This window comes from Epargyreus clarus, unplaced genomic scaffold (assembly GCF_041222505.1).
Source record: "Epargyreus clarus isolate Ecla_fem2 unplaced genomic scaffold, WU_Ecla_fem_2.2 ptg000026l, whole genome shotgun sequence".
In the NCBI taxonomy this organism is placed as follows: domain Eukaryota; kingdom Metazoa; phylum Arthropoda; class Insecta; order Lepidoptera; family Hesperiidae; genus Epargyreus; species Epargyreus clarus.
This window is the reverse complement of record NW_027332233.1, coordinates 14036654-15054283: the sequence shown is the minus strand read 5'-3', so window position 1 is coordinate 15054283 and position 1017630 is coordinate 14036654. Positions and strand designations below refer to the sequence as shown.

Genomic DNA, 1017630 nt, shown 5'->3' with positions numbered 1-1017630 from the left:
TTCTTTGCTAGAAGAATGTCACAAATCAAAGTTCATTTTTCTGTTAAAGATACAATTTAATTAATATTTCCTATTTTAATGTGTCCTAACACTACTGTGGTTGTATACATAACTACTTATAATTGTATTTATGATTAATTAATTTTTTAAATAAAATTTGTCGAAACAAACACATTGTTTAATTTTAAACTGGCTCTCCTGGAAAGTTTTACTGCCTTTTTACTTGTGCCATTATTCTTGCAAAGAAGTGATGTGTCAAAAATTAATTACCACAAGTGTTTAATTATAGTTCGACATCGACATTTCTTTATGTAAGTTGAATACTTTTGAGGAAAATAATGACATTAATGCAACTTGGGTATTATGTCGTCATGATTTTGGAACCAGGAAACAACAGTTACAATAAACTTGTACACTGCATGCTGGAATTTTAGTTTGTTAACAAATTATAAGTAATTTTGCGTCAAATTATTTTTGTTGCATAAGTGCAATTTTTGTAATTTACAATACAAAATATGAAAATATTCTGTATTGTAAATTACACACATATGAAAATATACTCGTATCGCTTATTAAAAGTATAAAACATACACACCTTATAATAGCAGTGTTAAACGCTGCTGTGTTCTGGTTTGAGGGGTGTGGTAAGGGAAACATACATTTCCGAGTCACTCCAATTTAGTCCTGGAGAGTCCTGGAATATCTAATCCTATTTGAGGTTGATTAAGTTCATGGGCGGCAGTAGCCGCATAGTATCAGGTGGACCGCATGCTCGTCTGCTACTTCTATATAATAAAATATTTAAAAACGAAACATATCTATACTTACTGGAGTGAATAACTCGTGGCATTTTGCCAAGTAAAGGTAGTCACCGTCTGCTGGTGACACACACCAGTAACGTTTCATCATAAACACTGCAGTATTATGCAACCAACTGACAGAAATATTGTTTACATACATTAAATAAACCAGTTTTAAATTGCTCTTCACTTACTTTTTGTATTGCATATTTATGATGTAGTTAGCGCGTGGGAAGGCCTTTTTTTTGGTTTAGCCAAAATGTGAAAACCAGACCGTATATACGAGTAGCTTGATTTTTTTACAGTGCGAAGTATTATGGCTACTATAATAACAAATACTAAAAATTAAAAAAATATATACGTGGTGAATAGATAACCTCTCTTCTTTAGGAAGTCAGAAGTCAGTTGTCAGCCTATTATGGCTGATATTTTAAATTTTTAGAAAACACGTATTTCTATAGCTGCTTTAAAATACACCAACCTTACAAAGAATAATTGGTATCTTCGACAGGCACTTGGCCAATTATTTTATTCTACTTTTAGTCCGGTCAAGTTAAACAATTGAAATAGCAAAAATTCCGGGAAAGCTGAATTTTCGTAGAGACCTTGGGTTTACCATTACAAATAAAGTGTCAAAAGTCCCCAGCGATCTGACGTGTGCGTCGGCAATTATTCGGGGTCAAACGTCAAAATTTTTATCGAGATGAGAGCCTGAGGTATTTCTCGATAAAAGACGGGGGTTCACAATTAATGAATAATACTTTGGAATCGATTCAAACTTTACTGACCCCCACTCGAGAAAAACTTCTTAACACTATTTTTTGCAATTGCAAAAAAGGTCGTAGTGCCAAATGTGGCAGTAGAAAAGTAGGGTTACAGTGTTTTCAGTGTGAACCAATTGCCAAGGTCTATCTTGCTCAAATGTTTAATTAAATACAAGAGAGGTATATGATCTGATGAAGAGACAACTGATTCGTCTCCATTTAAACAATTTCTAAACATTCAGCAAGAGGAAAAAAAAGATGAAGAAAGAATAAGAAAAAGAAATAGAAGAAAACGTGATTGTTGAAGTTGAATATGAAGAGTATAAATCAGACTAAAGTAACAAAAAATTAGAACGACACTTGAATATAACCAATATCAATATTCTTCATACTATTAAATAAGTATTGTTGCTGGAAATAACATCATAAAGGTTTGTGGAATAGTCCTCCCAGGGAAACCACTTTACAAAAACGCGCTGAGTATCCTATTTTACAGGTGGTGTGGAAATATGTGCATATCGTGTAAAACGTACTCGTAATTCTTACAAGCGCAATATCTGAATAATGGTAGAGAAAAAAAATAAGGACTATTTTGTAGAGAATTTTAAGAGCTACAACTTCGTCCTAGGTACTTTTTCAATAAAACTTACCGTTTTCGGGAAAAATTCAAAGAACCTAAAATTTTGACATTTGACCTCTAATAACTGCCGACGCACACTTCGGATCGATGGGGACTTTTGACACGTTATTCTAAAAAATTGGCTTCCCCGGAATTTTAGCTATTTGACCACTATATTTATGTCTAACTTGACCAGGCTATTAGCTTGTTTACTCATATCTGCTCACAGATTTAATTTAATTTAATTTAAACTAGCTAAACCTGATCACATTTGTCTGTGGTTTAGTCTGATAATTATTTATTAATTACTGAAAGGTAAATAAGAGTTCCGTTCTCGAATCCCTGGAAATTTTGGGGTGTAAAATATATAAAGGTACTTTCATATACAAATGCAACGTAATGTCATTATAGTTTAAAAAAATAAAAACCACGCTAAAATCCCACAAGAAAAATCGTTAATTCTGATTCCTGACGATCCCGATGAGAAGAATGGGTTAAAATTATTAAATTCGTGAATTGTCATCGGTTCTTGATAATTGTTCAATATTTTAAATTAATCGGACCGTTCAAAGTAGGTAAAAATCGGGTTCAAAGATTCCGTTACATACATACATAGAGGTCAAGCAATAAAAGCGTGGTAAAAATATAAATCCGCCACCACTTTTCGAGATTTGCAGATATAAACGTAGGTTACAGGTTGCAGATTAAACTTGTATTCTAGTTTATTTCATAACCATTAGTGACGTAGTCAATTTAGTACTGGTCATCGTTATCTATTGCTATTAATCGTTTTGCATTAAGGTAGTAATTATTCGTAGTTCTATCGCAGTCACGGAAAGGAGTGCCATAGTTGGTAGGAGGGCAAGAGGCTAGTAACAGTAGTAACCGTCAAAGCGATTACAAGCGAGTACAAGTTACAACAGTATAACTCTGACTGAGATCATGAGCCAGAGGCCGGCGTCATGTGCCGGCAATATTAAACACGTTGGATCTTGTCTGTACACTGCCGTCACACGCGTGAAAGCTGGAACGAAATAAACCGGCGAAATAATCTCGTTATCGGTGACGGTTCGGTGACGGTGGCGAAGGACAAACAGCCTCACAATGGAAAAGAGAACGAAAGTTGCTTTAGAAAAAAGAGGGACTTGGTGTACATTTCATGTAATTTTTAGGGGCTTTTGTATTGCCTAAGACGACCTTGTTCTTCTGTTGTATTTAAAACGAGCTTTTGCCCGCGGCTTCGCTCGCGTTGCGAAGTAATATTTTCATCCCCTTTGGGGTAGAATTGATCAAAATCCTTTCTTAGCGGATGCCTACGTCATAACATATATCTGCATGCCAAATTTCAGCCCGATGCGTCCAGTGGTTTGGGCTGTGCATCGATATATCACAATGTCAGTCAGTCACCTTTGAGTTATATATATTTAGATTAATTGGACTATTCACAAATTATCACACTTTCTTATAAATGATAATATTTTGTGACACAAGTGAATTTACTACTGCAAGAAATTCTTTTGAAGGTATTTTTTTTCGTTTTGGAAAGGTAAGTGCTTTTAAGGCGTTACAAAATTACTATAAAACAATTTTGTACTTTTGTAATTCAAACTTAATAATAACGAAGTACTTCCTGAAATCAAAGTCATCTTGAAGGTCTTGAAGTCATGTAATAATATAGTCACATAAACGATACAGAGTAACGATATAACAATTATACGTAAGTAAGTTCACACTAGTAATTAGAAGTATTATAACTACACAAGTATCTCCGTTATTCGACTGCTCTTGCTGAAGTCTCCGACCAGAATGTCGCTCTCTGTTAATTCGAGCGCCGCCAAGGTGTCGTTCCCACTTCACCTACCTGCATCTGTTTTTAAACTGTAGTATCAAATGAGTCACTTATTACTTTAATGTAACGTTATAAAAATGTGATATCGTTAATATCCAAGCTTCTTATTAACGACGATAACATTCCATTACTTACAAAAAATAAATATATATTCTTTGTCATTAATCTATATCGTAATTAGTGATATGATAAATATATTTAGGAATGAAGATTTTATCGCATTTTAATTTTAATAAGTAGGTACCCATTATATTTTTGTATATGTATGTATTGTATGTGTATACTTTTGTATATCATATTCGTACTTTGTGCTTACAATAGAAACAATTGATGAACGTTTGCTAATCAATTTAATTTTAATCATTGCGGCAATTTGTATTGTGATTGGAACCGCCCGCTCGCAGGGCGCTGCTGCGCCCTGCTCGCTTAGTTTTATATTATCTTATATGTTCCAACCTAACCTAACTAAATAGTCAATGATGAACTGGCTTTGCAATTCCATTCGAACCTACACCAAATATCTTCAAACACAACTCAATTATTCCCATCGGTTGAGGAGTTACATATTTTGTCTCCGAGCCACATTATCAGACCCTTAAATAGTCAATGATGAACTGGCTTTGCAATTTCATTAGAACCTACACCAAATATCTTTAAACACAGCTCAATTATTCCCATCGGTTGAGGAGTTACATATTTTGACTCCGAGCCACATTATCAGACCCTTAAATAGTCAATGATGAACTGGCTTTGCAATTTCATTAGAACCTACACCAAATATCTTCAAACACAACTCAATTATTCCCATCGGTTGAGGAGTTACATATTTTGTCTCCGAGCCACATTATCAGACCCTTAAATAGTCAATGATGAACTGGCTTTGCAATTTTATTAGAACCTAAACCAAATATCTTTAAACACAACTCAATTATTCCCATCGGTTGAGGAGTTACATATTTTGACTCCGAGTCACATTATCAGACCCTTAAATAATCAACGATAAACTGGTTTTGCAATTTCATTAGAACCTACACCAAATATCTTCAAACAAAACTCAATTTTACCCATCGGTTGAGGAGTTACATATTTTGTCTCCAGAACCCACTCTGATCCTCATTATATTTAAATGGGACCAACTTGTAGCAATTGTCCACACACGAAATTAAAGGCATTAAAATAGGTTCATAAACGGCGAAGTTATGGCTGTTATATTTACATGGGTGGAGGAGTTCCCCTCATTTTCTCCCGAACCCATCGATGGATTCTAACCATATTTAAATGGGACCAATTTCCAGCTCGTCCCTACACAATAAAAAAAGAATTATTAAAATCGGTCCACTAACGGCGGAGTAATTCGTGTACATACATATATAAAAAAAAAAAAGATACCGGCCGAATTGATAACCACCTTCTTTTTGAAGTCAGTTAAAAAGAAAATTAGTTATATTTGTGGGGCCTAATATGAATGTTCATTTAAATAAAATAAATAGTTTAAAAAAACTAAAAAAATAATGCAATGCTAACTGCTTTCCTCCTCTATCTTGGATAAAAGTAATCACGGAAAAAGGATGATAGAGCATCTTTTAAAAACAGGCGCTGATGGCAATACTCAAGAGAAAAACGGTCAACTGCTTTACATCTAGCCATTTCAAAAGGACGTCGTCCAATCATCGATTTAATATTACAGCATGATGATGTTAATATCAAAAATAATTCTAGAATTTCTTCTCTTTGTGTTGCTGCTGCCTGCAGAGATTTTAAAACTGTTAGTAGTTTAATTAATTTTACAGCTCGAGTTAATAATATAAGTTGTGACTATGACGATGAGCTGAAATCATACATGCCTTTACATTTGGCAGCAAGAAATGGGAACAATGAAATAGTGGAAATCTTGGTCAGGTCAGGTCAGGTCAGGTCAGGTCAGGTCAGGTTAGGTTAGGTTAGGTGATCAGCGCGCCTGGTAGATTCCTTTATTGGTCTTAACGCAGACCTTCCGGGTCTCAGGAAAACAAAAATCGCTGATCCTGATTATCCTAGTAAGGATAACGGGTCAGAATGTTTAAAATATTGAATTGTCATCGGTCCTTAATAAGTATGCCAAATTTCGAGTTAATCCGACGTTTTGAAGGGGGTTAAAATCATGTTCAAAGATTCCGTTACATACTAACATACCAACATACCAACATACATACGTCTGAAGCTAATAAAAGCGTATTAAAAAGTAAGATTACTTTTGTGTCGTTAAAGAAAGAAATAAAAAATAATCACAATAAAATACTATATATTTAATAATACCTTATAAATTGCTTATCCTCTGGTACTTAATACAAATAAATTGATGTTGGCAAAATCAAAGGTACGCAACAAATTTTAGAAAACACAGCCTTATCACTATATAGAGATAGTAGAGATGGTGATAGAATATGATAAAAGGTTGTAGAACCTTAAGCTAAAACTCTATTGCTATATAACTATAGTCTGATTCATAATTAGGTGTCCAAAATGTAAACAAAGGTGTCGACCTATCAAGAAAATATGTTTCAAATGGTAGTTTCTTATTTTTGTCGATATTAAAATAATACAACAATAATAAAATTGTAATCTAAATAAATTAAGATCAATTCACATTTTCTAATATTTATATCACCTCAATTTCGTTACAGATACAGTAATAATAATAAAAAACAAAGTTTATGGTAGAAAATTAAAATGTGATAATGGTAACACAATTGGTATCCAAAACATTTCTTGTGCCGTCATTTTTAAGTTTCGTAGTTGATATTATTCATTTTTGTGATTGTGATCGAACTCGAATGTTTTCTCGTTTACATAACGCGTTTATTAAAATGTGTATATTTGTTAAAGTTTTAGTTTATTGTTGAGTTTGTTAAAGTTTTTGTTTCTTGTTAATTTTGACAGTGACATTTCTTTGTTTACCTTTGGACGCCTAATTATGAATCGGACTACTTATATATTTCGTCATCATCATAACAGTATTTTTAACTGCTGCTGGGTTTAGGGTTAAAGGCTGTTTAGTGAGAGACAGTTATACGAGGCGATCTCAGGTCAGGCAAGTGTCCAATCTTATCTGGGGTTATTACTGGTATCCATGGGCGACATTACTCACTTGCCGTCAGGTGGATGCTACTTCTATATTAAAAAGAGAAATAAGCACATATCACATGCAGTGTTGGCAACCTGGGAGATGGCGTTGATCGTACCAGGGGCGTAAAATTATCGTATCTGCCGAAAAATTATCGTACATTTCATAACAACGCGTTAGTTATTAATGAAAATAGATATTTATCACTGGACAAGTAAAAACTTGTTTAATCTTTTGTTGTGAGTGGCGTTTTTTTTTTTTTTTTTTTTTGTTTTTGGTCTTCCGTGCTATTGGACTGTATGTTGTGTGCAAAGTACTCGAGTACTTTGTGAGTACTTTGGACTCGAATACCAAAAATGGCCGACTCGGCACATCATTAGGCGCGATGCACGCGTTCCGTTTACCGTAATAGAAATATATTTTTTATTAATAAATAGCCCTTTTTTCGAAAAAATGATCAATGAAAGGCATATATAATACGTTTATGAATTCATTAAAACAGTTTCCCAAAAAGTTTCAAGTAGCCAATTATCGTACATTTGCGTACGATAATGACTCGCAATCGTACATCGTACGGTGGTATCAAATTATCGTACATGTACGATAATTATCGTACGGTTGCCAACACTGATCACATGATGAATGCATTATAACCTACATTATGCCTATGCCTATGTAAAGAGTTCGTACTCATTAATTAAGATTACAGATTACAGAAGTTCATGCGTTGCTGACACTAAACATTAGATGAACTATGCAGATTAATGTTCTTCAGAGTTAGGTTAAACATTCAAACCAAAGAAATGGCTTGGAGCCAATATTCTTTAAAAAGCAAGTCTGCCAATTCATCTTTCGATTTCCAATTCGAATGGAATAAATAAAGTAACCTGTTTTACTAATCGCTGAATACTAATTACCAAAAACAATTGAATACATATTAAGTACTTAAGATTATCACACGAAAAGTGAATTTACTGAAAATTTGAATGTAGTGAAAAACTAAACAATAGGTTTATAATTTGGCATTCAATTGTTTTCAAATTCTCAAGCACGTAAATCAATTTTTCGTGTTGGCGTATGGTTGGCGTTGTAAAATTTATATAAAATATTGGTAGGTATATACATCGGCCATGCCAGCCACACGTCAAGGTTAATGCCGTAAACAGTGTAGGAAAAAGAAACATTAGTCGCCACAACGCGAGCGGGGAATGACGTGCGCTGTTTGTATCGCACTTAGCTCGTATTAATTGGCTAGAAGGAAACTCCACTTGTTTTCGTAGCGTAGTGGCGTAGTCACCGTCGAGTGCAATCGGCGCGCGAGCGTTATCACCGCTGATAACCGCTCCGCTTGAAACTGTATCAGTGTAGTGACATACTGTGAGGAAACCTCTTGTCTCCTGAAACATGGCGCAGAATAATCTAGACGTGGGCATGCGGTGCATAAAGTACATGCTGTTGTGTATTACGGCGATTTTCGTGGTGAGTTTATGGTTATAATTGCACAATCAGTGTGTTAGTTTTATGATCTGCGCCATTATATTTGCATGGCTTATCAGCTTTGTGTAGGTGTGATGGCGCATGAGGCCTGCATGAGTGAGGTTTTATGTAAAGCAAGTATTCATTATTTATATTCTACTCAAGTGCCGTATATGGTGCAGAATCGTATGCTATTTAGGTGCAAATCGATATCGAAATGTGGAAAATGAAATATAATTATTTCATCTTTTCCTTAAATATGAAAATAGTATAACTTGTTATACATTTTATTTTTTCTTAGTGCTCACAATATTTTTCCCTCCACACTCGACTGATACTTTTATATTTATATTTGACTTATTTATGTTAATAAACTTAAGGACGGTAGTTTAACAATTAACCCTGTGTACCATAACCCGGTAACTGTCTTTGTATGAAAGGGGTACACCCAATATAGTCACCTGTCTGCAGCTGTTGGTTCCGTCGCATTTCTTATCTGAGACTTCAAAAAACATTACTGTCCGTGGTCAGGTAGAAATGATTTTGTACTCTAGTATTTCGTTAATTGTATGGTAACCAATGAAATTACCTTTAAAATGCATTACAACATGTTATTTGGACACAATAATAATTAACAAGAACCCACTCACTATTGAATCACATTTTCCAATCGTTATCAATGTATGCTCTATATCTATAATCTGTACAATATACAAGTATCTATGACGTCATCACATGGAACAATCAATAGTTATTTTGATTGTTGTGGGGTTCAGATAGGTACGGTTTACGGATTTTATCCATGTGATACTTCATACTGGGGATATGATAATATACGTATACATTATTTATTATGCACATTTATGCCAAATAATATTCGGATGATTCTATACGTTTTTCTCGAGTTCCAATTCGTTCATCGCTCATAATGGTTTCTGATTACATACATTTGGAATTCAAAAAACTTGAATTCCATTTAAATATTATTAAATATCAATTTGAATTCCGGTGTTCCTGAAAAACATCATGTATTGAAATCGATACCTTAATTCGCAAATCAGCCAACTCCACTTTTTTTCAAAATGTTTTTTTTTATTTATTTTCATTTCGTTCAACGCCATTTACTCTCAAAATAAATAAAAAAAAACATTTTGACAAAAAATGGAGTTGGCTGATTTGTGAATTAAGGTATCGAAATGTTACAATTGAATAAATAATTATTGACTTTCATAATAAAATGACTTTCAATATTTAATGATGTACACAAATAGGGTTAGTAATGTTTTATAATTTCCTCAAACTACTACACCAGTTTGAGGAAATTATGAAACATAGCCAATCAGTTTGTCCTTTGTACTCAAATAATTATAATTATGACGGGATTCCCTGTGTCCATTATGTAATATCAACACCATGCACAAACAATTTATATGTCTCATCATATAAATTGTTTACTGTCCCACTGCCGGGCACGGGTCTCCTCTCAGAATGAGAAGGATAAGGCCGTAGTCCACCGCGCTGGCAAAGCGCGAATTGTTAGACTTCACATACCTTAAGAAACTGTTTTTTTAGGAATTTTCAGGTATGCAGGTTTCAACTGATTGGACCCTTCAATCAAGAGGCCGCGTTTCTTAACCACCAGGCTATCACTGCTTTTTTCAATGTATAGTCGTATGTTCGCTTTTCAAGAAATCGAATCAGGAATCCTTCCCATGTAAACTGTAATTTTTGACTAATTGACTGGGGCTACATGGGTTCTTGAAGTAAAATTAAAATTGCGAACGGAATTTCTTAAAATCGATCGATAAATCAAGTAGGTCGGTGGATAACGAGCTCTAATTTACGAAGTAGCTGTTCTTCATTTGCGAATGGGTTCATTTGACAGAGTGTCGCCTGAACCTTCCTTTGCTGAAAGTTATTAGCCGAATGCGTCGTTGTAATGACGCCAGCTATATGCGAATCTGTGTATGAATAACAATGGAATTGTTACTATGGCCTTCTCTTCTTTAGTTTATTTTAGGCACCATCTGTACGTTACGTATTGGCCCATACTATATCCAAGTTCTGACACAATCCGCTAGGGGCGCTGATTGGAAATTGGTAAACAAATACCAAAACAGTCATATTTGTCAAAACGTAAAAACTCCTGGTAAGGGTACTGGCCATCTGGCAGCTTGACGTATGCTATATTGGTTGACCCAATGACCTCCATTCAAGACCTTTTTAATGTTGGTGGTCATTTCTTACGGCGAACGTTCTAAAAAATCGATTTACCGTTTGTTTATGATATTGAGGTGGTAAAGGAGCATACAGATGCCTGATAGCTGATGGTAAATGGGTGCTCCCGCCATGAACATATGTAGTATATATTCAACCCTGGATAAGATTAGAAGACTAAGTTGAACGCCGTGAATAAGTACGTCTCCCTTATCACACCCTTCAAACGGGGACACAGCAATGATCACTGCTGTTATTAGGTAGAAAGCGGCATGGTTGTGTTGCCCCTGGAGTCGAAACACAAAGCGTTTTACCACCTTCAATTGATTTCATTAAAATTCACCTTCATTCAAACCTTCATTGTACTCTTCCTCTCATCGTACCGATATGTCATTAATTGAAAGGAAGGTTCGTGGCATCTGATTAAACTGGTCTGTCTAGTTCTCATGGAGAAACCCATCTTTTACCTTAATACCTAATGTAATGATAAAGAAACAAAGAAAAAATAAGAGATTAAAATATGATAGTATAATGAGGACAAGACAAGATAGTGATAGATAGTGGTTTGGTAAAACCTATACATAAAGGCGAATAATATTTAATCTGCTAACCAATTTTGTTAATAATCTTGATCATGTAAAAATGACAACACACTAATAGGATGCCACATGCTCTTAGGCTAAAAATGATTAAACATACTTAAACACACTTTCTACACTCACAGCCCCACACTAGGATTCCCTGTATCGTGGGTGCTATAGACACACATAGAGACAATAACACAAACACCCAGACCCAGAAAAAGAAACCTAAATTCATCATTTAGATATCTGTCTAGCCGGGGATCGAACCCGGGACCCTCTGCGCGTCAGACCGGTATGGTGACCGCTCCGCCACGCGGGTCGCGGGTACGGATTGTAAATTATATTTAAAAGCTAACATAAAATTTAGACTATATTTGAACAACCTACTTCAGTTTTCAGGTAACTTAATAACCTACTTCAGGTAAGCATAATAATTGGCAATATATAATACTAAATATATACATTCACGTATTTACTAACACACATTAATATAGACAGTGATCAAAGATCTAAAAATACCAACATCGTGTTCAATTAACTATGTACTGTAATTATGTAACCACATACCATCACTTGGACTGCATGGTGATTTACTATTTTAATATTACTGATTTATAAATATGTGTTAAAAAGATTTTGGGTTTACTTTTAAGTCATTGTTTATAATATAGGGGTAGCAGACGAGCATGCACTCCACCTGATCGCAATTGGCTACTGCCACCCATCGACATCTGTAATAAACCCCAGATAGGATTAGATATTCTTAGCTGAGGTCGACCACAGATGGCAGAAATAGGTGTCCACTGTTAAAACCAGTTACCATCGTTAAAAAATTAATTATCTTTGGCCATCTGCCTATGACGTCATTGATTTTTTTTTATAATTTCTTCTACGATAAATTAAATCATCATCATCATCATCAACCCATTACTGTCCCACTGCTGGGCACGGGTCTCCTCTCAGAATGAGAAGGATTAGGCCATAGTCCACCGCGCTGGCCAAGTGCGTATTGGTAGACTTCACCTACCTTTAAGATTTTTTATAAATCTCTCAGGTATGCAGGTTTCCTCACGATGTTTTCCTTCACCGTTTAAGCAAGTGATAATTAATTTCTAATACGCACATAAATTTGAAAATCAGAGGTGCGTGCCTGGGATTTGAACCTCGGACCCCTCGATCGAGAGGCCGCGTTTCTTACCACTAGGCTATCACTGCTGTGCTCATAAATTAAATACTTACAGTGAAAAGTCAGACGTTCAATTTTAAAGTTTCACAATTGAACAATATGCAATAAATATTATGTAAAACTTACTTATAATTTATCTCTTATTTTACAAGAAAGAAGAAGAAGACAGGGGAAACTTTTTAAACGTTTGTTCCTTAGTTACCTGGTACAGCCCAGTCGCCACAGAAAGAATTTCGTACAATGACCCTTATACTACTTGCCCATCTCTGTCGCTCGTGCGAAAATATTTGCCGGTCGCACAGAAGCGATTATCGCCGATCACAGAAATTGCAAACATTTGGTCATATAATTTAGGCTTATTTTCGTGATGGTAGGTACTACTATTCAGCCTTTATTTTATACGCCTTTGATTTTACATTTTGGAAATATTTTTTCGACATTCCATATATTTTTTCATTTTAACATTAAAATGTGCAATACAATTTATAAATTTTACTAATTATTCACCTATATAAATTATTTAGTTATTGTACGTTTATAAGTACTTAACTTTCCAATTACGTGCTAACGTTCATACAAAGTGAGTTCAAAACTTTAATGATATTAGGATGGCATGTGTCAAAATGGGCTTCTTAAATTATTACGTATATAATCGCTAATACTTCGCTTTTTTCTATTTTATATTATAATTTAATTTAAATTAGTATTTTCTCATTCTACTACTTTGCGATACTTTATAAGGATACTTTAGAGAAAATGTTTATAACCTCTGGCAGTTGGTCAAAAGGTAATTGTACGAAATTCTTCCTGCTCGGCGACCGGGCTATACCAGGTAATTAACCCGGAACCTCAGGGCCGACGATATCAATGTCGCTACGGTTATGCCAATCGGTTACGCTTCCAGTTATTAGCAGTAGTACGAGTAGATTCTGTTGTGAAATAGGTAATCACTGAATCACTCTAACTGAGCACTGAATCCATTTTACTATCACGTTTATTTATATAACATTTTATGTAATAACGTTTTTTTTATAAACATGTGCCAGAAACGAAACACCGTGTGAAAAGAAACAGTTTTCAAGTTTCGAATAGTTGAAATTGAAGCATTATATTTATCAAATTTTCAGGAGTTTTGAGAGCCCTATCTGTGAGACTATATGTATGAACTATGTGCGTACCCTGAACATGAGTTTTCGATCGAGAACTTGATCAATTGTATCGACAGATCGACTCGATCTTCGAATTATCCAATACATACATACAATACATGATGACATGAATTTTAGTTTCTAAACTATATCGAAAATCGAGACGTAAAAACCCATACTAAGGGTACTGGTTTTTTTCCAACGCTTTTGCTTGTTTTTTGATTTTCATATACGTACATGACCTAAGTCTTTTACTCGTATTTTGATATGACACGTACAGTTTTTGTGTACACATAAGTATATAAGTCTGTTGTAATAGAAATTATATTATTGTATCTTTAAAGTAAACTGTAATTGTAATTGCTTACATATTTGTTACCTAATATATTTTTGAAATAATTTAATTATAAAATATAAGAAAAGTTTTGTAACACAGTAGTAATTATAACAATAAAACACTTCAACAAGAACAATATAATTTTCTAAATGACCTACTATTTGAAGGAGAGTTAGGTACTTATTACACATATTGACTGGCTGTGAGCACGTGACCACTGAATATTAGGTGAACCACAAAGAAGATTATAGTTGCCCATTTGCTACTTTCCATTGCTTTAGAGGTTTAATCTAGTTAGCAGTTAGTGAGTTGCGAGTTCACGAGGTCATAAATCCAATAAAAATCACATCATACCTACCATACTGCTGTCATCACATACATTTATCGATTAAGGTAAATATCATATTTGAAAAAACCTTTTTACTCCACTGTGACATAGATAAGTATAGATATCTTACCGCCTTGAATCGAAGGAAGCCATTAAATGGCTTAAACGGCTGACAATTCTGTCAGTTATTTAATTGCTGTCATGGTGTAATTTACGCGGAACAATGCCGACATGTGCGGTAAGGTGGTGCAAAAACACGAAATCGAAGAAAAAGTGAATATCGTTTCATTCGTAAATTATCTAAAAACTAAATTTTTTAAACATTTCTCAAACGCGAAAATAGATGACAGTGACCATTTCAATTGTCAAACCTTTTTCTTGTTAGGAGTGAGTAATGTTAACTAATCTATGATTGTGGAGGGTATTGTTTTCCGAGCGTTTGTCTATTTCTCTGCCACGCCCTATAGCCCAAACTGCTTGATGGATGATATAAGGGTTCGTACACAAAACTGCGATGCGACGCGATGCGAATTCGCAACGCAGAAAATTGCGACACGAATTGCTCCCAGGGTGACCATTCTTTCGAGAACCGTCAACCGTACGGAACGTTTTGAAAATTAGGTCGTGACATGGATCGAAAAAAGAAGTGTGCACTTTTGTTATTGTTTAAGAGATACAGGAAAGAGTAACAAAGAAAATTTTGGGTTTATCCATTTATCATATATCATTTCTTTTATATTTAGTTTCCTAAAGAACAGGGCGCTTCTCAATCAGTAATATAAAAAAGTCAACGACGTACTTTGTAATTTTTTTACACTAAAGTATACGTCTTCCCACCCAACAAATACAGGTCTATACGTCTTCCCCACACGCTGTCCCTGAACGAACTAAAAATGGCGTCAACAAGTGTGACGAAACATTGCAGGAATGTGCGATGCGAATTAATTCGCAAGTTCTTGCGATGCGTCGAGGGAGCTCGCAGATTTTTACGATGCGACGTCGCATCGCAGTTTTGTGTGCGAGCACTAAGGTGTCGTTGGATTCGACAAAATTATGGGAATAACCATAAGCTATGGTTTTTGTTTTTATAATAATTACATACTTGATAATATATATTGAGGAAAAAGGCCGGTGCAAACTCAGGGCACGACTAGCAGGAAAAAAAATCATTAAGTGAATGTTGATTTTCCTGTTCCTCAACAACTCCGTTACAAAGATGTATATGGATATAGGTATATATTACGTAGGTGTCAATGACTAAACGTATGGTCTACTTTAATTGTAAGTGTTATACACATTTGGCGTTTCCTTGCCAAGTGCTAAAATAGCGCAAAATGTTAAAAGTAGTATGTTAAGGTTTAACATTGAATGTAATTATGGATTTTGGTTATAGTTGTGTGAAGCACCTTAGATTTGCCGTTAAATTTTGATAATGTATCAAAATTAACTTTAGTGGCAAATTAATTAGTGTAATAGTAGATGATATCATAGATAATTTTAATTATTTAAAATTTAAACATTACCTAAAAGAGTATTCTATTACGATTAGAGACATATTCGTGTGTTCGGTAATAAATAAATTATTTTTAATTTCTTACCGTAATTAAAACGAAAATTAATGATTTGTCTTTTTACGGTAAATTTAATTAAATCGCACTTGCCCTATGTGGGCAGAAAAAATAATAATAATTTAACGCCAAATAATTACTGATTAATTTTTTTGATTAATGAATTTCAGACTGATAGTTATTGCCGGCCAATTGACTAAAAGGAATACCTTTTGAAGAATGGAAGGACAGGCGGCATGGGTCGCTGACCTTCCGGCTGGTGCAGGTGCTCTCGGGACACGGTTGTTTCGGGAGATACCTGTGCAACACGGTCGGAAGGGAGCCAACCACCGAGTGCCACCATTGTGGCTGCGTCGAGGATACGGCGCAGCATAAACTGGAGGTGTGCCCAGTGTGGGCCAATCAGCGTCGTATGCTCGTCGCTGCAGTGGGGCCGGACCTCTCTCTCCCCGCCGTAGTAAAAGCTATGGTCGGGAGCGACAAGTCCTGGAAAGCTGTAAAATCCTTCTGCGAGGAAGTCATCTCGCAGAAGGAGGCTGCGGAGAGGGAGAGAGAGAGAACCTCAGACCTCCCTATCCACACCCGGAAAACCGGGCGTAGGAGAAGGGTTCCCCACGCCCATCTCCTACCCCCATAACGGAGGCATGGCGTAGGACACGGGGGTATCCTACGTCATAAATAGGCCTGGAGGTGGCGCGCGCGGTGTTCCCGTGCGCACCTCAAAGATGAGCGGATGGAGTAAACTCCAACTCCATCCTAAACGGAGACGGGCCCTGCTGTGGGCAAACGCCGCCGGGACCGCGGACGAATGCTATAGCGTACCCGCAGTCCCGGCAATGGGCGTCCAGAGGAACACCGTGGGGTTTTAGCCGGTAAGAGTCGGCATATCCTCTCAGTTGCCCCCGCGGCAGAGAGGAACCCATGAGGGTTTCCCCACGTAAAAAAAAGGGTAATAGCTTTAACTTGTAAAAAATATACGAAACTACATCTTGAACTTTTTAAATTTCCTGTTTTGACCTTAAACTCAACCTACAAACAAAAATCGCCTATTCACGCTATAGGTACGTTTATGGTTGGCTCATTTAAATCGGTATAAGCACTGAAATCCAATTTACTTCATGTAGTCGTACTTAGTTAATTTGTATTTCTTTTCCAGCTAACCTCAGCGCTGATAATCTCCGTGGGCACGACGATATACGCGATCTACTACGATTTGTCGTTCTTCCTGGACAACCAGCTGTTCTTTCCGGCCACCTTCATCGTTGCCATCGGTGTCAGCTTGCTGTTCGTGTCCCTCTTCGGATGTATCGGAGCCTTGAAGGAAAGCACCTGCTTGGTCAACATTGTAAGTAAATAGTAATCTATACATATAAATAAAATTGAAGTCTTGCTGTTCGTGTCCCTCTTCGGATGTATCGGAGCCTTGAAGGAAAGCACCTGCTTGGTCAACATTGTAAGTAAATAGTAATCTATACATATAAATAAAATTGAAGTCTGTTTGTAACGTCAAAATAACAGCTTTTTATTTAATGCATATGTAAGTATATACGACATAATTATGGTATATGCATTTAGTATCAAAATACTTTGTCTGTCTGTTTGTCTAATCTCCGAAACGGCTGAACCGATTTTGAAGTGACTTTCATTTGCAATTAGCTGATGTTATAGGGCGTAATTTAGTTGGAATTCAGTAGTTTTATTCCAGAAAAATAAGTAGTGTTCAGCGCAAAAAATTAAAACCTATGAAATGCACACTTTTAAACGCAGGTGAAGCAACATGCCACTTGTGTATACATAGTACATACGAGCATTAACAACTTATAGGGTACCCATTTTTATATATTCCTGCGTAGTCTTTACGTAATATGCGATATACCAAGAAATCACAGAACGCGCTCTTTTCACTAAAACGAGGTTTCACTCAAACGAGTTATTGATAAATACCTCTTTGTACAGTCACCAGTACCCAGACATGTTTCCTTCCTTATCAGATATTTAGGAATCGAACGACTGAATCATTATACGAAATGTTGTGTAAAGCGTGTTTTATCTACGAACAAAACGATACGCGTTGTGATAGCAATGTTAGTACCTAAAATACGTGGAATTTATATTTATTTTGTTAATGTTTTTTTTTTAATCCAAGGAATGTAAAGAAAAATCCTTAATGCAATTTACCCTTCACATGCATACTCATTGTGCAATATAAGTTAGGTAAATATTTTTATTTTTAGTATAATACTAAAAATAGTTTAATCACATTTATTCTGTCTAGTGGCAAAATTATTGTTGTCCTTGATGGACGTCTTACGTCACACACACTGAGAAACAAATACACCATGTCGTTTAAAACAATCAGCAAGCAAATCAGGCAGCAATCCTACTTAGAATTGTCTATAGATGTTGATAGTGTGGAGCTGTTGAACAGGGGGCCTACCACCATCTTTTAAAAACCATCATAGTTCAGGAAAGTTTTATTTCAATATTGCATCAACATTATTTTGTTTCGTACCACGACCTCCTTAAAGCAGCTTTGTTTTGAAACAAAGAATGAGTAATTTATCTATTTCTTATCCAACACAAAACGAGACATCGAAACTAGTTTCATCTCTTAAAGTTAAACCTTTATTCGTTTTTCGCTTACCCATTGCATAAATCCAACTGAAATTGACAGATTTTGCTTAAGTTAAATTTCCTGCAAAAAAAGAAAAAATAATTTCGACCAACATAATACAAAACTGCTTATTGTAATATTATAAAAACAACCTTACTTTAACCAGGTCGTGATACGAAATTTCAATGTATGATTAAAATAATATTGTTTTAAGACATGGTGGTAACCCCCAGGCCTTTGAATAAAGAGAAAGTGCAGAGAGAAATTTGTAGAAGTAGAATGTATTCCGAATGGATTTCCTTATATTTATACGCATTTGAATTATAGGAATATATGTAGGTATTAAAATGGCTTACGTTTTGCAGTAAGTTGATGAATCCGAATGCAAGAATGAGATGAAACGATGTCAGAATTGTGCGATGGTCTCCTGCGCTCAATTTCCTTAAACTCCTATACCTACATTACTTGTGTACATCCTCAAAAACAATACTAGCCTTTATGTTATATATATTTATTTAAAGATGTTGAGATCCAGTAACGCCATCTGTAGTGTTATCGTAGCTGAAGTGTTTAAAAGTATTTAAAGTACCTTTTAGTCGGTGATGCATTGGTAACTCCTCTAGTGTTGCAAATGTCATTATCGTTAGGTAAAAATATAAAAAACTAAGTTAATTTCCGCATTATGGACCCTCACATTCATACAAACATGAAAACAAATAACGTAGAAAAAAATATTTCCATGTTTAAGTATAATACTTCTAGGTTTAAGCAATGCAATGATAAAACATATTCAACATTTTAACAATTATGACCTAGGACCGATGACCAGAAAATCCCCCAAATTACGCAAATATTGCAATCTCATCTCGTCGTCTTCGTACGTAGGTACTTTCTTACATATATTGCAATTGTGGCAAAATGCGATTAAATTACTGCCGCAACCACACTGCTGTGCTCTATAAGGAATTATTTCACCTTCAAATTTTTATTTAAGAATTGCATTTAATTATTATTGTCTATGTAGGTAGTTAACCAGTAATCCTACTGCTATGATCCTTTTATAATATGAGTAGCAAAGGAACACGCAGTCCACCCGATAACAAAGTGGCTACTGCCGCCCATGGACATCTGTATTCAACCCCAAATAACATAACATTCCTACCTGCGGTCGCCCACAGATACGCCGCTACCTTCTGAAATGCCTAAGATAAGTATGTATACCTTGCCACATCCCTCACCAGAACACAGCAGCGTTTAACATTCCTGTTATTAGGCAGAACTAGATGTGGCGATGGTGCCGCCGGAGTCTAAACAAATGAGTGAATGAAAGTAATCTGGTATTATCTGTGTCTACTAATCGTGTCTGAACAGTTTGCAGTGATTCTCTCTCTGGTGTTGGTGCTGGAAATCGCAGCTGCGATCACGGCGTATACTCTGCGAGCGCAGGTCGCAGATATGCTGGACGCGAAGCTGAGAGATGCCCTTCCTTATTACTATCAAAATGTAGAGGTTAGGGATGGATTTGACTACATTCAGTGCAGCGTAAGTGAACTTTTTTTTTATATAATATAAGAGTAGCGGACGAGCATGCAGTCCATCTGATGGTAAGTGGCTACTGCCGCCCATGGACATCTGTAATCAACCCCAGATAGCATTAGATATTCCTACCTGAGGTCGGCCACAGATGCGCCGCTACCCCTGAGGACTAAGCTGGAACGCCTCGGAAAAGTCTGTCTCCCTTACCACACCCTTCAAACCGGAACACAACAGCGCCTAACACTGCTGTTATTAGGTAGAAATAGGTGTGGCGGTGGTGCCGCCGGAGTCGAACCATTAAGGGTTCTACCACCCTCAGAACAGAACTAGTAGTTGTGTTCCATTCATGGCCAGATTTTTCATCAAAAATATCTCACCAGTCTCATAATCCCCTGAATCAGTGTTCAGGGTGAATCTGTTATTATTTTATGAATACATTTTTGACCAGTGTGGTTAATTTGGACTTGAAATACGGCGGCGAGGATTTTTATTATTTATTACTTATCTCATACTAGCATCAGCAGTACTATGGCTCAGTGTTGGGCGTAGTTAACTACAATTTGTAATCTGGTTACTAACTACGATTAGAAGTAGTGAACTACATGTAGTTAAGGTTACATTGTAGTTCACTACTTTTAATCGTAACATAACTTAACTACAGTAATCAAACTACATGATGTTGTTATTAATTTGATTGCTGCAATCTAGTAGTTATAACTACTGATTATTTGAATTCTATGGACTTATATTTTGCAATGAAATAAAACGTGGAATAAGAGTACCCCAGTAGTGAACAGTAAGGGGATGACGACGACCACGTCAAACTTGTCTTCTACTTATTACTTGTGTATTTTGTTCAATAGTTCCTTCTATTTTCAGCTAAACTGCTGTGGAATTGACAGCTACCGTGACTGGAGCGACGTGCCTCCACCGACTGGTATAAGTGGCATCTCAGTACATCATAACATAACCCTCCCACACTCTTGCTGTTATATATTTACGATGCACACGGAGGCTGACCAGCTGATCGAAGAGTGCACCAAGCTGCGCCCCAACGCTTGTCTGCCAAGGATCACTTATTTGATCTACCAGAGTACAGGACTGTTGGGTGCTGGGGCTATGACTATCGCGTTTATTCAGGTACTTTTGCAACACAACACTGTTAAACCGATGGACAACGGTTTCTAACGTTGACACGGATTTTGATATACCACGTCATATTCTTCTCTGAAGCGTAGTCACTATATCTTTTCTGGTCGGAGCTTTAAAGTTAGATCGCTAAACTATCCCCTTGATCCATAATATTAAGTACTTGTAATATTGAACCGACCTCTGTTATCAAGTAATCGTTAGATATAGTGCTTTTTATCAAAGTACCTGTTATTATCTTTGCGTCGCAGCGTGTAATGACAACATTCGCAAATGTTCACATGAAATAGAGAATAACGAAAAACGATGTATGTAGTTTATATGTAGGTATAAACAGGTCTTGCTAAAAAGAATTATTATCAAAAATATTTTTCTGGTCGGTGACGTGGTTATCAGGGCGTTTTTGCAATCATTGATTGGTCTTTTTTACTAAATATAAAACCTTTGTTGGGAATAGGCCACAGGAGAACGAGAAAATAAACTATGAAATATAATAAAATAAAATTCACTCCAAAAAGATACTTTTTATTATATCGAATCATTGACAAGAATGACAAATCAGAAGAAGAAAAATATATGTGTTTCAGCTGCCAGCTTTATCATATACAACCTTTTTGAATATTATACATTATGAGAGGCTTGGGTTTTTGCTATATTCCAACAGCCTCCCTCAAAAATTCAAGTATAAAACAATTTATAAATACGTTCTTTGCAGAACACTTTTTGAATGTCATTACATCTACCACCACTTCACTAGGTGTTTCGTTATGGAGAAGAAGCGGCGAAAGAAACTCCATAACACACATCTTTTTAAAACAAATATAAATGTTTTTACAATGGCAAACTTAACCATGGCACATGTGGAGCTGAAGTTACTTCAGACCACATCGTTTTATCAGTCAAATATACAAAGAAAACTTCAAACAAAACCTTATACTCATATTCTGCTTTAGCTGATGAGACTGCGACAGTAGCTACATTGTTTTCGTGTGTTTCACGAAATTATGCAGTTTTAATTACTTTGAACAAATAGTTTCTAATACTATGTTTGTGGGTCTCGTCGCTTTCTCAGTTCCTCAGTCAGAGTCCACATAAGCAATAATTAACTATTTATAATTACAGTTTTCATTGATTAGGTTTAACTATTCATATCTTTTATATAACATTAAAAGATGACATTAAACATTTACACATTTAAGACCAAAATCTGGATGCGTACAAAAAATATTGCGTACATTTACTTTTACATTTCTATACAATACTACTTTTATTTGACTCTACAATGTGCACCATGGCATAAGTCAGAATTTATTACTGAGTAATTTTTTTAGGAAAAAGTGATCAGGATAAAATACACTTATAGAATATTTTTAACACATTTTACACATTAGTAGATTGATTTAGTGATATTGTATTTGCTATTCTTTCAACATCTATATCAATAAATAATTTTATTTATTTTGTATTAGTAATATAAATTATTTGCATTAACATGTTTTTGCAAACTTATAATCCTTATTTTGTTGAAATTATTAAACCTACATACGTAGGACTATACATTTATTCTTATCCATATTATTTTATCTTATATAGGTATATTTAAACATTTATCTACATGCATCTATCTGCATGAGAATGTACCTTTAAGAGTTTTTATACCCTATATTTAAGTATAACATGAAGACTTTCGAACCAAAGCCGATATGTCTGTTTTAAGCCCTTAAAGCTTTTATTTACTTTACTGACTTTATTATCTTTAGGCAAATATACCTTCTGGTACTACCATATAACTATTATCTGTATGAAAACCATTATAATATTATTTTCTAATTTTATCAAATGATATTTACAAAGGTAGTCTTTTCGTCCATATGGTTTCGTACATTTAAATCACACTGATTTACAAAAAAATAATAAATCTATCTATATCTAAAGATAATAAATCTGGCTATTGGTGCGAACGTTACATCGTAATCCGGTAAAATTTCTTATTGAAACTGAATTTCTTAGTGAAACTTCTAGCAACTAAACGAGCTTTGTTATTTTTCTGATTTACCTACTTAGTTCATTATTATTTGTGGTAAATACCCACTTGCAACTAATAATGTTAACATATTTAGGTCTGTAGACAAATACCAGATTTGATTGCTCTTTTGTGGCTTAATTTCACTTTGTACTGCTTATTACCATTTACGAGTATCAGGCACATTAAATATACCTTTAAATTATTTGTTGACGCGTTATCATATAAGAAACGTTGTTGTTAGCTTTCAGTTTCGTCTAATCAAAGTCAGGCTTTCTAATATTATATTGATATGTAATGTTTTTGTGTCTAATGCTCGATGTTTGTTTTCATTATTTTCAATATTTAATTCATCTACTACATGGTCTGCTTAGCAGCTATAGACAATATGGACATTTCATTACTTTTAATATTTAATAATGTATATCCATTAAAATCTTTACCAACTAGACTGGATTTAAAAATATTTTTATCATTAATCTTACTAGCTGTGTTACAAACATTAGCAGTAGCACCAAAACATTTTTATATGATCAATTTTGTTTTTACCTTTCCACAATTTACATGGTGTTTTATTTATTTATTAACAGAGCTTTAGTGGGGAATGTATATATTTTTATAAATATAAGTAGGTATATGACTGTTGTAACAGCTTCACCCCAAAAGGTTTATTTAATTTCGCATTTACAACCATTTCGGTTAATATACGATTAATTTGCCCTGTTTCACCATTTTATTGTGTTTTATATGGTAAATTTAAATGATACATAATTATCTTGCCAACACAAATTCCTTAAATTCATTATTTCAGAAATATATTCTTGATCATTATCATATTACTACGATAATTTTACTATTACGATTATTGCGATAATTTTTCACTTTCAGGCTTTTTAATTGGTACTTATTTCCCATTTAAAAGACAAGTAACATAAAGACAATTTTTGTCATCAAAGGAAGTTGACGTTGTCGAATCGCAAAACATCACAGTCAATAATAAAAAAAAATGTTTTTTTTTTACCATTCGCTGGTCAGTCTTGACTTTCAGAAATTCAAGATCACAGATTACATATAAGTATTCAATATTGTCACATGACGGTCAATAATAAAATCTTTAAAAATATTCAAAATTCATCAACCCATTTATTGTCCCACTGCTGGGCATGAGTCTCCTATCAGAATGAGAAGGTTTAGGTCATAAATTCATAATCCATCGCGTTAGCCAAGTGAGTATTGGTAGACTCACATACCTTTCAGATTTTTATTATATAAATCTTTCAGGTGTGTAAGATTTCTTCACGATGTTTTCCTTTACCTTTTAAGCAAGTGATAATTAATTTCTAATACGCGCATAACTTTGAAAAAAGTCAGAGGTGCATGCCTAGGATTTGAACCACGGACCCTTCGTTAGACAGGTCGAGTTTCTTAACCATTAGACTATCACTGCTATTCAAATTTAATTTCGGTTTATCCAAATGACCGTTTGTGCAATAACTAATACGATTTCTATCTTTGAATTAAGTTAATTTTATACTGTGATTTTATGAAAAAATAATTATAGGTACTATCATCCTTTATACTACATATTAGACATTTACTATTTTTATAAATATGCCCTTCATTTTTTAATAACCGACATACCTTTTATTATTCAACTCGATTTACTTAGAAGCTGCATAGGTACAGCTTAAGTTCCATAGAACTAAAGTTCCACAGAACTTTCGGTGAATAGTATAGAATTTTAAATTCTTTGTTTTTTACCTTTACCAAATCTTTAGCTCCTCCAATTTTGAATGTAGTCTGTCACTTGACACATATAATTCCTTTGTATTTTCAAAGTGATCAAAGTTTTCAAATCTAAAAGAAAAACAAATGTCAGGGTTAGACTTGGAACAAAAATCAAATAAATTTCATTTTGAAGACATAAAAAAAAAGCGAAACTGTCCTTATTTTTAATTTCAGTGTCCAATGCATTTACTGTTATATAGCTACTACTGTCTCCATTTTGTTGCAATTAGGTACTTGATATAATGACAGTAATCAGTAGCATCAGTTAGCATCAGTAATAGCGACGGGTTCAGATCGCAAAAAATATAATTTTTACACCAACAGTTTCCATGATAAAAATTCATATTAGCTTGTGTATCTGCATGATGTAGTAAGTATTCTTGTAGTAGTTTACACACTTTTCTATATTAAAATTTATATTTTCACAAGCGTGTGATATTTGAAGTTGTCAGTTGTTTCAGGTCTCAATTTTACTTTGAACATTTTGAATGTATTCATTGAATCTAAAAGATGAGAATTATATGCATTCCGTCGATCCATTTCATCCATTGATCCATTTAATCAAGTTTAGCACCAAGTTAGTGATCATATTACTCAATCATTAAAATAAGTTGTATCAGCGTTTGATATCTGGTCGCAATTCCAAATTGAGTTGTTTCTTACGCAGTAAAATAATTGTGTAGCCAAAATTCTCCATTCGTAATTTTATTTAAGTCATCCATTATTGTCTTCGCCGTAGACGGTATTGGTTTAGACACTTATATATTATTGTTTGCCATCGCCGTTCGCCATCAAACATTTTTCATGTGTCTTTTTCTTCCGCGACTCCATGTTTGAATTTTTACATAAATTTTATACTTAGTAGATGACTATATTTTTCAATATTTTACAATAGCGTAGCTGGGGCCAATAACCTGTTGGGAATAGGCCACAGGAGAACGAGAAAATAAACTATGAAATATAATAAAATAAAATTCACTCCAAAAAGATACTTTTTATTATATCGAATCATTGACAAGAATGACAAATCAGAAGAAGAAAAATATATGTTTTTCAACTGCCAGCTTTATCATATACAACCTTCTTGAATATTATACATTATGAGAGGCTTGGGTTTTTGCTATATTCCAACAACCTTTAAAACGAAAACCACTAAAATATGTCGAGTATTTGTTATATTATTACATTAAGAATGTACTTACCTAAATCCTACAAATAAAACCTAGATTTTGATGGATTCGTAAGCGAACATTATGGAATAGAATTTCTCACTCATACTTTCCATACATACATACATTCGCCAAGTCGTTCAGAGCCCATGCCTTTATATCTATATCATATTACTTATTCGTTGTATTTATGATCGTTACGGTAACATTATAATAATCTCTCCCTTACCCTATTCACCAAATCTGAACACAGCAGCGCTTAATACTTCTGTTACCTTTCGGACAAGTATAGCTGTGATGGTCCGGCGTGAGACTACGAAGTGTTTTCTAAGTCTTTATGTAATGAAATTCTTAAATATGACTTTTTCAGATTATCGGCATCGTGTTCTCATTCTCGCTTGCCAGTTCTATCCGCAAGGCGAAGTCTCTGCGTGAGAGGAGGCGATGGGAGATCCAGGAGCGTATGATCAACGCCTACACTTCCTTGAATCCGAGCGACGAAAAGAAAGCCCCCGTCGTGTACGTTCCATTCAATGGACAAACGAATGCTTAGGCTGAATGTCATTAAAAAAAGGACTAAAAGCTTCGCACCACAGATAAGTAAAAATTAAATAGTGATAGATTTGAATCATAAGTAAATACGTATAACTACGTTTATGGAGAGTTCGAAACTGGATAAGTAAAGAAGACAACACAAATGATTTTATATCGCTTAACATAGACGTGTAGTATTGTGTAACACAAAATTCCCTGCTTGTTCTCCATAATTTTTGCGATTTAGGCAGTTTCATGATTTAAATCTATTTAAAAAATAACAATATCTGTATTGTACTTATTTTATTTCAAGTAAGTAATGTATTTTATTATACATACGCGATAGAGCGTTACCACTTAAAAGCTTTGAATTATTGTAGAATAATTTCTTCAAATTTATCGTGTAAATATTTTATAATTATATTTTCACATAATTTATGAGTTTAAAAACATAAAAAAAATAATTGACAAGTATTATTCTATGGTGCATTCGTTCTAGTAGATTAAGTAAAAATTAGTCGTCCCATCTTAACATTCCATTTATAATCTGTGCACCTTCTTTAGAAATTATCGCAACTTTAATACTTAGATGTCACTTATTTAAGATAGTACAAGTAAACATTAAAACAATACGACGAAGAATATTTTAAAAAGTATTTTTATTTAATAATAAAGTATCCAATTTTATTGAAGGGGTGTTTTATTTTGACTTTAATTGCGTGCAGACCTCATGGTACTCGTATGTAGTCACCGATGGGGACGTTTATAATAAACCTACGTGATGTCGGTCGCAGTTGTGTTACTACACCTGAATGTCTACCTACCCAGTTGCAAAGTCTCGTACAAGTGTCTTTTACCTTTTAAATAAGTGTCCAAATAGCAAGTCTTTCAAAGGAAAACGCAGTAGCTGCTAATCCTGCCGTTGTAAAATAGAAATAAGTAGAATTGTCTGTGGACAAGAAATCACCGTGCTGGATGACATAAAATGAATTATCAATTCCGACCGTTTGCGACGCTATTTCCGTGGTCAGCTGATCAAAGGAATATTCGTTATCCTATCCTACCTAGGGGTACTGAAGCCTGGAAGGGTTGTATCTACGTGGGTATCTACGTGTAATTTGGCTAATGCCGAAAGATTTTATAGAAATCCAAATTAAAATTCATGATTAGTACGTATGTTCTTAAAACTAAGTTGAAACTAAAGAAAAATACCTTCAAATCCGAATAGCAGCTGCACACATAATTTTACGGATTTTTACGCGTTTACAAAACATGTAAAGCTTCTGAAATCTGGTGTCAGACGCGTCGCAAGGCGTGGGCGGCCGCCCACGGCCCTCCGCACAGGGGTCCTCGCGCTTGTAGCGGTCCAGGAGCCTCACGCCTTAAGCGGTCCAGGGGCCTTGCGCCTGCAGCGGTCAACGAGAAAAAAACTGTCGCCTGAATTAACCCATCATTAAATTTTTAGACTAAGGGACTTTCATTTCACTTTCCGCTCCGGCCTCCGACGACCTTTACCCTTACCTTTACATCGTATTATGGCATGGGGCCTCGCAAAATGTTTTTTGCCCACATAACATCGCCGGCACTTTCTGGTGCGTCTGATGATTACTCAAATACCATTTTCTTTGTGCTTTATTTTTAGAGAAGTAATCCCTGAGATAGTGTAAATAATGTTATAAAGAGATTTTTTGCGTCTAATTTATGATTATAGTCTCGCAATGGAATTGTAATTCATTATGCGTGCTTATCGATAACATTCTGCTTATCACTGTCCGTAACATATACATCAATTCAATGATAAGGCAGGAGGTATATAAGGCTCAACCTCATGGATTAAAATAGGTGGAAAGATAAGCTTATTCATAAGATAAGCGGAACGAATCAGTATACATTTCTTTGTACTAAATTGAAGTACCCAACGGGCACTACCTAAAATTCGGTCACTACCGCATATGGCATATAAACTATTGGAAATAAAAAAATAATTCTACCCGAGGTCGATTACAGAAGCGTTGTAACTATTGAGGATTCGATAAGACTCTCAATAAAGCCTTGATAAGACCTATAAAATCTACGCCGAAAGTGGTACACCATTTGCAAAAAACCCATTCCCTCTTTCTATATTGTATTCAAATGAGCAATGATAATATTATATTATACGAGTATTATATATCACTGATACTGATATATATATATCACTGATACGAGATATATATATCACTGATACTGATATTAAAAAAAGCCTTAAGCATATCTGTATAGCTGCAAGTACTAAAAAAAAATTTTAACAAAAAAATAAAACCGACTTCTATGTCACTACAAAGTAAAAAATAATTGAAATAAATGTTGGTTTAGTACATTTTATGAAGTCGGCGCTCAATATATTTCGTTTGATAACAGCGTGTCCAATATGAGCGCCGACTTCAGAAATATGTACTAAACCAACATTTATTTCAATTATTTTTTACTTTGTAGTGACATAGAAGTCGGTTTTATTTTTTTGTTAAAATTTTTTTTTTCACCCTTTTTAGTGATGATATGCTAACGTTTGTATTTATATTATGTAAAATTGTATAAATGTGATCATGAATAAAGGTAAGGTCTGAATAGATGCGGATTGGACCCACCCGCTCGCAGGGCGCTGCCGCGCCCTTCTCGCTTAGTTTTATATTGTCTTATATGTTCCAACCTAACCTAACCAATTCAATACGAAACACTATAGGCGAAGCTTTATGAGATACTAATTATTGGCTAGGTTAGGTAGGAACAGATAAGTAAATAAAACAAACTAGGTGGTAAAACTCTGCGAGCGAACCGGTCCAATTTACCTTAATTCAATAGTTAAGAAAAGAAAAAGGAGTTGATGGTCAAATTTTTCATCATATATCTCTGTCTAGCTACTTCATTACAACAAATGTCTAATCTATATACTTTACATGGGAGGCACCTCTGCATCATCAGGATTGAAGAATTGAAGGTCATATCTTCCATCATATGTCTCTACTCAAAGACCTTATCATATATTCGTAAGCTCCAAATGCCTAAGTTGTATGGTTGAGGCAGTAGGCACTTCTGCATTATCAGAGTTGAAGAGTAGAAGGTCAAATTTTCCATCATATATCTCTACCTATCAACCTTATTGAATATTCATAAGCATCAAATGCCTAACTTGTATGGCTGAGGCAGGAGGCACCTCTGCATTATCAGAGTTGAAGAGTGGAAGGTCAAATTTTCCATCATATATCTCAACTTATCGATTTTATTAAATATCCATAAGTTCGAAATGCCTAACTTGTATGGTTGAGGCAGGAGGCACTTCTGCATTACCAGGGTTGAAGAGTTGAAGGTCAAATTTTCCATCATATCATGATAACCTAGACACTCAATGTTCATTTTAAGTTTCATGAGAATTGAGTGGGCAGAAGGTAAGTTGTCATAAAATATGTAAAAAGCAGGGGTAGTGATGATGAGTTCCACCCCATAACTTAAATTCTAATCATCAGAGCGTACTAATGTTAAGGTAGGAAAGTACCGCAACGAAACACCCTTTTATATGAAAAAAAGAAAATTAAAATTGGTTAAGAAATACTCGACTTATTCAAGTTTATATGAAATCGGGTTTTTCCAATTTTCCGGGAAAACTGGCGGAAATTTTCAAATTTCCTCGAAATGGGACCCCCTGTGAAACTAGCCGCATACAATGGTGTATGAATCATGTCGATCGGTCGCGGCATCGCGAAAAAATCGCCGAACAAACATAAAAAAAAAAAAAAAAATATATACGGTCGAATTGAGTAACCTCCTCCTTTTTCGAAGTCGGTTAAAAATAGATAAACGGAAGCAAAGGGGCGTATTGTAGGTACATACCTACTTACCTACTATAGAAAAAAATATGGCCATTTATAACACAGGGTTCCCATATGACATCTGGAAAAGGTTTTATTTGCACTTATTATTACTTACCGATAGGTTATTTCTGTATTAAAAACAAAGTAGGTAGGTACCAATATACTTAATTCACTGTATTCAAGGAAAACGTAAGTTGTAGATAAATCTGTGTATATTGTATAAGTATGCATATATATATATATTTTAAAACACTCTTAAATAGCGATTATTATTGCTTTTGTAATCACGTCATGGGCTGTAGCTAATGGACAATAGCATTCGTTTGCCATTAAGGCCCATTATAATAAAGTAAATGGCTACGCCAAGTTGACGGCTTTGACTTTGAGACGCTGAATGTATTTTTCACGTTGGGACTATTCGCCAGAACCCACATTTTAAATTATACTTATTTGTGATTTTAGAAATTTTCCGTTTGAGAAGCGCTTTTTCTAGAATTTCCTTTATGAGTAATCTAGATAATATGTATATCTGTCTAGTTTGAATATCAAAGATGTAAAGGCCTTATTTACATTTCAAACAGAAAACAATCGTTATCAGCTTACGTGAATTTATCAGTTACGACGTTTCAGTGTTGTCCCCGGAACATTCAGATCAGGTTGTGTGTGAATTTTGTGGGTACAATGACGGCGAAGACACCGACTGGCCAAACTATGAAGTTTACGAAGACGGAAACGGAGTACAACATGAAATCAATAAGATTTCTATTGTTAACCATCACGACGATGTTTATCGTGAGTATTATCTCTATGAATAAGGACGAGATAAGTGAGACAATGGGTTATACCCGGTATCAGTATCAAAGGACCTTTTGTGATGCAACTGCATTGAAAATTATTTTACAATTTAGCATTAACATTTTATAAATGTATGTACCACGTCACATTAACGACAACGTGTAAAAAGTATTTATTTCAGTCTAATATAGGTATTTGTATCAGGTGTTTGCGATTGAAAAATGTCTAGCACAAGTACCTATCTCACCACTAGGGGTCTGCTCTGGTACATATATGGAAATGGCGCAACTGAAACAAACGTGGAGCAGATTGCGTTGCTTATACGCGGATTAAAGGAGGTCTTTTATGTTTCTCGTCATGACATTAAGCTAATGATATTGTCTAATGATAACAATGGAAACATATTTGACGCAAGCAATCATTTATCAATGTATCACCTTTATAAATAATTTTATCATTCGGTAATAGTAATGGTAAAGGGAAATATTGTAAGGAATCGTACGCCCTTGAGAATTCTTTATAAGGTTCTAAAAGGTTTGCGAAATGTATAAAACTCGAAATTGGCTTTTGGCTCAAACACATCTCATAATTGGTCAATATTGAAAGTTAGCTAGTTATAGTTATAGGTACCTAATGTTGATTTTGTTTACCGTGATCTATTACTTTTTGATTGCAATTAAACTTTGAGGATTAAATTTACCGAGAAAATGTATAAAAAACATTCAGTAGATAAGAAAGGACCCATTTTGTTTTAATTTGCAGACTACACGTATGCATTAGTGATTAAAATAGGACTGATAAGAAGACATAGATTAGTGTAATGTAATTAAATTAATGTAAGGTAATATAAAACATCCTTAGACGTCTCTTGGATATTATCATTGCAAACTTATTTATTAATTATGATTTAAACACACACCGTTTAACACACAGCGTAGGTAGAGTACCTACTATTATAAGTACTTAGTTACGCAGGAGTTGTACCTACCACCACTACACCTATGTAAGCGTGGATGCCAATTGTCAGTAGCACCGCAACTGACATTCAGGTATCCAGTATATGACGTTGGTTACAGATGCACCTATACAGATGTCCCTGGGCGTAGTTACCACTTACCATCAATGTATAGAGTGAAACAGAATGATTATACACGACTCTAGCTGGGTTTAGAAGGTAGATGAAGAAGCAGTTAGATCAATGTGGATCAATAGATTTCGCAATCTTTCAGAATATTCTAGGGAATTCTCATGTTATTTTATTTACGTACATGTAAGTAGGTACATATTTAATTTTATCGTAAAGAAAACTAACGAAATGAAAAAAAAAACATCCAGAGGAAACCTATCCTTCATGAAGCTGTAAAGTTTTTAATCATGATTAAATATTGCCTAAGTGAAAGGAGATCCTTGGCTAGGGAAGGAACAATATGAGTTCTTACTACCTAACGGTGACATGGTGACGATAGTGTACCTAATTGAATAACTTTGGGAACCAAAATGATTTGCTTTAATTAATTTACAGATAATCGCCGGTTTAATGATCGTCTTAGGGATGTCGGTGTACACTTACTACCATAGTTTCTCGTTCTTCTACGAGAGCGCAGTTAGCGGCAGGTTCTTCACTCCTTCGATCCTGTGCATCCTTATAGGAATGGCCCTCATGATAGTCACTATGTTTGGATTCTTCGGCAGTTTGAAGCAGAGTACATGCATGGTTAATTCGGTAAGTAGCAAATAATTAGTTATTGAACAAACTTTCACTTATTACAGTAGTGTGTAAAATAACATTTTACTGCTTTATATGTGCCGGGTATGTGTTAGATTAGGACTTATTACTTCTATTGTTAAATATTATTGTTTTTTTTTCAAGTATGCCGTAATACTGTCTGTGATCCTCCTTACCAAGCTGGTTGTGGTTATCCTGGCATTTACGACAGATGCCGAAGGAATTATGAAGTTCATCTACATCCCAGTAAAGGATTACGTTACTGACCCAGAGATTCAAGCCGAAATCGACCGGTTGCAAATTTCGGTAAGTAGGTTTCGTGTTAAATGCGTTTTGGTTACGAAGCTCTAAACTATTTCAATATTTTTGTATTCTATACTCGTCATCATAAACTGCTCTATTTCAAACCCTTAGCTCAACTGTTGCGGCAGCTACTCATTCCAAGACTACGCCCAAATGGAGTTCAACAGCAACCATTCAACTGTGATGGTAACAACTGACATTGACGGAGAGTTGTACGTGACCATTGTTCCCGAGTCCTGCTGCCTTTCAAACAGCGATTCGTTCTGCACCCGAGTCAAGGGCACCGGCTGCAAGGAAGCGTTGGTCAGCTTGGTCGTACAAAACGCTGCTGTGCTAGGCGTTTTGGGTGTTTCAGTTATGTTTATAAAAGTAAGTAGATGCATACCTACTCTTTAGTAAGGAGCAACTTCAATCCTCAGGGACAGTAACGAATATGTAGGGTGAATTAGGCGGACTCTTATAAAATGTTTGCCTTCCAATCGGAACATATTTTCAGTTATGTAGTTTATCCATAACTTTATTAGTAAAAAGTAGGTACGTACCGTTATATTGTTATCCCTATTGCGGACATAATACTTGTATGTTTAATGCTATACACATTTATTTGACCAAATTTCTTATATAATGTCGGTATGATAATTAAAAAGAATAACTAAAAAGAGATATGTATTTAAGATTTAATTATGTTTTGTTTTTATGGCAATGATTGTTAAAATTCTTAAGCCGAAAAAATGTGAACATTATAGGTGTCCTAAAAAATCAATTGTGTTCGAATCATAAAGAGACGTCGTTTCGCAATTTCCAGCTGCTGGGAATCATATTCTCCGTTCTCCTTGCTCGGTGCATTCGGAAAGTAAAGAGCGAGAGGGCGCTCATATCCTGGAAGATCAAGGAGCAGATGATCCTGGCGCGCCAGAACGAGGAGTCGCAGAAGAACAACGACAGTGTGTATATCGCACATCCTGAATCCAGTATTGCATAATTTTTTGCAACTTTATATTTAATAAATATTCCGATTTCACAATTTTTACACATTCCATTTCCGATTTTCATAGTGATAATGATACCCTATTTCAGTGAAAATACAGTTTAATAGATCACATTTATTGTATAAAAATGTGTTTGATTTTATACCATAAATGATGGTTGTTTACAAAAATAAGTTAAATAATATCTTTTCATAACTATTAGGTCTTGGGTAATTATAAATAGCATAGATATAGTTAAGCTGCATTTTGACCTTATATTTTATAATATTGGTATAATATATTAATAGTCCAATAACTGTATTAATTATCACTGTAATACCTGTTTACCTTCATAAACTTTACCTTAATAAATGTATGTGGTATGGCAATTATTTCAATTGGATATACTATTTTGTAATTATGTGTAACCAAAGTCATAGAAATTATATGTTTTAAGTCTATTGTATTAAAATATAATTGTTGTATTATTTTATCTTGTATAATATACTTAAGTTAATAACATTTGCCCTTATTTATTTTTTGTTACCTCAATGCCAATTGTACTGATAATATTTGTTTATCTATATTGTCTACATCCATCATCATTGTATGGAATTAAGAAATAAAAGCATGATCTTATTGTGCTTATATTAATAAATTAAGCTTCAAGTTGACAAAAGGAAGTAGTTTTCCAAAGATTTCAAGACGCATATTTCAAAGTCATTATAAATATAGAAAAAAGTAAAGTTTACATCACATATACAAATAAATTAAATATCTATCAATCTAGTTTCGCAATTACCACTGTTTTCAAAGTTTACATGCTGATGAGGTATAAGACATGTATCTAAAAAATATGCATCTCTTGCTAAAAATTTTGGAAAAGAAGAACCAATATAAAAAACTACAAAAGGCTGTTTATGTGAAAATAAAGTGACAATTGAACATCAGAAATGTATTGCACTGTAATGTATACTGTCTTTTACTTACACACCATTTAAATCAGACATATTTAACACTATTATTATTAAAAAGATCTCAATGTGCTAGAGGAGCGAGTCTTACAGTCCTACAAAGGGTCATATTTCATTATTAAATGTGAAATATAAGTAAAAGATTTGTAAATGATGCTACATAAATACGGGGGTATTATTATTCTATACACCTTCCATTGGTTATATTATATTTAGTGTAGTGGTCCCAGAATTGTTTGCCTCTCCTCCTTATTTCTCTCCCAATCTCCTCATGTTTCCCTCCATCCATATAAGGGAGAGTGAATTCTCTGTATGCAATGCATACTCTGTAAGAAGGCACATCTTCTCGGAGTACACAGTGCTCCCAATGATACCTTGCTTCTCCATATAAAACAGTTAGGGATCGCCTGAAACGAGAATGGTTACTTCATAAAAAACAAGTAGTTTTAGCTTGATTTAATATCTACTTCTAAGTACCTCTTACTCATTTTCTATAACATGCAAACAAGAAATACCTACATACAAAAGAATTATCAAGTATTATCAAGAAATACATATGAGTTATCTTGTAATTAATCAATATTTATGGATATGACTAATGATGCTTTGATGTTACCTTATGAGTGGTATCCTGATTATAACATCCTTTTCGACTTGGGGTTTACTTGCTTGCAAAACTGAAGCTCCTTTCATGTTAAAATCTACTGTCCCATCTGGTGTAACTACTGGTGCATATTCATCGGCACATTGCAAGTTATATTTGTTAGTGCCTCCCTTGTAAGGTGTCATAGTTAGTACTGAGTCGGCAGTGCAGTTGACTGTGACCACACGCTCGCCCCAAATCCAGCAGTCGTCTATATGAGGGTCGATGGAAGCACCCTTACTTGGATCATACTCCAACGAACATTGTTCTATAACTTCATACCCTTTCAACAAATCAACAGACTCAAACCTGTCCTGTAGGAATTGTGAAAATTTTGGAAAACCATCAAAATTTCCAGGCACAATTTTCTTCTTTTTGAAATTTGTCTTAGGACCAAAGTTCTGCTTGCGGCGACCACTTTGCGACACGTCCCATGGCACTTCTTGTATGTGTTTCATGAACTCTGTTTCTTCAGACTCTGTTATAAAATCTACTTTTATATACACCCCGGGGATATCCACCGGGTCTCCCTCGTGGTGTGGATGCTGCTTGTATGACTCAATATCCCATCCTTTCCATGCCTTGTCGCAAAACGGGCAATACACATAACCTTTGTCTTTGTCTAAGTTTAACAGAGTTTTGAGGTTTTCTGCACCATACTGCGTTTCACATATTAAGCAAGTTCTGCACCCCTTACATCCGCACGGTCTTGGTTTCATTTTTAAAATGTTCAGAATTTACAATTAAGCTTAATGAAACCGTGTTACAGCCTTTCAGTATTGAATTATTGATTTGACATTTTAACAATGACAAATGACAGAAGTCAGAACTGTCAAATTGACAAATAAACACGACTGTGGAATCCCATATCGAAAACATATCGATAATTGGCTACTTGACACTTTTTGGGAAACTGTTTTAATCATGGAACAGAGAAAACAAGTGGAAGTGCTAAGTAGGCGTGGCGCGGCTTCCACTAGGCGTTGTTACTCTCACTTGCCTTCAAACGAGTCTACTCATGTTTGAGCGTCGGTTCGAGACAGATGTTTGTCAAATTCTATAAAATAAATTATTAAGACATATTATGCTATTTTGGAATGTAAAAATGATAGCAGAAAGAAGACAATTAAAAATGGAGGTGTTTCGTACCATCACTGAGTACAATTTTATTTTATATTTCCTTAAATCTTAAAAATATCAAATTTAAAAATAATTTCCACATAGTCACGCTGACATCAACCTTAATGCTTTCAAATAAAGTTCATTTTTTAATAGATTCCACCATACCAAAACGTCTAGAAGAATCCACGCTACTCAATAAGTGATGGGGGCAAGTATAATTTTTCTTATCGATATTTTACAATATACATTATTATAAAGGGAAAATATTATATTTAGAAAATAAAATTATATAAATCTAAAATTAGGTTCTTGCGGCAAAAAGTATCGTCATACCTACTACGTAATAGCTGTAACTCACACAGCTGAGGTGTACTCACATATCATATCTCTCATGACATATCTCATTATTTTTCGATGGCTTGGATTTATGAGTGCTACTAGTAAGGAGAAATAGACCGATGCTACATAATTGTTAAGGATGCGAACAATTACTAAATGTTTAACATTTATATATTTACTTTATATCATTTACAAAATATATCTATGTACAAAAATACGTTAACTATGTAGTACGTAGTATTTAGAGTCTTGAACATTTTAACCTAACTATTTTTTTTATAATATATTTTTAAAACAAATTTAAAATCTGCGGCAGCTTAAATAGCTAAAAACTTCATCTGTTACTCTATATATGTAACAAAATCTTAAGCTGCCCTTTTCAACAGCATCGGTCTGCTTTCGGGAACATTTTCGTTTCGTGCATTCATTTTTAGGATGTAATACTTATGTTTTTTATTTTACTTTTTAATAATTAATCCTTGTTTAATTTTATTTCTATTCTACATTTATAGCTAGCACAGTAAATCGATGAGTATCGATAATTTTATCGTAAATAAACTCTTTTGTCACTATTCCAGTAGGAGAAATATTACGCAAGTTTGGTCCGTAAGTGTAAATTGCTTAGGGCTATAATTGCATAAAGCCCAATCACTGCCATCTATGGTCAAGTAGCGGAACTACATTTTCAAATACTAAATGACGTAAATGCTTTTATGTGTTGTAGAAAAATAAACTTTAATATTATACGCGCCTAAGTTGTTTTTACATATTCATTCTGTATATTTTAGAATACTTTCGAGTTAACTATAAATTACCAATAAAATGATATTTACTTTAGTAGTGTTATATGTAACAAGAAAAACGCAAGTGTGAGTTTGGCGACAACGGTTCCGATCATAGATATAGGATGTCAAAGATACACAATGTCAGATTAAACGCGTTACCAAAACTTATATGTATCTGTGTGCGTAATAGTGTTGTTACCTTCATATTTTTTATCGATTAACATCCAGTATTAAGTTAGCAAAGTAGCTTTTGTGTTCAAATTATTACAAAAAATAATGCAGGTATATAGTAGGTATTTAATATATTTTTATAGATGATTATTTATCAATATTATAAAACATAAAACAAGTATTACGAAATATAAAAAATTAAATTAAACGATACATAACTCATAGAAATGTCTTCTTCGAAATATTTGCTACATATAACTGCCGATTTATTTGGAGTCCAGTCTGGCCGATTTATTATTTTTATCCATTTGTCACGAACCTCGCTTGATCGACTCGGTATCCTTGAAAAGATATAGGTGATACAAAAATTATTCGAGTTATAATAACAGGGTATTTGACATAAAAAATCAGAATATGTTAATTTCGTTACTATCCGTCAACCAAGTTTATGTTCTGTTTATATAGGAAACAAACTATATAAAGGATATAAAGGAATGATATTTATCTTTACAATATATTATCGACACATTATCGATACAATATGACGTCATCATATTGTCAAGCCCTAGCGTGGATTAATAATTTAGTTCTCGTATATATTTTGGTAACTTTACATCTAGCTATGAAATATATGTATTTATAGCAAGATAAATTAATATAAAATTGTATAAACTATGTATAAAACCAACTAATATGAAATTTCACGAAATATTGCTTAAAACCCTGGGATAGAAAAATCGTATTTACCTGTGAAACGTATACTTTTGTGGATTATTTTTCCTTGTAACAATACACTTAACAATACAGCAAGACACCATTGTAACCAAAAATCAGAAATACATAAATAGTAGTTTGATTTTCACTAAAACATTAAAACGTCTCGTAGTCGGGGGAGCTTAAGGCCGCTTATTCGAAGAGAAATTGACACACTGTCACTTTTGTTGGCATCTCTTTCTCTCTAGTAGATTGTCTATATGAGTTGACATATGTCTGTCTCATGCTTTGTTGGTCTTTAGCGTAGCGAAAAAATTCTAAGTCTATGGTTCCGATACATTCGCTCGTACTTACCACTTCTACTTGATTTTCTTTTCTATGGTTTTAATGAATTCATATACGTATTATATATGCCTTTCATTGATCATTTTTTCGAAAAAAGGGCTATTTATTAATAAAAAACATATTTTTATTACGGTAAACGGAACGTTACGCCAAAACAGGCGGTCAAGTGTCATTTCGTAGCGTGACGTCAACACATTGAAAATATAGAAATAAACTTCGACCCTACACATACTTCAGGGGAAATCTTGGGAATTATTTAACTTTTATTAGTACAATTGCAAGAATGTCAAATTACAAGGCGTGTGCAGTGACGATGTGTTCAAGTACGATCGCTAAATATCCTAACAAATTTGCTTATACAAGTTCCTAAACCCAAATCTCATAAACGTTAAAGAACTTGCAGATTCTTATATGTTTAAATCCTCTGTTTGCAAGCAATGACATTTTATACTATCTATGTAAGAGAAGTATTATTGAAAAAAAGGAATAAATTTAGTAACTCTCGAGTGATTCGTCAATTCCAAATCATTGGAACGGGACGTAATCAAAACAAAACAGCAAGTGGAAGTATTCATATATTTAATATATTATATAGATGTCTATGATAAGAATAGAATTATAAGACGTCTATGAGAATTCTATTTTAAGGGCCCATTCTGTAATTAATAGGACACAATTAAAATATTTCATGACTGTGTTATTATTAATGGTGCATGTGCACTGATTAAGTTACATGACTGTATAATTAAAAATACATGATTGGTTAATATTAGTATTTTATTAACCGATTTCTTTGTTTATTTAGTTTATATGGTTCTATTAGTGAGTACACACAGTAGAACTTTTGTATATATTTATCATATGTTACAGTTACAATAATTACTACAGATCACCTAAGCTAAAGTGTTGTGCTGCTTGCGTGTCTGCTTTTCTTCATTACTAAAATTATTTTCCGTAACAAATGGATATATATTTTTATCACTGTCATTTTCAGAATTAAATTGCAATGCAATAATAGGAACTGTATGGTCACTTTTCTTCCTTCATCTTGTTGGGTAGGTTACGCAAGTAAAGAAGTACTATTTCCCGTGTACTTTACTTTATGTATTTCAGACTGGTGCCCACTTTCGAAACTTTTGGCTCCTCACTTCTTCTAGGCAGGACAGTCATCACATTTTCATTTTCATTGATGTACCTTGTGTTCAGGACAACTTTTACTTTTCATGAAACACAAACTTGCCTTCCTCTTAAACTGCACATACTCTATAACGTCGTCACTATACGATTGTCGGGAAGATCTGTAAATATAAATATAACCAATTAATAACCTTAAAACAGTTCACATAAGAATATAAGTATATTTAAAAAAATCTTAATAATCACTTGAAGACTTCGATCACTAATAGGAACTAGATACACAATCAGCGACGACAGAATGACGCGACGAAAAGCGCGCCCAATTTGACATTTGGGTGCTTTTTTAGGTTAGTAGTGTTTGAACGATCGGAGAATAAACATGCCTCAGTGCTCGTTTAAAAACTGCAAAAATCACACGTCTAGGACGTTAAAAAAGGATGGAATATCGTATTTTCGGTAAGTATTATTATTATAAGTATGTAATTGCTATCACTCAATTATAAATACTGCTATATCGTGCGTAATTAATTTATTTTTAAGTTTTCGAAATTATCAACAGAATGTATAAACCATGTAAATTGTAAAGTCTGTTACTAAGCGTACAATTATTACTATTGCATGCCCACTTGATTTGTTCGGGTAACATGGTGACTCTGTTCTATTTTGAATGGAGACGCTATTGTTTTATATTTTTTTCTTTAATTATTTTTTATATAGACTTTATTGTAATAATTCTATGATTATTGTCGTGGCAGTTGGATGAAAAGACATCATCACCCAAAAATGATGATAATACTTTGGTGGAAATTATAGAAACTAAATTCTTTTTAGGACACGTCTGGTACAGCCTAATTGTAACTTCTGTTTTTTTGCAAACACAAAAACGTCTAGAGATGAATAAAACAGACCGCCTAAATATTTCACATCAATAAGATTGTGAAAGAACAATCTATCGTGGGCTAACAAACTACTTACACATGCGTCACATTTCGTAGCTTTGACTACATAACGTACTAAATCTCCAGCTCCATATCCCACTATATATTCACTATTCAGATCTACATTCGGATTCATTGAGTTTCGACGATAATATTTCACAGTCTTTTTTCAATATCTATATCTTCAAAGATATTTAATTTCGACAGTTAAGTTGTCATTATATTCGTCTCAAATACCAAAGTGTCCTTAGATAGGTGTTGAAAAAAAAATCAAAATTTTTAACAAAATATACACAACAGACTTCTATTTATATGTCACTACAGAGTAAAAAATAATTGAAATAAATGTTGATTTGGTACATATTTCTTTAGTCGGCGGCAATATATTTCGTTGGACACAACGGCGTAAACAGCTTGTTGATTTTTTAATTAAATTACTTGTATTTGGTTATATTTTAATTTTAAACTATAACTAATCCTTTTTGTGTTCTTCATTGTTCTTTTTGTATGATTTATTTTTATTTTATAATATAAATTTTGTGACTGCATATATATATTACTTTCATTGATAAATTATTATTATCTTATTACTTACATTCAGGTAAAATATAATTATCTTCATTCAAATTAATTACTTCGACCTAATAAAAATATTAAGTGATAATTTATAATAACCGTTTAAAGTACTGACAGTTCGTCTCCACTCATCCCTTGTCCAAGTGACAAACCACGGTCGTAAAATTTAATGGCTTTTTTTTGATTTGTAAATGCGACTTTAATTTCATTCAAATAAGGTTAAATTTTTTATGGTAGCTTATGACAGCTAGCTTATGTCGTAAAAATTTATTGCTTTTGGTAAGCAGTTTTTAAAAAACACCTTGAAATAATAGTGATAAAGTTGATTTTGTATTAATTTTAGATTCTGTCACTTAGAATTTTTTAAACACGTTTGACGCCACTTTTTAAGTTCATTTTTGTATGGGATTGTGTATCTAGTTCTTATTAGTGATCGAAGCTTGAAGACAACCTTTCTTCTGTCTGAAGTCAGTTAAGAAATGTTTTAATTGTCCGATATGATTAAATGTAAATATAAAGAATATTTTACTTACGTTGTTTATTTGATATTTCCATAGGTTATCTCACGGAAGTTTTTGTATCCATTTTGATTTATTGCACTGCATATATGGATCTTCTTTAAGCAGGTTCACGCTATCAGCTTTAATATAGTATGGCTTCATTTCGGTTCACAACATAAATTCAACCAACTCTAACAGCAAACGATTTAATTATTATTTGTCTTGTTTGGTTTCGATGTAGTGACGTCACATGTCATTTGAGGCAGCACTGTCGCCGTTTTGGGATTTAAAATCCACAGATAAAAAATCGAAAATTTCTTTTGAAAAATTAAAATACTTAGAACGTATTAAAAAATAAACGAAATACTGCATAATTTATGTTTACTTATAAGCTATCATATCCAACATATTTCATATTTTATTGTTATAACTGTCAAGTACCCAATTGGCTACTTGACACTTTTTGGGAAAGTGTTTTATGCCTTTCATTGATCACTTTTTCGAAAAAAGGGCTATTCATTAATAAAAATCGAACTTTCTTTACGGTGAACGGAACGTCGCGTTAAATCAGGCGGTCAAGTGTCATTTTGTGGCGGAACGTCATTACACTATAAACAAACAACGCTTAGAAGAAAATTGAGAGTTATTTAGCTATTATAACTAAAATTTAAATAAATGACAAGTTATAAGACCTGTGCAGTGACGATGTGTACAAGTACGATCGCTAAATATCCTAACAAATTTGCCTATACAAGTTCCTAAACCCAAATCTCATAAACGTTAAAGAACTTGCAGATTCTTATATGTTTAAATCCTCTGTTTGCAAGCAATGACATTTTATACTATCTATGTAAGAGAAGTATTATTGAAAAAAAGGAATAAATTTAGTACCTCTCGAGTGATTCGTCAATTCCAAATCATTGGAACGGGACGTAATCAAAACAAAACAGCAAGTGGAAGTATTCATATATTTAATATAATATATAGATGTCTATGATAAGAATAGAATTATAAGACGTCTATGAGAATTCTATTTTAAGGGCCCATTCTGTAATTTTGCCAATTGTGCCCATGTAGGACACAATTAAAATATTTCATGACATGTAAAATATTTCATGATTGATGGTGCATGTGCACTGATTAAGTTACAGGACTGTATAATTAAAAATACATGATTTGCTAATATTAGTATTTTATTAACCGATTTCTTTGTTTATTTGGTTTATATGGTTCTATTAGTGAGTACACACAGTAGAACTTTTGTATATATTTATCATATGTTACAGTTACAATAATTACTACAGATCACCTAAGCTAAATTTTTGTGCTGCTTGCGTGTCTGCTTTTCTTCATTGCTAAAATTATTTTCCGTAACAAATGGATATATATTTTTATCACTGTCATTTTTAGAATTAAATTGCAATGCAATAATAGGAACTGTATGGTCACTTTTCTTCCTTCATCTTGTTGGGTAGGTTACGCAAGTAAAACTATTTCCCGTGTACTTTACTTTATGTATTTCAGACTGGTGCCCACTTTCGAAACTTTTGGCTCCTCACTTCTTCTAGGCAGGACAGTCATCACATTTTCATTTTCATTGATGTACCTTGTGTTCAGGACAACTTTTACTTTTCATGAAACACAAACTTGCCTTCCTCTTAAACTGCACATAATCTATAACGTCGTCACTATACGATTGTCGGGAAGATCTGTAAATATAAATATAACCAATTAATAACCTTAAAACAGTTCACATAAGAATATAAGTATATTTAAAAAAAATCACTTGAAGACAACCTTTCTTCTGTCTGAAGTCAGTTAAGAAATGTTTTAACTGTCCGATATGATTAAATGTAAATATAAAGAATGTTTTACTTACGTTGTTTATTTGATATTTCCATAGGTTATCTCACGGAAGTTTTTGTATCCATTTTGATTTATTGCACTGCATATATGGATCTTCTTTAAGCAGGTTCACGCTATCAGCTTTAATATAGTATGGCTTCATTTCGGTTCACAACATAAATTCAACCAACTCTAACAGCAAACGATTTAATTATTATTTGTCTTGTTTGGTTTCGATGTAGTGACGTCACATGACATTTGAGGCAGCACTGTCGCCGTTTTGGGATTTAAAATCCACAGATAAAAAATCGAAAATTTCTTTTTAAAAATTAAAATACTTAGAACGTATTAAAAAATAAACGAAATACTGCATAATTTATGTTTACTTATAAGCTATCATATCCAACATATTTCATATTTTATTGTTATAACTGTCAAGTACCCAATTCTAGTCGATATTTATATATTTTCAAATAATAAAACTACGTAAGTATGTACATGACGGCGCATCCCTAGCGCCATCTATTAAGCTGTGACGAAACAAGATTGTCAGCTGGCAGTGTAGCGGAGCGTCTTGTCGATGGAGCGCCACTATTTTTTTAGAGGAGTAAAAAAAAAGGCGGGAAAGGGGAACGCGCCACGTTTTAGACGAATCGCTATTGTTTCGCTTAATTTTTCAATTATCTTTGTTTTCTAATACAAATGTTTGTGTGTGTTTGATATTTTCAATGGTGGGAACTGATCTTGCTAATTTAACGTGCATAACTTTATTGGAATAAAATTAACTTTTGGTTTTGTTGTGGCTTGCAAATAATTTTGATCGCCCAAACACCCACGTGAGACGCTATGGCCAATCCTGATGTAGGCGGGCAACCGTCTATATACATCATAGATTAGTAAAGATTACTCACTCCTAACTAGAAAATGTGCCCAGTTTTGAGAATTGAAATACTTGCGTAAAAAAGTTTTGCCACGTCTCCGTGCTAAAATATCCCTAAAATATTGGAAATAATTATTTATTTATTATGTAAATTCATGTATATTACGCAGTATTAGTTATTTATTCGCAATTTTTCTCTAAAAATGTTTTTATTTGTCAAGAATTCAAAAAAAGAACTTACGATAATAAGCCATTTGTGGCTTCATTCAATTTCAAGGCGGCGAAGTATCTTTACTAATCTATGATATACATATATCATTTTTCGCTAATATTGTGTTAGTACATTTTAAAATATCAAGTATCTGAAACGTATTGTAAACATAGATTAGTAAAGATTACTCACGCCTAACAAGAAAATGTACCCAGTTTTGAGAATTGAAATAGTTGCGTAAAAAAGTTTTGCCACGTCTCCGTGCTAAAATGTCCCTAAAATATTTGAAATAATTATTTATTTATTACGTAAATTACGTAATTATTACGTATATTAGTTATTTATTCGTAAATTTTCTCTAAAAATGATTTTATTTGTCAAGGATTCAAAAAAAGAACTTACTAAAATAAGCCATTTGTGGCTTCATTCAATTTCAAGGCGGCGAAGTATCTTTACTAATCTATGATTGTAAATTATATTTTTCAATATTCAGTGGTCTGTCTTATTTGTTAATTTTTCTGTTCTTATTTGTAGACAATTCATTTCTGGTCTTTGTTTACTATTTAAAATGATAATGATTTTAAATGATAAATATACCGAAACAGATGATTAAAATCTATTGAAATTAAAGATTAAAATGTTACGTTGAGCGTTACATCAAAATTATAATAATGGTGGCAACACATTGACGATTATGGAGGGTAGATGACTATTTAAGCGGTAAGAAGAACTGTTTAAAAATTATCCTGCTGTAAACAGAATATATAAGTTTGAAAACAGCCTACAAAATGGCGCTAGTGTAGTAAAAGTGTACGGAATTTATTTAGCAGTTACAGAACAGAACGTCAAGTATTTATGAAGTCCAAAATAATTTGGTGAATATAATTTTCGTAATAGATCTTTTTTTGCTACGCTATTTCAATGAGTATCGGTGAAAACTTTTAAATACACAGGGACGGTTCTGTTTTAACTATTAACGATATTTCAAACTTCTTATAAATTCATTTAAATAGGAAATGCTTGTGATAAAAAATCAAAAGAAATTAGGTTCTAACTTGTTTATTTCAATATATAAACGGCATTTATAACAATAATTGTAATAATATATAATAATAATATATTTCAGGCTACAATATCGATGGGTATGATAATTCAGTAGACAGTTTTTCATTTATAAACATAGTTTATGAACTTAAATTTAACAATATCGAATTTAGTACGACTGACATTAAAACAAAAAGTTATAAATAAATAAAAAATCGAAAATATAAAACATCTGAAATAGATACAATTGAGTGTGTTTATGAGTATTTCATTCATAGATTAATAGGTCTTGCAAAAATATGAGTTTAAAACAAATTATTTTGCATATTTAAATGCTACTTTTTCCTATTGAATGATTTAATCGTAAATAAAGTGGGTAAAATACTTCTTTCATAAGATTATTGACATAGATAACATAATTAAACTCTAAAAGTATCTGAACGTCGTTTTTCAAACAGATGAAGTTCCATGAGGCAGTACAAAGTATACAAGAATCTAAATTATAAATAATTAAACCTGCCTATTAAATTAAGTTTCAATAACTTACTACTAAATAATATTATATTTCTACTGTCCACGGTATGCGCTAGTGACAAATAAGTATACTGTAAATTGAAGCATAATTTACAATGCCTGCCCTATTTCAAATACAGGCACCTAATTAAAGTAAATAATTGAACAAAGTTCTAAAGTATTTTAACAATAACCTACCAGAAACACGGTGAAGGCCATGCTCATATTGCTCATTATTTATGTAGTTTGGTTTCTAACGAAGATTGAAGAGAACTGTTTTAAATAAAAACAATAAATGGTTATAAAAATTCTTCATTTAGTTATGTGGCCTGCCACTTTACTTTTAAAAATGGTTTTAAAAACTTCATTTTGTTCTACATATTTTGTTCATTAAATATATTTGTGCTAAAGTGAATTACTTAAACCTATACAATAAAGTTTGTTACATTACGAAATTATGAAAATTCGTTAAATTTTATATAATTTAATTAATGTTTAGGTATTTACCTTTTAATTAATTTGGTAAACAATTTCGTTTTTATTCAGTATAATAGTAAAATGCATCACATATCACATCATAAGCGTAATTTTGTGATAAGCTACGATTATGTGCTGGTCCTTTGTTTCTTTTATTTCATAATACTGCATTGAATACTTTATTTAATCTTTTTAACGGTTATTACGAATCAAATGATCAGTTTCAAAACATATGCCTACATATCTCATTTTAAATTATTTTTACCATTTGCAAATTGTTCTATTCATATAAGTAGAAAGGTTAATGCGTGCATGTGCCTCATTAGCTCTTAAACGTCATTCCTTTCGATCCTATTCTAATGACAAAACAACTTCCCTTACCTATGTATGGAACGGTGCCATACATTCTTGTATGCACTTCAATATTCTTTCTTATTTTAAAGAATGGCAGTGAAAACTTTGCCTAATTTAATAACAATATTTTTATGGTATTAGATAGGTACTTTGAAGTTACAAAGTTCAATTCCTATTCAATATTTCATTTGAAATTATTTCTTAAAGACGTGTGATCCACTAAAACACGGTGATAGAAATAATTCCCTTCGGTAAGTAACGCTTAAATTGTATGCCATACATTATTAACGACTCAATATGTATTGCAACAACAACACTGGATCCGAAATGGATTAAGACAAAGGAGTACGGAGACTCTATAAAATGTTTTACCTTCAATGACAATCAATTAAGATAAGTCATGTACATCATAAAATCCCTTCAATCGAGTTCATCAAAGTATAGAACTTTGAATGTTGGGTTGAGAGCCAGCGCGGGGGGCGGGGAGGGTGTCGGGGGCGCCACCACGACGGCGGGCGGCCGCAGCCCCTGCGCCGGCTGATGTTAGTCGTCCACTAACTCCCAGAGCATGAGAGCTGCGTCGGATCCTCCGGACGTAACAAGGCACCGGTCATTGAAAAGAAATCGAGCGCTGTATACCGCTCCAGTGTAGACTTTCATCTCGTTGTATTCAGCCTTAGGACTAGCGCATGGATACCTGTAGGAACATAAAAATATGATTTAAGACTAATTGTATTCTCTCTACTTTAACCACTTCTGGTTGAAAACATACATGAACTTGTTTGTGGATGAAGTTGCATACTGGTTTTAAAGATACAGATGTTTAAAATGATGGAATGCCTATGTAATAGGTATCGAATTGAGTCAATTATTTTTAATAGAGATAATATACGAAAGTTACCTGAACAGACGTAAATATCCATCAGAGTCACCGCTAACTAAGAGGTCGTGGGCAGACGACCGACTAGCAGTTGTTATAAGTGATGTCATAGGATAGAATCGATTGTTCCACATTCCTGAAATATAATTATCATTGGTTTAGTGGTATGCGAAAAATAAACGACATAAAATATGTAACGTAAACACTTACCTGAAACTAGGAAACCAACTGTTGAATTGTAAGTAGCCCATTTTACATCTTTCATGGCTATTGGGCTTTTTTCGGGTGATAAGGCTTTAATGTCCCCTATAATATCGATAAATGGGTTATTATTAGCATTTAATCATTTATAAAATATATCAAGTGCCTAAAAAATAAGGTTAATAAACGTACAGAAGGCCAAATCGTAATCAGCAGTCACCGTCTGTAAATAATTCCCGTCCAAACTCCAGTCAAGTTGAACTAACGGTTGAGCGCCACGAATTTTGTTAGATTTTTTGTAAGAGAAACCGTCTCGAGATACCCTAAATAGATAGATGCTACCATTTTGTGATCCGATTGCAAGAAGATCGCCGGCTGAAAAATAGTATGCGTATATTAAGAAAGTTGAATGCAATTAATTTCACATAAGTAATAAGAAATACTACCAGAGTTATATTGTAGGCAGTTGAGAGGAGATCCGCAAACTCTAAGCGTAGCAACATGGGCACCTGCGTCTGCATTTAAAACCACCAAATGTCCTTCTGTGCTGCCTGCAGCAAGAGCTCCACCACCCGAATGCCATGCCAGTGAAACACACTCATAGCCAACCTATACAAACAGTAACAGAATAATGAATCATAAAAAAAACAAGTCAATAAAATATTGCTATGAAAATTATGTAGCCAATTTATTAAATAAGTTTAAAATAAAGTAATATATCCCCTATTAAAACTTACTTGTGTAGCAAATATAAGTTTATGTCCTTTCCATAAAGCAATGTTTTTGTCATGTCCGGCTGTAGCAAACATTTCATCATCAGGGTGAACAGCTAAACCCATAAGTTGCTTATGATGACCAAATATGACCTGACGAATTAATTTATAAGTACATATTGTTATTAACAAAATTAATTTAAATATAACTTAATTAAAAGTAATAGAAATATTAGGATAATAATTTATATTATTTATACCTGGTTAAATCTTCGCTGTAACGAGCCCTCCATAATGTTGTTCCTCGTTGTACCTATGTATAAATTACCATCGTTTCTTCCAGGTCTCTGTGGATAAATGCTCCGCACACCACCGGCAGATTCAGGAAGCTGTGAATAATAATTCTCAGGTATTACTCATAAGTTCTTTTAACAATTTCTTGTAAAAATTCATATAATTTAATTATTTATTTTTTTGATCGCAGAATCTAAAACTGGTACCTTTGTTTCAGTTATCCTCTTATAATTTTGTAACGAATCCCAAGCTGCAATTTTTCTATCCTTCTCGCCTCCTGATATTAAAGTGCCTTCTGATAGCATTACCAATGAACTTATACCTTTTATATGTGCCTGAAAAATTATTATTAATTATTGAAATTTTGTACATTAAATTGCGTTAATCTAAGGATGTCAATAAGTTTCTACCTCAAACTCCATTCGGACGAAATATGCCCCATCACTGTCAACACTGTAAATTGTTATAAACCCATCACTATCTGCGGTCACCACGTCTCCATCTTGTTCGAACTGTAATGACGTGACATGTGTACGTGAAGGCTGTGGAAAAATAATATCGATAAATAACGATAATAGTGGGACGTTCCTAATTTATTGTTAGTACGATTTAGGCTAAAAGCCAAGAAGCCGAGGCTATAAAAACACAATTGGTAGCCCTGAAAGCAAGTATTAAAAAACGCGGGAAATATAAGGATAAACTATAATCACGGGAAATAAAGACTACATTATAAGGGCGAAGTGGTACTGTACCCACATATTTCATCCTATTTTAATCTCAATATATTATTAAAAATGTAAGTACAACAGAATATATTTTGGAGTTAATCATATAAAATTGTATTACCTACTTACAGTTCCAATTGGAAATGGCGGACTTAGCTTGATTTATATATTATGCTTTAGTTCGATTTACACTTTTATGTACAACGGGCTTACATCTTTTAATGAAAAAGCTTCTACCTATTTTATTGAATAATTTTACCGGTTTAATAATGTCTGTGCGTTCGAAGAAGCCATCTTTACGTCGATTCCAAAATGCTAGATGGCCCTTCCCGTGTGTTATAAGCAAATTGTCATCCAACGGATGGAAAGCCGCACCTGTTAGTTCTTCTTGCAACGTCTGAAATTAAAAAAATATATATATTAATTTTATAAAAATATAGGTACCCAGGTAAACATAGTAATTATTTTTTATTCTAGATAGTGTACATAAGTCATAGCACCTTATTTTACTTAAATTAAACAAAAGCTTTATAGTGATGGCAAGTGGATTTATATTAAATTTAAACCTTTATGTACTTAACCGGGGACTGAACGGTAACTTACTGTGTAACAGTCCAGTATGTTGACTACTGCTTAGACTATAATTCACACCTATAAATAATCGAATAAATATTACATTATATTAAGGAAATAAATCTTGATTTCTGCACTTATAAAAAATGCGTGATATAAGCTTACGATAATTTTTATTAGGTCTAATAAACCAAAGTTTTCACAGAAAATTCGTTTCTAAATGCCATATGAGAGTGCCAGAGTGCAGTAAAAATCACAGATTAATAGATCGTAAGATATTAATGTTGTGTTGCATGTGGATTACGTATTATATACATACAATCTCCTTCAGTTTGTATTTATATTTTATAGCAAAATTTACCGTTTCTAGTATTTGAATCTATGTGTTTGAATAATGCATGGACGTAATAAAATACCTTTAGACTATTCGCGTGACCAGTAGATGCGCGTGACGAATCGAAAACTATTCTAAGTTTGGAATAAATACATGAAGAAATTTCTGAAATGTTACAAATATATCAGATTCTGTCAGGAACGTTGAAACTTTTTTCTGATTTATTATCCACAAGTAAATTCAAATCGCTGCATAATACGCTTTTTCGATTGCATGTTTCAAGTTAAGTTCAAACGATTTCATTGATAAACTAAGGAAAAAATGTGATATCGTGTGACTTTTCGTAATTTACATCAGAAATTATACGGTATTATAGCAGTTTATATCAACACATTAAAACAATATTTATACATTATATCAATGTAATTGTAGTTCAAAATAATTGTCCTCATTCCATAGAGCCGGTACTATACTGTAGTACAAAATATTTGTTCCTATTAATTTGTTTACTTTTATCTCGTTACTTAGCAACGGTATATAAAAACCACATGCTCACAATGTAAGTAGTCAAATTTCATTTTACCGTCGTATGTTGTAAAATTCAATTTACACCGATGACAACTTTTACTGTACCGTAGAGTTTCGTAGCCGCGTAGCAGTAGGCGGAGCTTTATAGACTTACGAACTTACGCCCCATGCAGTATAATAATTCTTAATGAGTAAATAGAAAGTTAATAGTAAGAATTCACAGTTTTTAGTAGCATATATATGAATCAACGTAGACTTGATTGCAATTTTTTATAAAAGTGCAAATGTAATTAGCATATTTCCTCTAGCTACTGACTGTTATCACGTACAAGCTTTATATGCAAACAATATTTAAGTACCTACGATTTTTATTTTATATAAATCTATTAAAGTTTAGTAATAAAAGTATCAATGAAATTTTAACAAAAACAAAATACCAGACATTAGAACCCTTAGCAAACTTCGGTCAATGTCCTTTGGAAACAAATGACTGTAAAAGTAATGACTTTGTATGCCGTGTTTCAGTTATCGTGTTTACATTGCGGGTAGGTATAACATCTTGATGAATCGGCCAACCTTGAGGCTTACAAGGTTAGCTAACGGACACGTCACTTGCATATTACTTATACCAGGTAATACTTATGGTAAAAAAACACTTTAAAAATTTGTTACCTACTTACTTTATCTTTAAAATATTGTAAAATATCTATTACAACTTTCGTCTCTGAATTAATACTAATTACTTAATGTGTTATTTCGTTTTAGTATGCACGTAGGAAATTTTGGGTATGAAAACATTTTCATACCCAAAATTTAATTCACAAGTGTGAATTAAATGCCGCGTCTTCGCTTTATCTGTGCCCAAAACTTCGCCCATCTTTGCCCAAACCTTTGCTTCTAGATAGCCATCGCCTTGCAGGTAATCGCATTTTCGAGGCAGTTAGCAGGTAGGTTCATTAATTGATTGTTTATTAGAAGTTTACTTACAGCGACTTTACCAAGTAGATGTCCCCATTGCCACTGCCACACTGATAGGATGCTTTCCCGACCTGCATCTACCGCCAGCACGTAACTTCCACCATTCTGTATCAGAGTAGATTATTTATCTAGATTATTAAAATTATACATATTTCATTGTATAATAGCTATGCGTTTTACTTTTCTTTTCTAGAGTTTGTAATTAAATGTAATGTGTCTTTGTCAGTAGATCTTAAGAATATATTTTATCGATAAGCGCGTCCCGCGAAGAATTTTCGATTATTAAGGGTTTTATTTTATTACAATTATTTAATCTCTTACCAGTTGCGAGAAGGCTACAGCAGCGACGCCCACTTCGAACTCGGCCATTCCAAACACATGCAACGTCTGTAGCGTGTCGGTGCTCCAGATGCGGACATGCGCCTGCGCACGCCGCCCGCGCCCGCCGCGCTGCCCGCTCGCCACCAACTCGCGGGATGGGTGCAGTTCCATACTATAAAAATATTACACGCAGACTTTAATGTAGTGGACGTCACAAATTAATATTGTATGGTAAGATAAAGACACTAGGCTTTTTAACTTAGTGCGCAGAGTAGAATCATATTAATATTTAAGTAATCACAATTTTAGGCATTTGTGAGGTTTACTAAGACATAGGTAATGTTTAGGATTAAGTTAGGTTCCGGTTAGATTTAAGTTAAATTACTTACCATTGTATATCCTCTGTGTGACCAGTATAGTGTCTTTGAGACTCTTCATCTCGGTCGTACATTACAGCTACAGCTGCTACGTAGTATAAGAGTTCGCCGGTCGGCAAGACCCACAGATTACGACGGGAATCAGCTCCGCGGTAGCCATAACTGTAAAAAATTATAGAACTGATACTAAAAATATCATGTTCCTCTAAGATTATTATAAGTATTATTTATTAGATACATTATTTACTTGCTCTTGCGGGTTCACTATATAATACTAACCGCATTATATTTAAAATAACATTATTTAAAATATATTAAACGTAATAAGGAAATGTGCATACACCCAGTCGAGTTGCAGTTTCTTGTCAGGAGGCATGTTATCTATGGGTGCGTGATGGATTGGTGGGTAGAATGTCCGCCGCAATCCACGGATCGTAACACGTATCGGCTCTTCTTTAAGTACTTCTAAAAGTGTATAATCTGAAACAAATTTTAAAGATGGTATTGCATATGTCATTCGAAAATTCTGCTGAGAAGTTTTATACTCTATTTGTAACAAAATTGTTGTCAGCATGCGAATATTCATTTTGAATGTCTCTTGAAATTTAAATTTAAATTACACATAAGTACTAAATTAAGGGTAATACCTGAGTTGCGAACAATCTCTCCTTCTGGAGCGTAGAGTACTCTTGGTCGGCTTTTACTGCGAGCTCGTCTTCGACCGACGTCTTCTGATACTGGTAATGCTGCTACAGCACCTCGGGATCTAGACCTAGAAGGAGGAATAAAACAGTGTGAGATTTAAAATATCTAAATTCGAATGGAGTTACATGATGCAGGTAAAATCAAAACTATCATCTCCCTATTCATTTGATGGTTCGAATTAAGTACCTTTGACTCCTGGTAACGTACTTAAAGGAAATGAATGATCATTCAATCATACGGCTAGGAAGTGACATCGTAAGAAAACTTAATATGCGCAACAAATACCTATCGAGTAAAATCAAAAGCACAATAGCAAACAAACTACCGACATACCTTCTAATAGGAGATTCAACTAACAACGGGGCACTGATCCCAGGGCTCAAGGCTGGTGCTACCATAACTGTGCCTAAGTAGAATGTCTCCACGTCCGCGAACTCATTGCGAAGTTGAGAGAAACTTCTCACCTAAAACAGCGAAAATATTATTACTACAGTGCATATAGATAGAGCTTTATGAGTGAATAGACAGTTGACTTGAAAAAAGTAGGAGAAATTTTGAACTGTAAGGAAAATAATTAGCAGGCATAAATATTTCTAAGTTTGTCTTTAGGGTGAAACTTTAATCACAAGTCATTTATTAAGTTATCTTAGCGCGTGTTTGTTATCGGATTTGGTTTTTTTGTGACTAAAAAAGGACTTTTTTCCTAATGTTACGTGACAAATTTCACTCCGAGACAAGTTTAATTTATCTCAAGTTCGAATGTAGAAATTGTAATCGATAAGATGCATTTGCTTCTCTTCAAGGCAAAGTTGGAATAGTTCCAACAAATGCTTAAAACTATTTTATACCCTTTAAACCAGTAAGCGGTATTTTAAAAAATATTGCCAGAAAATATTAATTACCTCTTGTCCTGTTATTGTGTACATTCTCTTCGCACCACTCATTTTTAAAACTTGACCCAAGTCTTCTAAAACTTCTTCGAAAGGCTGAGTTGTTCTTAGATTAAGTAGAACACGACACTGAAAAATATTTGGTTTTATACAAAACGCAGGTTATTAGATGCCTACAATATTAGAAACATTAATATAGATTATTTTTCCATTGGTAATTTTAATTTACATAGTGAATATATGAATGTAAATATATTCTCGGTTTAGATGCCTACGCCCAACAATAATCTTTACCTTTGGTTTAGGGAGTGTAGTAAAAAATTGTGAATACTGCCAGTCCATCGACAAGGTTTATCAATTTTCATTCAAATGTTTTGTAATAACAAGGGACTAATTCTGAACGTATCCTCCTATACAAAGAGTTCAAAAGTTTGATGTTATCATTTGATATACCGACATGTGAAGGCTATGAGAGTTATGATGATTTTACAGCAGAAAATAACGAACTATACGACGGTTTGCTAAACGTTATACGGTGTTTAAGTTACATTAAGTTAGTTGCAAGGCAGCTGGAACCTACTTTTATGGCCGCAAATCGCCAATTGAATCGCCGGTGCTGCTGTTTAAATTCCAAGGTTTTTGCATTGAGAACGCCCCATTAAACCACCTCAAAATGGTACAATTTGGGTACAATGTAATCACGTAGGTGATTATAGCCAGTAGACTGTGATAACGAAAATTTCGGCCACTAAAATGGCAAACACCACCTTAATTCCATTTTAATTACATTTCATACTTCTTAAGTACTATAGCTCCTAATAGAATGTTATACAGTAAAACGACCTTAATTTTTTTTCGTACAACATACAACAAAGTGATTACCGAGAATATTATATTTCCCTTTATATTTTTTAGTGGTAGATTATTATTAATTAACTACAAATTGCAAGAGTAGTTAGTAAGATGTTAATGATAAGCCCGCTGTCTATTCTCTAAAAGTGCCTCTTCGACTAACGAAGGTTGGCTATGGCCGCCTGTGAACATTTGCAAGTGTAGAGACTGATTAATTAGCTATTTTTCGTATAGGGTTCAGGTTCGATTTATTTATGGAACTAACATAGGTTATTAATGCACTTTAAATATCTTAGTGGTTACTCACTTGTATAGAATGGTCCATATTATTGATAATGCGGATGACGCGACCACTGGTAGGCTTGCCACCGCCGCCGGGCGGTGGTGCGTCCGACTCCGCCACAGATTGCTTGCGCGTGCCGGCTCGCGACCACCCGCTCGTGCCCGTCGCCGTCCCACCGTACCACATGCCGTTCTTCTTGCCGTAGCTGGCCGCCTGGTATCACATAATTAATTAATAATAAAATATAAACTCTCTATATTTCTTGCATCTTTTAGTCAAGTAATCCTAAATTTAAAATATGATCAAAATTATAAAAACAGAAATATCTAGAATTCGATCGCAGCGTAAGAAACATAAGTTTACTATCGCAAGTAATCCACTTAGACTGAAATGCCTGCTAATGAAAAGCAACCTTTAATAGGAGTACGACAGGACAGGAGTTAAATTCCAATTTCGATAAAGATGCATTTCCCTGTAAGCAGCTTTGGAATCTTTTATGTTATCTATATGTAAATTAATGTATCATACTAAACTAGTATCAGATGACAATTGTTACATTGACGATACATGGACAATGTAGAGCGCAATGTATGTTTAAAAATTCGACCTTTTTATGTAAGAGTATTGACGTCATTGCACGTTAAATTTGCATTGTGAAAGATTTTGCATCGTCCTTGAAAAGAGACATGTTAAACGAATGTTACGAGATAAGATGTGTATGTGACGTGATTTAAAAAGTATTTATTTCATTAGTTTAGTATAAAAGTGAAGAATACAAAAATTAAGAAAATGATTACAAATACTTTTGAAACATCACAGTAATACTGATTAATATTAGGTCTACACTATTTGGTGTCATTTTATTGAGATAAGTATGAGGAAATACTTAACATATAATTATACATATAATCGTATGTACATATATATGATTTAACTGTGACATTCTTGATACTTTATATTTCCTTATACAAAGTACCCTCAACTATTTAGTGTAACAAATGTACTAGAACCTTTTAAGCCCTTTTGTACAATTAAAATTGTTAGTAGTTTGGGCGCAGTCGCTTCAAATTGGCAAGTCTGGCGCCCCTGACACGATTTCGCCGGTTTGATGGGCGTGCAAACGAATCGCCGGAACTTGCACACGAATCGACAACACGTGGACTTTGAATAACTAATGTCTGACTTTCGACAAAGATATCAATAAAACATTGAAAAACAGGTACTTCGAATGAGTAATAATTGTAAAAAGAAAACTCCTGTCTGTTAATAATACCTGAAATGCAAAGTTACATTACTTTAGCCCATGTTACTGCCACAATTTAGACTAATCCAATAATCAAATCAAATCAATAATGTGCTTTTGGTATGCGGTTGTGTAGGTATGTATATAATATATTTTATTGGTATTGTTTTAGGGCAATCTCACGTGTCATTGTTATTCATAACGTGTACAGTAAGTACAGGTTTTTATTATTATTGTAACTAGTCATACCATTGGTCGGTTATATCATGGTCGGCGTTTTATTAAGTAGAGTAGAAGGAATTATATTTCAACATAAATGTTGCGTAAATGATCTTAAAACTTTTCTTATAACCAACGTGCAAACTAACTGAACCACATATATCACGAATACTCGTAAGTTGCTACAGTGAAGATTAAGAATTAAGTGAAGTTCGACCTTAGGGACTGACGTTTTCTTATCAGATTACAGAAGCGTTAACATTGACAACGGTATATAGACTATTTCTGCTTAGAAATACTCTAAGATTAGTGTGGTGGGGTTGACGGAGTCGAGCCCTGGAAGGCCCTACCACTTGAAAGCATACGATGTAAATCATTTCAGTAACGTCATCGAGCGTGTTATCGAGCACGGTAGCCGTTCATTTGAGCTGGTTTATTCAAAAATTCCATTTACCGCCGTTTATTCAAGAATTTTATGGCTAACGAGGGAATTTCGCTCGGTTCCACTCGATTCAAATAAGCGGATTTTTTCGTGATTTCTTATGAATTTACGGGTTTAACCTACTTTACTTATGACGACCTGATTCCAACTGTGGCATGTTGTCGTCGCGATTTGAAGGAGTAGGTGTAATAATGGCGGCTGTAGTAAATAATTATACTTTTAAATGCAAAAGAGTTTCTTCAAGTTGTTTACTTCAGTTGTGTTTTTTGTTTTGTTAAAATGAATAATTAGAAGTGATTATCATGTTTTTACAAGCTTTATTTTTAATTGTTGTACTTGTAAGGCTTCAGTAAAAGAGATGAAACGTGAACTAGACAGAAATAAGTAAAAGAGCGACATATATTTCTGATTAGATTCAAAGCCTATTGTCATTCTTTAAATGTTATATTTATGTTCAAAATGAACTGTTGGCACATTATTTTAACTAATGAACTCACCATAATACTGATTCTTAAATCTTCCGCGCTTTTGGCGTAGTAACGGATCCTTAACCGCGGTATTTTGACTTCCGACTGAAAGGTTTGACGTTTGAGTGACCACTGGCAGTGGTACGTTAATTCGCCGCATTTACTACCAAATTATTCTGGAGTCCTTGGCCGATAGCTGACTGAAGGACGGCTTATCGTTTTGTGCGTGCAATTAGAATAATACAATCACTGCGACCTTCTGGCTCTTGTGCTGATCGGTATTTCGACTATACTTCTAAGGTGCTTCTTAGTTGTACTGTTCGCGAGTTGAGGCCGCACGTGTAAGCGAGGAGGGAATATATGTCGCGGGCGAGGTCACGTCACAAATTGCTGCATAGCCAGTGGACTGCGGCGTTTTGTAAGACCAATACGACTTGAGCGTAATTCCAGTGTCTTTGCACAAATAAAGTTTAATAGATGTTATTCTGGCAGGTGGATTAATTGAGACTGAATCATACTTTTTATAAGATGGCAATGAATAAGGAGAATTTAATTTGTTTCTGTTTGCAATTACTGCGAATAAATGATTTCGGAATGATGATGAAATATTTTAAAACCAATTCCTCTTGCTTGTGATGCGATTGTTAAATATCTAGTTTAATTTGATGTACGATTTCTTAAACTGCTAAGTCTGTTGTCATTACGTTTCTTCCATGAAAACACGAATGCAGCGCAAGAAAACATGCATTGCTGCTAAATGAATGTATGTAAATTTGAGAGTAAAATGTAGGTACATAAATTTAATGTACATTCATTTAGCAAGAAAAAAAAACAGATACACAAATTAAAGCAACCGAACCTAGGTGTTAATTAAAGATTAATTAACATAATTATCAATTATTATTAAAAATAATACCTGAATTATTTTTTTAAACAAATCATTATGAAATATCTTGTACGATAAATATAGTTAAGTTCTGGTCAACCCATTAATGTTTAAAAATCCTACACCGTAGCACTTCAGTTCACTCTTAAGAAATCCTTATAGTTTCAAGCCAAACGTTATTTAGTATTCATGCCGTATGTACACTGTTCAAGTGAATTAATCACGCATGACAATACCGTACATTAAGTTACTAGCAACCACACTACCCTATCTCTAGCAACATATCACATTTTCAATAAGACCCCGGCACACGCATATTAACTGAATATTTATGAGAAAACATTGTATTATGTAATTTGAACGACACGCAATATATTAACGCTTTTGGTAATTACTCAAAGTCTTTGTTTCTGCTTCTTGTGATAATTTCACCATAAAAATATTTTAATTTCTTGTTGCCGTGTTGTGACAAAACGTTAAATTATTTTGTGGAATTATTGACGTAGCCATAATATTAATAATGTGATAAATCCTTGTTTCGTTTTGTTGATACACCACCCATATTATACATATAGATGTACCCATATATTACGTGACAAGTAAATATTCGTATCATGCTACGCTGCGATACTACGATGTAAGATAGCGCTACATGTTTTCTACGGCGATGAAATTTGCCACTTTTCTAAATTCAATGATGTTTTAGTTAATTTTACAGAATACTTAATTAAATTATTATTGATTGAAATTGAAATTTTGTGGTTAACAAATCAGACATGTATGGACAATGGACATGGTATTTATTTACATATGGATAATAATTTTGCATTTCTTTATTATTTTCCTGTCCAAAAATATTTGAAATATAATTCAACGGATATAAAGTTTATCTAGTCGTGAAATTGAAGAGTATGGACTATATTTACTCACAGGCGGTTCGGGGACGTAAACTGGCAGGGATATGACGGCGAAGGGCTCCTCGTCGCTGTCCAGCATGGAGCTGCCAGCCGGCGAGAGCCAACGGCTCCGTACTGGGCGCCACACCTTCGATTCTTCTTTGCACTTGTTTAGAAATTTAACTCTCTACGAGAGCTAAGACGACGATTATGTACTTTTTACGCGCCAATTTTTATAGACAGAAACTGTTTAATAGATTGGGGGAAAAAAATGTTATATTTCATGATTATGTGCATTGGGATTTATAAAATTTTGTTTAAAAACTATACTGTGAACCGTAACTTTATGGTTACTTACTTCGTAAGTGCAAGCTTGAACTAAGTATGCAAGGCCACTGTTCCGAAGACAAAGACCGATCGCCAGCCAACGTGTTACTAAGTGAGTTTTTTCAGATCTAAAATGTCACTCGCGTTCAACACCTCCAGTCAAGTTCAAGTACCTATGGCTAGTGGACAGTTCGTGTCGTGCTTATTCTGCATAAGCTGATAACTAATTACCATACAACAGGAGGGGTGACGGTCGACATACACATTTGCATAAACTTTCAGTAAGCGATATACATTATGTTTTGAAAGCTGAAAATTATGGGATTCGCCCGCTTTGTCTGCGGCCTTGCACTATTGTTTCATGCCATGATGATTTATTACCCAAATGCAAATCTGTTACTTTACTAGTATTTTAATGTTATATACAAGGTTATTTAAGAACATTCGCTTTTCCATAGTGAATTTTACATAAAAGTAATATATTTAAATGGAAGTTATCACGAGATTATTAGGGTTGCAATGGCAAATGCAACAATGCAGTTTATAACAAAGTTTTACTATTGAAATTATCGTTACGTGACATACTAGTACATTCTAGTTTTTACTGCCTTATTTACAGCAAAAAAAACATCAATTTCAAAACACGCATGACGTGTGCGATCGTATAATACTATTTTTGTTTTACAATATAGATTTCATACGCGGAAAAAGTAATATGTGCAAATTACTCGTTAAACGTCTCACGGAGCGTTACTTTTCTTTACTTTACATGTCAACGACGCTGATGAAATCTTTGACACGCGACAACGATGTGATACGGGACTTGGTCACGTAACGCAAAGTTACCAGTTCTTTGAAGTATTTTATTAAGCATTACTTTTAGTTTTTATGTAAAATATAACAATTTTATTTGATGTTTGAACTGATACACTTTTTATCGCTACGACGTAGCGCTACGACTTTTAGCGTTAATTCCATTTTATTTTTTCTTTATAAATGATTTTGCAACAATTCAATATATATCAATATATATAAAACAATTTATTATTATCCTACTATTATTTTAAAAAGATAACTAAATGAACTTGTAACTTTTTATGTTTATATTTATTTTGTATTCACTAATTTACTATTTATTAGACGTAGTGCTTATTATTTTTAGGATAACCACGTCAGAGTCCAATCTGGAACTATTTACATCTAATTGATTAGCTTAGCAACTGAGAAACCGGAACTGATTTTCAAAAATCAGTAAATAGAGTTCATACAAACATTCGAACTTCACTTGGAAACTTGAGCACTTAAAACACTATCACTTTTTGATCACTAATTTCGGAAACCAATGAATTGATCACAACAAATTCGGATTGGTAAAACCAGTTGAAAGAAATATACGTCGTATTTCGGAGCCGTCATATGGGGTACTAGACCTACAACAGCTGATAAGTCCGCACCAGCAAAACAATACTCTTCGTATCAGAGAAGAGCCTAAGCACCACGTGTTCGCACAGTAAAAGCACCCTTATGCCCATAAGGAAAAGCATATGTAAAAATTTGGAGAAATCCGCGTAGCACGGTTGGATGTGGCCGACTATTCGAATTTGAATACTGTGGACGGGGCAGGGCTCCACTCAAGGTCACTCTCGGCTACTCCACGCAACCACGTAACCAAGCACTTTATTGCTAGCCGATACAAATCGCTAAGACGTACAGGGCACAATTAATACTCCTTTATGACAATTATTACAGCTTAAGCCAACGTGGTCACGATAGACCAACACGCGATCCGTCAGCTAATTCGGGATTACGCATTCAAGAGAAATTAGGAATATGAGGCTAAGGCTGCTTGCTCACAACACGTCGACCTTGATCCAGTTACCCGTTTCCGTTTGGCAACATTTTGTTAGTATGAATGACAATTCAAGTTTGCGGCAACTTACCCAAAAGCGAAATTATGTTACAGTCTTGGTACAATTGGTAACTTTATTAGCTTTACTTTCTATAATTTACTGCCCGTAAAAAGTTCTATTTATTTAAAAGTCATACATTTTTACTTAGCTTAGAATTTTATTACACATATTACTTCACGACACAATTTTGAATGATAATTGGTCAAATATTCTTACTGATGTATCCTATGCGACTCTTTATTCTATTTTCACTTTTAGTTTCTAGACATTTTTCGAATAACATATAATATATCTACTCTCCGTATTATAACTGCTTGAACCTGCTGAGATGTTGTCCAAATTGGTTTGGATCAAGTCCAACGAATTAAGTAAAACTAGTACTTAAGTCCTACTTAAAAAAAAACTGCAAGAGTAACAAATAATTAAAATGTCAGTTAATAAACGGTTTCTATACTCACAGTCCCACACTAGGATCCCTGGTTTCCCCACACTAGTTAATTGATATTACAGGCGGACACTACAATTTTATTTATATCTACATATAAATTTTCAAGAATTGACCTACATTTTTAAAGTTGCTCACCGTTTGTTTATCGACACTAGTTTGAATGCAAATTGGTTACGATCGCGAATGACGTTTCACGGAACAAAAGCATAATTTGTGAATTTTTTACACCTGAAAATAAGTAAGTACAGGCAATTATGTTAACTCTTTTTTATAAACGTTAGGTTATAGTCAAACCCAATTAATGAGAAACGACACTTTTAGTTTAAGTTTAATAGATAATATTCTCTATTTTGAATATATTCTTCATCGAGATATACAATTATTCGTGGTCATTCGTCGTGGCGGTTTTGGAAATACTATAGAAAACCTACTATTTTCATGTGAAATGCAATGCATACATACATTAGACATCAACGATTTCTGATCGCAAAGTATAATATAGATTTTATTTAAATATTCAAGAAGCTGCTTTGGTGCCAAGTACTGTCTGTTTGTTGATTGTGAATAATAGAACAGAATTAAAAATAATTGATTCAATGATCTGCTATACAAGTAAAGGAAGTGGTCACCTCACATTATTTTTATTTAGTGGCGAGTACTTACTATTGGCAACTTTGCTACTACAACACTAATATATGGGCCATAGTTATATTATATAAAAATATGAGATCTAATTATTTATGCCAATGTGATTGATTGATGTGATAATTGCAGACGCATGTGAAAATTTGCATATACTCGTATACCTAGAAACCTAGCTTAAATGGATTGTACGTGTTGTTAATTGCCCATTTTGTAATCAAGGTAAACAGATAAGTTCTAATAATTAAAATCCAACGAACTCGCTAATGTTAATTTGATAATATTAAAAACATCAATTTGTTAACTTAAAGTAAGTTAATTCTAACTTGTACATGTATTAATCAAACTGAAACTGTATACAATTTAAAGCAAGTCAACTTGTATGTGTAGACTCTACATTATGTAGGCGTGTCCCTATAATTTTACCGCAGCGCATTACAATATTATAAATTATAAGTAATAATCACATTATAATACTTTCCAGGGCTATTACGACGTATATTATAAGTTGTGTGGTTAAATTACACGTAAATGTAATTTCCAACGTGACTCTACAAAACCACGCCTAGATCGTTAAGACGCCGCATTATTCTATAAGCTATATAGATATTACAAAATGTTGTTTAGTAATCTAGATTTAAGATTAAAATCCCATTATTAATATGCATGCTAGGGATCAAGACCCTAAAAATAGTATTTAAGGGTTACATTAATTCGAAAAAAATATACCGCTATAAATAACAATAAATATTATAATGAAGTATTTATGAGGATATAAAAATTTGTTAATATTATTTTAGCATAGTAGAATCATAGTTATTCATAAGTATCAATAGGTTTATGTACCTTAATAGTTTTGTTTAGTTACGAAAGTGCTACGAATTTCTAGGAACTGCTGAACGTGATGTCATAGTGTACAAAGTTGAAGTATATAGAATGAATAAAGCCAAAGTATTTGATTTCGTTTTTATTAAATCATTCTATTAACACAATATATTAAGAAGTGGCAAATGGTCATTTAAAAATTATAGACGCGTCATGCCTTAACACATACTAGTGGCGCTATCTCTTACTGAATCGTTGAAACTATTTCTATTACGTATATTAGGGCATTAACACAGTCGCGATTAAGGGCGTATTTTTAATTGGTCGATCATTTAATGCTGTCTACGACAAACGTTCGGCTGTCTACGAGAAATTTCGTAGCAAGATAATGTGGTGAGTTTCATACAATATACAGCGCAGAAATAGTGGTATGTCGTCGCATCGGACACGTTGCGCAATGTGACGAAACCGCTGCAAGATCATTAGTCTATAGGTTTAAATTAATTTAAAAAAATGTAAATTTCTTCTACAAAAACATGAATGTTTTAGGTTCCAATCCGGTCCAATTTATCCAAAAGATAAATCACACGGAATCCTACTATGAGCCGATTAGTGTAGAAATCGTTATTTACTTTGGTAAATGAATATTGCATTAAATTGCGATCAATAGTTTGAACATAGGAGTAAAAACTGACTTATTCATGCGGTATGCGATAGTCATCTCGTTAGGAAATATCGCTCCGTCCAGCTTGCTAAGCTCGCGTGTGGAACTTTTCTATAAAAAAACCCTTCAAACACGTACCACATCATAATGATTTTATTGTTTGTTTGTTTATATATTGTATATTATAACATTGACAGGTTATTTAAAAATGAAATTAATTTGTTGTAAAAATCTATTTAATTTTTTTAATGAGACAGCTGTAAAATCTTTAACTGTATAATAATCTATATTACAGCTACAAAAGTCATTTATCTTTGAGTAGTAAATCAGTTATATCTTTCTATTTTAAGTTGTTAATATAATAGGTAAACATAATGTAGCGAAAAATGAAAAATCATTGATAAACGCTTCAACTCAGTATCTACGATCGTAACATGGAAAACAAAGTACAATTAAGTACCTGTAAGATACAAGGAATAAATTGTTCTAAACTCTAGATGTAATTAATTTTAACGTAATTACAACAACTAAACAACTAACACGTTTTACGTTCACGGGCATTTTTTACACTTATCTGCGCTTAAAATGCTGAGTTAGTGTAGTTGAGCGCGTAGCAATGGCTTGCCTTGATGCATGCTAAGTGCAAGGTGGTGCAATGCCCCCGATCACTGCAGCTTACTTATGAACTTTTAACCCTATAACTATATTCAAATGGTTCGTAGTTTTACTAGAACCGTCCTCTAGGCTGTACAATGTTGAATAAACTTTAACAAGTAAAGCAATTAGACAGAGTATATTTTATATACTCGTAGTAATTGTCATTTTTGTGAAGTAGATTTTCGTTAATTTTTACTTTAATAAAAACGTGTGGGCCTATTATGGTAGCGTAAAATTGTTATTTAATTATAACAACAGAAAGTTATTTGATTGTTATTTAATATGTAAGTCCATCTTTAGACGTCTCATGAAGGTATGATTCTTACAATATACTTTTAAAGAACATTGTAATTATAGAACATTTGAAATTTTAATGAATAACACCGACCGCTTAATTAATGTTCTTGATTACGCTATAGTGTAACTTGTCATCATAAAAACAAAATGATTAATGCCCAAACCTGAAATTATGAAACTGTTTATTTGGTAAAAAGGAAGGAGTGCAAAAATCCTAATATTACAGAAAATTTCTTAATTTCACATTTCGGATGCCGTTTAAAAATGGTAATATAATAGCCCTCCAATTTTTTAAATAGGGCTATTCAGTAACGTATTAAACACACGAAACCTTCTGGGAAACCAATTCTGATTCGAAAATGAACTACCAAGTAGTTCATTTTCACAATTTCGTTTTCCAAAAATAATTATAGTATTTACAGGGAATTCCTTAGCAGTTGGTTTATTAAAAGGGGAAGAGGTTCAGGGAAAATTTGGTGTTGTGTAATCAATATGCAAATGGTAGAGACGGTGCGTGGGTCTTATCCTGCGACCCACATCTGACCCAAGGACGCGGCCTCGTCTTAACTAGTCGCCATGTTTATACCATCTGTCAAAAAAGTATGTTGGTTTTAACCCTATTATTAATAGTTCGCGGTTTAACAATCAGTTATGAAATCCATTGTGAATTATGAAATAATTCATATTAATACATAATGTCATTTGAATTTCACTATTAAAATAAGCTTTAATTCCCAATTAATATAGCTTTAGAAGGCTGAATTTTCTGCAACCGTTATTTTATACTAATATATTGTTCAAAATTTCATGTCTTGAGTAAAGTAAAGTGTAAGTTTTCTGTCAATTAGTCAGTGTTATATATATATCAATTTATAGATTGATTGTAATACTTCATTAACTCCCTCTTCTCAACATTAAGTTATTACGACCCAAATTGTTTTGCTCGGCGGATATAATAATTACTTAAAAGATTAGTACAAGGACAAATCATTAGCTGAAAGTTTGAATATATGAATACATTAAGATTTGTACACAATGATTTCACAAGTCACGCAAATGTTTAATTAGTACAAATTGTTTAAACTATTAGAAATATGATTTACTGTAAATTTACGTCAACAACCGTAATTTTCTGTATATCAACGTCACTTTACTGGCACAAACGACTATGTATGTAAATGTGAAGGCAGGAAATGTGGTTTGCACTGCTACAAAAACTATTAACGTGTAGTTTTTATATAATAAATGTGGAATTACGTACCTTAAAGGTTTTGTATGATGACACGACATAAGAAGCTCCATCTTCTAACTCCTCGAGTCTATACTTCCGATCACCATCCATTCCGAAGATGAATCTCGCTCCTCTCGGCAATTCAAGCCTCTCCGATAGTCTATCCAGAAGCGCATCCATCGATACCAAGTCTCTGCCCGGCTTGAACCGGAACTCCACGCCTGGATGGAACGGGTCGCCATTGCGGTAAAATGTGACCCGTCTCGCCTTCCAGTAATTGAGGTTCGCGTACCGACTCGCCGGCTCTGGCCTTGCGGGTCGTGTTGTTATTTCAGATCCTTCGGAGATATCGTCTGGCCGCTGTGGCGGTGAGGCGGGGCGCGAAGGCCGCCAGTCGGGGTCCCGTTCTTCATCCGAAGGCGGCTGGGGGTCTGGGTCCGCGGGCGGGGGCTCGGCAGCTGGAGCGGGCTCCGCCGCCACCTGAGGACGCACGCGGGGTTGTAGGCGCGGTCTGTTTTGCACGCGGCGCGACATCACTCGTTACTCCTCGACGGGCGACTGGACGCCGCGCGCCGTACCTCGCCTACACTTCAATCAACTGATAGACATACTACGCTAGATACTAGATAGCTTTCATTCATAAAACTAACCGTACTATACTATTTTTAACATTATGTGTACATTTGTCGTAATACTCTACTTTATTTATATATTATTATGTCTTTTATGTTAAATGTCGCATAAGAATTTATACTCTGATCCTTATTTTGCTATAATGCTTAATTCATATTAAACATTTGTTTCTTTCTTGACCATTTACATTGACGGATTATTAAAAGCTCAAATGTTGTATTATACAAATGATTGTGACCGATAAACTTTAGAAGGTTACAATTAATCATTTATTAATTCTTAATTTTATTATTAAGTGAACTCATTTATCCAATCCAAGCCAGTCTAGTAATAGGCAAGATATTCCCGATAAGCAGTAACGAGTTGGCGGCGTAACTAACTAACCTTAGTCACGACCAGTTATTAGCTTTCGATACATAATGATATACCTATGTGAACACATAGGTTGGATGAATCAGCTTTCTTTGCAAATAAGTACTTCATTTTATTACTATTTAATGATAGTTCGACTGAACGTGACACATTACTTAATGTCGCCTACATTTTTTGTGCCATAACCCTCTGAGCTCATGAGTTAGTTGCTTTGATTACTTTAAAATTACTTGTTAACGAAGTATCTACATCTTGAAGGTGAAGTATCTTGAAGGTGGTAGAACCCTTTGTGGTTCAACTCCGGCAGCACCACCGCCACACCTATTTCTACCTAATAACAGCAGTGTTAGGCGCTGCTTTGTTCCGGTTTGAAGGGTGTGGTAAGGGAGACAGACTTTTTCGAGGCGTTCCAGCTTAGTCCTCAGGGGTAGCGGCGCATCTGTGACCGACCTCGGGTAGGAATATCTAATCCTATCTGAGGTTGATTACAGATGTCTATATCATCTTATGTTTTATTGTTCAACTGATTCAAATAAACCTAAACAGAAATGCCGCAGTAACGAAGTCATATTTAAAAACAAAAAGCACATCAAATTTATTTCCTTATTCATAAAAACTTACTCTTTACGTATTTTGTCCTTTTTCCCTATTTATTACAAAGTTATGTATGTACTTAAGATGAATTGATAATGTTTTACGTTTTAACATAACAAAAGGAGTTCTATTTAAAAACGAAACGACAAATGAAACAAAGTGGCTATTAATTTCATATAAATTTATCGGTTAAAACAAGCCGTACTAAGTGTAGTCAATATTTTGCAAGTTTTCTTCTAGAAAACAATAATTACAATTGCATTACATGGAATCAAGCTTTAATTTTCTAATAAAGGTTGCATTTTGATTGCTTTGCTATTAGTATTACTTGCCATTCGATTTCTTTGCGACAAATCGGTTTCTGAAACTGGCTGCTAATGCGTTTTTTGACCGGCTAAGCACACTGCCTAGTGCATGCATTAATGTATACAAACATTGAGCGATTATGCAGAAGTTTGCGTAAGCAGTGAATAAATTATATTTTTCTTAACTAATATAAAGTATGAAAAAGTTAAAAGTGTCTAAATATAGTTTAAGACGTGTATTTTAGTGTGTGCTAATTGAACATTAATGTGTGCTCTTCAATCCAATTTAAGTGCCAATGAATAGAGTATATAAATAAAAATAAATATTTTTACCCTAAAATGTATGTTATCTTTAAAGCGTTGATATTAAAACATCTAAAATTAATATTTAATTATGACATTTTATTAATGAAACCACAAGTCACTCGTTTATTTAATTAAGAGTTAATGTGTAAGAGATATCCCAAATTTTAAATTAAGCTTCCAGGTATAAGATTAAGTAAAACAAATCATACCACAGCAGTTGCAGACATCGATTCTTCTGTTGCCATTAAACTGAACAATACCGAACTTGTCTACTTGTTTTAAACACTTGCATAAATATAATAGCAGTAAATTAAACTACGAATGAATTGAATTTGAATGCGGCTGGCGACGCGGGAATGTCGGTTCTGGTAATACAATCGCGCTACGGACGCTACAGCAAATGTTAGCGGGCGCTTATTAGAACAATATTTGATTTCACATTCTCTTGTGGATTGTGAAGATTATTTAATTTGTTTTAGTACAATGTTTAATTAACAAAAGAAGTGTAGTCGTCCGGTTATGTTTTGAGAGCGGAATCGAGTGACGGTTCGAAATGGGCGAGCGGCGTGGCGGGGTGGCGCGGCCACCGCCCCCGGGCGCGTTACACCAGCCGTACGATTACAAATTAAACTAGCAACCCACTTACACTCCGAATGTTTGGCTATTAATATTATAGGTTTAAAATTTCTAGGGTAAGATAACTATTCCAGAATTAGTTAATGCATTTAGTACAGAAATAATGAGTGGTTTATTAAATTAAGTTTGTCTTTTCGTTTCCTGTAGTTTGCCATTTATGATTTTATTAATCAAATAAAATCATATTATGTATAAAGACATAAAATAACGATATCAAACAAACTACGATACTACTTAAAAAAAATGATGGCTCAGTAGGTGCCTATACATAGCCTCATTTGATTTTAAATTGGAGCCACTATATCATTTGCTTAACTTATTTATATTTGCAAATACACACTAGTACTGCTGGGTTAGCGCACATCTGAAGTCAATCGGTCAAAGAGGCATATAGCTAGCATAGCTAGTCGCATGCCTATATTTTTTCCTGTGCCTGTTTAGTGGCCGTTGTGTATGTTTTTATAGCTTCCAAATTGCCTATTCACACATTTCCAAGTGCATACCGAATTATTCTTTGAATGTTATGTTTAATTGAAAAAGAATTTGCATAGCGAATAGGTCTGCAAGGTTATTTACGAACAATATTATTTGACTTGAATATTTCCCGCAAATAGAGGAGATTGGAGCATGCTGAGTTTTGTGGATGAATGAGAAGACAGGATAGTGGAATAACCATCCGTTGGTGAAGTATTCCCCCGGTAAGTATGTTCTTAGGAAATTAAGTTACAAGAGTGTTCTAGTTTAGAACCGAAGTATCTCGATATTATCTGATTATTTGGCATATAGCTTTCGTAAGACTTATTCCTAACTGATAGATAAGTATGACAGCTTTATGAGGCTCTACGAGGCTATGCAAAGCCTTAATAATATTAAGGACTCAACTTCAATAAAATATTTGTTATATTTAACATCGATCCAAATGAGAAAACTGCATTAGGTCCTGAGGTATTAACCTACAAATATGACTAACGGTCTGAGCTGCTTATCGTTGTAATTATGTTGTTGAAAACATGCTGTTTTTAAAACAATAAACCTAATTGAAGGAGAATTTATTTTATAACTAGCTTGAACTGTTTTTATTTTCTTTGAGTTACGTGAAAGGTAACCTAATTTTTATTTACCCGAGTATACTCGCAAGTAAAAAATATTACTCCAGTGCAAAATATTAATTCATTGGCTATATAAAAATTAATCCCTTAGAACTCTAAACTTAAATGAATTACTTATTCAAAGGAGAATAATGAAAATTTATCGTTACAAGAAATAAACCGCTAGCTAACTTGCTTCTTCATGATCCATGCTTTGCACTTTTCATTTAACTCTATTTTCTTTCATAATACTATTTCCACAAAGCTCATTTTTCTCTGAATTATGAATGTAAAGGCGTAACGTAAAACTTTAGTCTTTTAAAGCGTGCATTACTTAAGTTTATCACAAGCGATCCTTTTTGTAGCCTTTGTAGGCTTTTCAAAGAAGATAGGTAGGGATACCTATAATATGTAAGTAACAAAATATAATTTTATTCATCAAATTCGTAGCGTTAAGTATATGTACTTATTATGTATGTATACCATTTTTTAAACATAGTATTAATTTATATAGAAAAATAACAACTAGCTAGCTTATATCTAGTTGGCTTAGATGTTGTATTCTGAATATTTATTTACTGGAAATCGTCATATATTCCGAAAATACCTCTTACTTAATGTAGGTAAGCCATTTTTGCATTTAATCTGCAGCAAGTTGTACTTAGTTATTACTGAGCTACATACCTGCGATACATTATGAAAGTATTTACCAACAATTTTTATAATTTTATTAAATTATGACCTTTCATGCAAACGTGTGCATATTTTGCATAATGCTAGGCAATTATTCGGTTTTTTTTTTTTTTTTTATATATAACCTAACGATAAGGCAGACGGGCTACCTGATGGAAAGCAGTCACCGTCGCCTATGGACATTTGCAACACCAGAGGAGTCGCCAATGCATCGCCGGCTTTGAAGGAGAGCTCTTTTTACACCCCTCTTGAAGAGCCCCATGTCATAGTCCTGAGGGAATACCTCAGGAGGAAGTTCATTCCACATTTTGCACGTACGCGGCAAAAATGAACGTTCAAACCGAACCGTGGAGGACCGCCACGGGTCCAGTTGATGTGGATGGAACTTCATCCTTCGGCGAGTGGTGCGATGATGGAAAGGCGACGTAGGCACCAGATCAAACAGTTCCTCCGAACACTCACCATTGTAAAGCCGGTAGAACGCGCAGAGGGAACCTATGTCCCTCCGCAGGCTTAAGGGTTCTAACCGATCAGAGATCGCTGGGTCATCGACGATTCGCACCGCGCGTTTCTGTACGGAGTCAAGTGGGTTAAGCTGGTATTGTGGTGCCCCTGCCCAGAGATGCGAGCAGTACTCCATGTGGGGCCTCACTTGCGCTTTATAAAGCAGAAGGAGTTGCCCCCCAGTGAAGTACTCCTTGGCTCTGTTCAGGACACCCAATTTCTTTGAAGCCAACTTGGCTTTAACTTCCAAATGACCCCGATACTGCACGTCAGACGAGATGTCAACTCCCAGGATCCCTACACTTTTATCAATGGTGAGCGAGGTATTTTGGAACTTAGGCGCTATGACGAATGGGGTTTTTTTAGCGGTAAACGCGCAGACTTGTGTCTTCGTGGGGTTGAACTTAACAAGGTTAAGACGACCCCATTCCGAGACCCGCTCCAGAGAGTTCTCGATTTCAGACACAAGTCGGATTCTGCTTTCTTCCACGAATGTCCGAGAGGCGTTCGCACGGCCTGTGTACACAGCATCTCGCGTGCTATCATCTGCATAGCAATGAATGCTACCGGTTTGTAGCAGCATATCATTGATATGCAGAATAAAGAGCGTGGGAGATAATACAGACCCTTGGGGCACGCCAGCGTTGATGAGCTTCGTGTCTGAGCAGCACCCGTAGACTACGACCTTAATATGCCGCTCAGACAGAAAGCTGGCTGTCCATGTGCACAACCTCTCGGGAAGACCGTATGATGGTAACTTCGCGAGAAGGGCCCTATGCCAGACCCGGTCAAAGGCCTTAGCGATGTCTAGGCTTACAGCCAATGCCTCCCCGCTGCTTTCAATAGCTTGTGCCCATCGATGAGTAAGGTACACTAGAAGATCACCAGCTGACCGGCCCTTGCGAAAACCATATTGGCGATCGCTGATCAGCTGGTGCTCCTCCAGGTACCTAATGAGCTGCGTGTTTACGACACGCTCCATAGCTTTTGAGAGCAGGGAGGTTATCGCTATTGGCCTATAGTTGGCCGGGTCACTGCGGTCACCCTTTTTGGGAATAGGGTGTACAAGGGCAACCTTCCACGAAGACGGTACTTGTCCTGAGGTGTAGGAAAGCGAGAATAGGCGCGTTAAGACGGGAGCCAACTCGGGAGCGCACGTCCTGAGTACCACTGCGGGGATTTCGTCTGGCCCACTCGACTTCTTGATGTCGAGGGACAATAGAGCTCGCCTGACAGCCTTCTGCGTAAAGCGGATATCCGGCATAGAGCTCTCACACCGCGGGATGGTAGGCGGTGTGGCCCCTGTGTCATCAAGAGTCGAGTTTGAGGCAAAGAGGGTACCAAGAAGATCGGCTTTCCCCTTTGCCGTGTGGGCCAGAGAATCATCTGGTTTCCGCAGGGGCGGTAGTGAAGACCGACAGAAATTACCCTCGACAGCTTTGGCCAGCGACCAGAAGGCTCGACTCCCGGAGGGGTAACCAAGTAGCCGCTTGCCAATTCTGCCGATGTGCTTAAACTTCGCCTTGGCCATATGCTTCTTCGCTGAACGGGAGGCAGCATTAAACGCGGTTCGGAGCTCGGGGGTTTTAGCGTGTGCTGATGCCCAGGTTTGGAAGGCCTCCTGCTTAAGGCTTAGCGCTTTAGCACAAGACCCACCAAACCAGGGCTGACTCCGCCCGCCGACGGACACGACAGAGTTTGGAATGAAACACTCCATACCCTGCCGTATCACGTCGGTTACAGAATCAGCACACGAGCTAGGATCACCCGAGACGAAACATAGCTGCCTCCACGGGTACGAAGCCAGGAACTCCCGGAATCCGTCCCAGTCTGCTGACTTGTAGTGCCAAACTTGTCGTCTCCCGGGGGGACGTGTCTCCACGGGGTACGACAAGGGCACAGTCGAACTTACCAAGCAATGGTCAGAGGATCCAAAATAGGTTTGGTTATATTCTACTATTATATTTGAATAATCGGTTTGTACTATATAGGTAACAAAATATATACATTGTCCCACGCATAAATGTTTGTTGCATTTAATTATTATAATTACTTATATTAGCAAATGATTTAGGCAAAGAGATAGATAGTCTTACTTTTCTTATGGTTCAATTGAATCTGTGTTAGGTATATGGAAATTAAAGTGAAGTTTAATCTTATAATTCTCGTGTTGTGACACGTTAGTTACCGTACTCCTCCGAAACGGCTATACCGATTTTCACCAAATTTTATATGCAAATTCAGTACGTCTGAGAATCGGCTACTTGTTTACCCTTAACATTTTTTTTTATTTATATGGCAACACAACGTTTGCCGGGTCAGCTAGTAATAAACGTAAAACATAAGTCACTTTTCAAAGTGCAAAAGTATGCATAGTCTTACTATAAAGTAGATACTTTGCTAGTTCAAAGAATATTAGCATATTATTATATTATTAATAGAGTACAATTATCCATACAATAATTCTTGTACCATTTAGATTTATTATCTACTTGTAATATGGGTTGACGGAATTTTCAAGCAAAGTAGGTAAGGAATACAATACAATAACCAGACAACGCCGCATATAAGAACTAGTAAATTCTACTGTAATAACTTCCATGGAGACGTGCTTTGACATTTAAGTAATGTAATTAACATAACGATTTGACACGTAATTGGTTAAGTTTCTGCTATGTTCGTGCTATGAATAATAATGGTTTATACTAAGGAAACAAGTGGAAAGAATTAGTGAGGCGTAGAGGTAAAATGACCAAGTTTATCTTATATTTAATCTGCAATTTTATCAAGGCTTAATATGCTGTGATAAAATTGAATTGAAGACTTTGGAAGATCGAGTTTAATTTTAAAATAATTTTAATTAAGTAGGTACCTACCTAAGTAAACATAAATAAGTGGACAAGAAGTGGGTAATAAAATATTGTATTGTGTTTATGAAGATAAACTTATATTACTATTGGTATCTGTAGAAAGTATATTAATACTTCTTTCATTATGTGCACAATTCATTGTCGTCTTCGTCTGTGAATCGTACGTGTTATAGTGATGTGACAGTGCGTATGTGTGTAGTGCATACAAGAAGAACACTCTCGGACTCGCTCTCTTACGGTTAATACATGTATTAAATTGTGTCAAGTTACAAGTAATAAATACCACATATTTCTACATATCGTCTTTACATCTACGTCGAAGGACCTCAAAAATCTATACTATCTATATAACAATCATAACTTACGTAAAGAGGCTAGTGCGTAGCAGTGTGCTACGAACTTCTACGAAATCTCCACACAGCTACGTATGGTGAGTTAGTGAGCTTTATCTTTACATAATCCCGTAAACCACTCTATGTAGTATAAGATAGGTTCGGTTTAATACCATCTAACAAAATAAGTAATATTTTCGAAGTAGGTACTGATATTTAAAAATACAGCCTACCATAAACAACTTACGATTGGACAAGTAATCAATTTAACAGCCAATAATGGAAGCTTATTTCCGCTGACTTAATGTTCAACGAAGCAAGCAATTTTCAACCATATATACCGCGAGATAGGTATTAATACTTCATGTAGGCAATTACCTTTGTTGATGACAGTGTCAGGCGGTGAGTGACACGGGTGTCATAATATTGCGCATCCGGTTCCTGATTGGTTGTCGGGGATGGTAAAGATAAGGCGCCGCCCATCCGGATGACACGCCCAGCGTAACATCTAAGAGGAGCTGTTGCTATGAAACAATATAGATTTAACTTAGACAAAATGATCTTAGGTATGACGTAGAAGTAGGTACGGTACTTATACTAGGTTCATACACTAGTAGAGTATGAACTCTACCTATTCATAATAATTTAAAAAATGTTCATTTGATAGCCCTCGTTTATTTATAAGTATTACTTGATTAAGCGCCTGTATCCTATCTACAAAGAATCTGTTTTACTCCGCCATTTATTTCATTCTTATACTACCTTCCATTCATCGTAATTAATCCTGTAATACTTAAGATAAAAGACTCATAAGCCTATTAAACTCGTATCTACTAAAAAAGACAAAAAAAACGATAGTAGGTAAATACACATTCATATTTTGTCGTCTTCGGGTACACCATGCATCACAGACCGGTGTCATGCATCTTTCAAGATTCGATTGGTGGGTCTGGATGTTTAACGTTTTTCAAAGTTGTAACACAAGATAAACTTCGTTTAATTTATGAATTCGTCTTTAAATTAAACTCTTGTTGTGTAATAAGAAATACGCAAATGTAAAAACTTCGTTTAATATACGGAAATGTGTAAAACCTGCAATTATTACGTATTGTGAATTCTATCGAATTGGTCACGGTTGTTTTTCCTATTAAAAATGTTACCTAATAGTTACATTGTGACGAAAACGACGAAAATTTGTAGAGGGCGTTTACGTAATAAATAGGTACACAAATCATAAACATAGTCCTAATTGGATCAAGGCTGAAGGAAAGCGATAAAATAAGTAACGCAACTTGAAGGACAATGGAAATGTGATCCAAATAAACCTTAAGTATTTCGGTTTAGGTTTACCTAAATTAGGTAAGTAAATAATTGTGCTACTTTCGTGACACAACGGTCGTCATAATACATATCTGTTAGGCCCGGCAAGATGGGTATTTAAATTTCAATTTACCTTTATCTACACTAATATTATAAAGAGGAAAACTTTGTTTGTTTGTTTGGTTGTAATGAATAGGCTCAAAAAGTACTGGACCGATTTTAAAAATTCTTTTACCATTCGAAAGCTACTTTATCCACAAGTAGAAGTGTTGAAATTGAAGGTGGTAGAACCCTTTGAGGTTCAACTCCGGCGGCACCACCGCCACACCTATTTCTACCTAATAACAGCAGTGTTAACCGCTGCTGTGTTCCGGTTTGAAGGGTGTGGTAAGGGAGACAGACTTTTCCGAGGCGTTCAGCTAAGTCCTCAAGGATAGCGCCGCATCTGTGGCCGACCTCAGGTAGGAATACCTAATCCTGTCTGGGGTTGGTTGCAGATGTCCATGGGCGGCAGTAGCCACTTACCATCAGGTGGACTGCATGCTCGTCTGCTACTCCTATCTTATAAAAAAATTATAAAAAGTAAAATAGGCTATATTTTATTTGAAATATATTTGATAAATAGATTTTGAGGCGGTACAAAGTTTGCCGGGTCAGCTATTTATTTATGTACCTAAGTACATACTAGCTGACCCGGAAAACGTTGTGTTGCTATATAAATAAAAAAATGTTATGGGTGAACCCTTATCACTTAGGGGTATGAAAAATAGATAGTAGCCGATTCTTAGACCTACTGAATATGCATATAAAATTTGGCGAAAATCGGTAAAGCCGTTTCGGAGGAGTACAGTAACTAACATTGTGACACGAGAATTTTACATATAAGATGTGTTTCACAAGCCTACAAACTTAAGTGATTATTAAGTGTAGTAAAAAAACAGTTTGTGTAGCGTGATGGCAAGGAATATTGAAGTAGTTTAATTAACAGCACGCATGATGCAGAACCATTAATTATAATCATTAAGTTTTAGATGTGAAATGATTTACGTACAATTATTGTAACTGAAAGTAAAATATTATAAATGTCTCTTGTTTTCATTTATGAGAGTTTAGATCACCTTTTCTCTTGTGAGCAGTTTGCTCACATTAGGAGAAACTCTATACGGCATATACTATACCTACTTATGTGTTTCAAAAACTAATTAGCGTGGCGGATTATTGTAAATGGATCATTGAGATGTGGGGGATACCCAAGAAGTAGTAGAACATTTTGGGGCTGAAGTGTTGGAGCTTATGATTTGAATAATTAAAGCGTAGATATTACTATAACAGTATTTACCACTATAATAATAATAGTGTAGTTTAGGTATTTGGGTCGAAACTTCAGTTTAATACTAGATTGACGTAAGTGGGTTTATGGCTTGAAAATTGAATAATAACAGCTTGCATAAACTAAGTACCTACAGTCATACTTCATATAGAGATTATTTATCAATCTACGTATTGAACGCTTGAATATTCATATAGTGTATGTGTGAGCAATGAAAATAGGAACGCACGACAAAGTTCGTGACAAAGTAGCGTGTAAGTGCAACTTAGCCAATCTCCAATCAATCTTGAAGTGAACCATATTTCTTAAGTATTAGGATCGAAAATAGAGTAATAATTTATATAAGCACCATTTTTTATCCGCAGCAAGCAGCTAGACCAAGTAAACACCATTTATGACGTTTGCCCTACATATTTCTAGGATTTATCGAGGGAATTTAGTACTTAAGCCACATGTATTAATTTTCTTTAATAGCACTGTTCGTAGAACGTGGCGTCGTGGCTTCTAATTGCAACGTAGGATTTTTAATACGCGCTATTTTACTTACGACGTTTGTTATAAAATTATGTATAGAAAAGTTAGTACCGACTTTTGCATTTATATTTTTTGTGATTACCTAGTGTTAAAGATACTGTGGGCTGTATAAAAACTAAGTTACTGTATAAAAGCTAGGACTCCAAATGTGGGTTTGAATGCGCCTAAGCAAGCATTAAGTTGCAAAATTTGTTAGATATAATTTTTTATAGTGGATAGATATATTAGCTAGTCCAAACTAATGAATTATGGAAAGACAATACTAGAAGATTAAATTAAAACCAAATAATATATCGATATATCATTTTAATACAAAAGAAACCCATTTAGATATCAAAAATTAACTTTCATTTTTAATATTTTTATCGCGTTTCTTCTTTTTCTGTTTTACACCTAGCTCAATATTATTTTTAACATGTTCATCTTCCATATTTACTTCTTGTAATATATGATTTTCACTGGACATTTGTAAAACATCACTGTTTTCGTGGCCATAACTTTTATGTTTTTTCTTTTTCTTCTTTTTAGAGTTATCTGTGTTATATTCCATACATATTTGTACTTCATTATTCTCTACATTTATTGATTCCTCTTCAATTGCTTCTGTTTTATGTTTTTTCTTTTTCTTCTTTACTGTTTGGGATTCACCCTCTTGGTTATTATTGTCTTCATTTATAATACTCCCAGTATCAACATTACCAAAAGATTCATTGCCCTCCTCGTGTTGCTTCTTTTTCTTCTTTTTCTTTTTAACATCTGTTGTAACTTCTGGCTCAGTTGCATTTTCTTCATGTTTTCTTTTACTTTTTTTCTTTTTATATTCACTGCTTGTATCGTTCTCGTTAGTGACCGTATTAGTGTCTATTACACTATTGTTCTCCAACTCATTTTGAGGCTTCTTCTTTTTCTTTTTTTTCTTTATATTTTCACTAGAATCATCTGTTTGCGTAACAGGATCTTCATCTAGCTCATCATTATTTTTATACTTTTCTTTTTTCGATATAACATTTTTAGTAGAAGTTATTTCAACGTTAACATTTTTATCATCATTTTTAGCTTTTTCTAAATCAGCCGGATCTCTATCAAGGACAGCCAAAAAGAAACCTGTAGTCAAATCGGAATCAGGTCTCGCATATAAACATCTCGTTCCCATACTTCCATACATTCCCGAGCCAAAATTGTTCCACTGTTCTTTTAGTATTTCCTTGACATCCTGCACTCGCCACTTAACTCTTGCATTTTTAACTACATTAGTAATTACCCTCTCGTTTTCTTCTGGGAACAATGAGCATGTACTGTAGACGATTCTTTTAGCATTAGGAAAAGCATTCATTGCATGTTTTAGGAACTTCTCTTGTAGTGAAGTGAGCTTGGCCAACCTAGTGTCTTCAATATAGTTATGCACAGTAAATTCCATTCCTGGAAATCAAATTACGCTTACTAGAAAGTAATTAAAGTACAAGCTAAGGGGACAGCTTCTTAAAATAAATATAAAGATAGAAAAGATATGAAAAGAAAATACTACCTGAACCAGAACAGCTTGGATCTAAGAGAATGTACTCCACATCGTCATATTCCCCTTTCCTTATTTCTAAGGTGTCTTTGTTAATGAGTTCTACACATTTGCACCCAGTCTTATTGACAAAATCAGTAAGAGTTTGGAATCTTTTCTCATTCCGCTCAACAGCGTAGATTTTCCCCTGAAAATAAATATAAAGTTTTATAGAGTATATGCAGCATGCATATAATATACTTATGTATATGTTAATAAACAATGAGTCTATATGTATATGTGTCATGTAGAAAAACTACCCTTAATATTTACCTCATTCCTCATGTATGCTGCAACCTGTGTAGTTTTCATGCCTGGAGCTGCACACATGTCTAACACTACACTGCCTGGGGGTGGTGCTAGAAGATGGACTGCCATAGCAGTAGCCTAAAATGTAATGAGAAGAAAATAAGCAAGCAACTGATAAAATATATACAGGCTTTACAATATGATGTACATGTTAAATTATTATTATTGCAATTCTTAATAAGAACGGAATGGGCAATAATCCGTTTAATACTAAGTCGACTCTGTACAACCTATAGACACTTGGAACCAATTTCAAATAGGACGCAAATCCTATGTTAGTTATTCCTCTCATAAATGCTTCTGTATAACATAACATGATATAATTTAAGTTCTGGTCCTTTCATTGTGAAAGCCATTTAAGATTCCAACCTAAATAAGTCTGTCTTACAGTAGGTTTCTGACTGTCAAAATATGAGAAAATACTTTATTTGAGGAGTAGCCTAATTTCTTAAAATATAAGTACCTTATCCTGCAATATGATTTGATTTTCTAAGTACAGCTCATGTTCATGTAACTTAGTCCCATGTGGAAATACAAATATTGTCTTCACATGATAATCCTGAGTGAAGTCATACTCAGTAAGACCTTGTATTTGTTGTAGATAATCATTGTAAGAGCCAGAGGTGCACCTAATGAACCTGTATCCTTCATCTTGGAAGGATCTGATGGCATCTGAGGTTGTGAGCAGATTAGTGTTGATACGAACATAGCGAGGTCTGTGTGCAACTGTCAACAAAAAATACATTTTCTATAGTGTTGTATATAAAGTATTAAATTGATCTTTGAATATTGTTTTAAATTACCTAACATTGATTTATTTATATTTGATTCTTTATTCTTTATTCTATACACAATTATATTATATTATCCTGAAATAATTTAATACATAGGCAACATAGTTTCCTACAAAACTATTAATATAGTAAGACATACATATGGTAATCATGAAAAGAATTGGATCCTATTTTGTCTAATAGCATATCTAGCTGTGATAAATTAATACTGATTTCAATATCTATTTTGGAAGAATGTTAATGTTTAGATAAGGACTTCAACTGTGAACATTAACAATTCTTACTAGCTTAAAAACGATGGAAACCATTTGAATGATTAATATTAGATAAGTAAATTATAGAATACAAAATAAAAGAAAGTTACTTTTTTAATTTGTTTATTTCCAGAAATGCTACACACAGTTGGATTTGTGAGGAATAAGTTCAGTACATTTTTACAATACCGTTACAAAATACAAATAAATTTGGAATGTACTCTCTAAGTTAAATCAATCTTCCTTTTCATTCAAGGACTTCTTATCAGTTTGGGTTGAAGGAAGTGGCTTGTATGAGTGCTGATCAATCTCATTGCCATCCTCGTCATACTCCTTCTCATGGTATGCCTTATAAGCATACACACATATAATCACATTGACCACTACAACTGCGGCAACAACTGACCACACTGTCACTATGAACTTGTCAACTGGGTAGTACTCTGTGAGTATATGCCGCACGCCAAAAAATGCAACAAAGGGGAGTGTGAACATTGCAACACTGTACAGAAAAAGGTTTGCCAAAGCTAACGCAGCCATGCGGGTCTGCTTCGGTATGAGGGGGCCCTCATTATTGTCAGCCATCCCAATCTTTTATATGCAGTATTAGACCTGAAAAAAGAGATAGAACATTACCTTCAGTCTTCAATTCATCTTGATGTTCACTTGTGTATTTCTCAAATTGTTCTTTGTAAGCTAGGACAGTTTGTTCGGGTTTGCTTTTGCCCGGAAGTGCTTTTTTGCCAAACAGAAGTTCCGCTGTCAATACTTTTGCTAACCAGGGATCAAGACGAGATTCGTTTTTTAAAATTTCGGAGGACTCAAAAATTTTATCGATGTCACCCGCATGTTTCACAGTCTCTGTTATCAGTGCGAACAGCACGTTAGTTCTCTGCAAATATATTTGGATATTTAGGCAGTGAATTTATGAATTTTTACTATTGCACAAATAGTTTGCTTATACTTACAAAATGACGAAGTTTATTGTCGTACAATAAAGTTTTGACGCTCCCGCCTTCAGTGGAGACTTTCTTAAATATGTTCGCTGCAACCTTGTAATGTCTTGGAACTTTAACCGAGTGTTCGAACATTTTCCAATAGAATTAACAGAACAAAAAATATTTCATTGCAACGAAAACCTAGATAAACATTGCTCAATATAATTTTTATCACGAGACAAATGTCAGTTTGAATGGCGGTTGTTTATAGGTTAATCTGCGTTCATATGTTTATGATTATGCATTTTTTTACTAATTTAATACACAGTGCTATCTCAAACACACTATATTAAACAGTAATACATATTGAGACTAATTAAAGGTAATATTTAAATATTAATCAAAATATGCTATAAAATCGATATAAAATAATGCCTATGGTATGACAAATTATGACAAAACCTACATCACTATTCATTTCATCCAGTCATAAACAATCTATTTACTTTTTCTAAGCGAGTTTTTCTACTTGCAGTGGATTGGATTGTTGCACGTAATCTTTATTCTTTATTTACAATTTCCGAGAACCATATTTAACCGAGATTAAATTTATTTAGTGTGGTCAAATAAATTATGTAAACGCCTAAGAGCGGAGGTAATGAAATAAATTAAATTCGTGTCGTGCAATAACATGTTGTTTGTGTAATATCATTGACAGTTTCATTTCGAATGGCGATTTGCCCCTCAATCAAAATACTAGGAAATGCTATGATTCAACAGCGCGGTTACATTATCGGTGACTAACGTGGTGCGGTTCATGTTTTCAGTGGAAAGCGACGGTGGGGTCGCTATGTGAGTGAAAGGTGATAAAATGCACCGAGGGTATTCGCAGTAAACAGGCAGTGTTGTATCAAAACAATGGTTCCTGCGCCGAGTTGCCCGTTTACGTGGGACTACTGGACGTCCTCGCCGTCCGACTATGTGGAGTTGACGTGCCTGATGCCCAACTCCGTGTACATCCCGGTGACGATGAGCTGGGATGCGACTCTGCTAGATGTCAAGGAGGTTAGTGTTAGACGGAGTGCCCCGCATGAGTCACGCATTTCGCCAACACATTGTTTCCTCCGCCAGAGAACTGGGTCAAACTATTGTGTAATGTGTGCACAGATAAGTGAGTCTTATTTTTTAGAAAGTAGAACATATTGTTTACAAGTGCTCTTGTCATTGGTTGCCAATAACATTATGATATTTTCAGGCGATTAGATGACTGTTGAAAACCTCTGAATGTGTTGAAACGTTTTATAAACAAATCAACAGATTTATGTCATTCAAACCTGTTTCAAATTTAAGCCATTTGTAACAATTACATAAACTTATGTATCTATCACAAACTTGTTGTAAATATCTTAAAGAGCTCACAATGAATCAATACAAATCCAAGATTAACTATGTGGTATTGATATATAGAACATTTTTCCTTCATCTGCATTTCATAAACAATATTATTATAATATTATATTGTGAAGACTGAATTTAATCTAGCTATTTGTATTCACATAATATTGAAAATTTTATTTACTATTATGATATTGGACGAAATGAAAAGTATAAAATAAGGAGGAATTTTTCGATTAAAAATATGAGTTATATAACGGGAATTCCAAAATGTTATTTATTAACAATTGGAGGAAGTTTTTCTGTGGGATCCATATATGGTTAAATTCAATTAACTTTAATTTGCAATAACATCCAAATATACATTTGGCCAGTCAGACTGTAACCTCCATATCAAACAGTTGTTCTAACTACAAACAATTACAGATGCATTATCACTCCTAACTACTAAGATGGTCTCATAATTATGAAAATTAGCCAGTATTATACTCTTCTACCAAAATGCAGAAACTGTTTCACCGTAGAAATAAATATGGATGTGGTGCCTCTCTAGACTAACTATGTTGGTTCTATCACCAATAAAATGTTACCAACTATAAAATAGACTAAGTATCCATCAAGAATAAATATTATCCCTATATATGGTCATAGTCTATAATAATTAATTATCAAACCCAGCTACTATGATAAACTGGACATCTTTTCTGTTCGGAAGACCTTTATATTTCAGTTACGTCATATTAAAAATTTTTGCAATAGTAAATCTGTATCATACTATAAATAAACATTCAAAAAGTTACATTTTTTACATTTATTTACATAAATGTTAAATTGGCAAAAAAAACCTTTTGGAAAAAGCTGAAAAAGCTGAACCTGCCAATTGATTTTATGTTAACTTTAAAATAATTTTTAAAGCATATATTGGAAATCTTGATATAAACATATTAGGGGAAGAGAAGGTACATTATAATATTAATCAAAAACGATAAGTCATCATATAAGCATTACTCTATTTTCATCTTTACAATGTTATACAATTTCCTGTTTACCTTTCATGTAATCAACATTGAATGTTATTGACAATTTACATGGTATTTTTCCTTTTGTTATAAGTAATAATATTATTTTTATCTTTAAATTACTTAGTTTATACTGCTATTGGTACACAATATTATAAATTACTTGGATGACCATGTAATCACATTGGAATTCAAAAGTTAAACATAACATGCATATGAATAATGCCAATTATGATACATAATGTGCTACATAGTTTATGAATGTATTTGGTTTGTTACTCAATTATGTATTATATATACAAACGTACATTGAGTTGGTAAATTTCCCATAAATGTTGGCCAGTTTCACCATCAAAATAAAATTAGAACTTCATAATTTTACCAATGTTCTCAAGCTGTTAAAAGTTTTTTATATCAATAAAGTGTTAAAAAGTAATTTTTTAATTAATCATCTAATCCGAGAAATGATAATTTTAGATATTGTAATTGAAATAGCATCGTAATAACATTCTAAAAATAATACATCCTACTGGAAAGCTATGGAATATTAATTGCTCACCACAGCACATTGAAACATTGCAACCCCTTACAGGAACTATGGGAGGTGGCAGGGAAGTATCCCCTCTTTGGGATGCTCCAGCACATGTCACGTTACGTGTTCCAATTCATCAATTCTTTGGCTGTGCCAGAGGAGGTGGATGATGAGAATAAACGCGTACGTGACATCAGGCCCGTATGCGGAGTACTCATGATCATTGAAGAGAAATCCATACAAAAACCCGGAGAACATTTACTGAACACGCAGATCAGTCATTTAATCGGAAAAGGTGAATTTTCAGTAGTAACAGATTTTTTTAGACAGACCTTATGACTGTAAATGATTAGGGTTAAATTAAGAAATTGTAACAATTTGTTTTTTAGAAATGAACAAAAAACATAAATAAAATCATATTTATGCAGATTCATTTGTCGCCGGGGTTGTCCATTGTAATCAAAAATTTCACCGAAACTTCAAAATATTTTTTTTACTTTTGTTAATTTTTTGTATTAAATAATCGATGTTGACATGTAGTATAAAGTATGGCGATGATTCTGACAGTATATTTTCATGTAAAAAAAATATATTGTAGTAGCTAAATCTGATCATTCATAACATCTTGTTCTTTTTAGGTTTAAACGAGTTTGACAGTCTAAGGAGTTCAGAGGTGAATGACTTTCGGATGAGAATGAGATACCTGGCCGAGGAGAGTCTAATCAAGCGTTCACAGAGTACACAGTTAGAACGCCTACGGTACCATTGTCCACCGCGGCTGGCCGACCACCCGAGTGTACCAGAAACCCTTAGAAGTCATCTACATAATAACACCTTTATACTGGTCAACAAATTCCCGAACACAGAGGTATGTGGGGTTTTCTCATTTGTGTAATAATATAGTGAGTGGAAATAAACTGTTGATTTTGTGTTACTATTTTTTTCCTTATTTAAACGTTATTTGTACAGCTTACGTCACATATGCAAATAAAATGCAAGGGATAAAAACAGAAAAGCAACATCCGAAAATTGAATTACCTGGAATATATTTTATCCAAGTATTTCATTTACAATATTCTATATTATACTAAACTGAAACATCAACATAAAATAAATCTATTAATCTTATAGAACAGAATTAGATTTGTTAATCTTCATTGGAATCTTCCTCATTATGTTCCTCATCAAGCTCTTCTTCATCATTCTCGCCCTCTTCTAGCCACACTTTCATCATGTCATTGGCTTCAGTCCTGGATACAAAAAAAAAATTGTGAAAAGGTTTGTCTGATGAGCTAGAATTAACAAAAGGTCCATTATATTTGAGATTCTGTGGAACTCACCTCATAAAGAAAAAACTTGTTAGGAGACAAAATAAAAATAAAATATGTTTCCAATACAATATCTTTCAAAAATAAATGTAACAATGGACCTATAATTACCTTTCTTCAGGTGTAATTACACCTTTGTTGATTCTTTTGAGACGTGGCAAAGATGCGAGGATTTCGATCCTCAGTTCAGCGTCGTCTTCTTCGGTAGCCACTTCTGCGGTCTCTTCTCCGATCCCTCCCATGAAAGGGCAGCCTTTTAGTATCAGTATCTCTAGTCCTGTAAGTGCCTGTAGAAGTTATGGGATTTAATATTTTTAGTAAATGTATTGCCTTTCGGCGTGTAAAAAATACGAGTATTGCAGGTTATTAGTGTCAGATAGTGGTTTCTACTTTTTTTCTTACTTTTAGTTTCTATATCTATTATTTCTTTGAGTCAATACTTGTATCATTTCATAGAATTTCCTACACGAGACGTAAGAATACGCAAATTGCAAAGTTGAAGTTTATAAGTACAATTTTCAATGTTGCTTTTTATTGGTGAAATAATAATGTTATTCTTCTATATCAACTGCTCTAACGAATGAGATGAAATTTAAGATTCAGACAATGTTTTACTTTACAATTTATTATAAGCAAAAGGTAATGGTAAAGTAATTAGTTTACCTGTCATACGTTTGATTGTTTTAAATCGAATCCAACTTACCCTTAATTTTTTGACTTGCTTCAAAGTCGCCACTTTACAGTTTCTTAAATTTATATATTGCAGTTTAGTGAGGGCAGGATCAAACCCGTTTAATAATTTTATAGGATTATTTCTCACGTGCAATACTCGCAAATTGACTAGTTTTTCCACTCCCACAAGACTGGTTATCTTATTCCCAGCTAAATAGAGGCTATCCAAGTTTGGGAAGTCCAAATCTGAGATATCTCCTATCAGATTGTACCGGAAGTCTAGACATTTCAAAGTGGGCATTCTGCTCTCGAAGTGTATTCTAGAAATCTTATTGTAGCCAACCTCCAAAGTGCTCAGTTCCGGTTGGTAAACGTCGTGTATTGAGGATATGTGATTGTAGTTCATTATAATCACTTGCATATATTTCATCTTCTTCAAGGCAGCGGATCGCAAATTATTCTTGTCCGCGTGAATGAAAACTAAAAATGGCAATTCGGTTATAGCTTGTAAGGCATCCAAGTTCAAGTTGTTGTTCGAGACGTCCACGAATTGGAGGTGTTTGAATGACTTCAGAGCTGATATGTCGGTCAGGCTCATACCAGTGCATGTCGCTTTCAAATAAGTGTATCTGGAATGAATTACTATTTTTATATTTGTGTTTATACCTAATAATAGGTTCATGAAGCATTAGTCAATCTTTGGTTATATCATAACTTGATTCGCTATTTAGCGATGTGCGCCTAGGTCTTTTAAAAATATATCTATACTTTTTGCATTAAGAAATAATTTACTTACGTCATATAAGTAATTTCATGCAAGTTTCGTGGCTCTACTTTTGCTATTTGGAATTTATTACATAAAATGTCCATGGCTGCAGTAAGCCTGCAGTTGGCCTGTAAAAGATTCAGCCGAGACGCACTATGTATAAACCGTAATTTGGACTATAGATGACGAGTTATAAAGTTTGTGATGTAAACAAAGTGAAAAATCAGTGTTCTATGTACTATATGTAACAAAAAGATAATATTACCCGTCGCCCTCAGCGACTTTGCCGAGCAGGCTCAACCTAATGCTGACCTCGGATCTGTTCAGCCTGCGCTCTGGGTAAACGATGGGTTGCTCCTCCACGGAGGCCTCTTCGTGTTCGCCCAGTAGCATCTCGCCCGAGGGTGAAGCCGCGGCTTCCTCCTCAACCATCTTACTAGACTCCAAATCCTTATCTTTGAGGTTAAAGTGCGATTTCAGCATTTTAGTTCAATTTATGTTGTTCAGTTAAAAATATAAAATATAAACACTGCCACGTATTTGTCAAGTATACGTCAGTTTGATAGTTAGTCATTGACATGCGGAATTTATAATAAAAATAGATGACAAACTATAATTTATTAGGTTTTATTCATGATCCATTTATTCATGATCATGTTTGGTATGAATTTGTTGTTTTTTGTATAACTAATATTAACTGTTATCTTAGGAGAAAAAACTGCTTCGAATCAGTACAATAACATGCATGATGGTATTTCTCCCTTCGACATGGATTCGACATTTAGTTTTTATCAAAATCAGCCTCGTAACTCCTTTCAACATATTCGCTAATCCTAGTTTCGGATATGGCCCTGAACGTCCTTTTGAAAAATTCACCCTGTATATTTTGTATTTAAGCGTTAAGTTTGTATTCTTGCAAAAATAATAAGAACATAAATAGAAAGTAATATCAGTCGTTGAGGAGGCATAGACTACTTTAGAATGGCGTTATTATTACATAGTATGTTAATGCTTTAAAATAATTATTTTAGCAATCAACCACGACCCGGGTGCCGGTAGACCACACGCCTCACCAGCACATCGAAACTGTCCTCCGCAAGAAGGCCAACTCCCTGAACATCCGCGGGGAGCACCCTCGCAACTACGTGCTGAAGGTGTGCGGCCGCGAGGAGTACCTGCTCGGCGACCACCCCCTCATCCAGTTCCTGTACATCCAGGAGATGCTGTCCAAGAACGGGGTGCCGCAAGTTATGCTCGTCAATATGGAGAAATTATCTCGTGAGTAACAAAACAAAACAAATCCTAGTGCGACACATAACATAACATGCGAAACATAACATAGCGAAACATGTTGATAGTAAAAATTGTAAAGATTGATAATATTTAACTGGTGTAAGTGAGAGCGCCGTTCGTAAGCAGAAAATGCTTAACACTGATGTATAATAAAAATAAATGTGACAGTGGTAATCGCACAATGGAACCAAAAGACGTTCTACCGCTTTTCAAATCCCACTTACATAATTATAACACTTTTTAACTCTTTTGTTCAGTTACAGCTAGCTGTGATGTCAATTGTTACGCTGTGTCGGAACGGAAACGTCTCCCGACATCAGAACACTCAAACACGATGAAAAAGAAAAAGACAGAGTCCTCGTGGAAAATAGAGAAGAACTACACGTGTATGGTGCAGACTGTCGGCGGGTTGAACGTCGATCCTGGAAGGGTGGTTGAGGTTAGTATCATCATTTTTTTTATTAGTTCTAACATTGGATGTCTAGGTTTTTAATAATTAGCTTTTGCTTTTGGAAGATATGTATGTGCATATTATAAATTGTTTATCATTTATTTTTATGGTTAAAGTAAACATTTTGAGTAATCCTACATACCGGAGAGCCCTGTAAAAAAGTTCGCAAAATATGTGATGTCCTTGGTCAGTGTGGTGGACTATAATCAAATCAGGTATGAGCAACCTTTCCGGAAGATGCGGGCCAAAAATTATGTTAACGCAGGCAAGGGAGGTGCGTTCAAGTTGATCGTTCAAAAAGGCCCTCATGCCTTTTAGAAAATAGTCAAAAAAAATGGTCTCCTAATCTTTGAGATCCTTAGTTGAAGCGGACCACATCTGGCTGCCAGGTCGCCACTTATACGGCCTAAACGCTACTCATTTCGAGGGGAGATATCCCGTAGTAAGTTAAAAATCGTTTAGCATTGATGAACTTTGAATAAATAATGAATTGTCTGCCAGGTGGTATGTGAGGCCGGTATCTTCCACGGCGGCATCCCGCTGTGCGAGGCGCAGAAGACGAAGGTGGCGGTGGTGTCGATGGAGGGCCGCGCGCACTGGGACGAGGAGTTGCAGTTCCCCATCCAGGTGTGCAACCTGCCGCGGATGGCGCGCCTCTGCTTCGTCATCTACGAGATATCTAAAGCGAAGAGCAAGCGGAAAGGGAAGGATCCCAATAAGGTAAGTTGTAGTTGTAAAATATATTTTTTTAAATATATATTTGTAACATGCTGGTTTCAATGCACTTAAAATAAAAAAAAGTTGTCTATTTAATGCCACTGATACTCATTTTAAAGTGTGGTGGTATTAGTCAGGAAAAGTATGTGGTTATTAAAGAAAAAGAGTGTTAAAGTCCTTCTTAGTTCTTTTTTATGTTTGTTACATCTTTTGAAGCAATGATTTGGCGGAGTTCAAACGATATACTGCGTACTCCTTTTTCCATTTCATATCTATCGGGGAACAATCGTAAATATCTTTTAAGTCATGTGATCAGTAGTTAAATAAAAGGTAGATGTGTTTTTTCTTATTTCCTAAGTATTGTTGGTATGTTTTGTATGTGCAGACATAACTATTTACCATGACATACACACATATTTATACCCATACATTACAAATGTTAGGGGAAATCGTTGAGACCAACGAGTCTATTTTGTTCTTATGTATACAGTTATACACTTATCGTCACCAGGACTCCATAAACAAGTTGGCGTGGGCAAACACGATGGTGTTCGACTACAAGGACCAGCTGCGCACGGACGCGATGACGCTGTACACGTGGACGCACGTGGCGGACGAGACGCAGAGCGACGACCTGCTGCTGCACCCGCTCGGCACCGTCGTCTCCAACCCCAACACAGACTCCTGCGCCGCGCTGCAGATTGGATTCTCTAGGTACGATAATATACGACAACGTTGGAATACGTAAAGTAATACCACAACGACAAAATACACGAAAATCCTTATGTAATCCCGTATTCCTCTCGTTACAATCAATCTATCCAATTTTGTGCTATCAAAGATCGTAATTTCATAACTTGTAGTAGGGAGAAATTGACGAATTTTGATCCTTAGTAGGCAAGACAATGGGTAGATTGATTGTTGCTATCGGACATTAGTCAATATGGAGTCCAAATTCTAGGTACGCATAACATTTAACTAGTATTTAGTACGTAGTACTAGTATGTAGTACTACTGTAACCTATGGATATTTAAAATAGAGGTAAGTAGGACAGAATCATATTCAGCGTTTAATTTTTTAGGACCAATATTTTTAGTTCATTAAATTATAGTAAACTTGGTTTTTTTTCAATTCCTATATAAATAAATTATTTTTTTCCACAGTTACGACTGCCAATACCCGATCATGTTCCCCAAGCAAGATACTGTGAAGTCCTACGCTGACCACATCGAGAACGGTTCCCCGGACGTTATGGCGCGCCTCAGCAGCGACTTCGAGCAGTTACGGCTTACCGCTGAGAAGGACTCTATGTATGAAATGCACGAGCAGGAGAGGAAGGATATATGGGCTTCGAGGTACGTATGAATGGAGATACACTTGGTTCTAATAGTCAGTTTTTGAAAGTACACTATACAACAAAAGCCTGTGATGAAATGAGGTTTTATGATTATAACATCTCTTTTTCAATCCTACTTAGAAATCTTTTTTAAGGTAAGAATTTACGATAATTAACCTGCGTTGTTAAGTCTTCTTTTAAGAAACAGCAGACTATACATTTAAACCTTTTTCAAACATTCTCAGTGATTCAAGAAATTTCTCACTTCCTATAGATATTATACGACACCAAGTAATAAAACCCAGAAAATGAATATGTCTTTATATTCATATAGAAATTTCTCACTTCCCATTGATTTTACATGACACCAAGAATAAAACACAGAAAATGAATATGCATATTCATTTTCTGAGTTTTATTTTCTTGGTGTTGGTTGAATCACTGAGAATGTTTGAAAAAGGGTTAAATATGTAGTCTGCCCTATATAGTATGTTTCTTAAAAGAAGACTTCTTATAAAAATATGCTTGTCAACGTGATGATTTATTGTTGCATTATGCAATAATGCAGTAAAACTATTTTGGTATGGAATATTGTACATTTATATCTTATACGAGTTGAACTGGAAACTATCCCTGAAAACAATTTCGAATTTCATCACTTTCAAACGATTCAAGTGTTTATTGAGACAAATCAGCACAGTACAGTGAGCGTGCACCGTCCGCAGGGAGTACTTCCGCGTGGTGGCGCCGGAGCTGCTGCCGAAGCTGCTGTCGTGCGTGGAGTGGAGCGAGCGCGCGGAGGCGGCGAGCGTGGCGCGCATGGTGGCGAGCTGGCCCGCGCTGCGCGTCGAGAGCGCGCTCGAGCTGCTCGACTACGCGTACGCGGACGCCGCCGTCAGGAGCTTCGCGGTCAAGTGCCTGGCGAAGATCAGGTGGGCGACCATGTCTTGTATTTGATTTTTTTGTGTAGAGGTGATTTTGTATATGTTTTGGAATTTTGTAAGAATACCATGTAGAGCTTGCCTTTTACCAGATCGATGTGTTACTTTTTATGCCATATCGTCTCTGGAAATGCTAAAAATCTTAATACGCAAGGAAGCCTCTTTGTGTGTTAAGATTTTTAGCCTTTAGCATTTCCAGTGACGATATCAGTAGTGAACGAACGTGCAGTCTACCTGAGTGGCTATTGCTGCCTATGGTCTTCTGTAATCGACCCCAAATAAGATCCTGATCAAATCCAACCTAAGCTCAGCTACAAATGCGTTGTTGTTCCTCTGGATTAAACTGGAAAAATCCTCGGAAAATATGTCTCTTGACAGATCCTTTGAACAAAAACACATCAGTACTTTAAATGGCTGTTATTAGGCAGAAATAAATGTAGCAATGGTACTGTCATTGCCACATTTATGGCCAAAGTAGGTACACCCTTTGTAATAAAAAAACGTTCCTACCTTTAATCATGTGGCCTACTGGATTGATGTATTAGCAATTGCATTACATCTTAACCTAATTTAACTGTATAGTAGGCAACTCAGTTGATTTAAATTAAATTTTATTTCAGTGACGAAGATCTCATGCTGTACCTGCTTCAGTTGGTGCAAGCTTTGAAACACGAGTCGTACCTCATGTGCGATCTGTGTGTGTTCCTGCTGCAACGCGCCTTCAACAACAAGATCATAGGACATTACTTATTTTGGCATTTGAGGTATTTAACACTGTTTACTACCGTCTCTATTAATTTCGTCGTTATTTATTTCCAATAGTTATTTAATATTGTAATTTTTATTTCAGTCATATTAAGTTTTGAAAAAAAAAACTAAATATATTAAATAACTGTTTTTAAAATACAAGTATTGACCAAGGAATTTAATATAAACAAAATACCTAACATTTATTTTTATATCCAGTGTTTTTTTTTCACTATTTTAAAATATATATTTAAACATACAGGCATATTACATTGATGGCATGTATGTAGAAATCACTGTTAATCTAAGACTAGAGAGCCTAATAACCCCGGGTGCACGTGTCCGCAGGTCGGAGATGCACGTGGCGGCGGTGTCGGTGCGCTTCGGGCTGGTGCTGGAGGCGTACTGCCGCGGCTCGCAGGACCACATCCACAGCCTCATGCGACAGATTACCTGCCTCGACAAGCTCAAGTGTATGTTCACGTACTTTGATGTTTTAAGTTTAAACTGTAGGAAATTGAGTATTAGAAATTTTTATTTTCCTTAGTAAATTACAAATGACAAATGAAATCAAACACCTCTGAGACTTACCATTTTGAATGTTGGTAGAGTAAGTATGTTTTTTTTCGGAGAGGTAGCTCCACCAAACCTTTATTTGCCTTAAAGCAATTCTTGCGTTTCGCTGGAAGAATGATGTGGATGTCGGCTGAACAACTTACGCCACCTTAGTGCTTAGAAGTCGCACCGCATCTGTGATTGGCTTCAGATAGAAGCCCTGTTCCTTATGGAGTTGGTTACAGGTCAACTTTCCATCAGGTAGACTACATGTTTGTGCAGCTTCAACATTATAGTAATAAAACTTTCATCATCATATCATCAGGATACATCATCAGGTCCACATTTATATAAGTTTAGTTTATTACTATTTTGAACATGTTGGTGTTCGATGGCCTTTATTAAACGTCTTAAAACTCATATCCATTATTTAAAATACATAATCATCAACAGGGGCAAGCCAGTGCATCCGCAAGAAGAAGGAAAGCATAGTGAAGGCGCGCGCGGCGCTGCACCAACACCTGCAGGAGCAGCACTGCATAGAAACGCTGTGCGACTTCGTGTCGCCGCTCACACCTAGCCTACTCTGCAAACGAATAAAGTGAGATTGCTGTTTTATAGCGTATCTACGGCTTGTGTCATTGTGATAAGGAGTTAAAGTAATACGCAGGGGCGGCCCTAGGTAGGTGCCGCACCGGGTACCGTCATACGAGGGGAGCCGAAAACACATATGTGGGGCGCCGAGAATACTCGTGCGTCACTGTTTAGTAAAGTAAAGAGACTAGGCCGTTCATTGAACGTCTACTTAAGCAACATACGTATTATATGGTGTAACTATAGGGTACAAGCTAAAAAAAATCTAGTATTATGAAAGCACCAAAGAGGGCAGGCTTATTTCGCTTATTTTTAATGACATGGATATGGTCTAGGTGGTGATTACATCAGTACTGCAAAATTTTGGAGGCTGTAATTCCAATGATTACATAAGCATAGGGGTGAGGGAAGAGTTTTTTTTTACTTTTGTTGACAAGAGAGTTAACTAATATTACTGGAGAAATATGCACATAAAATGTATAATAGAAGTCCTCAGATGTCTATTATTGGCAATAGTCACTAATAGTCCATCATACAAACTGCATGATTATTTGTCATGTCTAAATTATAAAGTACATAATAAGTATTTTGTGTCCCCCAGACCGGAGCGATGTCGAGTGATGGACAGCAAGATGCGTCCATTGCTATTAGAGTTCGAGAACAAGGACCCCACCGGATCAGATATCCGTATCATCTTGAAGATCGGAGACGATCTCCGCCAAGACATGTTCACGCTACAGATGCTGCGTATCATGGACCGGCTGTGGAAGAACGCGGGATACGACTTTAGGTATGGACATTGAGACAGTAATTTATTTGTATCTAACTAAGAGGAATGTTTTGCATATTTTACCACCATAAGAAATCTATTCATTAAAAAAATATATTATAATTTGGTCTCTTGGCAATTACGTTACATTTATGTTTTTATAGTAATTTTCGACGAAATAAACAAATAGACTCCTAATATGCCAATAAGTATCCTAAATATCCTTTTTTATTTCTGTATGTTACAAATTGGTAACCAACTGATCTAAATCAAAAGAATATGGTAATTAGATATTAGTTGGATATATTTTAAGCGACGCCAAAAAGTATGTATAGTTCGCGTAAAACTGCTAGTCCGCTCTGAATATGGAAATGGATCGCGTTGCCATAGCAAATTGTATTACTACACCTGCTCGCAACAACTTTACAGCGGTCTAGCAGTTTGGCGCGAACTATACCTATCTGAAAATGTCTTCACTGACAATGTAAAATTACAAAATAATCCGACAGTAGCGGTCGTTGTCATCGACAAGTGGAATACGAAATGGAGTGGATAACGATAAGTGAAATACGATCGTCTGATGTTCGTTGCAGGTTGAACGCTTACAACTGTATCTCGATGGAGTACGCGGTGGGGATGATCGAAGTGGTAGACGATGCGGAGACAGTCGCCAATATACAGAAGCAGAGCGCGATTTTCAATGCGGCGTCTACGATCTCTAAGGCTAACTTGTTCCGTGAGTGATATATTAATAAGTTTAGTTTCTTTTTGTGAGCAGTTTTAAATTGAGTAGCGTAAAACCTATACTAGGCCAGGCCCATATGATATGAATGCTGTGGGGGACGTAAAATAATTGAAAATATGTTAGTTGTATAATAATAGTAGTTTGTTGACAGTTGTTGCAGTTTCGATACTCTTAAAGTAGAAATGGAACTTAATATACTTAAATGTACATAAAACGCAATTATGGGGTTACAAATGAAGGTTACCAAGTAACTTCTCACGCCTGTCTTTCCATTCGCTTTCATTTACTCTGAAAATCTCTCTTACGCACAAACTATAATGATATGTAAAATACTCGTCATTACATTTTTTTGTGTTACAGAATGGTTACGCAAGCAAAACCCGTCTGAGAAGGATTTCAACAAGGCTGTGGAAGAGTTCACGATGAGCTGTGCGGGCTACTGCGTGGCTACTTACGTGCTGGGCATCGCTGACCGGCATCCCGACAACATCATGGTGAAGAGGAGTGGACAGGTGAGTCGGTTTTATATGTACAATATAATGTTTATTAAAGTAGTATGTAGGTCACACAATAGATTACACGTAGGTCACTAAAAGAAAACGCGTTGAACAAGGAATTATTTCATTTGAAAAAGTTATTGTAACAAACAAAATTAAAAATAAAAAATGCCAAAATCGTCTAATACTTGAAACGCGGCTTCTTAGTCGACAGGTTTGAGGTACGAATCCCAGATACGCAATTTTTCCCATTTCCAGTGTTCTTCATGATTGAAGTCCTAATCTTTTATATTCTGAAAGGAGATATAATGATAATATTATAATGAGCAATTCCTTGAGCAAATGATAATGATGTTGATAATCTATAATCTATTCAGTATCATGTTAGTTTTCAATTAACTAATACTTTATAATTATGGTAAATTCATATATAGGTGGTAGAACTCTTAGGGGTTTGACCCCGGCAGCTCCACCATCACACCTATTTCTGCTTAATAACAATAGTGTTAAACGCTGTTGTCTTGTGGTTTGAAGGGTGTGTGTGTGGTAAGGGAGACATAATTTTTCGAGGCATTCCGGCGGTAGCGGCGCATCTGTGGTCGACCTCGGGTAAAAAGTTGATCTTATCTGGATTACAGATGTTGATGGGCAGTGGGCACTTACCATCAGGTGGACTGCACGCACATCTGCTACTCTAATATTAAAAAAAATAAAAAAATCACCGTCTCCCCTCAGCTGTTCCACATCGACTTCGGCCACTTCCTGGGGCACTTCAAGCAGAAGTACGGGTTCAAGCGCGAGCGCGTGCCGTTCGTGCTGACGCACGACTTCATCCACGTCATCAACAAGGGCCAGCGCGGCGGGGTCAACGACCTGCACGACTTCAAGGTGTTCCGCGAGCACTGCGAACAGGTGGGCGTTATATTACCTTAAGATAAATAATTGTTACTATTATTTTTTCATGGCATTGTAAGCGGGTTGTTAAATGTCAGGACTTTGTGTGAATGATTTTACTAATGTGTTTGTGGATGATAGATAAAAGAGTAGGGTGAAAAAAAATTAGAAGGAGACAAAGCCAGAGACAGAAGTTTAGTTTAGTAGTTTTAGTTAAAATTTAGAGTAGTAAGTAATAAATAATAAAATAAAAATAGTTAAGTTAAAATTTGAATTTTCATGATACAAGGTAACTCATATCTTTTGCTTCCATCCTTTCCTTGTATCATATTCCTTATATTTCTAAATAGTGATGAAGAACCTTTTCATTTTACTTGGTGTTTTAAATTGAATTATTAATTCTTTTGTTAGCTAAAGTAACTTTTCTTGTATTTACGTATTTTGTCCGCGTATAAATTTCGCCTTATTATAAAATTACAGGCATAATATTTTATTATTTTTGCAGGCGTTCAAAATCCTTCGACAACACGGTCACTTGATCTTGTCGCTGTTCTCCATGATGATCTCCACCGGCCTGCCCGAGCTCAGTTCCGAGAAGGACCTGCAGTACCTCAGAGAGACTTTGGTGAGGGTGGAAAGTTTTATTTTATTGACATTATAAAGGTAAATTTGAAGGTGCGAGACGCCTAAACTAGGATATGTTCAACTAGGGCTTTGCCGTAACTTAACCTGTCATTCTTAGGATAACTAAGTTTACATTAAATTAGACTACAGATAGGATATATACATTTTCATAATGAACATCTGAATATATACGCATGTATATCAATCAAGCTTAGTCTTTTCAGACGGCATATAACAATGAGATATTCTCAAACTTGGTTTCTTTTAAACTTGGTCGTAGTGTTCAATAAAATATTTGCTTTCAAAGGTAATGGACCTGTCCGAGGAGAAGGCCATAGAGCACTTCCGCCTGAAGTTCATCGAGGCCGTGAAGAACTCGTGGACCGCCTCCTTCAACTGGGCGCTGCACAACTTCGACAAGAACAACTGACAGTGACCCGTGAGTAGGCGGCTCAAGCGACAGCCGTCTAAACACACCCCGCAAACACTGTGAGCACTGGGCCACCGCCCCAGTCAGTATGTGAGTGAATATGTCGCTATTCGAACTCATTAGTCGCTTATGGACATTGAACTGTGAAATATTTATAAGACTGCGTTCGATCGTGCAAGCGCACGCTTTGGATTTGAACTGTATTGTAAGTTATTTAAGTCGCTTTAGCTTGTAAGGTCGATTGATGAGTGAACTGCTCGCAACTAGCGAATGGCCGGCCTTAGCATAAGGCGGGGCGCATGGTACGGAATACCGGATCCGGATATCGACCAGTTTGCTGATTCGTGTCCAGATATGAACTCATTTTACGAAGTCGTCTTGTATTCGAAAATAATTAATTAATTGTTGTAAAGACGATGAAAAAAAACTGAGCAAATCTAGATATTTGATTTTCACAAATGCGTATGACCTTGTACAAAAATACTACAGATTTTTACTTGGTGAGTCCTTGAGTAAACAAGAATCAGAATATGTTGTTTATTGACCGATCAATTGATGTGTCCGATCATTGTTCAGAAAACAATGGCAGAAAACCTGATCCGATAACCGTATGCGCTCAGCCTATAAGGTCACTCCGCACCACCGTTGCGAGCGGTTCCTTCGAACTCTTAGCTTTAAACGAGCCTCGGCAAACGGAACATTATCCGAAGAGCGTACGTTTCTGTTAGATGAATTGATACAGGTCTAGAATAATTGGAATGTTGTGTAATGTTCTCTTTGACGACGCCTCGAACGACGTATTCTATTTGTTGTATGCGTATGATTTCGACTCCACTGGAGTTAAAGGTTACCTATTATTTGTAGCGGACAATTGAAAGTCGCTTGTACGCTTTAGAAAGCTTTCGTGCGGCGTTTTTATATCTATAATAATAATAATGATAATGTATAGTTTTCTAGGTATGAAAGATAGGCGTGTAGTGTGAATGTATAAATTTCCCACCAAATGTAAAACGTATGTCGAGTTACTAACATGTGAATACATTTACTATATTACATTGACTCTATCGTATAATAAGTATCTAAATAGACTTCTAATGCTAATGTACTACTCGCAAAAACTTGTCGTATATTATGACCAAATAATATTCAATAAATGTATATGAATGCTGAGCTTCACTTACGTATATGTGCTATATTTGCTAAGAAGTCACATGTCAAGAGCATCACGTGTATTGGCATAAACTGAATTTTATTACACATAGTAATATCACGGCACATATATAACAAAGTGTTTCGTGAAAAGCGAAAGTGATTTTGTATTTTAGTCTCAAGACAAAACATTTTAATAGAGAGTGCGTGGCGGGCGTCTGCCGTATTTGAAAATAAAATAAAAATCTTGGCAGTAGTGATACTACTACGACAAGACGCAAGGTGAAGGCCCGTCACGTCATTTTTGCAGACATTTCGCATTAGACGTCTATTTAGTTTCTTTATCTATTTAAGTATATGTACCATATTCAATATCTGCTACTTATTTAAAGTGCAATCAAGAAACATTTTATGCATTAAATATCTTTATAAAAAATACTATTCTACTAGAAAATATGAAATTTACATTTGGTCAGTAACGAAAATCTACTGTTTCCTTATGTACTAAACTGTATATACGAATCTGACTAAGTGTACAACTTGCTACCATTGAAATTAACAGGAATGCAGTTACACAACATTAAACAATTAGACGAAATTAATTAATAATAAAATATGAATAAAATGTTGCATATTATTAGGTGTAGAATATCAAGGTCGATCTATTTTCACACGAGGTGTTACGTCGATTACATAGTGAACGTCGGTTGTAACATATATGTTTTACTTGACCTTCACTTAATATTCATAGCAAAAATGTATATAGAAAACCAGAAATCAGATATGGGCGAGCGTGAATGAATTTACAGTGGCTATGGTTACGATTAAGAGGAAGATATTGAATATGTTTGCTCGGGCTTAAAATAATACAGACGAAAACTAGTCGGCTTTATTATGTGTCCGTACAAATCTTATCTATACATTTACAATTATTTTACTACTCAATCATATAAGTGGCTCCACAAAAGCTCTTGTGTAAGTTGCGGTGTTCTAGTTTGTGGGGTTTGGTTTAGCATATCTACGATATGAGAAGGACCGAGTTAATATTTAGGGGCTGCACTATAATCCACATCTTATCTTATTTAGACTGCATGTTCCTATGCTGCATTAATTATCAAATATGTAGTATATGAAAAATTGTTGAAAGTGGATAACTTAAGGTTATTATTCCATGTGGAATTAAGACATATACAATATCTTTTTCAGAAACATTCACGCCTCTGATTCTGTACTAAGTAACAAAAATATAGCCGAAATTTTTAGCGTGTCAGACGCTTAATGTTATAATTACATTTTATAATGACTTATATATTATATGTATATAATTATATAATATCCACATAAAGATCATTGTGTGTTCTGTCTTAACAGCTATAGGGGTTCAAACGAGCGACGGCCATCTTGGCTGTGATAACACGATGCGCACGCAGATTATATGAGCATTTTTTGTCATATAGATTATTCGTTTTTCTTAAGTGTTTCATTTTGTTCACAGTTTTCGATAAGAATCTTACCATAGATTTCATATTTGTAATTGTCATGCAATCTATGGTTCATGTATGTTATCATATTGAAAGTCAAAAACAAATTATTGCAGAGGTTATATTATATTAGGAATTATTGAATATAAGCAATACTTTTCTTCACAAGTAAAAAATACTTTATACTGCAGTTTGAAGTAGTTGAAGTTCAAAAGTTTTAATAACAATTACAAAGTTATATGTTACATAATATTATCGTTATAACGAAAACGTTATCTATCATTTAGCTTTAGGTATCATCTCCGGTAAGGTGAAAGTGTTGATAATGAATCTAACGTATTAGCGATTTGGAGTTGGTACAGGTCGTCGCAATGGAACCCTCTAGTGTAATTTTAAAATGTTGAATAAGTACATAGTGGTGCCCCTAAACAAATAATTATTCGGCTTACTAGTAAAGGTTTACGCTGCCAGCTGTCTGTTTTCTTCAGAGCTTCCCCTTCTTCAAAGAATCCGGGTTCGATCTCCGACCAGGGACATAAGTGAATAATTAAATTAGATTTCTGTCTGGTCCGGGTGATCGTGGATTTGTTTTTTGTGGCTATGGCACGCCCGTGATACAAAAAACAAGTGGAATTAATGAAGACTGCAATTTGATTGGCTTCGACGAACGGCGCTGTATAATTATGTAATCATATCAACAAAATTCGTAGACGTATTTATGCATAAGTTTTTTACACTAAATGATTGCTGTATTTCCATATTACTATTAAGTGTACCCGTTGTATAGTACCTGTTGATTATATGAACGTTTTTTAAATAAAATAATTACACCGGTATACTAGTGTAGGCTTAGAATGAAATATACTTATTTAACCGGTGTCAATATATAATCTATCTAAAGTTACATCTTAAATTATTTGAGTAAAAAGGTCAAAAGAAATATCATAATAGAATGACGTTAGAATATATTATCAGGTAATGTGATACTGTGCATATTCCTTTCACATTTTATGAAAACTAGGAAGTTTAGGGGCACCACAAAGCATGTATGTATGTTTAGGCAAGTGCTCTCATCGTTAAATATTCACTAATTAGCAATCTTCGTATATTTCATGTAGTAACTAGCTTTTTTAATCGGTCCTTAATTCGGACGCGCTTAGACGAAATATGAATATCATAGATTTAGCAGTATTATATCGCATCGTAGTGGGGCGCATGGTTTTGTTATTCGTGTAAGGTAAACTTCAGGCTACCTCAAGTTGTCGTGTACTAAACAATACCAGTTCGACTGTAGCTACTCTTTTCGTTCTACAATTAGGTAATTAGTTGTAATAGTTCGTTGAATTTAGCACTCGACGGAAAGCCCTAGTGAACAGCAATTAATGTATATAGGAAACAATAATTGCCTTTCGATCAGGTCGTGTAGTTGTTTTGTTAAAATGCGGCTCGTGCCTCATATAAACTATAAAATAAATCATTGTTCTATCTTTAACAGATTTGGTTGTAAACTCGTTGAATCAATAAAAATAATCGAGTTCATAAAAACGATGTTTGAAAATAATTAAATAATATGACATCATGATTTGATTTAGTTACAAGAGGCGTTTCAGATATTTCGCTAGTTATAGGTGGAGTGCATACCAGTTTACTACAATGTGTACAAAATTATATATATTATTTATAATGAAAATTATATGTTTAAATAATACGTACGTGCAAGATTATCCGCTTAAAATCGATTCAGCATTCTCCATGAATAACTATGATTGAAAATAAACGTTTTGAGATTTTACTTAAGTGGAAAATGAGGCTTACATTTCTCAAAATATTATAACCTTGATAAACTACTGACAAACGATTCCATTCATACAGATAATAAGTGTCAAGAGTGATCTTTGTACGGTTTAGATCCGATCCTTTATCGTTCGATAACTCCACATTTTTATTCCAAGCGTTAATGCCTCATATCCTGATTGCAAATTAATTTGTCACTTAATATTCCAAATGCTTAATTATTCCGCGTAAGTAAATTAATCGAACCTGTTCTACGTTTCCACTTCATGTCAACTGACCATAAAAAAACGGCTAGATTTAAAAAGCGGACCTATCTGTATAAATAGGATTGTGGTATCTTATATTCTAGTATAATTAATATAATATTAATTCTATTTGCTTTTTGCAAATTGCTCAAGATCAAATAAAATTGTTATCGTTGTAACATCCTGTTCATTTCTGTAAGTAAAGCTATAAAACCTTTACTACGTTTTAGTAATATAATAAATAAAACAAACGGGAAAAAAACTTAATTTCGACTAATTAATTTTCGTTCTTGCTTTATCAAGTTCCACAATTAAATATGAACATGAATTAGTATAATGATATTTAATTCATAATAATCATAATCAAAAATAAAAGATAAACATCACAGACCTGTATTATAAAAATGATTAGAAATCAATTTTGTGCAAACATACGAATATCCACCACAGACTAACCTGAAACGCCTCTTGTGCCTGGGTGAATTAGAAAAATCTACTTAATAAAACTTTCAATACGGACTGACTGTCAGTCAGCTTAAACCGGTGTGACTAGAAATATGGAATGTACACGGGAATTCCTTGTATAATGTATACATATAAGAAATGGTTTATGACATTTCATTCCTAAAATAGTGAATGACAGATATAACTAACCTTTACCATTATAACTTCGGAATATATAAAACACAATCCTTGATAACATTCTTCTTAATCTTTTATCTTTATTATGCATGCTATGAATTTTCTCTCATAATTAAAAAAATATTTATCAACTACTTTCAAGTTTCGTATAAATCAGTTTGTAACTTTGTTTAAACGTTCTTTGTAAGTTAAACAATAATTAATACTGCCAATAGTTAAATAGTAGACTGATTTGTGCTTATTATAAGTTAATGCTTATATAAGTAGGTAATAAATAGAGACATTGAAAATTTATAAGGTTCTGTACTGCCTTATAGAAATAAATCAAATATATTGGAATAAGTGTAAGATAAAGGTAAATACTCCAATTTATTCTTCTCTTTCTCAGTAACATAGCACCAATATACAGATAGTTATGTGCAACAAGGGTTTAAATTAACTTGGTTACATTGTAATTGTTATTTCAGAGACATGAACTTATTTCACGCACACATACTCCTTGCAACGTACGTACGGCGCCGTGTACTTGTCATTCTATATTTGTTTATTGGACTTTTAAAATTTCATTTATAAATTAAATGCATGGTCATTAGCTTGTTTAAGTTCATCATACTTTCAGCATAGTAACTTTTATAATCATTATGAATATACAATCAATTCTTTGACACAATGTGCGCCCAAATCAAGCCAAGTATTAAAACCCTTGTTAAAAACATTTTACATAGTTAGTCATATTACAATAGTTAATACAATCTCATTTACAAACTATTTGTAATTAACACTCAGTTATGTGAATTTATATAGCTCATAATGTTTATATAGCCCGTAGTATGTTAACAATACAAGGATTTACATGTAATTAAAAAAATCTTCCGTAAAAAATTGCTTCCATAAAAAATATCTTTAATATTAAAGCAATAAACGTTCTCCATTTCTATTCAGTTCGACTATCTTACACAAATAGGTATTTAATAAATTCCGATAAACACATTATATTTTACGAAAATATTTTATCTTTTTTGATGAATATTACCGTATCCTGGTGTTAAAAGAGCTGAATTACAATAATTTGTATTTCAATATTGGGCTTTAAAATTTTGGGCTTTAAAATGGACTTTATAATAATAAAGTGTGAACAATCTAGTATTTTTGTATAAATAATAAATATGCCGACTACTAAACTACTTTATATTACCTACGTGTTTTCTAACTACTTATCACATTGATTGATCGACGCTAATCGATTATTTATTTTTAAAATGGAAATTATTTCATTGTTTTCTATTTGTATGAAGTATCTTTTTATTTTCTTATATATTATATCGCTTTTATGGAATATTGTCTCGTCTGATTTCGTTATTTCATGTCCTTCGCGTAAATATTTTGTTTTTACATATTTGTTTCATATTTAATACAATAAATCTTAAGATATTAGCCGAGTTCAACAATTTCACGGAAAGTGAAACTTTGATGGTTACGATTTAAACACTCGTGATAGCAATAATGTTGTCTTTTAACACCAGGCTACGAACAAAATACCGTTGCTAAATACATTATAAGGACATAATTTAGTACTGTTAAAAGCCCCTCGCAACAGGGTAACGAAAACAAATCGAACTGAGAAGAAATGCATCCGCATATTATTGTTGTTATGTATACAATTAATATAAGTAAAATGAAATAACCGATTACAAGTAGAATATTTTATAAAATAAAGTCATTATATTAGCAATAGGATATTCTGTGTAGTTGATAAACCATTGTGCTCATTATTATTATTTTGTTTGTTATAATAGTAGCGATCCGTTGTATTGTATTATTCAAATTTCTACATTTTTCTCCTAAGGATTTTTCTTTTCATTTTACATAATACTCCGTGTTATGAAGACTTGTAATAACTAACTTAATACTTCAACAAAATCTAAAAAAATGATTGAAAAATTGAACTCAGTGAATATAATCCGCATTCATAATGGCTATACATCCAAAATTAGTTTTATATTATTGCCTCTTAAGAATTCTAATAATGAATGCTTCGAGACACTTATTGGCATTCAAATTAGCTAATTTCCTACTACTTATTTTAACTGTGGGCATAATATTCTAATTACGTTAAAAATAAAATTTGCAACGAGTTTTCGTAGTTATGTCCAAACATTTAAACATTAGCATGATTATAGATCATTTATTTATTATTGTATTGGGCCCAAGTTTAGTAAAATATATAAATAATCATCCTTAAGCATACTTCCAAGATCACCGAAAATGAATTGTTACCATGTATCATGAACTTGATTTTACCATATTAGCATTTTTATAAACATTGACTTATTAACTAAGCTACTATGGTTCGGTTCGGATCACAAAAATGTCTGAACTAAACTTACAACAAAAGGGGAATAGTGCTACAACAGTGGACCAGTCGCAAACGGATTCAACTATATGATAGTAATAGACCACAGACATGGGCAAGAAAAGTATCATTCACGACTTTTTAATAGTTGGTAATGTCGTGAATTTAATTCCAGACCAGTCCAAATGTTACTAAGTTAATGATTATATTATTAAAAATAATTTTGTAGATTAAAAATAAAAATATATGTATTCATTTTCATTACAAAACTAGCCAAAAGAAAGACATCAGTCTCGTATACAATTTGAATGCTTCCTACGTAGTGCTAAATATCATTATCTGATACGCTAACAAATTAGTTGTGTTTATACGTTTATGTACACGAGTTCCGTTTGTGCAATGTAAATAACGTTGTCTTATTTATGTTTATGTATAAATGTTACTGTTAATCAATGTCAGGAGAACATGACGTGGTTTGTTTATTTTTTTTTATGAAACAGGTATATTTAGTTTTTGAGGTGGAAATTGTTAATTTTAAATGCAAGATTGTTTGTGTGACTGTGTTTCGATGATGGGTGGGTGCATTTATATTGAATCAGGTTTTGTAGCGCTGGATTATTTATTCGGCGTTTTATGATCTCACTGCAGAGTTAATGAACTATACATTTTATTAGGCTTACAAAATAAGCAGCGGCCGCTCTGTTAAAAGTATAATAGCGGTCTATATCGAAAATCGGGTTCTCTATAAACGCACCAAGTCTTCAATGAAACTATCCATCTTCGTGAGGTATCGATCACCAAATATTACAATGATTGCGTAAGTGCGTTAGCGAATTGTCATTGTGAAGTAGCGATTAAGGTTTATGTTATGAAGCACGTTAGCCATATTGCTAAGACATAGTTAATGTTAAGTATCATGAAACATCTCAAGTCTACATACAATAGTTCCTTTGTCATGTGTCATTTTATTATCATACGAGTTACGAAAGAAATGTAAAGGATATTCATTTAATATTGTATAAATAATTTACCGAATAATTATTTGCTATCTCAAATATGATTTTTTTGAATAAACATTTACATACTGAATTTGGTTGTGTTTTTTATGATTAACCTTTTTAGTACATCATTTTCAGACACTACAGGCAATTTTAGTGCATATCAGCTTTATTAATTTGTATTTTTATTATTTATCTAATTCACTTTTGCTCATAACTTTCCATTACACCAGAAAACGTTGCAACAAAAAATCAAAACCTAAACTGTTGAGAACTAAGTTTGAATGCCCAGAATTTGTAACTATTTTTGCACACCTAACAACCAACCTAGCTTTAAACCACTATGTAAAGTAGATGTGGTATATTGCCACTGGAGTCGAATCACACGTTACACTACTAGAATTTCGTAAACAACTATTCCTATATTCACAAGTTAATGTACCTACAGATCCATTGTAGAAATTTTGTGAAGTAGGCTTCAGTAATTAAAAAGAACTAATGTGGCACGAAATACTAATCACTAGGTAAACGTAGTACTGCAAGATTTATGCGGCGGCCTCGGCGACCACAGTCCCGTGCTTACAGTCTAACGTGACACTCCACTGATGCGATCGTGCGCTATCTCCCGCCAAATATATATAAAAAACAATCGGACATCGGTTTGTGCATTTGTGAAGTGATATGACTGTGATATATTTGTTGTAAAAGTAATTTGTAAGTCGCAACTATGACGGCCGGCTCGGAGGAACACGAACCCCTAATTTCTTCCTCCGTGGACAACCAAAGAGTTACCTACAGCAATAATTCGCCTCAGGTAAGACTAAAATTAAACTGTTTTAAATTACTCTTGTCATATTTTTTTAAAAGTACCCACATAATATTTCATAATGTATATGAAATAGATAACGACAGTTGACAGTTTTCTATTTTACAGTTAAGGTGTTGTTATTAATTAAAATAATTAAAGTGAAACAAAGTAACTAAATGACAGGTTGGGCTCTAAAACGAGAGGTTAGTATCAATATTTACATAAGAAAAAAAATGTAGCACATATATTTCAGTAAATTTGTGGATAAGTGACTTGCGCTTTAACTTAAACATGTCACGGAGTCTCTAATATTAAAGTCCCTAGTGTCCAGCAGTAATACATAAATAAAAGAAGTCTTCTACATGCGAGCTCTCATTTTTTATATGAAAAACTAAATAAAATAGTTAAGTGTGTTTTTATCTCATTCATTTCAAGAACAACGGACCGCTAAGTAGGGTGGTACCTAATTAGATGGGTCAAAAAAACAATTACAAGACCCTTGCATTGTTTCATTTATATGAACGTTTTTGCGTCTTTTTATAAAAGCCCGAACGTTTTTATAGAAAATACCAATAGGTAGATAAGTATGATCTACTTATTGCTAAACTTTACTATGAATGAGCGCCTCCAAAAGCGAATAGGTCAGCTTACAGACCTTACTTTTACTGTATTTGTACGATAGGAATCATAAATATTTTGATCCACTAGTTACAAAATTATTTAAAAGACTGCATCGTTAACTATGTAGTGAAGATTCCCCGAAGGGATCGGAACAAGGCCAACTATTTCATAATAATTTAAGTCAGTGGCCGCTCAAAAAAGTTGAAACTAGTTTTTAACGTGCCGGTCCCACGAGTTTTATATCTACGCATTCTAATGTGCCATCAAATTTACATGATAGCCTTTTCGACTTGCATAGATTTACACGGCAGAAATTTTAAACATTCAGCGACTACCAAAAAAGATTATTTTTATAATAAAAAATATTACTTACTATGCTACATTTTATGGCATTCTAATAATGTTTCCAAAAAAATCTAGTTACTTTAAGTTATTTTCTTTCATAAAACTGTACGATGCACTAGCAAATCTAGCATCTTAGTCATTCCACGCGTGCGTCACCAGGTATTTTTTTGGATTAGGACCCATTAAATAATATATCTACTTATTTGGTAATAACGTCTGTAGAATAGATAGAGTAGTCAGTAACAGGTACATTATTGAACAATTGAATAATTTACAAGGACTTAAACAAGCTTTTTGTAAGCTTATTACTAATTACTCATTATTAACTAGGTAAAGGTATATACTAAATACTCGTACCAGGTTCCCTTCACTAGTTTTGCATTCCTTATTATGGACATAATCTTGTTATATATTTTAGTTTATTTTTAATACTTTAGTAAAACCGTTTTTATTTTGTATATTTTATTTGCCATTTCTCATTTTTCCATGAACTTCTAGACAATTTTAAAGTACGCTGTTAGATGAACTTCCAAATTACAAGCAGCTTAATCAAATCAATCAATCAATTAATTTAAATATATTTTTTATAAATATATTTCAGTAACTTTTGTTGGTTTAGTGATAAGAGCAATTGATGTAGATCTGAAGAATGTAAGTCATCAAAGAGTCTCCGGCAGCGGCGCCGGGTCGCCAAGCGCCGATATCAACGGTTAGCCACTAAACGATTCCATTCATTGAGCCCAATTCAATGCAAACGGCTATTTCCTGAACAGAACAGAAGACTTTACTGAGAGTTGCATCACTAACACTATGTAACTATACGAATAATGAGACTTTATACTATATAGGTACCTTAGCTACGTAAATTAATTACTTTATGTAACTAAGTAGATACTTTCTTCTTGGTCGAACGATCTACTCAACATTCCATTCCATTCGAGCTAGGTGTCTTAATTCCATTCTGTTTCGATTTTATTTGGATTTGTTTTTAATTTTTATGCCAACAGCCTACAATTTTGACCAGATGAAACCATGCTAAGTACCTACTATTGAGATAATTTTATTAACAGCGAAGAAAATATCAGAACGTCTCGTAAAATATGGTAACATGGGTAAAGTTACCTATGTTACCAACGTACCTAGATTTTGGAATAAACACTTCGATCTAGATCCCCATTATATATTTACACATTTATTTTATTTATCCAGTATCTAAAACTAAACATTAAAGTTCTTTGTATTTTTTAATTTCTAACGACATTATCCTGCAAGTTTGTTGACGACTATTCCTAATTTTAGCAACAACTATGTAAGTAATACTGTTTGCGTATCTAGTAGAGTTTGATCTCAATTGACTGATTGCACCGTCCGACCTCAGAACGGATCAATTACATTTAGGATTTCAAAAGACCTCCGAATGTTAACTGATTACTTGACTACGATTTGGTATATTTATAGACACAGTTTAACAATCAGTGTAACACTGCTATAGATTTGACTGAATTAAAAAAATCCTTCAATAATAGGAATATCTGGTCTACTCATAGATCTATTACTATTAGTATAAAATGTCATTGGGTCTACTGTATGGAGTTTAACAGGTAGGTATGTCAGTCATCGTTTATACATTTCGCAAAATTAAGTACTTAACATAAAACTTACTTAGACCGTAACGTACCAAAATGTATAATCATAAAACTAACGATAAGTCTCATTTAATAAAAATTTTAAAACAATTTTCTAATGGATATAGGTACATTAAGGTGCCATTATACCGCAAGGTATTTTAGGAATTTCTTTTAGCTTTGTTACTTGTTTCTTGTTATTTTCTTATCGTTTTAAATTAACATCAAATGTTAATTAACACGTAAACCCAACAATTCAGAAAGCAATTAAATAAGCATGTCTACTTCTGTATATTTATATTTTAGCATAAAAATATGCTAAGATGATTTTCATAGGAACATACTGTTGTTTGAACAACACAGCTAATAAAGATGGAAATCGTGCGCGCTTTGCGTTCCATGGTTCGGACTAAACCCATGGCCCATGGTCAATACAAATTGTATAGGAGATTATTTTCTGTATGCCACGACATGTGTTTGACAAATACTAAGTTTATAGATGCAAAAAACCTATGGGTATTTTGTATATATTTACCCAATGCCGTCAAATCTTATCCAGACATATGTAGTCTGACTGGTGTAAATGTGTATGTCTCATACATTATAGACATTTATACCTTCCGTCTATAATATATATTAATCATAAGCATTTGAACGGTTGTTCGAACTGTAACGTTGCTACCGATCATATCGTATGTCTATCGGTAAGCCGACGCCGACATCAGTTATATGATACCTAAGCTTTATAAGTTTTCTCAATATTTTGAATATGTTTTGAAATAGAAAACCTTAAAAATTCTTACATTAAAGGACTATTGAAATGCCCACTAATGCAAATTTAATAGTCAGTATGTTGTTGAAGCTGATACATTTTCAAAACCATATTCGTTTATATTGCTGATTGTCATATTAAAATGTCTGATATATTATTTGAAATTCTACTTCCTATATATTATAGGTATGTGATTATTAGAATTTTTATTACTGATACTAGAACATATCTATATGGCAAAAGAGAATGATTAAATTCTTCTGTAATATGACACACACTTGTATCGAAAGAGAAATTGTGTAGAGTCAATAGTACTTAAGCTTTGAAATCTATATTTACAATTTCTCCCGGGTTTCGGTCCTAAAACCGCCAGGTTCAAAACAAATGCTTCTTCAATTGTTTCACCTAAAATACTTTATATTGATAAATATTTCATGTAAAGTTAAGCTTACCGGTATTTTCTTACACCCTAGAATGGAAGCACACCAGGCGGTAGTCCCCGAGCGAGTGGTGGCGAGGTAACACTGGCGATACAACCCAACAGGACATATGGCGCTATCGGCGGTGTGGAGAAAGTCACCTACACCTGGGCAGACGTCAACGCCTTCGCAACCGAGACCAGAAACAGGAACCGACGCATCTGGAACTTCTGGAAGCCTTCCTCCAACCGCATGTTCCAGCAAAGGAAGCAGTTGTTGAGAAATGGTAAAAACTTAATCTATTCTGTCCTCAAAAATGGTAAATAGTTTGTGTCTTGTATAAATTCAAGACCTGATTCTAAGAGGTTATTAGTTCGTCGACCCTTTTTTCTTAACGTACGAGTAATATGATTCTTCGAGTGTATAAAAAGTCAGACTGGCTGGCTTAATCAGATTTCATTTATACAGTGGCATTAATTAGTGCTTTTGTTATATAGAGCAACACATAGATTTGAATCTTCACAATGATTTTTAACCGACTCCCAAAGAAGAGTGGTTAGGTATATGTAATATTTTTGTACTAGTTCATGGCGCAGCGTACCCAGGCGAGCTTCTTGCCATCATGGGCTCATCCGGCGCTGGTAAGACTACCCTGCTGAACACGCTGACGTTCAGAACACCAAGTGGCGTGATGTCCAGTGGCACCAGGGCACTAAACGGACTGCCTGCCACACCGGAGGCTCTCGCTGCTTTGTCAGCGTACGTGCAACAGCAGGATTTGTTTATAGGCACGCTCACCGTCCGAGAGCATCTTATTTTTCAAGTAAGTTTTCATATTTATAAACTGAAACTTTGAGATGTTGGTTTGATAAGAGATGGCTTTAAACGTTGCGAGGGACACTTCTTTCTGCAAAATATAAAAAAAATATTGAATATGAAATTAAAGATATTAAACATGAAAACAAATTTAAATGTTTAAACGGTAGTTTAACTTTAGACAGCTATAAATACAAATGTGTGCACTTGTAAACGTAGGATATAATATATGTTTTCTTGTAAATACTTATAGACTAGACCTAATGATAATTTTGCAGATTATAGATCAAACCTGTAAAATTATTTTTAGGCCACATAATATATCAAATACGCTTTACGAAATCTTATAAAAATAATATTTATTTTTTAATCGGTCTTGTTTTCAATATCTAATATTTGAACTGGAATTTAATTAGAAACATCTCTTTAGATAGGTATTAAATATATACATCCGTAACAGAATTAAAAACAAAAACTGGACATCTTGATTGTAGATAGCTTAATGTTACTCTTATTAGAATATCTATGATATTAAATGTAAATGAATATAACAGACGACATTTGGGACCGTGGCCTTGAGGCTTATATTAAAAGTTATGTTCCAATACATTACCTACTGCTTAATACAGACGTTATATTTCGGTAAAAAAGACATTAAAATGGAAAAGAACTTAAAACATTAACGTAAAAAAACAACGTTCAAATTAACGTTTCGTAGCAAGTTGTACTTAATGTTATTTTGGACGGAAACAAACAAACCAATAAAAGTAATAAAAAGGTTGATGTTGATAAAAATAGAAAAAGGTCCATCAGCAGGTTATTCACCTCGGTCAAATGTCCAATCTTTTTTTGTATTAACGCACGGAATCCAGATTATACTCACCTAATCTTGTTTCACAGGCATTAGTTCGAATGGACCGCCACATACCCTACGCGCAGCGCATGCGTAGAGTACAGGAAGTGATATCTGAGGTATGTATTCAGATGAAAAAAAAATTAAACTAGTAACGCATAGGTTTTTACCAAAATTCGTTAAGATGTATAGAGGTGTAGAGTCTACTAGGCTATATTTGAAAAAACTTGAATGTCTATGAATCGACTGTCTTTTGTGTAGGTACCTAATGGATCAAACCTAAACGCTTTTTGCATATTTATAAGTAGGTTATAATTTTCCAAGAGATTTAATCGAAATGTGCAATTGGAAAATTATAATGTTAATTAGTACATTTACATTTTAAAACGCAAAATTACATTGTAGAGCGCAAGTGAACTCACGGGCGACAGCTTTATTATACTAAATTAAATAATTGCAAAATTAATTTTGAGTATGAGGTCCTATATACTTAAGTTAATTTACTTAAAGCTACTTTTTGTAAAAATCTTGATATATTAATAAAATATTACATACGATTACATTAATTGTACATTTTCATTGCTGATTATCTTCCATGAAGTATGAGAAAAATAAAAAAGCTAACGACGGCCGCTGATTTATTATAATTGCCCTTTTATTCAATATATATTAACATATAGCTTCCTATGAGAATATAACTTGTAATATACTAAGAAGGTATATACGTCATTTTCCGTTGGCAACAGAGCTAGGACGAAATAAATTATTACCCCAGAAACAGGTTTCTTATCACACAATCTTCCAAAAGGTTGAATACGCTAATGATTTATGTTTGAGGAGCCAATAACATAGCATACCACCATGTGGGTGGTGACTCCAAAAGTGTCAAGTGATACGTCGCTGACATGTGGAATGTGTGAGTCGGATTAGCTCGCGTAGGGTTTCGTAGCTAAAACGTTCTACTTTAGTTAAAGTAACAATGATGACGCGTGGTGAAACGATAGTATGTTTAAATCAATTCATTAAATAAAACATAACCAGGTAACTCTACTAAGTATATTCTGTCATTTTCAGTAATAATTACCTACAATTAATAAAGTACGAGTAACAGATTACTTCAATTATCCATTCACATATGTTACATTTTAAAGATTTGAAGTTAACTCATCAATCAAATCAACTAAGTATATTGGTTGGATTGAAAGTTATCACGGTTAGGCCTGTTAATCAATTCATAACAGATTGAGTTATTAATTTGTAATATTCCACCCATAACTTGAATTTACGATCAATTAATGCCATACAACAGTGATTCTGTATGTTTGTCGAATATTTTATGAAGAAGTATACTTAGTATTAAAATAGTTTATTGATTTTAACGAATTCTTTCACATCGTTGTTATAATCATTCAATTAAACACCAACATATTTGACGATCTAAAGCTCATATATTTCTTTTCATACTAAATTACCCGTGTTATGTATTTATGTTAAAATATCAATTCAATAGAATTAGCATTTTATATCAACGTATCTGTATATTTTGGAGGAGGTACAAAAATCTTTGATTGATATTATCTAATAAGTATTTAACGTCTCTATTACTTAACGTGGCCATGAAAATGTTCAGCAAGAAGTAAAAAATAGTTAATAAATATTATATCTATATAGTAGTTATGTACCAATTACGTTTTTGTAACAGAAGGTTATATCGCGTATACAGGTACCTAATAATAATTAATATTCATTGTACTATTGTGTGTTTAACGTACACGTAAGATGAGAATAATAAAAAATAAATGAGATCTTACTTAAGTATATAAAAATTTAATATTATTTGTAGTTGGCCCTGTCAAAATGTCAAAACACGGTAATCGGTATCCCGGGGCGACTGAAGGGCATATCTGGAGGAGAGATGAAGAGGCTTTCGTTCGCCAGCGAGGTGCTCACCGACCCGCCACTCATGTTTTGTGACGAGCCCACGTCAGGACTGGATTCCTTTATGGCACAGAACGTTATTCAGGTATGTCAACAATTAACGACCTTATTACTATTGGAGCTGTGATTTAAAATGTATACTTATGTATTCGTTTCAAAAATCTGTAGTTTTGGATATTTTAGTTTCATGTTATGTTAAATATCGAAGATGTTACGCTTACTTTTCTATATTTGCATCAGAAGTAAAACATGAGAAAACTACCCACAATATGTGTATTAGACTTTAATTAGCAAGATTAATTTATTAAATCCCATGTCTGTTTGCTTCTGGGAAAGTATATTGCTATATCTTATGTTATATTAATCTATCTTACCTGTACAGCTCTCCGAAATGTTGAAAAGAATTGGTATAATTATAACTATTTTTTAATTATATGGTTAAATTAATAGTTCACAGGTAGTGCTTGTATAAGCAGCCATTTAGATCGCTTAGTCTATATGATTGTTATTTCTTGTGCAGGTATTGAGTGGCTTAGCAAAGAAAGGCAAGACAGTGATATGTACGATCCACCAGCCGTCCTCCGAGCTGTACGCTATGTTCGATAAGCTCCTCATCATGGCCGATGGTAGAGTCGCGTTCCTCGGATCGCCGGACCAAGCCACTGACTTCTTTAGAGAGTACGTACTTAACAATTATTTTATTATATTATCCTTATCATATTATGTTTATTTACTTCGTCATTTTACTTTAACCGGATGGTTTTAAATGTTATAGTTAAATTGAATTGTACTAAATTCAAGTTTAGATGAATAATACTCAAACAGTCAAAACATAAAAAGCTGAATATATTGGCTTGTAAATTGTATAGGCACATAAAAACGTAAAGGGATGCCTTTAACATTAAAACATACCTAAATCTTATCGAATCCCGAATGTAGCCTGAGCTAATAAGTAATGAGGATAAATAAGACCAACGCATGGTGCAAGTTTGTATTTAGTTTGCCAACAACAAGATCATTCACATTTTTCGATAAAAGAAACTCATGACCTTACGACGCTTATGATCTTGGAACATGTCTACATATAACTTCACGCCTCTAAATATTCCTATCTAACCCAGGTTAGGAGCAGCATGTCCTGCCAACTACAATCCCGCGGACCACTACATCCAGTTGTTGGCGGGCGTGCCGGGCCGCGAAGACACCACGCGGCACACCATCGACACCGTGTGCACCGCCTTCGCCAAGTCGGAGCTGGGCTGCAAGATCGCCGTCGAAGCCGAGAATGCCATGTTCAATGAGGTACGTTCATAATTGTACAGGATGTACTTATAAATATTCTCTTATTAAAGTCTGTTCTCAATAATCTGCCTTCCTACCATAGATCGACATTTAATTATGACATCTTCATCTTTGGAACTTTGGATGGCAAAAATAGTATAGGTTGATACTATAAAGCTAACCCTAAACCGGTTAAAACCTAACCATGACGCAAAAATTAAAATTAAATTTTTGTTTCAGTAAGTTGCTGTTAATTATAATAAGTTGCTGTTACGTACATATATAGTTATCAGTTAGGTTGGTAGACTAGTTAGTAGCCGATAACTGTAATAAACGCACATGGATTCTCTCACAAAATTTTCATTGTGAGAGTACGTGATAAATCCTTTCGCTTTGGATTAGAACACGAAATCATTGGAGAAGAAGGTGAAATTCTATATCACGAGGTTTTGTACTGTCGTAATTTTGATTAACTGTAAATACCATTGATGCAATTTCCATTTGAATCCAGCGTAAGATATCGTCGGGCTGGGCGGACTCGGCGTGGTCGAACGTGGCGGCGATGCGCACGCGCCGCTCGCCGTACAAGGCGTCCTGGTGCGCGCAGTTCCGCGCCGTGCTGTGGCGCTCCTGGCTCTCCGTTACCAAGGAGCCTATGCTCATCAAAGTGCGCTTTCTGCAGACTATTGTAAGTTACTGCTATCTGATTTTTATGTTAGCCGCTACGAATAGTATTACTCTTCGAGGTTCGACTGCAGTCTTTTACTCTTACTTTGATGTGATCTTTAAACGGCAGCTTTTCTGATATGGGGGCTTTTAAATTAGTCCTCAAGAAGAATTCATTTAACATCGATCCCAGATAGGACTCCTGTCTTATTTCCGTTTCTCTACAAATACTTGCTTCAAATTAAGATATCCCGTCAAATATGTTTTTTTGTGTACTTAAGTCGATTTTCTCTAAAGATTTTTTTCCTACCTATAATACGTTTTTAAGTTTACTGCATACGCAAATCCCAAACGAGGTACGTAAAGATAAAATATACTCATAAAAACTTATTTTCAGATGGTATCAATATTGATTGGAGTCATATACTTCGGTCAGAACTTAGATCAAGATGGGGTGATGAACATTAACGGAGCCATTTTCATGTTTCTGACAAACATGACCTTCCAAAACATCTTCGCTGTTATCAATGTGAGTAAATTTTTTTTATCAATTTTTTATTCTTCTTTATTATTTTGATGACGACCCGACTGGCGGAGCGGTCACCATACCGGTCTGACGCGCAAAGGGTCCCGGGTTGGATTCCCGAGCAGACAGATATCTAAATAATGAATTAAGATTTCTGTTTCTGGGTCTGGGTGTTTGTGTATTTGTCTAATTGTGTTTCCATGGCACCCACAACACAGGGAATCCTAGTGTGGGACTGTGAGTGTAGAAAGCGTTTATATTATGATGACTGTTATATTAATAGTGAGGACAGCAAAAGTGTCAGATTCTTTGTAATGTTTTTATAAGTTTACAAATTACTATTAATGTTTGATCACTTGATACTCTATCACATAACTAACACGTTGTAAATTTTAAGACAGTGATAAGAATTGTATCACCGTTACTCGTATTTACATAGTAAAACACTTCCAGTAGATATCTCATGAGTAAACATTGTGTGCAGTGTGATACACATCATGTTTTATCTGTATGATAACATTGTGGTCTACTTTGTACATTTATTTGTTATGGGATGCAAGTGGCATAGGAATGTTAGATTTACTGTGGTTCATTGTACCCGCGACTCCGTCCATTCGTTTTAAGAGACTGGTATATAGTCATATTAATTTTTTCCAGACGAATAAAAAGTTATCGTATAATGCACCCTTACACTTTTAAAATATTTTAATAACTTTGAAATACTTGCTTCATCTAAGATAAATAATTCATAGTTACATGGCTAAGGAGCATTAAAACAATGAATTGTACTAGCACACGTATATATTGTTAGTGATAACACGGATAAGAGGCCATAATGTTGAGTTTATTTATATGAGGAAAGCGTACAGACTCCTGATTGCAAGTGTAATCTTGTACAACTAAAAGGAGATAATATAATATTAATCATGATGCATCACTGACGTGCCATTAAAACGCTGAAAATACGTTAAAACTTAAATAAAGATGATCTATTGGCCAATATTAAGCCTAATCTTTAAAAGTCAAAAGTTCAACTTAAAAGTTTTGTCAGAATAGAATAAAGAGCATCTTAAATCGATTATGGTCGATAAATATTGTTTGATGAAGCCAGATAGAAATAAACTTATAAAGTTGCTTCACAACATGCTTATAACTTGAATGAATTTTTAAAGTTAAAGTTTTTTGCGTTTTTACTCTAACATTCTGTTTATAAAACTATCAGTCAGTCCTTTCAATATATGTACCTCAAATCGATTTTTAAAATGTATACAAGCACGAAAAATTCAATATAATTTGAAAATCCCCTAGTATGCAAATAAATAGGCCTCATTGTCCCTGTAGTTCCGGGACTAGAATAGGGCTACGGTATCCCCTGCCTGTCGTAAGAGGCGACTAAAAGGGGGCTTCCGGGGTTGCCGACGGCAAGAGTGGGAGCTCAAACCGTCCGTAGAGCAACCCCGAGAAGGACGGCGGCATGTGTGGTCGCATGCCGTCGTAAACACTAGATGTGAGGGAGGAGCGTAAAGTGCTCACCCCAGGGCAGAGCCCGACCGGGGCATCGCGCTCGGAGGACTCCGGTTGTATTCCATTGGAGATCCCGGAGTTCTCCACCAAGCGCTGAGGACGGCCACCGGGGGGGTTTTAGTGCGGTAAAAATCCCACATAACCCGGCGTCGCTCCCACGTCGTCGGGTACCTTTTGAAGGTTTCCCCCGCGAAAAAAAAAAGTTTGCAAATAAAATTACTTTTCATAACCATCATCATCATCATCATCATCTTATATTTCTTTAGGTATTCTGCTCAGAACTGCCGATCTTCATACGGGAGCACCATTCAGGCATGTACCGAGCGGACGTGTACTTCCTATCCAAGACGTTAGCAGAAGCGCCCGTCTTCGCCACCATACCGCTGGTGTTCACCACCATAGCCTATTATATGATAGGGTTGAACCCATCTCCGGTGAGGTTCTTCATTGCGTCGGGACTGGCTGCCCTTATCACCAATGTGGCGACATCGTTTGGTAAGTTGATTTATGATGCAAGAAATAGTTTTATACCTCATACTTCACGTGAATTTAGTCTTTACCATGAAGAATATTTTATCTGTATTAAAATTAAGCATTTATAAGTTTCTGTTTTCTGTATCAAAATAGTAAATTGGCATCACCATTGATTGCAAGTTATTTTACGTCGCATTGCTCTCTCCCATGTCTCTTTTCACAACTGTGGATAGTCTGGTGTACGTTGGTAAAATGCGGATTGGTTAATCTACGGGTATATTCTAGGATTAGGATCTACGGGATTATTCTATTATATTTAGAATCGACCATTACGATCTGTCGGGGTGTTGAAAAAAAGAAGTGAAAAATCACGAAGCGTTTTTCTTTAGCTTTAGCGCGGATGCAAAATTGCTGTCTTTTGATTAAAAGTAACGACTGACTTTACGAGTAAATTATTTTATGCGTGCGCGCTTTAAAAACGGCTCTTCCGCGTTTGATGTTCCTAACTCTATAAATTTATTATGATTTATGATCTACACAAGACATGGCGCTATGTACTTATATGTACATTTCTATCATGGTTTTATAATTACTTTATAACGAAGTATACAATTTAATTGTCATTATCAAATTATCTGCAACCGAGAGAGTTCCATAAAAACCTGTAGCATCATTAGAAAATCTCAACGGGATTAAAAAAAGATCTTGCATGACGCAATCGGCAATTATGACAATATTATTTTTTTAGTTAAACAGATTGTTGTTATTTGGTATATTTAATAAAATTGCGTCATTTTTTGGTTAGCAAATGAAGTAAATCACCCAAATGTGTTTTAATGAGATCTAATGACAAAATAGCATTTAACATACAGTATTAAAATTATTCTCGTTTTAGTAATTGCACAATGTTTATTAAAAAAAACTAATGAACTTGAAAGTACAAAAAAGTCAATTACCGTAATTGTTATTCAATTTTAATTACTAAAAAATCGTTAAAAATATATAAGTGAAAGGTGAAAATTACCTAGTAATTGAATTTTAATCACCCACAAATACTTACCTAACATTCTTGGATAACTACACAACTATGTGATAATTCATATTATGCAATATTAGACAATATATTTGTATGATATCACCACAATATTTACGTAGAACGTAGTATTTAACAGTTATTCGACTACTAGGTTGGACTAATGTCCAGTAACCGCAATATCGTATCGTTTTACGATGTATCGATTATCGTTCGCTATGCATGGACGAGTTTCGTAACTCCCATAGATTACGTAACGGACGTACGAGAGAACCTTGCCGAAAGAATTTTAATGTTACCCAGAACTTGATAATGTTTTTCTCTTTGCGACATTTTTGCTGTAGGAAACATAAAACTAATTAATAAAATATTTTTTTGCCTCGAATATATTTTAAAGAATACTCCAGCAATACTCCGTCGATTCAATTTGTTTGTATCTATTTGAAACTGCTTCGTAAGTTGAAGTTGCTGACGGCCAACGGGGGCTTTTAGTGCGTAAAGAATCCCCGTCGCTCCCATGGTACCGGGTACCTTTTAAAGGTTTCCCCCTCGTAAAGAAAAGAAAGTTATTTACTTTTAAGCTTTTATAATGAACAGTAGATCAGTGACGAATCCATAATAAACCTTTGTGGTTGCAGCATACCAGCATGAAGCACGTAGAATTTTGATAAAATTAATAGGATTAATCTAGTAGCTAACTTTCTCAACAAGATCGTAACACTGACGGACTGACCTATCAATAACGGTATTAGATTACTGTAAGCCGATATTCATTAACGGTCAGTTGCGTGCAGTACTCTGGGAATCTTGAATACCTACTAATTATATAGTAACATTTATTTTTACATAACCAAATACTAAACTGCATATGAAATGAAAGGTGTAGAAGCAGTATTTATTGCCATTAAAGATATGGTTTTAATAGTAAAATAATAACTTATGAATACAAGAATTGCGTTCGAGCAAGATATTAACGAGGTATAGAATATATGGTATCCGGAGGTATTCCCAAGAGCGTTACGACATGGGGTTCGTCAAAAAGGTGCAAAAAGAGCTCTCCTTCAAAGCCGGCGATGCATTGGCGACTCCTCTAATGTTGCAAATGTTCATAGGCGACGTTGACTACTTTCCATCAGGTAGCAAGTCTGCTTTATCGTTCGGCTCAAATATATATAAAAAAAAATTGTATAAGTACCTAAATTAAAATCTAGTTATTAAAATTTACATTTAATTAATTAGAATGTCGTACGTGATCACGTTAACTTATTCTGTTTTTTAATATGAAAATTACACAGTTATCGGATATTTATTTAAATCTATCTTTCGTTTATTTATCGTTAAGTATTTGATTAACAATTCAGATTTTTTAATTAATTTATTAAATTCCACATTGTTGCAATCGGATCCACTCCTTTTTCAGTCTTAGGGAGAGATCAGTCTACATACCTCATACTCTAGCAAACTTATGAAGTATTCTTATGAAATTATTTCCATCGCAGGTTACCTGATATCATGCGCCAGTAGCAGCGTGAGCATGGCGGCCTCCGTGGGACCCCCGATCATCATCCCGTTCATGCTGTTCGGTGGTTTCTTCTTAAACTCCGGGTAAGTGTCTATAAGGTTAACGACCGACCTTCATCAGCTTAGGACCCGCCTGTGGCAGGTTTTATGGGTTGGCAACGTTTCATATATAAACATTTTTTTGGACGGCTAAATTGTACTCATGCCGGGGGCGACACCTTTTAAGAGGAGGGCAAAGACCTTTTTTTCAAAGGGCAGCATGAACCCACGCTACACCTTTTTATGCTTCTTTTTTTTAATTATTTTTAAAATTAAAAAAGACAAACCCACTGAGTTTCTTACCGGATCTTCTCAGTAGAGGTCGCGTTCCGATCCGGTAGTAGTTTAAGAAAATATTGTAACTGACAATTTGTAAGTGCCGCCGTTGGCCTATACAAAATAAATATATTTCATTTCATTTCATTTCATTTCATTTCATTTCATTTCATTTCATTATGCAGGTACCTACTATCTCGCGACTACCTACTTTTTACTATCTACGGTACGTCCATTCATTATCATCAATAAATGTGGCTCGTAACTTAAAAAAAAGATACCGGCCGAATTGATAACCACCTCCTTTTTGAAGTCGGTTAAAAACTGTTCGCATTGCACTGTTTTTAGTTAATGTAATCTAATATATTGTTAACTGTTAGACTAGCATCTAGACCGTCTTTTTACAGTAGTACCTAGTAAAGTTTTTGTATGTTTTCAACACTTCATACAAAAGTTCCAAACATTTAAATAAATAGTAGCTGATCCGGCAAACGTTGTGTTGCCATATAAATAAAAAATGTTAAGGGTAAACATTGAACAACTCTTATCACTTAGGGATATGAAAAATAGATAGTAGCCCATTCTCAGACCTACTGAATATGCATATAAAATTAGGTGAAAATCGGTTAAGCCGTTTCGGAGGAGTACGGTAACTAACACTGTGACACGAGATTTTGATATATAAGATTAACCATATTTTAAACGTACCTAATTAATTAACGTCGTCATACGTCGATTAATATTAATATAGGAAACCACTGCAGTATTATTAACCAAAATATTTTGTTAAAAGATCCGTGCCACCTTACCTGGGCTGGATCTCTTACCTGTCCTGGTTCCGGTATGGGAACGAAGCGTTGCTGGTGAACCAGTGGTCCGGAGTGGAGAAGATCGCCTGCACCAGGGAAAACTTCACCTGCCCCGCCTCGGGACAAGTCGTGTTGGAGACATTGAGTTTCTCTGAGGTAAATGATTCCATTCATCCATTGAAACAAAGCGTAGTTACACACGGCGACTGTTTGCAGTGGCACGATCGCTAAAATATGTCGCTCGGAGCAGTTGAGCATTATTCAAAGGCGCGTTCATGAAACGCGCTTGAATCGCTGCAAAAAAGTCGCCGTGATCAATATGCTTATACCCCATTTATATCAAACAAAAATATCCAAATAAAAATCCAAAAATATGCGAAAGTAATGTAAGCTAAATTCGTTGCGAGCCTACCGTTATTGGTATACCTACTTATTATCTAAAAAAACCATCTTTCCATTGTATCTTTTTCTATATCTTAATATTTTTTATGTATAATTCAATTTTTCAGGAGGACTTCACAATGGACGTCGTTAACATGGTGCTACTGTTCATCGGGTTTAGACTGCTTGCCTACATCGCTCTTTTACTGCGCACGCGCCGCGGAAAATAAATATTTCTATACTTGTAAGGATTGTAAAAATCCTGCCTCGCCCTAGCTCAGGCAGGCTTAGAAGTATTTTCACGTATTCTATCACGTGTAGATATTTTTTTAATAAATGTCTTTCTACGTATATTTTTACGTTACTACAGTACATGCATGGTATAAAAGTAGTGTAATTGTTTTGAAATATTCTATAATTTAATATCCAATTGGTACGAACGATCTTGGTACTAGAATAAGCTTGAATCTCTAGAAATAGATGATTAACTTTTTACCATTCAATTAACGTAAACCTTACATCTTTCCTAGGGATACAGTTCGTATTACAATTTAATATGTTACTTATTTTATTAAGTATAGAATAATCTTTATTTTAAGTCTTTTAAATAGTCTTATAATAAATACAAGTGACTGTGTTTCTTTATTTTCGTTGGTTTTATCTTATTGGATTCAAATAAACTGATAACATTTCATTACATTTCAAAAGAAAAAAACATTTATAAAAATAATACGTGTTTGTGATTTTTTTTTTCAGAATTAGATATTCTAAAAGATTATTATATTTTAAATAAATTAATATTATTTTTTAAATAAATAATTGAATAGGTGCATAACATTTCTTCAAGAATATCATAACTTTTTACACAATTGTAATGTTTATAAGATATTCTCTAGTTTTTAAATTCCATATCTCTGTTTTTATCTATCAGTTAGATAGATGTTACTTGTACATAAATTAAAGGATTTATATTTGTTTCAAATATTTTAAATGGATCACAATAATATACAATACTGTTTGTATTAATTAATTGTAAAAACTACTCGTTTATGAAGATGTAATAATATGCTTAATTTTAATAAAATACATAGTTTTGAATATTCTCATATCACCATATGTCTACATTTGTGTTAAATGTCAAGAAGAGTGTTTTTTTAATTAAATGAATGTGTGTATTTTACGGAAATAAAATATGTAGCATAATGATATTTTGTTAGTGTTTTGATAAAATTATATACAGGATATTTATAAAATATTCGTGTTTTATTAATCACATATAATTAATATCCCATGAATTCTTGATGAATGAACATATGTACATCATATTATATTACTTCACAAATATCGTCACTTGAAAGTTCCGGCAGGCCTCAATAAGGTGTTGTGAGTTTTTGTTCCTTTGGTTTATCCAAAACATTTATAATAATATTATAATTAATGTTCATTTAATTTATATAGATTTCAGTTAATTGAATATATATAGTTAAGTTAATTAAGCCAGAAATGTGACAGGTAGTGAGTGACGTTGCTACTTCTCTACGTAGGCCGCTCGTAGCACTTGCTACGAACTATAGAAGGCGCCTAAATATGTATGAGTAGCTTAATGTACATATGTATTTAAATTTTGATAGTCTTACGAAAAATTATTCTACTTTAGGAAGTGATTAAATGTAATATTTGTTATTGTGATCATTCAGGCACTTACGTATATATAAAAAAACATTGAGTTTAATTTATACTACCATACCGTGTATTATGCATATAAACCGAAATACAACAGCGATAATTGTTGCTATATTTAATTTTTATATAGAATTAAATGTCACGATAGTGTCGTCAAAAACTAGTTAGGAACAGTAAAAAAATAATGTTTTTTTTAAGTCGATTACGAACTTTTAATAAGCACAAAAAGTTGTATGAATTTTATGAATGTATTAATTGTTCTTGTACCTATAATGCTCACGGGCTGCCTTCAACATTGAGTAGATTGCGTAACATTATAACACAGAAGAAATACTAATTTGTCAAAAGATATTCTCACTAATCACAATTATAATTATGTTCATATCTCGTAAGCTACGTGTCTAAGTAATAATACACTTATTACGACACGGATTCCAATGAAACCCTCGAAATACTTCTCAAATTGTGAAATAGCACGGATGGTATCAATCATAGATATGTCAGTAGGATAATATATCTATGGTATCAATGGACTACAAAGTGCTACAAAGTTCCCTTTTCATTGACGTCAATTTGGAAGGTGTCGAATGACGGATGTCGAAACCTGACAATGCTGCTGTCACATTACTTTACTTACGCACCAATTGGCATTATTTAGATTTATTACCATAGACTTACATCACCAAGTATTTACAACATCCGTACGGGAAATAAGTCGTAATTGAAGAAATTCGGCGATTTAAGTACAGTTTTATTCTTTTTTTATATAAAACGGGTTAAATGGACTTAATATAGGTACATTTATGTTTTCTGCGAGATTGGCGTAGCAAGCGAGCTACCAGTCCAATGCTGATATCACTGTCTCTCATAGATTTCTGTTACAGTTTCAGATGTATTGCCACTTCTCACGACTAAGGCAGTCTCCTCAAATATAAGTAAGCAGGCATCGAAACAAAGAACTGCTTCACGCTACAAATGGGCTTGGCGGTACCTCCTAGGTTGAAAAAAAAAATAAGTACTTATTTATTCAAATATATAAGTTTTTTCAGACACATGAGTTTATTGAACGTTAAATATAGGTACACCGTCTAAGGTCAATCTAACAACTTAGCTGATCTTTCGACTGTTTCGTAAGCCGTAGACCGGTTGGTTACATACATAGGAAGTAAAGCAAATTAATCATCGAGCGCGCGACATATATTTTACATTACATTATTATACATACATAGTTAATAGTTATGATGCTGGAAACATAAAAACTTTATGCTTACATAAATCAACTGATTTTATTTAACAGAATATCATTTTAAATATTGGGTTTGCTATAGGTATACATTTATGATAGAATTGATTAAAATAGGTTATTTTTTATATTATATAATCTATTCATATATTCGTATCACTATATATTATAATCACCTCTGATAATAATAATTTCTACTACCACTATGCAATAGTTTTACGAGGGAAAACGAAATGTACAGTTTACACAGTGGATAGGTACTTTTCAATGTCTCTGTAGTTCCGGGACTAGAATAGGGCTACGGTATCACCTGCTTGTCGTAAGAGGTGACTAAAAGAGGGCTTCCGGGGTTGCGGGTGGCAAGAGTGGGATCTCGAACCGTCTAGTAAGCGACCCGGGGAAGGACGGCGGTATGTGTGGTCGCATACCGTCGTGAACACCAGATGGTGTGAGAGGAGCCAAAACTACTCTCCCAGGACAGAGCCCGATCGGGGCATCGCGCTTGGAGGTCTCCGGTTGTAATCAGTCGGAGATCCCGGAGTTCTCCAACAAGTGTTGAGGACGGCCACCGGGGGGGAGGGGTTTTAGTGCGTTAAAATTTCCACAATCACATCGCGGCTCGCTCCCATGTTGTCGTGTACCTTTTGAAGGTTTCCCCCTCGTAAAGAAAAATAAAGTTATAAATTTATGATCGAATTGATTAAAAATAGGTTAATTTATATATTATATAATCTATTCATATATTCGTATATATTATAATCACTATATATTATAATCTTTATCTTTATGGGTACCAACCGATGGGTACTACTACCACTGTACAATATTTTTACAAGGGAAAACAAAACGTACATTTTACACATTGAATAGGTACTTTTCAAAGGAAGTACCTATAGGTCAAAATAATTACATCCTTACTGATATAAAATCTATATTACGCAACTTAACAGTAAAATTAAACTTATGGTAAAACAAGTAATGCCGCAGTCTTCCCACTTAACTTTCCTAAGTTCGGTTGTTATCATTTCTGAAGAATCCACTAACTACAGTCGTGTTCTCTTTCTAATGCACGCTCCTTGTCTCTCAACCTCATCGTGTTCATGGTACACTCGAGGCGTAGGCCGTCGTCGGCGACGTTCCGTCCTATCGCGCACACACCAAAAATGTGTCGATCCGAGATAAAAGTTACCGCCACCTAATTTGATTTTTATTCGTCACTACAATTTCTTGATACAAAATGAGTAATTCGGACAAAGGTGAAAGCTCAGTGCAATCGAGTTTAAGTGCGTCTACGAGTGCCACTTCCTCGGCGGATGATGCCCATGTAAGTTTCAGTGATTCAGTTGGGGCAGTTTGTTGTGTAAAGTAAATAATTAATATTAATGAATTATAAACAAATTTAATAAGACCGTGATTTAGCCCTTAAGCTCACCACTTACATACATGACTAAATATTGCGCAATTAAGTTATAAATCTGTGCGGTGTATAAAACTACCTCATAAATATTTACGTTTTGACATTCAAACATTTTCAAATGTATAATTGCATACCACGCTCGTGTAGTAAGACAGTTATTAATGAGCCTTCATTCATTAATAACCAACGTACCTCGTAGACCCGCTCGCATCGGTTATTACAACATCTAGTTGTTTGTTTCTGATGGCAACAAGGAACTACTGTTTCGATGTTGATAACAGGCTAAATTGACAGGATAAACATAAATACTTTAATGTGTTTGGATCAAATAAATTATTGGTCAATAATATCAGCAATAAAATGTAGATTAAACATAGTAATTGGCAATACTTTTTAGTCCCACTGCTGGACATGGGTCTTTTTAAATAATTAAGGACGGCTGAGCCCTGGAGCATACTACATTACGCTGTTTTATGTGAATCAACGGACTTTAATTTAGTAAATGATGCAAACAAAATAATAAACAATATTTTTTAAAGCTACCTTCAAATATTTATTTTAGTATTTTCTTATGGTATAATATGGATTTTGATTAATAGAGGGCAATGCTAGTACTGAATTAAAGTATTTTCTATTAATTAACTCTAAGTAATAATAAGCGATCACGGTTAATGTCAATTTCCCACGATATCTTTACGCGAATACTCATGCATGTAGGTGACAACCAGATCAGAATATACCGTCTCGCGTTTGTTTTTCAAAAGGGTTTTTGTGCAATTGAAACAGAAAACGACACACAGTTTTATCATATGGTGAGTTATCATCATACCCATTATAGACATAAAAAAGGTCCGCCACAGATAAGTGACAAACTTTAGGTAGCATAGTTTCGCGCCACCCAAAACAAGCTGAATTTCCGCCTCTGTGCGAATAACTTGTGAAAAAATAGGCGAAAATAAAACTAATCTGTCAATGACTAAGTCATCTCTGAAATGTGTCTCTTTTGTAATATGTTAGCAAAAAAAAATGGGTTCTCCAATTTAAAATTTCGCCGCCCAGAGCGAAGCACTCTCTCCGGTCCTGGCATGCTACTTTTCTACTACAGATACGTTATTAACCTACAAAACTAAATGAAAAGCCTTTATATATATCTGTTTTACCACATCCATCGAATCTAAACATAAAAATAATACTCGTAAGTCCCGATTTTGCGAAGTCAAGTATGACAACTATGAGGTTCGTTATGGGTCAGTGCACGGCGTTGCGGTTTTCTGCAACCAGATCGTTCTCTCGCATATTCCTTACACATTTCTTACTAGTAGGTAATAGAATAATAAAATATTACCGTAGCAATACAGGCTATCTTTGTAAAATAAATAGGTTTTATATTTTCGTGTTTTACGAAGACAGAAAACATCTTCGTAAAACACGAAAATTATATCATAGATTGACTTAAAATCATTACAAGACATTGATGTAACATTTATGTAGTTATATTTTCTATAATTCTAAGGTCACACTGGAATGTGATAAACAAAACAAATAGAAACGTTATAGACATCTACCAAATTAGCGACATTGCCAAACCGTTGTCAGGTAAGATTCCTGCCATACTATATAGCAATATGCTCATGTGGATACGTATGAATACTACATGACCGTGGCGTTCCGATGAGTAGGAGTCTAACGGCGACACCAAAATGAGACCTCACAGCCAAACATTGCTGAGTTTAATTATATCTTTATTCTGTTCTGATTATAAGTTCATACTTATGTTACCGTATTTTTTGTATAATAAACTTTTAGGATCTAGAGCTGTCACCACCAGACCTTCTATTCGTCGACAGTGGGTTGACGCGAACCAAACATGAGGATTCGTTTCCTGAAGTCGAGGAGTTGCTGGGGACGACGCCACAAGCCAGGCCTTGCACCCTCGTCTGGAGAGACGTGTCGGTCCACGTCAAACTTAAGGATGGAAAACTAAAAAGACTCGTCAATAATGGTCAGTAGTTTTTTAGTTATTTTTAGGTGTATATTTGTGATGATCTGTGCTATTGGAGCGCATCGGAAACTATAAATTATATTTGAATATATTTCGTTATTTAGTACTTACCTACTTCTTCTTTGCTTCTAATTTATTTTATTACTTAGCTGTCAGGTTTTTTGTTTCTTTTGTTTTCTTAATTTTAGTTAATTTGAAATACCTTGTGCTTTGAATATTATGAATATTATTCCTAGCGTACGTCGAAAGATGTGGAATAGTGTATTTAGATTAATGAAAACCGAAATAACCTAACTAAACGTTGTCACTAAGATCGATAGTAATAAATGAGCCATCAATTTGAAAATTAAGGTTTGTTGCCGAGTGGTCATTCTTACGCGAAAAAATATGGCGACCTTCACGGGCTTAACTAGACAAAGTTCGCATTAATTGGTACTTGTGTATTAATAGGTATTAATGTATAATATATTATGATAAGGTACTTAATAATCCGGTTATCGTAGCGTTTTTTTTTTAGTTTGATAAATTATTCCAGATTTGGGCCCTAAAGAAACAGACATCTAAGTGATAAATTGAGATTTTTATGGGTCTGAGTTTCTATGCGTCTATGATATTCGCAAATTATCTTTGTGTTCTAATGTTAGAGACTCGTTATAGGCCTGCGTTGCGCGATCCTTTTTACCGCGAACCTACTATAAGTAGAACGGATTTCCTTCTGAGATATTCCCCGAAAGATATTTAATATATTGTATTCCAAAAAGGTTTCTTCTTCAACGCCAACAAACTGCAAACGCAGTAAAATGCATTGGCTGACGTCCACAGACCTATTTTAAGATGTTGTCTCTTTTAGGTATGTATACCTATGTGTATTATATGCCCTTAAGATTTGAGGTGACTATAGGTAAACATCGATCATATTAACAATTTTATTATTATCTGATTATTAGGGTTGCCTTAAATATGTTTAATCCTTCCTCAGCATCAGCTTCAGAGCATCCTTATTGAAGATGCAATAAATATAGCCCTTAATAACACATGCATCATTCACAAATTATTGTTTTCCGAGTGGTTAGAGCAATTGGAACAATGGGTCATGTGCATTGCAATACAATTTTAGGTCACGGTCAAATTTGCATACATTGATTTATATATCAAAATGTAGAGTTTTAGGTCGCTGGTTTCTAATCCGGATGAGTCCGCGGGGGTATGTTCAGTATTTAGAACTGGTCGAAATACTGATTATAAATAAAAGGAGTAAATAAGGACCAAAATGTAGAGTTTTAGGTCGCTGGTTTCTAATCCGAGATATAATTTGGAACCCTTGTGCGCTAGTGACGATAGTGTAGGTGAATATATGTATAAATACCGTAGAGTGGTGCGGTGCTCCCTTCGGCGACCGATCGACCGTGATGCACACACACTCGCGACTCCCAAATAGGTCCCCAGGACCCCCGTAATAAATATAAATTATATTATACGTCCCGTGACGAAATCTGAATACCGACTGTCTGTACAATGTGTGTTATGACAGAAACGTCAACCTTTTAAATTTTGAATTTACTCCTTTTATTTATAATCAGTATTTCGACCAGTTCTAAATACTGAACATACCATATATATATATATATATATATATATATATATATATATATATTTAAATAGCTATCTATCCATTATATTATCTATCTTATAACAGTTTCATTCATAATATCAATTGAAAAAAAAGCAAGATTGATTTTATCATATTTGATCAATTTTGTTAACAATATAAACACTTAAAAATCATATGTAAAAGTTTTTTTCACATTTATCTTGTGAAAAAATTATTAATATATTGGACGGATGAGAATAGAAACAGGTTTAATGCAACAAGTGTGCGCCAATGGTCAAAATTCGACCTTAATCATAGATATTCCATTTTTTCATCAATAACAATAAAACTCGTCAATGGTTATGAAACAAAAAATATATTTGACGAATTTTAACAAAAGCAAAAAACCCGTCTACTTATAATATATAGCCCATGTTACTCCCACAATTTAGACGAATCCAACGACTTGTCATACGTTAAAATCTGTCACGCCATTTAGGCTTCATAATGAGCAAAAGAATGAGACATAGGTATATAAGCATTTTTTATAGGATCAGCAAACGAGCATCCAGTTCACGTGATGGTAAGTGGCTACTGCCGCCCATGAACATCTGTAATCAACCCCAGATAGGACTAGATATTCCAACCTGAGGTCGACCACAGATGACCGACCACGCCGCTATCCCCGAGGACTTAACTGGAATTCCTAAGAAAAGTACCTATGTCTCCCTTACCACATCCTCCAAACTAGAACACAGCAACTTTTAACATTGCTGTTCGCCACAAAGGGCACCACCTTCAATATACAATATACATATCCTCGAACAACATTACCCTCCGCAGTCAAGTAAAAAGAACATCTGTCGACAAACAGAAAAAAAACATACTTATTTATTTTTTCCTCGTCTAATATTTTTTATATGGATATTAGAAAATAAATAAAAAATGTGAGCCGTCACGGGACGCCTGGCAGATGTGAAACATCGACATTATTTTGTAAAAGTAATATGCAGAAAAGAACATATTGTGATAGGAAATAAATATGTCATAATGATAAAATAAAATATTATGATTTTTTTCCAGATAACGATGACTATTTATTGAATCGATTGCGCATGGCGACGCGTCGCCACACCGTACACACTACTGCATATAGACTGTATATATATACCATCGTATAGCGTGGCGACGCGCCACGGCATGCGTCGCCACGCCAGAAATCGGTTTTACGTGCGGCTATAGATGTTTCACATCAAAAAAATTGTTTAGTGATACTTGAGGCGACTATTGTTGTGAATCATGTCATTGGTGTCTCACACATACATTTTTGTCCACAGTTAGCGGTATAGCTAAACCGGGATCATTGGTGGCTTTAATGGGAACTAGGTAAGTGCAATTAATTAATTAAGCTCATTGGCGAACGAGTTTTTAATTTTTGGAAATTAAAAAATGACAAAATGAATTACATAAAATCAAATTACTTTATTGTGGAATGCAGGTTTAAAAATAGTAGTAGGTACATTTGGGTAACATCCGCCATATTCCGGGCTCAGGGACATACGATATTATAATAGAATTAGAATTATGATGAACATTAATACTTCGATCCTGTTCCTGTTTACATTTTTGAAAAATAAGTTGGGCATCAAATTGAATGTTTCCATAAAATTCCAAAAAGAGATTTTAATTTGTCAACATATGATATAGTATTTATATGGATATGAATAAAAGCGTGTTAAAAAGGCTACTCATTATATTTGCTTCTTCAAATACATATAAAACTAGTGTTGTTTGTCGTAATATACTATTTATTTAGACTAGATACAATGTTACAATGGAGTGCTTTGTAAATATTCATAATGATATGAATATTAATTGTTTAATAACAATGTAACATATAATCACTATAATGATGAACCAAACTCAATTGGAAACTAACGTTTTGTTTTAGAACCTTATATTTTTCAGAAAACATACTCGTACGTAGGCGCGTTCCGATGCGGCAGTAGTATGAGAAAAAATTACCTTGTACTTGACAACACCCTTGTTAATATACTCGTATCTTATTTCATTTAACTTTTTAACCTTTAAATTTTTCAATGAAATGTGAAATAACGCGATGCCAGCCCAATCATGTGGAAATGGGCAACATTCTCTATAGGCACTATTGAGGTCCAGTTAACGCTTACCTTTAACTATAATATATGTAGATTGTAGGTTATCAATAAAACGTTACTACGAACCTGCGAAGTGGTTCCTTATGTTGAAACCGGAACTTAAGGCAATTTCGTGGGTATCTAATTACTTGGTCTTAATTTAAGAAGCCATTTCAGGGCGATACCGTAACAGGATTAAAGTCAATCCTCGAATCCTGCTAAGATTCGTATGTTTTCGTTACAAACTAATAAAAAATTCACGTAAACTGAAATTACCTTTTACAATAGTATAAGTACTTTATCTATGAGGTACGTTATTGTGTGCTGTAAATAACATTAATCACATTATTTTAAATATGCCTCATTAAGCTATAATAAAACACGAATATTTAGAATTATTTTTATACCTATGGCACACGCGCTTAATAGTCATTTAAGATAAGATGAACAAGGTAAATCCTTAAGCATCTAATATTAAATCGCATATGTAATCGCATCGCATAAATAAAATATGAATGAATATTAGGTTGCGTGCGCCTATTTTAATATCAAAAAATCGTCTGGCTTTTTAACTTTTATCAAAAGTATCGAAATTATTATGGAAATTTAAATAATTTTTCAAAGTAGTTTTTCACGCGGCTGGACTTTTTAAATATATTCCTCTACAACCGTCTTTTCCGTCAACTACGTTGAATTTGGAAATTTACACAACCTGTTTGACTAGGTACATAAGATGAGACATAGATTAATTATCACGCTTAATTAAAAAAAAAACTGTTTAATATATTTTAATAATATGTAATGCTTCAAATGTCATATTACCTACAAGACTGAAGTCTACATAATATATATGTGGTAAGACTTGTTTGGTTAGATTTCGGCCTTGACTAAAACGTAAAGAGCTCGTGCTCTGACAATCTAATTAATTTACAGAGGTGTGATTTCCATACTCAGCCCTTACCTACGTGCTTAAGGTCCAATGACCTGCAAATATCTCACTTAGAGATAAGTACGACAGTGGAGTCGGTAGAATAAAAAGATTGCGTTTAAATTTTTTACCCACCTTAAAAAAGGAGGAGGTTTCTCAATTCTTATATATTTTTTTATGTTCGTTTGGGGATATCTTCGTCGTTTATGAACCGAATTTGATGATTTTTTTTTGTTGGAAAGAAGATATGTCCAAGGTGGTCCCATTATAAGGTAATCACGGTCTGATAATGGCAAACCAGAGAAATCGAGGGAAACTTTCAAAAATCGTAGGGGCGACTAGTGCGTTTGTAAGTTTTGTCATTACGTGTTTTTATTTACTGTATATTGTATTAATACCAGCTGACCCGGCAAACGTTGTTTTGCCATATAAATAAAAAAATCGTTAAGGGTGAACAACCCTTGTCACTTACGGGTATGAAAAATAGATAGTAGACGATTCTCAGAACTACTGCGTATGCATATAAAATTTGGTAAAAATCGGTAAAGTCGTTTCGGAGGAGTACGGTAACGTGACACGAGAATTTTATATATAAGATAAACGTTAGTATGTCATCACTAAAAAGGGTGAAAAATTTAACAAAAGAATTCAACCGACTTCTATGTCACTACAAAGTAAAAAATAATTGAAATAAATGTTGGTTTACTACATATTTCCGAATATTCGCCGCTCATATTGGACACGTTATTTCCGCCGTTATCCAACAAAATATATTGAGCGCAGACTTCAGAAATATGTACTAAACCAACAGTTATTTGAATTATTATTTACTTTGTAGTGACATAGAAATCGGTTGTATTTATTTTGTTATTTTTTTTTTCATAGCCTGAGAAGAGACTTACTCAGATACGTTTTTTCACAGCGGTGCTGGTAAAACGACGCTGATGTCTGCCCTGGCTCACAGAAGTCCTGGTAAGTTTATCGAGTGCAAATCAAGTTTGTTAGTGTAGACCGGTAAATTTTTATTATAGCACGTCTATCATTAAAATCGGTAGGTAAATGCTAAAGCTCTAAATTATCTTAGTCATAATTGGCATACTACACATACTAAGATTATAGGGTCCTATGGTCTCAGCCGAAACAAGTATTTAAACTGGTCAGGTTCGTCCAATTTTGAAATTTGGCAATAAAACTTTTGACAATTAAATACACAAATACGTGTGTGTTATCTACGATTGCAATATTTAATTGTAATATATAAAAAAATAAGAACTAATAGAGAACAACATTTTAATGAACATTATGTTTGTCTATAGAGAACCGTTTAGTTAGCGCACGACGGTCAAGCATCACATCTTTCCCAATTTTGACTGACTTGATATACATATGACATTATTTTTCTCTAAACTTTTTGTTTAATCATAATAAGATATAGCTTATAGCACTCGTAAATAATATAGCTTTCTAATTGTGTATTTTTATGATTGATCTAGTATTTCCGATGATTAGCCCTCACAAACAAACACAAACCACCAACATTACAAACTTTACCTCTTTAGTATAGATTAGATATAGTTATTAGTTAACCTGTAATTTTTATATTAATATATTTGTTAATGCATAATGAAATATCTACAAAAGATCTTAAATTTCTTCAATAGCATATCTTATGCAATTACTACCTACTCGTATTAATATGTATAGATATTGTTTACAGTGGGTACAGTGACGGACGGAGAGATAGCAATGAACAGTCAACCCGTAGGCGACTTCATGCACCGCGAGAGTGGGTATATGCATCAAGACGAACTATTTGTACAAAACCTGACTGTTATTGAGCATCTTATGATCATGGTAAGCTTTACGATATAAAATATGAAACATTTATATAAGTTAAGTTGTTCAAAGAATAATTAAACGTGATTTTTATACTACTTAAAATATCATTAAGTGCTTCTTCATGAAAGTATAGTACCTATTGAAGATTCCGTCATGAATACGTTGGTACCCCTTAGGAGTCCATAGGGAGATAATTCCAACTTAGGCATTCTTCGTATGGAATAAACGTCTCTTGTCACATTCTTCAAACGGGCACACAGTAACGTTTGACACAGCTGTAATAAAATGTAAATGGGCGCAGATGTTGCCTTCAGAGTGGAACCATAAAGAGTTATACCACCAAAAACACTGACGCTTTGCTTGACATGGTTTCCTCGGTTTTCTGGTTTTTGTTTTAAGTTCAAATATTTTTATTTATATCTTTTTAAAAAAATCGAAAAAATGTTATGTCAGTATAGCCTTTGAGATATATCCATCCAAATCCGAAAACAAATCCATTGATCAGCTGGTAAAAGTACTGAATCTTTAATTATTGATTAATAGTTTTATGTATAGCACTGAGTAATAATTCGTGATGCTTATAAACTTGAAACTATTTCAATTTAGATAAAATTAATTTGAAGCAGGTATATTACAAAAAGAAAGGTTGGAGTTCTTTTTAACGCTCCGGTCTTATTGAATATAATTAAGGGCAAACCTGTTTTGTGGCCGATCAGCAATGGAGTGATAAAAGTGATTTGAACTCTGGGCTGTGACGTTAATTACATTGATTCAAATCCACGGAAATTTCGCTGAAGTTTACTGTATGTATATTTTCCTAGGCTCGTCTTCGCATGGACCGCCGAACACCTACTCTAGTCCGTAAAAGGCGAATAAACCAGCTCATGAGGCAACTCTCCCTATATGGCTCCAGATATACGAAGATAGGTGGACTTGATGGGCACAAAACACTTTCTGGGGGCGAAAGGAAGCGTCTTGCTTTCGCTACTGAGGTACGTCCAATCCATAGAATGATTCATATAATGGATGATTATTTTGTCTCATATCGAAAATATCAATACCATTTTCAAGGATACCTTTGGCGATATAACAAAATTACAATCAAGAGAACATACACATCTGCAGATAATTGCTTCAACTGAGGATTGAAATTAGAAACCTTATGTGAATATAGGTACCTTACTTTTTAGGCGTTGATACCCTGATCATAACCCGTGTTATTATCGGATGGTATTGATGGTAAGGAGTATTTTCACTTCAATTCCAAATTAAGAAGATAAATTCGTGCTTTTATTGCACTGAATGATTTAATTGTATTCTGTTCCATTCTTTCTTCAGCTTCTCACAGATCCAGGACTCCTCTTCTGCGACGAGCCAACGACAGGTCTGGACTCATTTTCAGCCCAGAAGCTGATGTCCCTCCTCCGAGCTAGCGCAGTGCAGGGCAAGACGGTGATATGCACCATACACCAGCCCTCGTCTGAACTCATGGCGCTCTTCGACAAGCTGGTACTCCTCGCGGAAGGAAGAGTGGCCTTCGCTGGTGATGCTTCTGGTGCTTTAATGTTTTTTGAAAGGTAAGACTATCTATGGAATATTGGTTCATATAAATCATTTTATATCATTTTTTTAACTGACCTCAAAAGGTGAATATTTGCAATGTGACATTAAACTTTTAATTTGTATCGTATAACACGTTTCGAGTATTTTAAAATGGTAATTTTATTACTCAAACCATAATTAAAGGCTGCGCGTGCCTTATTAGCTATTAAGTATGTAAAATTTAACATATCTTATTTTCAATCTATATTATTACTTATCTTGTTTTTAGCATGTAAAGGCTACTACGTGTTTCCAACGTACTAAAGAGATAAAGGTGTTTAGATTTCATCGTTTGATTGTACTTGGGAAAAATAAGTATACACAATACATGTCGCTGTTGAATATGGTTTAAATCAATTTCTGGGAAAATGTCCTGGATCATCTATAAGACTAGGCAAGATTAGTAATGAGTATTATAATTAGTATCAAGGGCGAAGATATAGTTTCGTTATAGGGCAGGGATTCCAATAGGAATGGCGTAATCCGAGTCTACAAGAAAGAAAATAGTGATGTAAGGGGGTGTCCGGAATAAACAGTGTCTGAAATATCTGCGGCGAAGAAAGGTCCTACTACTCGTATTTGATGAATTTTTCGATATTCGCTCATGACTAGCCTCTTGAAAGTCGGGTACTTTTTATATAAATTGCCGAATGTCACATTGAATGGGAATCGAATACAATTGAGGCTGATCGACTAAACGAAGTACGAGTATACTTGACGGTGACCCTAATAGAACTTTCCGCTTCTGGACCTATTAATGATCGCTATGGTATTCAAGGGCTCGAATCTGTGGCCCGAATTTAGATTTTTTTCTTATTTATTGTTTTCTTTTTAGATTATTTATTTATTTTTTCTTGTATTCGTTTAGAAATTTAACGACATATTATATTGAGTATATATGTTATTTCTTGGAATGTCTTATCTCAACCATATTTTTCTGAGAAACCTAACCCATTGCTATATAATTATTATGGACCCAGATCAAAACATATAGTTAGTTTTTGGAAACCATATAACACAAAAAATACTAAGAAAAGCAGCGCAAGAAATCGTGTTATAAAATAAATGATCACCTAAATGATAAATCGGTATTTAAATTAATAGCTTTAGATCCACGTGCTCTAGTTAGCATATTTATGACATGGTATTGAATTTCAAATTGATTTTTAATGGAAAACATGCGTGTTTTTAAATTTCACGATTCTTTGCTCTTCGCCGCTGTTTTCCCAATAGAGAAGTGACGGCGAATAATTTATAAATAAATTCCATAAACTGCGATAAAGCGATGATAATTTACGAACGTCAGAAGATTTTTTTTCAACAATCTTAGTACCTACTATCAATACACTATTTCGTACTATCGATAAATATTTTCCCTTAATTAAAAAATATTTTATTCCAGCCTGGGCTACAACTGCCCTATTACGTACAACCCCACGGATTACTTCATCAAGGTGCTAGCTCTGACCCCGGGGTCGGAGGGAGCGTCCCGGCAGGCAATCAAGAGCGTGTGTGACCGGTTTGCGGTCAGCGACGCTGCTAAGGAACTGAATATGGAAATACAACTTGAGTTTCATCTCATGGACAATGAAGATGAGGTAATTTAGTTTAGATTAACTTGAGATTTAAGCTACTTAAAAAACAAATTTGTTTAATTTACTAAAGTAGAGTATCGTATGTTTTTAAACCCGGGCAGAATTTGAATTTGCAGCTGCAAATACGAATGGCTCCGTAAGGGGGAGGCTGGATCAAATAGAGTCTGGCATATGTCGGCGAAAAAACAGCTGTCTTATTTTAATATATTTTTCAATATTTATATTTTAGTTCTATCTCTGGCCTAGACCCCTCTAATACAGTAAGGGTTTATATATGTACCATATATGTAAGTCCATGCTATAAAATTTGCTACGAAACTATACCTTAATTAAAAAGCATAATACCGTTGGCTCCCTAAATGTTTGTTATTATTTATTAATTTCTTCTTTTTTGTTTCAGGAATCAAGAAAACTGAAGTCTGATAATTTTAAAGCACCCTTCTTCTTTACGAAAATAATGTGGCTAGTTTATAGATACTTTATAATTATTTTAAGAGATCCACGGGTGCAAACAATACGAACCTTGCAGAAATTAGTAAGTACCTACATATGGATTTCCTAGCTTATTGCAATAAACTTAAAATCATAATTAGTATTGTCATTTCTATTTTCTGTGTATCCGTCCGTTTATCTATACCTATATCATAACCATTTTCAAAGGCTGATAATAATATAAGTACTAATTAATTATATTAAAGTGTATTTTTAATTTATATACATTTTTTATTATTTAAAAATTGATAGACATATTTGAAAATACTTTTGGTAGCTATTGTGCACATTGATAATCGCTAATCGCATTTTCGTGTTGTTTATTAAAGCTATGATCAACTATTTCAGGCTATAGCTCTAACTGCAGGACTATGTTTCATTGGTACTGCTCGGTTAACCCAAGCCGGTATCCAAGATGTCCAAGGGGCTCTGTTCATCATCATCGCTGAGAACTCGTTCACCCCGATGTACTCAGTCCTGCACATGTTCCCTGAAGAGTTCCCCATGTTCAACCGCGAGTTGAAAGCGGGGCTTTACTCGACGCCGATTTACTACATCGCTAGGATGATTGCGTTGGTAAGTTATATGATAGCTACAACAGCAATTACAATTTAATTTAAAATTGGGGATCACCGTCAATGGCGAAATTCCATGGACGCTTCTGAGCTTCGAAGAACACTTTAAGATATTCAGCAGGTACAACTACAAGAAAGTTTGTCCTGCATTGTTTGTTGCACATACGATAAATAAATGTTATTTTAAAATTTTGAATTAATTTATTAATATTAGTCTCAGAAGAAACGATTGAGTCATGTCCACAATGATGAAACCGATGAAAACTAATTTTATAAACAATATTTCATCATATTTTTAAAACAGTTCCCAGGTCTACTGATAGAGCCAGCACTCTTCACACTCGTTGTGTATTGGATAGCCGGTCTGCGAGCCTCCTGGTACGCTTTTGGCTTCACGGTTTTTATCGCTATCTTGGTCCTCAACGTAGCCATCGCATGTGGTAAGTATTTGTATTATATGATGTATAAATTGGGGAGTACGAATTATCTCTGAAAATAAAGTTGTATATTAATAAGTCAGCCTCCCCACACTCTTTAAATTAATTTAATAATTTAGAAAATTTGTTAAAGCTGTGTCACATAAAATATGTTTGTGTAACTTGTCATGACTGACCTCTTCTCATCAATCATTTTTTTTTGTATTTCAGGATCGTTCTTTTCGTGTGCGTTTGGTTCGATGCCAGTGGCCATCGCGTATCTGGTGCCGTTTGATTACTCTCTTATGATGACTTCTGGACTCTTTGTAAAACTCAGGTGGGCTACGATTTTGACACGACTTAACTTCAGTTTTTTTTTAAAGCCCGATCGTTTTGTAATTAGTCAGTCTTTCTTTTTCGTCGCGAAAAAACTGTAAAGACGTATGAAGATATACAGGATACCTTTTGAAAGAAAGATACAAAAATAATATCAGTTATCGACATATTCTCAAGAATTTTGAATTAGTTTTGTCTCGTTCTCTCCTTCTCTCTCGTTGTTCTTATATTTTTTTTGGATAATGTAATTATTTTTTAATATTTCAGTTCCATACCGAGTTATGTATCATGGATCCGGCATTTATCTTGGTTGATGTATTCGAATGAAGCAATGAGCATCTTGCAATGGGACGGCGTGCAGAATATTAGTGAGTATTCTATTTTGTACATAACAATTTTAAAAAATAAACATATAAACAACGATAAAAAGAATAATCTCTATTCACGTACAAAATAAAAACGTATCGAATTTTAGAATGTGTTCATAACAAAGTAAACCTAGCTTTAAAATTATGATTATTGTTTCGAAACTAATCTATTTTAAATGAGACATTTTGGGGTAATGAAACGGGGTTGGGTAATGGGGTGGGGAAATGAATGGGTCTTATTTGCACCTTTTATTTTTTGTTACGGACTTCTTAGAAGTAATTTTAGGTCACTTTGTTTTTTTCAAGACAACCCAGGTAAAGCGGGTTCACGCAATATTTATTGAGAATCCCCCAAGAAGTAGGTACCTACAATATAATATGTAGGTCCTACATCACAAAAAATGTGCAGATTCAATATATTAGTAGGATACACATAAGTACCTATGTATTCGCTAAATATAAAGAAGTCTTAAGATAAGCAAAGTAATTTGAATGAATACAATAAAAAAGTTAATTTCTAATTTAATTAGCTTCTTCAGAGTGAATTTACATGTAGATACATAATATATGGGCGAAAAGGAATTCTAAACTAAATAATGTCTATAATATATTTGTTTTAGCTTGCCCGGCGAAAATGATAGACCCCGGATCGCCTTGCTTGAGCACCGGTGATGAGGTGCTCGATCGATACGACTTCAACTCAAGTCGCCTCTGGCCAGACGTCTTCGCACTCCTCATACTATATGTCATATTCCATCTACTCGCGTTGATCGCGTTACGATATCGAACTAGACGAAAATAATGTTTCATAAATCTCGGTTAAATAGTATGGTGTCTAAAGATTAACGTCGATTTACGAGTTATATCTAAGTATTTGTAATTTCTGATCAATAAAAATATATGATTAAATGTTTTGGATTTTATTCTTAAGTGATATTGACCCTACCCTCTGTAATTTGGTTAAACGAAACGAATATTTCAGTTTTAAACCTGACAGTAGGAAATAATATTTCTCATAGCGCTTAAATTATACTCTTCCAGTAGCGTTAATTTAGTTCCTTCTTTATATCTCTGAGTGTCTAATAATAGTCTTAATTCTAAAACTTAACGAATCTAATCGAAAAGAAAAGAAACAGTGACATCTAACGAAGTGTGTGAGAATTTTAATCAAAGTGAACGTTAACCGCGCGAAGTGAGCCAGTTAGCTACGTTACTTACAAGTTCTAGCTTAGTTAGGGAGATGGCGCCACAATCTGCTGTGTTTTTTACCTGGCCGACGACCGGCATGTTCGCCGTATAGCGCGGCGCAAGCGTAGTTCAAATCCATCCGCCATATTCGTCGTGTCAGACGGAGTGCAGTGCACGGCTGTGACATGTTTTTTCGTAAACTGCATACAACTTATGACATAGAGTCTTTATTGGTGCTCGTTTTGTTTGCAGAACATTAAAAATATGCGATTCGATGGAGTCTCGAATGGACACTCGTGTCGCTTGTTGAATAATAAACGTGCAACGAACTGTGCATTCGTGTGTTTATGATAACAGCATTAACATTAATCCTCGGTCGTGTATTGTTTTTATCCCGTGCTGGTGTAAAGGCTCGTCAGTATTATGCGAGATAACATAACCGTGACCTTCGCATTCGTGACCGTGCTCGAGGTGCCTTTTGAGGTTAAAATGCAGCTTGGATTTTGAGAGATTGCGCCGAGCCATCAGGTTAGTGAGTTCAGTTATTACTTTATCTGCGAGGTGCCGACAGTAGATAGTAAATGTTTATCTAATGCCCTACATTCGCTTGTTTGCGTTAAGTTTGAGTAATTATTCCAATAACATCTGAATCGCGTGACCGGCTCAAGTTAGATTTCCCCGGGCGAAATGTAAAAACTCTTACTAAACATCGAACTTATGTTTATTTATAAGCAACGTAGAATAATTTCATATACAGAATAGAATGTACATATTGTCTAGAGTATGGGAATGTAAGTTTGAATGGATGTTTCATACATAAAATGAAAGTTCAGTGAAGTTTGAATGTTGCACGGTTATGTCGGGTTGTGCGGTCGGTTGGCGCTAAGCGCGCGCCTCCGCGCACTGGCGGCGGGAAGCGGGCATGCAACCTCACCGCGGGAAGTAAAAAGGGACCAACTAAAACAAGCTTCCAGAGGACGCGCCTCCGCTTATCCAAATACTTTTTGTACGGGCTGCCACTACGTGCGCGGGAACGAGTTACCGTTGCAACCATTAAAACCACCATCAGGCGGTCACAAGCAAATTGATTATGAAGTAACGTGATAGTAATAACTTCAGCCTTATAATCACAAACGTAACTATCTGTCTGCTTAGACAGCTATGAGAAATGGGAATTAATAACAGCTAATTCGATACTAACAACAACATAAAAATTTGTTACGCTGACTTTTATTACATGCCAACAGCATCACGTTACACCCGTCCAATAGGCATGTTGAAGACAAATTCGTGTTACACGCATCAGTGAAATAAGTAGGCAGTTAATTAAGTAGGCCATTTAAATAAAGTCGATTTGGACTTACTCTACTCATGTTACGTGCAAGTAATTGTAAGACATCGGCTTGTTGTATGCTTTTGGTTATTGTATTATTAGTCAATATAACAGGGCTTTTTGACAAGCCCGATAACTTTGTGGGCGGAGGAATCTCGAATAATCTGTCTACCATTACTCAATATCTACGACCATAAACGTTCCTTCGAATTATCTATTGTTAAAACATGTATATAAACCGGTCTCCTGAATAAGGAGTTATTATAATGTTTTTTTTAATGTGTTTTAAACCAATAAGACAAACTCAATCAATCTGAAAAGTTCATTCGAAACAAATTCAAACCTCCATTGCATATTGCACAACGCACACAACTATTCAGTTATTTTACGCAACTATTTTACTCAGTAGGTATCTTGGGTTACGAAGAAATCTGAGCAATTAATAAATTCTTGTTGTCAGCCGACTTGAACATTTTTAGTTTAATTTAAAAACACTGAATGTAAGTGGATAGCGCACAGATCGCCTGCTTCGGCAATTTATTTGCAAGCATTACAATTTAGCAGTCGAAGTGTCGCTAAGGTAATGGTAGTGTGCATTGAAACTTAAGTAGAGACAATTTGCGATTGCAACAGAGGGAACACTTTCTTGAAATTTAAATAGTCGCACAGCGTACTCCATTGTGCATACAATTGTCACTTTTTCTCTTATCTCGACGCCATTACGACTCACTTCAAAGAACGTTAAAAATACCGCGTACGTTACTACGATGTTTCTTCTTGTGTAACAAGCACTTATTTTTTCTTGTACATGTTTAACTCTTTAATAATAAGTAATATGATAGTGGCCGTCCGTCTAGATGAACAGACTAGTCTTAGAGAGGGGTAGATAGATTTCGACAGGAATTTTGCGCAAAGAAAAAGCTTAAAGCTTGCTAATATTTAAGTTAAATACGTATTTTTATCTTTAATTATGTCATTTTTACTTAAGTCAGACAAGGGATTATTTGTAGCATTTGCTTTTACTCATAGTTGAAATACCAATCGAAATGTAAACATTGTTATGATCAATGTTGAACGCATCATCAATAAGCATTGCAGTTGCGTACAGTGCCTTTATTTCGGGCCACGAGTTCAGGCTCGTGCGTAAAACGGCATCCGACAATAGAATTTACGTTCCGCCGTCAAACATCCTGCCCGCAGTTATGTTTGTATAAATAAACAAACCGACGTTTACCTGCACATGTATCAATGTTTACGAATACAATTAAAATGGTAACTCGGTATTCTCATGTAAATTGTGGTCCTTGTTCTAGTTTCTCGGTCTATTAACTGCAGCTCTGTATCAACGTAACGTTACACTGTGGTATTTGTAAAATCTACTAACTGCATCATCTGTTGCTCCTCTTACCTCTTGAACAAAAATTATTTTTATGAAAGAAATAGGATTTCTTTTTCTGCTTTGCCAATGCACTCATGTATACAAATGCAGTTAAACCTATCAATTTCAGATGTCCGCACTGAATCTTCAGTCTTCTAAACTCAAAAATAATTAATTATCAGCAACAGGTACTAATCTAATTAAGAGAAGTTAATTGCAAAGTTTATTATATACCAAAAATAATACATGTGGTTAATTCTCTGCCGCTTGTACATGTACAAGGAAAGTCTTTTCGTCTAAGACATGTACCGCGTCAGGTTTATTAATTGAAAATGAAATAGTATATTTCGTATCGATTTAAACCAAGATATTCCTTCAGTTAAAGTGCATTTCAGTTAACGTATGACTGCACACGCTATCAGTATTATCAGATTTCCAAGTATTGAACGGCGCTATCGTGAAGATAAACCACTCAAGTCTAGTATGTGGGTATTGGAAACTTGTTGTTACAAAAACATTTTAAATCGCCGCCTAGCTGTTGCTAGGTGGGGATTAAGCTGTAAACGCAACCACGATGGAACCCACTCGTAAATATTCCAATTTATAGTATAGAAATATGTAAGAAATCTGTTGTAGAACACAGCTACTATTGTTAGTTTCTGGGAAACGGGGTGCACAAAATATTTTAAACATTTGTCTAAAGAAAAATTTAATACATGAAAAAAATGTAATGTGCCTCCAAGACTGGCAACCCCCGAACATAAGAGCCTCTTGTTCTTTACATTACAAGAAAGAAAAAGAGGTCGCATACAAATACGTATTTTATTAAAGACGTTGGAATGCAATCTTTTAGGTATTCATACATTGAATAGTGGCTCTTGCCGCACATAAACACGATTATTCAAAGCCTACGTAGAAAGCATTTTGAGACCGTTAATGCTTTTCATTTTGCTCTTATTATTGTGAAATGTGCTGGTGAAGTGGAACTTGAGTAGCTATAACGTAATATGTTAGTTTCTAGTAGCAGTCTGTAGTACTTAAGCATGTTTATGTTCTAATAAAATCCATTCAATCTCAATCGCCCACTCGCTTATCAATATAACTAAATTAAACTGATCATTCAAAATTGGACACAGATGCGACCTCCCGAGGACAAAGCACAAATATGTCGACATTGTTTTATAATAATAGTACTAACAAATGTATGTCTATTGAAATACTAACTATAAACGTAAATAATAATAATGTTATTGTTTATTTAATCCTTCCTGATTTGAGCACACAAAGGAGTCTTAGAACAAACGATTGAAAATATTTCTCGATACAAAAGGTAGTGGAACTAATCATGGATTGAGTGTCTGAAGCCCCACATTAATTCAGTCTAATAGCAGGTATGTGGTGCTGCTGGTTTTTGCATGAAGATTGTGCTCTGTGATACTCTTATAATACTACCTTGTTTGAACGCAAATAAGATGTTCCAAATTAATCTTTACATAGTCATGCATTGCACATAAGATCAATTCCTGCTTCGGTGTTGAATACAGGTTTTTATCAGCAACCTTTAAATTCTTCTAATTAGGGATTGACGCTCATAAATCCTGGACGAGTAACATCTAATCTTGATAAACATTGTAAAGACTATTAAGTAGATTTCGATTAATCACGACATCATGTCTAGCGTGGTTGACAAAGGTCGCCAGTTCGCTTACTGTTTTAGATAGCACGGGCTCGCGTGTCTCTCTCGAGGTGAACTACTCCCCGATACCTATTTAAGACTAGAATGTGTACAATTTCTAAGAGACAAACAGCTGCCTTATTCAAATGATAGATACCTTATACAATTTATACATAGCTACGTATAGTAATTTTCCGTTGTCATTGAATTTCGATTTCAATGTCTTTACAACTATTGTTTGCATTGTGACAGCGACGCCACGTTTGGAAGCAAATTCAAATTGCGTCAGTACCATTAAATTTTATTTTAATTCAAGGGCTTTTATGAATTTTCTAAAATTAATAAGATTGTAAAATGTACACAACATGAAGACCTATTTATTTTTAGCTTATTGCAATATAGAGCTGCTGCATTACGCTTTTTGGAGGTTTCCTGTCTCAGTCCCCTGGAATAGTAATGCACCTGTGATACATTTTAGGTAGGATTCCAACAGTATATGAAATTAGCCACAAATGTTCTTAGAGGGCAATGATCACATAACAATAGATAAACTGCAGATAAACTCTAAAGGTGGTAGAACCTTTTATGGTTCGCCTCCGGCGGCACCACCGCCACACCTATTTCTGCCTAATAACAGCAGTGTTAAGCGCTGCTGTGTTCCGTTTTGAAGGGTGTGGTAAGGGAGACATACTTTTCCGAGGCGTTCCAGCTTAGTCCTCAGGGGTAGCGGCGCATCTGTTGCCGACCTCAGGTAGGAATTTCTGGTCCTATCTGGGGTTGATTACAGATGTCCATGGGCGGCAGTAGCCACTTACCATCAGGTGGACTGCATGTTCGTCTGCTATATAAAAAAAAATGCATTTTATTTTACTTCATGTAAAGAATTTCAAGGATTTTTATAGGACGAGGATAAAGATTATATTGCTAAGATATTTAAATGATTCCAATCCTACCGCAATTATAATATTTAACCAGTTACTAATTAGATATGGCTGCCCAAAGAGGCATGAATTCCCTGTCACCGGTCGCGACAAGTAAGGATGCGGTTCATTAGTTGCTTGCTAGGTTTCCGTTTTAACCAGTTTATTAAGTAGGATGAGAGTCTAATGCATGTGTACCGTGGACGAAAGTAATGGCGCAATCTAATGCCTTTTAATAATATTATGATAGCAGTTTATTTACTCGAGTTCTTTGCTACTTCAAAGTGCTTCGAAGAGCTATTTCAGCGTTACAATCACGAAAGGTTCCCCCCATAGACGAAAGAATGTTCTGATTTTCAAAAAAACAAACAGTTAGTAGAATGTTTTAAACAAAGCTTTTGAGGCACTCACGTCTTAGAGGCACTCGCGTAAAACGATCAATCACGAAGCTTACACAATGGTTTCTTTACGTCTCAAGAAGAATTAAGCACTTAAGTATCCAAGCATTTATGACTCACAAGTAAACGTTCTTCAGGAAGCACGTATGTATGTAGAAAATAGTAGACACTGTCAGTTGTCGCATTGAAACGTCTATTTGTGTTCGACGTTAGCTTCAATTTAGCCCTAATGTATGGTTATGACCGGCAGGTAACTTGGACGTCTTACTATAAGATCACATTCAACGTTGAATACGATCCTTACGTAGCTTTCAAGGATAAATATTGGTTTTCCTGTTTCTAGCGATCGTTCGACGGCTTGAGTTATTTTCTGATCGCAAACAGCCAATTAGATAAAAGAAATGTTATTTACTAGTCGCACGCGCTTAGATTGTAAGTATCGCAATTCTAAATCAGGTTGAAACTTGAGACCGATGAACTCCGTAATTAGCGGGTTACGTTCCGAGAAGGTGAAAGGAAAGCCTCGCGTGATCCTCTTTTTTTCTGGCAACTACCTTTGGCATTATAATGTGAATAATTTTTGCTTATGGCCTCATGCAGTCCGTTTCTTGTTCATAGCCAATTATCATCGCATCGGTGTTATTATAAGATAAGTGAAAGTATATAATTATACGATGATAATGTCGGGAATGGACGCCGATGTTTAAATCGAACGGGGATTTTAATTTTGTTTAAACAGCGAGAGGCTTCCGCTGTTGCGGTATACCGTCTTCCTTGTTGGTTTTGGTGGCGAGGAAAAACTCGTGAGAACAAACGGAGTGTCGAAGTATTTACTACCAGATTTGGCGTGACGCGAAGAAATGTGGAACTGGTTTGATGGTCGCCGAGTCGCCGCGGAGTCTCACGTACCTGAACAAAAAGCGCGGGGAACAGGGTGGACTCGTTTTGGACAATACCCCGGCTGTCACTCGAATGCCGATGCGTTTACCATCTCGTAGCCTCCGATGAAAGCGCATTCCTCGTCGGCTGTAGCAAATGCAATGCCTATTTACGTTTGTTACGTTTGAATTAATGCGAATTGAGCCGTGGACGCAACTTCTCGATTTGTGATATGTGTTAAAACTATCCTATATCAGAATTATTTATGAGGAGTAGATTAATTGTTGGATTATTATTACTATCGGTTTGATTGCGATATTTTTCCATCTTCGCAAAGTAACGATTGCTGAAATTAGTAATTTTGTCATTTATCTTAATTCTGTCTTTTTAAAAGAATTTCATCAATGGTTTTAGGTGTTCTACTTTGGTCTTTATTATTTAGTATAAAAAACTTTTCAATAATACTAAGCTATTTTTTGCTGTATTTTGAACATGCTGTTTGAACTCTATTTTATTTTTTAAAGAAGATGAAACAATATTTGCAATTGGCTAAAGATGATTGACCAATTACGACACAAATAAAATTTTATGAGACTTGCATATTCTTTAATTTATTCGAGAACGTTTTATACACTTTGATGTATATCCACATGCATATCACCTTGCATTTCAAATAAGTCAGGTTCCGTCCAAAAATGGTGCCGTAAAAATTGATTTGTTATGCAAAATATTTTCTTGTATCTCGCATGTAGGCGGGCGACGGTCAGTGGAGACATTTGGTATTCATATTGCTTCCAAAAGAGGAGTCAATTACATTTTATGGTTTAGAACAATGCCTTATTGATAAATTTATCTACGGGTAGGCGTAATATGATCGTATGAAGTAAAATGAAACATCCACGTTGAGGTTTTATAAACGATCTTGCAGTGTGTTGGATACTGGTGATGGACATCTATGACCAACTTCATATAAAACAGGTTCCACGTGTCACAGATGCGTTGTCTCTCCTTTAAATGAAGATAGTTACCTCATATGTAAGGCAGGTTGCGAAACGAAGCAGGTTCTGCTTCTCGCTAGAAATAGTTGTGACATTAGTGCCTCCCTGGGCGAACCACACTGCCTCTATCATTTTTCAAAATTAAAGTATTAAATATTCAGAAATATTTGGTCAAGTAAGTAACAGTTTCCATACATGGTTTAGGTAGTTCAATCTTTAGAAATCGAATACATTATCCCCAGAAATATTTTTTATGACAACGTAGGCGGAATGTTTTTACTAATAGACAGCCACGAAATAGAAGAATGGTGACTGTCCGACTCTCAACGCTTTGCATGACCATAAAAATACGAGCTTAACTAAACTATTCCGGTGAATACTAAGGCGAAATGGGCGGGAGCTAAAATTTTAGCACTAGGTCCGTATGCGGCGCGGGTCACCGACCCTTAATTACCCCGCTGTGCACCGCTACGGTGCAATGCTCCAGTAAAATTCAGCATAACAAACCTTTATTAGACCCTGCTCGAGTCGGTTTCCTTACTCCAGATGAGTTAATACGAACTCGCAATGACCCGAAGTACACTGTCGCCGTGACAATTTAGTCTCGTTCTTGGATGTGTTCTGAGAAAAATCTTATTTGCTATACGGATAGGTATAGTATGTATTATGGAATGTACTGTATTTTTGCTTCAAGCTTAATCTTCGTGCTTATATCAGTATAAACACGAAACTGATTACCATTTTAAGGTTTCCTTTCCGTCAACAAAAAAACAAGGTTTGGAAATATCGAAAAAGGAAACATAAAATATACGTTTTAAATGCACCACTGTCTACTTTATTAGTTGATGTAGAAACTCGTAGTAACGTAAAAAGCTTCGTTACAACTTTGAGTTGCCAGCGAGCTGAGAGCCGTTTGCAACGGTACACCGTGTGTTACAACATACACCGGATAAGCTGCGAAACGAAGCCAGTTAATGCGATCCCTATCGAGTGACCGCTGAATCACTTTGCAACTCCGCAGCCGAAACCTTTTGTGGTGCGTTTTTGTAAAACGAATCCAGTAAATTGATATCGTCGATGAAATCGATTTATGCCGATGAATCACACGCTTCCCCGAACCATCGAATGGCCGACTCGATTTCGCAATTTGTTAGTTAGTTTTTGCTGACGATTGATTCAGTTTTTTACGCCTCATTTTTATTTGAAATCAGTGTAAGTGTAAGATTTGTAAAAATTACTTTAGTTTTTACCTTACGCAATAAAACGAATGGTACTCCTAGTCATACCTACTATCCTGGTAGGTATGACTAGGAGTACCATTCGTTTTTTTAATTTAGTCGATGGTTGTTCACCATCCGACTCCATCGTCAGAGTAGCTGAATAATGTCACATTCATCATCATCATGAACCCGTTACTGTCCCACTGCTGGGCACGGGTCTCCCCTCAGAACGAGAAGGATTCGACCATAGTCCACCGCGCTGGCCAAATGCGTAGACTTCACATACCTTTGAGATTTTTTTTATCTCTCAGGTATGCAGATTTCCTCACGATGTTTTCTTTCACCGTTTAAGCAAGTGATAATTAATTTCTAAACCGTACATAAATTTGAAACTCAGAGGTGCGTGCCTGGGATTTGAACCTCGGACCCCTCGATCGAGAGGCCGCGTTTCTTAACTACTAGGCTATCACTGCTAATGTCACATTATTTTCACTGAAATTAAGTAAGCTTTCCAAACTTCAGCTCAATCGGTTACGTGACAATCCATACCTACGTACAAAGAGCAAGGTAAAAGCTTGTAACTTAGAAATCGATTACACTTCTCAATTACCTATATCAATCTACTAAGTCGTCCATTCGTTCATCACAATGCCGGTATAGTAATATTGTTATTGGTTGTTAATATCCGTGTCAATAAATAAGGCTGCACCATTTATCGAGTGGTCTATTGTCGAGTTACGTGTAAATAATGAACGTCCTGCTCGCTGCTTTGTAACGAGGAAGTTGTGTGGAGTAATTGGGTGTACCAGGAAACTATATCTCGCTAACCAATCGATCATAATAACTTATTCTGCTACTTAAATTAATTTTCAACTAGTTATAGGTGACGTCGCTTTGCTGTACAAAATGTATAGTTTGCATCTGATTTTTTTTATCACAGGTGTGGTTCATCTTTATTTATATTAATGTTTTTTATACAAAGGAAAAAAAACGATGTTTAAATATTGACTGCATAACAGTGATAGATAGATATATATCATACAGAAATAATTGTTCTAAAAAATATCTTTCCCTAAATCTATTTTGCTGATATTTTACCAATGGAATGTTCTTTAACTGTTTAAAAATGCAGTACCTACGAGTAGTATTGCAATCGCTTCTACATCGTTAAAGCTTAGCTGTAAACCTACCTAGGTATTAAATATTTCTAATAAACCTGGATAAGTAAAATATAATGAACACCGGATGGACATAAATGGCGATGGGTTAATCATAATAATCATATTTAATTTCATTAAATCGATAAGTAGTGTTTATCTATAATAATATCCTGTTTGTATTTTAAGAGGTGCTTGAACTCGCCATTATGATACGCTTTTATGATACCGCCGTAGATTTATTATTTCTACTCATAGCAGCAGGTTTCCCGCAGTTATATGGTAAGAGTGATAAGACAACTTAGAACGATGTTCAACCTTAATCCTTACCCCTAATAAATATGAATTGTGACTGACTATATTGGAAAGAAAGTCTATCGCTAATGCATCTATTGTTTTTTAACGAAATGGATGTAAAAACCAAGTAAGCGGTCGTAGTAATACTGTTGCTGCCTTGTTTGACATTAACATTATCACTAGGAGGATTGGATTCCAACTTGTTTCTGCTTTACCACACCTTAAAAAAACCACACGTTTAATATTGCGCGAAGTATCTTTCTCCTAATCCTGCCTTTAAACTACTTATATAACAAAAGGATACTTAGTTGTTACCGCCTTGTATGCGTAGGCAGGTAGAGCCGGCCTTGTCACAACATTCAATCCAGACAGTAGCGTTATACTTCTGCTATAAACCACAAACCTTGTTAAAATGCAATTATATGAAGATGCAATTCACAAAGGAAGGTTTCGTAATCATTCTCAGTTGCCTGGCAATTTAATATTTAATTTAAATAGCTTTCAATTATTGTTATTAAAATAGTAATGTAATAACATAGATGTTTCGCATCAAAGTGCACTTGTGTTGGCACCGCTTCGCAGTCAATTCCCGGTCGAGGCAAACATCTGTAATGCTAAAGAAGCGATTTGTACGCGTCCGTTAAAATTATCGAGAGATTATATTGCATTTATTTGGACAATTCTATATTTGATGTTTTGTTGTTTGGTTTAAAGAAAGAAGAAAGACAAATTGTTGTTAACATTTCCGATGATCGGAATTCTGTTGTTTCATTTCAATTTATGAATATATTTTTTTAAATCGTATGAAAATAATCGTGGATATAAACTGCTATTTGATTGCAGCTTGTTAGAAAAATGCTGCAAATGGCTAGAAACTCTTGTTTGTGTTCCCATTGCGTCTCCGTTCTATCTTACATTCCATCTCTCCTCACAATCGGGTGTTGCCAGAATCAGACACAGAGAACAGGATATTGGATGATAGCTGTCAGTTATTCTTAAATAGATAACAAGTCTCAGATAAAATTCGAAAAACCACGTATAACTTTATGCAAATTTCAAGCAGTAATCATAGTTGTGCCCTTTCGTTTTTGCCCCAGTAAGTCGTAATCAACAACGCCTAAACTAGGTCTCCATTCAAAAACTGTCATCCAAGGAGTTAATTAATACAAAATTTATAGTGCAGCCACGCTTTATCGAGTGTTTCCTAACACCCGGCAACTATGAGTCAGAGGCACCGTTCGAGCTAGACAAGCCTTCCTTCAGTCTTTTTATCTATCTGAGAAATGTCACGTGCCTGCTCTACGGGTATGTTAATGTTCATTGTATGGTGACAATAAAATACCTACTTATTTATCAGTACTACTGTTTTTATAAAATAGATGTAGGGAACGAGCATCTAGTCGACGTAAAGGTAAATGGCCACTGTTACCTGTGGACATGAGAGATCACTCAGGTAGGATCCGAAACCCTACTTGTGGTCGGTCAGAGATGCCTTGTCATCTTTGTCTGGAACTGGGATTACTAGAAAGACCTTTAGGTACTAGAAGTTTCAAATGTTTCAAAAGTTTCAAACAACATCACTTAACTAACTATTCCTGTGATTATAATGAGTTCATTCAGTTTTTTTTGGGAAAGTGAATTTTATAAATTATGTCTTGGTATCTTTTAGACTTTAGAGCTCTAGCTAATACCAAGCTAGACAGATTTTAGATCCAGCGAAACCTTTTATATATAGTTACGTATCTTTTATATTGTATCTTTGTAAGCTCCAGCAATAAATTACGCATTGACTCACTAACCATGTGAGAGGAGACGAACCTTCGTCGGCTGTACCTATTCAGACGCTTGCTACTATGGGCATGATCACGCATACTGTAAACAGATGTAATTAAGGCCGCGTCGTCCATATTAATGCGGCCGATCAATATTCATAGCGGGCTGACGCGGGTCAAACGATCAGATCTATATCTAATGGCGATAGGGTTGCCAACACTGTGCGAATTTGTAGCGTGAAGCAGTCCTGAGTACGGTTGGAGGTGGATGGTTGTGGATAACGGCTGATTTACATGTGACGCGATCATCTTAAGTGTGGCATCCTTAAGAGTGACAAACCCATCTATCAGGTAGAACCTGTTCTGTGTGGAGTTTGTCACCGACATTCATAATCAGCAGTGATTTACCATCAGGTGAACTACAAGCTCGTTTCCTATTGCAATCTTAAAAGTCAGTTACTGTCTAATACATAATTGGGCAGGGCAGCCCTGAAACATGGTACCACTCTAATTCAGTATGTGGATACTGTAAATAAACGTAATTAACACTGTGATCTCCATATTAATGCGGTCTATCGATATTCGTGGTTGTGTAGAGTCGGACGGTCAAATATGCATGAGCGGACAGGGTTAGCAATCAGGATAATTACATTGACTGGTTAATTGACTGGATTATGTCGCTAATCCGTATTCAGAGTGGCCGGAAAGATGCACTTTCTGATACGATATAATGAGATTGTAAAGATAATGTTATTGCATTCTTGACTAGCATTGTATACATATATGCTTTTTAGAGATAGCGTTTGAGGTAAAGGATTTATGATTATATGTTACGATTTCGTACTTACGATTTGTGGTAAAATAAAATGTTGTATTAATTAATTCATTTTTATAACGACAATAGATACAGACTACTTTTTCATCTCTGTCATCGGCATCATTGATAAAGTTTACTATATTATGTAATTTTAAGTCTCTAATGGTGCTCTACAATCGCTGTAGAAGACTTTATTGGAACAGTCTTCCTCTATAAACTGTTCAAAGCCTGTGTTAAGAGCTTTAACCACGGCAGCATTTTAGTGGATAACCTGCAGTTAATGTTTAGATAGTCCGGTTCAAATGGCTGATAAGCACAAACAGCATTTGGCAGCCCTGACTGGCGCCAGTACTCTCGGGTCAGGATACGCAGAGATTGCCGATAAAGTAGTAACGTTTAATGCATTTATTTGACGTCCCTTCCGATTAATTTATCGATGACGCCCCGACGGCCTTAAATTGTATTGCTACTGAAAGCGCTCTAACAAAGGTTGTGATTTCCTCATATGGCGTTGATTGTGTGTGTCATTGATTGATGAATTTGAGTGTGTTACGGTGGATTGGTAGGATGTTTAAGTTAAACAAAGAAAGGAAATAAATACTTCGCAACTATGTATTTGTAAACTGTAAATTGTTTTGCGTGTGTACCTACTTTTGAGATGTTTATCAGATAAAATAAGTTACGGTAATTTTTAATCATTTATACATTACAAGAATATACAAGAAGCTGTAACCTATAATTATTTATATACGCATATTATGTCTACCTTGTGCAACCTGCATTCTTGTCTACCTGTGAATCTTTATTAATAACCTCTTTATTTCTTATTACTGGGCATTCAACTCTATCCACCGCTAAGGGAGCCGTAAAGTATAAAGTCACCTAGATGCCTATATGAGGATCAGTACTTATTCTTCTTACACTCACAAACATTTTACTGATATTTAGTTTTGGTAGGTATCGCTTAGAAAAACACGTTACATTTAAACAGATGTTCTGTATCTGTGCACTAATGAAATTGATACGGAGACGTGCATACCACTGCGACCTTGGCGCGATAACGCCACGACCATCGCTTTGTTCCACTGGCGGTTATTAGCTGCGGTGTACTGGTTTTGTGGTATTTAGTGTTAGATATTGAGCGTAGTTTTCGGATTTTATTATAATATAGAAGTTGCAAACGAGCATGCAGTCTATCTGATGGTAAGTAGCTATAAGTGCCCATGGACATCTGTAACCATCTCCAAATAAATTAAGAAACCTATCTGAGTTTCGTCACATATGCATTACCCCAGAATATTAAGTTAGAACGCTCCCAAAAATCTCCCTTACTACATTGACTGTTCTATGATGGGAATGTTTTCGAGTTAATTTATGTACCTCTAATTTTCTGGCGCTGCAGATATGGGTTGTTGTTAGATTTGTTTTAAAATCGAATCTATCGGACAGCCCTAATTTATTTTTTTAATGAAAAGCCTTACTTCTGCTTGTATTAGGTGAGTCATTAAGATGTCTGAGGCATCTAGTGTAGTAGTGAGTAAATCAGAGATTTTCTTTTTAGGATTGATTAAAGATCCAAATTATGACTTATTAAAAAAAATATGAATTACAAAAGAAAACCTGTGTAAACATTGTGATGATAACGACACTGCTTTTATGTATAAAACAAATATATCACGTGACGTCTATAAAATGCTAACAACTCCTTATGTAAATAACTGCAAATAAAGCGGGCGTAAATATAAAAGCAAATATTATTTCATATCTAATAATGTTATTATCGTTGCTTGTATCTTCAGTGGAGATAAGCCCACTCAACTGTGCATAACGGTTCCTCCTGCATACGATGCAAATCGCTAAGGTTATCTCGCTAATTTGTTGTCGATATCTTACTACGTATATCCATTATGTTTGGGAATACTACTGTGTTTTACTTTGGAGTAATTTTTTTTTTTTTTTTTTTTTTTTTTGGCGCCCAGATGTAGGTGGAAAAAGGGCTGACCCTCTACGGAGAGGGAGGAGCAAAAAATGCGTCCAAGCACTTACAGGCCGCGACGGCCGGTGCCTGCGTCGTGTGGGGCTGACTGAAAGGTCCTCCTGAAGGGAGGACCATCCCACTAAAAACTCCTTTAAGGCATTCGTCCAAGGGGACCGTACAGCCGACATCGGATAGCGACCTCTCGTTTGCGGAGCGAGAGGCGCTAGCGGCGCTCCCTAGAGAGCTACCGCTGGATAGATGACACTGAAGGTGTCAACGTATCATGAATAAGATTAGAATCGTCGGGAAGACGATTCTCTATGGAGAGTTGTACGCCCCTGTGGGCGGCCAGAAGATTCTCCACATCGGTGGAGAGTTTGTTAGGAGCGTCGGTCAAGATATTTCTTGGCCGACGGCAATTGTAACGGGTAGGAAGAGGGGCAGCATAGTCCGCTGCACCCTTGATTAAGGGGTTGGAATGGTTTTCTGAGCGGTCGAAGAATGCTTCAGAGAATTGTCTGAGGACTTGTTGTATTGGAGCGAGCTCCAGGTCGCGGTGGAGGTCAGCGTTTCTGACATACCAGGGGGCATTAAGTGCCCGACGACAAAAGAGATTTTGTATGACCTGGAGTTTGTCTAGGATGGTGGGATTCGCGTGAGCGAAGACTGGAGAGGCGTATGTTAACACCGGTCGAATGCAAACCTTATACAGCGTTCGCTTATTCCTGGCTGACAACTTGCTGTGTCTGCCAATCATGGCGTTGAGGCGGCTCATGTAAGAGCGGGCGGTATGGGTGACCTTAGAGACGTGGGGTCTAAAGGTGAGGCCCGGGTCAAGGGTAACTCCTAGGTATTTTACTGTGGGCCTCCATGGAATGGGGGCCCCAAGTAATTTGACGGAGGGCAGGTTGTTTAAGCGCCTGCGTTTGTGGTCGAAGCGCATTGCGGAGCTTTTCTCCGCATTGACTTCGATGCGCCATTTCCTAAACCAATCTCCTAACTCGTTGACCGAGCGTTGGAGTTTGGCGAGGACAGATGACTCCTTTTGCCCTTGGATGTAAAGGGCGGTGTCATCGGCGAAGAGTGAGAGCTGCACCCCATTTTTGGGGATAGGAATATCGTTGGAGTACGATATGAATAATGTAGGAGCGAGCACTGAGCCTTGAGGGACTCCGGCTGTTACGGGGCGTGGGGGAGAGAGGATACCTTCGTGCCTGTAGCGGAAGGTTCTGTCCTGAAGGTAGGAAGCCACGATGCGGACTAGGCGATCAGGGAGACCAGAATGGTATAGCTTGTATACCAGTCCTCCATGCCAGACTTTGTCAAAAGCCTTGGCGACGTCGAAGAAGACTGCTAGTGTCTTGTTACGTCTTGGATAAAACCCGCTTGTGATGTACTCGACAATGCGGTGGACTTGTTGGGGGCACGAGTGCTGGAGGCGAAAGCCAAATTGGTGAGGAATGATGAGTGGGGGAGCATCTATTGGGAAGAGGTGCCCTCTTATGTGAACGAGGATCACCCGTTCGAAAACCTTGCCCATTGCATTGAGGAGGCTAATGGGGCGGTGGTTGGAGGGAATATGTTTCGGTTTCCCAGGCTTGGGAATACCGATAACTGTTGCTGTCTTCCAGGCTGTTGGAAAGAAGCTGAGATCGAGGCAGGCATTGAAGATAATGACCAGAAGGGTCAGTGCCTGCTCGGGGAAGTGTTTGAGCGCCAGGTTGGAGATACCATCCGGACCTGGGGCTTTACGAGGTTTCAAACCGCGGATGACGGTCCGGACCTCGTCTGTAGTGATTTTAATGGGAGCAGAGGTGACAGGGAGAGAGATCTTTTTAAGGACCTCCTCCTCCACCTTGTGAATGTGGATAGGGTCGCACGGTTGAGTGCTGGGGGAGCACTGCGCAGCGATGCTGTCTGCGAAGCATTCGGCCTTCTCAGCGTCTTCGAAGGCTATGCTGCCGTCGGGACGCGTGAGAGGGGGAGTGCTTGAGAAGGCTTCGGTACGAAATCGTCTAGCGATTTTGTAGAATGCCTTATGAGAAGGTTGGATATCCTCCATGAGAGAGTTCCAGTTGGAGTCCCTCAGTTCGGCTAGCCGGGATCTGACTTTCCTTTGGAGGGCGTTAGCGCGCCTCCTAAGGACAGGGGTGGGATACTTGGCGGCCCATCTGAGGGCTGCGTTTTTAGTTTGGATTAGCTTCCTGACCTCACGAGGTAGTTTGCGGTTCGGGACCTCTACCACCTTCGCGTTGTCATGAAGCGAAGTCTGAACTAGCTGGGTGAGTGAGTTCACCGTACTGTCTATTTTCTCCGAGCTAACAAGGTAGTCTGGGGGAATAGTATACGGTGAATCGGGGGCCTCTATGGCCGAGGTGAGAGATTTCTCGTACCCTTCCCAATTAGTGAAGGTTTTCGAGGAGGTATGGGGGGTTGGATCATAGGGACCTAACTGTAGAGAGACTGGACGATGGTCTGAGCCCAGATCGTCCAGTGTTTCGATCGCTCTTGTATTGAGCGCGACGCCTTTAAGGAGGGCGAAATCCAGCACGTCGGGTTCTTGGTCTTCCCGATCGGGGTAGTGGGTTGGCGCTGTTGGAGAGAAGATATCAAAGTCCAGTGCGCGGGAAATGGTTAAGAGTTTCTTACCGTTGGTGTTAGTCAGACGACTGTTCCAAACGGTATGTTTGCAATTGAAATCTCCAAATAGTACGACAGAGTCTCCGAGCGAGAGGAGGGCCTCCAAGTCGCTTTGGAGAGGGGCTTTATTGGCGGGGAGGTAAATTGAGGCTATGATCAGGGACGGGTGTCCTGTCATGCCTAATTTGCATATGGTGGCTTCCATATTGGTGAGCTTGGGTGTTTCCAGAGGGGTGCAATGGAAGGATCTCTTGTAGTAGATGGCAGTGCCTCCGCCACGACGGTCGTCGGCTCTGTCATTACGTACAAGCGCGTAAGAGGGGAGACTTACGCCTTTAAGGGAGGGCTTGAGGAAAGTTTCCTGAACAAGCAACAGATCGATATCCCTGTTGCGGACGAACTCTTTGAGTTCGGGAATGCAAGGCTTAAGACCTCGTGCATTGAAGGAGATAAGCGAGACGCCTTTAGGTTTTTGACGACCGGGATGAAGGGGTTGAGTATGAACGTTACTCATTGAATGGACTTGAACAACGCTAAGTGTTCAGAGTAGATTGCGATGCGCTCCGCCTGGCTGGCGTTACGCATCTTTTGCGAGACGAGTATGATCTCGTCGAGGTTCACGCCCTTAACGCAGTCCTTAAGGAACATGATATGTTCCCTTACCGATGCGTCTTGGGTGGGACGGGGAGTGGGAGTGGCCTTAGGGGCCGGGGTTGGTGGGGCGGTCGCGGGTGCGACTTTCCTCCAACTCATGGGAGCGGTTGGGGTTTTGGAGGCCCCTAGCCGCGGGAAATTGGTCGAATTGACCGGAGGTGGGCCTGCTTTCGAGGGCTGCTTTTTAGCAACCTTCTTTTGAGCGGGACGGGGGGCTTTAGGGCAGCCACGGTAGTTAGCCGGGTGCCCTGAAGTGGTGCATAGCACGCAGGCAGGAGGGGACTCGTCTTCACGAGTTCTCTTGCACTCACGTGTGGCGTGGGGTTCTAGGCACTTGACGCACCTTGGGGGGGCAGTGCAGTTCGCCGCTGCATGGCCGTAAAGCTGGCAGCGGTGGCACTGGGCAGGGTAGCCACGCTTGTTAGGTGGTTCCACCTTGATCTCAGAAAGGCCACAGATTGTGAGCTCCTTCTCCTTGAAAATGTCCTTGGAGGACGGGGTCTTGGCTAGAATGGCCAGGGCTAGAGGGTATTTGACCCCGTTGCGGTTGTACAACTTGTGTACACCTTCCACGGGGAACCCTTGGTTGACTAGATCCGTTTGGATTTCGTCGGTGGGAAGCTCGTAGGGGAGACCCCTAAGGACCGCTTTGATTTTGCGGTCCTCTTCTAAAGCGTACGTGTGGTACGGGAGTTGAAGGTGAGTTAGGAGCCTAATGAGGCTCCTGAAGTCCTCGGTGGTGGGGCATGAAACGCGAATAGAGTCGCGAAGGTTACGTGCCTTGGTGTAGTGGATCTGTTTTTCCACTAGGGTTTTAGAGAAGTCGGACCATTTCGACTTATCTCTGAAGAAAATGTGTGGGGGCGGTTTGCACTTGGCAAGTGCCGGTTCGCAGCGCGTGGCTGGCTTGGCGGGCTTAGCCGCGGGGGTTGAGCTCTGGGGCTCGGTGGAGGTTTTTGGCACGGGGGCCAGAGTGGAGGCTTTTGGCACGGGGGCCAGAGCGGGGGCCGCTGGGGCTGGGGTGGCTTCGAAAGAGGCCTCGGAAGAGGTTTCACTTGTCGCCTTAGCGACGCGTTTCACCGGTCGTTTCTTGGTCTTCCTCGACTTGACAGGGGTGAAACCCTGGTCGTCGTCGGAGGAGGGGGCGGTGATGAGGGTGTGCTCCGACGATTCGTCGGAGGAGGCGGGGCGTTTGAGCGAGATGGCATCGAAGTCCATCTCGTGTCTCGGGGTGGCATCAGGGGATGCGGGTGAATCAGTAACGGACAGGGGATCCGTTACGGATTTCAAGGGCTCGCAAAGGGAGCGGAGTTTGACTGAGTCAAATGGGCGATTGAGCTCCTTGCTCAAGAGGGAGGACAGAGCCTCGAAAAACCTATCTGTTACCATGTAGGCCATGGTAACCTGGGATGCCTCCCTGCCGAGGCAGGGAGCTAACGGGGAGGGGGAGGGAAATGCAATTACCCCTAAGGGAAAGTAACTGCTACCGTCACCCTTGGGATAGCCCAAGTGCAGTGGGATCGGGTCTGCCGGTTTCTCTCAGGCCGAGAGGTCTGAGAAGCGCACCGGGTCAACGCTAGCTGGTTTCGTTGGCACCGTTAGGTATCCACCAACTTTTACGCGTCGGGACGTGAGTTTTGTTTATTCCCAATAAATTGGCAATAAACAAAGCACGGACCGCTATCGATAATATCGAGTAGGCGAGAACCGGCCGAAAGGCCAGAGAAAATTCTGGGTTAGGAAACACTAGAGCGCGAGCAGGCGGGGCTGCTCGGTCTGGCGTTCAAACGCAGAGTGTTTGGAGTAATGTTTTTCATTAGATTGTATGCTTAGGTGTTGTTTTGATCTTCAAATGAGACTGATTTAGACTCTAGTCCAGTATGCTGGTCACTTCGGATCTGGACTTTATAAATGCTTGAGGTTTTAAAGTACCTACCTACTGTCTGGCACAGTTTCTTTTCTTTCAACATTCAAGTTGAAATAATGAATTCCTTATCAGCATGTAACTTCGACAAGTCAGAGGCGTCTGGATTCAAATACCAATCTCAAATCAAACCTCAGAATCCTATTGACTATAATTCATAGAAATTTAAAAAAAATGTTATGAATCCAAGTTATGTTAAACCTTAAAAGTAAAGAAATTATTTCAAAATGATTGAACGTTTAGAAAGATAACTATACAATATCTTCCAATATAGATTTCCCAATCAGTCTTGTTTTTAATTGATTGACCAGCGTTCAACCTATAAACCTTGCGATAATGTTTAATCACATCATTTTATATTGATTTTAATTAATTAGTATAATTGTTTACACTCAATACAGTAACAGCTTCACAGTTAAAGGATTGCTTTATTTTATAACTGACGGAAATTTTAAATCATTTTATATTGCTTTTGTTTTTTGAATGTGTTTGTGTGTATGTTACACAATTATAATTAACATGAATGGTGGATATAATATTTATGGTTACGTACAAAACACTTTAGACCCCGAATAGCTATTTAAATTTTCATTTTAATTTTAGATCTTGTAGTTTGCCTCTGATGGATCCACGGTCACATACATTTCTTTGGACTAGACCTGCTTGGTGGAGTTGCTATTTTCTAGCTTAAAGGATGAGTAAAGGAGGTATAGGTATAAGTCTAGAACTCCAGTTTATTTGTAGTCGATTATACATCTACGGGCAACAGTGGCCACTTTCCGTCAGTTAGTCTCTTCGTTAGCTACTTGCTTTGTTACAAAATTAATGTAACAAAATGTACAATATTTATGTCTCGATGAACGATCAACCTTTAATTATTTATTAACAAATAATAGTCTTCGGTGCGACTATTGTTGATTTAACAAAACGCGCTATCAGCCCTCTCTGATTTATTTACATACAACGCTGCTAGATAGAGCATGTACGGGTTACTCTACTCATCACCTTTTTATCATTTTCTTGTTATAGTATTAGTGTGAATTATGAACCAGTAATTGTTTTATTTATTTTAACAGTGTATCCTGTTGTGCTGTTAAAATTTTAGTCAAGTTTCTAGATTTTGTAGCAAAATGTAGCCTGTGTCAAGCTTGTATAGTTATATAGGTTAGTAAACACCCCTTGATTTAGTCCTTGTCAATAGTCCTGCAACAACAGACAGACTGTTATATCGAAAAACTAAACGCAACTTAATTTTTTGTTGTTTATATAAAAAAGTTATTAACATACATAGGCAATTGTATTATAATTATTTACATATTTGAAAACCCATATAAAATAGACAAACATTTAATTTGTTCACGTTTATAGGGAAATGAAAAAGAAACATTTATGTATATACCTCGATTTGATATCAAGTTTATCAACGACTTCATTAATTATTGTACCATTCGGACATACCGAAGTATTTCATTCGATCCATATTAATTAATAATTTCTATATGTAGGCCAGTTGATACAGAACTGATGGACTTATAAAATTTGTATATGTACGATGTAACGCGTAATGATACGCGTCGCTCGGAAGAATTTGAAATATTTTGAAAATAAAATATAATTTAAAATAGAAAAGGCGTATAATCAGATGTTTCGTTATTTTACGGTTGATGTACTACGAGATACGTCTAGTGTCGATTCCACCAAAGTGAAGGGTAGAAAGGGCTGTGAAAGTATCACCACGCTACTTCTGACATTTAGTATTTCTGGCTGATATTGGAAGCGTGACCAAATTTAATGTGCAACATTGTTCTTATTTTGATCCTTTCTTATATTTTCTCAGTAGAAATAACGTGCTTAAACTCATAACATCCGCGTTTTAGATATGTGTTTTTGTCTTACCCGTCCATAATTAAGATGCACTACAGTGCGTCCACCAAATTCGTACAGGTATTGATAACAAAGACCAAATTATTCTATAGCTAAGATATTGCTATTAGGATTTTATGTGATAGACAAGAAATATAAATTGATACCGTTATGCTATCACATACACCATTATTCTGAGTCACAGTTAAAGCTCAATTAAGAAACTTGTAACGGTAATGAGACCTTAAGTGCGTTAATTAACGTATTTCAACTGAAAATACAACGGGTTACTACCGTATCTGGGGAAAGTGGACACTTAAAATAATTAGTTTCGTTCAAATCGATTTCCGTCCATTAATTGCGATTATATTGCAATTCTGGTAATGCTGATTGACGTTGCTTCAACTGCGAATACTTATATAAATACCTGTACATTTATTTCATGAGTGCCAGTGAGTTTCTTGCGAAATATTTATAGCCTAGTAGATATACAGTCGGTAGTAGTTTAGGCTATGCTTCCACAAAAAAAAAAACATCTTGTTTTTCCACAAGGGTTTAAGTGGCTAAATAACCTCGATTATAAATATTATTTAATTTAATTACCTCACATGTATTCCTTTAAGTGAGCTTTATACACTCGAATACACTTTATCGTTCGTCTAACGTTGTAATTACATCTTATAGGCAAGTGCCAACACTAATTTCCGGTGTACGATAACGTTACAAATGCACTTAAACCATCGCATGCGTTGCACTATTTTGCGCTGCAAATATCAAATTACATATTGTTGGCATAGAAAACCACCTTGCATCAGCTGACCTTCGTACAGAATGCTCTTAAAATACCTACTCTTAGTCAATGCATTCTTCGATTTACATCTGATGATATCACAAGGGCATTCGAGCGGTATAACACTGCCTTAATAACGTATCATTGAAGTGACAGACGGCGTGAATTGGCCCATCAATACAATTTAAAGTTGGGCATTGAATGTCTCGAATGGGACACGGGAGATAAAAATTTTAGGGGTCGACGACTCCGGTCTGGTTGACGGTTATTTTTTTCTTTTGACTTACGTATTTGTTAAACGTTAGACTTGTGTGACTTAGTTGAGACACTGATTTTGTCTGAGATATTTTTTATCGAAGCAACAACATATCAAGAAGATTTACTGTATAAAATTATCATAAGACTGAGTGTTCTTTAATATTACAGTAAGCGTAAGAGTTTTGGCTAAACGTGGAAAACATTGGTCTTAGTAAACATAAACCTTTTTTTTATCGGTCAATCTTGTTGCTGTTTTCACTGCGCGTCGATCTATAACGATTCCTGTGAATACTAGGTACCATGCCTTCCCACTCAACGTTTTAACAATATTTAGCTGGTGTAACAGCGTGTTGATGGAAATCGTTCGGCACTTTCGTTTTCGAACTCACTGCACGGCGTGCTGCTGCGTGGAATGCCGCCCACGTTTGTCCGAGACTCGTATCTCGGCCACAGCATCAAACTGATCGCGTTAGACAGATAACCCGACACTGACCACAGACACACTCAAGGTGACTCCCCAAAGATATTGTTAGGATCTAGTGTAATTAAGAATAAATGTGTTTGTTCATAATTAGTTCAGTTTTGAACTTCATCTTACTGTATGATCGTTTTGGAATTTGAAAATGTCATATTATCTAAATGCGAACGGTGGTTTTACTGAAATTTTATAACACATGTAATTAAATTGCTAAAAAAGTTGTGGAAAATCTTTTTGTTTTAAAAAAATCTACTGTTCTACATTAACTTACTGATATTTCTTTGGAATACTCACGTAATCTCATGATTCAAGTTAATAACAATAAATGAGTGAATTTCTTAGAATATAAATTCGATGGATTAAACCAATCCGTCCAATTAATGTGGGAGGAAAAAATGATGGCATACTTAAATATAAATAGAATTTAGCACATTGTTCAAAAGTTATTGTTAGTGGCACAGAGTATTGTAATTAAGTACTTGATATTGGAACACGTGTAGGTAGGTGTTTAACCGCAGATACCGATGCATGTGGTACTTTACGTCACCGGAGTGTCATGTTAAAAGGTATCATTACTCACCACCTGCGCCCAAGAACTGTTGATCAATTATTTTCTCATTCTGTACCGTTAATTCTGCTTAGGAAATTGTTTCGTAACGGGATATTGTTTGCTTAATTTTCTATAAGCTAATGATAAGGTGAATTAAATGTACTGTTTTTGAGAATTCGGTGGGATAGGAAAAGGTAAATTCATTTTCCGGTTCATCGTAACATTTTATCTTATATTGTTGTTTACAAAGTTAAAATTTTATCTCTTATCGATTCAAAATTTGCCTCAACGTTATATTATATCTATCGCTTCTTAAAAATTTGTGGGATCCAAAGAAAACATTCTTTTTACAGTATATGAAGTAGTATTGGAAACGCCTAACGAATTTGGGTGGTACTTTTTAAACAAACAGGAGGAACGTAGTTAACTTCAAAATTTTAAATGGAACATATAATATATAGCCATCGCAAACCGTGGATAGAATTTTTCTATTGGCAATGTTTTATAAGTATATTGGTATGTATTACGCAGGCCGGTACGTATATGTCATATTGATGCGCATTTACAGGATGTGATGTGTTTTACTGAATGTTGATTTGAAACAATGGCAGTTTTATGTTACACCGATACACTCAATACGGGACTTTATTTAGTGGGTTGACACCAAATATTCGCATGCGGTTGGATCGAATTCAACGTTCGCGGTTTTATATGCAATCAGGTTTTCGGGGGCGGAGTATTTAAGTCGTTTGAATACTTGATTTCGTTGCTACCTTAACTTTTACCTGTTTTTGGTTGTTTTCGTTTATGACTTTTAAAGTCTCGAAATAACACTTGTAAGCTTGTTAAAGTGAAAACTTGTAACTTGATTTGACCTAATTTTCTTTAATTTGATCGGTCTGACATTTGAACGTGTGGTCTGCATTTTTTTTAAATGTTACATATGTTTTGGTTATGTACCTTTAACGTTCGGTTAAGTGACGTAAGAAAGTAGTTTTAAGTAAATTAAATATATTTGATTGTCTGCGGTTGTCTGCCATTATTTCTACTTATTCCGGAGACATGCATTTTTATGTAATAGAAATATCAAGTGGGTGTGTAGGCTACCCTTTAATAATAAGTCCCAGTCGTATATATATTTAAATATCCTAATAGGATGAATTTGAACTAACTGAGTCGCCTCATATAATTAAGTCTGAGTTACGATAATCTTCAAATTTGTTCAGCTAGAATGCAAGAGAGCCGTTGATTCATACTATTCCGCCAAATTTAATGAGCGATATTTGTCGTTTCCCACACCATTATGAAGTAATAAACAATCTTAACTACAATTTTAATGTACATTCGGTAATAATATAGATCGTTAAAACCTGTGTAATCTCGAGATTCAGCACTGGAAGATGCAAATGTTCCGCTCTGTGTGCATAATGGGTGCAATTTTACGGAACGTTTGTGGCTCGCCCATAGATTGCAGTAAATTAAAATAAGCAATTCCCAGTGATACTAACTGCACGTAATGACTTCGGTTGGATTGCTAGATTAGCGGTTAATATACAGTTGGGACTTAGATTGGCAATAAGTGAGAAATATTGTTGGTATCTTCAATTAACTTATTTTAAGGCCAAAACTCCACTTTGCATATCTTAAGGTTCAAAGTTCTTGTGGTTTGATATTTGTTATTATTTTCAAATATGTATACCTAATTGACTGTACCGTCGATTATTATTATTAGACAGTAAGTAATATTGAATTGAGAGCTAATAAACAACTTGCATAGTTGATTTGCGATTTGCATATTTATTTTTATTTAGAATGACTTATTAAGGTTAAGTTCATAATTTAGTGGTGTGGATTTCAAACAGAACAGAATTAATGTTCGTCTTGTAAATTAATTGTTACTCGATTTACTCCGAACGCAAATAATCTGAGGAATCGGATCAAAACAAAGCTCTCAAGTTTGTAGATTTCCTCAAAGAGTTCCCTTTTCGTAAAGTTATTAAAGGTGTCAGAAGTTTACCAATCTGAATTTGGTTATGAATTATGATTGCTTATCATTCAGGAAACCCATTTCCTGCAGTGAGATTTGAACGGAGTAATTATAATAGGCATGAATTAATTAGAATTTGGTAACGCACACCGTGCTTATTAATACAGATTTAGTATAAATGTTTTATTACATTGACGTAAATAAACATCAACCACGCGCTCAAATAGTATTTAAGACACTCATAATTCAATATTTAATTTTGTAACTGAATGTATGTTCCTTCTATAACTTTGTTATCCGTTGTTTATTAATTCGTTCGTTAATTAGGGCATGGCATTAAATCTTTGTTCGCGTTGAGTTCGATACACGAAACAACACCCACCTTGTTCTCGGAAATTAACACAACAAATTTACTGAAACTTGCTCAATCGATGCATTCGGGGAAATCTCACTGCGTATCACATTGGGTATCTGTGTATATTGTGTAATGGACACGTTTTTATTATGAAATTATAGTAGGAGACTAGCATGTAGTTCCTCTGATAGATATCGCTTATAAATTTCATCCAAAAATCAATACCGATTGGGATCGGGTCCTGTCTGCGGTCGGGGTTTCTTAATACATGTCATGACAAATCGGCGAGTGAAATAGATTAGTAGATGAACATGTCTAGCTTAATTTTAACTATGAATTTAGATGAGATGAGTTTCACAATGAGGTACTCATGTTTGTTTTGATCATCTTTTTGTAAACAAATCATATAGAGCGATTTTGCATAAGATCATAGGAACTCCACCGTATCGTATGTGAAAATCTCTCATTGTCAGCTTTAACTTAGTAAACAAAGCGGGTTTTAATTTGAATGCATTTAACACAAGACTGTTCTAGTCAGGTAGTAAATCAAGGAGTTTTAATAAGTTATATGCATCTAGGTTGTCGTCAACCCATTACTCTTCCACTGCTGGGCGTGGGACTCCTCCTAAAAAGAGGGGCTTATACCATAGTCCACTGTGCTGGCCAAGTGCGAATTGGTAGACTTCACACACCCTTGAGAATTTATTATTTCAAACCCTCGGGGCTGTAGGTTTCCTTAGTATTGTGTCCTTCAACGTTTAAGCAAGTAAAAAATCAGAGGATTTGAACTTCAGACCCCCCCAATGAGAGGCCGGATTTCTTAACCACTAGGCTATGAATCCTTTTTTATTTATCTACGTGAATTATGTACGATTCGTTTTATTAAAATTGAGAGAAATGGTACTATGTCACGAGTGATGACTAATTCCCAAACTCATTAAGTATTCGGTACACCCCAGCGGTGCGGTAGCCACCGTCCGTGGCCCGCTTGTAGGCGCCTCATTATATTTTTTCGGCGCACGATTATTATTTTTTGTCGATAAACGCTACGAGAATATTTCGACCGTAAATGACTTCATCTTTGACATCGGTGGCCAGTTTATGAGAAACTTTGACAGGCTCATGTTTTATTAAAGTTGCCACCGAAATGAGGTCGAATATGAGAACTTGCAGACAACCTGAAATAACATTATCTTCGCTTGAGTTTTGCAATTTTGCAATGATCCTGCAAAATTTTGATGAAACCGTTGATATGTGATTTAACTAAATTTTGGAGGATTTGTTTAAAGTTTTAGCATGATTGTTTTGAACTAAATAATTTTGAAATTCATATTTGATGGGTCATCCCATCGACCTGCTTTGCAGAGAGTGTAGAAAGAGTTTATTAATAGCTCTATAGAATACTGGAATTCCGCTTTATTACAAGTCATTGATCAAATATTACCGATTATATTTGTTCTTCATCCATTATTTAGAACTTTTTATTATATGTACAGTATTTGTGTACCTACTGATAATTTTATCAGAATAATTTGTCCACAACATACAGGTTTCTTACGATGACAGTTATTTTTATCACAAAGAAGTAAATGCGTATAATAGTATACATATGCATAAGTATGACGTTTCAACAGAGAAATTTTCCGTCAAACTGTAAAAGAGAACAAATCCAGAATCATTCCAACTGTCCGCCGTTCACTTTGATGTATAAGTTTATACGACTGTAAAATCGTGAACGTTTTTATTTAACATAGATTTATTTTTTGTTGCCCGTCGTGCTCGTTACACCGTGTCTAAGACACGTGTTTTATTGTGGGCTATACGTTTGAAGAGAAAATCTTATTGGCGAAAATATACGACTGCTATGTGGCAGTTTTAACAGCGTCATGCAAAAAAGAAGTCTCATCTATTTAATGCACTTCCATATAGCAAAATTTTTATTTTAAAATTTGTTTACTCGTTCACCTATTCGTAGTAAGACGCACATAACTTTGCCGACCGTAGTTAAAAGGCCTATATTAGTAAAGTGTTGTATACGGGTGTTACTCCGAGAATAGTTTATACTCGCTACGAGAATTTACTTTGTCACAACTAACTTCCTGGTACTACGTATGTGTATGAAAGATAAAAATATCTAGTTATTGTTTACTATAAGTTCCTTACATTCAATGTTAAAGTGAATCCTCATGGATACCAATTCAACATACTACACGCCGATATTGATTACATAATAAATAAAAGGAAATGCAATATTATTTGTATATTTCAATGCTTGCCAATATGTATTAATTACCTTTACATTCGTACGCTTCCGTAGATCTTCAAACAATTCAGTACTTAAAAATAAAAGTTTTATTTTAAGGCTGCTACAAATAATAACAAAAGTTTTTAACGAAATCCTCGCAAAGTAAACACAGCTACAGATTAATGTTAGCTTTTCATCATTTTTGTGTACGGTTTGTCGGACAAGAACAAGAATTTGCCATTACACGAGTCCGTCGTATTTGTCATACGTAAAAATGAAACTAAAAACTGAGTGGTGACCACTTTTCTAGTGTCTGGTGAGCGTTAGACTAGAAATGTTCATTAGTCAGATGTCAGAACCTGTTTCAACAAATAGTCTAATTTTAGTGCATTAAAACTGTTTAAGCTTCTTGTAGCTATTTATTTTGTCATGTAAGCACAAAGAATAAGCAGTACTTATATATGACGGTTGTTTAATAAATTAACGTGCTAATTTAGTTTGTCGTATATACAGCAATCTCTAATTCTTTATAGGGTTGGAGTGTCAAACAAGCGGGTAGTCCACCTGAAGGCTAGTGGTCACTGCCACCTATGGACACCTGAGAAAAACTCCAAATAAAACGCGTGACTCTGCCTAAAACAAATGCGTTGCCACCTCTGAGGAATAAAATGGTTGTCTCATATGTAAATCACGCATTACCTTCCACCGAGACTTAAGAACTGCTTCCCCATAGAAATTTGTGTGGAAGTGGTGCCTCATCGCTCGCGTCCTGTACCATTTATATTGAACTGTTTGGATTAATTAGTTAATTATTATTCAAAACCACAAAACAGGTTATTATGTAACAATGCTAATTTAAATTAGGTTGAGTTATAACTGCGGTGATAACTCCAAACTAACTGCGATATTTATAATTTATGAAGTAGTTAGTGTCATCAGTTATTTACTACGTAGGTTAGCTAAATATGCAAGTGAACAAAAAAGCTTTACTACTTTGAACTACAAGTGTAAAAGGCAAGGAAATATATTAAATAAATGATATGAAGAACTTTTTAACAACAATATATGATGTAATGATGATGAGAGGAAATCTTTAAACATATCTTTGTACTAATTGTAAAAGCAAATAAACAAAGACTCTACTCTACCTGATGGTTGATTTTTGCCACATACATATGGGCTCATAAAGAGATTCTTTTAAATTTCATAAAGGTAAACTTCTTGGTTTTGGTCACTGCGTTTTGGTTTCATTTCCAAATTGGTATTCAAGAGTAGCAAATACGTATAAAATATACTCAGATACGGTCAACATTATTTTAGGGCTGATATTTTGGGGTTACAAAGGGGTCCCTTTACCCACGTTATCTGCCTTAATTTCATAAAAAAGATGTAATAATGACAATAATGATAACACGAAAAAGGGAACAATAACGACTACCAGTGTAGATTATATACTGGAAAAGTCCCTAACGTATTTATCCACTAATTCACACTGAGTGTATCTTCATATTTATTGGCGAACATTCCCACCGTTTCCGCTAAACGTTGCAACAAACAATGTCTATTTGCGTTACATTTGTAACAAATTCTACGCATGTTTACACCGTACGCACGAACTGTAAACATTGACACATTGAACGTCGGTTGGCTTTTCAACGATGGTTCTGCTTTTCGTTTCGTTTTAGGTAATTTAAGGTTAAAGCAAGGTATGGAAGCAATCGGCGTAGGGATTAACGTTTGAAAACACGATTTTTGTGTTGAGTCAAGTTGAGTCATTCGACTTGTTTTGCTCGGATTTTTATTTCTTTCTCGCTCAAGTTGTGTAAGAAGTCATGTTAACGTTTTTAGTTTTGAGGAAACACCGATGGATATAGTTTGCTATATTGGAATAAACTTTAAGCGTTAACAGTTTATAGTTATTCATAATCGAACGATGGTTAGCAAGGATTAAGTTTAATATAGTTATCCGTCTGCGAATTATATGTTAACGTTCTTCGAAGGTATTACGTATTGGACTTCAACCACAACTTTCCTCTTTCCTTTACCTTTTTCGTCTTTAAACTCGTAATACGTTAATTGTAACGAAATACGAACAGGGATCGTTCGCCGCGATCCTTACGTAATGGCATTACTTGTTCAGTCTCGAGCGCGTTTCTCATTTTAGCCACTTTAACCGCGCCATCAGAGAAACGTAAGCTACGTTTAACTTCATTAAGCTTGTAATACACTCGGCTTAAACATTTCGTTTTTGTGTATATGATTACTTGACTATGACTCAATTTTTACATCGCACATACAATTAGTCGTTGAAGGCAGTTTGTCCTTTTTGTCGTTCGTCTGTTGCTGTATTTCTGTTTCTATCTTACAGCAGCTATCCTAACCTATCCTGTGTTCTGATGATGATGAAGCTAATTAATTTTTTGAGACGCTCCAGTTGTAAAGCCTTAGTACCTTCTGTACTGTATAATTTATTACAGATTTCCATAGGTAAAATTAACACAATATTTGGTGGGCTATCTCATTTGCTACTTGACTCAATGTTCTTTCATCTATGGTTTCATCAGAATTACTTTGACTTTAAAAATGTAAGAGTATTGTCTTCATTGCGTTCTTAGCAAGTCTAAGTAAATTGTCAAGTAACGTAAATTATTACTACGGATGCCAAGTGCATGTGTGCCAAGTAATATAATTCAAAAAGTAGGTAATCTCTGCATTGCAGGTACATTGCAACAGGAATAGGTGACCTTAACGAATTTCTACTTTTTGTAGCCTCGTGTATTCCGGGCATTAGTTCCCAAGTGGGCCAAAGGAAACGCGGTAAAGCGATCTCAATTGGAGTCGTTTTAGCTATCCTGCCGTGTAATGGTGTCGACGTGTTGATAACGTTTAACCGGTGGACGCGGCGAGAAGGAAGATGATGTTTGTGATGTACCGCGTCACTAAAGCGCTAGGTTGCGGTGTGTGACTTGTGTAGTTACGGAGAACTCTGTCATAATTGTGTTGTTCATATTCCTTAGATGGCTTTAAGGTCCTCCAATTATGGACTTAATTAGGTATAACATAGACATCAAATCCAATAAACGAATTATACTATTATATACCCCCTTCACAAGTTCTTCCCTTAGTCAAAATTCAGTATGAAATGTATACGTACAAATTTTGAATACGTTATTCTCTCTTTTTCTCTTTCTCTCTAATTTGTAAATTATATCACTTGCGAAACTGTAGTGATTGTGAATTCGCTATGCAATATTTGTCCTACTATTGTTTTACAGAGACCATTGATATAATAGAGACCTTTACTTATATGTGACTATCGTATTAATAAAAAGCTTCGCGTGTAGCATAAAAACGAGCTGGATCACGACAAACAGATTTATATAGCTTTTCACGATTGTTGCGACGGCCAAACTCACAAACAAGAATGGGCCCTTCAACAAAGATGACGTGACGATTAAATCCATCGGTTTTCGCTTAAAGAGGTGTGGCAACTGTCACCTCCCTAAATGGAGAGAAATGCGACTTTGCGTGGGTGAGTGACCACCGACATGTGACCTTTCGCACCATATGCAGCCGATGGTAGCGATTATGGCGTAGTTATCTCATATTTGCTTTGGCATTTCGTGTCTCACGACGGTATCCCGTCCCTATTCGCCATAAGTTGAGAGTCCGTTGCGGGAAAGGAGCACGAAAGTTGACTTTAGAAAGCATATTCGTGTCATTTTGTGTACTCAGTTTTGTGTGAGTTAACGATCGGTTTAGTTTTGTTCGGTTTTAAATAGATCGGTAGCATAAATTTTGAATTCGTTGAAATTATTATCTTCAATCGAACCGTTGCTTTTTGTTATTTTTGAAACACATACTGACCGAATAATTTGTTGCTGTTGAGTATTAAAAGTCAGAAGAGATATATAACACGGACGACTCTAACAACTGGATTCACCTTGGAACATATTGCGTACAAGCCTGTATCATATTTGTGCCACATTCCTCATCGCAATTCATATTCCGCTAGAGTGCAAATTGAATACTAAGAACGTGAGTGCTGGAGTCTTCGTAGAAATGTGTGGGTTCTTGAAGATGTATCCCCGAGAACCGGCACATATTGTGTTGAATAATAGAACACAGATATGTTATTCCCTGAAACCAAACGCACCGTCTATATGAAAGCTTGTCGAAGGATCGATGTGTTCTGACAAGATTGACGTAAGAACAAAACGATCAAGGTAACTGTTGATTACGTATTGAACGCCACGCGAACCGGATTTTCCATGTTGTTCTGTGTTGTAGAGATAAAAATGGATAAGGCCATATTTCTTTTAAGTTTTTTCGGTTATTCTCTTCACTTACTTTCTATTACCAAAAGAGGTATTTACTTAAAGTTGTGGCGATAGTACATATTTCTATGATTTCATATTAGGTATTAAATGCGTTGTTAATGTTTTATTTGAAGGGCGTTGAAAGTCAACGACACTTCATATCAGTCACCGTATACTAATAGTTTGACCATACGTCAACGAACACCTGGAACTGCAATACACTATGCCCACTATGGGCTTCATTAATCTTTGATGAGTCAAAACAAAGTCCATAACAACTACATAATGACAAGTTTTAAAGTATATACCTTAAATAAGGTCTACAAAACTGCAACTCGCATATTTCTCTTTTCTAAATAGCGCTTTTTCCACACAAATTAGAGATGCTTGGAATAAACTTCATCATATTATTCAAGACGATGAAAAAGTAGGACACGAGGAAAATAAATAACTTACTCGTGACGTGTACCATTGTTGCATAGAACCACTTGACAGGAAATGAGAAGTTTGTTAGCTCTATATTCACTAAGTATTCTCCAAGCATTTAATATTACGTTTAATGTGCGCTAGTTGTTTGCGCAACTCTACCGCGCTATTGTAGAGTGCACCTGGCTGGAACTTTTTCATATTCATATTTGTTTCTGCGGAACCAACCATTGTGGATGAAGTTTTGTTCTATTTCAGTGTTGTGTTTGTAACCAACTTCAATACAAATTGCTAAGCACAGCTCACTATCGTCAATGTAGAGTTTTGTTCTATTTACGTTTTATGTTTGTTGCGGCGCGTTTTTGAAGTAGAAAATAGTGTTCATAGGTTATGTTATTACTAAATATAATATTAAATTATTACAAACGAATAACACATGATAAAATTAAATTTTGACAAAGCATCATTCATCATCATTATCTATCAGAATATCATTTGCAGCGGGTTCCGGGATTGGACGCAGGCTAGGCAGATATTATCTAATTAATGAACTTAGAATTATGTTCTAGGTCCACTTACTTAAGATATTTTTGATTAATGAATTTAAATCTATTTAATCAATTTTATTCACTCATTTATTTACATTTATATTCGGTTTTAAGAAGTATACTTGTGTACCCAAAAAAATATATTTGAATTAAAATGGAGCTACATACATTTTAGTAACAACATTGTGAAGGTCTACCTAAATACTAGTCAGTGTTAGCCTAAACGACTATACTTAAAATAAAACGTTTCGAAGTACTCGTTTTATGATTACTATATTTACCATGCACGCTCCGTTATGGCGCGGCTTAACCATGGTGGTTATAACCTCGGTTCGACTATAAATGTCCGCCTTTTAGTACCGAAAAAGACTTATGTATAGAGATTTAAGTACCTATTTCTTTAAACTTTTAAATGACTAAAGATGGACGTAAATAAAAAAAATATTTTTTAATAAATAAATAATAAATATAAATCAAAGCTATAGGATAAAAGTATGAGCAAGTATTTAATAGGTATTTAAACTAATTACCCGAATAAAAACAATAAAAAAGATTCCGATACCGGGAATCGAACCCGAGCCTCCTGGGTGAGAGCCAGGTATCCTAGCCACTAGACCATATCGGATAATGAGTATAAGTCTGAAATTTCAGCACAATTGCATATTATATGCTTATAAATATATAATGTTATTGTCACAAATCTACATTTAGGTCTCATATTGCATTTATAGAACCAATGACGTCACACGGACTGACATTTTTTTGCATTTGTATATTTGTATCACTATACTAATCATTCTGTAAAATGTATTTGATCTACAAATTTGTCTCAATAAAATGTGAAGTAGGTCTTGCTTCGTATGTTACTTGAGCTTATCACTGACCCAGTGAGATAACACTTGCGAACGGCCTATGATATGATGGATCCATTTTTATTATTCGACGTTTATCTCTCTCAGTCTCTCAGCGCATTCCGTGGTTAGACAAGGACGGAATGTTACACTTTGTACTAATCCTGTTTGTGTTTTTTATGTTGTTTTTTCTTTTCGTTGCAGGTAAAGAATCAAGCGTGGTGACTTCCCTAGACGGTTTGTCGTTACTACTTACTACGCCGCGTACGTAATAAAACTTTACAATTACAACCAGATTATGTTACGATTAACTCCAGCTGATAATATTTAGATAGCATAAGTATATCTAATAATAATATCAAACTGAACCCTTATTTGATATTCAATTGTCAATGTATGATAATAATGTAATGGGGGTTTAGTACCTTCAAACAAGGAAGATAAGAAATTCTCCGTAGTTGCATGGTTAGCGGTTAGTATTTGTATGTGCCATAGGTATGTGCATAGCAATATCAAATTGTTATTTTATTAGGTTGTGTAATAAAATGGCTACAGCTATTTACTTCAAGCGGTACCGTCACATAGGGAAATACGTAATTATTAAATCTGTCTAACAAAGATTACAATAGAATAAAGCAGAAATTGTCAAATTTCGTTCGTTAGTAGACAAAAAAATTATAGATTTGTTAATTAATTATGCCTAAAAAGTAACAGCTGTGACCGATCTTAGTTAGGACGTTTTCTACGTCAAATCCATAAAAAATACATATTTCAAACTAGCAGCAAAATACAGCTTCTTTATACTGCTGTTGTAGCTGCTATACGCTGTATTTTAAACACGACCAAATATCGCCGTAACTCACTTCCGAATTAGGGTTGGTGACACGGAAACGGTCTATTTTGAATTGTTTACAGTCGTTCACAGTTTAACGCTTAACAATGTGGCTTACGAGGTTTAGGGTGGGATGTCCCTGTGTGATGTATTGGATATTCTTTGGAATTTAAGTAACTACGTACCTTGTCTAAACGGTTTTATTTATGATCATTATAATTACCACGCAAAGGTAATGACTGTTGCGTCCAATTAAAAAAAATGCTTAACTAAATATTACTATTAATCGTAACTGTATTATTATCTTCTAAGCTTTTACTTATACTTAGGACCCTTCTGTGTTTTTTTATAACATTAATTTACGATGAAGTTGATGACCTATTAATTTTATATTTAACAATTCTAGTTCAACTCCAAACATAAATTACGACGTTGTATGAAGTGCCTGAAAGTAACTTATTTAAAAATGTAATGAAATAAGCAAAGTCGCGGCAAAGCTAGTTTCCTAATAAAGAAACACGTGACGTCATAACCCTAAAAGTATTTTTATTACTCCTAACACTCGATTAAGACGTTATTCCAGGTCACAAAGGCCCGGTCTATTTTGAACATTTTACGGCGACCATTCATTCTGTTCAACTTCACCCATTGTGACACAGCTTAGGGTGTAATGCCCTTCAACACCCTTGCAGCAGAATTACCCATTCGGTGAAATAGTCGGACCGAGCGGTGAATGACTGAACGGTCATTGTTCTACCTGGGAACGATTGTTGTAGTCATTTAAGATCGGAGTTATTGTCGTAAAGTCATTTAAGATTCGAAGCACATGTGCAGTTATGAGTTATAGGTATATTTTAGGTTTAGGTAGAAATACTACTTAGAAAATATTGACGGAAATGGAGTATGTATTCAGTTCGTCTAGTGATATGTTTTTTGAACTATAGATATCGGTATATCGTAAACTATCCGTATAAACCACTTTAAAAGACCTCCTTTATGTATGAGATTCGCTGGTTTAGAGAGGTCAATATGAGAGTTATATTGGAGGCCTATTTCATTCGTATATATATATTTTTTAATAATTTATAGCTGGAGTTACTCCAGGATAAATTACCTAACATATTTAAAATGATTTATTCAAATAGTACCAGTAGTTTCGTAGTCTATATATACAGACAAACAGTCAATCAAATCTTTCTTCTTTATAATATTAGTCCTAAATAAAAACTCTAAGGCCCTGATTATTAACTAGTCAGTAATTAGTAACTAATCAGTCTGTCAAAATTTTATATACCAAAAATCGACTATGTATTATGAAGTAGGTAATTATCAAATGTCGATCTTTGGCAGGCAAAACATTGGATAGATTGATTAATAATATGGGCGTTAATGTCTACCTGAAAGTGAAAAATTGTTGTTTTAAATAAAGTGAAGGCTACTAGATGGCGCTAGTTTTGCTCTACATGAATACTATCTTCATTATCTAAGGTTTACAAATAAATAGAAAAAATATATAATGTTAGGTTAAGAAATATACTATTTATATACTATAATATTTACTAAAAATTAAATAAAAATTGACATAAAACCAGCAATTCCGATACCGGGAATCGAACCCGAGCCTCCTGGGTGAGAGCCAGGTATCCTAGCCACTAGACCATATCGGATCGTACGTGTGGGTTGAAATAAGTGGTTTAGTTTAAAAATGTAAAATGAGCTTACGTAACTCATCCTTTTAAAATGCAGGTAATTAATATGACCCCAATGCTAGTTTGTGCCGAAATGTTATATGTAGGTACATTATTTGTGAAAATGCTATAATTTAGTATGAGATCATACAGGAAGTTGTGAATGGGTGAGTTCACGCTCATTTATGCTGTTGATGTCGATTGTAATCACGCAATTTTCCTAATTTTATGCCAAAAATATATCGGAATGTTATTGTTTTAAAATAATTTTATTCGAAACATAACATTAAAAATGTTTTTCATTTGTTTTACGATTATGTATTAATGACAATTGTGGGAATTTGTGTTTATCTTATTTTACTTAAGTATATTTACAAAATAAATCAATTTACATAAATAGGATTAATGATTTTATTTGTATTGTTTGCAAGTCCGCATTAGGTTATTTTAATGTAGGTGACATTATAATTGTTTTAATATGAATTATATTATTATCTAATCCTAATCTGCTATATACTAAAACTTAGTAAATAGCAGGGCAGAGTATGTATATGTTTACAAAAAACGATGAATCAAGGCAAAGTTTTGTGTCAGTCAAAAATAAATAATCCGCTAACCAAGTTAGTATTGTTTTTCATCATGGCCATATATTGAAATTAGACGTTAAGTCATTTGTAACCACGGGCGTGAGTACACCGAAATGCTTTTAGATAAGATAGAGCAATAATGCGCTGCATTCTCATTCCCGCACTTATATGGCATAATCGGTGTGTAACTTTTGGTTTGGATAAAACAGTTTATGTTTGAAGATTTTCATTGTTCTTGGCTATTCTCTACTTATATTACATGTTATTTTTTGGACTCGTTTTAGTAGACATGCTCTATCTCTCTTACACGTCGTTAACCTACTGTCCACTGTTTGGCACAGGTGTCCTGTCTGAGTCAGGAATTTAGAACATAGTCCAACGTCCTTGCTATTTGAAGAATTTACTTACCATTGTAGGTTATTGTATTTTAAATTTAAAAAAAAACATTGACGTAGCAATATATAAAACATAAATAACAGAAATAAAACAAAAATAAAATAGTACATTACAATACGAGGACGAAAAATTTTTTTCTGACAAGTGTGAGTTTGCAGGCCGAGCCGCAGGCGAGGACTGCAATCACACGAGTCAGAAAAACATTTTTCGTCCGCGTGTTGTATAAAATTTTATATTACGGGGTCGGAAATGGGGGTTTTGCGCACGCGAAGCGTGCGTAAAACGTCAATTTACGCACGCCGTGATATAAAATAACATAGGGAAATAAAATTAAAATTTACTAAGCATGAGACCTGACCAATCCACTCATACATTTTCCTACATCCATTACGTTACCTGGCGTTATGTTAAACATCACTGACATTGGTTACCAAACAACGTTGCTCAGAATACTTTGTTTACAACACAAGACGCCGGTCTTTACGTACAAATCAGAAGCAACGAAGAGTTATTTAAAGTGGTATATTTTAGATCTTTAAATATTGTGACGTGCATTACTGGTTTATTGGCTCGGTCTGACTATTTTAATTGTAGCAGCAAAGCAACATGCAGGCCGCTTGATGGTAAATGGTCACATCTTCACTTCAAATAAGGTCGGAGTTCTGCCTGAATTCGACTGTCTCGTGTATGTGTCTCTTCTTCAGCACTTTATTCACAGAGCACAATACTAATGTTATAAGGCATAGACATGGGTATGTCTGAAATAGAACCATGAAGAGTGTTACCTTTTAATGATTTACTTGAATAATAATAATTCCTGTGATTCAGTTTCTTGGGGAGCAGAAGTAGTGGATTTATTTATTACACATTGATTTTCTCTCTCTTGATTGCAATTAGTGATAAAGAGTAGTGAAATAGATATTTGAACATTGCTACAGAACGGTAATAATGATTAGTAGATATTATATCTTCGTTGATAGGATATTTTTCACTCAAATGCTTCTTCCTCATTTTCTTGTGTGGTCTTGACGTAGATGTATTCTAAAAGCATGTGAGTATTAATACCTCGCTGTCAAAATTTTTGGAAAGCGCGATCATCCATTGGATTTCAGACAATGGTTTATGAGCAATAAAGCTTACGATGATCGCCGCGCCTCAGTCCACAGCTGTCAGGCGAGCTAAAACAGTAGATCGCAATAAACTGTGCGATTAATGGCTCCCCAGGCAAGTGGCATAGCGTCATTTCGGTCTTCTGGTCACGTGTCACCTCCTACCGGGATCTTAGGTGCAAGGCTAGACAGTGTCTTGTATTCGCGGATATATATTGCGTATATCCTCATCATTAAAATTAAATTTATAGTGTTAAGTAACATAACCATGTTTTTTATTAAGGTATTTGATATTCATATTTTTTACTATCTTATGTATTTGTTGTTTCCGCTTCGTTCGTGTTTTCGTTTTCACTATTTTTATTTTTGAATTTCTGGGAGTATTGAATAATGTATTGTTGAATTTAGATGTCTGATGTTTCCAAGATTTATTTTCTAAACACTGTAAAAATGTTCAGTCATTGTTGTTTTACAAAAGAATGAAAAAGTAATTTATGAAATTCTTTTCTTGTTTGTACGTACCACACGTAATTCAAATTTCTCGTCATTATATTTAACGTTAACAATATTTGGTTGTGTTGTTAAATAGTCGATACTAGCGCCTTGTAATTCTAATTAATTTGGCCGCATTTAAGAGCAATCATAATCGCAGTGTACTGTTTTAATTTTAGAGTTCATTTGTCTAGAAACTATGAATTCTAAGTACAGCTGCCAAATGACGAGTCTTTTGTTGTAGCTGAATGATTCATTTCGGCTTGCCACGACTTCTCAGAATTTTTTACTCTTACTTCGGCAACGAGACCTGTCCGAAGCGCGTTAAAATATTGACGTATTTCGGTTTTAAATGCTGTTGCTACGGCAAATTAGATTTCATAAGATGCTTTAACAGTTCCATTTTCAAGTATGTTTTAATGTTTTTGTAATATTCGTTGAAAGTATTGTGTTCTTAAACTCGCCCACCTCTCGATGATAGCACGACAAGACGACTGTTCGACCAGACCGATTAGAGAAACGGACACCTGTTCAGGTGGGCGACTCGGTCACGGCCGATGGAAATTCTTTAGGTATTTTTTACCTGCTTACGCAATTAAAATTAAGAAATCATTTGAGTCGCATTAAAGCTTGCCATTAAGTACTTCATAATCATTGTTATTGTGTTTGTTTCTTCCATCTGTACGGGTCGATTCCTCAGCAAAGGTCATCGTTCGATTATATCCTGCCAAGTTATAATTGATGTTGTCAACGTAAGTATGGATACCGTGAAATCCCCGTTTCCGGTGCGACCTGGTGCAGTCATTAGCTCCTGCATACCACACTTCGTGCAAAATTCTACGACCCCCTGTCTGTAAATTTATAAATAATCCCGGTCCGCCAGTGGCGGCGGCGGTGTGGCAGACCGCGGACGGCGCGGGCGCGCGATCCGAAATGGTCGCCCGTCACGATCCACTCCTACGATCGTCCCTATCGATATTCCGACTCCGATAGGTAGTTCAAACCGCGCTAATACCGAGGGTCAATGCCATATGTTGCCAGTGAAATTATAATCCAAAGTGACAGTGTCGTTCAGTGATAAATTTTGACATCTGAGTTATGATGTTGAATAGCTGGTTTATAAGTGTGCATTGTGTCTTAAGTGAATTTTCGCCGATCAATTACCCTCGAAGACATTTTAACCTGTTCCAAACTTTAAAATTAATTTAGACATAGCTATTATAATATGTGTTTTTTATAATATTACTTGGAAATTGGCTTCGTTGTGTTAAGAAAGATTTCTGCTAAAATGTCTATCTGATTAAGCGTAGACTTGCCTTATCTTATTTTCAGAAGAGTAAATTGTCACGCGTTATTCTGAGTTTCTTCTCATGAGATTTATGAAATGTAGCCTCGGCTTACCTAGTAAAATAGTAATGGACAATTATATTTCCTCAAAACACTATTGTACTCTATTCATTGTTAGACAATTCTATGTACTGTAAGTTTGCTTGAACTAAGTTTTTGTTCATTTGTAATTCAATCTGGATTCGTACCTCCAGTGTAGGCTATTTGTAAATCTACAAATATATCGAGACGATCAACTATGTCAATAATGTTGTCTTCCGCTCGGCAGGTGTACGACATAATTTTGTCTATGTTGCTGATTTCGTTTAGTTTATGTGCTTAAAAATATAACCGACGCATATAATTACGGGTAATATTTTTCCTACCATTGGTTCAGTGGCGGAATTCATGTGTGGCTAATTTTACAGCGCCATTCACGCAGACATCTCATTAGTGTCTTCATTTGCCTACACAATGTTATTGGCAGTCTATTTTTAAATGTGCACGTACATGTGACTAGTTCGATTTAAAAGCGTCTCACTGCATTGTTTGTATTAATTACTGTGTTTCTCTTTTTCTAATTCTGAACAATTTATTACTTAAGGACCTTAAATTAAAATTTATTTGTTAAGTAAATAATCCTTCAGACACATGTTCATTACTATTAATTATATACTAATTAGAAGTTGCTTATAAGTTACGTCTAAATTAAAGGCACTCCGGCGATAATATTCAGTGTCCAAAGATGAGATGTATATTTATATTAATAGTGAAGTGTGAACCCTCACTCAAATACTGTGTCGTGGCCTTATTCTAAATCTAGTTATCAATCATAACGCAAGCTGTCTTCAAAACTAACTCGGTTGACGTACCCTGGCAGTCACATACATTGAGATGACAGTAAATTATTATTGAGTTAACTTTTTGTTTTTAGATGAATAGACCTCAGAGGCTTCTTAGTACGATTTCTATGAGAATAAAAACAAAAATTACGCGGTTTATTTGGATAGAAAATAATTAATTTTGGATATGAATAACTACTGAAAAATGACATCATGCAATATTTCATTTTTAAAGTATTCTAATGTAATAAATAAACAAACATATCAGTAATTATTATTTCTGTTCAACAAACATTCTTAAATGTTATGTCTAAATTCAGTCCTTAAGAAGATACTTAAGTAATGTGAAACATCATGTTTTGGTCAGTTAGAGGCGTGATAGTGAGGCTTTAAATCAACATGCCTTCCTACGTACACATTTACTACCTTCATAACCTTCAGCTTTTTTGTTTATTTTACTTCAACCTAATTAAGGTCCAAGCAATATTCTTTCATTTCAACATCTGGTATATGTTTTGTCCCTCTTTAACACATTGTAATATTCTCTACCGCTCATTTCCATTTCGTTCCGTTTACCATCATTATTGATAGCATCTTGCTCTAAGCAGCTCTGCGAAACGCCGCATACCACGCACCCGGTGATTTGTTCTCTTCAAGTGTACGGAGTAATTGCTAACAGATAGTTACGCAAATCTGATTGATGATAACGATCCGACGGTAGTTACCGTTACTTCAATTTGGCCACCGTGCTGTCCCGGCCGAGGTTCGTTCACCTCCATGTAGTTTGTAAAGATATTATTCTCTTTTTCTATATTTGGATTGTATTCAGTATCTCGGTTTTTATGTTATTGGTTCAGCCAATTTTGTCAGTAACATCTTTATTAACAATGCGCGACGAATTGACTAACGTGTGGGAACATACTTTGTATATTTTGATTCCAGACACCGTGAACATGGCACATTATAAAATAACGATAATGGAGCAATTTTGTTCAATACTTCTCAATCTGTAAAACGTAGAAATCATTTGTGTGCAATAAATGTAGTTTCTTAAATAGTTTTGGTGATATTAAGTGTAAAGGAAACCGCCAAGATGATGCAAGGACTGCTCGATTCCCTCTACAAGATCTACACAGGTAAGGAAATTGTGTTTTAAGTGCATTTATTATTGTGTGCAATATTTTTACAGCCTATATTTTATACTTTATATTTTATACAAAATAACTAAGAAATAAGATATGGAAATAGTCTAGCAGGTACTCTGTAGATAATTTTGTTTATGGTCTGATATTTAAGAAGAACGTTGATTGATTGTAAGCTTCTCGCGTGCGAATACATAATTTTTCCTCCGACAAAGTTAATGTTTCATCATAAGTTTTAATTAACCACGTGGTACCACCGAGCTGGGCAATTGTTATGAGCCACATTTGCCAGGGGCGGGGTCCCGTGATGAATTAAAGTACGGTGAGTAATTTGCCGTTTTTATTTCACCATAATGTTGCTACACGAAATTTAGTGATGAGGACACTGACCTCGCTAGATAGGATGTACATAATTGCTATTGTAGGCTATGATAGCTAAGCAGCATACATTTCTGCCTTTCCTACTAGGGTCAGTGGATCGAATTCTAAATATTTCTGATTTTTCAAAATTATGTGCGTATTAGAAATTATTTCACTAGAGTATAACAAAACAATCACAGTGTTAATTAATCACACTCCATATTCAACGTAAATCCGCCACATGTACAATCCCTTTCTTTAATTTACCATACTCGTTCATACAATGTACTGTTCAGTCAGTCGACTTAATGTGGTTTTAAATCCACAATACTCAGCTACTCTATGTAGTACTAGATCGCTTTCTACTAGCATTATACTATTTCATTTTCAACATTTATAGACGTTTTGCTCTATTTTTCGTCATACTACATACTACGTATGTTTGTTATCACGATCACATTTAATATTGCCAGTAAGAAGTTTGGTATTAGAGTTAGATTAGAAAGTAATTTTTGAGTAGAATTTGGTAGACGCACTCCATGCTTCTACATATTAGATTTTATTACTTAATTTACAAAGTACCAAGGTACATAACAATCGCTATAAAGCAAAAATATGTCCATTAGTGACATCATATATATAATACTAACAACATTGCAAGACAGATAGAGACATGCGGATGACATTGTGTTTATCGTCGATATTGGCATTAAGCTGTAGCGACTAGTAATTGCGATTTCGTAATAGATAATGGATAACACGTGTGGCTTACGATCCTATCTCAGTTCACGGGGTCAATGTCAAGAGCGCGAAAATGGGTTCGTGTGGCGGTGTTCATAAGTAACGAGTTTTGATGTTATGTAACTAAACTACATAGTTTTGAAATGTAGGCAAAGTATTATGTATAGCATATGTGTATACTTATAATAAAAGGTATAACAGCAAACGGGTATGCAGTACAACGAATGTCAAGTAGAAACTGCTGCCTTTAAGCTTTAGTAACCAACCTGTCATAGAGTTCGAAGACAATGCTCTCAAAGGACTTGAAACGCTACATAGTACATTAATCTTACCACATCTCTCAGACCAGGATGCAGCAGTTCTCCACTACCGTTTGTTGTTTGATACAGCCACTACTTTCCCCATGCAATATCATTCTATGAATGTAACCGTCGTGATGTCTTGTTATTTTCAACAAAAAAGTGTATTTTTGTACGATCACATAAACTTTTTCACGGAATTATTTGTGTGGAATTTGAACTGCATCCTTCCTTGAACAAGATTTACTCACAAAGGAGCCGATTGCGTTTGTGAAACCATTACTACTAACGTATTATATATTATAGTTAATAATACGTAATACTATAACTGCTATTGCCCTTTAAGGTACATTTTAACGGAATTGATGCTTTTAAACGTGTCTTTAATAGATATGACATTTTCACGTTTCAGAATGGCAACCTAATTGACTTGATAATTTAAGCTCATAAAAAGCTGACCTTTGATCAAAGGCCTCGTATAAAAGTTTAATTTTATTTTACTGTTACTTAAACACTAAACTAGGTTTTAATTTTAACACTAAACTAGGTTTTAATTTTAACATGCGGTCACATTGAGAAATCAGATTGGGATGGAGGAGATATCGAAAGGTTAGTTCTAAATATTTTGACAATTATTGCCATTACTATTTGTTAAGAATTGAATGAGTAATACTAAATCACTGATAGGTTTCAGTTTTACTAATAATGCTTAATGAGTTATACTCGACGATATCCGTTACTTGTCCATTCCCCATATAAGTTGACGTGATTTTAACATTTCGAGTTTATAAGTCGAGAAGCAGTGGTAGCGGCCCGCAGGTGTTCGACTTCGTGATCAAATCCGCAAGGTCGGGGAACAGCGCCGCCATTGTGCCAGACAATTAACGTGGGGATATTAAACCTTCTACAAAGAACTTACCAAGGAAAATATTTTTGTTATACCTAAGGCTGTTGTAATATCCGGTTGCATTTTAAACGAATATCTTTAGATATCTGCAAAGGTTGCCCTCAGCTAAACAGTCTTATTCATTTATATGACTAACCCGATCAGATTGAATTTATTCAGATAACATGATTTATGGGAAATGTATGCGATTAGATATATGTTTGAGTAATATGTGAGTAGGTAGTTCATGAGTAGCAAAAATAAATCTAGTGCTTTTACCATTTTTGTCTGAGGTTCGTATATCACATCTACGTAAAATAAAATTGCAATTTTATGCAATACCGCCATCTTATCTTACGCTAAAGAGTGATAAAGATAATGTTATGTAATTACACGTGAATGTGTTCTACTGTAATCCTTATCTTTTCTGTTGATGTGATTGGTCACTAAGTTCTCTGCTTCCATATTGCTATAAAATATGTGGCTTAAATAATTTTAATGAAGTGTTTTGTCTGGTAGAGATCTAGGCAATACCTTTATTAAGAGTTTCAAAGCAACAGGCTTTTCATTATTGCACGACTCATGATGCGAAGCATCAGAGAGTGCTTTACGATCGAAAAATTTTTTTCGCTTCATTTTGGCGGCTATTTTTATTATTATAGCCTTGATAGTTCACGGAATCAAGATATTTTGCATACTATTGTCGAGATAATTTAATGGAGATTAATTCCATACTTTTTAAAAATTGATTTACTGCAATAGAATTGGAAAAAAACACCAAAATAGGTCAAAAAATTTTCCTGTCCGTCATGTGTGAAACCTGAAAACACTGTAACTTGTGAAAAAATCCATCATTTGAATTAATTTTTTTTTTAAAAAATTCTAATCGACGATTGTAGGTCACTGAATGCGAATGATTAATTAATTAAACGACACTGTCGTTTAATTGCAATTAATAAAAAACGAAAACTACAAGACTGTATATCTATAGATATTATGTACATTTATTCCACCAGGGGCGCTTGTGCAGTACCTTCTTCCTACTACAGCTGTTTTTTCGGCAATTAATTTCGAACGACTTAAGTTTTTTTTTTTTTTATACTTCATAATTAAATGAGCATTATGAGTCGTGCACTTTTGGATTTTCCAAACTTTATCATATTATTTACATATTATCAAAGAAATCCGAGTATCGTATTTTTCTATTTTAGCTGACTATCAGCGAGCTACAGATATGTTAGACTAATATTATTTTTTCACCGTTTCTTAGAACTAATATTCAAGCAAGAACCCACGAAGTTGGTAAATGCCGTGCTCTTTCTTGCGGTTTGACCTTATTTCATTTAATTTGATATGACACTGTTGTCGTGTCGTGTCATGCTTGGAACAATAAAAACGTTGTGTAATGAAATTTTGAGACTCATACTTTAGTTCATGCTGATTAAAACTGCTTGATATGAGTCAAATTAACGTGCTGTATATATAATTCATCATCATTTTGGGAAATATTTTATGTGTTACATAATATCGTATTAGTGTGTCTGTGACTGGTATATGGTTTATTTAATTCAACTGTTAGCTGTAATCAATATTTTAGCTTTTTTTAATTCACCCTCCGCTGCAAAGGTGTCCCTGGAAATTCTTGTTAAATTAATTTTCATTTCGTTCATTGTTTTAAAAACATTCTTCTCTTCGTATTTTTTTAAATCGTTAATAAATCGTGCTTTATGTATACATAAGCAAACAATTTTATTATTGTGTATGTAGATTTGTTATTCGACTGCACTGAAGTAACGCGCTCGCAATAATATTTATTATATCTATCAGCATTCGCAGCGCCGACAGTAACAAATACTTGGGCGAGTTGGCAGAAAAACTCTTTTACAAAAAACAAGTTTCAATCGGTGGCCAAATTATATTTTCGAATTGGCTGTTTGTAAACATTACCGAAGTAATAATCTCTGTCACATGTCGGTGGCTGACCCAAAGGCTGCAATATTTGCGCTGATTCCTTATTTAGAGTAGTTTTACGCAACTGAGCGGTACTGCCAATTGACGTCACGGGCCAACAAATCGAATGTTCGGGTTGTGCGCTTTATGGGTGTTGTGATTGGTGTACGTTCAAGCTCCGTGGCGTTGACGGCACTTTATTGAGGGTAACCCTTACTAGCATTGACATACGTAGGGTGGAAACTGATGTCGTTCTAGAGTACGTTTGGTAAGCATTATTCGCTTGCCGAAAATGGAACTTTATATTTAGTACATACGATTTTTAGCATTATTTTAAATTTAACTAGAAAGTCAATTTCATACAATAGTATATCATATCATCTCACACTTGATATATTAATCATATGACAATTGATATGTGTATAAAGCATTGTCATACTTTAAATTTACTTTCGCTGTGCTTACGCTAGAATTGTCTCGTTATAAAATATGTAATCTCTGTAAGAATATGTATGTCTGGATAAAAATTAATATACGAATCATAAGCATGGATGTTTACGCACGTTATGCAATTATTATTTCTGACGCTATTATTTGAAAAGCACGTGATAAGACTAATTTATTATGAATATAATAAGTTGATACATATTATGTAAGTATTAAATAAAGCTTCATATTATTATAATGTGTTAACAAGCTTCGATAACGCTGATAAAAGTACATACTATTAAACGTAAAGAAACAGAAGTCAGGCCGTGACATTTTAATAATGTGGGATTTTAATGGTTAAACCTTATTAATACTTGGGCCCGAAGGTTGAACACAATAAATATTATTGCAATAATATCCTTTTATCTTTTCGAAATCAAAGGTCGCCAACGATCGTGCACTTAAATACGTTTAATTGTATCGATTTCGTTTTCGATCGTTTTATAATTTTTATTGTTCATACAGTCAGCTTTATACCTTTTTGCCTTATTTATGGCGGATAAATTTACTGAAGTACCGAGAAATGTAATGGAGGCATGAGATCATGTTACTTTCGTAAGATATACGATATATTAAATTTAACGAGACCACAATTTTATATCTCTAGAAAATCGAAGTTCACTGGAACTTTCACGTAAAGGCATTGGAAACGTATGAAATAATAGTGATGGCTCTACGAAGTTCTTAGATCTGTGGTCCTTATGTATCTCAAACGTTATGTCGGGTGAATAAACACTGAGCGCGGTTTATCCTCAATGAAGGTCATTAATATTGTCGAAGGTCTATGACCAATTCAGTAACGCCGGGACTCATACCTCTTCCTCACCGCTCTACGTCATATAACATTTCATTACTTGCTGTAAATTTCATGGATTTTTTTCTGTCACAACGTAATAAAAGATGCACTGTGGACATAGATAAATGCAGTGGTGAATAAAAAACGGATTCTACGTTATATATTAATTTTTGGCATTTTTATAGTATATGGCTAGTATATGGCTAATAGCAATGCCCGTTACATTGTTGAGAAACTCATTCCGTGTAGTGTTGATAAGGTTGTTTGATAAAAATATTTAATTTGCGACGAGTACCAAATATCAATCCGATCCGACGAAAGCTTTTTTCACGGAACTGTTTACGATCTACAAAGTCATATAACAGTAAAACGATCGATAATTTACGAGGTGTTATATCTACGCCAGATAAGGTGTTAAACTTACAGTCACTTATCGATAATCAATGTTGCGTAACTTGAGGTGAGTTGAAAAAAATACCGAAAGTTACAAATTTCAAGTGAATTTAAAGCTGTTTTTACTGTGTGTAATGAGTGTAATGACTAATGATGTAATATTATACCTTTTTATTTTATTAATTACTCTTTTGGGTTTTCTGTTACATGTAGGTGGAGCGGAAATTTTTCACTTTGATTACGAGGATAAGTGATGTAGGTTTCAAACTTAATTAATTCACATTTAAGATAAGGATTTCATATACTTTCTTTATTAGGGTGACGTAATAATGAAAAAGTTACAGGCTTTATAATATACCTGACTGTTTATCGATTGTTTGCTTAATATCACGTAACTAAGAAAAAGTCGTTATGTACGTTAAGTAATTATGTTATCTTAAATGTATTTACATTTATTATTTAACACTTTAATTGTTCTATTAAAATTAATGATATGAACCGTAATGTTTTCACTCTTGTAAATTGATTATGAGTTTTAATGCAAAAGTTATAAAACCGAGTGTATTGGCAATAAATTCATTATTCGCCAAATTTGGACCGAGAAAGTAGCAGAAGTAACCCGGTTTTTAAGTAGCTGAAATTTCTGCGGTTTATGTCTCTCGTTATAAGTATGCACGTCAATAAATAACTTGGAGTATAAACATTAAACATGAATTAAGATCCGAATTAAACTTTATCGGTCACCATCTGTATTGTTGTAAAGAAACAATTATTGTGTGAGTGTTAATGGTCGGTGCGAGACTCGAATGCTAATTAATTTTTAGTGAATGGTACTTCGTAATGAATGTGTTAATAGATTGTATGAACATATTCAAGTCACACGGTTTATTTGTGTTCGTCATATATTTTCAGTAGACGTCGTATATAGTGTTATGTTATTTCTGCTCTATATACAATTATATATATGCAGTAACTATATGGCAGTGTCAATAGCTGTAGTCTGGTTTGAAAGTGTGATGAGGTAAAGAAGCACGGCTTTTAAAAGTATATACTATTTTTATGAAAAAACATCAATCAGGCTATTTGAGAGAAGAACTGTGCCAACAGTGGAACTGCAATAGGTGAATAATGATGTAATAATGTGTTTTTCAGCTGATACAGCGATTAGAAATTTTATATAGATTTATTATTTTACGGATTTTCAAGAGTTTTTTGGGCTTAAAAAAAATAGAAAAAAGAACTTTTGTTAATTCATGAAAAATGCGTTATATATAATTGAATGAAAATCTCATCACTATAAACCGTTTCCCAGATTATCATGTAGACCCAGGCAAACGGATTGCCATATATTTAGAAAACTAAACATTAATTACTTATTTTATTCATATTAATTGCTTTGGGTATAATCACTGTTCGACATATTGATTTCTATATCCTCAGTGAGGATTCATAGTAGCATAGTATAACTGTAGGTATGTTATCATCATACCATATTAAATAATTACTCAATTATGTTAAGTCGTTAATATTTTTTTAATAAGTACTTCTTTGTATAGCGATATCTTAACAGCACCTCGGAAGTACATTTTAAATGGTTAAAAGATAACAAACAAAGAAAGTTATGTCTGGAATTATAAGAATCAATGTGTTTAGTCACATAGGGACAATGACTTCAGCTCCTTTAATGAATTAAAAATGTACGTATGTATGTAATATAGTAAGTAGCTATATTATATACTAAAGAAGTGCAAATTTTATATATCTATGTCATTTCGTTCATTGTGTCTAACATTACATATTTATAAATAAATTTGTGCTGATTATTTTCTTAAAATAGTAAAATGGTGAACCATGCAAGATAAGCATCAATGTTCTTGTTGGTATATTACCCACCATATTTGAACGAAAAATGCCTACCCGACGAGAATGAACATTTTAATTTAAGTTTATCGTAAGCCCGCCAAGTTCCCACCGCGCTTTGAATATGTTTTTTTTTTATTATTTAGCTTCGTTGGTCAGTGCCCCAATTTGTGGCCAGTTTCGTAACGTTTTGGCGGTGTCCGTCTGAGCTGTCGACCGCTTGAAGGGATTCTTTGCCTCGAGGCTTAGGGATTCCCATGATATATCGATAAATAAATATGCAAATGTAATTTGTTGTAAAATAAAATTTGATTTAAATTTTACCGTTTCTGTAGGAGCTCTCAAATTGAGAATTCATATATGGTTAATTTATAATGCAAATTAACTCCAAAACGTTTTGAGTAATATGCAATGTACTCGTAAGTGTCTTTTCATACATATTTGATTTGATTATAATAATATTATGAATGCATTTTACATTAAACTGGCCATAATATTATAACTAACACAACTTATAACCTAAAGTCCACGAATGTAAACGAAGTCACGTGCGGAAGCTAGTCACTTATAAAAACTGTCATATTCGTTAACTTACATTCATATAGCAGTAATTAAGTATTTAATTACGTTAATTGAGTACAAGGGCACATTCAAAATTCTATATTGCTCTAGAATACGGTTAAATATCGTAAGGTTAATGTAAAATTTATAAATCGATTAAATCCCCTTACAAGTAGCCTATATTTAATAATAATTGATAAAGTAATTAACCCACTAATCTGGTATACGACCTTGATCTGTCCGAGCGATACATATCTAGTGAGTTATTTAATGCTAATAATAAATTCTATTCCTAGAATAGGGCTTGTATCGTGATATTTATTATCGATACATATATGTACCTCTGTTGGCAATTACGCACAATTTGTCACATTTATTTGGTATTCGGAGCAGTCAGATTAAAAATATTAGGTACAATATAGAGATGGGACGCGGGGAATAGACTTTTTGTCTGATATATTTATTACTTATATTTCCTTTAGTACTTCCCTTCCCTTATATACTTGTAAGTATTTTGGGTTCGGTTTGGTATCGTATATTGACTAACCTACATAAAAACAAAATGTCCTGTTTATCTTCAGTTATGTTTTGTTGCTCGTTGTTTGTCTTTTCTAATTGCTGTCAGATTAATTTAATTTCTAATTAACCTAATGATTAACAATCATTAAAATATAGGTGCAAGCGTACTATAACTTTATTATATTTTTATTCATATTATGCTGATATGTTGTTACGAGAACTAAAGTTATGGTTTCGTGGAATGCATTGTAAACAATAGGTATTTTGAAGGAAACGTGGAAACCGCGAACGACATTCGATATAAAGCCACAATGCGGTTAAATAAACCAATCCTTATTGAAAGTATGCTCTTTACCTTACGCGGGAAATTCGATTACATTACTTGGTTCCCTTTGGAGTTTAGTGCGTTAAATTGGATTGCAACTTTGTTAAACACGCAAAAAAGCACTCGCTTAGTAACACGTATTTTATGCGAATCTTCAATGTTGCAGTGTTATATACCGAGTATCTATAAGATACTAACTACTAAATAATACCTATATATTCCGTAAGCTACGACCTAATTAATACGTATTTGAAATTAAAGTGGCAAGAATATAACATTATAAACATGTATAGTAGTAGTTTGAAAGTATCGATATCAGTATTAGAACATCACTATCTATATGGACATGAGAATTTAGCAAGTCAAGGTATCTGGGAAAGTATGAATACGATATGGAGTTTAATCTGACGGGCTGTTACTTTTACATATCCTATAATTATCTTCATTGGGAATTAAAATGTTATGATCGAAAATTGTGTAATTTATTATGTATTACCTGGAAGACTTTTATGACTTAATGATACGTGACACATTTTATTTTAATATTTTTTTTATTTGGATGACATATTTTTGGTGAAATATTTTCGAATATGAAATACATTGTAGCCGATTAATGTATAAAAATTAAACCTTTATGCCCTAAAGTTTAAGGTTGAATTGAAACGAAAAAAAGAAAAAGATCGAAAATAAATAAAAAAGAAATTGATAAAGTAATTACTGGGATACAATCACTATTTAGTTGTATCTAAATGTTAGCGGCATGTCGTTTTCACTACACTCACCATAAATGTCAATTTAATACGCAACTATCCAATATTGCACTTGACGAGTCTATTATGCATATAACAATTGTTCACAAGTGAGCAAATCTCCATAACGTGTTTGAAGAACTTTAATTATATGGATAGAAGCATTGTTAAATTTATTCGGTCGTCAACGTCAACGTTAATTGACAACGTCGAATTATTAAAGAATTGTTGCATATTACGTTGTGTCGTACATCATTAAAATTTCGTTAAAAATGACGCGAGTACATTTAAAGAATTGGCTATTGTTGTGCATGTTACTAAAATGTTGCTGAAATGTTTTTGTTTCATGTTACGAAAATGTTGTTGTTGTTATTTTAATGTTTCTAAAATATTGTTGTTTTTAAATATTCCCTTTTTGGCCATAATAAAAATACATTTTCTGAAACTTCCACTATGACCTATTTTTTATGTCGATAAAACTGTAATAAAATTATACGATATGTTGCGAATGATATCGTTCATAACCAGCCCGGTGTGCATACGGAAACTAGAGTTACACGAAGCGCCTGCAGCTCTGGTCTCCTTTCAGCCGCGCCGCCGCCTTTCAGTTCCGATTCAACTGTCATCCTGTGCGAAATTGAGTGGTTCTGCACAAACGGCGCACAATTTAACAATCGTAACTCGGCTATAATTTAGTGGCCCGGCGTGTTCCGATGCGATGTGTTTATGTTCGGATCATTTGGCTGTCGAAGTCCCGGCCTAGCGCTTTCGGGCAATGTTTGATGGAATGCTTCGGAGTATCCTATTTGTTGTTGTTGAACAAAATAACTGTTATAATGTTATATTATTATTCTTTAGGGAACTCTGTCTACTTTTATTGTAGTTACTTTATAAAACTTTTGTAGTTAATTTGGCGAATCAGACTCACCGACTCGAAATGATTATGTTTAATATTTGAAAATATGAAGTAATCATATTTATTCGATTTATGAAGTTTTATTATAAAAATATTACAAGGATAAATAAACAGCGAAGTTTAGCTGCTATTGTAGGTACCTACTTAGCCTTAGGTACCTACTTCAGTGTTATTTGAAAAACATACTCATACTCGTTACGTACCAACGATTTATATACGCATGTAGCGTTAGCAATATAAAATTAAACACATCTATTATTGAGTGGGCCGGCGGTATCCGTCATGCGGTATTCGGATCATTTGGCCGTCGATGTCGGAGCACCAACACCCTCGGGGCAGCGCGTGATGGAATGCCCCTGAGTGGACCGCAATCGCCCATTTGTTGTTGCGATACCATTGTTGTTTAAACGAGGTATCGCGTACTTACGAGTATGTTATTGGTTTTTTCGTTGTTTGTAGTTCATAGGCGGTAATAGCTGCAGCAATAATTATGTAACCGTTAGTATTATGTTGCGCTTATGTTGCTTACAACGTCTGCATCTTAGTATAAATAACCTTAACGTGATACATTAATTTATTGAAGAGAACCTTAATGTGATACATTAATTTTGCATTACGTTTTAAATGTATTCCCTGTATATGTATAACAAAATTTCGGCGGTCAATTCGGTGGTCAATGCGGTGGTGATGCTTCAACAGTATGATCAACGTATCGATTTGTCGTATTGTATGCGTAATACATCTATAATATAATGCCATAATTGTGTAAATCTTATATAATCTTTTATATTGTCGTTTTTTTGTTACAGGTAACAGTGATGTTCCATTGACTTCATGGGGAAAATACGTCAATTCGATATGCCTAGGTATGGAGAGTAAATAATAGTTATTTAGGGATATACGAGTATTATTATTATTTGATAAATTTATAGTTAAGAGCAAAAACAGGACAAAAATGGGAAATATATTTAGCTCTTAGAATAACTTAGCTTCATAACTAACTCGTGCATGTTAATTATTTCAACTTGTTATATTAAATAATTTTACCCTACTTAAAGATATTAGATGGAACTGATAAAATAGTCTAAAAAGTGTAAATTACTCTGTATGTAAAGTTAAAATATCTCCTCCATAAAAATAGGCTTGTTATGTGTAAAGTTATAATTAAGTAAAAAAAAAATTGGTTCCGTACACAAAACGAATGCATGCATTTGTTTAATAAACGTATAAATCCGAAATGTAACCAATTCGATTACGTTCCACAATGTGCGTAACAAAATAAATCATACAACAAATTGCCTCCTGCCTTCCAGTAACAAGGCCACGATTTACTGCCTATGCTCTATGAAAATATATTTATTATATGTTTGTAGATAATAAGTTATCTTGTATCTACTGCTTATCTGTCGGAACCTTCCGTTGGAATTTGGTTTTGTTCAATAAATCACAAATTAAGTTAATGGCTCAATATTATTGTGAGTCAAGATTTTTGACATATTTAGGAAATATATGTTGTGATTTTTTCCTTGGCGACTGTCCAACGCATGAAAACCTAGTAACTTGTAACCAATAAATGCTATCGTAAACATAACCACAGTAAACAGAATTTTGACCATTCATCCAAGCGCGATAGGACTGTAATGTTCGTTTGCGGTGACACCCGTTTTTGAAGAGAATTCCATGTGACCTGTTTCATGTGAAATCAGTTAAATTTCGATAGACGATATTAATCAGTGAAAAGGCTTGTGATACTTCTATTAAAAAAAATGTAATATGCTAATAGAAATAATAATTGCATACGTTATACTTTGTTATGATATCCGCATCCAATGCCCTTTAGTCTTGATCGAACTGTCCGGTACAATATTATTAGTTTCGGCTCATGTGAGGCTAATTCGTTCGTAGCAAGTTACGCATACATTACTGTAAGTGATGCATTGATTGATGACTCTCGGCCACATTAATACATCGTTAGGCGCCGGATGCGTGTCTCTGTGTTCGTGTGTTTCGAAATATCACGCGTAATGGCTATTTTGGCGGCTGTACGCGCTTCGAAGGTGAGCTGATGCGTGAATACATACCGTGTACTGTTTTAAGATTCGGTTGTTACGGAATTAGAGCAAATACGCTAGTAGTTCTACTAGAGCTAGAAGTGTCTTTATTTGATTTAACATTAAGTTCCTAAGACTCCTGGCAGGACAATAGTTTAAAGAGGCAGGTGTCTAAAATATCAAGCTAAGGATTTTGTTTTTAAAAATTGCCCTTATATTTATCTCCCTTTATAATATTTTCTTAAATTTGAAGCATACTGGATATATTTACTCGTATATTATCTTGTATATGTGGATCGAATCAATACATATTTATCCAATGTTCTTGTCAATCGTTAAAACGCGCAATGACCTTGGCGCTTTGAATTATATAATTTTGTAGTTAATTATAAGCTCGAGCTCTGTTTAATAATATACTGTGTTATCAGCTGAAGTGTTAGTTAATTAACAAAGCGTATTAATATTAATTAAGTTAACAATACATAGCATGTTTTATCGTATTATTTATTAAACTTACCTACTAAAACTATACTCTGTCGATTCTAGTAAAGCGTACACAATTAGTGATAAAAAAAATATTATATTAATTTTAATAAACACTAATTTTTATTAGTAAATTTATCTTACAATTTACATCAAATATGTAGGATACAACTAAATACAATACAATATGACTACAAAATAAAATTCTTATTAGGTATTGCACAATGAAGAACCTACACAACAGGAAAATGTGTACCATGTGGTACTTTATAAATAAAATACGAAATACGTTTGTTTTAGTACAATCCGTACCTATATTACATTGATTAGTAAGTGGTACAACTACATGCTTGAGTGCTGACTAAGAATCTTTATTAGTGATAGATGAAGTAGTTCCCTTTATTGGTGCAAATCGATTATGACTATTACGAGACTATGCATCATTCTTGGTAATCGTATGCTTCTACATATCCTTTTATGGACATAGAATGACTTATGAAGTAAATGTAGACTTGTTATCATATATTAAGCGTTATAAATAATAGAAATATAAATAAAATCATGAAAGAGAAAGAAGTTTTCGTTTGCGATTTATTAAAAAAAACTGAGTTAATATTTATTTTGTCAATCATGTATTTTTCAAGTACCTATGTAAAAATGTATTTTTATATCATGTAACTCAAGCTCATATCGTTTTGTGTTTTTACCAAAAGTTATATATATTTTTTTAAATCACTTGATTTTTTTACCAAATTATTATTTTTTCTCTACCATACAATGGTATTCGTCATGGCGCGCAATTCTAACGTAGTTTTTGTCGATTCCGAGTAACCTAGCTTTTTATTTACGTCGCTGACACGATTGCGCCTTTACGGTTTCTTTTGTAGTCCAAAATAAGATCTACTACTGGCTATAATTAATGTTTACCTTACAAAAACTACGTACGTGATTGTACACACGCTTTTGCTGCTTTTTGCTCCCATTGCTTGAAGGACGTGGTGGCTAAAACGTTTTGTAGTATGTTTATTAGATCAAATCAAATCTTTTTATTTGTAAATATAGATCTTACATGTGTTCATATGGTTATATAAAGTGAGATATATTCAACCCTTTTGGGTATACAAATGACATAATTTATAAATCCTATTACAAATCATAAAAAATAAAATCATAAAAAATTGATTTCACTGTGAAACTGTGATATACTATTTTGTATTAGTTCTAGAGTTCCATTGCGCTTTGTTTTAAATGAAAAATCTTTTATCTTTTATATCGATAGTTTAATTTATTTTTAGTGTAATTAGTGACTAATTTAATGTTTGATAAAACATATTTTGTCTTTCAAATTTAATATAATAATAAACTGTAAATTATAAAAATATATCATTAAGTAATAACCATGTTTCTAACGGTTATGTATGCAAACAATGATATTTTATACTGCTTTTACATTAAGCTATATTTATAAAATAATGAAACGTTCATTTCAACATTCATTAAATAGAATTTATATCTAAATCGCCGATGTTATCGAGAGAAATTGCCAAGTTACAAAGTTTTTTCATACATTATTCGATACGATGAAACGATGTTAATTGGTTATGTTGAGGTCACGACTCTAAAAAGGGGAATGACGCAATCAATAAACTCATTTATGATTCACGAACAGGTATACAGACACTGCGTAAGAAATGTATAATGTTGTATTGTTATGTTAGTAAACAAAATAACTAAAAAATACTATTGTTTAAAATATAATAAGTAGCGAGTTCCCAGTTCCCACGACACGACATAAGACTGGACTAAGATCTTCAATTTTGTAGGTAAATTATGTATTACATGTAGGTACATCATAATTCATATAGTCAAACACCGTGAAAAATATGAACAATGCCCTTCATATCGCAATATATTATACGATTTTGCAATAATTGTCTTTTTGAGATACCGTACCGTAGGTTTTTAGGAAACTAGCGGAACTCTATTACAAAGCTGCTATCTGTCCTCTCTTACAGGTTTATCTCTATGCCATTAACTTCTTTACACTAAAGAATACACTAAACGAATACCGAATTATTAAGCCACTGGAATCAGAAAACCAGTAAGTAGAACTCTCAGGTGATAAAATTCGCACTTTACAAATCCACGTTCCTTTATTTACCTTATACGTTCGAAGGCCATTAACCTCGACAGTGAAAAGTCGATGCATTTCAAGAATATCGTTATATAAATATTATGATAAGCGATAGAGTGAAATGATGTCATCACGTGCATGAATTTGAATTCGAGCGTTTCGGCTTACGAAGCGTGCAGTCGCTAAGCGGAGTGTTAACTGCTTCCTCAAATAATAAATAGTCTATTTGTGCTTCATGGGATGGGCGCGTGAATTAGATCGTAACATCTTATATGACTAATATTTGTGTTAATAAGTTACAAATGCGAATCGTAAGGTAAACACCGGTAAATTGCTCTAGCAGGTTCCAACCGGTAATTTTTGTACTTCTACATATAACAATTGTTTAAATAACATTTAGCGTGAACCCACGCTATTTAATGCAATATCGATTTTATTGTGGCAAATATGATTGGATAATAAATATCCGCATGTCACGGTTGAAATTGTAATTTAGCGGAACTACCATATTTTTTGCTATTTGGAACGTTGGTACGACAAAATGTTTACAACGCTCGTATCTGATTCCAATCTCTTTCGTGCTGAGTGTACAAAGCCATTTGACTCCATCGGTCGTACCGCGAATTAGCTATAATAATGGTTCGAGCTTACGTTGTTATAATAGTTTTTGTATGAGGTCGTCGACATTTCACCGTCGCGGCCCATGGTGAGCGCCAGCCTCGGTATTGTTGCGTTGCCTAAGTGCTCACGCGAATGGCCCATTGCTATTTTAATGTCACAAAAATGTAACATTTATCTTGGTCGATGACCTAACTCGTGTCGCTTGGCTCGTTCCAGGCAATTTCACTGCGCGTTGCACTTATTCAGCAAATTAATTTGGAACCTTACCAATGTGTGGGCTCGATCTGAGTTAGTGTTGAATCATGCCTTTTGAGTCCAATTGGCTCGCAATTTCGCTCGAAACAGCGATATAGAATTCATGTGACACTTATGAACTAAGAACTATAATTACATAGTTATTGTTTATTTGTGACGCAATAGGGGCTTGTCAGTGGCTGTGTCAGTAGTCTCATTCTGGGCTCGCGCCCACACGCACTGTCGCCGAATACGGAAAATGTCAAGCGGCATTTGCTAACGAACCTGTCATACGTGTCACTGAAGACTAATATATTACGCCAGCGCTACTCAGATTCTAATCGTTGTCTCGGAAATTGATACCAGTTTAACTTTTCTGTATATCATGAAGGGACAAATTTGTTTCTGATGACAGGTTAGTCAATTATTAGACACTTTTTTCTTATGTGAATTTTTGTTATTTCATTCTTAAATTTTGTTATTTCTTTCGTTTTATTTTTGCGGCAGGTTTCTTCACAATATTTTCACACTTCAAATCTGTAATAGTATATTTCAAATTCCTCCGCTGGCTGGAATTTTTTATTGTGCCCCATTGCTGGGTAAAATACATTTTGAAATTACTTTCGAACCATTATTAAACAATACTTGGAACTTGAGTTTTCCTTAAATTAAGATATTTATCAGTTTTGACTAAGATATGCGTTATTTGTACGCACATCTACGGTACTTGTACGAGTTTTTCGTATATCTGCATAAAACATGAATGGATTTCAAAACAACATAGCTATTCGTTTTACACCCATTCCACAAGTATTATTCATGGATCCTAACTATCTGCACTTCCTGCAGTGTCTAAACTAATTCTAGCCTACGACGACGTATGCAAATGCGCGTTAACACATTAGGTTTGGTGTGCTTCCGTAAACTTTGCTCAGACTAACGTGTATTCATGCCACCTCTAGTGTTTGACAATGTACTCTTATGTATTCACTACTCATATATCATCAGGCCTAACACGCTAGTTTTCTCACACATTATCTAGGGTATTTTGTCAGATCTTGTACATTTACTATAAAAGTCATAATATTCATGAATTTTATAGTAAATGTACTAAAATATACTTACTACTATACTAATACTTAAATATACTACCACAAAGAAAATTTCGTCTACGATTAGAAATATGTAGCTATAGCATCAAGTAAATCGGGGCTATCATATGTTTTTACTATATTGTCTTGTATTGTAAGCAAATTTTAAGCAATAGGTTATCACTAGGTAAGTTATAAGTGTATTAGAAATTATTATCACATGCTTAAACGTGATGTAACAAAACCTATGCTTTCAAGCTGTCAAAGGAGAATGAAGTTGCCAACCTTGGCTAGTGACACTTGGTCAGTGCAGTGGTCTATGGCCTAAACTTCTGTATCGTTAAAAACAAACCCATTCATGGGTTAATGACGAAAACGGCAGTGAAAAAGCATGTTGAATGCATAGCGCTAGGCCTGATATTGGCACTGACGTCGAGATCAACTGATCATTCATCGTTCGCTTCTAGTATGCATGCCGGCATCGGAGGTTTCGCGCGCCGTCGATTTACGCAACGATATCTTTTTATAAATCATCTAGCTAGGCATAGCGCGTAGATCTCTTCTGCCAATAGCTAAAAGTCATTAAATGTTCTATGTTGTGTTAATGGTTATTGATCACATCGTTGCTTATTTTTAACAAGCTTTTATTTTGTAAATTTAGGCTGATCGGTCAGTGGCTGCTATAGCGTGAGCAATACTTGTGTGGTTATAACTAACTTGTTGCTTAAGCTACTGAATTGGTGAATCCGGTGCTGCTCGGGCGTCTATTTTGTTGTTAGAGCGACTGAAGAACGACACATGTTTTATTTCATCTTTTCACTATAAAAACATTCCCCTCCGCAGTCGCAATATTTTTTTTTAAATATAGGAGTAGCAGACAAGCATGCAGTCCACCTGATAGTAAGTGGCTACTGGCGCCCATGGACATCCGTAATCAACCCCAGACAGGATTAGATATTCCCACCTAAGGTCGGCCACAGATGCGCTGCTACCCCAGAGTACTAAGCTGGAACGCCTCGGAAAAGTATCTCCCTTACCACACCCTTCAAAACGGAACACATCAGCGCCTAACACTGCTGTTATTAGGCAGAAATAGGTGTGGCGTTGGTGCCGCCGGAGTCGAACCACAAAAGGTTCTACCACCTTCATGAACTAAACCTATAGTTACATTTCTCTATGAATCTAACGATGTGCATGTTTAAGGCTCATAAGCAGATTTGCACCTACTTTCGCAATTTCCACTAATGATCAACGTAAACATGGGCAGCCGTGTATGGTGGTTGCCTCGAGTAAATCGCACGTGGTCATAATTACAGCGTTCGTTTTGTAGCTGAGTTTTTTATGCGGTGCCGTAATAGTCGACGCCAGGGGTCGGCAACGTTTGCACTAAATATTATGTACATAAGTAATAAAATATTTCTTTTTGTTACTTAGAAATAGCATATTAGCATGTAGTCTACGTAAATGTACTCCATTTTTTTTTTAAATAATTACATAAAAATAATTACAGGAAATGACCAGCATTCTTATATAAATACACTAGCTGACCCGGCAATCCTTGTACCGCCTCAAAATCGTTTTTTAAATCTATTCATTACAATCAAACAAACTAAGTTTTCATCTTTATAATATTAGTATAGACAAAATCTATTTATCATCAAATATATTTCATATAAAATATAGCCTATGTTACTCGTGGATAATGTAGCTTTCGAATGGTGATAGAATTTTTAAAATCGGTCCAGTAGTTTTTGAGCCTATTCATTACAATCAAACAAAGTTTTCCTCTTTATAATATTGGTATAGATGTGTAGCGAATTAATTATTAAAGTAGTAACTAGTGTAAGTCAATAAGACTAACTCTTACTGACGGTAAGATTGAAAGGTACTCATATCTCGTGAGCCATATGTTGCCAAAGCCTGATCTAGTATAGCCTAATATTACGAGATACGACGATTATAATCATAGTCATTATGATCATTATTCTATAGAACATTAAACCATTCTGAGTAATTTGTTTGTTATTTTTTATCCAATGGTGAGGTAATCTGTATCTTCTTTAATCTTGAACCCCGGATTGATGGTTTCCTTATACCATGGACGCCACTAAATATTTATAAAATAAAATTAAACTTCTTCACTACTCTATCTTAACTTTGTTTATTGAGTAATGTTAATTGTTATTGTGGAGGCGGTGCAATGAACTCAATTTAAATCTGAAAACACTGCAATCAGTAAAGTCTTTGTGAGTTTCCAGATATGCAGATCTTGATACAAATATAGGTTTGTATTCGTAATATTTTTTCTGTTTATTTTGTAATTTACATCTCGTGAATTCGTCTGATATTTTAAACATTGCGTAACATTAGTGAACACATTACCCAAAAAAAAATATTCGTTTATTATTTATATCCTAAGGCAATTCTTAAAACGATTGCACAATTAACACGATTTAAATCCCAGGCAATAAACTTAAAAGGCCTTTATAGTACAGTTACTTTATCATATATTTTTCAATACGTTTCTTAGGTGTCTGTCTAGACTAGGCACAGTTACAGCCTATCTATTGGAGCGTCTATTACTGGATTTTCTGCTTCACTATCTAACACTTAGCGACTACCAAAACCTGTTTACGGGTTCAATAAACGTGCAAATACCTATCGGCGTTAAACGTATTGTCTTTTGAACGTTATAAGAGTCAATAACAATACCATTCAATCGGGAACTTCAATGTAGTTTTATTTAATAAAACGCTTTAAGTGTCCACAATGATTTATGTAACGTTTGGGTTTTGTGCCATCGCCATAGTAAATGATGGCTGAGTAATGGCTATGCTCAAGGTTATGATAATACCCCTAGGGTCCGATTTAATGTTTGTAAAAAAGATCTTGAAATAACACTGATTATTTGATTAATCATTTTAGAACACTATGGTGTATATTGTATGGAGAAAGATCCATCTATCTATATGAGAGGAGTGAGACAAGTCATTATTTTATGATAATGAAAAAAAAAACTTAAGTCCGTCAAAGTTTGACTGCTGGCCATAGACTTCTGAAATTGACCTCAAATAAGCCAGAACTCAGATTTCGTGTCGATCACACATATTTTGTTTTTTTAATGTAAGAGTAGCAGACGAGCAGGTCACCTGATCTAAAGTGGCAACTGCCACCCATGGACCTTTGTAATCAACCCCATTTAAGATGAGATTCCTGCCTGAGCTCGCCAACAGATGCGCCGCTACCCAACTAAGCTGGATTGCCGCTGAAAACTGTGTCACACCGAACCCCACAAGATAATTTTAATTAATATTTCAATCCCATCATTTCTTTCTAATCAGAACACATCATCCATTGTTATGCTTGCTACTTTACCGTAGATGTGACGGGCAAACGACGAAATATAAGTAAAATATGTAAAAAAATCTGATATTGTTATGTAGGTTTCTTCTACCGATAATGTGGCAAGAAACATTTTTGGTTAGTTCGTAAATGAATTATGGAAAGTGTAGCGAATCGCATTATTGGTATACGAAAGTATCTAATCAATTTCTTGTGGATATTTTTAAACGTTTCTATTCAGAATTTCAAATTGAAGTTGAATCGATTACATCTGGAACAATAAGGGTCGATATCAGTCAAGGTAGGATTGCCAAAAGTGTTTTTGTAGCGGCTTTTTTGTAGAAGATTGAAGCAGCAAACGGGCAAGCAGTCCACCTGATGGTGAGTGATCATTGTCGCACATAGATCTCTCAACAAATAAATACATATAAAACAGTATTCTATGCCTTTCATATTCAATTGCTACAAGATGTAGGTATTACAGTGATATTTCATTGGTCTGGTTCTAACACCTTTCTTCTATATGGTTCGGATGAATACAAGAACTGTATCGCCCATTTCCCATGTGTATGGTCCTAGTCTAGAAGACAAAAGATAAAATCACTACGTAGTCACTTTACAAAGAAAGAAAGAAAATAAACATCATTACTCGCGAGGCGAAGTGCTCGCAATAACGGTATGACGTGCAGTGGGTTCCGGTTCCCCCGACCAGACAGATTTTTGAAATATGAATAGTGATTTCTGTTCTGGGTATACTTATTTGTCTTTGTATCCATGGCATCCACGACACAAGAAAATGTAACAGAGAGGAAAACATTATTATTTATTTACTCCTTTACATACCTGCAGATATAACTGCATCAATGTCATCTTAAATAATAATATTGTACAATGTCATGCGACTTATCTAATGCAGCACCAAGTAGGTACACAAAGAAAAGGATTATTTGCCACTTGCAGTAAACACAGTTGCTGGTTTTTAATGCAACCCGCATTTTATCTTATCTGGCATGCATTATACTTTTAAAGTGCACGCAATTCTTATTTCTCTAACAAAAACTCCTTGCTTCAAGTAGAATAAAATAACTGTAGCAAAATAAAAATAATCACGCTTGAAGGATTTACGTTCACCCAGATAATACAGTTATTTACTTGTTATGAAGGTTTCGAGGACATTTTTATTTCTTTAGCTTTATCATAAAACCTTTGTGGTTTGCTTCGGAGAACTACAGGACTTTTGACATTTAAATTTAAATACACAAAGGACATGTTTCTCAGCTATTCGTCATCGCGGAATATAGAGCCATCAAGCCGTAAGGGTCCTTCCATAGGATGGCTGTCTGCCAGGTAGAGGGCCTGGAGATGGATAAATGAACGTCTGATTGAGCCGACATACAGATTAATGTAGAGTTCAGGTCAATATTCGGCAAAGATTCGTTGCCTATTAATATAAAATTGTCAGCTTTTCTATGCCCTTCAAACTTCAACTAAGTGTCGACTAATATAAGCAAAAATTGGTTGTAGTTTGCCTAAGTTTACTTCGTGTTTGTTATTAAATCGCCAAGTAGTCGAATATTATAAAGACCTAAGCAAATATTTTTAACAATTTATAGTTCACATCCTGGTCGACTAGGAGGTGACTGCTACGCGAGTCATTATCATTATATTAATACAAAGTATTCTCGACTTGCGCAGAGGCGTGTTAATTGCTTGTCACGATATCATAGAGACCGCACGCTCGCAATGTGCACACAGCCTAAGGGTTTCCTCAATTTTGCGTTATTACCCACATTCTGAAAACCTGTTTTTACGGAGCAAATGTTGGACTTTTGAAGTAGCTTTTCGGTGTACGTCATAAGTGAAAGCGAGATTGAATTAAATTTTATTTTAGATACCTACCTCGTTTTATTGCATTTTATTTTACTCGATAATATAATTACAGTAATAATAGCTTTTGTTATTTTATTTTCTCACCTTTTCTTTGATTATCTTCAAATTTATAATTCGGTCTACAATATTTTTATTACAAGTTCGGTTCAAAGTCACACAACCAATTAAAATTAATTTTGTAAGGGTTTTTTTTTTATAATATAAGAGTAGCAGACGAGCATGCAGCCCACCTGATGGTAAGTGGCTACTGCCGCCCATGGACATCTGTAATCAACCCCAGATAGGATTAGGTATTCCTACCTGAGGTCGGCCACAGATGCGCCGCTACCCCTGGGGACTAAGCTGAAACGCCTCGGAAAAGTCTGTCTCCCTTACCACACCCTTCAACCGGAACACAGCAGCGCCTAACACTGCTGTTATTAGGTAGAAATAAGTGTGGCGGTGGTGCCGCCGGAGTCGAACCACAAAGGGTTCTACCACCTTCAAAATTGAACGCCCGATTGAGCCGACATATAGGTAAGAGTTCAGGTTAATATTCGGCACAAATTCGTTGCCTATATAAAAAAATCAGTTTTACTACGACTATGTAACATTAATATTAATTCGTTACGGTGATCTCCTTTAACTTGGACCTCACCTTACTCGGCATGTTCGCGGTAAATTGCCCGAGTTGTGTGTCATGCGAGCGTAAAAAGTACGTTTTGGAGTTCTTCACGCGGAAGAAGCAAGGATTTTTACCTCTTCTATAATATAAATATATGCATTATGCAAAGAAATAGGCATTATATGTTTTACAATAGATAACATACAAGTCATCTTACCCGCAGCTGAAACTCGGGCTAAGGTATTCTGAACAAGTTTATATCACACCTACTATAGTTACCGATATTCCATATTACAACTCCTTGAAACCGTTTTCTCCTTTGTCCTTTTGTCAAATGCCCATCAGTCATGACCATAGTCCTAAATTGATTTTTTGTCTACGTTGTTTCATCTTATACCAACTCATGTCGAAAGCAATATCATTTTTTGTAAATTATTTAAAAACAGAGTTTATACGCTTATGCCCGCTCTCACTGTATTTTTATTACGTTTCCAAACAAATGTTCTCTTAACTGTACCAATTCCGTTTCATTTCCCAGGAGATGTGAAGTGAACTCCACCGTCCAGCGTTTCCTGGTATTCAGTATATGCAATTAAGATGGATCGGCTGTCACTGCAGTCTAGACGCGGAGTGAACTCCGGTCACGGACTCCTCACTATTTCTACTTTGATTTTGCTTTGTGACTTTGGACATATGAATGTGACGTCACTTTAACTTATCATAGTTTAAGTACGTATTTTTTTATTTCGTCTTCAATCGAAGACATCATTAGGGGAGATTATTTGCTGTATAGATTGATTGTTTCAAACATAACAAAGTCTCACTTTTAGGCGGCGATACGTCAGTTTTTTAAATCTTTCCTATCCAGAATGAACAACGTAAAATTTGTAAATGAACTAAAATTTTTTGGAGTATATAAATATAATACCACCATAGTAAAATATATGTTTGGATTAAATACTTAGAATTCATCATATCCAAGAGCCTTTGAGTTCTGGTTTTAAGTATTATGATTCAGTGAGGAATTTCTGGTCATAGAGAGAAATTGACTTATAATGAAACATCTACATACCATACAACATGTAAACAGACTTCGTAGTAAAGTTCAGTTACGGCAATTAAGATGAATCTGCTGTCAGTGTTGTCTAGACGATACGGCAACGAAACTGATCAGTGAACCCCAGCACGTGGACTCATGTGCGCCTTGCAGCTTGCTTTTGTTCTTATTTTTGTGTCTTGGAACTTATCTTTTAGGAAAGTTTGTTCTTAACTCTGTTATTGTTGCTGTTATTTGATTAGGTTAGTTTCACCGTTACTCATCGGAACACATTTTTTACATCTTGAAGATTTGTCATCGTCATAAGCCTTGACCATAACTGTCCTTTTATTGAGCAGGGGCCTTATGAAAATAATGAAACTCTTATTATTTTGGAAAATTTTGAAAGTTTTTGATTTCCCCGTAATCCTTTATTTCAGTGTTGAAGATAAGAGTTACACAATTTACTGGATAATTAAAACGGAGAGTTTAATTTTTTATCTCAGTCATGAAGATGGTAGTCAATTAGATTTTTTTAATATGTGTTTTGAAGGTGGTAGAACCCTTTATGGTTCTACTCCGGCGGCACCACCGCCACACCTATTTCTACCTAATAACAGCAGTGTTAGGCGCTGCTGTGTTCCGGTTTGAAGGGTGTGGTAAGGGAGACAGACTTTTCCGAGATGTTCCAGCTTAGTCCTCAGGGGTAGCGGCGCATCTGTAGTCGACCTCAGGTAGGAATATCTAATCCTATCTGGGTTTGTTTGCAGATGTCCATGGGCGGCAGTAGCCACTTACCATCAGGTGGACTGCATGCTCGTCTGCTACTCTTATATTATAAAAAAATATATATGTGTACTGGTACATTACTGAAAATTATACATATTCCATCTATTTTTGTTATAATATAAACATTGTGCAGAACAAACTTACGAAGCAATCAGTTTTGTTGTTTGTTTGGCCAGGTGATAATAATTTTATCGCTCGACAAAACGCGACTTTGTTTACCCTTTGATAACGATACTGCGTGGGTTTCGATCGATTCAGTGTAAATGTCTGGTGGAATGATGAGTTGCGATAGTTTATAACGCAGGAATAGAACTGCAACTCCTTGATGCAGTCCTCTCTACTATGCCCCTTCACTGTAAGTTGAGGTTCATGACTTGAGACATGATTGGGTCTCATGTCAATTAGTTTCCTTTCTAGAATGGCTTGAAGTTGTAAATGTCTTAATTTCGCTTCGTCGTCTACGCCCTCCACAAAGACATTCCAAGCAGTATTTGAATTCCCGGAGATACTATCAGGGCAGTCGTATAATGCTAATCGGCTTCCTAACCAATGGTGTTTGGAGTAGCATTACCTTTTTCACTTAATTGCTCAGCATACTACAACTACTCAGATAAGCTTTCTATCTATAATTAAATGTAAAGTCCTTTGAAAATCTGAAATTCATTATTCTCAATCAATAATTTTAACGCAATTACGCCTAAATAATCTAAACGCCTACATGATCCAGCAGCTCTCGTCTCACGCTATGTCCTTTTGACTATTTTAATGGTTTGTGCGTCGACCTAATCTATTTTCAGATTAATATCCAGACAAGGAACGGTTACAACGTCATATTTTACGAGAATTTCCTTACACATATTAGGTTGACAGTGCACTGACCGCCAACGTCGATTTATAATCCACTGGCCACATTAATAGAGCTATTGAGGCCAGGTGACAATCGACATCAAAGCCGAGATCGGAGATTAGCTATGCGTGAAATGTGCTTGTGTTAATGATAACAGTTATAAATGCTGGCATGAAGCACTTACTCATGCATGCATGACTTATAGTAATAAATACAGTTACACAATATATGCAAATCCCTTCTTATACTACCTTTCCGTACATGGGGATACCTTGTGTAAAATTGGAGTAATGAATGGTTTTATTATTTCTAAACTACCTCTGTACCATTTTTTATAATATATCATTTCTCGTATATAAATATATTTCTTGATGTATTTTTATTTTGGATTATTATATTACATTTTATTTTAGATATTTAATTAACAACTATTCTAAGTTATCTTCATACATTCTTGGAAATGTACTAGAAGATCCACAGTTTTTCGTAGTTAGGTATGCTATACCATTGTTAAAACCGATATACTAAAATAACCAACCTGCCCTACGCTCTGAGTATAAATCATTTGTCTAATTACAAAACTTTAATCTTATTATGAAGTTCCATAACTCTATCATAGGAACTTGTTACAAAACCAATTTTCCTCGACCATTTTGAAGCTTTTCAATTACGCCCATAAACGATTTAGTCTACGTACCAGAGATTCAGCTTCTCGATCATAGTTTAAAGTTTTAACTGGAATTTCGCGAGAGCAGCCGGCTATCTCCCGTGCGCAGTTAATTGGGCCAAATTGCTTTCCTCTCATTTATCAATTTAATTTATCTATCAACTTCAAGAACACCGATTGATCCAATACGTAATTTGCTCTAGATTGTAATAGTTCTTGGAAGAAAGGTGAGTTTTTATAAACTTAAAAAAAAATAGAATCAATATAATATGTTACTGTGTGTGATATTGTGCATGCTATATCTTGTAATAACATTAATTACTTATGCTATACGTTCCAACTTTACTCGCTTTCTGAAGGGTTATCTATATAAACATAATAATGATAATCTCTATTATATCTCTCAATTAATTTCGAAAGTAAAAGTTTTTGGTATTAATTAAACCACCTTTAAAGTGCATGCTTATATTAAGTCCATAAGCGGACAAATAATTAATTAACATTTTCCCCTCTCGGTTATAAATTAACTTTCTCGATGAATGCATAAATTTATCTCGAAAATTCAGGGGGTTGTAAGTTATGTTACTAAGGACTTGAGCCCCTGTTTTGGGGTGACACCCCTCTCTGTCCCGGTAACAAAACTGAGTTTGAAGGGATCGGAATATAGATGTCAGGAAATGCTAGAAGGAGCAATTTAATGATATTAGTGTCTGAATTGTACCATTTTACTTTTGTTATGTGATGTGTATATGACTTAAAACTTACTGAGTATACCAGGAAATTTAATTTCTAAACATTGTAGAAATTGTCTTCTCGTCGACCCGTTATAGTCCGCTGCTGGGCACGAGTCTCTAGAGTGGAGTGAGTGCTGTTTAGGCCATAGTCTGTAGGCTGTAGGAATGTTAAGTAGGAAAAATCACCTATCCTTTCAAAAATATAGTTTTAGTATGTATATATACTGTTTATTTCCTATTGTATATTGCTCTTCCGTTGACTTTATATCCGTGTTCAGCATTGCACAAGTGCATTCAACGTCCGGAGTCGAGTGATTCACCCTATTTCTTCACGTAACACAAGTGCGTGGGTGTTGTACGAATAACCAATATAATACAAATATTGCCTTGCCATCGAAGATGGATGGTTTCCAGATAAAAATGTCTATTTATGTTTAATTCCAGAGGATTCTTTTGTGTGTTTACGGTATGATTTGTGGTGCATTTCCTTTTATAGCTAAGAGCTTACCTAGTTCTTTATGCAATAAGTTTCTTTCTTCGATTTTTATGTCCGTTTATATTGCAGAGCAGTTCATTGTGCCAAGACTGCGTTATCTCATCTCTTTTATGGAGTTGATCTGGAAATAACATAAGTAAAAAGTTTTAGTAAGCTGGCGCTCTCTGACAGTAGAGTTGAGAATTTAATTGACTCATGGATTAATGAACCTGTCATATGTTCTTATTACATTCATACAAAACATTTGAAACATCTGGAAAACATTAGTATTATCTGTTGTTGCATGTTCTGTCTCATAGCTAAATTGCGTTCTTAAAGATCGTCGAGTCGATTTCTTCTGCCTAATAAAAGCCTTATTGTATGAAACATTCCTGCTTAGTTGTCCGTGGTAGCAACGCATTTGGGGCCAACTTTAGGTGCTTCAATCATGGGGCTTATCAATTATGGGCTTAATCAAGAAAATTGGATATTCATTTGGTATTTTCCGTTTTATTTGAAAATTTAAATTATTCCCTTGTATTTAGATTTTTCAGTAGTTCATATATTGCGTTGGCTTTCGCTGTAGCGAGTGTAACTGATGGACCTAACGAGCTCATATGACAGGCCAGACAGCGACATATGAGTTGTGTGATACCTTTGTACACATGTGGAGGCTGGGATTTAGGTATTCATAACGCAGACAGCATTATATATTTTATTATATTTACTACAATATTTATATTACTTTAGGACTGTGTCTCTGGTGGTTATTTTAGATGGTTTATTTTTATTATTCGTTGTGATATAGGTATACAATAATTATAAATAACTAGCTGACCCGGGAAAAACGTTGTGTTGCCATATAAATAAAAAAAATGTTAAGAGTGAACAACCCTTATTACTTAAGGGTATATAGTAGATAGTAGCCGATTCTCAGACCTACTGAATATGCATATAAAATTTGGTGAAATCGGTAAAACCGTTTCGGAGGAGTACGGTAACTAACATTGTGACACGAGAATTTTATATATAAGATTATTGTATTATTTATAAATATTTGTGTGTGTAAAAGGTGTGTTTATTTATGAACGCATCATGTGGTATTAGCAAACTGTATGGTATGTTAATTATTTCTAAAATTATCATCTGTTATATACCCATATTCAGGAACATCAAGTGTATTCTTGTCGTAGAGTTTTTTCATAGTAAACAGACATGTCTATGCGTTCTGTATAATGACACACACTTATCTTCTACCAATATGCTATTACTTTTACCTATTACCTATTATTAAGGTCAGTTTAAATGACGGCCATACACCAGCATGAATTCGCACTAATGGACAGAATGAATGACACCAACCGTATTTATACGAATTAAACCGTTTATTTAAGATGAAGAATCATGACAGGCTATTAAATAGGCTTGTACTGGTACTGGTACTGGTGTAAGGTCGCCGCGGGAAGTTATCTGACCACGCCTTATTGCTGTTCAGCTGCCAAGTGTCGTGGTGTGAAGCGGATGGATTTCTTGGATAAGCAGTAAACTAGTCGTAAATAACCAGTATTTGCGTTATTAAAACCGTTTGTGGGTGCTATTATGTCGTTTTAGTACCCTACCAGTCATATTCATTACGAGCTAAACCCGCTACGATGTGGCCTGTGGCTCAGGCTGACATTCCCGTGGGAAGGGTATAAAAAATATAGTTGTAGTCCTATATAGAAATACAACTTCGTGAAAAAAATGTCGATCCATCCAGTTCTATATACATACATGTCCGTAAAACTGGACATGTATGTATATAGAAGCTAAGTTGATATAATTATAAAAATATGTCTTTAAAATAAATGCTCACAATAAAATAACCTACGGTTTCTATTTAAAAAGTTCTGAAATCAAATATCAATAACGGATCTTTAACAAGGCTGCCGAAACTAAAATTCTGCTGTTTAATTCCCTTGTTAGGAGCGGCTTAGAATATTGTAGTGTGATCTGGAATCCCTTCTACAATATTAACATCAATAGGCTGGAAAGTGTCCAGAAGCGTTTTCTATGGCACCTGTCATATTCGTACAATTTGGCAAAAGTGATTAACTCCTATAGCGACAGGCTGTCATTCTTTAATATGCAATCGCTAGCGGACCGAAGACGCATGCTGGATGTCATGTTTCTCGCCAAACTTACAAATGGCTCACTAGATGCAAGCGAATTATTGTCAACATTGACTTTTTCCGCTCCTTCTAAGCTGCCTAGATACTCGAGTTTTAACATTTTACATAACCCGATGTGCTACTCTAACTTAGGTCGTAACGCTCCGATAAATAGATTTATAAGAGAATACAATTCGCTAGAGAAAAGCAAAAATTTAGACCTTTTCTCCGATAGTAGTGAAAATTTGAAGAAAAAGATCTTAATTAGTAACTTATTTAATTAATTCATGTTGTCTGTTTTGTAATTTCATTATTTTTTTTTTTGTAAATTAAAATATTGTCTTATTTTAATATTATTGAATTATGATTGTATATTAATTATCATATTTTTAATTACGATGTTTGGCATGATGTCGTCACTAATAATAGTACTGCCACTTAGCAAGTAGAGATTATTCGATAATGTATGTATGTTCGATTATGTAAAAGTGATAAGTATGTTAGTGACCATTAAATAATAAATTAATAAATAAAATAAATAAATAAGGCTCCATACGTCCACGCATCTTCCTATCCATATGTGTGCGCTTATTACCCACGTCTTGATATACTATTACGGAGATATAATACAAAACCCATTAGCGAAATCCCTTAGAGTCATGTTAGCCGCTCAGAAATAGATAGCGGAAGTATCACTTTGACATCACCGTTAATCCGATCCGCATATTCTCATTAATACGATGTAAAATATCATTACCCGCCAGCTCGAATCATTTCATGTTACTCATGGCGGTAAAACTGATAGCGTTTATGTACGGTTTGTTTAGGAATACATAGATAGGTTCGGTAAATAGTTTTACGAGTGGGATTATAGTACCTAATGTTTAGGGATTGCAATTTGGAGTGTAGCGAGTCCTATTTAACTAGATTGTGGTATAAATCTGTTCGTTGCCTATGTAAATGTACGTACGGATATCTGTCTGTTAATAGTTTGAGAAACGTTGACGAACTCTGAATAAAATCTGGAATGCTACATATATTGGTGTCACTAAACTGATCATAAGTAAATACCTACAACATTATGTCGTTGGTACAACCCGTCAAATTGAATAATTTGACAAGTTCGATGTTTTACCATCATATTATATACGAGTTAAAACTATTGGGACTTCGAAAAGCCTTACAATAGGATAAAATTATTAATGTTATGTCAATATGCATTATTTTAAATTTATTTACAAGTAATCATTAAATTTATTTGTAAGCGCCTGCCACTATTTTGAGAGCAATGTTATTGAGCACTAATATTTTAAAGTTATTACCCTATATTTAAGGCGGGAGTATGTGTATTTAAAGTCGAAATATACATGTTATACACCCCATGTAATAACTGCAATATAAAAATATGTCAAGTGTCATTATTTTTGGCTAAAGCAAAAAATAAAGATGAGTTAGCCTCTTGTGCACATTTTTATTACTCAGCAGTATGATATAAAACGAATTTATATTTTCTTTGTTCCACCGAAAAACGTAGCCGTCCATGTCGAGTTTTGCAGACGAGGAAGAAATTTATCGCCTCTTCCCAGATTTCTTTGGATATACTCCAACTTTGGACGTGTACAGAATTTTAATATTTCTTTTAGAAGTAAGATTTATATAAAGGAATTAGCTATATAATATAGGGGCACATAACATACTAAATAAGTATGAAAACCTTTTAAGCTCAACCTTTGTGGTTGATTACCTGTCCAGTCACCTTAAATGATCATATTAAAAAGTTTTTTTTGGGTCTGGAGTTTTTGGTTGTGTCGGTAACGTGCACCTCGATAACAATCTGACAATCCGCGAGGTGGAGAAGTCATTACCATATGGTGAAACCCCTAGAGTTCCGGGTTTCTTTCCAGGCCAGGCCGACATCTGAATTACGAATTCTGTTTTTTTTTCTTTTGATTTTTTGTATATTCTTCTTTATGTGTGTATATATCTCTATAGCATCCACGATACATGGAATCTTAAGGTAGGTCTATGAGTGTAAAATACCTCATTAGATTTAACATTAACGTTTACGGAAGAATACAAGAAGTGTACCTACTACATCATTACGTATTTGTGCATCTCATTAATAGCTACTAATAAAAAAGCCAATACGTCTATTAACGGCAAGAATTTCTCTATTGGGAATGTGTTAGTGTTCGAGGTAACCGTTTGCCAATACGTCGAGGGTGGTCCTGAACAATGACCGTTTCTGGGCGATTGCGAAACCGACAGGACTGGTAAGACTGGTCCAGTAGTGACAATGGCTTCTTAGGCTAAGCGACACCTTCCAATCGGTTTGTTAGTGCGTACTCAGGTATATGCAAATTTGAGTCGTTAAATTTTCAACGAAATTAGTTAATGAAAGTTTAGTGTTGGATCTATAGCTAATATTTTTTGTTAATTTTGTGTGTTTATTTTTTTTGTGTTGATCACTTTAGAATCTTACTAATTACAATGTGGAAGGTCTCTGAGATTTGATGGGGGCTATAGTCAGTTACCAATATAGTTTGCATTATAGCAGCGATGTAAGCATTCCAACTTAAGTGTAGATTACCAAAATGTATTTAATCGGAATACTTCTTGTAATGTCATTCATATTCTTCTATAAGTGCATCATGATTTAGGTACTGATGTTTAATTGAAGCTACTTGGTTACTGCATTGTTGGCAGTGCTTGCACATAAGGAAAATTACATAGGCACATTATTTCCGCTTGCATCGTTGTAAAATATGGGGAATTAATAATTTAACAAACCCGCGCACTTGGAGGCAATTACAGTATTTCCTCTCAATACATCCTAACGGGGCATGCCAATCAGATCGCGACTGCGCTAATGATGAGCTCGTTAAATGGGCGGGCCCTGCTTACGGCTTCATTAGAACTGGCCATCATCGCCGTCAGATAAGGACGGATCGCGCCGCCCGCCCGACGCGATTGTTTTGTTGGGGTCTTTGATCTTTTGAGAAATTGGCTGCGGTTTTAGGCTGAGATTTTGCTTGACGAATTTTTGTGCTATAGAGCGTTTGTACGAGCTTCATTACTCCGTTTATACTGTCAGTGTCATATCGAAGGTAGGAATGCCCGGAGTATCCTAGTAATTACATATAATGGGCAACCCTCACCCTTTGTTAAGATATTTTATTTACAAAACAGCTAATAACAGCTAGACTGCTATTCACCCGTGACTGTGACATATGAATTTCTATTTATTCTTTGTTGGTCATCATCCGAATAAGTTGAATTGAGTTGCTACTTCCGTGGTTAAAAAACATAGCCATAAAGAAGTGGATATGTTAAGATAATCAATGTTATTCTACCGCCTACGAAATTTCAACAAATGATCGATAAAGATCTCCAAATTTGGCAATACGAACTTTGCGTTATCTTTTTGGCGATTTCGACAATCCGATAATAATAGAGATTTATACGAAAGAGCGTTTTGTTTAAAATTCCCTTTCTACTTGCCCTTTCGGTCATCAGATAAGAAATATTTTAGAGGCGTTACGATATAGAACAATTGTAAAGGCAGCAGTTTAATTAAGCCCTGTATTTGTCACAAAAAATAACAAGAAACGTTTTGTTGAAAACCTTAAGGTTGGTTGGTTACCAACTTTTCTTGTTTCTTGCCTTTCTAAGTGTGTACGGTGTCTGTCCAATCTACAGTTACACAATTTTAAACGACAAGCAAATTGTTCGAGTACGCCTCAGACACGATCTAGGTACGATTACTCCTAACGTTCCTCGAACTAAGACTGGTTGTTTTGGAAACATTGCACTATCTGCTCAATTATGTCTCGCGAATGTTACGTCTGCTCGTACAAATGTTGCGTCAAATTACGTCTGATGGTACAAATGTTGCGGTAAATTACGTCTTGTACAAATATTGCGTCGCAAATAATAGCGCTATCTGAAATGTAGTTATAGAGCCATCTACGTGATAATTGTTTCGAGTGATGTGCCTAGTCTTGAATAAGCAAATGCCAAATGAGACTACGTATATCGAAACGCTCTTCATCTTCATATACAATAGATTGTAAAGTCAAAGTAAGTAAGGTTGTTATTAGTTATCAGTAAAGTGTGATGAAACGCATCATCTTTTTACCCGACTGCCAAGGAAGGGTTATGTTTTTCGCGCGTATCTTGTATGTTTGTCTTTCTTTATTTGATCCGATCTAACAAACGGCTGGATGAATTTCAACAGTTAAAGTGTCATTATATTTGTCTCAATGACCCGAGTGTCCTTAGATAGGTGTTAGTAAAAAAAAATCAAAATGGCGGATTTTTGGCGCGAAATAGTAACACATTTTAAAAAAAAAGTTAACCGAACCTATCGAGTAGGGTATCAAATGAAAGGAAATTAAACGGAGATTATAAAAACATATTTGTATATATATAAAACAGTAAGGTGACTGACTGACTGACTAACTTAATGACTTTTTCATTTTTCAGAAATCAACGTACAGCCTAAACCAAGGACTTTACAGTTCTGAAATTTTGCACACAGGTTCTCTATATAGCTTGAATAAGTACTAAGAAAGGCCTTTTGGAAATTCTACCCTTAAGAGGGTAAAATAGGGGAAAACAGTTTTTTTGAAATCCTTTAATTTTGAAGCAACTACTATAAAATTTTGTATTTGGCTTTCTGGATAGAAACAAGGACGCACTTATTTATCCCCCTCCGAAAAATCAACCCCGTAGAGGGTAAAATAAGGGTTAAAAGTTCATTTGAACTATCGTCAATTTTGAAGCAAACACTATGACATTTTGTATCAGGCTTGTTGGATAAAAAAAATGAAATGCTACCTCTAACGAGGTAAAATAATGACCGAAACTTTGATTTACTGAAGTTATATATTTTATAGACCGTAAATGGTGAATTTTTTCGCGAAATAGTAACACGTTTTAAAAAAGTTAACCAAACCTATCGAGTAGGGTGTCAAAATAAAGGAAATTAAGAGGAGATTACACATACATTATATAAAATATCTTATATATAAAATTCTCGTGTTAGTTACCGTACTCCTCCGAAACGGCTTCACCGATTTTCACCAAATTTTATGAACACTACGAGGATAAAATAAAATAGGATAATATTGTTTGAACATTTTTTTGTTTTTGAAGCAGACACCTACTATGAAACTTTGTATTTGGCTTTCTGGATAAAAATAATGAAATGCCTATTTCACTGTTTTTGGAAATTCTACTTCAGCTTTTTTGGTGCAGTCGGGTTTTTGATTTTTTAGTTGTTTTTTTTTTGGTAACCGCAGTCCCATAGTGACATCCAACGAAAGAGCGGAAGTGAACCTCTTTCTTATTTTATTACCTAACTTAGTGGTTCCTTGGGTAGTATAAGGCCATTTGGTTAATCACCCGTAAACTTAGATTTCAAACCAATAATAATCCACGATCAATATGCTTCATGTAATATGCATCTAACTCATGAATATGCACACGTATCCACAACAGTTGTCAAAAGGTTTACGACGCATGCAATTTACATACGTAACTGCCGTAATCCATCAATTTAAATGCAACCCTTTCGTTTGCGTCAAAGCAGGGGTCGGAAACCCTTTGAAATGAACTAATCGTGTAATGACGTATTTGTGTTCGGGATAATTCCACAACAACGCAGGAGCGCAAAATGTCCATTGTTAATTTAATCAAATGCAGTGAGCTTAATGTGACAAGACAATTCCATAGGGTACCAAAACATTCATTATAATAGTAATTTAGACTAAACAGTGTTTTCCTTGGTTTTTATATGATTTTATTTTTCGTATTGTCTATTTGATTACACAACTACAACTACTACTACTACTTCTGTCCAGCTAATTACAGAATAATAAAGCGACTATGAGCCAGGTTTTATAATATTGAAGTAGTAAGCGACCTTGCCATACAACTAATGGAAAGTGGCTGCTCCGCCCATGGACATGATTACACAACCCCAGATAAGAGTCCTTTGTGAGATGCGTTGTTAATCCCTAAGGACTAAGTTGGAACGCCTCGGATATGTATGTCACACTTCTGTACGTTCTGTTTCATTTGACGAATCATGTAGAAAATAACTAAGCAATAGCATAAGTATAATCGGGTTCTTAACTAAACATTGCTTTTACAATAACCGATAGATAGATAGATACCACATGAATCACGAATCGAATGTCGTACATTTTGTCGAATACGTATCAATAACTTTACGTCAAGTAATTTGCATTTTAGGTGCGAATTTGTGTACGAACGACATCGTGAAACACTTTAAAATCAAAGATGAAGTAAGCTAATGGACTCTTAATCATTTTCACATTTGAATCTGCGTACTTGCGGCTCTGGCACTCCTTGCAAATTACTCAGACTGCAAATTCAGGAGACCAAAATACTATATGTCGGATTCCATACTAGAATATGATGTACCTTGTATTTCGAAAATGATCCTCTATTTAACCCATCTATGATCTATGATATATAATTATTATATTTATAGATGTAGAGGTTTATTTTTATTAATTTATATTTACACAACAATACATTTATAACACACAAATATTGCAAACAATGAGGCCAATACAACATACGTATTTGACAGTACATTAACAGAAATTATATGACCATTAGGTGTCTATTTCGTTACCTCATCTAAACACTGAACATTGTAACGAAACATTTCAACTCGAATCGATACAACGAATGAATCACCGATGTTTGTACACTTGTCGGGTATCAATAACATTTCGTTGGCGACGCACGCCGTGTTCACAGGTGGGGGTGAATGGCAGGCTGCACAAAGGTTACATCGTAAGGGTATTATTGATTTGTGTGAGTATTACAACATATTGAACGGAGTATACAAGTAGACGAATTTTAATTTGACGTTTTCATTCATATATTGGTGTATATGATTCACTTTTCTGTGTGCTATAAATCATGTTTAACAAAATATACGACAGTTGGGAAATGTCAATAATGTTTATTAGATAATATTAGTTTATTAGATAATGGCTCGAGCAATAATTAAGCTAATTTCAAAGCAAAATAAATAGCGTTTTTGTTGTTGTTGTTGATGTTCCGATTGCTCGATTCGGTTTTAAAACGATAGCATATTACTTTTCATAATAAACAAGTTTTCTTATACAATAAATTACATTATAGTTAAATACACGCTAGTAATCTTCTGAACGAGAAATGTCTTATTATGATGATAATCATAATAACTAGACACAATACGTCACACATTTAAGAGACGATCTGATTAGGTTTAAATGGTTTCGAGCTCAGACAAACAAAAAAGGAAGATAACGTATCGAACATGGCTTTAAAAACAACTTGAATTATTATAAGTAACTGAGTATCGTGTTATATTCCGTTGCGTGAATTCGGTGAATGTGAACCATGCATTCCATTTGATAATAAGTGGCAACTGCTGAATAGCTACACAATAATAATATATTGAGAGTATGTGAACCAAAGACATTTGATGCACAATAGACAATTTAAATATCTTGATTAAAGGTTTATACACGACACGGATACACAACAACAGAATTCAATGTTTTAATATTTCAAGTGGCCAAATCTATGGTTTTTAGGCTAAGGTTTTGAGTACAAAACTAAAGTAAGTACTACGTAGACGAAATGTCAATACTTGCAAATAATCCGCGCTCGTGACTGAACTTTAGGCAATCGCTGAACGCAACGCTCATCAAGCACCTTCGCCTGCGGTGCCGTTCGCGAATTCGCAATTGCGATAATGTGTAGATTGAACCTGCAACGCGGGAATTCCAGAAATAGGGACTTGTTAAATTATTTCGTCGACGTTCACTAGAAGCAAGATTATTATGAAGTTTGCAGCTGACCTGGTGCAGGCCGCTATTTAGCCGGCAGTAGACACTCTGCTGACTATTAGTACCTTTTATAGGATTTAAGTCCTACTTGACCTCTGTCACAGATGTGATAGGGAATAAGTTGGAAATTCCTGCAAGTCTTTCTCTTATCACACACTTCGAAATGAAACAGAAAAACATTGTTTTAGACAATCCAAATATTTTTTTCTCCTTTTATTGTATCTCAGTATTAATGTTTAACTGCAGGTATGTTTTCAATTCCTTTAAAACACTAAGTAATGATTTTGACTACGCTAAATTACTTACTATATAAATATTATATAAGTACCAAATACATATTTGTAAAGGAAGCTCCCACTTAAATACTCATCGCGTCGGCCTCAAACATTACGCTGTAATGCGGTCTTAATACCGCATTTCATAATAAAGGTAACCAGCCGAGCATTTTGTAATTTTTCGTGGTTCACCTCAATATATCCTAAAACGTCTGCACTATTGAACTTTATAACTGGAGCGAGCGAGATCGCGGATCAGCTACACCTCCGCTTCGTGCCTCAAATACAAACCGAATGCAGACGTGAACGGCATCAACGAGCATCGGATTTGAATAAATAAATCATGTCTGCTGCATCCCGACTCATTTGTTAGCACTCGGAGAGAAAGGCGTTCGATTCCGCGCCTCGGACGCTATCGCTGGACCGAATCTAGCTTTTACCACCACCCGCGAGCAGTGTTCCCACCTTCGAAAATTGCAATTTTAAAAGACAAAGGAATAATGAAATGAAGAAGGACAGAGAGCCAGGGAAAAATTTAATTTCCTAGTAGATATAGCAAGTAGTACGATAGAAATGATGTCTACTAGGTAGGAATACAAAATATTACAACGTTCCATTCGTAACCACTACTTAATAAATTATGTAGCACTGAGTATAGTTCCAATTTTCATTTTTTTGTCGAAGTCACTACAACCGGTGAAGAATAGAGATCGGAGGCGAGAAGTTTTTTCTAAGTGTAGCCTATCACAGGCTGGGAACCAAAAATGACGGCTGTCGGCAAAAATGAATCAGCCACACGCTTCGAGGCTTTATTCTTAACCTTTACTTCTTTTGACACTTTATCTTGACAGTTGTTGGCAACCTTTCGACCAATTTCTCTTAGCGCAGTCCTTAACATGGCAGCGAGGACATAAAATTTTTATCTCCAGAGAAAGCGCGGGCTCGCATTAAGGTTAGGTATTTCGTTTCCGGTTCGGTTCGGCTCGTGCGCGGGTTATCGCCGGAACCATCGGCGCGCTGCGATGCTATCGACCCGTACAGTTTCACACCAGGAGCATTGATACAATGCGATTGTTGGGCTTTTAGAGTGCTTGTTTCGTCATCAACGCGTTTTGCCTCTGCTGGGCACAGGCAGGTTGCCTCTCATGAGGGAGAGGGTTAGGCTAAAGTCCGTCAGGCTGACGAAGTGAGATTGTAAGACTTCACACAGGACATAAGAAACTTCTTACAATAGTTACTCTTCATTAAAGGAAGTGATAAGAAATTTGGAATTTGTACATAACGTCGAAGAATCAGTGGTCTAGGATTCGAACTGAATGGCCAAAGTAAGAGCCCGAATTTCAAATCACTTGGTTGTGACTACGAGTACCATGTACCTACCTATATTTAAAGGTACTATAAAGGAATATGGTTTGACTTCGGAAGCACCATTACATACCACATATAACGGCAATGTTCTAGCTGCTGAGTTTTGGTTTGAGGAATTTGGTACTGTAGCAAATATACGAAGCGTTTTTACTTAGTTCTCAGCAAGCAATGCTCTTTTGGCCGATCTCAGGTAGCACTCATCCCACCTGGATTTTTTTATTGTCAGTGGCTATTTACCATCAGCTGAACTGCATCTTCGTTTGCTAGGCACTTCTATTACATAGGTACATGAAAAATTATATATTTACCTAACTCTAACGCGTTAATCGATTCTCGTGTGTAAAGCCTCGTTAAACTTAACCGAATCACCGGAAGGCGCAAGTCGCTCGGTGCTATTTACAATTAGTTTTTATGACAAGCTCTTAAGTTTATTACGTGGTGCGTGTCGCAAAATTAATTTTCTACTAGACGCTGAAGTGTCGATTAATCAAAATTATAGATTGCTACGTAACTAGTCTAACGCAAACTACTTAGCGTATTTGACACTTACAGTTTACTATGATGTTGTGTTTACACTTTCCATAATCAATTTTTGCATAATGAAAGGAACGATTATGCAGTCCATCTACAGTTTAGGTGACAACCACGAAAAGTAAACGGAACGGAATTCTTTTGATCATAGAAGCATTGTAGCAATTGACAGTTGGAATACCTCATGTTACACCTTTTTTGAAGCCAAACGTTTTTTTCGTTTAGCCATACTCTTCTAATCTGAACACAGCACCTTTATACCGCTGCCAAAAGGCAGAAATAAAGCAAAACTACCAGTCGCATATGATGACGTAATCGTTTCAAACGTTTTAAACTATTTTATAATATTATGGAGGGCAAAAGTTCGTTAAACGCGTATGATGCATATCACTTAGATGATGCAACGTTCTCGCGTAGCACCGATAAAGTCAGCGATGCGTCACGGCGCCATACAAGGCGTCCCGCTGAACCCTGCCAGGTACCAGGTTGCGAAACGGCGACGCGAGGTCGCGACATCCCTATCGCGACATCTGTCGGCCGTGGTACTCCTGATAGTTCTCTGCGACATAATTATCCTACGTTGATGGTAACACGTCATCAACTGTAGGGGACGTTTTTAATGAAAATGAAGAAGCAAATCAGCATGAAGTCCACCTGCTAGTATTTGGTCACTGTTACTCATGGCTCTGCAATGAACCATAAGTAGAATTGAAGACTTATTATGGGTTGGCTACAGATACGTCACCTTTGAAGGTTAAATTAGAAAAATTGTTATCATAGATCAGAAACAAATTTGACGCTGATACAACTGAAGGAGAACCACGAAGGATTCTACTAACTTTTATATATTTTCAATGAGTTGGTAAATTTTAAAATAAATCCATTTTTTTATAATTACACCTTACCGCGACTTGGCTCAAGGAAACGGTGAAGATGATAATAGAAATTTATGATCCCTCCTAAGTTAATGACAAAGCGCACTATTAATGGCTTCACCAACGCTTCCTAACATATATTTAAGTATAGATTTTATCATGATACTTATGACGTATAACGTTTGGTTGCATTAATAACGACTCTTATCATCCCTTATGCACCCCACGTACACACCCTTCGCGTACTGTTGTGACCCAACGCGCCCACACAGAAGGCACCAGATAATTACCTGCGAGTGGAATGCTAATGATTCTTCAAAGTGTCTTTTTTTATACGTCATTATATTTTTTTTTTCAGTTTGTTACGAATACGTGATAATCATTTTTAATATTTAAATTGTTCTGAGGTATTTCCCGGAAACTTATGATTTTGTGTTCTTTAAAAATGTGCAAAAAAGGACTTTTTCAATATACTTCATTCTCGCTAAATTTGGGTTTAGAAATCTGCCCACATTTATTCCTTGCCATATACTTTATATTTAGTATCTTTATGATAAATGAGATGTATTTGAATAAAATAGAGTAGAAGTAGAAGTATCTGAATAGGGATGCTTCAATCCCTTATCCTTGAAGAGCGATAGTTAGCCTGGACTGAAGTGCTATCTATAATTTCAATGGAACTGTATAAAATTTCTAGCAACAAAAGAAACACAGCGATTGAAACAAAAAGTTCCGATATGAGAGTTATTCACAGTGAATAGTGGGTTTTGTTCGAATCCGTAATTAATGTCAATTGTTACTAGTATCGCTTTCGTACCACGGGCTGGGATTTTGTATTGTTTGATATTTATGAGTGTCGCTTTTTGCATGAAGCACAGAAATCCAAAAATGATACTCGCCTAATTAATCGATTTCTAGCGTGTGATTGCTATTTGCATAGAGAATCTGGAAACAATTGAATTTATTGAGATGGGGCTTTCTCGCAATAATAGAGAACTTTGCAAACATGTGCTACTCTTTACCTACAAAAAAGAACGCAAATATAAAAAAAGGAAAGTACCGTACGATTTTTTATACATTTTATTGGATCATAGAAAGCAGATGCCCCTGTATGAATGGATAATTGAACTTTAATGGTAAATACTTTATTTAAATTATAGATGGGTGAAAAACCAAATTTAAAATATTAATCGGCTAATTTAATGAAAAGTATGTTATATTTCATATGGCTACTGCCGTATGGCTAAGTACCAATTATCTTGTCTATAAACACACCAGTTATAAATATATCATGTTTTTATTAACAAATCTCTTTTATTTCGGCCATTTGCGTTAACAGCCAATAAACACCGAATAAGTCGGTGATATCGGTGCAATATAATCTTTATGAGTGGGTAGAGCAAATAAATTCGGTAATGGCAATTGCAAATTACTCTGAATTGGTGCAAGATTGGTCACGCGTGGTCTAATTATAGCTTTTTGAAATGTAAATGCTATTAAAGCTTTTGGATGTTTAAAGGCTAGTATGAAAATAATAATAATTATTTTTATTTATGTAACAGAAATAAAACTATTTGGAGAACTATTAGTTTTATTAAAAAATTACTGACTGCTAAGATTTGTCCACCAGCTACAATCTATTAATGATGTCTTATAATTAAATTGATGAAGTAACTTTATCCTTATTAGTCATCTTTCATTTGCATCGGAGTTACAAGAAAAAACCATCCAGTTAATGTAAACGAGTTCCTTGAAAAGTAGTATGGGTTTCTACTCAGAATTAAACTAACCCCCATTGTAGAGCGTCTCGTTTTTTCATCTCATTAAAATGCATTGGGCTTAGGCCTCCGTGATCGCTTTGATCTTCCCTTATCAGGAACTCCACATTATAATAACGACATTAATTTAAATTTAAATGCTTTAAACGGATTAGGTTCTTAGCGATAACATTGTTTTTATAAGTGTTCTTTAATAAAAGATATTACCATAATATTTTCTATATTAGAGCGTGGATAAAAAATGTTGTTGGAATGAGGAAATGCGATTGGTTACGTGAACACCGGCCTATGCGTGTACTTAGGAATGTATAGCGAAATTGTTCCTGCAGGCTATCATCACAAAGAAGTAAAGCGTGGGGTCAACCACGCGCCCCTGTGGCAACCTTATGTACCAAACAGACAAGTAAGTCTAACATTGTAAGCGAAAAGGTTCATATTCCTTTGTCTTCTACGTAAGTGATTGCTTACTTAACGCGCATGCGTTTATTTTGGAGGGAAAACAGACAACAGTGTCGTCATGGCAATGTCGAACCAAGCATTCGCATGCTTTTCTTACGATTGCAGTGCAGCGTTATAATTATCAAGTCGCGCTTGTGTAAAATATATTCGCTTATCAGCAAATAAATTGTCGGTTACACGTATTTTGTATTTACTGCTTGGTAAACACGAGTGCTGTGTTAAAGATACGATAAATAAAGCCTTTGTTTGAAGTGTTTATTGGGATTGAAAACGATCGCGAGGTTTGTTTGTATACGTTGTGTGTTTGCTTTAGCCCATATTTGCACTTGCTCTCCCTGATTGGCTTCGACTCCAATAGGTATAATTCTTTTTATGTATAATTCTGCTTTCTTGGAATATAGAGCTAGAAAACATTTTATCGTTGAATATGTATCAATGTTGTAAGGGAAAGAGATAGTAATATACTTGTAATTAAATTTTCCATATTTGTGAGCCGATAATGTTCTTTTATGGATAATTCTTTACCAATGGAGTTGATTTTACTTACACCCGTATTAACACCTATATCAAAGGAATTCTATTTATTTTCGTAATTAGTAATCATGTCGCCCATATCCCTTCGTAATTATACATATGTAACACTTAATAGAACTAGCAAATGGACTTGAAGTTCTTCTGACATTAAATGCCGTTGTAACCAATAGACAAATTGGTATACTTTAGGATCGATTTGTGACTCTAATTTGCTGTGTACCTTGTATCGTACTATAGAAATATGCTTCTGCTGTAGCGGTGGAACCACTAGAGCCCGCCATGTTCACCTCACTTTGAAATAAAAGTAAAACGTTATGTATGATCTGCTTATTTCATGTATACGTGTTGAAACATGTTGAAACGAATATATTGCATGATACATTTAGCTGTAAGAAAGTTCTGACCCAATTCAAGCCAGACTGGCGATAAAATCTCAAAGTCAATATGGCCGCAAGCTTTTATATCGGTTCAGAGAAACGTCAACGTATTAGTGTCTCTAGCATAGGAACTTAATCGATTCTATAACCACTTAATGAAATTCTAAACTTATGACTGACAACTGACAGACTATAAACCTAAACTTGGGATTAAACCGCTAAGAAAGCCTTTTAGAAAATTGTAAAATGCCAAAAAAAAGAAGATGGTAGCGTATAAATAAAATTACAATGATATGTTTTCTTTGAGGTATTTATAATCTTTAAGTGATGGGGTCACTGCAACCTATCAACTATGTGATACAAAGTCATCATTAGTCAATTGTAACTATGTAAATAATTGCATAGCTTCTCATAAACCCCCTATATATGTAGATGTTCGTTGCAATTACCATCAATAGCATGCAAAAGAAAAAAAACCGTTCTAAGAATTTTCTAATTACTGTGTACCATGTTAACACAGGTGTCCGGATATATGTCACTTCATTTGCATACGTACACAATATATGTAGATTACTTTTTATTAGCTGTGTTCTATTTATGATACATGAGTCTTCGTCGCTTTTACGGAACCGTCGTTCTATGAGAAAAGATTTTTTAAGTAGGCTCTTTGTAATATCCTAAATATTTTGAAACCTGTTAACCATTAGCGTCCGATTAACTAACATTGTAGTTATGATCGGTAAATATAACTATTTACCGATCATAACTATTAACGGTATTAACGGTAACCCGTTTGCTGACCATATGGCTCTCTTCTCTTTGAAAAGAAGGATGGATGAAAAGAACTTTGATCATCATTAAGCTGGTCAATTCTGGAATAGATTACATATACCTTTCAGGATGTTGTAAAAACTTTAAAACTTAGATTTTTTGTACATTATTATTATCATCAGAATGAGAGCAAGGGAGAATTATTTTCCAATCCGGTCTGGAGCATTTCAAACATATATTCATCCTCAACGGTGAGTGCAATATATCAAATTACACGCTCTTACAGGCATTACGTATGTATAGATGTTACCCCACAAAAACTTACAAGAGCCCGTTAGGTAACAGCCATAATCGCAGCAACAGATACACAACACAATGTTTTATTCATGCCGCTAATAAACGTTTTCTCTATCGCATAGCACCGCCGCGATGTCTATCTCACTCGCATCCATTGTTTCGAGATTTAGTGTTAATGCTATTTTTTGTGAGAATAAATGTACAAGACAATAATAGAAACAGACGAAAATTAACTGTTCTTCGTCCACAGTTGTTAGATGCAATAAATGGTTTGTAAGTTTGTTTGTATTACCGAGGATAATATTACTAACTTATTCGCTTATGTTGTGATTTATTTGTTGTTTTTTTTTTTCCTTCTTGTACGTTATTTTTTGTTTCTACGTATTATATTATATATGATGTATTAATAGAAGAAATTTAGGTGCGGAATTATGTCGTCGATAACTTTAATAAGTGTACATTTTACAGGCTTATGAAATATATAAACAACATAGAAAGTAAATTATAAAACCTACGCCTTCCTTTGAAATTAAAAAAAAACAGTTATAAGTACTAAGTATAATTTAGAATCATAAGAAGCTTATTCTTAGGTTCTTGTTTTGCATCTAGTGTGAAAACTGCTTGCTTAACTTTTCCTTTTTGTAGTGGTATTAAGACGTTCACAGCTCGTTGAACAATACGCTCATAACGGCAATTTTAAAAGTCAGGAACAAAGGCAATTATCCTCGATAAGGCCATTAGCGTAAGCGCAGACGCTGTGTCGCCGGGCGGCGCGTGCGTCGCACAACAACTTTTGCTTACTACGTAGTTCGGTCTCGCACTGGTAGATGGCGTTACTTCCAAATCTAGTAGTAAACACTGAAATGCCTTTCTTTTCAATAAAAACCTGAAATAAAATAAAGAGCGAATAAAATAATAAAGTTGTCTACATAAACATTAAAAAACACGTATTTCTTTCTATAGTAGTTATAAATATTTTTTTAAGTTGTAACTTGCGTTGCAGTTGTAAATCGCTACAACAAAAGTGGTGTCACTAAATAAATAATATAATGCGGTTCTTTTTGTTATTCTGTATCGTGCCATGCTGCCATCGACATACCTCAGTGTGATCAAAAATTGATAGGAGGGTTCGCGTGATACATCGTTATTTCATTGGCTCGAACACTTGTCAATATCGCTCCCCGTTCCCAAGTACGCGATTTCCTTTGCTTGTTATGGGGCATTAACTTTATTCGATTTATTTCAACGTTCTACGGTCGCTTGTGTATTGTGATTGATGGTTGGATCTTCTAATGGAAATAGGTTTTTTTCATAAAGCAATTTGCGGTGGTAATGGACCATGTGGTGCGGATTGCTTTTTTGTATTGTTTATTTAATATTTTGTTTTTTTTTTCCAAAGAGATATAATTCATTGTGTGTTTTTGTACGGTATGATGCCTTTATAATAATATAATCTAGGATTTTTTTATTCTTAAATCACATGCATCTGCCTGAGTTCGGACACAGGTTATTTTGCATGTAATGAAATGTCGTAGATAAATGGAAATTATTTTCTGCAAAGTATTCTTCGTTTGAACACATTTACAGCTCACATGAAAGTATTGCTGTTTTAATAAGCAAAATTGGTGATATTTTTTCAATCTCACTGTGTTCTAATTTATAGTATTTTATAATTTGTATATTAAGGTACCTGCCTAATTAGAAATCAATGATTGTCTACAGATTGGCGCGCACCGATGACGGACGATTCGGAGGCGGCGCGGCGGGGGCGCGCGTGCGTGGCGCCGGCGCCGCCGCCGCGGCCGAGCGTGCGGCCCGAGCCGCGCCCGCGCACGCTGCCGCCGCGCCTCATCCGCCCCTCCGAGCACCTCGCCATCGTGGAGCGCGCGCGCCGACCCCCGCCGCCCCTGGTGCCCGCGGTCACCGTGTACCAGGGGCCCAGACCCCCGGCGCCCCCGGTGCCCCCGCCGCCCCCCGCGCCACGGGCGTACACGCTGCCGCCCACACGCATGCCGGCGCCGCTCTCCCATCCTGTGCTGAGGCTGCCGCAACCGCCTAGGAGAGATGTTCAGGTAAGCAATAAACCACTTTTGTCTCAATTTTACGACGTTAGATCCTAACATAGTTTAATGTTATTAACATATGAAATCGTAAATTTAAAAAGTGACGAAACTTGTAATCAGTGTTGGGGTATCTTGACCATCAGAATTTGGTTAACACAGTATAGAAACATCCATCATGTATAAAAACCCAATATCATCATGGCTTCTTGTGTTCTTGTTATTATTCGTAGGTTGTCTTAGATAACTGGGAACTTATCGATAATCTTAATAGGAGATTTAAAGCAAAACGTTTATGATGGAAGCCGGTTTGGTAACGCACGTCAGACGTTTATATCGAGAAACTTGAGGCGTCCATAAAATTCAGAAATGATAAAGACCTCAACACTCACCCTCGCGTGTGGACACTTTCGAAAGTTCGGTAAATTTATACGCGTCCCGAAAAGCTATAAATCGAAGTTAGCAGCAATACATCTCATGAGAGGCTTTTAATAATTGAGATCTCCACTTGGAGGATGGTACTGGTAATCGTGTTCTCGGTAATACTGAGGTACGGTAATTACTGTCGCATCTTGATGTGTGTATTTCGATGTAGTTTTTTTTTATGAAATTGTAGTAGGAAGCAGCATGCATCCCACTTAATATGAAGTGGTAACTGCTATCGATAAACTGCAGTAATCAGCTCCAAATAAGAATTAAGACTTGTTTGTGAACAACCACAAAAGTCGCAAACCATGGGGAGAAATTTGTTAAACCCCATATAACTTTCCCAAAGCCTTTAAACTAAATAACGGCCACCTGAGAATGCTATTATTAGACAGAAATAGGTGTTGATGTCCCAAGAATCGAAACCACTAACATTTCTCCCAATAACGATCTATTGCAGCAAGTGCGCTATTTATGAAACGTGTATGTTCGTAAGATTAAGGGGTGTGCAATGTTCGAAGTCGTGTTCCTCAATAAATGAGGATCGTGATTCTGACGGCACATATCTATATGGGACAATCTGTCATGGAAGTCTCGCACGGGATAATGGGATGCTTTGTGGAATGTACGCTTTGTTTTTTGATAAATGTGTATAGTTACGTACATTTAGATGCTTTGTTAGTATTGAAGCGGTTAATCTTTATAAAATAAGTTAAAAACGCTTTTTACACTACACATATCACACAAAGATCACTTAGCACTAGAAACAGAACAGTGTGTCTTTGAATAACACCCAAGACCACTATTTCTCTACGTGGACGTTGTAGGATGCAATAAGTGCAATAAGTAGGATGCAATAAGATTAAATACAGAAGATGTACAAAAACTTCAAATAATCAATCTACTAGGTTAGCAACCGCCTATTTAAGCTTCAGGTTTATTTCCACCAATGGACTCTTAAGAACTGGTTGAGTAGAAACACTTGGATCCTATTTAGACCCAAAGATGTTTTGTAAAAGAAATGTTGTATAGTGAAAATTAGAGTGAAATGTCAGCTCATAATGCCGTGGGCGACACTTTCTTAGCAAACCCCACAACACGCATATGTAAATTATTATCGGAACGATGATACCGCATTATTCTGTGTATCGATATGAAAGCAATATCACAGTGAGTCACGGTAAACAATAACACATTTTTTAAGATCGAACATAATGTAAATCTCGAAGTAATATTTCGATTACTGAGTTTATACCATTTATTTTTTTCATGATTTTTATGAACGTACATTAATGAAATAACTTAACATAACTAAGGTGTTTGTGTGTCTTTGGCATTCACGACAAAACGAGATATTGGCCATAAGAAAAGGAAGCTTAATTTTCAATCTGAATATAAATAATAATACAGTTTATACATTTACAAATAAAAAATCCTTAACTATCTTAAGATTGATTAGTCTTTCGCAATGAAAATCACAAAGGAGGAAGACATGATGTCATCCGAACTTTCTATCGGAGTCGAGAGCGAAATCATTGCATTACATTTGGCATGAGGAATGAGTCAATTTCGCGTGACCCAGTTAAGGGTTCCCCAGACGGATTCGCTAATGGCGTGACCAGACGGGGCGGAGTTGGTCCTTGGCCCGAAACCGAACGAAAGCAAACGCCACTGTTGCGTGTCCAAAAATAAAGGAATAATTTTAAGAGACCGTTTGAAAGTTAATTTGGGTTAATATAAAGCCGTGGTTTAGCGCTTACTACGTGAGATTAGATGCCACGATCATTGCTCAAGATGAATACGTAGTAAGTAACGCGTTCCACATTATAGCTACGCACTAGATTTTTTTTTCTATTTTTACTACGATTCGTATGTTCTTTAAATACACATAGGCACATACACAAGCGCCTTCATTCGGAACAATTATCTAAATTCATTACTACAGTACCTAATTGACTGGAGATCCACGACACGACACGACTGGGGTTGATGACCATTTGTCACTGTTTTTAATCATACCTCTCGATCAAAATCGGCAAGCCTGCAGATTAGAAGATTTAAGGTTTGAGTCCTTTTTGCACTTTCTTCGGTACTGTTTACATTCAGCGTTTAATATACTAATACTTAATAGAGCAGCTTAGTCTCAATCGCATACCTAAATATGGATACCCTACCGTATAAATATGCTAACTTGTTAACATATACCTACACTACAGGGTATCAATTACACCTGCTTTTTTAACGTATCCATTATTACAACGGGCCCACTATCGCTAGTCACTCGTATTTTCAATTGTCGACCGCGACCCACTAAAGGGCTCGGACTAATAGCTTGTCCCACTTATTGCTGCACTTGATTGAGCCCCGGCTAACCGTTGTGCATTCGACAGGCAATCAGCCGTGCATTGAAAGAGATCGTTTGTCTTGGTTTTATTGGCGTACGATTGTTGGTGCGATGCTAAACGGCGCACATAACGTAAGTAGCTGTAACGGTAGTGTAGATGCATGTGGAGTGTTTTATTGCTGTTACGATTGTTATCGGGGACCGATTGCTGTCGATTGCTACAAGTTACTCCGCTGTTTTATGGCCGTGCGGTAGGTAAGGTTGTTCGAGCAATATTCGGTGTCTGCAGTCAAATGGATGTTTCGAATGCTGAATATTTCAACTGGGTATTGACGAAGTTATTTACTGGGTTTCTAAGTCGGTAAACATATTAATTAGGGTGCAAATTGAAATTTTGGAATGTTTTTTAATGTTTATATTTTCAGATCGATTGTAACTAAAGTAAAGGTAAGTATGGTTTTAAGATATACATCTTTATGAAAGTTTAATTATATTCTTTAATTGCTACGTAGTAATTAGCTTTTCTTAAAGATAACGGCGAGCGCAAGCAAACTTATTGTCAAAAACGTTACCTTAAAATAATAATTCCTTACATGTCGAAAGCTTATTTGTAATTCAAATCACTTAATCTCTCAAGTGACTACTTAAGCACTTACCTCAAAACCGTTTCAAGAAGTTGGGTTAAAAACAAAGAATTCCTTACACGAGCCGGAAGAGTGTACTCTATAGCCTCAATTTGCATTTGAGTTTGTTCGATCCCAAATTTGAAAACAAAGAATGGCTTCGTTGTTAGTTAAAGAGGCCGATTTATCTCCGATGCTCCGTCGTGTCTGAAGTATTACTACGTCAGCATTTTAAATTGACGTAATATTAATTCAATGGAGTGAAATTGTGAGTATTAATAATAATCAGCCCCGATCGGATCGTATGGATGCGTGGGTGACAGCATTAAATCGTTTCTATTCGATACTTTGTCAGACCATCGATGTTTGCTGTCGGCTCGTGCCAGGGCTGGCATTATTGTTGCGTGCTCATTAAAATTTAAGTGTTCAATAACCTTTTTTCATTTCGCTTTACCAAATATAGGTACCTATTGCTTTATTCCTACCACACAGTGGCAAGTGACTGATATAATATTAAGTGGATATAGAAGTATAAGGTCGATGTGTGAGTCGGGATTGGGACTTCTATACGAGTAGTTCTTCTGCGTGCGTGCATCTTATTCATAAAATTCTGAACTCGCCTCAGGTGTAAATACTGCATTTTTATCTCAATTCTCTTTGTAATCAGGTGCACTGTATTTGCAATGCAGACCGAATATACAACAGAATTTGCAGCTAGAGCTCCCGAAATTTTGTCGCGTTATCAGATCCTCTTTTTTGTAAGTTATTTACGTTACAATTACTATAAAACTAAGTCATTTCGTCTTCAGCTAGCTGCTTATATTAACCCATTTCCTTTTAATCTCTTTAAATTATTATTATACGAACTACTTCATTAATTTACTCAGAGCTTTGTAATTAACATCGGTCTACCTTGAGGACTACTTTTGATATTAAATTAATAATTAATCATTACCAACCCTGGCCCGTGCCAGTGCTCAGCGAGTGCGTTAGCCTCTTAATTGTTTATTAGGAACAAGGAGTACACCCACGTGCGTCTGTTTGATATAACGGCGTTTGGTAACTCATTTCTGGTCCGTCCGTTGCAACATGTTAATGCAGGTCATGTTTTGACAGTAATTGCTTTTCGTAATAAAAATTGGGATAAATACTTATGCTTTCGGCGAAACGATTATTTAAAGCGTAATTCTGATTTACGACGGCGCGGTAAAGTATTTATTTATGATGCAGACTTGTTACAGTTGATGTCATCATCTAGTTGTATGACATTGTGACATAACTGATATATTTTGTATTAAAATTAGTTTGTTATCATCTTATATATAAAATTCTCGTGTCACAACTTTAGTTACCGTACTCCTCCGAAACGACTTTTCACCAAAACCGATTTTCACCAAATTTTATATGCACATCAGTCTCAGTAGGTCTGAGACTCGGCTACTATCAATTCTTCATACCCCTAAGTGATAAGGGTTGTTCACCCTTCACATTTTTTTAATTATATGGCAACACAACGTTTGCCGGGTCAGCTAGTAATTATATAGACCTACAGAGAATAAGTGATCATTAATAAGGAAAACACTGTAATCATATCATAAACAAAGGCTTTCAGGGACCATGAAAGAGTAATTATTCTTGTTCGAGTAGATTTGTAAACAATTTCCATCGGCGGACTACATGAACCGTCAATGCAACAGATAGACACAAATCTAACATTCGTGTTCGAAATCTGCGCAATTGATCGTGTACCTTACAAGCCCGACTTGTTGCTACATCGCAAATATGTGAGCAAATTCCAGGCAAGATTTAAATCTGCATAAATAAGCGAAGATTTATTCAATAGTGGAACGGGGAAGCCGGGAGTCAATTTCGTAACCGCGGACCATCGACACGGGTGTTGTGTTCCCAGAATGGCGCCGAATTGCTGGCGTGCGATTGAAAAATACCTTATTACGGCCTTCGGTAAGGAAATGCAGGCGGAGATAGAAAGTGCAATGATATTTTGGCTTCCCATAGCAATGTTGCCATACTTGAATTGTACTTGACGGGAAAGTCAAATTGTAGAGACTCTGTTAGATATAGATAAAACGTTCAATTGTATCGTGAATTTTTGTTCTGTTTTTCTTTTCTATTCCAATACCTGGTATATAAATTAACTCCCGATTAATTAATTGTATGCTTATTAGAAAAAACAAATTGTTCTCTTCATACTTAAGAGCAATTCCATACACCAAACGATAATAAATTGAACTCAACGGTGAGCAATAAATTGATATTGAAAAATAAAACCAACCTTCACCTCAAATCTCAGCACACTATCAGCTGGGATAGTATGAACAACTATTTTCATTAAAAACAAACCGACAATCCATGTAACATGATCCGTTCATAGCGCATAAACGTTAAGATTTTATACAGTTTGTTTTATTTAGTCGCGTGTCAGGCGAGCTGGTGATCGTCACGATACCCAATACTTTAGTAACAGGATCCCGAGATTATTGGCTGTTGCTGCACTCCTAAAGTAGAAAATAAGAAACGTGCATTCAATAGTGCTGCGACAAAAACGTATCGAATTACAGGAGCTAGTGTAGCTGAGTTATTTGGATTTTAAATATTTCGATTGGTTTAAGTTTCGTAAAGTCGGTATTTAAACTTTTTTTTGTTTCTGTAGTTGCGTAGCTCTGATTTTATAGAAGTATCTTTATGACTCGTATAATAATAACTATTCATGTTTTCTGTAATATTGATCTAATAAGGAAGTATTCGAGTGAAATGTTTTCCTATAAAAAGAGTTACGTAATCGAAGTAAATGGCAACGTAATATAAAAAAAAGTATCAGCTTGACGAAAAAATAGGTGAGATAAATAACTTACATGCCCTAGTGAAAGTACTACGAGATTAAAGATAATTATTATTGGATTTAAGAAAAAGTTATTGCTAACCGTTGCACTGCAACAAGTTAGTGTGGCTTAATACTTTATTCGATTAAATAGATAAATATCTCCGAATAATAAAAAACTATAAAATATATTGTTATTATTAGTTCTTATATTGTTGTTATATTATATAGAGCAAACCGACACGGTTCAATGTTTGCTGAACAGTAGGAGCTCTCGAGTTGTTGACCGAAGGAGCGACCGCCAATCCACCGGCCACTGAACCTTGCGAGGTGCCTGCTACCGATGTTTACCTTCTCTAAGCTTTCAATAGTTCTTACATGATGCTACGGATACACTAAAGGTAATTATTTGCTCACGTGTTAAATGAGAGCCTTTAAGTTAGTTAAGTAGGTAGCGCCACTTTGAACGATTGTATGAACGCGCAATAATTATAATATGGATTGGATTCAGCATGATTACGATTATTACGTATGTAATCTACCTATCTAGGTTTATTATGTATTTTCAAATAGATAAATACTTATAGATATTTAATTTTATAGGGACAGATTTTTGCTCGAACTAATTAAGAAGTGTTCAATGATTTTTCACATTTATATGTAAGGTCAGTCAGTCAGTCATGTAAGGTAATATTTTAAATCTTTAAATACTCGTAGTTTTTAGGCTTACGTCACAAAATATTTAATTAGAACATATGTTTTATTTTATTTAGTTCAATATGGGTTAGCCACTAAAGCAAATTCTGAGTCACTAAACAACATAAAGTGATGTTGTAACTCATGATTGACAGCTGACTGCGCCGAGTAAGTTTTCATTGGACGCATACGGTACGAGATCACAATAATTACAGTCTTTCAATACTGTAATAATAGTTATATGTAAATGATCACCGCTACGAGTATGTTTACACGGACACATTTCAGTGTCACTCAACGACGCACAGTCCGCCCACACCGCGCGCCCTGAATCCCCTGATTGACGGGCGGAGTGTTTCCATTGCATTCGTACGACACGAGATCAAAGTGAGTTGACGCATGAGTACGTAGACTACTACGACTACATAATAATGAAATTATTAATAGAGAGTGGAGAAAGATATTTTTAACTTTGTCTTTGCTTACGACGATTGAAAAACCACTTTACGTTAAATACGTTTCAAGAATTTCTAAGAATTCAAGTTCAAGAGTTACTAAGAATTTGATAATGTAATCAAATTCTTAGTAATAGTAATACTGAAATATTATACAATAAAAAATGATGTTATGCTTGTGATTACATTGTGCTGTAATTTGCAATCAGATTAATCAGACAAAAATAGTAATTAGTTAGTATTATGTTATACATATAATATTTCATTTTCACGATTTACAATATTACTCCTTATAGAAACTAAGGTAATGCACGACGACGATCAATTTTAATCCTAGATTATTCAAATGTGTTCATATGAAATCGTATAGATAATATGCCTGATATCTTATTGCACGGCAGTAACATTGTTGCATCATTACATACGACTACATAATATTATAATAATATGAAGAGCCTGAAATATAGTTAATTTGTTTTAAAATATTTCAGAACATAACTAATAATAAATTTAAAACAATAGCAAAAGTAAAATAAATAATTAAATGAATGTATAAAGAAATAAAAAATATATAAATAAATAAATGTACCAATGAATAAATTAATAGTTACTCGTAATTTATTACTAGTTATCAATAAAAAAATACTAATTCGTCCTATCCATAAATGGAATAAAGCACAATAAAGTTTTTAGACACAAACGTTATTTTGTCTCTTCTACAACGAAAAAATAAAATATAACATTCTCAAATAAACAAACTGCTAAAACATTAAAATTGACGCAATCAGGGCGTAATTTAATAATGATATTCAAACTCGTTTCGTACCGGATAAGTTTTTATTAGATTGACGGACCGACATTGCAAATATATCGTTGTCGTGACGTACGCAACAGTGGAAAGCAGTGAATGTGTCCCGCGCGAGACGATTGTCTGGGGCCTTTGCAACGTCTAGAGGCCGCGATACTTTCATTACCTATATAAAAATACAATCGAGAGCGTCACTTTTTCATGTTTTTTTTATATAATATAGGATATACAGGATTTATAATATAGGATTGCTTGTATATTCAAATTATTTAATGATTGTTAGTCTAAGAATGATATTTATAAGTTAACCGTAATAGAATTGTCTTCTTAACAGTGCTTAAAATGTATTAGATTTTGTCAAGTAAGAGGAAAGAAAAATGTTTTGACTTCATAGTTGCGTTGGGAAAGTTTCAAGAGATATAAGAAGATGTGGTATTTACATAAGTGTTTATACCAAACAAAATTAACAATTTATCTATCATTCATTGAGATTCTGAAGACGAGTGATTACTATTGGTGGTGTTTGAATGAAAGTTGTAATGATTCATCGATGATTTTTAGGGATCGTCGAGGAAATAACCGAAACCATATCCTGTTAGACCGGTTAACCAAGACAAATTAAAAAAAGCTGTTTATTGTAGACATCAGTTGAACTTTTGTGGATTAATCAATCAGATAGCATGGAATAGACGTTTTGACTTCATGTGACTGTTTTTATTTGAATTGCATAATTATCTTAGATAAACATACTAAAGGCCTATGCCGAATTCCTAAAATTATTTGAATATAATTTTGCAGACAAGACTTGTTACTCATATAAAAATAATTATGATTTCAAAATAATACTAATCTACAGTACTCTTACCATGAGTTTTTAGGTTCTGACACATATGACAGTTTTGGTATTATTCATACAATTTCCTATCAGCGCCCCTAGCGGATTGTATCAGAACTATAATGTGAGTAACGTTACATTAAATATTTAAATTGACAAAATGGCCCTTTTGGATTTGTCTCTCTTTTTTGTGAGAAAGACAAAAACACTTACTTATTGTTATATTTACTCAGTGTACTGAAGTAAACGTAACAAAATAAAGGATTGAGTAAACGTAACGTAAAATTGTGTGATGTTTTGTAAACTCATGGTAAGGGTACAGTAGTATTATGACATTTAATATCGTAGTCATCGTGATGTAGAGCCAATGAAGTCTTCATATTCATCACCGCCGTAGTACTTAAGATAAGTTATGTTTCTGACCATCATAAATGAGTTCTTGCACAACATAGTAATGGAACTGTCCATTGTTTATATTTGACAACAAAGCTATCTTTATGCTGAGCGATATTTTATGCGGTGGTATTAAAAATAGTATTTTTCTTTTGAAGTCACACGCGAAACAACAGTGCTGATCGTACCATCGATAGTAATAATGAGTAACATTACCATTTCAATGTAATGTTATGAAATTTCTTTGTTATGGACTTTAAAATGTTGTAAGTATTATTTAAGTATCAATTTATTTTAATAGAGTTAAAAGACCTTTGACATCCAGTTTTAGCTTCAGTTAAAGTTCTTATACTAATGGGCATATGGTCCAGTCACATACATACATATAGTCAGTACATAAATTATGTATTGATAGCACCAGTAATAATCTAGCCCATGTTGCAAGAACTTTTACCGCACTCTTTACAGCAGCCTTATTGCTGCTATAAAGTAGGGATGTTACGGATATGAGATTTCGGATCTGGATACGGATATAGGAAAAATAGTAATCGGTATATTTAATATTTGATCAGATTGATCAGATACGGCTATGAATATGAATATGGAATTAATTCGGATTATTCGATAGTTTCAGTTATGGATGTTAGATTTTTAGGTAATTGTAAAAGTAAATAAAATATAATGATTTTATAAGTAATTAAGGTACGCACGCGGATACTGCGTGGATCTGTCGGACGAATATCTCTTATAATTATTAATATTTGATATTATGTGAACTCTGCTCCTAGCCAAAATAAGTCGAGACTTTTATGTCGGATTCGGATATATTTTTATTTCGGATATCCGATAGTTTCAGGTACGCATAAGGAGTTACACAACATCCCTGCTAGAGACTAGAAATAGGTATGGTAGGCACTTTGCTACCATTATCGTATAGGTAATCTAAGGCCAATTGCTCAAGTAGAGAGTTTATTAGGTACCGTAATAAATTAGGGTTGGAGCCGATGTCATACTCGTCCCAGTGGTAAATGTCAAGTTTACTTTATAAGTACAATAAACATTAAACTGTGTTTACTCTATGCTTCGATAAAAATAAAACATGAAATCAATATAAGTATCGTAACATAATATTATTTGATGTATCGTCTAAACTCTAAAGTATATAACATACATTATAATTAAGTAAATGTTACTACACGCAACATTTTTTATTTGATGTATCGCCTGATGTATATAATGTATATTATCCAATATTATTAGTAATTTTAGAAAGAATAGTTTATAGAGATGACTTACATAAATGAGGTGACAATCTCATTCCTCAAGAGACAACGCATCCGTAATCGACTTCAGGTAGAAACCCTGTTCTATAAGATAAGATTATCAATCATCATCATCATCAACCCAATAGTGTCCCACTGCTGGACATGGGTCTCCTTTAAGAATGAGAAGGATTAGGCCATAGTCCACCGCGCTGGCCAAGTGCGAATTGGTAGCCACATATCTTTGAAAACATTTTTTAAAGATTTTTTTTTAAGATCAGGTATGCAGGTTTCTACTCGATGTTTTCCTTCACCGTTTAAATAATTAAAGTAATAATTTCTAATACGCACATAGTTTTGAAAAATCAGAGGTACGTGTCTGAGATTTGAATCCCGGACCCCTCGATCAAGAGGCCGAGTTTCTTAACCACTAGGCTTTTTAAATATTATCTATATGAGTACCTAAATATATTATTGTAATTATATAAATGTTTTCGTCGATTGCACGTTGAGCGGTTAATTTTGCAGAGCGCAATTCCCGCTCAAATTTACCAGAACGTAATTTGAAATTAGCGTTGAGCGTGTAATCTAAGCGTGAACTAATGTCAGCACCTCAGCACGTTATAAATTAGATGTTAAATTGCATAGTATTTTTGAGTCTTGTGGGCCCCTGTTCCATAGTAAGCGAATAACCAATAAGTATACTGATATACTATAAATGAGCCATATGATTACTCTGAAAATTTATTCCTATTTCGCGGTCACCTAAAATAAATTTGGTATCATACAATTCGGTCAGCAAATGAAGAAACTTTTCTTACTACAACCGATATGAAAAAATATTGTGGATACCATGTAAATGACATTGAACCTTGAGTACTTAGTCTATTTAACTCACCTCTTTTTTACCTACTTAGTTAAGCACAAAGGACGACGACGAGCTTGATGAGTGAAATATTAAATAAATTGCGACAAAATACATTTTCTTGAACCACTAATAGCAAAATTCGTTAATTTTAATTAAACTGTCTATAGCTTTCCATTTCTAGTTGCCGGTGAAGCAACTTGACACAATAACAAAATGTTATGCTCAATTTCACATGTCTTCATAGCAGTTTCGAACAGAATCATTATTGTACTATTATACGATTCTAAAATAAACGAAAGAATCATTACATAATGGCTCGAGTTAGTAAATATTGTTTACGATAGTAAATTCTATTAAGTAACTCGTCTAGACTGACTGATTTGATGACTTTCACGTCAATGAAATGATATGTTGATTTTTGAGTAAAAATAAACATTATTATGCCTCATCGATGCTGCATAGTTCCGCACATGAAGAACGTGTATTTTTTTATGCATAAAACTAGCGAACTGTTAAATACTTCATGTTGAATGGGCACTGCATCTCATTCTCACTTGTGATCACATCAAAAACAGACATTAGGATGTGTGTCACAGATGCGATGCGATAGTTAGAACGTTTAACATGTGTTCTACCACACTTCTTCATTAGTTCTTATCAACCAGATTTCTCTACCACTAAATATTGCTTTAAGGTCGATAAGTGTGAGGATGGTAGTGCCTCTTATGTGTTATGAAAAGTTGTGACACCTTCGAATATAAACGTAGATATTCCCAAAAGCGAACCGTAATTGACACACGAAAGTAAATTATATATGCAAATAAAGTTACAAAATATTCAGCGTGAATATCATAATCGATTCAGACGATAAAAACAAACAGATACCTTGAATTTTATTTATAGTATAGTGTATAAAGATTTCGCGATATACACGACAATCATGTCCCGCTACAAGTTTTCACTTTCTGCATAAATATCAGCAGATACTAGTGTACAAGGGTCCAATTATGTCGATTACGATATCCGATGATGTTGGATGTAATCGAAATCGATGGGCCAATTACGGTCGAATTGAAAATCTCGAAAGACTCGATAGAATCGAATTATTGGTTTGCGGGGCGATTGCTTGCGTAATGCTAGGATTCGTACAGTTAGCGAGTGAATGATGATTGGGTGTTATTATGTAGATAAGGACGCGATATATTTCTCGCGTTGTTCAACTGTTCTTTTTAAATAAGTTATTATTATACAACAAAACGTGTTAAGAACAGAAAGTTTATTTTTTGTAACAAATACAGTTTTATCAGTTTTTTAATGTTTTTAGTATCCACGTATGTAGTTCTAAATAATTATGACTTAATACCTAATCTATTGTTGTTGTAAATATGAACACAATTATTTTACTTTACATGTTTTAAAAATTAAGGATTATTTACAGATTAACAAAATTGATATTGGATTTGAAAGTAATGTGGTAGTGTAGTCAAACAGCAAAAGCCTTCGGTCATTTTAGTTTCTTTGTATTCATAAACTTAATTGTAATTCGTAAGACCAACAAAATTGTTATACTAAGACATAAGTTACTAGAAGTAACATCCTTTGTAGTTGATGAAACTAGAGACAAGTTTGTATAGATTATTAAAGTTCATTGTTATTCTATCTCAATATCTGGTCTAAGTTCAGAGTTAGGTGAACTTAGTTATACCGGATAGTCTAAGTTAGACCTCAGGGGCATCCACGTGTATGTCTACTTCAGGACGAACTTGTATTCTAGAGTCGACGCCCATGGGCAAGATATAATAACTTTAGACCAGGTAAACTAATCCTTCCCAAACTGTTATCCTGTGAAGAGACCACCAGAAGATCCTTCCCAGAGATTGCTACGTGTTCTAGAGTGGAAAATAGATGCATATGGGCTATAGGAATCGCTTATAACCAAGTAGACTGACAATTGTACCGACCGTTAGACTTTTAAGAGACCACCCTTCCCAGAGACTGCTGTATCTCTATTATGGGGAAATAGACGACAAATCCCCTAAATACGAAATGCATGTTGCGTTCCTATAAGCGATATATCGCGAGTATTTCACATGTGTATAACAATATTTACAACGAACTAATGTATTGTAACAGACACGATACGTACATAAACGAGCGTGACGCCCACATAATGAGGCGACCGTCCGAGACGAATCGTAAATTGATCTGTTGACGTAATATAACTAGACGTGTGTTGTGGATGCAGCGGAGAAATGTGAAATGTGTGATGTGATTGTCTACGCGTGTTATAAACATTGTTGTTTAATTGAAGTTTTATTGCAAGTATATTTGGATAGTGGTTAAAGAAATGGAAATGTTTCTGTTGGTGTTGTGTCTAAAATTAAACAAATAATTCGTAGGAACGCATAAGTTTGTCTGCTTACCAAGCTCTTTCATCCAAATCTATCCAAAGTGTTCGTGTTTTAACTTAACAAAATGCTTCTTATTAGTTACTTTTGTAGATAGTTGTTAGTAATTTTGAAATTTAAAATCCATCCATCCATCAGCCTTTACTAGTCCACTGCTGATCATAGGCCTCCCCTAATCTGCGCCACTTCGACCGGTCTTGAGCCGTCTGAATACAGCGGTTATCCGCCGTCCGCTTCAGGTCATCAGTCCGCCTGGTCTGGGGGCGCTTTGTAATCCTTTTGTCTGTTTTTTCAAATTCAAATAATTGTAACGTCTCGGCTTTACAATTATTTGAATTTGAAAAAACAGAATATCAAATCCCTATTGCATTTTTGTTACATAAAAAAGAACTAGTTAAGTTCGGTTTTATTTAAAGAACGTATTAATATTTAATTCCTTATTGATATGATAAACAAGGCACCTGAATATTTTTTGTATATTATCGACGTACTTAACATAAGTACCATGTAAGGAGATTAATAAAAATAAATCGCCGGCAAAACCCGGTAAAATATTAAGAAAAAAATCAATGTGGGCGATCGTGTCTTGTAAATAAATAGCGGCGATATGATTATCAAAATGACATTGTCCTTCCGTCACAGCCTGTTGGCCAATGATTAATGAGTTGGCCATATGGTGAGGATGTTTGGTGACAATAAAAAATAATTTTCTGTATGTGCCTATAATATAGGTATATGACAATAATAATTGTATTGCTTGCTTAATTTAATAACAATAGTTTTAAAATTCCTAACGTAAATCTTCTAGCCTAACTTAGTCTTCTGTGACATATCTGATTAAATTATATGTAACCCTTCATACACGACCTAGTGACAATGATAAATTGTATAATGATTAATAAATTAATGACACTGAGGATTTGATGGTTAGTTGTGACTATTGACAGAGGACATGCCTTTGATTACGTAGATTATTATTGAGTAAAAAATGATCGACTTGATATTGATTTTTGAGGAATAAGAACACTATAAGTAAATATTCAGTTATTATTGTAATAAAGTGTTCATAGAGTATATCTGAAGATAGTTTTATAGTAGGCAATATTACATGAAAAATTAGCATAATTATAAGTTATTGTTCTCATGTAAGTGACAAATTTCTTCTATGAGAAATAAAGATCTTAAACCTATAGTCATACCACAGCCAAATCGATCCTGTCTTATGCCAGTTTATGTCATGAGAGAAAATCATAAAACGATATTTTATTAATTTTTGTTTTCCTTGTCGGCGGTACCTGTACTATTTATTTTTTACATGTAACGATAGAAGTCCAATTCTATACTTATAAGCTGTTCTTTTGAAACATTAGTCCGATATTAGTATGTAAAAAAACACCAGTAAATAAATGTAATAAAAATAATACATAACCGCACTTTTATACAGGAAATGTAATAAATCATTATATTCTGTCTACTGCACAGAGCTCAAGCCATCATGGCTCTATGATGAGAGAAGCGTACGTACGCGGATTCAAAGGACCTCGTTAGTTAAACCGGGACTCATGGCAACTGATCAAAGTACTGTGAAACTGCTGGATAATCTGCAGTCTGCTTGATACAGAGAAATGTGTGTTAGACGTATTTTTAATTAAACATTTTATTAAATACGAAATAGTTCCATGTGTATGTAAACAAAAAAAAATATTTCACATAATCAGGTGGAGTCATTAAACTGACTGCATATCCGTCTACATATTGATATTTTATCTAAAACCTTGACGGTGAAATAATTTTGATATTGCACTTACCTGCAAGATAAGAAAAGTGTGCCTACTTTTGCGGAGAATACTTTGTCTCTCATTTTCCTAAACTAGTCAGCTCATCAAGGTGGTTAATACATACTAACGGCATGCCTTTATTTGTCAAATAAAACAGGGCACTCACAACCTGATAGTTTTGCCCACAACCTGATTGTTTGTGAAATCTATGCAGTACATCTGACATAACACTTAAATATAATCAACCTCGAATAGGATCGAAATCTTAGCCCTAAGGTCTAAGTTGGAACGTGTCTTGTAAGTGTACCTAAATATAAATATGCATACATACATACATACATACATACGTACTATACATAGCTACTCTAAAGTGCAATGTTTATGTATCATACAAAGTTTCCTGATAATAAGTGCCATAAACATAATCACTTCCCATTCACAACTTACTAAGGGAATAAAAAATATAGTGAGAAAATCCGCTTGTAATATTAATAACATGACATCATATATAATTTGTATAATATCGAGGAAGCTCATTATAATAAGATGTTGCCGGCAACCGGAAGATATTATGGAAACGATATCGACTTTACGATTATGATAGCGTTTTTCATAAATGTTACATATATTTATCAATAAGTGTGATTACATTCTACTTTTTATGAAGTGAAATTATTCATGAGTGATTAAATATTACTTTCGACACCTATGCCTTAAATTAGGATGTTCTGGGTGCTATAAACGCGCATACAAAACGAATATACAAACACCTAAGCCAGAACAGAAATTCATGTCGACTGGTCGGCCGCTATCGAACCTGAGCGATACCATGAACGATACCATGAACCATCGAACGTGGCACCTTGTGTGTTTTGACAACCGTTGTGCCATGCGGGTCACCACTGGCTATTTCAAAAGATAATATATTTTAAGGACAATATTGACACTATTGAAGTTGATCTTTGATCTTAGGAATCATTAAAGTAATATGTGAAGTGAATTTCTGACTAATACAAAAAAACATCCGGGCAATATCATAGACCGGCAACCCGCATTACTACCATCATTTCTTGCCCTCGGCACCTCCTGAACCTAATTTTGCATCTGCGTACCTTTTGAATATAAAAATAAAACTTACATACAAACTCAAATAAAACTTACTTTCATACCTTTTCGCCTTAAAATTAGAATTGAGACAATTATTATTACGGCTATTACGTGACTTATTGCTAAAAAGATTGCCAACCGCTGTCATAGATGATTTCCGTAACCATCAACAGGAAAAGTTAAGCGGAATCAAACAGCGATCAACACCAAAGTTATTCGCAATAATAAGACATTTAGCGCTTAACCCGTAGAAAGTACAGCAATGATTCATCGCGCAGATCAACTTATTAACGATGGCTGGATATAAATCACCAGGTACATCGGCATCCGCACGAACCACCTCCGCCGGTGTAAATGACAATCGGACATGCCTCGTGATTTATAGACGGAGAAGCGCTAACGGCTTCCATTGCTAATCAAATTACTAATGAAGAAAATTGCCGATAAATTAATAGTCGTAAATAATATCGAGTAATTAAGTCGCATAAGCTGAAAATAAGCGATTAAGGACGAGTTTTTCATATTGAAATTTAAGTTTACGAAATGTCTCGCACATCTAATTACGAAATCACTTATTTTCAGTCTTCCAGGTCCATTAAGCCACATGACGTGCCGGTGAAGACATAGGTACATAAATCTACTCGAAGTGATAACCTTCCGTATATCGCGACTGGATAAAAAATAATATATCACGCTTTTATTACTGCTGCGCTAAAATGTTAAAAAATATTATAGAATCTTATAGTGTGTAGTAATGTCCTGTATATGTCCTATGTAACGTCATTGTCACATAATCTCAACATATTCTCAACTGTAGTAAAATATACACCAATTTAATTAAATAATCTGACTAACCCATACCGGCATAAAAATAAACAGTAAGAAATATTCATTATTTTATGGCATAATAGAGGTCTGCAATTCCAACGTTATCTGTTTACATCCGAACTCACCATAAAAGAAATCGTGAAGGAGCCGACTTGTCAGCCAATTTTATTGCTATTGGGAGAGAATTTTTATATTAAAATGGCTCAATAACTTCCCACTGCCGTTCATAATATTGGCACCTTGCGCGACCTTTGCAACAAAGTAACAAGTTGACGGCTATCGACGCGCCATCGGAACAATCAAATAAATAAGACTAAGTGCTTCCGAATACATAATGCTAAATATGGTTGAAATTTTATGGTGTCTTCGTGCGATTAAATTATGAGCAACTTTTTAGGTGATTTTTTTCAGATAGTAGGGCTATTTTATACATTTAGTCATGTCATGCACTTTTAATAAAATGTAGTCGTGACCGTGCCGTACAGAATTTTTTAAATATTTTAATATACAAACCTAGAACCATCTATTTTCATAGAAGACAACGCCTCAAGAATCATTGAAACAACTTGCACTTGTTTGATTGATTGATTTGAAACGCCATAGTAGATTTCATGATTGCAAATCTGATCTTTTTGGTCATTTCAAATTACATTTGCCCATTTAATTATGGATTTTTTCAAGCATGTAAAGTATACAATAACGTAACAATTCATGTGAGATTAGTTCGTACTTCTCGTTTTCTTATTTTGCACATACTAAGCAAATAATTTATTTTCCTGCAACGTTCTCTACTATTATTCCAGTATGCATTTTATAACGCTTTTAAGTCCTTACAAAAACGTGTCAGGCAGAACGTTTGCGTTTCGCTTCTAATCACTGTTTTTCTGCCTAGAATAAACGATGCACGTAAAAGTAAAATATGCTATATGCTATATTTCACTTGCAAATTTTATGGAAATGAATCCATATTGTACTGCATTAATGATGTAAATTGCCCACTTACTGCCAAGTATAATAAAGGTTACTTAAAATAAATAGGTACAAGGCAAGGTTTTTAAGTAAACAGCCTACTAGACATTATTAACAAATGTATTACCTAATACCCATTGAAAAAGATTTTATTGTGTTATAAATGATATGCGAAAGAAAAGCATCTAGAAAATATGTGGATCACTTTTACAATATATTACGCAATGTTGTAAGGAAGGTATTTTATTAAGATGTTTTAAGTGTGCCGAAATGGCGCCTACGCTTTTTATGGAGTCCACGGCCATATAGAGTAAGAGTAGAATTGAAATACTTTATCGCACACTAGAATTGTGTAGCTCGCGAGTGAGTGATATAAAAGATATATATCTTCACCAAAGAGCTAATCACTCATCAACTCCGACGGATTTGAATTATATCTTTATATCCGCATCACATGGTTTAGTTCATAGATTCAAACGATTCCGGATATAAGATCTTCTTCAACTCAACAGTGTTATACTAGCTCGCGAGTGAGCGATGAGTCAAATGAGCGACTGACTGAGAGTGAGTAGTGAGCCTGATTCGAGTCAAATGCGTTGATTGAGATATATAACAATTACGGTTACGTATTAAACACTAAATTAAAATATTTTATTGCTAAGAACATGAAAACCGGGATATACAAATAGCGTTGGCTGTGATAATTCATATATAATTTCTTGCCAGTTTTGTATTAATTATAGGAATCAAAAATGTTGTCAAAACATTTTGATCTGATTCTCTGATATACTGATATAAAATGTCGCGTATCTTTACAGAGCTACTGAGCTAAAGTGAGCTATTGAGCTAAAAGAGTGATATATATCACTGAGTTCAAAAGATATATATCACTCTTTTCACTTTAGTGATACATTTTGCGCAACTCTATCGCACACAATACAATCTGAAGATTAATTACGATTTATTCAATAGCAATTGATTACATACGGTAACTAAAGGGGCTATTTGATAACTTTATTTTGGTACAAAGGCACTTTAGATATGATTTATAAAATATTTCGTTTGCAATGTTGCCGTAAGCAGTACTTAGTGTGTCTAGTAACAAGTAATGTAATCATGCCACGATGTATTTAAGACCAGCCCCTTCCCATGTCGACAACTTGAGTAACGTAATTTGTGTCAATATAGGGACGTATTAGGATATAAAGGAAGATAAAGTGAGTTCGTGACTTGAATGAGATTGATCGGATTTCTCGGATGTCGTAAGGGACTTTATAAATCGATATTCGCCTTATCCGGTGCCGTTATTACACTGTATTGCGTCAGTACATGCATGATCAGCTATGCCCACGGTAGTATAAGATACTCTATAAAGCGGCTTACACACGAAGTAAAGGCAATAAGTAAGACTTCAGTAAATGTCGAATGCTAGCTGTCACTAACATGCAAAATATAACTTGTGTTAATAATTTTTTCATATAAAATTTAGGAAGAAAATCTAGGACTCTAGGAGCAATCATTTAAGATAATATATATTTTTAGCCGGTTGTCAAAAACTTCGGACATTATTTATTAAACAATAGATAGTATTGCACGACTCATGATGCGAAGCATCAGAGAGTGCTTTACGATCGAAAAATTTTTTTCGCTTCATTTTGGCGGCTATTTTTATTATTATAGCCTTGATAGTTCACGGAATCAAGATATTTTGCATACTATTGTCGAGATAATTTAATGGAGATTAATTCCATACTTTTTAAAAATTGATATACTGCAATAGAATTGGAAAAAAACACCAAAATAGGTCAAAATTTTTTCCTGTCCGTCATGTGTGAAACCTGAAAACACTGTAACTTGTGAAAAAATCCATCATTTGAGTTAAATTTTTTTTTTTAATTCTAATCGACGATTGTAGGTCACTGAATGCAAATGATTAATTAATTCAGTGTCGTTTAATTGCAATTAATAAAAAACGAAAACTACAAGACTGTATATCTATAGATATTATGTACATTTATTCCACCAGGGGCGCTTGTGCAGTACCTTCTTCCTACTACAGCTGTTTTTTCGGCAATTAATTTTGAACGACTTAAGTTTTTTTTTATATATTTCATAATTAAATGAGCATTATGAGTCGTGCACTTTTGGATTTTCCAAACTTTTTTTTTTAAGGACGACAAAAGTTTAGACGGTAAATTTCAGCTTTTCAGGTTTTTAGCAAATGGTCTTTACATTAAGGGATAAAACTTTATTTTACTTTGAAAGTTATTAGTGATCGGCTTTATACGTTTGTTTAATTTCTATATTTCCGCAGTCTATAAAAATAGTAAATCACAACGCTTCGTGATAAATTGATTGCGTGTAAGCGGGCTATCTTTTCGTTCTCTCAATACGGCTTGTTATAATATTTTGACACATAATTACACCGATTTATTGAACGTGCGAATAAGCTTACGCATAAAACCCATTAAGCGAGTGGACCGCTGGTGCTTTGTAAAAATAATTTAATTAATTATAGCGAAATTATACCTCCGTCCGGTCGTTGAAATTTCAGTGCGGTTACTGTTATTATGTGTTGATGTAATTATTGTAATCGTGTCTTTATGTGCAATAACACACTCGGCTTATTATGGTAATTGGAAATAAGTGCGAATGGATTAAAAGTTAAGCCAATCGGATCGAAAATAATTTAGTAACTGGGGCTTGTAAGGAGTTTCGTAAGCAGTAAGGCGCCAGAAAGGATCGTTCGTGACACAGTTCAGTCACCTAGATGCATGTATTACAGATTTGAACTTTTTACAGAAATGTTATATAAGTGTGTCATACTTGTTTGGTTAGGACTGACAGACGCGCTCATTATTTCGTGCACGTGTCTATAATGTGCATACACATTGAATGTTAACTTTGAATCTGCTACATGAATTTGACCTTGCTCCACTGCAAATTTAAATAAATTAGATATATTCGATTTACTGTAGGTACATTTAAAGATTTTAATTATTTAAATGTCTTCGTGGAACATCATTAAAAAAAATTGTACGAAATATATTGGTATTTACGTACGTCTATGAGAAGTTATTTTAATTCTTAATCAGGCTACGAGCAACAACAGTTACAAGCCAGGGAAATAAAATGCCACATAAGATTACCACTCACCACTTATCCGGACGTAATCCAATGTAAATAACGGACTCTACCGCAGTTACTGAGACATCGACAATTTAGTACCACCGTCCGTCGCTAGAGGGCGCTGAACAGTTTAATAGATTTGTCCGTCATCGGACATCACGTGGGGTTGTATTACGGGTATTAGATCCTCGGCATCGGCCGTCGCCTGTGGCTCCGTGGATGCGATGCAGATGGGTTGATTAACGTTATAAACATTCAGTTAGCCTGTATTACTGGCCTTGAATGTAGTATTTTCTATAACCATGAGAAAGCTTGGGACTCAAAAGTGCAATGATGACCAAAAGGTCATCTATGTGCTTTAAAGCAAATGTGTGTGTATGATAAATTATTAAAATAATCTTTTTGATGATAACTGTAACAACATGATTATGTATTTTTAAAGACCTATTTTCTAAAATTGTCTAAGTTGATATTCGTTCATCTCATATATAATATTAAATAGTAAGTAGGCAATCAATGTTTATCTTATCTTTATGCCTAACTCTCAGAGGTCATTGAAAAGAGTTTTGTAGAAAAGAAGAGTAGATTTTTTTTACATTGAATTTTACAATATCATCTCATGTAATTATTAAGAAACGGAAAATGTCTTACAATTTAGCGACAAAAATAATCACAAGATATATTAATATTATCATAGGTAATTCATAGTAAAGAATCTTGCTCAACATTTGAATGTGAAGAAATAATCGAGGAATGTTCTCATCAATATAATTTACAGTTACCGAAAGTATCAATCAAAGCATATGAGTTATGACCTTTAATAGCAGTTCCCAGTGTCAAGTCATTTGAACGGTAGACCGCTCCGATACTTGATGGTCGGTAATCATTCATGTCGATATCAATAGTAAATCAATACGTAATTGTTCTTTAATTTCAATCTTCACTTTATAGATGCCAGTTCTTATTCAATTTTGATGTAGCGTTCTCTTATGATTTTAGTTTTGCATTACTTTGTGTTGATTTAGTTTTTTTTAATGAGGTGCTGTCGATCACTTAGTCATTAGAGGAATTGAAGCACCATGCGAGCTTATAGTCCATTTGATGACAGTACACATTAAAAGCTTTCTTCTCATACGTATTCCATCATATTATCTCTATGTAATCTACTTTATTATTTAGTAACTTTCTTTGAAACCTTATCCGAATTTGTCTTCTTCTTTCTTTCTTCATATTGTCCCGTCAAGTTTGTATCCAAAACATATATCTACTTTTAAATATTCTTTCGCGTCAAAACAAATGTGTATTAGCCCGATCCGCGCTAGCCCAAGCGTGCGCTGTGTGCACAGCAATAGACAATTACCGATCGGCGTCGGTACACTCGGTACGCAATCGGACGTTGAACGTTCACACCTGTTGGTCGGTAGGGTTGCCACTTGCAACTTTAAAACCTGATTGGCTACAATTGTTTTAGAATTTTTTGTACTTACTGATTTTTACTTAAAAATGGATGAAGGTTCATCCATCCAATAAGTTATTTTTATTATACATTTTTTAATTGTTAACTAGTTTTATTATCAGTTTTATAAACAGTAAGTATGTTATGTTAATGCTTAAGCATTTTGGTTATGCTTAAGCTCGTAAACGTAAATTTGGTAGCTCGTATAAGCTGCGTGGAAGTTGCCATTGACCTTTCAAAGTATACTTGTAGGATAAGTGGCAAATTTGATTTAACTGCGAAAGAGACCCTGATGTGCAATGATTTGCAATCTTAATTGTCTCCTAAAACTCAAAAAAGTTGAATCTCGTTCGGTAAGTCTACAAATCAGACGTTCGCTTACACTGAGTTACATAAGAGATAAGTTGTCAGTAAACTAGATTTTTGGGTGAACAAAATGCATCGACAATTCGCTATCGTATCGTTGCATTGGTGTTATGCATGTCATTGCGATTATGCCGTGAAATGACGTCTTGCAAAATGTTCTTTTGATGCCTTCGATAGTATAAGCTGTCTCGTAATCTGAAGTGAGCTATGACTCATTGCACTAAGATGTCGGAGTAGGCTAGTCTATATACCTGTATAAATAAATTATTATGTTTGTTTGTTAGTTAAAACGTCATTGTGCAAGCTCATATGCTTATTTGCATTCAACAAGTAGTATCTGGGGTGCCTGTCAGTTTCATTTAAATTTTTAGCCTGATCAATGTTGGACTGTATTGATAAACTATTTTTAATTATTTTTTCTTAATGTCACGGAATGTTTTTTAATTTATGATTACACAGAAATACTTTAGGTATCTTGCGTTAAGAATATTGAAAAGCTAAAGCAAATAGAATACTTATTAATTTAAAGCAAATGATACGGATCAGGCTTGATGGATTTTGAAATGTCAAGTTTGTGTCGTTTTATCTCAAGAGTGTATGAGCTATGTTTTATATAGCGCTCTGCATTGTAAACTGCAAATTACTAAAATTGCTAAACGCGTTTTTTTTATCTTTTTTGAGTAGTAAGGTTTTTTAACATCCAGAAACGCAGATATTTAGAATATTTGTTTCCAAATGGTTTATAAAGAAACACGACAATACGTTTTGATTAATGTGTAAATCTCTGTAATAATTTGTCTTTAACGGTTTATTTATCATTACGATATTATATAATCTACTATGAGATTTCTATCTGTATTGTCGAGTTTATGTAACCCCAACAAAGTAAGCCAATTAACGCATTATTGACTGTGAATACTCGAGTAACATTTAAAAATAAATTTCGAATTTGTAACAATGCATTTAATTGGCCTATATCCATTGAATAATCGCGAGTGGGCTCACTTATTTAAATTATGTAATTGTTTACGTTCGTAATTGGCGTTTGCCGATGGTAAACCAGTTTGGTATCGGCGCAATCGAGGCGTCATTGTGAACGACGTTAAGTGTCTGAAACTGCCTGTGCCGCTCGTTTGCCGTGTCAATACTGTTTAGCTTCGTTAAACGCTAACACGGAGTCACTTTTACCTCTGACGCAATGAAATTACATCCCCAGTCACAGGATCAATCAGGTGGTCTATTCTCTACGTCCGTCGAAGTTTGGGATCCATGCAAAAGTAAATTTGATGGAAGTAGCTCGTAAAACAATTATCAAATTATTTTTTTCGTACGGGCTTAAAACCATAAAGAGCAAAGAGATTACAAAATACCTATACTCTAAACTACGGATCTCGTGCATACAAAGTAGACCTCCAGACCCGACGTGTCGGACAATCGAAGTGCAAATGATGATTCCCATGAGGTCGAACTCATGATTCCTATCGACGAGGTCAGCGATCACCCAACTCACGGAAGAAAGTAAATTGGAATACGTGACGTTCCCTGTGCCGGGCGATTTGTAAACGTCGCATTCGGGTAGCTCGACTTGTAACTAACCAAATCTGTTGAGCCGCTAAACGTTGTCAGGCCTCGAGAGAGGCGTGTCTAGAACACTGGTCGGTTAGCGTCGGTGGCGTCTGTGTTGGGTTAATTTGCCACAGATAGTGGCCATGATGGATGGCTTGACGCGCCGTATGCGCCCGCTCCGCACGCCCTCGGTCAGAGGTTAAACGCCCACTTTGTGCACGATCCCTTCGTTGTATTGATTTAACAGTCGATCACGATTACGATCTCTTGAATATCGTCATACCTATTCCGATATACCGTACGGCCGCCGTCTATAAATCTCGCTTAAATCAATGATCGTGTCTATAAATACACGTGAGCGTTGTAAGGACGGTGCCCTGCGGTCCAGATGCATGATTCGTGGTGAACCCCGCCGATAAAGGAAATGTTTACCAGCACGTGGGAGTGGAAGTGCATGCAATTTTCTTTATTGCTACATTATCTAATGACGGACGTCGAACTAAGCAACGATTTACGTACGTGCGTTACAAGAGGAAGTTGCGGAGAAATGAACTTTTAGAATTCATTATATTATGTAGATGCCTACATACTTAAGCGCGAGCGTCAGATTGTGTCTTTAATAGCCCATACGTAGGTGCGGTAGGCATCGCTGCATTCATATTTATTTCTGATAATGATGTGAGTGTAGACGCAATACTTATTGCGAATTTGCTCAGTTATCTTTTTAAACGAAAAAACCGTTAATACCGTCGACTGATTTACGATCATCGCGTTATTGCGAGAGACGAGCCTCGAATTCCTCGCAACAATAAATCGAAACTACTCATGTTTTTGTAAACCTTTCTCCGATGTCAACGGTCGCCGTTTAAAAGGGATCGTATCTCGTTGACCCGACGGTTTTACAATTTCGACTTTTTCCCGCTCGCTCGAAACTTTTTCGCGGCAACGGTACCTCGCTCCAATTGTCCAATCCTTGTGTCTCTATTGTTCCAGTCGACTCGGGCCGTGTATGGCGTACGACCGTTCACAGATAAAATGAATCCATAAATTACGGTATGATGTCGACACTGTCGTTGCTACCGATTTTAATGTGTAATCTGTACGATTTATTGCCTCGATCGATATTGCAGTCCGATTTGAATTGTCGAATGTAAATCGCCGGCTCACGTGTACATTTCTATGAATATTTTATAGTTTCGCACTTATTAATAATTCATTTTTGTCTAATTTAAAAGTCACAGCTCTCTGTACGCAAGATATCTGAAGTTTCGAGCATTTCCTTCACTCTTGTTTTAAAGCTTGGTGAAGAATGTACAATTTGACACTTGAATCTTACTTTGTTTTTTTGGACTTTAAGCTAGTCCAAAGAAGTGAAAAAACAACTGTCAACGAATAGCAAATTTTATGACGACGAAATAGCGGAGTACTTTCGGACGGAATCAACATTTCGTTGATAGGTGTAGAGAGTAGACCTCCAGTATCGGAGAAGACTACGTTATCTATATTGTCGTTACGTTGGCTAAGTATCGCGGCCACCCCGGCTCTCTGATACCCAAGCATGCACTATGTTTTATCTACTTCCTCATGCAAATGATTGCAAATGGGTGCTTTCGTCAGCGCTCCAATGGTGGGTGGGCGAGTACGTGGTTATTGTAAATGCATCGCTGCCTTCTGCTCAACTTGAATTTCCGGTTAATTTTAGAATATGTGACAATGTTATGTTTTAAATAAGATATATTTTGTGTTGTGAATATTTGAAATATTTGCACATACATGCGCAATATTTAAAGATATAATCAAAATTAATAATACAAGATTCGACCAGTGATCATTACGTTTTAAACGTTCTTTATAAATATTTTTCTTTTAAAATGTAGACCTATAAAAATATAATGTTGTTAAAAATTTGTTGGAAGCGAAATTCATGTAAAATGAGTCTATCAGGCATTAAAAGTGCACACGAATATCATCTAGTGGAATTATCAAAAAATATTTTAAAATTTCCGGCGAAATGATAATCTGGTAAACATTTTAAACTCCGTTCAAATAGTGTTAGCCGGCGAAATGTGCAGGTACGGTATTTTATCGCGCTGTGCTTTTTCTTATCTACCGTTCGCTGTTCCAAGCTTTTAGGTAGCGCTCACTGCAGAAGCGATAGCGAGACATGATAGATGGATACTCTTGGTTGGTTATAAGTATAAAGTACTGTAGCCAAAATCTATTTTAAGCGTACGACAAGCGTACGAGACGCTAATGTTTAATCTCTTCGACTTCTTTTACGATATCCGCGGAAAGACAGGTACAGTAAGTATAATGGTCCTATTCCGATAATGTATCGAACATAAAAACTTTTAACTACACACTTACAACCCCATTATATGATACCCTGGTGCATGGATGCTATAGACACACAGAGACCCAGACCTAGAAGCAGAAACCTAAATTGCTCATTTAGATATCTGTCTGACCGAGGATTGAACCTTCTTTTTTTTTTGGAGTTTATTGGAGTTTACTCCTTAAGAAACGATTTGAGTTATAAGGCCCGGTACGGAAATTTTATGAGGAGTAAAATCAAGTGTAACACGAAAAGTTGAGGCGTAACGTAGAAAGAGACAAACATGTATATCTGTAGGATTGAACGTGTAAAAGAATGAGATGGAATACATTACACAACGTATCTCATTCTCGGGGTCTCCTCTTTGCGCGATACTTCGTAGTCTCACTGTATAGTTCACTACCTCCAGTCTGAGAGTTGAATGTGTGCGTATGTTTGTACGTGTGTGTTGCGCGCCTGCGTATTACGAAGTTCTGCCACAACTTGTATAGTACTGCTGCCGAGTACAGTAGCATCTATTGTATACATCTATATACAACGTACATAAACAGCAACCTAACCATCAAGTTTTAATGTTTTTATTATTATTAATATTTATATTATTTTGTAACATACTTTATGTAATACGCATTATTGAAGTAATATAAATAATCCGAATAATTACAGATATATGTTTGTTTCTTTTATCATTTTAACAGATGCGTTCATTTACCCTTTTTTTCTATTCGATATATATCATAATTATCGTTCGTAAGGAGTAAACTCCAATCGTGCGTCGTAGCTGACACACACACACTTTTTTTTTTGTTTACGAGGGGGAAACCTTCCAAAGGTACCCAGTGTCGTAGGAGCGACACGGGGTTATGTGGGATTTTTACCGCACTAAAACCCCCCCGGTGGCCGTCCTCAGCGTTGCCAAGAGGACTCCGGGATCTCCTACGGAACGCAACCGGAGTCCTCTGAACGCGTTGCCCCTTCGGGCTCCTCCTATTTGAGCGTGAGGTCTCACCACACCGTCTGGTGTTTACGACGGTATGCGACCACTCATACCGCCGTCCTTCCCGGAGTTGCTTGCTGGACCGCTCGACCTCCCAATCTTGCCGCCCGCAACCCCGGAAGCCCCCTTTTAGTCGCCTCTTACGACAGGCAGGGGATACCGTAGCCCTATTCTAGTCCCGGGACTACAGGGACACCGCGCCGGGCGCGGGGGGCGCTATCTGCGCTTTCGGCGCCTCCTTCTCCGCGCGGGATCAGCGCGCTCCCTGGCCCGTTCGGGACCGAGGATTGAACCTAGGACCCTCTGCGCGTCAGATCGTTAAGGTGACCGCTCCACTACGCGGGTCGTCGACCTTTTTGCCTTTAGTTACGGAACCCTAAAATTATCAGTAGCAAGGCTTATTGATATCGCGATCTGCAGTCTACTGACCGCTACCTTGCACCTTACTTGAGGGAGCTGACCCTATCTAACAGAGTTCCCTTTCGAAATGCCCTCGATGGTAATCTTCAGCTAAGTGAATGTATTCTGAGTGAAACTTATGAAAGTACTGGGAATTGTAATGATTATCTTTACAGGAAACTTGATGCATTTAAATAACAGGTGCTTCCATTGATTCACATTAAATTTACAATTGGAAATGCTTAATGTAATCTAGGGGAAACCTTCAAATTGCATTCGGTGACGTGGGAACGACGCCGGGTTGTGTTGATTTTTTACCGCACTAAAACCTCGGTGGCATTTTTCAGCGCCATGTAGAGGATTTATAGATTTCCAAGTGGAGTTCTCTAAGCGCAGTATCCCTTTTTTTTTCTTTTCTTTTTTGTTTACGAGGGGGAAACCTTCAAAAGGTACCCTATGCCGTGGGAGCGACACGGGGTTATGTGGGATTCTTACCGCTCTTATCTGATGTGCACGACGGTATGCGACCACACATACTGCCGTCCTTCCCGGGGTCGCTGGCCGGGCGGTTCGAGCTCCCACTCTCGCCACCCGCAACCCCGGAAGCCCCTTTTAGTCGCCTCTTACGACAGGCAGGGGATACCGTAGCCCTATTCTGGTCCCGGAAATACAGGGACAAAGCGCAGTATCCCTGTTCGGCTCCGATCAGCAAGAGCTTACGCTCGTCTGGCAGCTTCAGATTTACGACAATACGTAGCCACATGCACCCACATATTGCGCCGTCCTTCCCTGGATTTAGCAGGTTAGCAGGAAGGTCCGAGCACGCACTCTGAAGCTCGCAACCCAAACACCCCCTTTTAGTCGCCTCTTACGACAAGCAGGAGATAATGTAGCTATATTCTGGTTTCGGGCTACAAGAACAAATGTAAGAGCTCACGATAAAATTATCGTTTGAAATTATACAACAACAAATTTTACAATTATGTAACAAAAATTAAATAACAATAAAAATAGTGTCATAAACATAATTAGGCTATGAATCAGTGCCATTATTGTATTCTAGGTATAAGTTTCACACCCGCGGAGATAATAGTACCGTGGCCGTACATTTCAGTAGTCAAGGCCTTGACAATATTCCGAAGCATTAATTCTAAGATATCTCTGTTACAGATACACCACATGGAGCCATAATTTAGCGGGAACAATTTTATCATACCCTCTTAGATTTTATCCTATGATTTATCTCTAGCATTATATCCGAGATGTGCATAAAATATTACAGTGCTAGAAAACGTAGGCGCATATTGCTATTTCATAGCTACTGAAGTATATGGCAGATAGTATATTTTTATGAAATAGAGCCTGTATTTTCGTTTGACATATTGATTTTGTTAATTAATGTACAAAAGATATGAAACCTGTAACGTCTTGCTCGTGATTAAAGTATTGTCTGAGGAAGGTCATCGATTCATTCCTATTTTTGAAGACTAAGTTCGAAATCAATCAATCGTACGTGAACTTACCTAAATCTTAGTCGATTTTAGAAGAGAAAATATAACCAAATCTCATGGTTTAGAAATATTCATTAAATATTATTTCCTTTCTTTATAATCGTTGATTAAAAGTGACGGCACAATAATCTATCCAATCGGATCACAAATATTTTTTTTAAACTAATCTTAATTTAATTATTGAAAATAACTCGTACCATTGTAGCAAAACGAATGCTAAATTTAGAACTTTAATGCATTGCACGTACGTTCTTGCAATCTATCATGTCAGCGTAGCAATAACAATTACAGGCGCGAACTTCTGTGTGTCCGGGACTATTATAAGTCCCAGGTCCTTGTTCTCATCCCGTGGGTGTGCCAGGAAGTGGTCGGGACGCCCACACTCTTTCATCGTGTGATTCATGCCTAACGCCCAGACCATAGACTAAGTATGTGTAGGAAATGCTAGGAATATTGTTATGGGAAAAGCGATTAATTTGTGTATTTGTATCAGTTTTTCTGATTCCAACCAAAAGGAATCAGTGAGATTTTGATTCTTAGTAGAGTTAACTGACACTGATAACTGATAATTGTACGAATTTATTTGAATGGATAAATGAAAGTTAACATACTCATGTATCGTAGATGCATATTATTGAGTAACGCTTTTAACATTTGAAGTCCCATGCTAGGATTTTTTGTGTCCTGGATGACATGAACGCACAAAAACCAGTAAACATGCACCAAGAATAGAGAACAATACTCCAAGTTCACTGGTGGAATTTCTAGTCGAAAGTAAGCCCGTAGCTCCGACTATGCACATTAGCTAAGCGACTCCTCTGTCTACTAACATTAGTGGATTTATTGCCTGTTTGTTACATACACTGTATTCGCAGTTTTTGTTGGCAGCGGAGCTCAAACTAGACGGGTTTATGAATAGTTATTTTAGTACATGACTCTACATTAGTTTGGACTGACGTTTTTATGTAATAAAACTAGCGGTTCGAGTCCAATGCTATCGATTTCGTCTTTCTACGCTGTGGGTCCGGGATTTGAATCCCAGTCACATTTTAGCAATAAAAGCATCTTTATTTTTGTAAGAAATAAAATGTACAAATATAATGATTTGGTAAGCTAAGTTCTAAATGTAATACATATAATTCTCGTGTCACAATGTTAGCTACCGTACTCCTCTGAAACGGCTTTACCGATTTTCATCGAATTTTATATTCATACTCAGTAGGTCTGAGAATCGGCTACTATCTATTTTTCATACCCCTAAGTGATAAGGGTTGTTCACCCTTAACATTTTTTATTTATATATCAACACAACGTTTGCCGGGTCAGCTAGTATACATATACGTATATATGTAATTAAACCCCATTGTAGTAGACATATTTGACCGAGTTCCCACAGGATGTAATATCTTAAATGGTACCCTTTATGGGTTTTAATAATCATGTTAAATCAGGTGAATTGTTCTCAAGATTATTACTATGCTTAAGACACTATAATTAAGAGTAATAAAGGGATATTAAATCATTTACAGCACTATTATATCAATTTACAATTACAGCATAATATTAGTTTTAAGATCTTGTAATTAGTCGTAAACTAATTATTTATATTTCAGAAGGTGCAATTCATATTATTTAGGTTACACGTTTATCTGAGATTAGTATAGGCTGTCAATAGCTCCATCGTACACGATATTATCTGTGACACCTTATAAACGCTTGAAACACGCAGACACTGGAAACTGACCGCGGGCCAATTTCTAAAGTGTAAAATAATTGGCCAATTGCGAGTCGAACTCGCACATGGAGGGTTCTGTACCACATTTTTTTATTTATACTTTTATTTCTAGTATAGTATTTATTATCATAGCAGCCATAGATGTAAATTTGAACTGTCAATTTAGTTGATAGATAAAGCAAAAAACGCCGGTAAATAGCTGTTTCTTGTTTGGCGACCCACACATATTTTCAAGATTTTATATTTTTAGCATTTGTTGTTATAGCGCCTAACATTATACATATTCGATAAAAATTTCGAGTGTCTATCTGTTAAGGGTTTACGAGATAGCACTGTGACAGACAGACGGCGGAGTCAGCGGAGGCTTAGAAATAGGGTTCCGTTTTTACCCTTTTGGTACGGAACCCTAATCATGTAGTTCGTCACACGGGCACGTGGCTCGGGCGGGGCACAGCTTTAGGGCGTTTTTCACCGTGCTACGTACATACTCAGGATTATAGCCTCCTGGTAGCTAATGCTCGTATAAATTGTGGGTTTTACGTCCACTGGCCTACCGTAACACGCTCCGAGGTGGTGAAAGTTGGGAATTTGTTCGTCTAAACAGTCTGAATAGTTAGAAAAGTTCAATAAATTATTCAAGACTATTGTGTGAGGGTTTTAAGTTTATATAAATAGAGATAAGTAAGAAACAGCTTACTATTGGGATCATTATTATGTATCAAGTTAATTATACACAATGAAATAATTGTAAAGTGCATATAAATGTCGAGTTTAACACGTCACTAACAGATGCCAAAATGTTGTTATTATTACACGCACTAAGATTATTTGAAGAAGGACTACTGTAATGGGTGAAATGCACAGGTATACATACAGATACAGAATGGTTATCTATTTTTTTGTGAATTTGATATACTTCTAGTAAATTCATATTGAAAGGTGCAACAGCTCGTAGTTGTAATTTATTACCTTCTCATTCTATTCTTCTATGGCTACTCGTTCTCGCCCTCGGCTATCACTGCATCGCACAAGACCAGTAGTGAGCCACTTTCTCTGTTAAGTCCGAGAACACGAAATTCGACTAATGATTTGAAATATTGTTGAATTCGAACGCAATAATGATTTAGTGAAGAATTTGTTCTGCTTTATCGTGCACCTGGTTATGATTTTGTATTAATGTTTCTTTGTTAGCTATCGTGTTCAAATTTGTCATTGTCATTTAAGTAATGATAAATTCAGGATGTATTTATACTTTTATCTTTTCAAATATTTTAATGGTAAATTTAAAATGTGTACAAACTGATAATTTAGTATTATTGATAATCCATTCAAGTTTATACCGTTTGTTATGTTTTCCTTATAAATAAATCCATTATAAATTTAATAATTTTCCGAATCTTACTTAAAATTACAATTATCGAGTAACAAACGTAAAAAACAGTAAAATTAAAAACGGGGAGGTCCTTTTTGCAGTAGATTAATAACGTAACATTAAGTTTAATATAATACCTTGTATACGGAAGCATTTAAAATTCATATTACTCTCGTACACTGATATTCCTTCAGCGCGCCGGTTGTCAACGAATCAGACTTTACAAAGTAACGGCGTCATCTCCCGGCTAAGCCTTTTTGTATTAAATTCCCCGTGTCCGCCCAACCTTTCCGGGTCTCGTTTTTAATTTAATATTTCCCTGACAATGGCGTGGTTGCCTTAAAAGCTTACGGTGGCTACCCTTTATGGTGCATTCAATTGAACAAGTTGCATCTTTTTTGCGGCAGCTCAATAAATAATTCGACGTCCAGCCGCAATTTGCATCGGCCATTGTTTCTCGCTATCCGTAATTTCGTCTGAATGTATTGCCGAATTTTGTTTTTTAAACGTACTCCGTTCTTTATGTTTTTATTTGTCGTTACCTCGTCTCGAGTAACAGTACTCGAATCTCTTATTTAAAATTACGCGCATACCCCACCGGAGACATTCCGATACGACTGCGGACGGTGGCATTTAATTTGTTCGGTAACTTCGACCCCTGGCTCCAACGCATGAAAGTTTCTGAGACTACGCCAAATTGACTGTTATTTATTACAATTTTATTTATGTATATTTTTCACAAGAAATTTCGCTTTTATTGCTGTAGCTTGCATAGAGACTTTAATTAAATATAGACAAAAAAAAATGAAGTCGACGAAGTATTTTGTTTTCTAGTTGTTGATACATGTGGAGAAAAATATAGTATGCATTATTATAAATATGATAAAGTGTATCTTTCATCGCGTGTGATAAGTCCACGATGACTCACATCAGTAATCGGATCATCACGACGCTTAAAATCCACTGACAACTCATCATTCACTACTTCATGCATTCACTATGCTGTTTATTCGATTCAAGTATAATCGCGAATATAATTCATCACGCTGTAAACATTGACATTTCTCAATGCGCATGCGCATAAAAAATGATTTCGCCGTGACCGGCGACGTGTCTCTGTATCGTAAATGACGGTTAAGGACTCGTTTTGCATCGATTTACATTTATGACAATACCTCGTCTCCAAGAGGATCATCCATAAAAAGGATGATCAGCTTTTGAAGTTCGCTAAATATTATCCTCTATATTTGTCCCTTATAAATTTTGAAATAAAAAAGAATATGCACATAATTTAATGAAGTGCATCATTGTCAAAATTACAATTTGTTAGTAAGTCTAAATCCATATATTTTCTTCTTCGATCACTAATAAGAACTGATCGAAGATTTTCTTTATATAATAATGACTCATGTCAAATTCAAATAATTAAAAGAATCGGATTGTTAAAACAATAAATTAAATTAATTTGGCGCAGAAGTATCTATTACGAAGGTCTTTTTCGTCGTGTAGTCAATGGAAGTGACTGAATGAAGATTATTTCTTTTCCTACATTCTGTATGACAAGTAAGAGATAGTAAACTCAGTATATATTCTCTAAATAATTGAAACTGTATCATGGAAGCTAGTGACCACTTTTACGATTAACTGACTTAATTCATATGTAAAATTTCAAATTATTATTCCTATTAAGAGTCTCGAAATTCTTGAGCTTCAACCGGAATTTGGAGAACTCCGTGTTATGCCTATATCAAAAACATCCAAATCAATATAATCTGTCGGAAATAAGCTATAGTCACCTTAATATCAATATTTATGAGATGATATATGGAAGATACGTCATACACGTATTCAATAAACAAGCCGTCAGGGTCAGGTTGTATTTATGGTTCCACTTTCCACTTCCACTCTCGTTGCTTTGTCATTTCGCGATCTTACGCATGATTGATTTGCTCGCGCGGATTAAATTATGTTGGTATGTGCGGATTGTGAATCTAAAGACGAACCTGATATATTTTATGCTTATGAATGTGATGGCTTAGAATAATATGCCATTGGTATTAGATGCGTGTTGTTTATATATTTAGTTGGAAAATGATGAACAAATTCTCTTAGATTTTTCTTTTTAACATAATTGGATAATTCAGCATACATAACATTTTTACTAATCGAGAATCGAATACTGTTAATATACCAGTAAAAGTATTAGTGCCCTAATACTCATGGCTAGGTGTGATAAATTAATTATTATAATCATAATATTTATAAATATTACATAACTACAATCTACATACATTTTTCCTAATAGTAGGTCTATGATAATTATTTGATGTAGCTGGAAAAGACATTTCCACGAAATCATTATTAGATATTATTTTTTTATTTATCAACATGAATCATCCATCAAACACTGGTAAATTTAACTTCAAACAAAATGTTTACATTATTATTCATGTCGAATCTTAATTTAAGCAACCCTTCTGACCCATTTACGTCAACCATTCTTGCCCTATTCCCGGTAAACCTTGGCCGCCCCAACCCTGACCTATGCGGTTAGGTAATGTATCCACTAAAAATAGACTCCGTCGTAAAATAAGTCGGTCACCATAAAAACCAGAGTTAATATGCTCATTTTACGCAAGGCATATAAGGTAACTTTGTAGCTTAGCTGCAGAATGCCTGTATCTTTTTTATATGATAGATGTAACAAAAATTGAGTGCAATCTACGTGAATGAAGTAATAACTGCCACCCGTGGAGATCTGTAGCCAGCTTTCTTCTAATTTATTAGCTAAGAAGATTTATACAAACTCTCATCCCCTATTTTATCCTCTTGGGGGTAGAATTGATCAAAATCCTTTCTTAGCGGATGCCTACGTCATAACATCTACCTGCATGCCAAATTTCAGCCCGATCCGTCCAGTGGTTTGGGCTGTGCGTTGATAGATGTCACTATGTCAGTCAGTACTCAGTCACCTTTGAATTATATATATTTAGATGATGCCGTTGTTGTAAGGAAGAAATAAGTGTATCAATAGTGCCGCTGAAGTTCGCCTTCAATTTCCTCAATTAGTTAAAATAATTAATATTGAAATTTAAATATAAATTCAAAACAAATGTTTATTAGTATTTGTGGTAAATCAAGGCCGACTAATTGCGTCTTTCTACTACGTTGTAACAGAAAATCAATATCACTCGCAAGGGATGGCCTTGACCTTAAACTTCATTTTGTTGTTTTGTACCGTTTTGTTTGACGGCACGTTTCGAAAAGGATCTTTAGTCGTAATAGTAAAACAAATTTTAAATATTTTTAAATATTAATGGCAATGAGAGTTCTCCGAGTGCGTAAGCTTTTTAGACTTTATGAAAACGTGAGATTCAGATAGAACTTGCTAGTTATATTATATTCAGACCTAAAATATCAAAAATATATATTTCTTTATTTAAGTGTCCAACTGGGTTCGAAGCTGGAACGTTCTTATATCAGAACGATAGGTTTAGATCCCTTGCTCTGCTACACGAATATACTCTACGAATAGTCGTCATATGTCCCACACGTCGACGAAAATGCAGCGAACACTTTCACACAAATAACTCAGTAAAGTAACAAACACTGAAATAAACAAGCAAATTGACAAGCTTTTAACGGAATTGACAACTTAAGTGATACCATCGCTGTTCACTACGACGTTGGAAATCAATAGACCAAGTACGTGACCTTGGCCTTAACTCGCTACGTCGCTTGAAGACTCTCGATCGAACCCTCAAGGGTAAGGTCAAAAGTGCTTAAAATGCAATATTGATATTACAAAATAAAATATTACAACTGATAGTTCCATCGTTCCACACCCTATTCTAGCATGCAGCATTTAACTTCAGTAGAAGATTATGGATGCCGACTAAGTTACATATGACTATCATAGTCTATCTTAGTCCTCGGGAGTTGTAATGCATCTATTTTCAATTTTACGTAGAACCCTTGTTGTAGGCGACGCGTAGTTCAATTTATGTAATTCTTTATTTCATTTTTATATTATCTGTATTGTTTTATATTTCATCTGTGTATTGTGGTTTTATAATATCTTTCTAAATCTTTTCGTGGTTATAACCCAATCATCGTTTGGTCCACAACACTTGTTTTATATGGAGTTGGTCATAGGTGTATAAGAGCGGTGACCACTTATCAAGAGGTGAACTGAAAGCTGACCGTGAATTGAGAAATTGAGAATCGAGAATCCTCTTCATGTCATAACATGTGTTTACATATTTCTCTACAATATTCTAAATCGAATTCTAATTAAAGGCCCTAATATGCAATGGAAGATGAGGATTGTAACAAAGCTACATTGGCATTCTAGAACAGTAACCTAGCGGAAAATTCTTCGTAGGTCAAATCAATACCGTCTACGTATCAGGGACCTTGTCCTCGACCTTCCAATTGGAATCCTTCACACGACCTCGACAGTATAAGGCCAAAGGTCTAACGACTTCAGAAATCGATAGGGAAGCGAGGTACTTATAGAATTATAAAAAATAACAAAAAAATGAGTACTGGATGATATGATAGGGCTTAAGTTTTTGTTATATTTGTACGGATATTTTAAATAATTATGTACCAGTCAAACATTTACATTTCGAATTAAATAATCAAGCTTTAACGACCGTTAGGAATTGTTCATTTGTAAATGTGAACTTTTTTGTAGAAAGAAAATTTATTTTGCTCCTCATTTACCATTATATATCTCCTCAAAATCTAAATCTTCAAAATATGCGCAGGCGTTTTGTGCTAATAAGCATATCTATGAACCTAGTAAATATAATTATGTAGTCTAAGAAGTCGAAGGTTTTATGCTTACTTTTATTTTAGTAATGCAATGTTAATATATTTTGTTGCAGGTACGTACATTATGTCGTGCATCATGTTCAGCGATCATCAGCGAGTTATATGCAACCGGACAGTGCGCGGCTTGTAAGTGAGCCTCTTTAAATAATTTCTACCTGCGCCATGTAATTTTGTGCTAATAGGCATTCTACGTCATGTCTTGTGGATGTTCCGTACGTTACAACACTCGCCGTATCTTATATCATGTCAGTTGTCAGTACATCGACGGTATGTTATTGCTAACGTGAGATATCGCTTTAATGCACTCGGAAATTTGCTATATTTTCAAGCAGTATAGTACGAAATTTACAACTATTTTATCAAGAGTAACTGATTTAATGAACAGCAGAGTTTATGGTTATGATGTTCATTTGGTGAGCGAGTTATAATATCGGTTCGTTGGCGCTAACGTAAACTCGTAAATTGGGTAAGTGCCTATAAAATGCGTTAAATTTAATCAATTCAACAATTTTACTAACAAATATCTGAATAGATTCTGACATTTACTGAGTTCGATGCAATAACAAGTTATGGAATCACTATCGTGATTAAAATTTGAATCCTTTCAATTCGGTTCTGCTTGAAAGTAAAGATGCGTCATTATCGATGTATGGGCCGATGAATTTCGCAATGCAAAGCAATCATAGTATTAACATTGTAACTGAGCTCGTGGTCGCCGATAAAGATCGATCTAACGCGCCCCATTGTGTAATTACAACAGAGGAGATTACCGATATCATAACACTTTACATCACTATTCAATAGCAACTGCGATATGATCGTATGAATCATGAAGCTTGTCCAGCGATTGTTAGATCATTACAAGTTCAAATCATTGGTGTTTATGTGATGGGTGTGACCAGAGGTTGTTTTGACTTGATTATTATGTAAAAACCTGCTAAATACAATTTCACTAATGTTCTGTCAGATGTAGCGTGGGATATAGCATGTTTGCCTAGAAAATGTCCACTCACTGATGCCTTGCTTGTTCCACGTTATATTTATCGGAACCTAGGTGCGAGCTCTGTAAGAGTTTCACGCTTTGCTGCTATTGATGTTTAGATGTTGAACTATTTCTGATCAAAATTTTCATTTTATGTTGAACTTACCATCATCGTACATAAGATGATGCTACTCGTATGTTCTGAAAAATCTTCCCGATAGTCTTACTTTGAAAATAAAAACCTTTAAACTGTCTTAAACTTTAATAAAGAGAAATTGTAGGTTTCCACCAAAATAATATTCTTAGTCAAACGCGTGAATACACAATATTACATATTTAAAACTAACCCTTAAAATGCACTGCGTTCTGCGTACAAAGCCCTTCCGGGCCTACTCTATGCCAGTGACTAACAACCCATTGTCCATCATCCCTGATTTACGCCACCACCGGCACAAACGTTCCAGCCAGTATTTATCTCTAACAATCAGCGAAACGACACTAAGTATTACGCTTATCGCCGGCTGCATCTACGGCGATGTTAAGTAGGCATTAACTAAAACATTTCCTTATTAATATGTCTGTCCGCGCCGCCTTTGAGTTTCTAGTTCTACGGTTGTAGCGTAGGGGTGGCGATCTGACATCGATTAATTGAAGAATCGATCTTGTGGGCCATAAAATCGATTATTTTAATCGATCTCCAGTAATGGATCGATTCAGTGAGTCGATCTTCCGTCCTAGAAAATCGGAAGTCGATCTTTTCGAAGTTGGTTGAATGTGTTATAGACACTTTTTGCTGACGGATACGTATTTTAGTGCTTATTTGGTCCTGATGGCCTTTTTCTTTTTTCGCTACCTTCGGGCTCGAAAAACCGAAGATCGATTTTTGGAGAATCGATTCTTTGAACCTCGATTTTTTGGGAATCGATTTATAACACTCCGATTCGAATCGATTCAAGAATCGATATTTTTCGGAAAGAATCTCCATCCCTATTGTAGCATTTAATGTGAACGTTTGCGAAATTCACTAGATATCCGCTGTGTTTTGTGATAATCTGTCTATTTATTGTTCTGTGGGTTGGAGGTTATCATACCCTTTTGTTGATATTTACTCAGCGGTCTTTAGGCTTTAGGTAACTCGTGATTCATTGCAAGATATCAAGACTTACTTTATCAGCCGACGACCCTTCCGATTTATTTAAGTATGTCGTTTTTGTTTTGTCTTTATAATCTATAGTACTGTCAGTTGAGGGCGGATCTCCTAGAGAAAGAAAGGTTTAGCTTTAGGTTATTGTCCTTCGTAATCGGCGGGTATATGGTTAGCGTACTTGCGTGCCTCTATAATACTTCGAGTTATTTTTTTCTTTTCTCTTTATTATTATAAATTAATAGGATATAGAAATCATTACATATATTGATTCCTTATCATATTATCTTAGACAAAAAATTTATTTATAAACATAAGTACTACATAGTTGCACTTGTCTGCACTATGTTTCAATGGTTGCGAGGTTCGCGTCTTCACATTCTAGTGACCTTTAAGGCTTGCTACCACATAGAAGTAGGATGGATCTAATCAGGCTGGTGCAGTAATTACTTCCGCCCACACCACTCACACACGCCATTATTTTGCCGTCGCTAAGAAAGTCAGGGGAAAACCATCGTAGGTTAATTGTTGTTGCTTATATGACAAATTTTATTATTATTTCCTGGTAACTTGTTTCTTATAATGTGTGTACATAACACATTTTTGTTAGAATTTTTCGATATAATTGATTTCTAACGTTTATGGTTTGTTTTTGAAAGATATTGCTAAAAGATAGATGCTATTTGACCTACGTATGAAATTCATTGAATAGCTTAGGTAGCTATGTGCCAAATTTGGTCCTGAACAAAAGCTTAGAGGCCTCTTTTAACTATAGTTTGAGAAAAGTGAGTATTAATTTCCTTCGCTACAAGAATCCGACAATGAACTAACCAGATTATATTACTTCTATTATTAAAAACCTTACGATAGTTATAGGGTCCTACAAATGCTCAAAGGTTTGTGCGGGTAATTACGGGCGTCGCCTACGCCGCCCGCGCACGTCGGTATTGTGTACAGTACCGGGTAGAAACAGAACAATGCTTTCACCGACTGCCTGAATGTTTCTAATTAATGAGACTTAAGAAATCAGTGCCCGCAGGTAAAATGTAATGTGATTGTTGTAAGTGTGAGTACAAGGCAGGGAAAATTAGGCCTTACATATTTCTTGTAGTTATAAACACAACTTGTAAAGCGGAATCTTAAGAATGTGTTTCAAGAAGCTTTAAGTTATATCGTTCTGAAATATTAAAGTTAATTGGATCCTGCGATAGCATTATTGCATAAGGAGATTTCTGTAATCACCTAAAGTTACTCATATATTTCATACGTTCAAATACGATTTTATATGCGTTACGTACTTTATATCTGGGAAGTAACCCGTCCCACCTCTATATTTTCATTAATTAGCCGTATATCTATTCGCTGTCCGATAACTTATACTAACTTACGACCACGTTTCGCAACAACATAAAATACTTAAGTTTTTCGCAGCACTGAAACTATTAATCTGTACCATGCTTCATATAAGCCGCAGAGCTTTCTTCGAACACCTGGCAGGAAAAGGTCAAGCGTTAAAAATAATACAAGAGATAAGCTCGCAGCGATGATGGCGTTTCACGTTACGTTATCTATAAAAGCTGAGTGGGGAAAGCTGCAGTCATTATTATTTTATTACCTATCAATAAATACTGCGAGTAATAAATGAACCTACCAGGAGCCCAGAGAAGTATTGGAGGCAGAATCGAACCTTTACGACTGCGCTTATGCCGTGCGGAGTCGTAAATGTTGGATTTTCGCGGGCTTATAATACCCTGGTTATCTTTATCGCATGCGTAAAATATAGCCACTATGCGTGGACGTTTATCCACGTAGTTAGTTCTTTTCAAGCCTGTTAGTCGTAAGTTAGATCATGGGATTTTATAGCCAATAGAAAGTTGTTTAATAAAAAGTTCACTTTTTTCAAGAAAAAAAAACGTAATACTGAATTAACTGGTATGTTTTGGGAAACTACATCTAGTTTGAAAATATTTATATATTCCAAAAATTGTATAAATTAGCTACATGTCCTGCAATTACCATATTTAAGATACGTATCTGTTTTTAGAACTCTTACATCTTTAACTAATAGTCTATAACAGCCACTAAATGTCTGTGATAACAGCTATACCTAATGCAATGCCTACTTATACAACGTTGCTTACGAGTCCGACAAAACATTAATTGGGCATTTTGCAATATCCCAAACGCAAATTAGTAAATAAACTATATGTATGTGAAACGGTATAGTATAAGCTTACGTCAAAACTGTAGATATAGTATAGTGCATTCACCATCCAGTCTAGTCTATTATTCAAATGATTTTCTTAACTATAGGTCCTAACACATTCATATTATGACGAGTCCATATACCATAATTTAATCTTGTAAAAATTTCATACGTTTCGGACCGTTACGCTTTCATTGCAATATGATTCAACGTACCAACCAACAAAGGGCTGGAGTGACAGTGGGTCGACGTTGAAACAAAGCTTTGTAACGATCGCACGCGTCACCGCGGGCGTGATAACTGATTCCGGCGCTCGGAAGCCGGTGGTATATCTGGCTAACGAGACAGAAATATCCCTGGGCTAGGTTCCGTCAGGGTATATCATATCTGGCCTGATGTAACTGTGATAGCGAGAGAAAGTGTTTTTCGTTTCCAGGAATCCTTTATTGATGGATCATATATCGGCGTAAATTGCCATATTTGTCTGCAAAAGGTTTCGAGTTGAATTTCCCAAATAATAGATACTTTTTCTTGATTTTTTTTACTTTTATATATTTATACACACTTACCTTTATATACTCCAGGTAACATTAAGTTTACACAATTTCTAAAGGCATTTGTAAGTTTCTAAGGAACAATTGGACAATTTGAATAGTGTCGAAAGTAAAATTCCAATAGGCGCACCAAAGCCATTACCAATTCAACACTGCCTGAACAAAATTGCTCGCTCATTAAACATAACATGGAAACAACGAACTGCTAATACTAGCTCGCTTTCCAATTTCGCAACACCTAACAAAATATCTAAGCAACAGGTTGTCTGTACTGCCAACGCAAAGCTCGCTAAATCATATCATAGAAAGCAAACTTTTCCCAGAAACACAATGGCATTCGAATAAATCTGGATAGTGCATCTGTTGCCAATGATTGTCGAATCGATAAACGTTGAGTGTCTCTGACAGGCTACTATTGAATTAAAGAATATGAGAGATAGACTCTTACTAAAGTATGAACGTAGGTGCAAGATATTTTTGATAATTATTTTGATCAATCTAAACCTAGTTGGCTTCACAATGTATTTGCATAAGTTATAACAAAATCATTGCTCCAGCCGGTAAGGTTCATAATTTGCACTTGAAGCAAACCAAATCTGTCAATCATGAAAATTTGCAACTAGTTCAGCATATTTTTTTCCAACTAACGTATCGTTTGAAATTGCCGATGATCTAGTTGGCTTCACAATGTATTTGCATAAGTTATAACAAAATCATTGCTCCAGCCGGTAAGGTTCATAACTTGCACTTGAAGCAAACCAAATCTGTCAATCATGAAAATTTGCAACTAGTTCAGCATATTTTTTTCCAACTAGCGTATCGTTTGAAATTGCCGATGATCTAGTTGGCTTCACAATGTATTTGCATAAGTTATAACAAAATCATTGCTCCAGCCGGTAAGGTTCATAACTTGCACTTGAAGCAAACCAAATCTGTCAATCATGAAAATTTGCAACTAGTTCAGCATATTTTTTTCCAACTAGCGTATCGTTTGAAATTGCCGATGATCTAGTTGGCTTCACAATGTATTTGCATAAGTTATAACAAAATCATTGCTCCAGCCGGTAAGGTTCATAACTTGCACTTGAACCAAACCAAATCTGTCAATCATGAAAATTTGCAACTAGTTCAGCATATTTTTTTCCAACTAGCGTATCGTTTGAAATTGCCGATGATCTAGTTGGCTTCACAATGTATTTGCATAAGTTATAACAAAATCATTGCTCCAGCCGGTAAGGTTCATAACTTGCACTTGAAGCAAACCAAATCTGTCAATCATGAAAATTTGCAACTAGTTCAGGATATTTTTTTCCAACTAGCGTATCGTTTGAAATTGCCGATGATCTACATAGCATTATCAGGAGCGCTTCTCTTCCAGTTTTTATATTACAACTGGTTAGCTTACTGCCCCAGTCCTTATGATAATTATGAAAGTATATGGGACGTCTCTTGCAACAAAGTATCTATCACTTGTACATCGCAAACAGCCCGGATCTGCGAACAAGGCAACATTTTAGCCACAAAACGACCTAATCTAAGAAATCTTATAATAAATCGCCTCATCCTTTCAGCTTGAGTGATTTACGAACTTATTGGCCTTTCACGAGTGTTATGTTTATGGAAAGTAAGTGGCAAATGGTCCCAGACCAACACGATGGCCAAGTTAACACGTTATTGAACTTGTAGTTCGACAACTTCTCTCGTGATTTCTTAAGGATCACGAGGCGTTTCGACTAAGTTTTCAAGAATCAAGCATCGAGAACAGATATGACATTAATCCTATTTTGAGTTGATGCAGATGTCTATTGACAGATCTGGTGGGTTTTGTCTTTCGATAGTTCAATTTCATTAAAAACAGTGTAGCTTAATAGGCTTTGCTTTACTTGCATGTTTCACTATAAAAAAGTAATGAGGATTGAAATTGAAGACAAGGAATAGTTACTATGATCTCGTGAGCACAGACAAGCTCCTAAAAGTTACTTCCAGCTTTATAATAAGAGCGACCAAAATGCCATCTATTTGTATTTTATTTTACCGAACCTTCGTATTTTACTAGTTACTAGATACCTATTAATTAGCCTTATACCTTCGACCGAAGTGGTTCGACGCAGCTTTAACACTCGTAAAAGCTTTCATATTTATTTGTATCAGTTTACGATTCCAGCCTGTTTCACTTATCCGTGTCGGTTTGTGTTGGTGTGTTTGTGTGCAGTTGCATTAATTAATGTACAGCAGTTGTTGCGCCCACGCACACAAGTAGAAAGTTAGGCCCTTACTTGTTACACCCTATCTATATAAGTAACAGTTGGAAATTAACTTGTGTTTTTATCCGACAGCGTAAGATAATGTTTTTCGAGCATATGTAGATACGTTTGTATGTATGTCTGTATGTATTTGGCATGCCTTACAGTCCAAGTAGTTTGACGAATTTTAACATATACACCACCTCATATTAGATTTTAGATTTTTTTTAATTGTGAAAGGACATAGGCTACATTTTTAAGCAGTTAGGTTTTTGTTATTAAAATATCTACATCGAATCATACAATGATTAAAAAATATTAATGTATAGATAGAACAAAATTGCTGACGACACTTGATAATCAGAATAATTAGGAAAAATACATCAGAATGACATATTAATGCAGTTAGTTAGTTTCATCTAAGTTGTCCGTTGAAAAGTAAACGTATACGTAAACGTATATAAAAACATATTTGGCCTTAAATTGAGAATTGATTAATTGAAGCGATATGTTATTTGAAAGCGACCAGTCTTACATTTTAAACTTGTCATTATTTATATTCGTATCGTTATCGTCAACGACATGTCATGTAGGTACATTAATATAAACACTAAATTAAGAACAGATATAGCAAATTCTGACTCATAATATATCTATATCGGAAATCTCAACGATAGGCGAGTTTCGACTATACCTGTCACCTTCACTCGGTAATTAATCATTATGTCTCACTTAAAACATACAGGTGACATTTGAATTATGTAAGTGCGTTACAATACTGACTGCTTGTGTGTGCGTTGATGTCTTAATTTTTTTTGATATTATACCGTTTATACATGTCAAGATATGAGAAAATGGCATGATTATGTAATTAATGGCTCTACTTTATTTTACGCATAGCCTTGCCTAGTTTCGCTCATTGACGATATCTAAAAATAAGTGGATTTTAAATTAGTTATCTTGATATCCATAAAGTTTTTCAGGTTTAAATACTATGTAAATGCCCATGATATACAATAAAGAAACTTAGCTCTATAAATATTGATTGATACTCGTATATCGCAAATTCAACACTAAGATAAATACACTTTGATATGACTATTCGATTTTAATGACAACTAACAAGGACATACACTATATACGATTCGAATCCTTCAGTGTGGATTAAATTTCTCTAAATTACATCACTCTGAACTCTGAATTATATCAAAAACATATACTACGGGTACTATGTTAAGCTATGCGAACACTAGCAATCACTATACTATTTCCATTTCTTTATTTTCTCGATGACAGTTCTTTGTAATGTTGTGACCAAATAAGCAATGATATCGATCGATAAATTTGTACAAAAGTATCCGGCATTACTTTAGTTTCTTACATTTTGTAAAAAAACGGGTCTGTTATCGTGTACTTATATCGTTATAGCTCCTATAGTAATCATTATAATTATGTAGCACATCACTACCTGTCCATGAAGTACAGTATTATCTGTGTGAGATATTTTAACGTAAACAACACAAAATTACATGGGCGTCGATCTGTCATCGAAAAAATAAAGAAATGGAAATAGTATAATAAGAATAAGAACTATACCGGAAAGAAAAGTTTCATACGTGACTAGCTTGTTCGCACGTTAATATTATAAAAGTTTGAAAGTTATGCAATGAAACCGCGTTATTGAAATAATATATATTCCATTTAAATAAATCTCAAGGAAATACATAATTGACATTTGAAAGCTTAACAAACAAATTGATTTGTCTATTACATTATATCTAATCTTTATATTTCGATGCATAAAATGTTAAATACAACTCACGATCTAACAGCGATTCTGTCGTAACGAGATATTACCTAAATGTCGTCGCGATATCGATAAATCGTAGCATTATAACTAACATTAACGCGATCCGTTTCATAAAAGTATTAGTAATGCAAAGCTCGGACAGCTTTCTACTTTAAACTTGATTAAGCCATTATGTCGGCTATGAAACAGTTCATTGTAGTCACGGCCGATAGGGAACTGACAACGCGTTCTAGTGAATCACCAGTATCGGTACTGCATCGATCGATTTTAGCGATAAAAGTGAAAACGATATCAGTGTACCCGCCTGTCTGGGCTAGGGTTGCCGATGTGTTTCAAATATATAAATATTGTTTTTGCAATATACCAATACACTTATAGAAGTAAAGGTATCAGTTTATGAAACGTAGATATCACAGTAGTCCTTATAGCGAGGTAATTGAACCAACGTGGTTCAACAGTGGAAGCACCATCGCGCCACATCGGTGTGTTAATTTTTCTACTTCAAATAAGTTAAGTAAGCCGCACTCAAGTAAAATTCAAAATATGTTACTTTAATTTAGTAAAAATGTTCCCTTTTATGCTTTTCTAAACTCTTGTTTATCTCAAAGAACTCTGTAATTGGTCATATACTACATCCATTGTTGTCTTTTATTTCGATTTTCTAACAAAATTTTATATTTCTTATTTTGTAAAGAACAATAAGAAATCAAAACTTAATTTCCCAGCAGCAAAAGATTAGCAGCCCTACACACAACCCGTAACGGTTGATTATCCGCGCGCTTATACGGTCAACGGAGATCGTATCGGTAGAAAAGTTTAAACGCTACTGTTCTGTTTCTACTTAAAAGGACTTTCGTCGTATCCAGTCTTTAGAGGTGGAAATGGGTCTAATAGCCTTATACGGCACGCGAGGTGTTCGTTGCTTTAGTACGAATGCGGCGTATCGCTCTATTTATAAGCTTTTACTTCATTTTTAGTCCCACTTTTTTATATTTCATTTTACTGGCAAATTTTAACGTGATATTATGTGGATGTTATGAATAAATAAACCTTCCCACGATCATAGCCCTACACTAGGATAGCTTCTAATATGCCATGAACAACAACAAACAAAAAATACACTAACACCCACATATTGAATGCAAAAAATCTTGCGTTATTACCAAAATTGTTGTTTCAAAATTCAAAATATTTTATAAATTGCTCATTGGTTTCACATAATTTTTAAATAACTGAAAAATTCATTAAATACATTCCTCAAATAAATTACGAAGACAATTACAGTTTTTTACACAATCAACAAAACGCGACAATCGTTTTTAATGAGCCCTCACTAATTACAGCTTATTAAATCGTTTTCACTCAACGTTTCGAAGATGCTGTGACATTTAACTCCGTAACTTACTATCACATAATTAACCTTATTCCCACCGCATCGTTTAATATAAATTATCGAGAAAATCGCCATTAAATGGTGTGCTCATTGTTGGACGGGCGACGCAGTATCACAAACCCAGTGACCCATTTGTATAAACGTAACGTGTCAAAAGCGTATCGTGAGATTTAAATGATTCGAAACCTGTTGTGCATGTGTACGTGACTTATATGTGTAGCTCGTGTGTAATGATACGATCGTGATTGAATGTGGATGTCAACATTTACATGTTAACGCGGAACGAAGGTGTGAACTTGCAATTGAATGTATCGATATAATATCGTCGCGTATCTATCGACTACCGGTCCTCCCTACCCGATCTTTCAGTCTGATTAGGTATATGTAAGACTTGTAGCTTACAAAAGCCATACAGGTAAGCAATCAAGTTTTTTACGTGAACGTCTTTATACTCTACCTATTACTATTCACGGTTCTTTCTCAGAATAAAAATGAATATATGACTCAACACTATGATGAGTAAACTGCACCTTTGAACTTATTACGTAGCTTTTTAAATTCAGGTTCTTACTTAAAATCATATTAGTATAGTTAAGAAACTAACAGTTTGTTTGAAATAATAAGCTAATATTGAAATATTTCAATTTTATTAATTTTTATCGTGGCGACTTCACACAACATTAAATGACCTTACATGATCGTGAAGCATGCAGTCAATTTTTTTTAAACTTCTTACACGTCCATTCTCTTCTTGCGTATAAGGGATACAATGCTGCTACCCAAGCATAAACACCTCGCCTCATAGTAGAGCTTCTTTTGCCAAAGGATCTATTGGTATGTGAGGAAAATGAAAAACTACTGTTAAGCCATTTAGTCACCACTCGATTTTAGTATCTGCTATTTAATCGTCACCGTTAGTTAACATCTTCCTATATACAAAAAATGAGACATATATAAGCTTGGTTTGCAAGGGTCACTTTCTAGTGCATTAGCAACGCAGTGGCTAAACTAATAGACCACTCTTACACGGTCGTGGAGATAAGATTGTCTAATAACATAAACCAGCTTTATCTTAATGTTTTTATTACTGGAAACCCGGTTATTAACCGATAATTGTGCTAGACTTATGGGCTACTGAAGTGATAGGAAAATGCGAAGGTTATTTAAATTTACGTACTGGATAATAATGAATTTTAACATTGCGTCGCTTAAAATAACTTAGTAAGTTGAAAATAAGATTTCTACTACCATAAACCTAAGTAAAATGAAATTAAAGATAATTTCAACGTTTATTGTGAAATTAATCAATTGTGTATTTTACTTACGATATCTGTGATTATATGAAAATGATTGATAACAAATTTCATATTAAATATTTGTGAAGTTAACTTTGATAATTTTAAAGTATGGCATATAAGTAGCCTATGCCACAGTGCAAATCTCATCAAAATCAATTTACTTCAAAAAAATTTTCAAATTTTGTTTTAGGTATAATTAATGACAAAAATCTCTGATAACTTACTATGAAAGCGACTACATTACGCCTCATAAATACACCGATCAAAAACATTAAGCCTAACACCTCGCAATGGTTTACGCGCACCGATTTGCACGACAATTTTCCGGTTACGTTCCGTATCGCCAATAAAAGCAAGTAACTCAAGATCACGACGACATAAGAAGATAAACACTTGTAATAAACGCTTCACGCTTCGTAACCTTACACTACAATGCTTGTGTAGTATATGCCATCGACAATAACTGGTTGCTGGGAGCGAAGCAGATTAGTCTCTATCAATCTGTAAAAACAGGTTAATGATCAATTCGTATTGTTTTTTATATAAAAGTAGTTCACACTCTATCTGATCTAATCTATCTGATGGTACGAGTAAGAGACAACGGCCGCTTATGGACATCTGTGATCAACCTTAGAAAATATTTGAGTCTTACCTATGGTCAGTTACACGTGCGTTGCTACATCAAAGGACTAAAGAGGAACACCTACGATAAGTTTGTACTATGTAGCCCTTACAATGTTGAATGTTATCATTACTAACATAACCGAGACTAAAATGACCTAAGCACGTTAGGACGCATTAAATATACCCTGTTTTTTAGTTTTTTTTTCTTATTTAGTTGCTTAACCTTGTAATTCAGCTATGATCTACACAAGACTAAGGGCTTGGCAAGATGGTTTTGTATATCCTACAGACTTGAAGGTTCGCCCACGCCCGCTCGTGTAATGTGTACCTATCGGGTCTCGGGACGATATCCCTTCCGCGATCCGAACATCCGTATCGAATTGCCGCTTGTGTTCGCGTCGCTTGTTTGTGGACAAAGCCTTAGATTTTGTAGTTTCATTTACTCCATCGCTAAATCTTGGCGGTTTTGTCGTAGGATTGCGATTGTACTGTGTACCGTCCGTGAGTTAGGAGTGTCCGTTCTGACATGTCTCGTAACTTGTAATTTGGCCTTTTGCCCGCCATTTATTCCTGTAAAGCGAAATGTGATTTTATATATATCAATAGAAAATTAGCGCTCTTTTTCGTGTAAGTAAGTAGGAGATTACTGATGTTTTAAATCGTGATTTATGTATAATATACAGTAATAAACAGCCTTTAGCATAAATAAATTTAAGATTTTATTAACGTTAAAATTACGTATAATTTCTTTGAATTTTCCAATTTTATATCTTTTTGCTTCGCATGCAAGGACCCCATAGTTAACGAACACCTGCAATTCAGGCAATAAAAAGTTATATGATTTATCGTGAAGTCGCTAAAATTGAACAAAAGCAGTGAAAACGCACTTGATTTAAATAGAAACAAGTCTTTAAATCACTTGTCATATTTTGCACCAGCTTTTCTTCGTATGCTGTTGAATAATATAACTCCAACTATATTCGTTCAATATTCAAAGCTTGAAATGTAGAGCTGCACACACGTAATTAATTGTTCACTCTTTAATCTAATTATGGTCGATGTAGAGATATCAAACAGGCTTGCAGTCCATCTGATGTCAAGAGTGACTCGTTGTTGATCAAAATTACATCACTTGATTGATCACTAAACAGGGATCCCAGTATTTGCCACTATGAGAACGAGTTTCGATAATATTTATAGTTACTTCTGTATAATCATTGGACAGTAGGAAATAATAGAATTCAAAGAACTCCAATTTAATCCATCATTCACACAAAATACTCGCAGAATATTTATAATATTTTTGTCCAAATACCGCAAATAGCGGAAAAACGGTATGCAATAGAAAGTCGCGTGCGCTATCAAAATATGCCAAAAGCGACACCGGCTAACCTTTGCGGGGTGCGGACTGCGCGATTTATTGCGCGCACGTCCGGACCTAGCGCCTTGTTAGCGCATGTGCGGAACGTGGGATCTTAGCATAACGTGAGACGCTGATGTCCGTTACATGTAGGAATTTGGGAACTAAGTGTATGCGAAGGTCCTAGAGCCCTTTGCGTTTCGACTCTGGTGTAACCATCGCCACACCTACCTCCGCCTTATAACAGAAGTGAAAAGCGCAGCTGTGTTATGGTTTTAAGAGGGTAAGGGAGACAATACTTATTCGAGGCGTTCCCACTTAGTCCTTAGAGATAGTATCTGTAGCTAACCTCAGGTAAGAATATAATATTATCTGGGGTCGATTTTAGATGTTCTCCAGCAGCAGCAGCCATTTCAACGTCCTCCTTTTTCAAATTCGCTAAAAATATAGCATGCATACATACATAGCATCAGAATAGTATATTTTAAAAACGAACGTAATGTTAAACCTACAATATAACATACTTAAGAACTATTTCTATATATATGGGTGAGTTGCGATTGTGTCAAATAGCATTCCGTAGTTACCGGTAAAGGTTTAATTAGTACTAACAGCGAACACGCAGGTTGCCTCACTCGGTTTAGGTTTGGGTTGATTAGATACTGCTAAGTACCGGTTGATTAATCAAACTAGTACATGATAAACTTAGTTCCTACGAACTGGAATTCGAATTAAGATATATTCCGCTGCAATTTCAACCATTATGTGTTAATAGGTACTGTGAGTTACATGAGATATTAATGGTTTGCTAATTACTAGCAATTTAATTTAATAATAAATCAGTAATAATCTGCAACCGAAGTATATGATACAAACAATAATAACGAAAACCTCATCCAAATCGGATTAATAGGTTAAGAGAAAATTACTTAAATATTACATTAATACACAATTAGTTGTTCATTATTTTACTCATCATTACCACACTTTACTTGTAGTCTGCACGGTGTTTGCCGTAAGGTGTTTACTGTTTACCGTCAAATAGCCATGACATGCTTATGCCTGTGTTATGGGATGTCCGACTTAACTGTTTATTTAATCAACAGCGACAATAAGTATCAAGCGAATATCAAAACGAAAATGAAATGGATCAACTTAATGAGATTTTAAACCCAAAGTAACGTAACCTAAACAATTATTTGCAACAATTAATTGAATGACCTTCTTCAGTCCCTCATCCGCCATCAGGCCTCACTATTCGTCACCAATTTATGAATAATGAATCACATTCAAATCCAGTATTTCGGACTCAATCAGAACATCAATATTTACTATATATAATGTACTTATTATAAAATACCTAAAGATTTTCTAAAGTAGCTTATTAAGTCATTATGCTTTCACGAACATCAGTAGGCTGTAATACGACTGTCAACAGTAATTTGCTCCACTCTCGGTGACTAACATATTTTCACTCGACATCCTTTTGTCAGTGCGCATATTTTGTAATAGTTCTCAACGCATAATCGCTCCGATACACACCTCTACGTAGATCATTGTCGAGCGATCTGTTATATTCCACTAATTCACTTTCACTCCTTTTGTTCGATTTTTTGCCGACGATACATAATGTCAGACGTCCGGAGCTATCTGTCAAGCTATACCGCTTTCTTATCTGGGAATCGCTACGGTATTGTTCTAGCACATATCTGCTAAAGGTCAATGTCTCCTTATCGATTTTTACGGCGCACGATTGAAAGGATAAGGCGGTGGAGACTTGGAGAGCCAGCGCATTTTATTTAGGGATGTGAAAAAGTTATTGATTTTTATTATAATCCATTTTCATGTAAAAATCTAGTTTTATTAATCAAATATTTTTGTGTAATGATTTCCTTTTTTTATTCGATTTCAATCGATTATATATTTATGAACGGTTGGCAACGCACGCCTCTTACCCCTCTACATTTCACTTGGACCTAGAATTAGAACATTTTCGTGACATCTTTTTTTCGCTGTCATATTTCAGCAACTACTGTCGACCTTTTGTTTTCACTAGCTTATTCTGAATTCAGTTTAAAAATCGATAAATTATTAATTTATTATTTCTGAAATATACGATTTTTTTTCTACTCGTTTTTTTTCACTCGTTCTCGCATCCCTAGTGTTATTGAATGATGTTTCGAATCTTCGACTTTCTAAATTGATGTCCAGGATAGCTGCTTGCCAAGTAAACAACCAGACGTTGTATCATCGAAACGCGATCAGACGCTTTCACTTAAATATACTAGTATTATTTTAAATCAATTCAAAAGAAGTTAATGCGGTTCTTTTTAAAGATTTCCTTTGTAAACTATTTTTTATTTATTTCTACATATTCATAGTGTATTCGTCAAAATACTATTAAGGCCTTAAGTATTATTAACCTATTTTAAATATTCAAAATCGACTATTATATAATTATTCTGATGTATATAAATATATTTGCTACATACATATAAATAGAAGTTCATTGCCTTTTATACAGCGGTCTCTTTAAAGTTAACTATATATTATTTGTCATTAAGCTATAGTCCCTGTTATTGATAATGTCAATTGTATTTAACTCGCTTCTCTTAGATTATGCAACGAGTGCATTATATTGCTTACTTAGATATTAACTTGCGTTGGTTTACGATTAATGGCGTCACTAATCGCAAGTACGCCTGATTAATTATATTCATTTAGTAAGCAAACATAATTATTTGTCTATTCATCTTATTTGTGCATTTATCATAGCATATTATTAATATCTGGCATACTAAGTTTACTCACAGAACGACTTAGGTCAAATGATTTTGTTAAATACTTCAACTAAATTAATCTCTCTAATGGAACTCGTTTAGTTTAGTGAACATTTTATTTTGAGTATCCTTAAAACTAATTATGTTATATGAAGATTAGTCTCCTCACCCAGTTCCGCACGCGTATTTTTAATGCTTATATAAGTGTCCTACATGTTTTGATTTAAAAGGTAGCCTATATATGCCAATGCTTATCAGTCCTCTACGTTTATGTAACAATCTGATCTTTGTTCTTACACTAATAGCCTGCACACAAGGGCTATATTTTATGAAACATTTCTCTTGCAGCTTAGACAAAAATATAGAAAAATACATAAAAAACTATTTTTTGGGAATTTATATTTTATTGGGCTTTATATTGTAATATCGCCATGTTTTAGCAATCATTACGATCATAGAAGTAAAGGTAGATTAAGAAAATAAAAACATAATCGTACTTACTTAAACTTTTCTCAATGTTACCAACGAACTCAATTTCATACCTTGAGTCATCCTGTTAGAAGATTCTATCGAACAAAACGAATCCGGTATTTCCTAATTAATTTAATTTATTGCCGTTATTAAGCAACGCCTCTTACTTCAAAAACCGAATCAATGACATAAATCGTTTGAAGTTTTCATTTCAAGTCATGTTTTCGAATTAAATTAATTGATCGGATTCCTTTCTCTTTCTTTTTAATTGCAAATCTATATATTTGAACAATTATGAACGTTTGTCTATGTATATAAAAATATTTAAAAAATATGTCCAGAAATTACTGAGTAATTGCAATTTTGTATAATTACAAAGTTGGCCTATAATTTGAAATTGATTTGGAAAAATTGGTTATGAGTAAAATTTGCTGAAACTTTTAGATTTACAGACAAACTGTTATGCCTAATTGTTTAATTATAAATAATTTGCGTTAAATGAGTTTGGAACTGTAAGATTCTTTTTAACTTTATGATTTGCAATTAATATATAGATATAATAATATATTAATTGCAAATCATAAAACAATTTTGTACCATTTTCTCTTTGTTGTTAATCGATTTTTATTTTTTTAAGTTATTAACGAGCACAAATAGGTAAATGTCTAAATCTTAAATTGACGTAACGATCAATCTGTCTGAATTTTCAATACAGCTTACTTACCCTTACAGCTAGGCTGCGACAAAATATTCCCCACTACAAAAAGATTTCACGAGCGAAGACAAAGCCATGAGGATATACTTGTATAGAACATAGGTGCAAATTACTCCTATTATCCATTCGTACATTAATTAAATCGGACATAACATCAATTATATTTTAATGGAAAAAACTATTGAGTCATCGTAATTAATTGCTTTGTCAGTTTCTTTTATTCGGTGTGACGAAAATTTTGAAACACTATTTCGAAATCTTAGTTGGGTAATCTTTGGATTAGGATTAAGAAGAATCTTTCTTTTTGTATTAATCGTAATATTCATTATCAATATCTTTTACAATTATTTCGGAAAATAATAGGTTATTATCACATCGACATCTATTGTCACACTTGACCTCTTAATCTCAGCCCTCGAAGTGTTTAAACCCATGCATTAAACAGTTTTAATTAAACTTAACTGGACTGTACTGTTCTCAAAGACAATATCATCTAAAAATAATTAATATTCAGACCTAAATTAAATGATATGAGGCTATCAAAAATATAAGGGATTTAACGAACATGTAAAACATCATCGTTTGACACATTATGTTCAGCAACTTCTCTGAATTTTGATAAATGAAACTGATTGTAGAAGCCCCATTACAAACGTGAGAAGAAACAAAGATGAATGCTACTTTTGAAACAAAGTGTTCACATAAATAATTATTCACACCTATGTATGTAAACCTGACGCGGAAATTACCTGGAAGCTTAGTCATTCACTCAGGACAATACTTTGTTGTATTGTCAGATAACTTTCATTTAAAATGTTGTTTTATAATTACAGGAAATAAATTTCCATTCCATCCAATGATGAACAATACAGCATAAACACTTCAATAACTCACCTTAATTGTTATAACTTAACAAAGAAGCGACCACAGTTCATACTTGCATATCGATGTTAATATTTCATGATTCTCGTTAAGATTGCTACAAAATTGTATAGGTATGAGTTTATGAGGAGTTGCAATGCTCTCAGAATATGGACGAAAGTGACAAGTCGATATATCAGCTCGTATCATCGTCAGGAAGCAGACAGCGATCCTGGAATATTTGCACCTTTTATATTAAGGGAAATAATTTTAAGGCAATCAGATAATAATGAAATAAGATTGAAAGAAACGAGTAATTGTTATGAAATAAATTTGATCGAGAAAGTAATAAAAAATAAAAGTAGATATACCGGGGCTCATAACTAACTGAAAAGGGAAGTAAAGTAGATTATGTCCCACGATTTAGACAAACCCAACGTCAACTGATAACTTAAAAACCATAGAACTTTTGGGCTGTAGAGCGTGCCAAAGGATGAAACATATAGGTAAGTAGATACTAATAGATAGATTTTTTGGGCGTATCCAAAAAACATTATCATTCACAGTCGGGTAAAAAGGTATCTTTTGTCTTTCTACAAAGTTTATATTATTTTTCTCTTAAATTTTATGTATATTAGCTCTACATATTATGCGTGAAAGCGTGTAATATCGTCAGTTCGTTTTAGTATTGATTTTCATCACACTCGATATATTATCAACACACAATACTCACGGACCAATAAAATCACGATAATCATGATCTAATATATTTCCCAGAGGATGTGAAACACGTTGAATCCAATCAACTGTACCAATTCATTATATTCCCTATAGATAATATTTTGTTTTGTACGTGGTATACACAGATTACTATAAATTAATATACCAGAGTCGTATTAAATGCTGGTTGCCGATATTGGTCGATTAATCGATAATCGTTCATTAGCGTGATATATGCTATCTGTCGCACAGGAATTATATATAAAGAATTGGGTGGACACTGTGAACTGTTTCGAAAACGCCACAATGGTAAGTCCAGTCCATTAATTAAATTGGTTGATAGTATCGTATTGTCTTTGTACTTTCGAATTATAACCTCGGTGCGAGGTTGCAATCTGAAGAAACACACGTAGAGTTAACGTATTTACTATTTATTTTGTTTTTCAAATATGTGTGTTTCTAAATTCTTAGGTATATTCGTAATACTATTAAGAAAGATGTAAGTAAATAAAGTAGGTACAATAGAGGAGAAAAATGACAGTTTAATTTATCTGTATTTCCCCCCATTACAGTTCTCAGAGAAGGTTTAGTCAGGATGCACTATAGGATTTGTTAAGTTGGGTTGTAACATAAAAATAAATAATAAAATTAAGTGTGAGTGTTCGTGTGAAATTGTGAATGCAATTTATGTAAATTCAGACCTAACCTATATTGATGGCCACCAAATACAGCTGTGAATATGACGTTGATACAATTTAATTAATCTGGTTTTCCTTTTTCCTCCAATACTTAAATGACTAGAAAAGACATTTTTAGACTCGACAAAAGATAGTCCTAGACTCTACATCTATACAAAGTTACCAAAAATAGTTCTCAAAATAACTTGCAATATTTCATTATCCCTGATCACCTTAACATTTGAAGTCTTATCGGATATCATAAAGTTTAGGGTCGTTTATTATAACGCCTTTTTGTTTCTCACGATTCATCCTCCGATACCGACTATAAATCCATCTATCTAGCTCTTTGCATCTCGTATAAGAAATCTAGGATCGTGATGCCTTTTAATCTCTGTGGCTGTATTTATTTTAATTTAAATACTGTTTTGATATTTTAACTGTGCAAAAAATAATATATCGTTAATCACGGAATGCATTTGGGCGTTACACATCAAGTATTAATAGGTATCTATAGCTTACAAAGAGTACGTTAATTCAAACTTTGTTTACCTGTTTTCTTACAAAAATGAAGTACTAAAGGAAAATAAACAACGGTCTGTAAAAAAATATATATGTGCATCATTTTAGCAACAATAAAAGACATTTTATACTTTTACTTTCGATTACATTGTTTACTTTTTTTACTATAGATTACATGCCATAGGAAAATACATTTTATAGGTATTACTTTTGTAGATGAGTCTAGGTATGTAGATATGTGTCATATCTCATACTATATTGTACTCAGAAAAAATCTCGCTATTATCAGCTTATGGTACTCGAACGCTGTTCTAAACGATTGGTTGGTTGTTTGCACGAACGCCTTTACTTGGTAGTAACATTTTTTTTCGCCATACAATTAACTACGTGACACTTTTGTGTAACGTTCCATTATACGCAAGTAGATTGTTTAGGGTTCCGTAGCCCTTAGGGGCCATAAAAGAAACCCTTATTATTTCACCCTTTCCGTTCTTACGTTTTAGCCACTTTTAGGCCAGATTTCGAAGTTATATGTGTTCTATGAAACAGTTTACAATACTTAAACGGGTCTTAACATTAGTCCAGTAAAGTCTAGCTACAGTGTATACTCTATTGACATGCCACCTGGTGACATTATGCGGAAAAACCATTACTTTGAAATAGAAGAACAACGGTTCTGGTAAACGTACCATATTACGATATTACTTACTTAGTTGCATTGAAATCCAAAACCATTATCCCACTTTCTATATTCCAGCGACACTCAAAAGGTTTGATAAAAACACTAACAATAATTCATACACCGATTGTGTCGCCCCTTGGTCTAGGTGTTGCAAATAAAGTGTCTCTAGAGAAAAAGTAAATTTGTAAGGTTGGTCGTATGTAGTTATTTTTATATTTTTTGGCTGGCACACCTGGTACCTTAAAAACAATTCCATATAAAGGTTGTATCAATCAGGTACAAATGCTCGAAGATATATAGATATTTATTTTTTGCAATATTTCCGGCTACTAAGACATTTCAAGTTTTTCTAGTATTCGCTTGTTTTGTAATAGCGCATCAATTGAATTTATCATAATGATTTAAAGTCATTTTAAGACATATGCTATTTATATTTTTTTTACGATTTTCTCTTTATGTTCATGAAATCCTTTTATTTATGTACATGATCTCTTCTATATTATATTCGGGGACTTCATGTGAGAGCACGTTTTAGGGTCGGTATATTGATCGTTTGAATAATTGTATTATTATTTATTTGTGAATTTATTGAATATGCATAATTATATAATGTAAGTAAAATTGGGATTGCTTTTCACTGGGCATTAATGCCTGTCGGATTAGTAGCGTATAACGCTTGCACTCGCAAAACAATAAGTGCATTGTCTTCAGTGCACTGTTCCAAAGATTTATTGGTTGGGAAAGCTGAATAATGCGGTATTTTGCTAAGGACCGCTAATACAACGCTTCCACCACGGTTTGTGAGGAAGTATTGCTTTATATTAAGTGACTTTTTTAATTCTTATAATTTTGTCACAAACATAAAAAAACAAAATAAATAATAATATCGTCGCATATAATGAATTACTTTATAATATGACTCACGACCCCATATTTAGATTTACAAAGTTGTGGGTGTCAATAACACTAACAATGACAAACAAAAAATACCAAAACAAATATCTAAATTCAGACCTTAGTCAGGTCAGGACTACCAATTCTATTTGGGATTCATCATTGGATGATTTGGTTAAGTAACAATTACACATAATATATCTATCTATTTACAAACTTAAATAATTAAATATAAAACAATGAGTCCAAATCACTGCCTCCCGGTAGAGTCCCAAGAATGCTGGCTGCGTTGCCGCGTTGTATGGCCAAACTTATTCTTTGGCCAAAGTACGCACCAGCTCTTGGGTCTCCAGAAACGTCAACCAGACGCGACGACATTTCTTTGAAGAACCGTCGTGCTTCTGGCCCCCACGGACCCAGAGTCTCTACCGCAAACGGCACAAATATGTAGCCATCCCCCAAGGCTGCATATTTGCGCCGTTTCACAGATTCAGCCGCCTCTGCCGCACCTCCTGCATGCGTCGAGGTCACTGAAATATGGGATGGAGCCAGCGTATCCACGCAAGTCGCATCCCATACAAGTGACCTCCCCTGTTTCCAGGGAACGAGAGTCATACCGTCGGGCCGCTTGCCATCATCACATGCAATACCATTCGGCTCAAGGCAAGCCGGCACGTTGATGGTAACAAGGGCCCTTCGGATGATATCGTTGACACACGCATGACGCGACAAGCGACCAGCACTGCGGCGGCAAGACAGTCCATGGTGGCCAAACTGGCTGACATTTTCACCACAGAGACAGCGATGTGGCTCATTTGTTTTCATACCTAAACGCAGGCAGACACAAATTGAAAATGATATATTATCAAAAAACGTACCTAAATTGTATGATGGTAAAGCCTGCAGCCAAAAACCTGACTCTTTTTCAGAGACTGCTAAAAGACGAGCCCGCTCTGAAAGATTTTGTGAATTGTCTAAAAGTTTTTTTTGGTAAGATTTACAAATGGGCTCGTCCCACAATCTCTGAACAGTTTTGTCATCAGGAAAATTTTGCCCTGGGCAGGCCAATGTCCAGGCAGTTTCGGCTTCGTTCACATAAGCAATTTCAAGATTACTAAAAGCCATTTTATGCAGTATCTTGTCAATTAAACTTTGTGTGCTATGTGAAGAATCCAAAAACGCCGGTAAGGATACACTGGAAATTTTGCGAATATTTGGTTGAATATTTGAATGATTTGGTTGGCCGTAAAAATTACCTATCAGGTATTCATGCTCGTTGTAAATGACGATACTACGAGGCATCCAATTTAGGTCTTGGAAAAGATAACGCATTTCAACGGCCGACTCTGGTATGAGTCCTCTTCTAGGTTGCTAAGGATGACTGTGGGCGACAGTGTCCTCTTACCACCAAAATTATAAGATCATTTGCAAATTGCAATTATAAATCTTTGTAAAACAGTAAATCTTCGTAACAAAAATCGGAACCACTTTTTACCTCTTCCATTTTAAGTTAAACTTGTCGCCTAGGAAGTCTACAACTACAAGTAGGAGTTTTCCTTATTAACTTCCGGGAAACAGAGCAATTTGTCACTAGTGCGAATAGTATCTCGTTATTTATCCAACAAGCGCGGATCGGTGGAGAATTTGTCGGGACCGCAGCGAGATGAATAGACCATGTTGCAGTGTCCGAGGATTTATTGGTGTCATGTAGCTCTTGTATGCTGTTCGGCTACCGATAGACTGTATCCTGCAGCACCTTGATAGCTAGGATGTTGCTTATTGTGCTTGCTATATAAATCTAGCGTTTAATATGGTTATGCGGTATTTGGAAATACAATTCAACGATAATGTTATTTTGTTTTTATGGTTATTTTTTTATTTCGGCATATTACTTTCTTATACCTGTCATTAATTACCTTACTCGCTTACTCCACATATTATATTATTTTATAATAATTATTTTAAATTATTTATCTGACTTATCTAGTTAGATAAAGCTAGAAACACGTTACATATCTAAAGATATATTGATAAATTTACCTCACTAAAGACGTCCAGTATTATTTTCAAATCGATTGTAACACTTTGCTCAATTATCTGAAAAGTAGGTCTCTAGAAATTAAGCACAAAAGCACAATTTAATTGCAAAAAAACAGTTTCTTAATAGACTAACAAAATCGATAATGAACAAACCGCCAGCGAACAAAACATCGCAACTAAGCCCTACATAAAAACTGTACTTTGTTGCATTAAAAATAATAAAAAATCACAGTGAAATCCCTAGAGCAGTTTCAACAATACGAAACGTCGTTTGCGAGCGACCGAGCTCCATTTAGTGCCACCATTGTGTGTGTAATGAGAAAAAAAGGTTTTATTGTTGTACGCTTTACATCGGCTATGACCATAAACAAACTGCGAGGCCCTTTTGCTTTTTTTAAACTAGCCCTCAGAGTGTGACTTTTTCCTCGATCATAAAAAGGTTTGTACGCTTTCAAATTTATAAATGAGAATTTCTGCGTGTTCAGTGAATCTGAAGCGGCAGCCCGAAGAGGAAAATCAACGCCTTTGACTTCTCGCAAAATTCTTATACTATTTGAAGTCGTTTAACACCTTGTGTTACATTTGACGTGATTAGAAAATTGAAATAAGCCTAATTTGTGAAATGCTTAATATAAACTCCGATTTGAATTAGATTGATTTCCACAACCGTCGGATACTCGGGTCGTACAAGTCAATATTTCTATCTGCTTTAAAAGCTAGTTCATGTTAGATCAGAGTTAACCTACTTTCTACGGCCTAATGTTTTATGTAGGACTCTTTGTCTCAAAATTAACTTCCATGTGGGCATTACAAGCATTACAAATGTAACGTAAGGTCCGAATCTGACGTTAAGAAATATGCGCTTGATGCAAATTAAGCTGCATTTCTGAACGTTAATAACTGCAACACAAGTAGATAATAATAATATAATTAACAATGGTTCGTGTAGGTGTCTTGAAGCTTAAGACTTCCGCGCATCGAATCGAACGCACGATCTTTTGATCACGAATTCGCAAATGTTACACGTTGCAAAAAATCTCATTTATAACCTTATAGTTGATAAAACAAAGTTTGTTCTGCCTTGACATTTATAACGGGTACCCTATGCCGCCCCGCGCTGCCCTCTTGATATTTAAATTTTTAAGCTCATGTTTTCTTAGAACTCACACGTCACTCCAAAGCGTTTCAATGAACTTGATGTATTAATGTCTGCCTACTAATATTTTTGCATGCGAAGTCTGTGTGGGTTTTAAAAGCACACCATTTAAAAGCACAAAGTGGTACATGCGTGGCCCATCTCTATACTACAAACCCTAAAAGGGAGCGACCCTAAATGGGGTGAAAGCGCACGCAATCGCCACGAGATTGATTCCATGCGAAATGTCGCATCGCCAAAGCAGCAAATTATGTCTATTGGAAATGTTTATTACTTACGCAACACTGAGCATAAGGGCTCTAGCAGACGTGCTCCTTTTAGCATCGAAGATCGACGATTTAACTTGTTTTCGAAATATAGACGCAGTGAGCAAACGCTACTCAATCATAATAACAATGTTCAAATATCAATGTGAAAGGCAATTGTGTATGTATATTGTAGGTATAATTTCCGAACATCAGAAGCGTCGTAGTATGTTCATCTGGTTTCATTTTTTCAATCGTAAGAAATTTTATCGAGAGAACAAATGTTTTCAAATTTTTAAACTAGTAACTTTTATGATAATTACCAAAGTCCATTGCATTGTCAACACTTGTTCTGTTCTAGTTTGAAAGAAGTGGTAAGGGCGACATAGGACCACTAATATTCCATATTAGTGCTCACTGTCAGCAAAGTCCTTGACGGCATCGACCATAAGTAGGAGTTCGGTCCTAGTTGAAGTTACTCGTAATTGCAGATGTCCATGGACATAAGTGATCGATATGTACTTATTTCAAGATATCTTAAGTTCGAAGAAAATTTTCCGTTAGACCAGGATAAGATCAGAAGTCTAGGTTAAAAGTTGTTGACCAATGACCCCATCGCTTATATGACCAAAGCTCCCTTAAGGTTAAGGTAAGAAAGTTATAAATCCATCTGCAATTTCTCATTCGGAATTGTTTAATATTCGTCGATATGCCGTCCTCGGGGATAACAGACGGCCACCCACTCATAATTGAGTGCGCATAATATCACAATAAGTTATTTCGGGTCGGGAATGATGAAATACGACATTTAAAAATTATTTTTTATAAATACTAGCATGAGCCCGCGACTTAGTCCGTGTGGTGGCTAATGTCAGATAGACGTGGATACAAATGATCTATCATGATTGATGTTAACCGTACATAATGCCGAGTATTATGTGTAATGTCTAATGATTCACTAGGTCTATAACATACATACGAGTTATTGAGTTTAATCATAAGCTTTTAAACGCAAACTTTTTCATTATTTTTAACACGTTTTTATTAGCTTGACCTGTATGTATGTTTGTAACAGAATCTTTGAACTCGATTTGTACCCACTTTAAACGGTCCTATTAATTTAAAATTTTGAATAATTATAAAGAACCGATGACAATATACGATTTAAATAATTTTATCCCATCCTCCTCATCAGGATCGTCAGGAGTCAGGATTAGCGATTTTCCTTGTGCAATTTTAGTGTGGTTTTCAGTTATTAAACTATAATTATTACTGCGATAGTTTCTGCATGAATTTCAACAAACCGACAAACAACACTTATACATGTTTATCCATCATTCTTTCTTTTTCATATTTACACGCCTTTACGTTTCCGACAAGTCAGAGTTATTGTTTGTATTGGAATTCACTGATTGTTAATTTCAATCCGTGGAATCAATTATGGTCTGTCCCGAAGTCGTTTTTAATGTTTGTCGGTTCTTGTATGTTCTGAGGATTATGTTCTGATGAAGAGCGATGATGTGTCGTATGCGCAGGTTAGCTTATTGTTCTCGATAATGTTGTAGTCTTTGTGTCTTAAGGATTTATCCTCCATCGAAGATTAATGTTGGCAACTAAATTCCTGCCATTATTTAATTTGTTTTAAATCACTTTAATATGGTCATTCTGTTTCAAGTCCTTGATGATAAGCGGTCACTTCTGCCAATTAACCCATAAAAACTCAGTTAAAACGCCTCATGTGTCTTTGCCTTATCTGACCAATTCAGGGAAGTTTTAACGAGTAACATTTTAGCGAAATTTCTTTTGCGCAACACGAGTATATAGATCAACGATTGTTCCGATAAGGGCATGTTACAAAATCAACAAATGACGTTTGTTATGTCCACGCAATGTACGGTACAATCACGGTACAATTCTGTCTCTCGGGACAACCGAAGTGGACCGTTAGACAAAAATGCGCGCTCAAATCCGACAGCTGTCAAACTTGCCAATCGAAATAGGCGCGGAGTATGGACTCGCGGAAGTTATGCAACGATACCTATATCTGTATCTCTGTGTATTACAAAATTGTAAATTTGTATGCGTGTTTGTTGGGTTTGGTCTAAACTTCAAAGGCCGAGGAGAAAGAACTAAAAGACACTTCGAAATAGCGAATACTATATTAGTTGCGGACATAGTACTCCTATATTTTGATGATGATATGATCTAGTAGTGAATTAAGAAAACATTGTATCAGTTACAAAATGTAAATGTCCTCGTAGCAGTATCGCCGTTAGGTCGGCAACCCATTACTGTCTCACTGCTGGCCATAGTCCCCCGCGCTGGCCAAATGCGAATAACACATCCTCAGTTTATTTTAACTAAACATATTAAATATGTAAAAAATATACTTACTGATATACACAAATATAGATAAAAGTGGTGTAACGTTACATTAAACCAGTCGGACCGCGGGAGAAGCTTAGTCAACGTTTTTATTCCACGACTTGCGGAACAAGCCGAGAGACGCAGTACTGTTTTGGCAATATGTTTTATTCATGCTTCACAAAATGTATAACGGTACATGAAATGATTTAAATTTCGTGAAATTCATAAATAACGCAATGTATTTTGTTTATATAATGATTTTGTATTCAATCAATGATTTTCCGGTAATATTTGGTCATGGTTACTGTAATAAGCTTAACACGTAATTAAATTTAAAGCTCGTATAGACCGCATAAAACTGCTAGTCCACTCTGAATATAGAAATGAATCGCGTCGCCAAAGATAATTGTATGACTACACCTGCTCGCAACAACTTCAGAGCGGACTAGCAGTTAGGCGCGGACTACAATTATCTTCTTTATAACAGTGTGAAGCTAATGTTATTTGAAAGACATCGTAAGACTTTTTTACACACGATACTTTTATATGAACTCTTCAAAAGTGGCGACGCGTCTGTAGCCTGCTCCCAATAGAATTCCAATTTTATTTGGGTTTTCTAATTTTATTTTATGAACGGCTGTGATAACTATTCATTTATCTGCATGCTTCTTTTAAGCAATAGGTAGGACTAACAAAATCTATATTCATTGTCCACCTGCGTATAAGGGCTGTAATGCTAATCCGAACTGTTACATTACAAGTAGAGAATACACTAACGTAATCCACCGGTGAAATATAACGCAACGACTAAATTGGTATTCATACAAACGTCTACAAACGGCAATTCGGTACCGAAAATATATCAAGTAATAGAATCGAGGACAGGTTGCACGTCCTTTAACATGTTTATGGGATAATTATATGGTTGTAGTTTGTTTCCTATTGCACGCGGTAGTGTTTCAGTCAACTTTGTTGCGAATATATCTTTGCAAATCCGCTATTGATTCTTTGAACTTTTATCTTTCTTATTATCCGACTGCCAAGGAAGGGTTATGTTTTTCGCACGTATCTTGTATGTTTATCTTTATTCATTCTGTCGGATCGAACAAGCGGCTGGATGAATTTCGACAGTTAAGGTGTTATTATATTTATATAGTATATATAAGGTAGAATATATAAGGTGTTATTATATATATATATATATATATATATATATATAGTTATTATATAGAAAAAAATGGTGGATTTTTGGCGCGAAATAGTAACACATTTAAAAAAAAAAGTTAACCCAACCTATCGAGTAGGGTATCAAATGAAAGGAAATTAACGGAGATTATAAAAAACTGTTTGTTTAAAGTTTTATCTTCTTCTTTCTTATCATTTATTTTCTCTATAGTTAATATCGTCAGCAATCGTGTTGGTGTAATTTTGGTTAGAATAATTATAGCATTTTTATCATCACCATTGTGGCATCATTATCATCTTTATTTATTTAACATAATCCACATAAAAAAGGAACGCAACGACCACATTGGCATTCATACATACAAACTTTGACAAACGGCAACTTGGTAGCAAAAATATACTCCGGCTAATAGAATCGAGGACAGGTTGCATGTCCTTTAACATGTTTATGGGATAATAATATGGTTGTTACGGAAATGTGTAGTTTGTTACCTGTTGCACGCGCTGGTGTTTCAGTCAACTTTGTTGCGAATATATTTCCGCGAATCTATTGTTGATTGTTTAAGGTTTCTTAAGTAGACAAGTACTTGTTCATAACATGTTTAACACCTTGTATTTGAAGATTTATACATGTTTTCTTCTGTTTAACACTGAGAAATTATTTATAATTTTTATAGAATTTCATATTAAATTTTAAATGAAATCGTATTTTGTACGTACATTGACTGTATGTAGAACACTCGTGCAACTGAAAAGTTGTTGTGTACCGTGGCTAATCCACGGTTGTTTATTTACATGAATTATCTTTAAACGAATGATTAAGAATGTTCTGAAGCTTTTATCTTATCATTATTTGTCTATATTATAATTATTTATCTTTATTTTACATACTGTTACAGTCTTAATTTTAAATCAACAGCTTTATTATTATCATTGTCATTGTCACCGTCATTACAAGCTTTGTTTTATAGCACTTCTTATTTTGTCCTTTTTACATTGGCGCTTATCACAATATTTCCTGAAATGAATGTGTAAGTGATAAACGTCGGAAGTCTGGAATAAGGGCCGACTTTCACCACCGTATCGCTACTCGAATCGCGGCGATATTTCTTTTGTTACGATAACGTATTTATTTATTTGAGATCGCACCGACAACGCGTAATAATACGTTCGGGAATAATACGAATGTCTTGTAAGCACTAAAAGAGCCTTACGTGGTCTTTTACGTGGTCCAACGGTAGAGGTATGCTTTTTTTTGTTCACGAGCGGGAAACCTTCAAAAGGTACCCAATGCCGTGGGAGCGACACAGGGTTATGTGGGACTCTTACCGCACTAAAACCCCCCCGGTGGCTGTCCTCAGCGCTGCGTACAGAACTCCGGGATCCCCAAAGGAACGCAACCGGAGTCCTCTTAGCGAGAGGTATGCATGCCGCCCGTATTTTTTCCTTATAACAGCAGTAATTCGCTACTTTCTTCTTGTCTGAAGGGTGTGATAAGGGAAAAACACTTATAAAATGCATAGATCTAGAAATAACGCGTAACAACACATTCTTGACTGATCACCGATTGGTGGAATATGGAGATGCATATCCACATTTCGTAAAACGCCATTCACACAAACCCAAGTACAGTAAGTATCTCGCTGTGGGAACTGTAGCGGTATCTAACCTTTTCTATTTCGAAATCATTGTATCAATACCCAAAAACGTATCAATATCAGATCAATATCACAAGAATAAATTCACTCCATTGTTTTAAATGCCAAAGTTATAAAACTCCGCTTTAATATTTAACTACGTTTGACAGCAAGATTGTACTGTTTGTATTGCTGACAGTACTATAGACAGGCGTGCTTTGAAAATATGCGGTATTAAATGCAAATTATCGTGCTTCGGTATATCGGTATACACTATAAACATAAAGTTTGTATTGATAGGGTCGTTTTATTTTCGCATTTGATGTTGTAGTCCTGAGGAAAGAGGTATATGAAATAAGTGTTAAGTGCGGAACTAATATTCTGTGTCATGTATTAATATCATAGATATATGTAATTTACAGCCTACCGTTTGTGATTTCTGATGTTGAGTTCGTATTTAAAACTAAAATAATTATCGCGTGTGCCGTGCTGTTAGAGCATATGTTAATTTTGAAGAAAAACATTGTGAGGAGAATCTACACAACAATCGTGTGTAAATTACACTAATTCGCACTTAGATTGTGATATACTCGTACTTAGGCTAAAGCTCTTTCGATTTTGACAAAATACCCGAGCCCAGTAGCTTCACAGATGATGAATTTTAAATGCAGTATTTCGTAAGCAGTGGTTTAAATGACTATTATATATCGCTATTATAATTTAGTTAAACGAAAGTAACGCGTGGGCAGTTACGCAGCTACTATCCGCATCTAATCTACATTACAATAACACCTATACAAACGATTACCATGAACGCATAACAAACATCAGATGAACAACGGTACGAGTGAAAGCATCTGTGTTACAAAAGGGCCGTGGTACTGAAGTTATTATAATTATTCGATTCCACGACGTCCGCGCGCCGACGTCGACTCGGATCGACGTATTTGGGCGTGATTCGCGCCTAGCTCCAAGGGAAATTACATTGTTTATTTAAACGATCCGGTAGTTTGCATACAATCACGGAGAAAGCAACCGCCATTGATATTTTAATCATACCAACGATATATCCAGCCGTGAAATCGATATCTCAATTGAATGTAGGTACGCTATTTGCGCCCGCGCTCACAATTTCCCGGCTTATCGCTGTGTGAAATTGTTTGGGTGTTGCGCGAGTCTGTTTAAGTTCTGATGCTCTATTGTTCTGTTTTGAAAGTTATTTAGCGTTTAGATACCACGCCGTATAACAAGGAATTATCTTGGAAAGCAATAGCGTCTAAATGTGTTGGATGTGTAGGCTAACATCGTGGAATGTACTATCCATAGCTGTGTATTTAAAGTTTTTCATTATGCCTTACGATTAATACAATTTCAGTCGTCATATCAGTTATTATTCTAAGCTATTTATATTTAAGAAGAAAATAGTAAACTTATAATATGAATTCGCAAAAAAGATTCACGAATATGAAAATATTAATATCAATGTTCGAAAGAAACCAAAAATGGTCCGATTGCATACATTTTATAGTTCTAGTTGATTCTGAGAGCCAAATTAATCACGTTACTTCATCATCGCTCTCATAAAACTGCCAACAGCATCGTAAAAGATAATAAAATATTATTTATTGGATTACAAAATTAGGCACAATCCAATTAAACTAATTTAATTAAACTCGAACCGATAATTTGGCAGGTTGTTAAAGTTACCTAACCTCTAATTAATATTTTCTCTTTACATAACATACTAATATTTATTTGCGGAACATTTAAAATTTCTAAATGTATATTATTTATATTTATCTTCTATACAATTGAATAAAATGGTATCTAACAGTAACAATTGTCCTAAGTTTTGGTACACCCTCATGGTACCATATCGTTTTCAAATAAATGTGTGAGGTGGTAATAATTTTGTAAATTTACTCGACGTTCAATAACATGCATATTTACAATTACACAGAAAGCAGTTCGATATCTATTTACGGTAAGCGTGGTCAATTTCGCCATTTTCTAACCTTTACCCCTCCGCCAATATGGCGTAGTATATCAGCTAATTGGCGACGTTTATCAATATTGATTGCTATTGCGCTCGGTTATGAAAGGACGAGTTTCAGACCAATCGCACTTATTAATTCTTTATTTCATTAACGTCACCTAATAAATATATACACATAGGACTTACACCCTTTATGTTGTGGGCGCCATGGACATACCAAAAGTAAATATTTACCACAGCGATAAATTTAATACTTAATTATATTGCCGATCGTAGGCCAAGTAATTATCTCCGAAGTAATTACTCGACTACAAACCATACTGTGATCATGGGCTACGAAAGTTTAATTAATTATTTGTTTACTTTTGATAAGTGAAAACAAATATAAAAGAAACAGTTACAATTTCGTAATTTCCTAACCTTTACCTCCGCCAATACGGCGAAGTATATCAACATCAGTAATTGGCGACGTTTATCAACGCTGGTCGGCACCGCGCCCGCGTGTTATGAAAGTGGCCACAATTGAATAGGTTACAAGTTGCAACCATTCATTGTCTTATGGTATTTAGGGTGGTCGATACCTAATTTTATTTTATTTACAATTCCGGTTGCTATTGCTGATTCAAATTATAGTAATATGTGCGCCGAGCTTATTACCATTTAATTACTGCTTAACATAAGGTTTTTAAACGAAGTTCTATCTAATATTCTACAATTCTACTGCTTTATAGATAGTGATCGAATAAAGATATGCAAAACGTTTCAATTACCAAAAAAATGAGAGACATTAGCATCAGAGGCAGACGGCTGGTCACTATTTCTATTCAAGATTCTATTCAAGACATCTTTACATGTTCATGGGCTTCTGTGACTAGGTATTTACTTGAAGTAGACCGTATATAAGCTCGTTATCATTATATAAATAAGATATTAAAATTTTTGACGACTTATCTGACGATATTCATAAGACAAGAAGTGCACTACACATTCGGAAATGTCGGTTCACGTCAATTTCTTTGATTAAAATTCGGATATAAGTATTATGCAACAACTGTCTATACATTTTATTACAAGAGGTTTCTAAATGAAGACGAGTGCGTTCAGCGGATGGTTTTTAATTAACGTTGACAGGAAATTATGTATGTTAATCGGCGATTTGTGACAGCCAGAAGTGTTGAGAGGCGGCTGACTTTATACGTATTCCGAACGAAAACATGTCTAACACGATTTGAGCGAATTGATTTGATTTGTCTTAACATGTTGTTTCTAGAAGTTTCTAAACGTGACAGGGTGTTTTGTAGTCATAATACGTGAATCGTCATTTTTTGACAGTTATGAACGCTGAAATATTCGGTAACTGTCGACGACTGTCGATTTAAAATCTCCCCGATTTTAGAACGGATCGAAATGGTTAGATAATCTTTTGATTATGTCGCCACTTAGACTGTTACCTTTGTAGAATCTAACACGACTTTGCCTTTTGTAGAATCTAACACGCGTAATGTTTTACATAAAAAAGTTTGAATATGTATAAGTACGAGTATGTATAAATCTTCTATCCAAGTCTTTAAAAATTGAACATATAGTGTAATTTATTTTCAATAATAATTGTGATATATATTTTCCCACGAGGAAAAGTAGTCAGTCCCTTTAAAATACACATACATTTTGTTCAACACCAAAAATAAATAAATAAAGAAAACTTCGAGTGCAAAATTTACATGTAGGTAATATTAATATTCATTAAAGAAATCATCGAAAACATGCTTAGTGCGATTATTTATTGTGTGCACACAATCTCTTTGCTTCCTACACTTACGCATTGGTGTCGAAGCACTTTTGAATGCGGAAATTTGCTTAATTTGCTTTGCTAATTGTATGTTTTTGTTTGGTTGCAGGTATGTAACAAGGTCTTATTCGGTATATGTTATTGGAATAAGTAACGGAAGAAAATTGATGAAACGCACAATTCAAGATCACTTTCTGCTACAACGTCAGGTAAATCTTATATAAAATCGGATATTAACAAATATTGTTAATGTAATGCTTGTCTGACCAATCAGTGTTCATACATTATTAAAAATGCGTGTAAAAATCATTTATCCATTGGACGACTTGAGTCTTGTTGGAAAGCAAAAAGATTTTAATTGTCTATTGCCCAGGATTCCTCAAGAAGAAAGTTAGCTCTCATATTTGATCTTAAAGCGTCAGTCCCATATACCCATTTTTCTGAAGCTACCGCGAGACGAGTTCACGTCGAGTTCTCTCGAAATTACATGAAAAAATTACAAATTATCCGCACGTCGCCATTTGCCGTCAAAGATGAGTTGCGAGGAAATGCTTGCGCCATACATGGTATCTATACATATACGGAGAACAATAACCATTTAATGTTGAGCTATGTCGTCTCCTGCTGTTTGACGATACCGCTGAACGAGGAAATCACGATTCAATGATCTGAGTTCTCGGAAAGCTGGTTGCCGCTCTAAAGCTATGTTTGCCTAGTTCCGATGTCGTTCGCCGGCTCAAGTACTCGATCATAGAACTTTTTATTGGTTGACTTCCTACGAGCTTGATTGATGGGCCTATTAAACTGGAAGTAGTTTCGCTAAAGCTAATGACGATTCTCGGTCGTTATATACTCGGTGTTGAAGTTTATTGAAGTTTAAGCCCATTTTAAGTCCACCGCACGTGTGTACGTCAATAACAAAATTTTAATCGAACGGTTATTGATTTTAATTGAGCTCATTTTTTGCGGACACGTTAGTATTAGTCACAATATTCGTATATTTCTTAAATTGTTATACATATTTATTGTTGGCCTGAATACGCAAAACACGTACACAAGTATAAATTGTGTCTTAATTTTTTATTTTGACTATATCCTTTCAACAATGTTTTAGCAAAGGAAAAGGTAACACTGAAAATACCTAACTTCTACTTTTTTGCATTGTATAAGCTGTCAAAAATTGTATTCACCGTAGCATTTAGCATGACATAGCCAATAGCTAACGAAGGAAATCACGAATACTTCGCATCATTATCTTGGCTCAGAAGTAGAGTTTAATCCCATTTCAGTATAGTACGCTTTGATGTACCGAGAAGATTAATCAAATCAACAATAGCAATAGAACACACAACTGGTCCAGTTAGAATCTCAGAATTAATCCGCGCCCCAATTCGCCCGCGAATACCCGCCATAGATTTCACCGAGCACAAACGAACTCGGTGCCCCGACACCATCAATTCGATTTACCGGGATCGACTTTCTAAATGATGCACAAAACTCATTTGTGGAATGACAAGTGAAATTGCAACCGCCACTTTGCTTTCACGGGGCGCAGTGACATTTAGAGCTCGCGTTTACTAGGTCCTTTTTGTGGAGAGATGTCGAGACGCGATTTTGCGACTGGTCAATACTGCTAATAGAAATTGATTGCTATATTTCTGAATGTCAAAATTCCACTATAATTTTTGTGCAATGAACAAACACTGTGTCACTTAGAATTTTAATTTTGTTTAAAATTTTGCAGGATTTTAAACGACAATCTAAATTGGGAATGATCCGTCCGGCGGCAATTTTATTCTTATAGTACAAATTATCCGAATTAAACGAAATCACTTATACATATATAAAATCCTGATAAGTGCCAATTACTTCAGATTATTCAGTCTCCAAAGACGTAAAGATTGAAGGAAACCGAAAGGCTACCTTACAAGCCAATCGTTAAGTCGTGATGCAAAAGTAGGTGGTACGCACAAGGTCTTAGGTCTGAATCTAGATGGGGCGAGATTATCGCGTTTAGCCATCTGCACACTACTGGTGCGGCTTTTATCTGTTTATTTTATGTCCAACAGTAGATTCTTAATGGCTCTGTATAAGTAAACAAGATGGTAGGGAAGGTAAAAGCGGGTAAGTTAAGTGCTTTATGCCTCTTGTATAATAAGCGAATGGGCTTAATAGGCTTTCGGATGCAACGAATAAAACGATGCAGGTAGTGATATCTGATATTTCGTGCTTCGTAAATCCCTTGATTGGACGTTACGGAGAATTACTGTATATAGTACTGCAATTTTATATTTACGGTGGACGTCAATTAAAATTATTATTTTATGCGTATAATACACTGGTTAAAATAATTAGGTTGCTACTCATGCCAAAGAAATAAAGAATTGAAGAGAATAACAAGGGCTTTTCAAGGGTGATGCAGAGAAGTTGTATTTAAAACGGGTAATTTGGCGACTCTTCTAGTATTGCAAATATTCATAGGCGACGGTGACTGTATTCCATCAGGTAGCCCACTACAAAGAGCCCTAAAAAGTTCAACTACAAAAAGCTTAAATGATAATCTATAAGCAAAACTTAGAAACTTAAAACCTAAACGATTATTGTTTGACCATAAATTAAATAAATATTTCCTTTATCATTAACCAGTGCAACATTCCTCATTACCCCAACCTCAGCGATAGCAATCTCCTTTCAGATAAGCTCCTGCTATTTGGCATTTGTTACTGTTTGACCCTGTCAGTCTGAAGGTAGACACACTGTCATATTTCTATTATCGTTGTTGGGGATCGCTCTGAATAAATTGCCTAACTCTGACAGGAGATATGGGGCACAAAAGTATTTTGGTTGATACTATTAGCTTCAGAGGGAGAAACTGTTTGAAAACTAACAAGTAGATTAACGGCTGCTAGTTCATTAATGGAATGAAATATCAGCCGTTTTGAAATTTATGATTAACAGTAAAGTTATTTTGTATGATTAAAAGTAAAGATATTTTTGGTTTGCTAAAATTTCATGTGGCTGGGTTAAGTGGATGACAATATGAGATACCTAAATACAACAAGAAACAATAAGCCTCAAGTATAGATTATTTCTTATGAAAAGTTGTTTAAATTCATTTAAAAGACTAATCTCTGATTAAACGATAACGATAAGATAGGAAGGATAAGGAAAGAAAGACATATTGGAGTTACGACATGTGGCGTATGCGCTTGATAAAATTCTCAGTTGACTAAGCGTGACACGGAACAAAGTGAAACTGAGGTCGCAGATCCTGCTTCCATCTTGTACGTTACTACTGTAACCCTAATCAAGACTTTAATCACGATGTAAGATTATCTCACTTGCCGCAACTTGTAAATGTAGGTAAGTCCGTAAATATGTTATGTAAATAAAGCTCGTGTGTACTCCGCCTTACAGATAAAACTAAAAACTGTACGTCCGCTTAATAAATGTATCTATTCAATGTTTTAGCTACAAAAGATCTAAATTTGTCCGTTTCTGCCTACAAATGTTCAAATGGTAAATTTTGTCTAGGCAAAAATTTGATCGATTGATTTTTAATAACCGGCGTAGGCCGGTTATTAAATTTGCTCTTAACAAGAGATTACGTAGATATAACTTATTAAATCATGGTATTTCAAATATAAAACAAATATGCATAATTGTATAGGTTGTTCTGACTAAAAACTTAGTATACCGTGATGATGGTAGTATAGGTACATTAATGACGAAGTATTGTTTATTCGAGTTCGTAAAACATCGCTTAAACGAGAATGACAGATGAGATAAATAGCCACCTATATTTTTCCACGCACTAAACCGGTCAAAAAATGTACAAAAACAAAATGTTTACATCCATCACAATCTATTAACCGATGTCGTGACGCGCTTCCGGGATCTCGGTAGCTTTGAAGTGGGCCCAGTTACGATAACTGTACCCTTAGTATGAGTTTTTACGTTTTGACAAAAATGACTGTTTTTGTTTACGTATTTGCCCATACATGTCCAATCAGCGCCCCTAGCGGATTGTATCAGAACTTATTGGAATAGTATGGGAAATACGTAAACAAAAACAAAAACAGGCATTTTTGTAAAAACGTAAAAACTCATACTAAGGGTACAGTACCCTGTACGGTCAGTGGTGTCATGTTTTGACGGCCGGACCTAATTATAGCCTGTTAGTTAATGGTGCCAACGAGATGCTTTGAGGTTTGATAATAATCGTCTGGTACCATATAATTGAACTCAAATATGTAATAAGCGTAGTTATAACAATTTAATAGTAATTTTATGATTCGAAATATAATTTGACTCATATACATGCGTATTGAAAATAGTAATCTTATGCTTAGAAAGCGGATTGTGAAAATAATTATTGCAAATATTCATGATAATTTCACCTTACTTTAAATATTGTTTAGTAGTAATTAGAAGCGTGTAGAACTCGAAAGTAGCCATCGAATGTAAAATCAGATCTTCACCGGAAGTCACTAAAACGAGAAGTAAATGAGTGTCGAATGTAGGGCTGTATTAGACTGATGATAATTGGTAATATTAACTCTTAGCGTATGTATTTTAATTGTAGCATCAATATATAGGATAATGTACGTGAAGATATTGAATTCTAGTAGAAACATAATTAGAATTATAGCTATTAGTGACATACGAAACATTTGACCGACTGCAGTGTTTAAAAATAAATATTTTGGTACTGTTGCAAAGTCAGGACAGATAACGGAACATTTGCTGACTGCGAAGACAAAGCGGATGTCAAAGTATAACATGGCGGAGATCAAAGAATTCTCACGTATTATAAACACAAAGATTTGGCTTCAGACGACGCAGTTTACCTAGGGTTGCCAGCCGAAGAGTCTTCCGAAAGCACCCAAAAGGGATTTTAAACCGAAAACTTTGTGTGTTGCAGGCAACCAGGTTAATCGTACTTCGATAAGTAGTGCATGAAAATTAATTCTATTTAAAATAATAATTTATAGGCCAGACCCAAATTAATTTCCATAGGTCCGGCACACACTTTTTGTATCTCCATACAGTAAGAAAACATCATAAACATTGAACATCATTCAATTTTTCTGATGTTTTTGTTCTATGGACAATTTAGACGATTTAGACGCTGACAGCCCTACGCAGTAAATTGATGTTACTGACATATAAAATTTATGCTTTAACTTATTCCATGAAGTGACAACCCTAACCAAAACGATCCGTTTCACTTAACAGTCCCATAACCCTACCGCCGGTGCACATAGCAATATTAATAAATCGAACACATTATGTTATGGTTGTGAACAACATTAATGGATAGTAGAAAGCATTTAGAGGCGACAAGGTTGCAAGAAATGTTTCTACCGACGTCCACGTACACACGACAATGTTCGATCTAAACCTTAGCGAAATAAGGGCTATAGTAATCGTTCTTTGTAACATGACTGAGTGCGACCATCACGCTAGACGTAAAGCTAGTCTCAGTTATAGGGATGTTATGGAGCTCCGTAACCGTATCCGAAACTATCGGATCCGAGAAAGAGAAAAAATATCCAAGATCGTAACTAAATCTGATTTTAAAGTTTTTAATAAATTTCAGATAAGGCTAAATAAGATACTATTATGAAAAGTTGTAACTCAACTAAGTCGAAGCTGTACAGTTACCTACTTTACAATCTTTTTTATTAATACACTTTTATTAGCTTCAGACGTATGTATGTTGGTATGTTAGTATGTAACGGAATCTTTGAACATGATTTTAACCCCCTTCAAAACGTCGGATTAACTTGAAATTTGGCATACTTATTAAGGACCGATGACAATTCAATATTTTAAACATTCTGACCCGTTATCCTTACTAGGATAATCAGGATCAGCCATTTTTGTTTTCCTGAGACCCGGAAGGTCTGCGTTAAGACCAATAAAGTAATCTACCAGGCGCGCCGATCACCTGACCTGACCTGACCTGACCAGACCTGACCTGACCTGACCTGAACTGACCTGACCTGACCTGACCTGACCTGACTGAGTATTGCCATCAGCGCCTGTTTTTAAAAGATGCTCTATCATCCTTTTTCCGTGATTACTTTTATCCAAGATAGAGAACCTGGGATATGGTATAAATTATGAAAGAAAGCAGTTAGCATTGGCAATTCGGATGTCATTCAACAACTCCTCTGGGATTTTCACGATAACAATAAAAATAAACACCAATGTAAAACACCACTTCATACAGCTGTGTTAAACAATGACCCAATATTCATTTTTGCACTGCTAAGCAAAGGTGCTGATGCTGATTCGAAAGATAAACTTGATAATACGCTACGTAATAATCGTTAAAATAATCACTAAAAAATGAAAAATAAATAATAGTTAAAAAAAACTAAAAAATACGCTTTTATAAAAAAATCGACCAAAAAATGAAAAATAAATAATAGTTTAAAAAAATACACTTTTTATAGAAAATCCAACTAAAAAATAGAAAATATTTTTTTTTAAATTTGAATTAAGAATAGTGTAAATAAGATAAAAATATTTTTTATTGTAAAAAAAGCGTGAGGTGCTTTTTTAAGATATTATCAAAATGATAATCCTTCTACTCAATATCTATCAATAAAATATTTATAACTATTGACACCATGCACCCCACGCTTTTTTTACAATAAAAAATATTTAATCTTATTTACACTATTCTTAATTCAAATTTTAAAAAAAATATTTTCTATTTTTTAGTTGGATTTTCTATAAAAAGTGTATTTTTTTAAACTATTATTTATTTTTCATTTTTTGGTCGAATTTTTTATAAAAGCGTATTTTTTAGTTTTTTTAACTATTATTTATTTTACAACTTATACTTTCTTTACAAATTATTGACTATTTGTATTTTATTTACCTTTACAGTTCCATAAAAATCTAATATCTGTTACCGAAATTATCGTAAATTCCATATCAGTAACCGTATCTCAAAGTTCTGAAACTGATATAATATTTTCAATAAATACGTATCCATATCCAGATCCGATATTTCATACCCATAACATCCCTAGTCATAATTTAAGCTGACTTCTCTATTAAGACTGCGAATTACCCTAAGGTCTAATGATAGACACTTCGTTAGCATAACGGCTGAAATAAATCGATACATCAGGCGAGTGAAGATCTTAATTAGTCGTAAATTATAAGATTTTCACTTAAGTAAAGTCTCCTTACTATAAGGCTATTACTTTATTTATGGATCAAGTGTGTTAACTATACGTGTGGATAGTAGTTAATGTTTAGAGCGGAATATACTTGTAATTATGATAGTATATTGTATGATAAGTGCCTAGTATAAGAGAATCGTATAGTCTGTGTACGTCGACACATATAATAGCTTGTTTTGTAAGGATAAAATAAGCTTAATCTTATATATAAAATTCTCGTGTCACAATGTTAGTTAACGTCTTCTCCGTAACGGCTTTACCGATTTTCACCAAATTTTATATGCATATTCAGTGGGGCTGAGAATCACTATTATCTATTTTTCATACCCCTAAGTGAGTGAGGGTTGTTCACGCTTAACCCTTTTTTATTTATATGGCAACACAACGTTTGCCGGGTCAGTCTTAAAATAAATATAAAATCTTAAATACATATTAAGTTAAGACAAGCTATTTCTAACGTACAAAATACTATTGTGGGGTTATAACTATACTTGTACTTGGTTATACTTGGAAAGCGACAAAGATACATTTAATAATGATATTTTATTTCATAATATTAATAATTTAAAGTAATCATTAAGTTTATATCATAAATCACAAGTATTTGCGAAATGAAATACAGATACAGATATGAATATTTAGGTATTTATATTTATAAAATCTCTTTGAAATAGTTTCTGGTAAAATATATAAAAGAAAAAAAAGAATAACATTGTCATTCATCAATGGCTGTCTTATTAAAAGTAATGGAAAATAACACACACACACTAAATTGTAAAATTAAGTGTGTGTCAATTAGTTAGTAAACGCATTATTTGCAACCCCAAGTAGAAACCACTATTATAAGGAACAATAGTTACTTGACACTAAACAATCATAATAGTGTGATTTACGATAATGAGAGAAAGTGCAAGTACGTTAATTGAACTTAAGAAATGTTGGAGATATCTTATGTCAGGTGTATTATAAACATTTAAATTTAATATGACCCCTAATGAAGTTTATTGCTAATAAAATTTTCATAGCTTTGTCTCATGTTCGACTGTCTTCTCACTGAAAGGTAGTAAGCTATATACTATTATTTTTGTTTAAAAATATGATTGAATGTCTTGTTAAAAATCTCTTATCGTGAAAACCTTGTTAACCTACAAGTAGCGTTATAGCAATCTTCAACCCAGAACATCATCACATTACTCCGTCCATCCGTCAACATTTTAAGGTCCACTGCTGGACTTAGGCCCCCACTAATCTACGACTACAACCGGTCCCGTGCCATCTAAATCCAACGGTTTCCCGCTTTCTTCTTCAGGCCATCCGTACACCTGGTAGGAACACATTACAATGTGGCAGAAATATACACTCGTATATTTTTATCGCTATGTATCAATTATGTAAGAGGTTGTGCCATTTATAGACAGTGTTAGGCGATTTACTCTAACCGTCAATGGTATAACCAGTGTCTTGCTATTGTCACGTTTACAATAATTTACAGTAATAAACGTGTAATTGTACGATGTAAAATTATGTTAAATCGTGTAATACCGTCTTGTTTACAATATCTTTAATGATAAGTAATAGAGACTTTCACTGGGTCTTATCATAAAATATAATTTCTAACGCTTCACGTTATGGTCGCGTCTAATATTACGGTAATGTTCCTTTTAATTATTATATCTTCAATTAACTGTGTATTGTCTTACGACGTTAGACAGGATAATCGTAAAATTAAATGTATGTTCATGTACGTAGTAAATGTTAGAGTATTTAACATAAGAGCGTCCGCTGAAAATGTCGTCTGTGCACGCAGTGGGCGTCCTGACCGAAAGCGCGGTGCGCCCGCCGCTTGCCGTGCGTTTAAAAACCCGTCGTGTGCCCGCGCCTTTGGGTTTGCTCATACCATTTTCCAACAAAAACCTACTATCTAGCAGATGCCCTCATTGAAATTTTCTAACAGCCACGTCCTTTATATTCAAAGGCATTCCATATAGGTCATTCTATCTCCTACATCACACGTCAATTGAAGTTCGCGACGATTTTGACGTTACCGAAATTTTAAAAGATCAACATTAATTTCGGTACGGTATCACGAGTCTCAAACACCTAAACATTCACACGAACCTTCTAATTATGTAACTGAATGTCGGTTCGATCGACGTCCAATTTTAACCGTACATGTATGGGCATGCATGATACTCACGTACAAACAGGTTCTATTGAATTAAATTAAGTCAATTTGATAAGAAGAAAGTATATTTGGAGCGAATTTTGCGTAAAGTTAAATTGAATTGCGTAAGTTTTAAATCTTACATTAATTGAATAACATATTTTATTTCTTTCAAATATATTTGTTTTTTTGTAATATTGGTTCAAAACTTCTTATGATTTGGGACACATAGAGACGGCCTTCAGATCCTGGCAGCGATACATTTCTGCAATAAGGCAGATCGGAGGAGGAGTTGTGCTAAAGGCAGATAGGTGTCGAAGCACATAGGGTTCCAGCACCTTTGGCTGGCAGACAAATGACGTGCCTGCTGCGTGGGGATCGACCCTTAATTGGAAGGTTGTGCTTTACGTCAGACTACGTCGTGCGGCGGCGATGAGTCAGCCGATCGCTTATCAACGCCGTGGGCGAACGGGGCCTTAACGAAAACCGCCTACGTGTGCAGACCTTATACCATCTGAAAGGTAAAGGTATGAGTGTCCTTGATCCTTAGTTAACTAAATTTGGTGAACAAAAAATCAAAGATGTTTTGGAATGTTTCTTTTCATGTTTTTTTTTCATTAAAATTTAATTTAATAGTTTTAAATGTTAATTATCTTACATATAAAATTCTCGTGTCACAGTATTAGTTACCGTACTCCTCCAAAACTGCTTTACCGATTTTCACTAAATTTTATATGCATATTTAATAGGTCTGAGAATCGGTTACTATCTATTTTATGAAAAATAGATAGTAGCCGATTCTATTCATATTCTAGGGGTATGAACCCCTAAGTGATAAGGGTTGTTCACCCTTAACATTATTTTCTTTATATGGCAACACAACGTTTGCCGGGTCAGCTAGTGATTCTATACGTATTAACATATTGGTTGGTCAATTTTATAGGCTACCGGTATGGTGGCAAGTGGGTCTCATATAGAGATTATTAGTTGAAATATGAAGTCTATTATAAAATAAATGTACTAAGAACAAATTAAATGATAAAAGTGTGGCCTGAAGCGTAGATCCCAATTCCAAACCTATAGTCTCCATGTTTGTAAGATGTTAAATTGTAGAATTATGTTTAAGTATATAAAAAATAATATGTGTTCAAAAATATCTTGCGCTTCTTCTTCCTCATGATAGAAACTGCTTGCAAAAGTCTCTTGCGAAGATACTATTTTAAATTAATATTTTGGTTTAAGATAATGTCATTCACAATGTCTCGCATCAAATCGAATCAATTCAACATTTTGAAAATATTTTGATTTGAATTTGTAATTTTAAAACATCCGAATAATCTTAACAAACCCAGCTTAAAACCGAATGTTTTTAATGCACCATTTTCCTTGGTAAACGTAAGGTATTTTGTATTGCTGCGTGTCGCAATAACTTATATAAACGTAAGAATTAAGTGGATTGATCGTCAATACATCTCTTTCAGTTAACAATAGGGTGCGGGGTCTTGCAATTTCTCTGTCAGCAATCTCCTTGTATGCGTTTTAATTCACGATCAGTAAGAATGGTTATTAATCTTCTCATTATTAAGATTAACGCGTCTGTCTGTTCGTAAAGACAATATAAACATACGTGTTCAACTTGGCCCAATTTATGTTAATATTTTAGTATATTTTTATTTATTTAAAACGTTCTAGTACATGCTGTAAGTCAAAAGATAAATACATTTTCAAAGTGGTCAATTAACCGATTTAACCGATAGGTATTTAAGTACAAAAGTTTTGGAAACTACGTTCTTGTAAAGTACGTAGTTTCCAAAACATTTCTATTTGTATATTTCTTTATAGGGAATACTTAAATGTACTGTTTCATATATTCGATTCTACAACTACTACGACTAAGTTGAGAAGCTCCTACTTTACGTTAGCACGTTGTCATATCACTACTACAGTGTAGGGCTATGAGTATACGTAGCCCTATATGTACCATATTAAAGCCTTTATATGAGCAAAGTAGATGGGAATTTACGTACATTACATACACTTACGAAGGTCCAGGTTCCGCCGTCTTGCCGTCAAGGATGCGAATGCAATCGGAATTATTTAGGGATGTTTATATGATGACGCCGTTTCGTAAAAGTTCACATCGATTATTTTAATCGGGACATTCATCTCGATCTTTATTGTTATCGAGTTCCGTTCCGCAATCCCGCCCGACGTCTTAATCGGTCGGCCATTTCGGGCGTGTCACTTTTTATCTGTGATCTACGGTGAAACGGAAAAGACAAGGTTAATGGTGGGTTTCATAAAATTTGTTTACTCGATTTTTTCAATGGTATTAAAGGAATGGTACGCAATAGTCTTTTAATAAGTGGTTGAAGGTTTTTAATATGTACTATTATGGATTTTTTTTAAATATAGGAGTAGCAGACGAGCATACAGTCCACCATATGGTTAGTGGCTACTGCCGCCCATGGACATCTGTAATCAACCCCAGATAGGATTAGATATTCCTACCACAAATGCGCCGCTACCCCTGAGGACTAAGCTAGAACGCCTCGGAAAAGTCTGTCTCCCTTACCACACCCTTCTAACCGGAACACAGCAGTGCCTAACACTGCTGTTATTAGGTAGAAATAATATATATATAATAGATTATAGAGTTAAAACATTATGTATTGATGTTATCCAGTTTGTACCTATTAGCAAATTCATCATAATTATCATATTTTAGATGCGACAGGGTAACAAAAGCTTGATTCTGTGTAAATAAAATTTGACAGACAGTATGTTTAATTTTATTTTCGTATATTAATGATTTGTGGCATTTTATTCGCTTGGGTTTGAAAAGATTTCTTAAGTAATCATAATAAAATGAATATAAATAACAAGCAATAAAACCACGGAAAATCAAACCAATTAGTTAATTGCCCTTAATTGAGTCGTACGATGTCAGCGAAGATTATTATATCCTTTTATAGTGGCAGCTGTTATAAATTCGTATAAATAATAATAAAGTTAAGACTTATATTTTGACTGTCCGCTTTCTAATTACCTAATTTAGATTCAAAAACTTTCGCAGAGAATAAATTTTAATTCTGCAATAATTTATGTTGCTGTTGTATGTTTTCTGAGTTCACCGAAAGCTCATGTTTATACATTAGTCAATACAAAAATATGTAATTGATTGAAATCCATAAGACATTAACGTCTGTAAAATGATACACAGGTATTATGTAATTTAAATCCAGTCGGCATTAGTTATTTTTTTTTTTTACTTTTTTGAACATATTCATATTCTTAATATTAATGTACACATTAGTATTAGTATAAAACAAATGTTTAATAAATTCTACTAGATATACATTAAAAATATAGACCGTTTTAAACCCACGTCGTCAAAATGATAGCCAGAAATCCTCAACATAAGACTCTACTACCCACTAATTACTTTGTTGGTCCTAATAAACGCACCTTTGCCTATCAATATTCTAAATTTATATATGGAAAAATTGGACGAACGGACAAAAAAATGTTGATATTGATAATTGATAAGGGACGTTAGTGTATTAGCACAAATACCTAATCATATTATACAAAATACAAACACGATACTCGATCGGTACCGTCGAAACGATTGAAGAATTGATAAAACAATAAACCGGTTCGGAAGTGACAATTCAAATTGACGATGTGTATTGAGGTGAGGATACTTCCGGCGCCATACGAGTGCTTTACGACAATCCAACACTTTCGCTGATGGCGAAAATGCATATCGATAGTGGCATACGCAGGTTTACCTAAAAATACTAAGTAATTTACTATTTAGCACTTAAAACATTCGATATAATAGAGTTACAACTGTAAAATATCCTAAAATTTACTTAAAACCGTTAGATGTACTCGTAATACAGATACAAATGGGAAAAAGGGCTACAATTTACAAATCAATCGTAATCAGTTCTAACGTGTAAAAATATGCAAAAATTGAAAAAGGCATAAATATTGAATCACGCCATAACATGTGGCTCGGAAAAGTTCTCCAAAGTCGGAGGTGCATGGGCGACTCTAGTGATTCAAATATCCATAGACGTGTTACCTATTTTAAAAAATATATAATTCTTTGTTTCCGGTAGGTACTTAATTTGACCAATACATTCTTAAGTATAAATAATTTTATTTCAATGCGGGAAATATTAAAATACATATAGTATTTTGCCACAAATTTCGTGGCGCGTGGCCCGTGGCTTTCACTGTCCGCCCGTTTCCGGAGCGAAGAATAACATTATAATATCAATGCTACGTACTATTTGAATAATATTGTTTACTTGTACAATAATGTTGCGTTGTCAGTCAGTGGGAGTTTGAGTTTGAATTATGGATTCGGGCTTTGTATTGCCCGGGGAGGAGAAACTAGTGCTGGCGTGGTAATGTTAAAAAAAGCGACGTGACAATCTGCATATGGGAAAAGATTTTTAAGCAAACAAAAAAAACTTATAAGCTTATTTGAGAAGTAATTTTTCAGTCTTACAGGCTTGTACAAGCTTTGAATGCACTTTTGATACTTTATTTAATTTTACCAACCTATAGGAAGGCATTAAATACGTAAAAAATATAGTGAAGTAACTTTCAGACCTGAAAATTTTGTACATAGGGGTTCCCAAAGATGTGTAACTTCTACCAATCTATATTTACTTAACGTGGTCGACTATGTAATACAACCCATGTGATGCTGAGAGGAGTTTCTTGCCCATCCTTACAAACAGTAATGACTTTGTGATGAAGAAGGTAATGTAATAGTGAACACCTATACCTATACAAATATAAAGATTTAAAATTCGGAATGCCTACTTTAATTTCTTAAAGAAAACCGCCGTATACTACCATTATAATGTTGTATTTTAAAGTGATATACTTGTCGTTCCAAAATTAAATAATAATAATTATTGTGACAATCGTGTGTCGCGTGCCACCACTTTCACTTGCCGGCAACCGGTCGGGACAGCTTCCGGCGGGAGTGTAAAGCATTCTGATATCAATGCCTCGGAAGTGTCTGAACACTGTTTGTTTAGTACTGTTAGCTCTGGTCGTCAGTATTAGGACAGTATTAGGACACGACAACAATAAAGTTAGGAATGAAAACAATTCGGAATCGTATGCGAGGTAAACACTATGCGAAATTTATTTGAGTTCGTTGTGATAGATTGAGATTTAGTTTTCATGTGTCACCCTTCAACTCGTAAAAATACTATTTCACTGTACTATTTCTGATGTTTTTAGGATTTGTAGTCAACCAGCGAATATTTTAATCCAGGGCAACAAACTTGTGTACTGGTAACACCACGATGTGTATAACACGGTACTTAAGGATCAATAAGGATTAAGTGTTGATTATTAATGATGACCACAAATCCTTACGCTTCATCCTATAACTAAACTTAGTATGTCTATAGATAATTGTAACCAAATATAAATGTAATATGAACAAATGTTTATTTAAAGAGTATCAAACGTGACGCTATAAAATGGCTATTATCAACTTCATCAAGGTCTTTAAACTACCGAATTAACGCCACGGCAATAATTTATCGATATCGATAAACCGTGCAACTTGTGCGTTTCAGTACTAAATCCGACTTGTCGCTCGTAACATCGGCTTGTTTATGTAAATCTCGTGGTTCGATTCCGCTTTGATGTGGATTGCTGCATCTCGCGCCATCTATACAACTTCGCTCGTGTGCACCACTTTGAAGAAATCTTTCTCTACCCACATATTTTTAGAATATCTGGGAGAGAAAGAGCCGGCAACAACATCGCCTGAGGGGAGCATCTGCCGCAACCGCACCCGCGCCGCAACCCTTAGGGGGTGCGGCGCCTGCACAGCGAGGGGAGATGCCCCAGGATGAAGAAGCCCGCGGCCCAGCCGCGCCACCCCTGCCGCAGCGCGAGTCATCGCGCGCCCGCGGTCGCTCCGGCACGCGCAGGAGCGAGACCGCGCGCGCCGCCAGCCGCGCACGAAGCAGTGGAGCCACCACCCCGACGTCGGGGGTCCCTGCGCCGCCCACGCACGGATCGGTGGAGTCGCTCACTGGTGTGCAGCGCACTCCCCCATCCGCGTCGCGGCTGCCGGGACCCTCGCGCCCCGTGACTCCCGCCCCGCCGCGCCCAGTCGGGCCCCGCGGGCCAGAATCCAGTCGCCATGGGTCGACGACGCCGACGCCGACGCCTTCGCCTGTACAGGCGGTCGTCGCGCGTCCGTCGCGCCCGGCGTTCCCGCCGCCCCGCATAACGCCGGTAAGCCCGGTGCAAGCGGCAACAACACCGTCACCACCCGGAGTCGAGCGCCCACCGCCACATACCCCGGCCTGGCTGTCGGAGTTTTCTCCCGGCACCAGACTAAAGTATGATGAGCTGGTTAGGTCGCAGCTCCTCCGGGAAGACATCACCCCCGATGAAGTCAAGGATACCCTCCTTGACTTCATCATCGAGGCTACCCGCGCTAAGAAAGCTCCCGGTCCGGAGGTAGTAGCAGTCCAAGACTTCTGGGACAGCTACCGCGCCGACCGGGCCCAGAAGAGGCGCCAAAGAAGCCCTGAAGAGGACGCCACAGCCGCCTCCAGGGTCATCAAGCGCCCCACCATCCGGGATCCGCGGCTGAGAGGCCGGGTACTCCGGATTTTCTCCGACCCAGGCCCTCGCCCGGACCCGGAGCCGACTCCATCGCCTAGCGGTACTCCGAAGCCGCTTCCCAGCTCCTTCGCTGCGGTGACCGCGGGTGCTCCGCGCCCGCCACCTGTAGCCAGGGAGACCCCTGCAGCGCCGCGCGCCCCTGACGCCCGACGCCCGTCGAACATCCCGCAGGCCACCCAAAGGCCCGCAACCGCTGCTAAGCGCACCGACCTACAGATAGCGTCGGGCGCCACGCAGCCCGCCGCCCAACCCGCCGCCCAGCCCGCCGCCCAGCCCGCTGCGACTGCGACTGCGTCTGCGTCCACAAGCGCGCCACGTGCCGCGCCGCCGCAGCCACGCACCTTGTCGCCGCAGCCGAGCACCAGCAGCGCAGCCCAGGGAGCAGCGGTAAGATCGCCGTCCACTGCAGCCCCCTCTGCCGGCCAGCAAGAGCCGCCCAAGTCCCGCTTCCCTCCGCTCATCGTGGAGAAGCTCCCCAGCTGGCACCATCACTTCAAGGTGCTCAAGGAGAAGCTGGGTAGAGCACCTAACGCGCGCCCCTTCGGGCAGGGAGTACGCTTCTCCCCGAAGGAGATAGGGGAATACCGGCTGATCCAAGCATACCTAACGGACCTGGAGAAACGGGAGAACATCAGCTGGTTTACTTACTCCCTGCCTGCGGAGCAGAGTGTGAGGGTAGCCATCAGGGGGCTGCCAGCAGACACAGACCCGCAGGAGATCCAGGACGAGCTCCGCGAACTGGGGTACGTCCCAGAGTACGTGCGCGCCATCCGGGCCCGTGGAGGACGGCCCGGTTGCATCTTCCTCGCCATATTGAAGAGGACAGAGGACCTCCTGCCGGGCATCTATGCAGTCAGAGAGCTGCTATGCATGCCCGGCATCAAGATAGAGGCCTGGCGCGGGAAGAAGGGACCCCCCCAGTGCCACCGGTGCCAGCAGTTCCGCCACAGCTCCCACAATTGCCATCGGCACTTGGCTTGCGTGCGCTGCGGCGAGCAGCACGCGGCCCACGAGTGCCCTAGGCCTCGGGAGGAGCCCGCGACCTGCGCGAACTGTGGCGGTCCGCACCCCGCCAACCACACTTCGTGCCCAGTATTCCGGCGGGAAGCGCGAAACAAGCGCGCTGGCACGGTTGCCCTCTCTGCCAAGCCGGCAGAGAAGAGACGGACGCAACCTTCGGTGGCTCCCGTTCAGCCGCGGACCGTGGAGGAGCAGCACGAGGGCTCCCTCATGGCCCCGGCAAACGGGCCAACGACACGCGGGGCTCAAGTAAAGAGTCGGAGGAGGAGGGGGAAGAAGGCAAAGGCCGCCCCCTCGGCCGCCCCACCCGCACCTGCACCTGCTGCCAGGAGGCAGCCGAGATCAAAGACTCCCGCTCCTACCCCCGCTCCCGCTCGCAGATCAGAGCGGAGCCAGGGGGTGAGCGAAGAGGCCTGCAGTAAACAGTTGAAGGTACTGCAGGACCTCACAAAGATGCTGCAGCAAGTGATCTCAGCTATGGGTGAGGGCCACGACACGGGGCCAGCTATCCGCAGCGGCATAGCGAGTATGTCCGCTCATTATGGATAGTAAGCCCCTTCGCATACTATTTTGGAACGCCCGCGGCCTAAAGAAGAAGGCCGCGCTCTTCCGACTCCTCCTGCGGGAACAGGACATCGACGTGGCTTTGGTCTCCGAGACTCTCCTGTCCTCGTCGGACCTCTTTAAGATTCCAGGATACAACGTATACCGCCAGGACGAGATTAACGACTCAGGCAGCGCCTATAGAGGGCTCTCGGTGCTCGTCCGAAGGAGGATTATACATCAGCCCCTTCCTGCTCAGCAGCTCACCAGCATGCAGGCCCTCGGGATCGAGGTCTGCTTCGGCGACACCCCGCTCCGGATCATCAGTGTATACCGGCCGCCAGGCGGCAGGTTAGAGCTGGCCGACGTCCACACACTGCTGGACGCGCCGCACTCAACCGTAGCCGCCGGCGATTGGAACGCGAAACATCCGGGGTGGAACAGCCGATCAGCATGCCCCAACGGACGACGCCTCTTCGATGACGCCGAGCGCCACGGGTATGAGGTGAGGGGCCCTGAGTGCCCCACTCATTACCCTGATCGTCAGAAAGACGCGCCGGACGTCATCGACATAGCTGTACTCCGAGGAATAGGGGTACAGCTCGCACCTGAGTCGCTGCTAGACGGCATGGGGTCCGACCATGTTCCCGTCCTGCTGGTCCTGGCGAAGACACCACTTAGAGCCTCACCACCGAAGCCACGTCGAAAAACGGATTGGACACTCTTCAAGGAGCAACTGGAGATCACCACACCAACTCGACCCATCTGCACGGGAGGAGATGTCGACCAAATCGCGGTCGACCTCACCGCCAGCATTCGGGGCGCCTTGGATGCATCAACAACCGAGCTACCAGCGCAGGGGCGACTGCCCCCACTGCCGCCCCACATCCGCCATCTCTTAGCCCATAAAAGGCGCCTCCAGAAGAGCTGGCAGAAGACGAGATGCCCGACGCAGAAGACTCTCCTCAACCGAGCTACAGAAAAGCTCAAGGTCGAGTTGGAAGCGCATGCCACCGAGAAATGGGAGACCCGGTTAGGGGAGGCCTATGACGATTGGCCCTCTCTTCATAGACTCTGCCGCCAGATGTCGCGCTCCCCGGCCCCGGTCCGCCCCTTGATGCATGCGGACGGTACGCCCCGATACCGGGCGGAAGATCGCGCAGAGATCTTCGCCGAACACCTAGAACGCCAGTTCCGGCCGAACCCGTCGCAAGCGACGGAGCATATTGCAGCAGTCGAGCAACACCTCAAAGATTACCTCGCACAGCCTATAGCTCCAGATGAAGATCCCGTCGTCTTCTCCCCGAGCATGGTCCAGCGTGCGATCGAAAGGACTCAAGCCAGAAAGGCTCCCGGCGCAGATGGCATCACCAACACGGTGCTCCGCCAACTTCCAAGGAAGACGGTGGTGGCCGTCACGCGCCTTTTTAACGGCATCCTGCGCACGGGGACATTCCCGCACTCATGGAAAATTGGGCACATTATTATGTTGCCCAAGCCGGGGAAGAATACCCTGAAGCCTGAGAGCTATAGGCCCATAACGCTACTATCATGTGTGTCGAAGGTGTTCGAGAAGCTCCTGCTGCAGCACATGACACCCCATCTAACACCCCGACCAGAGCAATTCGGATTTCGGCCGGAACATTCAACGACTCTTCAGTTGTCAAGGGTACTGCACCACATCACCGCTGCCCTGAATAAGAAGGAGAGAGCGTGTGCAGTATTCCTTGACATGGAAAAGGCGTTCGACCGTGTTTGGCACGACGGCCTGCTCTACAAGATCTCGCAGTCGTCGGCGCCCAGGCGTATCGTCAAGGTGATCTCCAGCTTCTTGGACAATAGGAGCTTCAGAGTGGTGGTCAACGGGACGCCATCCAACGAGCACCCCGTGGCAGCTGGAGTCCCGCAGGGAAGCTGCCTCTCACCTGCCTGCTACTCCACATACACCGACGACATTCCGGCGGAAGGGGGGGCTCTACTCGCCCTATACGCGGACGACGCGGCGTATGTGACGACCTCATTGAATTCCAGACACGCCGCGTCGAAGATGCAACGTGCCTTAGATGCCCTCCCTGATTGGCTCTCCAAGTGGAGACTGTCGGTGAATGTGGGGAAGACCCAAGCGGTCAGGATTGGCGGCTTCTCGCCAAACGACCCCACTCTGAAATTCAACGGACTGGACGTCCAGTGGTCCACCCGGGCGAAGTACCTGGGCGTGACCCTGGACTGGAAGCTCACCATGAAGCCCCACGTGGACTCCGTCATCGCCAGCGCGAGGGCGGCCAGCTTCCTCCTCCGTCCAGTGCTCTCCTCGAGCCTCCCTCTGGGTGTGAAGACCACCATCTATAAACAATACATAAGACCCCGCCTGACGTACGCGGCGCCGGCCTGGTACGCGCTCGTGAGCGAACCGCAGCGCAAACGCCTGCGGGTCATTCAATCGCGGGCGTTGCGCCAGGTAGCCGGCGCGCCGTGGTACGTCAGGAACACTGTCATCCAGAGGGACTTACGAGTCGAGAGCCTGGACGACTTCATCGGCCGCCTCGCCGCGAAGATGTTCGAGCGTGTCGATACGGCGCGATTCCCGCACCTGCGGGATCTGGCGCCGCTCCACGCTCGACCACCGGACCGCAGGGCGTTCCCGCGCGATCTCCTGGCGCGGGACCCGCCGGCGGACGTCGGGGCTTCATGAGAAGCTTTCAAGAAGACCGCGGCACTCAAGAGTGCCGCCCCCACTGGACTGACTACACCATGAGATGACACCACTATGGGCATTGCCCATAGCACCACGGCTCCACTGTAACAGCAGTAGGAACCACGACCACAGGTATGCCAGAGGGAGAAAAAAAAAAAAAAAAAAAAAAAAAAAAATATATATATATATCTATCTTAATCTACATATCTATTATTAAAAAAAAAAAAAAAAAAAAAAAAAAAAAAAAAAAAAAAAAAAAAAAATATATCCCCCTCTGGCTACCACCCCAACGACCTGCCTGTAGTCACAGGCAGCGGGAGCAATCCTCCGGCAGAAGGCTTAGCCTTGATAGGACACCTTCAGGGACACAAACTGGCCCTGACAGATGAAACCAACGACGCTTTGATGTGTGACAGACGGCGTGGGAGGCCGTAATCGATATTAGATAACTGCATTAGAGTTACATTCGTGAACCTGTACCGTACACTGTTAAGTCATATTGCGATTGGCGTTGCGTAATCGATCGCATATCGATAAGTTTTGTGTAGTCACTAACGATCGCCGCGGGCGTCGCGTCGGATCGCGAAGACGCGTCCACAATATGTTATTATAAATTTTGTTTTGTCGTGTAACCAAAATATCGGTTTAATTTATTGGCATAAATATAGTTCAAAAAACTAAAAAACACGCTTTTATGATAAAATCAACTAAAAAGCTTTCGGTATTCTATTTCATTCTTTCATACAAGCAGGGTAAGATAAGGGTGTATGTTGATCTCTTTCTACTGAAAAACGGAGTTACTCACTGACAAACATACAAGCTAATATAAAGCGTGTAATAAAACAGATGGCCATCAAAATTTCGTAACAATTTAAGATTAAAGTACCTTTAAGTAAAAAAAATCTATTATATTCTAATCGGTATGGAAAAAATTACACACAGGTATCAATGATACTATTATATCTTATTTTTAATTTTCACCTAATGAAGTTGATCACTGCGAATCATGGACATCTGTCACCAACTCTATATTGAACGGGATTTCATTCTCAGGACAATTCCAGTCGCATTATCGCATCCACACCCGCCCACCGAAACTCAAAAACTGATTGAATATTTGGAGGTAGACCGTAAGGGGACGTTCTACCTTTCAATTCTATCTGCAAATCTGTAGAAGGAACTGCGAATTTTTACAAATTACTCTACAGTTTCATGGAGGTTGATTACCTTATTAATCACTTCTCGGATCACTCATCGCTAAAAAGTTAAATTCGACCAATGTGAACAGGCCCTCATTGTATTTGTCCAAGTCATTGATAACTTGTTTTGAATGATGCCCAATTGTGTTTATATTGCAATATTTTCGACTCGATTTCACTGTAGGAAGGAAGAGCCGGTTTAGCAATTAGGACACTCTATTGTCAGTCTGTTTACATCTTGTCTAGGAAGTAAATAATGCGATTTCAATGCATACGTTTCCTAATGTTTCAATTGTTGGTGTATAAAAATACATTATGTGGTGCAGCTGTGAGGTTCGTAGTCACATAAAAATAACTTAATGATGATCTTTATACTCAATGCTTAGAATTTTTACGAAGTAGAGTTTGTATGTGGAGTCGATGGAATAAAACAGCATTTCTTTTTTAAATAAAATTTGCAATGTTGTTATATGATCCATTTTATCCAAATTAGTGAAAATTAAATATTATGTACTTTGAAAGCGGCCCCTCGCACAGCGAACCAGAGGATCGAATCCTACGTAGGATTTTTTGAAGTTTAAGTGATTATAAGATAAGTGACGAACTGTATCAATCCTCTCTTGGATAGCTATCTGTTCCACGAGTGTAACAACAATGGGTTGATATTAAAAATAAAAAACAACTGTATTTTACGATAAGTCAAATTAGGTCAATGCAATAAATTAAGATAAGAAGTAAACAACATAAGTAAAGTACAAATAAGCAACAAAAGTTTTAACGTCCTTCCAATATTTGCAAATTGTCCATCGCTCGTATTAAAGCGAAAGGAAACATAGATAAACAAGAGAACAATTAAAGCGAACAATGACAGTACGGTCGGGTATCGAACCCGGTAGCGCGCCCTCACGAAGCGTGGCGCAACCACTGAGCAAGCAACGTCACGCGCAACGGGAATTTGCTAAGTATAGAAAATCACGCTTCTATCTCAGATAGGCAAAGGAATTCTCCATTTATAAGTGGGACATTTGCTGAAATAAGTTCGTTGTTATATAATTTTGATTTATGAAATGTAAGTTTTAGTTTAGGAAATTAGCAATTGAAGATTTGAGATCATTGAATTATTAGTTATTGTAATATGCATAAAAAAATGATTAATTAAGTACATATTAGTGATAGAATATAAATTTTGATAAGGACTACAGTATTCTGGTTTGAAAGGTATTGTGACACAGGTACACATATGTGGTTACTACCGATGGTCATGGGTGACAGTAACCATTTAATACCAGGTGGAGTAAGTATAAGCTGGTTTCCTTAATTTAAAAGTAATAATAATTTAATAAAATGGAAAATAAGGAAAATAAACAACTTTATTTTTTGAGCTTAACAAAAAATGTTGCATTGAATAATTTGGGTCAACAAGTATCAATTTTATGACGTCTTTTCAAAATTAAAGATCTGAACTCAGACAAAGTAAAATGAAAGAATGACTAGACAGATATGGTATTGAGCCCATTTGTATGTTTGATTTTAAGGCGCGTGGTAGATTTCGTAAAAAATTTTTTTTTTAATGAAAATAACGAATGTGATTTTCACCAAACTTCTTTTAAGCTATTGCATAGCTTTTTTCGCGGGCTTTGAGCGCGACGACCGCATCAAAAAATTCCGTAACTAAAATAAATAGTAAATTAATTCGTCAACTTGAATACAGATAATAATACATATTTGAATACAGGCTGTAATACATATTTTTTATAATTCGTGCGGAAATCTTAAACTTGCTTTAGTATTATTTTATATTCCCATTATATTCAAAAATATATTACCACATTATCTAAATAAAATGTTTTACCAACATAAGTTATATTGAAATTCTGGATTAGTAATAATAAAATAACGTTAAAGAGTGTTTGTAATTTTTAATCGTACAATTACAACTGACAGATTTGACAGTAAAAACTCAAAACGCCATTATGATTTATGGTGCCATTTTTGCTTGTTGTTTCGTGGTGTTTGCTGTGTACTGACCAGACTGGCGTTTGTTTACTCCGTGAATTTATTGAAAAAAAAATGACTTGGTTTTCTCCTTACTCCGCGTGCGATTATACTTTGCGTATACAATGCAAATCGATTTTGTTTGGCTAAGAGTAAATATTTTGTAAAAGATTTAAGGTCTATCTTTTTTGGTCTCAGTATTAAGTTTCAATTCTCGTATTTCCTCGTATAAGCACGCAAAACAAGCCGGCTAGTGCTCGCGGCAGATATTTCAATGGCGCCTATAATTGCGCTATTAATTACCAACGGTAATTCTCGCATCAATCTTGCATTCTGTTATTGTAATAGGCGTAACGGAATACCTACTACATATTCTGAGATTTTTTTAAGACATTTCATAACATAAGTACATACAACAAAAAGATTCTTACACAAATACCAAACGTGACAACTATTCTATCCTATACTAATGTTTAACGTATATGTTGATTGTTTTTTTAATTTTTCATACAGCTTCTAAACTTACGCTGATATTTAAGAACTGTTACTGCATTATGCAAATATGTCAGTAGGGGTCTCCAATCGTAGAAATCATTGCGGAAGGTTTAGGTGAGGCTAGAAATTATATACTCCAAAATTTAGTTTAACCTATTCCATTTATTCGTGTCATAAAAAAAGAAGTATCTATATAAGTCTACTATTGGACTTAAGCCTCGCAGGAAAAGTGTCGAAACATCCCAATAATCCTGTTATTTCATCTCCCCGAAAGTTGTGCTCTAAATTACGTTAATACTAGCGCTTGAGATCGCAAAATGGACGCTTCCGTCCGCAGCCAATTTCTTAGCGAGCAGATCGCCGCAATAAATAACGTAACTAATTAAAATTTAATTAAACCCTGTTATGAAAACAATGAAATTAGCTTAAACGGGAACGGTGCCGATCGCCTTTCAAATCTTCAGATTTATGACCGAATAAAGCATACTTGGAATATTATTATACATTGGAAAATTACTTAGTAACTCATTGAACGGCATAATTAAAATATAATAGAATTTGATCTATTATACATCGATGTAGTTACATATAAAGCAGTTACAAGTAATGTATGCTAATAAAGAACTATAATACTGATGAGATTACATCTTTCTAACATAGATGTTCCCTTCGAACAAAACTCGAAAAATATGATTTCTTTTTACAGAATTCAATTTTGGGAAACGTATGATGTCAAATATTACAAATAATCCTCAATATCACAATTACCGTCTCCACGGTGCTATGAAACCCTTCAAACGTCCAAAATGTCCTTCGTTGGAACCATCTACAAAGCTCAATTCAGTTTTAGTGCTTATTTCAAACAAAATCTTACACGGAACGGTAAAAGGAAAACTGTTGAGAGCTTGCGCATTAATTTTATTAACACCCCAAGAGATTTAATTGCTTTTACATTGATAGCATTAATACGAATCAGATGATGTAACCTTGTTTATTGTTATTGCCGGTCGGGTAGCGTAGAAAGTGTTCTGTTTTGTTGTTCATTGTGAACGTTAAGGCGATGTTAGAGTGTAGATCGGTATTTAGTTTGTTGGTAGAGAGTAAGCTTTGAAATGTTTAAAATTAGTTTCGAGTAAGGGTCTACTCGCAGTGGTCAGTGTTTTGTCTGGTTGGAGTAGCGATTGAGCATGCAGACCATCTATTGGTAAATGGTCACTGATGTCCACAGATATGATATTTGTAACCATGTAGAACAGGAGATCTACCTGAGGTCGGTACCACAGATCCTTAACTTAGCCGGCGTACTCAGGTACATTTTCTATTATATATGAAGTGCGTTACAGATATCCAAGTGCGTTACAGATTCTGTATCATATGGACTACTCGTACTTTATAACTTGAATTTTAAAAATCTTGTTTGCCACTTATTCAAAACAGTGTTCGAAAAATCGAAAACATAGGATTTATCGAACCTGACAATGCTAGCTATAAAGTTATTAATTCTTTAATTATATCAATTCATAAACTTAAAAACAAATGACATTGAAGATAACAAGCTGATCTTGAAAACTGATATAATTAAAATCAGTGCAGCCTTCAGTTAAGTGGACGTAAAGTAACAACGGTAATTGCACGCTAATAAAAATTTGTTTAATGTTTTACAATCGATACTTATCGATAAAGCCATGTATGGTCACGATTTTAACATTTATTTTTTTATACAATACAGAAAATAAAATATGAAATATCGATCTGTGTAGAGTACAGTTATTCAATAGTGTACTGTGAGAGATATGAGGCTTACAAAGCCACGTGTCATGTTTTAAGTAGAGCGTAGAGATCGCCTACGATCGCCTACAAAGTTTAGCAACCTCAGGCACGGTCGAGAGCTGGATGGGTGACCGCTAGTATCTAACCTGTGCTTTTGTGCTCAAACGATGCAAACTGTCGTTTTACTTTTTAGCAAGCTTGCCCGCGTCAGAAGTAAAGAGTTATTTGAAAAGTGTTTTCTATGATCGAGACATATTTCCTTTAAAATACTTTATTATATTTATTAAATGTCTCACAATTTCCTCCTCCATCCTCCTGTAATACAAAAATGTTGTAACGTCAAGGTGATCTTCAAAACATGAGACTCTTACTTTCATATCATAATAAGAACCTTGGAGCACCCAGTAATTTTCTAAACCGGCACACGAGTCGAGGTAATTTCCAAATTGTTCTAATAACAGCCTGCGATTCGTCCGATTTGACACGAACCTTTTATTTTCTAGGCTATTTACATTGTAACACACACTAATTTAAGTGAACTTTACATTAATTTAGGTTATCAGGTTGTAAATGACAAACATCGTATCGCAAAGTCGTTTGTTTGGTGTTTCCCTACAGAAAGGATGTCAAAGAGATCTAGATAAGCTGGCCGCTCGCGAAATACAATGCGAAACCGCCCTTTAGACACGCAACGCTCATTATTTCCCAATTAAATGTTTCCGAACAAACGGAGGGCAATCAGGGTGTCGAAACTAAGTAAGGTGCCCTTTGGGTATCGCAAAACTTGTTCTGTAACTTTCGATTGTGAATTATGTAGAGTAAATTTAAATAACAAAAATAGTATCTATAGTTAAGTCGTGAATGTTTTTGAATGCTCTAAAGGTTATTTAAGTGACAGGAAAAGAACTCTCAGTCATACTAGTTCCGCATATCGCTAAATAATACAGAAAAAAATTGTTAAACGTCTAGATTTCTAAAGACCCATCAATCAAATTTATTAGGCACGCGGAATCGACGTATGCCATTCGCTGACATGAATTCATTCACAGTACCAAGAGTACGGTAGAATGGACTAATACGAAATTGAACCTTACATCCTTGTGATTAGGCGTGGATGATGCTATAGAGGAATGCGCCGCGGTACATCGAAGTAAGTCGTTTGGTAATTAACTGACTGTGACCGCGACGGACAGGCGAGCATCATCGTAAATTACTCAATGCGACCAACAATGGTTCGCGCTCTTCGTAAATAATAAATAATACTTGAGCTTTCTACGGCAGAGGCCACAGTTCGGCGAGACCATCTATCATTAAAGGGGTATAACATTAGTACGCTTCGTGCAACGATTCCTCACTTTCACTGATAAATTCGGTTCCAATTATGCAATTTGTTGGGAACAACGCGACTGTTGGTTGCGTCAGGAATCGTGTCTTCCGATGATCGACTGGTGGGAGCTTAATTTGAAACACTTCCAGGAAACGAGACTGTAGATTCTAATAATGATTAGCTGGTCTTTGGAAAGAATGGCGACGTTTTACGAAAGTCACGTTTCTATTCCAAGTACCCACAAATAATGTTCTGTCACTATAACATCCTTATCGGGGGAGTTCAGGTCTGTACGGTGTTGGAAATCCGCCATTGTTACCATTATATCATGTCATACTTGTACATTCGAATTCTTGTATCAATATTAAATCCATAAACTAAACGTGAGAACGGCTCCTACAATTGGCGCTACAATCTGTATAACGGAATAAAATCTCCTCGCAGCACTGTTCCTGTCATGTTACAATGTTAGTTACACCGGCCGGGCTGTTTTATATCGATGTCAACTTCGCTAGTCGTTCGAGGTGATACATTTGCGTCTCGACTCGTGATTCATGCGACCCAGACTCCGTCCGAGGATGAAAGTTGAACGAAGGCGCCTGTTTCGAGTTCGACCGTGCGGACTGAACGGTCGGTGTGTGGTCCGATCGGTGCTAATTACTTCTCGTGTTCGGTCAGTGTCAGGGCGATCGCGGTGCTGATTTGGGCATGGGGCTAGCCGGCCCCACACGGCACCGCAGATCACAATCGCCAACCGATTGGGAAACGCGACCAATTAAGGGAAATTGTCGAATGCTCGCGCAGTGATTTATGGACCGCAACGATTTTTATTGTGGCAATTAGCAATGACTTGTCAGCTAGGCGAGTCTCTGAATGTCTTCTGCGCAGGTGGTTCTTTTTTGCGTGTAAGCATTTATCGGTAGCAAGGTTTTATTGTATCGTTTCTTGGTATTGGGGTTCTCTCATTTAAATACCAGAAAACTTCCTTATTAATAAGTTTGCTAAATTATTATCTGAACTCGTTATGTACTTAAATACACCGAGTATATAGTGAAATATCGCCTACTCTACGTCACTATTAGACCGAAGACAATAAAGCTGAACTAATCCCGCTTAGCTAATGGCCTATTATGTTGTGAAAAAAGTGAGATAAAACATGACTATGATTGACTTAATCTGTCACCGGTTCTTATTTCAACTTTAAATCCTGCTCATGAACATTGGTTATGAAAATTCTAAGTAGATCTACGCTGTTATGTGCCACTTAATATCAAAGTATGTTACGATAAATATATATATTTCTATACATAATTATGTATACTATGTACAAATCTACCAATTAGTATATAAACGTAAGCTATTATCATCAGAGATGGTCGCAGCGATGCAGCGGCGAAGTCCAGTTGGCATATCACGCGACCCCGAGCGTGCGCGCTTATCGCCTGCGGGATATCACTAATAAACCAACTGCAAACGCCATCGCTTGTTTCAGCAGTTAAATTCAGGTAGCGATCGTGCTAATTCACAGCTAAGTTTTTGCTATCGAATCACCCGAAGCTGACGTCAGTAATCCGAACAATATCCTTAAACGTCGAGACTAGTCACGCTCTGATTACCAAAACCACAAACGAGTTCACTTATTTCATGAATCAAGGCGATATTAATGAATTAAAAATTAATTCTCAATCGGATATCGAGGCAGTCATTTATTTTCGTGCTGTTGTTATTTTTTTCGCGTTAAACACGGGCTTTCAATGTCGCAGTGACTCGATATCGATCCGATCTCGATTGCCTTCGAGAGTAGCTCCACTAATTGGATTATACTAACTAATAGCGACCCGACTCCACCGTCATTACGATAGGTACACTTGACTACCAGTGATAGATTAAGCAGACCTACGAATGATTATACCTTTCCACTAAAGTGGAGGTTTTGCGATTTATCGCATTGAGAAAATTGTTTCTTGAATGGTTACGTGTGTATTGATTAGAATTTATTATTCTCGTCTCTGTTAAGGTTAACTTGGGACGTAATTGATATTGTAAGACTTTTTAGTTAAAAAAATATTGTATTTAGAGAAAAATAAGTGATATCGAGAACCCAATTGAACGTTTCTCGTAACAACATAGTTGCAACGTTATTTATTTTTCAACGATTCGTACAATAATCGAGACTGAATTCCATTGACCGATAAGGTACTCAAGACTGCGTTGCGTAGTTAAGTTATTATATAGTTATTGTATAAGTCGCATTTAAAACGGCGAATGTAAAATAATTAAATGGGACCTTATTTCCATTTAATGACTGCATAGTTCAGTAGTGCAATCTGACGATACGTCGCCACCCGATATGGCAACGGATTGGCGTATTGAGAAACGAAATATCACTGATATTCGAAATATGCGCATACGGTGTTCACGAAAGAATAACTAATTTTTTATTTAAATTGTCATCGAGGAAAATTGAATCCTACTTGAATGTAGCAATAAAGTGTATAATGTTGTTACTACCCCATTTTGAATTTACTTGAGCCTTTTGCAAAGAATTTCGATCACAATTTTGCGTCGTGACATTCTGATGCATAGCTGGAGTAATATATGTTTTGAATTTACGATTGACTTTTTTCCTGTTCTCTAGAATTGTGAAAGTTGCTTTTGGATGTCAGATTATAAACTTTTTATCGTGATGGCGTTGTCGTCTTTCCTTCTATATTTATCATTTCATTCGTAAAGTTTGTCTTTCTTTTTGATTGATCTAATGACTAAAAATAAAAATTACAATTACATTGCTGTCATTAGGCCAAGGTAACGAAAAGGAAAAACGGCACAAAATCATTATTTGTGAACGATAACGTAAGGTAGAAAATTAGTTATATAATATTTTACCTTATGATGATTGTCATAGATGCAAGGGTACCTTTCAAACCTAAACATTAAATGAATTAATAAATCTATTTTCCTGAACTTATCAGATATGTCTTGAGGCCGATCACGAAATATCTAAACTTAGACCATAGGGTAATTTATAAACTCATTTTTCACGTATCATTTTCTTACTGTAATATGAATATAGTATGAATCAGACTGGACGTCATATTCCAGGAACAATAATAAATTATTATACAAAAGCTCAATAGCTACCACTTGAAGCTTAAGATTTATATCTCGTATGAGTTACTTCATCACGTGCGTGTATTCATTGTCTTAAAACAGTTTATTCACGAACTACATAATCACTCGGACCTTGATCTTTTACGATACTCTGATTTATATCACATTTTTCAACATTTCACCGGCTTAAGTGTCTTACTATCACAAAAATAAAATATACCTAAATGTTCTACTCGAAAGTACACAACAGAAAAGGTTTCATCAATGTAATAACGCGATTTTAGTTCCATTTCATCTCATATGATATGTGTATTATACAGTGTTTTAAGGTAATTTTATGTTTAAAATTACATTAACATATTCATGAGTTCGCTATATGAATGTTGCTGCATGATTGGTTTATATCAACGTGGTACAATCATCATCCAACGAGAACATTGCATATCGCTTGTCATTTCCACGTCAGCATATAGTTGGTATATAGATCGAAACAATGGAATCAGAATCCGTGTTTATGTCACTCGCTCGATTATTTTTCATAGACTTGTAAATTGTTTACGATGGTACCTTGTGGGCGCTTAAACATCACCAAGAAACAAGTTGACTTCAACATTTGCATATCCTCCACTAGCTTTTATGTTGATGCTATTAGGGGATATAATCCCTTGTATCGTAAGTGCAGGTAACTTATCTGGTTGGAGTTATTTATCATCGTGTTGCGTGTTGTCCTCCCCGCTTTCTGCATCGGGATGCATAATGATCCAGATCGCCTTTTGATTCAGTGCTTCTATTTTAGTTTTAAAGGTCGCTTCGTTGTTTGTTACTTGCGTTTGGATGCTATGTACGCACAGTTCTTTTATTGCAGCCTGTCTTGTATTGTTGAGATTTGTTGCTTGGCCTAGACCATTTAAAGGAACAAGTATACTTTAATCGAGTCTATTTCGGATCAAAGAATTCGCGAGCTTCTTTGCATCTATAGTATTCAAGATTATCTGTATACGAGTTAACAAAAGTCTAGAATTCTCACGGAACTTCCTCCATCACTAGCTTTTCCACTTGCCTGTCGAAGTTTTGCACATTTGCATAGGAAATCAGGAATACTTTACGTGCCTAATAAGCCGTTATACTCGCATAATAAGTTATTTGTAGGAACAAATTTGTGCCCATGGATTGACAACCTTATATTCCCGTGTTCACATTACGACACTGTGTATAGCATTTCTTGATACCATATGATATTTGTGTCTTCTTATAATATAAATTCTCTTTTTATTGATAAATAATGTCAAAAAATTCAATAAATTATGATTATGTCCTATTAATTAAAATTGATGCAGTTCTGTTTCTCCCAAAATTATGGGAGAAATGGGCACTTCAATATTCTCGGATTAATGGCCCATCTGCCCGCGGACATCTATTAAACCGTTAACTTAAATACAGCCTACAGTTATGGAAATTGAATTTTGACGTACGATGGGCCTTAAGCCGACCTCCAGTGTGACAAATAGCAGGTAACATCATATAAGTAATACATGTCTAGCCGCACGTTATCTCCATTTCCTACTTAGGAAATGTCACGATAAAATGTATGTTAATTGTTGAACGTAATTTGCATATTTTCTTTTAGATATATTAACAATTAGCGAGTAGCAATTAGCAATTTGTAACATTTAAGAATTAATAAGAAATAACAATAATTATATGATCTATGTCAATAAGAAATTAAATATTACATAGAAAAGCAATTGAGAATGTAGGAGGTTAGAATTGATAAGTAAACTGAAGGCACACACTTAAAACTTCCCGCCATCTATCAGCAAATAGATCGAAGTCAGAATATGTGTCTCGAAGACTTGTCAAACCAGCGGACTTAATATAATTATGATAGTCGTGTTTTAAATAGATTTTAGAAATACTCATTAAATTGTACTGAACTGTAGCGCTATTTTTCGGGACTTATTTTATGTTCATCAATCTAAAACTATTTAACATCTACAATAATTTAACACTGGCCCTCTCCAAAACATAATTTTATTTATTTGCGGCATGTTTTCTAACATTTCCACCTGCAGTATGTTACGTGGTATAGAATACATTAACTTTCTACTAAGTTTATTGGGTGTAGTTCACCTAAGTGTCCACTAATGAGCCCCATGCGGGGCAGAGTCACCTCTTGGTGATATGTAATAGGTTGACTTAGTTGACAGCCAAAGTACAATTTTGCTATTAACACAAAAAACACATCACATGATTCTAATTTCATTGGTAAATATCGAACTTGCCAATGTGGTCAATGTCAACTCATATCAACCAGTAAGAGTCGGGAACAAGACTGATCAATACGAGTATATATTTCCAACATCCGGGACGCAACTATTGTTAACTCTGAAAGTCTCATCTCATCTTACCCTATCTGGGGTTGATTACAGATGTTCGTGGATGACAGTAGGTACGAGTACTTACCATCAGTTGGACTGCATGCTCGTCTGCTACACCTATATTATAAAAAAATCTCGTAGATCGTCTGCTGATACTAACAATAATTAATTAAAACTTTCATTCATTATAAGTAACATGTAAATTGCGTGTAATATAATATTGATGGATCGACAAACAACTTTAGCACAGCAGGAAATTAAATGTCAAGATGAAATTTCACAATGTGTTGTACTAATTGGTACATTTTGTGTAGTCGCCGCGATTAATTGAGTTATTAAAAATTGCAGCGTTGCTCAACGAGGGTTCTGTTACATCTCTTATTTTAGTTTCTTAGCGTACCTAATTTGCGGTTTGCGCAATTGACAGCCAACATACCAGTACCTAAAACTGTTGATGGTATTTTTCCTTCCATAGCGGTAGATGATTCCTCTCTTTTCATTAAGTTTTTCTACGGCGAATGCAACCAACTTTTCCAATTTCTCCTATCTACCTACGCAACACTCGCCAAAGAATAAGGTTATATCCGCATCAATTAAAGTTGTCGATACTGACGCTCCTTGACTAAAGGTTTCCCTACTCCTATTTATCGCATACGTTCACGATGTGGAATGATTCTCTTCTGATAGACCATGGTAAAGGGTTCTTTAAAAAGACGTAACAAGCTATCCTTCAAGGCAGGAGATGGGAAAGGGTTCTTTAAAAAGACGCACCAAGCTATCCTTCAAGGCAGGAGTACTAGAAAAGTCAATAATGTATATTGACTTTTCTGGTAAAGACGACGACTTTACTTTTCTGTCTGCCCTGTTGCTAAATTTAGTTGCAAGAAGTATGAATTACGGTTGTACCAATAACAAATAAATGAACCCCATTAGTTATAATTAATTTATAATCATTTATTAGAAAATTTAATGTGTAACTCGATTTATACATAATTATGTATCCATGAAACAACAAATTAAATTGCTTCGGTTCATTTGATTGGCTTGTAATAGAATTCATTAAGGTGTTAATGAGATATTTAAATTATCATAGTATATAGTACACCAGTTGACACCTTATATTAACTATTTTTTTTGATATTCATACACTATGTGTAGGAAGTAAATAATATTGGTAAATGAGCCAACTAATATCAATTTATATATTTTTCATGTTAAAATAAATGTCAATATTATAAAGTTACTTTAATATTAAATTAAATTCTCTACTTTAAGTTCTCAAAGGATAACTTAAAGACGTTTTTCTGTTCTTATAATAAGGTAATTGATTCATAGTTACAAGAAACTAACGAATGAGTTTATTAATAGACGTGAAAGTGAAATAAGTGAATCATACGATGATTCTGAAGTAGGTATCGCCACATGTTAATGTAATTTAAGCAATAAGTTCGAGCGCGTGCTTATAGTTTTCTTAGTTATTAAGTTGGAATGTCCTTTACGTATTTTCCAAACCTTCGCTGATATTCATCTTATTGTCCGCGTACTTTCCAAGCCACGATTTTCGTTATATTGTTTTCATAAGATTTAATTTATTTCTTGTAATGTAAACTTCAATCGTTTATTGTGTATTTGCCTAACTTCAGTGTGATAATTAATATGTACTGCATTCACAGATACGGGTCTGTGACTGCATCCTTCCAAAGTAAAGATTATCGTTACGTGACATTCACATTACTTAGTATATCTATCTAGAAGTAGTAGTTATTACTTTTTACATATTGTTCTATAGGTGTATTGTTTTCTTTGTTGCAGGTATGGATCGTGTTTCTATTTTATTGTGAAGAGCCTCATAATATACTAATATACATATACTAATAATTAAATTCACCCGGATCTTCATAAATCGGTAAGAGATGTAAAAATTGTAAAAATAAAATATCTAGGATTTAACCTCAATTTTAATTCAAGTCATGAATTCCAAAAGCGGTATTTTTGGTCTAGAATTTGTCATTCTATTTCGGGTCTAATTGACCATGTCCACCCATTCATCTCCATTCAAAATGTCCACCGATGGACTGGAATCCAGTTGTAAATTTTTCGCTCTGTCGTTTGTTCGAGGCCGAAAATGGCAATCTAGTTTTTTAAAGACCGGCGATGGTAAATAATTCAGATGTACGAGCTTATACATTTTTAATTTACGACAAAAAGACAATTAGTGCCAAAATATCTTACATATAAAATTCTCGTGTCGCAATGTTAGTTACCGTACTCCTCCGAATTTTCACCAAATTTTATATGCATATTCAGTAGGTCTGAGAATCGGCTACTATATATTTTTCATACCCCTAAGTGATAAGGGTTATTCACCCTTAACATTTTTTTTATTTACACGGCAACACAACGTTTGCCGGGTCAGCTAGTTTATAGATAAAAATCCTTTCAGTCGCATTTTAAGTTAAAGAGAAGTGGCAGTTTAGAAAATGTAATTTTAAATTTGATTAAAAAAAGTAAAAAGTTTTATATGAAACATATTTAGCTCTTTTAAAAATTTCATAGATAATGTTGAAGGAACGTCAACAGATAACAACCACAGAGGAAATTTGATGATTTTAGAATAAGTAACATTGTATTGCAAAACCTTTCCAAATTGTAGCTGATTTATCATATGAAATAAATAACTCACTGCAACATTGTCCTTTTAGGGTCGATCGTGCGGCACGGCTTTATATAACACTGGCTGAAAAATAAAACTTATAGGCAATAAAAAAAAGTTAAGCCTTTTTATAATATCATTTTTACCCTTAATTGGAACGCTAAGATACTGTGTGCCCAGTGAATCGTTCAGAAAATCAACGGCTAAGAGTGTAATGGTAGATGAACCGTGAAAATAGCCGAGAAGAGGCGGATAGGCAAATGCGCAGTGACAGGGATAACTGATTTGAATTTTTGAGATTAGATTTTTTTACGTCTTGTTAATGTTATAGCAGTCTGTTGCTATGACTCGTATATCTTATTCAAATAGCACCGTCAATAATATAAAATCCTGCACATTAACATTAGCAGCAGCAGTGTTCCATCTGAGGTTATAGATATGAATGAACTAATATTACAATACCATAGGTACATATTAGAACTCAGTAACGGAATTAATAAGGACAAACTTGCACTCAAAACACTTCTGTATTTGCTGTACTCTTATTGTACTTTTCCTTCTCAATTAACAAGAGTTGTGGTTCGTGTCGCCCTGCGACCCCCCGCCGACACCAACGCCGACCTGTTATACGTATTAGAAATATAGAACCGCTTTGGTTGCCTCGTAACTTATAATTAATTACTTAATCTTCGTGTTCGCCATTTTATAAGGTCACAGATGTAACCTATACAGCTTCCGCGTCTGCTTCCCACCGGCTAACGAGTGTTCAGTAGTCTATGCAAATATCAATTAGTTGGAGAAATGTTTCCTCGATACCCGAGCGCTCGCTACCTGTCTCGATACCTGCGCCCGCGCGCGCCTGTATTAATTGGTTGCATTATCGGAGGGCACTACGTGATATGCTATTGCTGTTTCCCTTATAAAGACACTCGCTTTTGACTTTGGTTTCGCTTGTGCGACTGTAGCTGCTACGTCAGTTAGTACCTGAAAAGGTGAATCTAGTATTCATACTGCTCCCGTTGTAGTACATTACTGTTTAATAGAAAAGCAAACGGCATTCAGTCCACTTTTGTGGTAGCTGCTGTCCATAAATTTAATATCATCTTCAAATAGTTCTGAAGTCAACGACCCATTTATTGCTACTCAGAATTCCTAAGAATTTACGTCTAAAGTTAGTCTTAATGCTAATTCCTTCGAACAGGACAGTGGTCCGAATACTGCGTACAAATAACTGGTGTATCACACCAATCAACCATAAAAGTATTTGTCAAAATATTTTAACACCATAAATCAAATGATGTGTTTTCGAACTGTGACCAACATTTCGTATTGAATTAATTTGTTTCTAAATTTAGTGTAGGATGCGCATACAGACGTACGAGAATTTCCTAGTTATAATAATACAGATAAGGTAGAAGGCATAATATGGCCAAGCTAAACAACAGTAAACGTGATTTCTAAAATAAACACAGCCTATTACAAGAATTAAGCATTGGAACACGTATTTGGCCTACTTGCGGGTACTTGATTAAGCGCAAAGTTTGCATGTTTCTGGATTAAATTACAAGAATTCTTGTACAAATTAGAAGTTAACTACGGTCGTATAATTGCTTAAATGCTCTATTTAAAGGGGGTTTAATTGTTGTGAAAATGTCGGTTGAATTATTGCGGAATTTCATTATTTGCTTATTTAAATTACGGTAATAGTATTGAAATATTTTCTTATGCGAGTACAGTGCAATGGGACATTTTTTAGAAAAATACGTGATATATAATAAGAAATATAACGACTCCCAATATATTTCAATGTCTTAACGTGGCACCTTATTGTAATAGGGGTAAATACATATATTACTATACTATAATATTGCTAAAGTTGAGTAATTTAAGTTAAAATCAAATAGAAACGTTCGCATTTTTATATACATATTTTTATAAAAACTTTTATTTACTATCGCAATTTATTAACAGCAATACAAATCACCCGCGGTACGTCGTTCGATTCCCGCGTCGTGTAGTCTACGCGGTGCGCAGATAAATCGCTCGACACCTCCGATACTTTGTACAATGGGAGAGAAAGTGTTTAAAGGAAATATAGCCTGTTTAGACACTCGCCGGCAACTCCGATGGGAAACATTATTCAGAAATTGCTGCTTAATTAGCGAAATATATTGTGATCAATAAGCAATTTATTGCATTTATTGTGCTAACCATTATGCAATTTTTGGTCTACGGGCTTTTATGAATATGTTATTATATTATATAGAATGAATTTATATTTCAGGGAAAAATACTTCTTTTCTAAATTTTCATATAGTATTCCGAAAGATATCATTCCACTCCATCGGATAATTCTTTATCTACATAAAATACTTTGAGTTGAAAAGTTTTATCGATTTATGTTACATCACAGGAATCGTAAAAGGATGTTTCGGATAACTATTAAACCCCTAATTCTAATTCGATTCGCTAAATGCGACTATAATCAATTTGCCCGGAACGGTTACGATAAAAGTCGTCTTTTTATTCGTTTTGTTTATCTTTATTTTTATCAAACGTTTAACAATTGAAATGTTGCGGCGAAAATAATTCCCCTCGCCGTCGTCTCCTTTCTCCGCGCTAACAATAATGTTATAAATGATTTAGCTACCACCGTTGTGGCGGTTTTATCTGCGAATTGCAACTCACCAGTCATTACTCACAATTACAGGAAAGAATGCGCCACGGCCGACTTGCCTGATGGACACGCGATAACTCCCGAACATAGAGATGCAAGAAAACTGATACAATTAAACAGGAATCTAGAAGACCCGGTGACTCCGTTGTGGTCATTAATCATGTGTAACGCGATTAAATTTCATACGAGACTTTCCTGTTATCCGTGGCACTTCAACACGATGAATCTATTGCTTCGTGTACCTACCAACGCTGAGATTTTTCAATCGAACAATTGGTGTTCCCAGGACTTATAAAATATTCACGCTTTTAAATAAATCTTCAGCTTCTTACATGATTTCATTTCTAACAAAAGTATTTCGAATCACCTATTTCTGCACATATTATACCTTTGTTTTATCTAGCAAAAGAAATCATTAGCTATGCTATCGAAATAGAATTAGATCGAAGTAATTTACAGTTTTCGGTCTAAGCTCTAAGTTGTATCTTTATTTTATTCTCGTTATCCGTTTTTCAATTATCGCCTCCAATACCTTTTTATGCAATTTGGTGTGCTCTAGCTCTTTTTTTATTTTTATTACTTTTTGTTGTTCATTTATATGGAAATGGTTGTTAACTTTTTGCGGAGTTAGACGAATAATCTCGTTTAGTATTATCGCCATTACCTAATAAAACGTCGCTAATACGGTAGCGAAATTAATATTTATTAATTATATAATATTTCCAATTTCGGTTTTGCTATCTGAGAGCTACGCAATAATCGTATGAAATACTACACCCATATAAACAGACTCCACGAGGGATAAGCAACAAAGTGCTTAGTAAATTAACATATAATAGGTACCGAGAATACACAAATGTATTTCTCATTACATCCACCGTACTCCGTACAATGGGACGTCGACGGTAATTACGGCATCGTTCGTTATCTGCGCGCCCAGCGTTTGTCCCCGAAACCCCGTGCGGTGCGATGATTATTCAAATGAGCTCCGACTGCATATCGGTCTTCAGACGCATAGACAGTGATTGTAATGTGAGCAGATGTTCAAGGATGTATACAAGATTTACACGGTGAGATAAAGTGTCACTTATTTATATATTGAACTGCTTTGTTGATGTATATAGTATGATTATGATTATTCATTTTATTCAATCATCCAATTCCGAGTCTTCATTGAAGAAATTTGACAAAAATCAATTAGTGGAAATAAGTACGTATCTACGAGTGATTAAATCGTAAATTTATATTGCGTGCGATTTCATTATTTATATTGGGTCAAACATTTTGAGTTGAGCTATTATTACTTGATTCATATTTATTTATTCGTATTTTAGTGCATGTATCACTAAATTCAGTTTTTTTACTTTTTCTGAAACGGCTGAGCTTATCTTAGATGTACATACATTCTATACTGTACCTCCTTTTAAGTTTTCAATTATTTTGTAATATTTTCCTACGATGTGGAACTACTGGTCGCGACGCATTCGCTGTGTCTGTGATACCGTTGTTCCTACGTGATCCTAACGCCTAGCGGCCCGGCGCGTCGCACGTCATTACCCGCCCATTACCTTGCCTTCAGGATGTGGCACACTTTCGCGCTCGTCCAGCCAAGTATCAGGGTTTATTGTGCTCCTTAACTCCTTATCTTTGATTCTATTAGTAGATGTCTTCATTTAAACCTGTTTTAAGTTGTTATATATGCTTGTTGAGATTAGAAGCATATTTTAATTTTGAAGTGTACGTAATCCCCGATTAGTATTGTCTGGCCTATACATTAAAATGTGCTGTTATCATTAATTTCTTATTTATTTCATTTTGTCATGCACACGGTCCAGTCAGTTTCCATAATAAAATAAATTTTTTATGTGGTTGTCCACAATTAAGCTACGATTATTATTTCCACGTTCGTTTCATCATCATTCTTCGAGATCCGAGACGGTAAGAACGGACGATACTATTTACGAGAGCACGTTAATTCAGAGTACCGTAAAAGGCGTGAATAATTACTCAGATAAATGAAAAAGTGGTCAAATTCCTTGACTAAAAAAGATGCGCTGTCAGTGTTGGAGACGCAGTGCTTGTTCTTGTTTCCGCTTGGGGTGAGAGTACGGCCTGGAAGCAAGCCTGGCGGATGGCGAGTCGCGGGGATGAGCCCGAGGGGTTGAGAAGATGCGCCGGCCGCTCGGCGCCGCGCGCTCGTCCGTCAGTCTCGCTGTGCCGCGAGCGTGCAGCGGTCGTGGTAGAGGGGACTTGCGTCGCTCCTACTCCTTATCGACTGTTATTCGCGGTTTTCTGTCGAGAGCGCACGTGTCGCCGGCATCGGACACCGCGTTCGCTTACGACGCTCGCGCACCTGTGACAAGCGCCAAATATTTTGACGTGATGTGATAGACCAGCCATTGGTTCCATCGTTTTGTGTTTACATGCGAATTCGAAAACTTGAACTCGTTTTTCGAAAACGAGTGTGTGATTTAGTTTTTTGTATGTGCTGTTCTGATCGAGTACTGTGCGTCTGGAGATAAGCTCTCCATATCTGACTGAAGTTCGAATGCGAATTTCGGCGACAGCCAAGGCGTCCGCATCTACAGTTGGATGAACGCCAATACCGCAGCTGCTGAGGTAAGTGAATATGGAATTAAATTTCTCTCGTAATAAACCATTTTTGTTACACACGTCTAATTCGTGTAGGTAGAAATAAATCCCATGTTATCAACAACAATAGAGGTTTATCTAAACCGTCACAGTCGCGCTTTAGTGATAGAGACCATTCCTGTTTACAATAACGACGTGTTATCGTGAGTTGTGACGATTATTCCGTGTTTAATTTCAGCCGAATCGTATTACGGACATTTTTTGCAGTTGGATAATGCTGATTTTTCGAACAGATCGTTGCATCGACAGGTTTTCATAACATTTCTGTAACAATTCCACGGATTGCATTGTCGGCATGCACAGCTGAGTGCGCGCAATCTTCTGTGTAATCGCTCGTGCAACAAACGTTGACTACTTCTGTTACACCTATCGTCCTACATTACGTTGACATTCGATTGCTTTCGAAGAATTTACGTCGTAAAACGTATGTTTGACGAGTTGTTATTTTAGTTTCATTTCTTTGTAAATTCTCAACACTTAAATAAACCGAATAAACAAAAGTGTGTCATTATTAGAATCGGTACATAATTAGAGCACTACGTCTGTGTGTGTGTGTCGTTACAAAAACATAAACAATTAATAGTGATTCACCATTCATCCACGACTCAATTGAAGCTAAATAATACCAAAACAGTTTTGTCATCTTGTTACATCATGGTGTTACTATAAGTAGGTACATTGATGATTAACTCATCCCCGTTCTGGCTTTAGTAGCCAAATGGCAACAAATATACCCTTATATTTTTTAAGTTTGTCTGTCCATCAGTTACGTCTTAGATCTGTGTCATTTTACTCAAAGACATTCCACGTTATCTACTTGGTGTTTCAGCATGTTATGATACTGAGAATAATGAGGAATATTATAAAATCAAAAATACATGACTAATCAAATATGACACTCCCATGATATGATTCTAACAACACCTTACATGTTATAATTATTATGTGTTTGTCTTTTTTCTTATATCTATATTGTGTGTGCATAAATAATAAATAAATAAAATACATAGTTTAAAAACTAAAAACCACGCTAAAATTGCATAAGGAAAAGCGTTAATCCTGATTTCTGACAATCCTGATGAGGAGAATGGGATAAAATTATTAAAATCGTGTATTGTCATCGGTTCTTGATAATTGTTCAAAATTTTAAATTAATCGGACCGTTCAAAGTGGGTAAAAATAGAGTTCAAAGATTCCGTTACATAGATACATACATACAACCCAAACTAATAAAAGCGTGGTAAAAATGCGTCAAGCCGTTGAGGCTGCAGCGTATGCCAAAGCCAACAAATAAAAGTCTTACTTATGTCGATATATTGGTAATTTGTTGATGTTATTAAAATAAAACTATTCAAAGTAGCTTTTTTACCAACAAAGTCTTGAGAAAGCAAGGAAAGTTCATGTTACCGTTTGCCTCAGTTGGCAAGACATCTGGCGTCTGCCAAAGGCTTCAAATGGATTCCCTGCAGTGACAGAAATTGTATCCGTTGCCTGTACCGTTGTATGGATTAGTGTCGTGTAACTTACTGAATTGGTATTAGCCTTCACATAGGAAATGTTTCCTTAGGGTTTCTTGGCGCCTTATTTTGTAAATGTATTGTTTTAATTATAAATGGTGTGACTGCGTCTTTATCGTGTATTTGGCGTATTCTTTGGGAGTGGTACATGGTATTTTTTTTTGACTTGGTCATTTTCATTTACATCACTCTATCAGTGACTTTATGAAATGTATTTAAGTAATCAATCATAATTAAAGACAGCACAATATATGTCTATATTGACAGCACAATCAATTGTAAATTCAATTTCAGTATGATTGTGTTGAAATTGCTTTAGCAGGATATTTGTATTTATTTTTTGTCGTTTTTTCCTACGTTGTTAGGAAGAAATTTATTAAATCTAAGCCCTAAACATTCATTCATTTCCATTAGATACGGACAGAAGGTCTTAGACGGCGGACGTGTGATAGCGTCTAGATGGCAGACAAAAAAACATGTGTATTGACGTATTTGTATCAACCGCGAATATAAGGGCGAGGACATGGACCGTGTCTCACATAATATTGTATAAAAAATATGATTTAGTTTTTATTTTGTAGTAGTAGTCTGGATTTTGTACCCGATATTTGAACCTCCAACTGTGCTATTATTTTTCCTGTCTAAGTAACATAAAAGGTACCTTCAATTATGATAGTTAAAGTGAAAATATAAAAAAAATCTCTTGAGGTACACCTGTTATTTTTAAAGTCTCATACATACAAACACTACAATTATTTTTATGTACATAATACCTAAAAGTGTTTTAAACGATTTGAATATATTACAGTCGCTGCGATAAATATTTGCTATCGTCTTCTACACTTAAGTGCTCCCAGTGTTCGATAACGCGTAGATTTAAAAGTGTTTTAAGTGTTTGTGGCTGTACACTTAGATTTTACGTGTAAACGTTAGGCGCTACAAACACAAATATGTTGCTTTTTATTTAGTTTGCTACTCTAAATATGTTTGTGTAAGTAAATACATGTATTTGTTATAGTCATGCCTTAAATATTCTTGCCCTAAATAGTAAGGAGGTGGTTGAAAATCAGCCTTATAATCGGGGGTCCGAAGTTCAAAGCCCATATTGCCATGCATATTGGAAATTAATTGTCACTTGCCATAACCGTGAAAGAAAACATCGTGATGAAAACCTATAGGCCTGAAAGATTTAAAAAAAAAGTGCACAAATGTATATAAATCTAACACTTGGCTAACGGGGTGAAATGTGGTCTAGACCCCACTCACTTTTAGAGGAAACTCAAATCAAGAAAAGTAACGGTTATGTCTTATATGAATTATTAGCGAGTTTTTTTTAATATTATGATAATGAATGCACATATATACGTACAGGGTTCCACTAGACATATCGGTTTCACTTATTTAATATAACAGAATGGGAAATTCGTATCAATGCATTCGTTGCGGTTGTTTACTGGAACGCTTCCTTTTATATTGTAAGATCGAAATATAAATGTTTACACAAATACACAAGGATATATGTATATAACAATAGGTATGCCGCATTCCATGTATTAGTCTCATGATAGTTAGTAGATATTTATTGTAATTGTAGTACTTAAACAACGCCTAATGATGTATTGTAAAGTGCTGATATAAATGCCACTCGCATATATTTTTCAAACATAATATCATATTCGAAGTATCGTTTCGAGAATGTAATTGTTTAAGATATGTAATTAGCGATATCTGAATCTATAACCTATATTATACCCACGTGAAAATTTTAAGTTCAGTTTTACTAAGTGACGAACGCCGCCCGCGGTTCCATTGCTGTTTGCTCCGACGTAAATACTTATTTGGAATTGATTTATACTTTTACTACGATCAATGTACGATAGATTTGTATATTACCACTATAATTGGATTATTACTAACATTGGTATACTATAAACGTCAAATATAATTACTTTAAGGGTCATTTGTAACCTTTAACGCTAGTTATTATGGAGAGCTATGTAATTTGTACCTACGTGCACCTGTAAGAACGTGGATATCATAGCAAGACATAAATTTCATTGTGTTCGACGCGATAAATGTTGTAATCGATACTTACTTTGTCTTATAAACATATTTTGTTCTCGTTTAATCTGATGTTACCGATAGAGATGGACTGTGAAGCAATAAAATATTCGCAAAATTTTCAATAACTTTTTATGTAACCTGTAATTGCAATTATGATAACACAAAAAATATTTGTTTAAGGAAGACAGCAGAACACACATAAAATACTTATGCTATTAGAAATGGGTCGCGGTGGTTCCGCCATAAGCGAACAATAGCTCTACCTTTTAATTTGTAGATTAATAATTGATCGAATAACTTTGAGTTTTCTTTTAAATTCATACAACGCGCCTGTCGTTACAATCCAATATTATAACATCGTTACTAGTACACTACGATCCGTAGTTACTCAACGTATAATCGCAATAGGAATAAAGAGATAATTGTCTATCGGATCGCGCGGTTCCTGATCTGATAAGCGCATCAGACCGCGGGTCGCGGACGTGCGCCGGCCCCTCGCCTCCACATTCATGTTTAGGGATGGCGATCTGAGATCGATTTAACGTAGAATTTATCTTTTGGGCCAAAACATCGATTACTTTAATCGATCTCCAGCAATGAATCGATTCAGTGAATCGATGTTTGATCCTAGAAGATCGAAAGTCGCTCTTTTCAATGTTGGTTGAATGTATTATAGACATATTTTGCTGACGGATACGCATTTCAATGCTTGTGTGGTAACCTGATATATAACCTTTTCTTTTTCTTTTTGCTATCTTCGCCCTTTAGTAGCTGAAAAGATCGAAGATCGATTTTTAGAGTATCGATTCTTCGGGCCTCGATATATTACATTTCGATTCGAATCGATATTTTTATGAAAGAATCGCCATCCCTAGTTTGACACACACTAGCACGGCTCAGACAAGAGTGTTCTGTGATAACGTATCTCCGTCTTGATGCTCGGTTATACCGACATTTGCCTAGCGTTTGTCTCAACTAGGCGTTGAACGTATTGATGTAGACATGTGTAGAGCAAATCCGCATGAGGCTCCGCTTACGCAGGATTCATGTCCTACTTGAACAAACTGTGAAGCTATGAGCTGCTTGTACTGACCCTAAAGCACAAAAGTACTCTGTTGTGTCTAATACAAATCTAGACTAATTACTATAATTTACTCTATTTATGCTTTCCATTATTGGCCATTCGATTTTTAGACATCTATGGCTGTGGTAATCCTAAATATATTATTCTGCCTTTTCTGTTTTAAGGTAACTCTTCATGAAGTCATAACATAAACGCATTGCAAAAATGTTCATCAGTGTTGTGTCATCGTCATTTTATCTAACATCAATATTCAGGTTGAAACAATCAAACGATGTGAACGCATTGTGTTATATACATTCAACAGCATTCAAATGCACATTACGGCCAGTCATCGGGGAGTTACATCAGTCTGACATCAGTACTAAAATGTTTCCCGAAGCAGCGACCACCATTATCGTAAACAGACACGCATTTCCTCTAGCTCGATGGGCTCCGGAGTCGAGTGGCTAAGCGGATTCTGACTCAGGGACCACTTCAGAAACTTCGACCTCCCCGAAATAGATGCGTGACCGTCTAGCCCTCCGTTTTTTGGTTGCGAATCGTCACTCATTCAATCGGCTTGGCCTTCCGCCAGAACATTACGGCTACCACGGATTGATCCGCTGTAACAATGAAGCTAAATGGTTGTTTACATACATAGGAGCGTCACGGTTCAAACTACAAACAACTATCTGCATGCTCTCTGAGCGTTGGTACTCAGATTTTCTGTCTTTCTTCCTACGTTGTTAGAAAGAAATTTATTAAATCTTAGCCCTTGTCTCGTACCTTTGTTTTTAATACACCTTTGAAGGCCTTATTAAATTTGTGTAAATTTTATTATTTATTACAACACTTACCATTCGTAACATAGTATTACATACGAAAATAGTCACACAAACAATTTGAGTTAACCCATACGTCGGTTTATTTGGTTGTAATAACGTAAGGGCCATTTATTATTAGCTACTGTGTCTTAATTCGCGATTGCAGTCGACTGTACAATTACTCGGACTTAAATTAGTTTTACGAGTGACCGCGGCGGGTATGACGCGCTCGCACACATCAAAAGGCGAACTATACTCATTGTTACTTGTTTATTATTAGTTGCCATCAATCGTTTACGTTACACTTGAATGTAGGTCCCTCGTTTTCGTAACCTTGGTTCGCGTTAATGTATCACCGACAAGCAGGTATCTAGTTCGGTCACCGCTAGCCACATGCTCCACTCCTCTTACGCTACGCCCTGAATAAAATAATATCGAAACGATGGAACCGGCTAAACCGAACGAATGCGAATGGCCGGTACACAATACGGACGTGGATGTTTATCGGTGTCATCGGGTCATCAGCTGCCGAACAATGCGTTCGCTCTACCGAAAGTTTGCATTGCGTTAATTATTCGTGTCAGGCAGTCGAAATGTGAAGCGAGAAATCCACGCCGACCAGTCTCGGTGACCTATTCGTGTCTGACTAATCGATCTAATTAGTTACCGATTTGGTTTCACTTTCTGTTCCCATTCTGTGACGCGGTAACTTTAATCCGTGAACAGCCTTGGCTTCGAATTCGTCGGAGCGGGCTGCGTCTCGTTTGATGCATGTCGTTTGTCGTAAATCAGTACCAATTAATTCGTTCGTGGGCACCCAAAAACATTTTGGCTCTCATTGGTTTGGACTGAAGATTTAATGTTTGCAAATATTGGTTAAGAGGTCGGGTATCGGTAAACCAGACGTCGGCGGCGACAATTCTCACGGCGCTTTAACAGTCTCGATCCGGGGTTCTTATGAATAAATGCACGTAAAATTTTATTGTTGCGTTGACACCAATAGTTAGCTTTATGCGCTGAAGGGCCGATCGAAAGAAGTGGAAATGTGCGTCGAGCCTAGAAAATCGGAACATGGTGTTCCGTATATGGCGAGAGAAGCGTCGGTTCTTAACGATTAAGCTTATTGTCGAAGTATCCGAATAACGGTCGAGATGGGATAAAAAAGCTTTTCAGTTGTCTCCATCCAGCGTAATTGGCGGGTCCATTCGGAATGCAGACTGACGAAGATGCATCTCAAAAGGAAAAACGGATAACCATAAACGGCTCACCAGATGCCTCATATTAAAATAGAATTTAAATTTAATAGCGGCCGCGAATCGAGAAACATTCGCTGATTCGGATTTATTTTTTGCGAGCTGGAATGTGCGGCGACTTATTTTGTAGTGATACAACGTTTTATCCTTTAAGCGTAGATAGTGTGGGGTAAGAGAGAGTCGGCTTTGATCTGTTTATTATTAATCTGGTTCGTAAGCGTCGCTCTCGCTTCGAGTTTTAAAAACCGTGAAATTGATCTACATGGCGGTAATTACGTGGTATCGTGGACTAGATACACACAAATGTCACGACATTTAAATGGCCGTCGGTTGAGGTGGCTGCTTAACGGTACGACGATCATAACATTATCCACGTACTTTGAAGTGGCGATCCACATCAGCCCCTTAACGCAGGAATGTAAATGCTTCGGACCACTTCTAAGAAGGGTGGGCTTTCAAAGTTTATTGGGTCATAACCTCGTAACTCCTACTCGTAAAACATTTCCTTGAAGTCGAACATTTTAGTATTGCGAGATAGGAAGCGATTAGCTTGAAACAACGCCGAATAAACGATCGTGTTTGACATCTCATCTTGGAAGCTCCTAAATAGATTCCTTTAGAAGTTAAACGCTCGGAATGGCCACTTACGAGGCTTCCATTTATTTTCCGAGCAGGGCGGTGTGATTTACAGATATTTCAACTTTTACTAGCCCAGGCTGTTGGTTAGAGGTTACCTTATACGGGCACGACCGTTTACCTACTTCACCCCGCTCTAATGCAGGTCAAGGCTTCTCAACTTTACCTTTCTGCGGTTCACGGACATCTTCCACTTTCAAATGCTAACCTCAATAACAATTCAGAGGAACTCGGGATTTGTCAACGTCATTTTGGTTATACCCATTAAATTTTAATAATATATAATTATAATGTTTTATTTTGTAAATAAAGTCGGTGTAAATCACCTTCGTTTATTTAGATATATACCTACTTAATATGACAGTAGCAGACTTCTTTCTACGTAATGTTTTTCTTGCTTCCTTTTTTTCATAAACAGTACTGGCATGAACCTTAGCGATCTCATAAGTAAATAACCGGTCCAGTTTTTGCAACTCTCGTTCCTCGACGATCCGTTTTTTATCAACGCGCCCACCGAGTGTCGTATCGTGTAAATGCGATCATACGCCGCACCGAAGCAAACTTGGCCGGTGCAGGTGAGCGCCACGGCTCTTTTATGGTATCGGTGAAAAAACGACACCTGGCCCTCCCCATATTAGTGCAGTCGTAGCGAAAGGTGTCGTAAGTCGCAACCTGCCTCGCTCGAGACGAATAACCCTAAGGTACCGTTTATAGAGACGCGGGAACCGACTGCAGTGTAATGTGCTACTCGCGCGTAATTGCGCTTTATGAGAGCGTTCACGGAACGATTTACAAGTATTTTGTGTGTTTTTCATACGTGCCTCGCTTTATAGAGCGTTTAAAGTGCATGCATACGGACGCATAGCGCACCGCATCTCCATAAATGAGATCGAATGCTAATGCGTTAGGTACGCCCGAGAGTTGCTCTGGCAGAAATTAATTTTCTTGACGCTCCGTCTTAACCGATAAAATAACTGGCCGTCTTTATACATTTGATTTAGAGACGATCTTAGCTTGGCCACAAAACTCATTTACCGCCACCAATCAATTAAATTCGCATCGGAGTTTTTCCTCGAATCACTAAGTAATAGGAAAAGGGAGAAAATTCCATTTTATACGACCGGCTTATCTCCGAGATCTGGTCGAGCGCATTCCCGTATCGATTAAGACGAACGTAAAAGTTGTTAATCGTTCAACTTGTGTATTTATGTGGATTTGTTGAATGTAGTGTCGTTTGTGGGCTCGGCGTTTGACTCACTCGGGTTTGGTTAACCAGGTGGGGCGATGCATCTAAATCTCAAACGGACGGCACCTCTATTGCTCATCGTACGTATAGTGACAGGAACAGACAGAGAAACCAGTAAAATATTGCATTGCATCCATTATTCATTAATTAACCCACTATCGCTCGTGCCATAACGGGCCATCTTCGGTAGCTAGGCGTATCCATCGAGAGAATACATTCGAGTGGCTAAATAGCTTAGAATGTTTGAAAACGAGTTGCGCGGCAAATGTTTCTACAAGTGATTAGAACGGTCAACGACTTATCTATCGGTTACGCGAAATCGAGTTATGATCGGAGGCGCGAATCGCGAGTCGAACTAGACATCTGACTATTGGATCTTGAAAATTATTTCTCTATTAAGATTTTTAATTATCAAAATTTAATTAATATAATCGATTTGCCTCGTGCTGGTTCCGGTCATGAGCGAGTACGATTCACACCGCCGGAATATTTGTGTTTTAATATGGGAACTCTAAAAAAGAAAATAGCTACTAGAAATGATGATAGATACAATATCTTAGCATAGAATTCATCTTAATCTCTTCAGTGCTTACCAATTTAGCTCGTAAAATTATTCTATTTTAAAAAACTAGAATAATTTCCTGATATCGAGTAAATATTTAAGGTCAGAAAATTGTAATTACCTTGTCTTTCGAGATATTTGTTTTAATTGTATTTATTTATAAAGATAACAGCGGACAGAATAAGGGCATATGAATTATTTTCGATTCCTGTGTAAAGTTCGCTCTCTACATAGAGTCGTTATCGTACAATCAATTTCGTCGACATTCTAGTGCAAGAAATGTTTTATGAAAAATTTTAAATTAAAAGTCACATTCCATAGTTACAAAAGTTAATAAAGCATATTTTGTTCCCGATACATGATACTCCAAGGCCAGTATTATTCTCGTAATTATAATTAATACGCGGCACCTTATCGCAAATTCGATCGGAACCCTTCGATTTACTCACATTCAACCATAATAAAATTAGTAAGATAGTTATATTTGTATTAATAATCATGCCACACTGAACTAAACTGCAATATGTATAGGCATATTCCGATGAAGATTATGCCGACTACATAGTATGACTGGCTTTCAAGGATAATGTATAAGTTTGTTGCTGAAAGTGACTAAATAAACTTTTACATGTAGGCACATACTTCAATGAAGTTCATGGATTTAGTCACCAAATAGACTCGTAATGCAAAACATCGGTTAAATAGATCCTAATTAAGAAGTACGTTTTAAGCCAATCTATTCACACAACTACATGAAATCCAATGACCCCACTCCACTGCCATGCTGCAAGAAAATAAATCAAAATACCTTTGCTCATGATTGCTTCTTTACTGAATTATGTGTACGGCTTTTGTAATGACGTAGCATGCTTCACCTAATAAAACTGTCGATGATATTGAATTAACATGGAGAAATAAATAATCTGAAGTTTTTTCAGAAAAGCATGTTTTTATTATTTACATCTTATCATTTGTTTTTTAATCATTCATTTTATATTACACTTCTAGACATTTTTAATGCCAATTAGGAGTCTTTTCGGTTACTTCGTCCATGTTTGACATAGACATAGACAACGAGATAATCGCACTTAACACAACATCGCAGCCAACTTTCACGGTGTGTTTACAACGTAACAACCTCTTGTTGCTGGAATAGGTACTAGTTAAAACATTATCTCTCGGAGGAAAGTTTCTTAATTACCCGACTATCGCGATTAGATTATGTCCACTCAACTATTTGCATTATAACTTAGGACGTCCACAACTGTATGCAAATGCACTAAAATGTACATTTTATGTACCACTGCTGGGCACAGGTCCTCAAGGGGGAGGATCGGGGCGTGTTTCATGTAACGCTAATGCGGTTTGGTGAAAAGAAGTGCAATTAAGTGGTTAACTCATATCGTTGTTTTTTTTAAATATAAGGTTCATAAGGCTTCCAACACTAACTTAACGACATCTATCCAATGACAACAACGCTTTAACATGCACTCTGAAACAGAAAAAGGGTGCATGAAATGTAGCTACTAGCTAATTCATTTTCATGAATCCATTTTCCGATCCCAAGGACGTTATTTAATTTACGGGATGTTATTTAATGTACAACGCGTTGTATATACAAGCAGAATGGGCAATGCGAAACAAAAACAAAAAGACTAAGAATTTCAAAAATATTTTTTATATCAAGTTTCATAATCATCAGAGATGTAAAACTTAGTATCGTCATGATATCTCGTTCACTCCTATGTTCCTGTTCATTACTTGTTGAGCGGAAAAAAGCCGAAGCAGACTCGTTTCGTTCCAGGAAATCCGTATTTCCTTTTGGCTCATCGCGGCTTCGCGCTTTCTTTGAACTTGAGATCGGTTTTATTACGGTTTCCTTACTGAATGTGTACTTTCGTATATGGATTCGTAAAGTACGTATCCCTTACTGGAAATATTGCCTTATGCGACTTCGCGATGTGCGGTATCTTTGCCTTTATATGAGTTTCTTGAATTGAATTGTTACTCTCGATAGAACATCGTGAGACGGAATATACAATATTCGCAATTGGCTTGGAACGTAAGAGTATTGAATTATTTTGCTAAGTTATTTCTGAGAATACTTCTCCTCTCTAAATGTTTAAGTTTAAGGCCATAGGTCACTAAGCAGACCAAATCTCAGAACTCTCAGACCCATCAATATTTTTCATCGTTATTTTTTTCGTGGGTATGTCTCTCATCTCTTTTGATATTCTGATACATTTGATTCTCATAATATCCAATTAGACAAACCACTCTACTCGAGCTAGCCTAAGCACTTAGACAAATATCAGCCATTAGGAAGTTCACCATAACGCTGACAGCAAACTTTCTCGGCAAATATTTTTATGCGGCAACGATCCAATCCTCACATAGAACAATGATTTCATTTCTCGTCTATTCGTTTCTTCAATCAAAATTAAATTATATTATTAATCCTCGTATTACGGCCGGGTCGTCGATTGTCATTCACGGTCGATGTCCAAATGATAGTCATCTCGTGACCCACCGCTGCCGGAAGGCTGTCTGCATGCATCGACCATATTATCTATCAATCCAACTAACTCACAAGCGAATTCTATTGATAAATTCCGTGTACTAAAGACTAGAATGGAGTGCTGGGTAAGAGTTAAAACGTGTTTGTTATTTTGTCCCTGTAACCTGTTTTACTAATACAATAACGTGAGGTTTTTTTTATATAGCTGATATGTTTATGATATGGATGATTTAGAAGTCTTATTTAAATTTCTGTAGAAATAATATAACACTGTAGTAATGACATTTTTGTCTGGTCCATCTCTTTAGTCCCCTATCATATAACGGAAAACGCATACGCATATTTTGTTTGGCTTAAAATAAATATGTAATTGAATCAAATCAAGTATATAAATCTTATCTATGATACAAAAGTCTTATGATAGCAATAGCACTTTATTTCTGTCAATAGATACTAGATAGTTATCACTTAAAAAGAGTGAACCAACCTTTGGACCGAAATGAGCGATGCAAGTTGAATTGAATCTAAATCATGAACAAATATCTAATCATACACTTTTATTTATATGTATTCATCTAACACAACTAGGTACATCGAATTTCGGTGAAGAACTGTGAATGTATTTTTTAAATATCAATTGAAAAATCTCGTATACAGCCGCTGTAACAACTCAAATTACCGCTCATATTACTGGCGACTACATGCTCGCGACTAAACGCCCGTGCACCGGAAGTGGGCAATATGACAACGATTTACGCTAACAGTACCGTTCTATAACCACAATTACTCTTCATTCCACGTTCCATTCAAACTCCACTTCAACAGTCGGTTACAAAAGTTATTTATTATTTATTGAACTGGCTGTCTACCGAGGAGACCGTAAATATATCCTGCTACGGTGAGGATTTGTGTTATGCCCAGCACGGCTGTTAGACTGAAGCTGATGGCCTTAGAGAAGCTTTAAGTATTGTTAAGGGATCTACGGTTTATTGCACCCTCTAAATCCGTGCGAGTATCGACTGCGTTTGATTTTATTTGATTTGGCAGATCACTTGCAATTTACACAAAACGACTTTTTACCTATATATCTACTCATTTTTTCATACGCGATATAACTAAACATACCTTAAATCTACTTTATGCATTACATAGATTCTTCACGCACTTTACAACAAAACAAGGTTAATATAGCCATTTTATTAATAGTAAGGTCCGTTTGTAGCAACACTACGAAAAATCGAAACGCAGAAAGCATCGTGCAACACTTCGCGATTTTGGGCGGTTGCTTGAAAAATATGTCTGCAGTAATACGCACTACCACGCGCTGCCACAGCGCCCCGCTCCACCTTCTGCGGTACATTGCGTTTTGACACTACGCCGTTTATCCCATAGTGAGCATTTTGTACAACACTACAAAGTCACTATGCAAAGTGCTACAACAACATATATTATCCATACACTGTCTATGATCTCCACTTATCCAATTCGCAATAAATCAGTCCCCGGCTGTTGACATGCGGGCTCCGTGGGCACTGTAGGCTCACGTGACGATAGGGGTCACGAGCGAATCACTAGCCGTCATCCACTTCACCATTCATATCGAGATTGATTTATTGTACTCGTTTAGAACGCGTACTGGGATTTTATTGTACTCTAAGTACATTAGGTTGCAGAGTCTGAGGTAGATACTTGTGCGCATAGGTAGTCTCAAGAGATCCTTATTGTTAGATATGGGAGGAGCAGACGTGGCAAAGGCATTATAAACGTAGTTAAAATTTCGCTTATTTTGTTACTTAAGTCAAATAAATAACGTGTATTAATACATTTATATTTCATATGATAATTAATAACACAAGTGTAATTTATTCGTACATTTGTACGATTTTGTGTTTTATTCTTTTTAAATGAATTTTTCATTATGGAGGAACATTATGAAAAATTTACAGTAATAAATTTTTGTTTACATAGTCATTCTATCTATTCTATATTTAGGGAGACAATAATCACGTCCGCAATAAACGTTGAAATTAAAACCTCTACCTTTCTAAGCGCAAATGTTTCGTGTTCATATTTAGGTTCTGTTGATGAAGAATGACGCAATTTCCGAGTCCATACATAATAATGCTATATGAGTTTTGCGTACTACCATCAAACGATAATATTTGGGTGGTACAAAAATACAACGTTGAATGAAATGTTGCTAAACTAGTGTGACAGCTTTGATCTGCCGGAAAATATGTGTGTTGACGTTAGTTTTATATCCTATTCACACTGATATACTAATGTGTTCATTCATATGCATATAATGATATGAACAACGTAGTGAAATATACATTTGGAACGAATAATATATCGTGAATATGTTATATACCTACTCAAAGTTAAATTTAAAGTACTTATACTACTATTCAATTCAAAAGATTTTTTCGAATTTGTAAGTTAGGTATGAATAGGAATATTAAGTTAATAAGTATATAATGGATTATCTGAAACTAACTAATTAAAAAAAAACATTTTTTATTGTCATACTGTTATTAAAATCTCCTTAGAAGGATACTCTATATAAAAGTCTGATTTTTACCGTCATCAAAAAGGAGGACATACCGTGTTCGACTGTATATATTTTTAAATTATAGAACCCATCTTTCTGTTCTAGATTGAATCAAGTCTCATACCCCAACGTCGTGGGCGTATGGCCAAGGTACATTTAACTTCCACCCGTTTGCGCCAAACTCATTATGTTCAAACTTTGCCAAATTGTGCCCTCTTTATCACCAAGAATAAGAAATATGACTTGGCGGGGACACGTACTTTACGTATAGTTATGAGTGTCATAAAATTTTCTCGTACAAATGCGTATTTTATTATAATGATTTTTCTTTGATATTTTTGTCGTATGAAAAGAAAAGTTTATTGACCGCGTGAACGATAAAAATAGAGTCACATTTTATTTGTATTTTATTTTGTTGCAGGTATGTGCTGACATATGTTTACGAGATATAATGGGCGGCAACATTTAGGTATTATAGGTGTAATATACGCTACATGTAGGTAAGTGTTAGCTTTGTAGTTACATAATTTTAAAGTTATTCGGGTGTTATTTAAATATTTCTTTGTACTATATTTTAATAAAATATTTATGCAAAATTATGTTAATTATAACTATAATATAACATAACATACTAAAGCAATAATTATTATGTAGGTACATAATAGTATTTTCCGTGTTATTATCTATTAGATACACGGACCAGTCGTATGATTCGTGTACACGCAAAAAAATATCTGCTTCCTATATCTTTCGCTAATCTTATCTCTAGACAAATCATTGATCGATGATGTTACAGACAAAGGTATTTGTGTTTTGTTTATTATTACATTTAGCCGTTTTATTTGTCATAATGTTCCCCTGTGACTTAATGTACATAAATCAACATTTAATGTAAAACAGTCATCCCCTGCTTCTTATTTGATAACGAAATGTTGTCTTTAAGTCCGTTGTATTTCGTGGACAGTAGATGTTATTATGTGCTACTGGAAAATACATTATTCATACGGCAGTTATAAAAAACTACTAGGTACGTTTTGTTTCGATGTCGCTATATAAATATATGTTCGAAATCTGCATAAATGTATAATGAAATGTATCTATTTTTTCGTTGCCTATAAATTAGTTGTTATGTAATGTCATACTATATAATTAAATTTAAATTGTAATGTAGATAAGACTTATTCATTACGATGTATCGGTTTTACATTATTTATCAATCTTCGCTTAAATTAACTATATGAGTTGAATTTTTTGTGGAATAAATAAATTAACTTTAATGAAGTCTTATCTAAGTACCTAATGTAAACAGTACCGTAAGACTTAACGAATTGATTATTCGAAGGAATAAAATAAAATACATAAATTTATTCTCCATATTTTTTTTGTATGAAATAAATACAAAAGATATTAAATTGTAAAAAAAATATTTCAAATCTCGCCAATTTGCTGGTATAAAACATTCAAACGGATTGGAATGTTCGATACGAAACATTCAAATTTCGAAGGCGTACGTGAAAACAGACGGTACAGTTAGGTCCGGCCGTTTCGACAGGATACAATGCGGTGCATGTTCATTTGCACGGGCGCACGTGTAATTTCCGTTGCACTGCGGTGTACGCGTGATGACGTGGGTTGTGTATACAACTACGTACGTACTACATATGTTAATGTACATATGTGCGTTGTGCATCAGAGAAGATTAAACTTACAAACGTAGTGACGGGTCCAAAACAGCGAGTTGCACTAACGAATTTTTTCCGGCTGTGTTAATTAGTGTGGTTTTTGTCGTTGATTCTGCATGGTTTGTTTGTATATACAGCATATTATCTAAATAACCTTAACAAATTATATTAAGTTAAGGAATTTTATTAATTTTGCAGTTAACTATTTGTAATGGTTTCGTAGCCTAACATACTCTGAGGTAAAGAAAAATGACACGCACATCATAATTTAATATCATGTCAAACTCAGGCTACAAGCGGCCAGACATAAAGACGTACACAAGTACAAATATGTGACCAAAATCATTCTATCTGGGCCCCGCCAAATAATAACAACAGATGGATTAAACGACCATTTATCACACTTGTTCCTCGTACTTTTATTATTAACCGTTATCGTACAATAGTTACACAACGTGTGAGTTCTGTGTTGATTTTAAATACGATTTGAGTTCGTAATGTAAAGCTTAATGAGGTTGTAATGATTCAACACAGTTACAATAGGGTACAGTTAAGTTACTTCCCGATAGCGATCGATGTGCGGGATTCATGTTAATTTTCTCTCGGAACGCAGGTGTAATTTCCGTTGGCCTGCGGTGTATACCTGCGAATGCGGACTGGCATCCGTCTATTATTGTTGTTCAGTTGTATTGTACTTTTTTTTGTACTAATGCTTTTGGGATGTAATGTAAAATGTATTAATGCGGTACAAGTCTTGACAAGTTCAAGTTTATATTTTTGTGCGTTGGTAGAATTCGTAATATTTATAGAATTATAAAAGAAATATGTGTCTTGCTGGAATATTAGTGGTCAAAGCTACCCCCTATGGAAAATAAACTAAAATATTCTTTAGTTTAATACGCACCCCTGTGCGTCATCCGCCCTACGTGTTTCAAGATATTATGCAACTATCTCATACGAATACTCATCTCTTTCTAATACCTTCGAATTGTAGAGACAGACTATCACATGTATCGCATCGATGCGTTTAATATCCACCCTCTCCTATTATAATTTTACAGAAATAACTCTTTGAGTAGGGTTGGTTCAACCCCCTTTTCAGAAGAGCGATAGAGTGACAATTTATTGGCTATAATACACAATAGCGTAGAAAATTTATAACGTGATAACGTCCGTTTTTCATTCGGTTTTATTTTTGGATAGGATTTAGAATAAGCCGTTAAGCGGAGCACGACGGCGTTTATAGGTGAAAATAATATTAGCTAGGGTACAAGATTTATTGCCGTATCTGTGACTCCGCTTTTGTAAAAGGATTAAAACAGCTATAATATTTTGTTTTCTAATTAAAATTTAACATTCTTAAATCTTAAGTCATCATGTTGTTTCAGAAATTCTAGAATATTGTGTATTTGCATATACAGCCGTTCATTAAAAAGTAACATTGCTGGAATATAAATCCTTTAAAATTCGCACGTTTGTGAAATTTCAACGTTCTAAATTAAAGCAAACACGGTAATTATGTTAAAGCTGAGTCTATTTCAAATGCAAAACCTATTTTAAGCGTACAAAGTGCATTCTAAAATAAATGTTGCGAAACTGCCAAATATTCCATTGCACCGAAACCGAGGGGTGTGCACTGTGCAATCTCAATTTGCATGCGTAAATAATCGACTCGCAGTCCCTGGGGAACTTTCGATAGGGTGGCCCCGTTTGTCGGGGCCCCGCTGTGACCCCAGGGTAGGTTGGGGCCAGCGGGGCGCGTGCGGGTCACGTGCAAACTCACAGTGTACCCTGTACGTGCACAAAGCGACCGCACGCTGATGTGTTTATCAGACCCCGGCGAAATGCAATTTTCGGGTCCATTATGAAGCTGGATCCCTTTGTACGGGACACGAAGGTCAGGCATATAAGCTGAGCACGGTTTAGGTATATCGTATATGCTCGAAGCTTAATTGATTTACCGATAGATGCTTCACCTTGTTAGGCAACAACGATGTTCGGAGATTGAATGGCTTGGTACCTAATTGTATAGATTATAAGATATAATAGATACGTGGTAAATTAAGTTACTTTTATTTATGAGAATGATTAATAATTAGTTTCTATCTTAGTCGCTTCTATTTTTTCCATTTTTTCAGTTATTTCACTAATTTGAACTCATTGAACTAAAAATATTTTTGTTATATTGAGTATTTATTTCTAAATCATTTCACAACCACTTGTTTACTGTTTTCATTATTTATTAGGTGCCTGTCCAATTATATGTATTTACAATTATTATAAAGCAGCAAACGAGGTATTGAGAAATTTATGCGTTGAAAAAGTGACAGTTAACTAGCGTTGAAAAATTGTTGTACATCTATTAGCGTCACTTCCCGATACTTACATAAAGATTAGCGCGCGGTGTCGAAAGAGTTATGCTGTCGGTCAAGTACCCGGGATATATCGCGGAAAGTAATAACGTTTCCGTTTTGATTCGAAAATCGCAATCAGTCGAATCGTTGATTAATTTCGCCACCTCTATTGTTGATTGTGAAGCGTAACTCGGCTCGTTGACCGGTTAGTTTCGACAAAAACATCGAGCTTTTTTTCGACGATGAAACGCCACGAACGTGAAGTTTATGTCGGTAATAATATGACTGAAAGTTGCTTGCAGGTTTTGTTGTTAACAGACAACTAAACAATACGACGCATGCCTATTGTTAGCAATTTTTGATGGTTTTGGCACACTTTTAGGGATCGAAACTCTCCCTAAAGCGCCCTTCTGGACAGAACTATTATTATCTGAAATCTCACGACGCGCGCTTCATTATTCTGCAACCAATTTGTTATCTTTGTATTGCACTGTTGCAAGCACGTGGCATTTAACAATGTAGGTACTTAGTTTAGGCCTACACAGTATTGCAACCGTTGCAGTATATGCAAATGCCACTTACATATTTTTCGCCGATTTAAAGAAATTTAATATTTTAAAACTATTACTAGTATATGAATAATAATAACGCTTTGGCAGGAAAATTATATATGCGGAAATGATTTTAAAAGTGACACGCATATAAAACTAGCTGCTTATATGTTTAGCTTTCAATTCTAATTATATATATTTCTTCAGTCGCATATTATTTAACGATCCAAATAAACATTGCCAAAATAGTCACTATGCCAGTATGTCATGTAAGGGGAAACGAATTCGAATTTTGCTTCCTATATATGTGGAACCGTGGAACCCACAAACCAACGAACCCTAGCTTGGGGCCATGTGTAGAAAATTTATTGTTTATTACATTCAGATTCAACGTAACTATGCAACGATGAGATGAGATGTAATGTAGCATTCGATCATCGATGTAATGAGTCCCACAGCATTGCCCCATACATTGCATACATGCACCGCCCAAACTTTGTACAGTACCTACTATCTTTTTATGGATCGCCGTACCGTTAATTCAATACCCACGGCATTATGTGCGTCCGATTAGTTATTCACATTTGCGTAATCCAACCGAGGAAGCATTCTGTTGTTATTATAAATGACGTCGAAGTCTCCCCAATAATCTTTCCAATTCGTCATAGATAAAAAGCCGTTTTGCTACTGTCAGCCGCTTAATCTCCTAACCGTGACACCGGCGGGATGCAGTTTTTAGGGTTCCGTACGGAAAGGGTAAAAACGGAACCCTATCACTAAGTCTCCGCCGTTTGTGCGTGTGTCAGTCTGTCACAGAGCTCTATCAAACCAATACATAGACTAAAAAAAACAACATACGAGTATAATAAAAATAAAAAAATAACTGTGAATAATAGATATATTACACTTATACAATATATTTTTCGCCTTATTTATTGAACCTTAATAGGTAGACAGTTCAAATTTTCATATGCATTTATTTCTAAGGCTGCTAACACTGATAACAAATACTAAAAATAAATGAAAATTTGGTGCGGAACCCTCCATGTGCGAGTTCGACACGAACTAGGCCAATTATTATGTAAGAGAAAACAACAACGAACAATTACTTTTTATCTGTCCATTCGAAGTAAATCTTAACTTTTTTCCATACAGTTCAATGTACGATATCACGGGGCGAAGGTTTTGTTCGAATTCTTCAGCGTGTCAAATAAAAGCCGAGCTCTATATCAAAGTAATGAGGTTAATATGGAACGTTTTTTATCGCCGCATGTCTTGATTGCGGGGGATTTTTCACGGTTTTCTTTGTGCCACCATAGTTTCAATGTCACGTTGGAAACGACTTATTTAGAATCGAACCGAGGTTGTTGTCTGCCATTTAACTAAAAAATTGTGTGTAAAAAAGGTAGTGAAACTTTGAATGAACAAATTATTTCTATAATGAAGAATATTTTTATCTAAACATTTTTTTCTTTGTTTAAATATTTTAGGTTAGTATTTTAATTATCTCTTTTTTAATTAAAAATATTTCATTTGCCTGAAAGACTTTGTACTTTATGAAATATAAGACTTAAAAAAGAATTTCTTTTAGTCCACAGTTTCGACGCGTTTGTACTACTTTTTTTCAGGCCGAAGAATATAGGTCAGTTGTCAGTAAGTTTAATTAAAAAAGACGTTGTTTTTAATCTCAGCTTTTTAGGAGCGGCAATATTTTTTGTTATGTAGTATAGCTAAAAAAGTGTAGTATAATTATGTAATACTACTTCAAGTTACTGTTTAAGAGACCGAGAGAAGTAAATGCATTCAACCCACATTGGTAATCTTAACAGTAATATTTTTAAATAAACCTAGCTAGGCATTCACGGAATACACACGTAAGACATATATTCTAGTAGGTACATACGTATTCTTTGCTAGAATACGTATGTACCTACTAGAATATATGTCTTACTTACATTTTAATACAGAACTGTTATTACATATATGTGATCATTGCAAAAGTTGTCGCCTCTGGCTCGTAGACTTCTATCACTTAGTAATTATATTTCGCCTATAATTTTTAACCTTCATAATTACATAATTATGAATGTAACATTACATATCTACGCGTATATTTGCTTTAGCCTTAAGATATTTTTGCGTGTTTGTCATAACATGTACTCTGTGTAGTACATGTAGCGTGTTGCGTGACTCTCGTTTTCTTGTAGCATGTTGTTACGCATGTTTGTAATGTAGAGACAGTTACGCACTCTCTATGTATACACTGGAAAACACTTTTGCGGTCATATATACTATATGTATCTCTATATACACTCTATAAACAGAATTGCTTTATAATAGCTGTATACCAGTATCGATATACTCTATAACTCATGATATAACATTTCTAAAGAAAAGCATTAAAGATGGTAAGAGGTCAGTAGTTCAACTGACCTTGGCCACAACTCTTCTCCCCTTAAAGTAACTGTGTTCAGCGCTTTGTTTTATACATACATATGTGCCTTATCACATAGAGACATTTAGAGAAGGCGTTCCAATTTAAATTTCAGGAATGTATCTTTTATGGACTTTAGGGAGGACATTCAACCTATTTGAAATTAACGCAACATAAAGTAGATTCAATACCAGTTTCTGCTCACGATAAGTGACTTAAAAAATAATAAAGAATGTTAGAAACACACAACCGTAAATTTTTTGTATAAACATTTCAAGTACTGAATTATTAAAAATATGAATATCGTGTATAAGCGGCTTATGCCGGTGCGTGAGCGGTTTTCTCATTTCTAAATGTATGCGAATATTTGCATGTTATCGAACTTATGGATTGCACGCATGTCTCATGCAATACGGGTAATATGTACTCATAAGCTAATTATGCAGTATTGGTAATTTAATGTGACAAATGTATAATTATATCTTTTACACTTTTTTACAACGTTGTGTAATTAAATTTCTTTAAATTTGCTATTTTTGTATCCATTTGTAGTCTTTAATTTAAAACAAACATTTTTATTCGGTGCTTTACCATTCCACAAAAATGACGTCACGCCTATTTATACTATAGAAGCAATATAGAAGTTTTATTTTATATTTTGAAGGATGTTAAGGTATACTTCCTTAGCCTTAGAACGAGGAATGAATGTCCTTATATAAATCTAATCATTATGTTTTCTGGTATATTTAGGGTTGCTACCGCTCTTTTCCCGCATCATTAAATACGTATTAACCTGAAATGCCTAAAAATAGCCTCTGACATAATAGTGTTACTAGGCGTGTTCGTACTGTGACGAGTGAACCATCAATGTTATAATAAGCTTTCACCCACACGTACTACAGCTTATTCACGAAAATGCAGTAAACTTCAATAAAATTTACTTTTCATTGTTTTTCTTTTTGTTTGCCTTTTTCATTTTTTGGAGTTTACTCCTTAAGAAACGATTTGAGTTATAAGGCCCGGTACGGAAATTTTATGAGGAGTAAAATCAAGTGTAACACGAAAAGTTGAGGCGTAACGTAGAAAGAGACAAACATATATATCTGTAGGATTGAACGTGTAAAAGAATGAGATGGAATATTATTACAATCATCATATCCTCTCAAAAAGGAAGTAGCGTTTTTAACCAAAATATGAATCAAGAGTGCTTTTATTAATTTAAAATACAGTAAGTTCAAATCCCATATTAAAGTAATTATTACAATAAAAATAATTAGCAATATATAAAACATTAAAACGTCATTAACTAATTTGTTTACATTTTTGCATAAATTAAATTATAGGTTTGATCATTTATAAACACTGTGAAAAATATGAACATTGGCGCCATAATATGATTAACAATCTTTTATGAACGTTTTTAAAGAAGAGTAACATATAAAATCAGTAAGCAATTGAATAAGATATAATATTAGCATAATAAGTTTTTAACATAAAGAGGCTTTTGTAAGTTACTGATATATTAATTTAACTTATAAAAATGGATGCATTATTGATCAGCACCATCTATCAACGATAAACAGGCAAAATCAAAACAGTATTATTTAATATTTATTACAGAATTATTGCTAATGAATTATGTTCAAAATAAGTTATATAAAATTAGCAATACGTTTTAAATGAATTCTAGAATTATAAAATATTCAGAAACAATCCAAATTACATATAATAACATGTTTATTGAGTCTCATATAAATTGCATCCGTAAATTTCAACAAGGATATTTTATAGATGGCAAAGAAATTATAATTATTAAGTTTTAAGTTATAAAACGTTTAACATTGTTTTAAATATAAATAATTATATTATATGAAAATTTACTTTAATATAAACAATTATATTAAGTTACCATTATAATATTTGGAACCAAAATACATAGATTGATAAACTTGCAAACTTACAATTTATAAAACTTGCCACTAGATGGCGCTATTATACCCATGCGACCATATTATATACATCTATATACAACGTACATAAACAGCAACCTAACCATCAAGTTTTAATGTTTTGATTTTAAAGTTTTCTTGTACTTCTATGCATTGATACGTGTATTTTTATGTACTATTAAACAAATCATCAAGTGATTAAAGTTGAAAAAATATTTAAAAATATGCAAGAAATTGATTTAGATGATAATGAAGAAGAATCCAAAAAACACATGGATGCGGTTAATTGGTAAGCTTATCGTTTACATTTATGAATAATATACATATTAAATACGAACAGCTAGATCTTTTATTTAGTGTTTTTATTATTATTATTTATATTATTTTGTAACATACTTTATGTAATACGCATTATTGAAGTAATATAAATAATTACAGATATATGTTTGTTTCTCTTATCATTTTAGCAGATGCGTTCATTTACCCTTTTTTTCTATTCGATATATATCATAATTATCGTTCGTAATGAGTAAACTCCAATCGTGCGTCGTAGCTGACACACACACCCTTTTTTTTTCACTGCCTTGGACCGCTTCCAATATTTTATGCACATCGTGGTCGTAGGGTTTTAGTTCAAAAAACAGTATTATTGCAGATAGCCTAAAAGGGTTAATAAGCAATTCTATGCTTTAATTTTTGCTGTCTTCGAACATTTTTCGTGACTTTATTCTAGTACTAATCGACATTCATTTATCACTAAGCCAATAGTACGTGTGAGTTAAGGCTAATACTCAACCCATTAGCGCACAAGGGCAGCGAAGTGAAAAATAATTTCACCAGTAATAACTCCAAACTCCCGTTTCTCGATCCCAGGGGCCCTAGCCGTATGCAGGGATGTTACTTTAATGGTAACGGTGGTAACGTAGGTACACGGGAATGTCATCTCTGTCTCGTTAATCTCTGTTAGTGATGCCTCCGTAATGAATTATGCTGAGTGACGTTACTTAGTTTTGTTACCTGGATGAAAGTAATAAACGTACACCACTTTGAAGTTGAAATTATTACAACTTTTTTGAGTGACGTTCATGGTAGTTAGTGAGTACCTTTTTGGAGTTAAAACTCATATAACTTCTTTATGTGTTTGAAATGGCAAACGAGCCTATTCATAAAGCATTGTCATACCTGATATCAGCGACATATATCCCCGTCCAGACCTATTACAAAATTTATTCTAGAATACCCATCTAGTCTTCAATATCTCTAAACAAAACCTTGGCGCTTGACATAAGAAGAATCATTGACAAAGCGATATTTTCTAAATTGTATGTGACAGTCCATTTCCAAAATTGTATTAAAATTCAGCAGTGCATTGTGACTTGCCATGGTATTACCAAGTGCGTTCCAACATTTGGTCCCCTGCATAGGGGATACAGTCGGGCGCGCACCCTACGTCAGTTCCGAACGGCGGTGTGTCCCGGCTAAGGTGGCCTTCGTTTTGGTGCAAAATTGCGGGACCACAAATATTCATAGATGCATAGATCATAGATGCAGAACAGCAGTAAACAGAAGTTTTGTAGTCAGTAGTATGTATATAAATTTATTTATCAACATGAGCTGTTTAAAGCAGCATAATGATGAACAACAATACGATTCGAATACATTGTTGATTATTAAATGCAATGGATCTTATCACATTTCAAGAATTTCTTTCTATTATAAGCCCAAGGGGGATTTTTTTTTCATATTCCTTAGTGATGTTAGTTTAATTATTCTAATTACATTACTTCTTAGTCAGTGGTATATAATGTCACACAAATGAAGATAATTAAATCGGTGCTATATTTTTACATGTCACTTTTAACACTATGCTAAATTCTGTAACGTATTTCACTATTGTTATTATTTTAATTGTTGTCATTTATATATTAGCTCAAAGATTTATTCAATGCATTGCAACGTCTTCATTGCGTCATTACCTATAATCATTACGTCAAAGTAGAATAATGTAAAAACGATCTAGTTGTTGTCGAGTCCGTTTTTGTTAACGACGACACGTGTTAAGTGGCACAGTTCGATATTCAAACAAGCAGGTATCTAAATTAGAAATTGAGGTATTAAATCTTTGTCTGGGTTTTATTTTGTTTACATAAGTAAATGAAATAAAATAAATGGGACATACATACACACCTGACCTATTTAAAGTTAAATAAAAAGGTTTAGAAGGTAGTAAAATCCCTATTGTTCGATATCGCCACGACTATTTCTGCCTGATAACAATATTAATAAGTGCTGCTGTGTTCCGCCTTAAAGGGTGCGAAAAGGACGGCATACTTAAGCAAGGCGTTTTAAATTTGTCCTCAGAAGTAGTAACACATGGTCAACCTGAGGTAAGAATCTAATCTTTTCTGGGGTTGATTATTATATTTCCATAAGTGGCAATAGCCACTTGCCATGATATAATAACAAAAAATCCCGAAGTATACAAAAACGGTGGCCACCGCGCTGCTCACATTCCGTAACCGCGCGGGCACATGTCGGCGCGTCACCTGTCGCCTTTGTTCCCACGGACCGGCCGCTTTGTCAAGGGCTTGCTCGGGTAAACGACGTAACGTTCCGAGTGCTCTAGGTTCGCTCTTGCGTCCTCTTGAAGAACAACAATGCGGTAGGAACGCTCGCGAAGTGCAAAAATACAGCGCTCTCAAGGTTGTGCGTTATGAAGCGGATAAAGAACCATAAACTGTTAGCTGTTGGAGAGATTATCTTCCATGTTTTATTATGAATGTTTTATGTCTTGATCGAGTTCCCATTCGCATGAAAAACTCTACATTGTATTATTTCGATTAACTACAAGTATCTGTTTTTATTTTTATCTATTCTCAAAATTAAAAAAATCCGCTGCTGATTTTTATTTCTCTGCACGAATTTTAAAATCGTTGAACAGGGTTCTAGATCTTAAATCCCAATCAGGTTTTATCTAACAACTAAAATACAGTAAAACTTATATTCTGTTTCGATGTATTTGTGTTCTCTTATTTACACCAAATGTGTGTCCCCGGCGTTAAGAATAAAGAATTATATAGGCTAAAAAGATACAATTTTTGTCCATTTTTCTTTGTTATATATTAGCAAGTTAGCAGCAATTGTAGCCAACGAAAACTTGATCCCCACTATTACAATTCAGCATATTCATTGTAAGTTTTTTCTATGAAGAAATAAATCTATTTCGTGTTCAATGATCCGCGAACGAGCACTGTATTCGAGCATTTGGAAAATTAATGTCGGCAGTTGCGGCTTGCTTTATTAATGGGTTCGAGTTACTTGGCTCCTTGCTTTATTAACTTGTTTATTTTCATTAGATTTTTTTTATCAAATTAAAGAAATATGATGAAATACTATATTCTGTATATGGGTTTTATGGAAGTTTGTACGTTGTGGAACTTTTTGTGGGTCTGACCAGTCGACAGTAACTAACAGTTATATGGCTGTTATATTCAGATCCTAAGGGTTTATTCTGCTAAGGTTATTATTATACTTCTATAAGGTCGATACATGTAGTTCATACATACGTCTTATTAATTAAACTTACAATTACACTGACTGACTAAAAATACTTACTGATTGGTAGATTCAACCCTTAATAAAATTAATAAACATAACAACAACTATTGTCATTATATCATTTAAAAATATTGAAAATATCCGAATAAGACTTGCTATTTAAGTGTAGACCAAAAAGTTTCTACCTACTTCAAAAATTGTTATGTAAGAATTTACTCTGCAGTAGGTATTCCAAACTTAGTAATAGTTTGTTAAAAACATTTTATTGCTGTATATTTTAGTTTATGAACTGTGTCGCGGATACCTTATACTGTCCAATGGAATAACATAAATATAGTTCTCACGGTTTATCGCAATTAGTCGTGCAAATACTAAACACCTACACGCTTCAATTTTGTTGACTCGTCATTTCCGCTGATCTAACACCTGGCTCTCGACAACTGATAACATTTATGTTTTGTCAGCTATATTATAATTTTGTAACAATAACATCATGATGGAATATTTTCATGTAGGTACCTATTGTTTGCTTTAGTTGAGGGTGATAGTTTGCACATTGTTAATGAATTTAGTAATTGAAAATTAAATTGGTCAAAATTATGATCATTTAAGCGTTATGAAGAAACAGATGAGCATACATACACCGGTTAAGACCGCAGCCCTCCTTTTTCTTCGCAGTACTCGTGTAAAAATACTTTATTTTTCATGTTTTTATACTAATGTCCGATTTCTTTACTGATAACTTATTAGTTTCGTAAATATCATTAGGTCACACCTTCACATCACCTTGCGTACCTGCTTCTTCACGTCTCCCATGATAACAATGTTATTTTTCAAAAGAAACCCAAAATGCAAAGCAAAAGAAGTCCGTGTAGCCAACATAGTAAAACAAATGTAGAGCCTTAGAGCCCCACGCAATATACAATAAGATCGCCGAGAAACATATTACAAACGTCTTAAGAGGTCACTTATCTCGCAATAAATCGTATATTAGCAAGCAATGCCTACATCGTATCCGTCGAACGTCGGACGTTTTGACGGAGTGCGCGCGTGGCGGCGCGCACGAATTGGGTCAAGGTGGCTCGCGGGAGCGCAAGGATCGGTACAAATTGCACTTTTGTGCCGTGCGCGCGTGTACGCTTGTGCGAATATATTGTTGTTTCGGTTATATCGTCCGACTCTAGAATATACGGTTGTAAACACAGAAACAAATATATGTCTGTGGTTGTAGATGTTGTTGCGCTTTGTTATAGATGTACCTGATGGTTCCGATAAATATCCGAACTCAGATTTTATTGACAGAGTTAGTGTTTTTTAATTTTGATTGCAATTTCGTTGTTGATTGCATTTTTAGTTTATGGGCTATTCAGTTACCTGCTACAACCCTATAAATAAAATAAAATTAATAAGTAATACTTGAAAATAATCAATTTGACGTCAATCAAATTATAACGACATTTCACATTACAGTTCAAAGTATCTACCGTCGGTCTGTTCAAAAGACCTTTAAGGTAATATGAAAATCAAGTTGACTCATTCGTGGGAACGGTAATGAATGAAACTATGCAAATTAGTTACTTCTAAGCCTGTCAGTCCAAAACAGAAATATTGTAGTTATTTCAGAATTCGGTCGTCTAAACATTATACGGCTTAATTCACGCTCTAAAAACATTAAAATTAATGATGTTAGGTAATTTAGTCTAATATATGTCAGAAGATCTATTTTCTTTCTATTTTACTATATAAAAATCTATGGGAAAGCTAGTATCTACATATGTGCATACAATCAAACTGGGTTATTCTTTCTCGCTATACGTTATTCGCACGCGTTCAAACAAACTCCTTACGATATGAGCATTTGTACAGAAATTGCTTGTAGTATTGGAATTGAAAACTAAAATTGTAAAATTATACGAGATTGTATTAGGTCCACTACTTAGTAGTGTAGGTACAATTGATTTAAGCTTCTAGACGCATTATAAAATAAAAATAAATAAGGCTTATCGAGTGGAAACTTACCGGTAATAAATTTTACGATAGGTTTTAAGAATGGATTCACTGATCCTGAGTATTACCGCCTAATCTTATCGTGGATAAGTAATCGATAAGCATGGTTGTTTGTTACTTTGAACAATGCATTTCTGTCTAGAATATTCGTCCTGATCATCTTTTATTACTAACAATAATAGTATTAAAACAAGTCTTAATGTTTTATTAGCATGTTGTTCCCCTGTGAGGAGTATCTATCTGCAATTACCTATTTTTTGAAAATATTATCTAAGTGTAGCAAAGAAGCATGAAGTAGGTAGGATGATAAGTGGTCCCTGCCCTCCATGGACTTCTGTAATTAATCCCAGATAGGATTTGCTTCCTATTTGAAGATGGTTACAGGTGCCTTATTACCCGTGCGGATAAGTAGGAATGCCTCGTATAACGTCTTTCTCAATAAAACTATAATTTAAACCATTCAAGTGTATATTAAATGGGTATTGCTGTAGTATACCGGTAACTGATGGCTTTGTTACAATGGCATTAAGGCAATCAAATTCTCATAGACCTCACCTTAGCGAAGTTAATGCCAACAAATAGTGTTCCCAGCATTATGCTGAACAGATGAAGATTTCTAAGATTTCACGCTATCAAGCCAATTTTGTGGATGGTAAGTGACGCGTCCGAGTGTATTTATTCGCGCTGCGAGCGCCTGACATCACAATGGATCGTCCATTACTCCTTAGAAATAATCCCCCGTATTTGAAAGTCAAGGTTGCGCTACACTCTCGCTGGATCACTGGAGCTCTCGATGGCTCTCATCAGTTTCAAAAGACTTGCATTTAGTCATATCACTGAATTAAAAAAAAGTGTATACGTTTTCCCACGAATGTATAATATTTATACATATACTCACATCCCTCGTTATCGAAACAGCAAGCAATCTGAAAATCAAATATAAACTCACAGCTCACAGCAGCTCAACAATTTCATATAAATATTATCAGGTCGAACGAACCGAATATCTGAAAACTTGATAAAGAAATGCCATCTTGTTATTTCAACTCAAAATCCTTGTTCTACGTTTCCAAAGCGTTCTGCGCTCGTGTTCGGCTCGCTTCGAAGTTGTCTCGACGAGAGTGTGTCGACAGTCGCGTGCAGCGTTCAATGTTTATGCGCTTTTACTTGTCACAACGCTTCGGTTCGTTTTAACTGAGCTTCGCTGGTGAAACTCAACGGCCACCCGCGCTAATTCCCGTGACAGTCCGTCTCGAAATGAATCATTCTAGACTCGCCCCGCAATGAGAAACGATCGCCGGAACCGGGATTTTCGTGAGAGCTTATTTACTTTCTACTTGTTTATGGCCCTTTCTGTCTCACCGCTATCTTATTGTTTACGGACGGATAATTGTCGCGTGCCTTAAATGTTGTTTACAGTCGTGAATTCCATTTTCACAAATATGTATGTTGATTTTAATCTTTAAAGATTTATTTACGTAGTAACTTTTGTTGCAATTCTAACACGGTTTGAACTTGTATTGTAGCACTTAAATCTCACCGCAAGCTGAATGTAATACCAGTAAAATCTTAATAACGTATAAATCACTGAATGAATAGTCGAATGAGTACGTTTTATACGTAACCGGCGTTATCGAGCAACCTTTAGCTCCTACCATGTGTTGTATCAAAACACATTAATATAACAGATAAAGAGTATTACTCGACGCCACGCGCGATAGATTATCTAATGAAAGTAATGAAACCGACAAGAAAATAATTCCCAATACATCATTTACGTTCGATAATGAGACGTTGAATGTATAAAAGAATGATTCTGTTTTGCTTCGGGCTCTACAGCTCAAATAGTATCTGTGAGTGATGGAGTGATGCAATTTGTTTGGAATTGCGTAGTCTCTTTGTTTGTTTCTATTTGGTCGGCGCATTCAGATGATAAATGGTTAAAAAAATGTAGTATACTTGATCGTTATTTTATTTTGGAAAAACACTTAGGTAGTATACCTACCGGTTTTGTATTGAAATCATTTACGTGTGTTCATGTAAATGAAATGCATATTTAGATCAACCGTATGTGTAATTGTGTCATTTGCAATTTGCGAAATAATTTTAGCGTGCATATTTACAGAAATGTAGAGCGTAAAGATACACCACGTATTAATATATTGCAATTTTGCTATTTCTGCTATTGGCACACGGCAAAGGGCGTTACGGCTATCAAATAATTGCAAAAGCTTTGCAAATAACCGAGATACGTCATTTCACTGTACGTCACGTAGATTCACTACAGTTATGTTATTCAGTAAGACGCGTGATTCAGCTAACTTTCACTCTTAGGGTGTTATGAATAAAGATGACATGAAGTGCCATCGTGAGGTAATACGAAGTATTCCGGTTGGTTCGGCGTGACTCACGATCTGCTACCGTGTCACGCACAATACTATTTAACTTTCATAATTTTGGGCATAACGCGTGCCTTACTATATAGTTAGTTCGTTCGATAATTATCGTTCTTATTGTTATCCAAGATTTGATCGTTATTAGCCCTCAACGCAATTCCTCACCACTATAGCGTAAGCCATAATAAATATGTGTTATTTTTTATAATGAAAAGAATATAAAACAATATAATTAATATTCGTAAGTTCATTCTTCTGAGAGAGTTCCGAATTAGATGTCCTGCCAGTTAAACATCTTAATAATTTATTCATGTCCTGCTGTGAAACAGGGTGCTCATCTTTTTGTATTTCCATATTATTTGCAACGCAACAACTTAGTATGGGACGATGAATGTAGAAAGCATTACTTATTATTTATATATTCCTAGCATCAATGGCTTTGTACATTAGAATGAACACACCGTCCCAAACACGATACGTCAAGGTCGTACACTTATGTGATTATTTGCTTATAACTCGATTATTTCCACCGTTATCTCTATGCAATTGATGTACCTACATCACGGACTATTGTAATCTCTATCTATAAGTGTTTGGGTCTAAATTAAAGCGTTTTAACTGCGTCTGGATAATGCCAACGTATTACGCGCTTGTTTACGTTTTCGCACATCAATTTCTTCGCTTGGCTTGTGTTGGTTTAATACTGGAATTATGCGGCAAGTGGCCATCGCGTTTCCGGAAAATATATGTACTGGATCTTGTTCCAAATTACTTGTGAGTAATTGTAATTGGATTTTCTATTTTTGTAATTTCTAGGTACTTTTTGGAATAAGTAACGCTGTGTGTTATAAGATAAACCGATTCTATAAAGAATTACGCCGATCATTAATAATCAATCTATACTATGTTTTACCTACCAAAGATCGACACTTGACAATTACTTCATAAGTAAATTTTGGATAAAATAAAGAGCGTTAGAGTAGGTATGACGCATTCCGCCTATAGAATCTTTTTGAAAAATATAATTGGCAATCTGTATGACAAACGCTACCGATACTTAAAGTTATCGGAATTCTCTTGTTAATTTGCTCCATTCGTTGAAAGATGCTATAAAAACTTATTGACCAGTTGTTCGACCACAAAAACCTTCGCCATAATAGACATTGTGCTAACAAACGAGTTTGTTTGTTTGTGTAGTTTCTATCGGCCGCTGTCGATGTCCGAAGCTCAAAGAAAGCTCGATGATAAACTGCCCGTTTACGTAACAGCATTTTTGTTATCCAACCAAATAGCATCGGACATCTTGAAAGTAGAGATGTTGTGGATATGAAATTTCGGATCTGGATTATGGATACGGATTTGTTAATAAAATTACTTCGGTACGGATACGGATATGGAATTATTTCGGTATATCCGATACTTCCGGATACGGTTAATATATTTTTAAGAAACTGTGAAAGTGAAAAAAAAATACATTTACATAGACGGCTTGCTGGGGTGAAAACTTTTTATAATAGTGTATCATTTAGAATCCGAAATAATTCGAAACTTGTTTATCGGATTCGGTTACGGTTTCGAATATATTTTATTTTCGGATATCCGATGGTCACGGTTACAGAGCTCCATACCTTCCCTGCTTGAAAGTCCGATCGTATCGCTCGAGTTTCGTAAGCCGTGTGCTATCGTACAATCGGTCCGAACTGAATCGGACGCGCTTCAAGAGATGCCCTTTTCGTGGTCTATGACGTCATAGTTATATTCGCTGATAGCGCTCTTCGTTTGTCTGATGCTCGAGTAGGTGTCAAGGAAACTCGATTTTTAATTAGGCTGATTAGGCAAGATTATTAGCTACATAAAATACCTTGTTGAAATCTAATGTCGTTTATTAAAATTCAGAATAATACTTCATACTAAGTAATAATAAAATTTAATAACATGCGCTAAAATTTAATAACAATAGATACTGAACGTATAGAAAAATTGGTTAACTTTTTCAATAGGAATTGCTATGCCACTTTTAATTATTCGAACCACGAATAAAAACGCGTCAGTCGAACCTCCTTTAAATTTACATATTAATAAACTTATTACAGTGCCGTGTGGTGCCGGCCTCGAATAGCACCACTCCCTCTCTTCCCGTGGATGTCGTAAGAGCCGACTAAGGGACAAATACCAGGAGATGGGCAGCAGCATTTTCCCGTGTAAGTATAACACCTACTGCGGTCACCAACACGCATGCCAGGCGCGGTGACTATGGCAATAACCCCCAATGATAGGTGCAGAAAAGCCACGGCCCCCAGTCCCCGGCGGCCCCGCTATTCCGGGCTATGGTAGCGGCCAAGGTAACGGCGGGGCAGGGGGTGCTAAGAATCCCCGGAAGAGAGTCGGCTACCACACACGACGACTTCTGCACCTGGCAACATACAATACCAGGACACTGAGGACCGACGAGAAGATACAGGAGCTGGAAGAAGAGATAGACAAGTTAAACTGGAGTATTTTGGGATTATCAGAAGTCCGAAGACAGGGGGAGGACACGGTAATCCTTAAATCCGGCAACTTGTTCTATCACCGGGAGGGCGAACACCTGTCTCAAGGAGGTGTCGGGTTCCTCGTCCACAAATCCCTCGTTAACAACGTGGTAACGGTCGACAGTGTGTCGGCAAGGGTAGCGTACCTTATACTCAGAATATCTAAACGGTATTCGCTGAAGGTCATACAGGTATATGCGCCGACGTCGACACACCCAGACGATGAGGTTGAGGTTATGTATGAGGACATAAGTAGAGCCATACATACCTCAAAAACCCATTTTACCGTTGTTATGGGGGATTTTAATGCAAGACTAGGCACGCGAAATGGTGACGAACTGAAGGTGGGGCCCTTTGGAATTGGACAACGGAACCACCGAGGCCACTTGCTTGCCAACTTCTTGGAGAGGGAAGACTTCTTTATGATGAACTCCTTCTACAAGAAGAAGGCACAGCGAAAGTGGACTTGGATAAGTCCCGATGGTACCGTCAAGAACGAGATAGACTTCATTTTGGCAGACAAACGGCACATATTTAATGATGTCTCTGTGATCAACAGGGTGAAAACCGGAAGTGATCACCGGATGGTAAGAGGCACATTAAATATCAACGTTAAGCTCGAACGGTCACGCCTGATGAAGTCTACGCTCCGCCCAACATCTGTCCAAATCCAGGGCTCCGAAGGCTTTCAGATTGAGTTACGAAACCGTTTCGCGTGCCTCGATTCTTGCGTTTCCGTGGACGATTTTAACACCCAGGTTGTAGCAACTGTCCACGAGGTAGGGTCTAAGTACTTCAAGGCCCACTCCAGTGGTAAGTCTCGAGTTCTCTCAGAGCATACTCTCGGTCTTATGCGGGAGAGACGAGAACTGTGTGTGCAGTCTCCAACCTCAATGTCGAAATACAGGCTGCTTAATAAACAGATCTCCCAAGGTAGGCGACGCGATTGGCGTTCTTATAACGCTAATCGCGTAAAAGACGCTATTGAGCGAAACCGAGGCTCTAAAGTGTTCGCAAGAGATCTGTGCATTGGGCAGAGTCTGTTGACGAGGTTGAAGACCGAGTCGGGCACCATAGTTTCGTCTAAGCCCGAAGTTCTGAGGGAGATCGAGAATTACTACGGACAGCTGTATACTTCTGCACGAGTTCCAGCCCGTAAGACTGTGAACGACAAACGTGCTAAGCTGACCCGACACTACACCGAAGACCTCCCGGAAGTCAGCCTGTACGAGATTAGAGGGGCTCTCAAACAGCTTAAAACCAACAAGGCACCGGGAGATGACGGAATCACAACAGAGCTGCTAAAAGCTGGCGGAAAACCCGTACTAGTGGCGCTCCAAAAGTTGTTCGATTCCGTGATCAATAGCGGAACTACCCCGGAAGCGTGGAGCAGAAGCGTAGTGGTACTGTTCTTCAAAAAGGGCGATAAAACCCTATTGAAGAACTACAGGCCCATTGCGCTTCTGAGCCATGTTTATAAGCTCTTTTCGAGGGTCCTCACTAACCGTATTGCACGCAGGCTTGACGACTTCCAGCCTCCCGAACAAGCCGGATTCCGAAAAGGCTACAGCACCATGGACCACATACACACGCTCCGGCAGATTATACAGAAGACCGAGGAGTATAATCTGCCGCTATGTGTTGCCTATGTGGACTATGAGAAAGCCTTCGATTCTATCGAGACCTGGGCAGTGCTGGAGTCCCTTCAGCGATGCCAGATCGACTATAGGTACATCGAGGTGTTGAAGTGTGTATACAAAGCCGCCACCATGTCAGTCCGAGTACACGATCAGAGGACGAACCCTATCCAATTGCAGCGGGGAGTTAGACAGGGCGATGTTGTATCGCCGAAGCTGTTCACCGCTGCGTTGGAAGATGTGTTCAAGCTGATGGAGTGGAAAGGTCTTGGCGTTAACATCAATGGCGAACACCTCACACACCTTCGATTTGCCGATGATATAGTCATCTTGGCAGATTCGCTGAGGGACCTCAGTAAAATGCTAGGAGACCTCAACAGTGCCTCACAACGGGTGGGTCTTAAGATGAACATGGACAAGACGAAAATCATGTCAAATGTCCATGTCACACCCGCACCGGTAGTTGTTGATGGCACTCCTCTCGAAGTTGTTGACGAGTACATTTACCTGGGACAAACGATCCGGATGGGTAAGTCCAACTTTGAGAGGGAGGTCACTCGAAGAATCCAACTCGGCTGGGCTGCGTTCGGGAAATTACGGAGTATCTTCTCGTCCAAAATTCCTCAGTGCCTGAAGTCGAAATTATTCGAGCAATGTGTGTTGCCAGTGATGACATACGGCGCCGAAACGTGGTCGTTTACTGTAGGCCTAGTTCGAAAGCTCAGAGTCGCTCAGCGTGCTATGGAGAGGGCTATGCTTGGTATTTCGCTACGAGACATGATTCGCAATGATGAAATCCGTAGACGAACTAAGCTTACCGACATAGCTCTCAAAATTAGCAGGCTGAAGTGGCAATGGGCCGGCCACATCGCTCGGAGGACCGATAACCGGTGGGGAAGGAAGGTCCTCGAGTGGCGACCACGCGTAGGCAAAAGGAGTTCAGGCCGCCCCCCGACCAGGTGGACCGACGACCTGAAGAAGACGGCGGGAAACCGCTGGCTTCAAAGGGCACGGGACCGGTTGGAGTGGCGCCAATTAGGGGAGGCCTATGTCCAGCAGTGGACCTCAAAAGGCTGATGGATGGATGGATGGATGGAAACTTATTACAAGTAGGTATACGTAATTAAGATTTAAGTACGTCATATAGCGAGTTATAAATAAAAAGCGATAATATTTTTTTGTCTAACAACATTAAAAGCAACATGATTCCGCGGTTTCCATTACGACACGTCGGTTATTAAAGCGCCGTATCTTTGGTAATTTTACGCGTGTCCATTGTTATTTTCGAATGTTGCCAGTTGGTCGGTGGCCGTGAAAAATTATACAAACTAAAATCTGTTTTATAAACAAAATATCAAATATATCTTCCTTACGCAAAACTAACCGACATTGTATAGAAAATAGTCTTCAAAATTCTAGGTATTGGTTGTTTGTTTTAAACGATTTGATTCTTCGTTCATTTTGTTTGTGTGGATTTGTACGTGGCTAAGCCTGATGAGCTGAGGATTTCGGATACAATCCGATACGATCGGATCGTTTACGCTAATCAGATACCTAATACTTGCCTATACATAATATATTCTAGAAATATGAATGAATTTTGATTTCCATTCTAGGTCTGAGTATTTTTATCTACTCGTACTTTCTGTGTGCAAAGGACAACAGATCGTGATTACTTCTATTAAAAGTCCGAATAAATTTAACCAAAATATGTAACTATTTTAGTCCTTAGTTATTTATTGATCCGTATTTCGACAGCTGAAGCTATATTTATGTCTGTATTTATATAATGTTATTAAACTACAACTCAGAGACTATTGAACCCGTTAAATTTTTATCGATATAGCCATAAATCATTCTATGGATCTAGTTGTAGTAATGATAGCGATTACAAAAGAGGAATCTTCAAAAACAATAAAATAATTCTTCTTCGTATGTTTATATTGATGTTTTGAATTGTAAATTTACTTTCTCCGTTCGTTAATTGGCAGTTGTGTTAATAAAAAAATGTTTGCGTAACAATTTTCTAAAGTCGTATGTTATGAAATGCCTCGTCCATATAATTTATTCTTATCCAGTTTATTACTTATTAAAAATTTTAAGAATATTTGTTATAAGTTAGTGACATTAAATAGCCTATCAATATTAATGTATGGTTTTTTATAGTTCATAAAAAGGAGTACGACATTTTTAATATAATTTTACTCACAGTCGTCATTTTAAATTAATTTCTCTTTCAGATATTATAAGGAAAAATAAAATGAAAAGTATAGATGTAACACACGGATGTAATTATGCAACGATGAGCAACTATTATATAGGTAGTAGGATGTTATGAAATTCCATTTTTCCGTAAATAATTATGTCATTCGTAAATGACGTAAAATTACAATATCCATAGATGAGGTGAAGCTGTTGTGTATTCACTACTGCTATATAGATACAGATTATGGATTAACAAAGGCTTTAATCAGACAAAGAAACTAATTTACTGTAGGATTTTAGATTAAATAAATTCGTGGAAATTTTATGGAGCTAATATATTCATATGAGCGACTGACTGCTCGCGTTGATGACCAGTGATCGATGATCTTTGTCGCTAGTATGTTACCTTCCTAACTCTCTTTACTACTCCTAATACTGTACATTAATGCCATTTATAAATGTCATTATCGACCACAATTACAGACGATACTCAAGTTTTACGATCGCTTTGATCTAGTATTAAACCTTCCCATTAGGACAAGTGAGTAAGAGTAAACTTGTTCAGTGCTTATTACAGGTGAACGATATCGTTGACGGATGCCTCCGCTAAGGAAGCTAAGTGAGCTCAAACACCGCAAATTGACCCTAATGGCTCCGAGGCAGAAGACAAACAGTGACGAATATCGCTAAACAAGCCTCATTAGGCCGTAGTTACTTCGGTCAATACGGCGTTCGGTGTTGCACGAACGTGCGTTTTAAACACGATTGTGCAATATTTTATGGGGAACCCTTCCTTGAGAATCTTGCACGAATAGTGTTTGAATTTCCTTAAGATAAATGCTAGATCCCTTGTTTTGTTACTTGATTTTAAGATGAATCAAGCGTTCTAACGCCCGTAGCTAATAAAAATCTATACAATTTTTAACCTATCAAAAATTTAAATTTGACAATGTCTAGTATTAAGAAATAATAGTAAATGGATTATTAATAACGGTTTTAAGGCTATCAGACCAACTATCTGACCACTTATCAAGATATGAAATAGTATGGATCGTACTTATTTATGGTTTGCATAATATAATATTAGTGAATTAAATTAAAATACAAACCAAACTGCTAATAAATATTATAGCGGATTATTCAATTATGTAAATCAAAGTAAGATAAAACTCTAATTTCATCTAAGCTTCGTCATTAACTTTCTAAAGTGAGTAAAATAATTATAATCCAATTTCGGCAAGACACGGCCTCTGTGCCATTCCCTCGAAACGCAATAGTTCATTTTAAACAACCACAAAGGTTGGCAATTTGAAAATTGTTCGTATCAGCAATCCAACCGCACTATGCCCTTTTAGATCTACTCGTGGATTGTATAATTGAGGCGGCCGACAAATTGATTTTGGAATTGCATTTTGCAATCAGCGAGCTACGTTTAATGTGATACAACACGTAGTTTTGTGTAATACAACTAACATAATTCATACGCTTTGTTGTTGTGTAAATTATATTCGTGATAATTTTGTGTGTTGGGCAAATTCTTCGAATGGGAGTCAAAACAGTTAATAGGCACTTGTAGTGATTAACTAACACTTCCCTTATATCCCACAATGGGACACGAGTTTTAAAACATGTGTTAATGGGAAAAGGTTTGGTTTAGTGATAGACTTATGATTTTTACATACAGTAAGGCCTTCGATGCTTATCAACATCAACTTTCTATCCTCTGATAACATTCATGACCGACAACTGCCCTTCGGAAGTACGAAAGGGCACTTGAAATTAAACTACTAACGGGGTCAGCAATCGAACTTCCGGACACGCCTGATGTTCTTGATTTTGTAGATTGATTAATAATGCAGTAATTAGGAAGTTATACATATTACGTCAAGTCATCCCTTAATCCCACATGCGGCTTTATTTACTACATTTTCGTCAATTATAAACAAAATAAAAGCGTATTAAAAACATTCCAATTAACGTACAAGTTTACACACATTGCATTAACGAAACGTTTTATCGCGTATCAATAACAAATTATGTCTTAATCAATCAATCAGATACAAAGACCGGTGCTCAATCATTGTTTCGAAATGTTATTGAAGCCATAAAAGCGTATTCAAACGAACGAAAATACGTTAATTCATATTCATTTGTCTTACATTTTTTTATGCAATTCAATGAGCATGTAATCCACCTGATGATAGGTAGTAACTGCCACCTATGGACAACTGCAATCAACCCTCTAATATTGGAGTCGTACATAAGTTCGGTCTTAGATTCATTGCCACATCTAAAGACTAAGTTAGAATGTCTCATCTAAGTTTGCGAAACCCATCAAACACAACAGCGTTTGACACATCAAATATAAAGTAGAAAATTCAAAATTACAAGCTCGTATCTTGCGTGTATATGATGCAAAGATCGTTCAAGCGACAAGTTTATGCGGTCGTAAAATCATTCATCGGTTTTTATTCAAGTGTAACGTTATTTTGTTTCAGGTACATTGATTGTTAGCTGCCGTTTCGTGCCGGGAATGGGCCACAAAACTTTGTGACTCAATTTTCTCTCCGGTGCCAAATTCTCCGTAATGGAGTTGTTCAACTTTGACACCGCGCTTGCGACATGTTGTGAGTGGTGTATGTTATCGTCTTTGTCGATTTTTTATATATATTTTAAAACTTTTGTCAATCAAGATTTAGTTATGATCGATAAATTTTAATTGATTGTAATTTTATTATGAGGAGTCAGACCGTCCCAATTTGACATCATAGGTGCTTGAAAGCTCTGGATATATGTCACAAATTTTGCATGCTTGTAAATCTTTACGAAGTTTATTAGTAAGTACCGCCCGTCTATTCAATTGTGTATACATCTCTAAAATGGCATGTTTCACAAAATACACAAAAAGCGTTCATCCTACTAATTCCAAATTGCATTTTATTAGTTTTCATTACGAATTTCTTCATATACCATCTAGCACATATGTTTTCTACATCGTAAATTGTTAATGCTCAACGTGAGCATTCTCGTACTCGTAAATTGGTTCAAAAATAATCGGGTTAAAATATTTAAAAAAATAAATGAAGTCCGCTTAAGCTTATAACACAGTCCACCAAAACGTAAAGTCATGTGAGTTTGGCAACTTTTCTTAATGTATTATTATGAGTCACTTAAGCCTCGCTTTGTTTCTGTCCATTTGTATTCAACTCCGAAACGTAAGAGATCGATGATTCAATACAAAGGAATCGCTGTGATGAACTAATGTTTGTGAGGCGCTATGTCCATCATTCTATGCTAATTTCAGCAGTCCTACATAATTGAATGGGAACACGTGTTGTGTTTATTAATTAATTGCACATTTTATTTAGTTTTGTAATTATTTTGCATGGAAATTAAAAAATATGTGTATCTCTGTTTTTTCGAATACTTACACTTTTCGTATTTACATTATCAGTGTGTTCAAAGATGGTAGATTCTTAATACGGCTACGATGTCACTATCACCACATTTATTTGTATCTTACAACTACAATATGAGACGCTGCCCCGATTTGTCTCGAAGGGAATAAGCTCTTCAGACACAGCATCCCATTTGTGTCCGATCTTGGTCTTAATAATCTAGTTCCGTAGGGGTTGATGCATAGACGGCAGTTACCATTTAGCATCACATGGCACGTATGCTCTTTTGATACTTCCTTAAAAAAATGCACTGTGTTTACATTAAACGTGTTGTTCCCAAATGTGTTGTAAGTCCAAATCACATGGTGTAATTGAATAACAAGATAAAAACATTTAAAATCAATTATTTTATATTTATATGACGTGCTCAGCTTTAAATGTTTCATACGATTTCATTTCTACTTAAATAACTTTTATTTTATTAAAGCCTAAACGACAAAAGCGGTTAAGTTTTAAGAGCACTACCAAAAACAAATTACCTTATCTGTCCGTATGAGTAGGGTTGCCGATTTTAATCGTTTTTATCGTTTTATTATAATATTTATCTCCACTATAATAATATTTCGATATATGGTGCGTTTCAAAAAATAGTATTTAAGGGGAAAATAAAAAAGAATAAATATCTTATTGCATTCTTTTGGGTACAATAAAATATTTTTTTTAATATACAACTTTATAAATGAATAATATATTTTTGTGTATACTATTTGAATATAATATGTAAGAGTACATCTTTTATGAAACGTTATGTAGAGCCACAATTTAGTCCAACACTATAAATTATAGTACAGTTGGCAACCCTACGCACGGCGCTCGACTCCGTACCATAATCGGATTAAAGTCAATGAATCATTTATTACGCAACTACTTAAAATTTCTCTTTCACGAAACTTATTATGTGTTAGATAAGATAAATTTAAATCTCAGATCTTCGCCGCATACTGTGCTTTTGTGGATTAATCAAGGGTGCGGATTAAATTAAGTGTTACTGTTATTGTTTTTGAGAATCATCGCTTCGACGTGAGAGAAATGCTAAAGTGATTAATTAAATCATTGATAATTACATAGTAATAATATAAGTATGAGTGCTTCATTATTCTTAGCAAGTCATAAGCTTTTCAGATAGATTTTTAGCATGCAACCACATTTTGTAGCAGCTTTTAAATTATAAAACATAGACGTATTAAACCTTTATGTTTCTATATAAAAATGAAATGAAATTATTTATTACATACAATAGCACTAAACATTGTCAGTTGCAATGTTTACTTAGACTCTTCCCGAATCGTAACTAAATAGAAAATAGGAGAAGTAAAAAGTTGAATAAGTTGTATTAACAATATTTTCGTCAAAAGTGTATTTACAAAGTACGTGTATCCTCAAACACTTTCAGATCCTAATCGATCCGTTGACAAAGCCCAGGTCTGCGGCCGCCGGTGACCTTGCCTCCCGCGTTCCAACTCACCTGCGATTTTAATACGAAACACTTATGATTTATGATAATGACATCGCACAGTGAAAGTGTTTTGATGCGACTAAGGCCGGCCTTTTCAAAGTGTCCAGAGTATTAGGGTTGCCAACAGTATTGTATATAGGTTCTCATGGTAAAATATATTTTACTTAATAAGACATTTTTTAATGTAAATTCTTTACAGCATGAGAGTAACCAGTTAGTAATTAATTTTACTGGTACTTTAACATTTTTATTTTCAAAGCACGGCATTTTTTTCTTTTATCAATGCAAAAGGAAGCAAGAACTATAAAAATAAGTTATAGTTTTTTCATAAAAAAATAATTTACTAACAAGTTTCTGTTTTGACGTTTCTTATAAAATTAATTTTTGTTCGACTTGCGGTGGCACTGACGTATCCCCAGATATTATTGGAGTGTAATATGCATCTTATTGTTTATACATAGTAGTAGATACCATAATATCGGGAGAATGTGGGCAACCCTACGGGTGATTGATGTTGGCTATTCAACCTTCGTTTTTCTATCTTTTCATACTTTTCCTTTACGATTGAATAGCATTCCGGCTGATTGTGTGTCGCTGTTTACGCGGTATTCACGATGAATGATTACCACTCTGGGTCAACGCACTTGAAATTTCTTTACATGCATGCGGATTTTCCCCTTATTTCTCGGTTCACTTGTTTGCGACTTACGTACACTTTGGGACCTTTTAATTTTCATGTGTCGAAATATATTGTTCCTGTAATGCTATTTGGTACATAAATTTAAATTAATATTAATAAATCCCTAAGTCAATACAATGAGTTGACAGTCGTTCAACTAAGATTCAAACAAATCCATTTGTATGCCTCTAAATATTTTCCTTATTGTAGTGTATGTACGAGTCTATGGTGTGTAGACGGCAGGTTTGAAATTAACGGGCAATTAACTAAACAAACGTACATAACGTTTTGCAACCGGTGCGTTGTCGGTGCACTGCGGGATTGTGCCGTGACCGAGCACTTTTCTATGGACGCAATTGGATTGTGGGTTTTATTTGTGACGGACCCGAACTGAGTGAATGGGATAATATTGCCAGTCGTACAAACAGTTCAGTGGTTCATAACCATAACGCGAACTTATTGATTTGAAAATATGTGCATTTGAAAACATTTGAGTGCAATCTGTAAAATTTATTTAGAAATAATTACAAAAATTTAGATTGTCTATTATTATTGAACCCAAATTGTGGTGATTGATTGAATAACTTATTGCTCCTCAATTCACTCACGAAGCAAACGAGTTCTATAATATGTTTTTAGTTTCAGAATAAATTCTGAGTTGAACCTGATATCCCTAAATTTTATTTTATTTACACTTGCACGTGTTATTTTTATTTACCTTGAACAAAGTAAAAAACCGTATAAAAGATAATGGTGCTTTTAGAGTGACTTTGTTCTTTAAAATGTAGTACAAAAATTAATATGGATCTCGTGAATAACTTTTAACAACGTTCTAACGAAGAACATGAGATAAAAAAGAACCTTGTTAGAATTATAAATCTGGCACCGTCTAAATTTGGTTAACGATATGTATGTTAATCTGTGCTTTGTTCCGTTCGTTGGTCTAAGGTTCGCACTCCACTGAAAATGTGAAGCGAATAAAATGAAAGCATGAAATGAATTATTATACAAATTGCCGATAAAGCTGAATGTCCCCGCTAAACTACAAAATATGAAACACCATTTCATCACTCACGGGTAGTTGTGCGATTTATCTAAATATGTTTACATAATATATTACACAATTGGTGAAACTTAGCCATTGACTTGATTTAATTATTTTTAAAACTTTCTCAATGACTTTATAATCCTTTGTATTTGTACCATACTTTTTAAATGGTCCAATCATTAATTATTGAAATAAAAAAGATTCTAAAAGCGCCATTTTAATGTATTTGCATGAACACTGTAATCAATGACCACGCTTATATAGGTTTTGATGATATGTGTGCACTGAACGTCCTAAAATGTAAAATATCTTCGCTTTATCGACGCTGTGGTACTGTGCTGAGTCTTTATCAAAATTAGCATAGAATAGTATGCAGGTAAATTTCCTACTTCCGCGGCATTTTCGTTCGGCTCTGCTTGACAACGGGTGAATCGTTGCTCGCCTTGTTTAATTACGTTTTTGAAATTTAAGATCAGCTATAACAAGTTTTTATGAGCCGTAAATGTAAGCGTGTTCATAAGTAGCGACTTATCTAAACGACTTTTCTTTTGTAATCTTCGTTAAAATTGTATGCTCACTTAATATGTAATTCATATGAACTGTCTACTGTCTAGACTGTTGAACCATGTGTTTCAATTTACTGTGTTATCTAGGTTACCCATGTGCTCTAAGATCTAATCTTCAGGAACTCTATATATCTGACCGTCTGTAGTTGATTCTTGGTAAAAGAAATTGTTTATATTGGTTCAGTTGAGAAGGCAACCTAAAATGCGTTATCAGATGGCAAAGTTTTACTTTCGTAAAAAAAATAGTGTCAAAAAGTAATTTAAAAAATCAGTCGTCAGTGCGGAGTGATTTCGTATGACGCGTTTTTATTTCGCACCCGTAATTACGTGTTTACGCGCCACCGGAGCCGTAAAACCGGGTGCGAAGTGCCGATTACGGCATGCGGTACCCTACCGAGGTGTTAAAACAAGTTGTTTTAATGCACTCACGCCTTATGCTGTAATTTACGGCTTCAGTCCTCATTAGCCTTGGAATATTACTGCCTGTTTAACACCGTTACTGATACTCGCCTCTGTAAATGGACGCGCAATTTTTTCACGCCGTTTACGAAACGAAAAATTCGCGCGGTGTACGGTGTTTCTGTTGACAAATCGAAAGCGACGTAACGGGACCGACCCGATTATGTTTCGTGATGTTATACATAAATCACGAATTAATCTTACCAATTAAGAAAATGTCAATATTTATTCATTTCACTAGAAATCAGGTTAAATGGAGCTTTGACTGGATTTTGTGAAGAAGTATTTGATTATTTGGACATTAAATGTAACATATATTATATGCCAAATATTTTCAACTTCAGAGAATTTCTTACTACTTAGTAAAACATAAATTAATTATTTTACATACAAGAATTTACTAAGATCCAGTTTATTCACTCGTTAATCAAAGTTACTATGTACCATATGGAAGGTAGTATATTAAACAGTAATTATGCGCAATAATGTTGAGTCTTTAAGGTTTCCTGGGTACGATAAAAATAGCGACACATCGCTATATTAGATTACCTGCGGCGGCAGTCTCGACATAGATAGCGATCGCTTAGCGACCGAATTCGGTTGATAAGTCATACCGATCGTAATTTAACGATTTTTGGTAGTCTCGACTGTAAAAACTATCGACTGTCATAGCAATCATATCGAATTCATTTGTCAACTTTACGATATTCGCAAAACATTTATCGTCTAAATTTGACAGCCCGATAAATGATCGTTACGATCGTTAAGGTATTTAAACTACAATTAGTTCCAAAAGAATTACATATTTAACTTAGGCGTATTTAGCTTATAATATTTTTGAGCTTAGCATCGTCGCAAAACGGCCAAGCGGCGACGTATCATGAAAAATTGACGTAATGAACAAAATTGAGATGAAGATGAGTTTCTGAAGCTATCATGTTCTTTGGGTTTACAATAAAGCATATTTGTACTGTATTCATTAATTCATTTATTATATGTTAGGTGCTTAGACCTTAGGCCCTTAGTCTTGGGTAATGACACCCATAAAAAAATCAACAAATTCTCTTGAGCGTAATATAATATGTTTATTCTCAAAATATGACATATTAAAAAACATTATTGTTTTTCTTCTTAACCTTCTTATTTTTGAGACATCCACATTTTATTCAAAAGCATTGTAGCTTCTGCTTGCACCTTATCTGCTTCAGCGTACATGTTGGAGGGCTCCGCCTGTGGATAGTTGACAAACTTTAGGTAATCACATACAAAATCTTAACTATATTAAGGGATTAATATTATAAAAAGTACTTTCTACTTACTTTTTGGAATTCGACGTAGATGTCATTTGCGAACACCCCGGCCGTTGCAACACACTGTTGCCGTCGGCGCACCCATTTTACTTTACAACGACTTTACTTAAAGACTCCAAAAAACTGAACCACTTTTTTGTTGGCGTATAATCAGTTTACAATGTTGACATTGTCTCCATAACCTTTCAAACAGATTCACATAGCAAACGTCAAATTGGCTAGTGTTGCAGTAATATACAGTATAATGTCCACTGATTTTATTACAATTCTAGATATATTAAAACTTTATCACTAAAATGAATCAGATTTATAAAAACATATTTACTTAGAATATTTCACATACTTTTTTAGTAATTGCCAAAATGAATTAATTAGTTTTATTAAATTAACTTCACCAATTCTGCCTTACATTTTTTAAGTTGCAACATTTCTTGATATAAATTGTCACTGCTATGAATACGGATTTCGCTATCGTACCGACGTTTCAAGTACCGACTTTGCGTGGAGGGGCGGCAGTCTCGACATTCGTAACGAATCTGACGTTAACTATCGATCGCTAAATCTTAACGAAAAATATTGCTTGCAGAAATCTTCTTTACGACAAATGCAAGTCTTGACTACTCAAATTCCACGCAAAGTCGGTACTTGAAACGTCGGTACGATAGCGAAATCCGTATTCATAGCAGTGACAATTTATATCAAGAAATGTTGCAACTTAAAAAATGTAAGGCAGAATTGGTGAAGTTAATTTAATAAAACTAATTAATTCATTTTGGCAATTACTAAAAAAGTATGTGAAATATTCTAAGTAAATATGTTTTTATAAATCTGATTCATTTTAGTGATAAAGTTTTAATATATCTAGAATTGTAATAAAATCAGTGGACATTATACTGTATATTACTGCAACACTAGCCAATTTGACGTTTGCTATGTGAATCTGTTTGAAAGGTTATGGAGACAATGTCAACATTGTAAACTGATTATACGCCAACAAAAAAGTGGTTCAGTTTTTTGGAGTCTTTAAGTAAAGTCGTTGTAAAGTAAAATGGGTGCGCCGACGGCAACAGTGTGTTGCAACGGCCGGGGTGTTCGCAAATGACATCTACGTCGAATTCCAAAAAGTAAGTAGAAAGTACTTTTTATAATATTAATCCCTTAATATAGTTAAAATTTTGTATGTGATTACCTAAAATTTGTCAACTATCAACAGGCGGAGCCCTCCAACATGTGCGCTGAAGCAGATACGGAGCAAGCAGAAGCCACAATGCTTTTGGCAGAGGCAATGAATAAAATGGGGATGTCTGGAAAAATAAGATGGTTAAGAAGAAAAACAATAATGTTTTTTTATTGTGTCCATATTTTGAGAATAAACATATATTATGGTCAAGAAAATTTGTTGATTTTTTATAGGTGTCATCACCCAAGACTCTAAGGGTACCCCTTATCAGCACCTAATATATTATAAATGAATCAATGAATACAGTATAAATATTCTTTATTGTAAATCAAAAGAACATGATAGCCTCAGAAACACAACTTCATCCAAATTTTATTCATTACGTCGATTTCTCATGATACGTCGCCGCTTTACCGTTTTGCGACGATGCTCAAGCTCAAATATATTATAAGCTAAATACGCCTAAGTTAAATACGACTTTTTTTGGAAATAATTGTAGTTTAAATACCTTAACGATCGTAACGATCACTTATCGGGCTGTCAAATTTACACGATAAATGTTTTGCGAATATCGTAAAGTTGACAAATGGATTCGATATGATTGCGATGACAGTCGGTAGTTTTCATAGTCGAGACTACCAAAAATCGTTAAATTACGATCGGTAAGACTTATCAACCGAATTCGGTCGCTAAGCGATCGCTATCTATGTAGAGACTGCCGCCGCAGAGCGTGTAAACGTGTAATCATAACGTGATCCGGGTTGCGTTGTAACTGCGTTTTACTTAGGGATAAGGAAGGATAGATTATGATTTTATGTATTCACCATACTTGTACCTAATATGTAATGGATCTTTGCTCTCAGCGTCAGCAATGTTTACCCTCTCCTATTCCGACTGTTGTATGAAAAATTAGCAGATGAATACAAGATAATGTAATGGCTAAAGACACAAAAAGTTTCAGACTTTTAGCATGATAAATTAAAGCATATGTTTTATGAGCTTACAAAGACATCGTTTAATGTGTATCGGACTCTCGGATCGGATCGAATTTTTGTTGTTGTCATTGTCAAAACGAAAATACGACTAACATAATGAATTATACGAACTATTGTTACAGCCCTCTAAGCCGCCTTTTGTCTAACCGCGGACAAATGTCTCTCTGCATAACTGGGGGTGAATAAGAGTTTATGGCTTAGTTCACTTCTTAGCTCCAATCAAAACATTCATGAAGCTTCCAGCAAGTTTAACGACTACTATTCAGTAAAGCCCTCCAATGTACGGATAGCATAAAAGGCAAAAACCGACCAACTCGCGGCCGTCATTACTTAACATTGTACATCAATTACACTATACTCAAACCACGGTCTACATGTTCTCTGACTTATAGGGCACTATATATAATATAGCGTAGTTAAACAAATTTCTATCAATGTTTATTGGGTATCAGCAACATCAACAATAGACAAGCCATTAGTCATAAACGTGCAGAGCACACATTGCAAACGTATGTTAATTGGTATAATATTTGAATGAGTGGACGAGATGCGAATACGTTTCTACCTCGAGGCATGATGTGTAGCCGCTCTAAGGTGTAAACACACGATCTTGGTTTGCACATACATTAGCATACGATTACCACAGTTCGATCGGCAGTCGGCACCCATTCACAGTACATCGCGGAACTCGCATGGTGCACACGTGGTGGCTTGCACGTGCGTGTGACGTAATACTTGAATCAGCGGACGTGAAGATGAACGATTCTGATGTTATGTTATATTTAAAGTCAGATTGTGATCGTCTGTTCACGTTGTCATGTTTGTTCCAATGTGTAGGCAGTTCCAATATTAAGCTCTGGTCTCCATTCGAAATGGGGATGTCATTGATAATCTCGAACTGGACTTCGCATTTTTATGAGACCTTTATGAAAGGTTAACCTGAATTCATTCAGAAAAATCATTATTCATTTCTTACATGCATATACCTAACTTTGAAAATCAGATAAAACTTGCTAGAATCAGAATCGCGGCACAACATCATGGTTCAACATCACTCTTATCTGATTTACATTTTCAAAAACGGTGAAATACTTAAAGATGTTGTGTCGTACAACGGAATAACACAAAACGACAGAGCATAGTTAATTTAGGATACATCGTATGTAGTTTCTCAGATAAAGATCGTCATAGTATCTTACATAAGCGTCCCAGATATGTCATGTTGTATCTTTCCTGTTTAGTTGAAGGAGGGATCTTACATAAACAAGATGTGCCGTCAATGTTGCGTCTATGCCCTTAATGTTAATAAGAAAACAACTAATAATAAAATAAAAGTACAAAAATGATAAATGAATAATCGACGTGTACAGATGAATATAATAAACTGAAATGTAATATGATGACTCATATTTATTTTTGATTAGGTCCAGTCTCAGAAATCTAGGAATGTATATACCATCTACTTACGGTCTTTGCCGAGAAGATACAAAAAAATAATAACAAAATATTAACATTTATGTATATCATGTTTCAAAGAACCATCAGCGCTTACGTCGTAATATCCCTTTGAAGACTGCAATACCGCAGACGAACATGCTCCTAGTATACTCATATGTACATCACCCAGTTAATGTGTTAGTTAATAGCTATATACAATCTATTTGTGACTAACTATGTATATGTATCATCTATTGTATTATTGAAAGACCGGCGGTCTAATAATTTCATAACTAACAATTTGTGGCCACAAAAACCAAGTATTTCTAGTTAAACTCGTACCTGTCTAGAAACTTGCGTGTCATCCTTGTCAAGCGTATGCACAAAAACGCGATAATATATGTGTGTGTGTGTGTGTGAGTTACACACATTGACCCTGTTGAAAATGTATAAAAAGCGGTTGTGGCTTTAATAAGAGTGGTTGTCGTCGCTGTATGGCTTATGATGTGGTCCGAGTTCTATTAGATTCGATGTTCAATGTCAACAGATTACTTGTGCGACTAGAGCATCTAAAGCACGGCCAAAAGGAAGCATTAATGGGTTTGATACTCGACTCGACCTATATATCGTACATAGATTTACACCGTCTACATATAGTTGTACTAACGTTACTTGCCACGACGGTACATAAGGTACAAAACAAAAAAAAGCTTTCTACACTCACAGCCCCAGACTAGGATTCCCTGTGTCGTACACACATAGACAAATACACAAATACCCAGACCTAGAAACAGAAATCGAAATTCATCATTTAGATTTTTGTCTGGCCGGGGATCGAACCCGGGACCCTTTGCGCGTCAGACCGGTATGGTGGCCGCTCCTCCACGCGGTTCGTCGAGCTGTTGGGATAGAGGTCATGATTTTTAACAGAGTAGATACAGACAACGCCCTGACCAATTAGACCACCATTTCCGAAGGTCTCTGTATTGCAGGTTAGAAGAAATGTAATCTGTACTTATGAACAAATAAAAAAATCTATTTTAGTTCCTTAACAAGTTGCTTAGAAATATAGTACAGTGGGGGACATTTTATTTAGGACGCGTTGCACAACACTGAGCACAAAGGGAATATTGAGTGATTAGTCGCGCGAATTTTACACTCGAATGGACTTAAAAAAGGATGAAAGGGCATCCACTCCACCATATGCGTGATTTCGCATTTTAATACGCCGGTGAATAGGTTTTTTTGTGTGCCCCGCCGCCAACTCACTTGCTCGTAATGACTATGAGTTTTTATGTTTGATTGCAAATTGTTTACTGATCTTGATTTTTTGTGAACGTTGCGCATCGACGTGCAGTCTGCCTAGTCTGTCGTTAATGGCTGCCCTTATTTATCGTGTCCGGTGTTAAATCAGCAGCATTTTTAAAACAAAGTTTGTTATTTATACGATTATTTTGAATGTTCGGTGGGAACGAGAGAATGTAACTAAAATGCGTTAGATTGTTAAGATTTTTGCACTTACATGCATTACACATAGAGTGAGCTCGTGGCACTTTCAAGCCCTGAGAGTGTCTACATCTTTTGTAAGATGTAGTTGAGGAAACTAAATGTTTACAATTATTAACTAATTATACTTAACGAGTTGCGGGAAGTCGCCATATAAGATACGAGTTTTAAGCCTGCCTTAATATTGGGGAGAGACTCATTCGTGCATATAAAAGGGTTGCAGTTATGTGCGATTTACAAACTTAAACGATGTCCGATATAAGGTAAAGGTAAGTGAGGTGGTCGAGCCACGATAAAGATTCCACCATCTTTTGAATTCAGTCGCCTTAGAAAGACCATTTGAGAAAAGTAGGTACTTATCCGGCCGTCGCAACAAGCCACAAGTACAATGGAGCAATCGGACAATTGCGTCTAATGTGCGACAATAAAGCGGTGTTATTTTCATATCGTGCAAGGTCGCGAAACGGAAGATGTATGTAATATTTTAGTATTCACAAAACTGCCAAAGCGGGCTACATATGTTTTATTCGTATAAGAAAATAATGGTGTACTTAATAAAACTATAACACTGATGAAGAACTGATTGACACACACCTCATACCAGTGAATCTGAAATTTGCACAGGAGGTACCCATACAATATACCTATATTTGCAGTTTTAAAAAATCCAACTCCTAAGGAATGTGCATGTTTTATTGCTATTGAATTATAGATAGTAGTGTTTTATGTAGTCTTTTAGAATACATATGAGATCAAGGTTCCTTCGGCAATGTACTTGTAAACACTCGAGACGCTGCCAGCGAGATTAGTCGAGATACGAAACTCGGTTGCGTGTTACTAATTAACTAATAAAGTACATAGAACAGACCCATACATCATATGACTCCATAGTATTCTCGGCGTCAATAATTCATTAAAACGAGTCGCCGCGACGCGTTGATGAGTAATTGTCAAGTGGCAGGGCGACGAGATCGCACAAACAACAAGTTTAACTCCTCGTCCACACCTATCCTTAACCCGAACAAAATAAAGATGGAAATTCCACAACGAAACAGTGTATATAGGTGCACCGCGTACTAGTTTCGCTTACAACTGCACATCAGTTTTTACGCCCCCACACATCTAATTTCAGTCCTATTAATTACAAGTTAGAACCGTGTTTTCATCGTGCCAGCTAAAAATAGTTTCATATCGCCCGTGTTTTATGAGAAACGGCAAAGCAGCAATAATATCAGATGGACTTAATAAAAGGATCGCCTTAGTCCTCCGAGCACCGAGACATTTGAATGTTTCGCTCATTTTGTTATAAAAAGGCTGGCCACAAGGTATACGGTCTATTCAGTAGCTATTTTAAACTTGAAAGGACATTCCGCGCCATGTTTTACTATTGCCGCAATTGGCAGCTACTAATGACATCTCAAAAGTGCTACTTTGTTTTTTAGGAAATATAAATACACAAACAAGCATACAGTACACCTGATGTTAAGGGGTCATTTCCACGGGATCATTACCATGTAACACAAATCGGCTACAGGTGCGTTCTTACACCCCTATGGAGTAAGCTGCTTCAGTTTATCCTGAAGACCCGAAGACAATAACGCTTAGCACTGTTCTATGAAAAACAGAAAAAAGATCTGTAGGATGTGGAGCAACAATCGAAGGACTATCGGGCCTAATAACTTTAATTTTACTGAAAAAATATTTTCTAGATTACGTTAGAAATACATACAACATGTACATATTGTTGTTGTAGTTGACTTTTATTTACTAAATAAGAAACACTGCGTAAGCAATTCTGTCAGATAGATACATATCTATTTATATACAGTGGCCGGAGAATAGTAAAATTCACAGAAGTTTGCGGTTTCTCTTTGCGAAGTTGGCAACACAGTTGTGGATATGGTGACATTGATGAGTAGAGCTCATAAATACGCATGGTTAAAAATAGAATAAAACAAAGTATCTGTGTATTTTGTCAATATATCAGCTAAAGTTCGTAAATCATGACATTTACTTGATATGTGACGTCTGTTTTCAAAATGGTAAATGAGAAATAGAAAACAAGTAACAAGTTATTAATACACCATCGCGTAACCATAATATACACAAAGATAAAACGAATAGTATGCTGACAAGGTACACGTATCCAATGAAGTTGAATGAGATGAGGTTGGTGAATGCCGGAATGCACGCGTTGCAATCGTATGCATAATATTGATTTTAGCAATTCATATTTTATGACGATGAATTCTGGCAGAATTATTTCTGAAGGCACTGAAAGCATCCGACAAATTACATAGTTATATTGAAAGTTCATTGACTTAGATAACGTATTACTGTATGTTGAAGTACATATTCCATAAATTAAGAAAAAAATAACAAAAAGAAATAATTGTAAATGATTGAGGAAAATTATGTGAATTTAATGTTAAATTGCAAAATACAATTTAATACAATTGTAGAATACAAGGCCAAATGACTAAAGTGACGATTGTCTCATTGCTATTGTATACTACGTAACGATTCAAAATGACTGCTTATTACACATAATATGAATAAACTGAATGGGGGCCGTTGAAATGATTAATAAATTTGACGAGGGAGCGTTGATAAAATCAACATGGGAGGTCGAGGTCGTGCAAGTCGAACACAAAAAGACAATGTACAGAATTTAATATTAGCTTTCACTGCTATTATAATATCAATTATTCAGGAGCAGTCCGCTGTGAAATTGCACAGTTGTTGTGGAACTTCCTATACGGTTAGACGAAACCGTGCATCGTGTCAATAATTTATACGATATCGGACTTCCTTCTACGTATCGAATCCATATGGAATTGTTATTAATTCATACGCTTTTTATGAAGATATTGATAGTCGTGTTAACGGTATTGTTTTATCCGGTTGAATTATTACATATGTATTATCATGTTCAGCTTTAATACCTACACGTGTTGGCTGATTTCATGTCTACTGCACGAGAACTATTAAAAATGACCTCACCAATTATTTCGTGACTGCCTTTATCGTGTGAATCCAAATGTCTTATCCCAGTGCGATCTTCACGACAATGTCTGATATAGCAACCTTCAAGGACGACCGCTTTGCACCGTCCGGTGGAACAGATTATAGAAAATAACCATACTTTAAAACCATTAAATAATTTTCATCTCACAATGTGCTGTGAAAAGGTTGGTCCAAGCAGCCAATTCGACGCATGATTACTAGTCGTCAATAAAATAATAACCTGCCCGGAGTGCCAATACTCAACGCAAATTACAATTTACGAGACAAATCATCAACGTTATATGCCTGTGGAGCAAGTTCTCTTCCGAACATAATTATAGATCGCTACTAAATTAACTCTTAAACGCATGACGTTTTTGATGCTGTATGGCAAAAAAAAATATCCTTAAAACTAGTTGCTTCAGTAAACGAGAAACACGACTTTGGAGCAGCTTTGTCACGAGAGACCTAGATCGTGATCAAACACACGTATAGAAAAATTGTATATACGGCTCCAGCAAAAAAATATAACAGACTTTTAAACGTTTTAGGAGTACCAAAATAGATGTATTTACAGAAACGTCATAAAAACATTAAATGTAATACAAAATTATACACACGTCAACACATAATGGAAAGTTTAGGTAAACAACCGCCGCCTTGAAATTGAATGAAGCCGCAAATGGCTTATTATAGTAAGTTCTTTTTTTGAATTCTTGACAAATAAAAACATTTTTAGAGAAAATTTACGAATAAATAACTAATACTGCGTAATTTTCATGATAATTAAATAATTTATAATAATAATTTCAAATATTTTAAGGACACTTTAGCACGGAGACGTGGCAAAACTTTTTTACGCAAATGTTTCAATTCTCAAAATTGGGTACATTTTCTTGTTAGGAGTGAGTAATCTTTACTAATCTATGGTAAACAAGGAAACAATATTTCGAATAAGTCCTTTGATAAGATACTATCAATTGCAAGATAATAATATTCTTATCTGGTTTTTCTCAAGCATTCCAGATTCCGGCGAATGAATCAATGACCATGATTGTGGCACCTAACTGTAATGAATGGACGTGTAGCATGGAGGCTAATAACGGTGATCGAAAGCAATTGAGCCATTAAACCCACAATTAACATCGACTGCAAATTGCCGCCTTCCTGATTCCCACCTGCGCCTGTGCAGGTTTGAATTTGCGCCCATCGGCTCATTCTCTTTTTCACGACTCATTGTTTCCATTTTATTGCGTTTTAACGATGCGAATATAGTTTAAAACACTTTTATCATTCTATATTATCTTCGACATGCACAAGGATTAAGCTATTTCACAGAATAATTCCACCATGTCATTATGAATGCTATCGCAATATAAGGATTTTAATTTCATCTTTAATTGAATCGTGTGAAGTGTAAACACGTTTTCATACATTAACCTTTCCTTCGCTACGCATTTAGCCATAACCATTGATTTGTTCTGCGATGAGTTCCAGTGAGTCAACCATAAAGAGATTCTTTATTCACTCTTATTATGTACAGTCCAACCCAATTCTCCGTAATATCATTATATGCAGTCCGAACAATTATCTTTACAAGGACTATGTCTTTTTGCTGGCATGTCGTACGCATGCATATTTAACGGGTAATATATTATACAAACATTTAAAATTGCTTTACAGTGATCGATTGTAATCTTCTTACGCATACAAGTTTTTTTTGTAGGTAGCACAAACAATGAGGCTCTCCAATAAGGGCCGAATGAGAAATTAATAAAACGAAGGTAACTCCAAATATGTAAGACTTGCAGATGCGCAAAAACTTCAGTGACGTTCATCGAATGTCTTACGCTTGTACCATGGGATACGCAGTCAGCATCAAGTTCAAGTAACGGTACCATACGAAATAAACTCTAAAGATTAAATGACTTATGGATTGTAATACCGTGAAAATCTTAACGAATTGAACGCTCACATTTCGTTCGAGTTTATAAGATGTGCGTAAGAAAGAAATCCATCAAGGTTTCGCTTCGATACAGCTGTCGATCGCTATTGACGGTTGCATTTTGTCATGTCATGTACGCCACTATTTTTTACTAAAATTAATGAGGAATGACGAACGTCTTCACAATGGACTCGAAAATGGGAAAGGGTAAATTGAGCAAAACTGTTCTTTTTTATTATTTTTCTTTCATATCCGGCGGTAATGTTGAGAAATTGAGTGATTACAAAATGTACAGCTACTATTCGTTAGAAGTCATCTCGTTGAATGTTCTTTTTTATTATATCCTCTTTCTAACAGTAGGTATCATAGTGTCTGGCGACTAGTTTTAATTAAAATAAACAAGTACACATCGGTCTTATTTCCTGTTCATGATTAATACCATCCTTATTATATTACCAACTGTAGCTATATAACTACTGAATACTTTTTGAATCTCCTCTCTAAATTAAATGAGTTTGGGCCTTAGTACTTTACACTGACCAAGTGTGCGTAAACTTCACACCTTTGAAGCTATTCTCATACATACGAGTCAAATGTTTATACAATTCAATCAATACTAAAGTCCTTGGTACTTAAGCTTGAAAGATTTATTTACCTCTGGAATATATTATGTACAAGAGCAAAGATTGAGCGCTATAAACATATCTCTTACGGTTCCCAAAACATAATTTCCATGGATACTGAAAACATGAGATGTATTACGAAAGCTCTGACCTCCCATGCTCAAGTTCGTGGGAAATTGCGCCCCGGGACATACGTTATTCAATACGTTGTTACATTTTAGATGTGTTTGGCCTCCGTCCAGGAACTTTATTGCTTCAGAAGGTAGAAATTGTGAATTCGCAAAGAAAATATCTTCGACGTATCTTTGGAAGCCTGCTATCAAGATTACTAAAGTATTTTACCTATCTCTTTGCTGGTCCTACATTTTCGTAAATGGTATGTAATTAACAAATACTTTGGCTTATAACTTATGTGGTTATTATGAAGGTGGTAAGCCACATCATACTTGCCATATGTTGGCTTGAAGCACATGCAAACAGTGAGGATTCAAAATAATAAGTTCGAAACTTTTACGTGTATTATAAGGTACTGCAATAAATAACTCCTAAATCGGATTAAGTTAGCAAATGCTGCAGACATTTCATAGAACTTACCCTAAGCGTTCGGGCGCTCAGCGGCTGTCGTTTGCACTTTCGAAATGACTTTCTACAATTTTTCTTCACTAATGCCTTCCCTACGTAGGTATTTGTCTGTCACACTGTAGCATAAACTCACAATTTACTGCGTCGAGACGCTGACTAATTTCTCCAAGGCCAAAGAAGATCCATTATTATTTATTACCATATAAAATAATTCCCTCGGGAATTTCCAAGTTGAAACCGACCATATTGCCTTCTGGTTGGGCTCATATCACCTTTTTGTAGCCGAATTGAAATCACATTTAGACCTTTTACTACTGCCGTGAGTCACAAAAGAGTATTACTGAGGATCTAAAAATAGGCCTCATGCGGTTATTGTTATTCGACAAAGAATTACAAAATTATGGACCGATAGTTACTCATGCAACAAACTTGTAAGGAAAATAAAATAACCTATTAAAATTAGGTATATATATTTTAATATGCTAGTTCATTAATTTAAACGCTGGTTACAATTGTTCATGTTAAATTAAATTAATTAAATAGTAATGCGATTGAATGCAGTTCACGAGGTTTGCAAACTTTATTCGATAGCGGTAATATTTCCGGACGGAAAATAACCGTATCAATCATTTCAACTAACACAACATAACCGCTTCCGTCATTTATGCAATAAGCTCTAACAATGCTTCCCACTTGCTTTCCCACTTTCAAAATTAGCTATAAAAGAAACTGCGAAATATTAACTACAGTAAAATTGGTTTAGTTTTATCAGCTTCGATGTATTTCCACTGATATCCGTTCCAGTACAGTTATCCTATAAAAATTCGCAGAAGACATCCTTGAAGCTCTTCAAATAGCCTCTCTGACTCATTAAACACATGTCACCATTACAGGACTTACCCGTATGAGATTTCATCGGCACCGTCCCGGAATCAGGTCGCCAGTAGTTCCTGAAGTTGGGTTGACGCGGCTCCTGTTACACCATGTGTTTGGTTTATGATCTCCTTAGCTGTTTGTTTACGAGCGTCGGTTTATTTTAGATGCAGAAATAGGCGACCAGCGTGCACTCCTGGCGCATGTCCGTTCGCGGCTTCAGTTACCTCATCGCATAGTGAATTATTATATCCCCTTTTGTAATCGCTTTCGTGCGCTAGCGAGGGGATCATTGTGTAGCATCGGATACTAACGTTTGTTTTGTGTGTAGAGGGTGATATATGTTGAAGAATTTAAGCGCATGTCTTCTAACATATGGATTAAATTTCCGATCAGTTCCATTTTTCATCAGCCTTTTCTCTTAATTTTCATATCATTTCTGCGAACTCATTACGTTCTCAATGTAAATGTTATGATTTTCCTTAATCTGTTTGTGCATATCCATTAGATATTACAGTAGTACAAGTTTACACTATGATTATTTAGCTATGAAAAGTATACGTTACGTTTATTATTACGAAGTACTAAATTGTTAAGTTGTACCTCTTGTACTTTTAAAACTACTTACTCATGAATGTGGCAATAGTGACGATGAATAATCGCAATGTGAATTGATAAGTTGTTGATTCGATCAATTGATAAACTGCCAAGAAGATGGCGCCAAGTGTACAGTTACTTGGTATAAAACCTGATGTGGTAATCTAAATTGTCTGACATCAACTTTCTATTCCTCGTTGCCTGCAGATTGAATTAGTATTGAAAGTAAAAAACGCTGTCATTTTTACGGCACCCCAACGCCTTGTTTCAATTTGCAAATACACTTTTACTTTCTAAACACCTGTCTAGTTACATATTGTTCATAACCACTGTTTTACGATGAAGAAAGTTAGTCAAATTGTAACGAACGGTGAAAAAAAGCAGCCCTGATTCTATTATAAATAACATGGTATATAATATGTAGTATTAATGGTGTGGGCCACGTAGGTCGTAGGTATATAGGTAAGGGTGAGTTATCATACTTAAAGCTGGGAATTACTTGAAATCTGACGAAGCAAACTCTCAAGCTGTACAATTAGTGTAGACGAGGGCCGTTCAAAATCCGATCGCAAAACTCGATACGCCCCTACCCTTGCACATTTTTGTCAACGTTATTAGAATGAAGGGTTCCTGACACCCTCAGGCACACTTATATACCCTATCAGCCAACATGTAGGGCTTCTAGTATTGTTGCAAAACACTAGAGCCCTCGACAACAAAAGGATAGGGTTCCAAGCCGTACTTATAATTTATTCCTGCTGCGAGCGTACCTTTTGTTGCGTGGAAATAGCAGTCCTATAGGTGCTATTGTGATGAATTCAAGCTTGACTGGCTATAAAATTTACGACTAATAGAGCAAATGTTTACAATGTATATTCGATAATGATCATAGTAATCAAGCAAACATCTCGAAGATTAAAACTGTGACACGAAACTGTATAACAGAAAATTGGTAATTTTTTATTTCAATAAAATTCCTCCTTTTCAGGCCTGCTAGCTTTTTGTCTTACTGATTTACACGGTTTTGTCCATAGCCGAAGAAGTCCTGGAATATACTCCATGCTGCAATACAAATAGGTGGTTACTTAATTAAACAATATTAAAATTACATAATTCCTTCAAGTATTAAATAAGGTTTAACAAATGCTTTGCCATTAAAGCCGTCGAGCGTGGCGCGAGGAACAATAACATATTTCGCTAGCAGGCGCCCAGCGGAGCTCGAAATTCGTTATTTCAAGCCTCGCTCTTATTTTACCTATTCGCGTTTTTCACCACCAAACTGAGAAAATGATGATAATATATATTTGTACAGAAACATTTTCGTAAGTATTTTTTTATATTATTGTCATCTCTGACATTACACTAAGTCAAATGACCTTACCTGAGTTCAGAGACAGCAAATTGAAATTAAAAGTAAATTGTTATAGATAACTGAAAAAATGATTGAACGCTTAGGATATTCATTTTATACATGAAACCATAAGCACAAACCGATACGTAATTGTTTATAAATATCATATGTAGAAATTTTATAGTATATTTTTCTACATAAAAGTAATAAACAGGCTAGCAGTCTAGATGTTAAGTGGTCCCTGCTGCCCACGGACAGTTGTAACCCACTATAAATAGAACAGTTTAACGTATAAAATGCTACCAGTGAATTCGAATTTCTTTACACTCAGCACTAAATAAGATCTTTTAAATGGCGAGATACTTAGGCGTGAACAATAAAATTTCTTACTAACTGACACCCAACAGAGCTCAGTATTGTTATTTGAAGCTCCACAGATATCCCTTTATTCCTCGCATTTCTACCTACAACCCGCTGTGTAAATAATAGCCGCGGTAATTCGTTATTGAACAAATTATACCTCGGACCTATTTAATATTATTATTTATGGGAACATTAATATTTTGCTACCGTACGGTGGGATTTAGGTGCAGGATATTTTGTGTAGCTGTACCTTTATTTTTCATGTATTGTATTTGTGTGTACGAGTATGTATGTATACTTTTGTGTTGAAATCATTTTACGTAATGAATGGTCTTATAAGGATCTAAATTCTTGTTTACATGTGTTGTTATTATGAGTAAATAAAAACAAGAGAATGACTTATTGGACAGAACAATTTCTTGGACAAAACAGCATGTTCCGAAAATCATTAATATAGAATAAAAAAAATATCAAACTATTTACTCACAATTATCTAAAAATGGCTTGTTTAATAAATGTTTATTTAGTTATGACTGCCGCAAAATTTCATAAAGCTTACATAAAGCTTTCATAAAGCTTAGATTACACACAAGCAATAAAACATATTATTTTGACTGAGCATAAGCCTGAATTTAATTAAAGCCGTAACTAAACGTCATTCCTATTCATATTCCGTCACATGTCAGGACTCTTGATAGTTCAAAGCCAAAGTGACCTTAATATGATTAGATCGAGTCAGGATTTGTTGTTCTGACCTTGTACCGCAACAGAAGCACTTACCGCGTCTTAACGTCCATCATATGCGAATTTATTTAATGGCTTAACAGTGTACAAAATAATAGGTGTATGTTTCTTAGCATTTACTTCCTGTATATTGATTGCTGTGCTATCAAGGTTGTATTAATCATGATTGATCGATCGGGGAATCGTTTTTATTGTGGCGTAACATTTTCATGGAATATTCTCCGTTCCCAGTTCAACTGGCTGCAAATAATTGTATACTGTTCTGCAAATAATACTGTACTGCAAATAATTGTACTTCTGGAATCTAGTTTCTCCTCGAAACAGGTGAGAGAGACCTCAAACATTTTATGTTACGTGTTCCAATAAGTTTGGTAGAGTAAGGTAGGGAGTTACCCGCGACGGTTATTTCAAACGTGTGTAGACTGTAAATTGTAAGATGTAATCGCTAAGAACCGTATAATATGGTCAGGAACCGTATGGGTCTAGCCAATATTTTCAAGCAGTAACACATAGGACATATCTACGGGAACACACACAACAATAAGATTTGTCTACTAACCCATACCATCCTTTCCCAGTCCGCGTTGCAGCAACGTGGCAGAGAATAGTCCACATACTTACGTGGAGAGAAGCAACAACGCAGAGACAAGGGCATCATGCCCACCTGTGGGAAATAACAAGGTTTTACAACCAACTTATTTTTAATAATCGGAATTATTCATTTGCCAATCCGTAATAAAGTTGCAGCTGCAATTGCATATCATCAAGGGGACTGCACATTCGTAAGTCATTTTATCAAATGAAATATATTCGAATATGAATAAATATGAGCACGAGATTTATTTAGTGGCATTAAATTAAATTTATTTACACAAGGCAACTCTGAGTACTATTTTAATGATTCAATATCAGAGCTTTGAACAAGTTCTATCAATTACTAAGCTGTTTTTAATGCGGTTAATTAGTATGTAAGTAAGCTAGTGCGTTTATGGTTTGATTAATAATTGAATTAGCTTACAAACTTTAGCAATTTGACAGTGATATCAATTTAAAATTAAAATTAATGATAAGATTGATTTAAATAACAAATTTAAATTCCAAAGAACAAATTAAGGAATTTGACATATTAAAATATATTTCACTCGCTCATTAAAAATGTATTTGGTAAAACTCTTTTAGTGCTTTCAATATAAGTTATATTCTGAAAATACTTATCTTTTTTACAAAACATAATTGAATGTCTATGTACAAAGAATACTATATAGATACTCACTCAAACACTCACACAATTACTTATACCTCGATAAGTTTTATCTTTATTATTTTATATCCATTGGATTCCTTATTATAGTGGAAGTCTGGTTGTATCAGACGTTAATCGCAGCTATTACATTCCCTTGTAATAAAACAATAAATTTTATATCTATTGTTAAAAGGAAAGTTGGTCATAATTTTCTATGTTTATTTTACAGACAGAGACTGGAACAATAAAAAACTGGTTATTCATTTTAATCCGACACAAAGAAAAACAATAATTTGTTTTAAAATTATGTCATGCGCAGGACATTTTAGTGAACTAAATTGTTTTCTTTTTTAAATCTTATTGTCTTTTTCGTTTACTATGTGGTGAATTATTAGTATAAATATTATAATCTGCAACGAAGTCAACTTTCATTTCATCATTCAACGTTACGTGAGGTGAAGCTCACCCTTGTTCGCTATGACATGAATAAAGGACCTTTCTATCATATTTTAGTTCCAATTAAATCAATTTACACGTACGAACCATTCGTATTGTCGGTGTTTAGTTCTTTGTATGAGACTATCAACAATTCTAAGAGACTCCTTTAGACACCCCAAGTTCGAGACAATGGGTACAAACGCACACGATCCCACACTCGACTGAGGGCACTTATCTCGAACGCAAATCGCACGGCAGCACAATGTCGCAAGTCGCAACACTTACGTCACGACAGATAGCGATTTTTCCGACCTACGACAACGCGCCGGTCGTTGACCCGCGCCGATCCACTCCTGTATCGCCTCACCCCGAGCTGACGTCGCACTGAAGTGGCTTCGTCTCGCAGATAAAACGAGCACAACCTCGAGAACCCTTAACAGCTCGCGTGCGCTTCTATTTTTAAACCGGGAGATCCATTTTTCATCGCTGCATTTTGATACGTCATCAAAGATAGTCGCGAAAAGCAAAGGTCGCGTCGCATCTATTTGCGTTCGTTCAAATTTGAACTCAAACCTGCCGACATAGGAATGCTCGTCGTTAAAATTGTAGCACAATGGAGATGTTTGCAAGCATCTGCATTTCAACCGTGAAGTTTATTCTTCTCTGCTCTCTGCTGAATTTTAAAAACGTCGTCTACTTTTTGAATTTTTGAAAGGGTTCGTTTACAAAGCAATAGTTGCCTCTACATAAAGTGTAGCTTTGATGGAAACCCGTTTTAAATTTATATTTTTGTGAACGATCCACTTTTATACAACACTAATAATGTTCATCCATTTTGCATGTATATTAGTTGTGCAATAGCCAACAATGCGTTACTAATATAGAGACGATGGCTTGCAAGCACACAATGTACACAAAGCAACCAGAACAAAGACTGACCCTAAGTTACTCGAGATTAATCGTAGCTAGGAGGGAAGACTAAGCTCTTAAGTCTCCAGTCCCTAGTCTAGAGCTTGTATTAGCATTGTTCTAAAGTTACACGATCCTACATGGTACAATAACACAAGTATTCAAGTACAGTTTCCGTAAGTTGGCTTACTTAATGGCCCGTTAATAATAGATAAATAATAAATCTATGGGGTTTCCTACGAAAGATTGAAAATCGACGTTTATAACCTGGATATTTTCTCTCAATTTAAAATTTTTTGGACATCCGTCTGATCAGTCCCTCATATCTAGGTATGACAAGTTTTGTAAGCGAAAAGTACTTCCGTAACGTCCTGATTTTCGTACTACTAATTTGATGAGTAATGTTTAATATTAATTGAATATATTCCCATAAAAGCAAGTGTTCCGTTATAAGAAGTATTCCGTTATTAGAAGAACATAAACTTACACTATAAATCGCTTCCGTTCTCCATTTCCAAGCAAGGTGTACACCATATACGTTGTTTATCGGTTATTACTAACAGATCCCAAACAAACTATTGCTTGTAAAACTGATTAGTTTACCGGTGTACACCGGCCGGTTGTCACACTAACTTAAGCATACAGCTTCCGTTCTATTTACACACATACTGACTACCGAACACTAATGAATTCACTCCGTGTACACCCAGAGATCATAAGATATGCGCGTCCATGCCTCCAGGGACAAACTTAGCTTCACAACCGAGCTAATTGAAAATAACCCTTACAATACCTATCGTATGTTTGAAAAGACCGAACGCGATATTGAACGAAATGTCAAAAGTAATTACACGACAGTGACGCTCGAGAATAAATCTTAACGCAAAGTCGTAAAGGCTAATAACTCGACGGCCAAATGTTAGACAGTAGCTCTAATCAAGCGTAAGTTATTGCTACGCAATTGATTGGAAATAAATTCTTATTGGGATAAAATGTTAATGTATGGACGTCGTATCTCTAAAACGAAATAAAATAAAGGTTAAGTTAATTGGAAACCTTTATCCTTATCGGGTTTAGAATATATGATCAGTGTTGTGTACAATCGAAAAGAGACGAGATTTTAACACGCTATTTCGTTTATCTTCGCATAAAACTCTCCACATTTAACATTCGTGTAATTTCTTTAAGATTGAATGAGAGGGTTGATTAGTGAAATCAAGATTTCAACAATTTACATTCAAGGGGATCCACAGCTAAAATATCCGCCTGTTTATGTTGCATTTGAAAAAACATTGTTATTCCATAATTTTAGCAAGGAGTCATAAAATTGCATATATCCAAGTAGCTAGGCCAATAATACCAACTACATCAGTCGATTCTTAAATTATTTAACAGTATAAATCCATAGCAATCGATGGGTTATTCATAACTTGAATCATACTAGAACAACAATCTAAGTGAAAAGAGGCTAACATTTGCATGTATGTCCCGATGCATAATTATATCCATAAACAAAGCTAGGTCAATATCAAAATCACATTTACAATGGAGCACGATCAAGTTTAAGTTGCGGCCGCTTCCTGCATGGTCCTGCGTGAGAACAAAGTCGGTGTGCAGCGCCGCGGGCCCGGCGCCGGCGCAGCGGAAGCGGCGACGTGCCGCGCGATCGCCGCCCAGCGTTTAGTAGGGTCAAGTGTATATACTTGATATAGTACATAATTATGTGTAGTGAAATATTGTAAGTTACTAAAAATTGAAAATTATATTTCTGTAGCGAAAAATACTAAACATAAAAAGCCTTTAAATTAAGGGATTGGCGTACAAGAAGCCGCTAGTTTTCGGCGTTTTTCGCTTTATCTATTGAACCGCAATAGATCAAATGTTCATGATGTATATTACGTATTGGAACAAATACTAAAAATAAAATATAAATGTAAAGGTGGTACGGAACCCACCGTGCGCGAAATTAACTCCCGCAATTATTTCTCATTAAAGGAAATATGCTTTTAAAAATAATTCTGAATAATTTACTTTTAATTAAATAATACGTGATACACAACTTGATACGCAACTTTCGTTGTTCGGTGTAATTTGAAGTGACATGCGTGTATAATAATCAAGTCCATTTGTCAGTACTTCTGCCGTGAATATGTTTGCTTTCATATTAATTCATGCATTTAGTGCTATCTTTATCCACGACTTGTTTGTACTAAAGTTATTAATTATTCATATAACATTACCGTACTATATTACGTATTACCTTCTCAGCGATAATGGCAGTTCTAATACACTTGATTTCTATGGATTCTAACTTCGATTTAAACTATAAGTATTAATTTCTATTCCTTATAAATTTCTTGTTGAATTACTCAACATTGTAGCAATATAAAATTTATTCGCAATTATTTTTTATTTGAACCAGATTTGTAATTTTAAAAGACTACTAAACAACCTAAGATACCATTTACTAAAACATTACTTATCGTAAAGATGATTGAATTTCCTGTACAAGTTTATTGTTATCGTTTCTGATTATTGTAAAACGACAAGATAAAGTCCAGAATTATCTGTAACATATAAATCCCTAGATAACGGAACATTCAGTAAATGTAAACGGCGAAATCGCGAAATACAATTACTATCCAATAGTAATATAAATACCGAATGATTGTGAAAGAACTCAAAGTATATTATTCAGGAATTGCAAGTATCTTATTACAAAACGTTAAATACTTGGTACAAATTGTTCTGCATTGAACTGGAACAAAAGTATTTATCATATGCCGCTATGCGTAGAAATATGTGGGTGGTTTATTTTTTATGCAATTCATTTTGCAAGCGAGTATGCCGCCCACTTGATTGTATGTGGTTCCTACTGGCAATCGAATTATAGGTTATCAAATAGACTTGATCTCCTATCTCATCACACATGCGATGTTATTCTTGAAGATTAAGTTGGAATATCAGTGTCTGTGCGTTACCAAAATCCTTGAAACAAAACCAAAAGCGTTCAACTGCTGATTTGAGACAGAAAACCAGTAGGTTATTGCAGTGATACCTCACAGTCATATCACGAACATTTCAGAATCAATCTTTAGGGGGTTGATACTACGAATACTAAGATTCAATACTTCGCGTTTTTCCGACGATAGAAAGACATTACATGGCACAAGCAAATTGAATAAAAAACACCCGATCCAAGCACGAAGGGGTATCGCATTACTTACACGCACTGCAGTGGTAGATATGTTGCAATGTCTAATCTCATTTATATTATTGAGGCGTTGCGATCCGTACATCTCATTGATTGATGATGTGTGTTCACGCGCCGCTACCACGTGATGAAGACCTACGTACCGCTGCACCAGTTCAATCCGATTTGTTAATGACGCACTTAAAAATACAATTATTTCTAATTCTCAGTCAAACGTGGTTAAAAAGTGCATAGACAATGTTAATAGTAATGTTATAGGCTTTTGTTATGTACTCGTATAATGATTTATTTATTATTTGTTATTAACAATCAGTTTCATAGTTGAAATTGCCTGTACGAAAAAAAAATATGGCTCCTTACAATGTCTTAACAATGTACAATATGTACATCTATGTTCTTATCTTTAAACAATACTAATAATATTATTTCATTTTGTTTCAGGTACGTGACTACTATTAAACAAAGGTTTAAACTATTTCAGTGGTGGAAAAAAGTAATCTCGTGAGTATAAGGTTTACACGCATTAGTATAAGGTTTACGAGTTTATACATACTTGTAACAAAGTTATTTATGTAATACATTTTGAAATCATCCTTAATAATCGAAAATTCATATTAATTTAAATACTTATTGAAATGGATAAACTGTGTTTTTCAAACGTTAATACTAATAGACAGTGACGTAGACTACTTACAAAACACTTGTTAGCAACGGAAAGTAAAATAAACACGAAGCTATGCGGGAACAACTAAATCAGCCATATTCCGTGTCCGTTGACATAAACATTCGCACACGCGTGCCGGCCGCTGCGCCTGCGCAACGTGTAGGGTTGCCACAAATAAACTGGAGTAATGGATTAGTATAGTATAACAGTTATCACCATATCAATAATTGTGGAATAAAGGATTCATTTTAGTAAAAAACACTAATTGTGGGTTAGCATAATCTATCTTTATTCTGTAGTTACTCGAAAAGTAGATAATGTTTTTGAGATCTGCTCCCGAACTTCACTTATTAATCGTTGTCTATGATTGGGTACAATATTTATTTTACATTGGGTTTAATCTGGTTAGATAATGCATGTAGACTACGCTTCAGCTGAAAATTATATACAATTTGATACCGACTCAATTTTGTATTTTTCCGAAATGAGTTTGTCTTGTATAGATCGCTCTACCTGGCAACACAAGCAAAACCCTAAATATATCTCCTCAAGGGTTTCCTGTTAGAAATGTTTATTAATTTATATTTATATATTAACAGTTTTGTTTACACTCGCCACGTGGCCGCGTCGGGGCATCGAACTCCGCTATGATATTTTTACAAAGTTTTTTTTTGTTTCTTTATTGCTAGGAATACACTGTTCGTTTCATAGTAGACTTGTTTTTATATGGTCTCTTCATTTCATAGAATGTATGATAAAATACATTTAGTACATTTAATAATTGTTTATGAAGTTAGAGAACAATAAGATTGCCTCGAAATCTTGGGATATAAAATTGTTCTTAATTATAAGGTTTACATTTTCGAAGTGAACGTAAATAATTGTTAGTTTAAACAACGACTCCGTAGATTTACTAAGAAGTTAAGAAAATTGTTGTATAGACTTGTAAATTTTATTCCTTAATTATACACTTCGTATAGGTACCCTAATTAAATATGATGTTATTCTTAAAACAAGGTATTATATTAAATCTATTATTAAATTGAATTGAAAGAGTTTATTGTATTTTTATGTTAATTGTCTTTTAATAAAATTTAAAACCTTGTTGGAATAAAAGTATACAAAATTATTAGTGTGTAGTACATTTTCGTTGTTTGGAGCCATTATTTATGATAGTTAATTATGAAGTAGGTACACAGTTATCACTACCATCGTTTCGCAAGGTGTTTTTATAATGGCGAGGAAACTGCGGAAGAAACTCCATAAGATACAATACTTATTTTAAATGTTGAGTTTTTGGTTTAGTTGCGTAATTTACATTAATTATACTTTTAATTATTTATTCCAACTATTCATTTACAATTTAAAAACATTTATGAGTCAAAAATTTCCATAGTCTTGTTTTAAATGTGTTTGTGCTATTTTAATTCTTCATATCTGTATTTAATCACCAAGTTGCCAAATTAACATGTATTTCAATATTAAATGCATAACTCGAAATATCCAATTTAGAGATTCTTAACTGTTTATATATGTATGCGATAAACATCTAAATTGGGATTATTAAGTTTGTCCTGTATCTTGCTAATAGCATAAATTTCTTATTTGAGCTCAATATGACCAAATTTCTATTATAGTATGTTTAATTACTGTTGTAAGTACGTACTTCTTTTTCACTTTCCCTTAATCATAATAAGTAAGCAGTTGGATTTTTGGTTTATATAATTGAACAAAATATACAACGCTGCCTGTAAATATTTTCTACAGGCGGTATAGATTTTGTGAAGAAAAAGCTTTGACACTGTCCTTCATATTATTGGAGCAGCAAAGAAGCATGTATTTGAAGTTACAAAACCTCGTAATATCCTATTCGTTTCGACCAACATCACAATGTAATTTTTATATATCAAAAATCATTATATTCAAACAAAAACCCTTCTTATTCTGATAAGCTGATAAGAGCTTATATACGAGTACATAAACGAGGTATGCACAGCAATACTTTAAGGTTTCATTTCATGTATTAGCTAAGTGTATAATCCTGTTTTGTAACTCGATACATCCGTCAAAAGCCACCATTTTGTCATTTCTCTTCCTTGTTCCCACTTCAAATGTGTCATATTTTTCAATACGAGTTCCAACCGGTCGACTATCGATCAATCGACCAGAAAAACCCGCTCGGGCTATGAATATAAATAATTCCTGTTTCCACCCACCAAACGATTTGTCGATAAGTGAAAATTGTTTATATCATGTCGGCAATATTTAAGACTGGAAAGAAAAGATAACGTTTACGTTACGAAAAGGTATGAGTAGCATCAGCTCAGATAAATGTAATTTGCTTTTTACCGTAAGCAAACAAGGCAGTTATGTAATTATGTTCGGATTTGTCATTAAATGTTTGTGTAAAGTTTAATCCTAACAAAATACATATACATACATAAACAAAATTCATTATTTCTTTGATTACATAGGAATATCCGATAAAATATACTATTTCACACATTTTTTGCATCCTACACTGTTTCCAATTGAGTTACAAAAAGATTAGATTAGTTCGGCTAAATATGACTTATCTTTATTATCAAGATTTTTTTTGTAGAACATAAATAATTCAATAAGTTCATTCCCCTGTCCAAGAAACCTCATTAAATAACGCGCACTGTCATTGCAAGGAAAATGTGTATATTTTTTGTGAAGTAAGTATTTTTATTTACTTATAGAAAAAGCGGTCAAGAAAAAGTAGGTACGAAAAACAATCTAGATAGATTTATTATTTTAACAATCTCGTTGAAACATATTTCGATCGTAGTTATCAAACGACCTAATTTATTGAAGTTCAAACCGATATGCCATACTTTTCTTTTACGTTTTTGGTTGAAAGCCTTTAAAATTGAAAATTTCTTTATGTACCTATAATTCATATGTAATACAATTCTTATTTATTTTTATGTCAGTCTTCTTTACTTTTATTACCAATGCTTGTATTTTTAAAAAACTACTTTGAGAAAATTTCTGTTTTAGGGGCAGGATCCCATTTTGTGTATGCTTTTCAATCGCTTGTATTTCTATTGAACTTCAAAACGTTTTCTCTCCACCGCCTAATAAATTCTGAGCTCGCAGCCGGCTGTATTTTCTACCGGAGGCGTCCCACGATACCTCAAAATCCCGCTGAGACGTTCCATCTTCATTGTCAATGCTACACGCCGCTCGGTGTGCCTATAAGGTCGCAGGAAACCTCACCGTTAATTTCATATGAACGGAGATTATCTGTTGACTTCTTCGACCTCAATATACTTTAACGGATTGGATATTAGGTACTATAATAATTTGTGTAAAGCAATACAACACCTGCACTTGTCTACTTTAAAACAATAAGATTTACTTTGATAAGACTTACTTTAAATTAATTGCCAAGTAAAACAAAATAGCAGATGTAATAAAATAATTTTAAATGTACATAAATTCGTTTTTGATCCACAGTCATAATAAATTATATATGTATATAATTATATATAATTCGTTTCATAATTTGTAACTCTTCATTGCTATCATCATTCATAAATAATAATAATCCAAAAACCTCAATTTTTCTATTTCACGCCATTCAAATTGTGACATGCAACCACACTCGTCCCGTGTGGTCGCGGTTATTACAATTTTCAATTGTCCCTCGCTCTCACAATAAACGAAATTACCTCACCTGTGATTAGCCACATCCATAACACAAAAGGCACTATTGTCATAAGTATAAAGACTAATATAGTATGCGCATCCGCTTGTGGTCAACAAAACAGTAATTACACAGCGAAAAACGTAATTTTATGGGAGCCGAGTAGGTATGTGATGAATAGGTTTTGTAACCCGTGGAAAGCAGAACACGAATATGGAAATCGTTTGTTGTCTACTTTTGGCGTAATACCATCCTATACCTGAAAGTAGGTTGGTCCCGGATAATGTTATGCCAAAAGAGATAATTCGTTTCGTCTGTCGGCAATGCGCTGAATTTTTCGATTGAGCTCTTAAGAATTTTTAAACTCTCATAATTTATTCGTATGTATAAGGTACGGTAAGGTAAGGCTGTTTACGTGTATGTGGACACAGCGCAATCCACATACAAAAAGCTTTTTGGAAAACTAAAAAAATCTGTGTGTAAGTCGACTTAAAAGGCAATGATGTTATATTACGTGCATGTGACACATTAATCAAGTATTTTATACTCACGTGAGCATAATTAATGAGTGGTCAAAATGTCAAATAAACGAAAAAGCGCATGGCGCCCGAAAGTTAACGCTTGAAGTGACCTTCGAGCGATAAATTATTTGTGAGCGTTTAACGTCGCAACTCGTTAGACGACCTCTTCTCATTTTTCAGATGGTTAAGCTGATTCGAAGCGATGGATTAGCTGAAATGACTTTTTGTATTACTGGATAAGTCATATTGTATTTATTTACGGGTATGATTAAACATAAATTACAACGAGAAAAAGACATACTGATTTAATGTGAGAGATTTATAACAGCAAACAATTTCATAGTACTATTTTAACAATTGCTATATCGAAATTGAATTTATCGTCAAACAGGTATAATAACTAGTTTTAAGTAAATATGAAAAGCATTTATGTATATATTATTTTAATAATAACTTTCTCGTACGTGCAAGCAAAATGTGTGTTATGTTCTTTTGTGAAAATCAATATTTAACCGACTTTGTCTTTAGGTTACTTTTTTATTTTTTTTGCAAAAACGCTAAAAACATAAATAGAAACTAAGCATTATAGTTAAGTAAAAAAGAAATAAAAGATAATAAAGGCAACCTCGCATGTAGAGTTCACACTTATCACTGAACATATACTTTGGATGAATTTAGCGTCACAACTTGTTAGAAGGACTCGCTTCGGCTTTCATATGAATACCCTAATTTGGAATGACAGATTCTTATAGAGGTTTTTACGCTATCCCCTTTTTATAACCCATCCTTAGAGGATATAACAAAAGAAAATAGAAATTACAGATGACTTTGAAAATTGGTACACATATTATATTAATGCATTAGTACGTAAAAAAGTAAGGAAAATATTCGCCCTATTACTATCGTTATTACCAGTACCTATCTAGATTAGATAGGTACTGGCGGTCTGCGTAAATACTAGAATCATTTTATATAGCGGTAATTATAAGGGTATTATACCTGTACGAGCAGGCTGTCTGCCGACTTCTACTAGTTTTCATATTAAAATGTAGCGTTGCAGAATATCTGTTGCAGAATCCATATAAAATGAACGATATGGAGTCCTGCAAACAAGTAATCGAATGCACTTTCATCATCGAAAGGGCGATGGGATCTCACAGATTTCAATTTCACATCGACACGAGCCCATCTCTCCATTGTGTTCACGCATCACTGTGATCGACGGATAGCAGTGAAACAATAGATCAAGTTTACTATCTGTTGCTCCGTGTGATTTATGCCGTCCAATGATTGTGTCACATTGACGTATATCGGCTTTCTCTCTGTTGTTGCACGTAATAATTTGCTCTTGTACATAGTTGTATAATAATGATGCTATGTGCGGTAAACATGCAATGATTGGATGGTTAATGGTTATCGCATTACAAGAATAACTGATTGAGTTATTTTAGAAACTTGTGTTTGTCTCGGTATCATTTTTTGTGTGCAATGAGAAAACTAGAAGTCAAGAATTCAATGTCATTAAAAGGCTACTGTTATTCGCAAAACTATAGCACCAGCTTTTTTAGTAGAGCCCGGGTATCTATAGTACAGTCTGAAATCTATGTGATCCATATATGTAAATTAAAAATAAAGTCTTAGTTAAAATTTTACCCAAGCATTATTTTTTATTCGCAGCATCTTTTTCGTCGTCACGTCAATGAGTATCTGTACAAATCAGCCCTTACGAATCCTCTGCTAGACATAGGTCTCCTTTGAAAACGGTACTTTGCCATAATCACTGTACTTAACAACAAATATTGATGATCGCACTAGATATACTTGGTAGGCCGAGGCTGCTGTTCATTACAACTAATATATTGTAATCATATGCTATTAACAAGTAGAGCTCGCTGTATATTCCAGTTAGAACGATGCATAAAACGCATTATATAAATAGAACGAACAGTAACGTTCCGGTTAACAGGAATGTTGCATATTTATTCGACATTTCACGGCACATTAGCGACCTAACCGCGATATTTCACACCTCAAGCCGTACAAACGGAACATACACACAAAACCCTATTGCGCTCATCGTGTTAGGATTAGTAAATGTAATCTGCTGAGATTTTTGTTTTGGATGTAGACCACGGGCGCATGATACCTAATGTACTTGGTGATAAGTGTTTTTAGTGGATCACAAACGTTGTTAAGTTTCCCATCCTGTCGCATATGCCTAAGTCACACCTCAAACTAAAAATATACCAGGCCAATAGATTTATATGTCTTGTATGGGAAACCTATATCTGACTTCAAATATAACAGAAGTCATACCCAAAGTCAATGATACCTGTAATTTAAGACGAAATTAGAATTATTTAAATTAGTATCTCTACTTTACTAGAATACCATTTTTTTCCGAGGTACGAAACTTTAAATCAGCGTGTTCAAACAATTCTTATTGAAATATTTCACACCTCGTGCTTACTACTCGTAGTGGTTCGAGCATAATCACCACATCAGCGTCGCGTCGTGACGATTCCCGCCATCGCCGGTGCGTACACGCGACCGTAGCGGTTGGCGAACTTCGTAGCGTGGCCACGTAGCCAATCATTATCGTGGTATCTTATAAGTTAGGAGTATTAGTAGATGATTGATTGATTTTTATAATGATAGCACGTATTATGAAGTAGATTAAAATGTAATAATTTTATGTGTATACAGTCGTAATATATCACACGTGCTGTCAATGATTTAATTATCTGACGCTGTCATGTTTAGGTGTTTGCTGTCAAAGCTTAAGCATATAAAGTTAGCAAACACGCATATACATTTTATGTAATAATAACAGACTAAAAAGTACCCAAACCAAACACTCAATTGTCCGACACTCCACAAAAATGAGACAATCAGGCATGTTTACCCCCTAACGTAATTGGTAGCGTACCTGCGAGCTACGCAACAAAGGGCCTGATCCCTCGCTGGGTAAATATTTGCGCCCTAAGTCAATATTTGTATTGTCCACGTTCTACGTGCATTGTGTACGGGAAACATAGGGCAATTCACGCGTATGTGTGATGTGTGATTTGTGGAAAAAAAATGTTGTATACAAATGACATTGTGAATAAAGTTTAACAGTTAATTTAGTGTTATACTTGTACTTACGAATTGAGGTTAGCTTCCTAAATTCTAAATTAAATTTCAAAATCACACTAATTAAAAGTTATAAATGATTTATAGTAACTAATTTCTAAACAGTAAGGTAATTTTTGTGTTCTCTTACATTGTATTTTTAATTAAGATTTTTGCGATATTTTTTATTCGAAATAAGTATAGTTTGGTTGCAACTTTTTACTCGCAGGAAAAATATTGACTTATAACATTATTCTAAGAATAACAAACCGACCGTGTGTCTCTGTCACGGATCCAACCTTGAAACACTTACCTGTACAATACAAGTGGAGATTCACAAGAACCTGTCTGCTAAAACCTTAGACCGACTAACGCAACACAATTAGAATATATTAACTTCATTTAGCATAGAAATCTAGTTATGGTCAATAGAACCTTTGTCATCACTTGCTGATTTAAGACTCTTTAATATCCAGAGAATAAAAATAAAAAACACTGCTTAAACATTTTTATGTCACTCCCACAATTTAGACGAATGCAACGACACCTTAAATGTTAAAATACGTATTGCCGTATGTGCTGTAAGTCGTACCAAAGAATAAATACTCTTGAAAAACATTCTCCTCCGCTGTCAGGTAAAAACTGTGTGATATTTGTTAAAGTAACAAAAACATTATTCCATTTTATTACATGCTTTTTGTCAATAGTGGTGTAGTTACCATTATATGAAGTTAAGGTTTGTAATACAAAAAAAAGCTATGAACTGCTCTCTGTGGGTTCCAGTTGACATTTATTCTTCCTAGGTTTACGATTGCCCTCAATCTCACCTGATTAGATATAAATAATGATGATTAATTTAAGAAAATAAACACAAATACTGATATATTCGTGACTCATAATCAAACCAACAATCCACGATTATATTTCTTAAATACATAAAAGAAATAAAAGCTTACAATTCATAGCAAGAAACAGCTCAGAACATGTTTTATATATGTACAAAAAACCACAAAGTAAATTAGCTATTTAGCGACCATGTATTGAGAGTGATTAGCAAGTTTTTGTTAGCGTTGGCAATTCAATTTCCAATCGAAGATAAATGCCCATAGTCATACGTCGTGATTCATGGAGGTGTCAGTGAACCCTCGTACAATGGTTTAATGGTTTTTACGTTCGATCGATGCCTTATTGATCTATGGATTTTTGTTATTAAGCCTCTATTGCTTTTACTGTATAAATTATACTACCAATATGTTTAGTCTAAAAGCAGGGCTGATATAGTGGTATTAGTTTTGGGTCCAGGTATTGAAAACTTTAGTACATCTGTTTTTAATGTTATGTAAGTATTTGAAATTATTTATCACATATTTTAAAGATAAAGGTCTGCACACCTAAGAATTCCCTAAAAAATCTCAAAAGATAGTGAAGTCTAAAAATCCACTTGTCTTGGTAGCCCATGGCCAAAATACTCATTTATTTGCTCTCACAGTTAAGTATATCATAAAATGTATTAGAGGGTCTTAGGTACAAAAGTTGGGTGACAAAGCGAAACAGACAGTTATATCCAAGTGTACATGGTGAGAGCCTGGCGCCTGTGATAGGTGTCAAAAGAACCTGAGTTACAGGTCCGAAAATCTTCTCATTATGAGTGGAGACTCGTGCCATATTGACAATCTCAGAGATTCAAATTTGTAGGTATATCATATACAGTATCATATTTGTACCATAACGATAGATAGTGTGAACATAGCTTAAGAGTTATTTGTCATCTTTCGTTTTTTGTACAATTTGCAGCACGTATGTGTTAGTCCTGCGATAAGCAGCTTAATGTCATATTTTATCTTTAAATGTTTATTTATTGCGAAAAAAAAACTACAACGTTTCATTGTTTAGCTAAATTGATCGTTATTTTTTTTTTACAATCCAGTTGTTTAAAATAAACCTGCCTAATTGTTATGCCAAATGTGAAATATCAATTCAAAAATAGTTTATTAGCCGCCAAGAAAATCAAAATCAATGGGCTTTAACTGTTATCGAAACTCAATCTTAATCGAATATATTACAAAATTGGAGCATGAACTATGTCCAATTAAGTACTGAGAAATAGCAAGTACTACTTTTAACTTTAATACCATTGCCAATTGCCATTTAAACATATAGTAGGTAGATAATAGTTATATTTAATTGATTAAAATGAATAAACGTCATCTGATCTATAATTCTATGAACTATGTTTCGTCTACTTTGATGAGTATATTTTAAGTACAAAGTTAAAGATTTATAAGGCTCACATATAAACGTGGATATAGAAATATTTAACACCTACAGATCTTAACCCTTTTTGCTTGGTACCTACTTGTGGTGACAGTTCTGACAAGTAAGTTTATACATTTTCAATTGACCCTGTAAACCTGTTTATGGTAATGCCGACAGAGAATCCTAGTGCAGGAGCATTAGTGCAGAAAACGTTATCTATTTATATATTTATAAGTTATTACTTAGAGAATTACGTTGTTGATGAAAAGTAAACAATAATAGATTATTTCACTACGTTTCGCAACATTTACGCCAAATTTACGCGCATAAAGCAGTTATCTAGCGTGTTATGAACCGCTTAACGAACAAATTTGTAAACAAAACTCGTATTAACAATTTATGATCGATCAAATTTTACGGCCACTGTCTATTTCTAGCGACTCTAACACTGCACCTACTAGTTTCAATGTATCAGAACTCAAGATCTTAGAAAACTAGAGTATAAGAGTCAAATTTGTTTGAATGCAATTCTTTCTTGAAATGCAATTGCTGTTTATAAACTTTTAGATCCCATTTCTATTGTTAAAGCTGCTATTGCAACGACCTATACGAATGTTTAAACTAAATGTTTACTTTGCAGTATTACAATGTTGTAAACCATAGCAATGCACTTAACTTCGACAATGTATACTCTTCTTATATATATTCTTATACCTACTTGTGTAGATATAAGATGTTACAAGCATATTACAAGAAACTAATCTCAATTCTAGGAAAAAAACAACAATGTTTTTAAAGCATGAAATAGTAGAAAGTACTAAACGAGCATACAGTTCATATGATGGTAAGTGATCGTATAATCAACAATCCCAAAGGTATTCGTCGTACCTGAAGCTTAGAAGAGAAACAGTTGTGTTGCAACTCTTGAGGTCTAAGTGTCGATTGTAAAGTCGTGTCTCTCTTACACCCTATTATTATCAGTCGTAATTTCTTGTACGTAGCGCATTATAAAGCGACACAAATGCAAGTAAGCTCCCGACTCATAATATTTACGGCGCCGCTAATGTCTTTAGCAATTGAAAACAACTTAAAGGTCTCAACAAACACCCAATCGGCATATCACGCGCGGCGCGATCGTTTTCCTCTCGGATATAGCTCGGGGCACGTATTTTTCTCATAAATAGAAACTCAAACAGTGCCATTATAGATAGGAAATTGTCGCGGCCGTGTAGGGTAAAAGGCACGACATCTGACGCGTTCGTCCGACCCACTTTCCAACGGCGCAAGTGACGAGCGCCGGACGACTTTCACGTTATATTGGAGCAACAAAAACGTATCGCGATTTCCTTGATGGATTAATTGTGATACGAAGCAATGCGAAATATGACATTTTTTTACGGGGGACTTATGGTTTTATATTTGCTACTTGTTTATGTGTTTTATAAACAGTGAAATAAAAGGATATGTGTGTGTTGTGTGATATGAAAATATTGTAGACGCTTAATTTATCAATGATATCATAATTTAACATAACGTGATACATACACGTTCAAGTACGTTTGCTTTGAGACCTGGCTTAGTGAAAATACAGATGATCAATTTAGATGCATATCGTGGAGATAAGAATGTTCATTTATGTATCTTCATCAGAATGGTGAACAGGTGACCTAAGAGTGTTAAAAGCCTTTTTTTTTTGTTTTGTCTATTCCTTGACCTATTGACTGCTTCTTCCTAATAAATTATTACTGTTATTTAGTTAAATTTAAGACGATATCACTTGTGGCACTCGTCGCTACCGTGTAGCGGCGTGCATTTGCTTTCTATTATCTCCCTTTACACGCTTCACTATTTGACATTTTGTATTTCTATAATTATCGGGTCATGCACTGGTAACTATTTCATATACCTACAGACACACACACAAGCACGGTTACGCAAGCATATATTGTACTAACTAGGTAATTATCCTTAACGACTTGATATATTTTACGATAAACTTAACAAACTTAGATTTATAATAATTAACTTTCCGCTAGAGTTAACATTAATATTCCTGTTATTTGAAATCTCTTTCAGTTAGCAATAAAACTGTATGGTGTTTACAAAACATTATCTATGATATAATCGAGTGTAGTTTCTCTAGAAACCTCAAGAGCACCTGGTTCTGGCTGTGTCACTCGATCCATCAATCAGTCGCGAAGTAAAGTTGCCACTGCAAGCCACCGGATTAGCTGTAATAGGCAAGCGTGTAGCTCGCTGACACTTCAATATACATACACTCACACACAATTCTCAACTCTACAACCGAATGTATAGATGCCAAAAATGTTCGCGCCTTTTCGACATATGGCATAATAATTCATGTTTGTTATAGAACAAATCGCGATTAACACGTGACAACAGATGGTGATCTTGCCTTATAAGCGCCGCGGTTATATTAGATAGTGCGAATAGATGAAGACGTAAATTGTGCGCGCAATTTGAATGTTGAAATAAATTGCATGGCCGTTAAGTCATACAAATAGTTAACGGGTTAGAAATCTCATCACGCGGAAACTAGTTTCAGTCAGATTAGGTATCATCGCCCTTATTACACGCGAGCCTTACTTTAAGGCAACAAATTCGATTAGCAGGCTTCCTGTTCACTCATTTTCCACGCGAACTGATTGTATCGGCAAATATTGGATGAAAATCGCCGATTTCCTGTTTGTACATAAATTGCGTTTGCACTTCGATATTACGATTGCGAAATTTGGAACGTTCGACCGTAGCTCAAAGGTTAAACTATTTGGAGTAATACTGTATGGTATTATAATCGATGCTTTTGTGCAAAGGAAAAGTGATCAATCATATTTCGTGATATGATATCTTGATAACAGAACTTCGCAATCATTATTATTAATAGTGGGTAAGCATTAATCTATCTATACTAATTTTGAAAGACCTTTTAAAATAAGATAATATTAAAAGGGGTTTTTTGAAATGATTTGTGAGCTTTTAAAATGTAGGTAATTGCTGTGTTAACGATAGATTAAAATTCGTCGTATCTTTGAATAGGAAAATCGTTTTTATATCTACAATAAGACTGCATTTTTACTCGACAGATCATTAGATCCCGGAAAGGCTCCAAGATTAGTACGGGAACATGATTAACTACGAGTACATAGTACTAATCGAGCGGTCGAACTAGTAAAAATTAAAAGCAATTACGAATACCTGCAACTACAAAAAGCGGGAAAGTCCTATTCCTATACGTGGAGCATGAAACGGAAAACTGGTACTTGTTCTCAAGGAAAAGTTTGCAGGGTCCATGCATAGCTTGTATTGGGAGCTTGCATAGACAAATACGACGAGCGATTCGTGATGGCTTGCGGATAATGTCAATTAGTGGTACCGCAAGCGTCGATCGGTCTTAATCGAGTCGCGTATATGGAGCGTGAAAGTGTTGCATAAAATAATTACGCCAACAAACGAGGGGATTTACGCCTCATTAGCCCGTGGCTGGTGTGATTGATGGGTTCGCTCGGCGCTTGCGGTTATGCTCTCCTGTGTCCTGTGTCGATGGCTAGGAAGCAAGAAGATCGATGTTTCGTAGTAAGACGGTAGTGCGAGGACTCATGTAAAAGGCTTGTTCTTAGAATAAATCGAATACAATCAGGTCGAATGAAATGAGATTTTTAGCGTACAAATTGAATTTGTAGCCAATGTTCTACTTTCTATTCGACCAATCAAAATCACCGATTAAAAGTAAATCACCATCCAAAGCTGACCAAGAGACAATCTGGACAAATTAGCATTCGAATTATATTCTTGAAATACACTTCAGTTTTCTACTTGAGTAGATTCCGTGGTCTTATGGGCATTCATATGTATTTGTATGTACTGCGTTTCGCCTTGGGCTTCAACATGGGAACTGGATTTTGCGTGCGTTTATGGAATAACACATGTTTCCGGATAGTATATCTCGCTAGGAAAATCTATAATGTATATGAGCACCGACCGGTAGAGTATTACCATCCCGCAACGAGATTTTTTTTACAATATATCCTACTCCTAAACCTCCTTATATTCCTGTGCCCTAAGAGGGATCTAATTATAATGATTTCATAGATCTTTAATTTTCAATACAATTAACAATTCACTTACACGAGGAACTTATTAAAACTTATTTCAAAAAATCCAATTAAAAAAAAATGTATCGATACTTAAATGTCTAAAGAACTTCAGCTTTGAAGATTGAAGTTTCTTTAGACAAAGGAAAAGGTTAAACCACAGATTAAGCCGTGAAGGCCGAAACAACAACAATTTAGATATTCTGAAGTAGAAAAAAAATTAAGCAAATTATTTCCATACAAATTCTTCTCAAAGCATAAACTGTTAACCATCGCATCAAGACTTAAGCATTGTTTAGCCTGTTAACACATGTGCTCGAGTACAATAAACATTTTTGCATGCTCAATTTTGACATAACACGCCTATTCAGCTATTGTGTATACCGCGGGTCGTCGACCTGCGGTTACGTAACCAAACAGTTTACCTACATAACGCGGGTATGAATAAAAGGCGTCATACGTGTCATATGCATGAATATACTTTAATGTGTGTAAAACCTAAACTGAAAATAAGTAATCATTTTTAACGGTTTCAAACCTTAAAATCGATTCCGGTTGATGAATTTATTAAAAATAATTTGACCATATCTGGATTGAATGAATTTGATGAAGTTAAATATGTAATGTAATATGTCGTTTTGAACAAAAATAATGAATAATACTAAAACTAGATACCTACTTTGTGGTGTTAAAAAAATAAGCAATATTCTAATAGACATATCCTTCCTCTCATCCTCCTCATTCTAAGAGGAGACCCGTGTCCAGCAGTGAGATAGTAATTTATTTATGATAATAATAAAACACCGACGCTCTTCCTATAGTAACATTTTTAATGAAACACTTAACTGATAATCACTTCAGATACTGAATTAGAATTCCAAGAATTGCAAGGATATTACTAAAACTGATATAAAAAGACAGAATTAGTTTTTCCGTCATCACATACAGTAAAATTCGTACTTACGCTATTTCGACACGCACAAAACGTGTATCTGATTTGCTAATACCCAGAACAAACGCCCACGCGCATCTGCATAAACATGATCGTACGCGAACATTGTTAAAACATGCCGATGAATGGATATCGGCTATCAGATGTATCTAGTGCGAGTAATACGCTCGTTAAATTGAGGATTTCACTAGGACATTCTTGAAGAATCAAAGAAAAAAAACTTTTTCTTTGATTTATTTTCATTAATGAAGCTGTAAAGTCATTCGTAATCAACTCCAAATAGGACTATAAGATAGTATCCTCTCTGAGCTCATCGTATATGCATTGTTTTTGGCGACGACGGTTGGAATGCTCCGCTTTAGTTATTTCCCTTGCCGCACTTTTCAAATCAAAACACGGCATCGCTGCCACTGCCTGAATCTATTAGACTGACGATGATGATGATGATGCGTTACCAGAAATTATACATCTTGCCTAATACGCATATGATTATTTCAAATAGCATAAAACACTTCCAACGCTCCGGCAAATGTGCAGCTAAAAAGGACACCTCTCCTTTTTGAAGTGAAAATCTTCTATTCCCAAGTTAGAAAAGAGACTATATGCAAATCAAACTGACCACTAGAATAATTCCGCTAAACTGAATGCTCTGATAAGCTTAAACTAAAGCTCAAGCGTCCATTTCGATAGAAATTATGGTCGCCACGCACTATCGACCGCCCGCTGGTCGCGTGGGCCTGCTCTGTTTGTTTCTCAGACAGGGATGGTAGTTGAAGTTGTTCATATAAGTATCGATATTTATATTGAAGATACCAGAAATATCGTAATACCAAAAATTATCAATGTGATTGTATAGATACATCGATAATTCAAAACGTTCACAGAATATCAAGCAGGAGGACTTTTTTCTCGCCGATGAATTTCAAAAATGTATTATTTTGCCAACCTAACCAAACGTATTTGATATTGCTAATTATATTTTTTTCTACATGATATTAATGAAAAAATCGATATCATCGAATTTTCAATACATCGTTACATCCCTAGTCAACCGATAACACACCGATGTTTCGATGCGATACGTCAGATGTGACTTACATCGTGGTTGCAGTTGATTGACTCGCGCTCTTACGACATACGTATTGCCTACGCGTAATGAGAGCGAGTTGCGTTGCCTAGATAGGTGAGGAAGGGTGCTGGGTGAAGGTATACAAGCGCAGTCATTTTCGTTCATGAGCTGGCATTTTGTTTGTTTTATTATTTGCATATATTTATTCTTCTTTAAATAAGCCATGTAATAATCTTTTTATTTGTAACAGTTTCACTTCTTGCGTGTGTATAGATCACACGCACTTTTAGTACACGCTTTTATTTACATCGTAACATTTATTCTTATTGAATATTTTATAAATATCCAATTTTATTTTACAATATCCGACATATAACATATCCAACGTAAAATTTGCGACATTTATTCCGGATAAAGCGAAATTTATATTGTCGATGTTGATTAAATACATAAGCTTAATGATACCGTTTATCAAGGGGTTTTAAAACAAAACTCACTGAACGGATAAATTATTATAACGTAATGTTTTATTAACTGGCTTTCGTTGGGTATTAATTGGTAACTGTTACCTTTTCTCGTGGGAAACAGTATGTATATAATCTATAAAGGAAACAGTTAACATAATAATTAAAATAAATGCAACTACAGTGCCCAGTAACCGGTGGGTGGCTTGTACATTAATGGTATTAAATTATCTTAAATTTACTTTAACTATAGGCATGCTTTGACGCCAATTTACTTATCAATTTATAAATAACATTACCATAATGTTATATAAGTACTAGTTATAACGCTTGGAGTTGTTTGCACGTACAGAACAATATAATAAACACTTGAGTTGTAAGACTGAAACAGGAAAATATAAAAAGAATGAATCAGAATATAAACATACATAATCCTTTACAAAGTACGTGAGTCTATTTGAAAATACCTCTTCGGAGTATGACGGTGTTGTGAAAACATATTTTTATGAAAATATGAATGCAATGCCGTATCTACGAGTATGTATACGAAAGCGCAGTATTATGAACGCAGACCACTTCATTTCTGAAGCACCATATTTTCCACGGGTCATGTGAAATCGCAATATGAAATGCCTAGCTTATTTGAAAACCTACTTTTAGTAATTGCTTTTCATCGCGCTTTTCCATTTTGAAATATATTTTTTTTATTATTTTTGAATATGCGTTTGGTTTTAAGTAGTTTATAGAATGGAGACCTAAAGTTCGTATGCCTATTACATTGCATAACATAACTGAAAGTACACAGCATTAAGAAAAAATCCACACTCATGAACTAAAGAACGGTTCTGTTTTAGCAAATATTGAGCAACTTTTAGCAACTTAGTATTTAACTTGGATTTTCTATTCCAAGCAGTACTGTTATATCCGTAGAACAGTGTACTGAGAAATCATTATTTATATTATACAATCAATTCTGTGCGCTTATACAGTCAGTGGAAGATAATAATTTCCTTATATCGCCACAACGACACATCTGATGCCCCCGCGTCGCAACAAAAGGACCTTTAAGCTTAAACACGATTCGGTCCGTTTGCCCGCGACATATAAATTATTCAAAGGCATGTAAACACACACCATATAAGCGCATGACCTGCATCGTGACACTTTATCTATTCCCAGTCCCAAACAAGTGTTTATAATGAAGACATTAAAATTCTTGGCCTTTTCGAGACGCTAGAAACACTGTTAGTGCTATATGTATATGCACTATAAATATTCAATTATTTATGGGGGCTTTCTCGACGCCAGATGGTCTGCCGCGCTGACCTTACGCGATTATGCAATGTCGTTCGGATCGTCCACCAAAACTGTATTAAAAATAGATGTTATCTGAATAACGTTTATGTCTCGCTAATCGGTTTCGATTTTGTAAAAATGGTTCACGATTCCCATAGTGAAAACATGAGCAACAATCGTGATAAGTGCCTCCGAAATATTATAATCATGTCGAAAGCAATTTCAAGATGATTTAAATTTTTGAATGCTTGATATGTGGAAAAGCTTTGAATGCTATAATATAATAATATTATAATAATAATGACGCATTATTATTTATTTCAACAAGATTCTGTGATCGACCTCAGGTACCATGGTATGAGTATAGGTTGAAAACATCGTTTTATTTCAAAACTTGTTAGGTCGTTATTTAAAGGAAAATATAAAACATTTCAATTTCTCAGCCTCATACATACATATGCATTTATTATTGCACATTTAATAATTAATTAAAAACGTTAAAGAATTTTCCTAGTGTGAGTTTTTATTACGAATTGTTGTGATATGAATTTCTCGTCAGGGATCACATCCCCTCGTTAGTCGAAGCAAACAAATAATTAAAGCAATCGCCACAAGCACTATTCAATCAGACGGTAATAGCGAGCTGTAAGAAAAAATCAAAACGTTGCATAATAAAAAGTTTTCAATCAAGCGCTCCGTTGATTGGCACCAATCAGTTGCCGAACAAAAAATAACATTAGCTGGCAATTGATGGCCGCCAGACAAATCCACATCGTTTAATGTGAGAACGATGTTTATTCTTTTTACGTAGTAGGCATGGCAATCTAAGATCGATAGATCTATTTTTGAACAAAAAATGTTTATCGATATTAACATTAAACTAAATGGACTTAATAATCCTAGTATCGTACCGAAATTGAAATTTCACCATTTCTAGTAAGCAGAAATTGTAAAATGGCGAGATTTGGCAGGTAAATATTGGGTAGATCGTTTATAAATAAGGGGTATCGTTTATATAATTGACGCAGACATCCGAAAAACGACATTCAATTTTTCAAATGATCCAATGATTGATGATTGATTGAATTCAATGTTAAATCGAAAAAAACTATTGTGGAGAAATTTAACTGTTGTTAAGCGATACTTATTCGTAGATCGATAGATTTATAAATCGATCTTTTTCGGTAAAAATTGCCATCCCTATTACGTGGATAAATAAAGATTTGCCCGGCGCCGTGTTGTGTCGTCTACGGAGATGTGAAATGGCGGATTCCAAGATTTCGCACGCAATAAAAAACGTTGGCACGTTGGCTCCGGCGGGATTTCGATAAAGCTTTATAACATATTGTGTTCGTCATTCGAAAGTACGTCATCATGTTTCGCCGTTTTAATTTTGAATGATCTCCTGGATCGCGAAGACGCCATTTGTACTTCTCGAGTTTGACGGTGGACCAAATTTTCTCGAATAATTATTGTAAATAATGAGAGAGCTTAGTTAATATTAAAGTCTTAATATCGCTAGAATAATTAAAAAACGTATTAGACTTTACTATCCAAAATGAATACCTATATTACGAATTATTTTGATTTTCTTCGCATGTTAATTGCACTCTACTTTCAAAGGTTTCTATAGTAATCTAAGAAACTGAACAACATATGCATTATTATATATCGATTATATATTTATAATTAAAGTCAATGGTTTTGTCTAATATATAAGAAACGTGAATCAATCAGAAAATACCACAGCGTCGCGGACCAGAATAGTTTCGCGTAACCGTTGCGTAAATTATAGTAGCCTCGGGTAGCCCTCATCCGCAGTCCAACTGCTATTTTCATATTGACAACCGACAATACGTTCATACGATCTAGGCCACAGATTCTCAAACTTAGTCACTCCCAACTTTAAGAATCTATAATTTTCAAACGCTACCCAAGAATTTAGAGTAATTTGACACAAACCGATAAGATAATAAAGAAACCATAGTTGTAGAGTAGGTATATTTGTCGGTTTTGATTTCAAATTCAAGTTTCAAATATTGTATAGATATTATATGTATAGAAATATTATAAATATTATATAGAATAACATAAATTAGCTATAGCCCCTTAAACTGCATCAACACCTATTACCGCACCCGTGTATGTGTGCAGCGCCCCCTTAAGGGTGGCACTTTGAGAAAGACTGTTCTAGACCGCGGCGTGAATCAACGTCCGGTAGGTATTTGCTTTGGAGCTGGGCCAAAGCTCGGAAACAAGTGAAAAACGCGGCGGCCTTGAGCCGGTGTTCAGACTCTGATTGACGGTTCTCCCTCACACCACGTATCGGTTTGTTGCTCATAAATTTCGCGCACGCAAAGACACCACGCGGATGGAAAGCCGCTATGCGTGTTTTGGTTAGCTTTACGAGGTTCAATAGTTCTTTCATGTATGTTCCTAGTAAATGTTGTGTTTATGTTGATTGTTAAAATAGTTAAAAGGTATAATCCGCCCAGTTTGGAGTGCTCTGATTAAGTTGTAGGAACGAATAGTCTCAACCATAATGATGGTATGGCTGTTAAAATCTACTTTCAGGAAAGCTCTAAGGATTGAGTTGACACAATTTGTAATATATTTCAGTTACTAAAAGCAACTAACTTATACTGTATGCGCATACACTTTGCCAGACTAGAATTTAATTCTTTGTATCACACATGTCGTGTAGATATCAAACACTATCTAGCCATTAACAATAGTCTACTTATATTTTATTATAATTGTATCCGCTTAGAGGTCTTGATAGTTGTAGTAAAAGCATAAAACGAAGCTTAACAACATTTGTTTTAATACTACCATCACGCTAAGTTTCAGAGTTAATTACGGACGTTCGCAACGAAAACTGTACGACCCCACGACACCTCGCAGTATTTCGGTCATTAATCAACTCGTGTTTAATTAAACAACGACATGAAAACGACTATTGAGCGAAAAAAAACATAATGAATCGAGCTGTCAGTCGCAAATGTTCCTATATGGCGAACTGAGTGGTTCTAACGACGCCGGGGTAACGACCCGCGGTCGTGATCCATTTTATCAGTTAATCATTGGACGGACCGAATGAGTGACGTAATCGATCCTTTGTTATCGAATTCTGATCGACGTTGTTAGCTTGTGCTTAGCTAATTTATAGATCACAATTAAATAGGATTCAATCGGACACAGACACACTATGCTACAAAGGAATGACGTTGCTCTATCTAAATAATATAAGTAAATAAAATTGCATTGTACGTGAATTTTAAAGGTGATTGTTAGCTGACTGGCAGGCTGGTCTTGGTTCTACAGCGGAGGCACTAACACCACACATATTACTCCCTTAAAAGCCGCAAGGTGGCGCATTTTAAGGATGGTGGTAAAGAAACAACAGCTAAAACTTTAATCCCTTTTAGTTGTAATCAATACAGATATTCGTTTGCGGCGGTAACCAGTTGTCAACAGGTAGACTATGTATATGTTCATTTTAATTTTAATTTCATAAATTAAAATAACATTTCTCTATATTTGCAAATGTACAAAACACCTGGTCCTATTTTTGTCATGGTATGTTTACACAGGATGATAAAAAGCTGTAGCCGAAATGTAAAATCATTCTTGATTAACACCAACACCAAAATAAATAGATTTCATGCCTTCAAAGTGAATAAAACATTAGCGTAGCCTTTTGTGTCACGTAAAAACATAATAATGCGTGATAGCGTAACATAAATCAAAAATAATGCTACAAAGTCAATATCGTATTCCAGTGACCGAAATTTGAGTAGCAACAGCCACGAACTTGTACAATGTACACGCAGCGGCCCGATACGTATCAGGTGGTTATAAAGTCCGAATCGAAAGTAATTTAACGTCGATAAAGATCTTAACTGACCGTTCTAAGGTCAGCATAGGGATGGTGATCTGAGATCAATTAATCGCGGAATCGATTTTTTGGGCCAAAAAGATCGATTATTTTAATCAATCTCCAGTAATGGTTCGATTCAGTGAATCGATCTTTTCGATCCCCGAAAATCGAAAAAAGATCGAAAATCGAAAGTTGATCTTGTCGTAGTTGATTTGAGTGTTTTGTAGACTTTTTTGCTGACGGATACGTATTGCACTGCTAGTTTGGTCCTGTTGACCTTTTTTTCGTTATCTTCGCACTTTTGTAGCTGAAAAGATCTAAGATCGAGTTCTGGAGAATCGGTCCTTTGGGCCCAGATTTTTTAGTGAATCGATTCATTACACTTCGATTCGAATCGATTTAAGAATCGATCTTTTTCCAAAAGAATCGCCATCCCTAGGTCAGTACTCACCGAACGAATGTTTTATGCACGAGTTGGTAGGTAGGTAAGTTTTACATGCGGTGACATTGACCGCAGAAAGTTCGCGTTGCGTCATACCGCATGAGGCCGCTTTGCGTAACCCGGTCTCACGACTACACCATTTATTACTATTTTTATGAGTCACGTTACACGTAATCCCGAAAATCGTCCGATTGTACACGACTGATGCGTGACGATAGAGCGTTGCACGGATGTATCGAAATTTTAGTGGAATTTTATTTGTAACAATTCCGAAAAGCGTCCGATTGTACAACTGATGCAATGAGGATAGAGCTTTGTACGTTTAAACAGAAATCGTAATATTTTTACTTCTAGGTAGCAATCCCGAAAATTGTCCAATTGTATGTTCATTATGGATACTATAATGATAGAAATTGTTAAAATATTTATTTACTTCTAATAATGTTAAAATCGTCCAATAGTATATGTCCGAGGCAATGACGATAAATTTCTTACAAAGATAGAATATATATAAATCGTAATGAACCCGTACTCATAACGAAATACTAAGATAAATGAATATTTTGTTGGTGATGTTGATTAATGATCGTGTTGTATATCTAATATGTCGCTTAGCACTAATTCGCTAATTGATGATTTGCGTTTTGAATTCATTTATTTACTGAATTCATTTTGTTAAAACCTATTCTATTGATGTAAGGTCTTAACAGATGCTTAATAATGGTAATCTTGGGCTCTCTAGAAAATGCACAATATAATAGAAGGGCGCCTACCGCTCATTTTCGAAGATTTATGTCCACAATATTACTTTAATAAGTCTCCCGGGAACCAAAATATAGGTCAAAGTTTGTCGACAAATCTTATATAAATGACCAATTCTAAGGCGAAAAAGTCGTTTTCATGAAAATAATTATAGTAATTTCGTTTTGGGAACATGACCTTAAAGAAGCTGAAATATTCGCCGACAGATGGTTCTAAAACTAAGATATTTTTTACCTTTTGTTGTTACTGAATTCTGATATACTGTAGCTTTAGATATTACCGGGATTCAAATTCTTACTTTTGGCATATACACGAAATTCATACCAACGTGCTACCTTTGCGCAAATCGAATCCAATTATCCTAGACGAAACCACGAAATTGATTGTGGAAATAGTTTAATCCTTTATCAAGGACATAGGACACCTTATTCAAAATTAAACCCCTGGCCGATTGGTTCTCTATGTATACCTATTACGATGAAATATACCTAAAGCTTCTAAGGTCGACATCCTAAGGGAGGGCGACGCAATAATAAATATTACAAGTTTATTAATTATTCGAATTGGAGCTAAATACCATTGTTTCAGTCTCTTCAAACCTACGCAACCGGAGCGGCGGATACAGTTAGTAAAATATAAAACAATGAAATATTCGTGGCGCGGTCCAACCCCGCGGTTTGCATAACTTCTCCGCTCCCATGAATCATCCGCGTAGATGAGATATGGCGGCCATTCATCGTTTCTACAATCTACATCGCGGTTCACTCGGAATGCTTTATTTGCTCGCCAGTTTTACTCGCACTTGTTACGATTTGCTGATGTATTTTAGTCAGGTTGTCTGTAATACTGTTTTATGTACTTTTGCTAGGATCCTTTCTCTGCCCGGATTTTTCTTTAGCATACCAACTTCACTATCTTCCTAAGTAAGGTACGGGCTAGCGGAAAACCCGTGTCGATTTTTAAACCACCCTTAAGTCCTCGTTGTCAGGTTTCAGGAACTTTTCCCTGTCATACGTATTCCAAACAAGTATGTATTAACTCACTGCAGTCTTTTTAGGACTATCATGCGTGTTGCACGCATAAGAGGAAAATATTGTAGGAAAAATATGACGCAAGTGGCACGCATGCGTAGTACACCCATGCGACAGGAAGATGTACCTCATGAAATATAACCAATCACAACCGATCCCGAAGGCTTAACGCATATGAAGTTTAACCACTAGCGATCGGAGGAACTGCGCCCTAATTACTTTTAATTTTCTTCCAAGTGGAGAAGATACTGTATAAAAGAAACTCGTAAATAATAATTATAAAGCTAATAACGTAGGTATCTGTGTAGATGAGCTATAGCCGCCATTCATCGTTTCTACGATATGCGCCTCTGTACGCCTCGAGTGGTTTATTTGCTGGCCAATTTTAACCACTTGTAATAGCGAACCGGTGTATTTTAGTACGATCATGTCTAAATATACAGGTGCCTAAATTAATTATAACCTCGTGTAAGCTTATGTAAGTAATTTGAATTATCGTAATATTACACTAGTTTTGTAAATAAACTAAATCGTCAACAAGTGAGTCATGAAAATTATTTATTTTTGAAAACTGACGGCATTAAACCTTAATAAAAATATTTTACTTGAGTAGATTGCTCAATTGCACTTCCGTCCAGTGTGCGAGTATTTGTACTACCAAGCATAATAATTAATTTATTAACGAAACAAATGTATATTCTTTTCATTTACGGCCTAGTGCACCGAAGGATTCTTGCACCATCTTTTATGGAAATTCAGATACTATTACAATATTTTATACTTAATTATACATAGCCTGCAAATGCCTCAAAAGTACGTATGCAATCAACTAAGTTCTAGATCTATCCATCGTCCTGATGTCCTGTCATGCACACACGTACCACCTCATTGACTCCACTCATACCCACTTGTGCCCTTTGCAAAATAATTTCTACGCAATATCTATTCCTACATATAAATCGTCATAATTATAAACCTAGCATATTAAGGTAGAATGAATTAGACACAAATAAACAGAGACCTATACAAATGGTGTTTTCGTGTTCGGTCGAGCCCACAATTATGGGGACCTTTAGCAAATGCAAGTCTAACTACATATATCTAACCAATTTATTCAATATAGACTTTGCACGCAGTTTTGTTTGCTCTCCGGTAATAGTTTTTTAATTTTCACTTCATATATTTTCTGAGTAAAAAGCATACTATTTTAAATCATGTAATAGACTCTGTCGTTACATTTGAGTACCATCCAAATTAATTTAGTCGTTTCCAATCTTAGCTGCAAAATACAGACACGAAAGTACATCTAAAACATATGAGCGTTGAAAATTGAAAACTTAGTTAATATACAAACATTAGATGTCGTCTGGTAGTGTATTCTTGTGAAACGTGCAATATGTGTCCTATATACCTGATATCATTTACTTTATTTGTGTAAATAGACAGCTTAACAATTTTGCCCCGCTAAGTATGCCGTTTAGCAATCACATACATTACATAAGAGATTACACCGTGCATATTAATAATATAGTTGCATAAGCCCGGAACTTATTAGTCAACGACTAAACGGTCGCCGGTCCAGACGACTAAGTTGTTTCCCTGTCAAACTTTATCAAGAGTACAATGCCTGAGCTTTATCTAGATTGCAAATTGATGTATGGGTGTGTGTTGCGAAAATACGGTTCGTTGGTAATAGGTGCCAGTTTGTTTCTGGCGTGGTCTGGTGTGCATTTTAAGGTTTAATCTGATTGATCTTTTGTTAAGGAAATTGTTGCTAAAAATTTTGTGTTCTGTCAAGTTTTAGAGTTTGATGTTAAAGATTTCTTTAAACTGCCTGCTTCGACCCCACCACCACTACCTTATAATAACAGTCTAGTTATGCTGTGTTCTATTTCAAAGCATGTTTTATACATATTTATACAGATTCATCTTAGTCTTCAAGGATAGCAACGCATCCCGTGATTTATTTGAATACAACTCGTTATCTATATGATTGGTTGGTTCATGGGAGGCAGTGACCGCGACATCATGTGGGCTGCATTAATTATGTAAAGATGTCGAAAAAAAGCTTCAATCTTAAAAATAACCTAAATCTGTCGGAAAAGCAGCATTAAAATTGCTTCAGTCAGCCATAACATGAAATTATAATACCACCGTATGAAAATTAATCATTGACAATTTGGAAACACGAGTAATTCTGAAAATTTTACTGTCGCGCGTCACTGGCTCGATGTCGCTGTGAGTTTGCACGATAAATCTCACGGCGGACGTCATTGATGTAACTATAGCAACGTTCTACGTTCGTATTCGTATATTTCGTACTTGAATATCATATTCATTGATATTCCGAAACAAAATTAGTTCTGAAAATTTTCCCGTCGCGCTTGATGTCCAATAAAAACGTAATGGTTAAATTGCGGCCTCTTAATCAAAAGATCCGAGGTTCAAATCCCAGGCACACACCTGATTTTTTTAATGATATGTGAAAGAAAATAAAAGAAAACTAAAAAGATAAAATGGGAAATGAAAATTATTAGTGGGCATCTTATGCAATAATTAAAGTAGGTGGGTATTACGCATAAAAATTATTATCATACCAGTCGATTTCACAATCAATCATTGGCAAAATCTGAATCACGAGTCTGTTCAGGGAATGCTGAAAATGTTCCCGCCGCACGTCATTGGCCTACGTCGCTGTAAAGTCATTTTCAGACAGCAATACACCATGCAACTTATACAGTATTCGTTGGTATAAACAATTATTCAAAAAAAGTCATCTAAAAACTGAAATTTTAAATATTTTCCTCCGCCTTTTTTATGACCGTTGTGTGCGCCAGTATTAATTTGTTAAGATTTGTCTACAAAAATAACTTCAATACAGTGCTCTGTGAACGTAGCTTAAGTTTGCGCGATAAATCTCTTGCCGGACGTCATTGATTTAACATTTTGCGTTCTCATGCAAGTGGTGTCGTAAAACTTTTAGTATGTTTCGATTTGACAGCATATGCCGTGGTATTTGTTTTTTTCTATTTTTATCCCGTATTACACCTAATGAACATTTTTAGAACATGTAACGAAAAATTGAGCGAATCTGAAATTTAAGTATCAAGCATCTGTTACCCATTATTTAAACAGTGACGTGTGCTATTTGTAACAGATTTCCATCTGAGATTAGATAACATTACTTTCTATTTTGGAAACTATTACCTTAATTAGCCTTATAGTTTAATCGTAAGCTAAATAACTCAGCCTTTCCAACAAGAATTCCTCATTCTTAGTCAAACAACCATGCTGAAAATTTCAGCGCAATGTATCAATAGAAACTAAACTAGGCCGGCGATAAATAGTTCCCGGGAACTAAACAAAGCGATTGCGCAATGGGGGAAAGTGACGCACATTATCCCGCTAACAATACGACACCTGTGCTCCCATGGCACGTTTGGTTTCGATATAGGCAGCTTAAATAATTTCTTCTGAAGTGAGAGAATTTATAATAACGATAATTTATATTACAAAACAGAACACCGATGATATTAATGATAGGACGACAGTAGATAAAAGTAGTGGACCCGTGAGTAGAAAAAGAATAGCAATATGTCATTGTTAAATAACAGTTTTAAACTCAGTACACGTAGTAAGTTATTCTCGTTTAGGTATTCCCCTTCTATGTCAGAAATCAAAATGTAACGATTCTAACGATGACATTGGAATAGAGAAAATGATGCACTTTATCCCGCGTATTCCATTTTAAGATAATTTTATTCATTTTCTATTGCTTTTGTGTTACGTTCATATAACAATTTAGTTTACGGAGTCTGTTAAAGTACCAAAATAAGATAATTCTATACAAAAAAATCCTGTACCGAAAAATTCAACGCATAACAATCAAATCCATAACATGACGATTGCGCAATCGCGTTTGTAGATAGAAAGCGAGCCGGATTATCCCTCAAGCAAACCCAGAGTGACACCTGCTCCCATTGCGTTCCGTTTCAACAGACGTTTTCGAAATGGAATCTTGCGAGAGCGATAAAGCAATCCGATTGTTTCGTGCGACAGAAACGAAGAAGATTAGCGTCGAATGCGGACCGTGCGCTTGAATAGCGCAACGTGCTGTATGAAATACGTATTGGAGTTACGTAAGCGTAATGCTAAATCCCCTATCTTATAACATATGTTCATGACATATTTTTTCCTGGAAAAAAATAAGCGATATTTAAATTATAGTCATATATTTCAACTATCCATATAGTAGGTACTTGGAGCTATACCAAGAAGTAAATGGCTAAATAAATGTAAATATTCAAATTCGTGTTACCGGTTATAGGCTTAAAAGTGTACCTCAATATTAAGTCGCCAAGTACATCGTAATTCAGAGCTTAGAAAGCACAACTCTTAACTCTACGTATCAGAGCCTGTAAATAACGGCGTTAGACTATTATCCGTCTTACTCTACATTGTGATGTATTACTATGTAAGGAGAAATGGCTCACTTGACTGATTGATACTTGGATCTATCTGTCATAAATTGTGATATATAGACCATGAAAGATGTGTTAGTACGCGCATATACACCAACTGATGATTTGATAACTGATGTCTGTATGTATATGGTGATAAAGATTGTATGTAACAATATCTATTATTATTTACGTGGGTAATTTATTTTTATTTGTGTAAAATATCAATTAACACAATGCAAGCAAGTGAGAATTCAGAATTAAGGTTTCCGATTTTACCCAAAAAGTAAAAACAGGACCTTATTACTCCAGTTCTGAGTCTGCCTCTGTTCACTTATTTTTTTGTCGCAAATCCATATAAATATAGTGTTGTGGTGCGGAAACTTCAATTCAAGTCCAGCTCGCTCTTGCACTGTTTTTAAACGACATAACTCTTCCTGGACACGTGGTCATATCTATTATTGCCTCATAACAATAGTAATTCTAAAGTCTGAAAAGCCTGTACGAAGAATTCGGATGAAATCCCATATTGGCCATGGCCCACTTTGATACTCTTATGAAAAAAACATCGGCAAGTGTGTATTGTTATTCTCATATACATAGTCAAGCTACGCGGGGCAACGACCTCGGTCATTAGAGTTATCATTGGACAACGGCTAAGATCGAGCTCATTTGTCATGTGAGGCCAACTATGGTTCGCTGTCACCACACTCGTACTAACAGTTGCTATGGGATGTACCGTGGTACACTTATGTACAGTGAAATCTTATTAAGTTCTTCCTTTATGGATAAATACTTGATAACATTATTATTATGTCGTATACGTATAAATATCGGCCTCATCTGTACCCCATGTACAGGCCGACATTCATACCATCTTGTATCTATATAACGCTCTCTATGTTGTTAGTAATTTAACAAGTACAGGCATAACACAAGACGTGACGTTATTAAATATCTGAAAAAAAACTAATCACTCAATAGGCATTTATTTGTCGTTAAGATATTAATTTGCAACACAAAGTTTTCACACGCATCATTCTCCATATCTATCGCTAATATCCATAATAGTCTACTCTATTATATATTTATTGGAAATTGAAATATTTCACTCTATAAATGTATTCTAAACATAGCATACAAACAACTCATCACGTCTGGTACACAAACAGAACCTCTGGTTAATATCTTAGTGTGATTAATACGAACGTAATATTCATTAGTTTCGCTCGATTCGCGCACGCTCGCCTTTCATCGGCGCGTGTGCAGTGTCGATATGTGTGTTTGTGTGTTTATTATGTGTGATCTACTGAATGGTACTGTGTGGTATTACGACATGCTTATGCCGCGGCCAACGCGAAGTCACGTGGTATAAGTTAAAGGCTACGGCGATGACACATATGTTCTATATAATCTAAGGCAGATTTTGACATTATGATCTATTTGCACATAAAGTTTAGATGTCGGAATTGTCATTATTGGTTCTAAGGCTTAGTTTTAGAAGTAAAGACTAGAGTAAAAAACATTTTTTTACATAGGTATGTACCTATAATAGTTATGTTAAGAATTCCTCTCCTCGCAAAATTTGAAAGCAAGAACCTAACCAATTTAACATCAAAGAAAAAAATGACCTTTAAAAATCTATATAGATTTTCTCGCAATATTTTCCAACCCCATTAAAACAAGTGATAACATTTTGTTAATAAAAGCAAAGCAAAAGTGTTTACTGCTGGCATGTGAGTTCTTAAGCTGACATAATCACAGCGAGTCCATAATGAACACTTCAATTTCCAACTCTTCCTCCCGTCACTTGCAGCGTACCCAAATGGATCAACAGAAGCTCCTAAGTGGATAATGTCAATTGCCGGGAGCTATTCCGCATTCCCGAGCCGGGCTATTCGACATTAATGTAGCAACATTAATTCATTACGCTAGTCTGCTGTGAGAACGTGCGAAGATAGTCGCTAATGCTATGGACACACCCTTCGTTAAATGAGTCTGGGTATTTGCACTTGATCATTATTTACGTTCCCTGTATGTTACAGAATGTGGTATGTAGGTTATAATTATAGCAGAAAGTACGACTGAATTTACTTCTTTTTTCGTTACAAGGATATGTTTGTACTTACATATTCTATTTATTTGTTGAAGTGATATGACTTTGTTATATGTCTTGTCATATTTCAGTAACTATAGGAAGATCTATTTTACTGAAGGCTTACGTCAAACGAATGACGTATAAAGATTAATGTGAATGGATAAACATGACACCTAAAACACTCCATCACACATCACACATCGATAGAACACTAATCCATTCCAAGAAATGTAGCATCACTATCTTAGAGTCGGGGCTGGTTCAGGCGTGATGATTGGACACGTGGGCGGTAACTTCCCGCGAATATTTGCGTAATGAGCACTTTGCAATGAAAGATTATGACATATGGTGGACATGTCAAATTCTTGAGTATCAAATTAGATTTCCAAGATACGGAGAGCAGATCTATTAATATTTGGCTTTTAATTATTATTTGCCACAGTGTTTACGTAGTAGTAGTAGTTTTTTAATTTTTGTTCATCATCATTAACCATATTTTATTCCACTGCTGGGCCCGCCCAGCTCAGGGCAGTGCCGTGCCCAGGGTCGCGTGACCCTTCACAGAGTGAGAGAAGTTTAAGCTATATTCCAACAGGCTGGCTAATTGCGACTGATCACACCTTTTTTTACAGAATTATCAGGCAGAGAGATTTCCTCCCTCGTAAATGATAACTAAATTGATATAATAATCTCTACTATGTTCAGTTGCAGAATTTTCCTCTCTGCTTACAAATTCATCTTAGGTCTTACTTTTAGCTTTCAGCTCATGTTTCCCATCTGTTTAGGGTGTGAGTCGTGACCCGCCGCGGCGCTCAACACACTCCGTGTTGTCCGTTTATAACTTAACGATATTTCGTGAACGGCTTCATGTCTCGGCCTATTAAGACACCTCGCTCCTACGAGCCGCCTCTTAATCCTGCCCGATACCGTCCGTATGATTTGTGTCGCCCGGCGCAACAATTTGTCGGAGCGTGCGAAGTACATTGTGCATGTAGAACGGCCGTTTCAGCCAGTTGACTCGTGTCGATAGTAATGACAGCGACAAGTGTGTTAGTAATGCCTTACGACGATTTGTCACGCCGTCGAATATTATTGGAAGTAAATGGTGCAAATGTTTGGTTTAAAATTTGTTATATTTAACTTGTATTAACACGAAGAGTGTTTTGTTGACAATTTTGAGACAAATTGGCATACTAATAGACAAATTTGTACAATAAGAGACGCTTATGCTCCAGGAGCGAACTTCTAATTGCTGATTGATGGATGGATTCTTAAACAAACGTACACTCACGTAACATACGTCTCTAACAACACATTCACAATATCAACGTCGAGCTGACCCACATTTTGTGAATAATTAAACTCCCGTTTTACTATCCGTACAGTTTAAAGGTCTCGAAAACATCAAAATCCGCTTAAGAACTACGTGGCTAAGTGATTTTCCTTGTAATACATCCAATGAGTTTGTACTCTGTTGTGTTGCGATTCTAACTGCTATCTGTTGCGTTTCGTGTAACATTAGTGTGCTACTTAGAAGTGATGTGATTTGTTGTGATTTAATACGGGATTGTGCAGGAAAGCTGCAGATAAACTTTAACTGTTCCTGTTGTTGGTGTTATCATGGAAAATCACTATTCGATTTAAATTCGGAACGTGTTCTACACTTTCTGGCCATCCAGGTTCCTTTATCTCTTCTCCCCTTTTTAACTCGCTTTTATTATTCTTTTGTTATTCCCTATTTTGCATCATTTTGTTTCGGATGGACATTTTTCTTTTTTTCGCCCCATTCAATAGTCCTCAAACTTTTTAAGTCAATTGTCGTTGAACACGCTCGCCTTTCAGTGTCAGTATATTGAAAAAACTCAACGATAAAAGTATACCACACAAGAAAATGGTTAAAAAGAGATTTTGTAAGACTTATGAGATTAATTGAATATTTTTTTTCAGATATTATAGATTTTTCTTTACAACTATAATTTCAATAAAACTTTCGTTTCCATACATAACTAGTAGTTCAATAAATCTAAACTCTCTCCTACGTTGATTACATTAAGCCATCGCAATCTTTATTTAACCCGAAACGTATTTGTATGCGCATAAATAAGGGTCGCGAATATATTCGACGCAGGTAACGTTGAATTAGTGGCGCTATAAATAAATTTCCTCTAATTAAATTTACCATTAGCCTTCATATAACTCTCGCCAGCTTTCTATCGGCCCTTGCGCACTGGGATTCTCTTTGTAGATGAACGAATAGAACTAATTAATGAATGAAATCATTTTACAAGTGGTACGATTTTAGAATTTGAATTAACTGTTTCTCGAAAAAGATGTTTACCGAAAATGTGAAAATGTATTTCTGGGGACAAAATAACATACTTTTGCTAATGAGGATGATAATGGAATATGCGTATCGTATTACACGCATACTCATATAAATATACGTTAACCCCAATGGGCCCATGATCAATTCTTAGCCTCGGGGAAATTAACATTAATTTAGAGATTGACATTTGGTTGAGGTAAAGATTTTTGAGCGGCATTTAGTTCATTGCGCGGACAAAATAGGGGATCCCTGCAGCAAACTATAACTGTAGAAACAATTCTATATGTGTTATTAATTATTACAAATACAACCATTATATTATAAAGAGGTATTAAACCAATATTCGAGGTAATAACATAAAAACCTATTACAATATAATAATACAGTAGTGTAAGCTTAAATTTATCGCTTAGTAATTGACTCCGTATTGTCGACGGCTGAATTATTTGTTGCGGCGATTTGGGCGTTCCTAATTCGCTTCTGGCTTCCGTGACCCCGTGAGGTCCGCCGGTAAATAACACGGATACCGGTTGACGCGGAAGGTTTACAACCGCCGCCTCGAGCGCTATTCAGGGTAGGGATGGCGATTTTTTCCGAAAAAGATCGAGAATTAAATCGATTCGAATCGAAATGCAGTTAATCGATCCACAAAAAATCGAGGTCGAAAGAATCTGTTCTCTAAAATTCGATCTTTAATCTTTTCGGCTAAAAAGGGCGAAGATAGCTAAAAGAAAGGTTAACAGTACCAAAAAAATACTGAAATACGTATCCGTCGCCAAATAATGTCTAAAACACATTCAAACAACACACACACACACAAACACTGGAGATCGATTTTTTCGGCCCAAAATATCGACTCTTCGATTATTCGATCTATCTCAGATCGCCATCCCTAATTCAGGGATTAATATCCCGATGCCGGCAATTCATTACGAACCATTTGCCGGTCACTCGGTGCGTGGCTAATTCGTCTTCGTGACCCCATGGCGGTGGTAGTAAATAGTGAATGTATATATGTAGCTCTTTGAACTGCCAAGTAACGAACGTCGTACTAAAACGTCGGAACTAATAGTGCTGCAAAAAGGAAATGTGCTACACTTAGGCTGTAGGGCAGTAGCCATTTGCCCTAAAGTCATGCAAAAATTGCACTTGAAAAATAAATAAGTAGAGTATAAATAAATAAGTAAGTACTAACAAATTATACTGCTAAAAATGATTTTTTATAATAAAAGATTCCTAATAAGTATGTTTGAATAGTTATGTAGTTATGACATAATAATTCGAGACATGTCTAATCAATGTTACGTGTTTGCTCAGACCAAAGCGAAATGTCAGTTTTCTAAGGAGCTTTTCCTGTAAAAAACTTTAATTTTTCACCAACTCATAATTCGAACTTTGGAAAGTTAATATACGACTAAATTAAAAGCATTGTTCCCACCTTTTTTATGATTTTAATGTACTTAACATCTATTATTTATTTTGTTGCAGGTATGTAGCAGTTATGGATATCAATGGTCTTAGCCGAAGTTCACATAAATCATACAAATAAGGTTGTGCAGGTTAGTTATTAGTCTCAATTTACAACAGATAAATTATGAGTAACAATCTGATCTCGTTATTATATAGACGAAAAGCTAAATGGTGGTAGAAAATGCGTAGTTCATCTGTCATGCCTATTTGTACTCTGTTCTGTTCTGGGTGCCCTTTCTCCCTCACTACTCATGAAATCTATAGTTTTGTCCAAAAATTTTAACATTCTCCACTTTCAAGTTATTTAAGACGAATCCGTAACTTTACTAGTAAGTGTAGTGTAGACGAGTTTGAAGCATAAGGCAGCCTTGCTTGTCTATCATATCTCAACTTCTAAGTCTAAATTTAAATAAGGGGTAAGGACGATCATCTTCTATCTATCTTTCATCTATAATCGTCTACTTATTCCTCAGCGACCATTTTATATTAGGTAGACTGCCTACCCGTTTGTCACTTTTATAGTTAAAAAGAAAAGTGAAAACAACATAAACACAAACAAGGAAGCTCTACCGTGTTCCGTCAAGTAGCGACGGTAAATTAAAATTGATTTGTAGTAGCAACAAAATCTAAATTGATTTTAGCACGAACCACACGGACTGCGTTATGTAAAATTATGTTAATATTAATGTTTATTATTTACAATGTAACCGGAGGTCTGGTGCGGAGCTAATAACGAGGTAATTCGTCAACCCGGCAGGGTGTAAGGGTCTATGTCCATTATCGTCCAGTTAACTAGTTCTTGTTGTATTGTTAACGCGCTTTAAAGAAATAAGTGTTTCCGCACATTAATCGATCGGATGTAATAGTATCTCTTCGTTAACCTAATACCTACTACTGAAAATATTCGTCAGTGGGGCAAATAATATGCTTACCTTTACTATCCAACTGTTAAGTACGATGTTTTCCTTGATCATTTAAACCGATGATATGACTAAGAATTTAAATACATCCATCTTTAAAAATCTATGATTCATCTTTAGTAAAAAAAATGCAAAATCCAAAGGCTTTTTATTAAATTAATATTTTTAGCAATAATAATTATTTTATGCCTATTGTTTTACTATATGTACGGACCTTTAGCAGGCAGCGCGCAGAAGGCACCACGGTTCATTTACACTCTCGCCAAACCACCATGAAATTGGCCGAACACGAGAACGTAGAACAGACGCTCGACTTGTATCGTTCATATCGGATTTCATGCGTTGTTATTGTTGGAGCGACAAACCATTGTCGTATAGCGCTGTTAAACTTTTGATTTATCCCATTACATGAAGTATCGTGTTCGTTTTATAAGTTTATAGGTTTATAGTTCATACGTATGAAAGTAAATATAAGAATGTATTTTGCAACAAAATTTGCTACCGCAAAATGCTCATGATCAAAGTTATTTATTTTTTTGTGACGATCGGCAACATAGATTTAATCATTTTGGTCCAATATGGAAATCAATTATTTTTGATATTCAGCTCAATTATTTTTGACCATAAGTATTTATCCATCAGCGCTTATAAAATGTTCTAAGGATTAAAGGTTGTAACGATCGCATGAACACAACACAAGATTTACGTTACAAATCATAACTTAACACGCGAGCCGGGAGGCAACAAGCAGGAAACAATCGCGTCGCTATGATCACTTATCAGATAAATTGCTGGAATGTTTGCAAATTCATTTTCAATAACATCTATAAATGGAGTGAATAGATATGTCTTGAATAGGTGTTAATGCTACTGTCATTATTTAGAAGTAAAAATACTTACTGCTATGTGTATGACAGTATAGGTAATTCAACTTTATAACTTGATGTCCTATGGGCTATAATAATAACTTTTCGTAAAAAATATCTTAATTAAATGGGTAGTGTTTTGGTCTTATAAAATGCTATGATCTCTGACTACCCGTATTTCATCCATGAACCACTTGGTACTTGGTACTTGACTAAAATTTCGTTGATTGCATGATCATACAAAACTTCCATATCTAAAAAAAGTTATTTAATTTATAAAGTGTATCGGTGTATTTCGGAAGAGCACTCTAGCCAGCGCGATCATAAAGCGCTCGCGTCACTCACGCGGCCGATATAGACGTTAACGGACGGCGCGTTATTTACGACGAAGCTAATATTATTTATGTGTGTCAACCCGTTCTATTTACGAAATCGGCACACTGGATGCGCTCGCCCGCACCGCCGAGTGATTCATTGCCGGGAAATGGGTGCATTTCTACGCGAGTTTGTAAAGCTGCTGTTAGCATTGCATTCTAAAACTGCGATTGAACGTTTACCTGAGACGCGTGAACTTATCATAAATATTAAAAGTTTACTTCCTTACATAAATCTCTAGATACATTACATAACAAGATAAGTTCTATAACGCTACTGCAAAAAACTAATTTTAAACAAAAAGCATTCAAAAGCTGTCCTTATTGTGAAATTGGAAAATTCTCACAATATAATTAGGTATGCCGCAACTAAAATACTAATGCGTTGTATGGACTCCTAACGTGTTGAACTAAAAAGTGCGACTAATCATAAAACGCATCGTTGCAGACGATTGTCTTAACACTGCGTCGTTGAATCGCGTTAAGAATTGGTCACTGTGAACGAACCTTTACGAACGCAGTTGATACATGGCACCGCTTCATCACACATACCCACGTTAGTTGCGCATTCATCACCTCCGCAGCGTAACCTCCACCTGTAATTGATGCCAAACTATATGTCTACGTAATTTTCAGCTATGCGAGCCTCGCACGAGACTAATCATTGTTCAAGAGTAGGCTGAAATATTTGTTGAGGGATATTGGTCGCAAGTATTATAAAGTGACTTGGTTCTCGTTTTTAATAAATAAAAACCGTATAATTAAATTGAACATAAACTGCATTAAAATATTAACTTTACCTGTAAATTAATCAGTTAAGGTGAAAATTGCACCTTATCTGTGACAGATACGTCGGTTTTATTTAGCTATATAAATAACAGGATAACAATTTATTTGTGTTCCGTATATGTCATTCTTGCTTTAAACAATTAAGTATCGAAATGTTAAAACCGTTTAATGAATGATTTCTCCTTCGCTAATTACGTAAAAACGTTTTAAATGGCACAAGATTAATTCAAGAAAGTTACTTTAAATAAGGTTTATTCATTACAATGAATTAAGGCGGATAATTGGCGTCAGCTTATCTTACAAATGTCACGATCGAGTGATAAAGGATATTAATTAAAACTACAACCGTTCGAACAAAACCATATATGTGTTACGTAAATATCGTAGAATAATTTAATTTCGTGTCGCAAGTGATTTTTAAGTTGTTTCAATACAACGGCGGGCGCGTAAGGGCGTGATTTACGCACAGCGGTTATGACATCACTTACGTGTCGCTGGTCCTTCGCGGTGCCCATTTTGAACCGCGGTTTAGAAAGTGTCCGCATCATAAATCACGCTGATAGACACTGACGAAACCCAAGTGCCCCTGTCCGTACTCATTCCTAGACACATACATTGTAATAATTGACAGGTGTAACACACGGCCCGCGTTACTAAACCATTCTTTGACAAGACAATTTAACACGGGAATGAGAATGATAAAGATAGTGGTAAGTTAGCGTCGTGCTGAATACAAAATTGAAAAGTTCTTGCGCAAATTGGTCTGGCGTTATGTAACCTGCCCTCGTGTACTAGGGAAATAGGAGGAGACTGCAGGCCCACGAACACCCGTTAGTAAATACGACGCAGATAGACGACCACCATCAGTCAACGCTCCACTCGGGTTAAACAACTTTGTAGTGGTAATGATAACAGCCACATAAAAGGGCGTGAAAACGAATCGATCGGACAGACAACAATCAATCTTTTATGTCAATCCGGCAAGGCATTTATTGATTTAGCTATTGGATGATAGCGGTATGTTTAAAAGATGAACCAGTATGAGCATAATGGAATATTTCACTTTATAAATTCAGTGGCATTTGTACTATGACTTAATATTAAGAAGATATATATTTTACTATCGTTATCATAAGTACCCAGTCCAATTCCACCAAATAATCCAGAAGCTTTAAGAAAAAAATCCGCAGTTAAACATAAGTAAAATATACGATAATATCTATAAGAACATTAACATCATTAGCGAAGATAGTTCAGCAATCATCATTCGGTAAACTACGTTTGAAATTATAATGAGGTAATGAGGTGCGAGCACACTAAACGCTCATTACCGTACAACGATCTTCATAGCGCCGTGCGAAAACGAAAGTGCGTCATTGTAATCTTTAAAATTACATACTGTTGTTACTTTAGACATTACAAAGTGCCGTGCTTTGTTTAGGATTTTTGAATGACAAAAGACACAGATAAACAGTTGCAAATTATAATGACGACAACGGATTTTCCTGTTGGAAATTGTAATTATTCTCGTCTTATGACACATGAATTATGTTTTTTTATTTTCCAATTACAGTACTTCAAATAATTTACATAAGAATTGGATCACATGCAGTTCCAGTTAATGACTAAAGTTGCCTTGACGATTTGTCTTCGCTTCGTCCACATACATTTACACAACTTCAAATAAGCGCCCATTAAATGAAATTACAAATGGAAACCGAGTGCAACATAGTATTACATCGTGTTTCTCAGTTCGTGTAATCCCAGCGTAATGATAATAACGATAGAAACGGAAATAATGACAGTAGGGTCTAATCATCCAATACGGAGAGAGTGAAATTGAGTCGTCGGCCACTCGATTTGTTGAAAACGAAAGTCGACTGACGATTGAAGCGGGATCATTGGTTTTTCGAACGAGACCAGCGAGTAATTTGTGACGATGTCAGCCAACCCTGGTAATGAGACGTTTAGATGTTGATTATGAGCCGCGGTGCCATGGGATTTACGTTCAAACCGTCAGATACACGTCGAGATTGGATTCATTGGCTAGTTCCACGGTGTCCGCTGTCAGTCAGGGCGCCTCGTTACTGTGCCTTACGATTTCCAGTTCGGTGTCTGCTTTAAATTCTTACAACGTAAGCTCAAGTTACTATCACGCGGGGTTTGGGTTTTTATTGAGATGACGTCAAACGTCGACCATAAAGATCTGGAATGGCATGAACATGACAGACACTAGCAGCGATCCAATTAACTATCCAAGGGTGGTACTGGCCACATTTAGACGGTAATGGTTTCCAATCAATCAATGTGCTTGCAAGAGGTCGCCCTTTAATTGGTGTTGGTTATTCAACATCACAATCGTCACATCTATTTTTGCAGTACATCACTACTGCTTCTGTTTTTGATAGAGTTGTTTAGGCTGTGTTATAGTGTTACAACGAAATATGTGATCGAGTTCTTTACCAATGCTGTGCGGTGTGAAGTTGGTTATATCAATATGTATCCATGATTTCTAAGTTATCAATAACAACTACAACTATATACACCATACCATACCATCTTAAATCTTACGACTTATGTATAAATCGTAAGCAAACATAACTCGTTTGTTAATATAAACCTTAGATGAGAGGAAAAAGTAAATAAACATTTTGCTTTCACGTGAAGGAGCAAGCAAGCTATCAGATTTATCGCAGCAACAAGACTGCTGAAGCGAGAGCGTATTAATCAAAAAGCAAGTACAAAGTTGAGCAAATAAAATCGGTACCGGTCTTTATCGATACGTTGCACTAATCAATTAGCCGCGTGGCATAATCAGCGCATTAGGTGGATTGATTTAACGTCGGGAAACGAGCAACATTTCAACGTCCACCTCAATGTCTAGGAAACGTTTAGTCTCATTAATTGCACAGCTTGCGTTCAAACAAAACGGTAAGGTTAATGACAGCCCTCCACACCACATCGATCCGAAGACGTAATCAGCTCCACCGGCGCACGCTATTTTATCATTTATTTTCTCGCCGCAAATGACCATAATCGCGAGAACGATTATGCTCTCGGATTCGCCGCCCACCGTACGTTAGTCACGTTATGTAGGTAACTCAGGTTTATCGCATAATAAACGTGCTAAACTTTTAAAATATCACGTTTCTTGATAAACTCAGCGTGAAACGTGACATTCGAGACCGCGTCTTACGCTAAAAGTGGCCGTCGTCCGCGCGCTGCAGTATCAAGAACTAGCTTTCCACCGCCACTTCGCCGTCATTACTGTCGATTTAAAAATACATAAAAAAATCTCTAACGGCGGAAAATAATGCAAGAATAATATTCTCGACAGTTAAAGCAACATTTAAGATAATAACTTGCAAAACCGTCATTGTGTCAGCTTTTATTACAGTGCAAAAATAAGTATGCTAAGGTTTAAGTTTAATACCGAATGTAACGTTGGCGGGTTCGAGTTACAAAGCGTATTTGAAGATTTCTTAAACAAATAAGCTTTTTGTCGGCAACACAAATATTAACGCGAGGTGTTTTAACATTATCGTAAATTATTTGGAAGTGATAAAATGGATCTTCCATGTGATAAACGTGACCAAAGGCTAGCAGACAAGAGTAAATACTTAAAACATTTTTTTAATCCTATTCTTTGACGGAAACATAAAGGTATTGGTATTTCAAAAATATTTGCACTTCGAAAACTTTTCAGCCTTAGTCATTGTTTACAAAGGTATGATAATACGGCTGTATATGTTTGTATGTGTAAATAAAATACAACGATGTCCTTGTCAATTTTAATAAAGCTATCAGGGCCAGGAAATGTTTTCGTGCGGCATTTTAACACTTTTATGCATACTAATTGAACGTGTCAACGTCCATAGTCACATTGCTCTTATTGTAGATACGTTAATGATTGTCAAAAAGGGAAATTAAAACTTTATTTCTCAGAAAATAAGTAGGTAATAATAATTGTTTACGGCGGCTGACATTTACGTAGGTAAGAGGTAAAGTTTTAGGTTTTACTCACACGAGGCTACTTTAAATAATATTAATATATCATGACGTTGCGACAGTAAATCCTTACATTCTGCCCGCGTGCAGCCTACACAGCTTCTTAATTAAGACGGTACCTTCAATATTTTTAGAATATACTGTATCTTAATACTGTGTAATGTTGCGTGAAGTACTCGTCAAAATCAATTTTGACATTTCTAATAATTATAAATAACTTCAGGTATTTTGCTTTATATTATAGCACTTCTTCATTCAATAACAAATTTAGACGTGACGAGATGTTATGATCATAGCTTTTTTAATTATCTTTTAAATATAATACACAACAGTTTAATATGCGCTTTCAACACGAAACACAATATTTAACGAGCTCGGATACATAACTTTTAACTTAATGACTCAATCAACCCAGTGAAGAAAGCGTCTAAAATGTTTATGAGTCTTTCTGTTGATTGTCAATAGAATTGGAATTTAATAATCTGCCCACTACATCGTATGATATAATAACCGTTTTATGAACAAAGAAAACAGAAAGGTGACTCTATCAGTATAAATATTGAGGAAACCTTTGAAGTTCCGGTGCTGGGCACGGGCCCTAACAAGTTTTTCAGAGCGTACTCGAAAACGCTGCTTCAAGACGAATTATTTTCATTCGAGGTGACTACAACTCCGTAAAAGTAATTTACACTTATTTGTTTTTTTAATGCAACTAAGTAATATCTATCCGACTGCTAAAGCTAAATGCATCTTTCAGTACGCCGCTCCAATCAGCTAATGGTTAATTAAACAGGCCAATTAAATCAATAAACATGATACAACAAAAAACTTACAACGTTGCAGCCAGACGTAACTTTCTTCGACTATCATCATTATTAGACCTAGATAAGTGACCAGTTTCGAAGTGAGTCTGTTCCCACCGGTCACAGTTTTCTCCACTAGATTGTTAATAGATGTGAGTGCGATCTTATCACAAAATTGATCTTTGCTTCGTCGGATGTGGTTGGTGAGGTATAAAAATTGTATCGCAAAATAAATCCTACGGCAACATTGTAAGAATATCTACTTCATTTATAGGTACTCGTATATCATCGATATTAACGTCATGTGAAACTGTCAGGTGAAAATTAAATAAAATCATTACTATAATAAAAATAAATATAGTTCAAAAAACTAAAAAACACGCTTTTATGATAAAATTAACTAAAAAGTAGAAAATCCAAATGAATCTAGGAATCAATTAAGGAACAGTAAATAGTATAATTGTGAAATAAATCTACAAAGTTTGAACGAAATCTGGCCGTTTAAAGAGGGTCAAAATCGCGCCCAAAGAAGTCGGTTACAAACATACAAACAAACATACAAACAAACATACAAACATACAGGTGAAGCTAATAAAAAGCGTGTAAAAAGGAATAATCGCATTGTTTTAGCAACGTGCACATACTATAAAAGGACGTAACATATATTTTCCCTACATTCTTTATTTTTTTTTTTCAAAATACGTTTGGCGGATTCCCAGATTATCATACTTTATTTGCAGTTTACATATGGAAAATTTAATAAACTGTTATAGTAGTTGTACTCGTAGTAAAAAGTTTTGTTTTCGAGTTAATATTATTACATAACATCCTAATAGAATATTTTTCAATAGCTTCCATATAATTGGTACCCAGAAGCGCTATTTTCATATTTCTTCAAAATCAAAAAAATGAAGTTGAGCTCTACGCAAGGAATGCGGATAGCTGGCTCTCTTAAAATACTCCAGATATATTCGTCCGTACGAAGTTATTTCGGCTCGGCGAATCACTTTCATTGGATATGTTTATTTGTTTTTGGAAAAGGAAAATCATCCTTTCAAATGAATGTTTCTGTTTTAAAAATACAATGAACTTTTTGAGCCGAGCACCGTTGTTTGTGTTCTTCTGTTTGAATATGAATGACTCGGGTAGGATATATTTTATTATTGTTATGCGATTTTGTTTGCGTATATTTTTTGATGATATGAAGCAACAGGCATTACAGTCTCGTGCAAAGGATTTATTAATAAGAATTACGAATATTTAAGTTTGACTTAAGAAGTAAGGATGTGTAGATTAAAATACTTGTGTTGACTTTAGAACCGTTCTTTAGTGCCGTTCTTAATTCAGACGTGTTCAAAAATAATCTTTCATCCCGCGTGGAAGATCGACCTCCGTGCTGGTTTGACATGCAGAGGTTCAATTCTTAGCCAAGCAGACATTTAAATTATGAATTTAGATTTATTTTCTACGCCTAAGTGTTTCGTGTTCGTATCTACTTTTATGTTGGTATAGTTAGTATAGTTATAGATATTTGATCATGTCATTCACGACACAGAGGGTCCTAGGATGGATCATGACTACAGAAAGCGTCGTTCGTTTAAACTTTATGCAGACTTAAAAAAAAATTAAGCTCCAAGTTTAAAATATTATTAAAGCTTGTATAGGAAAATGCTTGGGTAAATACTTTTTGGTCTATAGGTATATTTATAGACAAAAGCCATAACGTTGAATGCCTGATATCATGAAAGCGATCATAATTCATTTTTTATACGTGTTTAAGTAGGACATACATAGGTGTTGATTCAAATCGGATCTGTCACTTGTATGCGGGTATGTCAAAGTTATTTCTTTATATCGCACGTTCGGTTTTTTGCTTGCTCGGACCTTGTCATAGATAAAGTATTTATGGCTTATACTGTAGTATATGAAGGCAGTGATATATCAATATATTACAAAAAAACAACAAAGATATTAATAAGGTATATCCGGAGTGGATATCAATTGCCTTTTGCTATCCGATCTTGTTCGCCGTCATTAAATATGATAAGTTTATAAGCAGTATAACAGATATGAAACCATTTGAATAACCATAAAACGTAACTTATGATTTGATATACCATTCCCCGCAGAATATCACTTTCGCAATATGTATGTAAATAACTAAATACAAATATGTGGGTACATATTTTATACAGTTTTTACATAGTGTTCAGAAAATAATCTAAGCTTTGTTCTTTGGTAAAGGGAGATCTCCCGCCGGGCTAGGTGATCGTGCCCGGGGAGCGGCCGTGCTCCGACAGTCTCAGTTCGGAACTTGTATATATGCCAGATATTTAGAAAACTTCGATAGCGTGATTCAGAATACTCGTGGCGCCATCTCTTGTCGAGCAGCGGGAGGTCGCCACAGTTCCATCATAGACTTCAGAATAACAATGACGTCTAAATATCAAGTGGCACATGACCCTTAGTTTGAGTCTTTAAACGGTATTCAAGTTGAGCGATAAAAAGCAACGACTTCAGAAAATATAACCACACTGGAGTTGTAATAATATTTTATGACCAATTCAATAGCCCTTCAAATGTATCTATATTATAGTGATACATAACGTTTGAACGTGTAATATTTGTAGATAATATTTTCTCTTAGGTAACACACTTAACTTTTATATTTGCGCACGAAAGCCATAAAAGCAAGGCCGAAAGCTCCGTACATTTTATTTTATTTGAGGTTAGTCACCTCGCGGCGGTCCCGGGCCTTAGGGGATCGCGGGCCATTTGCTCGCAGCCGAGCAGAAGTGGCCTGGGTTCTTTACGATTAGGTTGTTAGTACACTACATACGAAAATATCTTGCCATTATTTCTTAATTTAGTCTTTGTCAGGTACTTAAATAAGTCTTGAATTTAATACTAACACTCCTAGATAAGAACTATGTTTGAGACTAGCGTGTACGGAACCTTAACTAAAATTAAACAAAATCAAGAAAGGTTAACAGGTTCATATGTGTATTTTATTTATCTTTATGTTACGTAGAAAAACTAGGCACCTCATAACTTTTCTGAGCTTAAACTTTTTCAGCACCCATATTATATATGTATGTTTATGAACATAGAATTGAATTGGTCATTTGGGTCTGCTGGAATTGGTTTTTGAATATGTATATTTAATAATGGGATACCACGATATATACAAGATAAAGTCTCTCCTCGCTTCCAGTGTCAGCGGGCCTCGTATCCCGATAAGCTCGAGTTTACTATGGGTTCTCTTGTTACTATGTAGATTGCCCTCGGAGTCTGTTGTTCGCGTTTATGGCGGTCATTTGCGGCCGATTGTGTTGTCTAAACTGTTTCGCTTCTGTGCAGGCACTCATTTTATCTATGCGTGTGTTGCGCGCTCCGTGGAACTCTTTTAGGTTCCCTATATGCTGCTGGGAATTAGATAGAGTGCTATATTATGCCCGTGGTTTAATTGTTTAAAGAGTCTGTAATATCAGAAAATAAGGTGTTCGTTGTTTTACTACTCTGTAGTAAGTTGTTAAAATTTAAAGACGCCGTTTCTATCACATGTAAATCTGTCTAATCAGTATTTTTCTGTAAAATAAAGGAAAAGTAATTAATTACTATTTTCATTTTTAATTTAAAGTACTTATTTAGGAAACTCAAGTTCAATAATTTATCACGGATCTGATAAGCAGCGGGTTTCGCGTTTGATTCACAACAAAGCAGATATCTAAATGATGAATTTAGAATTTTGTTCTTGTACTTCGTGTATTCGGATTTATATATGTCCATGTGATCACCAACACAAAGGGCTAAATCGTTAAGGACTATAAGTGTGGAAACGATAATTTATTTTCAAATAATTTCTTAAGCCTTATGGTAGGATAATCTTGTTATTGGAGTCGTTAAAGTTTTTGCTCTATTTTTAATTTAAGTAAATCATAATATGACGACGGGATCCGTTAGGACGCTCATCATTGACTCAACGGGACGACACATCTGGGCGCGACTTGCGACGCGACTTACGACGCGACGCGCTTCTCGCCACATCGTAGTCATACTGTTTTGATCGACGAATCCGTATCCTGACTCAATCTTCTCGTAATAGAGATCCGTATCTTTTTTTGGTGACGAACACTGAACAGGTTAAACAGTAATAAACCCGCGAATTTTGCTCCGTAAATACCCGTTGGAGGACGTTGGAGGTGTTCTTCAAGTCAGTCAAATACGGGGGAAGCTTGTGCCTGTGCAGCGAGTGATAAATAGGGTATCAGTCAGACACCCTGACACATGCTCATGTGTATTACTTATTTCGTACGTAAAGTCTTGTAAAAGTAGATACAATAAATGTAAACGCAGGTAAAACTGAAAGCTGCAACACTAAATCATAATTCATTAACACAAAAAGGTAGGCTTCGTAATTATCGACGTACGCCAGCCACTCGTCTTCCGTTAACGCATAAAAAGTTAACATAGAAAGTGATTCCGGTGTACCGGCGTTGCAATAAACGACGTAAAGTACGGACTTAGGACTCGTAAATATTTGTACTGTAAAGTCTAACTATACATTTTTACGACTACCTTATTGTTAGGGTTCCCGCCAATAGGTGATTGGGTAACTGACACGATTGAAATTGATGGAGTTTGGAACGTAATTTTTCTTACTACAATATTAAAACCATTTTGGATCAAACATTCTAAGGGGTTATTTCAGTGTCACCATCATCATTATCGTAATTATTATCTACAACATCCTTAAATGTGGGTAGTTTGTCTCGGGAGCACACGACACGGGTTAAAAGTGGTCTGTGACGCAGGCACTGCTAGACCGTTGCTCTGGACGGACGTGTCGGTGCGTTGGTGAAACGTATTGTGTTGTTGGATACACTACGTAATATACAACATCGACAAGGATAATACCGAATTACTTAACTGTAAGTAGTGATTTTTTAATTGATGGCAGAAAAATAGGTAAATTATAAATACGATTCGTAATTCGTTAACTAGGTAAAACGTAATTAATACTCGTAGTTCAACGAATTATATATGTCAATTGCTGGATAAGGTAAAAAAAATAACGTTTACAATAAACAATTTATTGTAGTTGGAGAGTTATAGATAGGTTCTCTAGTTTGGCCTCTCACGTTGGCAGGGTAATTAGCCGCATTGGCTCGTTGATGAAGAGGTTGCGTTTTAATAATTATTATTTTTGGTATTAGGTATATAAATTCGTCAATATACCCATTAAGTTGCAACCAGTATAAGCGGGTTCGCTTTTAATACGAAAAATAGTCCGACGTGTTGTTGTGTACTTTCATACATATAATTCTAGTGATAACTAACCTACGACAATCTCTACAACACAAATGTTTTACACGCCAATGTTAAAAAATTGAAACTAGTCATAAAGAGCTTTAACGATTTTTTAAGTGGTTTGCTCCTACAAATTAAATTTTAATGACAACACCGACTTCTATACAGGACTATGAAATGAGAGTATTGTTATCGTATACCTGAAGCCACATAAAGAGACGTAAAGCTGGCGCGAGAACAAAATAAAATAAATCCTTTGCATAAAATGATTTCCCCCGAGTGATTATAATTCTGGAGCAGCAGTAACCCTCATTAAGCTTTAATGGTTGGAATCCGCGTTGCAGAAAAAAAAGTAGTTGGGGTACCTACAGATGAATATTTATGTGCAACGGGTCGACGACATCTGAAGGATCGCGAGGCCGGGATCGCAGTAATGAGGATCACGCGGCACGCGGATGAATGGGATCCATGTCGGTGAATAAATTCTGTGCCTGGAACGAGGGAGGAAATGTTGATAGCATTCGCTGAGATTGAAGAGTAGGTGCCTGCGTTTCCATCTAATTAAAAGGATTGAAGGATTGAAATGCCTCTTTGGTTCAGCAAAATATTTTTGCTTGTTTACAGTTGACATAATCAGAATGCTTTAAAATGAGTTTTTAAGTGTATTTGTGAGGAATAAACTTTAATTAAAGTGAAATAAAATACGTTAATCTTGATCCCTAGCTCATTATATAAAAGTGAAGACAACTATTAAACCCTTCAAATGCATAGATATAATTGGCCTCTAACTTACAACTAATAGAACATTATTGTTTATTGATTTGAATTAGATACCTGCGCAATATCTCTTTGTAATAAATGAAAGTTTTGGAGTAAAAAAAAGATTGATTATGTATACCATGTGTTTTAGATCTGCATCCTTTACGTAATCCTCATTGTGGTCTGGTTTAGTGTTTTACATTAAGCAGTAAACAATTCAGAGTTCAGATAAAGTGCTATTTCGTTTTCAAGCCAGCAACATTATTAGCCATGTTCGAACCTTGTTTTACATAATTATTGTAAATTCATGTAGAAAGGCAGTTCTCAACGATCAAATCGTAAAGTGTGGTAGCATAATGGACCGTGTTACTTTCTCATTGAATAATCAGTGAAATTTGAATTTTCCTACACTATCGGTGTTTTATGAATTTCCTTAATTTGCCTCATACTTGTAACAAATATCTTGATGCATTATACGAGTAACAGGTAATATTAAATTTTTGATGTTCTGCGAAACGTTCAGTTTATAATGAAGAAGCTGTCGGATCGTATCGCGTGAGGATATGTTGTAAGGCATCTGCGTAACCACAATTACCAACAGTTTAACATAAATTCACCATTAATTAGATAGCAAACCGCATTATTATCACCGTCAATAAAGCTGTTAGCGAATTATTAAGTTACCCATCGTGTGTAGCCGGTAGCACTTCAATTATGTAATCGTCCGTAGGATCTTCGTTCTTATGCACAAAGGATTCGGTTCATAATTGTGTGTCAGCGTATTATTTCCAGCTCCTTACCTCGACCAATCTTAAATAACCTAGCAATAGGCTAATAGCTTGACCCGGGTGCCCGTAAGTATCGCCCGCTGTCGTCGCGTATGATTTACGATACGCACTATGAACCGGGTAATCGGTATCAAACACACATTACACTAAACTGGTTTCGTAGATTCCTCTACTTCAATCGCGTCGTCGTAGGTCGATGACGTCGCTGCGATGGCGCGTTGGCGGCAGATTTCGCTTTAATGTGGAAATGCAGTCTAGATACGTCATGGAAGCGCGTCAATAAAGATGCGAACGTATCGCTCCACTTCAAGATATCGTCCTGACATTTACTGCTAGGAACGTTTCCGTATTAACCCATTCCGAGTCCAACTAGTCACACGTTTGTTGAAGTCGCCGACTGAGAGGCATTCCGTGATTGATGTTGCTTTTGCTCCATCTTTCGAACCGTGCCACTTGATTGATTTATCATCCTTAACTTATAAATTGTGGTTTATAAATTTCCTTTCACTTTTACCAATTAAAAAAAATTGGGAGTACAAAGTATCGAATGACATGCAATACCCAAAAAGACGTAACGTAACCTTACAAAGCCGGAAGATGGGGAACGTGGACAACAAATCTGGTTACAGCTGACGCTACCGAGCCGGTCCGCGGGTAATCTCGGTAATACGATAGCTTGGTAATATGTCTTTAGAACGTAGGGCTTCATGCCACATTGTAATGAATCACATACACGTGTTATGGCGTAGGCGGATCTTATCTACGATGACGCCAACTGTTATGAAGATGGTACGAGGAGTACGATTGCGAATGAGTTTAATTAAATAAATCTGGTAATGTTTTTCTCCTAGCCTCTTGGTTAGATCAGAATATCTGATCATTTGTAGTTGAGTACTTTTTCTTCCCACTTCTTTCCGAACCATCATTAACTCATTTAATTGGTAGAAGATTAATTGATACTATTTTTGTTCTAAATATTTTTGTAATTTGACAAAGGCACCCGTTTTTTAATATATGTATATTACAAACATAAAGTTTATAAAGCCTACACAGATCTACGTTTGCGTTTATCTATTCGATACGTTAATTTAAAGATTCGCAGTCTACGTTTTGTCAGAGTTTAATACCAAAAATGTGCAAGAACCATTTTTATCAATTCTCGTGCCAAACTTTAAAGAACAATATCTTGTTTTTACCCAAAAGTCAAACAACCTAATAATTTTGAAATCGTTCCGGAATAGCATCCTTTATTTATTCATGATAGTGTAGCTTTTAGACTATGATATATACAGTTCCAGTTTAAGACACTGCACTTTACTGCATAGCTTTGCAGACGGTATTTGTGGAATTGGCGCTCTTCACCGTTGTAATCGGACGGGTTGCGACAGGGCGTGGGCAGGTCGCTCGTAATCAATGGTGCGTAACGACCACTTCTCGCTGTCCTGTTCGCCACTGGACGGCGGACGGCAGACGGCGCCGTGATTGCGTTGACGGCACCGTGCAGAAATCCAGGAGATATTTGTGCGGTTACAGTTCTTTGGGATGTCTAACACATTTCACCGCTTGATGTAGTTTTATGGCTTTTGGCAAATAAAATCGAATCAACGTTTAGAACTAATATATTCATAATATATTGTACAATACTAATCTCTGAACTCTCTTAACTCAACCTTATTGTTGGGAATAGGCCTTCACTAGAACTAATAACGTACTATATCATTACTTTGATCACATCACTCATATGAGCTGAAGACAATTATTAGATTAATCTTTTCTGAATCCAGTCTCTTTATCATCATCTATGACATCCATGGTAAAAAGAAATCGTCCTTAAATAAAAAAATATTTTCTATACACAATAACGAGTAGCTACCAATACAATTAGTAGATTTGGCGCATCTCGGCTCTTCTAATGGCAATTCTCCGCATGAAATCTCAGACTAGCTTAGCTAGATAAATAGAAGATCCTTCGATACCTACAATTCTGGTTTTAGTCTGGTAAATATTTTTACCACTGTAAGTGCCGCGGAGCCCTGTTCGCCAAGATTATCTCACAAGAATTATGTTTCCGTTTAGATCATAGAAACAAATCGATATGGAAAAACAAATTAGGTATGCAAAGCAGTCGTGTATCGTGTTATCGACAGCGTTTAACTTTTTATTGCCTACAACTCTCGCGTCAAATAAACTAGACACGTTATCACATTTTCAACGTCATTCAATTTACAATCGTCTTTCTTTATGGGTATTGCGGCATAAAATATGAAATTGTACTAGCATTCTCACGCTCATAGTCGCTGCATATAATAAAGGATATATAAAAATGTGAAAAACGCAAACTACTTTTATCTTACGGTCGTAGATTTGCTATCCCAACGCGCTAAGATTAGTAGTAATAAAACCTTTATTGACACTTGCTTACAACATTTTCTCCACCAATTCGCATAGCGGAGCCGTCACCATTAAGTTTAGCGACTCACAGGGGATCTCCAAACTGCCAGTAGATTTATATTCGGGAGTCAATTGTTTTTGTACTCGTCTCTTGTCAGTGTCTATGGCACCCATGACATAGCAAATTCTAATAGTGGGGTATAACTGTAGACGGAATCTATCTCTTTCCATATTTTTATCCTGTTATCCTGTCTGTCATATGTCCTAACCAGGTGATACTTTCATTCCAGCCTCCGCCGGTAGTTCACCCACCACCGGTCGTCCACTCGCCGCCGGTCGCGCACGCGCCGCCCGTGGTCCACTCGCCGCCGGCCGCGCACGCCCCGCCGACGGCCGCGCCCGCGCCCTCGGCCCAGCACTGCGCCGCGCCGCGCACCCTCGTCATCCAGCGGCCGGACGCGCGCCACGGCTTCGGTTTCACGCTTAGACACCTCGTCGTGTACCCACCGGAGTCACTGCAGGTCAGTGTTAGTAGGAGTTTTGCTACTTTGTTAATAGTGTTGATTTCATAGTAAATTACATTTTATCAATATTAAAAATTTAGGTAAATAACCCGGATTTTGTTAAATGATTCTACCTATCTTAAGAGTCCACGAGTGGAAATTAAAGAGTATACTGTATTTAATGAAAAGAATGTCAGCACCGTTATTATGCATGCTGTCGATTATATTCTGGTAGTCGAATTCGAAGGTCGAATTTTATTATACAACTGATAATACGCCTGAATAAAGAGTTATGACAAAGTCATCATGAACCATGATATCAAATTAATAATAATTTGACGCTAGTTACATATAAAATCATCACGAACTCTCTTAATAATATATGGAATATAATTTCCAGGAGTTGTACGAGGATGCGCGCCACCTCGCAGTGGGCGCGGTGGGCGCGCCAATGGACACGATCTTCGTGAGGTCCGTGCGGCCGGGCGGGCCGGCTGCGGCGGCGGGGCTGCGCGCCGGCGACCGGGTGCTCGCGGTCAACGGGGAGCCCGTCGCGTGCGGCCGCTCGCGGGCGCCTTACGCGCGCGTCGTGCAACTGGCGCAGAGGGAGCCGAGGACGCTGAAGCTCACCGTCGTGCCGAGGGATCACGATCTTCTGCAGAGGGTGAGTTCAAATACTTTGACAAGTGACAGGACCCTGACACCAGGTGTTTCGATAGTGTCATACTAGTGTAGACACAAATTTTGTTCAGTATCGAGAGTCTTTCAGAGATAGTATATAATATTTTTATGATATAGGAGTAAAGTAGTTACTGCTGCCCATGGACATCTGTAATCAACCCTAGATAGGATTAGATATTCCTACCTGCGGTCGGCCGAGATGCGCCGCTACCCCTGAGGATTAAGCTGGAACGCCTAGGAAAAATATGTTTCTCTCACCACACCCTTCAAACCAGAACACAGCAGCGTTTAACGCTGCTGTTATGAAGCAGAAATAGGTATGGCTGTGGTGCCGCCGGAGTCGAACCACAATAGGTTCTACCACCTTCAAAGAACATATTTTTCAATAAAACGTATACCGTACCTTTCAGTCTTCACCAATTTCGAAACACATTTTCAATCATTTTCAACACTATTATTTGGAACATGATCGATGCAATCCGAAACTTTTCTCCAATTCGAAAACGAATTTACCAACATCTGCAACAGTGACTAACAACACGACCCGCCTCCAGTATTTCAGCGAAGCGGCATACAATCCAGAGACGAACCAGCGTCCGCTCGACATGCCGGCGCCGGTGACGGAGCACGAGTCGCGGCTGTTCGACGCGTACCGGCGGCCGCGCGCGTCGCTGCCCGCCCCGCAGGCGCCGCGGCGCGACGACCCGGAGTACGCGACGGTGGCCATGCCGACGTCGAGGTTCGCGCCGCACTACCTGCTGCATGACAGGTGAGGATGAGGAAATCGCTGTAAAGAACAACGACATCTTCAGACTAGAAGCAGGATTTCGTAGAAAAGTAGAAGACAAAACATCCAAAGGCAATTTGTTTGTTAAAGTCGCATTAATTAATGCGTGCATTTTTTCGTAGTTTTAAAAAAATAATATCTTCTATATATATAAAAGAGATTTCCACGTATATAGTCACTCATCACGATATCTCTGGAACCATTAGAGCTAAAGACTTGAAATTTGGTAGGAATATTCTTTTCACCGAGTAGAGGTCAGCTAAGAACGGATTTTACGAAATTCCACCGTTAAGGGGGTTAAATGGGGGTTGGAAGTTAATATGAAAGTCCGTCAGTTTTAAAGCAAACTAGATGAAAATTGGTATTTAGCTTTCTGATTTAAAGTAATAAAAATCTAATCTAAGGGTTTTTCCAAAATCAACCCTAAAGGTGGTTAAATAGGGGTTGACAGGTTATTTTAAATTTTGCCATTTTGGAAGCCAGCACTATGAAAGTTAGCCATTGCTTTGCTGGTTAGATATAAAATAACTTTAGTTCTACCGTTTTTGGAAAATCAACCCCTATGTGGGTTAAATAAGGGTTGTAAGTTTGTATAGAATTCCCCCAGTTTTGATGTAAACGCTATCAAAATCGGTATTTAGGTTTTCGATTAAAAATAATTAAATACCTATTTCACCATTTTTGGAAAATCAACCCTTAAGTTGGTAAAATAAGGGTTAACAGCTTATTTTAAAATTTGCCAATTTGAAAGCCAGCACTATGTAAGTTAGCCATTGGCTCACTGGTTAGCTACAGTGGAACTATAATTCTACCGTTTAGAAAATGAACCCTTATTTGGGTTAAATAAGGGTTGTAAGTTTGTATGAGAGTCCCCCAGTTTTGATGTAAACTGTATAAAAATCGGTATCTGGGTTTCGATAGAAAATAATTAATCATCTATTTCATTGTTTTTGGAAAATCATCCCTTAAGTTCGTTAAATGGGGGTTGGAATTTTATTTCAAACTCCGTTAATTCGTAAGCAAGGACTATAAAAACTTGCATTTGGCTTTCCTGTTAGAAATAATAGAACTTTTTAACACCATTTATGGAAAATCTACCCTCAAGAGGGTAAAATAGGGGTAGTAAGTTTGTATGAAAGTCCTCCAGTTTTAATGTAAACTGTATAAAAATCGGTATTTGGGTTTTCGATAGAAAATAATTAAACACCTATACCATTATTTTTGGAAAATCATCCCTTAAGGTCGTTAAATGGGGGTTGGAATTTCATTTCAAACTCCGTTAATTCGGGAGCGACCACTATGAAAAATTATCATTACAATCAATGAAGCATCTGAGTCACGGTTTTTTTTAGATTTTTAGATTAACCCTTAAGACTGCTATAGAAGGGTGTATGCATTATGCCTTTCTGTTTACACATCTGTTTCAGCATTTTAGCAACTCAACAATCAACCACCATTAGGGTACTATTTTTTTTTATACTATAGAAGTAGAAGACGAGCATGCAGTCCACCTGATGGTAAGTGGCTACTGCCGCCCATGGACATCTGTAATCAACCCCAGATAGGATTAGATATTCCTACCTGAAGTCAGCCACAGATGCGCCGCTACCCCTGAGGACTAAGTTGGAACGCCTCGGAAAAGTCTGTCTCCCTTACCACACCCTTAAAAACGGAACACAGCAGCGCCTAACACTGCTGTTATTAGGTAGAAATAGGTGTGGCGGTGGTGCCGCCGGAGTCGAACCACAAAGGGTTCTACCACCTTTAGAAACCTATAAGTAAAGGAAGATTCTTTAAAAACCGTTGTTGAAGTTACTTCCTTTGGCGTGTCTGGAAAAAGAACAGAGTGCAGAGAGGTTTAGTGTAGGGTGAAATTCCACGGGCCATCGTAACATATATTTTTAACATGGGAATGTATTACGCGTGTTGAAGTGCACATCGAAGGTTTTTTAGGGTTCCGTACATAAAGGATAAAAACGGAACTCTATTACTAAGACTTCACTGTCTGTCCGTCTGTCCGTGTGTCACAGGGCTCTATCTCTGAAACCGTAATAGATAGACATTTGAAATTCTTACAGAGGATGCATAACGGTGGCCGCTATAACAACAAATACTAAAAATAAAAAAGTTGAAAACAAAAAGGGGTCCCCATACAACAAACTGCTATTCGATATATTTTCAACTAACTTTTAAACCGTTAGAGGTAGACAGTTGAAATTTTCACAAAATGTGTAAATAAAAATTTTAGTTGTACGGAATGCTCAAGGTGCGAGTTGGACTTGCACTTGGTAAATTATTAGTAAGGCGCAGACCCGCGGGCCACACACCACCCGTGGGTGTCGGCTTGCCGACCGCAGGTGTTGAATTAGCTTTCAGAAATTTGATGATAAAGTATTTATTGATACATATGTACATAGGAATGTTTTTGAAATTCTACTAAGGAGGTAAAAGAAGTGTTATATGTATATATACGGGAATCTTTTAGGTTCGAAGTTAGAAACGTAAAATTTCAGATAACGTCTATTCAGACAAATACACGACAACGTGGACGGGTGCAAATTTCATATATGATAATGCGTAATTTTGGTATACTGATTAGGTACATCGCAACTACTTTGGACACACTGCGTGCCAACATTTTGTCCTGCCGTGGGGTATGGTTGTGGTTATGCGTGGATTAGTGATGGTTATGTGATAGACACATAGACCTTGGATTAAAATTTTGGGCTAGAACAGGGCTACAGTATCCCCTGCCTGTCGTACGAGACTAAAGGGGGACTTCAGGATTTGCGGGCAGCAAGAATGGGAGCTCTAACCGCCCAGCCAGCTACCCTAGAAAGAACCACTGTATGTAAGGCCACATATAACATGGACGGTTCCTATAGAATAGAGTAAATAATAATTATTGTATCCTACATGAAACTTATATTTTAAAGAAAGTTTCATTACAGTCCACTAATTAGAATTTTAGTGTATGTTTCTGAAGAAAGCTTGACCAATTTAGTTACACAGTGAAGAAAAAAAGCTTTTATTAATTAAATATTAATGCTATTTTATCGTTAAAATTGTTAAAGGTACAAATTTACGATTACAGTTACGAGTATTTGTCTGTTATATCATATTTTTTTACGCGGGCGAAGCCGCGGGGTTCTGCTAGTAATATAATAATTTATTTGCGGATGTTAGTTATAGAATACAAACAAGAAATATTCGACAGTAAAGATTCTTGCAAAATTTAGTCATATGAATAATATGTTTTAAAATTTTATATTACAGCAGGCGAGAATCCGACACCTCCCTGCCATCATCAGCAGCTGAAAGTAAGGACAGCCTAGGCTCGTTCGACTCGAACTCGACTCTGACCGGCCGAGAAGTGGATGACTCGATAATCCTCTCACGAATACGAAAGAGCCTCGAGCAAAAGGAAGCCTTCCTCAGAAGGCCAAGTCAACCCACCGGGTGGGTCACGCCGGACGCCCCACCGCCCATCAAGCAGAAGGAGTTCTATGCGAGGCCACAGAAGCTACAGAAACCGGCGTGGCCCCCACCCCCCTCGTCCCCACCTCTTGCCGCATCCCCACCGCCGTCTCTCCTCCAACCGCAAATACAAGAGCTGAAGAAGGAAGACTGTTCCGCTAGCGTAGATAGCGGAACGTATAGCGGCTATGGTGAAGTCAACGGAAACCACACCGACAAGAATAGGCTCAAGCAAGACAAGAGCCAATTCGTAGCAACCTTATCGAAAATACAGGAGACGGCTCCCAGTATTCAGAACGCGAACAATGGAATCGTCACCAACGGCTCTGTAACGGACTTGAAAGATGATCCAACAGCGATTGGCAATCAGGATAATAGGTATGAACACAAAATTGCTTCAGAATTTCGATCCAATAGCAGTGCTTTTTTAACATTTTATTTCTGGAGGCACGGTAGTGCCTCCTCCAAGTCGAGCCTTAATTTATTTCTTAATTGTAATAGAAACAGATGAATTTTAAAAAGTGAAGATTACTGCTTTTTGTTTCCGAAGTTGACTACTACTACCGCCATAATTCGTCAAAACTGACAATCATAAATATATTTTAATATCAACACTTGACTTACTTCAATAAATACAGAATACACTACATCTTTTTTCTATATTAAATCTGTGAAAATATTCATCGAGTATAGAAGATAATATCTGTAAAGCGGCCGTCATTCAGAAGTACTGGCGCCATCTTTTGACTAGGTGCTATTGATATGGAAGTGTATGACGTGTGGCTTCTTTCTTTGTGTTACGTAATACGTGGTGCTAAATGCTCGCGTCGGTTCGCAGATACCCAGTGGCGGAGCTGCAGCTGGTGACGGCGCGCACGCGGCAGCTGGAGGAGGCGCGCGGCGGCGCGCGGCGCACGGAGACGGCGCGCAGCGAGCTGGCGCGGCTGTCCGCCACGCGCCTCGAGCCCAGCGTGGCGCTGCGCCGCAAGGAGTTCGAGAGCCGCACCGCGCGCCGCGAGGCCCGCTCGCTCGACGTGCAGCCGCACCACGGTATGTATCCGCACGGTACGTGTGGAGCTCAGAGTGAGCGTAGGACGATATTTGGGCCTAGCGTAATATGGAACACTTTTTACGCAAAGATGGAGTGGATAGGAAGATATGTGGACCTAGCAGATTTAGGATTTATATCTTTCCGTGGGAAAAGAGGGACGGAGAAATTTTGGTCCAAACTGATTTTGCTAATTTTACTGGTGGGTAGAGAAAAAGGAGAATCCCCAAACATATTCTTCTAAACTTATGTAGACTTAGCAGGACATGCTTTTTGGAGTTGGATTATTTATGTACTTAAGGGGGAAGGGATTGATGAACATATCAGGGTATACTGGATACTCGTGACGAGTTCCAGACTGATTTAGATAAGACTGAAAGTGTAAGTCTAAAAATAAATCTAATGTTGTGTTGTTAGTCTATTTGTACAGTTGATTGTATATTGATCAAAAGTATTTCTATATTTTTTTACAGACCTCACCCAAGAATCGTCAGCACCTCTCGGCGGAAGCCTGTCAGGCAACCAGTTAGTGATCACCGGCAGCAAACACTTGCATTGTCCGCCTCCAGAAGGATATGTGCCCGGTTTGTAAACAATAATTTCTTCTTTATAAAAAAACTTAAAAAAAGTCATCCGAACAGAGCTTCATGTGGGAAGTGGGATAAGTTTATGAGGAATATTAACGAAATGCAACTTGCATTTCGTCAAACACGTTAAGATATATTTCGGTGTATATTTTTTAAAGAAATAACTAAACTTACTGTTTGTTAATAAAATTGATTAGAAAATTCCCTATATAAAAAACTGGAAAATAGCATTTACAGTGTTTTTAATTTTCAGAAACAGAAACGGTTCAAATGCGAACAAGGTCAAATAGTACCGGCAGTGAAGGATTACCTATTAGAAGACATCATGCCACAGGTGTGTTCTATTTTATCACTTTTATCACTATATTTCGCTATAATGTTTCACTACACAAAAAATCACCTAGTTGCTAAAGAAGTTTTTCATTATTACTGTTTTTGAATTTGGTGAATACGAATCTGGGAGTCAACCGTTTGGTGCTCATGCTTGGTTGCATCATCACACTGCATATGCAAGCGTTACAGTTTATGAAAATTATAAGTTGAAGCAAAAAACACTTGGGATGTGCCGACCAATAAATGGCGTTTATTAATTTTATTATAATAGTTTTAGTCTAAAGTAATATCTTAATTTTAAAATATATGTATAATTAATGTTTTAGTATTTGTTATAAAAGTGTCTGAGATTTTATTTTTATAATTATCTAAAACGCCATCTATCGGTAAGTACAATGCTAAGTCGCACACATTTTATTTGTCAATTTGGAAAGCAATCGAACATACCATAATTATGTGCCAGTTCTGCCTCACGCAAGACGCGTGTTTCATTATCTTTTTAATATAAACAATATAGAGGCGACTATGTATTGAAAAGTGAAAAAGGTGATACACAAGGTTTCATGCTACCTGCTTCAAAAGGTAACGGTTACAAAAAATAGCGCGTTTATCAATATATGCACACACAGTAAATTGAATCAATACACAAATATACACAAAACGCACACGTCCACGCGTTGCTTGTCGCCACGTCTAACGGCCGATTCCCGCTCCAAGATGGCAGTCACGCGAAGCGACGTATGGGGCTGAACAGGGAGCAAATGGAGGCGATGAACCGCGTGTCGCTGCCGGGCGCGAGCGGGGGCGCGGGCGCGGGGCCGGGCGGGCCGGCGCCGGGCGGGCCGGGCCCGGGCGCGCGGCCCACGCAGCTGAGCCTGGCGCCCGCCGCGTCGGCCAGCACGTCCGCCGCCACGTCGCCCTCGCCCACGCCCTCCACGCCCGCCGACTCAGGTCCCGCGAGCGCCACTACCGTACCTCCGAAGCTCCCGCCCTTTATACTCACTTCAACTAATATAGTGATGCGCAAATCGAGTAAACTCATTTGTAAATAGTTTAATCTTCAAAAGTCTTAAAACGATATGAATCTGTAAGCAGATATAAATATCATATATCTAATTTCAAAATTTACATAAAAAATAGGGCTTATTGGAAATTTTACAAAACTTATATTAGTCTAGTAAACTTATATTAACTCTAGACACATGGAAAGTGTTTGAAAGCTACTAGTTTCAAGTTAATATACTTTCGAGTTTAGTTTAATCGGTCTCTAGAAGCACTAACATAAATATTTTCTATTTTAACCCATAATCTCAATTCTATCTGTCCTTGAATTTAATAGTTTATTTATTTACAAGATTTGCTGCATCAACTTAAGTCAATAAATATATTAATAAAAGTGACCTATAACAGGGCAGGAGTTCTTCGGATCTAACTTTCTTCCGCTGTCAGCGCCATTAACTCGGAATGCATTGTATGTGCTTCTCGGTGTGCCACTAATGCCCACTAACCGTACGATCAGTCGGTGTTTAATGTATTAACGTAGATGCCGCTAGTGTGTCGACACTGTGACTCATGGCTGCGTTCATCGACAGGTTTTGCTGACGATCTGGTCACTAGACGACAGAAGAAGGATGCTCAATTAGGCGGTTAGTATGTCTTATATTACTTTATAGACTAAAAAGATTTTATTTTATATTTTGACTAGTTATAAAGCTACCAAATGAATCGTAGCTTCACGACGATATACAAATAAGGATTGCCAAATAATTATTTTATTTCAATATTTTCGAAATATAGTCTGGAGCATTAGTATATACAGGATGAATTTTTAAAACGGGCCTTCAGGGCCAAATCCGAAACTATAAGGATTAGCGAAAAATGCTGAAAGGAGTTACGAGGCCGATTTTGATAAAAACTATAAATACATCATTACTTTTTAAAAATAACTTTTCCCCTAACCGGGAATCGAACGAGTTCATTTTGAAAAAAAAAATACACCCTCTCTATTATTCCACTATCTGATAGTGTTGCTTATAAGGATCAAAATCTAGGAAGTAATGATAAATGACAAACTAAAGGAAAAGCCTCAAATCTTAAAAAAATACGTATTTTTTCATACTAATTTGGCAGTTAAGTTCCCGCCATTCATCAATTTAAACAATTCGTGTATTAACAATTTTTTGGCTTAATGTTTCAAATCATTCGAAAGCGGACGTTTTGTTCTCCAAGAATTTATATTTTTATGTCCGACTTAGTTAAGATTATTTTAAGGACCATTATAATAAATTTAACTTGCTATGGGCGGAGTTTCGTCGTTTCGTTTGACTATTTGCAAAAATGACTTTTTCGAGTCAAATCCGAGTGATTACTAAACAAAGAGATAAATAAAATCATAATTAACGTTTAAACGAAGTTGTAAACAACACACAATAAAAATTTACTATTTAATCAGTTATCTATTTCTATTAAAAAAATAATCCTAAAAACGGCGGTAACTTATTTGCCAAACTATTACTTTCTCATACTGAGCTGTAAGTCATGGTCATAACATCGAATAATTAGTTGATTAACCAACAAATTCTTCAATGTTATGACTTATGTATGTTTCTAAAGAATTATACATAAATCATTTGTTATGTATAATCCTTAAGGATTAGTATGTCAATGTATGAAAAAATATGTATTTTCTTCAAAAAATTCCTTTTCCTTTAATTTGTTAAATAACATTACTTCCCAGAATTTGATCCTTATAAGCAAAACTATCAGATAGTGAAATAATATAGAGGGTGTATTTTTTTCAAAATTAACTCGTTCGATTCCCGGTTAGGGAAAAAGTTATTTTAAAAAAGTAATGATGCATTTATAGTTTTTATCAAAATCGGCCTCGTAACTCCTTTCAGCATTTTTCGCTAAACTTTATAGTTTCGGATTTGGCCCTGAAGGCCCGTTTTAAAAATTCACCCTGTATAGTGACTAAATATTTTTGAACATTCTATCACTTTCACTTCTATATTATTACAGTATTATAATTATGTTACAGGTTATTTAAACAATAAATTGTTATAATTTTGTCCCGTAGAAGAAGAACGCGCCATGCGAAGGGTGTCGTACTTGAAAGCCACGTGGGGCGACCGGCTGCACATGGACAGCGACGTGGAGCCCGAGGGCGACCACCATGCATACAGGAGGTAAGCTTACATCGTGTTACTACCTCACTTGAACTTCACTACGAATGTTGGATTTGTAACTGCCACTTTGGGATGCAATACTCATATATTAGAACTTAAAATATGGTATGTGTCATCAGTAGGGGGCACGGAATTGGGTGAGGTCTTTCTTAATAAAGTGGCAGCTATAACTCCTAATAAAATATGTTCAGTAGTATTCAGTAGATGACCCTCAGTAGTTAACAGTATTGTTACTGTCTCATTACTTGTTAATTCTTTAGCACCAGTCTTTGTGAAGTATTATGTATTTAGAAAAAAATGTGACACATTGTTTGTTGTAGATAGACATTACTTTGGACCCTAAAAAGTTGTCTGTGAGTACCTAACAAACTGTGAACATTCTCCCAAATACCATTTACAGTATTGACAAATACCTACACGTCGTTACACTACCTAAACGATGGTTCATTGAATCTCATCTGTAGTCGAATTTAGACTGAAAATAGGTATCACTTAGGTGTCTGAATGAATATCTCATGTACCCGTGGTTTATGCAAAAAATCACAGTGCATACCGCAAGTGGCGCCCTCCACGTTTCACGGAAGACATAACGCCACTGCTGCGGATATTCGACCCGCACGCCGCGGCGCCCGCGCGGTACGTCGCATGACGTCACGCTGCTCGCCGATACATGACGCTTTAACGTGTGCGGTTACCGTGTGCCGACGATAGATGGCAGCACCCTTCGCCTTTGTTACCTTAAAATAGTCCGAAAAGGAAGTTGACAAATTTAAAATTACAATAAAAGCACCGCGTTTGGCTGGTTTTAAAACGAATGCCTACATGGAGTAGGTTGATAAATTTAAACTAAATTCACATTCCATCAACTCATTTACGAATCTACTACTACATGAAAGAACTTAACATAAACCCTCACGACTCATCTACTCAAATGTTCATAGTTTTTGAAAATGACAAAAAAAAACAAATTAGACTTGTTATACAAAAGGACTAAAGGACAGTGCACATTAATTGGATGAACAGCTACAAGAGAACTCCCTTTTACTTTAGTAGCAATGGCAACATAAATCATTTATGAAAAGCCTAAACCAGTTTAAAAAGATTAAAATTTTATGACTAAAATGCACGTGATAATTATGTATATGTATAATGTACGGGTTTACTCTAAATCTGATAAACGTGATATTTTTTGAAGAATAATCCATTTATTGTACAACGTCCTTATATTGTCGTTCGTAGAGTTGCACGTATAAGTGTTTATAGTTGCATGTATGTTTAGTATTACAGTTGTATAGTAATGTAATCTTTGTTGTACATGTTGCATGTATGTTAAATATTGACAATATTGTAATACTATATTGTAAATACTAATTATATTGTATTTTATATATTAATTTACTGTTTATATTTGTCGCATTGTTGTTACCAGGTGAAGTATAGTTAATTAATTTATTTAATGTCATTTTTATTACATGTAAGTAAGTATACGTGCCGCTTCTTTTGGCTCGACTTGGCGGAGGCACTGCCGTGCCTCCAGATATTATGTCTAAATATTTTGAAGGAACGCAAATTAGAGCAAATAGTTATTAATTATTGAGTAAATAAGGTCACTTGGTATGGTATTTTAAAGTAAACATTAAATGATTTTAATATGGGAGATCAGTGTGCAATACCCAACATACCCATGCATATGGCTTCGGGTTCGATTCCTGACTAGTAAACATTTATTTATATGACGAATTGACCTGTTCTGTGTTTCAGTGTGTTTGTGTATTTATCGTTGAATGTGTAAAACAGTTATGATTAGGGGTTAATATAAATTATATTTGTACTTTATATAGTGTTGAGAAGAAAGGTGAAGAAGCAACAGATAGTGCGGTGGAGCCCTCTGAGGGAGATGTGCAAGGCAACGTGCAGATCAAAATGGTGGTCAGTAATGGAAAGGTATGTTTCTATGTTTTATATTGTCTTACCTTTTTCCTCACACACATTATATACTCGTAACGTACACAAAGCAAGAAAGTCGAGTCGAGTCCTAATAGATTAAATACTAATCTTATTATTAGTATTAATTTCATCTTACCTTAATCATATTCTCATTTAAATATTATACGTTACGTAATGATATCAATAACATTTGTGGGTGTCTGTGTCTGGGTGATTGTGGGTATATCTTACATAATAAATCTATTTCTTAGTTTAAGAATGTTATTTTATAATATCTATTGTACTAATAATCTCATCAAAAACATTTATGTGAAAATGGGAGCCAAGTTAAATATTTAAGATGCACATGGGTATCGTCTTCGCCGACAATAAGATTTCTAGATCTATATGGGTTCTGTAGATAATCGTGAAATTCTAAAATAAAACGGAATCTGAGGGCACGCCCAAAGTTGAACAAAAAAAAGCGGCACGGCCGTACCATTCTTTTCTCGAAGAAATTCAGGCCAAGTTAATTTATTTATTAAAAACATAAAAGATTCTTAATATCGATATGGTCTCATAAGATGTTGTTAAGTTAGCTAATTACGAAATAATTTAAGACAAAAGGTTCCATAAGTAGCGACTGAATAATTTAACTGATATGGTATTTACGTGTACGTACTTTATACGGTAGAAGAATTAAGTTGTGAGACTTAGTTTTATTACGAATGTTTTGTTTTTGATGATATTATGTTTTTCTTACTATTATAACCTATATTTTATCTCCTTAAATTGGAATAATGTTATTCGTTGTGCAGCGCGCCAGCGACAGATCCTGGAAGCAGGTGTGGGCGGTGCTGCACGGAACCAAGCTGTACCTGTACCGACATCATCCCACTCAGGTAAGTCCCTTCGTTATACACAATTGTTATTGTTTGTTTCAAGAACTTGAAAGCTTGTTGATTTTGTGAACCAAGTCGATTCCACTTTATGTTCTAGGTGTATATTTTCGTTTGTTACGCAAAATATATCTAAGTTTAAATCGAGACTAAATCTAATTTTGTTCATTGGTATTGCAAAATATGAGTTTTGTTCGTCTTGTTACGGGTCAAATAGTCACATTATATTATTAGCATCTGTTATTCTTATGCGATAAGTGTACATGTTTATTTTTTCGTATTTTTACGAAATGGGTAATAAAGATATTCCTACGTCGGTACAGCCACTGTTCTTTAGGAAATCTAAAACGTTAACAGGATTAATTTAACTGTATTCGAGTGTTCTAAATATACTACACCCTCCCACGAATAGATCCGTCCCGCAAACCCTTTCGATCGGTACGTACGGAGTAAACAAATTGTGCGGAACCCCCGCAACCTTGGGGTCACGCGACCAATATTTTATTGACGTCGGGTTGAAAACATGTGCTCACGTGTCGTACAGCAGTGATGAGATTGCTTTTGCGGTTGTTACGGAAACTAGGAACGGATGTTTTTTTTATTGAAATTTTCTTCACCACTTTATTCGCACGTGCGTAAACCTTTTATACAATACATCAAATCTTACTACTTCTTCAGGCTTAGAACGTGATAAGGATAACCAATTACCTAATAACTCTGTGTAACTATACAGACTTTCTTTTCATAGTCATAGATTTAATGAAATTATCAGCGAAATTTTATTAACAATTTTGCCCAGAGGAGTAACTCGGTTTATGAATTGAATATGTTTATTTCCATGAATCCGTTACAGCTGAACGTGATTCGTGTGTGTTACTAAATTAATTTGCAACTTAATAGTAGTCACCCGATTAAATCAGGTTTAAAAATGTTATTTCTAGACAAAACTTTCCCATGCTAAGTATATGTTATTCGGCTGTCACCAACATTGGCGACATTGCTTATTTGTCACCAATATTGGCCATATCGAACGCCAATGGTCTCCATACTCCCCGCTATTTACTCGTCGGCGCTGCGTCCACTGCGAGCCGCGTAACGCAAATATTTTGCACGCTCGCGCCTAATGGTGTATTGCTTTCGTGGAATCTTTCTGTTTTTTTGCCTATTGTCTTCCTTTTTAGCTTGTTTGACGAGTGTACTAGATGTTTTGTTTGATCTATAAGGCAAATATGTGCTGTATATCAGAATATATTTGGTAAAATAATATATTTAACCGCGTTAGATATTCTCTAACTTGAAACTACATCACTTACTCTGATGACATAATAAGGAATCAAGTATGACCTAGTTTTTTTTTATATTCATAAATAAATTAATATTCACAAATATCTGTTCTTGAGAATTATTTGGATTTATCATAAAAATATTCGCGCCGATAACGAATTTCGAAAAAACTTTTTAGGCTTATTTTATGGATAAAACTATAGATAGTGACATATGTATTTAAATTAACGCACATAGGTAGGTAATATAAATTTAAATGGCTATATACGAATACATACCTATTTAGTTGCAAGATTATTATTCTTGAGACCTCTAAACTAAAGTTTATGATACTTTGATGATAGTAGATTTGCGCCAAAAGTTGAAAACGGAAAAAAATTGAAAACTGAATACTTACCTAGTTATATATAGAAACATTTTATTTCCTAAATAATATTTCACATACCCACATGTCGTATAACACATAACTAGTACAATATTTCTAATCTGATTAACATCTGCTTACAACACGTTTCTATTACTTCTTATACATTTATAAACAGTATTTTAAGCAATATTATTTCTCAACAAAATTATTTAAACGCAAACTTAATTATTCCATTTATTATGTAACAAAGTCATAATTTCAACAAGCCCATATTATTATGTTTCATCCAGAGCCCTAATTAGCGAAGCGTTAAGTCGAACATCGGGCATTCCACGCTTCGAATAATAGCGATAAATATACGTTTGGGTAAGCACACACGTGGCGCAGAACCAAGTAACCAAGTAGTCAAAGATAAAGACAATCATAGACTTCTAAGGCAGGTTATTCTTTTTATTTATTACGTAAGACATATAGATCCCATTTAAAAAGGGACTCCTAGATATCTTTTTATTTTGGTTTTTTTCTGGCCAATAAAAGTGCAATTTGGACCAATGTGTACCAATTACCAGCGTAAAGTTTGTGCCATTTACAATTTTATTTAAAACAATTAGTGCAGAGCTGTATTCATTGCAGACTTACGGTAAGTCTGTAGACCGCAGCGAAAATTAGGAGTCTAATCAAATCATTTGTCGTCTTCTCTGACTAGGTCCGCCCAACTGTGCAGCTAACGGAGTCTCTAGCAGGACGTTAGGGTTAGAAGCTTGGATAATAACTACCTGCATAGCTTGTAAATTAAATGCTTACGCTACTACGCATCGTGCAAGCTTGCCCATCATTTACCGTATGAGTTTTAATATAATATTTCTGTAATACGTTTTCTCTTGACGACTTTGGTAGCGTTATAGTATCCATAATAGTCTTCTTTATCCAAGAAATAGGAAATTCGGTTAATTGTGTATAGTGATAACACTGATAACCTAAAAGCCTGCGATAGAAACAACGGACTCGCAAGTTAGCATGGCCGAAATTCATAGTCCTAAACGATAGTCTCTGACTCTGTCCAGCTCTTTACAGTCCTTACAGTCCATAAAAATAAAATGTTCTCATCACATAATCCATAGAAAATACAGTAGCATACTTCACGCGTGGAAAAACACTACTCATCAACAATAATAACCGTCCTTTCCTACACACTATATCCAAGTGGCCAGTTGTGCCTTATCGCTGTCATCTACACATTATGCCACGATTTACGTACAAACGTTCAAACTAATTATCATTATTTTATTGATAAGACTCAAAGAACAAGAATATATTCCCCCTTACACGCGTGGCATATGGCGGCAATATGAATTGTAATTAGAAACATAACCAACCTACGCATAAAATTAGATTAAAACTTTACGATTAGAACTTCTGAGGAAACGGCAACATAAGACCATCGTGAATACCAGAAGTTTAACAGCTGCTTTATTTTTTATAATTTCATTTAGTTATTTGTTTAACCGTTATACCTATTTAAAGTTTCCTTACTTAGTGCTATGAGAATATTCGTTGTTTTGTAAAATAATCATATTTTTAGTAAAATCATCTTGTTTTTGGTGACCTTCTCGGAAAACTCTTTACACGTAATACATAAAAAATAAATCCACTACTATGTCTTCTACCTGCGAATATATGTCTCATCTAGTATATTTCAAGAGCAATAAAAGCTGTCATCATTGTACCCACGTGGTTTCGCACGCACAAATACCGACGGTGCGGGAAAACCCGCGTAAAGTTCTTCTGACATGACGAAAAGCTTCCCACATATACTATTATTAGTTTATGAATTGCAAAACCGGTGATACAAATAACGTTACTTCAGTTTCCATGTAGAAATATGTTATTTGATCAAGTTTTTGCGTACATTGCGTTACAACAAGTAACTTCAGTATTAGGTAACGATTTTTGGTCCTTTTAGAAAAAACGGGATAACATACGGACGCGCTACGCAATAACTATGAAAGATCACGACAGGTCCTTTCTTACATTCCATACAAGGTGTATTACTTCTGAATTCTTCTTCTTTTCGTTCTGACAGAGTAACCGTACAAGTCCATGCATACGAGTAGAGAAGGCATAATGCGTACGGAATTTCGTAAGGAAATCTTAAGTCGATGTATACAACTCAAAGTGATATTGTTGTTCCACGATTCACGAATTTCAAACAGGTGTCAGAATCATCAGCGCTTACGTATACCGCTGTGGGTGCTCGACAAAGAGCCCACACGAAGGCTGTCTGCCGCGTCATTCACCTGTTTACATCACTCGTCAGCCCTTTAATCTTGGTGCGGAATATTTTTGATTTCTCTTAATTCCATCTTGATGCAACTGTCATAATTACGTTTCCAATAGGGCTCGTTTCAGCGTCACACAAAGAGCTCCTCTGAAGGCTGGCACTCGCGTCACTCACCTGTTTAAATCGTACGTAATAAATCGCGTCAGGAAATATTTTTGATTCGTCTCATTTGTCTCGGATAAATCTCTGACAAATTTATTTATAAACAAGTGCCGTTATGAATGATCGTGATGCCGGGAAACATAATTAAATTTCATTAAACTGTTATTATTTTACGCGTTAATATCTTCATGTTTAACTGTAGTGCTTAACAAACTTGTTCTATACGTCGTAAATGTAATATACTACAATTTTATTACAATTTACTATTATTTGTGGTAAAACAAATAGTAAAGTATAACTTTCTAAGAAAATTGCTATAATCTTAAAACAAACTTATCGTTCCAAGTAAGGAAATCTGCTGTAAAGTTAGTACAGCGGTAAGTGAGAATGTTTTTGTAACTAATAAGAAAAAGTAGGTGGTACATAACATACCTTTACGGGGTCCCACTTTACTTTTATACTATTTTTATGTATCTGATATTCTAAAACTATATACAATGGTGCCCTCACTTTTGACACGGACAACATAGAAAGAAAACTCGCAAATCCCACTAGTAGACTAGATACATGTCCACCACATTAGTCAAACAGTCCCACGGAAGGCTGGCTCGCACGTCACTGTTTACATCACACGTGGCCCATAAATCTTGAAGTGAAATATTTTCGGCGCACGCGACCTTTCACAAAGTAAGCCGTAAATGGCGCTATATACAGACGAATGAAGTTTATCACGGCCCTTACGTAACACTAGGGTGTACACACTATCAATAGAATTAATATCTTTATGTATCAGTAAACAAACTTTACGCACTGATATTTTTAAGTATAGTCTTCATTTATGTTTAATATTGTTGTCGCAGAAATATAAACATGTAATAAAATATCAAGCATGTTAAAATGTGAATTTTGTAAATATATTTTTGTCATTTTAATAAAAGCAGGGTGTAAATAATTGTAATTGTAATAATTCTAGACTGATTCAAAGCAGTACTCATAGATACCAAACTTATAATATGAAAAATACTAACGTACCCAGATGAATAAATGAATGGTTCATAAATTAATAAAAAAGTAGAGATGTTCAGAAGTACAAAAGAGTCCTTGTACATAATATATTTATTTTGCGCAACGTCCCATTTTAGTTTGAAAATCGTTGCCACTTTTCAAGGCGTTCGTCACGGCCTGTATGCAGGCAATAGGATCTAGCTTTAAGCTTTACGTAGTCAATTAACGTGGGTATTCAAATCCGAAGACTTTCTTATCGGATGACGTCTCAAGGTGATCTGTCTGCGTTGGGATAAATATTTTTAGGTACTCGATTAAAAATGATACCGAATCTACGTTCACTTATTTTTTTTTTTATTTCGCAACTGCAATTATTGTGGTAACTATTCAAGGATGATGATATTGTTAACTGTGGCTTAAAGTATAGTTTTTCATTTATCGACATTAACTTTGATTTTATTGTAAATTCTAAGTCGCGAAAAGTAAACGTACTGGACCCGTTTGTCGTTCCTTTTCTATCTATTAATTAATATTATACCATTTTATTTTTCATTTCATGTCCTCGTAAAAATGTTTTTAGATTCGATAGAAGATTACTTTAATTTATCTCTCCGACAATCGATTAAAATATTTTAAGTGTCCGATCCTCTCTTGAAATAAATTACATACCCCTGGATTAATAAATTATTTATACCATTGAGTGTTTAAAGTAGCTATACGAAGTACGAAAACTCGTATACGAAACATTATAGTTGTACGACCCTCGAGTAGGTAGCGTCAAATTGTCTACCGTTCGCGCGAAGAAGCGGTTAAACGTGATTGTAAATAATGAGCCCCCCGACGTACAGGCATTAGTAACGCCATTAATAAGTTACCAGCCTGACCCTATTAACATTGCGCGCTAACAGGCAACCACCGTTAGTACCGCGGTGCGAAACTCCGTAATAACCCGTTGAAACTAAAAGCAACACATTCTGTTACACTTTCAATGACGGCGCTGTCTTCATAAGAATTTAAAGGATGACCATGTGGTAGTAGACTGGAGGATTCATCGCCTACTTAAATTATACAATAAAATTGCAAATTTAGCTCAAAAGTCTATCAACTGTACTGACTACTAACGGTGTAAATTGGAAGATATTTTTTCCCATTATTCATTTGTGTAGTTTCATGACAACTACTATACAGAAAAACCTAATGAGAATGTAAATTGTAGAGCGTCAAAACATTTATTTTGTAATTTAATATTGTTTACTAATTGATTACTCTTTATATATATTGGTTTATTCTCTACGTCTTGATTGAGTTTTGACTATATAAAGAATCTACTTACAGTGCCTACATGGTTGAGGAATATTACATGGCTTGAAATGAACCCCTCAAATGGCTACATTAATTTCAACATTAAATCTATGCTTGCGATCAAAGGTTCTCTTTGATGCCCATTCTACAACTTCATTAATACTACCTACATATTTCTAAGCGTAATAAAGTGAACACAGTTTTAATGTTCCGATATCCCTTCTGGGTTCTCTGTGACTTCTTCTGGGTTGAGGATAGAGGTGGTTTTCGCTCAACAATTCCGTTCACTTTCACGGAAGACATTCCACCAGCGGTAGATTTAGAAGTTCCGAGAACTGCAAGCTGCGTCTCTAAGCATTTCCAGACGTTTATTAATGCTGAGATAAAGTAAATTATCGTTTGGAAATACCATCCGTGTGGCGTGAGTTGTGTTGCGACGCCAATAGCTGACCGCGGTTTGTTCTGTTGGCAAGTAGCATAAATCGCTGGTGCACACAAAAGTGGCTCTAACGGTAGCAATTGTTCAATTAATCTAACCGCTCCAAGGTATATTTCCTGTTGAATTTGAATTTACTGGTCCTTAGATAGCAAACTTGGCCAGTGTTCAAAAGTAAGAAAATGTCTTTGAAATCCAGGCATAGATTTCATCTAGATGTTTTCTTCGCCTTCAACGTTCCTTTGATTATTTGATCATTCATTTCTAATACGCAGATATCTTAAAAATCAAATATGTGGAATTTGTACCTTCAACGCCCAACATAAGAACGATGTGTGTAGATGTTCATATTACTACTTATACCTTACCTTGTATAAAAATAAGTAATAGCAATAGGTAAAAACATTTTCATCGTCATTTGCACGACTTATGATGTATTCTAGAATGATTTTCAGTTATAACGATTAGTATTCTAGCCTCTTAAATAAACCGTATCATCTCCTTCACATCAAACGTAATCGCAATAAGCAAAAGCAGTGACATTTACGAAACGCCATTACAAAATAACGACTCGTTAAAGGTCAAATGACGAACCCCCGCGGAATCGTACTCGAAACGTTTTATTTTGTGTTTCCCAACAAAAATGCCAGTCTAATCGGCAGTGTAATCCGAATTGATAATAGCACCCTGGTACATATTTCCTTTGTATATAGTTCGAATAGTTTTCCCTGGTTTTATGTTCAACACTTAAACAGTGGATAATTGACCGTTGAACATAGTGTTCAACTTTAAGTAATACACTAATCTTTACATGAATACTTTGGTCAAACTTCTTGATCAAAATTTGATCAAATGAATCGGATTACTTCTAATTTTGCCGTAAATTTGATTCCAAAAAAATATGGTCTCAAATACGGGAAATGGCAGACTCTTCATCAAAGAAAATTTTATAAAAAGCAACACAGCTCTTTAAATAAGAATTGCTCTCATAGTTTCGCATTTCTTTTATGGTAACAAGTACAATTTTGTACTTGAAAATAATCCATTCGTATTGTCTATGAATAAGTGGGTTTAGATATTCATACAGTGGAAACATTGTAGAGCTCAATTGGATGTTTTCCACGGAGTACCTAGCGACCGGTGCGGTTCAACCCCGATCAAAGGGCCCTTCACGCAGGCTTTGTTCACGAGTCCTAATTAATTGCGTATCCAGTCTGGTGGGTTATTGAGGCCATGATTTGTTTTGTAGAATTTTTTGTGTTGTCAACTTGATAAAGTATGTGCTATTTTTTTGTAAATGTAATTGATGCCCATTGTACATATATGTAAATGGACACAAACAAGCCAAGTATGTAATTATCCGGAATAAAATTTATCATCTAAATTGCTAACCGGAGTCCGAACTCTTACGTATTAGGCTGATAGGCATAAATCTACCCAGGTAAGATAATTCAATCTTGCAGCAGACTAAGTTGGAATGCCACGTATAAGTGTGTCTCCCTTACTACACCGAACCAATGCCTCGCCTGGATCGTCGACTCGATGGATCGTCATTCTCTGTCAGACTGCCCATTTACGTCAAAAATCATGAGATTATCCAATCTTTAACAAATGTTATAGCAGACGCACCAACGCACGTTTTACATAGCATGTTTTGTAGGCGGAGAACCTAGATATGCAAATATTTTGCGTCTATTTCTGTCCTGTTTTCCCCTTGGGGCCGTCAGCTTATTTGGTCCGGACCTTTACAAATCCCTGAACCGGTGTGAACTAGTGTAAACTCGTTATACCGGGACCTTCCCTCCAACTCCCACTGGGGCTCGATAAATCACGAATCTTGTTTACGATCACTTTGTTGTCGCTCCAGCAACATAATATACTAACAAATCAATACAATTAGCGCTAGTTATGTTAATGTTATTTTAATATGATCCAAATACATATTTATTGAGTTAAAGCCACTGTAGTTATTTGCAGGCTGTAAGTTGGTTTTACTGTAGGCGCCCAAAATGCTTCTTTGAATATATGAGGTCCCATGTAAGGCTACATTTACAACAGTCTGGCACGTAAAGGGTAAAGATATGATTTCCGGTTATCATTGTTGTTATTAGGCAGAACAGGGTGGTGACGTCGCAGTCGAACACAAAAGCTACCAAAACTTCTACCACTTTCAATAATGAAATGATTCTAGCTTTCTGTTGTTTTGTATCCAAGGCACGAATTCTCAATGACAGATTGTCAGTATAACAAACGTTATTTATTTATGATGTATATACATAGTTCATAAGGTAGAAAATGCCGGTGTCAAAATTGTAAGTAATTCTTCTCCCTGTATAATTATTTTCTAATATAATTTATCCTCATACTTCGTACGAGTAGGTAAATTGATTTTCGCTGTCGGCACAGCTCAATAGGTACCCGGTCGTCCTTTCAGGTGGTATAACGTAAATCCTTCTGGGAATATTTTGATCCGCGCGTGTAAGGGTAAAGTCGCTTACCAAATATTTTCCTTTAATTATTATGATTTAGTAGGTATTTTCTTATTGTTTACATGCTTATATTTTTAATTATTTCCTCGGTTAAACTGGTTGGTTAAAGTAAATTGTTATAAATAAAGTAACTATCCCTTAGAAGTCCAATATATTGCTACCACTGTCTATAGCACTGCTAAGTTCTAGTATTAAAGATGTGATATGGCAATTAATAATTAACACTAGGCGGTCCAACTAGTACTTAGAAGTTCCGATGCATCTATTCCCAACCTTTGTTGAGACTGTAATCATTTTTGGCGTTAATTACTGATATACAGAAGCGGCAGATCTGTTCTCAATTCCATAAATAATGAATTAAATTTAACAAATTTCGCCATTTTAACATCCTATGTAGAAACCATAGATAGCCATATAAGCACGTTATAAACAACCAACATGAAACTGGCTTCGAACCGGGCTAAGACTATCGTGCCACTGGGGTCGTCATATAATATAAACACCTAATAAAATACGTTCAATAAATATCCACTCCAGACAGTCGCGAATAACGTGTACAATAATGTAGAAATTGCTCGAGATGAGTTACAGTGTAGGTCTCGCCAAGGACGACCGCCCCATACATATTCCATTAAAACCTGCCACTTTCCATGTCAAATTTAATATATGGAAATTGGTATTGCCGTAGAGCATAATATTTATTGGGAACTTTTTGGCCGACACTCAAGTATTTTTCATTATGTTAATATTTATTTGTTTTATAATGTTAGTGGATAGAATAATCGGAAGGATTACATTTGGAGCGTAGAAATGTGAATGGATTTTTGTAATTGAAATGTATATTGATAATGTTTAGTATTTATTAGGTAGGGAAAAAGTTGTGTTTTACCTTTATTTTATCGAAATCGGTTATATATTCATTATATTCGTATACTTAACGAACTTGGTTTTTACGTACATTTTTGTATGAAATTATAGCCGTACACAGTCTCCATAGAATTATTTAAAAAATAATCTTCGTATATTAAAAACATCGTGCATATATACCTATAAACCTTTGAAAAATTGAGATGTTTGAAATAAACCTTTGAAAAATTCAGATGTTTGAAATAATAAGCAGACGCTTATTTGCGCTCAACGCATTATTAATACTATTTTATTAGGAATTGAAATTTACTGACTACTTTGAATAAGGAAGACTGCATCCTGATATTCCTGTTTCCCGTTAATACAAATTCTATACCACAAAACGCCACCTACGCAAGTTTTGAACGTTCATACCTATGTAAGCTACTAAAGATTATACTTAAGGCCACCCAAAGAATTAATAATTAACAACACTCCTAAAAGGTATAAACTTTATAGTCTCAGAGCTAACGGGTAAGGGACAGGGAGAACTCGTGAGCATACCAACTACCGTTTTCAATTACAGCGCTTGTATTTCAGAACCTTTGAAAATCTGGTATGTTTGAGATAATATACAGACAGATTTGCGATTGACTTCACTTACGAAACCCTTCTTTTTAGAAATTTGAATTAATTTACTACTTTGTATGCGGTAGACTGGATCTTAATGTTCCTGATTCCCGTTAATACTAATTCTATAGCCTAAAACGCCACCTACACAAGTTTTGTATTAAAGGCCACCCAAACAATTAATAAGTAACAAGACTCCTAAAAGCTATAAATTTTATAGTCTCAGAGCTAACGGGTAAGGGAGAGCTCGTGAGCATACCAACTACGGTTTTCAATTACAGCGCTTGTAATTCAGAGGGCGTGAGCGCTCACCGTGTAATGCGATGCGCGCGCGCAGGGGCGGACACGGCTGCCGGCATCATCGATACCGTTATCGATTTAGAATACGCTGGCTCACGTTAAAGGATAATGATATAAGTAAATTGATATTTTGTATTAGGTAAAGATACTAATATAAACATACAAAGAGAAGGTACACAAACGTCCAAACGTCTGTGAAGTGCGCATAGCTTAGCGGTTGTCTAGATCGTAATCGATTTTTAAATTTAAGCAATGTTGACGTGAAGGTTCGAAGAGTATCCGCCTCTGGCTAAGTTTCATGCACACTTCCTTACTACAAAATTGAAAATTCACATAAAGCCGTTGGTGTCATTTCTATTGGATATTACTATCAGTCGTTAAACCTTAAGGCTTCATAGGAGTTTTGCATTCATCTGACAAGAAATGTATCCGAAGCAGCGAGGTGGAGAATATAGGCATCCCCTTCTCACCAAGACACTCATGCTCAGCACTGGAGTCTATAAAGGGCTGCAGCCCTAGCCAACCACATAAAAGGGTATTTAATACTATGTTATTTGTATTATATCTTGGTTACTTGATCGCATTGTTTCACTCCGCCCACCGAGTAATATCGCAAGGTGAGGACGCGAGCTTCGCGCCGCGCGTGGGCTTTTGTTGCCGACTGACGACTTTGTTTTGGTCATTCACGTTTATTAACTAGTAGTAGGTTGTTGTAAAAGAAAAAATATTGTAAGTGGCAATTTGTAAGCGACCGCAGAATCAATAAAAATACATTTCGTTTCAAGTAAGAAGGAAAAATGATATAAAAAAAATCAGTTATACTACTTCTACAAATTAGTATCTCTGTATATCTGTATAATTCCTTCAAAGCCTTGAACATAACCCATAAATTAGTTGGGGACACAAGTTATCAACCTTTAAATCATAAATATTTTGTATTTTATCCAAAAAAAATATACATAAATTCAACACGCAGGTGTCTCATACGTCGTATCGATCACTGGTACTAACAATGGCAGAACCATGATAGCCATCCTAAGCCATTGTTCTCGTTATGGCATCGTAGGATAAAAGCATTCACGAATCACCATCCTCCCTCCCGCTCTAATCATTGACGTTAGACAAAGAAGCATGCTCACTGTAAGTTTGTAATCATGCCTCGTACATGCCTACGTCAAGAGCCAATGTCAGGTCGACAGGTGCAAGGTATTTCGGCGTAGGTACCGACCTTAGCTGAAACAATGTTTGCTTTGTTATGTTTACTTATACAACATCAATTTGACTAAATACATTTGTTATGGTAATCGTGTTTGTTTCAAACGTACAACTGTCTGTTTCCTCTTTCGCTAATTTGACTGTAAGGATGTTTTTCAGTCATAATTCTACAATGATTCTTATAACAAAACTGTCGTGATAAGTGTAAATTGACAGTCGGGAAATCTTCAAATATTTTGAGTGAATTTACCGTTGAGTGTTAAGACATGTTCTTGCTGATTAATTCATTCACCCCCTTGCTTATTCAACTCAGACGTTTCACTACGATTTTATTACTTTTTCAACATTTCCCGCCCACATTTTCTCAAGTTAACTATTGAATTAGCAATGAATAGAGGTGTAATTTGCAACAGACTTCGAAGTTTGCTGAAAGTCAAAATCCGATAATCGGAGCGGGGTAACGAACCCTTACAACCTAGGTGAATGGACCCGATTAGGTGCGGGATTTAGAGAAAACGCTTACGTCACAGGGCTTTCACCTGTAGAATACATCTCCTACATATGAAAGGATGTAAAACGACAAATCGAACAAATAGCACAACAACTTTCAAAAATCTTGGCTCAAGAACTTATGTCCATTTTCGTCCTTTCACTTTATTTGGTAGCATTTTCTTCTTAGTAAATATAATTATACACTACGTCAACATTCGCTGCAGTTTCTCATTCGTACGTTTCAATTTATGATTATTTAAACCGTGGTTTCGATTAAGGCATTGACGTAGAGATGCGACATAAAGCTCGCAGCGTAAACATGTAAAAAGTTTGCATGTCGAAAGGGCCAATCATCGTTGACCAAATATGGTCCAACAAACGCACCGATCGCCGATTCGCACTATTTTGGCACGACGCTATAAAACCAGTAAGAGTAGGCTTCACATACGCTGACGTAAATTGCCCACACGGGATCGTGTAAATTCATTTAATTAGCTGTCCCGGTCGAATTTCTTTATTTTCGTGCACTGTACGCTCGTATATACGCCCGACCACTCAGTCGCCGTCAGGTTCCGACTTCCTGACACGGCAATTATAAAAATAAACAATAATCACTTCCTACGGTTTTAAGGCGGGTCGTTAAAGACCGCACCCGGCGGCTGCGGTTTAATTTCAGAGCGCCGTCGTCTCGATTTTGCGTAATCGCCAACGACGTGTGAGGCGGCTGAATACCATATCTGGTGAGGGGCAGTGAGGACGATCATCGGTTCCTTTCTGCCAAATGTCGACGAGTAATCTGTGGGCTTTTTTATTGTCGCAAGTTATGTAGGTCTTTCTTTATACTCTATTTTGCCTAACGATATACTAAGATACGATTTAAATTACAATATGCTAGTATAAAAGATAATTGTAAAATCCCTAGTTATAATTTTCGAGAATCTTTACGCATCATATTCTATTCTTTAATACGTTTAAACAAAAAATTACCAGACAACGCTACGCAACACAATCACATAGAGTACCTTGTAACAGCTCTCCCGAAGCTACATATCAGATCAAGTACTACAAGTTTAGTATGTTGTTTGCGGTTATCGAAATTGCGATGAGTCTCACCGAGCAGGTTAATAGTGGGCAGTTAAAACAATAGGCCGGGGCATTGCGTGGCGACTCGAATATGCTTTTAAAAATATTTCAAATGCCACACTTGCACAAGCGGCTGACATGGCCGGTGCAACAATTGAGCAATTAGGACCGTTGTCCATGTGGTGCAATGGTCTGTACAAACCAAGCGCGATTTTAAAAGGCTCTAGTGTATAACGAAACTTTAAATTTAAATAAATGTGAAAATCGTTTCAAACTCTACACTACAATTCAATATACAATGACATGGTGTTGGCGCCGTAGAAATATACGAAAATTAGTATACAGTTTCCTAAAACTAAAAGCAGATATATATAGTAAATTAATTACGAAGATTATTTATTCCTTTATCGGCAAATCGAACCCTGGACTCTCAAAAGCAACCTGGCATTATTGCAGATGTTCATTGTGCGTAACGAGACGTCATTTTTGCATTTCTTTAACGATTATTCATGTTTTTATTCGTATTTTTGTGACTGTTGATAAGGGTCTGCAGAGACGTCGAATACAATCAATCAGTTGAAAAGGAAACATTAAATAAACAATAAATAATGTCAAAGAAAACGAGGTCCTCGAGTTAACATCGATACTTGTCGCGAGACCCTTTTAACTTTGCCGCGGGTCATCGCGAGAGATGGTCCGTATTTGCAATGTTTATCGGAGGCCGTCAATTTGTAAGCGCCAATTGTACCTTAAATCACTGAGTTCAGAGAGTAGCGCAGGAAGGAAATACGAAGCGAAGATATTTCAAAAGGTAATAAATACCTTTTGCATCTTCATTGTGGGGAGGAGGCGTTATCTTTAAAACTTAAAGCAGAATGTGTAAAGATATGTCAACAGTATAAAAACAGCTTATATTTTCTAATGAGATCATAATCTCGATGTCTATAGTTCAGTGTAGTATTACAACGCTATACTTTGCTCAGCAGGTCTTCAGGGATAATGTTTCACCCACAGGTCTCACCCCTTCGCTCAGTTTCAAAGTCTGTAGTCATCAGCCTGCTATCCACGGCTCAATTAACAGTATAAATTAGGTTAAACTCGTCCAACTGGGCTACATAGTTCCTAACAATCAAGGTCACAGTAGAAGTCGTCGGAACTTGAAAATGCTTTTCGCCGTATTATGATGATATTTGCCTTTCAAAATTGTTTTAATTTTCCTTAAATAACTTTTCAAGTAATGGATATTTCCGCTCAAGGTGGTGTCATGTTGACCTAATTAAAAATTTTGGTATTAGGTACTAAATAAATATTGAAGTTACTAATATCGTTTTGATGTTGTGATATATTGCTTAAACAGAATCGCAATAGTCATTGAATAGTGTCTGAATAAATATGGTTTAGAAAGAAATATTTCCATAGCTAACATTACACTAGAATGACAATATATGCGTAATAATTATTTCAGTGTATTCAATTCCAAATAATATTTTTAAAACGCCTTTACGCGATAAACAATGATTGTGATTGAAAAAGAACCAGTTGTTATAGATCATCCACCGTAACAAAACGTAATAACGATATTGTATCATCACTACACTAGACTGAAACGGCCCATGCGTGGTGAAACTATTTGCGCTATGCCCGATCCTACCTATGTCCTATATAATCGCGAAAATCCCCTAATCGCTTAATCCCCATCGCGAAATGTAAAACGGGATTAGTGTTGTACGCTTTTTGTGTTGGAGGTGCGTTCTCTTTTTCGACTTTGAAATGTAGGAAGTAGGCAAAAATATATATTTCACTTCAATGTAATAACTACTGCGTAATTTCAAATAGTCAAGTAACACCTCAATATTATTTAAGGCATAAGAATAGAACTAGTCGTGTTTGGCCCTTGAAAAATATGCAGCTAGCATGCTGATATGTAGGATCATTCACGACGTTGATGAGTTGTGTTGGGTACATAATTTATGCGAATCTGCTGACAAAGTTTTAATACATTTTCCGTTAACATATGATGAGCTCCGAAGAAAAGGGAGTTCTGTGAAGTCATAAAATGGATTTATTGTGGGACTTTATACATTACTAACTACCAGTGCAAACATTATCCGACTGGAAAGCAAGAGCAAATTTGCATTTACTGAATATCAAAATGACCTGAGATGACTTTCTTATAAATAAAAGTAGACACCATAATAAATGGAAATGTAGAAATGCATACTTTCTTATACATTAAGTCCAATATCATATAGAATATAACAGAAAAGATATTATCGAAATCGTTAGCTAAGGTATATTCTTCAAAAGAGAATATTGCATCGTACTAAAAATTAATACAGTATTTATTATTGTTTAGCTATTATTACGCGTCGTATTTACACATAGAGAAACCCCATCCAATATGTTATTTTTACAAATATAATTACCATATTCATAAATACTGTGTATATATATAGGCTATACGATAATAAGGTTATTCATCAATCAAACACGAAACTTGTCCACAAGCAGCAAGTTAAGAACATCGATCAAATATTGACAGATAATGTTATTCCATTATTCACGATTCCAAGATTTCCCAGCAACCGAGATCTCGATATTTAGGTCAATGGTCAATAATAATTTCCCTTCACAACGGGTTGAAACCGGGAACAATTTCTGCCTTGATGCGGATTGTTATGTGTTAGTAAATAATACTTCCCCAGAGTTTGCAAGCCGTTCAAAGATTCTCCGAGAAGACTGACAACTTCACGTGCTCTCTGAATTACAAGAGCGTGTATGAATTTTTATCGACTATCATCGATATAGATCATATTCCTACTTTGTTTAAATATGCTTACGAAAGTTAATGTTACATTGAATTGAAGTTAATTTGATGCTAAACAAGTTGTTACAACAGACTTTTTCGCGTCAAGAATTAACCATCGTAATTAGTATAAGTAGCTGTAGTTATCACATATTTTATGTTAAGTAACAAAAACGCAAGTATTATAAAGATATTTAAATATTATTGCATATAGTGGCAACGCTAATTTACACTCAAACGCAATATGTCTCAATTATGCAAACGAAAACCGAATTAGCTGGCTCAACGTATTGCGAAACATGATTACATCCAAAACAAGGCACTGTTTATCATTTGCGATCAAAAGAGTAATTTAGTTTTTTAGGACCTCGATGTCGTCGAGTCAATCTGGTAGTTAGCCCAGTTTCCTTAGTTGGTCGCAAACACACTTCGAAGTGTGTCAACAAATATCTGTACTCACGTTATACCGAAACACCGAAACGTCCGGATCATTTTTCCGAGCATCGAACCGCAATTGGAGCAAATTCCTCCCGAACCTCTTCACCGACATTCTCATTAGCTTCCTTCTTTTTTTAATTCTTACCAAAGTACAAAATATTTTTGCGTCAGCGGCTGACCCATTTTTTTATCGCGATGTTCTCTCCAAAATTTTGTAACTGATTATTCAATTTTGCTAACGATTAATGATCGCTGTGTTATCTTATTTGGGTCAGCGCGGAGGACGACAAAATTTTCGCGTTGTCAAAATAGTTAATGCTCCGGAACGAGTAAATTCTTAATGTATATTACGGGGTCATCATTTAATTGCAGCATTCTTCTAATAGGGGTCCCTATTGATGGACGTGGAATATTTTATCATATTACGGCTATATAAATTATTGTTTTTAAAAATTAAGGCACCCTCTAGGTCTCATAATGAATATCACCTTATTTCAAATCGTGCCAGCATTTTACGTCTTCAGCGTTTTAATTATAATCAAATATACATTTGACCTTTTCTGGAAATTCGCTCGGGAATATTCCAAATCCTAGCATTTTATTCCTTTCATCTCGGGTCCGATCGCTCAAAATGTCACGTTTAGTGTCACCTTAATAAAGAGGCTGTTTACGCGTTAGATTGGAGTCCCGCTGCGATTGACGCAAAATTTTCCAACGACCCCTCTCACCAGACTACGCTTGACCTACAATCCAGTTTGTATACAGAAGAGGTCGTCCATAAAATGGTGACAGCACAAACAATCGGTTTTAGGTCGCAGCTAGATTGCTCGAGGCCATAATCAAATCCCGCCTCGTCACTGGCACTTTCATGACGCAACACCGAGGGCTATGACGTAACGTCTGCCGTCACAGGTGCTAAAACAACAATCTAATCTGTTATGATACCTAGTGAACCAAAAAAAGTTTTCAATTAATAAATTATAACAGGGCGACGTTAAGTAACCGCTATGGGGTAATAAGGTACCAACGAACACGCTTGCCCGTCTGTCAGTGCGCATATTAATTATATATGAAAAACTTGATTGGTCAATGTTTAAAGCAATACTGATGTTTTCAAACCTCGTAATCTACATATCTATTTTCATATGGGAGTAGGACATGTTCCAACGGCGCTTGCGAAACGTAAACTAACATGATATGTTTTCTTTCGAAATCATACTTCCTCATCAAAGTGTTTTCCGGAGTGGAACGCGTATAATGTACAAGCAGTCAATACAACTAACAAAAGTTCATCTTCAGCAGAAGTATTTGCCTTATTGTACACGAAATAAAAGCCACATTCCAAATTCGTGTGCGTATATTCAAAATCCAATAGTCCATAGATGATGGATCACTTCCAGTCAACCCACTGCTCTGATGACCGTTCCTTTGTGAACCAAAAATAACTACATTGTCTTCATAACGGATCGTGTATGTTTTAGCTGTCCACGGTATTTATTTTACTTTTACGCGACGCTTGATGTTTTTGGCCCGAATAAATTAACTTTATTACTTAAGACCGTGTCAGGATTTGAAAGAAAAACACACCATAAAGTTTAATCTTTCAGCCCGTTAATGATTGTAATGAGAAGTCTTGCATACGTAAATCTTTGTACGTACGCATTCTTTTATATGTAGGTTAACTGCAGGCGCGTAAGATTTGCCGAGGTTGTGCTAACTTTGTTTAAATAACTTTTACTATTTTGTCTTTATTGAACTTATTTTCAAAAGACAAGTCGCACTGTGGCTTAGCTTCTGCTTTATCGTGTCTAGTTGAAGGCTGTACAAAGAAAGTAATCCTGATATGATTAATTCGAGCTTTCAGGAGTATCTAAAATTTTGTGATCAGTCTCATACAGATCGGTCTCGGCTATAGTCAATAGTCAAATGTTTATATTTTATTGCCCTGATCTGGCAATAAAATATCATTATCTACTTCTCAAAATAATAAAAGAGCACTATTATTACAAGAGAATTATTATTTTTATTTTTTCACTCGTACATTAGCCAGACAAGTTCTTAGATAATATGTAAATTGTTTCCACAGTTACCGCGGCTACAATTTGTTAGCACGTAGACATAATTGAATAAGCAACCTGCATACATTAGTCTAGTTGTGCCGAAACGAGGTGCTAAATATAGAAAGCTCCGGAACGAATTATAAGCGAAATGTGTGGGCAGTTATAACGCGTAACGCGCCTCCATTCAAAGAACAATTCATTAATATTTCTCTTGAGGAAAATATTTTATTTAAATTATTCTCACTGAAAGTCTACAATTTGTCACGTATTTTTAATGTATTTTCAACAATTTTCGGCGACGCCTCCATCGATAGAGATATTTAAACTTTACTTTCACTTAAAATTTAATCTTCGCAAATTAATTAAATCGAAATGATGTTCTGTCATCTCAAAATTACTTCAATGTTCAAGCCATGAGATTCCCAAACATAATTATGAATAGTTTTGAATATTACCGTTGTGTCTTATTTGTATACAATAATCTTGTTTCTTCTCTTGTAATATCGTTTAATAATCGAATGCTTCGCGATTACTAATATCTGCGAGGAAAATCTCCTGCTATCTACAAGAAGTGCAGAGTAGTATATTTAAATTTACTAAATTTACAGTCACTCAACAAATTGCAACGTGTTATTGACAGCAGGTGTGGATTTTTTAGTATGGTACAAGTATATTTTAAAGCACGGTCGTTGTCTCACTGCATTTGAAATACATTGGCGCTTTGGCTGTCGAAAGTGTGATATTTTTTTCAAGTTAGGTCGCAAATGAGTTAGATGATGTAATTGGATTTGTAATCTACACAAATACTATTCGAAAAACGTTGGATAAACTACAAGTCTCTCATGCTTTGCTGAAGTAAACATCTAGATATCTAAATAAAAATTTTACTCAAAATACTAAAAACAGAGTCTGAGTATTAATATACTTATATAGTCTCTGTGTTTAACTATGGGACAAGAACCACAGGGAACTAGTCTATGAATATAAGTGTAGAAATTGTGTCCATGTTTTATCAGGACACAACAACTGATAACCTTTGTTTACAGTATACACTGGAATATTGCTACAGACGCCCCGCGACGCGGTCTATGGCTAGCAATTAATTACGTGGAACTTCAGCTTCGTAGTAAACAAAGCAACACTTACTATTGAACGATAACGCCTGTAGCTGTTACTTAACTCATAAAACTTTCCGTTGACGTTACGTTCAGTTATTGAATTGTGATTTCTTTTATTTGTTGAAAAGTATAATTTAGGCCGCTTACATTGCACTTCATGAAGTAATTGGAAAATTTGGGAAAGTAGTTGTCCAAATTTACGTCATACAATTGATTTCGTATTAAATTAATTTCCACTATTTCATATTTTAAAGAAATGTACTTCTGTTTCTCCTCTTAGTATTTTATTTGTTCCATGTATAAGGTTTTCCTTATATCTACGCAATATTTATACTTCACTGTCAAGTACGTAGTCGTTACCAACAAATAGTTCACACTCACTAAATCACTGCCTTTCAAACACCTAGACTAATGTACGTTCAAAATAAATCTCTGTATTCCAAGAATAAATATATCATTGCCATTCCCAGAACATCCCGAGTTATAAATATGAAATATATTCACGTTTAGTTACACTTTGAAAGTCATAGAATTACCCAATAAAATCGACTGCGGTAACGCTTTTTATATAATTGTAGTAGCAAACGTGCTTTCAGTACAACTAAAGGTAAATGGTCATAACCGCCTTCCACCTGGAACCAATCACAAATACATTTACACCAAATCGCAAAAGTGCTTCACGCTATAACGTCCCATCAGCATTTACAATCCTATTGCTGGACATAAGCCCGTCGTAGATAGGGCATTACACCGGTAGTATCGATGCTCAGCTTTCTGTTTTAACGACCGCAACTCCTGATTTCCATCTCACCGTAAAAAAGCAACAATACACCTCGTTCGCGTCGTTCAAATTCCTTAAAGCTGACTATAGCTTTACATCGACACCGACCGGGCTCTATTTGCGGAAACCAAATGAAGCCATAAAAATGCCATTCTATTTAAGTCTCTGATCACATAATCACGAACGTGGCTAAAACGCTAAGGGATGCGAAGTGGAGTGAAACGCGTGGGCTGACGTCACGGGTGCCCGATGACGCGGGTCGCACGTTCATTCCCATTTGTACGAAAATTTGCGGAACATACAAACAAGTCACGGAGGTAGGTACAATAGAGTGTTTAGACTGAACGCAAGTCTTGAACTTTGTTTCCCCCGAAGTAGAAAAGGGGTGTTGTAACTGGGAACCCTATATGTATTTGTGTAAAATCGTGTTTCTTTTAAAATATTTTTTGTAATTAATCTGCGTTAAATAGTTTATATATAAATTGCTACAAAGTAAATTGAATCGTATAGAAACCTAATAAATGAATACATCGTAAAATTACCTCCATAATGAAATATTTACACGTGCCAAGTTTCTGGGTGATCGGTCAAACGTAGACGGAGTCTACAAATCTATTTGTTTTGATTCCAATTGTTATTTTAGGATGTTTGGAGTTTTCTGTTCTGACATTCGATGAAAGTCACAGTTTCGTTGTTGGTATCTATAGAGTAAAGTTGTTTTGTAAGTCAAACTATAAAATGGAATGTTCGCTTCTGTTAAAAACGTTGACCAAAATAAATATTTAGTTTGAATGTTTTGACTTGGATGTGTAAAATTGCCTTTTAATGGTGCGACTGTTTTGTCTGGGAAAATCTAAAGAATTTTAGTGAAATATGCAAATTATGTACCTACTTACAAGTAAGCTAAAACCTAAAGGACAATACTGAATCCCAGAGACGTCTGGGAGAGTATCTAAAGCTACTTAACATTATCTCCCCCTTATGCGTCACTATTTATATATATAAATCCCATAAAGAGTAAATAAATTAATAAAATATTTATAGAATACCCCTCGTAATCCTTCAAATTTTGTGCACAGGTGCTGAATCTTGTATATGATATTGTTATATTAAGTGGGGTCGACGATGTGTGACTTGACGCCCTCGATGGCGATGATACCTTAATCAACTTCAGTCAATCAAATCTAGATAGTCAATTCAGTAGAAACTCGCGTGCCCCCCCCGCCTATGTAGATCGTAATTGATCTACAGAGTTAAGTAAAAATATCAAATATTGAATTATCAAAAGATCACATTTACGTGACGTAGTCAGCTATGGAACGAAGCGGCAAATTTATTTGTACTGAGGCGGTACTTACCACTAAGATATTTGCTACCACATCATTGTGCCACTGATAGCGTTTACGTATTTGCAACCGCGGTGACTACGGCAAAACACTCCTTTCTAAGGAAGACACAAGGCATTGGGGTTCTAAGGGTTTATGGACACAAAGCGTTTCATGTGTATCATCGTCGGTATTATCGTGTATTGAGGAAGCGCTCCCTAATATCTCAGTTTCCTGCGTGAGGAATGCAACGAGGAGTAACTGCGCGGTGGAGTTATGTCGACGATGACACGCGTCTTACTCGCCGTTTATAAATCGCCTTACAACTGCGTTTCAACGTCCGGCCGACGCGAGCCTTCAGACACGGGGCGTAGGGCGGTTTCAGAATGAAGGCAGTGGAAACGGGAAATATTTTGTTCTATCACAAACCTAACATGGGAATTTGTTTTTCCAAATTGGTTTCCAAAAGGTTGTTTCGCTAAGTGAAAAGTGTTTATAGTAAGGCAAATTAAATTGCATGATATGCTTAGAAAAATAATGTTAAGTTCAAAAGCTTCACTGTATATATATGCATATATGTCATACGTGAATATTTGTACCCCGAAACGAATTCAGGACTTCACATTCCGTATTTAGTCTTCAAAACAGGTCAAAAGGACATTAGTCATTGCAAATATGTAGACAGAGACAAAGACATCTAACCCTCGATTCCTTTTTCTTTCCTTTGCTTGTTGGAAGTTTAAAAATAGATTTTTAATGGGTCACCCTGCTATTGACTTGTGACTCAGTGCTTCGTCACCCAAATATCGAGACTTTGAGACAACTATACGAATGACATGATTTTTTATCGAAGTGAAGTGTTAGATGACAAGTGAGTCACAAATGGCAAGGAAACTGACACAGTCAACTTATGTTTTTGTAGATTTTAATTTTTACGCGTAGATACAAAGTTTTTTACGAAGAAAATATAATTTGCTTGAAATGAACGCTTATTCTGAACGCAGCTTTACTACTAAACATCACAAATCAAGAGATTTGGAGACGCATCAAAACAAATTTGCGTAAGTTACGAGACTTCATCTCCGACGCTTCTCAAAGTCATTGTTAAAGTTATTAACTACTTCCGTGTGCAATGACAATAAGCGGGGTCAGTGACCGCGGCGCATGTTGTTTGGTTAACATGTTTCGGACAAAAGCAATTTATGTAATTGTTATTTTGTTCGCGGCGATACGTGTAAACATCGTAGTATTGATATTTAAATTTGAAGTGATGTACCTTAATGTAAGTATCGTAGCCTCGGGTTTGACATTTCGCTAAATGTAATAATATAATTAGAACCATATAATAAAAAGGAAAATGTGTATGTATGTGTTCTGAAAACATACCTGAGATCTGTAACAATTTCCATTTAGAATATGGTTTCTACTTGAAGCCCACAATAGATGCGTTGCCATTTCTCAGGTCGCCTCATACGTAAGTCAACCAACATCCACACCTTTCCACCGAAACTAAAAAACTACTAAGTACATGTTAGTAATAAGTATAGCGGTGGCACCTTATAGGTCGAACCAATGTAGTTTTCCCACCTTCCAGATTATATTGTAGGTTGTAACACATATTGTCCATTTTTTTATTTACGAGCGGGAAACCTTCAATAGGTACCCGACGACGTGGGAGCGACGCCGGGTCATGTGGGATTTTTACCGCACTAAAACCCCCCCGGTGGTCGTCCTCGCTTGTTGGAGAACGGGATCTCCGACGGAACACAACCGGAGTCCTCCAAGCGCGATGCCCCGATCGGGCTCTGCCCTGGGGGAAGCACTTTTGGCTCCTCCCACGCCATCTGGTGCTTACGACGGTATGCGACCACACATACCACCGTCTTTCCCGGCGTTGCTTGCTGGACGGTTCAAGCTCCCACTCTTGCCGCCCGCAACCCCGGAAGCCCTCTTTTAGTCGCCTCTTACGGCAGGCAGGGGTACCGTAGCCCTATTCTATTCCCGGGACTACAGGAACAAACTCATATTATCCTAGATGAATTAATATATCATTAACGATATATTTAACCCGGTGTGTTGACATTATTACGGCATCGTTACACGTGCCGCCGCGACGCAACACCCCCGGCGTACTACCGCGTAATCACTCCTATAATTAATTGACTTACTTTCTATACATGTTGCTATGTGCATCATTTCGATGTTTCTATTTTAATGCTGTTTATTAGGAGGTAGTTGTTCAAGAAAATATAATAATCTTTAAAAAGTGATGCAGAATGCAGAATTAATTTCGAAATACTTCTTAAGAGTAATGAGGGGTAAATCTGGACAAAAACTAAATTCGTCTTAGAGAAAGACTCGAGAAAGTCATGTGAAATGTTCGTGGAAAAAGAGTCACTACGTTACATATTAATTTGCCTGAAACCATTTATTATATATCATATCATAAAGAACAACATTAACATAAATAAATATATATCAAGGAGAATATATGTATTAATCCCTTGCGTTAAAACCGCAATTTTCAAAACAAATCTCTTAACATTTATACTAAACGGTGCAGTAATTACCTATTACATTTTGTATCTTTGTCACAATTCGTGGAGAACATAAATTAATCAGAAGCATGCTACGTTTATATTGTTTCAGGCGGTATTGTCTGCTAAATATAGAAGCCGGAGTAGAGGGAACCTTAGTATATAAGGGTTGCCAAAAGATACACGCTTTGAACAAAGAATGAAAATATTTTGTTGACAATTTCATAGCATATTGTAAGGGTATAGCATTAAATAAAGTTTAGGAGGGTTAGTCTATACCTTTAGTATAATATTGTTTCTACCCAGTTGTAAAAAGCGATGTAACTCCATAGAAAGTCACCATTATTGTGTATAGCCCGCCAAAACTGCTTCGGCCGTTTCAGAGATAAAAAAATGAAACTGATAGGTACATTTATTCTAAATAGTATTGTCTCGTCTACTACTTAGTATTCTAAAGTCTTACGTTTTGCAGAGATCTTATAAATCACAATAAAGTTATCCTAAAGAAGAAATGAAATTTAGGTAATTATATTCTGTTTTTATATCGCAACAGTTTTACGTCATAAGTATGGATAATCCATTTGTTTGTGTTACCGAAGGCAAGAAGGTCAGCGTCCATTGTTTATAACGGTGGAACTTGATTAATAAGCTCATAACCAATCAATTATGCTTGCCAAGTAGCAATAAAATAGCTAAAATGAGGTTATGGTTATGGCTTTCTATTTGCCGTTTATTTTGATGTTTACTTGTGTTTTTATAAACCAAGCTAATTTTATATTGTTTATGATTACACATAATTCTTGTAAAAAGCGTTTTGTTTTGTCTTAACTAATCATTTTGATCGATGTTATAGTAGCGGGGCATTAGCATATTGGTTCACTTAAACATAGTGTAAGGGAGAACGGTCACATAAAATTTTCTCAACGCTTCCCTAAATCATATCTACAAGTATACATACATTTGTCCCAATTGATTTAAATAAGCAAAGTTACTTGTATGGTCTGTTTTTAAAGAAAATACGACATTCAGCTGAATAGTTATTACGTAGTAGTAGTAGTATTACGACGTAGCGAATTTTATTTGCTTTATCTACCACAATTCAAGTAGAATTGGATGTTTGCAAGTAAATTATACATAACAGCTATATATTTCCCAATGAAATAAATAGAACTTAAGTCCTAATTATGTATCTTCGGGCGGAGTCACTTTTGTTTAGCCCGCGCCTAACACACCTATACATAGGGCCATATCACATCACAACGATGACTTAACATGACTGACTTACATAGTAGGTACTTCGCTATATTTTAGCACTTTAAGGGTTAGGCCTTGAAACGATTATGTACAAATTCAAAACCATAATCACATAATTAAATACTATATGAACGTAAGTCTCGTTACATCTACGGGTACACATCACTGCGTAAGCATCGTAAAGATCATACGTCATGAAATAAATCGTAAAAACGTAGCGAAGACCTAATAGAGCTTAAAGGGAGGGGGATTCTCATTGTCGCGATGAGACTATATTATTTCGTTGCCCATAAAAGTTGCCGTCAACTCGATTACAGCTTGCGTCATAGCTTTTATCGCTCAAATGTGATTACGATGGAGGCGACGTCATCGATAGCTTCTTACTTCACATGTTGCTTTTAAGTATAATGTTAGTGGTATACGTAAAAGGAATTATTTCAGACCGGTAAGTGGTACGTACGGGATCAGCATACAATTTATCAGACTTTCTTATGCTCCTTTCTAATTTTATGAATAGTTCGTTTTGAAATCGAAATATATCGTGGGACTACACCTGATGGTCACTACACCTATTGAAATGTGTAATCAAATCCAAGTAGGTTTAAAGTTTTACCTAATTTTGTCTACTAATACTTTGCTACGTCACTTTTAAACATATTTCTCTTATCAATTTTTAAATTTTCAAACCAAGACAGCAGGGCTTACACTGCTTGATGCAGTTTTTCTGTAATCCAATTTTCCTGTCCTATAAAACCATTTATGGTACATTTATAACTGTAGATACCGTCTGTGACAAAGCCCAAATCATATTTTTCTATACCTACAATATGTATGAACGTGTCTCCCGTAATATGACTGCACAGACCCGGCTGTGCTTCTAAATATATTAAGTAGAAAAAATGATTCTTTCTGGCTATCGTGTCGTTGTCGTCTTTAGATATAAGTGGGGCCTTACTCAGTAAAACGTAACGCAACTACGTCATTACACCATAACCTGAGAAAACGTCATTACGGCTTTGTCATCCACGTAGAGGTATCTTTTTGTACACCCACATAAATCTCACCTCTCTTTGACCCTACGGTAACCCACGTGGATTTAACCCGGCTTTACCAGGATCCGACGCCTACCACTCATGCTTTCTTTATACATTATTAATTGTGGCTATATAAAACACAAGATTACTGCAAAAACTAAAATAAACGTCAATTAATTACATTTTGAAAGTAAATCCTGGCGTTATTAAAAGTATGTGAGGCCGTTGTAAATATTACATATTAAGGATTTTTGTCATAATGAATTATTGTTTGAATATTTTAAATTTACCATCGCACTTAAATTTACACTTTTAATGTTGTTTAGTGCAGAACTGACTTTAAAGGATAAAGTTTCAAATCAGGAAGATCGTTCCTAATAGAAATGCGTTTTGAAAAAATTCGCCAACTTATGAAAAGCATATGACATACGTATCCGGGGAGAAAATATGAAAGCGTCCGTTAAAACCAATTTCCGTTAAAATACGATTCGAAATGGCGATGTAAAGTAACGAGAGTTCAACGTCCCGTTCGGTTTTGGAATGTAATCGGATATCACATATGACATATATCAAAATTTGTGAAAAATTTCAAGAGCAACGACCGCGAGAGATCCCGGTATACTATGATTTTTAAGTATTTCTGTCATGTGTGTGGTACGAGTATGTACATTTTACGATGTTGATGTTCTTTAAAAGACTGATAATTTCCTTAAAGTTTACCTAATTTAAAACCCCTCATAGAAGTTTACAAGATAACTATCAATAACCTGCTTCTACTTAAATATAACGTACCAAATGTTAGATGCTAATTCAATTATAGAAATTCCCTAAGTATTTTCATTTTGCTAGTATTTCCTTTCTGTCCATCTCAGCAGTGACATCTGCGTAATCGCTTTTCAAAGCCATCACTATAGATCCGTTTAATGGCATTTGAAGTAAAGTCCATCAAACTTTTACCTTATTATAAGTTTAAATTGCTTCAATAAGGTCACTGACTTTGGGAGGCTACTCGTGCGCTGTTCCTGGGAGAAATCTTGATTAGGGGAGGTCCACAAATTACGTGAGATGTTTAAGGGGAAGGGGGGGTCGAGTCAAATCTCATCTAATCTTACGTTGGAGAGAGGGGGGGTCTCGGCAAATATCACGCAATTTTTTTTCTTATTGAAACAAAAAAAAAACTATACTATTTTGACCCATAATCCAGATTCTACATGCTTAAGATTTAAGCATAACTGTTATACGGTTAAGATCATTCACTAATTCGTTCGAAAGAAAATAATTTCATTCATACTTGGACGTTATACATTACTACTGACTGTCAAACTACCATATTTGTTTTATACCAAATAGTGCAATTTAATCAGAGTTTACGAGTGAGAACGAAGTTGAAGGAGCAGATGATTTTATTGAAAATCATATGGACATGTTGGTTCCAATAGTCTCTCTTGAGACCACGCATGATTCTCCATGGACTGAATTAGAGTAGATATATTTTTTTAATCGCATTAGTTACGATTTAAGTATTCTATTGTTAAATTTTTATTACACTTATAACTCAGCAATATTGATTACTAGTCTTAACTAGTCGTAAATAAAAGTACGAAGCAATTTTTTTTTTCTTTTTACAATAACACTCTAACACGTTTACATATTTAAGAAACGCACATTTTGAAAAATCTCACGTGAGATTGGGGGATGGGGGAGGGGGTTGAGTAAAATCTCACGACATCTCACCAGGGGGGGAGGGAGGGACAGAAAATTCAAAAAAACACCACGTAATTTGTGGATCTCCCCTTATGTATATCAATCGTTGCGCGATAGCCCCTGTTTATTCAGGACCATCCCGTGCGATGACCTCTAGGGGTAAATTATTGTTTAAATAGGTTCAAGTAAGGCCCCGGCGTTGCTTGAAGCATTTAACAGTTTTGTTGAATTATTTAAATGCCTACTAGTAGCGTATATGCCCACAGCTTTTCCTATCATGCAGTGATGTAAGGGTAGTGACGTATTTCTGGTTTGATGAAGTTATTGTTAGAATCTCTATATTCATGTAATTGTTTTGGCAATGTAACTTATATGGCACCGCAACTCAAAAGTACCGCTCACACAAATCGCTTGTGTTGCGTTGATAACGGCGAAGGCTAAGCGTGAGTCTTGCGGACGCGTTTCAATCCATTTATCTTTAGAACTTTTATTTCTACGAAAAAACAAAAATCTCGACGAAAGTAGGTACACTTATTTTGTGAGGGTGTTAAAAGGTCCCGCTTAAATTTTAAGGATTAGGTGCGACGACCTCCGCTAATTGGCTTTTGTAAACTTTATTAATAAGAGTGACCCCTGTTCACTGCTTTATTGCGTAGGAAATGAAAGTTCAGCGTGAATAATTAAATTTAAATGATGCTTAGAAGATTTTAATACAAAGTCAAAATCCTGCCAAAACATTTTGACTTCTTATGGAGAAGCATTCCCCGCACACCTGGTAATGCGTTATAGAAAATATCAACCGTAAAATACATTAATGTATATGAAAATGGTGGAAAAAATTGACGAGGAAGTGTGTTTAAAACGACTCCTTGACACTATATTTTCTGTCTGTATGTCTGTCTAACCAGGGATCGAACCCGGAACCCTCTACATGTCCCACTGGTATAGTTACCACTGCACTATGCAGCTCGACAATACACTGGGAAGAGAATATAGGTCTTGACACATTTTCACTCTCTCACATAAAGTATAAAGCGCCTCTCAAAAGCCTAGTGCCTTCGCCAAGCTCACTCGATTCTAATCGTGATAAAAGCCTGATCGGTATTCTGACCTTTGCGTGTTTAATGCCTATCTTGTTATTGTTGTGATTTATCGATAGACTTAGTATAAATACCGTGATTGGCTTTTATGACAAGTCAAGCTAATTAATTTATAATTTGTAGTAAAGAGTAAGCAGGTCGAACCCCGAACAGAGTTTCCTTCGCCGAGTGCCGTAGAAAAAATTTTAGTCTCTAACGGTTTAGTAAGTGATTAGTAATTCTATTATTTGTAGAATACTTTTCCTAGTTCAATGAGGCGGTAGGACTGATTCACTTATTTCACTTTCTGCCTTTATGATAGCAGTGTTACGTTAATCAGATATTCCGACACACGAAGTGTTCCGACTTGGTCTTCAGATGAGACGACTAGAATTACAGATGAATATGCCCACGGAACATTAGTTACACTATATGTATATTGCTTATTGATAAATTTCAACTATAAGTGTGTAATAAAGAGTATTTTATCTTATCTTATGCTCATTTGGTTACTTCAATTTCTAAAACAATAATAAGTGTTAATCAACATTCGACGTCTCCGTACAAACATGTTTTGTTCGGAGTGAGTAAACGATGAAAAATGTTAGCGCACACCGATTCCGCGATTTCAGAGTTAAATTTAAACGAACACTTTTGTTTATCGTATTGTTATTTTTGTTTAACTGGTAAAGGAGATTTTGGCTTATTACGGTGGGCATGTTATTCTTTTCATTATGAATTATTCCTCGAACGCAATGCCGTTTGAGTGTTACTTGCATTAGTAACTCGAGACCACTTCCTGTATTCTGTTAATTTCTCGGAAGCGAAAACTTTCCTCTGTTTGTTTTATGTAATTCCTTATTTGTTGTCGGTTTAACGCAATATTAACTTGCAAGTTTACGGTGTTGTACAGTGCTATAAAAAGGTAATCAGTGTCTGAGTGTTATTAGTACTGAGCAACGGTTATAGTGTAGATTATTAACGCATTCCCATTATCGCTTTAGGATATTACTAGAGATTGTATTAGCGTATAAAATGAATATATTTTATGAAGCACTTTCTTTAAGGTGACTTAGAGAAAAGGCTCTTTAAAAAAAAAATTACCCAAGTTTTTGAGTCAGGCCAAAATATACGTACATTAATTTATGAGAAACCGGCTGATAATTTATCTAAATCTTTTATATCAGAGCGCTTAAGAAAAAAAACTTAAACACGAAAAAGCAAATATTAACCTCGCCATAAATTCAAAAGTAACTTTTAACCCAATTTCTTTCCACGCACCCCATTATATGCATATAAATCTCTCGCTGCAACCTCTATTTTTAGACGTGTGAGGTCAGACCGCCACATAGCGCACCGTAGATCGTGATACCCGAGGCGTCAGTGAACATTAGCTATGAGGTAACAATGTTATCCAATTAGTATTGTTTTAATTAATTAGAAGCGTGGTCGGAAGGACTTATTGCCGAGGAGCGGATATTGCCGGCAAGGTCGCGCGGTGAACGCGATCGACTCGCCTACGTTAGGCAATTTATGAACAGAATGCGATCGTTATCAGCGATGCGTATCTCTATCGTAAATCATAATGTATCTGTACGTACTTACTTCGGTGGATACAAAGGTAGCAATTCGAGTGATTAACGCTGCAGAGAAGTAATGGAGGAATTCGTATTATTTACGAAATAATATATCATGTTTTAAGGGTAAATTATCGATTAAAATGCTTTGTTATTCTTATCTACAAATATATATTAAACATATCAACATGTAAATTTTAATGCGAATAGCAAGTAAAGGGTAGAATTTTCTAACAAATTACCGTTTGTTAAAATAACTGACCTAGACTAACATACTTTAAAGCAACTAGAGCATGTATTGTGTACAAGTATTGAATTTGGTTGGCTTTTCTATGCAATGCAATTAACATAACTTGTAACCGCTCAACGATTAAACCTGTGCTAAACAATTGAAATACTGCCGTTTTAACTAAAATTGTTCTCCATAATAGTCTATTTCTCACTTATATAAGCGCCTTAGTCGCGTGCGCACTCTTGGCAGGTGTGTCGTCGGCCACCAAAACCATTGTTGTACCGAGGTCGACTCAATCTTCTATTTTCAAACGTTCAATTTTACACGACCATTCTGAGTAATTCACGTAAACATCGAGTTTATTTGGAATCGATATGTTTACGCCATCACGGTCGAATACTTTGTAAAGTGGCGTGCAAGTCGATTTAGCATCAAAACATTGATTACTAGTACGAATGGAATTTCATTCTTAGAAAATTGTCTCGAAAACAGCCAGTTATATTTTTTTGCATAACTCAATAAATTTTTCGACATGTTCGATAATGTTGTTAACACCGCTGTATCGCTAAGAAAAATGTTGTCTCCTAAAATATGCTTGTTTATTATTTTGTAATAATTTTGTCAATAGTCCACGACGACCCTTTTTTCAATACATATACTGGGTAACTCAAATCAGTTTTTCCTGTGTAATTATCTTATTATACTAGCCAAAAGGCTAATTCATAATACATAGAATAGAAGGTAACGCTCGCGAGATACATCAATCACAGGAAGCCTATCAACAATGAGCTGATCACAACAACCAAAATCGAGGAATAATAAGATGTCAGCGTAAACGAGCCGAGATCGTAACACACGTCATCACACGTAACTCGGTTTACGGAACGCACGTAAACTTCGTAATCGGCGCCCGCGAATGGGAGCGAAAATAAGAAAACCGTTAAAATGCTCGTTAAAAACCATCCATCGACCCGTTTTCTCCTATGTTTACGTTAATATCCCGGTTTTATATACTCGTGTTATCCGAGCTCTAACAAATGGAACGTTTTGTACTACATTGTCGGGAGATAATAAGGCTGCGTTCGGGATAATAGCGCAATAACTTCCAAATAGATTATCTCGCATGCCGTCCGACCCGACGGTTGCATCGGTAAATTGATTTTCGTCACCCCCAACCTTCTTCAAAATTTACTTGTAAGATAATGTTGTGAAATATAACATAAGGTTAATCAGTTTTTGCGACTGTATTTTAATTATTTGGTATTAGAGATGGTAGGTGAATATGGTCATACCTCCAAGCAAAATTATAATCTACCTGAAATGTTTACAATATTTTGTATAAACTTAGCTGTAACTGTAATAGTAAATTAGTTTGACATCTAAATCTGCAATATGATAGAATACATAACTCCTTAACTTTTTTCCTTTACTATTTTTGTTACTCTTTTATTGTTTACTAGCAGAACCCCGCGGCTTCGCCCGCGTAAAAAAAATATGATATAACAGACAAATACTCGTAACTGTAATCGTAAATTTGTACCTTTAACAATTTTAACGATAAAATAGCATTAATATTTAATTAATAAAAGCTTTTTTTCTTCACTGTGTAACTAAATTGGTCAAGCTTTCTTCAGAAACATACACTAAAATTCTAATTAGTGGACTGTAATGAAACTTTCTTTAAAATATAAGTTTCATGTAGGATACAATAATTATTATTTACTCTATTCTATAGGAACCGTCCATGTTATATGTGGCCTTACATACAGTGGTTCTTTCCAGGGTAGCTGGCTGGGCGGTTAGAGCTCCCATTCTTGCTGCCCGCAAATCCTGAAGTCCCCCTTTAGTCTCGTACGACAGGCAGGGGATACTGTAGCCCTGTTCTAGCCCAAAATTTTAATCCAAGGTCTATGTGTCTATCACATAACCATCACTAATCCACGCATAACCACAACCATACCCCACGGCAGGACAAAATGTTGGCACGCAGTGTGTCCAAAGTAGTTGCGATGTACCTAATCAGTATACCAAAATTACGCATTATCATATATGAAACTAGCAGAACCCCGCGGCTTCGCCCGCGTAAAAAAAATATAATATAACAGACAAATACTCGTAACTGTAATCGTAAATTTGTACCTTTAACAATTTTAACGATAAAATAGCATTAATATTTAATTAATAAAAGCTTTTTTTCTTCACTGTGTAACTAAATTGGTCAAGCTTTCTTCAGAAACATACACTAAAATTCTAATTAGTGGACTGTAATGAAACTTTCTTTAAAATATAAGTTTCATGTAGGATACAATAATTATTATTTACTCTATTCTATAGGAACCGTCCATGTTATATGTGGCCTTACATACAGTGGTTCTTTCCAGGGTAGCTGGCTGGGCGGTTAGAGCTCCCATTCTTGCTGCCCGCAAATCCTGAAGTCCCCCTTTAGTCTCGTACGACAGGCAGGGGATACTGTAGCCCTGTTCTAGCCCAAAATTTTAATCCAAGGTCTATGTGTCTATCACATAACCATCACTAATCCACGCATAACCACAACCATACCCCACGGCAGGACAAAATGTTGGCACGCAGTGTGTCCAAAGTAGTTGCGATGTACCTAATCAGTATACCAAAATTACGCATTATCATATATGAAATTTGCACCCGTCCACGTTGTCGTGTATTTGTCTGAATAGACGTTATCTGAAATTTTACGTTTCTAACTTCGAACCTAAAAGATTCCCGTATATATACATATAACACTTCTTTTACCTCCTTAGTAGAATTTCAAAAACATTCCTATGTACATATGTATCAATAAATACTTTATCATCAAATTTCTGAAAGCTAATTCAACACCTGCGGTCGGCAAGCCGACACCCACGGGTGGTGTATGGCCCGCGACTTTTCCTTGTGGCCCGCGGGTCTGCGCGTTACTAATAATTTACCAAGTGCAAGTCCAACCCGCACCTTGAGCATTCCGTACAACTAAAATTTTTATTTACACATTTTGTGAAAATTTCAACTGTCTACCTCTAACGGTTTAAAAGTTAGTTGGAAAAATATCGAATAGCAGTTTGTTGTATGGGGACCCCTTTTTGTTTTCAACTTTTTTATTTTTAGTATTTCTTGTTATAGCGGCCACCGTTATGCATCCTCTGTAAGAATTTCAAATGTCTATCTATTACGGTTCCAGAGATAGAGCCCTGTGACACACGGACAGACGGACAGACAGTGAAGTCTTAGTAATAGAGTTCCGTTTTTATCCTTTATGTACGGAACCCTAAAAAACCGCCGATGTGCACTTCAACACGCGTAATACATTCCCATGTTAAAAATATATGTTACGATGGCCCGTGGAATTTCACCCTACACTAAACCTCTCTGCACTCTGTTCTTTTTCCAGACACGCCAAAGGAAGTAACTTCAACAACGGTTTTTAAAGAATCTTCCTTTACTTATAGGTTTCTAAAGGTGGTAGAACCCTTTGTGGTTCGACTCCGGCGGCACCACCGCCACACCTATTTCTACCTAATAACAGCAGTGTTAGGCGCTGCTGTGTTCCGTTTTTAAGGGTGTGGTAAGGGAGACAGACTTTTCCGAGGCGTTCCAACTTAGTCCTCAGGGGTAGCGGCGCATCTGTGGCTGACCTCAGGTAGGAATATCTAATCCTATCTGGGGTTGATTACAGATGTCCATGGGCGGCAGTAGCCACTTACCATCAGGTGGACTGCATGCTCGTCTTCTACTTCTATAGTATAAAAAAAAATAGTACCCTAATGGTGGTTGATTGTTGAGTTGCTAAAATGCTGAAACAGATGTGTAAACAGAAAGGCATAATGCATACACCCTTCTATAGCAGTCTTACGGGTTGATCTAAAAATCTAAAAAAAACTGTGACTCAGATGCTTCATTGATTGTAATGATAATTTTTCATAGTGGTCGCTCCCGCATTAACGGAGTTTGAAATAAAATTCCAACCCCCATTTAACGACCTTAAGGGATGATTTTCCAAAAATAATGGTATAGGTGTTTAATTATTTTCTATCGAAAACCCAAATACCGATTTTTATACAGTTTACATTAAAACTGGAGGACTTTCATACAAACTTACATCCCCTTTTTTACCCTCTTGAGGGTAGATTTTCCATAAATGGTGTTAAAAAGTTCTATTATTTCTAACAGGAAAACCAAATGCAAGTTTTTATAGTCCTTGCTTCCGAATTAACGGAGTTTGAAATAAAATTCCAACCCCCATTTAACGAACTTAAGGGATGATTTTCCAAAAACAATGAAATAGATGATTAATTATTTTCTATCGAAACCCAGATACCGATTTGTATACAGTTTACATCAAAACTGGGGGACTCTCATACAAACTTACAACCCTTATTTAACCCAAATGAGGGTTCATTTTCTAAACGGTAGAATTATAGTTCCACTGTATCTAACCAGTGAGCCAATGGCTAACTTACATAGTGCTGGCTTTCAAATTGGCAAATTTTAAAATAAGCTGTTAACCCTTATTTTACCAACTTAAGGGTTGATTTTCCAAAAATGGTGAAATAGGTATTTAATTATTTTTAATCGAAAACCTAAATACCGATTTTGATAGCGTTTACATCAAAACTGGGGGAATTCTATACAAACTTACAACCCTTATTTAACCCACATAGGGGTTGATTTTCCAAAAACGGTAGAACTAAAGTTATTTTATATCTAACCAGCAAAGCAATGGCTAACTTTCATAGTGCTGGCTTCCAAAATGGCAAAATTTAAAATAACCTGTCAACCCCTATTTAACCACCTTTAGGGTTGATTTTGGAAAAACCCTTAGATTAGATTTTTATTACTTTAAATCAGAAAGCTAAATACCAATTTTCATCTAGTTTGCTTTAAAACTGACGGACTTTCATATTAACTTCCAACCCCCATTTAACCCCCTTAACGGTGGAATATCAAAAAATCCGTTCTTAGCTGACCTCTACTCGGTGAAAAGAATATTCCTACCAAATTTCAAGTCTTTAGCTCTAATGGTTCCAGAGATATCGTGATGAGTGACTATATACGTGGAAATCTCTTATATATATATATATAGATAGATTGACATATCAATAAAATTGTTCTTCTTTTTTTGTTAGATATGTCGTGAAATTGGAGACTTTCGGCAAGAAAGTACGCAAGTCATGATAGAATATCCCTAACATGTATTTACGGCAAAATAGAAAGCACGTGCTCTGAACAAAAATAGAATTTCTCTTCATTGTAGCTAAACGTGACACAATAAAATACGGAACATTGTTTCTGCAAAGTTTTATTCCACGGAAATAGCTTGTGTTTTTGTCGTTCCTACGACAAAGTAAATACATAGGACTTGTCCTATAAATAAGGCCTATCCTATGTTAAGAACGTATTGCACGTGACTTGAAAAACAATTCTTGAATTAGTTGGCGGTTTTATCTATAACATCTACTCATGGGTCATTGTCATATAATATAATTAAACTTAAACCTTAAACCTTTAATTTAAACCTTTTCACACATTCTGTGCGGCTTTGACAATATTCAAGTCGATTTGGAAGCCTCTTCAGCAACCGGACGATCTTTAAATTATTTTACAAGAATTGTCAGACGTTCTCAACTTTAGACAAATGATAAACATCAACATTAATTCAAAGCGCACAGGATCTGTGCAATTTTTCAATTATGCAAATCGGAACGCATTTGTCTATTGCAATACTGTCTGCTTGCCTCAACGTCACCCACGCAACGTAAAGTATGATTGAATTCATTGTATCTTACATCTACTGACAAATTCCTCACTTAGCTTTATTAACAGGACTTTTAAACAAATAAATATCGCGCAGGATGTAAATATCTCTGCAAGACTATGTTTTTACAACTAAATCAAACACACACAATTAAATGCCTGAACATTCTGGATTTACCAATTCGCTTTGCGAAAACATACAGCCGTCTGACTGTCATCTGGTTGTCTACATTTCGTCAGATCGTGCAATAACACGACGGATCGGATCCCGCGTCAGCGGCCTGCTAACACCAGCGGCAGTGAGGGAATCTCACACGCGCACTGACGATGCTCTGACATAACTCGGCCATGTATTTTGCAACGCGCATTCTATTAATACGCACCACTATCCGCCCCGGCCGAAATTAACGGGGATATTTTAAAATATCGCCACAATAATAGCTCGGTGTCTTCAACCGCTAATCGGGTCTTAAATTTCTTAACGTCTCATTCGCGTAATTCGAATATTTCTGCGCTACAATTCCTAAGAGTATTAATTTGTCGCATTCTTAGAATTAGAATATAGCCGGCACATCGACACTAACTTCGGGACGTTAGTAAACCAGCACGGTTGAATCAAGGACGTCGCGTTTTTCGCGTGAACGCCGAGTTTACGGAAACATGAATCCGCAACGGGATGGTGGGCACGGATGCCCCAAAAACACATTTTAAATACGGGCACAACAAAGGAGTAAATAATTCACAATCATTCATCATTTTTGTCTAACGCAACGAGCTTAGGAATGAGGTCTGAATTATTGTGTTAAGTACAGATTTGAGAGACTCTTTTTGTACCTCTTTTTACATAAAAAAGAGAGTCTTCCAATGTGGCAATATATATATATCATTACTCTGATAAAATACATGACCATAGGCGTCATTTAAATTTGGGAGACGTTAGATTTTCGTCTCTTTACTAAGCTACTATCGTTATGGATAGACTTCTAATTATGTCATAACTATGGGCGTAACTGTAGCTTTATTGTGGGAAGGAGGGTCCGAAAGTAGTGGCGTAGTAAATGTTATTGGTAAAAAACATTTTTTTGTCTCGTGTATGCGAAAGGGGATGTCCCGATTCCCTTAAAAACCCCATTATATACGCCCATAGTCATATATCTTGGTGTAAAGTAACCACTAAAAACCTTCTAGTAGGCGATTCTTGCCTATCAGTCTTTAATTGTTAATTGTCCGAGGTGAACATAAAATTAGAGTCATGTACCTATTGCGATGTAAAATAATGAGACGTAGCTCGTTTAAAAAAATTATTCGATGGTAGATACAGTACAGTATTGCAGGTATTTTGACGCGAGTGAAACCATGTCGCATTGTTTGAAAAAAAGAAGCAAATCAAGAATTAGGGCGCCGCGCATCGTACCCACTGACTTAGCTTTGTGCTCTCGGTTACAATGCCAAGAGACACGATCGTAAATAAGACGTTTCCTGGTCGAATTGAGATAAAAGCGTTAAATTTTTCAACGTCTCGAACGTTTCCAGTGACTTGATGCAGCGGCCCGCAGTAACGTCGCTAACTTTCCGAGAATAAGCTGCAGTATTCTGTGATTTAATGCCCGGGAAATTGAATGCAATTCGTGCGACATTCTCCTTTTGAAGTTCTCATAAAAAACACGTTCAACTCAATTCTCACTTTGTTTGGGCGGACGCGAAATTGATTTATTGTTAATTTAATAATCACTTAATTATGTTAATAAGACAATAAAATTGCAGCATCAGATGTACTGAATGTACTGTTATTATTAAACCTTGTCTACGGCTTCATTAACTACGAGTTTTTTATTTGTGTATAAATATTAAATTCCAATTCTTCTCTAAACGTTGTAGACCTTACGGCGCAAATTATACCGTGATAATATTGAGAAGTGAAATATTTTCATTTCTCAATATTCCAATACATTTAAAATATTTATTAGACATATATATAATATAATAAAATATAATAAAATAAATATAAATATATAAAATATAATATTGCAATGTATGCGTTAAAAAACCTCAATAATTTAGTTAAGAAAGTATTCTAAACCGAAAACTTCGAAAAAATCTAAATTTATCGAATTCCGCTTTCTATATGTGGCCGAGAAATTTATGTGTTCAGCGAACAGCCACGATTCAAACTGTGGTGGCAACGAAGGCAACTTCTGGAAAACTATAAACCCATATCTCATACCATTATATTGGCAGCGGATACGGACCACATTTAGATGATCAATTTATAGATCGTAAGCACTTACTTTATGAATGTACTCAAATGTCAGAAATGTAAAAGAAGTCTTTCGCAATGTTTCGCAAAGTCTATTATGTCACAGGATATTGTAACAAAACAGTTAAAACTTATAATGAGCAGCGATCACCTAACACGACCAAATTAGAAAAATACCTTGATTTCAAATTTAGGATTCCAAACTTCGAATATGGCTCCTGTTGGAGTGATTTATGCTTCCAAATCCGATGGTCTAAGTATGTTTCCAAAATAAATTTCCAATTCTTCCTCAAAATCTTCCTCCTTGTCCTTTCGTAGAGAATAAAACTTACGGAGTTCGCGAAGAACATTTTACTTGATATTCCACAAAGACTTAAAAAGTGTATCGTGTCATCATACATATTCATACCTAATTAGCATACAGAACTTGCATGAAAGCTCCAGGAAAGCGTACAGGAAGGTCGTATTTCTGTAAAGGAAACCGTAGAAGTGTGTCGGAAATTGACGCCTTGACCTACTTGCCGACAACAACTGTGGGGAGGTTGGGGACATGTGCAAGATATGCATCTATTACACGTAGTGACGTAACAAATGTAATTGCAGTGTCTTTGTATTTTAAGCTCGTATGATATTTTAACGTATCACAAAAACTCTTAAACTGTTATTAATATATGTATCCGCATATCGATCTCTGTTTACATGCGATTTTCTGGGAAACGGCTGATCAGATCTGATTTTATAGCACTTTCAAGAAATTTATTGGAAGTAAAATAGGTTTTTTATTCAAAAAGGTTTCGCGAGAAGAGGTTTATAAGCATGTTGATTATTTTAAGACAAAAATTTGATTAATTAATAAGCTTTATAAAACACCATAAAACGTTACTTAAACTTTTTATCTACTCATTTACGACTAATAGACGTTTTCGTGTGAGGACTAAACTTATCATAAAATGTGACGCAAAAGCTCCTGACTGAAATTGATGCGTATTGGCATTCATCCCGGAAAACGAGGATAGTTAAAATTCCACGTAAAGGAAGTAGTAGCTAGTAGCAAGAAACATGTATTTTTATGAATGGACAGCTTAGAAAGTCAATGTATAGGACTTGTAATTTCAAAAGCGCTCGAATAGATTATTGCAGAGAGAGCTGTCTCAGATTCAGATAGCGTATGTAATCCAATTCTCTCTCCATTCTTTGCTCGACCCGTAAATCAAACTCCGAGATATTCCAATCTAAACCAGGCGAGCCGTTAGTGTATCTAGACGTTAATGTGGACGAACGCACGCTCGCTCGCCCGTTTCCAGCTATCTCGGGGACTCGGTCAAACAATAAAGTGACATTCTACCCAACGAACGAACACACTTATCTCAATCTTAGCGCTGACATAATAATATTTCGCCTACAATGTCCGCCCGCACAGTTTCAATTGCCAATAGCGGTAATGGGACAGTCGGTTGCATACAGATCCAATCCACGCGCGCAATAATCTATGGAAATGTATAAAATTTAAGTGCTTGTCTGCCGTTGTGAGTAACTGCCACTCTCATATTCTTAACCTACATGATACCAAAATATAAAGCGTTTTACAAATTGTTTGTACGGCCTAGTCATAGAAACACTTGAATTGATTTGAGTGATTTCCACAGGAAAATCCAAAAAACGGCTTGCATCCAGGGAATCCCGTCGTTGTATATCCTGTCTTTGCCTTGTCTTTACCCAATGTTTCTTGTCGTTTTTATGTAGGTACACATATAAAACAATTGGGCAAAATTATTTAGCAGTGTTCATTAATGTTTGTCAAATTGTACGATCGATTTTTAGTGTATTTATACATTTACTGCAGTTGCTACCATTGATCTTTCGGATTTATCCCGCTAGTCCTTCCAATGGGATTTGACCATTTGATCATTCATCATTTGAATTATGCTTTCAGAATTAATAGTTCTCGAAGTCTTGCAGAATAAAGCTCTCCGCTCGCCTCCAAAACAAATTTGAAGTATTGATATTACCTGGGTACATGGCATGTTCGCCGTACTGGTAGATAATAAAACATCTCTGCATGATTGATACTGAAATGAATATCTTAAATTGTACTATTTTATTGTTTTGTTTTGTTTGTACCTTTCTAAGAAGTACTGCATTGTTCGGGAGGGTTAATATAGGCGTTAGGTATTTTCCGGCTTCCTACAAGCGTCACAGCTATTGTTACGACGGCGTACAGCAAACGATAAGATCTATCTGTCCATCACCAAACACGGTCAGCTCTTGAACGTGTGACCGCTAGTCGTAATTGATTCATGTTTTATCAGATAACAGTCGACAATCAAATCAAATCAAATCAAATCAAAATTTTTTATTCAAAATAGGTTCTTTACAGATCACTTTTTGAAAGTCAAAGCAACTACCACCACTTCACAAGGTGTTTCGTTATGGAGAAGAAGCGGCGAAAGAAACTCCATAACACACATCTTTTTAAAAAATGTTTTTGACAATGTTAACTTAACGTAATGGTACATGTGGAGCTGGAGCTAATTCAGACCACACCGTTTTGTCAGTCAAATAATCACTTACTTTATAGTACGCTTTTTTACATAGCGTTAGTTTAACGACATGTTTAAACTTTTTTTCTGTGAGATTCAAAATGTGGTCGGGTATTTTATTGTAGTAGCGAATACAGTTGCCCACGAAAGATCTAGCCACCTTACATAATCTATGTTTAGGAATTGCTAATTTATTTCTATTTCTGGTATTAAAGTTATGGTGGTTACTATTTTTTTCAAACATATCAGTGTGTTTTCTTACATACATAATATTTTCATAAATGTATTGACTATGCACCGTCAATATATTAATAGTGGGAAACAGTTCTCTTAGGGACTCACCACGCCGCAGACTATATATTGACCTTATTGCTCTTTTTTGAATAGTAAATATAGAGTCTATGTCAGCAGCACTGCCCCACAGTAGAATGCCATAAGACATAATGCTGTGAAAGTAACTGAAATAGACAAGTCTGGCAGTGGGTATGTCTGTTAACTGTCTAATTCTTCTGACTGCAAAAGCTGCAGTACTAAGTCTTATGGGAAGAAATCCTTATGGGAAGCCTTCGGGGATAAACCCCGTGTACTGTATTATATTGGCATATTGTTTTTCTTCTAGCCCTTATGGTGGGAAAAACCAGAAAGCACTATTTACTCTTGACAGCTTATTTTTACGCGCAACACGCTTATACATGCATTCAGTAATATGCTGCCTACTCGTGCATAACTCATACTGACGGACGGACTGTGTTAATGTGAATAATAATATCTGTAAGTTTCTATGAAAGCATACCACCGGTTGTTTTATATGCATTTTAATGTAGTGTAAAAACGTGAACGCCTTACTAAGTTTATGTCTTTGTAACGTCTTTAAAACGTAAAGCAATGGACATGATGACAAATTTTGAACTCCCCTTCTATAATGTAGGTACATGTCTACTGATTCTAAAAATCGTATTATTTCGGCAATAAATTCAGTATTAACGGAAATATTAGCATTTTTAAAACAAATTTTGAAGTAAGCGCGAAAACTCTCACGAGGGTTATGGCGTCCGCGAGTGACGTCACGCTTCGATATCCCATAGAAAAGTTCATGCAATACGGTGACACGCCAAAAAAATGGCGACAATTCATCCCGATTAGCGTTTTAGACAAGATGGCCAACTGCAGTATTTTATACTTTTATTTTATTGAAAATATAATGAATCCTTAAGTTTTTATTAAAACTGTACTATTTTTGAGAATGCTTTCAACATATTGTTTTTAAGTAAATCATTTGTTCTTCGATTTTTCAATACTGTCATCATGCCCATTCTTAGTGGTTGTTCCTGTAAACCGTACTTACCTACATCTACACAGTTTTATATGTAACAAAAAATTAACAAATACAAATGTCTTGGCATTAAAAATAAGAACCGAGGAGGAAAAGAATTCGATTTTATCAACTAGCGGGAAATCCTCCCACGTATCACCTGCTCTATTCAACCACAAAACTATTCGCGTTACCCGAATCCCATTAATTTCCGTTCCCAAAACATGAAGAAGAAACTAAAGACCAAGTCCCTGGGGACCAATCAAGGACCCGAGGGCCGAGGGTGGGCTCAATTCGTCCTCTCAGCAATTAAGGTAAAATGGCTCTGTAAGCGAAAAGGAAAATTCTCGAATGTCGTATCACTTTTCTTACCTTTTTGGATTATTAGTTTAGTCTCTTCAAGCGTATTACGTCAAACGTAAAAAGAAAGATTTATTCGTCTCGCGGACAATGAAGGTCGAATACGTAATAATATATTTGTGTATATGTTGCAAAAATATTTTAGTTTGATTAAAATATATTGCTTTAACAATATTTGAATAGTATATTGCAGTGCATAACTTCACCGACATGCTACACCTACTTTTACGTTGCAAAAGCAACTTTGTTAAGTGTTCCTAAATTCTGTTTTAAAGGGCGCTGTGATACAGGAATAATAAAAAAAAACTTTCAACATAGTCATCTATGGCCGATCCCAAGTATGACTTCTATTAAAGTTTAGCGCTTGATATCCATGAGCGATAGATATCATTACTTGGATTGCAAACTCGTTTACTACTTATATTTCATAAATTAGTGATAGTGAGTCAATGTAAGTGTTATTAGTAATACTGGAAACTCCATTAATCAGATCACATTCACAGGGGAATACAGTTTATACTTACCGGATTTAATAACACGATGTACGAGTATCAGTAACAAAATAAACAAACTAAAATTCTCAATAAATGGAGCACTCGGATATTGCGCGGTATTATCGCGTCAAATTCTATGAGAATAACAAATTATTTAAGCAGTACGTTTAGTATGTAGGCGCTGAAATAGTTCCCACCAGTTTACACTACCTAGTTAATATGCTTCCTGATCGGACGATGGCGCCAATCAACATGGAAACTTGCACAACGCCACATTAGCCTTATAAACCCATCCGCTGACTCGATTCCAGTTAACCGTGGACGTAGGTATAATGAAACTGACAAACTTGGCCTCTTTACCAAGATTTAGATCCGACCTCACGCACTACGTATATAGATGCGATATCTGAAATTTGTTAGCCGACTTGGTGGAAGTGTACGATTTGTATGTACCGTGTTTGTTTTGTAGAAACACAATGAGTTGTACATTGCTTATATCACATACAAGTATCGCATCCATCCGCGGGCACCTCTCTGCAAAGTTCTTAAAAATTTTAAGTACTGAATCACACTGAAATAAAAAATATTTTCATCTTCCCTAAGTCAATAAACCCTTTTTTATGACATTTTCAACGCTGTATAATATTCAATAATTTTCTAAAATATTAAATAACAAAACTGATTTACGCTTGGGTACAGAGTAAATAAATATATGAACTTAGAAAATGGTAATCGTTTTACAATCGCATGCAGACACTTCAATGTTATTTACTTGTATAGATGCTCGTATGTTACGAGATGTTAGATCAGATTCGAGGCGTCTCGTTAGTGATACGGAGAAGTGTGGTAGGCGTGAAATGGGTTAGACGAGTTGACGTTGTCGCGCACCGGTCGTCGGCCTCCCGTCCCATCGGCGGGACATCGGCTTAGGCGGCCCACACGCGACCCATTTGCACAATCCATGATCCACGATCCAGGAGGTCTACTCTGTGCGTATGAGATCTGAAGTTTTCTACAAAGCTTCGAGAATTTCCCGCTTCCGACTACGCATGAATGTTTGAGTGAATTAATATTTATCTGCACATCATTTGCTAATTACGAGAACTTTACTATTTAAAATTTTAGCACCCAATTTAATAGCATACAAATTTGTATAATACGGTGAAGTATGTGTATGTAATTTGTTAAATAAAACAATTTAAAATGTCACATAATTATTATATTATTGTTATAGCCATTCACGTGCCAGCTAATTACTTTTCCCATCACAAAAAATTGACAATTGATTCACGAGAAAGTTATGTTAAAACTTTCGACCAAAACCAAAACTTTGTTGACCGTTTTACGGAATAGACCTTCACTATTAGAATTACAATTTATGAATAACTGTAGGAAAGAGACAGCTACAATGCGAAAAGTGCAAAACTAAAACCGCACCTGATGTAATCTGAGTCGGATCGCATTTGCGTAAACCGCATTGTTCGTGCAACCGACAGATCTCCGATCACGCGTTCGGGATTAGTCTAAGGGTGGGATGCACTACATAACATTAGCAAAACCCTAACTAGTCGTCAAATATACGCTTAAGTTGTTTGTACTTGAGGTATTGTGCCATTTTAGTTATGGTTAACGTGACGTCGTATCAAACAGTTAACGTTAACGATTTCAGTCGTTTTAAGTTATTGTTTTTTTTAACTTACGTATCTGTCAACGTCGTAAACTGTCGTTGTCATCGTCAACGACTAAAAATGGTGACAGTGACACAAATTACATTAATGACAAATAACTTGATTCATCACAGATTTGTAACATTCAACCGCTGTCGTTCAAATTATTGTAATAGTTAACTTTAACGCGGACTGTAAACGGGTCTATGGTGTTACCCACTCTAAAACGTTTTGATTTTCCATGTTTGACTTTAACTGACAATATTTTATAGTCTTGTTCGCCATATAGGATCAATGTATCGACTTCAAAGGGTATTAAGAGCTGGTACTAAGATAGCAAGTGCGGGAACTACCTAATGGATTCTTTACTTGCGTGTCGTAAGTTATGCTTTAAGTAATATTTACGAACTACAAAGTACTAACAACCGTTTCTGCCCTACGATTATTTTTTGTCCTATAACAGTGGTTTAAACATCTGTGTTCTATTTTGAAGATAATTGTACCAATATCAGGCATTCTAAGTTATTAGAGGCATGACGGTAACTTTGAAAATTACCCTAAATAAATGGCGCTTGGCAAATACGTAATACGAAGATTCCCTAGGCCATATAATAAGCCCTAGAAAATAAAATAAACAAAAAACATTGTTTATTAGTGATTGATTATAAACACTGTGCAAATATTACAACCGCATTTTTTGCATGCGGACTTTTATTAATGAACGAGGTCTGAGTGGGTCAACCAGCGCTTGATCCACTTTTTTCCCTCGTCAGACAACTTTTAATTAGGCCTCGCAAATTGAAACTTTATCTGGCTAGATAGTTTCATTAACAAACCGATTGCCGGCAAATCGTTAACGGTCCTTGTTTCTATGAACCGTAATTAACTGGTAATTTAACAAACGACCGATTAGTTCGGCCGATAGAGCCATTACTTGGAAAAAGTGTGGGAAGTGAACACTAAGATTTAGGTTTTTGATTTTAGGATGATTACAACTTTCGTTTCTGACTCTTTCTCTTCGAAAATTGAAATAAGTTAAGTACTTAAAACGTCTTTTTTCAACTTGCGGGCAAATAAAGTTAATGTTTTGTAACCTGAATATTTGTAACACTCTAGCGGTTATAGTTATTCGATATTTGTTATTACTACTACACAAACATTAACCATGGAATGTATGAATATTGTAAAAATCAAGTTTTCATACTTTAAATGTTATATGAAAACTTTTTTGCACGGAAATAACAATGATTTTCGAAAAAAAAAACGCATATTTCTTTGAATATTCTCACCGAGTGTCAGTAACATGTTTATCGACAAGAATGCACGCTTCGGGAGCAAAGTCTTTGATTTCGAATATATTAATAACAAATAAGTTTTGTTTTCTAATAAAAAATATCTTTGCATTCGACCGTGAACGTGTGTGCTTTTAGTCATTCACCGGAAACTGTTTCATGCGTAAAAAAATTAGGGTACTATTTATGCGGCATATCTATTGAATGTGTTTCATAGAGCTTGATTTCTTTGCGATACTAATGATATTGTTTTATTTGTTACAGGTATGTTCACATTATATCTGAGTTCGTGGTGTAACTGAAGGTATGTTTGTTTAGCCTGATTAATGCAAATATAAAATTTTGTGTTTTGTTATAAAACTGTTACTTGTGCCCCATTTCATTACTTTCGATAATATTTAATGAAAATTCTCTTACGTTGTATGTAAGACCACACGAAGAGTCCTTCTGACGTATCTTTGATTATTGATATACGTTAATTCAGTGTAGTCGCTCAACACTTCGACTGCGCAGTGTACAGTTGTAAGCCATCAAATATGAAAATAAAACAACATTTGAACGCGGAGTTGCCGCAAGGACGCGTCTTCCGCGCGCGTTGTGTGGTCTGCGGTGTTGTGTGAAAGTCAATTGCAGCGACTATTAATACACGTGTCTATTTGTGACGAGACAATACATTTTATCTATATATAAAACAAATGAGTATTGTAAATTAATAGAACCCGGCGACACTACTTCTACAACTATTTCTGTCTTTTACCATTAGTAGTGTAGCTGTTTGAATTAAAGGTCGTAAAAGGATATACATGCCATGGTGCATTTCAATTTAGTCCTCAGCGTTAGCAACTACTTCTATTGCATAAAACAAAACTATAATTTTATCTTACTTCGTAGTACTAGATTAAGAAACTACTTCATGGAAAGCACTGCGCTTTGTGATTTATGGCTTATCTTTGTAGTACTGATTTGTTAACGACTTTTATTCGCTTACTGAAAAGCATTAACTATTCGACTGAAAAACCGTTTCGTCTTCAGAGGGTATTATACATACTCGAAATCTGAACTTTCGTCCGCAGTTACGAGCAATTCGTACTCCGGTATATTTAGATGAACTTGGCTTAGATTAAACAGTTCCACCACTTAACCACAGCTTATACAGAGTAGCTGCATGGGCTCTAGGTTTCTAGGCCCGTCCGAAAGATTGAAATCGACGGATGTTTCACCTGGTGATCTTATTATCAAATTTTACTACGGTAAAAAAGCGAATTTTCGGACGGACCCGAAACATCGTTAACGGATTGCAAACCGACGTTTTTCCAACGCGGAATCGCATCGCAAGGACGCAGTGTCCCGTCCGAGTTGTGGTCTATGACGTTTGACGTATAACGACTATAAATAAGCGAGTGTTTGAGTGACGTGCCGCCCTCGCATGATGTGGATGCGTATACGCTCTCATATAGATCTAGCGACACGGCCGTTGAAGACTTGACGATGTCACCATACTATACCGGGAGTAGGACACGGCTACCGACAGGTTAACCTTCGCTTTGCAATAAATGAATTCATGTTTAAAATGTTGTCTAGGTAGGAATAGATTGATTGTCTATTTTTATTTGTCTTCAAGATTGCGGGTTTTTTTCTATGGGACAATATTTAACTTGAACTAAATGTATAAAGGAGATAAAGTATGTAAGCACTAAATCCTCCATATAAACCAGAAAAAAAAATGCCCAACAAGTTTAATTGTCGTACAAATAAAATTATGTTTTATCCGATAATCGAACCCGCGACTCCCATTGCATTACCAGTAACTCGCACCACTCGACATTTTAACGAGGAAAAGTAAAACATTCATCATATCATGAATTTGTTTATATAATGCCGTTTACTCCGAATTCAAAGGTAAACGGTTTTTTATTATAAGTATTTTATTATTGTAAATAGATGTAGTATATTGCGGTGGGTGAGGAACGTTTTGCGTAAATTGTCGAGGTTATTCGCATCTCTAGCGTGATTGTGTCTTGAAATTTCTGAAAGGAGAGTTCAATAGCACTTCAATACAAGATATTAGTTACATGGCACTATTACTATGATATCAAATATATTTCATTCGATTGTAAGGTTGAGGTTGCTGTTCTATCCCATTTCTATCTATAAAAACAAAAAAATAATCATTTTTATGTTTTTTAGGATTTAACTGAACGTATAGCCTATTTTGATAGTATGATTGAGAAAATAATTTCACAGGTAGCACATTTCATCATAGTCCACTGGTCACAACATTAACAATGGTGATTCGTAATGTTAACGTACTGTTACGAATATGCTTTAAGCATTTATGACTTTAAAATAGTTTATACGAAAAGAAAATGTATGTAACTTTGAAACTATTATATCGCGTGCGCTACGACCGAAGCGCCACGGGAGCATGTTAGCGCTTTCAGGGGAAACTTCTCAACGGTAGGAGACCAACGACCTGAACAATTCTCAAATTTATATTCAGATCCTTAACATAATCACACAACTCGTCAGTACGTGGCACTTATGTATATTTCCATTTAGAACAATTCACTTACGATCAGAATAACATGATAATATGCCATTTCTATTTTACAAAAAAATCTAAATTATGATATTTATTATTTTAAAATACAGATACTCATCTTGAATCATATCACCACCCTCCGCCATGAGCATATATACCAATGCTATTCATACCACTGACAACATCAACTCTTAAAATACAAATCTATACAATAACACCTTTAATGTAATTTTTTTCCATGGAAAACGTTCATTTATTTATCTAAACGACCAAATACACCGGGGAAACTCCGCGCCACCGGCGGCGGACCGAATAATATTTATTTGCGGTGGAGCCTAGAAGGTGAAAAGGTTGATTTTTGCCGCGGCAGGCAATGAGTTACTGTTCTTCGAAAGTTTTTGATTGCCCCTTGCGGTTGTGCGGCTTGAGCTTTAGGTTGCTCAGTGTTATTTTCACATTGCAATATCTATTACTGTAAGGGTATAACTGTTAGTGAGTATACATGTAAGTAGGATTGATAGTAGTGTAGTTTTGATGTCAGCGATTATGCTATGAAGCAAAACTCATAAAAAATACCCTACTGCATATAATATAATAGAAATATTTAAACGACTGTAGCTTTGGGGAATACTGTACGTGTAAGTGTACCGCAGTTTTAAAATATAAACAAATCTAACGATAATGAACGCTCGCATACCTACATAAATAAAACCAAACCTACATAAATAAATTTATACTTCTATAAATAAAACCAAAACATAGTATGTATCTTATGTAACGCCTTCATATATTTTATACTACAATTTTATTATTACGAGCTTCCGATCATATTTCCTCTCGGTTGTTATATCCTTCCGTAATAGATACACAATCTTACAATAACACGGTAATTTCGAAATCAAAACACACACTTAAATTAAACGTTATAGATGCAATGCTATAATACATTTTGAAGTTAATTTCACAGTTGAAATATTCCGTACAATAAAATGTTATTCACAATGGCTTAGCATTCGGAATGACAGTCATTCGTACTATTTCTAAATCTCTGAACTCTGAAAACCCATTAAGTGTGACATGTGTGTCCAATAATGAATCAACGGACAGAAAATAAAACAAAAGGAGAGATTGCCGTAGATATTTATTGTTCGCTCAAACCGCGTAGAAGCAGCGGGAGACGTCTAATTTACTACTTTGTATACCTATTTTATAGGAAACAATTTATAATCATAACAATAGTAGAAGTTACGTTTTTGATATACTGATACAATAAAAATTTAATGGGCTTAAATGATTTACTTAGAAAAATAAACCCGGACGTCAAGATTCATATCATAAAATGAAGTATTAATTGCTTTGGTGGTAAAGCAAATTATCGGCAGAATACTGTTATATGTGAGAATTCTTCCTGTTTCCGTAAGCGTGTGAATTTTAATAAACAAATAGCATTGTTTAACAATAACTATAAGACTGAAACAATTTTCTCTAAGACTCTATAATCTCGAAAACCAAATCCTCAGTGAAATATGAAATTCAATAGTTAACAATAACGGTGGCGACGTATTTTCAGGAGGGAAGAACAAATTAATTATAATGTATGACGAAATGTACCAATACGTACGAGGTATATAAATGAACGTCTCGAACGTGTTTTTTCGAAATGTGAATTCAGTTATCTTTATACCAGTTTAGAGCTTTCGAGATTTTTATGTATCGTGATTCGTGTTGATATTTTACAGAGTAACACTTCAGTAATTGGTTTTTAATATGGAGCTATTATTCTAACAAATAGTGTGATGTTGTAAATATTCTTACGTTCGCTTAATCGCATATTTACAAACGTTTTGAATTATAGAGGAGAGAAGAGCAATAAGATTTTTTAAACAAAATGAAATACGCGTTTCTTTGATATTTTTAAAGGATCCCCGTAAATTTATTAAGGTGCTTTAGACGAAATGTAGAACGGCAATTTGTCGTAATGTTCATAAATAAATTGTTTGTGAAGATTTACTCGAAAGATTTACACGGGTGAACAATCATAATATATTACAGGTAACGCGGTTCGTTCTTGACCTTATTATTTCTATTATAGAACGGTAAAATATTTGATTTTCTTAAAATATTTTTCCTATCTGTGGTAAACATGACATTTATTAGGAGAGAAGCGTTTATTTAATTTGTCATTTGAGAAATATACAATATAGTCACATAAAGCATATTAATATTAAGTAAACAACAAACATAAGAAACTTTTAATTTTATTTGGTTTCGTAAAATAAAACTTCGTGCAAATTAACGATCGCGCAATCGCATTCTATTTCGACCATATCTTACTCTTGCTACTAACTACAATTTGTGTACAAGTATATACTAAGAATAGAATAATAATTAACAGATACAAGATGCACCCGAAACAATATTTCATAACTGGTAGATGTAGTGAGTGAGGTTTTCCGGCCGACGTTGCACATTTCGCAAGTTCGTTTTTAATCTGATCGGACGAATTAGTGCGAAGCGCTTTGTAATTAAATTCCTCGCTGTTTCCATGTGGACATGGTTCTTAAAGCCTTGTTCACACCGAAAGCGATGAAGGGACTTCTACGTGCTTTAATATAAGTATACAGTATCCGCCTGTTCGAAACGAAATCGTTTAATGGCAATTACCTTGATTGCAGCCTTCAATTAGGAGTGGAAAATAGTTTTTTACTGAAATCAACTGCGAACAAAGTGTTTTTCAGTAGTTTCACAATTAAAGAAACAAATTTTGTTCGAAAAGACAGTTTTCTAATCTGGATTACGTAAATAGATAATCAAGTGAAAATATAACGTTACGACGATCACTTAATAATTTTGTCATATTTATATTACATGTATAACATGTGTATCCTAGTATAGCATCGCAGCGTATGTGCACTCCACCTAACGACTCACTCACCCCAGGGTTGACGTGGGGTGGCCGCACCCAACGCATTTCATCGCGAAATCACGGCTTCGATTATGTCACTGTAGGCAACCCGCCTGATATGGTTCCTACATACACCCATACGAGTGGGTATGCTTTCATAGGGTACCTTTATACTTGGTTATACCAAATAGTAATATCGTTACGCGGTAATGCGTTCGTGTTTATGTGTACTTGTAGGCTCATAACACTTTTATTAATTCATTCGTAGACCGTTGTAGCGTAGCGGTCTCTGCCTAGGATTCCGTGTTCGATCCCCGTCCAAGTAGGTATCTGAATGATGAATTTATTATATATATTCTACTTTGTAGATGATGGCATACACGACATGAGGAATATTAGTAAATAAGAAGTTGAAATGACTTGACTGAAAATGATATTTTAATTTTTTGGTAATCCAAATGATTACCAAAAAATTGTAAAGGTAGAGTCGAATGATAATCAGAATCGGTCACTTAGGGTAAAGTCCACAAATGTCCTCTTTGTATGTAATATTACGCACTAACTAATATTTACGCACACATGCCATATGTAGGATTGCCCTAAGAATAATGTTCTTTAATTATCTTTTCATATACGACACTGGAATCTTCATAGCTGTTTTCATAAACATATTGGTTTATTCAAGGCTCGGTCCCAGTATTGAGATGTCGAGGCCGTCGGACCAAGGAGACATCTCGATCCTTTCGCAGTGTCACACCCCCGATTGAGACCATGACCTACTTTAAAATTGTACAAAACATTTTATAAAATATACCAGACTTATATTTACGACGTTTCCGAATCGACCGAATCCAAATTTAATGCTGAACTGTAATCAGAAATAAATCTACAGTGAGATAGTTGGTCTTGTTTGTTTTGTTATAGCATAATTGTTATGATAGAATTTATAAGTTTGCAAAGTTCCCTAAATATCTTTAAACTCCATGTGTGACAACAGTATTGGTAAAATGGTTGTATTCATTTATACTATTCATAATATTCATTTTACTGGGATTGATGATTATACAATTAATTTAACACAGGTAGATTTTTTATAAATTGTAGGAATATGTATTATTATGGAGTACTCGTCATTTACCTCATGGCATGTTACCTTATGACTGAAATGTGTATGACATTGGTATTCCACAAGTCTTGTACTTGCATCTTCTTTCATGTCGATAACTTTGTCAAATTTTCTCTTGACTATCACAATCAGCGATACCTTGAATCGTTTCTGCTTAGTTTCAATATTTGTAACGAAAGGTCGGTCTACATTGAAGATGACACACGCGTGTATAACATGCCTTTGATCCCTCGTTACAGGGTAGGTTGGTAATAAAGACGCTATGGCCGGGCGAGGGCGCGTCGAGCCACTTCACCCACCCTGCCCGTGGCCGTGACCGAATTCGCACGCCAACCCACTTCTGTAAGACTGAGAAATGTTACTCTCGGCAATAAGTTATATATTATTTATCGTTGGCTGTTTTGTATTTCGTGTCATGTACAAATTTGTTTATGACACCTTTCGTTGCGTAACTTGAGGAATAGGACTTTCATCGCACATAGTCCATAATTATTGTCTATTCAAATATAATGTCCAACAGATATTGATTTGCGGAGTGGAAAAAACTTAAAAAAAACAAACATAAACCAGGTTTTCATATTTCAGGTCAAATAAAATAAAATATTCAAAGTATATTATTTTGAAAAAACACTTTTTGATATTGCTAATATACTCGTACCTACTACCACTTCGCAAAGTGTTTAGTTATGGAGAAGAAGATAGCTAGGGAGATTATAATGTCTATTAGGAAATTTAAATTTCGAGTATCAAATCATTAGCTCTCAATGCCCCTCAACGCTGTTCTAAATTTTGGGCTCAACATTAGATCAATCTTTAATGTACGATTAATTAATATGTTATATAACCATGTGGTAAGCCCACAAAATGTTAATAAGTTATGACGTAAAGTTGTGTATACGTTATTAATTACAAGTTATGCTTTATTTTTATTTCTTAAGCAACCTGTGACTAGAGGTATATTATAGCATAAGGTTGACATTGTAATAATAGAACAAATTTTCCGTGTTTTCTTCAATTCCGGTGACCTGTCGTGGAAAAATCCAATTAATAAACCACAGACGTTGATTTACCGGCGTATCGTGAACTTAACGAAATTACCATCTAACCTTGAGCATAAATTGGTAAACAAAGCTTTCGCGATATTTCGAGTGCCTCCTTAGCATATCTACAAAAAGGTTACTCAAATAGGTCATAAGCACATAGCGAGCGAATAAAATGATGTTTCACAGCATCCCATCAATCTTCCTGGACGTAAACGAGAGTAACAAATCGCAACTTTAAAATTGGGAACTCGTAAAATTTATTCGAGTGGATAGCTACCATCCAAGATTTTAGTGGCGTCATTTCAATGGAAATTGAGACATTGCTAGGCCGAAAGTATTATGAGACACTGATACGATTCTGGTAACAAAAAAAATATATCGGGGACTTTTTGGGCGGGCGCGGGACGGCTTTCCCGGCAAGTGGAAAATGGCGTCGCCGGCACTCAACGTGCAACCGGCGAAGCGGTCGCACGCCGCCCGGGACCTAACGTAACGCGAACTTAGACGATTGTCGTAACTCGTAACACGTAACGAACTCAACAAACCTTACGCTGGTGTACGCAACGGCGTTAAACGCGTACATTCGTGCTATTCAACTGTTTAAGCTTAATACAAGTATAGATGGAAAATTAAAAGACTTTTGTAAGGGTTCAAGTGGTATTCGTTTGAGTAAGAATGACTTTGGACAGGGGTGAAAGTTTTAGTGCTAAGATCCAGCCGGCGGCGTCCGTTTCGTGCCTGTCGCAGTGCCAAAACATTTTCGGGAAGAGGCTCAAGCGCTGGGGTTCCACCGGATCGTGGGTGAGTCGTTGGATCATCCCTCTAATTTTCCCTTCGGTTTTTTTTTCATACTATTGCCTAATATCAAATGTACTATTAATTTAAATAGTCCTCATAGTCTGTAGTTCTTAGAAGTACCTACTGTAACTTATTTAGTCTTATGTATAACTTCAATTGTTTCTCAACTGAAATATAAAGTACTCGTATATTACAATATTACGTCCCCTCAGTTTATTACATACTTGACACGCTATCTTTTGTAACAGAATTATCTAATCGCCCATTCAAAAGCTTCGGCTGAAAACACGACGATCGTACAACTCAATGTTTACGTTCATAAATTGAACGAAACAGAATTCGCATAAAAAATTTACAGCATTAAAAAATTCGCATTTCGCTACGCGATCCCATTATTTCGTGACAATTTGCAATGAGGTCATAAAAATGGATTTATAAGACAGAATGGAACAAACAACCATGCTAATTTACTAAGAATACCGGCTATAAATATAAAATCAAACAGATAAACGCGTACTGCGGCTTATATTATTTATTTTACGAGATACGCTTCGAGTTTAAATTATGCTCGCCGTCCGCCCGATACGCGTTATGCTGGGAATGAAATTTGCAATTTTTCGAGCCGGTAAAACTAGTAGATTCTGTTGAACCTGTCTTCTTAATTTATAGCGGATCCCTGGTTAATCTGATGAGATTATTTTAAAACTCTTAATCAGTTTTCAATATCTTATGTTTTTTTATGTACCTACACTAAAAAATAATACTCCCAAATATTTTATGAAACATACTGCACGCATTTCATTTCGCATTCTTAATTCAACTTAATATTTAATTATTTACAATACCATCACTCTTATACTTCTATCGTGTAAAATCTAGTTAGACTTGTATCTGATGAACCTTTATAGATTCAATTGTAAACCATAAATGGGCAGTCATTAAATCGATCTTTAGCTCTCATGGTCTCTAATAGGAGAACTATTTGCGCTTCGTAGTCACATATTATCCACTATTTTAACTGCCATAGAATTAAATTAATTCTAGTCATGCATCATAAAAAAACAATAGATTGTAAATATGTAATAATGTACCAGTTGTTACCAGTTTTAAGCCTTTTGCTGTCATCTAATAGAATAAATAAAATATATGTATATCAAACATTTTTACCATCGACTCTGTTTAGAAAGCTTGAATTGACAGCTTTTCGTTTAATAATAATACAAATACGAAAGTTTAATTTACAAAGACCCGTGCATTAGACATTTCATCGAATAATATCAAACGTGATCGGTCGATCTACTTAAGGGCGCTATCTCACCTGCCAGAGTTTTGACGAATAGCCAACTTTCATTCGCTTTCACTCCGCCCATTATCTTGTAATTACGGACCTTCGCGTACCTACGGCCTTATCAGCCCCAGACGTAATATTGCTAGTTTGGTGCCTGATAGTTTAGTTATTACTTTCATAATACACTTTAACATTATTGTCATTTTCGAAACTAAATTACACGGCGAGTTAAGTAACGACTTTATAAATCTGAATTTATGATGATTACTTGCTGAAACGTTAAGTGTTATAGTTACCACTGCTGTAAACAAAGTTTTTCGAATCAGATTTACGGTCAGATAGACGAATAAATAATTCATTCAAATATCTGGTTTGCTCATTATAATACTGTAATGTAATGTTATTGGTCTGAGTTGGCTCTAATTTGTGGCCTTCAGTTTCTTCATCTGTTTGAATGTTTGAGAGCACCTACGACGTAGGGATTCGATATTCTAGTGTAGGCCACGAGCCTTAAACGTAAGCGCGCATATTAATAGAATACCCGTTTTATTCTTAAAGTGTTGAAAGATAACAATATATCTATTATTATCACAGCAACGCATTGACATTATGTATGAATGTAGTCGAACGTGGTTTAAATAAACAAGGTAAAGTAAGTGTTCGTAGAATCTAAATTTAAGGACAATTAAATATAGGTACTTAAAACATCAATATTATCGACTACCAAGTCGCAACAGTTATAAAACGATTTTTCAAATTCCATTCCAAAAGGTGTTATTAGAAAATAAATGTTTCATATTTGTAGGGGGAAACATGGGGAAAACATAAAAGTACAATACGTTCCGATTTGTAAGGGTGGTTCGTTCGTCGCGTGACCATCGCGTGACCGCCACGTGACTTCCGATGGCGGTCGACAAATGGCCGGCCCATGACATGATATTGACGGTACACTTTCCCTTATACATTAGGGGGTTTAACGTCGCCGTTAAAACGTCAGATCCCGACTCTTCTGTTGTCAACAATTTCGATTAGAGTGATTTTATCAAAAGAGGTATGCACCTACAACTTTTTATTTGTTTATTTACTAATCTGTACAACTAAATGTAATTTTTTTTTGCTTATAAAAAATACATTTTCCTTACAACACGACGCTTTTTCTTGTTTGTATTTTCGTAGTAAGTGTAATAAAAAAGTCTGTTGAATAATTTCATGTTTCACTTCAAGAAATAACGGGCATATGATTTACTTTGTCTGACAAACGGTGGTAGAGTTTTATCAGTGTGGTTAAGGCAACGAGCCATAATTCATGACGTGATCTCGAATCAGAGAATCGAAATGAATCTTATAACAACAACATAATCGATTTCAAAATCATCAATGTAATTAAACTGTACTAATTGACGTATCTAGCCGTCGAATAAAGAGCGGTTTTACGATTTTCGTAACGACTTTTATTGCTCGTAAAAGCGTTTTTCACACCTATTAAAGAACAGAAGTGTGCCTTGTGGCGCAATAGAGCAACACTTCAAAAACTATTTCGCTATTAATGCTATTCTGAATTAATATCATGTCTACTGATGAATTTACGCTGACTGAAAATACGAATTTCATGTCACGATCAAAAGGGACACTACGAAACAACTAGTCGCTAATTACAGACCGTTTCATATGCGCGGTTGTAATATTGTGTAGCGAGGAGATGCGCGTTTATTTTGCATTCATACATAAGTATAGGTGATACGTAAAAATGAATACACAAACGCAAACGGGTTGGCCGAGGGTAACGCTCCCGTTGGACGGAATGGTCACCGGGTCTATGGCGAGACCTTGCTCCGAGCAGCGAAACTGGTCCGGTGGTCGCGGGCGTCGCCGCGAACTGGTTCCGCGGCGGAGTCAAGTGCGAGTTTACGTAACACGCGAAACGTTGGTGCGCGTAAAGTCATTGTCATGATCGTCACGGCTTAATTGCCGACGCGGGACAACTGCGCTCGTGACGTCACGCACGCACTCTACTGCAAGTCAACATTGCCAAATTGGAGGTGTAGCGTAACTGTAAGTGCAGTACGATTTCGATAAAAAATCTTTAAGAGTTTTTAATAATGCTGCTTGATAAAAAAAAATAATAGCAGATTATGATCACTTATCCTTTTTTACGTATCGTTGTCAAAATACATATTTTTCATGTATCTAAATCTATCTTGTACCTTAATTCTTGAAGGTGGTAGAACCCTGTGTGGTTCGACTCCGGCGGCACCACCGCCACACCTATTTCTACCTAATAACAGCAGTGTTAGGCGCTGCTGTGTTCCGGTTTGAAGGGTGTGGTAAGGGAGACATACTTTTTCGAGGCGTTACAGCTTAGTCCTCAGGGGTAGCGGCGCATCTGTGGCCGACCTCAAGTAGGAATATCTAATCCTATCTGGGGTTGATTACATATGTCCATGGGCGGCAGTAGCCACTTACCATCAGGTGGACTGCATGCTCGTCTGCTACTCTTATATAATAAAAAAATATATATATATATATCTAAACCAATATTTTAAATATACTAAAAATCCTTGAGCACCGCACTATATTACGGAAAACGACCCTTTGTTTCGTAATATGAAAACGCATATTAGCATTTCGCAACAGACAAAAATAAGAAAATGTTTTATTACCTCCTTATTATATATACAGCAAACAAATGTACTACATAAGCAACTCGGAGTAAAATATTTTTGTCTAATCTAAAGCCAAAAATCACACCTACGTTATCACCGCTGCCTTCTAAGAGACATGTACGAGTAGGTAGGCAGACAGTGTACATAGGTACTGAAAGTATGTCTTATTTTTAACCCGCTGCAAGCATACAATTTGAACTGTGGATGTATAAATAAAATTTCCACCCACAACACGAAAACTAATATGTCAAGGTTCGTTTAGAAAATGTTTATGGTTTCCTACGAGCGTGTAATTAGCCGATTCGCGGCGTCCGCTCGAAATAAAGCAGGCCAATTTTAAATCCCAATTATAAATATCGTGGAGCAATGATAACATATCGGTATGATATCCAATGCACTGGCTTTTGATCTGGAGTGTGAATATCATTTTGGCGGATTTGTGCATAATTGAAATTAAGTATCATCTGCTGAGAGAAAAAACCGGACAATATTGACAAATATGTCTATATTATAAGCCTGAAAACAGAAGTTTGTCAAAAAAATTAGAAGCGCTTGTTACCTATTTAGATATGTAATGTTCTTGTAAAGTTAGCTGTTGCTAACGATTGTTTTCTCGATAATTTCCATGTCGCACTGCTGCACACATTCCTCACCACTATTTTGTCTTGTTGCACTCATCTGACTAGACAAAAATCAGAACGGACTATGTGATTTTATTTGTATGTTTATGGTCTCATCCATTTATATTTAACGACATCTTAATAATCTGAGCTCTGAAATCCTCTTTACAATACGTAGATTGACTACATTGTCGAGTAAATACCCACCTACTTCTATTAACACCATAATGTAGTACGGTAGATATAATACCACTACGCGACCACATCATCTCCTGTTCACAATATTGAAGCGCGAGTGAAAGCTAGATCGGAATGGATACTGTCGTTTAAATACACATTTAAATCTAGGTACTACATTCAAAACGAGACCTCTTCCGCGACTATAAACTACATTGAAGCATTGTAATTTCGATCTCGCTATAGTTTCTTAACTGTTAAATCAAGTGCTAACTAATTTCTAATAAACACATATTTTATTAACTGGGTAGAGAACTTGAACTAGAAGAACTCAGTGGAGGAAATTTCGTTAAATTTCAAATTACCTATAAAGGCAAATAAACATCCCTTACTAGTAGTGTAAAATTTCACTTCTAAATTACTTAAGTATGAAAACACGCGTCGGTAGTTAATAATCATGTACTTAATGTTTATGTGTTGTACGTACTCCGTCGTACATCGCAGATTTCACTTCGGTATTTTTTTGGTTGGCCTCCAAACAATGATCGTTCGTGTTGTTGTTAAAAAAATTACGGGGAATCGAAGTCGGAATGTCAGGGTCGCGTCTCTTTGAACTGTCATATCACTCATATCACATCAGAAAGATAGGCGACTAATGGGAGGACGCTATGATGTTTAGGATTATGAGTTATATCGATTAGTATATGTATTAGTAGTTTCAAGATAAATGTGTATTCTAAATAGTAATTTATAAAATCATTACGTTGTGTGTAATTAAAGTAATCATTCGCACAGCACACACACAACAAAAAAGGAAAATACATGTGACGTATTTTCCAAATTTTATAAAATTTTACAACAAAAAACACATTCTGACAAAACCTAAATTACTCTTATTGTAGCAGTAGAAATTCCCAAATTTTTGATGTAAGCATTTATTTACCGAGCTATATCTATTACATGGTGAATTCGAAAATGTGTTCGCATACTCATAAGCTGGAGATAACCCCGCCGGCTCGACTCGTGCCGTCCTAAAGCTGTGCAAACAGCCGGATTCCCCTATCGATAGGCAAATATGTCCACCGATAAGGTTTTCGGAACCAACTGTAACATTCCTGGTTGTGTAATATAAACGTTAAATTGAAATTCTTCAATACAGTATTTCACTAGAGATTCTTCTGTCATAAGAGCCGTGGATGCATACAAAGATAAGTAAATATAATACCAGGTCGGAACTTTAACGGATATCGAAATACGTTATACGAATACGTTAAGTTGTTTTCTGGACGGATCGAACCCAGAACCTCCTGCTCGTCAGAATCACTGCAACGACGTGCACGCGAGTCAACGTTTTAATTTAACGCATTTTACACTTAATATTAAGATTAAAGAGATATAAAAATTAAAGAAATATTAAAGAGGCATCTCTATTTTATGCCTGAGAGGGAACTAAACCCGGAACCCTCGCTAAATCGGTTTAGTGACCACTGTGTCACGCGTATCGTCAATGCATATTTATGTAACCGATACAAATGCAGGAACAACTGTTCGGGTTCGTGGTTAGTTGACGTAATAACACTTAGACTACTGCGGTTACCGGTTCGAATCCCGATTGATTTCATTGTAGGTGTAACCAGTTCCATAACACATTTTATCTTACGAGTTATTCATTAAATAGATCAAAAGAAAAGAAAAAATCAAAAGTTCTTAACAAAAAATCATAATTAATTTTAAATTACTACTGCATACTTCTATTAACTCAAGTCACCTATAATCTATTCAAGGAGCTTCAGTAAAACGATACCTGCATTGTTCTAATATATATTCAGCCATATAAGGTATAGATACACATGCACCGAGAATTTTGTTACACCGCAAACCTCTACGTATGTGCGCTATTGTGACTTGTGACTAATCCGTAAAATTTGTGCGATAGATACCTTTGCCAGGGAATCGTGACTCAGAATAATTTCGTTGACAGGACAACGGTTAGCTTATCGTGTTGCATGCATAGCATACTTTAATGAGCCCTTTTTTAATCATACCGATCTAAGTTAAAGTATTGCGGGAATTGTGCGAAAATCTCCGCCTATCCCCATGAGATCGGAGTATAGTGTATTTCAAACTTTACCCAGTCGTGCGACCAGAGTCTAGAAGTGTGACTTAAAAAATGCTTCCGCAACTAACTAGGCTAGCAGCTTATCATATATACAGTACTTCATGCGTATTTTTTAGTACTGAAATAAACTATAACCGATTAAAGGAGCTTAGTTATATTATTAGTTATATTATTTATGGTTTCAGATAGTTTCTTTCGAAACGAGCTTACTGTAACAGAAATGATAATATAATTTAATCAACACAGAACAAATCTATCACAAGGTTAATTGTTTTAAGTATATAATATACACAAACTTAGTTTAGTCAGTAAAAGTCGGTTAAAATATCATAATGTCGAAGGCACAACGAAATATCTTTATCGTGTTGCATACATTAAAATCCAGGTGTTCTTTTTGTGTGCCCTTATCGTTAAGATCTAAGCCCAAACTCAACTGTCAGAACAGTTAGACCCACATACGGTATGCGGGTCGATAGCGCAACCATGCTTAAAGAGATATGGGTACACATTTTAAGGGGTCAGGCCAAGTCACCCTTGACGAAACATTACTTAAAGAGTATATTGAAGTAGTAAATGGCTGTAGTGTCTCTGATGTCGAAATATAAGGAGTCTTTCCACCTTGAATTATACCTGTCACCAGTAGATATAGGTACACTCACTATGAGGTATAAATAAGAGAATACCATGCTGCCAGTCGTTTTAAATCGAAGGATTTTCTTTTAAAAAGATACGCAGATTTAAAAGAACATTCAGCCTGCGGTCATCCTCAACCACTTAGGCTACTCAAACTAATGCGAATTTACTGCGACACGCGAATCTTAAGACATCCCGCACCGCCCGAGGGTAGAGTAAGATACGGCTAACAGCGCGACGCACCCATTATTGGGATACGTTTAGTCTGTGTTATTATGTTAATTTCAGTCACTAGCAAATTGCACGCTTTATTCGATATCGGCCCGTCCGATCGACTGGCCCGGTCATTATTGTTAAGCTCAACATCACTTTATTGCTGGTGCGTGCTAATTGTATATTGTTAGTGGTTATTGATATGGGTACTTCAATTTTAATCGTAATCACCTTATCAGACTTACAGTTAAAATAAACAATAAGTGTTAAGTGCGCCGCGCAAAACTTGGAGATTTATACAAATATTATTGTAACATTTTTAGTATGAACACAGCAGTGATCGTTCCCTATACAATAAATGATCTAGTGCTGATATCATCATCTCCGTAGCTCCGATTGGTCAGTCGTTGCACCCGATACCGCATTGAGGACCGCGTCCGAGATTTCTAAAGCTTGCGGTTTATCGGCCACCGAGCGACACCGCACGTTACACAACGGCGTGTATTGTGCGATTGGTGCGCGGCCCAGTTGTTAGTGTGTTGCAAGCCTTATGTGTTATACTTGCGAATTGAGTTCGTTGTTGATATTTCAATGATAATTACTTCGTTTATATGTAATTGTAACTGAGTGTGCAATCCATCTTATCTTAAGGTCACTGTCACTCATGGGTGATGATCAAGTACATAATGGAATAGGTAATCCCACTCCAAAATAGGACATGATTACTAACTGGATGTTGCACATTGCTGTCTCTCAGAGTATTTTGGAATGCCTCATGCAAATGTGTCTGCCTTATTCAGGTAAGGCGACATTGCCGCCACCTACTACGAAACATTTAAAGTACCCAAAACATAAAAAAAACAATGTAAGATATAGTGAAGAAGAATAAAGTCAATTACTTATTTTGTAACGATTTTTTAGGCCTCTTTAGGTTTTTGTAATACGTATCAAGTCGATACTGCAGAGCTTTAATATTACATCAGCAATTAAGGCATGCGGCACGAGAGACACTCAAAAAGGCCTGTATGAGAGGCTGTTCAGTCACACTGTCGTCAGCTCGGAGACTAATTGCCAACACCCTTTCTATAGCAGGTAGTGTGAGGAATAAAACAATGCCAGTTTCTGTAACCACCCTTACAAGTACAACGTTCTGACACTGAAAAGCCTTTTCAACTTACCTTACTTAGCTAGAAATAATGCTTTATTCCAACCATTTCTAATTAGGATTCGTGAATTAATTGAAGTCCAAATAAAGTTTGAACGTTTGAAAGTTTGATTTGTATTTAATTGTAATACAAAATAGAATAAAGCTTTTTGTCCTTTAACCATTTCCAGGAATGGAATATAAGGTAATTGCCCTCCCAATATATTAGATATATTTTTGCTACAAAAATTGAATAAAACAAAAACTTCATCTTCTAAGTAAGTTGGCGTCGTTAACCGCGATGTTATTAATTCGCAGTGAACGCCGTTCAGCGGCTTTTTGAAATTTCCTACGAGGTGGGTTCAACGCCCCGCCTGGGGCCTTTGAGAAAAGTTTTCTAATGAAACTTCATTCAATACGGGATTAACTTTTCTCGGCAACAGCTTTTTACGCTTTCCCGATAATTAATAAGCTTTTCACAAACAATGAGCTTTAATTCGCCGGATGTTTACACATCGGCCAACTACCCTGCTAACTTCCCTGCCGCGAACCTATTGTATTTTTATGAAATCTTTCATGCTAAATTGCGAACATTAAACAGATCCATCTACAATAATGGATTTCATTATTTACTCGTCACCTTAATTTCATCTCGTAAGCCTTGACACATTGAACCTGGCGTCGCTTTGTTAAGACTTACGATAATTATTCATGCTTATTGTTTACGTAGCGGGCGTCTGTAGTGAAAGTGGTTGACAGTAATGTACCTACCATCCATTTTAATGATCTAACTTTCTTCAGTTATTACGAGGCACTCTAGAGATCTGAAAGCACTGTGCCGGAGTCGTCGTCGGCTGCGTGACTCCGTCCCTCTGCTCGACTAAGTGTTGATGCAAGCGTTCCGTGTAATAGCTTTTAAAGCGTCTCTGTACGACGAGCTTCTTTTATAACGGTTTTTTTCACAAAGCAACATGAAGTCTGTCTGTCTACCGCGAACACTAAAGGAACCCTTTTGAGCACGTACGTTGTGATGATCCTTTTGTCTGTCGAGCGTCTGCTCTTCCTCTGTTATATCGATTTTTAAGGCATCGCTTTTAAAGTCTACCTTATGTCTGGAAAAGCAATTCCAACGGCTTGTTTTATTTTTTTGTTTATCATTGTAATTTATAAACTTTTGACTTTGCACAGTTCTAAATCATACGTTTTCTTTTTTACTAATCAACAGTTTCATGTTTCAACACGAATGTTGCAATACCGTAAAATATGTGAATTAAAATATTCAAGTGCATTCAGAATTTAGGTTAATGATCTACCAACTGTCATTACTTGGTGCTCGGATTTATGGTTCAGTCATACATTATTGGAATAGCACTCGACAAATTAGCCACTTATGGAGATGATAGGATGTTGACGTACAAAAAAGTGGTTGAAATTTTCGTGATCATAACATTTTAATTCTCATATAATGTTAATTATGTTAATGTTACATAAAAATATATAAATTTATCACTGAGGATATCAAACAGTAAAGCCTTGCCTTTTCACGGTTATGACGCCTTCAAGTGATTGAATACCCTTCAATGATAATTGACAAACGGGTACTCGAACCCATTGATGGTGGTATTCAAAACGAAAGGTTGGGATGGCGTGTGGCCTTGCCGGCAACCTGCTGAGGTCGTGCGTCTATTCTGCGCGCATAATAGGCGAGAGATGACAGCTATGATAGGGAGCCGCCTGTCAAGTTTGGAGGCTGCTTCAACGTCACTCAACCAACGTCCCGTATTGTTGAGATACGCCTTGCATCCAAATGACTTAAAGGTCGAAAATTTTAATATTGATAGGTGTTACAGGGAGAATATCTTGTGACTTTCTTGATGTGCAAGCGTGTGTTCGTGTATGTGCACTTTATATTAATGATATCTGAACGTACGTCAGCCAATCAGTATCAGAAATTAACGTACAATTCAAATTGAACTATCATCAGGGGAATGCCACATTTATAAGGCCATCAGTGTCATCATCAGGTCTTCTTCGTAAATCAACTCGCCATCAACAAAAAGCACCAACGATAACCCAAAACTGTAATTCCGCGTGCCGCAATCGAAACAATAAATTCTCTGTAGGAAATACCGAGCATCGCACGAATGACAGATGCCGATTGTCAAAAGGCGAATGAGAATGATTCACGCGTTCTGGCTCACCTCAACTCATCACTCGGTGCGATAACTCAACTTTTTTGTGCGAACAATTCGAGCGCGGAACGTCAACAATGCGTCGAAATCGACGAGCATTACCGAACATAGCGTTGCCTTGCGCGGGCGCAATTCTTTTATTAATTATCGTGGCCAATTCAGTGGAGGATGTGACGCCATACCGGCGGCGGTGTCCGCGCGTGACCCACCTGCAAATGGCCGGTGTCCACACGCAATCGCTATTCATCCTTGGATCGTTTGAGGTGGAAATTATATTATTATTGGCGGCGGCGCGTGCCATCGATCATCGGACATCGTTGTCGTAGCAGATTTTTCCATTGTACCTGTAAGATTACTTTGACGCGATGACTGATTTATCGTTCGTAATTATTCATATATAGCATCTAGGCAGGAGATAAAATAGAAGAAAGTGGAATAATAGGAGATACATTGTTTAGATACAGTATTTTGTTATCCTTATGTTTCATTATTGTTTCCTTACAAGCATTACAACAACCTAAATACAATAAAGCAAAGTAAGCGAATTCAGAAATAACTTGGCCAAATCGAAAGTTTTCACTTACAACGAATACCGTAGCTGTCCCATAACTCTAAGTACATATCCGCTAACACATGCAATGACAGAGCACGATAAATATTATCGAGCACGTAACTTACGTAACGCATCGCCACAAAGGGCTCTATAAACGTTATATCACGCCACTCGAAACTGTCAACCGGCGTCGCTTTCATAACTCAGTTTAATGATAGTTCGTATTTTGCGCTCGTCCTCAGCGCAACGGTCCAGCTGTGGCCGATTGCAAATCAATTAGAACCAGTTGTCCCTTCCCTCGCCAGTTTAAACTATTCCGCGTCTCGTTAGCGTGCCGGCCTTGAAAAGGATGGTAAGTGCTGTTGTAAATCGGCACAGAGTCGTAGAAGTTGTTGCTTTTAATCAACGTTATAACAGCAATGGGAATAAGTAAATGGTGAACTCTTCATGGTTCCAGTTTAGTACTGGCTTCATTTAAATGCAGCCAACATGTAATAACAACGAAACCGCGATGTTTTTTTTTATAAAATTGATGTAGCAAAGCCCATGTACGTCTATCATTAACTCTAAATAAGATAAGATTCCTCAATGAGGTTGACAACAGATGTGTTGCTCCTGAAGACTAAGTATGCTTCGGAGAAGTACGTCTCCCTTACCACACCGCACACAATGCAGCCAGATATAGATGTGGTAGTATCTCTGGAGTCGAAAGGAGGGTTCTACCACATAAACTTCATCGCCTGAATTCAGTTTAAAGTTCGCTGTGGAACTTGTGTATTATGTATCCATTCGTGTTTTGCGTGCGGGGCGGCGGAGGCGTGCCTCGTTGCGTATACAGATTGCGGTTATCAGCACTTGGATTACATTCGCCGCTAGAAACATGTTAATTCTTTAAAACACTGAATTGAAGTACTATTAATGATCTTATACGCTAGGGCGGAGTCGCCACTTCAGATTGTACTTTATCATTATTTTATGCTGTTGACAATTGGTTAGCCTCATCACTCCTATTTCTGTCAAAACAATATTGTTAAGTGCTATTTTGTGCGCAAGGTAAAGTAATGCAGATACTCACACGAACTTTGTCCTAAATAGTAGCAACGCATTTCTAACCAAGTTCAGTTAAACTATCCAATCTTATTTTTTGATACACATATGTATTTCTATTCTTTCTATATAATATATCATGTTCACCCGTAACGATTGATTTTCACGGTTCATATTGAGTTACGTTTCGTATACCAAAATTAAGCACAATGCAAAGTACTCACATAAAGCGTATTAAATAATACTCTTGTGTCATTTATTTTAGGTATGTATGATTCAATCCAGTGGCATTATTTGAGGAACGTTATTCGCGAGTGGTGTGGTGGCGCGGTGTAGGTGTGTTTCGTCACGGGCACGCTCGCCGCATCACGAGTATCGGAATCGTTTCGCAATAAAAGGCGCCGGCCCTCACCTCGTAAACAAATGCCACTCACATCACATCTATGTGCTGTTTTATATGGCACCTCCCATTGAAACCGTCAGGGGTGTTACATTAGCAATATAAAATTGTTTGACTTATACTACCATACCTCCAGATATAAAAATAAACTAGGGACACGTGAATTGATACCAATTAGATGCAATTACTTAAAAATCGACTTTCCGAAACTACGTTAAAAACAAATTTTAAAAATAAAAATTCCGAAAATGACCGATTTATCACTTAACATAAAAAAGTATACGATGTTATGAAAATAAACGGTACCATTCTTAGCAGTATTCAGTACTGTAGGACATGAACAAGGAAGCAGTTAAATCAGTTCCATGCGTTTTGTTCGTCAATTAGATACACAATACACACATGCTACGGACGCTCTACGAATCTTGAACGCAGCTTATCGGCAGCCCTACCACAACTGTAAGAAATATTTCATAGATTTCGAAAACACGACGCTTTCAGCTGAATTATAGATATGCCATTGGCCCCATACTTGTAGTTTAATAGATGTCGTAAATTCCGAGCGCGGTCAACATCCACCTATATTGTTGGCTAGGCCCACAAGGTCGCCGGATTGCCTGATAAATTGATGCGCCAGCCAGGTAATTTGGTAAATATTTTGACATTTTCACCGCTCGGACGGGGAAAATCGAAAATAAACAGCCCTCGTATAAGCAATTAAATTATGATTTTATGTGGCACCGCGTCTAGAGATAAACATAATCTAATAACTAAACACACAAGTAAAATGATATAGGTTTCGTTTCGGTTGCGATTTGAAAAATCTGTTCTTCCCTTTTTAAGTATGATACTCGTAGCATGCCACACAAAATTCCGTTTTTAATTATTATTAGGTTGTTTTTTTAGATAGCTGAAAATTGAAACCACTTGACACTTGACTTTTTACTACCTACACGTAACTTTGTAAAGACCAAGTTAATGTTGTTGTGAGCCTAAGGTTTATAATCTACAACCACCTGAAACTAATTATAGACTATTACGTCGCATTTACATATAGTTATTTCCATTCAATAAAATAAACCAAGTAGTCTCAACCTTTGGTAAAATCGCGGAAGGGTCCGAACGCTGCTATCCCCCACCACAACGTAGATCGAACCTATAACGGAGCCCAGTCACGTCCTCGCTGACTGATGCGCTGCTACATCGCCATTTCCGACACATCTGACCATCAGCGTACCTGCTTTACATTTTACAACCGTCCATCTGAATCGTACATTAGCTCTCAACCTTTTACAATAACTTTTCAAATCAAACTGGCTTAACCTGCAAATCAAAGTTTATTTATTATGCACGATTTGCAAACCTTAAATTAGCCCAAATTATTCTGCACCCTTATTAAGCCTGAACATGACAGGGCGATAATTCAAACGATCTTTCTTCCTTATTAAATCAATAAAATATAAAATATTAAATTGTTAGTGTAAAATTAATAAACAGACTGTTAAACTGTTACTGTGAATTAATAATTATGTACAAAATATTACAATCACATAATAAAGTCACTATGATAATGACAAATACTCATATGTAACAGAATTGTAGTGTCTAATGCCTTTCCTGTGGTTCTGAATAACGTCTTGCATTTTCCTACATCGCAACAAAAGATATTTTCACATACCTCAAACCAGTCTTCAAAGTCGAGGTGGTCATTAAGCGTAGCAATTAAGCTCGTCTTGCCTCAGGTTGAGTACCGCTGAACTAGGACGTGCGCTTGAGTTCTCGGAACGGATGCCGCTAATCCTACGCTACACGGGCTGAAATACTCTAGCTAAAATCTATTCACCACAATGAGTGATACCTGCATACGATTTTGATTCATATTGCGAATGCCGCAACGGTCAAAACGGTGACATAATGCGAGAATGGTTACCGTCGGGCACGCCGGCCAGTCTACGCGAGCTACGCCTGTCATTAGAGACTATTAGGCACGTTTTAAATCACTCCGCGAATAAATTCCAGCTTTTTACAACGTATGTTATGTACTCGTAAGATGTTTGCGAAGCTATAATCGGTATTTTCTTGAAGTTTTCTCGGAAACTCATAACGGTTTTATTATATTGCCGTTTTCAAATTATTTTTACACTCACAAAATTATATTTTCGTACATTTTTACACTGACTTCATTGATTTATTGGTTGATTTCATTTTATAAATAGCAGCGTAACGTAGCAGTTGTCTTAGTATGCAAAAGAGTTCAAGTGAAAAGCACAAGGGAGATAGGTACGTAAATTACAAATTTAGATTTTTCTTCTGATTCTCAATTTAAATTACATATTACATCAATAGTTACAAACCATAAAAGCCGAATTAAAACCGTCATAATAAGAATGTTGAGTATGTAGGTACTTTTTTCCTAAAACCTTATGAAATATACCTCTTCAATATTTCATTACTTTCTCGGAACAATGCCGCCAAGCTTATGGCAATTAGGCAATTTTTCACAATTACAAATCAAATGACGTTCAAAACATTGTAACGAAATACGGCGTAACACTCGCCAATTAGTAAAGCCAATAGCGCATAGTGCAACACAAAACAATAATTGTGTGCGTAAACAAAACTTGAGACTCGTGCGTCATCAACTGTTGCACACACAGATGAATGCTTCTTTATTAATTTCGTATAGTTTTCTTTTTTTTTGTTATAAATGTCCACCTGAACGCATCGCACGCAACGCGTACGCTTCCAACAACTCTCAGAACTGCTTCACCTTAGAAATAAGCTAAGGCGGTGGTGGTGGTGCCAGTGAGGCAGTGGGAGGCTTCCCGCGAACCTTACTAAAACGAATATCTCTCCATTTTAGTTAGGAGTATGCACGTACCTGCCTGCACCTATAAAAACCTAAACCCAATAACTGATTGTTAAGGCATATTTAAGATATTATGAAATATTACAAATATCCGAAATAAATACAATCACAGCTCACAGTCGAGGGAAAAATCTCGTGGTAAACTTCTAGTATTACTTTTCTAAAGCTTATAATATTTCACGTTGAAGTTCATACCATTCGACTGCGTCCCTGGCACAAAGACGTAGGTAGTGGCTACAACTGCACGCACACTGCGAACGTTAATTAGATCGAAACAACAACCGCTTGCAGTTCGCCAATTACCAGCTTGTGTGTCCACCACACAAATCCTGTTTTTAGGGAAAGTCCCGATTTGGGTATTGTATCACAATGTTCATTAATATAAATAACACTTTTCCAAAAACAAAAATGAATAAATACATGATTTTGTAAACGAAATCGTCTACTGTATACATAACTGCAACTGGCGAAGGACAGCAGTATAATCCAAATTGCACCAACAAGGTTTATTACTTAAAATATTAATATGTCAAACCATTCAACTCTGAAAAGTAGCACTTCTAATAAAACAAATTTTGCAACGATCTTTTACGCCGCCTTTTGACCCGTCTAACGAAATGGTTAATATTTCTCTGTTTCTTCTATCCCGGCTAAGGAACCTACATAAGGAATTCAAATTTCCATTCAGAGTTACGAGTGTTTGTGTATTCATTGTAATGCGTATCCATGGCACCCACAATTCAGAGAACCCTAACGACGGGCTTTATGAGTGTAGGTACCGTCATTTTCATTTTCATCACGAAAGAAATTATATGTTGCTGGTTGAATGAGTGGCTGTTAAGTGGACAGTTTTGCATGTAACAGAACGCATGGCAACTGCAAACGCGTGCACATTGCATCGTAAAACAATCGTCGCACATGGCCGCCGCCGCGCGCCCAGACCGAGTGTCTGGCTTCTGCGAAACGCATATGCGCGTGTACTGTCAACAGAAATGTTTTTTTTTTTTATTAAAAATCTATATCTTAACTTATCTTATATTATGGTGTCTAACCAATGTTATTATAAGGCTGATATTGACTACTATTGCAAGATTGGTCGTTGCGTAGGCTTTCATTTAGCGACTGAACTATTAATTATACCGATGTCTTGTTTTGCCACAAACAGTCATCTAAATAGACGAAACTTTTAAATTGCAACCTCATTCGCTTTAACCACTTACTTTATCGTTAAGTCTTCTAGTTGCTCAAATGACAGTAGCAAATATAGGCTCAGTCTAAATATATAATCACGTGTATCGATTTAATGGGCGTAAGACAACCTGGCACGCCTTTGCCAATAATTTGGAGATTCTTTAGCATGTGTTAGATTTCACTTTCAAAGAAGGCGATAAACATTAACGAAAATAAGTTTACCAATAATATATCTAAATAAATCTAAAATTTCCGCTGCCATTACATTGGCATGTTAGTATGTAAATTGTACAGTATCACAAACTACTCGTAACGTAGTAAGGTATCACCAGGTTCAGTTGCGCACTATACCTTTTGATCAAAAATATATTTGTGTATCGGAATGTGCTGACTGTACTCCTGTCTATCATATTGATATGCGTTGCATAAGGAAATTACATGTATTATTTGTTGCGAGTGTTCTTGCGCTGAGTGCAAAGCGCCTAGGATCAAGGACCGGGGCTCTCGTACGCATTCAATCAATTGCCTGTCATTGCATCCATGTGTTGTGGTTATACAAAGAAAAAAGGTTTATGCACATTTTTATAGCTTATTTGCATAACTTCGCTTGCGTAGTGCACGTAAAGTTCTTTGCCAATAATTATAACTAGGTTTCCTAATTTTGTATTATCATTTTGACTGACAATATTGTAGTCCATAAATAGCTCTCTGACTTACGGTATAAATTCTATTATACATAACGTCTAATGCTTATGTATGTATTTCCCCTTGGATCTGCCCGCGTGAAAACCCTTGCGTGATTTAAGTTTCTTTATGCAGTCTTCGTAATTACATTAAGGGTAGCTTATAGTGAGTTAACTGTTATTTAATTAATATGTTGAATGTATAAAACAATATTTTTTCGCTTTTTAAAATATATTACCTATTTATCACTGCATAAATCACTAATATAGTATCTCGAATATATAGGAAACACTTCCTCATGAGGACGTTACACTACAAGTGCCTATTTTATACGTGCAATAAGACAATCGAGATAAACGCTTTAATAGCGAAACGCGGTCTTATCCCACAATCGGCTGTCTATGCGCGGACGCACTGCGCCGCCGCTGCCGGGGTCAACGACCGCGCTGCACACCGGGAACACTCACTTATAGACACTAGATGGCGCTTCTAAAGCCTAAAACCTAAATAGTGCATCTGATTACAACTATTTACCACGTGACGTTAAGTTAAATGTCAATTTTTAACCCCTTTATCTAGAAATAAAGTATTTAAAAACGACTTATATTGAGCATTAATTATTTCTGAATTAGGAACAGAAAGATTATTGTTGTACTCTTTATCAAACGCTTTGTTTTATTGCTTATTACTTAAGTCTTGACCTAATTATTTTATAAGTCGATAAATCTTATCGCAATGAGATATGAAAGTAAATCAAATGAGAAAAACACTGATATTAATTGCTTAAAGTGGCACACAAATAAAATGATGAAAGCCTAAATATAATTAAAGTGTAAAAAAAAACACTATTACAACTACAACACATGTTAGCTCATTCGAAACGATAATAATTATCAATGTTAGACATTACTTACGGATCTGACAATGTAAAAGTGATGTGCGTTGTACCAATATTTCATCTTAATTGGCTACACTCTAATGATACGCAAGCGAAAGCTATTTTACTTTCTTGATACTCTTGATATTATTTCTATACTGTTTTAATTTTTCAAATTGTTTCTAAGTACGCATTAAGTGGTTATGTGAATCTAATGAGATGACGTTATAATTTATAGATATACAATAACGCGATAGCCACCTCATCGCACTACCAAGATAAATGATGATAACCGAGGAACGATCATCTCAATTTCACTTTCTAATTTCAACAAACAATGTATCATTACCACCCCCGAGTTATACCATTATTAGTCATCTCGTTACGTGTCGTTTCGTATTGTTATTGATGCGTAACCGGCACCCACGCGTCCCATGCACTAAACCCAACTTTCCCGTATTTTACAAATAAGCATAATCTATAAATAGTATTGTCTATTTAACATCCTATTAAATATATTTGATAAATTTAACTAGGCATCGTTTTGCCGAGACAGATAATTTCATATTTCACTTTCTCGACAACCAAACATTGTTACTATCCCTAAGTGGTAATAGTTTAGTTAGTCATTCCATTACGTATTTCTTGTTGATCTGCGCACAGCACCCACGTGCCGCTTCCAGTTTCTCTAGATTTCTTGTTAACCTCCAAATAGGTTTGTAACCAGAATTAATTTATTCCTACAATAGTTCTGTGTAACATCACCATTTACTTAGTAAGCGAAGTTAAATGCGATTTAGTTTTCATGACTATTGATGAATAAATTAGATACGTATTTAAGTTGTTCAAATAGATTTTAATAAATTAATTATGTCATAATAACAAGACATCACTTTCGAAATGCTTAAACAATGTCTCATTACTGTCTCTGTCATAATTAGCGACATGCGTTACGTGCATGTGTCTCGATGGTCCCCAGCCCTCGCCCACGCGGCTCATCCAGCCCGGCTATATTTCCGCACCAATGGATCCGCTGAATGGCCCGAGTGGGTAGACGGACGTTCGCCAATTATTGTGGTTCACTTTCTATGGCTAATTGCACATTTATTCTGATTCATGCATGCACCGAAACGTTACCGAAGTTTTTGTTTCAATGGACCAATTGCATGCGATTGTGACACTTCCATGTTTCGTGCTGTATGTCGACTACGGGACAGCAACTATGTATACAAAGTATAGTTAAGCAAATTGCACAAATTCCAGTGACAAATTCAAAAGCATCTAATTGTTAGGCATTTCCCATACTTCCAATATTATCCTTCCTTCTTTTAAAACGATATCTGAGGAGTCATCCTAATTAAACATTTCCACATAAAACTTGCCCAACTCAAACGTGCAATTAAGCTTACTACACTACTACATAACTAACTGGCAACACCACCAAAAATATCACCGTCATAGATGATTGCCCGATGACAGAAACATCTATAATTAAACAAACATTACGTACTATTACATCAATAAGGCTACTTACAAACGATGCTACTCTAAAGAATCTAATCGCTGCATAATTTATTTCGATACATTCTTTGGTTTGCACACCGCCATCCATTAGTGACTGATGGTTATACGTTGGTGATAGATAACTGTTGATTGAGTAGCCTCGTGTGGCGAACGACCTAAAGCTTTCGTTTACAGCGCATGCATTATTGCATAAACAAATACGTGATTAATAAAACCGCAATATTTATAGCGAAGATGGTCCATTTAGATTGGCGATTGTTATGCAGTAAGCTAGTTTTTTGCATCTTTAATTAATCACGCATCAGCTATATAGTTGATAAACTTTGCGTCATCTATCACACTTATTCACAGCGTTGTGAAAGTTATAATAACAATGACTAAATAGCGTAATGGCTTTTAAAAAATTCCATTTACATACATAGCTGCAAATATAATCGCGTATACAAAATAAATGCATGCAATTGGGATGAATAAGGAAATGTGAAACGTCACAAATGGAACTAAACTATTGCGGGTTAAGTTGATTGACGCATTGTGTGCCTTTGACCACATCCGTTAACGGGTCTGTCTTTGGGCTGATAAGGCTTATTTATTAGATGATCTATGATGATGATGAATTCATGTAATGAATTAAAGACATAGATGGAGAAATAAGCTTTTGAATAGACTACATTTGTAAAGGATTCAACTTTAAACCTTTATTTTCAACTCTGGAAGTTCAATTACCGCACCTATTTCAGCGTTGTAGCTATTGCACCGCCCTGGTTTAAATAATACGGTAAGGAAATACTAAATTGCAACTATCAGTCCTTAGAGGCAGTAACGCACCTGGGCTTGACCTAAAGACCTGCAATTCCATGTTTTTAATAATACATAACATACTTAAATTACTCGACGAAATATTAATCATTCGATACGAATACAAACGCGAACCCGAGATGAAATTAACGATCGTCATTAGGTGCGCGTTTCCGCACTATCAGTTTCCGATGGACCGCCGCCGCCGCGCCGCTCCGCAGGCTATTGGGGTCGCACCAATCGAACAAATAACATCGTCTTACGCGTTATCGTAAATTAAAACACGATATGTATCATGTTACCCTTCAAATTCCATGATTCCTAATATCTATAGAAAATGTTACATACCTTATGCCTCATTTAAAATCAAAAGCCTACAATCCGCACATTTTCATATTATTCTAATTTTAGGTCTTCATGGAAATCGATTCTACCGTTTTCAAAATTAGCTGATTTATTAGTGTAAGCTTTTTATGTTGGTCTATATACTAACATTAATAACCACATGAACTTTGAAATTGACAGATTTCTCAAAATCACGACAGACACTTCCGGTTCATTTATTCGTTTACGAATGACTCAGCTACTCGCCTGCCTTAAATCTTATATAACTTTTTACGATATATTTCATCTGTGCCATTTCTGCAACGGCAGGATGAATGGTCCGCGGATTACACGCATTAAATAATATTACGGTGTGTTTACATTACCTTTCTTTATCGACATGAATAGATCTGAAATAGGTTGTAAACACAAATGTATTAACAACCTGACCCAAATGCGTGTATGACGCTCGTACAACCCGCGGCCAGGGTCGCCACTCTTTGCTCTAGTCCCGGACACTTTCTCTCCTTACGTCCAATAACCAATGTCTGACAAAATGTGAAGGAGAATAGACAAGAAAATGCCGGTCATTTATAATCGTTTAAGTGATTGAAAGAGTTTTTCAAACTGATTCTTGGACAGACCCAGTAATCAACGATCAATACAAAGAAAAAATAAACGAAGGTCAATGTACCCCATGTTAAACGCAAACTGTTCTTGAAAAACATTACCCTCCTTCTTCTAGCGCAGTCGAGTAAAAAACATAATGCTCTTTATGGCGCCTTCGGGTAAAAACAAAACCCTCCTTATGTCGGTCTCTGTTAAAAACATTACCCTCCTTATGTCGCAGTCAAATAAGAATTCATGGACACCCTGCGCACCTGACGTAACACGCACGGTGAGCTCATTCCGCGGAGTTCTGTTTGAACTGAATACGTTTCTGTTATGTTTCTCTCGCGTAATCTTCCCTGTAATCTTAGCCATTGCCCACTGGCTAACGATTGTATCCCGTAACACTATTTCTGGGAGATATTATGGTGAAAATCACTATTCGCATAAGGTCCCGGTTTTAATTCCCGGACACAAAAAAATGTGAGGAAATGTAAATATCTTTTTTTGGGTTGTAGCCGGTGTCGGTGTCGTAATAAAAATAAAATAATAGTTTTATCCAATTATCAATCAAGTCATTTTTTTTTTATTTTCTGTATATTACCTACATACGTATAACACTAGAACTCAAAGACTTTGCAAACTTCGCAAACTGAAGTACAATAATAATTATACCGACGCTGACATAATGATCTGTCATCCCATAACTAACTCTATAACGTCTTACGAAAATTTCTTTACGCATTACCTTTACGCATATTACCTTATTTTTGATTTTCGATTGAGTATTCTCAGTGTAGTATGTGTATTAGACGCACCAATATCCACCAGTTGGCTCTATATTGAAAAATGTATCGGGTCAACAAAAAACAAGAAGCGTATTACTAACAACGGAGTGCAACAAAAGGAGTGATACAAATAGCGATGTCAATCAATCGTAAGTGGAACGAAGTTATTGTGAACGCACTCCTAACCCACAATATCGAAGTATCGGAACATTATACAAGAAGCATGTTGCCATGCCAGAGGTTTGCTCGGAGTTTTATTCTACTAATGTGATTCTGCGACTGTGATATTTGCACAGCATTTTTCTCTTAAGTTGTATTATTTGTACAATATTAAATATTAAACTTCAGTTATTGGTAGTAATAAGCAGTCCTTTGTATAGAACTTAAGATTTAAGAACCGAATTTAAAATATGAATCAAAAAAATGAAAAAATGTACGTGATGTTGGATTATGAAGGTTTTTTTAATATAAAACTATTGGTTTAAATGTAGACAGTTCAAGGAATGATGATGCCAGTGCTCTACCAAATATATAATCCATGTTCGTTAGTAGAACTAGCCTCGTATTGTCCGTCAATTTTAATTTGACTCTCATTGTGCGAACAGTAGAAAATGTTTGAACTCCATTTATCGAGACCCAATTTAAATAGTACGCCAAAATATTCGCAATCATTTAACAATAGATATCTGAAAGTTATAATTTACGTATAAGAACTTTTAACAATTTGTTATATGTAGTATAAAACTGTTGTGATGGCCACTTTACCACACATATTCCACATTTATTCTTCTTTTACATATTATAAAAAACTTTCAATTTTCTTAATTTTCCTATCACGTTTAGATTGATCAGTTTTGCTTTTAAAAGGCTTGACTTTAAAAGAACCACAATGTGGCGATCGTTACCGGAAATAGGCAGCTACGAGTATATAAGTGCACCCAAAAATGGAACATGTATTCCTTTCATGTCCGTAAATTACAATGGCGATCAATTTTATTACTTTGTTGTGACAAGATTTATAAAATCCGGGTAATTATGTACACTTTAACGGCCCGCCCGTGCGTTTATGCAATACGAAATCGATCGTTGGACGTTTGGTGCTTATCTAGAACGATCTAGATTTTTTCGAACTGTACCTCATCAGAAAATTGGCTGCACAGACAACCTTTCTACCTACGTCAGCCACATGTTCCATACCTGAAGGATAATCTGTAAACGATAAAATTAATTTGATTAGTGAATGTTAGTGGAAAAAATTCACATTGGAGTAGACGACCGCTGAATTATAATTTCGCTCGTTACTTCAGTGTGTGATTGAGCGAGTCAAATCCGACAATCGTTCAGCGATTCGTCACGTTATTTTCACTGTTTCAAGAAAGTAATTTACTCATTTCCGTTTACTACGATTACTGTCGCAATTCCCAGTTAAATTTGTCAATATATTAAATTATCCTGCCCGTCATTTTTCTCTGACATAACGATTCTATCGCACGTGCGACTCGTCGACGTTGAAACCGATCCTTCATTCATATTACATAAGTATAACTGGTTATTACCAAATATCGTAGTTCCACCCATTAGCGGCGTAGACTACCTATAAAATGGACTCGCTTTCGAGGTTAGGTAACGCATAAAATCTAGCACTCCCGCCCCGAACTGTCTGCGGAGTGTTATTGTTGTATTCTTTACAACGGTAGCGTAATGGTCGTCTCGGAAAAAGTATCGACCACTCCGATCAAAAGATAAACACGCCACGATTTAGTAAGTACCTAGCGTTGTACCGGTTTGTTATTTTAACAATGTAACATGGATGAAAAATTAAGAACATGAATAAATCTTGTTTTTATCGCGTTATGATTTATTGAAAGAGTCGTATTGTTTTTGGTCGTCAATAACTTTAAAACAGGGGTATATGACATAACCCGATATACGTAATATATTAATGACATGCGGGGTAAGTGAGTGCAGTTGATAGTTTTTACAGCATTGATACAGGAAAAAGCTCGCAGTCTGGTTGATCTAAAAGAATTACTGCCGTCTATGGACATTTATAACCAAAGTCAAACTAGTCATAAGGATTTAGATGGAGCTCCTTATGTTATTGTATAGGTTTTATCATACTTAATCAACTTTTCAAGACAATGCTGTCCATTTCCTATATGATTGAAATTCCTTCGTGGCCTCCTGCTGAATCCTCAAGAAGAACAGCTTTGGTACTCCAGGCCGACACGGCAAACGAAACTTCTTACATTATAACGTTGTGTAAACGAAGTGTCTCAAAAGTTTCACATAATACGAGTATTAGCAAAGTTACGAGGAAAATTTATTCCGGTTATGTAGGCGATGTACACATATGAATTAGGTGATAGTTATTTTATGATGTAGAGCTTGGAAAATATAGGGGCGGACGTGTTTATAAGCTCTATGTGTATTATTATTATGAGAGTTAGTGTTGGCGCGTTTTTCATATTAATATTAATAAACCCAGTTAAGTCCGCTGTGATACCAGCTAAATTTAATTTCGCAGTTAATTTAATTTTAATAACGTTGATAACGCCGCAGTCACTTGTTAACTTACAAAATAATGAAAACTTATCATTAGATGCTATAAAATTTTAGGATTCATAATACTTATGGTTTTAATTAGAACCTTTTTACACATGTGTAGGTACCTATGACTCAAGTTATAATATATAATAAATAACTCTATAAAGAGCGACGCAGTCTAAGTAAGTTTTATTCTTACTTAGACTGCGTCGCCTTAGCTAATACAATATTACGTATAATAAAATATAATATAGATATTGAAATAATTATAGCTAGATGTGATGTGTTTTATATAAGTACACTTGTTAAACTCAATAATTATAATTAAAGTATAAACACTTTAAATCTTTCCAGAAATATACCATTGAAATTCGTTTGGAAATAGACAATGTCAGAAAGTTTACCTCTCTGCTATATTAAGCATTTATTATGGACATGTATTAAAATTATATATTGGCAGCCAATAAATTCTGTCTATTAATTATGTATGGATGACGTGCGTTAGCGTAATATGCTATTATTCAATACGATTTTAGGCCAAAAATAACACACGTGTACCTCTATGTTTATGTTACTCTGTGGTTTTGGGACTATTTCATGCCGCAGCATGATATAAGACGGCTCTGTTGAGTCATCTGATCGGACGCTAAGCCTTCATTGTTAGTTGCACTTAGTCACCACGATCAATACCCATATGGACCGTTGCCGAAAAGATGTGTAATCGATTTTTTGTATTTAAAAAGTAGCAGCTGTAAACGTGATGTAGTCAGTCCGCGTTTACTCGTAAGTCTACGCTACTCGATATTATCTAGGATGCTTGGTTTCTCCGCAGGATTACGGAGAGCTGTAATGCTTTATTTAAATAAGCTTAGCTATTGTTATATATATTTAAAAATGTGTTATTCAATAACAACAAATGAAAAGATGGCAACGTACCTTTCAGACTATATTACGTACTTTTATACAAATCTGTTATCTACAATCGATTTTAACCTATTTAATATTGAATAATACAAATCGAGCGATATGAAAGCAAGCCGGTTACGTCACTCATAATAATCATCCGAATTCGGGCAACGCTAATTCACTAGTTTGGATCGGAAACGAGAGCCGGCGTCATTAGACATATTACAGCGTGCGTTACGTAAATAAGAAATGCAAATGTTGCGGAAATAACTAGCACCTTTTAGTGGCACGGTAGGCTTTACCGCAAGAATGGATGTCTCGTTTCACTATCGATCATTTCGCGTGTCGCGATATGCAATATGCAGTTACCCGTTGCGTCTCTCGATGTCGCATGATTTAATCCATTCTCAATCTCATTTCCTTATTTACACAAACCCCGTGACACGCGCCTTCCTGTAATGATAGGTTATAACTAATCGATCTTTTATGTCTGACCGGTGCTTTTAAGACTAATCTCGAAGGCTCTGTTTATTAATTAAACGTATTTCTCTTATCTGTGCGATGTTATAAACGGTCGCTCCACTAGAAGATCTTTAACTGGCGGTTAGATACGTTCCGTTATTCAACCGGTTAAATAATCTAGTTATGTCGTGCAACAAATAAACGATCCCACAAATTGAATCATATCTGCGAGCAATCTTAATAGAAAGAGCAAAAGACTTTCTTAAGACTCGTCAAAAACGAGATAATAAATGTATTGACGTTTACAAGTTCAATACTGACAGGTTAATGAGCTTCGGGGTTCAATGAATCTCGATACCTCACGCTCTGATTAGGTTTTAACGGAAAGTTCGAAAATCACCGAATTAAATGCCGTCAGGGTACAATGGCTGGTCGGCGACAAGTGACAAATTAATGTAGGGCTGAAGCTACAAGTTTTTTTAATCAATGTCGGAATTCTAAAAATAAAAGAGCTCATTCAACTGTAAAAAAAATTCTTATCCTTACCGTAATTTGCTAAATGAATAATGTACATAAAATACCCTTAAGGCTCTCACCGCATTGACAACTCACCTATTGTAAATATCTATTAACTTTAGGAGCTGGTTCAACTGAAGTTTCTATTTTATTTTCTTTTCAATCATTTCTTAGGACCATGCACTCTATGTTACTATCTTTTGTAACGTTTACCAACAAGAGATCTTTCCGTTACTTTTAATGTACTTTGTCTGTCGTATAACATTGTTTTTCCACCCATTTTATAGAAACGCGTATAGAAAAATAATTATTGAGTTTTTCCAGGAACGGTTGGCAAGCCGGTCCGCCGGGTCGGCGCGGCCGCACGTCACATGTGTCGTAACTGTCCCATATGATTGTATGATTTGCAACGCCGTTTTAGACTCGAGATCTATAGAATAATAATACATCGCGTAGTTTCTTCTATACTGTCCATCTAGTTTTTATGTAGTCACTGCTTGCAAACAAATTTGAAATATAAAATTCGTAGAGAGATGTAGAGCCGCTTAAGAGCCCTTTTGCATGATGTAAATTCGACCAAACACATAGACTAGTCGGACAATGCTGTAGAGTAGATATTTGTTGCTATTCTAAATGACTAAACAAAATCCACCTTACAGTATCCCAAGTATTATTGAATCTAACACCTCCACAGCCAGAATAGCAGAGATATTCCTTCCACAGACGATCCATGTACAAATGCAAATTGTTAATTCTATGATAACATTTCTTTCATACAATTCGCTGAAATGAATTGGCAAAGAACGAGAATTTGTTAAAACAAAAACGGTTACATTAGGGAACAGAGAGCTCTTACAAAATATAAAGTACCCGTTTTAAATTGTTCTAATCAGATGGTGAGATGCGAAAGAATGTTCATTGTGGAATAAAAACTTAATGGTATAACTTAGTAAATGGCTATTTCGTGAGTAGTTAGAAATAAAATAGAAAACGCTATCAACCCCAGCTATCTCGTGCGGTGTGAGGGAAAAGTATGACAAATTGCAATTATAACGCGGTGCGTTCGTGCATTCGCCCAAAACGATCCTTCACGGTCTCAAGTTGTAAATTTCAAGTTACGTTCAAATCGTAGCTTCACCACACTATAACATATAATTTCTACCACAGTGTACACACTGCGTCGGCCAATTGTAATGCCCATTGACGACATGCTCGTGGCGTAAATTGTTATGAGGTGTTACGTTGGTGTTATGCGTGTATATTAGCTATAGCTGCGGACACAGGCGAAAACCACTCGGAAGTTGTACAAATAAATGTTGCACAACACACTTACGATTTAGGCACTTGTGCGTTATTGTCATGAGAACACAATTGATTTATAGAATAATAAAAATACATTTAACTCTGTTGACATTTACCTATGCAGATGATAAATTATATTTCTATCTTTTTCCGCAAAACATTTCTAAACTAGGCCGTAGAAAAACATTTTTAAAAGAAAAGAAATTTAATTCTTAGAAAAAATTGAAATAGAAACACGAAAAAGTTCAAGAAAGCGGCGTCGTGTCGTCCCCATTGTACCGAGCGAGTCGTCCGGAAAAGACTATCAATTTTCGAACCGTGAAAACGACGATTTGGCAGACGCCGCGGAGTCTGCGCGGGAGCACTTTCTCTGCGCAGACGCAGATCGACGCACCGCGCCATAGTCCTTCAGGCGATCACGAGCGCCGCCCGCCCGCGTGCTCGCTGCATTCACGCTTCCGGAAATTTAAATATAATTCTTTTACGATTCGATATTTTATCTCAGTCTGCTTGCTCGAACGAACGTCGGCGGATCGATGCATCACGATTGCGGATTACCTCATAGACGGCATGAGAAATATATTATACATTCGATTATTGGAATCGATCGGCGGCAATCGTCTTGCGCGGTATCTCGGCTTTATGCGATTAACATCTGTAGTAGAGGGTAGTTGAACCCTCGTTCGGAATTGTAATTAATGTAAAAATTTGCCGATTCAGTGATTAGATAAAATAGTGCGAGATCGGTTTTGGAAACAATTGCATTATCACGCGCTCGCCGATGCCAAGCGCTGACAATGACCAAGAGGTGTCGCGTTCGGTCGTGACGCGAATGGACTCCAGCCAAGCTATGACGCTGTGGTACACCGATATATTGGTGAGATTTTTAAATACCGTGTCTTACTTGCACACTTGTTTATTGTCGAGGTGTTGGTTCGTTTAGCAGCTAATATAAAAATCCTAAAGTAAATATAGCGAACGTTCATCAATTCTGTTGTTTCAGTGACTTTTTATTGGGCGGTTACGTTCGGATGCACCTCGCGGCTTTTGTTTCGAAAGTGATCTCAACGGAACAGTTATTATTGTTGATTACAGTGTTTGCACAAGTAATAGCGTCGGACAAATTTTATAATACCGTGACACAACTCTATTGTTCGTTGAAGTAATAATATTTTGTAGTGTTGAAATAGATTTTCTGTTAAGATCGAAAAGTATCAAGTGAAATTTGTAATAACAAAAATATAAACTTTGAAGGAGCGCAACGAATAAAACTTGCACAATGCGTCTACAGTCCCTTGAAACTGTAAGTGTGATTGTTTTACCAGTTCGTGTGGTGTTGTGCTACTAATATTCAAACTAATGATTCCTGCTCATTTCCTTTGCATACGAAACCGTAATCATTTTGTATTGTAGTGTTATATGTTAACATATTTGAGTATTGTATAAAATTCAGTAAACCATGTGTTTCAATAAATTACAATTTATAATAATGGGGTACACATCCGTTATTCCTAATAATAATGATATTTGATGCTCCTGTAAGTTAATAATTATTTCATTAATTACTTAATTAATAATATGCTTCATTATGAAGGAAAAATGAAACTAGAGTAGTATAGAGCTAGTTAATGACTATGAAATCCTTTAATTAATAAAGCTAAAATTCGGTTGATAACAAATGCATAAATACCTGAAATACTCTTTTGCCTTAGTATTTGATGAATTGTAATATTTAAGAAACCTTGTATAACATCCCTTAAATATTACATTAAATTTGATATTTCATCTTATGAAAGAAAGCATAAGCACAATTGAAACAATTAGTAAATTGTTATCCCATTAAATTTTAAATATCCATCACTAAAATTTAAATCTAACATAATTGATTCATACTTTAACCATCTGACCCTGCCTTTGAATGAAATTTTGAATGTGAACGTTTTTTTTTTTTCAATTACTGCAATTAATTAATCTATCGCAACGTCTTCAAGTCGTTACAGTGACGCACGATCCGACACTCTAGCGTCATAACAACACATACTCATATCTCTTTACGATTATTGGAAGGCATAGGCAATTGACCCACAAGTGATGTTATTACCAGCCAACGGCGGAGGCTCTAATACCACCTACATATTTATCGGGTCAATCGCAATGCAGGTTGTATTGAATTTCTTTTACACTTTCTATATAATTACTGCGGTTCGTATGCAATGCGACTGTGTTCGCTGAGTTAGCCTGTTCCAAATAGTTCACTCTGTTTACGAGACCCTTTTATTAAACGTTTATAAAGATTCTAAGATAATGACCATAATTATAAACTTTCGCCTCATCGATTCCAAAATAACATTGATATAGTGGATTAGTGAGTTCTATCTAAATTAAGGTTTTTATACTTTAAGTATAGGTAACGTGTTTCTTTCTTAGTACACTCTTATAACCAGAAACCGCGTGATGTCTCTGAAGTCGATCAACGAATGTTTTTGTGACTTTAACGTAGGCTCCTTGTTCACAAATAATACCCACCACATCCTTAAGACTTGCATGACATATCTGCATCTCAATCTTACACCACTCCATTACAACCGTTACAGTGATATACATTTTAGGAATAGGTCAAGAGCGAGACATATTGTGCGGAGACAAACTCTTTACACACATTCGGCGCTCGAGGAAAGTGTGTCGGACGCAATAAATCGTCGATTCTTATCGGCGACCGGTAATTTTCGAGACTATTGAAAGCATGACTGTTTTCTCACATAATCAAAACGACCGGGCCGAGATTGTATCGCCTCACGATAAGTTAATAACGCGTTGCGCGCGTGCAACGAAATTGTTCCGTTTTTCTATTTTTCTATTTCATTGTGTCCGAATTAAGTGCCCGTTACGCGGTAACGCTAGGTTCAGTTTTTACTGTAATACAGGAAATATCTATACCCTATACGGAAAATATTGTAATTAATTATTAATGTTTAATATAAAAGGCGATGTACGAGACTATTACAATATGACAATGGCTACTGAAATAAGCAAAAAGAAAACACGATTGACTTTTACTAATATTTTAATATCCAGTATGTATTTTTTAATATATATTTTTTCAATATTTGTTTGTTTTGAAACCGAGTACAAAAACTAGGTCATCTCTGAACTTCAAGGACGAGTAATCTGATCAAATTTTAACGTGAATATGTAAAAACGAAAACGTCCATCACACCTCATTATATACACATATTCTGAATTTTATTAAGATAGTGGAAAATATTTTTTGTTGTTTTTTCTTTGCTTCTCTCGTGATGCGAGCGGCGCCAGTCGCGCCGTGACGCTGGACCGGCGCCCGAAAATTTGTTTACACTGAACATAATTTGCTATCGTTATGCCAAAAATGTGGAAGTGTATGGTCTAATAGAATTAATATTTACGAGTCTGTATGATGTACACTGCTATGCATTAGTGTCGTTTCTTCTGTCAAAAATGAAGCTTTTTTTATTAAAGACAATGAATTCTTCCGCTCCATCTAATTGAAAATGATTTCCCATTTTTTCTTTATCTCAATACAATACAATTTATCTCAATCTCAATTTCACAAGTAAAATAAAAAGTCTGATTATGAAAAATATCTATATCTTTTGTTGTTAAACGATGACCTAAATAGTCAATCACTTTGGTACTGGCAAATGCCGTGACTAATTTCGCAAAGAGCACTCTCTAAAACCTTCCACAAGTCACCGATTCACTCTCGATTTTCACGCTTATATACACAGTTATGGTTCAAACACGGTTATGCCTATATCTTTCGAAAGACGATGTAAACATAGCTCTGTAACTATAAAAAAAATTGAGCATGAAAGTTTTGTGCAAGACCGTCCTATCGTATCAAATTATAAATAGTGAATGAATCCAAAAGCAGACGATAACTTATCATTGTATTCGACCATTATTTCTCAATATTGGTTTGATACCTATCAGCCATGTATGTCTTTAATTTCTAGTAGGTTGGTATCTAACAAGGAACGTAATTTTATGCTTTCACCATTAATTAGGATGCTCGTCGAGGGTCCAATTACGGAATTATGAGCTCTAAATGGCATTTAACCTACAAAAGCACGAGTAGATATACAAACATAATTGCACTCTCGATTTCTTCCATTGCCAACTAGCTGTAGCCCGCGGCGTCGGCTGCACACATTTCTAATATCAGTTATATTATTTGCTACACACAGCAAATTAAAATATCGTCTTAACAATAGATGTGAAAGATGCCTGTAGTGAAATTTATCGCATTGAAAAAGCGCATTATTAATGACTTCTTAAATTATTAACTAATGATATATTCATCATCCGTGTAAGTGAAATCTGCATGATCAAAACAATCAAACGAGTCATTTGAAATAAATGACACCGATGTAGGAGGATCTTGAAGAGTAACAAAGTTCTCGAAAAGCTCTCGCTTGTAATTATTACCTAACATGTGCCGAATTAATGTATATCCCTTATATAATATAACTCGATTTGAATTAAGATCCCGATATAAAATTAGTTTAGTTGCTTATCTCAGCAAGTCATAATTTACTCATAACAGCCAATCAAGTAATGTCGCAAGTGATATTAGTTTATTTAGTACATTAAATCATTTTACAACTCTACACAATTTGTCTAGGTAAAATTGGAGTGCAGTAAAATGAAAAACTCCCTACCAAACGACACAAAGAGATCATCACCAATGGAGATGCAAAGCGAGAGAGAGAGAGACTTTACCATCGCCAAGTTTCTTTACAATTAGACAAATATAGCCTACATGTGTACATGTAAAAATACTATTACAGCCTTCCGGATCAGCACAGATATAGTTTAAGAGTCTAGACTATGTATGTAAAGTTGTACAGATTTAGAAAAGATTGTGACTTTTTCTTGATTAATTTCACAAAGTAGGCAAACTTGACCTAAACAAACTTTTATTAAATCGTGATGAACGCGCCCTAGAATATTTTTAGAGCATCCAACTCGCCTAGGTATTTGAAGACCATCCAAAATGTATGTCATACTCTCCTTGCAACAATCCCTTCGTGTACGTTGTTTCAAAAAAAAAAGAAAACACATACTGTTCATTTTCCGGGAACGCTGCGCTCGACCCGGTATGCATTAACCCAAATTTTTCGCGACTTCTGTTGATTAATTCGTAATGTTGCTTTATTAGGATAAGTCATAAAGCTCAGCCTCGCTTTTATAAACGCCGTCACAATAAACATATAAATAACGGTTAATAAACATAGAAATGGTGTTTACCTAAAGGCGTCATTGGCCTTTGGTTACTAAATATTTTTTACGCCTGTAGTATATGATTTTGGCAATCAAAGGATTAAACTCCTATAACCATCCAAGCAGTGATAGCCTAACAATCTGAGTTTGGAACTCTCTCATCAGGGGGGTGCAGGTGAACTCTGCGTCACAAACTTTTCAAAACTTTGCTTAGTAGAAGTTAATTAACACATGCTTTCAAGACTGAACAAAAAATATAGTCCGCAAAGGTATGCCTAATCTACCAAGCCGGTGCAAAGGAATGTGGTCTAAATCCAATTCAGAAAGGAGACCGATGCCCAGCACTGGGACAATAATTAGTTGTTGACGAGAGCATTAACACAGTAGGTACACGACAATACACACTAGTGTCATGTGTCTTTTGAGAAGTTTTTCGGGCGAGCCATTGTGTGTGTGTGCAGTAACCCAGATTCGGTAGTCTCGCTGATTAATGCCGCGCTGAAGTGTAATGGTAGCGACGACATCGGACTCTGTGTACCAGTTTTGCTGTTTTTTTTTTTTGTTTCTTGACACAATTCTTAGTTAAGGCAAGTCGTCTGTAAATATTTTGAACATTTATTTAAAACTAGGGAATATAATATCTTTTCCTTATTTTAAGATGGTGAGATATTGTGTATGATGAATTATAAAGTTCACGTAATCACGTAAAAAGGCTTAGATAATGACGTCATCAGGTACGTTTTTTATACGAAAAGGCACAAAATTAAAACAACATGTCTGACTTTTACCGATCTGAATCACGTAGCGCAGTTTTTTGACGGCATTCGACAAGACACTTGTCTGATTCACGTCGTGTTCTATGAGTTTCGGCGAGATAATGCCTGTAATTAGGGGGTGAAAGCGCGCTTTGTGTCAGATCCGTGAACGTTTAGTTCACACGAAATGTTATTATGTACAAATAAGTATAATGTAGGTACATGTTTGATATTCAAGAAACAAAAATTAACTTATTTTAATTGACCTATGATGAACCATTCCGGTCTGCCACGCAGCGAGATCTGTATTCGATCCTTGACCAGATGGATATCTAAATGACTTATTGGGTGTTCGGTTCAGAGTCTGGGTATATAAGTATGTAGTAGTCTTTTTGTGAGTCTGTAATAACCACGACACAGGAAATTGGAGTGAGATATCATGACTCCCAAAATACATAGTTATTTATTAATTTTTTACAGTCAGACACTTTTCGAATATCAACAATATAATGATTAGGTACTTTATCATCATGCTATCATTACGATCATACAATACTATAACATATAATATCGGATATTTTTCGTTAAACAGAAATTCTTATAAAAAGAAATTCTTTCATTCAAATCTAATGTACCTAACGATCTTTGTAAACTCGAAATCTCTTTTAAATTGTGAAATGCGATAATTCTCATACCTACCACCACAAATGAGCTAAAGTTGATTGAAAAAAATGTGCAAGTGAGACAATATGCGTATTCAAAGAAGACACACCCAATGCCCACGTGTTATAAATTTCAATTCGCTACCACTTTACCAGACGTGTGTTCGAAACGGCAGAAAATAATGAAGCGAGTGTGCTCAATAAAAATCTAACTCTTCTCAGTCGGTGTCAATAAATCATCTAAAAATAAATACCACATTATGTCTACATGTTACGAGATTTGTATTTAAATATATCGGTTGGTTAATGAATTTTATGAGTGTGAATATAATTGGCACTCATACGTCTCTCTGATTTTTAATGTGCTTGTTAGAAAATAATTACCTACCTACTGGCCTGAAACCTAAACTTCGTATTGTGAAAGGAGATCCGTGTCCTACAGTAGGACAGTAAAGTGTCGATGTTGATGAATACAATAAAAACGTCCATAAAATCGTTTGCGACTACGCTATAATATCGTGTTTAATGTTATTGAAAGTAGGAACGAATCGATTCTCGAAGGAAATTCCCAGTTGCCGAGGTGTTTGAACGATAACTACAGTATTACAGAGATATACCGCAAAGTTTTACACGGTGGGAATTGGCAACGATTCAACGTAACAAACACGAACAAAGATAAATGTATAGACTCCTAATTTTTGCACTACATTTTGTTTGTTTAACTATTTATGCTAGTACTTGAGACAAATTGGTCCAATGTTATTTAATGCTTAATATTGCTCATTGACATCCTTCACCAACCCGCTTTCAGGCAAGTTAAGGGGAGCACTCTCAAGGCCCGCAGTTTTCGTGCGACAGGAAATTTGAAATGATTTTTCGAACACTTTTATACGAACGAATAAACGTATCGTAGCCCGCCAATTGATAAACAATGATTGAGATTGGATGTCTATTTGCGTTACTAAATCAATGGAACGTATGAATCGTCTGTCACGGATATTAGACATGAAACGCGAAGAAAAACGCGTACGAAGATTGATACGATCTATTCGCATCGGCGGCGAACGATTGTTTACGTATATTCGCTCTCATTCAATGAAAAACGTAATCTAAAACAACGACTTCTGTATATACTTCTTGCTCACATGTGATAGGGAATAAGCGAGAGGTGAATAGAAATACCGCCTTATAGAATTACAATCTTTATTGGAATGTATTATATCGTTCGTTATTGCTACGTGCGTGGCGCCGCGAACGATATACGTTTGAACGTACATCAAAGCGGAAAAGTCGAAAGCAAACGGGCAGTCAGTTGATATGCGCACTTTTTATTTTAACTGTTAAGATTGATCGCATCGGTATGCATAGTTCACATCACACGTTTCGCTTTTACAAAACGAAAGTGAGTAAATAGGTGTACACTTTGAGTATTTCAAAGGAATTTTATTTTCTCTGTACTCTTTTAAAATATTGTTGCTAAGAGAAATAACGTAGGTAAATCGTCGTTAAATATTTAGGTAAAATATTTGCAGTGATATCTTATAATCTTTTACTTAGTCGCGGCATTTACATCTCACTTGTAGAGGCTGAACCGAGCTTTAGAACACTGTTACTTGGTCTATATTTGCATGCTATTACTTAATTTTTTTATGCAAAAACAAGGCGATTAAACTTAGGCGTATCAACGTATAGTATCAGCCTTAAGTAGGACATCGATATCAAAATAGACTTCAATGATTATTTACCATCAGGTGGAATTGTTCACCGTGAACTGCATGCTCATTTGCAATTTCCATTTTATAAATACCACTTACATGTTTACTTCGTCCATAATTAAAAATTCAATGCAATAGCATACCTACTTATTAATTTCATTAGCTTTTTAACTTCACTATTTTTGTGTTAAAAACTTATGCATTTATCTAGTATCTAGGATCGGGCAACGCTTACCTCTTAACACAACAAAAGACCCTTAAGAAGCGAGCGGCTGAAAAAGAGCGCTACGACCCCACATAGTGGTCCTTTGCGTCGGCTAAAACTGTTCGATAATTATTTATTTTTTAAATTTAACATGTTCCTTTGTCAGGGTTAATAAAATTATCCCAGTATTACTAGTATTACCTAAACCCTAAACTGTAGAAGTGTCCTAAAGAATCTATTTGTTTGTTACAGAGCCCCGGCGCGGTGGGCGCAGCGGGCGCGGGCGTGGAGAGCGGGTCGCGCGACGCGCTCGACGTGCGCTACTCGCTGGCCGCGCTCGCCGACGACTACACGAAGCGCAAGCACGTCGTCAGGGTCACCACCGCGGCGGGCGCTGAACTGCTGCTACAGGTAAGCTTACGTACACACTTCATTTGAATTTTCCCCTCAACGAGTAATTGCCAGTACCCTTACCAGGAGTTTTTCTGTTTCGACAAATATGACTGTTTTGGTATTTGTTTACGTATTGGCCCATACGATTTCCTAGTTCTGACACGATCCGCTAGGGGCGCTGATTGGAATTTGTATTTGTTAATATATTCTAGTTCTTCGTATTTGCTATTTAGCTTGATCGCCACTATACTATCTGCTTCTTCAGTCGTCCTGATTAATAATTAAACCTTGTGTTTTCCAGGCGGACGGCGCAGCCGACGCACAGCGCTGGCTGGCGGCGCTGCGGCGGCATTCTGCGGAGCCGCCGCCGGGCGAGCCCGCGCCCGCTCCGCCCGCGCCCGCGACCGTGCCCGCCGCCACCGCCGCGCCCGCGCCCGCCGCCAGCGCCGAGTGCCCCTCCCCGCTGCCGCCGCAGAGGAGCAAGAAGATCGGCAGGAATCGATCGCCCACTGGGAAGGAACCAGGTAAACAATTCTTTATTTATACCATAGATTAGTAAAGATTACTCACTCCTAATAAGAAAATGACACCAGTTTTGACAATTGAAATTGTCACTGTCATCTATTTTCGTGTTTAAAAATATTTAAAAAAATGTAGTTTTAGATCGTTTACGAATGAAACGATATTTCTCCGCACTTATTCTTTGATTTCGTATTTTTGCTCTACTTAACTCCGCATGTCGGCATGTCGCGTAAATTACACCATGACAGCCATTAAAGGGCTGACACATTTGTCAGTCGTTTAAGCCATTTAATGGCTTCCTTCAATCACAAGGCGGTGTGATATCTATACTTATCTACGTCGTCACCCTAAGCAACACGACTGACGTGACGTTCGGTTGCAGGCCCCCCAACGCCGACGCTGCCGTCGTCGCCGAAGAACAAGACGTGGAAGGGGCGCATGGCGAAGCAGCTGCGGCGCATGCACGGCGGCGCGGCGAGCGCGGCGCCCGCGGCCGCCACGGGCTGGCTGGGCGCGCCGCTGGAGCGCTGCCCGGCCGACCCCGACCACCCGCTCGTGCCGCGCGCCGTCACGCTGCCCGCGCAGGCCGTCGAGGTTAGCACTAATCCATGGTTACCAATAAATTTTGAAGGTGGTAAGACTCCTTTGTGGTTCGTCTCCGGCGGCCCTACCGCCACACCTTTTTCCGCCTAATAGCAGCAGTGTTCGGCGCTGCTGTGTTCCGTTTTGAAGGGGTAAGGGAGACCTCCTTTTCTGAGGCGTTCCAGCTTAATCCTCAGGGGTAGCGGCGCATCTGTGGCCGACCTCAGGTAGGAATATCTAATCCTATCTAGGGTTGATTACAGATGTGTATGGGCGGCAGGAGCCGCTTACTATCAGGTGGACTCATGCTCGACTGCTACTCCTATATTATAAAAAAATATTAATAAAATCATAAAACAAATATTAACAAAACAGCACTCAGCTCTTGCGTTTTCGCGTTTTTGGGTCATGAAATGGCTTACAGAGTTGTCAGCCGTTTAAACCATTTAATGGCATCCCTTAACTACAAGCCGGTGAGATATGTATACTGACGTGCGAGTGGCTGTCTCCAGGCGTACGGCCTGCGCACGGTGGGCGTGTACCGCGTGCCGGGCAACGCGGCGGGCGTGGCGGCGCTGGCGGCGGCGCTGGACCGCGGCGCGCCGCCCGCCGCGCCCGACGCGCGCTGGGCGGACGTGCACGTCGCCTCCAGCCTGCTCAAGGCGTACCTGCGCCGCCTGCCCGACCCGCTGCTCACCGCGCACCTCTACCCCGCTTTCATCGGTAACTACTAACTACTACTTGACTTATTGATTACTAACTAAAATTACGTTCATATTATACACACTCCTCATATATTTACAATATCGTCATTAGCAATATTCAACGATATTATATTAATATTATATACACATCTTCGTATACATATTTACAATATCGTCATTAGCAAAATCATTATCTTCAAAATAATTAAGAAATCAAGTAATTCGAAATTATACATTACGATGAATACTATTTTACGCTCAAGTAGAATAAGGGTCGGTACATATCTGACGGAAAATGTGTCGAGCGTATCATCGGTCGCTTCTATGCGGTTAAATTAGAGCTGCCACATTATGAGTCTTGTCTTGCCTGTACACAAACTATCTCTGCTGATGTTGCATTGTCAAAATAATCAAAGTACACGTGGCCCGTGGCCGACCGACTGATAATGTGACCGACGCATCATCGATTAGGTGTGAAAGATTGAATGTTTTATTATATAATTGTCTGTTCTATCGTAACGCGACTGATAATACGTGACGCATTTTCCGTCAGATATGTGCCGACCCTAAATATTGCTCTCACTTACTCACAAAATATTTAACACTATCTTCTAAAATTTAACATTTTTTTCTACACTCTTTCTACACTCACAGCCCCACACTAGGATTCCCTGTATCGTGGGTGCTATGGACACACACAGAGACAAATACACAAACACCCAGACCCAGAAACAGAAATCTAAATTCATCATTTAGAATTTTTTCTGGCCGAGGATCGAACTCGGGACCCTCTGCGCGTCAGACCGGCATGGTGACCGCTCCGCCACGCGGGTCGTCAAAAACATGAAATAGGACAAAGTACAACAATGGTTATACTGACTCACAATGTGTACCGTTCCCCCAGCGGCGGACCGTTCCCCGCAGCGCGCGCGCGAGCTGCGGCGGCTGGTGCACTCGCTGCCCGAGGCGCACTACGAGACGCTCAAGTACCTGATCCAGCACCTGCGCCGCGTGGTGGCGCACTCGCCGCACAACAAGATGGAGGCGCGCAACATCGCCATCGTGTTCGGGCCCACGCTCGTGCGCGCCGCCAGCGACGACATGCTCGCCATGGTCAACGACATGTCCAGCCAGTGTCGGATCATCGAGTCCTTCCTCACGCACGTTAGTATAATACACCTACAAGTAATAAAAAGTTATTTTAACATTTCTCAGTATAATAAATACTAGTTTCTTTCTGTTTCGATAACAACCACAAAATTATTTACAATTACTTTTATGTACTTCCCAACCTCATTTAATTGAAAGTTTTTTCTTTAGTTGCTCAAAAACTCAGTTTCAGTTAGAAGTGAAAGAAATTATAAATAAATATTAAATTTTATCATTCCTATAAATGTAATTTACATCTTATATCCAATTCTCGCCCTGATAAAACCCCGTCAGAAAAAGGCAAAACCCTTTCATTGTACTCACCTACATTATATTATGAACACCTGGTGTGGTAAGGGAGACAGACTTTTCCGAGGCGTTCCAGCTTAGTCCTCAGGGGTAGCGGCGCATCTGTGGCCGACCTCAGGTAGGAATATCTAATCCTATCTGGGGTTGATTACAGATGTCCATGGGCGGCAGTAGCCACTTACCATCAGGTGGACTGCATGCTCGTCTGCTACTCTTATATTATAAAAAAAAAAAAAAAAAACCTTGAGGCAAATCAATAAGTAAGACTACAAGGAGCCCTCATGTCTGTAATAAAAAAGTTCAATATTATAGTTATTTTATATAAATAAGCATAATATAAAGTTGTGTGTGTCGTTGCAGTACTCGTGGTACTTCTCGGAGGAGGAGGGCGAGCCGCCCGCGGAGCCGGCGCCGGGCGGCGACGCCGGGCCCGCGCCCGCGCCCTCGCGCGACCTGCTCATACACAACGTCAAGAAGATGGAAGGTAAGGACATGCTCCACATTGCTTTTTATGTTTCATTAATAACTACCTGACCCGGCAAACGTTGTATTGCCATATAAATAAAAATATGTTAAGGGTAAACAACCCTTATCACTTAGGGTTATGAAAAATAGATAGTAGCCGATTCTCTGACCTACTCAATATGCATATAAAATTTGGTAAAAATCGGTTAAGCCGTTTCGGAAGACTACGGTAACTAGCATTGTGATACGAGAATTTTATATATAAGATAATTATTAATATAATGATTGTTGAAGAAAAGTGAATACAATGTAAGAAAAAAAATATTGTTTCATCTTTTTTTATAGGTTTCAAAAGAAGGAATTATTTGTCCAATAAAATCTTATAGATTTTAAATATCTTTTAGACGTCTTAATTAAAAATAAATCGATTATTTTGTAAATTAAAAAGTTATTAAAAATATTTAGAAGTGACGAAAGATTGAGCAAATTAGTATATAAATGATAAAAGTAGAATACCATTCATTTTTTATGTATACGTGAATAAACGAGTAATAAAATGAATGAACTCACCAGCGGGCAAGGACGTGTCGACGCGCGACATCGTGTCGTCGATCATATCGGCGGCGAACCGCAAGATCCAGCGCAAGCCGCGCGCCAAGCCGCCCGCGGCCGACAAGAAGTGGGCGGAGCCGGACAAGTCCCCGCCCACCTCGCCGCCCGCGTCGCCGCCCGCGTCGCCGCTCGCGTCGCCGCCGCCGCACCTCACCACGTCGCTGGCGGAGTACGACGGCCTGCCGCACCAGTTCAGACACCATGACGCTGTTAATAGGTGACTTGTGTACACGATCGGAAATTGTTGATTTTACGGATTTTTGAGGATGGTAAAACTCCTTGTGGTTCGACTCCGGCGGCTGCTGACTACCACCCTATTTCTGCCTTATAAAAGCAACGTTAAGGGCTGCTGTGTTCTGGTTTGAAGGGTGTGGTAAGGGAGACATACTTATACGACGCGTTCCAGCGTAGTCATCAGGGATAGCCACGCATCTGTGGCCGACCTCAAGTAGGAATATCTAATCTTATCCTGGATCGATTACAGATGTCCATGGGCGGCAGTAGCCACTTACCATCAGGTGAACTGCATGCACGTCTGCTTCTCCTATATTATAAAAAAATTTATAGTCCGCGTAAAACTGCTAGTCCGCTCTGAATATATAAATGAATCGCTTCGCCATAGCAAATTGTATGACTACACCTGCTCGCGACAACTTTAGAGCGGACTAGCCGTTTGCCGCGGACTATACCAACTTAAACGACCAGTTACTACGGTATGCACGATTTGTAGCACTAAGATACTGAATACAAAGCGTTAAGTTAAAAGCTAAAGACCGAACCATACTAACAGTTTCATATTTTACTTTCCCAGTAATATCCTATACATTAAATCATTTTAATTAAATGTTTAATTTCAGAATCGACATAGAGACGATGGCAGCGTTGGGCCGCGGCCGCCCGGACGGGGCGCGACACACGCTCAACAACTTCTCCATCGACGGTACGTTGCTATACTCGTTCAATTATTACATATTACTTGTTGATAAAAAATAAATTAAATACTGAAATACGTACGGTCATTTTACCATTTCTTTATAGTTAAATTTGCAACTTATTACATTAAACATACAAATAAATATAAGGGTAAAATATAAATAGTAAAGTACTGGTAAAGTGGCCACAGTGAAGTATCAATTATTTGTCAATTCTGGCTTCAAACAATAAAAGTGGCTATTTGCTCCATTAGGTGTGCAGTTCTGAAGTGAGAGAGTAGACAGCAATCCTTTGTTATGTCCACATTCGAAGGTATAGGAATGTGAGCGTGCGTGTTGCAAGTGTGTGCGTCACGGCCCGCTGTCCGCGCGGCCGCTGCTTATGTTCATTCCAAGTGTATAGGGGGCAGCACTTTCATTACAATTCTATTTTCACTAAAGTGCTGCGTTATACACATACGGATCGCATTTCGGTGCAACGGCCAAGATATTCGATGTTGATTGGATAAATTTAATAATTTGCTTTTATCTGTATTATTGCTTTTATGAAATTACGATTAAAAATACTTCACCGGTCACCTAAATGCGATTTGCGAATGAACGTAAGTAAAGTAATAAATAATCATAAAAAACTAACGCTTTCAACCGGCGACTGCTGACTGATCGGGCACGGCTTAAAACGCTCGTGCATCGTCTAGCGTAGGTCGGCCTCGCATAGCTCACTATGTACATATTTAATCACGTCATCCATCCATCACCCACTCGTCCCGCACGACGCGGCGACATCCTAACGCTTTACGTACGTACTCGTGTACTCGTAACCCCGATCCGCCTTCCGCGAACTAACCGACCGTCCGTCGCCGCAGGAACCGGAGACCTGGTGTCCTCCCTCACGAGCACGTTCGACCAGAAGCTGCGCACGCTGAACAACTCGTCGCCGCTCGACGACGGGAGCATCCCGTACGCGGACGAGTGCCAGGACGACAACGACGAGAGCAAGTCCAGCGGCGGCTCGCCGTCCGACGCCAGCGACGGGCGCGCCTCGCCCGCCGCCTCGCCCGCCGCGCGCGCGCACGAGCTCAAGGCGGCCTGGCTCGCGCGCGACCACCGCCACTCCTCCTCCAGCAGCGACGAGCCCGAGCGCGCCGCGCGCCCGCGCCCGCGCCCGCCGCCCGACGCCGACGACTCCGAGAAGGAGAACTGCGGCCGCGCGCCCGAGCGGCCCGAGCGCGCCGCCGAGTGCGCCAAGCGGCACAGCGCCGCGCTCGAGCCGGACGCGGCCGACGAGGGCGCCAAGCTGAAGCGCTCCGAGTCGCTGAGCCGCGACGGCGAGCGCGGCGGCGCGCGCGTGCTGCGCTCCGAGAGCCTCAACTGCCGCGCCGAGCGCCCGCGCGCGGAGTCCCCGGCGCGCGCGAGGCCCGCCGCCTGGCGCTCCACGAAGCTCAAGCGCAAGAACGGCATGCCCGAGCGCGGCATCAAGCGGCGCCACACGGTGGGCGGCACCAAGGACTTCGACAAGGACGGCTGGGCGGCGCGGCACACGCGCACGTCGTCGCCCGACCTGACGGCGGGCGCGGGCTGGGCGCTGCTGGTGCCGCCGCCGCGCCCGCCGCTGGAGTCGCACGTGTAGCCGCCCCTCGCCGCCGCGGACGATCGCGCCGACGCGCGAGTCGAAGCTTTCGTACCGAGAGAGGCTATTATTTTGATTCGATTCAATTGACTGAATAGATTAGGTCACAAGTATCAAGTAATGTTATGAATACGCCGATTATAATACTCAAGTCATACTAGCGTGTCGATTTGTTATTCCGTGCATTTACCCCGTTCACTGGCTCCCTTGTTCGATATCGAGATTTGATCGAAAACGTAGGTTAATGTAATTTAAATGTAATTATGTAATCGTATGATATGTGTTAAATACGAAGCGAAAGAGATTCTTCAAAATTTTCTATGAATCTAGCAGTGCAATAGTTATTAATGTAATGACGACAGGGATTATGAAAAAGAGATCGATTTATTAGTGAAAATATTATGGACTTTAGCTCACTAAACAATGCCAAAGAAAGATAAGGAAGCTGACAATTTTAAAGAAAGTGCATGCGCGGAACGTACGAGAGAGACGGCACGACTCTGAGAGAATGCAAGGGTTAACGTTATGGAGCAACGAACTCAAATGTGTATCGAGGCAATGAAAAAACTTATACAATAGTAGAATTTTGCATACGTACACGACCTATGTACACTGAAATCATTAAAGAGTTCCACAAATCTACACTATTTGTTTGTAGTATGACTCCCTTTGTAGGTATTGAACTACTATTTACGGAGTTGTGGTGGAACTCAATATGACGGTAATTGAATGCAAATGATACAGCATAATATATAAAAATTAGCGCTACTAGTTTGTAGGTTGTAGGACAATGAAACTTTATGACGCCCGAGGGCTTATTAGTAGTCTAAGTTAAGTGATATCGTACCCTTAGTGGTACCCAAGATGACCAGAACGCTATAACACCAGATAATTTTAAGGTATATTGTATAAGGATTATTATATGTAGGTACTCTTGGAGTTTACAACAATAGAGGTTATTCATATGGTATTATAAAAATAAATACGAGCATACATCACCTACTTGCCTTCGCAATAGAATTAGAGGATTCGAATTATGCACAACTCTCAATGGTTTATAGATAGTTTGTGAAATGAAGTTACCTTGTAGCGTTTCGTTTGAAAAACTGTGCGAGTGTGGAACCTAGACTTATAGATTGTGTATCCGAGATTTCGGCAGTTGTACATTGTAGAATAAGGCTTTGTTAAGCTCAGGACCGATGCGAATGCAGAGTTATTATTGTAAATAGGGAATGCAATAACTGTAATTAATATTATATTCACACTTACAGTGCGCAGCGCCACGGCGTCCCTAGGTATCGACTAACTGACGTTAACACTAATACAGTGATAATAATAAAAGTGATCCCTTTAGCTTTGTAAAAATTGTACATTTCTTTTTATCATTAATTTATATTAAATTTGTTATCGTAGCTTTGTTGAATGCAATTATTTTTTATTGTTTTGTTTATCAAAGAAAAGTATTTTTAGGCTAAATTCAATTGTTATTTATTTGCGAAAGCTGTAAAACGTGATTCGGCACGGTTTTATTTTTTAGAAAAAAATGTGAACTATGTAAATAATTTACGGCCGCAAAATGATGTTTTAGACTTTCGTTCATTGACTTTTTTTTGAAAATTTTTATACCATCCTTACGTTAAGACGATCTCAAGTTTGTTGAATGTTTGCAAAGCGTTCCTTTTAAAGTTTTATTTGTAAATATATCATTAATGTAGGAACAGTGAATTTACTAATTTTACTACATCGTATTGTACGTAGAAGGTAGTTGGCCGATAGAGGTATCACCGGCGCCGACCCGACGCGTGACGTCACGTCACGTCGCGTGACGTAACGCCGCAAGACATGTCCCGCGGGACGCGGTCGGGCGCCGGTCAGTTTACAAGTGATTTGTATTCAAGTATTCTATTCATGCTCTTCGTGTAATCAGCTATAAAATTCAAATAGTTAAACACCTTAAAGACATTTTGCAAATATGGTACGAACCAGATTTACAATATTTGTCATTGTGTATATTTTGGAGAAATGAAAATAAAATATTGAATCAATTTTAAAAACTTGTATGATTTTACAGACTCCCTTTTAAAAAGTCCATTCATGGTATGACATTACACTTAAATAATAATGATAATAACTAAACGTTGATATTCTAGTTTTTGATAAATAAGAAAAACTACTTTTTTTGCAATTTTCACGATCGTGAGTGTCAATTACCACCCCAAACTCACGATCGTGCGGGTCGATTTCTGGATAAAGTATAAACTCTGGATTTTTTTTTCGTATTTTTTGTGGATCCCTTAAGCTATATAAAAAGCGGTAATAAACGTTTTGAATCGGAAATTGCGAAAAAAAATCTTTGGGTGTAAAGGGATTGATTCATATAAGATTTTATGTCCGTATGTATAATTTACATTCAGATACTTTTTCGTATCCTAATAATCTATAATACCTAATAATCTTTAGTAATATTATAAAATTAAAAGTCATACTTAATTCGTTATGTCAAAGCAAAATTTGAATTAAACATTTTATTATTGCGACGTAAAGGGATCCCTAGAAAGTAATTTGCAATTTATCTAAAAGTTCAAATTCCGGAAACGGTGAACAGTAACTTGCTGTGTTATAAAAAATGTGTACTGCAAATATGTTTTCTTTTTGGCTGGTTTTTGCTAAGATATGAGCAATTTAAAAAAGACGCGCATTGGCGTATACCGCACCTGTAGGACTACCATGAGTTTACAAAAGTATTACTCGCTAGCGACTGCGTAAAATAAATGTATGAAAAATTGTACAGCGCCTCTGGTGGTTACTCGTAGAACTAAAATCCGTAGTGACGTAACTCGATACGTAAAAAACCTATCGAAATCAAATCGCTAGCGAATGTCATTATGATCTATTGCCATACAAATTCGTTCCCATGAGTCATTAATTTGACAGAAGTTGTCAAGAAATACCGTAACGATAGTAGTTATGTTATTCACTAGCAAAATGACAATAGTTTTCTATTTACCATTTCTATAGTGGCGTTTCTATGCCAACTCATGGTAATGCTACTGTATATTAGATCAAAAAAGTCTGTCGCGACGAATGGGTTAAAATACAATTTTAGAATAGTGGATTTTTTACATCTACCCTCCCCATTGACAAGGATTAAAGCCCCATATAATGTACTTTTTATTTTTTTATAAATGAAATAAAACGCAAATCCATTGCAACAACTACATTTATTCGGTTATATAATTAATACATCAATGTTCGATTTCTACAGTGAAAATAGAATGAGAAGTTTAAATAGAGCCAAAATTTTAAAAAGCAGTTGTACCCATTGAATTTATTTTCTATGAATATAAAGAGAAGTATATAAATTATGCACTTACATCGGCACTCCCTAGTAAGATAAATAATACTTTTGACGAACTAAACATAAAAATTTTGGCACTCGCTACGCGTCATACTTCTCCATAGTAAACGTTCGTAGTACAAAAAAGCAGACAGTTCGTTTTTCGTAGTATTTGTACTAGTTGGCGGCTGATTTATGGCTACAGGTCTTACATGGCTTCCGGCAATGGAATAGGCGGATAATTAAGTTCGATCATACGTAAATGTCGCTAGGAAAAATATGACGCGCCAGAATGTCTGCGAATAACGTGTGATAGTGTAATGTCGTTTGGTGAACACTGTATGGCAAGAATCGGAATGTTCTATCGATATCAATTTTACGCATGAACACACAATTATATAACATTACAGGATCTTTAACGAGAACTCATATACCGTTTTCGTCATCCAGACGCGATCACGATTACTTACCATTCCAGCTACCGTTCAGGAATCAATGGTGAAAACAGCCATAATACACATCCGCCTCTTATTTCTTTGGTATATAAATATTGTGTACGTAAAATACATAAATTAAAGAGTCCAAACATTTTAAAATATGTGTACACTACACTATCACATTTCATAGAAAACTAACTAAAATTCTCTATACACAAATTAAGGCGCATCCATCGATCATTCAAATATACCCTGTTTCTGATTGTCACCATCACTAACTTTGTTAAATACTGTACGGGATATCCACGAAGTTCAAAGGATTGAATACGTGTTTGAAGGTTTTGGATATTTCGACAACTTGCAATATAGCTAGCTAACGTTGATAGAACGCTCAAGAAATATGAATTTTATTTCATGAAAATTCCCCTACAGTATCTCACGTCGGCTTCGAGTAGCAAATATCTCGATAAACCGCTATTTTCTTCCATCCGCGATCAAAGCCTAAATCACTCAGCGCTTAAAGTAAACAAATTTGAACTTCAGTCAAAATAACTAATAACTTAAATAACATAATCTACACACAGTATAATTGAATACTACCAACCTATGGGTGACTTGTTTCACCGCCGGATATGTTCAAGAACAAAATAATAACAAAATTCGACAATGTTCATCTTACACTGTCTTAAAGACTCAGAGGCCCGTAAGCATATTATATCAGTAATATAAAGCATGTTATTCCTGCACCTATAGGTTATAAAAGCATATAAAAATAATGAGAGACAAATTGTATCAACTTAACGTATTGGAAAGTTAACAACACAAGTGAACCTATTTCCCGATATACCATTTGTATATTATTATACTGTCTTTAGACAAATAAACATCATATATTTTAAGTGTTTAAAAGATACAATTATTTTATTTTCTTAATCGCCTGACGCTAATCGGTAGGCGGTGAGACAAGTCGGTACAACAGATCACACTAAACATTTATCAGAGTATTATAAGTATGAATTGATTATAAAGTAAAGGTACATATTTTAATTACGATAAATTTAGACACAAAATGTTTAAATTTTATACTGGAATAATTTAAAACTAACATTCAGATTTAAGATAAAACTATTTAACTACTCATTAGACACTAACTTTAAGAGGTGTCTCAAAATATACTACTGATAGAGATTGCTAGGCGTCCGTTTTCTTTTTCAATATTAGGTAATACTTTTAATTTTAACTGGTTGAATGTGAGGACCGATTGAACATTCAGTCACGCCGTCATAAATTAACGGCAATGTTCAAACATTTTTTCCATAAATATCTAAGGCTAACTGGATCATTGGCTGCTATCACGTGAGCTATATTTGTGTCGACTACCATCTTGTCACTTTATAAGCAACTGAAGTAACTGAGTAAAATATGTCAACAATCGATCGTAAAGCCGCCTACAAAGATGCATAAACTACTACATGTTCACCAAGCATTATGAGATGCTCAACCACGTTAACGTTGCTTAAGCTAAAGCAACCAATGGGCATTACACCTTACGCTTTACAAATAGAACATTAGTATAAAGTTGACTTATGTCATTAATCACTAGTTATTATGCATACCTGTTTGAATAGGCTAACACTGCTTGAAAATCTAACGGACGCCTAAAGCTTAAGCGCGTTATTTTCATTAGTCGATATGGAACAAATTTATGGAAAAGATGTCTCGTTACAGGATTATTAACACGTAAACGCTACAAGTTATGTCCTGCCCGCGTTGAGGCAAGTATTGTATAGCAGACGTGATTATTGTATCACAGTGAGTGTTCTGTAATTTGAATTTGAAACTTTGAGTATTCATATCGACTAATAAACATCAAAATGTGGATTATTGAAAATCTAATACACGTACAAATTCTAATATTACGGACTGTCTAAACACAGAATAATATATTTTTAATATTAAGAATTACACATTAAAATGGATTTATTCAAAATGTAATACACAAATTGGACAACTATTTTATTCACTGCGATTAATATAATTGAAAATACATTCATAGTACGAGTAACACTCAATGCTAAGTGCAGCTATATGAGAAGAGTAACCTTATCTTATTATGAGAATTCAATGTGTCACTGGAATGAAACTACATAATATTATAAGCTGACAATGCTTTAAATGAACGTTTTCACTGGTATTAACAATATTATATCACTAATATTCATGGGTAAATTAATCACTGAAATGATCATAAATAACTTAATTTATTCCTTACACTTCAGCTCAACTGATATATGGTTTTAATCGTACAAAGTTCTTTAATATATTAGTTTATTTATTTAGCATGCTGAGTTAGCTATTTCATAAACATGATTATGTAAATATCGAAAAATGACATTGTCAGCCAAAAACAAGTTCACGTTCACAGCAAGCTTTGCCAGACTATACTAAGCAAACACCTATAAGTAATATTAAGTGTGTCGGGTGAACGCAATAATATAGGATAATAAATAGAGTAAATGCAGTATTGTAAAGATATTCGAAAAGCTACTTAGCCAAGTGCTTAAACAAAACTACGTATTCTTATACTATTGTATTCACTTTACAAATATTTCAGTAAAGAAAATAGTATATAGATGTGCGTATGCAGCTTAAATAGCAGTTACAAAATATCTTAATTGAGTTACGTGAATCATATAGTAGCAGATATAGGATAAGCTTAAATGTTGCGTTCACCCTAAAAAATCTTACTGTACAGCAGAGTAAATGTATGCACTATGCATATAAATGTTAACTACATCAATCAAATCAAAAATTAAGAGATCCAATAATCAATCGATAACATATAAAATAATAATAAATAGAGATCGTAATTTTGACTTCACCATACTTAATGCCCGAAGTAATAAATATATTATAATATAAATAAATAATATTGAACTAAACCAAACGAAGGAATTAAGTGGACGAGTCGTGGCTTCTCGTCTCTCATCCTATCATAACAGTAAGTGACAAAAGACAGCAAAGGCAATCGTAAGCCTCATCGCTTAAGACAAATCGATTTGAAAAATAATCGATTCAAGTAATAGTCATGTATGGTATTAATGGAATTTTAGATGGACAGCATCAATATATTTATGCTATGAGAATGACAATCGGCATTTTTTTCTGCAAGAGGCCTCATGTAATACGTACTCAAGAGTGTAGAATATGTCATTTTTGGCAATATATCGAAAACATTGTCGATATTTTTATTTTTTGAGATAGCGTCCCCGTCGGTTCACTGGGTCGTGACATGTTTTTTTCTCATTCGTAACGATATCTTTGTCCGTTAACGATTACTACAAATTAATACAGTTTTTCACATCGCGAGAAGAATCTCTCCAATTCCCATAACTTTTAATCGTAGCAACGATAAATCAAACAATGGTGGTCACGGTGGAATCTTGAATCTCGAAGGGGGATTGCAGCTTCACGTCAGGAACGTCACTGAGGTACCTCGTCGCACGCTAACCGAATCAGTGCTGGTACTCGCGGCGCACGGTGGGCGCGGGGGCCGGCGCGGGCGCGTGCGGCGGGTTGTTGTTGACGTCGGAGGCGCGGCGCAGGCGCGTGGGCAGGTGGTCGCGCAGGTGCTCGCGCACGCGGTCGCGCTCGCGGCGGCGCTCGGCCAGCGACACGGGCGCGGGCGGCGCGGCCCGGGCGTTCGGCCCGAGGCGCAGCGCCTCGCGGAACGCGGCGGCGGCCGAGCGGCCCGAGGCGGGCGCGGGCACGGGCGCGGGCGGCGCGGCGCGGCGCGGCCGGCGGCACAGCGCGCAGGCGCGCGCGGCCGCGGGTCAGTCGGCCCGCGGCGGCGGCTCGCGCGCCGGCGCCGGGCTCCACGGCTGCACGGGCGGCACCTCCTGCAGCTCCGCCGCCTGCTGCCCGTCCAGGTGCAGCCCGTTCAGCAGCATGTCCAGCAGGGAGTCCTGGGGGGCGTTCCGATCGTTGTGATTTATTTTTTAATTCAAAATATTTTATGGGGCGCCGCCTATCGATCTAATCGAGTGCCCGTTTCGAATCGGTATCGATTAAAAACCCTAGTGTGTCGAAAAGATCTCCACCCTCGCCTATGAATGCTGCCAGAGAAATCGAAACTCACGTTGTAGTCGAGCACGGCGTCCAAATCTTCGGGATCGCCGGGCAGCCAGCGCGGGTCGGGACGTTCGCGCCCTCGCGGCGTGCTGGGCGGAGATGAACCCAATTGTGGCAATTGTCCGATCCCTGATAAACACCAATATCATATTATATCATTAACAGTATGATATACAGGATGAATTTTTCAAACGGGCCTTCAGGGCCGAATCCCAAACTGTGAGGTTTAGCGAAAAATGCTGAAAGGAGTTACGAGGCCGATTTTGATAAAAACTAAAACTACATCATTACTTTTTTAAAATAACTTATTCCCTAGCCGGGAATCGAACGAATTCATTTTGAAAAAAAAAATACACCCTCTATATTATTCCACTATCTGATAGTGTTGATCTAGCTTTCCATATAATACATGACGTAGTATTTAATACTTGACAAAAGATTTAGCGTTATAAGGGTGTCCTCACCGTCCCCGTATCTGTCGCGGCGCAGCTGTCCGGGCGAGAGCGCGGTGCGCGGCGCGCGGCGGTGGCGGCGCGGCGGCGCGTGGCGCGCGCTGCGCACCAGCACGTTGCCGCCGCCGCAGCCGCCGCCGCTGACAACGGTACTGCCGCAGCCGCCGCCGGAGCCGCTAACGACACCGCCGCAACCGCCACCGCCGCCACCGCCACCGCCACCGCCGCAACCGCCACCGCCGCTACCGCCACCGCCTCCACCGCCGCAACCGCCGCCGCCGCCGCCGCCGCCACCGCCGCTGCGGAACAAAGCGTCGCTAAGGTCGCTCGGGCTCGGCGACAGCGTCCTCCGCTGCTCGTACAGTGGCCAATAGCGATCCGTCACTACAAGCAAACAGGAAGACATTTAATCGATAAAAAATTTTAAGGCTTTAAATAGTGAGTTAAGTGGAGGTGTCTCTAATAATTAAAATACAATTACATAATGGCACATTTATTGACATTTTAAAAATGAGGATTTCCTATATTCCATGTCAAAATTATATTTGTTTTAGGTATTCCAATTGTGCACAGTGAGTACCTCACACAGACATTTAAATTTAAAAATGATGCCCTTATAATATTTAAATTAAACACATTTGTTTAAATATATAACGTAAAAAACAACCGCTTTAACCGCTACGATATAAAGACCTTAACATAATTATGAAAATAGATTTTATTTATGTATTACATCGGATCAGCGTCAAGTTACTAAGCGGTGCCCACAATGCAGATGTAAGACAACACAGACCCTGTCCGCGCGGCGTGACGGTGACGGGCGTGAGGCCGTTGATGCGCATGAGATTGAGCAGCAGCATGTCGGTGTGCGCGGCGGTGGAGAGCTGCGGGTCGTCGCGCGGCGCGGCGAGCGGCGGCGCGGGCGCGGCGGGCGGCGGGCCGGGCCCGTCGCTGCCGGCCGGCGTCACGCTGCGCGCCGCCGCGCCGCGCCCGTGCACCGCGCACAGCAGCCGCGACAGGATGTCCGTGCTCGAACCGGTCGTCGGCAGCCCGCCCACGGCGCCCTCCACGTCGTTCTCGCCTGAAATTGCGACCGTCCATGTATTAATGTCTCACGCTCATAAAAATCTTCCTATGTTAATCTTAGCCGTTAATGTTTTCAAGTAACTACAGGACGAAATCGAAAAACCATATTTTATTAATAATAAGAATAACCTAATAAATCAAACATTTTCCAACAGCTTCAGAATTAAATCAATAAATGTATACTGGAAATGTTTATGTTAATTTATTTACGAAAACTGTAACTACGGTCTTTATAAGTAACCGAAATTGTTTAATACTTAACTGTCATATCAGATCAATAAAAATAATTGAAATAAAGGGACAATATAAATTGTAGGAAATTTTAATCATTTATTTAAATTCAATAAATTATGATAACAAGAAGCCCGAATTATCATTTTTGTAAACCCAGATACAAAGAAAAACAAATTAAGACTTAATAAATAATTGTTTATTACTTTCATTTGAAAAATTTTGTTTTCATAAAATAAATATGAAATTTTAAAGTAAATGTAATAGGAAAATCAACTAACTTAAGATTTATATGACATTAACAATTAAGAGTTAGCAAATCAATTTTTATAATTAAAAAAATTAAAGAGATTATAGTGAAATTAAATATTTATATTAAATATATGAAATTCTTCATTTTAAAAAATGCACAACATACCGATATTTCCCCTACATTCCAAATAATATTGGAAAACCAACTAAAATATTTTTTTTACTAAAAATTCTGACTAACGCCGAGAGGGTCGTTTACTAAAATCGATCCGGAATTGTGTAACAAAGTAAAAAAGTAATGTAATATGAAAGTGCGTTCGGGAAAGAGTGTAAGTTAAGTGCGGTACGCAGCGTCGCAACCGAGGTGCGGGAGCGTGTAGGGCCGCGCGCGCCGCCGCCGCGCCGAGTAGCGGGAGCCCGACGAGCCCCCGGAGCGGCCCGAGCCCCCCGAGCCGCCCGAGCGCCCCGAGCCGCCCGAGCCCCCGGACTCCCCCGACACCCCCGACGCACCCGAGGCGCACACTTCGTTGTGCCCGCACCACGAGCACCCGCTGCCGGAGGAGCCGTCTGGGGATGGGAATAGGGTATGGGGAATAGGAGAGATAGGATAGGGTAGATATATTATCTGTAGGGTAGGATATGTTCTATGAATGTGGGATAAGGAAATAAACACCTATTTCTTTTGTAGTAGCAAAATACCAAATTCTTCATTCCATACCTGTACAAGTATTACCTTAATATAATAAAATATACTTCCAAATTTGGGATATCGGCACTCACCGGACATAGTTTCTTCATCCACATCATTCTCTTCATTGAAGTGATCGTCAATTGGGTTAGGTTGAGTATCATCAAAGAATCCTTCCAGCTCACTAAACATGAGATCCTGTAATGTTAATTGTGGTTTTATATTTTTATCTTATTTCAAAAGCATTTACAGACAACTTAAAGAGTATTATAAAATAAAGTTTTTTTTTTACTTATATAAATATTATATCCCTTTATCCTTTAATTATGTCTTTTTTCATAAATTTGAACTTATTGAAGACGGAACTCATTGCAATAAGCGCTCCGAATAATCGATGACGGAGTTGCTTCGAAATTCTCTGTACAAACCCCAGTATCACTGCTCGTCTCTGAGGCGGCGAGCGCGGCGATGGTGGTCTGCGTGGGCTGCTGTGGAGGTTGCTGCGCGGCGGCGGCGGGCGGCTCGGCCGGCTCCGGCTCGGGCGGCTCGAGCGCGGCGCAGCTGGGCGCGGGGTTCAGCTCGGGCGACGACACCGAGCCGCCCAGCGCCGCGCCGCTGCCCGCGCCGCCCGCCTCCGTCACCGACGTGCTCGCGCCCGCTGTCGGACGGGCGGCTGTTGAACTCTCACAGCTTAAATTGCGCTCGAGTTATGATCCAACATGATTCCTTAACGAAGCGTTTTTACTAATATATTCTAATTTGAAAAGCTGTTTTGAATTAAATTATATTTAAAGTGTCGTGATTATTCCGACTCACGAAAGAAATATCATACATAGAAAATATTATTTTGAAAAATTATATTAATTATAATTTTGTTTATTATTACTTGGAATAATCCATCATACTTGATTTGCACAATTTGAAATTTTCTTAGTTTCTCAATACGTTTTCTTTTTATGATTTAATATAATCAGTGAAATAAGGAAATTTATTATTACATAGGTGTAGTCTGCGCCAAACTGCTAGTACACTCTGAATATAGAAATGAATCGCGTCGCGATAGCAAATTGTATCACTACACCTGCTCGCAACAACTTCAGTGTGGATTAGACGTTTGGCGCGGACTATACATAGGTACATTATCTAACATGTAGGTACACAAAGTTAGCTCACCCCTGGGCGCGTCCTTGCTGGGCGGCGCGTGGCGGCGGCGCTGCGCGCGCGCCACGTGCGAGCGCGGGCCGGCCGAGCTCAGCAGCGTGTGCAGGCTCACCAGCGCCAGGCTGTCCGCCGCGCCCGCGCTCGCGCCCACTATGCCCGACGACCTGCGAGAACGCATCACGAATTCAACGTCATCATCATTAACTCATTATTGTCCCACTGCTGGGCACGGGTCTCCTCTCAGAATGAGAAGGATTAGGCCATAGTCCACCGCGCTGGCCAAGTGCGAATCGGTAGACTTAACATACATTTGAAAACTTTCACTAGGCTATCACTGCTTATTCACACTTAACATTATTCACAAACGACAAACTTACTTTCATTAGCAGCGACATACATAATTTTACAAGATTGCCATAGAAATCTTTGCATGTTTGCATTGCAATGTATTTGTTTCCAATCTACCTGTCGAATATGCACACATATGTCGATATATGTCTACATACATTTACAATGCACGTGACTATGATATATTCATTTCATTTGTTCTATTTTGATTTAAACTCGAATATTTTCTTCTGACTTATTAGTCTTTCGTGTACATTTTATACATTTATAAAGAAAACCATCAAAAAAGAGAATAACAGATATTAACCTGGAAGTTGTGGGCTGATTGTATGCTGCATCGACAGCGTGGTGACGGCGGTCGGTGGTCACCACCTCGGTGCCGTAGCTGGTCGGCCGCGCCTCGCTGGTGCGGTTGCCTTCGAACACCATCGGTGTCATTACCGCTGTGAACATATTACGATTTCTTATTGTACTTTACATTAAAGAGTAGAGCCAAGAGCATAAAATAAAAAGGATTCCATCGAGTTTGGGATTTCAAATATTAAAAAAAAAAACGCTTTCTACACTCACAGCCCCACACTAAGATTCCCTGTGTCGTGGATGCCATGGACACACACATAGATAAATACACAAACACCCAGACCCAGAAATAGAAATCTAAATTCATTATTTAGATATCTGTCTGACCGGGGATCGAACCCGGGACCTTTTGCGTATCAGACAGGTATGGTGATCGCTCCACCACGCGGGTCGTCATATGAACTAATCACATCAAAAACTGTTAGTAGAAAATCTCCTACCGAATCAAAAGTGTATAAAAGTGGCGGGCACGCACAGTAGATCATCGAGCGCCAACGTACCGGTGGTGGGGGGCGTGTTCCTGGCGAGGCCGGCGGCGGGCGCGGCGGCGACGGGCGTGAACTTCCAGTTGGGCGGCGCGGGCAGGCCGTCGAGCGGCGTGGCGTCCACCGGGTTGTTGTGCGCGGCGTCGGGCGGCGCGGGCGACGCGGGCGCGGCCGCCGCGCGCGTCGCCGCCGCGCCCGCCGCGCCCGCCGCGCCGCTCGCCGGGTTGCGCGACATCTCCAGCGACAGACGCTGACGGATACACAAATCGTGTATAGATGGGACACATGAGAGGAAACGGGGGTACTACGACCGAAATTTTTCTTGTATCGTGTGTGCCATGTACACAAACAAGGACGACTTTATTATATCTGTCTGACCGACGATTGACCAGCGTGTTAGGCCGGTATGGTGAGAGCTTCGCTCATCTTACTTCGGGTCATCTAAACATATTATTAAAAACAATAGACAATTCCAAAGTCATGAGTGAAAAGCATGTTTGTTAATTTATAAGACTCAAATATTTTCCTCTATGACTCTATACAACGTAAGGAACAGCATCAACAGTATAGTGTAGTAGTGTTACCTCCTTGAGATCATTAATCTGCAGAATGTGCTGGTTCTGCATGGTAATCAACTGGTTGATGTACCACTGTTGGTCGCGGCAGCGCTGGTAGAAAGTGGGTGGTCGCACTTGGAATCTAATAAAAAAAAAACATAAAATATATATGAAATGAAATGAAATGAAAATTATTTATTGCCAGAATGTAGTAATGGTAAATGGTGACAAATATTTTATATGTTCTTACATTCTACTATATAAATAGTGTGCAATGTCAAGTTCATAACACAGTAATATTTTTTAGTTAATTTAGTCAATTATGTATATTAATGTCAAATATGTTTAATTTAATTAAATTTATTTAAATAACATGAAAAAAGTATGTTTGTCAATATAGCAGCTGATTATTTTCCTTATATGCAAAGTATTCGCCTAGTAAGTATATATAATTAAAACTTGAAAAATAATATCAATAAAGAAGAAGTTATGTTAGGTGAGATTGTTACCTGAGTATGAGCGTGTCAGACTCGGGGTTGAGGTAGCCCTCGCTGGCGAGCAGGTCGAGGCGGAAGAAGCGGTTGTAGCCCCAGCACTCGCCCACCTCGAAGTCCGACGCGAACTCGCGCACGATGTTCTTGTTGGGGTCGCGCGACACCTGGTGCAACATCTCCACGCGATACTCGTACCTAGTTTACAATTATTCTGTATTAATATTTTCAGTCAAAAATTCATTAAAGGCCTCTGTTGACCGCAAAGATCCATAACGAGTCCATAAAACGCAAATTTCGGATTACCCCTGTAATTTCAAAACAATTTTCTATGCCCATAATAATATGGTTCACTTAAACATAAAAATAACTTAAGAAAATTTGTCTATACTGGCTAATCTTGCAGTGTACTGATACTGATCCAATTTAAACAGAACGGCCAATTTAGAAAGAGAACAAGTGTAAGACAATATTTGCGATACTAGTTTTCTAGTTAAGTAATACCGTGACAATATGAAAATGTAATGTATTATAAAGCGCTTTCATACATTGTTCGAATAAATATTATACCATAAGATCATCTATGAAAATAAAAAATCGCGTTCGGACATTTATATGAACTCTTGGAAGGAAATATATCGTGCCTTTAACAGCATTTACACCAAAACATGGTGAATCACTACTGCTGTTAGTGTGATAGTGGTGTGACTTGTGTTGAACCATAAAAAATATATTATAATCATGAAGACTCTTTAAAATGTCTCATGTCTCCCAAGTCCGGTTCAGTTCCTTACAATACAAAAAAAAAAACGCCCAACAACATAAACCCACGAATAATTTAAAATATATTATGTATTTATATATACTTTTCATTACAAATTTATATCAATGTAATAAAACCTAGTAAATTATTATAATTGCGCAAAATATTCGTCAACTACGTCTTTCAGCAAGAAGGAACGGTACAACAGATAGAAGACAACCTAACATTGCAGCTAAGAAGCGTAAGATACCTACAGATAGAATGGCCGTGGCAAAAGTAGGAAGAATACTACACATGAGCGACAACACTTAGTTCATGGTGATGAGAAGCGGTTCTGATAGCCATAGTGATAACCTGCCGGAAACAACTACACGATATATGATATTAACCACTGAAAAGATTGGAAATCATAAATAACAGAAGCGTTTGGTCATGTTATGATCCTCCAAGGAGAAATTTTGAAATTTCAACAAAACAAATCGAATACTGAATTAAATGTTTGCCAATTCAATGCCAATTACCAAAATGATGTATTATCGCCGTAAATAAAGCATAATAATGTTCCTGGCGTTAGATACCATTGCGACAAATTAGTCGTCTAAAACCAACCCAGAAATGAAATGGTTGAAGGTCATCCCACACTGTAATCCAGTCTTGATATTGTCATTTTAATTTCTAGTTTCGTAATAAGTGATTGCGTAAACGAACTCCGACCTTATGTAAAGTCAGTGGAATTTGTATCGATAAACGTGCACGACACTACGCGTGACCCCATCACCCTTCTCTTTATTGGAGAAGATATGCCAAACGAGAAATCATACATAATATTACGTTTTGTAATATCTCATTTTATTTTATCAAATCGTAGTATATATGACTTTATTAAATATCACTCTAACTGCATAAGTGGATATTCTTATATGCGCCATAATGAAAAATAATATAAACCTGACCGAGACTGGATGATAGTAGGGATAACCTCACATATTTTTACGACGCAACAAAAATATTTCGCGGTAAAATAACAGAGACAGAGTTGTAAATGCAGAACAGACCAGCGTAAACCCTACTCAATGCATTCTACCACTTTGTAAGAACATACAATATGTACATCGTACAAATTCTTCAATGAACGAATGATTTTCCAGCACATAGAAATTGAAGTTCCTAGATACCATGCTTCCACACAGATTTGCGATCTACTGCTAGTAAATGCTTTGCTTGCTGTGTTCACGACTTACCTCTTGCCAGAGCTGTATTTAAACGCAGCAGTTGTAATCACGAAACATTATGTTACTATCTTTTACAAGTGTTCAATACATTGAGGACATTAATATAATTTATAATTTCTTGTTTTACTTTGAATGTTATTATAGTATTTTTGCATTATTATTCAATTATATCATAAAATCAGACTTTAAATAAAATTATACCTTTTAATCATGTTAATAATTATTATTTCTCAAGACAATAGAATTAATAGAATGAAACTTTAAGGTGCCGTAAGTTCATAACATGAAATTCAATTAAATTTAAATTAGGTGTCGAAATGTAAAAAATAATAAAGTGTATTTGACAAACCCCATTGTAATCATCATATTTACCGGGTCGTCTATCCTATGCGAAGATTTTATGCGAATTTCACGCTTTTCTATAAATAACACTTAAAAATACGCTAATAAATATGGTGTTTGGTGTCTATAACGTAATTTTATGAACTCACAGTATCTTAATAGTCCATAGCTCCTTTTCACTTATCAAAACTCAAATTATTAATGTATTCCCTTAAATTATTATAAATAGTACTCTTAAATAAATTATCAATACTAATCAATTATGAAAAGACACACTGTAGGAGGATTGGGTACCAGGCGGGCATAACATACTTGGAGGTCTCCGGCAGGCCGGCGCTGAGCTCGAGGAACACGGAGAGGTAGTTGCCGCGCACGACGCCGTTGCCGTCGGGGTACACCTTGAGCCGCCAGCACAGCCCGTTCACGTGCAGCGGCGCCGAGTACACCGGCGCGGCCGCGTGCTGCAGCTGCGTGAAGTTCATCAGCGGGAACGTGCTGCTGTCGTAGCTCGGGACGATTTCGCTGGAACGTTACAAGTTTTATTCGTTCGGTCGTTCATACATTCGTTGGCCCTTAGAAGCCGACGGTAGGACATATACTAGTGTTGCAACAAATAGCAGTTTGGCCGGATACCAGATATCCGGCGGGACATAGCCAAAATTACAAGAGAAGTCAGCTGTATCTCGCAGAGCTTAAAAATAACCCGACCTAAAAAAAACCCTGTATGAAACCATAGATTAGTGAAGATTACTCACTCACAAGAAAATGTAACCAGTCTTGACAATTGAAATTGTCACTGCCATCTATTTTCGTATTTGAAAACTATTAAAAAGTGTAGTTTTTAGAGCATTTACGAATGAAACGATATTTCTCTGCACTTTTTCTTCGATTTCGTGTTGTTTTTGCACCACTTAGCTGCACATGTCGGCATTGTTCCGCATAAATTACACCATGACAGTCGGAGACGTAATGGGAAAACAGTCAGCAATTTTACTCGTTCGGTCGCTCATTCATTGACGTTAGTCGTTCATAAACGATCCGCGTGGCGGAGCGGCCATTATATCGGTCTGACGAGCAAAGGGTCCCGGGTTCGATCCACGACCAGACAGATATCTAAATGAATTTAGATTTCTGGATCTGGGTGTTTGTGTATTTGCCTATGTGTGTGTCTATGGCACCGTTGAACCATGAATGTAGAAAGCATTTATTTATTTGTTTATTCATTAGTTAGCCCAAGAAGAGAGAGAGAGAGAGAAGAGATATCATACTGCTATGTAATCTTATATCCCAAATTTATCTTAATTCTCAAGATTACCCAAAATAATCATCAAGATTTATAAAGTATCATTACAAGAAGTAATTTTTATACAATTAAGAAATATTTTCTCCAAAAAATATGATATTATCAGTTCCACACATCAGGTACCTTAACAATATAAATAAATATATCTTATACATAAAATTCTCGTGACACAATATTAGTTACCATACTCCTCTGAAACGGCTTTACCGATTTTCACCAAATTTTATATGCATATTCAGTAGATCTGAGAATCAGCTACTATCTATTTTTCACACCCCTAAGTGATAAATGTTGTTTACCCTTAACATTTTTTTATTTATATGGCAACACAATGTTTGCCGGGTCAGCTAGTTATTTAATAACAATTTACGACTTTAAGACTTTAAGACTTGCCTGTGGAAATCGGCCGGTACGGGCGCGGTCACGAAACTAGCCATTGGTTTCTTGCGAACCTGGTGAATCATCTTCGACAGGTCGCTACTTTTCGCGATCAATTCCGATCTGAAAAAGATTGACAGTAATATTGCACAAGCACATCCTCATTAATGATTTTTTTAAAGCTTTTACTATATTATTCAAAATCAACCAACAACACAAACACCAATTTAAGAAGTCGAAATTAAAACCATTATTCTGTCACTGCTTATTAACGAAACAATTAATTATTTTGCATCCCCTTTCCTGTGGTTACCAACGATACCACATAGGTTTTTTTTTTTATAATATAAAATGCTACTGCCGCTCCTGGACATCTGTAATCAATCCCTGACAGGATGAGATATTCCTACGTGAGGTACAGTTATGAGGTAGAAATAGGTGTGGCGGTGGTGCCGGCGCAGGCGAACCACAAAGGCTTCTACCCTCTAAATAAAGCAGAATTACAGAAACTTATCAATTACCTGGTACTGGTGTGCATCTGGTGCTCAATCTCCTGCAGTAGATGCTCGAGTTGCTCTGTCTCCTGCGTGAGGCCGTTCTTCTGGCCCATGAGCGTGAGCAGCTTGGCCTTCAGCGCCGAGTCCAGGCGCGAGATCATGAGCTCCACCGCGTTGCGTATCTCGCGGACGCGCTCGTCCTTGGCAGCGCGCACCGACTCTACGTTACGCTCCTACATACATCATAATAAACCGTATATTAATTTCTTTGCAATACTTTAAAAAAACAGATTCGTAGCACCCCAGTCTTATTAGGTGATGTGTATTGAGACCCAAATCCAGAACATATCAATCCATATTCAAGAAGAAGAACAATGCATATTCATAATTAATATTGCCTAATGGAAAATTGAATTCCTTATTTATATACTATGGCAATCACTGCACAGCAATACTGAGAGAGGAGAGTCTACTCACCACATCTTGCACAAGGCTGATGAGCTCCATGAGCCTACGGCGCAGCTGCGAGACCTCGTCTCGGATCTGTGTGACATGTTGCTCGTAAACCTCTTCCAGAGGCTTGAAGTTGTGGCCGGAGTGCGTGCCGCCCCACAGAGCGCACTGGTGGCAGATGCACCGGCGACATGTCCAACAGTACACCGACAGCTTCTCTTGATGTGTTGGACATCTGTTGTACACCGATTTATAGCTTTATTTGACATAAATATCTGCTATTGTATATTGGCATTGAGAAAATCAAGATAAAACAAAATAAAAACCAAAAGAATATAATGACAAAACAAAAAAATATCAAATTGCATTAATTTAAGGATTCTGCCAATTATAATCATGACCAAATGAAAATATGCCTGAATATTCTTTGAGATTACTCAATAAGTCCAGAACCAATGAAATTCCCAAAAGCCAACTACCAAAAGACCACCATTTTTTGTTTATTGTATTGTTGTGATTATTGTGTACAGAGACTTTTATTTGAATTTGGTTCCAAAGGGCTTATCAAAGCTTCAGAGATCTTCCAGTTTTGTCATGATCTGATTGAAAATTGTTTCAATTACTCAATATTGCAAACTATTTACTTGATTTAATCAATCACCTTCACTAAGTATTAAAAGCACAAAATTAGTTGTCATGAATAGGCAAAACATAGAATGTGATTCATGCAACAAAGTATTATATGTGAGCAATTGAATTAACACTGCATTTATTAATATGGTCACTACATAAGCATGGTATAAGTTTGCCACTCGCAAGAAATAACAAACAATATTGATTCTATTTATTAAATGTGTCTTTGTATGTATGTAACAAGTTATCCTGAATCCATAATCAAACACCTAAACTCTGAACACTGTAAGTATGTTATTTTTCCTATAGAAAAGTTATGGAATAAAATTAATGATGCAAATACTGAAGCATAATTAATCATAATAAATTAATGTTACATAATATATACTGTCAGACTATGTAACATTACATATAATGAAAGACATTAATATTCAAATATGCTAATTTGTGCAAAGGAGGATATTTGCATACTAATGTTGTTCATTAAATGTGTTATTTTTATACAGTTCTAAAAAGAACAGTAAATTAAATCACAATTTTATTGCTATTCTCAATCATTTACTGTATTTTATGTGTTACTAGGAATATCTATCACGATAATCATACATCCTGTGTTATTTTCTCACATAATTTTACATTATAATACAGATCTCTATCATACTGCCCTTGAGTTCAGACTAAAACTTTGTTTCAAAAATAACATGTGTTTTTTATGTTATATTGTACATTCATTGATATGTGTAGTCTACTTGTATTGTAAAATAATGATGAATTATTATTATGTTACTTTTTAACAAGAAACATTCCTTCTTAATATTTTATATACCTGAAACTGATTGCACCAATCCCTATTTATTGGTGATGTTGATATAAAATAACTATTGTAATTTTAGATAAACACATCTAAATTTGAATATTTTATAAATTAATCATGACTCAAATGTAAGTCAGTAAAAATGATTACAGTTACTTTAGCCTCACAAGCAGAAATATATTCATATGTAAAATACTCATGAAATGAGAGCGACAGAGGTCACTTTCTAATACAATTCTTCTAATAAGAATCTAACAATAATTCCCTGTTTTTCATACAAAGTAAATATGAACAGATTTTAACACACTCCAAATACATATCACAGGTTTTCTTCCAATATTATTTGATTTTAAAATAAGATACAAAGCAGCATTTATTTCTATTAATATTGAAAGATTTATAATATCAATACTTCTAACTGAAAATTGTGTTTAAATGTAGATAGCTGTGTTGAATGGAAAATCAAGTTGAATTATTAAGTTATTCCATTTTTTAACTCAAACGTTTATATTGGTAGATCTGTGTACATTTTTAGTTTACTTACGGTAAATTGTGTGGTTAGTTAAGTTAAAAGAACTTAATGTTATTTTATAAAGAACCAAAACAAAATAGATATAAAATTAAAAAAAAAACATCATAATATAAAGATGATCAGAAATGGATTACCGGTCTCTGAGATTATCTCTTTGGTTTGCTGAGGTGGTCTGCATGGTTTCTATTTGCTGAGTGACCTCCTCCACCCAGCGGCAGTTGACCAGCTCGTGGAGGTGCAGGGAGGCGCGGCAGTGAGGGCACTGCGACCTCTGCTCTGTCAGCCATCGCCGCACGCAAGAGTAGCAGCACAGCTTCGAACAGTGAGGGCAGAGGTGGGCGTCCACCAGCTTCTCCATACAGATGAAACATCGGAACACCTCTGCCAAGGTCTGAAAATCCAACATCTATTCCATACAACACTTAACATCAAGTCAGGTCAAGTATATATAACTGTCATCGGTATGTAGGGCAAATCGATTTACCTCTACGATCTGCTCCTCGCCATTGCCTCCTCCTCCTGCACCAGCCTTTTCTCCTCGCGTAGCCATGTTTGATGTCGCTCGGTACTTTACTTATAGGACGTGTTTCTCACCATAATTTAGTTATTTTTATACAGTTCTAAAAAGAACATGTTTCGCAACCCGAGCGTCAACAACAAGAAACCAGCCACTTCCGTATTCGAATCTCAATCGAAACCAAAATAAAAACAAAAAATCAGTGTTACTGCTTCATATTGCAGTTTTCCCAAAAAAATAAATAATGATTCAACGAATTGAATCCAATAGCAAACGGAACTTTGAAGAAGTAAATGCAAATAAATCACATTGATGAATTAAATTTAGATCTCTTAGATGACTTTTGAGTCGCACACAAAACTACAAAGGGCACACCTCCGATCAATAAATCTTAATCAGGTATATAAATTCTATAGATATGTATTTTTCCCATCCCACGGGCAGATGTATTGATTTGTGACAAATATTGCCAGTTTTGTCCTTGTTTTCTTATAGAGCAACAACATAATATTAGAGTGAGATTTATAATGATTAGTGTAATAAATATTATGATGAACTTTTTCTTATAATTACACTTTGGGCATATAATTATTTAAGGGATTCCAGCAAGAAACATCACGCAAAATAATATAAAAGTATACCACACTTAGGACATATACTAACTGCGTCAAATGTAAAATAGGGATGGACGCATAGTATGTTGATGGATTATATCCGAACCTAATATCAATGCAACATAAAAACATAATACATATAACCCTTCCTTGGCTGTCGGATAATTATGGATGGAATATGGTATAGATAAATACACAAATGAATAAGTAAAATAAATATTAGTACACTATATATTACCTTATCGTAATAAAACTACATAAAATTATTACTAATTTTCAATTCAATTTTTTATTATCACGTTATTAAAAAGCATAGTTAGTACCTTTAAATAATTCATTATTTTTTTTACAAATCGACAATATAAATACGTGCTCTATACGCCGTGAGAATATTTCCATTTTAACGACTCGTAATCGATGTTTCAATAAATATCGATCCTTTTTAAAGAATCGATATTTAAAATCATAGACAAAATGACAAAAATTGACATTAACATTACGTCCGACGTGAGTGTGATACGTCCTTCATTCAGCCTTCATTAGGGTTAGTTAAATAACCTATACATTGTTTTGATTTTGCGTTAAAATATTTTATTTATGTGGGTACCAATGTATTGAAAAGTGGATTGGTTATTTATTTGTAAACGACAACAATCGATACGTAAGTAGAAATCATAGTATATCTGAGTGACACAATCTAAAGATGTTTCCATAGTTTTACCTGTTTATCGTTCCTATGTGTATTATTTAATCTTATCGCCTATGAAATTAATATGTCAACGTATAGTGTTATTTAGCAGCAGGTCAGCAAGTAAAGTTTGGATAAAACAGCATTATAAAGTGAGATTTTTTAAATAAATAGGTACTGCTCATGACTGTATTCTATGGTCTATTCTTAAATTATATTATTATAACATAACATGCCTTTTTGAACATTACGATTATATGTTACTTTATGAATATAATATTCGAATATTCCTATACTAATGTTGTTGGTGTAAATATATATTTTAATACAGTTAAGTTTTAATGTGTATATTTCAGAATGTTGACTTAAAGGACACAACTTGGTTTCCCGCTATGTCCTATCTGAAGGTGCTCCATTGCACTTTATGCTTGAACCATGGTCCTGTTATCCTGTCCTATAAATCAGTGCTGACAAAAATCCAAGTGAGTTACCAGTCATGAAACCTACATTCTCATTATAAATTATAATCATAAATAATTTTGGTCTATATTTACTCTTTGGCACAATTACAATATTTTACAATGTATACAAGTAATAATTATGGTATCACAAAAGAACTCATTGTGACTGTTCTCAAATTAAATACATTTTATGCAACAATGCAGAAATAGTACATTCTACAAGCTTCAAATTTCTAGCATACAATTATTAGACCACTCATTTAAATGTCAATTATTATTTGAAATTAATATTAAAAAAGAAACAGAAGGAAATAATTACTTATGTAGAAAAAACATGAATCTTGAAATCTTGATTAAAGAATGTTGTTTTAATCAGAATTTGGTATCCAGTAGATTTATAATATATAGTAACTAAATCAAAATTTAACCATAATTACATAATTACTATAGAAAACATAAAAATATTCTTACTGGTTTAGATCATGTATATTATATGGTTTAGATTTAGATCTTGTTAGTACAGAAATAAAAATAGTATGCATTGTACTGAAGGACACAAAATAAATGGACACAATAAAAAAAAATTGGTTGACAAACAAAACAAAATGCTTAATTGTTTATCTTATGTCTGTTCCTAATAATTGATTGAAGTGTATAATGAATACTTACACTGGCCATATTTAAAATCATTAATATTTTTGGGTGATGTGAATATATTATTATGTCCTGAATACATATGATTGCAAAGAAAAAATATACATATTTTTTTTACTTAAGATGTCTTACTTGTATTCTGGTTTCAGAATGGTTGGTCAACACAAAAACTCGCCAGTATATCAACATCTCACTGTTGGAGAAGCAACTTGCCGATTACTACTCAAACACAAAACTCGACCACCAAGAAAAAGAGCAAGAATGTGCCCAGCGACACGCGAATGTGGAAGGAAATACCTACACATGACATAAAGAATAATGCAGGGCAGTATTGTATGATGCTGTCAAAATTTAGATTAACATGTAAGTGGCCTTTACATTATCTTAAATTGGCAAACTTTAGTAAAATAGGCAAGAATAGTACATATTTAATTTGATTTTGTTGTAGAATTATGTATAATTTATGTAAAATTATAGTAGTGTTACATTGTACTTAAAATAATGTGGACTCAGTATTCTCCACAATAAGTCAATTCATAGGCCTGCGCAGACGAGAGATTGAAATTTAGGATTATTTGTAATTGAGCTTTTAATAGTATTCACATAACTTTCAGCAATCTATGATCAAACTTAAGTGGCAAGTTCCCGGCAAACATGATTTCTGTACTTTGTGGTTTTTAGTCCTTCACGGACATTTATCACTAGTTCGTGCAAGCTTTTAATAAATATTTGCAATATCAGCTCTAGTAGTAATGACGTCGATGGCGGGCTACGCGCTGGCGCCGGCGCCGTTCGCTCCCGCCACGTTCGCGCTGTGTGCGGCGGGCACGGGGCTGGTGTCGGCTGCCGCTAACGCCATCAATCAATACCACGAGGTGCCGTTCGACGCACAAATGGCCAGGACCAAGAACCGGGTGCTCGTGAAGGGCTTGTTGGAGTAAGTTTCTTCGTAATATTGTCTTCAAATACTTGCAAATAGACCTTCATAATAAGATTTCCGTTTCTTTTACAATACATTTACAACCCCGTAACACCCAAAAATGTAATTAATGTTGTTTTTCAACATAACTTATTGTTTTAATTTCAATTTGAATGCTTCTAGTATCCATCTGTAATGTTTGTATTATCCTCGTATCCAGGCCGACGCACGCGATAGGCTTTGCAGCGGCGACAGCAGCGACGGGGCTGACTATTCTATGCGTGGGCGTGAACCCGCTGACGGCAGCGCTGGGCGCCGGCAACCTAATACTCTATACCTCAGTCTATACGCCATTGAAGAGGATGTCCATATTGAACACGTGGTTAGGTTCAGTAGGTTCGTTGTAATATATTGGTTTTCCCTTTTTGGCTGTGATGAGATTAATATTCAAACTCCCATTTTCATGGTCATCTTACATTGAATGTTATTTAAAGAAATTTCATTCTTCTAGATGATCCGTTAAAGATCCATTGTCTGTTACTAGGTAATAAAACTAAATATTTGTACCATACTATAAACTAAATAAGATTGGTTGGGTTTTTTAAACTATGCACTAATGCGATTTTTTAAATACTTTCTTTTAGTGTACCTTACAAGCTTACCATTGACCGATTAAAGGTAGTCTGTACACGTATGATACAAGCAATATCCGAAAAATATTACAATAAGTTTCACATATTTTATTTCAGTTGGAGCGATCCCCCCTCTGATGGGGTGGGCGGGGTGCACGGGCTCGCTGGACGCGGGCGCGCTGGTGCTGGGCGTCATCCTGTACTCGTGGCAGTTCCCGCACTTCAACGCGCTGTCGTGGAACTTACGCCCGGACTATTCGCGCGCCGGCTACAGGATGATGGCTGTCACCGATCCAGGTAATACAACCATATCCGATAAAAAAACTACTGGTTCTTTTTAATTAAATTTGTGCAGAATATAACATGTGAGTACACTTGATGTTAAGGAGCACAATAAATGTCATCACTAAATACAATTTATCTTTCACAGAAAGGCAGTCATAGGCCTTCAAAGCTTAAAGGGTTAAATTGATGTTGCAAATAAGATGTTTCGATCTTTAAATTTTTATATTGTAATATTCCATACTCGTAATATCCACTTTAGAACATAGATCTAATAACTACATAGATATAGTTCAAAAAACTAAAAAACACGTTTTTATGATAAAATCAACTAAAAAGTGGACAATAATTTTCAATGATTCAGTGATTAAATGATTTCATCATAAAAGCATGTTTTTTAGTTTTTTGCACTATATTTATTTTATTAATTTTTAGTATATGTTGTTATAGCGACCATCATTATGCATCGTCTGTAAAAAAATCAAGTGTCTATCTATTACGGTTTAAGAGACTTACGAACAGACAGCGGAGGGTCTTGTTTTACCCTTTGAGTATGGAATCCTAAAAATCATTCTACATTATTCTACAAGATGGCATTATAGATATGTTTCAGTACATTTGTGTTAAAGGGAAATAACATTATTATTTCTCAAAACTAAAAATCAATCTAGTAACTTTGCGATGAACTTTCTCTAAGGCGCTCGACCATCTCGCCTCGAAAATCGTTAATCCTGCCTGAGGATGTTGATAAGGAAAATGGTACAAAATTATTAAAATCGTGTATTGTCATCGGTTTTTGATTTTTCAAAATTTTGAATTAAACTGAACGTTCAAAGTGGATAGAAATCGGGTTCGAAGATTCCGTTACTCTGTCACGTACATACATACAACCGAAGCTAATAAAACCGTGTTAATGAATACATACCAAGTAGTATCTGAAACTTTTTCAGTTTCCATGCGCATGTGTAGTAAAATAGAGACAGACATCTTGCTTGTACATAACTATGAAGAAATTAATCTAAGTTTATTAAATGAATTGCAGCACTTTGTAGGAGAGTGGCACTGCGGCACACGGGCGTGATCACGGCGGTGTGCCTGGCGGCGCCGCAGCTGGGCGTCGCTAACGTCTGGTTCGCCGTCGAATCGTTACCTTTGAATGTTTATTTTATGTACTTAGGTAAGTGTGTTAAACAGAATGTATATTTTCTAACAATTTCGAGTTCCAGACATTTACTTATAATTGGGTACTTTAGCTTGTTCAATTTGTCTTGTATTCTTTTCAGCCTGGCAATTTTATAAAAAATCGGATAGTGGTAGTTCAAGAAAGCTATTTAGATTTTCACTCATACACCTACCATTGCTAATGATACTAATGCTAGTCAATAAGAAGTATTGGAGTTCGAGCGACACACAAGATCAAGACCAGAGAGAGATGGCGAAATCACAAGACGTTAATAAATTGCCAGATAAGAGAATATCAGTATTGCCGCGAGGACCCGTCGTGGCTGCTCAGGAGACTACAGCTACAGAAAATAAATCAATAGAGCATCTACAAGTGTAGATAGTTAATTTTTTGCTGTAAATAATGTACAATTATGTTTTTGTGATTTTAGACGCTTGTTGTAAGATAATAAATTAATAATTCGCGAGATTGTTACTTATAAATAGTAATGTTATATTTTTGAGCAGTAGTTCCTTATTTATTATTCAGGATGACACGCAAAGAAATAAACGAATAGTAAATCTTATATTTATTTGTTTTGTTATTTTTAATTTAAATTACAATCACTGTTGGAATTGGAAATAAATCTACATACATACAAACATTCAGACAACCTGGTTTCGAACAATAAACAGACGGACAGTGGGGGAACAGGTGTCGTTAACTAAACAATTTTAATAATAACGTGTACCGCGTGTGGCGATTGAGACCCGTTCAATTTCAATGAGAATCATCTTCAATACCAAGGACTTATTTCCTGAAAAAGAAAAAGGAAACATGACTTATTATAGTGTTTAATTTAAACATACTTTTGCTATTTTCATATTCCAAATTACGAAAATCAATAATGTTTTCGATGATTGTATATGACAGTAAAAAATAATAGAATTTTAATATATGATATAAAAATAATGAAAAATTATTCTAAGTATTAGTAGGGTATAGGACAGTATAAAGATAAAGGTGGGCACAAACGATTAATATTTATACTCACTTAGCTTTCTTGGGGCTGCGGCCATGGTCTCGGCTGTCGTCGCGCGATCGCTTCTGCGACTTGTGGTCGCGGTCGCCGTGCTTCTTGTGGTCGCCGTTGGACTTGCTGTGCGACTTGTGCGACGACTGCCTGTCGCGCTCGTGGTGTGACGACTTGTGGTGCTTGTCGCGGTTCTTTGACGGACTGGGAACAATTAAATAGCATTTTATAGTAAAGAAACTTTTAATACATATAGCCAATTCAAAACAAAGCTATTTCCAGTGTTATAGGTCTCTCAGCACTTTTCTATTCTGACAAATAAATGGAATTCAAAATGTAAACCAATTTATGATGATAACTGTATCATCATTTAAATTTACTTACAGATTGAAAACAATACAGCATGAGATTATGTAATAGAGAGATATAAACAAAAGTAAAGTTTTAATATTAAATCTTGATAAAAAAAAGTAGTTTTGCTGTTAGATGTCTTCTATCCAGCAGTTGGGACACGCTTTTATTCCCATTCCAAAAAGCAAACTCACCTGCTACTACTGTGTTTCGACGGACTCTTATGACTGGAGCTTTTGTGGTTTGAGCTCGAGCTTTTGTGGTTCGAGCTGGAGCTCTTGTGGTTTGAGCTGGAGCTCTTGTGCGAGCTCTTGTCGTGCTTGCTCTTCTTGCCGTCGTCCTCGTAGGAGCGGCGGCGGTCGCGGCCGGCCTTGCGCTTGCGGTCGAAGTCCTCGCGGTCGTAGATACGCTCTTTCTTGTCCTCCTCGGCAGCCTCGCGCTCCAAGTCCGACCAGTCCTTGCCGGATTCTTCGTCCTCGCCTGAATACCGAATGGAAAATTAATAATTTCTAAAGCCTTGTTATGACAATAACACAAAGCAACAACAATAACATTCAACCATCTTAAAAATTGTTTTTTTTTTTATAATACATGAGTAGGAGACGAGCATGCAGTCCACCTGATGTTAAGTGGCTACTGCCGCCCATGGACATCTGTAATCAACCCTGAGGTCGGCTACAGAAGGGCTGCTACTCCTGAGGACTACGCTGGAATGCCTCGAAAGCAGCACATTCTATTTCTGCCTAACACAGCAGCGTTTAACACTGCTGTTGTTAGGCAAAAATAGGTGTGGCGGTGGTGCCGCCAGAGTCGAACCACAAAGGGTTCTACCACCGTCAGATTACAAATAACACGATGCTGATCAAATGTGCTATCATTTTGAAATAATTTAAAACGCTTAATTATACATCAAAGCCGAAACATCGAATGTACTTTACCTTCACTCTCGCCGGAACCCTCTGAAGCATCAGACGCCTCAGAGTCATACTCGGAGTCGTCATCGGATTCCTCTTCAGATTCTACGTCTGTGGGCTCGTACGCATCATCTTCTTCTTCTGATTCTTCATCCTGGAAATGGGGACAAGTGAATGTTTATTCATAACTTAAAATAAATCATTTTGTTGATAAAAAAGTTGTATAAGAAAATAAGACAGAACTTAAAAACTAATGATTATTTACTTAATGTAACCAGAGTGTTAGGGCCTTACGGTTGCTGTTCGCTTTACTGGGATTATTTTAAACCATACAAACGTGTATTTACTTCGAAATTTTATTCGCAACTACGATAGATGAGTGGACTGTATCATTGTATCTTAGCGTAAAGTACTATTCTATTTAGATACTGAGTATTATGTTGTTGTTCAATGATTTGATAATAATTTATTGAAAGTTCTCATCGTCAAGTTTTATTATTTCTAAAGTTACCCACATGTTCAGCATTCTCCTCGTCCGACTCTGGGTCCAAGAACGACCAGCCGCCGTTGTCGAAGAAGCCCTCGATATCGTCGGTGATCGTCTTCATGACCTTAGTCCAATTCAGCGACTGGATACCTTCTGAATAGCGGATATCGCAAGAGCTGAAATAGATATGAGAATATTTTTACCAACCAATTGGAGTTCCATACAGGTCTTCTGGGTTCTCTATGAATCCATATTTTTGTCTGAAATAGTGGCTTTCAGATGTTCCAAATGAATAGTATTGTTTTCAGTTCAATCTGTTTAGAAAATATGAAAGCCAATAAATAATAAGCACAACAATTTTTATATAAATAAATGAAAAAAAGTACTACAAACACATTCTCCATTTTGAAGACCCAAATTTACGAAAAGTAAATTTATCTATCTTAAATTTATCTCCATCGAAATAGAAACCCAAATGTACGGGTGTTTGTTACAATCATTAAACACTCACTTGAGCCACTCCTTGACATGATCGAGCATGTTCATCGGCACCGCGTTGACCATGGCGACCTTCTTCGCGTAGTCCTTGAACACGAACACCATGTCGAAGTTCTTGAGGTGGAACTGCACGCGCTCGAAGTGCACCAGCTCGACGTCCTCGAGCGCGATGACGAAGGGCGGCCACTCGGTGAGGTTGACCAGCGCGCCCGACGTGGGCTGCAGTAGCACCGTGCTGCGGAACGGCGCGCCCGGGAAGCCCAGCTCTCTGCCAGTAATAATAATCTTATATATAAAATTCTCGTGTCACATCGTTAGTTACCGTACTCCACCGAAACGGATTTACCGATTTTCACCAAATTTTATATGCATATTTAGTAGCTCTGAGAATTTGCTACTATCTATTTATCATACCCCTAAATGATAAGGGTTGTTACCCTAATGTATACTAAAAACCACAGTAAATTCCTATTCTACTACAGATTATACAGATACGTAGGAGTCTACACTTATATACGAAAACAATAGTTAAACAACGAAATAATACTTATACGAAAAAGCAATACACAGCGCAACGCACCTGAACGGCGTATCGAACTCGACCTCCTGCTTGGTCATGTTCTCGACGCGCTCGCAGAAGCTCTTGAAGGCGACCTTGAGTTTGTGGCGCAGCTCGCGCTCGCTCTGCTCCGCGGCGAGGTCGTCGCGGTCGTGCATGTGCTGGTGCTTGCCGAGGTCCGTCGTGATCTCGCCCACCTCCGTGTAGAACTGCACGTCCACGTGCTTCTTTTTACCTGTGTAAAGATTTAATTTAATGTAACCATAGACAAGTATAGATATCTCACCGTCTTGTAATTGAAGGAAGCCATTAAATGGCTTAAACGGCTAGAAGTAAACCCTGAAGCCACTGAGATGTGTTGTCGCGGCACTAGGCGTTCTTGGCGCCGTGCGTCGTATTTTTTTACAGATTTACATACTAGCGTCATTAGCGTACGTACCACATACATAACAGTATTTATTTACTAATGTATATACAGCTTTGCAATAATATAGAGAAAGGGATCTTAATTGACATATATCTTTTGCAAGAATTGGCAATTAATATTTTCTTGTACACATTCATAATGATCAACAAAATCAGTCTTACATACTCACCAAACATGATAGCGTGTTTTAAATGGAAATGTAACAGTATGATCATCTCGCCGTCGCAGGGTTGAAAGATGGCATTCTTAATGTTATTGTACAATATATCCACTTTGTCTCCTCTGACGGATGTGAATCTGAACCCATTCGTGTGCGCCTCCAAGGAGCCGCTCATTCTTTTCGTCACTATATTTGGCCTTATATACAGATCTTTAAGTTTTGGGTTGCCTTTACTTTGTGACATTACTAATGTGTCTTGTTTAACTAAATCCTCCTTTTCTCTTTCTTCCGCTTCACGCGTCTTGAATTTCTTTTGTACTTCCTTTATGAGCCGGAATCCGGTGTTGAGGTTGGCTGACGGCGGCGATATCTCGCCTGGTTCCTTTGTGTTTGTACTTCGGTATGTGCTGAAGAAAATAAAATAATTATTAAATTAAAATTCTCATTGAAAATATTAATTACAAGTACATAACAATTGTATCCAGGTTTCATAATAGTAACAGACTAAATTTGTTTTTAAAATGCGTAAGGCATTTTTTAATAGACAACGACACTTGAATTCTTGCCAACAGAGGCAGTGATAATTTGAGCATGAATGATAAATAATTCACTTTTACAGTGCAGTGCTTTTACACGAGCGTAGATATTAGCGGCGTAAAATCAATTTAACAGATTTTTTATGATCAAAATACACCAATATCACTTTAATATACAGACTGTAATATTAATTATGAAACTAACAACCTATATTATTATGAATACTATTAACTACGAAACCTTGACTAAAAAAAGTGAATGAAATAAATACTTACACTTCCTTAACAAAGGTTGCATCCGCTTGCGTGTAATTGCCACCTTCGTTCCTTCCCATGGTAGCACCAGGGTGGAAGAAGTTTATCCTGAGGTACGTATAGTCGCCCTCCACTGACTGAGATATATTCTTTATCGTCGATATATGGAATGGCACGGGCACCCCGAACACAGGGAGAATAATTGTCTCGTATTTACGATCTGAAACAGAATAAAAGTATAATGCATTGTCTAATTTCCGACTAGAAAAAATATGTTTTGTTGTTACTAGAATATCACCTTGATATCGAAAAAACTCACAATATACTTTTAGGCTATAAGAAAATTAAAACTTTAAAGACTGTTAAAATAAATATTACACGTTAAATTCGTATAAATGTTTTTTCAAATATAAAGACATACATACTACTAACATACTCTACATCAATTTGTATTTTCGTGCAATTAAGAATTATTTTAGTACTAATCATTGACTCATCATATTCAGAGTTACAGACAGACAGCGAAACACGTAAGTTCACTAGTCGAATTACATAGAAAATCATCAGTCACCGCATCAAACTCACCGACATACAGCTTGAGCTCCTTGACCTCATTCTCCCGGGGCATCTGGCTGACGCTCTTGTAGGAGACGGTGTTCTTGCGCAGCTTCTCGCCCTCCTTGCCGCTGGACTGGCGCGCGAGGCGCTCCTTGGCCTTCTCGTTGAGCGCGATGGCCAGCTCGCGCTGGTGCTCCTTGCGCTTCTCCTCCGACGAGTGCTCCGTGCGCAGCTTCGACTCGATCACCGCCGTGCGCTTGCCGCGCCCTGCAACCACCGCGTAGTGCAACCGTCGAGTAATGATATGTCTCAGGCGACGATCGCGACATTCTGGCCTTCCCTGTAACTAGGAGCTACGTCGTGCGGCCTATGCATTCCGGTAACCGTCCTGAATCTTAGTTAGTAAGTTACCGTCCTCCTCCGAAACGACTTTACCGATTTTCACCAAATTTTATATGCATATTCAGTAGGTCTGAGAATCGGCTACTATCTATTTTTCATACCCTTAGTAATAAGGGTTGTTCACCCTTAACATTTTTTTATTTATATGACAACACCACGATTGCCGGGTTAGCTAGTGACTTTATAAAATGTTAATGCTCGTTTTCGGAACTTCTAACTTGAGGACCTTCGACGCCATCACGAAGTAAGTGTAGGAATGCTGATATTTTATTATTACATTTAAATGCTCCAGTTAGTACCGAACCCGTGCACATTTTGACTGAAGAACCACTACTATAACTTACTTTGCAACGTGAGTCCCGACACTTCTAAGTTTAGTCTAATCAATCGCAATGAATCTGTGATCTACCTTTTCACCAAAGCTGTTTATGAATGTTATAATATTACTAAAGCCGTTTGGTTACAACTATTATATGCCTGTACTACTATCAAAGTATTCATAGTAATAATTCTATTAAATATCCCAACTTTGCTAAAGTTTTAGTACTGTTCCTTATTAATCAATATCTTGCAATACTATTCAACACAATAGTATTATCTGGTAATCAATGCGTGGGTGAATATCTAAAATGCCATCTATATGGTTAAATACCCTCCACCAACAAGCATTGTGATTTTTTTCATGTCACTACAAATGCACGATTTCACATGATTGATTATTTATTGGCAACCATCACATTGATGATATGTATATAGTCCGATTCATAATTAGGTGTCCAAAATGTAAACAAAGGTGTTGACCTATCAAGAAAATATGTTTCAAATGGTAGTTTCTTATTTTTGACACTATTAAATTAATACAATAATAAAAAATAATTATCTAAATAAATTCACATTTTCCAATATTTATATTAACTTAATTTAATTTCATACAGTAATAATAATAAAAAACAAGATTTATGGTAGAAAATTAAATTGCGATAATGGTAACACAATCGGGATCAAAAACATTTTTTGTGCCGCCATTTTTAAGTTACGTAGTTGATATTATTCATTTTCGTGATCGTGATCGAACTCCAATGTTTTCTAGTTATTATAGCGCGTTTTTTTAAATTGGGAGCAGTTATTAAGTTTTTGTTTTCTGTTGAATTTGTGAAAGTTTACGCTTCTTGTTAATTTGTTAAGGTTTGCAATACCTGTAATCGTATTTTTACAATGACATTTCTTTGTTTACATTTTGGACACCTAATTATGAATCAGACTATAGTTAGTATAACAAAATTTACACTACAAGAATATTGTTTTGGGCTGACATACAAAAATGACTAATGTATAACTGCTATCCAAAATTTGTGTATCAATTTGCTTATTGATACACAATTTTGGACAATTATTTTATCTATATAATATGATAGATATATTACAGTTCAAGTATATTCAATGAATAAATAAATAAATCATAAGTTGGTACTAGTTTGATACCTCGATGTGCATATATTGTCGCAGTATTAGTGTACTAATAGTTCATATTAGCTGAATGCATGTGATATAATTGTTATCTTCATATTGCAATAACTATCTTTATTAAATTTAATTGGCAATATTTTATCTGTCAAACTAGTCCCTTGAATTATGCATTTATATATAAAGATGTTTATTTATATATACTAGGAATAGCAACGTTAAAATCAAGCAAATTTCAGACATTAACACCCACATTGTGTTCTAATAAGCTGAGTACATGCAATTAATTGTTTAATAATTCAAATATTAATAAACTCACCTCCATTTTCTATCGATCCACGATTGCATGTAAGTAAATAAAAGTATGTAAATGACATAGCACACAATTAGCAAATGTATCTAGCTTTTACGAAATTCTTATATATTTTACATCATTCTCTATTAAATCAATATTTTTAATTGTTATATCAGAATACAGATTATACTGAATACAGTATTTTCAGTGTAAGCTTATTGTTTTTAATAATAGTTGTCTATTAAAAAACATGACAAAACCAGGTTAATAACCAAACAAAACGAGTAAAGTATAGATTTTTGGCCAGAGATTGTACTTAACAATGATTATTAGATGAAAATTTATTACAGCATAAACATAGCTTCTACTGTCAATTTATTTAAAAAAAAAATAGCTATCAACACTCCACTCACCGAGTATTTCAGCCTTATTCTCCTTTTCCTCCTCTTCATCTTCATCATCATCTTTCAGAAATATGCCAATATTTTTTATCTTCTTCTTAGACTGAGTGAGCAATGATGCTGGCTGCTCCTCATTCACAAGGACCGTGTCACCGATGAACAGGGCGTAAGTCTGGAAGTGTTGGAATTCTAAATTACCATATTTTCTCTCTGTCTATTTACTACAATGCTTTTCAAATTTCAAATTAAGTTTCATAAAACATAAGTGATCAATACTAACAAAAATTAAAAACATAGTGATAAAATTTAAAAAAATATGACACAAGAAAACTTGTAGTTGTGTATTTCATCCTTTTTAACTTACTAAAGACAAGGAAATTAAAGAAATTAAAATATTATAAAAACATATTTACAGTTATCATCACTGGCAAAAAAAATGTTGGCACACATTATTGACAGATGCAACAAAATTGATTTATCAAACATACCTTCCCTTCTTTTTCAGTTGCAGCACTATTGGTCAGATTTGCAAGACCAATGTTTATATTGAACACCATGCCTTTTTTCGCAACTGCAGACGTTTTTGGTCCAATGACAATTGAACTTTCGCGGAATTCTATTCCCATTGCAAATCTAAAAGAAATAAAATAATATGTAATATGTTAAGCACTAAGCCTCGCATGGCCAATGATATATAATTTAAGTTAAATTATAAAAATTATACTTCTAAAAGCAAGAATGTTTTACTTTGAATTAAGTAGGTGTGGAGTTGTCATTAGAGTAGACAGGTCATCACATGCTCATGTGATGACAATCAAAATCACTTTGTTGAAGTTATGAAGTATTAAAATATTGCTTAACCTCAACCCATGCCCTTATAGCAATAGCCAGAAAACATAATTTCCACTATTAATTAAGTGAATTAAATGAAAATAAGACAACTTACCCAAATGTCTTGGTAAGGTTATCCACCAAATCAGGCTTCTCCTTTTTGGCCAACTCCAGACCAGCTTCATAAACTGTTGACAATTTCACTCCGGCTACTAACTTTTTCATTACTTCTTCTTCTAAATTCAATAGAAAATTATAATTGCTCTGAACTTCATCTGTAGGATTGACCAGCAATGTACGGACAATATTTGAGCAATATGACTTATACCTGGCCCCTAATGAGCACACTATCGCACCAAAATGTAGGTGATTTTTGTCTGAAACTGCACTGAACTTTAAACTGTAATTGCCTCCAGACTGTATGATGGGTGGGTAACACATGTCTACTTGGCTTGTATCAACTCCTGTGACATATTTTTTATCTGATATAGCTGCCTCTACACCTTCAGCTAATTTTGAGTGCTTCACTTTCTGAAAATAAAATACACTTGATACAAGTATTGCTTAAACTACTAATATACAATGTTACAGATTTAATACAAAGTACAATATGAAACTTATATGAATGATTTTTTTTTATTGGCCACATCTTGTTTTTTATGTCCCACTGCTGGTTATAGGGCTTATTCACTACTGCTGATTGCTTAAATTTAAAATAAAATGTAACATAAATATTTAGAAAAAACAATAATGCCAAGGTGTTATCATGAATTAATCTGAAAGCAAGATTAAAGTAATTACTTTACCCCAAGGTTTATACTATAATAACCAATCTATAAAATTCTGTATAGTTATATACTACAACAAAATCCTTATATATCAAACATTTGTCATAGCATCACACCTGACAAAATACAACCAAATTCAACATTACCTTATCTGAATCTATAATTTCCATGATTTGATCCTTTAAATACTTTGTAAAAACATCAACTGTGACTAAACAAGCTTTTTTTATTGTTATCACTTCCGGGTCTTCCTTGGGCGCCATGAGGATAGCTATTGATGAACTAATATCAACATTTTCAAACTTCTCTGCCTTCATCACAGCTTTCCAGCTCTCACAAAATTCACCCGGATAGTTGTCTTTGATGAACACACCAAGACTTTTGCCTGATTTTGATTTTTTTATTTCTTGTATAAGTTTACTGAAATTCTCTTTGTCCTTGTCATTCTGTAATAAAGTATTTTTATATATTGTCCGATTATAGACATGTATACATATTTCAATGTTAACAAATTTGGAACTATCTATAATCAATATTAATAGTAATTTGCAATGATTGTCTAATTCTAATATGATCACAAAACAAGAGTCTTACAAAATATATTGCTATTACCTAGCTAGCTTACTATGTACAGTGCAACCTTTATATCATCATCAACCCATTACTGTCCCACTGCTGGGCACGGGTTTCCTCTCAGAAGGAGAAGGATTAGGCCATAGTCCACCACCCTGGCCAAGTGCGTATTGGTAGACTTCACATACCTTTGAGATTTTTTTTTTAAATCTCTCAGGTATGCAGGTTTCCTCATGATGTTTTCCTTCACCATTTAGCAAGTGATAATTAATTTCTAATATGCGCATTACTTTGAAAAAAATCAAAGGTGAGGATTTGAACCACAGACCCCAATTGCGAGGCCGAGTTTCTTAACCACTATGCTATCACTGCCTTTATATATCAACCCTCAATATACCAATTTCCTCAATTTACTAATACTTTTTTGAAAAATTTGATAATATACCTGGACATTACAAATACATTTATAATACAATTTTTTTTAGCCAAAGAAGGAGGTTATCTATTGATTGTGTGAGTATATATATACATATATTATACATGTAATCATCATAATATTGTGAACTATAATAATATGGTTGCATGGTATATTTCACAATATTATCCAATCAGTTACATAAAACACTTTATTAACAAGTACTCACTCTATCTCTTATAAGTAATTTAACTGGAGGTAGCTCTGATTCTTCTTTGCCATTTTCAATTTGTCTGAGAAATTCTATCTTCTTTTTACTCGCAAGGAAGCACATGCTTTGCTCTGTGAGGACTGTTATTGTGTCTGGTAACTCATATCCAAACAGCCAGGTCTTGGAAATAAAGAAAAACAGAGTAAACACCAAGCAAAATATTATAACCTAGCTTATACAAAGTATATAATAGTAAACAAAGAACAATAAGTTATTACGTAGTTACAGACACCCTCTTAATCGACTTGGAAAGTACGTTCATACATACTGAACACGCTTTTGTACACAAACCTGCAAAGCTGTAGACTTGCTGTAAAGTGTGTCTTCATCCACACCGACGCATGAAACCAAACAGTCAACTTTCGCCAAGGCTTCATCACTCTTGGGATCAGCAGCGGCAGCCTATAACAAGTATAAAGTTAAGTAAAAGGAGATAAAACGAGCAATGTTATGTTCACCTTCTCCAACCTACCTTCCACACCGCATACAGCTTTTTCATGCGACGATAAAATGACTCTTTATCGAGTGACAAATTAGACATTGTGAAAAAATAATAGAAAACTTAAAAAACTAATAGCGTTTTACAAAATTACGCTTCAGAAATCATAAATTTATGCACGATTTCAAGACATTACACCTTTTGACAGCAAACACAAAAATGGCGGGTGTACGCGCCTTGTCGTCTGTTGTCTATGACAAGTAAAGGTTGCAGCACATTAAATATTCAGACAGATTCGACTAGCCTATTTCTTCGACATAAATATAAGCGATATATATAAAATGCTAAGTATAATGTACACCAGAATTATAAAATATATTTCATATTATAATATACTTAAAAGTTTAACACAAATAACCATATAATTAATTTTAAAATTCGTAAAGATTTACATAACTTCTAAAAGAAATTGAGTCATAGTGAATTAAATTACTATGCCAAAATTAAAAAAAAATTAAATATCGTAGACATTGTGCGGACCAAATAAACTGTGCAGTACAATACAGCAATACGGTAAGATTTTAAAGAGACGAGAGAGAAGAGAGAGATGTTCTCTTTAAAACAAACTTCAATAAATACAAGAGTAATAATAATAATAATATATATTTTTTGTTTACGGAATACATAGCAGCACACACGTGACTAAAAAACAAGAATCAAAACAAAACATAAACATAAAGAAAAAAACATTTGATTTATTTAAAAAAATGGTAAACAGATAATAATTAAAATAAAAGGTAAGCATCGACTAAATATTTACCAAAAGTACAGAGTATAGTAAACTATATGTGCAGTGCTCTATGGACTTGAGACTCTGACAGCTCATGACATGTAATGTCATGACATTCATGTTGATTGAACTTGATTGTTTACGACACATCCGTCACAACACAACTCACGAGAGTTTATTTTGATTTGAATTCTTTGAATCTTATTAAATATTATTTTATACTAACTCAACTTTTAGTATCACTTTGTCTATATTTATGATATAAGATAATACTATTTAACTATGCAAAAATTAACAATGCAGGATCACGTTTGTCTTACGGAGAACATATTGAAAACCTTAGCCAAAAACCGTATAATAACAATTTCAGACTTTCTTCAAGAAGACACAGAAAAAATATCTATAATATCTAAATTGAGTTTATCAGAGCTTTCGGATGTAAGAAGTAGTATTTTATCTCGATATTCTGCACCACTACAAAATGGCTCTATGTGGTTAGCCAAAAGCCTAACCAAAAGAAAGGTCATACCCACCTGTATAGAAAGGTGAAAAACAAAATGTTTGGCATACTTTAGTTACCTACAACATGTGTTGTCAAACGCGAAACTGAAATTCTATCTATATTTTCTAGTTTGGATACAGCACTGAATGGTGGAATACCAGTAGGAGCAATCACAGAAATATGTAGTTTGGCTAGTTCTGGAAAGACTCAGTTATGTTTTCAAGTGGCTATTAATTGTGCTAAAGAATTAGAATCTTCAGTCCTGTATATTGACACCAAGGGAGATTTTTCTGCAGTTAAGATTCAGAAGATATTGGACTTGCATGGGTGCAATCATAAGGTTTGATTATTTAAAATAAAAATAAAAACTTAATTAAATATATTTTGCAATATTTTAATATAGTACATTATTAAAAGAAGTACTTATAAACAGTATATAATAGTCTCTAAAAATTTATCCATCCATCATCAACTTCGGAAACTCCGCCCTTGGACATGAACCCCCACTTGAATTTGCACCACTTTCAACTAGTGCCAACTGGCCAAAGTGTGTTCCTTTTATCTAAACAACACTTTAAATATAAATTTATTATTGTTTCTCACACATGGAGAACTCTCCTATCTAAGAGATAACAGACATGATGCACGTTTGGATTATAATCTTAACGGAAGCAAGCTACACCTGGTATCTCAAAAATGTACAGAATTCCAATACTACTTAAGTTTTTCCAGTTTAAGTTACTTGTTACTTATGTATATGAATTTTTTCACAGCAAATGGCTGCAATTATGTTAAAAATAAAAGTTGTACATATTTGGACACTGGAAGATGCTGTACAACTACTTAGCAAAGTGAAGTCTGAAACAATTGATAATTTAGGGTTAATTATTATAGATTCATTACCATGTTTAATGTTTCAACATCTTGGTGATGATAATAAAATAGGTGTGGTTCCATTTGAATATTTTACATAAAGTTTACCTATATTATTCATCTGAAAAAGTTTATTACACATTTTATCTTACTATAACTTATTTCATATTGATTACAGGCTTGAAGTTATTGAATGAACTTGTTAACAACTTGAGGTTCATAAGTAATAGGTTTGAAGCTGGTGTTATCTGTACTAACATTCAAACGCGTTGGCTGGATCAAGATGTACCTGATATGGATGGTAAAGAGTGATTCTCTATAATAAAACTCTTCATGAGCTCAAATGTCATAATAAAAATTGTGCAGTGTTTGTGTTTTTGAACGAGTTTTTATTAAATCTATTTATGATTATAATAGTTACATTTTTTGAGTATGGTTTCAATTTAACATTCTTTTCTATTGATTTCAGATGATGTTACATCTATAAGCACTAAAGATTCGATAGTAGAGAGGCGCATTCGTTGCTTAGGAAAATACTGGCAACACATACCATCAGTACTATGTGTAATCGAAAAATCTGAAAGCAATACACTTGAAAATAATAAATGTAATGAAATTCAGATGCAAGTGTTTAAGTCTACTTTACCAAAACAAAGTAAATGTTTTACATTTATACTTAATTAGGGATAAGTACATCATATCCATAGATTAGTATTATATCCATAATAAATGTGTTATAATAATGTATGCCTTTTATTCCGTTTTTTCTGTAGTTTAATCCTTTTTTTAACACGATTTTATTCGCTTGGGTTGTATCTATGTATGTATGTAATGGAATCTTTGAGCTCAATTTTCACCCTTTCTAGAAGCTTGACAAATTTTAAACTTTGTAAATGTATCAACAATCGATGACAATGCAATAATTTGATAACAGTTTCCCGATTACTTCATTTCCAATTTATGAGTTACCAAGATATTTAATAAATTTATTATAATTTTATTTTCAAGGGATTCTTTATGATTGATGGATTTATTTTCTAGTTTTTATTAGTTCGATTAGCAATAAAAGCGTGTTTATTTGTTTTTTTTTTAGACTGTTATTTATTTATAACTGAAGTTTAATACACTTAACTGAGAAAGTATCTGATACATGTTACCTTTTTCAATCAATTTACCTTGCTACACTAACGCCACCAATTTAATGAATTTCGACGGATACTTATTGGTACTTTTTCCTGATTTTATATTGTATTGTGAGGTGACATTAAGAAATCCATAAAACATGTTTTTAAAAAAAATCATTCCTATTTATAAATAAAATTGAAAATACTATGGTGTTTATGACATATCTTATAATAAATATTATTCTGTATTTAATTAATAAGATAATTTTGTGATCATAGAAAAAATAAGAAAAAATAATTGTTTATTAAATGGGCAATACTAACGGTAAATATGGGGAATTACATTTTTCTTAAGTTGGCATAATATGACAAACACAATCGGACAAATGTGAAATATGAGTGATATCATTGTACTATTGTTAGGTTATTAGTGATTTAGTGAATATTTTGGTTTTTCTGTGGCTCTATAGGGACGATTCACCAAAAGTGAACATAAAAAGAAGACGTGAGAACATCATAGGAGAATATATAAAATATATATTTTAAGATCTCTTGCAAATTATCTTGATAATAGTAGCGAGGTCAGCGAGTAACAGTGAGAAAAGTAGTCAATGAGTCAATCATAATATTTAAATTGAACCTAGTGAACATTTAGTGCAAGAATGGTGGTAATATCAACGTTTGTGATATTTGACATAGAAACAACTGGTTTGCCGAGATGTGAGAAGAATCGTACGAAAATTACGGAGCTTACTTTTCTTGCAGTAAGCGTAAAAGACATTGAAGAAGCTAATATTAGTCAAATGCCTTTAATAAACAAACTATCATATTTATTCAATCCCGAGAGAAATATTCAACTGGAGGTAACCGCTTTGACAGGTCTATCAAATAAAGCACTGAAGAACCAACTAATTTTTAAGAATAGAATATCAAGTATAAATTTATTTTTAAATGAATTGCCCAAACCAGTGTGTCTTGTAGCACACAATGGAAACAGTTTTGATTTTAAACTACTGAGATCTGAGTATAAAGATGCAGGTGCTGATCTGCCTGATGATTTGTATTGTGTAGACACCCTTTGGGGTTTTAAACATATACTCAAAGATAACAACTTATGCCATGAAAGAATCGCTGCAAATACATCAAAATCTGATGCTGATTTATTGACGGATGATGAGGATTGGCCGGAATTGAACATGAGTGCTGAAGATTGTGATGAAATTGACCAACTGGTGGAATCATTCTCGAAAATTTCACCACTCAAAAATAGTGATAATTCAAAAACTACTGGTAAGGATAAAAGTGTTCCAACAAAGGCAAACAAACCTGTTTTAAAAATTAGTAATGAAAAAGGACCCAAAATTATCTTTACCCTGCAGGCGTTGTACAAAAGACTATTAAATAAAGTGGCTGTTAATGCTCATCGATCAGAAGCTGATTGCATAATGCTGCTGGAGTGTATAATTGCTTTGAAAGAAAAATTTTTACCATATATGTATGATAAATGTAAGTTAATAAGTGAAGTTAAACCATATGAACGCTATTAATAAGAAAAAATGAATGTTCATATTCATAAACTTATATATTTATTTTTGTTTCATAATTATGATAATATTGTATTGATTTATTTTATGTCAGGACCAGATTTAATATGATGACAGTTACTTATTATTGCTATTGTTTTAATGATTTATTTTTTATAAATTTGTGTTTTTAATTTGACATAAGATAGTAATTATTAATGTTTCAATATGAATACTTTATGTATACAATGTACTTGTATTAAAATATAAATATTTCTATTGTTTTTCTTATTTTCTACGTTTTCTTCCTTTCCTTAAGCCCAAATATACGTAAGACTACATAAATAAGTTAATTATTAGTTTCAAAATACAATAAGTCGTTCAAAAATTTTGATATTTGTAATGTTTGTATCTGTCATGTATCTGTATAGATCTGAAGACCTCTATGTTGGGTTGGGACTACTCTTGAGGATTCAATGAATTAAACATTTAAGGAACTGATAATAATAATTAAAGTGCCTTAAGAATGTATCTATTATTTACTACTATAAAGTACTATTATTATATTATTTTTTTTATAATGCTAATGCAAAAGACCAAACAAAATGAACCACATTTTTACATACTAAACATCAACAGATTAAATATTACTCTGAGTAAAAGAACTTAAATATAGTAAATTGTATTTAATTCACTAGTAACCAGCGTTGCCATCTCGACATATTTTTAAGCAGATCTACATATTTAAAGCATTTAGTGCAAAACCTACATTTGCAAACCTTCTTAGTTTTCTATATAATTTCGTCCCAGAATCTACATTTTTTTTTATCAAGATTATTCAAATTTGCAAAATAACATATCTCATTGACTTCTTCTTGCGGTGCCTCTCAAACTAGTGAAGGTCTGCTATCAGCTTTCTAAATACCTCACGGTTTTTGGATAGGCGAAATAGTTCAGCTGCGATTACTATCCCGGTCCACTCTCGAATGTTTTGCAGCCAAGATTTTCTTCTTCTCCCTAGTCTCCTTTTCCCTACGATTTTGCCAATTATAATGAGCTGGAGAAGTTCATAACGTGGATGCCATAGAATTCTTCATTCATCTTTATAATATTATAATAGATTTTAATGTATTTTTTGTTTTAAATGGTAGTGTTTGATGTTTAAAATTATTTACCTAAAATTATTGTTTGTTGCAATAAATGAAAATGTTAAATTGTTAATGCGATTTTGGAGATACTTTATCTGTTTCCTATAATCTTACACCACTTTTTGCGTCACCATCTTTTGAAACAGAAAAAACACTATGTAATGTGTTTATAGTACATAGTGTTTTTTCACAATAACTCTAAGAAATATCTACAAAGTGGTTTCTTAGCCATTCTCATGATGTAAATAGAGAGTTAAACCTGAAAACCAAGGAGTATAATAACCTATATAGGAAACCTATGTGCTGAAAACCTTAAATAATAACTTTATGTGCATATCATCAACACAAATCACGTTCCGTGACGTCATTCTAATTTTATCGATAATTTAAATAATAAAAAAAAATATTTCAAACACTAATAACATTGTTTATATTTTTTAATATGTTAAAACGAAGTGATAAGTCATTTAAAATAAAAATGTGCTATTTCCTATTTTGTTATCTAGCTTATGTGTTTTTTAAATTCGAGCTGGTATCACTGCTAGCAACACAGTCTGATTCGAAAATATGTCTTTGACATTTTGGCATTCCGTCAACGGCGTCAACCAATATTTCATTTCGTTCGATTTCTTTCATTTCGTTGCGCGCCTGTCAGGCGGTGCGCATCATAGCACTGTGATGGCTCTTTTTATCACTTTTGTGTATTTATCAACCTTATGATATTTATATCCTAAATAAAATCTTGATAGTCTAATTTAATTTTAGTTTGTAATAAATGCGTTTAACTAAAATGGCTAATCAAACCCAGAAAATAGTGTACAAGCTGGTGCTTACTGGAGGTGAGTAATTTTCAGTCGACTGTATTTTACTGAAATTAAAAATTATTATAATAAAGATTCTGTTTCAAGAGTCTATATATATTCGTATGTGACGTTGTTCAATTATTGAGTTGTATAATTTGTTTAATTCTTGAAAGGCCTGATGTATAAAATATTTAACACTACACGTGGGGAGTTGGCACAGTTTTCATTCATTCCACATTTTATTTTTTTAACCTATCCAGGACCTTGTGGCGGCAAAACTACCGGACAATCTCGTCTTAGCACATTCTTCGAAAACTTAGGATGGAAGGTAATATAATTTTATTTGTTTGAGTATTTTTAAAGCTCAAGTAAGTATCAGAGTTGCGCCGCCGTATTTTCGTGGTTGTATTTGTCTTGTATTATGTTAATAAGAAAATTATCTTTGTCCTCGTAATGATATCGCAGTATGAACATGCATGTAAAACTTTATGAAGAAAAGTACAAAATATGTGCTTTTGGCTGTAAATTCTTGGTGACTTGTGCAAATTTAAAATTTTCTAGTCACAAAAAATGTTTGTCAAAACCCTCCATTATTATGTTTCAAAACTTGTATTTTTGTTACAAAATATAGATAAAAGATGTGTGTTGTTTGTGGTTATGGTTTCTCCTTGTGGAGATCCAGTAAGACATCGTTCCACATTGTATTTATTTCCAGGTGTTCCGGGTGCCGGAAACGGCTACCGTCCTCTTAAGGTACGAAGTGAAAATCTTCACTGTTGAAAAAATTACACATTTAATTCATAAACTTGAAATCTGTATCTTTATAAAATATTGTTATATTGTGAAAAGTTGTAAGAATTTGTAAAGTTTACTCTTATAATTTAAATTTAAACCTTCTATTTATAAGCATCTCAAATATAATAATGTATCTATTTGGCTCTGCCTTATAAGAATATCTTCAATGTGAAATATAATTGGAAATACTTTGTAAAATTTAATAATAGAGATAAAAAGAAACTGCATTGTAAACAAAAACTCAATAATATTTATTTACAATGTAATACGAGATTAATAGATAAAATCTTTTACAAAATAAATCAACTTTGTTATTATATACTGAAAATGCAATTATTTGTTTCTATTTTTTTACAGTGGTGGAGTGAAGTTTGCAGATCTCAGCCCAGATGAAGGTCAGTAAATTATAATTATTTTATATATAATATGCAACTTTCAAATATATTGCAATTTATTAAAATATGACAAGACCTCAAATAAACAGCCAGTGGTTAAGCGTCAGTGGTCAGTTAGCAACACATATGCTACATACATCACATTCATATGATGGAATGGAACAGGTAGACTTTGATGAGTCCTGCTGCAAATGACTGTTTGCTGTCATGTCTTTTAAAGCTCCAGTAAACTTTACCAATGCATTATCAAATTCAAATCTCATTTATTCAAAATTGATTCATATAGAATACTTTTTGAAAGTCAACAAACTACCAACTACCAAAATCATGATTATATAACATTATTTTAATTTACAAATTATATTTATATATTTTTGTAATAATATTCATTAAATTTATCCAATTTAAAAATATGCAAGCACATAACAAAATGAGAAATTATATTGTGGAAATAACTTTACATTCAAATAATATATGGTAATGGTACCTTTTCATAGTCAATTGTAATCAAAACTCATCCTGGCTATATTTTTTTTCTATGACCCACTACTGGTAGAACATAGTCCACCATAGTCAAAAGCAGATGGATAGACATCTGTTTCATAATTTTATGAATGTATAGTATAGTATGTACAGAAAATTTCAGTCTCGCATAATTTTCATTATCTTCATTGCTATAACGCATGTACAACACACAATAATAACGTCATAAATCCATATTTTTTTATATTATAAAATTTATGACATTTTGCAACACAATAGACTATTTAAAGAACTGTCAATTATGCGAACTTCAAATATCGTAATACAATCGTTATTATACCACAAAATCCCCCTTTACACGGTAAATGTCTCAGTATCTCGTATCCACGATCCATTAGATCAATGTTTCTATGGATCGAGAACGTAGATCAATGACTTTCATCAACGCCAGACATGTGACGATAGTTCATAGATACGTTCCTCAGAATGTTTATACACGGCTCGGCGTACCAAGACCAAATCAAAGGATTCTTGTTATTGTGTTTTAAGAATAGATTTTGCTTATTTACCCTACGTATCTACTTTAACTGTAACCTTGACCATCGTTATTGATTTTTTTAAATAAAAAAATGCATTGCCTTGACAAATGATGTTACCGGCTTTCCCAAGTTCTCGCTCTATTTATTTTTTCGAGTATTTCTTGCATACGTTTTTCTCTGTTAAAACTACTTGACTTTATTACGTGGGCAATCTTATAATGACTTAATGTAGGTAGCTATGTACTATGTAATAATTATACGCAATTACAATTTATAATACTTAATTGATATTTTAGTACTGCATAGAGTAATTCATTTGAGCATTTCATATATCTTCATTATACATTTGAAATATTATTACAGTGGATCCGCGTGCTGAAGTCATAAGTTCATTTAGTCTTTACCGTTGGCATCATCATCATCATCAAATGTAATCGGTTAATAATATATATTTTAAATTATTTTTTAAAGTTTTAAGCCTTTGTATCGTCTGTTTCCATATTATAGTCATCTCCGAAGAGCTCTGAAGCGATTTTCAACTGCTGTAAAAACGTGTAGGCGCTTTTAAGTGTGGGCAACCACCTATATCGATGACTTTCCATCCATGTTGCCATCGTGTTCCTCTGAGTTTTTGGGCGCTTCTGTAACCGCGGTAGTTACGTAGTCGTATAAATAGTGATATTCGGTGAATTTTGAAGTAAAATAGTTATTTCGAGTCTAAGGCGGCGGAAGAAAAACGCTGCGTGATTTCTCACCGTAGGCTCAATGCGATACATATGCTATACACAAAGCATTCATGAGTCCTGTCCTGAATTTTGCAAATAAAATTAGAAAAGATAATAGGCAGAAAACTAGTTCGTCCAAATGTTCCAAAACCCGCCCATAAATGACGCCTTAATACGTAAGGTAGGTCAACATAGCAATGATTGCCAAGAAATGTTTCTTCAGCAACGTGTTCATTTTATGATTGGTTGCGCTTGGCATCTTTCTTGTTATTTAATAGCTGTATCTGCAAATCCTCTTGCAGCTGTATTGTAAGCAATTATGTTTCACGTAAAAGCAAGATCTTGTTTTCATGGACGAAATAACACTCCAGTTACAGCCAGTTTCAGCATAAACACATTACTCAAGTCGTTATATTAAGATTCCTTTCCAAGTTTAAGGGACATAGTGCAGAAATGCTGATCTGCTTTATCACTTTGAGCAAGACGCAATTAGCTTGTTTATAAATAATTTATCGAAAATGGTATTCGGGTTTCAGAAGAAAACATCGCTATTAATTTTGCATTACACTTCAGTTGTTTTACTCTACGATTATTTGATTTTATAATATGCGTTTGCTATTTCATTAGAAGTAATAGCATACCTTTCATGGAATAATTTTAACCTTGCCTTGACTTCGAATCGAATACAATAAGACTTTAATGGTCGACCTGATTTTTCGATACCCAAGCTCTTATTATAGGATGCTTTATTTGAAACCGTTCTTTACGTAAGTCGTTCATTGATAAACAATGAATTTAAATATATTTGTAGTGAATATAATATTTTTGTTTTCTAATTACATAACATAACCATTATCATTATCGTGAGTACTTATTCATACTGTTGTAACCGCAAGTACCATTAGGTATAAACGCCTATTAAACGCAAGTATTTATATACGGTTAACAGCAATTTGCATGCCTTTCTACGTACATTCTGGGACTGGGATTCTGACCACTGCTCATCGTTATGCACAAGTTCTAATACAGTGACTGTCTGATTTCATCTATCGTGCTCTGCTTTGTTTTGCGTTCCGCCTATTACAGTTGCGTGTTTAACGATATTATAATTAGGTATTCTGTTTATAAATACGAAACTTCTGTAATTGTCTCCGTCACTTTATACTTTCCGAGCGGATCTACTGAGATTTATGTTTCTGCAAAACATACATAAAATCGCAACATAATTTTTTAATGAAATTCTTATTATACAATCACTGTTTTGTGTGATTAATTCTTACGTTTTTATGCATTTTACGTAATATAGATTAGATAACCTTACGACCAAAGTAACAAAAAAATAAAACTTCTATTCCTGTAATGTTTATCGTTATGATGACATGTAATTTTTAAAATTGTACGTAATTATCTAACGAGTAGAATACGTTCTCGAACTTGTAAGAAGGAGCATAGAATTGGATTGAAGTAGAGAAGGTAGTAGGAACAGTAGAAAAAGCGTTACATTCCATAATGATACTTCTTTGCTAATTTCCATTCCATAATTGTACTGTAAATATTTTAACATGAAAGTGTTGACAAATTTACGAATAAACATCTCTCATTCATCCATCCCCTCAATATATTTATTACACTCGCACTCGTTTGTAACACACTTTGTCATCGCTCAAGATGTGACTGCTAAGACTTGCCAAGTCATAATAAGGGTTTAAAGTCTTAATGAGAATCCGTTGATGAGGAGCATTAAAGCTTCATACATTCACATGTAGTATGTACGATGTACGTAAATAAAATATTAAAACTTAGGGACTCGGATGCTACATGTCACGTGTCCCGTTTATTTTTGACTCCTGAAAGTTTGGCGTACGCACGTGCCTAACGAATTGATAACGGTCACGTGTGATTAATTTATTTCCTTTATTTTTTCCACTCTTCCTTTATCTTTTATTCTTTTTTGTCTATATGTCTATAGATTTTCAGTTTCGTACATACCTACATTTAATATGCTGTTATTGAGGTCAGATGTATCAAATCAGCATGATTATAAAATACAATGTAATAATCTAATAACACATGGAGTTATAATTATCCATAGATAATTCAGTAAACCTATTGTTATTCCTAATGGAAAATTACATGTGATTACTTGATTAGAATAAAATTTTATTTTATTTACAGAATTCCCTTTTAATAAAGGTTTACAGACATATATCTTAATATGGAAGATATTTAATATTTTAAGAAAAGCCTATGATTTGATTTTTTCGGAAACAAGTTCGATAATTAAAAGGAATGAACGTATCACGGGTCCCGTTAAGTAATATGCTGTCCGAGCATATAATCTCATAAAAATAGAAATGCATGATTAGCATCGGCTAGTGGAGGGTCTTACGGGGCTTCATGGAATTATGGATATGCACGTGATTGCTTGACGTATACACTTCACGGTCACGTTCATGGTCGAAGTGGAAATTAATAAAAAGTAAATTACGGGTTTTAAGAGCGATTGTAGAAACTTTCCAATTTCGATTATAAAATGCATAATTGGCATGGAATTATGTGCAACACGTGACTTCACGGTCACGTTCATGGTCCTACTGAAAATAAATTTAAAAAATGCGACTTTACGTACACAAACATTGACGGACGTTAAGAGCTATCGTAAACTTTGATGATCGTAGTTTGTTAGACTGGACTGCACGTGATAATAAATAGAGTAACATATTAACAGGGTTTTCAATGTATACACTGTGTGTTCAATTTACTATCCGCTACAATGTTGTTGATTTCGCTATGTAAGATTTAATTTTCTATTACTTAAAGTACTAGTTTTGTATGAAACTTTACATAATTTACAGTTTAATTCATCTTTCCCAAATTCTGTCTTCGCCTGTCATTGCATATATCCACAATATATTGTAATCAATAAAGCATTGTTGGATGAATCAATCAGCGATGAAAATTACAGGCTACCGTATGTTGAAGTTTGTTATTTATTGTTTGTGTTCATTGGAAGTTGTATGGAACGGGACTGAATGCATATTCCTCTAACCGCATTTGTTTGCATTTCATTAACAACCGCATGACGCCGGTCATACTCGACTGAACTGCGTACAACTCGATTACGTCGCTGTGCCATCCGATTCGGCTAGTCTCGTCATTTCAATTTGAATCTCACGAGCAAATGACGTCTACATCCGCTGAAAACAGGATTGTATCGTTAAAAGCCTCACGCACACATTAGTTCTCATTCTCACGTAGAACGTACGTAAACACACCGCTGCCTATGTAAATATGTAGGTATATCGTTCATCGTCCTCAAAATAGTCTCGGGTATTGTGACGTCAATTCGATCTAACCAGTGTATTACAGTTTATTTTTCAAACACCTTGTACCACTTAGAAAACATAGCTTGTATATTTAATTAGCGATATCGATTTTTATCTGAAATTGGTTTCAGACCTGATAGACCTTAATTCTTTATTATAAATAGAATGATAACGGAAAGCTTAGCTCGACTAATGTTAATGATTAAATAATAACTTATGTTATTTAAATTGCTCCTAATTGTATGTCGTTTCGTTGCGAAATATCAATTTCATAGGGCGACCTCGCGCTCGTTTACCTTTAGACGTTTTCATGAGTCGTTTGTTCGAATATAGATCACGTAATGTTTCTCAATGTTATTATGAAAATAAACAGGGGAGGTGGGGTAATATTTTTGTCGGTATTAATTATGGCAGGTATATTATATTGTAGTGTTATCATCGATAAGTTTCTCCGAAGATCTATGTCAGGCGAATTGTAAACGATGCACCGTCGCGGTCCTGGCGCAAGTGAGCGAAACTGACAACGGTGAGTTCGAACCAAACGAGCGTAGTTTGAGCTAAACGATCACGTCTTTGTTACCACTGTACTTGGCTAAATTGTGTGATCCCTTCAAAACTGTCGTCAATTTCTGCTCGCTCATTAGGTGTACTGGCGTTTATTTTCTATCATTAGATCATCTATCGCTGAGAATTTTGTCATAACCAGTCCTCAAACAATTTTCCTTATTATACCGATTCTGAAGTAGTTTCGTATTTGTCATACGTCGGGAAAATCCCTAAGGCAGCTATTCGCCACTTGCATCTCGCCCATTCGTAATAGAGGCTTAACTTTATCTTTTCCTCTTGATAGTGCATCTTTTATATTTATTTTACCCAAACTTATTTTACAATGACGTCAACACTCATTACAAGCAACGTCAATTATGATACGATGCCAACTCTGATTTGTTAATTATGTATTTCGTCAGGCTCGTATCTGTGTGTTGTATTGTGTTGGTAATCGAAGAATCGATTTCATAGCCAGCTTTACTACCTACAGAAGGTAGACTGTTTTATGTTTATGTTCTATGTTATCGATTTTGTCGCTGTATCTACACGAACTGTGACGAACATAAACATAATGTAGTTTGTTGTTATTGTTACATAAACGTATAATAAATCTGAGTAATCCCTGATATAGTATTAATTAACATGAATTATACCAGGTGTTAGCAATCCTGAAGTTTTGTAAATATAAATGGAGGAGTTGTTAAGAACATCACTATTTGGAATAGACTAGGCATAAATTAATTTGATTATAAATTACTGTACGCAATTTGTCCCCAATGAACAAGGATAAAGTAAAACTCCCTTATTGCACGAACATTTACAATATGTATTGCGCCGTTGGAACTCAGACACGCGATGGGAAATAAGTATAGATGGCAACAACTTCCTCGACTTATTAATTCAAATTATTTTATACTTGTTACCGTGTGCTACCGTACTTGTGTAGAGTTTAAAAGATCTTGGTTTTTATTTCATTTATACTTGCTTACTCCAGGTATATCTGACACTCGAATACCTTTATATATCTGTCTAGTAAACAAGCTTCCTTATTGCATATTATTTTAACAATTACGAATGTGTCTTACTATATTTTGTACATGTTTATAAAATGTAAGTAGCAATCTATTGTTTTGAAATTAATACCGTTATCTTACCTCTCTTACCTATGATTATATTCACAACATCAAAACATATTTGTTATAATTATCTGTCCGTTCAAGTTATCATTAAAACAGCTACGTAAGAAGCCTAATAGGTTATATTTAATTAATGATAGTTAATGTATTGAAGCGATGACCCCCTTTTATAGAAGTAGACTTCAGAGTGTATCTGTAAACTTTTGTAGGAAAATTGGGAAAGGTCAATTTTTCAACCTATCTAAGTGTCCGTACTAATTTGTTATGTCTACTTCGTACAATCTATACCTAATCAATGCCTAATTATATAATGTACCTACTTCTTGAATATTATGATAACTATAATATGTCATCAACCCAAAACGTATTTGATCCACTAAACGTGACACGGGGCTGATAATATGGAGATAAGTTGACCCGGCACTTGCTTTCCAAATAGTAAACTGGATGTATCCAGTTAAGTACATATTGTATAATAATTTCGTCTTTACTATACGATATCACACAAATTATGCATACAATAATAAACGGATAAGGGGCTAATTTTTGCGACGTCATAGTAACAAGGCATGCTTAGATGTACCTACTTCGTATTTATGATTTCGAAGATATTTGTTATCAAATACAAAAAAACGTTTATAAATGTTATTTTACGAACGCGTTAGAAATATTGCAACTACTTTTAGCTACTTCACGGAAAAGTATATAATGCTGGAGATAAAACTACGAATTGGTTCAGGAACAATATAATCATACGCATCATAATAATATGAAAAGTTATAATTGTTATAAACATAGAATGTGAAATACTAGGTGTTCTTTTCAGCCAAAAAAAATGAAGTTATTATTACACTTCTTGAAGACTATACTTTATGATTATATTTCTTATATTGTAATCAGCCTCTAAACAATATAGAGTTAATTGGAGTAGACCTAGTTTTAAAGTTTGCTTTTATTTACACAATTGCCGTTGGAACATTAGTATATGAAGATACATGAATTATTGAGTTTATTCTGTGTAATAAAGATATTGAGTACGTTTCTAGATATCAAATACTTACCGTGTATACCTATAAGCTAAATGTGCGCATTTAAAGCACTCATAAAGAAAAGGTTTAAAAGGGTTTACAAAGATATAATTGAGTATTATGTAAGCACATAATTTCAATCGTAACGATCGATGCACTTACGATAGTGGATTGTAATACGAATACGAAGCGAGGCAGACCTTTGATAAGTTACATGTAATGGCTTAGTTCTGACCCAATAAGTTCATATAGTGCGTGCCACCGATATTGACGTCACGCTAATTAAATTATTGCCTGTCGCAACGCCGATGACACTGAAGCTACAACTTGTCAAGTTCACGGCTAATATCAGTTACTACGTTCTTTATAACTACCATGTATTATACTTAATATAATAATAATAGCTGAAAATGTTTGTTTGAAAGGGCAAATTTCTGGGAGATTATGCGAAATAGATCATGTCTCGTTGAATTTATTGAAGAATTTTTTATGCTATACTTTATAAACACTCTTAATTGAAAACGGGGATCCAGTTTAACCATGTATAATATAATATATTTCTAGTACATTCGGGATTTTTATGCAAGGTTAACTTGCAAAACCGCGTATCACAGTAATATCTATATGGTTACATAATGCAGTACTTTACATGAACGTCGTATGTCTAATAATAATAAGTGGTAACTAAAGCCTGGACACGTTCATAATAAATATATAACAACAATTCTAGAAAATGAAAAATAGGTTAAAAAATCTATAAGTTTATATAGTACCTATGGTTGGTTCCGTATATAAGTTTTTTGACTTTAACATTGTTTTGATTTCCCGTGTCTCGGATGTCTGGGGTATTGTCCTTGTCGTACCATGGACATAAAAACGAGTATACAAACACTGAAACATAGAATATAAATCTACATTCATTATTTAGAATTCTGCTTAGAATCAATTCCATAACCCTCTTTGTGTCGTGCCAGTAAGGTGACCGCTGCGCCTTGTATTGACGGGTTTCAGTTCAAATGACTAAGCGCTGACACCATCTCACCATACATCATCATAGAATAATTATCATATTATTATGGATGATAACATCTTTTCCGTCATCAGTAACATGTGAGTTAGTTTAGCTACTGCTGTATGCGAGGCGTAAAGCGAAATGCCTGAGTTTTTTTTTGTAGTTCGCAAAAATTGACATACCTATAAATACAAAATCACGTGGACCGTCTTGACGAAATTCTACTGTCACTCTAGATCTTCATTTGTTTGCGGTGCTATTCGACCCGATTCTGTCGGATTTGATGAAATATCTTGCCCCGCTCGAGTGGTGTTTAAACATCTGTAATACGGAGCGTGTGCGGCTCGGGAACAAATTTGCCAAGCTTCTGTCACAATTAGGATTTCAATCCATTAATGTCCTACTGCTGGGCACTGGAAGAGCTCAAGAATAAACTATCGCGCTGGTTCAGATCCGGTCCAAAGCTTCCATAGGGTTTAACCATTTTAGCCAGTTATAACTATGGAAATCCTCATTAAAATATGTTTCTAATGGACACCGATCTAAGGAATGACCGCATTAATGTAAGCAGCTTAACTTTGCAGGTTATTGAAATTATTTAGTGTCAAAAAGCTATGAACGATTCCAACGTTTAATAAATAATATGCGGTAAAAGATTTACGGTCGTAAAACGGAAATAAACGAAACTGTACCACTAAAAGTAATAAAAGAAACAAAAAATAAAGGGTTCCGTATTCCGTTTTTATATAGGTGCTAAAGGTGCTCCCTTATCACTCCTGAGATGTAAACAAATCTACATACTTTAAAATGTTACAGACCTTTATAAGCTTGTACATCCGATAAACATTACCCTCTTTTTGGGCCATCGATCGTTGATAATGAACGATGTTTGAACTGGACATGATGGCAACTTGATCAACACTCAACATGTATTAGTTTTCAATCGGTTGTATTTTAACAGTGGTCTTAGTGCGTAATTGAAGTGAGGTTAGTACCTTTTATGAAAAAAAATCACGAATATAACTTACGTAAATTCCATGATGTTAACTCAATAGTTAACTAAACAACATCACATGCTAAGGTAGACTTCATAATCACCGAAAGGTAGGTCAACGATACTACCAATTACTTTTGATAATACATTACATTTCTCTGAAAAGTTCTGTTAGCTTGTAGTTTAATTACACGTAAATGTATATAATGTAATTAATTGTCGTGATAAAATTTTGTAATGTGGGTGATAAAAATTCTTGACTTCGGTACTATAGCAATTCGTTACTTAGACAATAGTCAATAGGAATGTTTTTTTCAGTTATTTTACTATTCATGATTAATCAAGTTTCGCAATGTCTGTTGAGTTTTAAGTTTTTTTACTTGTCCTCTCGTAGTAGCTATATTATGTAATCAGGCAAGTTTATTTTAACCATATATGCATTTCCAGTGGTACGGAAATATTGCACATTCATCAAAATTATTATTACAGACTAATCTTACTATTCTTGATGATCTACTTACCTACCCGATGCTTCAATCATTTGATTATAAACATATCGGGACATTGGGATCATCATAATTATGTGACGTACTGTCGATAATAATATAGGTACATGTACAGGGTGTACTGTTTTGAACTTTTTTGTGACGTAGAACGAATAAATTGAATGTTAAAAAAATATGTTAAAGACGATTTTCTGATTAGAGTAAAATTAAGCAAAACCTTATTGATTGTGGATAATTGTAATTCTTTCCGTTTACCTGGAATTATTATATCTAATCATTAAAATACTACGTATAAAACATTACCAATTACATAAAAGCGTAACGAATTGATAAGAGAATATGCAAAATAGATTGTGTTAGGTATTAAGTAGTCTACATTGACGTCATAAAGAAAGATCGTGTTTCATAATAGATGGAGTACATTTAGGATTTATGATATATATCTGCAAGTTTGTGTTTACAAATTTAGAATAGACAGACATAACTCGAGTGTTATGCTCAAATTAAATGTTTGCTCTTATTTGATATCTCCGTTATTGACAGCAGGTATATGAAATTCTACTCCCGTGATGCAGCCGACGCTTCCTAGTTTAGTCTACCTGATGCTAAATGGTTTTTAAACCCATGAAATACCTGAGAATCTTAAGACGCTTGTATGTTTAACCCACCCGTCACTACAAAAAAATTTAATCGCATTAAAAAATTGTAATTCAATCGGAACGAATTGATTTTTTCTACGTCTTGGTAAGAAAAAAGTTTGAATTGTAATTTCCATTGTTACCTTAACCTGCAAAATACAAATTATTCAGCACAGGAAAAAGTTACCTGCATTAAGCGTCTTCGTATACAAAAAGTGTCTTTTCTATTTGTTTATAAAGAACTCATTAATTTTGTCTCCTTGTGGAACCCTAAGCCATTCAACGACTAGTCGACGCGAAGATTGTAAAAGATTTTTTATTATTACAGCAATTTTATTGGCCAGTCCCGTAAATCGCTGCGATTAAACTTCAGTCAGTGTCTCGTAAATTGTTCTTGCAGCTGACGATTTCAGTCACGGACCGGTCTCACAATATTATTACATAATATACGCATTTTTAGCTCCACTGGTCTATATTCATGAAAACAAATATATAAAATTAAGATTCCGGTATGTTATTTTAAAAACAGTCCGCTTCAAGATTATCCGCTTATTTTCTCAAAATTAAAACTAAATATTTGTGGTTCTTAAATTTAGTATTGAACTGTTTTCGACGTTAGTTTAACGCGAAGCCAGATTGAAAAGGAGAAAATATAGGGATGCAAACGGGTGAAACCATACGGGGAAACTTGTATCATATGATGTTGCTCTTTTTCCGCGTTCCTTGTCTATTTTCATTTATTTATATAATTCGCATGTGCGTCGTGACGTTCTTTCAGTTAAATATCGTTTGCTCTTTAAAAATATAGTTATTTTAACGCACCGAGTTCAGGCGACAGGAGTTCATTGGCAGATGCTGAAAATAAAACGTAACGAGACAATCATGGCCGCTCAGCTCGTCGGCTTGTCGGCACGGAACGGCCTAGTCGAGCTACATACAGATGTATATTAATATATAATATAAATATTTATATAGCGCCAGTAAATTACCAGGTAGGTACCTTATCTGACATTAAGTCTAACAGTAGTTCTTGGATATTGCTCGCATAAGTCGTCCGATATTTTACAATTTTAAAATATACTGTCGAACAGGACAGGAATGTATGTTGTTACTGATGTAAGACTTAAAGAAGAAGAAGTCAACATTTTATTACACGAATATTGACACTAATAGAATCTTATCTTGCACGTGTGATGGCGAGCATTTTATAGGTTCCTCTCATATTTTTTCTAAAAAGTATATTATGAATAATATGAGCTCTATAAATTTATTATTTAGAATCTCAGTTATCTCAAAAATTACAACATAAAAATATCTATCATAACGTACGTTCTTGAGTTATTCACCTTCATCTTTCTTTTTGTTGTGGCATACAAGTTACAGCGTTGAAACAACAGAAGCAAACTATGTAACGAAATGTTATGTGAGCAGCTTACTGTGATATCTCATGACAATGACAATAGTGTGTGTCGGGGTCTTTACATTGCAATTTAAAACAACTTGGTATCATTGTGTTACGAGTCAGAAAATGGTGTTGTCTTACAGAAACAGGATATATCTGGAAATGCAAATATGTATATTGCTGACCACCGATCATTGTTCACAGCCAAAGTACAATTGTCAGATATGATGTTAACTTACCAATACTGGAAATATTCAGAATGAAATGACAATTGATATGTTGCGTAAATTAATTACAAGAAAAAATACCTCACTGCTTCGGATCGTCGTATTAATTGGTCATATTATCAAGATCAAGTATCCAGACTCGGGTCTGCCTCAAAGTCGTAACAATCTTGATGTTATTTAATGAACAAGTAATGCTTGGTATGAGCACATTATCGAATTGCTGACGATCTAATATCTCGAAGCCATTTGAAAAAGTCATTAGCGAAAGTTTAGCAACAATACGACACTATAAAAGGTCATTAGTATTTTGTGTCAATGACGTTAGCATCTTCCGGCGGCAAGTTGTCTAATTAGCGTCACACACCTCCCGGTCCTACCACGTGCAAACATTATCACGGGGTTCGCAAATTTGGCGTGTATTTAGGTATTCACCCGTTCCAAGACCGAATAAATATCACGATAACCGGACTATTTAAAGTAGGACACATTAATATTATAATAGTATTATTAGTAGCCAACATGTAGCCAAATTGTTAGTATTACTTTGATAACAAACGTGTATTCTATTTCTAAAAGTTGAAACTCGGCCTTCCAATTCAAATCTAAACGTTTTAAGATTTAAATCTCACGCACATCTGATTTTTCATTTTTGTGCGTGTTACAAATGAATTGTCACATGTTTTAACGGTGAAGGAAAACATTTTAAGAAAACTGCATAATATGAAAGAGATCTTAAAAAATGTTTTCAGTCTACCTATTCGCACTTAGTGCGATGGATTATTACTTCATCCGCATTCTGACAGGGAGACACGTGCCCAGCAGTGGAACAATAAATAGGTCGATGATGATGATACAGACGTCAAGTACAATAAATATTGTAATGCTGATAAGTATTCGTCGGTCTTCCGGGCTTTTGTAACAAAATGATTGCACTTAAATAGCACTCAGTAGGTATAGTTTAAGTTCAATTGATGATGTTAACTGCGTTGTGAGTAATCACGTAAATTGCATTGTCCATTATGTTGTGACCGCTGCCTATTCCCGGCGGACGGAAATGTTAATGAATTGAAATTCACGTAACCACTGTTTGCGTTAAATGTCATTCGCTTATCTGCTTAATTGGTTTTATAATTATATGATTGATATTAAAATTTTATAGCACTTGTGCAAATTAAATTCGTTATTTTTATGTAACGTATAAAGATAATGGAGACAAGACACAAGTCAATATTATAAAAAAATATCGTTAATTGTGGAGCAGTCGTTTGGCTTAATTCTTAGTCCGTTCTTAATCCGTTCAGGTTCTTTCAGGCCTTTTTTTATTTTATAATGACATATGACTGCAACGATGTGTTCAGATTGGTCCGAGCGTCGTTGTACAATGTGACGTTATTTTCTATTATATATTGTATTACTTTACCTGTATAAGTTATAATAAAATACAACACCGTTAAATTTTGACGTTCTAATTTGATATAAATCGATTTTCTCATTAACTAAACAGTTCATATATGTTATGTAACAAATCGCCTTCGTGTGTTTGTACAAAAAATACAAATAATTCTACTTCGTTGTAAATTTATTATTGAGATACTAAAATTAAAATATCTCTTATATTTTCTGCGTATGAGTATGAATCATTTGTGACACCGATTCTGACGCATATTGCATCAAAAAAAGCATTCGTTTTTGTTTGGATAAACAAACAAGGAAACAGTTAATGTTAATTGCTATCTGTTTGTTAACTTTGGCAAAGAATCGAATGTTTTTCACATCAACGTCAACTCTCAAAGACAGGCGGAGTTTTCAAAGACATCTATATCTTTATGACAGCTGTCCGCTGCGAACTTTTGACGTCGTCACAAAGCGTATTTTAATACCTACAGACTTTAGACCTTTCTACATGCTAATATTCATAATAATACATGAACATTTATTTTGACATAAGGCATATCCAAATGACTGTAATAACGCGAATAGTTCGAAAAACACACTAGTTCAACGCCCATCATGTACATTGTACATACATACATTTAGTATGCATGTCGGTGTAATGAGTATTCTATTCAGTTTTAACGAACACCCAAAACAGAAGAAAATCTACCAAAGAGCAAATTCCCTTCAAAAACTATTTTATCGTTTTTGTTTCTGCAGATGTTTTAGATTCTAATTAACACTGCTTCTATACCTATAATGTACACTTATAGATTCATGCGATAGTTCCATAGTGTTATGCAATAATGAATGTATACAAATCCGTTAATAGCATTGTCCAAACAAACATCTCCGTTTTCAAGTCGTTCGCTATGTGTTTGCGAAAATCCGACACTCTATAAAACAGCGTAAACTTTTGCTTTAGTTAGCGTTACGTACATATATTTTTTGCAATTCTATCCACACCTAAAGCGTGTCTTACGTTTCACGACCTTACAAACGTTTGGACTTGCCTTCATGTGTTTAGTTACTTTCAAATACTGCTTATAAAATTGTGTGCGATCAATTTATTTTCGTCAGCTACTTTTCTCTTAGAAGAAAGCAATAAAACGAGTTCTCGACCTTTGAATTTTAGATGTTCTTCGTTCCTTTAACAGCGCTACTGACCCGCCTTAATGGGCATACATAACGTCAATGCTTTTGGCTGGAGTTCAAGTAAACAAATGTTAGGTATTGTTTTAGAAAATAACCATGCTATAGTATGCTGTACGATCCATGACTCCCTAGTCACATTTATTGCCATGTGAATACTAACGCGCCACGATAAATACTTCATAACTTGTTTATTATAAAATAAAATTTAAGTAATGCAATCATAGGCAGACATAAGGTATTGCTATTTTCTAAACGCCTCCATGGTTATGCTATTTTGCTTTCTTATCTGTACGTTTTAATGTGTATGGTGCTGAACCGATTTAGTAGGGTACGCTAGGAATGAAAGCTAGTTTTTGCATTGATAATCTTGTGAAAATAAATAATGTTTAAAATCTTTTAGCTATTTGGGCTGTAGGGCGTGAAAAAGACATACGTTCAAGAAACATTATTCTCTGCAGTCCGGTAAAATGTATAAATGTATGAAGAGTTCCACTATCTGTCTCTTGGCATTATGATCAGATCAATACAATGTTATCGAATTATATTACGTGAACTACAAACATTTGGAAAACTTTCAAACCTATGTGACTATTAAAACTAGGTTAAATTGGATTTCTAGATTTTCATATATAGTTCCTAGATTTACATACTCGTAGACAAGTGAAGCTAATTAGGACGTGTTAAAAATAAATCCCTACGTGCTAAGAGGCACGCTGAGCTGCGAATGGAAGTAATACGGAGTTATATATTGTGTAATTTCTAATACTAATTAATGATCACCTCAACGGTGAAGCAGCATTAGAAACGTCTTCCTGATGTGAAATGTAGCAATCTACTCTTGGCTACCGTGGTGCAAACAAATGCCTTCACATTCTCATTCTAAGAGGATTGCCGTGCCCATCAGTGAGCAAAACTGGGTTGAGCATGTTAATAAAACTTAATTCTTGAGGTCCTAGTTAACGATGTAAAGAATATAATAATATTAGGCCATATTATAAGTATCAATTGTAATTGTTACAGCGATGAAGTTCCAAGAGAACCTCCTGAAAACGATGATTCAGATCGAGAACACCTTCTTCGAACTCGGGAGGACTTGCCAGAGGAACTGCCTCATCATATGCGACAGGGGAGCCATGGATGCTAGTGCATGTAAGTAACATATTTATGTGTTTTATTGGTTTTGTCGACGAACGATGACGAACTTTATACAAAATATGTTGAAACTTTCATACTTAATTATGTTTTACGAGTTGTTGTAATCTTTATTACATTTTTGTTCAAAACTTGTTTTTATATTTCAATAAGCTATCTATTGTTAGTATTAGTAAGTACATCAAGTTTAAAGTTATTCATTGTACTACGATTTGAGTTACCTCAAATCTCCCTATGTAGATTTATTACTTTCGTGGGGTTTTCCATTGAAGTACTGCTAGTCTATTATGAGACAAAGCCATTATTATCTTGGATTTATGATTATAGCCGCTGTACTGTCAGGGCTTAATAACATTTTTATTGTTGTCGTAAAATCTTATTCTATTAAAGTATCTTTTATATAGAAAGCAACTAAACATTAGGTAACTGTGTAACTTGAATCTTTTTTATATAGACTTCAATCAAGTTGATCCTATAACGAAAATGTCTTTTACTATTTTTACAATCAACTATATTACGATGTGTGTATATAAAATGTATTCATAATTTTCAAAATTTAATACGATGAAAACGAGGCTGTTCAGTTATGTGGATGTTGATGCATGCAGGACGCATTTTATTGACAATGACGTTGCAAACATGCATCAGCTTATAACAAGTAAGAAGGCTTTAGATAGGAGGATGCTTCAGGAACGACGGAACCGTATATTTTTATCATTTGCAATCAAAGATACGTAATCAGATTGGCAGTCACGTTACTATATGTTTCATAACAATGCGACAAACAGGTGATATAACTTTATATGTATAGTTATGTTTGTCAGTACTAAGCTACTAAGGTAATTAAATCAGATATCCTTCGATAATGATCTTGATGAATAGAGTGCACCGTTTTAAAGGGGTGATAATTGGTAACAAATGGATTTTTAAGTGCCACAGTATGTGACTATGTTCAATATAATATGTATGTTGTAGTGTATGACTTGTCACAGATTTTTTCAATTCCATTTAACTTACGTACTAGGTTATTTACCTATATGTACCTATATTTACCTATATAAACATATTAAAAGTGCTATTTCATTCAAGTAAAGTAGTAGATATTTCTGGCATAGTGGATTGTTTTTTGGTAACAAAATATGTTTGTTAATATTTTTCAAAGATAACTTTTAATTACCTATAATTTCATTTTTAACAATATTTAAGTTTGTTATAATTATGTTATAATAAGTTTGTTCAAATTACGTACAATGGCTGTCGACCAATCAATGTTGACAGATATCTCTAATTTTAGACTTGTTTCAATTGTTTATGATTGATGGTGATCGTGCGAACATTTTTATTGTTTGTGCTAAATATATTTAATTATTTAATGACTGTAGGTAATTTTTTTCTAGAATGTCTTAATTGTTTGTTAGGATAATGTTGGATTTAAATTGCAATGGGTATTTGTACAGCTAGGTAATTTGACTTCGGCTACTGGCGTCAGTTAGCTAATTATTAGCAACGTTAGGTGTAATATTTTCAGAACAGTAGGTAAAGCTACTTTTAAAAAATCAACTCCTGAGCGGTGAAATGGTTTTGGAGATTCACGTATAAAAGTTGGTTTATAGTTTAAAATAATTACAAATAAATACAATCGTTTTTATAAAAAAAATCGCACAGAGACATATGGAGTATGTTATAAAAAGTTAAACACGAAAAATGTTCATGAAACCATGGGGTTACATGAACGTTTCGTATGGACGAAGTCGCGGATGCAGCTAGTACCTTATTTATAACGGATTCTGAAAAAAATACATTCCTAATACCTGACTTTATATCTTACTTGGAATACCCGTTATCAGGTAATCATAATGTGTTAAATCGCGGTGAATTGGCATCACGTCGAAAAGCATAACCAATCGTTATCATTAGTCTATGCAATTTTCCTAAATGTCTGCTGCTGGGAAACGTTTGCCAAAATATAAGTACAGTCCTATTACAATATCGGTTTTACTTTTATTTAGTATTTGTAAGTCATTATAATCACTTATTACAATCCATTGTATTTTTTTAAATTTAACTACATTAGGTAGGTCCTTGAAATGTAGTAGGTACATATATTAATACTACTCGAAGTCTTACATAAGCGCACGTGATTTTTATCTTTTAAACACTAAAAATAAAATCACATTGGCCAAACAAAACATCAATGGTTGATTCAATTAATAAGAACGAGTTCAGTCTTAGAAAACTTCGTAAATAACAAGTTTCAAGCAAAATTGATTTGAATTTACATTGCCAACTAGAAATGAAGCTATATTTATAGGAATCAATTAGCAATATTAGCATTCTTTATCGATACGTATTATAGACATGTCACATATTTCGGCTGCTACCCTTTTAATGCTCCATTATTGGGCACGTGTCTTTCTCCAATCGGGGGCCTGAAGCATACTCTAACGCTCTACTAAAACAGGTTTATAGACAGACATAAATCCTAAAGTAATAGAAGTAGATGAGTTGTTGTTATTGATTACACGTAATACATGGGGTAACACTCATGTTTTTATAAAAAAACAAATATGTATACTTACAAACATGCTCCAAGCTTCTTTAATTTAAGTTAATTTAATTGCAGCATAATTATATAAATTTTGACTAAAAACATAACCATCGTACTCAAATTCTCCTAAACATAACGATGTAATAGTTTCACAGAGTTTTATAAACGTGTAAATATCTATTTACAGTTATATCAAAGGAGAAGTGGGAGGCGATGCTGAACGCTAACAACTGGAACAGCGTGGAGCTGCGCGACAACAGATACAACCACATCGTGCACATGGTCTCGGCGGCTAATGGCGCCGAGGACTTCTACTCCACGGAGGTGAGTTTTATTCGTAGTTATAAGTTATAACATTGAATTTCTCGGAACAATATGCCACAATAATGATAACAAACATATATATGTGGTTGAAATTGGTTTTTAGATACCTATTTTTTATTATTATATCGAGCCGTAGACTAAAACTGTTGAACGATGAAGGGCAGATGCACACAATACATATTTACTAAGGCTATGTACTTATGATTTTTATTTTTTTTAATCAGTCATACTTCCTGACGATCCTGATGAGGAGAATGGGATTAAATTATTAAAATCGTGTATTGTCATCGGTTCTTTATAATTGTTAAAAATTTTAAATTAATCAGACCGTTCAAAGTAGATAATAATCGAGTTTAATTCCGATTCCGTTACATAAATACATACAGGTGAAGCGTGGTAATAAGACATACAACTATGACAATTAAATAGATCACAGATACGTTATTCCCTATTGCACTCAGCGCGGCTTCAGAAAGACCCATATAAATAAATCTTTATTACCATAACTTACAAAAAAATATACATCAATACAATTGATCCTTCTCAGTAGTTTTACCAAATGGCACTCAACCTGTGATGATGTCGTAGATATAGAGATAGATCGTCACGCCCTCGTCGAACCACAAAGGGATGATAAATTATGTATTCGAGCGTGATATGGTACGAAAGCTCGTTTATAACGTGTAACTTGAACTGAAAGAAAACATTTACTTTATTGTTACAACGGCACGCCATCATTCATTATATTTATCAACAAAACAATGTTATGTCCCGTTGTTATATAAATATTAATGTCAAAACGTTATGTTACCAGTGTTGATAGTATAGCAGTAAATATGCAATGTGCACCGGTTTTGTGCAATGATTAATGTTGATATTCTAATCAACTAATGTAAACTATAGCAACTCGACCAGTTAACGTTGATTCTTTGTTAATGGTTGAATAACTACTAGTTACGGAAAAAACGTGCGGTTATAAACGTGACAGCGAGTAAACCAGATTATCATTGTTATTTGTTGGTATTCAGTGTATGGGTATCTTATGTGTACGTAACTCTACGTAGTTAAACATACTTGCCATGAGTCAGTTTTATGATACTTATGGCTGTAAAATAAGTATATAGTTTTATATCGCAGTAAATATGTATAGGCTTTATAATTACTATGAGTATATATATTTTGTGAAGAAAAAGGCTTATAAGTAGAGTTCGTCTTCGTTCATTTTCACCTTACTAATTAGATTAAGTCCTGAGAGTGTGATAAAATCCAAATCGAATTACTACTACTTAGTTACAACTTCTCATTTTAATATATTTTAGTGGAGAATATGAGCGGCTCGAGATAATAGTAGTATTAAAACCGTAACTCGATACCGACATATATCCACCAATAATCATAAATTCCAAAAGCTCAGTTCTGCTTCATTACTTCATGTCTGTATGTTCTGTTTTATATATTATTGATTTTCCGCCAAGGACGGCTAGAAGAGTATTTATTAGGTATTTTGTACGTAAAGTTTTCACGGTCATTTGTTTGCTGTTGTTATATTTATGTAATAAACAGTAATTTATTTTGTCGTATTCTTCATACCACCGTGGACATGTCATAATTATGTTGCATGTTGCATCGTGTGCGAGTTTTCCATTCTCTAATGACATTGATGTATTACTGGCTTACTGCCACATATTGAATCTTATCAATGGATATACAATCAGGTGATTGATATCGCGTTGACATATGGATTAAACTATTTTGTAAATTTTCTAATCTTTCAAAGATAAAATGTTACCCAAATATTGACATGAATCACTTGCCTTTATTTTTATGATATTGTACATAATAGTATTTTGAATCTCAGTGCTGTATTATTTTTTATTTTACATATTACTCCATTTGAACGCATAACAGATTCTCCTCGTATAGAAATGTCTACAGACATGGACCAAACATTATTATGAAGTTTGGAAGAATGTATACATATTATAATACCGTCGATCATAATAACATAGGTACTTATTTATTTAGACCTTGTATCATTTTCATTAATATTAATTCTTAATCGCTGTCGTCAGGATCACGCATGTCGCTCCGAGGGCGTGGAGCTGGCGCGCGAGCTGGACTACAACGCGGCGGCCGCGTGGATCGGGCACCCGTACTTCGACGTGATCGACAACTCCACCGACTTCGACAAGAAGATGAACCGCCTCATCGCGTGCGTGTGCCAGCGCGTCGGCATCGAGACCGGCGACCGCCTCAACGTCAACTCGCGGAAGCGCAAGTTCCTCGTCCGCACCCCCCTCCCCCCCGACACGGAGTTCCCACCGTTTCAAGATTTCGACGTCGTTCACAACTACCTGCAGAGCGACTTCAGGAAAGCTCAAGTCAGGCTCCGCAAGCGGGGCCAGAAAGGCCATTGGTCTTACATCCACACCGTCAGGAAGTTCCATCCGACGAATGGCCAGTCCGTGGAAGTGCGTACGCAGTTGACGCACAGGGACTACTTGAACCAGTTGCCGCAGCGTGACGACGCCCACTTCACCATATTCAAGAAGCGCCGCTGTTTCATCTACAACAACCAGTACTACCAGTTGGACATGTACAGACAACCTACGCATCCCAGGTATTTACTATTTTCAAAATAGTCATGCAAACTAAAAATTTCATTTATTTTAAAATTGTGGTAACTCTATAGAACGTAGGTTAATTATTCTATTTTCTTCTCTGGGAATGAAACAGTATTATCTACTTATTTATTTGCCTTTTTAAGTTAGTACGAAATATTGTATATCTAATATAATATCTGAGTAATATCCATATTTGTCTCGTAATATTATGTGTATAATTAAGACATTTTCTTTCAATTTCTAGGTGTAGGGGTTTGGTCTTGCTGGAAACATATAGCGCAGCCTACGATCAAAATGTGCTCCTGGAATCCTTGCCAAAGTTCCTTACCATAGAGAAAGAGGTGACCGGTGATCCTGCTTACTCAATGTACAACCTATCTTTGAAGGAGGACTGGAAGACCTCAAAAAGGTATTACGCGGGCTCTGAGGCCGACGGTGAGTTAATTGTGATAGATGTTTCATCATTCCCTTATAAAATTTGTGTAGAACACTCATTTCTCAAATTTTATATTCGTCTATCCAAAACAAAGAGTGTTCAACATTTTTGTTAAATGCATCATAGAATACTTAAAAGGAAAGATTTTATTAAACGAATTTTCAAATAAAATGTCTTATGTAAAAACACTTATCTAAATGATTATTTACTTATTTCATATATTACTCCCTTTTATATTGATTAATAATAATCCTTTGTTTTTGGTTTTTCTCTTCTATTTAACTTATTTTATGTGCATGTACTATTCCTCTATTATAACTGGCGTAATTGTGTTATAGTCGTGATCGAACACTATTTTTTGGTTTACGTAGTCGTATCTTGATTGATCCTCATGAACATTGTACTCGTATAACGTCTTGTGTCTAGATGTTGTGTATTAGCCTCACCTTGGATGTTTGCACTGTAGTAGAGCACCCGCTAGTTACCACTTGCTGTAGTAAGTATCAACGCCAACGCTTGGCGTTCTCGAAAATTAAAGTCGACGTAATTTTGCAGATGCGAAGCCTGTCGTTCTGGGACATGCGAGCTCTTTGCTTTCCTCAGATGATACCAGTAGCACGGACTAACATTTTGTATCAAGATGTAAATGTTCAATGTGGACACTAACGTTTTAATCATTACACGCGACTAACACAATTACGCCAGTGTCGTAAAATCATGAAATCGTAGTGCGAGGGGTTAAAGGTTATTTTGTTTCTTTTGATCCATTAGGGCGAGCCAAGTGGTCAATGAATGGTCACTCTGACAAAGCCGTCAATGGTCACGCCAAGATGAACGGTCATGATTCTGGAAAAATGAATGGTCACCTTCCTGAGAAAATGAATAGCCAGACTCCTGATAAAATGAATGGCAACACTTCTGATAAAGTTAATGGCCTTGTCGGTGATAAAATCAATGATCATGGTGTTGGCAAAATGAATGGATACGTCGGCGGCAAAATTAATGGTCATCTTAAAATAAATGGTATCATACCCACCATCAAGGAGGCCATTTTAAATGGTCCTGTTGCTCAGGACTCCGAGTTGGACACTTACAAGAATCATGAAGTGGATCTCAGGTCACCTAAAATTCCCAAGAAAATTGCTGTTAAAATATAAAATCTACTTCGCTATTTATATTTGAGACTTATCAATTTTATGAATTCCACTTTATAATATTGCAATATACACCAAATCGTAAATTATTCATACATACATACTCTAAGATATTAATTAGAGACATCCTTCATATTTAATTCATGCTATTGCCTCCACGTTATTATTAAAAGCAATTGAAATTGTGTACTTTTACATTGTAATGATATTGTATTTATTCACGATTATGTAAATGCCAAATGAAATGATAACTATTTTTATAGTATACCTTAATTGAAACATATTTTTCATAGAAATAATACGCCTATGAAGTACATTTGCAACATGCATCAGAATATTTCATAAATGAATTAAAAAGTTTATTGTTTGTGCCTTTACGCAGTATTGTATATTCGAATACATTTTGTGTCCGATGTAGTACTTAATAGATGCAATAATATAAAGTAAGTATTGTTGCAGTTTAATTATAATGTAATAGTTTTAGATTTATTATTTCTTACAAATAATACCTAAAGTAGTTTTTTTTTTCGATTACCTTTTACATATTTTCGAGTAGACATTGTAAAATTTTAAATGTCTTGATGTCGTGTCGTAACAGTATTGTTCTCATTGACTTTAAGGGGTCCAAATGACGAACTTTTAATAAATGCAACATTGTCACGGAAAAGAAGCTAAAGAATGGTCCCCTAGTGTTTTGTATTAGTGTGGCCTTTTAGATTTTGATGTGCTAAAAAGCTATTGTAAAACTTTATTTGGCGTAGACATTTTTTCATGTAGTATTTGATGTTGTTAAATGTCACATTATTTTCGCAAAGAAAAGTACTTATTATTATGTGTAATTTTAAAATGTAATAACGAAAAGTATTTAAGTCACTATTAGTGTAATTCGTTTTTTGAGAAGAGTGATACATCTATGGACGATTGTTTTGTAGCTATGAGGCTATAGGATCGTTTGGCAAATCTCCACGGTAGCAACGTTAATGGCTGTGCTATAATTTAATTGAACAATTAAGGGCTGTCTCTGCTTGGCAAAATATTGGCAGTAAATACGAACAGATTTATGTCAGTTGCACCCATACATAACATGCAACATATATTATAGGCTATGTAATCTCTTAAGAGATTCGTTTTTGAAATGAAATATACATTGTTTAATGTACTTAGTTTTATATACTTATGCAGTGATTTGTAATTTTTATTGATTTTGTTAATGCCTCATAATGGTGCAACTTGACTTTCAGATGTAATAATCTCAAAATTGCATGTCTGTATATCTACTTACGCATTGTTTCTGAATAAAGAAAACATGCAACTTATTCTTTGTGTGTTGTTATTGAAAATCTATTAACCTATATTTCTCTCTCCATACTTCCTAAAATATAAGGGGATAGAATGTAGTCTTTTATAGTTCGTGAACGAACTAGTTCGGAAGAGCGCTCCCACCGACTAATTATGCGAACTAGATCCCCGATTTCCGCTCCATAGTTCGTTAGCTCCTAACTGGATTAGTGAAAAAAAATGGCGGTAACCGAACTAATGTCATTTTTATGAATCAATTGGTTTTTTTTTTTAGCGCTCAAAAATTTTAATTCAAAATTCAAATCTCAAAGTTTTTAAAAAATGGCAGATCTTTCGCTCTCTTAGAGCCGGTCCACACGGCGCGTTGCGTCAGCGTTGCGTCGACGTAGCGCTGTGGGTGCGTCGTTTTACATACTAATAATCATAGTGTACACACGGTGCGCTGCGTCGACGCAGCGCATACGCGACTGAACTGCAGCGCACGAGACGAAGCGGGCGGGGGAGTACTCGTTGCGTCGCCGGAGCGGCAGCGCTCAGTTGTTTATGCGTTGATAAGGAACGCACACGCAAGCTGATCTCGCTTATTTTTACGTATTTTGACGGTGACGTAGTAATAGCAGCAATGACAGGCGTCTTTTCCGAACCATGCTTTCTATAGAATGACTGCGACGATTACTTAAAATGCTCGCCGCAACGGTGCGTCGCCGTTGCGATGATGGAGCGTTAGAGCCGGTCCACACGGCGCGTTGCGTTAGCGTTGCGTCGACGTAGCGCTGTGGCTGCGTCGTTTTACATACTAATAAACATAGTGTACACACGGTGCGCTGCGTCGACGCAGCGCATACGCGACTGAACTGCAGCGCACCAGACGAAGCGGGAGGGGGAGTACTCATTGCGTCGCCGGAGCGGCAGCGCTCAGTTGTTTATGCGTTGATAAGGAACGCACACGCAAGCTGATCTCGCTTATTTTTACGTATTGTGACGGTGACGTTGTAATAGCAGCAATGTCAGACGTCTTTTCCGATCCATGCTTTCTATAGAATGACTGCGACGATTACTTAAAATCCTCATCGCAACGGTGCGTCGCCGTTGCGATGACGGAGCGTTACAACTCCGTCGTAGTAACGCTGCGTTGGCGCAGCGCCCGTGTGGCCGGCTATGCGTCAAAACCTTTGCGTTGCGTCGACGCAACGCTGACGCAACGCACCGTGTGGACCGGCTCTTACGTCTCCGTCGTAGTAACGCTGCGTTGGCGCAGCGCCCGTGTGGCCGGCTATGCGTTAAAACCTTTGCGTTGCGACGACGCAACGCAACGCAACGCGCCGTGTGGACTGGCTCTCAGTTCATCTGTTCTTCAGTTCGAACTGTTCGGTAAGCAGCTGGGAGCAGACTTAGTAAAAGAGCGAACTAGATTAAACGATCCCAGTTGCGAACTATTACGCCCAAGACTAATAGAATGGTTCCGTCAGATAATATGCACATTTGCAGTTGATATGTCTAAATATGGTGCCTACTTTATGGTTGCAACTTGAACTGCATGCATTTCAATTTTTGCAAATAGTGCCAATGCATACTTTGCTTTACGGCGTCGTAGCGTTTTCATTCCGGTGTTTTACTTGCAAATAATGAAGGCTTTATTGCCTTCGTAGTACCGGGACAGGGTGCGTTCCGGCGTCGCGCCGTGTGTACATCAGACTTATAACCCACGAGATGATATGGAGAGAGGATTTTTATCCATCATATTAATATTAAATTATAGTTTGCAACCATATGTGCCGCCGTTGCGGCGTAATAACGTTGCCGAGTCTCCACCTGTGTATTCATCAAGAAGAAAAAGTATTTGTGGTGGGTGCTGTTCCACTTCGAGTGCACTGGCTCATACGGTGGTGAATTGGTTCATTGGTTGCAACTATTTTAAATAATAAAATCACAATTTTAATCTACTATTATTTATTCATAGAATCTTTATATTTCTGTTCATGATACTTTCTTAAAACTTTCTGACCAGGCACCAATCCTTGGCTCAGGCCTGGCCTCTTTCTCTTCTTTGTTATATTCTCCTCCCACATGCTGTCATCTGTTGGACATTGCGTATTAATATTGAAATGTGATGGCAGAGGTGGTAGGGGTGGCGGAAGTAAAGACATTGTTCCAGCTCCTTCACACACTATTGTCTTTAATTTCTGTAAAAGGGTAATAAGAAATAACATCATGTTATCAATAAAGTTAAATCATGACAGTAGCACAATTACAATATGAAAGAAAATATTTTATTTAAATTAACTTTTTTATATGAAGTACAGAGGTAAGTTCATTTGTGTGTAATCTTTATGATTATTATTTCAAGGGAAATAAAACACACTGTTGCTCATTAGCTATTAATTTAAATGGGCTTCTGACAATGAATGTGAAAATTTTCAAATAATTAATCCAAAATTAAAATACTTTTATATCACGGCGTGCGTAAATGGACGTTTTACGCACGCTTCGCGTGCGCAAAACCCCCATTTCCGACCCCGTAATATAAAATTTTATACAACACGCGGACGAAAAATGTTTTTCTGACTCGTGTGATTGCAGTCCTCGCCTGCGGCTCGGCCTGCAAACTCACACTTGTCAGAAAAAAATTTTTCGTCCTCGTATTGTAATGTACTATTTTATGAATATCTAAAAATCAATTTAAATTACCCTATTATTAGCCAATTAAAACCATAATGATACATTATTTTGTCTTAGAAATTAGGTGAATTTAAGAAATACCTGCTTTTCAGCCTCTAGTTCCTCTTGTGTCTTCTGTATATCAGAATCATGAGCATATTTGCAGGTATGACCAAACCTGCATTTGCCTCTTCTGTGGTTGTAGCATATTTGCCTTCCATTGATCAACTGCGCATTTGCTTTGCCTGGAACCTTAACAGTCATCACCTATGTACTTGACGATAATGTATAAAATTGGATCTAATATCTTCCTATTATATAATATATATTACTAAATTCAAACATGTAACTAGACAATAGAAAATATATGATATTTTGGGGTCAACCCACATTGTTATCTAATCTAAAGTCCCCCCTGGCAAATATATATTATGTATTTTGGCATCCCCAATGCCAACTGATGTAGAATGAACTTAAAACTAGTAGGATGAAAACATATAATAGGTATGTTATGTACAAGATCTCAGAGTACTGAGTTTCAACATGACATTATGTTCATCTTATTGTGAGGTTAAATATATGAAGGTTTAGCTTCATATGCATATGAAATGTGCATTTTTATTTTTTAGGACATTATTAATGACTCATAAATTAACGAAGAGACCAGGAGTCAAAACTAAATGACAATGGGGATAGACCTTGAAATATGCAAATAATAAAGGTTCAACTGGGGGAAAAACATACAATTTTATATACATTATACAATAATTTAAGTTGTTGAGGAAGTTGGTACAAAACATTGTAATCCAAATTCCTTTAAATCTAATTGTTTTAAATAAATATTAAATTAATTGAAAGTCAACATATACCATTTTAACATGTTTTTCTAGTATAGCCGCTTTGGCCATTTCCTCCCGAACAAAAGGATTACTAAATACTGAAGTCTTTAATGTATTTTCAAGAGTTGGTTTAGGTAATTTCAATTTTGAACTATCAGATGCATTTCTGAAAACAAAAAATAATTTTTTTAATATCTAGTTGAAAAAAGTTGCAAACACCAAAGACATATCAAATTCATCTATTTTATAGTACAGCTATCGGTAATTTATCTGTAACCCATGGTCCATGGTCCATCAAATGAAATCAAATCATTTTTTTTTATTCAAAATAGGGTCTTTACAGAGCACTTTTTGAATGTCAATACAACTACCACCACTTCACAAGGTGTTCATTATGGAGAAGAAGCAGCGAAAGAAACTCCATAACACACATCTTTAAAAAAAACAAAATTTGTTTTTTACAATGTCAACTTAACATAATGGTACATGTGGAGCTGGAGCTAATTCAGACCATATCGTTTTGTCAGTCAAATAATCACTTAGTTTATAGTAAGTTTTTTTACAAAGCGTTTGTTTAACGACATGTTTGAACTTTTTTCTGCGAGATTCAAAATGCAATGCATCCATTACAAATTCATAATTTGAATTTGGAGTCAGGACACCCTACTTGGTAACTTAGTAATAAAGATTCATAAATGTTATAGTCTCCCTCAGTGGCGAGATAGAACACGGCCTTGAGTACAAATGTAACTGGAGCAAAGTGACTTTGGATATCATAACTGTTCAGCATCACACAGATATTAAGTGATTTTTTTATCAATTTCGTTAATGGTTTTGGAGACTTATGTATCGTATAAACATACTTGCTTCATACAAATACAATAATGTAACATAAATTGACTATAAACTAAAAAACATCAAGATTAAAGTGAGCGTATTGATTAGCGTCTTACTTTTCATCAGAATCATTTTCATCATCCGTGTCTTCGGACGAAGAGGAACCATAATCTAGAAGAGCATTCATGACGAAATGCAATTCTATGTCTAAAATAGATTCTTTATAATGATATATCTTAAATTTCACGAATAATGTAACACAATTTGCCTTGGAAGTACTTGGATTGGAACGACACATCAAATTACAATTTCTTTTCTTCGTTTCCCACACTTTTCCACAGATTATAAAGGGTACGGGTATATATACTATATATTATTGACAGATTACAAATTCGTTCAAACTGACATATAGTTTGACAAACTTTTCTGTTCGCTTGACAGAAGCGCCACTGGCGATCATAATGTTGCTAGATTGTCAAAAGTTACCTAAGAATTGGCAAAAAATAACGGATATATTTATCAATCTTAATATATATTTACGAATGTGTAATAATAATATTAAAATTATTATTTTTATTGACAAATGACATAAAATCTAATTTATTAATTCTACTAATGTAAAAACTAAAAACTTTTTATTAGGGAAATTCAAAACTCGTTTATGTAGCTGACAACAATTGAGCATACACGAAAAAGCTTGTCGAGCTATTAATTTTCGTTCTTAAAAGTATTCTTATATCCCAGCGTAATATAAGTAAAGTAAAATATTACAAATTGTGGAGTGCTTTAGATTATCAAATTCCTAGCAATCGCTGTATATATTTATGATTCTACATTAGATAACACAAATTACTAATTTTACAATTTTACTTACTTTTAGTTTTATTTTATATTATGCCACGATGTCCAAATATTGTAGTTCTATGCTGTAAAGGCACAGAAATGCTGTATGCGCAGAATTATTTTTGCAATATGATGCGTTACGCGGCGTCTTGTTTTAAATCTACGTAAACCTTTATATCATATAGACGTATTGCCATAACAACAATTTCATAAAAGTCTACTTTTAGTAGATAATAACGACATTAACATTTGAAGGGAAATAACTTGCGATTTTATTAGTATACTTATAAGTAATTTTATTACAAATTACATAGAAACAACATTAAATAGAAATGTATTTAAACTATAATATCAAGTATAACTACAAAATACACTACAGCACCGTGGAACTGAACTTAATTTTCAGCAAATATTCTGAATATATTTCATGGTAGAATTTTAATTTTTTGTACTGTAAAGTAAAAATTTCTTTTTTCTTTTCCCACGTGTGAGAGCGAGAAGGCAAATGTCGCTGTTGCACGCTAGTTCGTCGTAGTGACGGCGGCATCAATTTCTGAATTAATTACCATTTGTCGCAAAAACTGCGCGTCCTTTATCTTTTCCAGATTATAATCTATCATCTCGTCGTAGGTTGTGTTAAATTGTGATCTAAATGGCATCAGACGATGAAGTAGACGGTTCTTTTGCAGGTAAAGAGTCAATTTTGTAACTAGCATGTCATAGGTAAGCCGCGAATAGCGGTATCATATGTTTACTTGCGGTAAGCAATTAAAAATTCGAAAATTTTCAGTTTCATTTTAAGTTGTAAGCACTAACCTGCATAAACATTAGTCGCACGGTATCAGAAGAATCAATTGGGGGTTATTATGGCGTATTTGTTGTGGGATGGTTGTAAATATTTTTATGTGGCAGTTTGTGACAGAAAAGAACATGCATTATCCCCCTCATTACTACTTAACAAAATGGACGCCGCCAAACAAAGGGATTAGTGACCTTACGGTCGGGAGTGCGCGGGTACCGCTAGAATCGTTAGTTCCTGGTGCATTTGGAGTGGTTCACAGGTGTATTGCATGTGCCGAGTGGTTTGACCAGTTTATTTTGAATGATCGTTCCAGGCGACGAGGATGTGGAAGAAGGTGAGGGTCAGAACGAGAATTCGGCCGAAAGTGATGAAGCTCCACCAAAGGTAAATTGCAAATTTCAATAACTTTAGTATCCCCAACATTAAATTTTGTCCCCCACTAATTTAGCTGACTTTGACCTACATTGAGGTTGTTAACATTGGTCTTGAAATTAGACACTATTTTGCATTACTTTCATTATTTTATGTAATTTTCAATAATTTTTATTAGAATTAAATTCAATTTTTGTTCTAATTATACTTTTCATATTTTTGAATGTATACTGTACATTCCATATTATTATTGTTTACAATTTATATGTGTTTACAGTTTTTTTTACTTTAAATGATATATAATACAATTATAATCATTATAACAACTTTTGGATTTTGAGTCAGATCCAGTTATTCTATATCCATAATACTTATCTTCTTCTTTAGCCCGTTGCTACCCACTGCTGGATGTAGGCCTTCTCACTAGACTTCATAGTACTATACATATCAAAAAGCAAATGTGTATTGAGATTAAAATTCAAAATTAAAGTAGGACATTGTAATTTGTACTTTCATTAGGAGGATGATGACTACTCACCCGAGGATGGCAGAAAGAAGAAAAAGGGAAAGAAAAGAAAGGCCCGCGGCGAAGAGAAGAAGGGAAGAAAGAAAAAGAAGAAGCGAAAGAATGAAAGTGAAGAAGTAAGTGTAACTTAAGATACATGTAGATCTGTAGGGATAAATGTGTTAATATACTTTTGTCACTAAGTCACTACTTAAAACACAGGCATCACTGTTAGCTAATTATCAACATTTGTAAATGAATAAATAAATCAGAATGTCTGAATTATAACTTATAAATGAACAATTAGATGAGAATGTAAACCAAATTCCTTAAAGGTAATTTATTTCCATGGATTACATACACATTATTGAAGTCTTAGCAATAGCAATAGAAAAGACATCTTAGCAGCCATTAGCCAACAAGTCTGCAACTAAATATTATTATGATACAGACAATTAAAATTGCATGCATATGCTACATATGTTATAATATAACCATGAGCTATATTCTTTTAAGAACACCAATCAAATCACTTTCAATGAGATGAAATTATTTATTTGTCATAAATAAGTCACATTGACCATATCAAGTCAAGCTCAAGAGGTAAATATATCTGATTATAATGAAATGTTAAGGATTGCTCAACAAGTACTAAAATGTAGTGTATTCATAGCGTCATGTAGGTGATTATCAGATTGTGATCAGATAACTCATAAAATCAGCCAACTTATCTATTTACTGTTGCTATAGTGTGTGAAAGGAAAATATTGGAGGATGTTCTCAAACATACAAATTGAAATTATTTCAATAATATTAATTTAATAACTGCCTAACATTGAACTGCCTACTTCTGTATTATTTACTTTAAGTGAATTATGACAGTATCTATCTTAAGATTTCAAAATACTGTTTAACATATCCATTTGTTTTTATATGTATATTTCAAAAATCTTGTGGCTTTTGCTTGTTTTTAATAATAATAATAATAATAATAAGCCCCCTAAAATCCTACCTTACGTCCGAGCCGAACACCTGGCCACGTGGGGGGCGGACACGCGTATTCAAAATACTTACGTAGCTAACAAGGTAAAGGTAACCCTTTAATGGAGAAATGAGTAAAAGAGTTTATAATTTACGGCCGCTACCCGGGGGTCGCCGGGGCGCATCTGGAGCCGATGCTGGATGCTCCAGCATGCGAACCATCGGCGGTGAGGAGTTGAACAGGCGGACTCCTACCGAAAAACATGCTACAGCCGATATCATTTCTCATCCTAGTAGTCCATCAAATTCTTCACCTTTAAGCAGTCTCTTCCCATCACCCACCTCTTCTCCTAACCCATTCCAAAATCCTTCTTATCTTGATCGCTCTTTATCAGTACCATTATCCTCATCATCATCATCATCATCGTCACCAACACTGTCAGTAGATGTTGTTCAAGAGGCAAACGCCTCCCATAATGAACCCACTACTGCCAAATTACGCGCGAGACGAAAATGGACTATTGAAATGAATATGTTCATATGGCGCACCTATCTCATCACAACGAGACTCGAAACGCACACGAGAGGATACTTAGACCCGTTACACAAAGCCTTTATAGAAAAATACCCGGAAATGAGTGCATCCAAACAAAACATAGGAGATCAACGCAGAGCCATAGTTAACAATAAACTACTGTCGACCAACACACTTCAAGAAATAAAAGATGAAGTCACTAAATATTTACAGCAAAACGAGCAACCACTTCCCACACTAACACAAACGTCAGCTAGGATGCGATGGTCAGACGATATAAATGAGACAATACTCCGCATTTATTATGAAATAACTGAATTAGAAACCAACATGACAGCACACCGAAAAAAATTACACGACAAATTCATTCAAATCTACCCACACTTAGCACACCTATCTGAACAAAGGATATCTGACCAAAGAAGAGTTATAGTGAATAACAAAATGTTAACTGCAGCTAAAATACTTGAAATAAGACATGAAGTTGAAACACAATTACAAAAATCAAACACTCTCACACAGTTTAACGAAAGTCACCTACCGAATACACCATTACAAATAATTACAGACACAACACAAATAACAACAAACGAAAATAACCCACAGCTTTCAGAAGTATTACATTCAAATTTTGCAGAAAAAGAAATTCATACAAACAACAATAGCAATTTTATAGACCACGAGAAAATTAAAAAACATTTTAACTTAGCGTTCGACACTTTCAATAATACAGAGCCAACAATGAGACCATATTTACCTCGACAAAAATCTTCGAAAAAGTTAGCATTAATAGTTGATTATATCGATAAAAATATCTTACCTGCTGTTTTAACCGAGGGCCAAGATTTCATAACTTTTCAAACAATTTTATACTCGGCCGCTTATACAGCAGTAATATGCAATGGCACTAAAATTAATTCCGTTAGTACAAATAGCAGAGATACAAAGCCACCATGGCAGAAAAGACTTGAGAGCAAAATAGAGATTTTTAGAGCAGAAATAGGCAGACTTACACAATACATTCATGGAAATAGGGGCAATAGAGTTAAAACAGCAGTAGAAAAAATAAAGACAAAATATCAGGTACATGCTCAACATGAAAACATAAATACTGAATTGGAACATTTCATGGACACTTTAAAACAAAAGTTAAACACAGCATCTAGTAGATTAAAAAGATATATTACATGCACCGCCAGAAAGAAGCAAAATGCACAATTTACTAACACAGAAAAAGCTTTTTATAGAGGTCTCACATCTAATAAACAAAATGTCAATGCAAGACAAGAAAGTATAGGACCAACACCGAGAAACCTACATAATTTTTGGAGTGATATTTGGGAAAACCCTGTTCAGCATAATCTAAAAGCAGAATGGATAAAAGTTATCGATGAAGCAAGCAAGCACATTCCCCAAATGCTTTTCGAACATATTACATTTGAAACATTCGTACACGTAATTAAAGGCACACATAATTGGAAATCACCTGGAACGGATAACATACACAATTACTGGTATAAAAAATTCACTAGCATTTATCCATATTTACATAGTCATCTTAACAAATTCATTTAATCACCACAGTTAATGCCCCAATACATCACACATGGAGTAACTTACATGCTACCTAAAGAAAGCAATACAGTTGACCCCTCGAAATATAGACCTATAACTTGCTTACAAACCGTTTATAAAATCCTAACTGCTTGTATTAGCAAAACCATTTATTCTCATTTATCCGACAACGACATTCTTGTAGAACAGCAAAAAGGCTGTAGAAAGAACAGCCAAGGATGTAAAGAGCAACTTACAATAGATGCAATAGTAATTAACCAAGCCTACTCCAAAAAATTCGATATTCACACTATGTTTATAGATTATCGCAAAGCTTTCGATTCTGTCCCACATAGCTGGTTATTACAGATCCTTCAACTTTATAAAATTAACCCGATCATTGTAGAATTTCTAGAAACCTCCATGAAAAATTGGAAAACCGTTCTCAAAATCAGGCAACCCTCTTCAACAATTACTACTGATCCCATCCGCATCCTTCGGGGCATCTTTCAAGGCGATGCACTTAGCCCATTGTGGTTTTGTTTAGCCTTAAACCCACTCTCTACACTTCTTAACAATACTAGTGCCGGATATAATTTAATAACTACTGAAAATCGGTTCTCACTAACGCACCTCTTCTATATGGACGACATTAAATTATATGCCGGTAATGTAAATGATCTTTTCCAATTAGCAGACTTGGCCCAAAAATTTTCAACTGATATATGCATGGAATTTGGTGTCGACAAATGCAAAATTCTATCAATAAACAAAGGACAAATCGAAAGTAACAGATACGCCCTAGAGACCGGTCAGGATATTGAACCAATGGACGGGAACAGTGCTTACAAATACTTAGGATTTAAACAGTCGAGGAAAATACTACAAAAAGAAACTAAAGCAGAACTTACAAATAAATTCAAACATCGTCTCAACCTAGTACTTAAAACTCACCTTAATTCTAGAAATATTGTTAAAGCTATCAACACATTTTGTATTCCTATATTGACTTACTCATTTGGAATCATTAATTGGTCACAATCAAATCTTAAGAACTTACAACGAACAATAAATACACATATGACAAAGCACAGAAAACACCATCCCAAATCCTCAATAGAAAGACTCACATTACCAAGAAAAGAAGGTGGCAGAGGTATTATAGACATACAAAATTTACATAATAAACAGATATCTTCACTTCGAGACTATTTTCACAGTAAATCACAACAGTCACTTCTTCATAAACAGGTAACAGAAATAGATAATAAACTCACGCCATTGAACTTAACAAACACAAATCCACAACCTAATGAGGCACTCATTACTGTTGACCAGAAAATAGCGAAATGGGTTGGTAAATCTTTACATGGAAGGCACCGAACCGATCTGAGTCATAATTACGTCGATAAAGAAAAATCGAACGATTGGCTCATGAGAGGGGAACTGTTTCCCGAGACAGAAGGTTTTATGCTCGCTATACAGGATCAGATAATTTCCACCAAAAATTATAGGAAATTTATCATTAAAGACACCAACCAAATCTCAGATTTATGCAGACACTGTAATTCAGCTCCAGAAACTATACAACATATTACCGGCGCCTGTAAATCCCTTGTACAATCTGATTACAAACATCGTCATGACCAAGTAGCTGCAATAGTTCACCAACATTTAGCACATAAATATAACTTCATTCTTAAAAAGAGTCCATATTATAAGTATAAACCAGCCACAATATTAGAAAACCAAAATTCCAAAATTTACTGGGACCGGACTATAATAACAGATAAGACCATTCACTTTAATAGACCTGATGTAACTTTGCACGATAAGAAAAGTAACATTGTATACATCATTGACATAGCCATCCCTAACAGCCATAATATACAAACTACAATATCGGAAAAGCTTGCAAAATATCAAGACTTAGCCATTGAACTAAAAACTCAATGGAAAGCGCGTATTGTTCATATCGTTCCCATAGTTTTATCGTCCACTGGAATGATACCCAAAACTCTCACACAAAGCCTCGATATCCTCAGTATGCCTACACACTCACGTCACTTGCTGCAGAAAGCTACAATCCTCAACACCTGCCGTATAGCTCGCAAGTTTCTCACGTCGTCGTCTGTCTCTTCAACTTACGCTATTTAATATGTCATGCTTGACTTAGGTCCGCATGGCATATCCTCTACCCCTTCAAAAGAGGGAGATAAAGCACTTATATAAAAATAATAATAATAATAATAAACGTTTATTGCCATAATAACACAGTTACACAAAGAATAAATGTACATTTTACAGTAATATTAATATGGAAGGAATTAATACAAAAGGAATTCGGCTCAGCATTGCTGTCTCAGAATCAGGGATTCGAGTAGTGCTGTTTTTCAGCCGCTCCTATAATTATATTTTAATCTTTACAATTTTCATAATCATAGTCTATTTCAATTACTTAAAGATGATTTTTATTTTTTTCATATAGTTCGTAAATTTGTATTGCGCTTATTGCACAAATCCAAGTTCGCCGCATGCAGGTGAAATAATGCGTAGAATGGCGTTAAAAGTAAAAATAACCATAAAAAGCGATACACGATTTGCAAAAAAGAAAACATTTCCATATATAATGACACAAAACCTGATATTTTAATTGATATGAGCTTCTTACATCTTTGCATAAATGCTACCTCAACATTAGTTAAATAGATTTCTACCTTAGCCTATACAGACAGAAAAAAAAACCGAGAAATAAATGTTTTTCTATAGAAATATGTAAGCAAATAAAATTACAAATATTAAAATAACAAGCTAGTGCATGAATTTCATATGTGATAGAAGCTACATTGAAAAAGCAGCCAGTGTTACCGACGGGATATTAGTACTAAGCGACTATTGTTCCTACACAGGATGACGACTTCGGTCTGGAGATCGAAGCGGAGGGCGACAGTGATTACGCTCTCAGCGCGATGTCTACCAAGAAATCGCGCAAGGGTCGCGGCAGCAAGCACAATACGTCTGCGACTGCATCTGATTCAGGATCTGGTAAGGCTATACTGCATCTACAAAATCATATTAAATCTAAATCTCATTATTTTCCATGTTTCATGAAATGTGATAGCCACTTAACGACGAATTTTCGCTATATGTAATTTTAGCTAGATGTAACAATACCTTTAATTTTGATATAAACCATGGCACATGAGAATATAATATTCCATTCATACTATTGGCATTTTCAATACAATTATATTTTCAGCTATAATAACATATTGTTGATCTTACAGGTATGCCAACAGTAGATGAGGTATGCTCCTCATTTGGCCTCACTGATGTGGAAATTGTATACACTGATGCAGACCTGGAAAATTTGACTTCTTATAAGCTTTTCCAACAACATGTGCGGCCACTGCTTGTGAAAGAGAATCCAAAGGTAAGTAAAACAATAGCATAGCACATAATTGTTTAAATTTTTGTCTATTTAATAATTAATTGTGTATTTAATAAAAAATATATGATTTTTGAACTTAATTCTTGGCGCTTCAAATGCTAATCTTAGTGGCTGACCCATCTTCTGGAAAATCTAAACACAACAAATTTAGTAAGAGAAGTGTTAAATTTTCTGTATTTATTAAGATCTCTCTATATTACTAACTTTATTTTCTTACAGAGTTATTTAATGGTAAAAAATAATGTTTTACGGTATTATATTATTTTACTTACAAAACAGGTCCCAGTATCAAAGCTGATGATGTTAGTAGCAGCCAAGTGGCGATTGTTCTGCGAGACTAACCCTCACCTCGGCGGCGGGTCTCAGAACATGGGTTCAGAGGAGAACACCAACACATCGAACGCGTCTGACTACACGCCCAAACGGCCCGGACGTGCGCCTAAGGAAGCTAAAGTATGCAATATCATAAGTTCTTCTTTACTTGCAAACAATGTTTTCGAACTAAATTTTAATAATATTTTAGAAACAAGGAAAAATAATTGCTTGTTTGGTGTTAATTGTTAAATTTTGAACTCTGAAAGAAAATTTCATGGAAAAAAAAGTATTTTTTATATTTAACATAACGATAAGGGCAGTCACCGTCGCCTATGGACATTTGCAACACCAGAGGAGTCGCTAATGCATCGCCGGCTTTAAAGGAGAGCTCTTTTTACACCCCTCTTGAAGCGCCCCATGTCATAGTCCTATGGGAATACCTCAGGAGGAAGTTCATTTCACATTTTGCACGTATGCGGCAAAAATGACCGTGCAGAATTTATTACATTCTTATATTTTTGTACACAACACTATGACCGTATCAACCTATCAATATATCCCTTGGGCTTTTAGCCGGTAGAGGAGGCGACGGACGAGCACGAGGACGAGGAGGAGGAGGAGACGGCGGTGAGCGACGAGGGCACGCCGGCGCCCCGCAAGCGCGGCCGCAAGCCGCGCCAGCCCGGCGCCGCGCCGCGCGGCAAGCCCGGCCGCAAGCCCAAGGTGCCCACGCTCAAGATCAAGTTCAGCAAGCGCAAGCGGACCAGCAGCGTACGTATATGTTTTATTATTATGCAGCATGCACACCTATTTCTGCCTTATAACAGCAGTGTTAGGCGCTGCTGTGTTCCGTTTTGAAGGGTGTGGTAAGGGAGACATACATTTCTGAGGTGTTTCAGCTTACTCCTCAGAGTAGCGGCGCATCTTTGGCCGACCTCAGGTAGAAAAATCTAATCCTATCTGGAATTCATTACAGACGTCCATGAGCGGCGGTAGCCACTTACCATCAGGTGGACTTCATGCTCCTATGCTACTCCTATATTATATATTAAAATAAAAGGATTATAGAGTCCTCGCCGAATTCTAGTCCGCTCTGAATGTAGAAACGAGTCGCGTCGCAACAGCGAATTGTAGATATTAGCGGGACGAAGACAGCGTGACACTGGCATCCGTCCGCTACCCTCTTTCGCCCACGTGTAAGTAGCTGTGTTAGTGTACCCTTACTGTTGCTACTGAGTATATGCTCGTAGTTGTGTTCGACCGCATTGGCTCTCTGACTACAGCTGCGCGCAACAACTTCAGCGTGTACTAGAACTTTGACGCGGCTATACACCCGGACGATCTGTCTAGTTGCTCGCCAAAAATGACGCGTACGCCGCGCACGAACACAGACCCATATTCTCTAGTTCGGGTTAAAAACCGACCCCGTGCGGATAACTGATAGGCATCGTGGGGAGTACCAAATACTTCCAAGTAAAATTACATACTTTTATTTAAGCTTTTTCTTTTTTTTGTACTTAGCGAATATTCAATACAACTTTTTTTATACTTATCATTTAGATACTTGCTAAGTACATATATTTCGAGTCTCAAGCGTGCGGAGGCGGAAGATAAACTCTGAGTTCTCGTTCTAAGGGTAATATAATCATTTTAAATGCCATAATTATAATTGTCATTTATATTTACAGGAAGAAGACCAAGAAGGTAGTGCAGGCGCAAACACAGATTCCGATGCGGAATTCGAACAGATGTTGGCTGAGGCAGACGAGCCCAAGCCATTCAGTGCTGGACCTGAAGAAACTGTGGCAATTAAAGAGGAAGATCCTAATCTTCCAGTATGTATTTATAAAGTTCATAAGTAACTAATTGAAACTTAGAACTTAATGTGTATATTAACTTCTTGACTGAAATGTTTTAGTTTAGACAGAAATCTCTTATAATTTTCATTTCTTTACACAGCCACTACCCAAGAAGAAGGCTAAGACCAAAATTGGAAACAAGAGCAAAAAGAAGAAGAAAATGAAGACAACAAACAAGTTTCCAGATGGTACAGAGGGAGAGCAGGAACATCAGGATTATTGTGAGGTATGTATCAATTAATTATTTACTAAAATGTACTATACTAGAAGGTTATTATTAATAAGTTTGAATAGAAATATCGTAACTCCTTTTTTTATTACGGGGTTAAATTGATGTTATAATAAAAAGACGATAATTACAAATGTTGATTATAAATGCTTAAAAGCTTAAAACCAATCAGGTTAAACTCAGTTTGTCTTTTATATTAAGATAGAAGTTTATATACAATTGTTTCATTCACACAGAATAAGTCATAAAATTTTTGTTTTCGCAAAGCTATCACATACAGAATGTGTGAATGAATCTGGAAAAAAATCTAAATAAACGCTTTCTATACTCATAGCCCCATACTATGATTCCCTGTGTCGTGGGTGCCATGGACACAAGGACGAATACAGAAACACCCAGAGCCAGAACAGATATCTAAATTCAACATTCAGATATCTGTCTGGCCAGGGATCGAACCCGAAACCCATCGCGCGTCAGACCGTTACGGTGACCGCTCCACAACGCGGGTCGTCACTTCATGAAAACCAGGCATTAGATTACATAATATCTCGAGATTTGTTACCTTTACACAGTAGGCCAAACATTTTTTTTGAGACACTAAACCAATTTATGTGCATATGTAATTCATTTTGAAAACGTTCGTTTGTCCCTCACAGGTGTGCCAGCAGGGCGGCGAGATCATATTGTGCGACACGTGCCCGCGCGCGTACCACCTGGTGTGCCTCGACCCCGAGCTGGAGGAGACGCCCGAGGGCCGCTGGTCGTGCCCGCACTGCGAGGCCGAAGGCAACCAGGACCAGGAGGAGGATGACGAGCATCAGGAGTTTTGCAGGTGATGATCATGCTATTGTTTTAAAGAAAGCAGGGAATGAGCATTCAGGTTATCTGGTTGATCTTGAAATGTCAAATAAAATCAAATGTTTTTATTCAAAATAGGTTCTTTACATGAACTCTTTTTGAATGTCTATGGATCTACCGCCACTTCATAAGGTGTTTCGTTATGAAGAAGAATTATTTCCACTGTCCTTAAACATCTGTGTCCAACACCAGATGGAACAGGAGAATATGTTTATTATTTATTTATTTAAATAAGTAAAATTTTATATTTAGGGCCGATTTTTCAATTCTCAGATAGTGGACTTTATCTATCGAATAAAATTTATTTGACAGATAATAAGATTTTTATTTTTCAATCATCAGATAGAGGTTATCAGTCGAATAAAACCGCTAACTGACGGATAAGTTTAACTGTTGCTTGGAGGGCCAGTTAAGATATATCTGAGGATTTATCTATCAGTTTTCTATGACATTTTGTGGTTATGTAATTTGTCATTTATTGGTCTGATGTTGTTGATGTAATATTGCGGTGATAATGGTGACTTTAGTAATGGAATTGTGCTCGGAGACAGTGGATATTTCTTAAATAATTACTTATTGACCCCATTCAGCAATCCCCGTACGCGAGTTGAACAATTGTATAATGAGTCTCATATACAGAGCAGAGATGTTATAAGGTGCTTTGGTGTATGGAAGCGGATATTCCCTATTCTAAGTATTGGATTGAACTTAGATGTAACCTAACCTCTAGCACTAGCATAATTGTGGCTGTAGCAATATTGCATAATATGGCACGCAATTAAAATGGAGGAGAGCCTCCTAGAGGCTCCGAGGTACTGATGCCACCACATCCGGTTTTTTCAGCAGAATATGCTGACAATGAGGGAACAAACAGTACACACACAGTGTGTTAGAACACAAGGGACCGTGTACTTGAATATTTTGAATCACCAATGAGGTGAAGAGAGTTCTTGTCTACTTATTGATTGTTTTAAATTGGTGTAATACTTTTAAAATAAATACATATTGATTATTATTATTATTTTTATTTATAAAGTAATAACAAACATATTTATATTATTTTATATTATATTATTATTTAACTCATGCTCTTCTGCAACAGATAAATGTTCTTTATTAGTAATTTCTTAATGAAAACACACTAGTTCATGCCTTGCAGCTCTTAATTTCCTGGGGTCATTTTGCTTTTCAGCGCAAGATTGTTCACGTTTTTTTATATCCATTTTTGTTTCATTTTAACCCCAATACACAAATAAAGAAACGAACACCAAGTCGAAAATATGCACCAACAAACACAATTGACATCCCTTTTGACGTGTATGTCAATGTAAAACATTAACTTCTACCTTATTTCAGTCTAACATTGCAGTGATTGTATATGTGCATCTCGCTTGCGTACATTTAGAGTGAAATTAGCAACAGAAATGCATAGACAACAGATAGATAGCTACTGCTCGGATAAAAAATGATTGAAAAATTGAAAATTTTTACTCCTTTGTTAAGCAGCCAGTTAATTTTACGCGTCAGTTAACTATCTGGAGAGTAATTTGAGAATTGAAAAATCGGCCCTTATTGTAATAAACAACATCAAACCTTCAAACCTCTCCCACTTTTGAAATAGCAAAATGAAATGTACTTCTAAACTTGTAAAATACCTTTATATGGTCCATTTATTGTACTTATTCACTATTATACTATTTCTTAACATTGACAGAATATGCAAGGACGGTGGTGAGCTGTTGTGCTGTGATTCTTGTCCATCGGCATATCATCGCTTCTGTCTGAACCCACCGCTGGAAGAAGTACCTGATGGGGAATGGAAATGTCCAAGGTGTAGTGTGAGTATAATCATAATTATTTACCAACCTGTCTTAACCCCTCTGTATTTAAAAAGTATTTTTAGTATTACAAAGTGACTTATACTTTCAAATTTATACTTTTATTGTACATAACATATTAATAAGTAAAATCATGTTATGTTTTTAGATTTTCATCGAATTAAAGTGAATAATATATGACAATATGTGTTGTATTGTGTATTCTAGTGTCCTCCATTGGATGGGAAAGTTGCGAAGATCCTGACGTGGCGATGGAAGGAGCAGTCGGCCAAATCGAAGGCGCCGCGCTCGCGCGAGTTCTTCGTCAAGTGGCACGAGCGCTCCTACTGGCATTGCAGTTGGATATCCGAGATACAGGTGATTGAGTTAATTGCAAACAATACATTTTATTTCTGCCTTGTAACAGTTGTGTTCAGTGCTACTTTCTTCTCATTGAAGAGCTTTGTAAGGGAGACCAGATGATCATAATTAGGATGCAAACATATTTAACTCCTGTTCGCTTCTCGTAAATACTCGTGTATTTGTAAATATGTAATATTAACAATAAACTTACATTTTCAGTTGGACGTGTTCCATCCGCTGATGTACCGCTACTACATGCGCAAATCGGACCCTGAGGAGCCGCCCAAGCTGGACGAGCCCATTGAGGAGCGGGAGATGCGTAAGCGACTTAAGAACAAACATCACCAGGATCAGGATCCCGATGAGAAGGCATTAGAGGAGAAATATTACAGGTGGGTCTTCAATTTCGACGTTGTATTTTTGTATATATAGATACAATATAACTGATTGAGTGGTATTTTTTAACATGTAGATTAAGTTATAATACTAGAAATTTTAATGTAACAAACAGCATCCATTGCTTTTACATATTTTTGCAAGAAATCATATACCTGTATGTGGTTAGCATTTTTTAAAATTTTATTTGCCAATGTAATAAAAACGCTCCTTAATACTTATTTAAACTTAAACTTTAAACATGTAATCCAATGATAAATTACTAACAAGATAATGATTTGAATAAATATAAATATTAAATTAACGAAATAACTAGGATTCAGATTGTTCTATGTAAATTGACATGTAATGTCCAATAAATATTTTTATGTAACAATTTTGTTGATAAATTTATCTCCAGCTACATGTGAATTCAATGATCAATTATGAATCCCTCGTTGCAGATACGGCGTGAAGCCGGAGTGGCTGATAGTGCACCGCGTGATCAACCACCGCACGTCGCGCGACGGCACCACGTACTACCTGGTGAAGTGGCGCGACCTGTCCTACGACCAGGCCACCTGGGAGTCGGAGCACGAGGACATAGCCGGACTCAAGGCCGCCATGGAGTACTATCAGGTAACGCGTCTGACAACATTTTATTATGAAACCATATATTGAGTCATCATAAAGACAAGTTAACGTTAAGTCGCGTATTTAGCAATATGCTCTTTTACACTAAAATAGAGTAAGGATAGATTTATTGATTCTAAATAAGGAATGTCTTGAGCGTGTCGAAAATGGGAGATATATTTTTCCGAAGCGTTCCAGGTGGTTAGTCTTCAGGAGTAGCAGCGCATCTGCGACCGACTTCATGTAGGAATATCTTATTCTATCTGGGGTTGATTTCAGATGTCCATGGGCGGCAGTAGCCACTTACCATCAGGTGGACTGCATGCTCGTCTGCTACTCCTATATTATAAAAAAAAATACGATCAATGTTATCTGACGAATTTTAAACTGTATTGCTTTAATGGAAAATGTTATAGGTATTGTGTTCGTGTATAGTAATTATTATATTTTTGTTTTGTTTATAGGATATGCGAGCATACGTAACGTCAGAAGGTAAAACAAAGGGAAGCAAGGGCAAGAAGGCGGGCCGTAAGAGCAAGAATAAGGACGTTATCGATGACGATGAGAGCAGCAGTGGTTTACAGATGAAACCCAGGAAGTACAATCCTCCGCCAGACCGCCCGACCACTAACCTCAATAAAAAATATGAAGACCAGCCACCGTTTGTTTACGAAACTGGCATGCAGCTCCACCCATACCAGTTAGAGGGTCTCAATTGGTTGAGGTACTCCTGGGGTCAAGGTATTGACACAATTCTTGCCGATGAGATGGGTCTCGGTAAAACTATCCAAACTGTCACATTCCTTTATTCACTTTTCAAGGAAGGACATTGCAAGGGTCCATTCTTAGTATCGGTACCCCTTTCGACAATTATAAATTGGGAGAGAGAATTCGAGTTGTGGGCGCCAGATTTATACTGCATCACGTATGTTGGTGATAAGGACTCGAGAGCGGTTATAAGAGAGAATGAGTTGACGTTTGACGACGGCGCCAACAGAGGCGGACGACCTTCCAAAATTAAGTCTCAAGTTAAATTCAATGTACTCCTTACGTCATATGAGTTAATTTCTATTGATTCAACATGCTTAGGCTCAATTGAATGGGCCGTCTTGGTTGTAGACGAAGCTCATAGATTAAAGAGTAATCAATCTAAATTCTTCAGACTATTAGCTGGCTACCACATAAATTATAAACTACTTTTGACGGGAACTCCCTTGCAGAACAATCTCGAAGAATTGTTCCATCTACTTAACTTTTTGAACAAGGACAAATTCAATGATCTTGCCGCTTTCCAAAATGAATTTGCGGACGTTTCGAAGGAGGAACAAGTTAAGAGGTTGCACGAAATGTTGGGACCGCACATGCTGCGTCGTCTCAAGGCTGATGTGCTCAAGAATATGCCAACGAAGTCAGAATTTATCGTTCGTGTTGAACTGTCGCCTATGCAGAAAAAGTATTATAAGTATATTTTGACTAGAAATTACGAGGCTCTGAATCCTAAAAGTGGTGGTCAGACAGTCTCCTTGCTCAATGTGATGATGGATTTAAAGAAATGCTGCAATCATCCTTACTTGTTCCCTGTTGCTGCTGAAGAAGCCCCACTGGGTCCTCATGGGAATTACGAAACGCAGGCTTTGATTAAGGCTTCCGGAAAACTGGTTTTGATGTCAAAGATGTTGAAGCAACTAAAAGAACAAGGACACAGAGTCCTAATATTCTCTCAAATGACGAAAATGTTGGATATTCTCGAGGACTTCTTGGAAGGAGAAGGTTACAAATATGAGAGGATTGATGGTGGCATTACTGGCACAATCCGTCAGGAAGCTATCGATAGGTTCAATGCACCTGGAGCTCAGCAGTTTGTTTTCCTTCTGTCCACAAGAGCTGGTGGTTTAGGTATTAACTTGGCGACCGCCGATACTGTAATCATTTACGACTCTGACTGGAATCCCCATAACGATATTCAGGCCTTTTCGCGTGCACATCGTATCGGACAAGCTAACAAAGTAATGATTTATCGATTTGTAACTCGTAACAGTGTGGAAGAGAGAGTCACCCAGGTAGCTAAACGAAAAATGATGTTGACGCATTTAGTTGTACGCCCGGGTATGGGTGGTAAAGGCGCCAATTTTACGAAGCAAGAGTTGGATGACATTCTCAGATTTGGTACCGAAGAACTATTCAAAGAAGAGGAAGGAAAAGAAGAAGCTATTCATTACGATGATAAGGCCGTTGGTGAATTACTCGATCGTTCAAAGGAGGGCATAGAACAGAAGGAGTCTTGGGCTAATGAGTACCTGAGTTCATTTAAAGTCGCCAGTTATTCCACAAAGGAAGGCGATGGTGAAGAAGAAGTGGATACTGAGATTATAAAACAAGAAGCCGAAAATACAGACCCAGCATACTGGATCAAACTGCTCAGGCATCATTATGAACAACATCAAGAAGATCAGGCCAGAACATTGGGTAAAGGTAAAAGAGTACGTAAGCAGGTGAATTACAACGACGGAAGTGTTGCACAAACAGAAAACAGAGAGGACTCGACTTGGCAAGAAAATGGTTCGGATTACAATTCAGACTTCTCTCAAGGCAGCGAGGATGACAAGGAAGATGACGACTTTGATGAGAAGAATGACAATGGTGACCTTCTTAGCCGAAGGAGCAAGCGACGTCTCGAAAGACGTGAAGAAAGAGATAGACCGTTGCCACCTTTACTCGCTAGGGTCGGCGGCAATATGGAAGTCCTCGGTTTTAACGCGAGGCAAAGAAAATCATTCCTCAACGCGATCATGCGGTACGGCATGCCGCCTCAGGATGCGTTTAACTCGCAGTGGCTAGTTAGAGATCTGCGCGGAAAATCAGAACGAAATTTCAAAGCGTACGTTTCCTTATTTATGCGCCATCTCTGTGAACCTGGCGCCGACAACGCGGAAACATTCGCCGACGGCGTGCCTAGAGAGGGTCTCTCTAGACAACACGTCCTAACACGAATTGGTGTAATGAGTTTAATCAGAAAGAAGGTACAAGAGTTCGAACACATTAATGGTTATTACAGCATGCCGGAACTAATTCGGAAGCCAGTCGAACCCGTGAAAATAGCGGGTGCAGCGAGTGAAAGTGCAGCCCCTAGCCCGGCGCCATCGACAGCCACTCCGATTACGTCAGCGGCTCCGTCACCTGCACCCACACAAGTCACTCAGGCCTCTGGCCAAGCTCCAACTCCCGGTGGATCTGAGAAAGATGAGAAGGAGGAAACCAAGGATGATAAATCTGACTCGAAGGACTGCAAGGACGAGCCGATGGATACCAGTGACATTAAGGACGAGAAGGAGAAATCGGAAGAGAAGGAAGTTCCCAAGGAGGTAAAGGAGGAGAAGGAGGCCGAGCGACGCATGTCCGTCGACGAGGACTCTCCAAAGGACGACGAAAAGTCGGAGGACAAGAAATCTGAAGATAAAGAGTCTGTGAAAATTAAAGAGGAAATGAAGGACGACTCCGATAAGAAGGACGACGCAAAGAGTGATAAGGCCGAATCGGAAGGTTCGGAGAAGCCGAAAGACGATAAGAAGGAGGATGACGACGACGACGTCGTCTTAGTTAAAGAGGAGGAGGATCTCAAAGTTGAACGCCGGAAGTTTATGTTCAATATCGCCGATGGCGGTTTCACGGAGTTGCATACGTTGTGGTTGAACGAAGAGCGAGCGGCCGCGCCCGGCAGGGAGTACGAGATCTGGCACCGGCGGCACGACTACTGGCTGCTGGCCGGCATCGTGACGCACGGCTACGGCCGCTGGCAGGACATCCAGAACGACCTGCGCTTCGCCATCATCAATGAGCCGTTCAAGATGGATGTTGGCAAGGGAAATTTCCTTGAGATCAAGAACAAGTTCTTGGCGCGGCGTTTCAAGGTAAATATGTCGTTCTTTACTTGGTGTCAAATAATAATTCAGATTTTTTATATAGTTATTACAGTCTATGGAAATTGTCCGAATATCAAAACTTAAGAATTTTATACTTCCTGTGATTTAAGTAAAATCGAATGTAGTATTATACTTGCTCTCCCATTTAAATGTTTATAGTTTCATGTACTACAATGTTTTCATTAATAACGGCATTATGCTTAGTTTTCTGGGTTCATTCATATTTGGCTTCATTTACCTGTTTTGATATTTATGTTTTATTCTGTGGCTGTCCTGTTCGTGTCATCTACAAAACGTAACTAAAGCGTATTCATGATATTATTACAAAAGAGCTATCTCTTATTGGTGGGAATGTTGTTCAGCTGCTGGAGCAGGCGCTGGTAATCGAGGAGCAGCTGCGGCGCGCGGCGTACCTGAACCTCACGCAGGATCCCAACCACCCCGCGATGTCGCTCAACGCGCGCTTCGCCGAGGTGGAGTGCCTCGCGGAGTCGCACCAGCACCTCAGCAAGGAGTCGCTCGCCGGCAACAAGCCCGCCAATGCGGTGCTGCACAAGGTCGGTGAATTTAGTCTTAGCACCTTAGCGTGTATGAAGTATGTACTATGGATGTTACATTCGAATGCAAAAAATATTGAGATTACTGTTGATATTTACTGATAAATACTACTGAGATTTAAATGGCAGACTTTAAATTTAATCTTTGTATGTCTATTCTATTGCTTAAATCTTTCATTTTCCTTTAATTTGTACATATTCAATTTGTTTAATTATTAAAGAGAGGATTATCAAAAATAAATTTGTAAACAAACTATTTGACATTTTAAAACTTTCTATAGTTACTTTAGTTAAATATTTATTTTATGTAATCACATTACTTACACACTACATATTTTTATATAATTCAAAAGTATATTTTTTTATATTATGTTACGTAGACAAGGAAAGGGCGATATACATATTTTGATCGTGAGCCTTGTTGGTTGCAGGTGCTGAACCAGCTGGAGGAGCTGCTGTCGGACATGAAGTCGGACGTATCGCGGCTGCCGGCTACGCTGGCGCGCATCCCGCCGGTGGCGCAGCGCCTGCAGATGTCGGAGCGCTCCATCCTGTCGCGCCTCGCCGCCACCGCCGGCAACCCCACGCCCACGGGTGAGCTATTCTAACTCAATCTACCGAAAGTAGCCATTGGAAATATTTGTCCATGTCGCGTAGGGAAAATACATGTATATCAAGAATTTGTTTTGAAACTAAGTATCAGTGCCATACGTAATTTCTCAATATACAAGTTCTTAATTTCTTTTTGCATGATTGTAACATTTCATTTATTCATTTGCGACCAACATTCCGAATTTTAATATATTTTCTTTTTTAATTTCTCTTTCAATGTACCTATTTATTTATAAATTTCACAATAATATAGGCCATATTTTAGTTTCAATTAAAATTTTATGAAAATGCTACTCTGTGGTAAATTATATTTATAAAAATTTAAACCAACTTATTACTTCGACAACTATATTCAATCACTCAATCGCCATATTTAACTTACCAAGGTACAAGTTTATTGTAATTTAATAAATAATATTTTGTGGTGCAGCGGCGATGCCCCAGTTCCCGAGCGGGTTCCAGTCGGGCGGTTCGCTGCCGGGCTTCTCGCCGGCCGCGGCGGCTGCGGCCAACTTCTCCAACTTCCGCCCGCAGTACTCCGTGCCCGGACAGCCCGCCGCCACCGCCTCTTCCAACGTGAGTGACTCTTATATTACATGTTACACAGACAACACATGTCATGGATGTTATTGTGGTACTCTTTTCTCGGAATTATGTATAATAACAAAGATATCACAACAAAAGCGTCAACCACTCCATTTGCAAAGAAAGAGCAGTAGGTATTTGCATTAGATGGGATCTGACTGTCGAATGACCTTGAAAACGAACAGATCATTGATTATTTACATGAAGGGAAACCTTACAAAACAAAATATTGGAAATTATTGATTTGTTGAATATTTTGAAATTTTGTTGTTACATTCTAAAATTGTAATATTTATTTTCAGAAATCATAAACCTGTGGGACTCATCGCTATTGAGATCGCTATCAAGTTGACAAGCATGCTGGTAACTTAATTTTTACTGCAATATGATCACTTAAAATATATCGATGATAACATTTTATAGCGAGACTATTGTTTCAGAGAGCGGCCGCATAGATCAATATTTAGGATTTAAGCTTTCCAAGATTCCTGTTCCACCTTGGGTTTGAAGTGATAAATTAGTGATTAGTGCAGTTAGGTAACATAATGTTATGTCATATTAAACAGAACTCTCACAATATTATTTATTTCATCCTGATCTGTATGAATCTTGTTTATTTTGTAAGTGATTGTGGACTTATGAAATCTTTATTTTTAATTTACCAAAAATGAAAATTGAATAAACATACAATTAAGTGAAAATGTGATGTTTTATTGTACTCTCATAATATTTATTGGTATAATGGTTTTTCATTTAAGAAATATGTCTAGATATTTTATGGTACAAATCCTGAGTAGGAATCTATACATAGTTTTAAACATTGGGGTTTAGTTATGAATTTAGTGATGACATGAGTAATAAAAGACAAGGAATCCAAAAATATATTGTTTATTTCATGATTTGTCGATACACAATTGTTAAGAGATACCACAAAAATATCACCATGAGTAAGTGTCATCTTCTGAGTTGTATTTAATACTTTCTACTGATTTGACTAAGCTGGGGTCTGGAGAGCAAAAATGTTGCAACATTTCCTCACTTATACCACAATCTGATAAATTCTCCTTATTGAATGCTTTGGTGAACTGGTTAGGATCATTTTCTTTAGAAGATTCATCTGAAACAAAAGTACATGCTTTAGTGAAATTGTAGTTTCTATATGGAATGCTGGTCGAGCAATGTTGACCCCGTCTAAATAGACAATTTATTTCAAAATTTATGAATCATTTTCGATATATTAAGGTGTCGGTGATCTAACCTGAAATAAGAGAACAATATATTTAACTAACCTTCAGCTATGCTATTGGCCGCCCACGAAAAAGCCAGCGTGGGCTGGTGCTGGGCAAATGTTGCACTGAACTGGGCGGATGTACTTGTCTTTAAAACATTGAACAATGAATGAATGGTCGTCGGTAATATTGGGCCTTTGAGCTCTATTGAGTAATATTTCTTACTGTCTGAGTGGATAACGTTTTCTCGGACCTGTAAGATATAGAAATAAATTATTAAATTAAGAAAAAAGACATTACCCGATTTTCTGATCATGATACAATAAGAATTAACCGGATGTCTACTATAAAACATTTTCTGGTATTAATCTTATTTGGTTTTGATGCACTCCCCATACATCATTTTTGTTACTTTATCTACATGACGTTTCTATGGATTATTTACCAACCGAGAATCTGCCCGGGCAAAGAGGGAACCCTTGAGACCCGAAATTTCATGCCCACCGCCCTTATGTTGACATTGCCTTAGCGTGTGAGTCCCGGAGGGTATGACGTTCCCACTTCGTTGCTGTCATTGTCATGACGCTTCTACACATATCCTCTTTTCTGACTGATACTTGGAGGTTATAGAAAATTATAAACATGTATATTTTATTCTATTACATATTATCCCATCTAACCATATAGATTTGTGACTACACTGATGTGTTGGCGAAAAAAAGTTCGAAAATAACAATATTCCCGGTGAAGAGAAGAGCTACCCTGAAGTCGAGGATACTGCATGTGAGATACATGCTTGTCTCTTTCTAGATACGTTATGTGTACTGTAGGCCACCTTCAAGGACTGCAGCGTGCCGCCGTGGAAGGCGGTGGGCGCGAGCAGCGTGGGCGGCACGCCGGCCGCCGCGCCGCCCGCCGCCGCCAGCGACTTGCAGTTGAGCAGGAAGTTGAACAGCGCCTGCGCGTCCGCGCCGCGCGCCAGCACCAGCGACTGCGCCGCGCCGTCCGCCGCGCCCTCCGCGCCCGCCGCCAGCCGCGCCTGCACACGTTCATCATACACTTGGATACCAGCGAACGATCCGCCGTATAACTTTACAACATACATTAGCAAACATTACTCACTCCTAACAAGAAAATGTAACCAGTTTTGACAATTGAAATTGTGGCGTAAAAAAGTTTTGCCACGTCTCCTTGCTAAAATGTCCCTAAAATATTTGAAAAACTTATTTATTTATTATGTAAATTACGCAGTATTAGTTATTTATTCGTAAATTTTCTCTAAAATGTTTTTTATTTATAAAGAATTTAAAAAAATAATTGACAAATCAGCAGTTTGTGGCTTCCTTCAATTTCAAGGCGGCGCAATATCTTTACAAATCTGTGCTTTACAAACAGTCATGTTCATGTAAACACCGTGCACAAGTAGATTCATAACGCTTTCATGAGCGTTTTACAGCGCCAAAGACACTGCGCGGGCAAAACGGATTCAGCAATCAACTTTAGTACAATAATAATGAGTAATTCATTAATAACCTGAGCGTTATTTATTTTTCTCAGCGTCTCAGTCTCCAAGCCTAGCTGCGACAGGAAATGGTCTGGGTCTTCCTCGTCCCCAGAGCAGTTCTTCTCCTGGTCCTTGCAGTCATCCATAGTGTCGTAGCAGCTGTCGAACGAGGAGTTCTTGCCGCGTTCCTCATCAGATGTGTTTAGTTTTTTCTTGTAATCAGGACGCAGTGGCATTGTGAATTCAACATCTGATGTCAGAAAGTATAGAAATACAAATAATACTATGTTAGTGGAGGTTTCTAGCCACGACACACCCCATAGAATATGTGCCCCATAGAATAGAGGATTTAATGGTTAGATAACTAATCGTTTGGAGGGACGGAGATCTTTGAACTTGGTCAACTTTGACATGACTAAGGCCTTTTTAGCCTTGTATCGATGAAACTACAACAACATTTATTAACCAGTATGGTTCATGTAAATGGTCATATGGTCGGTAAAAGGGGACTGCTTACTTTTAACTCCCGAATAAAATCTTTGTGAGAAGGGAGCGGCTGAAAAACAGCGCTGCGCGGGGTTTCTATGCTGCGTTAGCTAAAGCTGAGCCACTTCCTATTGCCCCACCGCATGTATATCAAAAATTATTTGTTATGTATGTAATCTATTGTCTTATTCATGTGTATGGCAATAAATGATTTTATTATTATTATTACGTAGGCCTCTACATACATTAGGTAGGACTGTTCCCTTACCCTCCTGGCGCAGCGTGTGTCGCAGGCCGCGCGTGGTGGGCACGACGAGCGCGCACATGTCGGGCGCGCCGCCGAGCCCGGCCGCGCGGAACAGGCACGTGAACGTGTTCGCACACACGTAGAAGTACGGGCAGTGCAGGGCTCGTAACAACTGCATAAACATGTAGGTGTCTTTGTATAGGTCATGTCATCAACCCATTACTGTCCCACTGCTGGGCACGGGTCTCCTCTAATAATGAGAAGGATTAGATAGTGCACCGCGCTGGCCAAGTGCGAATTGGTAGACTTCACATACCTTTGAAAACTGTTATTTATTGTTTACGCACATAACTTTAAAAAATCAGAGGTGCGTGCCTGGAGTTTGGACCTAAGACCCCTAGATCAAGAGGCCGAGTTTCTTAACCACTGGGCTATCACTGCCCACTATTTACTTTTTTACTAAGTACCAATCGAAATTAAGGTTTAATAGCGTTTTCTATAAATATTTTTTTGTAATAGTTAGACAATACGACAAAAGCATGAAATACCGAATCATAAAAGACTTTTCTTATTTGCTCATTATTGGGTGAATGTTATTGCACATAGTAAGTCAATCTTTCTGTGAGAGGATGTTTGTGGTGTGGTTAGTGTTAAAACTGGGTTTCTAAGATTAAACAGGGATATTTTTAAGATATTAAAAATATATGTAACAACATATAAAAATGGAATACCTGAAACAAGGAGCGAAAGCTCTCCGTCCACTCCCTGAGCAGGGCCTGCTTGACCTCTTCATTGGTGGCGATGAAGCTGGCGGCGGCGAGCTTGCCGCCGCGCGGGTACAGGCTGAGCCACGGCAGGTGCGGGTGTTGCCAGTACATGCACGTTTGGTGGAAACGGGCGCGTGGCGACGTATCCAACGTTGACGAGCTCGTTGTGTCGATGCAGCGAACGAATCTGAGTTATGTGTGGTTATTAATTGACCGTTCAGTGGTCCTGAACCCAAAGTCATATAAAGTCCTATTTAAAGGCATTTTCGGATGCGTTGTTAACCATTAGGACTAAGTTGGAACACTACATATGAATATATCTGCCTTACATACTTTAACCCAAAAGTTATTAACTTACCATGTTGTTATAATTAAGTAATATTTAGTATGGCAATGATGAGTGATGTCAGAAAAAAAAACATATACATAGCCAAAAATAGGTGTGTTGGTGGCATCATGAAGAAGTTTGCCACTTTTGATGGGCATTATACTAATAGCCTCCATGGTAATCATTCTTGCCGGCTATGTTGAAGTTAAAATAAAGATGACAATGATGCATTTACCCTGTGATCCCTGATGCTTCCTCACTAGCCTTCAGCTTAACAGTCCATGGAAATGGTGTTGGAGACATAAGTCTTAGCTTAGTCTTTAGGGCCCAATCTATTGTCAAATACTTGTATTTCTTTTCTACTACTTGCTGAAATAGAAAATTTTAATTATAATAAGGAACATACTTAAATACAAATTATTTTTGCAATGAAACATAACTTTTACCTCATCGTACTATCATTGTATGTTGTAAAAAGCAACAAAAGTATTAATTCCAGAAGAATCATAAATTTATCTTTGCTAATTCATCAATGAAATGTGGTCTCTAATTTTTACAGACAAGCATAGAGATTGCAGGTAAGTCTTTATAGAAAATGTATATTTTGATGCATCAACACTCATAGAAATGGAATAGAGATTTTGAACAGCACTACGCTTAGATCTATAACTTGGGACTATTTCTGGAGTGGTAACATTTGGATGCGGCAGTTGCAAGCTGTACTATCTATCTGTTTTGGTAGATTTAGACCCTGACCCGGATGATTGAAATAGGTGTCATGTCACTCCTACAGAGCCTAGGTATATCGTCATTAGAGAATGCCAATTATACGGTATACAAAGATTATGTATTTGTAATACATGACATGGGACTCTTTAAAAAATGTGTAAAAATAACTCCACCCCAAAGCCGGTGATGCATTACCGACTCCTCAGGTGTTGCAAATGTCCATAGACGACGGTGGCTGCTTTCCATCAAGTAGCTTTTCTGCCTCATCGTTTGGGTATAAATATAAAAAAATTCAACTTACTGTTTCCACAGTATGATCAGCCGTGTACTTCTGTAAGAGATTTGAGAATGTCGACAGCTTCTCTTCATCTACATCTGGTTCACGTTTCTCAGGTACTTTGGCGGGCAGGTTGAGCAATGTAAATAATGTTTTGTCACTTGATTCCTCCGGAGGTGGTACATCTAACTTGATTTTCTTGCTTTGCTCTGTATTATTTCTGTAAGTGGATATGTATTAACTGTTGTAATAAAACAAATCTTAACTGTTAGTATGTCATTACCATTTGGTTTTTAGTTATCACGGACACAATGTCTGCCAAGCAGTGTCCTGGGATCCGCAATAAAACTGCTATATCTTAATTGTATTAGCTTACTTAGAAAATGGATTTTTCCTTTTATCTCCATTTAATATTCTCGAAAAATCTAGATCTACATTGGATTGACTAGGAGTTTCTTCACATGTTGAGCTCACTGGTAGGGGTGCTTTCATGCGTTGCTGTAACAAATTAGATTTTTTTGGTACATAACATATTAACTGACTTTGGAATAAAATGTAGTGTTTTCATTTATTCTAAAGTGGCAATCTCTTTCATTAATGTAGAAATAATGTTTTACAACTTTTTATAGATGCATTTAACCATTTATACAAAAGAACAATACTTCAAAGATGAAAACCTTTGAAGTTTATATTATGGTGTATCAATTATTACACATACATAAAATAAAGTATCTGAGTTTGTAATTTCAAAATAACTGCCATTTTAAAGGTTTGTCCGTGTGGTCTAATTAACAAATGCTGAATAAGAGTTTGAAATAGGTTTATAGGGTATAGGGTTCCTCATAAAAATAAAGGTGTGCAAAATTTTTCGTAAACAAACTTACTTGTAATGCTTTCATTCGTTTTTTCAGTTTATGGAGTTGCATAACTTCGTTTGGAGTTTTCCATGGCGATGGCGGCGTCATATTGCTAGTCATAATATAATATTGTACCGACAATTATGTATTATGAATATCAACGCATTAATTCATTATCACTTTGTTTTGGTCATGCTTTCCCACCAAAAGTTAATAAACATAAACTTTGTCAAATGTCAATTGTCAAATGTCAACAAGTGTTACAAGTGATAGTGACAGCACTGACAGCGTAACAGAGTCCGTTGAACGAACATTGCAAACAGCTGCCGATTTTTTTGCAACGGCTCCGATTCATTGTTTTCAGTAATATTAACTTTAAAAAAAACTGTTGTTGAAGGTTGACATATTTTTTTATATTTTTTGACTTGGAAATAATATTATTATATTTAGTACTTACTACACTTAATACAATTGGCTTACTTAACCCATACTTAACCATAAAACATTTCAGTTACAGTATTATAATGGAGTTCATTAACAATACGCTATGTATTTTTTTGGTTTTTATATTAAGCTTGTGGTCAGTGGCGGACTTAGTCGGATGTCGGGGGCGGAAATATAGATTTAGCCTCGGGGTGGAAAGTTGAATGAGGCTCCTAGTCTAAGAAGTTCATCTATTTTTACAAGCTTTTAGAAACATCTGCAAGGGCATTTGTAGACATTTGGAACCCCTCCAGAACCAGAGGCTCGGGGCGGACCGCACCTGCCCCCGTTTAGTCCACCAGTGTTTGTGGTGTTCTGTGAAATATTTATTATGATACTAGAATACTCTAATTCCGTTAGGTACTAATCTCATTTAAACTTAATTCAACTTTTAAAGATACCCTCTTAAAAGACTATCTTGGATACCTATTTAACTACAAAGAACTCTCAAAACTTTTCGGAGGGTTTGATATTTTTAATTATATGAGTTTGAGGTGAGAGACCGTTATAGTGAAGTGGTTTGCGTAAATTGGGTTATGCTCGACGCGCCGGGTAGGTACTCTTGCCAAACGTTACTTTTTTAAAAGTTTAAACAAAAACGTCAAACAAGCTTTCTCTAACATATTTCTGTATAATAATGTGTATTAGGTAATAATGTATTTATTATACATGTGTAAATAATAAATTATATTAATTAGCATCGACAAACCCCTGTAAATTCTATGATACTGTAGAGTTTAGCCAAGTAAAACAACAGTACTGTGGATTTATAATTCATACAGTATCAAACTATTGTGATTATACAGTAATACAATGCTCTCTGAAGTCTCTTATTTTTACATTTAAAATTAAGTGGCTATTATTGTTACCAAAATTATCACCAATCGAGAACCAGCTAAACCAGTTCCAAATAGAATAGGAACTTTTCCCGAAATGATGCTACTCGTTGATTTTGAGAACAAACTTGGAAGACCCTTGATTTTAGTGTTGCATATGAAATATCATACCCTTTAAATCAGGGCTTGATCAAAGCTGTGACATTAAATTCGCAACTAGTCAGAATTCCTATATTAATTAACTCGAAAGTCGTTAATCATGTAAAGCACGCGATGAGCCTTTTGTGACATAATATAGCATAATATTCCTAATTTTGTTTATTATAACGAGGTCATAGGAATGTTGCTCATAAATCATATATTTTTTTAAATTTAAGATGGACGATTCATTTCATGTCCAACTGGCCGCGACCTACACATCGTGACTCTATCGTTGTTTCATACGAATTAATTATGATTCATCTTATGTAGCAGACTATAGTAATGATGTAGTGAATTGGTGTATATAAATATAAATAATATTGTCATATTTTTAACGATTTTTTTAAATTCGTTTAAATGAATGAATAATAATTATTATCAAGAAAGAATACATATTGTTTAACAACTTTTAGACGCTTTTAGCGAGTAGTAAATATATGTTTAATGAAAATACGTTTAATTACCATACGTTTAATTCATGAAAGACGATAAATGATATGACCATAATCTTTTTTGAATGGATACACCATCTTGTAAAGTCACCGAATAAAACTTTTACTAGCTACTCGTAAAGTGGCTTCATAGCGTATAAATAAAGTTTCATTCAGAACGGGAGGAGCAATCCGTTTCAGTCAGTTCAAAAGCGACGTACGCTACTCGCCAGGGCGCGATGCGATGACCTATCAAATCTCAGCAGTACGCGTTCGGTGTTTCTCCCGCGCTTCGTTGCGGCAGTCACACGCTGCTCTCGCTCTACCACGAGAATATCTGTACCATACGTCACTTGCAACATTTAAAAAATAAATTAAAAAGGCGCCAACATGGATTTTCTGAGATAAACATATTATTTAACTTATTCATAAATTTTAATCCAACAAAATGAAGTTCTTTAGTACAATTTGATTTATTCTTCCGGTTTAATGTGAACTTGTTTACTTTGCGAAAATGACGAGGATCGTAAGTGACTCCTTCGCTTTTCTCAAGAGACGCGTCTTTTTGGTAAGTATCTTAAGTTATTATACAATTATTTATTATAATTACTAATAATATAAATAACACAACAATCAAATACTTAAACTAACAATTTGGAAGCAAGTTAAATAATAACTATGGCAGGTGATAATAAAATTAAAGAGTGGTATAATTTTAAACATTTATGTAACAAACATAGGACGTACGTATTTAAAACGACCGTGCCTTTTACAAGTTTCTAAGAACCAACCGATGATGTCAACTTTACTAGCCTTCGTGTTATTTTATAGACGTTATACATTACCTCATTAAAATTAATTTGAAATGAACCTTGCGTTATAGAAATGCAATGGACAGTGAATGATTGCGGGGTGACGAGGGCACACAATATGACCGGCCAGTTATATCGTTCGTGATTCATGGTTTTGTTGCATTCTGTGTAGAAACTGTAGAAAGAAATAACGGCCACAGGAATTTAAGCTTGTCCTGAATTAATTTCCCTGTTTTTTATGTTTCCTACAATTCTTTACATTTCCTTTAATTTGCAACTGAAACATTTATAATATCTAAGTGATATTTCTTCTACAAAATATTTTTTCTTTTGCACTTTTTACCCTCATAAGTCCAATAGTTTCCAAAAGGGGTTTCGGAATTAATCGACAAATAAGTCGTATCTACGTAGGTATTAGGGATTACCTATACACAGACATTATAAAAAAATTAAAATCAGATTTGAAATCTAAATTAATTATTTAAATGCCTGCCTGGCCGAGGATCGAACTCGCTTATCAACCAAGCTTAACTCGATAATCAAACTTAATAGAAGTTAATAAATAATGTTCTACCATTGATGAGAATGATCGCTTCAGTTCCGTTAAATATACCATATCATCTCGTTCATATAAATATATGCAAAGTAATAATTTTATACTTAGTTATTCTTAAGTAAGCAATATTAAAAACTTAAAACTATATTTTTATTACAAACTTTTTTGTTAATTTACTCGTTCTTTTTGACTTGTTGACCCAGTAAAAATACGTGATATTAATTACTTTTTATATTTAATTTGTTTCCTATTATTTATTTTAGGGAACCTAAGTTTTAATTATTACGATGTAGATAATGTTTATTGTCGAAATACTTACACGTATTCCCATAGCATAGAGACGCGATTACCTAATTTATCAATGTAGGTACAATAATTAGGTTCATTGAACTCTACAATATGTAGGTAATGTAATGTGTGTAATCCCTGTTGTTTCATTTAGCTGTGTGCTACTTGGAGGTGTCAGATGACAGTTGTTACAAGAAAGAAGAAAGTGTAGAGCCTCTTAAAGTAGAGCACAGAATAAGATTTATAATATGGTGGGCATATACTGGACTGAAATGTAGGTTTAGTAGGTATGTGGGAAAGTTGGTTTTGAATTTGTTTATGGCTGTCAATGTCTTGATCATTTATACCATTCAAAATCATAATTTTCTGCATATATCAAATCCAATAGTTTCAATATAATTGTATGGAGCAATTAAATCATTCAATGCCACTGCTGCTGCCCGTTGTTGGGGAGTATGATGAAAATTAGAGGGTAAACGTAATTTGAGCTTCTAAAATCCGTTTACCCTCATAATCTGAAAAACATAGAAAGAGCAACTCAGTTTCCGGGTTATCTGTAATCTTACCTATCCCAGTCTTATCCTCTGGGCAGGTTTTAGTTTTTATGTAAACGCTATAGTAATTTCAAGAAACTGAGCCTTTATAATAAAATTACAATCGAGAGCCTTTTTCGTTTATACGACGCAAGTGTAAAAATTTCATGGGATCTAAAGAGATAATAATGTATAGTATTGTATTATTAACAAATACTGAAAAGATTTCTTACCCTTACTTAATATTAAAAGGGGTCACGGTTATTGATGATAAGCGCAATTTACCGATTCCTGTAAATACATTAGTAATGTTTCTATGTATATTATTTACACTTATTTTTATAGGTATTCAGTTATGGTTCTCTGAGATTTCCTCATTCAAAAGACAGAATACAATTGAAATAAGTTTACTGATAGGTTTGTGGATTAGTTATAAAAAATAAAAGCGGATTACTTAAATACGAAAGCCACTTAACGAAATAATGGCGGTGAGTAGTGTCGTCGGGAGGAAATGCGACGGAATAAAATAAACTTTTCTGTCATTAAAAAGTAATATGAATAACTTTCAAATAATTTTAGATTACTCTCTCTTCTCGCGCGAGAAAAAAAAAATGATAATTTCTTCTTATGATTAGCTATGTATTAGCATTAGCATTGTGTAAAGGTTCAGTGATCAAGGAATTTTGTTACTATTTTTGTTCATTTTCATGATAGTGACGAAAATAGATAGTCCCTTGACACACAGTTATACGTACAGAATGTCCTCTAAATGTTTGTTTTAACGTAAAGTTTGCACAACTAACATGACGCTATTATATTCATTGAAAGATTAATTACCCATTCTGAGGACTATTACCATCGTTTAGGTATAAAATAGTGCGCTGAGTATTGTGTAAATTGGGTAATAAATAGTTGAAGTGTACATGAGATTGTTCAGGAATTCACTGCGTGAAAAAAATCCTTGAAGTATTTTCCTGAATATTTTCTTTCGCAAGAGGTTTTTAAAATAGAATAGCTTAGATTGGATTAACAGGGTACAAATTGAACTACAATTATTAAATAATATTAGCAAATTTCATTGTTATTGTATGAAGTTTATCATATTCACATTTAAGAAAAAACCTAATCAACGAGGTTAAACGCTAAACATTGTTTTAATTTATTAGCTACATGACACTAATGAGGAAAACGTCTTATAGTAAAAGTGTACATATATATTTTTTTTATTTCATTCCTGAAATATTTCGTGATGAATTTAGTTTCCTACTAACAGTAGATAAGATAATTATAGAAGAGAAGTACAAGGACGAGACAGAATTAAGATGTGACATTTAATATAATATTATGTATTCGTAGTGTGATTATCGAAGTTCGTCGTCGAAAGTCAATTACACAGTATTTGTACTATCGTATTGAATTTCTGGGATTTAGATATCTATCTCTAGAAGGTACACATCTAAAACTAATAATAACTGAAAACCCGATTGTTACGACGGCTACTCCCATTTTGACGAATACATCTGTTTGTAGCAGATCAGAAATTTTCATTCATGGACAGAATAGTACGCTATGAGTATGACCTTTTACAATTTTTATAACGTAGAAAAATGTAGTACTATAAGTGTGGAGATGATATAGGTACTCATCGTAGGTTACATTTTACGTAGTACCTTCTTAAGTTCATACTCCTGGCATACGTCGGCGAATAATTATCAAGTCAAGTGCCACTTCAATTTACCCTAGACTCTACATAATTGAATTCCCCTTATGAGTGAATATTTTAACCCATTTAAATGTAGAAAGAGAGGAGAATTTCCATAAAATTACTTGAAACGTTTTTTAAACATTTCACCCATATAAGCTTGTAGATTTAAAATAATAAATTGTGATATAATTGTATATATCTGATAAATATAGAGTGTAGAGTTTTTTTTTGGAAATCAGGCCAGTGTAACGTAGTAAAATCCACATTAGCGTTTTGGAAAGCAGCCGCATAAAGTTCCAAGATTTTTTTTATCATAATGTTCTTTGCCCATTATCGTGAAAATGAGGTTGCAATTTTTAGAAAGATCATTCACATGCTCACGGTGGATTGAATATTAATGGATAGAGGGAATGAGTGAATATCAAATAGATACCTAGGTACGAGCACATCGATGTGAAAGAGTCTTTCAACTACAGAATGTGGGTCGGCCTATGTATTCATCCTTAACACCTGGGTGTACCTAATCAATTCAGAAGAGGTTTACGTTAAGATAGGTATGCACATTATATATGAGCAAATATATATGTACAGGTTTTCATTCGTCGATTATTGTCGCTAATCAACCAAATCTGTACGATTGTTATTCAGCGGTCTCCTTTTAAATTGAGGTTGTTTTCAAGGGTATGGTAAGGGACACATACTTAACACAAGCGTTCTAATTTAGTCCTTAGGGATAGAAATTCTATGGTGCGAATTAAGCAGGCCGACCTCAGGTAGGACTGTATTCTTATCTGGCTTTGATTACAGATGTCCATTAATGACAGTGTATTTTTACTTTCAGGTAAACAGAAAGCTTCTATAATATACTCGAACAAAGAGGTGATTAGGCTTTACGTAAAAATTTCAGCTTTGTACCTACAAGGAATCTTCCTTCACGATAACCGCGTCACCGTTAAAGCCGTGATAGTTAATTTGATAGTGACAGTCTGTACACAAACCTGAACACACTTGAATCGATAGATAGGTAATGACAATGTAGCGCTATTGTCTCTAAGGGGTGTCTGTAAGCATTTACACGATATTGTTTGCATACGCATACACGTGCTACGCAGAATGTGGAGTATCTGTTAACTATTGACTAGCTCAGCATGTGTGGTTGCTGGCGGTGAAGTGCGTAATGTGTGAACGTTGCAATAATTGAAGTGCGTTCATATCTAAATGTTATACAGGTATAAATTTTAAATAAAACAGGAGAATTTATTGTTCATGTTCGGTTTACAGTCAAGAATTCTTGATATGTGGTTGCTTAAGCAGAGATAGCTTAAAATAGGGATATGGCTCTCTATGGGAAATGGGGATTCTCAAGCTGAGGGTTCGGGATTCAAATTCCAAGTACATACTCATGCGACTTTTTGAAGTTATGTGTATGTATGTATGTATGTATGTATGTAGTGTAGTATGTATTATTATAAAAATATTTTATCACACTGATGTTAAAGTTTTTAGCAGCGAATAAAAACATTGGGAGGAAATCTACATATTTGAGTTTTCTGTGTAAAATCTACCAATCTGTACCTACATGCTCAGCGTGGTAAACTATGGTCTCAATGATTCTGTTAGGCGACCTGTGCCGAGTACCTAATGGCACAATTGTAGGTTGATGATATTAAGGTTCTTTATCACTTTTATGAAATGTAATTAATAAAGATGTGTGCTCGAATTCCATCGCTCTTTAGTTACATTTTCCTTCACACATCAACGTAGCTATAAGTACAGAGGTAAAAACCATCAGAGCGTAACAGATTACGTTCACGGCAGCTGTCATCGGTTCGTCAGATGCAAATGAGATTCGAATGATAGCGCGTTCGACATCCAGTAATTAATGCGGGACCACACTCTAGGCTAGGCGTGCTGTCATCGACTCCATTCAGTTGTTCAATGGAGGTAGCTGTCAAAGGCGTTATGTATAGGCAGCAGAAGTTACGCACGCAGTGAATAGCGTCTGCGCTGAAGTGGCTAGCTATACGCCGGTTTACTTCCGACGCACGTCGTGCAGATTGCAGCGATTTATGCTTTCTCACCGAGCCCCGAGTGACATAGAGAATGTATGAGGTTTTCTCCGACTCTCGTCAACGGTCTTTTGTTGTTAGCGTAGTAGTTTTACGCCGATGCGTGTACCGTACACTTCTACGACAGACCTAAATGCGCACATCTGGGTCGTATCATTTACCCCTTTAATAATTCTAGACTCATTACTTTGAGACAGTTTTGTATAGTCATTTCATGTCGTCAAATTGTAGTCTAGTCCACGAATTAATTCAAAGGAACCAATGGCTCTTTTGAAACGTAAATTCATTATATATTTTTTATTTATAGCATTTTAATATGTAGAGTGTGTAACCGTGGGTATTAAAACGTTTGTATTTATTTCATACAAAAGCAGAAGACCATGTCCAAACATTGAAGTGCCAATAACGTACCTCGTATACCGGGTTGAATAAATATTTTTTTAGTTTACATCTCAGAACATTTAAAATAGAGCTAAGGTAAACAGCGTATGAATAACACTGTTTCTACGCCACATTGAATGTAAAATCATTGGCAGCTTTGATGGTCTAGTTGCAAAATAACCTCTGACTATGAATATTTCTTTAAAATTTTATGTGCAGTTGAATATGTACATTTTCTTATACTTACATACAATAAAAAGGGCTTACTAAAACATTTATACAATATTTCAATGTAATATATTTACTGCTTTGGATGTTTAACTCTAATAGAACAGTCCCCGAAATTTTACTAACAGACTAACCAGGACCTGCCCCGAACTGAGTATTTTACATTAAAAATTAGCGTTGAATCAAGGCAAATCTAATCAAAACATCTTTCTTAAAATGCTTCCATGCCCGCAAGTATGTATTTTATAAAAATAAAAATGCAGTAACTATTGTTAGTATTGTTACTATTCAACACTCTATTCATAGATTACTAAAGATCTACGACAAGATCTCACTCCTAACAAGAAAATGTAACCAGTTTTGAGAATTGAAAAAAAAGTTTCGCCACGTCTCCGTGCTAAAATGTCCCTAAAATATTTGAAATACTTACTTATTTATTATGTAAATTACGCAGTATTAGTTATTTGTTCGTAATTTTTCTATAAAAATGCTTTTTTTTCGTCAAGAATTAAAAAAAATAACAGACAAATCAGCCTTTTGTGGCTTCATTCAATTTTAAGGCGGCAAGGTATCTTTACTAATCTATGATTAAAAAAAAACGATTTATGTTGTTCACTGTGAATTCTCCAAACAATATTACAAACTTTCAAAGAAGGCACCTTCTTATTTAGTCATAATGTAATTCTAAGTAAGTTAATTAATTGCTTACAAGTTCCAAATGGCTTTACTTAGTCTATTTCTTTGGATAACTAATTCCATTAATCATCCGAGCCCAGGTGTGCCACGTAAATGGTACATCCGATACATAAATACGTCATCTTTATTGCGAGGGGCTTATGGATTAATTGGATATCGTCTATTAGGGAGGATAGGAGATTGGATAATTTTATTTATATAGTATGAGATGATATTCTTCCTGTAATGGGTTTTGTGTAAATAAGAATGAAAATGTATGTTATTAGTTAATGTGTTTTAAACATTAAACATTTTTAAATTTTAAACATTTTGAAGGTGTTAGAACCCTTTATGGTTCGACTTTGCCGGCACCACCGCCACATCTATTTCTACCTAATAACAGCAGTGTTAGGCGATGCCGTGTTCCGTTTTGAAGGGTGTGGTAGGGGAAACAGACTTTTCCGAGGCGTTCCAGCTTAGTCCTCAGGGGTAGCGGCGCATCTGTGGCCGACCTCAAGTAGGAATATCTAATCCTATCTGGGGTTGATTACAGATGTCCATGGGCGGCAGTAGCCACTTATTATCAGGTGGACTGCATGCTCGTCTGCTACTCCTACATTATAAAAAAAAAATTGAAAGCTTTTGCCTGTAGCGGCACCAATGTCGCACATTTTCTGCCTAATTACAGCAGTGTAGCGCTGCTGTGTTTTGGTTTAGAGGGTAGTATGGAAGGTTAATTTGTTTTTGGCATTCCACCTCAGTCCTGAGCGGTATGTAACGTACATTGTCGTACATACCTATCACTTCATGGTAGGACTTGTTCTGTATCTCAGATGTTCATTAGCGACAATGATCTAATATTAGATAAGTTGCGTACTTGTATGCTATTACTTAAAAATTACGTACTAAACATAAACCTTTCCTTGTTTCAGATATCATGGATCTCATTAGTTATATATCTTTTTTACAACTGTTTTATATTTTATAAAAATGGACGTCAATTTTTTTATTTGAGACGGATGTTGGGGGTGAGTGTTGTAATTAACTTTACATTGTAACTGTACAACAACAATTCACTCCATTTCAGGGCTGTAAGCGGCAATTACTGTACTTAACAAAGCTTAACTAGTAACCTCTTTTGTTTTTGCGCTGGTTCACTGTACAAAGGAGAGTAGCGTCTACATGTCGCTGTACTGTTTGTTGAAAGAGCATTTTAATTTTTTTTAGCTTCCTCTTTTTGCGTGTTTCATCCTGCTCATATTTGTAACCACACTGTATTTATGTAATCGCGTGTTACATCCAGTTGTGTTTACGGAAGGAAGTAGTGAGTCCTTGTGGCGATGATTAACTTTAAGTTTAGTTAAAAAAGTATATGTTGGTTAATAACCCTCCAACATTTATTATTAAAAGTTGCGCCAGCTTCACAGCTTTAACAGTCCATCTGAAAGCAAGATGCCACTGTCGTGTGTAGTAATCTGTGATCTACGCTAATTATGATTTGAGGACTACGAGAGGTCGGCTTCCGATACTAAATTGGATTCTTTCGCACAAGTTTTTCTCTTACATTGCATGTGTGTTAACCGAACGATTCTATTTATATTTTACAATTTCAGATAGGACTATGCGTATCCCGTGGTACGGCCACAGTACTTAATCTATGCTGTGCCCTTGTACTGCTGCCATTATGCAAGAAACTAAACCAAATACTCTATAGAGTATTATCTAAGGTGTGGCCGAGTCTTTTCTTCTTCTGGCTGGAGAGAGCGAAGAGTTTCCATATGACTGTCGCATGCACACTCGTTCTATTTGCAGGTTGGTATTATTTTTGTTTAAAAAAACATCCTAGGTGCCGAATGATTGTTATGTATAGATAATAAGTTCTTGCAAATATGTAATCAACATATTTATACGATATTGACGATATATATTTTGTGTATTTAAATATTGAAAGAAAGAACAAATACAAAGAAAGAAATGGGCATCAACGGAGTAACTTGGATCTTACAAGGAAAAATATTTATCAATGGGTTTGGTTAGGAACTTAGTGGCTACAGGGCATAGTATGATTACTAATTACCGAATGTCGATTTAGTTGAGAAAAATAAAGTAGACTAAACGCTACAACATTCAAATCCAGAAGCTACTTTTACGGGCAATTTTATACGCTGATTCTTTAATCCCGTTACACTAAAACCTCGCACACACATAAAAACGTTAGTAGACACAGGGCTTGCATTGTGTCTACAAATAGTACAAAGTGTTTACGACAGAATTAATCGGCTTTCGTTTACTATGGATCTAATCTTGTTTCATTAAGCAGGAAAACGAATGAGTAACTAAAACACAGTAATACTGATTATTTTACTACATTAGGTGAATAGCATAGACGTGGGATTTAATAGTAGAGAAAGTAAAGTTTGTAGAATTTACATCTCAAAAAGTCATGGGGTTATTTTTAAGTACCTAAGTGAATAATTTTGTCTAAGAGAAATCTGTACAATAAAATTTTTGTACCGTGAAAATCTCAAACTAATAAAATAAATCTAACATTTTCGAAATAGTAGCTGGTAGTCAGTTTTCATTTTGCAATGAAACTAGTGTTATAAAAATTGAGATGGGTGTTTGGATTCAACCACAACATTTCATTTGAAAGCTACCCCTCAACACTTCTAAGCACATCCCCTTCATTTGCGCTGTTGTCTAGTATAGACATTAATTTAAAACCACCCACAAGAGTATGCCATCCAAATGAACATAGTATAGAGCAGAGCTTTCAAACCTTTTTACGTTGGAAAAATAATATATTATTATAATAATTATTTAAAATTTTAATTGAGTAGATCGAACAGAATATTTTAATATTTCACATTCTAGGGGCGTGAAACAAACCTACCTATTATGTATGTAATTTGTAATATTGAACACGTTAGGGTAATTAATTTTTTTTAATACACAATAGGCGGACTTATTGCTAAGTAGCATTTTCTGCCAGTCAACCTTAAGGATGTGCACAAAATATAAAGGCGGCGCAAAATACATTTTAATTAATTAATTCACACATTAGTTGAGTTAATGATTATATTTACTTTTTATTTTATCTTATCGGTAACATTTAATAATTTTTATACGTGTTCCTGTAGAATTACAAAAAAAAAAGAATTGATATCTCTAATAGATAAAATAGAGAAGACAAAAAATATATAGCTAAACGCGATTTTCGAAATTTGTTTGTTTGTGGTTTCTACGAAATTAGAGCCAAATTTATATTAGTAATTCAGCGTTCTTTTAGGTCCCTTCAGGTTGAGTACCACTGTTCAAGTCTAGACAGGCAGTGTCATTATTTAATGGCGTGAGTGTTAAGTATTAGGGGCGTTTCTTTGGTTTACGAATTCCTGTTACGCGTGAAAGCCGGCCTCGGCATTAAGTTCTTCAGACGATTGCCATGCCCTTTCCGAGGACTTAAACAAAAGGGTTAAGATCATAAGCTGGTGTTAAAAACGTAATTTCATTTTTATATGAAATTAGTGTTTTATGAGAAATGTTAATTAAATAAGTATGTGCTCATTTAGGAAATTATTTAAGTAATTATAGAATTGAGTCAAAAAAATATATCAGAGTTTAATATTGCTTTACAGTCGATTTAAAAATAAGGTAAGTAAACGGTAAGATCGTGTTCTTCGAAATCAGAACCATTTTCATTAGTGTATCTAATGAAAATGCTGTTTTTTTGGATACTTGTTGAAGGAACCTATTTTAAAGTTATAGCTTTTAGTATTTGAATTACAAAAGGGAGCACTTACTAATAAAAATATTTACAAATTAGTTAATTTGATAGACCCTGGTGTGTTTATAAAACTTTTAGGGTTTTATGGGACATACAAGGTTTCTTATGCTTGTGTATAATTTAAACAGTAGTAATATAATTAAGTAATGGATGTAAATATTGTATACAGCTATGTCTACCTACACAGATTTATATCTAAACAAAACAAATACAGGTCTGTGACAATATTATGATTATTATAGAATTGACCTGTTTTTTTGTTTCAGTGTTACACTCTATATCGCACTTTGTTAACTTGTGGAACTTCTCTCGAAGCTACGACGAACAAAGGGCGGAGATAAACCTGGCTAACTACAAGAATGAGGTTAGTTTGGGACTTTGGGAACAATGCCTTACTTTACGTTGCCTAGTTTAACATGTTACATGTACTTATCCTTACATGTTTTCTGTTATTGCGTGGTACGAAGAAAACACTATTTTCGGTCTCGGAAATAAAGTTTGGTTTTGTTTTGTTTTTCCATACCTGAAAGTTGACTAGCCGAAAAATTGTCGCTGAAACTTTGAAGGGCTCTTGTGCACTGTGTGTTTTAGTAATATCTAGGTACGTACTTCATATATTCGCAATGTTCACTAGAATTCTTACAATGCTCAAATGAGAACAGCCTTTTACAAAACTGTTTTTTTAAAGCAGTGGTACTTGTTTATTAGCTCTGTTTTGAAGTTTTCATGATATTCGTGTCTCCTTTATTCTTAAATCCTATTATTTTAAATGGAAACACGTGCCTAGCCGTGGGAAAATAATAAGTTAATGAAGATGAAGCATTTTATGAAGGTATTCGCATGTTTATTTCGCAACACACATGATGTAATTCCAAAAATTTATTACATGCGCACCGTCCAATCAGCAGCGTAAATCATGCCGATATGATTTTAACGGGATTTATAGGTCATTCTGCATTTCAGCGATCCAACCATTATAAAGCATTGCAGCGATCGTTAATAAATAATTATATCGGATCGGCGTAAATATTGAATGCAATGTTGTGAGTTCCACGATTCTATGAGCTTTTCACCCGCACGTTCGGTTGAACACGCAAAGGCGGCCGATTTACAGGCGATTTACGTACATATTAGTCTGTTTATTTATGTTTATGTAAATCCATTACATACCAATTTTTTTTAAAACAAGTTGTGGATTCGAATTATTGTAAAACTTCTAGTGGTGTGACTATGGCGGCGTCTCCACCACCACCGACACTTAATAATGTTTTACAGTATTCATTAGTGTTTGCTCTGATGTATTCTGGTTTAAAGGATGTCTTAATACAGACGTTCATGTCATCGAAACCCAACATGGGTGTCGACAATGCCGTGCAGCAGGACGAAAAAGTAGATGCCAGAGTATTCGTACATATAATGTTAAATTATAGTGATTATTTTCTTTATATAAAATGTTTAAGGCAAAAGTAATTAATTAAAAAAATCAAAAACCCGACTGCACTAAAAAGGCTGAAGTAGAATTTCCGAAAGCAGTGAAATAAGCATTTCATTATTTTTAACCAGAAAGCCAAATACAATGTTTCATAGTAGGTGTCTACTTCAAAAACAAAAGATGTTCAAATATGTAATATTATTCTATTTTCTCCTCGTAGTGCTCATTTACGCTATATAAAGAACCTATGTCTAAAATTCCAGCACGCTTAAGTTCAGCGGTTTCCCTTTGCGTTGATCTCTGGCACAGCACCTCACTCATTTAGTCAGACAGTCATCTCGATGTGTATATACGAGTATATATGTACTAGCTGACCCGGCAAACGTTGTGTTGCGATATAAATAAAAAATGTTGAGGGTGAACAACCCTTATTACTTAGGGGTAATAACTTTTTTTAAAACGTGTTACTATTTCGCGAAAAAATCCACCATTTACGGTCTATAAAATATATAAATTCAGTAAATCAAAGTTTCGGTCATTATTTTACCTCGTTAGAGGTAGTATTTCATTATTTTTATCCAACAAGCCTGATACAAAATTTCATAGTGTTTGCTTCAAAATTGACGATTGTTTAAATGAACTTTTAACCCTTATTTTACCCTCTACGAGGTTGATTTTTCGAAGGGGGATAAATAAGTGTGTCGTTGTTCCTATCCAGAAAGCCAAATACAGAATTTTATAGTAGTTGCTTCAAAATTAAAGGATTTCAAAAAAACTGTTTTCCCCTATTTTACCCTCTTAAGGGTAGAATTTCCAAAAGCCCTTTCTTAGTACTTATACACGCTATATAGAGAACCTATGTGGAAAATTTCAGAACTGTAAGGTCCTTGGTTTAGGCTGTACGTTGATTTCTGAAAAATGAAAAAGTCATTTAGTTAGTCAGTCAGTCAGTCACCTTGCTGTTTTATATATATACAAATATGTTTTTATGCTCTGCGTTTAATTTCCTTTCACTTGGTACCCTACTCGATAGGTTCGGTTAACTTATTTTTTTAAATGTGTTACTATTTCGCGCCAAAAATCCGCCATTATGATTTTTTTTATTAACACCTATCTAAGGACACTCGGGTCATTGAGACAAATATAATGACACCTTAACTATTGAAATTCATTCATCCATTTGTTAGATCGGATCAAATAAAGAAAGACAAACATACAAGATACGCGCGAAAAACATAACCCTTCCTTGGCAGTCGGGTAAAAATATAAGCTCAGACATGCGAGATTACTGAAATAAAACTAGTCCACAGTTAAAGAATTTGAGTAGCGTGAACTACGTATAACGTAATACTCATAATTTATGAATACAAGAATTCAATACGCCACCATTATTAATTCTGTTACTATTGCGTGCTGATTGTATGCACAATGGGTTCAAAAACTCGGTAAAACAGTGAACTTTATAGTCTTTATACATGTATATTAATTTATTTTTGATTTATGATCGTAATTATTTAGTAAGGGACAAAAATATAATTTGCATGCTTGTATGTATATTTATAAAATAAAACTATTTCTTCATCTAATTAACAACTTATTATTCCCGCGCAAAATAAGACTCTAACGTCAAGAGCGTTTTTTCTTTTTTTATTTTAACTGATACAATCGTACCAGCCAGTGACTATATAAACGGGTACTTATTATTATAAAATAACATCATGAAAATAACACAAAATAATTAATGAATATAATACTATAATTTGAATATATTTCTAACAATATGGATAGAAAACATGTTAGGAAGATAATGTAGGTAAGAGTGACAGCCCGCGCCGGTGCTGCAGCCGATAGTTTCTGTCCGTCCTGTCCATCGTTGTCTCCTTTATTCTTTTATTCTCTTGATTTAGGTTGTTTGTCTTTTTATTTTATCTGGAATATATTTTTCTCATGGAGCTTCTGAAAAGGAATAGGCCTTTAGATCATTTGACCTTCGTGGCAAGGGCACTCTGCCTATAAGTCATGCACCAGCGACTCTAGGATATTATCCACAGACTGTGATATTATCACAGATAGGTACTTGCCTTTTGGATATCTCAATATAATTCAATCAAATTATTTAGTCTAAACATTTGCTTTTCGTGTAAATTTACAAATTGGCTAAAAACACGAAAAAGGAAAGTTTCCTTTTTTAATGCAAGTTATACCTACTCATTTTCTATTATTTTTGGGCATATATTTATATTGTAAATTAATTTTAAATTCACACCGAACAGGTAGAAATACTGACATCGTTTGAAATATACATAATACCCACTTTTTCTAGAGATCTATTATGTCCGTTCGCCACGCAAGGGTGGCGGAATTAATAATGGCGACGTGTCAAGTGTTTGTATGAACAGCAAACACGGTCCTTTTGTCCCTTGATGCCGCTGGCTCCATTGTGCCCTTCCGACCCTGCTGCTTAGGTCACTCTCAGGTGCTTAGCCGGGTCTGGAAGGGCTCGCATTATTTTTCCTTTATTCATTGTGAAACGCATTATTTCAGAGTATAATGAGAACATCATCCATACTTACGATGTAACGTATTTAAACAATGCTATGCAAGAAAATATTTGTTCGTTTCTCTTAAACAGGATGTGGATACCGAAAAACAGATTCTATAATAAAATAAACAACATTTTCCGAATATATCCTATAAAAATATGAATTTTTTCCTCATCATGTTTTTATTTTTATCTTATTAGAGTTAAACGCTAAGTACTGAGTTTTAGATAGGTAAGTTGATGAGTAAAAATTAATAAGTTTGATAAAGTAAGGCAGTGCATTTAAACTTAGTTCTTTTGGGTAGCAATAGCTGTCATCATATGGGCCTTGAATTCCATTGGTGCATAAATGCAAAAGAATATACATAGAGCTTTTCCCTTTTTAATAGATGGAAAGTCGGCAGACTGGAAAAAATGATTACCTACCGAGCAAGGATAATGATATATTAAAATGAGATATAACTCTCTAGAGCCCTTAGCTCTCTTATTAATGAACGTGCTGTAACCGGTATCTTGATGTCGATAGCTTTGCGAAGGGCTTACATCAGCGAAAATCGGTATTTGAAGGACTTTCAAGGGCGTAAAATGCGGTCAAAATATTACGAAATACTAGCTCGGCAGTGTTTTTGATTTTAATTTACCTAGGTACGACATTTAAACGCTTAAAAATATTTTTTGCATAACTAGGTACTTGTTATATTTACCTACAAATAATAAGGTAGAGTCAAATGTAAACTGATGAAATTGACGATTTTGGACTTACCTATCCTCTAATTCTCTGCCTGTGGTAATAAGAAACACTTGTTTATTTGTAGTCATATAGATTTGCGCAAAGTCATGTGTTAAAATATTTTTTTAGTTTTTACAATAAATGAATAATTATAAGATAATAAACATTTAAATTTTCGCATTTTAAATACTTACTCTTAAGACAGACAAACCTAAAGCACGGAAAATTTAGAACGAAAAATTTTGTCTGTAGCTTTAGAGCGGCAATTTTTTTTTACACTGTAATCATGTAAAAACCCAACGTTATTCAATGTAACTGATTCCCGGTGGAAATCATACCCGAGCCTCGGTATTGCAACAGAATCAGTGCACAGACATCGTTGCGAAAACGGTCATTATGCGACGAGAGTAATTGGGGCATACGATAATTACCCTTACCTATGCTAGGGAAGGGGCTGATAACCCGTATGCGGTCTCTATATGTATGCAAAATTATCCACACGCAGATTCTACATGCAATAATTACAAATGGTGCTAATTTTGTACATTAAATTAATGTAATATTTTAAGTTTTAAATGACTTACCTTATCTATTATTTTCCACTTTAATTTTAATATCACCTATAGTAGTCCCCACTTTAAAACGCTGTGAAGCCTCCATAAAGATTACGAAGTGCCACGAATTGAATCTATGGACATATTTTTCTTATTAAGATACTAAATTGTTTATTCAACCGACGCTTTTATACATAAAAATAAAATATTTTTTAGGAATTTAATATTGTTATTATAATAAAATACAGGTTAGAAACAGCAGAGTGAAGAGATTTGCTATTTTCTTTTTGTAGAAAGTAGAGGATTGTGCTATGAAGAAAATTAAAAACCTTGGATTTATTTATAGTAACATTAAATCGATAAACAGTAAAATCACAGTAACTACTACTTAGTTCTGACTACTAAAACCACTGACGATAGGTGGTTTTTATTGGATAAAATATGGTAATATAGCAACCCAAGCACTGTTATCATGTGACGTAATAACTTTTCTATTTCAGAGTCCCTTCCTGCTGTTAATGAGTGTAGCAGGCGTAACCGGTACTTTGATGTTGCTCATCTCGCTAAGCATGGGCCTGACGTCAATGAGGGTCGTTCGACGGAGGATTTACAACGCGTTTTGGTATACCCATCAACTGTACCTGCCGTTTATGGTGTTGCTGATGATTCATCCGTTGAGGTGAGGTCGATAATAGTATAATTGCAATTCATTGATGTACGTTAAGGCCTTTCTATTAATTAGGCGTGCCAAAAAAGTTACGTTATTAATCGCGCGGGGTCGATAGTTACCCCAATATGTTTGCGGTTAAATAAAAAATGTTTAAGTAGGTAATTATTAATATTATTGATTTTTATTTTATTACTTAAGTATTTATCTTTAAGAAAATAGCAAAAACTATTTAATATATTCGAACAGTAAATCAAAAAAATTTTTTTTCGTGAGTATAATTTTAGTAAAAAATCGTAATATTCTTTTTTCGTGGGGTCATCACAAATAAATTTGGCATGTTTATGTCACTTAAAAGTTGTTTTTATATATCAACAAAATAAATGAAAGAAATGCATAAAATTAATAATTTTCAAATATATTCCTAACTAAATTTGAACTACGTTGTTAGTCGCGCGGGGTCGCAGAGACCCCAAGCATTAATTTACAGCAAATCTGATCACGTCTACTGCATGATCAACACTAAGGCGAGAGGGACTGAGGAGTCAGGAAGCTACCAGAAATTTCCACTTGCTATTGTAAAAAACCAAAAAGTTAACTAGAATTTAAAAACACTTGGGGTCGCGCAGACCCCGCGCGCCTAATTAAAGGTTAAGAAATACGTTACGAATACGACTGACTTTATTTTAAAGGCTAGAGATATTGACACGTCGTTGGTTCGTCGAAAGCCAATGTCTACGATCGACGATCTTCGTTGTCGGCTCCATCCGACGACGAAGATCGTCGGTCGTCGTTTGAAGATTAGTAATCTATGATTTATTTCTTAGAACCAACAAATATGTTTTTGTTACAGCGGTGCTTTAAAAGAAGAAGTTTTGGATGATTCCTATGTATATTACAATTCTAGTCAGATTGAGTATGGGGTCAACGGCTCAACTCAGTATTCACCAAAGTTTGTCCCGATCAAATCAAAGGTATGAACTTTACGTAGTTTAATAGACAGTAGTACTAACCTTGTGGTTGGCATTTCGGTGTACGAGTGTCTGGGGAAAGGAGTGTATGTGGGGTAAATGTCTAACCTATGAAATATTTTATAAATAGATATGAATTGGTGTAATCAATATTCAACCATAAACTGAACTGAAGCTAATTACCTTATCGTAAATAACTGTATTTAGGGAAGGATTTATGGATGAATGGACCGTTGATTAATGACGTTCGCTTTATATCATGTTTACCTTTGAGCGTATTAACTAGTAACTGATTTGGCGTTCTGTGTGTGTATATAATGAAAGAGGGATTTCATGTAATTTTTTTCTGCAAAGCATAGGTCCCAGATTTTACTACAATCGATTACTTACAATCGTATGTAAAATCAATTTTAAATAGAATAATAATTTTACATGAGTTCATACGAGTATGTTGATAGTTGATACTCCTGAAGAATAAGTTATAAATAATAATGCGTCGGCTATGTATGTTTAATCAATACCTATATTTTTTAGAATATAATAAGGCAGAAATAAGATATACATATCTACGTAAGTGTCGCCGAGTTACCTTCGTGTAATCTTTAACTATAATGAAATAAAATAATTATAAGTATACCAAATGTTCCGACGTTCACTTTCAAAAATATTATATTCCAACAGTCCTCAAAACGAATTTACACTGACCAAATTCAAGTAAGACGTTAGCTTTATTCGATGTTGGTAACACGTGACTATAGGTTTCCTTAACTACTTATATCAACCACTGCTCTCGTGTGCAGCTAAATTCCTTACAAAAGTGTTAAGGTTCGTCAATTAGACACCCAATGGGCGGTTGATAAACAGAAGCTCCTCTACATTTTCATAATGAATGGATAACCGTAAACTCATTTACCGCCAGGCGGGAACCAAAGGCGCTCAACAATAGCGGGAGCGGCCGCTGGGGTAAATTGGACACCGCGCTCGTTGCAGCAGGAACTCGCTAATGAGTGCCATTACGTTGTTTATGGCCTATTCACTGTTATTTTTGATATTAAGTTTATGATGCGTCGTTTGAGTCAGTGGCACTGGATAGACGCAAAACAATACGTGGATACATCGAAGGCATATACTTTTGAATAGATATTAGATGTCACGTGATTATTTTCTTCTGTCGTGGATAAGATCTAAAATTATCAATCTACCAGTGTGTACTAAGCTCTTTATCAACGAATATAGAGGTTTATTTGTAGTTGCAATATTTATACTTGTAAATGTACCTAATATCTGCAAATGACTCCTATTTTGTATTGCAAATGAAATCAAATACAGGAAAACCTTAAATTTAGAACTGCTTGAAGTTTAGAAACATGACAAACAAAAACATCTTAAACTAGCAATTACTATAAACACAAAAACCCACTGCCCATAATATAGATGTCGCTCCCACAATTTAGACGAGTCCATCAAGAGAGGTTAACATCCGTCAAGCCATTTGGGCTGTAGGGCATGCCTGAGATGTCCCTGAAGTTCCGGAACCAGAATAGGGCTACGGTATCCCCTGCCAGTCGTAAGAGGCGACTAAAAGTGGCTTTTTGGGTTTGCGGGCGGCAAGAGTGGGAGCTCAAACCGCCCGGCCAGCGGCCCCAGGAAGGACGGCGGTATGTGTGGTCGCAATCATCAATATGAATATTTTACATGAATCTATAGGTTTATCCTGTTTTTAGCGCTTAATCATTTTAATTAATGCATTTCTTAATCTTGCCACATATAATCAACAAAAAACAAATCTACAAATTGATTAAAAAAAGGCAGATCTTTTGCTCTACTAGTTCATCTGTTCTTCAGTTTCAAACTGTTCGGTAAGCAGCTGGGAGCAGACGAACTAAAAGAGCGAACTAGTTCGTTTAGGAGCCGCGAACTCGATTGAGCGATCCCAGTTGCGAAATATTACGCCCAAGAACAATGCATATAACTATAGGTACGGTCGACAAAATACTCTTCGAAGTCAGGTATAAACACCATAGACATGAGTTCTGTTGACATGACCTTCCCATGTCGACCGATCCCATATCCTATATGATTTCAGATGACCTTTACCTCGCTTTGACAACACGCAAGCTACTGTACAATATAGACTTTGTCATGGGAAATATTCAACAATTGGTATTCAAACTTATTTTGATTATAGGTATTTCATATAGCAAAAATTTTTTAACCGACTTCCAAAAGGAGGTGGTTATCAATTCGGCCGGTATCTTTTTTTTATGTATGTACACGAATTACTCCGCCGTTAGTGGACCGATTTTAATAACTCTTTTTAATTTTTATTGTATAGAGACGAGCTCATATTAGACACGCTGTTTACATCGTTATCCAACGAAATATATTGAGCGCCGACTTCAGAAATATGTACTAAACCAACGTTTATTTCAATTATTTTTTACTTTGTAGTGACATAGAAGTGGGTTGTATTTTTTTGTTAAATTTTTTTTACGTTCGTATAATGTACTATTCAAAATCTAAATGCGAGAGTTGGCATAGTTATATTATGGACAATACTGATTATTTACAATATGCCTCCACATTTTATCTAGAGTAGGTTGATATTGTACAGACAGAGGTCTTAAATTGGCGGAATCATATTGTTTCTCATTGGTTTACATAATATTTCATTTAGTTTGCATATTACACGGTGAATGTTTAAGCTCAACCTTTACATCGCATTATTATATTATAGAATTATACTTATAAAATTGTTGTATAATAGCTCTTTATATAGCACTTCGATTTTACAAATGTTAAATATTCTAATACATATATAATTATAGCCAGGACTTTTTTCTCGATGACCAACCTATTGTATATGTATTTATTTAGAGTTTTAAATAGTGTTGCTTAAAATGTTAACATTTTTTATTTCCAGACTTGGTTATGGATGGCGGTACCACTTAGCTGTTTCTTCGTGGATCTTCTTTGGAGAGTGTTTTCGCGGAATCGCGCGGCTGTCCATATATTAAACGTAAGCTAATGGCAAATACATAAACTCACTCATTGTTCATGCAATAACGCTCACGACTAAACTCTATTAAACTAATTGGATTTACGCAATTAATGGAGTCATTAATCATTTCGAAGTGACAAAGTGTCACATATAGGTGCTCTATAATTAAATTCTATTTGAATGTCGTGCGTAAATCAGATTTATTTCCTTATAGATTGAAGGAACAGCGGATTTGTCCATTTATTTATGTTTAAGTGTTTAATTAATTACTTGTAGTGAATTAAGTGTAGTACATAATTTAATGTATTGCCTATAATTGTACTTATATATTAATATCGTTGGAATATAATAACCATAATAACAATGTATTAAGAGGTAGTAACAGAATTAGCAGATAGCCTAGTGATGGAACCTTGTCCTCTTGATTGAGGGGTGTGAGGTTCAAATCCCGCGCAGCTTTGATTTTTTCAATAATTTGTAACATTGGGATGATGATCCAACTTGCAACTATACTTTGATTTATTACCTCATATTCAACATATTAGATAGAAGTACCGATGGTGTTTCTACGATAGTGGTGAAGCTGTAGATTTTACATCAAAGTAGGAACCTTTTAACCTAAACAAACTATATTTATACAAACAAGTCTTTCGGTATTGCAATCAAGACTCTACATAGAGAATGCCTAATGTCAACAACAATAACAACAAATAAAGCCAACATTAGCTATGGTAGATATAACAATACATGTAATACTTTACGTACTAGTACGTACTTTGTACTTCCATGATAACGTATAGGTTAATTACAATACAGAAACATAAAAATAAATACAATATAGGGAGACATATTATTCCGAGGCATTCCAGATAAGTCCTCAGGGGCCGACCTCAGGTACAGATCTAATCTTACCTGGAGTTGATTACAGATGTCCACGGAAGGCAGTAGCCACTTACCATCAGGTGGACTGCATGCTCGTCTGCTACTTTTTTTTTCGTAATTCGCCAAGTACGAGTCGAACTCGCACGTGGAGGCTTTCGTACCACCAAAGTCATTACATTCAGCTTATCTTTATAAATTAAACATCATCATCATCATCAACCCATTACTGTCCCACTGCTGGGCACGGGTCTCCCCTCAGAATGGGAAGGATTAGGCCATAGTCCACCGCGCTGGCCAAGTGCGTAGTGGTAGACTTCACATACCTTTGAGATTTTTGATGTGAAACATCTATAGCCGCACGTAAAAAAGATTTCTGGCGTGGCGACGCTTACCTTTAACTACATAGACAAATGTTCTATAAGGGACAGAGCTATTAGAACAATGTGATAAAAAAAGACAACTAGTGTTTGACCTTGCGTTTCAAGTGTACGCAAACGTAAATATTGACAATGGAATATAGTGACCAATGATTACTTCAGTCAAAACGGGACATCGATCTTTTTATGTCAAATACTTTTTACTTGAAAAAATATAATTAAAAATAATAAAAAACACGATTTTATGATAAAATTAACTAAAAAGTAGAAAATAATTTTCAATCTAGGAATCATTTAAGGAAAAGTAAATAGTATAATTGTGCAAAAAATGTGGGGCGCTTTATGAAAACTGATAAATGGAGTACCCCATGTTTTTTTCATAATTATAATATTTACTGTTACTTAATTGACAATGGCAACGGTTCATTTCGGAGACAACGGCACGAAGCATCGAAAAAAGGGACTGTCCCGTTAAAAACGGGACGTATGGTGGTTTTCCCATTGATACGCATGCTTGTCAAAGACAATGAAATAATGGAACAGAAGGTAAAAAATGTCCAAAACTGTCGATAATAGTTTTAGTACATCGTTTACGTAGAAATGTTATAGTACAGTTTAACTAAATACATTATTATTATATAAATTTATAATTTGAAAGAATGTTTCTATACAGATGTATCGACTGGTTTAAAATATACGATTTAAAAATTGTTTATATTTATTATCATCGATTAGTAAAGATTACTCACTCCTAACAAGAAAATGTACCCAGTTTTGAGAATTGAAATAGTTGCGTAAAAAAGTTTTGCCACGTCTCCGTGCTAAAATGTCCCTAAAATATTTGAAATAATTATTTATTTATTATGTAAATTACGCAGTATTAGTTATTTATTTGTAAATTTTCTCTAAAAATGTTTTTATTTGTCAAGAATTAAAAAAAAGAACTTACTAATAAGCCGTTTGTGGCTTCATTCAATTTCAAGGCGGCGAAGTATCTTTACTAATTTATGTTTATTATTTTCAGTTTTATTTTACACACGACCATTAATTGCAAAGTTGTGTACATTTTATAAATGTTATGTACTAGCTGACCCAGCAAACATTGTGTTGCCATATAAATAAAAAAATGTTAAGGGTGAACAACCCTTATCACTTAAGAGATATGAAAAATAGATAGTAGCCAATTCTCAGACTTACTGAATATGCATATAAATTTTGATGAAAATCAGTAAAGCCGTTTCGCAGGAGTAAAGTAACTAACATCGTGACATGCGAATTTTATATATAAGATTCGAATCTTACCGTGGTCTTTTTGAGGATTAATTTCTGGCTATACAAAGATTGTTTATTAAATTATGTTTAGGTTAATTTATTCAATTAAAGAAATTTTAAAATACCGTATACTATCCTATATAATATTTATGGTAATATTTTTTATTATTTACCACAGGTATCGAAGAAAATTTAGAGATTAGGATACAGAATTTCCCATATATCGCTTTTATTTTATTAAAATAAACTATAAAAAGTTATATTTTGACTAAAAACACACTAATATAAAAATTAAGCAGTGGGATCTTAAACTATAACATACGACATATGAACATCGTGAGCTTCAATAAAATGTCACTTCTGTTCTGTTGATCTATGACCATGCATTTTGCGTCTTTATCACTTTCATTGACAAAAACATACTTTGTCTCTTTCTGGTTACTCACGTAATCATGGCGGATCGAACACGAAAAATAAACAAAATTTAATAATTTCTCTTTATTTACGTGTGATAGGTGATTCCATGAAGCTTGTTTCTTTTTCGAGCATAATTTTTGCATTTACGCATTGCACAAGAAAGCATTTTGAGGCTTAAAATTCAAAATAATGACGTTTAACGTGTTCAGTGACATTAGTGTGTATTACTACGCCGCGCGAGAGCGACTGGAGTCGTTTTAACTCGTTTTACACCACTTGACGTATTTTGTATGTTTCAAGTTTTGCCCGCTTGCGGCGTAACTTCAGGTTATAGATCAATGCTTGAAAACAAATTATTTTTCTAATAATAAAATGTCTGACCGTGATAATTTAGAGAGTGAAAGTGATCAGCCTCCTGCAAAGAAAGCAAAATCACACTATGACACACCATCAAGTCATCAGTAAGTTAATTATTTTTTTATAATTAAAGTATGCATTTATCTGTGCATTAAGCACGCGTATATTTGGTGTGTTTTGAGCGCCAGCAAATGTAAAATCTACTATCTTGGTAGATTAAAATTCACATAAATTTCATTGCATACATTGTTTTTAAATTATTAATTAACATTGTGGGAAAAAGAAATCATTTTCCATTGATATCAGGATGTGCTATGACTATTCATAAGTCTCAAGGAGGTACATATGACGAGGTGGTCTATGAGTACAGTAAAAGTCATTCTATTCCATTACTTTACGTAGCTTTAACACGAGTAACAAGTCTTGAAGGGTTGTTTATATGTAACAGTCAGGATAATTTAAGATTTTATCATGGAAGAAGAATAGATCCATCAGTTTCAAGTTTACAGTTAGAATTTAAAAGATTATCTCTAAACAAACTTACTACATTGCAAGGACTGATCGCTGAATTTATAAACTCCAGAAATAAATTAACCATTTATACTTTAAACTGCCAAAGTCTCAGAAAACATACTATTGATTTACAAGATTCTATTTGTCAAAGGAGTAACTTTTTATTACTAACTGAAACATGGCTTCCTGCAGATGAATCAGTTGACTTACTTCATTTTCAGTGTATAGCTAAATTTAAGAGACAAAATGTTAGAGCCGCTGGAGTTGCCATTTATAAAAACAACAATGCTTCACATATTACTACATTCAACATGGATTTAGTAATTCAAAATGCTACAGAAGTTCATGTCTCCCAAACATCTATTGGCGATATGTGTGCTTCACATGTTAAACTAGAAGATGGAAGTGAATTGATGATGATTGTTGTGTACATTTCTCCTAATAAAAAAAATGTGAGCCGTCACGGGACGCCTGGTAGATGTGAAACATCGACATTATTTTGTAAAAGTAATATGCAGAAAAGAACATATTGTGATAGGAACTAAATATGTCATAATGATAAAATAAAATATTACGATTTTTTTCCAGATAACGATGACTATTTATTGAATAAACATTTATTTTCATTAAATACAAAAATTTACGAATTTATTTCAAATCGTGACTACTTAATTCGTTTAATCAGTGACTTCGGTAATACTTATATTCGATGTTGCCTCTGAGGACGGTATTACTGTGATAATGTATAGCGTGGCGACGCGCCACGGCATGCGTCGCCACGCCAGAAATCGGTTTTACGTGCGGCTATAGATGTTTCACATCAAAAATAAATGACATCATTTCATTTTTACACGAGAGATTATTTCCGTACAGTCACAAAGGTTCAATAACTTTCAAAACCAATAAAGACAAACTACCATTGATTTTAGCTGGGGATTTCAATGTAAATTTTGCAAAAGATGAATCAACGCCATTAATTACGTTTCTCCAAGAAGAATTTCAATTACAAATTAATAACAATCCAAGAGAAGCTACCACCAGATACGGAACAACAATAGATGCTGTATTTATTAGATATCTTGATAATGTTATGTCCAATACTTTTGTAACATACTTCAGTTACCATCGACCAATTGTCACAGTAATACCGTCCTCAGAGGCAACATCGAATATAACTATTACCGAAGTCACTGATTAAACGAATTAAGTAGTCACGATTTGAAATAAATTCGTAAATTTTTGTATTTAATGAAAATAAATGTCTATTCAATAAATAGTCATCGTTATCTGGAAAAAAATCGTAATATTTTATTTTATCATTATGACATATTTAGTTCCTATCACAATATGTTCTTTTCTGCATATTACTTTTACAAAATAATGTCGATGTTTCACATCTGCCAGGCGTCCCGTGACGGCTCACATTTTTTTTTTATAAATCTCTCAGGTATGCAGGTTTCCTCACGATGTTTTCCTTCACCGTTTAAGCAAGTGATAATTATTTTCTAATACGCACATAAATTTGAAAATCAGAGGTGCGTGCCTGGGATTTGAACCTCGGACCCCTCGATCGAGAGGCCGCGTTTCTTAACCACCAGGCTATCACTGCTTTTTAATTAAAATTAAAATTATGTAATTATTTAATTAAAATTAAATATATTACTATATATTTTATTGTTCTTATTTGTATTTATTATAATAGCAGTTATAGTAGTAAACGGATTATAAAAAAATCAACAGTCTTCGTAGAACGGTTTAACAGTTAGATCGAAAAATGCCGAAAAATAAAATGTTGTATGGAGACCGCCTTTCATATTCAACTTTATTTTATTTTTAATATTTATTGTTATAGCGGCCACTGTTATGCATTATCTGTAAAAAAATCAAGTGTCTATCTATTACGGTTCCAGAGATAGAACCCTGTGACACACGGACAGATGGACAGACAGACAGACAGCGAAGTTTTAGTAATAGGGTTCCGTTTTGACCTTTTGGGTACGGAACCCTAAAAATGGAATATTAGTGAAAAAACGACTTTTGTTAGACTATCACTCACTATAAAATGACTGAAGAAATGATCCACAAAGTATCAGTTGCCCTATAATTGAATGAAAATTATTTCAATCAAACGCCGAATTGAAACACGTTCAGTGCGATTTGGGCCAATACCGGATTAAGCTTATTTGCATAATCCTCTTATGACTCGCTTGTACAGTCAACAGATAAAGTTAATTTGTTTTAAAAATTATGCAATGTATTCCGCTAAAATATTAAGTGGGATTTATTGACATAATCTGAATGATTTTTCAGAATTTAAGTATTGATATTATTCTGGTGTAAAAAAGTAATAGAGAAGGGGTTATTCTCTCTCTCTCTCTCGTCTCTATAGACGCTTTCAAAACTACAAATTTTGCGGATTCTTATACACAAATTGTTTTACTTGATCAGGAGATGTTTCTTTTGCTTTATTAAATTTCAATCTCAAAGAATTTGCTTTTTTTATTTTAAGACACACCTAACGTTGATCTGAAATATAAGCAAATTGAGTTGTAACTTGTTTTAAGTGTGTAGCTAGCCGCAGTGCTCTCCTCGTTGTGTTCAACTATAAAGGAAATTGACATAAGTAAACATGGTATTTGTGATTTACCTCGCGGATAAAAATGAATTTGATTGTAATGCTGTGCTGGGTAATATTAGATTAGACTTTATTCACCCTCGCGAACACGAGAATGCATTTTCTGATTCTGACAAGTAGCTAGCCTTCTTACTTGTTCTTCATGAAGTAGGTATTTCGTAATAGTTATCAGTTTTCTTTATTTCATGATACAAACTAAAATTTGATTAGGATTTGGAAATCTGAGAGGTTTCCTCTTAGAAATATAGTACATGTACCTTTAGTGTAGGTCTGTGTATATACCCTGCTTTTTTATAATATAGGAGTAGCAGAGGAGCTACAGTCCACCTGATGGAGTGGCTACTGCCACCCACGGACATCTGTAATCAACCCCAGATAGGATTCGATATTCTTACCTGAGCTACAGATGCACCGCTACTCCTGAGAACTAAGCTGGAACGCCTCGGAAAAGTATGTCTTCCTTACCACATCCTTCAAAGAACACAGCAGCGCTTAACTATGCTGTTAAGAGGCAGAAATAGGTATTACGGTGGTGCCGTTCGAGTCGAACCACAAGGGCTTCTACTACCTTCAATGATAAGAAAGTTATTCGATACCTCCAGGTAACCCACATGCCGGGTCGCACGCTAAGCGTGACGCTGAGCTGTCCGCACGAGCAGTTCTCGTGTCGCAGGGGACAGTACATCCTCATGCAGTGCTCCGATGTCTCCGTGCTGGAGTGGCATCCCTTTACCGTTGTTAAGGTGAGGTTTATTGAGATTTAGATTTGGAGAGATTTATTATGATTTATTATTGCAAAATAAAGTAGAATCGTCCACCTTCCAGGTGTAGGTCTTTCTTTTAAATTCAGCGATTCACAAACTTATTATCAGCTATAAGGACTAGGCAGATGTTAATATTAATACTTTGAAATATTTTTACGCCTCTATTGAAGAAGATGAATTACCTGATCAGTATTTGTAGGACGTATTACAAGACAATACAGAGTAGAGAAAGTTGTTTATAGAAATGATAGTTATATGGAGACATACATTATTACGAAAAATAATATGGAAATTTCAAATTTTCAGGTTCCTACATGTACCCAAAGAGATTTTGTTATATGGATAAAAGTGAAAGGAGACTGGACAGAAGCTTTCGAGAATTTATTGACTGATAAGGGATACCATAAATTAAGGTAAAACGGACACTTTTTTAAATCAAGTTATTTCAACTTTGATGGTAATTTCAATCTATTTCTAATCTATTTCATGGTAATTCTAAGGATTCACTAAGGGTAGGAAAGGAGACTAGAAGCCCGTGAATGAATGAATTCCTAGCTAAATGCGATTTATGTAAGTTAACAAAGATACTTATACAGAATCTTCTTTTCAGTGTACTCATAGATGGTCCATTCTCAAGTCCTATGGAGGGAGCGAGCAGGAACGAGGTGTCGATATGCGTGGCGGCCGGCGTCGGCATCACGCCCTTCATAGCCATGCTGCATGATATATACAGGTACGCTGGTTGGTAGAAATAACGTTGTAACACGAAGTAATAACGCCGGAAAATGTAGTTATACCGTTGTAAAAGGGTAAATATATATATAGCAGTGATAGCCTACTGGTTAAGAAACGCGGCCTCTCGATCGAGGGGTCCGAGGTTTAAATCCCAGGCACGCACCTCTGATTTTCACATTTATGTGCGTATTAGAAATTAATTATCACTTGCTTATACGGTGAAGGAAAACATCGTGAGGAAACCTGCATACCTGAGAGATAAAAAATCTTAAAGGTATGTGAAGTCTACCAATACGCACTTGGCCAGCGCGGTAGACTACGGCCTAATCCTTCTCATTCTGAGAGGAGACCCGTGCCGTGGTTAATGATGATGATGATGATGATGAAAAGGGTAAATAATTAGAAGAGTTGCATGCATGACCATGACAGTCATTACGGACATGTCTTCCGATTCCTATTTTATTTTGATTAGTTCAGTGATAACACCGGGTTGCATCGTCATCATATTTCTTGAAAATTACTTAACACAGTAGAATACGATTGAGGAAATAAGCACATTTATTACAATACTGAAAATAATATTTTAGAAAAAATATACCGAAGTATTGTGCTACAAAATTAGCTTATAATTTCATCGATGTATTGATTACTTTCAGAAATCCCAGAAGCCGATTGCCGGGCAGGATTCATCTTCTATGGATAGTACGAAACGAGCAAGAGATAACATGGCTCGCTGACTTAGCTCACAGAACCATCGCTGAGCTGCGACACGCCAACCGACCTGATAGGTTACATTTAGAATTTTACGTCACTAATTCTAAAGAAAACGATCCCAAAAGAATAGACAAGGAACAAAACGCCCTAACACATATGGTAGTAGTGGACGAAAAGGGAGATCTGACACATATCTTAACTAGAGACAAAATCAATGATGACGAGAAAATGACGCTACTAACGCCTCATATGAAGAGAAACGCATACGTGGATAGCACCAGGATAGATAAGACAGAAGACAATAATTGTGATATAATTAGAAATTACCCGCTGGTGGGTTGCCGGCTGCGGCGCGGCCGTCCGCACTGGGACCGCGTTTTCGGCTACTGGGTGCACTTATACCCGGGGTGAGTCACTACGTTTCGGTTTGAAGGTGGTAGAACCCTTTGTGGTTCAACTCCGGCGGCACCACCGCCACACCTATTTCTGCCTAATAACAGCAGTGTTAAGCGCTGCTGTGTTCCGTTTTGAAGGGTGTGATAAGGGTGACATACTTTTCCGAGGCGTTCCAGCTTAGTGCCGACCTCAGGTAGGAATATCTAATCCTATCTGGAGTTGATTACAGATGTCCATGGGCGGCAGTAGCCACTTACCATCAGGTGGACTGCATGCTCGTCTGCTACTCCTATATTATAAAAAAAAGTCACGTCAAACTGCTAGTTCGCTCTCAATATAGAAATGAGTCGCGTCGCAACAGCAAATTGTAGATATCATCCCGCTGATATCTACAATTTGCGAAGACAGTGCGGGACCCCTCCGCAACCATCCGCCGCCCGCTCTCGCCCGCGGGTACATAGCTGCGTTAGTGTGCCCTTACTGTTGCTACGGAGTATATGCTTGTAGTTGTCTTCGATCGAATTGGCTCTCTGACTACACCTGCGCGCAACAACTTCAGAACGGACTAGCAGTTTGGCGTGACTTTTTTTTATATCAAAGACAGAGATCCTATCATGGACGAGGGTTGTGTGTCTATGATACTGCCTGTCCTAATTGTGAAAATCATTTCTAAATTAAAATTAAAGCAAGTATGTAGTCCACCTTGGTATGGATTTGTAACTAACTCCAGATAGGATTTCAGTCTTACCTGAGAGAGTAAATGAATTTTAATATCTACACTACCCAAGAGAATTGTTTATCTATTCTATCTATCTTATTGTCCATCTTTGGAACATAGATTAGTAAAGATTACTCACTCCTAACAAGAAAATGTACCCAGTTTTGAGAATTGAAATAGTTGCGTAAAAAAGTTTTGCCACGTCTCCGTGCTAAAATGTTCCTAAAATATTTGAAATAATTATTTATTTATTACGTAAATTACGCATTATTAGTTATTTATTCGTAAATTTTCTCTAAAAATGATTTTTATTTGTCCAGAATTTAAAAAAAAGAACTTACTAAAATAAGCCGTTTCTGGCTTCATTCAATTTCAAAGCGGCGAAGTATCTTTACTAATCTATGCTTTGGAATATAACAAACAATTGAAACCAGAATATAGTACCATTGCTAAAAGTACCTTTCATAAGAAGGTAATTCAGTAATTCGTCTAGTCTAAATTGTATAATCAGATTTAAAATATACATCTACAGAGTGATTGTGTATAGTGACTGATACTTCTATTCATGAATAGCGAATATTTTAATAAAATAATTTATATTTTGTTCCAGACAAAACCTAAACTTGTATTGCTGTGGACCAAAGAAACTAGTGAAATTGTTAAGAGGCAAATGCAAATACACTTCAAGCACAACCAAAACTAAGTTAACCTTCATTCATGAAGCTTTTTCCTAAGATTTGAGTGTATTATTTGACTGATATTAAATAACGTTATGTATTTAGTTTGAATTGTTTCATTTTGAAATATTTTACCAAATATGTTATGATGTTGGAAAAGACAAATTGGAAACAGTGATGGAAGAATGAATAAAGTAAATCTCATACCCCAAGTTCAAGGTTTGAAAATAGTGAGTAGGTACACATTTTTTTGCATTTCTATTTTTTCGACAATATGCATAAGTAGAAAGAATTAACCATTATTTAATGAACCATCAACGGCAATGAAGAAAAGATCGCGAAGGAATTCATGGGAGAGTTGATGATAAAATTCAGAAGTGTGGTGTCATGTAGCCAAAGCTCTATCTTTCAGTTCAACATACACACCTAAGATAAACAAAAAGATAATTTATTTTTCGAAATAAAGAAAATAACCTAATCATTTTTCATTTTCAATTATAAGTAATAATATCACGTAATCAAATCAGTAACTTCAATTTGTGGGCAATTTAAAGTTATGAACTTAACTGCCTACTCATTTGCAAAGTTAAAACTTTCGATTGCCTATGATTGCTGCAGTACCATTTATTTGCAATTAGACCACGATGAAGCTAGACGAGTTCTTGTTAACTGGGAACGGGTTTTTTGCGTTTAATTTAAAATGTTTATATTACCTGGGATTATGGCCGAGAGAAGATTGGTCGAAAAGGTGCACATTATTCTACAGAGTATACGCGATGGTTCTCAATATAATGCCGTTTGCATTTATTATTTTAACTGCGATCGGTACTTACGAAAATAGAAACTATATGGTTATTCTGATGTCGAATCTCGATAAGACCCTGGTAGCCTATAATTTCGTTTCGAAAACCTTCATCTTCGTCATCAAGCGACAGGAGCTAAATATACTGATAACAGAGATAAAATGTTCTGGGGATAAAATTTCTGATGAGCGACAACGATTGATGGCAATGCACGTCATTGTCGTAACTACTCTATCTACTGCTACTGTGGGCGCATTTAGTCTTCTGAGTCAGCTCAAAGGAGAGTTACCAGTCGAAGCTTGGATTCCATTCAATGTAACAAAAAACCAGATGAACTTATTCTTAGGTTTACAAATTTTGGCGGTTTCCTTCATGGTTAGCCTGTTCAGAAACTTTGCTATTCAGGGCATTGTGTGTAGTATTGTGATGTATTTCTGCGAACAGTTGGTTGATGTGCAGAACAGAATAAAATGCTTGAAATTTTCCAAAGAAACAGAACTGCAAATGAGGGAAGAGTTCAAGGAAATTGTTAAAAAACATGTACGATTGATGAGGTAGTTTTTGTTTATTTTTGTGATGTACAATTAATTTGATATTTTGCAATGTAACATTAACATTTTACTTACAGATATTCCAAAACGTTTACAAATATTTTGAAGGAATTCTTTCTTATCCAAAATCTAGCCGTTACGATTGAGCTATGTTTAAATGCGATCATGGTTTCTGTAGTAAGTATAATTTAAGGTAGTGTTCTACTTTGTTAGGACATCACTAAAATCTAATAATTAATGTTATTCTTTAGGTAGGTATAGCTCAGAAGACACTTTTTGCAAGTTTCTTGTCCTACTTATGTTTGGCTCTTCTTAATGCATATATTTTTTGCTACTTGGGCAATGAGCTGATTATACAGGTAAGCGTCTTTTAGTCTACGCACAAGTAATTGGTATGTTGCACAGAAATTTAGGCATCAAAATTTTGTACATTCTGCACCTCTCTGGATCTTCGCAGCTAGGGTCATGAATACCCCCGGCAAGATGGCCCGCTTCTAGCTCGATGCGTACTCTCAGATTTAGTGGCGCGTTATAATAGTTAACAATTTACTTAATATTGATAGTATAATTACATAAATATGTAAATTGAACATCCATAAGTAGTTTTTTTTTCACATTATGCAACATTTATCTCGGTGTTAAAAAAATGTTATCACATATATTGCTATTATGGGTTATTTTATAGAGTGAAGGTATAGCTCTGGCTGCGTATGAGTCTGAATGGACATCGTGGCCCATCGATGTGCAGAAAAGCTTGCTAATTATTATACGCATGGCGCAAAAACCTCTCAGCCTAAGTGCTGGTGGTATGGCTACCATGTGTATTCAAACTTACAGTCAGGTACGTTAATATATTTTTTAAATTATGTTTATTTATCTAATGTAAAATTTTCAAAATGCTTACTTACAAAGTATCTTTAAAATGGTAAAAAGTATAAACGTGTTACAATGTGAATGTAATGTATTAGAGGATATAAATCTCTAACTTTAATATCGTACTTTTTTATTTGCAGGCGCTCTACAATGCCTACTCTATTTTTGCAGTGTTGAACGATATGGTTGAATAAATTTTAAGAACTTTTTATTGTATGAAAAACATTAATCATAATTATTGGAAGACGTTAATAATACAAAAATCACTAAACCTTGCTTTTCTCTTCTATGCACTAAACATATATTATTTATAACGACTTTAAACTTAGAGCATTTAGCAACTGCGTCTGAAAACACACTTAGCAATTATAATCGCCCATAAAGGTATTACGCTTTTTTTACAAGCCAGGTATAGATGACAGTAGAAGGAAGAAATGAACTAAAGTAGCTAAAAATAAACGCTGTCAATTTATTATGAAATAAATTATATGTGAAATTATTGTAACTAAAAAAATTTGTCGTTTAATTTCATATTCCTATTGTTATGACTCCTTGGATTGAGACAGATATTCAGCATGGAGAGAAAAAGAGTACAAAAAAACAAGGGTCCACGAAAAAAGCGATAAAGGTTTGTTTATATATTTTATTCCTACAAAACAAACGTATCTTATTTCTGTCTTTTAATTAAATACTCAATGGGTAGTATACCTTATACCTAATACTTAGGCAGTGTAATTCCTAATACATCATAAGATTCATAAGTAATCAGACCAGAAAATCTTTTTCGTTTGTTAGTTACGTTCCATTATTTTACCTTATTTTCTTTACTTACGACCTAGGTATATATTATGAAACACTATGTATTCCCGGATATGTATTGTTTATTGTCTAATACAGATAAACTAATAAGTTTTAAAATAATTACACTTGCATTTTTATTTCAGAAAAAATATAAAATCAATCGTCTTATCGGGTTAAAATGTCCTATATGTTTTGAGAATAATAAGTCTATGTCGTCTACGTTTTGTGGGCATGTGTTTTGTACAAACTGCATTCAGCAAGCCACAAGGTTGAAAAGAATATGCCCAATCTGCCGCAAAATATATAGAGGAAATAAGCCTTTTTACCATCATTTATATTTATAATGTATTTATACGAGTATTATGTGATAGTGTCTACCTAATACAGAAATACGTGGTTTTAGTACGAAAGTTAAAACAATATTTTGAGAAGTTTAGAATTCAGTTCTCATAGCCTTTTACTATTTAGATAAATTTTGCTATTGTATTATTATTATTATTATAAGCTTGTTTCTTAACATGTTATTATTTAATCATCAACAAAACTTAGGCTCTACTTCAGAAATAAATGTTTAAAATATCTTTCCGAAATTCTTCATTTACCTTTAACTTTCAATATACAGGAGTTTTATTTGTTCATATAATCTTTTAAAGTGGAACTTGAATTGACGCTTTTGTTATTAACATGGCATGAAGTTGCACATACCCATGTAATTATTTATTTGTGATATTGTTATTAACCTATTTGCTGAGCACCAGTCCCATCTCCTATCTACTGCTATTGCTTTTTATCTTAGTTTTATTTTGTAAGTATTTAATACACCTAATTAGTATAGTATTATGTAGATTTTTTATTTCATTAAACATAGTTGTTTAAATTTTTAATCGTTACTTTTATCCGATGAGTATAGTAACCTATCTCTTATCGACTACTAAAATGATACAAAAAGCCCGGAATCCAGTGTTGCAAAAAATATAAAATAGGGACTTTGACAGTGACAATGACAATTTGATAAATATATTGGTGACAGTGACAGCTTACTTATTTTGTGGGAAATATTATAGAAATCATCGCATTCGTAAAAATATCTGAAAGAAATCATTGAAACATATCCTATATTAAACTTCATGGTTTTGACAACCATGAAGGCCTTTAACAAAGTTGACTCGGAATATTTAAGGATGGCTCTTAAGACTGATAAACGATTATGTGGCTATCCAGATATAACATCAAAATTGGATGATCCCGATTTAGTTTATCAATATTTTGTTAAAACGTTGGCCAAATGTCACTTCGAGCTGAAAGCAATAAGTCATGTAAGCTATTTGTTATTCTATTATGCATAGGAGGTAATACAAAGTTCGTGGTTCAATCTTCTTTTACTTTTTATTCGTGCTTTGATTCAGCAACTTTTTATCCAGCCAGATGGTTTGATGAAATACTTACTCCTAACTTAGTAGTGCTTATAATAAAATTACATTTGATTTAGAAACCAAAGCACTACAAGATTGGTTATAATTAAGGCATGAAGACATTTTGAAATAGCAGCCAATAGTCAGAAAATGTTGTAAGGAAATTATTTGCCTGAAAGATCGCCAATATTTTTGCATCAATTTCAACTTGGGTGATGCCTCTTTGTAATGAGAGTAAGGGATAACTGGTCTGCCATTTATTCAAGAGTTTATACAAATTGTATTGTAATTATTGTTATTTAGCAATTATTTTACTTATTTATGTTATGTCTTGTTTAAGCTGAATGCTTTATAGTGTCAATAATATATATTAATTTAATGTTGTAGGATATACTGTCATGTAATAATTCTATTGAGAGATTAAATGAATTAAATGAATTGGGCAGAGCAGCTATAAGGGAAATCAGAGAAGAAATGGAGAAACTGGACACTTATGCAAAGGATGCCCGAGATTCTAAATATGATAAGGAATTGGAAACTCAAAGACATATATTAGCAGGGTGAGATATTAAAAATACATATTGATAAGATATTTCTTAAGCCTGCTATATCAGCATCATCAACCTATCACTGCCTCGCGTCTACCACACCGGCCAAGTGCGAATTGGTAGACTTCATATACCATTAACATTCTTTTATTACACTCTTAAGTGTGCAGGTTTCCTCACTATGTTTTCCTTCACCATTAAAGCAAGTGAGAATTAATATCTAATATGGATTGGACCTGGGATTTTAACCTCAGACTCTTCTTAACCTGCTATTGCTGCTTTTTACAGCTTTCTGTATACAATTGCATTAAGGATAATGACTATAATCTTATTAATTTCAGTTTATTACGAGACTTCAAGGAGGCTAATATAAGACGCATGTTTGCTATTGAAAAATCACAACGGGAAGATCTCTTCACACCAGAGGAAGATAAGGATGGTGTGAGGAAAAGGAATAAGAAGGGGAAGGTAGATAGCGATGGATTGCTGCAGATGTCTACAGGTAATATTCAGTGAAGTTTTTTTAAAAATAATTAGAGCTTGTTTATTTCTTGAAATGTCTGTACCATGAAACCACCCGGGTTTCTACTTAATAGTAAAAAACCTAGTTGGTTGTAGAAACCTTAGGGTAAGACTGCAGAGACACCACTGCCACACCTACTTTTACATTATAATAGTAACAGTAACATTTAAGTTAACAATTTTAGGTGCTACTGTGTTCTGTTAAGGTGTGTTTAAGAGGGTAAGGGAGACATATTTATCATATCTGGTGTTAATTACAGATGTCCATAGCCACTAACCATCAAGTGTACTGAATGCTTATCTGCTACTTCTATATTAAAATAAAAGGAAAAATGGCAGCTATGTGTTGCAGGCTTGGGCTCAGAATTTCATTTATGAATATGAATGTGGTTGAATTTATTGAAGAGCTGTAGGCATTTGAATCCCTTCATTAATTGTTCATTTTGAAAACAGGTGTGACTGAACAACTGTTATCAATTAGCAGACAATTGGCCGACACAACACAGAGAAGTCAAGACACGTTGGACAGTTTAGTTTCTTCAAGCTCTACAGTACATGTTAGTATGAGTTATAATTATTTTTATTTTCAAGCAAACTCTTGTTGGTCAATAAAATTTAGGACTGTTTTGTTTATAAATGTCCTTAAACACATGAGTTTAAGGATACATAATTTTTACACATGGCAGATTGCGGCTATTTTAAGGATGGTAAAGCTGTTTACTAATTGGAGAATGAGAATGCATGTGTGGGCGACTACATCTTCACAGACCTTAGTTTTATTACTTGTACCTTTTTTTTGGGGCAGTTATGCATGGGCAGGACCATTGTACACTAGACAATTATTTTTGTTACTTAAAAAAAATCATCTACCCATGTAAAGTACATACCTTTTTCTTTAATGTTGCAAATTGTTTTATCCAGTCAGTAATTAAAAGGTTTACATGATAATGAGTTGATGAGACCATTTTTTATGTATTATGTCTACTGATTTTCTTTAGATAGCATCTGCTTAATGTTTCATCTGGGGGTATTGATGCATTGATCTTTTAGTATCATCATAATGAAGGTTATTAGGGGTCATGAATTTGGATGTTATTAATTTGATACAATAGCAAGTATAGTTATTAAAGTGAGGTTATTGTAAAAATATTATGTTTTCTATGCTCAATGTTATATTCATGTTATAGCAGAAATTTGAAACATTAAGGTCAAACTTTTATGTGCATTTCCACTATTACAAAGCTACATTCATCTGCTTGTTCCTGGGTTTATCTTGTTTTGAAATTCTGTATCATGAAAATTTATTATATATGTAAACTTTGACTTTTAAAATTACTTGGCAGGGAACACAGTCAGAGTTGCAGAACACAGCCGGTTCAATATCACAGTCCAGCAAGTTACTCAACAAGTATGGTCGGCGAGAGTTCACCGATAAAGTCATCATGTTCTTTGCATTCCTATTCTTTTTAGCTGTGTGTCTTTACATTGTACAGAAAAGGATGTTCTAAATGTATGTGCGTTGTAATAGTAAATCGCCTGTAAATAGATTTTTTTATTTTTCATAATTAGCAAATATAATAAAAAAAGGCTTTTTATTGGGACAATGGAATTGGCAGACAGTTAAAGAAGAGAAATACAGGAAGATAAGATAAAAAATTACAATTTTTCGTAGCTTTTTGTAGTTTTAAATACGGGTTTATTCTTTCAAATCACTACAAAGTTGACAAGCCTGAAAGTTAATCTTGATGTTTCAAAGATTTGTAACACTATGCCTACCAGACAATGGAAATGAGATGATGTTTCAGTTATTCTAGTTGTTCTGCTAGGTGTATTCAAATTATCTAATTATATCTAGGTAATTGTAAATATGTCGTAGTTTAATTTTATACTCATTCAATTAAAAAAAAATACCATTCACAATAACTCTTTAGAAGTATGCCAATTAGCATGATCTTTAATTTACGGCATCTATATATTGTTAATTTTAATTGTAATTTTATTAAATTAATTCGAACGGGACCTCATTCTTTGTATAATTGTATTGAATTGGACTAATCAAATATATATGTTAAGATCAAACTTAACATATATTTTTTTAAGATTAATTGTATTTTTTTTATTATAATAATTAGTAAAATTTTATTAAATAACATGAATAATTAATCATTCAAATGTATAGCAGGATTTAAAATCTTATCAAGAGTCTAAGACTTGTGTTTTATTATATAGTCACTACTTATCAGAACTGCTACTGTATAATATTGCAGGATTGTTAAAATAAGTGCAATAGTGTATGTGAATTTTATAAAATATTAGTTCCAATAAATACTGTGTTCTTCTCAATAATTTAATTTCTTCATTGTGATAATAGGTGGCGTTGTTCATACTTAAGATTTTATTAACTAGTATGCAAGTATTATGTAAAATTATCCATGCTTATGTACATTTTATATTATAATTTTCAAGTTTTAAGATTTATATATGTATCTATAAGAATTACTTTTTACCAGCTGTAAACTAATTGTTGTGACGTGAAAATGTGTACAGTCCTATTAAACCCTGGCTTGACGTTTATAGATGAGAATAAAATATTCCAATAATTATTATTTACGTTTATATTTTCCCTAACACACTTATATAGAATTATTCGTTACACGTGGTTATGTTATTGGTTCATTTTATGCTAAATTATTATAGCGGCTTTAATCTTAAACTTGGCTATATCAATGTAATCTAATAGAATCGTAATAGTATAATTATTGAATCGACGAAAATAACAACTGAATAAAATAATGGTACCAGTTTTGTCACAAGAACTCTATCTACACGTCTAGCAATTAAGTGCTAATAGGAAATCAATTTCAGTGTGAATTTATGATAATTTATTACAATAATGATATCTACGGAACGAGTATACGAATGAATGGTACAGATGAAATCTCGGTTGGTATAGCGCCGCTGTCAGTTAATCGCGATCCGTGGGCAGAGGCTGACCGCTGTCTCGCGGAACGGCGGCCGAGCGTTGACCTTAGCCATGCTACCTCACACGTACCTAGCGTTCACCCTCGCAGTGACGTGCTGGCACCATGTCACCGCGCTCAACATCCTCGCCATAGCGTCACTGCCGCTCAAAAGTCACTACATGGCCTTCGGGCCGCTGTTCCGGGAACTGGCGAACCGGGGACACATGGTGACCGTCATCAATAACTACCCCGACGTAGTGCCGATGAATAACTTGACCTTCATCAACCTGTCTAGTCATATGCCGTTCAAAAATGGGACGTCCGCTATGGAGTACTACGAGCACATAGATTCTAATATCTTGCGGATTATTAACGTCTACAGACACGTCGCGCTGGGCCCCCACAGCGCGCGGGTGGACTGCGAGAACTTCTTCAAGCACAAGGATGTGTTAGATCACTTAGCTCTAGGCGTAAAGTATGATGTGATATTCGTCGAGCAGTTCATGAGCGACTGTGGGCTCGCGTATGCAGCGACGATGTACGATGCACCCATCATTGGTATAACTTCGCACGTGCTGTTGCCTTGGACTTATCCTAGGATGGGGATTCCCTTCGATTTTGCGGCCGATGCGTTTTATTTCTCCAGTGAAGGGCCGAACCCATCATTGTACCATAAAGTGGAAGCAAAACTGATGAACTGGTATCTAACCATGTACGGCAAATGGATAGTCCACAGGAGTATTGCTAACGTATTCAAAGAATTCTACCCTAGCGTGTCATTAGACATAGACAAGATAACTAAGGAGAGGATGAAAATGGTATTCTCTTACCAACACTTCTCGCTAACTGGGACCCGCCTCTTGTCACCGCAGATTTTGGAAATTGGAGGATTGCATATTCGGGAACCAAAACCCTTATCGGAGGTATGTCTATGACAATGGTTTCTACCTAATTATATATGTAGCTGTGCCATTATTTACGTTCTACGCTATTCTACATTTTTTGGTTTGAGAAGGCAATTGAACAAACGGTGTATCTGATTTAAATGTACTTATTTTTACTTAAATTTAAAAGACGACCCTCGTAGCGGAGCGGTCATTATACCAGTCTGACGCGCAGTGGGTCCCGGGTTCGATCCCCGGTCAGACAGATATCTAAACGATGAATTTAGTTTTCTGTTTCTGTGTCTGGGTGTTTGTGTATTTGGCGTATGTGTCCATGGCACCCACGACACTTGGAATCCAAGTGTGGGGTTGTGATAGTAGAAAGCGTTTTTTTAAACCGTATACGGATGTTTAAAAAAAAATTAAATAAGAATTTTAATAGAAATGTGTTATAGATGCGTTCCTATAGAGTACTAGGTTAGAACATTTCATAAAAGGTATAAGTAGCGGTACTAGAATCTTGATGAAGATTAGGTACATCAAACTTTGTGGCGCTGGTGTAGCTGCGATCGAATTCATCCTGTCCTTCCATCTCAGTAAAAATATCTCAGGAGCGTTCAAGATAGTTCTCAGGAGCATCAAGGCATCATTGACCTTAAAGGATGCCAAACCTGTTTAGGGCTGATTACAAATGTCCTTGAGCTGCAGTATAACCTGCCTTGACTGCAACTCGTTTGCTACTTGCCTATACTTGTGACAAAAAAGAACGCGATTGTTAACTACAATTCCCTACCTACATGAATAAAACCCGTCTGTATGTGTTTAAAATAACTTTCATTATCTAAGTTCAATTACCTATTTGTGTGATAACCAAACATAAAAGTCTGGTTTGTGATTTTTTTATTGACTGCATCCTTTCTGGAACACTTGCAACTTAAGGCCAGAACCCTGAGCATACTCTATGACGCTGCCTTTACTTTATTTGAAATAAATTAGAAATAACAAATTTTGACGACCTCGAAAAGTACCGCACGGACACAGGCCGTTATCATACCGTATTACGACATATCTAACCTGCGTGTTGAAGACACTAACGTGTCCGCTATCTGGGATAGACTTTAGACGTCAGACATATCCAAATTTGTAGTTATGTCGTGGTAATCGTGTTTACCTTAGCGAGTTGGTGGCCAAAACTGCCACCCATCTCCTGGATTTGATCTATTCACCTCCTACGACGCACCTAAGAAAACATACTTTTTTTTTGTTCACGAGGGGGAAACCTTACCACCTCTCCCACTCTTACCACCTGCAACCCTGGAAGCCCCTTTTAGTCGCCTCTTACGACAGGCATGGGATACCGTTGCCCTATTCTAGTCGCGGAACTACAGGGACCAAGAAAACATACCTACTAACATCACGTGTTTGGCAGAGTTCCTCATATATTAAATATTAATATATTACAACGAACTAAAATGCGTATATTGGTTAGGTAACCCTTGTTGAAGATCACTTATGCTCAATTAGCATTATTCATTAATCATTAAAAAATCCGTTAAGTTCAAGATTAACTCGCCCATTGAGTGTTCAATATAGCGCAAGTTCGACTCGCACGTTGCGATTTCTATCGTTTGTTTTACTTTAAAGTTTGCACTAAAACCACATAGCATATAACAAGCATATGTACATAATATAATCGTTTTTTATTATACCTAGAGCAAAACAACATGTTGTTTTGTGGTGAGTCTCCTTTTTATTTTGTTATGGTATTAGCCAAAATAACACATTAGTAAAAAAGCAAAAAGGTGTCCTTTCTGTATGGATCTCTATAAATGAAGTACAGCACATATTTGTTACATTGCGTTGAATTTTAACTATTACACTTCCTTATTTATTGCACGATATCTTGCTAAAGATACAATCTATACGCATAATACGTAATTATATTATTGTTTTATAGAAAATGTGGTTTAAGTATTTTTTGTATTTTTTTTGTTATAAGCATGAAATTAGTTTTTTACCCTATGCTGTGGAGGGCGCCCGGAATAAATAGAGTTTAAAAATTGTCCTGGGTAATAAAATCTTTTGTCATATTACTAATCTATGGTCATATATGATAAGAGGGAGAGAGGTTTCTCCCTCCCTCGCTTATATGCGCCCATGCCGAGGACTAAGGCGCAACGTCCTTACAATAGTAAGTAGTTAAATAGTAAATACTAAATAGTATAAAATAACTTACTTAATCTTACTACTAATTAAATTTTCTGTATAGAGTAAGTCATGGGCATACTGAAATAAGTAGGCATAAATACACTCAGGGTCAGAAAAAAATTCTTGACGAGGCTTCGAATCCGAAACTTCGTCCGTGACCGGTGACCGCTGTACCACGCGAGTCGTGAACCTTTCAAATGGTAGTTATTTCGAAACCACAGAATAGACACTTCAAAAAGACTCGAGCTATTCCTTACATCTCGTATTATTAACTTCATACGATTTGCAAGAACTCATTATAGATTCTACATTTTTGAACTTAAGCACCTACTTGTACTTTCAAATGAGGCTAAAACTGTCGAGCCGAACAAGTTTTGAATGTCAATATCGTGTCTCAATGAACTACAGTCTTGTTTTTCGAGTCTTCTTGACTGTGATAATAATAAAATTTCGCCCTAGTATTTTTTGTATTTGATCTTTCAAGATAATTTTACCTTTGTCGCGTACTGTTTAGGTTATTATTTGTATAAAATGAACGTTTCTCAAGTCCCAAAATATTTAGTAGCGCCGTAAATTATTAGAAATTCGTTTAAATATCCACCAATCGAATAATCTACATGGGTTCTCTATAACCCCAATTTGGAATTTTTCAAAGGAAAATAATTTAAAAGTTTATATTAAGCACTTCTATTAGTTAAGTTACATTTCAAACCACCATACACTATTTTTATAGCACCGATCGTCATTTATCCGCTACTTTAATTACATTTAAAAATCATTGAAAGATAAGTATTAAGTGCGAAACAGATCGCGGTTAAAGTTTCTATACCCATAAATAATGTAAACTGCTTGTTCGGTTCCGTGACTGAATTGTAAAAAAAAAAATCTCGCAGGAGCTAGCGGTAACATTTGCAAAAACACTACCGGTAGTTACCCGTTGATTCACTTAACTATTACCATTGACCTTGTTTGAAGTTGTGCCTTACTAAGTTAAAAAATAATGAGGAATATTTACTTTTAGATAACTAATTACTTTTATGTTTAGATTGTGTTAGGTGTAAGATAAAATAAATTGAGTTAGCGCTAGGAAATGAAATTACCTGTACGAACTTATACTTCAAATCTATTCATCATTCACTTGTAATATCCGTGTTTTTTTAACACGCTTTTTAAACTCTTTAACTAATTTCTAAATGAATATTTAGGATATTCTCCTATATGATCTGTAGATCGAGTAATTTGTAGTCATAGAATTTCTAATAAGAAGAAAGTCTAATCTGTGCCCAAGAAATTAGAGGTAAATCTGAGGGTACGGGCATTTTTACTTCGAATTACTTACAGAGTCTGGGATGGATTCACGCACGAACGCGCGCACTTGCGTGTATGCCACATACAATATTACTTTACAGTTAAATATACTATAGCTATACATATGACGAAAATTATGTGTTGTTGATTTTACTGTATTAACCTATACATAAAAAATATGTAATTTCAGAAACTGGAGGAATTCTTAGCGACGGCTGAGCACGGTGCTATCTACGTGAGTTTCGGCTCGAATTTGAAGACAAGTTCCATGAGCAGAGAGAGGTTACAGCAGTTCTTAGACGCCTTCAAACAAATACCGCAGAAGGTTGTATGGAAATGGGAGGACGGACCACTGCCCGGTCATAACGCCAACGTGTTCACTCAGGCCTGGTTACCGCAAGTTGATGTTTTATGTAAGTAGAGCTATACACAGTAAAAAGATCAAGTAGATATAAAAGGGGGCGTGTACTTTAATATTATGTGGTATCTCTACACTTTGGTACAATCATCTTCACCAACCATTGAAGCTGCACTGCCCAAAATACATAGATCTCCCTAATTGGCATACATCAGATCGATCCTGTGCCTTCTGCATGTAGCGGTTACCCGTTGTTTTCTTCAGATCATCAGTCTGTCCATTATCATTTAGTCGAAGGATGCCCTGCACCTCCTTTTAGCTACACGTGGTAGTCACTCGAGGACTATATGTTCCTATTACTTTCATCTTTCGAGCGGTGTGGCCAGCACATTGTCACTTCAAACTATTTTTATTACTATTACATGTAAAATTGTATGAGTAATAATGGAGTATCTCTCTCCTCAAACTCTTGAAACCACGTAACCATGCTAAATATCTTACAACTATTACCGCACTGTTAATGTGTAAAAAATATGGCGTCTAGTATCACAAAGCAACAGGATTTTGTGATAAATTTCGTGTCTACTGCGAACTTGAATAGTAAAGGTCTAGTATCATCATGCAGAGTTATAGAACTCGTCAAATTTAGCGGTATTGTTGAGTCTATATTTGCTAAAAACTGTAGTCTATTAAAGTGCTAAAGCGTAAGGTAGGTATTTTGGAGGGTTCTCATTTTTCTCTTAAAACAGTCTTTTCCCACGAAGTAATATGGCACCTGCATATATTTATCATAATTTATTCACTATAGATTGTCTTTAAAATTGTAAACAAGATTATCATGAAACTTGATTGGGTTTTTCGTGACAAATGGGGTCACAACCCGGCTCTGGATAAAATGCATTAAAATAACATTTCTTATCTTTTACCTAAAACACGTGCTTCATGCATGTTTCGCTAACGAGTTTCCTACTTTACAAACCATAAGTAATCGTTACAAAAAAGCAATGCGTAGATTAGAAAAAATAGACGTAAAAATCAATTATTCAAATTCTGTTGGATATTTTTGAATTTGAGTAGTGGTGTCGCTTCTTAAGGACAGGTTTTGTCGAGTAATATATTTGCGTTATGAACAGGCATACCTACTGCGTTTTAATTTTTATTTAACAAACGTTACTTAAATATTTATTCAATAATGTTTTTCGTAGATTAATAAAATTAGGCGTAAAATACAATCATTCAAATTGTATTGAATATTTTAGAACTTGAATAATGGTGTAGCTTCTGAAAGACGGGTTTTGCGTAGTTACTTATATACTTCCGTTATTAGTTATTCAAATATGTGTAGGTATTGCGTTTTAATTTTTATTTTAAAAATGTGATTAAAGTATTTGTTTTGTGAGGCAAGAATATTTATTGTATTGTCGTATATGTACAGAATTAGTCTATCTATGTTTTAATTCCACCATCCATTCATCCATCAGCCTTTTGAGGTCCACTGCTGGACATAGGCCTCCCCTAATTGGCGCCACTCCAACCGGTCCCGTGCCCTTTGAAGCCAGCGGTTTCCCGCGGTCTTCTTCAGGTCGTCGGTCCACCTGGTCGGGGGGCGGCCTGAATTCCTTTTGCCTACGCGTGGTCGCCACTCGAGGACCTTCCTTCCCCAATAATTAATTCCACAATAATTTTAAAGTATGTACCTACTTAGCCGATAAATTTCCATTTTTTAGCTCAGCGTTGCTTTTCTGTAAAATAGTGTTTGAATAAATAAATAGGTACTTACATACTTATTTAACCAAAGAAACTGCTCTTTATTGTTGCACGTTCGGTTTTCTTATAGTTTTCCTGTTACTTGTATGTTGTATAACCAATCGATATCGATAATAACCCTATATGTATCTGATAATAAATTATATCCGTAGGTATATAATAATAAAATTCTTGCGCATTGCCTTATTCAAATACATACATTTTTCAGCTTGAAGGGCACTTTGTGGTTCGTCTATAAAGCCTACGTAGGGCTATTTATTATGACGCTACCACCGCAACAAATACCTATGTAGGCAGAACCTATAAGAAGGTACGATGCTTTCAAGCTTAGTCTGCAGGGGATAGTAAAGCACTTCAAATCGTATTCTGGTCATTCTATTCAATTTAGTTTGGCTTCTAGTACCTACGTAATCTTATTGATGTTATGGCAATGGGTTGCATAGGTTGCACTGAACACTTCATTTTGTAGGCCTATTTCATAATTTTCATAAAGAGGTTTTTGTGTTATTGTTACTGATCTATTCAAGTTTTCAGAATTTGAGTGTAACAAACACGTAAATGAACTTAAGAATTCATTCATTCAACTTAAGAATTCAACTATCTCGTCAAGAAGCAAGTGTTTATCTGGTTTTTAATCCGGAATTTGTTCCTTAGTGTCAAATTATGTAAGTTTTATTATTGAGTTCGTATTTTTGAATCGGTATTGTGATAATAACCTTGGCCGTACGTTTTCCTCTCCAACTGGTTTGAGCGACCGGTTCGCCTCGTCTCGATGCTCCAGACGAACTGAATATAAAATTTTTAACATCGACCTTAAATATTTTAATGTAAAGATTCTGTGTTAATGATAAGTATGTATTAGCGGAGTGTTAGTTGCTTTTGTTTATTATGCGCATATAATTTTCGGTGACGTCAATTAGGAGACTGGAATTGAGAGTTGATCTTGAGAGACTTGAAGCCACATACATTTTAATATTGTAAAGGTTGATTGGAACGTAAAAATCTACACGGAAAAGCTTATGCTCTGCAGGCACATAGATATCGCAAGCAGTACTAAATCATTAAGGATGAATATGAATATATATGTTTTATGTTTATTATATAGAAAATTTTATTCTCTTTACAGGTCACCCAAAGATCTTAGCATTCGTGTCACACGGAGGAATGCTCAGTTTATCTGAAACGGCATACTGTGGGAAGCCGCTGGTGACAATACCCTTCTTCGGAGACCAGTTCTCAAATGGTGCTGCAGCTAACAAGTTAGGGTTTGGCAAGACCATATTCTTTAACAATGTGAACACTGAAAACTTGGTTGCTACCATTAAGGAACTAACATCTAAAAAGTAAGTGTTCTCACTTTTCTTTTGTTTTTACACAAATATTATGGTTATTTTTCACCTCTATAATCATTTATAAAAACGTTCTAGTATTTTTATAAATGAAAACATTAATTTATAAAAAAAATGTTAGAATACTGGATTTGGATAATTTTTCTGTGGTGATATGAGGAATGTGGACCACTTAATCCTAGATAGTGATTTCTTGAAGACAGTGCAGTCGTTAAACTCAATAGAGCATACTATTACTTTATTGTTAAGTGAAGAGAATACAGATGTGCTGCCATCTTATAAGAATGTTGTAAATTATCAACCTCACGTATGTAAACCTGTTTAGCAATAGCCTTCGATACAGAACACATTAGTATGAGTACGAGCAGTTTTAACTGGTATGCTGGTTAATTGTAGAAGAAGTGTCGTAGTTAGGATCAAGAGTGCCTCTGGCAAAGTTCGAATATTGCACTCTCGACTTTGAAAACCTAGAAGACGAGCTTTTTTAGCGATTTATTTAGTACATGATAAAGTGTAATTGATTTTAGCCAATTTGTTGTAATACAGATACCCAATATACTTTTCTTATGTGCTCGGCAATGCATCCTCTTGAACGTTGCGCTCTTGGTAGCCGCCACCTATGTCAATCTCTAGCTCTGAAGCCGTGAATTATATTCTATGTGTCAAGAGGAAAACACGATATATCACACATGATTAATAATTCAATTTACATATTTTTTCAGGATGCAAGACGCCGCGAAAAAAGTAAAAGCTAAGTGGCACGATCGGCCTCAACCTGTTATGGAGAGCGCCATCTTTTGGACGGAGTACGTGGCGCGCCACCGCGACTCGCCGGCACACCACCCGTCACTAGACGTTACGTGGTTCGACGACTTACAACTAGATGTCACTGCTGTTATCATAGCATTATTCATCGCATTACTTATTGTACTTTACATTGTATTGCGAATAGTATTAAAAATAATAATTTACTTAATATTTCACAGAGCTGTTAAGAAGAAAGAAAAGAGTCAGTAATTAGGTTTTCGTTATAACTTCCATCAATTTGCCCCAAAGTAGTCCTAATGGACTCTATTCCTATTATATTAATAGCTTAATATTTTTATTTGTGCCAAAAGGATATGTCGAGATTCGATTTTGTAATTTAGCTAAACCAACTCTTTACGAGGAGTCTCAACGTAAAAGAAAAAATAGTCTCCAAATAGGTAACATTTTGTTGTACTGACATCCACAATATTTTTAGGCTGATTTTACAAAGATTACATTGGACTAATGTCCTGAATGTTCTCTAGAAAGTATACTTGCGTTACAAGTCTATTGGACTTTTCTACTACGTTTTTCAAGTAATCAAGAACGGTAGGCACAAATCCATCCGATCATTACATTATGTTTATTACTTTATTAAATAAAATGATAATTGTATATTTAATAAAGTAATTTGCGGTCTGCTCCGTTAAAAATGGCTGAAATGTTAGTTTCACTTAGATAAACTTTACAGCAAATTTTGCATTTTTAAAAGTTGTAAATAATATGTCTCTTATTAGTCCTGTTTTAAGGCTCATCGTAATTAATGAAAGATGTTGTACGATTCATTACATTTTTGATGCTATAGTCTGTATTATTTCTAAACCTTTTAAAATATTGTCTGAAAGTATCAATGAATAACTGTCTAAACAATAAGCGGCAAAATATAATAAAAATTAGTTTGCACATAGATTAGATGCTGTATAATCTGTATATCACTACAAATGCTGTATTTTCAAAATTGGTACAACCTTTCGATTCTAGAAGCAGAAACGGACACAATATGTATTTTTTACCAGACTACAGTAAATCAAAAAGGGGGGTTATGATTTTGATCACTATACAGCAGCAGTCATGCTCTGATGTGTACCTATATAATATGTAAAGGGTATGGTAGGCGTTTATGCCTTGTCCCTGTAGTTCCGGGACTGGAATAGGGCTACAGTAACCCCTGCCTGTCGTAAGAGGCGAAAGGGGGCTTCTGGGGTTGCTGGCGGCAAGAGTGGGAGCCCGAACCGTTCAGTAAGTAATCCCAGGCAGCAGGACAGCGGTATGTGTGGTCGCGTGAACACCAGACGGTGCGGGAGGAGTGAAAATGCTCCCCCAGGGCAGAGCCCGAGCGGGGCATCGCGCTTGCAGGACTCCGGTTGTGTTCCGTCAGAAATCCCGGAGTTCTCCAACAAGCGTTGAGGACGGCCACCCGAGGGTTTTTGTGCGGTAAAAATCCTACATAACCCAGCGTCGCTCCTACGTCGTTGGGTACCTTTTGATGGTTTCCCCCTTGTAAAGAAAAAAAAATCCTAATATTAGGCAATCTAATCAATCTTCAGAGATAGCAACATATCTGCACTATAAATTAAATAGGGTTCGTGCGTAATGCGTATACCTGCAGTTGGCGTAACATTTTCGTATAACGTTAAGAAAACTGATGCACCAATTTTATAATTCGTCTAAAATGTACCTACATAGTGCTTAGTAGTATAAGTTAATAGTAAGGGATTATCGTAAACTCAGTAGAACGTTAGCGGTCGTCGTCCATGGTCCCCAGACGGCGCGCGTCACGTCGCGTGACGCTGTCACGGCGCTAACAATGATTCATAGCGTGTTTATTAGCTAAGGTCAGGGATACCAGGGGGTCTGGAAAACTATAGCGTTGTATGTAACAGAAGACGTGTGTAGGAAACGAACAGGCGGACAAAATGCATTGTTGCAATGCATGTTTGTTTTATTGGTGGAGGAAGGTACGGGGATGCACGTCAACCTGTGGATTTTTTTTAAACTGACCTTTTTAATATGGCCTTCTGAAGGTTTTAATGACTGAAATGAAATACTTAAAAACTGGAGTGACGACTTAACGTGCTCTCCGAAGATCCTAGATCCGAGATCGGTTACAATCTATAAACAGGATGATGTTTCACGGTAAAATAGTATGTAGTATCCACTTCATATTGAACGGTTAGCAGTGTGTAGTGACTTGCGTTTATCATCGTTGCGTACTACAGTATAAGAGTGACGCGGGAAGGTCGCGTGCCGAGTTGCCGACCCTGGGCGTCGACCCAGCACTATCCCGCGTTCCTAATACGTCACACCATTCTACGCACGACGTTACTCACTCCCATAGATAATTAATAAGATTGGTAAGCATGTAGGTGTTTGTATGTTATAGTGTTTCAAAACCGATCCATCCTTTTGCTTATTATTTTTAAATGAATATAAAACTAAACTGGGAGGCCAACCGTTATGACAGTAGAGCGGTATCCATGATACCTGTCGCATGGGAAAATTATTTTACCATAGAAATCATCAGCGACACCACACAAGAGTGGACAAACATATAGTCGCTCTATTTTGACATATTTTTGTAGATACCTTCCACAATGCAGCGACAAGAAGCCGTAGCGAAACCACAATATAAGGATATAGATACTTATACTGTGGCGAAACTGCCAGAAAACGTAACAACTGCTTTCCAACATTACGGTGAGATGTGGGAATAGGAACTAGGCTTATGAAATTTATTGATAATTACAGGAATTATCTGTTAGAAATATAGGTATAATAACTTCTTATTTGTACCTTGGATAATGTAATCTTGTTAAGCAATAATTTCCAAGTCTTCAATACTTTGTTCGCTACCCTGATTTTATTAATACAAATTTAATCCACTTAATTCCATCAATTAACTTCAATTAATCAAATTATATACCCAATTAAGTTTAAATCGGCGAATTTAATAATTGAGATAACGGGGTTAAGAACATTGTTATTTTAAAAATAATAAGCAATTTACACTTGACCTATAGGTAATGTAATCAGTGAACTATAGCCTAATCTAGCTATTGGATAATGGTGGTCTTAAAATAAAAATTATACATAATCCTTATTATCCATTTGTATACATACCTACTCATACCCTTCATCTTAATTATTACAATAATACATTATAGTTTAAATTATTTAAACACTTTATTTAATTAATTCCTAAAGTTTTCCGGTATTTGTAAATTTAAATTAAATTCTATACGAATATTTTACAAGGAAGAGTTTATATGTAAATCTAATCGAATAATGTGTACAACTACAACTGTTAGACCGTAACTATATAGGGTAGGTAAATCCCTGCGGTAATTGAAGATATTCTCGCCTTAGGCTCTGACCAAGACCTATTTTAAGCTAGGCTTAATTAGAACTGTGATTCATTTTGATGTTCTTAAGCGGAAACTGTACAAATTTTAATAGCAAAATACTGATACTGTAAAATGTATCATTGTGACAGACAAATGGACTGCGGAGGACCACCGCTACAAGAGATTTTTCTTATACCTAATTAACGATAGGGGTAAGGTGGTAAGTAGAAGTAACTGTGGTGTCTTGGTTAACTACTGTTACTCTAACGGGAGTTTCCTCCGAGTACAATTGTAACGCATTTGAGGCTAAGTTCAGATAAGACTGGATTTCAGATGTTTATAGGTGCCAGTGATAACACATACGTTTATTAATTCATTGTAATTAGAAAGAAAAGTCTAAATTAATAAAAGAAGTCGACATAATAAACATCGACTTGTCTTGTCAAGTATATGAAGTATACTTTTAAATAATTTTGATGACTGAATTATTTCTAGGAAATAAATAAGAAAAATATTGTCTCTACAATTATCCTGATTCTTATCTTGTGTATTTTCCTTTACAACATAATTGTAATTAAATAAAATCCCCTAGGTACTCTTTTTACGCATAAAAACATAAACAACACTTGATTACTATTTAATTTAGGTCATGTTCAATCCATTCTGATAATTCTTAGGTTATCAAAAGTAATGTAATGTCAATGCCGGGATAAAGTCAATGTCTTGCAAATACACGATTTTATAGAAATGGTTCGACACAAGCGTTAAGTGGTGTTATATTATTTTTTCCTCATACACTAATTTTAAATTACTAATGAATAGCTATGGAGGATAGCCTAATGGTTAAGAAAGTCTGCGTCTTGATTGAGGGGTCCGAGGTTCAAATATCAGGCACGCACCTCAAATTTTTCAGTTATGTGCTTATTAAAAATTAATTATCACTAGCTTAAACGGTGAAGAAAACCATCTTAAGGAAACCTGCACACCTGGGAAATCTTGAAAAAAAAAACAACTTTTCTAAGGTATCTGAAGTCTACCAATACGCACTTGGCCAGCGCGGTGGACTATGGCCTAATCCTTCTCATTCTAAGATAAGACCCGTGACCCGTGCCCAGCAGTGGGACAGTAATGGGTTGATGATGAGCTATGTAAGGAATAAGACGTTTCGTATCTCGCTGATCAAATCCTATGATCTTGTCAATACAGTCAATGGGTGGTTCGTCGTCCCGAAGATACTTTTTTGTCAGGGAAGGTTATCAAAAAGGCCCTAGAGAGGTATAAACATTTTTCATTATAAAAAATAAAAGAATAAAAAAGTATTACATTTTTTTATAAAAAAATACTTGTTAAAAATAAAGAATAAAAGTTTGGTAAAGGGAGATATCCTGCCGGGCTATGTGATCATACCCGGGGAGCGGCTGTGCTCCGACAGTCACACAATATTTAGAAAACTTCGATAGCGTGATTCAGAATATCCGTGGCGCCATCACTTGACGAGTAGCGGGAGGTCGCCTCAAAAGCTTTTAAAATATAATGAATTGCATTAAGGAGGACACCAGCACAAGAAATTATACTAACAGATGAGTATTCGACAAAACCTTAAGATAATCTGGTCTTCAATGTATGCGTTTTGAGTTATAAATCTGGCTGATTAAGTAATTTTCAAAACGATTGCGTAGTATGTTCCAGGCCTTCCCCAGTTGTGAAGTTCTACGCTCAGCAGTGAGACGCAATACCTACTGTACCTACTGTTGTTGACGACACGCACTGATACCGGGAATCAAATGACGTGTTCCTAGTTGCCATTTCTGAATCAGTCACAAATACCAATCGGCCTTAGCCCGCTGGCATTGAAATGCATTAACAATATTATTTGTTGCAGAGGTCGGCCGATTAGACCGAATTCGGCGATTACATTTTAAGGCCGTTAAAATGATTGATGCAAAAATTAGTTTGGCAATGGCTTTTAATCTGTTTTTCCGGTAGATGAGTCATAACGGGACACCTCGTGATATGTGCTAACCCTTTCTATGTCGCATTGCGGGGCACGGGTTTTTGACGACTACTATGGGAGGTCTGAGACATATTTCACCAAGATCCGATTCAGATTAATGGAAAAAAAGGTAGTAATAGGCGAATTCATTTTTATTATTCAATCTATCCAATGGTTTGACTACCAAAGCTTTAGATATATAGGTACATTGAAAATAATAACGGGTATTCATTGATTAGTTTTAAAAATCATTGATTGGGGGTACCTATATTTATAATGTTAAACTTAAGTAACTTATTAAACTACCTGCAATGTTTATGATATTGTGCGTTTTGCAAACGTCTACCTTGTGTCTCTAAGATGTTCGAAACGATAACCTTTTCTGTAAAGCTTACGTAAAGTTTCTTACCTATAAGGTCTAAGGTTTTGTGACCTATTGTGCAGATGTCTCATGTGTTTACAAACAAATAAAATTAAAGTGTTCATATGTAATTTTGAAATCTGTTGATTTCTTAGTGTTACGTTGTTAGAAACGGTTATTTATTGTTTTAATAGTGAAATATAAAAAGTTATTTGTTTATCCTATCTGCCTTTGTATATTATGTATGTGATTCACGAATGTAATGATGGAACGAAGATGGAAGTTTGGCTTCCTCGAATCCCAGGTATGTACCTACCTACCTCAGAGCTTTCTGTTACGCGTCTTGAAAAATAATTGTCATACGAATACGAATACTCTGAGGGAAAATGTGGTTTTATCGCGTAAAGTTCGGATACATAATAACATGCAAAAATATTCTGTTTAAATATTTAAGGACATGATACGTATTGGAATATTTGCGTCTTTAGCAAAATAAGCTTCACATTCAACTTTCCGACACAAAGAAGGGTTTAATGCAACTAGTAAGTCGAGAGATCATCCAATTTTACGATGTTGTGAACTTTCTGCTGCATAGCGAGTGTCAAGGTTGAGAGAAAACTTTGCACCGTGTTAGCGATTGGGAATCAGGGTTGTCGATTGTTGTAATATTTACTTTAAAAATTCTTCGCATTATTTAGAATACATTGAAGTCAATATATTGGAACTATATTATATGGAAGTCATTGTACGGTATTAAATAAATATAAATAAATAATGAGTTTCTTGCAGCATTTACTCAGCTGAGGTGGTGTGCCAATTCAGTAGTAGTATGAGATAAAATATTGTGAGAGGTGACTATTTGCAAGTGTTTCCATCGTGAGTTCACCATTCCATTCCCGTTGGTGGACGTAGGTGGTTAAGAAATAAATTCAGAATATGAGCAGCAGGGTCTCTCTGCATATCATTAAGTGCGGTAACGAACCATGGACAAATCTATGGAAAACTGGAATTTTAAGGATTTTACACCTGTTTTAATTGCAATTTAATTTTTATCTAATTTAAACAATTCTTATCCCATAAAAACTTCTTTAGCTTCTCACGAAGTCTTTGCAAACTAAACGAGGTACAATTTATGTCATTGTAGTATGTTAATATAGTCCTCAGCATGATGTGTGTAGTTATTTCTATTTACCTACATAAAAAATCCAGACATGATTCTGCCTCAATTGAATTAGATTGCTCAGATCATTATCACCTTCAGAGGCATTAAGACTCCTGCAGTCTATGTGCTAAACCGTTTATATAATGAAACGATATAACCCTACGCGGAACCCGGAAGAAGCTCTGGAACGTAAGGTTAAGCAGCCGGCTTCGCTCGTTGGCAGACAACGAACTTGTAAGGTCACTCGAATTAAGAGCTATGGACTGGAACGATGCGAAATAAGGGGCCCTTACACTTTTATACATGTAATAAGATGGTATTAAAGTCCGAAACCTAAAAATAGAAGAGAAGTTAGGAGAATAGCTTAAGATGAAAAGGGAAGTAGATACAGATTTGCCGACCTAATTCTTAGGCAATAGTCAAAAATATTTCGCATACCGCATACACTACACTTGACAACGAAATAACAATTTTAGGAGAAATAATCAACATATTTATATAAATAAAATGTGTATTTTTTAACTTTTTTCGATGCCCAGTAGGCAATTTATTTGATGAATAGCTAACATAAGTTAGAAAAATGTAATCTAGGCCGGCGGGGAAATAAATAAAACTAGCCTATTTATCATTCTCTAGTATCTACGTTAAATAAATATATTAATAAAATGTGGTAGAACCTTTTATGGTTCGACTATGGAGTTTTATTTCAGCAATATTAAGCTGCTGTGTTTTGATATGGCATACTTATATAAAAAGTTCGAAATTAGTCCTATAGCTAGGGTAACGATGTGTCTTCGACCGGATTTAGGCTAACCATCTTTAGGTGTGATAGTTACTTCAAATTAAAAAAAAGTACTGTTCGGTCCCCGGTCATAATAACAATTAAGGGATTGTAAAGGACTCCTTAAAGCTGCTTATTAAAGACATCTGGTAAAAAATAAAGTAAGGTGATTATTTACAAAGTTTTCGTCGTCCACGAGTTAAACCTCGTTAACAAGAGGGAAAAGGAAGCAGGAAATGACACTCAGTTACAAATGTACCGGATTATGTTGAAATAATAGCATGCCCTGAAAAGGGTGCTTAAGATGAGTTTCCTTACAAATAATGTACATTTACTCTGTTGGTGGTGATTTTACATTTTAAAAGTTTTGGAAAAATGGCAGGCATTAGATACATTTTCATTCAAAATGAAATTGCAAGCATAAGTCCATGAAGTTTACCAAGCATTGGGTTATTGTTCATACTTTTGCAAACTTGCAGAAAAGTCAATCCGTACCAAGTAGGTACTACCTTAACTATATATTAATTAAATATATTAAATTATAAAGTAAACTAGCTGACCCGGCAAACGTTGTGTTGCCATATAAATAAAAAAATGTTAAGGGTGAACAATCACGAAGACGTGGCAAAACTTTTTTACGCAACTATTTCAATTCTCAAAACTGGGTACATTTTCTTGTTAGGCGTGATCTTTACTAATCTATGTATTCATCATAAAAATCTGTGCAGCGGTTTAGAAGTTTGTTTGCAAGATACGAAAAAATAAAAAATTCTTGGTAGTAGGTTAAAAATCAATACGAGTATTTAGCTAGTTAAAAGCATAATCAGAATATTTAGTTTTCATGGAAATTATCCAGGACATTTAATTATGTTGATTTACGATTCAACCAATATATTTGAACACAGGACTGGTGTCTTTTACCCGGGGATGGAGTCACCCTGGTTCCAATTTGTCTCCGTCGGTTAGTATCGTTTACCCGACCCGTCGTTGGTCTGACAATTTTCATTATAATTAGCAGCTTTATGGGAGCTTTTTTATTTATGAGCTTTTAGAGTAGGACGTTTGATGAGATATTGTTAAAAAACATTAATGGGTGGGTGATTTTTAAAACCCACTTCTGGACACGGATCTCTTGCCACAAATGGGGGAGACCTGTAACAGGCCACGAGTAGGTATAACATTGCAGATTTTAATGATTGTTTCCTACGCGCGGAAACTTATAAATAATATATAGTTTTGTCAGTTATACATACTTCCAGTTACATTACAATAATTAAGGTGAACATGAAATATAAATAATGACGTCAGAAAAGTGATGAAGAGGAAAACAACTTAAGATTTATCACACATCTAACGGGAATTACTTGTAACACAGTAACATTAGTCATTTGTCACATTAGAACTCATTAGTTCTTATTGACTAAGCAAGTGCTGACAAATGACTGACGCATATTCAATGTTTTTACCAAATTCAGAGCGTCACGCCTTCGTATCTACCGTAGATTTAGGTCCGGACCTGACTTTATCGTAATCCTACTGATTATCGATCTAATTCAGTGCAATCACTGAATTCAAATTATTAAGTTAATCTCAATTTAAGTTTAATTTTTAAAATACTGTTTCATTTCAATACACTCGGCTTAAATGAAAAGGTTGTCGGTTGTGGAAATTAAAATCGCGTGGCTTTCGTCATGTTAATTGGTCTTCAACTACACGAGCATTTTAAAATAAAAAGAGTTGTATGCATCTTCAAACAATAATTTAAAAAGGTAAGTAAATAATATTTTTTCAAATAACATAATGTAAGAAAAAAACAAAATAATCCCCCAAGTTTTGAGTATGTACTGGTAAAAACCAGTTAAAATTCGCATGTAAAAGTGAAATATGGTGATTCAAACAATTTTTCGTATGAAACGAGGCAGTACTCCAGACCTAATTAACAAGTTCCACAGCGTAAATTTCATTTTTCCTGCGAACAATTTGCATATGTGTTGGATGTTTTGATTCAGCGACCCAGTAAGTTTTATCTAGAGATCTAATATACAATAGAAATGTCAGTTTACGACAGAATTGTTCATATGCTTCTCTGTGAAAAAAATATTTAAAAGTTTAAGTGATGCACTACTCGAAAATGGGAGAAGACTGTGGTTCTTGAAACATAGTTTCTACTAACTCAGGGGTTGCAAACTGTACTGTATTTACGATTTTTGACAACAAAGTAATTATTATTACATTGACGTATAAATAGAATTGAAGAGAATACATGTCATTTCAACACGTTCTCCAAAAAAACCCGTTTCAAAAGTTTGAGTTTGAAATTTTGACAAACGTATAAGCTGAGTTTGACAGGTAAAGGATTATACGGAAACATTTTTGCAACAGTTGTTTCCTCCAGAAATAAATATGGTTTCATTAAAAATTTAATAATGTTGAATAAGGTGTGAGTCTCTCTATAAATAGACGAAGCTGCTGCTTGAGAAATAAGTAATAGATAGTAAGAAAAGTAAGTTTCTATAGAGTACCTATTTACAGCAGTGTTAAGCGCTGCTGTGTTCCGGTTTGAAGGGTGTGGTACGGGAGACATACTTTTCTGAGGCGTTCCAGCTTAGTCCTCAGGGGTAGCGGCGCATCTGTAGCCGACCTCAGGTAGGTATATCTAATCCTATCTGGGGTTGATTACAGATGTCCATGGGCGGCAGTAGCCACTTACCATCAGGTGGACTGCATGCTCGTCTGCTACAACTATATTATAAAAAAAAAAAAAAAAAAGTATTATAGGCCACATCGGTTAAACTCATTAATTATTATTTTCTTATTAGATAACAAATGTACACACAGCGGAAGTCTTCTGTGTTTATTTTTTGGCAGAGACGTGTGTTATTGGCGCACATATTATACGTTACTTGTCATTTCTACTAGATGTTGTTGCTTTCTCCCGATGTGCCGTACTCCTAAATAAATGAGTTCATTGTGATGGTAATGGGTTGGTGAAATAATTCCTACTAAGAGGAGTACGACAATGGCTTGCTAAAGTCGAGCTTTTATTGTATGGTCTATATAACGAAACAGAAGTGAATTGTTAGTCAGTGATTTTAAACAAGCATTAGTGAGACATGCATTAAATAAGCCCATGTGTATTTGCACTGTCTCTTAGTACGAGGGTGAATTGAAAAGTTTCATGACCGCTATTCAGTTCTCAATTGCACTTGATCACTATAATTTAAAAAACTGTCTAAACTATAGCAACATTTTTTTATATGGTGACAACCAAGAAATGTGCGAAACAAACGAGGTTAGTTTGAAAAAAATAAACTGTATATTATAATGTCAGGCCGCGAACTTTTCTTGTACCTTTTTCAAATCTGCAGGTATGTAAAAATATTTACTTAAAGTTAAAATAAAACAATGTTACTTTAGAGTTAATTCCAAGAAGCAGGGGTCTAGATGATGCAGTGCCATGTTCCCGTATCAGGCTTAACGGGTAAAGAGGCTATGAAACTAAAAGCAGGCATCCATCCCGCCTTTGTGCAGAGGTGCAGGCATTAGCTGCGTTTACGTCATAATGCACGTTTGCTCTTTATGGCTCATTCGCTCGTGCTATCAACTACTAGCAATAAACGATGTGCCGAACTCATGAAGTTTATCTGTTAAGATTCTTAGGGCTGCCGTCGGGAAATTTCAATTCAATTTAAAAAAATAGAAATATGTATCATATTTTTGGTAGGATGGATTAAGATGCAGGTTTCATCATTATGCTTTCACACATAAGGTCAATAATAATTATGAAAGATTATTTTTTTGTTTTTCATTTAATTTCATAATTAAACCTTATATACTTGTCCTTGTAATGCATATGACTGATAAATTTAAGGTTGTTCTAGAATCAAAACTTGGCCAGAGTTTACTCTACTATCTAAGAGACATTTAAAGCTTTATAATAATTCGAAAATATATAGTATTTCTATTGTTTAAAGCTTTATAAAATAATTTAAATAAAAAAAATATTAAAATAGTTGGTTCAGTTACCTGAGGCTGAAATCTTCTCCATAACAATTTCTTCTCATGTAGCTGTCTTGGGACTGCGCCGTATAAGGATACGTTAAATTTCCCTGGATTATTCTAGGTTTTATTATACTGAATTTATTAAGGTACCTCATATAGAACGGCCTTAACTTTTTGTAGTGTTGGGCACACGTGCTATGAAACACGTACGTGGGCTAGATAAAGTTATAAAATGTTATTAGAGTTAGGTGTGAAAAAAGAAGTAGGAACTATAATGGTTTTATTTTTAAAATATACACACGTTAGAAGTAGCGCACGCACGCACGCTCGCATGCATGTATGCAGTATGCTCCCAGGCATGCATGCATGTCATATCCACGCACGCATCGGTATGCGGGTAATCACACAGTTATAATCCGCACCAAACTGCTAGTCCGTTCTGAAGTTGTTGCGAGCAGGTGAGGTCATACAATTTGCTATGGCGCCGCGATTCATTTCTATATTCAGAGCGGACTAGCAGTTTTACGCGGACTATTTTATACAATACATACGTATAAGTATTAATTTAATACTAATTTAGTACTAGTACTAGTAGTATAATTTAGTACTACTTACCGACTAAGAAACGATACTCCTTTTCTAAACTCTACTACTACTATTCATTATTATTATAAAATTTATAAACCGATAATCTTACTCAGTATAACGTGAAGTGCATATTAATCTTATTATAATACAACGGTTTTCTTTTAAAAAAAAAACAAATCATTTACATGCGGGCTTCCCCGAGATACAAAATATATTTTTTCACTTACTTATTAGGAGCATGGTATTTTCACAGTAGAAAAATATATTTTCAGCATGAATGTTTAAACAGTTTTTATATTATTCCATTAAATTAATCAAAAATCAATTATAAAACATTTAAATGACATTAATCGTTATTTTTCTATTTCGTTAAAAAAGGACAGTATTGCATGGTGTAAGTATTAAAATTAGAAAATTTCGTTAATGATTCTGGTTAAGACTTGAGGACAACGTTATTAAATCATTGTATTTATCATGATCAGTCATCAGTCTTTGACCTAGGTAATTCGTTCGAACATACAATGCATATACAATACAATGCACAAGCATGTGCGGGTGATTAACCTGTCAAGCGAGAAAATTTGCATATCATGGATAAACATAAGCACCAAAAAATCCCCTTGAGGTTGCTGTAGTGTTCGCGGTAATCTTCCCACTACATTATTCTGGTCTCGTAAGAGGAAAACAAGGGTTGTTAAGCGTGGGAGGATTTATGACTTGAACTACTTCGGTAAAGTTGGGAGTGCCTGAATCCAATTTGTAGTTTTTTAGGATCTACTGTACCCACGTTGTTATTTGTCACCACAGTTTTGATATACAAAAGGCAGTAAGTTCAAGATAGGCTGGTACAGGGTTCAGGCTAGATGAATGTTTATTATGAATTAAGGTATTGATTGTGAATCATTGTACGTTTTTGTGTAGTGTAGTGGCGCCAATTAAATAGATGGATTTTGTTTTGGTGTAGGGCTATGCTCCTCCTTATATTAGTAGGACTGCTAGAAAAAGGAGAAACTCTGATGGGTAAAAATTCAAATAAACATTAAAAATTCATATAGACAGGCTACGTTACTGTTAATGATTTCCCGTTTAATTGTTTACTACCAAAAATTGCAAACTATTTGTCGAGTATAGGTATTCTACTCATTTTTAGAACAGGTTTAAGTTCTTTTTGTGATAAATGGATACTGCCCTCCATAGACATCGGTAACCAACACCAGATAAGATTAAAATTCTACCGAATTTCGAAAAACGTCGATCATAGATGCTACGTAAGGTGTGAGGACTGAGTTGGAAAGCCTGGGAAAACTTTGCCCATCTTACCACAGACCTTCAATCCAATACAAAACAGTGATGTTAACACTGCTGCTGTAATGCAGAAATAGGTGTAGTCATGGCGCCTCCGGAGTCGAGCTACAAAGGGTTCCATGACCTTCAAAATTCAAGACCCCAATTTATTATCTCAATCCCATTGGTAATATCTACGCATCATCTATTTGCGTAACGATAGTCATAGTAAATACGCTATTTGACTGATCTAACGACATACATATGCAAAGTTTATAGTTTAGTTTGTTTGATGCATATTTTATAAGGCCTATAAAGGTTGGTTTAGATATGATCCAGTAAAGTGCCTTTTTTGTTTTCGAGTGGTAAATCTTTTAAAGGTACATGGTACTTCAGGAACGACACGGTGTTATGTGGGATTTTTACCGCACTGAAACCCGGTAGCCGCCCTCCTAGGCCCTGCATAGAGGATTCCGGGATCTCCAGCCTTAGTCGCCTCTGAGGACATACATGAGATACCGTAGCCCTATTCGAGTCCCGGAACTGCAGAGACAAACAATCAAGTGTTATGCACTTGATTGTTGTAAATGATGAAGTAGCGACCATGACAACTATTTATAAAATGTTTATAAATTCAGCATGCTACGACCAATAAGGCCTATCTTCTTTTGGATTATTTTTTTGTCATCTCAACCCGATTTTGCGTCGGTATGTGTGGGCAGACCTTTATTAGCGTGATGTTTTGCGAGACAAAGAGTAGGCAATGGAACCTGTTTGCGTATATTACCGTATACCTACTACGTTTCATCTTATGCTGCCGGACAATGGCTTTCCGCAAAGCAATAATATTAAATGAAGTCTTCTGAATCGTTGTATTAGCATAATACACAGTAACTGAATATGATATCAACGTTATCGTTATCAATGTGACAAGACTCTTGGAGTATTGATGGTCTGTTAAACAAAAGAGCAATCTCAGGTTTGGCATTTTTTTAGACGATAATGTTGAGTTTGGTACTTTTCGATAAAAATGTGAATTATCGTTAACTTCACCAAAAAATTAAAAATATTTAGTAATTTGTCGATGAAATACGTCACCAATAGAAGTTAAATTAATCTGTAATTTGTAGATAAAAGTAACGGTAGGTACTTCACTCCACTACAGGCTCTAACACCGATTACAAGACACTTGTACTTATATATTTTGGAGTTGTTAAATTAGTTTATTTGTGTAGGCTCACTTATACAATACCCACAGTATATAATTAATATTCATGACGATATTAGGCGTGAGGAAGTGCATGAAGGTGCAGTGCATCATCAATCATCATAACATGATCTCATTTACGACTGTTATCTATATCATCACACGTAATAATGACACCATTGATTATAAAGTAAAGAATCAATAAAAATGTTAGTTAATATATCTTAGTGTGTAAGTCATATCTGGCTTCTTTATGAATTCAGTTTTCTTGTGATTAATAAAGAACAGTCCGTGTAAAACTGGCAGTCCGCTCTGAATATAGAAATGAACGTGTCGCCATAGCAAATTGTATACCTACACCTACGTATATATACAACTTCAGAGCGGACTAGCAGTTTGGCGCGGTCTATGCCTAATATTAGCGCAATCTTCTCAAAGTAGGTTAGCTTATTAACTATTTCAAGTATGTAATATTTTACATACTTGAAATAGTTTTTGGTTTTGCCGAGAATGGAACTCTGAAATACACTTATACATAGCATAAGTAACCGAAAGTTCCCAGTCTATAGTAGCTTTAAGCTCCTAGTGAGCTTTAGAGTTACACCACAGCGGTGAAGCTTTTGCAATAGAATACCTCAAATACAGTGTAAGCGAGCAAACCCACAATTAGTCGGCTGAAGTATTTGTTACCTACTATGCTAGATACTGTACCTATTTGTATGATGTTTTAAAATCTGTTATTGTCTTTAAGTGTAAAAAGCCTGACATAGGTAGTGATAGCCTAGTGGTTGAGACTAGAGGTCGGGCGAGGGGTCTGAAGTTGCAATTCCAGGCAAGCACATCTGTTTTGCAAAGTTACGTGTGTATTTATAAATTGATTATGCTTTGACGGCGAAGGAAAGAAGAAAACGTCGTGGGGAACATCGGTTCCTGAGTGATATTAAAAAATGTTCCCGAAGGTATGCAAATTTCATTTTGAGAGCAGACCGGTGCCCAGCAGGGCGACAGGAATGGGTTGATGATGATGACGACGACGTAGAAAACCTTATTTTATAAATCAAATTGTGGTTCAGCATTCAGTTTTAGTCCTTGATAGCAATTTACAGTTTTCCTATTAAACTACGGAACATTTTTATGCATCTATGCGGAATCAATATGATTTTCTCGCGTCTTTAAAAAAATGTGGATTAAGTTAGTAAATCTATATTGAGGTGTCACTATAGGTATAGTTAGTCCTTGATAGCAATTCACAATTTTCCTATTACAGTAAGAAACATTTTTATGCGTCTATGCGAAATAAATATGATTTTCACGCGTCTTTAAAAAAATGTGGATTAAGTTAGTAACCCTATATTGAGGTGTATACTATTGGTATAGATTTTTCACTCACAGTGAAGCGAGGCGAGCGGCTTGAGTCATGACAGAACCTTAAAACTTATTAAAAGGCTAAAAATAGAATCGTGTCGCATGTCACGTCGTCATATAAACACTTGAATAAGGCTTTCTATATAAAAGTATTCCTATAAAGTCATGTTTACAATATTGTGGCGACTGCGCTTTGTGGTTTTAAAAGTGGTAGTACCTTTCTTCCGCTCCGGTGGTAAAACCTCCTCACCTATTTCTGCCTATAATAATGCAACAACACTGCCTATAATATAACAACAGTGTTAGCGCTGCTGAATTCTGATTTGGAGGGTAAGAGAGATATAAATATAGGGAGTGTTCCAACTTAGTTCTCAGGGGTAGCATCGGACCTATTTCCGACCTCATGTAGGAGTCCGATCCTACCTAGTGTTTATAACAGACGTCCATGGGTAGTTATCAATTACCATCAAATGAACTTGCTTGCTACTTCTAGAATACTATTAAATCAAGCATATTCTAACAATAGACTTCAGCTCTCATGCACGCGAAGGGATTATACCCAGGTTCTATACCCAGTTGAGCAAGCATCTAAATTATACATACTTTATTTTGTTATAAATTCCGTTATTTGCCTTACGTTGCCTATTCTAGGCATGTAAAATTAAAAACTTAACATACCTATCATGTTCTAGATTTATTTAATAGCTATTCCATCGAACGTGCTCATTTAGTTGTCTATATTCTAGTAACCATGACTATGACAGTAATTCTATACAGTAATGTGTAAGAGAAACGTAATAAGTGATTAGATCATTTATCAATGACCCACATTTGAGATTGTTGCACAAGGGATACTTAACACTTTGAACTGAAACGAACTTAAGTATGTTTTCTCTCTTTATGTATGCTAGAAAAATAGTGGTAAGTTTCAAACATTTTTAGCAGAACTGATTACAATTTTAGCTAATGTTTAGGTTAGTTATACGTCACTTTCTTGTAGTATTAAAAATAATAGGTATTTCGCTTGTTGCTGTAATTAGCGCGTGCTCTATCATCTCATCGAACATTATAAATTCCTGTGACGCGCTGTGACGACCCCAAGTAAGTGTGATATGTGATATTAATCAATTTTATACAGAACTGTAAAAAAATTAGAAATAAAATTGCTACATGAGTGTTATGAAAAAGAAAAGAGCCACGATAAATCCATTTTATTATCGTAAGAAAAAGCCGAATTCATCTGGCAAGTTGCACAAAAAAAGCGACCCACCTTACCTTAACTTCGTTGTAGATAAAACTAGAAGACTGAATTTTTAGGAACCTTTAATTATTTTATACAAATACTAGCTGACCTGGCAAACGTTGTGTTACCATATAAATAAAAAAATGTTAAGGGTGAACAACCCTTATCACTCAGGGGTATAATTTTTTATTTTTATTGATAGTAGCCGATTCTCACACCTACTGAATATGCCGTTTCGGAAGATTACGGTAACTAACATTGTGATACGAGAATTTTATATATAAGATAAAGAAAAAACCGAGTGTGTGCTCATTTGTTATTTCTATTCTTATTGTGTGCACCACATTATAAATAACGTCTTGAAATATAATTAAATAGAATACAATATTAAATTGTTATTAATAACATTACGTTATCAGCTCCTATGAATAATGATGTCATACTAATTACCTTGAGCTAAACATCCTTGCTACACTAGTGGTACGACCTTGATAGGTTTATCATTTCTGAAAAGTGCATGAACAAACATGATATATAATATACTCATCTTTTCCCGTTCACAATTAAAATTTAACAATAAGTATGACGTAATATTCACACATCTACACATTGAAATTCATTAATATTTGTTTTATATGGATTTCTTTAGCGATTTTTTCTATTAAAAAAAAACCTCGAAACTGATTTCACGATTGAAAATACGTTAGAATAAATAATTAATAAATTATTCGATGTTGCGGTCAATTTATTACTGTCCCAATGGGTGCATGGGTTTCCTAAATCCTTTCAGACTGACACAGGTTTAGGCAATAGTCCACCCCCTTAGCTAATTGCTGCGGATTGGTAGACTTCACAAACTTTTCAGAACTTCCAGGCAGAAATTTTTCGCGATATTTTCATTCACCCTTAAAAAGTGACAATTTATGTCGCTTATAACTTTGAAAAATCAGAGGACTAGGATTCGAATCTCGGACTTCCTGATTGAGAGACCGAGTTTGTAACCATTAGGCTATCACAGCTCTGTACATTTTGTTTAAAAAAGTTTCGTAAAAATTCTTACTATTGTTAAAAATTCACGCTATTCTTTAAAGTGGCGGAAAATTACTTTACAATTTTACTACAATTATTATTATGACTTTTCTCTACTTATTTTTCTCTTTAATTTGCAAGTAATTAAAGTCTAGGCTACTGGAAACGTGTTAAAAGGTACTCAAAAAGCGTTAAATTCATTCCATTAAAATTTTACGCTTCGAAGGATTTTACTATATTATAAAGCTTCTATTTAAAAGTGGTTTCAATTTGTTTCTCATTTCAGATCAGATATATATTGTGATTTAATAATGCCATTTACAAAATGATTCTGATAATGCTTTTGCAAAATTGAAACCTAAATTACGTAACATTTATGTTCAGTTTTATTTGATAAATAAATTGTATTATTTACCTTGATTTTTACGATAAATCCTGTGCTAAAATGGTGCTGGCACGGATTAGCTATAGAACTTGGATCGAAATAACAAATTTAATGTTTGTAAAAAACTGTTTATCAACACGAGCGCATCTCGGCTTGCGATTAAAGCTGAATGATGTGCAGTAAAAGTCAAGTGTGAATCGTGACAAGTGTAACATACATTCACGGACAGAGTTGAATGTACTGCACTGCACAGTACATCTTTATATTCTTAACAATACATATTCTTAACATGCTTATGATGTAGTAGTTATTTTAAATTATCAATTAAATTGAAATATACCATAAGTCAGCGCAATTTCAGTATAATAAATTAGATAAGTAGAATTTTCATTATAGTCATGTTGCTGTTCATATTCAATCAAAATATTATTATGTATAAAAATATTATTATGTATTATTATTATTTTATCCCGTAGCATTTTATTTTATTATTATTCTTTTTGATCTAATGTGTCATGAAATATATCGGAACTTACTTATCACGCTTTTATTAGCTTGTTATATAGTAAATGCTTATAATTGGTGGTTACCACGGAATATATAAACTCCATGAGATTTCTGAAAAAATGTTCCCAAAGGTATGAAGTCTATAGATAATATTCTATATACGTCCATTCGTAGATATTTATATTACTGACGATCGTTAATAAAAAAAAACGTTAATTTTAAATGAAAAATTAAATAAAGTACAATGCAGATGGAATTTAACAAGCTCCATGAGAATATTGTATAAGATTTTTTTATATAATCGTAAACATACTAAAATAAGACAAAGAAAAGCGAATCACAAGTGAAACATTGAAGTGAGTCAGCTTGAGGCAAATTACTTGAACTTGACTTAAACTATTTCACCTTAACATTGTTATCTTATGGTAAGTAACACTACACTACGTACGTAGGTAATACTAGACATTGCCTGCGGGTGTTCGTTAGGTACTTGTTCGATTTCCTTGACTTAATCTTATATATAAAATTCTCGTGTCACAATGTTACTTACCGTACTCCTCCGAAAAGGCTTTACCGATTTTCACCAAATTTTATATGCATATTCAGTAGGTCTGAGAATCGGCTACTATCTATTTTTCATACCCCTAAGTGATAACGGTTGTTCACCCTTAACATTTTTTTATTTATATGGTAACACGTTTGCCGGGTCAGTTAGTACTTTTATAATGTTTTTGTTACTTTGAATAATTATTTTTGATGACATAAAAAGGATAATATTAGATGTATGTATGTGTACAATGTATGCCATTATTATTTTAGAAAGTTGCAAATGGCGTTTCAATTTAGGTAGGTACTATTCAGGTGAAGTAATGTGATCGATTCGTAGGTTCAAACCTACACCTATTTCTGTCAATAACAAAACTATTGAGAATTGATTTGAATTCCAATTTGAAGGGTATTTTGTAAGGGAGATACACTTACATGAGGTCATCTAACTTAATTCTTAAGAGTACCTTCAGGGGTAGAAGAAAAACATATATTTTTAATGTCAATCACATTGATTATACATGTCTCAGTTTACAGTTGGTAGTGTCCAGATATCGTCAAGGACTGTGTGCTCCTTTCCTACCTTACGTCGAAGCCTAAGAAAACGTCGTGGGGAACATCGGTACCTGAGTGTTATTAAAAAATGTTCCCGAAGGTATGCAAATTTCATTTTGAGAGCAGACCGGTGCCCAGCAGGGTGACAGTAATGGGTTGATGATGATGACGACGACGTAGAAAACCTTATTTTATACATCAAATTGTGGTTCAGCATTCAGTTTTAGTCCTTGATAGCAATTTACAGTTTTCCTATTAAACTACGGAACATTTTTATGCATCTATGCGGAATCAATATGATTTTCTCGCGTCTTTAAAAAAATGTGGATCAAGTTAATAAATCTATATTGAGGTGTCACTATAGGTATAGTTAGTCCTTGATAGCAATTTACAATTATCCTATTACAGTAAGAAACATTTTTATGCGTCTATGCGAAATAAATATGATTTTCACGCGTCTTTAAAAAAATGTGGATTAAGTTAGTAACCCTATATTGAGGTGTATACTATTGGTATAGATTTTTCACTCACAGTGAAGCGAGGCGAGCGGCTTGAGTCATGACAGAACCTTAAAACTTATTAAAAGGCTAAAAATAGAATCGTGTCGCATGTCACGTCGTCATATAAACACTTGAATAAGGCTTTCTATATAAAAGTATTCCTATAAAGTCATGTTTACAATATTGTGGCGACTGCGCTTTGTGGTTTTAAAAGTGGTAGTACCTTTCTTCCGCTCCGGTGGTAAAACCTCCTCACCTATTTCTGCCTATAATAATGCAACAACACTGCCTATAATATAACAACAGTGTTAGCGCTGCTGAATTCTGATTTGGAGGGTAAGAGAGATATAAATATAGGGAGTGTTCCAACTTAGTTCTCAGGGGTAGCATCGGACCTATTTCCGACCTCATGTAGGAGTCCGATCCTACCTAGTGTTTATAACAGACGTCCATGGGTAGTTATCAATTACCATCAAATGAACTTGCTTGCTACTTCTAGAATACTATTAAATCAAGCATATTCTAACAATAGACTTCAGCTCTCATGCACGCGAAGGGATTATACCCAGGTTCTATACCCAGTTGAGCAAGCATCTAAATTATACATACTTTATTTTGTTATAAATTCCGTTATTTGCCTTACGTTGCCTATTCTAGGCATGTAAAATTAAAAACTTAACATACCTATCATGTTCTAGATTTATTTAATAGCTATTCCATCGAACGTGCTCATTTAGTTGTCTATATTCTAGTAACCATGACTATGACAGTAATTCTATACAGTAATGTGTAAGAGAAACGTAATAAGTGATTAGATCATTTATCAATGACCCACATTTGAGATTGTTGCACAAGGGATACTTAACACTTTGAACTGAAACGAACTTAAGTATGTTTTCTCTCTTTATGTATGCTAGAAAAATAGTGGTAAGTTTCAAACATTTTTAGCAGAACTGATTACAATTTTAGCTAATGTTTAGGTTAGTTATACGTCACTTTCTTGTAGTATTAAAAATAATAGGTATTTCGCTTGTTGCTGTAATTAGCGCGTGCTCTATCATCTCATCGAACATTATAAATTCCTGTGACGCGCTGTGACGACCCCAAGTAAGTGTGATATGTGATATTAATCAATTTTATACAGAACTGTAAAAAAATTAGAAATAAAATTGCTACATGAGTGTTATGAAAAAGAAAAGAGCCACGATAAATCCATTTTATTATCGTAAGAAAAAGCCGAATTCATCTGGCAAGTTGCACAAAAAAAGCGACCCACCTTACCTTAACTTCGTTGTAGATAAAACTAGAAGACTGAATTTTTAGGAACCTTTAATTATTTTATACAAATACTAGCTGACCTGGCAAACGTTGTGTTACCATATAAATAAAAAAATGTTAAGGGTGAACAACCCTTATCACTCAGGGGTATAATTTTTTATTTTTATTGATAGTAGCCGATTCTCACACCTACTGAATATGCCGTTTCGGAAGATTACGGTAACTAACATTGTGATACGAGAATTTTATATATAAGATAAAGAAAAAACCGAGTGTGTGCTCATTTGTTATTTCTATTCTTATTGTGTGCACCACATTATAAATAACGTCTTGAAATATAATTAAATAGAATACAATATTAAATTGTTATTAATAACATTACGTTATCAGCTCCTATGAATAATGATGTCATACTAATTACCTTGAGCTAAACATCCTTGCTACACTAGTGGTACGACCTTGATAGGTTTATCATTTCTGAAAAGTGCATGAACAAACATGATATATAATATACTCATCTTTTCCCGTTCACAATTAAAATTTAACAATAAGTATGACGTAATATTCACACATCTACACATTGAAATTCATTAATATTTGTTTTATATGGATTTCTTTAGCGATTTTTTCTATTAAAAAAAAAACCTCGAAACTGATTTCACGATTGAAAATACGTTAGAATAAATAATTAATAAATTATTCGATGTTGCGGTCAATTTATTACTGTCCCAATGGGTGCATGGGTTTCCTAAATCCTTTCAGACTGACACAGGTTTAGGCAATAGTCCACCCCCTTAGCTAATTGCTGCGGATTGGTAGACTTCACAAACTTTTCAGAACTTCCAGGCAGAAATTTTTCGCGATATTTTCATTCACCCTTAAAAAGTGACAATTTATGTCGCTTATAACTTTGAAAAATCAGAGGACTAGGATTCGAATCTCGGACTTCCTGATTGAGAGACCGAGTTTGTAACCATTAGGCTATCACAGCTCTGTACATTTTGTTTAAAAAAGTTTCGTAAAAATTCTTACTATTGTTAAAAATTCACGCTATTCTTTAAAGTGGCGGAAAATTACTTTACAATTTTACTACAATTATTATTATGACTTTTCTCTACTTATTTTTCTCTTTAATTTGCAAGTAATTAAAGTCTAGGCTACTGGAAACGTGTTAAAAGGTACTCAAAAAGCGTTAAATTCATTCCATTAAAATTTTACGCTTCGAAGGATTTTACTATATTATAAAGCTTCTATTTAAAAGTGGTTTCAATTTGTTTCTCATTTCAGATCAGATATATATTGTGATTTAATAATGCCATTTACAAAATGATTCTGATAATGCTTTTGCAAAATTGAAACCTAAATTACGTAACATTTATGTTCAGTTTTATTTGATAAATAAATTGTATTATTTACCTTGATTTTTACGATAAATCCTGTGCTAAAATGGTGCTGGCACGGATTAGCTATAGAACTTGGATCGAAATAACAAATTTAATGTTTGTAAAAAACTGTTTATCAACACGAGCGCATCTCGGCTTGCGATTAAAGCTGAATGATGTGCAGTAAAAGTCAAGTGTGAATCGTGACAAGTGTAACATACATTCACGGACAGAGTTGAATGTACTGCACTGCACAGTACATCTTTATATTCTTAACAATACATATTCTTAACATGCTTATGATGTAGTAGTTATTTTAAATTATCAATTAAATTGAAATATACCATAAGTCAGCGCAATTTCAGTATAATAAATTAGATAAGTAGAATTTTCATTATAGTCATGTTGCTGTTCATATTCAATCAAAATATTATTATGTATAAAAATATTATTATGTATTATTATTATTTTATCCCGTAGCATTTTATTTTATTATTATTCTTTTTGATCTAATGTGTCATGAAATATATCGGAACTTACTTATCACGCTTTTATTAGCTTGTTATATAGTAAATGCTTATAATTGGTGGTTACCACGGAATATATAAACTCCATGAGATTTCTGAAAAAATGTTCCCAAAGGTATGAAGTCTATAGATAATATTCTATATACGTCCATTCGTAGATATTTATATTACTGACGATCGTTAATAAAAAAAAACGTTAATTTTAAATGAAAAATTAAATAAAGTACAATGCAGATGGAATTTAACAAGCTCCATGAGAATATTGTATAAGATTTTTTTATATAATCGTAAACATACTAAAATAAGACAAAGAAAAGCGAATCACAAGTGAAACATTGAAGTGAGTCAGCTTGAGGCAAATTACTTGAACTTGACTTAAACTATTTCACCTTAACATTGTTATCTTATGGTAAGTAACACTACACTACGTACGTAGGTAATACTAGACATTGCCTGCGGGTGTTCGTTAGGTACTTGTTCGATTTCCTTGACTTAATCTTATATATAAAATTCTCGTGTCACAATGTTACTTACCGTACTCCTCCGAAAAGGCTTTACCGATTTTCACCAAATTTTATATGCATATTCAGTAGGTCTGAGAATCGGCTACTATCTATTTTTCATACCCCTAAGTGATAACGGTTGTTCACCCTTAACATTTTTTTATTTATATGGTAACACGTTTGCCGGGTCAGTTAGTACTTTTATAATGTTTTTGTTACTTTGAATAATTATTTTTGATGACATAAAAAGGATAATATTAGATGTATGTATGTGTACAATGTATGCCATTATTATTTTAGAAAGTTGCAAATGGCGTTTCAATTTAGGTAGGTACTATTCAGGTGAAGTAATGTGATCGATTCGTAGGTTCAAACCTACACCTATTTCTGTCAATAACAAAACTATTGAGAATTGATTTGAATTCCAATTTGAAGGGTATTTTGTAAGGGAGATACACTTACATGAGGTCATCTAACTTAATTCTTAAGAGTACCTTCAGGGGTAGAAGAAAAACATATATTTTTAATGTCAATCACATTGATTATACATGTCTCAGTTTACAGTTGGTAGTGTCCAGATATCGTCAAGGACTGTGTGCTCCTTTCCTACCTTACGTCGAAGCCTAAGAAAACGTCGTGGGGAACATCGGTACCTGAGTGTTATTAAAAAATGTTCCCGAAGGTATGCAAATTTCATTTTGAGAGCAGACCGGTGCCCAGCAGGGTGACAGTAATGGGTTGATGATGATGACGACGACGTAGAAAACCTTATTTTATACATCAAATTGTGGTTCAGCATTCAGTTTTAGTCCTTGATAGCAATTTACAGTTTTCCTATTAAACTACGGAACATTTTTATGCATCTATGCGGAATCAATATGATTTTCTCGCGTCTTTAAAAAAATGTGGATCAAGTTAATAAATCTATATTGAGGTGTCACTATAGGTATAGTTAGTCCTTGATAGCAATTCACAATTTTCCTATTACAGTAAGAAACATTTTTATGCGTCTATGCGAAATAAATATGATTTTCACGCGTCTTTAAAAAAATGTGGATTAAGTTAGTAACCCTATATTGAGGTGTATACTATTGGTATAGATTTTTCACTCACAGTGAAGCGAGGCGAGCGGCTTGAGTCATGACAGAACCTTAAAACTTATTAAAAGGCTAAAAATAGAATCGTGTCGCATGTCACGTCGTCATATAAACACTTGAATAAGGCTTTCTATATAAAAGTATTCCTATAAAGTCATGTTTACAATATTGTGGCGACTGCGCTTTGTGGTTTTAAAAGTGGTAGTACCTTTCTTCCGCTCCGGTGGTAAAACCTCCTCACCTATTTCTGCCTATAATAATGCAACAACACTGCCTATAATATAACAACAGTGTTAGCGCTGCTGAATTCTGATTTGGAGGGTAAGAGAGATATAAATATAGGGAGTGTTCCAACTTAGTTCTCAGGGGTAGCATCGGACCTATTTCCGACCATTCATTCATGTAGGAGTCCGATCCTACCTAGTGTTTATAACAGACGTCCATGGGTAGTTATCAATTACCATCAAATGAACTTGCTTGCTACTTCTAGAATACTATTAAATCAAGCATATTCTAACAATAGACTTCAGCTCTCATGCACGCGAAGGGATTATACCCAGGTTCTATACCCAGTTGAGCAAGCATCTAAATTATACATACTTTATTTTGTTATAAATTCCGTTATTTGCCTTACGTTGCCTATTCTAGGCATGTAAAATTAAAAACTTAACATACCTATCATGTTCTAGATTTATTTAATAGCTATTCCATCGAACGTGCTCATTTAGTTGTCTATATTCTAGTAACCATGACTATGACAGTAATTCTATACAGTAATGTGTAAGAGAAACGTAATAAGTGATTAGATCATTTATCAATGACCCACATTTGAGATTGTTGCACAAGGGATACTTAACACTTTGAACTGAAACGAACTTAAGTATGTTTTCTCTCTTTATGTATGCTAGAAAAATAGTGGTAAGTTTCAAACATTTTTAGCAGAACTGATTACAATTTTAGCTAATGTTTAGGTTAGTTATACGTCACTTTCTTGTAGTATTAAAAATAATAGGTATTTCGCTTGTTGCTGTAATTAGCGCGTGCTCTATCATCTCATCGAACATTATAAATTCCTGTGACGCGCTGTGACGACCCCAAGTAAGTGTGATATGTGATATTAATCAATTTTATACAGAACTGTAAAAAAATTAGAAATAAAATTGCTACATGAGTGTTATGAAAAAGAAAAGAGCCACGATAAATCCATTTTATTATCGTAAGAAAAAGCCGAATTCATCTGGCAAGTTGCACAAAAAAAGCGACCCACCTTACCTTAACTTCGTTGTAGATAAAACTAGAAGACTGAATTTTTAGGAACCTTTAATTATTTTATACAAATACTAGCTGACCTGGCAAACGTTGTGTTACCATATAAATAAAAAAATGTTAAGGGTGAACAACCCTTATCACTCAGGGGTATAATTTTTTATTTTTATTGATAGTAGCCGATTCTCACACCTACTGAATATGCCGTTTCGGAAGATTACGGTAACTAACATTGTGATACGAGAATTTTATATATAAGATAAAGAAAAAACCGAGTGTGTGCTCATTTGTTATTTCTATTCTTATTGTGTGCACCACATTATAAATAACGTCTTGAAATATAATTAAATAGAATACAATATTAAATTGTTATTAATAACATTACGTTATCAGCTCCTATGAATAATGATGTCATACTAATTACCTTGAGCTAAACATCCTTGCTACACTAGTGGTACGACCTTGATAGGTTTATCATTTCTGAAAAGTGCATGAACAAACATGATATATAATATACTCATCTTTTCCCGTTCACAATTAAAATTTAACAATAAGTATGACGTAATATTCACACATCTACACATTGAAATTCATTAATATTTGTTTTATATGGATTTCTTTAGCGATTTTTTCTATTAAAAAAAAAACCTCGAAACTGATTTCACGATTGAAAATACGTTAGAATAAATAATTAATAAATTATTCGATGTTGCGGTCAATTTATTACTGTCCCAATGGGTGCATGGGTTTCCTAAATCCTTTCAGACTGACACAGGTTTAGGCAATAGTCCACCCCCTTAGCTAATTGCTGCGGATTGGTAGACTTCACAAACTTTTCAGAACTTCCAGGCAGAAATTTTTCGCGATATTTTCATTCACCCTTAAAAAGTGACAATTTATGTCGCTTATAACTTTGAAAAATCAGAGGACTAGGATTCGAATCTCGGACTTCCTGATTGAGAGACCGAGTTTGTAACCATTAGGCTATCACAGCTCTGTACATTTTGTTTAAAAAAGTTTCGTAAAAATTCTTACTATTGTTAAAAATTCACGCTATTCTTTAAAGTGGCGGAAAATTACTTTACAATTTTACTACAATTATTATTATGACTTTTCTCTACTTATTTTTCTCTTTAATTTGCAAGTAATTAAAGTCTAGGCTACTGGAAACGTGTTAAAAGGTACTCAAAAAGCGTTAAATTCATTCCATTAAAATTTTACGCTTCGAAGGATTTTACTATATTATAAAGCTTCTATTTAAAAGTGGTTTCAATTTGTTTCTCATTTCAGATCAGATATATATTGTGATTTAATAATGCCATTTACAAAATGATTCTGATAATGCTTTTGCAAAATTGAAACCTAAATTACGTAACATTTATGTTCAGTTTTATTTGATAAATAAATTGTATTATTTACCTTGATTTTTACGATAAATCCTGTGCTAAAATGGTGCTGGCACGGATTAGCTATAGAACTTGGATCGAAATAACAAATTTAATGTTTGTAAAAAACTGTTTATCAACACGAGCGCATCTCGGCTTGCGATTAAAGCTGAATGATGTGCAGTAAAAGTCAAGTGTGAATCGTGACAAGTGTAACATACATTCACGGACAGAGTTGAATGTACTGCACTGCACAGTACATCTTTATATTCTTAACAATACATATTCTTAACATGCTTATGATGTAGTAGTTATTTTAAATTATCAATTAAATTGAAATATACCATAAGTCAGCGCAATTTCAGTATAATAAATTAGATAAGTAGAATTTTCATTATAGTCATGTTGCTGTTCATATTCAATCAAAATATTATTATGTATAAAAATATTATTATGTATTATTATTATTTTATCCCGTAGCATTTTATTTTATTATTATTCTTTTTGATCTAATGTGTCATGAAATATATCGGAACTTACTTATCACGCTTTTATTAGCTTGTTATATAGTAAATGCTTATAATTGGTGGTTACCACGGAATATATAAACTCCATGAGATTTCTGAAAAAATGTTCCCAAAGGTATGAAGTCTATAGATAATATTCTATATACGTCCATTCGTAGATATTTATATTACTGACGATCGTTAATAAAAAAAAACGTTAATTTTAAATGAAAAATTAAATAAAGTACAATGCAGATGGAATTTAACAAGCTCCATGAGAATATTGTATAAGATTTTTTTATATAATCGTAAACATACTAAAATAAGACAAAGAAAAGCGAATCACAAGTGAAACATTGAAGTGAGTCAGCTTGAGGCAAATTACTTGAACTTGACTTAAACTATTTCACCTTAACATTGTTATCTTATGGTAAGTAACACTACACTACGTACGTAGGTAATACTAGACATTGCCTGCGGGTGTTCGTTAGGTACTTGTTCGATTTCCTTGACTTAATCTTATATATAAAATTCTCGTGTCACAATGTTACTTACCGTACTCCTCCGAAAAGGCTTTACCGATTTTCACCAAATTTTATATGCATATTCAGTAGGTCTGAGAATCGGCTACTATCTATTTTTCATACCCCTAAGTGATAACGGTTGTTCACCCTTAACATTTTTTTATTTATATGGTAACACGTTTGCCGGGTCAGTTAGTACTTTTATAATGTTTTTGTTACTTTGAATAATTATTTTTGATGACATAAAAAGGATAATATTAGATGTATGTATGTGTACAATGTATGCCATTATTATTTTAGAAAGTTGCAAATGGCGTTTCAATTTAGGTAGGTACTATTCAGGTGAAGTAATGTGATCGATTCGTAGGTTCAAACCTACACCTATTTCTGTCAATAACAAAACTATTGAGAATTGATTTGAATTCCAATTTGAAGGGTATTTTGTAAGGGAGATACACTTACATGAGGTCATCTAACTTAATTCTTAAGAGTACCTTCAGGGGTAGAAGAAATACATATATTTTTAATGTCAATCACATTGATTTATACATGTCTCAGTTTACAGTTGGTAGTGTCCAGATATCGTCAAGGACTGTGTGCTCCTTTCCTACCTTACGTACATTAAAAAAAAACTACATAGTAACGTTGGACAAACCCTTTCGCTACTTTTAAGATATCTTCAAGTAATGACAGTAAACCTTAAAGGCTTCAGCGCTGTCATCAAAGGTGAACGCACGGCTAGTTGAACTTGACTCCGATACACCTTAACATTGTACTTGCGATGGACGGAGACCACTCGTCGCTCGGTAGTCATCGTTGATTGCGTTGGGAACTCGTATTTAACGTTAAAATATAAGTATGACGTGCCTTGAAATGATAAAGTGTGTGTTTCTTGGGTTTTTCTTCATAAATATATATTAAGCTGACCTTTTGATCCGATCTATCTGTAGCGGGGACTTATATATATTTTCAACTAGCTGACCCGGCAAACTTTGAACCGCCTCAAAATCTATTTATCAAATATATGTCATATAAAATATACCCTTTGTTACTCGTAGATAATGTAGCTTTCGAATGGTGAATTTTTAAAGTCGGTCCAGTAGTTTTTGACTCTATTCATTACAACCCAACAAACAAAGTTTTCCTCTTTATAATACTAGTGTAGATAAATAATTAATAGTTCAGTCTGCCTGATTACGATATTTTTGTCGTACTTGTGTACGACAGTGTTAAATGTAGCAAAATATATAATTTTGCAAATATATAATCGACTTTTCTTAACTGTGTTAAATGGATAGAAACATTGTTGTAAATCTAAGTAGTTATTCTTTATATCAATGAATGTTTGAACCTTTTGTGGCATAAGTTAACGTAAAAACTATGCTAATTGGCGACCTTAGCGCGCCATATTTGTGTTTCTTTATAGTTTTCTTTTCTTTTTACAAACTACGGTAAGTAAGCGTAGTATCTTATAGTCTATACATAAATAAATGTACATTATTTCCATGTGTGAATAAAGTAAATAATTTCTATAACAACGTGGAAAATTAATTTCTTTGTTGGAAGTTGTATATCTTAATGTTAATTGTTATAAATATTGAAATGTTATTACGTATCCTTTGAGTCTTCATAATATTTGTCATACATAATTCAAACCTATTCTTTAAACATGATAATTAAAAATATAAGGCGTCGTTTATTTCAATTTAAAATAATTAAAAAACAAACTATCAAAATCATGTAATCATGAAATATACGTAAGTATTTATAGTGTCTGAACTCGTTATTAACACAGCTTAGATAACAATAAGTCAATGTCTCGAATTTCATAAATACAACAACATTAATTTAAATCGCGCAACTCGACTATTGTAATACGCTTTCATTAGAGTTAGCTCGCGGCTGAGCTTTCGGCCGCTTCCTGGTCAGTGACGAAACATTCTAGACACCCTCTGAGATATTTGCACGCGATTCAGCGCGATTCCCGGGTAGACCGTGAACCCGACGCGTGCGCTCGTGTTTGTCTCCCGTCGGATCTTCCGAGGCCGGTATATAAGCGAGCGATATGAACACCCGGCACCATTCGCGATTAAACCACCGCCGCGAGCTTCCGCGCAACGAGGCCACACTGACCGCCAACTGATTGAGACAATTGCCACTTGTCACCCTTCCGCGATGTATTCCATCCGAACAGTCCTCGTCTTCGCTGTCTTGCTGATGGCGCTAGCATCGATCGAAGCGGCGCCGTTCTTTGACGCGCTCTATGACGTTCTGAAGGGTAATCCCAGGAGGTCTTACGGGTACAGCGGCTACGGAGGCTACGGCTACAATTATGGATACCAAAACGAATACGGGAACGGTTACAGTGGGCACAGGAACGTCGAACGACCAAGGCAAGGGAAGACGTTTAAGGAGATCTGCAGGGTACACTACCCCGACGCGGCAGCTGTCCCTGGCACGGGAGGCATAGTGTGTCCGTACTGAGGTTCAGATCGCGTGTTCTACGCAATGGAGCGCCTGCTCCGCCGCCGCAACATCATGAGGATGGGCTGACCTGGATAGTATTCTGTCTTTATAGAGACAGGCAAAGCTAGCGAAGTCCTCAGTGCCTAATCGTCTTACCAGACTGTTGTCTTCTGTCACGGAAGAACATTTAACAGAATTATTTCTTTTGCACAAGGTTCGTGCTTTGTTAACTAAAGTTTTATCTACAGTTCATTTTAAGTGGTTCATATCCAGTGATCGATCCCGGACCCTTTTAATCAGGTCATCTCAGTGTGAATGTGGAAATAGTGAGTGACGTGTGATATGTTTGGCGTGATAACCTTGTGATATAGTTCAGCGTAACTAGTTTGCATAAATAATGATGTTAATATAGTTTTTCTAAGTGTGTCGATTACCGGATGAACTCTGCCTAGAACACGCGATGTTTATTCCAAAAAAACGTAAACATGAACTCTGAATTATCGTAATTGGCTGATTGTACTTAGAAGTTGATAATTTTATCTGCGAATTTAACCTCCATCGGTAATTTTGAATTAACTTCCATAACGGTTGCGTGAAAATAGAATTAAGGAACATATTGTTCGTCAAATAATAATGCTTGGTGTTTATTCACACGTACCACATCCACACCTCATCTGATTGCGCGCAAATTTATTAGAAAATGCATGGTTTTAACTGACGATATATTACTATCCAATTCTTGTGTCGATCACTTCGCAATCACAAAACGATTATAAGCGACTACATGTTGTGGTATGTGTGAATAGTCACTTGGTGTTGATAATTGTTTTGTCCATGTGTTTGTTGGCTTGTAATATTGTTTATTGAGTGTTATTGTGTTGTTAATGCTTGGTAATGAATATGTTTGGTCATTTTGCTAATGCAGCTGTAGACACGTGCGCGTCTACAGTGTAGGTTATCTACATTTATTATTATTAAGCGTTTGACGATAAGTTTGGTAAAAAATTTAACTGTTTTCAGAAGATGTGGTTGGATAATTTTGTAAGTTTTTAGAAGTCTGTTTCATTATTTTTCTAAATCCATTTTAGCGACACAATGTTTTATATTTAAAATATTATTCCTATCAATGCACATTTTGTTTGTCGACAAATGTAATAAAATCAAAACCATTATATTGTTAAGTTTAATTTAGAGATTAATTATGTTTGATATAAATGTTTTGTATTAATTATAGAGTGTATCGAAAAAGTCAATATAGTTTAAGAAAAAAATTAATAAATAATTGTTTAGGTATAAAGTTTATTATTATAGAATTATAAGAAAACACTACTTATATTCATATTTTGTAGTATGTTACTCCTTAGTAAGTAAAGTTATAACTAAGTCACAATGCCTTATCCCTTCACTACTATTTGACTAAAGACCTTAACCTAGTGTTGTAACCATTAAAAAATTAAGCCAAATATAGGTTTTTTTTACGAGGGGGAAACTTTCAAAAGGTACCCGGTGCCGTGGGAGCGACGCAGGGTTATGTGGGATTCTTACGGCACTAAAACCCCCCGGTGGCCGTCCTCGGCGCTGCGTAGAGGACTCCGGGATCTGAGCCAAATATAGGCCTAGACTAAGGGTTAACTACTTAAAATAAATCTAATTAACCACGAATGAAAGTAGTCAAAGGTCGATATATTTTAGTATTAGTTAAGGGGTACTAATTATGAGAAATTCACTGACCCGGACACGTTTCAAAGAAAATGTATCACCCTTTTGGATATATATTACCTATAACATTTCTATGACGTATAAAGTATAACTAAAATTTATGGTAAGTTAATGTAATTGACATTTTAATAGGGTGGTCGAGATAAGGCTGAATGGTTTTGTTGTCAATTTTTTTTGCAATACCAGACATTTGCAACACCAGAGGAGACGCCAATGCATCGCCGGCTTTGGATAAGAGCTCTTTTTGCACCTTTTTTGAAGAGCCCCATGTCATAGCGCTCCGGGAATACCTCAGGAGGAATCTCATTCCACATCTTATACGTTCGTGGCAAGAACGTCCGTGCAAACCGAACCGTGGAAGATCGCCACGAGTCCAGTTGGTGTGGATGGAACTTCATCCTTCGGCATCAATGCAACAATTCCAGCTCTTCTTGTATATGTTATAGACGCTGCTAAGCCTGACTCTCGTGACTGAATTTAGTTACAACAAGCACAGCGAAGTCGTGCGCACTGTTATATAGCGCACTGTTTTATAGACGAGGCCTAGACTAGAAAAATACTTCTAAGAGCTGATAGATGGCGTAGAGTAACTAGACCATTGTTCAGTAAGCGACTGTTTAGCCACTCTGTCTCATATTCCTTTGTCTCATATACTTAGTGATAATTACACACTTTGGTTTCCCACGGGTACTGCTTTTTTGTACAATTTTGTAACCAAAATTTTAATACAGGATGAAAAAAATAGTTGTTATAATATTTACTACTATTAGTTTTTCACCGATTCCGAACAATTTAAATTTAAATTCAGCGAAAATGTATTTTTTACTCGTAAGTAAACTAGTCCTTTAGAGATACAGCGTTAAGTTGCCCACATCTATCCTATATTTTATATATAATGTGTGTTACACGGTTAATTTCCGTTAAGAAAATTCCCATTAAAACCGTTAATGTGGTGTTTAGAGATGTTTAGGAAGGAAGCACCTCGTTAGCGAGGACCGAATTCGTAAGTGGAATAACTGGGTCACTCGGTGCGGCGATGACAGAAGTGATCGAATGCTCGCAAACACATAATTAATACTGGGTACCGCTGAGCTGCGCAGGAGAAAAAAATGGCCAAGTGCGACTCCAACTCGCATACTGAAGGTTTCGTAGCATAAAATTGTCATTTGTTTTTTTTTTTAATTTTTAGTTTTTTTTTTGTAATATAGGAGTAGCAGACGAGCATGCCTGAAGGTAAGTGGCTACTGCCACCCATGGACATCTGTAATCAACCCCAGATAGGATTAGATATTCCTACCTGAGGTCGGCCACAGATGCGCCGTCACCCCTGAGGACTAAGCTGGAACGCTTCGGAAAAGTCTGTCTCCCTTACCACACCCTTCAAAACGGAACACAGCAGCGCCTAGCACTGCTGTTATTAGGTAGAAATAAGTGTAGCGGTGGTGCCGCCGGAGTCGAACCACAGAGGGTTCTACCACCTTAGATATAGAAGACATAGAAGTGAATGCATCGAGAAATTTTGAACTGTCTCTCTAATAATTAATAGAGTAAACGAAAAACGCTGGAAAAAGCGCTTTCTTGTATGTCGATCTACATTTATTTTGAAGTGTTTTTTTAATTTTTAGTATTTGTTATTACTCATATGGCCGCCACAATTTTCACAGAATATGGGTATATTCTGTGAAAATTTAAAATCCCGGGCGGACCGGATTATTAATTGTGGAAATGTCAACATAATTACAGCTTGCGGACAATTTGTACACCGCGTCTTGTGGATGTGGTACGTGTGAATAGACAACAAGAGATTATATTCAGGAGATGGGTAGCGGTGTCTTTCTACGCAGTTGTTTCATTTGTTTATCTCATATGGTGACTAACTCGCACAGTCAATCGTGATGGTTATCGTAAAACTTTTATAGAGGATACTACAAGTGACTTTTGATTAATAAATGATTATTTTTTTCCACCGCGGAGGGTAATGTTTATCGAACGTATGCATGTGTGCCTCATTGTTTAACACGCTTGCGGTCCAAACAGCTTGATGGATTGAAACATATTCATTGAGATATCGTTGGATTCGTTTAAATTCGCAGTTGTATGTCTTGTTTTTGTAATAATTCTCAAGTTACTAGAATATTTTTATTCATATACATATTTGGAGCTTCTGATTATCTTGTTTGTTGTAGGCAAATTTAGGGATATATATATAATTTAAGGATAACAAGAACGAATATTTAACTGAGAATTTAAAAAAGAAATACACCATATTCAAAGGTCTCAAAAAAGATTAAAAGATATTTATTAAACATTCTACAGTTATTGTAAAGTGTTCAATACGCCTACGATAACGAGTCATCTAATTCCAAGGGAGGAGGATTCCGAGGGATTCCAGCGTAGTTCTCAGGGATAGCGGCGCATCTGTGAATGAACTTAAGTAGGATTCCAATCTTATTAGGGGTTGATTACAGATGTCCATGGATTTTTCTTACTTGGTTAACCCTGGACCTTCTTAAACTTGCAGCAACATCGTGAGTACCTGCGTTATCCGTATTGTACAGTTATATTGTACAGATCAAGATAATCACAAGAGTATACAAAAGGCTTACAAAAAGCTTAGTAGAATGTAAAGTGCAATGTTCCGCTGTGTTTTCCAATGTGAGTTGTGTTTTACAATTTCACCTCCGGTATAAAAATATAACATGAATATAACCTAAATTTTACACTTTCAACAATTATAAAAAAAGAAAAATATTAAAGACTTATATGTAGTCATTGAAATCTCTGCAGGCGACAGCGGCAAAGTTTATGAGGGGTGCATTCTGTAAAAAAACAGTAGTTTTAGTGGGTTTTAATTCCTTTACGCGGAACTCCATTTTTATAGAAAAATATCCTAAGTTATTATTCCACTTGACATCAATAACTGCCAGTAAAAGTAATTTAAAAATCGGCCCAGCCGTTTCGGAAATTGGCCGGAATAAACAGACAGACAACTGGAAACATTTAATAGGCCCTTTTTTCCTTATTAGTTCCCTACATACTTTCATATTATGCATTTAGTAAAAAGCTTTTATTTAGACCTTACAAACAGACAATTCAATTTTATTTACTTGTACAGATGGACGTGTCGATAGATAGATATTAGATAATGTCCTTGATGATGTCCTTCGCTTTGTATGCAGGATGGCTGACGGGTGTATTTGTCTATTTCGTGTGTAATAAATATTGATATATTGGTACCTCGACGGAATTTATATTAGCTTTAAAATCCCAATGAGCTATAATTCAAAGTAATGTCTCATGTCAGACGTACACTTTTAAAGGCAGAAGCATTCTAAATTGTATGGCAACACGAATATACAAAACATACTCCCTTCCGTGTTTATAGCTGCAGTCATATAAAATTATAAGTACCCGTAATTTATATATGCATTTCCAAAATTTGGTATCAAAAATTGATGAAAAATATAATTAATGAGAATACTATGTTTAGTTTTAAAAAAATATTTTATATTTTATATGAATTTTATTATGTTAAATCGCTAATTTTTTATTTTAGTTTTTATGTTATTTTCGTAAACTACTACTAAATAATTATTTAGTAGTAGTTTAGTAGTTGCTTTAAGCTTGTGTAAGCTTTGTTTAAGCTTGTGTTTACACATAGGATGTGTGTGACACATGTGTAACATGGAATAACATGACTCAAGTATCTTTTGGTTTTAAGATCTTCGTGGTTCGAAGACAAAGGCTTGTCCAAAATACCAGTGTTAAGCGCTGCTGTCTGTTAATGCACATAATAGCAGTACGTCGCACAAACGAGTTGTTTCATACTCCGGAATGGCACTGGCCACTAATAGGATTCCATTCACGTTTCCTACTTTATTATGATAAAAATACAATATTTCACATAAATGCGTAGTATATGTTTTTACGCAGCACAAAGAAATTTAAATAATAAAACGTGTATTCTTGTAATTTTGTGTGGATTTTCCAACTTTATTATATTTATTAGTAAATGTACATCGTGCTCTACATTTCAGAGCACTGTTTAGTGGAAAAACAACTAAATAAATAGCTGTTTTCAAACGCGTTGTGATTACTTAATTGTTCGTTAAACAAAATAGGTATATGTTGGATGTAATAAAACGATAATATATGTAAATTGTAAAAAGTTAAATTTATTGTTTATAAATTGTAAACATGCAAATTTGTAGGGTATTTTTTGATAATGTATTTTTTACTTATCGCATTATTGGTGAGGTAATATTTTCTCTTTATACGAAATGATTAATCGCTTCAGCATCATACTAATCGGCATATAACACTTTATCAAACTTTAAGTTGAATTTTATTTTTGTGGGTTCGAGGGCTTAGAACTTCCTCCTGATTGCTCCCGGACGGCTTTGACAAGGGCATCTTAAAAAAGTATAATTATACACAATACAGCCCTGCTCCAAAGTCGGCGATGCATTGACCTTTTAGTGTTAGGTGAAGGTGACTATCTTCCACCGAGTAGCCTTTCTGCTTTATCGTTAGGCTTAACTATAAAATGTATATATATCGACAAGTTACGAGTAAATTTATAAATCTATTATTATTTCGAAGCTACGTACGAAATGTCAGGTACGAAAATATATTGTGAATAAACTTTATCGGTATTTCGGGTCAAAAGAGGGTCAAGTAATTATAAGACTCAAATCAATTATATTGATCACAATAATTACGATCAGTTTTGCAATTTCGTCATTCGTGCCAAAATACTAAAAGCAATTCGTCTTGGTTACGGTTCTATGTAATTTTGGATGAATCAAATGACACATTGACTGTAATTATATAGAGATATCACTGGGTTATTCGCATTAACTTAGGTATTTAATAATGATCCCTTTGGGATATAATAGGATGTTTGAAGTATGAATGCAAGTTGACCTTTAGACTACTAAGTTAACCTTAAGTCCTTCGATGTCTATGCGAACGTCTATGGAGCTTATGCGAACGCCTATATTCTATAAGCTCTCTGATGTTAACAGTGATTTTTTATTCAATGTGACTATTTGTACAGGTACTGGACTAATAAATTATATTTATTCGTACATTTATTCAATTGGTTAGGCTAACCTAACCAATTGAATAAATGTAAAAAAACCTAACCTAAAAAAAAACCTAACCTAACCTAAGTTAGGTTAGGTTTTTTTTTTTAAATATATTTATTCGTACATTTATTCAATTGGTTAGGTTAGGTTAGGTTCTTTTTTTTTTTTTTTTTTAAATTGATTTCGAACGGGCTGATGGCGATCGACGTCATTTTTTGATGTTAAGAGCTTAGTTTCTAAAATCGATCGGTAGAGCCGTTTAAAAGTTATTAAAAAAAAAAAAACATTTCAAAAAAAAATTTTTTGTACTTTTTTTGAGATTTCTCAAAATCTACCGGTTCGAATCGGATAATAATAAATTGTTTGTCCAGTACCCGTATTAATAATTATAAATTATTCGTACGGTAACCGTATTAATAATTATAAATTGTTCGTACAGTACCTGTATTAATAGACTCAGCCTTTTTTATTGGTAGCTAAAGTTCCGCTTCTTTTAGTGTATTTTGCACGATTTCCCCTCGTAATTAGACGAACTTTCTGTGGCCAAGTGTTCAACTTATGAGTTGTAGAACGCCGACTCTATTTTTATATAATAAAACAAAAATATCAAGTTATCCTAACATGTCATTGTAACATGATATATTATGTACAGTCTGTTAGTTATTTTTAGACTCGAACATACCAACAACCTCTTAAAATTCCAACACAAACATAAGCCTAGGTCTCTGTCGAAATACGGTCTGCGGTGTCCATTCTAGAGGCTATAATAAAATTGTAATTGGGTACTTGGGAGTTTTTGTGAGTGATTAAATTTGTCGAAGTATGGCGGTAAATCGATTGGCGCCGAGTGAAATGCCCAAGAAAACCTTATCAATATACTTATCTATTAGTACAAACATTTGTGTAGATAGAATGATTTTGGAGTTGTTTATAATAGGTTATTAATTACGTATGAAACACCGTTTGTTCATCCCAAATATGTGATTTCTACTCGTGTACGCATATTGTTAGGTGTTCACATGGCTTTTCTGGTTTAAATTTTCTTATAAACTCTTAATTATGCCTATAGTTATGCCTATTATAGGTGTAAAATAGGTACTTAAATATCCCCCTCAAATCGACATTTTTATGAAAATTAACAGATTGGGTAAATATTTATTGTAATCTAAAATATAACTTCCACATTAGACAATAGACAACATTAGACAAAAATAGAAATATTTCTTTTCATACAAAACAAAATAGTTTCTATGTATAGTATACTTACACGGTATAAGAAAGGTCTCCTAACTAAAGTCGCGGGATATAAGCTAGTGGGTTTGATATGCTAGTTGCGAATATCGGCTTGCTCCACATTGTATAGGCAGTTTGTTATGGGATTTCGTAACATACTTTTGCAGTATCTTTAGCCCAGTAATGTAGGTCTTAGATATTTATCAAGTGAGCTCAGGCCAATAGAATGTATTTGTAATTGTAGCTTGGAGCGATTAACATTTCATTTTTTGTAGCAATAGAATTGCGGCTTTTTATAAAAATAAAAACTTATTAAATACAACTGGAATAAAATATAGTGGTGAGGTGTATTGTGGATGAGATGGAATTCTAAGACATTCCAGGACGGGATGAGACGGAACAGGGCGAGACGGGACGGGATAAGACATCCGATTCCGTTCAAACACGTCGGTACGTCTCGGTTCGTTTCGGTTTCGCAACCCCTTACTGTGTCCGATAGATACTTTATAGATAGTCTATATACGAAATAATTCGTTAATTATAAATGAAGTATTTAACTTGGCATCCGTTAACATTTAAGTTCCTCTTCCACGTTGACAGTTTTAAATATAGTTTTTATAGAACCTAACCCTTTCTTTGTGTTTTTGAGGAGGATTAAATATCGATTCCAAATTAATAATAATCCTTTGACAGACATACTAAACTATTTCAATTACGAAATAAGTAAGATCGAACATGTTTAAGTAAGATCGAAATTGTTTTAAGGTATCATCATAAAACAGATATTAAACCACAATCACATTCCCTCAATGTAATGTTTCTCAATCACAATTTACCGAGTCGTAAAATGTTGTTATGAATTAAGAACTGAAGTAATGTATATAAATATTTATTAAATTATTATTTTTATATTTATACCCAACGATAAGGCAGACGGGCTACCTAGTGGAAAGCAGTCACAGTTGCCTATGGACATTTGCAACACCAGCGGAGTCGCCTATGCATCGCCGGCTTTGAAGGAGAGCTCTTTTGCTCTTAAACTCAGGCTTATAATAAACTTGCGCCTTATTTTTGTCTCTGCAATGTATCCGTTTAGATTCATTGTTATAAAAAATCCTGCAGTTGACTGCACTCTTATACGTAGATTTTACATTGTGGGGTGGTTACGGTTGTTTACTAACAACTGAGAGAGGTCTGGCACCTGCTTCACCAAACTTTCAATAGGAAAATGTAGGATCTATTTTATATTCCACGACTGATATAACCTAGTAGGACCTTTTTTTTGGAGGGGGAAACCTTCTAAAGGTGGGATTTTTACCGCACTTAAACATCGCCGGTGGCCTTCCTCGGCGCTGTGTAGAGGACTCCGGGATCTAGAAAAGAACGCAACCGGAGTCCTCTTAGCGCGTTGCCCCGTGGGGCTCCGTCCAGGTGAGCTTGACACTCGCTACATCGTCTGGTGCCTACGACGGTATGCGACCACACATACCACCGTCCTTCCCGGGGCCGCTGGCCGAGCGGTTCGAGCTCCCACTCTTGCCGCCCGCAACTCCGAAATCTCCTTTTGAGTCGCCTCTTTCGACAGGCAGGGGATACCGTAGCCCTATTCTAGTCCCGGGACTACAGGGACAAACTTAGCAGCACCTAGAAATACCATACTTATCTGTGAGTTATTGTAACTTGTACAGGCGAAATTAGAATAACTCCTTTAATTATAATTTACAATCCAGACCGCAGAAAATCACGATCAGACGGACCCTGGAAGAGTTTGCTTCTCTTTGTTACTGTGATGCCATCTAGATTCGCTTTGGTGTAACTATAAAATTCTTACTGTATCATCATGCTATTAGTACACAGGATTGATTACCACAGATAGATTGATATAGATGATAAGTGCAACGCTTAGAATTTCGAAGACTTTGTTCAAATCGAATCCAAAGGATGAAGATGAATTATGTGTGAGAAATTATGACACGTATATTCTTATTTCGAAGCACAAATTTACATATCAAATCATGTCACATCAAATATTTCAGGAGAAATCGAATTGTGTCTTATTGAAATTTCAATTTGTGTTTTGCTGTTGCAGAATAACACAACTGTGAAATCTCATTGTATATTACGAAGTGGGATTTAAAATAAACGGGGCAATTGTAAGGCTTTATGGCAGTTTCTTGGAGTAACGAAATAGGAGTTTGACGAGGTGATTCCCGGGTGGGTGTAAATAAACGCACTGCTAAAACAATGAATTTTCGTATTCAAATATTCCCTTTGCTTAGCCAGTTACTTTTAAAGAAACAAGGAGGCACGAATGGAGTATATCGTCAATAATTTGTTACTTTGGAGTTTAATTATTAATGGAGTAGGTACATAAATAATAATTTGAGTACGATATATTCTAAACTACAGGATAAACAATATTAAATATTCTTTAATATTTTTAGGAAAAATATATCTTTATTAATATTTACTTGGTCGTCCAAATGTCCATATGCAGTTAAAATGCTTTAACCAAATATATTATAAAATGAGAGAAGATAGTATGCTTTAGTAGTGATTATTGTGTGAAAAGTTTTAAATATAACATTATACGTTTCGCTCATAACACGAGCTAAATATTTTTATTTATGTGAGAAAAAAAACATTGCGGGGACGTTACCTCGTATTTTTGGCTAAATTTGGCAAATTAATTGCTATCCTTTAAAATATAGCGAACCAACTCGTTAACAGATTCTCGTACGTGATATACGATATGATGAATAATATTTGCATATTTGCTAAAATATTACAAATTTAATAATATTTGCATATTTGCTAAAATATTGCAAATTTTATAACCTAACGAACTCTAGCAACAAATTGAAAGTTTTGTCAAATATTTATTTTATAGTCGAATACTGATTGGCTATGAAGATTCGCAATATTTATTTACGTAAATATAGCGTACTTAAATAAAATTGTCTGGTGTAGGAAAACCGCGTACCTGCAATAATCTGAAGCTTGACATCTTGCCCTGTGACAAGGGTCTCTTATCACGTCGGAAATTTGGGAAATTAGATCGGGCCGATTTCGGAAAGTTTCACCCTAGTACGAAATTCTATAAAAATGTAGCAAAAATTCACAATTTAAATATATTTTCTAATAAAAGTTGGTAGAGCTGTATGCATGCGTTGTACCTTAACTCTGTTACAGGTGTGTCGATAAATCTAAGCACTAAGTTCAACGCCTTATTAAATTCCGAGCATGTCTTGGTTACATTCCAAAAATATTATCCTAATTACAGCTACAGCAGCAACGCAATCAGTCAAATTAAAATATTATCTTCAGATATATAGCAAATGTAACCAACTCTTTTTTTATTTAAGTCAGTTAAAACAAAACAAGAATATAATCAATATACTTGAATTTATTATATTTTTTGTTTATCGATTACTAAATTCTTTGATATTCCACATTCATTTATTCAGAGCAATATTTTCCGTCCGATTTATAAGGTATTCAACTTTATGATCCGGCGACGCCTTAGGGAATAACACCTTATTGTTTTATGCCAAGGGAACGGACCAATTTGTCAGTCCGATCGCTGTCAACCTTTTCATCTTCTGTATTAGGAACATCCAGAAACAATTGTAAATAACAAGTCCTTTGGGGTTTATGTTGCTATATTAAATTTGTATGGTATGCACTTTTTATTACTTATGCTTAGTATGCAGGGCTACAATTCAGTTAAGGTTAATTTATTTTAAAGGTGGTAGAACTCTCCGTGGTTCGACTCTGACGACACCGCCGCATCACCTATTCTTTTCCTAATGAAAGCAGCTAAGCGTTGCTGTGTCGTGGTTTGAAAGGCGTGGTGAGGAAGACATACTTTTTCGAGGCATTCCAGTATACTTAGTCCACGGGGGTAGCGGCATCTCTGTTCGACCGTGGTTAGGAATCTAATCTTATCTGGAGTTGATTACAGATGTCTATGGGTGGTAGTAGCACTAACCATCAGATCGACTGCATGATCGTCTGCTACATAAATATTATAAAAAATATAAAATAACTAATTAAAACATGTTTTAATGTGAAGCTTCTACTTTCACCACTCATAGCTAAGTCCGCCAGTTCGCTTATTGAGTTCATGAGTTGAGTCTAGTTCTGAAATACGGCTTGTTTTATATACAGTGTATATCAAAATTATACATCGCTATTCATATTAAAAAAATAGTAATTCAAACGCGAGTCAGTCATAACTGAAAATGAAGACGTAGCAGAAAATTATGATTTTCAGATATATCTTCATTTTTTTTAATTTATTATTTTATATATACTTATAAATTAATCTTATAACGTGTCTATTTCTTATATTTGTAAAGTGCATACGCCACTATTTGGACCCTTTCGACTCCCATCCTATTTAATTTAATTCAAGTTTAACCGGCGTCGCCCTTCGTCACCCTATGGACTACACCTTATTGTTTTATGGCTAGGAAAAGGACCAATTTGTCAGTTCGGACCCTGTCTCCTTTTTATCTTACGTGTGAAATTGTGAATACAGAAACATTTTTACAAAATACGTCACAGTGAGGTGTTTCAATAAAGTTTGGATCGTGGTTAAAAAGTGTTTGAATAAAATAATTTTACAGACATGTTTTTAAACTAAAGACATCTTTTGCTAAGCTGGTTCTGCTAACTGCCATGGACTGTGCAAAAAAAATAAATAGTTAAATCAAGAAATACTTTTACTGGTGTTTAACAAAATTATGCACTTTTTCGAATAATGTAAATTCTATGAAAATGGTTACAGGATCTAATGGATTATAGGATCACACTCTTGTCTGTTTCTCTGTACAACTTTCAAAGCCAATTTTCTACGATATTACTAAATGGAAAATGATGGAATTCGGTAATTTTACAGAGTTAGGTGACGTAATCACAACAAATTAGCAATATTCTCATTCAAAGTTTACAACGGAACAGCATACTACTTAAGCTTGACACTCACCACACAAATTCGACTTATACTCACATATTTATTTCACACTTGACACTAACAACCACGCATTAGAATTGCCTATGTCTACATGTGTTTGAAAAACACGAAAACAACACAAATAAATTGATTTTATTTCCTCATTGTTTGATTTACAAAAACATTCAATTTTAATTAATGTTTACTTCAATTTACGTTACAAGTAATCTATCGTGGCCGATATCAAAATTGATAATATTTGCGACAAATTAAAAGAAGCAATCTTTCTTCAGGAGGTATTGGACGCCTACTGAGGGCCTCTTGTTAGCTTTCAATTAAGGTTTCAAAGCATGCGACGCTGATAGATCTTTCGAAATCATTATTAAAAGTAATCAATGTAAAATGACAACTATTCAAGGCTCACTGAAAATTTTCATATAATCAGTCTTATATATTTTGCTTGATATCGGCAATGTCTGCGTTTTAAAGACTACATAAGAATGAAAGACATCATTACTTAGTCTTAAAAAGAAGCAGTTTGAAATATCTCATATACTAGTAAGTATCTAAGAATGTAAAACAAAAAGATGATTGATATGTACTTTCCCTGATTTAAATAGAGTAGTAACCATCCCAAAGTAATACTTAAATGAGTATCTAGGTAGATGGACAGTTTTAGCCTAAATTAGAACGTCATAATAGTGTTTTAAGCCTAGACTGGCGTGGTAAGTGTACCCACCTCTATTGGATTCAATATTTTTGCTCCTATATATCTAGTTCTGTCTGTTTTGAACCAGGAAAGCACGTATTAGTACCTTTTGTTAGCTCTGTTTAAAATCGATACGAAAAGTAATCAACGTCAGATGAAACTATTGAAAGCCGACACCGAACATTTTAATAAAACCTACATCTCGTTGTAAAAGAACGATATTTCAGTTTCATACCGCTCGACATATTGGTGAATGTTTTTGAATAGAAATAGTGTCAATGCTTTTGTAGGTGTTGGATATCTAACTAGTAAATTAGTAATTAATTATGTAATGAACAAGGTGCCTTATACATGGCCGATAACGTGTATCGGCTCCTATCCGGTAAAATTGCAGCTTCCATGTGCTACAGTGATTATTGACGTGCAGAATTTTGCTTCTTATCTTAATGCTCAATTATTTTATGTACTATCTTTTTCATCAAAATATGAACCCGAAAAAATGTATACATAGTTAATGTTTATTAACGTTAAGGAAGCTAACGCTACAACGCGCAACGGTTCAATTTTCCGCTGCGTTAACGTTGTCGCTAACATATTGGCAGATTATACATTTTGTGGAAAATGTGCAGTTTATCATGTTGATTTTTACAGCAAGAAAATATTACATCAATCAGTAAGGTTGTTTCTTTGTCGTCGGTCTATTATTTAATGATAGTGACGGTGCTGTGAGTTATAATAAAAGCTGTTCAAAAGTTTTATTGTACTCTTACCAAAAATATAAACAAGCTCGGCGTTGCTTAAAATGGAGCGAAGTATTCTTTTCGTTTTTTCATTGCGTTATTTTTGGCATCTTGATAGTAAATGCTCCCTGCAACCTTAACACATGTATAAATTGTTTTATATAAGTTCGATACCTGGTGTTGTACATATCTATACACTATTGATGACTAAGTAGAAATAATGATTGTTACTGCAGTTTTTGCCATGAGAAATAAATTTCGTAAATGTATTAAGGGGGACAGTGGCTTTGGGGGAAGTCAGTTACCAACTGGCCTGAATTAGCACTCGTTTAGATGCAAGTCCTAGAGATTTGATAAATCATTCGATTCCTGGCGGCAGTATGATTTTTACTACCCTTTTAACATTAAACTAAACGTAAAAAGAAAATAAAAATCACTTGAACATAAACATGAGTGGGTATCGTCATGTATCACGCGTTTATTAACGTAACGGAAGCCGGTACAACGCGCAACGGTTCAATTTTCCGCTGCGTTAACGTTATAGCATCTTTGCAATGCGGTTTGCTTCGCAGATTTTATGTTTTGTGGAAAATGCAATTTACTGTGGTATGTTTTATAGCTTAAAAAGTGGAGCTTGTTTGTTGGTTTCTATACTATAATATAAGACAGTAACAATACGGTTCTTCATAGTATCTATGGAGGGTTTATAAATAGTAGTAAAGAAGAAAATGGAGAAAAACAACTTTTATTCAGCATAAATTGTTGGATTTACTTTCGTTTACCAATTATTTTTTATATATTTATAAAAGCATTTGACAAGAAGCCTATGGCAACAGCTCAGACGACGACCTATTAGGACTAAAGATACACTAGTTACTGACATATCTTAGGACGAGGTTAGTCGAAAGATCAAATGGCTAATTTTAGCCTTACTGTTAAAATTAGCATACATTGTCAGTTGTTCTGAGAAAGCAATAAGTATGGTATTGGTGTCTTCAGTCAATTTCGCAGAAATCCTATTACATTTCGACGTTCTACGTTTTCTATCACTGTTCAAATATTAACGTACTTCAATATTCAACGGTTGATTCAATATAAAATTGATAGATTTTTTATTTTTTTATCACCTTTGTAGTACGAAGCTCTTCAGGATTATTGTGGAACCGATTTATATTTCCTAGAAAATTGTTCTTTCGTAAACGTGTTTTCACATTTTTTTTTTGGAATTAAGTACTTTCTCCTGGAACGGTGGTTTTTACAAAAATGACCGTGTTAATAAATACAAATTTGTTCACGTATTTCCCATACATATACAATCAGTTCTGATACAGTCCGCTAGGGGCGCTGATTGAAATTGTATGGGTAAATACACAAGTAATAAACAAATACAAAAACAGTAATTTTTGTAAAAACGTAAAAACTCATACTAAGGGTACAGTTGTTCATATAAACATTTTTGCGGTTGGACGCCTGCTTGAGTTTAATAGTGAATATATATAACGAAACAAAACAAATGATTACTTTATCGACAGTAAAAATAAAATATACTAAAATTACTTTAAAATGGTGTATGGGTAATATATCATCACAATGTTCAATATATTCGTCGTTGCATTTCCCACTATCCATATCACGCGACGCCCCACTTCACCAACGAAACACCGCTTGAGATAATTCTAATACTGAATAGAACCGAGAATATTGAATAGTTGAATAACTGATGCATGTAAAGGTACAACGGGATGTAAAAAGGTACAGCTTGCAAAGCTATGGGTTTTTTATTTTATTTTTTTATAATATAGGAGTAGCAGACGAGCATGCAGTCCACCTGATGGTAAGTGGCTACTGCCCATGGACATCTGTAATCAACCCCAGAAAGGATTAAATACTGGCAGATAGCTGGCATGCCTCGGAAAAGTATGTCTCCCTTACCAATCCCTTCAAACAAGAACACAGCAGCGCTTAACACTGCTTTTATGAGGCAGAAATAGGCGTGGCGATGATGCCGCCGGAGTCGAACCACAAAGGGTTCAAATACCTTTAAAATGTAAGAATGTTAGTAGTTATAAGATTGAAGTATCAAACGCCTAATCCTATTTATTTAATAAGAAGTACCAAATATGCACACAGTCCACCTGATAGTGAGTGGCTACTGCCGACCATGGACATCCATCATTAACTCCACAAAAGATCCAATCTGTCGGCAACAGATGCGTTGCTACCCCTGAAGACTAAGTTGGACTGTCTCGAATAAGTATGTCAGAAGAAGGTGTGGCGTCGGTGCCTAACAGCTAATAAGTAAATTTCTTTATCAAATTTGGCTGTTTATAACATTATCTTTGTGTGTGATCAGGTACACATGATTTTGTTATGGAGAACAATAGTGTAAAAAGCCTTCCTTTAGAAATACGTTAAAATACAATCGATTTTACTGTACAACAGGTGTGAGAGTAATAACTATAAATAGTGTAACTACGTATTACATAATCCGAAAAAGTGACCAAAGGAATTGATGGAGTATTAATATGTAGGAGATATATGTATTTGATAACACGTTTCTATGAAATATTGCAACGAGCTCGACTTCCTGCGCTTAACGAGAAAAAGGTTAGACATTTTGTTAACTACCTTTATTTATGACATTACAAAAATTTATGACCAAAATGATATTTTTTTGTATAGGTGTTATATTATACTTATAAACATATCTATATGTTTGTCGGGCTAGTGTCTGCACTCATCATAAAAGTTTAGAATAGGTATATTCCACTAAAACAGATAAATCTACTGTTGAATGTTTTCTACTACTCACAGATATGATATCTGAGTAGAATACATGACATGATATTAACAAAAGTAAGATTTTTGTTGCATACCGTCGAAAATTAGTTTGAAATTGAACTTATTTTCAACTGTATGCATATGTTTAAAATTAGGCTAACACATACAGGCGAAAATATCAATCTGGCGGTTTAGTTAAGTATATTTTTTGTGTTCAATACCAATGTTATATCAAACCACCATATGTACCAAGTACTTATTTTTATACATTTCGGTGTATTGAAAATCGAATGCAATAAATGTTAATGTATTGATAGCTTTCGGTTAAGTAGCTCGGTTTCCAATAATTCCAATAATTCGGAATTGTGTCTTAATGAGACCAGATCGCATTAAAGAGTTCGATGACTTCTCGTTAGAAACCTTTCTGAGTAATTCGAGCTAGAACGTTACACTAAAGAAACAGTCCGCTGGATTTAACAAAAGCATTTCATTTACGATCTCTTTAGTAAGCCATGGATCATACGAAAGTCTACTACGCTTTTTGGATGTGGCATCGTAAGTACAATTACGCTTGTTAGTAATAATTATAATTTTTAATTTTAACCAATTTTTGCGTACCAAACTTTAAGATTTACGAAATTTAATATGACAATTTTTCTGGACAATCGTTGTTATTTTTTTTCGAACTTGGCGAACCTGCGTTTATGTTTGAAATGAAGTGTAAGATTTTATCTATATCTAGCTTAAACAAAAACATAAATTAGCATTGAAATTATTCGTGCAAGCAGCTTAAAGCTTGGATTATTACAATCTGTGTTAATGTAAGAATTCTAGAGACGAGTCCATTTGGCAGAAGGACGTTCTGTAGTCATTTTAATAGTTATAAAAATTAAGGGTACCTAAGTTTTACAATGTCTATATTTACCACATCCATATTTCTTTACTCCCAGCGATTTTATGTGAAAGCGCAACGTGTTGCACAGTGGTGTTCGTTTTGCTGCGGCGGCGATCTCGGCGGTGACTGTGCACAAACAGCCGTAATATATCGCTCAGCCAACGCTCAGCTCAAACCTAAAGCCAACATACACGGCGTCTCGTGTTTAACCTTTGTATTCGTAGATGCGATTATAGGTATTGTAAACAATTGGAACTTTGGCCTTGTTTGAGATTTACTTAGTTAGCAAAATGTATTATACCTAGAAGTCATGTAGTGTATCTATATTGTTTACTGCTATCCATGTTATTTCTAGTGATTTATTAATTTCAAGTTCCAGTTGGTCTTTTTGTTTGTCAATAGAATTTACAGTTACTTTGAAAAGAGTGTGCGTCTAGGATGAACAACGTATAAATCAAGAAAAAAGAAATCTCCAAAATTATAAAGAATTTAATTCTCTAATGTTACCAATGTTTTAATATAATAAGGTTTGTTAATTTTAAGGCTACAATTTCTATACCTTTTAAAAATATATATTTTGTTTATTTTCGAATCTCTTTACTTGCCACATCCATATTTCTTTACTCCCAGCGATTTTATGTGAAAGCGCAACGTGTTGCACAGTGGTGCTCGTTTTGCTGCGGCGGCGATCTCGGCGGTGACTGTGCACAAACAGCCGCAATATATCGCTCAGCCAACGCTCAGCTCAAACCGAAAGCCAACATACACGCCGTTTCGTGTTTAACCTTTGTATTCGTACATGCGATTATTGGTACTGTAAACAGTTGGAACTTTGGTCTGTTTGCGGTTTGAGTGAAATGTGTAAATAGCAAATCTATGTTTTGTTCAGTGATTTTCCAATGTTAAATACGTACTAAGTACTATTTTTTTCTGTATAGCATTAACTTTGGAAATAACGTGCATCTAGAATGAACATCGTAAATACCGGTGGTAAAAACATATTGATAAATAATAAATGTTCAGTAAGAGTAAAAACAGTATTTAAAAGAAAAAAAATATAAGCAATGAGGAAAGTTCAAAAGGATAAGAGGTTCTTTTCATATTTGAATGCAGTTGTCATTTCGTAGTTGGAAGAGTTTTCTGTAAAGATATTGTGATCTCTTTTGATAGTCCACTACCATAGACAACCGGCAGACCGGAATTATACAAAGAATATTGAAAAATGATATATTTGAGTATTGTCTCTCTCCTATAAACATCAGGTGCCATCAGGATTTCAATTTTGTACTTTTCATTGGATGGCTTCTTCCTTCTTATTGCCTTGGATTAGATAACTAAACTTCAAATAAAGACAGATTGTTTTAAGTATTATAAATACTTTTGAAAAATTAGTTATAAACCAAGACTTTTTGAGTATTGGTTTCATAAAAGTAATACAAATTTATGATTAAAAAAATTTATCAAAAATGGCCGATTTTGTACATGTATTTCGCACACTAGCTAGAGATAAATGAAAATGAAAAAAGTGGGTTTGAATAATTTAGTAAATCGAGTTATAGATACTTTTCAGACGTACGCGGACAATCTACTTAGTAACTTTTTATGTTAAGTAATGAAGATAATTGTTTAGTACGTATGTAAAAATACATACACATTCATATAACGTGATAACTATTCGCCCACACATCGGACATGCTCATCCCGCCACCTGTTAAAGTTTATGAACACCTGGTACGTGCAAATAACAAAAATACGTTACGTTTTTGTGGGGACCCACATTTTAGGGTACTGTTATACTGTAGTTTTGGTCGCTGTGATAAGAACATAAATCAGTATGGTTTTGGACATGCACTGGATTTGGACTTGGTGCGCAGTTATGAATGAAAAAATAATGTATAGGTGTTTCGAGTCTAGCACTTGGCCAGCGATACGATTATGGCCTCAAACCCGTCTTACTTTGAGAGAAGGAAAAATCTATTATTAAAAAAGACGAGAATAATAAGTTGCATAATTCTCTCAAATCCCACAACCGCGATGGCATATACCTACTCATATAAAACACATGAAAAATTGCAATATTTTCAAAACAAAAGTAAAAATAGTAAAGTTTAAAAATAGCCAAGAGCACACTGTAACAACAGTATAAACAATAACGTAGTCTTTTAGTAGAATTAAAATATGTTTTACTTTATACACGACACGAGTACACAGAGTATCGAAATCTTCATATTCCGAAGTGTTATTAGAAAAAAAACTAAAAGCGTCACAGCGTTTTCAAAGTGGAAAAAATCTACGTGAATGCATATTGAGTGCATGAAAGCGACGCAAAGAATGTTTTTATCTGTGTCGACGCTCGCTACGAATGTGCGACGGATTGAAAAATATTGAAAATTCTCTTCTAATACAAACATTTCTATGGTTGTAATTTTTATTGTGTTTTATTGTATTATCTTCTTTTATGAAAAGAAGTAGAAAATGGTCACTGCTGGACATGGAAGTCTATAATCAATCACAGATAGGATAATTGTATTAGGATAGTAGTAATATATACTATTTGTGATGTTAATAACTTAATACTAATAGTATAAAGAAATAACAGATGATGATGCTATCGATAGTCAATAAGGTCATCTATGTTTTAATGATGAATGAATAATATATATTTATTGTATTTATTTTAAAAATAACTGTTATTCTCCAAATCGACTTAGTTATTTCCAAAACATAAGTATAAATCACTTAGATGTCTGCGTGGTTGGGGTAGAAACTGAGACCTCCTTGTAAACCGATATATACTGTGTCACAAGCGTGGTCGATACAGTAGGATTTATTTGCTGTTTATACAGTTATTACATTTTCAAAATATCCCATAAAAAAAACTAAAAATATAGACAATAACTTCAATATAGATTCTATAGTATTTTTTCCGTCGCTCGGGTATATGACGCATGTCATTTGCACCTCATCATTTCGTAGATACTTTTCCTGTTATATGTGGCTTACGCATCCAAGTGCATGGGGCATAAACTTGTGTGACAGGAATAATTGCCCTAGTGCGACTTGAACTCACACGGAGTGTTCAAATTGTTAATTCTAATTTGAACTGAACTATAACAATTCCAGAGGCAAAGCTCTGTGATAGACGGACAGACAGAAGCAGGAAAGTATAGGGTTTTGTTTTTAACCTTTCCGTACGGAACCCTAAGATGGATTAGTTTTTAACAGATGTAAGCGTAGTGTAGATACGATGTAAACGATTATACGTTTGCCACTTGGTTAAATATCTTAGTTATCATGTGCTTTTCGCTACATTTCGTTCTACAGAGAGAAATATAGATAGCTTTATGTTACAAAGTAACTCAGGAGCTCTGACGATTTGGAATAATGACTCATTAAATCTCTAATCTGTATACACGCTGCATTGTCATAAAAAGAGCTCGTAACTCATTAAAAAGTAACAGCAAAATGTACTCAAAACTGGAATCGCCCGTAGCACTGTTTAAATTTAGAGACTGCAACATTTTAGTGGTTTTTTGGTTATTTCCCTAATGTTGAGTCTCCATTGCTAAGATTACATATAATTAAGATGAAATAATGTTTTATGCTCGTTCTGTATGTTATGTTCCTTGCTTCAGAGGTCACGTTAAGCTGTCCGTGGTAAGTAGCTATTGACGAGTTTTATAAAAAATATCTCAAATTTCCTAATGATTATGGAAGTATTCCGACAACTAGTCGGAAACTACATAGTGTTAAATTAAATGGCTATTGTATGTTTGGTTAGAATTGCGCTAATAGGTAACAACAGCCATAAAGTTTATCACATATTTTACACCTTTGCGGATAAATGGATGTGGTATGAACAAAACAGTAACATTTTTTTATGAACGTGAAGTAAGGGCCCTATCAGACATGCTATTTTTAGCATCGTTGATCGAAGATTGTGAAATGCTACACTTCGCATGTGTTTGCGCGATGAAAATGCGAAAAACTTGCTCGTTGATACCGATGTTATGACGCGCATTTTCTAAACCGCTATTGAACGCAGCAATTCGCTGAATGTGACGCAGCGTCAATGAAATCGCCAAAACGCAAATCGCCAAAACGCGAATCGCCGATGCTGTAAGACGCACGTCTGTTACGGCAGTATACTACGTAGTAAAAACTGGTATAGCAGTAAATTCACGTCGGTGTCCAAACTTATATAGTTATAGTTTCTATTATATGTATCTAGGATATTTAGATATGTCCATGTCACATCTATTACATCAGAAAATTAACCTTGGTCTTCCTAGTCGTAGTCATTAAGTAGGCAATGTGTATTAAGTAGGCATATTGATATCATATGTTATTAAAAGACTAACGGGACTATTTAAAGTTTTAGAAAAGTTCTTCCATAGATTTACCTGAATACTCAATGAGATAGACAGACAGACAGATACTCAATGATTGCTAAGTTATTATCCTGTACACAATACACGAAAATAAGTCTAAGAACCAATATTATTTATTTGTATAAATGTAGTATTACAAATTGTGTGCAAAGTCATGTCATTTTGTATCTTGCGGACTTTGTCACAAAAGTAAAAACTATGGCTATCCTTCACAAGTATTTTAATTATACGAATATATAAACGCTTTACGGTTGATGCCGATTCTCGTTTACGTTTATGCTAAGCTAAACTCTTTTAGACTGAGTTCTCAAAATTTACACAATATTTCTCTTAATTGGTTTGATTTTTGTGGCAGGATATCATTGAAATTATATGATCAACTCAAGGTAAGGTTATAATTAGAGAAATCAAAAGTTGACATTTTTTGTCACACATTATTTAAATAATTAATACCTTTTGGTGTACTATTTATATAACAAATGGTTATTCAAAGAACTACACTGATACATTCAAGGCTAACTACAAGAAACAAGTTAAAATCGTTATATTGCATTTTATCATTGACTTATTGATTACATAAATCGGGCCTATGAAGTACCCTATAAATACACCCGCGCGTAGCGTTGAAGAAGTACGCGTAGCGGGTGGCTTATTTCCCCTTTTGTGATATTCTATGAATAATGCTCTATAATATGCATGAGAGTACACTTCAAACTTCAACAATGCGCACGTGGTTAATCTTTCGTGAACATACTCGTATACAATCATACTTATGTACGGCTGTGAGCGTTATGCCTTATAAATAACGCTACGTGCTTCACTGCGCTACGTTACGCTGTACGTAATACTACACGTTTCGGCATACGCTCTCCATGCGACACAATGCTAGGGGCTACGATAAACGCTATGCATCGTAGTACGCTACATGTTATGCTACGCATTATTTTACGGCCCGCTACGGAGATTTCCCAAATTTACGAATAAAAAGCAACAGCTCCAAATCTAAAAAGGATTTAATTAATTAAAATATTAGTATTTGTATAGTATTAAAATTGTACTGACGATTATAGATTTTTTTATTTATTTTATGTAAGCTGGTATAGTTATAATCAGCGGGTTTGTAATACAACATAACTGAATATATTTTGATATACTTTAATAATAATTATTAACTTAATTTTAAGCCAATTCCTATTCTATTAATAGGATTACCCTGCTGATGTACCAATGCAATGAATACATAAAAATTAATACATAAAAGGCAACATATCTAGTGTTATTACAGTATCTAAATCATATCCTTATAATATGTAGGCATGTATTTCATATGATTGCACATTCTGTGTGAGGTTAGATAATTACGGATTGCGCTGAAAATCTGCGTTGCGGTTTTCTGCAAATTGGAGTCATACCGTAATGTAATGCTAATCGAGTCGCGAAATAACATTGTTTGCGGTTTCAATCACATCGGTCGTTATTGCTCGATTGTTGTTCCTAAAACATACTATTCGGACATTTATTAATATCAATAAATGTATGAATTTACTGAGATTTTTTTAATGCTCAACTGGGTACGCGTCCCACTGCTGGAGGCGCTGAAGTATTTTCTACCGAAGCCAAAGTGGATTATTATTAAGTATGGTCACTGTCGTCATTGAAATTTTGTAAGCAACGCCAAATAGGATTGGATCTGAAGTCTGAAATATCGCGTAATAGCACTATTACTTAGTTATTTTGTTGAAATATTATTAGTATCCCTATCATCATCTGATAAGCACAAAAGTATAATGTTTGCAAGATAATCAAATTAGCTTAAGTATAGCATAATCGGATATGAGGAAATAAAAGTAGTTAAAAAATAATTGGAAGATTTGCCCCGTTATATACTAACGAAGCAAGTCAATAAAATTTGAAGTCCTATTTTCGCAAAACAATAGTTTCGCCATACATTTCGCGGTCCCAAACTAGCGTTGTACGTGACGTTTTTACGTTTGTTTTCGATGAGATGCGTCGAGGGACCTTCCTCCTAATCCTAGATGAGGCCGGTCAACATACTTTGATAAAGTGACAATGCCACTTGTGTCTGAATTTCGTTAGTATTTTGTTGCTTGTAGACAAGAAATAAATCCAAGTTACTACTATAATGTAAGAAAAGATACTACATCGAATAATAGGGCAATTATTTTTACACTGCATGTAAAACTGTAATTGTATGGCAGGTTGGGTAAGTCCAAAAATAATACTGTAAAGAGACTCATCTTACCTCCGCTGTAGCGTTAGAAAATGTATATACTGCAAAGTAAGTCAATTAAATATACAAGCTTAGGTGCAAATGTACACTAAGTTGGTCATTGCCAAGAAAATAATTCTGTAAGGAATATAATTTGATTAAAAATTCCATCTCATAACTAACAATGCAATCTTAGATATTACAATACAAAAAATCGAAGTCATATGCTGCTTAATGGTATTTTTGATTTCAAGTTAGTTAGCGTTAAAGTTTCTTAAAAATTCTGAACTCTTTGTTTTTTTTTAAAGTTGATTTTAAAAAATAAAGTAATTAACTTTTTGGCAACCCTAAATTCTAGTGTCACGTATCATATTTACGATATGTTTGAGGCGTCGAGGGAATGTCTGTCTAATCCTAGATGAGGCCGGTCAACACACTTCGGCAAAGACTACGCCACCAGTTGTGTATTTATTTCTGAGTTTGTAGACAAGAAATAAGGCCGTTAGCCTTTTATATTGCTATAACATTAGTTAGGACGTGTTAATATTGGAATAAAAATACGTGAAATATTTTAATGTACCTTGGAGGAGATTTCTTACAGATTTCTCAGATATAAAGATTATTTCACGATGTTTTCTATCGTTAAAGCAGTAATAAAATAAAGGTTACACAATTTTTTGTCTGTGTGTTAATCTTTGATTGTAAGTGGATGTGATAATGGTGTCATAAAATAAAATTTCACCAAACTATAGTGGACCACCATATTTTAGTAACAGACAGTGGTCTGGGTTTCATTTCCTGTCAGGCAAACATTAAATGGTGAATTTAAATCTTCGTTTTGAGTCTTAATATTTGTGTACACGTATAAATGTACTAAGGCAACGACACAGAGAAGACATTTATATTTTATTTTTTCATTCGAAAACAATTTTATTTTTAGTATTTAATTTAATTTTAATACATTTTCCATCATTATATTTTTCCTTGAAAATGTGTGTGTGTGTGTGTGATGACGAAACTAATATAGCTGTTATTCGACAAGTTTTACTCAAAATAAAGCCCATAGCAGACCTCACGACGTTTTTACCTCGCCCTGATCCCACTAAAGCCGGTTTATGTGTATGTCACCGTAAAAAAACAATGTCAACGCGATTTTAGGGGAACAACGTAACATTTAATACTGCGTCGACGTTTAATACTCCCTTAAGATTATGATGCTTTAGTAACGTGATAAACCTGGCTTCAGGTGAGAAATGAGAAGGAAATCTTTGTATGATGCTACCCGAAGGCTTGGGAAAAACTACTTGAGCGATGCTGTCAAATTTTAGTTAAATTTGTTTATTTTTAACTAACGTTTAAAAGCAGAGGTTTTCGTTTCATCGACTATATTTATTTGGTTTATTTTTCATTTCATCGTTTCGTTATTTTGCACTTTTATTTTATTTGAAAACTTAATCATAATAACATCAGATTACTGCCTCATTAATTATATATCATAAGTACAAAGTGATACGAAACTGTAATTTGAAGTTTGGAGTTTGAGAAAGCAGGATAAATTATTATTTTTTCTCTAGTAGAGTGTTCGAGAGTGAAATCCAAATCTATTAACGACAATAGTACAGCGCGGTCATAAATTAAGTCCCAACGGAACAGGCGTTCAGAACACAAATTGGCAATTAATTGTAAACTTATAAAACCCTTTATTGAATAAATAACGAAGTAAGTTTGGACGTGAGGCGCACTTACGTTAAAAAGTTTAGTGGGCGGAGTCTGTTGGCGCATGCGTGCTGACTGCCGAAGAGTTGGTTTCGACGTCGACACAGGATGGTCAAGCGAAGCAGTTGCCGCGTACCCTCGGTCCGATACGGTCGCATCGGAATGCACCTAGCATACGTAGTGGAGAAATAAACTTTTTAACTTGTTACACAAGTGTTGTAATCTGTAAAACAACTTTACGACGAGTTTCACAACTTTTAAAGTTTGCGCGTTTCGATGTAAGATTTGTAAACTTTTCTCGTGGAAATTCGTCCCTTGGTAAACTATTATGCATTGATTTACAATATTGAGAATTATAAGATTAATGTGATGTTTAATAGTAATAATTTATTTAATTATTAAAATATTTTTAATTGTTATTATTTAAATTAAGATTGTTTAAAAAGTTTTACTAATTTTAAATTGAAGGTAAATTTATTTAAAACATAAGCTTTAAGTTGAATCCGATAAAAATATCAAATAAATTAAATTACAGAATATTTTATAATATTACATATTTTATAATATTCTAATGAATTATTATTCTATACAGATTAATGGTAAAGCAGGCAAACCTTTGAAGTATTTTTAACATTAATTAATTGAATTTAACTATTTATTATTCAATTTAAATTTAATTACTTATAAACATAAAACGCAATTCTGAAAACAAAAATAAGTAAACTCATTTAATATAAACCATTCATGATATGATTAAAAATACAGATATAAAACACAACCCATAAAATAAATAGAATAACAATAAAATGGAGGAAGTTAAAAATACGACACTACCAACTTTCATATGTCCAGAAAGCAATAGCAATAATTTTTCGCCCGTATGCCATTTACGTCACCTTAAATTGATACATAATGGCATAATGGCAATAAAAAGGACATCGCACACAATAAACTATTACATGCGAATGTGACGATGATCGAAAATTGATAGGGAAGGATCGTAGCGGTGTACTATAGAGAGTCCTTATATGACTCTAGCATTAATTGGTCACCGTCGGATAGAGTAGTGCGAGTGATTCATAATGTTGTAACTAATAAACAACACACTTAACAATAACATATAAATAAGAAGTACGCAAGATCGTAAATTATTTATCATAAGGTTTATATTTAATATTTAATATATTTTCAATTGCAAAAACATAACGAAAATAGTTAAGATGATGATTACACAAATACAAATACAGCGAGACGAAAGAACTAAGACAACATGATAAATTAGTATTCTTCGGGTGAGTAGAAAAGTTTTATGCTTAATTAAATTATAAGAAGATATGACTATATAATATAATCTATTCCAAATATATGTGTTATAGATATACTATATACCTTTAAGTTAACATACTAGACAAATGTATTTTGGATTGAACGCGGCGGCGGGTAGGATTCTGAGTTCATTTCCAACTTTCAGCCTGATAAATCACATTGAACAATGAAAACAATGAAAAACGTGGAATGGCAAAATTAACGTGATTAAAATTTACTTGTAATCATATAAAAATGCAATATGTAATTGAAACAAATATTTGTCGGGTCCATAGAGACGCGGGTCGGTTGTCGTTTGATTGACATCGTTACACGTAATGGATGCATATAAAGTTTTCATTAAGCTTTGATTTTTTATTATTACATGACCGCACACGTACTGGGTTGGATACTAGAGGGTTAGTATTACTGAGGATTCTTTATATTGGTAATTTGCGTGCAAGTAGGTTAGGATAGTTAGGATAAATGAAAAAATGTTAAGGGTGAAAAACCCTTATCACTTAGGGGTATGAAAAATCTATAGTATGCGATTCTTAGACCTACTGAATATGCATATAAAATTTGGTGAAAATCTGTAAAGCCGTTTCGGGGGAGTATGGTAACTAACACTGTGACACGAGAATTTTATATATAAGATTTTTAACAATTATATTTAGCATGGTTTAGCCTTATTTCATCATCAACCCATTACTGTCCAACTGCTGGGCACGGGTCTCCTCTCAGAATGAGAAGGATTAGGCCATAGTCCCCCGCGCTATTATTAGCCTTATTTAGCATGGTTCAATAGGAGAGATACCGCCGCCACACCCACTAGCATAACACAGGGAAATGCATACACTTGCACTGAAATCAAGTAAGAAAGTAATAATAGTTTTGGGTTTTGGCGCAAGGGTGTAGTTGCCCAATGACTTATGTATAAGACGATCATCTTCGTCCTCAGAAGTGACAACGCCTTCAACTTCAAGTAGTACCTGTTCTATATAAAGGTTTGAAGGTGGCAGAACCCTTTGTGGTTCGACCCCGGCGGCACCACCGCCACACCTATTTCCACCTAATAACAGCAGTGTTAGGCGCTGCTGTGTTCCGGTTTGAAGGGTGTGGCAAGGGAGACAGATTTTTCCGACGCGTTCCAGCTTTGTCCTCAGGGGTAGCGGCGCATCTGTGGCCGACCTCAAGTAGGAATGTCTAATCCTATTTGGGGTTCATTACAGATGTCCATGGGCGGCAGTAGCTACTTACCATCAGGTGGACTGCATGCTCGTCTGCTACTCCTAAATTATAAAAAAATAAATAAAAATAAAGTAACAGATGCCTATGTGCCACTAAGATCAGACGGACCGCTAACTCGTATCTTTTAAAACATCTTAAACTACCAACATAAACCTCGTTGAATTTCAAACCAGAAATAAAAGCTTCAGTGTACTTTAACACTTCTAATGGAAAATTATGAAGTTGTTACCGAGTTCAATTTCACAAGGAAATTCCTTTTGCCGAGCTACGGAGTGCGGAATAGTTGTGTAAGAATAAGGTCCCTATTTCCTTTGCAAGAGCTAATAAAATAGGTAAGAATAATAGCGGTGTTTTCCTAGCGTCAGGCACAAGTGTTTCCGCAGCGATAGCTGCAATCTATAGTTCCTTGGGCATCGGTGCCTAATCGATGAGGTCTTGGACATACCTCATTATGATGGTCTTATAAGAGTTGGTTAATTACAATTATTTTTAGTCCATATGTATGAGACCTCGAAGAATTCTACCAAAGATAGCGTCCAACAAGCTTTTCAGTAGTTTTAAACCACCTGAAAGATATTTCCCAATATTATATTATTTTATTATATTGAAGTGAACCAAACGAACATGCAGTCTACCTGGTGGTAAGATACTACTCCCCTCCTTAGAAATCTGAAAAAAGACTACATTCCTGTTTGAGGTTGGCCACAGATGTGTTGCAATCCCTGAGGACTAAATCGGTACGCCATAGACAGGTATGTTTCCCTTACCACCCTTCAAAGCGGAATCCAGAGCGCTTAAATCTGCCGTTACTAGGCAGATATACGTGTGGTGGTAGTGACTCCGTAGTCGCACCACGAAGGGTTCACCTTCAAAATTTATGCTTTGATTGGCGCAATTAAAGAAAGTAACATATTACATTTTTAAACTTTTCTACGCATATCAAACACGTATTTTACGACTTTTATTTGTTTATCAGTCAACAGCCAGTGATTATTACTCTTTTTAAAAGTTATATCGATAGCAATATGTTCATAAATCCGTCGAATCCTCAGTTATCATAGTGTTTACATTCTATACTTGACGAGTACGCGGTAAGTGTCTACATTTCTTGTTATTCTTTGAGCTTTCTCAATGAGACATAGGCACGTAGCCATTGATTCAACGATCACTATTTGTCATGTGGTCGTGGCGTCGACTTCGTTTTATCCCTTACGCAGCTTGGTTGGTCCCAGGGGATCAGATTAAAATGTCCTTTGCCACGCGGGCAATTTACTACGCCGTGTGCTCCACCCGTGGCCTGAGGGCATCTGTCCGGATACCTTATGGTGCACGAGGATTTATGGTTTTCTTAACAGATTGTCTATTCAATAAATTGTTTGTTGATAGGAATCTACATATATATCTAATTAGAGTTAAAGGAAAAGGTTGTCTAAAATTTCAGTAGAATAATTTGCTCATAGATTTCTTGAAAATGTTTACAGAATTATACAATTAATCATTTTTAAAGGTTTCCCTAATTCTCATGTCGTCACACTTGAATTCCCTTTGTCTAAATGCACTCACTCTTATATCTCTAATTGCGGGGATAAAATCGGGTACCTTCGTATCATGTTAGCATGCAGCTACTGAGTTGTATGTGTCAATTTATCTAACAGCGGAGGCTTAGTATTATTATAAAAAGCATGAATTCCTTATATTGAGAAGAAATTTTAGTATAACTTTTCGTGCAAGCTAAGTATCCGTCTAACTGCTAAAATATAAACATCTAAAGAGTGAAAGATTTAAAGCAAGAGCCACGCAACTAATATATAATGTTGAGAACTTTTAACTACAGACTTTTAGGAACTAAATTGTAGCTGTGTAGTATTAAGGAGCGGATAACGAGTCTCTTAAAGATCCAGAACGGTAGTGTACTAAGATTACCTGAGCATATAAAGTGTATTGTACTTAGATTACTTAGTACAATGTGTTTGGTTATGATAACTGTCGTTTACGGACATTTGTAACTATGCTTTCGTAGGACAGGAATTCTGTAAGAACTCGACCACAGGTGCGTCGCTGTCTTCGAAGTATAACTTAAAGATTCGTGATAATATCTGCTATGCTACACTTTACACCCCTTATAAAGCAGTTTACACCCCTGTTATAGTATTAAAACTAAAGGACATATGGAGATTAAACGGAGGTTTCTCCAGCACAGGTAAAACATGGAGAATTCTATATCAAATAACCTGAGCGTCGTAGGAAAAGAACGACTTGTAGCGTCATTAGGACTCTATGCAATTATAAAGAGGCCAAAAAGAATTTTTGAGGGATATTCATGCATCCTAACAGGATATATGGAGGTGTTTTACTGAGTTATAGAGATCGGCCCTTAAGGTCAGGTAAGGATACAGTGTGTCAAAACAGGGATTTGTGACAGAATAGCAATTTTGACGGACGTTTTAATATAGGACGCCATCGTATGTGATATATGAGATACGGTTACGGTGACGATTTCTTTAAAAATATCGCCTGTTCAGCCCTCATGTTTGAATTTATACGAGTATAATACTTTTTAATTTTCGTATTAAATAATAAGATTTAAAGCATTTTTATATTTTTATGTTATGAACAATGAAATTAATTGTTTCGTTCTACTTTTATAATATACAGAAAAATGATAAAATGTATTTTATAAAACGATGTTATCACTATTCGTGAGCGCAATACAGCGATAGCAATGGGTTTATCAAATTAAGCATACTTCATTATTTCTTTCCTTATCCAAAACTTTCTCATTTATAAAGTTATAGCCAAAACATAATATTAAATATAGAATATTCAAAATAACTCTTTCTTAAGATTACGATATTTTTTTACGTAAAAATAAATTTTAAATGAAAATCCTCTCTGACGATAGGTACCGAGTTGAGTGTCATTAGACAGCTGTTTTAAAATGTAATGGATCCTCCATTTGTTACTTCCACTTTGAAGGTTACAAATATTTGCTATTGGTCTCCATTCTCGCGACACTTTAGAAAAGGTTTCGTCACCTTTATTAATAAAACTGAACAGTGAGTTATAATCTGTGGATTAAATTTCTTAAGTATTAAATCCTAATTGATCTTCTTAATTTTCACCCAAAGAGATTTTAGGTATAAGAAGTATTAAACTTAATTAACAATTTTAGAAACTATCCTAGTTCATCAATGTTATAATAATATTCCATGAATTATAAACGGATAATTTGAAAAATAAAATAACACTAGACAGAAGCTAATGTATCTGATAACATGTACAATTTACACGTACACATATAAACGGTCCCTCGAATCATTTAAATAGTCAAAAAATTTGCTTTCATCTTAAAGACCCTATACTGCTGGGAGCCGGTCCCTCTGCATAAAATAAGAAAGTGTGCAGCATATTCCACCATAGTGATGCATGCGGTTTTGATACATAAAGATAGAAATTGGTCTAATCTACTGTTAGAAGTAGTTAAACTATTTGAATATTTCTAAAAAAATATGAAATTTATTAGCCTACTAAGTGTAGGTTTCCGCCCTTTGACAAGAGATGGCGCCATAAGTAGCCCAAATCACCTTATCTATTTTATAAAAGCTTCGAATTCAAACTTGTGACACATTTTCTTTTGAAGAGCCAAGTGTAATATGAACAAGCCCTTCATTATCTTTATAATAATTGATTATAATATGTAACAAAAGTAAGGATTACTTAGCGTGTAGGACAAAGGTTTATAGAGCAAGAGCAATAAGGCTATATTTATGTCTACATTGAATGTGTACTTTCAGATAAAATTATATGTTTCTTCATAGTATTTTAGATAGGTACGACCCACATATGTGTTACGGTAATTCTAAATACGTTAGAGAATACTCTTTCTAGCCGTAGCTAAACACCTTGCGAAGCGGTGGTAGTTTTTTGACGTTTAAAAAGCGTTCTATATATCGTTCAATTTTGAATATATGAGATTTGCATTTAAATTTTGTTTTGTTTTGCGATATGTATCCGATACGAATTATGTAAAGAATATAGATAAATTAACCGTTAAACTAAATAGCAGCCATTCACTCAAATCATAAGCAGCGATGCATTTGGTTATCAGAAACAGGTAGCAATATGAAATTTCGCATAAATTAATTCAGGTAAACCACGTTGCCATAAACTAGAATTCAACGTTACACGTATTTGATTGCAAATTAAACGTCAAACTCTCGATCTCAAATGTATTTGTGTGGCCGATAACGTTCCCTTTGCGGTTCAGATGTAATCAGCGATGAACATGTCACAACCAATCACAATCAATGGAACGGCGGCGTATGAAGATACATATGTATATACCTCCTTTTGTAAGTCATTTAATATTGTTAAGTGACTTGGTTGAGTAAATTTTTATTTTGTTTTTATTGAGAAATACGACGGCGTATGAAGAAACATGTATATACATATAAAGCAAGATATATGTACACAAATTTATCTTGCTTTTGTTAGTCATTAAATGTTGTTAAGTGACTTGGTTGAGAAAATTTCTATTTTGCTTTTATTGAGAGTCCGTTGATTTATTTATATTTATCACGGTTACATGTGTGATTTTGATGATGTCATTCATTTGTCTTTCGGAATGTCCTTGTTAAAAATTGCAAAGATTTAGATTTAAATTAGGAGCAATAATTTAATTTATCATATACAATAAATAGCTTGTCGGAATTGAATCCGATACCAGCTTCGTGTCAGGCGGATATAGTTACCTCTGTGCTATCAGGATATCGTTAGGCTAGATTAGATATTAGGCTTTTTTAGTTTTGGTTCCTATTTTTTAAATTTAGTGTATGGATTAAATAAGTCATTAGTAAAACTCAGTATTTACATTTATTATTAATGTAATAATTAATCACGTAGTTTTGCAAAATTGATGTCACAATGAAGTGGAAAATTAATTAGAGGGCAGTTTACTAGTTTATGTTGACAGAACGACCTCTAATTGGAAATATTGCAAACAATTAATATCATCATGGTGGAATTTGTAAGGAAAGTCATAAATCAAATAAATGGAAGGAAAATTCATATATCTGATAAACGTAGGGAACCGTAATTGAGTGTAAATTGAATGTCAAAGTGTTTGTATATATTACGCACGCTCCGATGAACTCTCAATACTTGATAACTTTTCTTCTGAGGTTTTCATTATTTATGAAAAGGCATTTTCTTATTCATCCTCATTCTGTGAATACTACTTGAGTAGGCAGACTATTTTGCGTTTCCAATTACATATTTGATAGTTAATTTATAATGCTAAATAAGTATATGCTAAATAAATTTAGCATTTTTATTACTTTTTATTTAGTTTACAATGATTGTCGATCAGCGTAAAATTTGTTATCAAGTATTATCAACTGCCTTAATTTTGTATCTAGGTAGAAATATTAAGATAAATCATCATTATTACATAACGTTACTTGAGAATTAACCCATCTTTACCCATCGTTGCGTAAACGCAACATTTTATGTTTGATTTTTTTCGGTATTAAAAATAGGGCAGTAAATCTCTGAGATCTTATCCAGTCTGTAAAAGAAAACCTGAAATACAGGTTATTATTATTTGGACACTTAATTTAATAAAAATTATATTTTATTTTTTATTTTGAAAAACAGCGAATTGAGTCTTCTCCAGACAGACAATTTCATTAAATCATAAAAAATATTAATTAAAATAAATTCGAACTTTTTACACTAAACAAATATTTAACAATCCTTTATTTATGAGTTTAATAATTCTGTTGAACAAGAAGACCTATATATATATAGTGTAACTTAGACTTCCACAAAATGTTGCGTGTATGTAACGTTGGGAGATTTATTGAATGTTTGTTATTGTAATGCCGCGACCCATTGATGCTAGAGATTTATAGTAAACAATGATTTCTTGGAGCTCATGTGACACAAACGCTTTTGTTTCATCAGTTAGTTACTTGTTGAACTTCAAGCTCTCTGGTTTACGTAGTAACCCACACAGAAGTGAATTTGTACAATATGGCTTATAAAAAAGCATTGTCATCACAAGAAATTATGGCCGTGTTGGAAGAAGAGGAAGATTTACAAAATGCTAACCAAATTGATGCTGTATACATCCCTCCACCGGTTGACAATCTTACAGACGAAGAAGACCTAGATGATGATGTGTTGGGTGGTTTCCACAGCACTCTGCCCACCGACATCGCTGGAACGTACGAAATCCATACTGACTTACCCACTGAGTCTGAAAATATGCTAGACCAGACCAGTCCTTCAACTTCAAGAAAATCGAAAAGGCCAAAGAAGTCACCAAAATGTATTCCAGACTGGAAAATGGGTCATCCGACATATATAAACTTTCCTATAAGTGATGAAACCGTTATAAATCAAAATATTGAACAACGTGTAGGCGGAACAACACCTTTTGAAGTATTTTCCTTATTTTTCAGTGATGAAGTTTGGGAACAGATTGTAAACTTCTCAAAAAAATATGCTTGTGACCATAATCGACATTTATTCACACTTACGGTAGCAGAACTCAAAAGATTTTTTGTTATATTATTCCTGACCGGTTATCATTCTCTGCCTTCAACAAAACTGTACTGGTCTAAAGATGAAGACAAAAATGTACCGATTGTAAGAAAGTGTATGAGTCGAAACAAATTCGACTGTATAAAGGAAAATATTCACTTATGTGACAACGCTGACTTGGACAAAAATGATAAATTTGCCAAATTGCGTCCTATTTTCAATGTCATCAACAAAAAGAACATGCAGTTTGGGATATTTTCACATAACTTGTCAATTGACGAAGAAATGGTGCCGTATTTTGGACGTCATGGTTGCAAAATGTTCATCAAAGGAAAGCCTGTTAGATTCGGATTCAAGCTTTGGTGTTTATGCAGTGCAAGTGGCTACTTGTATCAGTTTATTACATATGGTGGCAAAAGTAGTAATGTCACTAGAAGTGACTTGGGTTTGGGAGAAAATACTGTTTTAGATCTGTTGTCCCTAATTGAAGATCCTTGTAAACATCGCGTATTTTTTGATAATTTTTTTTCTTCATATAAACTATTTTGCATCCTAAAAGAGAAAGGTTACTTTGCTATCGGTACTATCAAAGAAAATCGTACAATGAACAAAACTTTGAAAGCTACGAAAATTCTCAGTAAAAAAGAGAGAGGGTCATTCGATTATTGTTTTGACAAACAAAATGAAGTGCTGTTGGTTCGATGGAATGACAATTCTGTGGTAACTGTAGCTACTAATAATGGCAAAGTAGAACCATTGGTTACTGCAAGACGTTACGACAGAAAAAATAAAAAGATGATGAATGTGCAACAGCCTCAAGTAATAGCAGATTATAATAAAAATATGGGAGGAGTTGATCTTCATGATAATGGAATAGCCAACTACAGAATTCGAGTAAGAGGGAAGAAGTGGTGGTGGCCACTTTTCATCAATTTGATTGACAGCGTTTTGGTGAATTCGTGGAAAATTTACAATATGGTAAATGAACAGACCTTGAGTCAATTAGATTTCAAATCTTACGTTGCTGTAACTTTGATGAAAAGTGAAGAAGCACAGTTAGCCACACATTCTAATTCTTTGAATGTTTCAAATACAAATATGGGAAGACCATCCAAGAACGCATTGCCTACTAATATTCGCTATGATAATGTTGGTCATGTCATAGAAGAACATGAAAATAAGCGTCGAAGAAGATGCCGACAATGTAAAAGTACAACAATTTACATGTGTAAAAAATGTCAGGTGCATCTCCATGCTGATTGTTTTAAAATGTTCCACTCCCGTTAGTAATTGAGTGTCCATCCGTATAAGTAAGTTGCGAGTTGAGAGTAAGTTTTAAAGTTCACTAATCCCAACGTTGCATAAACGCAACATTTTGTGGAATTTAAACGGAGGTATCAATATTTTTTCTGACTATGATTTTCTTCTTTTGAATGTATACGTAACTAATATAAATAATAAAATTAAAAAAAATCCTTTTATTTCAACCCTTGGGAATTAATGGGTTAAAGGCTAACACGCTGTCTAATTGTGGCTTAGTATGCTTCGCACACTTGTGAGACAGTGGGTTCTTAAGGATTATTGATAGTAATATTTATCTTCCTTTTAAAGCAAGAAATCCAAGACTTCTAAATTTTAATTTACATGGACTGCTATGGCGTCCGATTTTAATGTTTTAGGTTATTAAATTGTAAAATCATTCATGTACCGTCACACCTGTATTTGAGCTTCAACATCTATGTTAAGCGCTGCTACGTTCTACGGATTAAAGAGTTCCGCGCTAATTTAGTGTTCTGAGTTACTATTCAGAAGATTGCATTTGTCGCCTATCTCCAATAGGATTGGACACTAAATTGGTCTACTTTGCTTAGTACCATTAAAAAGAAATTTAATTCAGGAAGAGCCAATGAATATTTAAGTATTCGTAGATTCTTTTAAATCAGGAACGGGTTTAAATTACGGCCGATATTCGGTCGAGAAAGGGTCCGTTTAAAATGTAATTTGCCGATCACTATGGTGAATCGCTCTATACCTATTTCCCTTATTTTATTTCTTATTCAATTTGTACCGATTTTTATTTAAAAGTTGAGTAATTGTTGGTTAACCAGTTTATACTACAATTGTATTAAAATATTAAACCCTACTGGTTGAGGCTGGATTCTGGAAGAGTTGAAAATTCACGAGGCGAAAAATCTTATATCTAAGTTAACAAAAATTATGTTTGACTTAAACTATTGTTGAAGTAACTTTACGTTTATCTTTTATCACAAAAGAATAAAATTTGACTTGATAATTTTAGTCATCTATGCGAACAAAATTCTTTCGCTAAGTAAAATAAAAGTTTCGGACAAAATTAAAGAAGTTCAAGTTATCGGATTAAGCTACAACTTAACAGGGATTTGGCTCCCATTAATTAAGATTTGTCAAATCCTTCAGGCCTAAGGCAATACTTAAGAAGACCATTTAATTATGCTAAGTAATAGTGCAATTATTACAATTAAAATTTAAATAAAATATCTTCTTAAAATTATAGTAATGTGTAAAATGTACGATATAACGACATTTAATTAATTTATTTTATGAAAAAATAAAGTTACCAAAAATAAAATCAGCAAGAAATAAAACAATTCTAATCTTAAAACTATGAATCTGAAATTGTAATATTAGAATAATTGGTCAATAGATAACAATATAATGATAAACAAAATTCTAATTTTATCAATGGTTTCAGTTTGTTATTTATTATGTTATAAACGTCCATGTATTTATTCTTGACATAATTGTATAGTTATTTTAAAATAAAGTTCCTCACTATTTCACGAATTTGGTAGTATTTTGCTATATTAGAACCTATAACCCAGTTTATAATCTTAGCATGTTGTGTAGTTTCACGCCAAAAGTTATTCGGTCAGGTAATTAAGTTGCCGGTGCGCTTCCCTCTAGTTAAATGTGCTTAATATCTGTGATCAAACTGACCTGTTTTCGGCTTAACACATATGTTTGAACTGTTCATTTATTTATTCATTTCTAAAGTTTCTAGCTTGTGTCGTATTTCATCACTTTCTAGAATTTATTTCTTATTAACAGTACTTTTTGATGGTTCAATAATACAGTGTTTTTTAATATTTCGTACGATTTTCGGCTAGGAAATTAGAAAACCGACTTTGATAAACTTACTTTTTTATCAAAATCGGCCATATAACTGCGTTGATACGCTATTCCTTATACGTGAATCTATGTGAAGTAAAAAAAAGTATAAATCAGAATTTGAATAATAGGTTGTGCAGATACAAAAAATATCGACAAAAAAGTAGATGAACAAAATAGATTCTCCTTTTAAGAATATACCTCATAAAAAGTAATTTCTGTTGTCATTAAACTCAAATACGTTATTAACCGACAATATCCCGTATTTACTACGCAACTACTTATAAGCAAAGAAATAATAAAAGACCAAAAACGAAACATTTCTCACATCACTCCATAAACCACTTGACACGACCATTCCTTATCGCGATTCATCTCAACACTCCGTGACAATGTTTGATCCAATCGATTACCAACTGAAAGTGGATAAGTGTCACGACTTGGACAAGATAAGGCACCAACTTTATACCAACTTTACCCGATCTGTTCGCTTTGACGAAACTTCCAAAACCTATTATTATGGCGGCTTTGTTTTGCTTACACAAAAATATTGCCTCATTATTTTTTTCTACTCTCTTTTATAGGGTTTAGTGGGAAATTTCGAACATCGCTCATTCAACCAGAAGATGATTGGGGTTACCGCTTGTTCCACCAAACAATAGGGGATTTATGATGGGTTATAATATTTTGTTATAAATATCGTAAACTTATTGGAAAATATGAAGAGTATATTATGAACATGAACATTACAAAGCTCTTTTTATCTTACTATGTTCCGCTTTGTAATATGGTCTTTTTGGGCATTATATTTTAATTAAGTTAGTATTTTGTAACATTTGAGATTTAGTCAACGGTATAAAGGTAATAAGCATAGTAGGTCTTGGGTTCCTTATAATATTGTACAAAGGGATTGGTCCCGAGCTTGGTTCATGACTTAACTGCATAGGAGCATTAGGCTTTCCATGAGAGACTTGTTTAAACCTCAGATTTCTCGGTTGAGAGGCTGAGAATTCCGCACTAAACGATTACTGCAAGCAATGTTAATGTATATATTCGGTTTACCACATACTTAAATTAAAATCAGACCTGAGTAACTCAAATATAGGCATAGCTGCTATAAAGCAAAAATAAGTATGGCAATAGTATCACCATTTTGGAGCAATTAATAATTCTAACATCTTTGTCAATTTTATTAAGAAATCAAGAAATGGTTAGATTGAATAAAAATAGCCTGTAGTAACAAGATTTTTTAGAATAAACTTAATGAATAACCCAGAAATAAGATTTTATGTATGCTAATAAAATATTCATTTAATAAAGTTTCAATGATACTGTATTCTTTCAATTAGTTCGCGTTGATTCACTCCTTCATTTAGTTTCACACTTTCATGTATTATACATGACTTTGTAGGGTTTTCAACTACTAGATTAATAATTAGGTATGTTTACATTTTTTGGAAAATTGAGCTCCAATCGAGAATGTTCTTGTGTTAAATGGCCATAAACTCCTTGTTCCTCCTGCTCGAAGGACTAACTACTAATGTCGACTAACAAGAAGGTTCTACCAAAACTCTTCCTAATAAAATCTGTAATTACAGACCTTATATTTACTAAAAAATAATAGAAAATTAAAAAAAAATATATTATTTAAAAAACACTATGTAATTGCAATGTTATCAGTATCACGTAAAAAGCATTCAGCTTAACTTATTTTACTCGATATTATATAACACAGTTGACAACCCTACACATGTGATACACGCTGGTTCGTTCGTTCAATAGCTCGCGAGCTCCATTCATTCTTTACTTGCCCTAGTTAGTTTTATATTTACTCAACCATTTTTAAGGCTTTGTTTCTTTTATATAAAATTTTCATGAGGTACCCTTTGCCTTAGGCGATCTTTTTGTTACAATTTAAATCCCCAGTTATTTTATAATAATAAAAATATAAAACAAACAAACATGAAATATGTATGGGATTAAGACGTGCTAAATATAAGCCTCACTTATTTTTTTTAGTTTTAAATTAAAAAAAGAATCATGTGCTCTCCTGCTATGAGGCAGAAATAGATGTAGGAATGATAGTTTAATATTTTTGCAATCGTAAATATTTTTGTAATTGTAAATTGTCGGCTGTACTAATTAGTCATTTAGTATGTTGATGAAAGACTTCTTCGACTTAAAACATTAAATAATGCTACACTAATCTTATTAGAAGTTCATTTTTCGGTTATTACCATGGAACAGAAAAAACAAGGTTATTACAATGCCACAGATATTTTTCGTGTCATTGATTTAGATTAACAATTATCTTATTTGATGTTTTCTTTTACTTTTCATTTCGTTTGCTCCTTTGGTTACAAGATAAATCTATTTAGCATCTACGGTCAATCTATATAATATTATCTCAACGATATTTACCTGGTCAAGCTTTAGTCTATATTTCCTTCACAAACAAAGCCAGGCGCTATTGTTTGAAGAATAATGTGACGTCATTTGTCATTTTATTGATAAAGTTACAAATGGGATGGGATAACCGCGCACACAAAGATATTTATAACTTTAGTTTCCAACGTTTATAACTTCTATTCGTTAGTTATAATAGTGATAATTTGAAATCTTATTAAAATATAAATTATCAGTACCAAATACTGCTTTGCTGGGCAACGCGATTTAATCGTGTTTATTTTTAAAAAAATGTAGGTAAAATAAAATGTAGTTTGATTAAAAAACAGTCGCAGATGATTCGCTGTAGACACTTAAACTATAACTATCAGTAAATAAATCTAAAAATTAATAAGAATGAACTTAGACCTAAGTAAGATTCTAAATCTCTTAAAGTAGTTATAATTAATGGTACCTACTATTGTTTTCTAATATCAAGGAACGAATTTTCATTATGCAAAATGGCTAACTAAGATGGATGTAAAGGAATTAAATTGAAATATAAAACCAAAGTACAGTAGGAACTTGAGTGAGTCATGTGTAACTGTGGATTTGGGTGAATAACAAGTGGTAGAACGATCGTACCAAAATGATGTCCCAACATCTATCGAACATGTTCGAGCACCTCGGCAACTTCACGAAGAACAACCTGACGCATAACAGCAAGCTGATGAAAGAGAAAGAGAATAAGAACAATGCGAATCACGTAGGAGTTGGCAACGCGGGTGGAGGTGGCAACCAGCAGCCGTCTCCCTCCCCCAAGCATGGGCAGCCACCACCGCCCTTGAAGAAGCCGTGTAAGCTGAGGAATGTGTCGTCGAAAGCAGAGTCCTATGACACAATGTACGGGAACAGCTCATTGGTAAGTTTTTCACTACTTTTTCTTTAAGTTCAGTTTCATTTTGATTTGTCGGGTCCAAAACTCATATACATATATCATATATGTATAATTGATTAGTAAACTTTTGACTACAGGTGTAATTAAATTTAACAAATGTTGTTATTAATCATAACTCATTGATTGATAAAAAGGTTCAAATCCGTTATCCATTCAGTTATTATTCCATTTCCAGTTTACTTTTACTCTCCAGGACACTACCTTAAACTTTTAGTATAGATTCCACATAATCAGTTTCATTGTTATTGTCATAATTTTCATAGGCATTTAGTTTAGTCAAGTAATTCTTATGACAAACTCTCAATACTTACACAAGCCTCTTCGATGCGAATATTAATGTTCTTAGTAAAGGTTAGATTATCGTGTCTATTGTTAGCGACAACCAACAGGCGTGAGATACTATCCTTCATAATAATTAGAGCATAATAATCCTCCAACCTTTACTAAGCTGTTTACTACCTGTTTATTTTCAAACAAGCTTTCGCGTGTATCTTAACTCCCCTAATAAATAGCTTAACATTATGTAACCATCTCTACAAACTTCTTCAAATCAAATAAATAAAATAAGAAGAAGAATAATAAAATAATGAAGTAAGACCTCAACTAATATTTTTTTCTTCGTATTATGTGTTTAAACTTTTTGTTTGTCTCACCATTGGCCTATAAGGGCAAATTCAGCAAAAAAAAAAAACCGAATCGTGTCAGGAATTTTACTCGAAGGACTTCACAGATACATAGGTATTTTTTCAATACAGTAAATATTTTTGGTCTCAACGATACACATAAGAATATATTTTAAGGTCAATATTGCGTTTTTCACACTTAATTTCAATTAGGTTAGGTTAGAATGATGAAACCCTTTGCATCAAACTATCGCTCGATATGCCAGGAACAGCATTTCGAATTCCGTTTGCGTAATGTGATCCAAACGGAACTTTATTAATCTACTTGACCTCTCTCGAATCCTTTATTTAAGTACACATCGGTACGAGTATGAATTTGAATTGTCAAGGAGAATTTGAATTTGTCAAGGAGCATATGGATTTGTCAAAAATGTTATGGTGTAGGATTTGTCGTTCTTATGACTTTTAGGTTCTTGTTTTTATGACTTTACGTTTGATGACTTTTACAGCGGAGTCATGCTCGTAAATACAGAAGTATTGTACTCAATAAAACATTTTTCATAGGAATTTCTTATAATTATGATACTCCTACGGACATTTTCATATTGTATATAGCGGACATGACCACTAAGAAAGGGTTTTGAAATTTTCATTTTCTTTGTGGCAAAGAGGGTAGTTTAATATTACACGTTGTTAATGTACTTTTTATTTCATCTTTACATTTCTAAGTAATCAAATGTCCTAAGAAAAAAAAATGTTATACACACAAAATGAATGTGTAAACAATTTCACTGTAAAAATGGAAACCTTTTTAATAAACGTAGCGCGGAAGAAACTACAATGAAAAGACAATTGTTTACACTGTTTGTAGTCTATACTGAGTTTTTTCTCAGACTGTATTCGGACGACAAACCGAGATAATTGTTACTCAACGTTTCTAACGTTGTTTGTATAATTTGTTTTTTAATGTTTGTGTTTATGTTTTCCGTTGTCTACTGTATGTTTAGTGTGTCTTCTTCTTCTTAAAATGCCTCTCCAACTAGTGAAAGTTGGCTATCAGTTTCTTACTGTCCTCCTTAGTTTTAGCTCTACGGAATATATCGGCGGCGCTGGCTATTCCTGTCCACTCTCGGATGTTGCGTAACCACGACTTTTTTCTCCTGCCAACCTTCCTTCTTCCAGCGACCTTTCCCATCATTATAGGTTGGAGGAGATTGTATCGTGGATGTCGAAGAACGTGGCCCAAGTAGAAGATTTTCTTTTGTTTTACTGTCAGTATAAGTGCGCGTTTCTGGCCAATTCGCTCTATAACTTTGACGTTGGTCACCTTCTGAGTCCAGGTTATAGATATCATTCGTTTCATTTTAGTGTGTGTCGTCTAACAATTATTTCGTAATGAAGCAGAAGTTTGGTGATGTTATACAATGAAAGCCCAGGGTTCAAATACTAGACATATATGTATGTCTGAATATTTTTAATTATGTTTTCTCTTAGAATATGAAGGTTAATAGGTTAAGGAATAATAAGTAATAAAAGCTCCGATAGCCTAGTGGTTAAGAAACTCTGCCTCTCGATTGAGGGGTCCGAGGTTCAAATCCCAGGCACGCACCTCCAATTGTTTAAAATTATGTATTAGAAATTAATTATCATTTGCTTAAACGGTGAAGGAAAATATCGTGAATCTGCATACTTAAGAGATTTATAAAAAAAAATCTTAAAGGTATGTGAAGTCCACCAATACGCACTTGGCTAGCGCGGTGGACTATGGCCTAATCCTTTACATTCTAAGAGGAGACCCGTGCCCAGCAGTGGGAGGGTAATGGGTTGATGATGATGATGAGGATGACGATACAGCGTGATAGTGGTCTTTATTTCCCACATACATTCGAAATAACACACCGTGAGATTCGAATCCTGGACTTCCAGTTTTAGAGTCCGAACTTCATCCCACTAGGCAATCATGACTCAAAAGTGTTAACTTACTTATATCCCTATACGCCATATTTCCTCACGTACTGGACACAACATAACTTCAGAATGGGATCACTTCGGAACATGTAAAGCATAATATTCTGTGTACGCGGGGATTTCATCTTGCTCTTGTGATTTATCTCTTCACCAAGTTCAGTGTATTTATTTAAGAGCTTCGATCGTCGCAATAAATCTTCTTTGACAAAGAACCCGATGTTTAGATTAAATGAAGATGAACTTTTCGAAGGAGTCGATTTTGCTAAAATGATTTTTTAGCTCAGTACTTGTGATAGGAGTTTCACATTGCTATTAAGATTATGTTGAGCTTTATAAAAACATACATAGTATAGTACAACACACAACAGCACACACAACGTACGTACAACAACGTACAAAGGTATGTGTTGGATGTGTGGTCGAAAAAGTTTTTATGGAGTAGTCTATTTATCATTAGGGTTGCTTTATAGAGGTTTGATTGGCTGACATTAATATGACATGAAAATGATTGCCAAGCTCTTCTTGATATTGTTTTTTAAATCCCACTGTTAGTTGAGACTCTCTTCTCTAATGGGAAAAATATCTTAGACACTCTAATGCGGATTGATATACTTTTTTTTTTATATAATATAATAAAATTATATAATTTTAAATATTTGACGTCCGACGTCGCAGGACAGCACCATATATGTTCCAGGTTCGATTTCTGGTTAAACAGATATGTAAATGATTTGTTTACATTTGTGTTCTGTATACGTTTATGCATTTATTTTTAAGTGGCACTATGAGTGCCTGCTGCATATCTTCACAGTAGAATTATGAAGGTTTTTACAACTAAAAATCAGTCACAATGATAGGAATAGTAATGTTTATTCATTTTGTTTATTAGTTCGATTAGGCTTAAATTGAACTAGTCACAGATACCTGCCTGGATCTGGCAAGCGAAGGCTCTTGTAACCATAACGTGACGTCAATAAATGTTCTCCTAAATGGAATTGGCACCGACGTGTGTGGTCCAATGCAACATTAGAGGCTATTGGTATATTGCGTGCTATTTTAGGTGCCAATAGTATTGTATTTGTAAGTTTTATAACTGCTGTGGAGAATGTTTGTACTAAAATTATGCAGTAGGTCTACTATCTCACTGTAAAAAAATGAAGGGTCAAGCGGTCCACCATGCTAGCAAAGCGAGGGTTAGCACCTACTACACACAGTTTTGGTATTTTTGGAAGTTTAGAACTTTTAGGTAATTAGGTTACTTCAACATGTTTTTCTTCGCCACTAAAGCATGTGCTCATTAGTTTCTAGTCAGATGTACTGATTGGGATTTAAAGTAGTTAAAGATAAAACGTACACATAAATTGTATAAAAGATTATCCGAGTTTAACATTCAAGACAATCTTAATTAAATAACAAATATAAAATTAACAACAATAATAAACATATTTACAAGATTTAAAGGTGTGTAAGGACACAACATTATTATGGATTTGAAGATGGAAATTTGAAACACATAGTTAGTACAAAATTCAGCGTGAAATTTAAATTGCACATTTAATATTTAGTGACGGTGGATATTTTAATGAGCCCTAACTGGCGACGTCATTGAACATTCAATTAAGTGAAATTTAATGATATATAATGAATTAATGAGGTTCTCGTTGGCGGTTTAATATTCTAGATGAACAACGTATACCGCATCATTACCATCGTAGGTGTTTAAAAATTTGGTACTTTAATATATTTTTTGTACGTAAAAGTGAAAATTACTGTATGTAAGTTGACTTCAATACTTAAATTTGGAACGTCATAACTCCTAGAATCAGTATAAATAATATTTATTACTAATTGATTTCGCTTGAGTGGATCGAATCCGGAACTTTCGAATAGTACGGTATCACGTAAACCATTTAACGTTGCAGTGCATTGCCGTTCGCTACTTCTGTAAACTATATGAGCAATTATGGTAAACACAATACCCGATTGCTTAAAATACAGCCTATACCACTCCCACAATTTAGACCCATCCAACTATACATCTTATGTAAAAAACCATCAAGTTTTTGACTGTAGAGTGTGCCAAAAGGGCTGAAAATATAGGTCCACCACCAATCCTTGTTTACGATTGAAATAAAGGCAGCCACAATATTAACTGTTGCCCGTAGAATGAGGATAGCGTAGCGAAGAATTCTATGCTCACCGCTTTAAATATTACATAGATGTGAAGCTAATTATATCGCTGACAATTCATTTCACGACTCTATAATTGAACTCATAGATTAGTATAGATATCTCACCGCCTTGTAATTAAAGGAAGCCACAAATGGCAGACACATACGTAAAATGGCTGACTGTTTGCCCATTACGTCTCCGACTCTCATGGTGTAATTTACGCGGAACAATGCCGACATGTGCAGTTAAGTGGTGCAAAAACAACACGAAACCGAAGAAAAAGTGCAGAGGAATATCGTTTCATTCGTAAATGCTCTAAAACTACATTTTTTAATATTATATATTTATTTATTTATTTATTTAATTTTAATATTTTTTAAACACGAAAACAGATGAGACAAAGACAATGACAATTTCAATTGTCAAATCTGGTTACATTTTGTTGTTAGAAGTGATTAATCTTTACTAATCTATGTTGCAACTATGTATTAATAATGGAGCAAGTTACCGTGCAGCTATAATATTACTCAATTCTTACTGAATAAGTAATACCGTAAGGGTATGAAGATCGTGAAAAACGATCAACCGTACACTGTTACCTAAGAGTGCTTTAGCCACCTGATGTATCGTAATTGGATCGTACCCAACCAGTTCTGAAGGGCGTATATTTGAATCAAATACGATCTTATAATATCCGACAAACTTACTTTTTACCCGACAGCGGAAGGCAATGATTTTCGAGCTTATGCATCTATGTATGTTTCATTTTTAGGCATGTCGTCCAAAGGGCTTGACGAATTTTATTTTTTTAACATATTTATGAGGTGTCGGTGGATTCGTCTAAGTTTTACTGTGACAATGGTTATGTACCTATATGCTCGTTTGAAATTTTGTATGTTTTGAAAAAAATCCAATAGTAATTGTACATTTTTTGCATAATTATAAGTATATAATTTATTGATTTACCGTCTCTTAATATATACTTGGAAGACTTTTAGTTATTATGAAAATATGAGACAAATACGTTGTAAAGGAACGTATCGAAAACTTTTGCTCATGACAGTTTAAGTTTGTTATAGTTTACGAGGGCAAAACAGGGCTGTCGTTATCGTGTTAAGTAATTTCACATGTTCACGTTGGAGGCCTAGATTCCAAACCTCGACCTATTCGAAATTTCAAAGTCAAATGAGATGACACTATTGGTATGTCATGTGTTTCAATAATATTATCTTATTGTGTGTTACAACATTACTAGTAGAGATTAAGTTGAAATGCTTCACATAAGTATATTTTCCTTGTAGAATCACCTACTGCTGCTGCTGTATTTTTTATTGGTGTTGTATAGTAAATATTTATGTAATGTAATAATTACGTAATTTATGTTCATCTGAAAAAAAATCACACCACGGATTCGAAATTTAACATTCAGAAAACTACAGCGAAGGAGCCCTACACAAGAGAGCCATAAAAGGGCAAACCTATTGAACCCCATAGTTGAATTTAACCCTCTAAATATTGAATAATTTTACGCTATGGCCCACTGCTTCCGGGCACGACCCGAGTTATATAAGAAGTCAGTAAGTTATTGCATACGAATTATGGGTTTCAGATTAACAGGAAAACTTTTCTGCATAATTTCTTTCGATAATTGCTTGATACTTGAAATTTAATTCTATATATATATAGCTCTATATATGATGCTTATTAAGTTGGCCTTGTTTCATATATACAGTGGCATCTTAAGTTTTGGTAAAATATTTTGAAAATATTTATTCCAATAATGTATAGCTTCAAACCACATTAAGAATCACTTTTGTTACAAGGTTTAATACTCTACTACCAACAATGGGAATTTTGCAATTTCTACCTACTAGAAATGGTGAAATTTCGATCATTGGTAAAATTGATATTGTAAATTTCTCATTAATAACATAACAGGCGTTAGGGGACGAATATTGCAAAATCCCTTTCTAATCAAATCAAATATTTTTTTTTATTCAAATAGGTTCTTTACAGAGCACTATTTGAAAGTCAATACAACTACCACTACTTCACAAGGTGTCTCGTTATGGAGAAGAAGCGGCGAAAGAAAGTCCATAACACACATCTTTAAAAAAATGTTTCATACACTGGCTCTTAACTTACCTAGTGGTACATGTGGAGTTGGGGCTGCTTCAGACCACACCGTTTTATCGGTCAAATAATCACTCAGCCTCTAATACGCTTTTTTACACAGCGTTTGTTTAATGACAACTTTAAACTTTTTTCTGTGAGATTCAAGATGTGGTCGGGTATTTTATTGTAGTTGCGAATACGTATATCTACGTATATGTACGTACGTGTCTACGTATTTATCTACATAACTGAACTCCAATCTAAAATTTCATTCTTCTTGCCCAGTGTTCGTGTTAGTGTAGTTTTTGTGACTCAGTTACAGCTACAATTTATATGACGTAGAATAAAAATATAAGTTAAAGTAGGACAGAGTAGCACAGGTAGGTATTAAAATAACGGCACAATGTAAATTTCCTCGTGCGTAGGTATATAATTATTTAACTTACCTATAGTCAACTTTTCGGGTTCCGCGTTTTAATTACAAGAACAATTAAAAACTTCGACCTTTTAAATTCTTAAACTTTTATCGTTGTAGGATTTTTCTTTGACGGGATGTGGAGTTTAATGGAAATATCTCTTTGATGGTTAGTCTCGTTAGGTATATTTTAATACTTCTAAAGTATGATAATGCTTACATGAAATTGGCCTGGTATATATGGTATATATTTTTCAAAATTTTACTAGTTTAACGGAAAATCTTTGACAAACCTACTGTCTGAAACTTTTATACAGTTTATTTCTAATGCTAATAATTCTAATAAGCCTTTTCTAATGCTAATGCTAATGACCCCGAAAAAATGTAGATAAATCGGTCCATCCGTTTAAGAGATTTGGTACCACAGAGAGCCACAAAGACGTGGGCTTAAGTTTGCCAAGGGTTGGTCGGGGGTTAAGTATAGGAACTCTACCACAATACATTCATAGAGGTGCTACCACTACTAAGAATTCACTTTAAACTACATTGGAAAGCGATTATTTCTTTATTAAAATGGTTCTGCAATCGAATCTCTATTTTACTATGCACCGTGAAAATAATACTAAAGCACAGATTTTCTTTCCTTTTCACTTAAAGTTGTGTAGAATCGAACTATGCAAGCCCGAGTACCACCTACGACGCTTTAAAAAGATTTTTAAACTTGTCCCAATCTGTGCGAAATGTTCCTTGAAGTATACTTTTATTTGGACTTGTTGGAATCAGGCTGTTTGTCGGAGCTACGTTCAACGGGTAATATTTGCACAGACGGTAAAAGCAATTGCATACTTGAATCTTTAGAGATTGCATGAAGAAAAAAACGAGGAAGAATTTTGAATTTAATTTCATATTAATGTTTCGACATAGTTGCATTGTGTGTTTATTATACTACATATTAAAGTGTATCCATTCTGAGAGGATTCTGTGAGCGTTTACCTATGCACTGATAAAAATAAGCCTTCTCTAACCTGCGCCACTATGGCCAGCCTTGACTCCTAACTATTCTGGATCCAGCGACTGCGAGGATATATAGAAGGTTATCATGAGTTTATGATCAGTTCTTATATTTTATTTATAAGAGCATATTCACATTTTTTTATCATGGTTCATTTAATTTTTCGATTATAATTGCAACTAATTTTAGTCGAGACTAAACATAACTTAGATATGTTTAGTCTCGTCTACATGGCTTAGAGATATTGTTCATAAAAGTGTAAGAAGCGTATCACTTCCCGCATTATTGTATCACAGGAATTTTGCGATACATACTTAGTAGGTAGTTATAACATTTTTTACTCCAATTTTTAAGCTGTCGTAAATTTTACCATAATACTCCCCGTTGGCGGACAAAGTTTATTGAAAATCTATACAGCAGTAATGAACCAAGATTCAAATTTAACTGCCAAATGGGTCGTAACAAAACTGTCGTTAAATAAAAATATGTATGAGTTTAAAGTATTTAATATTTGGGGTAAAGTTTATTATATGGTCTTATAGCCTAGAACCTTTAAATTAATAAAAAACATATGAATAAATAAATGGATTTGTTGACTTTAAACTGAGTTAATTTATCCATCCAGCCATTTCCGATAAAGTTTACACATTTTTGAAAATATACCGAAGAAATGCTAAGCATGTCTTAAAATTTTCCTACGCGTTTACATCAAGATAAATTTGATTTTTAAAACGCCCATAACATCGACAAGTAAGAGGTATGTGAAATGGGGATGTAAATTATAAATATTCTTAAATGTTTCTTACTTTTTGTGCTATTTTTTGTAATTTCTCATCATTATTTGTTTTTCTACTCATACCAAATTGAAAACGTTTTTTTACAGAAAACTAACTTTTATATAAACTGGCCAATACCTTTCCGCGACTTGACAACGTAGAATACGCTAAAGTACGAGTGGCCAAAATATAATCTTTATCCCAGAAAATACTGCTTTATTCACTTATTTTACAAACAAGGTGAATTAAACGGAGTAAGTATGCACGTGCATCATTTCCAGTGTACATTTTCATGCACACGTCACCGGAAGTGACGCGCGGCGTGACGTGTGGAGCCTCCCCATGCGTGACAACAGCGTCAACGGAAACGTACTTGTTATTATTCGTGATGATTTGGAAATTCATTTGAGATACGGTTGTTTATGTTCTTCCAACCAAATTGGGGAGGTATGGGTTTAAAGAAATTATATTGGTGTGACTTGTGGGCTTAGTCGGATTATTTTAATTATATTTCATAAGTTGAAGTAATGGACGAGCTTGCAGTTCACCTGGGGGTGCCGCCCATGGACATTTTAAACTAACTCCATATAAAAAAAGTGATTCTATCTGAAGTCGATAATATGCGTCACCACTTCTGAGATTGTGTCAAAAAGAAATTCTTGTGTCTTGTATACCATGAACACACATGATCAGATTAATACATAATCACTTAGACCGAGAACAGATATTTAAATTCATTATTTAGATATCTATGGCCGGGAATGAAACCTGGTGCATTGTGCGTGTCAAAATGCAAAGCGCAAGCTACTCGAGTCAAACAATGTTTAATGATTATATACCAAGATGCTGATTTCGCTGAAATCACAAATATATATACTTTAATTCGATACATACGTATATATTCACGATCGGTTTTTTAAGTATTTGTATACGTATCTACGATATCGTGCGAGAAATTTGAGAAAGGCTTGTTTACGAATCCTGGAATAGGAACTTTGTTACGATTCCCACCACGTGCTCCCGATTTTATAGACTTGAGCAAATTGCAATGTGGATTTTACGAGGTTTTTTCTTATTATGAGAAGTGGAAAAGGAAACGGAGTCCATTCGGTGGCAAATTTACTGCGTGAAACGTTTAAACGGATTTTTTGTGTAATAAATAAATAACAAATAATATTTTGTACCATTTCCCTTTTGTAGAGTTTCTTGTCCTACATGACATTTATGCGGGTCCAAGTGTGTGTATATTGATGGTGAATATTAAATTGGTCGTTAGGAGTACCCATATTGTCCCTGTAGTTCCGGGACCAGAATAGGGCCACGGTATCCCCTGCCTGTCGTAAGAGGCGACTAAAAGGGGGCTTCCGGGGTTGCGGACGGCAAGAGTAGGAGCTCGAACCGCCCGGCCAGCAACCCCGGGATGGACGGCGGTATGTGTGGTCGCATACCGTCGTGAACACCAGATGGTGTGGTGAGTTTCAAGCTCACCTGTGCGGAGCCCGACGGGGCAACGCGCGAAGTGGACTCCGGTTGCGTTCCGTTGGAGATCCCGGAGTCCTCTACGCAGCGCCGAGGACGGCCACCGGGGGGGTTTTAGTGCGGTAAGAATCCCACATAACCCTGTGCCGCTCCCACGGCATAGGGTACCTTTTGAAGGTTTCCCCCTCGTCAACAAAAGGAGTACCCATATAAAAACTTAGCTCATAATTTTAAAATACATTATTAAAAAGAAAAAATGCGAAATTTGAGGAAAGGCAAACATGGCGAAAATGATCAAGTGTACCATTTTTAAAAACTTCGGAATATAAGTAACTACTAAGGTAAGCCTGCAAGTTCGAACGCGTCTCATATTATCAAGTATTATAGCCGCACAAGATTATGTATGCTAATCCTTACAAATAAGTCATATTACTTGCAAAAAGACAAACGTTTCGTTAGAGAAGGAATGTCCTAATCGTAATATCCGTAACTATGTGTCCTATTAACCAAATATGACTGTGTATCATTAAAATAGTGCCAGTAGACATTTGTAGGCACCAAACTCACATTACAGGGCACCAAAGGCCCACAACCTGCATAGTTGGCAACTCGAATGTCGGGAACAAACTTTGTTCATTAACTCGAACATTTATAGACGGGTCACAGCTGATATGGAACTTGTACGAATAAGTCTTGAATCATAAGCTCTACTTGGAATTCCCTGTCCGGTTATATGAAATTAAATAAATATGTACATTAATGTTAATCTTGAAGTTTGTAGGACTTGCTGAGGCTTATGTATTGAGATGCGCACACAGATGTTAATCTAACCAGGTTCGATTTAGATTTCAAGAGTATCAAACATTTTGATAGTTTTAGTCGCTCTATTTGAACCTTTTACTGATAGGATTTTACTTATTATCTTGTCACCAGAGACACTACCGCTAATTGACTAATAACAGCAGTGTCGGACAGTGGTCGGACTTCTGTCTTATCTGGAGTTGACTAGATATGTCCGTGGTCGGCAGTAATAACTTACCATTATGTGAAATGCATATTGTAAAAACAATAATACTATACCAAATCATTGAGGTGTTGCTTCAGAGAAAGATTGGAACACTTTGTATAATTGCCTAAATGTGTGTCCCATATAAGTTTGTTTGTTAACCCTATTTACATAAACGTAACAGAAACTTCACAACACTGATGGTGACGTGACACGGTCGGACCCCGCTGATATGAACTGTCAATTGAAGCAATGGGCTCTTTTTCGTTGAGACGATACCGGCACGGCAACGACAACGACTATGAGGACGAATATATGTATTGCATGCTGCCTCATTGGTCTGGCATGCCAATAGCATGATACTGGTGCTGACTCTCGTCGACAGCTATCCGGCGAGTCTCTATTGTGATGGTATCTTTATAGACGAGTTGTGTACTCACATTAGTATTTGTTAGGATATTAATTAACATAATACTTTATCCTTTAATTAAATAATTCAAAGAAATTAAGCGTCCTTAACTTCAATATAAATAAAAGTGAAATCTCTGTCATAATGTGTTGTGGATCAAACGTTAAAAACTGGCAGTGTCGTGCTGTCGGCGCCCGCCCGTGTCGTGTCGGGTCGTCTCAATGAAGAAAAACCTATTGGGTTATTGGAAATTCATGTTTTGGAGGTATTGCTTCAAATTTTTGACAGACGTGGGGAGTGTTTGGACTGATAAGGTAACTTTTCAATACATTATAGTATGAGGCTCACGAATGTGAGTGTAAATACACTATACACATTATGTTGTATTTCTTTCAAATGTTGTCGTAATTTTCTGTTTCATGTTTTTACATTAGTCGGTAGTATCATAGTATGACCCAAATTTTTAAAGTAACTTAGAATTTAATTTCGAAAAAGGGTTTTACAAATATTATATCCATCGCCAAAGATACATCGTAACTAAAATTAAATTTTGGAACTTAATCGCATTAACATTTGAATAAACGGTTTCATTTTATGTTTCATACACAAAATCTGATGAAAATACCAACACCTAACTTTTTTTTGAAAGTGTAAATATAAAATAGCGTAAATGTAATATAGCGTTTCGTAATAGGGTCTGACTATGTAACTTTATTCGAATTTTTAAAAGTCAAATGGTTTAAAAGTTAAACTGTTAACTTACCTTTAATATCAACTTTTCGCTTAAAATGTGTCAAAAGTTACTTAATGCGAGCAAAGTTGCCGACATTGAATTGAGGTAATATTAGCATATTCCTGCGTAAAGTTATATTGTTTTTGGAAGTGTTTCATGAGCTAAGTTTGTTTCCTTTTTGTTCCTTGAATGACGAACTTAATAACTAGTTTTAATTTTTTAAAATCCAAAAGAAAAACGGTTGCTTTCGGTGGACTCGAAATCATTACCTTTCGCAGTCGGGTGAACCAAACAACGATGGTATTTCAGGTTTGTACTTATAAAGGTATATAAATGTGCTGTAAATTATAATTATAATGTAGTCGTCGTCTTTGTCGTGAACCCATTGTTCCATTTGCTCTTTTTTCTCAGAGTTTGAGGGGTTTTGTATCACCGCGCTGGGCATGTGCGGATAAGTAGACTTCACATAAACTTGATTTTTTTTTAAGAACTCTTACCCGTGTAGGTTATCTCACGTCGTTTTACTTCACTGTTTAAGGAAGTGGTAATTTACTTCTTATATGCACGTCATCAAACCATTATTGTCTCAATGCGGGGCACGGGTCTCCTCTCAGAATGAGAAGAATTAGTCCATACTTCACCGCGCTGACCAAGTGCGTATTGGAAGACTTCATATACCTTTGAGATTTTTATATATAAATCTCTCAGGTATGCAGCAAGTCGTTTAAGCAAGTCATAATGAATATCTAATACGGACATCATTTTGAAAAATTAGAGGTGTGAACCTCGGAACCCTCGTTCGAGAGGCCGAGTTTCTTAACCATTAGGCTATCACTGTTTTTTTATATGCACGTATTATGGTGTAATCAGAAGTATGTGCCTGAATTTCGAACCTTGGTCTGTCCGATCGACAGGTCGAGTTTGTAACTACTCGGTTATTGTTTGTAGTAAATGTACTATGAACATATAATAGTTCTAACATAATATACAAAACAAGCGTATTATGACCTCATTAGATCGCGTATGTGGATACAATAGTAAAGAGTGCGAATTGAAATACTAAGAAAATTAAACCTTACTTGTTGCTAATATGGTTTGAACTCCGCACAACGCAAACATTTCTTGCAATGGAAGTGATTTTAACCTTCTTTTTAGTCCGTATTCAACATTAGACTCTATCTATTCGTAGTAATGTTGAACCAAAGTGTTCCTGTTCTCTTCTGTGAACTGCACGCCTTTTAGCTTTACGCATTGGAAGCTGTGAAATTCAAAGGCATTTCAGTTTGCGAAAGATTTAACTAACATTCTTGAATACAATGGTCCTTTTAATGCAGAAAATTGCAGGAAGCATTTTCAGTTAAAACTATTAACTGAAAATGCTCGCGAAATATAACTTCGTGAATTGTTTCTTCGTGTTAAACTCATTTTCCTTTCGAGTTAAAATTATTTTGTTATTATTTTAATTGTTTTAAGAAATAGAAGAAGTCCGTTTGCTATTTGAAGACCATTAAGATCTGTATTTTGATTAAATGTGGGTATTGCTATGTTAAATGTAGATAGTGAAACCCACTCTTAGTAAGAAGGCAATAGTGTAGATTTAATATTAAGTCGTGCGTTATTTAAAGCGCCCGAATAAAACACTTTAATGTTTCCAAAAACCCGCTATTCGATTTTCCCTTTGAATACATTTATTTTTTGTTCACATAAAATACGTTCGGAACTTTTATTTTTTTTATTTAAAACGCCTTTTTAAACATTTAATGTCTTAAACTTTTAACGAATAGCATTGACATTTTTGGGATTTTAAGTAAGTATACATATTTTTTTAATGTATTTGTGGACTAGTCTTAGCCACTTAACCCAAAATGCTTAGCAATGTCTACCTCAATGTCCGAAGGCGTACTATTTAACATTTCTCAAAAAACGCGTTCATTCTATTATAACTTACACCTGATTTATACGAGTTTCTCGTCTTTCAAACATTAATTACCTTACGTACAGGAACTTATCAAATACGTAATATAAAATTATATGTTTGTATTCAGAGAACATTGAACGCCTACTTTGTCAAAATGTAAACTTTATACGAATCGAAAAGTTTACGTACGAAGAAATAAAGCCAGTTTGGCGCAGTTCCGAATTTAGCAAGCCGACTAATTTTCAAAGTTTTGTTAGCTTAATATGATTAAGAATAATTTGTCACGTCTTAAGGAAAATTTATGTAATGAAGACAATTGCTTTTGCTAATGTTATTTGCTGTTTATTTCCAGTATTCAAGTTGAATTCATATAGGTAGTTTTTTGAGAAAATTTGTTGGAAATTTTAAAATGGGTTATTAGCAAAGAGAGAGGGAGTGTCATCCTCCGACAGTCTCATTTCATATTTGAAAGACGTTGAGAAAACTTCTATAGCGTGATTCAAAAATATGTGGTTCCATATCTTAACGAATGGCATGAAGTAGCCACACTTTGACTATATAATAGCAGATAGTAGGTATACTGTGAGCAAATGCTTTAAAAAATGTCATTGTGTACCTTACATTCTCATCTGCCTTCCTGTACGTGAATTAATTCTGTTACTTCAATGTTGTTACCACTGTATACATATTATTGTGTACATAAGGACTTATATTTTAGAGTCTAAAGTAGCGCTTAAACTTTTTTATATATCTGATCTGAAAAGTAAGTTTGACTTGACTTGAGCGAGCGTTTTGACTAGACTTAACAGTGCGGCCGCGGGCTTTCACAGTGAGTATTACAGGATGCATACTTTATAACACTTTATAAAGGTTGTTTTAATATTCTCAGTTGCTTTACAAATATAAACGGTACTTTCACGACGTTTTACCGCATTATCGACAAGTTTCAATTTGTTATGAAAAGGAAAAAAACAAATAAGCGTATAGTCTATTTAATGGTAAGTGATCACATACATACGCGTTGCTCTCCCTGAGGACTGAATTCGAATTTGACATATCCTCTACTATACCCTTCAAATCAGAACGATTAATGACGTAGAAATAGGTGTAGAGTTGGTATTTCAGACATGAACCTGGAAACGTTCTATAGTCTGATTCATAATTAAGTGTCCAAAATGTAAATAAAGGTGTTGACCTATAAAGAAAATACGTTTCAAATGGTAGTTTCTTATTTTTGACGATATTAAAGTAATACAACAATAATAAAATAATAATCTAAATAAATTAAGATTAATTTAAATTTTCTTATATTTATATTACCTCAATTTCGTTCCATATATTAATATTAATAAAAAGTAAGGTTTATGGTAGAAAATTAAAATGCGATAATGGTAACACAATCGAAATCCAAAACATTTCTTGAGCCGTCATTTTTAAGTTTCGTAACTGATATTATTCATTTTCGTGATTGTGATCGAACTCGAATGTTTTCTCGTTTTCATAGCGCGATTGTTAAATTGTGTATAGTAGGTAAAGTTTTCGTTTTTTGTTGAATTTGTTAACATTTTCGTTTCTTGTTAATTTTGACAGTGACATTTCTTTGTTTACATTTTGGACACCTAATTATGAATCAGTATATACTACATTTTCTTTTATCGATTTGAAATACGGTAAAATATGTATACTATTATATTAAAGGTTCATTTCTTGATAATGAAGCGTCGTAAATTCGAAATGCAGTGAAATTTCGTCAAAAAATTCCAACCATTACACTTTTGTTCTGTAATGATGGGGACCGTTAACCGCGCGTTAAACCCGAATATTTTAAATTTAAAGCCGAGTCCGAAATCTTGATTAAATGAAGCAAAAAGTTCTGATCGCTCTTGAACTATGAATATTGTTTGAGAACTGCATTGTTTTAAATATTCCGCTTTGAGCGGTGTTTTTTGTTTTGTCACGGTACTCGAAAGACAATGACGAAATATAATGTAAGATACGCTTATACAGGTTTTTGTAACAGTGAGATTTTATAGAGGTCTTGAAGGTGGTAGAACCCTTTGTGGTTCGACTCCGGCGGCACCACCGCCACACCTATTAAACTAACCTACCTAATAACAGCAGTGTTAGGCGCTGCTGTGTTCCGTTTTGAAGTGTGTGGAAAGGGAGACAGACTTTTCCGAGGCGTTCCAGCTTAGTCCTCAGGGATAGCGCATTTGTGGCCGACCTCAGGTAAGAATATCTAATCCTATATGGGGTTGATTACAAATGTCCATGGGCGGCAGTAGCCACTTACCATCAGGTGGACTGCATGCTCGTCTGCTACTCCGATATTATATAAAAAAAGGTCCAGTCATAGGTTAGTAAAGATTCCCTCCTAACAAGAAAATGTAACCAGTTTTGAGAATTGAAATAGTCGGGTAAAAAAGTTTAGCCACGTCTCCGTGCTAAAATGTCTTTAAAATATTTGAAATACTTATTTATTTATTATGTAAATTACGTAGTATTAGTTATTTATTCGTAAATTTTCTCTATAAATGTTTTTTATTTGTAAAGATTTCAAAAAGATACTGACAAATCAGCTTTTTGTGGCTTCATTCAATTTTAAGGCGGCGAAGTATTTCTACTTATCAAAGAGGTTCAGTTATAAGATGGAAGTAACAATCGAGCATGTACTTCGTGTAATAGGAAGCAATCACTACCGCCTGTGGCTATCTATAACAGACACGATGTAGAACTAGAGTTGTACCTGGAGCCGATCGGAGATGCGGTCCTACTCTGCAGACTAAAATGGTTGCCGCATACGTAATTCAGACAGCACCTAGTCACAGTAGCAATATGGAACAGTATGGAAACTCTCTACAAAGCGTTCAAAACGGCACACTCACACAAACATGCGCATCGACGAGGCCCCTAAGCGGTTTTCGCAGTGCTGCAGTAGCGAGTATCGTATCAAAACGTGGGGTCACGTAGCTATTTGTTTGCTATTTATTTCCTCGATATTTTTAAAAAACTTTTACTTTTACTTTACTGTGACCTAGTGCATTATGCGAGACTTAAAGATTAGTCGGTAGATGCGTAGGTCATTACTTTCTTCAGCTACGTGTGTACTAGATGGGTGTGGTAAAAATCCTACATAACTGATATTTATCGTATGAAGATTTTCCGGTCGACAAAAACATATATAAACTATACAATTTAAAGTAAAGTAAACATAAGATTCAATGCTATAACTTGTAAAATGCTATACAATAAAGTCCGTAGATACGCCAGAGTTTGATTTCCACTCGCGTCAGATATTGAAATTAAATTTTCGGTTCCATTGGAATAGTTCATACGTTCCACGTTCAGTATCAGTTAATAATATAGTACATGTAGCAGTGAAACATTTTACCGATAATATATTCTACGAATACTTTTAACACCAATCTATGTAAGACTAAGTGTGTAGCTATTACACTTTGAGAAAATTTCAAGTGTCTATTTTTCATAGTTGTAGAGACAGAACCTGTGACAGACAGGTAGATGGACAGACAACAAATATTTAATTATGAATAAAACGATTTCGAAAGCTGTTATTGCTGCTAGTCAGACAAGGGTCTTAACTCGAAAAGCAATAACCAATAAACTATTCAGTTTCGTTATATCCCGCGAGATATTGTTTCCGCGGCTTGCGCGTCTGATTTTGTCGCATGCATTTTTTAGCGGATTGCTTTTAGCAAAACATTTGTGTTGCTATCTCGGATAAGTGGGCGGATGGAATTGATGGGCTGTTCCTTTGATACGATTGTAAATTTGATTTGGTGAAGGTTTACTTTTGTTGATATCTTCGACGTATCGGAGTTACATGCTCTGTTGTAAGTTACGGATTCATTTTACATTATAATGTATTTATTGTCAGTACGTCAAATTGAAATGCTTGATTTTGTTATAATTTGAATATGCCTTTTATAGGAACTTAGTTCTCATATTTGCAAGATAGCAAATCAATATTTTTGATGTTTTTTGTGTACAGATTATTTGTAAGTAGGCGTAGGATTTGGAAACGAGTGAAAGACTCTCATCTGTGTGTATTATAATAGGGTTATTTCATAAAAATAAATTAAATTCGCTCTGGTTCGTATCGAACTCTTCATCATATCCACTATGGTGCTTATTTGCAGTATAGGTCATTTTGCTGATTAACTAGGATTGTGGTCATAGCTCATATACCACTATATAGCCCTATCCGATTGTTATTATTATAAAACAGTATTGTGGGCAGCTTAAAACATCCGGCTTAATTTGGCCTCATTTTTTTTTTTTTATAATATAAGAGTAACAGACGAGCATGCAGTCCACCTGATGGTAAGTGGCTACTGCCGCCCATGTACATCTGTAATCAACCCCAGATAGAATTAGATATTCCTACCTGAGGTCGGCCACAGATGCGCCGCTACCCCTGAGGACTAAGCTGGAACGCCTCGGAAAAGTCTGTCTCCCTTACCACACCCTTCAAACCGAAACACAGCAGCGCCTACCACTGCTGTTATTAGGTAGACATAGGTGTGGCGGTGGTGCCGCCGGAGTCGAACCACAAAGGGTTCTACCACCTTCCTCATCTCTTCTTCACTTCACTTGGAGTTTGGATTAGCATGCTATATTCTCCTGGGTTCCCCCATTTGAAAGTGAACCCGTGCGCAGTAGGTTAGAGCTACAAGGGTAAAGGGTTGCAGTCCTATATAACTAATCTATATAGTAAAAATACCATTACGATCACATAACCTCTCAAGAGTCGCGAAACGTTTAACGAGGCGTATTGTTGGGTCGTCAGTTAATTTGGGACCGCTCAACAGACCCGGTTTAATTCGCTGTTGTAATATAATTAGTTCAGGAAATTGTTGGATAGTGTGGTTAGATGTGTGGCATTGTTATGTAAAGGTAATTGGTCAAATACAAACACTGTCGAATTGTTGAGGGTTTAAAAGTAAACGATGGACGAGTAGGTGATTGTGGAAAACTCAATGTGGAAATGTAATGTTAGAAAGAAGGCCAATAATAATATATTTTGTTAATATGTGGTAGAATTCTGTAAAAAGTTGTAACGGTGAATACCCTGCAGATGAACGTCAGAGGTTTATATATTTATCTCAAAACTTTGAACATTGATTTTTAGAAGCGTTTTACACCGATTCCTTGTATCGATTTTACGGACACGCACAAAGACGGGGACAAAAGATCCAGAATAGACATTAAACTGCCAATTTTATCTGCCTGACCCAGCATCGAATTCTGAACCATCGCGTGACGATAATAACCCTACGCCGAGCGAATCGACTAATAACACAATAAAAAACACATTGGACGCGACCTTATTAAACACACACGCTAGTGAAAGTGGTTCCCAAATTAACTGGGGCTATAACACGGCTTGTTAAGCGCTGCCCGAATTTTGCGGTTAGTTGTTACTGTAATGACACTTTGGCATTCATTAGTTGTTAAGTACATCGCAGACAGCTTGTAAGTGGACGTACGGAACCGTGGATGTTGGGCTAAGAGGTTACTTCGCTTGTGGTTGGGGTAAAATTAGGGGTATAAATTTTGGTTATTTAAACGACCAGATTGATTGTATATTGGGTCTGAATATACAACAAAAATATAATAGAAGTCGTTTTGGTCCAGGGGTTCCCGATTTAGGAAAAAAAAGAGTCTGTTAAAGGATGCCTTTATCTAGAAGATATCTAAGGGCCGGTAATTAAATCAGTATCTTCAATCTTTTCAATATTCTTATTTATTACAATAATAGTTTTCTAGTAACTACATTTTCATTCAGAAAAGAATTCATTCATACATTCATTCATCGAGAATGGAAATAATGAAGACAAAAAGGTTACAATAACATTAGCTTGGCTTTATTTCTATTGAAGTGGAGGCGATATGAATAATGTATGGAAATAAAACGAGATGGATGTCGTTTATATTACCAGCTGTTAGACATCTGGCGATACGCGAAAGGCGAGACCATATGAGCAATGTTATGAAAAGTTATATTTTTATTAATGTTGTGGTAATGGGAAAGCGACTTGATATGTAATCAAAAATTTATTTTTTCATAAATTACTGTTTCTGATATTATTGTTTATTCAATAATCAACCACGCTTGATACTAAGCTATAATAAATGTATACAAGACAAGATATTAAGAAATAATTTACTATAAAACTTTCTTTTGACTTTAAAGGAGAATGCCCATTCTTGGTACTGATTTTTCTCATGCGTCAAAATGAAAGTAATTTTAAAATTATGTTTTGATTTTTTTACATAATTTGTCGATCAGAATAGTTTCTTTGAACAGGGGATTCCATTTAAGATAAAATAAGATGAAATGTTGATTGTTGTTCTTAAAAATTAAAATGGCGGTATTTTATACTCGGAATTCATTATTTTAGGTTTTTAGGATTATTTTAGGATTTTTTACCTACTACCTTTAAAAGTAAATGGAATATGTTAATAGAACTACATTATAGGTACCTACTATCAGTTAAAACCATCAATCTATCGTCGGATATTTTCGATTTTGAGGTTATGTAACATTTCGGTAAATAACTTCAGAACTCGGGTGCTGATCTAAACAATAATTATTGGTGGTAGTATTTGGTTAATTATACATCGTCCACAACAAGTTTCAATTTGATGCAACTCTGGACGGCGGTCCATACTTTCACGGGCATTGTCCTTTAATTTTAATAATTGCTGTTCATATATGTGACAGGAGAGATTTGAAGTATAAAGTATAGTTAGAATTGTATGTGCTTTCCTCGTCTGTTAGTTACTCGCTATTTGTCTTCGGTGTAACCAGCACCTGAAATACTTAATAGAAACTTTTACATTGCTTTAGTTAAATTATTTTTATGTATTTTTTTCGTTTGAATTTTAGGAAAACCACTTTACCGTGTAATGTTCTGTAATATTCAATATTGTAATTTGTCTGCTTAGCTTAAAACAAATTGAAATAAAAATAACAAAAACTCAGCCAATCTCGGGTCAAAATTCATAAAACTACTTATTGGAAAAGTATCAATATCACATTGGAATTGAAATATAAGAAGAGTTTATTTATGGAATTTCTGTGAAACATTTTACTCACATTTTCCTCCTGGGGGGTCGGTCACCATATCGGTCTGACGCGCAGAGGGTCCCGGATTGGGTCCCGGCCAGGCAGATCTGAATGTTGAATTTAGATTTCTGTTTCTGTTTGTGTATTTGTCTATGCATGAATCCTAGTGTGGGGCTGTAAATAAGGGGAATAAATCAAAAATACTTTATTCAAAGTAGATTCTTTGCAGAACGCTTTTTTTTTAACGTCAATATATCTACCGCCACTTCAGAAGGTGTTTCGTTATGGAAAAGAAGCGGCGAAAGAAACCCCACACACACATTTTTATAAAATATGTTACCTACAATGATAAACTTAACCTAACGGAACATGTGGAGCTGGAGCTACTTCATACCACACCGTTTTATCTGCCAAATAATCACTTAGTTTATAGTGCGCTTATTTACATTTAAACCTGCTGACTCTGTTAAAGTATCAGTTGTTAAAGTTCTAAAATCAGCACAAACAATTAATTATTAGACCATTTAATAAGGTTTTGACAATGTAACTAATCACGGAACACACGAGTACAAACATAATTTATTATGTTTGCAGAGTCGCGATCACCGCAGCGTAACGGATTACCTATATCAATATGCTGGATTCAATATCTCTATTCGCAAACAATGAAACCAGTAAATGTTGACTATACTCGCTTTCTGGCAATGTCTGTCAATTGTGTTAAGAATATTTTTTGATTTAGGAATAATATATGGATATATTGATCATAATTATATTGATCACGAGTGATTGAATGTTTACGGCAATTTAAAGAGTTTTAACTTTACGAAGTGTTCTATTAGTTCTTCTTTCTGCTTTTTTATCATCGTTTCTTTCATAGATTATTAAAATTACTCACTCCTAACTGGAAAATGTAACCAGTTTTGACAATTGAAATTGTCACTGTCATCTGTTTTCGTGTTCGAAAAATAATAAAATTATATAGTTTTTGGGATCATTTACGAATGAAACGATATTTATCCTCACTTTTTTTTCGATTTCGTGTTTTAGCACCACTTAACTGCGCATTGTTCCGCGTAAATAATACCATGTCAGCCAATAAATGGCTGACAGAATTGTCAGCCGTTTAAGCCGTTTAATGGCTTCCTTCAATTACAAGGTGGTGAGGTATCTCTGGTTACCAATGGCTTTATTAGTTCTTCTTACTGCTTCTTTATCATCGTTTCTTTATGAATGAGTAGTCGTAGTAGGTGAGGGTTGTGGTCGTCAATAATATCTACTGTTCTCTTTTAGGTTATTCGGTTCTGAGAAATGTAAAAAGAGTAGTGTACGCTACCAGGACGGTTTGCTATACCTATTGATCTTATGTCGAATTTTTTCCATGAAACCCTAAGAAGTATATAGCAGAAAAATGCGTGCCGATATTGTGTTCGTTAAGGATAGCTGTTATTGCATAAAAGTTGGCTATTCGTGTGTAACATTTCGCGTCCATACTACATTTCAAATGTCTCTCAATCGCGCAGTGAATATGGCAATTGTTATTCACCGACATTTTCATATTAAACTAGCTGACTTAGCAAACGTTACGTTGCCATATAAATAAAAAAAATGTTATGGGTGGACAATGCTTACCACTTAGGGGTATGAAAAATAGATAGTAGTCGATTCTCAGACCTACTGAATATGCATATAAAATTTGGTGAAAATCGCTAAAGCCGTTTCGGAGGAGTACGGTTACTAACATTGTGACACGAGAATTTTATATATAAGATTATTATGTGTTGCAGTTCCGTGTCTGACGCGGAAAGGGAAGAAAAACGCTCCCTGACTTCTCGTAACAAAGCTTTGGAATTATTGCCACGCTCTTTACATAGCAAATTTTGATTGTTCTTGGACGTCATTTCCAGTCTCGTCATGTCTTTAGTTGTCTCGAGTATTTTGTTTATAATTGAGCCGGGGCTAATTCTTGATTTAAATTCAATTTGAGTTTTGGGGTAATAATGACCGGGTTTCATGAATCCAATCAAGGTTGGACGTGTCTTGCCGTTACGTTTAACTGGATTCTACTTGTTCGGTAAAAGTGAGCAGAATTTAACTAAATTACATATATATGCGTGTGAGATAAATTCTATAATATTCATATATTATTGCATACTGTTTTAACCTTAATAAATAATATTGTTAAATTCTACTGTAAGTGTGCAATAAAGTGTATATTCTATTCTATTCTACTCTACTCTACTTTATTCTACTCTACTCTACTCTACTCTACTCTACTCTACTCTACTCTACTCTACTGTACTCTACTCTACTCTACTCTACTCTACTCTACTCTACTCTACTCTACTCTACTCTACTCTACTCTACTCTACTCTACTCTACTCTACTCTACTCTACTCTACTCTACTCTACTCTACTCTACTCTACTCTACTCTACTCTACTCTACTCTACTCTACTCTACTCTACTCTACTCTACTCTACTCTACTCTACTCTACTCTACTCTACTCTACTCTACTCTACTCTACTCTACTCTACTCTACTCTACTCTACTCTACTCTACTCTACTCTACTCTACTCTACTCTACTCTACTCTACTCTACTCTACTCTACTCTACTCTACTCTACTCTACTCTACTCTACTCTACTCTACTCTACTCTACTCTACTCTACTCTACTCTACTCTACTCTACTCTACTCTACTCTACTCTACTCTACTCTACTCTACTCTACTCTACTCTACTCTACTCTACTCTACTCTACTCTACTCTACTCTACTCTACTCTACTCTACTCTACTCTACTCTACTCTACTCTACTCTACTCTACTCTACTCTACTCTACTCTACTCTACTCTACTCTACTCTACTCTACTCTACTCTACTCTACTCTATTCTATTCTATTCTATTCTATTCTATACTCGTACATACGTCTTTATAGAAATTTACTGTCGCGATATTAAAATGCTTACTTATTGCCATGATTTGGCGTATTTTTGTATTTAAACAATTATTTTGGGAAACATTGGAGTGATTTACACGGGATATGTCATTTGTAACATTGTTATTCTCAAAATATTATGGATGTGGAAATATGCCCATTGTTGTAATATTCTTTTAAAATTACTTAACATCTTTAATTAATAATATATCTTTAAGTGATAATAGAAACTACTAGAACAAGGTACTACTAGTAATATAAATTTAACCGAGAATCATTAACAAAGTCATTACTTTTCTTAAGTCTATCTTTATTTACCTTATAAAATTATTAGTATATAGCATAATATTTTAAACGGTTCTTCTTAAACTTGAAAGAAGTTTAACCAATCTTTTTGAATTTCTTATGAAATATACATGTAGACACCAAAAAGCGTAACTTTAGAGCCTATCTCACCCTGCTAAATGTTTTGTAACTTGCAAAAGTTTCCTGATTTATTATGTATGGATAAATGTGTAAGTGACTTGTTGAGGTTTTAATTTCAAGTTAAATTTCTCTCGTTCAAGAGTCGGTTTTCTCATTGTTGTTCTACATTTCAAGCTGCTCATTTCCTATTCATAAGTCTTGGTTTAGCTGTTTTGTTGAAGTTGATTAATAATGGCACAATCGTTACAAAGTGTTGAAAGTTACGAGTTATGCTTGGTAACAGAACCGAATAATAAAACAGATAGGTTTTGTATTCAGGATATTATGAATGAAGTAAGACAAAAATAAAATATTGATAGTGAAGTATTCAGTAAATATTAGGCTGTACGATATTTTGAGTGATAGAAAAAACATGGCATGGAAACGATGTTAAGTTAGTTTAATGTATTAGATAGTTACACCTAAGTTCATAAGAAAATTTACTTTAACGACTTTAAATTTTTGTTTGATGATAGATTTTTGGTATCGATACTGGCATCAGAAATGTAATCGTCTTCATTGGTATATCTTTATACTATAATGCTATAAAAATCTCATAAATTTTGAAAGATATAAAAATAAAATACGGTATCAACCTCGTGAAAGTTCTGCATTCTGAACATAACCTAGCATTCATATTTCTCGGCATTAGCATTCGAAAACCGGCGACGAGTAAATTCTAATAAAATGGAGTTCGCTGGTCTATTGCCTCTCACAATAAACGTCGAATATTGTCGATTGAACGTGGATTTATATGCAATTGCCAACAGAACCCACTTAAAATTTGTTTTATAATATTCAAAGGGGAATATGAACTTATGGAGGCTATGGAGCATTGATAAATGATATATTTATTTTGCGAGGTGAAAACTGCGAAACATACGTTGTAAGCTGTGACTGCGAAATGTGACATAGTAATATGATTCGAATACCTGTTAGTCCAAAATGGTGTTTTTAAATTAAATGTAGTGTGTAAATAAAATGACATAATTGGGTTAATAACGTTTACGTTATTCGAGAATGAGAAAATCAAGGCTATATCATTTAAACTTGCTAAGTATAGACATTAAGGTATCTTTTTAAGGATGTTACACGAATTCCTCAACCGGGAAGGTACCAAACGCCAAACCTGTATATTTTAAGAATAAAGCATTCTTGTGTTTAGTTCTATAATATTGATTGGTTAAAGATGCCAATGGGCTGCAGTGGCTACTTACCATCAGTGAATTGCATGCTCGTGTGCTATATTCGAGGCTGTTTCTACAACCTTCCGTAATAATGTAAAACTAAGATTAGATGATTTCTTGCTTCAAAATAACAGCAAAGGTTCCTGTATATAGTAATGTCTACTATAAGTAGTGCGCTATAAGGCCTTATCAATGTATGGAACAACCTGTACAGTTATTTACTAGACTTTAATATGTTCTGTGTATTTTGGAAAATAAACAGTCCCGCAGTATTTCCATAAACGACAAGGTTGCAAGCTTGATCTAGTAAACATATAAAACCTGATGCAATTCCCAGCGATATGACTGTATTACGTTTAGCCCCGAGGGTTGCTGTGAAAGTCATAATGCACCGGATGCGCCCGCAGGTACGAAAACTGACACTGAATATGTTTTTGAACAAATGCTTTTTGTATGATATTCATGCTTTTGTACTGTTTCGATGTTCGTAATAGGTGTCTCGATAAGCGAAGGTGAGAAGGAAGTTCAATTTCAACAAAAGCATTCATACATAATGACGGAATGATTAGCGAAGTGCGAGTTGAACTCATACACGGAGGGTTCCGTACCATATTTTTTATTATTTTAGTATTTGTTATTACAACACCCATATAAGTAAATGCATTATTCAAGACTTCAACTGTTTAGCTATTACGGTTTAATAGATTTAGTGGAAAAACGCCGAAAAACAGAGGTTTAAAAGCGACCCCATTTATTTTAATTTTGTGGCTATAGTGACCACCGTTATACATACTCTGTCAAATTTTTCAAGTGTCCATCTGTTGCGGTTCAATATCTTCCTGTAACAGGCAGACAAATCTACAGACAGCGGAGACTTAGAAAAAGGGTGCCGTTTTCATACGGATACTGAACCCTAAAACGTTAATCTAATAGCAATCAAGTATGCTTTTATATTAAACTTTGTGGTTATATTCACTGAATTACCAAAATTAAAGCTATTTTCGTTACCATAATCATAATAATGGATCTATTATTGTACCATTCTTGGTACCCAATGTTTAACTCAATGGTAATCGATAGGTAAGGTAAAGTCACCTATTTCCGCGGTATTTTCACCAAAACTAGAAAGAGCGTCAGATATTAAGCATTTACTACGGCTTAATAAGGAATTAGATAATTTTATCAGAAGCTTCATTATCTGTACTCTTGAAATAGACTCGACATTTTAGATTAAATATTGATTTAAATGTGTATTTAAAATAAATATGAACCAAGTCAGAAAACCCTAATTCCGATGTAAAAATCCTTATACCGATGTATTTGGCTCCTAATTCCGAGTATACAAAATAAGGGAGTGAAAGAGATAGAACGACTGCTACATGGTGTATAAAAATAAATGTTATTTATTGAATTTAGTTTAAATTTTTATTTTTTTTTTTTTTATTATTAAAAGAGTAGCTTTATCAAAAGTGTTCTTAGCTATGATTAAAGGGAAGCTGCCGAAATAAAACTTTTTTACAGTATAGTTTCTTGACTGGTTAATTTTACTAATGTAGGTATATCATGTATTTTTTAAACTGCAGTAGATTCGTGTATCTGCAATACAATTTTGGGCATTCTTCTTCGTGTACTTTATACTAGGGTTTATTATCGTACACCAGAAATAATAATAATATGGAATATCGTCATCAGGTTTATAGAATTATTTCGTTTTGAGTAATTTAATCAAATGAAAACGTCGTAAAATGTTCTAGTTCTTATTTAAATAGCTATTAAAATCGTATGACAATGTTAATTCTTCATTAATTAGGATTAAGTGAATTACTGATACAAACGATATATGTGTTCTTAAAAACCGATGAAAACTTTAAACACCCTGTATAGTATTTTGCGGCTATGCCGCGGATTAATGTGCCCATATAACCTAATTCCGATTTATATACATCGGAATAGCGTTTCATAACTAAAAATCACGTTTCCAAATTCCGATTATTAAATAATAACAGACTTTTACACAATTTAGAGGCAGAAAGATGCTTTATTGAAATATGTATATAATAATATACAATACTTATTCAATATTCCATTGATATCTGGATAAACTTCATTTTCTCTCCTTAGTTGTCCCATAGAAGAAATTAGGAAAGTACATAAATAGGTCATCTTTGATATTATATAATTAGGCAATGCAGTACAATGCTGTACCTCGGAAAATGATTTCGATATTAATTGAGTATTAAATTTATCAAATTCGAAGCAAGACGTGCTTATTCATAAAAACAACTACAAAAATTGAAATTAAATACAAGTCTATGAAATTGCTATTCCGTGGTATACCTCGGTTTTAGGGACAGCCCAAAATATTTGGCACCTAATGCCGCTGTATTTTTAAACTTATTTTTACTATTATCTGTTAAGAAATAAGCAAAATATTTAAATGTTATCGATTCCATATATAATCAATATAATGTTTTCATTGAAACACTATCCCACACATGCATATTTATTGAAAAAATCACTATTTGAGAAATCGTGACATTCACGTGCAAGAGGCCCAAAATGTATGAAGCATGCGTTTGATGGAGGCACTAATGCAAAACTATGCGATTATTTAAAAAACCATACACATAATACTATTACGGTAGCCATATGACGATAGAGAGATAAATTATCTATTAAATAACATACCTTTCAGTAAAAATGATTTTGTAAATAGTTTATAAAAGCCGTTTTTGTAAATACCACGGAATTTGGTGCCAATTTCAGAACCCCTCGGCATTGGGTGACTTTACCTTAGGTACTCGATTTTTTCACGACTTTTTTAAATTTGCGCATTTTTTTAAGATAAAAAATTCTTATGTATTTGCAAATGGCTATGGTTTACACATTTTTGTTAATATTTCAACAATAATGAAAACAATAAATTTATGCAATTAATCATAAATACATACCTATATATGTGTAATAATAATATTCTGGTACAATAGATGGTTTTGAAAGCTCGCAAAATTCTAAATTTCCAGAATTTATTTGCGGTGCATAAATAAAAAGCTCGTGAGAAACATCATATTTAGAAGTAGAATAATCTACGAATAACAGTCTGTATATTCAAAGATTGCAGTTTATGTGGACGAAGTCACTAAAAAACCTAATTAAAATATTAGTCTATGATAACAGAACAAATTGTTACGATTTAGCTCTAGTGTAACGGCGTGAAAACGGTCAATGTTTGTACTTTCGTCCTGTACAAACTCGGGCGGTTCGAGATTCTTGTGCAAACATCGTCTATTTTTATACTGTGGTTGGTTTGTGCACCTGTGATGTTTGCAAACATCAAAACTAACTGTTTTGTTCACACTATTCAGTATTGTCGTAACACTATAATTCTACATTACTATACCAACATCAATGTTTTTATTTATTTGAAATTTTTAAAATCGAATTGTTTCTTACGTTCTATATCTATAGTATTGTTTCTAAACCAATATTTTTGTTAACGAACCTGAAGCAAAATTAATATAGGATCGATTTATTATATACATTTTACCAAAATTAAATTTTCTTTAAATAAAAAGTAACCAATTGTTATTACAACGTTGTAGAGTATAAACGAGATAAGCAATATGGAAAAACCGTTCGATTTAGTTTTCGTGGGAGTAACCTTGATCTACCATCATGCATGCGATTATGAGGTCCAATTTGTAATCACAATTAAGTCCAGTTGACTAAATCTTTATCATAATACTAAATATGTTAAATCTACAACGACATTGAAAATGCGACATTTTAGAAAATCAGCTTCATCACATAGATTTTTTGTAATCAGCTAACTTGATCATATTAGCTAGCTTTTTGATAGCTTTGAACGAAATTGGGCTTCAAAGGCTTATTTTGGCTCTTTGGGACGTAAAATAGGATTTAACGGGGAACGTTTGGCTTTCCTGCTTTATTATTTATTTTATAGACCTTTTAACGCTTAACTTTTGTTAACACCGCCCGGTATAAGAGTTTATTTATGTTAGCTTTATAAAACAGTATAAAAGCTGGTACGATTACTTTGGTACCATAAACTTCTCAGGTATGAACTCCAAAAAATTAAAATAGAGAAAATATTTAATAAGTCACATAAATTACCAATAAGTAGAAAATAAAGTGATGTGTACCTGAATAAGTGTAATGTGATGGTAACATTCGGTTAAAATTTGTTTTCAAAAAGATCGTGTGTATTAAATTTTAAGTTCTATACACAATATTAAGTATCTATTATTTAACGAGTTTTTACTGATTTTATTAATAAGTACATAATTTTGAAAGTTAGAAGGAGCTGCTACGATGAAGATACGATTACGATACATGCATGATAGTACACATACATATCGCTAGTCTTATAAAAAATCTGAAATTAGTCATGATCTTTCATTGTGTGTATACCGTAGTCAACTTTATACTTAAATACCTTTTTTTTTGTTTACGAGGGCGAAACCTTCGAAAGGTATCCTATGCCGTGGAAGCGGCACGGCGTTATTTGGGATTCTTACCGCACTAAAACCCCCCCGGTGGCCGTCCTCGGTGCTGCGTAGAGGACTCCGGGAACGCAACCGGAGTCCTCTTAGCGCGTTGCCCCATCGGGCTCCGCCCAGGTGAGCGTGACGTTCGCCATACTGTCTGGTGGGCACGACGGTATGCGACCACACATACCGCCGTCCTTCCCGGGGCCACTGGCTGGGCGGTTCGAGCTCCCACTCTTGCCGCCCGCAACCCTGGAAGCCCCTTTTAGCCACCTCTCACGACAAGCAGGGGATACCGTAGCCCTATTCTGGCCCCGGAACTACAGGGACAAAATACTTAAATACCTAACATTTATTAAAGTTGAAGAAGTATTCTACCATAATTACAATATAACGTGGACTGCAAAGGGCAGAGCAATGAGCAGAAGGGAAATAGTACCTTCAATTAGTACAGGCACATTCGGTTTAATGAAAGCAGTTTAATTACGTCAATTAGCTCAAATTGTCGCCGTGCTTAAGTCATACGTTACTTAAGTACTTAGTTGATGACGACATTTCATTTGACGGCTAATCAAGAATTTAATTTGAGAAACAGGTAGATAAACAAGCAAATGCTGTAAAATTATTTGTATGTCAGTATGTTATGATTACTCGTATTGGTTAGGATTGAATTCCCGCAAGTTTTACTTTATAACGGATCATTTACTTTTGATTTCATATAATGTAATTAAAATAATAATATTATATATTATATATATATATATTTCACAAAGTTACAAGAACACTTTATCTTAATAACTAATACTTTTATGTGATTGACGTAGTAAATGAGCATTTCATCCATAGTATTAGGTCACTCTGCCTTTGCATATGTATAACCAATACTGTATGGAATAGGTCATCAACAACCCATTGCTGTCCCACTGCTGGGCACGGGTCTCCTTTCATATTGAGAAGGATTAGGCCATAGTCCACCCCGCTGGCCAAGTGCGTATTGGTAGACTTCACATACCTTTGACTTCTTTGTATAAATCTCTCAGGTATGCAGATTTCCTCACGATGTTTTCCTTCACCGTTTAGCAAGTGATAATTAACTTTTAATACGCACATTACTATGAACAATCAGAGGAGCGTGCCTGGGATTTGAACCTCGGACCCCTCGATCGAGAGGCCGAGTTTCTTAACCACTAGGCTATCACTGCTGTGTCTGGAATCTGCGGCTATGGAATAGGTATCTTATATTAAGACAATCACAGACGTGTTGCCACTTCTGAGGACATATTCCCCTCTAATTTAAGTTAGTCGGAATTCTCATCCTTCAACCGAAACTGAAAAGTAGAACTGAATCGCGTTAGAAATAGATGTGAGAGTATCACCTCCCCGGTTGAACCATACTGGCTCTATCAGGCATGAGTACCTGATTCGAGGAAAAATAATAAAACGCTGGCACTATATTTTTATTTTTGAGCCAATCAATCATGGATGAAATAGTGTATTGAAACAACAATATCACAATGGCTTTAACTATTTTCGGTGTCAACAATCGATCCTCTAGGGATTATCTTGTTACGGATTCGATCACGTAGAGGAATATCAAACGTAGTTTTCTGAGTGATTTCGAGATTACGCATAAATCTCGCAGTGAAATACAACGTTGCCGCGCCATATGTAATCACTGGCTATACACTTCGAATATTTCGATTTCAGTTCCCCAAATATAAGATATTTAGATCGTTTTTTAATACGTAACTAACCTTTTTTATTTGCTTACGAGGGGGAAACCTTGCAAAAGGTACTCGGTGTCGTGGGAGCGACGTAGGGTTATGTGGGATTCTTACCGCACTAAAACCCCCCCGGTGGCCGTCTTCGGCACTGCGTAGAGGGCTCCGGGATCTCCAAAGGAACGCAACTGGAGCCCGCTTAGCGCGTTGCCCCGTCGGGCTCCGCCCAAGTGAGCTTGGCGCTCGCCACACCGTCTGGTGCGTACGACGGTATGCGACCACACATACCGCCGTCCTTCCCGGGGCCGCTGGCTGGGCGGTTCGAGCTCTCACTCTTGCCACCCGCAACCCCGGAAGCCCCCTTTTAGTCGCCTCTTACGACAGGTAGGGGATACCGTAGCCCTATTCTGGTCCCGAAACTACAGGGACAATATATAACTAACCTAACCTAACGATAAGGCAGACGGGCTACCTGGTGGAAAGCAGTGACTGTCGCCTACTGTTTGCAACAACAGACGAGTCGTCAATGCATCGCCGGCTGTAAAGGAAGCTCTTTTTGTACCGTTCTTGACGAGCCCTATGTCATAGCGCTCAGTACCCTTACCATGAGTTTTTAAGTTTTGACAAATATGACTGTTTTGGTATTTGTTTACATATTTGACCATACATTACAACAAATACCAACACAGTCATATTTGTCAAAACGTAAAAACTCATGGTAAGGGTACAGGGAATACCTTAGTAGGAATTTCATTATATATGAGTCATTTACAATATAACTCAGTCTTGAAAATAATATTAATAAACTTTTTCATCTAATAGAAGTAGCAAAAGTCGACCTGATGTTAAATGGTCACTGCCACCCATGATCCACTTTTTTAATTATCATTGCTTTAAGATTCACCACTACTTCTGTGAGGAGAAATACTTAGGTGGAAAATTAGATAGAAGTATTTTAATGTAGAATCTATGGAAAGCAGTGGTTACTTACCATCAGGTGGACTGTATCGTTTTCTACCTTTTTATTATAAAAAATGTGTGACCGTCATACCAACTTTTAAATGTACTCGTTTAAAAATAATGGTGAATATTGTATCTACACGTAAGCATGTGGCTTTTGTAAGTTGTTATCTTTACACAAATAAACACGAATGAGTGTAATAACTTCAGCGCATCCCGTGAAACAGCCGGAAGGGATCGTTTGTAATGACGCCGCTTACAAAAAATGTTTTGTGTAAAATAACGGTGACATTGTTCTGAGTACTTTAACCCGTCTTATGTTAAATTAGCTGTATACTGACCGTTATAAAAATTGGAAAATTACGATTATACTGTTAGGTAATTATTAGGTATAAATAGTAAATTAGATTACGTAGATATTCGTCGATTTTAAAGATTGTTCTTTACAAAAAATGCACTTACAATAAAGTAATTAAGTAAAGATTTGAAAGATGGCACCACCGCCACACCAAATTCTATTTTGTAACAGCAGGTTTAATTTGAAGGGAGAGAAGCTTATTCCAAACATTTCAACTTAGTCCTTGGGGTAGCAAAGTATTTGTGGCTAATCTTAGGTAACACTCTATTTCAGATAGACTACGCGTACGTTTGTAAGTTTTATTCTCTAACTAGTTTTTGCCCGCGGCTTCGCCCGCGTTTAAAATACTCCTACTCCTACTAACATACATAAAAATGAAAATTCGTACCTTCATTGGAATGAAAGTGGCGCCATCTAGCGAAAATTGGTCTTACCAACTCTGAAACCTTTGCTAAAGATCATCACTTGATCAAATGCATAATTTACGATTCAATCCTTATCCTAATATCGATTAAAATAATCGACTTTTTGGTCTAAAACATCGATTCTCCGATTAATCGATCTTAGATCTCCATCACTAGTTCCCGTGCGATTTCCGGGATAAAAACTATCATATGTCCTTTGGTATTTGTTTACATATTTGCCCATACATTACAACAAATACCAAAACAGTCATATTTATCAAAACGTAAAAACTCATGGTAAGGGTACAGGGAATACCTCAGTAGGAATTTCATAATATATGAGTCATTTATAATATAACTCAGTCTTAAAAATAGTAGTAGTAATCTTTTTCATCTAATAGAAGTAGCAAAAGTCGACCTGATGTTAAATGGTCACTGCCACCCATGATCAACTTTTTTATTATCACTGCTTTAAGATTCACCACTACTTGGCCTGATATATACTAATAATATTTACTACTACTTCTGTGGCTAACCTTAGGTAGGAATATCTAATCCTATCTGGGGTTGATTACAGATGTCCATGGGCGGCAGTAGCCACTTACCATGGTGGAGGTAGACTGCATGCTCGTCTGCTACTCCTACTACTACTATATAATAATATAAAAAAATACTTCTGTGAGGAGTAATACTTAGGTGGAAAATTAGATAGAAGTATTTTAATGTAGAATCTATGGAAAGCAGTGGTTACTTACCATCAGGTGGACTGTATCGTTTTCTACCTCTTTATTATAAAAAATGTGTGACCGTCATACCAACTTTTAAATGTACTCGTTTAAAAATAATGGTGAATATTGTATCTACACGTAAGCATGTGGCTTTTGTAAGTTGTTATCTTTACACAAATAAACACGAATGAGTGTAATAACTTCAGCGCATCCCGTGAAACAGCCGGAAGGGATCGTTTGTAATGACGCCGCTTACAAAAAATGTTTTGTGTAAAATAACGGTGACATTGTTCTAAGCATTGTTACCCGTATTAAGTGTTAAATTAGCTGTATACTGACCGTTATAACTTGGAAAATTACAATTATTTTGTTAGGTAATTATAATAATAGGAAATTAGAGTACGTAGTTACTTGTCAAATTTTAGAGATTGTTCTTTACAAACAATGATTGCACTTACAATAAAATAATTAAAGTATAGTTCTGAAAGGTCGTAGAGCTCTTGCTCTCGTGGTTCGACGCCTGAGTCGAGGAAGCACCACCGCCACACCTAATTCTATTTTGTAACAGCAGGTTTAATTTGAAGGGAGAGAAGCTTATTCGAAACATTTCAACTTAGTCCTTGGGGTAGCAAAGTATTTGTGGCTAATCTTAGGTACAACTCTATTTCAGATAGACGCGTACGTTTGTGAGTTTTATTCTCTAACTAGTTTTTGCCCGCGGCTTCGCCCGCATTTAAAAGAAAATAATATGACATACTCGTACTAACATACATAAAAATGAAAATTCGTACCTTCATTGGAATGAAAGTGGCGCCATCTGGCGAAAATTGGTCTTACGAACTCTGAAACCTTCGTGGGCTCATGGACAAAACTTTGCTAAAAATCATCACTTGATCAAATGCATAATTTACGTTTCAATGCTTCCCTTCAATCTTTATTCTAATATCGATTAAAATAATCGACTTTTTGGTCCAAAAGATCGATTCTCCGATTAATCGATCTTAGATCGTTCCCGTTCTCACTTCATCACTAGTTCCCGTGCGATTTCCGGGATAAAAACTATCATATGTCCTTTCTCGGGTCTCAGACTGTCTTTGTACAAAATTTCATAAAATTTTCGTGTCACAATTTTAGTTACCGTACTCCTCCGAAACGACTTTACCGATTTTCTCTAAAATGTATTATACATATACATTATACATTCAGTAGGTCTGAGAATCGCCTAATAGCTATTTTTTATACTCCTAAGTGATAAGGGTTGTTCACCCTTAACATTTTTTTATTTATATGGCAACACAACGATCGCCGGGTCAGCTAGTTAACTATGAAATTTTACAACGCAAGCAACAAGTTAGTTCCGCTCCGTTCAGCAACAATCTGTCATGTCATTAAATAGAATGGCTACATTTTTCCAGTTTACGTTAAATCTTATAAAAGCGGCTACACACGACCCTAAAATCACTGGCGATATCGCGATAGTGAAATCGGGACTGAATCGGCGATAAAATTGTCTCTACTCTACACACGTCCTTGCCTGTCAGTACGTAACCGACCGTGCTACAGACTGCTCGTTTTTCCGAAATGCAGCCGACGCTCTCAAAACAGCAGAAAATAGGAATTGTCTTGGCACTTACTACGGTGCCACCTAACCAGAGACGAAAAAGGAGGATCTGGGTTAAAAACTGGTTAATGAAACGCCATGAATTGAGCCACATGAATGTCATGAGACATTTAGAAGCAGATGATTTCAGAAACTTTTTAAGAATGGATATTGAGTGTTTTGAAGAGCTCCTCAATATGGTGACACCATTTATACAGAAACAGGATACCGTAATGCGAGAATCCATAAGTCCGAGAGAACGACTTACAGTTACTTTACGTTTCCTAGCAACTGGACAAAGCTATGAAGATTTGAAATTCAGTGCCATAATATCGCCGCAACTTATGTCAACAATGATTCCAGAGACATGTTGTGCTATCTATAATTGTTTGAAACACTTTATTAAGGTAAGTAGACTTAATTCTTATAGAATAATTAAAACATCCATTTAAAAGTTTTATTTTATTTATTTATATTAAGCAAAAACATACAAGGTATTTAATACTATTTATTTTATTTTTTATTAAAGATCAAAAAGTCCTTCATGTCTGAGCCAGTTCCTCTTTGAACTGTTGTGTCACTTGTACAGTTTGGAAATTCAGTGGTAAGATCTATGTCGGTCGACGATGAATGTGTCGCGTTGGTTGGATTTACGTATTCAGAAGAAGGTTGTTCAAATGTATATTGTGGGATAGACTGTAGAAATGGTTGTACAGTGGAGTTATACTCTGGAGATGCTTGAGGGAATTGTGACATCATATGATGTTGGGGTGGTTGAGGAGAAGGTTGTACCGTATGCTGTGGAGGTGTTTGAGGGGATTGTGGTATAATAAATTGTGTAGATGATTGAGGGGACGGGTGTATCGCATATTGTGGAGATGGTTGAGGAGACGGTTGTGCCAGATATTGTTGACATGGCTGCGGTGATGAATTTGTCACCGAAGAGCCAGAGGAATAATGATAGTAGCGATGTGGAATGCGAGGATGTAATACTGTGTGTTGTGGAGATAAAGTGATACTAGATTCGTCTGTCAATTTGCCAAGTTTTCCGTAAAATAGGGAATCATTGATAATTTTTTGGGCAATCACTTGTTGATGGGTACTCAGGTTTTTTAATTGAACGCCTATTGACTTTCCTATTATCTCCCAATCATCATCTTGTCGAGTCATCAGTGTCTGAGCAGCATCCAGCAGTTTTTCTTGTTTACTTTGTATGGACATTTTCTGCTTCCTGGGCTGTGAACTTTTTCCAGAGTCCGCGGGCCCCTCTTTATCATATATTTCTGTATTTATAATTTGTGTCGATGATGTCGATGCTGATATATCTGGTGACGTAACGTTCCCTTTACTTTCTGTTTCAGATGCCTGCAACGCAAAGTGAATGGAAAGATAATGCTAAAATGTTTGAAGACAAGTGGCAATTCGATCACTGTGTTGGTGCAATAGATGGGAAACATATATCCATAGAAAAGCCACCGAGGAGTGGCACGTTATTCTATAACTATAAAGGCTTTTTTAGTACAGTTCTGTTCGCCGTAGTAAATGCAAATTATGAGTTTATGTATATACATACTGGCATTAACGGAAGCGTCTCTGATGGCGGTGTCATAACTCATACATCACTGTATAATAAATTAATGACAGATAAGTTACATCTACCACCATCGTGTACGTTACAGGGCACAAATATTTCAGTGCCCTACACGTTTTTGGGAGACTCAGCATTCGGCATTAATAGACACATTATGAAGCCATACCCATTTAAGAACATAACTCACGAGAAAAGGATTTTCAACTACAGATTATCACGAGCAAGGAGAGTAGTTGAAAACGCGTTTGGAATTTTAGCAGCACGTTTTAGGATATTTCGTCAAAGAATAAGTGTGCACATTGATAATGTCGACAAAATTGTGCTCGCTTGTTGTGCCTTACATAATTATTTAAGAACAAAGTCAAAAAATTATATCACAAAAACATGTGTCGATGCTGAAAATATCAATGATTCTACTTTTCGTTATGGTGACTGGCGGGAAGAAACCACAGGACTTGTATCTCTAGCGCAAATCAGTGAAAAAGAGCGCAATAATGAAGGCAACAACGTGCGAAATAAATTTACAACTTATTTCAATGGACACGGCAGAGTTTCTTTTCAGGAGGATATGTTGAGAGTAGTTCCTACATAAATTTAGTGTGTATGTGTATCTGACAAATAAAACATTAGTTTATAAATTGCATATATTTTTTTCTTACCTCATCCAAAGTATCCGTTCCAGGTCGGCATGGCTCCGTCGTCCCCTCTAGGAATTGGAAGAGGGGGTAATACCATAAGGCTGGTACATAGATGTCATTGGACCCCGATCCTGTTTGCTTGGAAGCATTCACCTGAAACACGTGAATTGAGATGTGCCAAAAAGCGTGAGCTTAAAGTAGGTAGCTCTATTTAAGAGCGTATAACCCTCTTTTGGCGGGAAAATGAGAAAAAGACAAATATCTCGTGATTGAGAAGGAATTTTAGCAAAGTGCTCTATTCATCGACTGGGTAATTGTATTTACATTGTTTTAATACATTTTACAAAGTTTTATAATATTAAATGAAGCAACAAAACGAAAAAAAAAGCAATTTTTCATTTCCTTCTCAATCACGAGATATTTGTCTTTTTCTCATTTTCCCGCCAAAAGAGGGTTATAGGCTCATAATATTCTACATGATCTTACCTTCTTCAGCTCTCTTCCATACGTAGTACGCATATTCTCAAGTTTTTTCTTGAAGTCAGCCAGCGACGTATCTCTGCCGATCTCTTCATTAAAAATTTGCACTAGCATTTTGAATGCCTCCTGTCTCATGTCGCGGTTGAAATAGTCTTTTTGTTTTTTGTCCCACAAATATGGTAAATCTTTAAATAAATCAATGACTTTTGTCCACGCTTCTCGCTCATTTTCCTTCGCCATATTTTCGAAATAAAAAATAGTAGCCGTAAGCATGTCGTAACGCCCGCGGCGACAATAGTAACCGCAAGCACGTCGTATCGCTGCAGCGCTCGAGCGCAGACTGCGCAAAAATCAGTCCTGATTTCGCTACACACGTCCTGACAACGCTCCCTGAGCCGATAATCGTCCCTGAATCGTGAGCTCGCCCGTAGCGATTTAGGGACGAAAAAAATCGGGTACGATTTGCCTACACACTAGGCGATTTATGATACGATCTAGGGTCCTCCCCACCACTGTCGCGATATTGCTAGTGATTTTAGGGTCGTGTGTAGCCGCTTTAAGCCAATTTAGGAAAACAAACTATCTCTCGTGTGTTGATACGTAGCAAAAGTGCTACGCCGTAGGCTAATAGGCTTCTTGTTTTTTGCAGTGGAAGTAAGGCATTGTACACAACCCGCCGGGCCTGAAACAAATGGAGCAATTTAGTTCTTAACCAACGTACTATCTCTTGGATTGTATTGTTGTTTGTTTCTTAAATCTTAAAGTTACATATTTTGTGCGAAATACATATGTGAATACATTAAGATTATTATGAGTTTTAATTAAAACTGCTCAGAAATAAATATTTGAATCACATTTGGGTACCTAACGCATAATATACTTTAATAGAAGTAATTAATTCATTAGTAGGAACAAAGAGTAATATCGATAATAAAGTCGATATCTATAAGAAATTTTAAAATAAAACAAAATTATACATATTAGTGAAACGTGTCTTTTTAATTTTTTCTATACGTTACTTACAAATATTGAAGCTTTATTATTAAAAATTATTAAGAAAATTAAGTATTTTATTATTATAGTAACAATTTATTACAATTGATTTATTACCTTATTCATTTCATCTGAATTCAATGATTAAATAAATAAGAAATTAATAAGTTACATGAACAAGATTATCACTGACACTTTCAATTAATTTGGATAATATCCTAAAATAATTTCTAAGCATCACCTCGATTACGAGTGCAAATGTCCTTAAACTAATTTCAGTTCTATGCAACAATGGTGTTTTAGTTTTATTACAACGAGGAAGTCATAGGGTAGTAAATTCTCATTATGTGAGAGTAACGTCGAATGAGGAGGTACAGGGTAACTGCCTGAGCCATAGCATTCAGCGCAATATGTAACTTAGTGGATTTACTACAAAAGGGTCTTTCTCTACCACCGGCGAGTAGTGTAGTTGAGTTTTAATTTCGGATTCATAGTTTTATGTAATATGAACTAGTTAATATGACTAAAAAAGGCTGCTAAAATATCGTTAAATATCTTATATTTTCTGAACGTCATCACATATGGTATCAAAGAATAAGACATGCATACATATTATAAAGAGGAAAACTTTGTTTGTTTGTTTGATTGTAATGAATAGGCTCAAAAACTACTGGACCGATTTTAAAAATTCTTTCACCATTCGAAAGCTACTTTATCCACAAGTAACATAGGCTATATTTTATATGAAATATATTTGATAAATAGATTTTGAGGCGATACGAAGTTTGCCGGGTCAGCTAATTATGTATAAAATAAAAAAAATCAACGGGTTGCACTCAGGAAGTGCCGCTAGAAGTGGGAACTTTCGAAACCTAACCCCAATAATAAATAAAAAATGAAATTGACAACCATCGATATATATATATATATATTTTTTTTTTTTTTTTTTTTTTTTTTTTTTTTTATTTATTTATTTATTTATTTAAGGATCATACACAAAATTACAAAATACAACAGTTCTTACAGATCTAAGTCTTAAAGTTAGTCTTTTTGTAACTTTAGTTACGTATGAACACAACATGCGTAGCAATTAAAGGTGCATTAACAAGAATCTTACTAAAAAATAGGAAATTGATGTTTATAGATAATAAATATATATGAATGTTATGCATTATTAAATGGAAATATGTACTATAGCAATGAGTATATGGCATGAATAACATATATAATAAATATGATATTTATGATGGCGATGCACTTATGATATACATATATATAATTGTGATTTAAAAAAAATAAAAAAAAAAAGTTAGTGTTTGTACATATTATAAATATTATGATATTACTTTACATACGTGCTTAGATTTTATAATAATTTGGGTTCAAAACCCTATAGATTTTATTTTTAAACACTGCAAGTTTATCGTGAAAGATGTCTAAGGTGTCGTCCTTGCTTAAAAACTCTTGTAGCAATTTACACAGTCTAGGAATGAGAGAATTACGTCCTAAGTTAGTTTTGTATATTCTATGGGTAAGTATAGGTCTTGGATACCGTGGTAAATTATTTGGAACAGCGAGTGAGAAGTGATGTAGTAGGTTAGAATTGTCGAGGATGCTATTTAATTGCTTAAATAAAAATGTCAGGTCATGCATTTTGCGTCTGTCCGACAGCATCATAAGATTAAAATTTTGGAGACGATTGCTGTACGGTTCTCGTTTATTTGATCCGTGGAAATAGAAAGAAGTAAAGCGCCTTTGTATAGACTCAATACGGTCCTTATGAATTTGGTAGGTAGGGTTCCAAATAACAGAGCAGTATTCGAGTTTACTTCTAACGAGAGTAGTAAATAGTAGCTTTCTGGTGTTTATGTTCTTAAATTCCTTGGAGTTCCTGAATAAGAAGCCTAACATACTTCGAGCAGATTTACATATGTTTTCGACATGATTGATAAAATTTAATTTGGAGTCAAATGTTACGCCTAAATCACGTATAGTCTGTTGTTGTTGGAGTTTAACACCATTTATTTGGTATGCCATATCAAATGATTTAAGGTTTCTAGTGAATTTAATAAATGAGCACTTATCAGGATTAAGGAGCATTCCATTGTTACTGCACCAGTCCGATAATCTATTAACGTCGTCTTGGAGAGCTTTGGCATCCTTTTCAGATTTTATTTGTTTTGCGATCTTAAGGTCATCAGCAAATATAAAGTACTTAGAGTTACGCATGCAGTTAGTAACGTCATTGAGAAAAATGTTGAAAAGGAGGGGTCCTAGAATAGATCCCTGTGGGACTCCTGATGTAGCATAGTACGGCGATGACATGTAGCCCTTAACTACCACCTGTGATGATCTACTCTCTAGGTAAGAGGATAGCCATGACAGCAACGATCCTCCAAATCCAAAATTTGAAAGCTTCTTTATAAGTAGTGAGTGATTGACCTTATCAAATGCTTTAGAAAAGTCTGTATATACAGTATCAACCTGAATGCCCGAGTCGACGGAACTAGAGACGAACGTAAAGAAGTTAGCTAGGTTAGTCACAGTAGATCTGGAAACCATGAAACCATGTTGTTCCTCTGATATAGCTTGTTGCACGTGTCGGAGGAAAAGAGGGTGTAAAAGGGATTCAAACATTTTAGGCAAAATGGATATTATTGAGATAGGCCGATAATTGGATATATTATTACAGCCACCTTTTTTATAAATTGGTACAATTCTTGCTCTCTTCCATAAATCTGGAAAGATTCCGGCTTGAAGGGATTTGTTGTAAATGATGCAAACTGGTAATGAGAGAGGCTCGGCACATTTGGCTATGAATACCGCAGGTAAGTTATCTGGACCAGCGCCTTTCCGTGTGTCAAGTCTTTTTAGTTTTTTAAAGACTTCAAACTGTGTAAAATGTACTGTGCACAGAGAGCCACGTCCAATTGACTGGATTGTATCCTTATAGGGTGGACAGTGCGTATCGAAGACCGAAGAAAAATGTTTCGCGAATAAATTGCATATACTCTCTCCATCCGTAGCCACCTGACCTTCGAGAGACATATGCGATGGATAAGAGTTAGAAGATTTTTTCAGATTTTTAAGATGCGTCCAGAAATATTTAGGGTTTTTAGATATATTTGTCTCTATAATTTGGATGTAGTTTTTATAGCTTTTTTTTATTAGTTTATCACAATAATCACGGAGCGATTCGAACTTCAGGCGATCAAGAGGGTTTTTATGAAATTTATATTTTAGTCTGTATTTATTTTTGTAATGTAATGATGAAATAAGTTTTTTACCAAACCAAATAGGATACTTGCTGCTTTTAGACGAAGTTTTAGGAACATATTTTTTTATGATTACGTTCAACTTGTTATAAAATATAGCTAACATGAGGTTGACGTCCTCACAGTCAAGCAAGAGATCTAACCATGGTGTTTTATTAAGTTCGTTTATTATATTATTGTAATCTGCCTTATAAAAATTTAATCGAGAATCTAATCTTTCGGTAATTACCTTCTTCAAGTTACATGTTAAAGTTATATCTAACGGAGGATGGTGTTTATCTACGATACATATAGGATTTAAATTTTGTGTGACAGTCAGTTCATTCGAGTTTGATAATATTAGGTCCAGCATTCTTAGGTTAATGTTAGTTACTGAGTTGTACTGTTGAAGATTGTTTTCCTCAATAAAATCAATAAACATAGAATCTAAGTTAGAACTACTAGATGGGCGCAAATGATTGACGCCAGGTTGTTTTGTCCAGGCTAAGTTCGAAAGATTTAGGTCCCCTGCAATTATGACATGATCGTTTTGATGAATTATATTATTAGTGTTTGTTAAGAATGACTCCAAAATGTCCCGTTTAATGGGTGGTGGTAAATAAATGGCACAGAGAGCTATATGATTGAGTTTACCTAACCTAGTTATTTCGATTGTCACCCATAGGTCCTCACAGTTGCTTTCCCAGTGAGTCATACGTTGAGATATAAAATTATTTCTAACTGCTATAACTACCCCTCCTCCATTTTTAACTTTTCTGTCTCTCCTATAAGTTACATAACGACTGTCAAAAATTTCAGTGTCATATATGCTATCGTTAAGCCAACTTTCCGTTAATATTAATACATCAAAATTATTGTTTAATATATTGAGTTTGACATCACGGCACTTGCTGCGTAATCCTCTAACATTTTGATAGTAAATTTTTAATAATTCCATAAAAATGTGTTATAAGTAACGTATGTCTTTGTAAATATGTAAATTTGTATATAAAGTGTAAAATAGGTATTAAATTAAGTTTACTGTAAATATATAATTGATTAATTTAAGATTCAATATTGTATAAGTGTGTTTATAATTAAATAAAATAAATATTCTAAATAATGTTCTAATAACAAACTCTAAATTCTACGAAAGTGATTCTAACTGACTAAAGTCTCGTATCATGATGTGTTCCGATGATTCTGTTTTTCTCATAAATATCCGACCGTTTTTCACCCAAACGAACTTATATTGAAGTTGTTTCGCCTTATCTCTGGCTAACGCGTGCAATCTCTTCGTTTCAGGAATAAGATGGTCAACGACATATATAGGTTTCTTCTCCCCTGCAATCCCGATATGACTGGTGTTTAGTTTATTATCCCGGTGTTTTTTGTTGTATTGTATTACGTTAGCCATAAATGTATCGCGAACACGAGGGTTGGAAAACTTAACCACAACTGAACGAGGGCGTTTATTTTCTGGATTAATTTTAGCTATCCTTGTGCATTTGTGTACATCTCCTTCTTGCAAGTTGTGGCCAGTAACTTTGGCTATTTGAACCATCACGTTCAACAAATTTTCATTTTTATGTTCGGGTATACATTGAACTTCGAGATTGCATAATCGTGAGTGCTGCTCCATAATATTTAAGCGGTTGCCAAGGTCTTTAATTGTTGACTTCAATATACCATTCTCCTCGGTGAGTTTTTCCACCTGATCACATCTCAGTTGAAGTTGTTTTTGTATGTCTTCATGTTGCGCATTCAGGTAACTAATAGAATCCTTTATATCATTTATCTCAGAAAATATTTCCTTTGTCTTTGTTTCCACAACTTTTGTCATCCTTCTCTCCATTTTGTCCAACAGGTCATCCATAGCTTCTTGAATCAACTCTTTAACATCATCCAAAGAAAAGTCCCTTGCGCTTTGAGTGGTTGTACTGGGATTAGCGCGACGGAGGGTAACATGAGTTGTGGGGCTCACTTCGCTGGTTGTACCAGTATAGCGTACAGGAGTATTAGAGTTGTCGCCTTTCGGTACTTTCGAACGACATGTCGGACAAACCCAGCTGCTTTTGAAGTCTTGCGAGATTTCTTTGAATTTTCTCTTCGAGGTGTTAATACACTCAAAATGATATCTTAGGAAACAGGTATTACATTTGAGTTGTTCTAAGGTTAATAAATCCAGCGCACATCCAGCGCATTTTTTGTTTGCAGTTTTAGAACTCATTATGTATATCAGTGTTTAGTGAAGAAACACCGGAACACAGGCAATAAATAATCTGCAAGTTGCGTTGAAGTATAATTGCGTGTGAATAAGCAGTAGGAGCTTCCTTAATAAGCGGCAAGCAAGCCGATAAACTGGTTTAGCGAGCGGCGCGCGGGTAACTTAGCAATGTGACATTATGCGGCTGCCAGCTGATAACGCAGCGCTACGAATGCAGTTTTATGCACTAAATGATGCAAATAGAAACTGTTGTTACTCACGAACCACTGGTTGGAAGTTCACCAAATAAACACTATTGCTTGCTTTGTAACTCGCACTACAGCAATAACTTAGTAATTGAGAATTTAGGTCACTTTTTACTAGTTTTTAAGCAAAAAACGTAAGGACGGGTTTACAATCAATGTTAATGCACCGACGGCGGGGTGCAGAGTGTGTTAATGCACCGACGGCGGGGTGCAGAGTGTGATTTTCTATGCTGATACCGCATAACATCTTGACTTTTGCAGTTTGCTTTGCCGTCTTACGAATTTTCGATCAGGCCACGTGTCCTGACGCGAGTTTCACATTTTTAACCCATCACAAAATGTGCACAACGCCGCTAAAGAAGTTTTCTCTTCCAAAATCTGCCCACCGTTTGTGCTTTCTTAAAAGATGTACAATTTATCGCTATCAATATCTTACAGCTTACAAGATCGAAGGGAAACCACATGGTCATTCAAACCCTAAACTTTGCATAATAGCTCGCACCCTGACGGCTTCAATCTCTTCATATTAAGTTACAAATCTTCGAACACAATGCCTTATTTGTTACAAGAAGGTACCAAATGTATATTGACAAGAAAATGTTAACCAACTGCCATACTCTAGGTCTTAGAAAATTATATTCAAACTAGCTGACCCGGGAAACGTTGTGTTGTCATATAAATAAAAGGGTGAACAACCCTTATCACTTAGGGGTATGAAAAATAGATAGTAGCCGATTCTCAGACCTACTGAATATGCATATAAAATTTGGTGAAAATCGGTAAAGCCGTTTCGGAGGAGTATGGTAACTAACATTGTGACACGAGAATTTTATATATAAGATTAATTGATATTTTTGTGGGCATATACTTAAACAAAAAAATAATTATGGATAAAATAAATAAATAAATGACAGATTTTTATGATATTATATAGTCAAAAATATTATTTATTGATAAATTATTACTTTTAGAGGATGATTAGTAAAGTCTCCGCTTCTATTAAACCTTTATATTTGCTTGAGAATCTGAGTGAGTTTCTTCACGATGCTTTCCTTCGCTGCTAAAGCTGAAAACAGTAGTAATTAATTTCTAATACGCACACATTCTGCTGGGATTGAAACCTTGGATCTCTCGATCGAGAGGCCAAGTTTGATCCACTAGGCTATCACTGCTTTAACTACTAGTTAACATCTATAATTTAATGTACAACCTCCATCGCCAATTCAACTTTACTATTAGAATTCTCTATAAAACTTTTAAAAGCTTCCCTCGTGTCTGTAATACTAGATATATTTCGTGTTTCCAGCTTTTCGGTTACTTTAAGAGCTCGTTCATTCGTTGAATAAAACATGCTTTGTGTCCACGGTGTAATTTGAAGTTATTTTGTTGATTGCTTGGTAGTTGGGTATTGTCATTAAAACTTAATATTGTACAATGTAATATTAACTTTATGAGTAGTTACTTGTAATACCAATCCAATCAGGAAATTATTGCTTAAAGTCTAATGATTTTCGACACAGAATACTACAATATTCTGTGTACAAAATCATGAGACTAAATTTTGGTTTTTGATGCAATGATGTAAAATAAATAACATTTCGATTAGTATGAAACGGTACTAAATAGTAATTCGATTCTTACAATACATCTAATACAAATATTATTTCAGATTGGTAGTAGCCATATTCGTAAAGAGATAAACACCCTGAATCACGTTATTAAAGCTTTCTAAACATCATGATCATAAACCTTCAAACTAAGATGAAAACATAATATATTCAGTACACAATCAGTAGGCACGGCAGTGCCTCCGCCAAGTCGAATATCTCTTACCAATATCGGTAATGGCTGATTATTGTTTAATACACTTTAGAACACAGCATCTCGAATTACGTTACATCCTATTGTCAGGTAAACAGGCGTCGATTGAATAGTCCTATCATCCTTGTACTAAGTCACGTAAGTAATTGGAAACTAATCAACGATGTCGGTTCCCGTTTAATTGCATTTCGTAATAGGCAAGGTACGTTAACGCGATATTCGGTGTAACGGAATTAAGAGGAAGCTTACACACACAGTCTTGTTGCCAGAGAAAAGATATTTGTTGTAGGAAGTTTCTTGTAAAAAGTAGATTTTTTTATAATATACGAGTAGCAGACGAGCATGCAGTCCACATGATGGTAAGTGGCTACTGCCGCCCATGGACATCTGTAATCAACCCCAGATAGGATTAGATATTCCCACCTGAGGTCGGCCACAGATGCGCCGCTACCCCTGAGGACTAAGCTGATGTTATTAGGTAGAAGTAGGTGTGCCGGTGGTGCCGCCGGAGTCGAACCACAAAGGGTTCTACCACCTTCTATAGTAGTAGATTGTTCTTTTTTGCAAAATAGAACGCCCACTTGATGGCAAGTGACCACTATCGCCCGTGGACTTTAATCAACTTCAGGATTTGGATTCTAGCTGAGGTCGCAAGTGGTGCCCCCTGAGTCAAACCAACACCACACCGATTTTTTTGGGCGTACAAAGTGTTTCGTCGGAATCCTATTACTAAAGCTCCGCTGTCCGTACGTCTGTTAAAAAGCTGTAGCGTATTAGGTTGACACTTATTTTTTTTTACAGAGGATAGCTTACTATGAATAGTGAAAAAGCATATACTTAAATAATAAGTTTTACTCAAAAATAACGAGATATACATACAAAAGTCTACAGATGATACGAAAGTCTTAGTTTGCTAGTCCAACTCTCACTAATCCGATTTTTATCATAAAAAAACACATACATCGACACAAAGAGATATAATTCATAGCCGTTTCGTTTAACATAATTTTTGTTTAAGATCCTTGTCGTTTATAAACTTTGCGTGGGAGTACGATCGTTGAAACCCTCCGTAACAAAGAAAAGTTCCAGAATGTGCTTTTGTGTTATTTTCAACTTAAATGTACCATTCGGGTGAAAAGAACTCGTATTATGCAAATGATATAATATCAAGCACTGAAGTGTAGGGAATATCGTTGGACGGTTAAACCTTGTCGGAGGTCTTATGAATTAGATCTTTAGAATGCTGCAACTTAGTAATACTGTCCATTTTTAAGATGGAAATTTATCTGTCTGAGTAAGGATTGTGACCTCCCTCAGATCAAGAAAAGATAATGCCATAATTATGATTCTAAATCATGATATTGAAGTTTTTTAAACATCTTGCGTATATGTACAAGCTTTAAACTAGTTTGGTCCTTTTTTTGTTGACGGGGAAACCTTTAAAAGGTACCCTGTGCCGTGGGAGCGACATGGGGTTATGTGGGTTTTTTACCGCACTAATATGTCGGGATAGGAACACAACCGAAATCCTCTAAGCGTGTTGACGTCGGCTCTACCCTGGTGAGCATAAAGCTCGTCACACCATCTGGTGTGTACGACGATACATACCGCCGTCCTACTCGGGTTACTTTCTCATTCGAGCTCCCACTCTTACCACCCCACCCGGAAGCCTCTTTTAGTCACCTCTTCTGACAGGCAGGGGATACTACAGCCCTATTCTAGTCCCGCAACTACAGGGACACGAACTAGCCTAGCTTGACAAGAGATCTCGGCTTAGGTGATCTAAGGAGAATGCTGTGCTGCAGCATTGGGATACCAATGGGTTGATAACAAGAAACTACCTAACACTCAGTTTTAATATTAATCTAGAATAGCTGCATTAAAATTGTTTGTTCCTATTTTAATAATAAGTTCAAATTTCGCAAGTTCAACAATTGTCTCTACTTTGTTACGAGTATATTACATCTTAGTTGCGCGCATGTGAAATAGAAATTTGGCTCAAAACTTAATATCAAGTGTGATTAAAACTTTAGTTTACACAGAAAAGCTTTAATAAGGCTCCGTTAAATGAGAACCTTGTTATAAACAGGAAATCCGTAAATGAGTAAATAACTCGTCAAAATTTCTTTCTATGAACTAGTAAATATCTGGATCCAAATTTAACAAAAATACAGTTAGTATTTGTTAAATTTGGATTTTGTGAGGGTCTGTAACCTAGCTTAAGCTTGAGGCTTTTTAATTTTTTATTTGAGGTTAAACCGTAGCAGTTATTTGTTTTATGATGAACCCACGTTAAGATTTCCTGTCTTATTGGTATTACGGACATCATTAAGACAGCTGCACAAATAGACAGACTCCAAACGAAAATCTAAGCTCATCGTGTGATGAGATGTCTGTCTAGCCGGAATCGAACCGGAACTTACGCAGTCTCTCGATTCATTTAGGTACTTGGTACATTAGTAAAAGTATTTACTTTTTACTAATTTTAACATTAGTGAAAATAAAATTACAAGCCGTTTTAAAAAAGTGAACAACTAAGTATGTGGACGAATACGAGAAAATGAGAATGCGGGTCCTATTATGTTGTGACCGAGCATATGGGGTTAGTTAATGGGAAATAGCGACTTTCGAAATTGACGAATGACGATTGCAATTGTTCCAGTGACATTTCTCTGGAACAGTTTCTACTAGCAACCGTTCCCAATCGTAACAGGACAGGTCAATAATAGAATTTCAACTTTGATAAGCCTACAGACATGTATGACAAGACTCTAGCTCTCTACGTACACAATCTTAAAGTAATTTAAGCTTCAAATAGGTGAAGAAATAGTCATCAGCATTAGCATTATATTTATATTTTTTCAATTAATTGAAATGAATGATGAATTGAAAAAATGGACTTATAATAGTAGAAAGGCACTTATATTAGTAGTATAAGTAGTACTTAGTGGTAGAAATAAATATAGTTCAAAAAACTAAAAAAAACACGCTTTTATGATAAAATCAACTAAAAAGTAGAAAATAATTTTCAATATAAGAATCAATAAAGGAACAGTAAATAGTATAATTGTGAAAAAAGCTAGGGGTGTGCTCCATTTATCAGGTTCGAAAAGCGTCCCACACTTTTTCCATTATGCATCGTTTGTAAAAAAATCAAGTGTCTATCTCGGTTTCGTTTTATCCTTTGAGTACGGAATCCTAAAAATTATTCTACAAGAGGGTGTTATAGATATGTATCAGAACATTTGAGTTATAGGGAAATAACATTATTATTTTCTAAACTAAAAATAACGCTATAACATTTACTGAAAATAATAAAAAGCCATAATTATTTGCAATCTAGTAACTTGCGATGAACTTTCTCTAAGGCGCTTAAACAATCTGGCCTCGAAAATCGTTAATCCTGAGGATGTTGATAAGGACAATGGTTCAAAATTATTAAAATCGTGTATTGTCATCGGTTTTTGATAATTCTTCAAAATTTTGAATTAAACTGAACGTTCAAAGTTGATAGAAATCGGGTTCACAGATTCCGTAACTGTTACGTACATACAAACATACATACATACAACCCAAACTAATAAAAGCGTGTTAATGATTGGTTGTAATTTATTTCGCAATACAGTTGAACAAAATGTATTAGAAAATAAATGCATCTCATTTTGTTTAATTTCTGTTTCTATATATTTTTAATGTTCGTCATTAGTTCAAATGATTATCAGTGTTTCATTTAATTATGTTTTTGTGACAAAATCCTGATTCGAAAATGCTTACCGTAAACTTAATTTAAAGGACTGAACTTGCTTCTATTCAATTCTCTGATGTTGAAATATTCTGACTGCTTGAGTTAGTCCTTAGGTTCCCGAAGACCAAGTTCCGCTGCTATTACAATTAGAACAACTCCGGAAAGTTTGTCCGCGTTTCTGTCATTGGGCTGATTTCTTTTTCCTTCCGGGGTAATTTACCACGGAATCTATCTCGAAATTTTTAATCATGGACTAAAAAATTGTAGCTACTCGTAATATAAGAATATTATCGGATTCCAAATGCTTTCAGCTTTAATAACCAAGGGAAATTGACGTTTATATTAATATCAAATATATAAATAACAAAATGCCTATGAACTGTGAAATAGTTAAATATAAGCATATAACCATGACATATTAAACGTAACAAGAATTAAGGGTTCATTTTCAACTACACTTAGAGCGTGTCAGATGAGTGCTGTGGCGGACAAAAAATATTATTTATACAATGTGTAGACGCATGACACATACACGTACAGACACGGGCCCTGAATGTGAAAATATTGTAAGAAAAAAATATAAATTTTGTCTGACAGGACCAGATTTTATCTGACACATCCAATTAATTTTGTCCTACCGTACTAATAAGTCAAAGTACAAAGCGGTATATTCGTGTGAGTGGACGGCCACACTGGTCGTAATATTGTTAACGATTTTTAATTTGTATTTTTTAGTTTTAAAGAATAAATTAATATCCTGGACGCTATTATCGCCGCAGGTTATCGCACACCTCTTGAGGAAGGAAGTGAAATAACTTTTCAACCTACAAAACTTTGCTCTATCATCTGAAGTTTCTGATGAATTTATTTATTCACTTGTCAACATTGGTACCATAATAAAACATATTTACTAAAGTTTCGCCATGAATTTAATTATTCTATCATGCCGACGTAGGTATGTGATATAATAATTAAATATTAATTTTCATACCTTTTTTCGTGACAGGGACAGAGAAACCTTTTAAATGAATCTGGTGCTGTGGAAACCTTATCAGGTTACGTGGGATTTTTACCTTCTAAAAACTTCTCGGTGGCCGTCATTTTTCAGCATAAAAGCTTATCCCGTTCCAATGCTTAGTAAGATTTTTTAAAATATATTGAACTAAATTATTTGACAATTATGTTAATAACCTTACAAGTTACAAAATCATTTACGACCTCGTATTGATGAGTTTTGAAGGGGTAGTCGACTTTAATATGAGTATAAATATGATGGCTTAGAAAAACGTACACTATTTTCAATAATATTATCGAATTTACATCTAACATAATTTTTTATAGGTATCAAAGTCTATCTTCGTTCTTTACATTACGGTAAATGACAAATGTGTGAACAGAGACTAAAATCGAAAGCTGAGCTTAGCTTTGTTATGTGACAAAACTTTAAAAACAGCGCACTGAACCGCGTATCTAACTATCGTACGTGTTGCCTCCGAGGTTTTGTGATGTATTTTACTTTTTATTACTATTTTGTTCTTTACGGCAGATAAGTCTTAAGCGAAAGCTCTACATTTTCGTAATCCACAATTTTGTACTCGCATTTGTGAATTTGAATTCAAGTTTTTCGGATTAAAATTGTGAAGAAGAATCCTCAAAGTATTGGTGACTCCTTTTGGTGACGCTGATATTTGGCGACGCTAAACTTTGCCAAGACGGGTCGCAGGCCTCTAATATGTTTAAGACAACTATTGTTTGACCAGAGGCCGATATGCGATCATAATCAAGTTTTTTTATTGATAACACAACTTGCCACTAGCTATCAAAAATTTCACATACAAAAGGGAAAGAGACATTGAACTATTTTGTCTTTGTCTGTTTATACGTAAGACAATAAAGCTTCCGGTTACGACTCTATTATGAGAATATAGTGTTACGGAAGTGTGTTTCTCTAATGAAGTTTTACATCTTAATGAATGAACTTGTTAAACTCTTCATCTCAAGGGTTAATGAAAGAACTTTTGAGTTTGAAAAATTGTATCCGATATCCACGACAACACTTAAGCTTGGCAAACATTTGGACATATATTATGTCCAACAGTTGAACATAAATGGAATGATGATGAATGAGGTTTGACGTGTGGCGTGACATATGGCCAACAGTTGGACATTAATGGATTAATGATGAGTCAGTTTATCGACATCACGATTTACGATGAGAATGATTTACTCACCCATTAATACTTATCGACTTCCTAGCCACAGCAAACGTTACACTAAATAATGCACAATACTTACGTCATGATTCCTTAGAATATAAAACATACAGAATACCTATTATACGTACGTAATACACGTTTTTATACGTATCATTGGTACGTTAGAGAAGACTTAATGGGGGGTATTTGAAGGTGGTAAAATCCTTGGTGGTTCAACACCGGAGGACCCACCGCCGCCTATTTCTGCTTAATAACAACAGTGTAAGATGTTTCGGTTTTAAGGTATTACGAATACATTTTTCCAAGGCGTTTTAATTTATTTGTATGGACAACGGTGTCTATTGACCATCAGATGACCTGCATGCCTGTTTGCTTCTATTTTATTATAAAGAATCAGTAAGTCTATCTATCCGTCTCTAGCAAAACTACATTACACAAGTTACGCACTGAATTTCATAACACTTGTATGATTTTCTTTTTAATTATATGCGTCTTCTATTTATTCTACATTCTAAGCGGCTTGAATATGAAGCAGCGGGTAACTGGGGAAAGCTTTTACCGTTATCTAGTTGAAACCACGTAACTGCTGAAGTTTGTATAAGATAATCATTGATACGGTGATACTTATAGTTTAGTATGTATGCAACTAAATTGCAAGCAACTATGACTGACTGATGAGGTCCTCAAGTGGCGACAGGTCCTCGAGTGGCGACCACGCGTAGGCAAAAGGAGTACAGGCCGCTCCCCGACCAGGTGGACCGACGACCTGAAGATGACCGCGGGAAACCGCTGGCTTCAAAGGGCACGGGACCGGTTGGAGTGGCGCCAATTAGGGGAGACCTGTCCAGCAGTGGACCTCAAAAGGCTGATGGATGGATGGATGAGTGACATACCTAAATGTCTATAATACGTTGTCCTGCTCCTACAAGCTAAGTATATAGTTGTCTGACAGTTAAGCATTGGCAATTTTATGTTCCACTGCTGGATTCAGATTTTTTACATAAGATGACGGACATGCGGTGGACAAGCGGCTATAGTAAATGTTTGTACCGTTACTTCGGCGCCGTTATTAATAATCGGTATCGGCTCGGGGACGGTGGCGGTGGACAAACAGCGATACAGTCAGGTAATACAAACATCAGTCATACAGTCAGGTAATATCGAGACAATACATTTAAATTAAGAAATGATGTTAAAGGGCAGAAACATTCTATATTATGTACGGAGGTACTGGCGGCATAGTCATACTACCAAAAAATGAACTATCTTAATCCACTACTTATCTACTTGATCCAGTATTCAGTAATTAAACAGAGTGAACCTAGAAAACCTTTTAGGTTGCTTAAAACGTTTCCCAATGAGAGGTTAATGGACGAATTTAGTTTTAAATTTTTAAATAATAAAGTTTACTACTTATTTCTAGGGAATATTTGAAAACGGCTCCAAATATACCTAAATTTAACATTTCTACGATTTCATACTATCTTATAGCATAGCTATATGATTTCGTCTGCGCAATTTCAGACATCTATATAAAATTACTTATAAAAGTCTATTTAGCTTTTGTTTACATAATAATAAAAATAGATAAAAGATATTTAAGAAATTGTTGCCGCTTGCGCCTCACAAAAGTATAACAGCAATAAACATGCTTTACAGATTGTGATGAAATTTTTTATAGGTGTTAAAGGTTACGTTAATTTTACAGAAATTGTAGATTATCGAGATAAAAAGTAGTATTACTCTGGCATTTAAACCATATCTTACCAAAATATTACCACAATTATTTGTTGGTCTCTTTTTATGTGGAATAAATATCAATATTTCATATTTTTATTTTAAGAGTCTAGGGATTGGGGAGTTCTTTGGTTTCATAATTTTGCGATGAAATAAATACAGTATCAATGTTAAAAGCAATCTATATAAAATATCGTAACATTAAACCGGCAAGGCTAAATAAATTAGAGAAAGTAGGTAAATTTTTCTCCATTGTTTTTATAATCCAGAATTGTTATGATGGTTTTAACATTAAATTTCTTTCGCTTATGCCCGTTATTAATTAAGTAAGTAAAGTATTAATTAAGTAATAATAATAATAACAAGTAATCTATCCAAACTTGTCTACTAATGATGGAAATAAAAAACATAAGTCTATTATTCATTTCCAAACTTTGAATGGAGTAAAAGTTTGCTCTCAAAATCCATAGCATAGTAGTTATGCACAGAAATAGATCAGAGCAGTGAATAGTCCCAGTATTAATACTTATCATTACTTACCTTAAGTTTTCATGAATAAATTAAAACAGTACCTAAAATTAGTATTTTCATAATTTATTCCATAATATTGGCATGAAAGCTATTAAGGGAACGAAATTCAATTTATTAACGGTACGCAGGTATCGGATGAAATGGGCTAGTGGTGAGGATTTCAGGAATTTACGGCACTCCTCGGGGACACTACGTTTTCATAAGATTGGCATCAAAAATAAATAATTCCTTAAATGTCTGAGTACTCGGCAAAGTAACGTTTACGTTATAAACTGATTCTAGCCCTTAGAATGATGTTTATAGTAATATCAAAGAATAAGGCTGGCTACACGCGGCATACACATAATCAAGTCTGTAATCCGCTTGATGATAGGTAGTAAAAGGTAAAGCTAAAGGCATTGGAGTGTTACCTTATGATGGTTACAGATGTGCTATCAAAGAGGACTGATATGTATCGTCTCAGAGTATCAGTTACATAACATGCTTCTAGCTTCATGCTTAAGCTTATTGGAATTAGCATAACTATGGGAAGGGCAAAGGCTTATAGCAAGGGCAAAGTTCAGGACAAGGTGCCTATTTGGTAATTCAAACTCGGCAGCAACACCTGGGCGTAGTCATCAAATTAACCGGGTGGGTAAAATAGTTTATTCTAACTTTGATCACTAAAATGGAATAACAATATGATCTAACGTGACTTCGATATTATAGATATAGATATTATAGATTAATAATAATTAATTACATGTGTAAATTGTCTTACTTTTGAATTGTTAACGACAATCTTGAGGGGCGTTTCTCCGTACACTTGTTTTATTATTTCGCCAGAGTATGCTTTCTGCATCTTAAATAAAAAAGTTTTCATACTTTCTTCGCTCTTCATATTCTGTTGATAAAGCTATATTTATATATATTTTTTTATCATTTTCAATGTCATCATTATCTTGGATATTTTGAATGATAGAGACTGACGGAATCTTTTTCTTTGGGCGAGAGTGATGTGTGCTTCAATACTGAGCGACGGTGAAGCTTAAAGCAATTTATTTGTAAATTCCACTCAGTTTCAAACCAAAATATCAAAGTTTCAAAAGTAGCCAGGTGAGACAAATCACTTGATTAATCAAGATTAACAAGGAGGACCAATAATGTTAAAGGGGTTCAAGGTATATCAATTGGGCGAGAATATATTTCCATATTAATTTTATAGATGGTAGAACCCAGTGCGGTTCGACTGTGATGATGCCACTGCGACCCCTGTTTCCGCCTTATGATCCTTATAACAGTGTGTTCTGGTTTTAAGGTTGAGATAAATCACAAAATTTAGTTCAGGGGTAGAAAGCCTCGGAGACCTATGTTATATAGGTATTACTTAACAATAATAACATAAATATATAAGTTATATGTTTTAAAGTAGAACACTTTATTTAAGGACCCCGATTTCAGGAACATTTTAAAAATTGTAAAAGCAGGCTGTAACCTAAAATTAGACACTACAAAATCCTTAAAACATCAACTAATTTTAAACAGAAAGGAGAGGTCCGAAGCATAAACAAAAACTATATATCTAATAGCGAATCTAAGTAAAGGTACTACACCATAAAACTACACATCTATGAGATATAAAATTACTGGTCCTTTTGTGAGGAAAAACAAACAAATAATAAAGGGCCAGACGCCTAATGAAAACCGTCTTATTTGTGGACGGTACTTATTATATTACGGCAGAGTTAAATAGCCAATGATTATAAAGATTACGTGGGGTCACTTTTGTCTTGTAAATTAGTTTCAGGTGTAATTTATTGTTTATTGTAATGAGACAAAGGAATAGAAATAAATTAAATGTTACGTATTCGAGTATAACTTTATGTATTTACTCATATATATGTAAAAATGAATGTTTGTGTGTATTATCCTTATACTGTATTATTCTTTATAGAATCTATGCATTTGATCATGTGATGATCTTTAGCAAAGTGCATGAGCCCACGAAGGTTTCTGAGTTGTTACGACCAATTTTTGATAGATGGTGCCATTATCATATTATATATTATATTATTATTATATATTGTCTGAAATAAATGATGACTATGATTATTATTATTATTATCATTTCAATGAAGGTACAAATTCTAAAAACACAAAGCTGTGGGCAATACTAGTGTATTATATATGAATTTCTGTTTACCTTTTAAAATGTTAACAAAAGGAATAGCGGACGCATTTTATATTCTGTTCTATTCTGCAGTTTCAGTGTTTAACTTCTATTATAGTAATACTACTTCATTTTAAGCAAAACTGAAGTCAAACAAATAATTTATACCTGTTGCTGCTTTTTGTCAATCCAATCCATTAGTTACTTTTGGAAATGCAACAACGCGCATAGCCAAGCTTAGCGACTACAAAAAGTCTCCCTTTGTGGCAGATGCTTTCACCCACCAGTGAATTTATAAGAGCTGGACGGGTTCAAAGACTACAAACAGTATTAATTTTATTGTATATGCGACATATTCGTTTCACAGCCTTTTTATTACTGAAGAAGTAGAAAACGAACAAGCAGTTCATCTGATGGTAAGTGGCTAGTGCTGCCCATGGACATCTGTAATCAACCTGTTAAGATGATAAGATTACATTCCTATCTCAGGTTGACCACCGATGCGTTGTTAATCTGAGGACTAAGTTGGAAAAGTATGCCTCCCTCACCACTACATTTAAACCAGAACTTAGCGCCGCTTAACACTGCTATTATTAGGCAGAAGTAGTTGTGGCGGTGGTGGTTCTAGAGACAAACCACAAATGGGTTACCACGTTCTAAATGTAAAATAAACCACATCTACATAGGCTTAGATGTAATGGCAACATTTAATAAAGGAAAATAAACGATGGACATGTGGAATGGCTGGGTAATGAGCGGAACAAAGCGAGGGTTAATGGAAGATACTCGTATGCAATCTTACAAAGTAGTCTATTGCGTTTAAAGAGTTCTGTATGAATTTATTTTGATTTTCTCTGATCATGCATGTCGTATCGGTTGTAATCATTTACTTCGCTTTTTCTATGACCCTTATATTTTTGGAACATAATATTATATACAGTTTTTATATTTGTGTAAAAGATAGGTATACCTTTTCCGTACGTATCTTTTATCCTTAATATATCTGTGTCTACCTATTAAAGAATTCACAATGCATGTACTTCTTTGGCTGCTCTGACAACAAATACTAAAGTAAAATACAATTTGGTGGTACGGAAAGACTGATGTTTATATAGAGCCGGGTATGACTTCGTCTCTGATTTGTCCCAATATTGATTTACGAATACGATATACCTAATACTATATGATTACTATTTACAAGTTCTCGCGCAGTTTCTTGGCACTATTTCCTAGGTATTATTATTATAACTATTAGGCAATTAAAGTACAATAAAGCACTGAAATTGCGTAAGCAACATCGAAACAAATCTGTAAGGGACTGTGGCCTAATAAATAAATGTCAGACCCATGAAATTATCTTGAAAACCGTCTTTGTTTCGAATCAAAATGGGCACGCTACTGAGCAATAAAATGTAGATTTCGGTGAATAAATCGGGTAATGGATAACACAATACTAGGCGATCATAATAAAATTATTACCCCGCTTCGTGTTATTGAATTGAGATAATTTGTACCTTAACGACATAGATTAGTAAAGATACTTCGCCGCCTTGAAATTGAATGAAGCCGCAAATGGCTTATTATGGTAAGTTCTTTTTTTGAATTCTTGACAAATAAAAACATTTTTAGAGAAAATTTACGAATAAATAACTAATACTGCGTAATTTACATAATAAATAAATAATTTATAATAATTATTTCAAATATTTTAGGGACATTTTAGCACGGAGACGTGGCAAAACTTTTTTACGCAACTATTTCGATTCTCAAAACTGGGTACATTTTCTTGTTAGGAGTGAGTAATCTTTACTAATCTATGCTTAACGATTAGAGATTATCCATTTTTTACGTTATAGTGGTAGTAAAGAGATCTGTTGTTAAGTGGTTAATGATATATATGATATCTATAACCGATGTGAGTTGTTAATATATGCGTTGTAATACTCCTGAGAACGAAGATAAACGCTTCGTAATAGTAAATCAATCGTAATCGTAATAGTGAATCTTTTAAATCAATACATATCAGTAGTCAACACTTACTTACTCCGGTGGCTCGCCGACCCGAAGTGAGTCTTGGCCTCCGATACGAGAAGTCGCCATTTCTCCCGATCCTGTGCAATTTCTTGCCAGTTATCTTGTCCTAGCTCCCTGAGGTCAATACTAGTTAACACTGCTTACAAAATAATGTTGCCGAGGTGGTGCTGCCACGAAGAAAATAATCATTATGAAATAAAGACAAACCCACAGAGTTTCTTACCGGATCTTCTCAGTTGAGGTCGCGTTCCGGTAGTAGTAAGTCACACCGCAGGCCATTACAAAAAAAATAATATATTTTTTTATTTCATTTCAAAAACCGCAAAAAGTAATATTGCCTTAAAAATGCTAACATACGACCTTCATTACTTATATTACGCCAAGTGCTAAGAACATATAGTTTAAAATAAATGTTATTGCACCTACTGTAAGTAAGTAAGTATCAAGTAAGTAGGTAGGTACAAATTCTATATTAACATGTTCAGCTAGAGAGATACAGGTCAAATTTATCGTACGTCCAACGAGCTATCCAAACTGTCATGTCGAATAACTTGTTAACTTGGGAGTAACTAATTATACGGTCTGATATCTAGATACTGCTAACGTATTACTTATGTAATATCAAAGTGTGTACCTACACTAATATTATAAAGAGGAAACTTTGTTTGTTTGTTTGGTTGTAATGAATAGGCTCAAAAACTCCTGGACCGATTTTAAAAATTCTTTCATCATTCGAAAGCTACATTATCCACGAGTAACATAGCCTATATTTTATATGAAATATATTTGATAAATAGATTTTGACGCGGTACAAAGTTTACCGGGTCAGCTAGTATGTTTATAAGATGAACATAGGTGTTCGACATAGACCATTGATCCCAACAGTCAGATATGGTTTTGGTCATAGACTAGCCAGGGTATACCATGAGTCACTTGGAATCTAAAATAAGTAAAAAAAGGTTCCTTGAGGCCGAATTCTACCATTAGTTTCAATAACATTGATCAGGTGTTAAAAATAAAGTATAGAAGATAACCTTTAAAGTTAGTTTCCATTTTGAGGTCTGTTGTGTAAAAACACGTTTAAACGGAACGCAAAAAGCGTAGATTTTTTTTACAAAAAAGTTCACATTTTCAAACCTAAAATTTGACCTATTTTAGAGTAAAAGGCGAATCAGTTTATTGCGGTTTTAAGAATTTCGGGGAATGTAGATTTTACAGGTAAATTGAGGATTTAGAGGGTAGAGTAACTCTTGGTCACGATTTACCTGATGTGGGCGTGTGTGTTATCTACTTGTGTATGAATAGATTTCGTATTGCATTTCTATTCATAATTATTTAATTGATTATTCAAAATTATCCGCCCAACGAATCCGAAACCGCGCGATACCAATAACGCACGAGTAGTTCTCATTTGCAAAATATTAATTTTATACTTATTCACACGGAAATAATTAGACACAAAAATCTTGTTTCTATAAAATAATTGTCTTCTTTGTGAAACATTTTGTAATGGAATTTTTAGCTTTTCTCAGATTGCATAAGCTTCGGGAAACTATTTTCACACTAAAAGCGACACAAGCATCGCAACTCTAATGTTCAACACACAAAGGAAACTATATTTTGAAAATGTAAGCGACAACGAAAACGAAAAGTAACCGTAACTACAAAGCAAAGACAAAATGTAGTTACTCGTACGTGCGAGAACTACATGTTATTTTATTAATTCGCGAAATATTAATCTACAAAATTATAAATGATATTTTAAATAAAATGAGCGCTTAATATGAACGCTAAAATTATATTTTACTTTCAAAAATTTGTTTATTGTTTTGAGCAGTATTAAGTATAAAAGTATTTAAAGTCACATACCTAGTACAAATAAATTACATAAATATTAGGCATGTCTTAATGATAGTTAAAACAGTACCTACATTGAAAGTATAAAAGGGAATTAGCTTACATTAAAAATACTATTTCATTTAAGTTACTGAATTAAATTATTGATTTAACTATGTTAGTAGAAATTTAAGCTTTTCTTATATAGTAAGTATCACATAAGTTCGAGGAAACTTACTACTCTTACTAAAAGCTAAAGTCGCGCTAATGTGTTTGCAGGGACAACATTTTAATTGTTTGAAAACGGTCTTATTTACTTACTTCACGAATTTTTGTTTGTTTCTTGAGACACATATTCCTTCTCTTTCCTTCCCCCTTTATAGTTTTGTTTTGATACTGTGATTGTGTACGTAATGGACAATTTTATAAAAATATCAATATTACGATAAGTATCAAAACAATATTCGTATAATTTGACAGAAAACTTTTTTCATCTTCATTTATAAATGTGTATTTAGTATTATTAAAAATATATTTTTAATACTGTATTGCAATGGTTACTTAAATATCTCTATCTCTACACAAATTTCATTTAAATAATAAAGCATATTAAAGTCAGCAAACAAATTAACTGCGTTTCGCATCCTTTGAAAGTAACAATTAAACAGATTTCGTGACACGTCGGAATTGTGCTCGACTTAAGTCTAAATGGTAAATTGTCTGCCACGTCATTCCTTCACGGTAACATACACGCTTAATTTACCGTACTGTTACGTTAATGCAGTGTAAAGTATGATACACAGTGTAAAATAAGTTAATAGCATTTTGTACAAAGATAGCATTTAAAGATATTGGGAACTGTTTGACATAACATCGTTATTTTTATGGCAGAATTTGAAGTAATAAGTTCTGGTTACTTTATGGATATTTATGCAATATATTGTAATTTGTAGCTACCAGAACTGTATGTAATTTGATTATTTACTACTGAATTGCAATGTAGGACACGTAAAAATACTATCTCTAAAATAAAATAAAACAAATGAACTGCGTTCCGCATCCTTTGAAAGTAACAATTAAACAGATTTCGTGACATGTCGGAATTGTACTCGACTTAAGTCTAGATGGTAAATTGTCTGCCACGTCATTCCTTCACGGTAACATACACGCTTAATTGACTGTACCGTTACGTTAATGCAATGTAAAGTATGATACACAGTTTAATGTAAGTTAATAGCATTTTTTACAAAGATAGCATTCAAAGCTACTGGGAACAGTTTCACAAAACGTTGTCATTTTCATAGAAGAATTTGTTATTATGAACTTATCGTTACTTTATACACATTTATGTAACTTATTGTAATTTGTAGCTACCAGAACTGTATGTAACGTTATTACTTAATACTGCATTGCAAGGTGGGACAAGTAAAAATACTGTCTTTACACAAATTCCATTTAATACACTTGTTAAATAATAAAAAAAATTAACTGCGTTTCGCATCCTTTGTAAGTAACAATTAAACAGATTTCGTGACGCGTCGGAATTGTACTCGACTTAAGTCTAGATGGTAAATTGTCTGCCACGTCATTCCTTCACGGTAACATACACGCTTAATTGACTGTACCGTTACGTTAATGCAATGTAAAGTATGATACACAGTTTAATGTAAGTTAATTGTGTTAAAAAAAGGCATTTATAAATGTTATGTTTGTTGTTATGTAAGCTCCAAATGCCTAACTTGTATGGTTTAGGCAGGAGGCGCTCCTGCATCACCAGGGTTGAATTTTCCATGATATCATGTTAATCTAGATACTTAAGTTTCATGAGAATTGGGTGACCAGAAGGTAAGTTATCATAAAATATATAAATAACAGGGGTAGTGATGACGAGTCAAAGTTCTAATCATCAGGCCATACCCATGTCAAGGTAGGAAAATTGAAATTGGTTAAGATTTCTTAACTTAACTCGAGTTATTCAAGTTTAAAAGAAATCAGGTGTTTCCAATTTTCCTGGAAAACTGGCGAAAATTATCAAATTTTCTCGAATCGAGGAGGTCAACCTGTGAAATTAGACGCATACAATGGTGTTTGAATCATGCTGATCGGTCGTGGCATCGCGAAAAAATCGCTGATCGTACATAAAAAAATATAACCTCTCTTCCTTTGGGAAGTCGGTTAAAAATAATACTTAACACATTTATATTACTGTGGATTAAAAACGACATGTTCTCGATATAAAAGGCGTGTTTCCTCGATACTTTTTATGCAATGGCGTATTTTATGCAAAAGAAGCGTTCTGCGAGAAAACTTCATTCACGTATGCGGTGCGGGCTTGTTTGTGGGATTTATAGTTGGTTTTTTCTCTTTCATACAACTTTTCATGTTCACTTTCTATTTGTTTCATGTGGCCTCTTCATTTAGCTGTTTTCGCACAGTACCTACGTGTGGGTGTTTCGGTGCTTTCATTATGAAATGGCTCTGGTTGTATTAATGTAAATACCTTATTTGCGTCACTGATTATAGGCTTTCTAAATTAAGTTTTGGAAGATTTGGAAATTTTATTATTATGAAAATATAAGAACAGATTTTAATACTGGTTGTAAAATGTGAAGTATATTCATATTTGACTTATTGTTAGTATCAATATTTGTAACTCTTCATGCCTGATTGGTGGGCACGGATATTTTTCCCGAATTATTAAGATTAGTTAGAGTTGTGATCTGCCCAATGTTCGGCTGGCTGGCTGCATCACTGAAATATAATGTAGTCACCCTCAAAGTCCGAGGACACCTAATCCCTGTAACTTTCTATATCGCTACACATTACTTGCAGCAATCAAGTCATTAAGAGAAAAACAGTAAGACAACTATTCATATTCGCGATTTTGACATTAGTTACATAACAATTAACAAGATTTAAAAATAGCCTTGCATCATTCAGCTGTAGAGTAAACCGAGATACGTAAATAACACGTATGTGTAAGTTAGTACATATAGTTCAGTTGTCATCGGTTTAGCTAATTGGGGGTTAACGGGCCGCCGCGTCTCCCATACGATGCGATATAGGCCACAAGGTAACATCATTTGAGTGTATTGGGTGGCATATGCATAGACTATGCTCTGTGTGCATACGTGTTTCTTGTAATACAAGGTATTACAGAGAAACACATATGCACCTACCCTTTATTACAAGGACCTTACATTGATTGACGACCCACGTGGCGTAGCGGTCACCGTACCAGTCTGACGCGCAAAGGGTTCCGGGTTCGATCCCCGGCCAAACAGATATCTAAATGATGAATGTAGATATCTGTTCTGGGTCTGATATTTTGTGTACATTTGTAAATTAGCCTATTTATTTAAATTTCTATCTATATTATAAACTAGTCTTTATTATAAATTTGAACTAATTATTAGTTATTGTTGTATTGTTGTCTATTACTTATTGTATGAGTTTTAACATATATCTGCTATATACAACTATATCTTAATACACGTACATAATACCTACAACCTGACTCAACTCTCTGATCAAAATCTTAAAAACAAGTTACAACGTTTGTACAACTTATTGAAACAATACGGGAATGTCTGAGCACAACTGGAGTAACTCAACTATCTAAACTATCGCCGAGACTCATAAAAGACACTTCGGACCGCCTGGAGGTAATCAGGTGAATTCTGTAAAGTAACCGTGTTTTCTGACTGTCAAACATAAACCGTTGGGACATTTAGAATAGTATATTTGTAAAAAATAAATATAAGAAGATATTAATTGTAAGTACCAAAGAAGTAGTAACATCGATACGTTATGTGACTTCTATAAGAGATAATAATTCAATAATCCCTTTTTATCGTCCATTTATCTCATGAGGAACTCCTCATGGCACATTAGTTAAACACACATTAACTAATGTGCGTTTAAGTGTAGCTATGTAAAATGACAAATTTTATTAAAGGAATTTATTGTTTGAAAGAATTGCGTGTAACGTGTGCGTGTATTACGTCATATGCGTACCATAACACCAAAATATTTAAATTATAATTAATAAAAAATCTTTTAACACCTTGCCTATGAACGTTTACTTTCGACCTTACGTCGGTTGAAGCGTAATAATTTTTCTTTGCTTATAATTTTACATTGTGAACCCTGTTTTATTTATATTTCAAGGATTACAAGAGGTTTCATCGGGATCACTCCGCCGAAAGAGGCTTAAGTAGCGAGATTACGGCCCCGCGAACCTTATCTCTACGGTTAACTCTTAAACCTAGGGGTTATGTCCGCTTTGTAGCAACAGATATTAAAATTATTTTTTCTTTATTATTTCCCTCCGAAACTGTTATTTTCAGACGCGGAATGACGAGGAAATATAATGTTTGAAGTTTTTAATTTTCTGTGGTGAATCTTAATTATTAACATTTATTTTAGGGGTAGTAAAGGAAGTGTAGACTACTTCTGTGTGCACTGCATCGTAAATATATGTATGATCGAAATGTATGTTGGTGTATATCTGCCCTCTGGGGTTATAGCGCACTTGTGATCGGCTCCCAATTGAATCTATATGTGGTTGGTTACAGATATCAATAGGCGGCAGTGACCGTTTATCATCAAGTTATTTACCTGCTTCTTTACTACTTTAATCTTAGAAAAAAAGAAACACATCTGTGGTTTCAACATTTGTTTTTACTGCCAGTGGTATAAGACCGAAAGGAGTAAAGTGAAATTTACATATCAAATTGTTACTTTACACTTTGCTTTGTACTGAATTACAGGCACTTTCGGCTGGCTTAACGTTGCATCCCTTGAAATAGTATAAGTACCACAACTTTGTAAAGGCCAGTTGTTAGTGTTGGCGATTCCGAGTTGAAAGTTTGACCAAATTGGCCAAAGTTTAAATTATTCCATGACTAACTTGTTCCTGTTAATTATCATTTTACATGTAATAGAAATGTGGTTTCCGAATAAACGTTGTAATGATTGACCTTTTAAAAATGTTACTTCCTTTGGGCTATAAATTCACACACGTAGGTAACTTAAGTTAATCAATGAGATGTTTCAATCTATTGCTGTTATCAAATAAGTGACAATAGTGTACCATTGTAGTACTATGGGGGAGATTGGGGAGTACTACTTATCAAAAGTCTACCTGTAGTCTATAAGTTGTTAGGTCAAATGTGAATAATAGAGGATATAAAATCACGCGGTCGGATCTCATACTATAATCTCGTTCCGCGGAGCACGCTATAAGTTAATTATGATTTAGTCAGTATGCCAGAGAATTCTACCCTTAGCTTTCCGCTGAGTAATAGAGACGTGTTGTAATTATTTGTCGCTCGTTACCGCGCGCTGACGTAGACATCGAGAGGCTGTGTAAGTGAAACACGAAATGTATGTCAATTAGAATGTGTAAGAGGGATAGATATGAAAAATTCTAAGTCTATGATAATTGGAAACTAAGTTTTTTAATCTTTTAATTGTTGTGTATGTGCAAAGTTTAGCATTGTAGGCTCCGTCGGGCGTTGATGGTTAATAGCTAATGGCTAAGTGAAGATCGTAACTGATCTATGAGGTGTGTGTACATGGAGTGAGCTCAAGAGGAGGTTTGGTGACCGTTAGGACCCTTGCGAACTACAAACCTTTTTATCGGGCGATAGTTTGATCGGGCCTTTAATTGGTTTGAAAATCGACCGATACCGAATCGTTTTAATGAGTGCACTAGCATATCTCCTCATATTAATTAACGGCTTGATCAAATTATTGCCCGATAAAAAGTTTGTAGTTTGCGGGGGCCCTAATGGTCACCATACTTTGTGGATACTTTGTTGGGGCCCTTAGCGACCAATTCTAGGCTCGCTTCGGAGATGTTACCTTGCCACTGCCGTTTGTAATTATTTGAGTATCATCGTTCATTTGTTGGAGGCTTTATGGTGGACTTGAAGATATCTGGGGTTGTTTAAGGATACATAGCTTACCCAGACGCCTAATTTAGAGCACTTTATCTAAATTTTAAGCGATGTTACAGCTATTATGATACAAGTAAATTGTAAGACTTTAAAGTATAATATTTAATGAAGCTAAGTAAATATTTGTCAAAAAATTTATCACATCGGTAAACACATTAAAAGTGCACTCAAGGAAAATTAGGTAAGTAAAATATTTACCGTTTAACAGAAATAATATTTTAACAAAAATAATCGAATAATAAGCAAGTTAAGGGAAAACCGTCTATTTATTTTTAGTTTTTAACAACAAAGGAACTCACATTCTACCTAGTGGTAAGTCGTCATCGGGTGTGCGGTCTTTATATCTTTAAGCAACTTCAAATTGCACAGATTCTATCTGAAGCCAATCGCAAACGGGCCATCCTAGCTTTCAGTAGTGGCAAAGCATAAGTGGCTAACCTCAGGTAAGAATGTAATCTTATCTGGGGTTGATTGATTAAATCATTATCGATCTATCCGAGAAAAGGTTTAAATCTACTATAAAATTAACTTTATGTAAAAAAGCTTATTATAATGTAAATCAGTACTTAAATGATAAATCCGTATGGTATGACAACTCCAGCTCCAACATCAAAAATTAATTATATGTACCACTATGTAAAATTGTATATTATTTACTCTTTAAAAGATGCAAATATGCACACGTATGGAGTTTCTTGCGCCGCTTCTTCTCCATAGCGAAATACCTTCCGAAGCGGTGGTAGTTTGTTGACTTTCAAAAAGTATTCTATATGAATCAATTTTGAATAAATGAGATTTGAATTTGAATTTGAATTTGAGAGCAGTAGTACTCAACACGTAGACTGCATCGTAGTTTGTTACTTCAGTATTATAAAAAAGTATAACATCTAACTTGTGGCCATAACAGAAACAATTTAGTTTTCAAACACTATGTCAATGATAAAACAAACATAACATTTATGTTCAAATCAGAGCAATCATAGGCCTAATCCCCGTAAGCCTGGTAGGGCCAAGCGGGTAGAGGTTTGTTCCCATTCAATTTGATGCAACCGCGAATGTGTTCCGGAGATTGCCTCGGCATTGCTCAGATTTACTAAAAGGTATTGGTTGTATACACAAAACCTGTATTATGTAACACTTTTGATTTATTTTTTACTGAAGTACCAAGTAGATACTGGGTAAGCTATATATAATTTTTGCGACAAGTTTCATTTAAGTTTTTGTAAGTGACGAGTTAACGACTCATGTAAGTTGATTTACTTTAGAAAGGGCTTCTATTTTTATGAAGTTCTTTACTTGTGTCCGAAAGTGATATAGATTAAATGTAGATATGAAGCATACTCGTTTGTAATTTCTATAAGTTTAAAAGACCTGGATCGTCTGCAACTGTAAAGTCTGCGTAAAACTGCTAGTCCGCTCTGGATATAGAAATGAATCGCGTCGCCATAGCAAATTGTATGCCTACACCTGCTCGCAACAACTTCAGAGCAGACTTGCAGTTTGGCGCGGACTATACTTTCATACGTATTTCTCTTTTATAGTTATGTATGTTCTGCCAATGTGTTCTGGCTTGAGGTGTAGACAAAATTAAGTAGTACATTGGACGTTCCGTTTTAGTTCTCTGAGGTATCAACGTATGTGTTTACTTTAGGTAGAGCGCATTCTAATTCGTGTTTCTATGTTGTTAGTATTTATGTAATTATATTATACTTCATTACATAATCATGCATTAGGAATGCATGTCACATGCTATTACATTTGTATACAACATGTACAAATATTTGTATTTCGCAATAGAAATAATATTATTAGTATCTACGGTATTTATTTATACTAATATAATTTATGTGGCTAACATACTTGGAATTATATAATTTAATCAATTGCAAAAAAAATATTAAGCATAATATTTTCTAAAATAGAAATTATGGTTTTGGTAACATTTTAAATTAAAATAAATAGTTTAACAAAATTTTTAGTTTTAATTTTTTTTGAATAAATTTTAGTAAAGAGTAAATGAATATTGAAAAAAAAACAATATTTTATGTTTTCTTTAAAGATACATATTATAAAATCTTCAATACCACCGTATTTATTTTCTATAACTAAATTTCGTTATATTCAAATAAAGTGTAGCTCATTTTGGTACGAAATAAAATGATCCCCACAGATAAACATTTAAAAAGTGCTTAATTTGTTTTAATTGCACAGATTAAACAAACAGTGGCCACACAATTAGCTAATGAGCTGCGAGAGTTTATGAGGTTAACTTCGTTTGCTGGCTCGTTGAAATTCGCTTATTCGCATTTCCCGGTCATCCTTGATCCTCGGTCATTCTGTGGGTCATTATAAAAGCCGTTATGTTGAATGGCTTTTAAAATAGCACACAAAGGTATTCATTATGTATAGATAATTATTTGGTAGTGGGTAATTATTTGGTACAAAGTGTACATTTTATTTAATAGTGCTAAAATAATATTGTGGTGTAAAATGTCGTGTAAATATGAATATAATACATACACCGGTATATACATTAACACACCAGTATTTTCATTTAAATCTTGAATTGACACAATATGCATTGTGTTATTCTGTAGGTTTTATTTATCTTTCCGAAAGTATTTGTATAATGTAAACCTCATGTAAATGATGCATAAATACAATGAAAAAATCTTCATTATTGCTTTTACCACCATTTCTCTTCATACAAAACTTACACAAGCTTTAATGGTTGGTACACGACGCTAATCTGCACTCGCAACACACACGTCAAAAGAACTTACAAGTAACTTTTTCCGTGTTGATTCTTCAGTCGCGTAGTAGGAGCAAAATATAGGTAACAATTATTTTTTAAGTATAATAATTTCATTTTTTTGTAAATAACATCGAAGCGATAAAATATAATATATCTATTAAATAGATAATATAATGTACAAGAGATACTTCCATCTAATGTTTAAAAAACATCTCTTATAATATTTAAGTGCCTTTTAAGAATGGCATCCTCTGATGTAATCTGCATCTAAGAGTATCTCTAGGAACTCGCCTTCATTTCGACCTACCTTAAGCTTCTAAGTAAAGGCTCCGTATCAAAAGTTTATACAATTTTTCTTGTTCTTATAAGTAGCACATTGTTCTGACAATGGACACCGGCTGGGATGAGAAATTGGATCTCTGCGTGATATCGAATCTGTAAGGCCTTTTATTTATGACTATAACACTAAGCAAATATTTTTTTTGTTAACCGATTATAGTCCTACTGCTCAGCATAGATGCCCAAAATGCTATGAATGTAAGAAATAAAATTAACCAAAAATAATTAATAATGATCATTGTTACGAGCAGTTTACATAGTTAGGTCACTTTTATATTTCGATCTCGTGGATTTGTATTCAATACAATTCCGCGAAATTTGCATTAATTTTGATTTGTTCGCAAGTTTAGTGATATAAATTAGTTCTAATTAAATTTAGTTACATCCTTTTCTTACAACTTCGTGTAAGTACCACGTACCAATACGTACCGTACCAATTTATGACGTTTATGTAGATAGTAACCTGAAATCGAGAAGTAAGTATTTATTATTTGTTCTCTTCATTACGATAACAAACCTTTAATATTTGTTTTGTAACATGTTAAATATTAATATCATGTTGTAACAGTCAATATTTTTTGATAATAAGCCTTGCGTTGCACTCTAAACACAAAATTCGATTAATATTATAGAAAATAACGTTGTCATTTCACACGACGTCTTATTACGTCGTGCGCTGTCCAATACAAATGTGTTTAGTACAAAATCATTCAGAATACACGCATTCATGATTACTATCTACCAGCATCCGTAACGAGGTGTTTTTACGTCCAAGAAGCGGTGATACGTGTCTTATCTTGTATCTGAGTAAGGACCGAAATTGCTTATTAATAGCACTCTATGGCACCGTGCGTTTTTGATTTAGAGGAGGGTCTGTAATTTACGTCATTTTAGTAAATTATCAAGTTTGGATATATTTAAATGTAATAACATAATTAGCGACTATAAAATTGTAATTTTGCATGCCTTTAAGGTTAAATAAGTGGAAATCATATTCTTTATTACACCTAATTTACTGTACCTTATTTAAGCAAATAAAGATTTATTATTTTATTATTATTATTAATTTTATTTATTATTGGTGTAGTTTTTATGTAACTGTCGGCGACTGACTAACAATATTTTATGAATCATTGTAATTAACTTGTGTTTTAAGTCTGACTGAATATGTTTATATAAGTTTAATAAGAAAAAATACATTACGTAAGTTTTAAATTTTAGGATAAGACACGGTAGATGGCGCTATCGGTCGCATTTGTTGTATTTTATTAGAGTTTTTAGGCATTTTTATGAAAATGGTATTTAAGGTTAAGATTTTCAGTTTTATACAAGTTTAATGTTTTTAATGTTTATGTTATCTCCTAGAATATGTTTCTAGCTTCATATTGATGTAAGTTTAGTAAGAATCAATTGTGATAATTTCGAGATAATTAGGAATATTGACATGCGAAATGACGTAAGATGTACATTTTTGGAATATTTTCACGAATAACTTTGTAACTTATTTAGGTATGATAATGTAACCTATGTAGCTAATAATAGGGCTAATTATGAGGATTCCAACGATGTATAATACATGTATGTAACTTTTGGAAATTGAATAAAGAAAGGGTGAAAACTAGGTCAGCCAAAGTGAAAATGACACGAAAATGGGCCTAAAAAAGCGCGGCTCTCTTTACGGTATTGCTCTGGGGTAGCTCAGAAAACCAGTTTTCCGGCTTAAGCATGGTCTCAGCAGAGAAGAATACGAAGAAGACTCCTGAAGAAGAAGAAGACTCCCGAAGAAGAAGAAGACTCCTGAAGAAGAAGAAGACTCCTGGAGAAGAAGAAGACTCCTGGGGAAGAAGAAGGAAAATCTGAAGACGGAAGCGTTCCTGCGCAAGAAGAGGAAGTAGGGGTTAGGTCGGGATAGGGAAGAGGCTTTGGCTGGCCTACACTCTTGTTTCTATTGCACGTCAATTATTGTTTCTATTGCACGTCACCCCTTCCCCGCACCTACCCTCTCTACGGCACGGGATAGGCGCAACTCCCCGACGCGACAACTATCACCACGAGCGGGCTTCCGGCGCCGGACGGAAGAAGGCCGTCCGTACAACATCACGCCCGCACCCCTATACGGTCGCAGGTTAGGTGGCGGCGTGGCATACCACCACACCGCCGAACACAGCGCCCCGCGACAAACAGCTGGTCCTTCGAGCCGGATCATCGTGCTAGTCATCACATCGTCGGGTTATTGACGCCGCCATGCCAATCACACGGAGCCAGAGGGGAACCTCGCCGCCGAACCAATCGACTGCGCCCCGCGCCACGGACAGCGCGCAGGGGACAACTGACTCTTCGGGGACATCGGGCACCGCAACTGAGGGTACGCGTACAACATATGAGTCTAGAGTCACTTCAGGCACCTTGGCGACTGTTCCAGCTGCTCCAGGTGTTCCAGCTGCTCCAACTGCTGCAACAGCTGGAACCCGGAAAACACGGTCGGTGAAGTCGACGAAACGTCGGGAGATGGAAGCCAAGCTGGAATTGGCGCGCCGACAGCTGGAAGAAGCAAAGGCAGCTGCAGAACTCGCCAAGGCGCAGTGGGAGCTGGTCCAGGTGGAGAATGAAGAGTCCGAGGTCGAGGATGAAGACTGGTCGCATAACGCGAACATCCACACATGGGTGCAGTCGACGGTGGAGAGTATGTCCGGGGAGGGGCATCAGGGGGAGGTGTCCGGGGAGGGGCACCAGCTGGGGGCGTCCGGGGAGGGGCGAGCCAGTCAACCTCCAGTCACCATCGTCAAGTCTGAAGACCAAGCGGAACCTTCAAGCAACGGGACCAAGGAATTGGCTGAGGCCATCATGAAGGCCATTAGTGTTGCTCCGAGGAATGCATCGCAACCTAACTACGTACATGAATTACCCGACTTCGATGGAAGAAGCGAAGAATGGATCGCCTTCAGGACGGTATATGAGGACACCGCACCGCTATTTACGGATGCACAGAATATGGCGCGGCTGCGGCGGTCAATTAAGGGCACGGCAAGGGAGGCTATCAAGAGCCTATTATATTCAGAGTGCCCTCCTGAAGAAGTAATAGAAGCTCTTCGTCGAAGGTTTGGAAGACCAGAAGCCCTGATCCTGATGGAACTGGAAAAGGTAAAGAATCTTCCTAGGATCAACGAAAATGCGCGCGACATCTGCGTGTTCGCCAGTCGAGTGAACAACACCGTCGCGACAATACGGGGGCTAAGAAGACCGCAGTATCTACACTCACCGGAAATGGTAAGGATTATCGTGAGCAAGATGCCGGCGGTATTGCAGTATCGGTGGTACGACTTCGCCGCCGACGCAGAAGATCAAGATCCAGACCTGGTGCATTTAATGAAGTTCCTCAACAGGGAAGCGGACCGGTGTGGACCATACGCGACGCAGGAGACTACGCAGCAGCCGCGCCAGCCTCCCAGACGTCAGATAGAAGAAAAGAAGACCTGTCCACATTGCCAGTACGAGCATCACCTCTTCGAATGTCGCAAATTTCTACAGCTGCCAATAAAGGAACGGTGGGACGTCGCTACCAAGTCGAAGATGTGTTTCAAGTGTCTTCAAGGACGACATCGGAAGGAAACATGTCGGCGTCCACCGTGCAAGACATGTAAGCGATGGCATCACTTCGTGCTTCATGAAGAACGATGGGATCACCCGAAGCCCGAAGAGAAGAAAGAAATTGCGAATAACGTCATGCTCCCGGTGAACACTGCAAGGACAGCGAAGGCATATTTGAAGATGGTTCCTGTTGAGCTATATGGACCGAAGGGAGCTGCCCGGATCCTGGCGTTACTGGATGAGGGGTCAACTGTCACGCTTCTCGACTCTGCGGTTGCAAGACAAATCGGCCTCAAAGGACCCGTGGAAGCACTCACCTTGGAGACCGTAGGTGGGAAGATCATCTCCAAGCATGACTCAATGAAGGTCAACGTCAGATTGAAGGGAATGCACCAGACCAAGAAGAGAACCATCACTGGGGCCCGTACGATAGATGACATCAACCTGACGCCCCAGAGGTTGGAAATAAGAAGGATTGAAGAATGCGCTCATCTCAAGCCAATGTCGAAACAATTGTATTATGAAGAAGAGTCACCCAAGTTGTTAATCGGACAAGACAATTGGGAGCTCATCGTGTCCAGAGCCACACGCAAGGGGAAAAGAGGTCAACCCGTAGCATCATTGACCTACCTAGGGTGGGTGCTACACGGGTCCGATGGAGCAGCGTCAAGACCTGTGAACTTCGTAACCTGCGCGCACGTGTCTTCTAAAGAAGAGGATTTGGAAAAGGTCATCAAGGAACATTTCGCCGTGGAATCGTTGGGGATCCAGCCACGTCGACCGACCACAGACATAGAAGAAAGGGCTCTGGCAATTTTGGAAGAATCGACAAAGAGATTGGACAATGGGCGCTTCGAGACCGGCTTGCTATGGAAAAACAAGGAAGGGAAAATGCCGGACAATTACAAGCAAGCGGAAAACCGGTTAAGAAACATCGAGAAGAAACTGGATGGGGATCCGGCACTGAAGCAGGAGTATGAAAGTCGGGTAAAGAATCTCGATAGTAACGACGCAACGAGGGACGTGCCCAAGGACTTCGGGAGCGGACACAGATGGTTCAATGGATCTTCGTTCCTGGCACAAGAGGAGGAAGATTGGCCGAAACCACGTACCTTCAAGGCGGAGCTCACGGGAGAAGAGAAGGAGAGGTCAACTGTGGGGGCAACGAAGCCCGTTGATCGGCATCCAACTCCGAACCCAGTCAAGTTCTCAAGTTGGACTCGACTAGTAAGAGCGACCGCGAGGATACTACAGTTCGTCGACCTGTGCCGAAAGAAGAAACACGCAGTGAACGTATCCCGCAAGTCTGAGCGTCAAGATCCTACCTGGAAAAGAAATAAGAAAAAAGCCAAGGTAGCAATGAAGCCCGTGAACAAGAACACCCAAGAAAGAAGATTCATTCCCCTCGAACCCGACCAAATAAGAGAAGCCGAAAAGATCCTATTACGAAGAAGCCAAGAAGAGAGCTTCCAAGACGAAGTACGCTGCGTCAAGAAGATGAAGCCATTCGAGAAGAATAGCAGGCTTAAGAAATTGGATGTCGTCATGGAAGATGGATTACTACGACTCCGAGGAAGAATCGACGCGGCAAGACACACTCGGCAAGATAAGAAACCTGTGGTGTTAGACAGCAAGCACCACATCACCAGACTGCTCATCGCGTACTACCATGAAGAATTCAACCATGGTAACCACGCGACGGTGATCAACGAGTTGAGGCAGCGCTATTGGATCCTGGGACTACGGTCTGCGGTGAGAGCGACGGTTCATCGGTGTCAGTGGTGCAAGGTGTACCGCGGCACGCCACGACTCCAGCCGATGGGGAATCTCCCGCTGGAACGGTTACGGCATGGGGAACCGCCGTTCACATGCACCGCCGTGGACTACTTCGGGCCCATGAGCATCACGGTGGGTCGGCGTCATGAGAAGAGGTGGGGCGCTCTGTTTACGTGCCTCACAACCAGAGCCGTCCACGTGGAACTGGCAGCATCTCTGTCAACGGACTCCATGATCCTGGCGCTACGAAGAATGGCAGCAAGAAGGGGGATGCCGAAGACGATCTTCAGCGACAACGGCACCAACTTCGTGGGGGCCAACAAGGAACTTCAAGAAGCCCTCGCCAGCCTCAACAAAGAAGACCTCATCACCACAGCCGAGCGGATGAGCATCAGGTGGAAATTCATACCACCTGGGGCTCCGAACATGGGCGGGTCATGGGAGCGCCTGGTCCGTTCCATCAAAACGGCCTTGGCGGTCACCCTCAAGGAAAGGCATCCCAAGGAAGAAGTCCTGCACACTCTGCTACTGGAGGCGGAGCACCTGGTGAACTCAAGACCTCTTATCGAAGCCGACGAAGACAATGAAGAAGGTGCCCTCACTCCCAATCACTTCTTAATTGGGAGATCCTGCGGCACAAGATTGGGAACATTCACCGACGAAGACCTCACCGGCCGGCGCACATGGAGGACGGCGCAGCGACTAGCCGACCACTTCTGGAGCAGATGGGTGAAAGAGTACCTTCCAACTCTGATCCCGAGAAGAGTCGACGCGAGAGCTGCCACAAGGGACTTGCAGTGTGGAGATACGGTCCTAATAGTGGACTCCACGCTGCCACGAGGAGCCTGGCCGAGGGGTGAGGTGGTCCGAACCTTCCCTGGGCCCGACAGTCGCACCAGGGTATTGGAGGTGCGCACTACGGGGGGCGTGTTGAAACGTCCCAGCTCCAAGTTGGTGCTACTGGTACCAGCACGACGTGATGAAGAGCAAGCGGTCGACGACACAGGCGGTGGAGCATCGACCAGCGAGCCAGACTGCGGGGAGGCGGTCGTCACGTCGAGCCACGAGCATGGAGTCGCCGGGCCAGGAGTTGGTGCTACGCACGAGGGGGAGGATGTCGGCGACTGACTAACAATATTTTATGAATCATTGTAATTAACTTGTGTTTTAAGTCTGACTGAATATGTTTATATAAGTTTAATAAGAAAAAATACATTACGTAAGTTTTAAATTTTAGGATAAGACACGGTAGATGGCGCTATCGGTCGCATTTGTTGTATTTTATTAGAGTTTTTAGGCATTTTTATGAAAATGGTATTTAAGGTTAAGATTTTCAGTTTTATACAAGTTTAATGTTTTTAATGTTTATGTTATCTCCTAGAATATGTTTCTAGCTTCATATTGATGTAAGTTTAGTAAGAATCAATTGTGATAATTTCGAGATAATTAGGAATATTGACATGCGAAATGACGTAAGATGTACATTTTTGGAATATTTTCACGAATAACTTTGTAACTTATTTAGGTATGATAATGTAACCTATGTAGCTAATAATAGGGCTAATTATGAGGATTCCAACGATGTATAATACATGTATGTAACTTTTGGAAATTGAATAAAGAAAGGGTGAAAACTAGGTCAGCCAAAGTGAAAATGACACGAAAATGGGCCTAAAAAAGCGCGGCTCTCTTTACGGTATTGCTCTGGGGTAGCTCAGAAAACCAGTTTTCCGGCTTAAGCATGGTCTCAGCAGAGAAGAATACGAAGAAGACTCCTGAAGAAGAAGAAGACTCCCGAAGAAGAAGAAGACTCCTGAAGAAGAAGAAGACTCCTGGAGAAGAAGAAGACTCCTGGGGAAGAAGAAGGAAAATCTGAAGACGGAAGCGTTCCTGCGCAAGAAGAGGAAGTAGGGGTTAGGTCGGGATAGGGAAGAGGCTTTGGCTGGCCTACACTCTTGTTTCTATTGCACGTCAATTATTGTTTCTATTGCACGTCACCCCTTCCCCGCACCTACCCTCTCTACGGCACGGGATAGGCGCAACTCCCCGACGCGACAACTATCACCACGAGCGGGCTTCCGGCGCCGGACGGAGGAAGGCCGTCCGTACAACATCACGCCCGCACCCCTATACGGTCGCAGGTTAGGTGGCGGCGTGGCATACCACCACACCGCCGAACACAGCGCCCCGCGACAAACAGTAACATACACTATTATAGCTAAAAATAACTGTTTTAACTTTAATAGTGACCTCAGCATTTCACATACTAATTGTCTTGTAACTTGAGGTATTTTTGTTCAAGTGAATTAAAGGAATTGAAATTATTCCAATTGAATACTTAAATATACTTAGAAGTGCTTTTGAGTCCCGAATTTATATGTCGAACCATGGCAATCATTTCCGAGCAATGACTGTGTTTTATTACTTCTGATTTCTCATGTCATGAACACGGTAATAAATATTGTATCGTTTTTGCAATTACCGATATTTATTTTATGACATAATGTACTTGATGTTACCATTTAAGTTTTGTATTTAAGAATTTCATGTAAAATATTTTTTTACTTCGTGTAAATATTATTAGTATTCTTAAATACAAAATTTCAGTCCCTATTCATAGATTAGTAAAGATACTTCGCCGCCTTGACATTGAATGAAGCCGCAAATGTCTTATTATAGCAAGTTCTTTTTTTGAATTCTTGACAAATAAAAACATTTTTAGAGAAAATTTACGAATAAATAATTAATACTGCTTAATTTTCATGATAATTAAATAATTTATAATAATAATTTCAAATATTTTAGAGACATTTTAGCACGGAGACGTGGCAAATAGTACATTACAATACGAGGACGAAAAATTTTTTTCTGACAAGTGTGAGTTTGCAGGCCGAGCCGCAGGCGAGGACTGCAATCACACGAGTCAGAAAAACATTTTTCGTCCGCGTGTTGTATAAAATTTTATATTACGGGGTCGGAAATTGGGGTTTTGCGCACGCGAAGCGTGCGTAAAACGTCAATTTACGCACGCCGTGATATAAAATTTTTTACGCAACTGTTTCAATTCTCAAAACTGGGTACATTTTCTTGTTAGGAGTGGGTAATCTTTACTAATCTATGGTCCTATTCCATGGCCATCTAAATTAAGCATGAATATTCCTTTGACAAATCTAGACATTTTGTAAGATAAGTCTGAGATCTCAGGTAGTTTCAATCACCTTCCGAGGCCCTCATTAAATCGTAATCAGGCTTTCGGCAATGAATATACAAGACATCTGTAAATCGAGAAGAAACAAACAATGGTAAGGGGTGTAATGCGAAGATTGATCTTGAACGAGATGTCATGAATATTTATGTGGGTAACCTTTGGAGTAGAGCTTTGTGAGATATTAATTACGATGCGGCGGGCGGTATGGAAGACTTAGTTGTTTTGTAGAAGTGGCTTTAAGTATACTTATTATAGTGTTAACTGGTGCTATAATTCTGGTTTGAAGCGTAGTAAGGTTAGCACAGAGGGGTTTAAACATTTAACAGTTCTAGGGGGCTGCAACACGCCTATATTAGACGAAAGTCTTACCCTATTTGATTATTTCTGACACTCAGGGGGTTACGGGTTCCCGGCCTGCCAGATACCGATCGCTGAATGTTTGTAATTATCAGAGCTAGGATTGAAATCTAAATTCATAATTGATCTTCAGCCCTGTTTTTTTCGTATCAATGCAATGTAACAGTTTGTGCCAGCTACTCGGGTTGCCAAATAAAATACAGAAACTTACTTTAATTTGAATATGTACAATTTCACTTTCAATTTCTGACCACCGTACCGTTTATCAGCACCAAACGTAATTCCTTAGTACAAAGTAAATATTGTTTCACTTATTCTTTCTATGAACTAATATGACGTAGATACATTATTATCATTTGTCGCATTTTCTCATGGTTATTTATGTCTCTGTTTCTTGTGTTTTAATGCAGTGTTGAATGATTTATCACGCACTCCTAGTATAATAAAAATCTAGAACCTAAGCTATAACTGATTTTTCTCGAAAAAACGTAATACGAAACTTCCGGCGAATTTCATTATTATTTTTTGTCGTAGAACCTCAAATTACGAGCGCGACAGAAGCCTACACACAATCGGAATGTAATTATGGGCTGAAATTAAAATTTAAAACTTTCACACGGGCATTTTTGAGCGATAATGTAATAAAGTTGCTTTGACATGAAAATTGCACGGTGAAAGTAAAACCGTCTGGATAAAGGCTTTCATGGATTTTTCATATTTTTTGTTCACGGGTCTCGCCTGACTTTATGTGGTCGCAGTAATCAATAAGCAACTGTAACCCACTTCAAATGGAACAGTTGAATCAATTTCAATATTTAGGACGGAATTGTAGATATTTTTTGTAAAAAGGAACTCTACATTATTAGGCAAAACAAACCATTTTATTTCCTTAATTTCTCTCTCAAAATATTTAACAGAGAATATAACCGATGTTTTTAAAATATATAAGGAAGTGAAGTTAAAGGAATAAACCGCCTAAGGCACTCTCTGTCATCTTTTTTATTTATTTTAAAGTCTAAACAACATCAATACTTTCTTTACAAGATAAACATTTTGTTTTGCATGCTATTTTCAAGATGAGACCGCTTTTTGTTACAAAAATAAAAAATATTTGTCCGTAGACTCTTGTTGGTCTTCGACGTGAATAAAACCCGTACTGAACCCGACGGCCACGCGGGCCTTCCTACGATTCTCAACTGCACGTGTGAATGAATGGACAGGGACACCCCAAAATGTTTTCATGGTCCGTGTTACGCGTGGTATCTATAACAAATATGAAACAATTGCAAGTGGTGCTTAGATCCGCAGGCAGACAAAAACCCTAGTGATAGGAAAAAGGCCCTCAATCTTCCTAATTTTGAGAATAGGTGCCTAATACTGTGATAATATTAGGTGTATGATGATGGTGACTGTATTATGTTATTTTGTAGGTATATAGCACCTAGTCTGGTATGGTTAAGAGTTTAGTCATTTATTTTTTTCCATGTATAAGGAAGGACTTGTCTATTTCATCTTTAATTAGGTCTATGGTGCCGCCCGTGGTGCGTCGGCTTTACACACGATTAACTTTTTTATTAATATCCATTGAGTGGCGCTTTGACGAGATATCACTCTACAGAGATGATCACCGTTGTTCACTCCTACCTTTATAAGAATCTACTGGGTCAAGTAATGAATACTATTGTTAAATAATACGCGCGGTTAGAACACAATATGTTATAGAGCCTGAAAATTTATATGATGAATATGTGTATGCGTAGAGTGTATGCATTTATTTAAATATAAAATAAAAAAATCTGTGTCGTAAATTTAAAGTAACTTCCATGTTCAATACAATAATTCTGTCTGTTTAATGACACTGGCTAATAATTATTACATCATATAAAGTTTTGTAGTTTATTTATATCAATCTTAATGGTTTAAGTATGTTTTAGTACCTTCGGATTTAACGGAGATCGGAAAAACCTACTTATTCTTACCTACATATTGCAAAGTTCCCCATAAGGTTTGCAAAGATGTGTGAAGTTGCAGCCTGTTCACCCTGAGGCAATAAATTTGTAGGAAAATAATGGTTTCGTCGTATATTTCTCAGAACCCTTTAATTTGATATCCATACTATGATGTAAGTGTATAAAAATATTTTTCCTGTCATATTGGGGCGTCTGTCATATTATAATCATGTATCGCAAGTTAAGCTCAGCCGGTTCGGGTTAAGTGGTTTAAAAATCAGTTGCAAGATTTAACTCGCACATATAACGATCAAGACTAGTTAAATAAAGGTTTGTAAGAAAAAGTTGTCAATACTGTCAAATCAAGGAGTCTTTTAAACAATTTCAAATAAACAATTCCCGTATAAATTCGGCCACAGAAGCGTCGCCACCCCTAAAGTTGTGAAAGCTATAACACTGCAGCATTGTTAGAATTGTTTGTTTTATCATTAATAAAACAATATGACCAACGTGAAGTACAATTTTAAAGTAATGTCGTCAGTTCTTGTCAAAGAGCCGAATAACAAGTAGGCACTTTTGCCTTTTATTTGCTTCAAACGAAATTTCGTCTTAGAAGTTTATTTGGAGACACAAATAAAGATTATGAATCTGCCTGTTTCATAATCTTACAATTAAGCATCAAATACATAATTGTCTTTTGTGCTTCAACGGCGCTCATTTGTGGATTATTAAATTCGTTTAATGGATTTTACGTAAAATGGATTATTTTGAGGGAAAATATCAGTATTGTTTGCTACTAATTTAATGCTTGCTGACTTCAAAGGGAAAGGCAAATTCTCATTAAAGTATTTGAGATGATTAATATAATTAAACCAAACTTTAAAAGCCCCCGTAAATTATAGATTTCTTATAGGGTAATAGTTTGGTCGGGTCTTTCAGTAGAGGAAGTGGGCACATAGCAACGATTCGGTATAGGCCTATTCTCATATTGATTAAGGGGCCACTAAACTTCCGCCGGATATAAAATCTGTAGTTTGAGGGGCTCTAAGTAAATAGTAGGTATATTTAGAAGTTTTTTGACAATCTGCATAGACCAAACATTTTAGTTGTTTCTATGTGTCTTATCTTATTTCCAAATAAAAGGTGTAAGGAAAATCCCTCAACCACCACGTTAAAATATACATGTATATGTAAGGAATATAGATATATGTATATAGAATAATATAGATAAACGACAAAATAAAACTCTCGTATACTTGTGTTGTTTTAAAAGGTATAAAAAATAGGTCCGAATAAGCCTGTTAGTCAGCCGATTCGTTTTTGTTTGAAAGATGACAACGCTCAATTTTACTGTAGCGTCAATACCGATAAATGTATTTTTGGTTTAGGTATGTTTGGTGGTTTGAAAGGAATGAATGGGGTTTTACGTTCATTTTGAGAGACAACAATGCATCCGTGATTGACGTCACCATGTCGTGTCATATTTGGGGTGCAGATGCGGCAATGACACTTATCAGTTGGACTGCATGCTTATTTTGTTACTCTCATTTGATAAAAATAATAGTTATAACGATTGCACTCATAGATATTACCATAGAAGGATTTTTTTTGTATCGCTATTATCATGAACGAACTCAAAAACGAATAACCAAACACCCAGATGCAGAACAGAAATCTAAATTGTTCATATAGATATTTGTATGGATGGGTATCGAACTCGGGGCCCGCTGAGTGTCTGACCGGTATGATGATCGGTCCGCCACGCCTTGTATTATATTACACGGTGATAATAATATAATATTATATTACTAATATGAACTTAAAATTTTGCTCAATGTTTATTAAGCACAAATGCAGATTCTCACATTCAGCATAGTTTGCTTGAAAATTCTGGTTAAATATGCACCTAATGTGTGGAATGAATTTTTATTCCCTCTAGTAAAAGTTGTGAAGCGGGACAACGTATGCAGTTTTAACTTAACGAGCGCAGAAATGTAAGAGTAATTTTAAAAAATGTTAATAAAAATTTGATTTACATATCTGAATATTATATGATTCTCCGATTCTCTTTCTCATTTATAGACAGAAAGGAAACCCATAGGTATAAAATTATAAGAAAATCTTCTATGCCGTTTGATGATTTTGTACTTATGTGGAATGGGAAATAATACAAAAAAAGTGTAAACAAATGTTTACTTTTATGGTCTAAATATACTATTAAATAAAAGAAACAAATCTGGTAAAGGTTTATAAAGTGAGGCTGAAAGGCAAGATGTCAAGGCTGTGAAAACAATGAAAAGAGTTATGATTTTGCAATAGGAAAGGTCACCGTGATAAGCTATGCAATGTTAACCTACGTAAAGAAAGCCACGGAGATTTCTAAGGTTGGATTATTAAAATAATAGACGCGTTTCGTTTCATTATACTTAAATATAGTTAGTCTCATGTATAGCTTCATTATCATTATCATTATCACATTCAATTCCAAAGACATACCGATACCGTTTATTTTGATAGTAAATGGTGTTGAACGAAATCAAAATAATAAAAAATAAAACATTTTGACTAAAAGTGGAGTTGGCTGATTTGCGAATTAAGGTATCGATATGTAGAAGCGCACTTTTTAAACCAAACATACATATATACTACTCTTGCAGCAGGACTAAAAATTCTTGCCACTTTAGCACACTGAAAAAATGTCACGGATAACTGCAGGAGGGAACCGAATTCTGTTGTCAAGTGTTTTTCCATGTCTCCTCTCTTTAATTCCTGTTTTTGCTCTTTTGGGAAGAACGGTGAAATAGCAAATGGGTATATTGTTCGTCCTCGTCCATTTTTTGTTCGACCACGTCTCTTTTTGTACGTACACGTACAACATAAATGCCAGTTAATTGAATCCCTGACGGTTGGGTGAAAGAGAAATATAAAAGTAACCTGAATGGAACTTTGAGAAACTGTGAAAAGACTTCTGCATCACTGGATGCAAAAGGTAGAGTGTAAAGTTAACACGCATATATTATATAACATAGTTCGTATTAAAAGAGATTTAAAATAGAGACTTGTTTTGTTTCGCCTTAATTGATCGTCACATAAGTAGATTATTTGGTTTTGATAGTATATAAACGATTCTGTGTAAGCACACAAAATCGGAAAGACTTTTTGATTAATTCCCGGCTGTGACTCTAGTGTACCTTTGTGCAACAACTACAATAAGTCTGAAGGGATCTGAAATACTTCAGATATTGTATATAAAGAGTACCTTACGCCTACTAAGCTTTTAATACAAACGTGTCCAGCCGACGCAGGCTTTGTTGTATACAAAATCATGTACAAACATGCCTCACGTCTTATTCGTCATTGTTCCTGAAACCAAATGCATGACTTTGAACAAATATTATTAGACAATCACATGACATTAAACCACGCGGGGAACAGTTTGCACAACCGATAAAATTAATGTGAATAATCAGTCCCTGGTGATGTAGCACCGATTTTTATTTGTCCCGCAAATATTTGTTGAAAAACAATGTCTAAATATGGAGAAGGCTAACGTGCCGCTGATGTGTGCGTGACTATCTCGATCGTGCGAGTGTGCGCGAGATTGGAAAGTACAGCCTTCAAGAAAGTAAATTTAATGATAATGTTGCTTACGTAGTAATTTTGTTTATACAGTAAGTTTCAGATTTTTGTTAATTAAAAAAAGCAAATGTGGATAAAATCACCTTCTAATATTTATTAGAAGGTGATTTTAAGGATATTTAAAAGCTTGGTACCAATTTTAAAGAGTTCTTATTCTACAGGTAGACAAAAATGCATCGCTACCTAGAAAGGCCGAATTGAGACGTTTGCATTAAACATTTCTGACTTACTACTAGGTAGGAACATCTGATAACGAAGACTCGGATCCATTCGAAAATAAATTTGATATGAAGATTAACCGACGATCGTCAATGCGGGGGATTGAAGGTAACCCTGCGTATGAAATACTCGTACATACCCGTGCGTGCGTGTGTATCGTGTATGAAATGTCAGAAACATTATACACATTTCGGGCTGTTCTAAGAAATAAGTATAGCGGAGATAGATGCCGCAGTGGAGCCACGAAGGGCTTTACAACCATTAATTAATACTAACCGAATAAATACAGTATGAAAGACAATGTTAATATCTACTCTATTAGGTTAATGGGCTTACGTACACTTCATTAGGTTAAAATATCGAATACAGTTTGAAACAGGAAATTGGTGGAAAATGATACAAGTCACGTATACATCATTACGCTTTAATCATTTTAATACAAAAAGCCAAAAATCATTAATCAAAACTAATTCAGAATAATTAAATGTATCTTAATGTCACACCGGACAAGAGACATACCTTTCCGAGGCACTCCAGCTTACTAATACAAAATATCTGATGAAGGAGTAGTATTATAATTAATAATTGAAGAGTAATAAATTAATGATTTATAATCATAATAATGAAGTTATTCATGAAATATACTTCATTATCTTATTTTAGTTTGGAATATAATAGTAAAGTATTCAGTTAATTGTTTTACGACATGACTAAACTATTTAAGATATATGAAGCATATTAAACATTTCAGAGAACAATATTAAGTAATTAATGTGTTAGCTAAGCATGTATCAATCAATTAATGTTAATTTACCAATAAAGATATTGATACTGAGAAATTTTTATAATAGTAATAGTGCAATTTGTAATAATTTGATCGATTTATGAAAAAATATTTTTTGGTCCTAAAATCAAAAATTTGATTAGGTATCGATCTTATTAGATCCCAGATACCCCACGTTGTGTAGGCTTGCTCGGACAGAGAATCTCTAAAATGTTCTTTTGACGAGAAGTCGTAAAAATCTGGCATGCGTGGTTTCATATAGATAGTGGTATATCATATCCATTTACGGACAGAAGTTCTGACAGTATCATTGCCATGACGCGCCGTTGTCGTCCCAACAAAGTAATACGTAATTGGCAGAGTACCTAAATATCTGCCGATTTAGGTAATAATCGGCTAAATTATTTTCGCTACCACAAACTTATTAATAGTTTCCATGAATCATTTGATATGGATTTGGACTTTCCTCTACACATCAGTAATAAGAACATCACAAGTACACCCTGCCTCTACGTGAATTCACTCATGGATGTATTTCTTTACTAATGATCATGAGTAATCTTTCGTCTTCGGTAATATCCTTTTATTTTTTAACTCCTAGAAAAAACCCTTTGTGGTTAAACGATGATAAATTGCAAGTTCTTACAATTACCCTCATTCAGGGCTGCTACGTATTTTTTTAATATAGAAGTAGCAAACGTACATACATGCAAACAATCTGACACTTAGTTTGTCTCTTACAGATTCCTGTAAAAAAATCTCAGATAAGATTGGAGGTCTGTTATAGTTGCTACCCCTGGTCCGACTATCTCTACATTGTCACGCCGTTCATACTAGAGCACAACTATGCTAAAACCCTAATTATAAAGTAGAGTAAAATACAGGAATGGTGCTATCGGAGTAAAGGGAGAACCCTTTATCATCTATCTCAACATAGTAGTAGGTAAACTGTTAAATATCCATATCAAAATTTCTCATTTCATGGGAGACCAGGATATACCACTAGGATTTCAGTCAAAAACTTGACGTTTCAAAATTGAAGTTCTTCTTTAAAGTGTGGTTCCTATGATAGAAGTCTAATACTAATGAAAAGCATACCCAAATTTGAAAAGGAAAAACTTTATAATAATACTATCTTTACTTTCCTTACTTTCACAATAATGCTAGCCTTACTATACTGTTACAAACATTGTCACTCAGATTGACTATGATAGTTTTAAGAAAAACATTGTTGCATTGATGCTGCTGTCCAATGTCCATCGATATACTGTCGAATATCGGATCGGATTTACATGTTTTTACTGATAAAGTAGTTACAAAGCAAGTACAGATGGCTGTACTGCAACTAAATATTTCACATCTAGTTTTAGGCCTATGTGACAACATCACTTTTATCAGTTTTAATTTAAAATCACAGTATCTATCTCAGAAGCAAAAACAATTCTTATAGAACAAACACGACTAATCTTTACATTATCTACACGTCTTGTCACTGCAACCTTTAGCAAGCCAAGAAATACTTTTGTTTGCAAATATTAAAAACAAACTAGCACCGGTATTCGCTACTATGATGAAACTGTTATAAATACGTCGGCGACACCTACGGACGGTTAGTGCGCCCGCGTGTGCGACAGCGGCTCATTACTCGCTAATTAATTAAAATAATCATAACAAATAACAACGATCAAAAATCAAAATGGCGCCGGGAGTTATACAGAATTCCGAAACCATTATCAACAGCCCCCTAGACGCCATCAATACTAATGGAGATCTTATCGAAGAGCTAGTGGTCCAGGCTGAAGGAAAAACGTGCCCAATCGACCATCTCGCTTTCTCTGAATTCCCGATCCCTAGAGACCAGGATGCAAGCGATAAATCAAAAGCCAATGAGCAAGTGAATCAGATTCAGATACTAAAGTTAGATAAGAAGCAGCCCCGCAAAGTTATAAGGCCGAAAGTGCTCAAGAACGTCGAGTCCCATGAATATTTGTACGATCGCTTGTATGACACTACATGTCCTAGAGGGGTAAGTCATATTGTATTTAATGATCGTATTTCTTTTATATCTAGTATAAAACATACACAGTTTTATTAGAACACACAAGAACATCTATCAAATATCTTTTGCGATCTCTACAGTGTACAATCCATCTTCTGAAGTGGTGATACTTAGGTCAACTTAATTATACTGTTTAAGTCAATATGGAATAGAAGTTGCATTGTTTTCTTCTCCAAATAAAACAAATCATGCAATTAATTTGAAAAATGTGCAGGATACGAGACGAATTTTATTAGCGCATAAAGTTTCTATTGATTTGTAGTTGTGTAGGAGGCGATCCAGCTATTATCCATGTCCGTTCAATCCAGCAACATCCACATTATTCTTTGCATTCCTTCCATAACTATGCTATAGAATAAGGGCATTGACCATCTTATTGTGTGCGAGTTCATAGAAACCATTTAGAAGAAGTCTTAAGAAGTGATTCGTAGTTAATTTCTAATATTCACATGCCTTTGATAAGTCACAGGGCTGCGCCTGGAGGATTTATATATCCAAGAGCCCAAAATTGATTGATGATATAATTGTAGTCATTAGCAATTTGGACATCTTTAATGGTTTCCCTTGTACTGTAAAATAGTTATCGAAACTATTGTAATTAGAATTGCTGATTTAAAAAGCTCATTTCAATCAATCCATAAGGTAGTTCTTATCATCCTGCGATATAGACATTGGCCTTTACTATACAATTGCAAACGGAAATCGACCAAGAATCTTAGCTCTAGTCAAGAACTTGTCCAGTTTTAAGTAATTTTCATAAATTCAAACAAATCGGTGTTTGAAAACTACATAATGCGCGGTTAATGTTTACATTTGAGCATCATTATTGTGGTAACAACCCTAGTAATCGTTTTGAGGCAATATTTGCAGAATGGAGAGCACGCGCTGTCGGCAAATAACATTTATTCAAACAACTAAGATACGCTTACCTCTGGGTGGTTAACTTTTATTACACTTGTAGCTAGTAAGGGATAATTTCGGTAACTTAAGCATATCCAACATTGTGTAGACCATGGAATTTAGACTGTTTCGCAATAATTATATGGCTTGGTGCAGATAGTAACTCCGCATACCTTTGAGAAGTTTTTTAGAGAACTCTCAGGCTTATAGATTCTACACTTGCTAAAGCGCATGGAATATAAATCAGAGACGATTTTTAAATCACGTGACGTTCACGCTAGATACCAATATTTACAGTGATGTAATCCCGATATTTATATCAGTAGTTATCACCGCTTGCCTGGCACACCCTTTAGGGAGTTTTCATATACGGAGACATTAGTCACAAAAAGTATATTTTTGTAAGTCTTATATTCTTTAAGGATCTTGAGATAAACTACCATAAACTTCTCTACAAAATTCTCTGTAAACAAGTTATCGGGTTCTAGATATGTATCATCACTGGAACTAATTTTATTATCCGAGGCTACATGCGATCCGACTGTGGACTGTAGGAACTCGTATCTTCAAACATATTATTGAAAATTTTAGTAAACAATCTTATCAATGATGTGATGCAATGTGGCAAACTCGACACGACTAATATATTGCCCGGTTCCGTCCGTCTTATTTTGTTTAAGGATTGCGATGAAATAATAATTAATGTTCCGTTATTAGAGTTATTTTGTATATTACAAGCAAGTTCAGATGTGGAGCAGTATTTTTCGGCGCTTTTAAGTAAAAGATAATAATTCGATAATGATAACATAGGGATGTTAAATCAAACCTGAGTTTAGGAACTACGTGAGACCGTTCCTAACCTTCTGCCTAATAAACAGCCATGTTCTTGTTATCTTCTGGTGTGAAAAGACTTGTAATGCATATTTATCTTTTCGAAGCCTTCCAACGTAGTGTTCAGGTTGGAACCCAGGTGGATGTCCTTAACATTCTGTAGAAACGGAAATTGATGGAAAGTAGTAACTTTATAATGAAAAATGTTGTGCACTAGGCATAACAATGATTCTTTTTAAACTTTCCATGTCCTACGAATAAGTAAAGGATTCTGTTATTGGAAGAATCTCTTTCAAACTTAATCAACGGTAGAAGAAAAAGCTACAGAGTGAGTTTTACAACTATAACTTGTACATTTGCAAAATTTGCTAGAGTATTGAAACAAACGTAATGCATGGGAAAATGCCTCGGGGCATGACCCGTTCCGAGTTTTATGAGTTCTGGGGTATATCCCCGCTTTTGGAGACTTTTGGTCCTTTCATTATTTAGTATTTTCTTACAATATATTGTACAAAACGCCCACGTGGCGTAGTGGCAATCGTAAATATCTGTAGAACATTCCGGCTTCGATTCTTGGCTAGACAAAAGTTTAACCGATCATTTGATAATTCAACGGTTCAAAGTCTGACGACGATTTCTGTTGTGTGTATTCGACGTTGTATCTGCGCATTATTCTCACCATCATTAGTGATATTTTAGAAAACCAATTTTACTTGAAAATCTTAACGGTAATTTCAAGACACATTTGTAAAATCCAATCTTCTATTTATTATATATTTTTATCAAAAAGAATTACGCTAATCATTTTGCACTGCAAAAGTTTTCGTCTCATTAATGTAAAAAAAGTAGGAAATGAACACTAATGAGTAAGCCAGCTTGCCAGCAAAAACCTCCCAACCTAATGTTCCGCAAAGGAATAGGATAATCATACTCACTACTTGGCTATTAACACTTCTCGACACCTTAGTGTGTGGCTCAGAACTTAAAATCATTGAGTTTATCATCATCTACAGTATACAGTAGGTATTGTTAGGTGCTTCAGATTCATTACACGTATATATAATGAGAGCAGTGCATTTCGTAGATAAATACATTTATAGCAAGATCAAGCGAATTTATCGCTTACAAGGTATTACAAAACCTTATGATTAGTTCAATTAGTTAATTACAGAACTAGCCATTAACAAAACTTGTATCACTCATATATGTTGAAACGCGCCTATAGTCACGTATTTCTAGAACATGTGCATTTTCAATTTTATTGTAATAATATATTTGATGTTTTTACAAAGATGTTTAACTCATTTTTAATGTACATTAAAATGCATTAAGCATACTCACTTAGGTTCAGAATGTGTCTGCGTAGTTTTCCAGGCGTGTGGCACGCATTTACATTGCATTATTATTTAGAAACGTCTAAATATTTCATATACCTACATTTATCAAAGTAATAAATTGCTACTTTTTACCATTATTATTTAAAAAATGGTGTGTAACCTTGCCTCATACCGACTATACTCCCTTACGTTAAAAGCTATACATAGTTAAACATATCTCAAAATTGATTCGTGAAATTGAGAAAAAAAATCAGTTCAGTACAAAACAGGTATTATAAAAAATCTTACATAATATTTTCTTTATCAATGTAATTTACGCTTGATAATATTATAAAATTATGCAATGAAACTCTTTCTTTCTGTGAGATGAATAAAAAGAAATAGACTGCTGAGTCAAGCTCACTCAATTTACTTTATTTTATTCCTAACGGGCATATTGTAGACAAACAAAGGCTGAACAAATATTTTTAAAATTCTGCAGAACGGAATTGCTTATGCTGTAAAAGTAGGACAACGTTAGTTTTGAATAAACAAGATTGAAATATATTTTAAATTACATTTCAATCTTACTTAGTTTGAAAACAAGAAGAAATTATATTTTGCGAAAAAAAAAAATATTTTTTATAAAAAAAATTGAAGTTACAATTAAGCTTGAAGCTCATCTAATGGTAAATAGTAATTGCTACACTTATTTAACAAACTTCACATAGAACAAGGGTTCTACTTGAAGCCGAGCACAGGTACGTTGCCACTCTTGAGGACTAAGAAAGTCATTTTATATATAAGATTTATTTTATTTATTTATTTATTCACAACTTAAATCTAACCTGTAAAGTTAACATAACATGCCATTTGTCAGTGTAACCATAAGGTGTATGTGATAAATAACTCGACCCCTCCATTGCTAAATAAAATATTTAGTAGTTGGCAAATTGATTATTTCTTTGCACACTCCAAAGCAATGATTGAATGTAAATCAAACTCACTTTGCGTCAAAACGCGACACAAAGACAACGTAAATGTTTTAAAAGTCCCCAGAGTTCTTTATCGACGCAAAAGCAGTACAAATACACTATTACCGTGCTAACAGGATTCAAATCTATCTGGAGCTACAATTCAATCAGATGCTCACTTCGTTCCTATTCAATTTTCATTGCCCGGCTCCATTAATGTAGATTGGACTATGATTGTGGTTTGTTTACGAGTGCCCATCAATTACAATGATAACTAATCGCCAGATTTGTGAGCCATTTTCATCACGCTTATAGGCTTAACTTAGTGAATGAAGGTTTGAACGAATGTTTCGTTATTTAAGTTTAAATGTTCCATCAATTATGTAAGATGGTAAAATGTGTTGTGGTGGCAAAGTTGCAATGATTTAATTCGAAGTTTGTGATAAGAGATATATATTGACAAGGGGCATTACAGTTTAGTCCTAAGGGTATCAGACATAGCCGACGACAGATATGATTTCAATCCCATTTGCGGGTGATTAAAGACAACTATGACAATTGATATTTTTTTAAGAACTGTATGCACTTTATTACTTTAATTTCATAAAAATATAGGTGAAATCAAACTCATCTTGTAGGTCTTGAAGTCATGTAATAATATAGTCACATAAACGGTACAGAGTAACGATATAACAATTATACGTAAGTAAGTTCACACTAGTGATTAGAAGTATTATAACTACACAAGTATCTCCGTTATTCGACTGCTCTTGCTGAAGTCTCCGACCAGAATGTCGCTCTCTGTTAATTCGAGCGCCGCCAAGGTGTCGTCCCCACTTCACCTACCCGCATCTGTTTTTAAACTGTAGTATCAAATGAGTCACTTATTACTTTAATGTAACGTTATAAAAATGTGATATCGTTAATATCCAAGCTTCTTATTAACGACGATAACATTCGGCCGTCCTGCTCACACGTTCGTCCTCGATCGTGTATGGTCTGATGCAAGAGCTGCAAAAGAAAACCAGTTGTTTAATGCCTAAGTCCAGAAGAGTTACACATTTTCTTGTAATACCGACTCGCACGTAAGAGGCCCGAACTGTTTATCAAAAACATGGCTTAAACTCTACGCATTTTCTTGCAATACCGACTCGCATGTAAAAAGCCCGAACTGTTGATCCGAACCAAGGCTTAAACTAGGTGATGTTCATATAGAATCACACTAGTTGTGTATTACCTAGGTTATAAATCTGCCCCAACAGTGTTCACCACGGATTTCTGTTGCAGGCATAGTTCATAAGGACTCTTTACATAAATGTCATATGCGCGACAGGTATTGAAGCGAATGCATTAGACCATTGTTAAATAATAAAACACACGGTTTAAACTAGGTGATGTTCATATAGGATCACTCTAGTCATGTATCACCGCAGTTTTTATACCTTGTTTACGATAACATTCGGCCAGTGCTCAACTCAAATTTACTCTAAAAATGCAATATTCACTCAATGTAATCCATCCACCCAACATACATACATACATACACCCAACCATATGCATCACCAAGAGACACCCGCGAACATTACACTGCTCGAGGCATCTGCACTAATCCATCTTAACTACAGATAAATAAAAATCAAACTAAAAAAAGTTTCCTACACCTACAGTAATGACAACATCTAGCTGCCCACTTTACTTATGTCTGGATTCTAAGTCCAATAGTTAAATCTCCAACAACTATTGATTCGATAAAGTTACGCATCAGAATAACGACGTTTATCTTATTAGTCCATTTCGGAATGCTCAACAACCTGTTCAATAACTGTTATACTGATAGATAGATAGATCTATAGTTGGCCACTAAATGAATCTGTGCGACTCAAAATACTATTATAAAATTATTTTATTACTACTTAGTACTTCTTTTAATTATTACAATGTTATTTTATACAAATAGTTGCCTTTCCAATGTACGTCTTTTATCAACTGATGAAGCAGTATCAAAATAATAATATATCGTGAATATTTGAAATGAATGATATCAAAGTTAAAGACTAAATAATGGTAAACTAACCATGAATTTCACACAATATAACACGTATAAGTTGTATGAACCCAATTTTTTTACGTTATTTATCACAAATTCAAATTATTTCTTTCAAAGTAGGGCCACATAACCCACTTTTGAAAGTCAGAAAGAAATTTCATTACATTAAATTGAATTTATATTCAGTTATAATAATACATACTATTACATGAATTTCAAAATTTAATTAACAAAGCAAAGGACCCATGCGTTCACGTCAGCGACATACTTGTCAATTGTGTATGGCTTAACTACTTAACTTTTTTTTTTTTTTTTATTTCACCAAAAGTTTTAAATTAAGATTCCCATAAGGAAGTTATAGTTTGGGCTATTTTACTGTAAAAGTTATGCATTATACTAAGGAAGATTTGCTAGACTTTACGCAAACGTCGTTTTTAAAAAAAAATCAAATAATGTTATGGAAAGAATAAACACATTAAAATGGTCCGTTAATCTAAACGGAGTTTAAACAGACCTTGTCTTACATTGAGTTCCTCGGAAGCGGATTTTTTTTTTCCGTAGGTAGTTATCAAACGGATAGTGTTATTGAATACACACTCGTAAACTACCTACCAAGAAAAATGACTTCAGAAACCGGCCATTATTTAACTATACTTATTTGTGTCTACAACTGATAAAAGATTTTTTTTTAAACACGCTTTTATTTTTGCCACGCTTTTATTAACTTGACCTGTATGTATGTAACGGAATATTTGAATTCGATTTTTACCTACTTTGAACGGTCAGATTTATTTAAAAATTTTGAAATACCTATGACATGACATGATTTTAATAATCTTGTCCGATTCTAATTTTGTCTCATCACGATCGTCAGATTTAAAACTATAACTGTTTTACATAACATGTGGCTCCTTATCAATCACAACCTAAAATTTCTATGACCTGAAAAAGGTCTATTAAAGTTGATCATGATTTTATACCAGCCAGCCAAACAAACAGTTAGTCAAACTATCTTATGATACACCTTATTACCGAACAATTCATATTTATTATATATATTTCAAACGCCTCGGCTTCACCTGACTTTTATATAGTTTGTAATAAAAATTATATTAGTGCGTAATATCTATATAGATTATATTAATATAATATGTATCATTTACAACCAACACTCTCAAGGAGATGCTCGATGTTTCTATAGAGAAAACCTAGACATGACGCAATTGTGAACCGTATGAAATTTATATGAAAAGTAAATTATTGTATAAGAAAATCCCATCGAAATGTACCTATGCTTTTATTTGATTACATTATTATTCATTTGGCTATGATATACATATAATAAGAATGAAATCTTCACGTGTTTACATCGAATATATTTGAAAAAGAAAAATTGTCTGTCGGTTTGTATATTTGAAAATGCATTAAAACCAAAACTACGAAGTCGATGTCAAAAGTATACATTTTTTTTAAAAAACATTACATGACCAGGTAATGGACAATTCCAAATTACTAACGTACTCCGTGATCTTGACAGAGGGCATTGTATAATTCAAATTATATTTTGAATCCACATGAACAAAGTCGCAGGCAAGACTCGTTTTAAAAATGCAATTCAAATTATATTTTGAATCCACATGAACAAAGTCGCAGGCAAGACTCGTTTTAAAAATGCAATTCAAATTATATTCTGACTCCACATGAACAAAGTCGCAGGCAAGACTCATTTTAAATATGGTATACAAGAGACTATCTAAATTTATGTAGGCTTCAGTGACCGTTTCTCACTTAATACGTATAATAACTTAATTGCTGTAACTTGTAAATAGAACTAAGCTCAAGTTATAAAAGCATCAATTTATTATTATTATTATTATTATTTTACTTAAAATAATTTATTCTCAATCCCATACAAAGTGGATCCCGTTTATCATTTCGTAAATGGCTCACATAATTAATAATATCGATAGTCTAAGCGTCTCAACGTTTAAGGTACAAACTTCATTTACCAGTATTTGATAGTGCCCAATTTTCAAACCAAAAGGACGTGTAATGTGTCAAATTCAAATTGAAATTTAAAGATTTAAAATTACGAGATGTAAAGAAATATTAATACAAAACGAAACGTTGCATACTAAATTTAAAACAGACATTTAATATTATGTATAAGTGAGTCAGTCTGAAGTAGAATGGGAGATAAGAGAGATATTTTTATATATAATATTCCAAAGACCGCTGCGCATAAGTTTCTCAGTTTTCTTATAGATCATTAACTAATGTGCATTTATACTTTATGGGAGTCAAAACACAGTAGTACACAGTACTGCGTGAATTCGCCTAGAATTGATGGAAATCTAAATTGGGCAACGTACGTATGCTTCTTTCATAACAATTACGTATCAAGTATATGAAATCAAAAGGAAACTTTCATTGATTTATAAAATGAAAATGTGAACAATGTAGATGTGAATGCAAGTTTATTTTTAAATATAGTCAATTAATATCCAAAAAAAAAACAATAAACCTTAAACTCATTTACCATTTCCCTCCTGGGTACACTCAGCCACTCAATACCGTGGTCGTGATACTTTTTTGCAGGCAGTTAAATATGTACCACGTAGATATTATACATTTCTGTACAATTATGAATAATCAAAATTTTGCAACTTAATAAACGTGTCACTTATATCAAGTAGGTATACTGTACTCTGTAACTGCGTTTGTTGCTACCGCATAGTCCCTTCCATACAATAAAAACAAACGCATATACGTAAACCCCGTTTGAAACATTAAAAGTTATCAAAAATAAATTCAAATCTAACCTGTATGCAATTTCTGGCGTACATTAGCCTATATTAACAACCATTAGGTTCCCATATCTATAAAGCCTGACATTTAAGATTAAAGATCCTTAAAATATTTTCATAAGTACGTGTATTTCTATATATTTCAAAGTAGGTGTAACTTTAGAACAATTAGGATTTACTTTTTACACCACAGAATTTAACCAAATGGACAGATTTACCACAAGAACTGCCTTGCAAAATTACTTTTAGACACTTCTTCACAGAAAATGCACTTATTTTGAAGTAAACACCTCAGTTTACAATGTTAACAAGTAATTTGATAAGAGTAAAGTTTGTTCACAAAATTTAAGTATATCATTTTCAGAGGGTATTAACATTTCATTGAATTACTAGTCTCAATCTATCCATTTTCTTAATTCAAATGAGTTTTCCCTTACATCAACGACATTTATCTACCCCCATTTTTACTTATTCTACCAAGATGAATTCACATATGACATAATAATGTTTTAACTCACGGTTTTTATTCCTGTGTCAAGTATGTTCGTACTTACGAATCGCCGTCCATGATTGTGAGCTGGTTCTTGTACACTTCTGATGAAATCAAACTCATCTTGTAGGTCTTGAAGTCATGTAATAATATAGTCACATAAACGGTACAGAGTAACGATATAACAATTATACGTAAGTAAGTTCACACTAGTGATTAGAAGTATTATAACTACACAAGTATCTCCGTTATTCGACTGCTCTTGCTGAAGTCTCCGACCAGAATGTCGCTCTCTGTTAATTCGAGCGCCGCCAAGGTGTCGTCCCCACTTCACCTACCCGCATCTGTTTTTAAACTGTAGTATCAAATGAGTCACTTATTACTTTAATGTAACGTTATAAAAATGTGATATCGTTAATATCCAAGCTTCTTATTAACGACGATAACATAGGTATATTCTTATTATCCATCACCTCTATAATATTTAAAAATGTATGTTGTTTGGTATTTCTTATTATATTTTTAGTAGTGAAGAATAGTGTCGTTCATGTTTCACTTTCGATTCGCGAACAATGGGACCGTCTGTATTGTAACGTATTTTGTTTCAGCGCTGTAAATACTAACTGTGTGAAGTTTTATTGTTGGCTGTAGTCTTTCAATTCTTAAGTAAACTGCTTTTATTTCTCGGTGTATTGTTTTGTATCTACGTTTATTTCTTAGAGTACCTGGGTGGTCTTTAGTGTGGATAGTTTCAATAAGGTAAATACGAATTAGATAAAACATAACAAAATGTATAGCTCCAATAACAATATAAACCAGGAAAAGTTCATTTCTAAATTATTGAATAGTAATTTCAAAGGCGGAAAAACGCACGCGATCTATAGGTATGATTTTAACTAACAAATTTACCTGAATAAGCTGAGAATCGTATCTGAAATCATAATATTGTATTCTTTGGTTATTTTGTAAACTTAACTTAGATTAACTAAGTTAACATTAAACTAACGCTTAACGTTAGCGTGTTTGCCTTAGAAAATCCTTTAATTCAAAGCAAATTATCATTCCATTGTAGTTATAAGTAGTTCGCTCTGAATATAGAAATGAATCGTGTCGCCATACCAAATTGTATGACTACACTTACTCGCAACAACTTCAGAGCGAACTAGCAGTTTGGCGTGGACTATACGTCTAGTAGAAAGTTTTATATTTTGTCAACTTTACACGTAAGACGTATACCATATCAGTACTTATATAAATTAGTTTCAACTTAATATAATCACTCTTGCATAGCTTTCAATCAGTAATTGAAGTTAATTATAATTAATAAATTAATCATCCAATTTTGTTTTATATTACTGTTCATTGCAGTTGTTAAATGTTAATTAAGTAGATATCTTTAACAGAATAAATTTTCCATTATTGGTCCATGAAAATTTCGGCGTAGTTCGTAATAAACGATTTAAATTAACAAAGTGAAAGCGAAGCATGAAAATAAAAAAAATGTAAAAGTATTTTCATCGCAATAAAAGTAGGTATAATTACTTACTATTTTTAACTTTTCTCGCACATTGAGCTGAATGTTACAAGTTTTATAGATATAGTCCAAACTTCTCAAGTTTCATAATTATATGTATAGTTATCATCGTAGATTAGCAAAGATTACTAACTCCTAACAAGAAAATGTAACCAGTTTTGAGAATTGAAATAGTTGCGTAAAGTTTTGCCACGTCTTCGTGCTAAAATGTCCCTAAAATATTTGAAATAATTATTTATTTATTATGTAAATTACGCAGTATTAGTTATTTATTCGTAAATTTTACTCTCAAAATGTTTTTATTTTTCAAGAATTCAAAAAAAGAAGTTACTAATAAGCCGTTTGTGGCTATACCCAATTTCACAGCGGCGAAGTATCTTTACTAATCTATATATGTTCCCATATAACTCCCATAATTCGATTTCCAGCCAGAATCTCCTTTTCTTCATTTTTTATTGTGAATATGCCCAGTTACATAAGTTCATGTACCTGTAGCGATAAATAATTAAAATATTAAAAAAAAATATATTACATAATTTTTTAGGTAGCGTGAAAATAATATGGTAAAAATTTACGTATTTTATTTTTATTGTCAACAGCCAACATTATGCAACGAGAAGGCATGTCTCGGCAGCGTCATGGCCATTCCCGGCCGCGGCGACATACCCCGAGAGCCGCAAGAAGTCCTCAACGATGCCAAAGATTTCCTTGGACAATACTTTGCATCTATTCGCAGGTATGAATGTTATTTCCGCTACAGATAAATTTTAATTTCGTAATAATATTTTTGAATAAAGTATCTAGGCAGAATGAGCAATGTTACGTTTGCCGTGCAAACATTATTTAAAAATCTAAATAAAAGCGCGGGAAACGAAAAATAATGACAACTGTACTATATTTTTTTTATAGTCATGCTAATTTGTCTATAATGTGTCGAAATATAGCTGAATTTATTAATAATCATTTATAATTATTAATTAAAAAAAATGCAGGAATATTTTGTAATTGAGTAAGAGTATGGATTGAGCCGATCAGGTGAAGTACAACATATTTATGAAATTTCCCGTACATAATTCTGTAAAGGAAGACCTATTCATGTCATGTCTCATGTGTCATAACACGAAAATCGAAGATTTTTGTAGACAGGTGAGCGTTGACAATAAAATACACAATACTTTTTACTTCGCACGATTCTTTATTTCTTGAGTTACATAATAGATGGCGCTAATACGTATTAACGGTATAATAATATGAACTTTATAATTATTGTCCCAGAGCGAACACCCCTGCGCATGAAGCTCGCTGGAAGGCGGTCCAGGAGGAAGTGGCAGCCACCGGCGCGTACCAGCTCACCACAACCGAGCTGGTCTTCGGAGCGAAGTTAGCTTGGCGGAACGCTAGCCGATGCATTGGCAGAATACAGTGGTCCAAGTTGCAGGTATGTGCTTACATTTTATTATCGATCCATTTAAGTTCCATTGGGCACGTGTCTCCTCGCACTGTAAAAAAGCTTTACGCCGTAGCTCACCACGCTGGATTGGTAGTTTACACACATCCTTGAGAACTTTTTACAGAACTCTCGGGCATGTAGGTTTCCTCGCGATATTTAGAACCAGCGTAAAGCAAGTGTAAATATATTTCTAGTGCCCACAAAAAAAAAAACGAAAGTCTGAGGAAGAAATCTTTTTTAAATATTTAATACAGACTATAAATTTAATCTGAAATTCTGTTTCGTACCACGTTGGCATACTTTGGATAATTATGTATGTATCAAGGTATCATTCGGGAGACTTTGACTTTAATATCAGCCTAAGAATAAATGAAAAAATAAAGAAAATGTAATGGTACTGCTACAATATAAAGAGATTCTAATTCGCATACAAATGTGTTATATAAATATGTAGATTGTTTCAATGTCTGATACAGAACATTGCACTCTACCAATGAGTAACAGCACATAACAACAGTAGGCAATACAAACAAACCACAAAACAAATAGACGATTAAATTAATTATGTCACGCTACTCAAAACAGATAATTAAATAAAACTAACTTTGTTCATTTATCTCGTAATCATGTACCCAAACAATGAATTTGCATACAGACCAAACAAGCCGCTTGTTCACTTGTACAGTGAGTTGTTCCAGATAAACTTTGTATGTTTAATTGTTTATATTTGAGTTATATCGATATACAATGTAGTCTACGTTCCTTTTCAAGAAGCTCTTAGTTTACTGACATAGAATTTTTTAACAAATTAGGTTAAGCTGATGTTTAGTCAAGGTTGCTTTAAGAGGTTTTCATCTGTGGCACTCGTGAATGGCGAATGATATCCAAAAAATGTATCTAATATAAACTGCTATTTTAAGACCAATTAGGAACACTTGTACAAGTGCTTAACCAATTATCACACCCTTAAAATGAAAATACAGTTTAGAAATAAAGAAACAAGTAACGCTTTCTTTGTTATACTTCTATATTCACGATAAATTACGTCTATTAGAAATATAAAACAACAAAATACCTAATAATATAATCATACGACATTTCAATAATAACAATACAGTAAAGCAAAACATCAGAAACAGTACAATAATTTAGTTACATGAACTTCGATTAAACGCTAAAACCAAAACTAATCCGCTGAACCTGGACTGAATTTGTAATCGTTGGAACTGTATAAATACGGCGATACAAAAAATGGAGAGGAACAAACAATAAACCCATTTGTAAGTTCACCCTTCCCTCAAGTGGGGCAGCAAAAACGGGAATTAAGCGAGCGACAGACGGGGTTGGAAAAATACTTGTGTATTTGTTAAGCAACCATTTGGAACGGTGAATTGGAAACACGTGGAGGGCCTATATCTGTTAAATTGCATTAAGTCCCATTTGATTTGAATGTGATTTTTACCGAACTCCGAACGGTAATGGTTTTTTATGGCACGTCCAAATGGCTTGGCGGATTTTAGCATATGAGGTGTCGTTAATTGTGGGATTAACATATGCGTTACTTTTTGTTTCAGTTCATGTTTTTAAGCTGTCGGTATATTTGGTTTTATAATTAATGCCTTGATTTATTGAGTTTGCTAAATTAATAATGAGGCCATATAATACGATATATAATTCATTCATACATTTAAAATTTTGAAAGTGGTGCTTCATATCTATCTGATTTATAACAGCAGTGTTAAGCTTTGCTGATGTCATAATAAAAAAGTAGTAAAAAAACGTGCAGTTCACCTGATCATAAACAACCACTGGCGCCTATGGACATCTAATACGAGTATAACATTCAGATAAATGAATATAGTAGTTATAGATTTTTCAATGAGTTTCATATAGACTGTTGATTCTCATCAGTAGCGGAACTTACTGACGTTATATATAAGACTTACTGTCAACGGGAAACATAGCAGCTTCAGAAAAAATAACTTACGTAATTAACTTCAGAACTGCGAGGAGGGTTACGCTTCTGAGGGATAACCGAAATACATTAATATTATGATTTTAGTGATGTTTATGATTCTGTGGTTTGCTTCATAAAACCTTGTTGATAGCGATATCGTTATTCGTTCAGGTCTCGAATGTGATTCCCATATGGCTGAAAGGTAAATAATAAATTAATTAAGATATTTCACTGCGCGATGAACCAATCGCATTTAATGCACGTAATTGTATTCAAATTACACGGGATTTGTTGATTAGAAGAACTGCTTATTTAATTCAGGTATTTCATAACAGATGGCGCGACTTTTGTGATTCAAAGACGTGACCAATTTTTTATCACATAGGTACATTTATTTATTATAGTTTTCGGCGCAAATCTTTAAGTCATATGCCGATCTTTTGCAAGTAAAACACAGTAAAATGAATGAAACAGTTTCGTTCCTAATTACAATTTGGTTCAATCAATACAAGTTTGGTTTTTATCGTCGGTTTTACTTATACTATTTTTTGTGATATTATTTGCTCTGTTTTATAGATTTGCTCATAATATTTGATTTGCATAGGCTTTACTTAAACATATGTAAATGTTTATACCACGTGATTGAAAAATGCGTCATATAATACGTAATAAGATAGATTGGTTGGGTTGCTGGCCGGGCCGTTCGAGCTCCCACTCTTGCCGCCCGCAACCCCGGAGGTCCCTTTTAGTCGCCTCTTACGACAGGCAGGGGATACCGTAGCCCTATTCTGGTCCCGGAACTACAGGGACAAAATAACTAATTTACCTAGAGAATGATTATAACATAACCAAATCCCGACTGCTTAATATTTTTAAGTAGCCTATGTGACTCCCACAAGGTAGATAATTTCAACGACAGGTTAAAATCCGTCACTCCGTTTGAGCTTTGGGTTAGTCAATGCATGAGGCTTTAAAATATATTCTTTAGCTGTGGCGGCCTTTATTATTTTTCGATATGTTGTCATCCACAACTTAGTATTAACATAAATATTTTTGCCTACTGGTTCCAAAAGTCTCCTTATGAAAGAGGAGACCGTAGTCAGTTAGTCACTGCACTCTATTGGTCAAAACATATATGATAACTGCATATGAAGATACGGTTATTGTTTCAAGAATTCAAATCGTAAGAAGCATCCTCGAAATCCTCAAAAGAGAGGTAGTGGTGCTATTTTAGGCGACCCACGACTAAACATAACAATGTTTACTAGTGTTACTTTTAAATATTGTTTACTTACCCAACATGTTGCATATTTGCAAGCTAATACACACGCTCCGTCTGCGCTATTGTTTGATATAAAGGGTAAACAGAGTTGTTAATAGTATAGAGTTCAATAACCGTTCGTAAAGGTGAGGATGCACTTCACAACGTATGGTGAGAATTGACAAGAATTAGACATAGGTTCCCTCTGCGTGTTCTACCGGCTTTATAATGGTGAGTGTTCCGAGGAACTATTTGACCTGGTGCCTACGCCACCATTCCTCCTTCGCACCACTCGCCGAAGGATGAAGTTCCATCCACACCAACTGGACTCGTGGCGGTCCTCCACGGTTCGGTTTGCACGGACGTTCTTGCCACGGACGTGTAAAATGTGGAATGAACTTCCTCCCGAGGTATTCCTGGAGCGCTATGACATGGGGCTTTTCAAAAAAGGTGCAAAAAGAGCTCTCCTTCAAAGCCGGCGATGCATTGGCGACTCCTCTGGTGTTGCAAATGTCCATAGGCGACGTTAACTACTTTCCATCAGGTAGCACGTCTGCTTTATCGTCAGGTTCAAATATATAACAAAAAAAAAAAAAAAAGAATTGAGGCGATGGTATCACTTACCTACCACCACATAACCACATACGTGCGGAAATATCTTGTGAACCACTTCCTTTATTTCTCTCACTGTAAAGTATAATTGTATAAGTAGGTATAGTTATCGGTAAATATTTTAAGATAGATTATACATACATACATACATAATGTAAAAGTTATTTTATTCCGACTTCATACAAGGAGGATGTTATAATAATATGTTCCATGTTTTTTTATATGGATCTATTGACTAAATAGACACGAACTGGGTTTCGGGTTTCATTCCCGGTAAGAGAAACATCGATATTTTGGATTCAGATTTCTTTATTGATTTGGTTTACACTTATTTAGTATGTGACACAAGTGGATCAAACAGGAAAATCACAACTTTGTTTTTACCAAATTTGTTGCTCCACGATATGCGCAATAAAACTAGAATAGTCGGAAAGATTTTAGTAGCTGTGGCCATTCGCGGTATTATGATGCACTCAACCGGATGTAAAAAAAACTATCCATGGTAACCACACAGGATACCCTAGACTGGAGCTATAACTATAGAATCTTTACATTTATGTAGCTAAGTATTTCCGGAGTCGATCAATTTTTTATAAGTTATTTTTAACATTTATTATGCATGTTAAACATTACCGAAGCCTAACTTCAAGCGGGGCCGTAGCCGGTGGAAAACTAGTAATAAAAAGTATGATAATGGATAAAGTTTCGATAGTGCCACCATAAAGTTTTATGGATTCAGTCACGACTCATTTTTTATTTAGAAGTTATGCTTGTAGTTTGAGTTTGTTATATAATTTAAATATGTCAACTTATTTCATAACACTACTAATTATTAACTATATTAATAATGTTACTAGTATTATGTTGCTATGGACTACGTTTAAAAACAATGCATTTACTAAGAAGTTCAAGTGATAATTTTATTTGCTCATAATCAGATAATGGATGGATGTATATTTTCTTCAAAATATTCGTAGTCTATATTTAAGTACTCGTGTATTTATCTATTTTCCCTCTACATCGACCGCATATGAGGCTAGTTATAGAGAAATCGTAGACTCCTATGTGTGTTTATATAAAAAATAATGCTAAAACATTTATTCTTTTTTATGAAACGGTTTCATTGAAACACTGTAAAGTAACTCGTAAATGACTAAAATCCACTCAGCTGCTACACTAGTTTATTTAACTTTTAGCTCATTTATAAATCTTAGTTCCACGGAGCTGTTCGTTGAACGTAAAGACCTATATTTATTCTGCATTAAAGCTCGCCGTACAAACATATTTATAACTGCAAAACAAACCAAACTTCGGTAGTTCCATTGTTTTACGCAGTAACTAATCAAATACCAAGTTTGGTGACTTTTGGGTGCTCAGAGCACAGACTATAAACATACGAAACAGACTTTAAACAGAAAAGTAAATAGTTTATTGTTAAGTACCTACTGTAACGCAGGCTAAATATTCATGCATGACCTCCGCTGCAATCCTTTTTATGTAATACTGATCAATGTTGTGCGATCTTCCTTCAGAAAGAAGAAAGTTAGGAGTAGTAATATGCTTTTCCAAGTTGTAAAGATGAATTCGTGGTGGGGCATGATCATTTTCATCTGAAAGGGAACCTGAGTCCAGTAGCGGAAGAGTATTGGGACGATGAGAATTCAAATATTACCAGTATCGAATCATATGAAAAACCCACAAGAGAGTCTAAGTTCTTAGGGGTATCAATGCATTTGTAGCGATTTCAGACAGGTATTCAATCCTATTTGGGATTTCCAATGGGATAGAGGTCAATGGAATTACTGCTACATAAAACTGCTTACAGTATCCTCCATGATATTGAATTGCACTATCGTTTACGCGATTTTTTTTCTTAGATCCTTTAATACCATAATTTCCAAGAAAGAACTTTTCGTGGCATTAAATTAACCCTGTTTAACACCCGCGAAACAGACCAATAAAAGCCTGCTAAAGCCCCGCAGAAGCTAACTAAATCCCAATATTTTTCTAATTACGACGGTTGATTGAGTCGCGACGCCGTAATGGCATTACGAGTAATTTATTCCAGCTCCCATTCAGTTTCCTTTCGAGGATGGGGGAGACTTAAATCGGCATTAGCGAGACCACTTTTAAGTCCGTCTGATGTTCGCGACTACATTTAGTAATTACACCGCTTAAATAGATTGCTGGGTTCGAAACGAGAGGTTGAGTTACGAATTTTGTGTACCGATTTACAATTTTATTGACGCGTGTCTATCTTCTAGATTAAAACCTCAGCTCACAATGATCCATTTGCCTCGACTAAGCGGTGGTTTTAATAAATTTGCTAATGTATATTGACATTATTACTTTGCATTTAGGATAAGATATAGGTATTTTATTGTGTTAACTTGTTTCATGGAGTTTATAAGGCATCGTTTTATAAATTACTGATACATAAATATGCATACCTAATGTTAGTTATTATTCAGATTGTAGATAAACGATAAAATTATGTAAAAAAAATGTATTTTAATAAACGGACTAAGTGTTTCCTTTAATAACTAAGCAATAATAATCTTATTATCCTATAATGTTTAGGAGACGATGGAAATATATACTAAACTTTTAGCTCGTTCCAGTTCTCTGATAAAGCTTCACCTTTTAAGTATGACAACGTTCGTTAAACTTTGCCACTACGAAGTACTCATAAGCACTCACAAGGATAGACAGCGCAAACCCAATTCGCTGTTAATTAAATGAAAATTATTTACGTCACCATCAGAGTTATAAGTACCTTTCAAGCACTCAGTTACATTATATCGTTCTCATACAATTCTAGATCTGAAACATTATTGAGCTTGAACTATCTGTGCCTGTATACGTCTATGGTACGGATAGTAGGAACTCAATGATTCGAACCAAATTAGCTTACAGAACAAACTATGCATGCTGAGCAGTTCTCAGATCTGCTTCTGGTTATTATTGGGTATAGGTTAGTGTTACAACAGAGGCATCATGGTTACTCAATGTTTACTCATGTTTTCTAAAATGCTGATTTTGTGATTGAAGGTAATATTTGTCCGCAGGTGTTCGATTGTCGCCAAGTCACTACCACCAGCGGCATGTTCGAGGCTCTTTGCAACCACATCAAATACAGCACCAACAAAGGGAACATTAGGTAAGATTTTGAAATATTTTTGATATAATATGATTTACTAGCATTATATGTATTTACCTTTACTAGTCTTATACATACCTTTCAGTTCATCCCAAGTTATAAAGAAGAGACTTTATATGCGCTATGCAGACAGATAATAAATAAAAATGAATCGAATGAATAATGAATAAGTGAATAGAAAATACATTTGAGAAAATTGTTAGCCATTTTGAAACAGAGAGCATTTTAATTGTATTTATTTTTTAAATACCTATTTTCCTTATATTTTATTTATTTTTTCCTTATATTTTATTTTACGAGTATATGCGTATAGAATTAATCTGACAAAAACACGTCCTTCACTCCGCAGTATTTTGTATATGACGCGAATGTCTGGTAGATGTTCAAATATTTGTTATGCAGTGTCTTTAACCTGCAGTATCTTATAGATCACAAACTTTTTAAAAATGTTACGTCTTTATCATCGTGTTTAAATAAGGCAGATAAACGGATAATAATAGAAAAGTAAGTTACTACTGTATAATAGAATCGTATTCTAATTATTGTTATTACAGATTGTATTTACGTTGTCCCTTTTGTACATGATAAAGATATGTTTCTAGGGTTCTCGTTCCCGGTAAAGGTTTATTATTACCACACAGTCTCGTTAGAAGGGCATTAAGTAGAGAGGCCATATTAGGCTTTCGCTACTTTATAAACGAGATACACAGTTTTCAAAATTTTACTCAGGAAGGTTAGATAACTTTTCGTGTATGATTTTATTTGGGATAAAGTGTGGTTAAGTTTAAAAGTACCTACAAGTTTTTCAAAATAAAAGTGTACCCAGAGCCGGCACTTATGGTTGGTTGGTTGGTTGGAAAGTTGTACCTATACTTGACAAAAAATTAAAAAGTAGTTCGTGTTTTTAAGTTTATAAATAGGAGTTATTTTAAAATACGCGTAAGTTAAAAAGTATATTTTCACAGGTCAGCAATGACAGTTTTCCCTCAACGCACGGACGGGAAACACGACTACAGAATATGGAACAGCCAGCTCATAAGCTACGCCGGTTACAAGCAACCCGATGGTACCATCCTCGGTGATCCGATGCACTGCGAGTTTACTGAGGTAAGAAATATTATTTATGATATGAAATTTAAGGTACCTATTTATTTTGTCTAGGCTTTACACTTGAAAACTAAATGTCTTGCTGCCTGTTACATGTGTCGAGCGAGTTTCTATTCGGTATCCATTTATTATTATCTATGAGCGGTAGTGAGATCTATCTTGCTGTTCCGAAGGTTTCGGGTTTAATCCGTTTAATTTATTCGTCACTTCTACAATATAAAGTAATTAACAATATAATATTATAAAAATAAAACTTTGGCAAGCCCTAAAAACTATGGCGATTCTTACTAACCTAACGATACCCCATTGAGTCCCCATTGAGATGGATTCTATGGCCGCTAGAAAAATATCCTCCCATTCTTTTTATAATAAAAAAAAAAACATTTTTACGCTATGAATCCTTCAAAAGCGTAAAATATCGGTATCCGCTGCAGATAAATCAGTCCGTATTGACGTATCTGACTTCGGGTGCACCTGTTGTTTGCTCAGCCGGACAGCGTACGGTATGGAATTATTGTTCAGTGGTGTACTTCCTTTTTAATTTTATGTAAATAATTGAAATTGATAGGCTTGTGGTGATGTTATATTGTTAACGATAAGCTAGATAAATAAAGCTAAGGGTATAATACACAGTGCAAGGTGTGTGATCAGGAAATTACGTAATAATAGCTTTCGCATCTATTAAGCCTCGTCAGGGGATTTCATTTTCAAGTATAGGATAAGTTTTGTTAGATTTTGCTTTTTATTATTTATTGCAATGTTATTTTTTATAATATAGAAATAGCAAGCAAGTAAGTGGATAAAGCGATGAATAAGATACCATCGTAACATTTCATGTACTCAGGAACATAAATTCGGTGCTATCCTTGAAGATTAAATTGAAAATTCGAATGTCTTTGTGTTTGACAACACAGTGGAACTTAACACTGCTATTACAATGCAGAGTCACGAATACTTTTATTTCGCACGCGGTGTCGCCGCGGTAATATAGTGATTTCCACTATCAACAAATATCATTGTTACAGCTATGCTTGAAACTGGGTTGGAAGCCTCCGCGGACGGCGTGGGACATACTCCCCCTGGTGCTATCCGCCAACGGAAAGGACCCGGACTACTTCGAAATACCTCGAGAACTGATCATGGAGATCCCGATGACTCATCCTACGTAAGTAATATGGTGTACATTTTGTATCGGGAGCAGCATAGCAGATTTTATATGGGGACTCTTTAATACCTTACTTTCAGGCATGAGTCTCTACCCTCTAAATTAGTTTTGATTTTTTTTCTCTAATTTAGCTCTGAAGGAAGCTGATACACGAGCGACAATTTATGATGACGACTGTTGTTGATGGTTGCCGCCCATCGTCAGCGACCTTCCACAACTGCTCCGTTGCTCACTGTCGCTTGTGTTATATCTCCAAGAATATGTTTTGAAAAAATTTCCTTAGTTTTCGCCTACGTTATGAAAGAAACTCCTGTATAAAATTTTATGCTTTTCAACCCAATTACTTAAGCTGCACTTTGTCTGGCGCCAAAGATAAAGTTTTTAAAGTAGATACTAAAATAGAGTCCAACTTCTTGACGCAGACTGCGAACTCTCCGAAACATCGAAAAACGTTAATAATCAATTCATGTATTCCTCGCGTTGAAATAATCCACATGTAAACACCAAAATCCTTAAATATTTTACAATGTCTCGCCATACCGCTATCCATTACGGATTTATGCCAGCATAAAATACGAGAATGCATTATGCTTTGTGCGGCAAAGGCGCGCGGCGGCCGGCGTGAGATTGTATCGTAAAAGTGCGCTCCGCTGATCTCCAATCTGCGTTTATTGCCCATAAATAGGCCACGGACCGGAGCCTATTCAATAATATCACGTTTGATAATGCTAACAGGCGTTAATACGCTGTTAGGGACCTGTTAAGTGTTGATTGAGTGCTCGCCGTAATAGAGAAATAAATTGCGTGTTACAATGCTTGTATTGGTTTAAGTTGACGTAGCTGGGAATCAATCATTCAACAAAGAGGCTTTTACATTGTTTTCATGCTTCGGAAAATAAATAGGTTTGAAAGAAAATGTACAGAATACGAAAGCTTGAAGGTAATCTTATCTTATTCATAGGACAAAAGGGACTGCCTCTAGTCGTAAGAGTGAGTCTACTACAATAGTTTAATACCATTATTTACTTTGCATTGCTTAGTGCATAGGTGAAAGAGCCACTCAAGAAATATTTATAGTTTAAACAGAATTTGTTTTATTACTTGGATCTCACATAACTTATTGGACTTAATTTGAAATATTTCAAGACATTTATTTCAAAATAATATATATTTCTTAAGCTCATTTATTTGTTACACTAAAATACAGTTGTTTGTCTGTCTATATTTGCAGACTAATCCTGACAAAGCTAAGGATATTTTTTACCTCAAATACAATAGGGTTTAAGCGTTTTTATACTTACCATACAATACGTTCTTACCATACAATTGAAACCACAAAACAGTATTACAAAAACGACTGTGACATATGTAAAAGAAACAAGTGTAGGTGGTGTCGTCAAAGTCTAACTATAAAGAGTTCATCACTATAATTGTTATCACTATTATGTTATACCCCATCTTTTTTTTTTTTTTCTTTTCGAGGGGGAAACCTTCAAAAGGTACCCGGTGCCGTGGGAGCGGCACGGGGTTATGTGGGACTTTTACCGCACTAAAACCCCCCCGTTGGCCGTCCTCGGCGCTGCGTAGAGGACTCCGGGATCTCCAAAGGAACGCGACCGGAGTCCTCTCAGCGCACTGCCCCGTCGGGCTCCGCCCAGGTGACTTTGTGTCACCACACCGTCTGGTGTATACGACGGAATGCGACCACACATACCGTCGTCCTTCCCGGGGTCGCTAGCCGGGCGGTTCGAGCTCCCACTCTTGCCGCCCGTAACCCCGAAAGCCCCTTTTAGTCGCCTCTTACGACAGGCAGGGGATACCGTAGCCCTATTCTGGTCCCGAAACTACAGGGACAATGTTACACCCCATCTACGGGTATCTCAACGTAACCTATCTCCTATTACACTATCTGAACACATCGGATATAATACATGGCGCGATAAATCTTATCTTAATAGTTCCGATTCGCACGTCTGGTGCGTGTATTGAAGTTATGTTACGATACACGCAAACTGATATGATTTTATTTAACGACTTATTCATAACCCTACTTTATATACTTTTTTAAGATATATTACAGGGTAAGATTTTATTAACGTACTTGTAGATTTATGAAGATTGAATTAAAGTGATTCTGTAAATACTTCAAAGCCATGATGTCAGTTGCTGTGTTCTGTTTCAAAGTAACGGTTCATGGAGACCCATGCCATAATATACATAAGATATTTTCCCATACAATGTGTACGATATGTATTTAATATTTACTGCAGTGCCGCTCAAACATGGGCCGTGTCTTCATAGAAAAATATTTGTTTGCTACGGCCTTTGTTTATACGAGTAGATACAAATGAGGTTTAAGGAGTGCTCATTTTGACCAGAGTCTTAGATAGGACTTCTGTGTACCTAATATTTATAATCGATCTTTTTCCAGCCATGGATATTAGAAATAGATTTATAAATTACTTACCATTAAAATGTGGATTTCAATGGACTATTTTGGTGTGTCCAGGGACAAATAAATTATATAGTAAATTTAATATCATAACGTTTATGTGGTTATGTATTAGGTTCTTACAAACATCTAAAAATAACAATTATTTGTGAAATTATTAGAGTATTATGCTGAATAAATGCTGAAATAGTGTTTCCACAAATTATTTATCAAAATATATTAATAAATAACGACGTAGGTAATTTACTTGAGAAAGTAATTTACTTGCCAATAAATAATAATATGGCATGAAATTCCTTTCAAGTTCGTCAAGGGTAATTACAGTTGTGTATAGAAAAACTTTTATAGTTCTTAAGTTACTTTTACTTTTAATACGTCAGGACTTTAATTACGAACGTGTAATTTTATTGCCATTCTTCGTTATAATATAGGAAAGTACTTAATTGATATTTGAGGCAGAAAAGAACTTAAATTTGGTCATAAAAATAATATTCGCTTTTCTAAACTTTGACGGGTTCCAGTTTGTTAATCGACTTAAAAAATGAGGTTCTCTAATCGACAGCTATTTATGTATGTAAAATTGTATGTCCGCGGTTTTTTCTGAGACAACTGATTCAATTTGAGTGGAGGTTTTGTTATTTCTAATAATATTCGTATAAGAACTTCCTCCTGAGGTATTCCCGGAGTGCTATGATATGGGCTCTTTAAAAAAGGTGTAAAAAGAGCGCTCCTCCAAAGCCGGCGATGCATTGTCGACTCCTCTGGTGTTGCAAATGTCCGTTTACGTATACATATATATAAAAAAGTAAGTATGTTTCAATTTCATCCACTCCTAGGTACGAGTGGTTCGAAGAGCTGGATCTCCGTTGGTACGCTCTGCCCGCGGTGTCCAGCATGCGTTTCGACTGCGGCGGCATCGAGTTCACCGCCAACGCCTTCAACGGCTGGTACATGAGCACTGAGATCGGGTGTCGCAACTTCTGTGACACCAACCGTTTGAACATGTTGGAGGTAAGGTCTTACTTATTTTATAGGTTGTAAAAATATAACATTACAAAGGTATCTTTATTCTTCAAGTTTAACCCATTTGAAATTTAGTTTCGTACGTAACAGCTCTAACAGAATATTGCATATCCACATCTAATATTGTAATGTGTGCATATTACATATTGCACTTTTTAAGTTGTGTATCACATTGCAATTACAATAAATATATGTAATATTTATGGGTGTTATTACACCACGTTTGGAAAGTATTTCATGAAACATAACGTTGAATGAGTTCATATAACTCATATTACATTGAAAATGTAATATCATGTCTTTTTTAATTTTAATGCTTTAACTTTTATTAGTAATATTTTGCAATGGCTATAATATAATAATGCTAAACTTTTAATGTCGCAATAACAACCAGCCACATCTAAAAGCTATTAATCTAAAAGTTCTAATAGGCTTTCTGTGTAACCCGATAAAGAGCACATTTCTGTAATTATCTTCATAACTGTGAACATTTTTCCATTAAGAGGTAATCCGTCCATTGTTGTGGGTTTTTACTTAAACAAAGGAGCTTTGAAATAATTCCAAGAGATGCTCTTCCTTAGAAGCGTGTATTAATGAAAGCAAAGATGCATTCATACTACGAATGCTATTTAATTCTAAATTACGAACAATTATGTGGAATAGTAAAATTTACTTTTGACGTCTACATCATTTTCATTATTTATACTGCCCGAGTACATTTTTGTATTTCAAAATGTAACTTAACCTTCAAAAATAATGCATTTATAAATGATTCCTGACTATTATCCTTATAGGCTATTATTCCTTGTATAATTATGAATGTCCGTAAGACAAAGACTGCTACATAAAGTCAGGCGAAATCTTAAATGAAGATAGATATACATTTTTTTTTATCATAATTCGTCATTAAGTCTCTATTATCCACTGAGTTATCCACTGAGCTTGGGTCTTTTCTCAGAATGAACAATTTTATGCATGGTGAATTTTTATGCATGATACCATGGTGACCAAGGCCAAATTGGTAGATTTCACATATCCTTGATTCCTTTATGAAAAAAAATTGAATGTAAATTACTAAGCGATATTTTCCTTCGCTGATAAAGCAACAGAATTCCATCAACTTTAAATAATTGTATGAATTCTATACAGAAAGTAGCACAGAAAATGGGTCTTGACACTAGAACGCCAGTGAACTTGTGGAAGGACAAGGCGCTAGTGGAAGTGAATGTAGCCGTACTGCATAGTTTCCAGCAACAAAATGCTACCATCGTGGACCATCACACCGCTTCTGAGAGCTTCATCAAGCACTTGGATAATGAGAATCGACTACGGTAAGTACCTCTAAATCCGTTTTCGATAATGTTGTGATTACTTTCAGATAATCGGAAATTTATTTTGACTTTTTTAAGTAAATAGTTTCATGAATATCAATTACTCAAACATTAACTCTGTGCCTATTTCTATCACTCGGTATCTATATTTCTCTATCTCTATATCGTAATTGTGAGTGCCAAATATCTTAGTGTGTAATCAAAGTGTCAATGTTTGATTAAAGATTTGGCAAAATTTCAGCATCTTAATTTATGAAGTAAAGAAGTCAGTAATCCTATTCTCTTTTATACTCAATGACTTTCTGCTGGTTAATAATTTGGAAAGGAGATAAAATTCATAAATAAATCTAGTTAAATCCGTTCACTCACATCCCAATCACAGCTTCATTGGCAAATGTTTGTCCATCATAAAAATGATGTCACGTGTGTACTCAGACAGTCGGAACAAATTTGAACAAACACAAAACCATACCTAGAACTTTGCATTGATTCTACTAAAATTGCATGTAAAATATGTTTCAAATTAATTGCGTATTATAGAGTAATCCTTGGCAGTAAACAATAGTGCTTAAGTAAGCTTAAGTTGAGGTTCGTTTTAAAAAGTTAAAGATACCGTGCTTAAAGATTTAAAGAATTTAAAGACGATAGATACGATGCGTTTCAAATACATTTGATGATTGGCAATTGACCTTTATTGACCAGAAACGTAGAAACTTGTGTGTGGGATGAGTTAATTTAATATTAGGTGAACTGAACATAATTGAAGCCACGCTATAATGAATGATGACAAGATTTAAACTATGATGGTCAATTAACCGAAATTTAAACCTAAAATATTTTAGCAAAAGTTACCCGATACGATACACAAAATATTAAGGGTATAAACAAAAGGTGATATAATGACGATAAAGCCAAAATTTAAGCCCTTATAGTATATTAAAGCAAATTGATTACTAGAATTTGTCTTTAAATGCATTAACCTTTCATCACTAGTTTTCAACGCTATTGTTATGAATTCTCAGACGGCACAACAACAACAATGTACAACCATAACACACGTGTTAACAAGGATAAGAAAACAAAACGTGCGACTGTTTGGTTCTACGCAACAATATTACGCGGTTCATGCTTTTCGTCTCGGATATGATATAATTAGGCTTAAAGTTACGAAAACTTCGGCTATTTAGTAGGCATATTTATGTAGTGTTTGTGTAATACGAATTGGGTCAGATTTATTTGTTGAAGGACGTCATAGCTACGTCAAATGGTGATGTTAGAAATATTTTTTTACTTTTGGTATAAAATATAGAATTAGAATAGGTTAAAGTGTATTCTAATGTAACTTAATTTATATTTCTCTTTATATAGTTCTGGATGTCCAGCCGATTGGATATGGATTGTACCGCCGATGTCTTCATCTATCACTCCAGTTTTTCATCAAGAGATGGCGTTGTATTACTTAAAACCATCTTACGAGTACCAGGTTACTTTTACTTAAGTATTTTTGCTTGCAGTAATACTTTTTTTATCTTTGAAGAAAAAAATTGTAAAAAAAATGAGTCGAAGTTGAAACCATTTTGAGGAATGATGTATTTGGTTGGAAATAAAGTAATTTGTATTAAAATAAAGTCAAGACCTTTCGAAAATCTAATTCCTGAAAATACTTTGAAGACATTACAAATTCTTATGCTTATTGAAACCTAATACCGCAAAAATATTGACGCGACCATTTCAACAGGAGCCCGCTTGGAAGACGCATCAATGGCAGAAATCTAAGCCGATCACTGGGAAGAGGCCCATTAATAGAAAGTTCCATTTCAAGCAAATTGCTCGGGCAGTGAAATTCACCTCCAAGCTGTTCGGTAGAGCCCTCTCTAAGAGGATCAAGGCAACCGTCTTATATGCAACGGAGACAGGCAAATCGGAGCAGTATGCTAAGGAATTGGGCGTCATATTCGGACATGCATTTAATGCTCAGGTAAGCTTTGTCCGTAAACTATGTTGGATTAAGTGCTCAGATAAACTTTGTCTTAGATTAAGTTTGTTTTAGATTCTTTGGAGGAGGTAAGAAAAGAAAAAAAATGATTATTTTTCTTTTATATTGTATAAAGAAAAAAATACGAAGACTGGATTAAAAAAATAAAGTTAACAAATAGTAACTAGGCTTAAATAATAGCCGAACATGTAGAAACAGAAGCGGCAAACATTCTTAACTTTTAGGAACTCGATTAAAAGCGGGGAAAAAATGAAAAATATTTAGTTTTGTTAAAAATATTAACTCTTCAATTCTTTAATGAGATGTTCTTTGTCACCGACTTACAAATTTCATGTCGACGAAACTTTGTTCCTATCTACTAGTGGAAATAAACTTAAATCAAACTTATTAAGAGGATTATGACAACGGTGCTAAGTGTAAAGGAAACTAATGAACCAAAATAATATGCGAAATAATTGGACGTCATATTCGAAAATACATTCGTCATTTGGTACTTGACGCTGATTTGTCTATTAATGGAATCGTGTATTTGTAGTTGACAAATACCAACTGTTCTGGGAAATAGCAATCTCGATTATCAAAAATTATAAATTCGTGAGGTTCATCAACATAAATTCTCGGAATATGTTCATTTACTTATCGGATTGTGTTATTAACTCTATTACATTAATTCTTATATTTATTGTGATGTAATTTACAATATGTCGAAAAAATAATAAGATTACACTTAATATGTAAAGATTAGTAGGAGAGGTATCAATGCCACACCTATTTAGCCTATTACCTGCACCTATAGTAAGCTAAGGTTTCGGTGGAAGTGGGTGTAGATGTCAACTCACTTACAGAGGTGGCGATAATTTTGGTCCTCAAGAGCGGCATTGCATAAGTAATCGGCTCCATGTAGAGCTTCCGTTCTATATAGACTTGGTTCCAGATGTCCTTTGACAGCAGCTCAAACAACAGATATTAGCCAAGCTGTCCCGATATATCCAAGGAAGATTATTGAGAATTAAAAAGTTACATCCTTATTTACTTACCTTAGTTAATATTAACGTTATTGGTCTGATCAACTGTTAAAATGTTTATAGTACAGTATTGAACGTTCCGAAGAATGCAAAACTATAATTAAATATACCTAACATTACAAAATATATTCGATTTTATCTAGTAAGTGTAATTTTACTGACTTTGCCAACATCAAGTAACATACGAGTAACATGAATTTCCGGGCTACAGAAATACCGATCGTGTACCTAAAAACATACAACCTAAATAAATCGTATCCCACGCAAAACCTACCTCAAATATAATTTTGCCTATCGTACCAAACCCTTGCAAAAAGTTATTGACAATAAAATTAATGTTTACCAACAGGTCCATTGCATGGCTGATTACGATATAACGTCCATAGAACACGAGGCACTTCTACTTGTTGTGACCTCCACATTTGGTAATGGTGATCCACCAGAGAATGGAGTGGTAAGTAGATGTATAAAATATTTTCAACCGTGATTCTTAAATTTTAATGCATATAAAGTTAACACACATAATATGTTAGCAAAATTATACTAAAAAAATTAAAATAAGATACTGCTTAAAATTTATCGTTCCAAAATTTAAAGTCTGGAGATGCAATACACTTAGAATATTGAAAAATCAATCACTTTCTATCTATTTTATTACACTAGTTTGTAGATAAATGTAGGAGTCAATAGTATTGATCCTTTTCTTAAATTTATGCGTATTGCAAACAAAATTATTGCCGATCAAAGGGATATATGTTCGGGCCTTTAAGTAGCGATTGTGGTGAACTACACTGAGTAAGAGGTTAATTTAGAAGTTCCAAAGTACGTAGTTAACGATATGGTTACTGCTTTGTAGGCTTTTGGAGAGCATCTCTGCGAGATTTTATATGCGGATCAAGTTGGCGAGGATTCGGCTGGGTAAGATCAGAATATGTTTGTGGTTAAATTATTGTCAGAATAATGGTGTGTACTCATTTTGCTGTGAAACTTTACTACAAAGTATAATGCTGCTCGATGAAAATGTTAGATTAGATTGATGTGCATATTTTCAATAAATAAAAGCTAATTGTAGATAACCTTGTAATATTTATGTTATTCTAGTGCTTTGTATTGCTTCATAATTTAGCGGCACAATAAAACAACTTAGAACTCTTTTACATATTTTAGGTCCACACAACTGCTGACACCCAAAACGTTTATAAAAGCTAACAGTCAAATCGAGTTGCAACGGTATGCCGCTGGAAATCCTAAGCAACTAAACCGATTAGAATCATTGAAAGGTAATTAAAAAGAAAGGTTTTTTAATAATTCACAATCTGTTTCCAATTCGAGCAAATTAATAAGTGTGATGCAGTATGAAATAAAAATATTTAAAGACTTTTGGTCTCAACTTAGTACCCTTTTAAAATTATAAAACGCGTCATTGAAAAATATAATTTTTTTTTAACAACACAATTTGAATTTGAAATTGGAATTATTTTTTTAAACTTTCAATTTCCAACTTAACTTGAATTTGTAAATCCTTTACATTTTTTTACATATAGTATAATTTGTATTTAAAATTATAATTTGACACGATAATTTTAGTTGGAATTTGTTGAATGACATTTTTCTGACTTTACCTTCCTTAACCTCCACCTTCTATGAAGCAGCCGACGCATATTTTGCGTCATAATTCGTAAGGGTTTTTTGCAATTATTTAAACTTGTATTTCTTAGGAAGCACAACAGACGCGACATCTATCGACAGTTTCGGTCCGCTCAGCAACGTGCGGTTCGCGGTGTTCGCGCTCGGCTCCAGCGCGTACCCGAACTTCTGCAACTTCGGCAAGTATGTGGACAAGCTGCTCGGCGACCTCGGCGGCGAGCGTATCCACGACCTCGCCACTGGCGACGAGATGTGTGGCCAGGACCAGGCCTTCCGCAAGTGGGCCTCCAGTGTCTTTAATGTAAGTTTTGGTTATTACTTTCTATTGTTCGTTGATTAGTTTATCGGTGACCTCGCCGGGGAATGGGTTCACGTACACGTCACTAGCGATTAGGCCTTCCGCAAGTGGCGTTAACATGAGTGTTAATAAATGGTTTCAATTGAAATCTAAATTCGGATACTGATTTTGATAGATTCAAAATTATTAAATTCTATTTGAAAGAAAATAATAAATACAATACCAATATTTCAAAGTTCCTTAGTCAAAACAAGTACTCGATGAATTATTAATGTATATGTCGTTGAACGAAATAGGATTTCTTGTTGCATAATAAGTGCTGATTTAATCAGTGATAATAATATGTCATTATGATATTTTGTTGTTCCTTGTTTACCTATATATTTCTTGAGTGCCTCTTGAGATAAGATGGTTGATTGATAATGTCTAAAAGTAACATACTAAAAATAACCGTGGGGCGTGGCTTTATGTTTAGTTTTCATCAACATTTACATAATATAAATAAAAACGTAAACTTTCCACGTGTGCCGTCATCATCATCATCATCAATCTATTATTGTCCCACTGCTGGGCACGGTTCTCCTTTCAGAATGAGAGGGATAAGGCCATTCTCCATCGCGCTTGCCAAATGCCTATTGATAGAATTCTCATACATTTGAGTTTTTATTTATATAAATTTCCCTGGTGTGCAGGTTTGTCACGATATTTTCCTTCACCGGTTAAATAAGTGATAATAAATTTCTAATACTCACATAACTTTTGAAAAATCAAAGGGATTTGAACTTCGGACCCTTCGGTCGAGAGGCCGAGTTTATTAACTACTAGGCTATCACTGCTCCATGTATACAACAATGTAAAATAATTTTAAAATAGAATTTACCAACGTAGTTTCTCCGTAGGTCTCATGTGAAACATTCTGTTTGGACGACGATGAAACTCTCCAAGAAGCTAAGCGAGCACTTGGTACAGTTGCCCTCAGTGAGGAAACTGTTCGCTTCGCCCATCCCGCTGGCAATCCACCCGCTTTGCCTAACGCTCTGCAGTCAGCTGTTAACAGGCAATTGGTCACTTGTGTGGTCAAAGCCAATATGGATCTGGGTGATTCGTCTGCAGAAAGATCTACCATATTTATCGACATGGAACCAAAGGTAAAGCACTATATTGATTTATGGTTTGGCAATTAGAAGAACAAACTTATATTTGAAAATATAAAATTTATACAACAAATCTGCAGTAACATATCGCTCAAAATTAATATGTTTTGAATAAAAAGATTAAATCAGTGATGTTTATTCCAGAGTGAAATTAAGTACGATCCAGGAGATCACGTGGGAATTATAGCATGCAATCGAAAAGAATTAGTAGACAGCTTGCTGGCTCGTCTGACAGATGTTGATAATTATGATCAACCGGTGCAATTGCAACTTATGAAAGAAACTCATACATCCAGCGGTAAGAATACTATTTCTTTTAATAATTTTAGATAACTTCTAATTTTTATTCGCGAATTTATAACCGATGTTTATCTTTAAAAATATCTATCTCGTAGGACCAGTGAAATCTTGGGAACCACATGAACGTTTACCTACTGTAACTGTACGAGACTTGTTCACTCGATTTGTTGATATTACAACTCCACCAACGACGATCCTCCTGCAATACTTAGCTAAGACATGCGACAATGAAGAAGAGAAAAAACAGCTTAGCTTGCTTGCCAGTGTAAGTATTCGATGTATTTAATTAAGTCTACAAATTGTTTATTTCAATAAGAAGTTTAACTGTGGATGTTAAAATAACTTAATGTTGGCACTTATATTTCTATAGTGCTATAAGGAATATTGTCAGGAAATTATTTAAAAACTAATTTATTATAAGCTGAGAACCTTAACATTCCAAAATAAATTAACAGAAAAACAAGTAAATGCTAATGATGAACAAAAGTGGCAGAGTAATGTTATTTACAAAGTTCGGAAAATAACTACCCAGTAGACGATCTACAGTGCCCTTTTATACGCCCACTATTAGTTAATACCCTCATGTGACTATTAAATTTCTTACTATCGGTCCTAGCAGTAACATTCTGTTTTGTTTTATTTAACCCCCATTGTCAATAGGATCCAGCAGCCTACGAAGACTGGCGTCATTTCCATTTCCCAACACTACCTGAGGTACTGGATCAGTTCCCATCAGCCAAGCCAAGCGCTTCGTTACTTGCCGCACTACTATCACCCTTGCAGCCGAGATTCTACTCGATTTCGTCATCACCAATCGCCCATCCAAAACGACTGCATCTCACTGTGGCCGTAGTTACGTACCGCACTCAAGGTTAGTACGAGTAAATAAACATTAGACTCACGTAGTCACTATAATAGCACCTCGTAGTTTATTACCGTCGATTCCCACATACGTTTTGCTCGTACATTACGAATTCCAGTGAAAATCTGATTACAATATGATCTATTTTAGTTTGCGACGAATTTCATTTACAGTATTCTCGGAAATGACTCGCTTAATTATAACCGAATTAGGTGTCTATCTATTTTTATGTAGATTGATTATAGTGATGTCATGTTCAAACAGATGGCGAAGGTCCTATCCACTACGGTGTTTGCTCGAACTATCTCATGGATCGCAAGCCGGGCGATGAGGTTTATCTATTCATTCGAAGGTAAACATTGTATGGCGTAGTTCATTATCTGTGCCATCATTCGATGTCGTCATACTAACTCTTTCACAATATTTCAGTGCTCCGAACTTCCATCTTCCTGAAGATCTATCGGTTCCTCTTATACTGATAGGTCCTGGTACAGGAATAGCTCCTTTCCGTGGATTCTGGCATCATCGCAGAGCTCAGCTTACTTCTCGTACTCGTCCAACTGCTGGACCAGTTTGGCTTTTCTTTGGATGTCGGACTAAAACTATGGACTTGTATAGAGAAGAAAAGGAGCAAGCGCTCAAAGAAGGCGTACTCACGAAGGTCTACCTTGCTTTGTCAAGGGAGAAAAACTTCCCTAAGGTAAGATTGATTACTCTAGATAATCTTATTATGTTACGATTGTGTACACAAAAATAGAATAACGATAAAAATAATTGAATTGAATGAACGAAAACTTTCCATTTTAGATTTACGTCCAAGAATTAGCAGAAAAAGAGGGTCCAGAGTTGCACGATCTTTTGGTTAACAAAGGAGGGCACTTCTATGTATGCGGGGATTGTAAGATGGCGGAAGATGTCCATCAAAAATTGAAGGGAATTATTAAAAAACACGGCAATATGAGCGATGAACAAGTTCAAAGTTTCATGTTTACTCTGAAGGTTGGTTGGCTTCATTTTGTCTTCAATATTATTATAAATAGGTTTCAAGTATTTTCAAATTAGAGACAGTGAAGTAAGTGCTTATAATAACTGTTTTTATTCAGCGAAGAATATTCACATTGGATAAATATTTCACGTTTACGACTACGTTTTTTTTAGTTTTTATATAACTTTAAATTTAGAAATCAATTGATATGTCTTAGATTTTTATTGTTTTTTCGATTTACAATACAGATTAAGATTTTGTAGTTTAAAACGTTGGTTTCAAGTAGTAAAAGAACCGGTAGCCCGTCTTTACTGTTTTCAATTTCAACTTACTTACTATACATAGCTACTTACAATACTTAGCCGCCGTTATCAATGTTTCTTCCATTCCTCCCGTCACGTAGGAGGAGAACCGCTACCACGAGGACATCTTCGGCATCACGCTGCGCACGGCGGAGGTGCACAGCGCGTCGCGGGAGTCCGCGCGCCGCAACCGCGCCGCGCTGCCCTGACGCCGCGGCACCCGCACACCACTGCACTACTAAGCCCGCTTCCCAGTGTTAGCTGCTGCTTCAATTTGTTAGGTGGACTTCCACCCGTTAAGCCACGTGTTTCTGAATCGCGCTATCGGATATTAGCTCCTACTTCAACCTTTTAGAAATTGGAAGCGCTGTGGAAGTTTTCGCAACATCTTGGATATATCTCTCGAAAAGTATTAATAATTAAGCCGCTTTCAGATATTACCTACGACTTTGACCCGCTAGAAGATGGCGCTATGGAAGTTTTCACAACATCTTGGATATATACAAACTCTCGAACAGTATTACTAATTAAGCCCGCTTTCGAATGTTAACTACGACTTTAACTCATTAGGTGGACTTCAAAAGATGCCGCCATGTATTTCTGAATCGCGCTATCGGATATCAGCTACTACTTCAACCTGTTAGAAGTGGGAAACGCTGAGGAAGTTTTCGCAACATCTTGGATACACATACACAATATACAAACTCCTAAACAGTATTATTAATTAAGCCGCTTTCCAATGTTAGCTACGACTTCAATCTGTTAGGTGGACTTCAACCCGTTAAGCCACGTGTTTCTGAATCACGCTATCGGATATTAGCTACTATTTCAACTTGTTAGATGGACTTCAAAACGTTAAGATAGCGCCACGTATTTCTGAATCACGTTATCGGATATTACCTACGACTTCAACTTGTTAACAGATGGTGGATGATTATTCGAATATTAGGTAGGGTGATTCCACAACTCCTTAAGAGATAATATCTTGCATATACAAATATAAACTCCCGAACAATATTAGGTGAGTTCAACTTAAGAGGTAGCGCCACGTTTCTGAATCACGTTATCAAAGTTCTTCAACATCACAAACTCCCAAACAGTATTACTAATTAAGTCGCTTTCAGATATTAGGTACGATATCCAACCCATTAAGGGATGGTATCACGTGTTTTTAATCACGCTGTTAAAGTTTTCTTCATCTTGCAAGTATACAAACTTTGAACTGAGATTGTCGAAGCTCTCCGCCACTCTGCCGCTCACCAAACATGATCATCTAGTCGAACGTGAGATCTTCCCCTAACAAGTAGTAGTTCCATCATTTTCTAATAGTGGCAAAAAGTGTTAGAAAATGATTGACATTTTGTGAACCTTTCGGGTTTCCTAATATATCGTTATATATTCCTGGTACTTCACTGTTAACTTCAGTTTATAATGCATCAGTATTACTATTAATTAGGTCACTTTTAAATACATCAATATATATATTTTAGTAATTGCCTGTCAATTTCAGCTTCTTTCAGCAAGCACCGATGGTAACTTGAATCTTTTCAGAACTTTCTATAATTATTTTATTATGAATTTCTCATAAAACTCATGTTTTTCCGATACTTCACCGTCAACTTGATTCACGTCAGTATTTCAAGAAATATGTCATTTTCCCCGCGAGTCATCATAACGTCATTAGTCAATTTGATTGTTTCATGAGTTCTACTTGAAATAAATATCTATCTTCAAATACATTAGATAAATCAAGTAACTTCACTAATGTATGAATAACGGACTTACCGGCAGTGATGTGTTTAAAGTAATTAGTGATATCTTCATTAAAAACTTATGGGCTATCTAAAGCTCGTGCCACTATAACTTTCTCACTTTAACGTCGAAACATTAATTTAATAAGTATTTCTCAAGTTTGATCCTGTGAAGGCATTAAATCAATTAGGGCATTTGTGATTCTGTATCTTTAACTTTAAAGATTTTAAATATTATATTGTACTTTGAAGAATTCTAGTATCGTGAACATTATAATTATGCTTAAATTTTAAGGATTTCAATGTATATAATAATAATATGTAACTATTGTCATTTTAGCTACTGGTTTAAAGAGCGTCTTTAGTATAAGATGCTTTTACATAAATATATAAATGTTGTTCTATTTTCTCGTCTTCAGATCTTATAAATAAATTTATTATAAGAGTACATAAAACAAGTCGTCTATAGAGATTTTATCAAACTTCATATTTCTTAGTAATAATTCATCTTTAAAATTAAATATGCATATAATTTAAAAATCAGTACTACGTAAAACTTTAAATTGATTAATGCTTCATCATTGATCGAATATAAAAATTGTGAAAGATTTTAACGATATTGAAATTACTATAAGCTATTTACGCGTAATTTATTTAAATTCAATTTTACTAAAAAGTAATTGACTACAATTCGCAATTGCTACTTGTACTGCTTTTAGTCAATTAAGCCTTCTTCGTAATGAATTTAACTCCGCAATGCAAATGAATTTTTCGAGCCCCTCCCAGCGACCACGGAGGTTGTGTTGATAAATATTTGATTATTTTTGTACATAATCTTTGAAGTTTGTAACCTCATTAATGTAACTAGTATACTTGTACGTTAATTGTTTCTAAAATCTGCTTTGTCATTCGATTGTTTTGATGTTTAAAAGGACTTCAAGCAGGGTGTACTTAAATTAAATAACGCACAAGGTGTCTATTTTGTTTTTAAATATTTCTTCGTGTAGCTTCGATTCATGATACTATTTAATAGCTCTTCAATGTTAAGCGAATTTGCTATTTTACATTCATTAGATGGTAATTTATTAAATTTTATGATATCAATTTTATCAGTCTCATCATGTACTCAGAATATTATCGTCCATTCATATTTAGTCGCCTATCTTCCTAGCTTTAGTTAGTATTCGTTATGAGCGAATTGTTTTATTGCATTATGCTAAAGACTTAGAACTATAATGTTATATTCATTTTAAGTTATGCAAAATATTATATTATTTTCGTAAGAGTTCTACAGTAGGATAACATTACCATTTTCGACTATGATTAAGTTTATTGCGGTAACTTTATAGCTCTGTCCTATAATAGAGTTACGAGTATTTTAATGAGTGTTGAATTTGTGATCCTTTAAGCTAGTCGTAAGAAATGTATTAATATTTTCTATTATTCATGTTATAAATTTAATATACAAGAATCTTTCTAATGATTAATATTTCTATTTAAAGTACATTACGATGAATATAATAAATATCTTTATCAGATATTTACAATTTAATATCATATCCTCTTAATATAAAGGAGCACTTTGGGACTAAATTTCAAAATTAAATCTATGTATTGTTATCAAATTCATATCACAAATATAATTATTGTCTTGCACGATTTCGATAATTAATGATATTTATGACTGTAAAAACAAGATTTTAATGATAGTTTTGACTTGAAACCTAAATTCTGTGAATTTTTGTGTTATTGATGAAATAAAGTTCCTTATAATTCGATAACGTTAACTCTTTTATTTCGTTTAAACCCTTAATTACTTTCGATTTATATATAAGTAATAAGAATACAGGTTATTGCATTAAAATATAAAAAAAAATATTATGACAAGGTAGTGATCATAAAATAACACCTAGACACATAGAAGTATCACTATCAAAAACTGATGTTATTTTATGTAAATCACTTAATAATTTGCGTATGTTATTGCTAATTAGTCATAACTTGAACTTAGGTCACATTAGGTATAGGAAATCCGGATTTTATGCGCTTATGCCCTGCCTCACGTAGGCACCTCATACTTAATCCTCATTACTAAGAATGAACATTATGTGTATACATTTTTGCTATTTAAATAATGGTGGGAATAACCAAATTACAGTGGCTTTTCCCTCAGACGTTGTCACATTAGCCTTTTACTTGCGTATTAGTAGATAAGGATATAATTTTATAATCATTTATTTGTCAGAAAGGTATAAAAAATTGGTTCAGTAAAGACATAGGCTCTGTATAATAAGTTCCTATAAATAAAACATTTGTGAAAGGCCCGAGTCAGTACTAGGAAGTCGTGTAGTTCTCTACACTGCGTAGTACAGTTATTTTAACATAAGGCGGATTCGTACAATTTCAAAAATTTAAAGACGACACACTACAGGGAATCAAAAATATTATACAGGTTTTTGTTTATATTAATTACGCTACTTAAACTCGTATCTCGAAAATACGTACGTACGTAATATTCTGCGTTGTTGTTGCTTTGAATACATAAGAATGGCGACTACATAAGCACCCAGACCCAGAAATCTGTACGCGTATTCAACATGACCAAAACCGGAACTCTCTCAACACCGTTACGGTGACCGCTGCCCTACGCGGATGTCAAAGTCGTTATACATATAGATCGTTGTACAAAAACTATGAAAGTACGAAACCAAGGATATTCATTTTGTATAGGCCTGAGGAGGCGCTTACAAATTGTCAGTTACATTTTCTTTCTTATACTATTACGGAATTGGAACACAACCTCCCGAACTTAATAATACAAGTATTAGACTTAATTAACAAAAGTCACTAAAAGTACTTAGGCCCGACCACGTCTTTGTAACGGAAATTTAGGTATATCTTCCATAATCCTCCATAATTTTCAACCAAACAGCGGAAAACCAGGCAAAAAATTGGTTGAAGTGGCACCAATGAAGAAATCTGGCAGAAGACTTTCCTACTTTTAAGTTTGGAAGGGAATTTACTAAGGACAAAATAGCAGATGCAGTACAAAATCAAAAGTATATTCATAAATAAGGTTTTCCCGTACTTATCTGTATAACCACTAAAGGGCAAACATTTCTTGTTATTACCTGATTCATGGATTCATATGACTCAATATAATGTCGTTCGTATCAGTTCGGCCACTTATAGTAAATTGCTATTTTATGCGAATAGATACCACTGTTTAACTAGATAAGAGTTACATGGCGCCTATTACCATTAATATATTCATTACTAGTTTTTGCCCGCGGCTTCGCCCGCGTTTAAAAGAAAATAATATAACATACTAACATACATAAAACTGTAAATTCGTACCTTCAACTTTGCTAAAGATCATCACTTGATCAAATGCATAGTTTATGATTCAATCCTTACTAATATCGATTAAAATAATCGATGTTTTGGGTCCAAAAGATCGATTCTCCGATTAATCGATCTTAGATCGCCATCCCTAGTTCCCGTGGGATTTCCGGGATAAAAACTATCCTATGTCCTTTCTCGGGTCTCAGACTATCTTTGTACAAAATTTCATTAAAATCGGTTCAGTGGTTTAGGCGTGAAGAAGAGACAATCAGACAGACAGACAGACAGACAGAGTTACTTTTTGATTTATAATATTAGTAAGGATAGTAATTCTATAGATTGATATTATTGTCTATTCATAAATTTCAATGCATATACATTATACATATTTATATTTCTGTCTGAAACAAAATCATTTCGTTTAATTTAAAGTATCAAATACATTACAGTACTTTCCAAAATTGTGGAAAGGCGATTAAAAGTTAATCACAAAATAAAGTTTATCGCTGTATAGAGGTCGAAATAAAAATAAATATAACTAAAATAAATACTTATATCTACAATAGAGTTATGCTTGAAAAAGTTTATATTAAATCCTTCAATATAATAGACTCAACTCAAGTATCACGTTATAAAATAACCGTGTAATAGGTAAAAGTTTAAATAAATAGGTTTTCGGTAAACATTTAACTCTTATATTTTATTTACAATGGATAATGGTTACAATTTTATTACTAATATCATTCCATTAAAAAGTTTTATATTCTGAGAATGAAATAGCAAACGAGCGAGCAATCGATGGTAACTGGTTCTGCCTTTCATATATATTTGTTATCTATTCCAATTAGGACTGGAGTTCTACTACTTGCCTGTCAAATTCGTTGTTATCTTGAGGACTAATTTGGAATGATTTGTGTATTACCACACCCTTTAAACCTGCACACAACAGTAACTGACATTGCGGTGGTGCTAAACCAGTCGAACCACAAAGGGTTTTTCGAAAGAATTCTACCTTTTTACCTTGAAGTATAATATGAAGGTGGAATTTCGACCTTACAAAATATTTCCCAATCTCAATTCCCATCTACTAATCAAATGATATGAGTCTGTTTTTTATAATATCCGCTAATCAGAAGTCTTAATATGTATTAAAGTGACGTTTTATTATCTTGTTTCTTTGCATCAAAATACTTGTATTCTGGTTTTTCGTTTACACATAATAGGTACAAACTGTATTATCTTAGACAAGAAGGAAGCATACAGTTTTATTAAGTTATGTTCTATGTAAATATGTAATATTTATTGTGTAAACAGTATCTATTTAAATGCGAAGTAAAATAATTATCCTGTGTCCTTCAGCTTCTTTGAATAATATGTAGGTCTAGAGTCTGTAATAATACTTATTTAGGTCTAATATGTAGGTTTATAGCCTTAACCTGTGCTATTAATAGTATTTTCCTGAATAAATTTCTCGTTATATTTATAACATTATGTAAATCATACCCGTCTCATCCACAGGGCTCCGAGTTCGATGCCCGGTCAGATAAACATCTAATACATTTATGTTTGGGTATAAGATTGTATGTACGTCCTTGGAAGGAACCACACTAATTATAATATTAAAATTAAACATCTTATCACAATAATGATTCTTATCCAGTATATCTATGAAATAAATAAATAGATTCTACATTTTTACATCTTAAATAGTAAATAGATAACTAATTCGAGGTATTTGAGCTTGACTCTTATGAGGCTCTACCAATGAACCTCCACTATTTGAAGTACATTTTTATAGTTTGAGAGTACCTACCAATTTTATTTTCAAGCACTGCGCTTTCTCGCTACATAATTTTTGACAATATACGATATACATATTGTGTTCATATAATTTTTAACTTTATTTAGTTCCATGTGAACTATATCAATATGTATCAATCGGAACAAAACACTATTTATGTTTCGAATGACATCTTTATCAAGAAATCCATATTAATGAATTTACGAGAAATACAAGCCTACATCCTACGGAGAGTGATCTATGACGCAAGTATTTAATTTTTATAGAAATAAATCTTACAAAGTTACATAATTACAGACTGTAATCATATAAATTGTTCTTTTTCTAGTATTTTTGCGATTTTATCAGAAAACTATTAAGATTTTCCATAGCATTATAACAATTTAACGTGGAAATAGATGTCTTAGCACGATGAAACATCATAATTTGTGATTGTTAGCACGTGAATACATATTCCCAGAAGTTTAATTTTGATATTGCTGTGAAAAATAACGTGTGAAGTATTTGAAGTTAATGGTATATGCGCTAAATACTTACGGCTGAAGTGGGTCATATTGATACAATTAAATGGGTAGTAGTGTTATTTCTTGTTGGTCTATAGTCGAATTCGAGACCTTTTATTATTAAAATTATCACTTACTATAAAAGCTAGTAATTACTAGTTTATAATTATAAAGGACTGACTCCTCATGATTCGACTGTGGCGGTCCAACCGCGTCACCTGTTTTATAAGTTTTGTTTTATAATACCGTCGTAAGTATACTCTATGTAGGTTTGAAGAATGCGTTAAGACTGTTTTGAGGCTTTTAAATTTGATTATATTTCTATCCTTAGGGTTGCTAACTGATGGCAATGACCGGCAGTGACCCCTTAGTCAGATTACATTTCTTACTACCGCAGTTTCAAAATAAGGCAAGTGATACGAGCCCTTTACTGTATATAAAGGCCGGGCAGGGCGCAGTGACAAACGCGGGAGTCTACCATTACCCACAAGGTTGAGGTTTTTTGACGCGATGCGTGACGTGTACTTGTTGATTCTTTTTTGCGTATACTGGTTAGCAATCTTTATAACCGCTTACCGGTTGCCGAGACAACCGCGTGCTCACTTCAGTTCGCATTCGGAGCTACTCGCTTAAACATATATATTATGTTGCCGCGGACACGCCAACTGCGCGCGTAAACAAAATACTTTAAACCTTTAAACATAAATGACATAGTTTTATAAATATTGCTTAAAAAAGACTCGATAGAATCGGAGATCGATTTCGGGAAAATGGACGCGGATTACGGTACCACCGAGACTGATTTCAGAAAATTGGACGTTTTAGGGAAACTCGAACAATATAATGGGATATCGTCCTGTCCCTTTAGTGGCGCGAGTGACTTCAAAGTTAATGGCCAGAAGACAGTGAAAACCAACTTGCGTCTCAAAGTCCCGCAGCCGCTGAAACTGAAAAACCACTTGGTGTCGGAAGAAAATGTCGACACCCTTCAGTCACACCTCGATGAAGTAACGAGCTATGTGAGTATTCACCGTTTTTTTTGTTTTTTTTTTAATTCGTCTGCAATATTTATTTTATTTAATTTTCCGACCGTAATATATATTTTATGTTAACGACCACAATTTTATAAAACAAAACTATATTACTATTTATTCACGTGAATTTGTCAAATCATAAAAAAACACTTAAGATAAGACAACACGGTAGTTAACGACGCTTATTTTTAGGAATGACAACTAGTTTTCTTTAAAGTCGTTAACAATAATGCGTAAATTATATTTTTGAACATAAAGTCCACTGATATTTAGAAATAGAGAAAGATATAAGATAAAAAACTGTGAATAAGACATAATTTTAATCTTACGAAATCGCAATGTCTGTGAGAATAAAAATGCTATCGTATGCACATTGCGAATCTTAACAATGAAACAAAGCTACCACATAAGGAAATATACTGAGAGGTACAAATATTTGTTGGTAATAACTGAATACTTACCTGAAGGTATTGTATAAGTAAATAAAAGTGATGTTAACAGCCCTTCTTGATACGTATCCGATTTAATATCCTCCTTTTGATAGAAAACATGCAACAGGTTGGTATAAAACTCCGACGCTGTCCAGTAAATTTTCTTTTAAACGAGCCAATGCCATTAAATCTGTATAACAGAGGTTTAATGACACTTTTCTTTCGTGTTTCGTTACCGTTTTATCTCTAGTCAATTGCAAAAACGTTTTACGATGTTTGAATGAATCTACATAGAAACGTGCAACCCTTGTCATATCGCGGATCTTATCAATGGTTAGAAAGCTTGAGAGCTATAAATAGAAGGTAATAGTGTTTATTTTTAGTATATTTCACCTATATTTTCTAACAGCACAATCATTATGGTATAGTACCATAATTGTACCATAATTATACCAAAAAATACCATTAAGGTACTCAGGGTACAAATCAAATCAAATCAATCAATCAAATCAAATTTATTGTGGAACATGGGTACATGGTGCATGGTACAAACATATTTTGAGTCCTACATATTCCCGCCACAGGTGGGCATACAATAATTGTGCAATAAGATATAAGTAGCAAATCATTAAAAAAATATTAATTACAACAATAGAAATATAATAATTATTATTAGTCATTTGAATTAAATTATAATGGAAAAATAATTAATATTGGATAACAATGTTTATTATATAGATTTGTCATTTAAAAAGTCATTTAGTGAGTAATAACACTTGTCAATTAAAAAATTATATAATTTCCGCTTAAATAGTTCAATTTCAATAGTGGAACGGATCGTTGCGGGTAACTTATTATATATAATTGGGGCTTTGACGAATATACATTGTTTATATAAGTGTGTTTTGGATGCTAATATACATAAGTTAGCTGCTCTACGTGCTCGAGTCTTAAACTCAAATAGGTGAATGTTAAGGTACACAAATATACTGCACTCTAATATATAGAGACATGGCATTGGTAGGATTTTAAGATGTGTAAAATAAGGTTTGCATGACTCCCATGGTTTTAAGTTGCACATCAACCTGATACAGCGTTTCTGTGCTTTAAATGCAATCTATTGAATTACCCCAAAATATGATACCATATCTAAGTGTTGAGGCGACACAACCATGATATGCAGTCAGAACGGTTTTTTGAGGAACTGTTTTTCTCAACATACGAAGTGCATACGATAATTTATTCATTTTTTTGCATACAAAATCTATATGAGTTTTCCATTTTACGTTAGAATCTAAGTATAGGCCCAAGAACTTTGTGGTTTCTGTTTCCACTATTTTGTGTCCTAAATAGTTAATGTTAAGATTCTGTGCAAAATTTTTTTGTTGTCTAAAGTTCATTATTTTAGTTTTTTCTAAATTTATTTTAAGATTATTTGATTCGAGCCATTCAATTAGACATACCAAGGATGCGTTTATGTCACTTTCTAAATTATTTATGTTTTCATTGAAAAATAATATGGTACTATCGTCTGCGAACAAAGTCAGTGGATATTTGATTACTTGGGGTAGAGGATTAATATAAATGATAAAATGAATGAACTACAAAAAAATACTACCCTGCGACTTAGTAATAATTTAATTAATTCGCTTATACCCATAATAAAACCATTTAAAAACTTTACATGACTAGGCTTAAAGCGTATCAGCTAATAATTACTTTAACAAAGTTTTCTGTTCATAAGGATTATGAGCTGGTAATCTTTAAACGACCAAGATATATAATGGTAAAGTCGTGCTAAACATGGGTTTCAGAATAATAAGGTCATATCACTCAGTGTGGTAAACAAACTCCTTTGAAAACCTTATAGAAAACTCTCAAATGCACAATATTATTCCTAACGATGTTATTTTCACGATTAAAACACGTGAAAATTAATATCAAATGCACATGACTTACAGAGTGGGAGGCCGGCATTCACACCTCTAGACCATTACTGCGTGAAGATAACAATAAATCTTCGTAACAAAAAACAAACTTTACGTGTTTACACGGAGTTGGTATCATTTAAAATTCATTGAGTAGCAGATCATTGGCAAAATCCACAGTTCATCAATATTGAATAATGGAGTTTGTTAACTAATTTCAACTTATAGATTGCGCGTTTTCGAACTCAGACAGCATGTTGTCTGCAACGCAATGATAACGTCTCCGATCAACAACCAAGTTTGATTGCTTTGTCAACTAGCAATAATAATGATTATCTTATAAGGGCCGTCATATAGAAGTAGCAAACGAGTATGCAGACCTGATGGTATGTGGCCACTGCCATCCATACGCATCTCTAATCAATCCTAGATAGGACTGTACTCGTAGTTCTACCTGAGATCGCTCACAGATGCGTTACACTAAACATACGATAAACAACATACGATCTCCTGTTTACTTCCTGAAGACTAAATAGGAAAACGTATGTTTTCCTTATGACCCTTTAAACTAGAAAGCAACAGCGTTAAAAACTACTGCTATTTGTCAGAAACAAGTATGACAGGATTAATTTCGAAATCCAACTATGAAAAAAAATACTACTTTTTCGACGTCATCTTATAATTATTATTCTTGCTGCGGTTTATATAATTATAGATTATTAGGGAAAATCCATATTTATTAAATTTATTAATGGGTTAGTAATCAAGTAATTCCATTGATTGCGGTTTTCGAAACGGCGTTTATCGCGTCGACTCGATAACGTCTACCGATCAACAACTAAGTTTGATTATTTTGTCAACTAGTGCCACTAACTAGTATCATAGCACTATCGGTACTTACTTTTAGTTATAATTAGCAATATAATGTCAGCGGTTTATCATAATCAAGTTAGTTAATGGATAGTTCTATAGACTGTGGTTTTCGAATCCAGACGGCGTGTTCCACGCCGACGCTAAGATAACGTCGTACCGATCAACAACTAAGTTTGATTACTTTGTCAACTAGTGCCAATAACTAGTATCTTACAACTATTGGTACTTTTAGTTATAATTAGCAATATAATGTCAGCGGTTTATCATAATAAAGTGAGTTACCGGATAGTTCTATAGACTGTGGTTTTAGAATCCAGACGGCGTGTTCCGCGCCGACGCTAAGATAACGTCTAACCAATCCACAACTAACTTTGATTGCTTTGTCAACTAGTGCCAATAACGAGTATCTTAGAACTACTGATGTTTATATTGTTATAATTATTGAAAATATTATATCACTGCGGCGTATGTAAATGCAAGTCTTGTGTAATTTAATAGTGAAGGTAGTTATCGAACAGATCTATTGATTCTGGATTTTGAATGGAGACGGTGTCGTCCGTGCGGACGATTAGATAATGTCTAACCAATCAACAACTAAGTTTGATTACTTTGTCAACTAGTGCCTATAATTATCCTCTAAGATGACCATTGCTGTCATTTTCTTATTAAGTAAAGTCCAAGATCTTGAACTTCTTGGACTTTATACGTGTATAATAGAAATAGCAAATATGTGATAATTACACCTGATATGATCAACGTGCATATCTACAAATAGTTAAAAATACTATTATACATATTTATATTTATTATCTGTAAGTCTTTGAGAACGAATGTTTTTTTGTTTAAAAATAGCAACAGACATGTAATCTTATTTTCTCGTAATTTTAAGTGGTGATTGCAATACAAGACAATTAAAAGACAACTGAAGTTTATCTGAGGTCAAACAATGGACCCCTCTTATTAACTACCACGCTTCTCTTACTTTACTGAACTTATATACCTGCTATAAGGCACGACGATGGTGCTGTCGCAGTTGAACCACGATTCACGAAGTATTCTACCTAATTTAAAGTAATAATATAATACCTGCATGTTCTATACTTTTAATGATAATTTATTCTATATCGAGAAAGTTACTCGGCTCTCGTATTCGTCGTTAGAAAAGTTGGCTCAAACGTTAACGTCAAACGATAGCGTCAATGTAATCAAGTTACTTCGATAAGTTTGAGACCAGTAAATTATAATAGACTCGTACAAATAACTTATATAGTCTTACTCGCATTATTAACTAAAACAAATCGCAAAGATGGTTTTATTATAAAGTTAACATATCGGCTGGAAACCTTTTTACACTGGGCTGCCGCGTATATATTTTTTTTGTCTGGGACCTCCCTGGAGTATAATTTGACACCTTACTTCAAGGCGAATTGACGGATTAGTTTGCGGAACGCCTTATTATTCCACAAAGTTTGTTAAGTGTTAGTGGCCAACCCGTGTCAGATTTTTAAACCATACTCAAAGCTTTTGAAATGATTTAACGATTGCTACCTGAGATCAATTAGGACAGGACGCCTAATGCTCCAAAATACAAAAGCGCGCATGAAATTTAGCCATTATCGGCCACGCTGACACCTAGTTGCGCTGTTGGCACTAGATTACAATTAATACTGGCCACAGGATTATACGCACCTCCAACCAATTATTGTCCCACTGCTGTGCGCGGGTCTGGTTTCAAAGTGATAGAGGTTACGCCTTAGTCCATCGCGCTGGCCAAGCGCGAGTTGGTAAACACTTCTTTGAGTTTTTTTTAATAATTCTAAGCCGTGTAAGTTTCTTCGCGATTTTTTTCCTTTTTTCATAATAACAAATGATAATTAATTTTATAATACGCTAATAAATTTGAAAAAATCAGAGATGTGCGTGTTTGGGATTCGAACCTCAGACCCCTCAGACTGAGACTGACAAGTTTCAACCACTAGGTTATCACTGCTGCACTAAGTGCACTTCTATATTGTTTAATTAATAAATCTAACCGCATTTAAACATGTAAGCCGGCATGGTCGATTCATTTCTGTTGCAACGAAAAAACCCGCAATTAATTAATAGAATTGGAAAACCATAAAATTTTATTAAAAAGTAAGCAATTAACTATCACTTAAACTTGTATATTTATGGTTCTTATCAACACGATTCCTCTTTTTGTCGGATTGCTTGGTTTCTTGCGTACAAAACTGTTTCTTTTAGCTCGTGGCGCAAAAAATATTTAATGATGCATTGTTTGTTGCAATTCGATCATGACCGATACTTCTTATACATCATAAAAATCAAGAATAGCTTTTTAATAGAAGATTAAACAAACGGGTTCCGTTTTGAAACGAGTTGCTAATTATAAGTTATGTGGTGAATAAGGAATGAGTTTCCGTATGTGGTATGATGAGAGCGATATAGTGACTTTATGTGCGGTGTGAAAATGGTAATACCTACATAGCATCTATCGTAAAATAGTTTAAGTAGAGGTACGTAAAATAGTTGTTTATACTGTCTTTGAGCATTATTATAAACTTCTGTATACGGACTTTTACGTTGGATCAACGATTTGAATTTCGGGAACATTTATTTTTCAAAGTTATGTTACGCGTTTGCTCTGTGTGGTTCTTATGAAGGCGGCAATAATTCTCAAAGTCACTTTTATTAAAATTGATTAAAATCCAGACATTTCTTTGAAGGTAGCAAAAACCCAAAAACAAAGTTCTCGATTTGGAGACTTGAATTTTAATATCTACATGAAAAGGAGCGAAATATTCAGCTTGTCTCAAGTAAAGGAAATCGACTCTATGTCACTAGACAGACGGACGGACAGACAGACAAAGACTTAAGCGTTTCTGTTTTCCCAAAACACGGGACTATTGTCAATGAAAAATCGTCGATATATTTTTAATTTATGACCTGTCCCTTATCCATTAGTTATCCAGCGGTCATATTCGAATTTAAATATGACAACACAGTTGAGAATCTATAAAAACTCCATGCATCCGGTATGTAATTATAAAAAATAGGTTACGTGTCTATTGTTATGCCATGATAACTATGGGAGTAGGTGTTGTCGCTCGTAATTTTTTATACCTACAGTTGATTTACCGACAGTGCTAGTTAGTACAATGAAACAATAAAAATTTAATTTGATTAGAATCCATTTATAATAATTATATTCATTTTTCTTGATATTTTCATTGTTATCTTGACAAAACTATTTAATACTAATTATTTTATATTAATAGAGTTTTTAATTTACAATCTTCTATAACTTTCAGGAGCTGAGTTATGATCGAATAGTGATGGTTTTAACAAGATTTTATTAAACTTATTTTATAAATTATGCTATTAAATTTGACCCATTTTCCGAAATTTTATTGAGCTGAAGTGTAGCGTATAACGTATGGTTTAGACGATAATGCATGATAAGGTAAGTGCTGCAATTTTACGTCCAATATGGCGCCCTAAGATGGTGGACCAGTTTTTTATACATTATGGGTATAAAACATAAATTAGTAAAGACTACTCACTCCTAACAAAAAAATGTAACCAGTTTTTAGAAATGAAATAGTCACTGTCATCTATTTACGTGTTTAAAAAATATGAAAAAAAATGTAGTTTTTAGATCATTTACGAATGAAATGATATTTCTCCGCACTTTTTCATCGATTTCGTGTCTTAACTGCGCATGTCGGTGTTGTTCCGCGTAAATTACGCCATGACAGCCATTAAATGGCTGACAGAAATGTCAGCTGTTTAAGCCATTTGGCTTTCTTCAATTACAAGGCGGTGAGATATCTATAATTAACTATGGTATAAAATGAATGGGTCTTCAAAGAGGATGTGAAACTAAATTAGAAGTCTAGATTGCTATTCAGTTTCTGGGTATTTGCGTTTCGTCTGTGGGGCAGAGGCACGGAAAATCGAGGAGTCGAGCCTTGAGAGGCTAATAACATTAAATTAAAAATTTATATCATATGATCGTACAGGTGCCGTTGTACAATACGATACATTGGTACCTACTTCGATTTAATTTCTTTACAAAATCGTAGGTTAAACGAAACCACACTCATAATAGCTGTTATACCGAGATATGGTACGATAATGTCCAACGGTTTGATCGTCATTCATACTCAACAAAAGATCGAAACAGGAAATCGACTTGAGACCGAGCGCTTACAGAGTTAAATTGTACACTATAACTAACGGCCTGTTTCATCATAATTTTATATAACGTTGTCGATAAACTGCGTGATTTATAATTATTATAAAATAGGATATCATTGCTAAAAACATCATAGTCTATGGTTTAATAATACATAAATTATTCGTCGACACTGAAGTTAACTTGATATTTACATGTAGAAAATACATCTATAGAATAATAAATCAAAATTGTAGTTCTGCTGCAAAAACGGTATTTAAATTGCGAGATCTGACCCGCTACATCTGAACTACGCAGGACTCTACCAACTTTAAAATGTAGAAACCATTACTCGTGTGGTAAAGTTATCGTTAATAGAGTATTGGAAACATAAAATTATTACACATATCATTTGGACGTATTTAATTTTGGTAAAATATAATGTATAAAGAATACAAATTGCGTAAACAGAACATATTTTAAATTAGTACGATCAGTAAAGTTATCAATGTAAGTATCGAGTAATGGATTTATGATTAATGAGTGAAGGTTAAGTTTAAATAGTTACGTCAAGTAATGCAAGAGTTCAAGGTTATTGTTTGGTAAAAACTCAATTAAAAGATCATTATAACGATAACTAAACTTTTTTAGAGGCACATATAGTCAGTTATTTGGTACTCCTACCGATCGTATCAATCATTCTTTATGTGGGGAAATCCATAATGAATACCTTTCAATCACAGGGATGACAGAGGATATGCCGGATCCCTGCGTTTTAAAGCTCCACAGTTATCTTCTCTATGCCTAATGACGAGGCCTAGGCATGCTTTCACATTTTACCGCTGTTAATGCAATCCTAACCTAAGCTAACCTAACCTTTACTTTTAATTCAATTTGATTTGACCTTTGATCGCTCTATATGGCTTTGAAACTCTCGAAATTTTTTAGCATTTTCGTAGAATTACTACAAAATAAGCCATGACCGTGACTGACGTTAGTATTGGATTCTGGGAGTAAACATGTTGAGGTGTGTGGCAGTTCGTTTCAATTTGTTCGTCCATACGTCCGTAGATTATTCACTATATTACCGACGTCCATCAACCGCGCAAACATTCCGTGGTTTATTTATACTCGAATCAAACACAGTTTTGGCGGAATATGTTATGACTATTAGTTAATTATAATTGTTGTGTCTGTGTATAGCGCGTTTTACGAAATGCGTAACGCAATGCGATTAGATGCAATACAATTCAATACGCTGTAACATCGTGCCATGTAATGTAATGCAATTTAATATAATACAATAAACACTGCAATACACAGCATACATGGCAACGTAATACAATGCATACATAATTATAACTATAAAGGGAATCATACTGCACGAATTGAATTAAATTATTTAAAAATAATAATAATTGATTATAAGAAATTGATTCTTATGGATAGGATTTTAAAATATAACTTAACCTATTTTTACCAGTCACGAATTAAAAGTCGCGGTATTCTTTTAGTGCGTACGATTGTTATTTCAATTTTATTTTCCACCAAACAAATGGAGCTGGTGGGAGTAGCTTTTTCAGAAATTTCAGTATTCCGTTTTCATAAGTTATCTTAATAAACCATGAATCAACGTGTAATTTTCATGACATATTTTTCACGCCCGCGCTTTTACTCATCGGAAATTGTAATGTGTGGAATGAAGGATGCCATTCATAATTAAATTTAATATATAATGTATTTATAATATATTGTATACACTGCTGCCCGTGGCTCTTGTCGTATTCACCTACAGACCTGTATTTGAATTATACCTATTCACCCGTGTGAAATGTGCATGACTTGCAAGTTCTAAAATAAAAAAAAAAAAAAAAAAAAAAAAAAAAAAAAATCAAAAAAATTTATTTACTTCTCTACAATGTTTTCCTTATATATAAAGTTATTGGAGCCCACCTGATAAGCAATGTTACTTACTTGTGTTAGGTGAGCCCCGCTCTTCCAACATTGCACATAGAAAAACATTGGATACAATAAATATTTAAAGTATTACACAGTGTATGTGTGTGTGAGTTGTGTGTGTGTGTGTGTGTGTGTGTGTGTGTGTGCGTGTGTGCGTGTGTGTGTGTGTGTGTGTGTGTGTGTGTGTGTGTTATTTTATTTATTTATTTTTCCTATGTAATTGAACCTTGTATCAGATTTTCTACTTCCTCGTAAGTAAGGGTTTTTAACCAATTAGTAACAAGTTTACTGCATTCATATTTTGTTTTATCATGTATTTTTAGCCTATCATTAATTAAATTGTAAAGGAGAGATGATCTCTTGTCTAGTTGCATAAAATATATTATGATTGCGTCTTAACTTTCTATAAATTTATTTAATTAAATCATATAGGTAATCATTAGTGTATGAGGTGAAGTGAGTGTGACCTTGCATCATTTAATAAAATAACTTTAAAAATATTGGGGGCTGATATTCATATTAGTTTAAAATATTTGAAAAATTAAGGAAACAAATTAAATTGACAGGTTAATATATTTCTCTTTTAGGTAATGTTATTTTTAAATAAAAGTAAATTATTACATTTAATAAGGCGCAAATAAACTTTAAGAGATTAGAAAAACATAGGTAAACAAAAATATACAGGACAGGTTATCTACAATATCAGAAATAACAACGGGGGGCCGTGCGTTAGATCTTAGTTAAGCAGATATGTAAGCTTTGAATTTAGGTATTTGTTTTGAATCTGGTTGTGTACCTACTGGCTATTGTGTCTCTGTAACACCCATGCTGTGCTGCTGTTACGGTGCTATATATACATAATAATTAAGTCGTACCAAGAATTGTTATATACATTACAGACGTTTAAATTCGTATGTGCAATGTTATATAAAACGTAAAAACAAAATCTGAGATGAATATCTTCAATATTGTTCAGATAAGATTGCAAACGACTGTTCTATAGTTTAAGATTAACAGTATCTTTCACAGTGATTTTAAGCGCAGTCGATATAGAATCGTTATAAAATCTCTTTGTGTTAAACATACTTTAAAATAAAATAAAAATGTTTGATATGATAGAAAAGAGGCGATATTATCTGGTAAGAAAATATAACTTAATTTATTAACTTAACTATATTTATATAATTTTGGTAACCTCCATGTTTAGCTCCAATAATTTGGTGTGGCGAAAATACTCTAATAGTCCTAGACGTCCTAGGGCTACGTTGAGATATATGTCTTCAGAAACAGAATATAAAAAGATTGCAACCAACAAATTTCAGTTAATTCGACAAGTTTTTGTCACCGAATTTTATCACATACCTATTAACATTTAAATTTTATCTCCGTAAGTCCAATTTCGTTAACAACTTTTTATAAAATATCGCCGATTTAATTATGTCATTATAAAATATTATGGGCTGTTGAAACCAAACCGTATAATTATAAAATAACAGTGTTGTTCATTTAAGTGTTAATTTACTAGCTTCTTAGTCACGGCTAAACTATCTGCAATCCACAAACTGCAACTGACTCAAAACAAAAGTTAGTTAATGAGTTGCCAATCTTAACTCTTGCGCTCGACTAAGATTGAACTAACTTTAGTTTAGTTTTCCTTTAAACTAATGACTACTTCTTAGCGTCTTTGTGTTTAGTAATAAAACTAAAAATACTGGCGTGAAATATTTGCTGACGTGACGTTTTATTAAGGCTGGGTTTACATGGCATTGTACTGAATACTCTTGTTCACTTAAATATACCGCAGTATAATACGTCCAAGTTTTTATGATTTATATGACAAGTCCGGAGAGATTTCGATCAAACTTTTTGGTCTTGTTTCGTCACTGCCTATTCAATAAGATTTGTGTGATATAATTTAGTGTGAACCAAATATGAGAATGTTTGACTTAAATTACAAAGTTTTAAATTCTTTTTGAAGTAAGATTTCATTAAGGAAAATTGGTTAATGTATTTTTAGCTTACGGAAATGTCACGCACTGATCACAGAAGTTGTGTACCAACTGGATAGTTATTATTAAACTTAACTTGAAAAACAATAAATTTATTATCGCCTTTGTAAACATAGGTTATTAAAATACATTTCGAGAATGATTGAAATATATTGTATATTGACACATTTGGAAAACAGCTCCATCTAGTGACAACTTGATAGAGTTATATTATTTATATCAGCTGGTACTAACACTAATATGCGTGGAAAAATTGCCAATTCCTGATTGGAAGAATTGGAGACGTTATTCACTTTCACGGTGATCGGTATGGTAAAGATAATATACATGGTCTAAGATCCCGATACAAGACGACCTTCACCGAGCTGATTAATGGATGAAAAGTATTTTTAGTCGAATTAAATATGTTGATAATTATATTGCAAATGGGTTGTCTAAAAATAGTCAATATATAGGCTTCATACTTTCGATAAGTATGTAATTTTTCTATTAACCTGCATTGTTTAAGAATAAAAATTAATCATATTCTGAACTAAAACTTTTTTGACATATTTAATATAATTAATATAAAAAACGTTTCATCCATTGACCAGCTCAGTCAAGGTCGACTTATACTGGGATCCTCTACTAACAGGAATATATTTATTGAAAAACTTGCCTGATCGAAATACAATTGAAGTTCATTCTATCGTTTTAAAATTCGAATAGTTGACTTCTATTGACCTAAGCGTTGCACAGTATTCAAGCAAAACAAAATGACCTATCAATTATTTGACTACTGTCTACACTTTAGTCTACCTTCAATTGACTTGATTGACGTGATTGATTGACTGTCTACACTATAGTAGTTGTTGTTCTTAGCAGATACTCGTATGTACCTATAAGTCATAATTTTTAAGGAAAGGTCATGCTTCAGTAAACAGTTATTATCTTTTACAGAAAAATAGAAGCTTCTTATTTATCTTTACCTTATACTAAATTTACCTTAAACGAACAATTGTTGAAACCATCGGTTAATTGTTTATTTAATTTTGAATCTTATAACCCATTTGATCCGGTGTGATATTTTACACCACGATTGTGACACGACATTTCCATCCATATTAAGTATTTAATTGGAATTTCTTAATTCGATTTTATAATATCAAAGTGAGAAACATACATGAATAGTTAAATATTTAGATTAGTAAAACTGTTATCAATATGTCCCTTCCATAGGAATGTACAGTGCAAGTGCCGCTGACCCCTTCAATTGGCAACGATTGAACCATTGCGAAAGCATAAATTTCAAATAAATAGACGAGCCCAACTATTTAGAAAGCGTAATGTTATTACAAAAGAACAAACATACACACGTTGTACAGGATAATACTATGTTATGATAAACAGCAGTGATAGCCTAGTTGTTAAGAAACTCGGCCTCATGATAGAGGGGTCTGAGGTTCAAATCCCAGGCCTCTGATTTTTCAAAGTTATAGACGTACTAGAAAATAATTATCACTTGCTTAAACGGTGAAGGAAAACATCGTGACGAAACCTGCATACCTGAGAAATCTTTAAAAATCAAAGTTTTCGAAGACATGTGAGTACCAATTCGCAATTGGCCAATGCGGTGGACTATGGTCTAATCCGTCTCATGAGGAGACTCGTGACCAGCAGTGGCATAATAACGGGTTAATGATGACGATTACTATGTTATAGTAAATACTGGATAGTCATTTTAGTACCAAACAGGGGTACGATTCTACAATCAGCGACAATGAAATCTCTACCAGGTAAATTATATATTTTGCAAGGGTACAAATAAAATCATACATATATACTTTCTAAATTAGTAAATGACCTTTTAATAACACATTACTATACCAGAAGTCACAACACAGGTAGTTTAAGCCAAATGGACTGCCGCTGTTTGTGGTTTGTTGGCATACAAACTCTCATTAATATTTATAATATACAAACTACATCTAAGTCGTATACCTACTTCAGATCTTGTTTCAAGTGCGATAAGGTTTACTGTAACCATGCATTACATATTTACACGCTTGACAAATAATTTTAAATCAAAGCTTACAGAGGAATAAGCTAATGTTTGTAAAGGATTTTATGAATATTAACCATCTGGTAGATTATCGTAAAGTCATGAATTAATTGCATAGTTTTAACTAGTGACCTATACTTATACAATACTTATTGTTACTATTTTTTTTGTATTTCTTTGCTTTATGATGCCAAAGAGTTGAAAAAGGCAAACATAATGGTAAACATCTAATTTTAGCAATTAAAAAATATTCTATTCTATTCTATTATAATAGTTTTATCAGTCAATTACTTCTAAATTCTTCTATCTAATAGGACATCTGTGTACCAGTGTAATATCCCGGTTACTTGAATATAAGTATATCGTTATAGCGTTTAACTACAAAAATACAGATCTGTGCATGATGGGGATATCTAAGATAATTCAGATAATTTTGTAACAAAAGTAGAACACAGGCTTACAATCTACATACCACGTGATAAAAACGTGACAATTATTTCGTTAATAACATAAATTTAAAGATACGAGTATAAGGATCTTAATAATTACAACCATTAATATTGTACAACAAATATGCCTTGCTTTTGTATCTACAAAAATATCACTGTCAGAACACAATCGCAGTATGTTTTGATGTATTACATCACATCAACAAATGGACAGAAGAAAAATGGATGCACCATGTGCGTCCGAATCCCTTTAACGATGAATAATACTGTCATTTAGAACTTTATATTTACTCATAACGCAGTTATCGTGAAACAATCGTTTTTTAATTATTAATAATTACTATGCCACAAGTTGGAGTTTTGGACGATATCTTTATCTTATAAGTTTAATAAAGTATATTTATATTGTACTGTCACTTTAAACCGGCTTTATTTTTACAAAACACACATATATTATTAAAAAAAATAATACCACTTAGCAGTTATAGAAAGAGAAGGTTAATAGATAAGTAATAATCGGATCCGGGCAACTTGGCACAGGTATTTTAAGAGGATGCCCCAAGGACTACATAGACAACAACATATATTTGCTTATCACATTACATTACAATACTATTTCTATTTACATTTTAAAACAGCAAGATTTAAAATTGATTGCAATATCATCTCCATAAGATGTAGCAATTAGATATTCATTTACGTAAGTATAATTTAAAAGGTTATGATTCTGATTGTTATAATTATTTGCCTTTTAATTTATTCACTTATATTGAATGTAAGCTAAAATAACGATCATTAATATTGATTATTGATATTTCAACCTGTATCTATTTAATCTAAATCCTTCCTATGATTGTTATGAGATCATTACGAATTTATTATAATTGGCTTTAACGTGATCAAATATTACCGACCTCTATTTACGCCTCTTTATAATGTTCTCGTAAGTTTTGGATAGTAACTCACACATACCTACTGCCTAGCATGTAATTTTCAAATTCTAAGAGAAGATTCGCGACCGACACAAGTCTAGTAATTGGCAAATAATGATGGTGCTGTAAACTCATTCCAAGGGACTAGTGTCACTGCATCATTAATCATTTAAGGAACATGTTGGAAGAACAACCACCAACATAGTAATAATAAAATACCGGATTTTCTATTCGACTTACGTCGATAAAAACAAACGGCACATATTAAGCTTAATGGCGGCTTCCCACGGTCCGAAAATCTAGGAATTTATACACGGACTGCGACGTCCACGGAGAGCCACGGACCGTACGAAGGCTCGGTCAATGTTGGGTATCGGTCTTGAGATTCGAAGCTATGCAAAGAGAGAGGTCGCAACGCAACTTTAAAGTTACGTTGCGATCTCTCTCGCGTACCGACTCGCAGCGTCCCGACGCATCACTATAGACTCGTCTGAGCTATCACAGACGATTCTCTTTCCATGATGCATCTGTCCAGGCTGATCAAGATTCGTGTATAACATTACAGATCGTGAGAAGCTAGCATAATAAAAAATAGTAATGGGAACCGTAGCTCCAATACCTCGTAATGAGCTGTCAACATGTCCGCTGATACGCATCGCGGTTACAAAAACGACGGATCTTTTTGTATCACGTAATTTCCAACTCCATATTCCATCTTTCAAGGTAATGCATTGACATTTTTACTCCTTTATTTGTTGAAGTAAGTTATTTGCATCTGCCGAGCGGCCATTCCTTGAGGGCTTACACAATCCGAGATGTGCAACATCATTTAAATTAATGTCTTGCAAACTTGCGAAAAGGTGGTAGTGTTAAATAGATAATTATATAGTTATCGTAAAAAACTCCTGCGCACATCGAAAATTAATTAATAATTTTAATTGAATTTAATTGTTGTGCTATCCTTAAAAAAAATGTTTTAATTTTTATTATTTAGTTTTATTCAGTAATAACAAAAAATATAAAGAAACATCATTTAAATTTAAATTTTAACAAGGTTGGTTAAATTATATTAGCCGTATAGGAAACTAATATAACTATAACATAAAGGTAAAGGTAAAGGTGGTAGAACCCTTTGTGGTTCGACTCCGGCGGCACCACCGCCACACCTATTGCTGCCTAATAACATCAGTGTTAAGCGCTGCTGTGTTCCGTTTTGAAGGGTGTGGTAAGGGACACATACTTTTCCGAGGCATTCCAGCTTAGTCCTCAGACTCTTTAGGGATGGCAGCGCATCTGTGGCCGACCTCAGGTAGGTATATCTAATCCTATCTGGGGTTGATTACAGATGTCCATGGGCGGCAGTAGCCACTTACCATCAGGTGGACTGCATGCTCGTCTGCTACTCCTATATTATAAAAAAAAAATATGGCTCTATCGGACTTATTGAGGGAATGACTTAGGGTTATAAGACAAGACATTCAAACCTTAGAACCACAGTATGGAACGTTGAAATATAATATATAACCGTGCAACTTTCGCTATAGCAAAAATCTCGCGTATCTAGTTGGTACTTCAACTCGTAGATGTGTGTAGTAAACATGGATTGTGCGTACAGACCTTTATAATACTTCACTTGCTGAGCCCTTTTGCCTGTAGGTCCAATTTAAAAGTAATTTATCAACTGAGCTATGCCGTTGTATTTTGTACTAGAAAATTATAAATTGCATATTCCTATATACAATTTTAAATGAGATTTCTGAATAAAATTAAACATTTGAATATTTTAAAAGGGAAATAACACATTATTTATATAAATAACTATGGTTATATAAATAACTATAAATATAGATTAATAGGACTTTCCGCGAATATTTTACCTCATTAAGCACTGTAAAAATAAATGCGTCAAAATAGCAAAATGCGTAATATTATAGAATTACGTTGGTAAAAAATATATATATTTAAATTAAAATGATAATTACTGGGAATCCCATTTCCTAAAATGTGGTAAAATTATTAACCATAACCGCATGAATACGTAATCGGGTAATCCTTACTAATATTATAAATCCGAAATTAACTCTGTCTGTCTGTCTGTCTGGTTGTCTCTTGTTCACGCATAAACCACGGAACCGATTGTAATGAAATTTTGTTCAAAGATAGTCTGAGACCCGAGAAAGGACATAGGGTAGTTTTTATCCCGGAAATCCCACGGGAACTACGGTTGGCGATCTAAGATCGAGAATCGATCTTTTGGACCCAAAACATCGATTATTTTAATCGATATTAGTAAGGATTGAGTCGTAAACTATCTATTTGATCAAGTGATGATCTTAGCAAAGTTGAAGGTACGAATTTTCAGTTTTATGTATGTCAGTATGTTATATTATTTTCTTTTAAACGCGGGCAAACACTAGTAATTTATAAAACTCTTAAATTACGAACATTCGCTACGATAAATTTACCTGTAATTATACATCGAAAGATAATAAACAATACATTATAATTGACGTATGTACATATGACTATATGGATTATTATATTTATAGTTCCTGTTATGTTACTGGTTTACGTATTATAGGTATCACAGACAATACCGATGCTATAGATAACATTATCGATAGAGAAAAAATAGGATACGGATATAGGTTTTTTTATCTTGTATGGAACGCTATCAAACAATACATTTCCAAGAACGAAAAATTTTATTACAGAAAGTCGCGTATGCCACGCGCAAAAAAGCAAATTAAAGTCATTTTGTTATTTTTTATTTTAATCTATGTAGAGTAGTTTACGCTAATAAGACCTAACCTCACTATGTTAAAATCAACCAAGCAACAAAATATACATTATATATACATACAAATACTGGAAAACCATCGCTCCTTCAGTCACAAATTGAATTTAGATCAATAAATTACAGGTATATTCCGCGCCAAACTGCTTGTCCACTCTGAAGTTGTTGCGAGCAGGTGTAGTCATACAATTTTCTATGGCGACGCAATTCATTTCTATATTCAGAGCGGACTAGAAGTTTTACGCGGACTATACCTAATTAAATTAAAAATTGTTATTTTTAAGTGGATCGTAAGCGGAACTTAAGCTTGTCATCAGTTCATTTGCTATGGTCAGTTTGTTGCCGTAGCTAATGGATCCGGCGATTCAAAGGGCTTTTTTGTTTTATGCAATTAGCCGTTCAACACATTATCACGATATTTCAGTTTATCAAAGATGTGTACTAAATTATTTGTTATAATATCGTAAATTCATATGGATTCATTGTTTCATTGCTATGTACGACGTATTTTACCAAGTGTTCCTGTAGCTTTTGTAAGTTATTACAACGAACTATAAATAGGAAGAGATTGTATGAAATTGTAGTATGTCAATTTGCACGTGCATACAGTCAATTTCATACCGGAACACTGTTTTAAGACCAAAACATGAACGGTCCGTGCCTGCCTGTCCGTGGAATTTGTCAACAACTCCATTATACTTATTTTACAAAACGAAAAAGCTGTGTATTCCCAATAAATTTCTGTTTACCGATTATTTATCGCACCACAAATTACCTAAGACAAAGTACGGAAGCGTTAATTAGTTGCACAATATCATAATATCAAGTGCAGATCCCGGTGGTTGAAAACTGTGAGAACGGAGTTAGCGCTAATTAATTAACAAAGAACCTTGTTATAAGTCTTCCAAACGAGTTTCCCAAACACCTTGTTAGTAGTTTATTATTAACTTACAGCGCATCGCATGTGACTAGACCACTTGTATGTGTACTTAAGGTTTTCTCACGGTTTAGTCTGGCGTATGTTTTTGTTCCAAATCTCATCCAGATGAAGTTATCAAGGCTTGGTATATCATATGTAAGCTAAGAGTAAGTGGTCTATTATGGAACTAGAAGCTAGGATTAGGATTCTGTAGGCCATGGATATAAAGTAGTTTAAAAACAGCTTTTGAGATATATTGTGATGAAGAGACTTATATTATACAATAGAGACTCAAAGGGAACAGAACTTATTAAGGATATGGATAATATATGGATAAATGGATAAACACAGTGTCTAGATTGCTTACGAAAACAATAACATGGTTACGAGTATAAATAGACAACCCGCGTGCAGAAGCGATACCGGTCCGACGGAAGGTTCCGGGTTCGATCACCAGCAAGACGGACATATAAATAATGAATTTGATTTTGAATTCATTATTTATATGACAGATTTTGATTTTGGGTGGGTCTGTGGCATTCAAAACATAAATAATTCTGTCGTGAACCTATAAGTGTAGAAATGCTAAGCTTTGCGATTAATTGCTTAATAAAGTCACAATTTATTGATCTATTCCATATCAATAATTATGAAGTCTTATAATTAATTCTAATAAAGGCCACACAGTAGCGATAGTCATGTAAATATTACAATACTAGCATTTATCAAGTAAACTACACATGTTTGAATTGAATACTAAAATATGATAATTTTATCGACTTAACATTAGATTTACTAACATACTAAATGATAAGAATACTCAAGGTAAATACCCCGCGAAGAGATTTGAATACATTTTAACTAATTAAGTATTCATAATATTATTATAAAGAAGTCGCCAATAAAGTAATAATTTCAATGTCGTTAGATTAAACCATTTAAGTAGACATTTGTAATACCATATTGCGTTGTTATAATACTTAAAGAAAATAGTTTTTTTTAGATACAATCTAAATAAATCCGTTAGAAAATAATCGTGGTTTTAATAATAAAATATTTTCATTATTACCAAGAAGCCTGTTGAGATCATTGAGTACTAAATGTTACTAAGTTTTCGTTGGTAGAATTGTATCTTATATAGATATATATTCTGTACGAATAATTCGTAAGTAATATTAATAATATTAAACACCTGATTTATGCTGTGGAAACGTATGAAGCATCTCTCTCTTTGTACGCCGTTTAGTGCTCAATAAGTCAATATTTTTATTCATGTATTAACTTCACTTCGCAGTTTTCTTCTCTATACGTAATAATTTAATGAAGGTGGTAGAACCCTTTGTGGTTCGACTCCGGCGGCACCACCGCAACACCTATTTCTACTTAATAGCAGCAGTGTTAGGCGCTGCTGTGTTCCGGTTTGAAGGGTGTGGTAAGGGAGACAGACTTTTCTGAGGCGTTCCAGCTTAGTTCTCAGGGGTAGCGGCGCATCTGTGGCCGACCTCAGGTAGGAATATCTAATCCTATCTGGGGTTGATTGCAGATGTCCATGGGCGGCAGTAGCCACTTACCATCAGGTGGACTGCATGCTCGTCTGCTACTCCTATATTATAAAAAAAAAATAGCTAAGTTCTAGTAAGAAAGTAAGAAGTAGTTCTAGTAAGAAGTAGGGTTTTCATTCGACCATAAACTATAAACATAACTTAGACAAAAAATATGTGAAGTCTCATATTCAAAACATTTTTCCTGTTCGTTTATGAGATAATGCATATAATCATATCATTTATGAGATAAATGCAACTTAAATCAAAGAGATAATGAGTTTAACAAACATGTAGCTGTTTAAACAATATCTCACCGCAGCTATTAGATCATGTCCAACTTTAACGACATTATCTTCAAAATAAAATACAATATTATATTATGAAATGATATTGCCTTGTGACGTCATCTTATCCCAGTATATCTTATTTTAAAAACTGTTGTACAATCCAAAATTACGGCATTTATATACTCTTGTCACTTGTAACTTATGTTCAGCTTCGCTGTTCCTAAGATAATGCCATACCTATACAAATATATTTTAAAAACGTATTGTGCTTTAGTGCATATATTCAGCATGCATTATAAATTTATTTTTAAGACACATATTATTGCGATTAAAAACAAACACATAATTATGTTAGTTAAATTGCCTAATGCACCGAATGTGGAGAATATCAATTTCTTGTAATAAAGACACACTAACGTATGTTGCCAAGTTCGGAAGAAATATTCTAACAAATCTTTAAACTTAGAGGAACTTAGCTGCCGTTAAGATCGTAACTCTTTTTCCGGCGATGTCGAGAACCTCGATCGTAGCTTTTACCGAACTTGGCCTTATTTTTCACATACCTATATATTTTTGAAGAGGATATTCTAAAACGGAAAATATTACATATCATTAACACATAATGAATTCACCAAACTTGACGTCACCTCTATTTTTATTACTACAATAATTATGCAAAAACCCCAAGTGATATAGTTACGCAACAATTTAGGACATAAAAATATAAAAAAAACATCCGTTAGTTCCGGTACACAAAATCCGGTAGGACCGGAATGGACTCATTCATGTTTTGATAACAATGGTGGGAGATTTTCTCATTATACAACCTTGAGATAACGAATGTAACCTTTTTACACTATTGTGTGTTAATACGTAACCTTCTGCCAGTTTCAGATATTATTTAAATTCGTGTAGGATAAAAATCTATTCTGAATAATCTAATTTATATCAGCCTATGCTACTATTCAAATATGGAATTCGCGGTATCAGAAGTAGCTGTCATTGACATTTTGAATGAGTAACTTTTGAAAGTGGAATAAAAAGGTAACTGTTAAAAAAAAGCACGATTGGAGTTTACTCCTTACGAATGATAATTATGATATATATCGAATAGAAAAAAGGGTAGGTAAATGAACGCATCTGCTAAAATGATAAGAGAAACAAACATATATCTGTAATTATTCGGATTATTTATATTACTTCAATAATGCGTATTACATAAAGTATGTTACAAAATAATATAAAATAGCGCCATCTAGTGGCAAGTTTTATAAATTGTAAGTTTGCAAGTTTATCAATCTATGTCTTTTGGTTCCAAATATTATTATGGTAACTTAATATAATTATTTATATTAAAGTAAATTTTAATATAATTATTTATATTTAAAACAATGTTGAACGTTTTATGATTTAAAACTTAATAATTATAATTTCTTTGCCATCTATAAAATATCCTTGTTGCAATTTACGGATGCAATTTATATGAGACTCAATAAACATGTTATTATATGTAATTTGGATTGTTTCTGAATGTTTTATAATTCTAGAATTCATTTAAAACGTATTGCTAATTTTATATAACTTATTTTGAACATTATTCATTAGCAATAATTCTGTAATAAATATTAAATAATACTGTTTTGATTTTGCATGTTTATCGTTGATAGATGGTGCTGATCAATAATGCATCCATTTTTATAAGTTAAATTAATATATCAGTAACTTACAAAAGCCTCTTTATGTTAAAAACTTATTTTGCTAATATTATATCTTATTCAATTGCTTACTGATTTTTATACGTTACTCTTCTTTAAAAACGTTCATAAAAGATTGTTAATCGTATTATGGCGCCAATGTTCATATTTTTCACAGTGTTTATAAATGATCAATCCTATAACTTAATTTATGCAAAAATGTAAACAAATTAGTTAATGATGTTTTAATGTTTTATATATTGCTAATTATTTTTATTGTAATAATTACTTTCATATGGGATTTGAACTTACTGTATTTTAAATTAATAAAAGCACTCTTGATTCATATTTTGGTTACCGTTACGCCTCAACTTTTCGTGTTACACTTGATTTTACTCCTCATAAAATTTCCGTACCGGGCCTTATAACTCAAATCGTTTCTTAAGGAGTAAACTCCAAAAATCTCGTAAAATAAATACAAATTATGTCATCGCGAAAAAACATCAAATTCAAAAAGGATATCAAATCGGACAAAATGGAATTGATAAAAAGCTTCACAAAACACAAGAGCAATCTATCTTATCTTTATTGTGCTGCTAAGAGTAAACTGCATCGTAATTCAAAATCCGAGAAGTAACCGATAAAGAAACAATTAGGAGAGCAATCTGTTGCGTCTGACTCACGAATCTATTACTCAGGCAGTGACCGTTAGGAACGTAATCTATTAATGAAATTTCAAAAGAAAATAATGATAGTAATCACAGCTAATACTGTATCGCGGAAGACGCGTGACCAATCGCCAGGCGGATTCGGGAAATACCCCGAGAGCAAATGACAATAGGTTCAAACACCGTCCCTGTTAAATATATTCTAATCGCGACGTCATTATTCAAACGCCACTGCTTAAAATATTTCGTGACAGTTCGTGCATTACTTAGCATAATTTTTCTGCATAAAGATTTAAGACAACATTTAGTTTTATCTTTCCTTGATTGAATTCTTCATAAGGAACTAAGGTATTAAATCAAGAATATGGACATCAATATCATTCTGCGAAGTTTTTGTAACACGCTTTTATTAGCTTGTTTTAAATTCTGTATAGCCGAACACATATATGTATTATATCGAACCACAGTAATTAGGGAAATAATTTTTAGATAAAATCCGCTCCATGCTGGAAAAATAACTGGAATAATAATAACTAACATTTATGAGATAGATTTGGCTCTATTTTCATATTTACTACTTATGCAGTTAATAAACCTTTACCTATGTAAATTAATTTGGACTGGAGTTACGTGACCGTAATGTGAGTAAAAGTTACAAGTTATCTTTTTATACCAAAAAGTATTTAAAGTTTAAGGAAAAAATATGTCACAGAAGTGTACGCACGTTAAATTTATTACTTAATTATCATGCCTTCCTGATATTGTATTAAGTCATAAAAATAGATATTCACGGTTGACATTCTCAGAATTACTACCGGCTAGTGATAAGGTGAGAGGAAAATAAAAATAATTTGAAATTTCCAAAGCGGATTCAATTTAATGACTAATCAAGTTTGAATTAGAACTAATTATACGATTCAAGCGGATCAGGCAATGACCTCGAGCGTGTAAAAACAAACATAACTTACTCTAGAAAGTTACGTCACATTTTTTTCTTGACTGATACAAGCTTGGTTGATATAGATTCAATAGGCCGTATAAGATAAATATCTTAAATTAGTAACGTAATATCTTAAACTAGTAACGGACATAAGAATTTAAAAAAATCCTTATGTCCGTTACTCAAAAATATTCTGATTACTATACAACATATAAAGTTTAATCGTTTTATTGTCGATGTATTTTTTACTATTCCTTATTTAATTTTAAATAAATAGACAGGATTTTTAATTGATAAATTTTTATTGTCTATGTCCAATAAAATTGGCGCGAATAAATACTAAAGAGCTAAAATAAAGGAAAGGCCGATAGTTCGTTATAGTTAAAAATGGCTGGAATGTAGTAATTAATTTTGTATATCTTTTTATTTAAAATATAAAAAAAAAATGTTATCTATTGATTTTAAATAAGCCAGTACAGACCGAATAAAAATATCAATATGATAATGTTAACACATTAAATCACTGGCAAATGTTAACACATTAAATCACTGGCAGAATATTAAAACAATAAAGCTTTTTAAAAAAAAACAATTTGGCGGGAATCAAACGCAACAGCTGTATTGTCTTTCGTCAATAATATTTTGTTTCGTGGATTTATAAAGTAATAAAATTTAATAAGATACAATAACGATCTAATATTGCGATCCATGGTAAAGTTTAAATAAACTTAAAAAGTGTTTTTTTTTAATAAAGGGAGTATATCCAATAGTATATACCTCCAAACAATAAGTGAGTATGTATAACTTACATATTTCAATTCAACAATGATAATACAAATAAGTTATGAATATATTTGAAAATAACCGCTTTTCCATAATTTTAATCAACTTTAATGACCACTTAGTAGGTAGGTAATACCCAATCTTTCTCGATCAAAGTTCGAACTTCGACAGTCTCTAGTAAGCAGAAGTGGTCAAATGTCTATATTTCGTAGGATCGAAAATAATGTTAATATATCATTGAGGATACATTGATTATTAATAATAGGCATAAATATAAATACGCGTCGCTAATAAATGAGTAGAAATAAATTGCCAAATAAAATAGGCGTTTATTTGATGTTATATTATTTAAAACTGCCTACAGTTTTGACCAGCCATACATAGGATACAATTTATTTTTACGATACATTTGCATTTTCTGTTTTATATAACTCACCTTAGAGCATAAGTCATATTTCATGTAATCACGTTATCGTGCAAACAATGTTATGGTTGTATGTATAATGACGGACAAACAACACGACAACGCTTTTATGGTGTCTGATTAGATTGGGTAAGACTCAGTTTCGTAATCCTACTTAATATGTGTATTCTGGATACTTGATGTTTTTGTTAGTGATTTTAACTCTAGGGCAAAACATTTAGAAGCATATATTTTGTCTGTCAAAGGGGGCTTAAAAACCTCTTAACAATGAAGTTAAGATTTAAAATCACGAATTAAAATGCGTGATTATTATCTTGGATAATTTGAAAGTGGTAAAATTTGTTTTTTGTAATTATCGTACTTAATTGGAGATTTTAAATTTAGAATACAAATTCACTTGATTAGTAATACGATATAAATTTTATTTACTTCACACTGGAACAAGAAAAGTGCAGTGCTAAAATTAGAGACGAAATTACATATCCAATGGCGGTCTCATTTTGTGATCGCTTATCAAACAAAGATGCTTTGGCGGCATAATGATCGCTATGACGGTTAGGCATACACCAGACAGTCCATAATCCATAAATTAATTTGCTTATGCGTATGATATATTTCAAAACGTTAATTTAGAAGAAAATTTGAATACGTAACGTGCTTAAAATTCTCAAGATCCCTCCCCATTTCGTATTTCGATCATGTCCTGTCGTGCTTGTTTCAAGTGGACAGAATACAAATTTTATATATCTAACTATCTTTATAATAGTTAAATGTATCAAATTTTATGATAATAAACCGACATTTACAATGATAAATATAAATTAAGTACATTTTTTTTTAATTTAAAATATCTGCATCAAAATGTGTTATTACTTTTACTATATAGTTAATAATGCTATAATAATTATAAAACCAAATCTTTACACGGGTGTATAAGATAGACTAGGTAGGTCTTAAATATTTACGTACGAGTATGTGTGGGAAATGTTAGAGCAGACACATGTATTAGATCCATCTGAAACGAAATCAGTACTCCAGTGTATCCTGGAGCTCTAGACAAAGCGTGTCAATCATATCACGACACGCTTTTGTGTAGATTGTTGACTGAGTCAGCCTACATGGACAGTAGGGCTTAATGACAGAAGATAGATCACATTCATGGATTCTGGGCGGATGGTTTGATTAGCATACCAAAGGATACGTGAATTAGTTCGATAATAGATTGGTTTATAGAGTATTTGTCGATGCAAGTAATTTGATGCATACAAATGATGTGGTTAAGCTGAATAAATATTGGTAATGTAAATATTTTCTAATGACATAATAGGTAATAGGACGCGCACAACAACACGAAACATTTACACCCAAAAGACTCAGTGGATACACATTTTATATACAAAAACATCTGGATTCATCCATTCATAAAAAAAATCTTATTCCTTGAAAACTTAACTTTCAGTAGTAAAGGGATGTACCTACTTAGATTCTGTCTTTTATAATATACTTTTTTTTGTTTTAAATAGGTATATTTACATGTTATATACTATATAAATGTAGAAAAGTAAATTGGATACAATGGTTTATCAAAGTCTCTCATAAATGCAGAACAACTTAAAAAATATATTTGGTCAGATAATCCCTCCAGCTTTGTGAACACAACTTGTACAGATCTCCAGAGATAAGTAGCACTGGAAATAACAAAGCCAATAAAAGTGCTACGGTACTACGGAAAAGTATAAAAAGTAATACAAAGAGAAACATTTTTCGAATGGATGTTTTTTTATGTCCAAATACTGCGGTAAGTAATTTGAAAGTATTAAAATTATACCTAGAGCAATAAAAGATACAGAGTACCAATAAATATAAAACCATCTGTAATCCATTTTAAATAGTTCTCCCATTCGACATGAAGTTGTTTCTGAGATATCATTTATAGGAATGGCCACTTATCATCAAGTGGACTGCTGGTACGTTTGCGCCTTGTATAAGATAAAAAAATGATGCTGCGTAATACTTGTATTTTGAGAATAAATATACCTATTGTTTTATATCTTATTCATGTATTAAATGTATAGAATATAATGTATAACGATTATCTGGCCAGATAATTACTTGTTCTCAGTCAAAGCAAGTTTACGGTTCAATAAATCAACTGATGAGGCTGTGCAAATCCTTGTCACAAACTATTGAGCGTTCTGTAATAGAACGTACTAATTTCCTATAAACATGTATGTTGGATAGACTGATAGACAGGCAGCATAGACAAAGATCCCAACGTAATCTCGTATATGAAGGTGGCAGAACCGTTTGAGGTTCAACTTCGGCGCCACCACCGCCACACCTATTTCTGCCTTTAACAGCAGTTTTAAGCGATGTTGTTTCTGGTTTGAAGGATGTGGTAAGGGACATACTTTTCCCAGACGTTCCAGCTTAGTCCTCAGGGTTAGCGGCGCATCTGTGGCCGGGCTCAGGTAAGAATATCTAATTCTATCTGGGGTCGATTGCAAATGTCCGTGGACGGCAGTAGCCTTACCATCAGGTGAATTACATGCTCGTCTGCTACTCCTAAACTATAAAAAATAACACCTTGAAATGATTTGAAACAGCCCGTTGATAATAAACAATTAGCTCCATTCGTTGTGTCATAATTAGAGCTATTGCGTTGCACCATTACACTTCCTGTAAATTTATTAATTAAAAATTGTAATTAATGACACAAGAATGTTATTATTATAATTTATTCATATAAACATTGTCATAACGAAGTCATTATGTTGGAGTAGTACCTATATATTGACTGTCATAGTAATTAAAATTTCAAACGATATTATATATTTTAAGAATTTCTTATTCTGAGAGAAAGTATCGGTAGTAGGTATTACCATTAATAGATTGATGATAATGATCTGCATTTTCTTAACGGTGGTAAGGTGGTGGTAAAGTCTTTAAGGTGGTAAGTAGTGGTGTGTATATTAAAGTAGAGACCACATTAAGTAGCGATCACGTCAACTAACTGTAAATAAATAACGGAAGTCGTAATCCATCTTACCTGTCCTACCAGATAACGTTTATACTAACTACTACCACTAATACTACTTGTTATTAACTTTCTTACCATCATTGCTTTCATCGTAAATTATATATTGTGAGCAATAACAAAACCGTATTAAAAGTAGCATTAATCATAGCCATAATAAACCTGCAAGATATTTTTAAGATGCAGTTGATATTTAACAGTTATTAAAGTTGTCAGTCCTTGTCAACCGACTATTAACTAGTTAATTTAAGACAACGCAATTAAAATTCTAATAACGGAGCGTCTCCCGATTAACATTCAGATTGTGTCTACTTCAATTATAGTTACATGAATGATTGCTTCCATAATTGTGATGAACGTTTAGCTATGGTGTAAAAATAGTGTAATCAAGAATCACTCGTTTTGTTGCAATGGTACTTTATAAGCGTTAATTTATCAAACACTTGGGACCGAGAATTTTTTTTTATTATACTTCGATCATTTCGATAACATGGTGTCCACTGTCTTTTCAAAGTTAAGTGCTTTTAAATTTAATATTTATTACTTGCTTTAACGGTAAAAGATAACAATTTTAAAAAACCTACACGCCTAAGAGGTCGGGGACGGTGGACTATGGTCTAAGCAGTAGGACAATAATGATGACGAGTATAATGTTTTTGATATCGCCTTATTTTGAAGACAATTCATACACTTTTCTACCTTCCGACCGCTCAACCTTTTTTGTATAGTAGTATCTCCTGGTCGTTCAACCTTATTTCTTATCCACTGCTTCTATTTATCTCTATACCTAGATCTGCGTCGTTTAAGCTGAGCTATATTACCTCATCATCCTGCTCAGATACGCTGTAACGACAGGAACTGTCCACTCGGATAATACCCAGTATAATTTGGTAATTAGGCTCGAGTCGGAGACTCTTTTTAGGCAAATTTAGTTGTCAAGCGTTACAAGCCTATTGTAACAAAGTTTTTAAAGCAAATTTTATCTAGTGTATTTTGTTATTCTCTCCCCGTAGAGCCTCCGCCAAGCTACAGATCCGATCACTACAATCACATCCGATTCAACTACTTCCGATCAAATTATTGCCCGATTGTTATAACAGGAGATAATTTCATTTGATCGGTTGTGGCTGCTAGTGCGCACACTGCGCTGGATACTCGACTGAGAGTTAACACTCAATATATTATAGATTGACAATAAGAGCTCAGGAGTCGGCAAACTAAACAATCAGCAAGTAGGCATTGGTGGCAAAGTTTGAAGGCAATCGTCATGCCCAGCAAACTTTTTCAGCCCAGCCCAGCAATCAGCCAATGCCCAATCGTTGCAATTTGCCCAATTGCATACTTAATCATATTGTTTAAATATCCGACCAAAATTTGAGAATATAGTAATGTAATCATATCATCATATCGTGTGATGTATATACCGTTTTTCATGTGCCCGTTCAAGCAGCATCCATCACAATATTTTTTAGCAGGATTAGATAATCACGGGCATGAATTAACTTAAAATGTTATCATTCTGTATTCATAAATGCATGATATCGAGCAATATTCTCGAAATTAAAATCGCATATACTTAAAACATATAAAAGTATGGAAAAATATAAGTCTTATTATCTTAAATTAGCTAGAAATCTTATCTTACTTGTTACCTCAGTAAGTCTAGTGGTATCTTATTTATGGATGTTATACGTGGGGATTGATTTACGAATAAAATAATTCCGAGTAGTTTAATGATGCAAGGCAATTTGTCCCAACAACAGTTAAACTATTTTTAATGGTAACGTTGGAAATGACATGCATTTTCTACTAACCATTGTGTTAACTCTTCCGTAGCAACATGATAGGGCTAATTATCTCATTCAGAGAAGTTACGTTGCGTTCTGTACTAGGAAAAATATAATGAACACGACGCTCTATTAGTACGTGCGTATCGTGACTGTAACGATGTTATTTGAAACTGATGTATCGTAGGTCAGTATATGAAGCAGAGGTATTTGCTTTATTGTATCTGCAAAGTATTATTTTCTGAGCACAAATGTTTTGTTTGTTGAGTATTCAAAACAATACCATAAGTTATGCCATAAGTAGTAGGTACTATTTTATAACTTTGTAAATATTATTTATTCATTCGATATGTATTATAAATTAAAAATTTTGACGTCAAACTAACAAGGACGATATTCATACGATACCTATAATTTTGTTTTTTTGTGCAACAACTTGTCAACCAGGAGTCCAAATAAAGTAGACGGAAACAACATTAATGCATTTTTGTACAAACTTGAAACAGGTTTCTTTGAAGTTACCTAGACGCTTCTGAATTCCCTACTGACCGCGAGTTCGCAATTTTGCAAGATGTATTCACATCCCGCGAAACATTACTCTTTAAAGTGCATTTCTTGCATTTGCGCTACTTTTTTATCGAAAGACTTATATAAAATGAAACATAGCTACGTTATTGTAAGTTTTTGCTGAATTCAATTTCGCAAATCAATTTATAGGCATAAGTAGTCGAAATATACTTATATCTTAAAACATACATGGACAAATAAAAGGTTTTTAAATTGGGTCTCAATTTTAATACCAATATTATGATGACACTGTATATTCGTAAGACTATCATACTAAAAGATTTAATGAAAATTATTTAAAAAAGATTAGCAATAATGGAAGTCTTGCTCCCATTAATTACTAATCTTTTTTTAATGCTAACTATATAACTACTACTAATTGTACTGTAACTTACTGTACTGTACTTGTACTGTAACTACTAATTGTAGCCAACTATTTATTACGTAAAAATGCATTCATTTTCTTGTAGTCAATTCCAATCAGACAACGAAACACTTCTTAGTGGATCTCCAGGGAACTGATTTGTGTTACAATAGCGCGAGTCAGACATCTCAGCTCAGTGGGTACCCTGGGGAGTACACAGCGAACCTCTGATTAACAAACAGATGACTTGGAACTTCTAACTATTGCAAAGTTGATTAGAATAGCAAAAATAAAATGTATAAACGTATTTTTACTAGAGATAAGCTATGTATAGCATATCGTTTTATGTTAAAAATTAGATTAACTATGAGATAATTACGTCAAAAGCTACAATGAGTTAATCTCAACAACAACATATAAATTAAATATATGATCTTTATTTTCAAACTATTTTATTCTAAATATATAATAGAGTAAAATTTATTCTAATTGGAAATATTCATTGAACTATTTCTAACAACGCCCACAGGGGCCTCATTTATACCGCAAATACCTGTCGTCTGCTTCAAGTCTCAGTACCCTGGGACGCGACAGTACTCTGATTAGGAAACTGACGGCTTGAAACTGCTGGGAGTCTAATCAAACGACAGAAAATAAATTGTATTTGTAGGTTCTATTACGTTGAGTCTTATTTTTTAAATCTATAGATGGCTATTTACTGAATTTTTCACTTGATCATGTTTTATAATAAAGGTTACAATGAAGAAAATACTCCACATATACACGAAGTGTATCATCGCATAAATAACGGAAACGAATAGAGTAACTAATATGAATACGTATAGATTAAAGCCAAATAATTATATGTATGAAAAGTTCTCATAAAATTAATCAAATATCGAAGTAGTATAAGTAGTAAGTTATATTACATATAAGAAGCATTACGGTAAATAATTTAAAATTTCTCTTCCAGAATACAAAATGCACAGAGAGAATATGCCAATCCAGTATAATGGATATTCCCAACCGCGGGAATACGCCGCGAAGCGCGGAAGAGGTATTCGAAGACGCACAGCGTTTCCTGCGCGAGTATTTCTCATCAATACGCAGGTATGATATAGCGCTTTTATATCTTTTTTTTTATAATGTAGAAGTAGAAAACGAGCATGGTCAAACGAGCGTCCAACTAACTAAGCTTTTTCCGCCCATGGACAAATAAGATTAGAGTCCTACCTAAGATCGGCCACAAATGCGTCGCTATCTATTATTCAAACCGGAATACAGCAGTGCTTAATACTGCTTAGTATAACCATGTCCGTAACAGAATCAAAAAGGAAATATTTTATTATAAGTTATATTTAGTTTTAAGTCTGTATGTATAAACTGTGGTCACTTATATCTCAGGAATGATTTAATGTCTGTTATATACCCACAAAAATAGGATTAGTTGAGCAATTATTATATGTCCTACAAAATTAATCATATAAATTTTAAGCCGTAATTTTAAACTTAATAGCTGAAAGCTATTTAAAATTGAAAAGTTCGATAAAACCACATTTTAATGAAACCTCAGAACAAATAAGCATTACTTTGGCGAATGTATGATATTATTCATTCATAGCTTTTTGTATATATTTTATTTTGTTACTTATTTTGTAATCTATTATAATATAGAATAGCAAGTATAATCCTATTTTTATATAAAACAAAGAACCTCAAAAACTTACGTAATCGTAATAAAGAAAATATACAATTTTAAAAATATAACTCTTTGCAAAGTATGTAAAGTCTACTCTCCAAATCATCAAGAAAAATATTTATCATCTAAAAACATGAATACAAAATAAGAGAGTTGTATTAATTAGAGCTGCAAGATTACTTGGCACATTTTAATACAATGACGTTCTATGATTTAATGAATAGGGAAAAATAATAGAATTATTGATATTTCACATTTTTGTAAACAAAAAGAAGGTATCTTTTGAATAAGATTTCATTTATAAGAATGAGATGTTAAATTGTGTCCTTACAAAAATGCAAATCGTCTAATATAAACAGAATAAACATTTGCTTTAACGTTTGAATAAAGTCCAAAGACAATTTCCAATAAATTGAATTCCGAACATTCCGCCTTTTTAATTTTCGGAAATGAAAGTCACAGATTATTGTCGAGACACATTTCTGTTTCAGGGATGAAATGGTAGATATTTGTTTTATTTTGTTTTTTTTCTCTGCGCAATATTTAATTATGCTTGTTTCAATGGTCAGTGGGGATTATTTTTGGGGCATCTATTTATTTTTAGCGTATCTAAAGTCGGTCAGTTGTTTACTTTCTAGTAGTACTAGATTGCTTCGTTGCTCTGCCATGGCAGACCTGTCTGTATGTAAGTAAGTAACCATATAGTGGGAATATATAATGTTGCGTTGGTCCTGTAGCAGGATTTTGAAGTTCTGTCGCCTAAAAAGATGACTGGAACATAATTGTTTCGTAATAGCCCACGTCACAAAGTGTAACTATATCGGTTTATGAAATGGATATTTCACGTTCGATCCACGGACAGGCAAACTTAAAGAACAAAAGCATTCTTTTTAATACGTATCTATGTCACCCGCCAAATAATACTGTGGGACAATAAGTTCAGAAAGTGACATTTATCACAACAATATATTTTTTTAATAACTAAAAAAAGCAGTCGAACCATAAATAATCTCAATGATATGCACAAGTGAAGAGTGTTTCAAGTAATTTGTTTCTATAATGGCGTGTAGGATGTTTGAATAAGAATCTTTAGCATGATTAGCACGTATGTGTTATTGTACCTATGACATGTGTAAAGAATGCAAATTAATTTTGTGTACATTGTTATATTTGTTCGGTATCTGTATTTTATATACTTGTGAACATTTTAACTATCTGTGTGGGTTCAACTTGTTGCGTATAAATTACTTTTTAAGGTAATATACGTATTTTTAAGTCACTATTTCGCAAGTGTAATAATAATAATCAAAGGTAAATCTATGTACCTACTTATGTACCTAAATAATATTTTAAAAGCATTCGTATGTAAATACCTGATGAAATTACCTGCTTTGGGTATGAGTTATTTTATTTTATTATTTATTTTCCATTTCCATTTTACATTTATTTAAATAATATTTTAATTATACGTAGTAATTTAAATACATATAATTTACATTATATTTGATACTAACTACTCTGGTAACTTTAAAAAATATTGAAATCTATTGTCTTTGTAGGGAAAACTCCGATGCACACCTGGCAAGACTAGACGAAGTACAGAAGGAGTTGAAGCAAAGTGGCACATATCAACTGAAGACTCCCGAGTTGGTGTTCGGAGCGAAGCTGGCGTGGCGGAACGCGACCAGGTGCATTGGCAGGATACAGTGGAAGAAATTACAGGTATGTTGTGTTAGATACAGGGTTCTCTGAGACTGAGGAGGATTTGAGTAAACTTGTATGGCTCGTAAATATGTAGTATATGTATATATCTTTAAGATTACGAGGGAGATAATATAAATAATCTCAGTTCAAGTGACAATAATTTCCAATAACGGATAGGCGGATTCGTAAGCCCCTGGACTAACATTTCATCACTATAATAAATATTTAAATCAATATTATATTATTCTCTAACTATGTACCTAATATTACACTTACGACACTGATACCGTAGGAACTGATAACTATTAACCTAAAAATGTTTGCTAATTTAGAAAACAAAACAGAAGTGCTCAAGCCGCTTGTTATAAGTTTGTTATATTCCGTATATTCCGTAAACTACCGTAGTACGTACGATATTAAACTAGATATTCCTACGCTATCCTATTAATTTACGATCATCTCCACAGACAAGTAAATGCGCTTGACAGCAAAGATGCAGCCCGGTCTATGAAGAAGACAGCATACTTTATTAATAGTCTCGTATAACACCGTACTTTATCCATGTTTAACTTGCTTGGACTATAAATTACAGTCTAAGGGGACATTTAGCTCGTAGAATTATTATACCCTTCATGGATTATTATGACGGATTATGGTTATACTTTGAATGTATGAAGGAGATTGTTTAAGCTGAAATAGTTCATAGTTGATTGAAACATTTTTATGCCCCCCATCAAGGTATCAGTATTTTGCTTAAGTGGATTTTCTGTATTTAAAACACCACTTAAGAATTCCCTTGAAATGTCATGAATACGTGTAATGATAATAACATAAACATCTTATTATGTTAACCATTTAAGTTCACTTTGTCGGGAAACATCTAGAAGTTTTTCAAATGTCTAATGGTTACCGTGGCACTGTCCGAGGATGACGATTAAATCTTAACAACATGTACACAAGTAATCACACGTACAAAGCTGTACTTCTATGGCGTATTTAATAAAAAAACTGCGTACATCAACGTGCATGAAGTGAAACTATATAGAAATAAAAAATACAAATTTATTGGTACGTATCGTATCGGACCATCGGACTGGACCCTACTGTAACGATATCTTACCGCAATAAAAAAATAAATATTTAAAATCACTGTTGGTAACCTAAAGGCGTTTTTTTTACTAGGTACCTTCAAACCTTCAAAAGGTACCCGACGTTATGGGAGTGACGTATGTGGGACTTTTACCGCACTAAAACCCCCGGTGGCCGTCCTCGGCGCTGCGTAGAGGACTCCGGGATCTCCAAAGGAATGCAACCGGAGTCCTCTTAGCGCATAGCCCCGTCGGGCTCCGCCCAGGTGAGCTTATCGCTCGCCACACCGTCTGGTGTGTACAACGGTATGCGACCACGCATACAGCCGTCCTTCCCGGGGTCGCTGACGGGCGGTTCGAGCTGCCACTCTTGCCACCCGCAACCCCGAAATTCCCCTTTTGTCGCCTCTTACGACAGGCAGGAGATACCGTAGTCCTATGCTACTCCCGGATCTACAGGGAGGGATCTTATGTCAATTCTATTATAACATTGTTCGTACTACAATTTTTAAAGACTGGGAAATTATATCAGAAATATCGATGTCGAAATGCAATTCATGCATACAAAGTCGTTGGCAAATTCTACTACATGTAATACTATCTACAAAGTAACTGGAGAAGTGTGGGTGACTGTTTTTGCGGTGCCGTCTTGCTCCAATAGCCATTTAGAATGTATGAAAAAGATAATGCATACCATATATATAGAAAACTGGGCGCTTGGTGTATCGCGTTACGCATTACTAAGTTGAACCCCGCCCATTTGGCTAGCTTGCTGCAACCAAAGAGCTGTATACGATAATACGAATATGAATATAAGAGGGAATGGCTATATAATACTCTCTTTCACTAAGACACGTAAATGCTGATCACTATCATCGTTCCAAGGATTAAACGGGCTCAGTACCAATACTGTGGAGCTAAGAGAGCTTGATCCCTTGAATTTATCTGTTGATATGATTTAGTTTTAGTCCATAGAGCCACGCTAACAATATGTCACACACACTCATGGGCTTATTAAACCAATGGTTAAATATTACCAGTGGCGTAGGATGGGCTTGAGAAGACGAGAAAAAGCTCTTGAGAACTTGTTTTTCTTCCTTAAATACTAAACCGAGGTCCGAATACCCTAGAAACGCCCACGGGCCAACAGATCTTACCTTTATGATCTATAGTAACACTTTAGAATCATTAAGTCAAAGTGTTCACTTGACAAAGTGAAGACTGGTAAAACTGTTGAGTTTTACCAGTCTTCTAGGAAATTTAATGTAATATCAGTCAAAACAAAGTGTAGGCAGTACATAATTACAAAGAAAGTTGGACAAGTAGGCGTAAGGTGACTAGACAACATTTGTTAGCTCAAAACAAGCAAAGTTGTTCAAAACATTCTTCGCCACATGACAACTTTTAATGAGGACCTACCGCTAAGCGCTTTGTCGACTTTACGACGAGCACGTAATGAGATCTTTAAGGTTGTTAAATTAACATTTGCCTAAATTTAGTTTATTACCATTTGAGAGTTTGTATGAATATCTTACTCTTGAGAAACAATCATCATGAATGATATTTATATGAAGGTGATGGATTAAATTATAATCATGAAAGTCGGCTTTCGAACTGTAGAGAAAAGTCTAATAAACATTCGGCAGGTTGTTAATTATTGTAGACTGCTGCTTTAAATTATTAGAAGACTTATTCAGAATTTTGCTTGGAAGTTTACAGAAGGAAATCTGGCAAAATAGAGATTTAGCCTTAGCCTATTATTCCCAAAGTTCTTTAAAATCTAGATGACATTTAGATAATGTAAATTTATTTAAAAATAAAAATAAGAGACAAGATTCAATTAAAATATTAGCTTCTTAAGGTGAAGTAATAATCGTTTTGTTTGATATAAGCTTAAATAAAATGGCGACTCTTATGTGAGTGGATGCAATAAAGATATTATTTTTCCAGATTTTCGATTGCAGAGAGGTAACGACCGCGAATGGAATGTTCGAGGCACTTTGTAATCACATCAAATACTCAACAAACAAGGGAAATATAAGGTAATAATTCTATTTTCTTCCACATTCTTAAGGGCAAACTGATATATTATCGCACGATTATTTATTGACGACGGAAAATTTCGATGGATAAATTCCCCTTATTATTCCATGGTACACTTTTACGGCTCGTTTAGTCTATCGACGTGAATAAAAGAATAAACAAAAGAAGCGGGTTCGTAAGATGATGAAATTAAAATTCGCCCTGGAGTAAAATTAAACAAAACGTTTAAAAAGTTAGAAAAGATTAATGAGATCGGAGTTTTTGAGTTACGACATTCTTATAAGAATGTATATAAAGTACCTATTACTTGTATAATTAAGGAGTATAAAAATAGGATTTATGAATAATGAAAGCTAAAGGTTAAACTGTTTAATTGGTCGACGTTTATTTATCCTTAAAGGGTGCATTTAATTAGCCACTTAACTGGTAGTACCTTCTTGTACGTAGGGTGTTTTTTTTTTTTTTTTTAAATACTTTAGCATACTTGAACTTGATCATAGGCTATCATTAGCAACTTGCTATCCGTAACCGTATTATTATTGGCTTGAGTCTTATCTCCAATAGAGTTGAAATACTCTATAATTTGCGACGCCGCACCCTCACTTTTGCTTTATGTACTAGCAATGCAAGTATAAAATAATGGTTTACCTAATGTTTATCTATCAACAACCTGAGTTCTTCTGGAAATGGACCTTATGTACGTTATTATATGTTAGTCAATTTTATGATAATTTAAAACAGGCATCATTTAAAATTGCTATTAGTTGCAACGCAAAAATTTGCGACGTTCATTGCGTCGTGTAACCAGTATGCGCCTAATCGCATAAATAAGATTATAATCTTGCAGTCAATTACAAACAAACAACACCATTGTTCAATATTACTTAAACAACGGCATTTTCGTTTTAGATCGGCAATAACAATATTCCCACAACGCACAGACGGCAAACATGACTACAGGATATGGAACCCCCAGCTCATTAGCTACGCTGGCTATCTTCAATCAGACGGATCTGTGATTGGTGACCCCGGTCGAGTTGAGTTTACAGAGGTAAAGAGTTTTTACAGTTTTTGATGTCGTCTTGTCCCAAATACGATTTATTTTACGTCAATGCAATATGGTTCATATTGGAACTTATGGTTATCCATATTGCCCTCCGCTAATATATTGCCACGTGATGTATTTTTGTCAACGCAATATGATTCGTATTGGAACGTTTATTTATATTGATGTTCCTTTGTTTCAAAATAAAAGCCTCTGCAAAAAAATCGTGAAAAGATTATCGGATCGGATTAAGACATTCTGTTGCGTGTTAAACTATACACGATAGAACAACTTTATCTTTTATCTTGGAGATGAAGTGAATATAAATAAGAAAATGTAATTAATAAAAGGATACAAAACCAGAAACTTATGTAAGTATTTATATTTAATTATGCGTGTAGGTAAAGATAAGGTAAATTTAGCTGATTTTCGTAATAAATTCTAATCTAATTAATGACAGTTTGTTCTCATAAATATGCAATATCACTAAATAACAAAACAATGTAATTTTATACGATTAGCTAGAAATGATTCAAGGATCGCATATAAAAACTGTCACGAACGCAGAAAGCAAAGTGCAAAAAATCAAAGTGCATCTATTACGGACAATTGTATTGTAATCCGGATGAAACTGAATTTAATATGACTTAATTATGAAGGAGCTAAACGATTTATAAGTAACTATTACTTGGAAGAAATCCTTACGAATTGTTTCTAGAAAAATGGTCAAAATCATATTTTCCAAAAGTTATACGTATCTAAATGATGGCTTTAACTTTTTTTATATGATTGAAGTAGCAAACGCTCACATAGTTCACTTGAGAGTAAACGGTTAAATGGACGACTGACGATGGACATGTGAGACCAAATGGATATAAATCAGTGGTTATGAAGAGGATCACAGATACGTCACTACTTCTCATCAAAAATCGAAAACAAATTCATTCGAATCAAAATGGTCGCCTCATATGTTAATTAGCCGCCACCCACACCCTTTTATCGAAGCTTTTAACTGCTTTTATTACATAAAACCGGATTATTGATATTTTGTCTGTCGTACAGAAAAAAAATTAGCCCTGGTCTAAAGTAGGTAAATGATAGAAAGCCATTTCTTTCTGAGGTATAAGCAACATACATACATGCAATTGGAATTTCAACTTCTAAAGATAAACTGTAAATTTTAAACTATAGGCTTTAAGTTAATAATTAAATTGTTTTTCCTTAGGTTTGTATGAAGTTAGGGTGGAAACCTCCTGGTACAGCATGGGACATATTGCCGTTGGTACTCTCAGCTGACGGCAAAGATCCAGAGTTCTTCGACATTCCTCGCGAAATTGTCTTGGAAATCGAAATGGAACACCCTAAGTAAGTCATATTTTAACCTAATTTTAAATTACAAAGAAATAATTGTGACTGTTAAAAATTCATATTCATTCTAAAATAATTATTTGGTAATCACCTACGTTTCAAAAAGGACTTCAACATTTCGAATAAGTAATTAAATAATTTAGACACAGAACAGCGATTTTTTTACAAATTAATTATACAACAAAAATTGTAAGAATTTCGACAAAATAAATTGAAACTGCACACTTTTCTAAACAACTTCCCGATTCAATTTAGTTAGCTGCTTGCAATTTACACTGCATCTAACATGAACTGCACCTGATATTGACATCAACGGAACACCTACATTTTTACCGTTTACTGCTAACATTTCTTATTAAGTTTTTACTCGTATTTTGCCTTTGTACTTAGATTATTTTTGCATTATCCTGCTTTATGTTTTCCTTTTATGAATTAATCTAATCTAGGTATTTAAAATAATACGTACCTATACAATTTATAATCGGACATATTTCAACAAATCTTTGAGCTTAATTGTAGAGATGATTTTAGTGAGATTCCTTAGAATATTAAGTTCAACTACAGAATCTAGAAAATTTCGTGTATTCGTTTGAAGATAATATCTTCTTGAATAATTTAAACTCTCGCGCTTTTTGTACAAGGGAAGAGATGTCTCCATTTGTCCAAATTCATCTTGTACGGATGTATTTATTTTTGATCGACGTAGCGTAGCATAGAGACTTGACGATATTGACGAAGGGTTCCAGATTCGTACTCGGTGACACTTTAAGATATAGACTTTGGATTTGGATTTCTGTCCCGTTTCTAGTACTTTCCTACTTATTCTTATTTCGTATACTGTCGTGTCCATGACATTTATACAAGGAATTCTAGTCTGGGATCTTGGTAGTATAGAGCTCAATACATATTTACAAGATTTCAAACGTCTGTGAAGTCTACCAATACTCACTTGGCTATGGCCTAATCCTTCTCATTCTGGGAGGAGACCCGTGCCCAGCAGGGGGATAGTATGAAGATGAAGATGACATATTAACGTTGACATATAAAGTTCAAACATGTCTTGAAACAAACGCTATTTAAAAAAACGTACTATAAACTATGTGATTATTTGACTGACAAAACGGTGTGGTCTGAAGTAGCTCCAGATCCACATGTACCATTAGGTTAAGTTAGACATTGTAAAAACATTTTTTTTAAAGATGTGTATTATGGTTTTTTTTCGCCGCTTTTTCTCCATAACGAAACACCTTGTGAAGTGGTGGTAGTTGTATTAACAGTCGATATGTGCTCTGAAGAGCACCTATTTTGAATGACATGGGGCTCTCCAAAAAGGTGTAAAAAGAGCTCTCCTCCAAAGCCGGCGATGCATTGGCGACTCCTCTGGTGTTGCAAATGTCTATAAGCGACGGTGACTGCTTTCCATCAGGTAGCCCGTCTGCCTCATCGTTTAGGTATAATTTAAAAAAAATGATTTGATTTTGATTTGATTTGTAACTTGTTGTTACAGATATACCTGGTTCAAAGAGCTGGGTCTCCGTTGGTACGCGCTGCCCGCGGTGTCCAACATGAGCCTGGACTGCGGCGGGCTGGAGTTCACCGGCACCGCCTTCAACGGCTGGTACATGGGCACCGAGATCGGCTGCCGGAACTTCTGTGACGCTAATCGCCTTAATATTGTCGAGGTAGGATTTAATTTTAAACAAATAGATCTTTCATGAGATAGTCAGTTTGTAAATCAGGGATCGACATTTTCTGAACCTTTGCTCGTGATCCAATTGCGAAGAATTTGGACCATCTTTAAATATTTTCAGTAGTTGAATGATGTTACAATATTTTGAAGCTTATATTTGCTTAGGTTTTACTGTTGCCCATCCAGAGGACGAAGTTTTTCTATGCGAAAACCAAAGTTGTGAAAGTAACTCAGAAACGGAATGAACATTTTTTTCTTTTTATTCTTTCGTCCAAAGTTTTGCCTACAAAGGTTTTGAAAGGTAAAGAAAGTGCAAAATTCTAATAGTTAGGCATCAGGTAGAATTTTTAAAAACATAGCACAAAAGTATTATGAGAATAGTTAAGTTAAATAGTGACATTTGAAGATTCCTTCTAAATATACATAGAGCTGCACAATTTCTACGCTAATCGGCTTTACTTTGTCGAGGATGCTGGCTCAGGTCTTAAGTTCCTTTGTCGCTGTAACTTAGACCTTGCCCTTTGTAAGCGAACAAAGCTGGAACATAAGGCGATATCAGGACCCACAAGCGCAAGACACTTCACTACTTTATTCCAGTTTAAAATATACTAAGCCTTGAGTGCATCTGGGAACCAGTATTTGTGTAAATAGCATACCAGTTCTACCGTATCTTCTACTTTTGTTATTTTATTTCGCTTGGATTCTACTTTTACTGGTTTTATAACTAGATCCTGAAGAACTTTCGTAGTATCACTATATATTTCTACTAAAGTTTGGACTACTGTTGTACATAACACTTTTCTTAATACAAATAAACTGTACAGTTTATTTCCTTTATGCATTAGTAAATTTACTCTATCGATTTGATTATGATCATAGATTTTTTTAATATTTAACCTAACGATAAGGAAGACGGGCTACGTGAAAGCAGTCACCGTCGCCTATGGACATTTGCAACACCAGAGAAGTCGCCAATGAATCGGCGACTTTAAAAATTAAAAGATTAAGATTAAAAAGCTTGAGTCGCAAAAATGTTCATTATATTTTTGTGTAAACTCATAAGAATTGCACATATTAAATATGAACTCCCACAACAGTTATATGAATATGAATATGTTAAATAAAATTAAAATACTACGTAAAAATATACATAAGAACAAACATTCCAGGCTGTAGCTAACAAAATGGGCCTAGACACGAACTCCTACGTGTCTTTGTGGAAGGACCAAGCGATGGTAGAAATCAATATCGCTGTACTGCACAGCTTCCATAGAGAGAACACATCTATCGTCGACCATCACTCCGCATCTGAACAGTTCATTAAGCATTTGGACAATGAGAATAAAAGCAGGTAATTACATGTGTTACAAATATATTCAAATTATTTAATTATAGAATTATTTTAATTAATTATTTTGTGTTATTTTCATGATGTTATTTTATTTGTGTTATTTTATAATGATAAGTGCTCGTTTATATAGTCACTGCCTGGTACGATTGTATGAGTTAGCATAAAAAAGAAAAAGAACGCTCTGGACGTTTGAGAGCTGTATTTTGCGCGGGAATAATAAAAGTTGTAAAACTTCTCAGAAATAATCCACGAGTAAAATTTTAGAATGCCAGAACGTGTATGTTATCTGGTATCCAATAAGTAAAGTGAAAAGATTCGTACACAGCATTCATATGTACCAAGTACTGTCTGCGTTGAATTTATGAGCACATATGTATGAACTTATTAGTGTCTGTTGTTGACAGAGGGGGATGTCCGTCGGATTGGGTTTGGATCGTGCCGCCGATGTCGTCATCGCTCACGTCCGTGTTCCATCAGGAAATGGCCTTATATTACGTCAGGCCGTCTTACGATTATCAGGTATGTGGACATTGGTCTTTTCGATGTTTGTCGATTTTGAAATCATTCCATTCTTACTTTACGTAATTGTTGCATTTATCTCGTTGTAAATTTCTTTAACATTTATTACTGGTAGCCTTTTTAAACTTTGACTTTTTTGCACTTGCCTATAATAATGACTCATTTTTATTTTTGAGGTAAATTATGAATGAAATTCATATTTTTATATTAATAGGCCATTGGTCTATCGGTCCATTGGTCGATATTCGACCATATCATAATTTTAATTCCATTTTTTTATTGAAAACATAATACAATCATTGCATACAATAATTCCAGCTCGTCCATAATTACCACATAAAGAAAAATCAATTCTGTTTTTCAAATAAAAGCAACTGAGACTGACCTGTTTTGGCTTAGCCTATTTATATACATACATACACAATACATAGATTAGGCTAAAATATATAATTTGAAGTTGAAGTACAAAATGAGCAACAACTAAAGTTTCAAATATCGGCGCTCTGATGTAGAAATTTAGGTAACAAACCGCCAAATTTCCCAACATCAAATTTCATGAACTATCAATATGCTAACATGCTCCAATCTTGATAGTTGTGAAATTTACTGACAGTATAGCCTAGAATGTGTCGCTTAACTCAGTAGGAAGTATTTGGTGTAACTATTTAATGGACATCATTATCAACAACCCATTACTGTCCCACTGCTGGGCACGGGGCTCGTCTCATAATGAGAAGGATTAGGCCATAGTCCACCGCGCTGGCCAAGTGCGTATTGGTAGACTTCACGTACCTTTGAGATATTTTTTTTATAATTCTCTCAGGTACGCCGGTTTCCTTACGATGTTTTCCTTTACCACTTAGCAAGTGATAATTAATTCCTAATACGCACAAAGCTTTGAAAAATCAAAGGCCTGGGATTTGAACGACGGACCCCTCGGTCGAGAGACCGAGATTCTTAACTACTAGGCTATCACTGCATTTAATGGACAGTAAGTAATAAATCGTCCATAACTTTGAGAAGATTTTAGTGTAACTTCAACTTGTGCGACAATCCTTACAAAGCTACTTATACAAACAAACTTACCAGGAGCCCGCATGGAAGTCTCACCAATGGAGCAAGGCAGACGGCGACGCGACTCACAGAAAGTACCACTTCAAGCAGATCGCTCGAGCAGTCAAGTTCACTTCCAAACTGTTCAGCCGAGCCCTCTCTAAGCGCATCAAGGCGACCATACTATACGCGACGGAGACAGGCAAATCTGAACAGTATGCTAAGGAGCTAGGCACGCTATTCGGACACGCTTTCAACGCTCAGGTAAGTTTGCAGCAGGCAACTTACTAACACTTATGAAGACAGGCGTACGACTTTTCCACGCGACGGGAACAGGGAATCTACAAGTCTACAAAGAAACTGAAACTAATTCAAGATCTTTGTGTAATGTTGGAGCATCTTAGCGATTGCGTCTTTCTAATTACTTAATTAGGATTGAATTGAAGTAATGTATTTGATTTATCGAGATGATAATCTTAACCTATCAAATATGAGAGGAAATCTATGGCATAACAAAATTTTCCGGTACAAAAATGCAAACTTAATTGTGTTCTCCTTATTTTGCTCCATAGGTGCATTGTATGTCGGAATATGACGTATTTTCAATAGAACATGAAACACTACTACTGATAGTAACGTCTACCTTTGGAAATGGGGAACCACCTGCGAATGGTATGGTAAGTATTGGTTTAGTAATGTTTTTATTTTTCTCTATACTCTGATTTTATATTTTTTAACTTATAAACATTATATCTATGTATTATTTAAGGATCCTACTTAACTTCGATAATTTGCAGGATTTTGCTGAACACTTATTCCAAATGATGTATAACGAGCAAAAAAGTCAAGACAATCAAACAGGAGATAGCACTGGGTGGGTGATCATAAATTTAAATATTTTTAATTTAATTAAGAAACGAGTGGCGGCGTATTGTTAAGCGCGCCACTAGGACCACATAATGACCACGACGGCTCTAACAAGAGTGTAACGCTTAAGAAGAAACTTAATTTATTCTTTAAGATTAAAAGTAGTCGAAAAGATAATAATCAAAATATGTTTATTTTCAATTTCACTTTTTATAGTGCATCCTAAATGTGAATTAATATTTTTAAAATTGATATTTTAGGACGTTCAAAATGCCAAAATCCAGATCACTGATAAGAGCGAATAGTATCATGGCACCCAGTGTGGAATATAAGAAGCAGTTGTCGAGGATGGAGTCCAACAAAAGCGACAGCTACAGCTTTAAAAGGCAACTTTCAAGACTTGAATCGAATAAAAGTGAGTAGATTTGTTAGACCTTTTCAAGTATTTTTCGCTTTCTGCATCATTTACTTTTCTATGAAATGTAATAATAATAAAATATATTATTGTATAATTATTAATATCTGATTTAGGTAGTGTAGCCGGCACGTCATCAGCAGAGAACATCGGTCCCCTCAGTAATGTTTGTTACGCAGTGTTTGCTCTCGGATCCAGTGCCTATCCAAAGTACTGTAATTTTGGTAAAAACATAGACAAAGTTCTAGAAGACTTGGGAGGAGAGAGGCTTCTGGATGTTGTCTGTGGAGACGAGATTTATGGACAAGAGCAACAGTTTAAAGACTGGTCCTCTAACATATTCCGTGTACGTATGAATTTTATGTTGTCAATATCAAAATCAGATTTTTAATTGTACTATGTAATAGTACTGGATTTTAATGATTTTATTTCATATATATTTTTGATTAAGGTCCCTTTAATTCCTTTCTTTTTTAGTTTCTTTAAATATCGTCATAATTATGACCTCATTTTGTTTTAAAATATTTTAGGTCCTACTACATAGTACCTGTAAAACATTATAAAAATATACGATGTTTGTAATAAATTTAATTAATTTATAATTTATTGTTCATGCTCTTTAGGTGGCTTGTGAAACCTTCTGTTTGGAAGAGAACGAAATGGTGAAAGATGCAAACAATGCATTTGGACAGTTGCCTCTAACAGTGGAAACCGTGAGATTTGAAAAAACTGACAAAGTTCCAACTCTGAAGAGTGCACTTGAGACAAGTTTCAGGAAAAATATTATCACTTGTGAGGTTAAAGATAATAAACATTTAGGAGATTACTCTGCAGACAGAGCTACTATATTTATTGATATGGAGTCAAATGTAAGTGTATTTACATTTTAAACGAATCTTTCTTTCTCTCACTTTGTTATATAGTACAATTTGACCTATAAATATATTTTATTTAACAAAAAAACTTTTTAAGTTATAAAGAAAATTATAATTATATATTGTAAATTTTATATTCTAGAATGAATTAAAGTATGAACCGGGTGATCATGTTGGAGTGATGGCTTGTAATCGTAAAGATATAGTCGATGCAATTTTGGAAAGACTGACGGATGTAGAAGATTGTGATAAACCCGTGCAACTGCAGCTTTTGAAGGAAACACTTACAATTAATGGTGAGATAAAATATATTTGAGATGAAACTACTAAAATGTTATTCATAAAACCAAAAATTAGCTCGGCATTTATTGAAATTTGCAAATATTATTAAGTGGTTAATAACTTAAATCAAACTAATTGATAAAACACAAAGTAAATTTAATCTCTATAAGCCAATAATGAAATTAAGTTTATGCTAATAGAACCTTTGTTATCATTTCGATAATAAACCCGCCAACAATATACGTAGTTAATAAACCTATGAAGTTTGTTTCATCAAATTCATACCACTTTTTCAAAATGCAAATAATAACCGTATAAAAACAAATTGTAGGTGTAGTTAAAACATGGGAGGATCATGAACGCATCCCAACTGTATCACTCAGGGATATGTTCACACGATTCTTAGATATAACGACTCCACCGACTACCAAAGTATTGAAGTATTTGGCTGCTGCATGCAGTGATAAAAATGAAGCTGACTATTTGAACGAGCTAGTCGAGGTAAGTTTAAGTCTTAGAGGATTTTGACTGTGGGATTGATGTCGCCAATTTGACTTAAATATGAAGTCTGCATCATCTGCGTCTTATAATACAGACCACATTTGGTTATTAGCGACCATACGTTAGACTTTTAACTTTATTTTCCTAAGAATTAAATAATTTATTATAAATATTCTTTAGCATTTTATTGATAAAAAAATAGATATTACTATATCTTTTAAAAATAATTTACCACGGAAACCTGATAGTTACAATTTATATGTCGTGTAAGCAATAACAAATGACAATGTTAAATATTGTTCTTTTGTAAGCAAAGATAAATAAAAATAATTTATAACAATTCGAAAAAAATCAAAAACAAACGACAATGTTAAGCAGTTTGTTTCTTTGTAAAGCTGAAGATAAAAATAATTTAACATTTCGGAAATATTTTCATACTTCGCTTTCTGCAAATCAATTTTTAATTTTCGTTTGGATTTATTATCCAGGATTCCAACAAATACGACGACTGGAGACACCACTACTACCCGCACCTAGCAGAGGTGTTGTCGCGGGCACCCTCCTGCTCGCCACAGGGAGCCTTGCTAGCAGCCATGTTGCCTCCCCTACAACCGAGATTCTATTCTATATCATCTTCACCTTTAGCTCATCCGAACAGAATCCACGTCACTGTTGCTGTTGTTGTCTACAAAACTGAAAGTACGTCCCATAAAAGTACACGGTCTTTTCTATAATTCGTCTCTTTTACAAATTTGTGTATCCTCAGTGCTAACTTTTAAGTTGTAATTAAATCAAATTTTGTTTTGTTTCATTTTGTAAAAAACTCAAATTCTTCTCCACTTATTGCTTAGTTATTATTCCTTTAAATTAATTATTTTTTATGAATTATTAAATTCAGTATTCCACCAAATTAATTTTCACTATACACTAAACCTTCAAAATTAATTAATTTGTATCTCTACTATTATATTTCAAAATGTCTATATATTTCAGGGCACCATAACCATTCTTTACTAAAACCGTTACTATTTTGTTAGTTTATAAAAAAATCGAGATTTTCAATATCAATTCCATAACAATGTTATTTGAAACAAAATATAAACATCTGGTTCAGAAAACTGTTTTATATGATTAGTAGAAGTTCATTTTGAATATTAAATTCTCAGATGGAGAGGGATCAACGCATTACGGCGTGTGTTCAACTTACCTCCAAAGTTTGAAAGCTGGCGACGAACTTTTAGTATTTATAAGGCAGTAAGTGAAATTGTTTTTGTTACGAAATTTGAGTGAGTTAAATTGTTTTTATTTTACATACGGTAATGTTTTGGCAAAGAGTTTGCATGTCTTAAGTAATGTAGACTACCCATATAAGTATACATATTATGTATTATGAGTATATAGTACTAGATATTTTTACTTTTCAATCTAAACTACTCCTCCTAACTGGAATTCTATTACGAGTACTTTTACCACGCTTTTATTAGCTTGAACTGTATATATCTATGTAACGGAATCTTTGATCTCGATTTTTACCCACTGTGAACGGTCCGATTAATTTAAAATTTTGAACAATTATCAAATACCGATGACAATACACGATTTTAATAATTTTATCCCATTCTCTTCAGGGTCGTCAGGAATCAGAGTTACCGATTTTTCTTGCGCGAATTTTTTTAGCGTGGTTTATAGTATTTTAACTGTAATTATTAGTATTTTCTTTAAAAACATTCGTTCATATAAAATTCGATATCCCAGTACACAGAAAACTGAAGAATATATTTTGGTCCTACGATTCAGATTTTCAAATAGTCTTTTTATTCTTAACAGAGCACCCAGTTTCCATATGCCCAAAGATATATCAGCGCCTCTCATTATGGTGGGCCCTGGTTCCGGAATAGCGCCCTTCAGAGGTTTTTGGAACCACCGAAGGGAGCAGCTAAAGACTTCAAAATCTAAGGCTGGGCCTATGTGGTTGTTCTTCGGCTGTAGATACAAGACTATGGATTTGTATAAAGAAGAAAAAGAACAGGCGTTGGAAGAAGGAGTGTTAACGAAAGCAATGGTTGCGTTGTCTCGGGAGGATGGTGTTTGCAAGGTAAGATGTGTTTCCTTCTGATAAATTATTACAAAAATATTTAAAAGAAGGAAAGAAGAAATAATTATGGAGGCATTCTATTTTTATGAAAATTGATAACAAAGAATAATTAATTATAGAAGTATTTTGATGAGACTGAATTGACAACTGTGACCAATTTCATATAGAAAAAACTATATCTGAAGTGGAACACTGTTGCGTTCCCACTCGTGAGAACTAAAATAGTTTCCTCATGTGTCAATCAGCTGGCATTCACGCTCTTCAACGAATCTCAAAAATGCAGCACATTTTTTAAAATAAACATGATTTCTCCTGTTTATTTCAGAAACATGTTCAAGCTCTTATAGAAGATGAAGGGGCTCAAGTTGCTCGTATGCTAGTGGAGGAAGAAGGCCACTTCTACGTGTGCGGGGATTGTAAAATGGCAGAGGAGGTTCAGCAGAAATTGAAGGAAATCATCAAAGAACACGCTAACATGACTGATGATGAAGTGGATGAGTTCATAATTGATATGATGGTATGTAGTTTAATAATTACAGGATTGAGTTTTTGTTATTTATTGGCATAAATATATATAGTGGTGTATAAAAGTTTAAGTAAAGCGTTACACAGCTTATGTTGAAAGCAAGGTGATTTTATTGCTTCATGTACATGTATATCAGAAATAATTTAATGAGTGGATGTACCATCCACAGATTTGAAAAATAAATAAGAGAAGATTTTTGAAGTTTAACAAGGATGATTTCCTCTTCCTGAGAACGAAGTTAAAACGCCTTGTCTTACCAGTTCAAATATTATGAAACCAACAGCTTATTTAACTTTGATAGTTAAGTGTACTACTAAGTTCCAACCATTTTAAATCAATTATTTAATTACAGGATGAAAATAGATACCATGAAGATATATTCGGCATCACTCTACGAACATCCGTCGTGCACAGCGCTTCGAGGGAAACTGCAAAGCGAACTCGGTTGGGGTCCAGTCAATCTCAAGTTTAATTCATAGATTGCACTAATTCGATCGAGAAATCCATTTCACGTTTCGTTACGACGCTTAAATACGGATTCAAAGTCTTTTTATGGGAAAGAAACTGCTACTTTTTTAAAAATGTCGGCGAATTAAAAGACTTTTATTCATAAAGAGATAGATAGATTCATGAATAGAGAAATAGATGTACGAGTGGTCGATAAGGAGAAAGAAAGACCTAATTTAATTGATATAGCACCGTACGCTGAAATTTCTCAAATAACTAATAAATTTATGGCAAAAATATAAAATACCAATGGGATTAACTATTTTTAGACGAGTTGAGACAATCTGACAAGCAGATTAATATAGGCTATGATAATGATAATACAATTATATTTAAAATTTATTGATATATTTTAATCTTACATATTTCATAAGTTTATAGGTATTTTAAAAAAGCACATAAGCTAAAAAACGATTTTAAATGTTAATTACATTTTAAGTATTTTTTTAAGTACTTCAAAAATTCTGAAGATGAATAGTATATAATATCATTTATAATCAAATAACTTGACTGTTTAAAATAATAATTTTGGATATTTCATACTTGTTTTTTTTTTACTTAAATTACGGATACTTAGTATCAATTGATACAATAGTATTGCATTGGGGGTAGTTTTAATTTAGCTTCATAAACAAGATGGCGTCGCCATCGTCTCGTTAGAACCGACCTCACCCATAATATCGGTGATTTTACTTACGACTCGCAATTAGTAGATGATACAGACGAAGAGAATGGAATTATAGATTACAGAGGGCAAGATGTACTACATAATATGTAAGACAGAATATGTTGTCTTTTAATTTACTGGATTGTAATTGTTATTAGAGGATTCAAATGTTCTATGGATGTTTGTTTTCTTAGGTAGCAAAAAACATCCCACAATTTCCTCTTCTTTTCATTACGTTACATTACATACTTTTTTATAACCATGTTTTTTTTCATTCACGGTAGTAAGCTGTAATTGATAATCTAGATTTTTAACCTAAATGATGATCGCCACTTTTACTTACATGAACTTAAAATGAAAATTTGTCTCGATTTTTGTGACGTCATTAATAGATACTGGGTATCCGTACATACGAAATGTCTATGGGGAAGCATTTTAAATAATATAGGTCTTGTAAGTGCATTATGTTGTTTATTTTTTTTATTAAAACATACACTTTGCAATGATTTAATGTTAAGAGTATTATGTTCACGCTTAAGTTAAGCTTAACGTTAAGCTAAATTGAGATGACTTAAGATTTTTTTGTTTATGACCAATAAAATTACATTTATTTGAATTTGTCTATTTATTTTAAAGTCTCCTTCAATTATGTAACATTTTTAATTTTCACCTTTCTAGATCTCATACGAGTACAACAAGTTAATAAGTATTTACTTCACAGACTTAGTTTCTGTTTTCTGTTATTTCCACTGTGCTTATCTACTTTAATACTTCTTCTTTTTAAACACGATTACAACAAATTTAAGTCCTTCATCTTTATCTTTTATGTTAGCGACAACTCTATCTTAAGTTGTTGCTTTATTAGGCAATTGTCAGTATTATTGACAATTGTATTTCCGCCCTTGTGATTTCACTCCAAGTGCCACAATATTAATTAGCTCTTCCTCCTGACCACATGGTCGTATATTTCAATTTGTGTGTATTTTGGCGAAAATATTCTTTGTTTCATAGTGTTCTGACCAGGGTCTTGCTGGGGATCGGGACAAATTATCTTGTGATCGTGACGATTTTGAAAAAGCAGGCCCTTCTCGGGATCCATAATTGGCTGCAAAAGACAAAATGTCAATAAAGCACAATGACCGAAGTTATAAAATATTAAAACACACCAAATTTTGCCGAATTGTGTAGTACAGGAATTACACAAATATACGCAACACAAATTAAAAATGTCGACTTCATTAAGTAACATCAAATTCGGATGACACGTTTCATAGTTGTATGTTGTTAAACAATTGGATAATTCGTAAATACGTATGTCGTTAAGGTGAGCAAATAAAATTCGACACCCCATAAAAAAAATTACATTCGTAATATTTACAAAAGCTGACACTTGATGTCATCTACTCAAGGCAGTCATGCTTTTATTTTTTTTTCGTGGGGCATTAAATTAATTTTTTGGTCGAACACATCATGTTCACATGAGTGTCAATTAAACTGGAAAGATGTGTTTCAAACAGGTATTTACAAAAGGTATAGTCCTCGCCAAACTGGTAGTCCGCTCTGAAGTTGTTGCGAGCATGTTTAGTCATACAATTTACTAGGGCGACGCGATTCATTTCCTATATTCAGAGCGGACTAGCAGTTTTACGCGGACCAAGTGAAATTAGCTTGTAACATATAAAACCTGCTGATATCATGAAAGCACAGACAACAAAGGCACAGAGCTAATTATAAATGCAGCTCATGATGCACTGTATAATCTCACCGCACAGACTAATACTGTTTCGGCAAAATTTTCACTGAAATTCCGAGCATAAACATTTTGATAGCGGACAACGGTGACATAAAACTATGCTCCTGTGAAATATTCGCTGCTATGAAATCTTCATTTATGTTTTTTGGCATGTAACGGATTTTTGTTAAATTTATTGGAAAGTGTTTTTTTGAATCGGATACATTTTGAAAAAGTATTTTGAGTTCGTTTTAAAGCCATAACCTATTATAAATGTCGGCTTCACACGGTGATGCAAATGTTCTGGTTCCAATATCAAGTAACGAAAATATCAAGGCGTAAAATCATATATTTTATCTACATACTTAAATTTATTTACACTTTTACAACATTACCAACAGTAACATACCCAACTTCGTAATATCTACATTCCAACGTAATAGCTAAAAGAAATACCTGTCCCATATTGAATTGAAAACTGAAATCAACTTTTTACACCGTCGTCCACGTAAAACTTCGCTAGCAGCGCGCGTGACGTACGTAACGCAGTTCAGCTACACGAAACAGCGTTACACTCGCAAAAGGAATAGTTTATGAGATTTACGGACACTCGTAACTCGTGTCGCGATTGTTGGACCGAAATGAAAATTTTAGGAGAGAATATTTTAGTTAGTTTGTTAAAGACTCGGAATCAAGTATGTGTGATCGATTCATTCGAATTGCTTTAACTGATTAGTCACTGAGTGAGGCTAATACGAGTATTATTGTCTCAGTATTTTAATTGATCAATGTCTTTAATCTCAAGGTAATTTTTATACAAATACAAGTAGTAGTAGTAGTAATGTGTACCTACACACTCATTAAATTTAATCGTAGGGTGAGTGACATAAACCAATGTTTCAGTCACAATGCTGGGCACAGATCTCCTCTCAGACTGAAAAGCACTACGCTACGCTATGCTAAGTGTAAAATACATAGCAGCTATCACCAACGTCTGAATATTTTTTGCTTGAGACGTTTCCTACACCGTTATAATTAAACTTTAATAGGACATTGTTAGATTTTAAAGTCTTATCTACCAGTTTACCACTAATAGTCAGATCATACGAATACGTTAAGAAATATTTACGCGGTCAAGTAGCCTCGGTACATCGCACTGCAATGCATGCGAATACTTGTGGTTTAGCTTACCCCGTGGGAACTATTTATATGCAACGCTATTCCTGAAAGCGGCCGGCGGTCTCAATGGAACACTCACTTAAAGCTACCCAGTTTCTAGCTAGTTCATCGCCGTTTTTCCGATGGTTTAAATAAATAGTAACATTATTTTAACCTACTGCATGGACAGTTTCACACATTTCGACTCACTTACATAGACTTCGTAGTTGAAATAGTCCACAAACCGCACGAGCCTGTATTTCCTTAAAATTTTCAAACATAATACTCGTAGCAATATAAAATACCCACCATCGGATTTGAGCGTTAGACGCAATATAAAACAGTTCTTTAGTTCTGTACCTCTTAAGAAAATATCTTGACGGGATATAATAAGGAATAAAGAAATGATGCCGGTTACACCAACTAAATCAATACGTTACATAGCCAAGGGTTAGATCTTTCACCTTATAATTCCGGCTGATATTACTTCTCACAGTTCCATGACGCCAATGATAATACCCCAGGTCGTTGTCTTTGGGCCACAACATTTTGTTAGACTTAAAGAACGGCGTCCAGTCTTCGGAGACAAGTCGATGCGCGTAGTCGATGTAGCCCGATATCTCGAAACCTCCCTTCGTAAAATGTCGGATGAAGATTACAGACTGCAAAAATTAAGACACGATATTATTTTTTATGAAATAGAAGTAGCAAATAAATATGCACTTCACCTGATGGTAAGTGGCCACAGATGCTTATTTTTATTTATTTATTTTATTTTATTGTATTTTGGACACAGACAGTCATGTATTACATTACAACATCTTAAACTAACTTAATATATGTTATTCTAGACTTTGAGTGCCAACAATTTGTGTATTAAAAATACATTAGACAAGTTTTTAACATATTGAATTGTATCTCAAGGTACATTTTAGTGTGTTTTAGTAGTTACATATTACAAGCTATAATACATTTTTTAAATAAGGATTAATTAACTTTTACTTTAAATTTACTAGTTTTTAAATATTGAATTGTATCTCAAGGAACATTTTAGTGTGTTTTAGTAGTTACATATTATAAGGTATTATACATTTTTCAAATAAGGATTGATTAGATTTTACTTTAAATTTACAAGTTTAAACATTAGTAATTATCCTCAGATAAAATTAGTGTCCAACTTGAGATTGCAGATGCCTTACAAACCTTTGGGACTGAAGTGCAATGCCTCATATGTACCACACCCTTCAAACTAAAAAACGACCGCTGCTTAAAACTACGAAGTGTTCGTTCACGTTACTGAACCTACTTAAAACTAAACTATCAATTCTTTAAGTGAAAAATACGCTTACTAAAAGGAATCATAGGAAATTAATTTACTCGCCGTAGTAAAAATAATCATCTAAGCGCTTATTCAAACATAATTGCAATTGGATTTGAATCACTATCGAATGAAATTTAAAAATAAAATGAACGAATAAAGAATGGGTAAAGTTTTAGAAATGAGCTATGCTAAAAATAAATTGTTGACAAAATTTGTCTCGATAATATTCTGACTCCCGCTATTTAAAATGCACAAACTTTCACCTGCAAAATGCCAACTCTATTCGCACGTTCCCGAACAGCTAATTCCCTGTTAAACGGGTCTTCGACATCAGCTCCTTCGCTGACTTGTATGTAGGGTTGTACTTTTGGATATACGATATTGTATATGACTGAACGTCTCGCATAGAACTCTTTTTCCGATAGAGTATCACCGTTGGCTCTGAAAGTTTTATTTCAAACTAAATATTAATGGAGTGACACCATTTTATAGCCATGCATCAGGCTTTTGAGGTACACCACTGAATGTAGGCTTGCCTTAATTAGCATCGATGCAGTTTAAAAGTTAAAAGTCCTTATTAAAGATTCTCAAAAAGGATAATGTAAGTATTTTTAGGATCTTTAAAGACCTAAATATGTAAATGCCTAAAGACTACTCAGTGCCAGGTAGTTTGTTTTGTAAATTAATACCAGTTTCAATAAACTTATTTTGATATAAAAAAGTGAATGATTTTGAGAATGATAATGTCGCAGTAGGATCAATATGACAAACAATCACAAAGGTTCAAGAGGATTTATGTACAATGAAAAATATGTAGATACACCTGACTAATAAATATTAGTTTTCTTATTTATATAAACCAAACCGCATTCATTCGAACGTTCTACTCCAAAAGCTTGTTTTATCTGTATGGGATTTTTTCAAGTGAGACCTTTGTAGAATCTCAAAACTTGATTTGAAATTGCTGAGTAGCGTTCTCTTGGTCTTAAGAGTTAGATTAGTTCTATGTTTTTCATTAAACAGATCAGAGGAAAGCACTAGAATAAGAAGTTGTTTCAATTTATTTCAAAGGATTTAAAACGTAATCTGGAATGGAATACGTCGTACGAATAACATTTTGCGTGGATTTCAAAGTAATTAGACGGAACGATTAGTTAGATACGTTTAAGATTAAGGATTCGTATAAACCCAAAAATAATGTAATTTTGTAATTATATACGAATCAAATGCAAAAGGATAAATCTAGATACACCTTGTCTGGATAAATGAGAATGTAATTTAGTAAATCTGTCTTTAAATTTTGAAATGAATCCCTGATTAAATAATAGTTCAAGAACGTAAACTAACTTGACATTAGGGTATTACCTATTAGGGATTGACGATAAGGGCGCTTTCAAATAAATCGCGCGGTTGAAATGTGTAATTATGTTAAACATATAACGCAGGTATTTGCTTAGAAGATGCTTTTCCTTGCCTTAAACACGTCCAGATCAGGTAACAATTTACCTGTAGCCCAAAGCAGCAATAGTCCTAGCAGATGCTATACTCCTGAGATTTCGTAGATCAGCTATCTCTATGAGCGAGTCCAAATACTCCTCCCATGTATCGAAGGGTAGCAGCCGACGGTCAGCTTCAACGCTCGGAGGATATTCATTCTTTTTCTCCGCCATTGCCATAATTTTTTTGCTAACTAAATAAAAATAAAAAATAAAGTATCAAAATTAAAATACTATAAAACTGTAATGCATTGTAAATTGACACATGTATTTTTTATTATTATTTAGTTTGACTTTGTCAGTGTAATAACAGACGCCTGACAAAATAAATCAAAATCTATGAACACATCCATTTGCAGGTATGAAACAGACGATATAATCATTTTTAAAGTAAAATGTAGAATTATTCAAAGACTTTATTTGAATGTATGGATTTCTATGTAAAAAAAGTGTAAATGTTGGTTTAAAATATGTAGTGAGGAAAATGGCTATCTTTATTTTTAATATTTTTTAATTCAAAAGACCCATTGATACGATGTCGCTGACATGATAATGGCAATTCGAAATTCGACGTATACAGCGAAATAAATTTCAGAAAATCATTTTAAAAATCGATTTAAAGTAAAAATGGGAATTACGCAGCCGATCGGCGCGCCATTGTCGGAAAGTCAGCAACATCAGGCGGGAGGCGCTTCACAAAATAACATGTGATTTCATTTGCGCTCCAAATTTAATTTCGTTCAACATTCTGTTAACTTGCGCGTACTTACCGTAAAAATTGAGTTCATGTATTTGGATGTATAAATACACTAGAGGCACTCGAATATTTCAAGATTTTCCACGCTTTATGAGATTTACGTAAAGTACGAGTATAATTTTTTTAAAAATCACGTCCCACAATTCGACTGGATTTCACTCCATTGGTACACTCCACACTTATTGCCACAACTTAACAGTTACTTAAAGTTTGTTCTGGTTCTGGTGATGGTAACTGAGAGACTCTTAAATGACGCGTTCCAAGTCAATTCTCAAGAGTAGTAATGCACCTGTTGCCAAGTTCATTTGGGACTCCAATCCTATTTAGATTGAGTACGGGTGTCCATGGGCAGCAGTGCCTACTAAATGGATTGCGTGCTCCTTAGATACTTCAAATTCACCAAAGAAGTAGGTAGTTACCTAGGTAATATTTTTCTGCAACTGAAAGAAACATAACAAAGTTCGAAAAATTATACTTAGCTAAAAACGAACCCTACCTTTCTTCCTTCTAAATTTCTATTGCTATACTTAACCGCTTCTAAACTTCTTGAATATACATAAAGGTCCTTTAAGTACAAAATTCCTAGTTCCGTAAACCGAGCGCGTTAGGGATACGCAAAGCTTTGTGCGAAGTGTATTCGCTTTCAGATGCAAATATGTATTCGAATACGTGCCTGATTATTTCGAGAGCCGATTGTCTTACGTTATGCGTACAACGTTTTTGGCGAATGAAAATAAAGTTTATAGTAAAGCTGTTTTCAAGTGGAAAGTGCGTCGGAGTAAGTTATTTCCTTTTTTATTACTGTAATCGTTTTATTGGAGCTACAAAGAGGGAAAAGGAGGTTATTGCTAACGTTGGCAGTGGCTTCAATGTGTTACATATCACTGCACTGTAATATTTTTTCTCCAATAATTTTAATAAAAATATATAAATATTAAAATATCCAGGGAACGGCTAGAACATAAATGCATAGTGATGAGTCTATTAGTATAGTTATTTTAGTAGAATTAAAGAAATATAATATTTTACCATCTTATATATTTTAATATTTATTATGTAAAATGAATAAGCAACTTAGACGTTGAGCGAAACTCAGCCCCTGTATCTCTATAATCGCACCCGTATGACGGAAGTGCTAAGTTTCGCACAAGACGTATTTTGATGAAGCTTCTAATTTATTAGAGAATAGCTGTGGTTTAATGAATGAGAACCCATTTATCAATGGAATACTGCAGAGAAATTTGTATGCAAGTGAATGCCAAGTTCGTTGAAATATTTTACGAGATAATACAGATGAATTTCTTTTACATATTATATCTATACTAGTTCCGAACCGATGCTGTCGTAGCACGGCCGCTCCCCGAGCATGATCGCCTGATGAAAGCATACTGCATTATTTTAAAGTCACATTTCATATTATTTTGTTTCCGTATACGGTACGTGTTGCATACTAGTGTTTCATTTTAAAGCACAGATTTTCAGTGAAGAACAAATTTGCATTCACCGAGTACATTCGCATTATACGAGAAAATAAGCAAAGTTTCACATCATATTCATATTTCCTAACAAGATGGCCACGACTTAGTTGTACAGCACCAAATTCCACTGACAATTTAGATAACTTACCAATACCGTCAATATCCACCGTAAAAAATGTACTACCGAAGGACACATCTCAAAAGATAGCTGCAATTTTTGACAGTGATTCTAATGAAGATAGTATTTCTATTAGTGAATCGACAGATTCTTCATCTGAAGATACTTCTTCAGAAGTAAATTCATGCTACAACACAGACCCATCTTCAGCTACGAATGATGATGAATGGGAAGATATAATAAATAGTCCACTTAGTTTTGAAGAGTTTGAAGGCACAGTTGAAATTTCAGTCCCCTCCTATTTCCGTGAGCCAGATGAATATTACAAATTATTTATAACAGATGACATTATTAATAAAATAGTGGATGAGACTAATAAATACGCTAGTAAGTATTTAGAGTCGAACAATATCGCTGAAAAATCTCGTGCTAACTTATGGAAGGCAACAGATGCCAATGAAATGAACAAGTTTTTTGCTATTTTGCTAGCGATGGGCTTTGTGAAACTGCCTCATATAAACGATTATTGGTCTAGAAATAAGCTTTACAGAAATGAATATATAACTTCGCTTATGAGCAGAGATAGATTTATATTATTGTTAAAGTTCTGGCACTTTAGTGATAACAGCAATCCTACAAACGATAAACTGTATAAAATACGAGAAATACATGACATGCTGTTGTTGCAATTTAAAAAGGTACTCAAACCAGGAAAAGTTGTGGTGGTAGATGAATCCATGGTGCCATGGCGGGGTAGACTTCTTTTTCGACAATATATTAAAAATAAATCCCACAAATACGGTGTTAAATTGTATAAAGCCTGCACACCAGAGGGATACACATTTAACACAATTATTTATACTGGAAAAGGAGAAAGTGGAAGAGAAGTAAACCATGTCCAGAATGTAGTAATGAAACTTATACAGGATTTAGAAAATGAAGGGCGTATTGTCGTAGCAGACAATTTTTATTCATCTATTGGACTAACGGAAGCTCTAATCGACAAGAAAACATTCTATTGTGGGACTTTACGATCTAATAGAAAAGGGTTACCTAAACCTGTTGTCAGCACGAAATTGAAGAAAGGCGAAGTTATAGGTAAAATGAATAATAAAGGGATTAAAGTAATTAAGTGGTTTGATAAACGTCCCGTTATAAATGATGACTACCTGTAAAAACCATGATATCTCACTGAAAAATACTGGTAAGAAACGCAGTAGGACAAATGAAGAAATTTTGAAGCCTGAGTGCATAATAACTTATAACAGTTATAAAAAAGGAATTGATTATAGCGATCAAATGTCTTCCTATTATTCCACATTAAGACGTGGTCTTAAATGGTACCGCAAAGTAATGTTAGAATTGCTATTTGGAACGGCTATTATAAATGCCTTGATAGTGTACAACCTACAAAATGAAAACAAATTGACCAAAAAAGAATTTATTGAACATATAATACAGAGGTTCTCAAATGTGTCACTGAGAAAGAAACCATTGGTTCCGAAAATGGATTCAACATCAACTTTACCAACATCTACAGTTGGAACAGTTCATAACTTAACTATGAGTAACAAAAAACGGAATTGTTCAGGATGTTACGATAAATTACGGCAAATACTAAGCAGCAAAGAGGCCGGCAATAAAGTTAAAAAGGTTAAAACCATGTGTAATGCATGTAAAAAGACTTTATGTCGAGAATGCTATAATGAAAATCATGCGTCTAATACTATCTCATAATTGTTTATGCAATCTTTATATTTGAAAAATATATAGTTTTATCGATATTGATGTTTTTTTTTATTTTGCCCAACACTAAAATATATCGACACTTTTGCTAACCAGTGCGGATAACGGGTCGTAAAGATCCGCCAGGCAATCCCTTCATTTACAAAGAAACTATTCAGTGCATTCACCTACGATTTCAGCCTTTTATTGATTGTTAATTTATCTACATATTGCTATAAAAAGTAACCTGTAAACATTATACCTAAAAAGATAAATCCTTCTAAACCGAAATAAGTCAAACAGGTCTTTTCGACCCATCAACGCACCGGAGGCGAGTTGTTTTTCGGGTCTAATAGACCCCATGACGCACCCACTGAAAGTCATCAAATTTTGACTAACGCAGTGAACGTGTTAAATGACGCGTTCCAAGCCAATTCTCAAGTGTAGTAATGCACCTGTGGCCAGGCTCATTTGGGACTCCAATCCTATTTAGATTGAGTACGGGTGTCCATGGGCAGCAGTGCCTAATGGATTGCGTGCTCCTTAGATACTTCAAATTCAGCAAAGAAGTAGGTACTTACTTAGGTAATATTTTTCCGCAACTGAAAGAAACATAATGGTGCTATTAAGTAGAGCAATCCTAACAAAATTTTACAAAGTTCGAAAAATTATACTTAGCTAAAAACGAACCCTACCTTTCTTCCTTCTAAATTTCTATTGCCATACTTAACCGCTTCTAAACTTCTTAAATATACATAAAGGCCCTTTAAGTACAAAATTCCTAGTTCCGTAAACCGAGAGCGTTAGGGATACGCAAAGCTTTGTGCGAAGTGTATTCGCTTTCAGATGCAAATATGTATTCGAATACGTGCCTGATTATTTCAAGAGCCGATTGTCTTACGTTATGCGTACAACGTTTTTGGCGAATGAAAATAAAGTTTATAGTAAAGCTGTTTTCAAGTGGAAAGTGCGTCGGAGTAAGTTATTTCCTTTTTTATTACTGTAATCGTCTTATTGGAGCTACAAAGAGGGAAATGGAGGTTATTGCTAACGTTGGCAGTGGCTTCAATGTGATATGTAAGTACTGCACTGTAATATTTTTTCTCCAATAATTTTAATAAAAATATATAAATATTAAAATATCCAGGGAACGGCTAGAACATCAATTCATAGTGATGAGTCAATAGACTCATAAGTATAGTTATTTTAGTAGAATTAAAGAAATATAATATTTTACCATCTTATATATTTTAATATTTATTATGTAAAATGAATAAGCAACTTAGACGTTGAGCGAAACTCAGCCCCTGTATCTCTATAATCGCACCCGTATGACGGAAGTGCTAAGTTTCGCACAAGACGTATTTTGATGAAGCTTCTAATTTATTAGAGAATAGCTGTGGTTTAATGAATGAGAACCCATTTATCAATGGAATACTGCAGAGAAATTTGTATGCAAGTGAATTATAGTTCGTTGAAATATTTTACGAGATAATACAGAAGAATTTACCCCTTTAAAAAATCCTACAGATTATAAATTTTGACTTATTCTTTTATTAAAACGAAATTGAACTTTTCCGTTTCTCTTCGGATAAAATTGTAGGCATTGTACCAGTATTTGATGAAAGTCAAATATTATATAGTTGATTTTTTTGTACGTAAGCCGCATATAAAATTAAAGCGTACGTAGAACCGTGGCTTACATAGATCTTAATGGACCTACAAAGTTAAGCCATGCCCGGCTGCAGTTGTAAGTTGGATGTTGCCTCGAGGGGAAAATCATTCATAGAAAAGGATTGTTAGTTTTTAATTGTAAGATTGAAATAGCAGACTAATATGCAGTTCATCATAAAAGCAGTGATAGCCTAGTGGTTAAGAAACGCGGTCTCTCGATCGAGGGGTCCGAGGTTCAAACCAATTTATGTGCGTATTAGAAATTAATTATCGCTTGCTTAAACGGTGAAGGAAAACATCGTGAGGAAACCTGCATACCTGAGAGATATATAATAAAAAAAATCTCACAGGTATGTGAAGTCTACCAATACGCACTTGGCCAGCGCGGTGGACTATGGCCTAATCCTTTTCATTCTGAGAGGAGACCCGTGCCCAGCAGTGGGACAATAATGGGTTGATGATGATGATGCAGTTCATCAGATGGTAAGTAAGCATGGCCGTTCATGGACATCTGTAACCAACTCCGCATAAAACAGTGATTCTACCTAAAGCCGATTACAGACGCGTTATCACTTCTGAGAACTAAAATAATAGCCTTATATGTAAGTCAGCCAGGATGCAAATCTTTAAACTTGCAACTTCCCGCGACTACTCGTCAAGAGATAGCGCCACGAGTATTCTGAATCACGCTATCGAAGTTTTCTAAATATCTTTTACATATTATATCTATACAAGTTCCGAACCGATGCTGTCGTAGCACGGCCGCTCTCCGGGCATGATCGCCTGATGAAAGCATACTACATTATTTTAAAGTCACATTTCATATTATTTTGTTTCCGTATACGGTACGTGTTGCATACTAGTGTTTCATTTTAAAGCACAGATTTTCAGTGAAGAACAAATTTGCATTCACCGAGTACATTCGCATTATACGAGAAAATAAGCAAAGTTTCACATCATATTCATATTTCCTAACAAGATGGCCACGACTTAGTTGTGCAGGGTTGCTTAGTTTTAAAATTGGTATGTTTGATAAAAGATATTAAAGAGAAATGTTCATTTCAAATGCAACGTTATTCAAACAGACAACCTAACAGCTATAAATGTCCACTAAAGAAAGGAGGAAAAAACAATGTTTGTACTTGTTTTTATTAATTGATATTCGAGAGCGGAAGTACCATCACCTTATCTATTTCTGCCAAGAAATTAGTATTTCTGAAGTGTTTTGACTTGAAGGATAAGTCACATAAACTTGGTTCAGACGTTTTAGGTTTTCTTGGGGACCGTATCTGATATTTCCAACTCGTATTTTTTTGGGAAATGGGAATCGAAATTGAAGTATTTCATCGTAAGAATTTTAAAGTAGGTTTTCATGGGCTGCAATGACCCCTGATTCATACAGCATAATTATATGTTACGTTACGTATAGTTACGTATGAGTTTCATGCTTACCTAATTCTAAAGTTATCGTATAAATTCTACTTTTACTTGCAGTTGCTGTTATTATTAACTTACACTAAAGATAATTCCACATTCACTAACATTTCTGCTTACAATTGTTCCTTTTTGTTCCTTTGCGACTTTTCGCCGTAATTATAAGAACAATTTGCCAGCCCTACTCGTACGTACATTTGTCTTTGTCCGCCGTCAGTAGCGGGAACGTGATAATGCATTTTTTATTTCCTTTCTTTTGCACCTTACACATGTTGTTTTAATTATGGTATGCTTTCAGAGGACACCACTTTACGTGTATTTTGTTAGAAAAAACACGGCCACTGAATAAATATGTGCTAATTTTCTTTCCTAATGAGGTAAGAAATGTAAGTACAGTCTAATTACTTTGTTCTGTTATTTAATGCATACAAACTTATCATAATTATGTATGCAATTCTTAATTATTATGTTGCATTCTTAACTATTTTACCGGTTTTTAAATCACCATTTTCATTATAGACTTCGAATTTCAAGAAAAGCGTTACTTGTTTGTAATTATTGCACGAGCATGACAATAAAACATAAAGATAAATATATTTATTATGTTTAGTAAGAGCTGTTCTACCTTCGAAAATATGTTTTAATGCTTAATTGACTGCAATATAAAATTTATATAATAATATTAATTGTACTGAATGGTGGTAGAGCCTGTAAGGTACGACCGATCGTGCCTCCCCGTTGGTACCACACCGTCACACCAATTTCTAATGTGACAAAGTTTCACGTTCCGGTGGATAGATGTGGGTTTCAGCTGACTTGCATATGAGGTGACGAGCTTTTGCCCGCGGCTTCGCTTGCGTTACGTTATTTTCATCCTCTATTTTATCTCGTTGGGGGTAGAATTGATCAAAATCTTTTCTCAGCGAATGCCTACGTCATAACATCTACCTGACTGCCAAATTTCAGCCCGATCCGTCCAGTGGTTTGGGCTGTGCATTCAGTCATGTCAGTCAGTCACCTTTGAGCTATATATATTTAGATAAGTTTAGTCTCCTGTAGTGGCAACGCATCAGCGTCGACTCGAGTACTAATTATGTCCTTGAGTGTAGGACCACTTACCTTCAAGCAGACTTTAAAGTTGTTAGCTGCACTAAAAATATTACAAAAGAAGACGAAATCCTCCACTTTAATCATCTTAATATAAAAACTTAAATATTGCAAGGCTCTACGCATGACCCGATTTAAATCGACGAAATTACGTATCCAGACTCTATCCTTATATTTCCTACAGGAGCTTCTCGCATAATGCAAAATATCTCACGCGTATACACAATGCATGCGCATAAATTTTTCTTTCTTTCATACCCAAAGTGCGTGTTAAAATATTCATTGGCACCTTTATTTCGACTTTGGAACAACAAAGCTGATATGCGACCGACAAACTAAAGATTTTATCACGGTATTGCAGATATTATACAATAAGAAGGTTTTTTTTACCTATAGTTAAAATATAGTTTTTAAGTATGGTTAAACTACGGTATACGATAGCCTCTGGCTTGCTTTCAAGACTAATGACCTCCGTACCAATGAAGATTACTGCTTAGTTATGTGTATCAATCCCCTACCGTGTCTTGTCGTCTTAATGAATGTGACTGGTGATGATGACCGGACTATGTGTAACACATAGTCAGGCCATCTTCATCAGATGGACTTCATGCTTATTTGCTACTAACATTTCATAATAAAGACATGTCGATATGTCGAACGTGATACGTCGTTATGTGAGTTTTTAACACGCTTTTATTTTCCTACACTATTAGAGCAAATGATAATTAATATACAATACACACGTACCAATATTTACGGTCAAATTGCCTGAGGAGACTGCCTAGAATTTGAAACCTAAAATTTCAGCATTAGAAGCCAATATTCCACTGAACGAATAATATCGCTAATTATAATAAAAGTTAAATACAAGTGTAAATAGAAACCTTTCAACTCCTAAACTTTGCTCATTAGCATCTTAATGAGGTGAGATGAAATAAAAATTGAGCATTCCAAAAGGCAGGCATTTTTATTTAAAGAATATGCAAATATAAAAAGTTCCACAGGTCAAATTAGTAACTTTAGAAGGAAGGTAGGTATAACTGATTTAAAATTTAATTAAAGTACGTGTGTTTTACAAAAAATATTTTTTTTTAAATCATAGTGACCTGTTTCTTCCATATTTAGGTAATATCTGTTTGTCATATTATATTAAAACAATATATCTTTGAATAATTAGCCAAATGTTCGGAAACTCGTCTCTTAAGCTATCTTGAAACGTAAGCATTAATATTAGAGACTTATTTATTTATTTATTTATTTTTAATTAAAAGTGAGATTTTTTCGCTGGGCGAAAGAGACATCATGTATCTAATATTCGTTTAGAATCTTAATGTAGATGAATATGAAATAATACTAGTCTTAAACTGTTACTTTAAAAGGTAAACTCCAAATACCTTAAGACAATTTTTGACCACCTACCGTGAACACAATTACTGATATGAGTAATATATAAAGCTTTCGTAAATCCTTACAGCTCAGAAAAGGAGATTTTGTTAAAAACGCTTGACCTTAGGATCCGCAGTAGATTAAGTATGATTAATTTGATTAGAAAAAGATATTTTAGAGTTCTTAAATCCTCTGTCATCCTTGCTCGTGTTAATTTATACCAACATTTTCAGTTTTCAAACTCTTTGTAAATATTTGCAATCTTTCAAATATACGAACTCAATTTACTTCGGTAACCGCTATATAAAAATCTAGACAAGATGTTCGTAAATCTAGACCCTGGTGTGTCGGGCTATGACTTGATGACGGTACATTAATAAATTCCATACGTATATGCCGACTCTACACATCGCTTTACGCGTAAGTCGTTACAATACGAACACATTTAAATTTCAGAATTTAGCACTCATTTCGCCCACAGTATTAGCATAGTTTTAACGATGTACTGTTTCTAGCGTTTTAGAAATTCAGCCAGCAACTCAGATGTAGCTTTATAATATTCGACGCAAAAAAGGGTATTATAACTTATAATACCTCTCAGTTAATACTTAAAATAAACCTAATAGGTACAACTTATAATATATATACAGAACATATTTACCTTGGAAAAATTAGAGACACATACTTGAATTTTAAACCCCGGACGTCAACTTTCAACGCTAATAAGTAATATGATACGATAAATAAAAAAAAACAATTCATGCACATAATATTGCTTCATTTCGTTGAAGCGTTATTTAAAAAAAAAACATTATCTCAAGGAAATGTGCTGAGATAAATATGTGACACGCATTTATTTGAATATTCACGAGTGAACTAAACGACATAGTTTACGAACAAAATGTTTGCCCTTAACGAGGCATATGTTTGACTTTGTGCGGAGAGTAAACATAATTTGAATGGTGTTTTTTGAAACTAAGGGCGCTTTTCCTGTCGCGCATGTTTTGTCGGCACGCGCGTCTCATAAACACGCGTGCGCACGCATCTTATCATTTCATATATACACACATACGAATTGCAAAGGCACAACAGGGAGTTAGGGTGTTTTTCGTGTCGCGCGTTTTACGCCCGCAAACGCGTTCCACCAATACGTGCCACTGTGCATCCTATCGTTTCACACGCGCACTGGTCGCGTAGATACTGCAGCGAGTTTATTCATGTGGGCGTGTAGGACACACGTACGGGCGCACACGCGTGACAGGAAAAGCTCCCGTATTTGTAAATTTTATAGCTTCCGGATGCAACTATATGTACATAACAAAGGTAATGGTAAGCACTACTTTGTTTCTCATGTGTGTTCTGAATGTGTGGTAACGTAGAGATATTTATTGTACTCGTATCTTGTACGAGATGTAAAATACTTGTAAGTATTTATTTCCTAAAACAACAAAAGTACCAGTAACTAGTTATAAAAGATGTCACAAAGGAATTCCTTCTTCCTTATTCTAAGTTAGGTAACTTTCAGAATAATTAGATATTTTCAAAATAAGTCTACAAAAAATAATGAGGAGGAAGTCTCTTTATTAATTAATTCAAGATTTATCCATTTATAAAAGAATGGCTCGGAACAGTCGCCAAACTTTTTAAACATAAAGTATGGTATTCAGATCAAATTTGGGAACAGAGTTTCGGTTGCATAGTTTTTCCAAACTCCCAAAATATTATGCAGAAGTTATAAAAAAGTAAATATATATAAAGTACTGAACTTTCCGAGATATCTGGTTTGTACTTTAAAAGGTATCTTTACATTCAGTTATGAGATATAAAGTGGGGTAACTTCAATTATATCTGGCCGTTACATCTCAAACTTTTCTTATATTTTCTTTATTTATTTTAATATCTACGTTTAGGAACGACGTACACATACAATACATACACTGCTTTTATGTGGACCTTAATTACAGTTACTTCAATAATTAAGAAAGGGATAAATATATTTTATTGGAATTCACTAATTCGTTTATGGGCGTCAGCCCTTAAGTAGGTAGAGTTGAGTAAGTGCTATAAAATAATGGCGTAAATATATATATTTTTATTGTAATTCGACACTATAACAAGGTCCCACGATCAGAAGCAAGCTCCACAGTTTGCTAGCCTTAGTTAGGAGTAGAGACCCATCCTGAGTTATGGTGTGCCTTATTTGAAGGTATATTTACTGTTGCTTTATATATAGAGCGTGATTTGAATGTGTGACAAGGTAGGCACATGGTATGGCTTTCCAAATAGGCCTAAGACAACGTATAGCATATAATCACTCGTATTTATAGGCATCCCATAAACTTACTGTACCGTAGAGCGATATGTTTTCAGTAAAACAATAGATGACGTTGTAAACATTAGGTTAATGAAACGACTTACTTAATTAATTTATACAATAATTTTTCAATACACTTTAAACATTTTTTTTACGTATTTTTCTATCGCATTAAATAACAAAGGAACAATACACTTAAATAACATATATTAAGATTAAAATACCAGTTAAGCTACAATTTTGTACAACCCATTATCAGGGTGACGTTAAGGGATAAAACAACCCTCCAATTTTAGATTTACAGCGGGGTGGCTCGCATGAGCGTGCAAACTGTTTGTTGATTAAAACCAAAGTTTTCCCGTATTACAAATCGTTACGACCGATCGTTAGGTAAACCGCACATTTGCAATGTTTACTTTGTTTTCATTATGTATAAAGCACTATTAGAATATTTAACATATATGTTAAGTGGCCATTGGATACAGCAATTTAAATATAGTTAAAATTAGCACTGCAGTCATTTTTTGGTGACGGTTTTAAAAAGCTTTCAAAAGGTACCACAATATCTTGGGATATATCGGATTATAGCAGATTCTGACTGAACTAAATCCTTTTCGACCAGTGAATGTAATATTTCTCTTAAAATTTATTTCTACTTCTTAATACTATGTGTACGTTGCGTTTTAAATAGTTCGTAAGCAAAAACTGATACAATTTAAATAGGTTTGGGGTTATTGGGGTCATTAGATCAAAATATAACAGTATTTTAAACACGAAACTATATATGTTTAAACTGGTTGGATATTGATTGCGTTGGAGTGTTTATATGAAATGCAACTTTACTTCCTTAAATAGTTAGTTTACTGATACAGGATAGCTTAGTTTAAATCGCATATACATACAATTCTACATGATACTTTTTTTTTTCTTTTTTTTTTCCTTCAAAAGGTACCCGGTGCCGTGGGAGCGACACGGGGTTATGTGGGACTTTTACCGCACTAAAACCCCCACGGTGGCCGTCCTCAGCTCTGCGTAGAGGTCTCTGGGATCTCCAAAGGAACGCGACCGGAGTCGTCTCAGCGCACTGCCCCGTCGGGCTCCGCCCAAGTGAGTTTGTATCACCACACCGTCTGGTGTATACGACGGAAGGCGACCACACATACCGCCGTCCTTCCCAGGATCGCTAGCCGGGCAGTTCGAGCTCCCACTCTTGCCGCCCGCAACCCCGAAAGCCCCTTTTAGTCGCCTCTTACGACAGGCAGGGGATACCGTAGCCCTATTCGGGTCCCGAAACTACAGGGACATCTACATGATACCTAATGCTTACCTAACCTTACCTAACGCTTGATACCTAAACTTGGTTGAGTCGGAGATTCGCCGTGACCACGCTCCGCGCAACTGGGTCGGAATATCGGCAAGAAATTAAAACCGCGTATCGTGAGTCCCCGTTACATATTGAAATGTCTCAATTCTGCGAAAATTTTAGTTTAAAATCTTAAAATACACAGGGAATCCTAGTGTGGGGCTGTGAGTGTAGAAAGCATTATTTATATTCTCTTACAATGATAACCACGACTATAACCCATCTCTTTGTGACGTCATTACATAAATAGGAATATTAGGGTGGAATAACAGGAATATATGAATGACCTATTCCAGAAGAATATTAGCATCATCAAAGTGACTTTATTCAAAGGTCGAACCAGGAAAAAGATTAACTCCGCCAGCAATAACCAAGGGGTCCGTAACCCGTTTCTGTTATCAATTGAAATAGTGCCCTAATACCATTATTCAAATCCCATGGATATCGTTTTCCGAGTTTCACTAAATTCTTATTGCTTTTACTGGGTTATGTTTTACTATGTCTAAAATAGTGTATTCTTACCTACCTGTGGGGAACGTATGACTAAAAAGAAAATTTAAGTTTTTATCTGTGACAATGTGTATAGATTTCAAAATAAGTGAAATTCTCGGACCTTATAATAATATAAGGATCTATTGAATCGTAAGAGACAGTTCAAATTTTCACTCATGTATCAATTTATATGGCTGCTGTAATGAAAACTACTAAACTTAAAAATATGCGAGTTCAACTTTTTTTATCATATAGGAGTAGCAGACGAGCATATAGTGCACGTGATGGTAAGTGGCTACTGCCACCCGTGGACATCTGTAATCAACCCCAGATAGGATTATATATTCCTACCTGAGGTCGGCCACAGATGCGCCGCTACCCCTGAGGACTAAGCTGGAACGCCTCGGAAAAGTATGTCTCCCTTACCACACCCTTCAATCCGGAACACAGCATCACACTGTTGTTATTAGGTAAAAATAGGTGTGGCGGTGGTACCACCAGAGTCGAACCACAAAGGTTTCTACCACCTTCAAACTTCGACTTGCAATTGGCCAATTTAATTAAATGTTAATTTTACTTTTTCAGGTATGTACATTATACATGAACACATAAGCACATTCTACATAGAGTATATAAAATATAACAAACATACGTCTAGTTACCGAAGTTATGTTATCATCCGGATTAGAAATTTGTAAAAGCTTTCGATAAGTTTAAGCCTCAAACTAGAAGGTAATGTGTTAGAACTACGAAATTAGTAATCCCTAAAATTTATTCACACATATTATTCCGTGATAAATAGGGGTGACTATAGATTTTATATTATGGAATAATTTGTCATAGGTCCACTTGATATTTATTGCTCAAAATTCACTTAAAATATTTGTTCCATAACCTATTCATAAATAACTTGGAATGCCTTAGGTAATCTCTACATTACCATACCTTTTAAACATTACATTTACGGCTGTTACTACAAGCTGCTGCCGTACTTAACCCACATACTTTCCAATTTAGCAATGTTTTTCAGTTGTATCTTCAAACTTATTTTGAACTAAGTCACAGAGATACGAGTAGAGTAAGTAAGATGTCATTTTGCAGAACCGCATAATATTTGAATTTATTAGTTCGAAACATAGTTAATTAATTGCAGCTTGCATGTTGATGACAAATTGCATTTGACTCGCTTGTAAAGTTTAATCAAGATGCCATTTACCGAGTGAAATGAAATAGCGTATAGTTAGTAGAATAGTTCATAGATTCACCCGCGGACTAATTAAAATATTTTTAAATGAAACTGTAATATAAAGGGAACATGAAATCCACCTAGCGATAGCTGGCCACTGCTGCTCTTGAGCATCTATAATCAACCTAATATAGGATTAAAGTCTTACCAGTACCCTTACCATGAGTTTTTACGTTTTGACAAATATGGATGCATTGATACACCTGACGACTAAGTTGGAACGTTTCGTGAAAATGTCTCCCCTATCTATTTGTGGGTGTAGCCATTAAAGGTTCATTTTTTAGAAAAAAATAAGTTCGTAATGTTTTGAGTCACTTTAACCGATTACTAATGAGGTTATGAATATTTTTAGGTGACAGAAAGACCGCTTGCACATTAAAAATAAAACATTGTTTATAAAATGAAAAGAATTGGACATTAATTAAAATTACAATTTAAGACCTCGTCGATTAATAATGTTGATTCGTAAGTTTTGTAGGTACCCTTCTGTCCGGCCCATAGCATTTTAAGAAAGAAAATCCAAACAAAAATTGAAAGCCACTGAAGGCAATAGTTTTATTACCCTACTTGGCTGACATCTCCAGAAGCTAAGACAACGTTTACAAAGATACAAAAGAGTTGGGAACACAATAAGAAAAATGTCTTGAACACAGATTTGGGGCTCCAATCTGTCGTTTTTATGAGGGGTCGACTTGACATGCCCTTTGTGTCTGATTATAAGGGAAAAATCCGATTGTCGCACACCCTTTACTCAGATTCCACCCTATAGCCGAATTCCACGGGATTCATCGAAGTAAAACACGCGTAACAGTCTTTGACGCCAATCGTATTGGCTTGTAAATAAAATTTAGGGTAGTGACACACGAGCGATTTTGAGGTAATGCGCGAGCGACAGATGCTGTCGTTTGTCGTCGACAGTCGCTGATGTCAATCGGATTAGTCAACGACGGGAGCTGACGGTAACATATGAACTGTTTTTTGTATATTATAAGCATTCTTTCTGGACATGTCACGGCTCAAGGCTCAAGGCTTTGTGAAGTCTATCAATCAGCGACCGGCGGGTCCAATGGGACTGGTTTAAATCTCTTTCATTTTGAGAAAAAACTCATGTCCAGCAGTGGAACATTTAAAGGTTGACAACATAGTCGACACACCGTCGTTTCGTTGAGAAGTCGCTCCAAAAATGTTTTTAAATTACATTTAAGAAAAATTACGTGTATAGTGTTAAGTAGTTTAAGAAAAAGTACGTTATAAAGTGTATACATATAAAATTGTACGTTTATATTGCTTTTCGAGGGAAGACAAGCGTGTTTACGATGCGTTCGTATCGTCCTGGGATTTGGGATTGCTGGAATATTCTCACTTCCAATATGAAGGTATTGAGGGTCAACTATTAACATAAAAAGTGTTGGGGATAAGGTAACATCTTGCTATAAGTTATATAAATCTTCGCGCCATGTTAAAGATCCGTTTTATTTTTTTCTCTGCCCTTTTTAAATTATTGAACAGACTGATGAAATTATGTTATTGTGCAATGTAGGTTTCATTGAAGTATATGAAAATTTAAACAAAAAGGTATATTACGGGAATTTTAACAAGTTAATATTCCTTACATTCTTAACTACGAGTACTTCAAAAATCTTCGAAAATATTTTAAAAACTTTGCGATATCTAATTCTGCGTCATAACAATAGCGTAAAGTGCTGCTGTGTTCTGGTTTGAAGGGTGTGGTAAGGGAGACATACTTTTCTGAGGCGTTCCAAATTACTCATAGCTCAGGATAAGTTAGCCCAAACGTGGAATCCAGTGGTTAGTTTATGCAAGTCACAAATAGTGCAAAGTACGTTGGGTAAGGATATTGTTAGTGTCGTGTTTCGTGATATGAAACCTAGAAAAGAAAAACGAACTAGACGTAGGGTAGATAGATCAATCTACCACTAGTAGGTACTTGTCAACGGTTTCTCCCCTCCACCTCAATTTCGCCGTGACCACGATCCATGCAACTGGGTCGAAATATCGTCAATAAAAAACGCATATCGTGAGTACCCGTTACATAACAGAAATATGTAATCCTATCTGGGGTTGATTACATATGTCCATGGGCGGCAGTAGCCACTTACCATCAGGTGGACTCCATGCGCGTCTGCTACTCCTATATTATAAAAAAGTTACACTCTATTACAGACAGAAAGTTTACAAAATTAAGGTATCAAAATAGACTTGACGTATATATTTTTTCTTATACTTTACGTTTTAGTATTACAAACTTGTAATCAAACCGCATTTAGGCACCTGTAAAAAGTTTACTCTACATGGCAAACATTTGTTCAAACACAACAGCATTGTTTGTCAAACATATTTTATAACTCCAAACGAATCACCTAATCACGCTGTGTTTGCTCATAATTAACACGGTAACGCATGGCACGGCAGTAAATTTTTATATGACAAATTACGCGTTTTAAAAAAGAAACAAGAATTATTTATTGCACAATTTTAATTAAAATTCTTACATAATTAAAATCTTCTCAGTATAGCAATTTAGTCGAAATTCTTTTTATGATTCATTGCTGGGAACGAGCTTTTCCTCATGACTGGAAAGATAGAAATAGTATGGATCGATCGAGGAGGTACCACGGTCATATATTTCTACGATGTTACTTTACATATGACCATTAGTCCTCGTGAATAGAAACGCATCTGTGATCGGCTTCAGAACTCTTTGTGTTTGCTCATAATTAACACGGTAACGCATGGCATGGTTTTCGGTGGACCTCTACACCTATTTCTGCCAGTATTAAGCGCTACTGTGTTATGATTTGAAGGCCTAAGGAAGATACACTTTCATAGAGTTGATAGAGGTGATTGCCACTAACCATCGGCTCGGCTGATAGACGGATCAAATAGAGAGTTCCGGGTTGAATCTCCGGTCAGGCAAATGTCTAAATCAAGCAGAGTTTATATATTACAACCCTTGTCTATCTGTTTGTCTAAGTTACTTATTTTTAAATTAACTAAAGTTAGTTAGTTAATAAGTACAGTTATCTCAAATTAATGAATCGTTTGTTGTCCCCGTTTAACTACACCCCTTCATAAATAATGAAAATGTAATATACCTACACTTTTTCCTGGAAGAACTTTCGCTTGCAGAAAAAGGGATGAAAAGGGGTAACTTTTGTTCATTACGAATTCACGTCGCAATTAGTAAACTTGATTTGCAATTCACGCGTGAAAAGAAGTTTGGATTGATTTTATTTTCCTATGTAGGGACCCTAACGGCCCTTAGTAATCCACCATATACCATAGAATTATTCATTACTTCATATGTATGAAGTAACTTTTATGTATTTATTACAAAAGGCACGAACATAAATTGGTTTTTTGTTATTATTCGCCTTTATTCCATATATCGATAAACTTTATTTCTTACTAATATAAACATCAATTTTAACATATTAAAAATGGCTGGGCATTTTCTTCTTGTGGGGTTCTAAATATTCTTTTAAAAGTAGAAGGTTGCTCTTCACAAATAAATAACGACCGACTTCGTATCACAGACTTGCGTGATTTTTTTGGCAGTTTTAAAACCTAGTATATTGACCTATTTAAAATCCCTTTTACAATGCAATTATGTTCAAAATATATAGTAAAAGGGGATGCATTTTACCCGCCTATTTTTTGGTCGTCAACCCATTACTGCTGGTGGTTTAGGCACTACTTGACCGTGCTGGCCAATTGCGAATTGATAGACACATACAAACCCCGCAACTTCTAATACGCACATAGCTTTGAAAAATCAGACGTTGGTTAGGACCTGGGATTTGAACACAAGACCTTCGATTGAGAGGTTAAGTTTCAATTACTAGGGTGTACTACTCGTCTCGTTCCGTCATCCTTATAATTAGAACAGCAGCATTTTTTTATAATATAGGAGTAGCAGACGAGCATGCAGTCCACCTAATGGTAAGTGGCTACTGCCGCCCATGGACATCTGCAATCAACCCCAGATAGGATTAGATATTCCTACCTGAGGTCGGCCACAGATGTGCCGCTACCCCTGAGGACTAAGCTGGAACGCCTCGGAAAAGTCTGTCTCCCTTACTACACCCTTCAAAACGGAACACAGCAGCGCCTAACACTGCTGTTATTAGGTAGAAATAGGTGTTACCGTGGTGCCGCCGGAGTCGAACCACAAAGGGTTCTACCTTCAGCATACTCCTTTAATGATAACCGATATACGTATAGCATGGATATGATGGTGCCACCACCGTAAACCACAAATAAATATCTGCTGGGTATGATGGTTGTGCCACAATATTATGTTTTGATATATTTTTAAAATATGTATTAATAAGAAAGGTACATATTATGATTCTTATAAAAGCTCAAAATTAATTACATTTTCAAACTTACTCTGTTCCATTTTCCGTGCAATTTCGATACATATAATAATATTGTAACTGTAAATATGTAGGTACATCTACTTATTAAAGACGCGTAAAGTTTGGAAAGGTGATTATAATTACCGTAATGTTTTGGTATCCACTGTTTAAATAATTTATAGTGCGGCGTAGGCCTAACATAAATCTTGGATTCTGTAAGTGCTCGACTAAGTCGTTAAATTTATTCATCTTCTGTACTATATTACCCTACTACATTATACATATACTGCACTATACACGCACAAACCAAAAAAATACATTCATGGTGAAGTTTATATTCAGCAATCTGAGATTATCCATGTATCCAAAAATTTACTCAAATATAGAAGTTATACGTAACCAAAGATCAAACACATTCCTCCAAAATTGTTAAACTTGGTAAGGCAAGCAAAGTCGTTCACGACAGCTTGTCTTAAATAATTGTAAAGTGTGCCAAGTTAATTGTGAACCGATGCTCTTCGATGGCTTCTCAAATATTTGCAGTCAGGATTTCCTCGACCCTCACTCGTAGACCCGAGCATCACAAGAAATAAGTACCCATGCCCTATAATTCTATTATATAAAGGTAGTTGTTACAAGTTGCGCTCGAAAGACTTAGTTTTGAATTTAAAACCTCGGAAGTGTTATCGTCGTTAATATGAAGCTTGACGATTGAAATATTAACGATATCGCATTTTTATAATAGTACATTAAAATAATAAGTCACTCATTTGATTACTACAATTCACACACAGATGCAGCGGGGATGTCAAGTGGGGATGATATCATGGGGGCATGGGGGCGCTCGAGTTAACAGAGAGCAACATTCTGGTCGGAGACTTACGCAAGAACAGTTTAATAACGGGGATATAGTTATAACGAGGATATAATACCTCTAATCACTAGTGTGTACTAACGAGTACTTACGTGTAATTGTAATATTGTTAGTCGTTATTATGTGACCATATTTATACATGACTACCTTTAAGAAGACGTTGGTCATAGAAGTCAATTTGTATGTAACCTGCTTTCCACAAGAGTTCAGTATTTCCAAGGTTCGGCTCTCATATTGGCTCATAAGGATGTGTGTTACGAATGAATATGTTTTTTTAATAATTAAGAAGTAGCAAATTAGTGTTATCGTCGTTAATAAGAAGCTTGGATATTAACGATATCACATTTTTATAACGTTACATTAAAGTAATAAGTG

General features: G+C 35.3%; 30 protein-coding genes, 4 long non-coding RNA genes and 2 other non-coding genes across 56 annotated transcripts; 20 read left to right on the top strand and 16 right to left on the bottom strand.

Moving 5' to 3' along the window:
- Nucleotides 1-8250: 8250 nt before the first annotated feature.
- LOC140753531 (CD63 antigen) lies at nucleotides 8251-27484 on the top strand. The gene is made up of 5 exons (XM_073088207.1): nucleotides 8251-8614; nucleotides 17136-17324; nucleotides 19965-20135; nucleotides 21009-21269; nucleotides 26629-27484. Exons 1-5 carry the CDS (start codon nucleotides 8540-8542, stop codon nucleotides 26809-26811), a joined length of 879 nt encoding a protein of 292 aa, XP_072944308.1. The 5' UTR covers nucleotides 8251-8539; the 3' UTR covers nucleotides 26812-27484.
- Nucleotides 27485-30619: 3135 nt separating this feature from the next.
- Nucleotides 30620-34954, top strand: LOC140753168 (CD63 antigen). 2 transcript variants are annotated; one of them, XM_073087592.1, is made up of 5 exons: nucleotides 30620-31432; nucleotides 32958-33158; nucleotides 33306-33467; nucleotides 33576-33833; nucleotides 34270-34954. In XM_073087592.1, exons 1-5 carry the CDS (start codon nucleotides 31322-31324, stop codon nucleotides 34444-34446), a joined length of 909 nt encoding a protein of 302 aa, XP_072943693.1. In that variant the 5' UTR covers nucleotides 30620-31321; the 3' UTR covers nucleotides 34447-34954. The 2 variants fall into 2 exon arrangements, with proteins under 2 accessions (XP_072943693.1, XP_072943694.1); XM_073087593.1 differs by lacking the exon at nucleotides 30620-31432 and adding an exon at nucleotides 31452-31969.
- A 418-nt stretch (nucleotides 34955-35372) lies between these two features.
- On the bottom strand, nucleotides 35373-36881 carry LOC140753167 (alpha-ketoglutarate-dependent dioxygenase alkB homolog 4). Its single transcript, XM_073087591.1, has 2 exons — nucleotides 36023-36881; nucleotides 35373-35813 (listed from the first exon to the last, which is right to left on the bottom strand). Exons 1-2 carry the CDS (start codon nucleotides 36766-36768, stop codon nucleotides 35585-35587), a joined length of 975 nt encoding a protein of 324 aa, XP_072943692.1. The 5' UTR covers nucleotides 36769-36881; the 3' UTR covers nucleotides 35373-35584.
- Nucleotides 36882-43630: 6749 nt separating this feature from the next.
- Nucleotides 43631-44966, bottom strand: LOC140753555 (uncharacterized). The gene is made up of 2 exons (XR_012103583.1): nucleotides 44556-44966; nucleotides 43631-44385 (listed from the first exon to the last, which is right to left on the bottom strand). It is a non-coding gene; the product is annotated as an uncharacterized LOC140753555 (long non-coding RNA).
- Nucleotides 44967-46353: 1387 nt separating this feature from the next.
- LOC140753437 (uncharacterized) lies at nucleotides 46354-53673 on the top strand. Its single transcript, XR_012103568.1, has 3 exons — nucleotides 46354-46487; nucleotides 50138-50203; nucleotides 53551-53673. It is a non-coding gene; the product is annotated as an uncharacterized LOC140753437 (long non-coding RNA).
- Nucleotides 46742-68379, bottom strand: DCX-EMAP (Doublecortin-domain-containing echinoderm-microtubule-associated protein). The gene is made up of 19 exons (XM_073088026.1): nucleotides 67839-68379; nucleotides 56679-56867; nucleotides 55532-55648; nucleotides 54963-55093; nucleotides 54572-54696; nucleotides 54266-54404; nucleotides 53937-54086; nucleotides 53548-53719; nucleotides 53236-53331; nucleotides 51073-51210; nucleotides 50499-50630; nucleotides 50295-50423; nucleotides 50055-50183; nucleotides 49819-49947; nucleotides 49528-49690; nucleotides 49274-49456; nucleotides 49091-49186; nucleotides 48902-49016; nucleotides 46742-48697 (listed from the first exon to the last, which is right to left on the bottom strand). The coding sequence occupies exons 1-19, from the start codon at nucleotides 68340-68342 to the stop codon at nucleotides 48544-48546; spliced, it is 2991 nt and encodes a 996-aa protein (XP_072944127.1). The 5' UTR covers nucleotides 68343-68379; the 3' UTR covers nucleotides 46742-48543.
- An 11237-nt stretch (nucleotides 68380-79616) lies between these two features.
- Nsun5 (Nop2/Sun-like domain containing protein 5) lies at nucleotides 79617-83505 on the bottom strand. The gene is made up of 6 exons (XM_073087683.1): nucleotides 83203-83505; nucleotides 82871-83126; nucleotides 81650-81912; nucleotides 81151-81264; nucleotides 80851-81025; nucleotides 79617-80744 (listed from the first exon to the last, which is right to left on the bottom strand). Exons 1-6 carry the CDS (start codon nucleotides 83323-83325, stop codon nucleotides 79666-79668), a joined length of 2010 nt encoding a protein of 669 aa, XP_072943784.1. The 5' UTR covers nucleotides 83326-83505; the 3' UTR covers nucleotides 79617-79665.
- Nucleotides 83506-83687: 182 nt separating this feature from the next.
- On the top strand, nucleotides 83688-102227 carry Pi3K92E (phosphatidylinositol 3-kinase 92E). Its single transcript, XM_073087601.1, has 19 exons — nucleotides 83688-83827; nucleotides 84000-84237; nucleotides 86179-86413; nucleotides 86757-86986; nucleotides 89916-90162; nucleotides 90435-90616; nucleotides 91130-91348; nucleotides 91857-92059; nucleotides 92510-92701; nucleotides 93408-93614; nucleotides 94244-94387; nucleotides 94719-94843; nucleotides 95379-95526; nucleotides 96121-96309; nucleotides 96882-97024; nucleotides 97394-97545; nucleotides 98266-98442; nucleotides 98930-99049; nucleotides 99356-102227. The coding sequence occupies exons 2-19, from the start codon at nucleotides 84091-84093 to the stop codon at nucleotides 99476-99478; spliced, it is 3183 nt and encodes a 1060-aa protein (XP_072943702.1). The 5' UTR covers nucleotides 83688-83827; nucleotides 84000-84090; the 3' UTR covers nucleotides 99479-102227.
- Nucleotides 87140-89432, bottom strand: LOC140753177 (leucine-rich repeat-containing protein 23). Its single transcript, XM_073087605.1, has 4 exons — nucleotides 89150-89432; nucleotides 88150-88747; nucleotides 87558-87733; nucleotides 87140-87368 (listed from the first exon to the last, which is right to left on the bottom strand). Exons 1-4 carry the CDS (start codon nucleotides 89365-89367, stop codon nucleotides 87266-87268), a joined length of 1095 nt encoding a protein of 364 aa, XP_072943706.1. The 5' UTR covers nucleotides 89368-89432; the 3' UTR covers nucleotides 87140-87265.
- On the bottom strand, nucleotides 97710-108721 carry LOC140753178 (uncharacterized). Of its 2 annotated transcripts, none has more exons than XR_012103546.1 (3): nucleotides 108587-108721; nucleotides 98253-98432; nucleotides 97710-97823 (listed from the first exon to the last, which is right to left on the bottom strand). It is a non-coding gene; the product is annotated as an uncharacterized LOC140753178 (long non-coding RNA). The 2 variants fall into 2 exon arrangements; XR_012103545.1 differs by having other exon boundaries at nucleotides 108583-108714.
- w (eye pigment precursor family transporter white) lies at nucleotides 108639-125512 on the top strand. Its single transcript, XM_073087602.1, has 13 exons — nucleotides 108639-108954; nucleotides 112785-113016; nucleotides 113315-113553; nucleotides 114447-114518; nucleotides 116243-116422; nucleotides 116858-117015; nucleotides 117459-117639; nucleotides 118130-118306; nucleotides 118682-118813; nucleotides 120601-120829; nucleotides 123341-123446; nucleotides 124471-124642; nucleotides 124996-125512. Exons 1-13 carry the CDS (start codon nucleotides 108868-108870, stop codon nucleotides 125095-125097), a joined length of 2067 nt encoding a protein of 688 aa, XP_072943703.1. The 5' UTR covers nucleotides 108639-108867; the 3' UTR covers nucleotides 125098-125512.
- Nucleotides 125513-128883: 3371 nt separating this feature from the next.
- -w-2 (scarlet) lies at nucleotides 128884-144020 on the top strand. The gene is made up of 14 exons (XM_073087603.1): nucleotides 128884-129117; nucleotides 131017-131212; nucleotides 134141-134189; nucleotides 136810-136859; nucleotides 137605-137741; nucleotides 138548-138718; nucleotides 139065-139303; nucleotides 140731-140926; nucleotides 141324-141458; nucleotides 141764-141991; nucleotides 142295-142430; nucleotides 142638-142743; nucleotides 143010-143110; nucleotides 143731-144020. Exons 1-14 carry the CDS (start codon nucleotides 129031-129033, stop codon nucleotides 143910-143912), a joined length of 2013 nt encoding a protein of 670 aa, XP_072943704.1. The 5' UTR covers nucleotides 128884-129030; the 3' UTR covers nucleotides 143913-144020.
- A 391-nt stretch (nucleotides 144021-144411) lies between these two features.
- On the top strand, nucleotides 144412-582759 carry RhoGAP19D (Rho GTPase activating protein at 19D). Of its 9 annotated transcripts, none has more exons than XM_073087326.1 (26): nucleotides 184989-185105; nucleotides 187223-187416; nucleotides 234279-234628; nucleotides 467288-467518; nucleotides 467901-468164; nucleotides 468736-468950; nucleotides 472245-472823; nucleotides 473284-473495; nucleotides 473967-474077; nucleotides 474334-474414; nucleotides 475131-475364; nucleotides 476006-476059; nucleotides 477493-477601; nucleotides 478148-478237; nucleotides 479443-479545; nucleotides 480346-480429; nucleotides 573660-573818; nucleotides 574102-574324; nucleotides 574705-574916; nucleotides 575417-575627; nucleotides 576513-576772; nucleotides 577427-577550; nucleotides 578105-578360; nucleotides 579001-579083; nucleotides 579330-579388; nucleotides 579942-580080. In XM_073087326.1, the coding sequence occupies exons 2-25, from the start codon at nucleotides 187374-187376 to the stop codon at nucleotides 579341-579343; spliced, it is 4302 nt and encodes a 1433-aa protein (XP_072943427.1). In that variant the 5' UTR covers nucleotides 184989-185105; nucleotides 187223-187373; the 3' UTR covers nucleotides 579344-579388; nucleotides 579942-580080. The 9 variants fall into 9 exon arrangements, with proteins under 9 accessions (XP_072943421.1, XP_072943427.1, XP_072943419.1 ...); XM_073087323.1 differs by lacking the exons at nucleotides 184989-185105; nucleotides 187223-187416; nucleotides 234279-234628; nucleotides 579330-579388 and adding exons at nucleotides 347418-347846; nucleotides 387916-388044; nucleotides 415841-415900; nucleotides 450008-450078 and having other exon boundaries at nucleotides 579942-582759; XM_073087318.1 differs by lacking the exon at nucleotides 579330-579388 and having other exon boundaries at nucleotides 579942-582759.
- On the bottom strand, nucleotides 178711-178782 carry TRNAE-CUC (transfer RNA glutamic acid (anticodon CUC)). Its single transcript has one exon. It is a non-coding gene; the product is annotated as a tRNA-Glu (tRNA).
- On the bottom strand, nucleotides 181436-181507 carry TRNAE-CUC (transfer RNA glutamic acid (anticodon CUC)). Its single transcript has one exon. It is a non-coding gene; the product is annotated as a tRNA-Glu (tRNA).
- Nucleotides 582760-588296: 5537 nt separating the features above from the next.
- On the bottom strand, nucleotides 588297-602660 carry LOC140753329 (uncharacterized). 7 transcript variants are annotated; one of them, XM_073087859.1, is made up of 18 exons: nucleotides 602153-602660; nucleotides 601803-602074; nucleotides 599714-599945; nucleotides 599261-599469; nucleotides 598755-598862; nucleotides 597371-597580; nucleotides 596726-596737; nucleotides 594740-594919; nucleotides 594258-594372; nucleotides 593689-593923; nucleotides 593136-593271; nucleotides 592493-592644; nucleotides 591748-591992; nucleotides 591412-591517; nucleotides 589856-590143; nucleotides 589075-589446; nucleotides 588618-588739; nucleotides 588297-588444 (listed from the first exon to the last, which is right to left on the bottom strand). In XM_073087859.1, exons 1-18 carry the CDS (start codon nucleotides 602216-602218, stop codon nucleotides 588313-588315), a joined length of 3192 nt encoding a protein of 1063 aa, XP_072943960.1. In that variant the 5' UTR covers nucleotides 602219-602660; the 3' UTR covers nucleotides 588297-588312. The 7 variants fall into 7 exon arrangements, with proteins under 7 accessions (XP_072943960.1, XP_072943962.1, XP_072943963.1 ...); XM_073087861.1 differs by having other exon boundaries at nucleotides 601803-602059; nucleotides 602153-602658; XM_073087862.1 differs by having other exon boundaries at nucleotides 599714-599924; nucleotides 602153-602649.
- Nucleotides 602661-603299: 639 nt separating this feature from the next.
- Nucleotides 603300-608183, top strand: Cox10 (Cytochrome c oxidase assembly factor 10). Of its 2 annotated transcripts, none has more exons than XM_073088333.1 (8): nucleotides 603300-603343; nucleotides 603844-603969; nucleotides 604752-604965; nucleotides 605344-605539; nucleotides 605742-605917; nucleotides 606271-606450; nucleotides 607478-607612; nucleotides 607719-608183. In XM_073088333.1, exons 2-8 carry the CDS (start codon nucleotides 603880-603882, stop codon nucleotides 607994-607996), a joined length of 1269 nt encoding a protein of 422 aa, XP_072944434.1. In that variant the 5' UTR covers nucleotides 603300-603343; nucleotides 603844-603879; the 3' UTR covers nucleotides 607997-608183. The 2 variants fall into 2 exon arrangements, with proteins under 2 accessions (XP_072944434.1, XP_072944433.1); XM_073088332.1 differs by having other exon boundaries at nucleotides 603306-603460.
- dre4 (SPT16 homolog, facilitates chromatin remodeling subunit dre4) lies at nucleotides 608172-619488 on the bottom strand. 2 transcript variants are annotated; one of them, XM_073088330.1, is made up of 18 exons: nucleotides 619288-619488; nucleotides 619107-619217; nucleotides 618774-618935; nucleotides 617703-618002; nucleotides 616884-617299; nucleotides 616426-616570; nucleotides 615950-616109; nucleotides 615561-615569; nucleotides 613403-613642; nucleotides 612839-613037; nucleotides 612036-612433; nucleotides 611461-611674; nucleotides 610894-611148; nucleotides 610411-610558; nucleotides 609920-610049; nucleotides 609176-609461; nucleotides 608652-608834; nucleotides 608172-608414 (listed from the first exon to the last, which is right to left on the bottom strand). In XM_073088330.1, the coding sequence occupies exons 1-18, from the start codon at nucleotides 619354-619356 to the stop codon at nucleotides 608408-608410; spliced, it is 3432 nt and encodes a 1143-aa protein (XP_072944431.1). In that variant the 5' UTR covers nucleotides 619357-619488; the 3' UTR covers nucleotides 608172-608407. The 2 variants fall into 2 exon arrangements, with proteins under 2 accessions (XP_072944431.1, XP_072944432.1); XM_073088331.1 differs by lacking the exon at nucleotides 615561-615569.
- A 779-nt stretch (nucleotides 619489-620267) lies between these two features.
- Nucleotides 620268-622162, top strand: Rad51D (Rad51 recombinase D). Its single transcript, XM_073088210.1, has 5 exons — nucleotides 620268-620589; nucleotides 620676-620886; nucleotides 621320-621491; nucleotides 621598-621720; nucleotides 621889-622162. The coding sequence occupies exons 1-5, from the start codon at nucleotides 620327-620329 to the stop codon at nucleotides 622101-622103; spliced, it is 984 nt and encodes a 327-aa protein (XP_072944311.1). The 5' UTR covers nucleotides 620268-620326; the 3' UTR covers nucleotides 622104-622162.
- Nucleotides 622163-622846: 684 nt separating this feature from the next.
- Nucleotides 622847-624343, top strand: LOC140753534 (uncharacterized). Its single transcript, XM_073088211.1, has one exon. The coding sequence runs from the start codon at nucleotides 623206-623208 to the stop codon at nucleotides 624088-624090; it is 885 nt and encodes a 294-aa protein (XP_072944312.1). The 5' UTR covers nucleotides 622847-623205; the 3' UTR covers nucleotides 624091-624343.
- Nucleotides 624344-625803: 1460 nt separating this feature from the next.
- Nucleotides 625804-651915, top strand: Ttd14 (TRPL translocation defect 14). 2 transcript variants are annotated; one of them, XM_073088208.1, is made up of 9 exons: nucleotides 625804-626053; nucleotides 626278-626345; nucleotides 626733-626770; nucleotides 627170-627207; nucleotides 643382-643510; nucleotides 646249-646385; nucleotides 648458-649005; nucleotides 649254-649444; nucleotides 650217-651915. In XM_073088208.1, the coding sequence occupies exons 1-9, from the start codon at nucleotides 625990-625992 to the stop codon at nucleotides 650600-650602; spliced, it is 1599 nt and encodes a 532-aa protein (XP_072944309.1). In that variant the 5' UTR covers nucleotides 625804-625989; the 3' UTR covers nucleotides 650603-651915. The 2 variants fall into 2 exon arrangements, with proteins under 2 accessions (XP_072944309.1, XP_072944310.1); XM_073088209.1 differs by lacking the exon at nucleotides 626733-626770 and having other exon boundaries at nucleotides 625988-626053.
- A 1916-nt stretch (nucleotides 651916-653831) lies between these two features.
- Nucleotides 653832-656582, bottom strand: LOC140753354 (uncharacterized). The gene is made up of 4 exons (XM_073087899.1): nucleotides 656349-656582; nucleotides 655426-655561; nucleotides 654659-654808; nucleotides 653832-654081 (listed from the first exon to the last, which is right to left on the bottom strand). The coding sequence occupies exons 1-4, from the start codon at nucleotides 656528-656530 to the stop codon at nucleotides 653845-653847; spliced, it is 705 nt and encodes a 234-aa protein (XP_072944000.1). The 5' UTR covers nucleotides 656531-656582; the 3' UTR covers nucleotides 653832-653844.
- A 991-nt stretch (nucleotides 656583-657573) lies between these two features.
- Mi-2 (chromodomain-helicase-DNA-binding protein Mi-2 homolog) lies at nucleotides 657574-678099 on the top strand. Its single transcript, XM_073087898.1, has 20 exons — nucleotides 657574-657764; nucleotides 658191-658261; nucleotides 658769-658891; nucleotides 664734-664869; nucleotides 665112-665257; nucleotides 665555-665728; nucleotides 666164-666361; nucleotides 667279-667425; nucleotides 667550-667675; nucleotides 668335-668510; nucleotides 670251-670374; nucleotides 670582-670731; nucleotides 670936-671108; nucleotides 671556-671730; nucleotides 672189-675632; nucleotides 676007-676201; nucleotides 676633-676795; nucleotides 677244-677389; nucleotides 677701-677761; nucleotides 677839-678099. The coding sequence occupies exons 1-19, from the start codon at nucleotides 657728-657730 to the stop codon at nucleotides 677707-677709; spliced, it is 5913 nt and encodes a 1970-aa protein (XP_072943999.1). The 5' UTR covers nucleotides 657574-657727; the 3' UTR covers nucleotides 677710-677761; nucleotides 677839-678099.
- A 171-nt stretch (nucleotides 678100-678270) lies between these two features.
- Nucleotides 678271-684063, bottom strand: hd (humpty dumpty). The gene is made up of 10 exons (XM_073087941.1): nucleotides 683850-684063; nucleotides 683342-683463; nucleotides 682990-683185; nucleotides 682195-682328; nucleotides 681596-681818; nucleotides 680886-681036; nucleotides 680161-680381; nucleotides 679463-679666; nucleotides 678688-678880; nucleotides 678271-678515 (listed from the first exon to the last, which is right to left on the bottom strand). The coding sequence occupies exons 1-10, from the start codon at nucleotides 683940-683942 to the stop codon at nucleotides 678337-678339; spliced, it is 1716 nt and encodes a 571-aa protein (XP_072944042.1). The 5' UTR covers nucleotides 683943-684063; the 3' UTR covers nucleotides 678271-678336.
- Nucleotides 684064-685983: 1920 nt separating this feature from the next.
- Nucleotides 685984-717262, top strand: LOC140753481 (NADPH oxidase 4). Its single transcript, XM_073088110.1, has 12 exons — nucleotides 685984-686341; nucleotides 693953-694048; nucleotides 694634-694832; nucleotides 697071-697168; nucleotides 702563-702741; nucleotides 703583-703703; nucleotides 706624-706719; nucleotides 713757-713897; nucleotides 714225-714331; nucleotides 714529-714651; nucleotides 715310-715774; nucleotides 717092-717262. Exons 1-12 carry the CDS (start codon nucleotides 686288-686290, stop codon nucleotides 717213-717215), a joined length of 1803 nt encoding a protein of 600 aa, XP_072944211.1. The 5' UTR covers nucleotides 685984-686287; the 3' UTR covers nucleotides 717216-717262.
- Nucleotides 717263-717879: 617 nt separating this feature from the next.
- On the top strand, nucleotides 717880-719630 carry Or-18 (olfactory receptor 18). The gene is made up of 5 exons (XM_073088257.1): nucleotides 717880-718515; nucleotides 718590-718689; nucleotides 718764-718871; nucleotides 719198-719353; nucleotides 719526-719630. The coding sequence occupies exons 1-5, from the start codon at nucleotides 717935-717937 to the stop codon at nucleotides 719577-719579; spliced, it is 999 nt and encodes a 332-aa protein (XP_072944358.1). The 5' UTR covers nucleotides 717880-717934; the 3' UTR covers nucleotides 719580-719630.
- A 1566-nt stretch (nucleotides 719631-721196) lies between these two features.
- On the top strand, nucleotides 721197-725271 carry Sec20 (vesicle transport protein Sec20). The gene is made up of 5 exons (XM_073088259.1): nucleotides 721197-721502; nucleotides 721986-722158; nucleotides 722488-722648; nucleotides 723122-723225; nucleotides 724012-725271. The coding sequence occupies exons 1-5, from the start codon at nucleotides 721314-721316 to the stop codon at nucleotides 724174-724176; spliced, it is 792 nt and encodes a 263-aa protein (XP_072944360.1). The 5' UTR covers nucleotides 721197-721313; the 3' UTR covers nucleotides 724177-725271.
- Nucleotides 725272-725628: 357 nt separating this feature from the next.
- Nucleotides 725629-735114, top strand: LOC140753560 (UDP-glycosyltransferase UGT5-like). The gene is made up of 4 exons (XM_073088256.1): nucleotides 725629-726554; nucleotides 730222-730444; nucleotides 733283-733499; nucleotides 734228-735114. Exons 1-4 carry the CDS (start codon nucleotides 725703-725705, stop codon nucleotides 734520-734522), a joined length of 1587 nt encoding a protein of 528 aa, XP_072944357.1. The 5' UTR covers nucleotides 725629-725702; the 3' UTR covers nucleotides 734523-735114.
- Nucleotides 735115-765700: 30586 nt separating this feature from the next.
- Nucleotides 765701-767370, top strand: LOC140753398 (uncharacterized). The gene has a single exon (XM_073087965.1). The coding sequence runs from the start codon at nucleotides 765808-765810 to the stop codon at nucleotides 766114-766116; it is 309 nt and encodes a 102-aa protein (XP_072944066.1). The 5' UTR covers nucleotides 765701-765807; the 3' UTR covers nucleotides 766117-767370.
- Nucleotides 767371-807730: 40360 nt separating this feature from the next.
- On the top strand, nucleotides 807731-932427 carry Nos (Nitric oxide synthase). Of its 2 annotated transcripts, none has more exons than XM_073088015.1 (22): nucleotides 807731-808115; nucleotides 908372-908508; nucleotides 909048-909210; nucleotides 916121-916212; nucleotides 917178-917319; nucleotides 918345-918484; nucleotides 921773-921947; nucleotides 923109-923290; nucleotides 924659-924773; nucleotides 925029-925268; nucleotides 926661-926765; nucleotides 927168-927229; nucleotides 927479-927591; nucleotides 928030-928259; nucleotides 929156-929404; nucleotides 929555-929708; nucleotides 929806-929975; nucleotides 930371-930581; nucleotides 930837-930924; nucleotides 931002-931272; nucleotides 931380-931571; nucleotides 931961-932427. In XM_073088015.1, exons 1-22 carry the CDS (start codon nucleotides 807843-807845, stop codon nucleotides 932066-932068), a joined length of 3612 nt encoding a protein of 1203 aa, XP_072944116.1. In that variant the 5' UTR covers nucleotides 807731-807842; the 3' UTR covers nucleotides 932069-932427. The 2 variants fall into 2 exon arrangements, with proteins under 2 accessions (XP_072944116.1, XP_072944115.1); XM_073088014.1 differs by lacking the exon at nucleotides 807731-808115 and adding an exon at nucleotides 896499-896840.
- Nucleotides 845188-848013, bottom strand: LOC140753258 (uncharacterized). The gene is made up of 3 exons (XM_073087738.1): nucleotides 847456-848013; nucleotides 846991-847122; nucleotides 845188-846105 (listed from the first exon to the last, which is right to left on the bottom strand). Exons 1-3 carry the CDS (start codon nucleotides 847720-847722, stop codon nucleotides 845254-845256), a joined length of 1251 nt encoding a protein of 416 aa, XP_072943839.1. The 5' UTR covers nucleotides 847723-848013; the 3' UTR covers nucleotides 845188-845253.
- Nucleotides 852739-854340, bottom strand: LOC140753521 (uncharacterized). Its single transcript, XM_073088193.1, has one exon. The coding sequence runs from the start codon at nucleotides 853924-853926 to the stop codon at nucleotides 852844-852846; it is 1083 nt and encodes a 360-aa protein (XP_072944294.1). The 5' UTR covers nucleotides 853927-854340; the 3' UTR covers nucleotides 852739-852843.
- LOC140753267 (uncharacterized) lies at nucleotides 878355-879938 on the bottom strand. Its single transcript, XR_012103551.1, has 3 exons — nucleotides 879724-879938; nucleotides 879263-879390; nucleotides 878355-878536 (listed from the first exon to the last, which is right to left on the bottom strand). It is a non-coding gene; the product is annotated as an uncharacterized LOC140753267 (long non-coding RNA).
- Nucleotides 882797-886153, top strand: LOC140753467 (uncharacterized). The gene has a single exon (XM_073088075.1). The coding sequence runs from the start codon at nucleotides 882865-882867 to the stop codon at nucleotides 885784-885786; it is 2922 nt and encodes a 973-aa protein (XP_072944176.1). The 5' UTR covers nucleotides 882797-882864; the 3' UTR covers nucleotides 885787-886153.
- A 7401-nt stretch (nucleotides 932428-939828) lies between the features above and the next one.
- NOS1 (nitric oxide synthase 1) lies at nucleotides 939829-990553 on the top strand. Its single transcript, XM_073088340.1, has 22 exons — nucleotides 939829-940278; nucleotides 971877-972013; nucleotides 974162-974324; nucleotides 977345-977436; nucleotides 978347-978488; nucleotides 979708-979847; nucleotides 981358-981532; nucleotides 982710-982891; nucleotides 983296-983410; nucleotides 984500-984727; nucleotides 985036-985140; nucleotides 985261-985337; nucleotides 985591-985745; nucleotides 985862-986091; nucleotides 986369-986614; nucleotides 986763-986916; nucleotides 987234-987403; nucleotides 987892-988102; nucleotides 988570-988657; nucleotides 989231-989498; nucleotides 989824-990015; nucleotides 990377-990553. The coding sequence occupies exons 1-22, from the start codon at nucleotides 940030-940032 to the stop codon at nucleotides 990494-990496; spliced, it is 3639 nt and encodes a 1212-aa protein (XP_072944441.1). The 5' UTR covers nucleotides 939829-940029; the 3' UTR covers nucleotides 990497-990553.
- Nucleotides 990554-991074: 521 nt separating this feature from the next.
- LOC140753606 (cilia- and flagella-associated protein 299) lies at nucleotides 991075-997214 on the bottom strand. The gene is made up of 4 exons (XM_073088341.1): nucleotides 996916-997214; nucleotides 995673-995850; nucleotides 994553-994750; nucleotides 991075-992303 (listed from the first exon to the last, which is right to left on the bottom strand). Exons 1-4 carry the CDS (start codon nucleotides 997083-997085, stop codon nucleotides 992133-992135), a joined length of 717 nt encoding a protein of 238 aa, XP_072944442.1. The 5' UTR covers nucleotides 997086-997214; the 3' UTR covers nucleotides 991075-992132.
- Nucleotides 997215-1017630: the final 20416 nt, after the last annotated feature.

What these genes read in the sequence shown, in the direction of transcription:
- LOC140753521 (XM_073088193.1), bottom strand. Translation starts at nt 853,926, where the DNA reads ATGAGTTCTAAAACTGCAAACAAAAAATGCGCTGGATGTGCGCTGGAT.
- LOC140753606 (XM_073088341.1), bottom strand. Translation starts at nt 997,085, where the DNA reads ATGGCAATGGCGGAGAAAAAGAATGAATATCCTCCGAGCGTTGAAGCT. An exon ending in ATAGAGTTGGCATTTTGCAG is followed by an intron (nt 994,751 to 995,672) that starts GTGAAAGTTTGT and finishes TAATTTTTGCAG; the next exon opens with TCTGTAATCTTCATCCGACA. An exon ending in ATATCAGCCGGAATTATAAG is followed by an intron (nt 992,304 to 994,552) that starts GTGAAAGATCTA and finishes TGTCTTTTGCAG; the next exon opens with CCAATTATGGATCCCGAGAA.
- LOC140753467 (XM_073088075.1), top strand. Translation starts at nt 882,865, where the DNA reads ATGTGTTTCAAGTGTCTTCAAGGACGACATCGGAAGGAAACATGTCGG.
- DCX-EMAP (XM_073088026.1), bottom strand. Translation starts at nt 68,342, where the DNA reads ATGTCGCGCCGCGTGCAAAACAGACCGCGCCTACAACCCCGCGTGCGT. An exon ending in CACACAGAGGATATACAATG is followed by an intron (nt 53,720 to 53,936) that starts GTAAGTAATTTA and finishes ATATTTTTATAG; the next exon opens with TATGGAACTGCACCCATCCC. An exon ending in CTGTAGCCTTCTCGCAACTG is followed by an intron (nt 53,332 to 53,547) that starts GTAAGAGATTAA and finishes ACTCTGATACAG; the next exon opens with AATGGTGGAAGTTACGTGCT.
- LOC140753167 (XM_073087591.1), bottom strand. Translation starts at nt 36,768, where the DNA reads ATGAAACCAAGACCGTGCGGATGTAAGGGGTGCAGAACTTGCTTAATA. An exon ending in ATCAGGATACCACTCATAAG is followed by an intron (nt 35,814 to 36,022) that starts GTAACATCAAAG and finishes TTCTCGTTTCAG; the next exon opens with GCGATCCCTAACTGTTTTAT.
- LOC140753481 (XM_073088110.1), top strand. Translation starts at nt 686,288, where the DNA reads ATGACGAGGATCGTAAGTGACTCCTTCGCTTTTCTCAAGAGACGCGTC. An exon ending in ATTTGAGACGGATGTTGGGG is followed by an intron (nt 694,049 to 694,633) that starts GTGAGTGTTGTA and finishes TTACAATTTCAG; the next exon opens with ATAGGACTATGCGTATCCCG. An exon ending in CGGCTGTCCATATATTAAAC is followed by an intron (nt 706,720 to 713,756) that starts GTAAGCTAATGG and finishes CGATACCTCCAG; the next exon opens with GTAACCCACATGCCGGGTCG.
- Nos (XM_073088014.1), top strand. Translation starts at nt 896,511, where the DNA reads ATGGCGCCGGGAGTTATACAGAATTCCGAAACCATTATCAACAGCCCC. An exon ending in TACTTTGCATCTATTCGCAG is followed by an intron (nt 908,509 to 909,047) that starts GTATGAATGTTA and finishes TTATTGTCCCAG; the next exon opens with AGCGAACACCCCTGCGCATG. An exon ending in GGGAGAAAAACTTCCCTAAG is followed by an intron (nt 931,273 to 931,379) that starts GTAAGATTGATT and finishes TTTCCATTTTAG; the next exon opens with ATTTACGTCCAAGAATTAGC.
- Ttd14 (XM_073088208.1), top strand. Translation starts at nt 625,990, where the DNA reads ATGCGTTTAACTAAAATGGCTAATCAAACCCAGAAAATAGTGTACAAG. An exon ending in AGATCTCAGCCCAGATGAAG is followed by an intron (nt 627,208 to 643,381) that starts GTCAGTAAATTA and finishes TAATTGTTACAG; the next exon opens with CGATGAAGTTCCAAGAGAAC. An exon ending in CGCGGGCTCTGAGGCCGACG is followed by an intron (nt 649,445 to 650,216) that starts GTGAGTTAATTG and finishes TTGATCCATTAG; the next exon opens with GGCGAGCCAAGTGGTCAATG.
- LOC140753398 (XM_073087965.1), top strand. Translation starts at nt 765,808, where the DNA reads ATGTATTCCATCCGAACAGTCCTCGTCTTCGCTGTCTTGCTGATGGCG.
- LOC140753329 (XM_073087859.1), bottom strand. Translation starts at nt 602,218, where the DNA reads ATGGCTACGCGAGGAGAAAAGGCTGGTGCAGGAGGAGGAGGCAATGGC. An exon ending in GTACCGGCCGATTTCCACAG is followed by an intron (nt 597,581 to 598,754) that starts GCAAGTCTTAAA and finishes GTAACGTTCCAG; the next exon opens with CGAAATCGTCCCGAGCTACG. An exon ending in AGACGAGCAGTGATACTGGG is followed by an intron (nt 591,518 to 591,747) that starts GTTTGTACAGAG and finishes TTAACATTACAG; the next exon opens with GATCTCATGTTTAGTGAGCT.
- LOC140753531 (XM_073088207.1), top strand. Translation starts at nt 8,540, where the DNA reads ATGGCGCAGAATAATCTAGACGTGGGCATGCGGTGCATAAAGTACATG. An exon ending in GCACCTGCTTGGTCAACATT is followed by an intron (nt 17,325 to 19,964) that starts GTAAGTAAATAG and finishes GTGTCTGAACAG; the next exon opens with TTTGCAGTGATTCTCTCTCT. An exon ending in TTGACTACATTCAGTGCAGC is followed by an intron (nt 20,136 to 21,008) that starts GTAAGTGAACTT and finishes TTCTATTTTCAG; the next exon opens with CTAAACTGCTGTGGAATTGA.
- dre4 (XM_073088330.1), bottom strand. Translation starts at nt 619,356, where the DNA reads ATGTCTAATTTGTCACTCGATAAAGAGTCATTTTATCGTCGCATGAAA. An exon ending in AGCTGTATGCGGTGTGGAAG is followed by an intron (nt 619,218 to 619,287) that starts GTAGGTTGGAGA and finishes TACTTGTTATAG; the next exon opens with GCTGCCGCTGCTGATCCCAA. An exon ending in GCAAGTCTACAGCTTTGCAG is followed by an intron (nt 618,936 to 619,106) that starts GTTTGTGTACAA and finishes TTTATTTCCAAG; the next exon opens with ACCTGGCTGTTTGGATATGA.
- LOC140753168 (XM_073087592.1), top strand. Translation starts at nt 31,322, where the DNA reads ATGACGGCGAAGACACCGACTGGCCAAACTATGAAGTTTACGAAGACG. An exon ending in CCATCACGACGATGTTTATC is followed by an intron (nt 31,433 to 32,957) that starts GTGAGTATTATC and finishes ATTAATTTACAG; the next exon opens with ATAATCGCCGGTTTAATGAT. An exon ending in TCGACCGGTTGCAAATTTCG is followed by an intron (nt 33,468 to 33,575) that starts GTAAGTAGGTTT and finishes TCAAACCCTTAG; the next exon opens with CTCAACTGTTGCGGCAGCTA.
- Pi3K92E (XM_073087601.1), top strand. Translation starts at nt 84,091, where the DNA reads ATGGTTCCTGCGCCGAGTTGCCCGTTTACGTGGGACTACTGGACGTCC. An exon ending in CTGCAGATTGGATTCTCTAG is followed by an intron (nt 92,060 to 92,509) that starts GTACGATAATAT and finishes TTTTTTCCACAG; the next exon opens with TTACGACTGCCAATACCCGA. An exon ending in CTACTCTGCAAACGAATAAA is followed by an intron (nt 95,527 to 96,120) that starts GTGAGATTGCTG and finishes TGTGTCCCCCAG; the next exon opens with ACCGGAGCGATGTCGAGTGA.
- Cox10 (XM_073088333.1), top strand. Translation starts at nt 603,880, where the DNA reads ATGTCCTATCTGAAGGTGCTCCATTGCACTTTATGCTTGAACCATGGT. An exon ending in GTCAAAATTTAGATTAACAT is followed by an intron (nt 604,966 to 605,343) that starts GTAAGTGGCCTT and finishes TTGCAATATCAG; the next exon opens with CTCTAGTAGTAATGACGTCG. An exon ending in TGTTTATTTTATGTACTTAG is followed by an intron (nt 607,613 to 607,718) that starts GTAAGTGTGTTA and finishes TATTCTTTTCAG; the next exon opens with CCTGGCAATTTTATAAAAAA.
- Mi-2 (XM_073087898.1), top strand. Translation starts at nt 657,728, where the DNA reads ATGGCATCAGACGATGAAGTAGACGGTTCTTTTGCAG. An exon ending in CCGCCATGGAGTACTATCAG is followed by an intron (nt 671,731 to 672,188) that starts GTAACGCGTCTG and finishes TTTTGTTTATAG; the next exon opens with GATATGCGAGCATACGTAAC. An exon ending in TCTTGGCGCGGCGTTTCAAG is followed by an intron (nt 675,633 to 676,006) that starts GTAAATATGTCG and finishes AATGTTGTTCAG; the next exon opens with CTGCTGGAGCAGGCGCTGGT.
- Rad51D (XM_073088210.1), top strand. Translation starts at nt 620,327, where the DNA reads ATGCAAAAATTAACAATGCAGGATCACGTTTGTCTTACGGAGAACATA. An exon ending in ATACCCACCTGTATAGAAAG is followed by an intron (nt 620,590 to 620,675) that starts GTGAAAAACAAA and finishes TATATTTTCTAG; the next exon opens with TTTGGATACAGCACTGAATG. An exon ending in TGCATGGGTGCAATCATAAG is followed by an intron (nt 620,887 to 621,319) that starts GTTTGATTATTT and finishes ATTTTTTCACAG; the next exon opens with CAAATGGCTGCAATTATGTT.
- Nsun5 (XM_073087683.1), bottom strand. Translation starts at nt 83,325, where the DNA reads ATGTTCGAACACTCGGTTAAAGTTCCAAGACATTACAAGGTTGCAGCG. An exon ending in ACAATAAACTTCGTCATTTT is followed by an intron (nt 83,127 to 83,202) that starts GTAAGTATAAGC and finishes ATATATTTGCAG; the next exon opens with AGAACTAACGTGCTGTTCGC. An exon ending in AAATCATATTGCAGGATAAG is followed by an intron (nt 81,265 to 81,649) that starts GTACTTATATTT and finishes ATTACATTTTAG; the next exon opens with GCTACTGCTATGGCAGTCCA.
- hd (XM_073087941.1), bottom strand. Translation starts at nt 683,942, where the DNA reads ATGACTAGCAATATGACGCCGCCATCGCCATGGAAAACTCCAAACGAA. An exon ending in GAAGCATCAGGGATCACAGG is followed by an intron (nt 681,819 to 682,194) that starts GTAAATGCATCA and finishes CACATAACTCAG; the next exon opens with ATTCGTTCGCTGCATCGACA. An exon ending in GGCCAATAGCATAGCTGAAG is followed by an intron (nt 678,516 to 678,687) that starts GTTAGTTAAATA and finishes CTTTTGTTTCAG; the next exon opens with ATGAATCTTCTAAAGAAAAT.
- -w-2 (XM_073087603.1), top strand. Translation starts at nt 129,031, where the DNA reads ATGAGTAATTCGGACAAAGGTGAAAGCTCAGTGCAATCGAGTTTAAGT. An exon ending in CCTCGGCGGATGATGCCCAT is followed by an intron (nt 129,118 to 131,016) that starts GTAAGTTTCAGT and finishes ATAAACTTTTAG; the next exon opens with GATCTAGAGCTGTCACCACC. An exon ending in TTGAGCATCTTATGATCATG is followed by an intron (nt 137,742 to 138,547) that starts GTAAGCTTTACG and finishes ATATTTTCCTAG; the next exon opens with GCTCGTCTTCGCATGGACCG.
- LOC140753534 (XM_073088211.1), top strand. Translation starts at nt 623,206, where the DNA reads ATGGTGGTAATATCAACGTTTGTGATATTTGACATAGAAACAACTGGT.
- NOS1 (XM_073088340.1), top strand. Translation starts at nt 940,030, where the DNA reads ATGGACGCGGATTACGGTACCACCGAGACTGATTTCAGAAAATTGGAC. An exon ending in GGTCCTCTAACATATTCCGT is followed by an intron (nt 986,092 to 986,368) that starts GTACGTATGAAT and finishes CATGCTCTTTAG; the next exon opens with GTGGCTTGTGAAACCTTCTG. An exon ending in ATTTGAACGAGCTAGTCGAG is followed by an intron (nt 987,404 to 987,891) that starts GTAAGTTTAAGT and finishes TTTATTATCCAG; the next exon opens with GATTCCAACAAATACGACGA.
- LOC140753354 (XM_073087899.1), bottom strand. Translation starts at nt 656,530, where the DNA reads ATGTGTCGTTCCAATCCAAGTACTTCCAAGGCAAATTGTGTTACATTA. An exon ending in GAAAATGATTCTGATGAAAA is followed by an intron (nt 655,562 to 656,348) that starts GTAAGACGCTAA and finishes TTTTGTTTTCAG; the next exon opens with AAATGCATCTGATAGTTCAA. An exon ending in TAGAAAAACATGTTAAAATG is followed by an intron (nt 654,809 to 655,425) that starts GTATATGTTGAC and finishes ATGACTGTTAAG; the next exon opens with GTTCCAGGCAAAGCAAATGC.
- LOC140753177 (XM_073087605.1), bottom strand. Translation starts at nt 89,367, where the DNA reads ATGCTGAAATCGCACTTTAACCTCAAAGATAAGGATTTGGAGTCTAGT. An exon ending in AAAGTCGCTGAGGGCGACGG is followed by an intron (nt 88,748 to 89,149) that starts GTAATATTATCT and finishes AATTCATTCCAG; the next exon opens with ATACACTTATTTGAAAGCGA. An exon ending in AGCAAGTCAAAAAATTAAGG is followed by an intron (nt 87,734 to 88,149) that starts GTAAGTTGGATT and finishes TAACTTCTACAG; the next exon opens with GCACTTACAGGACTAGAGAT.
- LOC140753258 (XM_073087738.1), bottom strand. Translation starts at nt 847,722, where the DNA reads ATGCTTACGGCTACTATTTTTTATTTCGAAAATATGGCGAAGGAAAAT. An exon ending in ATGGAAGAGAGCTGAAGAAG is followed by an intron (nt 847,123 to 847,455) that starts GTAAGATCATGT and finishes CACGTGTTTCAG; the next exon opens with GTGAATGCTTCCAAGCAAAC. An exon ending in GAACGGATACTTTGGATGAG is followed by an intron (nt 846,106 to 846,990) that starts GTAAGAAAAAAA and finishes TTTGCGTTGCAG; the next exon opens with GCATCTGAAACAGAAAGTAA.
- RhoGAP19D (XM_073087318.1), top strand. Translation starts at nt 187,374, where the DNA reads ATGATGCAAGGACTGCTCGATTCCCTCTACAAGATCTACACAG. An exon ending in TGGTGGTCAGTAATGGAAAG is followed by an intron (nt 479,546 to 480,345) that starts GTATGTTTCTAT and finishes TTCGTTGTGCAG; the next exon opens with CGCGCCAGCGACAGATCCTG. An exon ending in CAACAACTTCTCCATCGACG is followed by an intron (nt 579,084 to 579,941) that starts GTACGTTGCTAT and finishes CCGTCGCCGCAG; the next exon opens with GAACCGGAGACCTGGTGTCC.
- Or-18 (XM_073088257.1), top strand. Translation starts at nt 717,935, where the DNA reads ATGGTTCTCAATATAATGCCGTTTGCATTTATTATTTTAACTGCGATC. An exon ending in ATGCGATCATGGTTTCTGTA is followed by an intron (nt 718,690 to 718,763) that starts GTAAGTATAATT and finishes GTTATTCTTTAG; the next exon opens with GTAGGTATAGCTCAGAAGAC. An exon ending in GCAATGAGCTGATTATACAG is followed by an intron (nt 718,872 to 719,197) that starts GTAAGCGTCTTT and finishes GTTATTTTATAG; the next exon opens with AGTGAAGGTATAGCTCTGGC.
- Sec20 (XM_073088259.1), top strand. Translation starts at nt 721,314, where the DNA reads ATGGTTTTGACAACCATGAAGGCCTTTAACAAAGTTGACTCGGAATAT. An exon ending in ATTGCTGCAGATGTCTACAG is followed by an intron (nt 722,649 to 723,121) that starts GTAATATTCAGT and finishes TTTTGAAAACAG; the next exon opens with GTGTGACTGAACAACTGTTA. An exon ending in CTTCAAGCTCTACAGTACAT is followed by an intron (nt 723,226 to 724,011) that starts GTTAGTATGAGT and finishes ATTACTTGGCAG; the next exon opens with GGAACACAGTCAGAGTTGCA.
- LOC140753560 (XM_073088256.1), top strand. Translation starts at nt 725,703, where the DNA reads ATGCTACCTCACACGTACCTAGCGTTCACCCTCGCAGTGACGTGCTGG. An exon ending in AACCAAAACCCTTATCGGAG is followed by an intron (nt 726,555 to 730,221) that starts GTATGTCTATGA and finishes ATGTAATTTCAG; the next exon opens with AAACTGGAGGAATTCTTAGC. An exon ending in ACCGCAAGTTGATGTTTTAT is followed by an intron (nt 730,445 to 733,282) that starts GTAAGTAGAGCT and finishes TTCTCTTTACAG; the next exon opens with GTCACCCAAAGATCTTAGCA.
- w (XM_073087602.1), top strand. Translation starts at nt 108,868, where the DNA reads ATGACGGCCGGCTCGGAGGAACACGAACCCCTAATTTCTTCCTCCGTG. An exon ending in AGAATGCCATGTTCAATGAG is followed by an intron (nt 117,640 to 118,129) that starts GTACGTTCATAA and finishes ATTTGAATCCAG; the next exon opens with CGTAAGATATCGTCGGGCTG. An exon ending in ACATCTTCGCTGTTATCAAT is followed by an intron (nt 118,814 to 120,600) that starts GTGAGTAAATTT and finishes ATATTTCTTTAG; the next exon opens with GTATTCTGCTCAGAACTGCC.